Source organism: Toxorhynchites rutilus, chromosome 3 (genome assembly GCF_029784135.1).
Source record: "Toxorhynchites rutilus septentrionalis strain SRP chromosome 3, ASM2978413v1, whole genome shotgun sequence".
In the NCBI taxonomy this organism is placed as follows: domain Eukaryota; kingdom Metazoa; phylum Arthropoda; class Insecta; order Diptera; family Culicidae; genus Toxorhynchites; species Toxorhynchites rutilus.
Genome location: NC_073746.1, coordinates 113,856,362 through 115,009,794, shown reverse-complemented (window position 1 = coordinate 115,009,794; position 1,153,433 = coordinate 113,856,362). Strand labels below are relative to the sequence as shown.

At 37.9% G+C, this 1,153,433-nt stretch overlaps 18 protein-coding genes, 1 long non-coding RNA gene, 103 other non-coding genes and 3 pseudogenes across 153 annotated transcripts; 75 read left to right on the top strand and 50 right to left on the bottom strand.

Moving 5' to 3' along the window:
- Positions 1 to 1,314: 1,314 nt before the first annotated feature.
- On the bottom strand, positions 1,315 to 4,974 carry LOC129773434 (uncharacterized). The gene has a single exon (XM_055777041.1). The coding sequence runs from the start codon at positions 4,972 to 4,974 to the stop codon at positions 1,315 to 1,317; it is 3,660 nt and encodes a 1,219-aa protein (XP_055633016.1).
- Positions 4,975 to 112,726: 107,752 nt separating this feature from the next.
- Positions 112,727 to 148,852, bottom strand: LOC129776774 (GATOR complex protein MIOS). The gene is made up of 6 exons (XM_055782611.1): positions 148,439 to 148,852; positions 148,177 to 148,359; positions 147,975 to 148,115; positions 122,519 to 122,638; positions 120,573 to 122,460; positions 112,727 to 113,093 (listed from the first exon to the last, which is right to left on the bottom strand). Exons 1-6 carry the CDS (start codon positions 148,566 to 148,568, stop codon positions 112,997 to 112,999), a joined length of 2,559 nt encoding a protein of 852 aa, XP_055638586.1. The 5' UTR covers positions 148,569 to 148,852; the 3' UTR covers positions 112,727 to 112,996.
- On the bottom strand, positions 130,442 to 130,523 carry LOC129780911 (U4 spliceosomal RNA; annotated as a pseudogene).
- Positions 138,267 to 138,348, bottom strand: LOC129780910 (U4 spliceosomal RNA; annotated as a pseudogene).
- Positions 148,853 to 151,715: 2,863 nt separating the features above from the next.
- On the bottom strand, positions 151,716 to 167,870 carry LOC129780062 (uncharacterized). The gene is made up of 4 exons (XR_008743826.1): positions 167,786 to 167,870; positions 167,606 to 167,735; positions 167,329 to 167,529; positions 151,716 to 152,096 (listed from the first exon to the last, which is right to left on the bottom strand). It is a non-coding gene; the product is annotated as an uncharacterized LOC129780062 (long non-coding RNA).
- Positions 167,871 to 170,818: 2,948 nt separating this feature from the next.
- Positions 170,819 to 170,942, bottom strand: LOC129780663 (U4 spliceosomal RNA; annotated as a pseudogene).
- A 335-nt stretch (positions 170,943 to 171,277) lies between these two features.
- On the bottom strand, positions 171,278 to 404,588 carry LOC129773251 (leucine-rich repeat and calponin homology domain-containing protein). 8 transcript variants are annotated; one of them, XM_055776850.1, is made up of 11 exons: positions 403,553 to 404,572; positions 207,667 to 207,811; positions 207,016 to 207,385; positions 197,024 to 197,553; positions 196,880 to 196,969; positions 196,051 to 196,812; positions 195,877 to 195,985; positions 195,670 to 195,807; positions 188,818 to 188,895; positions 187,847 to 188,243; positions 175,960 to 176,130 (listed from the first exon to the last, which is right to left on the bottom strand). In XM_055776850.1, exons 1-11 carry the CDS (start codon positions 403,812 to 403,814, stop codon positions 176,108 to 176,110), a joined length of 2,904 nt encoding a protein of 967 aa, XP_055632825.1. In that variant the 5' UTR covers positions 403,815 to 404,572; the 3' UTR covers positions 175,960 to 176,107. The 8 variants fall into 8 exon arrangements, with proteins under 8 accessions (XP_055632826.1, XP_055632825.1, XP_055632821.1 ...); XM_055776846.1 differs by lacking the exon at positions 175,960 to 176,130 and having other exon boundaries at positions 176,243 to 188,243; positions 403,553 to 404,137; positions 404,503 to 404,588; XM_055776845.1 differs by lacking the exon at positions 175,960 to 176,130 and having other exon boundaries at positions 176,243 to 188,243; positions 403,553 to 404,373; positions 404,503 to 404,577.
- LOC129773253 (uncharacterized) lies at positions 232,949 to 234,593 on the top strand. 2 transcript variants are annotated; one of them, XM_055776853.1, is made up of 3 exons: positions 232,949 to 233,125; positions 233,199 to 233,570; positions 233,766 to 234,593. In XM_055776853.1, the coding sequence occupies exons 2-3, from the start codon at positions 233,528 to 233,530 to the stop codon at positions 234,254 to 234,256; spliced, it is 534 nt and encodes a 177-aa protein (XP_055632828.1). In that variant the 5' UTR covers positions 232,949 to 233,125; positions 233,199 to 233,527; the 3' UTR covers positions 234,257 to 234,593. The 2 variants fall into 2 exon arrangements, with proteins under 2 accessions (XP_055632828.1, XP_055632827.1); XM_055776852.1 differs by having other exon boundaries at positions 233,182 to 233,570.
- Positions 404,589 to 413,510: 8,922 nt separating the features above from the next.
- LOC129778457 (protein MEMO1) lies at positions 413,511 to 421,929 on the top strand. The gene is made up of 7 exons (XM_055785354.1): positions 413,511 to 413,786; positions 413,874 to 414,008; positions 414,439 to 414,520; positions 414,634 to 414,702; positions 414,770 to 414,994; positions 420,839 to 421,163; positions 421,227 to 421,929. The coding sequence occupies exons 2-7, from the start codon at positions 413,960 to 413,962 to the stop codon at positions 421,356 to 421,358; spliced, it is 882 nt and encodes a 293-aa protein (XP_055641329.1). The 5' UTR covers positions 413,511 to 413,786; positions 413,874 to 413,959; the 3' UTR covers positions 421,359 to 421,929.
- Positions 421,930 to 425,718: 3,789 nt separating this feature from the next.
- LOC129775310 (restin homolog) lies at positions 425,719 to 679,627 on the top strand. Of its 15 annotated transcripts, none has more exons than XM_055779894.1 (16): positions 425,720 to 425,942; positions 440,481 to 440,870; positions 565,907 to 565,993; positions 579,409 to 579,522; positions 580,024 to 580,080; positions 596,771 to 597,163; positions 597,226 to 597,394; positions 597,471 to 597,648; positions 597,917 to 597,973; positions 626,557 to 626,667; positions 644,829 to 644,939; positions 645,335 to 645,358; positions 658,973 to 659,078; positions 659,139 to 663,006; positions 663,063 to 663,265; positions 679,160 to 679,626. In XM_055779894.1, the coding sequence occupies exons 2-16, from the start codon at positions 440,555 to 440,557 to the stop codon at positions 679,204 to 679,206; spliced, it is 5,841 nt and encodes a 1,946-aa protein (XP_055635869.1). In that variant the 5' UTR covers positions 425,720 to 425,942; positions 440,481 to 440,554; the 3' UTR covers positions 679,207 to 679,626. The 15 variants fall into 15 exon arrangements, with proteins under 15 accessions (XP_055635875.1, XP_055635869.1, XP_055635870.1 ...); XM_055779895.1 differs by having other exon boundaries at positions 440,170 to 440,870; XM_055779896.1 differs by having other exon boundaries at positions 425,720 to 425,956.
- On the bottom strand, positions 615,872 to 620,657 carry LOC129775313 (tigger transposable element-derived protein 1-like). Its single transcript, XM_055779918.1, has 2 exons — positions 619,686 to 620,657; positions 615,872 to 619,634 (listed from the first exon to the last, which is right to left on the bottom strand). The coding sequence occupies exons 1-2, from the start codon at positions 620,572 to 620,574 to the stop codon at positions 619,513 to 619,515; spliced, it is 1,011 nt and encodes a 336-aa protein (XP_055635893.1). The 5' UTR covers positions 620,575 to 620,657; the 3' UTR covers positions 615,872 to 619,512.
- On the bottom strand, positions 679,545 to 680,337 carry LOC129775316 (DNA-directed RNA polymerase II subunit RPB11). Its single transcript, XM_055779922.1, has 3 exons — positions 680,142 to 680,337; positions 679,989 to 680,078; positions 679,545 to 679,915 (listed from the first exon to the last, which is right to left on the bottom strand). Exons 1-3 carry the CDS (start codon positions 680,192 to 680,194, stop codon positions 679,705 to 679,707), a joined length of 354 nt encoding a protein of 117 aa, XP_055635897.1. The 5' UTR covers positions 680,195 to 680,337; the 3' UTR covers positions 679,545 to 679,704.
- A 3,853-nt stretch (positions 680,338 to 684,190) lies between these two features.
- LOC129775312 (mitogen-activated protein kinase 1) lies at positions 684,191 to 928,925 on the top strand. 6 transcript variants are annotated; one of them, XM_055779914.1, is made up of 8 exons: positions 684,191 to 684,382; positions 722,032 to 722,682; positions 875,366 to 875,492; positions 890,563 to 890,673; positions 898,218 to 898,352; positions 912,364 to 912,480; positions 912,541 to 912,897; positions 922,499 to 928,925. In XM_055779914.1, the coding sequence occupies exons 2-8, from the start codon at positions 722,483 to 722,485 to the stop codon at positions 922,625 to 922,627; spliced, it is 1,176 nt and encodes a 391-aa protein (XP_055635889.1). In that variant the 5' UTR covers positions 684,191 to 684,382; positions 722,032 to 722,482; the 3' UTR covers positions 922,628 to 928,925. The 6 variants fall into 6 exon arrangements, with proteins under 6 accessions (XP_055635889.1, XP_055635888.1, XP_055635886.1 ...); XM_055779913.1 differs by having other exon boundaries at positions 684,191 to 684,505; XM_055779911.1 differs by having other exon boundaries at positions 684,191 to 684,629.
- Trnah-gug (transfer RNA histidin (anticodon GUG)) lies at positions 744,392 to 744,463 on the bottom strand. The gene has a single exon. It is a non-coding gene; the product is annotated as a tRNA-His (tRNA).
- Trnah-gug (transfer RNA histidin (anticodon GUG)) lies at positions 745,085 to 745,156 on the bottom strand. The gene has a single exon. It is a non-coding gene; the product is annotated as a tRNA-His (tRNA).
- On the top strand, positions 745,275 to 745,347 carry Trnav-cac (transfer RNA valine (anticodon CAC)). Its single transcript has one exon. It is a non-coding gene; the product is annotated as a tRNA-Val (tRNA).
- On the top strand, positions 745,628 to 745,700 carry Trnav-cac (transfer RNA valine (anticodon CAC)). The gene has a single exon. It is a non-coding gene; the product is annotated as a tRNA-Val (tRNA).
- On the bottom strand, positions 745,790 to 745,861 carry Trnah-gug (transfer RNA histidin (anticodon GUG)). The gene has a single exon. It is a non-coding gene; the product is annotated as a tRNA-His (tRNA).
- Positions 746,144 to 746,215, bottom strand: Trnah-gug (transfer RNA histidin (anticodon GUG)). The gene has a single exon. It is a non-coding gene; the product is annotated as a tRNA-His (tRNA).
- On the top strand, positions 746,334 to 746,406 carry Trnav-cac (transfer RNA valine (anticodon CAC)). Its single transcript has one exon. It is a non-coding gene; the product is annotated as a tRNA-Val (tRNA).
- On the bottom strand, positions 746,496 to 746,567 carry Trnah-gug (transfer RNA histidin (anticodon GUG)). The gene has a single exon. It is a non-coding gene; the product is annotated as a tRNA-His (tRNA).
- Trnah-gug (transfer RNA histidin (anticodon GUG)) lies at positions 746,849 to 746,920 on the bottom strand. Its single transcript has one exon. It is a non-coding gene; the product is annotated as a tRNA-His (tRNA).
- Trnav-cac (transfer RNA valine (anticodon CAC)) lies at positions 747,039 to 747,111 on the top strand. The gene has a single exon. It is a non-coding gene; the product is annotated as a tRNA-Val (tRNA).
- Trnah-gug (transfer RNA histidin (anticodon GUG)) lies at positions 747,200 to 747,271 on the bottom strand. Its single transcript has one exon. It is a non-coding gene; the product is annotated as a tRNA-His (tRNA).
- Trnah-gug (transfer RNA histidin (anticodon GUG)) lies at positions 747,553 to 747,624 on the bottom strand. Its single transcript has one exon. It is a non-coding gene; the product is annotated as a tRNA-His (tRNA).
- On the top strand, positions 748,435 to 748,507 carry Trnav-cac (transfer RNA valine (anticodon CAC)). Its single transcript has one exon. It is a non-coding gene; the product is annotated as a tRNA-Val (tRNA).
- On the top strand, positions 748,787 to 748,859 carry Trnav-cac (transfer RNA valine (anticodon CAC)). Its single transcript has one exon. It is a non-coding gene; the product is annotated as a tRNA-Val (tRNA).
- Trnah-gug (transfer RNA histidin (anticodon GUG)) lies at positions 749,303 to 749,374 on the bottom strand. The gene has a single exon. It is a non-coding gene; the product is annotated as a tRNA-His (tRNA).
- On the bottom strand, positions 749,657 to 749,728 carry Trnah-gug (transfer RNA histidin (anticodon GUG)). The gene has a single exon. It is a non-coding gene; the product is annotated as a tRNA-His (tRNA).
- On the top strand, positions 749,847 to 749,919 carry Trnav-cac (transfer RNA valine (anticodon CAC)). The gene has a single exon. It is a non-coding gene; the product is annotated as a tRNA-Val (tRNA).
- Trnah-gug (transfer RNA histidin (anticodon GUG)) lies at positions 750,009 to 750,080 on the bottom strand. Its single transcript has one exon. It is a non-coding gene; the product is annotated as a tRNA-His (tRNA).
- Trnah-gug (transfer RNA histidin (anticodon GUG)) lies at positions 750,362 to 750,433 on the bottom strand. The gene has a single exon. It is a non-coding gene; the product is annotated as a tRNA-His (tRNA).
- Positions 750,552 to 750,624, top strand: Trnav-cac (transfer RNA valine (anticodon CAC)). Its single transcript has one exon. It is a non-coding gene; the product is annotated as a tRNA-Val (tRNA).
- Positions 750,713 to 750,784, bottom strand: Trnah-gug (transfer RNA histidin (anticodon GUG)). The gene has a single exon. It is a non-coding gene; the product is annotated as a tRNA-His (tRNA).
- Trnah-gug (transfer RNA histidin (anticodon GUG)) lies at positions 751,066 to 751,137 on the bottom strand. The gene has a single exon. It is a non-coding gene; the product is annotated as a tRNA-His (tRNA).
- Positions 751,948 to 752,020, top strand: Trnav-cac (transfer RNA valine (anticodon CAC)). The gene has a single exon. It is a non-coding gene; the product is annotated as a tRNA-Val (tRNA).
- Trnav-cac (transfer RNA valine (anticodon CAC)) lies at positions 752,300 to 752,372 on the top strand. Its single transcript has one exon. It is a non-coding gene; the product is annotated as a tRNA-Val (tRNA).
- Positions 753,168 to 753,239, bottom strand: Trnah-gug (transfer RNA histidin (anticodon GUG)). The gene has a single exon. It is a non-coding gene; the product is annotated as a tRNA-His (tRNA).
- Positions 753,518 to 753,589, bottom strand: Trnah-gug (transfer RNA histidin (anticodon GUG)). The gene has a single exon. It is a non-coding gene; the product is annotated as a tRNA-His (tRNA).
- On the top strand, positions 753,708 to 753,780 carry Trnav-cac (transfer RNA valine (anticodon CAC)). The gene has a single exon. It is a non-coding gene; the product is annotated as a tRNA-Val (tRNA).
- Positions 754,224 to 754,295, bottom strand: Trnah-gug (transfer RNA histidin (anticodon GUG)). The gene has a single exon. It is a non-coding gene; the product is annotated as a tRNA-His (tRNA).
- Trnav-aac (transfer RNA valine (anticodon AAC)) lies at positions 754,414 to 754,486 on the top strand. The gene has a single exon. It is a non-coding gene; the product is annotated as a tRNA-Val (tRNA).
- Trnah-gug (transfer RNA histidin (anticodon GUG)) lies at positions 754,575 to 754,646 on the bottom strand. Its single transcript has one exon. It is a non-coding gene; the product is annotated as a tRNA-His (tRNA).
- Trnav-aac (transfer RNA valine (anticodon AAC)) lies at positions 754,765 to 754,837 on the top strand. The gene has a single exon. It is a non-coding gene; the product is annotated as a tRNA-Val (tRNA).
- Positions 754,928 to 754,999, bottom strand: Trnah-gug (transfer RNA histidin (anticodon GUG)). Its single transcript has one exon. It is a non-coding gene; the product is annotated as a tRNA-His (tRNA).
- Trnav-aac (transfer RNA valine (anticodon AAC)) lies at positions 755,118 to 755,190 on the top strand. Its single transcript has one exon. It is a non-coding gene; the product is annotated as a tRNA-Val (tRNA).
- On the top strand, positions 755,471 to 755,543 carry Trnav-aac (transfer RNA valine (anticodon AAC)). Its single transcript has one exon. It is a non-coding gene; the product is annotated as a tRNA-Val (tRNA).
- Trnah-gug (transfer RNA histidin (anticodon GUG)) lies at positions 755,634 to 755,705 on the bottom strand. The gene has a single exon. It is a non-coding gene; the product is annotated as a tRNA-His (tRNA).
- Positions 755,824 to 755,896, top strand: Trnav-aac (transfer RNA valine (anticodon AAC)). Its single transcript has one exon. It is a non-coding gene; the product is annotated as a tRNA-Val (tRNA).
- Trnav-aac (transfer RNA valine (anticodon AAC)) lies at positions 756,177 to 756,249 on the top strand. The gene has a single exon. It is a non-coding gene; the product is annotated as a tRNA-Val (tRNA).
- On the bottom strand, positions 756,340 to 756,411 carry Trnah-gug (transfer RNA histidin (anticodon GUG)). Its single transcript has one exon. It is a non-coding gene; the product is annotated as a tRNA-His (tRNA).
- On the top strand, positions 756,530 to 756,602 carry Trnav-aac (transfer RNA valine (anticodon AAC)). Its single transcript has one exon. It is a non-coding gene; the product is annotated as a tRNA-Val (tRNA).
- Trnav-aac (transfer RNA valine (anticodon AAC)) lies at positions 756,883 to 756,955 on the top strand. The gene has a single exon. It is a non-coding gene; the product is annotated as a tRNA-Val (tRNA).
- Positions 757,236 to 757,308, top strand: Trnav-aac (transfer RNA valine (anticodon AAC)). Its single transcript has one exon. It is a non-coding gene; the product is annotated as a tRNA-Val (tRNA).
- Positions 757,399 to 757,470, bottom strand: Trnah-gug (transfer RNA histidin (anticodon GUG)). The gene has a single exon. It is a non-coding gene; the product is annotated as a tRNA-His (tRNA).
- Positions 757,589 to 757,661, top strand: Trnav-aac (transfer RNA valine (anticodon AAC)). Its single transcript has one exon. It is a non-coding gene; the product is annotated as a tRNA-Val (tRNA).
- Trnah-gug (transfer RNA histidin (anticodon GUG)) lies at positions 757,751 to 757,822 on the bottom strand. The gene has a single exon. It is a non-coding gene; the product is annotated as a tRNA-His (tRNA).
- Positions 757,941 to 758,013, top strand: Trnav-aac (transfer RNA valine (anticodon AAC)). The gene has a single exon. It is a non-coding gene; the product is annotated as a tRNA-Val (tRNA).
- Positions 758,101 to 758,173, top strand: Trnav-aac (transfer RNA valine (anticodon AAC)). The gene has a single exon. It is a non-coding gene; the product is annotated as a tRNA-Val (tRNA).
- On the bottom strand, positions 758,263 to 758,334 carry Trnah-gug (transfer RNA histidin (anticodon GUG)). Its single transcript has one exon. It is a non-coding gene; the product is annotated as a tRNA-His (tRNA).
- Trnav-aac (transfer RNA valine (anticodon AAC)) lies at positions 758,453 to 758,525 on the top strand. Its single transcript has one exon. It is a non-coding gene; the product is annotated as a tRNA-Val (tRNA).
- Positions 758,795 to 758,867, top strand: Trnav-aac (transfer RNA valine (anticodon AAC)). Its single transcript has one exon. It is a non-coding gene; the product is annotated as a tRNA-Val (tRNA).
- Positions 758,957 to 759,028, bottom strand: Trnah-gug (transfer RNA histidin (anticodon GUG)). The gene has a single exon. It is a non-coding gene; the product is annotated as a tRNA-His (tRNA).
- On the top strand, positions 759,147 to 759,219 carry Trnav-cac (transfer RNA valine (anticodon CAC)). The gene has a single exon. It is a non-coding gene; the product is annotated as a tRNA-Val (tRNA).
- Positions 759,309 to 759,380, bottom strand: Trnah-gug (transfer RNA histidin (anticodon GUG)). Its single transcript has one exon. It is a non-coding gene; the product is annotated as a tRNA-His (tRNA).
- Positions 759,499 to 759,571, top strand: Trnav-aac (transfer RNA valine (anticodon AAC)). The gene has a single exon. It is a non-coding gene; the product is annotated as a tRNA-Val (tRNA).
- Trnah-gug (transfer RNA histidin (anticodon GUG)) lies at positions 759,661 to 759,732 on the bottom strand. The gene has a single exon. It is a non-coding gene; the product is annotated as a tRNA-His (tRNA).
- Positions 759,851 to 759,923, top strand: Trnav-aac (transfer RNA valine (anticodon AAC)). The gene has a single exon. It is a non-coding gene; the product is annotated as a tRNA-Val (tRNA).
- Positions 760,193 to 760,265, top strand: Trnav-aac (transfer RNA valine (anticodon AAC)). Its single transcript has one exon. It is a non-coding gene; the product is annotated as a tRNA-Val (tRNA).
- Trnah-gug (transfer RNA histidin (anticodon GUG)) lies at positions 760,355 to 760,426 on the bottom strand. The gene has a single exon. It is a non-coding gene; the product is annotated as a tRNA-His (tRNA).
- Positions 760,545 to 760,617, top strand: Trnav-cac (transfer RNA valine (anticodon CAC)). The gene has a single exon. It is a non-coding gene; the product is annotated as a tRNA-Val (tRNA).
- Positions 760,707 to 760,778, bottom strand: Trnah-gug (transfer RNA histidin (anticodon GUG)). The gene has a single exon. It is a non-coding gene; the product is annotated as a tRNA-His (tRNA).
- Trnav-aac (transfer RNA valine (anticodon AAC)) lies at positions 760,897 to 760,969 on the top strand. The gene has a single exon. It is a non-coding gene; the product is annotated as a tRNA-Val (tRNA).
- Trnah-gug (transfer RNA histidin (anticodon GUG)) lies at positions 761,059 to 761,130 on the bottom strand. Its single transcript has one exon. It is a non-coding gene; the product is annotated as a tRNA-His (tRNA).
- Positions 761,249 to 761,321, top strand: Trnav-cac (transfer RNA valine (anticodon CAC)). Its single transcript has one exon. It is a non-coding gene; the product is annotated as a tRNA-Val (tRNA).
- Positions 761,765 to 761,836, bottom strand: Trnah-gug (transfer RNA histidin (anticodon GUG)). The gene has a single exon. It is a non-coding gene; the product is annotated as a tRNA-His (tRNA).
- Trnav-aac (transfer RNA valine (anticodon AAC)) lies at positions 761,955 to 762,027 on the top strand. The gene has a single exon. It is a non-coding gene; the product is annotated as a tRNA-Val (tRNA).
- Positions 762,118 to 762,189, bottom strand: Trnah-gug (transfer RNA histidin (anticodon GUG)). Its single transcript has one exon. It is a non-coding gene; the product is annotated as a tRNA-His (tRNA).
- Positions 762,308 to 762,380, top strand: Trnav-aac (transfer RNA valine (anticodon AAC)). Its single transcript has one exon. It is a non-coding gene; the product is annotated as a tRNA-Val (tRNA).
- On the top strand, positions 762,661 to 762,733 carry Trnav-cac (transfer RNA valine (anticodon CAC)). The gene has a single exon. It is a non-coding gene; the product is annotated as a tRNA-Val (tRNA).
- On the bottom strand, positions 763,177 to 763,248 carry Trnah-gug (transfer RNA histidin (anticodon GUG)). The gene has a single exon. It is a non-coding gene; the product is annotated as a tRNA-His (tRNA).
- Positions 763,367 to 763,439, top strand: Trnav-aac (transfer RNA valine (anticodon AAC)). The gene has a single exon. It is a non-coding gene; the product is annotated as a tRNA-Val (tRNA).
- On the bottom strand, positions 763,529 to 763,600 carry Trnah-gug (transfer RNA histidin (anticodon GUG)). The gene has a single exon. It is a non-coding gene; the product is annotated as a tRNA-His (tRNA).
- Positions 763,719 to 763,791, top strand: Trnav-aac (transfer RNA valine (anticodon AAC)). The gene has a single exon. It is a non-coding gene; the product is annotated as a tRNA-Val (tRNA).
- Trnav-aac (transfer RNA valine (anticodon AAC)) lies at positions 764,071 to 764,143 on the top strand. Its single transcript has one exon. It is a non-coding gene; the product is annotated as a tRNA-Val (tRNA).
- On the top strand, positions 764,423 to 764,495 carry Trnav-aac (transfer RNA valine (anticodon AAC)). Its single transcript has one exon. It is a non-coding gene; the product is annotated as a tRNA-Val (tRNA).
- On the top strand, positions 764,776 to 764,848 carry Trnav-cac (transfer RNA valine (anticodon CAC)). Its single transcript has one exon. It is a non-coding gene; the product is annotated as a tRNA-Val (tRNA).
- Positions 765,141 to 765,212, bottom strand: Trnah-gug (transfer RNA histidin (anticodon GUG)). The gene has a single exon. It is a non-coding gene; the product is annotated as a tRNA-His (tRNA).
- Trnav-aac (transfer RNA valine (anticodon AAC)) lies at positions 765,331 to 765,403 on the top strand. The gene has a single exon. It is a non-coding gene; the product is annotated as a tRNA-Val (tRNA).
- Positions 765,494 to 765,565, bottom strand: Trnah-gug (transfer RNA histidin (anticodon GUG)). Its single transcript has one exon. It is a non-coding gene; the product is annotated as a tRNA-His (tRNA).
- Trnav-aac (transfer RNA valine (anticodon AAC)) lies at positions 765,684 to 765,756 on the top strand. The gene has a single exon. It is a non-coding gene; the product is annotated as a tRNA-Val (tRNA).
- On the bottom strand, positions 765,846 to 765,917 carry Trnah-gug (transfer RNA histidin (anticodon GUG)). The gene has a single exon. It is a non-coding gene; the product is annotated as a tRNA-His (tRNA).
- On the top strand, positions 766,036 to 766,108 carry Trnav-aac (transfer RNA valine (anticodon AAC)). The gene has a single exon. It is a non-coding gene; the product is annotated as a tRNA-Val (tRNA).
- Trnav-aac (transfer RNA valine (anticodon AAC)) lies at positions 766,739 to 766,811 on the top strand. Its single transcript has one exon. It is a non-coding gene; the product is annotated as a tRNA-Val (tRNA).
- On the top strand, positions 767,443 to 767,515 carry Trnav-aac (transfer RNA valine (anticodon AAC)). Its single transcript has one exon. It is a non-coding gene; the product is annotated as a tRNA-Val (tRNA).
- Positions 767,796 to 767,868, top strand: Trnav-aac (transfer RNA valine (anticodon AAC)). The gene has a single exon. It is a non-coding gene; the product is annotated as a tRNA-Val (tRNA).
- Positions 768,148 to 768,220, top strand: Trnav-cac (transfer RNA valine (anticodon CAC)). Its single transcript has one exon. It is a non-coding gene; the product is annotated as a tRNA-Val (tRNA).
- Trnav-cac (transfer RNA valine (anticodon CAC)) lies at positions 768,490 to 768,562 on the top strand. Its single transcript has one exon. It is a non-coding gene; the product is annotated as a tRNA-Val (tRNA).
- Positions 768,832 to 768,904, top strand: Trnav-cac (transfer RNA valine (anticodon CAC)). The gene has a single exon. It is a non-coding gene; the product is annotated as a tRNA-Val (tRNA).
- Trnav-cac (transfer RNA valine (anticodon CAC)) lies at positions 769,538 to 769,610 on the top strand. The gene has a single exon. It is a non-coding gene; the product is annotated as a tRNA-Val (tRNA).
- Positions 769,890 to 769,962, top strand: Trnav-aac (transfer RNA valine (anticodon AAC)). Its single transcript has one exon. It is a non-coding gene; the product is annotated as a tRNA-Val (tRNA).
- Trnav-aac (transfer RNA valine (anticodon AAC)) lies at positions 770,243 to 770,315 on the top strand. Its single transcript has one exon. It is a non-coding gene; the product is annotated as a tRNA-Val (tRNA).
- Trnav-cac (transfer RNA valine (anticodon CAC)) lies at positions 770,596 to 770,668 on the top strand. Its single transcript has one exon. It is a non-coding gene; the product is annotated as a tRNA-Val (tRNA).
- Positions 771,289 to 771,361, top strand: Trnav-aac (transfer RNA valine (anticodon AAC)). Its single transcript has one exon. It is a non-coding gene; the product is annotated as a tRNA-Val (tRNA).
- Trnav-aac (transfer RNA valine (anticodon AAC)) lies at positions 771,642 to 771,714 on the top strand. Its single transcript has one exon. It is a non-coding gene; the product is annotated as a tRNA-Val (tRNA).
- Trnav-aac (transfer RNA valine (anticodon AAC)) lies at positions 771,994 to 772,066 on the top strand. The gene has a single exon. It is a non-coding gene; the product is annotated as a tRNA-Val (tRNA).
- On the top strand, positions 772,347 to 772,419 carry Trnav-aac (transfer RNA valine (anticodon AAC)). Its single transcript has one exon. It is a non-coding gene; the product is annotated as a tRNA-Val (tRNA).
- Trnav-aac (transfer RNA valine (anticodon AAC)) lies at positions 772,700 to 772,772 on the top strand. The gene has a single exon. It is a non-coding gene; the product is annotated as a tRNA-Val (tRNA).
- On the top strand, positions 773,052 to 773,124 carry Trnav-aac (transfer RNA valine (anticodon AAC)). The gene has a single exon. It is a non-coding gene; the product is annotated as a tRNA-Val (tRNA).
- Trnav-aac (transfer RNA valine (anticodon AAC)) lies at positions 773,404 to 773,476 on the top strand. Its single transcript has one exon. It is a non-coding gene; the product is annotated as a tRNA-Val (tRNA).
- Trnav-aac (transfer RNA valine (anticodon AAC)) lies at positions 773,756 to 773,828 on the top strand. Its single transcript has one exon. It is a non-coding gene; the product is annotated as a tRNA-Val (tRNA).
- Positions 774,108 to 774,180, top strand: Trnav-aac (transfer RNA valine (anticodon AAC)). The gene has a single exon. It is a non-coding gene; the product is annotated as a tRNA-Val (tRNA).
- Positions 774,460 to 774,532, top strand: Trnav-aac (transfer RNA valine (anticodon AAC)). Its single transcript has one exon. It is a non-coding gene; the product is annotated as a tRNA-Val (tRNA).
- Positions 774,812 to 774,884, top strand: Trnav-cac (transfer RNA valine (anticodon CAC)). The gene has a single exon. It is a non-coding gene; the product is annotated as a tRNA-Val (tRNA).
- Positions 775,154 to 775,226, top strand: Trnav-aac (transfer RNA valine (anticodon AAC)). The gene has a single exon. It is a non-coding gene; the product is annotated as a tRNA-Val (tRNA).
- Trnav-cac (transfer RNA valine (anticodon CAC)) lies at positions 775,506 to 775,578 on the top strand. The gene has a single exon. It is a non-coding gene; the product is annotated as a tRNA-Val (tRNA).
- An 8,944-nt stretch (positions 928,926 to 937,869) lies between the features above and the next one.
- LOC129775314 (glutathione S-transferase 1-like) lies at positions 937,870 to 938,841 on the top strand. Its single transcript, XM_055779919.1, has 3 exons — positions 937,870 to 937,894; positions 937,981 to 938,204; positions 938,261 to 938,841. Exons 1-3 carry the CDS (start codon positions 937,885 to 937,887, stop codon positions 938,786 to 938,788), a joined length of 762 nt encoding a protein of 253 aa, XP_055635894.1. The 5' UTR covers positions 937,870 to 937,884; the 3' UTR covers positions 938,789 to 938,841.
- An 8,449-nt stretch (positions 938,842 to 947,290) lies between these two features.
- On the bottom strand, positions 947,291 to 948,301 carry LOC129775315 (glutathione S-transferase 1-like). Its single transcript, XM_055779920.1, has 3 exons — positions 948,091 to 948,301; positions 947,820 to 948,020; positions 947,291 to 947,689 (listed from the first exon to the last, which is right to left on the bottom strand). The coding sequence occupies exons 1-3, from the start codon at positions 948,232 to 948,234 to the stop codon at positions 947,366 to 947,368; spliced, it is 669 nt and encodes a 222-aa protein (XP_055635895.1). The 5' UTR covers positions 948,235 to 948,301; the 3' UTR covers positions 947,291 to 947,365.
- A 39,425-nt stretch (positions 948,302 to 987,726) lies between these two features.
- Positions 987,727 to 995,421, top strand: LOC129775311 (suppressor APC domain-containing protein 2). Its single transcript, XM_055779910.1, has 2 exons — positions 987,727 to 989,889; positions 994,773 to 995,421. The coding sequence occupies exons 1-2, from the start codon at positions 988,774 to 988,776 to the stop codon at positions 995,187 to 995,189; spliced, it is 1,533 nt and encodes a 510-aa protein (XP_055635885.1). The 5' UTR covers positions 987,727 to 988,773; the 3' UTR covers positions 995,190 to 995,421.
- Positions 995,422 to 1,004,385: 8,964 nt separating this feature from the next.
- Positions 1,004,386 to 1,005,510, bottom strand: LOC129777860 (probable palmitoyltransferase ZDHHC24). The gene is made up of 2 exons (XM_055784418.1): positions 1,005,435 to 1,005,510; positions 1,004,386 to 1,005,376 (listed from the first exon to the last, which is right to left on the bottom strand). Exon 2 carries the CDS (start codon positions 1,005,373 to 1,005,375, stop codon positions 1,004,515 to 1,004,517), a length of 861 nt encoding a protein of 286 aa, XP_055640393.1. The 5' UTR covers position 1,005,376; positions 1,005,435 to 1,005,510; the 3' UTR covers positions 1,004,386 to 1,004,514.
- Positions 1,005,511 to 1,018,509: 12,999 nt separating this feature from the next.
- LOC129776714 (collagen alpha-1(IV) chain) lies at positions 1,018,510 to 1,031,610 on the bottom strand. 4 transcript variants are annotated; one of them, XM_055782512.1, is made up of 7 exons: positions 1,031,548 to 1,031,610; positions 1,030,874 to 1,031,165; positions 1,024,928 to 1,024,976; positions 1,023,921 to 1,024,856; positions 1,023,353 to 1,023,849; positions 1,019,720 to 1,023,296; positions 1,018,510 to 1,019,656 (listed from the first exon to the last, which is right to left on the bottom strand). In XM_055782512.1, exons 2-7 carry the CDS (start codon positions 1,030,891 to 1,030,893, stop codon positions 1,019,402 to 1,019,404), a joined length of 5,334 nt encoding a protein of 1,777 aa, XP_055638487.1. In that variant the 5' UTR covers positions 1,030,894 to 1,031,165; positions 1,031,548 to 1,031,610; the 3' UTR covers positions 1,018,510 to 1,019,401. The 4 variants fall into 4 exon arrangements, with proteins under 4 accessions (XP_055638487.1, XP_055638488.1, XP_055638490.1 ...); XM_055782513.1 differs by having other exon boundaries at positions 1,030,874 to 1,031,225; positions 1,031,548 to 1,031,609; XM_055782515.1 differs by having other exon boundaries at positions 1,030,874 to 1,031,242; positions 1,031,548 to 1,031,604.
- A 10,206-nt stretch (positions 1,031,611 to 1,041,816) lies between these two features.
- Positions 1,041,817 to 1,131,615, top strand: LOC129777183 (collagen alpha-1(IV) chain). The gene is made up of 8 exons (XM_055783305.1): positions 1,041,817 to 1,042,321; positions 1,125,457 to 1,125,639; positions 1,125,708 to 1,125,752; positions 1,125,805 to 1,127,215; positions 1,127,275 to 1,127,617; positions 1,127,676 to 1,130,559; positions 1,130,622 to 1,130,845; positions 1,130,934 to 1,131,615. Exons 1-8 carry the CDS (start codon positions 1,042,175 to 1,042,177, stop codon positions 1,131,118 to 1,131,120), a joined length of 5,424 nt encoding a protein of 1,807 aa, XP_055639280.1. The 5' UTR covers positions 1,041,817 to 1,042,174; the 3' UTR covers positions 1,131,121 to 1,131,615.
- Positions 1,131,616 to 1,139,875: 8,260 nt separating this feature from the next.
- On the top strand, positions 1,139,876 to 1,143,647 carry LOC129776653 (zinc finger protein 37-like). Of its 2 annotated transcripts, none has more exons than XM_055782418.1 (3): positions 1,139,876 to 1,140,074; positions 1,140,161 to 1,141,105; positions 1,141,161 to 1,143,647. In XM_055782418.1, the coding sequence occupies exons 1-3, from the start codon at positions 1,139,980 to 1,139,982 to the stop codon at positions 1,141,375 to 1,141,377; spliced, it is 1,257 nt and encodes a 418-aa protein (XP_055638393.1). In that variant the 5' UTR covers positions 1,139,876 to 1,139,979; the 3' UTR covers positions 1,141,378 to 1,143,647. The 2 variants fall into 2 exon arrangements, with proteins under 2 accessions (XP_055638393.1, XP_055638392.1); XM_055782417.1 differs by having other exon boundaries at positions 1,140,156 to 1,141,105.
- A 4,055-nt stretch (positions 1,143,648 to 1,147,702) lies between these two features.
- Positions 1,147,703 to 1,149,682, top strand: LOC129776057 (zinc finger protein 287-like). Its single transcript, XM_055781441.1, has 3 exons — positions 1,147,703 to 1,147,934; positions 1,148,030 to 1,148,991; positions 1,149,047 to 1,149,682. Exons 1-3 carry the CDS (start codon positions 1,147,824 to 1,147,826, stop codon positions 1,149,261 to 1,149,263), a joined length of 1,290 nt encoding a protein of 429 aa, XP_055637416.1. The 5' UTR covers positions 1,147,703 to 1,147,823; the 3' UTR covers positions 1,149,264 to 1,149,682.
- A 78-nt stretch (positions 1,149,683 to 1,149,760) lies between these two features.
- On the bottom strand, positions 1,149,761 to 1,152,271 carry LOC129776059 (zinc finger protein OZF-like). The gene is made up of 4 exons (XM_055781442.1): positions 1,152,086 to 1,152,271; positions 1,151,045 to 1,151,991; positions 1,150,217 to 1,150,990; positions 1,149,761 to 1,149,982 (listed from the first exon to the last, which is right to left on the bottom strand). Exons 1-3 carry the CDS (start codon positions 1,152,194 to 1,152,196, stop codon positions 1,150,774 to 1,150,776), a joined length of 1,275 nt encoding a protein of 424 aa, XP_055637417.1. The 5' UTR covers positions 1,152,197 to 1,152,271; the 3' UTR covers positions 1,149,761 to 1,149,982; positions 1,150,217 to 1,150,773.
- Between the last annotated feature and the right edge of the window lie 1,162 nt (positions 1,152,272 to 1,153,433).

Below are 1,153,433 nucleotides of genomic sequence, written 5' to 3'. Positions count from 1 at the left end.
CGACGTTGCTGCTTGGCTGATGCCATTTACTCTTGCGTTGAAGTTCGGGTAGATATTCCCGGCTCCATCGATCCCAAAAGTGCCTTTTAAGTTCATGTAGATACTTGTAACGTACCTCGTAGCTTATGTCAGTTGCGGGGGTGTAATCTTGTTGATTGGGTGCAGTGATCGGACGGCCAATGATAAAGTGTCCTGGCGTCAAGGGCTGGAGGTCGTTCGGATCACTAGATGCTGGCGATATAGGACGCGAATTTAGTATGGCTTCGATGTCGGCTAATAAGGTGCTGAATTCCTCAAAAGTTAACCTTGCATTGCGCGCTACGATGTGCATGTGTCGTTTCGCTGACTTGATGGCCGCTTCCCAAAGGCCACCCATGTGTGGGGATGAGGGAGCGTTGAAATGCCACTGTGTACCACCCATAGCTAAATAGTCTGCAACTTGCGTATGGTGATCACTTGCAGCCATTTTCTTGAACCAGTCTTTCATCTCTCGAGCAGCACCCACAAAATTTGTCCCATTGTCACTATAAATATGACCACAGTGACCTCTGCGAGCAGTAAATCGCCGTAGAGCGGCCAAAAAGGCTCTCGTTGACAGGCTGCTAACAGCTTCAAGGTGAACGGCGCGCGTCGTGAAGCAGACGAATACGCAGATGTAACCTTTGGTCGTTGGAGAGGCTGGTCCGCGTCTCTGTATAAGAGTTATAGGTCCACCGTAGTCTAAACCGCTTATGTAAAACGGTGGAGCCTGCTCCAAACGTGCTGGAGGGAGCTGACCCATTATCTGCTGAAGCACGCCCCTATTCGGATGGGCTCTAAAACAAGGAATACATTTCCACACTACCGATCGTACGGCCTTTCGTCCCTTCGGAATCCAATAACTTCTCCGAACCGTTGCTAATAAGGCTTCAGCGCCCAAATGATGGTTGCTCACGTGCTCGTGTCTTAAAATGAGTTGCGTTAGAATTGAATTCGCCGGCAAAAGAATTGGATGTTTGCTATCATAGGCGATGCTTGACCGGGCCAGTCTTCCGCCCACCCTGAGAAGATTGCCTTCTTTAAATGGAGTTAGAGCCCACAGTTTACTTTTACTTGGTAAAGATGTTCCGGCTTCTAGCGCGGCAATTTCTGCGGCGTAGTGCTCCTGTTGAACGTATTGAATCAAGTTATTGCGTGCGGTGGTCATTTCGTTTGGTTGAAGTGGTCCGCTTCTCCTTTCTTTACCCCTTTGTCGACAATTGTGTCCAAAACGAATAATCCAGGAGGTTACCCTTATCAGACGGGTGTAAGAAGAGTATCTGTTGAGCAGTTCGTCTAGCATTTCATTGGAGTTAATGAGGAACACTTGTGACGCCGATTGTCTTCGTTCTTTATCGATGAGACGGAGTAACGTTGATGGCATTGTTTCTGGCAAGGTATCGATCGTATCATCTGGTTTCCAAATAGGCCCGTTCCACCACAAATTGCTTGCCGCCAGGACAGCGGGGGTGACTCCCGACTCAGGAGATCCGCAGGATTTTTTTCCGTAGAAATATGCTTCCAATTAATTGCTGGTAATATCGAATTAATTTCAGCTACTCGGTTAGCCACAAACGTTTTCCACCTCGATGGGTCTCCACATATCCATGCAAGGGTCGTCATGGAGTCGCTCCACGCGGTTGTTTGCCGTATTGGAATTCTCAGCGTTGGTTTTACTGCCTTAATAAGTCGCGCTAGTAATGCGGCGGCGCAAAGTTCCAACCTTGAAATAGTTGGTCGATTGATGGGCGTTACCTTCGATTTGGAACACAGAAGTCGGGAGCTGATACCGCCTGCTTCGTCGAATGCTATGAGATATAATACTGCCCCATAAGCTGTCTCAGACGCGTCGCAGTAGCCATGAAGGTGTATCCTTTGAAAACAATCTATAGCTATGCAACGACGAGGTATTTTTATCTGCCAAGTTTCTTGCAGTTGTGTCAGGTAAGAATGCCAACGAAGATTGTACCTTTCTGGCAGTGGATCAGACCAGTCGATGCTAAGCTTCCACAATTCTTGCATGAAGGCATTCGCAGTAATTATTATGGGCCCAACAAGGCCTAGAGGGTCGAAGATTCTTGCTATTGCAGACAGCACCTCACGCTTCACATATTGGGTTTGAGTTGGCTCGCAGTTTACAGTGAAGGTGAAGAGATCGTAGTTGATATGCCATCTTATTCCGAGAGTTTTTACTGATGCCTCAGGGCTGAGAGCATGCGTGGTCAGCAAAGCTCGCTCCGTGACGGGAATGTCTGCAAGCACTGTCGGATCGTTGGTGGCCCACTTCCGCATGGTGAATCCACCTCGCGTCATCAGCTCCTTTAACTGTCGACGCTTCTCTATTGCCTCCTGGGCGGATGATGCACCAGAAAGAAGATCGTCGACGTAAAAATCGTTCATGCTGCTTCTTGCCGATGGAAACAGTTCGCCGTCGTCTTCCGCAAGTTGTTTTAGGGCTCTCGTGGCCAAGAAGGAGGCACACGATAAACCGAAAGTCACAGTGCACATTCCGTACTCTTCCAGAGAGCTTCCAGGTTCTTGCCACAGCATTCGAATTAGCTTACTGTCTTCATCGGTAACTCGCACTTGGAGGTACATTTTCTCTATATCCCCAACCAGCGCAATTGAATGCAGACGAAAGTTAAGCAGGATGTTGTATAGGCTATCTTGAACTACGGGTCCAGTCATTAGCAGGTCGTTCAATGTCACCCCATTTGATGATTTGAGTGAACCGTTGAACACGACGCATAGCTTCGTTGTGCTGCGTTGTGCCTCCTTCAAAACCGCGTGATGAGGCAGGTAGATAGCCGGACGGGGGCTCGGGTTTGCCGGCATTCGTTTGATATGTTGTGACGTAATAAGTTCACCAACGTAATTCTCATACAGCCGCTGTTGATCAACGTTCTTGGTCAGCTTGCGCAACAATGCCCGATATTGTTGTAGCGCTGAGTATCTGGTTGCCCCAATACTCGATGGGTCTTTGCGAAACGGTAGCTTCACTATGTATCGACCGTCAGAACCACGCGTGGTATGGGATCGGAAATGTTCTTCACACATCTGCTCCTCCTCTGTTAATAATTTTGATGTCTTGAAGTCTTCCAGCTCCCAGAAGCTGGCCACCAATTTGTTGAGGTTTTTGATATCGCTGTCATCCTCTATTCGTGCACAGAAGTTGGAGGAGATTGATTCCGTTCTATCTCCGGGTTCGTGGAATCCTGCTACTATCCAACCCAACTTGGTTTTCTGTAGGATTGGTTGTAGCGGACCCAATAAAATCCGCTCAGGTTCAAGTAGGTGATAGTATAGGCTTGCACCAATAAGTAAGTCGATATTTCCCGGAATGTTGAATCGCTCGTCAGCCAGAGCGTGGTCTGCCAGACCCTCCCATTGGATGATGTTAACAGCTCGTTGTGGAACAGGTTCCGAGATCTTTTCGAGGATAGCACACTCTGTCTCCTGGCGGAAGTCGGAATTTCGTGAAAGAATAGTCACTGTTACTGCTTCGCTGATTCTGGTTGCCAGTCCCGAAATTCCTCTAAGGGGCAAGTTAATGTGGCGTTTGTCCAAACCTAGCCTTTTGAACAGATCGGATGTGATAAAGCACGCTTGTGAGCCTGAATCCAGAAGGGCTCTCGCTGGATGAAGATTCCCTCTGGCGTCCAAAACGTTGACGACTGCGGTAGCCAGAAAAACCGAACAAAACGCATCGTTGTAGGAAAGATGGTTGCTAACTACACCGGGAAGTTGTGATTGATATGGATCTCGCCGTTCCTCATGAAGAAGAGTGTGATGGTTTTGACTGCACCGTTTGCAAGTGCCTGAGGAGCAATCGTTGCTTCCATGTCCCTCACGAAGGCAGTTTTGACATCTACCAAGCCGCGTGACCCATTCAAAGCGTTCGGCCACGGATAGAGCCTTGAAGCGGTCGCAAAAGAATAGCTTGTGGTCAGGACCACCACATACTGCGCAGGTGGGTCTGGGTGCCCTGCTCGTAGCCGCAAAACTGTTGCTGCGTGGTGGTTGTCTTATTACAGGTTTAGCCGATGACACGTGAGAGGTTTCCAAGGTATAGGCTCGCTGTTCCACGTAAGCCAGGAAGTCCGTCAGTGTCGGTGTAGCTTCCATGGTGGATGTTCGATTATACCATTGTAGCCTGGTGTCGATGTCCAGCTTTGCGAGTAACAAGTGTATAAGCCAGCAGTCGCGTTCTTCTCGCTGTATGGCTTGAAGAGCACGTCGCACATCATCCGCTGTGTCATGCATACGTGCCAAGTTGTTTGCTGATGCAACAGTGAACGCAGGAATTTCCAAAAATCTTTGAATGTGGTGGGTGACAATTTGGTCCTGTCGGTCGAATCGCTTTCTCAACATCTCCATCGCTCCTTCGTAGTTTCGATCCTCAATCTTAACATGTCTCAACAAGGCCGCTGCCCGCCCGGAGGTGTACGTTTTGAGGTAGACAAGCTTCTGTGCCTTGGTTAGTCGCTCGTTTTGATGGACGGAACTTGTAAACAAATCATAGAATGAAGTCCATTCGCCGTAATCGCCCGAAAAGGTGGGAAGAATACCCTTAGGCAATTGTAATTCGGGAATTACGTGCGCTATCGATGTTTCTAGGGGTGATTGACTGATATCGGGAGTAGTCACATTCGTTGAATCCTGATTCTGGTTATTGATGACACGCTTGAATTGCAGGATCGTCGCTTTGGTACGATTGTACCGTTTCTCCAGCGAGGTCTCATATTCTACGTGCTCCTCTATAGACTCGTCGTCCGTGCAATGGTCCAGAATGCCATTGTGAACTGCTCGGAAGTCCTGCCAAAGCTCACGCAGGCTGTCCAATTCGACGTCTAGATCCTCCACACAGGATGACCTAATGTCCATGGCTTGGACTCTGGCGGCAATGTTACCCAGGCGCCCTTCGATTGCTGATCGTCGTAGTTGAAGATTCTCCATCGTACTGTGGTCCTCAGTGTCCAAGTATCCTGTCTACAGCGCCAATTTTATGTAGCCGAGCAGAGACTAAGGTTCGAAGATTCGATGAATTTCGCAGACAGATTCACTTCAGACTAAAGTAACAAGTTCAATTTACTGTTCACGTGTATCGATCGAGGGTTTATTTGAAACTGAGCCTACTGAACATGCTTTGCCCTATTTATATGATTCCCTTTGGTCATTTGAATAATATGACTTATACTTTTGGTCGGGTTTCTTCTAGAACTTTCGCTATAACAATTGAGCTTTGATTCTTATAGCAATATTGTTTCTGTCAAACTAAGTGTTATTGTGATTATTGTGATTTTGATGTGATTGTTATTGCTCGTCTTTGCTGAAAGGTAAGTCGATCTCTATCATTTTTTGAGAATTGATAGAACTGCTTTTGTTTATAGGTAACTGACAATACAGGTGATTGTTTAAGGAGGTAAGTGACAACAAATAAATTAAAATCTTATTAATTTGCCCTTTTTTTGCAGGAATTCTTCGTTAATTAGGCTTCATGCGGCAAGTGTATTGTGTTTCCTTTTGTTGTGGTTTTTTTTTTTTTTATTAGTGATCTAGTGTTTTTTTTTTTTTTTGTTTAAATAAAGTGCTTTAAAGAACTTTGCTGTGTTTGTTTTGATTAGCCGAAACACCAACTCAGTCTAAAATGATAGGAAGAACATGGGGTCTTAAACCAAAAATGGTTATGTGGGTCTACATTGCAATTGTGCGGCCTAGGATAACCTACGTCTCACTTGTATGGTGGCCAAAGACTAAGGAGACTGTAGCTACAAGAAAGCTAAACAAACTCTAACGACTAGCATGCGTTGCAATTACTGGATCAAGGCGCATCAAGGCACTCCTTCAAAGGCATTGGAGGCTGTCCTTCACCTAATACCTTTGAACCAATATGTTCAGCTAGAGACTAAAAAAAGCGCTCTAAAGCTTAAAAGATGGAAAAAATACTAGACGGGGACAAAACTGGTCACTTGAGCATCCTGAATCTCTTACCCATTGGCCCAGCCTCAGAGATGAACAGTAATTGGATGGAACCTAGGACTAATTATGACATTCCATACAGACTGATCGAACATTCTCGTTCAGTATGGGACGAAGGTTCGCAATGGTTCAATCATGTTCTACTGGCCAACAGTTTTTCAGGCAGAAATAGCTGCAATTATAGAATGTTCAAAATAACCAGCAATGGAAGAATTGAAAGAGTCACCGTTTACTGTAACAAGCAAGCAATTTTGAGAGATGGGAAAAAACGAATCCTGAAGCACGACTTTAGGAAGATAACTACAGGAGGAGGTAACTTTATTGTTGGGGGAGACCTTAATGCCAGGTATGTTAATTGGAGAAATACGCGAAATAACACTAATGGAAAACTGCTGCAAGAAGAAATCGATAACGGACATTGCACAGTGCTCCACTTTCCAACACCGGCATACATATCGCCAGAAGGATTCACAACTACGCTCGATATATTACTGTCCAACCTGACGTGTCCAGTAAGTGATCCGGAATCAACCGTAGCCCTAGGCTCAGATCACTATCCTGTGGTGGTGATGTTGGGTGAAGCAGTAAATACACGAGACGTAAAATTCCTGAGAGATTTCCATCACGTTAACTGGTTGCAGTTTCAAAGATACGTAGATAACTGCATTAATGAGGAGATCAACCCCCGACTAACGACATTGAAGTGACGCTTAACATCATCCAAACGACGCTCCAGAACGCGGTGAGAAGATACACAAGGCAGATTCCAGTAACGGCGAGGTACGTTTAAATTGACAGGTTTACGGATTTTTTTTTATCAGAAAAATAATCGGAAATCGGAAATCGTTAATCGTTAATGTTAATCGGAAAAATAAATGCATATAATAGACTATACCAAAGAACCCGAAATAATAAATACAAACAAATAGTTAATAGGCTTCGAGAAATTGTACATGTCTGTATGAATAACATTAGAAATGATAAATTCGCAAACACGGTAGCTACCCTAAAGAAAAGCTCCAATCCATTCTGGAAATTGACAAAAATAATGAAAAACAAGCCCCAGCAAATTTGTTGAAAAAAATTACTGCAGTCTTCCGGTTTAATAACGTTTTTATTTGATTGTTAAAAAATTCCTTTGAATGACAAGAATGACAAATTTGATTTTAAAACTAGTAACATCAACAAGGCAAGTTTTACAAACATAAACAAATAAACGGTAAGTATTTAATTGATTTTAGTTACTAATCTAATTTATCTATTCTTTCTTTTCAGGTCCTATAGAAACCGTATTGAATTTAGCAATTGTTCAAAGTAAACACTCACGTTTAATCTTCTCCAGTAATTTTCATCTATCTGCTTCGATCGCTCTGGAATTTAATGCTTTGATTAGGTCGATATTTGTAAGAATCACATGATTTTACCTTATTTTCAATTTAATAAAATCAATTTAACTGTAATAATATTTTCTAAACATTGAACTACAACTTTTCACTCTCAGTATCTTTTGTTTGTTCTGTTACCAATGGCCGCAATCCCTTTTGTTTATTTGTTTACCAATGGCAGCGACTCGAAATACTCCGTCATTATTCGTCAAGATGTACACATCCAGGGGTGAATGCGGCTTGCCCTATCGGAGGCTCGTCACGGTTGTGACAAAATTCCACCATTAATTACAGAAAATTTAACGTTAGTGACTCCCTATGAAAAGGCCAATGCAATAGCGAATCATATGTGTAATTCTCACAAACTCGGCGAAAGTTTTGTCAGCCCTTATGAAGGATCAGCGATAGAATCAATAAACACCTTAAAACGAACAAACAGTAACCTACCACATCATCAGAAAGTAACTGCAGATAAAGTCAAAAAAGTTATAAAATTCGCTAGAAATATGAAAGCATCAGGTTTTGACGGAATATTCAACATTGTATTGAAAAAGATTAGCGAAAAAATGTATAAAGTATTAGCTTCAATATTCAACTCTTGCCTCAACCTAGGATACTTTCCTAAGAACTGGAAAGAGGCCAAAGTGATTCCGATTATTAAGCCGGGTAAAGATCCGACATCAGAAAAAAGTTATAGTCCTATTAGTCTACTATCTAACATCAGCAAATTTTAGAAAAAATCATTTTGAAGCGAATGACAGAGCATATTGGAACGAATAATATTATAAGAGCAGAACAATCCGGTTTTAAAAGAAGCCACTCAACAGTTCATCAACTGGTTAAAGTGACAAATATAATGAAGAGAAACAAGTCACTAAAGGGTGTGTCACATCAAATTGCATCACGGAAAAAACGCTGTAGAAATTCGCCCAGTAGACCGATCCTTTTGAAAATTTTAGACAGTAAAATAAAAACTATTAAACAACTTTTGGCATTTTCTTTTTATTCATACTTCGAGCTCAAGCCCGTATGCTCGCACCTTCCTCTTTACCCCATCCATAAGGTTCTGTACAACGTCAGGTTGTAGTTTTTTTTGAACAGATATCCATTTTCTCTTGAAGTCCGCCTCCGATTTGACAACTTTTGGGTTCTTCCGGAGGGCCTGCTTCATAATCGCCCAATATTTCTCTATTGGGCGAAGCTCCGGCGCGTTGGGTGGGTTCATTTCCTTTGGCACGAAGGTGACCCCGTTGGCTTCGTACCACTCCAACACGTCCTTTGAATAGTGGCACGAAGCGAGATCCGGCCAGAAGATGGTCGGGCCCTCGTGCTGCTTCAATAGTGGTAGTAAGCGCTTCTGTAGACACTCCTTAAGGTAAACCTGCCCGTTTACCGTGCCGGTCATCACGAAGGGGGCGCTCCGCTTTCCGCAAGAGCAGATCGCTTGCCACACCATGTACTTTTTGGCAAACTTGGATAGTTTCTGCTTGCGAATCTCTTCCGGAACTGAATTTGTCCTCTGCGGAGAAGAACAACAGGCCCGGTAGCTGACGAAAGTCCGCTTTGACGTAGGTTTCGTCGTCCATTACCAGGCAATGCGGCTTCGTCAGCATTTCGGTGTACAGCTTCCGGGCTCGCGTCTTCCCCACCATGTTTTGCCTTTCGTCGCGGTTAGGAGCCTTCTGAACCTTGTATGTACGCAGGCCCTCCCGCTGCTTGGTCCGCTGGACGAATGAACTTGACAAATTCAGCTTATTGGCGACATCCCGGACCGAACTTCTCGGATCACGTCTAAACTGCTTAACTACGCGCTTGTGATCTTTTTCACTGACGGAGCATCCATTTTTGCCGTTCTTCACCTTCCGGTCGATGGTTAGATTCTCGAAGTATTTTTTAGTACTCTGCTGACCGTGGATTGGACGATTCCCAGCATCTTACCGATGTCCCGATGTGACAACTCCGGATTCTCGAAATGAGTGCGCAGGATTAATTCACGACGCTCTTTTTCGTTCGACGACATTTTTCCAAATTTACGAAAAATTGACAGTGAAACATGGCCAACGTGATCTATACACTCTTATCTGATTATAAAACCAAAGCTGAAGATATAATTCCTAAAAATTAAATTTCTACAGCGTTTTTTCCGTGATGCAATTTGATGTGACACACCCTTTATCAAAAACTACAGCAATGGTAGAAGTTTTAAAGTAATGATACATGGCAAACTATCAGATTCATACCGAGTAACGGCAGATAGTCTTGATAGTCTTATCAAAAGACTCTATCCTTTGAATAAGAGAAAATCAAAACTCAATACAGCAAACAAAATAGTGATAGTCAAACAAATCTTTGTTCCGTTAATCGATTACGCCGCTCTAGTTTGGAGCTTCCGGACAGAATAATAAAAAAAAGACGGGTGGGTAATGTCGGGGACATAACCGGAGTGACGTAGGACTATACAAAGGGGACAGCTTTTGTTAAATATATATTTTAAATATATTGTTTCATTTTCATCTCCTACGTGAATATCTACCTATCTACCTGAAAAATGGATTAGTTCGGTTCGGTTAAACCTTCCTGTTTAGCTATTGCGTTTGCCACTCGCCACAGCTTTCACAGTTGGAAAATTTCTTCCCATCCAGCTTGTGACATGTTGTTCAGTAAATTACATTTAATGCGACGTGCCGGAGAAACACTTTGCCACTCACTGAAACTAATTGTTGCCTTGATGAGCGCCGAACCGAAGCTGCTCTGTTCTTGATGCGGGTTTTCTGATTGTCGTGAGCAGCTTTGCAAGCCAACTCGAGCACTCCGACGGCCGAAGCTCTATAATCGCTGTTAGGTATACTGGTGCTCCGGCACCAATCCGTTCGGCCTAGTTACCCTTGCGGAGCAATCAGTGAATGCGACCAACAGGGAACTGGAGACCTGCACGGTTCGAGTGAGACTTTGCCTTTCCCTTAACTTGTCCTCCTTTGTTACGTCCACGATGCCGATGCCACGGATTTACGGTTTGAAAGAAAACAAGATATTTTTTTGGGGTCCGCGTGTTTTATACTCTAGCGGTACACACTCACAGGATAGAGACAAATCGGCAGACTCAGCCAGAGGGGCGAGTATTTTCAATCTGGAAACAATTTAAGAATTGGTGAAAATTGAATAATCAGGAAAGTCCCCAACTATCAATAAGCTCAGAACAACTGCCAAATTCCCATACTCATCAGATCCTAGCAAACAAATTATGAAAAAATCAATTTATGTTTTATTATTATTTTGGATAATGTTTTAGAAAGCATTGAACTGTATTTCCTAAACTCTTTTTTGGAAGGTTTAATGGCCCTGAAAAGCGCCTAGTTTTATGGAATGGTTCCAATTTAGAAAACTTAGTACTCGTGGTTTTGAAAAAAACCATTTTGAACGCCCTCGATGCCGCCTTGTTCTGGATTTGCCACCAAAGCAGTTTGTATAAAGAACAAACATTTTTCTTCTGCTACCTGATGCCGTTTTGCGATTGCGTTTGCCACTCGCCACTCGCTGCAACTGCCTGTTGTCTTGATGTCCACTGAACCGAATGTGTTCTGTTCCGAATGTTCCGGGTTTTCTTATCGTCGCGAGCAGCTTTGCCAGCTAACTCGATCACTTCGGCGGCCGAAACTATATAACGCCGGCTAGGTGGACTGGTGCACTGGTACTAACGCGCTCGGCCTAGCTACCCTTGCGGGGAACTCCAGATCAACACGGTTCGAGCGGGATTTTGCCTTTCCCTTCACTTTTCCTCCTTTACCATGTCCAGACATGGCTGCTTGGGTTGGTTTGTGATGCGAACCGATGTGATGTACGGTTTGAATGAGAATGATCGTTACGGCAGCGGAGCGGGGATTTTTAAGCTGACTGGCTGGCTCGAGAATTACGCATGTGTGAGACTGCGACCAATGTTTCGTTCATTTTTTTCTTTTTCCTTTCACTTCGTGCTTCATTCTATTTCGCTGCTGCTCTGGTTGCCCGTTTTGGTCGGTACGATTTGAGGAGCACAAAATGGACCAATCAAAAAATGGGCACATAGTGCATTTTGAGAATGCTTGATATTTCAATTATTTATCTCAAGAAAAATGAAATGTTATTCGTTATGATAGATGCGTAGATATATTTCCTATCAATTGATGCAAAAACCTTTGCGATCTATTGAGAAATGCTCGAATTATAAGCGTTCCAAATCTTGCATTTTTTCCTACTAACAAAACTGAACACAGTGCCTAGATTTCCATTTCACCCCCTATATCTTCCGGTTAGACGTAGTCCTACGTCAAAAATGAGTGGGTTATATCTATGATATAACCGCAAGGTTCACGTGGAACTACCTTAGCTTAGCAATCATTCGTTTGTATTGATTAAATTCTTGATTGAATGAAACAGTTTCCAAATTCAATTGAGTTCAATATATTTGCTCTGTGAGTGAAAAAAATGAACAAATGCCGTGTAAAATCAATTCATTTATTGTGATTGATTGTTCTTCGTTACAAGTAAATTTAATGACGGACCTTTTACGTTTGGTATAATGACTAGAACAAAATATATGTACGGAAGAATTATCAAACGTTTGATGAACCAGCCTAAGGCTGAAAATCTTTCCAATAAAGACAAAAAAAATTATCAAACGATTATTTTATTTTACATTTCCCTCTGAAGTTTACATCCCAAAAGTGTACATACTTCTCGAATCTCGAATTTGCTTGAAACTGGGAAGTTCATTCGCTTCTAGTGGCTGCACGATTTTCCCAGGTTCCTAAGTTTAGAAGATCATGTTAGGACAGACATATTCCACTCTGCACAAAGGCAAGCGAGGACAAAAGTACTCGCAGTTTGCATTTATTTGCAGAGTCGATTTCCCCAGAAACCTCGGTTTTGAAGTCTGTGTTAGGGAAACACATTCCAGTCGGAACAAAAATACCCCCGACTTGCATGAATTTGAAATACCGATTTCTCCAGGCACCTTGGTTTAGAAATCTCTATTAGGGAACACATTTCGGTGGGAACAAAAGCTCCCCCTACTTTCGTGTGTTCTTTTTCTTCTTTTTGGATTTAAGAGGGTTTAAACTTTTCAGTTCACTCGCCTCTAGGCTCTTTCGTGTGTTTGCAATGCCGATTTCGCTGCTTGGTTTTAAAGTCTGAGTTAGGGAACATTTTTCGATGAGAACAAAAGTCCCCCTACTTTCATGTATTTGCAATGCCGATTTCCCCAAGGCTGCTTGGTTTTGATGGCTGTGTTAGAGAAACCGTAAATCGGGCCAATCAAAACGATGCAGTTAGGGCGTTTAGATAACGCCTAATATTTTACAGCTATTCAATTGTTTATCTAATGAAAAACAACATTTTGTTAGTTGCGATAGATGCGTAGAAATATTCCCTATCAAGTGTTACAAACATCTCTCCTATCCAGTACGAAATGTTCGAGCTATAAGCATTCGAAATCTTTCATTTTTTCCTGCATGTTCTGTGTTTAGGTTTTCATTTTACCCTCCATATATTCCGGTTAGACGTAGTCCCACGTCAATATTTAATATTTAAAAGCGAAAATCCAGTTATCTGAGTTTGAGATAATCAGAAACATATATAATTAGGTTAGTTAGGTTAGATAGGATTTAGCAAATTAACAGAGATAGTATTCTCAAGAACGGCGTAACCAAATGTTTTATAAAATTCCGAACAAATCAATTAGGCAGATAAATGACGGTGGAATGTCACGTGATAAATCTCTTAAAATGTAAAAACAAATATCTGTGGTTTGAATATGGAAATAAATGTATATTTTATGTATGTATGTAGTACGCCGAGTATTAAAATTACTCAACAGCTGCTAAGCCTTAATAAGAAAGACCTCAGCACATTCACTTGTAACAGGATACTGCCCGAGAAACGCATGATAAATAACGAAATACATTTCCAGTCCGATTGAGTTTGAAGGAGTTATCTTAGTTAGGTAGCCAAAAGATAACTCTCCGTCGTTGTGTTTAGAGTTCGATGAAGATGTGCGCGATGAATAATAGATGAATGTTATGAAGCATTCGATTTTCGGAATTGCGTTTTTCTGAGTGGTCGATAGCTAGCGTTTACATAATCACATCACTTACCTCAGTGAATCCTGATTTTTACCTCTCCCTACTAACAACTATCCCTCCCATGATAAACGCTAGGGAACCACGCTGTAGAGGCGACTCTTCTGGCCTTCGGGCGGCGAATATCATACTAACATTCCTTCCCTTCCTCTGGTGACTGTAAGGACGTGGCCGGCGTCCATATTGACCATTTAAAGCTCAAATCACCGAAAATTGCACAACGAGAATGAGTTGTTAGTCCCAAGCGTCATTCTGTGTGTTTTTGTGCAATTTGGTTGGTTCAGGTCAATCACGGAGAGCAACTACGAATTGTACAGTCTACCCAAGCTCAAGCTCAAGCTACATTCAATAGGATTTTTCATTTCTTTGACTTTAATCTCACTAGCAATACGCTTCGGATTAGATTAAGTGATTATTTTAGAATAAGTTGACATTCGCAATGCGTGTATTTGATACTGACTTGAGTAGGTCCATTAAGACAATTCGATGTCAGACGGATTAAATAAAATGAAATAAAATAAAAATAAAATCAATAAGTAGTAGATAAGCTTGAAGTATAGTATAAAAAAGGGGTATACCAAAATAGTTCAAAATAATGGACGCAGTGGTTCACACCCAACAGGGACAAAAAGATACAATTGGAAAAGAACACCTCCTCTGGATCCTTTTAAACGACTAATAACGACTGAAATTATCAATATAAAATTTGGCAAAGGAGTTTGGAAATTATTTAAGTAATATGGTAAATTAAATCACATATGTATTCATAATTGAACTAATTTCGGATGACGATTAAAAAAACTTCAAAAAAAATTCAATGGATCGAATTGAAACAAAAGACGGGTGGGTAATGTCGGGGACATAACCGGAGTGACGTAGGACGATACAAAGGGGACAGCTTTTGTTAAATATATATTTTAAATATATTGTTTTATTTTCTTCTCCTACTACCTATCTACCTGAAAAATGGATTAGTTTACTGTTTACTATTTATGAATATGTTGATGGTTCTGAAAAGAACCTTTGGTGTTGTGTTTTTGTTATCACTCGATATTCCCATCTTGTTCGGTTAAACCTTCCTGTTTAGCTATTGCGTTTGCCACTCGCCACAGCTTTCACAGTTGGAAAATTTCTTCCCATCCAGCTTGTGACATGTTGTTCAGTAAATTACATTTAATGCGACGTGCCGGAGAAACACTTTGCCACTCACTGAAACTAATTGTTGCCTTGATGAGCGCCGAACCGAAGCTGCTCTATTCTTGATGCGGGTTTTCTGATTGTCGTGAGCAGCTTTGCAAGCCAACTCGAGCACTCCGACGGCCGAAACTCTATAATCGCTGTTAGGTATACTGGTGCTTCGGCACCAATCCGTTCGGCCTAGTTGCCCTTGCGGAGCAATCAGTGAATGCGACCAACAGGGAACTGGAGACCTGCACGGTTCGAGTGGGACTTTGCCTTTCCCTCAACTTGTCCTCCTTTGTTACGTCCACGATGCCGATGCCGTACACGGGTTTACGGTTTGAAAGAAAATAAGATATTTTTTTGGGGTCCGCGTGTTTTATACTCTAGCGGTACACACTCACAGGATAGAGACAAATCGGCAGACTCAGCCAGAGGGGTGAGTCCAACGAGACGAACGAATGAGCGTTAAAAGGGAGCGATGGCAAAAAATACATTCATTACGATTTGTTCGCTCGTTGGATTCACATGCAGGCTAAAAAGTCCTTTTCAGGATCACAAAATTATCTTCAATCTAAAGAGTTTATTGTTTTGTTATCACTCGATATCTCCATCTTGTTCGGCTAAACCTTCCTGTTTACAATTTGTTGCCACTCACCACAGCTTTCACAGTTGGAAAATTTCTTCCCATCCAGCTTTGTGACATGTTGTACAGTAAATTACATTCAATGCGACGTGCTGAAGCAGTGTCGCATTGGAGGCGATTTTAACCTGTAATTGAACATTTGCGATGACAGTGGTACAGTGTCGACTTTCAATGTGGGGTCATGATTTGGATCTCTATGTTTACAAAAATGTCCAACTAAATAAGTCGCATTACATGTCCGTCCAATTAGCTAAATGTCGAACTAATTGTAAATTACTGTACTTTCAATCTGGTAACAATTTAAGAATTGGTGAAAATTGAATAATCAGGAAAGTCCCCAACTATCAATAAGCTCAGAACAACTTCCAAACTCCAAACTTCCGGGGAACTCCAGATCAACACGGTTCGAGCGGGATTTTGCCTTTCCCTTCACTTTTCCTCCTTTACCATGTCCAGACATGGCTGCTTGGGTTGGTTTGTTGATGTGTTGTGATGCGAACCGGTGTGGTATACGGTTTGAATGAGAATGATCATTACGGTAGCGGAGCGGGGATTTTTAAGCTGACTGGCTGGCTCGAGAATTACGCATGTGTGAGACTGCGACCAATGTTTCGTTCATTTTTTTCTTTTTCATTTCGTGCTTCATTCTATTTCGCTGCTGCTGGTTGCCCGTTTTGGTCGGTACGATTTGAGGAACACAAAATGGACCAATCAAAAATGGGCACATAGTGCATTTTGACAATGCTTGATATTTCACAATTATTCAATTATTTATCTCATGAAAAATGAAATGTTATTGGTTATGATAGATGCGTAGATATATTTCCTATCAATTGATACAAAAATCTTTGCGATCTATTGAGAAATGCTCGAGTTATAAGCGTTCTAAATCTTGCATTTTTTCCTACTTGTTCAGTGCCTAGATTTCCATTTCCCCCCCTATATCTTCCGGTTAGACGTAGTCCTACGTCAAAAAGGTTCCGGATTACAGCCGTAGGCGGCAGAACGTCGAAGAATTTTTGGGCATTTTTGTAGAAGGCTTAACAAACGCCCCTTGTTAGCGAGCAGACCTCTGAAATAAAACTTTGAAAGCAAGTAACCGATTAAGGGTAATCGGGTACAAATATTCGTAGAGAATGATCAGGAGATGAGAATGCAGCGACCTCAAAACAACGGACGGACTTATACTTGGAATTCAGCTAATTTAGAACAACTCTCGGAAATAGGATATTGCGAGCTGAACGAGAAGAAGTTTACAAAACGGAAGTTAAGAAAGAAATCAATACACTAAAATTGTAAAACTAAAATGAAAATTTTTACATGAAATTTCAACGTAAATACAAACTTCGTTGAAAATTTCTTCGTTACATAAGCAGCATTGGGTCCAATTAACTTTGATAGTTTTTTGACGTAGGACTACGTCTTTCATTTCTATACCGGGGTGTACAATCAAAGTTTCAAAAACGAAAGCGTTACGCCGGAGACCGAGATTTTGAGCGTTAATAGCTCCTAAACAACTGAACGAAATGGTATGACAAACACTTCATTCGAAAGATAAAATGTCTACGCGTTATATACTTGTTACTTTTTGATCCAAAAACTTGTGTCAATAGCATTAAAATTGCTTTCAAAACCGGCTATTGAAATCACCAATCGGTATATAAGCGAGCGCCGCTCGGAAATCCACTCAGTTATAATTGAGCAGCGATTGATGTACCATCGCAGGAATGAATGGATGCTTCCCTAACACAGACTTCAAAACCATGGAGCGTGGGGAAATCGGCATTGTAAAATAGATTCAAACAGCGGGTACTTTTGTACTCGTTTGCGCTTTTGCAAAACGGAATATTTCCCTAACACAGACTTCAAAACCATGGAGCCGGGGTAAATCGGTATTGCAAAATAAATATAAGCAGCGGGTACTTTTGTACCCGTTTGCGTTTCTGCAAATCGGAATGTTTCTCTAACACAGACTTCAAAACCATGGAGCCTGGGGAAATCGGCATTGCTAAATAGATGAAAGCTGCTGGTACTTTTGTACACGTTTGCGCTTTTGCAAAACGGAATATTTCACTAACAAAGACTTCACAACCATGGAGTCTGGGGAAACTGGCGTTGCGAAATAGATGCAAGCAGCGAGTACTTTTGTACTCGTTTGCATTTCTGCAAACCGGAATGTTTCCCTAACACAGTCGTCAAAACCATGGAGCCTGGGGAAATCGGCGTGGCAAAATAGATGCAAGCAGCGGGTACCAATGAGTTGGGAAAATCGGCATTCCAGATCTCGGCAGTACTTTTTATACCCCTATGCATTTTTACACTCCGGAATGCGTTTCGCTAACACAGTCTACAAAAGCGGGTACAAATGCAACGCTTTGGCTCGGTTATTCAAGACTGCATGCCCCTTCATGTCGCCAGCTCGCTGAATTTCTACGCATACCGTTTAATGGTTAGGAAAAATGTTGATAAATATTTGCTGCGATAACCACTACCATAATGCATGCATTGACCTAAATTAGGAATTGTTTGCAATTGAATTCGTAGATTGTTTCATTCATTCACTAGTTTAATGAATAATTTGATCAATAGTTCTGCGCAGCGGTGATATCGTACCCAATGAGGAACATAAGAAGTGCGATTATTGCTAATTGAAAAAACACAAATGATTACTAAGCCAACGGCAGTCCTACGTCAAACTTGCGGTTATATCATAGGTATAACCCATCCATATTTTTCTCCTTCCGAACGTAATTACAAAAACTGTCTTGACACTTTTGACGTAGGATTACGTCTTTCGGGAACATATTGGGGTACAAATTGAAAATCGAAAATCGAGTACATTGAGAAAATAGTCCAATTTCAAATGCTTATTGCTCAGTCATTTCAAGATGGATTGATGAAATTTTTGCGTCAATCGATTCCGGCACTCCATAACAATTTTTTATATTGAAGAAAATAATATATGTCATGAAACTTACTATTGAACAATTCAAAAATCTCAACCCCTTTCCTAACGGAAATACCCTCTTCTGATTGGTCGAAATTGACGACACATGCGGCAGGTCCCTAACAGAGACATCAAAGCCAAGCTGCCTGGGGGAAACCGACATTGCAAATACATTAAAGTAGGGGGAACTTTTTGTTCCTACCGAAATGTGTTCCCTAACAGAGACATCAAAACCAAGCTGCCTGGGGGAAATCGACATTGCAAATACATGAAAGTAGGGGGAGTTTAACAAAGTTTAACAAACGATGCGCACAAATGGATAGTGCTCATTGTGACTAGTGTGAACATTGCTGATTGCATACGTGCTGGCGAATAAGTTGGGAGCGATTAAGGTTTTTGACGTAGGACTACGTCTTTCATTTCTATACTGGGGTGTAAGTTCAAAGTTTCGAAAACGAAAGCGTTACGCCAGACACCGAGATTTTGAGCGTTAATAGCTCCTAAACAACTGAACGAAATGGTATGATAAACACTTCGTTCGAAAGATAAAATGTCTACGCGCTCTATACTTGTTACTTTTTAATCCAAAAACTTGTTTCAATAGCCTCAAAAATGCTATTAAAACAGGCTATTGAAACCACACCAATCGGTATAAAAGCGAGTGTCGCTCGGAAATCCACTCAGTTATGATTGCGCAACGATCGAGATACCATCGTTGGAACGAATGGATGTTTCTCTAACACGGACTTCAAAACCATGGAGCCTGGGGAAATCGGCCTTGCAAAATAGATACAAGCAGCGGGTACTTTTGTACTCGTTTGCATTTCTGTAAATCGGAATGTTTTCATATCACAGACTTCAAAACCATGGAGCCTGGGGAAACTGGCATTGCAAAATAGATACAATCAACGGGTACTTTTGTACTCGTTTGCGTTTTTGCAAATCGGAATGTTTCCCTTACACAGACTTCAAAACCATGGATCCTGGGAAAATCGGCCTTGCAAAATAGATATAAGCAGCGCGTACTTTTGTACTCGCTTGCATTTCTGCAAATCTGAATGTTTCGCTAACACAGACTTCAAAACTATGGAGCCTGGGGAAACTGGCATTGCAAATGAGATGCAATCAACTTTTGTACTCGTTTGCGCTTTTGCAAATCGGAATGTTTCCCTAACACAGACTTCAAAACCATGTAGCTTGGGTAAACTGGCATCGGTCTTGCAAAATGATACAAGTAGCGGATACTTTTGTACTCGCTTGCATTTCTGCAAATCGGAATATTTCCCTAGCACAGACTTCAAAACCATGGAGCCTGGGGAAACTGGCATTGCAAATGAGATGCAATCAACGGGTACTTTTGTACTCGTTTGCGTTTTTGCAAATCGGAATGTTTCCCTTACACAGACTTCAAAACCATGGATCCTGGGAAAATCGGCCTTGCAAAATAGATATAAGCAGCGCGTACTTTTGTACTCGCTTGCATTTCTGCAAATCTGAATGTTTCCCTAACACAGACTTCAAAACTATGGAGCCTGGGGAAACTGGCATTGCAAATGAGATGCAATCAACGAGTACTTTTGTACTCGTTTGCGCTTTTGCAAATCGGAATGTTTCCCTAACACAGACTTCAAAACCATGTAGCTTGGGTAAACTGGCATCGGTCTTGCAAAATGATACAAGTAGCGGATACTTTTGTACTCGCTTGCATTTCTGCAAATCGGAATATTTCCCTAGCACAGACTTCAAAACCAGGGAGCCTACGGAAACTGATATTGCAAATGAGATGCAATCAACGGGTAATTTTCGACTCGTTTGCGTTTCTTCCAATCGGAATGTATCCCTAACACGGATTTCAAAACCATGAAGCGTGGGGAAATTGGCAATGCAAATGAGATGCAAACTGCGAGTACTTCTGTACTCTACTATACTTTGTTTGCAAACCGGAATGTGTTTTCCCAACACAGATTCCGAAACCAATAAGTTGGGAAAATCGGCATTGCAGATCTCGACAGTACTTTTATACTCCCATGCATTTTTACACTTCGGAAATGGTTTTGCTAACACGGTCTACAAAAGCGGGTACAAATGCAACGCTTTGGCTCGGTTATTCAAGACTGCATATCACTTCATGTCACTGGCTCACTGAACTTTTGAGCATACCGTTTGATGATTTGATGATAAGTATTTGCTGCGATAACCACTACCATTATGCATGATTTGACCTGAATTGGAATTTGTTTGCAATTGAATTCATGAATTGTTTCATTCATTCACTAGTTTAATCAATAATTTATTCAATACATACGAAAGATAGCTCTACGCAGCGGCGATATCGTACCCAATGAAGAACATCCGAGGTGCGATTATTGCTAATTTAAAAAACACAAATGATTACTAAGCCAACGGCAGTCCTACGTCAACCTTGCGGTTATATCATAGGTATAACCTATCCATAGTTTTTTTATTTTCGTTCCAATAAGAATCTTTCGATGGATTGATGAACTTACACTTGTGCTAAAAGTTTTACAATGCATGGTCGGTCATTGATATGAAATTTCACGAATTGAAACATCAAATGAACTGAATAGAACTTATGTTTGATAGAATTTAAATAAAGGTTAAATTAAGAACTTTGTTGTTTGCTTCGTGAAATTTCATATCAATGACCGATTATGCATTGTAAAACTTATAGCACAAGTGTAAGTGTAAAATTGTATATGAAACGATTTTTTTTCTCCCAAGGAAAGTTCATGCAACGAGAAGAATTGGAAAAAATAAGGAACTCCTTCATTCCGTTCCGTTGGGTTTGAAACGAAAATGAGTTGAATAAACTCATAGAAAGTAAAAATTAGAAATGAAATTACCTTTCCCATTTCAAATATACATTTTCTCTATAATAAAGTAACCCTTTAGGCGTAGGATTACGTCTTTCGGGAATATATTGGGGTACAAATTGAAAATCGAAAATCGAGCACATCGTGAAAATTATCCAATTTCAAACGCTTATTGCTCAGTCATTTCATGATGGATTGATTAGATTTTTGCGTCAGTCGATTCCGGCGAAAATTGAGACACATGCGGCGGCTCATGTACTTACAATTATTGGTCAGTTATTTCCTGATGGATTTACGAGATATTTGCATCAATCGATCTGAGCACTCCATAACAATTCATCACAATTGATAAAATAATATATCATATGAAACTAACTAGCAAACAATCAAAAAATCTCCGAACGGAAATACCTCGTTCTGATTTGTCAAAATTGAAGATACGGAGAAATCGGCACATCAAAGCAGAGGGAGCTTTTGTTCCAACCGAAGTGTATTCTCTAACATAGACATCAAAACCAAGCTGCCTGGATGAAATCGGCTTTGCAAATACATTAAGTATAGGGAGCTTTTGTTTCCACCGACATGTATTCCCTAACAGAGATTTCAAATCCAAGGTGTCTGGGAAAAATCAGCATGTAAATATCCTCGTGGTCGATAGTTTAACTAACGACGCGCACAAATGGATAGTGCTCATTGTAACTAGCGTGGGTATTGCTGATTGCATACGTGCTGGCGAATTAGTAGGGAGCGATGAATGATTGTTTTTTTTTTTCGTTCCAATAAGAGTCTTCCGATGGATTAATCGAAGAATGATATTTCAATGAACTGAATAGAACTTATGTTTGATAGAATATACATAAAATTTAAATTTGAAACTTTTATGTTGGTTGCTTCGTGAAATTTCTTATCAATGACCGATATTATTGTCCAATTGAATTTCGCATTGAGGCATGTAGCATCGTGTTCCGTTGGGTTTAAAGCGTAAATGGAAACGGGTTGAGTAAACACTCAGAAAGTAGAAATTATAAATCAAATTATCTTTTTCATTTCAAATATATTTTCTCTATAATAAAATAACACTTTTTTCTGGTGAGAAAACTTGATAATTGTGTTGGATCATGATAATTATCTTATAATACATTGATGAGTTTTTTTTCTTTATTTCATCCATACATAACACAGGAGCCAGCTCGTCCAGGGCCACAGAGGGCAGCTTGCATTATATCTCATTCCACTTAGGCATGGTCTATCGTGATACGCACCATCAAATGACTAATCACCATCTTTCTATCATTATCACTCGATTATGGACATTGGTGGAGTGAACCAAAAATACCTAACAACCAGACAAAACGGCCCTTTTCAGGGCCACCAATTCATTACCGAAGAGTTTAACAATGTAATTCTTCAAACACATCCAAAATCAGCATGTAACAGATAACCTAACGGAAATCTACGTCAACTATGCGGTCGTGTCTCGAACACAACCCTCCTGTGACTTTTTAAACAAACGAAAACTATGTGGGTGAATCAATTCTTGTTTTCCGTCAGGCGATTTTTCAAAGCATGTGTGTTTGATGAACCTTAAGACGATCTCGCACTGATTGTTATTCACGCATGTGTAAATCTTTTCACCACATCCTTGCGAGAAAAGAAAGATCTACTCTATCTGCCACACAACAATTCTCCACTAATTACGGCGAGGGAAATGATTCGATTTCCCATGTTTTCTCGGTTTAATTTATCCCATTTTTCATGTTCAATTGCCGCTTCGTAAGTTCTGTCTATTTGGCTCATTACATTTCGAGGAGTGATTCCCACAAAAAAAATCCACACACAGTTCTTCTACCGAAGCTCGCTAATTGTTTGAATGCACTTTTTGCTAGTTCGACCGACGGAAGCGTGTACGAAATACAATTACCTTCGGTTGAGTGCAACAAAAAAAGCCCACTTCAGCAAAAATGCAGAATTTCACCCCACGTTCAAAAGTGCAGAAAAACTACTAGTGGTCACTGCAGCAGCAGCAGCAGCAGCAGCACTCAGCACGCAAATAAGCTACTTACCACCTTACGGGCAGGCGGCTCTCGGGGGCACTTCTAAGGATTCGGAGAACCGTCGTGCTGGGAGGGAAATTGCACCAGCCGAATGAGTTATGTACTGTGGGATTACCGTGCGATAGTGGAACTTCGTTCCGGGCATAACCGAGTTCTTGTGATCGTGACTTGTATCCAAGTCCAACGAGTATACCATTGATCCACACACTCGAACCCCCATTTACCCATTTTCAGCCTCTGAATTTGCAATACTAATCTCCGCTTTCGCACAAACCTGCAGCCGATCAACGAGACCCCTTGCAGTTAGAACTAATTGAAGTGACTGTAAATATAATAAATTACGTTCACACGCTACACCGTGGAGAGTGTGTTTCTGCATTCAATTTAGCCAATTGTGAAACACTCCAGCTGAACTCAATTATTTGAAGAAAAAAAACGCGACGGACATTTTGTTTTTATATTATAATAAATTCAATCATTACCTGTATAGGTCAGGCACCTAAGCCAGTAATCCAGCTGAAGAAAAAAAGAACGCACCAAAATAATGACCCCTTGGAGCTTGACGGTTTGGGGTCCAATTTAGACCTTCCTTCCTGTTTTTTTTTCTGTTTGTGTGTAGAATCAGCACCAGTTAAACGCGCACAAACACATATCGGCGCGGTCATCCCGGGGTCGATAATAATAGTAATCAAATGCATTATAGTCATTAAAAGGATGCAGCTTTTACCCGTCAGCACTGTCGGTTAGAAATCAGTTGTTGGAGCCTAATTTGCTTATTATACTGCAGAGTAGGGGGCACATTGCTTCACAGGTAATAACACGGCGAGATATGAATTTTAACTAACTAATACTAAGTTTTCATGGATCACCAGATTATTGTAAATTAGCACTGGTTCATACTGCTTTTATATTCGATACGTTCAAGGGCGAAACGTATTGGACAATCATGGTAGTACATGCGTATCATTGAACTTGCCACTCAAAATACAGTCTAGGAGTTTTATTCGGCATCGGAATCAAAACTAGGTTCTATTTAAAAATGCCCCAATGCTACACGACATGAAAATATGCGCCAGTTTCTTAGTGACGTCTCATTTTTGGTCAGATGGTAAAATTCGTCATGAAACCGCATTTTATTGAAAACCGTGACATGGAAATTGTAAATATCTATGAATCGAATAATTCGATTCTACAACGTTCTTGGGCTTTTAGAGCACGGTCAACGTATGCATTATGAAATGGACTGATTTAGGATGGAGATGATAATGGTGGATGAAAAGAAGGATGTTGGCTTCAGCTCATTCGTAGCCTTGGCAATCAGCTGATTCTCCGTTTTGGCCACGAAAACGTTGGAGTAGATGCCCCGTTTGAGGTTCCCCCATAAACATTCTCTCGGTCCCAGCTGGCCAGTCCATATCCTCTGTGTAGTAAAGGAAGAATGCCCCTTTTTGGTGCATATTCATCACTGTTCTAGATAAGTGCTACACTTGGTCGCTCTAGAGCAGCTTTACTCAACCAGTCCGGTGGGCTTTTCTGGTTGGTTACTTTATTTTAAACTATTTTGTATGTGTGACGATGCTCATACACTGTTTGACCGAAGCCAAACATTTGACTCTTTTTGACAGATAAATATATAAAGTATTAGGTTGGGGAAAAAGCAATCCAATATTTCCTCGGTAGCTGTCTTTAGTGATCAATATTTCGCATAATATCGATCATATAATTTCAAGGCTCATTGTAAAGGTGACACACTAAAAATGCTTTTGCTGTTTTTTGTTTGTTCCATTCAGTTGTGAAACAAGGTGTAAACCATGAAAGTAAACAAAGAGAGAATTCGGTACATTTTACACATTTTCTTTCATGAAGGCGAAAATTCAAGCTAAACCGCTGAAATTGTGAATTATGTTTATGGTACCGATACTGTAACAGTAAAATAAGTGCAATTTAATTTATATGTTTTATTTATTTATTTTAATTAAAAAAAATAATTTTGTTTAGTGCAATACACCAAATTCGGATCTCTACTGTCAACAAATGGACAGAAAAAAGCTAACGACCAGAATTGGCCAACAGAAGATGTGTTGTGTTCCATCAGGATAACGCAAGACCACATAACTCCGGAAGCTTGATTGGGATGCTTTATTGCCTCCACTATATTATCCGAACCAAAAAACCAAGCGATTAGCATATTTTTCTCGCATTGCTAAACTTCCTGAGTGATAAAAAAATGGGGTCAAGAGAAGATTCCAAAATCTATTGCTATAGTTTTTCGTCAGTACACCCAAACTAGCGTTGGCTGAAAACATTTCATCTTTGGCAGATGTTCGTGCCGAAATGATTTGAACATCCCAAACGTAGTCCACAACATCCCAGCGATATTGTGTGTTTATTTACTAACACAACAACGCTCGGTCTGTTTCACCCAACATACAAAGAGGGATCATTTCTCTCGGGAGAGTAGAGTTTTTCCAGATATTGCTTTGATCGCTCTATTCTTATGTGAGAGAACAGCTTATTGCAATAGAATATAGAACAGCTGATTGTAGACAGGATAGGACAGAGAATAAGTTAGCGTTAAGTTCTGTGTTTAAATTTAAGTATCTGTTTTGTCTGTTAAGTATCCGAAAATCATAACGGTTGCGCGCGAACAGCAGAAATGATGCCATTTCGTGTGCTGGAGGGTCAAATGCGCAAATAATGAGCCGCTTTAAAAGCTTAAAAATGGTTTGTATGTAAGCGAGCAGACATCTCTTTCTGTTTTCTTTTCTCATTTCATTTGGGATTGTGCCAAAAAAAAAGTCCATACGACGTCAATTGGGATCGAACCAAGGCCGGCTGGAATGCAAAGCTATTTGGAACGACCACGCTATCCATATAGCTGCCAGCGAGGGAGGCGATCTGGCGTAGTGGTAACATCCATGCCTCTCACGCTAAAGGTCACGAGTTCAATTCTCACTCCCGACATTCTTCCAAAAATGGAAGTAAAAAGTGACGAACCAGCCAAATGAGTTGAAAATCACTATAATACAGATAAAAAAAAATAGCTGCCAGCGCTGTTATATAGAAGCGTGATAATATTACACCACATCATAAAATGAAGTTGGAAAGTGTTTTCTAAGAGGATAAAGAAGAACATGAACGAGAATATATAGGGCTGGGTAAAAAGAAATGTCGTATTTCTGATCGAAATTTGACGCTTTATTTAACATACCTTAAATTATCCAAATCTCGTTCAACTCGTAATATGCGCCGTTTTGTTAGCAAACTTGTTGCCATTTAGAAGGCAACTTCATTATCCCCCCCTTATAAAACCCCCCCCCCCCTCCTTATTTGCAAAAACCTCAGACAGCCAGTTTTCGCAAGCTTCTTTTGAGGCCAACTTAGTATCACCAAGAGCGTTTTGCGTGGACCGAAAGAGATAATAACCACTTGGAGCCAGGTCCGGGCTATACGGTGGGTGCAATAGGACATCCCATCCGAGCTCCCGTAGCTTCTGGCGGGTCATCAACGATGTGTGAGGCCGAGCGTTGTCCTGGTGGAAAACAAAACCATTCCTATTGATCATTTCTGGCCGCTTCTGGTCAATCGCCTGCTTCAAACGGTCAAGCTGCTCACAGTAGAGAACCGAGTTGAGGGTCTGGCCATAGTTGAGCAGCTCATAGTGGATGATTCCCTTCTAATCCCAACAAACACACAGCGAAACCTTCCCGGCCATCAATCTGGGCTTGGCGATGGTTTGGGCCGGCTCACCGCGCTTCGACCACGACTTTTTTCGCTTTAGGTTGTCGTACGTGATCCACTTTTCATCACCAGTCACCATCTTCTTCAAGAATGTATCGAGTTCGTTCCGTTTCAGCAGTGCATCGCAGGCGTTGATTCGGTCTAAAGGATTTTTTTGCGTCAACTCATGTGGCACCCATACATCCAGCTTTTTTTGGAATCCAATCTTCTGCAAATGGTTCCAAACAGATTTATGGTCCATACCCAGTTCCTGGCCAATCGAGCGAGTGCTCACATGCCGGTCTACTTGGATGATTTCAACGATTTTATCGGTTTCCACGACGATTGGCCTACCAGTACGGGGTGTATCTTGGACAGCCACTACACCAGAACGAAATCGATCAAAACAACGCTGTGCCAGGTCCAGGTGCGAATCGTTACAGTATCGGGTTCATAAACTACACGAATTTGATTGCATGATAAAAAAAATTTTGAATTTCACCCAAAAACAATTGATTACTTTTCCCCAAACTAATAAACTGCGTTTCACAACTGTAGAACCACCCATTTTTTCTGAGTTTCCAGAGATATGCAAGAAGTCGGTTGAATTGAAGTATATAGTGTAGGATATAACAACTATCTTCATTTAAAAGACTGGCCATTTGAACACTATTGTTGTGTTCAGGCGCGACACATTAAAAAAACAGAAATTCCAGTGTTTCATAAATATAGAACCAGATGGAAAAACTCTCACTTCTTCACAAAATTAACGTCAATTTCACACGAATTACAATAAGTTTCTAATTCATAGGTCATCTTTAGTTCTCAATAAGTTCAAATAACCCATTCGGGGTGGTTTCGACCAAGCTGCGCCATGTTGTAGTATGTATCATTTTCTACGCAGAGGATACTGCTCGTTTAAGCTCTTCAAATCACTCATATTGCTTGTAAGCTGCATCTACTATTCGTACGATTCGTACGCACACCCGTGGCCGAGTGGTTAGCGTCTCACATTATCATGCCGGGTGTTCGGGTTCGATTCCCGTTCTGGCCAGGGGATTTTTTGTCAAAGAAAGTACCTTCGACTTGCACTGTGGTCAGGCGTATTTAAGAGCTTGCCGCTCGGAATACATTCAAGGCGTGTTATTTGGCTTAAGAAATCTCAACTGAGTATTAATGAATGACGCTACGTTGAGACGGCAAAAGTTCAGAAGGGAACGTTAACGCCATTCAAGAAGAAGACGATCACTCCTCATAAGTTCTTGACAGGGTTTTGATTTGGCAAACAAGCTAACCAGTCCGGAATCTGAAGTCCCTATTCATTAAACCATGCCATGACTTTCCGGATTTTATGAATTGATGCCAAATTACCCAATTGTCACATTGTTTTTGATGTAAAAATAGCAGTAAATAAGTCTGAAGCACATCTTGGCACTTCTGACTGTTCATTCGTGTTGATGGTAAACTATCTAAACCTGGCCTTTTTGAGAGAATCCTTCCCAAACCATAAAAATCTCATCTCCAAAGCTGCGGATCCAAAAACTAATGTGGAAGCTAATGCCACGGGTTTCACTATTTCAGGAGAACTTCTCTGATAAAAAGAAATCTAACTTGAATAAAATTTCTTCATACTGGTAGGACTTACGGAACGTGTCATGTAATTGTTCAACTCGTAACTTTGCAGGCGGCAGTTTGATGGTTTGAGGAAAATATATTCAAAACGACCTGCTTCAGATAGCTTTTCATCAACACCAATGTACAGTCAAAAGTTCAATGATGTACTTCAGAATCATTAACTCCCGTTTCTGCATCAAAAACACCGTAATAATTGGGTAATTTGGCATCAATTCATAACATCCGGAGAGTCAAGGCATGGTTTATTGAATATGGGGTATTTTTTCGGTCTGTTCTTCGAACCTGACGGTACATGGTATGTTACCTTAAATATTTCAGTCGATTTTTTTCCATGTTCGATGTTTGACATTGTTTGCCACTGTTGATAATTGAAAAATGGCAAACAAAATTGCGTTTGTACAAACTTCAAACCAAAATTTATGTGTAAAAAAATGTCAAATATTAGACCTCCGGACAAACCATGTACAATATCGGGAACCTAAGAAATTATTACCATTTTTTTCACGTAGGACTACATCTTTCAGTGGTGGTGCCAAATCAGAATACATTGTATATTTTTATGAAATACAAACAGCAAATGGGTTCGTCCTATGAACAATGTGGATAGAGAGAATATAGCAGTTTAAGCTTCACCCGTGCTCAATTTATTGAGTACTAGCTGACGCGGCAAACTTCGTCCCGCCCAAAATGGATCTTTTTCTATCAATACCTTCAAACATTGACGTTTTCTTACTACGCGAACGTTCATGGGTTCAATCACAGAACTGTTCATTGATTGATCTTCTAATTGAATAACTCAAAAACGAAAAAACGCCAATCTGATTTAGAGATATGTTGTGAAAATTATCAGCTTTCACGAAAAAATATAAAAAAATTGCGCCCTCTAGTCCAAAGCTATGAAAACAATAACAAACGACAACAATCAATCGACTGCAATAGAAAAAAACATTTTTCTGCAAATTCTATATTTTTTAATGAAAGGCAGAATTGGCCAACAGAAGATTGGCTTCAATTTGATATGTCGATCATCTAAATCGGTTGAGTGATTCCAAAGTTTTTGAAAAGTCCGTTAAAAAAAATGATTTTTTAAACCACCCTCAAAAGGAAATGGACACCCCAATAAAAAAAAAAAAAAAATACGGGTCTAATGAACATAAAGGATAAAGCACAATTACCACTTTTGACGAAAATCTGAGAACCACTATATCGGTTTGGCATGGAATGGCTGTATATATATATATATATATAAATATATATTGGGTTGAGGAAAAAGAAATGTCGTATATTGTCAATATATGGCAACACTTAAACATATCTTGTGTTGTACTTATCGCATCGGGTCATACTATACGGCTATATAAAGACGACAATCTGTGGTACAAGTGTCGTTTTGACAGTGTTGTGATTGTCCTTTTCAGTCTCAAGTTATTGCGCGTCAAATATGGAGTCCACCAAGCAAGAAATTCGCCATACTTTACATTTTTACTACCTGCGAGGGATAAAACTGCAACGAAGGCGACCGAAAAAATTCGTGTAGTTCATGAACCCGATACTGTAACGATTCGCACATGGACCTGGCACAGCGTTGGTTTGATCGATTTCGTTCTGGTGTAGTTGCTGTCGAAGATACACCCCGTACTGGTAGGCCAATCGTCGTGGAATCCGATAAAATCGTTGAAATCATCCAAGTAGACCGGCATGTGAGCACTCGCTCGATTGGCCAGGAACTGGGTATAGACCATAAAACCGTTTGGAACCATTTGCAGAAGATTGGGTTCCAAAAAAAGCTGGATGTATGGGTGCCACACGAGTTGACGCAAAACAATCTTTTAGACCGAATCAACGCCTGCGATGCACTGCTGAAATGGAACGAACTCGACCCATTTTTAAAGAAGATGGTGACTGGTGATGAAAAGTGGATCACGTACGACAACTTAAAGCGAAAAAAGGCGTGCTCGAAGCGCGGTGAGCCGGCCCAAACCATCGCTAATCCCGGATTGACGGCCGGGAAGGTTTCGCTGTGTGTTTGTTGGGATTGGAAGGGAATCATCCACTATGAGCTGCTCAACTATGGCCAGACCCTCAACTCGGTTCTCTACTGTGAGCAGCTAGACCGTTTGAAGCAGGCGATTGACCAGAAACGGCCAGAAAACACCAATAGGAATGGTGTTGTTTTCCACCAGGACAACGATCGGCCTCACACATCTTTGATGTCCCGCCAGAAGCTCCGGGAGCTCGGATGGGATGTCCTATTGCATCCACCGTATAGTCCGGACCTGACTCCAAGTGGTTATCATCTCTTTCGGTCCACGCAAAACGCTCTTGGTTATACTAAGTTGGCCTCAAAACTGGCTGTCTGAGTTTTTGCAAATAAGGAGGGGGGGATAATGAAGTTGCCTTCTAAATGGCAACAAGTTTGCGAACAAAACGGCGCATATTTGCCTTAAATTGGATAATTTTAAGTATGTTAAATAAAGCGTCAAATTTCGATCAGAAATACGACATTCCTTTTTGCCCAACCCTATAAATAAGAATGCATTCTGAGGCAAAAAATTTTGCACGTCCGTTCAACACGGTAGCAAAAGAGAAACCGAGATTGGCCAGGACGCGCACCATATGGATAGTGCTTTCACGGCCATCCGGCGTCATGCATCAACCGCAGACCAACTTGACTTTGTAAACTTTCCAGCATATTTATAGAATTTTTGTGATTTCAATAGTATGCTTTCAATGCAGTTTTCGAGCAATGATAACAAAATTCCTGAGTCAATAAGTAACAAACAACACTCATACACCTTTAGAAAATTTGTAGAGCAATTTTTCAAAATTTTAAACTTACGCCCCAGTTTAGATACAGAAATGATGTGGTGAAAAAATACAGAAGCACTCTCCACCAGATGGTGGTCATGGTTTGAATTATAGAGGCGATAAAATTTCACAGATTATTCGCCTCTGTTAATAATCTGGTTAAAGCTTAACGTCAATTAACTTTTTTATAAAGAAAACATATTTGCGCAACACAATAACCAATAATAAACTGCATAATACCAATGACGGTTTATTATTTGTTATTGTGGTAAGAGGGATAATGAATTGACAGATTATCGAGAGTGATAATATCCCATGCGAATAAAAACCTGCATTCTAAACCGATCATAAGAAGATTTAACGGGAAATCATGATTCGATGAATGGGCCTGAATCAAATACTGCGAAAAATGGTTTAAACGCGCATTTATACCCCATGGATACCGTACCTCGTGGGGCTCTGAATGGAATGGATGTGTGTTTAGGGTACATGAAAGACAAGCCCACTTTTTGGCAGTAGCTTCTTCTTCTTCGATCTCTCTCGTCCTCACATCTCAACACGACGATGAAGACCGACGGGCAGCACTGAAAAGAATCACGTTTACGTCCATTACGGAAAATAAATTAAAGTTGTTAGAGGATAACAATACACCCTTTGGGGGTAAATTGGTTTCATTTTTCAAAACTAGCTTTTTCGCTAATGAACTCTATCCGACGGGCATTCGGGAAGGTGGCTGCTGCTAGTCGAACATGAAAACAGTAGCTGCACGGGGTAAAACGTTTATTGTTACTCTTTTTTATAATGGAAAAATCACTAAGCCGTGGGGACCCTTGCGGGTGTCGGGTGTGGACATGCTGGCGTGTATGACGGTTGTAACCGTTTTCTCATAATTAATCATGTTGTCCTATTAGTTAACTGCGGGTCGTTTAGATGAGAGTTAATTGCGGATGAGAAGCTGGATTCTGTATAATGGAATTTGATGTAATGAAGGATCCTCCCAATGTGGATGGCTTATTGTTACCGGATCAAACTTTCATTCAAAATTAAAAGGCGTGAGCTGCCTGCCAGGCATTAATTTGTTGCGTCGCTCATCTCTCCCTGCGCTGTGATCGAATTTGTTATTTTCGGTCCTATAATTTATGACTAACCAAATTTGAGAAAGACGAAAAAAATGAGACCTAAGACATCAAATGTTTACCAATCTGCTCTTTTATGTCGTTATTATTTACGTTTCTCGTCCTGAATGAAACAGTAAGGGGGCATCCCGGGACAAGTAAGTGACACACGGATCGTTTTCGAAATATAAAAATGCAACGGCGGGGCAATTAATTTCGAGTAAGCGGCGAGAGCAGTGCGAGAGGATCTGTGCACACACCGCGGGGGAGGAGAGATAATTTTATTGGTCTCAAACGAAATAAACACGGATTGCATGCGGCGGCGGCGGCGACTGCACTCGAGATGCTGTTCGTACGCCCACGCGTGACTCGAGGTGACAAGATTTTAATTGCAAAACAACTTGTAAGTGTGCGAATCAATGAATTGACACAGGCAGGGGCAGATGTATCAGTTGTTGTAGTGATGAAAAAAAAATATCATTATGGAAACAAAGTGTGAAGCTAGCAGCTGCAATAATATTCTAGAGTATTAATTGCTGGTTTTGCGAGTTCTTTCAAAATTTGTTTAGTTTTTTTTCCGATTTATTCAACATCGTTTCAACACAAGGCGCACAGAATAAAACAAATATAAAAAAATAAATTCATGGAGCGTAATATCGTATTTCAAATTTTGGACATCAAATTATTTTACAAAAAAAGGATAAGGGTCAAAGTTTAGAGTGTGTTCAAATTTAAAACGATGACATTTCATGTTGTTTTCGTTCGCTGCTTCGAGGTTTATCTATATCTATAAAAATGGATTTCTGTCTGTCTGTCTGTCTGTCTGTCTGTCTGTCTGTCTGTCTGTCTATCTGTCTGTCTGATTCTTATGGACTCGGAAATTGCTGAACCGATCGACACGCAAATTGGTATGTAGGGGCGATGGGGGTAAGACGGACATGTTAAGGAAAACTTCAATTGTATCTTTGGACACTCATGTCTTCCAAAACTTAAAAGCAGTTTCTTTCAGTTCAATATACTGGTTATCGCAATAATTGGCCAAATGTTTTATATAACTGTATTTGTTCTTGTTTTTTACTGAAATTAAAACAAGCAGAAAAGTAGAACATTTTTATCGATGCGGGTGTAATGGACAGGTCAATCGCTCGCGATAGGAATAATTTTATCGCTCGCGAGAGGAATAATTTCGCTCTCTCTCAGTGTTTGTGCGTCCAGTAACTGGAATAGAACAAAAAGAGAAAGCAATATAAAAAAGAGTTGAATATTCTTCCCTTCACTTTCCATGAAGCATTGGATGTGATTATGGATGTGAATGTCCATTTCAATTATTTTAATAATTTGAATTTACCCCTTGCGAATGAATTTACTTTTCCGTACATACCTAATATCGCATCCCTGTCAACTCACAAACCGAAATATACCATCAGCCAATTAAACTTTGCAATGAAACCACTTAAAATGCTTCATATCGAAGCCGCAAAAATTACATCCACACGCGGAATCATGTTTGATTTTCGGTTTTTGTTTCCTTATTTCACTTTTGATCAGTATTCATTGTCATAGTTTCATTTTGATGGTTTAAGTATTCTAAAACAGCATGTAGAAGGGGTTCCCATCAACAGAAATTTGAAGTTCATAATGCAATTATACAAATCAACCACCTGTCCTTCATACCCCCACTGTCCGTCTAACCCGCGGTAAGGAGAAGCTGCCAAACGAATGCGAAACACATATTTCTGCATTACGCGAGAATTAATCAAGTAAATGAAACAAAATTTGGCATGTGTAGGTTTTAGGGTGCAATAAATTATTCTATGGTGGTTAGATAGTCCTCTCCCCTCTCTTAGTTGGGGGGGGGCTGCCATACAAATGAAACAAAAATTTCTGCATTACTTAAGAATTAATCAAACAAATGATGCCAAATTAGGCATATGAAGGTTTAAGAGTGCAATAAATGTTTCTATGGTGGATAGACACTCCACCCCCCTCTCTGAGGGGGGGCTGCCATGCAAATGAAACACAAATTTCTGCATAACTCGGAAACTAACCAAGCAAATGGAGTTAAATTTGGCATGGGAAAGTTTTAGGGGACACGAAACGTTTCTATGGGGAATAGACACACCTCTCCTCTCTCAGGGGGGTGGGGGTTTTTTGTGGTACTGCCACACAAATGAAGCATGGTAGTTCGACACTCCTCCCTCCTCTCTCTAAAGGGGGGGCTCCTATACAAATGAAACTCAAATTTCTGCATAACTCGAGAATTTATAAAGGAAATGAAACCAAATTCGGCATGTGGAAGTTTTAGGAGACAAGAAACGCTTCTTAACCCTTTCTTGTACAACATCGAGTCTCACTCGTGGCTACTTGAATAACACAGGGCGCTTGAACGCTCAGCAGGCTAGTGAAATCACTTGATGTGTGACGTATTAAATAATACGGGAAGAGGTTAAGTGGTTTGACACTCCTCCCCCTCTCTACAGCACTGAATAACTCGAGAAAAATTTGGCATATAGAGGTTTTAGGGATCGACAAACGTTTCTATGGTGGTTCGACACTCTTCCCCTCTCTCTCTGAGGGGAGGCTGCCTTATAAATGAAACACTAACTCGAAAACTAATAAAGCAAATGGAGCCAAATTTGGAATGTGCGGGTTTTTGGATACGAGAAATGTTTCTATGATGGTATGATACCTCTCTCTTCTCTGGAATGGAGAAGGGGTTCCATTAAAATAATACACATATTCCAACCAAACATGACAATGTAAAAATTTTCGGAAAACTCTGAAGGTAAATAGGAAAATTCGAACAATTTAATTCGCATGTGTTCTACAATTACATATTAGTTAGTCCATTTGATGTTTGGGGTAATTGATCTTCGTTCGAAAATCGAAATGTATTTTAATGTAATAAAACGCACTCCTATATCGTCTTCTATCTTTATAAATAAAAATGAATCGCCGAATGTGTTGATAAGAGCAAAACTCGAAAAAAGAATTGTCCGATTTAGGGCTGTCTTCATTCTATTATATTTTCTGTATCAAACATTTTTTCCATGTAACGGAGAATCATATTATTTGCAATTGGATGAAAAATCTTGCACGAGAATTGTGTCTAAAAATATTCTGATATTATAATGTGTAGTTTTGGCAGGAGTACTGAAATTTTATAGTAAAACATAATTTTAAAGGGTAGATTAGAAGATCAATCAATGAACAGTTCTTCGATTGGACCCATGTACGTGCGCTTAGTAAGAAAACGTGGATTTGATTATCTATCTATCTATATATATAAAAATGGAGTGATGTCTGTCTGTCTGTCTGATTCTTATAGACTCGGAAACTACTGAACCTGACATACTGACATACATACTGAAATTTGGTATGTAGTGGTTTTTGGGGCCGGGGAAGGTTTTCGTGATACCCCTTGAGACCCCTTCCCCCCTTGAGACCCCTTCCCCCACTCAAAGGGGGGGCTGCCATACAAATGAAACACAAATTTCTGCATTACTCGAGAATTAATCAAGCAAATGAAACCAAATTTTGCATGTGGAGGTTTTAGGATGCAATAAATGTTTCTATGGTGATAAGATACTCCTTCCCCCTCTCTTAGAGGGGGCTGCCATACAAATGAAACACAATTTTTTGCATTACTCGGAAATTAATCAATCAAACGAAACCAAAGTTGGCATGTGAAAGTTTTAGGGTGCAATAAATGTTTCTATGATGGTTAGACAGTCCTTCCCCCACTCAAAGGGGGGGGGGCTGCCATACAAATGAAACACAAATTTCTGCTTTACTCGAGAATTAATCAAGCAAATGAAACCAAATTTGGCATGTGGAGGTTTTAGGATGCAATAAATGTTTCTATGGTGTTAAGATACTCCTTCCCCCTCTCTTAGAGGGGGCTGCCGTACAAATGAAACACAAATTTTTGCATTACCCGAGAATTAATCAAGCAAATTAAACCGTATTAGGCATATGGAAACTTTAGGGTGCAATGAATGTTTCTATGGTGGTTAGATACCCCTCCCCCCTCTCTTAGGGGTGGCTGCCATACAAATAAAACACAAATTTCTGCATTACTCGAGAATTAATCAAGTAAATGGGCGGGACGAAGTTTGCCGGGTTAGCTAGTGAAAAATAAATTTTGGGAGGGACGAAGTTTGCCAGGTCTGCTAGTAAATCATACATATAATGAAAATACAATTAACTCTAAGAGAATATCCAAGAAGATCTCAAACTACAAGGAAAAGATTAATTATCTGTCATCCTCTTCTAATGAAGGACTACTGAAAAGATATCTGCAGAAGCCTTTAACGAGGATTTAATTATTCGGTATATTTGTAGATTGATGATATCAGTTGACTCTGTTTGAAACAGACAATAAAATTAGGTTTAAAATTTGATCTTTTCCAAGAAGGCAAATGGATTGACAAATTTCATAAAATGAAAGCGAGTAAACACGAGCGTTACAAATCAAAATCGCTACCGCAGGTTAGCGAATTTCCAACCGTCAGTTGTTTCCACAAACAACTCAATTTTAATTTTACACGGTGGGCTGGGCGGATGATGACGAGCCAAGCAAATATTTGTGACAGGAATGGAATGACAGGAATGAAAACAGTAAACCGAACTACAATGTCTAATGGCGATTGTTACTTTTCTGAGCTTGCCTTTTTCTCTGATTAGGGCCGGCTGGAGAAAACGAATCGTAAAACACTGTTTATGATAATTTAAAGTAATTTTCCTTGCGGTATCACTATAAAACTTTTTTTTTTCTTCATTCTTCGTTGGCTAAACCAACGAAGCGAGCGGTGCTATTGTGTAGGGGGGAGTTTTTCAAAACTAAAATTACCTTTTACGAGCTAACCAATGAGACGCGAGAGTCTCACGGTGAAGCTCGAAATTATGCCACTTTTTGGCACGTGAAACTGTCCGGAGGTGTCACACTAATGACCACCATCGTTGGGCAAATCAACGCAGTTATTTTTCGGAAAAGATATGTAATACCCCACACTGAGAGGGGAAATTTACACACTTGGACAAAGTTGATTTATTCAAGTTCGAGAGGGGGAAACTATATAAAAGCGATAAAATCCTTCTCATAACAAATAATTTACTGGTGGTGTATAGATTTAAAATATTTATTTATTTACAAAGTAACACAAAAGTGTCTGACTAATGTCATTCGAGAGTTAACGACAATAATCGAATATTAATTTGAAAACAACCACCAATAAACTAGAAACGATAATCCCTCTTTCTCGTCGGGATGGTCAAGCAGAAATTAATGGCCATCTCATATTGTACGAACACAATCAACTGAGGTAATCAACAAAAAATTGAATCTAATTAGTTTGGATAGGTTTCGAAATAGACGTCTATTCGAATAAATGTCGCTCGTAATTGCTTCAGATCATGTCACGCAATTATCCTTAGCTTGTGAACACAAGTTGGGCAAAGCGCGGTTATGAATTCAAAAAATATTCATTCCACAGTCGAAACCTAGTAGCGCGACTGCAAACATGTCAACAACAGGAAAACCATCATTATTTAATCGTTTGCCGTAATGCAATTAGAGCGCCATCAAGCAAACGCCAGTTAAAACAATGTGAGTATAATTTCCTAACCTCGATTTAGATCTAGATAAGTTCGGTTGCCTCCCAGAGGCTCGAGTTCCAGAGAGAGGCACGACACCCCGATGCGTCGTACCCTCGTTTTTTTTTTGTTGGTGAAGCAGTTGACATTTGGGGTGAACCGTTGCTGACGAGCGCACTGAACTAAAACTATGAAATTAAGATTAATTTGACACGATTGCGGCGAGAGCGCGTGAAACTTTTACCCATGCGTTTGGAACGAAGTGCAAAGTTTCGCTGGGGACACGCACGAGTAGTAGATGTAGAAACCAGCCGGAATCATCCCGGCCCCGTGAGGGAAAAATGTAAAATGGATGTTTGTAACAAGGATTGTAACCAATAATAATTTTTAAGGATTGAATTTTGCGAAAAATAGGATATCCAGGGTGAATATTTTTCATATAGTTACACGCGCCCTTATTCCGCAATTCGATCGGATTTGAAAATAGCGACTCGATCGAGATCGACTTTTGTATTTTGCAAAAGGTATATACACAGAGATTGGAACAACAATGTAGACGGATTCCGCGCCGGTTCGTCTATGGGATTGGCATGACCCTCTCAGAACTTAATGAATCTTTCTGGGTGTGAAGACCTTACCTTATTAGGCAATTTGGCATACTTAGTTTTCCGAAAATTTAACTAGACTAACATTTGGAAAGGGCTAAATATTTTTGATCATTTTTTTATAAAAAATTTTTACTAGAAAATAGTAAGTTCTACAAAAAAAAATTCTATAGAAGAGTTTTATATATTTTTATTAATTATTAAATAAAATATTTTTTTGAAATCCTACGCTGAAAAAAAATTTATTCTCAAAATGGTCATCTCAGATTTTGTTAAAATGGTAAATAAATGGTAGATAAATATGTGCCCTACAACTCTTGCATACATCGCAACTTGTGCATATTTAAGGCAAAAAAGTTTTTCTAACAATAACTTTTTCAACATTTTTTCTCGAAAGTTTTCTAGGTTTTTTTTGGGTGTACAGTTATAGAAAAAATCAATAACAGGTAGAAATTGATTTCTGATGACCCTTGGATGCTGAAGTACAGTTTCAGCTTGTTTTTGTAGAGCAACGAGAGCAACGAAAGCTCTCAAACAATAGCCATCTGTCAAAAATCTCTTGATCGGTCGGTCAGGTATCGAATAGTTGTTGTAGATTCACGTGTCTATTAAGAGTCACTGTAGATATGATAATAATAAATGGATTGTATAGATACCTAAAGGATGAATAAAATGGCTCTGCGGTTGCTTGAAAATTACCAATAGTGACCGGCAGCAAAAGTAAAGTGACGGAAATATGGCTGCCACACAAATGAAACACAAATTTCTGAATTACTCGAGAATTAATCAAGCAAACGAAACCAAATTTGGCATGTGGAGATTTAAGGATGCAATAAATGTTTCTATGGTGGTTATACACTATTCCTGCTCTCTAAGGGTGGGCTGTCATACGAATGAAACACAAATTTCTGCATAACTCGAAAACTAATCAAGCACAATTTTGGATATGAGGGTTTTTGGGTATGAGAAATGTTTCTATAATGGTATGACACCCTTTCCTCCTCTTGAATGGAGAGGGGGTCCCATAAAAATATTACATTACATTACATATTTCAACCAAAAATTTTCCAACTAAACATGACAATTGAAAATTTTCGGAAAACTCTGAAGGAAAAAAAGAAAATTAAATTCCCATATATTCTACAATTACATAATGACAAGTGCTGTTAATTCATTTAATGTTTGCGCTAGCGAAATTGATCTTTGTTCGAAACTGGAAATGGATTTTAATGTGATGAAACGTACTCCTATATCTTCTTCTATCTATACCAAAAAAAGGATCGCCGGATGTGTTGATATAAGCAGAACTCGAGGAAGGAATTGTACGATTTAGGGCTGTCTTTATTCTATCATATTTTCTGTATAAAATATTTATTCCATGTAACGGAAAAACATGTTATTTGCAAAAGATTGAAAAATCTTGAACGAGAATTGTGTCTGAAAATAATCTGATATTATAATTATGAGTTTTGTTAGAAATACTAGGAATTTTATAGTAAAAGGTAAATTAAACGGGGTCGAATAGAAGATCAATCAATGAACAGTTCTGCGATTGGACCCATGAACTTGCTCATAGTATGAAAACGCGAATGTTTGAATGTTAACAAAAAAACAAATTTTGGGCGGGACGAAGTTTGCCGGGTCAGCTAGTGTATCCATAAAACAACATGACAAGAAAAAAAAATCCACGTTAAAAATTCATAACAAAAACACGATGTGATTATGCAAACTTAAGATCTTCATAGTGTAAAGTGACCACCGTGAGTCTTACCTTCTTCTTCACCATCACCTTCTAAAGATGTTTGGGCATGCTCTCCACCAAATTCTTCCGAAGTTGTGCGTTAATGTCCTTTCAGGTCCTCGATAATGCTGTGAAGTACGTGTTCTTGTTCGTTACGCCACCTTATTGCCCAAAACAGTCCACAGATTATTGATAGGGTTCAAATCTGATCGAGCAGGCCATTCCAGAGTATTTATTCGCTTAGACTTGAAAAGCCTTCGTTTTTTTCTGGCAGTATATTTAGGATCATTGTCTTGTTGGAAAATAAAGTCTTTGTCTACGTCGGTTGCAACGGATTCACGAAGATTCATTGACAGCGCTACACCTGAATTTCTCCAAATTTTCACTCGTCGTTTTTGGTTAAAGATCTCAAACTTCGATTCGTCTGTCCACAAAACACGTTACCAGAAAGATTGAGATATTTTTTGCAAACTCCAGTCGTGTTTTTTTTTATTTTTGGGACTGATGTGTAGTATTTTACGAGTGAACTTGCGCTGCAATCCACGTTCCATGATCCGGCGGAAAATTGTACGGTCGAATACTGCAAGCTGAAAGTTTTCCTAGATGTATCGTTTTTTCTTGATTTCTCGGATGATCATTGAATCAGTCCGACGGTCTATTTCACGCATACCTCCTCTATGCGTTCTGTCAACCACAGATCCGAGGTTCCGGTATTTTGCCCAAATGTTATTAGAGGCAGTTACTCAGGAAGTCCTCGGTGGGTTTGATGTTCTACGAATTTCTTTTAGTTTCGTGATAAATGTAGATTATGTAGGGTAGCCCAAAGAGGTTTCAATCTAGAACTCTTTGAGTGATCACTTTTATCAGCCCTTTTTGACATATATGTTATACACTCGACAAAAAAAATAGAAGGAACAGAGTGCGAAGGGCATAAATATTGAATATACATCATTTTGAAGCTTCAACTTTCAAGCTTTAGACTATTCTATGAACACGATTTTATCTTGGTGTGTGTAGGTGCAGTGGAAAACAATATCGGGAAGAAAGAAATTAAAATCTTTATGTTCTTGAGGTTCTGTTTTTTCAACGATTTTGTGGTTTTTTGCCAACCAACTCAATAGCAAATCCAATCAACTTTCATTTTACTCCTGGAGCGTTTCTGTATGACCTTTCCATACGGAGATATTTTTGATAAACTGATGAATAAAACGAACATGTATTTGCAATGTAAGTCTCCGGAATGGCAAACTCTACATTCAAGCATTTCACGACTTTTTCAACTTTTACCGTTCCATCAGTATAATATCGTTCCATGTGTATAAAATCATTCGAAAAAATCGCAATTGAATCCACAACAACGAATTAAAAAATTCTGTTTCCATATATTTACACAAATTCAGATTTTTTAATAACCCACATCCAGACTTTAATGAAAAACCCTTGACAACCCTGCCACGACCGATATTGTATTTTGCAGAAATTTTCTGTTATGATAGATTGTCCATACACTCTTTTACTAACAAATATCGAATGGGAGATGAAATTTGTTTAACAGCCATGATTTCTGCAAGTTCCAACACACTTTTTAACGATGAGTAACTGAAGCCCAACTTGAATCGAATGTAAGATTGTTTTGACATGAAACAACACCAATATAAATGGGTGCGTGAATGTTTTGTTACAAGATATTCTAAATTTTCAAGTATTTTTTTTTTCTATGTCATACCTACTACATGGTCTGAAAAGTCTCGTATTTTTCAATAGATGGCGCCACTAACAAAAATGAACAAAATTCATTTCGAGAGGTTCATCTGTCATTAGCTTATGTATGAAGTTTCATAACATTTCGTTTATTTGTTCACAAACTACAGCTGTTTAAGTGTCACTACCTGAACATTCTTATAGAAAATGGAAAAAAGGGGGAATATCGTATTTTGATCAAACATTGTTTTTTGTTTGGAAAAACTCCTGAACAATCAATGCAGTTTTTGACGAAATGTTATTCCACTTCTGCTCCTTCGAGAACAGTTTATCGGTGGTTTAGTGAATTTATGCAGATGCCAAAAGCGGCTACGAATCCAGAAATCGTAAAACGAGTTGGATACATTTTGTACGACCTTTTGGACATGAAAAAATTATCCGCGCGATGGGTTCCGCGTTTACTGACCGCCTACCAAAAACAACGACGCGTTGATGATTCAACAGTCGGTTTGGCGTTGTTGAAGCGCAATCGAGCGGACTTCTTTCGATGTTTTGTGACAATGGATGAAACCTGGATCCATTAACACACTCCTGAATGTAAAGGTTACCATATCTACAGAATAATCTGTATTTATACAGATTTTTCAGACTTTTTGAAACCAAAAATCTGTAGATACAGATTACAGATTTTTCTGGTTTCCATACAAATTTACAGATTTTTGAAAATAACGGTCCAATATTAGTTATGGTTTGATCTCAATATTTTTTTCCCAACTAACCAATTTTATACATATAGCATTCGAATCAGTTTGAATGAAAGTCATTTTGGCACTCATATTTAGCATGTAGTACTGCTTTCTCATGTTCAATCTAAGGCGAAAAGATGCAAAAGTCTGCTCCATCGGCTTGCTTTACAATAAATAACTAACACTGTTTATCTTTTTCCTACTAAAGCGCAATGAATTTTTACGTGGATGCCACCAACATCGTAACATGTGTGTCATACTGGTCGCAATCATTTTTACTTGAAACAGCAGTGATATATAACTTTGTGAGATTATGAAATATCAACAAGATTCCTTCTATTTTTTTCTAAACTCCTGATAAGTGTTTACTAAACAATGTTTCTTATGTTTATGTTTAAAAAATATTTGCTATAATGCTTCTTCGTGTGATATCTTTGTGATACAAAAATAATTAGTTTGGTGTCTTTCTCTTTTCATCTTTCTGTTTGAACATACAGAACAATGGTCTTTACACAGTGCTGCAATACATGGAGTTTCCCATTAATACTTTCCTCAAGCACGGATGACAACTTTTGTTTATACTGAGTACCGTTATCTATCATTCATACTAGCACCGTTTTGGCTCGTGAATAAGTTAAAATTCGTTTAGAAGAAGTGTGAACTGATACATTGTTGCATAAATTATAATAGTAGTATACTTCTTTGCTGTGGTGGCTGAGAGCAGACAAAAGATCGCAAAGGGTAAATACAGATCTCGATACATTTCCTGAGAAAAAAACACAGATAAAAAGATTTTTTGAGACCAAAAACACAGTTTTTTTCCTGAGAGAAAACACAGATAAAAAGATTTTTTGAGACCAAAAACACAGTTTTTTTTATGGCAACCCTGGTAATAGGCAGTCTGCAGAGTGACACTAAGACATACAGTGACTCAAATCCGTAATCGTACCCCACCATGCAGATTTATTTTCCCTTCTTCTGAAAATCGCAAAGAAGCTTTCGGAAAATTCTATTTAGATAAAATCATAGTGTCATATGAGAATTAAAAGGTTTGCTATCTGTTTTCAGAATAATAGTTTTTATTTCTCTAAAAATGGCAAATGTGTGTGCTAATGTATGACAATTGACTCAAACTCATAATCGTACGCTGGTTGAAATCTCAACTCGATTTCAATGGCGTTGGCCAATTTCCTAATTTCATCATTAGTATGCTATCCCTTGTTCATTGCAACTATCTTTAGCTGTTTTTAGCCTTATCTACGAGTTTTTTGGTGTATTCGGAAGGAATATTTATCTTTTTTTTTTCATTATATGGTTAAAAAAAATAATTTCCAGAAATTTAATGGTTTCTGAATTTCCTACACAGATAACTTCTTTAGTTTTTTACTGGGTTTGATTTCGGAAGATTGTGGAGGAATATCAATAACTTTTAAGCAATTGTAATGTAACCATGTGCGAACTTCATATGTCTTGAGCTCTGGGCCATTGTCTTGGCAAAACTTGAACCCTCGATTCCATCACATTTTTGTTGACAATTTGATTCATATTTTCCTTTAGGATGTTCACGTAAACATTCTAATCCAATACACCATTGATGATAATCAAATTGCTCATACATACACCCTCATACCATCCCTCCACAACTACCATGATTAAATGTTGCTTTCAGATTTATTCACGTTTAATTCATCGTTGGCCTCCTTCATACGAAACGGTAACCATTGGAGCCAAAAATATCAAATTAGGACCCATCTATGGAAATAACATCTTACCAGTAAGACAGAATAATCAAATTGGAGTTACTGATTTTTTTTTTTTTGCTGAGAAACGGTTTGTCCCTCTGTGCTCGGGCATTCTAGCTGCCCTTGCTAGGTACATTACAAACTTTTTGTTTGCTCAATTTGGTTTTTATCGATGGGGTAATGGGTCAAAATGTTTACTTGACCATCCTGAAGGAAAATATGAAGCAAAGTGTCAACAAAATGTGATGGAATCGTGGATTCAAGTTATGCCAAGACAATGACCCAGAGCTCAAGACATATAAAGTTCGTACATGGTTACATTACAATTGCTCAAAAGTTATTGATATTCCTCCACAATCTTCCGACATCAATCTCAGTGAAAAACTGAGGAAGTTATCTGTGTAGGAAATTTGGAAACCATTAAATTTATAAAAGTAACGTTTTTAAAAACCGCTCGATGCAAAATTGATGAATGTTCCTTCCAAATACACAAAAAAAAACTCGTAGATTCGGCTAAAGACAGCTAAAAATAGTTGCAATGAACAAGGAATACCACACTAATGATGGAATTCGGAAATTGGCCAACCCTTTCGAAATCGATTTGAAATTTCAACCAGCGTACGATTATGAGTTTGAGTCAATTTTCATACATTAGCACACACATTCGCCATTTTTAGAGAAATAAAAACCATTATTATGAAAACAGATAGCAAACTTTTTAACTCTCATATGACACTATGATTTTATCTAAATAGAATGTTCCGAAAGTTTGTTTTCGATTTTCAAAAGAAGGGGAAAGAGATCTGCATGGTGGGGCACGATTACGGATTTGAGTCACTGTATTTTGAAGACTTTGATGTTTCGTACTACAGAAATGGAATCGGAATGCTGGAAATTCGCTATACCAAGTGTATTGCCCTCGAAGGAAACTATGTTGAGGAATAAATGCAGCTTCGCCCAAAAAACGATTGTTTTCATTAAAAATCCGGGATTTTTCAACCCATTTTAACTAAAAGATACCAAATTTGCATAGAACTTGAAAAATTGCGAATCAAATGGAAATCATTCAATAACGGTTGATATGAATTTCCATTAACCTTTATTAATTACCTTAATTATCATCTACATAAAGTAGAACCCCGATTATCCGCGGAATAGTCTGGCTTGCTCACTGCAGATAACGAAAATCGCGGAAAAACGCAATAAACGACTAAAAATGAGTTCCAAACACGAAAAAAAATTCATCATGAAAACTATGTCTTATCAATACAGAAATCATTAAACTATCCATACAGAAGGTCGTGTACACCAGTAGTCAGATAATGTGAAAGCCATGATCGAAACAAAAATGCATGAGCGTATCACTCACTGACAAATTCCGGGAAGGCCTATGGCCTATGGCCGCGGATCATCCGCTCGCGGATAATCGGGGTTCCACCGTATTTCTAATCATTCAGCTACAAACAAAAATATGAATTCGGGTGTATTTTTTTTTCGTTGAATTTTCTCTGTATGTTCAATATGAAGATGAGAGAGAATTCTTTATTCGAACGTGTGGGCTCTGTTCTTCCACTTGACGGTCGATGCTTTTATTTTTCGAAGCTGCATATCCCCATCCCGATTCCACTCGGCCTCCCAAGTGAGGAGAATGGAATGGCTCGCTCTTCTAATGAGGTTCTAACCAGGTATACCCATGCTGGTAGTGGAGCCTTTCCGGCCTTTCGTTAGCAAGTTGATCGGAACAAGAACATTTTCCGAGTCTAGACAAATCACAGCGTGATTAGCATCGGTGATGTTCTCCAATGCCAACTTTATGGCGAGAGCTTCACACGAGAAGATGCTGAGTTCATTGGGAACTCTAATGCTAGTTTCAGCATTACATTCCAAGGAGGCTAAGGAGTCAGCAGTGACAGACCAATCAGTAGAGACAATGCGTTTATTAGCAAAGTCAGTGCCTGGGGCCTCATTTACAATCGCTTATACTTTCTAAGTATAAGTAAGTAAGCTATTAATGGAACTACTATAAAACGCACCCGTGATTATGCGGATTGCACTGTTATAGGCGGATTCCAGAATCCTAACATATTTGTCATGACGAAAATATTCAAGCAACTAACGCTTGATGCTTTGTTCGAACTGCCAGCGTACGAGAGCGTCGAACGGAAGCCTGGTTCCGGCCGCCCGATGTTGCTGCGTAACTTTAAAGTGCAGCAGAAGCTGAAGAGAAAGTCCGAGAACAAGGGGGTCTCATCGTTCCGCACCTTTGGCCAGGATATTGGAACAACCGCCCAAACGGTGAAAAAGTATCTAGCCCAGTACAGTACTGAGCTAACTGTAATATGATTACTTGAGATGCCACAAATCTCGCTAATAGTCAGGGCCCCTAAGGCAATAAAACTCTCACGAGGGTGCCGGGCAAATGCAACCATGAAGTGTCATACGATGCCAAAGCCTCTTACTGAGGTAAGGGTCTATTTATTATTTATTTTTGCATTACCCGAAGCGCACCGCGTAGAGTAGTTTTTTTTTCGCTATGCCGTTTGTTTGGCTAGCGGTGACAAATGTTAAACACATGTTGCGTTTCGACAACATGTTTTCGCTTCCTTTTCATATTTACTTCTTGCAGCTCGAAGAAGCTATCTTTCTCTGTTACCAAGGTTGCGTCTGACCATGCCTAGAATAATTATAGCAGAACTCTTGTACATAAAAAATAGTTGATACAATAAAAGTAAAGCGCGGCTCGTTGCCCATCAGAGTTATTCTAACAGACCTAAGTGTGTACGTTTTTTCATCCGAAAAGAATCAATGAGCTAAGGAAATCCCATCGCAAGTTGTGTTATATGGCGACCGTGACAGGACTCGAACCTGCAATCTTTGGATAAGGTACCTGCCGGAAGTTTCCGACCTCATCAAGAAGTATCACGTGAAGGAGGATTTTGCTCGGACCTGGCCTTGACCCATCATTCAAAACGATCACTGGAGAAGATGAATCGGCTGAAGACAAACGTTGTACCAAAGACTGCCAATACTCCCAAGGTCCTCCAGCTGCAACCGATAGAACATTTTAGACCAACCTCAAATATAGGGTCTTTCAGATTAAACGCTCACGCAAAAAATTTTAATTTCCTCTACAAAAGTGAATCGATTTTTATTTTTAAAAAAATATAAGAGGTTGTGTCCAAGATACGACCGCATTGTTGACGTAGAACTACACTGTTATTTTATATAAGTCGCCATACATTGGTGGCTTGAAACTGCTAGGAATATCAACACTTCTCATCATTTTGCGCTATTCTCAAAAAAACGCTTATGTTAATATTACTGGCCTCGAAAAAAGTCGCATTACTTTCTCATGCTCGAGGGAAGCGCAGCTGTCACCCTTAGTGGAGGAGGTTTTGCTACTGGCAAGCGAAACCTAATCACATACAAAATTACAAAACGACACTTACTTTCTTGGTGACTAAACAAGCGAAATAAACTCTTTTTGTTAATAACAACCTCGAAAACAGTAGCAATGATCCATTATGATCAATATTAGCGCAAATGCAATCCTAGTTGAAGGCAGTTTTGCGATTGGCACGCGAACCCAAATAACTTATAACATTCCAGTAAGACATTCAAGATGCTTAGTATTCACCAAATAATTTTTTGGCGCTCAACCTTGCCGCCTGCTTCGCCATAACGTCAGTTTAATGCGTTGATGCATTCTCAAAGGCACCAACGAAAGCCTTATGATGACGGAAAAACAAACAATGTTAACTGCTTGGAAAAAGACTGAATTATGCCACACAGCTTGTTCTCTGCTGTAACACCCATTGATGCGAATTCGCTGATGAGTTTGTCAAGAGCGACCGCCTACACCACCAGCGGGGTGAGCTTGATTTTAGTGGATGTCTGGGTAACGGCGTTTACATTTTCGACCGACGCGTCGAAATCGCCTACTTCGCTGTTGTTCGATGCGGTGTCACACTCGCGAAGGCTTGGTTCAGTGCGAGCGCTTTTCACTGCACCAACATCGCGTGTTTCACTAGATGACGCTTGCCTCGAAATTTTATTGCCTCTGGCAATGCGTTCGTTTTCTGCAGGGCTCGAGCCTGCCTTCCTCTTCTTCTTGCTCATCAGACATTATGCGAAGTGTCCAATTTATGACGCGGAAAGAAAAACACACGATGCGAATAACGCGAAACACGAACAGAAAAACCATAAGAAGATATCCAAGTTGGATTACCACTGGTGTGGGCCTAGTCTTAGATCGAAGCGCAGCGAAAGCAAAGTGAACAGGATTGCTCAACAGTCCGATGCCGAATGAAAGTTTGACTCAGCGAGATCCACCGTTTATACTCTAGGCAAGTATTCCCCTTCATTCTTCTACCTTTTCCTTTGCTCACGGAGACTTTAAATCCTACGATTACCCCTCCGTTGGTCGTCGATAAGTTGCTCGTTATTGACTGCTCTGTTCGGGGAAGCACACAAATGAACAGAACAAATGTATAAGAAAATGGAAACGCTTAAAGTTGTCATGAATTGTCATGATTCATTTAGTATGTAAATCGCCAAAATCCGTTCGCGACAAAAATAGTTATTAAGGGTAACTTTATTTCATAAAAACGTGAATGGGTACTGTTTTCTGATTTGGCACCCTTAATGAAAGACGTAGTTCTACGTCAAAAACGAAAATAAAGCTTATTTTAGGACATTTTCGATGTGATCACCACTTTTCTCGATAACGCGTTTTAAACGGCGAACAAAATTCTTCATGCACAACTCTAAAGTCATCTACACATTAGGCAATCGCAACCCGATCTATGGTGGCGATGTCAATCGGATCTCCAACTCAGCTCTGCACATTGAGGCAACTCAAACGTGATAAAATCGTTAAGTTTTTATCCGTCATCAAGCATCACACGTCATTACGCTGGCTGAGATGTCATTTCTTCAATTACCGCAGGAAATCATATGGAAAGCGAATTATTAATAAAACACTTTTTTTTTCAAAAAATCTTCTTTGCTTAGATTTTTCCTTAATTCGAACAAAAAGAAATAAAATCAAAAGCATCAACATATACGTAACTTTTCGACACTTTCATTGGTATCAAAACGAGCAGCTTTCTAATACAACATTTGTGCAGAAAAATGCTTCCAATTCAGTCCAATATTAAAATCAACTACGTGAAACAGTTAATCATCGTCACTACAAATTTTTTTGATTGCATAAAGAAGGCAAGAAAATATGACTTATTGCTCTTGGGCAGGCGACTTTAATAAGATTCCACATAAAACAAAAACAAATGATGAAATTGAAAACAAATAATTCTAGTATAATAAAGAACAATCATGTTGAACATTTCATCGCCAGCGAGTTTGAATGTTTGTGAAATTCTCGCAGTAGTGCCGTACTGTTCTCATCATGTATCACCTCCGACAAGATCTCGGCAGTGGTTGAAGCAGCATCTATTGAAGCATCACCTGTGCTCAGCTATCCCGACTCCCCCGAATCCATGTCCAAAATGTCGTACAAAATGTATCCCACTCGTTCTTTCGAAATGCCTACGGCCTCAGCTAATTCGCGTAACTTCACTTTACGATCGTTCAAAGCACTTGTTTTACGATTTCTGGATTCGTAGCCTCTTTTGGCCTCCCAGAGCGAAGTGCATCTGCATAAATTAACTAATACATCGCCGTATGGAAAACGCTCTAGGAGTAAAATGAAAGTTGATTGATAGGGTTAATTGGATTTTCTATTGAGTTGGTTGGCAAAAAATTCTTCTTGCTCACAAAATCGTTGAAAAAACAGAATCTCAAGAACAGGAAGATTTTAATTTCTTTCTTCCCGATATTGTTTTCCACTGCACCTACAAACACCAAGATAAAATTGTGTTCATAGAATATTCTAAAACTTGATAGTTGAAGCTTCAAAATGATGTATATTCAATATTTATGCCCTTCGCATTCTAAAATTATATCCGAAGTTATCAACAAGCGACTTGAAAAAAATAACATCGTAGTTCTACGTCAAAATGTGGTCGTGTCTTGGACACAACCTCCTATTTATTTTTTTAGTGTCAAGATGTACAATTTACAAGAACGTGTATTTTTAGTGAAATCGTATTACTCGAGTAACCGAAACCTTAATGAAACTTTGTCCTCTTATGGTAAGAATTTCAAAATTTCTCGTCGTCGATTACTTCTTCTGGGGGTACGTGAAGGACCGTTGCTATGTTGATAAGCCACAAAATGTGCAGGAACTTAAAAAAGAAATATATCGGATACACACTAGGCAACTGGCAACTTAGGTCGAACTAACTTTTTCGATTCAACCTAGCATGTCGAGTCGCGCGCGATGTGTGTTGACAATGTTTTAGTTCAATTGCTGTTGAAATTTCGATTTCTGCGATCGTTGAGTTTCACTATTTGTCAGTTGTAATAACAAACATTGTTTTCAAGATTGGACTAGTTTACAAAATCACGAATGGAATGTAAGGATTTTACGAATATATGAAGAGCGACCGCCACTATAACTGCGTCTTGCTCCAGAATATTTTCACCTGAAAACAATATATGAAATTGTTTATCAAATTAGTTGCGAAATTTTAGAAATAACTGTTTGGTAGAATGGTTTGGACGCCCTGAAATGGTTTTTTATTGTGAAATCAGTTGATGATTCCTTCATGCCTCGTAGAACAATACACAAGCTGATCGCATGCCGTACTTTGTTTCATATCAATGCATTGAAGATTTACCTCGAACGCTATTCCGGTGGCCTTTTTCGCAATTGTTATACACTCGGCTACAGGCGATTATATACTTGTTCAACCAGCACCATTATTCCACATCTCATAACTACATCAATTTTCCTTGTCACCGAGTGGAAACAACAACAAGAGCAATACTTGCAAGAATCAAATATCATGCTACATGTTATCAAATAAAGAAAAAGTCTGAACATTGCCTCAGCAGAAAGCAACTATTCGTACCCTAGTGCAAATATTCCTCTTCCACTAACTCCCTCTTTCTTTATATTTTTTACCGCGGCTACATAATTTGCACCACCAAACAATCGTCCATCATAGAATCAAAATATTATGTGATAGATGCATCGCGACAGTGTCTATGCACAAGGGAGCAACAACAAGGAAGAACAAGCGATGTTCATTGCTTCGTATCTAGGACGATACTGAAAGTTTGCCTCAACGAGATCCCATATTTATAGTCTAGGCAAATATTCCCCTTCGTTCGTTCGTTCTTCGTCTTTTCTTTGTTCCAGAGACTTCAAATCATTCCCCTTCGTCGATCGCCGATAAGTAGCTCGTTATTGACGGCATGGGTAGGGAAACTCACAAATGATCAGAACAAAAGCATGGGAAAACGGAAATGCTTCTAGTTTTCATCAATTTAAACCGTTTACACACCAAGGAATTGTAATATTTAGCAAAAAAAACAAATCTTACAGGATTCCCGATTCGCTTGGTATGTAAAAAAAATAGTTATTAACGTTAACTTTATTTCATAAAAACGTGACCTGTTTTCTGACTTGGCACCCTCAATGAAAGACGTAGTTCTACGTCAAAACAGTCCGATCAGACTGAACGAGTAGCCGAATATTACAGTCCCGAAGTGGGAAATGCAGTGTTACCAGCGACGGAGCGAAAAATTTTTTATAAGGAGCTATTCGATTTTTTTTTGCGTGAGCGTTTAATCTGAAAGATCCTGTAGTTCACGTTTCGACTTCAATCTGGCTCGTGCGTCTATTATGTCACACATTCATAGTCCTGTTGTTAAAAGTAGTTGTAGTATCTTTCCTTCCTCCACGATCAGACAACGGGTGTTTGTATTCGTGGAATAACAAGAACTAGTGCATCCGTAATGCTCGCAACTGAAGACCTACCAACAGACATAAACCTTTTTCCTGGAAGTGCGCGAAGAACTGGGAATTTCATGCATTGACGCCTTGGCAAACCTCAAATCACACCGAGCATTCCTTTCCAGTGAACGTACGCAACGGCTACAACATGCTAGGGAAGTAGCAAAAAAATTCTACAGTCCGCAAAATTTTCAACGACGCTGACGCGCCCTTTACAGGCAATTAGTAGTCGAAAAAATAGTAAAGTAAGTAGAATTAGTCTGAAAGAAACTTCTTCGCCTTCTCAACAGAATCCGACTGAAATTTTTATATACTGTCAAAATTTCAATCGCATGAAAAGCCCAGCAAAAATGAAAGAAATTTATCAAAATATTTTACCCGCTTCTTTCAATGTTACGAGGGTCACTATTTATATTTCGGGAATTGGCAACACTGATGTCATGTGAGTCCATCTGACGGTTCCATCGTAAAGTTTGACATTTTTGACGATATACGTACTCAGAACATTTTGTCATACGGACGCTATTTGTTTATTTTATATTTAGTTGAAAGTTTGGTCTCGGCAAAAAAATGGAACTGAATCGTGAACATTTTCGTGCGGTGATTTTTTACGACTTTCGACGTGGATTATCACAACAAGAGTGCGTCAATCAACTTAATTTGACTTTTGGCGATGAAGATCCATCAAAAACCACTGTGTATCGCTGGTATAGTGAATTCAATCGTGGTCGTAGTTCGCTGTCCGACGAGTTTCGTGAAGGTCGTCCAAAATCGACTGTAGTGCCAGAAAACATCGATGCTGTGCACGAAATGATTAAGCAAGATCGTCATGTAACCTATTGTGAGATTGAGGCATCCCTAAGCATTAGTTCCACCAGCATATATGCGATTTTACATGAACACTTAGTTGTGCGAAAATTATGTTCACGTTGGATCCCACATAATTTGACAATCGCTCAAAAAAAAGGCTCGTGTCGATTGGAATAAATGCTTTGAAAATTGGTTTAAGCGCATGCAAAAGTGTATCGATCATCGTGGCGAGTACTTTGAAAAACAATAAAAATATATTCGCAGCTTAACTATTTGTTTTGTTCCTATTCCCGAAATATAAATAGTGACCCTCGTATTCTTGCAACTGAAACTAGCTGGGACGAAAGCGTGAGAAGCGAATAAATTTTTGGAAATAATTTAATGTATTCCGGCACGACCGCAACTTATCGTTATCTCAGAAGAAGTCTGAAGGAGGGGTCCTCATTGCCATCAATGCAAATTTCACTTCTGAAGAGCTTATAACCGAAAAACATAAAGAATTTGAACATGTTTGGGCAAAATTATCTATAGCTGGCAAAGTACACATATTTGCTACCGTGTATTTCCCACCCGAACACGCAAATAAAAAGTCGTTTGAATTATTTCTTCAAACGGCAAATCAAATTACAGAAAAACTGAAATTGCATATCTATGGCGACTTCAATCAAAATAAAGTAGACTTCATTCCCGATAACGATAATGAATGCATTCTACTTCCAGTCGTCGGAGAAAATGGAACCCTTCATTATATATTTGAGGAAATTGCACATCTCGGTCTTATTCAAATAAATCACGTAAAAAGTTCCCAAAAATTATTATTTAGACCTATTATTTACTAACATCACCGACGACTTTTGTGTGAATGAGTCCATGACTCCCCTTTGGAAAAATGAAAAATTTCGCACAGCAATTGAATGTAGCCTACGAACTCTAGCGAACTTTGAAGCAATCAAATGTATGCCATAGAATGGCATACTTTATTAAACAGTGAACGAGATGTCAACCTATCCGTACATATTCTTCGCGAAATTCTGAATAACATAATATCAGAATTTGTGTCGAAGAAAAGAAGACGAAGAAATTCAACCAGCAAATATCGTATTTGGTATAACGCTCAAATGAGAAACTTTAAAGAATAGAAAACAAAAAGCACACAAAAAATACAAAATAGATAAAAGTAATCAAAATTTGCTGGAATATCAGAATATTACCAAAGAACTAAATTTTGCCATTAAAAGTATAATAGAAAGGTCGAAACAGAAGTCAAATCATGTCCGAAGAAATTCTTTAATTACGTAAAGTCTAAACTCAAAAGCAATAACTTTCCATCGCAGATGCATCTCGATGAAGATGTAGGGAATTCTTCGAACGAAATTTGTCATCTCTTTGCTAATTTCTTTCAAGAAATATATACCACATTTTCCGAAGAAAATCGCGATCGGGACTACTTTTCATTTTTACAGTAATATCCAAATGACATATCGGTAAACTATCTTTCACAACAAGAAATATGCCATGCATTAAAGAAATTAGATGGAACGAAAGGACCAGGACCTGACGGAATAGCACCTGTATTTCTGGCTGAGGAACTCACCTTTCCCTTATATTGCATTTTCAATATGTCACTACAAACTGGAATATTCCCAGAAAAATGGAAACAATATTTTTAGTACCTATTTATGTTTAAATCAGGCGCTAAATCTGACATACGTAATTATCGTGGAATTGCCATTATCTCTTGCATTCCTAAACTATTCGAAGTAATAGTGAATGAAAAAGTCTTCCTAAAAGTAAAGATTAGAATTACGTGTATGCAACATGGCTCCTTCAAAGGCCGCTCAACTGCAACTAATCTGTTGGCATTTGTGACTTTTATTTTGAATGCAATGGAAAATGGTAAACACGTACAAGCTCTTTACACTGACTTCAGTGAAGCATTTGACCGCATCGACATTCCATTACTACTCTTCAAAGTAGTTACAGTTGCAGTTGCATTGCAGAAAATTGGAATGGAACAAGGACTCTTAAACTGGCTGAATTCTAATCTAACAAATCGTGAACAAATTGTTCATTTTCAAAATTCTTTCTCAAATCCAGTAATAGTCACTTCGGGAGTCCCACAAGGCTCTCATCTTGGTCCTCTTCTTTTCATTCTGTACGTTAATGACATCTCCTTCGTTCTCAAGCGTATAAATGTACTTGTGTATGCAGACGACATGAAGCTTTCCGCGGAAATTGGTAATGGTCACGACATCGAAGCATTCTAAAACGAAATATATGTATTCCATACTTGGTGTAATAAAAATCTACTAAAACTGAATGTAAAAAAATTCAACTCCATTACATTTAGCAGAAAAAATCATGTACCAAATATTGTAATACGTCTTGAAGCTTGAGCTTGAGCTTGAGCTTGGGTAGACTGTACAATTCGTAGTTGCTCTCCGTGATTGACCTGAACCAACCAAATTGCACAAAGAACACACAGAATGACGCTTGGGACTAGCAAATCATTCTCGTTGTGCAATTTTCGGTGATTCAGTAACCGAAATTCAATGATTCAATTGTCAATAACGACGCCGGCCACGTCCTTACAGTCACCCGGGGAAGGGAAGGAATGTTAGTATGATCATTGCCGCCCGAAGGCCAGAAGGGTCGCCTCTATAGCGTGGTTCCCTAGCGATTATCATGGAAGGGATAGTTGTTAGTGGGAAGAGGCAAGAAACAGGATTCACTGAGGTAAGTGATGTGATTCAGTTAGCTAACCTAACCTATGACATATTTCGTGATTAATCGCTTCACCATTTCACAAATTTTAAACCTGGCGACAAAAATATCCTTAAGCAGCCTAAGAAGGCGATCGGAAATAACTCTACAATCAAACGAATCGACGATATATTCCTGTTGGTGCATATAAGCGCCCGCCGGCGGAAGGTTTCCATGGGAAACCTGAGAAGGTAACCGGGAAAACATTTATTCAATAAAATAGACGAATGTAGCTTATAATCATATTTTAAATTACTTTGTGTAGCACTGATTTCAGTTTTCTAGATTCTAGTTTTATTTTTAGATTATTTCAGCACACCTCTCTTGCTTTGTATTAACCTTGTGCACAACCCTACTTTTCTCTACCCTTAGAAAAATCCTCGGTCGAAAACTACTAAATGCATTTGGTAATGCAAAATTAGTAGAATGTACAAATTTTTTGTACATATTGTCAACAAACCCGCATCCCTACCAGAGATTAGTATATTTTACTCGATAACATTAGTAAGCTTGGATATTGTCATATCTGAAAATTGGTGAGAAAAGCGCGTATTAACCATTTTCATTGTTCCCATAAGGCAATACGGAGGTATAATAAGGATATAATTCTAATACGTGCATTTTCGGCGAGAAAATGTCGCCGATATTGGGCTTCCGAATCATGGTTCTGCTTGACATATGTGTTTATTAGTACGGTCGAAAATGACTATAGATTGGTAGTATTTACCAAAAAATTCGTTATATTTACTAATTATTTCTCTCAGTGTAGAGAAACACTCAATACTCGCTCGACACTGTATATGTGTCTGTGAAGCCATGCAGAAATGAATAAGTGCGATAGATTTAAAATACAACCTCTTGATGTGATATCACCATCAAGCTGATGTGTGCTTTCAACTATTGTTGTATCACTACCGCACACATGTATACATTTCACAAGAATGAAAGGAAAAAAAACAACATGTCACAGACTTCGCAATCGAATCCTCCCAATCAGGCTGCCGGCTGGAAATATAACATTGCAAATTGCACTTTCTCGCATACACATTCTTTTTCACTATATATTCTTTCTTCAATTCTCTAACACTGTCCTCACAAGAGCAAATTTTATAAAAAGATACAACAACTTAATTGGAATTTTTCTTTCCCGGTTGTTATCCTGTTTATTACGAAATAAAATATTTATACGATCCGGGAACACAAATTTACTTCCCAAAATCACTGACGGTGCAAAAATCAGCACAACAGATGCGTCGTTGATTTGGTGCCGGTTTTTCAGCAAAATTTTTGCTGCAACAAATAGCTCCGACAACTGCTATTTGTTCACTTAAAATAAAACCATTTTCTGCACTACAGTTATTTGCAACCGAAAACTAACTCAACACAAATCAGAGACACGTTGGTTCGTGTCGAACTATAACGAGCGATCCTAATCAGCACGGAGCAAACGAAAATGCGTCTGCACCCGACGACTGCCCGATCGGAACTCCCCCAAATATTGTAATACGTCTTGGAAATCAAAATGTAGAGAAATGTGAAATAGTTAGAGATCTAGGCGTCGTCCTGGACTGTAAACTCACATTCATAGAAAACTACAACTCTGTAATCAATAAGGCAAATAGTGTGTTAAGTTTTGTCAAACGCTTCTCACATAACTTCCAGGACTCATACACAATCAAGCTTCTGTATATCACATACGTAAGGCCCATTCTGGAATACTGTAACATCGTTTGGAACCCGTATATGGTCGTACATGAAGAACGCATTGAGTCAGTCCAGAAACAGTTTCTCTTACTTGCACTCCGTAAGTTGAACTAGACATCATTTCCACTTCCTTCATATGAAGCACGCTGCATGTACCTTCATATGAAGACCTAAGACAAGACGTGACAACTGGCTTCTTACTCTTCCTTCTGCATTTTCTTCGACCAAGTGCTAAATAACAGGGAAGCGAGATGTGATGGTTGCCAAATGTTATAAAATTTCGGAAGATTATTTTCCCATGAAAAACATGTGTTCTTCGTATCATGTATTTTCTGAGTTGCATCTTTTTATTGTATTAATCTTCCAACCGAATATCACATATTTTAAACAATAAGTATTTTCCTGTTATTTTGGTATCCAAAAAATCAAATGTGAAGAGATAAAGAAAACTAGAAAACGTAGATTTGATAGTAGGAGTATGATATGTTGAAACATATGAATTAAATTCAAAGTTCATTTTATTTATCAAGAGATTACGGGCATTACCGTTTACACTTCACGATGAAAACGGAATGGACGACACGCCATTAAATTTCTTTTTACGAGTTAGAGAAAATGATGGGTTTTCAGGTAGAATGAACACTCTTCAAATAGAAATTATGAATGAAAATTAACTCCTCCGTATCAAATTAGTGTTGATTGTGAATGGAAAACTTTGCTTTCTTCATTTGGTACAATAATCTCGCACAAAAATTGTATCTGAATATAATTTTATATTATAATGAGTAGTTTTAGTGAGAATATCGGAAAGTGTATAGAAAACAGGTCAAGTTAGGGTAAGAAAGACGTTCTTCAAGTAAATAAATAACGCCAAGTAAAAATTTACATTCAGGTTTTAACAACTTAAATGTGCCTTCGGGCCGAGTAGTAAAACTTGTTAAAAGCTTATTTCGTTTCCAGATATCGACACCGTATCTCTGTCATCGCGGATAAATTTCAATTCGTTTTCACCGTGGAGTGTATTCGGAATAAGGCCTTATAATTTAACTTTGATATCGTACTGAAATATTGATAAAATCATACATTCCCAAATAATAACATAGCGTTTATTCAGGTTTTTCCTGTAGGTATGTATGGTTTATTCAAGTTCCAATACGATTTTAAATACTTTTCTGCTGCCTTGGTTGTTATTTGTTATTAGATTATAATTATATTGCTAACTGCTTCACGGTTGGAAAATAATCAAATGCTTTTCTCTGTTAGGTCGCTGCTATTATGCAAAAGAATCCCGATAAGATGTAGGGTGGAAATTCCGATGCAATGTTTCCTTCTCTTCGGGAACACCGGACGTAATAGAAACGAAAATATACAAAAAAAATCCATTATAGAAAATATCGCTAAATTGAAATGTGAATGTCACAATTATTCAATTTTGAATATATTTGGCAACACTGTGAAAATGTTGGAAATCCCATATTTGTATATTTATCTTTGTTAATTATTTTACTCATCAGCCAATCAGAAGGCGAGTTGCAAGTGGTCCGAGTTTGACAGAAAAAGTGGTCCGGAATCGGCCCCCTATTGTCATGTCTCGTCTCAGGTATATACAATCAGCACTGCGAATTAATTGACACAACAATGAATAAAAAAACAGCTAAAAAGAAACATGTACTGTAGGAATAATATTTAACTTAAGAAAACATTGTAACATTAATATATAAGTATGTAGTCTACATTTGTTTGACGAAAATGAATAAATAAATAAAATAAATAAATTAAGTTAGAAGTAGTTGTAAGGTGTATGTTCATTAGGGCAAATGTTAGACCTCTTGACCTCTTTAAATAAAAAATAAAAACAGGAAGTGGGTTATATCTATGGTATAACCGCAAGGGTGACGTAGGACTATCGTTGATTTAGAGATCATATGAAGTTGAATCTGAATTCATTCTGAATGAATGAATATTTGGAGAACTTCGAAAACGAGAGCGTTAAGTTGGAGGCACAAGGTTTTATGCATCCAATATTGGATACGGAAATATCCTACTGATGGGGAAGAATAATCTTCAGAAGCTATCCTGTTGATTGCGATTGATTGAAAAATCACAAAACCTAATGTAGTGGTCACAGTGTTACATGGATAGAAAACATTAAAATAAACTCTTTCATATGAATGTAATTTTAAATTCCCAGAGGAACTGGCAGATTATTTTCAGTAACGATTAGATATTTCCACATTTTCCTCGATACTGGAAGCCCACCAGTGGTTAATGCTAACTCGATAACCATCTGTTAATAGCACTTGATTGAAACATATTTGGTCACAGTGTTACATGGATAGAATACATTCAAATGAACTCTTTCACATGAATGTATTTTTAAATTCCTAGAGGAACTGGCAGATTATTTTCCGGATCTTTCTCGATCCAAACGGAAAGAATTCCGTGCGTGTATGTGTGTGTGTAGCGGCTGCTTCGAGATCTTCCCGGGGAACCGTTTGTAGCATCACTCTCCTCCTGATGGATTCCCTTCTGGCCTAAGGTGCACAAACAGGCTCTTGGTGACACCGTTCATCCGCGCTTTCATGATAAATGAAGAGCTTCACCACAACAGCGACAACATGCTCCAATCGCTGTTCAATTAGAACTGAGTGGATTTCCGAGCGGCGCTCGCTTATATACTGATTGGTGATTTCAATAGCCTGTTTTGAAAGCAAATTTAAGACTATTGAAACAAGTTTTTGGATCAGAAAGTAACAAGTATAGAACGCGTAGACATTTTATCTTTCGAATGAAGTGTTTATCATACCATTTCGTTCAGTTGTTTAGGAGCTATTAACACTCAAAATCTGGGTCTCCGGCGTAACGCTTTCGTTTTCGAAGCTTTGATTTTACACCCCGGTATAGAAATGAAAGACGTAGTCCTACGTCAAAAATATAAATACATTCATTGATATTTACAACAGAGCTGTCGAGCCCAAGGATTTCAGCACTCTCTCTCTCTCATGCTTCGGAATCAAATCACATAGGAGATTAATCACCCTCAATCATCTGAATTACCCGCCGAAAAAATCACACACAGTTGACTTTTGTAGTCTGACCGAGAGTCCAACTCACCATCTGTGAACGATATTGACTGTTTGTGAGGTTTATATCCAAATCGTACATATTTTTTCCCGATCAAACGTACCCTCCTTCGAAATTGACTCTATTTAGAAAAACACACGTCTAACGCAACGCCGATCGTCGGTCTGTCGGCCAAAGATCGGAATTGGGGAAATTACAAACAACTTCCAGGCGGTCGCACATGCAGCTAATATATCTAATTACACCTGGACGGCGCTACGCAGTCACCTCACCTACTCATTGGCGGTCAACGTTGATCTGTTTGTAGAACCGCCGCCGAGCGGAGCGGAAGCGGAAACAATGATTAGAGAAGGCGTCGGCAGCTTAGGAGTGCAGAGTGCGTGGGGCCCTCGGAAGAACGTAGGAAACAAATTCCTACGGGCCCTTCATTGTGGGTTTACGATTGATGTGGGAATGCCGAACGGTTTTGCGTTATTACAGATTTTATTGACCTGTGGATGTCACACCCTTCGAGAGAATGATTCGATCATGCTTCTCACGGGAAGATTTGAAAAGTGGATATGATCTGATGCGGCGCGGAAATTGAATTCAACCATTTCGGCGCGAATAGATAACTCAATGAGTCGATTCGAGAAAACCACGAAATCATCCGAAAAAAAGGTTAATAGAACAATCCGAAAAGTAAACATCGGTTATTCTCGTTACCTTCGAGATACCTTTATTCACCGATTTCTCCAAGAGTGATATGAAAACGGAGTCCATCCACAACCAATTTCAATGATTACCATAGCAACGATGTGGCAGCTCTCATAAATTATGGAAATTGAATTTACGTAAATTCGATGCACCTTTTTCTTCTCTTTCTCTCAAATCACCTAAACTAGCTTACTCCCATTGGTTTCATCTCTTCCATCGACCAATGCAATCATTTGTTTTTCTACCCGCAACCACTAACAAGATCGATCCGTCTAGAAGGAAACAAGAGGAGAGGAAGATCCTATTCCGGACCGGAATATCTGGTTTAGTTTGCGGTCGGAGCTTTTCCGGCGTGGCGTATGGCCTCCACTTACCCGATTCTCGAGTCAAACAATATCACTCGGCAGCACAGCTCAGGTTGCGAACGCGTCGACGCTTTGCTCATCCGATTCGATTCCATTTTCGTAGGAGGAGATAAGAGTTACCACGTTTGCCCATGAAGCCGCAAACGAGATGAAAATCACTTATCGATGCTTTTATTGAATTTCTTGCCACTCTAGTTGGATTCGCTTGCGAGAACATTCGCACTCGTGGCAAGGAATGAGCCCGGAATAGAGGGAGGACAGAGGAAATTTGATTACTTACAAAACAAATGATGGAATTATCGCTGATTGCCAAGCTGGAATTGGTCTCGCTGAAACCACGTTTCTCGCACCAGCGGACAAGTTTGTGCGTGCGTGGGTATATGCAGATCTGCGCCATGCAGAATCGTTCGCCGGTTTGGTCTTGTTACGTTAATCATTTGATTGACGGATGCGCTGGTTGGACAGAGTTGGAGTTGGGCGCGCATAGCACAGCTGCTAAAAACCACAAATGTTCTCATGTCTGGTTTCACAAATATTAAAAGTTGAAAATATTCGAATTCTTGGCCGACCATTTTCGAATTGAATGGCACATTGCAAAAACACCTTAGAAGATTAAGTATGGTGCATAATACGCGGCGATGACATGACAGAAAGAAAAACAAAGAATTAATCACATAGGGACATAAACAAAAGAAAATAGAAATCGAACAGAAGTGCGTGAAGCTAATTGAAAAAATATAAATTAAATTGAATTGTTGAATTATAGAACGTGTTAAAATTAAGTCGGACAGAACAATGTAAGTTGAATTTATACCATTCGGAACTAAAATGCTGACTGAGACGAACCAGCCCTGAAAGTCTGAAAGTCTCAAAAATAAAGAATAATAAAAAAAATTAAAATGCTGATTATTTTTAAATTACAGCACTTAACAGCAGGAGAACACTATACTCGCGCATTGGTCTGTCAGACCGAGAAATCAATAATTCATTCATTTCTCAGAAAATATCAACACTACGACTTTGCAATTCTCTCTAGTTTCGTTATTCGTCGTTCGTCATCGTTTAGCGTATCGTCTGTGTTGGTACCAAAGAGACGTGTACCACTTTTTTAACACTTTCGGTCTGACACACCGACGGGAGTATAGGTGTAACTTTTTTGGACAAGAACCTCTTATCTTATTTTAAAATATTTCAATGAAATGTATGAATTAATGTTAGTGGCGTGGAATATTTCTTGAATATAATCCATAAGATCATTACCTGACTATTCTCATTTGATTTCAGTCCCTTTTGTAACTGGATTGAACGGATCCATATATTAACTATTCGTCGATATATTCGTCGTTAGATTCATACGTTCAAAAGCAAAATATTAATGTTTGACTTTCGTATAGTTATTCGCTGAATATAATGGTCATATATATACAAACTTGTGAAAGAATTTCACTTGTGGAAAAATTGTAGACAGTAAACTATAAACTAATCGGTGGCTTATGGTAATTTTTAACAGTTACAGTTTCGGGGATATTTTTTTATAATGGACAATATCGTCAAGAAAACAAGAAAAATAAAATGAAGTTCCTAGAAATCCTTTTATACCATCTTTTTATGCCCCATCTAAAAAAAGGCATAACTTCTTAGTTTACCAAGAATACAGAGACAAAGAATATGCAAACTTTATATTCCAGAACCTTTATCATCTGGCAATTATCTAGAATGTCGTTATATATTCTTCATTTCGATAAAAGACCCGAAAAACAGGCAACAACTGCATGAAATGTAAAAAATATGTTTGCTTCGAGCATACAGTTATGCTATGTTCTGATTTTTACTCCAATGAAACCACAATCGATTAATACGATTTTATGTTGTTTTATAGCTTTTTATACTTCCATAAATTATATTCAGCTGCTTACTTTTAATTAATAACAGTGAAAAATTCGAATTTCGTTATTTGTGCTGGAGTATCAAAAATTACTCTGTTTTGAGGATGCTGAATTAGTTGACTATTCAAACATAATAAAGATGAAGAAGTCATATTTTTTGGAGTTTTTTCATTCAATCATACCCTCTTCTTCAAATAAATGCCAATAAAACCTGAAAAATACACATTGGCAACATTACAGAGAAGTTCAATTTTCGGTCTGTGACACCGTGCGCGAGTATACGTGTTATGATCAGTGCTGAAAATATTCACGTTCACGACATTCAAATTCGGCGAATTTCTGCCTTCCTTGTATTGATAACCTATTGCTCAAGCGAGAGTCGATAAATATGAAACAACACTATCAATGAACCCCAGTGGAATGAACATCAACATCAGCTTGCCATGAAGTTCATCATGCTCATGACAACTCTACACGAGCTGATGATTGCGCCGGCTAGTGACCATTCTATCCTGGATTTCTCGAGTCGAGAAAGACGCACCACGCTAGATATGGGGTACAGACTAGGGGGGCGCTGCTGATTAATGGTCAGCTGCATCCCAATAGGAAATATCCCGTGTCGGACACACGTACAGAGCATCGAAGACTGCAACATACCAATTATGAGAACATTTGTAATACTAACCTCGAGCCAACCGCGAGTAATCGGTTACATATTAAAGGGTGTGTCACATCAAATTGCATCACGGAAAAAACGCTGTAGAAATTTAATTTTTAGGAATTATACCTTCAGCTTTCGCTTATAATCAGATAAGAGTGTATAGATCCCGTTGGCCATGCTCTACTGTCAATTTTTCGTAAATTTGGAAAAATGTCGTCGAACGAAAAAGAGCATCGTGAATTAATCCTGTGCACTCATTTCGAGAATCCGGAGTTGTCACATCGGGACATCGGTAAGATGCTGGGAATCGTCCAATCCACGGTCAGCAGAGTACTAAAACGATACTTCGAGAACCTAACCATCGACCGGAAGGTGAAGAACGGCAAAAATGGATGCTCCGTCATTGAAAAAGATCACAAGCGCGTAGTTAAGCAGTTTAGACGTGATCCGAGAAGTTCGGTCCGGGATGTCGCCAATAAGCTGAATTTGTCAAGTTCATTCGTCCAGCGGACCAAGCAGCGGGAGGGCCTGCGTACATATAAGGTTCAGAAGGCTCCTAGCCGCGACGAAAGGCAAAACATGGTGGGGAAGACGCGAGCCCGGAAGCTGTACACCGAAATGCTGACGAAGCCGCATTGCCTGGTAATGGGCGACGAAACCTACGTCAAAGCGGACTTTCGTCAGCTGCCGGGCCTGTTGTTCTTCTCCGCAGAGGACAAATTCAGCGTTCCGGAGGAGATTCGCAAGCAGAAACAATCCAAGTTTGCCAAAAAGTACATGGTGTGGCAAGCGATCCGCTCTTGCGGAAAGCGGAGCGCCCCCTTCGTGATGACCGGCACGGTAAACGGGCAGGTTTATCTTCAGGAGTGCCTACAGAAGCGCTTACTACCACTATTGAAGCAGCACGAGGGCCCGACCATCTTCTGGCCGGATCTCGCTTCGTGCCACTATTCAAAGGACGTGTTGGAGTGGTACGAAGCCAACGGGGTCACCTTCGTGCCAAAGGAAATGAACCCGCCCAACGCGCCGGAGCTTCGCCCAATAGAGAAATATTGGGCGATTATGAAGCAGGCCCTCCGGAAGAACCCAAAAGTTGTCAAATCGGTGGCGGACTTCAAGAGAAAATGGATTTCTGTTCAAAAAAAACTACAACCTGACGTTGTACAGAACCTTATGGACGGGGTAAAGAGGAAGGTGCGAGCATACGGGCTTGGGCTCGAAGTATGAATAAAAAGAAAATGCCAAAAGTTGTTTAATAGTTTTTATTTTACTGTCTAAAATTTTCAAAAGGATCGGTCTACTGGGCGAATTTCTACAGCGTTTTTTCCGTGATGCAATTTGATGTGACACACCCTTTACTAACATAATTGTAAGACAAAAATTGTCAAAATATTGGACTCCCGGCCCCGTCAGGCTAACGCCACATGTGCCTTAATAAAATATATATTTTGGGGAAAAAAAAATGAAGTTCATTTTTCATTTGCATCTTCCTTTTCGTCATGGTATTCGTAAGGTCGAAATTGAAGATCATTGCGTGTTAGTAAAAATCAAAGCATAAAATTCAGCGTCACCAATTGAGAGTGAAATCGATTAATGGTAAAGGATGACAGTTCATCACAAAAAAATTCTTGTTTTTGGTGACTTCGGCAATACATTCCATTGCCGAATAACATTGTTGAATAACTCTTGCTACGTTTTATGATTCTACTCACGATTGCTCGGAAATTACATACAACACCATTTATATGTGCAATGTGTGACACGTTTTCAATAAAAATTCACTGCAAGCGATGAAACTTAACGTTCGTGATAAACACCTGAAATTATTGACAGTCATGAAAGTGCCTTTTCGAAATTCGTTCATGCTATTCTCGATCAATATACCAGACAAAGTTCACGCGTCTCGACTCTTGTGTTATACTCATTATGACAGATACGGCGTTGAATTGCAACAGAAGAGAAATCATCCGATAATGGGAAAAATCTAATTCCTTCATTAGTGAATAAATTTTGATAATTTGTGGCACTGGTTATGATTTTGCACGCGAGTACAGGAGGGTTAAAGCATACACTTACAAAAACTGTGTTTGCTTTTGGGATCGTCCGGATTTATTTTTTTGATGTCTCGCGTCAACACATTGGTTATATAGATAAACTTATGTTAAAATATGAACAGAAAAAAAAACAATTTTTTAAAATGGTTATAACAACTTAATTCCAAAGTGCAACAAAATAATTTTTTGTGAAAAATTGAAATTACACTTGTATTAGATAAACTTCATGACGAGATGACAGTAACTCTCGACGATTGATGCAATTTGAAGACATTTGGTATAAATTCAATTTAATTTTTTTAAATTGCATGTACTCTTGGGTGATTTTCCGGTTTTCAAAAAACTCAAATCTTAAGGTCTGCGACTCTAGTGAATGAAAGGAATTAGGATGTCGAATTTGAAGGGCGTTGAATATCGTGGTTCAAAATGCAATTGCTGGACAATTACATCAGTTCAATTCAGTTGATTGCGTGACTAATCCGGAAGAAATAATCTATGAGAGTCGTTCATAAAAAAAGTTTCAGTACCTCAGAAATCGCGGAAAAATTAAGTTAGGAAAAAAAACAAGGTGATTTTCGTAATCTACGTTTTATTTTCTATTTTTCTACATAACCGCCGTAACGTTCGAGGCATTTTTCATAGCGTGGCACGAGTTTTTCCTATTCTAAGCGCGAAGTGCGTAACGTCCAACTTTTTGAAGTACGATGTAACTGAACGTCTGTTTCATCACCGGGAATAAGTGATAGTCGCTAGGGGCGATGTCTGGGGAGTAAGGAGGATGCTCAAACACAGTTCATTTGATTTTTTTTCAATTGCTCTTGAGTTACGCGAGCAGGATGGGGCCGCGCATTATCGTGGATGAAGAACACTCCTTTCGTCAATAAACCTGGCCTTTTGTTCTTAATCACGGTTCTTAATAGGTTCAAAACTTCACAATAATACGGTGATGAAACAGGCGTTCGGCGGTCAACGATTCGATAACACTGAAGAAATTCGTGACGCAGTTATATCGTACTTCAAAAAGTTGGACGCTACGCACTTCGCGCTCGGAAAAGAAAAACTCGTGCCACGCTATGAAAAATGCCTCGAACGTTACGGAGATTATGTAGAAAAATAGAAAATAAAACGTAGATTACGAAAATCACCTTGTTTTTTGTCCTAATTTTATTTTTCCGCGATTTCTGAGGCACTGAAAATTATTTTTTGAACGACCCTCATATCATCCAACAGGGCTCTTTAATTCATTGCATTTGCGAGGATTGTCACCTAATAATTTAGGACTGAACCTGCTATCATCGAGCTTTGGAACCTCAATCAATTAAAATTGTGCAATGGAGCAAGATTGGTTGTATAGCAACCAATAATGCCATTCAAGCAACGATACTCAAAGAGTTATTTAGGGTCGACGAATTGTTCATTTTTAGAATTCCACTGATTTTAACCGGTTTACCTTTCGAGTTCAAATGTAACCAATTTTGATTCGCATTGCATTCGCCATGACAGTCAATAAATCACAAGGTCAATTCATATCTTAACCAATTTATATTCGATATAATTGGGATCAATGTCTCGATAACGGATGATGGTGGACATTCGACTCTAATAAATGAAATCAGATTGGGCTCACATTTTACATAGGGTATTTTATCGTACAAATCAACTTTTCGCAGGAAGTCCCGCATGAAAAATCGTGATGAATCGCGATCATTGGCACCCTAAACCTTACGTTTTTCTCGTATTTCGAAAAAACGATGAAGGTCCCAGACATTTGGCATCAAGATTTTTTTTGTAACCCCGATTTCATGTAACCAATTTTTGAAAAAAGCCATAGTTGGAAAAAGGGAGAAATGATTCTGTAGACCATCGGTCAGGTTTGGAAAATCATACGCCAAAAATGAAAAAAACACACATTTCTGATTTTTACATTTTTACTGCCATACAAATGCAAATGCAAAGCAAATGAAACCAAATTAGGCATATTGAGGTTTTAGGGTGCAATAAATGTTTATATGGTGGTTAGACTCTCCACCCCCTCTCTAAGAGGGAGCTGCCATACGAATGAAACACAAATTTCTGCATTAAACGAGAATTAATCAATCAAAAACCCTCTCTAAGAGGGAGCTGCCATACGAATGAAACACAAATTTCTGCATTAAACGAGAATTAATCACACAAAAACAAACTTCTGCATAACTCGAGAACTAATCAAGCGAATGGAGCCAAATTTGGAATGAGGGTTTTTGGGTATGAGAAATGTTTCTATGATGGTATGACACCCCTCCCTCCTTTGGAATGGAGAGGGGGTCCCATAAAAATATTACACATATTTCAACCAAAAATATTCCAACCAAACATGACAATTGAAAATTTTCGGAAACTCTGAAGGAAAAAGGGAAAATTCGGAAAATTAAATTCCCATATGTTCTACAATTACATAGTAACAAGTGCTGTTAGTCCATTTGATGTTTGCGCTAGCGAAATTGATCTTTGTTCGAAAATGGAAATGGATTTCAATGTGATGAAACGCACTTCTATATTTTCTTCTATCTATACCAATAAAAAAGGATCGCCGGATGTTCTGATAAGAGTAGAATTTGAGGAAGGAATTCTCCGATTTAGGGCTGTCTTTATTCTATCATATTTTCTGTATAAAACATTTATTCCATGTAACGGAGAAATATGTTATTTGCAAGTGGTTGAAAAATCTTGAACGAGAATTGTATCTGAAAATAATCTTATATTATAATGATGAGGTTCGGTAGAATTACTAGGAATTTTATAGTAAAAGTTAAATTCAACGGGGTCGATTAGAAGATCAATCAATGAAAAGTTCTGCGATTGGACCCATGAACTTGCATGAACTTGCATAGTAAGAAAACGTGAATGTTTGAAGGTATTGATAAGAAAAAAAAACAAATTTTGGGCGGGACGAAGTTTGCCGGGTCAGCTAGTATATATATAAAAATGGATTTCTGTCTGTCTGTCTGTCTGATTCTTATGGACTCGGAAACTACTGAACCGATCGACATGAAAATTAGTATGTAGGGGTTCTTGGGCCTGGTGAAGGTTTTCATGATAGTTTTAGACCCCTCCCCCTCTCTAAAGGTGACCTGCCACACAAGTGAAACACAATTTTTTGCATTAATCGAGAATTAATCAAGCAAACGAAACCAAATTTGGCATGTAAAGGTTTTAGGGTGCAATAAATGTTTTTACGGTGATTAGATACTCCTCCCCCCTCTCTAAGGGGGGGGGCTACCATGCAAATGGAACACAAATTTTTGTATTACTCGAGAACTAATCAAGTAAATGAAACCAAATTAGGTATATGGAGATTTTAGGGCGCAATAAATGTCACGCCTCCCTCCTCTGGAATGGAGAGGGGGTCCCATAAAAATATTACACATATTTCAACCAAAAATATTTCAACCAAACATGACAATTGAAAATTTTCGGAAAGCTCTGAAGGAAAAAGGGAAAATTCGGAAAATTAAATTCTCATATGTTCTACTATTACATAGTGACAAGGGCTGTTAGTCCATTCGATGTTTGAGCTAGCGAAATTGATCTTTGTTCGAAACTGGAAATGGATTTTAATGTGATGAAACGCACTCCTATATCTTCTTCTATCTATACTAATAAAAAAGTATCGCCGAATGTGTTGATAAGAGCAGAACTCGAGGAAGGAATTTAACGATATAGGGCTGTTTTTATTCTATTATATTTTCTGTATAAAATATTTATTCCATGTAACGGAGAAACATGTTATTTGTAAGTGATTGAAAAATCTTGAACGAGAATTGTGTCTGAAAATAATATGATATTATGATGATGAGTTTTGTTACAAATACTAGGGATTTTATGGTAAAAGTTAAATTCAACGGGGTCGATTAGAAGATCAATCAATGAACAGTTCTGCGATTGGACTCATGATCTTGCGCTTAGTGAGAAAACGAGAATGTTTGAAGGTATTGATAGCAAAAAACAAATTCTGGGCGGGACGAAGTTTGCCGGGTCAGCTAGTATATTATACAAATGATATACATGTATTGAGGAGTAGTAAATTTTCTGTTATATTTCAGCTCATTTAATGTAATAAATCGGGATGCCATAACATTTGCTGAAATTTAACTTTGGGTGCAGGGCGTTGATATGGATTTTGAAAACTGTTGTTGATCTATACGACTCATTGGATGCATTTTTGCAAGCAGAGCAAAACCGTTTCGAAGAACTGGAGGAAGAAGCTGTTGCTCTTAGTATAACTGCTAAACATCCACCCATCAAAGGCAGACAATGAAAAAACCAAGCTGAAATGGCTTATACGTCAAGGAAAAATTCAAGCGCTTCGATGTCATATTGGATGATCTTTTACGAGCATTAAAAAAAGGTGAGCCGTGTATCAAGCAGTGTACGATAGATTCAAGAACATAGTGGAATTACGCACTCCATCGGAAGCTGAATTGAAACTGGAAGCTAGGAAACTAATTGGACTGTATCCTAATGATCTGACAAACCTTCTCGTTGATGAGCTCGTACAATTTGCAGCATTTGCCAAAATACGAAGATCTTTAACTCCCTCACAACAAGCTACATTACTTCACCTGGTAGATACGTTTCCGAACGAATATATCGGTTTGCCAATGTATTTGAGCTTGATGGTTACCTATTGTTCTGGAGAGAGATCTTTCTGCAAATTAGTTTTAATTAAAAGCAAATCGAGAGTTGCGCCAAATGACGAAAGATTAATCTACCTATGTCTGCTGAACATCGAAGGTAATATCCTTCAAACGATCGATTTTGAAGGACTAAATTGAGGACTTTTCCGAAGTAAAATGCAGTAAAGTTACTTGCAATTTTTCAACCTTTGAATGTTCTTAGGAAAGACGGCCCCCGAAAATATCTGCACCGAGCTCCCTAAGACCCTGATCTGCCCCTGCATACAGAGCATGCAGAGTTATTGAAAGTAACTAGATAAGCTATTTCTAAACGACTGAAAGTAGCAGAGTACATAAAAAATTGAGGAAATTAACATGCGCTTTCGCATGTCCGGAATGGTGCTTGAATGGCACAAAAGGACCGGGGATGAACAATGGATTCACTACGACAGTTCAAAAGGCAAAAAATTCTTTGAAAAGCTCGACCAAACAGGAATTTCAACGCCGAAGCGGAATATCCACGGTGCCAAAATATTGCTCTGTGTTTGGTGGGATCAAAAGGGTGTGATCCAGTATGAGTTGCTGTTCAACCAATCAATAGAGACTTTAACTATTACCTTATTAGACTATTGACTTAATGTTATGTTTGACTTTGTATTCAATAAAGCATGAATTTCATGAACCTTTTTCATGGACCATCCGTGAATCATTCGTCCAGAAATTATTTTATAGAAGCTAAAATAACTTCTCGAAGCTAAAATCTCTCATCCAAATCAGTGATTATTAGAACACACTGCCATAAAAATGTAGGTTATTTAAAATTATTAACAAATATTTCATACCCTCACAATCTATGGTTTATGATCATTTATCACCTAACTCCCACCCTGCAGCGACGGGAGAGTGAAAAAATATCATTGATGACCATTCACATAAAATCGTTACCCTTGGATTGAAAAATATTGATTACGATGACGCCCAAAGTGTGGTTCCCGAGAGACACAACCTCCTCCTGTCAGTCGACCCATTTTGTGGCTTCGCGGTTCGCTCGCGGGATCGGTTCGTTCAAACCCCTGACTGGCCGCCTGCCTGCCGATAGCCCTCCCTGCCTTGCCATGGACCAATCGCACCGAGCGCTCTGAAGGCCAGACAAAATGTATGATTCCGCCAGCATAATCGAGTGGGATAAATTATAGAATTATCACAACTCCGAGATTTATTTTATCGTCCTCTCAGCGCCAAGTGGGTGAGAGAAAAAAATAAAGGGGATAAACCAAGAAATGCAAATATGGCCATTACAATCGATTTTTGTTTTAATGGTTCTTCTCGCTGTCCGAGTTTATTGGGTACGAGAGCAATCATTAAACTAAAAACTCATTATGATGCAATTATGAGATGGGCACGAATTTTGGTTTCGATTTGGGCTCACGCGTGTCCTATTAGTGGAGGCGCCCCCTGTGGCGTCTGCCGGTCTATTAGATATACCCAAAACTGTACATGTTTAGAACCCCAATAAATAAAAAAACACAAAAACAATAAATACTCAGAAAACTATTACCAGGAGATGAGTTATTGGACCCATCAAATTGTAGACGATCGATCAATGAACCTCCTGGCTTGGCTTAATCGAATCGATCAGAGAGAGGGGAAACCTTTTGACCCAAATATATATGGTACCGTTAGGAACCTAACACAAACTTGTGCAGTCGGCACGTAAAATGCAACTGTGCCGCAAACAAAACTGTTATATAACTCATGTTCAGCAAGCTTCTGCGAATTATCATCTGTTAGCCAAAGTCAACAAACTTCCTCGCAGTGGACAGTGGGGTACGAAACAAACGAAAACGGTTTCATTAGAGGTAGCATGTGGGCAGTGTAGCATATCGTTTTCGTCCCGACCGGCTCTCTGAACCCTATAATTACCGGTGTCAACCGGAAGCTTACCTTTCAACCGGCCGGCGGCAGGTTTCTACATAATTATGGACCGTTTTGTGGAGCATGAGACTCTCCCGAAAATGCACCTCGTTATTGTACGTTTCTAAATCATTCCGATGATAGCAGGCAAACAAACATGTGCGGACCTGAAGAACTTTATTGCGTATTGCATACGATTTCATCACATATGGTTACATTTTATGAATCAGTTATGATCTCAAAGCTTATATTCATTCGGCTCAAAACATCATATTAGTAGTTTTTTTTTATCCCATTTATTTATTTAAGGCTCATTAGCATTTTAGCTGTAACAGAGCCGAATTTTAATCGTGTACATGTCACATGGTTATCATATCTATAATTAGCACATTACACAGTTGCCATTCGCCAGTATTCCTTCTATACCATTACATATGGTACATTCACACAGTAGCCATTTAGGCGTAAGAGTATTCTTTCTGTTTTTCCATTATCCAGTTGGACCACCGGACAGCGGAGACAGTTGATTGATCATTGTTGAGTTCTCGCGTAACTTTTGAAAAGGTCCTATGTAACAAATGTAAACAAATCGAGTTAATGGATGCACGCTATTAGTTTTCAATCATTGAATGTATTACAAAAACAATAGTTCACGTATCTATCTTCTTCATCTTTTTGTCGCCGATACAAAAAATATCCAATGTACAGATTCGAATTTTAAGCACCCGGCTGTTACTTCGGACGCCACTTTCCTCCGACGGCCGAAACGTCCGAAGTAACAAAGCAGTCAATACAACTCGCAGTCGTACTTCGGTCGTTTTGGAATTTGTTTCTTACAGGTGTTGTTATCGATTTCAGTGCAATTCAACGAGTGATAACAATAATAATCAGTCTTTAGAACGAAATGCTGATATTTGGATTTGTTGTTTATTAGTTAGTTTCAAATTTTTATAGTGCAACGTAATATGTCCAATGTGCAAACACGGGCAGTCAAAACGTCCAATGTAACATTTTTCGCTCCGAGGCTTCAACCTTAATCTCAAATCACGGAACAATAGTTACGATTGGTTTTACGGAGTTATTCTTGACAGCTAGTGGTGAAAACAGTGATAAAGATTGATAGCTTTTAAGACAATTCGCGAAATAATGTTCGGGTCTTCAACTACGTTTTTCTCGAGTTGGCGAAAATGTTACATTGGACCTTTTCAAAAGTTACGCGAGAGTTATTTATAGAACAGTAACCCGATGTGTCTGGCAGAGCAGAGCAGTTGTATGGATGAATCGATCTTATTTCGACCGTGGATCGATCTCCATCACTGATGATTGTTGCGTGGACGTAGCTATTCTGTAACAACACAAAGATGGTCAATGAGGGCCCTGAGTTTTGATCTCACGATCGATCGCTTACTAAGCGAACGCGCAACCAATGTGGCTACCATATTAGTAGTTATTACTGCCTATTATCGAACACTATACAACACGTACTTTGGTCGGGGTATAAAGCTTCGAAATAAATTGCACCTGCAAATAAGTTTGCTCTGCACCAAATACTTTTTCTCCGGCCAACACTTGTCCGAATTACTCCTATTTCCTGTTCATCTTCCATCCTTAATCAATCCATTTCCAGAAGCCGTAACCCAAACACAATATAGCTTCCATCCCGTTCCGTTCCTTGAGCACAAATAAGTAGATCATAAAACTGAATTTCTTAAACTTCATTTCAATTTCGTTATAACCAATTAAATGTATGTGTGGTTGCTGTCCCGCACTTTGGACCCACATAAAATAAACGCTCCAATTTAGGCGTCGGGTATGGGCTGCCGGAGATGAATTTTGTGATCTTCACGTTTTTTCAATCAATCAGCAGCAGCAGCAACAACGGCGGAAAAAGATGGTTATAAACCACAATATGCTTTTTTTTCTGTGTTGCTGTTGTTGATTTCATTCGCGCCCTGTGAATTGCCTTTGTCTCAGAGGGGATGTGTCCATTGAGTGAATCCTGGACAATTTCCTCTCGGATATCAAATTAATTTTTATGACCATTTTGTGGTCCTCGGAATGACCCCTCGCTGGTTGCGAAGTGTGTGGCGGATCACTTGGACCGGCGAGTAGCGCAGAAGTGTTTTTTTCCTGATAATGGTTATAAAGGGTAGCTTCCATATCAATTATGAACTTACCGACGCGGTCGCTCACTCTCTTATTACTCACACAGACTTTGGTGGTATAATGACTTACGGTCTTGGCGAATGAGGTTATTCCAATCAATTACGCGAAGACGGCAGTTGGCGAATGATTTATGAGCTCGAAGTAAAGGTGCCTGACAATGTCCCTTAGTAGAGGAAACTATTCTCCAGTATTTTGGATGGTTTATTGTGCAAAAGCTGCACTAGAAGTGAACTGTTAAATACTGGACAAAATATTTAAAAAAATAATCACAGTTATTTAAAAACTGGAAACTGGAGCTCCACCTAGAAAAATGAAATAGCGTCCAATCCGATTTCAAATGAATTCTAAACTTGATGAAGCTCGAAAGGTTGATAATTCACAGAAATATACCGTTCCGAATCATATTTCGAACGCTTAAGGCATATGATGCAGAAAACAGATCTAAACTTATTGCTCAGGTATCATTTGGTAGATATTTTTAATAAACTAGTTCAATATGCTTTCAAGCTTTCTACTTTGGTACCTATTTGATTGAAAACATAAAAAAATCATCGAATAAAATGATTTTCAAATGAAGCGAAAAAGAATCAAATTTCGGACATTTTATTTTGTAATTTTATGGACGAAAATTACATTACACTTGATTATATTTTATAGTCAACTGCGAAACACTTACCAAGTAATCACAGTAAACTGTTAACGATGATGAGAACTGATGAAACACGGGAGAAATTTTAATATTTATAAAATTCTAATATATAAATTCTACGTGCTCACGCAAAACAAACGTCAAACACAAACGATAGTGAGTTATGCTATTGAATTTTTTCCTACTATGTGATATTTCAAATGTTATTCTCAAACGAAGTGATAGTGAAACTAAGGCATCACTCTAAAGAAGCAATTGTGATATTAAATTTATAGTTATATCATCAGTGCATGAAGCATTTCAAGATATTAGAACAAAGTGTCCGAAATATAATATTCAGAACGGTATTCAGAGCATCAAGAAAAATATGTGTCACTAGCTGACATGGCAAACTTCGTCCCGCTCAAAATTTGTTTTTTGTTATCAATATCTTCAAACATTCACGTTTTCTTACTATAAGCAAGTTCATGGGTCTAATCGCAGAACTGTTCATTGATTGATCTTCTAATCGACCCCGTTTAATTTTGTATGACAGTTCCCTCTTAGAGAGGGGGTGGAGTATCTAACCACCATAGAAACATTTATTGCACCCTTAAACCTTCACATGCCAAATTTTGTTTCATTTGCTTGATTAATTCTCGAGAAATTTGAGTTTTATTTGTATGGCAGCCCTCCCCTTAGAGAGGGGGGGGGGGGGGTGGTAGAGTCTAACCGCCATAGAAACATTTATTGCACCAGCCATTCGCGCCAGGTTAAATACACCTTGAATTGATCGAACGATAAATGTTAAAAAAATTGTCAAGGCATATTAAAGTGGAGGAAAGGATAATATTGATCCATTGTAAATAGGATGTAGTGGTTATCAGTTAAGGTGAAGGTGGAAGCTAGCCATTGTAGTAGTATAGGTAAACCCACGTGTAAAAATGGGGTAATAGTGTTTGTGAGAGAAGAGCGAAGCACATGTAAATAGATCAATTCACTTATCAGACTGTGTGGCGCTTCATTGACACTGACAATACTGATTATACGCGAGCGTAACATGAGCAAATTTATAACACATGCGAATTGGGCCTCTTTTGATATTAACAAGTTCTTCCGCATGCTGATAATTCCTTCATATTTTCCTTCGTTGGTCGTATTGTTTTCACATATTCACGTTGGAGAGCCTTAACTCTTCTCTTCGTTGGCCGAGACATTTTGATTGAATGTAGTACTTTTCCGTTTATTGTTTTTGAAAGCATAGGCAGCCGTGGCAGTGTTCCGAGCTCTGCAATACAATTTTCTTACCCAATGTTGAAGTTGCTAAAACTTACATTATAGACCCATTAAATGTAAAAATAATGATTGTATTGATATCAACACAATTTTATTCTACTGATTTTCATGATATGAAACGCTATGACTCAGGAATAACATTTTATTGAGTGGTTTTGATAGATGTTTCGATGATGTTGTCTGGCATCAGTGTCGAGAAAATAACGATGCTTTCACCAATACAAACAAAACCATTGTCGAAGATTGAAAAATGAAAATTTAACTTTCAGAGCACTTGCTCGAGTTTTCCGACGTTGTTCACTATACAGTGCGACAGCAGATGAAAATTTAATATCTTGTGAATAATCGATTAGAGTTTGGCTGATATTACTTCATGGGAAGTGTGCGAAAATGATCATTTTCTGCACACTGTTTCGCAAAATTATTGATTTTCGGGCGAAGGGTGAGGGAGGGAGATGAAAGAAATGAGCGCCATTGTGGCAGCCATTTGTGGCTAGCTTCCACCTTCACCTTAACATCCGTACCTCTCACGCCAGCGGTCATGAGTTCAATTCCCACTCCCAATATTTTTCCAACGGAAAAAATCCGTTGGTCCAAGTGACGAACCAGAAAAAGGCTGTAAATCGCTATAGTAAAGAAAAAAAACATTGTAAATTTACAGGGTTTTCCAACTTTAAATTCCGAAAGTAAATTGAAATAAAACACACTTAGAATTCGAATTTCGATGAAACTTTTATTTCTAGTTAAAGTTTGGTTTATGCACACCTCGCACACCTTGATCCGGAACAGGTAATTTTCGATGACTTTTCGGCACATATGGGGCAGTATCTCGGTCATAACTTCACGAATGGTGTCTTTCAAATGTTCAAGAGTTTGCGGAGAGTTGGCATAGACACGGTCTTTCGTTGGCATAGACACGGTCATAACCCCACAAAAAAAAAGTCTAGCGGGTTCAAATCGCATGATCTGGACGGCCAATTGGCATCACCAAAACGCGAAATTATGCGTCCCTCAAATTTCGTTCGCAATATGGCCATGTTCGATCGTGTAGTGTGGCACGTGGCGCCGTCCTGCTGAAACCACATGTCATCCGTATCCATTTCTACAATTTGTGGCAAAAAAAAATCGGTTAACATGCGGCCCTAGCGCTCGCCATTCACAGTCTCGCCGTCCTCATTTTCAAAGAAATACGGCCCGATGACTCCACCAGACCATAATGCGCACCAAACAGTGATATTTGGCGGATGCAATGGCCTCTCAACAATCACGTGTGGATTTTCTGAGCCCCATATACGGAAATTTTGGGTGTTCACATATCCACCGAGCTCGAAATGTGCCTCATCGCTGAAGAAAATTTGATGCGAAAATTCAGCATTTTACTACTGTTGTTCGTTCACCCAATCGACGTATGCCCGACCCATTCCATGGTCACCACGCTCTAATTTTTGTACCAGTTGGACTTTATATGGATGTAGGTGCAAGTTCAAATGCAAAATTCGCCACAATGATGTGTTTGACAAGCCCAATTGCTGAACACGCCGTGGAATCGAAACATTCGGGTCATCCTCCACACAACAGCAGCAATATTTTCGGCCGAACGCACATTACGATGATGCACAGGTTTCACAATATCCGCTACGGATCCAGTTTGTTCGAATTTACGCACTACATTAGCGATTGTGTGCTCTGTAGGCCGTCCATGACGACCAAAATCCGTCCGTAATGCTCGAAAAACATTTGCGGTTTCTCATCATTTTTATAGTATAATTTAACAAAATTAACACGTTGTGCGATGCTAAAACGATCCATATTGTAAAATGGCAGACATTCAACTAACGATATGACGCTTTGGTTGACAGCTATATCAAACGGTTGTCAGCGCAGCGCTGTATACTTTCGGAAGCCCGAAATGGAAAACCCTGTATTTTGCAAATGATTGATGACCTTCACTCGAACATTCCGGTTCCTGCTGAGCTCTTCTGGATGTTTTCAGTATGCAAAACCTAACGCAAATTCACAAGAACATTAACTCTAGAGTCCTTGATTGTGTGCTAGATCAACACGGCATCCATCTAGAGAGATCAGTCTCAACGAATCTTGTTCCTTTCGTTTCTCTTTGCCTCAGGAACATGGAAGCTGTAGCGCAGGTGGATGCAGGGCTGCTTTTGACAGGATTGATTACACCATACTGCATGTTAAACTTGCCAAAAAGCTTGATGTATCTCCAAGATTCACTCGTTGGTTCAGGTCCTACACCCAAACTAGCGTTGGCAGGAAACATTTCATCTTTGGCAGAAATGATGCCATTTCGTGTGCTGGAGGGTCAAATGCGCAAATAATGAGCTGTTTTAAAAGCTTAAAAATGGTTTGTATGTATGCGAGCAGACATCTCTTTCTGTTTTCTTTTCCCATTTCATTTGGGATTGTGCCAAAAAAAAAGTCCATGCGACGTCAATTGGGATCGAACCAAGGCCGGCTGGAATGCAAAGCTATTTCACACGACCACGCTATCCATATAGCTGCCAGCGCAGTTATAAAGAAGCGTGATAATCATCATAAAATGAAGTTGGAAAGTGTTTTCTAAGAGGATAAAGAAGAACATGAACGAAAATATATCTTTCTCTGTCTGGGCAGTGTATTTGGCAAACTATACGAAAAGCTTTCATATGCTTTCATTTAAATGTGTCTCCTATTTCGCTCGCTCATATTGGCTCTAGCATATAATCACGTTATGATATGCACACCAAAGGACCACGATCAGCACATTCCAAACATCGTACGATCGCGGCCAGCCAATAGCCATCGTTCCGCTGCATCAGCATTACTCATCGATATATACCAGCAGCAGAACCCACGACGCTGTTCAGTTCTCATTCAAATTCTTTCCGTGACCGTCCACGTTTGCTTAATAAATGATATTTAGATAATAAACTGTATGTTGATTATAATAAACGTTTTTTAAAAGCTGAACGTCGAAGGCCACAACAAGATTGGCGCAGCCGTGCGGTTTCAGTGAGTGGAATAGTAACGAGTGTGAAAAAACAGTGTTATAATCAGGATTGGTAAATCCGATTAGAGTGAATCCGCGAAACATTAATACGAACTGTAGAAAGTGCTAGCATCTGACGCCGCTATCAAAGTGACGAAAGAGTTGAGGTTCCACCGCACACCGCACCCCACCACTGGAAGAACCGAAGAACCCCGCACACACGATTGCAAACGGTAAGTTTTTTTTTCTCTCTTCTTTCTACGCCCCCACATTCTAAGTGAAATAAAACTCGCCCCGGTCAGTGATTTTTTTTGTTGTGCATCGAAGTCCGTTCTAAGAGAGAGACTCGGACGCAATTTTAATTATTACTTACCGCATGGAGTAAAAGTGTTCTAAGAGAAGTTTTACTCCACCTGGAATTGTGAATTCTAAGCGAAGCACACTTCCAGAAGCCACACGAGTTCTAAGCGAACGTGTGTGCTTAAAAATTAACAAATTTGTGTAAACGGTGCAAGGCTTCATTAATGCCAAAAACACCAAAAAGTGCTCTGAAGAAAACTCGCAGCTTGTGGAAAAGCATTAATCACAGCAATTGCGACTCTTCGGACTCAGAAGAAACCATTTCATCCGTTGACTCAGGAGACTTGGCACACATCCCAATTGAGAATCCCCCCTCATTGGAAAATTTATTAATTGAAGAAAGCTCAGATATGGAGCAAATCGGCGCGCAACTCCAGAAAATGATGGAGATGATGGACGCATTTTCCACCAAACAAAAGGAACATGACGCCATGTTCCTGCAAATTGAATCGCATTTAAATGGAACAACGCCAGCAGAACAACCTACTGCACAACCGGTAATATACGAATATCACCAACCAACAACCAGTTTTGAGATGCTATGCAGAATTCCGGATCCAATCAAAATGATTCCAACATTCGACGGCAATTCGAAACAATTGAATGCGTGGCTAACAACTGCTCAGGAAACACTCAATGCTTTCAAAGAGCACGTTACGCCAGTGCAATTTAAAATGTATACCACTGCAGTAATACATAAAATCCAAGGGAAAGCAAAAGACATAATATGTCTTGCCGGTAACCCAGACAATTTTGAGCAAATTTCGGAAGTTCTGACAAATGCTCTCGGCGATCGTCAAGAACTTTCCACGTATAAATGCCAGTTATGGCAATGTAAAATGACTGAAAATATGAGTATTTCGAGATACTACAATAAATCAAAAAATATTATTCAAAATATTAAGACCTTGGCGAAACAAACAGAAAAATACCGTAACAACTGGGAAGTCATAAACGATTTTATAGAAGAAGACGCCTTGGCTGCTTTCATCGCCGGACTAATCGAACCATATTTTGGCTATGCTCAAGCCGCAAGGCCGAAAGATATAGAAGATGCCTATGCATTTCTATGTAAATTCAAATCAAAAGAAATAACAGCACAAAACATGACTTTTGATTATTCTCCAAAAAAGTATCAGAAGAACAAAGATTTCGATAACAAATCAAGCAGTAAAAATCCTCAATTGAATAAAAATCAGAAACCCTTCAAATTGGATCAAAAAAGAGAGCGAAATGAAATTGAACCGATGGACGCTACTACTACACAGAGCCGTCTGACAATAAATAGGAAAACAATAAATAACCATGAGACAGTCAAAGATGATCCTGAGGATGATATTGCAAAATCAGACACTGAATCTGAAGATGATCTTGATCTAAATTTTCACTTGGGATACACAAATCTAAATCCAACTTAAATTACTTACCCTATCTCAAAATTAAACATCCTAAAAATAATCAAACCCTAAATATTTTGATAGATTCTGGAGCAAACAAAAATATTATTGCACCAGGAATCTTGGGAAAAACTAGCACCGTACCAAATACGAAAATAAAAAACGTGTGTGGAACCAACAGTGTAACCGAAAAAGGAAAAATTGCTTTGTTTAACGGCGCTTTCAAACCCTTCACGTTTTACGTCTTGAAATTTCACAACTTTTTCGACGGCTTAATAGGATCGGAAACATTGGCAGAACTCAAAGCACGCATCAATTACGAAGACGAAACACTAACACTATTAGACAAACAATTTTCATATGCCAAATTTTACCCCACCAAACAACTTTACAATCATTTTGTAACAATTGAGACCACAAATAACGGTGATTGGCTTGTCCCCTCTTATCAAAAACTTTACAAAAATATCTTTATTAATCCTGGACTCTATAGAGCAGAAAATAATAAAACAACCGTCAATGTAATTTCCACATGTAGAAACCCCATAAATATCCCGAAAATTGGATTAACAGTTAACAATTTTGAAACCATTTCTCCCTTCCTAATAAAACACTCAGAATGTATTTCTGAAAATGAAATTAATGACATCATTAGAACAAATCATCTTTCATCATTAGAAAAAACCAAATTAATTCAAATTCTTCACCAACATCAAGCAGTTGTATCTAAAAAAGGGGAAAAACTCACATCCACATCAGCCACTAAACATAAAATTTTAACCACTAACGATATGCCAATTTACACAAAAAATTATCGGTACCCACATCATTTCAAACTAGATGTTCATGAACAAATACAAGAAATGTTAGATAATGGAATAATTCGACCTTCCAAAAGTCCGTACTCCTCACCCATATGGGTGGTCCCAAAAAAAACAGACGCATCTGGAAAGAAAAAAGTACGAGTCGTAATCGATTATAGGAAGCTTAACGAACATACTATAGACGATAAATATCCTATGCCTCAAATTGAAGAAATTTTGGATTCCCTAGGAAAATCTGAATATTTCACAACTCTTGATTTAAAATCGGGATTCCACCAAATTCCAATGGACCCGAAACATATCGAGAAAACAGCTTTTTCTACAGACAAAGGGCATTTTGAATTCACTAGAATGCCTTTTGGGCTTAAAAATGCTCCCGCAACCTTTCAGAGAGCAATGAATGATATCCTCGGTGATTATATTGGAACGAAGTGCTACGTGTATCTTGACGATATAATTATTATTGGATATAATCTAGAGAACCACTTAGAAAACCTTCAATTAATTTTAAAGCGTTTATCCGATTTCAATTTAAAAATTCAATTAGATAAATGCGAGTTTTTGAAAAGGCAAACAGAATTTTTAGGACACATCATAACATCCGAAGGAGTAAAACCAAATCCCGAAAAAATTGAAAAAATTCTTCAATGGCCTTTACCGAAAAATCAAAAAGAAATTAAACAATTTCTAGGTTTAATCGGTTATTACAGAAGATTTATTAAGGATTTTTCAAAAATCACACGACCCATGTCGAAGTATTTAAAGAAAGACTCGACAATTGAATTACAAGACACTTCATACATAAATTCCTTTAATACTCTTAAAAAAATACTATCCACAGACCAAGTACTGGCATATCCGCAATTTGATCATCCCTTCATTTTAACTACGGATGCATCTGGCTTTGCATTAGGAGCTGTCCTATCACAGATACAGGACAATGTCGAAAGGCCAATCGCATTTGCATCACGAACACTTTCGGATACCGAGTCACGATACGCCACAAATGAGAAAGAAGCATTAGCCATAATATGGGCGGTAAATAAATTTAAACCTTACCTGTATGGTCAAAAATTCACTCTTGTTACGGACCATAAGCCTCTAACGTTTATCAAAACTTCTGATAAGAATTCTAAAATCTTACGATGGCGCCTAGACCTAGAGAATTACGACTACGAGATTAAATACAAGGAAGGAAAATCCAATGTTGTAGCAGACGCCTTAAGCAGAATGCCAATTGAAGCAAATGTTTGTATCACAAATAATAACACATCTTCTAATATTTCAGATCCTAGAGACCAAGAGGACGGTGAAGCATCTGTCACCAATAATCCCCCACAATCGGACAATCCCGAGAACCATCCAAACCTTTCCGATTCCCAAACAATTCACTCTGCCGACGACTCCTCCAACTATTTCATCCATTTCTCCGAACGCCCGTTAAATTATTTCCGTAACCAAATGATTTTCAGAATTTCTCGACTGGATACCATAATACAAGAAACCCTATTCCAAAATTATCACAGAACTATAGTATCTCAAAATTCTTTCGATAAAGATCAAGTTACACACTTTCTCAAACTCTTTCATAACGGTAGACAAACTGCTCTCATGGCTCCAGAAAACCTCATCCAAACTATCCAGGAATCTTACAAGGAAAACTTTAGTCAGAAAGGCCATTTTGTTTTCACAGACCGAATGGTAGAAGATGTTCAAAATGAAAATAGACAGGACCAATTAATTGCAAAAGAACATGAAAGGGCACATCGCGGTATTACCGAAGTTGAAGCTCAAATTAAAAGATCTTATTTTTTCCCCAACATGTGCATAAAAGTGAGAAAATTTATAAACTCTTGTGAAATATGTAATACCCATAAATATGAGAGGAAACCATTCAACATAAAAATTTCTCCTAGGCCCATTACCGAAAAACCATTAGAAAGAATACACATGGATATATTCATAATAGATAAACATTCCTTTTTGTCACTTATTGATTCATTTTCAAAACATCTTCAAATGATATTTATAAAATCAAAGAATTTAGTACATGTTCAAAAAGCACTAGGAAAATACATAAGTACATTTGGAGTGCCCAGACAAATCATAACAGATCATGAAACAACATTCAGATCTATTCATCTTAAATACTTTCTCAGCCAACTAGGAACACAGATAGACTACGCAGCATCTTCCGAATCCAACGGACAAATAGAACGTGCACATTCTACCATTATTGAAATATTTAATACAAACAAGCATAAATTCAGAACTATGGGCACAAAATCAATTGTTAAATTATCTGTAGCATTATATAATAACACTGTACATTCTTCAACACAATACACACCAAACGAAATTCTCTTTAACCAAAATAATATTGTTAACCCTCAAGAAATAATTAAAGACGCACAAGAATTATTCCTCAAAGCTAAGTTAAATATGGAAAAATCACAAAAACAAATTGTAAAACAAAATTCAAAGAAAGAGGAACCTCCAATTATTAATGATAAACAGGAAGTTTTTGTTATTCCCAACATCCGTACCAAAAAACAAGCTAGAGCCAACAAAACCAATGCTAACGAAGTAACAGATCGCACATTCAAAAATAACTGCGAAATAAAAAGACACAAAAATAAAATTAAAAGACCAAAAAAAAGATAACTTTTCTCTTTCTATCTCACATTGTATTACAGATGCTCATCTCATACATAGGAATCATCATCGTCATCTCAAGAATTTCATGTCAGGAGCTCACCATAAGAAATCTTCATAACGATCTTATATTAATGCAGAAGATTGGTTCTTGCAAAATCCAAACGGGAAATATTAGGATAATACATCCAATTAATCTTACAGACCTAGAGTCAACAATCAACCAACTTACAAGTTTGGTATACAATAATCAAAAGAATAATAATGTACTTAATCAGATTAGCAAGCATAAAATACGCGAATTGTATTCTAATTTTCTACAAATTAAACCAACTATTCATAAGAGGACCAGAAGATGGGACATCATAGGCACAGCATGGAAATGGATCGCCGGCAGCCCCGACGCCCAAGACCTACGAATCATCAACAGGAGCTTGAACCAACTAGTCAGCGAGAACAATCATCAAATCAAAATCAACGAACAGATTGGCAACAGTATCTCTGAATTAACAACCGCAATTAATCAAATAATTGAGAAACAGCATATCAATCAAATCATCCTCGACGATATCGACATAATTACAACAATTCTGAACATCGACACTATCAACAAAATTCTAATCAACATTCAAGAAGCAGTACTCTTCTCTAAAATGCGAGTTACCAATAGCAGAATATTATCCAGCAAAGAAATTAACCTGATAAAAACCATCCTCAACAATCAAGGAATTCAAATGGACATACCTGAAGAAGCACTCAATCTAGTGACCCCAAAAATAGCCACTAGCGAAAATACTTTACTGTACATTATCCACGTCCCAGAAATGGAACCGGAAGAATCAACAATTATCCGTATATACCCAATAAATCAGAACGGTATTGTTATAAAAGAATATCCCCAATTCGTAATCAAACAAGGTAGACAACTCCTTACCACAACGGAACCAGAAAACTACGTCCAATTAAACATTTACACAAAAGAGTTCAAAGACTCATGCATTTACCCACTTATAATGGGCAACGATCCGCATTGTGTGATGGAAAAAAGTGAAGAAACATCTGCAAAATTAATAGCTAATAACAAGGTCCTGATCACTAATGCAAAAGACCAGGAGTTACGTTCCGATTGCGGACCTAGTAACAGACATCTTTCCGGAAGTTTCATAATATCTTTCTCGAACTGCACGGTTACCTACATGGAACGCAACTTTACTTCAATCGACAAAATTAGCGAAGTTGAAACATTCCAAGGAGCTCTTCATGACCTTTCCATTAAAAAGCAAATCATAAACGATCACGATGTGGCAAAAATAGAAGAAGTAGCACTCTCGAACAGGAAACATTTAGACAAAGTATTCCTTCAACAAGAATCCGACCAAAAATGGAAATGGAGTCTAGTAGGAGGGACATCCCTGTCCTCAACTCTATTGATTATTATTCTATTTTTAATCTATTATCATCTGAAAGCTACTCAACAAAGGAAATCAAGGAAACGCCAGAAGTTGATAAACCTCGAACTCAACAACATCCTGCCAGGAATTCAGAATAACCAACCAAGTGCCGAGGACGACACTTTTTCACCCCCCCGATGAATCACGTTATGATATGCACACCAAAGGACCACGATCAGCACATTCCAAACATCGTACGATCGCGGCCAGCCAATAGCCATCGTTCCGCTGCATCAGCATTACTCATCGATATATACCAGCAGCAGAACCCACGACGCTGTTCAGTTCTCATTCAAATTCTTTCCGTGACCGTCCACGTTTGCTTAATAAATGATATTTAGATAATAAACTGTATGTTGATTATAATAAACGTTTTTTAAAAGCTGAACGTCGAAGGCCACAACAAGATTATATATATTATACTAATGATATACATGTATTGGGGAGTAGAACATTTTCTGTTATTTTTCAGCTCAATTATTGTAATAAATTGGGATGCCATAACATGTGCTAAAAATTAACTTTGGGTGTACCTAATCAACCAAAAAATATGTGTACGAATTGGATATGATCTTTCGGAGAATTCCACCCACAGATCAGGAGTACCTCATGGCAGCAAACTTGGACCGTTGCTTTTTTCTATCTTCATGAACGAGATCGGATTGATCTTCTCAATTGGTAGTGGATCGTTCTATGTACTAAGTGTCTAAAACTGCAGCGTTCTAACATGTCACCGAAAACCGAATCCAATAACGTTTGCATACATGATCGATTTTAAACCTTTGCAACATGTGGAAAAAATACGTAATCTCGAAATTACGCCTGACTCTGGCTTAATATTTAAACCGCATTACTCGGACATAATAACCAGGGCTAATAAGCAACTCGGATTCATCCTTAAATCTCATCCAAATCTCCGACGGGTTTCGCTAGTGTGTAGGATCACACTAGCGTTAGCAGAAAAAATATCATCTTCGGCAAAAAAATGCTTTTTCGTGTGCTGAAGGATGAAATGATCAAATAAAAGCATATTTTCAAGCGTTTGGAAATGTTTGTATGTATGGGAGCAGACCTCTCTTTCTCTCAGACTGAACGTCAGCTTGGAAAAAAAATCGAACGATGCCAAGCAGGGATCGAACCAAGGCCGGATGGGATGCAAGGCTGTTTCACACGACCACGCTATCCACATAACCACTGATGCTGTTATACGAATAAGTATTACACCACATTATAAAATAAAGTTGGATCTTAAAAAGATGCATGGAAAGTGTTTATGAAGAGTAAACAGGAAAGCATAAACGTGAACATGCGGAAAGGGTTAATGTGTGCTTATTTGCAATGTGTCTCTTGTTTCGCTCTCTCATATTGCTCTTATACTGCTGTGGTATATATAATATATTATACAGTATGGGAGGGTAGCACTTTTTTGTTATTTTCAAGCTCATTGAATATTATAAATCAGGATGTCAAAACATGTTAAAAAATTAATGTTGGGTGTACCTGTTTGAAAACATTGCTCTGCACGCTTGTTCGATCGATTCTGGAACTCTGCGTGGTGGTTTGGTGCTCTTATGCCCTCAAGGATTGAATCTAGTCAGAGAGAATTCATCTGATGGAGTACTTCGCTCGAAATTTTTTCTTCATCTTAGACCCCTTTTTGCAAACTACGGCTTGCATGACCCAATTCGCTTCATGACAGCACGATTCAATGATTTTTATGGATACTTCGACTTCAACCAATCTGCTGAAGCTTTTCGTTGTCGGGTTCAAGATGATTACAGCATGAACCAATAAAAAATCATTATTTTTAAGTCCAACTATCAAAAAAAAAATCGTCCAAAAACATGCTAGAAAACATTTTCGACAGTTAAAATGTTTTGACTTCTTATCATACCATAGCGACATGTTTATATTTTTTTAATCCCTCTTGTTTACTCTAGGCTCATTAGCATTTTAGCTGTAACAGAGCCGAATTTAATCGTGTACATGTCACATGTTTATCATATCTATATCATATCTTATATAACACATTACACAGTTGGCATTTTTCGGCGTTAGAGTATTCTCCCTTCTATACCATCATTGCATATGGTACAAATTTACACAGTAGCCATTTAGGCGTAAGAGTTTTCCTTCTTTTCTTCCATTATTGTTGACCATTGTTATTTATAGAACAGCAGCCCGATGTGTCTTGCAGAGCAGAGCAGTTGTATGGATGAATCAATCTTTTTTTTTCGACCGTGGATCGATCTCCATCACCGAAGATGGCTGCGTGTATTCTGTAACAACACAAAGATGGTCAATGAGGGCCCTGAGTTTTGAACTCACGATCGATCGCTCACTAAGCGAACGCGCAACCAACGTGGCTACGGTGTTTGTTTGATGTCTGGTCCGGTTTATATGACAAAAAAAGCAATAAAAAATCAGTGGAAGATAGAAAGCCATGAAAAATAAAAATTTTGTTCATTATGATTTTTTCGGCCTACGGATTCACTGCTACTGACTCGTATTACATTTTGTTTTTATTTTTGAAGTTTAGTGCCCCTATCAATTTTGGGGGTACCGAAACATTATTTAAACAGATATTTTTATTATTTCAATTTCCTTTTTTCAGGAATTTCTCAGTTTCTAGATCTTTAGTAGTCCATTTATTCTGGAAGAAAAGAATGCATCAAGCTGAAGTATTAGAAAAATCGTGTAAAAGAACACTAACAATAGAAACAATAGAAATATATGGTTCATTCGATTCACACATTGTTCGTTTGCAGTCTATCCAGGGTAAACTCATTAACCCATTAACGACTAAGCTGTATTTTTTTTTTGCAAAATTCATTAATGTAAATTTAATTATTGGCGTTACCGAAACCCTAATCTACAAGATTACTTTTTACCTTTCTTCCGTTTTCAGGAAAATGACAGAAAAATGGAAAAATTGCCAAATAAAAACATTGGCCAAAACCTACATTCTTGTTCCTGTAGGAGGTTCAATCCAATGGGTTTTTTTCCTACACAAAAATTGGTGATCTTTCATCAAAGTAATACTGTAGCAAAGTTCAGCTTTTCAGATTTTTTTATGGCGGAGCACTTTTTACAGCAAAAACATTTGACGGAGCACCTCAATTTTATAACAAAAAAAAACAAATCCTATTTGCATTGACATTATTCAACTGGGAACAACTCTATTTCGGTTGTGCGTCAAATTTACACGACATCTGACCCGGAGTAAACAAGATAAATCGCTATATGCCAAGTGAAGTGAAATTTAAGGTTTTTTTCAAGGTGGGTTTTCAAGTTGAAGCATTTGCTATGACTTCGGGGAGCACAAATTTCCCGCGGAGCACCATTTGATAACCCTAAGACTAGGACTAAGACTAAGCTATCATTTGATGTCAAAACCTTATCATATGGTTGCCTTCCAAAGGCATTAAGGATTACCAAAGTTGCTGTTCGATTTTTCGAACGTTTGGCCTAAAATGGGTTAAACTTACTTCATTTATCTTTGAGTAATCTTGGGAGCGCTGCTGCGACCTTATCTGGCTAGTTTTTTTTGCGGTCACCATAATGTTGCTATAATCCAGCGGCACTCAACCTTTTTGCAGAGGGACCACAAATACGGTTTTGTCACGGTGTCGCGGACCGCAAGAAAAATAAGGATGGTGTCCAAGAATGAACACATACCACGTGGACAGAAAAAGCACTATTTTAGAAACCCCTCTCCCCCTCCGTGGACAAGCGTGGACATTTTCTATACCCCTCCCCCTGTTGTCCACGTGAACATTTCTTCATTTTTTTGAATAAAAATCGGAAAAGTAATTGAACTGCGCGTAAAATTTATTTTTAGTTTGTTTCTATCTTGTATACTATGTTTTTGTATTGAAAAAAAGTGTATTATTTATTAATGAATAGTAACGGTTTGTGCTTATTTTTTTATTTGTTTCCCAGCATTGCCCGTGGAGTTATTTGTATAACTCCTTAGTTTCTTCAAAACTCCATTTATGTTGTTATTACGTTATCTTACGTTATATTTACGTTATATCAAAGCATCACTTGTGAATTTTACCTCGGACATTTTGTAGCATAAACTGGCGTAAACCGGCTGAGCTACTAAAGTTTTGGAGAAAATCAAAAATGAAATCAAGGATTACGTTGGTGGAATTCAGTTAGTCAAAACAAGACCTCTGTGTCAGAAAAAAATAGATATGGATATCATCACGCTGTTCAAGATATTAAAATTCTATGTGGTGTTATGTAGTTTTGATTTGATCAGCACCTAAATTACTCAAATTAATAGACGTTAGTCAGTGACTAATATCTGATGCAATCTTTCGTCATCCTTCATGCAACTTGAAAATTTCATCATCGCAGAACTTTTTTTTCTGCGCAACGTGCTTTTTAATACATCCAATGAGCCGAAATTCTTCTCCTCCAATTATTTTGCCCATCAGCCTGAACAAATAATAATTCGAAGATGCAATATCTGGGAAATACGGTGGGTGAAGAAGCTTATCGCAACCAAGTTTTTTTCCGAACTGTCAAAGAGACATTAGATTTGGCTTTATTCTGGTGGAAAAGGACGCCTATCATGATGGGTAATCGCTGGACCGCTGATTTTGATTCGTTTAGTGGCGAACTGTACGTGTTCGGATCTATCGACTGGTTGCTTGGTATGAACACAAAATACAGAAATACTTTCCAATCACTCAAACAAATTTTAGCAAAGAAGTTTAACGATATGGAAAATATGGAATTTAGTCCGGGAAGCACCATCAGACAGCTCAATATTTTTTTTTGATAAATACCAATAAATTTCTCGGAAATGCAAAATAAATTTTATTTATTGTTAAATACAGATGCATTTTTTTTCAAATTATGTATTTAACGTGTCCACGTGGACATTATCTATACCCCCTCCCCCTTCACCGTGGACAAGCGTGGATATTTTCGTAACCCCTACCACCCTAAAGTTGTCCACGTAGTATGTGGACAGCCCCTTAGGGTGACGGTGTCGATAACAACAACTGTTTGAAAAAAATTTCACCTTCAACTTTCCTTCGAAGAACGCATCTCTCATATCTTCTTCATATCCGGGTTGAATTGCACTGCATTTTGACGTCATTTTTAACCCGGAAACAATGCTTGAACTCACGAAAATTAATTGTTCGATCGGAAAAAGTCACCAATAAGCCTTTCAAGATTTATTAGTCATCTAGCGAGGAACCAGACTTCAGCGGCAGCAAGGCTTTCCAAATGGCCTTCCTCAATGGTCAACAAGCAACATATGCGTTATTGGACAGATGCAAACCTTTTTGTGCTTCAAGGAACATCATTGCTTCCGCAGAAAAATACTGTTTGGTGTGGTTTTAATGCCGGAGAAGTGATTGGGCCGTATTTCTTCGTCAATGAGAACGACCGTCATGTTACCGTCAATGGAGAACGCTCTCGCGACATGTTGGGAAACTATTTTTAACCAGAATCGGAAGATCTTAACATCAATGATGTACATTCCGGTCGAAATGTGTGGCCGAGTAGTGGAAAATTGGGTTCAACGGATCATTCGATGTAAACGGGTATGTGATGGTCATATGACCGAAATCGAATTTCATTCTTAACTGTAAAAATTGAACTACGATAAAAAATAAATTTAAACTCAATATATCAAAAAACCTGTGTTTTATTAAAAAAAAAAAGGTGACAAGTCCTTAACTGCCGTTCTACGCATAGTTGTCCCATGTTAGTTTTTGACGATTTTCACTTTTCTTCATAAAAAGTTGTTTTTATGCATAATCTTACGGAAACACAAAAAACATATAGTTTATTCCCAACTTTTAGAAAAAAAAAAAAACAACATCAAGCTCAATTCTCCCATGCAAGCAAACCATTTGTCATGACAATGTCATGCGAAAATGCGAAAACAGAATAGAAACTGAGAGAGGTTGGCGCTCATACGGTATGACTCATACGGTATGAGGTATGATGTCGACGCCAACCTCTCTCAGTTTCTATTCTGTTTTCGCATTTTCGCATGACATTGTCATGACAAATGGTTTGCTTGGTCCCATGTTGATAATCTATTCATAACTGTCCCACCATGTATTTTTTGTAGATCCATATCGAATAAGTCGGTTCTAAAGGGTGTGTCACATCAAATTGCATCACGGAAAAAACGCTGTAGAAATTCGCCCAGTAGACCGATCCTTTTGAAAATTTTAGACAGTAAAATAAAAACTATTAAACAACTTTTGGCATTTTCGTTTTATTCATTCTTCGAGCCCAAGCCCGTATGCTCGCACCTTCCTCTTTACCCCGTCCATAGGGTTCTGTACAACGTCAGGTTGTAGTTTTTTTTGAAAAGAAATCCATTTTCTCTTGAAGTCCGCCTCCGATTTGACAACTTTTGGGTTCTTCCGGAGGGCCTGCTTCATAATCGCCCAATATTTCTCTATTGGGCGAAGCTCCGGCGCGTTGGGCGGGTTCATTTCCTTTGGCACGAAGGTGACCCCGTTGGCTTCATACCACTCCAACACGTCCTTTGAATAGTGGCACGAAGCGAGATCCGGCCAGAAGATGGTAGGGCCCTCGTGCTGCTTCAATAGTGGTAGTAAGCGCTTCTGTAGGCACTCCTTAAGGTAAACCTGCCCGTTTACCGTGCCGGTCATCACGAAGGGGGCGCTCCGCTTTCCGCAAGAGCAGATCACTTGCCACACCATGTACTTTTTGGCAAACTTGGATAGTTTCTGCTTGCGAATCTCCTCTGGAACGCTGAATTTGTCCTCTGCGGAGAAGAACAACAGGCCCGGCAGCTGACGAAAGTCCGCTTTGACGTAGGTTTCGTCTTCCATTACCAGGCAATGCGGCTTCGTCAGCATTTCGGTGTACAGCTTCCGGGCTCGCGTCTTCCCCACCATGTTTTGCCTTTCGTCGCGGTTAGGAACCTTGTATGTACGCAGGCCCTTCCGCTGGACGAATGAACTTGACAAATTCAGCTTATTGGCGACATCCCGGACCGAACTTCTCGGATCACGTCTAAACTGCTTAACTACGCGCTTGTGATCTTTTTCACTGACGGAGCATCCATTTTTACCGTTCTTCACCTTCCGGTCGATGGTTAGGTTCTCGAAGTATCGTTTTAGTACTCTGCTGACCGTGGATTGGACGATTCCCAGCATCTTACCGATGTCCCGATGTGACAACTCCGGATTCTCGAAATGAGTGCACAGGATTAATTCACGACGCTCTTTTTCGTTCGACGACATTTTTCCAAATTTACGAAAAATTGACAGTGAAGCATGGCCAACGTGATCTATACACTCTTATCTGATTATAAGCGAAAGCTGAAGATATAATTCCTAAAAATTAAATTTCTACAGCGTTTTTTCCGTGATGCAATTTGATGTGACACACCCTTTAGTACAAGAACTTCATGTCACACTTTCAGCAGGCCTAATGTACTCTTTTCTGGTTTGGAAGAACGAACTAATTCTCAAACAAATAAGAACAAGTTTAACAGAACACGTGTACACCTTACTAGCGAATGCCTAATAACAATGAGATTTGTATTCTGCGAAGGTGTTGCAGATCACTAATTTCTTCATAAAACGATGTTTCTATGCATAATCTTTCGGAAAAACACAAAAAAAAAATTGTTTGTTACCAGTATATCAAAAAACAACATCAAGTTCAATTGCCCCATGTTGATATTCTAGGCATAACTGTCCCACCATGAATTTTTAAACCCGTAATCAAGCTTGATTGATTCAGTGAGGGGATCTCATCATATTTCATTAAACAATAGTATAGTGCTTATTAAAAACCCGGTGTATTGCTAAATTGAAATGCTTAAAGCTTTTGGTAGACAAATATACGAGAAAACTTTTATTGCGTTTCTCTCAGTTGCTGATTTTGTAACATGGGACAACTATGCGTAGAACGGCAGTTAATGAAACTACCCCGTCTTCAGAAAACATACGTTGCGCTACAATTGAGTTTAATTTTCATTGGCGCGCGTTCGTCAACAAACACGTGTTCTCTCTTGGTACGAAGTGTTCAAAATTTATAAACATGAGAACGCCGAATGAACACAGCGCATAATTCAGTTACTAAACATCGGCTCTCACTTGTGTGATCCGCGCCTCATTTTATACACACCCATCAAATTCTAGCGCCCGTTTTGTCTTCGCTCGTTCAAATCAAACTATAAAAACAACAGCGCGCCTCCGTACCAGCCGTATACGCTTGTGTGAAGAAAAATAACTCAACAGTATTACAAGCAAACCAGATTCGATCGCGATAAAACAGGTAAAGAAATACGTCGCAAATCACTGTGCCAATCCAGGCGCAAAACTCGGTGTAAAAACGGTGCTGAAAACAAAACATTTGATCTGTGTTTCGGAGCGTGATCATACCCATGTGTATACAAAAACAGTTAGCTCAACTAAGTTTAAAAAAACTTGTTACACATCAGCACCACGTTGCATTCTGAAGACTGAAACTATCTATAAGAAATATTGCTCCTATAATGTAAATTGAATCGTACGGTTGATTCGATCCCTATAACTATCACATCGAACAGAACATAATATTTTTCCATGATTCCGAAATTGCGACCTTGAGTTCTTCAATCGTGGTGTACCGCTTTCCGTCGGTGTAGATTCTGCATACAAGGGTCCCCCTAAGATTTTCAACAAGATTCAAGTCTGAAGAGCGACCCAGTCAGTCAGTCAGTCAGTGAAAAAAAAATAAGTTTTTGGCCCCTAATCCATTGTTTAGTTTCCTTGAAAAAACGGTAGGGAGAGAATTTCAGAACATGTATGTAATTCTTGAATGATGTGAAAGCTATTTTGAGCTTTCCAGTTGCACAGAATCCCACCCAAACCATGCACTGGAGGCTTGGCCAAAATTCCTGGTTGAAAAATACTGTTTCTTCTTCCGTAAATCATGCCAATTGTTTACGCTTAACGCTTGCACACCTACATATAAAAATCATGCAGTGTATGGTAGTTAACAATACAATAAATTGAAGCGTTGTTTGTTTACAAATTTTGAAACGTTTCCGAAACGTTTACCAAAACAAAACATAAGGAATGCAACAAGCAAACCAAACACTTTGAAAAATTATACCGACTGTCTGTGTAACAGCAAAATAGATCTAACGACCAAAACTGTTCAACTTGAATTACATAATAGGGCCCAATATCTAATTTTAGAAAATTTCTAATTTTTGATTAACTAGTTGCTGTATTCATGACTATGTTTCTTAAATGAAATCTACACAATTAATTCCCATTACTTATCATAGATTTAAAATTAAAGTAACAATACTTCAATACTTCATACTCGCATTCGCAGTCTTCAAAGACGAAGTTTTCCCCAAAAATTTTGTTTATATAAATTATAAGGTTTCGAAAATCAATATAAACAAAATTGTGTTTGTTTCCGGATGTTTCTCGCATTTTCAATTGGTCATTTAACAAATGATATGCCTGGAAAAAATGTTGTTTAAATTGGTCCTAGTGACAATTTTTTGCTTTGTTAAAAATTATAGTGTTAATATTAAATAGCTCAAAACCTGAACGAAAAAAAATATTAAAACGGGTACTTTAATGAAAAAATATCTACTGTCAACTAATATGTTTTATTGAGGTTAACGTAAACATCTAATAAAATGATCATGGCAAGGAGTGGAAAGTTATCTAATCCATTGCGTTTGGAGGTGACACTATACTAGAGCAGCTGGCGGGCGCTTAGGTATACCTACGCGGGCGACCGGTAGACCGCGGACTACCGTTTGGCCATCCCTGGTGTATGCCGAATGGTGAAGTACTTGTTATGGAAGGAGTATTTCTGCAGCCCTAATAGTGTACCGGGTGGAGGTTCGCATCCTCTGGTCGACACCACTGCTCTCAAGTAGTCGTTTTTCCTCATAAACTACGGCTAATTCGGGTTGACCATATGTAAAAAGCTCAATCCCAATACTCATAAAGGGATACACCTTCGCACCACTTTCAAGATTTGATTAATGGATGAGCCTAAGAAAGGTTATATTTGTACTTGTCGATTCGAGTTTAAGATATTTCAATAAGATAGGTTAAAATAATATCCAGATGTAACATAAAACATTCGAAATTCGTAGTTGAACTGCATAGTTTAATTTTATCAACATTCTTATGTATTAATCTTACATAAAATTATACTATTTTGCGAGTAAATTTGACAATCTCCTGTGGATTATCCAATTTTAAATACAATTTTTATGCATAGTTTAAGCTCAAGATACGTTTCCAACTTCATCCTTTTTAATGACTCTATTTCCATAAACACGATTGTACTGACAAAAAAAATACACAAGAACGGTCATTAACCGATTTGAAAATTATGCTTCGCTTCCCCTGGCCAAACCATCACCATCACCAAACAAGGTCGCACTCGTGAGCTTCCCCTTCCTTCCATTCGACAGTGCCTCTCCCACGACGATTGCGCGCATAAAACTGATACCCATTTGGCTCTTCAATTATTCATAATTGTTCCGCGGAAAAACAATTTCAGCGTGTCTCACCAGGTGGCGGCAGCGAAGGCAGCAGATCGTGGCCGTAGCCACGGAGATGAACTCCATTTTGCTTTATCATCGTTTATTATTATTGAAACCAGATATCTGTAACGCGCCGCTCCCCAGCCCCGGAACGAGAACGAATGCAAGAAGCGCCTAAATACGTTATAATCTTTAGGGCTGCGCCGAGTTATGGTTATTTAAATGAGAGTGGAACGGATAAGAAGGCAGTGGGAGCGATGCCAGGCCAGAGAGAAATGGGACGAAGGTAACCTTTCCGTAGCGGTAAACGACACATTGAAGCTAGGAAACAGTTGGTGTGGTGCGGTTCTTCTTCTTCGCTGAAGATAACGACAAAATGGCGGCAACAATTCAATTAACTTTTGCCCATAATGATGACACTAATGGATTCGAAGAGGGGTGGACGGTTTATGCCCAGTTTCTAGCATATTCTCATGAGTCGCATTTAGTTTGTGTCAGATTGATTCCGCTTCCTGGTTAAACAAAGCGGAAGGCTATTATTAAGGATTGCTGGGAATTATGGATGACTTATATTATTATCTTCGTACGGAGGAATATAATGCTGTGGGAAGTTAGGTGATATTATTTGATTTTTAACTTTTTGTGGTCGTTTGTCGGCTCTCAGCCACCACAGAAAGAAACCATGCTAATCTTATATTTTACTCAACCAGCAGAATTTAGTCATTGTAACACTTTGGTGTGATGGAAAAAATTGTGCATAAGTATCAGAACTACTGTTTGCTTAAATGTCTAATAATTACATAAGTGTCTCAAGGGACAAAATCTTTTTTTATCTCAAGTGAAAAGTTCTGCTCATTTCGAATACACTGAAATCATTATTTTAGTATCTACTGGTTTGAATTATGTTGAAGTAGCTGTTTTTAAAGAGCAGAATAATTGTTTGCATAAGTGTCCTATGTCATCTGAATAATCTAATGTAAACAAAATCTTTGTTAAAAGTGAAAAGTGCTGATTTTCGGATACACATTCCTAGCATTAATTGCACATTTATTGCATCAATGGCAAAAGTGTATCATATTCAAGGGATAATAAAAATAAAAGTATGTGTTGATTAAACTTCATATGATTCACTCTTGGAGTATATAGTACAAAAAAAAATGAAAAAAAAATATTTTTCGTAATCTTGCATGTATCACTGCTTTTTCAAGGAAAAATAATTAAGACCAGTACGACACCCATGCTCAAATTTTATACAACCGCAAAGGGTTAAGCGTTGATGTGATGGAAACTCCATCACATCAACTGGCCAAACTACTATCCGTTTCATCACTACTTAAAACAAAAAATCTGAATGTCGGAAAAAGAGTTCACGAGTCACGAGCTCAATTATCACTCCCGACATAGTTCCAAAAATTTATTTTGACGTGAGACTACGTCTTTCATTTCTATACTGGGGTGTAAGTTCAAAGTTTCGAAAACGAAAGCGTTACGCCGGAGAACGAGATTTTGAGCGTTAATAGCTCCTAAACAACTGAACGAAATGGTATGATAAACACATCATTCGAAAGATAAAATGTCTACGCGTTATATGCTCCAAACTTTTGGATCCGAATACTTGTTTCAATAGCCCTAAAATTGCTTTCAAAACAGGATATTGGAATCACACAATCGGTATATAAGCGAGTGCCGCTCGGAAATCCACTTAGTTATGATTGCGCAACGATTGAGGTACGATCGCTGGAATGGATGGATGTTTTCCTAACATAGACTTCAAAACCATGGAGCCAGGGGAAATCGGCATTACAAAATAGATGCAAGCTGCAGGTACTTTTGTACTCGCTTGCGTTTCTGGAAATCGGAATGTTTCCCTAACACAAACTTCAAAACCATGGAGCCTGTGGAAATCAGCATAGCAAATTAGATGCAAGCAGCGGGTACTTTTGTACTCGTTTGCGTTTTTGCAAATTGGATGTTTCCCCAACACAGACTTCAAAACCATGAAGCCTGGGGAAATCGCCATTGCAAAATAGATGCAAGCTGCTTTTGTACTCGCTTGCGTTTCTGGAAACCGGAATGTTTCCCTAACACAAACTTCAAAACCATGAAGCTAGGGAAAATTGGCATAGCAAATTAGATGCAAGCAGCGGGTACTTTTGTACTCGTTTGCGTTTCTGCAAATTGAAATGTTTCCCTAACACAGATATCAAAATCATGAAACCCGGGGAAATCGGCATTGCAAAATAGATACAAACTGCGGGTACTTTTGTACTCGCTTGCATTTTTGTAAACCGGGATGTGTTTTCCCAATACGATTCGATTCGATGTTCGATTCACATACATCATATGCACAGCGGCGATATCGTATCCAATGAGGAACATCCGAGGTGGGATTATTGCTAATTGAAGAAATACGATTGATTACTAATCCAACGACAGTCCTACGTCAACCTAGCGGTTATATCATAGGTATAACCCATCCATAGTTTTTTTATTCATCGTCTTCGAGAGTATCGTACAAACTACTACTTATGATATATTCTTAATACTAGCTTTAAAACAATCTTTAGTCATGTTGAAATCAAAAAATTGGCAGACATTGTTGAAGGCTCGGAGGCAGGAACTTAATGGGTTATTGTAGCCATAACATATGCTATGTCCGGGAACAGCAATTAATGTGGAGAATCGCAGCTGACGTCGAGGAACGTTTATTGGAATATGCAGAAGAATATCTGCACAATCAATGTTCTCACTGAGGATGTCGAATACAATCAGTCGTTGCATCTTCAGTCGCCTTGCCGTGAGCAATTCCAAGTCGATTAGACGACAACGTTTCGAGTAATGGGGAAGATGGGGGGGTCATTCCACGGGAGACGCCGCAATGCAAAGCGAATAATACATTTGCGGCATTCCGACATATAAATGCCAGGATGAAGAATGCTTTGGAGGCGATAGCAGAGATGTGATCGTTGAAACGTAGCTTAGAGTCCATGATAACACCCAAGTCACGGATAGAATGTACACGATCCAAGAAAAAAGTGTCCATGTTGTATTGGTAGTTTATCGGCTCGTAGCAACGACTAAAAGTGATCACCTTGCACTTACTTGTGTTCACACACATGCCGTTGTCTTTGCACCACTGCGCTAGAGAATCGATATCGGCCTGCAAGCTGCAGCAGTCCGCAGCTGATTTGATGACTCGGAAAATTTTAAGGTCGTCTGCAAACAATAGTTTTCCAGAAGATATTCGTAGGCACAAGTCATTAATGAAGATTACAAATATCAATGGACACTCCCTTGGGGGACTCCGGACGCTATATCGAATGTTGTGGATCGTGCTGAATTCACCTCAACAAAAGCTTTCCTACCGGTCAGGTAAGACATTAACCAATCGGATATCCAATCAGGAAAACCCATGTACCTCAGTTTCCTCACCGTAAGAATATGTGGAACAGTATCGAAAGTCTTCGAGAAATCAATATAAACAGAGTCCACGTGGTTTCTGTGTTCAACTTCACGAAAGAGCACGTTTGTGTAGCATAATAAATTGGACGTTGTGGAACGGTGGGGTACAAATCCATGCTGGAACTCAGATATCATCGGTTTCGCTGCGGACAGTAGCACTGTATGGATGAGTGATAATTTGCGACGCGCCGCAAACTGCCTGATTTGTAGATAGGAATCATCTTTGCAGTTTTCCATAGGCTAGGAAATGTTCTTTCCTCGAGCGACTTGTTGAAGAGTATTGTCAGAGGAAAGGCCAATGATGAAGCGCAGTTCTTCAACAAGATAGGTGCTAAGTCGTCCACTCCGGCTCCTTTCGTAGCGTCTAGTTTTTGCAATGATCTTAATACTTCAACATGGGTAAAATTGAAGAAAATGGAAGTAAAGTGACGAACCAGCCAAAAGTGTTGAAAGTCACTATAATTCAGATCATAAATTGTAAATCTCAATTAATCCATGATCAGTGACTTGTGGCTCGGCGCATGAATTACTCATCTTTCTGGATTGGGATATTCGGGCCGAATTCGGTGGATTTTGACCATCAAATGCTTGACAACTCTGAGATAGTGAGTAAGTTCTCCAGTAATTGTTTGACCTAGTGGCAATCAGGGGATCCTTGTATAGTTTGAGTTCCGGAACGGAACGCATTTACAGAATCACATCACCATGACCAATTGTCCATGTCGTGAGAACCACAGGGAAACCACGCTATAAAGGCGAATTCTTTTACCGCGAGTATCAAACTAACATTCCTTCCTTTCCCCCTGGTGACTGTGAGGACGTGTCCGGCGTCGTTATTAATTATTTTATGTTCTAATCTTCATTTCCATTTTTCTCAGTGAAGATCCTTTGGAAACATTCACGAAAATACATACCTTATCGATGATTTCTTCGGTAAACACATCAGCTGGAAGTATGATTGTATTGGAAGCATTACCGTTTTTCATAAACTTGTTTTACTTTGTGTTTCTGCGCTTTCAAAAACAGCCATTAATAATGAACGTACTGACCTAGCGTCGTGACATTACTTTCATATACCCATACCATTACGGAACCAATCATACCCAAGCGAAAAAAGGATAAGAACTACGCAATGAATAGAGCATTCCCTACGGCAAACCGTCAGTTGTTGCCCTGCTGTTTGTGGATCAGTTACGTCCAAATCATGCACTTCCGAATACAGTCACCGAATATGATCACTGAAACGGCTTTTTTATCGTTCGAATCATACCTATGTACATTCACGAGCTCGCGATCAGCAATAAACTAACGTTCGCCTTATCCGTAAGTAAAGCACTGCATAAAAGTCTAAAAGTATTCGTACTCGACTGAGTTCTGCGAGTGGTTTTTGAGCAATGATAGGATGCATGTGAGCTAGAGGCGTGACATCGAACGACCTAGGCGGGTCTCATCGGAAGCGTAAATAGAATTTTTACTGAATGGATCTAGAAGTAAATCAGTAGTTTCGTATAACCAACGGCAAGTGGCACTTTCCTGTTAGGACCAAATACTTCGAGAAAATATGCCCGAAGAGCACAGCTCTCACAGCTGCTCTGCTTTCTTCACACTTGGTTTAAATTCGCTTCACTTTGACGCCATTTTAACCCCGGGAAAAATGCTCGAATTCACGAAAATTGAATGATCAATCAAGAAAAATCACCGGTCACAGTTCAGCCACCACCATTATCCCATATATCTATTAAAAAAAAACATTAAAAACTGATACAGCATTGTGTGCATGTGATGCAAATACACAAGCGCTCTCCACCAAACGACGTGAAAAATTACGCTATGTATAATTTTATCAAGTTTATCCATGGGTTTGAAGATGCGAGCTTTTGTTTCTATGTTGATTTCATAGAAGCTTTAAATCTATAGAAAATGCTCTACTGTTACACCCTGACCGTTTCAAAAAATTGTCATCGGTCGGGGCTTAAACAACAATATTTCCTTTCTTCACAGTGTCTCTACAAATCTGATCGTAGCAAAAATAGTTATTAAAATAAAAAAATATATATCGGCTGCTTCGGGTGCGGACGCATTTTCATTTTGCTCCTCAATTAGTTCGTATTTCGTGATTGTTTGTTATTATTATTTTTAAATTCAAACAACACCGTGAGTGGACTTGCTGACCGTTTGTATTTCATCGGACTGTACCTCGCGCGTTTTTTTTTAAATTAGTGCTCGTTCTCGTGTTTTTTGTTGCAACAAATTCACAATGAGTTGCAAAATATGCAGATGCGGCGTTACTGACAATCTTTTTTTGTGGAAGATGCAGCTTGCATCGGAGTAAAAGGAATTTCGAAGATGTCGTGAGGGACTACATGATTCCCACGTGTCGTGACTGTCAACCACGCGCCAACATTGAACTGAACTTAAAGCAGCTGATTCAGCGGCAAACGCTTCTCACTGAAGAAATCAAAACACAAACAGAAGTGAATCATCGTTCAGTAAAAAATGCAGAGTGACAGCGTATTCCATGAAGCAATTAATCGTCTGGAAGTTCAACTCGATGGTGTAAAAAAAGAACTTGTCTCAGCAATCAAAATTAGCTCCACCGCAACTACCGTCACCGCCATAAAAATCATTTGTCGTCACTTTTTGATGATACGATGGAAGTGGTCAACAAAAGCGTATCGGATTCGATAAAAGCAACGATAAGCGAAATTAAACAAGAACTGGGGCAAATTGGCAGTATGACAGAAGAAATAACAAATTGTTTTGAAAACCACACACAGAAGATGGATCAGATACAGCCCGTAAACTCTGATGTTTTGGATGAATTGAGAGCGTTAACTTCGGCTATCAGTACAATGGGGGAAAATTTCATCACCCCACTCCAACGACCTTCTCCAAACTTAGCTGACGAACTTCATGACTTGAATTTATATTTATTCGCTCCATCATCAGATCGAACCCCAAATTCCGCTGACGAACTTGGTCAAGCTTCAAATTCCGGATGGAGATGGATTAAAGGACGCTACACTTCATGGAGAAGGTGGAAAGCTGACTGGAGTGAATATGATAGTGCAGCGAGAAATAGAAAAACCAGACCCAATCCAGAGAAGCGTCCCAAATTCAACAACAGTGGCAACATAAATTTTGACAATAATAACAACAAAAGTAACAGGAGCAACAGTAATAACAGACGTATTTGGCAGAACCGGCAGAACAGATCCAGTGATGGCGCCCTTCTTATCGAACTCCATCAACTTTCAACGTGGTGAAATACTTAACACACCGAATAACAGAGAGAATTGGCTGTTAGTTCATTCAAGTTTTCTGTATTAACGACGCTAAACTCACCAGAAGATAATGTGAGTACAACTATCAACGATAGCAATGACGAATCGAATCCGTCATGACGATAGACAGGACTTGACAGCTCCGTTCCACGGTGAGGTCGAAAGTTTTAATAATTTGGACGTGTCGACATTCGGATCGCCAAGAGGATATCACGACAGAAATATAATCATTCCACAACGCACTGCATGCCGCACTAAACTTCAGGACCCTCGCACACGGTCTCTTAACGACTCTACGAATTCACAATTCTTAACGGTGTATTACCAAAATGTCAGGGGTATCCGTACGAAGACAAACGAATTGTTCTTGAAACTTTCTTCCTGCGCTTACGACATTGTTGTTCTGACGGAAACATGGCTACGTCCAGACATCTCCAGCTCAGAGTTCACTTCAAGCTACGTCATATATCGATGCGACCGCAGTTCTGCCACTAGCAATCTTCAACGAGGGGACGGAGTTTTAGTGGCGGTTAAAACGACACTCAACTGCAAATCAATATCACTAGCAGACAGCGACAACCTCGAAAAAGCTGTTGTCTTTGTTATACTTCCAAAGTCATCAATATATGTTTGTGGCATTTACATACGGCCCAACTCGTAACCAGCGACATATTCAACGCACTCCTCATCTGTTCAACAGCTTCGCGATCGCGCTTTGAATTCCGACACGATTGTCGTCGTGGGAGACTACAATTTACCCCGCTTAATATGGCAGAAAGATGAAGACGTTAACGGATTGTTGCCAACGAATGCTTCATCTGAACAAGAAACTATGCTAGTCGAATCGATGGTTGCCACCGGTCTCCTTCAAATCAACAGCTTATCAATCATTCGTCAGCGATCCTAGCGTAGTTGAACAAATCGTGCCTCCATCTGCCCTACTTAGAATCGATAGTCACCACATGCCGTTTGTTCTTCGCATTGATGTAAACGACAACTTCCTGCTACCTCCTGGGAACACAATTCAAACCGACGACTTTGATTTTCGACGCTGCAACTTTGCAAAACTTAATAAAGCTGTATCTGCTATCGACTGGGCTTCGTTGTTTCTCGGTAAGGATACTGACGAGACAGTACGTATATTCTATGACTCTCTGAATGCAGTCTTGAATGAGCATGTTCCACGTAGACGATTCACGAGACACTCCTACAAGCACGCTTGGTGGACATCCGAGCTGCAGCACCTTCATAACGCTGTCCGCAAATCCCGTAAGCGTAATTTTCAAGAACGAACGGATGCAAATCGTCACAATCTTCGCACAATTGAGACTCATTATCACAAACTTCAAACCGCATCATTTCAGAATTACATTGCCCACCGCCCACCCCTCCTATTTTTGGACATTTATTCGTAATCGGAAGCACTCAAATCGATTCCCAGCCGAGATGACTTTCAACGGTAATAGTGCTGATTAGCAAATTTAGTTCGCAGATCATTTCGAAAAGGTACACTGCACCATTTCACCAGCATTCTCGCCTGACAGTCTCAGGAATTGTCCCGTTTTCGATTTGAATTTGCCACTGTTTGAAATATTGTTGAGTAAATTGGACGTGTCTAAAGGTTCTGGAACTGATAAACTTCCGCCACTGTTCCTCAAAGAATCGTCTCTGGAGATTCCATTGACAATAATTTTCAATAAGTCGCTACGTCACAGCACTTTTACGCATCAATGGAAAACAGCTTCAATATGTCCGATCTTCAAATCAGACTCCAATCACGCCGTTGAAAATTACCGAGGCATTTCCATTCTATGTTGCGTGGCAAAAGTATTCGAAAGACTAGTTCATAACATTTTATATACCGCATGTCAACCGATGATATCTGAATAATAATGAATAATAATGAATATCTCGAATTGAATTTCGTTATTCAGTCGGGATTGAAACACTAGAATGTGTTGATTCCATTCGCGACCTTGGATTCGTTCTAGATAACAAACTGAGGTTCTATGAGCATACCTGTGTCACTACCGCTAAAGCGTTTGCTGCCCTTGGATTTGTTCGTCGGTGCACCAATAACTTCAGAGATGTTTACGCAATCAAATCGCTATACTGCTCATTAGTACATAGCATTTTGGAGTATGCTGCCTGCGCGTGGTCTCCGTCTCACAGCACCCAAATTACTCGAATGGAGAGAGTACAGCGTAGTTTCATTAGATATGCTCTCCGACAACTCCCATGGATAGATCCAGACCATCTCCCCGACTACTCGAGCCGCTGCAGACTGATCGCGTTGAAATCGTTAGCTTCTAGGCGTGCCAACCTTCAAAAAACATTTGTGTTTGATCTGTTAAATGGAATTTTTGACTGTCCATCCTTATAAATAATGTATCATTCTATGTACCATTCCGACAACTACGTGAGCAAGATTTATTGTTTATCAATCGCCATAGGACTTCCTGCGGATTCCATAACCCCTTAGAGAATAGTTTACGTGAATTCAATAGTGCTTGTGCTGTGTTCGATTGTAACATGTCAAAAACTATCTTTAAAAATAGGATTAAGAATTTAATATAAGGATTCAGTCTGTGGAATTATAAACAATTCGAGACGGTGATAAATAAATAAATAAATAAAAATTATTTCATTAAACCGTGATCTGTTTTCTTATTTGGCACCCATGCTAGAAAACGTAGTTCTACGTCAAAAACAGGAAAACGATATCAAGAATGTATATGTATGTTAGTGAGGAGTATTCAAGAGAACTCCATTCAAACCGATATCAGGTTTGTGCTTCACTGACAGGTAAAATTTGTATTTATGCCTCTCGTTAAGTTTTGACGACAAAACGGAACAGCTGGATTGAAATTCAGCTTAAAACAGCCATAACCAACGTTGAGTAGGGCAGGTGAGCTAAAAAAGCTCATCGGTCACCTCTCCGGTGGATGATCACCCAAGCTGGAATCAAAACTTTTTACTCCGGACAAGGAGCAGGAGTTTGTCACTCACCTGTTCGATCTTGAGAACCGTTTCTATGAGATCCTTATTACCGATATCCATCGTCTGTCAAACTGTGTACGTAGAAGTTCTGTGAGCTGAAGATATATAGGAATATCTTCAAATGCAGTCTTGAATAACCTAGCCTAAGCGTTGTGGTGTACCGGCTTTTGTAGTCCGTGTTAGGAAAACACTTTCCGGAGAGCAAAAATGCATCAGTGATTCATGTTTTAACAAGACAATGACCCTAAACACAAGGTTCATAAAGTTCGTACACGGTTACTTTAAAATTGGTCAAAAGTTATTGATACTCCACCACAATCTTTCGACATCACTTCCATTAAAAAACTAACTTTCAAACGCTTATATAATTTGCGGCAGTATTCTAGTCTAAAAATTTGCAAAAAATCAAAATGTTTAGACATTCAAAAATATACCCTAGAAAGGACTTTTAGAAAATTTCATTATTTACCAAGTTACACAGTGAGGCGGTATCTAATCTATTACGGTCATAATAATAAACATCAAACGTGTTTTTTCAAGCTGGCGTACACGATATGAATACAATCTATATGCATAGAGAACACATGAACCAATAAAAAAATTTTGACGTAGGACAACGTCTTTCTATTCTGTACCGGGGTATAAGTTCAAAGTTTCGAAAACGAGAGAGTGACGCTGGAGTGCAAGGTTTTGCACGTTAATACCTCTTTACCGGCTGAATGGAGCCGTATAATAATCACTTCATCCGAAAGATAAAATGTCAACGAGTTATATGATTGTCAAACGTTTCGATAGCTTAAAAATTGCTTTGAAAGCAAGCTATTGAAATCATCATTGCTCATTGATGATGATTAGTGATCGCAATGTGTTCCCGAACACGGACGCAAAATCTAGAGAAACCGTCATAGCGAATACATGCAAGCTGCGACTTCTTTTGCTCGCTTGCATTAGTGTTTAGGAAACCATAGCGGACACATGCAAGGCGTGAGTACTTTTACTGTTTCTGTTCTGCTTTCGCATGGAACAGTCCTGAAAAATTGTTTGCGTGTGAATGCGTCCGAGTGAAGGAATATTCGCATTTACGCATTCGACTTGGTGTTCCCGTGATGCAATCCAATTGACGAATTTACGCAAAGCTGAATCAGCTCATGCGACACCTACATTAGCGTTCAGAACCACAAAAGTGATGATGTTTGTCTATTCTACGCACTGAAAAGCAAGATTCGGTCGTGATTATTCAATTCATTTCAACCGTTAAATGTTTTCAGTATATGGTAAGAAAGTTAGGGCTTTGTATATTTACGATGATTTCAACACGCGATTGGACCAAAATCATTGATAATCTTCGAAAATTTCGAGATTGGTAATGTATACAGATTATGAATACTGTGGATAATAGTGATGAAATCGATATCATATTAAGTTCGATTATATCATTGATAATGTAAGGGTCGATACAAGAAGGATTTGCAGTATTTTAGCGCAACACATGCTACTCATCGTTTATCTAGTTGAAAAAAAAATTAAGTTACAACACTTATACCAAGCCATTTTTCAAAATATACATACCACATTGTAAAATTGCGATTTTCTAACCTTTTTAGCGTAGAAAGAATACGTGAAACTGGGAAATTTGAAGATAAATTCTGATTTTTCTAAAAAATTTGAACGACTAAAAAAACAAAACATCATCATTTTACTCGCTGCGCCATCTGGTTGTAAATCTGACGTAAATTCGTCAATAGCATCAGTTTGTGTTCTGCTTTCGCATGGAACAATCATGAAAAATTCCCACATCACGATAAAAACTAAATGAATGCAAGGTTATATAGGTTATATATGCAAGGTTATATAGACTTTATTCCGTTTTCACCGTGAAGTTGCGCCCTCAGTTTCTATTCTGCGCATGGAGTGATCATGAAAAAACTCGTGTTATTCTCACGAAAACAAAAATAAATCATGTATCAAACATCTTCAAGTGCTTTCACAAGGCCACTCAAATTCAATCGGTTCGTTTCGGGACCACCAACAAGTTCGTAAGAGTTGAATTTTATGTTAATAACAATTCTATACTTATACTCATAAAACCGCACACTAACAAGAAAAACTTTCACCAATCTTTCAAAATATTCATTCATTCATTCATTTATTTAGAATTGATTCAGATGCAATTTCAAATAAATGATTACCGAGCCAACGTCTACCTTGCGGTTGTATCACAGATATAACCCACTTCTCGTTTTTTAAATTCTACTATTTTAGAAAATCGGGAAACGTGAAAAAACTATTAAACAGCATTTTTTTTCTTCAAACGTAAATATTCTAATCATGAATTTAATTTTTTCGTACAATTTTTGTTCTATTGTTAACAAAAATTAATAAGCAAATAATGAAATAATGGATAGTAACAATATTCTTTATTTTATTTTTTCGGAACTCGAAAAAACGTCCGCAATTCGTGAGCCACTTTAGAGAATGGATGATATCCCCCCTGTAGATAAAGACTAAAAGCAGCTAAACACAGCTACAATGGACAAGGGTTACCATCAGTGTTGCTAAACGTGCAGATTCATCTGGAAAGGTACAGTTTTTTCACTATTTTTGATACAGATCATGGTAACGTACAATAGTACAGATTTTCGTGAAAAAGTACAGATTAGTACAGATTTTTTTCGCATGTGGAATTTCTTACATTTGAACAAAGCAACATTAAGGTACATGTCGACTTTTACGCCGCAGTATCGCTTGGTGCGGCTGATAATAAAAGTATTTACAATGCAATAGTTGATCAGTTTCATTAGGACGGAATTTCTTACAACGATCGTCTGAAAGGATTCGCATCGGACGGTGCGACCGTGATGATCGGGGTTTCGAATTTCGTAATGCGCTTGATAAAAATCGATTGCCCAGATCTAGTAGTCGTCAAATGTACATGTCATTCACTGATTTTGTGTGCTAGTTAGACATGTGACAAAATCCCTGACTATTTTGAGTATTTTTTGAGGGACATACATACCTGTATATCCAATAGCCCGAACAGGACTGAATAATTCGAGGTAATTCAGGAAAAATGTGTTTGAGGTGTTTCCACGGTTCTACGATGGGGATATACAAGATCTACACCCAAACGAGCGTTGGCAGAAAACATTTCATCTTTGGCAGAAATGATGCCATTTAGTGTGCTGGAGAGTCAAATGCGCAAATAATGAGCTGTTTTAAATGGTTTGTATGTATGCGTGCAGACATCTCTTTCTGTTTTCTTTTCTCATTTCATTTGGAATTGTGCCAAAAAAAAGTCCATGCGACGCCAATGAGGATCGAACCAAGGCTGGCTGGAATGCAAAACTGCGGAAAGCTTATTTGTCTTTTGTTTCGCTCGCTCGTATTAATCTTATATTTGCTGTACCATGTATATTATACAAATGCTTGTAAGTCATGACATTTTCTGTTATGTCACGTCTCATTTAATGTCATAAATCGGGATGACAAAACATGAGCTAAAAATCAATTTTGGGTGTAGATTCAGAAAGCCGTTGTATAAGCATGATCAAACACAAGAATGACTTGCAAATGTAAATGTAGTATTTGTAGTAAATGAGTATTTTTTCTTGCTGATAAAATAGTTTTTTTTCTACAACAAATATTTTCGATGGTACAGATTTTTGTAAAAAAAAGTACAGGTGAGAAAGATTTTCAACCCCTCTGGTACAGATTTAAATGTGGCAACACTGCTTACCATATAGAGATGGAATCCTCAAATTGATCAATATCTTCGAAATTGAATTGAAATTCAACTACCGTACGAATATGAGTGTAAGTGAATTTTCATACACTCGCTAATATACAATCATTTTTTGAGTAATAAAAACCAGCTATCAGATGGAAAACAAATAACATACCTTTTCACTCTCATGTGACACTATGATTTTATCTGAATAGCATGTTTCGAAAACTTTTTCTTGACTTTCAAAAGTAGTGAAAAGAGATCTGCATGGTGGTGTACGAATTCGAGTTTGAGTCACTGTATATACAGTGGAGTACCTGGAAAGCAATCCGCAGTTGTGACCAGAAAAGTGAAATTTTCGTTACTTCTGGTACCACGAACCAACCAATTTACCAAGACGAGTGCCTACAGAAGAGACTACTGCCTTTTCTAAAGCACCATATGGAACAAGAGCCTTACAATAATCATAATAACTACTGAGATATACCTGTTACACTAAACCACGAAAAGAAAACGAACCTACACACATTTTCGTATCCGGATTCTTGCGTATCCAAACTGTGGAGAAATGTAAAATAGTCAGATATCGGGGCGAAATCCTGGTACCTAAACTTATATTTGTAGAACTCTACAATTTACTTAAACACTGTATTTTGTTGGCAAGTAAAGCTGGATAGATTTAAATATGCTAGGACATGGTTGTCCATTTCAATGTATATGAAATATTATGTCATAAAATCATCCCTCGAACCGTAGGAAGGAGCTTATTGTTTTTTGGGCATAAATGAACATTCGATCTGCTTGAAGCCAATTTGCACACCAAAAAAGTTCAGAACAATATTTATGTACAATTCTCAAGAATCGTATAATCTATTAATAAATCCAAAACTGTAGCAAAACGATATCACATATCACTCAACCTCTAGAAATGTCATACCACCCCTTGCGTTAGTTTTCATAAGTCTATCTCAACTAAGACCCGAGCATCTCCCCCCAAGTTTCTGAATAATTGATCATGGCCGTCACTGATTATGTGTACCAAGGAAACCGCCCGTAATTGCACCCATTAGCCGAAAGGGCTGCACAAACTTAACTTCCCACCAAACCAATGCCGCTCGCGAAGTAGTCGTAGCCAAGCGCCGGGGCCAAGGGTGTACAAGTGAATAAATATGTATAAGTTATGGAAACGGATTTAATTAGCAACAGGCCATAGCAATCGCCAACCGATACGCTTCTTTTGCCTCTGTCTCTTTCACAGTTTTTGTTTCATCAATGCCCGGTTGCGATCGCATCCTCTTGGTATGGGTTATGGAATAATAATGTAAACGATGAAAAATGACGATTACAGATTTAAATAATTGATTTGATCTAACAGAAATCGTGTTTGTTTGGAGAGAGGAGAAACACAATTTAATAACACAAAGCAGCGCTCATTACAAATATAACTAGACGGAGGACAACAAACACTTGTAAAAGTAATAAATGATAAATTTACATCAATTATTTTACCCCCACATGCTATCGTTCATTTCATTATTCACTACCTGTCGCGCCTGTGGTTGTGCCAATTTATTACACTTATTGCGCGAGTGTACGAGTTTAAACGGTTTCGATCAAGCAGCAATAAAGTGTGTTTTATTTGGATATTGCATGTGTGCGCCCCTCATCACAATATTTAATTGAGCGCTCATAGTTGATGGTGGTGGTAGTAACAGAGGTAATAATCATTTCATCCATCCGCACCAAACGAGTAAAGCATCTGTCCCTTTCTATCGACCTATCAACGAGCACAAAAAGAATACAGCAAAAGAGGCGTGGCCGAAAAACCAACATGAAGGCAACGCGCAGAAAGAGAAACCAACCGTTCTCCGCTCTCAGCCCCAATTCGAACTCGAACTCGTTGACATCCCTAGCGTTTGGGAAGTTTCGGAAGCAATGCAAACGATCACTCAGAATAGCATTTTTTATTATTATGACTTGACCCTACAGAGGAGAACCATCGAAAAGAAAGTATCAAAACGATCTATTGGAAAAAAAAACAGCAGCAGGAAAGCAAAATTTCAACACTAACGCATGATTTGTACAGGAAAAAACATAAAAACTAACTAACAAATCAAATGTAACCATTTACCGTGCCTTTCAGCGGATTTCTTGTGTTTGTTCGTCTATTGGAGGCGAGAATTGCAAGTCTGTTCTCAGAACAACGTAGCTAGCTGGTATCAGGAGAGGTCTTCATCGCGCGGATACTGCGGCACCGGGAGATCTTTGGCGTAACACTTGCAATTACAGGATGTAACCGGGCATTCGGTGTTTTCACTGTGGGAAAAAGAGAAATCACATTAGACGGGAGTGTGTGATGATATGTCGAAGCATTATCCGCAATTTGAAACCACATAAGCACGATTTTAGACACCCCTCTCCTCTTCCGTGGACATTATCTATACCCCTCCCCCTGTTGTCCCCGTGGACATTTCTCCATTTTTTGATAACAAATTTGGAAAATAATTGAATTGCTATTAAATTCCATTTTAAATGTGTTTCTTTTTTCTATTCTATGGCTTGACATTGATAGACATGTTAGCTTTTTAAATAGTAGCGGTTGGTTCTCAAATTGTTCCCGTGAAATTATTGTATAGCTGTTTAGTTTCTCCCAAATTCCATTAACGTTATTATTAAGTTATATTACTTATTTCCAACATTATTGATTTCACATACAGATACGGATAAACAATTTAAAATGTTTCTATCACTATAATTTCTACACATTTCCACATTGAATTCTTTTCATTGGTAGAGATGTCCGATTACCAAGACCCCAGACCAATGGTGATGAATCATGGAGGGGAAAAAACAAGGATCTTTGAATCACAATTTCTTATTCAAATTTTCAAATATAAGTTGCCATTTTTGAGAAAATAAAGCAGTGTAGCAGTTTATGGAGGGTTATCTTCACGGACGACCACAAATGCTCCCGCTGATCCCGTCAAACATCCGGAGATTCTCGTATTTCAGGCAAACACAAACGAGTTGTTCGACCGAATTGCGGATCTCGCACAGATCGCAAAGGGGATGAAAGAATCTCACGTTGAGGTTATGTGATATTTGCAGTGGCTGGTTCTTAGTCTGGACAGGATTCGCTGCTCCCTCATCGCTTTCACGTCTTCGATTCTGGTTATGGAGCCTCTGATTTTTTGAACCGCTTCAAGCCGCTTCAACGAACAATTTTCGTGAGATGAATTAACAAAAGTTCGTTTTAGGCCCACTGAGCTCGTCCCAGCTCTGAAGTTGCTTCTGATGGTCAGCTGGTCCACTCGGACCACCAGCATCCTGTCACCTGTTGTTAGATTTATTTTTGTTAAGATAGTCAGATACGTGGTTTAGACAAGTAAGCTCGCAGTTCTGGAGATTTTGCTGCGTCCACGAAGATTCCAAACGGTGGTTCCCCTACTTCAGCGCATACCGGGCCTGTTGATATAGAATATAGCAAGCCGAAGATAATCCGCAGTGAAGTTTACCTCTGGCCAGGCACGTCAATTAGAGACCATCTCTAGCCACCCGTAAACAGATCATTAGGCATTACTCCGGTGAGGTTTGGTAATGGTTAAAAAAACGAGAGACGCAGTTCATCCTCAGGTTGTCGTCGTATAGGTTGATGCGAACAATGGAATCTTGGAATCTGGATGGAATTTTGAGTTTCTTAGTGGAGGCGCCTAAAACTGGTTTACCCAACATTTACCTCGAAGGTTCGATTTGACGCCAGGTTTTTCACAAAGTGCAGCAGATTGTCGTCTATCCCCTAGTCTGTCATTGTATCCAGAACTAGTGGAATCCAGGTTCGGTTGTATGTCTTCTCAAGATTTAAGACTACAGTCTCCACGTGTTGATTGTTTCTAAATTCATAAAACAGAATTTCACTTTTCAAACTTTTCATCGTCCATCGCGATTTGATTGAAAACTGCGAGTTTTCATTGCGTTTATAAAGCGAGTGGCTGATAGAGACACGATCCATTCATTTAACTTTCGATCAAATACTGTAGAACCATACATTGCAGCGTTTTTCCTAACCATGTTCCAGGTTCACTCATGAATATGAATATTTGTAATGAATCTGCTATTTCATGTATCGTGTACTGAGGATTACTCTTGATCTGCATCTCGATTTGATTATCATCAGTGGTACAAACTAACCAATAGGAGTGTTTTTGTGAACTTTTTTTCGCCAGCCAATCGAAATGAAGCGCGGGATCTCTTGCGAAAGAGTGAAAAAAGAAAGAACTTCCCAAACTTTGGCTTTGCTTTGACAGTTACCTCTGCCCACATCAGAAAGTTGGAACCAGACAATCAAGATGGGTGCAGCAAGATATGAAAAATATCGCTCAGTTTCACATCGATTGAACGATGCAAGCAATATTCAAGCTTACTATAGGATAATAAATAATTTTTAAAGTTTCTATTTATATTCCACTGAATTTTCTAATATTGAACTGTATCGAGTCCGAGAAATACTTTAAGTCACATTTGTGATTGATATGAATTTCTTTCACCAGACTCGTACAACTTGTTTTCGTTGTAGGACGATTCGTATGATTTCGTAATTCAATGTGAATGACTTTAGCGAAAACATTTCGCATGAACCAATTTCTCATCTGAAAAATTCGCTCATTATTATACAAACATTACTAGGGACACTTATCCAGAAATACGGTCTGTGCATCCATTCTTCGTGCTCCATTTTCGCAAAACTTGGGAGTTCTAAAAAATATAAACGTAGTTTTTACTTTGGTGGCGTCTTCATCTTACATTTTCTTCAAATACTTTAAAACAAATGAAAGTAAATCGATCGCTCTCAGTTCATGTACGTCATTTTCAGAATACACATTAAGGAAAGAAGTTCAACGATATCAGAAACAACTACAAGCTCAACCATTTATTGATCAATATGGCTTTTCTTGGAAATGCAGAATAGATTCCACGTATTGTTGAATACAGAAGTGGTTTTTTTTCAATATTCATTCCCGTGACACTATCTAAACCCCCTCCCTCCTAGCCGTGGACAAGCGTGGACGTTTTCGTAACCTCTACCCCCCCTAAAGTTGTCCACGTGGTATATGGACAGCCCCTAGAAACAATTGAAATTTATAAAGGGTGTGTCACATCAAATTGCATCACGGAAAAAACGCTGTAGAAATTCGCCCAGTAGACCGATCCTTTTGAAAATTTTAGACAGTAAAAAAAAACTATTAAACAACTTTTGGCATTTTCTTTTTTTTCATGCTTCGAGCCCAAGCCCGTATGCTCGCACCTTCCTCTTTATCCCGTCCATAAGGTTCTGTACAACGTCAGGTTGTAGTTTTTTTTGAACAGAAATCCATTTTCTCTTGAAGTCCGCCTCCGATTTGACAACTTTTGGGTTCTTCCGGAGGGCCTGCTTCATAATCGCCCAATATTTCTCTATTGGGCGAAGCTCCGGCGCGTTGGGCGGGTTCATTTCCTTTGGCACGAAGGTGACCCCGTTGGCTTCGTACTACTCCAACACGTCCTTTGAATAGTGGCACGAAGCGAGATCCGGCCAGAAGATGGTCGGGCCCTCGTGCTGCTTCAATAGTGGTAATAAGCGCTTCTGTAGGCACTCCTTAAGGTAAACCTGCCCGTTTACCGTGCCGGTCATCACGAAGGGGGCGCTCCGCTTTCCGCAAGAGTAGGTCGCTTGCCACACCATGTACTTTTTGGCAAACTTGGATAGTTTCTGCTTGCGAATCTCCTCCGAAACGCTGAATTTGTCCTCTGCGGAGAAGAACAACAGGCCCGGCAGCTGACGAAAGTCCGCTTTGACGTAGGTTTCGTCGTCCATTACCAGGCAATGCAGGCAATTTTCTACAGCGTTTTTTCCGTGATGCAATTTGATGTGACACACCCTTTAATGTGGGATAACACGAGGTCTGTTTTTTGGGATCGTGAATTTTGTATTGCTTTTCTATTTTTTTATTTATTATGAATATCTCTTTTGTCCCCTTCAAAGTAATCCACATCAGGATTTTTACACTTTTGACAACGTTTTTTCCAATCCTCGAAGCACTTCGACAAGTCGTTTTTTGTGATCTTGTTCAGCTCCTGCTTTTCATCCTTACTCGTAGCTTAGCAACTTGCACTGAGATGATTGATCTTTGGTTTCCACGGCGCAACTATAAACCCATGATTCGTCACCAGTAATGATCCTCTGGTGCAAATTCGCGCCGTCGCGGACAGTCTAACAGCTCCTTAGAAATGTTGATGCGATTTGGTCGAAATTGAGTAATTTTGGTGTGCTCCCGTGGCCGAGTGGTTAGCGTCATAACTAACATGCCGGGTGTTCGGGTTCGATTCCCGTTCTGGTCGGGGGAATTTTTCGTCAAAGAAATTTCCTCCGACTTGCACTGTAATCACGCGTATTCTAGAGCTTGCCATTCAGAATGCATTCAAGGCGTGTTATTTGGCATAGAAATCTCAACTAAGTACTAATAAAAAATGACGCAAGTAATACTACGCTGAGACGGCGAAGTTTCTCTAGGAACGTTAGTGCCATTGAAGAAGAAGAAGAGTAATTTTGGTACAATACCGCGATAACCTGTCTCATGCCCAAATCATTGGTAAAAATCGGATGACACGAGCCAATCGATACGTTTAGGTGTTCAATAACTTCTCTAACGGTGATTCGACAACTGACCAATACAGGGAAACTTCGACATAACGTTTTTTTCACTTTAAAAACTGTACGTTGTATCGAAGCATGATAGAGAACTCAGAAACATAGCTCATATCACTTTATTGTGATGCTGTTTGAGTAGAGTAGAGTTTGATGACAAATTCCTAATAAAAGGTGAAGCCAATCTTTCTCATGATGTTTCCATGATGTTAATACTGTTGATTGAGGATAAATAGATAAAATGAGCGCTTGCTTGTTAAAAACAAACTTATTCCCTGTAACAGTGGCCTTCTTCCGATGAATGGAAGTATGGCTATTCATATAATTTTCGTTCAGAATAAAAAAAAATATTTTTGAGGAAAATGAATTTCAATAGTTAAAACAATTTTAGTTTTCAAGTGTTATTGTTGTAATATTTTATGAAAGAATAAATTATTTCCTATTTTTCAATTTTGTGGGTTTAAAAGTTTTTAAGTTATGTTTTCCGAAAAATTAAAATCAACATAAAATTTAGAAAAAATCCAACTCAAAAACTATAAGAACTACAGAATTTTGGTCCACTTTTGAGATGTAATACTTTTCACGGCCAACACGACCAGATTGTTCCTGTATGCTGCTATGCGGACAATGTCTGCGCTGACAGGTCTTCCAATGATGCCGGCCCCTTTGGTAGTCAATTTGGGAATGTCTGTTTCAGGATTCTTTGGTAATGTTCGAACAATTGCCCGTTCATCATCAGAAGATAGGATCCGTTTGCGTTCTCTACCAGGAGATTTTCCATGGTTCCTTCGTATTCCACTTGTTTATGATTTAATTTACTGTAGAGTAGGTTCTTCCGACAGCAGTTGCTATTTCCTACAATGTCTTTCCACGACAATTCATACTTATTACGTGTAGCAATATCTATTTCTTTTCTCTAACTTGCCATTTTGATAAAAAAAAATCAAACATCAATAAAATACAAAAACCAACACTGCCCAAGCAATGGTTAAGTGTTATAAACGATTAGCTTTTCTCCGAATTTTATTGCACGTTCAGCTAGTTAAATGTGTGAGTATATGCATCAAGATCAATGTATTCAAAATATTTCATACCAAATAAATGGAAAGTATCGTCAAGTACCATTTGAACACTCAATTTTGCGATAGACTGTATGTTTTTGTCCGATAGATATACAGTGGAAATAATAAAACAAGCGAACAATGTAACTTCTGGGAATGTTGTTGTTATACTCAATCTCATGTCGCTCGTAGAATCACGTTACATCGAAGCGCGATGCATATATCATAGAAGGCTAGAGGATACGACATTCAGTCACCAGCATGATGTGTTGTACAGGTGGGCAAAACAGTTCACTTTGATGAACGGTTCACTGGCCAATTGTTTGTAAAATGTTGTTCACCTAAGTGAACTAGTTCTTTTGAGCAGTTCACTCACTCTTTTGTACAGTGGAGGGATATGTTAAAACAGGTATAACAAAGTGTGGGATGTTATGTAGGACTGTTCTGTTCATTCATAATTCATAAAATGCTGGTAACATTTTTTGAACTAGTTCTTTCAAACAGTTCATGAACGATTTGCTCATCTCTAATGTATCGAGGTGAGAGTTTTTATGAGAATTTTGTTGATGTATATATGAAAAAAGGGTAGAAAATACAAAATTCAAAAAACGTCGTATGATGTTGTTGAAAGCGGACACGGTTCGCTGAGGAGCGTCGAACGACAATAAAGTGTCTTTTTCAAGGCAGGCGAAGGAAGAGCTTAGAGTAGAGTTTCTTTCCACAAGGATCCTTCTCAAGGCTAGAGACGAATGAACTGCAGAAGTTTAAAGTCTCTATAACCAATGGAATGGAATGAAATGAATACGAAATTCAGTCACACTTCAGCCAGCCTGATGTGTTGACGTTGAGAGTTTATTTGAGAATGTTGTTGCTGTGTCCATTGCTCACCCAGCTCAGTGAAAGCGTTCTGTACAATGAAGGATGAGCTGATCGAATTAGTTGCATCGAGAGTAATAATTGTATACATTGTCCATTCTGTAGTTCAAATTTTTAGTAGAAATTCCAATAGCCAGTCAGCCAGCATCAAAATATTTCCGCCGAATGAAAAGTTTAAGTACAAAACCTGCTATATTGATGGAACCAAGAAGAAGAATAATCAAAAGGAACTGAGGAGTGGTAGAACCACGTCTCTATGGCTATGTTCACGACATTACTCACCCGTCGTTTTGTTTTCTTTTGTACTGCAGAATACATAAAGACCGTACTCAAAAAAAACTGCAACAAACAAAAATGATCATATATTTATACAGGTCCTTCTGGAGTCATTCTTCTTTGTATATTTGGCCGTTGATGGTGTCGCTCGTTATGTACGGCTTGTTGAATTTGTTGCACCCACAGTTCGCCTGCCTCACTAAGTACTTCTTGGCTGGGGATCTGCTTGACGTCCGCTTTAATGTCGTCCATTACGATGTATTTCGGCTGCACCAACCACTCACGGTACAGCTTCCTGGCGCGGGAATTAGCCACCGTATTCTGTTTATCAGTTCGGTTAGGCGCCTTCCTTACCTTGAAGACATGAAATCCGGTCCGTTTCATTGTCTGCTGGACGAACCAAACGGAAGAATTGAAAGGTTCGGATTGCGCTTGAAGTAATTCTTCCTTGCCTTCACGGGGTCGGTCCTTGAATCCGTTGAACGATTTTACCACACGAGACACGATCGAATGGTCGATTCCCAACTGTTCAGCGATCTACCTGTAGGGTTGACCTGAATTTTCCACGACCGCGCCCATAATGTTTTGTCGAAGCACTTCAGACTCAGAGGTTATCTCGATAATCACATGACAAATTATGACGAAATTTTGCATATGCAAACATTACACTCTAAACTAGCTTTACCAAACTTTCATCAATTCTTACTCATTGCAATAAAAAGTTATACACAAAAGAAAGTGTTGAATTTTTTTCGAGTTTAACCTTTATCACTCTCAACCACTACACAAGTGATAGATTGAGATATTTTAGAATTTCCCCACAATTCGATGAAATTTGTTTATAAAAATTAAAATATGTTTATGAACAAAATCAACATCCCAACTCTATGCAACACTTACCTGAACCACTCCGCCAGATGCTCGGTATGGCCACCGTGTCTGCAGGTTTGACACCAGGAGAACCACTTCGAAAAGGGTTTCGATTGCCACCCAATCTGGCCCTGGGTGGCGTGACCCTGTGAAATAGCACCCATCGTTGTGCCCATATGCAGCAAACAAAGTGCACATCTTGGCAGTGGCTTACGACAGTTCGGACAGCAGGACAATTTGTGCATAACGGCAGCATTACTCCTCAACCGGGCTTCCTCCTGCAATGCCATCGATACATTTTTACCGCAGAAGTTACACAGCAGGAAAACAGAGCGGGAGTTTCGCGGAGGAGAACGAATTCGTCCGAGCGCGATATCGAGTTGTGCGCGTTGCTCCCACAGCCCCCAAATGTCCAGCAAGTCACGATAGGTTGAGATCCAGTACTGAACACGGTAATCCGTTAGTAGATCGGACGTGAGAAAGCGGGCCGCGATCAGGGCTATCGTTTGAACGTCTTCGGTGCGATCCAGATGGCTCTGCAGAAGCCTTATTCCATCATTGGTTGCCCCGGTGAGCAGCAATCCGTTCAAGTCTCCCACCTCGACGCAGTTTGCAATCATCCCTTTGATGTACTCAGCAAGTTTGAGGTCCGACAAGAAATTGCAGGCAAAGGCCATTCGATCGCTCAGTGATATTTCGGTCTCGTTTGTGACGGTTTCGAAACCATCTTTTTCATGAGCCAGAAAGGAGAACATGCAACGAAGATACGGATCATCAATTTGCGTTCTGGCAGCTCCGCATTGCTTGCGCCACAATCCGGTGCGCTCTGCGCTAAATCCCGAAAGGCCTATGGCCGCGACCCGCAGCAACGAACTCGGATCGGTTGACTGCTCAGCTCCTTTACCGAGTATTTCAATGGCATGCTTAATCCTGAAGTGGAAGCATGCAATCAACGCAGCTCTGGTGTACTCTTTATTCGCACAAAGATCATCTATGAAACTTTGGAATGAACTCTCCTTATTCCGGTCAAACATCCATCCGCAGAGCAGCTGAGCTGTGTCTCTGTGTTCGCTTCTATAGACCACCAAACCACTGCCGATGCTGAAATCCACCCACTTCATCATAACCGGATCCGATCGTGACATCGCCGGTCCATCTGGAGCGCTACAAACTCCCAAAATAGTGTTCAAACCAAGCTTGCAATCTTCCATAATCATATGCCCAAGCATGCGCCAAACCCCTTTGAGGTTTGCATTACCCGCCAGTTCACCGTTATGGTGCATTTCCGTCGCCAACCCGTAGCTGTTCAGCGCCCTTTTCTGAATCAGTTCCGCAATATCCTCCTCATAGCTATCGATACCACAATCCCACTGATTCAACGAGTCAGCGGGCGTCGAAGGGGGCGAAGGCGATGTGAACTGTCGCAACTCGTTTCCGTTATTACCGTACAAATTGTTGTTGTTATCCCACGAGATGGCCACCCGTTGCGGAATCTTATAGTCACAAATTGTCCCCGTCCCAGACAGTGCCAGCATCCGTTCCAACTCATACGGGTGCCAGGAAATGTAACCCACAGTGGGTATTCGGCTACCATTCCTGGCCTGGAATGGTGAAACAAAGCGTTTGATCGAATGCGGATCTCCGCCATCCATCTCCGAACCCGGCCAGTGGAGGTCGATGAGGTTAATCAACGGCGAATCTCGCTGTAAGGTGGTCAGTACCGAGGAACGCGTCGGGCACCAGGACAGATGGGTGATGTTCTTCTGCATCTGGATCTGGCTGATAGCCTTATCGAGTGACCGAAGATCCCACAGATTAATTACGTTGTCCACATAACTAGCCAAATATCGACCGTTCGGGGCAATGCAGAGACCATTGACGGTGCGAGCGTTAGCAACGGTCACAGTGGAAGGATTTTCTGTAATAGAGACAATGAATTGTGAATCCGATGTGGGGAGGGAAAGCATATAACATACGTCTGAAATCCATCATTTTTATGTACTTATGGCTCATTCCCGCGATCATCACCTGCGGAAATGTTCGATCCCAACAAAGCGAATGGGCCGTCTCCGATAAACCAATCAGTTGAAGAATCGCTGAAATGAAAACAACCCAAAAATTTTCTATGTAAGTATAACCGTAAACTGAGACCAGACCGTTCATTGATTCGTTTTTGACCGTGGTCGCGATAGCTAGTGACGTTCGGCGCAATTAACTTGAAACAACTGTCTTTCTGTCTGATCTGCTGATCAAGCAACATTTTTCGGCACTGTTATCTACGATTGTGTCACATTTAACCGAAACACGTTTACCTGAAACACATACCCGAATGTAACAAATACCCCAATGCAACATATATCCGAATGGACATTTACCCGAAATCGACAAATACCCGAATGCAACAAATACCTGAATATAACAAATACCCAAATTCGACATTTACCCGAATGAGAAGGAAAGATTCCGACAAATCAGATTATGAGTTTCGTCGAATCTCCTGGTGATAAATAAGATTAAATCAAAACAACATGAAAAAGTAACAAAAATACGAAGTGTCATTTTTAAAAATTAATTTAGGCACAATTGACATGCTGTCTTCTTTCCTTTCAGTAATAATCTTTAAGGCCCTAAGATCATTCAAAAATGAGCATGGGTTTTGGAATATTTCTAAAATTAAGCTGGTTATTTTAACCTTTTCACTACGAAAGGCGTGTATATACGCTCTCGCCAGTCTTCCAATATATACGGAAGGCGTATATATACGCTCTCGTGCACCCGTGGCCGAGTGGTTAGCGTCCCACACTATCATGCCGGGTGTTCGGGTTCGATTCCCGTTCTGGTTGGGGGATTTTTCGTCAAAGAAAATTCTTCCGGCTTGCACTGTGGTCACGCGTATTCTAGAGCATGCCACTCTAGAGCACATTCAAGGCGTGTTATTCGGCATAGAAATCTCAACCAAGTATTAATGAACGACACTAGTTAATGAATACGTTGAGACGGCAAAAGTTCCACAGGGAACGTTAACGCCATTCAAGAAGAAGATATATACGCTCTCGCCAGCCTTTGACTTCTTCATTATAGTATGTAGAAAACATAACATTCGTCGAGAAAGTAGGCACGATTTATTGCGTTGACCCAAGTTTTAGGATATATCATACAGAAAGTAATTATTAATTTGTATCTTTAATTGATATAATTGACAAAATCCCTAAGTTTAGTTCAATGCTATGCCTAAAATGCTATTTAAAATAAATGATAAATGAATATTTTTAATTCATTTGCAATTATTATTTCGCCCCCATTCTAAGAATGGTATCAAAACTCCGGGTAAACTTTACTCACTAGTCACTGCTCTGGCGCAACACAACGACCGACATGCGCATAACGCGCCGTACCTGCTGATGGCTTTCTCCGATGCTGGGCCGCAGTGAAAAGGTTAACATAAAAAATGAGTGGGTTATATCTATGATATAACCGCAAGGTTCACGTGGAACTATCTTAGCTTAGCAATCATTCGTTTGTATTGATTAAATTCTTGATTGAATGAAACAGTTTCCAAATTCAATTGAGTTCAATATATTTGCTCTGTGAGTGAAAAAAATGAACAAATGCCGTGTAAAGTCAATTCATTTATTGTGATTGATTGTTCTTCGTTACAAGTAAATTTAATGACGGACCTTTTACGTTTGGTATGATGACTAGAACAAAATATATGTACGGAGGAATATCAAACGTTTGATGAACCAGCCTAAGGCTGAAAATCTTTCCAATAAAGACAACAAAAAAATTATCAAACGATTATTTTATTTTACATTTCCCTCTGAAGTTTACATCCGAAAAGTGTACATACTTCTCGAATCTCGAACTTGCTTGAAACTGGGAAGTTCATTCGCTTCTAGTGGCTGCACGATTTTCCCAGGTTCCTAAGTTGAGAAGATCATGTTAGGACAGACATATTCCACTCTGCACAAAGGCAAGCGAGGACAAAAGTACTCGCAGTTTGCATTTATTTGCAGAGCCGATTTCCCCAGAAACCTCGGTTTTGAAGTCTGTGTTAGGGAAACACATTTCAATCGGAACAAAAATACCCCCGATTTGTATGAATTCGCAATGCCGATTTCCCCACGCTTCATGGATTTGAAGTCTGTGTTAGGGAAACACATTCCAGTCGGAACAAAAATACCCCCGACTTGCATGAATTTGAAATACCGATTTCTCCAGGCACCTTGGTTTAGAAATCTCTATTAGGGAACACATTTCGGTGGGAACAAAAGCTCCCCCTACTTTCGTGTGTTCTTTTTCTTCTTTTTGGCTTTAAGAGGGTTTAAACTTTTCAGTTCACTCGCCTCTAGGCTCTTTCGTGTGTTTGCAATGCCGATTTCGCTGCTTGGTTTTAAAGTCTGTGTTAGGGAACATTTTTCGATGAGAACAAAAGTCCCCCTACTTTCATGTATTTGCAATGCCGATTTCTCCAAGGCTGCTTGGTTTTGATGGCTGTGTTAGGGAAACCGTAAATCGGGCCAATCAAAACGATGCAGTTAGGGCGTTTAGATAATGCCTAATATTTTACAGTTATTCAATTGTTTATCTAATGAAAAACAACATTTTGTTAGTTGCGATAGATGCGTAGAAATATTCCCTATCAAGTGATGCAAACATCTCTCCTATCCAGTACGAAATGTTCGAGCTATAAGCATTCGAAATCTTTCATTTTTTCCTGCATGTTCTGTGTTTAGGTTTTCATTTTACCCTCCATATATTCCGGTTAGACGTAGTCCCACGTCAAAATATAAAGCATAAATGCCATGACTATGTGAAAAGAATTGATAAAAAAATGATACTTACCCTTTTACCACCGCAGCACAATTTTTTCATGAATTTATTATTTCGTGATGAAATGTATTGTGAGGTCAACGAACTGGGGGCGAAGTCCCCATTTAACGAGGATAAGGAACAGAGGCGGCACCAAGCCGCCGAGGTTGACGCAATCCGAGTCAGCTGCCGACCCGCCGTCGGAAGCGGCGGCCTCTCGCAAGCAAACCTCGGTTCCTCATCCTCGTTAGACGGGAACTTCGCCCCCACTACAGTGATCTCAGATTGAATTTTATTACGAAAAAATAAATTCACATTAAAAATCGCACTTCAATGCCGTAATATGTATGTACCAACATTGTTAGCTTTGTTGTAATTCACTGAACGGGCTGCGTCAGCCATATGAATAGATAAATTTCATAATACGTTATAAAAACTGCACTTAGAGGCGAATGAACTTCAAAGTTAGAAGCCTCTTAAAAACAAAGAAAGAAGAAGAAGAAAAACTGCATTCCCCCACTTATAATTTTTTTGACAAGGATTTTATCCAACGTCACTATTTCTCAAATTGCACTACCCACGAAAAATACGAACTGTTTGGATGGAAATGAACGTACAAGACAAGTATGATCACTAGAGTGCCAATGAATGTATGAGAAAAAAATCGACCCTAAAATTCCAAATTTCAAAGTTACCCTATAAAAAACAGGAAGTGGGTTATATCTATGGTATAACCGCAAGGGTGACGTAGGACTATCGTTGATTTAGAGATCATTTGTATGAAGTTGAATCTGAATTCATTCTGAATGAATGAATATTTGGAGAACTTCGAAAACGAGAGCGTTACGTTGGAGGCACAAGGTTTTATGCATCCAATATTGGATACGGAAATATCCTACTGATGGGGAAGAATAATCTTCAGAAGCTATCCTGTTGATTGCGATTGATTGAAAAATCACAAAACCTAATGTATTGGGTCACAGTGTTACATGGATAGAAAACATTAAAATAAACTCTTTCATATGAATGTAATTTTAAATTCCCAGAGGAACTGGCAGATTATTTTCAGTAACGATTAGATATTTCCACATTTTCCTCGATACTGGAAGCCCACCAGTGGTTAATGCTAACCCGATAACCACCTGTTAATAGCACTTGATTGAAACATATTTGGTCACAGTGGTACATGGATAGAAAACATTCAATTAAATTCTTTCACATGAATATATTTTGAAAATTCCCAAAGGAACTGGCAGATTATTTTCAGTAACGATTAGATATTTCCACATTTTCCTCGATACTGGAAGCCCACCAGTGGTTAATACCAACTCGATAACCACCTGTTAATAGCACTTGATTGAAACATATTTGGTCACAGTGTTACATGGATAGAAAACATTCAATTAAACTCTTTCACATGAATATATTTTGAAAATTCCCAAAGGAACTGGCAGATTATTTTCCAGCAATGATTGGATCTTTCCGGAACTTTCTCGATGCTGAATGGCATCCTAACGGAAAGAGTTCTGCGCGTGTATGTGTCGATCCTTCGCCGTCCACCTCCTCCAGCACGTTAGGCAACGATGTTGTCTTGTCGATGTCCTCACGAAAAATGAATGTGTCTCACCACCAGAATATCGCTTAAGTATGCTTTTTGTGTGTGATTGAATCGAGAGAAGGTGTGGTTTACGATGGCAATTTGGAAGGCAAACTAGAGGGGAATGAACTCTCTGAGCTCGGAACTTTCGGCGACTGAGCAATAATCGATTGCGGGCGCATACAATAATGGATACGGAAATATCCTACTGATGGGGAAGAATAATCTTCTGAATCTATCCTGTTAATTGCGATTGATTGAAAAACCACAAAACCAAATGTATTTGGTCACAGTGTTACATGGATAGAAAACATTCAATTAAACTCTTTCACATGAATATATTTTGAAAATTCCCAAAGGAACTGGCAGATTATTTTCAGTAACGATTAGATACTTCCACATTTTCCTCGATACTGGAAGCCCACCAGTGGTTAATGCCAACTCGATAACCACCTGTTAATAGCACTTGATTGAAACATATTTGGTCACAGTGTTACATGGATAGAAAACATTCAATTAAACTCTTTCACATGAATATATTTTGAAAATTCCCAGAGGAACTGGCAGATTATTTTCAGTAACGATTAGATATTTCCACATTTTCCTCGATACTGGAAGCCCACCAGTGGTTAATGCCAACTCGATAACCACCTGTTAATAGCCGCGCGTGTATGTGTGTGTAGCGATGTCTTCCCAGGGAACCGTTTGTGGCATCACTCTCATCCTGATAGATTCCCTTCTGGCCTAGGGTGCACAAACAGGCTCTTGGTGACACCGTTCATCCGCGCTTTCATGATAAATAAAGAGCTTCGCCGCAACAGCGACAACTTGCTCCAATCGCTGTTCAATTAGAACTGAGTGGATTTCCGAGCGCCGCTCGCTTATATACCGATTGGTGATTTCAATAGCCTGTTTTGAAAGCAATTTTAAGACTATTGAAACAAGTTTTTGGATCAAAAAGTAACAAGTATATAACGCGTAGACATTTTATCTTTCGAATGAAGTGTTTATCATACCATTTCGTTCAGTTGTTTAGGAGCTATTAACGCTCAAAATCTCGGTCTCCGGCGTAACGCTTTCGTTTTCGAAACTTTGATTTTACACGATTTTACACGTAGTCCTACGTCAAAAATGTTCACCACATCGAAAAAACCTCATATGCAGAATTTCAGCTCAATCGGACTAAAGGGAGAGTGGCGCAAAGCGGTCAAAGTTTAAGTTTTTTGAAAATCGAAAAATCAACCAAGGGTGGAAATCGGGGTTTTCGAAAAAAAAGAATTTTGATGTGTCCTAAAATTGCATAAAACGTCGAGATCTAGTGTCATCTAGAATTTTTTTTTGTCAAAAATCGGTATTCTGGGTGCCAATAAAAATAGTTATCACGATTTTTCCTTCGGAACTTGCAACGAAATGTTGATTTGGACGATAATATACCCTATGCAAAATATTAGCTCATTCGGACTTCATTTACTGGTGTCGCAGGCGTTAAAATTTGAGTTTTTTGAAAACCGAAAAATCACCGATAATCGGGGTTTTTTAAAAAATAAATTGATGCCATGTCTTAGTTCCAGAATGCCGATTTTTGACAAAAAAAAATTCAAGATTACACTAGATCTCGACTTTTCATGCAATTTTAAGACATTTGGCATAAAAAAAAATCGTAAACCCCGATTTAACGTCGTGGAAAAGTGTGTTGCTCGCCTCGATAGATTTGAATTTTGTGGAGTGTCCTTGGAATTCCCCGGAGCATTGCCGAATAATAATGATACAACAAAAAATAGTTTCATACGAAGGCATTTTTTTGCGCGTCGTGTTCGCTGTTTGCGTGTATTCGTGTTATCACAAGTACCTGCTTCGTTGCTTTCTTTGTCTCGCACAAGGGGTGTGTATGCGTCGGTTTATCAAACAGCCAGTGAGAACAGTTTTCGCTCTTCTTCTACTCCAGTTAATCGTAGTGATTGTTTGGAAGGGAACGTATCGTTGATGGATCATGTGTGCGTGAATGTGTCAGTACTGACACTATCACCAGAAAAAGAAGAACAAATGCCGGAATGACTCGGCTCCCAGCAGCACTAGCTAAGTTCAATCTCTATCTTTCATATTTATGCACCATCTCTAATGTTTCAATAGCTGGCTATCGACCCGAGACTTTTTGTTTTATTTGTGTTTGAGTTTAATTCCAAACATTTCTCTGTTCGGTTTGTTAGGGAAACTCAAGAAGTTTTGTATTCACTGTAGACGAGATATGGTAGACTTATAAGGAAAGGCAAGACGGTACGATTGTTTTTAGAGGAGTTCCCTCGGTTATCTCCTCAGGTTTCCCAAAGCTAACTCTCCGCCGTTGCGATTGAAGTTCGACACATAGTACGCTCAATGATCAAGATAATTTATCGACTGTCCAATTAGTTTCAGAGGAGTTTACTCAATATCGATTACCTTCTCAGGTTTTCCAATGATTAACTCTTTGCCGTTGCAATTTGAATTCTATAAAGGGAACGCGATGAATAACGGAATATATCGACGATTAGATTGATTTGGGAGGAGTTATCTCGGTTACCTTCTCAGGATTCCCAAAGATAACTTTCCGCCGTTGCGAATCGAGCTCGATAAAAAGAGCATACTATATATAAATAATTCGATTTATAGCCGGACCAATTCATTTTACAGATCTTCCTTCTCAGCATACCAGAAGATATTGCCGGCCGTGTGTTTTAAAAAAAAGTTCGTTGAGTGGTCGATAACTTGCGTTTACATAATCATATCACTTACCTCAGTGAATCCTGATTCTTACTTCTCCCCGCTAACAATTATCCCTCCCATGATAATCGCTAGAGAACCACGCTATAGAGGCGACCCTTCTGCCCTTCGGGCGGCGATTATCATACTAACCTTCCTTCCCTTCCCCTGGTGACTGTAAAGACGTGGCCCGCGTCGTTATTGACCATTTAAAGCTCGAATCGCCGAAAATTGCACAACGAGAATGATTTGCTAGTCCCAAGCGTCATTGTGTGTGTTCTTTGTGCAATTTGGTTGGTTCAGGTCAATCACGGAGAGCAACTAGGAATTGTACAGTCTACCCAAGCTCAAGCTCATTCGGGTGAGTGTCAATTCGGGTAGATGTTACATTCGGGTCTTTGTTACATTCGGGAGAGTGGAATACGGGTGAATATCTTTCAGGTAACTGTCTTTCGGGTGAGCGGGTTTCGGGTAAATGTGACACAATCGTTATCTACACCATCTGTGCGAAAAGACCGTCAGCTGCACTATCCGATCTAGCTGACAAGTTCGAAAAGCACATCAATGTGCTAAACAAATTGGAAGATTCCAACAATCATTGGAATAATTTCCTTGTAGAGCTGTTAAGCAATAAGCTCGACCCGAAACGAAGAAGGAATGGGAACAACAACTCAATTAAAAAAAAATTATGGGTGCCATAGGTATAACCATGATATAACCGCAAGCTTGAAGTAGGACTGCCATTGGCTTAGTAATCATTTGTGTTTTTTTCAATTAGCAATAATCGTTCCTCGGAGGTTCCTCATTGGACACGGATATCGCCGCTGCGCAGAGCTATCTTTTGTGTGTATTGACTGAATTATTGATTAAACTAGTGAATGAATCAAACAATTTACGATTTGCAAACAAATTCCAATTTAGGTCAATTCATGCATTATGGTAGTGGTTGTCGCAACAAATAGTTATCAACATTTTGCCTAATCATCAAAAGGTTTGTCACATAATGTGAGCTGAGCTGACGACATGAAGGGATATCTTTCAATGCAGTCTTGAATAACCGAGCCAAAGTGTTGCATTTGTACCCGCTTTTGTAGACCGTGTTAGCAAAACGACTTCTGGAGTGCAAAAATGCATGGCGGTATAAAAGTACTGCCGTCTTGCATGTATCTGCAATGTCGATTCTCCCTACTTCTTGGTTTCGGAATCTGTGTTGGGAAAACACATTCCGGTTTGCAAAAATGCAAGCGAGTACATCTTCGGTACACAGGATGGGGTCGATTATATGACCCGTTTGTATGTACGTGGGTCCCACATCAAAAGAAATTTAACCCCCTTCCTATTGAACGATTGATCTGAAATTTGGAACACACCTTCATCTCTGCAGTCATTAAAAAATGCGTTTTTGATGATCTTGAAAATCCAACATGGCGGATTTCATATTTTCTCTAAACCCCATCAATATGGGTATCAAACGAAAGGGCTTGACTAGTAGAATACAATTATTGATGAAAAAAGTAAATCCAAGATGGTGTCCGCTACAAAATGATGGATTACACATTTTCTCAGAACCCCGTCAATATGAGCATCAAACGAAAGGGATTAACTAACAGCTGATTTACACATTGACCAGTAATTGGCGCCAGTTACTTGAACGTCAACGGCACGCCATATTTAGATCACCAGTTGACTGGTGCTGTGCGTTCATACACATTTTCAGCAACTGGGCAGCTTGGCTGTCACTTTTTCCTCGATGACGAATGACCTTGTCGACGTCTGGTGGCGATAACCATTTTGGGAGGCAAATTAATCTTTATCGGTTTTGTAGGCCCGGAGGCAGTTTTAAATTGTCAAAATTTGAATGAAAAATGTTACTTCTTGTTAATTTACTAATTAAAACACGTCGTACTGAACCTTCATCAGCTGTTTTTATATAAATTTCCTGATATTTCCATGATTTCATTGTCTATTATCATTTTCGCTTCACAATTCGAACACATGAAGCACAATGCCGTCAACGCGAATGATGATTATTCCATGTATACGTTGAGGGAATTGAATTTGATGTTCCTTGTACCATCGAACCATCCAGTGTCCAGGAACTTTTGACAAATCAATAGAATGGTTTGCACGTAATCTATATTGTGCTGACGCGAATCGATCAAAACCCAGTTATCTATCAAAAACAATTATATATTTCTCGCGAATCGGGGAACCGATAGGTGGCTTCGAAGTTTTTCGCGTGTGTTCCAGAAAATCAACAATTGGTTTTTGCTGAAATTGAGAAGTGATTTATCTTAACTTCTTTGGATCGATAAGCCATTAGCGAAAAACAAAGGAGTTCAATTCGAGCAGTTTTTGATCTCAACACAACCACCATGGCAAGCGAACGTGGCCTTCGAAGTAACTCAACTACGACATCTAACAAAGGTTCCGGATCAACTACTGACGCAGACATGAACGTTGCAGAACTGGCCAATATGATGAAGTCACAGTTTGTTATGTACCAGAAGAATATGATTGATGAAATCAGAGTACTGAAAGATTCCATACATACACAAATGGATAAACTTAGATCAGATATTGCGAGTGACTTCGAACGTATTCGTAAAGAGAGTGACAGAGTTACCACCCAACTCACCAATTCCATTGCTGATAGTAAGGCTGAGTGTCTAGTAGCTGTGGATAGAAGTTTGCGTTCTAATGATCTCGTCGTTAGTGGAGTTCCATTTCGCTCAGGAGAGAATCTGATGGAGTACTTTTCAGTTTGGCACCGCACTCTGGGATATACCGATGACAACATTCCACACGTCGATATCAGGAGACTCTTCAAAGGCACTCCATCGAACGGGACCGCATATATAATTCTCATTCAGTTTGCTATAACTGTGCAACGTAATGATTTCTTCGCTCGTTACACATTTCTATTAGGGAACACATTTCGGTGGGAACAAAAGCTCCCCCTACTTTCGTGTGTTCTTTTTCTTCTTTTTGGCTTTAAGAGGGTTTAAACTTTTCAGTTCACTCGCCTCTAGGCTCTTTCGTGTGTTTGCAATGCCGATTTCGCTGCTTGGTTTTAAAGTCTGTGTTAGGGAACATTTTTCGATGAGAACAAAAGTCCCCCTACTTTCATGTATTTGCAATGCCGATTTCTCCAAGGCTGCTTGGTTTTGATGGCTGTGTTAGGGAAACCGTAAATCGGGCCAATCAAAACGATGCAGTTAGGGCGTTTAGATAATGCCTAATATTTTACAGTTATTCAATTGTTTATCTAATGAAAAACAACATTTTGTTAGTTGCGATAGATGCGTAGAAATATTCCCTATCAAGTGATGCAAACATCTCTCCTATCCAGTACGAAATGTTCGAGCTATAAGCATTCGAAATCTTTCATTTTTTCCTGCATGTTCTGTGTTTAGGTTTTCATTTTACCCTCCATATATTCCGGTTAGACGTAGTCCCACGTCAAAATATAAAGCATAAATGCCATGACTATGTGAAAAGAATTGATAAAAAAATGATACTTACCCTTTTACCACCGCAGCACAATTTTTTCATGAATTTATTATTTCGTGATGAAATGTATTGTGAGGTCAACGAACTGGGGGCGAAGTCCCCATTTAACGAGGATAAGGAACAGAGGCGGCACCAAGCCGCCGAGGTTGACGCAATCCGAGTCAGCTGCCGACCCGCCGTCGGAAGCGGCGGCCTCTCGCAAGCAAACCTCGGTTCCTCATCCTCGTTAGACGGGAACTTCGCCCCCACTACAGTGATCTCAGATTGAATTTTATTACGAAAAAATAAATTCACATTAAAAATCGCACTTCAATGCCGTAATATGTATGTACCAACATTGTTAGCTTTGTTGTAATTCACTGAACGGGCTGCGTCAGCCATATGAATAGATAAATTTCATAATACGTTATAAAAACTGCACTTAGAGGCGAATGAACTTCAAAGTTAGAAGCCTCTTAAAAACAAAGAAAGAAGAAGAAGAAAAACTGCATTCCCCCACTTATAATTTTTTTGACAAGGATTTTATCCAACGTCACTATTTCTCAAATTGCACTACCCACGAAAAATACGAACTGTTTGGATGGAAATGAACGTACAAGACAAGTATGATCACTAGAGTGCCAATGAATGTATGAGAAAAAAATCGACCCTAAAATTCCAAATTTCAAAGTTACCCTATAAAAAACAGGAAGTGGGTTATATCTATGGTATAACCGCAAGGGTGACGTAGGACTATCGTTGATTTAGAGATCATTTGTATGAAGTTGAATCTGAATTCATTCTGAATGAATGAATATTTGGAGAACTTCGAAAACGAGAGCGTTACGTTGGAGGCACAAGGTTTTATGCATCCAATATTGGATACGGAAATATCCTACTGATGGGGAAGAATAATCTTCAGAAGCTATCCTGTTGATTGCGATTGATTGAAAAATCACAAAACCTAATGTATTGGGTCACAGTGTTACATGGATAGAAAACATTAAAATAAACTCTTTCATATGAATGTAATTTTAAATTCCCAGAGGAACTGGCAGATTATTTTCAGTAACGATTAGATATTTCCACATTTTCCTCGATACTGGAAGCCCACCAGTGGTTAATGCTAACCCGATAACCACCTGTTAATAGCACTTGATTGAAACATATTTGGTCACAGTGGTACATGGATAGAAAACATTCAATTAAATTCTTTCACATGAATATATTTTGAAAATTCCCAAAGGAACTGGCAGATTATTTTCAGTAACGATTAGATATTTCCACATTTTCCTCGATACTGGAAGCCCACCAGTGGTTAATACCAACTCGATAACCACCTGTTAATAGCACTTGATTGAAACATATTTGGTCACAGTGTTACATGGATAGAAAACATTCAATTAAACTCTTTCACATGAATATATTTTGAAAATTCCCAAAGGAACTGGCAGATTATTTTCCAGCAATGATTGGATCTTTCCGGAACTTTCTCGATGCTGAATGGCATCCTAACGGAAAGAGTTCTGCGCGTGTATGTGTCGATCCTTCGCCGTCCACCTCCTCCAGCACGTTAGGCAACGATGTTGTCTTGTCGATGTCCTCACGAAAAATGAATGTGTCTCACCACCAGAATATCGCTTAAGTATGCTTTTTGTGTGTGATTGAATCGAGAGAAGGTGTGGTTTACGATGGCAATTTGGAAGGCAAACTAGAGGGGAATGAACTCTCTGAGCTCGGAACTTTCGGCGACTGAGCAATAATCGATTGCGGGCGCATACAATAATGGATACGGAAATATCCTACTGATGGGGAAGAATAATCTTCTGAATCTATCCTGTTAATTGCGATTGATTGAAAAACCACAAAACCAAATGTATTTGGTCACAGTGTTACATGGATAGAAAACATTCAATTAAACTCTTTCACATGAATATATTTTGAAAATTCCCAAAGGAACTGGCAGATTATTTTCAGTAACGATTAGATACTTCCACATTTTCCTCGATACTGGAAGCCCACCAGTGGTTAATGCCAACTCGATAACCACCTGTTAATAGCACTTGATTGAAACATATTTGGTCACAGTGTTACATGGATAGAAAACATTCAATTAAACTCTTTCACATGAATATATTTTGAAAATTCCCAGAGGAACTGGCAGATTATTTTCAGTAACGATTAGATATTTCCACATTTTCCTCGATACTGGAAGCCCACCAGTGGTTAATGCCAACTCGATAACCACCTGTTAATAGCCGCGCGTGTATGTGTGTGTAGCGATGTCTTCCCAGGGAACCGTTTGTGGCATCACTCTCATCCTGATAGATTCCCTTCTGGCCTAGGGTGCACAAACAGGCTCTTGGTGACACCGTTCATCCGCGCTTTCATGATAAATAAAGAGCTTCGCCGCAACAGCGACAACTTGCTCCAATCGCTGTTCAATTAGAACTGAGTGGATTTCCGAGCGCCGCTCGCTTATATACCGATTGGTGATTTCAATAGCCTGTTTTGAAAGCAATTTTAAGACTATTGAAACAAGTTTTTGGATCAAAAAGTAACAAGTATATAACGCGTAGACATTTTATCTTTCGAATGAAGTGTTTATCATACCATTTCGTTCAGTTGTTTAGGAGCTATTAACGCTCAAAATCTCGGTCTCCGGCGTAACGCTTTCGTTTTCGAAACTTTGATTTTACACGATTTTACACGTAGTCCTACGTCAAAAATGTTCACCACATCGAAAAAACCTCATATGCAGAATTTCAGCTCAATCGGACTAAAGGGAGAGTGGCGCAAAGCGGTCAAAGTTTAAGTTTTTTGAAAATCGAAAAATCAACCAAGGGTGGAAATCGGGGTTTTCGAAAAAAAAGAATTTTGATGTGTCCTAAAATTGCATAAAACGTCGAGATCTAGTGTCATCTAGAATTTTTTTTTGTCAAAAATCGGTATTCTGGGTGCCAATAAAAATAGTTATCACGATTTTTCCTTCGGAACTTGCAACGAAATGTTGATTTGGACGATAATATACCCTATGCAAAATATTAGCTCATTCGGACTTCATTTACTGGTGTCGCAGGCGTTAAAATTTGAGTTTTTTGAAAACCGAAAAATCACCGATAATCGGGGTTTTTTAAAAAATAAATTGATGCCATGTCTTAGTTCCAGAATGCCGATTTTTGACAAAAAAAAATTCAAGATTACACTAGATCTCGACTTTTCATGCAATTTTAAGACATTTGGCATAAAAAAAAATCGTAAACCCCGATTTAACGTCGTGGAAAAGTGTGTTGCTCGCCTCGATAGATTTGAATTTTGTGGAGTGTCCTTGGAATTCCCCGGAGCATTGCCGAATAATAATGATACAACAAAAAATAGTTTCATACGAAGGCATTTTTTTGCGCGTCGTGTTCGCTGTTTGCGTGTATTCGTGTTATCACAAGTACCTGCTTCGTTGCTTTCTTTGTCTCGCACAAGGGGTGTGTATGCGTCGGTTTATCAAACAGCCAGTGAGAACAGTTTTCGCTCTTCTTCTACTCCAGTTAATCGTAGTGATTGTTTGGAAGGGAACGTATCGTTGATGGATCATGTGTGCGTGAATGTGTCAGTACTGACACTATCACCAGAAAAAGAAGAACAAATGCCGGAATGACTCGGCTCCCAGCAGCACTAGCTAAGTTCAATCTCTATCTTTCATATTTATGCACCATCTCTAATGTTTCAATAGCTGGCTATCGACCCGAGACTTTTTGTTTTATTTGTGTTTGAGTTTAATTCCAAACATTTCTCTGTTCGGTTTGTTAGGGAAACTCAAGAAGTTTTGTATTCACTGTAGACGAGATATGGTAGACTTATAAGGAAAGGCAAGACGGTACGATTGTTTTTAGAGGAGTTCCCTCGGTTATCTCCTCAGGTTTCCCAAAGCTAACTCTCCGCCGTTGCGATTGAAGTTCGACACATAGTACGCTCAATGATCAAGATAATTTATCGACTGTCCAATTAGTTTCAGAGGAGTTTACTCAATATCGATTACCTTCTCAGGTTTTCCAATGATTAACTCTTTGCCGTTGCAATTTGAATTCTATAAAGGGAACGCGATGAATAACGGAATATATCGACGATTAGATTGATTTGGGAGGAGTTATCTCGGTTACCTTCTCAGGATTCCCAAAGATAACTTTCCGCCGTTGCGAATCGAGCTCGATAAAAAGAGCATACTATATATAAATAATTCGATTTATAGCCGGACCAATTCATTTTACAGATCTTCCTTCTCAGCATACCAGAAGATATTGCCGGCCGTGTGTTTTAAAAAAAAGTTCGTTGAGTGGTCGATAACTTGCGTTTACATAATCATATCACTTACCTCAGTGAATCCTGATTCTTACTTCTCCCCGCTAACAATTATCCCTCCCATGATAATCGCTAGAGAACCACGCTATAGAGGCGACCCTTCTGCCCTTCGGGCGGCGATTATCATACTAACCTTCCTTCCCTTCCCCTGGTGACTGTAAAGACGTGGCCCGCGTCGTTATTGACCATTTAAAGCTCGAATCGCCGAAAATTGCACAACGAGAATGATTTGCTAGTCCCAAGCGTCATTGTGTGTGTTCTTTGTGCAATTTGGTTGGTTCAGGTCAATCACGGAGAGCAACTAGGAATTGTACAGTCTACCCAAGCTCAAGCTCATTCGGGTGAGTGTCAATTCGGGTAGATGTTACATTCGGGTCTTTGTTACATTCGGGTGAGTGGAATTCGGGTGAATATCTTTCAGGTAACTGTCTTTCGGGTGAGCGGGTTTCGGGTAAATGTGACACAATCGTTATCTACACCATCTGTGCGAAAAGACCGTCAGCTGCACTATCCGATCTAGCTGACAAGTTCGAAAAGCACATCAATGTGCTAAACAAATTGGAAGATTCCAACAATCATTGGAATAATTTCCTTGTAGAGCTGTTAAGCAATAAGCTCGACCCGAAACGAAGAAGGAATGGGAACAACAACTCAATTAAAAAAAAATTATGGGTGCCATAGGTATAACCATGATATAACCGCAAGCTTGAAGTAGGACTGCCATTGGCTTAGTAATCATTTGTGTTTTTTTCAATTAGCAATAATCGTTCCTCGGAGGTTCCTCATTGGACACGGATATCGCCGCTGCGCAGAGCTATCTTTTGTGTGTATTGACTGAATTATTGATTAAACTAGTGAATGAATCAAACAATTTACGATTTGCAAACAAATTCCAATTTAGGTCAATTCATGCATTATGGTAGTGGTTGTCGCAACAAATAGTTATCAACATTTTGCCTAATCATCAAAAGGTTTGTCACATAATGTGAGCTGAGCTGACGACATGAAGGGATATCTTTCAATGCAGTCTTGAATAACCGAGCCAAAGTGTTGCATTTGTACCCGCTTTTGTAGACCGTGTTAGCAAAACGACTTCTGGAGTGCAAAAATGCATGGCGGTATAAAAGTACTGCCGTCTTGCATGTATCTGCAATGTCGATTCTCCCTACTTCTTGGTTTCGGAATCTGTGTTGGGAAAACACATTCCGGTTTGCAAAAATGCAAGCGAGTACATCTTCGGTACACAGGATGGGGTCGATTATATGACCCGTTTGTATGTACGTGGGTCCCACATCAAAAGAAATTTAACCCCCTTCCTATTGAACGATTGATCTGAAATTTGGAACACACCTTCATCTCTGCAGTCATTAAAAAATGCGTTTTTGATGATCTTGAAAATCCAACATGGCGGATTTCATATTTTCTCTAAACCCCATCAATATGGGTATCAAACGAAAGGGCTTGACTAGTAGAATACAATTATTGATGAAAAAAGTAAATCCAAGATGGTGTCCGCTACAAAATGATGGATTACACATTTTCTCAGAACCCCGTCAATATGAGCATCAAACGAAAGGGATTAACTAACAGCTGATTTACACATTGACCAGTAATTGGCGCCAGTTACTTGAACGTCAACGGCACGCCATATTTAGATCACCAGTTGACTGGTGCTGTGCGTTCATACACATTTTCAGCAACTGGGCAGCTTGGCTGTCACTTTTTCCTCGATGACGAATGACCTTGTCGACGTCTGGTGGCGATAACCATTTTGGGAGGCAAATTAATCTTTATCGGTTTTGTAGGCCCGGAGGCAGTTTTAAATTGTCAAAATTTGAATGAAAAATGTTACTTCTTGTTAATTTACTAATTAAAACACGCCGTACTGAACCTTCATCAGCTGTTTTTATATAAATTTCCTGATATTTCCATGATTTCATTGTCTATTATCATTTTCGCTTCACAATTCGAACACATGAAGCACAATGCCGTCAACGCGAATGATGATTCTTCCATGTATACGTTGAGGGAATTGAATTTGATGTTCCTTGTACCATCGAACCATCCAGTGTCCAGGAACTTTTGACAAATCAATAGAATGGTTTGCACGTAATCTATATTGTGCTGACGCGAATCGATCAAAACCCAGTTATCTATCAAAAACAATTATATATTTCTCGCGAATCGGGGAACCGATAGGTGGCTTCGAAGTTTTTCGCGTGTGTTCCAGAAAATCAACAATTGGTTTTTGCTGAAATTGAGAAGTGATTTATCTTAACTTCTTTGGATCGATAAGCCATTAGCGAAAAACAAAGGAGTTCAATTCGAGCAGTTTTTGATCTCAACAACAACACAACCACCATGGCAAGCGAACGTGGCCTTCGAAGTAACTCAACTACGACATCTAACAAAGGTTCCGGATCAACTACTGACGCAGACATGAACGTTGCAGAACTGGCCAATATGATGAAGTCACAGTTTGTTATGTACCAGAAGAATATGATTGATGAAATCAGAGTACTGAAAGATTCCATACATACACAAATGGATAAACTTAGATCAGATATTGCGAGTGACTTCGAACGTATTCGTAAAGAGAGTGACAGAGTTACCACCCAACTCACCAATTCCATTGCTGATAGTAAGGCTGAGTGTCTAGTAGCTGTGGATAGAAGTTTGCGTTCTAATGATCTCGTCGTTAGTGGAGTTCCATTTCGCTCAGGAGAGAATCTGATGGAGTACTTTTCAGTTTGGCACCGCACTCTGGGATATACCGATGACAACATTCCACACGTCGATATCAGGAGACTCTTCAAAGGCACTCCATCGAACGGGACCGCATATATAATTCTCATTCAGTTTGCTATAACTGTGCAACGTAATGATTTCTTCGCTCGTTACTTACGCTCTCGAAAGCTTCGCCTCTCCGAACTTGGATTCACGACCAACAAACGTATTTTTGTGAACGAAAACTTGGGAGCCGCGGCGAGGGAACTACGAGCCAAAGCTCTACAAATGAAAAAACGAGGACAGCTAGTTAAAGTCTACACGAAGTTTGGTATCGTACATATCAAGGAGAGTGCTGATGGACAAGGAAAGCCTATTTTTTCGGAGAAAGATCTACAAGCTTCGCCATAACCTTTCCTATTACGTTTCTGTTTACTCCTATGTATTCCATTCCTCTGGTCCTATGACTCCCTTCCTAAAAGCTAAATGATGTTACTGATGATGCTGATGCTGCCGATGTTCCTGTTGCTGCTGTTGCTGCTGTTGGTGTTGTTTTTGGGCTAGAAGTTTTCTTCAGTGCAATTATGTTACCTGATTTTATAGTGCTAATAGGTTAAATTGTTTGATTTCATTCGACATTCGCGTCGCTCATGTTTTTGAAAAGTTGAATTATGATTGAATTTTTGATGAAGATTATTATGCATTCTATTATAATCGTGCAAGTGCTCTCTACTTATTTTCTCTTATTTGCTAAGCTCATCTCCAATCCCTATGGCTAGTCATTACTATGATAATGCCTCCACGAATTTGTGCATACCGGGGACTGTTATGAAGTGTGCTCTTCATCCAGGAAAACTATCCGTGTGTAGTGTAAACAGTCAGAGTATTTGTGCTCGCAAGCTTTGCAAGTTAGATGAATTAAAACAAATATTAAAGCTCGCTGCGGTCGATATTGTATGTGTCAGTGAAACCTGGCTTAATGAACATATTAACGATTCTGTGTTAAAAATTGATGGATATAACATTGTTAGACAAGATAGAAAGGGGCGTCTAGGAGGCGGCATCATGGTGTATGTTAACGACAGACTTAAGTATAGTGTCATTGATTTTTCTTCATATTCACCAGGAACGCCATGTTCCGAGTATATAGCAATTGAAGTTTTACTAAACAATGAAAAGATTTTTTTAGCTACTTTTTACAATCCACCTGAAGTAGATTGTGCAGACATAGTCGATACCTTGCTGTCTCAATATGGGACAAAATTCGAAAATATACTTCTAGTAGGCAATTTCAACACGAATCTTCTTGATAACAATTCGGCTAAAACATCCAGATTTAAATCCATTTTATCCATTCATAAAATGTTCAGCTTTGGTTGCGAACCAACATTTTTCCATAGTAATGGTTCATCACAATTAGATTTGATGCTCTCTAATTGTAGATCACGCTTGCTTCGCTTCAATCAAATAGATTCACCTGTATTTTCGAATCACGATTTGATTTTTGCTTCACTTGATTTTGAAATAGTGTCCACTCCACCACAAGTCGAATATCTTGATTATTCCTCGATGGATGTAGATGGCTTACTTCAGGCATTTTATTCGTTTGATTGGACAAGTTTTTATCGGTTAAATGATTCCAATGAATTACTAAACTTTTTTAATTCAACAATTAAATATCTGCATGATCATTTTGTTCCTCTTCGAACATTTGTTCCCAATAAATCTAAGAACCCATGGTTCAATGATTCCATTTGTAAAGGTATTATTGATCGTGATTTGGTTTACAAGAAATGGAAAAATAGTAAAGATCCTAACGATCATAAATTATTCAAGATTCTTCGAAACAAAGTGACTATGCTCATTCGTCAAGCCAAACGAACGTATTATGATAGCTGGACTGACAATAATCTCCCTTCCAAAGAACTATGGAAAAGATTAAAAACATTAGGTTTTTGTCAATCAAAATCATCTTGTTCTGTACAATTTGACTCTAATGAGATAAATGAGAGTTTTGCTCGAAATTTTTCTGGAAATTCCCCTGAGAATAATGTCAATCAATTTGTAACAAACCGAAATTCATTTTATTTCAATTTGATTAATGAAGACGATGTCATAATTACTTTATACCATATAAAATCCAATGCAATAGGTCTTGATTCTCTTCCAATTAAATTTTTGAAAGCAATCATTTCGCTTGTGGCCAAACCGATTACTCATTTATTTAATTGTATCATAACTACAAGTGTTTTTCCTGACGAATGGAAAAAATCTAAAATAATTCCGATAAGAAAAAAGGCAAACATTAATAACATCCAATATTTGCGCCCTATAAGTATACTCTGTGCGCTGTCCAAGGTATTTGAACGAATTATTAAACACCAAATTTGTCATCATATAAATCAAAATAACCTGCTAAGTTCGATGCAATCTGGATATCGTCCCCATCACAGCACAAAAACCGCAATGCTGAAGGTGTTCGATGATATAGGACTTATTCTGGATAAGGGTCGACCTGTTGTCCTATTACTTCTTGATTTTTCAAAAGCTTTCGACACGATTTCCCACGAAATTTTGTGTAAAAAACTGTCGCAAAACTTTGATTTCTCGAGTCATGCAACGACATTGCTGCGATCGTATCTAATAGGACGAAGTCAGACCGTTTTTAGTAACGATGTTTATTCTAGATTTCTTCCAATATCCTCGGGAGTACCCCAAGGTTCGATATTAGGACCAATCTTATTCTCATTGTATATTAACGATCTTCCTGATGTTCTAAAATGTTGTAAAATACACATTTTTGCGGACGACGTCCAGGTATACTTCGACTGCCTGGATAATACAGCATCGACCATTTCAAGAAATATAAATGGAGACCTTGTCAGAATACATGAATGGTCGTGCAGAAATAAACTTATGTTGAATGCCAATAAAACCAATGCATTATTCATAAATAACTCGCAATCCAATAACGTTCTCAAACCAGTGCTGCAGTTGAATAGTTCAATAATTCAATATGTTGAAAGCGGGTTGAGTCTCGGTATAATTATTCAATCTAACTTTAGCTTTGATAAATTTATTTTTAAACAATGTGGAAAAGTGTATGGTACCCTTCGTACATTGTATGCTACCACATCGTTCCTCAGCACTGACACTAAACTTAAGCTTTTCAAAAGCCTGGTATTGCCGCACTTCATCGCCTGCGATTTCCTTTTATCTAACTCATCAGTTTTTGCGCAATCTAAACTACAAGTAGCATTGAACGCTTGTGTTCGATATGTTTTCAGACTGAGTAGATTTGCCAGAGTTTCTCACCTTCAACATCGTCTGATTGGTTGTCCATTTCGCAAATTTGCTCCGATGAGATGTTGCATCTTTTTATTCAATCTTGCAAGAACAAAACTTCCAGGCTACTTACACGAAAAACTAGTAACTCTAAGAAGTTCACGCTCAAAAAAATATGCAATTCCACGACACTTCACTTCCAGGTATGGTAACTCTTTCTTCGTGAGAGGCATTTCACACTGGAATTCATTGCCAAATGAGTTGACTCTTGTAAAATCACAAACACTATTTAAGAGGAAATGTATAGAGCACTTTAATTGTTAAACTCAAGAAATTCTTCAAAGTAATAATTAATAATTTAATAATCAGTAATGCACCATTTGTACGTAAATCAGTGTAACAATTAAAGAGACAAAAGTCTCAAGTTACAAATTAAATTTGAATAAAGAATAAAGAATAAAGTGTTGGCAAATGTACAAATTTATCCGGAAAGGTATATTTTTTCAGTTTTTTTTTGTTTTGTTTTGTACGGTAAGAACACAGATTTTTCTCATAAAGCATAGGAACTGTTTTTAAACGGTTTTATTTAGCTTGCCCTGTAATTTGTATGTTTGTATGTTTGTACGTTTATATGTTTGTAACATGTTTGTCTGTAGCGCTTTACCACATGAATAGAAATTTGAGCCCCTTCCTGTTGACCGATTGATCTGAAATTTGGAACACACCTTTATCTCTGCAGTCATTATAAAACTGGGTATTTCATGATTTTAAAACTCCAAGATGGCTGCCGCTACAAAATAGCGGATTACATATTTTCCCAAACTCCTTCAATATGGGTATCAAATGAAAGGGCTTGGCTAGTAGAACACAATTATTCATGAGGAATGCAAATCCAAAATGACATCTTTTAGCGACGGCCAAATCAAATTTTCCATGAACATGGAATACGCAATTTTATAATGACAGTAGAATTAAAAGTATGTTTCGATGTTTGTTGGGATTTTTCATGATCTACTGTGTTCTACCAGTCGAGCACCTTCATTTGATACCCATATTGATGGGCTTCGAAAAAACATGGCGCCATTTTATGATGGCGGTCATTTTGGATTTACATTTTTCATAATTTTCCATAAATTTCTGAAAATATGTAATCCGCCATTTTGTAGTGGCCACCATTTTAGATTTGCATTTTTCATAAATAACAGTATTCTACTAGTCAAGCCCTTTCATTTGATACCCATATTAAAAGGGTTTTGAGAAAATATGTGAACGACCGTTTTGTGATGGCGGCCATTTTGGATTTGCATTTCTCTTGAATAACTGTGTTCTACTAGTCAAGCCCTTTCCTATGATACTCATGTTGATGGGATTTTGAGAAAATATGTAATGCGCCATTTTATGGTGGCGGCCATTTTGGATTTGCATTTCTCATGAATAACTGTGTTCTACTAGTCAAGCCCTTTCATTTGATACCAATATTGACCGGGTTTTGGGAAAATATGTGAACCACCGTTTTGTGGAGGCGGCCATTTTGGATTTGCATTCCTCATGCATAACTGTGTTCTACTAGTCAAGCCCTTTCATTTGATACCCATGTTGATGGGGTTTTGAGAAAATATGTAATCCGCCATTTTGTAGCAGCCGCCATCTTGGATTTTTAAAATAATGAAATACCCAGTTTTATAATGACTGCAGAGATAAAGGTGTGTTCCAAATTTCAGACCAATCGGTCAACAGGAAGGGGGTTAAATTTCTTTTAATGTGGCAAAGCGCTACAAACAAGCATGTTACAAACATACAAACATACAAATTACAGAGCAAGCCAAATAACACCGTTTAATAATTCTCGCGTAACTTTTGAAAAGGTCCTATGTAACAAATGTAAACAAATCGAGTTAATGGATGCACGCTATTAGTTTTCAATCATTGAATGCATTACAAAAACAATTGTTCACGTATCTATCTTCTTCATCTTTTTATCGCCGATGCAAAAAATATCCAATGTACAGAGTCGGATTTGAAGCGCCCGGCTGTTACTTCAGACGCCTCTTTCCTCCGACGCCCGAAACGTCCGAAGTGACAAAGCAGTCAAAACAATACGAAGTCGTACTTCGGTCGTTTTGAGTTTTTGTTTCTTACAGCTGTTGTTACCGATTTCAATGCAATTCGACCAGTGATAACAATAATAATTCGTCTTTAGAATGAAATGCTGTTATTTGGATTGTTGCTTAGAAGTTAGTTTCAAATTTTTGTCGTGCAACGTAATATGTCCAATGTGCAAATGCGGGCAGACAAAACGTCCAATGTAACATTTTTCGCTCCTAGTCTTCAACTTTAATCTTAAATCACGGAACAACAGTTACGATTGGTTTTTCAGAGTTATTCTTGACTGCTAGTGGTGAAAGTAGCGATAAAGATCGGAAGCTTTTAAGACAATTCGCGGAATAATGTTTGGGTCTTCAACTTCGTTTTTCTCGAGTTGACGAAAATGTTACATTGGACCTTTTCAAAAGTTATGCGAGAATTGTTTTCACCATAGCCGAAAAAGATTTTTCCCCTTCCAGTACAAATAAATATGTGGCAACACTGAAACTACCTGGCATTTCGATTTCACACAAATGTCTAATATGACGCACTGTTTGGAAGCAATTGTTATTTATCTATTGGCGCCAGTATCTAGAAAATTTTCTATTCCCTGGCGTGGCCAATTACTTGTGCGATACTTGCGCAAGTAACTGGAGCCGGGTGTTTACATGGCTCTAATAACTAGACTCTAGTGATTGGATTCTTCTACTAGCGCGTTGACTGGCACCGTCTAAATCAGCCTTAAGAGAACACAGCTGTTTATGAAAAATGCAAATCCAAAATGGCCGTCACCACAAAATGGTTTCATATTTATTTTTTTCAAAACTGCATCAATATGTGTATCAAATGAAAGGGCCTGACTATTAGAACACAGTTATTTATGAAACATGCTAATCCAAAATGGGCCACATCAGATTTCCATTAGCTACAGTTAGTTGTTTCTTTACATGCCCAACGATTTTATTTTAGTCTCATCAATTCTGTTCGGGCGGATTTAAAATCACGACACGACGAAAGAAATTTCAAATTTTGAACAAATATAACATGATTTTGTGGAATTATTTGATTCATATCTTAGATGAAGGCCTTCTAATTCTATAGCAACGCTAATTTTTCATGCTATGATGTGTCAATAATTTTTTAGTTGTTGAAGTTATATTCGTAAGCGCTTAAGCGTCCGGATTTCGATGCATTACTATACATTTTGCACTGTCGTGCTTATGAATTTTGTGCTCTTCGCATCAAGAGAGAATACGAGTTTTCTTTGAGCGCGCGCTGATGAAAATTAAACTCAAGCGCAGCGCAACGTTTGTTTTCTGAAGACTGGCTGATATAGAGCCATATCGTCATGGTAAATTGTACAGGGTCTGCTTTGACTGCATACTATGAGGGGTTTTCGTTGATCAATTATCACAATTTCGATCCGTTATTCCTGCTGTATGCGTGATTTTCCAAATGTGATAAATTTGATATGTAGCTTACATAATCCTTAACCAAATGTAATCAATAAACCGAAATTTTGAATTTTGTGACTTGGTCTCCTCTGACTTAACACCGATAACACAGACTATGTGAGGAGTACTTCGGATAAACGCCTCCAAATAATCCGAACGATTGCATCTAGAACTCCCTGTCTCCATAGAACATCAATCATGCAGAGATCCAAAATTAGACCATGGAATCAAATCCCCTCCCAAAATATATCTTTCTCTACTGAACCAAGTCAAAGTCGCAGACCGATCATACAAAGTTTAACAACATTTTCTCACATTGTGTTGCGAGAAGTACAATGGCTTCCATCATATCTTCTCTGATGTTTCCTTCACCAACGGTAAAGTTCGCAACTGAGTTACCAACGAAAGGACAAATATCTGTTCCTCATTACCCTTAACCTGTTTCATTTGCAGTACATAGGCCTACGCTCTTTTGAAAGCTTCCACCCTTAACCCATCCCAGTCTGGAAAACCAGTAATCACCTTCAGCGATTTAGTAAGGTGTCTACAAGAGCAGATATCAACTTCCTCCAAACACCCTTTTTTCTACCGAGATGTTTGCATTATAGAACAATGTCTCTTTTTGCTGGATTCCAAACCACTCTGGGATTCTCGGAAATGAAGCTGACAGACTGGCAGGTTTAGGTCCGGACTGTGAAATAAAGATGGTTCCTGTGACTTCTATGGATGCTGTTCGTTTGACCAAAAATGGCATAAGAGAAATCGGAATGGTTTAGCAGGCATAACACTGTCTCGCGACGAGTCAAATCGGTACCATCTGGTTAGCCTGACAATCCCGTTCCAAAGCATTTAGTCTAAACATGGCCCAAAAAAAAACAAATAATTTCTCACATGACTGATTGGGGACGCCACGCTCCGTGTCCCAAATGGTGATACAATGATCCGACCGATGCCGATCGTGTCCCATTGCGATGAGATTAGGCTCCAACTCGCTCCAGGCGATGCAAGTACACGGTCGTGACACTCTTGGTGCTAAAAAAAATGTCTCGTATTAGAATCATTGCGCAAATAGTTTTTTGGCATGGTAACATACTGAACTCAACATTATTTTCGGACGCAAAATTACACAAGGCTACCTTTCCGTTGGGTAAACCTGCAGCGAACAAGATTTCCCCCGAGGCATGATACGAAGGGGCTACCGAGCGGATGAATTGATATCGCGTCTCGAAGGCAATCAACGTGGCAGTGGTGTTTTTCGAGATATCCAAATTAATATCTGAAAACAAAAACAAACAAAAAATCACACAGTAATCATTTCAGCAAATATTGATTGCGTCGTTCGAGAAGTCACTCACTTGTGTTAACGGTATGATCGATAAGATCTCGACTTTTCACCTGATAAAGATTGATTTCCGAGCCGGCTGCCGTCAGGAAACGGTCCGGATACCTCGGGAACCAGTGCAGCTCGACAACGGTTTGGGTCATTGTAAGTTCGCTCGACACATACAGATTTACACAAGACTTGGTTGAAGAAGCATAATACACTTTCTACAGGAGAAGATTACACAGAAAATATTTCACTTTCTCGACTAAAGACTAATGTGATTCACTACAAACTCGGACAATACGGGCACTGATAAGAATGAATTTTGTTTTTGTTTTGCCACGGGGTGTACAAAACAACACACGGAGCGCATGTGATTTTGACAGTTTGATTACAAAAGAGGGGAGGTGAGCGTGAAGTGAGCCCACTGGTGCAATGAGGTTGGTATTCACAATGTTGGAATTGTGAGGAAAATTCCTACAAGAATTATCAGTTGGAGAATATTTTATTTTAAAATTCGCTTGTTGCTAGTCAAATATGTTTGTGATCTTAAGGCTGATTTAGACGATGCCAGTCAGCGCTCTAGTTGAAGTATCCAGTGAACAGAGAACAGACACTCTGTTCAAGTTACTTGTACCAGTATCGAACAAGTAATTGGCCTCTAACTTAAACAGAGTGTCTGTTCTCTATTCACTGGATACTTCAACTAGAGCGCTGACTGGCATCGTCTAAATCAGCCTTTACTTTTCGCGGTTTCCAACTGTTGAGCATTAATGTTGAATTTTCAGTTCCATTTTAAAACACACAAAGGAGCTGTCCACATAGCACGTGGACAGGAAAAAGCATGATTTTTGACACCCCCTCCCCCTCCGTGGACAATCGTGGACATTCCTTATACCCCTCCCCCTGTTGACCACGTGGACATTCCTCCAGTTTCGGGAAAAAAATCAAGAAAATTCTATTTTTATCACTTAAATTACATTTTAAGTTTGTTTCTGTTTTCTATTCCATGTTTTTACTAATAAAAATGATAGCCTTGTCAATGGTATTTTTTTGTTTTGAAATCTTCGATTTTTTACAATATTGCAACATTTCTTCCCATTTCCATTTACGTTATCTCCATTTACATATCAAAATATCGTTTAAGAATCTATTCTCATGTATTTTTATTGAAGCTGGCTGTTAGAGTCTTCGAAAAATCGGTCAATGAAATGAAGCTCTTTGTTTGAAAACAGTGTAGCATGGTACCGATTTGAGTATTTGGAAGCCCCTCGTTTGATAACTTTGAAGCCCAGAGTCAACACAAACTCGGTTGTGTTAATCTGAGCTCCTCTCTTCTTTCTCTGTATGGGACGTTTGGCAGCGCGAGTGTCTCCTCTGCTTTTGGATTCGAGCGTTTAACCATAATGGGTGCTGAATGTGACTTGGCGGCTGTATTTAGCCAAGACACCCACTGACCAATACACATCTAGAAGACTCATGCTTTCCTTTTTTTTGGTATTTTTCTTTTGGATATTTCCTCCAAATAGCAGAGTCTTTCGGTGGGGTTTTCTTATTATTGAACTGCCAAAACCCGGCGAGCACCTCGACTTGAACTGTGCTCGGGAGGTTAAAGGGTATCGCCCGCGAATGCTTGAATGCCGGACCAATAAAAACACAGAGGAACTTCGGTATAATTACTGAATAGTTAACATCGTTAACTATTACGTAGTTCCGGTCCTTTTAGTATCTCGCTGATCTGAGGATTTACTAATATGCTCGATCATTCTTACTTCAAACGTGGAATAGGCAGGAGCGGTCAAGTTAGTTTTTCGAACCGCGAGTTAAAGTCAAAAAGGTAAAAGTCGGCAAAGTTACATCGTACAGTCAGTGTAGATAAGTTTTTTTTCTGTTTTTTTTTGTTCCATGTTCGAAACCAGTTAGTCGTCGTTAGTGTTTTTCGGTGTGAGAAACTTCGTTTTCCCAACGACTAAATAAAATTCGAGGTAAGCTCTATTGCACGTGGCGTAATTTAAATTGTGGTTTTGATGTTAAAAATGTGGCATTTGTGTGGTATTCGTTCCCCGTGTATAGAGGAAGAGCCGCTTCTGACCCCGCGCTTGAGGTCTGGATACGACCACCAAATCCGACAATTCCGGTGGTCACGCGTAGTACGCTGGCGCATTATACTCGCGCACGAAGGAATCACCCCACGGATCACGTAGGACACCGTGTGCAGACATCGCAGCAGTAACGCTATTCATCGCTAGGAACGGCGATAAAGCAGAACGGCTCCACGTAATTCCTAGGTTGTGTGAGTACGAAAACTATTTTTATCCAATAACACATGCGCATGTAGGATAAATTATTAGAAAGCCACATCCCTAACAATGAAAAACCACAGAACAATACCACACAGCGAAGCACGATGCCGATGGTAGGCAAATGCCCATCGGTATAGAACGCAACACATTCAATATGAGCGGATAGATCAGTTAGTAAACGCGTTGTGCTTGAGTATATGAACGCTATGGGTCGAGGGTTCGAAACCGATACTGTAAATAAAATGTTTATGTTTGAAGTGTAGGTTTATTATATGGTTCATTAAATGTTTCTGGTAGAGTGTGTAATTGAATGAGTTTTGTGATTTAGAATATTAGTAGTAGTAATGTGAATGAGATGATAATTATACAGATTTAATAAATGTTGTGGAGATAGTATAGTAGTGTAGAACACTCTACCTTTTCTGGCTGGCGGTGTAGCCTAAAAACCCGACAAATCGAGTGAATATTCAGTTGGTCACGAGTCCAGGGTTGGGACTCCTCTTCTTGTGAAGTTTTTCAACCCCCGCTCCTGTTCTACGAAACTAGGTTTCAAGGTGGGGGGGACGGACATTGTTCAGTAGGTCCAGTGAGGAGACCCTTTCAGCGTAAATCGGTACTCATTGGATCGGCCGAAGTGTCCCTTTGTTGTTGGAATTGCGGAACGCGGACAAACGGTGTCGCGGGTCCGCAGTAGCGCAGGTGAAAGTCGCGGAACAAACCAGGGTTTTGAAGGAAAGGACAAACCCGCCCTTAGGTGTTGGGTGTCTCATTGCCGGGCAAAGCAAGAACACGGCGGTTGGTCTCCCTCGCGGGAGTGGCGCTTAAGCCAACCGCTTACCTGCGGAAAACCCTCCGGTCGCGACAAACTCGCGCGCGCTTTCCCGGCGTCGCGGGTTACATTTGGCGCCCAACGTGGTTTTTGGCACGACATTTACGGTCATTTGAAAAATAATTTTGGGAAATTTATTTTGGAAAATTATATTAATTTTTTCAGTTTTTCGGGAAAATTAGTTATCGTTGGAAATAATTGTTTTTTTTATCAGTATACATTCAGTATTTTTCTGAATAATTGTGAGAAATAGTTTCTAGTTTATTTTCAGTAAGATTTCTTTTTACAATTATAACATTTTAAAATTATTTATGAAGAGTCTTCAGAATGAATTATGCATCTAGTCTTCATAGAAAATAATCATCCTTGCCTGCCATCTCAATAAACAAAAAATAACGATATCGGGCAATTTTCTCTTTCTTCATCGTGTTTTCTATGGTTTTCTAAGTGTTATTCTAGCAGTTTTACTTGTTTTTTTGGGCATTTAATAGGTTCTCGGTATTCTCGTAGATTTTGCGTTTTACGAATTCCATGGTCTATAAGCTACGTTATTTTCCCTGAAAATAAATTAAACATCTAATTTTAGTGGTGTTACCTAAACTATTCAGAATGGAATTTCCATGTACTGAGCATCTCAGCTTGGAGGAAATTGACTACGAACTACGTATTCGGAATCAACCTGAAGAAAATATTGTTGGTTTGGACCTTTTAGCGAAACAACGTCGTTTGAGAAAGTTATTCAAATCAGATGCGAAGTCAGGACGCAAGTATAGCTCGTCCATTAATATTCGAGACGAACTTAATGTTCTGGAAAAAAATGTGGCGGCGATTGGAAGGGAAGTTAAGCAGAAAAAGTTTGAGCAGTACCATAAGTCAAAGTTGTTGCATTTTTTGTACCGAACAGAAAGATGTACAGTTAACGAAGAAGGGGAACAGTTGCTGAAAGATGGAGTGTTAAATCGACTAAGAAAAATGTTGAAAGAATATGAGGAAGAATCATCGAATGTAGGCCGAAACGATTGCACAAATGAGGAAGTGAGGTTAGATACCGTGTTTTCGATGGAATCCGATTCCCGAGGAACGGTAATTGATGTCAATGTTGAGACAAAAATGCTCCAGGAAATAGCCGATCTGCGGGATAAGGTAGTATATTTGGAGAAAACGTTAGGGAATCTCATGGCGAATCTTGTGATTAGAGAGACAACTAACCAAATTAGTTTATGGAAACAAAGGGATAATGGAACTACATCCAATCTACCTTGTCAGGAAGCGGTAGGAAGCAGTTCAGAAGATGATGGATTAGCTTTACGTCAAAACAGAAGAAATGCAGACGCGGATGATTCAGATGCCTCAGTAAATTCCCAGTTTTCCAATATTAATAATACTAAAAAGCGAAGAAGAAAACGACACAACTTTGAGAATAACAGAGATAATATAAGGGACAGAATAGAAAAATGGAAACTAAAGTTCACAGGCCAGCCTGGAACACTAAGCGTTGAGTGTTTCCTATACAGAGTGGAGAAAATTTCCTATAGAGAGAACGTGTCCGCAAAGGAACTGCTCAGCGGAATATATGTACTATTCGATGGACCAGCGTTAGAGTGGTTCTTTACGTACGTAGATGAGTTTGTCGATTGGGTTTCGTTTGAACGACGCATTAAACAGCGTTTTGGGAACCCAAATCACGACCAAGCTATTCGTCAGAAAATACTCGAACGAAGACAGCAGCGCAATGAAACATTCGTTGCTTTTGTGTCGAAAATAGAACAGCTAAATAAAATGCTTTTCAAACCACTGTCAAAACGACGGAAATTCGAGATAATTTTGGACAATATGAGGCAAAACTATCGCTCGAAAATTTCGACCATCGATGTGAATGATCTGGATCACTTGCTGAATCTAAATCATCGCATTGACGCTGTAGATCCAATCTTACAAAAAGCCTGGGATAGTCCCCCTCTCAGACCAATACATTGCATTGAGGCGATAGGAAATAATAATGAAGAAGTTAACCGAAGAAGAAGGAGAAATGTGATTTCCAAAAAAATCTGTTGGAATTGTCAACAACAGGGACATTGTTGGAGGGATTGCATAACGCAAAAATTGATTTTCTGTTATGGCTGCGGAAATCTGGGCAGAACCATACGAAGTTGTGAACGTTGTACTATTCCCAGCGCAGATAGGAATCGGGATAGGTCTGTTCTGATTCAAGGTAGAAGATGTGATAGGTAGAAGCCTTCCCTGTTCAACCCTCCCGTCTTTCTATGTTCGTGTGTGTATGTTTGATGTTCAAGCTATGTACCTTTCATGAAGGAACTAATAACAAAAAACACACCTATGTGGAAAGTCCTACGTCGAATCCCATCGATTGAGGAATCGTTGATTCTTTGGAAGATTGCTTGAAGTCTGAGTTGAGAGCTCACAATGATCCGGGAAAAGTAGCAAAGTTCACGAAGAAAATTAACGAGTCGGAGCTATGACCTGTGCAAAGTAGCGGTCATGGTACCGTGAAGCGTAAAGCGAGCACTGATGATGACTTTCGAAACAATCAGTAATGAACTTCGTGAAGAAACGAAGAGTAGAGTGCCTCAGCACTAACGAGCAGTCTGAAGAAGAGACTTGATAAACCTCTCGAATGGTTGATTCCGTAAAATCATGTCTACTTTGAAAGCTATGTAGCCGAAGTGACAAACGGGAATCCCAACGAAAACATCAAAAAGAGACCGACCTTCGAAATCGAATCGAGTGAACAACGCGACTCGAATTGTAAATAACATGTAAATATTATTAGTAGAGTAGTTTATTAGTTTTTCCTAGTTCCTAACTCTATTATTAGTCTTAAATCTAGTTTAGTTAGTTGGTTAAATTATTAAAAAGATAGTCACTCACGTTTTTTGCCTGGTCGATTTTCCGTTATTTATTGCTTGTTTTTGTTTTCTCGTCCTTCATATTTTGTCGTTCCAGTATTCCATTATTTAGTTTTTTTTGGTGTTGTTTTCGAAGAAATCTGTAGTTTCGCGTTAAGGGGTCACTTTGTTTAGTCCTAAACTAAGTTAATAATTAATAAATAGTAAGAGTAAAGTAATAACGTTTTGTTATCGTTGTGGTTCAAGTTCGTCACTGTATCCTCCAGCTCGTGTCCTGTTCCATCCTTGTGAGTGTAGTTCCGATTCCCGTCCATGTTTTTCCCGTATGTCTTCAGTGCCCAGATCCACATTTTCCCGCTTCCGAATGTATTGTCTATTGTCGTCATTAGCTGCTTCAATTCCTTTCCTGTTTTCCGTCCGTTTTTTTTCAATTGGTTTTCCTCAGCAACTTCCACCTTTTTCCGTTTTTCGTCTGTGATTTTTTTTAGTTGATTTCCCGAATATCCTTACGATGTTTTCCAATCCAGTCCTTTGTTTTTCTCCGGTCTTATATCCCGGAAACCGTCCTGTCCTAGTCCTTTTTTGGTCCCGTTCCTGGTCATCCTCGTCCTTCGTCGTTGTTTGGATCGTTTCCCCAGAAACAATCCAGTTCAATCGGTGATGCTGCTCTCCTTGTAGAACCTAACCTGTGAATGAAAAGAAAAAACAAAGAGCTTTACATCTAATAGTTGGAACGACTTACCATTTTTACTTTCCTTTTTCCGTCCATATCGTTCCACAAAGTTTTTTTTCCCCCCTTATACACGGAATCGTCCGTGTAAGAATAAAAATAAAAATTAAATTACACTGCACTGACAAACCTTCGCACAGGTTTGTTTACTTCTCAAACACTGTTTGGTTGGCAATAGCGTGAGTGAATTGTGTGAGTGTATTGGGGAGAATGAGTGTACATCGCTTGTAAGCGAGGGGTGCGTGAATGTTTGATTGGTTGAATAATTAGTTTTGTTTGACAACTAAATAGTAGCTCTGGAAGGTCAGATTGATGTTTTTTTTCTCGAGTTTTTTCTTGTTTCCCAGTTCAGTAGTTTTCTGTTAGTTAGTTCTCTGTGATACCAGTAATTTTTTATGGGCGTTTAGAGTTAACCTTTGCAGTGGTTCACACGACATTTCGCTGGAGACCGGAGCTGCAAAGCGGTGATGGTCAGTTACAGACAGATCAATTGATCTGATACTGGAAATAGAGGATGAGTCAATTCAGTTTGACGATGACCACATATGACCCCGAAAATGTTATTGAATAATTCTGCAAAGGGAGACTCCATTTTCGCCTTCGAAAATTTGATTGGTTCAGGCCAATCAAATTTTCGAAAATTTAGCAGGGAATGATGTAGCATGGTACCGATTTGAGTATTTGGAAGCCCCTCGTTTGATAACTTTGAAGCCCAGAGTCAACACAAACTCGGTTGTGTTAATCTGAGCTCCTCTCTTCTTTCTCTGTATGGGACGTTTGGCAGCGCGAGTGTCTCCTCTGCTTTTGGATTCGAGCGTTTAACCATAATGGGTGCTGAATGTGACTTGGCGGCTGTATTTAGCCAAGACACCCACTGACCAATACACATCTAGAAGACTCATGCTTTCCTTTTTTTTGGTATTTTTCTTTTGGATATTTCCTCCAAATAGCAGAGTCTTTCGGTGGGGTTTTCTTATTATTGAACTGCCAAAACCCGGCGAGCACCTCGACTTGAACTGTGCTCGGGAGGTTAAAGGGTATCGCCCGCGAATGCTTGAATGCCGGACCAATAAAAACACAGAGGAACTTCGGTATAATTACTGAATAGTTAACATCGTTAACTATTACGTAGTTCCGGTCCTTTTAGTATCTCGCTGATCTGAGGATTTACTAATATGCTCGATCATTCTTACTTCAAACGTGGAATAGGCAGGAGCGGTCAAGTTAGTTTTTCGAACCGCGAGTTAAAGTCAAAAAGGTAAAAGTCGGCAAAGTTACATCGTACAGTCAGTGTAGATAAGTTTTTTTTCTGTTTTTTTTTTTGTTCCATGTTCGAAACCAGTTAGTCGTCGTTAGTGTTTTTCGGTGTGAGAAACTTCGTTTTCCCAACGACTAAATAAAATTCGAGGTAAGCTCTATTGCACGTGGCGTAATTTAAATTGTGGTTTTGATGTTAAAAATGTGGCATTATTGTCATTTATCGAAGAAAAGCGAATCTCGGAACAATACAGACGTCGTATAAATGAAAAAAATATGTTGATATCATCCTGCTGTTCAAATTGTGGAAATGTAATGTATTACTAATTTTGGATCCTCAACACATCCGAATTGCCGCTAAAACGTATATACGTTAAACAGTGTCCAATTTCTGATGCTGTTCATTAAACTGATCCGCAGATTCATAATAACATTAGTAACTGCATTAAGCTTTGTGCTCCGTTTTTGGGGGAGGATAATGGCAATGGATTGGCGGATTGAACACACTTTGAAAATGAAAATTATTAATTGAAATTTACTTTTTCCTATCAAATATATATTCTATGTAATAGAGAATTATTTCAATTTTCGAGTGAAAAATCTTAAAGGAAAATTATTTATAATAATTATTTTTTTATTATAACGATCAATTTTAGAGGGAATATCATAATAGTTAAGTCGGGGTCAAGACTACGTGTTTCAACTAATCGAATAACACAAATTCAAAATTAGAAAGTAGAAAGTATTTTGTCTCAAAATACGGATGTCGCGACCAAGTCGTTGTACTATAGGTGGACCGGAATGTCAAAATTGCTGTTCGGCCATTGCTCGTGAAAAACCAAATTTGTTTACAAAATAAAACGTATCTTTGGTGACAAATGCGTTCGTTGGAAAAACAGCTGATCGCGCTTTACTGTAGCTAGGTAGTTTTCTGGATGTCTATTATAACAGTTTTTCATAATTGCTTCTATTTTTTCAGATATCTACAATTAGCGATCGAATCATAACAGTACAGAAAGATGTTTTTAGTATATCTTTTCGTTCCTAGCCGCGCAATCATGCCTTTCTATCCAAGCAAGACGTACTTCTGTTTGGCTCCCATCTGCGGGGAAAAGAGTACTATCAGCTTACGGCGATGGTGACAAGAAATAACACTGATTGTGGTTACATTGATTTCGCTCAGGGAGAAGGAGAATGCTGTGCATATACCGGGAAGGAGCCGGAAATAGATGTTACTGTGTTTACTTTTCAAATGAGTTGTCTTTTGTGTTGCTAATATATTAGGCTGTCAAGAAAGTCCTGCGGTATTTCCGCGAGGTGTCGTAAGCGCGTAGTTCTAGTTGTATTCATTGTATCAAGTCATACTATAGCTTGTTGGAAAGGTATTTTTGCGCGCTATATATAGTCCTTGACAGTGTTTTGTTTGGTTAAGTCGTTCGTGAGTTATAGTGTCGCAAATATGGAGCAAAATAAAGAGAAAATCCGACATATTTTACAGTACTACTATGACAAAGGATAAAATGCATCTCAAGCTGCCAATAAAATTTGTGCAGTTTATGGACCCGATACAGTTTCCATTTCCACCGCACAACGATGGTTTCAACGTTTTCGTTCTGGTGTAGAGGTCGTCGAAGATGCGCCACGCTCCGGAAGGCCTGTCGTCGAAAATTGCGACAAAATCGCTGAATTAGCCGAAAAGACCGGCATACTAGCAGCCGTAGCATCGGCCAAGAGCTGGGGATAAGTAATCAAACCGTTATTAACCATTTGAAGAAGCTTGGATTCACAAAGAAGCTCGATGTATGGGTACCACACACGTTGACGCAAAAAAAAACATCTTTGACCGTATCGACGCATGTGAATCGCTGCTAAATCGCAACAAAATCGACCCGTTTCTGAAGCGGATGGTGACTGGCGATGAAAAGTGGGTCACTTACGACAACGTGAAGCGCAAACGATCGTGGTCGAAGCCCGCTGAAGCGGCTCAGACGGTGGCCAAGTGGTCATTAACGGCCAGGAAGGTTCTGCTGGGTGTTTGGTGGGATTGTCAAGGAATAATCTCAATTCAGACCTGTACTGCCAACAACTGGACCGCTTGAAGGTAGCACTCATGAAGAAGAGGCCATCTTTGATAAACAGAGGCCGCATTGTCTTCCATCAGGACAACGCCAGACCACACACTTCTTTGGTGACGCGCCAGAAGCTCCGGGAGCTCGGATGGGAGGTTCTTTTGCATCCGCCGTATAGTCCGGACCTTGCACCAAGTGACTACCACCTGTTTTTGTCCATGGCGAACGAGCTAGTTAGTCAGAAGTTAGCCACAAAAGAGGCCTGTGAAAATTGGCTATCCGAGTTTTTTGCCAATAAGGAAGCGTTTTTTGCCAATAAGGATAACAGGGGTATTATGAAGTTGGCATCTCGTTGGGAACAAGTCATCGAACAAAACGGCGCATATTTGACTTTAAACAGATGATTGTAACTAATTTTATGAACAAATGAAAATTCAAAAAAAAATACCGCAAGACTTTTTTGACAGCCTATTATTACAAGAAAGTAACCAGTTGCGTTGGATGTTTTAACCAAAGGAAATCCTGAGCCTTGAATTTCGTGATTTTCTGTGTTACATGAATAAATTTGAAGCAGAATAGCGCGCAAAATGTTGTAATGCTTGGTTTTGTAAACAGCGTGGCAATACTGCTGGTATTTGACATATAAATTAGATTAAGAGAGTTTCGTTTCTCAAACGGAATGAATGAAATATGTAGCAGCTGGTATGGCATCTTCAACAATGTTGTTTCATTCAGTTATTTTTCTCAGCGAGTTGATACGAAACCATAACCACACAATCAAACAAAAAGTAAATAAATCTGAAAGCTACGTCTCGCTACTCGTCTCACGTCTTGGTCGGAATGTGTCAAGAACGAAACACCTATCGTTTCAGCATCTTGGTCGCTACTAGATGTCGACATTGTACATTCGTACACTCGTACACTCGAATAGTGCCTGACGGCTATGAAGAAACGAATCAAAACAAAACATGGAGAGGCGAATGAACTGCAAAGTTTAAATCCTCTTAAAAACAAAGAATCGAATCGAACAAAACATCTGCAGTATCATCGTGATCGATGATTTCGTTAAACTTTAATTGTTAAATCATGCCTAATATTGTCCGGAAAAAATCGTGCCGATTCTAAGGAAGAAATCGAAAGCATATTTTTATAGACATACATCTTTTCGATTAAAGATGCACATATTTGTTCCACAATCTTTCAGCATCCTTCCCGCAACTTGAGAATTCCATTCTCTCAGAACTTCTTTGTTTTCTCGTCGAAAAACTGGGCAAGGCGCTTTTTATGCTATGCAGTGAGTTGAAGTTCTTAAAGGAATCTAATAGTTAATAATCTGAAGATGCAATATCTGGTAAGGCAGATGGAGTTTTAGAAGCGCCTCAGACGCGCCTTAGAAGCGCTCTGGATCGTTGATTTTAATACATTCAGCTGCGATCAGCACTTGTTGGAATTCATCGAGACTAGTTGCTTGGTAGAAGCTCATGATACAGATTTTTTTTCAGTCCCACCAGACCCAGCCATGACTTCCTTGAGGCAAAAACCTGCTTCAGGATTTTCACTTTTCAAGATTTTTTGAACTCAGCATTCTCGTGAATAATTTGCCCTTCACCATTCGCTACAAGTTTTCGTTGCGCTTATAAAACGAATCGCAGATTAAGATTCCTTCCTTCGATGTTCTTCGATAAAATAAACCCTTATTCCGGAATCCGGTCAGATTTGAAATTAGCATAATGTAGCATTCTTTGATCTGATCGAGTCAAATCCTATCGGGTTGTGCAAATGTTGCAAAACGTTTATCTCGCTCGGATTGCGATTTGTCAAATCCGATCGGGTTCCGGAATATGGGTTAATATGTAGTCCATACACTGTAACGTTTGTCGTGAAGTTTTGTTTCGAATGAACGGTGGTTTTAGATATCTGTAGCCAGTGTCTTAGAATATCAAAAAATATTCACGAGTAACTAATATGATTTTATTTCAGTGTAAATGACTTTTTTTCAGCTTGAAACACACCGCCCTCATTATGTTGATGACAATAACAAACGAGTTCATTCTGTTCATATCACTGATGCATGAGCAAATTTGCTATAATGAATGAATGCGGCATTGAGTGGGGTTCATAACTTCGCTGTTATTTATACTTTGAATATCAAAAGCAACAAATTGATATTCATCACATTTGAAACAATATTCGTTCTGGCATTGGTTTAGAGTCAAAATTCAAAAATTAAAAATTTGTCAGGCTGAACCATTTAGAGAAAAAAAACGCCAGAGTTCGATGAAATGAACTTTTCAAGAAATCGCGCATGATTTTGTTTGGCGAGACAACGGAATAAAAAAAACCAACTGCACACGGTTGCCTCAGGTTAAAAGTAAACAACAGCTGATATTCATTTGGCCAAAATGAAATTCAATTATGGCATCTTGAATAATCAAGATTAAAATGACACTGGATGGAAAAATAAACAAAAGTTAATTTGCTCATATTCATTGGTTATCTGGAACTGTCATTTTGATTTTCGTTCGGAATATATAGGTTTTCGATGCAACCTAGACCGAAAATCTATGCATTTGAGCTTTTTTTCCAATTATTTATTTATTAGGCTCATTAGCATTTTAGCTGTAACAGAGCCGGGTTTAATCGTGTACATGTACATATGTTTACGTTTCTATAAATTGTAAATTACACAGTAGATAGTAGTAGCCATTTAGGCGTTAAGTTTTCTGTTCCATTACATTATGGTAAATTACACAGTAGTAGCCATTTAGGCGTAAGGGTATTCTTTCTGTTCTTCCATTGTTCAGCAGACCGGACAGCGGAGACAGTTGATATTGATCATTGTTGGGTTATTTATAGAACAGCAGCCCGATGTTTCTTGCAGAGCAGAGCAGTTGTATGGATGAATCGATCTTTGTTCCACCATGGATCGATTTCCATCGCTGATGATGGTTGTGTGGACGTAGTTATTCTATAACAACACAAAGATGATCAATTGAGGGCCCTGAGTTTGAACTCACGATCGATCGCTTGGTAAGCGAACGCGTAACCAAGTGGCTACGAAGACCCCCTATGCATTTGAGCTTAGCGAAAATGATTTTTTTCAACACTGTCTGTAGCGAATCTACTAATTCATGTGTCGTGTATCGAGGATTAATCTTTATAAGTGTCTCGATTTGATTGTCAGCAGTATCAGCATGGACTTTCCAGACAACTCAATAGAAGCGTATTACGAAAATCACCAAATATCAATAAAGAAATACATCATTTCAAGAAACAGATCCGTATATCCATGGAAGAATATTGTTGTTCGCATTGTTCGAAAAACTATTACCGATTGGAATAATTTGATCGATCCCAGTTCATGTGCGTTACTTCCATACTATACAATTAAGAGAAGAAATTCAGTCATATAAAAAAATGGATGTTTGTTTGGACAGCACTCTCAAGCTGCTCAGTCCTTTCATTGATGAATACAGAGTACTCAGGGTGGGCGTGAAGTTTAAAAAAATCTTATAAATACAAAACAGATCTCATTCAATTTGTATGTTTTACTTTAAGAAATACTTAACGTGTTCATGTGGAAATTATCTAAGCCCCCTCTCCCCTCACCGTGGACAAGCGTGGATATTTTCATAACCCCTACCCCCCACTTAAGTTGTCCACGTGGTATGTGGACAGGCCCAAATGCACTTTGTTCTTTGATTTGTCAACAATAGACGAACAAAGATTCCTGTATATTCAGTTTTTCACGAAACTTGAACCTTGAAAATATAATCATGCTTTTTGTGACGTGACATGCCCTGAGCTTGAGCTTGAGCTTGGGTAGACTGTACAATTCGTAGTTGCTCTCCATGATTGACCTGAACCAACCAAATTGCACACAGAACACACAGAATGACGCTTGGGACTAGCAAATCATTCTCGTTGTGCAATTCTCGATGATTCGAGCTTTAAATGGTCAATAACGACGCCGGCCACGTCCTTACAGTCACCAGGGGAAGGGAGGGAGCGTTAGTATGATAATCGCCGCCCGAAGGCCAGAAGGGTCGCCTCTATAGCGTGGTTCCCTAGCGAAAATCATGGAAGGGATAGTTGTTAGTGGGAGAGGTAAGAATCAGGATTCACTGTGGTAAGTGATGTGATTATGTGAACGCGAACTATCGACCACTCAACGAAGCGAAATTCTCTTGCGTTACAACGCGCGACATTAATTATTTTTAGGTAACCTAAAAAGGTAGACCTGTTAAATCAATTCGACCGGCTATATATTCTACTATTCAACTCACATACTATTTTGTTGAAATCCTTACTGTCTGAGTTAACTGTAGGAAACCTGAGAAGGTAACGAGAAAACTCCGCTAAACCAATCATCCCAGCGATATGTTGGAGAACTGTATATTTTGGAAACCTGAAAAGGTAACCGAGAAAGCTCCTCTAAAATCAATCGACCCAATTGTCTGAAGATAGATATTTGATTAGCCTTTTTTTTCTTTTTCTTCATTAGCAAGCAATTATTAGAATTCACGCATAAACAAATTAAAAAAAAACTAATTTCTTTGCACTTTCAATATACCCTAACAAAGAAAATAAAGTTTCCAAAATTGAACTAACGATACTACTATGGCGCAATATTACGATACTACTACGGCGCTATACTGTTACCACAGTAGCATCTCTAGGCATATTTCAATTCAGCTACATCATTAAACCAGCTTAACTTAAAACCAAACCTTCCGAGAAAGCAACACTCAAAACAATTACACTCGGTTGAATCCATCAATCTAACAATCATTTGAAAATTTAAAATCAAACCAACTATAATTCAAATTTTTGGATTTTTGGACACTCCACTTTCATGCTAATCTTTCCAAGAGAAGGTAACAGTTTTTCATCACATGATCGCCATTTTTACTTAATCTATAACAAGTATTTTGAGGCAACACTGCGCACACCACAAGCTCATGAATTGGTAGTCGTCACAGCCGTAGCATAATGCAATATTCTCACTATGTACCTATCTTCCTCCCTCTTCTACACAAGATAGCAGAGCAAACACACACAATAAAATTTTCGTTCCCTGCATTGAGCATACGAGCGCAGCCATTTTCTTTTTCATTGCTACTGCTATTGAATTTGGTGCCACGGAGTATGCACACAAGAAAAAAAAAAAGAAACGGCACACCGTCAGAACACATTTCTAACAGGAATTTCATCAACACGAATCGACTTTGATGATCGCAATTCTTCTAAAACTCCTCTCAATTCAGTGATTCGACGAATAGGAGCGAAATTTGATTGCACTTGATAGATACGCGATGGCACAAGAAACAAGTCGTAACACGAGATCGACCGAACACACTCACAACCGCACTAAACATCAAAACATTTTTTCCGCCGAACAAATTATTTAATGGTTGCATTTTTGTGTAAATTATCAATGGAATTTAAACGAAATGCACTGGGTTTCAATGAACCGATGCAGGAAGCACACTTAACCATGCAATTAACGCAATTTCATACGAAACAACAAATGAAACACCGCAATTCTAAAAAAAGAAACCGTGCGCAAACGAGCACGTCTGATTCACACCATCGCTCTACCCGACCTCCGTGTTTCGTTTTTTTCCAGGAATCACTTTACTTCCTCACTGTATCTAAATATATGCACACACACTAGTACCATAGCACACACGGGCACCCTTCGAAAGGCGAAGGCAGAGAGGTACGAAATCTCCCGATAGAGAGGAGGTAAACGGAACATTTTCACCACCACATGAGCATACGCTAGCTGAAACTAAAAATGGCTTCGAAGCAGAAATAATATTCTGATGAAGCTCTTTTCGATTTCATTCTATTTGATAGTGGTATTTCACAACACTTATACTATCTACCATTCTTCACGCTATAAAACTCCATTTCTAAAATAACTCCGATATAAAGACGAAATAAAACACACGAAATACACGGAGCAATAAAAAAACACGTCTGAACGCGACGACTGTCCGATCCTCTCTCCATTTTTGTGACGTGACATGCCCTGCGCGGAAAACAGGACAGAGAATGTTCTTTAGCTCTCATGTATCCTTGGCGTTCAGCTGCTTCTTCGTTTCGGCCACGAAATTATTTGAGAAGACCCTCCGTTTGAGGTTCGCCCAAAAAAATGTTATCTCACACCGAGAAAAATTTTCATATCGGATTTATCTGTACGACACATATTTTTTGCAATCTAGGCGCGTATACCTTAGATGAATCTTGCACATGGAATTAAATTTTATGTGCGGTTGCATATAATAATGGATTCATTTTTGAAATGTACTTAAAATGAATTCTTTTTACTTTATATAACTCAAAATAGGGAAAAAGTCAATTTCAGCAATGTTTTTACACATTATCGTCAGGAATTATATGAACATTGTGTACGTTATTCATCTCCCTGAGTAGAATAAGTAAAAATACTGAAACATTCTTATTCCCTACTTGTGTTATTCGAGAGGGAAACAAAATGCATGGCATGGTGCATTTATTATTGAACTTGATAACATACTACTCTTACAATAATCACTAACACCTCATCTTCATTTTCCATTGATGAGAATTCCTTAGATTTTTAGAACAAAGTCTGTTCATGATATTGTGAACAAATATTGGAGGCCCATCAAGATCGCTTAATCTGATTATGTTTACGATGTTTGTCTTAGAGATGGCTTCATATGTTGGCTTATTGGCTTGAGATGGCTTCAAAATGTCATTAAAATCACCAACAATGCATTGTTCACCTACGTTTTAAATAACTTAAATAAATTCTAGAAGGAATTCTATTACTTCCATAAGACTAACCTTAGATTGATAATAATATTCATTTCATACTAGTCTCTATATATATAAAAATGTTCCGTTCGTTTGTGTACGCGCCAAAAACTCGAAAAGTACGGAACCGATTGAGCTCAAAGTTGGACACATTATACAATCCACTTCAAGGAGTGTTGTTACTGCATAAAAAATTGAAAAATTGGAAGAAAAACGAAATTATATATGACCAGAGTGCGTTTCTGAAATTGAGCTTCTAATGAAAATCGACTATTCAGTAATGAATATGTGTTCTATGTGAAGGAAAAATCTTTTTTTCCACGTGTTTGACAAAATCATGAACTGAAATTGTGTTTCGAAGTGATTTAAAATTTATCGATTTCCCTCATCTATCTCTATCTCTATATATGAGGGGCTCAGAATGCAAGGGGTGTAAGTGACTTGATCGATTTCTCTTCATCAACTTTTTATTTAGTTAATAACTCAACTGCAAAAACGTTCCAATTTAAGTTTTCTATACAATCCGATAGATAAGGTTCTGACCTATCTTCCACATTTTCAAATACAGCTAGGAATGTATTTGCAGCTAAGTTATGACCAAAAGATAGAGTCGATGCAGAGAAATCGATCAAATCATTTACACCCCTTTCATTCTAAGCCTCTAATATATAAAAATGTTCCGTTCGTTTGTGTATGCGTCAAAAACTCGAAAAGTACGGAGCCGATTGAGCTCAGAGTTGTACACAATATACAATCCACCTCAAGGAGTGTTGTTACGGCTTAAAAAATTGGAAAATTGGAAGAAAAACGAAATTATATATGACCAGAGTGCGTTTCTGAAATTGAGCTTCTAATGAAAATCGACTATTCAGCAATGAATATGTGTTCTATGTGAAGGAAAAATCTTTTTTTCCACGTGTTTGACAAAATCATCTGAAATTGTGGTTTCGAAGTGATTTAAAATTCATCGAAATTTTAAAATTCATATATATATATATATATATATATATATATATATATATATATATATATATATATATATATATATATATGGACAGCACTCTCAAGCTGCTCAGTCCTTTCATTGATGAATACATAGTACTCAGGGTGGGCGTGAAGTTTAAAAAAATCTTATAAATACAAAACAGATCTCATTCAATTTGTATGTTTTACTTTAAGAAATACTTAACGTGTTCATGTGGAAATTATCTAAGCCCCCTCCCCCCTCACCGTGGACAAGCGTGGATATTTTCATAACCCCTACCCCCCACTTAAGTTGTCCACGTGGTATGTGGACAGGCCCAAATGCACTTTGTTCTTTGATTTGTCAACAATAGACAAACAAAGATTCCTGTATATTCAGTTTTTCACGAAACTTGAACCTTGAAAATATAATCATGCTTTTTGTGACGTGACATGCCCTGAGCTTGAGCTTGGGTAGACTGTACAATTCGTGGTTGCTCTCCATGATTGACCTGAACCAACCAAATTGCACACAGAACACACAGAATGACGCTTGGGACTAGCTTGGGACTAGTGATATATATATATGAACATATATATGAACAAATGAACAGAACATATATATATATATATATGTTCTGTTCATTTGTGTGCGCGTTCAAAACTCGAAAAATACGGAACCGATTGAGCTCAAACTATGACACAATATACAAAACAACCAAACACATCTAGGATTGTTGTTACAACATAAAAAATGATAAATTCAACTCAACCATGCAAGCACAATGTGCCACAGCAAAGCGTGGCAGGGTACAGCTAGTATAAGTATAAAATTACGATAATAGTATCCAAAGAACTTGGCTTCCTCTGATTTCTCATGAGCCGTTTTTTTGTTTGAGATTAAAAATTTTGTTATAGATCTTTCCTCCAGGGTTGCGCTTGCCACCACACCGAATAATAAAACATAAATCCTGAAAGAGTCACAAAAATGGTTTACGTAACATTGAATCTTCGTACGCAAAATCTTTAAAAGGTTTATCATGTTGATTAATTGTTGTTATGCAATTCATGTTTTTTTTGTTTGTTTGTAAATTACCTTTTTTCCTGTTTGAATAAATGAACAATTTATGAGACGTAGTCGTCCAATAGATTCTCCGTGGTTTTGATTCCAAGACTCAGATGATATTCCGCTTATATGCCTACCCGCTCTTTCTGACCTTAGGTTGGCGAATTCTCCCGTATTACTTCTTTCTATGAGTGATTTTCCCATGACAGAGTTTTCCAGTAGAGATTTCAGCTGGTACAGACCAAAGGAATTAATCATACGCTGAGGCAGGTAAACCTTATCGAAGCTGAGGCTTAAGTAAACTTACGGTATCTTGATACCATGTAAAAATCCGCAATAAAATTTCATCGACATCTACAACCAGTGTGGATTCAGATAAATCTTTTGCAAGCTCGTTTTTGATATGGCCCCGAGAGTCGATGCACTGTAACCACCAGCTGATGAAGATTTAAATATAACTAAAATAAAGCGCTTGAAGTGAAGTTACCTCCGAAAAACTGCAGCAGCTCTGCTGGAAGCTTGAGAATTTCAAGAGTAAAGGCTGATTTAGACGATGCCAGTCAGCGCTCTAGTTGAAGTATCCAGTGAACAGAGAACAGACACTCTGTTCAAGTTATTTGTACCAGTATCGAACAAGTAATTGGCCTCTAACTGCAACAGAGTGTCTGTTCTCTATTCACTGGATACTTCAACTAGAGCGCTGACTGGCATCATCTAAATCAGCCTTAAGTTCAAAGAGCGATATTGTTTCCGTTTGTTGTTCTACCATCTTTTATCACGAATGGTTGTCATAACACGGACAATCACACTGAGAATCTATTCTAAGCAAAATTTAGTTGTAGATAGGAACCATCTATATTCCATAGCACCGCACATAAAAATAATTTACCTTGTTATTGAATTTAGTGGACATCAATTAGCATTATTCGGGCTTAATTATGTGCTGCACATAAATTAAGCCAAAATATTGGAGAATCGTCCTTATCTGGTTACCGCACATAAAATCTATATGAAAATAATTTTCAGTGCAGCTGTTCCATTCGATTTTTGGGTGTGCCACTTGATTCGTTCCGTTTTGACGTAGGACTACGTCTTTACTTTCGGGATGTATGTTCAAAGTTTCTAAAACAAGAGAGTGGAGACTGGAGTGCATGGTTTTGAACGTTAATACCTATTTACCGGCTGAATGGAGTGGTATAAAAATCACTTCATTCGAAGCATAAAATGTCAAAGAGTTATATGGCTGTCACTTATTTGTCCGAAAAATCGTTTCGATAGCTTAAAAATCGCTTTGAAAACAGGATATTGCAATCATAACAATCTAGCTCATTGATGATTTTATGTTGATCCGAATGTATTCCCGAAGACGGACGGCTGAATCAAGGCACCTGGAGAAACCGTCATAGAGAATATATGCATATGCAGTTGATTTCTTTTACTCGCTTGCATTAGTGTTTGGGAAACCGTCATAGCGGACACATGCTGTGAGTACTTTTTACACGCTTGCTTTGCACTGTTCATATATGTTTCCGAGCACGGACGCAAGATCAAGGCATATAGAGAAACCGTTGTAGCAGATACATTAGCAGCATGAGCTTCTAAGTTTAACTAACTAACTAACTAGCAGATACATGCAAGCTGTGAGTACTTTTCTTCTCGTTTGCAATTGTAGTGATCAGAATAAGGCAATTAGAAGAAGCTTAAAAAGTCTGCCAACCATCTACCAGTGAACGAGATGATGGTGGCCGCTATCAAGACGACGAAGGAACTCGACGGTTTGCACAAACAAAAGGCACTGGTACATAGGGCTCTTTTAAGATTCCCCCTAAGCACAATAAGGAATCCGCCGGAATGTACTCACGAGAACAAAATGAATCATGTATCAACCATCTTCTGTTACTTCTACTAAGCCACGCAAACTCATCGGTTCTTTTCAGAGTCACCAACAAGCTCAAAAGAACTTAATTTTATGTGTAGCGCTATAGAAATAAGTTCATACGTATACTTATTCACTCACACTTCCAAAATATTCATTCATTCATTGAGAATTAATTCAGCTACAACTTCAAACAAATGATTGCCAAGCCAGCGGTAGTCCTACGTCCATCTTGCGGTTATATCACAGATACAACCCACATCCAGTTTTTCCATGAAAAACACATTTATTTGTATTATAAAATGAATTGATATATTATTTGATTAAGTATTGAAAATCACTAAACCCTTTTTTCATCTTTCTGGCAATTTACGGATTCGGTCGCGAAAGCAGCGTTCATTTTTTGAATCCATGAATGAATCCAGCCAATTTTTAACACCCTTTTTTGAAGTAAAGTGTATTCCACTCAAAGCGTTCTGCATCGATCGAAACCAACTGTGGTCGAAATAGGCAAGCTCTGGTCTATTAGATGATTGAACCTGAATATTCCATTTGCTATTTTCCATTTTTTTACAATTTTATTTCACCTTGAACAGCAGTGTTATGATGATGGAATATTTGGGGATCTTCGTAGCCACTTTGATTGCGCGTTCGCATTGTAAGTGATCGATCGTGAGTTCAAAACTCAGGGCCCTCAATTGATCATCTCTGTGTTCTTATAGAATAACTACGTCCATGCAACAATCATCAGCGATGGAGATCGTTCCACGGTTGAATGAAGATGGATTCATCCATACAACTACTCTGCTCTGCAAGAAACATCGGGCTGTTGGACTTAATAACACAGCAATTAATTAACAGCTTAATAACACAGCAATGATCATATCAACTGTCTCCGCTGTTCGGTGGTCTAACTGAACAATGGAGGAACTGAAGGAATACTCTTACGCCTAAAATGGTAACTGTGTAATGTGCTATTCATAGATACGACCAAAACATTTGACCTGTACGCGATTAAAATCCGACTCTGTTACAGCTGAAATGCTAATGAGCCTAAATAAATATTCCAATGGGATTAAAAAAAGGTGGAATACTATCAACTCGTGTCTGGTTGCATGAGCAATTGTTGCCTGTAGACGTCTTCATTGATCATTTGACCAGGTTTTAGCAGCTCATAGTGGACCACATCTGAACGCCGGACTTTTTGTCTGTAACACTAAAATTGCCACTTTCAAATCGTACAGACCATCCCCTACGAATCCTATCCTATGGTGCAGAGTCACCATAAACTTCCACAAGCACTCGATATGCTTCATCTGCACTTTTCTTCCAATCGAAACGGAAAATCAAAACATCCCTCAAATTATGCTTTTTTGCAACGAAACTCGTTATTTTCAGCGCCGTAAAAATTAAACTTGTTGTGAAAATTCAAAAACTTGTAAACAATATTTGGTTGATGTCGACTCTTCACGATTCAGCATTCAGATAAAATGATCAACAGGAATATGATTGCTACTCATTGCTTCGAAAACTCAAGAGCTTCAAAATAGCTTTTGAAAACAACCTATTGAAGTCACACAATTATATATAAGCTAGAGCCGCTCGGAAATCCATTCAATTGTATTGCGATGTGAGATGCGGAAGGATAATCACTTTATTCGAAAGATGAAATGTCTCAGAGTTATATGCTTTTTTTTCAGTTTTCAACTAGCAATAATCGCACCTCGGTAAAACCTCATTGGTTACGATATCGCCACTGCGCAAAGCTAGTTATATGCTTGTTACTTATTAATTTCTAAGACAACGTTAGTCCTACGTCCACCTTGCGATTGTAACCCTTGTCACAGACGTAACCCACCTCTAGTTTTTATCAATTTTTAATAATTGAACGAATTTATTGCAAAAAGAATCCCCTAAATATCTTTATAATTTTCAAGTACATTTCGGACAGAAGGTTTTCAGGGATTACTGGGGTTGAAAAGATGAAGATATGTTTCAGATCATGTTGAGTTTTTAAAGTACGTGTGTATTCCACAATTTCATACCGAATCATGGAACTGTCATCATACAACCTGCCACTGAAACAACGCTCGCTTTACTTGAACTTATGAAATATTATTTGCTTCTTTATTTAATCCTTTTGTTTGACTTTTGAATTATTGTTTTATACTTGTATCCCCGATTATGTAACTGATAGTTATGTTTATTATCGACAGAATGATTCGTTTCGCTTTACCCTTCTATCGTGTCCGAATTGCTTGTTTTGGCAGTTGTCAATAACTCATTTTAAACCGTTTTACCTGGTATAGAGCAACACGTAACAGATAAAAAACAGACTAAATTTTGATATACACGTTTTGGAAATATACAAAATTGTTCCGCTAAATAAGAGTCCTGTGTGGCTTACGATAACCTTTTGTGCAACAGTTTACAGACAGCGTGAACGATATGAGTATTCTTCTTATAGTCGGAATCACCTGAAACGAACATTAGAGTATCCTACTTTTGTGTTTAATTCTTCATAGATAAACGATCACTAGTTTATAACTTCGATGTTCGAAAACAATCGGAAAACATGCGTTGTTTGGTTAGGAATACAGCGGTTGACTGCAGGATTTCGATTTGTTTTGCCACATTGCCAGAGAGAAAGTGGTTTCAATATTCTATAATTTATAATGACGCACAAAAAGTAATATGAAAAGAATCATTATTCTGGATAATCCGCAGTTTTTTTCCTCCGTATCCAACATTTTGGCCTCCGTTCTGTGTGTGTAATCATTAAATTACATCGATAATGTGTTCAAACCCTTTGTCTTGTGTAGGATAAAATTCTGTATAAACGCTACGTTTAAAATCGAGATCTAGCACTTCAAGAATCGCTGCTTCCACAATACTTATACAAATCTATAGATATATTTGCTTAATGGTCCGAGTAGACCCTCCTATCGACTTGCTTCCATTCTTACAAAACACCAGTCATGAGTTTCCAATATTTGCCCGCATGGTTCCAGTTTTTCTTCTGTCTTTCATTGTATCCTAGACCTTCTAATAAAGTTTGCTTTACGAATTACAATAATTTTCTCACATAATTTATGGTAAGTATGTATATTGCGGTTAGATTTATGGTACAAAAAAGTGTTAATAAATTCACTAGAAATTTATCGATTGGTTAACTTATGTACAACATCAAAACGATGAATCAATGACTAGACTATGTTCTGTAAGCATGCGATTTCAGTAGCACTGGTTTGTCACAAAACTGACAACTCGTGGTATTTTTTTTGTTTGGGAGCGTTCGGACGGGACAACATATAATTTTTGGGGTACGTGCTGCCTTTCTCGAGTCAGAAAAATGACTAAGAGATAATTCATTTTTTCGCCCACCCTGCCCATTTTTTAGTGATTTGATCCAAAGTGATCCAAAGTACACTTGGTTGGTATTCCTCCGCGACGAAAAAAAATGATAAATTGTGTAAAAATTGACCAGCGTGCGAGAATTCACAGGCAAACAAGTACCCTTAAATATATGTGTAGAAGAACAATTCGAGTCTCAAGGGAAACATAATATCACTGATCACTAATGCATAGTTTGAAAAAAAAAAAATCATGGAAAACAGCCCATGAAACGAGCAATTCAGTAATGTCTCTTATCACTAGAGCTGTATTTTAGATAAATCAGTCCCAATGACTTGACGTTTTCTGTGTACAGGTTAGGATTGCATAAGAAAATATAACTTTTGAGTTACGAAAGATTCGTTTCTTCTGGTCATCAAGTTTGAACAAGTGATTTTTAATTGCCTTGGTATGCGAAATACAGCAAAATATGTTGCCTGTTGCATATTACATATTGCTGGTTATTAGTTGCTTATTGATCCGGTGTGCGAGTCGACTTATAATAGATACCGAGAAAGTCGGTCGCATCGAGCAAGTGATGCAACTGTCATAATTTTTGGAGCTATTTGACTTGTTTGGTGGATCCCAGTTTGGTTTGGTTTGAAATTGGCAACACATGGAATTAAATCATGTACTCTATTTAATAAAATTCGTTCGATTTACAAAATACGAAATTTTGCTTGGTGTGATAGTGATAGAGAACGTATCGATCGCTCGATTCGATCCACATAAAGGGTGTACCGCTTAAAATCCGCACACACTCAAATTACTTTAACTTTTAATCTGTTGGGTAAAATTATATGAAATTTTCCGTAGACATAGTTTAATGTGTATTCATCAGGTGCGCAAAAGTTTTCAAAATGGCGACGAAAGAACAGTGTGTTTTGCATGAGTACTTCGAGAATAAGCATCTGTAGCATCGTGCCATCGGAAAAAATGTTGGGAATCGCGAATTTCACAGTGTCTAGTATCATGAAACGTTCGAAAACCGTCTGACTGTGGATCGGAAGTGAAGATCCGGAAAAACACAAAATTAGTTTTTAGCGCATGTTTGTCATTCCGATTATTACAATGATAATGAGCCTAAAATAACAGAAAATGCCATGGCTCTCAAATACTGGTAAGCGTTTGTATAATATTTATAGCAATATATATTAGAGTGCCAATGAAAATGGTCATCTCGAATTTTCAACTCCCACGAAAAACTACCCTATGCAAAATATCAACTCAATCGGACTTCATTTACTAGTGTTGCACAGCCGTCAAAGTTTGAATTTTTTGAAAACCGAAAAATCACCCAATGGGAGAGCAAAGGAAACTGGGATTTTCGAACAAAATTTTTTGATGCCATGAAACCATGATGCATGAAACGTCGAGATATACTGCCATCTGGAAAAAAAATGTCAAAAATCTACTTTTCAGGCAAAAGAAAACCAAGTGCCAAAAAGTCAATTTTTGACAAAAAATACTACCTCTATCAAAAAGTTTCCGGAATCACCATTTGAAAAATGGAGTGGAATTTGCAACGAGTATGTATTTAATTTTGCGTTAAAAACGGTTTCAATGCTGCGACAACATTGCAAATGTTAGAAAAGTGTTTCGGCATCGATACTCTGAAGAAAACAGTCAAACCAGTGCTAAAGGCAGTCGTTTATCAGTGGCACGAACGTTTCAAAAGTGGGCGAAAATCCGTGAATGATGATGAGAGAAGTGGTAGATCATTGACATCGAAAAGCGACGAAAATATTAACAAAATCAAAGAATGGATGTCCGTAAACAGCAGATTGACCGTTCTAGAGATGGCAGAGGAGTTGGATATTGCTTTTGGGCCCGTTCAAGACATTTTGGTTAATGATTCGGGTCTCAGAGGTATTGCTGCAAAGAGCTGAATTTCATACACAAAAGAGACCGTGTTGACATCGTAAAAGACATGCTTTTCAAGGCCGAATCTGACCCAACATACATCAGGCGGATCATTACTGAAGACGAAACGTGAATTTTTGAGTATAACACGCAATCCAGACATCAAGCGAGTGAATGCCGTAAACCGAATGAGAAACGAATACCATTCATTCAACCACCGAATTCATCTGATTTAGCTCTCTGTGACGTTTTCCTATTCGAACGACTCAAGAAACCGCGCCCGAGATGAGATAATAAAGAATCGGCACCCGAGATGAGGTAAGGAAAAAAAACGATGATGGCCATACCGCAAATCGAATATAATAAATGTTTCGAGGATTGTATCAAGCGCTGGCATAAGTGCTTTGCAGTCGATGGGTAGTACTTTGAAGGGATACTACCTCGATATTGATGTATATTCTTGTATTTTTCATTTCCTGAATAAATTCCGGGAACCTTTTGATCAAGGTAGTATGTCAGATGAGGAATTGGTGTAACCGGCTAGCCAGGACCGAGACCGAATAAGACGTGCACCGGCTGATAAGGGGCATCAATAATAAAGTGAGAGAATTTCTTCGAAACAATGAAGATGTTTATCTGAGACAGTTTTTTTCTCCTGAAATGAGTAACATAAGCGACTTGAGTCAACTTGCGTCATTCGTATTCATTAAGGCTAAGAAAAGTAATTTGAATTAAGAAGTACAACGAAGGTTGAACGAGACAACACATAATAGACACATTTAAATTACTGGTTACTCATGTTTGGAATGAAATATAAAGTGAATGGTAGGCAGACGAAAAAACACAAATTATGCACATGTTCAGAAATCAGTGATATTGCATTGTCCCCGTTTCCCACAAATATTTCTCGTACTAATCTGATCACAATTATCCAAATGGATTTCTTATTTCATTTACCCACTGGTAATTCAGTTATTCTCACATAATTGAGCTATCCATTGCTAGTCGCAAATTGCCTTATTCGAGAATTTCACAATCGACAATTCTTGTTTATTACAATATATAATAAATATACAAACGATTATATATAGTCACAACATAAATTACCTGTTTGACATTGCCCTTGAAAACGCCATCTCTTTCCTATAAATATTCATGCAAAATCAAGAAGCGCAAACAAAAGCAATAAATTCACAGTTCAGTTTTCCTTTCCGTCGCCTTTTGGCAACAAAACTCTTCCCTCGGGTTTAACAGGGCAAAATTATCATACAGAATTGAGTCCTCCTACTACGCAAGAGAACTTTAGAACTAAAAGATACAATTTTTGGGATGTCATATGTCACTTGTGTTCCGGTACTCCGACACTGCGGCTACTAGACCGCTTAGATCCGCCAGACCTCATCGTCCAACGGCTTGTGGGATGTCAGTGTGGACCCCAGGCCCAGCTCACTGGCAGTCTCCAGCGGTCAGGTGCCTCCGCTGGTCGATATGGGCGACGAGGTTGCACTCTTCGATCCGCCGCTGCTACTACTACTACTACTGATGGTTGTAGTGGCCCCACCACCACCCCCGTAGAAGGTCCGCGTTGGCGAACGCACGTGGTTCGCTGGATTGTAATGTTTGAGCAGTTCAACGACGGTGATGGCGACCTGCACTATGCCGCGTCCCTCCAGCACGTCAGCAGCGCAACAGAGGAGATTCTGGAAGTAAAAACGAATTAAGAGGATCCGACATGTTACACTGCGTTGGTTTTTTTTTGTTGGTAAAAGACGCACACGCTTTATCAAAAGAATTAATACAACCGCAGCATAGTAGTTTTTGTTCAATTTATTAACTTCCTTATATAATGCTTGTTTAGTTTAAGCACATCAAACTATGCGCAGCGAGAGTGTGCTACATACATTTTTGTGGTCTTCGTATGTTTTTTTTGCGCCGAAATCTGTGAAATTTGATGAGTTTATGTTCTGTTTGTATACTTGTATGTGTGATTAGATTTAAAATTATTGTAGTTGTATAGGATTAACTTATCTTTTCAACACGCACTGTGTCAATTTTCTCGCAATGGTATCAAACAGCCGAATAAAAACTCAACCTTGAACGCGTGATTCTGATTTGATGAATTTTTTGGGTTATATATGGAGCTCATTATTAAGTTTATATGCAAAGCAGTGCTAAAGGAGAAGTGTTTCATAAGTGAGATATCGATTCTAAAGTTTGTTCGTTGATTGGTAGATTATCGTCTTTTCTAAATTTGATTGTGATTTATCTGATTCAGCTTACCCAGTTCCTGAAACTTCTCTGAATTTTAATGAAAGCATGTACCCTTTGCTCAATTACTCGACTCCAATTTGTCTACTTTGTAATGGCTCTTTGCACTTGATTTTCAATAGTTAACCCCTTCTCTACGAGTGTCGTCTATAGACGACATCAGGTTGATACTGCACATTGATCACACCAGCGCGATATTCATACTTTTCGACGCAACGATCCGTACAGCGGTAGCACTCCGACGGAGCACACTGCCGTAGTGAAAGGGTTAAAACCATCCAATGCTTTCCAATCAGAACAAAGTGAAGGCTGGTGACACCTAAGGCAGTATTCAAAAATCCATTACATTTAATCTCAAACCTCGGACAATCGCAGTATCTATCACTAGAGACATTGCGACGCTCAGTGCTCAAAGTGCTTCATTTACAGACCTAAGCAAGATATTTGGCTCATACACAGTATGTTCAATAAATAAGGGGACTTTTTATTTAAATCATGGAACACGTAACGCCATCTGTTGAATGTTGATAGCATTAGAAAGGTGAAGGTCTCACTTTTCAAACGCAGCCAACTTTATGTAAACTGATCGACAGGTTAAAAAGTTACGCGCTTTTTAATGACAGGAACAAAGAGCAAATAATCAATTTTGTGTTAAACTTGAAAAAACATTTAGTGGGACGTACCAATTGATGCAAAAAGTGTATGGTGATTATTGTTTAGTTCGTTCAAAAGTTCATAAGTGGTTGAAACGATTTCAAAATGATCGTGAAGATATAAATGATGATGAAAGACCTGGTCGTCCAGAAGAAAGTAATTGATTTTCTCGACTCGATCATAACTGGTGATGAAATATGGTGCTTTAAATATGACCCTGGAACTAAGCATCAATCTGCAGAATGTAAGTCGAAAGGCGAGTAAACAAAACAAAAATGCGTTTTCAGAAGACCAGAATCAAGACAATGTTGATCACGTTCAACGAATCCAACGGTATTGTACACAAGGAATTGTTCCAGAAGATCAAACTGTTAATGGAGAATACTATTTTACATCGTTTGTGGTCGCGAATTGTTCGTGTTAGACCTGAATATCCAGAGGGGAAACAGCTGTTTTTATTGCATGATAAGTTTGTGAATTTTTGATGATAAAACAGATTTATATCATCGACCACCATCCATATTTTCCTACTCTATCATTTTCTGTTCCCTAAACTAAAAACTGCCATGAAAGGAACGTTTTTTCGATGACTTTCCAGCCATTCAAGCAACCGTGACACAGGTGTTAAAGAACATACCTTTAGGCGGCTCGCACACCGGAGCAATAAGCACGACGTGTCGTGTCGCTAGCAACTTATCGCCCATAATTTGGCAAGTTTCGTTCATCAAACAGATTATTTGTATAATATCAGGCGTTTTTATTGCTTTAGTATGCGAAGTACACAAAAATATGTTACCTGTTGCATATTGCGTATTGTTGCTTGCGAGTTGCTTATTGCTCCGGTGTGCGAGCCGCCTTTGATGACATGAAAGAGTCTATGCATAAATTGGTTGATATTGAGTTATTCTATTGAGTTAAATTGGAGATTATTTCGAATAAAAAATAACTTTCAAACATACACTGCGGTTCACAACTATAGAACCACTCATTTTTTCTGAGTTTCCAGAGATATGTAAGAAGTCGGTTGAATTGAAGTATATAGTGCACAGTACAATCACTATCTTCATTTATAAGACTAGCCATTTCAACTTTATTGTTGTGTTCAGGCGCGAAACATTAAAAAAAACAGAAATTCCATTGTTTCATAATTATAGAACTAGATGGAAAAACTCTCACTACTTTACAAAACTAACGCCAATTTAACATGAATTACGATGTGTTTCTAATTCGTAGATCATCCTTAGTTCTCAATCAGTTCACATAACCCTTTCGGGGTGGTTTCGACCAATCTACGTCATGTTATAGTGGAGGATATTGCTCGTTTAAGCTCTTCAAATCACTCATACTGCTTGTAAGCTGCGTCTACTATTCGTCCGTTCACTCCTCATAAGTTCCTGACAGGATTTTGATTTGGTAAACAAGCTGACCAGTTCAAAATCTGAAGCCCCTATTCATTAAACCATGCCATGACCTTCCAGCTTCTTTTAAATGATGCCAAATTACTCAATTATCACATTTTTTTGATGCAAAAACAGAAAAAAATTACTCTGAAGTTGCACTTCTAACTGTTCATTCGTTCTATATCTTAAAAATTCCCTTATTTATTGAACATACTGTTTAAACTCCCGAAAATCATCCTCAGGATTTGGAAAGATGGAGGCTTACTAGAGACTTAAAATTGAGAGGCGAATGAACTGAAAAATTTAAAGCCTCTTTAAAACATACACGGAACGGAACAAATTTCAGATTCCAAATTCAATCCATCAGATTTCTTATTTCAAATTCGGCTTCAAGACAATCTTCTAAATTCCGAAACTCAGAAAAACAAGTCGAAATTGTTTTTCTGATCCCAGAAATAAGATAACAGAATTTTGAAGATTCAGAATCAGGTTTGAAATTTCAAACTTCTGATACAAACTGCCAATTGGGATTCCAGATTTAGAATCCAGAATTCTTTATAGATTCAGATAATCCGTTCCAGATTCAAAGTGTGAAATCCGAATTCCAAATTCGAGATTTAATATTCAGATTTTAATTTCCGAGTTCAGTTCCCAGAATTCATATTTCAAATTACAGATTTCAGATTCCAGGAATATAGGATTCTAGATTCTAGATGCCAAAATCTAGATTATTCATTCCACATTTACGAATTTGATTTCTGTTTTCAGATTTCAGTATATTCAGTTTTCCTGAAAACATACAAGAATCTTGTTAATATCGGCTAGTTGTAACTTCCTGTGCGAAAATCAGGATTCGCAAGATTTGTCACGTCACAAAATCAAAATAGTGTATGAAATATGAATTTGATCGTATTGTAGGAAGCTATAATCTAAACTTTCATGATAGTTATGTTCATAAATTCTTCTCATTTGATTTTTCCCTATATAATTTCATGGAATTGGTCTACTATCAAATTTTGGCTTCAAATATAACATAAGTACAATCTGTCTGTTTTCGGCTTTATGATGTGGCTCTAAAAGGACTTTTTGCGAATTTTTGACTTAGGGCTACGTTTTTCAGAAAAGGCACCAAATCAAAAAATAGGTCACGTTTTTATGGAATAAAGTTAACTATTTTTCACTGCGAATTCTGGTGATTATCATACCAATCGAATCGGAATCTCTCTAATATTTGTTTGATACGGTATACATTACAGTTCCCTGATCCCTCAACTGTTTCAATTAATGAAAACTGGAAGCATTCTCATTTTTCCATACATTTGTTCTGTCGATTTGTGTGCTTACCTTTCCGTACCCTTACGAGCAATTAATTCATTCGTTTCTGCTTGTTCTGGCAACTTATTTGGTATAAATAAGCCGTCCGTGATTTGAAATCACGGTCGCGACCGAGCTAGCAAGCGCAACACAACGAGCGGACACCATTCATGCTTAACCCTTTCAGGACCATAAGGATGTAATGAATTAATAGGCACCCTGAAAACATAATTTATATTAAAAATTCAAAAAACTTTTACATTTTTTTTTTAAATTTATGGGACAAATATGCGCCTATGGTCACTATTATGTATCGCCAGTAGAAATAATAAAAAGGTAAATTCCGAAATATTAAAATAAAAAAAATTATTTACAATGGTTACGTAAATATTTAATTAATCCATGATTTTTGCTTGGGACATCGGCGTCCCCGTGGTCGTGAAAAGGTTAATGCTGATTTCACACACATATGCACAAGCAGCTCGATACAGAAATGGAATGAATGGAAGATATTGTGAAACAGTAGGGTAATTTCGTTCACGTTCACTACACAGCTCGATTAAAAGGTACCTGTATTCTGTATCAAAGTGTAGTGAGACAAAGAAGGTGCCTACAGCATACGGGAAATTTTCGTGCCAGTGCCAGAATAAGAATATCCAGAATTTTAGAATACGGACATACACTGCCTTTATTTGAATACAGTTTTACTGTGGCATGTGCTAGGGTTCGCTCCCACCTCAAGCGGAATTTAGGAGCAGAAGTGTATATAGTTTTTGGTCGATATCAGGTGCAAGTTGGTTGCGCAGATCAATCGCAAATCGAGGACAGAACCATTTGAAACGAAAAGTGTTGACAGCTTTTGACGATTCTCTCTATGTGATGTTATGTAGAAGATCTGAGAGACACTGACATACACGTGATACACAAATCAAATGCAGGCTTCGTTCAACGGGCAATGAGAGAGCTTTTGCTGTTTTGCTGTCAGGGAGGCAAATTGTTGTTTATCAGATTACCAAGCCCGAAGGTAGTTTTACATTGTTCAAACTTTGAATGGAAGTTTTAACTTCAGGTTATTTGATCACTTGATACATGGCCGCCTGACTGTTACTTAACCATTCGTCGATACATTTCCTGATATTTCCACTAAAACTTATCATTACAATATACAAACATTATCAATCACATTTTTCATATATGTTTCTTCACAATTCGCGTAAAAAGCATTTTACTTTTTTACATAGAGTACCTTTTTTCATTCATATTTTTCATTTTAAAAATGTGTCTATTCCTCCTCAAAAATCTATTATCGCCTTTGTCGCTTCTCAAACTCGCAAAACGAATCTAAATGTCGTCAATGCTATCTTGAAATTTTGGAATCTTGGCTAGCAGTGGATGTTTTGTATAGAGGTGTAACATTTTATCTTCCCCTGGTGACTGGCCCTTAAGGGTCTCCTCCATATAAAAGGCGCTCCCCGGTCTGTAAAATCGAATTTTTGTTTTTTGCATTTTCGGGATGCTTATGCCCTCAGAAATGTTGGATTTTTCGATATTTCGTTTTTCGATTTTCGTTTCGTTGGAAGGTTACAGCCAAGAGTATGAAGTCACCTCAAGAAATATTGCAGTGTTGCACGAATTTTGAAAGGCGTTTTTTCTCGAAACCATGTTTTTCCAACTGGTGGTATCGATATCTCAGGATCCACTCGACTGATTTGGCTGAAATTTTCTATCAGCATGTAAAAATGGATTGTCTGAGGCGTTACATAGCCGTTTTTTGATATCTCATTTTTTCGATTTTTTATGAGCTTCTAAACTGCGATATTTCATGAAAAATAACTCATTTTCAACCAAACGTTTTGGCAATTTTTCGAATTTTTTAAAACCCCTATGTAACGCTTTAGGTATTGTTCTAAAGTTTCAGAATATTCATTGGAACTTGCGCTACGACACCCCGTTGCTTCAGAACCGATACCACCAGCAAGGTAGCTGGTAGCTGGTTAACTTCTTCTTGTCCTTTTCACAAATCAATATATCGACAATATACTAACCTATTAAAAAAGTTGAATGGTTGTGTTCGACTCACGACCGTGCAGTTGACGTTGGGTTACGTTACGATATTTGTTGCATGCCGATTTTTAGTATATTTGATGAAGATACGCCGCAGTTGCAGTCGATCACTCGCCACAACGGCCTTACCCCTACTGATTTCAAGTTTAGTTTGAATTGGATTGTTTTTTTAATTATAGAGGTTATAAACTGCAAAGTTCATTCGCAGCTAGTCTTGAAAAAGGCCTATTAGAAAAATTCAAAACTCTTATTTCAACGCTATTTGAACAAACTGACTGTTGAAAAATTTAAACTTTTCCATTATGCAATAGTTTGTTATGGGGTGTTCAGATCGATTGGTGCAAAAAATCTTGTAAATCCATCGAGGAATCACTGAGCGAGGAACGCAAGAAATTGGACGTTTTTCGTGACGCGACCATTATTTCGATTTTCGATTTCCAGGCCCAATATAGAGGCGAAGAAGTTTCAAGTTTCTACAGAACAAACAATAATAATCATACTCGCATCGCCTGTATTCCCGAAAAACGCAATTTTTCGCCAAAATCTTGTGCATTAATACCTCAGTAGTTTGCTAATGGCCAACGTGACAAAGTATATTGAAGACTGTGGGTTAGTGTCAAAATACCGTCACATCATCATCCCATCCAGTCGATTCAAACTTTAATTAGTATATTATGAAACACTTCTCATCAAACAGATCAAACAGAACATTATTTTCGCATTATTTATTTAGTGTACAGTGTGTGTGTGTTTGTGTGTATAAATTAAAGATAAAGCAACATGAGGCATAATAGCCGAACTTCTTTTATTTTCTTCGGCAACGGAACTTATTGTATCATAGCTGCAGAATAGTCTACATAGGTGTAAAGCTGCGCGAGAAATACTAGCAGATTTCCGTCTACTACTCAGTCTGCCTAAAACGAGTGATTAAATAGGATCCTCTAACATAGGGCCTAACATAGTTTATCCCTTTCTTCCTAAAACGAGTAGAATTTTGTGTATGTTTGTATATTGGGGGAGGGGGTGTAAAATACCTAAACGTTCAGTTTTTTTTCTTCTTTTTATTTCAATTCCTACAATGCTGCAACCCTAAGTTCTTCCAATCATTATCTCTTTAGTAAAATTTTGGTGGAAAAAACAGATTGGTGCAGCCCAACAAGCCTATTCCTCCTAACAGTTGATACATGACCTAGTCTACAAAGCAACACATTTTCCGGCTTCCAAGCCGGAACCTAATGGTATAAATGTAGCGAATAAATATGGTACGAGCTAAAATTATTGGCCTTAGAAAAACCTATAGATCCATATAAACGATTACGAGTAATAGTTCGATAATATATGTGTGTGTGTGTGTGTGTGTATTTTGCCAAAATACGTTATTGAACATGGCGCGTTATGGAACTGTTGTAGTTATTTTCGCTTCTCAACCAGCGAGAAATTTGGTGCAAACCGATTCCCACTTGTGCTAAACATTATTGTTTTGATTTTGTTTCTTTTTTGCTGAGAGCTTATTATTCTCGGTTCACTTATTAGTACTCATAAAATAAACAATGTATATGAAAATAAACAAAAAAAAACAAGGCAATCCTGATTAATATTACTCCTTTGAACGTGAAGTTCTTTTTGGCAAAATAATTGTTATAGCTTCATTTGCAAACGCTTGTATGCGAAAAAATCAATAATAATTTGTTTTAAAACGTAGCCCGATTTTTTAAAAATAAATCGAAATCTTAATTTTATCTAAAAGATTTTAAAACTAAAGTGATGGAATAGGTTATAAGTAAACTGATTCATATGACTAGATCATCGAATGTATTGAGTTAAGATAGATTACAGATTACAGTTTGTTGAAATGCCATATTTCGCGATATTATGAACCCTAAAAATACATCATATTATGCTGAAAATTGTAGGTAAACTTTGCTAGAAAACTATAGAGATACATCAAGAGAGAGGTTCGATAGTGTTCTCCAGAAGATCTAGTCATTGTCATTTCTTGATTGATAAAAATTAAGAAAATAGATCTCTTTTTCGCTGTTTGCATTGTTTGGTATTTTTTTCTGTTACAGAATATTGAAGATTGTAACGATAATGGATTATTTATTTCTTTTTTTTACAACATCTATCTAGACGCGTATCTTACGACGATGTTCTAGTTTAGTTTGTTTTCAACGCGTGTGTGTGAGTGTGTTTGAATGTGTTCCACTAATTGTCGTCATACGGCACCAGTGGTAACTGACCTGTTTACAAAATAAGGCAACCATATTCCTTAATTTGGGACATCCTCTGCATTACATTGTTTGCTAGTAAGGTGTTATCAAATGTTTGCATCTTCAGATTCACGAGATCCCATTTGTTTACCTGTATACTACTTCTGCACTTCGACTTGCAATATTTTGATATCTCTTTTCGTATGCGTTTTGATTGTTTGCGGTTCTTGTTTTATTTGATGTTCTCCCCCAAATCAATATGTTTCAAGTAATTTTTGATTATATTTGTAACGGCTTTTGAGATTTACACTACCAAAATCATTCTACTCCATAACATTCCTACTTGTAATGTAAAATGTAATGAACACACAAGAGAATGTAAGGAATAAACTTAAGCATTAAGCGAAATAACTATAAAATAAACGAAATCACACTTCAAGTAGAAGAAAACCAACAATCTTTAAGATCGATATAAAAAATTAAGCCTCGGAATGAATGACGAGAGAAGGAGCAGTGAAATGATTTACTTTCTAAATGCTAATAAGTACAAAATGATCATGAGAGTGATTCGAAATGAAACTCAATTGTGATGATTGTTGTTTTTTCATTGTTGAGCAATTACAAATGAAATCGACAAATGACATATTTTGATTCGAATGAAAGTTTGTATTCCCTTTGGGGTGGAGGAAATATGAGTTTTCCACAGCATTTGGGAATTTTTCGACTCAAGTGTAACTTTTGAAAAGGGCGTATCGATTTTAGTAAGAGAAATCTTTGATAATTTATATCTCAAAAACTATGAGCCGTACCGAAATAGTGTCTTAGAGAAAGTGTTATAGAGTCCAAACGTGAAAAAATATACACTGAGAAAAAAATAGTACTTTTTTTATTTACAAAAAAAAGCTTTAATTTGCAATATCTCAAATACATATTTTTATTATTTTTTATATTTCTTCATATAAAATAGAAGTCATGTAAAAAAAAATTTTAAATGGATACAAGATGGTAAAACAATTTTTGACGAACTTTGTGGAACATCGAATTTTTGTGAATTTTCGAAACTTGGAGTTTTTGTATGTTTTTTTTTATTTCTGTATTATAGTGATTTTCAACACATTTGGCTGGTTCGTCACTTTTACCTTCCATTTCGGAAGAATGTCGGGAGTGAGAATTGAACTCGTGACCCTTAGCGTGAGAGGTATGGATGTTACCGCTACGCCAGATCGCCTCCTCTTTTTGTATGTTAACAATCATTACAATTACAAATAATACACATATTTATGCAGAACTCGAGAACTAATCATCAAAACAGAACCAAATTTGACATGTGGAAGTTTTGGGGGGCACGTAACGTTTCTATGATGTTCGATTGAGGTGGTTGAAGAATCTTGAACGATAATTGTGAATATCATACGAGAATAATATAATGACGAGTTTTGGTAGAAATGCTAGGAAACTTATAGTAAAAGGAAATTATAAAGGGTCAATTAGAACGTTGAACGTTCGTTTATAAAGAAAACATGAATTTTTGAAAGTATTCACAACAAAAAAATCCATTCTGGGTCGGACGAAGTTTGCCGGGTCAGCTAGTTTACTATAAAAAAGAGAATAAATTAGAAATATTTTTTTAAAATATCTCGAGAATGGCTGCATTTGGAAAGAGATTGATAAAGAGCTTTTTTGTTTGAAATCACATCAGTATTCATAATTTGTGGCTAAAAATGATTGTTACCATACAAAAATTTAAGGTTTCGAAAATTCATAAAAATTCGATGTTCCACAAAGTTCGTCAAAAATAAAAAAAAGAATACTAATTTTTTTTCTCAGTGTATATTTTTTCCACGTTTTGACATCAATATTCTATAACTCTTTCTAAGAAACTATTTCGGTACGACTCATAGTTTTTGAGATATAAATTATCAAAATTTTCTCTTACTAAATCGACACGCCCTTTTTTAAAGTTGCACTTGAGTCACAAAATTCCCAAATGCTGTGGAAAACTCATATTTCCTCCAACCCAAACAGAATGCAAACTTTCGTTCGAATCAAAAATACAAGTTTCATTTTTAGTTCGATTTCATTTGGAATTACACTGTTATTAAAGCACAAAAAGTATCGATTGATAACTAAATGGAATGATTTTTTTTTGCAATGAGCAGCCAATCGGAATTTATTTTTATTTTAAATCGAAATCACTTACCAAATCGATTAACCAATTAGGAATGTGTAACGATTTTAACAGTTCTTTTCTGCTTCTGATGAAAGGAATGAAAAATCGACTTATTTTTGTGTTATGATTTATCTTTTTGTTTGTTTTTTTTTGTTTCGTTTTACTCGAACACTCCTCATACAATCACACAAATATTTGACTTGAAGTAAATCAATTCACTCCCGTTGAGAAGGATAGCTCACGCTTTATAAACTAGTAAGAATATATATTAAGAATCTAGCTGCTTATTTAAGTACATAAAATTTTAGAGATTTTTGTTGTACTGAGATTAAAACAAACAAAAAAAAAGAAATCTTCTCGCTTCTTATAAATTAGATTCAACAGAAAAATATGAAAATATCTTCGTAAAAATAACAAAAAATCAACCAATTCCAAAGCCATTGGAATTGGCAACACCTCGCGTTTTGCCTCTAACGATTAGGCAACGGATACAGATACAAATAGACAACCGCGAACAGGAACGTTCCCAGACAGAGCACAGTGGACAGCACCGGATGATCCGATTTCCTATTCCACTGGTCCCCCGCAGCTTCGGCTTCGTTGTCCTCGACGCTAACACTGCGTCTCAGCTGCGCGCTGTTCACTATCTTCTCCCCATTCACGGCGTTACTCTCGAAGAACTCAATCCGCTTGCTGACGATCTTTCTGCCCACCAGCTTCGGATCTTCCTTGGCCGAGTTGATGTTAAAGTCCACAATCGTTCTCGCTCCCGCCCCCGTAGGAGTGGTACTGTTCAGATCATTAATCCCCTGGTTGGCATTCGTGGGCGTAAAAGCCGTCTCATCATCCAGCGAATTCACGCTCGCCTCGGAATCCTCGTAATCGTCATCCTCTCCGTCTCCGTCCTCCAGGCGGCATCGAAACTTCCCAATGTCGCTGTCGTACTCACACTCTTCCACTATTTCGTTCAAGCCGTCCCCGAGCGAACCCTGCTGCCGCGATTTGGCGCCGGCGAATCGAGAGTTCGGAAACTTGCGCTTTCTTCTACCGTTCCCACCGGAGTTGAGATCCAACGAGACTGGGACGTTCCGCCAATCCGCTCCTCCTCCTCCCCCGCCGGACTGGACATCGACATCGATTTCATCACTAACAGCCCTAAGCCTAGCCTGAACCTTCATTACATCCTCCCGCTCGAGCTCTTGCTTCTGTTCCAGATGGAACTCGAATTGAGTTTTGACGCTTTTTGGTGTTGAAGTGTTACGTAAATAGTTTCTGTTAGATTCGTTAGTGGTGGCACTTGGGAAGCTTAGATAATGCGGAGGTGTTTGGTAGTTACCATTTGGTTCTTCCTTGCTACTGTGGAGTACAACCGCTTGTTCTCCTTCTGTTGTTGTTGTTGTATTGGTGTTGGCTGCAGTGAGTGTTGTTGTTGTGGGTTTGTTGACAATAATGGGTGGTGGTGGGGGAGGAGACGAGGGACGACCGATGTGACCACAGGTCGATTCTTTTGTGACCAACTCGGCCCGAGTCAGCAGTGCCTCAATGGTACGATACATTGCCAAAGGATTCGGCGGTTCGACGGATTGATCAACATCTGATTCGATCTGCTGCTGCTGTTGTTGACGTTGATCCGGCCAGTCCGATGAGACCTCGGCCAGAACCACCGACGGGGGCGGTGCTCCTGTTGGTGGTGGAGATGATGGTACGATGTCCTGGCAGGAGCATATCAACTCCTGCAACCAACACCAATAACAACAGGTGAGAGAGTTAGTTCCTTGCGTTCATAATCGCAGCTTAAGAGACGAGCCTAAGCCTAAGTAGCAACATGTATTATGCACAACAGAAGAACCCTCCGCATTGAACTATGTACACACACATAAAGGAATGAAATTACAGAATACATATAAAAAGCCACCTTACAGAGTGTGTAGAGAACAGGCACATTTGTTGAAGTTGGAAAGTGAATCGTTCTTTTTCTGATGCTAAATTAGCAATGACAATAGTCTCTGGGTTAAATTTAATCAATGGTTGTTATACCGTATCCTAAAACGAAACTTTTTTGTGTATATCTAGATAAAGTATAGTTCGTCCAAGCCAAAATGTGTAACCCTCGAGAACCCTGAATCTTTGACACATACCCTAAACAGCGAAATTACAAAGAACTAGATAGAGCAACTGAAGAGAAACTTGTTGCGAATAATATAAACACCTATAACATAAAAGTGGTTACTACGTTAAAGATTTCCAAAACCCCGAAAGTCTACGAGTAGCATAATATTAAAGTAGGCCACAAAACAACAAACTTACCTCATCCACTCCGATCTTCCGACAAGCATCGAGGAAGTTATCCACATTGCGCCGACAGCGGGCCATCGTCAGTTTTGGCTAAAAGAAAAGAAAAGTTAGATGAAGTGTCACTAAAGATTATTGGGAGAAATGTGGATTGAGGAATTGAGCAATAAACTCGATTTCCCAGACTGGATTATACGGAATAACCAACACATGAATTTGGAGGCTCTAATCTTGGATGATTGTTCCCTTTAGACGTAGGACTGAGTCTAGCCTTTCAGTATAGGGGTCCGTTTCAATGTTTCGAGAAGATAAAGTGTATAGATTTTGAACGTTAATATACATATATAGGGTTGGGGAAAAGGAAATGTCGTATTTCAGATCGAAATTTGACGCTTTATTTAACATACTTAAAATTATCCAATTCAAGTCAAATATACGCCGTTTTGTTCGCAAACTTGTTGCCATTTAGAAGGCAACTTCATTATCCCCCCCCCCCCCCCTTCTTATTTGCAAAAAACTCAGACAGCCAGTTTTCGCAAACCTCTTTTGAGGCCAACTTAGTATCACCAAGAGCGTTTTGCATGGACCGGAAGAGATGATAATCACTTGGAGCCGGACTATATGGTGGGTGCAATACAATGTCCTGGAAAAAAGGTAATGAAGATGGTCGAGTTTCGAGCGACATAGCATGCGCTGCCAGAGCTATTTCGCAAATAGTGACGTCAGTCACTATTCTAAAATAGAAACAAACAGATTTTCATTATTTGACCGTTATGAAGTTGATGTTTCGAAGGCTCTCAGTGTCGGTGTGGATGTTATGAGATAATAATCGCCAATTAATCAAAATTTCACCGGAAATGTTACTGCTTTCGAGAACTACACATACGAGTGCTCTCTGGACCTTTTTACCACATGAATAATCGAAATAAGCCACGATATGATTTTCATCTGTTAAAAAACAACCAGTTGAATGATTTCATGAGAATTTTGGCTCAAATTATCATGCAACCGTGAGTACTTTCAACATTGGTTTGTTCCTTCCATATACATTCCATATTGAATGCAAATAATTACGACATGATATTTTGCTTGCCAATACAGATACGTTTCGCCTACTGCTCCACCTCTATATGTACCTCATTGGGTGCAATAGCGAAATGGAAAAAGGAAGGTGGGAAGATTTTTTTAAATCTGTGACGTCACAAATTTTGTTTATGTATGTTACTTTTCTTATAATAGTCCACTACATAGGAAAAGTGTTGTTATTAAAAGTAAAAATAAGCAGATGAAATGAACGAACTAGATTTTTTTTCCTAAATCAATGCTAGCATTCAAAATCATAAGGGCCTGATATTTTAACAGAAACTGAAATTTCAGTATTTTTGAAGTGTTCTAAATATAATTTCAATTCAATTTTACTTCTCGTTACGTCGACCAAAAACGTAAACGAACAAAGTCAGAGTCACACAATCTTTTGTTCCTTTGACGGATTAGCATGGGAAAAAAGGTTGGAAGTTTTTTCATGTAATATCAACTTGAAAAATAAATTTAATTGACTCCGTATGACTTAGATTGAGACGAAAAGTTTTCCGCTTGAGTCTTAGTTTTAGACGACCGAATGCATGCCGGACTACTTGATGATTTCAACGATTTTATCGGTTTCCACAACGATTGGCCGACCAGTACGGGATGTATCTTCGGCAGCCACTACACCAGAACGAAATCGATCAAACCAACGCTGTGCTGTGCGAATCGTTACGAAGGGAAACATCATGAGAAAGATTGGTTTCGTCTTCTGGTTGAATTTATTCATTAACCTTACTCAAACAGCAACACAATAAAGTAATATAAGCTACGTTTCTGAGTTCTTTATTATGCTTCGATATAACGTACAATGCGATACAACGTACAATTTTGAATGTAAAATGTACGTTATATCGAAGTTACCCTGTATACAGGATTCGATTATATACAGTGAAAAGAAATCAGAAACTGTATATAATCGAGTCCGCGCTGTAACGGCTTTTGCGCTACAAAAGTTTTTTTTTTCAAATAAAACAAAACCGGTTTTGGATATCAATGAAATTCATGTGAAAGCTACGAAGTACATTTGATGCCATTTTGTATGAAACACGATTTATTTTGCATGGTCACCACGGGCACGCTTGCAGAAGTCTAGACGCTGAACCCAATTTTCGACGGTTTTCAAGCATAAATCGGTCGATACTGCTGCAATTTCACGTTCGATATTCGTACGAAGTTCATCAATCGTCGCTGGCTTGTTGGCATAGACCATAGACTTGACGTAGTCCCACAGGAAATAGTCTAACGGCGTCAAATCACACGAGCGAAGCGACCAATTGACTGGGTCATTTCATGAGATAACACGCTCACCAAACTTGGTTTTCAATAAATCGATTATTAAAATATTCAGTTATCATTGAGCGGTAGCGATTCCCATTCACAGTAACGTACCGGTCTTGATCGTCACGGAAGAAGAACGGCCCAATGACGCCGCCGGACCATAAACCGCACCAAACCGTATTTTCTTCGGGATGCAATGGTGACTCATGGAGTACGTGTGGATTGCTGCCAATAACGCATATTTTGCTTATTGACGAAGCCAATAAGCAAAGCTTCTGCTGTTCAAGCGGCTTCAGTTCTTGCGTCAATTTAATCTTGTAAGGATATAGGACAAGATCTTTTCGCCACAACTACGTCACAGGGATGCCCAACGTTTGAGAACGACGTGTGAGAAATTAATTTGGATTTCCTCAATAGATGCGCTAGTGACAGCAATATTCTCGACACTACGGGTATTTTTTTGTCCCACTGACACGGAAACATTTTGTACTGTGCCTGTGGATTAAAATCTTCCACTAGACGCTCAATTGTTGATCTGGTAGGACGATTATGACGACCGTAAATTGGACGTAGCGCTCTTAAAGTTGAGGCCTGATCGGAATATAAACTACACAATTCCAAAGATTGATCTTAAGCTTTACTGATTGTGATTTCGATCAGGAATATGATCGATCACAGGATTTTTCACTCTCGATTCCCGATTCACCTTTAGTCGTTAGCCCAATACGAAACCTTTTCCGCCATAGTTTGGGGAATGTTCAGAGGGTATTAAAAGCATATTAAAATATTTTACTATTTTTCAAATCTTTATTCATCATTCTGCATTGAGTGTCTAAATGACTTTCAAAGTAATCACGGGGAAAGATGACATCAGACAACTCACGATTAATTGATAACCAACTACGAAATCAAGCTCAAATCTCAACTATGAAAGAATTATTGAAATTTTCTTGAGACAATTTGTTTGCTTTAAATTGACTCCAATTCAAAAGTACGCTACTTGGAACGATTAAATTGCATTCATTTGAAAGATGAGAAATTTTCGCATAAAGTTATGTTGTGAAACATTTTAGACATGGAAGATAACAAGAGGAATTACATTGTGGTGTCAAGGAAGAAATTGTGGAATGGTTGTAGAGCTTTAATTTTGTTGATAGAAAAAACTTGATTGTTCATGCATTTTAAAATAAAAAACCATAAAAAATGAAAAAAATTAAGTTTATTTTTCACTTTTCAAAAGGCACTTAGATCGATCAATTTAAGAGGGGCCCTACTCTGGAAGGTCGAAAATTAACGGATTTTCGTGATTTTTTTTTCGAATGTTGGAATTAAAGTTGGTGTTAGAACTAGGATTGAGCAATCTTTACAAAAAAAAATCGATCTTGTCGAATCGATTTTCCAAACGGCTTAGGGATCGAACCACTGATTGAAACGGTACGAAAGAATCGATCTTTGCCAAATCGATCTTTGAAAAATTAAAAACTTTTTTTTCGATTTACCTGCTTATTCTATATGAATGAAGTCTTTTCTTCAACACGTCGAATTGCTGACTATTTTATATTTATGCAATAAGTATCGTTGGGAACTGGGACCGACACTGATATCGTGCAAACGCGCTTGATGCGGACTGAATAGAAAGCGCTGCAAGAAAAAAACGGGAAATGTGGCCACAGCCACAGGGCATTCATCTTGTGCCGTCAGGTAGTCGTTTTATTAAATAAATTAATTTAAAAAACATTATTAGAAATTCAACAACCGCCCAGAGAACTCAGCTGAAAATGATCCCATAAATCCAATCGTGAAAAATAAATCTACAAAAAGTTAGGACGTATTGGTGATTGATTAAGGTTTATTATTTACATTTGCGTGAGATGGTCCATGCACCACTAGTCGTCAAAATTTAATCAATTAACCCAGTATTCCAATATTTTTTTCCAAAAATTTCAAAATGCAGTTGTAAAACATTTTTATTATTTATTTTTGAGCTTGATTGGGGTGACTTTGGGCTAAACTAAAACCATCGGTTCAGTATGCAGATTCCACCAACACACGAATAATAACCTGTAAGCACCAATTCATTCGCCTTGTTTACTATCAAACTCCGCATGTTTGTTTTTTGATTTCATCATTCTTGGCTCGCGAACTGAACAGCATCGTAAGTACGATATTCAATAAAGGGTAATTTTTGTGAAATTTTGTGGAATTTTTCCACATTTTAGGACTTTTCAGCAGGCAGGGTGGGGTGATCTATGGGGCATTCAATTCTATGCAGAGGGTTTTTACGCCCATTCACAAAAAAGTGCGTTAACACGTGTTGTCCAGTAAAAAATGCGATGCATCATGTTGAAAAAAAATAAGCATTGTAAGTTGCTGTTTGCTCTCTGCTTCGAATAGCTTCTCCCAGTGATCAATTAGTTCCTTTTTGAAAGCTTTCAAAAGATATTTAGCTCTGCTTTTCATATAAATCTGTATTTTCTACTGGTTATCACAAGCTAACACAGTTTTATGTGGATAGACGTGGAATTCTCCACATATTTTACGCATAGAGGGTACGTTGTGAATTTACTCACGTGTACAAATGGTAGTTTACACCTTTAAGAGATTGTTGCTCATTAAGGGGTGACATTGGGCCAATTTTTGTACAACTCCTGTGAAGCGAGTTTTCATTATAATTCTTGCATCAGCTATAAACTTAACTATGATGATTATAACAACGTGCTTCAACGTGATGTTGATGCTAAAATGTGGTTGTTACAAGGTGGCTAACTTAAACATATGGTTTTTTGGCCCAATGACAACCCCACTGACGGTAGTGTTTATTATGCTGTAGGCAGCTGGGCGGGTGGATGCTCTTTCTAAAACTGGTGGTACTCAGAATTTAGTGGACCAATCTGACTGAAATGTGTATGTAAAAATGAACTATCTAAATTGTTACGTAGCCTTTTTTTGATACAGAAATTTTTCAAATTTCAATTTTTTGAATTTTCAAAAATCGCTATGTAACAATTTAGATAATTAATTTTTACATTTTTACAAACCAATTTCAATCAATTACCACCAGTTTTAGAGAGACCATACTCAGGTTGGACGGAAAGTTTTAAAAATCTTGAATACAGAACAATTTAATTTAATTTAGAATGTGAAAATATTATATATCTCCGTGGACAAACGTGGACATTTTCATACCACCTACACCGCTCAGCCCCTAAAGTTGTCCACGTGGTATGTGGACAGCCCCTAAGTGCATACAGAAGCTCCCTTCCAATATAATGCAATTTTATATCCAACCATTAAATGTTAAAGATCGCGAATAAACCATCCGAGTGTTGTTTATTTTTCCAACAAGCCACACCCAAACAGTTTGGTCTACCAAAGTGCCAAGTTCCTGATTTAACGAATCCTGAGCTATCGTCATCCAGGCCTCCTTCAGTCGAAGGATCCGCCCCTTCCTCAATGGTATCTTTCGTATCATTTTTTCCAGAAAGAATCTCTACGTTTATGATCAAGACAGCCACAACCACTCTTCAGAAAACATACGCAGCGCAGCGCTTGAGTTTAATTTTCATCAGCGCGCGTTCAACACAAACATGTATTCTCTCTTGGTGCGAAGTGCACAAAATTCATAAAGACGACAGCGCAAAATGTACCCGGCGCAGAATTCAGATACTACATACATCTATACATCTCTTCTCACTTGTGTGATGAACGCCTCATTCCATACACACACACATACACATCAAATTCTAGCGCCCGCTTTGTCTTTGTTCGTTCTAAGCAAAGCATAAAAACAACAGCGCGCCTCCATTTGAACCGTATACGCTTGTGTGAAGAATAATATCTCAACAGAGAGAGCAATCCAGATTCAAGCGCGCAGTATAGAAATACGGCGCAAGCACAGCGCAAATCTGGGCGCTAACAACAAAACATTTCATCTGTGTTTCAAATCGTGCTCATTCGCCAGAACTCATGTGTACACAAGGAGTGGCAGCTCAACTGACTACAAAAATCTTGTTACACATCAGCACCGCGTTGCATTCTGAAGACTGGCCACAACCACGACATCGAGCACGTTGTTAAGTTGTGCGTGGTATATCTTGCCGTCAGATGAAATTTAGAAAAATTCCTTAAGTCCCTAAGGAACCAACCCAATGAGCCGGTGTACGATATGTTAGCTAGGTTAGATCTCGATTACATGTCCCAGATCTATCTACTCCTCAGAACTATCGATCTCCGTATGTAATCATAAAAAATGTTCAAATTTCCATATGTTTCCTTCTCTTTATGATAAAAATAGGTCACCCTACTAACCTCAAGACGTTCGCGAGTAATCGGTTCCCCATCTTATCAACCGTAGAATAAGTATCGTATGAAAAAGAATTTGGCATATGTCATTGACCCTGAAAAAAACTATATAACTGAATTCATCGCCTAGCTTTTGCTGGATTTCCACATTTCTCACAATTGCTAATGTTCCATGTTTCAAACACATAAACCAATACATACCACAGCTGGTGAAGGGACATGTATGCTCCCAACGGATCGCGGTCGAACATAGTTCGCCAAGTGACACAACACAACGCCATCGGTTAGCGCTGGCGCAATGTCCTCCGGAAGAGTCATTTTCAAACGAGTTTCAATGATCTACAAAAATAACAAACGTTGATACGTTGATTCTACACGAAGAATATTTTTTCCCCGAAAAATACTAACCTGTCGTAACTGTTCGATCAGCTCTGTTTCCTCCTTCTGCTTGTCAAATTCACGCCGCATTGTGAAGCTCAGCTTATCGTTTGGCACATCCCGATTCCAGGAGACAGTTCTGCTCGAGAGAAAAATAACAAATTAAGAAATACCTAGCGATGCCAAATGTTGCGTCCAACCCACTTGTTAGGTTTCTGTCCCGGTTTGACACCATTCACGTAACCAACAGTGGCAGTGAGTGGCTTCTGGTTTCCATTCGGCGAGCTACCTCCGTTTGCCGTTGGCTTTGGAATCGAAGAGGGAACGCTGTTGTGGGTCAGAATGCCGGTGGACGCCTTGCAGGGACTGTTCGGCTTCACATACGCGTAATCCGTACAGTTGGACACGGCCGTCTTAATGGGGGTACCATTTGGAATGGGTATTTTACCATTGCTCATTGGGGAACCACCAACCGAGGCGGCACTCGTTGAGAGATGATGGTTCCCGTTCAGATGGGTGGGAGACTGGTTCGCCTGATATGTGGATATGTTTCGCGAAGGGATGACTTTTTGAACCGGTCGCTTGTTGGGCGTTGAAGTGGTACTGTTGCCGCTGTTGTTGGCGATATCTTCAACAAACGGCGGCACAATGTTCCGGTTTGGCGACAGAAGTGGACTAGAGGTGACGTTTTGGTTGAAACCATTAGTGGCGTGGGCGCCATTAGCGTTGATTTGGTTCAGTTTGTGGACGTTGCAGTGGTGGGGGGAAAGGGGAGAACTTTGGCTGCTGTTGCTGTACACTGAGGGCGAAGGAGTGGTGGCTTGAGACTTGTTGTAGGGAGAGAAATTACTGAGGGGCGATGATTCCGACGTGGATCCACTGCTTTCGGGTGTTTGGATTTGTTGCTCTTTGGGTCGGTAGATGTCAACCTGATTGCGTTGCTGACGCAGTGCTTCCTTGTATTCCCTGGAAGAGGAGTATTGATGTTATGTTATCGAATATATTTTGAACGAGAGATTGTGATCATAAATACCTGTAAGTTTGAATATTTCCTAGCGTTCGCATCTTTTCATCGGACTTTGCGCTATCTAGTGTCAAATCACCTTCTGGAGAAATGTCGATGCTATGAAAGGAAATTGGTTAGAATTTTGAACTCAATCGAATGCAATCATATTACTTATTCTTATTCGACAACTTCTTTCGCTCGAGCTGATCCTGCAGCGCGATGCCTTTCTTGAACTCCTCCTCAAGCGAACCTATTATGCCTCCACCCCCGTGGCTTTCACCACTGAGCAGACCTGAAAGACCATTTGCACCTGCAGATGACAACAGAGGAACCACATTAGAATGACCAGCTGTACCGGTTGCTGCTGTTGGTGCAACTGAAGCTGCTGGTGGTGGTTTCCCACTGAAGCCTGTGTGCATTGGAATGGGCGACCATTTGGGTGAGTAGGTGCCACCACTATCGTGCGGATATTCCTGGGACCAACGCTTACCATCGAAACCTCCGTCGCTCGTGCTGTACCCGGAGTCGACGTGAGCGCGTCTGTTCCGGCTGCCATCCAACAGACTTCCGGAGGAATTTTTCGACGAAAGCGCCGACCTCCGTAGGGTAGCGTGTCCATCGAGACCACTCTTCGATTTCTCCTCTTTGGCTGCCGCTGTTTCTAGATACTTGAACACGTGGACGAGACCTCGAACGCAAAGCTAGGGGGGAAAATTTCTCATGAGAACAATTGATACAGTTTTTAGGAGCTATTCACATACCACGTGGACAACTTTAGGGGGGTAGGGGGTGCGAAAATTTCCACGCTTTTTCACAGAGAGGGAGGAGGGGATTTAGATGTTGTCCACGTGGACAAGTTGAGGTTTTTTCAATAATATATTCACGTCTATAAGCAAAATGAAAGCTGCGCTATATAATTTGTTTTAAACTTTTCGCCCACCCGAATACTCTGTATTTATCAAGAAAAGCGATGCCTGAGCTGCCCTCAAGTGCTGCCAAGCAAAACATTCATATTGTTTCATTTTGCTGAACTTGAACTAGAAACTTGTATCATTCCCATTGGTAACAGAAGAACATGCATTACGCCAAGATGAAGACATCATTAAAGAATATTGGAATTATATAATACTTAATATGTTTATTATGTAATATTGAGAAGTACGTAATATTACTTAGTTAAAGAAGAACAGACAAACCTTTTTTTGTGCGGGGAATAGGGACTGCACAAAAAAGTCGCATAAAAAAATCGTCCAAAACTTCACCAGTAGCTTTAAAATATCGTGATCGGTACACATTGGGGACCGCATGAAAAAAGTTTCCCCAAAAAAAATAACTCAAATCCACGCCATTCACCGTTCAATTTCCTTTTGTTTCCCTGCTTTGCGATGGGACACTCTGCCTTTCCAGTTATGCGTGGCTGTTTTGTGCTTTTAGTTGCATGTCGAAACGTGTTGCTGTAAGAAATCGTCTCAGGGCCCTCATTGACCATCTTTGTGTTATTACAGAATAGCTACGTCCACGCAACAATCATCAGCGATGGAGATCGATCCACGGTCGAAATTAGATCGATTCATCCATACAACTGCTCTGCTCTGCAAGACACATCGGGCTGCTGTTCTATAAATAACTCAACAATGATTATATCAACTGTCTCCGCTGTCCAGTGGTCTAACTGGATAATGGAAGAACAGAAAGAATACTCTTACGCCTAAATGGCTACTGTGTAAATGTGCCATATGCATTGGTATAGAAGGAATACTGGCGAAGGGCAACTGTGTAATGTGCTATAATTATAGATATGATAACCATGTGACATGTACACGATTAAAATTCGGCTCTGTTACAGCTAAAATACTAATGAGCCTAAAATAAATAAATGGGATAAAAAAAAAGAAATCGTGTCATGCAAAGAGCATGCTTAGAGCATTTGATGAGAGGAGGAAAATTATTTCAGAAGTGGATAATTGAGACGCAAATATGCTTTTTTCGCACTGAAATGCATATAAACCATCGAAAAAAACTAAATGGACGATAACTTCGTCAAATTTGCTTCAATTCATACACCGCACAAAAAAAATCGCACAAAAAAAACCGCACAAGAAAAGAAAATCGCACAAAAAAAAATTCGCACAAAAACAGGTTTTACTGTATAATTAATTTGTAATATTAGGATTTTTTTTCTTAGAAGCAGGTTTCGATTCAGAAAAACTGCTTCTTTTCTATTTTACGAGAACTTCCAAGGATTGGGAAAATATGTTCCTGGCAGCGATGCTTTCGGCAGATTTTTTTCGGAGTTTGGCTGAGATGTGCTATTCCACCCGCCGTATTTACCATATGTTGCACCATCAGATGATCATTTATTCAGGCTCCTGTAAGAACTCAACTTACTGGATAGCAAAAAAAAAAAGTATATCGCTCATTTTTTCACGAGAAACCTCTCAAGGAGGATGAACTGTTCAAGCTGCGTGTAATAGAGTGGTTCAAAATTATAGTGTCTAGAAACCTGGGAAATCGCTAAATGACAGCTAAGGATGTTAGAAACAAACTTTTCTATGGCGGCAACTTTGGTAAAAAATCTTTGGCGCACAAGCGCGATTTTTGAAAAAAAGTTGGTTTTGAGAATTGAAAAGAAAATCTAACGCTTCAAAAAATGTATTGAAACCTAGTATTTTCAAAGTTTGAACGAATTTCTTATAATTCATAATATGAGGCAAATTTCAAATAAGCAGTTAGTGTCCAAAACCTGGTATACATTTTTTAATTCCCCTAAAATGTGAAAACGAATAGTAGTTCTTTAATGGTAATAAATGATCCAGCGAACAAGTCTTCGGGGTAGCAGGAGACTACAATGGCTTTGGCCCGGGTCCAATGAAGAGAAGGAGAATGTACTAGAAAAGTTTCGAAAACCTTGAAAAGTTAAATAATTCATCAAAAACATCAATAGTTGATTGTCTGAATTCATAATAGTTTACAATTACATTTGGTTCAACTATTTTTTTTAATTAAATAAAATGGAAATGATCCATTCCAGCGTGACGTGACAACGTTTTGACTCACCAGTTTTCATGTATGAATCACACGATTTCCAAAAAAATAAACGATGACAAAGTAGAATTGAGAAAATTTTCTGCTAGAAATAGAGAACTTTTTATACTTGAATTCGCTTGTTGTCAGTCAAATACTTTTGTGACGTGACAGCACCTGACTTTTTGCGATTTCCGAGTGTTGAACATTAATGTTCAATCTTAAGTTCCGCTTCAAAACATACGTATGAACTATGTCTTATGATTCGTCAACAATAGAGAAGCGAAGATTCTTGTATATTCAGTTTAAAAAAACTCGGCATGCAATTTGTGATGTGACAACACCCTCTGGGCAAAAAAAAACAATCTCTATTAAGCGTTGTCACGTCACAAAATCAATAAAGTGTGTTAAATATAAATTTCATCATATTGTTTAAGCAATATTCTCTTTTTATGTTAGTTATTATCCTGAATAATTCTCACTTTCCTCTGAGATCTCCCCTTCCCCTTCCAAAGGTCCATCCTATATGGAAAGGTGGTCTGAACCCGACCGGTGATTCTGAACCTATACCCTAGGGTGCCAGTGAAAATAGTCATCTCGAATTTCAAAAAGTTATCCCATAAAAAATGTTCACCACCTCGAAAAAACACCCTATGCAAAATATCAGCTCAATCGTACTTAAGGAAGAATGGCTCAAAGTGGTCATAATTTGAGTTTTTTTTGAAAATCAAAAAAAAATTTTTTTTTGTCTAAATCGACACGACTGAGACTTGAGCAAATATAAAGAAAAGATATGGTTTTAGGTGCCAATAAAAATAGTTATCTCGATTTTTCATTCGAAACTTGCTGCAATATGTTGATTTGCCCGATAATATACTCAATGCAAAATATTACCTCAGTCGGACTTCATTTATTAGTGTCGCAGACGTTTAAATTTGAGTTTTTTGGAAACCGAAAAATCAACGGAAATCGAGGTCCCAGAGTATTAATTTTTGACAAGAAATTTTTTTTTCGAGATGATAGTAGATCTCGACGTTTCATGCGATTGAGGATGTTTGCATCAAAACTTTTTTTTGAAAACCCCGATTTCCTTTATTCCCCCTTGGATAATTTTTCGATTTTTAGTGGATTTAAATAATATTTCTGAAATAAAAAACTTCGAAGTCGGTGGTTTCCAAAATGTTGCAAATTACTAATTTTACCACAAAAAAGCATAATTAACAGAATTATTTCTATCAACCAAATTGATGCTCTTTGACTGCTCTAAAACTCGTTTTTCAAAACCCAACTTCTATCTTTCTTAGTTTCGCTGAAATATCATTTTAAACAAATCCTGGCGATTCTTCAATAGAAATCTTCAAAAATCACGATTTTTTGCTCACGACTTTTAAAGCTGTTTTCACGGACCAGAAGCCACTATCTTCGAATCCAAAATGGCATCGGAATACGATATTCGACCTATGCTGGTAAGACCCTTGCTCCCAATACCCATACATTTTTTGTATGGAAAAGCCATACCGTATGGGTATTGGGAGCAAGTAAAAATTAAGTGGTACAATTTTCAACCAAATGAAAAATATAAGTGAGTTAACAGCCCTTCCACCAACAGCTGTCATCTGGTTTGACACCTCCTGGTCGTTTATTACTTACGAAAACAACACAATGCCCTTTTTCATACACGTTTCGAAACTTTTGAGCTTGAAGTTGTAAGTATTTCCCTAATTCCTTTGTGATCGATTTAGAAATTTAAGTACACCACCTCAGTTAGTAATTAATATGAAATGAAAAAAAATGTGCATACAACGGGGAAATAAAGGTCTATTTATTAGATAAAATTATTATTTGTCTTCGGATGGTGCTGGGGCACATTCGGACATCGTTCACGGGCACATTCGGACACTGTTTAATAAAATTTGTGTCTGATTGTTGTTTACTAACAAACATCAATTCAGTCTGATTCTCAGACCTAATGATGATTCGAAACTACAAAAAGAAAAACAATAGAACCAACATCAACGAAGATGAGATGGGAAGAGCTATCGAGCTTGTTTCGAATAGAACGTTTTCATGATTCTAGCTCACAGGGGGTCTTACTGGGTCCATTATCTTTGCTAATTTCCCAACTAACGGTTGCATAACAGGAAAACTGTTTCTCAATGTTCTGGCACATTTGAAAAAGCTCTTAGTTTCCCAGAACGATTGGGTACTCAACCTGACCGATACTGCCCCACACATGGGCCACATTCAAACATGAAGGCAATTTTCAAAAATTCGAATAAACCATTCGTAATCGCATCAACGCACACCTCTAACACACTCATATGATACATTGATGTCCAAATGATAACCAGGATGAATTCAGGATTTTTTTAAAGTTTACAAAACATATTAAAAAATCAAGGAAACAAAAGTGTCCGAATGTGCCCCATCTCCCCTATTATAAGCTAATCGACTGTCGAAACAAGATTGTATTCAACATTCTGGATTTACGTTCATCTATTGTTGACAAGTCATAGAAAAAATGTCCAACAGTCCGAAACAGCAAAAAGTCAGATGTTGTCACTACACAAAAGTGTTCGACTAACAAAAGCCAATCTAACTATAGAGTATTCTGATTAACTCATTATTCTTGTAGAAAGTTAATTTTCTCAATTTTACTATAACATCGTTTAATTTCACGTGATTTCTACATAAAAACGCAAAAAAAAAAAGGGTTTGTAGTGAATCAAAATACTTTCACGTCACGATGGAATGGATCGTATATTTTTTGTGACGTGACAACAACTTCTTGAGATAGTTCATGCTTCATCATTTGTGGACTGATCTCGCCAAATTTCAGTATTTGCTCAACATTACTGAAATTCAATTCAAGTATAAACATTAGCGATGAAACGGATAGTGGTTTGGCCAGTCCCGGATATCCGACCAGCTTCGAGTTCGGATAGCCGAATATTCGTATTTCTATAATAATAATATAAAAATGGAGTGATGTCTGTCTATCTGTTTGATTCTTATAGACTCGGAAACTACTGAACCGATCGACATGAAAATTGGTATGTAGGGGTTTTTGGGGCCGGGGAAGGTTTTCGTGATATTTTGAGACCCCTCCCCCCTCTCTAAGGGGGGGCTGCCATACAAATGAAACACAAATTTCTGCATTACTCGGAAATTAACCAAGCAAACGAAACCAAAGTTGGCATGTGAAAGTTTTAGGGTGCAATAAATGTTTCTATGATGGTTAGACAGTCCTTCCCCCACTCAAAGGGGGGGCTGCCATACAAATGAAACACAAATTTCTGCATTACACGAGAATTAATCAAGCAAATGAAACCAAATTTGGCATGTGGAGGTTTTAGGATGCAATAAATGTTTCTATGGTGATAAGATACTCCTTCCCCCTCTCTTAGAGGGGGCTGCCATACAAATGAAACACAATTTTTTGCATTACTCGGAAATTAATCAATCAAACGAAACCAAAGCTGGCATGTGAAAGTTTTAGGGTGCAATAAATGTTTCTATGATGGTTAGACAGTCCTTCCCCCACTCAAAGGGGGAGCTGCCATACAAATGAAACACAAATTTCTGCATTACTCGAGAATTAATCAAGCAAATGAAACCAAATTTGGCATGTGGAGGTTTTAGGATGCAATAAATGTTTCTATGGTGATAAGATACTCCTTCCCCCTCTCTTAGAGGGGGCTGCCATACAAATGAAACACAATTTTTTGCATTACTCGGAAATTAATCAATCAAACGAAACCAAAGTTGGCATGTGAAAGTTTTAGGGTGCAATAAATGTTTCTATGATGGTTAGACAGTCCTTCTCCCACTCAAAGGGGGGGCTGCCATACAAATGAAACACAAATTTCTGCATTACACGAGAATTAATCAAGCAAATGAAACCAAATTTGGCATGTGGAGGTTTTAGGATGCAATAAATGTTTCTATGGTGATAAGATACTCCTTCCCCCTCTCTTAGAGGGGGCTGCCATACAAATGAAACACAATTTTTTGCATTACTCGGAAATTAATCAATCAAACGAAACCAAAGCTGGCATGTGAAAGTTTTAGGGTGCAATAAATGTTTCTATGATGGTTAGACAGTCCTTCCCCCACTCAAAGGGGGAGCTGCCATACAAATGAAACACAAATTTCTGCATTACTCGAGAATTAATCAAGCAAATGAAACCAAATTTGGCATGTGGAGGTTTTAGGATGCAATAAATGTTTCTATGGTGTTAAGATACTCCTTCCCCCTCTCTTAGAGGGGGCTGCCGTACAAATGAAACACAATTTTTTGCATTACCCGATATTTAATCAAGCAAATTAAACCAAATTAGGCATATGGAAACTTTAGGGTGCAATGAATGTTTCTATGGTGGTTAGATACCCCTCCCCCTCTCTTAGGGGTGGCTGCCATACAAATAAAACACAAATTTCTGCATTACTCGAGAATTAATCAAGTAAATGGGCGGGACGAAGTTTGCCGGGTTAGCTAGTTTCTAATAAAAATGTTGAGTTCGAATATTCAGTTCATCTGATAAACTTAAGAAATACTCTTTTTTTGTGACGTGATAACGCTTTGAAAAACCTGTTGTTCAAATGATTGTTTCCCATAAGTTACAAAATCAAACCTAGGTCTACCCACGGCTCTTCAAACAAGTATTTAATTATCCATTCATTGGTATACACTAGAGTCGCTTTTTACGCGACTTTTATTGTTTCCCATAAGTTACAAAATCAAACCTAGGTCTACCCACGGCTCTTCAAACAAGTATTTAATTATCCATTCATTAGTATACACTAGAGTCGCTTTTTACGCGGTGGATACGTGCCGCATAAACAAAAACCGCGTAAATTCCAAAATCCGCGTAAAATAAAACCGCGCAAATTCCAGAATCCGCGTAAAAATAAACTGGGTGAATTATAAAATCCGTATAAAAATCTAACAAAGAGTGAAATTCCGCGTAAATTCCGAAATCCGCGTAAAAATAAACCACGTAAATCCCAAAAACCGCGTATTAGAAAACCATGTAAAAAGCGACTTCAGTGTATAGACATTGAAGTTTGGTTAAGTAATTTCAGATATATCTCAAGAAACTTAACAATAGTAAAAACCAAAAAATATTTTAAATATGATTAGGTACTTTTTTCGAGTTCGCCCCTTAAATTCGATTCAAAGAATTTATGTTATAAATAGCGTAAGTGTACCAATTATTGAGGACATATATCATCAACTTGCAGAAATTAGCGAATAAATACTCTATTTTAGTTCAAAAGTATACTTTTTCTAGCAGTTTGAATTCTGTTTTTGAAGATTCTCACTGATATTTCGATAATTAATTGACTAAATTGTATAAAAAACATGTTTGAAAATGCCACTTCCATGTACCCATTATGGTGATAGTGTTCCTGGAGTTTTGTAATAAGTGTACCTATTATGGCAATAGTCGGTGTCACATGGAAAATGTGTTAATAGGATTAGGACGGAGCGCGAAGTCAAAGTTTTTAAGTGATTTAAGAAACGATGTAACTTCGCAAAAACCAACGCATGAAGATGGGATATACATCATTTCAAAGCTTCATTTAAAGCTTCAAAATTTGAGATGTAATACTTGAATTCTTCTACCTTTTTGTGTATAGGTGTAGTGGATAACAATACGAACGATTTTTTCTGTTTTTTTTTTAAATATTTTGTAGATTAACACAGTGTTTTATTAACCAAGTCAATAGTAAATCCAATCAACCTTATCAATCAGCATACATTTGATTCCAAAAACGCTCCTGTAGGTGATTTTACTACAGGAAAAAGTTTTGATAGAATGAAAATATTTGGCACTTAGATATAAAATTGTACAAATTATGTTAATACAAAAATCGTATAAATTGGTCAAATCACAACATCAATAAGGTTTTAATGTGTGCGTCTACACTGTGTTTGCAATAAAAAAGGCACTTCACAGCATAAAAATCTCATTTTTTTGACCGCATAGTCCTTAGCAAAATGTTAAGAAGCAAGCATCAATGGCATACACTATTTTCAAACTGAATTTTTCGACAAAACTACAATGTTTCGCATGGAATCAAGTACCAAAATCGACAAAGAAGAGAATTCTGATGTTTAAAAATCTTATTAGAGCCTTTAAAAATAAGATATGTTTCCTAAAATATTGAAAAAAAACTCACTCGTATTACCATAACAGGTACTATTGCGATGATATGTACTTCTACTCTAGTGCTCATTTAGTTAATGTTTTAAATTTTTTCCTTGATTTGAAATTTTATTCTTTTATTTCAAATTTTCATGGAATGGGTTAAAATCTTGTTTCTAGCATCCTTAGCTATCTTTTGAAAGGTGAGCCTCGAGTATCCAGACATAATGTCATTTTCTGGTACCTTCAAATATAATCGAATAAATTTATGTCTATGAAAATGTTGCTTTCGATTTGTTTGTTTTTCGGTTAAAATCGGCATGAAAGTTCCGGCCAATCCAACTGATTAACGTCTATGAATTGCGATCCTGTTGTTGAACGAGCCAAAACTAAGAAATACAACAAAAACAAAACATTTTCATAACTAGAACAATATTATTGTTCTAGTTTTTATAACCGGAGCAATATTAGTGTAACTTTATGAATATATCGATTTTTGTGTATACAGTCTTGTATAGAAATCCGCTTTTCTTCGATAAATCCCAACTAGTCGTTGATTTCACTATCTGTGTACCCGAGATTTTAGCAAGAAACACCAAAACAACGTGAATGGTATTTCGATGAAACTAAAGAGCTTTCCGAGCATTGTTGTTGAAATATAAAAAATTGAGAACAGAATCGCTACTATTTAAATGAACAATTTTCCTAATAAACTGATAAAACTAATAATAAATTTCCTAATAATTCCTGATAAAACCTAGAATAGAAATTAGAAAACAAACCTAAAATGGAATTTAAACGTAACTCAATTATTTTCATGTTTTTCTTTTCCAAAAAAAATGTAAGAATGCCCACATAAACAACAGGGAGAGGGATATATGGAATGTCCACAATTGTCCACGGAGGTGTAGGAGGGTGTCTAAAATCATGCTTTTTATATCCATGTGGTATGTGGACAGCTTCTTAGGCAATACACAGGATACTAACGCTTGCTGGTGGTGAGGTAAGCGGGTTGTTCGACAGTTCCAGATCGACCAGCGAGCTCATGTGTCGAAGTTCCACCGGCAGGGTAGTGATCTTGTTGCAGCTGATGTCGAGGAATACCAACTGCAGCACCGTGAGATCTCGGGGCAGATAGACGAGCTGATTGTTACGCAGCGTGAGCGAACGCAAATTCCGCAGATCGCCCAGCCGGGGAGGAAGATGAGTGATTTGGTTGCAGGCGGCATCGAGCTCGGTCAGCTCCTCCATCCGACCGAGCTCGTCCGGAAGCGTGACGAGCCGGTTGTTCGAAACTAGCAGCACTTGCAGCGGCAGAAAGCAAATTTCCCGTGGCATCACCGATAGTTGATTGTTCCTGGAATGGGTCGGATGGGTTTCGATTCAATTAGGGCGATGCGAATGAAAAAATAAACTGTAGCTAGTAATCAATTAGATGAAATTGAATTAGTTGGTTGGCTGCTCGAACTTGCAGTTCCGTGATAACTGAAAACAAACACTCAATTCATCGGCATATCTTCATGTAGCAGCAGCAAACGCCGATTCTGATCGCTATGGGAAAATATGCTTGTGAATCATTCACAGTTAATTTGACATGATGAACATGGGAGCGTTGTTCACACTCAATGTAATACTAACCTTAAATCTAGATAGGTAAGCGAGTGTAGCCCCCGGATCGTCTCCGGAATTGAGCGTATCGTGTTGTGGAAGACGAGTAAGCGTTCCAGGAAGGCCAACGATGTGATGTCCTCTGGGAGCTCGCAAAACCGGTTGCGCGACAGATCTGTGGGTCAATAAAAAAAATCATTTTTAAGTGTATGCATGATTTGCAGGCATTATGTTTAGATAAATAGGAAAATTAATACTGATTGACTTATTCGTGAAACGATTCTTCAACTTTTCATCATCGCCTAGTCTATAATTGAACACAATCGATCTCTAATTGACCTCAATTAATTAAATCAAGATAGGGCCCGACAATCGTTTATCCATCTCCAATCTCTAACCATGTGTTGGCAAAACACGTTCGACCAATCAGGTTTAGCTCCAGATGGTTGACCTCAATCGCGTGTTTTTCTCTGCCAACATATTTCGCAAAACGGCAGCTACCACCCAGCTAGCCGCCGCCGACGCTGCCAAATGACATACGCCATGTCAAATGTCATGACCACATTCATTTATCCGAATTTCAGTACATACAGGCCAATCGTATGGCTTGCAGCTCTGCATGGTGGCAGCAAACGCCAAGGGCAATCGATTGTCACTGCAGTGCACTTGAATTGTTTATCTTGCTCGTTCAAGGAACGTTGGGCGTCTGCAACACTTCAATGGACGCCCGAATCTGTTTGATTCATATATGACAAACGCTCATGTAAAACGGTTCACAGCGTGGGATCCCGTCCCTCGATTATGCTGTTGTGCGCTATCACAACAACATGCAGAAGGACCACCGCCTAGACTACCGTACACGCTTCCACAAATGCTCGCCGCTCTGAATCCATGCTCGATTTTATAACTGGTTTCAGACCAAAACATACTTGCAGCAGCAGCAGCAGCACTGCCGCCGGCGGCGGCGACAACGACCGAAGCCAGATTGTATATGCATGCAGGGATGTGGCAACCAATTAACAACTTGTCCCACGCCACTACTAGACCCACTTCTACACCATAGAACCGGTATCGGAGGAACGCAATCGCAATCGACGACGCCTTCGCACTTTTCATTCATATTTCCCATGCAACTTGGCGCGGGGTTTGGTGAAATGTGTATTTTTTTCCATGCAGACCTGTTTTGTCGCATAGCGATTCGTCTCAAGAGTGTGGCAGGTAGTGTGAAGAAAAAAAGTAATTGTAAATAATTGTAGCATAGGTGGTAGGTGGTAGTAGCCATGTGAACAGGCTTTATGTTTCAACGTCCAATCAATAGCCGCTGGTAGATATGTTCCAGGTGAAGTTGTTCAGTTTATATCATAAATGAATTGCGTAGTGTTTGGATTAATATAACATTGCAAAACTCATTCTGCATAGGGTTCATATAATCAAATCCGTTATGATGGACATATGGTCATAAGAGTTCGAGTTTTTGGTTGCTAAAACGGATTCCCCCGAGGTTTTTCTAACGCGACCGAACAGAAACACGTAAAAAAGAAACATGTCATTCAATATTGGATAACATTGGATAGGGGAAAAATAAATCCATTATTGTGTACATTCTGATCTCCTGATGGTTTTACTCGACCCATTAAGTTGGGTGTTACAGGTCGTTAGAACTAAAAATAAACAGAAAGAAAATTCGGTACATTTGGTTGTCATTTGATGAAAGGCAAAAAATCGAGCCAAGCGGTAGAGAATTGTGAATGTTGTTTATGGTCCCGATACTGAAAATGCCGGATCGATCGAAATGTCGGATTTAGGTGCCAATTCGATCAAATCCGGTTTGAAAATCTTTTTCAGTTTTAACGAGGAAAGTGTCACCTATATCTACGTGACGGGACGACAAACGAGCTAAGTCAGTCATTCTAACTATGAATAAAGTCTTGAATTTATTGATTTCTTTCTCCCCAAGGTTGAGGAAAAAGTTTTCCATTATTTTCTCGTTAGCTGACTTTAGTGATCAATATCTCGCGTAAAATCGACCATACAATTTCAAGTTTAAGCTCGTTGTAAAGGTGACGTTCCACACTAAAAAAAAAATTCTGACTATTTCTTTGTTTGTTCCATTTAGTTTTGAGTTACAGGGTGTTGACAAAGGAGGTCAACAAAGGGAAAATTCGGTACATTTTACACTTTTTCTTTTATAAAGGCGAAAAAGTAAACAACTTGCCCTGTAATTTGTATGTTTGTATGTTTGTATGTTTGTAAAATGTTTGTCTGTAGCGCTTTACCCCATTAATAGAAATTTGAACCTCTTCCTGTTGACCGATTGATCTGAAATTTGGAACACACATTTATCTCTGCAGTCATTATAAAACTGCGTATTTCATGATTTTAAAAAACCAAGATGGCGGCCGCTGCAAAATGGCGGTTGCATATTTTCTCAGAACCTCATCAATGTGGGTTTTCCCCAAACCCCATCAATATCGGTATCAAATGAAAGGGCTCGACTAGTAGAACACAGTTATTCATGAGGGATGCAAATCCAAAATGGCCGCTACCACAAAATGGCAGATTACATATTTCCGCAAAACCCCATCAATATGGGTATCAAATGGAAGGGCTTGACTAGTAGAACACAGTTATTTATAAAAACAATGCAAATCCAAGATGGCTGCCACCACAAATTGGCGGATTACATATTTTCTCAAAACAATCCCCATCAAAATGGGTATCAAGTGAAGGGGCTTGACCAGTAGATCACAGCTATTTAGGAAAATTCAAATCCAAGATGGCCGCTGTAACAATATGCCAATTACTTTTTAAACGGTTCCATTCAACTTGACCTGTTTGTATGTATGTTTGTATTCTAAAATTTGGAACAAACCTTTATCTGTGCTGTCATTATAATACTGTGAATTCCATTATCTTGAAAAATCCAATTTGGCCGCCGGTAAAAAAGGGCTGAGTGGCTTGACTTGGAGAACACACTACATTATGAGCAACATAAATTCAAAAAGATGTATGTATTTTTTGTAATCCCCTCAACATCAGTATCGAATGAAATGATTTGACTAATAGAATACAGTACATCATCAAAATATTTCGAAGAAAATTAGGTAAGAAATAAAAATAAAAATTTTATATATTTGGTATTTTTGGCTCGAACCGATTTTGATGCATTGCATACCTATCGAATCGGAAATTCCCTAAGATTCGTGTTAAATGCTATACATCATGATTCCCTAATGCGTAAATGGTTTAAATTAACGAAGATTGGAAGCATTCCTATTTTCCCATACATTTGTTCTGCACGATTAGTTACAATATTCATATACCACTGCGAATCAAATGCAGCTTTCGTTCTATAGACACCGTGGAGAGAGAAAATATTGCAACTCGAGCCTATCCCGTTGATAATTTATTTGGTACAAAAAGGAACGATTCGCGATTTTTAGCACATAGTCTTGTTCCAGCCGGCGCTCAGTCGATGGCTTTTATCAATGACATTCCCTCATGTATTAAATTTCGTGCATTTCGACTTTATGTGACTGCGAATCTGTAAAATGTAAATCGCTTACTGGACATGCAATGATTACTCTATGGACACTGATAAAAAACGAATATTACTGTTTCAGCTCCCACCATTTGCATCTATTATAAGGGCGAGTAAATGGATGCGGTTCCGCTAAGCAATTGAGCGCGGTCTCATTCTCAAAATGCTCCATTGATAATGTTCTAAGCGGGGTTTCACACGGATAAAAGCAAATGACGTTCATAATTTAAACATCCATAATCGTTCAAAAAGGTCCGAGAGAAAGAGAGGGACACGAGCAAATAGACGGCTCTCTGCCTCCTCGGAACAACAAACCATGGTTGGTTATAATTTTCTACTTCTGTTGACAACATACGACGAACGGATTTTGATGATTCGCGTATCAATTATGGAATAGTCCACACTATTATGGGAACCGCGGGTAAGACGGACAGTGGGGGTATAATGGACAGGTGGTTAATTTGTATAGTTGCATTATGAATTTCAAATTTCTGTTGATGGGAACCCATTCTACATGCTATTCTAGGATATTTAAACCATCCTATGACAATGAATACAGATTAAAAATGGAATAGGGGAACTAAAACCGAAAATAAAATGTGATTCCGCGTGTGGATGTAATTTTTCCGGCTTCGATATTAAGCATTTTGGTTGGTTTCATTGCAAAATTTAATTCGCTGATGGTTATATTTCGGTTTGTGAGTTGACAGAAAAGTGATATTAAATATGTACGGAAAAGTAAATTCTTTCGTAACTGATAAATTTAAATTATTAAAATAATTGCACTGGTGGGGTTGAAATGAACAGTCACATCCATAATCACAACCAATGCATGATAGAAAGTGAAGGGAAGAATATTCAACTCTTTTTCATATTGCTTTTCCTTTTTGTTCTATTTCAGTTACTGGATACACAAACACTAACAGAGAGTTTATCGCGAGCGATAAACTTCTACGCGTCATATATTGTCAACCTGTCCATATTCTCCCCACTACATGTCCATTATACCCGCATTGAACTGTATGAAACTTTCAAGTTTTGGAAAACATGATTTTCCAAAGATATAATTGAAGTTATTCTTACAATGTCCGTCTTACTCCCATTTCCCCTACATTGCTTTCAAAATATACTACTGTGAATGAAGTGCATATTAATCGTCGCACGCTCAGAATTCGGATCCAATGTTCGTTCTACGGACACTGTGGAGAGAGGAAATATTGCAATTTAAGCTGCGCCCGATGGCAACTTTCTCACACGGTCACAGGTCTCAAATGTAGATTAGTAGATTACCATTACGCGGTTTTAATGTTTTGTGTTATTGGAATAATTGATGATGATGGCACAAACATATAGTCGTACGTGGACATGTATATCTAAACTGAAACCGTTACCGTTATAGCCATAAAATCAAACAAAAAAACGCTCACGACGCTTGTTCATTATTCTCGTGCTCCTCGTATCATTCGTCGTTGGAGAAAAAATGAACAGTGATTCAAACATCTAGTGCTGATTCACACCACTAAAACTTCCTACTCATGAGTTATTCCAAAAATTTCGATTCATTCTAAAATTATTTCCAAATGTAAACGAGCGGAAGTTAACAGTCTTCGTTTAAGGGGGTATTCTAGTCTAGAAATCTGAAAAAATTGAAATTTTTTTTTTACCATATTTCTGTAGTTTAAGTATCTAAGAATATACCCTGTACAGGATTTTTCGAAATTCTCATTATTTACTGAGTTATGGCCATTTTAGTGACGCGGTATCTAACCTGGTACGGCCAGAACAATGAACTTCAAACGCGTTTTTCTCGAAACTAGTTTTTTCAAACTGGCGTACACGATATCTCAAGTTCTACTGAACCGATTTATGTCAAATTTATATGAAAATAATCTGCATACATCTCTCTATCGCATGAACCAATAAAAATTTATAACTTTTTAATTTTACTATTTTTAAAAAATCGGTAAACGCAAAAAAAACGTTTTAAACAGCATTTTTGTTTTCAAACGGCCGCCATTTTGTTAAAACCCATGTTTTTGACTTGTCCGAGGTTTATGCCATAGCGACATCTTTACTGATTCAGAATCTGTTCGATTTTTTTGTTTCAGATAACCAGAAGGACTGGAATCGTGTACGCCATGGCACAACTTTTTTTTGAACACCCTCACTTCACCAGCATGTAACTATTCTAATTATGAATATTTTTTTTTCCGTCCTATTTTTGTTTTATTGTTGAAAGATAGATAAACGAATAATGATATAATGGATAGTAAAAATATTCTTTGTTTTATTTTTACGGAGTTCGAAAAAACGTCCGAAATTCGTGTCTCTACACTAGAATACCCCCTTAAGATTCCTATGCGTGTAGACTAACATGCGCTTAGGTGAATTTATGGCTACTGTGTCCACAATTGTGGCATGCCACATTTTTTCTATTACGCCTCAAGCTTATCTTCTGCTTTTTGTTAAAGAAGTTGACTGAAAGATATAATAAGTGCCAATCAGGAAAAAACCTGTTTGATGAAATTTATAGCGAAACGAACCATCCCCCTTGGGCTCCAAAATAGCCTAATCAAGGCGTTAAAGTCTGGGTCTTGTTAGAGACATGGTTACATTAATCAGCATTAAGAATGTCTGTACTACCAATTTTCACGAAAATCTGAGATCCTCTAAAGTTTACCCCACATCAAATTGCATCACGGAAAAAATGCTGTAGAGAACTACCGTTGGGTATATTCCTTTGAAAATTTGGGTAGAAGTAGTTTTGAGTGTATTGTTTACACCGTATTTTTATCGCTGTCGGTTTTTCGAACATTGGAAAAAAATGGCGTCACCCGAAAAGCAACGTCGCGAATTGATTTTGCGTAAGCACCTGGAAAATCCTCAACTCTCTCATCGGAACAATGGAAAACAACTCGGAATCGTGCAGTCAAAGGTGAGTCGTGTGTATCAACGTTACTACGAAACTCTGTGCATCGAACGGAAGGAGAAATGCGGTCAGAATGGATGTTCTGTTAGTGATCGGGATAACAAGCGCGTCGTGAAAGCGTTCAAGCAGAATCCCAATGTTTCAGAGGTCAGAGATGTGGCCAAAAAAAATGAATATGTCAAGGTCTTTTGTTCAGAGAGCCAAGGAACGGGTGAAACTGTAAATAAGTGCAAAGTGCAGAAGGCTCCAAATCGTGACAAACGGCGAAATACGGTGGGAAAGTCACGGACCCGGAAACTGTACACCCAGATGTTGACGAAGCCTCATTGTGTCATCATGGGTGATGAGACTTTCGTCAGGGCGGATTTCCGGCAGCTTCCCGGGCTACTGTTCCTCACCGCTCAGCACAAGTTTGATGTTCCGGAGGAAGTAAGGATGCAGAAGCTTTCAAATTTGCCAAGAAATACACGATTTGGCAAGCGATCTACTCATGCGGCAAACGGAGTGCGCCGTTCGTGACTGTTCGGAACTGTAAACGGGCAGATCTACTTCAAGAAGTGTCTACAGAAGCGTCTGTTTCCTCTGTTGAAGCAACATGTGGGCCCTACGATCTTCTGTGGAAAAAGTGGTTTTCTTTACAGAAGAAGCTGCAGCCAGATGTTGTACAATTTGATGCGGGACACCCTTCATATCGGTTAGATATAAAGTAATGGCTGTATTAACAAGTATCTGGCGTGAGCCACAGGAAAATAACTAATAGATATGAAAAGGTTTTCAGCTTTTTTCGGTTTTTTTTTTCAAATTTGCTAGCCGAAGGAAGACCAAATTTATAGCTATATTCCCAATGTCGTAGCAGTTAAAATAATTGCTTGTGCTGCAAAGCATAAGATCACGCTCTAGACGTGCTGATAAAAATTTTTTTTTGTTCTTGAAATATGTGCTATTATCGCAGACATAAATATTAACCTCGAATTTTTTTTATTGAATACTGGATGCTGATGCTGACGGCGTTCATCTGGTTTCTTAACGAATGCTAAGAAGGGGAGAAGGAAAGGGTTATCAAGTTTTTCCAAGTTTTTTTCAATCTTTTTGCATAACTCATCGACAAATTCACGATTAACGTTAGTGCTATTTTCTCAACGTGAATCAACTTTCTCTCCCGTCACCGAAGAATACTATTAATTTTTCTTGAATTCAGGACTATTTAGCTGCCTTCACCTTATCGTCTAAAGTACGCATTTGTGGATTAGTTTTCAGCCAACCCTCGTATGTAGTTGAGAACAATTTTAGTAACACTCGCTCCAGATCGGACGGCATGATGTCGAATATATTTTCCTAGATCTCTTTAGTTTTTGAAATTTCAGTAGGGACGAAATCCAGAGAATATGGAGTATGACGCGCCTATTGATTTTTTTTTGTTATCTGTATTTAGTATTTTACCAACACTTAACCACAGCAGTAGAACTCCATACAATTCACTGACTAAAAAGTGTCCACATTTTCATCGCTTGTTTACATGAAGAATATAATTTTTTCAGGCACACTTGATTTGAGAGTGTATGGATTTCCAGCTGTCTTAAAAAAACTAAACTCATAAACGACAAAAAGAGTCTTCGATTGTATATTTTTTATATATTTGTTTTTAAGCTTCCTTCGATTATCCTATGCGACTAGACTATATATACCATTCTGAATCATATTTCGGACACTTAAGGCGTTTGATGCAGAAAACAGATCTGAACTTTATGCACAGGTATTATTTAGTTGATATTTTCAATAAATTAGTTCAACATGCTTTTAAGCTTTCTACTTAGGTACCTATTTGATTGAAAACATAAAAAAATCATCGAATAAAATGCTTTTCAAATCAAGCGAATAAGAATCAAACTTCGGACACTATTTATAAAAAAAATCAAATTTCGGACAGATTGAATTCAAATTTCGGACACTTTATTTTGTAATTTCTTGAACGAAAATTACATTACAATGATTATATTTTATAGTCAACTGCGAAACACTTACCAAGCAATCACAGTAACCTGATAACGATGATGAGAACTGATGAAACACGAGATATAAATGTTTAAATATTGATGAAGAGGTAAATTCGACGTGCTAACGCTAAGCAAACGTTAAACACAAACGATAATGAGTAGTGTTGTTGGATTTTTTTCCTACTATGTAATAGTTCAAATGTAATTCTCAAATGAAGTGACAGTGAAACCTAAGGATTATTCTAAAGAAACAATCGTGATTTCATTTTATAGTTATATCATCAGTACATTAAGCATTTCAAGATATTAGAACAAAGTGTCCGAAATATGATTCAGAACGGTATATGCGAATAGAATTCCTCTTTTTTGCAAGTGTGAAATTATTGACTTCAATTAACTATGTCGATTATCTGAATCGGTTCAGTAGGTCAAAAGTTATGAATTTTTGAAAAACGTAATTTTTGGAAAAAAGGAGAAAAATGATTATTTGAACCATCGGTTAAAATTTGAAAAATCATAATTCAAAAACGAAGAAGAACATATTTTTGGATATGCCATCTAAAAAATCCTCAGCTTTCGAGAAAAAATATAAAAAATATAGCGCCCTTGGACAATGAAAACTATAAAGAACAAATACGATCAATAATTAAATAGACAAAATTATTTTTTTTGCAAGTGTAGTAATTTTTCAAAAAAAGACTAGCTAACTGGTCAATTTGATATGTCGATCAACTGAATCGGTTTAGTAGTTCAAAAGATATGAATTTTTGAAAAAAGTTATTTTTGGGAAAAAAGGGAAAATAAGATTTTTCGAACCACCCTAAAATGGAATGGGATCTAATATTTTGCGATAAGGAACAAAACTACCAATTTACATGAAAATGACATGAAATGAGAACCACTATATCGGATATTCCATATATATAACACTAAAACATATAGTTTGGTGTTAATTTCCCTGGCAACTAAAGAGCTGATTACTAGAAACTAATTGATGTTAACGTTTCATTACCTTGTAAATTTGTACCAACAGAGGGTATTTAAAAAAATAAAAATGGTTTTTACGGGCTGTGTTCGAAACTGAAAAAAATAAAATTTATTCAGAAATCATAGTTTTATGTTGTTTTTTAAGCGTACATATATTACCTATTCGTAGAATTATTGTATAGTTCTATTTATTTCGATGAGAATGCTGTAAAATATTTCAACTGATGCTCTTACCACATTTTATTTTTTTTATTCAATGTCCAGTTTCTATGGCGAAGCTTCATTCGTAAATTACACATTTGTCATCATTGGTGGAATACGACCATAAATGTTGTTATGAATAGCATAGCAAGTTATGATTACAATACATATGGGTTTATTTTGATAATGCAAATATTAACGACATTATACATAAACCGATAAAAATGCATTATAAAAATTAACTTTCAGCGTCTGTATATATATTTAATTCAATTTTCAGTTCGTAATGTCTATCCCATTCGCCGTGTTTATCATGATGATGCTAACATTAATAACATTATATAAGAACCTCCCACCTTATATTGACGTCTCCCACTGTTTTAGAGACATCTTAACATTATGTTCAATTTTTAGAGCGTAAACCATCTGTCAATTTTTTCACTGTTTACGTTTTCTTGCCACAAATCGTTGCCACCTTTTTTTCTCATGTTCCACTTCTCTTCTTTGACTTAACGCTTGTCCGATGTTACAATCAGCTGCCATTCAGATTCTAATCTAACTGTCAATGAAACTTAATCTGAGTTTAAAGGATGATTCTCAACGATGATATCTCTGAATTTCATCACATCGTACATCTCTCATACAATTTTTAGAAAAAAAGTAAAAAGTATTTTCTCTCTTCCTCATCTCATGCAACACTATTTACTTCGATACCTTTAATGTCTCACTCGGTTGTATCTCGGAACAAAAAATGTACACATGAGTCGCTCGAAGCAGTGTCGATGTCACCAGACATTGTTGTCTCAGGGTTGGAGAATGCAAATGACGTTGCTATTGTTGCACATAAAGGCATTCCTTGCCTCGAACGCAGTTGATTATTTCTACGCTGAGTTATTAATAAACAATGAGGTGAAAGACAAAAAATACCTGCAGAAATAATTTTATCGATATCCATATTTTAACACCACCTTAGTGCGCGATATATTCGATGTTAGTGCAATGTTCAGACGACGCGAAGACACCAGCAAAGCTTCAACTTTGACAACTTAATCACCATGTGGAAAACTTCTCAGACGGATTTACAATGACATGATTGATACCGCCGGTCCCGGATAGGAATGAGCGACATCGTCTCGTCATGTAGCATGGATATGCTTCCGATTGTCTTACAAAACTCCACCCAGCACGAGCATCGTTCATTTGCATGCATTAATATTCATTCACAGGTTAATAGATATACAGCCCGTTTCTGCTATATTTTAGTGGCATGGTTCCCATCAAGTGGTCATCCATTATACCTAGAACTGGAAAGATGGCGTCTATCTTTGCCTATTTGTAGAAGATTCTCAGTTGACTGATCATGATGATTGTGGTAATTTAGGTGAGCTGTTTTCGATGCCAGGTTCACAGAGATTAATGAGAGCTTGTTTTACGTAGAGGATGGGAAGTAACCACTAACCGTTGCCCAAGAGGCATGGGGTATGTATTATGAGCCTTGTCAATGTAAAGTTCATGCTGACGCTGATGCGATAGACCTTGAAACAGCGAAAAGGGCCTGGGAAAGAGTACCATCGAATGCAATTCGTTCTCTGAGATTACTCGTCGCTGATTAGCATAAAATACATGGTTCTTACTCCCGTATTTCACTGTCAGCTCTGCCATGAATTATCTCGAACATGCACTCTAGAACCGCACCCGGGAACAAGTTAATTCTCCGGTGATGTTCCAGAATGCAATTGAAATTTGCTTCCTCACATGAGTTGTTGATGTATATTTTGTTGTCTTTCTTGACCGAATTTGATTGGTTTGCTCACTAAACTTAGGGTCGTTTAACTATGTTAAAAAGCCTTCAGGCTCACGTAAAAGTAATGGATTGCTTTGACTCCAAACTACTGAGAACATGAGATAATCACTTTTTTTCTGCACTAGTTCAAAGAACTAACTTATATTATGAATTACCATGAGGATATTCTTTATTATTTTCCAGATAGTTCTGATTTGAATATGAAAAAACAAGTATATAGGGTAACAATGTCGAATGTTTTCAACATAAAAAACATCGTTAGTCATGTCGAAATGTTCGTATTTTCTTCATTCCCACATTGTATAATACTTCAACTACGTAGCACGAACACTCAATTTACCATTCCATTAAAACTACAAAGCATCGGTTGATTGCTGACACGAATGTCCAAAATACCCCATAAAATATTCATTCCATTTGGCTTCACAAATTGTCATATCCTTCGGAACTGTGATGGTCTGCCGGAAGCAGAAACAAATCCCTTGTGCAGGAACACGCTTTTCCAATTTTGCATTTCTTCGCCTGCCATTTCCCCCAGACGGTGGTGATTTATTCTTCTCCAAAACCACCAACACACCACCACGAATAACTAGAAGAAAATCTATCGCCCGCCCGCTTTTATCCTCTTCCTTTTTTCTTCCAACATCCTTGCACGCGCTACTGTTATTTATTGATGGCAGTAACTAGAATTTCCACCTGAACGAACCAACGTTCGGAGACTGATTATCCCAAATCCGTGTTGAGTAACTACTTCCCCTTCTTCACGAGCAGCTTTCACCGGCACGTGGATAATTCCACATAGCTCACATATAACCCAGTTTTTCCCTCACTTGGGTATCGATGTTTCAGAGTTCCACAGTGCTGATAAGAAAAAAAATTACTCATACCAAAGTTGATAAAATGGGAAAAAACACCTTCAGCATATTTATTTCATTCCGCCCGAGATTTATGGGAAGCCACCACAAAATTTGGAAACGGGGAGGGGAGACATGAATATGGAAATTGACCGGTTGAATTGTACCGGAAGCAACGAAAGGTCTACCAAGCGACCCATTTGCTTTGCTTATCATTTCTTCAGCCTGTCCACAAGTGTAAGAAAAAGTCGAATAATGGTTTGCTAGCCGCATGAATTGATGTATTGAACCACGTGATAGAAGGCTTCAACTGTTGGGTTTGATTCTCCTGTTGCCAATGCCCTCTATTTGTAGTACTATTAATTTTTCAGGCAAGAATCTCAGAAACGATTTATTTGGAGCCAACGACTTTCCCCCTATATAACTCAGAGTAATGTCGTCCCCGATGCCTTAACAGACTGCATCGTAAGCGGCGGACGACGTATACAATTTTCTTCCGCTTATGTTTGCACACATAAATCCATCGATTGGGGATTATTTTTTTTCCGTACTTCTGTACTGAGGGCCACTATTCGGTGTGCTTAACTTATTTAATTTCCTCTCTAAAAATAGCTTCTTCCGATCTTGGCAAATATTTTCTCCGTTGTGCTCATTTGAAAATTAATTTGCTGGGAGGCGGAGGTGAACACGTGCCGCGGAGAAGCCGATGTCTGTTTGAATACGACGACGTTTCTTGATTAACGGGGGTGGTAAATGGGAGGAACGAAGTTGTGCTGAAACGTACAGCTAAAGTCAATAAGCTATTATTTTTTCTTAAATACTCTAGATCATTCACAAGTTAGTATGGCAAAAAATTCAATAAATTATGATGCTGTTTTAGTACAATATAAATACGCGATGTTGGGGGGGCGTTGCTGATTAATGGTCAGCTGCATCCCAATAGGAAGTATCCCGTGTCGGGCACACGTACAGAGCATCGAAGACTGCGACATACCAATTATGAGAACACTTGTAATACTAACCTCGAGTCAACCGCGAGTAATCGGTTACATATTACTAACATAGTCTAAGCAAACATTGTCAAAATATTGAACTCCCGGCCCCGTTAGGCTGACGCCATATGAGCCTTAATAAAATATATATTTTGGATATAAAAAAAAAAAAAATCTCAAACGTCAAAAGTATTTATTTTCTTCAAAACAGCGATCCGCGTTGGCGGCATTGTGCTTCGTTTACTAGTTTAGGGGAGCGTCAACGAATAGCTGATTTTCAGTCGGAATGAACGTTCTCTAAATTAAAATTATGTATGAAAATTAGCATATCAAATTAGTATTCTATTTGAATTAAAAACATTTTTGTTTGCAGTTGGTGAAAAAGTCTCATACGAAAATTGTTTATGAAGACAATTTTATATTATAATTAAAAAAATCAGCAACAATTTTGGAATTGCATAGCCATATGGTTGAATGAAAGTCAGAAATACGTGTTTCAAGTAATTAAATAACATGATGTGAAAATTTTCATTCAAATTTTAAAATTTAAAAACCGGCTTCGTGTCTTCTAATCTGATAGAGATTACACTAACGAGTTTGGGACACAAATTATGGCCCTAATTTGAAGTCGACACCATCGCAAAATACCAATTTACCATTATCTGACATATCGTGATGTCGATGATGAACTTTTTCAGCAGAGGGATAGTGAGATGGGTGGGGCCGGTAGATAGAGTGAGGTAGCGATAATCGTGCCATACGGCTGCTAAAACCGCATTAATATTTGGTTGCGTTCAGCATAAGTCTCTGCCATCTAATAAAGGCATGAATATGATTGCACGGCTTACATGTTACAGCATATATTCCCCATTTTCAATCATCTTAGACAGTATTCGTCGATACAATCGTCAAATTCGAATTCATTGTCATCGCTAGAGTCTAAATCGCACTCTGAAATAGTACATTTTGCTATCATTCACACTGAAGACCAGCATTTTACACTGATCCGTTCAGTCAGAGTGGACCAAGTTTATTTTTCAATATACTCAGAATGTGTACATTTTACACAAACGGGTTCAAGCACATTTCAACAAGGTACCTATTGGCTTCAAGAAAAAGTTTTGTTGGTTTGAGCTAGGCGCTTGAAAATTGTTTAAATTCAATATAAAAATGATTGATACATGGTCCACTCTGTCTGCACATGATATAGAGCCATTTCGTCATGGTAAATGATACATGGTCCGCTCTGACTGCATACAGGGTAACTTCGATATAACGTACATTTCACTTTCAAAATTGTACGTTGTATCGAATTGTACGTTATATCGAAGCATAATAAAGAACTCAGAAACGTAGCTTATATTACTTTATTGTGATGCTGTTTGGGTAAGGTTAATGAATGAATTCAATTAGAGAACGAAGCTAACCTTTCTCACGATATTTCCCTTCGTACTGTTGATTGAAGCTTGATTCATTTAGAATCCGGAATCACAAAACCAGCTGTATTTCGGGATTGGCTAAAGGTACAAAACATGTTTTAGTATAACAGTACAGATAATTAATTGTTCTTTCAAAAAAAAATTCAAAAAATTATTCCTTTACACTTTGACAATGTGTACGTTATATCGAGGTAAATTGTACGTTATATCGAGTGACGTTATATCGAGGGTACGTTATATCGAGGGTACGTTATATCGAAGTTTCCCTGTACTATGAGCGGTTTTCGTCGATCAATCATAACAATTTCGATCAATTATTCCTGCTGTATGCGAGTTTTTCCAAATCTGATAAATGTGGTATATAGCTTACATAACGCTTAACCAAATATAATCAATAACTCGAAATTTTAAATTTTGCGACTTGGTCCCCTCTGGCTTAACACCGACCAATTTTGAAATGTCGAGCGCTAGGTTCCACCTTTTGATTGGTCCAATTTATGCTGCTCAAATTGTACCGACCAAAAGGGGTGACTAAAGTAGAAGCGACATTCAATTTGAATACATCAATGTCACTGCGAAAACTGCGGTTTTATTACAATGTTTATCAAACAGAAGGAGTTAATTTAACAGTTCATTTCAGATTTTTTTTAAAGATTTCTCTGTGGACTTTGAAGTTCAAACGTCCACTGGCACGTTTCCACCGGAGAACTATGAGCTTTCACTTTTCTCGGGTTATCGATGTGTCACACAGTGATGTTATTTTTTTCCGATTGAGCAACTGCGACGAGTTTCATGCCATCTGAGTGCTTCTGTAGCTTTGCATCACAAGCATACATTGTTGTTGTTTCTATGCGTTACCAAAGGTAGATCAAAGAAGTTGAGAAACGTGGGGTAATGGTACTGGTAGAACAAAATATAATCGTCTAATTCAGGGGTTTTCAGATTTTTTTTATGGCAGAGCACTTTTTATAGCAAAATAATTTGACGGAGCACCTGCATTTCGTAATCAATAAAACAAATCATATTTGCATTGACATTACCTAATTACCTGGAATTACCTATTTCGATTACGCGTCGCAGTTACACGACATCTGACCCAGAGTAAACAAAATACAGCATTATATGCTTCGTGAAATTAAATTAAAGAATGGTTTTTTTCAAGGTGGGTTTTCAAGCGAGAGCATTTGCTATAACTTCGCGGAGCACCATTACAAAAAATCCCTGGTCTAATTCATGATTCATCGGTCATTAACCTAGCAACCGGACGACAGTGGCAGCGAGGATCTCAAAAAGCCGATGGTTGAAGTTTACTGTTAGTTCTTCAAAAGGATCTTTTTCTAGGGAAATGAACTGCAAAAAATAAGACCCTGTACAAAAAAAATTGAAGGGGTCTACCGTTGGTTTAGTAAGCATTTGTTTGTAATTGATTAAATTATTGATTGAACGAAACAATTTTCGAATTCAATTAAATTCAAAGTATTTGAGTGAAGTTGTCATGTAACATCAATTCATGCATTGTAATAGAATATGTTCTTCGTCACAAGTAAATTTAATAACCACCTTTTTACGTTTGATATGATGCCTAGGACTACCAAAATATGTGAACGAAAGATTTGTCATCTCTCATGTGTACGTAGTTCTCGAATCGCGAATGTGCTTGTTTTGATGAACTCCAGACAAAATTGTGTTTTAGAACATTGTATTATTGTGGTTTCAAATAAATAATAAATTAAATCATAAACATCAGCCGTATTCATATGTTTTGGTACAATATGACTCTTTCTCAAGAAAAATTAAGAAAAATGCAAAGTACATTTTTATCGACATTAGGGCGACAGCACCATTGATCAAAATAAGCTAGAGCAATTGAATCGCTATCAAATCGATGTTAAATTGTGTTGCAGCTACTTTAACACATTGAGCCCCGTGTCAATCCCTAGGGATTGACATTGAGCTTTTCGTTCGAAAAACGTTGACTACTGGGATTGACAGTTACAAATTGAGGAAATTCAAGAAAGTATGATTTATTTCACTACTTTTTAGTGAAATTTCTGACCATTTAATATTGTACAATAAACTGATACTGATATTGTGCAAACGCTCTTAATGTGGGGTAAATGGAAAGCGCATCAAGAACAATGTGGGGCTCTACGTGTTAAATGATAAAAGTAAATTTCCTGTGTATTGTAGAAATGTGGTAGGTTGTGGTGATTAATTTTGACTGATTTCGAACACTAAAATATTAAGCTAAGTAATTAAGCTTTTTTTTAAACGCAAATAAATGAGGTGATTGCTATTGTGATACGGTTCATACAGCATTGATAAAGAATTATCAATTTTCTATTAACATTCGGTGTCTTGTCGGATAGACTGTTACTATCCGATATCCGATCAGATACTAAAAATTGACCGAATATCGGATAGTTACCTTTTAATCATTCCATCTGTAGCAGTAAAAATTCAATTCAAAGAAGATACTCGCTTTTTGGAAACGGTGTATCAATGATGCACGCAAATTCGCAAGTTTGCAAGTTTGGTTGAACACTATTATAAAACAAGAAAAATGAATAAAGCACTTCATACATTTTCGAAGCTCCCAGTTGGAGTGATGAAGAAAATTTTGCAGAAATCAATATCAATAATGAGCTTTGGATAATGGATAAAAACGGAAAGATAATATAAAACCACGGCATGAGAAAATGCAACCCAGAAGCTTTAACAGGAAGAGAACCCAATATCTGAAAGTTTCAACTACATACAGTTATCTATTATCTAATGAGCACAGAAGAGCCCCAACATATCCATGAGATAGTAAGCGAGTATTTCAGTATGGACTATCTCGTGAATCTAGTTTCCATTGTGAAGTTAAGAAAAAAAATTTCGTATATCAATTCCTTGACAATGATCAATTTAAATACAGTCGATGTCTATCTTATGACTCAAGCGCTTGTATGCATTTGTTTGTATGTATCCATGTATCGAAAATCTGACAATAACATTGATAAAAAAAATCTTTTCTAACCTAATATTTACAGAACATCCCTTAAGTGGAGAATCTATTTTTCGTATGTTGCTGAGAAGGATAAAATATGGGATTCGAGAGCATTTATTTACGACATGCCTGGTGTGATTTTTAGTTTTCTTGTCCATGTTAATTCCACACTTACGATTGATTTACAATGAGTTACGAACACGAGTACAGCCAGCGTGTTATGGTTTTTTTTAAAATTAGTGCAATGATACGACACTACGTCGAGCGCCTAGACTAAATATTTAACTCGTAAAGATAATAAATCAGCTTCCTCAATTTCTTTCAAAAACATGCTAACGTATCACATGTAGTTTATTGTTGACAATCTGTACACAACGAGGCGGTTACGTTACCCCGTGCAGGACTATATGAATCTTCGTGAAGTTTGCATACAGTGCAGAAATCATATTTCAAAGTAATTTTGCACCCTGTTGATGTTGCCAGATGTGTGGATTAGAAAAAAACAGAATTGTACCTAGCAAGCAAATGTGTTTTCGGTTTAGAATAGAAAGAATAGAAATAGAAAAGTAAATGAGAGCAACGGAAGTAGTCGCAAAGAGCATGTCCCAAAAGTTAACTAGAAATGTCCTCAAGCGAAAAAAACGCATGGATTTAGATGCCACACCACACATGGTACAATAGTTTCGAAATGCAATGAATGATATATTTTAAAACGAAAATTAACCAGATAAACGTACTTTACTAAAGGATCGTCACCTATGTTTTAAACTAATTGGGAACACAGGTTTTTGCTCGAGAGAAGCCGCTGCTTCCGACGGCGGGTCGGCGGCTGACTCGGATCAAGTCACCTAGGCGACTTGGGACCGGTTCCCGGTTCCTTACCCATCGTTAGATGGCTACTTCACCCCCATTACATTGACCCCAGAATAAATTTCACTGAGAGAAAATAAAGGGCCTGGCCGGGTAAGGGAGTAAAAAGTGCCCACTAGGCAAATATTGTAAAGGATATTAAATAAGAAATTTTGGCGGTTTATTTGAACCCCTATGTGGTTTGACGTAGGATCTATATTGAAAAACGTACTTTTTCGATTATTTCACGCCATCCTCAAAAGACCCGAGATAAAAATTTGAATAAAATACTGAATGTGCATCTTACTACGGTGTATCAAGAAAAATTATCAAAAAAAAATTTCATCAAAATTTTAGTACTAAAAAAAATATTGAAATTTTGAATTTTTTTTTTGGGATTTAGAGATTCAGTACTACTCTAATTCATATTTAAATGTGTTTCTACGACTTTTCTAGATATGTGTGATTTTTTTCAGATTTTTTTCAATGTTGCGCGGTATCAAAAAATATTTTTTTTATATTTCCAAAGAGTAAAAGTGCCCCCAAACCAAATCACTAGCTGTATGGCAAATATTGTAAAGGAAATTAAATAAGAAATTTTGGCGGTTTATTTGAACCCCTATGTGGTTTGACGTAGGATCTATAGTGAAAAACGTACTTTTTCGTTTATTTCACGCCAACCTCAATAGCTCCGAGATAAAAATTTGAAAAAAATACTGAATGTGCATCTTACCACGGTGTATCAAGAAAAATTATCAAAAAAAAATTCATCAAAAATTTTAGTACTAAAAAAATATTGAAATTCTTTTCAGTTCCACAAACCATTTTTTGGAAATTTTTTGTGAATTTAGGAGGAAATCGGAGAAAATCGGTAAAATTGAACCCATTTTACCCATTTCATTCCAAGTTAACCCATTTTATGCCAAGCGTTCGAAAAATCGTACAATTATGATGGTTTTGAAAAGCAACCATATTGCACGGTTTTGGCATCAAATGATAGCTTAGCTTAGATAGCTCACTTACTAATAAATTCGATTTGAAACAACTTTGTGTGGAAAGTACATACCTTCACCTAATAAAAAACAAAACTTATAAAATTCTAAAATATGTAAACTTTTCTACAGTATTACTTTAATAAAACATTACATATTGTGATGTAGGAAAAATGCATTGGATAGAACCTCCTGCAGGAACAAAAATGTAAGTTATGGTCAATGTTTTTGTTTGGCAATTTTTCGAATTTGTTGTCATTTTCCGAAAAACGAAAGAAAAGAAAAATTACTCTCAAGAATCCGATTACAATTGGATTCTTGAGAAAATCCAATTGTAATCGCGTTGACGGAATTGAACTTCTGTTCCGCTGACGGGATGCACTTTAAAAATTAACACAATTGTGAATGAAAATCTTTTTCGTATTTTTGACGTAGAACTACGTCTTTCAGGAAGGGTGCCAAATCAGAAAACAGGTCACGTTTTTATGAAATAAAGTTAACGTTGATAACTATTTTCACTGTGAACGAATTCTCACGATTTGCATACCAATCGAATCGGAAATTCTCTAAGATTTGTTTGATATGCTATACATTACAATTCGCTAATGTCTATCGATTTAAATTCATGAAAACTGGAAGAACTTCCTTTTTTCCATACATTTGTTCTGCCGATTTGTGTGCTAACCCTACCCGTATTTCGAATGCTTATAACTCCAACATTTCTTAAAAGATCGGAAAGGTGTTTGCATCAATTGATAGGAAGTATTTCTGCTCGTCTATCACGATTAATAAAATATTATTTTTCATGAGATGAACAATTTAATAACTGTAAAATGTCAAGCGTTATTTAAACGCCCTAACTGCCAAGTTTTGACTAGCCCAATTTACGGTTTCCCCAACACAGACTTCAAAATCGATGTACCTGTGGAAATCCTCTCTGCAAATACACATGCAAGTCGGGGGTATTTTTTGGTGTTGAGTACTTTTGTACACGCTTGTCGTTATATGTTTCCCTAAAACGTACTTTTAAACTGAGAAGCCTGGGACAATCGTCATTTCAGATACTAGAGATGAATGAACTTTCGCGGTTCGAGAACTACGTAAACATGAGATGTGCAATAATTTCAAAGGGAAATGTAAAATACAATGATCGTTTGACAATTCTTCCGTTCACATATTTTGCTAGTCCTAGGCATCATATCAAACGTAAAAGGAGGTTCATCAAATTTAAGCGAGCCTCCAAGAAAGATCCCTTCTAGGTCTCGAAAAAGATCCGGGACGAACTAATTGTTCGTGAGCTCCCGGGCAGTTCAGCGGGGGCTGGTGGAGCAGGCTAGACGGTAAAAGCTCCCGGATGGTCCCGATACTGACGCCGACGCATCTGAAGGCGCGGCCGAAGTTCACCAAAAACCACTTCGATTGGATCGGTCCGGAGAAGGAAAAGCAGTGACGAAATATACTGTGGTCTGATGAGACGAAGGTAAACCTCATCGGCTCGAACGGAAAAACTTTAGTCCATCGTCCAATAGGCTGCGCTTACCATGCTACAGTATACCATGAAGACATTCAAGCATGGAGGAGGGAACATTAAGGTGTGGGGGTGCTTCCCCCTGTACGGGGTTGGTCCCCTGTACTGGGTAGAAAAGACCATGTATCAGTACCTTTACAGGGGATCTTCGTAGCTTAATTAGTTGCGTGTCCGCTACTCAGCGAACAATCATGAGCTTAAACTTAGGGCCATCAACTGACCATCTTTGTGTGTTACTTTAGCCACTACGTTCATGCAACAATCATCACGTGATGGTGATTCCAGCCTCTCACTCCACATATGAACTGCTGCATCGGTAATTGGTGCTATTTATGACACAACAATGGAAGTCTCATATAAACTGCACCGCTGTGTATATAGTCCAACTGTGAGCGTTCGAACAATAGGAATATGCTTACGCCGAAAAGGCAACATATGTTGTGTATCGATAGAATAGGAATACTCTTACGCTTAAATGGCTAATGTGTAATAGACAAAAATGTGTATCGATACGATAGGAATACTCTTACGCCAAAACGGCTACTGTGTAAAATACAACATGAGAAAAAATGCACACGATAAATTCGGCTCTGTCACAGCTGAATTGCTAAATGAGCCTAATAAACAAATGGTATAAAAAAACCTTTACGCCCAAATCCTAGGGGATGTTATGCTGACACACATTGAGTGGGAGATGCCCCTGAAATGGCAGTTCATGCAGGATAACGATCCGAAGCACACCGCCAAGACAAGAAGTGGTTCCAGAATAACAAAGTCGACGTCAGCGCCAACGTAGTCACCGGATCTGAACCGTATAGAGCAGGGATGGCCAAACGGTAGACCGCGGTCTACCGATCGCCCGCGTAGGTATTCTTAGGCGCCCGCCAGCTGGCTGGATTAAATATATCATTCCAACTTTTGCCTTAAATATTTTTTAAGGTGTTTATGCTAATTATAATAAAACATATCAGCTGTAAGAGAGGATTTTCTTTATTAAAGTTTCCGTTCTAATATTTTCTTTTGTATTGTTAGATATTTAATATCTAGTTTTTTGACCATAACTTGCAATAAAGAAAAAAATTGTCACTAGGAACAACTTCAACAAAATTTTCTCCAGGAAAATCACTTGTTAAATGACCAAATGAAAGTGCTGGAAACATCCGGAATAAGGTTTCAAAAATGAATAAAAATTGAATTTTCGGAGAAAACTTCGCTTTTGAAGACTGCGAATGCGAGTTTTAATGCAGTATTGCTATTTAAATTTTAAGTAATGTGAATTAATTGTGGAGATTTCTTTCAAGATTCAAGCCATGAATAGAGCAACAGTGATGAATGAAAAATTAAAAATTTCTAAAATTAAATATTGGCCCCTATTATGTAATTCTAGGTGAACAGAACTTTGCTAGTTATCTCTATTTTACAGTTATATATATACAGTCGGGTGAAAGTTGTCGGCATAATTTTTAGAGCTGTTCGGTTTGATTATTGCATTTCTGGTGTTTTGCTTTGGGAAGTATTTCGGTAACGTTTCAAAATATGAAATTCGTCGACGCTCGAGAAAGAACTCGATTCGATAAGATTCTATCGATTTACAAAATACGAAAGTTTGTTCGGTGTGATAGTTATAGGAATCGAATCGACCGTCCGATTGAATTTACAAAATAGGGTCCAATAATTCCGATAGAGGGTCCTTATACATCTAGGTAATTGAGGATACATTAATGATCTTGATTGATTTTTTATGGAGAATAAAAATAAATGACGATTTCCTAAAAAAATCAACGATATTGATTGATGAGACTTTACAGAAACTAAAGTATTACTTATCAATTATTTTCTATCCATGCAATAAGTATATTTGGGAGCTTAGACCGACACTGATATTGTGCAAACGCCCTTGATGCGGGTTGAATGGAAAGCGCTGCAACAAAAATTCGGGACTCAACGTGTTAACCCTCCTATACTCGAGCATGCAATCTCACAGACAGACCAAATTTTGTTTTGAGGAGGCTGAATTAAAAGATTATTGAATGAAGTTGAAGGAAAAGTATTTTCTGGAGTTTTTTAAACTTAATTAATTCTTTTACTACTTTAAATAAATACAAATAACGCCTATAAATACACAATAGAAAAATTACAGAGACAAGTCTATGATATCGTGCGCGAGTATACGGGTCACCACGTGCCAGAAGCTGGTAGAATCCATACCGAACCAGATGCATGAAGTGATAAGTAACAAAATTTACACGACCAAGTACTAACCCTAGAAGTTTTCATGATGTGAATTTTCTTGTTTTTATTTTTTTCTCTTGAATTTCAAAACCGGTCTTAATTTTTGTAACGTCATTTTAGTTGTTAAGTATGCTTAAATCGTATTTTTTAATGAATGACTATTGTTTCAACTACAGATGTTATAAATTTCATCCAATAATACAAATAAATTATTGTAAATGGATTGAAGCACTGGATTGGATTATTTTTCCTCAAAGTTTTGTCACTTTCTTTTTTGCTTGAGCAGTGGTCTTAATGTTTTGTCCGACACTGTATACTAAGGTGCCAATGAAAATGGTCATCTCGAATTGCAAAAAGGTACCCCATAAAAAATGTTCACCGCCTGGAAAAAATACCCTATGCGAAATATAAGTTCAATCGGACTTAAGAGAGAGAGAGTGACGCAAAGCGGTCAAAGTTTGCGCTTTTTGAAAATCGAAAAACCACCCAAGGGGGAAGTAAAGGAAATCGGGGTTTTCGAAAAAAAAAATTGTGAAAAATCGGCACTCTGAGACTCATTTTTTTTTTGGAATACGAAACGAAAAATATGGTTTTGGGTGCCAATAAAAATGGTTATCTCGATTTTTCATTCGGAACTTGCTACGAAATATGAATTCGGACTTCATTTACTGGTATGATAGACGTTAAAATTTTAGTTTTTTTGAAAAACGAAAAATCACCGAAAATTTAAGTTTTCAAAAAAAATTCGATGCCAAATATTTTAAAAATACATTACTCGTCGAGATTTACAGCTATCTCGAATTTTTTTTTTTGGAAAAAAATTTGTTTTCGGTTGGTGGTTTTTTCGTCTGAAAAATCGATTTTTGACAAAAAAAAATGTTTTTGAGATAACTGTAAATTAAGACATTTGACATATTTTTTTCTAAACCCCGATTTCCGGTGATTTTTCGGTTTTCAAAAAACTCAAATTTTAACGTCTGCGACACCAGTAAATGAAGTCCGAGTGAGCTAATATTTTGCATAGGGTATATTATCGTGCATATCAACATTTTGTAGCATGTTCCGGATGAAAAATCGAGATAACTATTTTTATTGGCACCCAAAACCATACTTTTCGTTTCGTCCCAGTCCCAGAGTACCGATTTTTGACATTTTTTTTTTTCGAGATGACACTAGAACTCGGCATTTCATGCAAATTTTTAAGACTTTTGGCATCAAAAAATTTCGAAAACCCCGATTTCTTTTACTCCCTCCTTGGGTGATTTTTCGACTTTCAAAAAACTCAAACTTTGACCGCTTTGCGCCACTCTCCCTTAAGTCCGATTGAGCTGAAATTCGGCATAGGGTGTTTTCTCGAGGTGGTGAACATTTTGTGTAGGGTAACTTCTTGAAATTTTAGGGTCGATTTTTCCCATACATCCATTGGCACCCTACTGTATACCCAGGACTCATCCGCATTTTTGGCACATACTCATAAAATTTGCTCTGCGTTCAAACTGTTAAAATCTTAATAATTTTAAAAACGAAACAGAATGGATTCATGGTTTCTATATTTTTTACGAACACATTTTTGCAGAAATAAAAGATAATCGGTGAACATTTGTAGAATTTTTGAGAATGGTGTAGTGATTACTTACGAGAATATGCCAATATTCAAGATTCTTGACTGCAAAGCATACCTGAAAAGAAAAGAGAAAAAAAAATCAGTATGAAGAAAATTCAAATATGTGCCCTCCCAAAGTAAGCAAACATAAACGGCAACACTGCATCCCGCACTGGCAGTGACCCGTCGTCATTCGATGCACAGAATGCGTTACTCCCCTTCTGGCATCAACATAAACATAAGCCAACCTAGACACCGTTTATCCGCTGTCTTCATGTTGTCGTGTGCACGCGACGCACAGCATACCCCTATAGAGGTGTATAGGTGCGAGATCTCCGTGGAAGCGGACGAACAAAAAGAAAAATAAACCTCACAGCGGTACATAGGCAGGCAGGCAGGCAGGCAGGCACGGCACTCACATTCGGCATCACCCGTCGTCATCTTATGCTTGTCGTTGTTTCCACAGTCGTCCCCGTTCCAAACACTCCGGTCTCAAGGCAGGCAGGCTTCCGAGAAGGCCAGTCGTATAGTTTCAGTTCCAGAGCGAGTTCGGTGAGTGTGCGAGTATGTGTCAGAGGTGATACTGATAGAAAGCGTCCAACCGCGAGGTCGTTGTTTTTTACAGCTCGCCGAATTTCGGTCGGCAAAGTGTGCATCCTGATTATCAGCCGTTCGATTGGTGGAAAAGTGAATTAAACTGAATGCACGGTGTACTACAACAAGTGATAGACCACAATTTCAATTTCGTGCAAGTAGAATTCGGGGCAAATCGCATGAATACGCGTGAGGCTTGTTTCAATCTCATGCTGCTTCCATTCGGACCTCTTGCTGCAGAAAATTCATTCGAGGGTCTACATTTGCCTGTGTAAGTGTGTAAGTGTGCTTGGATGAAACATCTTGCTCACTCGACTGCGAAGAGCTGTAAATAAAGAACCTCCTCGGAAAGATACAAAAATGTTGAACAAACAACACCTTTGGTGGATTTTCTTCACCGGATGTAAGTATCTTAGGACCAATGTATCAAACATTCCCTTCCTAGCATAAACAAATTGTGGGAACAGGTAGTTGCTCGAAACTATCATCGGTGACGGTGCTAAGGTTGTATTTTTTCGGTCCGATGATTCTTCCTTTGTTTTTGCTTTCTGTACTCACAATTTTTCACTCCAATCATAAACTTGTTCCCTACTCACAGCCATCATTGCATGTTGCTCGGCGGTTTCGGGGGGCTCGGATGGCCAAGCCAAGGGTCTCTACAATTATGGAGGGCTAGCAGCAGCTAACAGTGGTGGTAGTGGCACTGGAACATCAAGTTCCCGGATGTCAGCACAGCGATACTACATGCCATCCGGGCTTGGAAATCCTAGCGACTCCACTAGCCGGTACGGGTCAACGACCCCCAGTCAACAACGATCGGTGGTCACCCCGAAGACAAGTCGCATCTCAGCGTGGGGAATCATATCGATCGTGATGTTCGTGATCATGATTGGCGCTGGGGCCTACTGGGGATTCATTTGCTACCCGGTGTTGTGCAAGAAGGAACGAAACTACAACATGATGATGAACATGTCTACGGCGACTACTGCCACTCCGACCCGGTCCACCGAGTTCGAGAAACTCGAGAACTATTGCGCCAAATCGACCACATCAAGCCGAAGCAATGACACCGGCATTAGTAATATTTAGGGTCAGAACAGATGAACTGGTACTTATTACCTGCTTTCTTCTACTTACTGATAAGCACATATCAAGCTGCGATCCACACAATGGAATGGATTACTTCTTTTCTTACTTGCAAATCCACAGATTCGGCTTGCCATACAAATATCGTCCTAGTTTTAGCGGAAATAAACGAACGGTAGCAAATTAAACCGATTGTGAACAAATAATAGACATAAGTAAACTCGAAATATGATTACTAATAAGAGACTGATTTTTCTACCGATGTAGGAAAAGTGTTAGGGTTGTAGAAAATTCCAAAACGGAAACAATAAAAGAATTTTACTACCTTTTCAAAAAACAATCGAAATATTTCGGTAAAAGGGAAAGAAACAACCAGAAATAAGATGGCGAAAGTCCTTTTTCTTATAGGAATTTCGTTTGCTCACCAACACAACAGCGGGAGAGAGTGGACACCAGCAGAGGTGCGCGCGACGAGAAGACGGACGATTTACGGAACGCTTGGTCGAAAATGGATCCGATGATTCACTACACTTAAGAACTTTTTGAATGATTTTACTTGACACGTATGTATATACGGCGATACGTGTGCTTATATCAAGCATGAAAGAGTTCGAACACAGTTCCAAAGAATAATGAATCATCAAAAGATGTTTTGGAGCGACGGTGTGAATGTTGTAAGTAGGAAGCGATGGTTCACTAATTATGATTTCATGAAGGTAGATTACTGACACGAATCGAGAGTAGCATTCACAATCGGCGGTAAGTATGAAACACATATTTTAAGGATAGAAAAAAAAATCAATCTGTATTCAAAAATAACGAACTAGTATATTGAATTATTCGGGAAGTGATTTGGTTGATTTTCGCATCTGAGGGATTTTTGACTCTCTGACGTATTTTTACAGCAATTTCATAGAAACTCCCTTCACATTCCAGTTTTATTTCATGAGGCAAAATGTACAATATTAGGTTGGGGAAAAAGTAATTCATTATTTTTGAGTGAAATTCAAAACTTTTTTTTAATATGCTTCGGATTGTCAGATATGAGCCAAATATACACTTCCTGATGAAACACAACATCTACTCTATTGGCCAAATCTGGACGTTTTTGGTCAGAAACTAGCTTCAAACGGAACAGTTGTTGACAGTAGAGATCAGAATTTAGTGTGTTGCACTATAATACTATAATACTTTTAAAAAAAAATTAAAAAAGAAAAATTAAATTCTCGCGTAACTTTTGAAAAGGTCCTATGTAACAAATGTAAACAAATCGAGTTAATGGATGCACGCTATTAGTTTTCAATCATTGAATGCATTACAAAAACAATCGTTCACGTATCTATCTTCTTCATCTTTTAATCGCCGATGCAAAAAATCCCCAATGTACAGATTCGGATTTTAAGCACTCGGCTGTTACTTCAGACGCCTCTTTCCTCCGACGCTCGAAACTTCCGAAGTAACAAAGCAATCAAAACAACACGAAGTCGTACTTCGGTCGTTTTGAGTTTTTGTTTCTTTCAGGTGTTGTTATCTATGTCAGTGCAATTCAACGAGTAATGACAATAATAATCTGTCTTTAGAATGAAATGCTGATGTTTCGATTGTTCTTCAGTAGTTAGTTTCAAATTCTTATCGTGAAACGTAATATGTCCAATGTGCAAACAGGGGCAGTCAAAACGTCCAACGTAACATTTTTCGCTCCGAGGCTTCAAATTTAAGCTCAAATCACGGAACAACTGTTACGATTGGTTTTTCAGAGTTATTATTGACTGCTAGTGGTAAAAGTAGTGATAAAGATCGATACCTTTTAAGACAATTCGCGGAATAATGTTCGGGTCTTCAACTTCATTTTTCTCGAATTGACGAAAATGTTACATTGGACCTTTTCAAAAGTTACGCGAGAATTGCACGAATTTTTCTGTTACGGTATCGACCCCATAAGCATCATTCAGCGGCCTGGCTTACATTTTTCGGTCAGCGGTCTGGCTTCACATTTCAGCGGTCTGGCTTACATTTTTACCATTATCGAAGAAAAAGTGTAAAAAGAACCGAATTTTCTCATTGTTGACTTCCATTGTTAACTCACAATTGAATGAAACAATGAAAAATAGCAAAAGATTTTTTTCAGTGTGAAATGTCATCTTTACAGCGAGTCAAATCTTGAAATTGTATGATCCATATTACGCGAGATATCGCTCACTACACAACTATCGAGAAAAAAAAATGGATTACCTTTTCACCTTAAATAATAAAGGTTAATTAATTAAAGATAAAAAACTAATTGTTGTTTTATTTTTTGTCATTACCTTTTTCGGTGCACCATCCTGAATTAGGGTGGTTTGAAAACTCGACTTATTTGCTGACTTATTTCAAGCGAAAATGAAATATTTAAACGGTTGTCAAAGGACGAATTGTAAAGCGAGTAGAAGGCTGCAATTTGGTGGATAGAAACACCTTTAAAACCTCAAGCTTTTAAGTTTTTCGCTTGGAGGAGATCAGCATTGTGGTAACATCCGTACCTCTCACGCTAAGGGCCACGAGTTTAATTCTCACTCGCGACATTCTTCCAAACATGGAAGTAACAGTGACGAACCAGCCAAAAAGTGTTGAAAGTCACTATAATACAGAAAAAAAAGAAAAGTGTTTCACTTCATTTTTGCTGTATTATAGTTTTGCTCTTCAAAATAATTTGGAAGTTTCACAATTTTATCCTGTATTAAATTATCTCATCTTTCAAATGGAAACAACAGAATTGTCCAACGTAGCGTAATTTTTTAATTAGAGCCAGTTTAAAGCAAACAAAACTAAAGATAAAATGTCCACGAGTGTTATTTGTTACTCATTGACCAGATAAACTTGTTTCAATAGTTTAAAAATAGCTTTGACAACAGACTACTGAAATCACACAAATCTGTATATAAGCGGGTGCTCGCTCAGAAATCTAATTAGTTATTGTTGTGAAGCTGAATCGTTCGATGGTCATCGAAACAACATAGTTGCTGGCGAGCGTCGAGCCTTTCTCAAGACAGGTGAAGGAGTTTGGAGTAAAATTTTCCACAAGGGTCCTACTCAGTACCAGTGGCGAATGGACTAAAAAAGTTTAAAGCCTCTTTAATACAAAGAAGGAAAGAAGGAAGAATAGTCTTATTCGCTTACCAATGTATTATCTCCTGTTTCTATGATGCTGCTGATCTTATCGGAGCATCTATTGAAGAACGAACAATCCATGATAATTAGATATAGATTGTGGACAAATGGTGCCACAAATGCAAACGCTCTCATGGGTTCCGTCGTTGGTTTTCATACCATTAGGAGCAGAGCGTTTGTGTACTGATTCGCACGTAAGGGCTTCGCTTTCGTTTTCGAAACTTTGAATTTATACCCCGGTATAGAATGGATCGATGTGTGGCGTTGTAGAAGTAACTGAAGATGGTTGATACATATTTATTTCTTGCTCTCGTGAGAACGAGATATGTGTCCTTATTGTCAGTATGTATCTCTTCTTCTAGACATTTACTACCGCCAAAGACAATCGTCTTATTTGTTCAACCACCATAATCATATATTGTTGACGTATAACTACGCTGTCATTTTATATTGAAGCTACTAAGAATATAAACACTTCTCATCATTTTGCACTATTCTCAAAAGAAACGCTTCAGTTAATATTACTGGTCTCAAAAAGAGTTGCATTACTTTCTCATGTTCAAGGTAAGCGCAGCTGCCATCCTTAGTGGAGAAAGTTTTGCTGCTGGCAAGCGAAACCCAACAATGTGGTCATATTCTGTACACCACTCCCTCTAATATTTTTAATGGGATCCTCGTCCGAGAGGACCAGAAAAACATGGGTTATGATGACTTATTAGGGGCTGTCCACATACCACGTGGACAACTTTAGGGGGGGTAGGGGTTACGAGAATGTCCACGCTTGTCCACGGTGAGGGGGGAGGGGGTTTTGATACTGTCCACGTGGACACGTTAAGTATTTTTTAAAGTAAAACATTCAAGTTAGTAGTCAAAATTGAATGAGATATGTTATGTATATACACGATTTTCTGAACTTCACGCACGTCCTGAGTACTCAGTATTCATTAATAAAAATACTGAGCTGCCTGAGAGTGCTGCTCGGTCAAACATCCATATTTTTTCATCTGACTGAACCTATTTCCTGAAATGTATATTCTGAAAGTAACGCACATGAACTAGGATCCAATTTATTCCAATCGGTAATAGAGGGCCATTAAATCCGCCAGGATGAAGACACCCAATAACAAAAAAAAAGTTGGATTTTTGTAGTACAGTGGAACCTCGATTATCCACGAGCGGATGATCCGCGGTGCAGTTTATCCGTGGAAGTGAGTTCCATAGTAATTCTATGGACTTTCCCGGAATTGATCAGTGAGTGATAGGCTTTTGCTATTTTGTTTTGGTTATGGCTTTTACATTAATTGACCCCTGGTGTGTACGACTTTACAGATGCATAGTTTAATGATGCCTGTATTCATAAAACTTAGTTATCATGCCGAAATATTTTTTTTTGTGTTCGAATCTCATTTTTAGTAATTTATTACGTTATCCGCGATTTTCGTAATCCGCGGAGGCCTTGCCGCACTATTCCGCAGATAATCGGGGTTCTACTATATTCACGACTTAAGTGCGGGTTGAATTCAGCTTTTGCTCTTGATGACAAAACTGTTTTTTTTCGAGAACTCCCAAGGATTTCTGAACATTGAAACGAACAACTCTGGAGATCTATTTCTTGCAATGATGTTGTTCTTCATTGATGTCTGGTAATTTTTGTAATGCGCTTCTTTTGAGTTGTCTGGAAAGTTCATGCTGCTACTGTTGATTAATTTAAAGACAAGATTAATCTTTCATGCACATGAATTAGTAGATTCGCTACAGATGTCGAAAATCACCGAAATCACAGAAACAAAACATCACGAAAAACATGCATGCAACATGCAAACATGCAACACTGCGTGGACTACATATTAACCCATATTACGGAACCCGATCGGATTTGACATATCGCAATCCGACGAAATAAACTTTTGCATTCCGCATTTCAAGGTTGCAACATTTGTACAATCCGATAGGATCTGACTCGATCAGATTAAGGGGGATAGAGACCGAATTTCGGACGTTTCTTCGAGCTCCGAAAAAGTAAAACAAAGAATATTTTTACCATCCATTATATCACTATTCGTTTATCTATTTTTCAACAATAAAACGAAAATTGAACGAAAAAAATATATCCATAATTAGAAGCTGATCAAGTGAGGGGGTTCAAAAAAAAGTTTTGCCATGGCGTACAAGATTCCAGCACTTCAGGTTCTCGAACAAATCGAACAGATTCTGAATCAGTAAAGATGCCACTATCGCATGAACCTCGGACAAGTCAAAAACGTGTTTTTTGATAAAATGGCGGTAATTTGAAGAAAAAAAATGCTGTTTAAAACATTTTTTCAAGTTTCTTGATTTTTTTAAAATAGTAAAGTTACAAAATCATGATTTTTTATAGGTTCATGCGATAGAAAGATACATACAGATTGTATTCATATAAACATAGATCGGATAAGTAGAACTTGAGATATCGTGTAAGCCAGTTTGAAAAAAACATGTTTCGAGAAAAACGCGTTTGAAGTTAATTGTTATGGCCGTACTAGATAAGATATCGCATCACTAAAATGGCTATAACTTGGTAAATAATGAGATTTTCGAGAAGGCTCTCCTATGGTATATTCTTAAATGTCTGAATTAGAGAAATATGAAGAAAAGAAATTGATTTTTTCAAAATTCTAGACTAGAATACCCTCTTAAAGAACGCAACATTGTGCTAATTTCAAATCCGACCGGATTCCGGAATAAGGGTTTGTTTTACCGAAAAACACTTGAAGGGACTTATCTCAATCTGCGATTCGTTTCATAAACGCGACAAAAATACATATTTGTAACGAATTGGAAAGGGCAAATCATTTACAAGAATGTTGAGTTAAAAAAATCTTAGCAAGTGAATGGAACCCCGAAGCAGGTTTTCGCTTGAAGAAAGTTATGGCTGGGTCTGGTAGGACTGGAATAAAATCTGTATCATGAGCATCTACCAAGCAACTAGTTTCGATGAATTCCAACAAGTACTGCTAGCAGCTGAACGTTTGAAAATCAACGATCCAGAACGCTTCTAGGGCACTTCTAAAACTCCACCCGCCTTACACACCAGATATTGCATCTTCAGATTCTTAACTGTTAAGATTCTTGTAAGAACTTCAACTTACTGCATAGCATAAGTTCTGAGAGGATGGAATTCTCAAGTTGCATGAAGGATGCTGAAATACTCAGTTAAAAACGGTGCATCTATGATCGAAAAAATGTATGTCTACAAAAGTATGCTTTTGGTTTTTTCCTTAGAATCGGCACCAATTTTTCAGGACAATGTTTAGCATGATTTAACAATTATGAGTTGTAGGTCAACGGAATCATCGATCACGATGATATTGCAGATGTTTTGTTTTTACTAGGTTCATTATAGCCATCAGGCACTACCGAACCTGTAAAAGCGAAAGTCATTGTTGTTTAGACGAGAAAATTCTGTTTTCAAACAAAGTGCTTGATTTCATTGTCTGATTTTTTGAAAACTCAAACAGCCAGCCAGCTTTGATAAAAATCCTCGAGAATAAGCTCACAATCGATATTTTAAAATGGATATGGAGATAACATAAATAGAATTCGGAAAAAAATAATGAGCTCCCGGACAATGTTGAAAAAAATCGAAGATTTCAAGACAAATCGTTACCATTGGTAAGGCTATAATTTTTATCAATATACATATGGAATAGAAAATAGAAACAAACCTGAAATGAAATTTAAGCGAAAAAAATAGAATTTCTTGATTTTTTCCTTAAAACCGGAGGAATGTCCACGTGGACAACAGGGGGAGGGGTATAAGAAATGTCCACGCTTGTCCACGGAGGGGGAGGGGGGTGTCTAAAATCATGCTTTTTCTGTCCACGTGGTATGTGGACAGCCCCTTATATCATTTGCGATTTAGTTAAGTGTTACGATTTAGTTGAAATTGCCACTAAGGACGTGCTAGAGCGGTGTAAGGCGAATGATGTCGATTTCGTACCGCAAGTTCTGAACCCCCCAAATACTCCAGAACTGCGCTCAATAGAAAAATACTGTATCTATTATGAAGGGACACCTTCTAAAACGACCTAAAGTAGTGAATAATGTAGAAGAAATGCATGGGCTAGTATGCAGAGAACTGTCGAATATTTGAAATATTCCTTATTTCAAGCGAAAATTAAATATTTGAACATTAATATAACAATTAACTGGCTATCATGGAGAAACATTTTGGTAAATTCTAGTTGAAGATTCACCAGGAATTGTTTAAAATGCTATTGGAGCGTATAAAAATAGATAGGAGTTGGGTGTCAGAGAACGAATTGTAGAGCAATTAGAGAGCTTGAATTTGGTTGTTGGAAACATTCATGTTTATTATGCACTTTTTGGATAAAACTAAGAATAACACCCGAAAAACCACTTACTTTTAAGTTTTACACTTCTAAAATGTTGCATAAATCCACAAATTTGAATATTTCACAACTATATCCTGTATTAATTTTTTTCAACTTTCAAATGATAGCCTGAAGAATTGTCTCACGTAGCGTAATTATTGAATAAGAGCCAGTTTAAGGCAAACAGAGCTGCCTTTTAGGAATAGCACACATGTTTTTCTTGCTCTGGTCTGGTTTCGCGTCAATCCATTACCGAAAGATGAGTAGAAGTGGTATGCGCAAAACAATATTAACATTGTGCTGAAAAATTACATTCTTACATACACCCTAGAACTTCGTCCTATTGAAAGATACCTGACAATCGTGAAGCATCCTTTTCTTTGGATGTATTTATGGGTTACAGGGAGTCAGAAATAGAAGGGAAAAAAGATGAAATTCGATACATTTTACAGTTTATCTTTGATTTAGGTGAAATGTGAATCAGTCTGCCGAAAATGTGAATAGTGTTTATGGTTCCGATATTGTAACAGCTAATTACGGGTTTTGTTTTGGTTTCGTTGATTCCGTTCCGGCAAGTTTAATGTGGGGCCATTATTCGACGTTAGCATTGACGCAAATGACGAAATCCTTTATTTTTGGACCTTTAGGAATAGGGTATTCTTAACACTCCTATACTCACACATTGGTCTGTCAGACCGAGAAATCAATAATTCGTTCATTTCTCAGAAAATATCAACACTACGACTTTGCGATTCTCTCTAGCTTCGTTATTCGTCGTTCGTGATCGTTTAGCGTGTCGCATGTGTTGGTACAAAGGGGAAGTGTGCCACTTTTTTAGACTTTCGGTCAGACACACCGACGCGAGTATAGGAGTAACTTTTTTGGACAAGTGCCCTTTTTCATATTCTAGAATATTCTCGAATGAAATTTATAAATTAATGTTAGTGGCGTGGAATATTTATTGAACATAATGCATAAGATCATTACTGGACTATTCTTATATGATTTCAGTCTCTTTTGTAACTGGATTCAACAGATCCATATATGAACTATTCGTTGATATAATCGATATATTAGATTCATACGTTCAAAAGCAAAATATAAATGTTTGACTTTTGTATGGTTATTCGCTAAATATAATGGTCATACATATACACACTTGTTTCACTTGTGGAAGAATTGTAAACAGTAAACTAAAAACTAATCGGTGGCTTATGGTAATTTTTAACAGTTACAGTTTCAGGGATATTTTTTTTAAATGGACAACATCGACAAGAAAACAAGAATAAGAAAAGGTAGTTCCTAGAAATCCTTTTATATCATCTTTTTATGCCCTATCTAAAAAAGGCATTATATCTTTGTTTCCCAAGAAGACAGAGACAAAGAATATCAGAAATATGCAAACATTATATTCCAGAACTTTTATCATCCGGTAATTATCTAGAAGGTCGTTCTACATTCTTCTCTTCGATAAAAAAAAAACACGAAAAACACCCAACAACTGCATGAAATGTAAAAAATATGTTTGCAGTTATGCTATGTTCTGATTCTTACTCCTATGAAACCACAATCGATTAATACGTTTTTATATTTTTTACAGCTCATTATACTTCCATGAATTATATTCAGTTGCTTACTTTTAATTAATAACAGTGAAAAATTCGAATTTCGTTATTTGTGTTGGAGTATCAAAAATTACTCTGTTTTGAGGAGGCTGAATTAGATGACTATTAAAACATTATAAAGAGGAAGAAAACATATTTTTGATGTTTTTTCATTCAATTATATCCTCTTCTTCAAATAAATGCCAATAAAGTCGGAAAAATACACAATGGCAACATTACAGAGAAGTTCGATTTTCGGTCTGTGACACCGTGCGCGGGTATACGTCATTTTGCACGCGAGTACAGGAGGGTTAAAGGGTTAAGACTTTAATGTTTTTACTTTCAATGCCTATCTTCCAATGTAACTTTAAATGCTCTTGCATTCCGAGTTTGTTTAAACTGATTACGAATTAGATTTTTGGGACTTATCGAACTGGTGCAAGCAAAAACTATTACAGTGAAACCTTTTTTAGTGCGATTTTTTTTGTGCGGTATATGAAAAGAAGCATATTTGACGAAGTTATCGTCCATTAGTTTTTTTCGATGGTTTATATGCATTTCAGTGCGAAAAAAGCATATTTGCGTCTCAATTATCCACTTCTGAAATCATTCCCTTTCTCCCATCGAACGCTCTAAGTTTTTCTAAATGACTGCAGACTGATTTGTCGGCCGATAGTTTGGTCGGCTTCCTAATCAATACGGAGAAGTATGCATGTGCGCACATTACGCCGATTCAGTTGGGTCGGTTTTTGCACCAGAAGGCCATCCCGACCAAACTGTTGGTTGACAGAAAGTCTGTAGTATGCGGGGCCTCTAAGTGTTTGCATGACATGATTTCTAACAGCAACATGTTTCGACATGCAAGTAAAAGCACAAAACAGCCACGCGCAACCGAAAAGGCAAACTGTCCCGTCGCAAAGCAGGGAAATAAAAGGAAATTGAACGGTGAGCGGCGTTGATTTGAGTTATTTTCTTGGGGGACTTTTTTATGCGGTCCCTATCTACCGCACAAAAAAGTTTTTTTCAAAATGTGTACCGAACACGATTTTTTAAAGCTACTGGTAAAATTTTGCACGTTTTTAATGCGATTTTTTATGCGGTCCCTATCACCCGCACAAAAAAAAAGATTGCCTGTACTCTACCAAGCCAATTTTTTTTACTTTTTGCTTTTAGGCCTCCTAATGTTGGCACGTGCTCCCGTGACCGAGTGGTTAGCGTCAAACCTCGCATGCCGGGGGTTCGTGTTCGATTCCCGTTCTGGTCGGGGGAACTTTTCGTCATAGACATTTCCTCCGACTTGCACTGTGGTCACGCGTTTTCTAGAGTTTGCCACTCAGAATGCATTTTGAGGCGTGTTATTTGGCATAGAAATCTCAACTAAGTACTAATAGAAATGACGCAAGTAATACTACGTTGAGACGGCGAAGTTTCTCTAGGAACGGTAGTGCCACTTAAGAAGAAGAAGAATGTTGACACGTAATAAACCTATGTTAGCATCTGTTATTCACATGCCTGAAAATTGTGGAACAAAAGCAGAATAATCATTAGCAAAGCTTCTGCTGCTGAAACGCAACGGAAGAAAAACACCGCGCACGATGAAAACAAGTTTTACGATTTATTGTCAAAGGAATTCTTGTCTGTATACTGCCGTTCTACGCATAGTTGTCCCATGTTCCAAAATTAGTAACTGAGAAAAACGCAATCAAAGTTTTCTAACATATTTGACTACCAGAAGCTTTAAGCATTTCAGTTTAGCAATACACCGCGTTTTTTTATGAGCAGTAAATTATTGTCTAACGAAATGTGAAAAGTTCCCCTCACTTGAATCAATCAAGCTTGATTATAAGTATAAAAATGCATAGTGGGACAACATGGGACATTTGAACTTGATGTTGTTTTTTGAAATACTGGGAATAAACAATAAGTTTTTTGGTGTTTTTTTTTTTGGCAGACTTATCTCACTTCTTAACTAGGCGAACCTAGCCAGAATTTTCACCTGCCCCCGGGCTTCTGAATGCCAAAGGGGGACTAGGCTCTGCGGAATGCACGTATCTACATGCTCGTGCTGTTTTAGTCCTGACCGAGGAATTGTTGGACAATCGCGCAGGTGCTAAGGATGACCGACTTTTGGATGCCGGCCAATTCCTTCTCGATGTTCAACACCTTTAGCGCTTCCAGAAGTGTCTTCGGGGTTTTTTTTTATTATTATTTTTTTTTGAGCGGACAATAACATGTAGAGCAATGGATGTATGGATCCCAGTGAAAATAGTATTTCTTTTAAGGGATTCAATATAATATAAGAATATAACATAGTAAAAAAGATAAATAGAAACAACAAAAATTTGAATATAAAACATAGATTGTACAAGATTATAAGAAAAACTGGCAAGTATACAAAAATAAGAAAGCTAAACACTGAGGTGGATTATTGTGGTTGACCGAAATCTATACTAGGAAAACTCTTATGATCGATTTTAGGTATAGCTTCAATTTATTTTTAAAAAGATCTGAACGTGTTATTGCTCGGATTTCCGGTGGCAAAGCATTGAAACGGGACGGTCCATAAAACAAAATGCGCTGTTGACCAACATTGGTTGTTGCCCGACTTCGCATTAAATTTTGGGCTTGTCGTGTGGAGTGTTGGTGATTTGCTGTAGGTATTGTCAGGTTGTGATGGATATTATTGTCATTTATTACGCTGTGAATAAATTTTACAGTCTGTAATTCGCGCAGTCCAATAAGAGGCAGTAAACTATGAGAATCGTCAGAGTACAAGTCCGAAGTAGGATGAAGAATTGGTAGTCTGTATATGATTTTCAAACATCTATTCTGCAACACTTGTAATTGTTTTAGTTTTGTTTTACATGCATGCCCCCATACTATTATTCCATATTACAATAGTGAGTGTATACATGCGTTATTTTTATTTAAAAAAATCAAGAAATCTGACAATAATGAGCTTTTCAAATATTTCATTAAACACTGATAGGGTTGATATCGGTCGATAGTTGCTAGGATTTTTACAATTGCCGGATTTAAAAATTGGCACGACTCTAGCAATTTTTAGACAGTTTGGGTATCTTCCTGTAGACAGCAATATGTTGAACATTTCCGAGCAAATTCTAGAAAAGGCAATTGCGTTCGTTTTTATTACATTCACTGGGATATTATCAGACCCGCAACCTTTTTTGCTGTTCAGATCTTGTATGATCGTTAGCACCTCAGCTGGATTTGACGGATATAAAAAAATTGAGTTTGGGACTTAACGAGTGTACATCGATGGATTACCATTATTACGCTTAGGAATTTCACGAGATAGTTGAGTTCCGATGTTTGAAAAATATTCGTTAAAAACTTCACACACTTCTTCGTCCTTTGTATACTCAATACCATCATTAATAAGATTAATTTGTGTTCTTTCCTTGGAGCGTCCAAAAATGGAATTAATTGTTTTCCACATTCTTGAATTATTCGTATTGTTCAATAATTGTTGGAAATATGCTCTTGTTTTCCGTGTTTTCCGAAAGATTATGCATGAAAACATCGTTTTATAAAGAAGTGAGTGAACTGCAACAGCTTTGCAGAATTTAAATCTCATTGTTAGTAGACATTCACTAACTAGGTGTACACGTGTTCTGTTAAACTTTTTTTTTATTTTTTTGGGACTTAGTTCGTTCTTCCAAACCAGAAATGAGAGCATTAGCCCTGCTGAAAGCGTGGCATTAAATTCTTGTACTTGAACCGATTTATTTATTATGGATCTACAAAAATTACATGGCGAGACTGTTATGTCTAGAATATCAACTTGGTACAATTGAGCTTGGTGTTGTTTTTTAAAAGTTGAGAACGAACGATAACTTTTTTTGTGTTTTTCCAGAAGATTAGATTAGGCATAAAAACATCGTTTTCTGAAGAAAAGTGAAAATTGCTAGTCGTGACATAGATGAACTAAAATAAATCAAATATATGCGTATAGAATACATTCAACCCTGCAAAAGACCTACGAGACTGTCAATCTTTTGAAGATGAACTGCGTAACATTCGATGTGTCGAGGGCACGTGAAGAATTTCAATACGCGCAATGCTAAATCAACTCATAACTAAGTACGCGAACTTCCTCCCGGTATGCAAATCTGTAACTTATTAAAAAAAAACAATCATAACGCGCGAGCGCTATTATTCTACTGTATGCATCATAAAGGAAGCGAGACACACACACGCGTCATGCGCGCCTTTTCCTTGCGCTGTGAGCAAATATGACACGAAGAAGCAGAAGGGCAGCAGCAAATTACTCGCCATATGATGTCATCTGGCTGGCGGGGAGCGTGACCATAGCAGCGTACATTTGAGACCACCGCTGGCTACAGATGTGCTCGCTCCAGGCCACAATTGTCACATAAGCAAATCGTGCGCCAAATTGACGCAAATTAGCGACAGTGAATGGGCTTGGGATGGACGGTTTCGCGCACTCGTTGATTTCATAATAATTAGGAGTATAAAAAAAACTGAATCTGTTCTTAATGTATAAAAAGTTATTAATTCATAGCTCAATCGTTATGAATATACCCGAATACACTTGACAATATGCCAGAAATCGTTCCATTTCCAAAACAGATTCAACTATCTGTAGTTTCTTTCCATCCTCATCTAACAACCAATTAAATCTCACTCCAAAATTGTTTGCTCTGTTGAATACATCAAGTAAAAAAAAGGAAAGGGACAATCATTTCATGTACGATGTCACAACGCCCTCTGTTTCTCGCGAAAGAAAAAGAGGTCTTTCAACTTTTCACCTCCTTGCACCTGCTTTTTAATCAAAGCCGATGTACAATAGCGCTGAATGTGGACTTTTTTGCGCTGAATTAATTGGATGTTTACGCTAGTGGAAAATTATATGCGAAAAAAACCAAAACAATAACAGCGATTGAGAAAATATAAAATAATGAAAAAAATAGGTATGAAATGACAAGATTTGAGAAATGCTTGTTTGAAGTTATTCGTTATTACTTCCACAATTCGTACGGGATACAGAACATAGATGCGAATGGTGACACCGCAAACAACTAGATGCCGTGGCTTGCTTGAGCTTGAGCTTGGGTAGACTGTACAATTCGTAGTTGCTCTCCGTGATTGACCTGAACCAACCAAATTGCACAAAGAACACACAGAATGACGCTTGGGACTAGCAAATCATTCTCGTTGTGCAATTTTCGGTGATTCGAGCAACTAGATGCCGTGGCTTGCAAAGTTAAAATGCAACACACGTAAAGTTAACATCTGGCAGGAGGGCGAAACATGCGAAACATGAAATATAACAAAAGGCAAACCGTTCACTCCATCGTCAGCAGCTTTCTTTATTTTCGAACAAGGCTAAAAGCCTTGCAATTTTTAACCAATGAATGACCGCTCGAATTCCTCATCGTTACCAAATTCCCTCCCAGGGCGGTAATATCGGAAATAATTTATCAGTAGCGGCGGCGGCGGCGAGAGCATGATGTGTACATAGCGCTTAAAAACGAGCTGATGGAAAGAAAATTGGGGTCAATTCATACTTTCTTGATTTCACGTACGTGTGTTGTTATCGGGGTTGTTTTTCTTTCCTTTTTTATGTTTCGACCTGTGTACAGTAGATTGAACATACAGCGGTTCTGATGGTGTATTTTCTTCAATAAATTCCCGCCCGATGACAAGCAGCAAAACTAGTTCAGCATGATGTAGTTTATTTTTCGTACATGAAGTATGCAGGTTGTTGGCATCGCAAGTGATACGTACGAACGCGTTCAATGTTGCTTCACTGTTTTCTTGAAAAACCTTCATACCTGTGTACCTACATGAATATTAACAGTTCCATAAAGTTTGCTCGGATCTCGAACGAATACCGGCATCGACAGGTTGAAGCCCATTATTGCCTGACCGCCTCTGGTAAAGTGTATATGCGACCTAGATCACGTATAAAAAACTGATAAGCGAAAAAGCGGCCCGGATGAATCGGAACTACGTTCGTACCATGTACGGAATATGGTGCTTTCGTTGTAATCATGCCGCGTCGATTAGTCTAATTAAGAAAGAAGGCTACCGCACCAGGAATCGATTGCGATTTAATTGACTACTCTCATCGTAACTTGTAACCATTCCAACCAACGGGTGGCGTGATTAAATTGTTTATATGTCGGCGAAAAAGATTGAGACGTTTCCAACCACATTCCCCGAAGACGGTTACGAAATGTAATTGATTTTCGCTTCGGTGAAATTATAGTTCATCACGCATATTGGCGGTTAATCAATAGATTACAGAAATGGGGGAGAGTTTACTGATAGAAACCAGCAATCGATGAGGACTTCTTCATTCTATTTAGGTTCATACCACCATTCAGTTTCTCTTTCAATCAACTTGTAGCAGAAATATAAACAGAAAGATTCAATGAGAAAAATAATACTAGGGCGAAAAGATCAAAGATGTTTTGTTTCGATTACAACCCTTAAATCGAGTTGTCACGGGTGTAAACATTTTCCACAACCAAGATGGAACAAAAACATCATGGCGGATACGATTTTGGAAAAAAATCAGATATACTTATGTCAGCTTGATACATTAGCAGGCAATATTTGTGCATAAAAATCGATGTTTTTCATTCTGTCTTAGGAGAGAAATTATATCTTTCGAATTAAAACGACACGAGTTAGAGAGAACGGAAAATGATAATCTGTTGTTCAATGTCATCGATTGTACGCGTATGGTGCCATCTGACGACTTCATTAGATAATTCGACTTTTTTACTGTAACAATATGAATAAATTTGGTTTGAGATTCGTGTTATTTACAGTTCAGTATTATTTATCATGACATGAATCAATTTAGTTTAACTTCTGACATCTTATACTCTGGAGTGCTGATGTAGGAAATGAATTGAGGGGCTTAGAATGCAAGGGGTGCAAGTGACTTGATCGATTTCTCTTCATCAACTCTATTATTAGTTAATAACTCAATTGCAATAACGTTCCAATTTAAGTTTGCTATAGAATCTGATAGGTGAGGTTCTGACCTATCTTCCACATTGTCAAATACAGCTGGGAATATATTTGCAGCTAAGCTATGACCAAAAGAGAGAGTCGATGTAATCGATCAAATCACTTACACCCCTTTCATTCTAAGCCCCTCAATTGGTGCAAAACATAAGATTGGTTTTTGGTGCTCTAAGCCTCATAAAAACATGATATCGTTTTTTTTCGTAGAGCTTTGCTAGATTTGATTATGCGTATAAATTTTGCCTTTCGAAGAAAAATAAGTTACGTCGTTATTTACTTTTCTTACCTAAACAGTGCAAACTGTCACAAATCTCAAAAAACTGCTACTGAAGGAGGATTCGTGAAAATGTGAAACATCGCAATTCTTGCTCGAAACGAAAAAAATCGAATATAGTCTTACTTAGTATGATTTTGTTTCTGCATAAATTAAAAAAGAGTCTTGAAAATTATTTTTTTATTACCTCAAATATCTTTGGTTCTTCGGGAAACTGTATTCCCACTCAATAATTTTATTTTAGTTCAAATGGAGGAGAGTTCTTTATTGAATAGAGAAAGCTACGAATCGTTCTAAAAGATTGTTTTGCATCAGAACGATTTCAATATAAAAATAATACTAGGGTGAAAAGATCAAAGATGTTTTGTTTCAATTTCAAACTCTAAGGCAATTCACCAACAACGTTATCACGACTAGGGTAAATGATCTTGGTTTGTCCAATTTGGGGTGTTTTTACGCAACTAGTAAATGCAAATCGATTTTTCTTCATGAAAATCACACATAATCGATACGAGTTTGGGTTTGTTGAAAAGCCCCAAGTCTCTAGTTGCTAATACTACTATAAGGTGTTGAAATTATTCAAATTTTTATATTTTTTAACGATTTTCCTTAAAGAAGAATTATGATCATGGTTTGACCACCTCTGATCATGGTTTGCCCAAAAAAATGATCATGGTTTGTCCGGTTTTAGAAATCTCCATTTTTGAATGAAAACATTCGAATTCACAATTAGATGTTGCATTTATCATTGCTTGAGTTTACTGTCATCATATTGATTCATTCATAATTTAGGCTTTCTGCAGAATATTGCCTTTTCTTGGGCATTTTAGAAGTGTTCACCTCAACACAATCAACACAGAAAAACCATACTTCTGCTATGCGCGAAGCACACCATAAACAAACATAAACAAACTGCAGCGCGCCAAGCGGTTGCCATAGAAATCATGTGGACAAAACAACATTATTGAATTGGACAACTCATGATCAGAATTGAGTTCATCAAAATGCGTTAATTTAATGGTTAGCTATGTAAATCCGATACAAATGGTGAGCAAGCATGATGTTTACAATATTTATAAGTGTTGTAATCCAGAAAAGGTCTGAATACGTGACAAATAATCATCTGGTGATCTATTAAAAGTTAGCTCGAATGAGGGGCGCATTGACACAAATAGAAGGTGTATTTTGCAATCCTTTAAAACATGTGATTTCGTAAAAATATACTATCAAACTACTATAAATCATGTAAAAGGCAATTTCATTTATATGTTTCGAAACATTCGAAGGCCTTATTTGACACAGGAGCGCTGAATTAGAGCATTCAAAAAAGTGGGCAAACCATGATCATATTTTCGACTGGACAAACCAAGATCATTTACCCTATGAGATATTTCCCTCCTCATAAGCTGGAAGGGTGGAAGTTAGCGTTTCTCTCTAATTAAAGTCTGCTTCATTTAATATTGGAACACAAACAATTGCGTGTAGTTCAGTCATTTATTAACGAATTCATAATTTGTTTTTCATACAAATGTAGCATTTTCTTTACTTTTTCATAAAAAATTGCTGTTTATTATTCATTGCTGTTTCGAAGAAATTCTCGTACTTTTCCCGTAATACGGCACATTAGGCGGCGCACACCCTTTTCGTCCACCGTTTTGGCGATTTGATTCCACCAGTTCTTCATTTGAGTCATGTTCCTAACAAGTTTTCCCTTTGCCTTAAGCCTCCGCTTCGTGATTGCCCAGTATTTCTCTATCGGCCGGAACTGGGGGCAGTTTGGGGGGTTGAGGTCCTTCGGTATTACGCTGACCCCGTTCGTTGCGTACCATTCCATAACCGTTTTGCTGTAATGGCAGCTTGCGAGGTCCGGCCAAAATATTACTGGACGGTCGTGGGCACGAATAAACGGCAGAATCCGTTTCTGTAGGCACTCTTTTTTGTAGACTTCTGATTTCATTGTCTTGTCAGTGAGAAAGACTTTGGTTTTCTGTCCACAACTGCATATCCCCTGCCAAATCATGTACTTGCGGGCGAATTTATCCGCAAACACGAACTTAAATTTTGCAGGTACATCCCCCCGAGCCCTCGCCAAATAAAATTTTTGACCTGGGATTTGCCCAAAGTCCGCCTTCACGTAGGTCTCATCGTCCATCAGAATACATCCGTCGAACTTGGTCAGCACTTGGTCGTACAGCTTTCGAGCACGGATTCTGGCCACATTGTTCTGCTTCAGCGTCCGATTTGGCTGTTTGCTGGCTCGGAATGACCTTATTCCTTCCCGGAGACGAATTCGTCGCACCGTACTGTGAGCGGCCTGGAACTTATTGGCCAAATCGCGGTCTGAAAGATTGGGATTCCTCTTGACGGCCTTGATGACTTTCCCACGCAGTTTCCGGTCGACAGTTCCACTCCGACGCTTCGAATGCGGCTTCCGAGCCGTCGTCAATGTTTCCTTGTACTGCTTGATAACACGCCATACGGTATTTCTGGGCATTTTAAGCTGTTTAGCTAGCTTAGATGCCGACAACAATGGATTTTCAAGAAAACTGTGCACAATTTTATCTCTCCGTTCGGCTTCCATGGCGGTTGTTTACAAAATGCTATCGTTTGGTGTTATGACATAAATACATGGTGAAAGGTAATGAATTTCCCGACACGTGGGTGAAAAAAGTTTCCAAATCCGTCCACTAAGAGCGCCACAATGAGCAAAAGAATTTGTTCCAATATTAAATGAAGCAGACTTTAGGTACACCGGGGCAAGTCGAATTAGCAAGTAGTTGTAATAGCAGTTGTAGTAATAGTTGTAGTAGTAGTTGTAGTAGTAGTAGTTGTAGTAGTAGTAGTTGTTGTAGTAGTAGTAGTTGTTGTAGTAGTAGTTGTTGTTGTAGTAGTAGTTGTAGTAGTAGTTGTAGTAGTAGTGGCACTCCAATACCAGAATGAAAGCTACCCAAGCTATATTGTAGTTGGTCAATGAATTTTTGACAAATTTCGGACTACAAATTCGTTCTCGTTGATATTGTTGTTTCTCTCCAAATTTGGATAATTGCAACAAATTTACTCCCCTCAATGTCGCAGCATAATGTCTGAATAATATTCTCCATGCATCGTCTGACATTCCGACCTAAATTCCGAGAGCGCAAATCTCGATGATAAGAGAAAGCAATCAACAGCGTCTTTTAATCGACTTCAAGTTGTTGTATGTGAAACTCGTAAACTCATGTCATACGATTGAGAAAATTGGATACATCCTAGCATGTCGTCAGTGACCTTTACACGTTTTTGAGAAATTCAAAACTCTCGGAATCAGTCCAGCGGAAAAGTATTTTGTCCAAATGATCATCAGAATCATCAGAATGGTTACGAGTCGACTGGTAAGACACAGAAAGTTTAGCGGCTCTTTCATATGCAAATGGAGTTTATCGTCACAACTCTCTTCAAGTACAACAAATACAAATCATAGATTTTTTTTCTCTGCGAAAAATCAGTTTCATAAATTTATGCCATTTTATAGTCGTTATAATCTGCATAGTGAGCGAATCATTCAAGCTACCGTAGAACGATGAGCGGAAATTCCAATTCATACATTCCGTACTAATCAATTAGTGTCCAAAACACGACCGCTTTGTTAACGTAGGACTACGAAATTAGTGCCGGCGACAACAAACGCCATAAATTTAAAAATGAAACACTTTATTTAAAATATTTGTTAGCACTGACCGGGACCGATATATGAATGATTGCACTCAGTGAGGAGCACGTACGAGTCGCTAAATAATAAAAAACCTCAGTATCAACACGAACTGTTGATTACTCGCTGTTTATAGCAACACAGAATCATTGAGCTTATTGCATATCCAAGTAGTTTCCTAGTATCACTTAACAGCATTACACTTGCAACACTCGGTTGTGTGGTTGACGGTGGCAGCAACCGATGCTTAAAAAAATACTTTCTTCACATTCGGCTTGAGATGCATTGCACTTCGGCGCCATTTTTGACCCGGAAACAATGCTCAAATTAACGAAAATTGAGTTAATCAAATTCACGAAACGTTGTTAATTAGTCGTTCTTGTCATCCAGTCATCAGTCATCCAGCTAGCGACCAGACGACAGCGGAAACGATATCTCCCAAATGGTCTTTCTCAAGGACAACAGTTTAGTTCCATGTCTGCGTAGTTCATTCGAATCGGTCATTCTGAGAGTCGCGTAGGATTTTGTACTTCTGATACGATTTGGGATTAAATGCTTCTCTAATTTACACCAAACTTTGAAAAATCGGCTCAAAAACTGAATCTATCAATATGAAACGTTCACAAATGTTTAGGGAATACACTAGACTAAAAAATTTCCTGCAAACATCAGAAGTTACTGCGATATTTACAGAATAACAGTGGATTTTGTAAAGCACTATAAAAATCCTGTTTTTGCTCTTTTTTGAAATCGATGCAAATTTTAATAATTTTCTTTTCGTCAAAGTAACAAATTATCCTAGTGTAGAATTTATTGGAGTTTAAAAATGCCTTTCGATTTGCGATGCGATGGTTGTTTATTTAATTATTCATCATTAAAGACGAAGAGGTAATTTTTCATTCAAACTGCAATATCTCTGTATGGTCCAGAAAATCTTTAAAAACCAGAGAAAAATAGATTTTTCATTTCTTCCCGATATTATTTCCCACTACACCTACACACACCAAGATAAAAATATGTACGTAAAATATTCTAGTACCTGAAAGTTGTAGCTTCAAAATGATGTACATCGATATGCGTTGATTTTTCATGAAGTTACAGCGTATAAAAAATCCCTTAAAATTTTCGACTTCGCACTCTGTTCCTCTATTTTTTTATCGAGTGTATATTCATTACTTATAAAATTATTTTAGAATGTATAGAAATTTTCAAAATAAATCAAAACTATATACTGATGGCCTTAATAAAGTTTGTTTATTAAGAAGTTTATTAAGACACAGCTGAAGACGGTTGATAACTGATTCATTCTTGTTCTCACGAGACCAATACACGAGATTCGCGTGTCATTATTACCAGTATACATCTCTTCTTACAAATATCCACTGTAGGCACAGGCGTTGTAATATTTGTTCCACTATAACCATTATCTACAGTTGGAAACGCATAAACAACAAAGTATTTGAGCGATTCAATCATATACAAACACTCTCCATCTAACGGCATGAAAACCGACGCGGTAGGCTTTACCTCGATTTAATCGGTAGCCAGATTAAAGAAAACAAAAGTTTTAAAAAGATCAAAATTGCGCTGCGCTGTGATTTCTTTCAATGCCAGCGCGCAAACGACCCTTTCGCTCGCAGACTTCATGTCGGGCAAAATCTCCGTATGTGAATGTTGGCTGAAGACGAAATTGTTGTCGAAACGCGCCTAGTTTATATTTCTTTTTGCTTTGCTTGTTTCTTTAGCACAATAGAAACTGAAGTTGGCCAGAGCGCGATCACAATATTTATAGTATTCCCGCTGCCAGCCAACGCATCATGCATCATGCTAAAATTGCTGACCAATTATGTCTGAGATAGGTTTTCAAGCAGGTACCTATACAGCCATTAATTGCCAAACCTACACAGCGGTTTCAGATACCGTAAAAAGTGGTAGTAGTTATCAAATTGACGCCAATGAGTTAGTCTTTTAAAATATCATATCCTCTGGTTTTTGGATATGTTATGTAACAAAACCTCAGCCTTCAAGAAAAAATATAAAAAAATAGAAGACCATGTGAACTAAATACAATCGAAAATTACGAAAATTTTGTGTAATATTTTTTTTTTCAAAGAAGACTAACTTATTGACAGTTTGATATATGGATCATCTCAATCGGCCCAGTGGTTCAATAGTACTAATTTTTTTTAAAGAAGTGATTTTTGTAAAAACGGGGAAAATAATTTTTCGGACCACGGAAATGGGCACCCTAATGAAAAAATCAAAAATTACGGTTCTAATATTTTGCGATAAGGAACAAAACTACCGATTTTATTAAAAATCTGAGAACCACTATATCGGTTTGGCATGGAATGGCTGTATACATACAGATCGTGAAACAGTAGACCAATTGAGAGACGAAAGCAAGCAAATAATTTCTTGTTTTGGGCCTGTAAATTGGCCGCCTAGATCGTGTGATTTTACATCTCTAGATTTCTTGATTTAAAGCATCTCATCTATACGGTAAACCAGCAACGATTGGGGCATTGAACATAATATTAGACGAATACTGGTAAGATACAAGGTGCCGATATTTGACGTAAAACTTCGTTTTACAGTAAGGGTGTCAAATCGGAAAATATGTCACGTTTTTATGAAATAGTTTTGACATATTTTGATGCGAACGAATTTTTTCAATGATTTGCATACCAATCAATTCGGAAATTCCCAAGAAAGATCACGATTCTCTAGTCGGATTTACAAAATTGGAAGCATTCCCAGAAAATATTTTAACTTGCAACTCATCAGGTATAGAAGTCGCTCCCAATTACTGTTACCCAGTCTCGTTCCAGCGTATCGTGCAGTATTTCTTAATATTTATATCAAACACAAAGAATTTTCTTGATACGCTTGATGTCACACCGCGGTGCGATTTTGTTCGTCGTCTGGTTAAGAGAGAGTGCGTGGGTATTTTTGCATGACACACACACACATTCTTGTTGGTTTTATGCGTTGTATATTGAATTGTCTAAGATTGAATAAGATTGAAGCGACCAAAAAATGTGGACTGGAGACGGAACAAATGTAAAATCGCCTATAACCGATTGTGTATCGACAAAGCGAAGAACGCAACGATAGCTGTTATAGCAAGGAGGAAGAAAATCGTTAGCGATGTATATTTCATGCAGTGCACATATGACCAGCTTGTATATAGTACTCGCGAGAACAAGAATGAATCTTGAATCAACCATCTTCAGCTGCTTGTACAAATCCACGCAAACCATTCGGTTATTTTCAGAGCCACCAAAAATTTCTACCGAAGAGTTTTTTTTTTTGACGTAGAACTACGTCTTTCATTAAGGGTGCCAAATCAGAAAACAGGTCACGTTTTTATGAAATAAAGTTAACATTAATAACTATTTTTGTCGCGATCGGATTTTGGCGATTTATATACCAAACGAATAGGAAATTCCGGATTCCGGATTTATCGGATTTGTTTGATATGCTATACATTACAATCCCATAGTCTGTATATGGTTTAAATTGATGAAAATTGGAAGCATTCTCATTTCCTCATACATTTGTTCTGTCCATTTGTGTACTTTCCCGAACAGAGCTGTCAATAACGAGCAACTTATCGACGAGCAACGAAGGGGAAATCGTAAGATGTAAATTCTCCGTGAACAAAGGAAAAGAAGAAGAACGAAGGGGAATATTTGCCTAGAGTATAAACAGTGGATCTCGCTGAGGCAAACTTTCATTCTTCGTGAGGAAATCGACTGAACAACATCGTTGCTGGGCGTGCTGGATGGCGAGGGATCGCCTTTCTCAAGGCAATAAGGGTGGAGGACTAATATTATGGATAAAGTAAAGATTTCTAATGGCCTTTTTGAAGGATAGAGACGAATGAACTGAAGAAGTTTAAAGTCTCAAGCAAGGAAGAAAGGCAAACTTTTAGTATCGTACTGTATTCAAAGCAATGAATATCGTTTCTTGTTTCTTGTTTTGCGTCATCACATGTCTTCGTTTCGGATTGAGCTGTGGACGCGACCAAATTACTCACTCGCTGATGTCTCTGGCATTACAATAATTGCATCAAAATGACGCCATTGCATTAAGGTTCTGACCTACAAAATTGTGTGGGGAATCATCAAGCTAGGCTATCGTCAGATCACCAAGAAAATAAATGTTCTGGAATTTTGTCAGAGATATGGTTTCGCATGACGGTAGGAAAACACTCTCCACAAAGGATGACAAAAAAGCTAATCTAGACTGGAAATATTAACAGAAAGGGCTTCTGTTGAGAAGAGCGCAAAACGGAGATGAGTGCGTGTATATTTGGTTGCTTCAAGCCATCGATATATATTGATATTTGCGTGCGTACGTGCGTGCTTCATAACCCGTACGTAACAATAGTGCATCTTCGCTACGCTTAAACCCCATTTATATCTGCTCCCGTGTGCATTGGCCCTGTAACGATGCAACAATCGCCTAATTTTTTATGCTATTATTGACGATTGTTTGGTGTTGCAAATTATGCAGTCGTAATGATAAATATAAACAAGGAGGAAAGATAGCGGGAGGTAAATATTTACGCTACGATAATAGTAATGAATCTCTGCTGAGGCAAATATTCAGCCTTTTTAAAGCAGTTAACATTGTTTGTTTTCTGTCATCAATGCATTGAACTGACGCTATGGTGAAGCAGGTGTTAAGGTTGTACACCAAAAAATTATTTGGGGAATACCAGGTTATTCAATAAGTTATATTAAGTTATTAATTTATTTGAGCTCGCGTGTCAGTCGCAAAACTGCTTTCAACTAGGATTTCATTTGCGCTTATCTTGATCATAATGAAGCAGTGCTACTCTTTTCGAGGTTGTTGAGATTAACAGATAGAGTTTATTTCGTTTATTTGGTCACCAAGAAAGTAAATGTCGTTCTGGAATTTTGTATGTGATTTGGTTTCGCTTGCCATTAGCAAGTAGCAAGTATCGAGCACGTATTGTTCTGCGAGCACAAGAATGAATCATCAAACAAAAATCGTCAACTGATTCTACAATAAAAAAAACATTTCAGGGCAACCAAACTGGTAGAATGGTTATTTCAAAATTTTCGTTGCATTATGAAATAATATCCGCAGTTATAACAAGCGACTTGAATTAAACCACAGCGTAGTTCTACGTCAACAATGCGGTTGTGTCTTGAGCACAACCTCCTATAATTTTTTTCAGAAAATTCGATGCAGGTAATATCCCAAGTAATAAATAGTGAATTCTCGCGTAACTTTTGAAAAGGTCCTAAGTAGCAAATGTAAACAAATCGAGTTAATGGATGCACACCATTAGTTCTCAATCATTGAACGCATTGCGAAAACAACCGTTCAAGTATCTATCCTTTTCACCTTTTTATCACCGATACAAAATATGTCCAATGTACAGATTCTAATTTTAAGCACTCAACTGTTACTTCGGACGCCACTTTCCTCTAACGTTCGATAAGTCCGAAGTAACAAAGCAATCAAAACAACACGAAGTCGCACTTCGGACATTTTGAGGTTTTGTTATTCTCGGATGTAGATACCTTTTTTAGTGCAATTCTACGAGTGATAACAATAAAGATCTGCTTTTAGCACGAAGTGCAAGTGTTTGGATCGTTGTTCAGTAGTTATTTTCAAATTTTCATCGTGCAACGTAATTTGTCCAATGTACGAAGCCGTCCGTCAAAACGTCCAATGTAACATTTTTCGCTCGGGGGCTTCAATTTCAAACTAAAATCACATTACAACAGTTTCGATTGGTTTTCCAGAGTTATTATTGGCTGATAATGGTAAAAGTAGTAATAAAGATCGTTTCCTTTTGAAACAATTCGCGGAACAATGTTCCGGCCTTTAACTTCGTTTTTCTCGAGTTGATGTGAATGTTACATAGGACCTTTTCAAAAGTTACGCGAGAATTGATTTGTTGTATTTTGTATTGTGTTCGTACTCATTTGTGACTTTTTCCTATCGATCATTCAATGTTCGGGATGCTCGAATGTTTACGGGTTGAAAGAGACGTAAATGCAGCGCATTTCAAGTCGGCTGTCAAGAAAAGAGCTGTGTTCTTCGGTATAAAACTGTGGAAGCGGTTCGGATTTTCTGCTGCCGTTCTGCGAAAGGTACTACATAGTATAGTGAATTATTTTGTGTGGAAATCGTAGCGAAACAACAACGCTTCTAGTGTTGCAATTTTGTTAAGAGACACTGAAAAACTACTTGGAAATTCAATGTGTTTAATGTTTCATTGTCGTTCTGGATTGCTGACGATCAAAAGTACATGTTAATCTTAAAACTTAATTTGACAATTCACTTAATTTATTTAACTTTCGACTGCTTTTCGAATCGTTTTTTTTTAAATTAACGTTTATGCTCGCCGGTAATAATTTCTTAGTCCTAAGCTAACAACTCGACCGTGTCTTGGACAACATCCTTCAAGTTTAGAAGAATCACATTCCATTCTGTAGAAGCATTCCACCGAAAATAATTCAGTTTTTTCCATGAATACATAGGAATTTTGTCATCAAATATTGTCCACAATGATTGAGATCTGGGGATTGGGATAGTCACTGAAACCTTATCATCTATTTTGACAAGAAGTAGTGCTTCATAATCCTCGATATGTTTTTTGCTGTGTGTTGTATTGTCACTATTTTCCCTGAGTGACTGCTTCAACTTTTCTTCCACGGACTTTAAGCATGATCAGCCCTGACAATATCGCAAAAAAACAAAATAAAAAAATTAAACTGGGAAAAAAATGGGGGGGGGGGGGGTAACAACTCCACATAAGCAATAATAATCCTTTTCATACGTTCCTACATTTTTGTATTTAGAAAAGCGCAATTGAATCAGAACGCGACTCATTAATGCGAAAATATAGTCAAATTTGGTGTTTCGGTCGAATACCAAGAAATTTCACGAATCTACAATTCAATTGTTTTCATGACAATTTTGCAGCGTCTAATGGAGTATTATCAGTATTAACGGTTTCGACAGGTTTTAGCACCGCTGTTGAACCCGCCAAACACAGGACATTGTTTTGTTTTTATCAAAGGCGATTTTTTCTAGTCGGTGTTGATGATTCGCCTGGATCTTAGCATTACCCTTTCGATGCTTTGTTCTCTCGAATTAATAAGCATCGGTAAGCGTTCGATGCGATTTTGTAGGATCTTCCATCAAATGGTGCGAAGTATATTGTGGGGTTAATTTGATTTTTTTGTTTGACGATTGGAACAATCTGTCAACAAATTCCACTTTCGGAACACACAGGAGGTTATTCAACCAAATAATTAAGACATTGTATCTGAGTAATAATCGAAAGATTAATTGATGATTGAAAGGTCTATTTTGTGCTTTTCATAAAACGAAAAACAAAGTTGACAATACAACATTTTCATCGTTCCTCTTTTGAACCCAAATTATTCACTTACCCATCAACCCTCCGACATGGTCCAGCACTCCATTCAACACCTCCCACGCACACAACATAAAATTAATAGATTCACGAGAAAAAAAATGCAAAAAATAAATTGAATCAATTTTGTTCCGAACCGCTGGAATAATTTACTACGAGGTTCGTTATCCCTGCCGACGTCATCCCGAGTGTATATAATGGACGCTGATTGGATTGGTTACGCACTATGAAGCATGGTCGAAAATAGTGTCGGGGACACGCCGCAGTAGAAATTGGCTTTTGCATCATTGTATCGTGTCGATAACGGTTGAAATGCGACCCAACCGAGAGTGGAATGAATAATTTAAAAATTGTTTATTAAAAATGGGGAGGTAATGTACTCACAGGAATAATCGTGTGATCGTTACTCTCGTAGACTAGCTCAAAACTGTGCCAAGATTTTATCGAGATAATTACTCGAATCCTCGAGCGTGGTCCTCACACACGGCGTCTTCTCGGTGATCGATAAAATCGCTTCACAGCAACAAATCTCACAATTACTTTCGCCCTGTTCACACGTCTGAACTAAAAAAACCCCTTCTCGCTCAACTCAATCTGATGAGCCGAGGATCGGGGAACAACAATTAAGTGTTATTATCTCAATGCATCCAATGCGAATCAGTCTCTCCCATGGCAAACAACATAAACCCGATATTCTTCGCTCATACTCCGCCTGTGGACCTGTTGTAGAAGAATGCTTTTTGTAAAATCGTGTGAATCTTGAACACAATCTTCACACAATTGCGTTTATTCGGTGCAAATTTGTTTCAACGGTTTAGTTGAAGACAGTTTAGTTATGGCGTTATCTGTGAATATAAATGAGATGACACGTGAAATAAGAGGAAGGTAAAATTGGTGCTCGCATGATCAACATGAATGATTAGGGAATCCCCGGCGCAAAAATGTGACCACTCCCAAAGTTCAAGGACAAGCCCCTCCGGTGATAACCCCTGTTAGCTTGCCTAAAAAATCGAGTGCAGCGGACAAGCAAAATCAGGTTCCTCCTGGCTTCCGTGGCAATAGTTCACCTTCGAACGACCCAGCACTCGAGGGGACATCAAAAACCCCAACTGTCCCTATTTTTCCGTCCAGCTCAACTTCCCAATCGGGATTTATAAAGTTGTCTGACCTTTTGGATCAAATCTTCAAGTGTTTTAATGTTTCCGACTCCATCAGAACCATTGTCATCTCAATGCTTCCAGTATTAAAGACAATTTTACAGCAATTGATGCAAACATGGCCCCTCCTTGCAATGATTATCTCTCTTGATGTCTAATTCAAATAGAGAGGTCGGAGATATCACTGTTTTACAGTGGAATTGTCGTAGTCTTATCCCTAAATTGGATACATTCAAATTTTTAATTCATAAGTTCAATTGTGATGTTTTTGCTCTGTCCGAAACTTGGCTTTCTTCGCGAGATGATCTATCTTTCCATGATTTCAATATTATACGCTTGGACCGTGATGACAGATACGGAGGGGTGCTATTGGGGATCAATAAGTGCCACTCATTTTTTCGAATTGACCTTCCACCTATTGGAGGGATTGAAGCTGTTGCTTGTCATGCAAACATCAGAGGCAAAGACCTCTGTATTGCCAGCTTGTATTGGCCTCCGAAAGCTGCGGTTAGCCGCAAGCAACTTGTTGACATGTGCTCACTTCTTCCTGAGCCACGATTGATCTTGGGAGATTTCAACTCTCACGGAATTGCCTGGGGGGAACAGTACGACGACAATCGTTCATCGTTGATATATGACCTTTGTAACAGCTTCAATATGACCGTTTTGAATACTGGGGAAACAACACGTGTACCTAAACCTCCTGCTAACCCAAGTGCTCTTGACCTCTCGCTTTGCTCGAATTCACTATCGTTAGATTGCAAGTGGAATGTAATCCAGGACCCCAACGGTAGTGATCACTTGCCAATCAAAATTTCCATCACAATTCGGTCGAATTCTTCTGAATCTATAAACATGGCATATGACCTCACAAGACACATTGACTGGAAAAAGTATGCGGACGCGATTGCTCTAGCCATCAATTCCAGCGATGGTTTGCCTCCATTGGAGGAGTATAACTTCATTTCTCGCTTGATCTATGACAGCGCGGTTCGCGCTCAAACGAAACCCATCCCAGGATCCACTATTCGTCGAAGGCCTCCCAATCCTTGGTGGGATAGCCAATGTTCCAAGCTTTATCGGGATAAATCGAACGCATTCAAAGCTTTTCGGAAACGTGGAACCATTGAAAATTTTCAATCGTATTTGGACCTTGAAAATCAATTTAAAAACTTGATCAAAGGGAAAAAACGTGCTTATTGGCGAAATTTCGTGGGAGGTTTGTCACGAGAAACGTCAATGAAAAAATTATGGAAAGTGGCTCGAAACATGAGAAATCGCTCTTCAACGAATGAAAGCGAAGAATATTCACATCGATGGATTTTCAATTTTGCACGGAAAGTTTGTCCTGATTCCGCTCCTGTGCAAAAAATTGTTCGAGATATACCTCAAGATAGGTGCGATCTTGATTCCGAGTTTTCGATGGTAGAATTCTCCCTTGCTCTCCTATCTTGTAACAATTCGGCTCCAGGAACGGATAGAATTAAGTTCAACTTGTTGAAAAACCTCCCTGATGTGGCGAAACATCGCTTGTTGAATTTATTCAATCGGTTCATGGAGCATAATATTGTTCCAGATAATTGGAGACAAGTAAGAGTTATAGCTATTCAAAAACCCGGAAGGCCCGCGACCGACTTCAATTCGTACCGCCCAATAGCAATGCTGTCTTGTATACGGAAATTGTTGGAGAAAATGATCTTGTTTCGCCTTGATCGATGGGTTGAAAGGAATGGCCTACTCTCAGATACACAATATGGGTTCCGCAGGGGCAAGGGGACGAATGATTGTCTTGCGTTGCTTTCTTCAGAAAGTCAAATGGCTTACGCCGAAAAAAAACAAATGGCTTCAGTATTCTTGGACATAAAGGGGGCCTTTGATTATGTTTCAATAGAGGTTTTGTCAGACAAATTACACTCTCGGGGTCTGCCGCCTCTATTGAATAATATGTTATATAACTTGCTTTGTGAGAAACATTTGAACTTTTCTCACGGAGATTCGGCAGTAAGTCGGTTCTCTTACATGGGCCTCCCACAGGGCTCATGTTTAAGCCCCCTTTTGTACAACTTCTATGTAAGCGACATCGACAATTGCCTTACACAAAATTGCAGCCTAAGACAACTTGCAGATGATGGAGTGGTGTCGGTCGTAGGATCAAACGAATCCGACCTGCAAGGATCCTTACAAAATACTTTGAACAATTTTTCGACCTGGGCCATTGGGCTAGGGATCGAATTCACCACGGAGAAAACAGAGATGGTGGTTTTTTCTAGGAAGCATAGACCAGCAAAACCAAAGCTTCAACTTTTGGGTAAACCGATCACTCATGCTATGTCATTCAAGTATCTTGGGGTCTGGTTCGACTCCAAATGTATTTGGAGTATTAGGTATCTGAGTAAAAATGCCAACAAAGAATAAACTTTCTCCATATAATTACCGGTACTTGGTTGGGAGCCCATCCCGAAGATCTTATAATGTTGTATAGAACAACTATTCTCTCAGTGATGGAGTATGGCAGTTTCTGTTTTCAATCAGCTGCCAAAACACACTTAATTAAACTCGAGCGAATTCAGTATCTTTGTCTCCGTATTGCGTTGGGATGTATGCCCTCAACGCATACCATGAGTCTCGAGGTTTTGGCAGACGTACTCCCACTAAAAGATCGCTTCAATTTATTATCTCTTCGGTTCCTCATCCGGTGTAAGGTTATGAACCCATTGGTGATCGGAAATTTTGAGCAACTGAGCGAGCTAAATTTTCATTCTGGATTTATGAGCTCATATCATGAATTCATCTCCATGCAGGTTGATCCTTCTTCGTATATTCCCAACCGTGTTTGTTTCCCTGACTACATCAATTCCTCTGTACATTTTGATCTGTTCATGAAGGAGAAAATCCATGATATTCCAGATTACCTTCTATCGGGGATCGTTCCTACGATCTTCAATGCAAAGTATGGGCGTATCAATTGTGATAATATGTACTTTACTGATGGGTCCTCTATGAATGAGTCCATAGGATTTGGAGTGTTCAACGTATTTTTTAGCACCTCACACAGTCTTCAGTATCCTTGCTCAGAATATATTGCTGAATTGGCAGCAATACACTGGGCGCTGGACAGCGTCGCCTCACGACCTGTTGAACACTATTACATTGTAACGGATAGTCTTAGCTCTGTCGAAGCTATCCGTTCAGTGAGGCCGGAAAAGCACTCGCCGTACTTCCTTGAGAGAATACGAGAAATTTTGAGTGCTTTATTCAGACGCTGTTATGTCATTACCTTTGTCTGGGTCCCTTCACATTGCTCAATTCCGGGTAATGAGAGGGCTGACTCATTAGCAAAGGTAGGTGCAATTGAAGGCGAAATTTATCAGCGTCAAATCGCCTTCAATGAATTTTATTCTTTAGTTCGTAAAAATACCATCGTTAACTGGCAACGCAAATGGAACGAAGATGAATTGGGCCGGTGGCTCCACTCAATTATCCCTTAGGTTAGCCTTAAACCATGATTCAAAAGTCTGGACTTGAGTCGGGACTTTATTCGCACCTTCTCCCGGCTCATGTCCAATCACTGTTCGTTAAACGCGCTACACTTTCGTTTTGATCTTGCCGACAGCAATATCTGTGTCTGTGGCCAAGGTTACCACGACATCGAACACGTTGTTTGGTCGTGTGAGGAGTATCTTGTTGCCAGATCGAATTTAGAAAACTCTCTTCGGGCTAGAGGAAGGCAGCCCAATGTGCCGGTGAGAGATGTGTTGGCTGGTTTAGACCTTGATTACATGTCCCAAATATATGTCTTCCTAAAAGTTATCGATCTTCGTGTCTGATTGTCTTTATGAAGGAGAAAATCCATGATATTCCAGATTACCTTCTATCGGGGATCGTTCCTACGATCTTCAATGCAAAGTATGGGCGTATCAATTGTGATAATATGTACTTTACTGATGGGTCCTCTATGAATGAGTCCATAGGATTTGGAGTGTTCAACGTATTTTTTAGCACCTCACACAGTCTTCAGTATCCTTGCTCAGAATATATTGCTGAATTGGCAGCACTACACTGGGCGCTGGACAGCGTCGCCTCACGACTTATATTCTCCTTTTCCTTTACCTTCGCGAGAAATCAAATCCCTTCTTATTAACAATACAATAAGTTGAAATGTAAATACATATTAGATATAAGATAGGCTTAAGAATTGAGTGTAATGAATGTGAGTGTGAATGTGAGAGTGAACATTGTCAACATATCCTTTTATCCCTTCCTTTTCCTGAAGAAAATATGTCACCCTTCTAAACTCGAGTAGACCGCGAGTAATCGGTTTTCTACACCATTAACATTAGAATTAAGGAAAAATGTTTATATATACTTGTAACAATACAGTCAGGAGTTTGGCTCCTTTAAATTTATGTAACTGAGCCTGTAAAAATAAACGATTTAATAAAAAAAAACATGAATGATTCGAATTAAACGGTTCTCCACAGAGCAATTTTGCGAACTCTTGCAGAACGTTGTCACGAAACACGCAGCCAGACATTCAGTACAGCTGGGCGTTATTTATGTTGACTGTTATTGTTGACCCGCCAGGCGTTTGCCCCTTTTGCCTAGTGTAAAGAGCATCTAGCACGAGGGGTTCCATTCGGAATTAACATCTAGCTTTGCCACCCTCAAGCCAGAACCCATATCCCGTGAAGAACGCGTTGCTATTGCACGTGTAAAATTTGCTATCGGGAATCAACCCCCAATTTGGTGTTGTACCCTCTGTTCTGTCTGTTAAGGTTCAGAAAATTCATATCTACAAACGACAGTGCAAGAAAAAAACATGTGCGCTAAAAGTTCACATGCGCTGTGTTGATGAAATTTCCCGGAGAAGAATGAGATGGTTTTCGCAGGAGAGTAAAGAAAAATGATTACCCTGAACTTGACCGAGCATTTAACAACGAAGCAGCAGTGTATCTTCCGGCGCTGAGGGTTCTCTCTCAAATCGCTCGATGTGGTTGTGTTATGCTGCTGCATTACGACTGTGCGTTTGTGTCAAAGTCATGCAAATTTGGGAAAATGATGGAACACGTTAACCGAGAAATAATGATTTTATTCTTCTTGAAAAATCATTTGAAACAATACAAAAATGATATGAAATTTGTCGGAGAATGATTTAGAGTAAGTAAAAAACAAAACTAAAATATTAAGAGTGATAAGTGTTACGAAATTACCTTTTTGCCATCTCTTCATCTATTTTTGTAAGATGGGCTTTGTTTTTATATATATTTTATATATATTTTTTTTCTTTAAGAAAAGATACCAAGAATAGAGTTCATCTGGTTTAGGGTTTCTTCTTTCCATATTATCCTCAGTGATATGGAAAGCTCGACGCCAGGTCTGAGATAGTGTATTGTGAATGGAAGACTTTACTGCAATGCAATTTGAATCCTTTTTGTTCTCCAATGCGTGATGAAAAGATGCACCAAATCGGTTTTCATTCAGTCAGATGGAAAGTGCTTGTATACAATTGATCACACGTACACATGGTTGATTTTATGTGGCTGCAGTGTGTGTCAGTTGTGTATCTTAAAAAAAGAGACGCATACCGAGAGCATTACGTGCATTGACAAGAGGATACCAATATCGATATATGGCCAACTTGTGTATTACTGTCGTGAGAATAAGAATGTATCATGAATCGCCCATTTTCAGCTGCTTCCAAAAAAAAAAACAATATAAACTTCCGATTTTTGCAGAACCTCCAAAAATTATCTCAGAGTTATTCAAAAATTTAGACGTATAGATCACGAACTTCACTTCTTCACGGTGAAAACGAAATAAAATGCATATAACGTTGCATACAATTTCGTTTTCACCATGAAATGACGTTCGTAATCAGACCCTCAATAAAATAATACAGGCATACCTTTTTTGTGCGGGGGATAGGGACCACATGAAAAAAAATCGCATAAAAAATCGTGGAAAACTTCACCAGTAGCTTTGAAAAGTCGTGTTTGGTACACATTTTGGAAAAAACTTTTTTTTTTGTGCGGTAGATAGGGACCGAATAAGAAATGATTCCCCCAAGAAAATAACTCAAATCCACGCCGTGTACCGTTCAATTTCCTTTTGTTACCCTGCTTTGCGACGGGACAGTTTGCCTTTTCGGTTGCGCGTGGCTATTTTGTGCTTTTAGTTGTATGTCGAAACGTGTTGCTGTTAGGAATCATGTTATACAAACATTTTGAAACTCTTAGAGCATTTGATGGGAGGAAGGGAATGATTTCAGAAGTGGATAAATGAGACGCAAATATGCTTTTTCGCACTGAAATGCATATAAACCATCGAAAAAACTAAATGGACGATAACTTCGTCAAATATGCTTTTTTCATATACCGCACAAAAAAAATCGCGCAAAAAAACCGCACAAGAAATAACGCACAAAAAAAATTAGCACACAAAAAACCGCACAAAAACAGGTTTTATCCGAAGTAACGAAGAGCGAATTAAACAAACTAATTCAGCAGTCCTACATAAAAAATTCGGTCATGTCTTGCAAATTAAATAACCCCCCCCGCCCCCTTCACTACTAATAGAATACACTGTATACAAAATTACGTTGATAGTGGTGCATTAAGATGGCGAAATTCATCTCAGGATTTTAGTGTTCTTGAACAGGTTCGTATTCTGAAATGTCTACTGAATGTTTAATGTGAGGACTCTATCTGTGGTTCTCACGTGGAGTTCGATTCCCGTTATGCTCTGAATTCAGAATAGAACTACGTTGGACAGAACAGTAAAGGGTGTAAAATGAAAATCTTTTGACCATTTATGTTATATCGCATAAATGTTTGTATCAATTGGTTAGAAATATTTCCACGTAATGAAAAAAAAGTATAATAAATTGAAATAAATTATTGAATGATTAAAAAATGTCAACCATAACCTAAACCATAATTCCACATTCTGATTGATCCGTTGGCCTCATGTTGTGCCAAACAAAATGCGAAAATAATCGTACCTGAGCTCCCATCCAGCGAAATAGGAATAAGAAGCAGCGCAACAAATACAGCCTCTGCAGTGGCAAATCGTTAGTTTCTCGATCTCTTGCTAGCACAGACGTGCAAAATTATTTTTCTCAGAATTGTTTTTTTTTTCAGAATATGCACAAAGCAAGCTAAGTACAAGGCTTGCACTGACGCTCAGAAACAGAGCAGAAGAGAAATATTAACTTATACTCCACCCTCGTTACGAGCGCGAATATAATAAATTTTTTTCATGACGATAATATATTGTACTTGCATGGACTCCTTCATTTATGTTTTTTCGATACTGGTTCAATTGTCAGATCAACTAATCGCTTCGTGTACATGGATTCTCAGAGATAACAATTAAATGTTTCAAACTGTTTTTTTATAAGAAGCTGTGTACCAACACGGATATTTGATGGATAGCGAATTAAATAAAATAATTTGAAATAATACTACATTAATAATGTGTCTAGAACATCACCCTTCTTTTTTGTGAAGGAAACTTCATCCGACTTACACTGATAATTTAACTAAGTGCTAATATTATAAACTTACTAAATAATACTATGTTTAGAGGATCAAGCTTCTCTATGAATTTAGTGTCTTAAAAATAGAAAAAAAGGAAGAAGAAGAAAAAGAAAGATCAATTTTGTGGGAAATTTTCTCGACTTTAGAATGGAAAAATGACTGAGTGGAACCAATTTTACACAAGTATAGCCCAAAACTGAAGTAGTAAAATAACAGTGTAATCGTTGAGTTTTGATCACATGCTTTTTTATCAAAAATATCCTCTATCTGTGATCTAGATTTTTGATAAGGATCCTAGGTAGTACCATTCAATTTATTACATCGTTTTGAGAAATACGTTCAACTTAGAGCTAAATACTTTAGACCAGGGGTTTATTTGCATTGCATTGACATTGACATTACCCAACTGGGAACAACTCTATTTCGGTTGCGCCTTGCAGTTACACTACATCTGACCCGTAGTGAACAAGATAAATCACTATATGCTCAGGGAAATTCAATTGAAGAATATTTTTCTTCAAGATGGGTTTTCAAGAGGGAGCATTTGCTATAACTTTGCGGAGCACAAATTTCCCGCGGAGCACAATTTGAAACCCCTGAGGCAATGAGTGGGTGGGATCTTAAAAAATATTCTATGAACGACAAGGAACTAGCTCAAATCAATCATGTCCAAGAACCTAACATTATCGACAGTGCCAAATCAGATGGCAATGATAGTACCGTAATTGGGGTGGCTTTTTAATCCGGTATTGTATCAATGTAGTGTCAAGCATTGTACCTAGCTGATGATAAACAATGTCAAAAATCAAAACAAATATTTTAGTTTCACAAACTCATTTCAGGAATAAAAAGCACATTCAGAAGATGATTTAAAAAAAAATCCATAACTTTTAAAAATAAATCATTATATGATTTTTTCTACAGTTTTATCCAACTGCTCAATCGTAGCCGGCTTATTCATAAAGACTTTACATTAGACGTAACAGGACCTACTCGAACAGTTCACTGGTTCAAAGCGTTAAATGAACTGTTCACCGAATTCTTCTCGAAAGTGAACACTCCACAATGAACCATGTTAGTTTACATATGACAAAAACACAAAAAATTCATTGACTCGCCGCGAGTGAGAAATTTTTGAATACCAACAACATTTTCATGACAATTGAATAATCGACAGCTACATTGAATCCCAGAGCCAGTAATAAAATTTAACGAAACATTCAAGCTCCATTCCATTAGACCAAATCCAAACATGCTACGGATCCTTATTTCGAAGATATTTAGCCAGGCGATAGCTCCCCCCGTCAGCTAGAACAGAACATCGAGGGAGCACACATCGTCTTTTGGGTGTTTATGTTGACACCAGCTGGTTATGCTACGCATAAATCGCCTCCCGAACCGAGTAAACGAGTGCAAATAGCTGCAAACACACGGTCCCCTTGTTATACAGAGCCTAAATTTGAGTCCCGCAGCAGTAGGAAAGCCGTTTCGTTTCCCTCTAGCGCTCATCTGCATAATCAGATAAAACAATAGCAACCGGTATTATACCGCAGCTTTTGATTTCACCAACATTGGAGAGGAGAGGAAGGGATTCAACCTTCTGATGGGATGAAACCTTGCGACAGCCGAAAATCATTAGATGATACGCTGGAATTTTTGCATTTTGAGATGTGTCCGAGTGCTGAGTTCGACTCGGTCCAATATTCTTAGGACCTGTCTCAGCCAAAATTACAAAAAAAAATAAAATTAACCGTATCTGCAGCTGACAAGTTTCTTTTAACCAATGTTCTACGGAGCCCTGACACAAGACAATCTGAAGAGGGGGAAACAATCCGAAAGGTTAGAATCGTTCTACATAAATTACGTGTAATGTTCCCCGAGCTACAAATCAGTCAGGAGCAGATGAGAGAATTCGGGGGGGAAACTCGGGATACACTCCCCACATTTTTGCCAGATTCGCATGAATTAGCAATGAGAGAATGAGACGGCAACCGTAGCGCACAAAAGTCGCGCCACACAAAAGAAGTTCCATAGTTTCATTCTCTGCAACGAATTTTTGAAAGGGGTGTGGTTAATTATTCATTTAATAATTATGACGTTTACCGAAAATGTTCTTCATTTCGGCCGGCCCAACCCGGCAACAACGCAACGTAACGTAATTATGTTTGCATGTTTCTCCACCCGCGCCGCCTTCTCCACAGATTTTTTTGCTGTGTTTGGATAGGAAATCCGCTGTCAAGGGTGGCTTTCGGTGAAATTTCGCTTCTGCTGTCGCGTTCGCCGTTGAGGAGGTGCGGAGCTTTTTACTTTTCTTTCAATAATGACAGTTTATGGGCTTGAAGTTCTGGCTCGACGTGGGACAGGATGTTATTAATGGATTTTTCGGAACAATAGTGCGGAGCAATCTGTGAATGGGAAGAGAAATGGCAAATGGCCGATTTGAGTTTGGTTTTACGCTCCATCCAACGCGCTTGATAAGTTGGGGAACGTGTAAAGTCAATTTTCCGACGTCAGATTTGGAGCGATACCATCTAACGCGTGACAGAGGTGTGAGATAATTTGATACACGCACGCAATCAATCAGAAAAAAAACATTTTCATTTTGCCTCTCAATTATTATGTATGTTTTAACACTAAACCTAACGATGTTTCATGTATACCTATTCCTACCACAGCGGGTCACATGACCCTTTGAGGATAGTTAGTGAACAATGACTCGATTTATATAATTTTGTTAAGAAACGTGGTATACCATTTTTCTCCTGTATATTTCGACATTTTGAGCAAAATAATGAAATTACAATTTTTGACACGAAAAATAGCACTATAACTCAGCCATTCCACGCCAAACCGATATAGTGGTTCTCAGATTTTCGTGAAAAGTGGTAGATTTGTTCTTTATCGCAAACAATAAGACCGGTATTTTTTTTTATTTTTTCGTTAGGGTGACCATTTCCGTTTAAGGGTGATCCGAAAAATCACTTTTTTTCCTAAAATGATTTTTTTTTCAAAAATTCATAACTTTTGAACTACTCGACCGATTCTAATTATCTTATTATATAATCTAATTATATATCAAATTAAAGCCAATCACCTCTTCTTTTTAGTTAAAATACTTCAGTTGCAGAAAATTTAAATTTTGTTTCCGTTATTATTGATTGTAATTGTTTTTTATGGTTTAGATGGTTTCGGGATCAAGAACGCTATATTGTTTTATATTTTTTCTAGAAAGCTGAGGATTTTTTACGTAAAATATCTCAAAATCAGAGATGTGTTATTTTTATGTTATGTTTTTCAAAACTAGCCGATAGTTCAGAATATCATTTTTTTTCCTTCTTTTCCTATTCTCGAAAATTCATCACTTTTGAACTACTAGACCCATTCAGATGATCGATGTATCAAATTAAAACCAATGGGCTAGATTTCTTTGGAAAAATATTACATTTGCGAAAAAAAAAGAATTTTGTTTTCGTGATTATTAATTGTATCTGTTTTACAGGGTGGGCCATTTAAAGAGGAAGCATTTGGCAACCCCATAACTTTTGACAGAGATGTCAGATTAACAAATGTCATACCGCGTTGGAAGCGTCATTTCAGTACAATTTTAACCATGGAACAATACACACCTAAACAACGCGCTGAAATTGTTCAGCTGTACATTCAAAATAACTTCTCAATTGTGTTAACTAAACGTGCGTGGAAAAATAAAAATAAAGTTAAAACATCGCCTGGAGACAACACTATACGTCGATTATATGCCAAGTTTATATCGTCTGGTAGTGTTGGTAATGCCAGTCATCTGTCCAGACAACGACCAAGACGTTTCGACGAGAATATTGATGCCGTTCGAGCCAGTGTTGCAGAGACTCCTTCGACATCAGGTCGCCATCGTTCGCAAGAGTTAGGCATCATTTTATTGCCATTTGTTCGTGAAAATGAATTGGACAATTACTGGTTCCAAAAGGACGGCGCTACATGCCATACAGCGGCTGCCACGACCAAATTATTGCGCGAAATGTTCCCCGGAAGATTAATATCGAAAAACGGCGATTATGACTGGCCACCGAGATCACCTGATTTGACGCCTCCTGACTGTTTTTTATGGGGATATTTAAAATCCAAGGTATACACTGGTAAACCAAGGACCCTGGCTGCGCTGAAAGACAATATCCGACAAGAAATTGCTGCCATATCGGCTGAAACATTGGGCAAAGTGATGGAAAATGCCGAAAAAAGGGCACATTTTGCGGTCAAGGCCAGAGGCGGTCATTTACGAGATATCATAATCAAAAAGTAGTTACAACAAATCTCCTTGGACCAAAATAAATGAATTCCAAAAAAAAAATATTTTAAATTCCACTTCTTTACTTTGCTATTGCAAAAACAAATCCTTCCACTTTAAATGGCCCACCCTGTATATAGTTTACATGGTTTCGGGATCAAGGACGCTATATTTTTTATAATTTTTCTTGAAAACTGAGGATTTTTTACACAACATATTCAAAAATCAGAGATGTGTTGTTTTTCGTTTTTAATGTTATGATTTTTCAAAGTTAACATGTTTTTATTCTTCGTTCAATATTTTTATGCAACTATACTGGATCTATGTATCTAGAATCGCTAGTATGTATATCGCTATCGTATAAATATCGTGATTTGATATTATTTCAAATAAAACTAGCTAAAGTGCTTGGTATGTCAATCATCTAAAAGTTATGAATTTTTTTAAAAAGTCATTTTTGGGATATAGGTAAAAAATTATTTTGAATCATCCGTTAAAATTGAAAAATAATAACTTAAAAACGAAAAAGACCACATCTTTGATTTAGAGATGTAAGAAATCCTCAGCTTTCTAGAAAAAATATAAAAAAATAGCGCCCTTAGTCCCGAGACCATGAAAACCATAAAAACCAAATACAATCAATAATTATAGAAGCAAAATTTAAATTTTCTGCAACTGAAGTATTTTTACTAAAAAGAAGAGGTTTAATATGATATGTCGATCATTAGAATCGGTCGACTAGTTCAAAAGTTATGAATTTTTGAAAAAAGTCATTTTAGGAAAAAAGTGAAAAAAAGTTATTTTTCGGACCACCCTCAAACGGAAATGCTCACCCTAACGAAAAAAATAAAAATATACCGGTCTTATTGTTTGCAATAAAGAACAAATCTACAATTTTTCACGAAAATATCGGTTTGGCATGGAATGGCTGAGCTTGGAATGGTTACTGTGAGCTCGATTGGATAGACAGCAATACAATTAATTCTAATCATTCACTATTTATTCACAAATACAACAAATTATTAGACTGTCAAAAAAGTCCGGCGGTATTTCCGCGAGGTGTCGTTGTAAGCGCGTAGTTCTAGTTGTATTCATTGTATCGAGTCATACTATAGCTTGTTCGAAAGGTATTTTTGCGCGCTATAATATAATCCTTGACAGTGTTTTGTTTGGTTAAGTCGTTCGTGAGTTATAGTGTCGCAAATATGGAGCGAAATAAAGAGAAAATCCGACATATTTTACAGTACTACTATGACAAAGGCAAAAATGCATCTCAAGCTGCCAATAAAATTTGTGCAGTTTATGGACCCGATACAGTTTCCATTTCCACCGCACAACGATGGTTTCAACGTTTTCGTTCTGGTGTAAAGGTCGTCGAAGATGCGCCACGCTCCGGAAGGCCTGTCGTCGAAAATTGCGACAAAATCGCTGAATTAGCCGAGAAAGACCGGCATAGTAGCAGCCGTAGCATCGGCCAAGAGCTGGGGATAAGTCATCAAACCGTTATTAACCATTTGAAGAAGCTTGGATTCACAAAGAAGCTCGCTGACGCACGTTGACGCAAAAAAAACATCTTTGACCGTATCGACGCATGTGAATCGCTGCTAAATCGCAACAAAATCGACCCGTTTCTGAAGCGGATGGTGACTGGCGATGAAAAGTGGGTCACTTACGACAACGTGAAGCGCAAACGATCGTGGTCGAAGCCCGCTGAAGCGGCTCAGACGGTGGCCAAGCCCTCATTAACGGCCAGGAAGGTTCTGCTGTGTGTTTGGTGAGATTGTCAAGGAATAATCTATTATGAGCTGCTTCCCTATGGCCAAACGCTCAATTCGGACCTGTACTGCCAACAACTGGACCGCTTGAAGGTAGCACTCATGAAGAAGAGGCCATCTTTGATAAACAGAGGCCGCATTGTCTTCCATCAGGACAACGCCAGGCCACACACTTCTTTGGTGACGCGCCAGAAGCTCCGGGAGCTCGGAAGGGAGGTTCTTTTGCATCCACCGTATAGTCCGGACCTTGCACCAAGTGACTACCACCTGTTTTTGTCCATAGCGAACGAGCTAGGTAGTCAGAAGTTAGCCACAAAAGAGGCCTGTGAAAATTGGCTATCCGAGTTTTTTGCCAATAAGAAAGCGAGCTTCTATAACAGGGGTATTATGAAGTTGGCATTTCGATGAGAACAAGTCATCGAACAAAACGGCGCATATTTGACTTAAAACAGATGATTGTAACTAATTTTATGAACAAATGAAAATTCAAAAGAAAACCGCAGGACTTTTTTGACAGCCTAATATGTAAAACAATAGCAAAAATGTGTGATGCAATGGTTTTGTATCACAACCACACATACAAATCTTACTGATATTATTTGAATGTTTGCACGGGTCAAATGACCCGTTGCGGTAGTTAGGGCAAATTACATATTTCTATCAGTAAAAAAAAATATAAAGAGAGGAGTGAACACTGGAAAATACATTAGAAGTATGTTTTAAGAAAAGTAGTGTAGGCAAATGAGGTTGTGACAATGTAATTTGCAAGAAAATTTTGACAAAAAGTTTGAAATGGGTGATTTGACCCCTCATGGTAAATTTAGTGTTATTCAACAAAGAAAAAAGTTACACCGATTTTAAAATTTTACGCTCGTGCTTACATAACATTCAGAACGGATGTCCGTTCGATCAATACTTCATGACAAAGAATTACGAAAATCAAGAATTATAAATTACTATATTGTTTCAATTAAATACGATTTAAAAGAATTTCGTGAGCAAATGAAATTATTCTAAATGACAGACTAATTTTATTCCATGCGAAGTTCCCCGGGTTTGCTAGTTGAGTGTAAAACAAACTAAACAAAAACATCGATAGTTGATATTTTAAAATTATTGGGAGGATTTAATGAGCAACCCCAACAGATTTGGGATTCACGGCGAAAATCGTTCCAAATTGAAACATGCTTTCAAAATGTATGGATGTCCAAAACAAGAAGAGCATTCCGGAGGATGTTTACCACGACACCTTTCATTTTGGGAACCTTCGAAACGGAAAAAGGTAAAAGATTTCTGCTGCCAATTAGAATCGAAAATTTTGCATCTTTTCAAAACGATTCGATGGACATAAGTTGTTCACTTCATAACCATCACTTCGTAATCTCATATTTCATCCGAGAGCATCTTCTTCAAATCTCTGCTTACTTCTAGATTTCATGTTGCCATTGAAAAGATCTGTAAGTAATTCAAGTCCGAAAAGCATTGAGTTGAAAGGTTATTAGCAGTTTATCTCAATTTGTGAAGAGCTCCCCAGCCTCATCATTTGAAGAGGATCAAACTTAATGAAAATGTACACCTCATCCGTAACAACGGCGGCGGTGCAAAATCCGAGTGGAAGTGTACATGAGCGGCTTCCTGCGTACACATATTCGTGTTTATGCCAATTGTACGCCATACACACAGGGGGACCAGAGCTCGAACTTGAGCTTACATTATATTCAATATTTAGCACATCAACGGATCAATCTGCTCTCCCCTTTTTCAATTTTCACCAAACTCTACCTTTTCGTTGGTCAAATGTTGTTCGCTATTGCTGTGGTGATGTTTGTTATAAGGGCTGCTGCTCTGGAGTTACGAAGTATTATCTTCACTGCGAGATAATCGGTTATTGCTTTTGCAATAACCATAGCGCACGTACGCGGTTCTGTGCACGACTCTACTCAACCCGGTTCAAGATAAAACCGTTTATATGAGCAACGCCAACAACGGCACTGAGATGTTCAATAAAAGGTTCCGATGAATAATCGGCAATAGAGTTTAGAGATACGGAAATCCACATTGAAAACGATTCGAGCGAAATTGCGGCCCGTTCTATTGTTATTAACTTCGTCTACGTCTATTCGCGCTTTCATGCGGTTAACATAAACTATCAATCTCCAAGCTAGCTAGCATAGAAATGAAAGCAAACACGAATATGCGGGAACTATGCGGAGGGGTTTTTGTGAGCAGTTCTTTGTAGACAGTTTGTAAGTCAAAAACCACAATACAACCGGGTGTTTATTACAATCTTCCGCATTGGGACGTGACAACGTAAAACTCTGAGATTTCACGAGTTGTCGGTCGATATATCGTGGAAGCAACTGAAACTGACACTGATGATTCGAGTACATTTGTGCATACCTACAGTACAAATCGAGGACGTCTGGGATGAAACATTTATACCCTAATAATAGTGAGGATAATATTGCATGTTTACAGTTGATAAAGTTTTCCAGTAAATTATCGAGTGAGAATGCTAGATTCGATTGGAAGACAGACGTGCAACTTCTCAAATTGGACGGATGTTGATCGATATTTATAACCAAAACGATGAAACATTGAAATTACAATGTCGATTAAGTGAATCAACCCCGAATGATGACGCGATGAAAACGCGTGAAATCTTTCCAAACAATATTGAATTTGGTTGAAATGGATATTTTTACTACATTAATAAAAAAATCCTTTTCAACCAAGTTCAATATTGTTTGGAAAAATTAGGAAAGATAGAACAAACTACAATGCAAAAAAAAGTTGTATAGAAAAACTGTCTCAGAACGAGTTGTTACGCTTCTCAACCGCTCGACCGACTTTTGATCTTTAATCAATGGCTTTAAGTCCCTTAACCTGTGTGCTGCCTTGGCCGAGTGGTTAGCGTCATAACTAACATGCCGGGTGTTCGGGTTCGATTCCCGTTCTGGTAGGGGGAATTTTTCGTCAAAGAAATTTCCTCCTACTTGCACTGTTATCACGCGTATTCTAGAGCTTGCCACTCAGAATGCATTCAAGGCATGTTATTTGGCAAAGAAATCTCAACTAAGTACTAATAAAAATGACGCAAGTAATACTACGCTGAGACGGCGAAGTTCCTCTAGGAACGTTAGTGCCACTGAAGAAGAAGAAGAAGTCCCTTAACCTAGCATCCTAGCATAGCTGTTTGTCCAAGCAATTAACCACGAGTAAGACTCAATATTGCAGGTTAAAAGATCAAATAAACCTCCTCGGAAAAATACTGAGTTGGATCTAAACTGCATATTTCTAGGTGGAACCTTCCATAATTTCAGTTTTTTCTTGGGTTTTTTTTCCAAAATATATATTTTTATAAAGGCTCATATGGCGTTAGCCTCACGGGGCCGGGAGTTCAATACTTTGACAATTTTTCTTATTATCTATGTTAGTAATATGTAACCGATTACTCGCGGTTGGCTCGAGGTTAGTATTACAAGTGTTTTCGTAATTGGGATGTTGCTGTCTCCAATGCTCTGTACATGTGCCCGACACAGGATACTTCCTATTGGGATGCAGCTGACCATTAATCAGCAACGCCCCCCTAGTCTGTACCTCATATCTAGCGTGGTGCGTCTTTCTCGACTCGAGGAATCCAGGATAGAATGGTCACTAGCCGGCGCAATCATCAGTTCGTGTAGAGTTGTCATGAGCGGTACAACCTTTGGCTCTTGTTGAATGATCAGTGGACTGCACAAGCTTTGGCCCGTGTGTCTGTAAAGAGCGTGTGTATGTATTGCCGCGACTAAGTAAAAGTTTATCGATCGGATAGGAGGGATATGAAACGGCGACACAACGAAGGAAACATCATTAAACGTTGACATCGTCGTTTCTGAGGAACAGGTATAGATGAAGCAGAAGATCAGGATCACGGCTACCTAAGATATCCCGGACGGGGGTCTCCGAATGTCTGCCTTGTGCTCTCAGTGCTCTAGAGAGCTGAGAGCGAGCAGTATGGAACCGGATACACGACCAGACAACATGCTCGATGTCGTGGTAGCCATCGCCACAATCACAAAGATTGTTTGCTGCGAGCCCAATGCGATAGAGATGCGCGTTTAGGTTGTAGTGATTGGACATAAGCCGAGATATCACGCGAATGAAATCACGACCTACATTCAATCCCTTGAACCATGCACTCGTCTAGACCTTAGGGATAATCGTGTGTAACCAACGACCGAACTGATCTCCACTCCAAATGCGCTGCCAACTTACGAGCGTGTACTGACGAGGAATGTGGAAAAATTCATTATAAGCAATTTGCCTTTCAAAAAGAGTGCCTTCTAAAGCGCCCACCTTAGCTAGCGAGTCCGCTTTCTCATTCCCCGGAATTGAACAATGAGAGGGAACCCATGCTAAGGTAATCTTGAATAATTTTTCGACCAAAACACTCAATAATTGTCTTATTCTTGTTAGGAAATAAGATGAGCGTTTATCAACTTTCATTGAGCGGATTGCCTCTATTGAGCTGAGACTGTCTGAAAAAATAAAATAGTGGTCGATGGGCAATGTTTCAATGATCCCCAGTGCGTAGTATATCGCACCCAGTTCAGCAACATACACGGAACAAGGATCTTTGAGTTTGAAAGAGGCACTGGAATTTTCATTGAAGATGCCAAAGCCAGTGGACCCGTTTATGAATGAACCGTCAGTAAAGAACATTTTATCAGATCTAACTATGCCCCCATATTCTGCCGAAAATATCGGCGGAATAGAATCTGAGCGTAGATGATCTGGGATTCCATGGATTTTTTGTCGCATGGACGGATCAAAAATGACAGAGGAATTGCAAAAGTATGGGAAGCAAACTTGGTTGGAGATGCCTGGTGAAGGGTGCACGTCGTGGGTAAGGTACTGAATCAAATGCCCCTTTGATATCGAGAAAAAAGGAAGCCATTTGTTCTTTGCGAGCAAATGCGATTTGGATTTCAGAAGATAGCAGCGCGAGACAATCATTTGTCCCTTTACCTCGGCGGAAGCCAAACTGCATATTTGACAGCAAATTGTTCGCTTCAACCCACTTGTCCAAACGAAGTAGAATCATTTTCTCTAACTATTTACGAATACAGGATAACATTGCAATCGGCCTATACGAGTTGTGATCGCAAGCCGGCTTGTTGGGTTTCCGTATGGCTATCACTCTCACTTGTCTCCAGTCATGCGGGACAATATTCAGCTCCAGAAACTTGTTGAACAAGTTCAGCAAACGCTGTTTTGCCAAGTCGGGAAGCCCAAGAAATTCAACAAGTTGAATTTCTTGGGTTTGTAGTTGTCGAATTTTTAATTTTGATATGCGGGGCATAGAATGCAGATATGCCAACCTTCCTGATTTTTCAGGATTTCCCAGACTTTTTGTCACGTTCCCTGATATCCTGACAAACACTCAATTTTTCCTGATTTTTATAAAATGATCCTGATTTTCCCTGAGTTTTGTACTTTTCATTTTATCAGAAAAAATATTCATAATGAACATACTAAAATCCCTACAATCATTTTTCTGGTACAAATATATACCTAACTTTTTTATCATAGATATTTTCAGTTGTAAATCGACTGAATAAGCTTTTCCAGAAAAAAAACCCAGAATTATATTCACAACACGCAAACTGCTCTAAGATTTTCAAAACAGTGCTAGATAATTCATGAAGCCAGAATATTCGACAAATGTAAGGAATTGATTATTGACGAAGGAACACGCTTCAGAGTGCAAAAGTACCCAAGAGAAACATTTTGTTTTCAAAGTCAATATAATGAGATTTAAATGAGAAAACAATGCTCAATTCTTCCTCTGCTAATATGCTTTTCTTTTTTTGTGAGTAAATATTCAGTCCAAAACATGAACTGTGAATTAAGATAAATTCTGAATATAGATTTTTATGTAATTGACTGTAGTGCTGCAGGTTTTTGAAAAAAGAAGTTTATAGCAATCAATTCTTCCACATTCCTCAACATCGGTTGAACGACTTTTTCCTCAATTCAATCTTAATAAAACGATGATTAAAAGAAGATTAGGAACGGAAACAATGAAAGGAATGTTAGTCACTAAAATTATGTAGAGCTAAACAAAAAAGATACAGGTTCCGTTATATTTCACAGCAAATAACATCTAAATACATCAAATCGGAATATGAATAAAAAATAAGAACATTGAATAATCTATATAAAGTTATTTGGAAAGCTGCCCCAGATGAATACCAAATCGAAACGCTGATCAAAAATAATCTTCGAGACACGACAAATAAATAAATAGATTCTCTAAGAATACCTACAACAACCGTGGATCATGTGGATCTGGTGAACCTTGATGAAACCTTTAATAGATTGTATCTCAGTTTGCGACACGCTTCAAAAACGCAATGAAAATGCCGTTTTGAAGCAAATCGTGACAGGTGATGAAAATGAATCATTGACAACAGTGTTGATCGGCTGAAAACTTTGGGTAAGCGAAATAATTAGCTAACCCCAAAGCCGATCTCTACCCGAAGAAAGACGTACCCTTGTGAGTGGTGGTATTGGGTAGGAATTCTGGATTATGAGCTGCTACCAAGCAACCCTGTTTACAACAATATTGAGCGGTAAAAAAAAACTTGGCGTAAGCCAAATGAAGCCCAAATCTTCGCTGCAAGAAAGTCATACTCGGTTTCTGGTGGATTTGGAATGCATTCTGTATTATGAGCTACTTCCATGCAACCTATCAACCAACAAGTATGGTTCGCAACAGTTTTCGATGAGGAATCAAACAAGATTCAGGAGGATAGAATATTTGAGCTGCGTGAAAGATGACGGAAAATAGTTAAACAAAACTGTGGATATAAAATTGAATTATAATTCTTTGATTGAAAAAATATGCTTTAGTTCTCCCAAAAATTGACATTAACTTCCCGGACAACCGAATATGAGCTATCCTGATTTCTCCTGATTTTTATTTTCATTTTCCTGATTTTTGAAAATTATAGTTGGCAACTCTGGTTGTAAGTGGTTTGATCGATTTCTCTTCGTCAATTTTTTTTTTGATTAATAACTCAACTGCAAAAATGTTTCAATTTGAGTTTGCTATAGAATCCGATAGATGAGGTTCTGACCTATCTTCCACATTGTCAAATACAGCTGGGAATGAGTTTGCAGCTAAGTTATAACCAAACGAGAGAGTCGATGTAGAGTTTCAGTTTTCAAAACATCGCATGGGATCTGTTCGGTCTCGACAACTCAAACCCCGTATATTTAGAAACGCAATTTTCAAGCAGTTTCACTTAAAAGGCATTTCGGACGTGGTTTATCATTTTCTCCACTAAGTTCATTGAAATATATTTCAAAGGCTGTGATTAGAACGACTCATAAGCCGCAAGTTTTCAAAAATGGATACTTCAGCAAAATCGACGAAAAACCAAGAAAAAAAAATTCTCAAAAAAAAAGGAAAAAAAATATACCTTTTCCTGAAAGTCTCCGCTTTTTAAAAATGATATAAACAGCTAAAACAATTTTTTGGTCTCAACACCGCCAGAAATCCCAAGCAACTAAAATAGTCAGAAGTTTCTAGGGCATTGCACAATGATCCAGGAAGTGCATTTGAGTGGAAACTAGCATCTAGAGCTCGACAGTTATTCTCTAGACAAAAACTGTCTTCAACAAAGTTGTTACATATGACAAAACGCTCATTTCTAACAACTTTTTTTATTTTTATAGATAGAGGTAAATATGGTTCGACAATGTTTTAGCCCCAGTTATTTTAAGCAAATTTGTAGAACAAAGTTTTTTTCGATCTCTTGAAATAACCGGTATAGAGCTTTTTTTCTAAGTTACGTTAGGGTCACCATGAAAAAAAACGGTTTTTATGCCCTAATTTTTATATTTTAAATTTCAGATGAAAACTGTCTTCAGAACACTTTTAGAGCTTATCATGACCAACATTTTGGGATGCAGAACTTGTCAATATCTTAATCCTACTCAAAGTTATTGATGAGTTTGGGGTTTTACCTAAAAACTCATGATTTCAATTTTAGTTTACTCAAATACAAAAAATAACATAATCATGGGAATCTCACATTATATCACATATGTTCTTTCAAATGCCGTCAACAAACATTTTTTATGTTCGCCCCAAAATGAAAGACAAGCGAATGAAGAGGACGTATTTTAAAGAAATATCAATAACTTTGAGTAGAATTGAGTCATTGACAAGTTCTGCACCGCAAAATATTTGTCTTGGTAAGCTCTAAAAGTATCTTGAAGACAGTTTGCATTTAAAATTTGAAGTATAAAAGTAAGAAGTAAAAACGTTTTTTTCATGGTGACCCTAACGTAACTTAGAAAAAAAACACTATATCGGTTATTTCAAGAGATAGAAAAAAACCTTTGTTCTAAAAAGTTTTCTTAAATAACTGGGGCTATAACATTGTCGGAATATGTTTACCTCTATTTATTAAGATAAGAAAGTACCTCACGATTTTATTATTAGTTTAGATTAATGAAGAAAGGGGGTGATATAACTGCTAACTGCTCCTTGTCTAATTATTTTTTAGCTTTTAGTACATTATCTGTAGTATTATTATGTTTAACAACAATGAAACCGTTTAACTTAGAATGTTATTGTATTTTTTTTTCCTGTATATTTCTCTACCACGAAACTATTCCACATTTTGTTGAATTTTGATTTCTTATTTGACCATTTTTTCGAAATATCCTTCATGATGTCTGTATTCTATTAGTCAAATAATTTCATTTCATACCGATATTGAGGGGTTGCAAAAGTCGACCATTCTTGGATTTATGTTGTTCGTAATGTAGTTTCTTCACCATGTCGAGTCCATTCATTTATACACATGTCCCAATCTGTATTTTTTTGGTGAGGAAATATGAAATCAGCGATTTTATAGCGGCGGCCAAATGGGATTTTTGATTAATGACAACATAAAGGTATGTACCAAATTTGAGAACAAATGATCAAAAAGCAAATACGGTGTTATGCAAAATTTGAGATTGAGATTGAGATTCAATCGATGATTTTTTGGTTTTCAAAAAACTAAAATTTTAACGTCTGCGACACTAGTAAATGAGGTCCAATTGAGCTAATACTTTGCATTGGGTATATTATCGTGCAAATCAACATTATCCAGTAATTTTCGTATGTAAAATCGAGATAACTATTTTTATTCGCACCCAAAACCATACGTTTTGCCTCGTATTCCAAAAAAAACGACCAAGCCCCAGAGTGTCGATTTTTGACAAAAAAAAATTCGAGATGACAGTAGATCTCGACGTTTCATGCAATTTCAAGACATTTGGTATCAATTTTTTTTTTCGAAAACCCCGATTTCCTTTGCTCCCCCCCTTGGACGATTTTTTGAATGTCAAAAAACTCAAACTTTGACCGCTTTGCGCCTCTCTCCTTTGAGTCCGATTGAGCTGATATTCTGCATAAGGTGTTTCTTCAAGGCGATGAGCATTTTTTATGAGGTAACTTTTGGAAATTGGAGATGACCATTTTCATTGGCACCCTAATGCGGGAGTTGCATGAAAAAAAATTGCCATTTTGTGATTTTGTGCAGGCTAAATATCAAAATTGCACTGCAGTGTGACATCTTTCATGTACAATACAATATGTGATTTCACGTAGAGAAAAACTTTTGTTCATGAACGTTGCCTGCTCGAGATAAGATGCGAGACTAAAATAAGAATCACCAATGAAATTTGTTTTTTTTTCTACCGGGAGCAAAGGTGGATTTTACGTTGCAATTTTTTTCTTCTGCTTTGCTTCATTGCTTCTGCACGTTTACGCAACATGAACATGCTCTTTGCATATTCTGAGAATGCATTCTTCTGCCAATAGTTTGCACGTTCGTTCAGCTTTGTGGCAAGAAAAAAATTGGCGATTTGCCGCAGGAAAGGCAGTATTTTTTTCGCTGAAAGAATGAAAAGAAGTTCTATCCTTTGGATAGAATTATGTACGATGGTTAGTTACGAATGTTTTCATAGTGTACCTCGCCACTACATCACTAGCTCCTTTTGGTCGGCATAGTTTGTGGAGCATAGATTGGACCAATCAGAACGTAAGATTTCCGTTAGGTAAGCATTGCCATTTTTCAATTATTCAATGGTTTGTTTAAGCAAGATTATAGTTTTCTTCACTGTGATAGATGTGTAGAATCCAAACGATTGATGCGAACATATTTGCGATCTGGAAGTTCCAGTTAAAACCGTTCGAATTTTCTCACAATTTCGTTACATGTTACAATTTTTAAAACAATCTGACGCCATATACCTTCCTATTGAAAGTAATCATAGTTAGACGTATTGATTATCTTCAATGGAAGAGTAGGATATGGTTTGGGTCGAAGTCCAGAACAAAATCGCAATGTTGAAATAGAGTTTGGTGGCCCTGGAAAAGGTCAATGGTTTGGGTGGTTTTCTAGAAGCAGTTGAAGATGGTTTTGTGATTATAATTTATTATTGTTCTCTCGAGAACATGTTGTATTTTGTTTCCTTATGTTGATTCACGCACCGCACTGAGCAGGGCTTGAAAAGGCCAATTGAAAATCGTCAAGCGACGATGAAACCATCAACCTTCGCTTTCAATTGAAAATGTGTTTTTGTTTCTTCGAGCAGTTTCTCTGTCAACATCATTTTTTTTAATACGTTTATTTGTCGTTTGTATGATTAGTTAAAATTATTTACATAATATTTAATCTCCGACATCAAAATAAAATTTTAGTTCATCAATATCTAACCTATCATTACAATTATCAATGAATGTGATATAAGTGAACAATAATTTCCGGAGAAGATTATCTGAATGAAGAACGTCGCCTGCCAGTTATCACTAGCAGCTTTTGTTGTAGTAGATCGTACGCAGCCCGTACTCTATGGCACCCAAAAAACATGAAGCTATTAATTGAAAGCGTCTGCTTTCCAAATTCAAAAGAAACGACAATGTGCGTAGATAATACACTCAATCGAAAATGACACTGACTGAAGAGAAGAGAACAAATAAAAACGACACTGTCATCTTTTAGTTTCGAAATCGTCGAGCCCTGAATATGCATCGTCAATGTCCTTTCCTTCTTTGCATCATAGCTAAAACAACTACCATGGCAGTCTTTTTCGCAGTTGAACATGGCATGATAAACGTCGCGGTGTATCATTTTATCTAACCTTAACCTTAGATTTGAAGTTGCAAACAAAATCGATTCGCAGTGTGCGACAACGCCACTAATTTACAACCATCGACCCTAAAAACGTCACATGTTTCCTGATTTGACACCCTTACTGAGAGGCCTTATCCCACGTCAAAAAGATTTCAGCAGAGTTATGCCGGAGTTTAATTTTTACCTTTAGCTGTACTCATACTGTTAACAAGAAGCTTTCAGATAGCTCAGTGATTGAATTGTTCGAGCTCACGTCAAAGATCTGGTGCCTATCATTGTTGTACGCTCAAACAAAACTGATTAAGAAAATAAGCATGTTATTTTTTTGTCTTTATTATAGTGAGTTTCAACACATTTCGGCTGGTTCGTCACTTTTACTTTCATTTTTGGAAGAATGTCGGAAGTGAGAATTGAACTCGTGATCTCTGCGTGAGAGGTATGGATGTTACCACTACGCCAGATCGCCTCCACACATATAACCATGTTATACTATACAATATTGTCTCGATAACGTAGAAAACGCAAACCAGGCCTAAAAATGTGAATAGTGTTTACGGTCCTGATACTTGAGAGACAACTACGTTTAGTTTAGTCGAAGCGATCGCCCAAAAGCATCGACGTTAACCAATAAATGAAGAACCAAAACTGTCGCACTGATCATACTGAATCACTACCAGAAGATCTGGGAGCTTGGTTTTTTGATTTGCACATTAAATTGCTTAATGTTTGAAAAAAGAGCTACTCTAGTACTAACTGCAGATTTAACGCAGTTGCAGTTCTGCAATCAGAATGCTGATTATTGGCAAGAATCATTTGAATAGAACTATATACACAGATTTGCAACAGCTATGCATTTAATATGTTGATTTACAGCAATATACTGGTGAAATACGTTACCTAGGTGATTTTTTGACGTAGAACTACGTCTTTCAGGAAGGGTGCCAAATCAGAAAACAGGTCACGTTTTTATGAAATAAAGTTAACGTTAATAACTATTTTCACTGTGAACGAATTCTCATGATTTGCATACCAATCGAATCGGAAATTCTCTAAGATCTGTTTGATATGCTATACATTACAATTCGCTAATCTCTAAACGGCTAAATTCATGAAAACTGGAATAACTTCCTTTTTTACCATACATTTGTTCTGCCGATTCGTGTGCTAACCCTACCTGTATTTCGAATGCTTATAACTCGAACATTTCTTAACAGACCGGAAAGATGTTTGCATCAATTGGATAGGAAATATTTCTACGAGTCTATCACAATTAATAAAATATTATTTTTCATGAGATGAACAATTAAATAACTGTAAAATGTCAAGCGCCCTAACTGCCAAGTTTCGATTGGCCGGATTTACGGTTTCCCCATCACAGATTTCAAAATCGATGTACCTGTGGAAATCCACTCTGCAAATATACATGCAAGTCGGGGATATTTTTGTTCCCACCCAGCTGTGTTTTCCTAACACGGACTTCAAAATCAATGTGCCTGGGGGAATCCGCTTTGTCAAAACATGCAAGTTGGGGGTATTTTTCCCACTGAGCTGTGTTTCTCTAACACGGACTTCAAAATTAATGTGCCTGGGGGATCCGCCTTGCAAATACATGCAAGTCGGGGTATTTTTTGGTGTTGAGTACTTTTGTACTCGTTTGTCGTTGTGCAGACCGGAATATGTTTTCCTAAAACGTACTTTTAAACTGAGAAGCCCGGGGAAATCGTCAATTCAGATACTAGAGGTGAATGAACTTTCGCGGTTCGAGAGCTACGTAAGCATGAGATGTGCAATAATTTCAGAGGAAAATGTAAAATACAATGATCGTTTGACAATTCTTCCGTTCACATATTTTGATAGTCCTAGGCATCATATCAAACATAAACGGACGTTCCTCAAATTTATTTGTAACGAATAACATAATCTATTACAAAAATTTCGATGCATTCTAGAATAATATTCGAATTGATAAACAAGTGGATTGCATAATAAAATTGCGTAGTTCTACGTCGAAAATATGTGGTCGTGTCCTAGACACAACCCCTTACAATTTTTGTAATTCCTGATTTAAAGTATTTTTTCTCAATATTATTTTTACATTCAGTGTATATGTTTCCGCAAAACCTTCCAACCATACAATTTGTCCCTAGATTTTCCTATAGAATACGAGATTTCGAGCTACATTTGAAAAAATATATAATATTTGAGATAATCAAAATAAATTTGAAATGTTTCGAGAAAACATGTTTTTAGAATATTTATTACGATGTTCATTATAATTTAAAAAGACATTATAATCACATCGATATACCATTTAGAATTTTTTAGTGTTGGAAAAATGCACTAAAAGTTGGTATTTCAGAATTTTTTTGTGAAAACTTTGGGCCTGATGTTGAGATTATTATTATGTTAATGTCGATACGGATAGGACCATTGTTTTTGACATAGGACTATGTCTTTGATTTCTATATAGGCGGGTCACTCTAGGAAAAATGTAACATTAAGAGTTTTCAAACACATATTACGCAAAATTGTCATTTTGATATATGTTATGTTGTATACCATAAGACAGGAAATTTATCCAACTTTTGTTTTGTTGTAAACATGAGAGAATGAGAATGTAGTAAAAAAGTAAACAATTTGACGATTAAAATGACTATGTTATTTCGTTTTTACTAGCCACTCGTTTTACCCCACAATGCAGCGTGCAATTTTGTTGCCTACATACGGGCGTAAACTCACATTGTGAGTGGGTATCACGAGTTATTCCTAATTTTTCGGATGAACAGGCATTTATAAGTTGGCAAAATCAATGGATTGTTCTACTCTATTATCCCCAAAGTTCAAACAATTCGGGCTCGATTCATGTCTTCATCGTGTAGGTATTGCTACAAACAATTCATGTTATTGTGGTCCGGGATGCCATAATATCGAGCATGTTATTTGATTATGTGAAAATGCCATTAATGATTTTGATTATGCTGATTTAGAAGTTCGAAAGGGTATACTAACGCTTATCAGATATGATAGCGTGAGTAGTCGTGATCTTAATATTTAGTTCCCCATATATGTCTTCCTTAGAAGCCTCGAATGCACTTGTCACTCACCTTTCCTTTTCCTATAGATAAGCAGAACTTAGCACCCCATGAGATCAGTTCGTTACAGCAGCTACACGAACTTTCCAACAGAGCACTAATGGCCATGGGATACTTGATACATATCACCTGGCTATAAAGTTATAACAACCCCCTACAAAGAATGTTCCGGACAACGTGGAAAATATTATTTTTATCTATAATATATTTCTGTAGGCGTTGATTCATTTGACTTGGTTTCTATTTATTTTGTTAACTATTTAGACTTGTGTTTAAAAATGATAAAGGATGACTTCTTGTCTTCTTCTGAATAATTGAATAAACAGAAGGAAAGGGTAGTAATGGTTTTAATTGCATTTTTGTGTACATTTTTAACAGAATGTGGCTCCGGATTCTACCACGTAATTTCATCCAACTTTTTAAAGGATACAAGTTCATACAGGAAACTGTTTTTTTCACGGCTTCCATTTGATGTATCAAAAGAGAAAAAATTACAGATTGTGAACTAGGCCTAGACCCATCAACTTTTCTTTTACAGTTTTTGCCTATTTATAATGTTCGATTAATAGAAATTCATGCCTGCAACAGAATCAGTTCGCTTTGATTTTGGTTTTATAATACTGTTCTCTTGATTTGGTTAAACATAAATATTATCTATTAGATAAATCGGCCAGTTCAAATCTATGTAGGGGTATGAGGTGGATCATCATCATCATCAAATGTCTTCATTCTGCAAGTATTATAAGCATTGACATTTCTGAGCCTTTTGGAAAATTAATATGCATATTGATTTATTCTCTTTCGAAATTTACGTAGTCTCTTGTATCGACAATGTGAAAATCCAAATTAAAAATGATCGAGTCTGGCAGATTGGGCATCTGGCGTGGAATTATTCAATAATATAAATTTAAAAAAATAATGTTATTCGTTCAATTTTGTTTCAATACAAGCTTTGTTCTGACTATTATGTATCTTTTTGTTGTAATATTCGCAATGCTATCATAGTTCTTGTACCAGTCGTTAGTCGCCGAGAGTTAAACATACGTCGAAGGGCACAACTGACTCCACCACACAACGAAGATGTTGTTTACCCGAAGGATTATGCATCCTAAACTCGCGGCTCACACGTGCAACCCCACCGAGGATGCCGTATGTGTCTGTATCAGCGCGAGGATATTATGTTTTCTCTCTGGAATGAATTTTTAATATAATATAACACTTTGCAGGCGTTCCCTGCACAGCAAGCAAGCAAGCAGGCATGCTGGATGGATACGAACGCCTGTGGCGTGAATTATAAATTCTTCCGGTGGAATCGGTCCGCCCCACCCGGGTACTCTATTTTGCTCTGGAGTGTGTTTGTTGGCCCACGATTGATCCGGCATGGGCTTTGTTGGTCGACTGTCTACTCCAATAATGCAGGGGCATTAAATGGAATTATCCAATTATGACGATGGACTAATTGAGTAACTAGCTCGTTAGAAACGGCGGCAGACGCCAAACGAAAAATGGAACGTGTTGATGCTGTTTTTTTCGTTTCACGTTGACTATGATCTTGAACACAGGTTTTATGTTCGAATATACTATGCCGTGATTTTCTTCACACGTTATGAGAGCTCTGAAAAGTATGTGTTTGCGTTCATAGTTCATCTCGCGGAATACGCGCTACTAGCACCGCGCCGCACCATATCCGGCGTCCCTCACACAGAATAGAATTGATTTATTATGACTGCTATTGATGGAATGATTGCTGGCCGAAGTTATGGCGGTCGGCAGCAAATGTTTCCTGCAGGCACTTAGCAGTCCCGCGTAACCATTAATTCTGCGCAACGCGGGTGCTATAATTTATAGGTTTATATTTGTTCCGTCTGTCCGTGCTCCGTTAGCTAGAATTGGGAGGCCACACTCCTCCCAACGGCTACCTTCGTCAACGCCCACGCACCCAAGGTGAAGAAATGAGGTGTTGAACGAAGATTTTACCTTTCAATCAAGTCCACTGATTTCAATCTAGTATGGGAGAAGATGGTGTTAGCTGTCGTATGTTTTCTGACACTCTTCATTTATAATAAATGACGAAATTCTATAAATAATCCCAGAAGAAACAAGAGAAAATGCATTCTCCCCTCATTAAACGCTATTACATTCCGGAACATGGAGACTGGAATCATGTATTGCAGCACGGTGACAACATAGTGTCATGGGTTGTCACCAGTCATGCTCACTGTTCGGCAAACATGATGGATGATTGTGCAAGCGTTATACAGCAATTAAATTTTGTTGCTGGTGTTTTTGCTATATCACGGCTTTCCCGAAAAGTAGAACATCGGACCATCCGCCAAGTGGCCAAGTTGTTAAAACGAAAATGATTGCTTCTCGGAAGCGCACTCACGCCATATGTGCTGTTATGGTTGGCACTAATTTGGTTCGTTCTCGCTGAACGCTTGAATGAATGTTAAATCAAATCACAATTAAAAATTGATCGTTGAAATTTATTGTTCTATTCCTATTGCGGCACGGTTTATGAAATTGAAGAATAGATAACATTAAATCCATTCTGTCTTTTACTAGAACTTTTCGCAGCAGTTAGGAAGTGTTAATGACTCAACAACCACTGCAATCGTCTAACTAGTATTTAAAACCCCGGAACATACATTATTTTGTATTCCCAACGTCGTCTCAGTCCATGGCGTGGCACAACCACCCACAACTACCGTCGTGTCTTTGTTGTCTGAAGCGATTTTGCTGTTCCTCGCGGTGCCTTTGCGCAGACAGGAACGGAGACGGAAATACATTCTTGAGGCAAACGCCCTCTCTCTCGCTGCTCGCGTGTACTATCCATCCTTCCAGCCGCGCTGAGCAAAAATTGATTTTTCTTCAAATTTTCTCCCATTGCGTCGCAACAGTTCGAAGCACATGGTGCAGCATCGTTATCGCATTGTTCTCTCGGTTGATTTATTTTCAATTCTATCGCCCTTAATGGAGTCCCAGAAGAAGCAGCTAGAGTGCAAGACGATCATATTTCAACCAGCGGAATCGAGCCCCTTATTTAATTAAATTTTATCGTTTGGCGTCAAAGCAACGTGGCGAGTAGCAGGACGAACCTTCTTATCGTCAAGTAAAAGAGAGGCAAATTGTCCGGCGGTCCGCGCGACGGGATGTACGGGGAACAAGCGACGACGACAGCATAAGCAGCACTTTCCGCCCCGGCATGATCCAATAAATTTCAATTATTTCGCTTTTCCTCTCGGAAAGATTCAATAGAAGTAGTAAGGGAGTGATAGCCATTTAGCATTTACTGCCGCTCGCGAGACGAGATGCAATCCAATTTACGCCTAAACGGATAAGCACAATGTGCCTGCTTGCTCCGGCCGGCGGTTCGTTCGATTGGGCAACACTTGAACTTGAGCGTAAAATGCTTTTCCGATCGTTATTGCGGAGAAATTAGCTGGAATTAAATTTGTTGGCATTGAATCTCGCCAGGTGGTAAATAGCGCGAGATGTTCCAGAGCACTGGTGACAACAGCAAACTGGATGAAACGTAATTGACCCTGATTTATTGAGCACAAGTATTAATATTGGAACGGACCCCATATTCTATGAAAAGAAAATCCACCAAAATGAATGGAAGCCATATTGCAAAAATACAAATACAATTTACAATATGCTAAAAGCTTAGTTGAAGGCATGGCGAATAGCTTTTTTGAATTAATTTAAAAAATGGAGTTACTACACATTGTAGTATTGCTATAGTCCATGCGATATAAATGTTATTTTTTTACAAGGAATACTAAATTTGGATCTGGTTCTACAGTTATGCAACACCCCCATTTTAGTTTTTTCATGTTCCTCGCCCGACCAAAATAATAAATGTTGAAAATGCAGTCATAGACGATGAAATCCAACTCGTCTTAGGAGTTGGCAACACCATCTCAGATAGCAGTGAAACATTGTGAGTGTAAAGACATTGGACATTTAAGCAACTTTGCATAATTGAAATCTTCGAAAAAATTAGAGTACTTTTTGAACGGTCCAAAACTTTTTTCTTTATTTTTTACAAAAAATGATTATTCAAAAACTATAATATCTACAAAATTTGAAAGAGAAAATGTAGGAAAATTAAAAAATCACACTGATTTTTTTTATTGAAATTGTTTTTTCTCAAAAATGGTTTTTTTTATATTCAAAAAATATATATAAATAGTCTTTACAATTTCCAATAAGTCAGCCACACATCGTAAGGTGGACACTTTTACAGGGAAAAGGTTTTTTTACAAAACCTTTTTCATGTTTTATTTGAAAAAATTACAACTACAACGGTAGAGGTGTTTTCGACAAAGTTTTAGATCTTATTAAAATATGAACTTTTGTTGAAGACATCGCCTTTCTATCCTTTATCGTTTCTGGAATACATGGCATTTTTGTATGGAGACTCCTGGAAAAATAATGTTTTATTCATAACATTTTTGTATGTAAATTCTCACGTTCGACATTTTCTCAACATGTTTCTAAATAGAAAAAAAGTTTACAGAAGATGTAAATCGCGATAATCTATATATATATAAATGGATTTCTGTCTGTCTGTCTGTCTGATTCTCATGGACTCGGAAACTACTGAACCGATCAACATGAAAATTGATATGTATGGATTTTTTGGGCCGGGGAAGGTTTTCGTGATAGTTTGAGACCCCTCCCCCCTCTCTAAGGGGGTGGGGGGTTTATACATTACTCGGGAATTAATACAGCAAATGAAACGAAATTTGACCTATGGAGGTTTTAGGGTGCAATAGATGATTCTATGGTGGATAGACTCTCCACCCCCCTCTCCAAGAGGGGGGGTTGCCATACAAATGAAACACAAATTTCTGCATTACTCTAGAATTATTCAAGCAAATGAAACCAAATTTGGCATGTGGAGGTTTTAAGGTGCAATAAATGTTTCTATGATGGTTAGACTCTCCATCCCCCTCTCTAAGAGGGGACTGCCATAGAAATGAACACAAATTTCAGCATAACTCAAGAACTAATCAAGAAAATGAAACCAAATTTTGCATGTGAAGGTTTCAGGGTGCAATAAGTGTTTCTATGATGTTTAGACTCTCCATCCCCCTCTCAAATGGGGGGGGGCATGGGGGGGCTGTCATACAAATGAAATACAAATTTCTGAATTACTCAAGAATTAATCAAGCAAACGAAACCAAATTTAGCATGTGGAGGTATTAGGGTGCACTAAATGTTTCTATGGTGGTTGAACTCTCCATCCCCCCCTCTAAGGGGGGGCTGTTAACAAATGAAATACAAATTTCTGCATAACTCGAAAACTATTCAAGCAAATGGAGCCAAATTTGACATGTGAAGGTTTTACGGGGCACGAAACTTTTCTATGGTGAATACACTCCTCCCCCCTCTCTAAGGGGGGCCACCATACAAACGAAACACAAACTTCAGCATAACTCGAGAACTAATCAAGCACAATTTGGGATGTGAGGGTTTTTGGGTATGAGAAATGTTTCTATTATGGTATGACACTCCTCCAAACATGACAATTGAAAATTTTCGGAAAACTCTCAAGGAAAAAGGGAAAATTCGGAAAATTAAATTCCCATATGTTCTACAATTACATAATGACAAGTGCTGTTAGTCCATTTGATGTTTGCGCTAACGAAATTGATCTTTGTTCGAAACTGGAAATGGATTTTAATGTGATGAAACCCACTCCTATATCTTCTTCTATCTATACCAATAAAAAAGTATCGCCGAATGTGTTGATAAAAGCAGAACTCGAGGAAGCCCGATTTAGAGCTGTCTTTATTCTATCACATTTCCTGTATAAAACATTTATTCCATGTAACGGAGAAACATGTTATCTGCAAGTGGTTGAAAAATCTTGAACGAGAATTGTGTCTGAAAATAATCTGATATTATAATGATGAGTTTTGTTGGAAATACTAGGAATTTCATAGTAAAAGGTAAATTCAACGGGGTCGATTAAAAGATCAATCAATGAACAGTTCTGCGATTGGACCCATGAACTTGCTCATAGTAAAAAAAACGTGAATGTTTAAAGGTATTAATAACAAAAAACAGATTTTGGGCGGGACGAAGTTTGCCGGGTCAGCTAGTTTATACATAAAAATGTTACGAGTTAAACATTGATAGTAATTTTTTAAAAAAAACCTGAATAAGTTGTTGGAAAAATTCTTTCCCTGTAGAAGTACCCATCTTCCGATGTATGGGTGACTTGTTTGTAATTGTAATTTTGTGTAATTGCGTAATATCTTTTTTTTCATAATTAAAAAAAAAACATTTTTTTGAGAAAAATGAATTTTAATTTTCAAAATATTTTTTTTTCAAAGAAATTTTGTTTCAAACATTAGGTTGATATTTTTAAATGAAAACATAAATAATTTCTATAAATTTCCTAGTACTTCTATCAGAACTCGTCAGTATAATATCAAATTATTTTCAAATCCAATTCTCGTTCAAAATTTTTCAATCACTTGCAAATAACATGCTTCTCCCTTACATGGTATACATGTTTCTCGAGTTTTACCCTTACCCCTTTGCTTGCTTAGTTGTTGAGTTATGCAGAAATTTGTGTTTCATTTCGAATACTTTCTCTGAGGGTACGTGAAGGACCGTTGCTATGTTAATAAGCCACAAAATTTGGAAGAACTTAAAGAAGAAATAACTCGGATTTTCAATAGCATAGAGGTCGTAATGTTAGAGTTGTGTATGAAGAATTTTGTTCACCGTTTTAAACACGTTATCGAAAAAAGCGGTAGTCACATGTCATGTCCTGAAATAAGCTTTATTTTTTTCATCCTTTGACCAGAATTTTGTGAATACTATAGTTTTTGAGTTATTGTGAAAAAAATGAACTTTTTCTAAAAGTAGTCTTATCCTTTTTCGAAGATTTTAAGTATGCAAGGTTGCTTAAATGACCAATATCTTTACACCCACAACGTTTCACTGCAATCTGAGATGTTGCTGCCAATGACCAATCGAGTTGGCATGAAATTTGTCCATAACGAAGAGTATCTCATCCTATATACACAATTTCAACTCAGCTTAAAAATATTTCTTATCGATCGTCTGAATCCGTCCAGTAGTTCGAAAGTTGATTTTTGACCACCCTAAAATGGAAATGGACACCCTAATGAAAAAAAAATACAGATCTATTATTTTATGAGAACAAAGTATGTTTTGGGTGCGAATGCGACGCCAAATTCTATATGATGCAAGCTTTATTTCGGCTTCAGTTCCCGTGAATGTTGTATGCAACACGGAATTGTGTGCAATAATTCGTTATATTAAATTACTCAGACACCCAGACAGAAATAAGGTTGATGTAGATGATAATTTAGACCTTATGACATACACAATTGTGTTTGTGTTTCTCGGAGAAGACGAATAAAAGCGATTACAACCTACCACCTGAGTCCCGGGTCAAGGATAATATCGGTGAGGCAACGAGAGAGGAAATACTGTTTTCAATATATTTCTATATTTTTGCGACTTTCTTTTTTTCTTTTTTAATCTCTTAGAGTATGAAAAGAGAATTTAATTCAAAAGCAATTGTTCCCAAAAGTTATTTTTAACGAACGGTATCCCACAATTAAAATTGGGTTTTCGATGTTTGCGAACAATCAACCATCCTAAGAATATTGTTGTAACAAGTACGAGTAACGAATACGAGTTATTACGATATAAAAAAAAGTACATGTCTCATGGTGGTTTGAGCCAAATCAGAACATTTTTTTTTCGATGGCTCCTTTTTTCATTGAAACACTATTATAGCAAACTGTGTAGAGTTCCTCAAAACGAAGCATTCCGAAAAACATTCACTTTTTAACGTATAATTTCGACTTTCAGTTAGGGTTAATAACTACTACAGGAAAACCTGTTTTTGTGCGGTTGCTTTTTGTGCGATTTCTCATTTGTGTGACTGTTTAGGGGCGATGTTATTATTTGTGCGATTAGTTTGTGTGATTCAAGACCCGATGTCATCATAAAATCGCACAAAAAGAGTCGTACAAACGAGGAATCACGGGGAAACGGACCGCACAAAAACAGGTTTGCCTATATATTTTTATTGCCAACGGTTTAATATGCTATAATTTACAAGCTTTTAGTCTAAGAATCAGTCATACGTAAATCAGTCGCTCGTAATGCAAACGTAGAGAAAAACACTGCCATATGTGAGCGGACAATGAGGATAGAGGAAATACTGAAATTTAGGCTCCGCCCGATAGCGACTCATTCGCACGAACAAAGCGTAGAAGCGGAGCATTTTCATTTTCAATTAATTAGTACAGCGTGGACTCGATTATATACAGTCTTCTTTTCACTGTATATAATCGAATCCTGTATGTAATCGAGTCAAAAAAAATGTTTATTCGTTTTTATGCATATATTTTTCATTTATTGAAAATAAAAGAAGAATTTAATTTTTGATTCATCCCCTTAAAGTCAGAAAATACCTTTCTCATATGACAAAAAAAAAATTTTTTTTTAGAATCTCTCAGAAGGTGATAGGTGATCATATTTGATGAAAAAAATCCTTGTTCGAATTTTAACAATGACAGAGTTATAGAATTTTTTTTTGTTTCGGACTCTATTGCCTTAAACTGGTTCTACACTAAAAAGTACGCTGCGTAAGCTAATTCTGTTGCCTTCATTTAAAAGATGAGAGAATTTAGCACAGGATATAGTAGTGGAACATCTAATTAACAGATTTGAATAACTGTTTTGCAAGTGAAAATTTCAATGTTAGTAATATTTAATTTGTGATTATAAATTTTATCCCAAAAATTCATATTGAACTTGATTGTTTCTTTTAATGAAATTAAATTTCTCAAACCACTCTACAGTTTGTTCTTTGACACCCAACTTCTGTCATTCTTAACTTCGCTGCAATATCGATATAAACAATTCCTGGTGAAAATGCAAGCAAAATCTTCATAAATCACAATTTTTACCTCACTGTTCATATAATAGCCAGTTAAATTCAAAGATTACATTTTTTCTTGAAACAAGTCATATTTGAAATGTAAAAAAAAAAGATTGTTTTCATACTGTATACAATCGAGTCCAAATTCTATATAATCGAATCACATATAATCGAGTCTCTATATAATCGAGTGCAACCTGTATATCGAAGCATAATAAAGTATTCACAAACGTAGTCTATAATACATTATTGTGTTGCTGTTTTAGTCAAGTTAATGAATAACTTCAATCAGAAGACGAAGCCAGCCTTTCTCATGATGTTTCCCTTCGTACTGTTGATTAAAGCTTGATTCATTTAGAATCTGGAATCACAAAACCAGCTGTATTTCGAGATTGATTGAAGGTACAAAACATGTTTTAGCATCACAATACAGATAATTCATTGTTCTATCAGAAAAAAAATATTGAACAAAATTTTCCCTTACACTTTGAAAAGGTGTACGTTATATCGAGGGTACGTTATATCGAAGTTTCCCTGTATAGACATAATACCAAAATGCGAAGCATGCTCGGTGCATCACCAGTTGTGCATTATTATCGCGAGGAACACAAAGAATAATTAATAAATTATCTTCAACTTATTATTCAAATTAATTATTCAAAGAAAAAATATTATTCTAAAATTATACCGAAGTGATAAATGAGCGGATTGTATAAAATAATGTTGTAGCCCTATCTAAAAAACTCGATCGTGTTCTAGACATAACCATTCATATTTTTCAGATGGATAAGTCAATCAGTATAGATTTAGTACATCCGTACCTCTCACGTGACCTCTAAAGGTCACGAGTTTTATTCTCACTACCGACATTCTTCCGAAATGGATGTAAAGTGATGTGCTTCACAATATTTGTTGTACTTCAAATGAATGAAAGCTTTCAACTCGATGCCAAGACATATTCAATGCGCAACAACACTTACAGAATTTGAGAGGCACTGTATTCCACACATGAAAGCTGTGTTTCATTAACCGAATGTTTTTTTTTAATTTTTATGACGAAGATTTTTACTGACGAAGTTCTATACGAACGGATATTTAATTTTTTTGTAGTTCGTTTCAATAGTTTCAATTAACCTTATGATTTTTTTTTGAACGGATTATATTATGTACTATCTAAATTTTTTAAATTATCTTTTTTTTTTATTTGTATTGATCTCTATTATGTCTGTCATGATCTTGGTGATGTGGACTATTTTTATTTTGTCGTTTTTATAGTTGTATTAGTAGAAAAAAATAAAAGTAATCTACAAAAGTTTGAGCATCGCGCTCGTGACACAGATATTAAGGATATGGAATTGAAAGTTTCTTAAGTGCCGGTCTAGGATTTTTTCGTAAAGGAAATTTTCTCGATTTCTCTGAATGAGAATATTCATATTCAATCCAAAACAAGGCTGGCGGTTGGTTTTGTGCTCTGGTGGACCACTTGCCTGCAAAAGCTTCGTCGGGACCGTCTCGGCTCTGTGGCGGACATGACTGAGTATTGGCTTGTCTTTTGTCATTCCCATTTTTTGAACTTATATCTGTAAATGAAATCAGTGCGTTTTTTGTGTTTGCTAAACTGATTTAAATGTTGAGAAAAAATAAATAAATTATCTTTTAGATAACCCGTCTTGCTCAAACCTCTGTAGGGGATGGGGCTGGACTATCATCATCTATCTATATATATAAAAATGGAGTGATGTCTGTCTGTCTGTCTGATTCTTATAGACTCGGAAACTACTGAACCGATCGACATGAAAATTGGTATGTAGGGGTTTTTGGGGCCGGGGAAGGTTTTCGTGATATTTTGAGACCCCTCCCCCCTCTCTAATGGGGGGCTGCCATACAAATAAAACACAAATTTCTGCATTACTCGGAAATTAACCAAGCAAACGAAACCAAAGTTGGCATGTGAAAGTTTTAGGGTGCAATAAATGTTTCTATGATGGCTATACAGTCCTTCCCCCACTCAAAAGGGGGGGCTGCCATACAAATGAAACACAAATTTCTGCATTACTCGGAAATTAACCAAGCAAACGAAACCAAAGTTGGCATGTGAAAGTTTTAGGGTGCAATAAATGTTTCTATGATGGTTATACAGTCCTTCCCCCACTCAAAGGGGGGGCTGCCATACAAATGAAACACAAATTTCTGCATTACTCGAGAATTAATCAAGCAAATGAAACCAAATTTGGCATGTGGAGGTTTTAGGATGCAATAAATGTTTCTATGGTGATAAGATACTCCTTCCCCCTCTCTTAGAGGGGGCTGCCATACAAATGAAACACAATTTTTTGCATTACTCGGAAATTAATCAATCAAACGAAACCAAAGTTGGCATGTGAAAGTTTTAGGGTGCAATAAATGTTTCTATGATGGTTAGACAGTCCTTCTCCCACTCAAAGGGGGGGCTGCCATACAAATGAAACACAAATTTCTGCATTACTCGAGAATTAATCAAGCAAATGAAACCAAATTTGACATGTGGAGGTTTTAGGATGCAATAAATGTTTCTATGGTGTTAAGATACTCCTTCCCCCTCTCTTAGGGGTGGCTGCCGTACAAATAAAACACAAATTTCTGCATTACTCGAGAATTAATCAAGTAAATGGGCGGGAAGAAGTTTGCCGGGTTAGCTAGTCATATATAAGATTTTTCAAACAATTCAAGAAAATAAAATTCAATTCAATTTTAAGAACACCCCTATCCAGGTGAAATAAAGAAGAGGATCTAACACTTTTTCTTCGCAAATAAATATCCAAACTTTTAGCTTTTTCCGGGCGGAATCACAGAAAAAGGACGTTTAATGTGAAAAACTTTATTTCAATAACACAGTAATTGAGACATAGCTTTAAAATCCCATCCAACATCTGTGTCCTTCTTCCTGTTACAGATATGTTTGGCATGTTTGCGGATCATATCTCATTTCCTCGACAGCCAGTGGCAACGACGTCCATTATCTGTTGTGCTGGAGCGAAACACAAACAACCATGCATTCACTTAATCCCCATCATAAAAGGGATAAAAACTCTTCACCGAATATACAAACATTCGAGAATCGCCCTACAAACCCAGCGGCTCTGCTGCTGCTGCTCTTTGCTGATTCAAAATTAACTTACCCCAACGTTTGGAAATCCATACGGTCCCTATATCGCTGCGCACCCTCCCCCATAATCAGAGCAAAGTTTTGACCGCCTGACGACCGTTCGTCCGTCGGTTCGACCGAAATGAGTTTACCCACCGATGATGATAAGTCCTCGTCTTTTCAACGCGCACTCTGTCAACCTGTCAGCTTCCATCCATCACGTGAAGAGTGGTCCCCACTTGTGGCACGTTCGTTTCCATGCCATGACGAGGGGATTAAAAATTGGTAAAAACATTTTAATGAAGTCGTCGATGGAAAGTTTTCCTCCCGGAAGATACTTTCCAAAATAACCCACCATGGCAAACCACCACATCACATCAACAATGTACAAAAATGCATAAGTCACGGTCATGTGCGATTTCTCTCTCGAACTAGTTGCTGCTACTGCTGCTGCTGGTGGCCGCATACCTTAGTGTGATCGAATGAAAATTAGTTTGCCCCCGCAGTTTCGCTTGCTCGGTTACCAAAAATCGCTGACTTTCCATCATCTGCCTCACAGTTGCACAGATTAGTTTTCCGTACTTTTTCAAAGTTTCTCTCGTTCCGCACTGTGTGCGAATTGTACGGCGTAAAATACCAACTCCTATTATTCTGCTCGCAGCGCAAGGTTTGGATAATTAGCCTACAAATAAGCCACCGGGACAGTTTACCTGGAAATAGAAGAGAGAAATTAGAGGAATACCTTCGACACACTTTTGGGGAAATTATTTCCTAATTGGTTAGGCAAATTTCGAATCGAAATAGATTGAATTAGATGAGTTCGAAAGATTTATTTCATGCACACGCTTGATTTCTCTGGGTGCCTATGGAAATGAATCAGGTGTTAATTGAGCTGTAAAAACTTTATTGGTGTGATATTAGGCCTGCGCAAGCAACAAGCGGAATTGTATTCCATGATTGAGCTAGCCTGGCGAAATTGCACAAAGAACACATCGAATAGCGTTCATTATTGTACAAATTTCAATGATTTTATGCAATCAATTTCGACGTGGTACACTTCCTTATTGTCATCCTCAATTGTGGTTACAAAGCTATGCTAGCAAGGTATTAACGACCAGATAGGTCGACTTTTGCAGGAACTGGCAAATATCACAATTCAGTGCGGTAGCTAACGTGATCCAATCAATTCGATTGCTCACAGAAGGAGTTGTCGAAAATCATCTAAAAAACCCCAGAAGTTCGACACGAATGGAATTGAGGCATTCTACCAATCAACGCGAAACCGTTTTAAATTCATATATTTTTAATTTAACTGAAACTTTGCTAACTTGTTCGACACTATGTACCATGCCATTTTACGGAATTAGTTTTTCAATGCGATCACGACTAATTTTTGATAAGCCTTTTTTAAGTAAGAAGAAAGAGATAAACAATTAAAGGCCCAAAACGGATTATTTGATCGAGATTGTGTTTCAAGCAAAGTTATATATTATAATCTTACGGTTCTGGAAGGTACACACTGAAAAAAAACTTATTTTTGACCGAAAAAACAGGAAAATAAAGTTTAAAAATTGAATATATCAAAAATCACATCTAAATTTTTTACACAAAATTCTCGTCAAAGGATGAAAATGCGTGTACTTTAAAAAAATGCGAAAAAATAATTTTTAATTACACTGAAAAAAAAATTTAAAATTTTAATTCATTTTCTCAAAACGGATTTTTTTTTCAAATTCTCAACAAAAAATATAAATAGCCTTTACAATTTCCAACAAGTCGTCCATACATCGGAAGATGGGCACTTTTACAGGGAATTTTTTTTTCTAACAACAACTTTTACATGTTTTCTTCGAAAAAACTACAACTAATCCCTAATCAAAATAGCGATATGAGTATTCGACAAGGTGAAGTTTTGTCGAAGACGTCATCATTCTATTTTTTATAGTTTCTGGAATATATGACATTTTTGTATGTAGACTCCTGAAAAATAATGTTTTACTCGTAAAATTATCGTATGTAAATCCTTGCGTTTCACATGTTTTCGTAACGTGTTTCTAGTGAAGTTATTGTTAGGATTTTATTGTTATTGTTAGATTGTGTCTTTTTCCCTGTAGCAGTACCCTTCTTCTGATGTATGAATGACTTGTTGGTAAATGTATGGGCATTCAATACATATGTTTTCAGAATTTAAAAAATATATTTTTGAAAAAAATGAATTTTTAGTTTCGAAACATTATAATTTTATGAATATTTAATATTCCCCACTCTTTTTTTTATGTCGTATAAAAACATTTTTTTTTTTGTAATTTGAACAATTTTCTATATTTAATCTTTGGCCGAGAAATTTGTGGGTACATATCATAGTTTTTGCTATTCAAAATTCAATCAAGTCAGAAACCAGTTGTTGGATACAATATTGGCTTCATAGTGTAAAAACATTAGATTCTTAAAAAATGTGTGGGTAAAACACAATTTTTTTTCAGTGTGTACTTTTTTGGGAATCTCAAATTATAATATACAGGGTTTTCGAACATTAAATTCCGAAAGTAAATTGAAATAAAACACACTTAGAATTCGAATTTCGATAAAACTTTTATTTCAAATTAAAGTTTGGTTAATGCCGTTATGTGTGAAATACAACATCATTCAAATGTCCACCTAGGGCTTCCTCGCACACCTTGATCCGGAACAGGTAATTTTCGATGACTTTTCGGCACATATGGGACGGTATCTCGGTCATAACTTCACGAATGTTGTCTTTCAAATGTTCAAGAGTTTGCGGAGAGTTGGCATAGACACGGTCTTTCGCATAACCCCACAAAAAAAAGTCTAGCGGGTTCAAATCGCATGATCTGGACGGCCAATTGGCACCACCAAAACGCGAAATTATGCGTCCCTCAAATTTCGTTCGCAATATGGCTATGTTCGGTCGTGTTGTGTGGCACGTGGCGCCGTCTTGCTGAAACCACATGTCATCCGTATCCATATCTTCAATTTGTGGCAAAAAAAAATCGGCTAACATGCGGCCATAGTGCTCACCATTCACAGTTACCGTCTCGCCGTCCTCATTTTCAAAGAAATACGGTCCGATGACTCCACCAGACCATAATGCGCACCAAACAGTGACTTTTGGCGGATGCAATGGCCTCTCAACAATCACGTGTGGATTTTCTGAGCGGAATGTTGGATTTCACGTGTGGATTTCATATACGGAAATGTTGGGTGTTCACATAGCCACCGAGCTCGAAATGTGCCTCATCGCTGAAGAAAATTTAATGCGAAATTTCAGCATTTTGTTGCTGTTGTTCGTTCACCCAATCGATGTATGCCCGACGCATTCCATGGTCACCACGCTCTAATTTTTGTACCAGTTGGACTTTATATGGATGTAGGTGCAAGTCCAAATGCAAAATTCGCCACAATGTGTTTGACAAGCCCAATTGCTGAGCACGCCGTGGAATCGAAACATTCGGGTCATCCTCCACACTGGCAGCAACAGTAGCAATATTTTCGGCCGAACGCACATTACGATGATGCACAGGTCTCACACAATATCCGCTACGGATCCAGTTTGTTCGAATTTACGAACTACATTAACGATTGTGTGCTCTGTAGGCCGTCCATGACGACCAAAATCCGTCCGTAATGCTCGAAAAACATTTGCCGGTTTTTCAACATTTTTATAGTATAATTTAACAAAATTAACACGTTGTGCGATGCTAAAACGATCCGTATTGTAAAATGGCAGACATTCAACTAACGATATGACGCTTTAGTTGACAGCTATGTCAAACGGTTGTCAGCGCAGGGCTGTATACTTTCGGAAGCCCGAAATGGAAAACTCTGTATAACTTTTCCTAATACACCATTTCGATCTAAAACCCCGTTTTGGTGTTATAGTTTATTCTTTGAAATGATACCATTTTTGCATAAGACGAATTTCATGCCAACTCGTCTTAGGAGTTGGCAGCACCATCTCCACCAACACCACCAGCACCAACAGTGAAACGTTGTGGGTGTCATGTGTCATGGGTCATTTTACGCAACTCTACATACTTGAGATCTTCAAAAAAATAAATTAGACTACTTTTTGAAAAGGGCGAAAAATGATTTTTTTTAAATTTATAACTCAGAAACTAAAATACCAACAAAATTTTCATCAAAAGATGAAATGTAGGAAAGTTTTTGTTTGATTATTTGTTTTTTTCATAAAAAATACCAAAAAAAGATTTTAGAAATATTTCGCTGGAAAAAAGTAGTTTAAAAAGAAAATTAATTTTCCTCAAAAAACGTATATTTTATAAATTCTCCAAAAAAATATTTGAATAGGCCTTACAATTTCCAACAAGTCGTCCATACATCGGAAGAAGGGCACTTGTAAATCATGTAAATCACGATAATTTATGTAAGAATTGTTACTAGTTACTTTTTAATGATAATTTATCAAAGATACGTGTCCCTTAGGGTGCCAATAAAAATGGTCATCTCGAATTTCATTATTAAATTACTCCATAAAAAATGTTGACCACCTTGAAAAAAAATCCTATGCAAAATTTCAGCTCAATCGGACTTCAAGGGAGAGTGGCATAAAGCGGTCAAAGTTTGAGTTTTTCGAAAATCAAAAATTAACCCAAGGGGGGAGTAAAGTAAATCGGGGTTTTCGAAAAAATTGGTTGATGCCAAATGTCTTAAAATTGCATGAACCGTCGAGATCTAGTGTCATCTCGATATTTTTTTAGTCAAAAATCGGCACTCTGGGACTTTTTTTTTCGGAGTACGGAGTACGAAACGAAAAGTATGGTTTTGGGTACCAATAAAAATAGTTATCTCGATTTATCATTCAGAACTTGCTACGAAATGTTGTTTTGCACGATAATACACCCTATGCAAAATATTAGCTCATTCGGACTTCATTTACTGGTGTCGCAAATGTTAAAATTTGAGTTTTTTTTTGAAAAACTAGAAATCACCGAAAACCGAGGTTTTCAAAAAAAAAAGTTTGATGCCAAATGTCTTAAAATTGCATTAATCGTCGAGATTTACAGTTATCTCGAATTTTTTTTTGTCAAAAAAAATATTTTTTTGGCCCTCTGCCTGAAAAATTGATTTTCGACAAAAAAAAATTATATAACTGTAAATCTCGACGTGACATGCAATGAGACATCTGGCATCAATTCCGGTGAATTTTCCGTTTTCAAACAAAATCTAATTTTGACGTTTGTGACACCAGTAAATGAAGTCCGAATGAGCTAATATTTTGCATAAGGTATATTATCGTGTAAATCAACATTTCGTAGCAAGTTCCGAATGAAACATCGAGATAACTATTTTTATTGGCACTCAAAACCATACCTTTCGTTTCGTACTCCGAAAAAAAGTCCCAGAATGCCGATTTTTGACAATAAAAAATTTCGAAATGACACTAGATCCCGAAGTTTCATGCCATTTTAAGACATTTGGCATCAACAATTTTTTTTAGAAAACCTCAATTTACTTTACTCCCCCCTCGGGCGAATTTTCGATTTTCAAAAAAACTCTAACTTTGACCGCTTTGCGCCACTCTACCATAAGTCCGATTGAGCTGAAATTTGGCATAGAGTGTTTTTTCGATGTGGTAAACATTTTGTATAGGGTAACTTTTTGAAATTTTGAGGTCGATTTTTTCCAATACGTCGTTTATATATCGGAAGAAGTGCACTTGTAAATCGTGTAAATCGCGATAATTTTTGCATAAAATTACTTTAATAACAATTTTTCAAAGAGAGCCTGAATAAATTATTAAGAGAAAAACCAGGTGTCCATCTTCCGATGTATGGGTGACTTTGTTTGAAAATGTAAGGGCTATTTATATTATTTTTTTCAGAATTTTAAAACCACATATTTTCGAGAAAAATATGTTATAATTTACAAATATTTTTTTAAAATGAATTTTTTTTTCAAAAATTTGTTTGATATTTTTTGATAAAAACTTAATCTTAAGATCTACAAAATGTTGGTTGATGGATGAAATTTAGGAAATAATTAAATATTATTTCCTAAATTTCATTCATCAACCAACATTTTGTAGATCTTATAATTTCTAAACATAAAATTTAAAAAAAAATCACACAAAATCTATCAGACCTACGAAAGTTTAGTCTAAGAATGAACCGTAGGACATTGTTTATGTTTTCATTTAAAAAGATCAAGCAAATTTTTGAAAAAAAAATATTTTAAAAATTAAAATTCATTTTTCTCGAAAACACGTTTTATTTAATTCTGAAAAAAAAATTTAGGGCGAAATGTCACCTTTACAACGAGCATAAACTTGAAATTGTATGATCAGTATTACACGAGATATCGATCACTAAAGCCAGCTACCGAGAAAATAATGGATTACCTTTTCCCCAACCTAATAAAGGGTGTGTCACATCAAATTGCATCACGGAAAAAACGCTGTAGAAATTTAATTTTTAGGAATTATATCTTCAGCTTTCGCTTATAATCAGATAAGAGTGTATAGATCACGTTGGCCATGCTTCACTGTTAATTTTTCGTAAATTTGGAAAAATGTCGTCGAACGCAAAAGAGCGTCGTGAATTAATCCTGTGCACTCATTTCGAGAATCCGGAGTTGTCACATCGGGACATCAGTAAGATGCTGGGAATCGTCCAATCCACGGTCAGCAGAGTACTAAAACGATACTTCGAGAACCTAACCATCGACCGGAAGGTGAAGAACGGCAAAAATGGATGCTCCGTCAGTGAAAAAGATCACAAGCGCGTAGTTAAGCAGTTTAGACGTGATCCGAGAAGTTCGGTCCGGGATGTCGCCAATAAGCTGAATTTGTCAAGTTCATTCGTCCAGCGGACCAAGCAGTGGGAGGGCCTGCGTACATACAAGGTTCAGAAGGCTCCTAACCGCGACGAAAGGCAAAACATGGTGGGGAAGACGCGAGCCCGGAAGCTGTACACTGAAATGCTGACGAAGCCGCATTGCCTGGTAATGGACGACGAAACCTACGTCAAAGCGGACTTTCGTCAGCTGCCGGGCCTGTTGTTCTTCTCCGCAGAGGACAAATTCAGCGTCCCGGAGGAGATTCGCAAGCAGAAACTATCCAAGTTTGCCAAAAAGTACATGGTGTGGCAAGCGATCTGCTCTTGCGGAAAGCAGAGCGCCCCCTTCGTGATGACCGGCACGGTAAACGGGCAGGTTTACCTTAAGGAGTGCCTACAGAAGCGCTTACTACCACTATTGAAGCAGCATGGTCGGGCCCTATCTTCTGGCCGGATCTCGCTTCGTGCCACTATTCAAAGGACGTGTTGGAGTGCCAACGGGGTCACCTTCGTGCCAAAGGAAATGAACCCGCCCAACGCGCCGGAGCTTCGCCCAATAGAGAAATATTGGGCGATTATGAAGCAGGCCCTCCGGAAGAACCCAAAAGTTGTCAAATCGGAGGCGGACTTCAAGAGAAAATGGATTTCTGTTCAAAAAAAACTACAACCTGACGTTGTACAGAACCTTATGGACGGGGTAAAGAGGAAGGTGCGAGCATACGGGCTTGGGCTCGAAGTATGAATAAAAAGAAAATGCCAAAAGTTGTTTAATAGTTTTTATTTTACTTCTACAGCGTTTTTTCCGTGATGCAATTTGATGTGACACACCCTTTATGTTTCTGTAAATTTTCGAGCAAATGAGAGTCGCGAGTGTCAAAATCGCATACAAAAAACCACCAGATGCCTCATTCTATGTATCCTCATGTTGGAACACAAGAGAGGATCTTATCAGATTTTTCTGATGGCAGAATATTACCTTATTCCACCAACAATACTTCAAACGAGCCTTTCTTACTTATTTTGCAACCATACGATGGGAACGATAAACCGTCCATCATCTGCAGTCAAGAAAAAAGGGAGAATCGTCATGCTCGACGACAATGGTCATAACTTCTCCGCAACCCAGTGGAACTGTCTCCCTTAGCGGTTATGTCCTCTGGTGAGTATTTTGCACGTAACCAATTCCCGGTCTAATCACACTTTACGCGATGCGTCTCGACGGACGGTCCACCCGGTTTCGATACCCTTCGCCGTCGTCACGTACAGACTGCTGTTGGCATATTCGATGAATATCAGGAGCAGCATGTCCGGTGGTCTCTCAAAGGGGCTGCGTGTGGGGGAGCTAAAACGCGAATAAAATAATAAATCAATTCCCCCGTTTTTATGCGGCAGTGAGATGTTCGTAATGAAGAGTTTTTCAACTCGAAAGAGTTTTTGTGTGATATCAATCAGCGCAGCGAGCCCCCATGAAATATAGTCTAATTAGGGCGATAGAACTGACGACGACGACAAATCACAAGTCCGACAAAGTTGTTTCGTTTTTATTTCGTGGAATATTGTTAACTTCGTCCGAACGGCTGTTGTGACGTTGCATGTTATGCTAGCGCCAATTCCATTCAATTTGCGTGAAAAGGGGGCTACTGGCAAGGGGTGGCAGTAGTAATAATTGCCCTCAATGTCAAAGCAATATTAGGAACAACACACGATCATAAAACTTCCAGACAAGAGATAAGTATTTATTGCGTTGAATCAATCATTGCTGTATTGAATTCTGTAATTAGTTTCTCTTGAATGCTGATATTATTCACCACCACTGGAATTTGCTTCACACCTATTTCTTGGTACGAAATCCGGATGATTTTTCATTCTCTTAAAATAACCAAGGTGTTGCAATGTTCGAAAACAAATTTCTACTGAGGAATGGAAAAAATTATATCAATTCGAATGTTATTCGCCTGGCATTCATTTTTTAACGGATCCAAGGTCAGCCTACGAAGCGACGCCGGCTCGATTTTGAAAACTAACCTCCTTCAATTATCATGCAAGCGAAGCAACTTTACCCAAGTCGTCAGTATTCCGACGGCGTGAAGCGAAAAGACAAAACCAATTAAACTTGACATTCGTGAACAATTGAGCACATGAGCATGAAGCACGCGGGGTTGAACTCAGCGTTTTCGTGTTTATCGTTCGATCATGTTGGTTTTTGGTTTACGTTCGAAATTCGCCAGATGTCGTTCTACTTGGAAAAAAATGTTGGAAAAACAAGTTACTATTTTAGCAAAAAAACTAGTTTAAACTACTCAAGAGGATGAATCTGGGAAAAAAGAAATATTTATATGAAATGGAATGTTTGGTCATGACGAGGGGTGTTCAGGGGCACATTAGAGAAAAAAATACACCAAATTTGAGTTGAACAAATTTGGATCGTTCCATCCCTTGTCTTGAATTTTGTTTAATAGATAAATTATGGATACATTTAACACGTAGAGCCCAGCTTTTCGGTTGGAAAATGCTGACTGAATGGGACTGACAGTTACAAAATAAGAAAATAAAAATATATACGGTTTGTTTTCGGATGTTTTACAAAACGTGACTGCTTTCTAGTCGAATTGCCGATTATTTTTCATTCATACAATATGTATCTTTGGGATGTCAGATTTTTTGGATATCAAACAAGAATTGACGGCTCGCTTGTATTTTCGGCATTTCGATGCCTTGTTTGTAACGTTCTCACTATGCCTCACTCCTCAACAACCGTCGAGCGATATTTTTCTGAGTATAATCAGAACAAAAAAAGCTTCAAAATCTATTTTCAAGATCAAAAGATTCGATTAAGGGGAAAAATGATGAACTTTTGTAATTTTTTTTTCCGATGTTAAGAATAAAGTGAAGTATTCGGGTATTTTGGTTATTGTTTAGGGTATATTTGAAGATTTATTTTCAATTTTTTGTGTGCACGAATAATAATTATTACGCTGTTGACAGCTGGATGCGTAGATACTGTCTGAAAATAGGTACCTTGCTGGTGGTACCGGTTCTGAGCAACGGGGTGTCATGAAAAAAAAAATCAATGAATATTTTCAAACATAAAGCGGGTTTTTGAAAATTCGAAAAAATGTCAAAATGGCGGCCATTCTTGTTAAAAATGAGTTATTTTTCATAAAAAAAACGCTGGTTAAAAATTCATAAAAAATTTCATAATTTTTCATAATCGTGCGTAGTAGATTGTATATAAATTCAATATTACATTGCATAAGTTTAGATGCGTAATGGAGTGCGATAGAATGTTCCTTAAACATAATATTAGAGTCTTTTTTTCAGAGACAAATTATCTTTTTAATTAAATTTCTTCTGGTGATACGGTAATGAAATTTGAATCGCAAATCAGTAGCAAAAAGGTTTTCCTGATGTTGAAGCTCAAGAAGCGATTTGTTCTCAATAGCCATAATCATAAGCTTTTTCGGTCGCTCCTTTCCCATCGTTGATCATAAGGTCATAAGTTTGACCGATGCTGTGGTTGGAGGAAGCATTAGTATTAGCTTTGCGAATAAAACAATTTCCGGAAAAATATCGTCAAGATTGCTACCGATCAGTGTTTTTATAATCTCTGGTATTTTCTTCTCGGCAAATTCTGGCTTCGTATAGAACACTCGCAGTTCATTTCCTAATTTCACTTTGTCAAAATTAGAGTTCTAGTTGTTGTAGTGTATGGTACAGAAAGTTTTTTTTTCTATTTTTTATCCCTTTTTGTTATTATTTAAGCTGTAACAGAGCCGAATTTTAATCGTGTACATGATCATATATATAATGAGCACATTACACAGTTGCCATTTTCGGCGTTAGAGTATTCCCTTCTATACCATTGGATATGGTACATATTTACACAGTAGCCATTTAGGCGTAAGAGTTTTCCTTCTGTTCTTCCATTATCCATTTAGACCGGACAGCGGAGACAGTTGATTGATCATTGTTGAGTTATTTATAGAGACAGCAGCCCGATGTGTCTTGCAGAGCAGAACAGTTTGTATGGATGAATCGATCTTATTTCGACCGTGGATCGATCTCCATCGCTGATGATAGTTATTCGGTAACAACACAAAGATGGTCAATAAGGGCCCTGAGTTTTGAACTCACGATCGATCGCTTACTAAGCGAACGCGCAACCGATGCGGCTAGCGACAAATACTCTCTTTTCGTTATCCCCCTTCGTTGTTTCTATTCTAGCTAGCCCGTTATTGACAGCTTTGTTCGGGAAAGCACACAAATGGACAGAACAAATGTACAAACAAATGGGAATGCTTCCAACTTTCATCAATTTAAACCATACACAGACTGTGGGATTGTAATGTATAGCATATCAAACAAATCTTAGAAAATTTTCGATTCGATTGGTATGCAAATCGTTAAAATCCGTTCGCAGCGAAAATAGTTATTAACATTAACTTTATTTCATAAAAACGTGACCTGTTTTCTGATTTGGCACCCTTAATGTAAGACGTAGTCCTACGTCAAAATATTTCTACACTGTTTTCTGCTGGGCTCTGTAACAAGGCCAACAAAATAGCTTTACTCTTGTCCCTGAACCACAAAGCTACTTCGCGTCGTGAGCTGTAGCATCAAAGTTCCGTGTAACTATTTTACCGTTTCTAGCACAAGTCGATTTTAACTTGTCCAATTTTGGCTGCGGAAAATCCATTTTCGCAAAATGTTATTTCTCTTCCACAGTTCTTTTCGCAAACGGCTTTTTCGAAAACTCATCGACAATATACTGCCCAACAGTGTTATTTGTGATGATTTATCGCGAATCTCAATTGGCACACCGAAAAAGAACTGGATGAAATTTTGTCATCTGAAGTGCGCCAATCCGACTGCGAATCTAAAGCGTGGATCTCCTCACGTGCAAAGCAAAATATGCACGATACATACGCTAATACATTGGCAATTTACTAGAGCGTGTGAGCGCCGCTCTATCTGTTCACCGAAAAAGTGCACAGAGACTGATGTCGATGACGTAATAAATCATCTGCGTCAAGCAAGCTTTCAGAGAGCCGCTATATAAAAGCATCTTACGCAAAGCGCGCCGATTGTGGATCAGGATCTGGTTGTCTAAACTCGGCTTGCGAGAGAATCGAGAGAGACGATCGATGATGAGATCTGAATCAACCTACCATCATTCTCTTCTCTTGTGCACAGAGTCCACTGCACGAAATCGTTGCCAACACATTGGCAGTTTAGTTACCCGAAGCTTCAACACAATTTTATTAATCAGTTTGTAGATATACATAATTTTTGTGCACTAATCGATGTGCACTGACTGGGGAGAGAATTGAATAAATGGTTCAAAATAGAAACCAATATACGTAATTCTGCACAGTGCGTGGACTGGGAGAGCCGTATATTTTTTCATACTTTCCAGACGTTTATTTTTTGAGCTCTAGTCTGTGCATAGCTGAGTAGGAGCGTCTTATTTTTTTTTCTTTTTAAATATTAGGTTGTGCAGTGCACGAGGTGCACATATGGACGAGACGCCACTGGCTTTAGATAATCCATTTTTACATACTGATACATAATTTCAGCCAAATCGATCGAGTAGATCCGGAGATATCGTTACCCCCAGTTGAAAAAGCATGGTTTTGAGAAAAACCCTTTTATACATTCATGCAATAATACTATGTCCCTTGATGTGACTTCATACTTTTGGCTGGGCCTTTCCTACGAAATCAAATAGCGAAAAATCCTTTTAGGACAACATTTCTGTGGACATAAACTTCACAAAAATGCGAAGAAAAATCGAATTTTTCGATTCTCCAGACCGGGTTCCCCCCCGGCAGCTCGAAAATTTTAGTAAATGATCGTATGCAATCTAGATACAGAAAAAACATGTATAAGCATCATCAAATACACGAACAACTTGCAAATGTGAATGAAGTATTTTATGTGAATGAATGAGATTTTTTCATGCTCAAAAAACAGATTTTTTACATGCTCAAAAAACAGATTAGAGATACGTCATTCTCAAGTGTTTGTTTTGTGTAAATTCGCGGGATTGTCATTATTCTAAACAGAAAAATGTTTGCAGAACATGCCAATCGCGAAAATGTAACGAATAAATTATTAGTAGTAATTTTGAAAACGAGACAACAAAAAGTTGATGCTACAAAAACTATGTATGGATGACTTGTTGGTTATCGTATAAGTTATTCATACATTTTTTCTCAAAACTAAAACTATTATTTTTTTAAGAAAAAATAATTGTAAACTTCAAAAAAAATTTCAGTATATATTTTTTAATTTATTTGATATTTTTAAATGGCAACTTAAACAATGCCCTACAATTTCATTCTCTTGCCAATTTTTTTTAAGTGTTACAGTTTTCGAGTTAGATTTTTTTTTGTGATTTTAGTAGAAGAATTAAATACAGGAAAATATTCAAATATGTTATTTAGAAACGTACAAATCAGTTTTGAAAAAAAAACGCTGGAAGGAAATGGCTTTTTTTTAAAGTTAGGTTTCATTTTATCAAAAACGTATTTTTTTGAATTCTGAAAAAAATAGCCCATACAATGACCAACAAGTCGCTCATACATCGGAAGAAGGGCACTTTTACAAGAAAAGATTTTATCAAACAACAACTTTTTAATGCCTCCTTCCAAAAATTGCTTCTTACTATATTATCTAAAAATATATTCCTATCTTGACTCTAGACAAAATTAGGAGTAGTTGTTACTTTTTTATGGTTATTCATATAATTTTTTCGAAAATTTTTGAAAAATAAATTTTTGAGAAAAATTTATTTTAATTGAAAATTCAGTGTAATTAAAAAAATATATTTTTTTATAAAAATTTACTACATTATGTACTGTAACCGAAATCTTGTATGTCTTATAAATTTTGTGCCAGACATTTTTGTGAAAATTTAAGAAAAAAAACTTTTAACCCTTTTCAAATACTCTGGATTCGTTTTTACGCGATTTTTTTTACGCGAGCGCGTGCCGGTGATAGGGTTATTTTTTTTCACGTGATTCTCTCGAAATTATGCGTTTTTTATTTACACGATTTGCTCGAAATTACGCTCGAAATTTTTTTGAAGCGATTTTATTTTTTTCGTGCGCGCATCAGTCGCGCAAAAAAGAATTCAGTGTAGCCTATTTTTTTGGGATTTTCAGTATGCGAAGTTATTTACACCTACAAAGTTTCACTACAATCTGATATGTATAGTACACCAATGACTAGTCGAGTTGACATGAAATTCGACTTTGATCAACCTTTTGATAATGAATAAAAAATAGGTTAATACAACATAAAAGAACAACAAACATTCGAAGTGAAATGAAGTAATGTGATAAAAGTTCTGAAAATATCGCGGAAGAATTATTGTTTCTCTTTTTTTTCTGCGCAACTTTCAATACATGATACATTCACGCGGGCTTTGAAACATACGCTTATGTGTTGTGATTTTAACGCAAAAAAAACTGAAGGCCATTTAAGCTTGGAAACATCGAAATTAATGTGTGACATTTCATTAAAATAATACTCATTTAGAAATGAGCTATTTTTTGTTTGTTTTGTTCGAGATATTGAAGCCGAAAATTTGATAAATGGGAAAATTTATTAATTTCAGGAAATTATTCCTACTTAAGGGGGTATTTTTGTACAGAGGCATGATTTTAGAGCGTTTTTTCGAGCTCTGAACAAATAAAACAGAGAATATTTTCACCATCTATTTTGTTCATTATTTGTTCATTCATATTTTAACAATACAACGAGAACAGAAATAAAATACAATTTTCATTATCATAAGACAAGATTTTTTAAAAGGGCGTAATCAAAATCATTGATCTTTCTTTCAAAAAATGAGTAGGTTATATCTACGATATAACGCAAGGTTGACATGAGACTACCTTAGCTTAGCAATCATTTGTTTGTATTGATTAAAATTTTGATTAAATGAAACAATTTCCGAATTCAATTGAATTCAATATATTTGCTTTGTGAGTAAAAAGATTTTATAATGCCATGTAAGGTCAATTCATGCAATAGATTATGTTCTTCGTTACAAGTAAATTTAATGACGGTCCTTTTACGTTTGGTATGATGACATCTTGGTTTTGTATCTGTGTTAGGCAAACACATTTCAGTCAGAACAAAAATGACCCCGATTTGCATGTATTTGTAATGCCGATTTCCCCAGACACCTTGGTTTATTAGGTGAACACATTTCAGTCGGAACAAAAATACCCCTGACCTGCATGAATATGCAATGCCAATTTCCTCACACACCTTGGTTATGAAGTCTGTGTTAAGGACACACAAATACCCACGACTTTCATGTATTTGCAATGCCGATTTCTCTAACACTGCTTGGTTTTGAAGTCTGTGTTAGGAAATACATTTCGGTGTGAACAAAAGTCCTCATACTTTCATGTGTTTGCAATGCCGATTTCCCTAAGGGTGCTGGGTTTTGATGGCTGTGTTGGGGAATCCGTAAATCGGACCAATCAAAACGAGGTAGTTAGGGCGTTCAGATAACGCTTGACATTTTACAATTATTCAATTGTTTATCTAATGAAAAATAACATTTTATCAATTGCAGTAGAAGCGTAGAAATATTCCGTATCAATTACTGCAAACATCTTTCCGATTCAGTAAGAAATGTTAGAGTTATAAGCATTCGGAATCTTTCATTTTTTCCTGCATGTTCTATGTTTAGGTTTTCATTTCACTCCCCTTATATTTACTCCTGTTAGACGTAGTCCCACGTCAAAAATCGTAATTCAAATTCCAATTGTCTCATTATCACTTTGACGGCCATGAGTGCTGTACTGCACTCAAAAATTATTTCGCTGGGGCCATGAGTGCAGCACTACACACGCGAAATCTTCCAAAGGTTCGAACGTGTGCGCTACAGCACACGTTTTACGTTAAAACTAATGCGTTTTTCGTTTTCTACTGGCCTCAATACACAGAAGGACACGTCGATCTCATAGTTTGACATCACTGCTCGTATTATTCTACCAATTACAATTTTTCACTGCCCGAAATGCTCCGAAAAGTTTTTTATGCCTGGATTGTTTCAATAGAAGACATTTTACAAGTTTGAAATAATGTTATAAAAAATGTAATTTTGAAAAAAAATAATTGTTTTATGATTTTTATAGATATTTTACTGGTTTACCTTGCGTTGGGACCGCTTGTGCAGTACTACGTACGGGTAGTTTTCACCCTTATATAGCAGATGAGGATGAAATTTTATGCTAGATGGGTTCCTGGCCCCATCTAGTATAAGAATCAACCATTGAATCCTCCAGGTTTTTACGAACTTTTTGGCCAAAACACCATGGCCATCAAAGTGTTAAAATATGATGTTGGACAAAGTTTATGGAAAATCAACGAACTATTTAGAAAAAATAACATTTGAAATACAATATAAATCTTATTCAAAAAATCAATACTGTCCACATGGATTCCAACTGGACCTACGAATTCAACTGGACAAAACTCTCACTGTAGAACACATGGGAATTATTTTTTAGACTTTTCTTATCTTTCCTTTAAAAGTTGACGAATTTTTCTCGACTTTAAAATTTCCTTGGGCGGAGAAGAACAACAAAATAAAGCCAACTCATATCGGGTTATACGCGATCATACGTACGCAATTTTATTTATATACAATTATATAAATTGTATATATTGTTGTTTGCCAACAGGCATATAAGGTTGGTCATATCTCGAAAACGGTTAGTCTTTGGATAAAACGTTTAATGTATAATATATTTTTTATGAATTTATCATCTAGAATTGCCTGTAGATTTTGGTTTTTAATATTTTTTTTCTAAAATGGATACGATTTTGCAAAGTATTGAAAATTTTAAAAAATTATATATACAATTTTGTAAGTCCGACACCACTAGATGTCAAAATTTGGAAAATGAAAACAGCATTCTTTGGCTTTTAAACTGGAAACGAAATCAATTTAAAAAATGTGTTCTCTATTCGTTGACGTGAACAACGATCATAAAATCATTAAATTCGATTTTCGAGCAATTTTTCAGCTGTGTATTTATTACCTTTGCTAATAACTTCATTTATTTTCCAAAAACTTTGTCGAGGACCCCATTTTAATCAGACATCTGAATTTAGAATTACAATTTGAGACAAAAAAGATCAATTATTTTGGATACGCCCTAGAGAAAATCAACTGCACGCAAATATTCAAAGTTTCAAAAAAAAAATGGAGACCTGGGATAATCCAGCCTGCAAATGCTCTGTTTGTTTTTGATTACTCTGGTAATCCTTTTTTTAACGATTCAGCAAATTCGGAATTTGAGACGAAAATTTGCGTCAATAAAGAAAAACAGTTATCCCATCTTACCGACAGAATCGTCTTGACAATTCTGAGGTTTTCTCATGATCGGTACTCTTTCGACAGAATACAATACATCTATGATTTGTCGGGGATATACAGAACGATTGAGCCTGACACAATTTTGTGGATGTTCGATGGTCAATAACTTTTCGAAAAATAAAATTATTTCGATGCACCCGGTGGTATTTGACGAGGAAAGTTAACCAGTTTTGTTAACCTGTTTTTGACTTTGAGGTGGCTCCGAATTTACTTCGCTTATTTTTTTCCTAGTATAAGATTTCATTAATATGCTACCCGGCGAGTCATCCGTTGAGAAACGATATACAACAATTTTCAAAAAAATTAGTTCGGTTTCCTGTATATGCTGACATGTATTTTTCATCAATATTAACCATCATAATTTGTTTGTGTGTACACATTCGAAACCATTTAACATAACAACTCATAGTAAATTCGTCTATTCATCCGTTTGATCTTTTTTTTTCTCAAACTCAGCGAGGTGTTCCATTCATCGTTTTTACATACTACGCAAGCTGCTTCCCCTACTTCCCCTTTTTTGCCCCGAAAGGTTCGTTGTATGTCCCAGTGAGTACACACACACACTCGATAAAACTGAATGGCTGCTGATTCATAGAACGTAAAACCAACATAAAGAATGACTCTCGATCGAGCGCCATGCCGTGCAGTGGCTGGCGGAGGTGGTGCAACGGTTAATCACTACGAGAGACGCCGTATGACTCATGCATTTATTAGCATAACCACCAAACCGCGAATGTTGCGATTCGATGAAGCTGAAGTTTGACTCTCTGTTACGTCCAATTTGTGAAATTTGAGGAACGATTTGCAGACAAATTCCAAAGGGCTCATCGAAATGAACCGCCGTCAGTTCGAGTATATGTGCGTGTGTTTGTGTTTTTTTTTATAGCAGAAAATGTAATGTGAATAAAAGTGGTGCTCGGTGGTTTGATTTATTCCATCATCATTATGAGAACGAGGGCACTTGAGTTCCTTCGAGTAGATGTATGTTTTTTGCACGAAAGAGATGAGATCGGCTCGCTTATAATGGATCGAACCAGGAAGAAGTGAAATATATTGATTGATCACTTGAGACAGTGTTTACCACTCGAGTCTGGTGGTTTTGGCAATCTGATCTTCTTCCGCAAATCATGATGAATGGCGTGGTTTTGTCCGAACGAATCGAAATAAATATCTCTTTCAACATTTTGTCTTGTCAAAGTCATCATGATTGTATGATTTACAAGTGACAATTTCAAATTATCTAATGGAATTATTTCATTTCCAGTATGAATAAAAAACGTGCTCAATTGCAATTATCCAAATTGTCGTGCGTTATCTTTTTTGCTATGAATTGGCTTTCTCCTTCACAACAAAACGTATGTCAACGCTGAATTCATTAGTAGCACCACGATAATATATTAATGATAATAATTTCACCGAAATCGACTTGTTGATTTTTTCCTTGTTCAATTCCCAACTTTATGATCCGCTTGTTTGTATCTTTCATCACGATCTCATCGAATTGAGTCAATTAATTACGGTCTAGCGAGCAGTTTATAATGTTGATTGGTGTTTTCGAGCAGGGAATCAGTTCATTTACATTTTCAGCAGAGGACTGATTTCTATCCATAAGCATGGTATTGCCAAAAAACAGATTTTGGGTGTGGGGAACTGCTGTCACTAAATTTTGTGTTTCAACTAAGTATTTGTTTTGGCTCGTTGATGGAATGTTTTTCGTCTTCAAAAGATTTTTTCTACGGCGCAGTACTGTATGTCACTCAATTAATTTTATTTCGAATAATGTGGTTGTTTCGAAAAAGGCCTATGAATTTCAATAACTGAACAATCGTTCTGGTACAAACATTGGGTTGAAAAGTTGTAAATCAAAACCATCGTTTGTATTGAAAAAAATAATCGAATACTAGAAAAATGAGTTTAAAATTAACTCTAGATTTAAAAAAAAAACAATGAAGCTGAAGTACAGCTTTAATATCACGCAGCAGATAATTCCTGTTGACCGATGAACTCCAATTCTTTTCGTTATTCCCAATATTATCATGTTGCTGTTTTTATCCCATTTTGTTTATTTATTAGGGCTCATAAGCATTTTAGCTGTTACAGAGCCGGGAACCTTAATGTTGTTCACATGATAAATTTCTTTGCTTGTTTTACTTGTCCGAGCTTTATGCGATAGCGGCATCTTTACTGATTCAGAATCTGTTCTATTTTTTTATTTTAAATAACCAGAAGGGCTGTAATCGTGTATGCCATGGCACAACTTTTTTTTTGAGCTTGTAACTATTCTAATTAGGATTTTTTGTTTCGTTCAATTTTTGATTTATTGTTAAAAGATAGATGAACAAATAATGATATAATGGATGGTAAAAATATTCTTTGTTTTATTTTATCTGCGAATTAAGGCTTAAGGCGAATTCTAGCGCAATGACTAAACGAATCAATGAATATTCAACAAGTAAAATTCATTTGCGTTTCTCACCAGAATAGTAGTTACGTTACCTGCGTAGGCAATAACGTTAACTAATTTATCGAAAACTCAAATCACCATGTATACTACCCGGAAAGATTCAGTACACAAATACGAATAGTATCATTACGATTAAAAGACACTTTTGGCAAACAGAACTTCTCATGTTGATTTCTCGTGAGAGAAATCCATTAATCTGAACGTGGGAAGAGGCGCATTCGCAGAGACGCGTTTCTACTAATAGAAGCAGCAAAAATCCGGATCTCAACAGAACATTTCCCAAATAATTGTGATCAGCCGTATCAAATGCTTTATTCGGATATAAATTCACCAAATTATTAAACTGTATTCCTTTAACTTTACGCAGATTGTAAGCAAACGGGACACTAGAAGATGGTCTGGGATTAATAATTTTCCTTAACCGATTTTTAATTACTTCCACAATGAAAAAATTTAATGTCGCAGTTCAACAGACATAGGCATAGGACATAGGGCAGAAACAATCGAAACATGCACACTAGGGTGGCAATGATTGTATGGCAAAAAAAATGCTCATCGAATTTAAAGAACCGACCATGTACATTTTGTGTATTCGTATTTCAGCTCAATCGGCCCTGATTTAGGGATGCCTCAAAGCGCTCAGTGTTTTAATTTTTGACCCTAAAAAAACTGCCATTGAAGAAACATCTCTGAGACCGTCATATTCGGGTAAAAATTTGGAATGCATTCTAATAACCCACCATTAATGGGTTTCAAAAACGGCGAACTTGAGAACCAATTTTATGGTTTATCCAGATCTCTCATAGGAGGCCACATCTTGATCTCAAAGAGTTCATCGAACTTATCCAAGAGTTTCTCACTAGAAGTCCCTGCATTGGAACGAACAGAGTTCATTCTAGAATATGCAGAATCATATTAGAATCTTTATTTTGTTACAATCTGTGAAAATAACAAGATTCGATTATGGTGCTGTGTCGCAACGGTGTCGACCAGGTACTGTGCCTAAAAATGTATTTTTTGTGGAGTTTAAACTATGACTACATGAAAATAACGTCTAGAAACACGTAACTTCATTGGAAAACGTTCATTGTAAATGCTCAAAAATGCACTAAAAATTTACTTAAACAAAAAATTCAATTTCATACATAATGGAAGATGTAATCAAAAAGTCTTCCAAGATTACACAGGAAAAATAAAAAAAGAAAATGAATGTTTGTTTTTCCATTTCGAAATTACGAAATGCCTTTTTCAAAAATTGTTATTCAGTCATAGAGCAATTCCATGCCAAATCAGCCGAAGAACAGCAAATATTGGAGCGACCCCTTTCGATTTTATTGAAATTACATATGATGGAAGCAACCTCAAATCACAATTGAGGGGCTTAGAATGCAAGGGGTGTAAGTGACTTGATCAATTTCTCTTCATCAACTTTTTCTTTAGTTAATAACTCAATTGCAAAAACGTTCTAATTTAAGTTTGCTATAGAATCTTATAGGTGAGATTCTGACCTATCTACATTGTCAAATACAGCTGGGAATGTATTTGAGGCTAAGCTATGACCAAAAGAGAAAGTCGATGTAGAGAAATCGATCAAATCACTTACACCCCTTTCATTCTAAGCCCCTCAATTTTCATTATCATATTACCAATTAAAATCTCGACTAATGTTTTAAAAGGGTGTATTCAAAATCATTCGTCTATTTTTTGAAAAATCATAACTAAAAATTCAGATGTCTGATTAAAATATGATGTTCGACAAAATTGTCAAACATACTGTTAAAAAATCATACTCACAAATTGAATGTAATATTAAAAACTTTTATATCCTCAAAAAATTATATATCTTGGGAACGGTTAGTCCTAGGATAAAACGTTATATTAGGCTGTCAAAAAAGTTCTGCGATATTTTTTTTGAATTTTCATTTGTTCATAAAACGAGTTACAATCATCTGTTTTAAGTCAAATATGCGCCGTTTTGTTCGATGACTTGTTCCCAACGAGATGCCAACTTCATAATACCCCTGTTATAGAAGCTCGCTTCCTTATTGGCAAAAAACTCGGATAGCCAATTTTCACAGGCCTCTTTTGTGGCTAACTTCTGACTACCTAACTCGTTCGCCATGGACAAAAACTGGTGGTAGTCACTTGGTGCAAGGTCCGGACTATACGGCGGATGCAAAAGAACCTCCCATCCGAGCTCCCGGAGCTTCTGGCGCGTCACCAAAGAAGTGTGTGGCCTGGCGTTGTCCTGATGGAAGACAATGCGGCCTCTGTTTATCAAAGATGGCCTCTTCTTCATGAGTGCTACCTTCAAGCGGTCCAGTTGTTGGCAGTACAGGTCCGAATTGAGCGTTTGGCCATAGGGAAGCAGCTCATAATAGATTATTCCTTGACAATCCCACCAAACACACAGCAGAACCTTCCTGGCCGTTAATGAGGGCTTGGCCACCGTCTGAGCCGCTTCATCGGGCTTCGACCACGACTGTTTGCGCTTCACGTTGTCGTAAGTGACCCACTTTTCATTGCCAGTCACCATCCGCTTCAGAAACGGGTCGATTTTGTTGCGATTCACATGCGTCGATACGGTCAAAGATGTTTTTTTGCGTCAACGTGTGTGGCACCCATACATCGAGCTTCTTTGTGAATCCAAGCTTCTTCAAATGGTTAATAACGGTTTGATGACTTATCCCCAGCTCTTGGCCGATGCTACGGCTGCTACTATGCCGGTCTTTCTCGGCTAATTCAGCCATTTTGTCGCAATTTTCGACGACAGGCCTTCCGGAGCGTGGCGCATCTTCGACGACCTCTACACCAGAACGAAAACGTTGAAACCATCGTTGTGCGGTGGAAATGGAAACAGTATCGGGTCCATAAACTGCACAAATTTTATTGGCAGCTTGGGATGCATTTGTGCCTTTGTCATAGTAGATATGTCGGATTTTCTCTTTATTTTGCTCCATATTTGCGACACTATAACTCACGAACGACTTAACCAAACAAAACACTGTCAAAGACTATATTATACCAATACCTTTCCAACAAAAATACCTTTCCAACAAGCTATAGTATGACTCGATACAATGAATACAACTAGAACTACGCGCTTACAACGACACCTCGCGGAAATACCGCAGGACTTTTTTGACAGCCTAATATTTTTCATGTAGAATGTAGCATGTAGACTTCATACTACTCTTCTTAAATAGTTATGATTTCACAAAGTATTGTGAATTCCTAAATTTTTAAAAATTCAATCGTACGTCACTGTACGTCAAACTTTGTTAAGTTTGATGGTGTTTCCAATAAAAACATACAAAAATATATATCGATGGGTGTTGGGATGGATTTTTGAGGTAGAAAAATTTTTAATATTAAATTCAATTTTTGAGTAAGATTTTTCAACAGTGCATTTAACTTGTCATTTTTTCTAAAATGACAAGTCGGGCTCGATTATCCGGGATTCGATTATCGGGAGTATTTTATTTTTGATTTTCGGAAATTTTGAATAATTTGTATAATAATTCTATATTGAATAGCTAATATGGGTATCAAAGAAAGGGCTTGACTAGTAGAATGCAGTTATTTATGGAAAATGCAAATCCAAGATGGCGGCCACTACAAAATGGCGGATTACATATTTTCTCAGAACCCCATCAATATGGACATCAAACGAAAGGGGTTGACTAATAGAACACAGTTATTTATGAAAAATACAAATCCAAGATGGCAGCCGCTACAAAATGGTGGATTTCATATTTTCTCAGAACCCCAACAATATGGGTATCAAATGAAAGGGCTTGACTAGTAGAACACAGTTATTTATCGCCATATCGAATTATTAAACGGAACTTTCTTAAAAATGTCGATTCTCTCGAAAAGCTACCCTGTGCGAAATATCAGCTCAATCGAACTTCATTTATTTGTGTCGCACAGCCGTCAAAGTTTGAGTTTTTTTGTAAATCGAAAAAAAAGGTTTTTTGAAAATGTATTATTGATTTAAATGAAATATAAATGTAAAGTGCATTTAGAATGATAAACCATGTTACAAACAAATTTGGAAACGATCCGATTGAATTTGTACGAACTTGTATTGGAATAATTGATTCCTTATACGGCTTTTCGCTTTGCGGCCGATTTTCGTGGAACGGATCTAGGCCGTAAAGCGAGGTATGGGTGTATTTATGAAAAATGCAAATCCAAGATGGCGGCCACTACAAAATGGCGGATTACATATTTTCTCAGAACCCCATCAATATGAGTATCAAATGAAAGGGCTTGACTAGTAGAACACAGTTATTTATGAAAAAAGCCCAAAAATGTATCAAAAGAAAGTTCTCGACTAGTAGAACATAGCAGATAATGAAAAATCCAATTTCAAGATGGCCGCAGTCCCCAAACAACTAATAACTTTTTGATTGGTTTCATTCAGCTTGACCTGTTTCTATGTATGTTTGAATGTTTGTTGGGTTGTCCCACATTATTAGAAAATTGACCCCGTTCCTGTTGAATCATTGATCTGAAATTTGGAACTTACATTTAATTATATTGTCATTATAAAACTGCGTATTCCATGATCCTGAAAAATCCAATTTGACCGCCGCAAAAAATACACTACACTATGAACAACATAAATTCGAAAAGGTCGCCGCCACAAAATGGTCGACTATGTATTTTTTGCAATCCCCTCAATATTGGTATCAAATGAAATGTTTTGACTAATAGAATACAGTACAGGTCGGACTCGATTATGTACAGACTCGATTGTATGTGATTCGATTAAATACAATTTTGGACTCGATTATATTCAGTTTGGCAAAAACATTTTTTTTTATATTTCAAATATGGCTTATTTCATGAAGAAATGTAACCTTTCAACGTTAAGGCGAAGTTTAGTAAGTAAGTAAGTAAGTGGCTATTACATGTACAGTGGGATAAAAATCGTGATTTTTGAAGATTTTGCTTGAATTTTCACCAGGAATTATTTATATCGATATTGCAGCCCAATGAAGAAAGATAGAAGTTGTGCGTCGAAGAACAAATTGTGGAGCGGTTAAAGAACTTCATCTTAATTGATATAAACAATCTAGTTTGATACAAATTTTGAGGATAAAATTAATAATAACACAAACTATTAACTTTTAAGTGTTTCACTTCCAAAATGTTATTAAAATTCACTAATTTAGTTGTTCCACTACTATATCCCGTATTAAATTTTTTCATCTTTCAAATGAAAGCATCAGAATCGTCTTCCGTAGCGTACTTTTTAATGTAGAGCCAGTTTGAAGCAACAGAGTCCGAAACAAAAAAAAAGTTCTGTAACTCTGTCATTGTTGAAATTCGAACATATGCGTAGGAGGATTTTTTTCATCAAATTTGATCGTCTATCACCTCCTGAGAGAATCTGGATAAATTGATTTTTTTCATGTGAGAAAGGTGTTTTCTAACTTTAAGGGGATGAATCAAAAATCAAATTCCTCTTTTATTTTCAAAAAACGAAAAATACATGCAAAAAACAATGTTTTGACTCGATTATCCGGAGGATTCGATTATCCGGAGTGAAAAAAAAATCAATACTCCAGATCATCGAGTCCGACCTGTAGTTTACGGCCGACTGATTTGACATGTAATGGCTCCGTTATAACCCTTTCATACCTGGAAAATATTAGGATTTTTAAACACAAACGGTTTCATACACATTATGTTCAGGACTGACGGATCCGTCATTGGGAGTGGAATTTCTTGAAGCGAGAAAATGGTGTTTTTCAACTTTCATCATTTCGTAACGTACTTGTTGTTTCAGTTTGTTAAATTAAAAAAAGTTCTTAATGCGAACTTATGAAAACTTCTCGATGAATGAAAAATTACGTCCAAGCTACAATTCAAGTAGAAACCAACCGCAATTTCTCTCCATGGTTTTTCTCTCCCCTCAAATGAACCCAGAAAAACAAAGTCAAGAAACAGAGTGTGATTTATGCAACCGCATTTCTGCAATCCTTTTCATGCATACATAAAGAAGAACTTTGCTCTGCGGAAAAACACGATGAATAACAGTCCAGCAAAAAAACAAGAAAAATCGTGCACCTCTCAGCTAGATTGCCTGTGCCCGGCAGCATCATCAGCAGTAATGCAGTGCTGTAATGTCACAAAAGCGTACGATTGGGTTTCGCACCATTACGAACATCTGATGCCATCAAGTCGAGTATCTTTTTTTACTCCCCATGGTTCTTCCCGGTACGGAGGAAATCTAGTACGAGCGGCCGATGATTTGCTGTGTAATGTGGAACTTCTGGTGGTTTGGCTTGGGCTGCCAGCCGCTTACCAGGCAGGAAGTGGAGTATTTTTATTTCACTTGATAAATAGGGATGATCATGATTGTGGAAATATACAATATATCGCAATAAAAAAACAGCTGGAGTCTAGGTTCATCGGCACCATTTTTTTTGCTGCTCATCTCGCTACCACGTGATGTTCACGAGAACAATGGTGAAAATGATACACACATCAGGATAGATATTCGAGCCTGTTCGATAATTGAAAACGCTTAAGTCGAGATTAATAAACTATCGCGAACCTTCATCTTATTATTGACTGAGAGCAGGCTCTCCAGATTGATTGCGTGACGATTGTGTGACGTAAAATCCTTTAAAGATTTTACTAAATCTAAATTTCAAATTCAGATTTATATATTAGAAATTAGTGGCGAATACACCACTAAATTCCAATATGCAGAATGTACAATTTGTTCAAACCGCACACGCTTACCACTCATTCGCCGCTGTTCACTCAGTGGCAGGCGAGAAACTTCTCGCCGCTGATCTATTTTTAATATTTACATTGCCCCCGCTAGTTTTCATCTAAACGAACGACAGAAAAAAAGAGAGAAACAAAAACAAACTGTCGTAACATTAACTAAAAACTGCTAGTTTTGTTTGGATGCGCTCAGCTTGACGCGGGTGCATGGTCGTCTACACACGCCAAGAGCAAGAGCTGTTTGTTGTTTATGTTTATTCTGGGAATCATTCATTATTCGGCGTTCCGCCCATCCACGTCCCTTACAGACGACGGCGTTCAATGTCCTAAGTAGAGGCACTTAGACATGAACTCGTCAAGCAGTAGCAGCATCCTTACTGGACATGGTGAGCTAGTGACAGAAAGGACAATATTGTTGCAGAACAGTTGCGGAAAGCTTTGTTGCTTTTGTCCTCGGGGAGGCAGAACACGCTGCGCGCTTCACTGGAACTGGGTCAATTGGTAATATTGGAGAGTACCACTATCTCCGCTTCATAGTCCAGCTCTGAGGGAAGCGAGGGACAGTAGTGGGTAGTTAAAGTGGCTTATGTAGAGGATATTGCCGTGTAACAAGTTTTGTAGTTCGGGGTCATTAGGGTTGGCAAAAATAGGTAATTGAATGAGTGCTTAATGGAGTGCTGATATAGTTCCAATTATAGAACGAACGGGCCTAGTCTAAGTAGATGTTATGCGATGTTAACTAGCTTCTAGCTTGCATATGGCAGATAACGTTATTTCCTCGCTTGTATAACTCGTAGAGAGGGTTGATTTATTTCCGAGCGATAAGGGAATATGTTGTTAGAATTAATAGTCATTACAGGAAATGAATAGAATCAACTATTTCTTGATCCCTGCTGTACATGACTTGAATGAAAAACATTTCTTGTCATACAAATGAAACACAAATTTCTGCATTACTCGAGAATTAATCGAGCAAATGAAACCAAATTATGGAGGTTATAGGGTGCAATAAATGATTCTGTGGTGGTTAGACACTCCACCCCTCGCTCTAAGGGGGAGCTGCCATACAAATGAAAGACAAATATATACATAACTCGAAAACTAATCAAGCAAATGGAGCCAAATTTGGCATGCGAAGGTGTTAGGTGGACACGAAACGTTTCTATGGTGAATAGATAATCCTCCCCTCTCTCTGAAGGGGGAGGAAGACTGTCGTACAAATGAAGCATACATTTCTGCATAATTCGAGAACTAATCAAGTAAACGGAACCAAATTTGGCATATGGTGGTTTGACACTCCTTTCCCCTCTCTAGAAGGTGGGGGAAGGGTGCTGAACAACTCGAGAACTGATCAAACAAATGGAATCAATCCTAGCATATAGAGGTTTTAGGGATCGATAAACGTTTCTATGGTAGTTCAATACTCCCCCGTTCGAAAGTGGAAATGTATTTTAATGTGATAAAACGCACTCCTATATTGTCTTCTATCTATATAAATAAAAATGGATCGATGAATGTGTTGATAAGAGCAAAACTCGAGAAAGGGACTGTCCGATTTAAGACTGTCTTCATTCTATCATATTTTCTGTATCAAACATTTATTCCATGTAACGGAGAAACATGTTATTTGCAAGTGGATGAAAAATCTTGCACGAGTATTGTGCCTGAAAATAATCTGTCGGGTTTTGGTAGAAGTATTGAAATTTAATAGTAAAATTATTATTTTTAAGGGTAGATTGGAAGATCAACCAATGTACAGTTCTGCGATTGGACCAATGAACGTTATTTTCGTGGATGTGATAACGAAAAATAAATTTTGGGCGGAACGAAGTTTGCCAGGTTAGCTAGTTACCGATAAATACCATTCCCAGAACGAATTTTAATGCAAAAACAACAGATCAATGTGATATAACGAAATAAAAGGGCAGAGGTAAAAATTAGGTTGCGATGCTGTGTCGTAATATACAGACAAATACAATATAATATACAAATATATATATTTTCTTATATTTTTATCTCAAAGTTATTGAGAATGGCATAACAAAACGAGAAAGTGTGTTTTCACCACAGCTCATATGGATGATATAGGGGTTCAAAAAAATTACCATTTCTCATTTGTGACCCACTACAATATTTTCCACGGTATTAGTGATTGATGAGTTTGATGGGCACTTTGGAATTTTCTGAGACGAAAATTCTTTGGTTACATCTTCCTTCGGAAGGGAAGTAAAGCCGTCGTCCCTGTTCAAGGGTTGTTGAATTCGATAGGCAGGATACAGGTGGAGTTGTCTCCCTGGTGTCGGTGATTGGCACTTAAATAGACGAATTTCATGCCAACTCGTCTTAGGAGTTGGCAGTACCATCTCAGATAGTAGTGAAACGATGTGGGTGTTAAGACATGGGCCATTTAAGAAACAAAATTCTTGTCAAAGGACTAAATGTGAAAAATTGTTTAAATTTTCACAAAAAAATACCAAACATTTTTGGGAAAAAATTACTTTTTCGCTGACGAAAAAGTTATTTAAAAATTAAAATTTATTTTCCTCAAAAACGTATTTTTTAAAAATTCTCAAAAATATATATATGAATAGCCCTTACAATTTCCAATAGGTCGTCTATACATCGGAAGATGGGCACTTTTACAGGGAAAAAGTTTTTCGAACAACAACTTTTTCATGTTTTCTTCGAAGAAAATACAACTTATCCTAATTTTGTTTAAAGTCAAGATAGCGATATAGTGTATTCGACAAAGTTTTAGACCTTGTTAAAATATAAACTTTTGTCGAAGACATCAACTTTCTATCTTTTATAGTTTTTGGAATATAAGACATTTTTGTATGAAGACTCCTGAAAAAGTAATGTTTTATTCGTAACATTTTTATGTTGTGAATTCTCAAGTTTGACATGTCCTTGACATGTTTCTAAATAAAGAAAAGTTAGCAGAGCATGTAAAGTGCGATAATTTATACATAAAAATGTTACGAATTAAACATTAATAGTATTTTTTCAAAGAAAAAAAAAGTATTTCGAAAAACTTTGTCCATGTAAAAGTGCCCATCTTCCGATGTATGGACGACCAATTGGAAATGGTAAGGGCTATATATATAAATAGCCTTTACCATTTCCAATAGGTCGTCCATACATCGGAAAATGGGCACTTTTACATGGACAAAGTTTTTCGAAATACTTTTTTTTTGAGAATTTTAAAAAAATACGTTTTTGAGGAAAATGAATTTCAATTATCAAAATTTTTTTTCAATGAATTTTTTTTCCAAAAAGAATCTTTGATAATTTTTTACGAAAACCAAAATAATTTCCTACATTCCATTCTTTGATCAAAATTTTGTAGGTTCGATAGATTTTTTTAAAGTTTTTTTTAAATTTTTAGTGTTTTTCAACTTTTTTCGAAAAATCTTAATTTAAAAACTATAAGATCTACAAAAAATTGGTCAGAGAATGAAATGTAGGAAATTACTCAGGTTTTCATTAAAAATTATCAAAGAATTTTTTGGAAAAAAATTTCATTGAAAGAAAATATTTTGAAAATTAAAATTCATTTTTTCTTGAAAACAAATGCTTTTAAAATTCTGAAAAAATAGATATAAATAACCCTTAAAATTTCCAACAAGTTTTCCATACATCGGGCAATGGGCACATGTACATGGAAAAAGTTATTCGAATAAAAACATTTCCTTTTTTTTTTTTGAAAAAATACTATTAATGTTTAATTCGTAACATTTTTATGTATAAATTATCGCAATTTACATGCTCTGCCAACTTTTGTCTATTTAGAAACATGTCAAGAACATGTCAAACGTGAGAATTTACACACAAAAATGTTACGAGTAAAACACTATTTTTTTTCAGGAGTCTTCATACATAAATGTCTTATATTCCAAAAATTATAAAAGATAGAAAGTTGATGTCTTCGACAAAAGTTTATATTTTAACAAGGTCTAAAACTTTGTCGAATACGCTGTATCGCTATCTTGACTTTAAACAAAATTAGGATAAGTTGTATTTTTTTCAAAGAAAACATGAAAAAGTTGATGTTCGAAAAACTTTTTCCCTGTAAAAGTGCCCATCTTCCGATGGATGGATGACTTGTTGGAAATTGCAAGGGCTATTCATATACATATTTATTTGGCAGCGAATTTTTTTTCCAAAAAATTGTTGGTATTTTTTTTGACAAAGTTTGAGCAATTTCCTACATTTCGTCCTTTGGCAAGAATTTTGTAGGTATCATTGTTTTTAAATTATAATTTTTTGTAAAAAATTGAGAAAAAATTGTTGGCTTTTTCCTAAAAGTAGTCTAATTATTTTTCGAATATTTCAAGTATGCAAAGTTGCTTAAATGACCCATGTCTTTACATCCATAACGTTTCACTGCTATCTGAGATGGTGCTGCCAACGGCCAGTCGAGTTGGCATGAAATTCGTCAGTGACGGAAAGAGGACGAAGATAAAAAAATACGTTTTGTGTATTGACGTAGGACTACTGGGGTGTAAGTTTGAAGGTTTGAAGCAGCAGAGGCAAAAGATTCAGCAAAAGGAACGCCGTCATGTCTCGGACACAACATTTCAACATTAAAAAAATGAAAAATGGTGGAATACGTCTTTCGGACGCATATTGCAAGTTGAAAAACAGTACTGAGATTTTTGTACCAAACGATTTGGACACTTTCTAACGAAGAATCACAATTTAAAAAAAAAAAATCTCAATAGTTCATTTGTTAAAATAGCGTTGAAAAGGAAGCTTCTAATGTTCATACATTTGTGCAAACCGCAAGGCGTTTCACTAATATGCGCTACAAAATCATGCAGCGTTACAAAATCGTCTCTGACGATGGGTTCAATCCAAGCTCCCTGCATCGATTGATCTTCTAATGGGCATTTTTCAAGACAAGTATCTGAATAGTGGTGCCAGCAATGTGTCACACAGGAAACTTTTTAACTTTGTTGAATTATGTATTATGTATTTCAAATTTATTTGCAGACGTCATAGTCAATTAAAATCAAAGTCGAATGAACTAAAAATATTTCCCCCGGTGCAAAACTAAAGAATGTCACTGCTACCGCTTTCCAGCCGGTAATGGTTGGCCGCAAGCATTAAGAAATATGACATTCACCGCCTATAGAACTTTCCAGACATGCAAACTCCTCTCTCGTCTCCATTAGGCTGCGCTGGCTCCTTCTTTTGATTGTGTTAATAATATGCTGACGTACATCAATCATTGCCTGAAGCCGCGTCAGTTGTTTCCCCCCACCGTTCTTGGAAACATAATCAAAGCTCAGGCATCTAGAAGTGGTGCTCGCCCCCTCAGATATTCCCCCTCAGAATGGAACGAATGTGCGTCTCTAATGCCATACTAATTGGCAAATCGATTGGCGCGATGTCGGAGGAAATAGCAACACGCACTGCCAGCGATCCGAAGTCTACTGCTACAATATTTGTACCGAGAATCGGTATGGCAGAGTTCAGGTTCAGGGTAGCCTGACTAGCTCGTGTTAGTAAAACACTGAAACCTAGGAACGTTTTCTTTTCTCTAGAATGGAGCGCCGGTTAGCACACGATGTGGCGGTTATTTTTACCCAAGACGACGATGTTCGGTGTTCGTAGCCGTCATTTGCAAGCAATACCGACGACAACAATCGAGTAGTAAACGCGTACAGGGAACAGATGTTCTTACCGGTCTGAAGAATGCTAATGCTTTCCGTTGTTACATTTATAGATCCGTGGTATTGTGGCGAGTCACAGAAAATACAGTTTACAGTGTTGGTTCGATCTAAAATCCAATGGAACTTTGTTTAGCCCATGTTCACAGCTCACCTGAAAGAAGAAGAAACAAGAAAAAAGAACCATTAGTGACACACTTAATCGATTTCGAAATGGGAACGTCGGCGAAAACAACATAATCGCACCGCTGAGAGGAAGTTTGTCTGCTTCCTGCCTGACCAACTATAATTAACACACCAACAACAGCAAGCAAAAAAAAATGAGTTTGGCGGAGAGAGATTAGCTCCGACGCTTAATCATCCAGCAATTACGTGGACAGACACACACTTTGGGTGAATACCGTTTACGGTTCGTGCAAGCATGAAATCGACCCCGGAGTCAATGAACCCAGTTTATGAAGCAAAACAAACCCCTACACAATCTACTTTCAAGCCCTGCGCTAAATGAAGATGTTTTTCACTCCCAAAAGCAGATGATTACATCCACAGACCTTCGGCCGAAAACGTTTATTACCACCATCTACCCAAACAAATAGGTCTTTCACACATGAAACACAAAGCATAAACACACAAAACCACCACCAAATTGCCCACCAAAAACGGAGAGACAGAGAGAGAGAAAGATGAAGCACAACAGAACAGACCGCGCGCGCAAGGTAATTGTAAAACAGGCCATAAAACGAAAGTGAAAACATTTCATTGGACGACGGTGGAGCCGTACTAAAATCCCATAATGACGAACGAGGGCACCCCAGAAAAAGCGTCGTGCAGTTCCCTTAAAAGCGCAATCCAATTACATACTCACTACTGGCCAATAATAATAAGACCCAGCAACAAAGTAGAACAAAATAGATGATTCCATCGTAGGAATGGGAGGAGGCCGGCCAGCGTGGGCATGGGCTGCACGCCACCGGGATGACGGGAGGATGATGCATAATGGGTTTTATGTTACGTAAAATTGCTTTTGCCGTGGGTGAGTTTTGATGGTGGGTCTTTTTTGACCTAATGTGAAATAAATCTGCCATCGTGTGTGAAATTTAGTACAATGCTACAACGTGTATTGTGTATTTAGCTTTTCTGTTTTGGTTTGATGGTACATAAGAAAGAAAAAGTATGTAGATTTGAACATTGAATTTAAAAGACCTTTTTACACACAGTAAAAATAACTGTAATTTTTGAAAAAGAAAAAACCAAAGAAACATTTGAACAAAAACAAAAGTTTAATTCCTAAAAAGGGACAGTAAAGCTTTTGAATCCGATCACTTTGAATTAATTGAAATAATGTAACTGATAGTTACAATTAATTAATGTGACTGATAGCTACTATTGCATCAATTTAGTATACTGTCAAACCTTGTCCGTAATAAAAAACACATTCAGAAGATGATTTGAAATCCTGAATGAATCAATCAATTTGAATCATGAATAAAAAAGTGTCCGGATTCAAAATCGCAGCACAATGACAAAATTTACAAATTTTTAACAAATATAACATGACTAGCTGACCCGGCAAACTTCGTCCCGCCTATTATTATTTTTTTGTTACCAATACTTTCAAACATTCTCTTTTCTTACTATGAACAAGTTCATGGTCCAATCGCAGAACTGTTCATTGATTGATCTTCTAATCGACCCCGTTGAATTTACCTTTTACTATAAAATTTCTAGTATATTTCTAACAAAACTCATAATTATAATATCAGATTATTTTCAGACACAATTATCGTTCAAGATTTTTCAACCACTTGCAAATAACATGTTTCTCCGTTACGTGGAATAAATGTTTTATACAGAAAATATGATAGAAAAAAGACAGCCCTAAATCGGACAATTTCTTCCTCGAGTTCTTCTCTTATCAACACATTCGGCGATACTTCTTTATTGGTATAGATAGAAGAAGATATAGGAGTGCGTTTCATCACATTAAAATCCGTTTCCAGTTTCGAACAAATATCAATTTCGCTAGCGCAAACATCAAATGGACTAACAGCACTTGTACTACGTAATTGTAGAACAAATGAGAATTTAATTTTCCGAATTTTCTCTTTTTCCTTCAGAGTTTTCCGAAATTATCAAACCAAACATGACAGGTTGGAATATTTTTTGTTGAAATATATGTAATATGCTTATGGGACCCCCTCTCCATTCCAGAGGAGGGGTAGAGTGTGTTTAACCACCATAGAAACATTGATTGCACCCTAAAACCTCTATATGCCTAATTTGTTTCCATTTGCTTGATTAGTTCTCGAGTTATGCAGAAATTTGTGTTTCATTTCTATGACAGACAGCCCCCTCCCCCCTCAGAAATGTGAGAGGAGTGTTGAACCACTTTAGAAATATTTCTTGCCCCCTAAAACCTCCACATACCAAATTTGGTCCAGTATGCTTGATTAGTTCTTGAATCATGCAGAAATGTATGCTTCATTTGTATGGCAGTCCCCCTCTCCCCGCCAGAGAGAGAGAGAGGAGGAGGGTCTATGCACCATGGAAACGTTTCGTGTCCCCTAAAACATTCGCATGACAAATTTAGCTCCATTTACTTGATTAGTTTTCGAATTATGCAGAAGTTTGTCTTTCATTTGTATGGCAGCTCCCCAATAGAGAAGGGGGTGGAGTGTCTAATCACCGTAAAAACATTTATTGCACCCTAAAACCTCCACTTGCCAAATTTGTTTTCATTTGCTTGATTAATTCTCGAGTTATGCAGAAATTTGTGTTTCATTTTTATGGCAGCCCAACCTAAGAGAGGGGGAGAGAGTCTAACCATCATAGAAACATTTATTGCACCCTAAAACCTCAATATGCCTAATTTGGTTTCATTTGCTTGATAAATTCTCGTGTAATGCAGAAATTTGTGTTTCATTTGTATGACAGCCTCCCCTAAGAGGGGGGGCGGAGGAGTATCTAACCACCGTAAAAACATTACCCTAAAACCTCCACATGCCTAATTTGGTTCCATTTGCTTGATTAATGTTCGAGTAATGCAGAAATTTGTGTTTCATTTGTATGGCAGCGCTCCGTTAGAGAGAGGGTGGAGAGTCTAACCACCATAGAATCATTTATTGCACCCTAAAACCTCCATATGCCAAATTTCGTTGCATTTGCTGGATTAATTCCCGAGTAATGTAGAAATGTGTGTTTAATTTGTATGACAGCCCCCCCCCCCTTAGAGAGGTTCTCTGTGTAACTTACTGTGTAACTTACATGAAAATCTTATTCTTATAGAAATATAAGAATAAGAATAAGAATATATTCTATAGAAACGGTATTTTTTATGCTCTGATATGTCAATATTTTTTAGTAGTTGAAGTCATCAACGTAAGCGCCTAAGTGTCCGGATTTCGATGCATTACGATTTTTTGGGAAACTCCGATGGAAACCGTGTTAAAACTTTTATACTGTAGAGTTTTGCTTGTTTCAGGCGAAAAACGCTGATTGATTGATTTCTTTCCATGGAAAAGGCTTCAAAATATAGAGTTCATTCGAAGAAAAGACTTGTAGAATATGTCAGGGGTGGTTGGTCTTTATGATAAATTTATGATCATTCGCCTCATATTCGCCTTAAAGTCTTTAAACAACGATTTGGGTTAAAGATTTTCCTCACGAAAAACAACACAAACAGCATTTAAATTGCTAAACGCTGTGAGTAGGGGAGGTGGGGGTTAAACGGACATGTTAAGAAGAACTTCAATTATATCTTTGGAAACTCATGTTTCCCAAAACTTTGATGCTGTTTCTTGCAATTCAATATACTGTTTTTCTACCTAATTGGCCAAACATTTTACAAAAAAGTGTTTTTCAATGTTTTTTACTAAAATTCAAACAGACCGAAAAGTACAACATTTTTTTCGATGCGGGTAAAATGGACATATAGTGGGGGTAATATGGACAGGTTTGTAGTAGATGAAGCGTAGAGGTTTATCGATCGCGAGAGGAATAATTTTATTCAACCAAGGTCTGAACTCATCATGAATGTCTGTTGAATGATGAAAAAAACGAATTAATCCACAAGTGACATCGTGCTTTTCAGCAGTACAAACGGACAGACCCTAAACTATTTTGCTTTTGGTTCAAGTCAGCTTCTGAACAGTCCACATTTGGCGATTTGATTTCCATTTATAGACGCAGGGCATTCCTTAGGAATAAATTAAGCAGACTTTTCACAGTCCGTCTCACTCCCACTGACAACTGTCCATTTTACCCCACCAGTACAATTATTTCAATAGTTTCAATTTTTCCACTCAAAAATGAATTTACTTTTCCGTACATACCTAATATCGCTTCTCTAACTCACAAACCGAAATATAACCATCAACGAATTGAATTTTGATATTGAACCACTTAAAATGCTTAATATAGAAGCAGCTGAAATTACATCCTCACGCGGAATCATGTATGATTTTTGGTTTTTGTTTCCTTTTTCCACCTTTGATCAATATTCATTGCCATAGGGTGGCTTGAATATTATAGAATAACATGTAGAAGGTGTTCTCATTAACAGAAATAGGAAATTCAAAATGTAACTATACAAATCAACCACCTGTCCATATTACCCCCACCGTCTGTATTACCCGCGGTTCCCCTACGTATGCCAATAAAATGTGAAATTTTCCAACGTTGATGTCAGATTTGATGTATTGAAACAAGTGATCGCGTATATCAAACCATACAATTCAATGCTGAAGTCGCAAAAATACTAGAGCTAGGTTTAGCTGTGATATAACACAAAGTGGACGTAGGACTACTGTTGGTTTAGTAATAAATTTGGAAAATGCTCAGCGGAAAAATTTTAAAATTACAAACTCCCGGTATATACTTTGCCAGAATGTTACTCGTATTTCGAAACATTTCGGAGGAACATGAAACACAAGAATATGATCGCACAGATATGAATATGATTGTTATGGATATGAATCATTCGGATATAATCGATATCATCAAATTCAAAAAGAGTGAAAACTGTTTTTATAGTTCAATAACAATCGCATTGGATGAATCACTATACATATTAATTCACAGTTGTCCGATAACCAACCATATGGGTGATAATATAGAGCAATTCCATCCCAAATCAGCCAGCCGCTAACCCGACTTCCTTCGATTTTTTTTAAACTTTGTACATATTGTGACAGTTACTCGGAATAACAATCGGAATCATTATGACTAATTACGACTGATTTTTGAGTAATATTTTTTGACTGTGTATTCAAAATGTTGTTTTTTTCTAAATTGCTAATTGATTTCTATACAACTTTTCCATGCACTATATTTGAATCATATGTCTAGATTTTGATTTACAATTTTCTAAATGAGTTTGAATGATTTTGAATAACGTGTGAATTAAAAAATAAACTTATTTTGCATGGCGATGAAAAAAAATACAAAAGATAATTTAATGGACCAAAATTTACTTAAATTCTACGTTTGTTAGGCCTTCTACAAAAATGCTTCGACCCCCTTATCAGTTGATTTCCAGCAGCCGTGGAAAAAACAGCAACTACGCCCGATGTTTCGTTCGTACACCCAAAATAAATATAGAGTACATCTTTTGGCATTTTCATTCATTCCATGAAATGAGTCAACCGCTCCTTTTGGGCGATTGTTGCTGCTCAGACACGGAATTTTACATTTCAAAACACCTCTTTCGATATTTTTTGAAATAATTTTGTTATAACACCCTTTCAATTCCACAAACGTTGACGTAGAGTGGTTGGTGTCGTATCGGACTCACCAAAATAAAGACATAAATTTTTGAAAATTTACGTAATTTCAATACTTTGTTGTTCAATTTATGTTGGTATGTGGGTTTTGAATATTAATCCCATAATTTAAAGCTAGTATAATTATCCGTAATTTGAAGCAATACATCTAAAACCAGACAATTAAAATCGGAAATCCAATTCTAACTGAAGAGAAATCCAAATCTGGGATCCGCGTAACGAAAATTTGGAATCTAGAACTCAAAACTTGGAATCTGGTTTAGATAAATATATTTTTTTTTATCTAGGTCTGAAGCTTTGATTTCACGATCTGATGAAATATTTGTTATTTTAATCTTGAATTTAAATTATGAATGCGCATACAAATGACAGAACAATCTCAATTATCTGTTTGGGGACTTTGTAAGCTGGTATTTGCGGCATGAAGTGTGTGGAATTTGAATCTTGAATCAGTGTTGGGAATCAAATATCTGAAATCTTCAATTTGCAATTCATATTTTAGTCCGGATGTAATCTGGCAAATGGAATGTAAATATTAAATAATTTTGAAAACAACAAAAAAAAACTAGAAGTGGGGTAGACATAGAATTACCGCTGGCACTGTAATCGTTCGTTTAAAGTTGCATCTGAATCAATTCTAAAGAATTAATATTTTGAAAGATTGCTGGAAGTTTTTCTTATTAGTGTGTGAGTGGATGAGCGTAAGTATGGAATTGTTATTAACATAAAATTTAACTCTTTCGAACTTGTTGGTGGTCTTGAAAACAAACGATGGGTTTGTGTGGCTTTGTTAAAGCAATTGAAGATGTTTCAACTCAAGATGATTCATTTTTGTTCTCGTGAGAATAATCAAATCTGGATTTTTAGCGTTACGTAATTCGTGCACGACGCCTCATCATACCACTACGTTCAGCCGGCAAAGTGGTACTAATGTTTAAAACCTTGCACTTCAAGTGTAACGCTCTCGTTTACGAAACTTTGAACTTACATTCCGGTACAAAAATGAAAGACGTAGTCCTACGTCAAAAAAAAAATCTAAAACTACCACAAAGCATTTCCACGTCAAATAACACTTCGACAAAATTCGAATCTCTTCGATTCGAATGAAACGTTGCACTCACATTGGCCTTAGGGAACTGAGTATTTTTCATGGGTGTAACGGCTTTCATGACTCGAGAGTAATTTGTTGAAAGAGCGTATGCATTTCAACATGAACTTTATTGAAAAAAAGGAGCTTGGAAACTATTAGTTATTTAGAACAAATATAAAAACGAGTTGTAGTAAACTAATGAAGCTTCATCATAAATATATAGACCTCGGAAAAAAACTGTTTTTGAAAAAAAAAACACTAAATATTGACTTATTTAAAAAACAATTTTTTTCACATCTGGAGCGTAAAAATGATAAGCAATAAAATTACTAATGGGGTGTCTCCGTAGCCACATTGGTTGCGCGTTCGCTTAGTAAGCGATCGATCGTGAGTTCAAAACTCAGGGCCCTCATTGACCATCTTTGTGTTGTTACAGAATAGCTACGTCCACGCAACAATCATCAGCGATGGAGATCGATCCACGGTCGAAATAAAATCGATTCATCCATACAACTGCTCTGCTCTGCCAGACACATCGGGCTACTGTTCTATAAATAACTCAACAATGATCAATCAACTGTCTCCGCTGTCCGGTGGAAGAACAGAAAGAATACCCTTACGCCTAAATGGCTACTGTGTGAATGTACCATATGTAATGGTATAGAAGGAATACTGGCGAATGGCAACTGTGTAATGTGCTAATTATAGATATGATAACCATGTGACATGTACACGATTAAAATTCGGCTCTGTTACAGCTAAAATGCTAATGAGCCTTAAATAAATAAATGGGATAAAAAAAAAAATTACTAATGTTCACGAAAATTCGAGAATCAATATATCGGTATGGCATGGAATAGCTGGAAATTCCTCAAAGTTCAACTTCCGGTACATGTTTTCAAAATTTAAAATATTTCTCGTTCGTTGACAGAGTTCGTCCGTACAACCGATATTTTACGAGCCTCCACTTTTGGAATAAATTCATGCTAAAATATATACGCACTTTAAAAACAACATACGCTTGAATCAAAAAGATCCTTACACTCTTGGGAAATGGTTGGTTGGTTGCACTCAGTTTCCAAAGGAAAATGCGTGTTGCATCGTTTCATTCAGATAAGATCAGTTTTCGTATTTAACCTGTTCTTGACATGTTTCTAAAATGTTACGAGTAAAACTTTTTTTTCGGAAATCTCCATACGAAAACGCCATATATTTCAAAAACTATAAAAGATAGAAAGTTGATGTCTTCGACAAAGGTCCATATTTTAATAGGATCTAAAACTTTTTCAAATACTCTATATCCTTATTTTGACTCTAAAAAAAATAAGGTTTAGTGTATTTTTTCTCGAAGAAAACATGGAAAAGTTATTGTTAGAGAACTTTTTTCATGTCAAAGTGTCTAAATTCCGATGTATGGTTGATTTATTGGTAATTGTATGGGCTATTCATATATTTTTTAATGAATTTGAAATTTTAATTGAATTTTAAACTGGTAAATGTTTTTTCAGTGTAGTTAAAAAACATATTGTATTTTGTTATGAAAATTTAATCAATTAACTACATTTCATTCTTTGACTTGGATTTGGTAAATATTATAGTTTTTAAGTAACAAGTATGGAAAGTTGCTTAAATAACCATTGTCTTTCCACCCACAACGTTTCACCGCATCCTGAGATGGTGCTGCCAATGCACAATGGTCCAGGAGATGCATTTAAGTGGAAATTAGCATTTAGAGCTCGACAGTTATTCCCTAGACAAAAACTGTTCTAGGCAAAGTTGTTACATTTGATAGAGCGCTCATTTTTATGTTATCAAAAATAGGGTGACCAAATTGTCGAAGAAATAAAAAAAATTAACTTTCTTATCTTTATAGATAGAGGTAAACATAGATCGACAATATTGTAGTCTCAGTTATTTGAAACATCTTTGTACAAGAAAGTTTTTTTTCTATCTCTTGAAATAACCGATATAGCGCCTTTTTTCTAAGTTACGTTAGGGTCACCTTGGAAAAAAAACTGTTTTTTGCTCTATCTTTTATATTTCAAATTTTACATACAAACTATCTTCGAAAGACTTTTAGAACTCACTAATACAAACATTTTTCGATGCAGAACTTGTCAATTTCCCGACTTTACTTAAAGTTATTGATATTTCTTCCCAAAAAACACGCTCTTTTCATTTGTTTGTCATTCTTTCAGGGGCAAACAAAATATGTGATTTTCAAAACTATGTTATTTTTTGCTTCAACTTTTACATTTCAAATTCTACATCGAAACTGTCTTCTATGCAGAACTTGTCAATATCTTAATCCTACCCAAAGTTATTGATGGTTTTTTACCCAAAAACTCATGATTTCAATTTTAATTTACTCAAACATGAAAAATAACCTGGTTTTTAAAATCACACATCATGTAGAGTGAAATATGCTCTTTAAAACGCCACCAATACACTTTGTTGAAAAGAGTGTATTTTTTTTGGAACAAATATCAATAACTTTGAGTTGAGTGATATTGACAAGTTCTGCATCGCAAAATGTTTGTATTAGTAAGCTCTAGAAGTCTTTCGAAGACAGTTTGCATGTAGAATTTGAAATATAAAAGTTAGAGCAAAAAACAGTTTGTTTCATGGTAACCCTAACGTAACTTAGTAAAAGGGCGCTATACCGATTATTTTAAGAAATAGAAAAGAACTTTGCTCTACAAAGATGTTTCAAATAACTGGAACTACAAGTTACGAGCTATGTTTACCTCTATCTATAAAGATAAGAAAGTTATATTTTTTATTTCATAGACATTTTTGGTCACCCTATTATTGATAACCTAAAAATGATCCTACCTATCATATGTAATAACTTTGTCTAAGACAGTTTTTGTCTAGAGAATGACTGTCGAGCTCTAAATGCTAATTTCCACATGAATGCACCTCCTGGACCATTGTGCAATGGCCAGTCGAGGTGGCATGAAATTCGTCTATTTTCAATTTTTTCCACAAACTTAATGCCAAACAATGCTAAATGCTTCTTGGAATCAATTCATTGTCTTCCAAGATACATCACTAAATCTTTACAGTTGTCTCGTTACAATCTCTAGTTTCCATCGATCGAGGGCATAAAATACCGACACGTAGCAAATCTGCAATTTATGATTCAGTGACCTAAAAATGAAAACTTTTCGCTCGGAGGTTGTGTTCTACGATGTGTGAAGTATTACTTCAATGCGTGGTTTAACTGCCGTCTGCATAAATGCACCCGAAAAAGCCTATTCTCAAGATGATTGACGCGAAGGCTGCTCATAGAAGCAGGCACTAGTCCTCATCCTAGTTGAACTATTTTTAAAACCTAGCTCCCGTAACGAACGTGATGAAATGTGATCTGCGCTGATTGAGAGTTGACATCATGTCGCTGATGTAATCCGATTTGTTGTGACAAAACAAAAAAGGAATGATAAAGTACTCGCAGAGAATACATTTTTCATATGCCATTAGAAACATGGTTCTGTCTCTCTCTCGAAACAAGTTACGATCCCGAGCTGGCGCGCGAGTGAGTACCGTTAAACGCTCAGATCAATGTTCTAGATCAGGTTTCATGCACATCAGGTTTTTTTTGCTCAGAAATCTGCAACGCAATACAGTCAATGCGCGCTGCTGACATTCGCAGGTTTTTCCCACTAAATTGATTCCAATTATTTCAGGGTATCGAATATACCTAACCATCTATTAGTCACGCCATAGAGAGATTACAAATGTCAACAAAAACCCACCGAAAAATATTTCTCGGTCAGACGAAAGTTATCATCCGTAAGTCTAAATATAAGTTGTGCTTCTAAAACGCCAATATTATAAAGCAGAACGGAAAGTTGTTTGTTTTGTCTAATCGCTCGCCAAATTATAAACCAAAAGACGGATTATGGTCCCGGCTGTATTTTGCAGTTCGTGCGAGAAATGGCAGATTTTGCTCACTCGATTGTTTTGCATCGATAGGGAGAATAAGCACATTTGCACCAACATTCGGTTTTGGTTGTTTTGTAGTATTTTTACCTAGCATTTTTGCTGGGCGCGCGATAATTGATTTAACTGTTCGCGTTGAAAATGTGATTTCACGCCTTTCACATAAACTCACAGTTTTGCGCGCGAGTATGAAACAGAACCGAATGTGTGGATATGTATAACCCAAGATAATGCTCCTGTTCCACTAAATTTGTTGGAGCGTTCTCCCTACCATGTTATAAAACCAAATAACTTAGTGATATGACGCGCATCACTCGCTCTTACAACTTTTTCTATTTCATGTTATCAGAGGTGTGTTGTTTATATTATAAAATCCTTACATTCAGAGAGTGTACCGCGTTGTAACTTTCGCAACAGACCCGCGTCGTAAGCTGTAACGCAACGCTAGGCAAACTAGGGTATCATCTTCACCAGCAGCCGTGTGAGTTGCATATGTATTCGACTTTTACTTTCGATCAAACAAGAGATGCTCACCAGCCGCTAGCCGAAGAAACAATTTTAGGTGTGCAACTCGGTTAAGCGTTGTAGCTATTTTTAACTCCATGTTGATGGCACGTGCCATTGAACATATCCATCAGACCGAGTGCTTAGCTCCTCTTATGCATTGTGGTGGTGCTGCTTTAAGACCGTCCCGTTGGGACACCCACGACTGCGGGAATGTGTACCCGGGTGAAATACTGTTTCTGCGTTTGTCGGAAAAGCGATGTTAAAATGGTACGCACGATTAGAAATTGCATACATGGTGTTGTCAGTCATGCGGAAAGACGGTTTTCTGTAGCATGGATGTTTACACTGCTGTAGTGATGGGCTGGAATCGTCCGGCAATTGCAATTCGATTGAATAGGGTTGCCGCAGTTTCTGCTCAAATGGTTAATGATAGATTGAATTGAATTGATTGAATTATCGGTTAAACAGGAAGTTCAGCGAGGAAGATAAACTGTTTCAAAAACAACAGAGGGAGTACCATGTGGTCTAACATTTGTAGAATTTTTGTAACAATTTTTTGTTTTGATCGGGTCTACTAGACATTTCAATCACGAATAACAGGTCAATGTTTGCGTCCAAAGGAATTGGCTGGGTGAGGATGTAAAAAGTGCTCCCAAATTCACCAGTTCTATGGAAAGTATTGTGTAGAATACCAAATAAAAAATTTCGGAAGCCCTTTTTGATTTTTAAAAGACCCAGTTCATGATTTTGCATAAGCCTTTTCTAAAAAAAATCATTCGTAGTTTCTATATTGGTCATCAGATAATGAAAGATTTGTTGTGATTTTGGGCCTCCTTATATACAAGGTTTAAAAAAATCGGAGAGAAACGTCTCAAAATCGACTGTTTCGCGATAGTGTATTGGTAAATATTATGGAAAAAAGTCGTCGAAAACTCAATTTTTTGTTATATTCTGAAATTCTGAATTTGTTTTTCGTTTGGAAATTCAGAACTGCTCTAATTTGTATTTAAGTATGTTTCTACGGTTTTTTTTAGATACCTGGCCTGGCGGGGTATGCTTATAAAAAGGACCCCCAAACATTATCAACAGCATTATTGAATAGTACTGATGATTCAGGTTTTTTTTATTGAATTCCCATATGGTTCACTATAAGAACTATGATGAAATGAAAAACGTACCCTTTCGTTTATTTTCAATGCCGTTTTCAGTTGTTTGAAAATGAAAATATGAAAATATTACACAACGTGCATCTTACAATGGTATACCACAATGTATCACCAAATTAAATATTGATCGATTTTTTTTTTATATTTTGAAGTAAAGATTTTTTTTTATTTTGAGACCCAGGTCAAGTTTTTGCTCTAACTTTGATTCAATATGTTAGTAAATTTGAGATTTTTTTTCAATTTGTTTAGTGCATTAAACATCGCATAGCATTTGCTCATACGCGAGTTAACTGCGCTTTCAGTCCTGTTTTCCATAAACATTCGAGAAGAGTTTCAGAATCAAGGCATTGCATCGCAATTCCGAAATGAAAATTTTAAACCGGAAAAATGCAGAAAAAAAATTTAAATTGGATACTTCTAAATTCTAAATTCAAAAAGATCAAATATCGATATCTTTAACCTTAAAAATTAGAACCCACAATGAAATCATCGATTTCAGAAAAATTCGGTGAAAATTTTGATTTTTAAGTTTTACTTTCAACTCTCCAAACATTTTAAACATGTTTACGTGTGTTTTCACTTATATAAAACTAGCTGATCCGGCAAACTTCGTCCCGCCCAAAATTGGTTTTTTGTTATCAATAGCTTCAAAAATTTTTTTCTAATCGACCCCGTTGAATTTACCTTTTACTATAAAATTCTTAGTACTTCTACCAAAACTCATCATTATAATATCAGATTATTTTCTGACACAATTCTCATTCAAGATTTTTCAACCACTTGCAAATAACATGTTTCTCCGTTACATGGAATAAATGTTTTATACAGAAAATATGATAGAATAAAGATAGCCCAGGGGGTCTTCGTGGCCACTTGGTTACGCGTTCGCTTACCAAGCGATCGATCGTGAGTTCAAACTCAGGGCCCTCAATTGACCATCTTTGTGTTATTATAGAATAACTACGTCCACGCAACAATCATCAGCGATGGAGAACGATCCACGGTCGAAATAAGATCGATTCATTCATACAACTGCTCTGCTCTGCAAGACACATCGGGCTGCTGTTCTATAAATAGCCCTACAATGATCAATATCAACTGTCTCCGCTGCCGGTCTGCTGAACAATGGAAGAACAGAAAGAATACTCTTACGCCTAAATGGCTACTACTGTGTAATTTACAATAATGTAATGGAACAGAAAACTTAACGCCTAAATGGCTACTACTAACTACTGTGTAATATACAATCTATAGAAACATAACATATGTACATGTACCCGATTAAAACCCGGGTCTGTTACAGCTAAAATGCTAATGAGCCTAATAAATAAATAATATAAATGGGATAAAAAAAGATAGCCCAAAATCGGACAATTCCTTCCTCGAGTTTTGTTCTTATCAACATATTCGGCAATCCATTTTTATTGGTATAGATAGAAGAAGATAAAGATATTTTGTTAGCGCAAACATCGAATGGACTAACAACGCTTGTCTCTATGTAATTGTAGAACATAAGGGAATTTAATTTTCCGAATTTTCCCTTTTTCCTTCAGACTTTTCCGACAATTTTCAATTGTCATGTTTGATTGGAATATTTTTGGTTGAAATATGTGTAACATTTTTATGGGACCATTTCAGAGAAGGGAGGGGTGTCGTACCATCATAGAAACATTTATTATACCAAAAAAAACCCACATCCCAAATTGTACTTGATTAGTTCTCGAGTTATGCAGAAGTTTGTATTTAATTGGTATGGAGAGGGTGGAGGAGTGTATTCATCATAGAAACGTTTCGTGCCCCCTAAAACCTTCACATGCCAAATTTGGCTCCATTTTCTTGATTAATTCTCGAGTTACGAAAAAATTTGTGTTTCACTTCTATGACAGACCCCCCCCCCTTCTTAGAAAGATGGGAGGAGTGTTGAACCACCTTAGAAATGTTTCTTGTCCCCTAGAACTTCAACATGCCAAATTTGGTTCCGTTTGCTTAATTAGTTCTTGAATTATGCAGAAATGTATGCTTCATTTGTATGGCAGTCCCCCACCTCCCCTCAGAGAAAGGGGTGGAGTGTCTATTCACCATAGACATGTTTCGTGTCCCCTAAAACCTTCGCATGCCAAATTTGGCTCATTTTACTCCATTAGGATCCATTAGTTTTCGAGTTATACAGAAATTAGTCTGCCTAATTTGGTTTCATTTGCTTGATTAATTCTCGAGTAACGCAGAAATTTGTGTTTCATTTGTATGGCGGCCCCCCCTTAGAAAGGGGGGAGGAGTGTCTAACCACCATAGAAACATTTATTGCACCCTAAAACCTCCATATAACTAATTTGGTTTCATTTGCTTGATTAATTCTCGAGTAATGCAGAAATTTGTGTTTCATTTGTATGGCAGCCCCCCATTAAATAGAGGGGAGGAGTGTCCAACCACCATAGAAACATTTATTGCACCCTAAAACCTCCATATGCCTAATTTGGTTTCATTTACTTGATTAATTATCGAGCAATGCAGAAATTTGTGTTTCATTTGTATGGCAGTCCCCCTTCAGAGAGGGAGGAGGGGTCTCAAACTATCACGAAAACCTTCCCCGGCCCCAAAAACCCCAACATACCAATTTTCATGTCGATCGGTTCAGTAGTTTTCGAGTCCATAAGAATCAGACAGACAGACAGACAGAAATCCATTTATATATATATATATATATAGATTTGAAACATTGAAGCACGTACGAATATATTTCGAAAAACAAAAAAAAAGTTTTAAAGAATTGGAACTTGTAATGCTCTCAAAATTTACACGTACAGTTCACAATACAGGTACTCTCAAGTGACAACTGTAGCATTAATGGCTCTTAGAATTCAAACAAAAAATCCCAAATTAAAAAAAAAGATTTGTCTCGGTACGCCATAGTAAGATGAACTGAGTTGTTTTTTTTCATATTTACTTCTACAAACAATAGCGTGAAAAACCCAAAAAGTACATTTTTCACTATAAAATGCACACTAATAGTCAGTGGCGTCTCGTCCGCCTGTTCAAACTGTTCACTAGGTAGACAATCTCAGAAAAAAATAAACATGTACGAACACGTTTAAATATAAATAAAAACATGATTAGATTCACAAATTCAAAAAATCTAAAGAATATTTCAAACTTTAAAAATTGAACCGCGCAATGCTCTTAAAATTCTAGAATCACACACATCTGAATGAGACGGTGAAGTATATTTAAGTTCAAATTAGACTAGTAATGGATCATAAAATCAGAAAAAAAGTTTTAATCTTCAAAATACCCAAAAAAGTTTAATTTTCGATGAAATTTTTTTGACAATATTTCTCGATACACTATAGTAAGATGCACTTTCAGTATTCTTTTGAATTTTTCATGTTAAGGTAAAGGTGGAAGGAAGCCACAAATGGCTGCCACAATGGCGCTCATTTCTTTCATCTCCCTCCCGCACCCCTAGCCCGAAAATCAATAATTTGCGAAACAGTGTGAAGAAAATGATCATTTTCGCACACTTCCCTTCAAGTAATATCAACCAAACTCTAATCGATTACTCGCAAGATATTAAATTTTCATCTGCTGTCACAATGTATAGTGAAAACCGTCGGAAAACTCGAGCTAGTGCTCTGAAAGTTAAATTTTAATTTTTTTTTTATTTTCCGCAATGGTTTTGTTTGTATTGGTGAAAGCATCGTTATTTTTTCGAGACTGATGCCAGACAACATCATCGAAACAGCTATAAAAACCACTCAATAAAATGTTATATCTGAGTCAGCGTTTCATGTCATGGAAATTAATAAAAATAAAATTGTGTTGTTGTTGATATCAATACAATTATTGTTTTCACGTTTGATATAGACCCATGTAAGTTTTAGCAACTTTAACATTGGTTTGAAGAAAATTGTTTTGCAGAGCTCGGAGCACTGCCATGGCTGCCTCTACTGTCAAAAACAGTAAACGGAAAAATATCACATTGAATCAAAATGCCTCGGCCAACGAAGAGAAGGGTTAAGGTTCTCCAACGTGAATATGTGAAAAAAATACGATCAACGAAGAAAAATATTAAGGAATTATCAATATCGAGTTAATGTGCGGAAAAACTTGATAATATCCAAAAGAGCCCCAATTCGCATTAGAGATGGGCAAACCGTTCACGAACGGTACGAAAGAACTAGTTCGCCGAAAAGAGTGAACGAGCGGTCGTTCTTTTTCAAAGAACGGTAGTTCTCCCCACGAACTGATTGCGAGCGAACGGTTTGTGAACGAACGGAACGAACTGATTCCGTAAGAACGGTTTGCGAGTGAACTGTTTGTGAACGAACTGATTCCGTAAGAACGGTTTGCGAGTGAACTGTTAGAGATTGAACTGTTGGAGAGTGAACTGTTTGCGAGTGAACTGTATGGCAAAGAACTGATTGAGAGTGAACTGTTTGGGAACGAAGTGTTTGCGGCCGAACTGTTTGCGAACAAACTAGTGCAGCTGAACTGATTTATAATAACATAAATATAACGAGAACGCTTGTAAGGAAAATAAAACGATTTGTCATTTATGAGCAAAATGCATGTAACTCATGGTTTATTTTGTTAATGTATACTCAATTTTGGGTTAAAAATTAAATTAGATTTTCGTAGTTTTAAAAGCAAAACTATATATTTTCAATTTCATGTATTTTTTCAATTCCACGTAACACTCATATACTTTCTGATTATCAGAAAAAATTTGGGGGAAGCGGGGGCGATTCATGGATCAGGTAAACATAGAATATTATAGTGAGGGCATGTTGAGAAAAAAGTTTTTTCGTTGCTTTCAATTCATTTGGCCTATTGCGTGTACGTGTTATCGTGATTGTTTGTATGATTGAGTGTTAGTGAAAATCGCTGCTGATTTTTTTGTCTGAATGAAAATTATAAAATATGATCTTACATGGAACCTGTGTGTTGTCCAAAAAGAGAATATGAAAAATTGCACATATGTTGTGCGCATCAAATTATTACATAAACTTTTGTCGATCGATAAACATATTTTCACAGTTAGCGACTTTTAAAGAAGCAGCTTATCTTTCCCCACTAAATTCCAAAAATATAAATCCCATACGTACACTATCCAATCCAACGATATCAATTAATAGCTGTCTATTGATGTTGGGTTCCTGCTAACATTCTATGTTGTTCTTAATACCGCTGAACGAAAGAGCGAAAGAACGGTTCAAAAGAACTGATTCACTTAGATGAACGGTTAGTGAAAAAATACGGATCAAATATCTTGTGATAATGAACAAAACTACCAATTCTCACTAAAATCTGAAAACCACTTTATCGGTTTGGCATGGAATGGTTATATATTTAGATGGGCTTTATTCTGAAGCATCGAAAAATTTTGAAGCCACAATGACAGTTATATTTCAGTCACGGTATTCACCAGACCTTCCATTGATGATATATGGCAACGCAAAAGTTGGTCGAAAAAATAACAGTTTCCGTTGTGTTCAATTCTGTACCGATAACGATTTTTATTGGTACTACTGTCAGTGGTCTTAATGTCAATTTTGAGAGCGATCTGTCATTTAGTTTGTTTACATCGTCATTAAGGACAATTATTTTTTTTTGTTTTGGCGCGTTTGAAAGAAAATTTGCCAGAATTGTGGAAGGATAACACTTCAATGTTGAACCACGATAATGCACCAGCTCATCGATCGATCATTGTGAGCGAATTTTAGACCAAAAATGGTACGAATGCGATTAAAAAAATTGTAATGGATTGTATCTAGCACACGACCGCAGTTTTCGACGTAGAACTACGGAATTATTTTATTCAATCCACTTGTTTATCACTTCGGATATTATTTAAGAATGCATCGAAATTTTTATAATATCTTTTTAGCTATTTAATTTGTTATTACTTCGGTACTCGACTCGACTTGAAAGAGTCGAGTGGAGTCGAAAGCTATCAGCACTCGTTTATTTGGTTCAATTCGCATCAGACTTTCTCCTTCCCACTCAGATATCGATCACAAACTATGAACCCTTTTGCTTCTAAATTCCGTTTGAGATGTGATCGAACCCCATAACATGCAATAGTGAGGTTACCCTACTGGAATTTGAAAGCATACTTTCATGAATTATACGTTTATCTAAATAAATGCAGTGTATATCTATAATCCAAAATTTTTGATACTCTTCCATATCCGCACTAGCCCAAAAAATTCTCGTATGCTGCTTTTCTTTGTCGTAGTACACCTCGATACAGAGGGCTTCCTCTCCTTGTATCGAGCTGTGTGTGTATGTGTGTGAAATCAGCATTAGGCATGGATGATATCCGCTCGTTGTGTTATGCTAGCTCACTCGCATCTGTGTTTTCGTTCTATTCTATTTTTGGTTTCCGCCTCTAGCCCCGAGAAGGGCCCTTGTGGAAACAAACTCTATTCCATACTCCTCCTTCACCCGACAAGAAAACAATCCTCTTCCGCTCGACGCTCTGCGGCAACCATGTTGCTTCGATGACCACCAAACAAGAAGTGGTGTGGCTTCAAATCGCGGATGGCTTATTTAAACCAAATATGTTGAAAACGGGCAGAAACTAGTGTATTAGTTGCTCGTTATTGACAGCTCTGTTCGGGAATGCACACAAATCGGCAGAACAAATGTATGGGAATACGAGAATACTTCCAGTTTTTATCAATTTAAACTGTTTAGGCATTAGTGTATTGTGCTGTATAGTATATCAAACGAATCTTAGAGGGTTTCCGATTCCATTGGTGTGCAAAGTATCAGAATTTGTTCGCTGTGAAAATAGTTATTAACGTTAACTTTATTTCACAAAAACGTAACCTGTTTTCTGATTTGGCACCCTTCCTGAAAGACGTAGTTCTACGTCAAAAGTACTGTACTCTCAATATATCACCCAGTGTGACTTTTACTATTTCCGAAACTCAAATTGCCGCTTCGTGGGACCCGTTTTCACTGCATTGAAAACGTAAAAATGAATTCGCTGCGTATACTGAAGGCAATTCCTGAATATACAGTAGGGTGCCAATGAATGTATGAGAGAAAATCGACCCTAAAATTTCAAAAACTTAACCTATACAAAATGTTCATCATCTCGAAAAAACATCTCATGCCAAAATTCAGCTCAATCGGACTTAGGGAAGAGTGGCGCAATGCGGCCAAAGTTTGAGTCGAAGAATCGAAAAATCCCAAGGGGGAAATCGGGGTTTTCGTAAAAAAAATATTATGCCAAATTTTTTTAAATTGCATGAAACGTCGAGATCTAGTGTCATCTCGAAAAAAAATTCGAAAAAAAAATTATGACCCAGAGTGCCGATTTTGGACGTTTTTTTTTTCGGGATGACACTAGATCTCTATGTTTCATGCAAGTCAACTGATATTTTGCATAGGGTGTTTTTTCGAGGTGGCGAACATTTTTAAGTGGTATCTATATATATATATATATATATATATATATATATATATATATATATATATATATATATATATATATATATATATATATATATATATATATATATATATATATATATATATATATATATATATATATATATATATATATATATATATATATATATAAATGGATTTCTGTCTGTCTGTCTGTCTGTCTGATTCTTATGGACTCGGAAACTACTGAACCGATCGACATGAAAATTGGTTTGTAGGGGTTGAAACACAAATTTCTACATTACTCAAGAATTAATCAAGCAAATGCAACCAAATTAGGCATCTGAAGGTTTTAGGGTGCAATAAATGATTATATGGTGGTTAGATACACCTCTTTCTTCTCTTAGGGGAGGCATTACTCGAGAATTAAACAAGCAAACAAAAACAAATTAGGTATATGGAGGTTTCAGGGCGCAATAAATGTTTTCACGGTGGTTAGACACTCAACCCCCTCTCTAAGAAGGAGCTGCCATACAAATGAAAGACAAATTTCTGCATGACTCGAAAACTCAAGAAAATACCAAATTTGGCATGCGAAGGCTTTAGGGGACACAAAACGTTTCTATGGCGAATAGACACTCCTTCCGTCTCTCTGAGGGGGGTGGGGGGTTGCCATACCAATGAAGCATACATTTCCGTATAATTCAAGAACTAATCAAGCAAACGGAACAAAATTTGGCATGTGGAGGATTTATGGGGAAGAAACATTTCTAAGGTGATTCCACACTCCTCCCCCTTTTCTAAGGGGGTCACCCATACAAATGAAACACAAATTTCTGCAACTCGAGAACTAATTAAGCAAACGAAACCAAATTTGGCATGTGGAGGTTTTAGGATGCAATAAATGTTTCTATGGTGGTTCGATACTCCTCCCCCCTCTTAGGGTGGGCTGACATACAAATGAAAAACAAATTTCTGCATAACTCGAAAACTAAACAAGCAAATGGAGTCAAATTCGGCATGTGAAGATTTTAGGGGGCACGAAACGTTTCTATAGTAAATAGACACTCCTCCCCTCTCTCTAAGGGGAGAAGAGGGGAGGGATCTGTCTTCATTCTATCATATTTTCTGTATCAAACATTTATTCCATGTAACGGAGAAACATGTTATTTGCAAGTGGTTGAAAAATCTTGAACAAGAATTGTGTCTGAAAATAATCTGATTTTATAATGATGAGTTTTGGTAGGAGTACTACGATTTTTTGACGTAGGACTACGTCTTTCATATCTATACCGGGGTGTGAAATCAAAGTTTCGAAAACGAAAGCGTTACGCCGCAGACCGAGATTTTGAGTGTTAATAGCTCTTAAACAACTGAACGAAATGGTATGATAAACACTTCATTCAAAGATAAAATGCCTACGCGTTCTATACTTGTTACTTTCTGATCCAAAAACTTGTTTCAATAGTCTTAAATTTGCTTGAAAAACAGGCTATTGAAATCACCAATCGGTATATAAGCGAGCACCGCTCGGAAATCCACTCAGTTCTAATTGAACAGCGATTGGAGCATGTTGTCGCTGTTGTGGTGAAGCTCTTCATTTATCATGAAAGCGCGGATGAACGGTGTCACCAAGAGCCGGTTTGTGCACCTTAGGCCAGAAGGGAATCCATCAGGAGGAGAGTGATGCCACAAACGGTTCCCCGGGAAGATCTCGAAGCAGCCGCTACACACACACACATACACGCGCGGAATTCTTTCCGTTTGGATGCCATTCAGCATCGAGAAAGATCCGGAAAATAATCTGCCAGTTCCTCTGGGAATTTAAAAATACATTCATGTGAAAGAGTTTATTTGAATTTTTTCTATCCATGTAACACTGTGACCAAATATGTTTGAATCAAGTGCTATTAACAGATGGTTATCGAGTTAGCATAAACCACTGGTGGGCTTCCAGTATCGAGGAAAATGTGGAAATATCCAATCGTTACTGAAAATAATCTGCCAGTTCCTCTGGGAATTTATAATTACATTCATGTGAAAGAGTTTATTTTAATGTTTTCTATCCATGTAACACTGTGACCAAATACATTTGGTTTTGTGATTTTTCAATCAATCGCAATTAACAGGATAGCATCTGAAGATTATTCTTCCCCATCAGTAGGATATTTCCGTATCCAATATTGGATGCATAAAACCTTGTGCCTCCAACGTAACGCTCTCGTTTTCGAAGTTCTCAAAATATTCATTCATTCAGAATGAATTCAGATTCAACTTCAAACAAGTGATCTCTAAATCAACGATAGTCCTACGTCACCCTTGCGGTTATACCATAGATATAACCCACTTCCTGTTTTTTATTAAAAGGTAAATTCAACGGGGTTGATTAGAAGATCAATCAATGAACAGTTCTGCGATTGGACTCATGAACTTGCTCATAGTAAGAAAACGTGAATTTTTGAAAGTATTGATAACAAAAAGCAAGTTAAATATATTGACAGAATGTAGAACAACCATTTTCACCGCGTAAAAGAAAAAATTGTTTGGCAATATGCTTGTAAATGTTTTGTGAGTGGTAGAGTTCAGAGACATGTGACAACACTGGGATATGGAATCGAAAAGGTTAGCACTAATACCACCACCCACATGGTTGCATGAGCTTTCCCTGTAAATTCATATTGAAATATGTTGTTAAAATTAACAAGATACACTAGGAAAAGGATGTAACAAAAATCAATTTATCTACAACATGTATCCACTTGTTCCCAATAACAAATGATGGTGTCAATAAACGAAGCGAACACAAAACAAACATTGTTTTCAAATATCAGCTCAAAGGTTTATGGCCAGTCATAAATTCAACATCAAATGAAAGCTACAAAAAAAAAATACTAAGAATCGAAAACATGAATTTTCCACACGAACCCTTGGCCGAAAGGGGGTTCATTGTATTTACGACATAACCAATAAAACAAAGTGGAGAAAAAATAAACATACATGTATTGTATATGTTGCACTGCTCAAAAGCCATTACGCAACAACACAACAACAAAAATAGCTCCTTTTTTGGCCGCAAGCAAAGCCGTTATTGATTTACCGTATGTCGACATTATTACCTCGCACGCTGGGCGAGGGACTGATGCGGCCACCATCAACAAAAACCGACAGTCTTGAACTGTTACTGCTGACCGTAAATGGACATCGGTTACCTGTCGTCCGGCCTGTGGGAATCACTCTTGAGGATGATGATCTTCTGACGAGCTCCCCCACCCTTCTCCAAACGATGTGCATAATCACATCGCAGAACACAAAAGTACGCTTGGTTGGATGGTGAGCAATTAGCGGCCGAAGAACTTACTCCCATCCGGTGTGTTTCACAGTGTGAATGGACAACAAAGCCATTACGATCCTCCCCCCTCCCTTGTGGCAACGACACTCGCATCCCGGTGGATACGGCTGGTGTACACATACACAGACACAGGGATTCAGCCGCGACGCCACGGCTCCACTTCGATTTTTCTGGGCTCCACGAGTCGGTCTTCCGCAGCTGTAGGCAGACTGGCGGAACGAACAGGACGAGGAAAAACTAGCTTGCATTCCAAGCCATTGACATCTCCTGGGAGAAAAGAGTCGTATGTGTGTTCTCACCCCCCTAGGCAAGTAGTTCTATGGCCACAAAACCGCTTTTCATTCCTTGTGCGCTCTCTGAATGGAGACGTTCCGTTTTATCATCGTTGAATCCAGCGTTCCACAGTCATCCGGCCCGTGCCCGGGAGCTATCGGGAAGGAAGATAGTAAAAACTACGAGCTTGACATTTTATGACGATGGCAGTCGTCAGAAGGACTCTCGGGCAGGAAAAATCGGTGCACGTGTTTGTTTCTATTGGCCTCTTCATGCTCGGCTGTGACTGTGAATCTCGAGGCATTCATGGAGTAGTGCTGGAAATGTTTGACAGGAGCTTTTTGTATGGAAAAAAAAACTACTTCGATGAAAAATATCGCAAGCAAACGAATGCCATTGTTGGAATGAGACTCCAGAGAAACATATTCCGGTCATCGAACGGTCAACGATCTGAGAGAACTAAAATAAAAACTAAAACTTCTTTGATGCTCCAACAGAAGTGATGACCGAAATATATGTCCTTAGGTTATTAGTTCTTTGCTGGATTTGTACTCATGGCAATAACTAAAGTTTCCTCGTTTCGAGCTGATGACAGAATAATTTTTCGACTAGGTTAGTTTCTGTTGAGTAAATACTAGAGAAGTTATTATCGAAAACCTCATAATGTGGTGCATTTAAATTTATGATTGTTTTCGTAGTCATAAGCAGCAGAACCAAAATTATAAAAAATATTCCCGAGCAGATTGTAAATAGAACAAAAATCTCTAACACCACTATTACTTCAAAGAAAAAAAAACACATGGTTTAGGTTCGCTCTGGTGAACCTAAGAAGACAAAAACCTTATGAATATTGTATTGAAGCTCTAGAGTCTAGACATATAGAATCCGGATTTCTACAATATTTCGACAACAGTTTGGTTTGAAAGTGTACACCTTCTTTTAGTGAGGAATATTTAGTTAAGATCCGTTTTGTCTTTTAAAATATGTACATGAAGAAAAACGGTAAAAAAATCATTTAGGACACCCCCATCGGTAATCCACAGTTAGAAGACATAAAAGTACACGTCGCAGTGGAACTCATGGTCTGCAGTATCGAATGGTGATATTGAACAAAATCAGGGTAAACCTAAAACTCTCGGATGCTGATGTCGCCAAAAATTATAATTCCAACCAAAGAATGCTTACTCCTAGAATAATTAAATGTACATGAAGAAGGACATCGATCTGCTTGAGGTCATCAGTTCTATAAGGCAACGACCTAAGCTGTTGATTGATTGATTTTTTCTTAAATTTAAAAATTGTTTCAACTTGTAATGCATTCGCCTTTAGCCTTGAAAAAGGTCAATCAGTAGTTGGGGAATTGATATACCGTAACTCCACCTAACTCTGCGCATTTTCATGTTTATTAGATTAAACATATCGATTGACTTTGGATGTGCGTATGAGGGCAGTATTGTAGTCTAGAATTTAGAAAAAAAAAATTCTTTCGCTTCATATTTCTGTAGTTCAGGCATCCAAGAATAAACACCAGAAAAGGCTTTTCGAAAATCCTATTATTTACCGAGATAGAGCCATTTCATTGATGCGGTATCTAACCTGGTACGGCCATAACAATGAACTTCAAATGCGTTTTTCTCGAAACTAGTTTTTATCAAACTGGCGTATACGATATCTCATATTCTACTGAACCGATTCTATTGAATTCATATGGATACAATCTGCAGGCATCTCTCCATCGCATGAACCTATAAAAATTATATTTTTAAAATTTTACTATTTTTAAAAAATTGGAAAAAGTAAGAAAAAACGTTGTAAACCGCATTTTGTTTTTCTGTCAAAAAATATGTTTTTGACTACTTGTCCGTGATTCATGCGATAGCGACATCTTTACTGATTCAGAATCTGTTCGATTTTTCTGTTTCAGCGAACCAGAATGGGAATCGTGTACGCAATGGCACAACTGTTTTTTAACCCTCTCACTTCATCAGCCCTTAACTATTCTATTCATGAATATTTTTTCTCCTTCAATTTTTGTTTAATTGTTAAAAGATAGGTGTACAAATTAAGATATAATAGATGGTAAAAATATTCTTTGTTTTAGTTTTACGGAGCTCGAAAAAACGTTCGAAATTTGTGCCTCTACACTAGAATACCCCCTTAATACTATTGAACAGGACCCGAAATCTTCGAAGATGAGAAATGAAAATCGATTCTCTTCTCAGTAGCTTTGCTTCGACTAGGACTACTTCGGCTTTCGCCGTCAACATGATTTGAATTGTTTAGAAAAAGAATTAACGAGCGTTGAGAGCGAGGATGACTGATGAACTGTTCTAGTAAATGGTTATTCTAATTGACGTGACTAATGAATGCGAGTCTGTCCCTTCATTCAACCTGATTTCAATCGACCCTTGTACTTCCCCTGAGACGAATCTCGTTACCCGCGTGCACAAACTTATTTTAACGCCCATATAAGGTGAAGCAGAAACTTTCTGATGCCAAAAACTAGTTACACCATTAATGGACGGTTTATTGTTTACCCACCGTGAACTCAAACCACAAACATAGACAAGTATCAGGTATGTTTCATGGTAAGATCCACGCGTTAGTATTAGTAAATGGCGTGCAATATAGCGTCCTTTGACTTTGCCGAGCCCTGCTGTTGAATACTTAGATTGTTATTTTGTTTTTATTATCACCAGATAATTCACAGGAAAAATTTGAGTTGTACGGAAAAAAAATTTAAACAAATCTGACATCACTGAAAATGTCAAATTGTTGTTAGCATCAACAATAACACACAACGTATGTCTTTGTTCTCCCCAATTTAACGAAAAAAGTGTTGCGGATCCGGAAATTATTCGCAATCAGTAAATTTTAAGTGTTTTGTATCTGAATGTGACTTATCTGAAGTGATTGAAATAAATAAACTTTCAAAAAAGAAGTTATAAAGCGCAGAATTAGGACTACGTCTTTCATTTCTATACTGGGGTGTAAGTTCCAACTTTCGAAAACGAAAGCGTTACGCCGGAGAACGAGATTTTGAGCGTTAATAGCTCCTAAACAACTGAACGAAATAGTTTGATAAACAATTCATTCGAAAGATAAAATGTCTACGTGTTATATGCTTGTTTCTTTTTGATCCAAAAATTTGTTTCAATAGCCCTAAAATTACTTTCAAAGCAGGCTATTGAAATCACACCAACCGGTATATAAGCGAGTGCCGCTCGGAAATCCACTCAGTTATAATTGCGCAACGATTGAGGTATGATCGCTGGAATGGATGGATGTTTCCCTTACACAGACTTCAAAACCATGGAACCAGGGGAAATCGGCATTGCGAAATAGATATAAGCAGTGGGTACTTTTGTACTCGCTTGCGTTTCTGGAAATCGGAATGTTTCCCTAACACAGACTTCTAAACCATGGAGCCAGAGGAAATTGGCATATCAAATTAGATGCAAGCAGCGGGAACTTTTGTATTCGTTTGCGTTTCTGCAAGCTGGAATGTTTCCCTAACACAGACTTCAAAATCATGAAGCATGGTAATCGGCATTGCAAAATAGATGTGAGCTGCGGGTAATTTTGTACTGGCATGCGTTTCTGCAAATCGAAATGTTTCTCTAACACAGATTTCAAAACCATGGAGTGAGGGGAAATTGGCATAGAAATTTAGATGCAAGCAACGAGTACCATTGTACTCGGATTGACTATGAATTTTATATGGTATGATACGGTGTAGTGGATATGATCAAATTGGATATTATATTACATATCGAAGAAATCACATTTATAAAAGCAGCGTTATAAAATTATTTGTTTGCTAATGCTGCAATCGATCGTCGTTATTGGGAAGTTGGAATTGTTGAGAAGGGGGTCTTATTTTCGCTGTGTACTTCCGAGGAGTAATCCATTCCTTCTCAAGCGTTAATAATCCTGCTCTGGATCAACAATGATTCCAATTGTCGGGGCTTGGGGAGTGGGTACTATTTGCGCTGGGTATTTCCGAGGAGGAATCGATTCCCCCTTTGAACGTTAATAATTCTTTTACGGCTAAACGAAGTGGTATGATAATCACTTTATTCGAAGGATGAAACGTCTAAGATTTATATGCTTGTTACTTGTTGATTGCTAAGTCAACGTTAGTCCTACGTCCACCTTGCTTCTAGTTTTTTCGTCAATAGCTTGTCCTGGTCATGGAGATGACAAGAAAATCTCAAGTATCTCAAGTACTCTTCGTGCTCAACTGAAATTGATTGATCTTATACATAATTCCAACTCGCCAATCCAGTAATCCATTATTTTCCCATCGATAATTAGGCATAGAATTCATTAAATATCAAGTGTAACTAATAATTATTAATAATATTAGTCATAATAAGTTGATTCGCGTAACACAACTTATGCAATATCTTGTAAACTTCAAATAAGGATTTGTATTATTTAATGTTGTATTGTTGTGTACACTTTTGTCAACATCTTGGAACTCTAAAATATTTTCCTCATTCCTAATCTGTCTCTATCACTATTTTATGATTTTATTTTCAATCATTTCACAGGGAATCCCGTTGTGATTCTTAGCTCTGCTCTGTTTAGTCATTGAATATGTCAAAGTCATGCACAACGTATTGCATTTGATGGAAGGATGAGAATGATTTAAGGAAAGGGAAATATAGATGCAAACTTGCTCTTTTCGCAAATCTGTTTCTGGTCTAAGGAGATCTGTTCTCGAGACGGAACAATTTTCATGATAAAACGATCTACAGAATAAAAATTACTGATTTTGCACCGGTTTTTAGTTCAGTCTTTGCTTTTGTCGTCCTCTTTTAGAAACCCATGGGGTCGATATCGATCACTTTGAAGATCCCTGGTCTAGTGGGTAACTGCGGCATTGGAACAACGAAGCTCCTCTAGCAACTTTTGTGCCATCTAGGGAGATTTTTTAAGCGGTTTTATTTAGCTTGCCCTGTAATATGTTTGTATGTTTGTATATTTGTATGTTTGTATATTTGTATGTTTGTATGTTTGTATGTTTCTATGTTCGTATGTTTGTATGTTTATATGTTTGTAACTTGTTCGTCTGTAGCGCTAACCCACATTAATAGAAATTTGACCCCCTTTCTGTTGACCGATTGATCTGAAATTCGGAACACACCTCTGTAGTCTTTATAAACCTGCGTATTTCATGATCTCGAAAATCCAAGATGGCGATCGCTACCAAATGGCGGATAATAAATTTTCTCATAACCTTATCGATATGGGTTTTCCAAAACCCTATCAATATGGGTATCAAATGAAAAAGCTTGTCTCGTAGAACACAGTTATTTATGAAAAATGCAAATCCAAGATGGCTTCCACTACAAAATGGCGGAATACATATTTTCTCAAAACCTCATTAATATGGGTATCAAATGAGAGGGCTTGACTAGTAGAGCACGGTTATCTATGAAAAATACAAATCCAAGATGGCTGCCACTACCAAATGGCGGACTACATATTATGTCAAAACCCTATTAATGTGGGTATCAAATGAAGGGGCTTGAAGAGTAGATCACACAGTAGATCATGAAAAATCCAAATCTAAGATTGCCGCAACACAATATAGCAAATTACTTTATTAAACGGTTTTATTCAGCTTGAACTGTTTGTATGTCTGTAGGGTTGTCCCACATTAAAGGAAATTTGACCAATAGGAACTGACCGAATTTATAAAACACCGTTATCTCTGCTGCTATTTTAAAATTGCTTATCCCAGGATCTTGATAAATCCAATTTGGACGCCCCTACAAAATAGCTGATTCCATATTATCTAAAAAAAATGTTAATTGAGATATGTGTATCAAACGAACGAACTTGACTTGGAGAACACACTATGTATACTTGCGATCCACTCAATATCGGTATCAAATGAAATGAATTGACTAATAGAATAAAATACAATGGTTTTATTGTAGAGCAATATTCTAAAGAAACAGATGATTTCAAAACCATGGAGTGAGGGGAAATTGGCATAGAAATTTAGATGCAAGCAGCGAGTACCATTGTACTCGGATTGACTATGAATTTTATATGGTATGATACGGTGTAGTGGATATGATCAAATTGGATATTATATTACATATCGAAGAAATCACATTTATAAAAGCAGCGTTATAAAATTATTTGTTTGCGAATGCTGCAATCGATCGTCGTTATTGGGAAGTTGGAATTGTTGAGAAGGGGGTCTTATTTTCGCTGTGTACTTCCGAGGAGTAATCCATTCCTTCTCAAGCGTTAATAATCCTGCTCTGGATCAACAATGATTCCAATTGTCGGGGCTTGGGGAGTGGGTACTATTTGCGCTGGGTATTTCCGAGGAGGAATCGATTCCCCCTTTGAACGTTAATAATTCTTTTACGGCTAAACGAAGTGGTATGATAATCACTTTATTCGAAGGATGAAACGTCTAAGATTTATATGCTTGTTACTTGTTGATTGCTAAGTCAACGTTAGTCCTACGTCCACCTTGCTTCTAGTTTTTTCGTCAGTAGCTTGTCCTGGTCATGGAGATGACAAGAAAATCTCAAGTATCTCAAGTACTCTTCGTGCTCAACTGAAATTGATTGATCTTATACATAATTCCAACTCGCCAATCCAGTAATCCATTATTTTCCCATCGATAATTAGGCATAGAATTCATTAAATATCAAGTGTAACTAATAATTATTAATAATATTAGTCATAATAAGTTGATTCGCGTAACACAACTTATGCAATATCTTGTAAACTTCAAATAAGGATTTGTATTATTTAATGTTGTATTGTTGTGTACACTTTTGTCAACATCTTGGAACTCTAAAATATTTTCCTCATTCCTAATCTGTCTCTATCACTATTTTATGATTTTATTTTCAATCATTTCACAGGGAATCCCGTTGTGATTCTTAGCTCTGCTCTGTTTAGTCATTGAATATGTCAAAGTCATGCACAACGTAGTGGATGGAAGGATGAGAATGATTTAAGGAAAGGGAAATATAGATGCAAACTTGCTCTTTTCGCAAATCTGTTTCTGGTCTAAGGAGATCTGTTCTCGAGACGGAACAATTTTCATGATAAAACGATCTACAGAATAAAAATTACTGATTTTGCACCGTTTTTTAGTTCAGTCTTTGCTTTTGTCGTCCTCTTTTAGAAACCCATGGGGTCGATATCGATCACTTTGAAGATCCCTGGTCTAGTGGGTAACTGCGGCATTGGAACAACGAAGCTCCTCTAGCAACTTTGGTGCCATCTAGGGAAATTTTTTAAGCGGTTTTATTTAGCTTGCCCTGTAATATGTTTGTATGTTTGTATGTTTGTATGTTTGTATGTTTGTATGTTTCTATGTTCGTATGTTTGTATGTTTATATGTTTGTAACTTGTTCGTCTGTAGCGCTAACCCACATTAATAGAAATTTGACCCCCTTTCGGTTGACCGATTGATCTGAAATTCGGAACACACCTCTGTAGTCTTTATAAACCTGCGTATTTCATGATCTCGAAAATCCAAGATGGCGATCGCTACCAAATGGCGGATAATAAATTTTCTCATAACCTTATCGATATGGGTTTTTCAAAACCCTATCAATATGGGTATCAAATGAAAAAGCTTGTCTCGTAGAACACAGTTATTTATGAAAAATGCAAATCCAAGATGGCTTCCACTACAAAATGGCGGAATACATATTTTCTCAAAACCTCATTAATATGGGTATCAAATGAGAGGGCTTGACTAGTAGAGCACGGTTATCTATGAAAAATACAAATCCAAGATGGCTGCCACTACCAAATGGCGGACTACATATTATGTCAAAACCCTATTAATGTGGGTATCAAATGAAGGGACTTGAAGAGTAGATCACACAGTAGATCATGAAAAATCCAAATCTAAGATTGCCGCAACACAATATAGCAAATTACTTTATTAAACGGTTTTATTCAGCTTGAACTGTTTGTATGACTGTAGGGTTGTCCCACATTAAAGGAAATTTGACCAATAGGAACTGACCGAATTTATAAAACACCGTTATCTCTGCTGCTATTTTAAAATTGCTTATCCCAGGATCTTGACAAATCCAATTTGGCCGCCCCTACAAAATAGCTGATTCCATATTATCTAAAAAAAATGTTAATTGAGATATGTGTATCAAACGAACGAACTTGACTTGGAGAACACACTATGTATACTTGCGATCCACTCAATACCGGTATCAAATGAAATGAATTGACTAATAGAATAAAATACAATGGTTTTATTGTAGAGCAATATTCTAAAGAAACAGATAATGTACTTAAAACTAGAAAATAAAATGAATAAAACATTTTTTTAAGTCAAACGGTTTTATTGTGATTAAACATATTAATGTACTATGGATTTCCATTATCCACAATCAGCTACTTCATCATATGTCCCACGATTTATTTTAGTCTTATCAATGCCCTAGAAGAAGAGGTGTAATAACTGCTAACTGCTGCTTGCTTAATTAGTTTCTAGCTTTTAGTTCATTATTATGTTTAATCACAATGAAACCGTTTAGCTCAGAATGTTTTTATTACTCATTTTATTATTTAATCAAAACCATACTGATGAGCTGAGCTGGTTGTATGATTTCGGATTCTAAGTCTTTAGAATTTTATATGGAGCTCAAAATCAATTGTTGCGCAAGAAGATGGTAAAACTCATTGGAATGCAATCCACGATTGAAACTTGTGGTAACTTATGTGGTAAACGGTGTCAGTTCCAATCGTGTGATCCAGTAAGACTTCATCGGTTAACATATTCAAGTATACGAGGGTCACTATTTATATTTCGGGAATTGGCAACACTGATGTCATGTGAGTCCATCTGACGGTTCCATCGTAAAGTTTGACATTTTTGACGATATACGTACTCAGAACATTTTGTCATACGGACGCTATTTGTTTATTTTATATTTAGTTGAAAGTTTGGCCTCGGCAAAAAAATGGAACTGAATCGTGAACATTTTCGTGCGATGATTTTTTACGACTTTCGACGTGGATTATCACAACAAGAGTGCGTCAATCAACTTAATTTGACTTTTGGCGATGAAGCTCCATCAAAAACCACTGTGTATCGCTGGTATAGTGAATTCAATCGTGGTCGTAGTTCGCTGTCCGACGAGTTTCGTGAAGGTCGTCCAAAATCGACTGTAGTGCCAGAAAACATCGATGCTGTGCACGAAATGATTAAGCAAGATCGTCATGTAACCTATTGTGAGATTGAGGCATCCCTAAGCATTAGTTCCACCGGCATATATGCGATTTTACATGAACACTTAGTTGTGCGAAAATTATGTTCACGTTGGATCCCACATAATTTGACAATCGCTCAAAAAAAAGGCTCGTGTCGATTGGAATAAATGCTTTGAAAATTGGTTTAAGCGCATGCAAAAGTGTATCGATCATCGTGGCGAGTACTTTGAAAAACAATAAAAATATATTCGCAGCTTAACTATTTGTTTTTGTTCCTATTCCCGAAATATAAATAGTGACCCTCGTATTATCGATCCTATTCATTCTGACTAGCGATAAGTTAGAATACACTTCGCCTGTTAGATTCTGATATACCAATTTCATATTATCTTTCGTATTTTATATTAAGCGTTCTTTACCATAATAGAGCAGGACTCCAGATACGATTTCTAGAGGTACACTCCAGATTTCTGATTCTCAGTTTCCAGATCCTTATTTCAAATTTCATCAGTATATCATATCAGAATTTCGAATCTAATCTTTTGGGTTTTCGTCAGATTCTTTTATGTAGGTTCTAGATATTATAGATCATGATTCCAAATATAGGTTCTCGAATTAATATTCAGATTCGAGTCTTCAATTTTAGATTCAGATACCAATCTGCGAATTCCATATACAGATTACAGAAATGATTTCCTTATATTAATTACAGGTACGAAATTACAGAAATCTGTAGTAATCTCAAATTCAGATGGATATTTTGAATATTTCAGATTGCACACTGCGATAATTTGGGAATTCCGGATAATATTGCAACTATGGACACAGATTCATTTAGTCCGTTTTCTCGTGTTCAAAATATCAAAATATTGTCCATTGGTGTTCACTATCTTTCCTGTTCCTCAATACATTCTTTAAAAAAAACAGTAATCAGAATATATTTTTCTGATTACTGTTTTTTTTTGATATTCATGATATTGTTTTCAAAGCTATGTAAAACCAAACAGTGTAATGAAAATCTTTAGATATGCATTAGGACCATTACTTTATCTCCGTTTGCAAATTTCAGATGGTGTTGTGAACAGTTTCAGTAGTCAGTACTAACGCATCGGATATATTTTATAGTTATGTTAACTCTGTTTTTGTGCGAGGGATAGAAATCAAGTCATGCACAACATATTGCATTTGATGGAACGATGAGAATGAATTAAGGAAAGGGAAATATAGATGCAAACTTGCTCTTTTCGCAAATCTGTTTCTGGTCTAAGGAGATCTGTTCTCGAGACGGAACAATTTTCATGATAAAACGATCTACAGAATAAAAATTACTGATTTTGCTCTAACCTTCTACATTTATTGTGTTTCAAGACGTATTTTGCAGAGAGTGACACGTTTTTGATCGTTTGTTCTGGTCTGCATATCTGCAGCTAGGGCACTCATTGTATATTCGTTATCAATATCATTTGTAAACAAATGTCAATAGCATCGTTCCGAATATGACATCATCTAAACAACAACAAAAAAAACACTAGCCGTGCTGCATTTGCGTAAATATTTACCTAATAGAAGTGGTGATTTACATTCTGCAACTCTCTATCATTGCGGGAATTTGCAAGCTAGAATTGTTAGTAGCATTCCCTCGAGTGGCAACTATCGCACATAATGCATTTTCTTGCTTCACCACTAGCACAACATCCGTTGTGCGCCATATGTCGCTCGAGCTTGAGCTTGATTGATATAACGCCCGTAAACAATTCTTGGTTCTCTGGTGCAGGCAACAAGCAGCGTTCTTGCCTTCAGCGAATTTTGTTTTTTGTTCCCTTTTCAACGCGTGGCTGTCAGTAATTTGAGATGAAGATTCTTTTTTCACTCTTTTTTGTCATACGTTACGTTGTCATGTTGCATCTCCAGGCAGTTGGTAAAAAAAAACTTGTATTGTTTTCTCATTTTCCCCATCACCACACATCGTTTTCAACGTCATAAGTCAAGATGTACACTTCGTCGAGCACCTTTTGCCAAGGGTTTGACATAATTAGTATGACTGACACGGCGGTGACTATCTAGGTGTGTTTGTCTGGGTAAGCACAATGTGCGGCTCCTTGTCCCTTCGCGAGGGTGCTCTTCCGTTGCGTCTTTTTTCCCATTTTCATATCGTGTTCCAACAAGACGACTCTGTTCTGATTTGAATGCCGGACAGAAGTGAAAAAATGTCTGTGGCCGGAATGTTTGTTTTTTTTTTTATTTGCTGCTCTGTCGATTTGCCGTTGCAAATCTGCATTTGTGGAATACGCAAATAGCTTTTTTTTAATCGCCGGAGTGAACCATTTGTGGCTCTCTTATCGTCCTATTAAAAGTATGATGTTTATATTTCATAGATTTAAATTCAGAAAAATCACAGAACTGAAAACGCATTTGTGTAGCAATATAAAGTAATACAAACAACGCCGTATTTTTTATTTTTTAGGTGAAGATTGCTATGAAACGTGTACGTTCTCCTCATCGCCATCGCGAGAAGAACGGACTTCCTCTTTGGATGACGTCAATTGGTATGCGCGATGCAAATGCACATAAATGATGACGCTGAATGGCGGTGATTCAACGATCGAATGGATGCAATTTGAATCTATTTATGAGAATCATGTGGCTTAGTACATGGGGAAAACATACATTGGGGTTTATGTAGCGGCAATTTTGAACGTTATTGGCCTTGTGGTTAAAATGACTTTCTGGGTGTCGTGTTATTTATAAAACAATGTTTAATGACTTTTATTTATATTACAGGTTTCCTTTGAATCTCATTCAACCAATTTTTTGCAATGAGTGGATTTCATTTCTGATTGAGAACCAACATATTACCAATGAACAAAAGTTAAAAAAAAAACAACTTTGTTAGTGCTCCATAAGAAGTAACAATTTTCATAACAATTATCTAACGCAGAGATACAATTTTCAGAAACCTGCTCGTTAGGTCCCTCGAAATAATAATTTACATTTTTCAAAACATATGAAACAAATGACATACGCCTAAAGTTTAATCTAGTGAATATTGTTATTGATGGGAAGCAATTCAAACTTCAATTTGTCAATTTGTTTAGTCATCCCAATGACCAGCAAGTGAAGTAAAAATCGCACTCATCGCACAGAGTTTTTTCATACTTCTATGATCGTGTTATGTTGTGTACACTTTTGTCAACATCTTGGAACTCTAAAATATTTTCCTCATTCCTAATCTGTCTCTATCACTATTTTATGATTTTATTTTCAATCATTTCACAGGGAATCCCGTTGTGATTCTTAGCTCTGCTCTGTTTAGTCATTGAATATGATAGATAAGTTTTTTTATGTGGAATACAGTTCCTCACGCTTTTGCAGCAGGGTGGAGCCTTTTGAATAGAAGTATTTGAAGATCGCTTGCCTCCCCATTTATTTCCTTTTCTTTCATTAGACTCTTGGATTTATCCTGTTCTGCCCAAATATGCATGGCGCCAACTGTGTTGTTCAATTGAATTCAAGTAACAGTCTTAAAATCCCTCCGACCAACCTTTGACCGTTAATATTTATTGAATAGAGACAGATTATTCTATATAAATTGTTCACAGACCCGATTATAAAAACAAGCTAAAAAATGTAGGACTACCGGTGGTCCGGTTTGAAGTTGCACCTGAATGAATTCTCAATGGATGAATGAATGAATGAAATGAATGAATGAATGAATGAATATTTTGAAAGATTACTGAAAGTTTTTCTTGTTGGTGTGTGAGTGTATGAGTATAAGTATGGAATTATTTCTACATCAATACAAACATAATATTCAACTCTTTTGAACTTGTTGGAGGTTCTGAAAAGAAACGATGGGATTGCGTTGCTTTGTAGAAACAACTGAAGATGGTTGATACATGATTCATTCTTGTTCTCGTCAGAATACGCGAGATAACCACCAAACGGAAAGTGATGTGTGTGTGTGTTAGGCGGCTGTATTCTATGACAAACCATTATCCACGATAGCGATTGCCTTTTTCGATGCTGAAGCGGTACAACCCTTTTTTTCCGATGGACACCTTATTGGTCTTAGAGGGAATCTTGAACGAGCCCTACGCACCAGTGCCCTTCGCTTGCACGAACCGTTGTTACTTCGGCTACAAATCAAGCGAGTGAAAAAAAACTATAGCTGAGCTATAGCTGTGACATAACCGCAAGGTGGCAACCGTTGGCTTAGTAATCATCTTTATCTAACATTAAGCAAATAAAAGCCATGGAAACTCGAACTGTATGCAACAATGCAAATTCGAGCGGCGAATAAACACAAAGCGAGCAACCATTTGCTTTCGCTGCCAGTGGACATGCATCAAACTGCTGACCGATTACGAAAAATTACTTCTTCTTTGCTTTTAAGAGGCTTCAAACTTTGCAGTTCATTCGCCACTAACGAGATGAACTTCAAGCAAGTACCCATTTTTATAGGTTTTTGTGATTCAATAGTTTCAACCAAGAAGATGAAACCCATACTGCAGACACGATTCATCAATCATTCTACTAGTGACCAGGAAGACCGATAGTTGAGATTTGAGTTTTAGTTTTACAAACTGGTAAATCAAACAAACGCATACTTTTAGCAAAACCTTATTCTATCCTACAAGCGCATGATTCATTGTACAGAATGATTGTACTGAGCTAAGCGAGCGATCGTCAAAACAGAAATATTTTCAAATCTGCTTTCTGCTTCAACGTATGACGTTGACTGAACACTGTTTAGAGCGTCACTGACAACATGTGTCGCATAAGGTGCCAATGAAAAGTATGGGACAGAATCGACCCTAAAATTTCAAAAAGTTATCCCATACGAAATGATCACCGCCTTGAAAAAACATCCTATGCAAAATTTCAGCTCAATCGGACTTAAGGGAGAGTTACGCAAAGCGGTCAAAATTTGAGTTTTTTTTAAAATCAAAAAATGTCTCAAAGGGGGAAGTAAAGGAATTCGGGTTTTTTTTAAATCAATGACACGTCGAAATTTACAGTTATCTCAAAAAAATTTTTTTTTGTCAAAAATCAACTTTTCAGATAGAAAAACGGCCGAGTGCCAAAAAAAAATTCTTTACTAAAATTTTTTTTGGATAACAGTGAATATCGACGTTTCGTGCAATTGTAAGACATTTGGCATCAAAAATGTTTTTTGAAAACCCCGATTTCCAGTGATTTTTCGGTTTTCAAAATACTCAAATTTTAACGTCTGCGACACTAGTAAATAAAGTCTGATTGAGTTGACATTTTGCATTGGATATATCATCGTGCAAATCATCATTACGCAGCAATTTCCGAATGAAAAATCGAGATAACTATTTTATTGGCACCCAACACTATACGTTTTGCTTCGTATTCCGGAAAAAAACTATGTTCCAGAGTGCCGATTTTTGAAAAAACATTTTGTTTTTTCGACATGACAGTAGATCTCGACATTCCATGCAATTTTAAGATATTTGCCATCAATTTTTTTCGAAAACCCCGATTACCTTCATTCCCTCCTTTCTTTCTTTCTTTCTTTGTTTTTAAGGCTTTAAACTTTTGCAGTTCATTCGCCTCTATCATTCCCTCCTTGGGTGATTTTTCGATTTCGGCATCTTTACTGATTCAGAATCTGTTCGATTTTTTTATTTCAGATAACCAGAAGGGCTGGTTTCGTGTACGCCTTGGCGCAACTTTTTTTTTTAACTATCTCACTTCATCAGCTCTTAACCCTTTCATTACGGCAGTGTGCTCCGCCGAAGTGCTACCCCTGTACGGAGCACTGCGCCGAAAAGTATGCACATCGCGATGGTGTGATCAAAGAGCAGTATGAATTTCATGTCGTCTAAAGACGACACTCCTACACACAGGACGTCGCGCGGATGTCGTCTATAGACAACGCTCGTAACGAAAGGGTTAACTATTCTAGTTATGTATATTTTTTCTCCGTTCAATTTTTATTAAAAGATAGGTGAACAAATAATGATATAATGGATAGTAAAAATATTATTCGTTTTATTTTTACGAAGCTCGAAAAAACGTCCGAAATTCGTGCCTCTACACTAGAATACCCCCTTAAGTCCAACTGAGCTGATATTCTGCATAGGCTGTTTTATCGAGGTGGTGAAAATTTTTATGAGGTAACTTTTTGAAATTCGATATGACCATTTTCATTGGAACCCTAATGTTGCAGTCATGTGGTTTATATTTCACTTTGATGTGACGTGACACGTTGCATCATGATTGCTACATTACATTCGAATTTGTGCTATCGACTCTAGGAATATATGATGTCCGCTCGTTGTGATGTGCTTGCTAGCTCGCTCGCGACTGTGATTTCAATTTTTTTTTTACATTATATATTTAATTTTATTAATTTAATTTTTGATTTACAATTAGTTTACAATATAAGATATTCCACATGGTGATTCAATCTTTAGTCCAGCTGTTACTGATATAATTAATTTATATAAAATCAAATTTTTCCTAGATGGTTGTTGTACCATTTTGTCAGTTGTTACTGAACTATTTTGGTTTGATTTAAACTTACTTAACCTACTATATACACACTTAAACTACTATATACACAAATTTACAACATTTTGGGATAAAGGTCCCTGATTTTTTGCCATTCCGACTGTCGGGTTCTGGCCATGTGCCGTTGTTCGAACTGCTCGATTCTAGTTCCTATTGAGTCGAAGCAAGCTAGCCGGTGGACGTCAGTGGTTCTCGTGTGCCACGGAAGATTGAGTATTAGTTTCAGGAAGCGGTTCTGAACTACCTGAAGCTTATTCAGGTGAGACCTTGCGCATCCACTCCAGACCGGAGAGCTGTACTCTAGCATCGGCGACACCACTTGTTTGAATACTGCCAGTTTGTTCTCAGTACATGTTTTAGCCCGCCTGGCGATGATCGGGTAGAGGTTACGAAGCATGGTGATGGCTTTGTTAACGCGATCATTTACGTGCGAACGGAAGATGAGTTTGCTATCTAGGATCACACCAAGGTAGCGAACCTCGGATGACCACTCTATCTCGCTGTTAAGTACTTTCACTCTCGATGTAAGCTTAAGTCGCTTCGTGTTACGGTGTGGGAAAATAATCGCTTGGGTTTTAGCCGCGTTTACCCGAATCTTCCAGGTGTTGAGATATTCAACGTAAGCGTTCAGTCCGATTTGGAGCTTAGCTACGAGGGCATTGATGATACGTCCGTTGTAGTGAATTGCCGAATCATCGGCAAACAGCGACAGTTTGCCTCCACCGGGTAGAGGAGGAATGTCCGAAGTGTACAGGTTATACAGTAACGGACCCAGTATACTCCCCTGTGGGACACCAGCTGCGACCGGGTACGACTCCGAGAGGGCACCAGCAATGTATACTTTGGATGTTCTACCATGAAGATATTTCTGGATGGTTTTCACCAGGTAAACTGGGAAGTTGAAACTCTGAAGCTTAAATATCAGTCCGTCATGCCAGACATTATCGAATGCCTTCTCGATGTCCATCGGGGCCATGATGGTGGTTTTGGAGAGTTCCTTCGATCGCTTGACCAAGTTGGTTACCCTCTGAAGTTGGTGCACTGTGGAGTGACCTCGACGGAACCCGAATTGCTCTTCGAGCAGGATGTTTTCCTCTGTGTGTCGGAGAAGGCTAGTGTACAATATTCTCTCAAACAGTTTGCTGATGGAAGAGAGTAGGCTGATCGGGCGGTAGCTTGACGAGCTCGTAGGATCCTTACCTGGCTTCAGGATCGGCACAACCTTGGACGTCTTCCAGGCAGGTGGAAAATACCCGAATTCCAGACAACGGTTGAAGGTGCTTGCCAGCAGAGCGTATGACTTGGGTCCGAGGTTTTTCAACACAATGTTGAAGTGGCCGTCGAATCCGGGGACTTTCATATTGCGGGAGTATTTGATGGCTTGATTTATCTCATTCGCTGTGACTCGTTGATCCTCCACAAGCTCGATCGGTACACCGTCAAGCCGATGAACGCATTGTGCAACCGATACCTCCATCGGACTATCAATGCTCCGACCCAGATCCTGTGCAGCCCTAAACTGCTGCGCTATGGCGTTTGCCTTTTCAGTAGATGTAAGGTAGATTCGATTATTCATTTTAAGAGGAGGCACTGGTTTCGGTTTATTTTTCAACACTTTAGCCATACGCCAGAAGGGCCTAGAATATTTAGGCAAACTTAAATCGTATGTTTCTAAGTTTTTGTACTCTAGCAGCAATAATTTTGTTCAAATGTTTGTATAGCACTTTCCTAGTTGGATTTCCGGTTCTCTGATATTGACGCCCGACACAATTTCTGAGAGATACTATTCTTCTAGTTTCTGGATCCAGGGGTGTAAACTTATTCGTCACCATAGTCGAAGGGATGAACCGATTTACCGCGTCGCCGATGTCGTCCGACAGTGCTTTCAGCATCCGATCGATGTGCTCTTCCGCATCCAAACGGGCATTTTCGACAATACGTTCCTCAACGTACCGCTGGAGTTGGGGCCAATTCGCACGATGATAATTTCTCCTATGATGTTGCTGTCGTTGATCGATGTTTTGTTCTAGCTCGAAGACTACCGGCAGGTGGTCAGATGACAGATCGGTGATCACAACTGGCTTGGAACAGCCATTAGGGATGTTGGTAAGGCATATGTCGAGTGTGGAGCCAACTCCGGCCGGTGAATAGAAGGTTGGAGTGTCCGGATGGAGGACCACATAGTGTCCCGGATGTTTCCCCACGTTGTGTGACGGGCGTTCATGTCACCGGTGATTATGAATTTCCCGCTTCGACGAGTCAACCGCTGGATGTCGTTCTTGAATCTGACAGAGCTACCATCTGAGTTCTTACACTGGATTGGACAATATACAGCAATGGCAGTGATGGGCCCATCAGCAGTTTGGAACTCTACGCCAACGGCTTCGATGATCGACAGACGGAAGTCGGGTAGCGTTTTAAATTTGAGTCCTTTCCGGATAGCGATGGCAACGCCACCTTTCGCCGCCCCAACTCGATCGAGTCGATAGACGGCATGATGTGATAGGCTAAAGTTGATGGTAGGCTTGAGGTGAGTTTCCGTTAGAAACGCGATGTCTATTCGGTTCGTTTGTAGAAATTCATTGATTTCCAGCTTCTTCGCCGCCAGAGAGCGGGCATTCCAATTAAGCAGTTGGAGAGTGAATGTTAAGATTTGTGAAAAACTGCATCATCTGCATCATCTGCATCATCTTTTTTAGCTCAACAATGATAGTCGCCAGCTGGGTGATGTTTTGCGTGAGGGCATCCATTGGAGGATGTGACGAACAGCAATTCTGGTTTTCTTTCGGAGGTCCCTGGCTAATGCCGACGGACGGCTGATTTGGCCTGAACCCAGGAAGGAGATCAAATGGGGGGTGTGGGTTGCGTATCTTCTGTTGACTCGGTAGTGGTAACGGAGCGAGGTTAGGCACTGGTCTCGATTGAAGAGGAGGCAGTTCGGGAAAGTCGTTCATATCGATGTTTACTTGTTTCGGCTTCTTGCGCTGGCCTGGTTGGTTCTGTCTCGAGACCTCCATCCTGATCCGGTGATATTCTTTCCGTTTGGTGCAAGTTTTGTTCGTAGCCAGGTGGTCACCCTCGCAGTTTGCACATTTGAAGACGCTAGCTTCTTTAGTTGGACAACTGTCAGTAAAATGCTGTTCAGAGCAGATGTTACACCTCGGCCTGAGGTGACAATTACGGGTGCCATGGCCGAAGTTAAGGCAACGCATGCACTGCGTCACGCTACGGGTTGGTCCTCGGTACGCTTCCCATTTAACCCTCACGTTACTGATCAACCGAATTGCTTGAAGGGCTCTCAGCGATGCAGTGTTTTTTGCAAAGTGGATCAAATATAAACAATTGCAATACAAGATTTCCTTGTTCCGACGACTCATTGGGAAGACCGCTAGTGCCTGGAGCTTCAATTTATCCCGGAGTTCTGATAAGATGTCTTTCTCATCCATTACGGGTAGTCCTCGGATCACCGCCTTGAAGGGTTTCTCGCTTGCCACATCATGCGTGAAATAGGGAATGTTGGCCTTGGTCAGGTACGTTTTGGATATATTATATTCCTCTCGAGTCGATGTGATAATTTTGATATCCATCCTGGTGATTTGGTAAACAGCGTCCACACCGATCGCTTGCATAGTCCTCTTAATTTTGTCCAAGGGGATCGATTTTACTACCAGCGGGGGTAATTTTATCTTCTGCTTTGCTGGAGGAAGAATTCCTGATATTCCTTCGCCGGGATCTGCGTAGTTGATTGCCGATGTTGTAATTGTTCTAGCAGATTCTTGGTCGTCTTCAGCGTTAGCCAGGATCGCAAAACGGTTGCTGACACGATCAGACTGTACAACACTGTCTGTGAGAGAGGCCGATGGACGAACAGATACATTGCTGTTTCGTTTGCCATTCTTCTGGTCGGTACTGTTTGATGAATCGTTGGGGTTGAGACTTTTCTTCTTTCTCTTCCCACCCATGTTCTCAATCGCGTACTTCACTTTTCGAAAAATCCGTGCTCACTCGTTGGATGCTAACACTACTTTCACTTCGAACGTTATCTGATTCACCGCTCTCCAAAGTGCGTCCGTACTGCACGAGAGTCTAATACTGAAATGACGCGTGAAAAACGTGAAGAAAACTACACAACGATATCCAAGATGGATTACCACTGGTGGGGTTCAATCTTGGATCGAGGCGCAGCGAAAATAAAATGAACTGGATTGCTCAACAGTCCGATGCCGAATGAATGACTGTGATTTCAAATCGCTGATGGCTCATTTATACCAAATAAGTTGAAAAGGGGCAGAAACGCATGCCTTAGTTGCTCGTTCTTGACGGTACGAGTAGGTAAGCCCACAAATGGACAGGACAAAGAAAGCGCCGAAAACAACTTTGTGGGAGATATTTGTTCTTTAGACAAAAACTATCTTCGACAAAGTTGTTACATATAATAGAGCGCTCATTTTTATGTTATTAAAAATAGGGTGGCCAAAATTGTCGATGAAATAAAAAATCTAACTTTCTTATCTCTATAAATAGAGATAAACATAGTTATTTGAATCATCTTTGTAGAACAAAGTTTTTTTTCTATCTTTTAATATAATCGATGTTCGCGACGAACGCGACCCGAGCCAGCTGCAGGCTAACAGGGGGAGAACGATTATGCAATCGGCTGCACTCGTCGATGCAGTCGTACACACACACATAGCGAGAAGTGTAGTTTTAAGTTTTCTGTTTTTCTTTATTCTCTTAGTGCGTAAGGATATGCAGATTTAGGTTATTCCTTATTCGGTTTGTGACAATTAAAGGAGTAAGATCGTAAATTGAAATTGCCTTATTTTGAAGAAGTTTCCCAGTGAAGCAGCAGCAGTGAATTCCAATCTGGTCAACAGGACGACCAACGTAGTTTCCATCCTCCGTTGTCTTGTAAGTCACCGGGCGAAAAACAAGCAACGAACGTGTTCGATCCAGTCGTCCTTTTGCCAGCATCGTGTTGTGCAGCGGTTAATGGTGTGTTTTAGCCGCTGAAATTTCTCTGCTGGTTCTGCTGTGTGCCGCTGAAAATTAGGGTGAAAATTTACTTTATTTTGAGTGGTGTTTTACGGCGAATGTGCGCCGTGGTCCTTCGACGAGTTTGGGGAGGCTGCGATCTGCGTGTGCGATCGTCAGCGACTTTGTGTTGTGTTGCGACAAAACAATCGATTTAGCGCTTTTTTCTAAGTTGCATTAGGGTGACCATGAAAAAAAGTTTTTTTTTGCTTTCACTTTCATATTTCATATTCTACATCAAAACTGTCTTGATACGACTTTGAGAGCTTATCAATTCAATAATTTTGCGATGTAGAACTTATCAATATATTAATCCTACTCAATTTTTTTTAATCCAAAATATATACTTTTATAAAGGCTCATATGGCGTCAGCCTAACGGGGCCGGGAGTTCAATATTTCGACAATGTTTGCTTACAACTATGTTAGTAATATGTAACCAATTACTCGCGGTTGGCTCGAGGTTAGTATTACAAGTGTTCTCATAATTGGTATGTTGCAGTCTTCGATGCTCTGTACGTGTGCCCGACACGGGATACTTCCTATTGGGATGCAGCTGACCATTAATCAGCAACGCCCCCCTAGTCTGTAACCCATATCTAGCGTGGTGCATCTTTCTCGACTCGAGGAATCCAGGATAGAATGGTCACTAGCCGGCGCAATCATCAGCTCGTGTAGAGTTGTCATGAGCGGTACAACCTTTGGCTCTTGTTGAATGATCAGTGGACTGCACAACCTTTGGCCCGTGTATCTGTAAAGAGTGTGTGTATGTATTGCCGCGACTAAGTAAAAGTTTATCGTTTGGATAGGAGGGATATGAAACGGGGACACAACGAAGGAAACATCATTAAACGTTGACATCGGCGTTTCTGAGGAACAGGTATAGATGAAGCAGAAGATCAGGATCACGGCTACCTAAGATATCCCGGACGGGGATATCCGATTGTCTGCCTTGTGCTCTCAGTGCTCTAGAGAGCTGAGAGCGAGCAGCATGGAACCGGATACACGACCAGACAACATGCTCGATGTCGTGGTAGTCATCGCCACAATCACAAAGATTGTTTGCTGCGAGCCTAATGCGATAGAGATGCGCGTTTAGGTTGTAGTGATTGGACATAAGCCGAGATATCACGCGAATGAAATCACGACCTACATTCAATCCCTTGAACCATGCACCTGTCGAGACCTTAGGGATAATCGTGTGTAACCAACGACCGAACTCATCACCACTCCACATGCGCTGCCAACTTACGAGCGTGTACTGACGAGAAATGTGGAAAAATTCATTATAAGCAATTTGCCTTTCAAAAAGTGTGCCTTCTAAAGCGCCCACCTTAGCTAGCGAGTCCGCTTTCTCATGCCCCGGAATCGAGCAATGAGAGGGAACCCATGCTAAGGTAATCTTGAATAATTTTTCGACCAAAACACTCAATAGTTGTCTTATTCTTGTTAGGAAATAAGATGAGCATTTATCAACTTTCATTGAGCGGATTGCCTCTATTGAGCTGAGACTGTCTGAAAAAATAAAATAGTGGTCGATGGGCAATGTTTCAATAATCCCTAATGCGCACCCAGTTCAGCGACATACACGGAACAAGGATCTTTGAGTTTGAAAGAGGCACTGGAATTTTCATTGAAGATGCCGAAGCCAGTGGACCCGTTAACCGTCAGTAAAGAACATTTTATCAGATCTAACTTTCCCATATTGTTCCGAAAATATCGGCGGAATAGAATCGGAGCGTAGGTGATCTGGGATTCCATGGATTTTTTGTCGCATGGACAGATCAAAAGTGACAGAGGAATTGCCTGGATGGGCACCCCACCATGTTCCGGTAACTGTTTGGAGAAAATTGATTCTTTGCTGGCATTTCTGTTTCAAATACGCAATGTGTCTCCCCCAGGTACACTTAGAATCAAAATATACACCCAGGTATTTGAAAAACATAGAGTGTTGGATCGTTTTGCTGGATAGGTGAAGCTGGAATTGGGCGTAAAATTCATTGACGTAAAAACTGTACAAGAGGGGGCTTAGGCAGGAGCCTTGTGGTAGGCCCATAAAACTGTAACGAGAAGATTTCGAGCTGCCATGAGAGAAAATCATGTGCTTTTCTGACAGTAAATTGTACAGGAAATTATTGAGAATTGGTGAAAGTCCACGATTATGAAGCTTCTCTGAGAGAATTTCCATGGAAACTGAATCAAATGCCCCTTTGATATCGAGAAAAACGGAAGCCATTTGTTCTTTGCGAGCAAATGCGATTTGGATTTCAGAAGATAGCAGCGCGAGACAATCATTTGTCCCTTTACCTCGGCGGAAGCCAAACTGCGTATTTGACAGCAAATTGTTCGTTTCGACCCACTTGTCCAAACGAAGTAGAATCATTTTCTCTAACAATTGGCGAATACAGGATAACATTGCAATCGGCCTGTACGAGTTGTGATCGCAAGCCGGCTTGTTGGGTTTCCGTATGGCTATCACTCTCACTTGTCTCCAGTCATGCGGGACAATATTCAGCTCCAGAAACTTGTTGAACAAGTTCAGCAAACGCTGTTTTGCCAAGTCGGGAAGATTCTTCAACAAGTTGAATTTAATCTTGTCCGACCCCGGAGCTGAATTGTTACATGAGAGAAGAGCAATTGAGAATTCCACCATCGAAAAATTCTCATAATCGCTTTGAAGTGGAATGTCGCGTACGACGTTTTGTGCAGGAACGGTGTCGGGGCAAACCTTCCTTGCAAAGTTAAAAATCCAACGGTCAGAGTATTCCTCACTTTCGTTTGTATGGTTCCAGCCACGCATTTTCCTAGCCGTATTCCAAAGAGTGCTCATAGCGGTCTCCCTTGACAAACCATTGATGAATTTCCGCCAATATCCACGCTTTTTTGCTTTAATCAAACCTTTTAGTTTGGCTTCTAGAGCTTGGTACTTTAGAAACCATTCCACTAATCCAGTTTTCCTGAATTTTTTGAAAGCGGATGATTTTTCAAGGTAGACCTTTGAACATTCCTTGTCCCACCAAAGTGATGGAGGACGACGTCGGAAAGTGGTAGCCGGAACACGTTTCTTTTGAGCTTGAAGTTTCGTAAATCAAACTCGATATAAAGTTATACTCTTCGAGTGGAGGAAGTTCATGCATTGAAACAATTGCTTCAGATATTATTTCCGCAAATGTTCTCCAGTCAATATTCTTCGTGAGGTCATACGAAATATTGACTGACTCACGAGAGCTTGATTCATCAGCGATCGATAAAATTATTGGTAGGTGATCACTACCGTGGGGATCTTGGATTACCTTCCACATGCAATCCAGGGATAACGAAGAAGAGCATAGAGATATGTCTAGCATGCTTGCCCGTGCAGGAGGGTTGGCTATTCTGGTTGCTTCCCCAGTATTCAAAACTGTCAATTTGAAGAATTCCTACTCAATGTTATAGATGTATTTTTTCCCAAAAACTCATTATTTCAATTTTAATTTACTCAAACACAAACAATAACATAGTATTGAAAATTACAAATCATGTACAGTGAAATATGCTCTTTCAAATCCCGTCAATAAACTTTGTTTATGTTTGCCCCAGAAAGAATGACAAACAATTGAACAGAGCGTATTTTTTGGGAAGAAATATCAATAAATTTGAGTGAAGTTGAAATATTGTCGAGTTCTGCATCGCAAAATGTTTGTACTAGTATGTTCTAAAAGTCTTCCCAAGACAGTTTGTATGTAGAATTTGAAATATAAAAGTTAGAGTAAAAAAGTTTTTTTTCATGGTGACCCTAACGTAACTTAGAAAAAAGGCGCTATATCGGTTATTTCAAGAGATAGAAAAAAACTTTGTTCTACAAAGATGTCTCAAATAACTGGGACTACAACTTTGTCGAACTATGTTTACATCTATCTATGAAAATAAGAAATTTAGATTTTTGATTTCATGGACAATTTTGGTCACCCAATTTTTGATAACATGAAAATGAGCGCTTTATCATATGTAACAACTTTGTCGAAGACAGTTTTTGTCTAGACTCCACTCTAGACAGACTAGACAGACTCTAGACGCTAGACAGACTAGACAGACTCTAGACTCTAGACTCTAGAGAACAACTGTCGAGCTCCAAATGCTAATTTCCAATTAAATTCTTCCCTGGACCATTGTGCAATGCTAGCATCGTCAATGAGATAGATTGTTATAATTTCAATAGCTTGCTTTCAAAACAGTTTTTGAGCTATTGAAACAATTTTTCGGATCAATGTTTCTTATTGATTCGAAAATTTTTTTCAATCGTATTGTAATCGATATTTTATCCTTCAAATGAAGTGATTATCATAACATTTCGTTCAGTTGTTTAGGAGCTATTAACGCTCAAAATCTCGGTCTCCGGCGTAACGCTTTCGTTTTCGAAATAGAAATGAAAGACGTAGTCCTACGTCAAAAATGAAACACATAGTCCCACGTCAAAAAGTGTTTTCCATCATTGAGTGGTGTCGGTGGTTACGTAAACCTTGCTGATTTGGTCAGTGTTTGAGCAATCGATTTGACAATTTATATACAAGGCTGAGCAATATTCTTGTTCTATATACACTCGACAAAAAAAATGGAGGTACAAAGTGCGAAGATGAAAATTTTAAGTGACTTTTGACATGCTGTAAAATGATTTGACATGATTTTTCACCGCATACAGAATAACGTGAATAACGTATTCTTCCTGTTTTTTTTCCTAAACGTCACATGCGAATCACATGCAGGTTCATTCAATGCTTTGTGGTGTATTACGTTCATCGTTGCAAGTAAAGGTAATGACGAATTTCATTCCAACTCGACTGGCCATTACAACCATACATTCGGTTTACTAGAAATCGAAACAACGTTTGGTCTCAAAAATCAAAAATTGACAGAATCGCCCCCTTGTCCAGTCGCATGAGACACTATTCTCGATTCCGACTACCGAAGACTGAATGGCTCAAAGCCGGAGCCAACGCAAATTACTGCCCAACAAAAGCTCGCGCTTGATGTTTGATGTTGTGCCGTTTCCACCATAAAATGATGCTCTATATGCCACTGATTCGTGAAATAAACGAATCATTTTGCAAGCAGAACATTGTATTTTGGTTATTCCAGATTCTCGTTAGAGCTCTCATTGCGGAACAGTTTTCGAATCCGAAAGTAGGTCACCACCCTGACGAAAACGAAAGTTAATCCATAATCATTACCGACATGTGCGCTTATGTGATTCGATAGAGGAAATACATAAAAAAAAGCCATGGTTTGCTGAAGCAGAACAATCACAAACAACTGAAGGATTAGCGCATGAAGGCATTAGAATTTATAAACAGAGACCGGCCTCTGTTCTCATTAACGGAAATTTAGACCGCTCATATATACACACACACGCACTTTTCGAACTGAATTTGTTGTACTCTGTTTCATCTCCATCTTCAGTGCGAACGATCGTTGGCGGTCTTCAAAGCCGTTTGGGAAAAATAAACGTTGTTGTTTATCAGATGAAATGAAGAGAACTGCATTTCCCCCAATTTGTGGGAGTATCTGATTTGGAAACTTAGTTATCGATACACAGAAACAGGCGAGTGAGATCGAGGCAGAATATTTCCTATGCCCTTCATAAGCTATTTGCCATTGTATATACAAATTGGATCAACAATGAATCGTCATTATATAGTTGACATACATAGTCATAAATCTATTATTTTGATAAATATACGCAGGAGTGACAAATTGGCTGCGTCGGGCTTCATATAGAACCCATATTATCCCCATCTGTAACGAACAAAAGCTCCTCCTTCAAATGCTCAACCTTCCAGTGACGATGGAGCTTTTCAAAATGATAAATTACTTTCGCCCCCCATCCTTATCAGAATAATCGTTTCCCTGACAGGAAATTCAATAGACGAATGATTCTATGGATAGCTAAACCCACACTCACACATACACAGAGTAGAGCAAACCCATATCTTCAACGACGCAATGCGGCTCCAACTGGTTCTCCCATTTTGTAATCCCACCGAATCCAACCATTAAGCGACTCAACGAGAGCGACTCTGAACTCTGGTGCGGGTGTCTACTACTGGGGGGCCATATCAAATGCATACGACTGCCGTTGTTATGGTGAAATGGTGATATTCTTCGGTCGTTGAAAGAAAATGTATAAAAGCTGAGGAGGGAAGACTCTCTGTCGGTATTTTTATAGTTCCGGCCTCGCCGCCACAATGGGCACACGTAAACACATCTATACAACACACGTGTGTACACGACACGTTTCCCGTACGTACCTGGCGAAGCCGCCGCTGCATCACCATCAACGTATCGGAGTGGTGTCGTCATCGTTCCGCCGGCGAACCGAAAAAGATTCGTTTGTAGTCCTAGCGAGCCGTGGGCAGATGGGGATAATGAATATCACCTCGAGTGGGGGGAGGCTGGTGGTGGCGGTGGGGAATGATAAATGATTACGATTATTACCGGCTTTCAGCGCTCCCGCTTTTCGGGGAGTGTCGGCGTTTTTGGGGCTGAACCACAACCGGTGTGACGTCGGTTACGTACCAGTGAATGGTAGACAGGACAGAACCTTTGATTCGATCATTATCTTCATTGGCGTTTTTTCGTCAATAACTTTATCAATATATGTGTTATGTTCATTCCTTCACATACTTTTTTTTTTCGTTGTTTCATTAACCCCATAGCGTACGATTCAATTACTACACTTAAAATACTCTGCCATACTAAACTAAACTCACTACTCTGTAGAGCGTCCTAGCGCCTTATAATAGGCAAGTTGGAGTGGCAAAGGATGTATGGAAAAAAATTCATCATCGAATTTCAAAAACCGACCATGTACAATTTGCTTATTGGCCCAAAAAATGACCTGTGCATAGTTTCAGCTCAATCGGGCATAATTAGGGGTGCCTCGAAGCTCTCAAAGTTTTGATTTTTTGATCCTCGAAAACCTTCCAAGGGAAAAAGGCGAGTTGGAAAATCGATTTCTTGGAAGATTTTCGAGAATCAAAAAATCAAAACTTTGAGAGGTTTGAGGCACCACTAAATCATGTCCGATTGAGCTGAAATCAACAAAATGTACATGGTCAATTCTTTTAATTCGATAATTTTTTTTTTCCAAACCTTCATTGTCACTCAGGCTAAGACCCAGAAGGTCAATTTAAGGTCCCATTTCTTTTTTCGAGATGACACCAGATCTGCATTTTCATACATTTTGGCATCATTTGGCATCGAAAAAAATGTTCGATTTTCTAATTTTCGTCTTGGAAGATTTTCGAGGATTAAAAACAGGAAGTGGGTTATATCTATGGTATAACCGCAAGGGTGACGTAGGACTATCGTTGATTTAGAGATCATTTGTTTGAATTTGAATCTGAATTCATTCTGAATGAATGAATATTTGGAGAACTTCGAAAACGAGAGCGTTACGTTGGAAGCACAAGGTTTTATGCATCCAATATTGGATTCCCAGAGGAACTGGCAGATTATTTTCAGTAACGATTAGATATTTCCACATTTTCCTCGATACTGGAAGCCCACAAGTGGTTAATGCTAACTCGATAACCATCTGTTAATAGCACTTGATTGAAACATATTTGGTCACAGTGTTACATGGATAGAAAACATTAAAATAAACTCTTTCACATGAATGTAGTTTCAAATTCCCAGAGGAACTGGCAGATTATTTTCCGGATCTTTTTCGATGCTGAATGGCATCCAAACGGAAAGAATTCCGCGTGTGTGTGTGTGTGTGTGCGGCGGCTGCTTCGAGATCTTCCCGGGGAACCGTTTGTGGCATCACTCTCCTCCTGATGGATTCCCTTCTGGCCTAAGGTGCACAAACACTCTCCTCCTAATGGAAACAAGTTTTTGGATCAGAAAGTAACAAGTATAGAACGCGTAGACATTTTATCTTTCGAATGAAGTGTTTATCATACCATTTCGTTCAGTTGTTTAGGAGCTATTAACGCTCAAAATCTCGGTCTCCGGCGTAACGCTTTCGTTTTCGAAACTTTGATTTTACACCCCGGTATAGAAATGAAAGACGTAGTCCTACGTCAAAAATGTTTGCCTATACTGTTAGAGTGTGACTCTAACACATGAGTAAGGGGGTTTAAGTAAATGCTCTCCCATCCCCTACTCTGAATATGCCTTGCCTATATGACTGGAAATAAACCGAAATCACGCTTTAATACGGAAAGCCGAGGCTGTGAAAACAAATTATTTATTTTCATTCGACTTATTACATTCATCACATTCAAATGTGATGGAATAGCTTTCGTTTGATAATGAACGATTTCGGATCTCAGTTAACAAACGAATGCTTCCTTCGATGACGAATTGTATTCTTTGTCATTTTCGTCGATTTCTTTCGAATGAGTTTGAATTTCCACCGCGCTGTTCCAGGCGCTTAGGAGGCGATTGGTCACTGAGGATAAAAATTTTTGAAACAAACCAATACAAGGTTTGAGCGAAATGGAAGCAAGTTTTTTATTGATTTCTTTTTCGAAAAAAATGGATTTCAGATATGCGTAGATTAGTTCAATCAATTGAAGGTTTGGAATAAAATCGGGCACGCTTTCCAAATTTGTATTTCCTTTGGAATGAAAGAATTTTGATTTCTTTTATAAAATTCTGATTTACTTTTAAAAACAGAAAAGTGTTCTCTTCACTTCACTTCCTTCCCAATCTGAATAAACTTTGATTCTGACGTTAGCGGAACAATGTACACCCAAAATCCGTATGAATCAACAGAGATTGTACTAAAATCAATAGATTATATCTACGGATTTGTATTTTCGTGAAAATCAAAAAATTCCACGAATCAACAATTCCGATAATTTCCGTCAAACAAGATTTCTGCAATTGTATATTAGACAAAACGCGGTGATCGATTGATCGATTGATGATATAATGAAAAAAATGTCAAATAGCCTGAACAACAAATCAGGCATAAAGGGCTTCGCACGACGTTAAGACGTTAAGCTCCATTTCCATGGATCTCGCCTAACATGGTTTCATACAATTACGTACCTTATAGATGTTTTCATAGGACATAGGATCGGATGGGTGACCTATATGTTCATCAACGTCCACGCCTTCATGAAACCCTCAAGACTACTCAAATTATTTTTTCTCAGCTATTCCAACATTAAGGTAAAATTTTTAACTTTACATATTTGCTTTTCGCTCCAAATATTTTTTTCCTATACACTAAAATAAATAGTAAGACACATTCGACCGATGGAAATATCAGGTTGATCGGATGTTCGCTGTGAGAGTGTAAATGAAATCAATCAATCACAAGCCTACAGATAGCGACAAGTTTTGGAACAAGGAGTGTAATACCTTAGCTGTGATTTAATGTACCGATGCATTATATTGATTGGGTGGGAACGAATCAGCGGTTCGCAAATTTACCCTAAAAATATTGTTCCAACATACAGTGAATATTGGTTTGCTAGCAGTTTTTTCGGGCACCGATCCATTCCCACCTTGTTCGTGCGGCAACATTGATTATGTTACATTGAAGGAACAAAAACCACACGCATTTGCTTATACGAATTCATTCACATATCCCAAACATATCAAACAACTGATAGCGGATGATCCAACTAGGGGATATGTTTAAACATTCTCAATTCCGAATGCCTCCGCGATCGAGGTTCGAAGAATGGGTCAGTCGCTCCCCGATAGAAAACCAGTTTATCGCTAGCGTTTCATGAATGACTCCGGAACGAAACTGGATATGATGAATGTAAACAAACACCGCCAGTAGGTAGATAACGTTTCAGCCGTACCCTGGGAGGTTGTGGTTCCGCCATATGTTAGGTTGGAAAGAATGAAATGTGTGTGTGTGTGTGTGTTTATAAATCGTTGGGCAAATTGGCATCTTTTCTCACGCAGATTTTGAACGCTTTCCAACATAGCATATGGGTATGCTCCAATTAATGGCGAGGTAGCACAGTAGACGACGACAGCACGTAGCTGATGATCTCATTTGTTTGTGCTCAATTTCCGGATCGTCACCGACAACGACGACGATGGCTTTTACTCCGTGAGCATAGTAGCGCTAACAAGTGTCTCGGGCGAGGTTAGGCAGCTGTTATCAGTTGTAGCGCGCACAGCCGTCGTCCGTTGGTTGAAATTCTAGGAAATCGATAATCTATAATTGCGCCCGGCTGTCTAGGCTATAATAAACAGTGATTCTGGTTTGAAATTTTAATCATCGCAAAATTTATTGTAATGAATTGTAATGATCAATTTTTTTTACAATTGATTCTTATAATTTATTTTAATGAATTAAGCTCAAGAAACAGCGTGCTATGATTCGAGATTCTACGATTCGTCTTCCTAACGAACTTCAAAGTGGTGAATACAACCATTTTGCAGTTCGTTAGCCTCTAATTTCAAGATCGATGATCGTCTGGTTTATACACATAACAGTTCGGCCGAAAAGTTCATAAGGCTGACGCCTAGATGGCGCCTCTTACAAAAATCTACTTGACTATCACAAAGCACCATCTTTCAATGGATACAAAAAAATTGACAGCAATCGGCCGATTGGTTCGTGAGTTACAGCAGTTATTGTGAAAAAAAAATGGAAAAATCACAAATCAATTAAAACGATGGCAAAATTGCATGAATTGGGCTTCGAATTGCTTCCGCATCCACCGTATTCTCCAGATCTGGCCCCCAGCGACTATTTTCTGTTCGCAGACCTGAAGAGAATGCTCGTTGGCAAGAAATTTAAGACCGATGATGAAGTGATTACCGAAACTGAGGCCTATTTTGAGGAAAAACCGAAGGAGTACTGTTAAAATGGTATCGAAAAGTTGCAAGATCGCTATAATCGCAATTACGTTGAATAATAAAATTGAATTTTGCGAAAAAAAAAGTTGTAAGGGGTTGTATCTAGGACACGACCGCATATTTTCGGCGTAGAACTACGCAATTATATTATGCAATCCACTTATTTACCACTTCGAATATTATTCGAGAATTCATCGAATTTTTTTTAATAGATTATGTTCTTCGTTGCAAATAAATTTTATGAACGTCCTTTTATGTTTGATATGATGCCTAGGACTTCCAAAATATGTGAACGGAAGAATTAACAAACGATCATTTTATTTTACATTTCCCTCTGAAAATATTGCACATCTGATGTTTACGTAGTTCTCGAACCGCGAAAGTTCATTCACCTGAAATGACGATTTTCAAAGGCTTCTCAGTTTAAAAGTATGTTTTAGGGAAACATATTCCGGTCTGCACAACGACAAGCGAGTACAACAGTACTCAATACCAAAAAATACCCCCGACTTCCATATACTTGCAAAGCGGATTCCCCCAGGCACATTAATTTTGAAGTCCGTGTTAGGAAAATACAACTCTTCTTCTTCTTCTTCTTCTTCAATGGCACTAACGTTCCTAGAGGAACTTCGCCGTCTCAACGTAGTATTATTGCGTCATTTTTATTTGTACTTAGTTGAGATTTCTATGCCAAATAACACGCCTTGAATGCATTCTGAGTGGCAAGCTCTAGAATACGCGTGATCACAGTGCAAGTCGGAGGAAATTTCTTTGACGAAAAATTCCCCCGACCAGAACGGGAATCGAACCCGAACACCCGGCATGTTAGTTATGACGCTAACCACTCGGCCAAGGGAGCACTATAACTCAAGTGGGAAAAAATACCCCCAACTTGCATGTATATATGCAAAGCGGATTCCCCCAAGCACATTAATTTTGAAGTCTTTGTTGGGGAAACCGTAAATCGGGCCAATCAAAACTTCGCAGTTAGGGCAATTAGATAACGCTTTACATTTTACAGTTTTTCAACTGTTTATCTCATGAAAAATAACATTTTATTAAGTGTGATAGACGTGTGATAGAAATATTTCCTATCAATTGATGCAAACATCTTTCCGATCTATTAAGAAATGTTCAATTTATAAGCATACGCATTATGGGTAGGATTAGCACACAAATCGGCAGAACAAATGTATGGGAAAAGGGAAATTCTTTCAGTTTTTATGAATTTAAACCGTTTAGAGATCAGCGAATTGTAATGTACAGCATATCAAACAAATCTTAGAGAATTTCCGATTCGATTGGTATGCAAACCATGAGAATTCGTTCACAGTGGAAATAGTTATTAAGGTTAACTTTATTTCATGAAAACGTGACCTGTTTTCTGATTTGGCACCCTTCCTGAAAGACGTAGTTCTACGTCAAAAATAGTTTTACTGTGTTACCTTATAATCTTTTCAGCCGAACTGTCACGTCAGTACGCATGTTTGAACATTAATTGAATTGCGTACATTGTCTGGCACATTGTTGGTTATTTTGAATTACCCACTGTTATGTTTCAATAAAATATTAGTTTATTTATATTTGTTGCATTTACCGATTAGAAAAACATTTTTGAACTGTTTTTTTTTAAATTTAAAATCAAGTTAAAGTTACATATGAATCTTCTTAACGTGCAAAGAATCTGGATCACAAAATAACCCGTGTTTTCTACACGCTGTCTTTAGATCTACACACTGTTTAGATGGCATGACCTCATTTTGTATGGTTTCTCTTCACAGTGAAAAATGTTTCACACAATATCGTACATTAACCCTTTGCGGTCGGAATTAATTTTCCTTGAAAAGGACCCTCTTATCTTTCCACGCTAATGTTTTTTGTGTATACCGAGTATTCATAGAAACTCCGTAAAAATTCGAGAGAAAGTTCACTAGACATTAAAATTCGTTTTGAAAAAAATGTAAACTATTACATCGTTGAATTTATTATGATTCCTTGCTGTGGTGGCTGAGAGTATACAAACGACCGCAAAGGGTTAAAAAAGTACTAGAAAAAGTTTGCCCCAAAACGTGCGGTCCCAAGCGTATGTCTTACAGATTTTTTTGAGGTCCCTCATGTGTTAAGATGCAAGCCGCCGTCGTTAGATGTTAGATGTTAAAAGAACTTTTTCGCTCAAAACAAAAGAAGTGTTTTTTGAAAATGTATGATTTATTGAAATTTTCTACATAGATTAAAAAGAACGCTTCTTCATAAATACATCAGAACAAAAGTTACGAATTCGTTTATCGTTGGCTAATAAAAGCGGCTTATCGTATCATTATGAAAGGTTCCCAGAGATTTTGGGGAAACCCTAGGCTAATAATTTACCTGCTCACATTAGTACTTACTGCAATATTTTCAAAATTACAGTAAATTTAGAAAAAATACCCATTTCGGCACGTTTTCAAAATCGATGTAAAAAATTGCCATGATTTTGTTGCCAGAGAAACAACCTTGTACAGAATTTATTGGAGTTTTCGTAACTGCCTTCCGATTTGGGAATAATCGCGATATTGAAAAATCCTTCATAAAAAAAAGGAAATTTACCATTCTATCAAAACTTTTCTCTGTAAAAAAATATCCTACAGGAGCGATCTTGGAATCAAATAAACAGACAATAGTTATGTATTATTCGATATTCGTATTCATTACACCTACTCACAACAAGATGGAAATATGTATTTCATCTCAAAACTTTAAATTTGAAGCTTTAAAATAACGTGCATTCATGCGTTGTTTTTTTACGAAATTACAACATTTCTAAAATCACTTAAAAATTCTGACTTCTCGCTCTGTTCCTTTAATTTTTGGTTGACTTTAGAATTAACTTAGTATTCCATATTATGAATAAGATGTCGTACACTTTTGAGCTTAGATAGAGTATTTACTTGAAAACTGTTCCGAGTTGTTATCTCCTCCATGTTTATTACCATTTTGTCTCAAATTCCGAACACTTAAGCTTCGTTGGCCATTAAACAGCGTCTCATTACTCAAAATAGTACTGTGTCGTGAAATTAATTTGATTTTTGGTTACATTAAAACCTTTTTGACGTAGGACTACGTCTTTCATTTCTGTACCGGGGTGTAAGTTCAAAGTTTCGAAACCGAGAGAGTGACGCTGGACTGCAAGGTTTTGAATGTTAATACCTCCTTACCGGCTGAATGGAGTGGTATAATAATCACTTCATCCGAAAGATAAAATGTCAACGATTTATATGATTGTCACTTATTGGTCCAAAAAACGTTTCTATAGCCTGAAAATTGCTTTTGAAGCAAGCTATTGAAATTATAACAATCTAGCTTGTTGATGATGATTGGTGATCGCAATGTGTTCCCGAACACGGACGCAAAATCTAGGCACCTGGAGAAACCGTCATAGCGAATATTGGCAAGCTGTGATTTCTTTTGCTCGCTTGCATAAGTGTTTGGGAAACCATAGCGGACAAATGCAAGGCGTGAGTACTTTTACTCGCATCATTTTCTGTTCTGCTTTCGCATGAAACAGTCGTGAAAAATTGTTTGCTTGTGAATGCGTCCGAGCGAAGGAATATTCGCACCCATGACTTGGTGTTCTCGTGATGCAATCCAATAGCATCAGTTTCTATTCTGCTTTCGCATGGAACAGCCATGAAAAATTGCCACATCACGATAAAAACGAAATGAATTTTATGCAAGGTTATATAGACTTTACTTCGTTTTCACCGTGAAATGGCGCCCTCAGTTTTTACTCTGCGCATGGAGTGATCATGAAAAATTTCGTGTTATTCTCACGAAAACAAAAATAAATCATGTATCAATCATCTTCAGTTGCTTCTACAAGGCCACTCAAATTCCATCGGTTCGTTTCGGGGCCACCAACAAGCTCGAAAGAGTTGAATTTTATGTTAATAACAACTTCATACTTATACTTATCCATCCACACACTAACAAGAAAAGCTTTCAGCAATCTTTAAAAAATTTCATCCGTTCATTCATTCATTAAGAATTGATTCAGATGCAATTTCAAATAAATGATTACCGAGCCAACGGTAGTCCTACGTCTACCTTGCCGTGATATCACAGATATAACCCATTTCTTGTTTTTCTCCACTTGACTACAATGAGATTGATTTATAGATACATAAAAAACATAACATAAAAACGTATTCATGGTAAAAAAAAACTCAAATTCCGAACACCATTTTTGTCACTGACTCATTTTTTGACGTAGAACTACGTCTTTCATTAAGGGTGCCAAATCAGAAAACAGGTCACGTTTTTATGAAATAAAGTTAACGTTAATAACTATTTTTGCCGCGGTCGGATTTTGGCAACTTATATACCAAATGAATCGGAAATTCCCTAAGATTTGTTTGATATGCTAAACATTACAATCCTATAGTCTGTATGTGGTTTAAATTGAAGAAAATTGGAAGCATTCCCATTTCCTCATACATCTGTTTTGCCCATTTGTGTGCTTTCCCGAACAGAGCTGTCAATAACAAGCAACTTATCGACAAACAACGAAAGGGAAATGGTAAGATGTAAAGTCTCCGTGAACAAAAGAAAAGAAGATGAACGGAAGGGAATATTTGCCTAAAGTATAAACAGTGGATCTCGCTGAGGCTAACATTCATTCTTCGTGAGGAAATCGACTGAACAACATCGTTGCTGGGTGAACTGTACGGCGAGGGATCGAATGCCTTTCTCAAGGCAATGAGGATGAAGGAGTAATATGACGGATAAAGTAAAGTTTTCCAAGGGCCTTTTCGAAGGATAGAGACGAATGAACTGAAGAAGTTTGAAGTCTCAAGCAAGGAAGGAAGCAAACTCTCAGTATCGTTTTGTATTCAAAGCAATGAATATCGCTTGTTCTTCCTTGTTTTGCATCATCACATGTCTTCGTTTCGGATTCAGCTGTAGACGCGACCAAATTACTCACTCGCTGATGTCTCTGGCATTGCAATCATTACATCAAACTGACGCTATTGCATTAAGGTTATGAGCTACACAATTGTGTGAGGAATCATCAAGCTAGGCTATCGTCAGCTCACCATGGAAATAAATGTTCTGGAATTTTGTCAGTGATTTGGTTTCGCATGACGGTAGGAAAACTCTCTCCACAAAGAATATTTTTTCTTTGATTTGTCAATTCTTTGTATATTTCGTGTACAATTTATAAATATTGCTTCATATTCAACTTAAAGTTATTCATTAACATTTAACATAAAATTCAACGCATTCATATCGACGTTGCTGTTTTGATTTACAAATTCTATATAATTACAGACTGTTTTTATGAATTTTGTTCTTGTCATGCGCTCGGTGTTGATCAGTGTTGGACGCATCACTTCTTCAAATGCTGGTCTCTGCCAGCCGCCGAGTATCGCTGTCAGTTTGTTTTGCATGAAACACCACGCATTTGCCACACGCGGGCACTCGTTATACTTATGTGTAATCGTCTCTACCGCTGCATTACAGTGTAGACAATTTGCTCCGTCCGCACGCTGCATGATGTTCATCAGCCTTCGGTGTTCTACTTTTTCGTTGACGAACAAATACATCAAGCTTCGTTGACACGAAGATAACCTTGACGATGATATGTTTTTCCATACTCGCTGCCAATTTGCTGCCGGGTACTTTCATTCCACTCTGGGCAGTTCTATTTCATTAATGAATACACGGTGGATCAAATCAGGATTTTGTTGGATGGACAGTGGGAGAAGAGGTACTTGTCTCATTACTTCTCTGATACAAGGCATCTCTACCGAGTTAGAATTTGATTGGGTTCGGATGAAGTTGTGGAACGACATTGACTCACTCTCTCGGAGATGCCGGTTGATGAGCAGCGCTTTGCATTTCAATGCTGGGAGTTGCAGATTTAACCCACCACTCTCCTTGCTACGCGCCAGTTGCTGTATCGGGACACGTGCTGGTAAGCCTCTCCACAATATGACAGATGACAGCTAAGCTAATCTAGACTGGCAATATTAACAGAAAGGGCTTCTGTTGAGAAGAGCGCAAAACGGAGATAAGTGTGCGTATATTTAGTTGCTTCAAGCTATCGTATATGGATATTTGTAGGCGTACGCACGTGCTTCAAAACCCTTACATAAAAATAGTGCATCTTCGCTACGCTGAAACCCCATTTTTGTATCTGCTCTCGTGTGCATTGGCCCTGTAACAATGCAACAATCGCCTAATTTTTCTATGCTATGATTGACGATTGTTTGGTGTTGCAAATTATGCAGTCGTAATGATAAATATAAACAAGGAGGGAAGATAGCGGGATGGAAATATTTACGCTAGGGTATTAGTAATGACTCTCTGCTGAGGCAAATATTCAGCCTTTTTCCAAGCAGTTAACATTGTTTGTTTTCTGTCATCAATGCGTTGAACTGACGCTATGGTGAAGCAGGTGTTAAGGTTGTGCACCAAAAAATTATTTGGAGAAAACCAAGTTATTCAATAAGTCATATTAAGTTATTAATTTATTTAGGCTCGAGTGCCAGTCGCAAAACTGCTTTCAACTATGATTGCATTTGCGGTAATTTTGATCATAATGAAGCAGTGCTACTCTTTTCGTGGTTGTTGAAATTAACAGATAGAGTTTATTTCGTTTATTTAGTCACCAAGAAAGTAAATATCGCCCTGGAATTTTGTATGTGATTTGGTTTCGTTTACCAGTAGCAAAACTTTCTCCACTAAGGTTGACTGCTGCGCTTATCTGCGAGCACAAGGATGAATCATCAAACAATTATCGCCAAATGATTCTACAATACAAAAAACATTTTAAGGCGACCAAACTCGTAGAATAGTTATTTCAAAATTTTCGTTGAATTATAAAATAATATCCGCAGTTATAAGCAAGCGACTTAAATTAAACCACAGCGTAGTTCTACGTCAACAATGCGGTCGTGTCTTAAACACAACCTCCTATATATTTTTTTTCCAATTCATTTATTTGTAACACTCAATCGCATAGGCTTTGCGGAGCCACTAATTCAAGATTTGTTCATACAAAATTTCAACTTGAATCTATGTTCAATAGGATTCGACCGATTACTTGCGGTTTACTCGAGGTAATAGGGGCAACCATTTTTGTGATATGAGGCATCGTTGTCTCAGCCGAGGGTTGCCGCACGCACTGTAGCATTGTCCAGAATGACCAGGGATAGCATCTGGTGTTCGACTAGCTGTCGAGGGTGGGTCACTGACTCATATTCCGAACACTTTTGTCTCAAATTCCGAACGGCAAAAATGGATTTTGAAAAAAAAATCATAACTTTTGAACTACTGAACCGATTCAGACGATCGATATACACTCTGTCCAACTTCTATAAGACCAGGTGATGATCTTGCTGCTTTGTGCCATTGTAAACAAACAATGCTTCAATTAATATTCTAGTGTGTAAGTATTGGTGACTACCCTACACTGCATGATTCTCATAGGTGTGTGTGCAAGCGCTGAGCGTAAACGAATGTTTTCGTATTTTCAACTGTCAAGTTTCTATAAGACCAGTTACATTTTTCCGTTGTTTCAGTTGTTTTGATCAATAAATTTGGAAATTTCCGAAGGGAAAAGTGCTCACGGAGAGAGAAGAAAGACAAATCGATGCATTCTACCAAGAAAATGTTGATATCAAAGAAATTGCTCGTCGGATTGGACAATCCCATCAAGTATTATTTGACGAATCCTCAAGGACACGGTAAGGAGAGAGCTCCACGTAAATCGAAGCTCTCTGACCGGGATAAGCGGGAAATAGCTAGAACAGCTTCGAATACCTCAAAATCGCACTGAAGCACTATTTCAGTTTAAATGTTACTCGGGTGACAATTCTTCAAGTTTTGGTAAAAAATCCTCACATTTAAAAGGTCAAAACTCCTCTTCTTACACCATCTCACATCGGAAGACGTCTGAGTTTTGCCAAAGCTCACATGAACCGACAGTGGGACATGGTATGTTGTGACAAAGAATGTTTCCAAAAGAATACATTTTGCTATGTACCATAACGAAAACTTCTTCAATGTATAGGTTATCTTCAATGACAAAAAAAAGTTCAATTAGGATGGTCCTGATGGTCTCAACGGGTACTGGCGTGATTTACGATAAAAAGAACAGTATTTTTCAACCAGGAATTTTGTTGGAGGCTCGTGCATGTTTTGGGCAGGATTCTGTGGAACCGGAAAGCTCAAGATAGGTTTCACATCATTCAAGGATACACATTTTCATATCAGCAAAGAAACTAAGCAATGGTTCAAAGATCAAAAACTTATTTTTTGGACTGGCCGGCTCGCTCTCCAGACTTGAATCTTGTTGAAAATCTTAAGCGAATCCTTGTACGCAGAATCTACATTGAGGGAAAACGGTACACCATGATCGAAGAGCTCAAAGTCGCAATTCCGGAAACATGGAAAAATATCGAGAAATCCGTTCAGCAGAATTCGGTAAATTGTATTCCAACAGGAATTTTCAAGGTTAACAGGTTAACTTCCTTGCAAGGTTGTCAATTATTGACATGTAAATCAGTCGATCGTTTTGAATAAAATAACTAATAAAATAAATAAAATAAACAAACAACTCCTTTGAACGAAATTGACGTTAAATATAATTTATTCTAACTGTTGGTGTTGCAATGAAATAGAATCAGGATGGTCTCATAGAAGTTGGACAGAGTGTATCAAATTAACGCCAATTAGCTATTTTTTTAGATATTATACTCGCAAAAAAAATAATGGATTTTGTTTTAGTTATTATTTAGTGCATTTGTTTTTTAAAAAACGAATACAATCAAAAATTGCGAAAACTTGGCAAAATTAGGTGTACATAAAAAAGGACGCTACGTAAGACGATGCTGTTGCTTACAATTGAAAAATGAGAAAAAATTATAATTATATATTCATATGAAACATCTAATTTGGTAGATTGAAGTAACATTCTAGTAGTAGGAACTTTAAAAGTTTTAATTAGTTTGATCTCAAAAAAATGCTTACTTGATTGTTTCTATGAATTATATTGAAGCTCTCTAAAAGCTCTATAATTTGTTCTTCGAATCTAACTCCTATATTTTTTTAATTCCGCTGCAATATCATTTTAAACAATTCCTTAAATTAGAATCTTCAGAAACACGATTTTACTCTATTGTACTTATAATAACCAATTAACTTTCACATTAACTTTGAAATTAAATTTTTTTGACGTAGAACTACGTCTTTTCGTAATGGCACCCTTATCAGAAAACAGGTCACGTTTTTATGAAATAGAGTAATCGTTAATAACTATTTTTGTCGTCAACGGATTTTGACGATTTATATACCAAATGAATCGGAAATTTCCTAAGATTTGTTATTCGTGCTGTATATCACAATCCGCTGGTGTATAAACGGTTAAAATTGATGAAAACTAGAAGCGTTTCCATTTTCCCATACATTTGTTCTGCTCATTTGTGAGCCCTACTCATGCCGTCAACAACGAGCAACTGATCGGCGATCAATGAAGGATAATGATTTAAAGGCTCCGTGAACAAAGAAAATAAGAACGAAGGATAATATTTGCTTAGAGCATAAATGTTGGATCTCACTGAGACAATCTTTCAGTATCGTTCAAGATACGAAACAATGGACATTGTTTGTTCTTCCTTGTTTTGTGTCGTCACCTATCTTCGTTACGGATTGTGCTGTGGACGCGACCAGATTGCTTACTCGCTGATGTCTCTGGCATTGCAATCGTTACATCAAACTTACGCCTTTCCTTTAAGGTTCTGAACCACACAATTGTACGGGGAACCATCAAACTAGGCTATCATCGGCTCACCAAGAAAATAATTATTCAGGAATTTTGTGTGTGATTTCGTTTCGCATGACAGTTGCAAAACTGTCTCCACCTAGGATGGCAGCTAAGCTAATCGAGAACGGAAATTTTCATATAAAGGGCTTCTGTTGAAAAGAGCGCAAAGCGGAGATAGGTGTGTGTGTATAAAATAATACCCGGATTTATTAACAAACCACTTGAACAAAATAACAGCGTAGTTCTACGTCAACAAAGTGGTCGTGTCTTGGACACAACCTCCTATAATATTTTTTCTTGAAAAAAGTTATATTTGAAATATAAACCTTTTTTTTTAAACTGTATATAATAGAGTCCAAAATTGTATATAATCATGTCAGTATATTATCGACTCTGTTTGTAATATAGTTATGTTATTATTTGTTACATCAGCAACCCGGTTTCATTATCGTGGTTTCAGTTGAAAACCTGTCCAAGAAAACTAATGTTACTCTCGTTGGTTTGCACCTGCGACCCACGTTTTGCAAAGAAAGAGCTTACGAACATTTGTTTACAACTGATGTTAGGTCTTTTCATATTGTAGCTCCAGAATTGGACTTTCCTTGTACCCCTACTTAAATACTAATTGCAATGACGATTTCTGAATAAAAAATCATTCTTCATTCATTTACATCAGAATCATACCTTTTCTACCACATAACATGAAAACAGCAAACAAAACATTTTTTTATTCTTTAAGGTTTCGTTGGGAACAGATTGCACATAAAATTATCACATAAAAATTGAACGTAAAAATTAAGCACATGTAAATCCTTTTGCGGAACTCAACAAAGAACTTGCTGTATGAAAAAAAGCAAACAAAATAGTTAAAACAACTACAAAAACTGAAAAATAAACGATGTTTGTCATCGTTTATTTTTAAACATCGATGTTTGACATGTAAGTTTGGTGAATTTACATTTGAAAATTAAGTGTTCGGAATTTGAGACAAAACGGTACACACCTACCCTATTCGTCAAAGTTTTTGGAAAGTCAATAAACAATCCAGGAAAAAAAAATTGTGAATACACTGCACTATGGTCCAGGAGGTGCATTTAAGTGGAAATTAGCATCTAGAGCTCGACAGTGATTCTCTAGACAAAAACTGTCTTCGACAAAGTTGTTACATATAATAGAGCACTCATTTTTATGTTATCAAAAATAGGGTGACCAAAATTGTCGATGAAATGAAAAATCTAACTTTCTTATCTTTATAGATAGAGGTAAACATAGTTCGACAATATTGTAGCTCTGGTTATTTTAAGTAACTTTGTGGAACAGCGCGATATAGCGCTTGTTCTCTAGGTTGAGTTAGGGTTACCATGAAAAAAAAGGTTTTTTTGCTCTTACTTTTATATGTAAAATTCTTCATCAAAACTGTCTTCGAATGACTTTTAGAGCTTTCCAATCCACGCATTTTACGGTGCATAACTTGTATGTATCTTAATTCTACTCAAAGTTATTGATGTTTTGACGTAGGACTACGTCTTTCATTTCTATACCGGGGTGTAAAATCAAAGTTTCGAAAACGAAAGCGTTACGCCGGAGACCGAGATTTTGAGCGTTAATAGCTCCTAAACAACTGAACGAAATGGTATGATAAACACTTCATTCGAAAGATAAAATGTCTACGCGTTCTATACTTGTTACTTTCTGATCCAAAAACTTGTTTCAATAGTCTTAAAATTGCTTTCAAAACAGCCTATTGAAATCACCAATCGGTATATAAGCGAGCGCCGCTCGGAAATCCACTCAGTTCTGATTGAACAGCGATTGGAGCATGTTCTCGCTGTTGTGGTGAAGCATGAATGCGGGAATGAACGGTGTTACCAAGAGCCTGTTTGTGCACCTTAGGCCAGAAGGGAATCCATCAGGAGGAGAATGATGCCACAAACGGTTCCCCGGGAAGATCTCGATGCAGCCGCTACACACACACACACACACACGCGCGCGGAATTCTTTCCGTTTGGATGCCATTCAGCATCGAGAAAGCCATTCAGCATCGAGAAAGATCCGGACAATAATCTGCCAGTTCCTCTGGGAATTTAAAAATACATTCATGTGAAAGAGTTTATTTGAATGTTTTCTATCCATGTAACACTGTGACCAAATATGTTTCAATCAAGTGCTATTAACAGATGGTTATCGAGATAGCATTAACCACTGGTGGGCTTCCAGTATCGAGGAAAATGTGGAAATATCTAATCGTTACTGAAAATAATCTGCCAGTTCCTCTGGGAATTTAAAATTACATTCATGTGAAAGAGTTTATTTTAATGTTTTCTATCCATGTAACACCGTGACGAAATACATTTGGTTTTGTGATTTTTCAATCAATCGCAATTAACAGAATAGCTTCTGAAGATTATTCTTCCCCATCAGTAGGATATTTCCGTATCCAATATTGGATGCATAAAACCTTGTGCCTCCAACGTAACGCTCTCGTTTTCGAAGTCCTCCAAATATTTATTCATTCAGAATGAATTCAGATTCAACTTCAAACAAATGATCTCTAAATCTAATAGATATATCTTCTATACTTCGTCCACCGAAAAAGGAAATCAACAATGTGTCTTCTTTGAACCTCCATGTTGAGTGGCTATAAGACTGAACTGAAGTGATGCTGCTTTAAAGTCTACGCTTACTATATGCATTTAAAAATTGCAACTTGTTCATTTATATGCAAAAACTCATAATTTCAAATTTAATTTACTCAAATACAAAAAATAACACTCTTTTGAAAGTTTCACCTTATGTAGAGTCAAATGTGCTCTTTAAAATGCTATCAATAATTTTTTATTATGTTTGCCCCAAAAAGAACGACAATAAAAAGGTCGTGTTTTCGGGGAAAAAACATCAATAACTTTGAGTAACATTAAGATACATACAAGTTATGTAACGTAAAATGCATGGATTTGAAAGCTCTAAAGATCATTCAAAGACAGTTTTGATGTAGAATTTTACATATAAAAGTTAGAGCAAAAAAACCTTTTTTTTCATGGTAACCCTAACTCAACCTAGAGAAAAAGCGTTATATCGGTTATTTGAAGAGATAGAAAGAAATATTGTTCCACAAAGTTACTTAAAATAACCAGAGCTATAATATTGTCGAACTATGTTTACCTCTATCTATAAAGATAAGAAAGTTAGATTTTTTATTCATCGTAAATTTTGGTCACCCTATTTTTGATAACATAAAAATGAGCGATCAATTATATGTAACAACTTTGACGAAGACAGTTTTTGTCTAGAGAATCACTGTCAAGCTCTAGATGCTAATTTCCACTTAAATGCACCTCCTGGATCATAGTGCACTGTTAAAAATGTAGCACGAAAATTGCATGCAGCTAATATTGTTTTCCTTAAAAATTGATTTGTATTTCCAACAATTTTGGAACACCTCATCACAATTGTATTTCGAGCAACACTTTTTTGAGAGAAGAGCCACTGACTGATTTAATGATGATTAAATGATAAAAAAGATTTAATAAACTGATATTTTCTAACATCTTTGTCACGGTTCATGTGCATAATATAGACAAGACCCATTCGAAACATAATTCTCGAACCAACTCACCTGCAATAACCGTGTCGCTGAGGTTGTATTTCCCGGCTGCCTTTGGAAAGTCCTTCAGCTTTCGCCCGCTCAGCTTCAGCTCCCCACTTAGGTTTGCATCCTCGAGGATTCGCTCCAGTGAGCGTGTCAGCTGGCTCTGTAAATGTCCTCCGCCACTGTTCATGGTGCCACTTGCCCCTGTGCCCAACGATCCGGACAAAATCGAAGCAGATGGAGACGACGAATAGAGTTGACTGGAAGTCTTCAGGCAAGCCACGGCCATGTTAGATTCATTGGGAACCGCTTTTGTTTTTTCTTCGCTTCTATCGCTCTTCTATACACAGCGGGGTCACTCCCCAAAACACCAAACTTTGCTACACTTGCACAAGGATACTTTTCACCGGCGCCGCTGCCGGTTTTCGGGAACTGCCCTTCTTTCACTTCCCGTTCGATACCGAACCGAATCGATTTCCAATCAGCTGCAATTTTATTCGTACTAGACTGGCCCCGAAATTTACGCCCGGAAGGTCGAATATCATACGAAGAACTAACCTTCTAAAATAACAAACGCACTGAATCGTTGCAAATATTTTCTTCGTCTAATATCTAAGAAAGAAAACACTAACGACTTAAAAACAAATTTCGGCCGCGAATCAAATTCACCCGTAACCTCCTTCGAATCACTTATTAAAATAGCAAAATTCAAATCACATTTTTCTCCTGTCTCCTGCGAACCTCACACTGCTCACGCACACACACACACACTTCCTCTTCCTCTCTTTTTCTCTCGCTCAGGCTTTTAAAAACACGGCAATAGGAGGCAGTTTCATCCGCTATGCTCCCTAAAATAAATCCTGTTGAGTCGGGTTTCGTTGTGTTTCTGTTGTGTGCCCACTCAGCCAGCTTCTGCAATTGGCATTTAACTTGCACAAAAACGGATGAATATGAATTTGATGGTAAATATACTGTACACTCTGAGCACACACAACACTCCCGCGGTCATGAAACGTAAAATTTCTACAACGAACAACACAGAACGGCGGCACTGAACCGACTGAGAAACGAACATAGCTTACGCAAAGGCGAGGGCACAGAGTGTAGAGAAATATACCCGCACACATGCTCAAACTAATATTTATTGTTTTGTGGGGGCACACACACACAAAACAAGATCGAAGCGAAGTTGTCAAACAAACTGAAACCTTTAGAAAAAGCAACGGCGACGAAAGGAAGAGGCGTTACATTGGTTTAATTTTGCGTTACGAAAAAAATTAAATTGCATAGGGTTTATCGTTGAGCAGAGAAAAGTATTTAATCATAATAAAGTATTTTAACTATACTATTGTAATACAAGTGACTATAGTGATACTTAGGAGAAGAATACACGAAACAATTGTTATAGGTTTGCCCCTTTAAGGAAGGGGCGTTACGTTGGTTTAATTTTGCGTTACGAAAAAAATAAAATTGCATAGGGTTTATCGTTGAGCAGAGGAAAGTATTCAACCATACTAAAGTATTTTAATTAGACTATTGTAATACTGTGACTATGGTGATACTTAGGAGAAGAATACACGACACATTTGTTATAGTTAGAATCATAGACTATTGTAATACAAGTGACTATGGTGATACTTAGGAGAAGAATGCACGAAACATTTGTTATAGTTTTGCATAACGTTATACAATATTGCACAATACTTTGTCCGTTTATCGTGACTGAGCCTGTAAAAATAAACGAATTAATAAAAATTGTCCGTTTATCTCAAGCGGCCCATGAACGTTCAACATTATTGTGTAATAGTTTGTTTTGTACAATATAATAGTTCGTCTAGGTGCTTCAATATTGTCCCTAGACGAACAATAATGTTGCACAAAACCAAAATATTGTGCAATAATATTGAACTCTATGGGACGCCTTAAGCATGGATGTCAGGTGATATTTTCAGATGTCTTCGTATGGTACGAACAAAAATTCTCCACAATCATATCGCAGGAAACTAAAATTTATACCATACTATTGAACAAAGTTTAATAGCTTATCCACTGTTTAGGGTGATGCCAGAGTGAACGCGACATGCGATGCGAATTAGGAATCACTGGTAATTGAGACAAATAAATTGTTTGAATATATATTGAAAGGATTTTTCGAATTTCAGAGTATGCTGCTAAAAAAAATGGAAATATTTACGGGATACATTTGGCCGTGAACTGCGAATGCTGCCGCAGCCGAGATCTAGGGATCCCGGTGATAACAGCATTCATATATCTAAATCATGCAATTAATGCATCTCGATGACCTTAATTTTGATCATTATTTGTCCGATACCTTGATGTTGGTATGTCCACATGACTACTATGGTAACCACTTGGCGCGCTGCAAGTTGTTTATGTTGTTCTTCACGTGTAGCAGATATAAAGTTTCTCTGTGTTGAGTACTACTCACCTTTGAAATGCCCAAGAAAAGGCAATATTCTGAAGAAAGCCTAAATTATGAATGGATCAATATGATGACAGTTAACTCAGAACAAGTGCTCCCGTGGTCGAGTGGTTAGCGTCCCACATTATCATGCCGGGAGTTCGGGTTCAATTCCCATTCTGGCCGAGGGATTTTTCGTCAAAGAAATTTCTTCCGGCTTGCACTGGGGTCATGCGTATTCTAGAACTTTCCATTCCAGAATACATTCAAGGCGTTTTATCCGGCATAAAAATATCAACTAAGTACTACTAATAAAAATAACACAAATAATACCTACGTTGAGAAGGCCAAAGTTTCACTGGGAACGTTGGTGCCATCAAAGAAAAAGAAGAAACTTAGAACAATGAGAAATGCAACATCTACTCGAGAATTCGAATATCTTCATTCGAAAATGGTGATTTTTTAAACCAAACAAACCATGATCATTTTTCAGACAAACCATGTGCATAATTTCTCTTTGAAGAGAATCGTTAGAAAAAAATGAATAATTTGAACGCCTTATGATATTATCAGCAACTTGAGACTTGAGGCTTTCCAACAAACCCAAACTCGTCTTGGATACATGTGATTTTCATGAAAAAAATCGATTTGCATTTACTAGTTTCATGAACACACCCAAAATCGGACAAACCAACATCATTTATCCTACTTGTAGATTTTCTGCCTGGCAAAGTTTGGAAAAAGGGAAAAAGGAATGGCACAGCAATAAAAGTCTCCGTTGATTACTAAGAACAAATGTAAACAGGTGACACTGATAAAAAGCGAGCAAATGACACTGAGACAAAAGCCCTACTTCCTTTGACGATATTTTCGGCCAATAGTTGGAATTTTATGGGAATGATATCTCCCAAAAATTAACATTCACATTAGGCGTTGCAAAATGTCTTTTACAATAATCCAGATGCATGAGAAGTAAAAATTAGAAAATTGGTAAACATTGGCACCGTTGGTCCGAAAGAGTATACGCTAATGAGAATGAGAAAAATGAGCAATTACCGGATAACTATAGTTCGATGGAACGACAGTCTCTAGAGTAAGGTTAAAAGAAATGGTCGCTAAATTTCAACGATCCAAAACGGGAACCCGACACAAAGCAGCGCCATAAATCAGTGGAAATGTTCAGAAATAATACCAGTACGAATTGATATAAAGAGCAGAGTCATAAATTTCAGTATGAAGCATACAGAGCCTATTTTGTTGACTGCTTTTCTTATATGGTATTCGTGATAATTAGTCAGTGTGACATCTCTTTACTTTCTTTACTTTTTAATTTGGATACGATTTTCACGGAGATACTTAGTAAGAGTATTTCTAACACAATTGTTGGAACCAGTGTTTGGATTTCGATCAAAATCGAATGATACACAATGTGTCATGCAAGTAAACTCTCACGAACATATAACCAAATATGAGAGGATCATTCAGATACTTGTATGAATGTCAGTAATCACTTGTGTAATATTTAGTGATTAAACTGAGAGAGGAACGAAGACTGTTGATTGCATATCCGATCTGTATCAAACATCGCATACCATTCTCGAAGCCTGCATACAAGTTTGAACCGCATATATCGTCCCATTTTACTATAGCGAAACCCACTGCACAGACAAGTGCAAAGCAATAAATGATACAAGAAAAATTACGTCATCATTACGTCACCATTTGCGGAGAGCAGCGAATGGGAAAAAAGATAAAACGCGAGAGTTTTTGCTTCTCACTGGAGCGGTGTTGCTAGTAAAACTATGCGGTCTATATGAATATACACATTTCAAGGGATAGAGGCGTTAAAAATGGAAGATATAATCTGACTACCCTTCCTTTAGCCTCTATCGAGCTAAATAATTATATAGTTTGCACTCTCTGAGACTTAAAAATCAGGATCTGCTACATTAGCCGAATATGAATCTTTCGCTTTGCGTTGTCCGTACGATCCTGCTGTTTCATGATGCATGTAGAGGTCGGTATGCATATGTTAGAGGCAAAGAAGAAAATAAGCTTTCTGCCCCGAAAGCGTATATGATAGCTTTGCTTGCATGCTGGTGTGCAATGAAGTGCGAGCCGATGCAGAGTTGTCTCGTTCTCTTTTGTGTCGTGATTTGCAGCACATAACAACAATAGAGTACCGCTGGGGGAAATGTTTCCTGAAAGATCATATTTGAACGAACGAAAGCGATTTTTTCAATGAGTGGATCATTTGGCAAACACTGGTTGGAACATAAATGCTGTTGGTTCAATAACAAGCCCAAACAAAGGGTGGCCCATTTCGTCCCGCCTGATTATATTGCCCCTATCTACCCTATATGTTTTTCAAAATATAAATCAGTGTCCACGTAGATGTAATCTCTCTTCTTTTACAAGTGTCGGCGTCTGGTGACGACTTTCGATGTGGGGCCTTAATTTGGACCCTGAACTCATTTACAAAAATGTCCAATTAAACGTGTTGCATTACGGGTCTGTACAATTAGCTAACTGTTGTATTAAATGTAAATTACTGTATATCAATAGATAAAATGAAAATAAAAAATAAATAAATTGAAACAAGGCTTTCGATTCTCTGATAGCGATTCAAACAGTGAATTGATCCCTACGCTGTTTTGAGACTGGATTTGTCAAGATCAATCTTTTTTATAAAGATTGTGCAATCCTAGTTGTAATTCCAGCAGAAGCAGTTGTGTAAGTTCGATAATTAGAAAAAGAATTCCCAAGCGTTATTCAAATGCTCTAGAAAATGTAATTTTCCTGGGCTTTAATTGTTTTTTGTGTCCTTCATACTGCGAAACAAAATGAAATGCCAAAAGACATGTCTAGCAAACATCAAATAAATCTAGTATTTATGTACATCTAGTACAACTACTGTCATACGTATATGCGATTTACGACAGACAAACAAAAAAACGAATAGCGGAAAATGTTCGTGAGGTTACAATTATTTTTATAACCTCACGAATCGCCATTTGTATACATGACAACATTTATATTTCTACAAATAGGAATTATTCAATTGACTTTTAAACTGCTCCAATGGAATTCGAGCCCCGGTTGTTTAGATGATGAGTAACAGCTATCTCGCACGGCTATCTGGAACATAATTCTAGAGCAGTTGTAACTCGTACATATAATACGAAGATGAAGATGTAATCGGATACTTCATTCCTGGCCGTCTATTGTATTTTAGTGGAAATCTATTGTAATTTATTCAGAAATGGTCAAGTAAGGTTTAGTGCTACGCGTTTTAAGTAATCAAATAACATGAAGCAAAAATTTGCATTCAAATTTTTCCAATTTAATGCTGCTTTCGGGCCTGCTGATCTGGTAGAGGTTAATTTGCCTCCCAAAAACACCACATCTCTTCCAGACGTCGTACATACGACATCGCAGATCACGATATGTCAAATTCCTAATATGATGTAATATAGCTCCAAATACGATGTAATATGGTTTAATGTTGAACGATTTTCCATTTCACAGTGCTTTGCAATGCAGAAAAAACAGGTTCAAATTTACATTTCTCTGACCACTACTGCATGAATAATGTGGAGAGTAATATACCTGTTATTTTACTTACGTTGGAATGTGTCAAGATTCTCAAATCAACATAATTTAACATACTCCACAGGTATGTCATAATTTTTGCATCTGTCACAAAATTACTCAACAGATTTATTTGGTTTGATATGAATTTGTAGCAATTTGTTGATTTTTAATAAGTTTACTTTAATTGTGTAATTTTTATGTACTATTTGTTGTAGAATGCTTAAAAGAAAATATTAATAAATGCACATATATTCACATCATATTTATGCAAAAGACATATTTTTACATCGAATTAATAACTTTATTAAGAAGAAACTTTTTTCCATTCATCACAGTATCATTAAAAAGTTTTAAATTGTATTAAAATTCAGAAATTTTACATTATTAATTGGTCGGGGTTCTGCCAGAACGAACCAAGCACCAAAAACATTATTTTGAGATATTTCAATTTGAAGTTTGGGCTCCCACTAATTGACCGTGGCTGATCAAATCTATTATTTTATCGCTCAAGTGTTACAAACAGGATGGCTTCAAAGCACTGAGACTATGAATATCTGTAAAATAACACACACAACACAATGTCTGTAAAATAAATACACATACATACGCATGCACTCAGTTCACTTTGGTAGAATGAAAATTAAAAAAATATAGTTTTTAGTTCAGTGTGGTTGGACGTATTTTTAGTCTAAAACATTACTGGAATCTATACATACATATATATATATATATATATATATATATATATATATATATATATATATATATATATATATATATATATATATATATATATATATAAATCTCGTGTCACGGTGTTTGTTACCGAACTCCTCCGAAACGGCTCGACCGATTTAGATGAAATTATACTCAAAATACTTGGTAGGTATGAGAATAGATTGTAAACTATATATGATACCGGTAGGATACCGATAACCATACATTTAATACCGAATAGGGTGGCTCTATGCAGAAAAAAAGATCTGGATATTTTTTTTCAAAAATTTGACTTCATACCATACATATAACCTTAAATTTTTACCCCAATTCCCTATTTTTAATTGCGATTTTATTATTTTTGTGTCAAAAATATTCTAATAATTTAACCGTTCTTCGTTTTTTCAACAGAACGAATTCATTTTAAGTTGTTCAATTACTGATGGCGTAACGCCCGCTTCGTTGAACATCCATCTACAAATACACAAGTAACATCAATTCATCTAAAGCAGGGAGCATCTCCGACGAGCTGGAAGCATTTTTGAATGAGCACAATGAGTTATCGAAATTCTTCAAATCACATTTGCTCGGATTACAAAATGACAATCACGCTATTGCCATCAACCCTGATAAAACATCAGCTGGAGAGCACGTGTGTAGATCCAAAGCACAAGCGCTGCTGGAATCATGATAGCACGGTGACACGAGAAATTTAATGCGAAGAAAAAACAATAATCTGGAATTCATCGTTGACACACACCGTTCATACGACCCTCGCTATGTTCTTCTTCAATGGCACTAACGTTCCCAAGGTTTGCCTTCTCAACGTAGTACTACTTACGTCATTTTTATTAGTAAATAGTTGAGATTTCGATGACGAACAATACGCCTTGAATGTATTCTGGAGTGGCAAGCTCAAGAATACGCGTGACTACAGTGCAAGTCAGAAGGGTTTCTTTAACGAAAAATCTCTTGCATGATTTAATATTTATGAACATGCGACGGAACAAACAGAGGGCGCGCTCGAAGGATTTTTATGTTTATCATATGGTGATTTGACATGGTCAAGAAACTTCGTAAGCTGTGCCAACAATTTATGGTCGACATATACGCGAAGGTAAAGATTGAACGACTGCAATTCTTACTACACAATCAACAAAAGCGGTACGAGGAATAATACATTCACTTGCGAGACACTATCATGAGCAACGCCAACACAGCTTTAGATATAGCCAGGCCAAAGCGCAATGCATTGTCATGACATTGCGCGTGTGTTCAAACACAAAATGAAGTTCGATCGTATTCGTCCCCACATATTGTTGGTTGTATTCTGTGGAACGGAAAAAGCGCAATTTTGCATTCTGTTCAAGCTCAAGTCCAATCGAGTTGAGCAAATGTGGCAACCTTGCCACGCAATTCGACGTAAACAACATTGGTCTCCATGTTCCATTTCTATAAAGCAAAAATAGTAATGGTTTTTCGGGTGGAATAAACACACAAAAATTAGCATTCAAACACATTCAAAACAAATTTAGCATCCAAACGAAATCGAATAATAATTTTCATTCAAATTTCAACAATTTAGAATTATTTCCGGAATTATGCCGATCATATAGAGAGTAAATAGAACCACAAATACGGATGACTTATTTTGACCATTGTTTCGCGACAAGGCGAACGAATTTAATTGAAATTTGATTGAATTTTAATTGAAAACTATTGAAACACGAGTTGATTTGGGAACAAATGCTGTTTGTGTTTCCCACAATGCTTTTTCGTACAACTGTTTGAAATTTGGCAGACTTTGATCAAAAGACATAGATACACACATACGTAATTGGCTTGAATCTTTTTAGCCGCAAACAACCTCCCCCCGCCCCCCTAATGTTGATATATGATTTGTCTGCATTCCTATTAAGCTTGCATTACTTTTTACTTCCAGAATTGAGAATCAGCATGCGTAAGTTTTTAAACACGGTGGCGAATTTACGTTCTTCTGATGAAAATCCGAGATTCTTTCAATTGTTTCATTTCTTTCTTGTTCTAAAATGTTATGATCGAAGATAATTTAAAAAAATGTTCAGCCTCAGTGAACTAGGTCGAAAAATGTCACCTAGAGTATTATTGCCTCCTAAATTTCTGTCCTCCATATCCAAGTCTTTCTCAATAACATCCTCCCTTTCATGCTGTGAATTCACATCTTTGTTAATTCCGGATTCAGAATCTTGAATAAAGTTAAAAACAAAATTATGTAGCTGCTGGACACACAAAACTTCATTATCTTTGCATCCAGAGCGAACCAAGTCCATGCTAACTATTAATATAATATTATCACACAACTCATTAATATTTTGTAACGGCTCTTCAGTAATTAGATAAATAGTATATATATTGACTCACTTTTGCTGTTTTTGACAAAATAATATCTCAATAAATGAAAATAAATTAAATTAAAAAATTATTATACTTGGTTCGTTATGGCTGAACGCAATTTTGAATAACGCAGATCAGCCCTCTTAACACGATTTTACACTCCAGGGCAGCCCTCTGACTATCTTACTTATCAGATTCCGACGACAAGTGTTCCTGTCCGAAACAGAAAAATCTGATAAAGATTCGGATAAATAGGAAAAACTGTCTTTTGAAGAAAACGATCAGTATCGCCCAATGCCATGTTGTTGGTTTGTGGTTCGCTCTGTTTGAATGTAATTTAGTCCTTTTCGCAGTCTGCTACACAGAATTTTTGTTTTGGAGCCGTTGTCAATTGTCCGAATGACATGGTTGATTTATTGTCGATAGATTATCAGTTTCTGCATCCAGTGGTGTAAGTAACTCAATTTTGAAAAAAATGGCACTTGGTTCGTTCTGGTAGAACCCGACCAATTAGCAATACTAATGCAAGGCACTTCAGAGCATACCTGGTTAACCGTCTATGAACGATGGTCTGCGATAGTGCGACCAAGGCGCCTAGAAGTATATCCTAAGGTGGGCCAACTTGCTAAAACCACTCTTCAGCCATCTTGGAAGTCTACTGTGTTTTGTTTGTTAACAAAACACAATACGCTAGTGCCGAAGCTCGCTCGTGATCAGTCCGTCTCTTTCACGCTTCAAGCAAATAATTCCCCTTCTGCTTTCCTTCGTACTGTTTTCATATACCGCTCCCCTAACCAACTTAGTGACTAAACGGCCTCACCTTAGGATATACTTCTAGGCGCCTTGAGTGCGACAACTGCACGGTTGACAGCCAGTCCACAGACAAAGGACAAGAAAAAGTCACCGTCGCAATCTTGTGTTATTAAGTAGGGTGCAGCAGCAGCAACAGCAAACAGCAGCTTGGCAGCTCGTTCGGAAAAATATCACATTCGTTCCAGTTCACGCTTGTGAAAATAGTAATAATTAACACTTGAATACCTTCTTGTGTGGTATTCAATTTCGCAAATGGTTTAGGAGTTAGTGAATGCGTTTGTTTGACCTATTAAGTTGCTACGAAAAAGTCATCTGCGAAAGTAAAAAAAAGACCTCTCGAAGGTAAGGGCATCTCGTCTGCAGCAAACGGGAGAGAGGGAGATAAGAATAAGAAAGTTATTCATCGTCATCTTTTTTGTCCATCATTAGAAACACAGCGGGGAAGGAAAGAAAGTTTGCGTCAATCGCTCGCGTTTGCACTTTGTCGGGTTACTACCGAAAAGCAGTCACACAGGATGACCTATCGGGAGGCATCGCACGCCGGAAGTTGGTACACGGATTCAGGTATGTTTGTTTGCCCTCGGGGCACCATCAACATTGCTTTTTTAAATGTCGTTTTCCAATTAATTGCTTCCTGGGAAGTGATAAAATTTGGAAAGACTGCATTTCTCATGTTTATTTACATTTCGGCCGCAGTGATGCCAGACTTTCTGTTGCTACTGGGATAAAGTTAAACATTTATATTGTTTAATTTGCTTACATTTTTATTATTTTTGTCGGAAACATGTAGAAAATAGGATGTTTGTTAAATTTGAAACATGGTTTTATAACGAAATGTATCACAATATATTTTTAGCATCACTGCATTTCCCTTCGTATAAATGGTATAAATATTTACGGTCATTAGAAAATCTCACCTTTGCCTTTTTCCTTCATTCGTTGCGTCAAACTAGTTTATTCCCTTACTTATTCTTTCTTTTCGTCTATCGCACAGGTTCGGAGTTAAATCGACAACTGTCCAAATGGTTGGATGACGCCGATCTTACCTTTGGACCGGCCCGCGCAATTATCGCACCGTAATTATTGTTCCCTCTCTTCCGCTTCACTTGGAGGCGTTCGGAGAGGGAGAGAGAGACATTTGTCTTCCCGATCTCACGCATAATGAACTGATTGTTATTTTTATTCGTAGACACGCGGGATATCGCTACTGTGGTGCCTGTGGAGCTTGGGCTTACCGACAGATCAGTCCGGCCGTGGTGTAACTATTCCGTTCAGCTAAATAACTATTCGGATGAGTACTATATATGTCTTGTTCGTTATTCCAGAAAGCGTGTTTTCATCCTGGGACCATCTCACCATGTGCGACTGTCACGCTGTGCCCTCTCGGCGGCCCAATACTGCCGTACGCCACTGTACGACCTTAAGGTGGATCAGCAGGTCAATGCTGAGCTGGAAGCGACGGGCCACTTCAAGTGGATGGACCAGAAGACGGACGAGGATGAGCATAGCATCGAAATGCACCTTCCCTATGTTGCCAAAGTGATGGAAGAGTAAGTTTCTGAGCGAATGGGAGCTGCATATGACCAATACACACTGCCTAACTTCTATGTGACTGGCGCTCAAAGTGCACGAGTGCTAGAGAGCATGATGTGGGCAAGATATTGCGCAATTGGAAAGTTCGATATTCGATATTCAAAATGAACAGCACACAATTGAGGCACTGGGTTCTCCCCGGACAAACTGAGATAGTCGTCTTTTCTAGGAAGCACAGCCAGTACAACCAGAAACTGCATATTTTGGGTGGAATAATAACTCATTTCATGTTATTTCTGATATTTTGGAGTCTAGTACTACTCCAACTATACTTGGGGAGCCCATATTAGGCATCTGAATTAAAAAAAATGGGTGGGTTATATCTATGATATCACCGCAAGGTTGACGTGGTACTACCTTAACTTAGCAATCATTTGTTTGTATTGATTAAATTTTTGATTGAATGAAACAATTTCCGAATTGAATTCAATTCAATATATTTGCTTTGTGAGTAAAGAGATTGAATAAATGTCATGTAAGGTCAATTCATGCATTGTGATAGATTATGTTCTTCGTTGCAAGTAAATTTAGTGACAGTCCTTTTAGGTTTGGTATGATGCCTGGAACAAAATATGTGAACGGAAAAATTATCAAACGATTATTTTATTTTACATTTCCCTCTAAAGTTTGTATCTCTCAAGTGTACGTACTTCTCGAACCGCGAATGTGCTTTAATTGATGAACTCCAGGCACTCAGTTTCGATTTTGACATGTACGTCGAACGCATATTGTTTGATCAATAGGCGTTATCGTAGTAAAAGATTATCAACATTTTGCCTAATCAACATATGGTATGCGTAGAAATTCATTAAAAATGTATTAAAATTCAAAACCTTGCCTTCCAGCGTCACCCTCTCCTTTTCGAAACTTTGAACTTATATCCCGGTACAGAAATTAAAGACATAGTCCTTATAAATTATAAATTCTTAGATTTTAGTTATTACACAAAATAACGAAAATGTAAGAAAATTAATGTATGTGACACTAAGCCTTTCGTATGCTAACACCTAGCATTCCGGAGGTTCGGGTTCGATTCTCGTTCTGGTCGGGGTTTTTTTGACGTAGGACTACGTCTTTCATTTCTATACCGGGGTGTAAAATCAAAGTTTCGAAAACGAAAGCGTTACGCCGGAGATCGAGGTTTTGAGCGTTAATAGCTCCTAAACAACTGAACGAAATGGTATGATAAACACTTCATTCGAAAGATAAAATGTCTACGCGTTCTATACTTGTTACCTTTTGATCCAAAAAACTTGTTTCAATAGTCTTAAAATTGCTTTCAAAACAGGCTATTGAAATCACCAATCGGTATATAAGCGAGCGCCGCTCGGAAATCCACTCAGTTCTAATTGAACAGCGATTGGAGCATGTTGTCGCTGTTGTGGTGAAGCTCTTCATTTATCATGAAAGCGCGGATGAACGGTGTCACCAAGAGCCTGTTTGTGCACCTTAGGCTAGAAGGGAATCCATCAGGAGGAGAGTGATGCCAAAAACGGTTCCCCGGGAAGATCTCGAAGCAGCCGCTACACACACACACATACATGCGCGGAATTCTTTCCGTTTGGATGCCATTCAGCATCGAGAAGGATCCGAAAAATAATCTACCAGTTCCTCTGGGAATTTAAAAATACATTCATGTGAAAGAGTTTATTTGAATGTTTTCTATTCATGTAACACTGTGACCAAATATTTTTCGATCAAGTACAGGTGGTTATCGAGTTAGTATTAACCACTGGTGGGCTTCCAGTATCGAGGAAAATGTGGAAATATCTAATCGTTACTGAAAATAATCTGCCAGTTCCTCTGGGAATTTAAAATTACATTCATGTGAAAGAGTTTATTTTAATGTTTTCTATCCATTAAATATCCATATAATACATTTGGGTTTGTGATTTGTCAATCAAGTACAGTTAGCAGGTTAGCTTCTGAAGATTATTCTTCAGAACAAGGTTTTTCGTATCCTATATTGGATGCATAAAACCTTGTGCCTCCAACGTAACGCTCTCGTTTTCGAAGTCTCCCAAATATTCATTTATTCATTCATTCAGAATGGGTTTAGATTCAACTTCAAACAAATGATCTCTAAATCAACGATAGTCCTACGTCACCCTTGCGGTTATACCATAGATATAACCCACTTCCTGTTTTTTTTCGTGGAAGAAATTTCCTCCGACTTGCACTTTGGTCACGCGTATTCTAGAGCTTGCCACTCAGAATGCATTCAATGTGTGTTGTTCGGCATAGAAATCTGAGCTAAGTTCTAACAAAAATGACGCAAGTAATACTACGTTGAGACGGCGAAATTCCTCTAGGAACGTTAGTGCCACTTAAGAAGAAGCGTTCGTTCCACGGACAATGTGGATACTAAAAATATTACAATTTGAGCTCCACCCGTTTTGCAAATTATTGAGTATAAATAAGCTAAGCTAAACTAGCAGCATTGCTTTTTCATTATTCATCAAACTAGCGATCAGACGACAGCCACGTTTTTCAAATTACCTTTCTCAAGGTCGAGAGTTTAGTTTTGTTTTCCAAATTGGCCTTTTTCAAGGTTGGATGCAAAATAACACAGAAATTTTAAGGCCCCTATAATTCAAACTATGATTATCATTATTCAGTCACAGTCTCGCTTCAGCTAGCAGACAGAATAGAATGGTGTAAGCGTAGTGCGAAGCTTGCTGATCAGACTAGGATTGGGCGATCTCGGATCGATTCTTAGAAAGTCCGATTTCCGATTTTTTGTACTCGAGAAAAGCGATTTTTTTGCTTTAAATCTTAGAATTCAGTTGCTCATAGGATCACTGAATCTGATGTTGAGATCAATTACAGACGAAAGGTTTTTTGTTAGAACTGTCGCCAAAATCAAGAATCGGCTTCGACTAAATGACAGATGTATGGCACGATTGGGTTTTATGGAATCACTGTCAGCTGAGTTCTGGGCGGTTTCTGAATTCCTAATAATGCTTTTTCAATTAATTTATTTAATAAAACGACTGCCCGATGGTACAAGATGAATGCCCTATGACTGTGGCCTCCATGCTGAGGAACACAACAAAATGCTTTTGATGTTTGAAAAAATGAAATTTGTATTCCCTGTTTAATCGAAAAAAATGTTTTTAATTTTGCAAAGATCGATTTTTTGGTACCGATTTAGTCAGTGGATCGATGCCTACGCTGTTTGGAAAATCGATTCGACAAGATCGATCTTTTTATAAAGACCGTCCAATCCTAGATCAGACCTTCTCAGTTCATTCGCCTTTACCCTTAAAAAAGGCCTATTTGGAAAACTAAACTAAACATTTGGTCGCTAGCAGGCTGACTCATAAATCGTGAATGGCTTATTGGCAGAACAAGTTTTAATCTGAGAGTTAATTTGAAAAACTACTCAAATTGACGTTTCAATGCTTCGCGAAACATTCGCGCCTCTCAACAAGTGAAAGCATTCATTCATCGACCCTTTTCAGTGCTACCAAATGTTCGTGTTTCATTCTTGAATTTATATAATGAATGTTTTTCTCGTCAGTTATAAATTTGTAGTTCAAAGTTAACAATGCGGTCGTATCTTGGACATCCAGTGTTTCCACTTAAACATATTTTTCTGTAATGATGCAGATTTTCAGCAAAACAGTTCGGCTGAAAAGTTCATAAGGTTGACGTCTAGATGGCGCCTTTTGCAAAAATCTACTTGACTATCACAAAGCACCATCTTTCAATGGATGTGTGTCAAAATTTGACAGCAATCGGTCGATTGGTTCGTGAGTTACAGCATTGAGAGTGAAGCCACTTTTGTTATTGTGAAAAAAATGGAAAAATCACAAATCAATGAAAACGATGGCAAAATTGGGCTTCGAATTGCTTCCGCATCCAGATCTGGTCCCCAGCGACTATTTTCTGTTCGCAGACCTAAATAGAATGCTCGCTGGCAAGAAATTTAAGACCGATGATGAAGTGATTACCGAAACTGAGGCCTATTTTGAGGAAAAACCGAAAGAGTACTATTAAAATGGTATCGAAAAGTTGCAAGATCGCTGTATCGCCCTCGAAGACAATTATGTTGAATAATAAAGTTTACAGATTATTGAATATTCATGCAGGTTTTATACAGATTTAGTAACAAGAAAAAATAATTTTTAAATATTTAATCATTTTACACAACAATTGACGAACTTAATCAAACAATTTGAACAGTACTGAACTGAACTATTTTTGCCACCGTCAAATGTGTCAAACATAGAAGTAATAGAAATTGTATTTTTTCGCAATATAATGCGAACAAAACAAAAGTTTGAAATCGTTTCGCTACAGAAACTGTGAACGCAATTATCAAATCGAAATTATTTGTTAAAATTCGAGGGGCAAGTGCCTCTGTACAGTTGTCAAACGACATCAAGGCTGAATTCTACAAGACCATGGATAAACAACACGAGGAAGGTAGGGATCAAATGAAACAAAATGAATAAACTTTTTTCGTAGGTTTTCCCTAAAAATACATTTCAAATTTTTCTTATTTGGCATAATTCTTTATGTATCTAAAACTCTCAATCTAAGATATTACACATTTTTAATCAAATAGACCTCTGTGCCAGAAAGAATTGCACAGTAAACTTTTTGCATAGGCCTATAAAATAAAATAAAAACTTATTCAGAAAGCTACTGGCAGAATATATACACTTTACTACAAGTATGCAATTATTACTTCGTACTTGAGTCTAATGCAAAAGTCTTATCTGGTGCAAAATTCGCAATACAGATTTTCTATTTTCTCTACAGATAAAAAAAGATCGTTGAGCTCGGAAGTACAGATTTCAACACACCTTCTTATTTTGTTGTGGCAACACCATGAGTAACACGTTATAAGCATTTGAAATCTTTTTTTCTTGCATGATCAGTGTTTAGATTTTCATTTTACCCATTTTACGTTGTCCTACGTCAAATGGCATGAAAAACTTTCTCCGTACAATTATAGGCAACTGATGGGAACCCATCAAGAGAATTTCATAGAACTGTATCGAACAGGTATTTCCTCAGAAATTGAGAGAATTTGATTTCTCGTCCGATGTCTGCTTATGAAGCCTAATGGCGATCAGATTTTTTAGAGTTTAATCGAGCGGTTTCAAACATAGAGGATGTTGGAGACAGGGCCTTATGATTTAACTTCAATTGACACATCGTCACCCAATAATTAGCCTATCGCCTTTCAAATTCATGCAAACTCATGCAGGCTGAAAATAGAGCTACTTTCCCTTCACGCTCAATAAAAGGAATATCACTGAACCTTCGTACAGTCTCGATTCATTTCACGCTCTTTCTTTCATTCTCCACATTGAAGCGAAATTATCAAATGGTCAAATGAAAATGACGATGTGAAAGAATGTGCAGTATGCCATCAGGCGTAATCATTTGTTGTAAGACTAATATGCCCTCACGTGCCTCTTTTAATACTTTTTTTTTCGAAGATCAGTTTGGAAAAATTATATCGAATGAAACTTTCAATTCAAGGCAACAATCGTTCTTTCAAATGTAAACCTGAAGTGACATATAGCCTTCAAATGATAATGAATAGGGCAAGCGTCTGCTTTGAAGGTCAAATGTAACGACAGCAGAACGAAAAGAAGAGAGAGAATCGATGTTTCGGTATGCGTAGTGAATACATACAATCGAAATCTGCATTGGCTGTAAAGAAAAAAGTAAATAAGTTATTTTCATCTTTTAGTTTCGAAATTTCCAGAAGCCCTGATTGGAGGTCTTATAGAAGTTGGATGAAAAATTAATCGATCGCACAATTTTTAACAACCCCGCAGCTTCCGTGATCAGTTCACAATAGTGCCAATCATGGTCGGTTCGATCAGCAACGAGTGGGAGGAAACGTACGGCAAAATATTGGCCCCCTACCTGGCCGACCCGCAGAATCTCTTTGTGATCTCGTCCGATTTTTGCCACTGGGGAGCCCGCTTCCGGTACACCTACTACGAGGAATCACACGGACCGATCTACAAGTGGATCGAAACGCTCGACAAGATGGGCATGGATCTGATCGAGACGCTCAAGCCGGAAAGCTTCGGCGAGTATTTGCGCAAGTACAACAACACAATCTGCGGACGCCATCCGATCGGTGTGCTGCTTCAGGTATGCTAAACATTTTTGGAAATGTATTCCGTGAACAGATAACATTATTTGGTATGTTTCTAGTCCATTGAGGAGCTGAAGCGACGCGGCTATCGGATGAGTCTCAAATTTCTCAAGTACGACCAAAGCAATCAGTGCTGTGATAGGAAAGATTCCAGCGTAAGCTATGCCTCAGGTTCTTTGATTTTCGAGTGAATACAAAGATTGCAAAGACAAGCACTGATCGGGTAAGAAGAGACATATTTAGCTAGAGAGAGAGAACTCAACGAGGCACTGAAAATGAAAACACGGCAAAGAGATACACGGTTCGAGAGATTTTTGATATATTTATATTTTTCGCCCTCACTTAATATCATCCCTATTGTTTACTTATGATCGAACAACCAACAAATTATATTGATAGAGCATGTTTGTTTCATTTGTGCTAGTTGTGTAAGACCGTAACGTTAGCTGAAACCGTAAATATTAGATGTTTAGAAGAATCACCCATCAACATTGAACTCATCGAGGGGTCCCTCAACGTTGTTTTATACTTTACTAAACAAAAGTATTGTGTTGTGACCCATTCGTAGTGTCACTTAGGACGGAGGGAATGTGCATCGCATCAAACACACCATATATATTTTCAAGTCAGCGAATTTTGCAATTCATTATTTGTCAGGTCTAGTTAAGAAATAAGTTCAAATTGTGTAATAAATTTACTACTGTAATAATATTAATTGTTTGAGTGGATATAAAGATATAAAGATGCTTTAGCGAATCATAATGATGTATTATTTTATTTTAATTGAATAAAATGCTGTTCAGTTTGCAAATGTTACAAGAACGAAAAAATTATAAGAGGTTGTATCTAGGACACGACCGCATATTTTCGACGTAGAACTACGCAATTATATTATGTAATCCACTTGTTTACCACTTCGAATATTATTTTAGAATGCATCCAAATTTTTGTAATAGATTACGTTTTTCGTAACAAATAAATTTGATGAACGTCCTTTTTCGTTTGATATGATGCTTAGGACTACCAAAATAAATGTAAACGGATTAATCGTCAAACGATCATTGTATTTTACATTTCCCTCTGAAATTATTGCACATCTCATGTTTACGTAGTTCTCGAACCGCGAAGGTTCATTTACCTCTAGTATCTGAAATGACGATTTTCCAACGCTTCTCAGTTTAAAAGTACGTTTTAGGGAAAAAATTTCCGGTCTGCACAACGACCAGCGAGTACAAAAATACTCAACACCAAAAAATACCCCTGACTTGCATATTTTGTCAAAGCAGATTCCCTCAGGCACATTCATTTTGAAGTCCGTGTTAGGGAAACACAGCTCGGTGGGAACAAAATACCCCCAGCTTGCATGTATATTTTGCAGAGCGATTTTCCACAGGTACATCAATTTTGAAGTCTGTTTTGGGGAAACCGTAAATCGGGCTAATCAAAACTTGGCAGTTAGGGCGTTTAGATAACGCTCGACATTTTTCAGTTATTCAATTGTTCATTTCATGAAAAATAGTTTTTTATTGATTGTGATAGATGCGTAGAAATATTTCCTATCAATTGATGCAAACATCTTTCCGATCTGTTGGGAAATGTTCGAGTTATAAGCATTCGATATACGGGTAGGGTTAGCACACAAATCGGCAGAACAAACGTATGGGAAAAAAGGAAGCTCTTCTAGTTTTCATGAATTTGAACCGTTTAGAGATTGGCGAATTGTAATGTATAGCATATCAAACAAATCTTAGAGAATTTCCGATTCGATTGGTATGCAAATCATGAGAATTCGTTCACAGTTAAAATAGTTGTTAACGTTAACTTTATTTCATAAAAACGTGACCTGTTTCCTGATTTGGCACCCTTCCTGAAAGACGTAGTTCTACGTCAAAAAAATGGGTAGGTTATATCTATGATATAACGCAAGGTTGACGTGGGACTACCTTAGCTTAGCAATCATTTGTTTGTATTGATTAAAATTTTGATTGAATGAAACAATTTACGAATTCAATTGAATTCAATATATTTTTGTGAGTAAAAAGATTGTATAATGCCATGTAAGGTCAATTCATGCAATAGATTATGTTCTTCGTTACAAGTAAATTTAATGACGGTCCTTTTACGTTTGATGATGATGATGATGATGACCCACCTCATACCTCCACAAAGGTTTGAACAGGTCGATCTATCTTATAGATAGTATTTATGTTTGCATTAAAGTTAAGAGACCAGCATTTTAAAGTAAAGACAAAAACGAACTAACTCTGTTGCAGGCATGAATTTCTATTAATCGAACATTATAAGTTGGCGAAAATTGTAAAAAAACAATGTTTCTATCCGTATCGACATTGACATAATCATAGTCTCAAGTTCAGATCCAAAGCTTTTCCAAGGCCTGTCAAGAAAATTTTGACGTTTGGTATGATGACATCTTGGTTTTGATGTCTGTGTTAGGCAAACACATTTCAGTCAGAACAAAAATGACCCCGATTTGCATGTATTTGCAATGCCGATTTCCCCAGACATCTTGGTTTAGAAGTCTTTATTAGGTAAACACATTTCAGTCGGAACAAAAAAATCCCCGACTTTCATGTATTTGCAATGCCGATTTCTCGAACGCTGCTTGGTTTTGAAGTCTGTGTGGTTTTGTCAAAATTTCGGTGTGAACAAAAGTCCCCATACTTTCATGTGTTTGCAATGCCGATTTCCCTAAGGCTGCTGGGTTTTGATGGCTGTGTTGGGGAAACCGTAAATCGGACCAATCAAAGCGAGGTAGTTAGGGCGTTTAGATAACGCTTAACATTTTACAGTTATACAATTGTTTATCTAATGAAAAATAACATTTTATTAATTGCGATAGAAGCGTAAAAATATTCCGTATCAATTGATGCAAACATCTTTCCGATCCAGTAAGGAATGTTCGAGTTATAAGCATTCGAAATCTTTCATTTTTTCCTGCATGCTCTATGTTTAGGTTTTCATTTTACCCCCCATATACTCCGGTTAGACGTAGTCCCACGTCAAAATGGATCGGTTAAATCTAGTATATAACCGCAAAGTTGACGTGGGCTACCGTTGGCTTATAGCGAATTCGTTTCGGTGATGAGTTCGATGTTGTTGACGTGTTCGTCTACCATGGCTCACTGGCGACGGCGGCACTAAGAACAATCTTCGGCGGCGTGCAGGAGAACGGAGTATGAAGGCGAAGAAAGAACCATGAACTCGCACAGCTCTTCGGCGAACCCAGTATTCAAAAGGTGGTTAAATCTGGACGGCAGGGCATGTTACAAGAAGGCCGGAAAACTACCCTGCGAAGATGGTTCTTCTTGAATGGCGTTCACGTTCCCTGTGGAACTTTTGCCGTCTCAACGTATGCATTAACTAGCGTCATTTAGTAATACTAAGTTGAGATTTCTTCAGCCAAATAACACGCCTTGAATGTATTCCGAGGGGCAAGCTCTAGAATACGCTCAGTGGAATTGCACCTTTAGGCATCGTTCTTACAACGTAAACCAAGCGCCAAAGCGTTCGCCATAGCATGCATACAGAGCCATACATTGATGGCTTGAAGCTACTAGGACTATAAACACTTCCCATCATTTTGCATTATTCTCAAAAGAAACGCTTCTGTTAATATTACTGGTCTCGAAAAAAGTTGCATTACTTTCTCATGCTCAAGATAGGCACAGCAGTCATCCTTAGCTACTGGCAAGCGAAACCAAATCACATACAAAATAGCAGAACAAAATTTACTTTCTTGTTGACTAAATAAACGAAATAAACTGTTTCTGTTAATCTCAACAACCTCGGAAAGAGCAGCATTGCTTCATAATGATCAAGATTAGCGCAGATGCAATCCTAGTTGGAGGCAGTTGGAGTTGGAGCAGACTGGCACGCGAACCCAAATAACTTTGAACATTCCAGTACGACATTCAAGATGTTTGGTATGATTTTTTGTGACAGGGCCAATGCACACGGGAGCAGATACAAATGGGGTTTCAGCGTAGTGAAGATGCACTATTTTTACGTACGGGTTATGAAGCACGCACGTACGCACGTATATCCATATATCGATGGCAACAAAATATACACACACTTATCTCCGTTTTGTGCTCTTCTCAACAGAAGCCCTTTCTGTTAATATTGCCAGTCTAGATTAGCTTAGCTGGCATCCTTTGTGGAGAGAGCTTTACTACCGTCATGCGAAACCAAATCACTGACAAAATTCCAGAACATTTATTTTCTTGGTGAGCTGACGATAGCCTAGCTTGATGATTCTACGTCAGAAAAGATATTAATATTAAAACTATTTCATAAGATCGTAAAACGTTTCTGATGTGACACTCTCAAGGGAAGTCAATAGTCAAAAATATGTCCTGCTGAATGAAATACGGATTTTCCACCCTGCTACGAAAATATACGGTGTAATACGTTGAAACCGTGAACGGTGTAACTACACCACCGAAGCAGGAAATCAACCCCCATCACTCACCGTACACCACTGGCGCAGTTGTTTGTTTTGGTCGGTTGCGCTCGCCCGAACTGACACCTGCACAGCTGTTTTGACGTCTTGACGTTCGGGACCGTGATTGTGTGAACGTTATTTTGTTTCGTCGCGAGCTCTTTTCGAAGCGAATAAAATTGTCTATCGATATTTGTAAACGATTAATTGGGATCACGGGAATTTGTGGGGGCGAGTGTTTTTGGTGCGTGTACCCCTTTGTTCCATCGGGAGTGTGTTTACGTACGCGAGTGACGAAGATCCCGTTTTGGAGGTTTGTTCCGACTGGTCGGTCTGGCAGAGGCCCACTTTGTTTACATGGATGCTGTGGTGCTCGCGGGGAAAAATAAGAAATTGAGCCGTCGTGTCTAAGAAGATTGAAAATGCGAATTAAATAGCGGAATTATTGTGTTGGATAAGGGTAGTTGCAGCGTAGAATATGGTCCAAGTGAATGAGCCGTTATGAATTAATGATTGTAACCTCTACAGGCATCCCGAAACCCGTTCATTTGGGATGCTAGCCGATAGCTCCGTTGTTAGTGTGTGACGTCGTTCTCACCGTTATTGAACCACAAGAAGGGTTCTTGCATTCGAATAGTTCTGTCCTAAAAATAGACGCTATGTTGGTAAATAGCGTCCCAAATGTGGTTCAAGGGCACTAGCCGAAGCACACGCCAAAGGGAAAGCGCTTGAAGCGATGTGACGATTTCGTCTCGCACTTCGCTACGTCACTATCCGAAAATAGCACCTTACGGATGATCTCTGTCGATGGCTCAGTGGTTTCTTATTGTAAATTTTCTGCCTGGCTGGGCAAACAACAATCGTGAAACTAATGTGAATCCAATTATCTTCGGTGCTTGGCTGCCGTCGATTCACATTTTTGCTTACATTGTTTGGTTCAATGCGAATCATTCATAAAATTTTATATTGAACTTCCTGCAAGGGATTAGGTGGAGCTGCTTCCCCAATCTTCTCGATCGCAAAGTGCTTGTTACACATCATTACATTCTAGATAACTTTATTTTGCCCTTCTATTGTATTGATTGATTCCACAATTTAACAGGTGTATTAACAGGTAAGTACGAATAATATATCGTCTATTTCATGCCACCATTAACAAATCAAACAACATGAAAGAAAACAAATAGCAAGCAGCTTTGATTTCCATATTTATCAAACGGAAAGTGTGTATCTTTCGCGAATGTGTAGGGGAAGGTGGCCTTGATCCGACCCATTAAATTGCAATAGCTGATCCTCTCATAAAATTTTTGTTTTTGGCGAATACGGCATTGAAATGTTTATTATAACTCTCAAGCTATATTTTCTACCAGTCGAAATGATTCTTGAGTGGAAAAAAACGGAAAACAGAGGCCAAATCGGAAGTGCATTTTTTCGACATGTTTTAAAATGGTGATCCTAAACAAATACTCTCCACCCATGGTCCTGAACCGACTTTTTTTTTGCGGCGAATCTACTACCAATTTGACGAAAGTGACATTCTCCTCCAATTATATAAATAACTAGCTGACCTGGCAAACTTCGTCTCGCCCAAAAATTTATTGTTCGTTACCACATCCACGTTTCTTACTAAGCGCACGCTTATGGGTCCAATCGCAGAACTGTTCATTGATTGATCTTCTAATCTACCCTTTAAAATTACCTTTTACTTCTACCGAAACTCGTCATTATAATATTATTATTAGGGGATTATTTTCAGACACTATTCTCGTTCAAGATTTTCCAACCACTTGCAAATAACATGTTTCTGCGTAACATGGAATAAATGATACAGAAAATATGATAGAATAAAGACAGCCCTAAATCGGACAATACCTTCCTCGAGTTTTGCTCTTATCAACACATTCGGCGATCCATTTATATAGAAAGAAGAAGCTATAGGAGTGAGGTTTATCACATTAAAATCAATTTCCACTTTCAAACAAAGATCAATTTCGTTAGCGCAAACATCAAATGGACTAACAACGCTTGTGAATTGAATTTTCGCAAATTTTCCCATTTTCTTCAGAGTTTTCCGAAATTTTTCAATTATCATGTTTGGTTGGAATATGTGTTTTAAAATTTTGGAACCCCCCCCCCCTCCATTCCAGAGGAGGGAGGGGTGCCATACCATCATAGGGTTCCATTTGCTTGATTAGTTCTTGAGTTATGCAGAAACTTATGCTTCATCTGTATGGTAGCCTCCCTCCCCCTTAGAGAGAGGGGAGTAGTGTTGATTCACGATAGATACCTCCACTCCACATGCCAATATGGCTCGATTTGCTTGTTTAGTTTTCAAGTTATGCAGACATTTGTGTTTCATTTGTATGACTGCCTCCCCTTAGAGAGGGGGAGGAGTGGCGGAGGAGTGTCGAACCACCATAGAATCGTTCATCGATCCCTAAAACCCCTATATGCCAAGTTTGATTCCATTTTCTTGATTAGTTCTTGAATTATGCAGAAATTTATATTCTATTTGTGAGGCAGCAGTGTCTGCTCACCATAGAAACGTTTCTTGCCCCCTAAAACCTTCGCATGTCAAATTTTTCTCCATTTGCTTTATCGGTTTTCGAGTTATGCGGAATTTAGTGTTTCATTTGTATGGCAGCGCCCCCTTAGAGAGGGGGAAGGAGTGTCTATTTACCATAGAAACATTTCTTGCCTAAAACTTTCATATGCTAAATTTGGCTTGCTTAGTTTTCGAGTTATGCAAAAATTTGTGTTTCATTTGTATGGCAGCCCCTCCCTTCGTGGGAGGGGGAGGAGTGTTTGCTCACCATAGAAACGTTTCTCGCCTCCTAAAACCTTTAGATGCCAAATTTGGCTCCATTTGCTTGATTGGTTTTCGTGTTATGCAGAAATTTGTGGTTCATTTGTATGGCAGCCCCCTTAGAGAGGGGGAGGAGTGTCTACTCACCATAGAAACATTTCTTATCCCCTAAAACCTTCACATGCCAAATTTGGCTCCGTTTGCTTGATCAGTTCTCTAGTTATGCAGAAATTTGTGTTTCATTTGTATGGCAGCCACACCCCCCACCCTCAGAGAGTGGGGAATGGTCTTAAATTATCATAAGAACCTTCCCCGACCCCAAAAACCCCTACATACCAATTTTCATGTCGATCGATTCAGTAGTTTTCGAGTCCATAAGAATCAGACAGACAGAAAGACAGACAGACTACATTCCATTTTTATATATATAGATTGATTGTTGTAAATAACTGACGAGCGGCTCTCTTTTTATATGAAGCAAAACACAAGTTCCAGTTTCGGAACAGTATCAAGTTGTACCATACTTAACGGTGCTGGGCTATCGTGGAAGTAGGTTGAGTACCGGGCAACTCTAATCCAAGATCACGAGATTCTGCGCTTCACACGGGAATTACTTTCTATTCAATGGGATCTCTAAAACAAGGAATCTGGAACCTGGGGTTCCTTGACGAAGAGAATTTCGACAACAGGAATATGCTGTGCCGCAAAGGATATGGAATGGGTTGACAAAAGGTCACCTTTCGCGGCGAATTTTGTCGAAAGCCACGAGTGTCTCTACTTTGATTTTTGGGAGTTAACGGAATGCGGGACAGCTTCATAACTGATTATACCTGTATTTATACCGGCGTATTGTACATTTCCCAATTCGTTTGAGGTGATTTTGGACTCATGGAGAACTCATGGTCGGGATGATACCCGGAGCAACCAAATTGAAACAGCTCAAACGTGATGTACATCGATACAATCAGTTATATGTGCCTTAGGCTTATCTCGGATTCCTTCGGGAGGACATTCCATTCCGCCAAACAGCTCAGCTCCCATAGATCCTCGTACTTAGCTAGTTCAAGCGGGGGCGTCGGAGTTTTCTTGAGTTCATCATGTTTCTGTGCTGGTGATGAATTCTCGCGTAACTTTTGAAAAGGTCCTAAGTAACAAATGTAAACAAATCGAGTTAATGGATGCATACTATTAGTGCTCAATCATTGAATGCAATGCGAAAACAACCGTTCAAGTATCTATCCTTTTCACCTTTTGACGTGGGACTACGTCTAACCGGAATATATGGAGGGTAAAATGAAAACCTAAACACAGAACATGCAGGAAAAAATGAAAGATTTCGAATGCTTATAGCTCGAACATTTCGTACTGGATAGGAGAGATGTTTGCATCACTTGATAGGGAATATTTCTACGCATCTATCGCAACTAACAAAATGTTGTTTTCCAATTGAATAACTGTAAAATATTAAGCGTTATCTAAACGCCCTAACTGCATCGTTTTGATTGGCCCGATTTACGGTTTCCCTAACACAGCCATCAAAACCAAGCAGCCTTGGGGAAATCGGCATTGCAAATACATGAAAGTAGGGGGACTTTTGTTCTCATCGAAAAATGTTCCCTAACACAGACTTTAAAACCAAGCAGCGAAATCGGCATTGCAAACACACGAAAGAGCCTAGAGGCGAGTGAACTGAAAAGTTTAAACCCTCTTAAAGCCAAAAAGAAGAAAAAGAACACACGAAAGTAGGGGGAGCTTTTGTTCCCACCGAAATGTGCGAAATCCCTAATAGAGATTTCTAAACCAAGGTGCCTGGAGAAATCGGCATTGCGAATTCATACAAATCGGGGGTATTTTTGTTCCGATTGAAATGTGTTTCCCTAACACAGACTTCAAAACCGAGGTTTCTGGGGAAATCGGCTCTGCAAATAAATGCAAACTGCGAGTACTTTTGTCCTCGCTTGCCTTTGTGCAGAGTGGAATATGTCTGTCCTAACATGATCTTCTAAACTTAGGAACCTGGGAAAATCGTGCAGCCACTAGAAGCGAATGAACTTCCCAGTTTCAAGCAAATTCGTGATTCGAGAAGTATGTAAACTTTTGGGATGTAAACTTCAGAGGGAAATGTAAAATAAAATAATCGTTTGATAATTTTTTTTTGTCTTTATTGGAAAGATTTTCAGCCTTAGGCTGGTTCATCAAACGTTTGATAATTCTTCCGTACATATATTTTGTTCTAGTCATAATACCAAACGTAAAAGGTCCGTCATTAAATTTACTTGTAACGAAGAACAATCAATCACAATAAATGAATTGACTTTACACGGCATTTGTTCATTTTTTTCACTCACAGAGCAAATATATTGAACTCAATTGAATTTGGAAACTGTTAATTCAATCAAGAATTTAATCAATACAAACGAATGATTGCTAAGCTAAGGTAGTTCCACGTGAACCTTGCGGTTATATCATAGATATAACCCACTCATTTTTTTTTATTACCGATACAAAAAATGTCCAATGTACAGATTCGAATTTTAAGCACTCAACTATTACTTCGGACGCCACTTTCCTCTGACGCTCGATACGTCCGAAGTTACAAAGCAATCAAAACAACACGAAGTCGCACTTCGGACATTTTGGGTTTTTGTTATTTTCGGGTGTTGATATCGTTTTTAGTGCAATTCAACGAGTTATAAGAATAATGATCTGCTTTTAGCACAAAATGCAAGTATTTCAGTAGTTATATGCAAATTGTCATCGTACAACGTAATTTGTCCAATGTACGAAGCGGTCAGTCAAAACGTCCAATGTAACATTTTTCGCTCGGAGGTTTCAATATCAAACTGAAATCACATAACAACAGTTACGATTGGTTTTGCGGAGTTATTATTGACTGCTAGTGGTAAAAGTAATGATAAAGATCGATTCCTTTCGAAACAATTCGCGGAACAATGTTCCGATCTTCAACTTCGTTTTTCTCGAGTTGATGTGAATGTTACATAGGACCTTTTCAAAAATTACGCGAGAATTGATGAAATTTGCCCACGGCTGCCACGTGCTATGGTGACCTTCCAAATCTGCATGACTTCCCCGCAGCTCATTCGCTAGCTTCGAATCATCCCTCGTAGAATTGGCCAGCACTCTCAAAACCGTCTCGATACTGTGCGTTTGTTTCCAAGCTTGTCGAGTATACGCAACCAATTTGTTTTATTGCATTTTTCACGCCATGTCGTAACAATCCTTGGTATCAGATTATTTGTACTATATGTCTTGCGTTTGGACGGATCCTGGAGTGTGATAAAATTGCAATGTCTTCCCGTTTTAGATCTTGGGTCTCTGACTAACGAGGAGTTTCGCCATCAAACAAAATGATTTCAATCAAGGAAGAATGCTATCGTGGTTGTCTAGCAGAAGAGGCATAGGGTGACCATCGTAACAGCGGGAAAGTTTTTCAAAAATTCTACAAATAACTCCTCATTAAGCCATCTATTCGGATTTGCTTCTCCAAATGAACCTGACGGATTGGAAAAAAAGCTCTTTGAAACGTGCGCGTGGGAACACAAAATACGACGGTACACGCATTCCAGTTGTCGATACGGCTTGCACAAGTTTCACCAATTGTTCACTCTCGGCAGATGTGATTTGCCCGATCTACTTCCGACCACAATGAGGTATAATACGGACTGTTCTATGCACCGTAGACACACCCGTTTCATCGACATTCCAGATATCGTATGGTCCGATCATTATTTTGTTCATTACATGAAATTTGTTAGCGAACTAGGCAGCAAAATTCGTTGGAATAAAGGCGCTGGATTTGTCTAAGATAGTGGCTTCAGGTTTTCTCAACGATAATTATGAATGTTGGTACTTGAAAAAGTGAAACCATTCCATCCCTATTCCAAGAGGGTGGATAGTTAACATCCAGTTGTTTGGAAAATTCATAGGCCAAGGCTCGAACCCGAACGTGTACCGATGTCAATCCGCAATAAATGTCTGATGCACGCTGAAGGTGGTTTGAGATATATTTTTCTTGTGAAGAGATGAACACCTTTAAAACTTTACAAGAAATTAATAAAAGAAATACAGTTAGATTTCAACATATCCACGGAATTAAACTACACTACCTGATATAACAGAATTCAATTCTATTATATGATGTCGCTAAACGGCGTCGGAGTATTAAAATTGGGACGAACGTTCCTAGCACGTAGTATTTACCATTCTGTGGTTTTTCTCTCTTTCTTCCTCGTTCGGCGTTCCATGTTCATTATTCTTTCGATGTTATTATAAAGTTGATCGAGGATTTCCAAACTGACGTTCGGTTGCGCGAAGCGACCATCCGGATTTTATTGCTTTAAACGCCGAACGAAGTACGACCGGATCTCGTTCTGGAATTTTTAGCTTGAATGTTCGTCCCATATCTAAAAATTTAGTCCCAAAAAAAAAACGTCCCATAAAACTAAATGTAGAAATTTTGAGTTAGTCTGTAGTGACGTTACACTATCAAGCTGGCGAAACTTGTTGCTACCTCTCAGGAGTGTATTGCTCAATTTTGCATGCCGTAGCTATAAGCTAGTAATACGGCTGAAAAACAGGGGTCGATTTAGGAACACCTTCTGGGAGTCGGCTTAGGACCACCGTGACTTTTTTCAAATAACCGAATGCCGTCTAGGGGCTGTCCACATACCACGTGGACAACTTTAGGGAGGGTAGGAGGTATCAAAATGTCCCCGCTTGTCCGCGGAGAGCGGGAGGGGGTATAGACTATGTCCACGTGAACACGAAGAATAAATATTTTTCCAAAGATGATCACCGATACATTATAAATGAAATAAAAACTGTTCCGTATTCAATAATTTTAAAACTCCGCCCAACCTGAGTATTCCGTAATTATCAATAATCTGTTTAAGTTGCCTGAGAGTACTTCATATATTTTTACTAAATCATTGGACTTCTTCACTGAAATCCATATTCTCAAAAAAAAACTCACGTAAACTCCAATGTAACATTTCGTCAACTCGAGAAGACCCGAACATTATTCCGCGAATTGTCTTAAAAGCTTTATCGCTACTTTCACCACTAGCATTCAAGAATAACTCTGAAAAACCAATCGTAACTGTTGTTCCGTGTTTGAGATGAAAGTTGAAGCCTCGGAGCGAAAAATGTTACATTGGTCGTTTTGACTGCTCGCGTTTGCACATTGGTCTTATCACGTTGCACGTCAAAAGTTTGAAACTAACTACTAAACGACAATCCAAATATCAGCATTTTGTTCTAAAGACAGATTATCATTGTTATCACTCGTTGAATTGCACTGAAATGGATAACAACACCCGAAAGAAACAAAAACTCAAAACGACCGATGTACGACTTCGTGTTGTTTTGACTGCTTTGTTACAAAGGAAAGTGGCGTCCTAAGTAACAGCCGGGTGCTTAAAATCCTAATCTATACATAGGATATTTTTTGTATCGGCGATAAAAAGATGAAGAAGATAGATACGTGAATGATTGTTTTTGTAATGCATTCAATAATTGAAAACTAATAGCGTGCACCCATTTACTCGATTTGTTTACATTTCTTACATAGGACCTTTTCAAAAGTTACCCGAGAATTTCATAATGGTTGAGTTTTCATGATATTACGAATATGTTTTTTCATCAAATATAATTTTCTATAGATTTTTTTCTAACTCGAGAACAGCTAGTGTTAGAATAGAAATGTCTGTAGAGTTTTGAATGCAGAATTACGTGTTAAATCAATTTTTTGTATTACTTTTCTCGAAAAGTTACAATTTTTCAAAGTATTGAAATTTCATCAATTCCTAGGATTTAATATTTACATTTGCGTAAGGTAATCCATGCACCACTAGTCATCATAATTTCCTATGATCCTCTTATCTCTCCACGCCAATAACCTTTTGTTTACATCGAGTACCGTTATCTATTATCCATAGAAACTGCGTATTAAATCGTGATCAAATTCATTAGACATTAAAATTCGTACGAAAGAAGTGTAAATTATTGCATGTGGTTAGATAAAGTATTCAGTATGATTCCTTGCTGTGGTGGCTGAGAGCAGACATACGACCGCAAAGGGTTAATGAATTGCAGAATGATCGATAAGAATTTAAAAAGTAATGAAATATTTTAATACGCTTTCAATACCCTCTGAAAATTCTATGAAGGATGGCGAAAAAGGTTTAGTATTCCGCTACCGACTAAAGGTGAATCGGAGATCCAGAGTGAAGATGAATCGGAATTTGCTGTGATCAATCATTCTCCGGAGTGGGCAAAGATCTGCACTCAACAAAAAAAATAAAGGACTAGAATGCGGCATCGAAAATTTTGAGTGGGTTTTGAAACGCTGTAATTCTGTCATAAAACGATGCATTTGTCAGGAGGCGATCTGGCGTAGTGGTAACATCCATACCTCTCACGCAGAGATCACTAGTTCAATTCTCACTCCCGACATTCTTCCAAAAATGGAAGTAAAAGTGACGAACCAGCCGAAATGTGTTGAAAATCACTATAATAAAGAACAAAAAAGATGCATTTGTCAAAGCAATAACTGGGTCTTGTATAGAACATTTCAAAACTGCTTGTCGATTTGCTATGCGATCGTTATGTCATGAAATATGCATAATCCAAAAAGAAAGGACAATTTTTCATTCGTTTTCCAGATGGAATAAGTACACTCCTGAAATGAAGCTGAGAACTCAAATTAACATTATTGTATGTATGTATTATATGTGATATCAACACATTTCATTGCAAGTATTGAAAAAATCCTGAACTAAAATTGTATTTGAGAATAATTTTCAACCCACTTATTTTTATTCGATTGGCGTTTGCAATCACAATTAGTGAAACTCAAAATCAAAATAGAACCAAATGGAAAAACTCTCACTCCTTTACAAAATTAACGTCAATTTAACATAAATTACGATAAATTTCTAATTCGTAGATCATCTTTAGTTCTGAATCAGTTCAAATAACCCATTCAGGGTGGTTACGACCATGCTGCTGTTGTAGTGAGTATCTCGTTCTACGCAGAGGATACTGCTCGTTAAATGACTCATACTGCTTGTAAACTGCATCTCTGTTCGCCCGATCACTCCTAATAAGTTCCTGACAAGGTTTTGATTTGGTAAACAAGCTGACCCATCCAGAATCTGAAGCCCCTATTCATTAAACCTTGCCATGACCTTCCATATTTTATGAGTTGATGCCAAACCACCCAATTATCAAATTGTTTTTGATGCAAAAACAGCAGTAAAAGATTCTGGAGTACTTCGTTACACTTCTATCTGTTCATACGTGTTGATGGTGAGCTGTGTAAACCAGGCCTATTAAGAAAATTCTCCCCAAACCATCAAACTGTCGCCTGCAAAGTTACGAGTTGAAAAATTAAATGACACGTTCCGTAAATCCTTCCAGTATGAAGAAATTTTATTCAAGTTGAATTTCTTTTTTATTAGAGAAGTTCTCCTGAAATAAAGAAACCTATGGGAGTAGCTTCCACATTAGTTTTTGGACTCGCAGCTTTGAAAATGGGATTTTTATGGTTTGGGGAATTTTCTCAAAAAGACTTACCATCAACACGAATGAACAGTTAGAAGTGCAACGAAGTTCTTCAGAATCATTAACTGCTGTTTTAACTTCAAAAACAATGTGATAATTAGGTAATTCGGCATCAATTTATAAAATCCGGAATGTTATGGCATGGTTTAATGAATAGGGACTTCAGATTCTGGATGGGTCAGCCTGTTTACCAAATCAATACCTTGTCAGGAACTTATGAGGAGTGATCGGACGAATAGTAGATGCAGTCTACAAGCAGTATGAGTCATTTAACGAGCAGTATCCTCTGCGTAAAACGAGATACTCACTACAACATGGCGCAGCATGGTCGTAACCACACCGAATGGGTTATTTGAACTGATTTAGAACTAAAGATAACCTACGAATTAGAAATTTATCGTGATTTATGTTAAATTGATTAATTTTGTAAAGGAGTGAGAGTTTTTCCATTTGGTTCTATAGTTATGAAACATTGGAGCTTTAGTTTCTCGAATGTTTCGCGCCTGAACACAACAATAAAGGGTGTGTCACATCAAATTGCATCACGGAAAAAACGCTGTAGAAATTCGCCCAGTAGACCGATCCTTTTGAAAATTTTAGACAGTAAAATAAAAATGATTAAACAACTATTGGCATTTTCTTTTTATTCATACTTCGAGCCCAAGACCGTTTGCTCGCACCTTCCTCTTTACCCCGTCCATAAGGTTCTGTACAACGTCAGGTTGTAGTTTTTTTGACGTAGGACTACGTCTAACCGGAAGATATAGGGGGTGAAATGGAAATCTAGGCACTGAACAAATAGAAAAAAATGCAAGATTTGGAACGCTTATAACTCGAGCATTTCTCAATAGATCGCAAAGGTTTTTGCATCAATTGATAGGAAATATATCTACGCATCTATCATAACGAATAACATTTCATTTTTCTGGAGATAAATAATTGAATAATTGTGAAATATCAAGCATTGTCAAAATACACTATGTGCCCATTTTTGATTGGTCCATTTTGTGCTCCTCAAATCGTACCGACCAAAACGGGCAACCAGAGCAGCAGCGAAATAGAATGAAGCACGATTGGAAAGGAAGAAGAAAAAAATTAACGAAACATTGGTCGCAGTCTCACACATTCGTAATTCTCGAGCCAGCCAGTCAGCTTAAAAATCCCCGCTCCGCTGCCGTAACGATCACTCTCATTCAAACCGTACACCACATCGGTTCGCATCACAACACATCAACAAACCAACCCAAGCAGCCATACAGGTTAAAATTACCTCCAATCCGATACTGAGTGGTGGTAATGCGACGTGCCATTGAATGTAATTTACTGTAAAATACGTCACAAGCTGGATGGGAAGAAATTTTCCAACTGTGAAAGCTGTGGCGAGTGGCAAATGCAATCGCTAAACAGAAAGGTTTAGCCGAACAAGATGGGGATATCGAGTGATAACAAAACAATAAACTTTTCAGATTGAAGATAATTTTGTGATCCTGAAAAGGACCCTTTTTAGCCTGCATGTGAATCCAACGAGCGAACAAATCGTAATGAATGTATTTTTTTGCCATCGCTCCCTTTTAACGCTCATTCGTTCGTCTCGTTGGACTCGCCCCTTTGGCCGAGTCTGCCGATTTGTCTCTATCCTGTGAGTGTGTACCGCTAGAGTATAAAACACACAGACCCCAAAAAAATATCTTATTTTCATTCAAACCGTAAACCCGTGTGGTTGTACGACATCGGCATCGTGGACGTAACAAAGGAGGACAGGTTAAGGGAAAGGCAAAGTCTCACTCGAACCGTGCAGGTTTCCAGTTTCCTGTTGGTCGCATTCACTGATTGCTCCGCAAGGGTAACTAGGCCGAACGGATTGGTGCCGGAGCACCAGTATACCTAACTGCGATTATAGAGTTTCGGCCGTCGGAGTGCTCGAGTTGGCTTGCAAAGCTGCTCACGACAATCAGAAAACCCGCATCAATAACAGAACAGCTTCGGTTCGGCGCTCATCAAGGCAACAATTAGTTTCAGTGAGTGGCAAAGTGTTTCTCCGGCACGTCGCATTAAATGTAATTTACTGAACAACATGTCACAAGCTGGATAGGAAGAAATTTTCCAACTGTGAAAGCTGTGGCGAGTGGCAAACGCAATAGCTAAACAGGAAGGTTTAACCGAACAAGATGGGAATATCGAGTGATAACAAAAACACAGCACCAAAGGTTCTTTTCAGAACCATCAACATATTCATAAAGAGTAAACAGTAAACTAATCCATTTTTCAGGTAGATAGGTAGGTATTCACGTAGGAGAAGAAAATAAAACAATATATTTAAAATATATATTTAACAAAAGCTGTCCCCTTTGTATAGTCCTACGTCACTCCGGTTATGTCCTCGACATTACCCACCCGTCTTTTTTGAACAGAAATCCATTTTCTCGTGAAGTCCGTCTCCGATTTGACAACTTTTGGGTTCTTCCGGAGGGCCTCCTTCATAATCGCCCAATATTTCTCTATTGGGCGAAGCTCCGGCGCGTTGGGCGGGTTCATTTCCTTTGGCACGAAGGTGACCCCGTTGGCTTCGTACCACTCCAACACGTCCTTTGAATAGTGGCACGAAGCGAGATCCGGCCAGAAGATGGTCGGGCCCTCGTGCTGCTTCAATAGTGGTAGTAAGCGCTTCTGTAGGCACTCCTTAAGGTAAACCTGCCCGTTTACCGTGCCGGTCATCACGAAGGGGGCGCTCCGCTTTCCGCAAGAGCAGATCGCTTGCCACACCATGTACTTTTCGGCAAACTTGGATAGTTTCTGCTTGCGAATCTCCTCCGGAACGCTGAATTTGTCCTCTGCGGAGAAGAACAACAGGCCCGGCAGCTGACGAAAGTCCGCTTTGACGTAGGTTTCGTCGTCCATTACCAGGCAATGCGGCTTCGTCAGCATTTCGGTGTACAGCTTCCGGGCTCGCGTCTTCCCCACCATGTTTTGCCTTTCGTCGCGGTTAGGAGCCTTCGGAACCTTGTATGTACGTAGGCCCTCCCGCTGCTTGGTCCGCTGGACGAATGAACTTGACAAATTCAGCTTATTGGCGACATCCCGGACCGAACTTCTCGGATCACGTCTAAACTGCTTAGCTACGCGCTTGTGATCTTTTTCACTGACGGAGCATCCATTTTTGCCGTTCTTCACCTTCTGGTCGATGGTTAGGTTCTCGAAGTATCGTTTTAGTACTCTGCTGACCGTGCATTGGACGATTCCCAGCATCTTACCGATGTCCCGATGTGACAACTCCGGATTCTCGAAATGAGTGCACAGGATTAATTCACGACGCTCTTTTTCGTTCGACGACATTTTTCCAAATTTACGAAAAATTGACAGTGAAGCATGGCCAACGTGATCTATACACTCTTATCTGATTATAGGCGAAGGCTGAAGATATAATTCCTAAAAATTAAATTTCTACAGCGTTTTTCCGTGATGCAATTTGATGTGACACACCCTTTAAAATTGAAATGGCCAGTCTTATAAGTGAAGATATCAATTGTATTCTACACTATATATTTCAATTCAACCGACTTTTTACATATCTATGGAAATTCAGGAAAAAGGACTGGTTATACAGTTGTGGAAGCAGTGTATAATATGGCTGAAAAACAGGGGTCGGTTTAGGAACACCTTCTGGGAGTCGGCTTAGGACCACCGCAACTTTTTTCAAATAACAGAATGCCGTCTGCTAGATTCAATTTTGTTTACCAGATCATAACAATGGGAATTGCCTAGTTTTGTTATGTTTTGCCATTTGAAAGAACGTGTAACTTATTTTCCATACAATCTTTTTTTCCATCAAAAATCATTCTTTTCCATATTTAAATACACAGAATAGCCGGTCGGGTTAGGACTACCTTCCCCTATTATTCTTTCGCGCTAAATTTAAAACACACAAGAAGTTACGCAACTTGACGCGCCACAATAAAAAAAAGCGTCCACGGTTGTTTTTCAAATTATGTTGTTTTTATTTTTAATTTCACCGACTGACGCCACCCGGCGGAAGGCGTGAATGAAATGCCGAAGCAACGTTTTCTTCTCACTCCAAGCGTACGTAAATTAGAAATGCTAACGTGAAATAATAATTTTTATTACCGCCCAAATCATTGTTTGAGTGGCAAAGATCGACGACAGCAAATTTTACTACCAGTGAAGAGTACCGGCGAAAGTCTTGTTTCCCGCGTGTGAACCGAAAAATTCGATTACGGAGTGACGACGCAAGGTCAACAACGGTGGCAAAGAGTTTCTCTTTCCCAAATTGTAGCAAATTTGAGTGTGCCGCGTGTGTCTTTGTCTGTGTCTGTGTTAGTGTCAATCAATAGAAGAGAAAGTGAGGATCTACTTGAAATTGTCGCCAATTTCCAAGTAGCCGAATCCGTGGGAAGAGGAAAAGCACTTCCGTCCCGCTTCAGTGTTTGTTTATGTGTCTCATAGGAAAGCAAAATAATAGCGTGTGTGTGTGTTAGAAGAAAAATAAAATCGGCCAATCGATTCGGGGTGAAGTTAAAATGAGTGAGCCGACGAATGGTGCAAGTGCAGATGCCGACGAAGGCAGAACGAATGGCTCCACGGATGCCAAACCAAGTGGCATTCAGCCGCCGAAGCTTCGTGCTTTGCCGAAACCTTCCGGAATGAGGCCACCGTCGATGTCGCTGAGTTCGTCGACCACCTCGCTGGCGAGTACGAGTTCAACAGCACCGGTGGCCTCGAAGGTCACCACCGGTGTACCAGCATCACCGACAGTGGCAGCTCCGAGCCGCATTGGGCGGCCTTGCCAGGGCCATATCGCACCGAAGGCTGGCCTACCGTCACCGGAACCGAAAAGTGAGTGTGATTGTTTTTTTTCCTTCTCCAATGTTTATACATTATATCAAATTATATGCAATTACTGTCCGCTCGAAGACTTGTTCTGAGATAAGTGGCTAAACTTAATCGCTCAGACGTGAGTTGCGCAAAGTCGCTGAACTTACGTGTAACGGTTAATTGAGCTGTTATTAAACATGCCCTGTTGATTTTATCTTGGCTCAAATGATTTGAACTCAATGTACTTTCCTATCCTTTTTCTAATTTTTTACATTCATAGGTGATTTCTGTAGATAATCTAGTCTAAATTCTTGTTGATCATTTGATACACATAATTATAACTAGCTTTAAATTTTATTATTGTTTCAATAGCCATACTCAAATCTAGCTTCATTCAATGAAGTTTTAACCTTCGGTAACGGATCAAATTCGCAAGACACAAGATCCGACGAATAAATGGGATGACCCAACCCTACTGGGATGCTTCAGAGATGTCAGATTTACGAAAATGAATCTTCTTACGAAAGATAAATTCTTCGGAATCATAGAAAACGAAGATTTTTTTGTATGCATAACTCATCATCACAAGAGAACGGATGGTCAGATGCTGTCTTCATATCGCTGTTTTCGTCTTCACCCAACTTATGCGTAACCGATTTTTTTTCAATTTTACGGATTTTTCTTCAACAGTCTTTAATTTATGCGATCATTCTATGTTTTGAATTGAAGAGCTCGTCAATTTTGGAGTTCATTTCTTCAATTGGAATCAACATTCACAACATTGAGCGTTTTTTTCCGTTATTGTGAAAATAACAACGAATTTTCAAGTGGAATAAGCAAATCGTATATCTAAAACAAGGATTTTCTTCCGCAGGTAAGAGACGAATGAACTCTCAGAGTTTAAAGTCTCTCTAATTCAATACCTTCCCTTCCTTCCGCAGGTTTAACCCATCATTACAAGAGATGGATGGTCAGATTTTAGCTATCTTTATATGGTTCTGTGAAATTGGAATAATAGAATGAAGGAAAAAAAGTGAAATTCAGAAAAAAATGATTAACCATAAGTAAAGTGGTTAACAATTTAACACTTTACGGACCGCTCACGACATTTCTCGTTTTCCCGTTCCTTCTTTACGGACTTGTGTGAAATTAGCGGATAAAAGATTTTATTGTGTGCAAGTTTCAGTTGAAATCCATGTAACTAAATTGATTGTTTATCAAGTAACAACTTTCAAAATCATGCTCATTAGATAGAGAATTGAATCATTCATCTTTCCACATAATTCTTTTTTTTTTTTTGACCGTGACAGAGAAAAGTTATAGACTGAAACGTGAGCACGGGTCAATATATGGAACTATATAGAATTCTGAATATCAAAAAAAGTTGTTCGAATAGAGTTATCGAAGTTATTCGATAGAGAAAACTTTTACCTATCTTCCAGCTACAATTTTATTAATCGAAAAAGGGTGTTAGAAAAGTTATAGGTCCAAGTTGTATGGAAGAAATTAATTATTTTAAACAAAATTGAAAAAAAGTTATTTGATAGGACCCGAAACACATTCTTGAGATAGTAATTATTCGATATAGAATTTTTTTTTTCTATCTTTAGCAAAATTTTCATTGGTCGGAATAGGGTATAAGAAAAGTCATAGCCCAAAACCTATACAAATTGTTTGAGGGAAATTAATTAATTTGAAGAAAATTTAAAAAAGTTATTTGAAAGGTCTCAAAACACATTTTTTAGATATTACTCATTGGATAGAGAATACTTTTATCCATTTTCAGCCAAATTTCGTTGACCGAAAAAGAGTCTGAGAAAAGATATGGGCCAAAATGTATACAAGTTGTAGGAGGGAAATTAATAAATTTAACGAAAATGTAAATAGTAACTTTTTCACATTCGAAAAAAAAATTGAACAGAGTGCGAAGTAGAAATCTTTAGGCGATTTTTGAAATGCTTTAAAATTGTGAAATCGTTGATACGCATGAAGATGGGATATAAATCACTTTAAAGCATAATTTACATGGATTTATACGGAATATTTTACAGAGAAATTTGTATGTCAATGTATGTAGATGTAGTGGATAAAAATATCGGGAAGAAATGAGAAATCGATTTCTTTCTGTTTTTTCAAAGATAGCAAATCCAATTAACTTTATCAACTATCTTTTATTGATTTCTATAACGTTGCTGTAGGACCATTCTATAATGAGATATTATTGTATGAACGAAAAATTTCGAGTTCGTATTTGATAATAAATAGTTCAATAAATAATCATCGAAAAATAGGAAGTGGGTTATATCTATGGTATAACCGCAAGGGTGACGTAGGACTATCGTTGATTTAGAGATCATTTGTTGAATCTGAGTTCATTCTGAATGAATGAATATTTGAGGGACTTCGAAAACGAGAGCGTTACGTTGGAGGCACAAGGTTTTATGCATCCAATATTGGATACGGAAATATCCTACTGATGGGGAAGAATAATCTTCTGAAGCTATCCTGTTAATTGCGATTGATTGAAAAATCACAAAACCAAATGTATTTGGTCACAGTGTTACATGGATAGAAAACATTCAAATAAACTCCTTCACATGAATGTATTTTTAAACTGGCAGATTATTTTCAGTAACGATTAGATATTTCCACATTTTCCTCGATACTGGAAGCCCACCAGTGGTTTATGCTAACTCGATAACCATCTGTTAATAGCACTTGATTGAAACATATTTGGTCACAGTGTTACATGGATAGAAAACATTCAAATAAACTCTTTCACATGAATGTATTTTTAAATCCCCAGAGAAACTGGCAGATTATTTTCCGGATCTTTCTAGATGCTGAATGGCATCCAAACGGAAAGAATTCCGTGCGTGTATGGGTGTGTGTGTGTAGCGGCTGCTTCGATGGTCACCTTCTCTTCTCCTGAAGGATCGGCTTCTCTGTGCTCCCTCACAGGTTCAAACAAACAGCTTGCGTTTCAGGGCAGATCTCGATCCTTCGCCGTCCAGCACCCTCAGCAACGATGTTGTTTTGTCGATGTTCTCACGAAAAATGAATGCATCTCACCACCAGAATATCGCTTAAGTATGCTTTTTGTGCGTGATTGAATCGAGAGAAGGCGTGGTTCACGCTGGCAATTTGGAAGGCAAACTAGAGGGGAATGAACTCTCTGAGCTCGGAACTTTCGGCGACTGAGCGATTGCGGGCGCATACAATATTGGATACGGAAATGTCCTACTGATGGGGAAGAATAATCTTCAGAAGCTATTCTGTTTATTGCGATTGATTGAAAAATCACAAAACCAAATGTATTTGGTCACAGTGTTACATGGATAGAAAACATCCAAATAAACTCTTTCACATGAATGTATTTTTAAATTCCCAGAGGAACTGGCAGATCATTTTCCGGATCTTTCTCGATGCTGAATGGCATCCAAACGGAAAGAATTCCGCGCGTGTATGTGTGTGTGTGTAGCGGCTGCTTCGAGATCTTCCCGGGGAACCGTTTGTGGCATCACTCTCCTCCTGATGGATTCCCTTCTGGCCTAAGGTGCACAAACAGGCTCTTGGTGACACCGTTCATTCGCGCTTTCATGATAAATGAAGAGCTTCACCACAACAGCGACAACATGCTCCAATCGCTGTTCAATTAGAACTGAGTGGATTTCCGAGCGGCGCTCGCTTATATATCGATTGGTGATTTCAAGAGCCTGTTTTGAAAACAATTTTAAGACTATTGAAACAAGTTTTTGGATCAGAAAGTAACAAGTATAGAACGCGTAGACATTTTATCTTTCGAATGAAGTGTTGATCATACCATTTCGTTCAGTTGTTTAGGAGCTATTAACGCTCAAAATATCGGTCTCCGGCGTAACGCTTTCGTTTTCGAAACTTTGATTTTACACCCCGGTATAGAAATGAAAGACGTAGTCCTACGTCAAAACAGTTTTGAAAACTCTAGTAAATTCTATATAAAGGATTTTTTTTATGCGGGGGATAGAATTTTGTTATAATTATAATCCTATGGTGAATTACATAGAGATTCGAAAAATAGTCTGAATTTCTATACAATAGAAATTTTTACTTCCTTTTTACTTTTTACTTCCTTACCTAGCCAGACCCTTTCCCCCGTATAACTCGTGAACGTTTTGGCCAATAACTTTTCTCATACCCTTTCCGGACCAATGAAAATTTGGCTAAAGATAAATAAAAATATTTTTTATCGAATGAGTACTATCTCAAAAATGTGTTTTGGGTTCTTTCAAATAACTTTTTTCAATTTTCTTTAAATTAATTTATTTCACCCATACAAGTTGTACAGGTTTTGGCCTATAACTTTTCTTAGATCCTTTTTTGACTAATGGAAATTTGGCTAAAGATAGATAAAAATATTCTCTATTGAATGAGTATTATCCCGAAAATATGTTTTGGGTCCTTTCAAATAACTTTTTCCAATTTTCTTTGAATTTATTAATTTAAAGTTATATAAGTTATATAGGTTTTGGCCTATAACTTTTCTTGGACCCTTTTCCGACCAATGAAAATTTGGCTAAAAATAAATAAAAATATTTTTTATCGAATGAGTACTATCTCGAGAGTGTGTTTTCGGTCCTTTCATATAACTTTTTTCAATTTTCTTTAAAATAATTAATTTCTCCCATACAACTGGGGCTATAACTTTTCTCAGACGATTTTCCGATTAGTAAAATTGTGGCTGCAAGATAGGTAAAATATTTGTCTATCGCACAATTTGGATAACTCTATTCGAACACCTTTTTTTTTGATTTTCAAAATTCTGTATATTTTCTTATACTGACCGCTCACGTTTCAGTTTATAACTTTTCTCTGTCACGATCAAGAAAAAAATGAACTATGTGGAAAGATGAATGAATCAATTCTCTATCTAATAAGCATGATTTTGAAGATTGTTACTTGATAAACAATCAATTTATTTCAACTGAAATAATTCATTACTGATTAAATCCAGCAAGACGCTGAACAGAAACTTGCACGCAATAAAAACTTAACAGAAACTTGCACGCAACAAAAAAAACGCTTAACTTTCATCCGCTAACTTCACACATAGAGGCAAATGAACTGCAAACTTTCAAGCCTCTTAAAAACTTACAAGCAAAGCAAGCATTTTCACACAAGTCAAAGCGTGCGGTCCCAGGCGTATGTCTTACAGATTTCTTCCCGGTCCTTAAAGTTTTAATACAGATGTTTGATTTTTTGTTTTCGTTTTCAGTTCGTTGCTTCAACGAGTACAGTTTGGCAGGAAAACACAAAGGGAAAACAATTTCGGGAGGAAACTAGAACAAACAATTTTGGGCATTTGGGTTGGCCATATCCGTCTTATATATGAGGGGCTTAGAATGAAAGGGGTGTAAGTGATTTGATCGATTTCTCTACATCGACTCTCTCGTTTGGTCATAACTTCGCAGCAAATACATTCCCAACTGTTTTTCACAATGTGGAAGGTAGGTCAGAACCTTATCTATCGGATTCTATAGAAAACTTAAATTGGAACGTTTTTGCAGTTGAGTTATTAACTAAATAAAAAGTTGATGAAGAGAAATCGATCAAGTCACATACACCCCTTGCATTCTAAGCCCCTCATATACAGTAGTACCTCGATTATACGCGAGCGGATGATCCGTGAGAGCGAGATCCATAGTATTTATTTAGTGAGTAGTGAGCTTTTGCTGTTTTGTTTTGGTCATGACTTCCACAATAAAGCTTGATTTACAGGGAAACTTCGATATAATGTACCCTCGTTATAACGTACTCTCGATATAACGGGAGCGATTGGGAGAATTAAGGTGTTTTCCAATATAATCCATAAATCGAGCCCAAATTGCATTAGGGTAACCATGAAAAAACGGGGTTTTCAGCTTTGACTTTTATATTTCAAATTCTGCATCCAAATTGTCTTCATACGACTTTTAGAGCTTATCAATACCAACATTTTGCGATGCAGAATTCGTCAATATCTTAATCCTGCTCAAAGTTATTGATGGATTTTCACCCAAAAACTCATGATTTCAATTTTAATTTACTCAAATACAAAAAATAACATACCTTTGAAAATCACATATTATATAGAGTGAAATTTGTTCTTTTAAATTCCGCCAACAAACATTTTGTTTGCCCCAGAAAGAATGGCAAGCAATTGAAGAGAGCGTATTTTTTTTGGATGAAATATCAATAACTTTGAGTGAGGTGACGACGTGATTGACGAGTTCTGCATCGCAAAATGTTTGTATCAGTATGTTCTAAAAGTCTTTATTTAAGTCGGTTATTCCAAGAAATAAAAAAAAAACTTTGTTCTACAAAAACTGGGACAACAACATTGTCGAACTATGTTTACCTCTATCTATAGAGATAAGAAAGTTAGATTTTTTATTTCATCGAAAATGTTGGTCACCCTATTTTTAGCAACATGAAAAAGAGCGCTTTATCATATGTAACTACTTTGTCGAAGGCAGTGTTTGTCTAGAGAATAACTGTCGAGCTCTAAATGCTAATTTCCATTTAAATGCATCTCCTGGAACATTGTGCATTATCTTGTTCGTGATGAGAACCTTTGTTTTCTGTACACAGCTGAAATTCATTGGTCAAATCAAGAACTTCCTGTCAAATTTATCAACGGAAACGAACTTAATTTGCTGGGGATATCTCCTCTGGCAATGGTTTTATAGAATTTCAGGTATGGAAACTGTCCAAAACCCATCTTTGCGTACGTTTCGTCATCCATTAGCATGCATCCTTCGTACTCGGTCAAAACCTTGTTGTTCCATTTTCAAGCGCGTCTTTTGACCACCAGATTATGCTTCAGCGTCCTGTTTGGTTGCTTGCAGATAACCTTCTCACATACGGATTCTCCGGATGGTAGAGTCCGGTAGAGTTGTGGTTTATTACCGATGTCGTAATCCGAGAGTCCTGGGTTTGCCTTAATTGTTCAACCTCAGTTTCCGATCGTACGATCCACTACCACGCGTCCTCTGATCCATTTGAACAACAGTTGTAAGTTCATCGTAACCTTTGAGCATATCATACAATGAATGTTGGAATGTTGCTTCTCGTGGATCCGCAAAACGGTCAATTAAATGCTTCGAAAATTTCAGATTTGCCAAAATATTGGGAATCGTTTGATTCCTACAGAAATGCGGATTCGAAGGCAAAATTTGCGGAGGCTAGTACATTATCTTCGTGCCAAATTAGAACATCAAGTAAGGTTAAAGTGCAGAAAAAATCATTGAAGTGAAGCGGTCAGACAATGATTTCAAGAAAAAAAAACCGATATTGACAAAAATCAGCGAGCAGAAAAAAACGCTTGACAAGAAGGTGGCAAATTTCAGTCATCCATGTAAAATAAGATAAATTTAATTAGATTTCAATGAAACATCTGTGTTACGGCCCAGATGGACAAAACTAAAAAAACAACACATTTTCATTTCCACAAAACACTTTATTCAACGCACAAAAAGTATGAAACACTTAACACGAAAAATCCCTTGAAATCTGCAGCAAATCAGCCTGAGTCCGTACCTGAAGACAAAGAGCAATTAGTATAGATATTTAACATGAATACATATAGGTACTTACCTTCTCATCGTCGTCACGGATACCCGAAACAATCAGCTGAAAAGACAATTATTTTAATTGGACGACACAAAATACTCACCTTTGAAGACAACACAACAATCACAAACAATAACAAGTAAATTGTCAAAAGACAGGAACAGATGGAAACGAACCCGCTATACAAAGTGTAATTGTTTATGGCGGAAATTCCAGACACAACCTATACAACAATTGCGCTATTCAAATGGCTATGGGCTAATCGTAGAAATAGGGCACGAAATGTTCACGGCAATCTCAGTCTCAAATAAACCATCGATCAGTATAGATCAAACCTGCTTTGGCTATATTCGTTCTCATCATTTCTACATCATTTTCGGGTAGCCATCTCTGGGCGGAGACAATCTGTTAAAAAATTCACGTTCGGAAAAAATAGCAAAATTTCATTATAATAAAAAGTTCAGGTAATTTCCAATGAAACTTCATCATATTTTATTTCCAACTTGGCAACGGTTTCAAAACATTCATGTCTTTACGCTTTTTATATATAAAAGGTTTCTGTTTTGAACATAAAACTTACTGCTCCTTTCATCTAAGTATGTTAAGCAAGTATCTAGTATTTTTCCTTTGTGAACCCAAGGCTCTTGGATAAGAGCTAGATCCACAGCGTCTTTTGTAAACCTCCTGGATAACAAGCTCGACGCTGCTTTGGCTTGATGGAGGTTTATTTGCAAAACTTTAGTGTTCTGCATTAGGTTGGGTTGACCGATCCGGGGGGTTGTTTGGGAGAATCGGAACCCCATCTGTTTTGTTGAAATTATGGTCAGGTTTTTTGCTTGTTCCAGTGTCCATGTTCGTTTTGGATCTGGTGTGATGGGGGGTTTGGAGCATAAAAATCCATTAGCATGCATCCTTCGTACTCGGTCAAAACCTTGTTGTTCCATTTTCAAGCGCGTCTTTTGACCACCAGATTATGCTTCAGCGTCCTGTTTGGTTGCTTGCAGATAACCTTCTCACATACGGATTCTCCGGATGGTAGAGTCCGGTAGAGTTGTGGTTTATTACCGATGTCGTAATCCGAGAGTCCTGGGTTTGCCTTAATTGTTCAACCTCAGTTTCCGATCGTACGATCCACTACCACGCGTCCTCTGATCCATTTGAACAACAGTTGTAAGTTCATCGTAACCTTTGAGCATATCATACAATGAATGTTGGAATGTTGCTTCTCGTGGATCCGCAAAACGGTCAATTAAATGCTTCGAAAATTTCAGATTTGCCAAAATATTGGGAATCGTTTGATTCCTACAGAAATGCGGATTCGAAGGCAAAATTTGCGGAGGCTAGTACATTATCTTCGTGCCAAATTAGAACATCAAGTAAGGTTAAAGTGCAGAAAAAATCATTGAAGTGAAGCGGTCAGACAATGATTTCAAGAAAAAAAAACCGATATTGACAAAAATCAGCGAGCAGAAAAAAACGCTTGACAAGAAGGTGGCAAATTTCAGTCATCCATGTAAAATAAGATAAATTTAATTAAATTTCAATGAAACATCTGTGTTACGGCCCAGATGGACAAAACTAAAAAAACAACACATTTTCATTTCCACAAAACACTTTATTCAACGCACAAAAAGTATGAAACACTTAACACGAAAAATCCCTTGAAATCTGCAGCAAATCAGCCTGAGTCCGTACCTGAAGACAAAGAGCAATTAGTATAGATATTTAACATGAATACATATAGGTACTTACCTTCTCATCGTCGTCACGGATACCCGAAACAATCAGCTGAAAAGACAATTATTTTAATTGGACGACACAAAATACTCACCTTTGAAGACAACACAACAATCACAAACAATAACAAGTAAATTGTCAAAAGACAGGAACAGATGGAAACGAACCCGCTATACAAAGTGTAATTGTTTATGGCGGAAATTCCAGACACAACCTATACAACAATTGCGCTATTCAAATGGCTATGGGCTAATCGTAGAAATAGGGCACGAAATGTTCACGGCAATCTCAGTCTCAAATAAACCATCGATCAGTATAGATCAAACCTGCTTTGGCTATATTCGTTCTCATCATTTCTACATCATTTTCGGGTAGCCATCTCTGGGCGGAGACAATCTGTTAAAAAATTCACGTTCGGAAAAAATAGCAAAATTTCATTATAATAAAAAGTTCAGGTAATTTCCAATGAAACTTCATCATATTTTATTTCCAACTTGGCAACGGTTTCAAAACATTCATGTCTTTACGCTTTTTATATATAAAAGGTTTCTGTTTTGAACATAAAACTTACTGCTCCTTTCATCTAAGTATGTTAAGCAAGTATCTAGTATTTTTCCTTTGTGAACCCAAGGCTCTTGGATAAGAGCTAGATCCACAGCGTCTTTTGTAAACCTCCTGGATAACAAGCTCGACGCTGCTTTGGCTTGATGGAGGTTTATTTGCAAAACTTTAGTGTTCTGCATTAGGTTGGGTTGACCGATCCGGGGGGTTGTTTGGGAGAATCGGAACCCCATCTGTTTTGTTGAAATTATGGTCAGGTTTTTTGCTTGTTCCAGTGTCCATGTTCGTTTTGGATCTGGTGTGATGGGGGGTTTGGAGCATAAAAATCCATTAGCATGCATCCTTCGTACTCGGTCAAAACCTTGTTGTTCCATTTTCAAGCGCGTCTTTTGACCACCAGATTATGCTTCAGCGTCCTGTTTGGTTGCTTGCAGATAACCTTCTCACATACGGATTCTCCGGATGGTAGAGTCCGGTAGAGTTGTGGTTTATTACCGATGTCGTAATCCGAGAGTCCTGGGTTTGCCTTAATTGTTCAACCTCAGTTTCCGATCGTACGATCCACTACCACGCGTCCTCTGATCCATTTGAACAACAGTTGTAAGTTCATCGTAACCTTTGAGCATATCATACAATGAATGTTGGAATGTTGCTTCTCGTGGATCCGCAAAACGGTCAATTAAATGCTTCGAAAATTTCAGATTTGCCAAAATATTGGGAATCGTTTGATTCCTACAGAAATGCGGATTCGAAGGCAAAATTTGCGGAGGCTAGTACATTATCTTCGTGCCAAATTAGAACATCAAGTAAGGTTAAAGTGCAGAAAAAATCATTGAAGTGAAGCGGTCAGACAATGATTTCAAGAAAAAAAAACCGATATTGACAAAAATCAGCGAGCAGAAAAAAACGCTTGACAAGAAGGTGGCAAATTTCAGTCATCCATGTAAAATAAGATAAATTTAATTAAATTTCAATGAAACATCTGTGTTACGGCCCAGATGGACAAAACTAAAAAAACAACACATTTTCATTTCCACAAAACACTTTATTCAACGCACAAAAAGTATGAAACACTTAACACGAAAAATCCCTTGAAATCTGCAGCAAATCAGCCTGAGTCCGTACCTGAAGACAAAGAGCAATTAGTATAGATATTTAACATGAATACATATAGGTACTTACCTTCTCATCGTCGTCACGGATACCCGAAACAATCAGCTGAAAAGACAATTATTTTAATTGGACGACACAAAATAATCACCTTTGAAGACAACACAACAATCACAAACAATAACAAGTAAATTGTCAAAAGACAGGAACAGATGGAAACGAACCCGCTATACAAAGTGTAATTGTTTATGGCGGAAATTCCAGACACAACCTATACAACAATTGCGCTATTCAAATGGCTATGGGCTAATCGTAGAAATAGGGCACGAAATGTTCACGGCAATCTCAGTCTCAAATAAACCATCGATCAGTATAGATCAAACCTGCTTTGGCTATATTCGTTCTCATCATTTCTACATCATTTTCGGGTAGCCATCTCTGGGCGGAGACAATCTGTTAAAAAATTCACGTTCGGAAAAAATAGCAAAATTTCATTATAATAAAAAGTTTAGGTAATTTCCAATGAAACTTCATCATATTTTATTTCCAACTTGGCAACGGTTTCAAAACATTCATGTCTTTACGCTTTTTATATATAAAAGGTTTCTGTTTTGAACATAAAACTTACTGCTCCTTTCATCTAAGTATGTTAAGCAAGTATCTAGTATTTTTCCTTTGTGAACCCAAGGCTCTTGGATAAGAGCTAGATCCACAGCGTCTTTTGTAAACCTCCTGGATAACAAGCTCGACGCTGCTTTGGCTTGATGGAGGTTTATTTGCAAAACTTTAGTGTTCTGCATTAGGTTGGGTTGACCGATCCGGGGGGTTGTTTGGGAGAATCGGAACCCCATCTGTTTTGTTGAAATTATGGTCAGGTTTTTTGCTTGTTCCAGTGTCCATGTTCGTTTTGGATCTGGTGTGATGGGGGGTTTGGAGAAACTCACCTTTTTCTCTTGACGTCGTTGAAGTTCCTACCCTTTTTGCGATTGCTTTTAAGTTTGAACCGCTTGGGCCAGGAACAGTCAGATTGTCAAGTTCTTTGGTTTTCGGAGAAAATTCTCGAGGAAACTTCGATTTACCAGAAACTCTGCTGATGACTTTTCGAGCATTTTGTGGCTCCTCAAGTATGGAGTCACTGGGCTCCGAAGACTTCAGATTACCTGGGTTTTTGGAGTTATGAAGTTTCTCGTTTCTTGACACCAGATCTCCTTCGAGCACACTGGAGTTTTTTTGAGTTGTGGTTTAGCGCTGCTTTGGATTAGTTTTCCTCAGCTTAGTTTCGCCAAATCGGAAGTTTATTTTGAAGTGGTTGCTAACAAGTTGACGCATTGAAGCTTCGTCGACTGTTAGCGTCCAATCCGCGTGGATTTCATTGGGACTGGATTCTCCTTTTGGCTCTCAATGAGGCTTTTGAGTATCTCGTCGCTGTATGTTGTTGCACTTTGTGGAAAAAAGGCATGAAGAATCTCTGGACGCGGAATATTTTTTGCGTCTAGAGCAACCAGTTTTATGTTATTCTCTAGGGTTATCATGGGAACCACTTTCTTCAACCATTCCGAAGTTTACGTTATTACAAGAAAGGATTAGATAACCCGACTTTTATGAGCAGTTGAAAAACTTGGGTTTCACCGGTTCATTTCTTTGCTGCTCTATTGCAGTGAGTAGAGCATTCTGAATGGAATCTAGTTGAGCTGTAGTCAGTTCAGTGTTGGGATAGCTCTCCGGGAGAATACCAACTTTGATTTGCTCTGTGTGTTTTGTGCAACTCTGAGTGTTTTGTGCAACTTTTTTCTGCTCATTCTGCCCCGCTTTTTGTCGGGGGCAGAGATTTTGCTTCGATTTTTTAGGAATCGGGTTTTCATCACTACTAGGTAGCTCCGATCCTCGGGGGCGTTTTGTTGGCCCAGAGATATGCTGACTCAGTGCTTTCAGCCGAGCTTCCTCTGAAGGAATCCCAGCTGCGACCAAGTTCTCCAGTTTCCTTCTCTGACCCTTGGTGAGGTTCTTTTTTCACCCTTTTTCGGACCTCGATTGAATCTACAACTTTAGATCTCTCTCTCCTCTCTCTCCTCTAGCGACTCACAACGAGTCGGAGTATTGAGAATGGAAGAGCATGAATGAACATCCACAGGTGCGTCACTCAGTACTTCATCCTCTTCAACACTCATAAAGTCGATCTCTATGGAGGTTTTTTTTTCCGACAGAGAGAGTTGCTTCATCCTCTTCATCACTCATAAAGTCGATCTCTATGGAAGTTTTTTTTCCGACAGAGAGAGGTTGCCGGAACCCGAATTTTTTTTTATTGTTATCATTTGGATTATTCATATAAGTCCCACGAGTCTCGCGGTAAAGAAGGTCCGCTGCATCAGTGACCGGCTTAATGCAGCAAGGGCAGACGATACTGTGGAGGATGCCCTGGTGCTCCACAAGCTCCGTTATCGGCAGGGTTTAGACCCCCCCCCCCCTACCATTATTCCCTCGGCACGGGTCGCTTTACACCGTGGATTAGGGGTTTATCCATGACATGACTAATATCCATGGATAACAGCTATTACAACCAACCTCCTTTACTGGGGCTTTGGACCCACTGCTCTGGTTCTCAATAATTTCAGGTTCTTATTCGGACATGCTATTATTGGGATCCGTCATTCGCAGGCGGAGTTGTAGTTCAATAAACTGTTATCTCTCTCTCTCTCTCTCTCTCTCTCTCTCTCTCTCTTTCTCTTATTTAATCGTTGTTTGTCTAGCAACTAAAATGTAAATGAACAGAAAGAAAGGAGAAGACTCGTAAATACTCTTTCCAACACTAACTTTTCACTATCCATCTTGTCCACACTAGTAGATGTCCATCTTACCCCATAAGTACGATTATTTGGATAATTCACAGTTTCCACTAACAAATGATTTTACCTGTATGGTACCTTCATATCATCGCTTCAATTTCAACTTACCTATCGAAGTAAAATCAACCGTGAATCAATTATATGTTTTTGTTTACGTTTTCCACTTTCGACAGGCCGTAAATTTTGTAAGGGTAATAAAATAGATGGTGGTACTCATCATGGGAAAAAATAACACGGAATTCAACCGTTAACTGTTCAAATCAACCGCGTGTTCATCTTATCCACACTGTCCGTCTCACCCACAGATCCCCCAAATATTTATGCGTATATTGCTTTGTGTTTTTGCACAGATAATCCATCCGTATGATGTATCAAATGACAGAACCTCAGATGAACTCAGTTTTCAAGCACAGGATCAAAATTACATGTTATTTGGTAATAAATCAACAAATATTATGTTGGGGAAAAAGCTATCCATTATTTTCTCGTTGGCTGGCTTTAGTGATGAATATCTAGTGTAGTGTAATATCGATCCTACAATTTCAAGTTTAGGCTCGTTGTAAAGGTGACATTTCACACTAAAAAAATTCTTTTGTTGTTGTTTGTTCGTTCCATTCAGTTGTGAGCTACAGGGTATTAAGAAAAGAGGTCAACAAAAAGAAAATTCGGTACATTTTACACTTTTTATTTTATAAATGCGAAAATACATGCCAGGCCGCTGAAATTGTGATTAATGTTTGTGGTGCCGATACTGTAACAGTAAAATACGTGCATTTTAATTTATTTTCAAAAAAAAAAATATATTTTTGTAATTTTCTAATTTTTTTTTCTGTGCAATACACTAAATTATGATCTATACCTTCAACAAATGGACCATTTGAAGCTAGCGATTGACCAGAAACGTTCAGAATTGGCTAACATAAGAGGTGTTGTGTTCCATCAGGGCAACGCAAAGCCACAAAATTCAGAGAGCTTGATTGGGATGTTTTAATGCATCCACCATATAGTTCGGACCTGGCACCAAACGATTATCACCTTTTTCTCGCAGAGCAATTTCCAGAGTGATAATAAATTGGGATCAAGAGGAGATTGTAAAAATCTATTGCTATGGTTTTTCGCTAATAAGGACCAAGACCTCTATGATAGAGGCATTATGAACGTTTAGAATGGCAACAAATTTTCCAACAAAACGGTGTATATTTGACCCAAATCGGACAATCCGAAGCATATTAAAAATTGTTCTGAATTTCACCCATAAATAATGGATTACTTTATCCCCAACCTAATATTTGATTTCAGATTTGGATTCAAATCAAGTCGCACTCGCCAGCTGGTCACGGTTTTCGAAAACTGGCGGAAGATATTAGAATCCATTATTCAACTTTCCATACTAGTATAACAATGACTGAGAAAACGTAAATGGTTATGATATATTTATGTCGTACGCCTACAAATGGGGAATAACAAAAATGTGTATGCTTCGAGAATAAATCTGCCCAATTTGTTTTGTCGATATTCTCAATATTATGTTCCCGGCATCCCATCTCATTTATCGTATTCTAAATTTATTCTTATCAGAAACAAAATTATCATTTTCCATATATTGTCATTACGATTTAATACAATAGTCGCACCGCGTCGAATCCGAATTCAGTTAACGCTGGCACGAGAATGTTCTTGAGCTTTACACTGAGAATAATATCGGGCTATGTGGAAACAGTATATATGTTGAGACCTTTCCTTTGACACAACAGAAACTTCGGTGTGGGCGCCATCCTTGAGATTCATGGAAGAATGCTTAAATCATCAATTTTGAAATACAGTGAAAACCTTTGTATCAAATTACTTTTATGTAACATGAGAACCACGCCACTGTTGATGAAAGGAATATTATAAGGGTCATACTATGTATTTCAGTGATGAAGTCACATAAAAACTATTATTTCATTATTAACTATTAACTATTAACTATTAATTATAATCTTTATAATTTAGGGGTCGTTTCGAGACCATCCTCCCCTATATTTTTTTCTCCCCTATTCATCATATATTCTCAAATATTTTGCCACACTTGATAATGGATGAAATTCTGTGTTCATTTTTATAGTCAGAATTTGTTCAGTTGCATTCAGATCCAGCTTTGGTGTGAAGTTTTTGTTCGAATTTAAATTTGGCACTGGATCTAAGTTGAGAATCGCATCTATATTCGTGTCCTGCTCTCGATACGAATATGTATGTGAATCCAAATTCGGATCTGGGTTAATATCCAAAACTAAATCTGGAAGTGGGATGTATTCGGCTATTGTTATTGTTCAGATTAGCATTCCGATCGCAATCTGAATGCAGATTCTGTTAAAAGATAGTCATATTTTTTCACGAGAATCTCCAAAAGTGTACAAAACTGACTTTCGTAACCGCCGAAATACCTGTTTTTCTTTAATTGTTTTTCATTGTTCAAATAAATTTTGTTTATGAGATCTGCGTTTCCTAGTCTATTAGACTCTCATCGTAACTTATGTTATTCCAGTGAAATGATATTCATTGAATATCCAAATTCTCCAAGTTGATATCGATTTATTCTGTGTAGCGTAATTGGCACATGATATGGATACGTATCGAACAACAATCTGGATATACTTACAACTGAATGAAGTAACGATATTCATCGCACTGACAGCATTGACGTGATAAACATCAGCACATCATTCATCGTAATCCTCTCGCCCGGATAATTATGTCATGCGATACGATTAATACTGACGGTTAAACCTGGCTAATCGCATTAACCGGCACGACGGATGCTATACCCCCAAAGCGACACATTATTTTCGCTTACTGAACTTTTTTATCGCGTTGTTTACGAGTTGATCAATTAATTCACACCAACATTCAACAGCTTCGGATTAAGACAAACAGATTAGTAGCCCCCAGATGGAGAAAAGAGCGGACCAATCACACTCTGTCGAATATTGCGTGAGCCTCTGGTTGGTGATGATATCGCTGCCGTTCCGCCGGCGGGGGTCCGAAGGCTTTACTGCGATACCTGACAAACAAACTGACAAACTGGTTTGAAGATAAAATCATTACCTGCGTGGTGCAGTAGTGGCAGTAGCCGTGGACGGAACTCTCGAGCGCACGCTTTCATACTTCCGAAATGAGTGTGGGTCAACTCGAAACTAATGAGTTTCATGCCGATTTACCGGCATTCTCCCGAAACGTCGTTGGGTTCGATTGACCCTTGACGTCGGCAGGGTTGAGTGACCCACCGGAAGCTTTTCGGCCGGCTTCAGTTTCAGTGTTTGCGCTGATTTGTCCGAGGTCCCCGGGGGCAGTTTGGGATCGTACGAGCGGAAATGGGATTTCCAGCATAAAGGATGATTAATCTATCCCCTAGCGGTTGTTTGTTGTGACGGATGGGGAAAATGGTTGGGTTATAAATCATTTTCTCTCACACCGGAAACCGGCGGAAAGAGTCTGTTTTGACGTGAGTAAATATTATCGGAAGCGAAATGTTGGAGTAAATACTTCCATTGTTTGGCCTATTTCATGTATGTCTTCAGCAGTTGATTGATCAAATTCTGTCATCCCTGTTCGGCAAATGTATGAGAAAAGTTCTTTTCCCAGGCCACGATGAAAATTTTTCTTTTTAGTTTCAAACATTAACAAACATTTTGCCATGGAGGTCACCAGATCGTGTGGTGTATATACAGTAGCGTGCGAATGGATGTATGGGAAAAAAGCGATAAAGAACAAATCTACCACTTTTCACGAAAATCTGAGAACCACTATATCGATTTGGCATGGAATGGCTGTATGTTAGAGTGCCAATGAAGATGGCCATCTCGAATTTTCAAAGCGAACTTGATTAAAAATGTCGATTCCCACGAAAAACTACCCTATGCAAAGTATCAGCTCAATCGGACTTCATTTACTAGTGTCGCATAGCGGTCAAAGTTTGAGTTTTTTGAAAACCGAAAAAAACACGCAAGGGGGGAATAAAGGAAATCGGGGTTTTCGAAAAAAAATGTTGATGCCGAACGTCTTCAAATTGCATGAAACGTCGAGATCTACTGTCATCTCGAAAAATTTTTTTTGTCAAAAATCGACGCTCTGGGACTTTGTCTTTTTTTTTCGGAATACGATGCAAAACGTATGATTTAGGATGGCAATTCAAATCGTCATATCGATTTTTCATACGGGACTCCCTGCGAAATGTCGATTAGCACGATAAAATACCCTCTGGAAAATATTAGCTCATTCGGACTTCATTCACTATTGTCGCAGATGTTAAAATTTAAGTTTACCAAATACCGCGAGAAATTATAAAAAAATTATTTCATGAACATGACGGTATAACACGACAAACATATTAAAAGAGATTATTTACTATAAAAAAGATTATAAATTTGAAATATTTTTTTAAATATCTCGAGAATGGTTGCATTTAGAAGGAGATTGATAATAACCTTTTTTGTTTTAAATCACATCAGGATTCATAATTTGTGGCTAAGAATGTGTGCTAACATACAAAAATTCGAAGTTTCGAAAATTCCTGAAAATTCGATGTTCCACAAATTTCGTCCAAAATAGTTTTATCATCTTGGGCCCATTTTTTAAATTTTCTACATGACTTCTATTTTATATCAAAAAATTCATATTTTTTGATATCGCAAATTAAAATTTTATTTTGTAAAAAAAAGAGTACTAATTTTTCTTCTCAGTGTATATTTTTTTTTCAAATTAAGCCAACAATACTCTATAACTCCTTCTAACACATTATTTCAGTACGACTTATATTTTTTGAGATATAAATTATCAAAGATTTCTCTTACTCAAATCGATACGCCCTTTTCAAAAGTTACGCTTGAGTCAAAAAATTCCCAATTGCTGTGGAAAACTCATATTTCCTCTAACCCAAACGGAATGCACACTTTCATTCGAATCAAAAATACTCATGTTTTGTCATTTGTCGATTTCGTTTGGAATTGCTCTATTGCTAGTAGACCTGGATTGTGACTAAAGGCTGTCAAATTGCATCACGGAAAAAAAGCTGTAGAAATTCGCCCAGTAGACCGATCCTTTTGAAAATTTTAGACAGTAAAATAGAAAATATTAAACAACTTTTGGCATTTTCTTTTTTTTTCATACTTCGAGCCCAAGCCCGTATGCTCGCACCTTCCTCTTTACCCCGTCCATAAGGTTCTGTACAACGTCAGGTTGTAGTTTTTTTTGAACAGAAATCCATTTTCTCTTGAAGTCCGCCTCCGATTTGACAACTTTTGGGTTCTTCCGGAGGGCCTGCTTCATAATCGCCCAATATTTCTCTATTGGGCGAAGCTCCGGCGCGTTGGGCGGGTTCATTTCCTTTGGCACGAAGATGACCCCGTTGGCTTCGTACCACTCCAACACGTCCTTTGAATAGTGGCACGAAGCAAGATCCGGCCAGAAGATGGTCGGGCCCTCGTGCTGCTTCAATAGTGGTAGTAAGCGCTTCTGTAGGCACTCCTTAAGGTAAACCTGCCCGTTTACCGTGCCGGTCATCACGAAGGGGGCGCTCCGCTTTCCGCAAGAGCAGATCGCTTGCCACACCATGTACTTTTTGGCAAACTTGGATAGTTTCTGCTTGCGAATCTCCTCCGGAACGCTGAATTTGTCCTCTGCGGAGAAGAACAACAGGCCCGGCAGCTGACGAAAGTCCGCTTTGACGTAGGTTTCGTCGTCCATTACCAGGCAATGCGGCTTCGTCAGCATTTCGGTGTACAGCTTCCGGGCTCGCGTCTTCCCTACCATGTTTTGCCTTTCGTCACGGTTAGGAGCCTTCTGAACCTTGTATGTACTCAGGCCCTCCCGCTGCTTGGTCCGCTGGACGAATGAACTTGACAAATTCAGCTTATTGGCGACATCCCGAACCGAACTTCTCGGATCACGTCTAAACTGCTTAACTACGCGCTTGTGATCTTTTTCACTGACGGAGCATCCATTTTTGCCGTTCTTCACCTTCCGGTCGATGGTTAGGTTCTCGAAGTATCGGTTTAGTACTCTGCTGACCGTGGATTGGACGATTCCCAGCATCTTACCGATGTCCCGATGTGACAACTCCGGATTCTCGAAATGAGTGCACAGGATTAATTCACGACGCTCTTTTTCGTTCGACGACATTTTTCCAAATTTACGAAAAATTGACAGTGAAGCATGGCCAACGTGATCTATACACTCTTATCTGATTATAAGCGAAAGCTGAAGATATAATTCCTAAAAATTAAATTTCTACAGTGTTTTTTCCATGATGCAATTTGATGTGACACACCCTTTAAGATCCATTATTTGTATGGCAGGTTGCCTGCCCATAGTTACAGATACTAAAACGAGTAAGATATCCTAAAATAGAAAAATAGATTAGAGTGCATTTTATTACTTATCATTTCTTTATTATTTCCTATTTCTGTCGTCTTCGACAACTTTACCAAGTTGAAACCATTCTTCAGTTTTTGCTTTAATACCCTGTCTATCTATTTTATTAGCATAAATAAATGCTCATTTATTTACTATAAATACTACATTTACATTTGCAAGTCATTCGTGTGTTTGATTATGCTTACACGTAGTCTTTCTAAATCTAGATTGCCTACTATCATTGATTAAAATGTTTGAGCTGCCGCCACGATGTTTAGTCAAATCTTTTAAATTCAAAATTACGTTCATCGTATCGTTGTTGAGCCGATTTCAAAGCTTATTTTTGTTCTGATTTTATTCAGAAAAAAATCGCTCGACAGTTACCGAGGAGTGAGGCATAGTGAGAACGTTACAAATATGGCCATCGAAGCGCCGAAAATGCGAACTAGTCGTCAATTCTTTTTAGACATCAAATTTTTGTCCACCAACTCTGCACATGCTCGTTCTCTGAAACTGTGCTTTTCTTAAGGAGTAATTTTACATTTAGGGGACGGAATTCGTTCCCCAGATATTGTATATCCCCATCGTAGAACCCTGGAAACGCCTCTAACACAACGTTAATGGTTGCCAAATTGGATCATCAAAAATTGAATCTCTTTCACATTTGCTTGATCAGCTCCACGAAAAAAATTGCGACAAACATCCTTAAAAATGATCTATCTTTTTTCAGCTCTTCATGTAGCAACGTGAATTCAGGTTTTTCTGGACCAAACAATTCAATCCAAAAACAGCAATTCTGGTTTTATCATTGAATCTTTGGGGGCAGTCGATATTTTGCAAGTAGTCTGATTTTTTGTCACATTCATACTAAATGGTGAAAAACAAAATTAACTCTGGAAATCATGAAATGAGTCTCTCCACCAACGAGAACGCTAACGCTAACGAAATCCAACGGATGGCCGAAGGGTGTAGGATTTTAGGCGGCTTGAGTTCCATAATCTCCTGTATTACCTCGAATGCGTTAGTTAGTTAGGCGCACTACGGATCTCGAAAGCCCCATCATGACCGTTGCACCGTCCGACGCGAATCCTTTCAGACGATCTTTGTAAGGAATTCCGTCCTTGTGAAACTGATCAATTATTGCATTGTAGATACTTTTATGATCAGCAGCACCAAACGATACTGCGGCGTAAAAGTCGTCATGTACCTTAATGTTGCTTTGTTCGAATGTAAGAAATTTCACACGCGGAAAAAATATGTACCAATATGTACTTTTTGACGAAAATCTATACCCTGTACCGTACAGAATCTGTACCAAAAATAACAAAAAAAATCTGTACCTTTCCAGATAAATCTGTTCTTGTGGCAACACCGATGGAGACTGATACCAGAGGAAATCGGTCTTTCAGGCCGTGGAACGGTTTTTTTTTCTACCGACAAAGCTATTCCATGGGGACTGATGGTACGCCATCTATGGTTGGTCGTCATCGTGGTTTTACAGCTTACTCCAAGTTACAACTGCGTACGGTATTGGTCATTCACTGTGTGATTCACAGACAGCATTTAGTAGCAAAAAATCGGAGCCCTAGACCGCATCAGTCTTTACTATATGTTATAAGTGCTACCAATAAGCTTAGAAGAAATTCTTTGAGCACTCGATTATTTGCTCAGCTATATGAGTAAAACGACGAAATCTTTGCTCGGGCACATCTACACGCTGGAATACGCTGACCATCAAGAGACAAGATTTTCAGCTTTTTTGAATTTGTGTTTCAGCTGCAGTGTGACGACTTCAACTTGAGTGAAACAATATCAATAATATCGGCCCTTCTGACAAAACTTTCAAAACAAAATTTAAGCAGAAGCGAATATTCGCAGTTTCCGCATTTGTCAAAATTATCACAAAAGCTTCAAGGCCATGTTACATTATCATATGTCACTCACTTGGATGCATTACACAAAGATTTTACTAAAATGTTTAGATCTTAAAAATTTTCAAATTCCTCAATGGTCAGTAGTATATCACATCCATGGAATGAGTCAAGGTGATAATGCAAGAAAAGTAGATTATCATCAGCACACATGAGGCAGGAGTACAACCAAGGTTGTCATATGTTCTAGTTATAACGAAACATTGAAAGACAGCGTGAATTGAGCTCGTGAACTCAGTAAGAAAAAAACTAAAGATAGGATTTTTAAAGAAATTTGGCTTTGGGGCTTTTTTTTGAAGGTATGACTTAATTCTGTAAAAGGGGTCTCTTGCCCAAAACAGTTTCAGAACCCCTGGTCTAGCATGTCCCGCATTTCAATGGATTTGAATGCTGGTTCATTTTCAGATATTATCATTTTAGGTGTTCCGTATAAAATAAATAAATTTGACAATAACTTTTCTAATGTCGACTGTGGTTCTTGATTTAATAGGAAGTAGAAATCCAAATTTAGACAGTTTGTCTATAATTGATAAAAATAAATTAGGTAGGGATCAATGTCCTGGAAAAAAGGTAATGAAGATGGTGATTTTTCGAACGACATAGTATGCGCTGCCATAACTATTTCTCAAATAGTGACGTCAGTCGTGTTTATATTCGATTGCCTAGCACATCCATGTGAAAATGCTATTTTCAATATGTGTTTGATCAAGGGGCTGTACACATACCACGTGGACAGAAAAAAGCACGATTTTAAACTCCCCCCTCCCCCTCCGTGGACAAGCGTGGACATTTTCATACCCCTCCCCCTGTTGTCCACGTGGACATTTCTCTTGATTTTATTAGAATAATTCAGGAAATAACTTAATTGCGCATGAATTAAATTTTAATTCCATTTAAGTTTATTTTGTTTCAAATTTTACTTGCTGAACCCTGCTACGTTTGCCGTGGCTCATTGGTGTTTTATGACAGAAAAATGAGTAGTACAACAAAGCAAATATTCCATATGAGTTTAACTTTGAAATACTTGTATGTTCTTTGTTCTTTGTTTTTTAAAAGGTGTTTGCATATAAAACGCAAATAGACCACAATGCCACTCATCGGTCGAAACAACTCGTTATCGACGTCGCGACGTCTATGAATGTGACATCCCACACACATAAGAAGGTCTGCGTTCATCCCGAATGCGAGTGGTCAACGGCTGCGCTGGTATACCGACTTGATCGAGAGAGGGAGATAAAATTCACGAACGTGAGGCTACGAGCATGATCGAGGTCGATCGTACTGGATGCTGGACTGGACATCGCTTGGACTTTGATCCACCGACAGTACATTCTCTACACGTCGCCGGGATCGGTCCGTCGTCGAGACGGTTCCTTTTATTAAGCTCTTTATTAACAATTAATTCCGTTATAAATTAAACGGTTATTTGCTATAATTAAATAGTGTTTTAAAATAACAGTTTTTATTTTGCACTAAACAAAAGGCTTTAAACTTTGCAGTTCATTCGCCTCTAATTTAAATACTTGTAATACTTTGTTTTTCTTTTATCTTCGAAGATATAAAGGCTATCTGGTTTGTCAACACGGAAACGCGCAATATCCAGTTAAACAATCCGCATCCGAATATAAATTACAAGATTCCAAGGATTGATCTTGAGCAAAGCCAATCGAATAAAATTAAATAGATTTAAAATCACTATCAGATACAATTTAAGCTCACGATTTTTGAACACATGCAAAGAATTGTGTTGCTGTCACTTAGAATACATATTCAATACTAGAAAGTTATTTTACTTTCACAGATTTATTTCAGAAGTGTACTCATTTCATCTGAAAATCTTGAAGCTTCTTGAGGCGTTGGCAGTAGCAACAACAATTTTCGAAGTGGCTCGTATGTTGTGTTATAATATGAGCTCTATCAGAGCTCGAGTTTTTGAAGCGCACAAAAACGAACAGAACAATTTTATATACTCTTTTTCTATCATTTAAAAAGAATTTCAAAGAAAGAAAAGATAAAGTAGGAAGCATGTACTGATATCTATAGATCCTCACTTGTCAAAGGATGAGGAGTAAAAGGTTGAAATTTTTCAGAGATTTCGGAACTGTATCTTCGATATAAACGATGACATTAAGATAAAAAAATACAGCATTTTCAAGCTACAAATTTCTAGTGTGTGATGTGTATATGTGTTGTAGATAACATACTGTGCAAGAGAAGATAACGCGTTTATAGTTTGTTTTCAAAGTTTCTCTAGATTTTGAGAATATATGCCTCAAAGCAATCCAATCAACATTATTATGTCGCGTCCATTTGATTCATAGAGAGTTTCAGTAGAACTATTTACTACAGAGGTATTCTCTATCGAATGAAAAATTATCCTTTGATTTCGAATTAAGAATATTTCATGAAATAATGAACGCACAGCAAATCGATGGTCAAATCTACTCATCGCAATCTTGGAAATATTTAATACATGGTCCAGTTGATGCTTTGACGAATGCATTATTTTATAAAAGAGTTACGGCGTTTCAAAGATCACTCAAAACATTTTCGACATTTCGCCACAGGAAATGTCTGTTCATTCACACGATCAATTCACATTAGTCATCAGAGCAAACCTTTCCGCAATAGTTTCAAAGGGTACTAATACCTTATCAAAAATATTTTCAATATCTATATATATTTTTTTATTTTCAACTGCTTATTGACCATCCTGCATTGAGTGTCTAAATAGCTTCCAAAATGCCCGTGGGGAAAAAACATCAGAAAACTCACAAATCAATATTTTTTTACTAATCTTGCACGATAAGTTATTTGTATTGCTCTTTAGTTTTCCTCCACTTAAATCCTTATCAAAACGTCACAGTTTACCAGAGAGCAATTCAACGCCAAATTAATCCTCCCCATTTTATTGAAATTTTGTTCATTTTTTCCAAAAATGGCCCTGAAGCCTGTTGCCCGATTGAAACTTTGTTTTTTGAGAAATTTATTAACCTTCTATTATTTTTTTTTATAAATGATCAAACTAATGAGAAAACTTTCTCATAAAATGAATAAAATATCGAAAACTATTATATCTGTTTAAAATAATATTATTATATATAGGTTATTAGGTAGCTGATCCGAAAAATTTTAAGAGATAGGGGATCATAAAAAATCTTCCACTCTGATGATCAAATCTTAACTACGAAAGAATTATTAAACTTTTCCTTGAGACCGGTTTTTGCCTTAAAATGACGCGCACGATGCTTTCATTTGAGGAAAATTTGCATAAAATTATGTTGTGAATACATTTAAATTAGTGGAAGATAACAAAAAGTGTGTGTGTGCTCCCGTGGCCGAGTGGTTAGCGTCAAACCTAACATGCCGGGGGTTCTCGGGTTCGATTCCCGTTCTGGTCGGGGAAATTTTTCTTCAAAGAAATTTCCTCTGACTTGCACTGTGGTCACGCGTATTCTAGAGCTTGCCACTCAGAATGCATTCAAGGCGTGTTATTTGGCATAGAAATCTCAACTAAGTACTAATGAAAATGACGCAAGTAATACTACGTTGAGACGGCGGAGTTCCTCTAGGAACGTTAGTGCCATATAAGAAGAAGAAGAACAAAAAGGATAATAGTGTGGTGTCAAGGAAGGAACTGTAGAGTGGTTGGAGAGCTTCAATTTGGCTGATAGAAACAATCCAGTTTATCATGCATTTTTGGAAAATTAATTAAAAACAAAAAATTTGAAGTTGGTTCCTTACATTTAAAAGTTGATCCTGGGTTCTATTAATTTGAAAGTTTTACAATTGCATTCTATGCAAAATTTTCTTATCTTTCAAATGAACAGTATAATTATTCTAAGGAGCGTACTTTCTAAATTAGAGTCAGTTCAAGACATAAAATTAGACTTAACAAAAATTCAACAATGTCCTAGTTGAGAATTGACTGCATGCGTAGGATTTTTTCATCAAATATGATCCTCTATCACCTCCTGAAATATTCTATAATTTATCAGAACACTGGCTCAGTTGTCTTAAGTTGAAGACTAGTGATGCATAGACAATCTCCTGCAAATGTAAATATTTATTCCTAGAAATTAATGAAATGAAAATACTTTGGAAAAATGATTTTACACGCAATTCTATATGAAAAACTATACAGACGTTATTATCATATATTGTTCTCGAGATATAACAAAACGTATAGAAAATTATATTTGATAAAAGTCATTTACGCATATCATGGAATCTCAACCATTATGGAATCGTTTAATTTTTATAGTTTTGGCTATGAGAGCTATGAATAGCCCGTAACTATAAAAGTTCGATCATAGGAAATAGTTGGTCATTCACAATTTACGTGAGATATTTTTATAATACAGATTTCACTGAAGAAGATCCATGATATGAGAGAAAATATATGAACGTTTGACTGGGCAGCGCTTCTCAATCCGTTTATTGATAAATACGGAGAGAAAATTCTTCCTGTCCACGTGGACTCAGTCTATAAACCCCTCCCCCCTCTCCGTAGACAAGAGTGGACATTTTCTTACCCCCTACCCCCCCTAAAGTTGTCTACGTGGTATGTGGACAGCCCCCAATGAAAAACATACATTTCATTGAAGTTCCCGCTGATTATGAATATAATGTGAAAGCGTGCAGTGGAAATTTGTGAAATTACGTTGAAAAAGACGAATAAAAGTTATATTTCAGTACAACTTTCTCACTCCCCCACGGTTATAGAAACGAACGAAGTTTCGTTAGTTTTACCGTATCATATATACAGGGTTTTCCATTTCGGGCTTCCGAAAGTATACAGCCCTGCGCTGACAACCGTTTGACATAGCTGTCAACCAAAGCGTCATATCGTTAGTTGAATGTCTGCCATTTTACAATATGGATCGTTTTAGCGTCGCACAACGTGTTAATTTTGTTAAATTATACTATAAAAATGATGAAAAACCGGCAAATGTTTTTCGAGCATTACGGACGGATTTTGTTCGTCATGGACGGCCTACAGAGCACACAATGGCTAAAGTAGTGCGTAAATTCGAACAAACTGGATCCGTAGCGGATATTGTGAAACCTGTGCATCATCGTAATGTGCGTTCGGACGAAAATATTGCTGCTGTTGCTGCCAGTGTGGAGGATGACCCGAATGTTTCGATTCCACGGCGTGCTCAGCAATTGGGCTTGTCAAACACATCATTGTGGCGAATTTTGCATTTGGACTTGCACCTACATCCATATAAAGTCCAACTGGTACAAAAATTAGAGCGTGGTGACCATGGAATGCGTCGGGCATACGTCGATTGGGTGAACGAACAACAGCAGCAAAATGCTGAATTTTCGCATCAAATTTTCTTCAGCGATGAGGCACATTTCGAGCTCGGTGGCTATGTGAACACTCAAAATTTCCGTATTGTTGAGAGGCCATTGCATCCGCCAAAAGTCACTGTTTGGTGCGCATTATGGTCTGGTGGAGTCATCGGGCCGTATTTCTTTGAAAATGAGGACGGCGAGACGGTAACTGTGTGTTGCGGTGAAACATTCCGCTCAAAGACCCCTTGTACATCCATAAAGTAAATACGGCAGAATAGGTAGACGTAGATAACGTATGGGAGAATTGTCAATAGATAAGAGCAACAAATCAAAAAATAGAATTGTTATCATTTGATGAAAAGCGTGAATTCGAATCTTTGAGGTGAATTAAATTATATTTCCTGATTATTAGACATACTAAACTTACAGCTGATTTCAGACAAAATCAACTCAAATTTATATTTAATTTGGAAACTGATAGAGAATGTATGATCTATGGATGAGACTAATTGTGAGTAATTTATTGATATAACCTGAATTTTGTACTCAATATTAAAATAAACCTTCCAGCTTTGAGCTAATCTCACCTGAAAAGAAACGAGTAGCTTCAAGGAACTCAGAAAGAAAAGTTCAAACAACACTGTGAATGGTGAGCGCTATGGCCGCATGTTAACCGATTTTTTTTTGCCACAAATTTAAGATATGGATACGGATGACATGTGGTTTCAGCAGGACGGCGCCACGTGCCACACAACACGACCGAACATGGTCATATTGCGAACGAAATTTGAGGGACGCATAATTTCGCGTTTTGGTGATGCTAATTGGCCGTCCAGATCATGCGTTTTGAACCTGCTAGACTTTTTTTTGTGGGGTTATGCGAAAAACCGTGTCTATGCCAACTCTCCGCAAACTCTTGAACATTTGAAAGACAACATTCGTGAAGTTATGACCGAGATACCGCCCCATATGTGCCGAAAAGTCATCGAAAATTACCTGTTCCGAATCAAGGTGTGCGAGGAAGCCCTAGGTGGACATTTGAATGATGTTGTATTTCACACATAATGGCATAAACCAAACTTTAATTTGAAATAAAAGTTTCATAGAAATTCGAATTCTAAGTGTGTTTTATTTCAATTTACTTTCGGAATTTAAAGTTGGAAAACCCTGTATATTACTATGGCTCTCAGTGTTAGTGTGTGTGATTGGGGAAAATAATGTTCAATTAAGCAGCACTTTACCGAAAATGTTAATGCTTCCGAGGAGTAAGAATACGACTGCTCTCTGGATCTTTTTATCATATAAATAATAAAAATAAGCAACAATACAATTGCCATCTAATGCCAAAACAAATCGTTGCAAGATTTCATGAGAAATTGGGCTCAAATCATCATTAAACTGTGAGTATTTTGAACATTGTTTTGTTTCTTCCATATACATTTCATAGAGAACGCAAATAATTACGATACGAAATTTGGCATGTGAATACAAGTATACTTCGCCTACTGCTTTACATCGATATGTACCTCATTGGATTGGGATATTAACACATCAACGTGGATAATGTCCAATGGTTGCTTTGGGATAGGGATAGGTTCACAAGGCTTTCTCTCATACTTCATTCGATTGCAGATATTACATAATATGATAAATTTCCATATCTTAATTGTCATTTTTGGAAAATAGAATCTTCTTCTCATTACTGCCAGATTTTCTTGAATTCCACGATGTGCAATTTCGTGAGTTTCTTCAATTAAAGTATCTTGCTCCTCATCGGATCTCACGTCAATTAGTAAGCGTCGTGATATTCTAACCTTGAAAGTACGACATCTACTAAGATATTTTTTATAAACTATTTGAATTTGGTTTATAAAATTTTCTGGACACATTATGCAATTTGTGCGTCGAGGGTGCATATATTTTTTAAACATTTTAATTAGAAACGGTACGCCAAATATTACTTTGGTAATAGTCCGCTCATAAACTCTGGGAAACACTTCTTCGAAAGTAGTACTTTCTTCACCAATTTTGAGTATAATTTGATTATTGAAATAATTTATGGGAGCCTCTGTGCATTGTATGAATTCTGAATCATCAGTATTCGCTGAATGCACGGTGATATCGTTGGAAGATGAATCAATTCCATTAATATTAAGTTCTTGGAAAACTCTGGACTCTGTTTGCCAGGTTTGTATTGGATGTCAAAATCAAATTCTGATTTTTTCTTTGTGTATACTTTTAGTGTAAATTTCCCACAAAGGCTGATAGTTGGTTTTTTTTTCTGATTTCTGTGCGCCTGATATCCCATATCGCATTGGTCTCGAAAGTGTACAAGCTTCTATAAAACCGCATTCTATCGTTCATGGATGAAAATGAAAACAACGAATATGTGGCAAAAGTCGCAGTTTTTGGGAAACTATTCGAAGCTTTCTTCAAACCGTACCGAACACAGAAAGAACTCTCTCAAACCCATCATTTCAAGCTACGAGAAGCTAATGTCGCAAATAAACATATCCAACACTATAAATTCGTCTTGCCGATGAGTAATCGGTGGATTCGACGGTGGTGTTTTGAAATCGAATGCGGGAATTGCGCATCACGTTTTTTGTTCTCGTCATTCTCTCCATCCGTTCGAGTTCTACCGAAGATGACATTTGGCTCACCTTGAAGTCATCTCCGCTTCTTCGCTCCACTAGTACATTTGTAAGCATTTATTTATTTATTGAGAAATCCCACTGGAAACATCTTCCCAGATTTGGGCCGCTCGTATGTTCTATATATGGTCGTTTCGGTCTTATTTTCGCCGGCAAAGCAAACAGATTCGCGGTTGCACGCGGTCGCTTTTAGCACCTCGCGCTCCGTTCCAAACCCAGTCTTCCATAAACAGCAAATTTTGAAACTTTGCCAAAATACTTCCCCCCGTGCGCGAGAGGGGAGATAATTATTTTCAGTGGAATAAAACAGCAATAAATCATTGTCGCCAAACTTTTCCTCCGAGGCGGGAGACAATTTGCTCTCGATCTTTTGTTTTCGAATTTGCGCGCTTTGAAACTTAGCCGCTGCCCGCGGTTTGAAGTCTTTCTCACGGAGAACGAAACTATTTTAGGTGCTCCGGGTGTTGGCGGATGTTGAATTGGTTTCGCGAGGAATGAGGGGAGGGTTGAGAGGGGGGAGGAAAATCGAGGCGCTATTGTCGTCAGATGGCAATAATTCACACAGATAGTGTCGTGCTGCCTTGAATTGCTTCTACGGGACATAGCTACGCCTGGCATTGAATTTAAAGAAAATATTATTAACTTTTGCTGCAAATTCGAAACACTTGGTATAATGATATGACGGATGGTGAGACTGTTTCACTTTCAGTCCCGTGTTGGATTTTTTCACATTTATGTTTTTGTTTATTTTTTTTTTTAATTTGTATAATATATTCATTGTCGGTCGTCAGATTTTTGTGAACAAAAATACTACTTTTCTGTGAATTCTATTTGAATGTTTATAATAGAATGAATGGTTAAATCTGTATAATGCTTGCATAACTCATCCTTCACTGCCCGGCATCGTCGGAAAACCCCGGCAATTACTCGAAGCAAGCAATGAAAATGGCAGCAATCACGGACTTGTATATGATCCGCTACAGTCAAAGTCACCTCTCTGATTGAGAGGCGTGAAAGCCGGTGGAAACGCCTTGAATCATCGTAACCAATTCGATAATCCATAGCAAGGATTTGCGTTCTCCTCTATGTTTAACAATCGGCGGTTGCATCTGATCAAGGAATCAAACTTAGCGCGATTGAAGAAGGTAGCAATTATCGTCATCCATTGATTTCATAAATATGACCGAGCATAATAAAACGCAAATTTTGGAGCGTCAACATTTTGTGGCGGTAGCATCGAATTAAGACAATTAAAGCATTGAAATTGTAGCGACTGCCGCGCGTTCGTCGCGTGTTTCGCTACGCTTCGACGGAGTTTGTGACCGAAGTGGTTGTTAGCATGTTGCTAACTCAATCAGCCACACGAATTGCTGTGGCTTTTTTTTTATTTCATTAGGACCGGTTTTTTCAGTATTCCAGATTACGCATTAAATAATTAGCGAAACGAAACGTTCATGTTTTTTTTCTGGTTACCGTACAATAGCAGAATAAATGCTAGCGTGTGATTGCCACGAGTGAGTGAGCATGCTTGTTAGAATAAAATTTAGACATCCTTGTTCAGAGGAAATCGTTCATCGTTGTCAAACGAAATAGAATCATTGATTCTTTGGTTGTTTTATTTTCCTAAGAATGTTTTCTACATTCGTTGAGAATATTTGCATATAAGTGTAATGTTACGCATAGATAACAAAGTTTTCTTTGACTTCTAAATCTGTCCAATTTGGAATCATCATCTGGAATCTGAATCAAGTATTTCGATCTGAGAATCTGTGAAACGTAGAATCTAAGAATTTGGGTATCTGAGTGTCTGAGTATCTGAGAATAAGAGAATCTGACATCAAATTTTAATGAAGATTTGACTAGGTTTCTGATGAATTGTCACACAGTTGAGGTTATTTTGGGATCTGGCAAAGTTATTTTAATTTTCATTTTAATCATCATTTACATTTTCTCGAGCATCCACAACACTTAAATCGATTGTAGAACAATCCGGGGGATGTTTTTCTAAATTTAATTTTTTACTCACTACGCTTTCTTCATCTGCAATATGTAATCTGAATGTGAAACCGCAACATTGATTTTACGCTAAAAAATCTGAGAAAATAAAAAAAAAGAACTTTTACATTTTTCAAAATTTTCTTTCGAGGCTAGGAACTGAAAGGCGAACATGAATTGTAGTAGTTATGCTTCCATGATTGAGTCTGAAATTTGAATTCCTAGTTGTGAATTTGCAATCCCCGGGAGGCAGCGAAGATGGTCATGTCAAATTTCAGAAACCGACCATGTACATTTTGTTTATTGGCCCAATGCAAAATTTCAGCTCAATCGGACATGATTTAGGGGTTTCTCAAAGCGCTCAAAGTTTTGATTTTTTGATCCTCGAAAATCTTCCAAGGGGGGATCACACCAGACACCGACATCATTTCATGCATTTTTAAGTCATTTGGCATAGAAAAAAAAATAGATTTTCCAAATTTCCTTTCGAAGATCAAAAAATCAAAACTTTGAGCGCTTTGAGGCACCCCTTAAATCATGTCAGATTGAGCTGAAACATTTTTCATTTTTTTGAGCCAATAAACAAAATGTACATGGTCGATTTTTGAAATTCAATGATGATTTTTTTTCCATACATCAATTGCGACCCTAGGGATCCCGAGCGTGGATTCGGCAATCTTCATTTAAACCTGTATCACAAGAATCTAAGATCTGGAGATTAAAACCTAGAACTCAATCGGATTTTGAACTCGAAAGTTTCGACCATGGAATTGAATATTTGAGGTCTAGAATTTAAATATCAAATCGAAATTCATAATCTTTATCTGGGCTTTGAAATAGAACGATTTGATTCGAAATCTCAAATACTTGAGCACTTAACCTAAAATTTAGGCTTGGAAGTTTCGAATCGAAATCTTGGATGGAAAATCTCGTGCCTAGAATTGGATATGAAATTAGAATATAAATCTTATCATATCTAAATCTAAAGTAAGGTGTTTCCTAAATCAGAAATCGTATTGTTCTCTTTTTTTTTGTTTTTATTATTAATCTGTGTTTATAATCTGAACTATGAATCTGGGATTTATAATCCACAAATTAAATATGTCACCTCTATCTGGCATTTGCATTGTACCTGTGCTCGAGAATATCGAATCAGGAATATGAGTCTGGAGCACAATTCGCATCGAATGTCCTCGATGTGGAATCTTAAATTTGAATAGCGGTATCTTCAGTAAAAATTTTGGGTGGTTCTGCAGAGGGCTCATAGTTTGCGAGGTTCGCTCTCTCGTAGCCTTGAAATAGTTAATTTAAAATATTTTAAAATTACTCTCATTTGAGTAAATTAAAATTGAAATCTGTCTTCGACAAAGTTGTTACATAGGAGAGTGTGCTCATTTTTATGCTATCACAAATAGGGTGACCAAAGTTATTGATGGGTTTTCACCCAAAAACTCATGATTTAAATTTTAATTTACTCAAATACAAAAAATTATATATCTTTGAAAATAGCATATTATATAAAGTGAAATTTGTTGTTTTAAATTCCGTCAACAAACATGTTTTATGTTTGCCACAGAAAGAATGGCAAACAATTGAAGAGAGCGTATTTTTTGGGAAAAAATCAATAACTTTTAGTGAAGTTGAGATATTGACAAGTTCTGCATCGCAAAATGTTTGTATTAGTATGTTCTAAAAGTTTTTTGAAGACAGTTTGTATGTAGAATTTGAAATAGGAAAGTTTGAGCAAAAAAAAACAGTTTTGTTCATGTTGACCCTAACGCAATTTTGAAAAAAGGCGCTATATCGTTTATTTCAAGAGATAGAAAAAAAACTTTGTTCTGTAAAGATGTCTCAAATAACTGAGACTACAATGTTGTCGAACTATGTTTACCTCTATCTATAAAGATAAGAAAGTTAGAATTTTTATTTCATCGACAATTTTAGTCACCCTATTTTTGATAACATAAAAATGAGCGCTTTATCATATGTAACAACTTTATTGAAGACATTTTTCATCTAGAGAATAACTGTCGAGCTCTAAATGCTAGTTTCCACTTAAATGCATCTCCTGGACCATTGTGCAGTGTCATATATTGTCAGTATAGAGAATGGGCAAATAAGAATGATAAAGAAAGCGAATGGATACAGGTATCAATCGGAAAAAGCAACACTGAACTATGTGATCAAACAACATCAACAGAAGACAATTCTCCTAGAGCGATAGTAGGCAATTTGAGCTATACGATTGAATGGGCAGAACGAATCGCCTTTATTATAGCTCATACTACCTTGATCAAATAGATCTCGGAATTTATTCAGGAAATGAAGTATACATCAATAAGACTTTTATACATCAATAGTGATATTGTCTGCTTCAAAGTACTACCCATCGACCGCAACGCACTTATGGCAGTGCTTGATCCAATCCTTGAAACATTTAATATATTCGACTAGCTGACTCGGCAAACTTCCCACCCAAAATGTGTGTTTTGTTATCAATACCTTCAAACATCCACGATTTCCTACAATGAGCATGTTCATGGGTCCAATCGCAGAACTGTTCATTTATCTTCTAATCGACCCCGTTGAATTTATCTTTTACTATAAAATTCCTAGTATTTCTAACAAAACTCAGATTATTTTCAGACATAATTCTCGTTCAAGATTTTTCAACCATTTGCAAATTTCTCCCCTTTCCCCCCTTAGAGAGGAGGGTGGAGTGTCTAACCATCATAGAATTATTTATTACACCCTAAAACCTCCATATGCGAAATTTCGTTTCATTTGCCTGATTAATTCCCGAGTAATGTAGAAATTTGTGTTTAATTTGTATGGCAGCCCCCCCTCAGAGAGGGGGAGGGGTCTCAAACTATCACGAAAACCTTCCCCGGCCCCAAAAACCCCTACATACTAATTTTCATGGTGATCGGTTCAGTAGTTTCCGGGTCCATAAGAATCAGACAGACAGACAGACAGAAATCCATTTATATATATATATATATATATATATATATATATATATATATATATATATATATATATATATATATATATATATATATATATATATATATATATATATATATATATATATATATATATATATATATATATATATATATATATATATATATATATATATATATATATATATATATATATATATATATATATATATATATATATATATATATATATATATATATATATATCTCGGAATTTATTCAGGAAATGAAGTATACATCAATAAGACTTCTATACATCAATAGTGATATTGTCTATATATATATATAGATTTGCGGTATGGCCATCAGAGCCATCTTCGATTTTTCCATTATCTCATCTCGGGTGCCGAAACGTGGTTTCTTGAGTCGTTGGAATAGAAAAAAAGTCGCAGGGAGCCAAATCAAGTGAATTCGGTGTTTGCTGAATGGTATTCGTTTCGGTTTTAGCCAAATGTTCACGAATAACAATTGATTTTGCAAATTTGCAAATCGTACAAAATCGAAGCACGCACAATAGCAGATGTGCTCAATACAGCGTAACTTTTAGAAATGTAAAACTATCACACTACAAATTTTATAGAATGTCAATGATAGATGTGAGAACCTACAAACAAAAATTGAAAAAATGGGTAACTGAGAGAGCCACACGGTGGAGATTCCGGGAACCTTTTGATCAAGGTAGTATATTGTTTTTAAGGAAAATAAAATAAATTGTTATAAGAAATGTGTTTCAACAATAATTACTATATGTGATGTTGTATTTTGTTATGATATGATGTATTACAGCTCATGTGATGAATCATGTAATAAATGTAAGTTTCACATATCGCACTGAAAATAGTGTTAAAACTGTTCATGTTGGAAGAAAAACCCGATTTTCTATTATAAAATAACTTTTTCGAATATATCACGTTTCCATTATGTCCATTATGATAAAATCAGTCAATAAGCAGATAGCTTGAAATGTGTAGTGAATTGTTAGTCCCTGCATTTAGTGTAATTCTTTGGTACAACTATATTTTGAAAGAATATTTTCATGGAAAAGAACGTATCACAATTATATATTCTTAGCGCATTCAATTACTATACCAGTGTATTTTTCACGAGTGATCAGATTTTTTTTACTCAAGAGTAATTTTTGGAAAGGGCGTATGCTTTGTAGTATTAACTTTCATGTAAAAATCGTAGCTCGGAAGTGAACTTGTTAAAAAAGAGTTACAAAGAACTAAAAATATATAAGTCAATGCCGATCATAATTCTAGGTTAATGAAATCTCTGAATTTTTTTTCTTATATGTCAGCTCATAGTATTTGAATCATTTCTAGAACGAATATATATTCTGATTATTTAATATGATTCTAGTGATCATTTGAACTCATAAATCTCATAGTAATAAATTTGCTTGAAAGCATCCATTATCGAGATATTTCAAATTTTGGTGTCACAAATTTCGTGACATCTCATTACTGATTTGGCTAACAAAACTCTTCGAGAAGGTTCACGAGATATTGTACAACGTATCATCTAAGATTATTTACAGTAGCCAGCATGGTTTCATGAAACACTATGTACTATATCTAACCCGATGTACAGTGTTGACGCTCTGTCTCGTGGTCAGAGTTCCAGACGGTGAGTAGATTCACTGTACTTTGGTTTTGCGAAGACATTCGACACTGATCCGCGTATCCTTGTCTTCAACAAAATGAAATACATGGGATCTCCCGATTAGTTTATGGAGTTTACGTGGTGCAAACAAATTTCTTTAAATGTTCCACCACGAAGTTTCCGAAGCCTCTTGTTTTGGGCACTTCTCCGTCAAAGGACAAATTATGGCTTCAACAAGTCGCGTGGCTCACATCTTCGAGCGCTCAACAGAGGAAGTGGCGGCAACAGTTTGACTTCTAAAAGCTCAAAAAGCATATATTTATGTCAAAATAGATAATTCTCTGGCTATTGAAAAATGCGTATGGTCTTGCTCGATAATTTAATAACGACGTTGTCGATTATTCATCGACAGCTGGTTGGATGAAATTCATTTAGAACATGACACTAATACACCTTGGTAAAATTATATACACTAAATTTTGAGTTAGCTCATAGTGTTATAAGATCTGGTAACGCCATCAAAAATTTGCAAATATTGAAAGTCTCAAACACATTCGAGAAATTTTCACTTCTCTCTTATCAGCTGAACAGAGACGTAGTTTGTTTTCCCCTGTTGGGTGTGACCCAATGCGTCCATTATTTTTAACTATTGTGGTATACCCTTTTTTATACTACACTTCAAGCTACTTACTTATTCTTACTACTTATTGATGAAGGAGTAGACTGAAAGCTATAGCGAGATAGGTGCCAATCAGGAATAATCTGTTTGATAAAAATTATAATCCTCATCGGCGACGCAGACCAAATTTCCTTGGGCTCCAGAATAGCTTTATCAAGGAGTTGAAGTCTGCGTCTAGTTAGAGCTCCGCAGTTACAGAGCAAATGTTCCGAGGTTTCGCTTTCGGCATTACAAAAGCGACAAATATCATCTTGTGCTAAACCTATATTTTTAAGATGGTATTTACTCGGGCAGTGTCCTGTTACAAGACCAGTGAATGTGCTGAGGTCTTTCTTACTAAGGCTTAGCAGCTGTTGAGTAATTTTAATACTCGGCGTAATAAATTTTTTTGCCTGTTTAAGTTTTGCAGCCATCCAATTGGCTATCACTTCCCGGTCTTCCCATTTATTCCGCTCACTTTTCAACACACAGTCAGAAAGTTCACAGAATGGTTCTGGACCAGTGAATGGTGAGTTTGAGCCGTTCTTGGCAAGTTCATCTGCTCGCTCGTTGCCCTCTATACCGCAATGGCCAGGAATCCAGTACAATTGTACCGAACTTAATTGCCGTAAAAGGGAAATGCATTCCCAGACAATTTTTGAAGGGCGTTCAAAAGCATTTAGAGCTTTAAATGCCGCTTGACTGTCTGAGAATATACAGATGTTAGCATGTCTATATTTTCTTTTGAGGCAGACATTTAAACATTCTATTATTGCAGTTATTTCTGCCTGAAAAACTGTTGGCCAGTTTCCCATAGCCACAGAGATTTTTGTTGTACACTTTGGCACCTGATTCCCATTTTCGACCCATCAGTGTAGAACATGATTGAACCATTACGAACGTTGGGGCCACCTCCATCCCATACTGAGCGAGAATGTTCGATCACTCTGTATGGAATGTTATAATTGGTCCTAGGTTCCGTCAAGTATTTTTTCCATCCTTCAAGCTTCAGAGCGCTTTTTTTTAGCCTCTACAATCTCCTTAGTCTTTGGCCACCATACAAGTGAGGCATATGTTATCCTAGGCCGCACAATTGCAGTGTAGATCCACATAACCATTTTTGGTTTAAGGCCCCATGTTCTTCCTATCATTTTAGGGCATGCCCATAGGGCTGAGTTGGCCTTGCTGATTATTGAAACTAAGTGCGCGTTCCAGTTTAGTTTGGCATCTAAGATAACACCTAGATATTTCACTGAACCGCTGAGACGTAGTTTACAAGATTCGATTACCGATTTCGGTCTGTCTGTTTTCGCCGTGTGCTTGAAAAAAACAATAACCGATCGAGTAAACCGATAAATTTGATAAGTCGTCATGGTTATCATTCAGGGTTTATCTTTTACACATATTTCTTGGGGAAGGCTCCCATGGTCGAGTGGTTAGCATCACATAGGTCGTGAAGGAGGCTTCGGGTTCGATGCCCGATCAGGCCGTGGAGGTTTTCCGCGGACAAAGTTGTCCCAACTTGCACCGGTATACGCGTATTCTGGAACTTGAATTTTCCCGTATAATCAGGGGGTGTAATTTGGCATAGAAAGTTTCTGTGGGAGCGTTGGTGCTAAGAAGAAGAAAATGTCCATTCAAATTGTTTTGTTTGTATTTTCACCGTTGAATACCACCCTCGCAACGTACCGAAAGCTCCCGACCGCTATACAACGGTGGGCACGATACTACACCTCTACTCAAAACACTCGTATCTGCGAACATCCGAATCAAAACAAAACATGCGTTTAAATACTAATACACACACACACACACAGCCAGCCAGCATCGCAGCTAAGCCGTTGTTATGTCGTTGTTACTCCACGGTCCACTACGACGCCTCCGAGGTAAGCTTTCGCGCGCCGATCTCAAGTGCCGGCTTTTCAACGCGAGTCACACTGGCGGCTAAGCAGTTTCATTCCGGACAGCAACCTGTTAGCAAGCAAATTTGGTTTGCTCAAACTGCCGCCGCAACGTAAGCCGTCTTTTTGACATCGTGCGCAACCCCAACCAGAGGGAAAACCCTACGGATCATTTCGTTAGGTGCGAAAGCATCGCCGAAATACTCGAGCCCAAAACATACGGAAAAGAGGGAGCAAAAAAAAGAATAAGTGTGAGCTGCAGTTCTGGTTTAAGACACAATTGCCCAGTTTCGGCTGGTCATAGAAGTTTTGTGCATTCGCTTGGAAGCATCTGAAGATCAACAGAGTTTTGTGTTTGTTGTGCAACTTACAGAAAAAAGTTCGTGATCAGTTGTTGCCCAAAGAATCGAAAAGGCAAAAAGTGTGCACAAAGTATCGATCGCTCGTGCTGAGTTACTAAACACAGAACGAATTTAGCAAATCGTGAGGATCAATCAGCCTCGAGGATATACAACCAAGCGTGTAATTTTATTCCTGAGCTGCTGCTGCTGCCGCAGCCATTAGAAGCGGTAACCTTTGGCAATTAGTTACTGCTGGCACGTAGCAACAACTAGCAACTAGCTAACTAGAAGTTCTACTCACAAATCAGGTAAATATATGGAACCTTCGCGACCTATTCCGCGCCACATTCAGTTGAGGTGTTGAGCACCAGACAAGGTGTATGTGTTCAAATTTGGCTTGCGCTTCTCGTGACGGACATATTTTTCTGCCCTTTCGTCATCGTCGCATGCGCTGGAAGCGCACTGACCTATTTTTCATTCTCTTTCGAAGACTGGTTTCACCGCCCGTGTTTTCGTTTCACTTTGTGGGAAGATGAAAATTCGCTTTTCCCCTAGTGGGTGGTGGTTGGGTTTATGTTGTAAACAGGATGGGGTTAAGCAAAAATAGATTAACAAGTGTTCGATCATATGAATAGTTTACGTTATGGTACAGGTATGTTAAGGAACGCAAAAAATTGAAGGGTCTGAGCCTAGAGGCAAAGACGGAAAGTTGACGTAGGACTTTGAGAAGAATTGGTTTTGCAGCTGTTCAGAAATCCGTAAATTCAACTTATTCAATATTATAAACAGAAAAGATTCTGGACCTTGAAAAATCGTTTGTTTTTGAAACGAAACTGAACCTTAAACGGGTTATAAGAGTTGTAACGGTAGAAAGAATCCTAAATCATTCATTATTAATACTTTCTATTTTAAATAGTCAACTGTTGAAAAAAACTTAGATGTATATTTCAAAATTAACGCGAAAAATTCAACATTTTTTGATTTTCATGTATCCGATGTTCATAAGTGTACATGAACATCCATATTAATATTTCCGTCCCTTCAGTAATAATTATCGATCGGTCGGCTTTTTTCTTTCGTTTATCCTTCATGATGAAAACACGCATTAAGTACGATATGATTATACAACAAACTTTCTAATAAAACATCTACAAATGTAGAATAATACTTGATATGCATCGACCTACCTTGTCCGTCACAAAAAAAAACACGTGAGCACGAATTGGGAAACCAGACCATGGAATTGAGATGGATAATGGACTTCACTTTGATGAACGGCTCAGTCGCTAACCGCTCACCTAAGTGAACCAGCTCTTTTGAACTGTTCTTTCTCTCTTTCGTTCAGCGGTATCAATACCTGTATCAAGAACAACATTGAATGTTGGCTGGAACCCAACAAACATAGGCTGCTTCACATCTATTATTGTCCTGACATTGATATCCTCAGATTAGGTAAGACGTTTCCTAACATGTATGGATTTTTTTAATTACTTGGAAAATGAAAGGTGTTTCTTTAAAAGTCGCAAATTGTATGTCAAAATTTGCTTCTCGCCCGACAATGCTGTTTGTAATGATTTGATTTACAATTCAACCTAATTTATCATATTTCCTATTGGTTCCATCAAATTACATGTTTAATAATAGTTTGTCCCGTAACGACATCTTCCAATTTTCACAAATAATCCGGTAATGGATATCACGGTAACAAGCAATTTTTTTGTTTACCGAATTAATGAATCGTCTCAGCTTTTATTCCGGGTATTTTTTTGATAAACAGAAAATATATAAATATTTTACATGATTGAAAACAATGCATTCAATTGAACATTGTCAATTGCCGAAAATCTAATTTAATTGCAAAATAAGCATTTTGGCATTTTGCTTGTGAATGATAATATCCCCAGCAAACATTAGATCGCATAACTTGTCATATTCTAAGTCACATATAAAGTGTGCTCGAATTAAAATCATGTATAGTGTCGATTAAAGGATACATTGTGTACATCTAAAATCGTATAAAATTCTTAAACCTCGATTTCATTTATCACTACAAATTAAGTCTCAATTCGGTGTAACAAACATCGGTTTTTTGATATATCAGCCATTCCATGCCAAACTGATATAGTGGTTCTCAGTTTGTTCTTTATCACAAAATATTAGGCCACGTATTTTTTATTATAATTTTTTTATATTTTTTAAATATAATTTTTATTATTTTTTTTACTATTTTTATTTCTATTTTAGACTAAGATAAGATCAGAAAATAAGGGTTCATTTACGGTTCAGTTTTCGGACCAGCTGCTGACTGGTCAATTCTAGAGGATTGCCGAAAATATTTAAAAATACACTTCTGCATAATGTAATCATGGTACTCTTAAACTAATTTTCATGGCAAAACATAACAGAAAAATATAACCAAATGAAACTATTCATCAATATAAGATACGAAAACATATTTTACGGAAGTAGGAATATAGTCCTCAGAAACTTTATCTCATTTGGAAACTTGACATCTCAAGAGGTTCGGCATCTCTGTTGTTCGCGCTTGAACGAGGAAAAAAAGTTAGAAGCCAGTTGTCATGTCTTGTCTTAGATTTTAGGTTGGTCCAAAAAATCAACTTTTTTCCCTTTTTCCCAAAAATTTTTTCAATTCTTTATAATTTATAACTTTTGAACTACTCAACCGATTTAGATGATCAACCTATCAAATTAAAGTTTGTACTACTTTTTGAAGAGGGGCAATTTTTTTCTTTTTTTTTACAAAAATTTTTAATTCAAAAACTATAACACCAACAAAAATTTGGTCAAATAATGAAAAGCAGGAAGTTGTTTAAATTTTCATAAAAAATGCCATTTTTAAATTTTAGTGAAAAAAAATATTTTAAAAATTGAAATTAATTATTCTCAAAAACGTTTTTCTTTATTTCTTAAAAAAAAGTAACAGTGTATAGGAGACTTGTTGATTGTTGTATGGGCTATTCATATAATTTTCGTTTAGAATTCTTCTTTTTCTCATTTTCTTTTTAATTCAGAACGAAAATTATATGAATAGTCTATACAACTACCAACAAGTCTCCCATACATCGGAAGAAGGTCACTGTTACAGGGAAAAAGTTTTTTTAACGATAGTCTAATTTAAAAAAAAATTAAACTTGCAAAAATAATGAATTTTGTCTTCGTTACTATTGATTGTATTTGTTTTATTTATAGTTTACTCGGCTAAATATAGAGGGCGCTATATTATAAAATATTTTCTGAAAGCTGAGGTTTTTTTTTCATAACATATCCACAAATCAGAGATCTATCTATCGAAAGGAAACACTATAAATAAAGACTATCTCACAGCCTTTAAACCTTAGCCGCCATACTCGCGACATTGCAAATATTCTAAAGAAATTGAATGCCGCCATAGCATTCAGTGCAAATACATAGAGCGAATTCGTTTTTGTTTCATTTCAACCCCAGTTCCAACCTAACTGCTGTCAAATGTTTTTTTCTTCACTCAGTTTCAACCTAGTATCGCAACGAGGTTCAACCTGAAAGCTGTTGGGTTCGCATTGAGATGTCTCACGGGTTTGCCTTTTCTCGCTATGGAAATAAAGCACTTAATTTCTTAAAAATCCGTCGACCAATTGGTCATCGTTCTAGAAAAATGAGCTCGTTCGTTAAAGGTTAATTTGATATGTCAATCATATGATTCGGTCCATTGATTCCAAAGTTATAAATTTTCGTGGTGGAAAAATGGGGGAAATTATTTTTTTGAACCATCGGTAAACTTCAAAAAATCATAACTAAAGAACAAAAGTAAAGTCTCTCTGATTTTTGGATATGTTATGTAACAAAACCTCAGCTTTCAAGAAAAAATATTAAAAAAATATAGCGTCCACTAGTCCAAATAGAAAAACCACGACAATCAATAATTACGAAAATAAAATCCTTTTTTCTTTTTGCAAGTTTATTTTTTTTAATAAAAGGCTTATTGGCTTCATTTTGATATGTCGATCATCTAAATCGGGTTAGTGGTTCAGAAGTTACGAATTGAAAAAAGTCATTTTTGGGAAAAAGTGGAAAAGCATTTCTTTACCACCCTAAAACGGAAATGGGCACCCTAATAAAAAAAAATTCTCCACCATTCGTTTTTTTTTTGACGTAGGACTACGTTTTTTATTAAGGGTGCCAAATCAGAAAACAGGTCACGTTTTTATGAAATAAAGCTAACGTTAATAACTATACTTGCTGTGAACGGATTTTAACGATTTGCATACCAATCGAATCGAAAATTCTCTAAGATTTGTTTGGAATGTTATAAATTACAATCACCTTGTGTGTAAAGTGTTTAAATTGATGAAAACTAGATGCATTTTCATTTTACCATACATTTGTTTTGTCCATTTGTGTGCTTTCCTAACCGTGCTGTCAATAACGGGCAACTTATGTAGCCGCGAGAATAGAAACATCGAAGGGGACTAAAGAATATTTGCGACGCTAACTTCACCCTTGCATAGAAAGTACGCTGTCGCTAGCGTATACATATTGCGATATAAACATTGAAAAATTTAACAGAGATTCGATTGGTGATCTCGAAAGCAGACAGGGTTTGCTGACGAGCGTCGAACGAAAATAAAGTATCTTTCTCAAGGCAGGTTAGGAAGGAGTTTGAGGTAGAATTTTCTATTCTTCACGAGGGGCCCTTCTCAATGCTAGAGACGAATGAACTGAAAAAGTTTTAGGCCTCTTTACATCTTAGAAGAAGAAGAAGAACTTTCACTTCCCGTTTGGTGGCCATCGAAGCGATATCGTTGCCAGCGAGCATCGGGCAAGAATGAATTGTCTTTCTCATTCAGCCCATTTTGTGCCATCTTCGTTTTCTCTCGAGCTGCGGAGACGAGTGGATATTTCACTCGCTGTGGATATGGCATTGAAATCAACACATCGGGCCGAGCCGTGGAAAAGGCCTAATGATAATGTTTTTCGCCATATGCGAATCAAGCTGGGATATCATCGCCGGCTCACAATGAAAATTATTTTTCTGCTGAAATGCTATGTGTGATTTAGTTTGCAATGCAATTCAACTGCAACTGAACCTCATCAAGCAATCGTCTCTTCGAGGCCAATAATTCAAGAGTGTTTATTTTGAGAAGAGTGCAAAATGATTATAGTGTATGTTGCTTGTTTTCGTTGCGCGAAGCTTTTAATTTATTCATATTCTGTACGTATGAATCATATGAATAATATCCGAAATGATGAACAAGCAAATAATATAAAACTTCGTTTTCGAATACGTAGTCCTACGTCCAAAGCTGTCGTGTTTTAGATACAAACCCCTACATTTTTTTCTTCCTTGTAGTAAATTGTATACTCGTATGACAATAGTCGTACTAGCGCATGTGTTTGTCGTATATAATAGGAGTACCGATAAGTTTCTTCGTTTTTTTTTCTCCAAAAATTAATGCTTTATTCTGCAAACATGGTTACAAATTTAATATCCTATTGCTCTTCGATAGTCACAACTTTTTCCCATCTTTCTGGAAATTCACGGATCCCTTTGCGGAAATAATCGGCCGGTGGTCATAGACCCACAGCCCGTAACGATTCGATACAAAAAAATCTTTCTTTTATGCCGTTGGAGCAGTTGTTCGCACGTGAAAAAAATGGCTTTCGACGTCTGGTGGCTTCAATTCATACGGAACCCAATGTCCTATCCTTCGGATCATTCCGATTGCTTTTAAACGATCGGATATGGTTTGCTGAGCTACTCCAAGTGTATCTGCAAGTTCTCGTTGCGTTTGATAGAGTAAGGCCTTCAATTCTTCATCTTCAAACTTTTTTGGCGGTTCGGAATGTTCTTAGTCTTCCAAGTCAAAATTACCACTTTTAAACCGTGCAAACCACGTCTGACACGTTCGCTCAGTTGGGGCATGGTCACCATAAGCTTCCACCGAAATGCGATGACTTTCCGCAGCTTTTTTCTTCATATAACTCCCCGCAAAAACACTCTCGTTGGTACGAAAGTCGACATATTCGAAGTGGCAAAAAAACTTTGTTGTTTACGCTTCAACTTTTTGACATATACTGAAAAAGATGCGTAATAACAGTAGCTTTCCAACGAATGTCTGGAAATTTGATTCACTAGAATGATAATCAAGTTACGCCATATGTTGTAAAACTTTTTTTTTTTTTTTTTTTTTGTTTTATCTGTATTATAGTGATTTTCAACTCATTTGGCTGGTTCGTCACTTTTACTTCCATTTTGGGAAGAATGTCGGGAGTGAGAATTGAACTCGTGACCTTTAGCGTGAGAGGCATGGATGTTACCACTACGCCAGATCGCCTCCTCTTGTAAAACTTAAAAAAAAAAAAAACTTAATAATATAATTCGCAAGCAATTGTCATGTATGTATATCACCACCACTTTTGCATGTATACGCCAGTTAAGCACATCATACACCATCCAAAATATGGAATATATTATGCTGTATATACGCTAGTTACACGATTTTATGTTTGCTGGGTTGTTGGAGAAAACTAAAAATTCTCCGAGCGTTCTCGTTACATTCATCCGTTCCGTCCAGCGCAATCTGCTCTCCACATTCATTTATCTATATATTATATTCTAGTTCAGCTGCACTTCATTCGCTCCCAAACCGTTCGCTCGCAATCAGTTCGTTCGGAATCATTTCGTATGGCGAATTATCGTTTTTAAAAAAGAACGGCCTTTTTTCAATCTTTTTGGCGAACTAGTTCTTTTGTACCGTTCGTGAACGGTTTGCTCATCTTTACCACGTATGCTAAAGACCGAATTGACGAAACATGACTTAAAAATGCATAAAACGTCGAGATCTGGTGTCATCTCGAAAAAAAGTTTTTGCCCGAAAATCGACCTTCTGGGACTTAGCCTGAGTGGCAATGAAGGTATGGAAAAAAAATAATTATCGAATGTAAAGAACCGATCATGAACATTTTGTTTATTGGTCCAAATAATGACCTGTGCAAAATTTCAACTTAATCGGACATGATTTAGGGGTGCCTCAAACACTCTAAATTCTGATTGCCAGGTGGTCGATTTTCGGCAATTTTTTTTTTCGATATGACACCACATCTCGACGTTTTATGCATTTTTAAGTCATTTGGCATCGGAAAAAAGTCAATTTACCAAATTTTATGCCAAATCAAAGACGTAGTCCTACGTCAAAAGAAATATGTGTTCCACTTGCACTTTTTACATCCTCGAATTTATCTTCGATTTGACTTCATCGAGAATTCGGAAATGTTACGCCTTTCGTGTTATGATCTTGTTATGATTCCATGGATGAATATTTTGCTATCAACATCCACCGGATCTCCGTTGTTTATTTTTTCCAAACCAATCATTACTTATTTCGTATTGCTCCTGCATAATTCCGATTCGTTCCTTCGGAGACTTAATTATTTTTCCACTTCATCAGTATTCATGTTACCCATGCGCTCCTATCGAAACCCACGAGTGTGCGTCCGTCTCCTTGTGTTCGAAGTGGTCTATTTCGTTTAATTTACGAATGAATCATATCTTGCCGAAGCCGCGCGCATCGGTCGATTTAGCATGCACGCGACTGTGTGGGCGACCTCGTTTTCGGAATGCGTCCGGGGAACCAATCTGGCAAAGGGACGATATGTGACACATAGAAAAAAAAACAGATCCACGCAGTGCCATCACCGCCGTTGCTGCAGAACTGGTTGTGAACCGGATTTATTCGTACTGCCTGTACCGAAAGCACGCGTCGTCACACTTTTGATGCGGGGTGAAATTCTCGCTGGTGGACCAGAGACGGGCGAAAACAGGTGTGCACAGCCCTCTGCCCACAAGTTGCATACAATTTGAAACATCGACAAAGAGAAAGTCTGATTATTTTATGCATTGAAATATATGTTCTCTGTCTTGCATGTCTTGTCATGTGTGGTGTTCTTGCTGGCCAACTTCCAGGCCAGTCAATTTGTAGGATAAATGCACGGTTGCAATTCAGATTCCTGTTTTCACGGTACACGAGTCTTCAGAGCGAATGCTGGAGTAAGTTATGCGAATGCGATGATATCATTTTTAAAATTGATATTTCAAACGGAACTCGGTGGAGAAACTGATAACTTTTAATTCATTTTAATACCTAATTTATGTAAACTAAAACGAGTCGTCGTTTCGCTGCAAGATGTGATCATCGGCCATAAATAATAGCTAAATATTGGCGTGAAAGTGATAATTGACTGACTGCACAAGTTGTTTGTGTTTGCGGCCGTAGCGCCAAAATTAAGTACATCATCTTCTCAACGTGACGACAAACGCGGTGTTGTTCCATTAGCATGGTTTCCACTGTGTTTGCCCGGTGGATTGTCGCATTGAAAGCGTCGCTTCGTTAACACTCTTGTTTGTTACTGGTGCCAAACGCGCGGGGGTGTTATACAAGTCATAGAGTACGCAATACGGAATACGCGCAATTTACTGGATCGCAATATGATGACCGGCCGGAACTGGTCGTGTTTTTTCCGTTCACTCAGGTGGCCCATTTCCTATGACCCGACGGTTTTGGATTGGTCGTTACGACCGCAGATGGTGTTACGCTATTGATTTGGTACAAATTTCTCACCTCATTTGGGGCGAGCGACAGGTAATCGAAAACGAATGGTTGTCTATAGTGTAATACAAAGTGAAATGAGTGAGTGAATGTCATCAATTAGTTAGGCATTGTGGCGTAATGAGTGTTTAGCCAAATTGGAGTGTTTACGTAAATTGGACTATTATGATTGTGTGTATTCTTAAAAGTGGTTATTTAATTCAAGCTTTAAATTAGATCAGCCAGCTCCATAATTTTGTAATTTTCACACATAGTGACTTACATACACTTAACATAGAAATTTTCTGAAAATGAATAACTACTAATTGGATACAATTTGCATTATTTCATCATTCGATATCTTCTCCCATCCCAAATTCAGTTTTTGTTCACTCTAAACATTATAATTTGTAACCGTTTTCCCATTTTTTATCGGATGATTACGGAATCCAACCTTGCTTCCAACTATTCCGGCTCATTTTCAATACGTTTTGGATACTTACGAAGTGCTGTCCCGATAACAGCCTATAATGTTGCAATTGGGCTATGATGTCTCAGATTGCCTACCTGTCCTATGAACATTTTGAACAGGTGGACGAGACGCCACTGATTAGAATAAAACAAAATATCACTCTAGCTGTTTAATTTAATGAGAAGTAAGGATGCTAACGCCTATCCACAATCGCCTCCAACATGATGTTGCTTCTAACCGTATTTATCCTTCATATGAACGCGAAAAGAACTTCAACTCGATATTCAATATAAAAAGGTTATTTCGCTCGGTTCATAGCTAAACAATCTGTTTCAGTCCACTCTGTTGTCACAGTTCAGGGTCGTAGCTTCCGGGGCAATTCTCAACCATGGTCGACGCACAGACGCATCATTATTTTTTCTTTTGAAATCAGACTATCTCACTCGAATTCGTTTTCCATCAGAAATGCGGAATTTTTAACCAGTTTTTTTTTTATCTGTATTATAGTGACTTTCAACTCATTTGGCTGGTTCGTCACTTTTACTTCCATTTTTGGAAGAATGTCGGGAGTGAGAATTGAACTCGTGACCTTTAGCGTGAGAGGCATGGATGTTACCACTACGCCAGATCCTCCATTTTTAACCAGTATATAAAACAAATACAATACAAATACAATACAAATACAATACAAATACAATACAAATACAATACAAATACAATACAAATACAATACAAATACAATACAAATACAATACAAATACAATACAAATACAATACAAATACAATACAAATACAATACAAATACAATACAAATACAATACAAATACAATACAAATACAATACAAATACAATACAAATACAATACAAATACAATACAAATACAATACAAATACAATACAAATACAATACAAATACAATACAAATACAATACAAATACAATACAAATACAATACAAATACAATACAAATACAATACAAATACAATACAAATACAATACAAATACAATACAAATACAATACAAATACAATACAAATACAATACAAATACAATACAAATACAATACAAATACAATACAAATACAATACAAATACAATACAAATACAATACAAATACAATACAAATACAATACAAATACAATACAAATACAATACAAATACAATACAAATACAATACAAATACAATACAAATACAATACAAATACAATACAAATACAATACAAATACAATACAAATACAATACAAATACAATACAAATACAATACAAATACAATACAAATACAATACAAATACAATACAAATACAATACAAATACAATACAAATACAATACAAATACAATACAAATACAATACAAATACAATACAAATACAATACAAATACAATACAAATACAATACAAATACAATACAAATACAATACAAATACAATACAAATACAATACAAATACAATACAAATACAATACAAATACAATACAAATACAATACAAATACAATACAAATACAATACAAATACAATACAAATACAATACAAATACAATACAAATACAATACAAATACAATACAAATACAATACAAATACAATACAAATACAATACAAATACAATACAAATACAATACAAATACAATACAAATACAATACAAATACAATACAAATACAATACAAATACAATACAAATACAATACAAATACAATACAAATACAATACAAATACAATACAAATACAATACAAATACAATACAAATACAATACAAATACAATACAAATACAATACAAATACAATACAAATACAATACAAATACAATACAAATACAATACAAATACAATACAAATACAATACAAATACAATACAAATACAATACAAATACAATACAAATACAATACAAATACAATACAAATACAATACAAATACAATACAAATACAATACAAATACAATACAAATACAATACAAATACAATACAAATACAATACAAATACAATACAAATACAATACAAATACAATACAAATACAATACAAATACAATACAAATACTATACAAATACAATACAAATACAATACAAATACAATACAAATACAATACAAATACAATACAAATACAATACAAATACAATACAAATACAATACAAATACAATACAAATACAATACAAATACAATACAAATACAATACAAATACAATACAAATACAATACAAATACAATACAAATACAATACAAATACAATACAAATACAATACAAATACAATACAAATACAATACAAATACAATACAAATACAATACAAATACAATACAAATACAATACAAATACAATACAAATACAATACAAATACAATACAAATACAATACAAATACAATACAAATACAATACAAATACAATACAAATACAATACAAATACAATACAAATACAATACAAATACAATACAAATACAATACAAATACAATACAAATACAATACAAATACAATACAAATACAATACAAATACAATACAAATACAATACAAATACAATACAAATACAATACAAATACAATACAAATACAATACAAATACAATACAAATACAATACAAATACAATTCCCCATCAGTGTGACATGTTTAAGATAGTTCAGTTCAGCTCTATTAGTAATTCTTTAACAACCAACTGTTCGAAAAATCTATGATAGTTTCTCTTGTCTTTGGAAAGTAACTATATGGTGATGTTTTTGCACCATATGATAACCAAATTTACCAGTTACCATTGGGCAATAAATTCGGTTTAAAGCAACTATGTACGGGAAGTGCATAACCAAACAAATAACAAAACCCAAATAAATACTAAAAATTGTAAACTTTTCGACAGTATGACTTTGATGAAAGAACACACTAACACAATTTTTTGCCAACTAATTCAATAGCAAATCCAGCTTTCATTTGATTACTCTAACGTTCCTGTAGAACCTTTCAATACAGAGATATTTTTGGTTGAACGAAACATTTCCCCTCCGTCGTCGATGATTAGTTCTTCAAGAAACAATGATCGCATCGCACATCGAAAGGTAGTTTTGAAAACTCCGATAAATTCTGTACAAGGACAGATTTTTAAATGGACGAAAAAAAAAATATTCAAATTGTTCAATGCTACTGTACTGTACAACATGCGTTCAGGCGTGTTTAAACTAAAATTTCTCAAAGGTGCCAAAACCAAAGAGAACTCAACTAAAGTAGCAGCCGTGCCACTGCGGAAAGGATGTGATTCCTAATAATCAGAACGGTTCAGTGCGGTGCGATCTGTGTGAAAACTTTAAACACTATTAGACCCAAAAAGACGATTTATTACCGATGATGAGACATAGATTCATGAGTTTGACATGCAAACCAGTCAACAAGCTTCGGAATGATGGAATGATGAAACCTAGTATGCCTTCGATCCATCCCCGTATTCAGTTATTGCTGCACTTCATCGTAAAGTCACGTAAAGTGAATGAATCGATGATCTCATTTTATGCCTCTCACAGTCGATCACTCTGCTTATGATTTGACGCCAAGGAAGTGGTGAGAGTGTCTATACTTTGACACACCGGCCCATTGGGCTTCTTTTGTTGGGTCCGAAGAGAGGTTTCTAAACTTGCTCTGGTGACAGGATATACCTAGAATGACCAAACAACGTGCTCGATGACGTGGTGATCTTGGTCATAAACGCAGAGATTACCGCCGACAAGAATGATACGAAGGAGTAGCGCGGAACATGCAGCAAATATCGTAACGTAAACCTACCTCAACCATGCTGTTAATATTTTTTTCTTTCGTAGTGTTTGTGGTTTGTTAAGAAGCGGATCAAGTTATATCTTCTTTTGAAAATCTATTGTATTTACATGTGTTTTGAGAATCTTGATTGTTTCTCGCACTGATTGTATTGCTAAAGTTTGGCTCTTTAGATACGTCCAATACAAAAAAAATTATAGGAGGTTCTGTTCAAGACACGACCGCATTGTTGACGTAGAACTACGCTGTGGTTTAATTCAAGTCGCTTGTTTATAACTGCGGATATTATTTTATAATGTAACGAAAATTTTGAAATAACTATTCTACCAGTTTGGTCACCCTGAAATGTTTTTTTTATTATTGTAGAATCATTTGACGATAATTGTTTGATGATTCATTCTTGTGCTCGCAGAACAATACTTGCTCGAGATAAGCGCAGCTGTCATCCTTAGTGGAGAATGTTTTGCTACTGACAAGCGAAACCAAATCACATGCAAAATTCCAGAACGACATTTACTTCTTGGTGATTAACCCTCTACAGCCCAAGACCGCTTTTAGACGGGCTTCGTGGATTCTCTTTTCAAATTATTCAAACATTATTTTTAATGTTCACTTTCACTGGAACTTCTTTAGAATATTTTCAACTATCACACATACACATTGTTTTTATGCTGGCAGCTTTCTGCTATTAGTATTTTATGTTGAAAGTCAGTAATTCGAGATAAAAGTGGAGTAGGTTTTTTAGATGAATAGAAAACTCGGGCGGTAGAGGGTTAAATCAACGAAATAAACTCTATCTCTAATGTTAACTGCTTGGAAAAGGGCTGAATATTTGTCTCAGCAGAGATTTATTACTAATACCCACGACTTAATCCGAAACGAAGACGTGCGATGAACTTGAAACTTCTTCAGTTCACTCGTCTTTAACCTTCAAAAAGGCCCTTGGAAAACTTTACTTTATCCATCATATTACTCCGCCACCCCCATTGCCTTGAGAAAGGCATTCCATCCCTCGCCGTCGAGCTCACGAAGAATGAAAGTTTGCCTCAGCGAGATCCACTGTTTATACACTAGGCAAATATTTCCCTTCCTTCTTCTTCTTTTCCTTTGTTCACGGAGACTTCACATCTTACGATTTCCTCTTCGTTGCTCGTCGATAAGTTGCTCGTTATTGACAGCTCTGTTCGGGAAAGCACACAAATGGACAGAACAAATGTATGACAACATGGAAATGCTTCCAATTTTCATCAATTTAAGCCATATACAGACTATGGGATTGTAATGTATAGCATATCGAAAAAATCTTAGGGAATTTCCGATTCGTTTGGTGTATAAATCGCCAAAATTCGTTCGCGGCAAAAATAGTTATTAACGATAACTTTATTTCATAAAAACGTGACCTGTTTTCTGATTTGGCACCCTTAATGAAAAACGTAGTTCTACGTCAAAAATGGATTGTTTTTTTGTGTCAGAACACATTTGCTAATGGTGTAATCAATTCATTGTTGGGCATCGGAAAGAATAGAGATATTTAGAATCAGTTAGAGCGATGAATTAGGAATTATATCGCGGTTTCGATATTGAGGTCACATTACCTACCGCAATGAATCCAAACCTGTCACTGTCGAACCTTTTTTCCCTTTCAATGTTAATCTCAGGAAAATCACGATCTAGGAGCGACCTTTCTGGGCGCAAGTATCATACCAACATTCCTTTCCTTGGCAACTGTAAATTTGGATTCGTATATTATACTGTATATTATACACAAACTTGCCTCTCGCTTGAGTAAACGCTGTACCAGTATGGGTAGGTAGCTCATTTTTTGTTATTTTTAAGCTCATTTAATGTAATGAATGAGGGCGTCAAAAGATGTGCCTAATTTTTTTTGGTGTAATATTAGTAAAAACGTTGTTACAGTATTGAGTCATCTTACTAAAGTTCAGCACGTATCAAAACTGAGAACATACCATACAATGTTGTTGCACCTCAACAAAATCTGTGTCGATTATATAAGAATTCAAAGTGACAACTTCCATTGACATAGATTTAAAGTTTGTAAACATAGGCGAGTCAAAATCAATTCCGTTAAATCTCACCATCTAGACACCTTTTTTACGGTTGTTCAGAAACAGTCATTTTAATGTTCGATACACATGACCCCAAATTTATCGACGCCAGCAAAGTGCCATACCATACAGTCGTCGTAAACCATCGTCTATCAGTCGAGAGTTATAAGTTGTGTTTTATTTGTCTATCATGGCAAATAAAACCGAACCAGCTCAGCTGCTTGTGTCTGGGCCCTTGTGGAGAAAGTTTCATATATTTACACAGACCGTCCCCTTTATGGGGTATAAATGTTACAAACAAATGCTGTACAAACGATGCGTTCATTATACCGAGAGTTACATTTCGCAACGAGACGGCACAATAATTTTCACATTAGAAGAGTAATCGCTCGCATCGAATATGGCACAGTTCAATGAACCTTCCTACCCATCCTTTAGCGCCTTTTAAATGTTACATCGGCTCATATCGCTCGTATCGTTTTCAATTTCATCGTAATGATTCCCACCCCCACACACTGGTGTGGTGTGGTGGGCTCGACTTCAATCGCCGTGCATGATTCCAATTGAATAATGATACGAGCACTTGTACCTTCCTCTTGTTGGCATCATTCCACCAAATCAGCCCAACCATATCTGTTTACAAATAATGGCGTATGATACACTTCTTCCTTCTTCTTGATGTACTGTGCTGCAATGCTTGGCGATATTTTTTTTTCTTCTCTGTCTCTGCTTTGTTTGGTCTCATTTAAGGTAGACTCTGTTGTTGTTATTACAGCTGTTTATGTGGCTTTTTGTTTGTTTGTTGTGTTGCAATTTTACCGTTGTTATGTCGTATATTTTTTCTCGCCTCTAGCTCGATTACTTTGAATGGGGAAATGGGGAAGACCGATGCTGTTTGAAGGCCCTATTTAATTGAATGATGTTATGTGTTAATGTTTGATGGGTTACTCGTGAAATAGGCGATATGTCCGTATATATATATATATATATATATTTTTCCTTGTTAATGCACGTACCTCGTAATCTGATCTTGAAAATGTTCTTTTCATCGCACTTGTTGACAACATTGAATCGCTGGAACCCCCGCATATTGACCATGTATGATCGCACAACACGTCCGTGGTAAGCACAGTCATCCAATCAACTGCTATGGCTTTTCAGCATTTGCAAAGCGCATTAATCATAACACGGCACTGCAACAAATGCTCCAAAACTGTGTCTTGAGTATTCTTTTGCGATAAAATTCCCTTTGCAATTCCACACCATTAACCAACGAAACTCAAAGCCACCACCCGCCGCCTACAATCGCTTGGTGGAGAGGATTAATGCAGCGACGGCGGTGATACGAAAATAACAGCGAAATATAATGAATCAAAAATAAATTGTGCGAGATTACCCGCTGAGAAGTGATGACACTGGGACACTGATGCGGGGGTGTATAGGACGCGCGGACTTATCGAGGCAATAAATCACCGTGCAAGTTATTAATAATTCATATGCGTAAATAGCTGCTCAGTGTATTCCCTGCCCCACTCGAACTACTGAGGAACGAACAAATTGCCGTGACATTGGTTCGGACAATCCGGATGTAAATGTGGATGTGATCAGCATGGAGCAATTATCTTCCGCTCGATTCAACTTCTCGGCGCTTGCCAATTGGCAGGCTTAGCATGTTTTTTTTTGCAGATGATTTTTTATCGATAGGGAGAAACATTGTGTCGAAATTAGTCGAACTATTGATGCTTTCTCGTCCATATTGACTGATAATTTCGGTTAATTTGACCTGGAATATATTATAAGTTGAAATAATTGATTGTTTCTTGATGATGATTCATTCGTAACATTCATATAATCGACACGCAACTCATATGTCTTAAAGATTCGTTGCGTCACCATATTCAAAATATATATTTTTTTGAATTTCATTTTATAAATCTGTTACTATATACGCATACGTGTGCACCCGTGGCCGAGTAGTTGGCGTCTCACATTATCATGCCGGGTGTTCGGGTTCGATTCCCGTTCTGGCCGGGGGATTTTTCGTCAGAGAAATTTTCTTCGACTTGCACTGTGGTCACGCGTATTCTAGAGCTCGCCCCTCTGTATACATTCAAGGCGTGTTATTTGGCTTAAGAAATCTCAACTAAGTATTAATAAATGACGCTAGTTAATACATACGTTGAGACGGCAAAAGTTCCACAGGGAACGTTAACGCCATTCAAGAAGAAGAAGAAGACTATGCAAATGTGTGATGGGCGTTAGTTACATGAGAAAAACGGATGAATTTCATGCCAACTCGACTTAGGAGTTGCAGCATCATTTCAGATTACAGTCAAACGTTGTGGGTGTAAAGACATCGGTCATTTAAGCAACTTTGCATACTTGAAATCTTCGAAAAAGAATTAGACTATTTTTTAAAAAGGGCCTGATTTTTTTTACAAAATTTAAATAAAGAATAACATTTATAAATTGTTCAAAATCATTTTTCTCAAAAATGCATTCTTTAAAAATTCATCAAACAAATATATGAATAGCCCACACAATTACCAATAAGAAAATCCATGCATCGGAAAACGGTTTTCATGTTTTTTTTAAATCACAACTGATCCTAATTTTGTTCAAAGACAAGATAGCGAGATAGTGTATTCGACAAAGTTTTAGATCTTATTAAAATATGAACTTTTGTCCAAAACGTAAAATTTCTATCTTTTCTAGTTTATGGAATATGTGGCATTTTTGTGTGGAGACTTGGATTGGGCGATTTTGCATCGATTTCCAGAAGATCGATCTTTTCCATTTCGATCTACGATTTTTTGGATCGATTGAATTTCCGAAAAAAATGAGAAGATCGATCTTTTTCCTTCTATTTTTTCGATCTTAGAGGCTTTTTTTTTTCAGTGTACATTTTAATCTGACAAATTTAACAACATAATGTCAACATTCGGATAGCTTTCGAGGATGTCAAATTAGTTATGGTGAATAGGATTGGGCGATCTTGGATCGATAATTAGAAGATCAGTCTTTTCCTCTCCGATTTTTTGGATATATTCTTTCTACGATAATTAGGCTTTCTACGATAATCTATCGCATTGGGCTCGCAGCAAAAAATCTTTGTGATTGTGGCGATGGCTACCACGACATCGAGCATGTTGTCTGGTCGTGTATCCGGTTCCATGCTGCTCGCTCTCAGCTCTCTAGAGCACTGAGAGCACAAGGCAGACAATCGGATATCCCCGTCCGGGATATCTTAGGTAGCCGTGACCCTGATCTTCTGCTTCATCTATACCTGTTCCTCAGAAACGCCGATGTCAACGTTTAATGATGTTTCCTTCGTTGTGTCCCCGTTTAATATCCCTCCTATCCAAACGATAAACTTTTACTTAGTCGCGGCAATACATACACACACTCTTTACAGATGCACGGGCCGAAGGTTGTGCAGTCCACTGATCATTCAACAAGAGCCAAAGGTTGTACCGCTCATGACAACTCTACACGAGCTGATGATTGCGCCGGTTAGTGACCATTCTATCCTGGATTTCTCGAGTCAAGAAGACGCACCACGCTAGATATGGGGTACATACTAGTGGGGCGTTGCTGATAATTCGTCAGCTGCATCCCAATAGGAAGTATCCCGTGTCGGGCACACGTACAGAGCATTGGAGACAGCAACATCCCAATTACGAGAACACTTGTAATACTAACCTCGAGCCGACCGCGAGTAATCGGTTACATATTACTAACATAGATAATAAGAAAAACTGTCAAAATATTGAACTCCGGCCCCGTCAGGCTAACGCCATATGAGCCTTGATAAAAATATATATTTTGGAAAAAAAAATAGAAGATAATTAGACACAAAATCGCGAAAATCGATCTTTTCTTTTCGAACTTTCCGACCGTAGAAAAAAATTGTTTTTCAGTGAACATTGATTTTAATCTCACCAAAAACCACATGACAAATTTCATAAACATTGGATCCTCTTCAAGGTTGTCAAATTAGTGGTCGTAAACTTAGGAAAAGCAGTTTTGTAAGTTTCACACGATTGCATTCAACGGGATTATTCTCAGCGAAATTCTGGATGAATATCAGTTGTTGAATTTCTAATAATAATTTTCAATTAATTTATTCAATTAAAAAATTCCATGACGGTTCGAGATAAATGGAAAATATATTTTTCTGGGCTTTCAAGTTTTTTGTGTGACCTTCATTCTGACAATCAAATCAAATAAATTGTGAAAAAGGCATTCGATTTTTCAAAGATCGATTCAGCAAAGATCGATTCTTTGGTACCGATTTAATCAGTGAATCGATCCCTGCGCCGTTTAGAAAATCGATCCATCAAGTTCAATCTTTTTCTAAAGATCGCCCAATCCTAGTGGAGGCAGCTAAAAAGTAACACACGAAAATATTACGATTCACTCTTGCGACATGTTTCTAAATAGAGAAAAGTTTCCAAAACATGTCAATCCCGATGATATACACACAAAAATGTTACGAGTAAAACAGTAGTAGTAATTTTTCAAAGAAAAGGTGAAAATGTTGTTGTTAGAAGAACCCTTTTCCTGTAACAGTGTCTTTTTTCCGCTGTATGGGTGACTTGTTTGTAACTGTATAGACTATTCATACAATTTTCGTTCAGTTTAAAAAAAATATGTTTTTGAGAAAAACGAATTTTAATTTTCAAAATATTTTTTTTTGATGAATTTCTTTAAAAATTTGTTTGATATTTGCTAATGAAAGCCTCAACAATTTACTATACTTTATTCCCTGATCATAATCTTGTAGGTCTCATAGTTGTGTTAGAAATTCTTAAATTTTAAGTTTTTTCACTAAACTTTAACTAAAACACTATGAAGCCTCGAAAATTTTAGTCACAGAATGAAATATAGGAAATTGTTTAAGCTTCCATGAAAAAATATTAAAGAAATATGAAGAAAAATTCATTGAAAGTTTTTTTTAATTTAAATTCATTTTTTTTCGAAAGTATGTTTTTTTAAATTCTGTACAAAATTTATATGACAATAACCAACAAGTCACCAAAGAGTTTTTTAACAATTTTTTTTTCGTGTTTTTTTTCCAAAATTTTGTAGATATTAAAGTTTTTAAGTTAGAATTTTTTGTAAAAAAAGAGAAAAAAAAAATTGGCCCTTCAAAAAAAATTGTATTTTTGTTTGAAAATTTAAATAATTTCACACATTTCATCCTTTGACCAAAATTTTGTAGGTATTTAAGTTTTTGAGTTGGAATTTTTTGGAAAAATTAAGGAAAACAACTTATGCCTATTTTATGCCTTTTAAAAAAATGTATTTTTTATGAATATTTAAATAATTTCTCACATTTCATCCTTTGACAAAAATTTTGTAGGTATTAATGTTTTTGTGACGGCGCCAGTGGTTGTATGGTTAGCGTAACAGCCTCACAATCCGATCGGCCTGGGTTCAATCCCAGCTGGCGTCGTTGGGATTTTCTGAGGCGAAAAATCTCTGGTTACGTCTTCCTTCGGAGCGGAAGTAAAAGAAGTTGGCCCGGCTCATGAGTTGTTGAGTCTGATAGGTAGGAACAGGTGGAGTCGCCTCCCTGATGTCGGTGATTGGCACTAAAGTGGCGGAAATAGGCCGACGAAAAATAAGCGAAGATAAAAAAAAAATAAATGTTTTTGTGTTAGAAAGTTTTGCACAAAATTAGAAAAAAACCGTTGGCCCTTTCAAAAAAATAATTGTATTTTCGTATGAAAATTTAAATAATTTCCCAAATTTCATCGTTTGACCAAAATTTTGTAGGTTTTTTTTTGTAATTTTTGAAAAAAAAATAAGAAGAACAATTTTGGCGCTTTTAAAAAAAATGTATTTTTGTATGAAAATTTTAATAATTTACTAAATTTCATTCTTTGACAAAATTTTTGTAGGTATTAAAGTTTTTGAGTTCGAAATTTTTGTTAAAAATAAGAAAAAAAAACTTGAGCCTTTTCAAAACAAAATTGTATTTTTGTATGAAAAATCAAATAATTTCCCACATTTCATCCTTTGACCAAAATTTTGTAGTTATCAAAATTTCTGAGTTAGAAATTTTTGTAAAAAATGAAAAAAAAGTTGGGCATTCCCAAAAAAAAATTGTATTTTTGTATGAAAATTTAAATAATTTCCCATATTTTATCCTTTGACCAAAATTTTGTAGGTATTAATGTTTTTGAGTTAGAAATTTTTGTAAAAATTAAGAAAAAAAAACTTTGGCCCTTTAAAAAAAATTGTATTTTCGTATGAAAATTTTAATAATTTCCCACATTTCATCCTTTGACCAAAATTTTGTAGGTATTAAAGTTTTTGAGTTAAATTTTTTTGTAAAAATTAAGAAAAAAAAGTTGGCCCTTTAAAAAAAAATTATATTTTCATGAATATTTTAATATGTGTTAGAAATTTTTGCACAAAATTAGAAAAATGTTGGCCATTTCAAAAAATTATTGTATTTTCATACGAAAATTTGAATAATTCCCCACATTTCATCGTTTGACCAAAATTTTGTACGTATTAAAGTTTTTGAGCTAGAAATTTCTGTGAAAAATAAGAGTTTATTTCTTTTTTTGAAGATTTCAAGTATACAAATTTGCTTAAATACCCAATGTCTTTGCAACCAGAAAGTTTCACTGCGATCTGAGATAGTGCTGCCAATGGCCAGTCGAGTTGGCATGAAATTCGTCAAAGATCCTTTTGTCCGAACGAGAATTTCACTTGATGTGTACATTCTGCTGAAAAGAGTTCATTTTTCAATTTGAAAGCTTTTATGTTTTTTTAGTAATAAAAAATGGGACTTAATAACTAGGAAAATATATCTCGTTAATTTCACAGTTCAAAGGAATTTTTGCCTCTTACTGGCCCACTCTACAATTGACTAACATCCTCAGTTAATGTGGAAGTTGTCCACGAAACGCGTCCACGAATCCGCGAAAAAGCGGTCAGCTCTTTCTTTCTCTCCTGCAAAGCTTATTAACAAAAATTCTGTTTATGTTTGACTGAATCGTTTGCATTTGACTGACCCCCATAGTTGATATGGGAAAAAGCTATCGAATTTATCAGAGGATTAAATCCCCACCGATAATCGTATCAAAGCATCTCTCATCCGACAAATGGAGCCCGCTGCTTCAATGGAACAGAACCCTCATTCAGCTTCGTTTTCAATACGACATAAAGTTGATTAATGCGAACGCGATATTGTCACGAAAAAGTGGATAACGTTGCGAGTATAATCTAAATTGAATCTGACAGAGTCCCGATTCATCTATTTTGTTTTCATTTTCCACCCTCTTCAAAATTATAACATCTATTGTCACCTACGAGCTGGGAGACGTCATTAGATGGATTTTCAGTTCGGGTCGCTAATTCAAAAAAGTTACTTGAAGCTGCGCATATTATGGCTTAGCGTAAATAGCCAGAGTTTATCCATTGCATTCAAGTTGTGTGTTGTTGTTGCTCTTGAAAAGGCAAATCTCCCGGAACACCAACGCGCGCTAGCCAACCACAATATTGACAGCCAGAATTGCCACTTATCCACTCGAAGATCACTGAATATTACAAGCACAATTACACGCTTAGAATTTAATTCGCATCAATGCGTAATCAATGGGATATCCGATGGATCCAATCTCAGGGTGTTAAGTGCCGAATAATTTGCTGCTGTTGTCGTCCAAAAGCGATGAGACAACAACAGCTAATCATTCGACTTTCGACGTTAAAAATAGTATCGATACTCAAAATTCATATATCGCTGAATTCATTTCAGGCGTGGAACTGTTTAGTAAACAATACACGATCGATCCAAACTGGGAAACCACCTGTCAATCACACTCCATAAACTTACGGTTTGGTTTGGAGAAAAAAGACTTTTTTGGCGCCGTAAATCGTCCCTCAGTTGTTCGATCAACAGCATGAGCTCCTATTCATGATCCACATACAGATCGTGTTTTTATTCTTGATGATTCATTCGTCCACTGCTTTGCAAACCGAGCGATATTCGTTGAACTGAATTTGTTTTTTTTTTGTGTGAAATGTGATCGGAATAGAGTGGAATACAGTCGTCAAAGCGTGGCTTCGATATGAACGTTTTGGTTTTTTTCGATGGTATCACTTGATAAACTGTCAACTAACCGGTGACACCGATACCGGTTGTTCGTTAAATTTAAATTATGTATTTTATTTAAAAAAATTATTTCTTATTTACTGAAGTATTATATCGTTTTTGTACTGCATTCGCTTGTCTACAATGTGGACTATACAATTATCCATATGAGAATTGAACAAATCCCATCAATGGTATGTAGGATTCATTGGAAGGCATTGCTTCCAATTTGAAAATTTATGCCGTCGCACAAAAAATTGGTCACTCGTAATGCAAATGCAAAGAATAAACAACATGCAGCATGTGAACGGACGCTGTGAAGAAAGGAAATTTTGCAAGCCCCGCCAACTTATTGAAACGGTCAGTAGAATTTTCCATATTGGCTTTTTTTTCAAGACTAGAGACATATAAACTGAAAAAATTTAAAGCCTCCATAATTCAGAACTCACTCACTAATTTTTTGTTACAAATTCTTGTTGCTGCCAGCGAGCAGTTAAAATCGGTGCGATTTTTTTCACAACTACGAATCCATGATGGAACTAGATGAAATGATACAATACGACGGTTTCTGGTGGAGAGCGCTTGTGTATTTTCGCTTCACATGCACACACTGTTGTTGGTTTTAGTGCGTTGTCAAATGTAGGTTGAAATGGTTACCAATAAGCGGGTTCAATGCTTTGTTTGTTAGAAATGTAGCATAATGGTGGTGGCAGTGGAACAAACATATGGTGATTGACCGTGTGTATGTCAATTGGAAAGATACTGATAGCTGTTACATGCTATAACATGAAGAAGAAAAATGGCGCTTACGATGATTGCTCATATTTTCCGTACTTATCGTATTATTCTTGTGAAGGGGAAGGAATGGATCATGATTCAACCATCTTCAGTTGTTTCTACAAAACCACGAAATCAATGTGTCATTTTCAGAGTCTCTAAAGTAACCTGCGATTTAATAAAAAGCGAATTGATTTCTATATTTTTTGAAGAGGTGTGTTCACACTTATTGGTGTAGTTATAAAAAGTGCTCCGCCGAGATGAACATCTGAAAACCCCTGATTCAAACCATTTACGTATGAGGGAATCGTCATGTATAACATGACAATTCATAAAAAAAATTCCAATCCGATTGGTGTGCAAATCATCAACATCCGATTGAAACAAAAATAGTTATTAACGTTAAAATAATTACATAAAAACGTGACATGTTTTCTGATTTGGAACCTTTACTGAAAAACATAGTTTTATGTCAAAAATAGTTTGAGTAAAGTAAAATACAGGAGACTAAATTTAGAAAAGCTGTGAATACTTTTACGATACTGCGTTGGAATACAATCAAAAATGAAAGGCTGTTAATGAAACATAACAGTATTGCATTAAAGTATATTCCTGAATGGCCAGATATAACAAAGTAGCATTATTTAAATAAAGAACTTTCTGTTCATATAGATTACAGGAATTATTATTTATGGGATAAAAAAGGGGAACAAGTAAGCCGTACCAGTTGTAAATCGTTGCGCGCAAATATTCTCAGAAATGGAAAACAAATTTCTAGAATATAAGGAATTCGTGAAGCTTACTTACTTACTTACTCACTATACTTACCGCATCAGTTGAAGAGATTTTTGTACGATGATCAATATTTGGACATTCAGGTTACGACCCAATGTTCAAACCATAAACACTTTGAAAGACACAATGAGGGTCATAGTTCTATTTGACAATTTTGATCTGGAATGTGACAAATTCATCGATAAAATTTTCAAAAATCAGAAACTCCTTCGCAAAGTGTCTTCAACATCTAAATATTCCTTCATAGTAGAGTACAAAGGGGGTTCGTCTAAGAATGCTTGATTGATTGGTTTGATTCTCTCAATACCACTTTATTGAGGATTACACTTTAATAAAGCACCTGGGGTGAAATTCTTGAAATAACATTAAAAGTTTTTTTTAATGTGTGAAATTTCATCACTGGATCACTTCACTCTGGAAAAGGGGTGTCTCACCCCAGATAGTTTGAGAATTCCTGATCTAAACAATCCTTTCCTAATTGTGCTATAGTAGATTGGGCCGCCGGACGCGCGTGTATGTTACGGTCGATTACGTCGCGCCGGCCGGCGGTTACTCCGCTGCTACCCGCGCCGGGATATGTGGTTTACTACGGAAGCGCAAGCGCGCGCGCCAAGTCGGGGCTTCCAAAACCAACCGTAATCTAATTCGATTTAGTTTGAGCCCATGTTTGCGTGAACTTCTCGGTGGTTGGCGCCTTTCTCGCAAAACCACAGAATACCGATGGATTTCAACTAGTCATGATGACGATGACAGAGTGACGACGGTAACGGTTTTGCTAACTACTGTCGCGTGTGGGTTTCACTTTCCAATTTTGAATTTACTGCTGAGCAGGCATCAGCTGGAGCATCGTTGATGTATCGTTGGAAATTTCACGCTGTTTACTTATTTGGAGGGGCAATTTGAGGCATCCGTCGTTGGACGGCGCGAGTGCTTCTGTGTAGAGATGATTTCATGACAGTCGACTCGGCGTGGGATTAATTTCCGTTGGTCGGTTTTAAATGGGGACGAAATACAGCTTACGCGCAATTAACGACCAGAAAATCTTCCTTTCTAATACATCGAAGAGCGAAATTGCCTGGGACTGTATATTTAATCTGGAATCTGTATTTCATTCTAATTCTAATTCCAATCCTAAATTTAGGAACATCATTGTGTACTTGGAACACAGGAATGAAATCTGAATTTGGAACTGAATTTTTGAATTTTGTGTCTTACATCCGAGCAATTCCAAATAAAATCGAAAAATGAAAAAACATGATTTTTGATTCGAATATAATCTGAATTTGGAACTGATTTTTTGAATTTCATGTCTTACATCCGAGCAGTTCCAAATAAAATCGACAAATAACAAAACATGAGTATTTTTGATTCGAATGAAAGTTTGTATTCCGTTTGGGTTGGAGGAAATATGAGTTTTACACAGCAATTGGGAACATTTTGACTCAAATGTAACTTTTCAATAGGGCGTATATATTTTAGTAGGAGAAATTTTTGATCATTTATATCTCAAAAATTATGAGTCGTAACGAAATTGTGTCTTAGAAAAAGTTATAGAGTATTGATGCTCAAACGTGAAAATATATACAATGAGAAAAGAAATTAGTACAGGGAAACTTCGATATAACGTACCCTTGATATAACGTACACATTTCCAAAGTGTGAAGGAAAATTTTTTTTAATATTTTTTTTCTGATAGAACAATGAATTATCTGTATTGTGATTCTAAAACAAGTTTTGTACCTTCAATCAATTCCGAAATACAGCTGATTTTGAGATTCCGGATTCTAAATGAGTCAAGCTTTAATCAACAGTACGAAGGGAAACATCACGAGAAAGGCTGGCTTCGTCTTCTGATTGAAGTTATTCATTAACTTTACTAAAACAGCAACACAATAATGTATTATAGACTACGTTTGTGACTACTTTATTATGCTTCGATATAGCGTACAATTCGATACAACGTACAATTTTGAAAGTGAAATGTACGTTATATCGAAGTTTACCTGTACTCTTTGTTTATTTACGAAAAAAAAACTTCAATTTGCAATATCTTTTTATTTTTTTTTATAAAATTCCATCATATAAAATAGAAGAATTTTCTATGAGTTTTCGAAACTTTTTTTTTTGTAGGTTAATAATCAATTTTAGACACAAATTGTGATCCTGATGTGATTCAAAAGAAAAAAGTTCATTATCAATTTCCTTCTGAATGCAACCGTTGTCGAGATATTTTAAAAAATATTTCCAATTTATATCTGTTATTTGCTTTTAATTTCCTACAACTTCTCCAACATATATGATTATAATGAAATTGTAAATTTAGGAGTTACAATAAAAATCAATTCAAGAAAACTAATGTGAATGATATTTATATCAAAAAAAAAATCTCATATACGACCTTTTAACATGTTGTACATGTTGCACCTACAGAACAAAAACATTTACAGAAAAAAAATTCTCAACAATTTGTTAAAATAATTCCTATATTTTTCTTAGTTTAAGAGATAGTAATAATAACACTAGAATTTTTAACATTTATTTTTAATCAACATTTATTTTCATTAATTAACAATTTTGTTTTTCTATTTTTCACTATTTTCATACGTTTCTATACACATGATAATATGATAACTTGTTGCATTGTCGTCAGAGTACAACTTTGCTGCTAATTTATTCTCGGATACAAGTACAAAAGAATGATAAAGGGTGTGTCACATCAAATTGCATCACGGAAAAAACGCTGTAGAAATTCGCCCAGTAGACCGATCCTTTTGAAAATTTTAGACAGTAAAATAGAAACAATTAAACAACTTTTGGCATTTTCTTTTTATTCATACTTCGAGCCCAAGCCCGTATGCTCGTACCTTCCTCTTTACCCCGTCCATAAGGTTCTGTACAACGTAAGGTTGTAGTTTTTTTGAACAGAAATCCATTTTCTCTTGAAGTCCGCCATCGATTTAACAACTTTTGGGTTCTTCCGGAGGGCCTGCTTCATAATCGCCCAATATTTCTCTATTGGGCGAAGCTCCGGCGCGTTGGGCGGGTTCATTTCCTTTGGCACGAAGGTGACCCCGTTGGCTTCGTACCACTCCAACACGTCCTTTGAATAGTGGCACGAAGCGAGATCCGGCCAGAAGATGGTCGGGCCCTCGTGCTGCTTCAATAGTGGTAGTAAGCGCTTCTGTAGGCACTCCTTAAGGTAAACCTGCCCGTTTACCGTGCCGGTCATCACGAAGGGGGCGCTCCGCTTTCCGCAAGAGCAGATCGCTTGCCACACCATGTACTTTTTGGCAAACTTGGATAGTTTCTGCTTGCGAATCTCCTCCGGAACTGAATTTGTCCTCTGCGGAGAAGAACAACAGGCCCGGCAGCTGACGAAAGTCCGCTTTGACGTAGGTTTCGTCGTCCATTACCAGGCAATGCGGCTTCGTCAGCATTTCGGTGTACAGCTTCCGGGCTCGCGTCTTCCCCACCATGTTTTGCCTTTCGTCGCGGTTAGGAGCCTTCTGAACCTTGTATGTACGCAGGCCCTCCCGCTGCTTGGTCCGCTGGACGAATGAACTTGACAAATTCAGCTTATTGGCGACATCCCGGACCGAACTTCTCGGATCACGTCTAAACTGCTTAACTACGCGCTTGTGATCTTTTTCACTGACGGAGCATCCATTTTTGCCGTTCTTCACCTTCCGGTCGATGGTTAGGTTCTCGAAGTATCGTTTTAGTACTCTGCTGACCGTGGATTGGACGATTCCCAGCATCTTGGCGATGTCCCGATGTGACTCCGGATTCTCGAAATGAGTGCACAGGATTAATTCACGACGCTCTTTTTCGTTCGACGACATTTTTCCAAATTTACGAAAAATTGACAGTGAAGCATGGCCAACGTGATCTATACACTCTTATCTGATTATAAGCGAAAGCTGAAGATATAATTCCTAAAAATTAAATTTCTACAGCGTTTTTTCCGTGATGCAATTTGATGTGACGCACCCTTTATTCTTGGGTCTCTGGAACTTTTTTGGTGTTATCATACACGCTACTCAACTCTTCCACACCCCGGGTCATATTCTTTTTGTGAAATATGTGAAATTGACAACTTTGTAAGATACTCTTTTTTTTGAGTGCTAGGCCAGTCAATTAATGGTTTTGCACTCGTAATCGGATGTTCATGCTGCCTAGCCCAACTAGCAAATTTATTCCTATTTTTATACTGGGTTGCAGCATCATTCGACATGACTTTAAATTCTTTTTACTTGCATTTGTTGTTTCAAAAATGTGACCAATTTAGAAATAAACACTTGCACAGCTATTGTGTCATGACATAAAACTTCAGATATAACTGAAACGCTTAAATTTGTCAGAGAAACCTCTTCCATTTCTATAATAAAGAACAAATGGATGGATTGTTGTTTGATCATTGTTCCAGTGATGACCAGTGATCTTGAAGCACAAATGAATAATTTTCGGAAAAATTGCAAATCACAACAACCTCATTCTCGTGCAAATTAGTTTTCAAATTGCTAAGAAATGTGGACTGTTGTGTTTTAATGTAATCATAAGTGAGTATTTTTTCTTATTTTTCGCAAAAATACGATACCAATTCGTTCACCGGTTTTACAAGAGTTTCTATGTCGCATCGATCAGTAGAAATCCATTGTTCATAAGTGATTTCAATTAAATTGCGTTCCTGAAGCTCTTCTAGAAACCATTTTTCAAACTCGTCCATTTGCGGGCATTTTTTTCATTCACGAAGGTAACAGTATTTTGATCTATTTGATGTGTTACAAAGTATTGTTTCCATATATTCTTTGCATTGAATGTTAAACGAATTTTTTTTAAGACTATGAAGCATAAGGTTTATATTTTCATGAATTGTACGCTATGCAAACGTTATGAGTTCCTGAACTACTCAGCAATGCTTCGGATGCATTGATGCAAAAGAGCTGAATCCAATTTTGCAATTTGGATTGATCCCTTAAATCTGTTGAAAGTTTCTCACAATGACGTTATTAATAACCTTTTTGAATGGGTTGACGCTTCCCATCTTTGGCTACAGAAACATAAACTCTTTTTCCAGGTAATGATGATCGACTGACATCGTTGTCATTATAAAATCCGAAACATGATTTTCAACATCTTCACTTAAACTTGGCCCATATTTGCTATGCGTTGTAGACAATACACATTTTTCATTTACCAGTTTTTTGGCATAAATTGTCATATATTTATTAACGCCAAATTCTTCTTCCATTTTTGCACGGGCAAAATCGTTAAAATTCTATCTTTTTCTGATTTTGTTGTCTCCGTGTGGAGAAGTTTATCTTTGAGCTGATTGATAATCTCATCAAACTCTCTTGCTTTTTGTTTATAGTTCGACTCTTCGTCTTCTTCATGTGAAAAGGAAAATAGATTTCGTTTAATACATTTAGAAATTTCTTTAAATTTTTGCTCGGGGTAATTAACCTGTCTCCTCGTCAATATCGGTGAAACGTTAATACCGGCGATTCCCTTGTTAAATTGCTCAATGTTGTACGGTCGGGAATACTCTGGTATATTGCTATTATGGGAATACAGTTATACCTCGATATAAGGCAAACTTATTTTTTTTCTCGTTACGTTATATCGAAGCAAAAAAAAAATTATTTTGCTTTGAGGCACCCCTAAATCATGTCCGATTGAGCTGAAATTTTGCACAGGTCATTTTTTGGACCAATAAACAAAATGTACATGGTCGGTTCTTAAAATTCGATAATTGTTTTTCCATACCTTCATTGACTTTCAGGCTAAGTCACAAAAGGTCGATTTTCGGCTAAAAAAAATTTTTTCTAGTTGACACCAGATCTCATGCATTTTTAATTAATTTGTCATCGAAAAAAAATTTCGATTTTCCAAATTTCCTTTACTCCCCCCTTGGAAGATTTTCGAGGATGGTCGGTTTGGCTGGATACCGGATACCGGATACCCGGCAGCCGGATATTCGGCTTTTTATTCGCGAATACGAAACCGGACGATACTGTATGTGTGCATGAAGTGAATGAAGGATTACATTTTAGAAAAAATAAACAAATTTTTACATAAAAATAATGAACTATTAATAAATTTTCCGTTTCAAATGGATATCCTTTGAAAGAGTACTAAGTTTTCTGCAAGGAATCTTCAACAGGGTTTTTTTCTGATAAGGATTCAACTACTTAGGAGAAGATCAGAATTACTTAATTGCAACCTTCTTAGACCCGAGGATCAAGTCAGACTTTTTAGGAGTCCTTGAAACGTAAACCGTCTTGCTGGCAAAGTTTTTGGAGTATATAAAATATCTTGCGACAATTCTTCTGAAAGTAACAGCTCATCGTCTTCTTCAAGACCTGTAAATGAAACAAGAGAGACGAAACTGGATCACACCTTATACACGAAACTCACGACACGCCTTTTGGGACTGTTTCAACGAAGTGGCCAATGAAAGTAATAGTTAGCGTCACGTTCAGAAAAAAAATCCCGTTGCTAACGAAAACCAAGCAATTCTATTCTGTTTTCGCATTTACGCATGACAAATGGTTTGCTTGACGAAAACGATGAAATGTGAAAACATTAAGAATCGATCGCAATCACGATCCATACATTTGGTGGTCATTAAAATCAAAGCAGTCAACCTAGGGCAAGGATTGCTAGAGTTTATCTTTCAGCAGCAGTTGCAGTAGTATTACAGCGAAGATTGTTCTCTGAAGTTGGCCTGGTGTGCGAAGCAAAGCGTAATCGGTTGTCATCATCAACTTCTGAAAATTTATTATTTATTCCTCATAGTTTACCACTGGGTAATTTTGAGTACAGTTCATAAATGAATGTTATGAGTAAGTATTAATTTGATTTAAAAAATCAGACATTTCAGTAATCAAACCTTATTTTGAATTATGGAGAAATGATTTTGCTATGCTTTGTTAGCTAGCTAATGAGCTATTTTGTTTTGATTTATGTTGTGTTTACGAGAAATTGTTAGAATTTTCTCCAATATCCGATATCCAGCCGAATGGCAAATATTGGCCGGAAAGGCCGCATATCAGTTTCATCTCTAGTATCAATGTTCATTTTACAGTTTCTATGTTTGACTTACTTTATCTCCAAATGGAAATTCCTCTGAATTTTGTTCTTGAAACATGTTCAAATTTATGCTAAAAGTTCAAAAAACGCCATAATAATTCCAAGTGGAAAGCCCGCCTAAAATATCAGGTTGAAGGCATGCGTATTTCATAAGGGAAATTATTGTGAACTGTAATTGCTTTTTAGTGAACAATAATGAAATAAATTCAGGTATATGTAACACGAATTGATAAACAACACGAATTATGTAACGATAAATGTAACACGAATTGATAAACAAATTTTTGCTGTATTGTTTATTTTCAATTCTAAGACATCTTAAAAAGTTACGTTATATCGATTTACGTTATTATCGAGGTTGCTTTATATCGAGGTATGACTAAATTTCGAAGATGCTGATCGACTGAAATTGTTGATGGAACTTCTACTAAAGTATTTCCTACTGCTATCGGTTCATCCACCTTTGCATTAAAAGGTTGATCTTCTGCGTTCTTTTGATCCTGACTGCTTCGGTTTGGAAGAGTATAGAGATAAACGGCATGATCCGCAAATTTTTCAAAGATGTATTTGAAAGGACATTGCATCCCATTAATTTAAGATAAATCACTGACACGGTTGATAAACGGTTTTCAGATGAACAATTTTACCGTTTTTCGAATAACGGTCTACAACACGAGAAAATAATTTTTTTTTTCAAATCACATCAGGATTCATAATTTGTGGCTAAAATTGATTGTTAGCATTCAACAACTCTAAGTTTCAAAGATTCATAAAAATTCGATGTTTCACAAAGTTAGTAAAAAACAGGTCATTAGAATAATTTTTCAAAATTTTCTACATGAATTCTATTTTATGTTTCTTTTAAATTCAAAAATGCATATTTTAGGTGTTGCAAATTGAAGATTTTTTTCGTAAATAAAATAAATACTGTTTTTTTTCTCAGTGTATATTTTTTTCCATTTAAACATCAATGCTCTATAACTCGTTCTAGGACACTATTTCGGTACGACTCCTAGTTTTTGAGATATAAATTATCAAAGATTTCTCTTACCAAATCGATTCGTTCTACTGAAAAGTCACACTTGAATTGCTCATCTGCATCTGGAATTTCGAGCTGTAGTGTGGCATTTGATTCCGATTTTTTTCGATATGTTTCCATTCGGATAACTCCGGAATTCTGCAGCTTAGCACATAAAGAACGGGTCATTCATTCTGTGACAAACAATGAGTTGATTAATCTCTCACTGTTACACTTGCGTGGCATACGCCGCCCTCGCGTCAGAAGCACGCGTCAAGGCTCGCTGAATTCAAAGTAAAGGATAATCGTAGCGACGACTCTCGTTCTGCATAAATATTCCATATTCCGTACGGCGAACTGTCATTGCCCCACGGCAGACAACGTCAACATATCACATTCAAGCAAATGAGGCACTTTAATAAATTTAATTGAACTATCAGCCACCGGTGAACTTCAATGAACCGTAGCATTTTCGCTGCCTCTCCGTTTGCTAGCTGTTGTGACCTGCTTCACAGGCGCGATACACATTTGCACGAGTTACTTAGGCTGCTGCTGCCTAGTCGCACGATCTTGCCATACTCAGTGTTCACACAATGAATATTAATGAGATGCCGTGTAAGTCAAGACGATAATACCAGTACAGAGGCGATATTCTGAGGACACCACTGTCAACTGCCCAGCATCAGTGGAAGCCGATCCCATTTAGGTGCAGTCTCCTCTCTGGCTGCGTGGCAAAAGGCTTCTGGGCACTGCGATTCCCTCCCTTGCAACACTAAACGTCTCTTAGCGGGTAATGAGATTAAGATTACGGGAATCCTCGGCAGTAACGACAACAATGGCACCAACTAGGCTGGGAAACGGCTGGTATGACGTAAGGCGATGTCACACTCCATCGATAACAACACGAACACGAACGGTGCTTCGTACTACTTGGGCATGCAAATTGGTTCGGTTCTCGTCAAGGAAGCGACATGCAATGATCGGGTGGAAATCAGAGCGTGGCAGTGGATCGTAAATTAGACGCTAAAATGGTCTGTAACATCGATTGTGTGAGCCGTATGCTAATTGGATGCGTAGTTTCTTTGCCCAATGAGCGCAGTAATGATGATTAGCATCACATTAGGTTAAAAATAACCCCACGTTGTTCTGGGAAAGGAATTCGGTCGGAGACAAAATAATTTTTTACCGCTCCTCACACGTCCGCGTTCGTGATCGACTTTCCGCGACACGTTCCGCTCGTAAAACAACGCAACGCCATTGTTGTATTGACCTGCGAAAAGCATATCGATGTTCGAAAGCTGCAACAAAAAAAAAACTTTCGCTGTTTTTTTTTCTGGTTTTAGTCGTCTTGACAAATAGCCCTGTGTGAGACCACCTGATGAAATATAAACGACGGCACACGATTGGCGCACGAGTAACTCAATAACTGAAACGCTTTTATGGTTCATTCTCGGAGGCAAACTTTATTGCGTGCCATTTGTGTGCGACTCATAATACGAGTGCATTTTTTTCCCGAACGATATTGTTACAATGCGGGATTGTGTTACGCTCCACGTATCACCTGGGAGGGACATAGCGCCGCTGCAGGGCGCTGATGGATTGGTGTTGAAATTCGAGCTTCTTCGGCGTGGTTCTTGGTGTTTCCATCACGAGACAAGTGCAGAAATGAAACACATCGGCGGAAATACATGACAGATTGAGTTTCCCGATTCTGTGTATTTGTTTATGTTTCTGCTGCTGTTGGAGAAACTATCATTGTGCTCACGGGGGTTCGTTGTTTATGTAAACAGATATTTGAAAGGTTTCATCATGCCACGCGTGTTGGCGTGGCTTGTCTTGCAACACTCGTCGTAATAGTATATCGCTGACTTACTTGATGGATGAAGCTGGATGTCAAGTTCTCAGCTCACTGCCAAGTAACGCTTGCTGTATGCTCACTCTAAGTGGCTAGTGTCTTTCTGGGGTACTTGTGGTGCTTGAGATTTCGTGCTGAGTGAATGACCTGAAAATATTGGGGATTTTACTTGTTCATCTTCGTTCCGGACCAACCCTTTTTTCAAATCAAAACAAAAATCTGTTCGAAAATCTCTTTTTATCCCATTGGTTTATTGATTTTGGATCATTAGCATTTTAGCTGTATGATATGATCACTTTTGTGTTTTTTCTTCCAAAAATCTGTGCCATCGAAAATATTCGTTGTTGAGAAAACTCTGTCTTGTTAGCATGAAATAATACTCATTTATTTTCTAAAAAATATTACATTTACTTACTAACTTCATATTTATATTTACTTACTACAAATACTACATTTGCTGTAAATGTACATGAACATTTGTAAGCCAATTTTCTCGTGCTCATGCGTTTGATGCTTTTTTTGGGTTTTAACATTTTTTATTTGTCATTTTACATTTTCATTTTTTACATTGATTTATCCTGCTCAACCCTACTTAGCCGTTCTGCTTGATTATTATTCATCTCTCGTTATCTAAATATCGTTAATCTTAATTACAACTTCAACACAATCAACAGATATCGAATAAATTTCCAAAATTCACTCTAAAACTGTTTCTGTTATTCCACCTTAATTCCCGGAATTCTTTTATAAAACCGAACATCGACGGTTCTGCTGCCCTTAGATTGAAGGAAATTGTTCTTACCGTCAGCCATAAAGCCGCTTTATGTCTCCTATTTTTTTTCATTTATTTCAAATTGCAGTACATCATCAAGGTCATTGAAATTTAACCCTAATCGCGACTGAATAACATGACCACACCATCTCCAAATTTCTTTTGCTTTTGTACATTCTTTCAAACGATGATGATTGGAATCGACTAAATCGCATTTATCACAGCTGGCTGAAGTCAAGTTACCAATATTATAGGCTTGCAATTTTTCTCGATTGGGAATTAAATCGTTCGAAAACTCAAAAACTTTTGAACTATCCTGAATGGAGTGAAAATTGTACGAAAGATTTTCCCAAACGACTTTCTAGTTAGCTGTTACATTACTCTCAATGCTCAATGTCGGACGGGTTGATTTCAGAAAATGACCATACAAATGCTTCGTGGTCGTCAAATCGAAATGTCCCTCAACAAATTTACCGTCGATTACACATTCTCACGCATTTCTTGTCAGTTTATCAGAATATTTACATGAAACTAAGTAATATTCTTCTTTGATGACTCCTTTATCATTTTTTGAAAAGAAAACATTCTTTAAAAATAAGGCTTTACATTTAGGCTCTGGATCAATTAAATTTAATCCTCCATTCAAATAATCTTGGTACAGTTGATTTCTGTTTAATTGGAAAATAAAACCCTTCCAAATGCATTTTCCACAAACAGATTTGATTTTCCCCAAGTAAGCATTAGATGGTGGGAAAATCTGAGCAACGTACCAAAGTTTGGAAAGTATATATATGTTAATTATTTGACATTTTTCGAAAATATTTAATCGACGAACGCTATGTACATAGAGGACAGCCTTAATATTGTTCAATAATTTAGAATAATTTAAATTAATCGAGTTGTTCCATGATTTCTCGAAAATAAGTTTATAAAATAATTTATAAACTTTCTGTTTCGGAGATAATCTGAGGTCCGAGAGGTGCACGATTAATTTGTAAAAATACAGATAGCAAATTTAGAAAATGAATCGAAAATTTCAGGTAACCTATCAAATTCTTCATCGTTCCTGATAAAAACTGTTATGTCATCAGCGAATGCCATAACATTTATAAATTTATCATAAACAAAAACACCAGTAATGGAAGCTGCTATCTTCCTCAAAAGAGGTTCTATATATAAAACAAAGAGTATCATACTCAAAGGGCATCCTTGGCGAACGGAGCAGTTGATATCAATTTCTGATGGAAACTGAGGAGGATATCCTAATTTTGACAACACTTTCCAAAGAAAAGCATTATCAACTCTGTCAATGGCATCAATGCTAACTACACTACTTTTAGAACTTTTAGTTTCGCAAGACTTAGTTAGTATTCTTCTAAAATCCTTAAGATTGTCAACGCATGACATATTATTAACACATGCTGTTTGACCTTTACCAATTAGTTTACCTAGAACCTTTTTAATTCGCTCAGCAATATTTTTTGTAAACATTTTATAATCTCAGTTCAGCATACTTATGGGACGGTAATCATTCAAGGATAAACTATTCCCACCCTTTTTTTTATCCCATTTATTTATTTATCAGGCTCATTAGCATTTTTATCTGTAACAGAGCCGGGTTTTTATCGTGTACATGTACATATGTTTATGTTTCTATAAATTGTAAATTACATAGTAGAAGTAGTAGCCATTTAGGCGTTAGGATTTCTGTTCCATTACATTATGGTAAATTACAATCTAGTAGCCATTTCGGCGTAAGGGTATTCTATCTGTTCTTCCATTGTTCAGAAGACCGGACAGCGGAGACAGTTGATATTGATCATTGTTGGGTTATTTATAGAACAGCAGCCCGATGTTTCTTGCCGAGCAGAGCAGTTGTATGGATGAATCGATCTTTGTTCCACCGTGGATCGATCTCCATAGCTGATGATGGTTGCGTGGACGTAATTATTCTATAACAACACAAAGATGGTCAATTGAGGGCCCTGAGTTTGAACTCACGATCGATCGCTTAGTAAGCGAACGCGTAACCAAGTGGCTACGAAGACCCCCTATTCCCACTCTTCTTAGGGATAAATTATTATCCCATCCGCGAAAAATCTAGGTGGTCGTTTGGATCCAAATAAGTAACTATTGTATATTTCAATTAGATCCAATTTCAAAGATTCAAAGTGAGCTAAATATAATTCATAGTTAATGTCATCTGATCCAGAGGTTTTCTTTCGAGAACAGCTTTCGAGGACTCGCTCAACATTATCTAAAGATGCATCAATATAATTTATCGGTGTTTCAATCGAATTGACATCTCTACACGAAACAACATCATTTGAAAATGTTTCAGTGTAATAATCAAGAACTTTTTGTTTCAAAATATTACTATCAGTAATAATTTGCGTCCCTTCAAGCAACTTCACCAATTTACACGATTCTAAACGTTTAATTCGGGCAGAAACCTGAATAAAAAATATTCAAAAATTCTCCTTGCATTAAATTAGCTTCCTCCATTTTGCTACCCAAATGCTTCAAGCGAATCAATTCATTTTCAAAAAGCCTAGATTTAATAATTTGAATATCTAAATAAGTTTCTTGTCCATTACTTGTTTTATCCATCCATTCCATCATCTTAGAATAAAAATAGCTTTTTTCATTAGAAACTCTACTGTTTAGTTCCCAACTTTCTTTTTTAAACATGGTTTTATTTTAACCTTAGCAATTGAACACCACCAAAATCCTCTATCGGACCCGTATGATTGTCTTTCTTTCCATTGTTGATAGTTTTGGTTCAATTTTTCTTGTATTTCTTGGGTTTTCAACAAAGAATTGTTGATTTTCCAATATCCGCGACCACGAGATACAAAATCAGCTAGATTAATTTTAACTTTCATAACTATTGCACAATGATCTGAAAAGGCAACAGGAGAAGTTGAAAAATCCAAAACATTTTGCACAAAATCGACTGGAACATAGAATCTGTCTAACCTAGACTAACTATCGTTCCTGTAAAAAGTATAACTGGTTTTGGTAATTTTTGGCTCTGGAAATTTTCCAATGCGAGAAGAAGGCGATAATCGTTTAATACCAGGTCGGAACTATATGGTGAATGCATTATAACAGCCTAATCAAGCTCTCGGAATTTTGTGGCCTTGCATTGCCCTGATGGAACACAACACCTCTTCTGTTGGCCAATTCTGAACGTTTCTGGTCAATTAGCTTCAAACGGTCCATTTGTTGACAGTAGAGATCATAATTTAGTGTATTGCACTAAAACAAAAAATAACAAAAAAATGACAAAAAAATTAAAAAAATGAAAATAATTTAAATTGCACGTATTTTACTGTTGCACTATCGGCATCATAAACATCAATCATAATTTCAGCGGCCTGGCTCGCATTTTCGCATTTATAAAATAAAAAAAATATGAAATGTACCGAATTTTCTGTTTGTTGAGCTCCATTGTTAACACCCTGTAACTCACGACTAAACGGAACAAACAAAAAACAACAAAAGATTTTTATTAGTGTGGAATGCCACCTTTACAACAAGCCTAAACTTGAAATTGTATGATCGATATTACGCGAGATATTGATCACTAAAGTCAGCCAACGAGAAAATAATGGATAACTTTTTCCCCAACCTAATGGATTGCTATAGCAATATAAGAGCAGTATGAGCGAGTGAAACAAAAGACACATTGCAAATAGGCACGCATTAAAGTTTTTCGCATATTTTGCCACACACACGGCCCAGACCGAAAAAAAATAGATGCACGTTTATGCTCTCTTTTTTGATTTTAGAAAATTCGATTTCATTTAATACTCAGGTGTAATATTATCACGCATTTATGCAACAGTACCAGTGGCTATGTGGATAGCGTGGTCGTGTAAGAAATCCTCCTTGCATTCCGGCATTGGTTCGATCCTCCTTGACATCGATGGACTGTTTTTGGTTACAATCCCAAGCTGACGTTCAGTCTGAGAGAAAGAGATATCTGCTCCCTAGGGTGGCAATGGATTTTTTTTTATCCCATTTATTTATTTATTAGGCTCATTAGCATTTTATCTGTAACAGAGCCGGGTTATATCGTGTACATGTACATATGTTTATGTTTCTATGAATTATAAATTACACAGTAGTGGTAGTAGCCATTTAGGCGTTAGGTTTTTTTTCTGTTCCATTACATTATGGTAAATTACACTGTAGTAGCCATTTGGGCGTGAGAGTATTCTATCTGATCTTCCATTGTTCAGCAGACCGGACAGCGGAGACAGTTTTATATTGATCATTGTTGGGTTATTTATAGAACAGCAGCCCGATGTTTCTTGCAGAGCAGAGCAGTTGTATGGATGAATCGATCTTATTTCGACCGTGGATCGATCTCCATCGCTGATGATTGTTGCGTGGACGTAGTTATTCTATAACAACACAAAGATGGTCAATTGAGGGCCCTGAGTTTTGAACTCACGATCGATCGCTTAGTAAGCGAACGCGTAACCAAGTGGCTACGGAGACCCCCCGGTGGCAATGGATGTATGGAAAAAAAATCATCATCGAATTTCAGAAACCGACCATGTACATATTGTTTATTGACCCAAAAAAATAACCTGTGCAAAATTTCAGCTCAATCGGACATGATTTAGGGGTGCCGCAAAGCACATAAAATTTTGATTTTTTGGCCACTCAGGTTAAGTCCCAAAAAGTCGATTTTCGGCCAAATTTTTTTTGCGAGATAACATCAGATCTCAACGTTTTATGCATTTTTAAGTCACTTGGCATCGAAAAAAAAATTCGATTATCTAAATTTCCTTTACTCCCCCCTTGGAAGATTTTCGAGGATCAAAAAATCAAAACTTTGAGCGCTTTGAGGCACCCCTAAATAATGTCCGATTGAGCTGAAATTTTGCACAGATAATTTTTTTTGGCCAATAAACAAAATGTACATGGTCGGTTTTTGAAATTTCACATGACCATTTTCGCTGCCACCCTACTGCTTTCATACATACAAGTATTTTAAAGCTTTTGAAAAAGGTGATTTTATTTGTTTATTTCACCCTTCAGCACACGAAAAAGCATTTTTTTTCTGCAGAAGATGAAATGTTTTCCCCCAATGCTAGTTTGGGTGTACGACTAACATTTGCTATAATCATGACTTTTTCTATTGCTTTGCAACACATTTATTTCTCATCCGTTTACACATATTCTCTCAGGGCTCAGAAGGAAAGGGGTGTAAGTGACTTGATCGATTTCTCTTCATCAACTTTTTATTTGATTAATAACTCAGCTGCAAAAACATTCTAATTCGTGATTGCTATAGAATCCGATAGATGAGGTTCTGACCTATCTTCCACATTGTCAAATACAGCTGGAAATGTGTTTGCAGCTAAGTTATGACCAAAAGAGAGAGGAAGTCGACGTAGAGAAATCGATGATGTCACTTACACCCATTTCATTTCGAGCTCCTCATCTAGAACTAGAAACTATTATATTCTTCCTAATTATTAATCTTAATCTTAGGTTTCTTAATTCTGGGAATATGAACAAAATGTTGGCTACAACTTGTTTAGACACAGAAAATAAATGGAAAAATGTTTTGATGTGATGCAAAATTTAGATTTTTAATTCTCTCTTCCATTGTACATTTCTAAGTTATCCTTTCATGTCGACACAATATGAGCTATGGTTTCTTAATGAAAATTTGTCATAAAATAAGTACGGGCTTTTCAAATAATCTCTTCACCCATGGAAAAATAGCGCTCGCAAAGTTCCATCAATATCGAGTCTGGTGGATCCGTTATTCGACGTGGAATCGCTCCGCTGTGAATTCGACGATAATCCGATACAGGTGGTAATTCACTATGATCTCATACTGGGAGATTGTTTCTGAATTATCGCCTATAAACTTATAACGTGGGAATATGAGTAGTCGAAGATGTGCCGCGCAAGACCTCCTGATCTGTTGGTCGAATATATTCATGATTACATCATGATTATGCTAACTCACTTACCAAGCCAATTCTAAATGCCACGTACACGGTTCGCACCCTTTTCGCTTACGGACCATAGTTCGCTTATCGACTTTGGAAAGGTACCCAAATGTCAGCAGCGCCGGTCTGCTTCTTCTCATAGAGAGGAGAGCTTGTTAGCGCCAGCAGGCAAACCGTAATATTATGCAAGTGATGACATCGACAGTCACAACATCACGTTGCCGCCGGTGTACAGATTTCACCCGGCAATTGAGTAATGAGATCTCCGCCAGTTTCACACACAGAGGAGACTGCGCATGCCATCACATCACACGCTCGCTGCTTCGATAGGTGCCGCCTTGTACACGGTGTGGCATCAAAACAAAACAACAACAACAACAAGGGAACCATATCTTGTTCTCTGGGAAAATGTGTTCACTAACACCGTGCGGCTGTGATGATGGAAAATCATTCCCCACGACAGCATCCCCTGCAGCGTTGGAACGACTGAGTTTAACAACTTGGGTGTTGAGGAAATTAATACTCGTTATGATGATCAGCAAACGCTGCAAGCCCGCGTTGGCAGATGGTTTTTCGTGTGAACTTGGCTCGAGTTTTCCGACGAATCGAGCAGTGATGATTGGAAACGCTTCTGCAATGCTGCAGCTCTCGTCGTGGAAAGTCCCCTTTCGAGGGGGCGGATTGAAGTTGGCTCTCGTAATTTTATTGCCCCCCGAAAATTCAGCAAAACTATTCTCTACACAGCGATCGGGAGAGCCATTAAAATTTCGTTATGTATTCATTATTTCAGGTTGAACGTTTTTTGTTCCTCGTGTGCCTCGAAGATGAAGAAAGCTAACTCCGGTACAACCGATTCAATTGGCAATTTTCTGAACCTAGCTAAATACATTTTTTTATGTAAATTATGTCAGCTTGAGTTTCGCTTCCGAGCGTTGAAGCGGATGTTCGCTGACGCGACACATCCCATTACGCGGTCAAATGAAAAATGTCTCCACTGCAAACCGATGCGCAGTTTGGCTGTGGACAAAACAGCCGTTTTTGGGAAGCTTCAGAGCTCAGAACATTCAAATGTTCATTAGAAAGAATTAATTACACATTTGGTGGACTGTCGAACTCTGGAATGGGATGTGTGGGTGTGTTGTCGTGGAGAGTAGAAGCGTTTTAGAATAGAAAGAACTATTCATTGGCCAACGCATGGGATGAGGTCACATTAGCTAAAATACAGGGTGTCTAAATGTTTTCTGGACACTGAAGAAAACTATGTGAGACCCGTGGAGTTATTTCCTTATTGATATTCCATGCCAAACCAATATACTGGTTCTCAGATTTTCGTGAAAAGTGATAATTTTGTTCTTTACCACAAAACATTAAACCCGTATTTTTTATTTTTTTCGTTGGGGGTTTTTTCTTGAAAGCTGAGGTTTTTTTTACATTACATATCTCGATATCAGAGATGCTATTTTTTCGTTTTTAAGATATGATTTTCCAAATTTAACCGATTGCTCGAAAAAACCCACCTTTTTTCACCTTTTTTCCCTTACAAAAATTCATAACATCTGAACTACTGGACCGATTCAGATGATCAACATATCAAATTGAAGCTTATGAGTGAGTTTTCTTTTAAAAAATATTACTTTTGGGAAAAATTTTAATTTTCGTTTTCGCAATAGGAGTAACGGTAAATTTCTTTGTTTTTTTTTTCAAAAATTAATGCTTTATTCTGCAAAAATGGTTATAAAAATAAAAATATTCAAAGTATTGCCCATCGCTAGTCACAACTTTTCCCCATCTTTCTGACAATTCACGGATCCCTTTGCGGAAATAATCGGCCGGTTTGTCGGCTAACCACGAATTGATCCAGTTTTTGACTTCATCAAAATTGGAGAAGTGCTGGCCAACCAGGCCATGTTACATCGATCGAAGAAAGTTGTAATCGGAACAAGCAATGTCTGGAGAATACGGCGGGTGAGATAGGACCTCCCATTTCAGCGTTTCCAAGTATGTTTTGACCGATTTCGCGACATGCGGCCGAGCATTGTCGTGCTGCAAAATAACTTTATCGTGTCTTTGCTCGTATTGTGGTTGTTTTTCCTTCAATGCACGGCTCAAATGCATCAATTGTCATCGGTAGAGGTTCCCTGCAATGGTTTCATTCGGTTTCAGCAGCTCATAGTACACCACACCCAGCTGGTTCACTAAATAGACAGCATAACCTTTTGGTCGTGAATATTCCGCGCGGCCGTCGATGTTGGTGCATGACCGGGGTATCCATACGATGCCCGACGTTTAGGATTGTCGTAATGAACCCACTTTTCAACGCCAGTAACGATTGTAAGCAAAAATCCCTTCTTTTATGCTGTTGGAACAGTTGTTCGCACGTGAAAAAACGGCGTTCGAAGTTTCGTGGCTTCAATTCATACGGCACCCAATGTCCTAACTTTCGGATCATTCCCATTTCTTTTAAACGATCGGATATGGTTTGCTAAACTAATCCAAGTGTATCTGCAAGTTCTTGTTGCGTTTGTGATGGATCTTGATCGAGTAATGTCTCCAATTCTTCATCTTCAAACTTTTTTGGCGGTCCGGAACGTTCTTCGTCTTCCAAGACAAAATTACCACTTTAAACCGTGCAAACCCCGTCTGACACGTTCGTTCAGTTGGAGCATGGTCACCATAAACTTCCACCAAAAGTTACGCCATCTGTAGTAAAACCGAAGAAACTTACTGGAACACCTAATAATTATTGATTGAGTCAATTTTTCATAGTTTTCTCGGTTAAAGATAATGGGCGCTATATTTTTTTAATATTTTGTCTGGAAAGTTGAGGATTTTTACATAACATATGCTATTGCTATTATTGCTATTATTTTTTCGTTTTTGAGATATGATTTTTCAAATTTAACGAAGACTTACTTCGTTCAACATTCCTATGTGACTAGACTAGACCTATGCGACTAAAATCTAGTCTCCCCACGCGTGTGATATTTTTTCAAAGAAGGTCAGCTTATTGGCTTCAATCTAATATGTCGATCATCCAAATCGGTTCAAATGTTATGAATTTTTGCAAAAAGTCATTTTTGTATAAAAGGGGAAAATGATTTTTGGACCTACAGTTATATTTGAAAAATCATATCTCAAAAACGATGAAATAGCATCTTTGATATCGAGATATGTTATGTAAAAAACACCTCAGCTTTCGAGGAAAAATATAAAAAAATATAGTGCCCTCTTTAGACTAAAGGGCACTATATTTTTTTATATTTTAGCCATGAAAACAACAAAAAACTACTGCCATCAATAATTACGAAAGCAAAATCCATTGTTTCTGCAAGTTCAATAAAAGCTAGCTCGTTGGCTTCAACTTGATATGTCGATCATCTAAATCGGTTCAGTGATTCAAAAGTTATGAATTTTTGAAAAAAGTCATTTTTGGGAAAAAGAATGAAATATTTTTCGGACCACTCTGAAATGGAAATTGTCACCCTAACGAAAAAAATTAAAAACTACGGGTCTAATGTTTTGCGATAAAGAACAAAATTTCCACTTTTGACGAAAATCTGAGAACCACTATATCGGTTTGGCATGGAATGGCTGTACAGGGGAATTTTGATATAACGTACCCTCGTTATAACATATACATCTCCAAAGTGTAAAGGAAATTTTTTTTTTCAATATTGTTTTTCTGATAAAACAATGAATTATCTGTATTGTGATGCGAAAACATATTTTGTACCTTCAATCAATCCCGAAATACAGCTGGTTTTGTGAATCCGGATTCTAAATGAATCAAGCTTTCATCAACGGTACGAAGGGAAACATCATGAAAAAGGCTGGCTTCATCTTCTACTCGAACTTATTCTTTACTTATTTTATACTTTACTAAAACAGCAATACAATAATGTATTATAGGCTATGTTTGTGAGTTCTTTATTATGCTTCGATATAACGTACAATTCGATACAACGTACAATTTGGAAAGTAAACTGTATGTTATATCGAAGTTACCCTGTATATAGACTGTTCTAATACACGATACACGACGAAAAGAATACAGCCTTTCAAAAATCACTCAAAAATCGATGCTGAACCTTTCACATTTATTGTTTTGATATGCACTTCAATGTTGTCATCAAAATTTTCCAAGTATTCTAAAAAATTCTAAAGTTTGCTGTTGTTTTTCATATAAGTCTCTCTGAGACGCATATACGTAATATGAGAATTCCCTGTGTACTCTTTCTCTCTCTTACTTTCTTTTTCTTCCTTTTTTCTCTGTCTTTCTCTTTTCATCTCTTTATTTCTCTACCTTCGAAACTTTGTCGAAAATATTTGCAACTATATATTATGGCACTTTCATCTGATTAGAAATACATCTTCGCGTTTGTACTTTGCTGATCACCCTCTTCTATGTGACGCACTGTGTATATCGAGGAAGAACTCTGCCGACCATATTCGCTAATTGAAATAACAAATGACTGTAATTAACTTAATTAACCAACAACAAAAAAATCCTCAATACAAAAGCGAACCAAAACGTAGCTTGATACCGCAAATCAAACCTTTTTTTTATATCATTACAATCCCCAAGATCCTCCGTGCCGCCGAGTGTATAAACACTTAAATCCCACACGCGGAGATCTTAACTCTTTGTTGCTGCTACAGTCATTAAAAGACAACAACAACAACAACGACAGCAAAAAAAAACCACGAACAATTCAATAATGCAGCCCTGAGCTTCAAATTGATTCGTTGCGCAAAAAGTGCGCCCGTGAGGGGTCAAATCGTATGAGATAAGATCACCGTAATATCGTAATAGTTTCTCCCACCTGTTGACGGGGGAGGCATGCGGCAGGCTGATGTCATGGAATGTTACAGCGCGCGCGTGGACGCTTCGGAATGACCTAATTGAGCCACAATGATTGCACCGCTACTTCTGTTGATACTTTGCGATACAACAGAACATGATCTCATTAACGCCGGAAACGGAACGGGAGTCTGCAAAGGACTAAATGGTGGGGGTGCATGCATTACGGTGTTTAACAACGAATGTTTTCAATTAAAAACGCGGCCAAAGGGTTCATTATTCATCCGGCGAAACGTGCTTCTGGGAAGACTTATTTAACAAATTGTGGCCAGCGAGATTGATTGACTCGCAAGACGTCGGTCGTGGTGGTGGGTCAAATGAAAAATGATCCTCGCTATTAGCCAACGTGAGCAGGGAAAGAAAATACAAATTAATCATTTTGAAGTGGGAGAAAAACAAACATTTCGAGGGATGCCGCGCGAGCTGTTTTGCGCTGTATGATTGCAACTGATTCTACTTGGTTGGGTTTATGGGAAAATCGAGTTGGCTAATTGAATACGAGTTATAAAGAGTTATTGAATACGATTGTTGTGAAAGTGATGTTTTGTACATAATTTCCAACAACGTTGACAACGAAAGACTACATACACATAGTTTACAGGTTACTGTTAGAATCAGCGTCCTTAATGTAGACTGGACGATCCAGCTTCGACGATTAGATTTCAACTCTGCATTTCATATTTGTTAAGTATCTATTTTACAAAGATATAAATTCTTTCTGAACCCCATTTAAAAAACTCAATTTATATTTAAATTTAGAAAACCAAAGTTCTACACAAAGAGTCACAAATATCATCGTTCTGATTCCAATGTCTAGATACATATTCAAGATTCCAAATTGTGATCGCAGAGAAATCAATCTTTAGTATGGATCCCTCGAATTGGGGATATCTAACTAAAATAGAATTTGATCGTTGTAAGAATCGGACAGGTGTCATTGTTCGAATCACCGACATGAGTATAAATTCCCTACCCTATCATGTTGCGTGTTTTGCGCAATTTCTTCGCTTTGAGTTGAAAACGGAGAGCGTCCTAGAAATGTGCAGTCTGCGATATTTTCTGAAAAATCGATTTCAAGGAAACTAGAATCTGAATTAAGTTTTTTTTCGAATCCCAAATCCAGATAGATTTCAGATCGAGATTCTAGGTCAACGATGTTGGGGGTAATACGGACAGGTGACCGTTCACAAGAGGAATTATTTAATTTTCTCTGATCGGAGGGAAAGTCTTGGATTATAAGTCGCGAGCACCATTTTTCAAATTTAATTTTTTAATTCCAAATTTGATTCCACTTGGAGACTTAAGATTCCATATTCGAACAACAGAATCAATGTACAGACTCCGGATTCCATACTCGAGATGTAGATTCTAGAATTCGATCTCAGAACCTAGATGCAAAAAAATTTTTTTTTTATTTATTTATTAGGCTCATTAGCATTTTATCTGTAACAGAGCCGGGTTTTTATCGTGTACATGTACATATGTTTATGTTTCTATAAATTGTAAATTACACAGTAGTAGTAGTAGCCATTTAGGTGTTAGGTTGTCTGTTCCATTACATTATGGTAAATTACACTGTAGTAGCCATTTAGGCGTAAGTTTATTCTATCTGTTCTTCCATTGTCAGCAGACCGGACAGCGGAGACAGTTGATATTGATCATTGTTGGGTTATTAATAGAACAGCAGCCCGATGTTTCTTGCAGAGCAGAGCAGTTGTATAGATGAATCGATCTTATTTCGACCGTGAATCGATCTCCATCGCTGATGAGGGTTTCGTGGACGTAGTTATTCTATAATAACACAAAGATGGTCAATTGAGGGCCCTGAGTTTTGAACTCACGATCGATCGCTTAGGAAGCGAACGCGTAACCAAGTGGCTACGAAGACCCCCAAGATGCAAATTTTTATTCAAGGCAAATTGTAGTATCCAGAAGTCCAATCTAGACTTCAAATTTCCGATTTTAAATGCATTATCTAATTCCGAATCAAATTTTAGATGTCAAAGACCCCAAATTTCCGATTCTCGATCACGAAATAAAATTCAGATGTAAATTTCAAATGTATATAGCTTATCGGTTCAAAGTGCTACTTTCCTGAATTCAGATTTCAGTATCTATATTAAAGAATTCCAGGAATTTCTAATTCAATTTTTATTGTTAGAAAAACTTTTTCTCTGTAGAAGTGCCCATCTTTCGACCAATGGATGACTTGGTGGTTATTCTATGGGCTGTTCATATATATTTTTGTTACATTGTTAACGTGAATCTTTGTTAGATAAATGAATTCCAATTTTCAAAACATTTTTTTAAATGTAATTTTTTCAAATTTCGTTTTACATTTTTAATGACTTCAATGATTGAAATAATTTCGTACATTTCCTTCTTTGACCTGAATACTGTAAGTCTTGTAGTTTTTGAGTCAGAAATTTTTGTACAAAAAAACTTTGGCTCTTTTCAAAATGTAGTCTAAGTTTTTTCGGAAATTCTAAGAAAGCATAGATGCAATGACCGTACCCACAACGTTTAATTGTTGGGAGATTCAGTTTATAAGAAATTGGTCACATATTTGAGTATACTTTACAAATTTGAGATTCAAGTTTATGTATTTTAAAATTACAGGTTGTTAATTCCGGACAAAGAATTGCAGATTTTATACTAGAGTCAAATTTAAGACTCAAAAACCAAAATTAGATGCTATACAGATCGGGCTCGATTATATATATTCGACCATTTTTTTTCAACAATTATTTTCAAATCCTATACATAATCGAATCTCAAGAAAACATTTTTTTCATTAATGTATGAATATCAAACATTATTAGAAAAATAGCTTTTTTGTGATTCGATTATGTATTGATTTCGAAAATTAACGTTGAAAATGAAATTGCGATTATATATAATCGAGTCCGACCTGTACTCAGATTCAAAACCTAGATTCAGGAACAATCTTTGGGGACGATCTCTCATGGTATCTAACTATCAATGGAATTGATCACTGTAAGAATGTGATAGTTGACGATTTTTTAAACATGTATTCCCTACCTTATTTTCTATGTTTTCTTCGCTATAACTATGATTTTCATTTTTCACTACAAGTTGATAACGTAATATGCGCTCTGCGATATATTCATCAAATACAATCAAATATACAGATTCCAAATTCTAAGTTTCAAGATATGAGTATCAGATTTCCGACCTCCGATTCCCAAATCCAGGTGTAGATTTCTGATCAAGATTATGGGTGTATATATGACTCATAATCAGTGTTGCTACATTTATATCTGTACTGGAGGGGTAAATTTTTTTTCCCATCTGTATTTTTTCTTCAAAAAATCTGAAACCATTGAAAAAAAACATATTATTCAAGACATAAATTATCTATTTGTTTGATTATGCTTAGGGGAGGTGGGGGTTTAAACGGACATGTTAAGAAGAACTTCAATTATATCTTTGAAAACTCATGTTTATCAAAACTTTGATGCAGTTTCTTGCAATTCAATATACCGTTTTTCTACCTAATTGGCCAAATATTTAACAAAAAAGTGTTTTTCATTGTTTTTTTTTACTGAAATCAAAACAGACCGAAAATTACAACACTTTTTTCGATGCGGATAACATGGACATATAGTGGGGGTAATATGGACAGTAGGGTGCCAATGAATTTATGGGAAAAAAACGATCCTAATATTTGAAAAAGTTACCCTATACAAAATGTTTACCACCTCGAAAAAACACCCTATGCCAAATTTCAGCTTAATCGGACTTAAGGAAGAGTGACGCAAAGCGGTCAAAGTTTGAGTTTTTTAAAAATCGAAAAATCACCCAAAGGGGGAAAAAGAAAATCGGGGAATTCGAAAATTTTTTTTTGATGCCAAATGTCTTAAAATTGCATGAAACGTTGAGATCTAGTGTCATATCATAGTTTTTTTTCGGAGTACGAGACGAAACATATTGTTTTAGGAGCTAATAAAAATAATTATCTCGATTTTTCATTCGGAACTTGTTACGAAATGCTGATTTGCATGATAATATACCCTATGCAAAATATTAGCTCATTCGAGCTTCATTTATGTAGACGTTAAAATTTGAGTTTTTTTAAAACCGAAAAATCATCGGAAATCGGGGTTTTCAAAAAAAATTGTTAATGCCAAATCTCTTAAAACTGCATGACACATCGAGATTTATAGTTATCACAATTTTTTTTGTTAAAAATTGACTTTTCCGACGGAAAAACGATCAAGCGCCAAAAAATTTTTTTTTATAAGTTTTTTTTTTCATGATAACAGTAAATCTCGACGAGTAATGCAATTTTAAGACACTTGGCACTAACAATTTTTTTTTTAAAAACCCCGATTTTCGGTGATCTTTCGTTTTTTTAAAAAAAACTCAATTTTTTACGTCTGTGACACTAATAAATGAAGATCGAACGAGCTAATATTTTGCAAAGGGTATATTATCGTGCAAATCAACATTTCGCAGCAAGTTCCGAATGAAAAATCAAGATAACTATTTTTATTGGTACCCAAAATATACGTTTCGTTTCGAATTCCGAAAAAAAGTCCCAGAATGCCGATTTTTGGAAAAAAATATTTTTTTGAGATTACACTAGATCGTTTCATGCGATTTTAAGACATTTTTTTTCCGAAAACCCCGATTTCCTTTACTCCCCCCTTGGGTGATATTTCGATTTTCAAAAAACTCAAACTTTGACCGTTTTGTGCCACTCTCCCTTAAGTCCGTTTGAGTTAATATTTAGCATAGGATGTTTTTTCGAGATGGTGAACATTTTTTATGAGGTAACTTTTTGAAATTGGAGATGACCATTTTAATTGGCACCCTAATGGATAGGTTTGTAATATATGAAGCGTAGAGGTTTATCGATCGCGAGAGGAATAATTTTATTCAACCATGGTCTGAACTCATCACGAATGTCCGTTGAATGATGAAAAAATCAAATTAATCCACCTAGAAGTGATATCGTGCTTTTCAGCAGAATAAACAGACAGACCCGCAACTATTTTGCTTTTGGTTCCAGTCAGCTTTTAAACAGTCCACATTTGGCGATTTGATTTTCATTTATAGACGCAAGGCATTCCTTAGGAATAGATTAAACAGAATCTTCACAGTCCATCTCGCTCCTAATGGCAACTGTCCGTTTTACCCCACCAGTACAATTATTTCAATAATTTAAATTTTCCACTCAAACATTTCCGTATATACCAAATATCGCTTCTCTGTTAACTCCCAAACCGAAATATAACCATCAGCGAATTGAATTTTGTTATCAAACCACCCAAAATGCTTAATATCGAAGCTAAAATTACGTCCACACGCGGAATCATGTATGATTTTCGGTTTTTGTTCCCCTTTTCCACTTTTGATTAGTATTCATTGCCATAGGGTGGCTTAAATATTATAGAATAACATGCAGAAGGTGTTCTCATTAACAGAAATCTGAAATTCAAATTGTAACTATACAAATCAACCACCTGTCCATATTACCCCCACTGTCCGTTTCACCTGCGGTTCCCCTATAATCACTCTTGCTAAACTGAGACTGTATATTATCGATTGTTTGAAGTTTAGAGCTGCCCCACGCTATTTATATACAGTCTCCAATTCTTTTCACTGTGTATAATCGAATCCTGTATATAATAAAGTCAAAAAAAAATTTTTTATTTGTTTTTTATACATATACTTTTCTTTTTGTTTCGTTTTCGTTTAAAATAATTACGCTATGTAGGACAATTCTGTTGCTTCCAATTGTAAGATGAAAAAATTTGATACAGCATAAAGTTGTGAAACTTCTGAATTAGTGGATTCAAATAAAATTTCAGAGGTGAAAACCTCAAAAGTTAGTGATTTTTAAGGTATGATTCTTAATTATATTAAAAAAATACATAATAAATATGAATATTTTTATAAACCAAATGAAAGTGCTCCGACCGCTCTACAATTCGTTCTTTAGCACCCAACTTCTATCTCTTTAAATTTCGCTGCTATACAATTTTAAACAATTACTAGTGAATCTTCAACTTGAATCTCCCGGAGGCGTTCTGGCTTAGTGGTAACATCCGTACCTCTCACGCTAAAGATCACGAGTTCAATTCTCATTCCCGACATTCTTCCAAAAATGGAAGTAAAGTGACGAATCAGCCAAAAATGTTGAAAGTCACTATAATACAGGAAAAAAATAGGACCCATCAAAATTACGATTTTACTCCACTGTACTCATAATGATCTATTTGATTTCACTTAATCGTTGAAATAGTTCATTTTTTCTTGAAATTAGTCAATAGTCAAAACATTAAAATAAAAATTTCCAACTGTACATAATCCAGTCTGTAATAGTAGATAATCGAGTCCGACCTGTACATATTTAGATTTCAAGTTTACGTACATTGTGCCGTTTAAAAAAATTAAAACCTCAGATTTGTTGTTGATGTTGAGAAGAAGATCGCTCGACAGTACCCGAGGAATGAGACAGAGTAAAAACTTTTAAAAACGAGGTATCAAAGCGCCGACAGTTCATTTCGGGAATCAAATGTTCATCTACTAAAGTATGTTTTCATTGAGGAACAATTTCACGTTCAGGGCACAATATTCGTTTTCCAGTTTTTGTTATTTGCCATCGTACAAACCTAGAAACGCTTGTAGAAATACTACATTGATTTTTGTTAGATTGGAAATATTTGTGGAATTGAATGTTTGAAACCAAGTTCATATTTCTCATCTGCTTGTGTGTTATAAATGTAAAACTGTGAGATGTAAAAAATCCGCACTTAAGAACTAAAATCTGTAATCTGTACCGTTCGTGTTCTAAATTTTTAATTGTAGAATGCAGATTGATGATTTCAAACTAAGAATACATACATTGTTCACTATTAGGACCCAAAAATATGATCCTAGAATGCGATTTGGAAGCGTTCCAAATTTCCAATGCATCAAAATATCAGAATGCCGATGTGGATTCTATATGTATTCCTGATACAACTTATTGATTGAGATTTCATATTTATGTTTTAGTAGGAAATTGATTTTATATGTTTGCTAATTTCTACTGTGAAATATCAGCGTAGCGCGTGTAGTATTCGGAATGTTTGTGATTTGTTAGGGAAAGTACAGTTTCTTAGACAGTCGGAAAGTGCTTTTATACTTGAAAACAATGTTCTCTCCGTTTTGCTCCTAGCAAACACTTTCCGTGTATACTTAAAAGATCTAATTTCATTTTATGATGTGGTGTAATATTCTCGTGCATTGGTCTGCCGGCGCCAGTGGTTGTGTGGAACAGCCTCACAACCCAGTCGTCCTTGGTTCAATCCCAGTTAAAAATTAATTTGGGATTTTTCGGGTTCAATATCGTTCAGGGTTTTTTATTTTGGGTACAATTCCAAGCTGGCATGCAGTTTGAGAGAATGAGAAGTCTGCTCCATACATACAAATATTTTACACTCTTAAAAACAACACACGACGCGGTGCATCCAAATTTTGTTTGTGTATTTATCGCTGTAACACAATAAAAAGCATATATTGTGGTCAGAATGATATATTTTCTGCCTACGTTATTTTGAGTGTGGTCTTCCTAAAATACGTCCTTACACTCGATACACGTAACTGGATTTTGTTTGGGTTCAGATTCAATATTTGAGAGTTTATCATGATATTCAAGACTTTAGATTCAGAAAAAAACATTTTATTTCATAATTTTGAGGTTTTTGGATTTGAGAATTTCAATTTATTGAATGAGATCCGAATTTTATTGTAAAAGGTAAAGTTCTATCTATATAAAAACATATAAATGGATTTCTGTGTGTCTGTCTGTCTGATTCTTATGGACTCGGAAACTACTGAACCGATCAACATGAAAATTTGTATGTAGGGGTTTTTGGGGCCGGGAAGGTTTCTGTGATGGTTTGAGATCCCTCCCCCCTCTCTAAGGGGGGGCTGCCATACAAATTAAACACAAATTTCTACATTATTCGGGAATTAATAAAATAAATGAAACCAAATTTGGCATGTAAAGGTCTTAGGGTGCAATAAATGTTTCTATGGTGGTAAGACACTCAACCCCCCTCTTCAAGGGGGGGCTGCCATACAAATGAAACACAAATTTCTTCATTACTCGAGAATTAATCAAGCAAATGAAACCAAATTTGGCATGTGGAGGTTTTAGGGTGCAATAAATATTTTTACGGTGGTTAGATACTCCTCCCCCATCTCTAAGGGGGGGCTGCCATACAAATGAAACACAAATTTCTGCATTACTCGAGAATTAGTCAAGCAAATGAAACCAAATTAGGCATATTGAGGTTTTAGGGTGCAATAAATGTTTCTATGATGGTTAGACTCTCTCGAGAATTAATCAAGAATTTAATCAAGCAAATGGAAACAAATTTTGCATTTTTTTTATCCCATATATTTATTTTAGGCTCATTAGCATTTTATCTGAAACAGAGCCGAATTTTAATCGTGTACATGTCACATGGTTATCATTATCTATAATTAGCACATTACACTGTTGCCATTTGCCAGTATTCCTTCTATACCATTGCATATGGTACATCTACACAGTAGCCATTTAGGCGTAAGAGTTTTCTATCTGTTCTTCCATTATCCAGTTAGACCGGACAGCGGAGACAGTTGATTGATCATTGTTGGGTTATTTATAGAACAGTAGCCCGATGTGTCTTGCAGAACAGAGCAGTTGTATGGATGAATCGATCTTATTTCGACCGTGGATCGATCTCCATCGCTGATGATTGTTGCGTGGACGTAGTTATTCTATAACAACACAAAGATGGTCAATGAGGGTCCTGAGTTTTGAACTCACGATCGATCGCTTACTAAGCGAACGCGCAACCAATGTGGCTACGGAGACCCCCCAAATTTTGCATTTGAAGGTAACAAAATTTGAAGGTTTGAAGGAAATTTTTGTTTGAAGGTAACAAACCCTGACACCTCCACATAGTTTATATGACTATTCGATTAATTATTGTTCTTTTGAAGATAATTACCACAAACATGTCTTTCTATCCGTTGTGGAAATACATATTAAATGTTCGCTTCACTACAGCCTAAAGATGCATTTTGATTATCGTTTAATGTTTTGTGTGTTTTTTCGCTTCGATGACATCTAGACTAGATATATGATGCCATGTGACGATTTCTTCGTCTATCCAACCATGGATGATAAGTGTTTAGTAATGAGCAATTTTCCTATAAGCGGCAGTCAACATTTAACTGAGGACAAATTGCTTTTGGGAGCACTTGTTATATGTTCCAATCGCGAAGCACAGGAACAGGAACATATGAAATTTTAGATATTGATTGTGCAACCTAATTCCTAATGTTGCGTGAAAAACAAATTTATTTGAGTAATAGAATGAATTAATACATTATTCTATTGTATTGTAAGTAGTGGCCATTGCCATCCACTACTTTTCCCCGTTTTTCTAGCAATTTACGGAGTGCGTCGCGAAATATGCGTTCATCTTTGAAGCCAAGAATCAAATCCAGCTAATTTCTAATACTCTCTTCTGTAGTAAAGCGTGTTCCACCCAAAGCCTTCTGCATCGATCGAAACAAATGGCACTTGGGAGGGGCAAGGTCTAGGCTATGAAGCGGGTCAACCCGAATCTCCCATTATTTTCAAAATACCTTTTAACTCATGTCTGGTCGCATAATCTGGAATTTTTCGGTAATAGCTCGCTTTAAACGGATTAATTGTGGCCTGTAGAAGTCTCCATTGGTCGTTTGACCAGGTTTTAGCAGCTCATATTGGATCACACCCTTTTGATCCCTTCAGTACTGTGGATATTCGGCTTCGGCGTTGATATTTCTGGTTGGTCGGGCTTCACATACGATCTTTTTCAAGCTCTGTTTGCGTGTGACAGAAATCTTGTTCGATAAATGTTTCAAAATTTTCGTTTTCAAAGGCATTCGATGCGCTTCAGCTGCACTTTTTTTTCCAATGGAGAAAGAAAATCGAAACTTCCCGCAAAAGGTGCTTATTTGCAACAAAACTTAACATTCTCAACGCAGTGAAAATTGAACTTGTTGTACGAAACTCAAAGACATTCTAATATTAGCAACTTTTGTCGTAAAAATAACTCTTCGTGAATCAATATTGATGATTTTCCAACAATGTTCATTTAATTAAGCTACAAAATTATTCCTTTATTTTCTACTTCCAAACATTCCTCTGTAAACATCATGCGAGTAAAGCAACAATAAATCAAAATGATCTACTCGTACATGCCTTCATTATGTTGACTCGCATCGATCAATTATTCATAACGAGCCTTCTGAAGCGGTTTCCCCGCTGATGTATTAAATGTAAAGCAGCTCTGTTGTTTTCGCCGTAAAAAAAATGCCGCTATAGCGATTTCATCTGAAACGACGACAGTCAGTCGTCTCAATGAAAGTGAAATTAATCAACCGTTTTGACATCGCACATCAGGCCAAGAGAAAAGCAGAAGGAAACGACAGCGCGACACATTGTGTTGAATTTTCCAGTTGATGACAAGCTGACCTCAAATTTGTTTTCCCCCGTTGCTCCGGTGTTAGACATTGATTAATACAATCTTTTTCATCTCTCTCTTTGGTTTCCAGGTAAGCAACAGTTACTTCTTGACTGACTCCCAATTAGATTGATTCGCTGCTGCTGGCGCCGCCGAGGGTAAGGTCGTGGGTTTCCCACCTGTGTTTTGTTGCCGTCAAAATGTCCAATTTCGCGTCGTATAAACAAAGAAAGCGAAAACGTAGCAAATTGGGACATCCGAGGCAACGAGCAGAGCTACAACAATAAGTAATTACGGAGCGGAAGTAGGCTTTTCAGGGTTCTCCACCCGTGGGGTAAGTGGAAAGCCATGTTTTGTCCACATTTTTCGGTGTGTCTATTTACTCGAGTAGAAAGGGCACGCAATTGGAAACACCGTCGGGGCGTGTGAGTGTGGACCGGGAAGTCTACTAACACCGTTGACCGTCCGGCTAACACCCAGGTATCGATTTTGATTGATGTATCGTGTACTAAACCAAAAAAAACGGGGCATATTCGTTTTTATATCGGATGAGCGCTTACGACATGCTGCATTTACCTCCAAGTGACTATGGGGGATTACTTATGTTAATTCCATTGTCAAGGAAGGACGCATTAACTGCGGAAAAATGGAGGTCGTCTTTTTCTTCCCATGGAAAACGCAACCAGCCACAACAAAAGCCCAAACATTGTATTACGCGCCCGCTGTTTAGCAGACTTGCCTTGGCTGAATTGTCCCCACAATGCAAACTTTTTTCCACGGGCTGTTAAATTTTACGATTTAATTCACGGTTAGCTACTTAATGTTGGTGGTGGTGGCGGGCCCTATTGGATGGTAAACTCACCTTGAAAAATGTATGGAAAAGGTGAAGAGCTCAGATAAACTCATGGATTTTTGGAGCCAGTTCATTCTTCCGAAAACTTTCTCGAGCGCGACAATCGCTGCGGTCCGCATCGGAACACAGCCGCCACTTGGGGGTTTGTTCCGCTTCCGAAAAGTTGCAATCGATTGTCGGACACGATTTCCGTCGAAATGGATCGTGTTTGGTGCGGATAGTTTACATCTTGCAAAACGGAGCGTGGAAAGGTATACTTGTGCACTACAACTCCAATAACATGCTGAATGAGCATGTTAGCGGGTCTGCACAGCAGACATGTCAGACCCACGGAAACGTTCGTGGATTGACGGATTTTGTTTGATTTTCACACATTAGAAAAATGTACGGGATTTGTACACCTACGGATTTTTGTTTTCAATTATGATTCGATACCTTCGGAATCAATTTATATTCTGATTCCTCTCAAGAGAGCGAAGGAGAACATATTAAGGTGAAAGACACCCTTACTCGTTTGTCACTTGTCTACATTTGGGACTACAATTTTGCTGATGAAAATATGAGGCTCAGCTTTATACCGTCATTAGAACACGATCCATTCTTCCGGAAGAGATTTAAATAAAAACACTTTATACTCTATTCTTTCAAATCAGATTATAAATAGGAATTCTAAATTCCCGATCTTGAATCTATGATCTTACAGATCTCACAGATCTATGAGTAGCTTCTAGGTTCTGGATACTGGTATCCAAATTCCACTTTCAGATTCCAGATTGAGGAGTTCTGGAAATCCAGATTGGGGTTTCATGTTCAGATTTATAACTCATATTATTTCCAAGTTTAGACCAAGTTTTGAAAAAAAAATCCGTATTCTATATTTTGATATCAGAACCAAATTTGATTTTCATTGATTTCATGCTGTGCGTTTCAGTACTTTTCAATTGCAGATTCTGAATTGAGGTCTGGCTGAACATCCTAGACATGATTCTAAATTTCTGAGCTCCCGGTTCCAATCTCATATGTATATTCCAGACTCCACATTTTAGATTTCTGATTTCAATTTTAGATTCGTTTTCCATACTTTACATTTCCGAGTTCTTAATCGGATTTCATATATTAGTCACAGAATTACCTCTCCTGATTCCAAAATTTTGAATCAAGTTCTAGATATTTATTTGTACTTTTTCATTGTTCATGGAGTACCTCCGTCGTGATTTGATAAATGCAATATAGAGTGAATTAATATAGCGTCAATTTGAATCAATATAGCAGAGTTCTTTAGTTGCGTTATAGGTAGCCTAGGAAAGGACATTGAATATATCGCCAGCTTTGGTTGGCTCCTCAGGTAGTTCATTGAAAACTTCTGTCGTTGAAATTTGAGAAATACGATATAGAGTTCTACGCGTGAAAACTCAATTTTTAAAGCGCTAATTTGAATTATTATAGAGAAGTTTATTTTTTCTATTGGTAACCAAAAGTTGTTGATTGGTCCATTTTAATTGCTTTTTCTTGTACTAAATGAGTAAACAACTCAACTCCACCTTCTCTGATTTGAATGAAATTAAAAATAAAAATTATCTAAAACTCTATAAAAACGTGTTTTTGGCGCTTTTTAAAATCGATGCAAAAAATTCCTTTTTTTTTTCAAATCAACAAATAGGTACAAAATTCATTGGAGTTTTCGAAATTATTTGCGGTACGATAATTATTTATCGAATCACTAACTGACCCAGCAAACTTCGTCCCACCAAAACATTATTTATCGTTATCACATTCACGTTTCCTTACTAAGCGCACGTTCATGGGTCCAATCGCAGAACTGTTCATTGATTGATCTTCTGATCTACCCTTTCAAATTATCTTTTACTATCAAATACCTAGTACTTCTACCTAAACTCTCCATTATAATATCAGATTATTTTCAGACACAATTCTTGTTGAAGATTTTTCAACCACTTGCAAATAAAATGTTTCTCCGTTACATGGAATAATTGTTTTATACGGGAAATATGATAGAATGAAGACAGCCCTAAATCGGACAATTCCTTTCTCGAGTTTTTCTCTTATCAACACATTCGGTGATCCATTTTTATTAATATATATAGAAGAGAATATAGGAGTATGATTTATCACATTAAAATCTATTTCCATTTTCGAGCAAAAATCAATTTCGTTAGCGCAAACATCAAATGGACGAACAACGCTTGTCACTATGTAATTGTAGAACATGCAAATTGAATTTTCCGAATTTTCCCATTTTCCTTCAGAGTTTTCCAATTGTCATGTTTGGTTGGAATATGTTTGGTTGAAATATGTGTATTATTTTTACGGGACCCCATTCCCATTTCACAGGAGGGAAGAAAAAATCATAGAGACAAAAACCTCCACATGCCAAATTTGGTTCCATTTGCTTGATTAGTTTTCGAGTTATATAGAAATTTGCTTTTAATTCGTATGGCAGCCTCCCTTTAGAGACGGGGAGTAGTGTCAATTAACCATTGAAACGTTTTGTACCCCCTAAAACCTCCACATGCCAAATTTGGCTCGAATTGCTTGATTGGTTCTCGAGTATACAGAAATTTGTGTTTAATTTGTATTTATATTTTAATAAAGCTCGATTTGCTTAATTAGCTCTCGATTTATGACGAAATTTGTTTTTCATTTGTATGGGAGCCCCTCTTTAGAGAGGGGGGAGGAGTGTCGAACTACCATAGAAACGTATATCGAAAAACATTTATTGCTCCCTAAAACCTTCGCATGCCAAATTTGACTCCATTTGCTTTGATTAGTCAGGCAGAAATTTGTCTTTCATTTGTATGGCAGCTCCCCCTTAGAGAGGAGGGTGGAATGTCTAACCACCATAGAAACATTTGTTGCACCCTAAAACCTCCATATGCCTCATTTGGTTTCATTTGCATGATTAATTCTCGAGTAATGCAGAAATTTGTGTTTCATTTGTATGGCAGCCCCCCCCCCCTTTGAGAGTGGGAGGGGTCTCGGAGTATCATAAGAACCTTCCCCGACCCCAATACGGTGAAGCTTTTTTTCATGAAGTTACAACATTTTAAAAATCACCTAAAAAATTTAGACTTTGCACTGTGTTCCTCTATTTTTTATCGAGTGTACATAACATATCAAATGTTGAAAAATAGCAGCTTTCCAAAAATCAAAGGATCTCTTTGGCCCCGAAAACTTAAAAGCTACAATAAAAATTACATTCATACAAAATCATAGTAGTAACTGAGCCTGTAAAATAAACGATTTAATAAAAAAAAATCATAGTGTCTCTTTAGTCTCTCCATTTCAAAAACCGTGGAAATTGAAAATATTCTAAATTCTCACCTCACAGTACCGTTTTGTCTCATATTCCGAACAGTCTCAAATTCCGAACACTTTATTTTTAAATGTAAATTTACTAAACTTTTATGTTATAAATAACTGAAAAATGATAACAGACATTCTTTGGGGCACAGGCTTCATTTTGACATCATTTACAGGTATCGATACAACCTAAAGGGTGTGTCACATCAAATTGCATCACGGAAAAATCGCTGTAGAAATTTAATTTTTAGGAATTATATCTTCAGCTTTCGCTTATAATCAGATAAGAGTGTATAGATCACGTTGGCCATGCTTCACTGTCAATTTTTCGTAAATTTGGAAAAATGTCGTCGAACGAAAAAGAGCGTCGTGAATTAATCCTGCGCACTCATTTCGAGAATCCGGAGTTGTCACATCGGGACATCGGTAAGATGCTGGGAATCGTCCAATCCACGGTCAGCAGAGTACTAAAACGATACTTCGAGAACCTAACCATCGACCGGAAGGTGAAGAACGGCAAAAATGGATGCTCCGTCAGTGAAAAAGATCACAAGCGCGTAGTTAAGCAGTTTAGACGTGATCCGAGAAGTTCGGTCCGGGATGTCGCCAATAAGCTGAATTTGTCAAGTTCATTCGTCCAGCGGACCAAGCAGCGGGAGGGCCTGCGTACATACAAGGTTCAGAGGGCTCCTAACCGCGACGAAAGGCAAAACATGGTGGGGAAGACGCGAGCCCGGAAGCTGTTCACCGAAATGCTGACGAAGCCGCATTGCCTGGTAATGGACGACGAAACCTACGTCAAAGCGGACTTTCGTCAGCTGCCGGGCCTGTTATTCTTCTCCGCAGAGGACAAATTCAGCGTTCCGAAGGAGATTCGCTTTCGTTTTTTCCGTGATGCAATTTGATGTGACACACCCTTTATTAGATTTTTGCAAAAAAATGACAGTCAAAACCAATGATAAAATGTTTGCGTTAGCAAATTCCGTTAAAAACAAGCATCGTTCATTTTTCAATTTTTGTAGTTGTTTCAACAATTTAGTTTGTTGTTTTTATGTTAAGTGCTAGAGAATGTGCTCCCGTGGCCGAGTGGTTAGCGTCATAACTAACATGCCGGGTGTTCGGGTTCGATTCCCGTTCAGGTCGGGGAAATTTTTCGTCAAAGAAATTACCTCCGACTTGCACTGTGATCACGCGTATTCTAGAGCTTGCCACTCAGAATGCATTCAAGGCGTGTTATTTGGCATAGAAATCTCAACTAAGTACTAAAAAAATTGCCGCAAGTAATACTACGTTGAGACGGCGAAGTTCCTCTAGGAACGTTAGTGCCATTGAAGAAGAAAAAAGAAGAAGAAGCTAGAGAATGTATGAACCTACAATAAATGGGTGAAATCAAGTTTCTACGCATGATTCAAATTCCGAACACTTCATTTCCAAATGTAAATTTACTGAACTTCAATTTTGTAAGTAATTGAACAATCAAAACCCTGATATTCTTTGGGTTATAGCCTTCATTATTACATCATTTATAGGTCTCAATACGGCCTATAATCTATAACATTAAGCATTTGCAAAGAAGTGACAGTCAAAACCAATGATAAAATGTTTGCGTTAGCAAATTCTGTAAAAAACAAGCATCGTTAATTGTTCAGTTTTTGTAGTTTTTTCAACTATTTTGTTTGTTGTTTTCATGTTAAGTGCTAGAAATGGTAAGAATCTACAATAAATGGATGAAATAAAATGACATTTTATGCAGAAATATTCATTAAAATTGGTGTTCGGAATATGAATCATGTTTCTACGCATGATTCAAGTTCCGAACACTTCAGTTTTAGATGTGAATGTACTGAACTTTAATGTTATAAACAATTTAATATTCAAACCACGACATTCTTTGGGTTATAGACTTCATTTTAACAGGTTTCGATACCGATATAGCGCCCTTGAGCCCGAAACCATGCTACTATAAAAACATAAATAGAATCAAAAACAAAGGCAAAATCCAATTTTTCACGCGAGTATAGCATTTTTCCTTAAAAGGACTAGCTAATTGATAAATTTGATATATCGATCATATGAATCATTTCAGAAGTTTAAAAGTTATGATTTTTGAAAGAAATTGCATTTTTGCTGTTCGGAATTTGAGACAAAAGTGTTCGGAATATGAGTCAGTGACAAAAATGGTGTTCGGAATATGAGACAAAAGTGATTAAACAAATTTTTAGTTTTTCACCATAAATATGTCTCTTTAGTCTCTCCATTTCAAAAACCGTGGAAATTGAAAATATTCTAAATTCTCACCTCACAGTACCGTTTTGTCTCATATTCCGAACAGTCTCAAATTCCGAACACTTTATTTTTAAATGTAAATTTACTAAACTTTTATGTTATAAATAACTGAAAAATGATAACAGACATTCTTTGGGGCACAGGCTTCATTTTGACATCATTTACAGGTATCGATACAACCTAAAGGGTGTGTCACATCAAATTGCATCACGGAAAAATCGCTGTAGAAATTTAATTTTTAGGAATTATATCTTCAGCTTTCGCTTATAATCAGATAAGAGTGTATAGATCACGTTGGCCATGCTTCACTGTCAATTTTTCGTAAATTTGGAAAAATGTCGTCGAACGAAAAAGAGCGTCGTGAATTAATCCTGCGCACTCATTTCGAGAATCCGGAGTTGTCACATCGGGACATCGGTAAGATGCTGGGAATCGTCCAATCCACGGTCAGCAGAGTACTAAAACGATACTTCGAGAACCTAACCATCGACCGGAAGGTGAAGAACGGCAAAAATGGATGCTCCGTCAGTGAAAAAGATCACAAGCGCGTAGTTAAGCAGTTTAGACGTGATCCGAGAAGTTCGGTCCGGGATGTCGCCAATAAGCTGAATTTGTCAAGTTCATTCGTCCAGCGGACCAAGCAGCGGGAGGGCCTGCGTACATACAAGGTTCAGAGGGCTCCTAACCGCGACGAAAGGCAAAACATGGTGGGGAAGACGCGAGCCCGGAAGCTGTTCACCGAAATGCTGACGAAGCCGCATTGCCTGGTAATGGACGACGAAACCTACGTCAAAGCGGACTTTCGTCAGCTGCCGGGCCTGTTATTCTTCTCCGCAGAGGACAAATTCAGCGTTCCGAAGGAGATTCGCTTTCGTTTTTTCCGTGATGCAATTTGATGTGACACACCCTTTATTAGATTTTTGCAAAAAAATGACAGTCAAAACCAATGATAAAATGTTTGCGTTAGCAAATTCCGTTAAAAACAAGCATCGTTCATTTTTCAATTTTTGTAGTTGTTTCAACAATTTAGTTTGTTGTTTTTATGTTAAGTGCTAGAGAATGTGCTCCCGTGGCCGAGTGGTTAGCGTCATAACTAACATGCCGGGTGTTCGGGTTCGATTCCCGTTCAGGTCGGGGAAATTTTTCGTCAAAGAAATTACCTCCGACTTGCACTGTGATCACGCGTATTCTAGAGCTTGCCACTCAGAATGCATTCAAGGCGTGTTATTTGGCATAGAAATCTCAACTAAGTACTAAAAAAATTTTTCAAATTATGATTTTTTTTCAGAAAAAAAAAATTCTGACCATCGATTATGATCTGATTTGCTGATTCTGATCTGATATGATTCTGGATTTGCATTTTTCAAAAAATGACCGTTCTACTGGTCAATCCCTTTCATTTGATACCCATATTGATGCGGTTCCCACATTGATGGGATTTAAAAAAAAATATGGCGCCATTTTGGGTTTAAACTTTTCATGAATAACTGTGTTCTACTAGTTAAGACCTTTCATTTGATATCTATATTGAAGCGGTTCTGAGAAAATATGTAATCAACCATTTTCTAGCGGCCGCTTTCTTGGATTTATGTTTTTATGTTCTGTGGACTGTGTTCTACTACTACTACTAAAAACAACTATATATTGATGAAGTTTTAAGAAAATATGTAATCTGCCATTTTGTAGCGGCCGCCATCTTCGATTTTCATAGAATATAGAATACGCAGTTTTATAATGACAGCAGAGACAACGATCTGCTCCAAATTTAAGATCAATCGATCTTCAGGAAGGGGGTTATATTTCTATAAATGTGGGTCAGCGCTACAGACGGAGTTTCATAGTTACAAAGCTTCAAACGTACATACAGGCTAAATGAAACCGTTTAAAAACAATAATTACGAAAACAAATTTTTTTTTTGGTAAGTGTAGTATTTCTTCAAAAAAGACTGATTGATTTTAATTTATACGTCGATTATTTGAATCGATCTAATAGTTCAAAAATTATGATTTTTTGAAAATCCAACCCAAAAAAGTGGGAAAAAATATTTTTTCGGATCACCCTAAAATCAAAATGGTCACCCTAATGGAAAAAATAAAAAAATACGGGTGTAATATTTTGCGATAAGGATCAAAACTACTAATTTCCACGATAATCTGAGAACCACTATATCAGTTTGGCATGAAATGGCTGATTATTCAAATTATAGCAGATACGTTGGTTGCGTTAGTTTGGTCAGAACATGGGATTTTAATTCAGATAGGGCTTGATTTTTTTCAATTGGTCTTTGGTTGTTTTAGCAAATTTATAATTTTCATTACCTTCATAGATACGTAGAAATATATCCAATCGATTGATGCAAACATCTCTGTGATCTATCAAGATATCGCCAAGTTATAAGCATTTGAAATTATTCATAATTTCGTTACATGACGAATTTCATGCCAAATTCCGTTAAAAACAAGCATCGTTCATTTTTCAATTTTTGTAGTTGTTTCAACAATTTAGTTTGTTGTTTTTATGTTAAGTGCTAGAGAATGTGCTCCCGTGGCCGAGTGGTTAGCGTCATAACTAACATGCCGGGTGTTCGGGTTCGATTCCCGTTCAGGTCGGGGAAATTTTTCGTCAAAGAAATTACCTCCGACTTGCACTGTGATCACGCGTATTCTAGAGCTTGCCACTCAGAATGCATTCAAGGCGTGTTATTTGGCATAGAAATCTCAACTAAGTACTAAAAAAATTGCCGCAAGTAATACTACGTTGAGACGGCGAAGTTCCTCTAGGAACGTTAGTGCCATTGAAGAAGAAAAAAGAAGAAGAAGCTAGAGAATGTATGAACCTACAATAAATGGGTGAAATCAAGTTTCTACGCATGATTCAAATTCCGAACACTTCATTTCCAAATGTAAATTTACTGAACTTCAATTTTGTAAGTAATTGAACAATCAAAACCCTGATATTCTTTGGGTTATAGCCTTCATTATTACATCATTTATAGGTCTCAATACGGCCTATAATCTATAACATTAAGCATTTGCAAAGAAGTGACAGTCAAAACCAATGATAAAATGTTTGCGTTAGCAAATTCTGTAAAAAACAAGCATCGTTAATTGTTCAGTTTTTGTAGTTTTTTCAACTATTTTGTTTGTTGTTTTCATGTTAAGTGCTAGAAATGGTAAGAATCTACAATAAATGGATGAAATAAAATGACATTTTATGCAGAAATATTCATTAAAATTGGTGTTCGGAATATGAATCATGTTTCTACGCATGATTCAAGTTCCGAACACTTCAGTTTTAGATGTGAATGTACTGAACTTTAATGTTATAAACAATTTAATATTCAAACCACGACATTCTTTGGGTTATAGACTTCATTTTAACAGGTTTCGATACCGATATAGCGCCCTTGAGCCCGAAACCATGCTACTATAAAAACATAAATAGAATCAAAAACAAAGGCAAAATCCAATTTTTCACGCGAGTATAGCATTTTTCCTTAAAAGGACTAGCTAATTGATAAATTTGATATATCGATCATATGAATCATTTCAGAAGTTTAAAAGTTATGATTTTTGAAAGAAATTGCATTTTTGCTGTTCGGAATTTGAGACAAAAGTGTTCGGAATATGAGTCAGTGACAAAAATGGTGTTCGGAATATGAGACAAAAGTGATTAAACAAATTTTTAGTTTTTCACCATGAATATGTTTTTGTAAATCAATTTTATGGTAGTCAAATGAAAAAGAAGGCTCTATTGTATCTAAAAATCAAATTAATTTCGCGAAAGAGTACCATTTTGAGTAATGAGATATTGTTTAATGGTCATCAAAGCTTAAGTGTTCGGAATATGAGACAAACCGTAGGCATTTGGTGTGCTGTTCGAAGTTTTCTCGGCACCTCGCAAACCACAAACAACTAAAATTTTTAAATTTTCCAATATTCGCACAGTTGTGTGTTTTTATAGAAAGTTCACTTTAATACTTTTATTCGCTGGTAAAGTATCGAAAATCGTTCTAACGGTTCGAAAGATACGGGTTTAAAAAAAATTTATATTCGACAAAAAGACGATTTTTAAGACCTCCAAATTCAGAGAGGCCAAAGGCCAAACAAAAAACAAAAAAACCGGTCTAAACTTTTTCGATTACAAATAAATATAGATGGCTTCAGACAAATCGAACCAAGTCGTGTTTTGCTATTCATTTTTTTTTTTTGGAACTGCCAATTTTATTTATCATATTTCAATCGCTTCTCGTTCGTATTTCTATATATTTTCACAGTAATGGAAGGCACAGAAGATTATTAAAAATATCAATTGTGACTTAAACTATTCTAGATAATTTGTCCTATATTTTAGACATAGTAGACATATCTATGAGAAAGTAGCGTGATGATCAAGACATATTTTTATTGAAACTATGTTCGAAATATCTCGAAAATATTCAAAGGAACACCTGAAAAGTGATAAGGCAAAACATAATTGGTTCAAAATTGCTATTGCACAAATTGCACAATGCTATGATATTGCTTATATTCTCCTTTTTCTTTTCCATTTTTTTTCTCCATCTCCTATCATTTATTTTTTCTTCAGGTTATGTATTTAGCATTTATTTTTTTATGTATTTAAGCATTCAGCAAAAATTAAGCAAACACTTTTTGAGAATTTTAATTTTTCATTTGCTTTTTTTATCTCTTTTGTTTATTTTAGGCTCATTAGCATTTTAGCTGTAACAGAGCCGAATTTTAATCGTGTACATGTCACATGTTTATTTTATATAATTAGCACATTACACAGTTGCCATTTTTTCGGTGTTAGAGTATTCCCTTCTATACCATTGCATATGGTACACATTTACACAGTTGTATGCAGTTGTATGGATGAATCGATCTTATTTCGACCGTGGATCGATCTCCATCGCTGATGATTGTTGCGTGGACGTAGTTATTCTGTAACAACACAAAGATGGTCAATGAGAGCCTTGAGTTTAGAACTCGCGATCGATCGCTTACTAAGCGAACGCGCAACCAATGTGACTGCGGAGACCCCCCATTTGCTTTTTTTTTGAAAATAAATCAGTGTATATTTCTTTTGAATATGAAGTCCAAAATTTTGTTTAGAACATTATCTCAAACTTCTTCCAAATTGTATTGATATACAGCCATTCGATGGCAAACCTGTATAGTGGCTCTCAGATTTTCATGATAGTTGATAGTTTTGTTCTGTATCGCAAAACATTAAACCCGTATTTTTTTATTTTTTCCCTTTGTCCCAAAAATATTTTTTTTCAAAACATCAAAACTTTTGAACGAGATCGATTCAGATATATCGGTATATAAAATTAAAGCCAATTTGATAGTCTTTTCTGAAGAAAATGTTGAAACAGTATAAAATTTGGATTTTACTTTCCTTTAAATCTGAGATTTTTTTACAAAAATTAGAGATGTGCTCTTTTTCCTTTTTCAAATTATGATTTTTTTTCAGAAAAAAAAAATTCTGACCATCGATTATGATCTGATTTGCTGATTCTGATCTGATATGATTCTGGATTTGCATTTTTCAAAAAATGACCGTTCTACTGGTCAATCCCTTTCATTTGATACCCATATTGATGCGGTTCCCACATTGATGGGATTTAAAAAAAAATATGGCGCCATTTTGGGTTTAAACTTTTCATGAATAACTGTGTTCTACTAGTTAAGACCTTTCATTTGATATCTATATTGAAGCGGTTCTGAGAAAATATGTAATCAACCATTTTCTAGCGGCCGCTTTCTTGGATTTATGTTTTTATGTTCTGTGGACTGTGTTCTACTACTACTACTAAAAACAACTATATATTGATGAAGTTTTAAGAAAATATGTAATCTGCCATTTTGTAGCGGCCGCCATCTTCGATTTTCATAGAATATAGAATACGCAGTTTTATAATGACAGCAGAGACAACGATCTGCTCCAAATTTAAGATCAATCGATCTTCAGGAAGGGGGTTATATTTCTATAAATGTGGGTCAGCGCTACAGACGGAGTTTCATAGTTACAAAGCTTCAAACGTACATACAGGCTAAATGAAACCGTTTAAAAACAATAATTACGAAAACAAATTTTTTTTTTGGTAAGTGTAGTATTTCTTCAAAAAAGACTGATTGATTTTAATTTATACGTCGATTATTTGAATCGATCTAATAGTTCAAAAATTATGATTTTTTGAAAATCCAACCCAAAAAAGTGGGAAAAAATATTTTTTCGGATCACCCTAAAATCAAAATGGTCACCCTAATGGAAAAAATAAAAAAATACGGGTGTAATATTTTGCGATAAGGATCAAAACTACTAATTTCCACGATAATCTGAGAACCACTATATCAGTTTGGCATGAAATGGCTGATTATTCAAATTATAGCAGATACGTTGGTTGCGTTAGTTTGGTCAGAACATGGGATTTTAATTCAGATAGGGCTTGATTTTTTTCAATTGGTCTTTGGTTGTTTTAGCAAATTTATAATTTTCATTACCTTCATAGATACGTAGAAATATATCCAATCGATTGATGCAAACATCTCTGTGATCTATCAAGATATCGCCAAGTTATAAGCATTTGAAATTATTCATAATTTCGTTACATGACGAATTTCATGCCAACTCGTCTTAAGAGTTGACAGCACCATCTCAGATAGTAGTGAAACGTTGTGGGTGTAAAGACATGGGTCATTTAAGCAACTTTGCATACTTGAAAAATTCGACAAAGTTTTAGATCTTGTTAAAATATAAACTTTTGTCGAAGACATCAACTTTCTATCTTTCATAGTTTTTGGAATATAAGTCATTTTTGTATGAAGACTCCTGAAAAAAAAAATTGTTTTGCTCGTAACATTTTTGTGTGTAAATTCACACGTTTGACATGTTCTTGACATGTTTCTAAATAGATAAAAAGTTAGCAAAGCATGTAAATTGCGATAATTTATACATAAAAATGTAACGAATTAAACACTATTAGTATTTTTTCAAAGAAAAAAAATTAAAAATGTTCGTAAAACTTTTTCCATGTAAATGTGCCCATCTTCCGATGTATGGAAAACTTATTGGAAATTAAGGCTATTTATATCTATATTTTAAAAGGATATGTTTTTGAGAAAAATGAATTTTTAACTTTCAAAATATTTTTTTTTCAATGAAATTTTGTTTCTTTGATAATTTTTAATGAAAACCTAAGTTATTTTCTGCATTTCATTCTTCGGCCAACTTTTCGTAGATCTTATAGTTTTCAAATTAAGATTTTTCCGAAAAAAAGGTGAAAAACTGAAATTAAAAAAAAAATCAAAAAACCCTATCAGACCTACAAAATTGTAGTCAAAGAATGAAATGTAGGAAATTATTTAGATTTTCATTAAAAATTATCAAAGTATTTTTTGGAAAAAAATTCATTGAAAAAAAAACATATTACATAGAAAAAGTTTTTCGAACAACAACTTTTTCTTTTTTTTTCTTTGAAAAAATGATATTAATGTTCAATTCTTTACATTTTTATGTATAAATTATCGCATTTTAAACGCTCTGCTAACTTTTCTCAATTTAGAAACATGTCAAGAACATGAACAAACGTGAGAATTTACACACAAAAATGTTACGAGCAAAACATTATTTTTATCAGGAGTCAAACAAAAATGACTTATATTCCAAAAAGTATAAAAGATAGAAATTTGATGTCTTCGACAAAAGTTTATATTTTAACAAGATCTAAAACTTTGTCGAATGCACTTTATCGCTATCTCGACTTTAAACAAAATTAGGATAAGTTGTATTTTTTTCAAAGAAAACATGAAAAAGTTGATGTTCGAAAATGTTTTTCCCTGTGAAAGTGCCCATCTTCCGATGTATGGACGACTTGTTGGAAATTGTAAGGGCTATTCATATATATATTTTTAGGAATTTAAAAAAAATACGTTTTTAAGAAAAATGAATTTAAATTTTTTAAATAATTTTTGTCGGCGAAATTTTGTTCCAAAAATTTTTTGTATTTTTTTGTGAAAATTTAAACTATTTCCTACATTTTATCCTTGGAAAAGAATTTTGTAGGTATCATAGTTTTTAAGTTATAAATTTTTGTAAAAAATTAAGAAATATAATTTGGCCTTTTCCAAAAAGTAGTCTAATTATTTTTCGAATATTTCAAATATGCAAAGTTGCTTAAATGACCCATGTCTTTACACCCACAACGTTTCACTACTATTTGAGATGACGCTGCTAACTCCTAAGGCGAGTTGGCGTGAAATTCGTCACATGTTCAATTTTTATTTTTTTTTACACTCAAATTCATGTCGAAGCTTTTCGAACTGACGTAATTGCAATAGCTTTTGACAAGCCTTGTCAACATTCATTGTGTTTTGTTGTAAATTTCAAAGTATTCAATCGGTTCCATTAATTCAGACATTATTCATTGCAATGAAAGAAGAAAAATTACACTGAGTATACGGATTCAAACGAAAAAAAAATCTAGCATCTGGCATTCGGACAGCAGCGAAGTTCGCTGTAGTTGAGGCAACAGGTGAACTGACGTGTGCCTAGGTAGAGATCCTTTTTGAGCTGATTCCATAAATAATCATGCGCCCATACGCGGTTGCGCAAAAAAAAATCATGTAAATCATTTCGCTCGGCATCAATGTCAAGTTCTCGTTCGCTTGTGTGCAAGTTTGCGGTCGCATTCGCACAGTATATCATGGGCTTGAGAGATTATCGATTCAACCGTTCCATCGCATTGGGATTGGGTATCAAGCAGAGTCATCGCTCTATTGCTGGCTCAATATCTTATGATGGATACGGGTTTCCCCCCCAGAGAGGCGACTAGCCAACATCTTTGCTGACTTCTGATGAAATGTGTTTATTTATTCTTTTCTCTATCGTAATGACAGGAGCTTTACTGGGTGAGCTCATATTAAAAAATAATAACCAATCATTATGGAAATTAATAAAACGTGCTCGAGGAATTTAATACCCGATGCTCACTGTGACACTATGTTTAATTTGTGATGTGAGTGCAATTAATTGGATTATTGAACAAGTTGTAAAATCCACATTTATGAGCCTGTTGGTTATAACAGCCCCCGCATGCTCGGGGACATGTTTATGTCCTGATGATATGGCATTCGAAACGCATCGGATAGCTTGTGGTGTCGATGATTCGTCGAGCAGATGTTACTGTTTTAACCTATATGTTTAAACCTTATTGGAGTGATGAAATCGTTCACAAGGACTTCGTGAAATGAACCAAATGATATTTGCTACGCTAATATTTTTCTAGGGGGGTTAGAACGTTGCATTTTCAGGGCAACTCATTTTCTAATAATATTCATCAAATTATACACACTAATAAAATCACAAATCGCTTGTGGTAACCGATGTAAAACACATTACATTAGGTACAAGCATTACATATTCCTTCCTTCCCGATTTAGTCTGTATCACACGACCACTTACTATTTATGAATACACAGTTCTAATCTATTCACGGTTATGACAGTAGCAGAAAAATGTTGCTCGCAATTAATTCCAGTCGTGGGTGAACGTTATGCGTTATGCATCGATAGCTTGCAAGCTTACTCGCGCTTAGGAAAGCGCACATTCAATGCGTGAATTCAACGATGACGATTAAAACAGGTTCTCCACCCGCACCGCGGTCAGTCAGTTGATACGCCAGGCAAAGTGCAGCCTTCAAGTCGCGGCAGCGAATTATTCAACGGCTGACATTATGGCTGGTTTTTTTGCCCCATGATAACAAGCCCCTCATTTAATCGCTCATCCGTTAATAGCGCTGATCCCACGACTTACAAGGTATATGGGAACGAGAGAGCTTCCGAGGGCACCCCAGCAATGCAAGTGACGAGTTATGGGAACGATATAAGTTGACTGCTACTGTCATTCCGCTGTCTAAACACCGTCAACGCGGACGGATTTGATTCACGGCAATCGTCGACAAATCCAGTCAGTCAGGCACAGTGAAACCGAGCTCCATTAATGTCGCTAGTTTTGTGTCATTTCCGCGCAGCTGGAAGTACACTGTGTGTAATGGCATTTGCCCTCGAAATAGTTTGAAGTTCAGTTCGAACTGCAAGCGAGATCCTGACAAACGCCGACGACACCACATTCCTCTACCCATAATCGTGACTAGTCGAGTGCCGATTCCTTTGTGGCATGAATCGTGCATTTGTGGGATTCCGACGAGTGTTTGTGGTGGTGGGATTTACGGTCTACCATCAAATGGTCTGTTGAGCTTCTGATTGATGCCCGATTTCAACGCTTGTTGCTTGTGATTTAAAGCGGTGTTTATTTTACTTGTGTTATAGAAAAAGTGCATCATCTGATTTGTCTACAAAAAAAATAACAATCTACTGACGTTGTTCAATTGTTCAACTGGTTAAAGGGGGAATTTTAGATCGGCGCGAATCGAATCAAGACCTTGAAAGTGATAGTTTTTCCCCTCTGAAGTAATATCCTATGAACCAGCCAACTTGCCGGCGGGCATCCCGGACTAATCCTACTGCCCGTAGCGCGAAAGTACCATTCACTCTCACAACAATAACAATCACTGGCAGCCATGAGTGTGGACCAATTTCCTCCAGTCTACGATATGGCTGTGGCATCCCAACGAAAATCTCGCAGTGATTTTCGCCATCAGCACCAATTACTTGGAACCGCTCCGAATTATATTCGGGGCGTAGCTAGCTGCTCTACGCAGTGACTTGGCAAAATATTGACTTCCTGCCTGTAGCCCTTCGGGGGCCACCCTGGCAGATACCGATTTCACGAGGCAAGATTTTGGTGGTTTGGTCAATGTTCACCATCGCGCTATCACTCGCTTCCGCCGGCGATGGTATCGATGGCTCTGAAACCAGCGCACTACCCACTGCTGATAATGGGGTGCTTATGTTGATTTCATTATATCTGTCTCTCTTGGCTGGAAACGAGTTGTGAGACTGCTAGGCCGTCCGCCTCGTGGAGCCCATTTTGTGGCTCTGATTACCCCGTGTCTGGGAGAGCTAAAGACGAACCGCCTGAAACGAGGCACACATTGGGAGCGTTATTTTCTATCTATTGTTTCAATTTCCTCCGACGGTCGCCACCGGAAAGTGAATTCGAGAATGTTTTCTGAATTGAATCTGTGACTTTATTAATTCATTGAGCTACCCTGACCCGGTGAAGTCAGTGTCGTCGCCTTCGGAGACGGGCAGAGTAAAGTTCATCATTATTTATGCTACTTCTTTCCTACTCATTAGAAAGCCTAATGAGTTGTGCGCTTTGATGGGATCTCGCCTCGCTGAGGCAGCATGTAAATAAATAATGCCCCCTCTTGTCGTGTCTGGAAGCTTATCTCATTTTTGTGTGCATAATCGTCTAATGGAATGGTGTTGTTGGGAAACGTTCAAACGCCGAAGATGAAGATTGATGAGTGCTCCCAGGTGGCTACCGTAATTATAGTAGCAGCTGGTAGTAGTAGTAATTATAGATGAAGCTCGTTTTGTGACCAATGATTGAACGGATCAAATCGAGAGTGAAAGGAGAATTGCGTCGTGAAAGTGCGTCTCAAGTGCTAGAACTGCGACACGCAGTAATCTTGAGACGGCGGTGCAGTGTAGCATTACTGGTAAGGGAGTTCGTGCTGATGTTTCGCGGTTCAGCACGAACTAGTTCAATTTGTGTAATTTTTCATCGAATTATTCTCTTGCTCCGCAGCGGAAACATTTTTAAATCGTCGTAGAAGTCGATGTTACCGTAGCCTTTGTAAATCAAACAGTGATATTAAACACAAAAAATCAATTTCCACAAATTCTGATATTTGACATTCTGTACGGAAAATTAACTGCGAGAAGATACATTTGCATGAACGTCTGTTGATCCGAAAAAGGGTTCATGAATTGAAATTACAGAGCAGAGCGTGAAGAGCTTCAAAAAGTGCTCCAGATGGTATTTGGGAAATCTTTCATGCTACAGGATGTCGTTTGAACTCGCTGCGCTCATCCAGTATACATCTCTGGAACAGGGTTGCCAACTATAATTTTCAAAAATCAGGAAGAATGAAAATAAAAAACGGGAGAAATCAGGATAGCTCATGGGCCCTATTCCAGAAAACTAGACGGGCAATATGCCTCTTCTTGTCTTTAGTTACTGTCGAGAAGAGCAAAATATGCTATTCCAGTACACGAGTTCATTGAAATGTTTCATTTGGTAGACTGGAGAGACTTCAGTCACATGATCAGTGATGTCAGATGAGAAGACATGTTTTGACGTGGGACTACGTCTAACAGAAATATATGGAGGGTAAAATGAAAACCTAAACACAGAACATGCAGGAAAAAATGAAAGATTTCGAATGCTTATAGTTCGAACATTTCGTACTGGATAGGAGAGATGTTTGCATCACTTGATAGGGAATATTTCTACGCATCTATCGCAACTAACAAAATGTTGTTTTTCATTAGATAAACAATTGAATAACTGTAAAATATTAGGCGTTATCTAAACGCCCTAACTGCATCGTTTTGATTGGCCCGATTTACGGTTTCCCTAACACAGCCATCAAAACCAAGCAGCCTTGGGGGAAATCGGCATTGCAAATACATGAAAGTAGGGGGACTTTTATTCTCATCGAAAAATGTTCCCTAACACAGACTTTAAAACCAAGCAGCGAAATCGGCATTGCAAACACACGAAAGAGCCTAGAGGCGAATGAACTGAAAAGTTTAAACCCTCTTAAAGCCAAAAAGAAGAAGAAGAACACACGAAAGTAGGGGGAGCTTTTGTTCCCACCGAAATGTGTTCCCTAATAGAGATTTCTAAACCAAGGTGCCTGGAGAAATCGGTATTTCAAATTCATGCAAGTCGGGGGTATTTTTGTTCCGACTGGAATGTGTTTCCCTAACACAGACTTCAAATCCATGGAGCGTGGGGAAATCGGCATTGCGAATTCATACAAATCGGGGGTATTTTTGTTCCGATTGAAATGTGTTTCCCTAACACAGACTTCAAAACCGAGGTTTCTGGGGAAATCGGCTCTGCAAATAAATGCAAACTGCGAGTACTTTTGTCCTTGCTTGCCTTTGTGCAGAATGGAATATATCTGTCCTAACATGATCTTCTAAACTTAGGAACCTGGGAAAATCGTGCAGACACTAGAAGCGAATGAACTTCCCAGTTTCAAGCAAATTCGAGATTCGAGAAGTATGTACACTTTTGGGATGTAAACTTCAGAGGGAAAAGTAAAATAAAATAATCGTTTGATAATTTTTTTTTTGTTTTCATTGGAAAGATTTTCAGCCTTAGGCTACACGTTACTCGACGCATCTATATGTGTGCGTGTGTGTTGCTGTGCAGTTTCTCGAATGAGCATCGGGAGAGAACTTGTGTTACGTGAGCGGAATGGAGATAAAAAGCTAAGTGGTTTCGTTTTCTCTTTTTTTCTTTTTTCACTCTATAATCAATGTTTGCGTCCAATAAGTCTTTTTTACTCTCGAAACTGGACATGTATCCGATAAGAATAATTGGTGTGAAAATACAACTGTAGAACATATAGTTTCCTTTTTTGCATGTATGAATGATAGTTTTAAATTAGGTATTCGCAATAATAGAAAGTGGAATAGTATTTTCGTTCGAAAATTTTTGCGACGCTCTGTGATGGTGGCTTGGGATGCTTGATGCCCTGATGATATAACTATAAAATTAATATCACAATTTATTCTTTAGAGTAACCCTTCAGTTATATCATCAGGGCTTTAAGCATTTCAGGTTGTTGTTGCAGGGTGTGTGGAGTGTGGGGCTGTCCGGGATGTGCGTCGGAACGGTACGTCCTATTAGGATTGATTGCCGCATTCGTCGCTTTGCCAGGGTTTGCCTCCTTGGATGAGTCCAATAGAAGAAACTAAACTTTTTTGGGATTAGTAAAAGTATTTTCAGTGTTTCCGTATGCTTCGTATATACTGTATAAATCAAATACAAGTGCGGACCGGAGAGCTATTATGACAGTTCTCATTTCCAACTAAGAAAACATTGGCATGGAAACCAGAATATTTATCACGGATAATTTTTTATTCTGCTGAAGTAAAAATAACAAAAATCAGAATCAGGATCACTTCAGAAAAATCAGGCATAATTGAGTGTTCGTCAGAATATCAGGGAACGTGCCGAAAACTCTGAGAAATCGTGAAAAAATAGGAAGGTTGGCATCTCTGTCTGTGAGCTATACATCTTTTTGTTATGGAGTTTTTGTGAAGTTTGAGCCTATTCCAAACCCCATTTCTTACCACGGATTTTGTGCCATACGATTTTGATTTGTTTCCTCTACCCAAGAAAAGCTTCAATTTACTCTTAAATTTTCTCAAAACTCAAAACTTACTCAGATAGTTTTTTTTAATTAAAAAAAAATTATGCTAATATAATTCCCTAAATCGGGATGCAAATGTATGCCAAGTCGGTTCTTTGGAAAGAGATATTAATTTTTGAGCATTGATAATATGTTGAATTTTTCAGATTTTTTTTCAACAGAATGGTATTTAAAAATGCTACATAAAATTTTCATCAAAAATTATTTATGTACGATCAATTACCCTGAGACTAACAGGTCTTGAGATATAACCAACTGTATACCCGGATAAACAGATTTTTAAAAGAATATAAGACTTATTTTAAATATGCAAAAAGTATACGCTTAAAAAATATTAGCCATAGAATACAAAATTTCATTAGCTATTTTTTTTATTGAGCTCACTTTGATTTTTTGAAAAATATCTCTATATTTAGGTAATTTTATTGCCCCACAAATTGTTAAACACTATATTCCATAGGAAAACCCCGTTTCGTCGGACATTGTTTTCGAATGAGCGTATTAAAAAAATAAGGGGATTTTCTAAGAAAACATCTTGAAAACATCTCGTCTGATTGAATTATATTTATTGTGAAATATTTGTACCAAACCCCTCTTTTCGTACAAGTATCGGTCATTCGAGTTTTAAATAGTCAATAATGACGCCGGTCATGTTCTTATAGTCACCAGGGGAAGGGTAAGAATGTTAGTATGATACTCGCGGACAGATGGGTCGCCTCTGTAGCGTGGCCCCCTTGCGATTATCATGGAAGGGATAGTTGTTAGCGGGGAGAGGTAAGAATCAGGATTCACTGAGGAAAGTGATGCGATAATGTGAACACGAACTATCGACCACTCGATGAAACGAAGTTTTTTACAATCAATTGAATCGGTTACAGGTTCTGTTATTTATCGCACCTTTTTAACGAAATCCAAACGTGACGGCGGAAAATTAACTGTGGGGAACCTGAGAAGATAACTGAGAGAACTTCTCTAAGACCAATCGGATCCGTGATATATTCTGTATTTAACGCGCGTACCCTGTATCGAACTTCAATCACGACGATATGTTCCGTTATTCATCATGTGTACTTAGGAAAGCATTTTTTAATAGTTATTACATCCATTCATCTTAGGGGTTTTGGACCCTCTGCTCTGGTTCTCAATAGTTTCAAGTTCTTTTTTGGACATGCTGCTATGAATATCTGTCACTCGCAGGCGGAGTTAACGATTTTACACAAAATATTCTATGGAAAGTTTCATTCGTCAAACAATTAGAGGAGCAGAGTGTGAACAGACTGTTCTGAGGATTTTGAAGGCGAGTAGCTTAAGCGCCACCTACAAGAGGACCACTCGCACGAGATTTGCCCGGCAAAGGACCAGTCTTGAGACTGGCCTCTAAAAATTGTTGAAGAATCGCTCGAACAGTGACTCTTTCCTAAACGCGTTCCTATGACTTGCTCGGCTACTCGCTCAAAGGATCGGAGGAAATTCGCAGCTGAACCTGGATAACAAGGCACAACAAATTGCTCTTCACTCAAATTCTTCTGCTGTCCAAATATTACCTCTCGCTTCAGAAACAAGAGTGAGACTCCAAACATATGCCCAAAAAATCAAACAGACTACAGTATCACGAACGATCATAAAACGAACGGTTTCTCCAAATAACAAAACTAAATATCATTTGAACATTTATTAACTAGCTAAATTACAATTTCATTTTCCCTAATGTCCCTAACAATTCCGTGCCACGTGCGTCTCCATTTTCTTAAGCGTAAACTTTATTTCAGTTTAAAAATACCCACCCACATGCGCATGTTATAACGGGATGGGTACTCACGTTTTGACTTTATCGCTCTGCTTGCTCTGTCCAGAGTGCTGTAGTGACGTAGCACTACCTTCCGAGGGAAATATGCTTGTCGGGAAACTGTGACTCCAACCGTGGGGTCAGAAGTGCGTCCAGCTGATTGATTGCGATGCGCCGAGCTTCCAAGGAGTGTCTACCTGGGAAATAATCCCTAACAAACAGCCGTCGAACGGCTGTTCGACGCAATAAGAATTTGAACTTATGGCTAACAAACTAAACTTTACCTGTTTGAGCTTTATTTCACAAGCACAGACACTTAACGGATTTCTAAAGGCTTCGAAAACTTTCGTTAAATTCCCTATCAAGAACAAACAACATTAAGCACATTTGAAAAAACCGTTTTTACAGAATTTACTTGTAAAGTCACATCGCGACGCGATTTTGAAAAATCGCACTGCTGCCTCTTACACTGATTGGATCAAAGTGGACCAGCAAACGCGTTCGAGTTCCTTGAACCAATTAGCCTTTTAACTTCAGGAGAACAATATTTGAACCGCGAATTTCCCCAAACCCCCAGTTACGCAACCAAACAAGTCATAATTGTCCGCTCTTTTTTTGTCAAGGTTGAGCTAACTCTCGCGATTCTTCCACAAAACCTGGCTTCTTTATTTTCCTCGCGCAAGAGTTACCACTTAGAGCGTCGCTTAAGCTACTCGCTCTTAGCATGTGTTGGTGTGGCGGAACATGAGCTTTACTCGCGCTCTTCGATGTGGTGTTGCGTACAACAACACAACGATTTCATGCAATATATGAAATCCGTTTCATTTATACTGAGTCATTATGTTGCAGCAGAAGTTTGGCAAGTGTGAATAGGAAAATTAAATCATGCACGGAACAACATTTAAATATTAACATAATAATTCCACCGACGAATAAATAAAAAAAAATAATTAAATGAATAAATAAATAATAAATAAATAAATCTGCTGTCTGCGCCGCCGACAGAGGATACAGCGCTCTGCACTTGGCGCAAGCGGAGTACCAACTCAACTGCAATCTGCAGACAGTGGAGGAGAAGATTGCAGCTTGGAAGCAGAAGGCAGTGCATGGTGCCCACCCCCATCAACTGGACCGGCCACACGTCGACAAGGCCGCATCTAATCTGTGGCTAACGCGTGGTGAACTCTCTTCAGTAGTAGAAGCCGACATGATAGCCATCCAGGACAGGATAATGCCGACGAGAAACTGCAGGCGGTACGTCTGGCATCAAGACGTTGATGACATTTGCCGGATGTGCCATCAACCAGGTGAAAACATAGAGCACATTATGGGAGGCTGTCCCGTTTTGGCCAACGCAGCCTACACCGAGCGCCACAACAACGTGGCCCGTATTGTTCATCGACAACTGGCGCTCCAATGTGCTCTACTGGAAGACAACGTACCAAACTACCGGTACCTGCCTGCACCTGTCCTGGAAAATGACCGTTTCAAGCTGTACTGGGATCGCACTGTTCTGACCGACCTCTCGATCCACCACAACCGCCCAGATATAATGGTTTACGACAAGAGCGACCGCAAAGTCACCATCATCGATGTCGCTATTCCACTGAACCAGAATCTGGAGGAGACCCACGGTCGCAAAATCTGCAAGTACCGACCATTGGCCGTGGAGCTCAAGGAACTGTGGGGGCTAAGGGAGGTCCCAAGAATTGTTCCAGTCGTTCTCTCTGGAACTGGAATTATCCCGAAGACACTTCTGGAAGCGCTAAAGGTGTTGAACATCGAGAAGGAATTGGCCGGCATCCAAAAGTCGGTCATCCTTAGCACCTGCGCGATTGTCCGACAATTCCTCGGTCAGGACTAAAACAGCACGAGCATGCAGATACGTGCATTCCGCAGAGCCTAGTCCCCCTTTGGCATTCAGAAGCCCGGGGGCAGGTGAAAATTCTGGCTAGGTTCGCCTAGTTAAGAAGTGAGATAAGTCTGCCATAAAAAATAAAACAAATAAATAAATAATTTAACTTAAAAGTAAGTATTTATGTACAATACAGAAACAAAATACATAATTCTTAACCAGAAAACATAAAATGCTAAATACTACAATACACAAATGTACACCTGTTACAAGTGCTAAGTTTAAAATTTGAGGTGATTTTTAAAATGCTGTAATTTTGTGAAAAAATCATAACATGAAGATGTGTTATGCATAATTTAGAAAATTCAACTTCTTGAAATATTCGAGGGACACATTTTTATCTTGGTGTGTGTGTAGATGAAGTGAACAAAAATATTGGGAAGAAATAAAAACCCGATTTCTTTCTGTTTTTCCAAAGTCTTTGTAGACAAACACATTTTTTTGTGCTAACTAAGTCAATAGCAAATCGAATTAAACTTATCAATCAGCTTACATTTGATTCCTAGAACGTTCCTTTAGGAACTTTCAATACAGAGATATTATTATTTGAATGAAAAAAATATCCCTTCGTTTATGATGATGAATATTTTAATAAATAATGATCGCACCGTAAAACAGGTAGGCAGTTTTGAAAATCCCAATAAATTCCAAGAAAAGATTCTACACATTCTGTAATTTTTTGCGTCGACAAAAAAAAAATTAAATATTTGCATCGATTTTGAAAGTACCAAAAACAGGTTTTTTTTTGTAATTTTTCAGAAAATCTTTCGTAATTTTTCAAATACAGGTCGGACTCGATTATCCGGAGTATTGATTTATTTTCACTCCGGATAATTGAATCATAAAAAAAACGAATTTTCTCTCGGTAAATGTAATATAATTATGATTTGCACTTATTTATTGAACGGTTCTATCTAGCTTGGACCCGTCTGTATGTTTGTGACTTTGTAACTTTGTAACTTTGTAACTTTGTAACTTCGTAACTTCGTAACTTCGTAACTTTGTCTGTAGCGCCCCCCCTTCCCCCCCCCCCCTTTACCCCCTTCCTGTTGACCGTATGATCTGGAATTTGGAACACATCTTTATCTCTGGTGTCATTATAAAACGAATACGCAGTTTTGATCTTGAAAATTCAAGATGGTGGCCGGTACAAAATGGTGGATTATATACATATTTTCTCAAAATCCCATGAATGTTGATTCGCATTTTGTTTCATTTTTTCTTCAAATAATTTGAAACAAACAATTATTAAGATGGAAATTTCGCATTTTGCTTCATTTTTTCTTCAAATAATTCGAAACAAACAATTATTAAGATGGAAACTTCAACTTGATTTCGACTGTTGTCCGTTTAATTATTTTCAAAGAATTAAGTTTTTTGTCTGTTAAACAACGAAAAATCGTATACTGTGATCCTTTGCTTTGACAAAACCAGCTAATTTCTGAAAACTGGAAAGAGTTCAAGACCCGACTCTGGATGATATTGCATGTTCATTCCGTTGGGTGAAATCCCAATAGTTCAAGTTATGATATCACTCAATATAAATCAATTGTCAACACTGTAAAAAATATATATCCTTCATCTCCTTGCTGTAAAATAACACGCTGCAGCTTGTTGTGGCTGCACATTTACATAAAACCCCTATTATATCTAGCATTTAATGTGTCATAAAACTCGCTGATCCACCGCCACGGTAGTTTCACTTGAAGAATAAACCATTTTCACATTAAAATTTTAAGTCGCTGTCCTCATAGATAACAAAACGGAACTGAGCATAAAATGCCATTCCACTCTCTAGCGATTTGGTCAACGATAAGAAGTAAGTGCCGTGTTTTTTTTTTGCTATCAAACTTCCAAATGCTTGTGTGACTGGCGTTGTTCGCAGTGGAAGATTTTAGATACCGCTTCATTGCACCGTCAAACCCGGGAATGACAAATCGAGCGAATTATTCTATTTTATGGAGCCGAGCAAGAGTGGCAAGTCAAAAATCTCATATTTGGCAAGGTAGTGGAAATTTTCACAGTTCGCAGCGTGGTTCTGCTTGCTGGGTGCATGTTAGTGTAAGGAAGGACATCCACAAAATTAGTTCCAAGGAAGAACAGCTTCGTAAGATTACGCTATCGAGAAACCAGTTTGATATTCCTGGGAATCCGTTTCACTCACTGTGTATTTTTCCTTCAAAACATGCATACAGAAGAAGAAAAAAAAACTTTTCAGGCTGCTTTCGGGGAAAGCGCTGCTGAGTTATCGTTCTTCGCTTATGAGCTGAAACGGTCTGGGAAGTCTTTTGTTTGAACTGAATCTCGAGGGAATACGATGCATTATGTATCAATCCGTTCTGAAAATCATGAAATAAAACGAACTAAATAGCTACTGCAGGAACATTTTTAACGATTACTGCTCAGAACAGCAGAAATAGATAGACAAAAAAAATCGGAAAAGCAACATAGGGGTAGTGGGGGCGAATTGGCCATGGGGGGCAAAGTGGTCACCTGCTTGTTTGGTAGTATATCTATTGACTATAGATGCCGTATTGATAGTCACCTTATGTATGAAGAATTTAATGACTTTTGAGTCACTCTGTACTTCATTGTAATACAAATCAAAATACAAATGAAAAAAGAAATTACTCTCTCGATAGCCATTTGGCCGTAGTTCTGTGCGCATGGTATCTAAGGAATTTCTCATGAAATTTAGTTTATTCAATCTGATATGTTGGACAAATCATCAGTTTGGACGACTGTTCACATATTCTAGGAGAGGTGAACAGATATTTTGTTTAAACTCACCGATTAATTAGCATACAAATTATTTTCATGTTTGGGGGCAAAGTGGTCATAGGTGAATAACAACTTACAATGTTCTGTTTACTAAAGCTGATATACCTCATCACATTCTGCTGTTGAAGAAGATGCTTTTTTGGTTTTGACCCTGGATAAATATGCCACTCCAACTAAAAAAGCATAATAAAGCTTCATTATGCGGAACGTTATGTGTTTCTTACTACGTTTTTGTATGCAAGAGAAAATTAAAATTGAGACTCTAGGTGAACAGACCAAGCTTATTTCATACATGTACCTACTGTAATAAATATAATTTAAACAAATTTGGACGAAAAAAACGCATAAATCTCTCCCATTTAGCCCCGACTAGGTGACCCCCCCCGAAAAAGTTCGATTTTTCACCTTTTTTTCTAATGATGAAAAGTGTACTATTTTGAATTTTTATAGTGAGGGCTATCTTGAAGAATAATGAGTTGAACTATAATATTCTTCGAAAAACGGGATTTGAATCGGTATGTAGGCGCTGGAAATGGGCATATTCCTTAGGGTGACCACTTTGCCCCCACTTCCCCTATATGATGATTGTGAATCATAATTTGACTATTTATCGATATAATTTCAGGCACGGAAAATATAGACGGCAACACACATACGTTTAGTCCACATAACATTGCCTTATATTTGATTGCAAACATCAGAATGATTACTTCTCATTTTATAAAAAAAAGTGTCCGGAACATTTAAACTCTGATAAATTTCTACATGCTAAAAATAAAACAATCTTATTTTTTTTTAATTGAAGAAGCATGACATATTTGTCCGCCAAACACAAAATCGCACACAAAGTAATTAGCTCTCGGCAGACAGCGTGTTTTCGCTATCTCTGCTATCGCCACGCTCCTGTCAATCGATAATTTACAAGTAAACAGTTTTGGGTGACACAGAGATAATGAGATCCACGCGGCAATAGAAATACGGTACCAATCTAGGCACCAGTTATGATGAGTTGTCCACAGAGATCTCAAGATCTGAGATGGTATCTGTCGGCACCGTTCAACAAGTTGTTAGCCTAGAAAGAAATGACACCACCCGCCAGTCGTTTTCGACAGTAGGAAAACAAACATGCAGACAATATGTGTCTTGCAGGATATCTAGCTGTTGCTGACATCGAAATTCGCTTTAACTTATCTGTTATCAGTAATGATTTTGTTTTTTTGTTGTTCTTTCTGAACCCAGTGTGCGCTTGTTACTAATGCTAGTGTGTGTTTTTGTTTTATTTTCTTTCTTTTTTTCCCACATGTACACACTTCAATTCATCCGAAAAACAAAACATACTTTTATTCGTGTCATCCTACGCTGTTCGCCGCTTCATTGACGCCGCCGGCATCCCAAATCATTCACCTGCAAAATTGGCAATCATACGTCGCAAACATCATCACCATGATCATCGTCATCTGGCGTGCAAATTTGAATGGTGTTGCAGACGGCTCATCGGACACCACATCGAGTATTCTAGCGAGTAGGATGAGACGGCCTAGCGATACGGACTACAGCAAGTCGCTGTTGGCAGGTAAGCTGTAATTGTGTGTTTGTTGCGCTTGTTTTAACTTCTAGGGAACTTTTTTTCCTCCGTTCATTCAAATCTCCCAGCGTTTTCGTTTGAACTCGGTATAACGATGAATGAATTTTAATGTCGGAAAACTGGGTGTGCTCCAGCTGAAGTCTGTGAAATAAATTGAGACGAAAACGTGTTTATACAGAATGGCCGAACAAAAGATTTTTTATTCCATCGTAAATTTTGGTTACCCTATTTTTGACAACATTAAAATAAGCGCTCTATCATATGTCGAAGACTGTTTATGTCTAGAGAATAACTGTCGAGCTCTAGATGCCAATTTTCACTTAAATGCGCTTCCTAGATAATTTTGCAATGGCGTGAAAAACCAAAATGTACGTTGTTCACCATAATTATTATGAGGTACCATATAGAGATTCATAAAAACTATTTAAATTTCTTATTTATTACCATATACAATATTTTCCATAGGACAAATTTCATGCCAACTCGTCTTAGAAGTTTGGCAGCACCATCTCAGATAGTAGTGAAACGTTGTGGGTGTTAAGACACGGTTCATTTAAGCAACTTTGCATACTTGAAATATTCGAAAAGGAATTAGACTACTTTTTGGAAAGACAATTTTTTTTTCTTAATTCTTTACAAAAATTCATAATTTAAAAACTACGATACCGACAAAATTCTTGTCAAAGGTAGGAAATTGTTTAAATTTTCACAAAAAAATACCAAAAATTTTTTGGAAAAAATTTCGCTGACAAAAAAGTTATTTTAAAAATTAAAGATCATTTTTCTCAAAAACTTTTTTTTTTTTTAAATTCCTAATATAAATATATATGAATAGCCCTTACAATTTACAACAAGTCGTCCTTACATCGGAAGATGTGCACTTTTACAGAGAAAAAGTTTTTCCAACAACAGCTTTTTCATGTTTACTTTGAAAAAAATACAACTTATCCTAATTTTGTTTAAAGTCAAGATAGCATTACTGTATTCGACAAAGTTTTAGACCTTGTTAAAATATAAACTTTTGTCGAAGACATCAACTTTCTATCTTTTATAGTTTTTGGAATATAAGTCAGTTTTGTATGAAGACTCCTGAAAAAAATAATGTTTTGCTCGTGACATTTTTGTGTGTGAATTCTCACGTTTGACATGTTCTTGACATGTTTCCAAGTAGATAAAAGTTGGCAGAGCATGTAAATTGCGATAATTTATACATAAAAATGTTACGAATTAAACATTAATAGTATTTTTTCAAAGAATAAAAAGAAAAAGTTGTTTTTTTTTATCCCATTTATTTATTTATCAGGCTCATTAGCATTTTATCTGTAACAGAGCCGGTTTTTTATCGTGTACATGTACATATGTTTATGTTTCTATAAATTGTAAATTACACAGAAGTAGTAGCCATTTAGGCGTTAGGTTTTCTGTTCCATTACATTATGGTAAATTACACTCTAGTAGCCATTTCGGCGTAAGGGTATTCTATCTGTTCTTCCATTGTTCAGCAGACCGGACAGTGGAGACAGTTGATATTGATCATTGTTGGGTTATTTATAGAACAGCAGCCCGATGTTTCTTGCAGAGCAGAGCAGTTGTATGGATGAATCGATCTTTGTTCCACCGTGGATCGATCTCCATAGCTGATGATGGTTGCGTGGACGTAGTTATTCTATAACAACACAAAGATGGTCAATTGAGGGCCCTGAGTTTGAACTCACGATCGATCGCTTAGTAAGCGAACGCGTAACCAAGTGGCTACGAAGATCCCCCGAAAAAGTTGTTGTTCGAAAAACTTTTTCCATGTAAATGTGTCCATCGTCCGATATGCGGAAAACTTGTTGGAAGTTTTGAGGGCTAGTTATACATATTTTTTTCAGAATTTTAAAAGCATATGTTTTCGAGAAAAATGAATTTCAATTTTCAAAATATCTTTTTTCAATGAATTTTTTTTAAAAAAATTCTTTGATAATTTTTAATGAACCAAAATAATGTGACACAGTCATGTTTAATCGTAAATGTTAACTATCAATCTACTGATTTTTTTTACACTTCTTCATTGTGACTGGACCCCTATGTTATGTAGCTTAGAATCTTTGTAATCTATAGAATATTATTAGCGTGACAAGATAAGGTGATCTTTTTCAAGGAAAATTAATTCCGACCGCAAAGGGTTAAGTGTAAAATATCAGTTCGGTAACATCATTTGTAGAGTGGTCCGAAAAACAAATGTTCATCCCCTTTTTGCAAAAATGACTTTTTTTTTCTAAAAAAATCACATTTTTTAACTACTAGACCGATTCAGATGATATCATATTATCATATCACATTAAAGCCAATTAACAATCGCTATGAATCATTGTAGGCGCGTGGCAGTCTGGTCGCATAGGAATATCGAACGAAGACTAAGAACGTGTTAACTTTGAAAAATCTTAACAGAAAATAACAAAAAAAAACTCATCTCTTATTTTTTTTATATGTTATGTAAAAAGGACTGAGCTTTCAAGAAAATATATTAAAAAAATGTAGCGCCCTCTGTCTCAAATCAATTAAACTATAAAAAAAAACAAATACAACCAATAATTATAAAAGAACGAAGTCATCGCTTTTTCAAGGACTTGCTGATCTTTAAAATAAAACATACTTCAAGATTTGAATTGAATATGTAGATAGATATTTGCGCCATTCAACGCTTGTCTTGTATGTATTACCTACCTTCTCCCAACTCAAAATTCATCACGCCTACACCCAAAATTCATTTTTAGCACATGATTTGGCATTTTGATTTATTATTTTTTGATTTGTTTTGTTTGGGAATTCTGGTATATATTGCTATACTGTACATATATTACAAATATATATATACGGTAGGGTGCAAATGAAAATAGTCATCTTGAATTTCAAAAAGTTACCTCATAAAAATGTTCACCACCTCGAAATAACATCCTATGCAGAATATCAGCTCAATCGGACTTAAGGGAGAGTGACGCAAAGTTTGAGTTTTTTCTGAAAATCGAAAAATCAGCCGAGGGGGAAGGGAGTAAAGGAAATCGGGGTTTCCGAAAAAAAAGTTCTTATTCCAAATGTCTTAAAATTGCTCGAAAAAATCGGTAAGAATTTTGTTAAAAATCGACAGTCTGCGTTTTTTTTTTCCAATAAAATATTTTTTTTCGCTTGGTCGTTTTCCGTCTGATAAGTCGATTGTTGAAAAAAAAATCTTTTGAAATAACTGTAAATCTCGACGTGACTTAAGAAAAAAACATTTTTTGAAACCCCCGATTTCCGGTGATTTTTCGCCGGAAATTTCAACGTCACTGCGACTCTAGTAAATGATGTCCGAATGAGGTGATATTTTGCACAGGGTATATTATCGTGCAAATCAACATTTCGGTGCAAGTTCCGGATGATAAATCAAGATTACTAATAGGAGTACCGGTAAGTTTATTGGTTTTTTTCAAGTCACAACTTTTTCTCATCTTTCTGGCAATCCACGGATCCCTTTGCAAAAATAATCGGCCGGTTTGTCGGCTAACCACGAATCGATCCAATTTTTGACTTCATCAAAATTGGAGAAGTGCTGGTCAACCAGGCCATGTTGCATTGATCGAAAAAGGTAGTAATAGGACGGAGCAATGTCTGGAGAATACGGTGGGTGGCATAGAACCCCCCATTTCAGCGTTTCCAAGTATGTTTTGACTGGTTTCGCGACATGCGGCTGAGCATTGTCTGTCATTGTCATGTCTGGAAATTTGATTCAATAGAATAATAATCAAGTTACGCCATCTATTGTAAAATCGAAGAAACTTACCGGTACACCTAATATTTTTATTGGCACCCAAAACGTTTCGTTTCTGTTTCGTTTCGTATTCCAGAAAGAAGTCCCAGAAGTCGATTTTTGACAACAACAAAAAATCAGATTGACAGTAGATCTCGACGTTTTATTTTAAGACATTTGGTATCAACAATTTTTCTTCGAAAACCCGGTTTTCTTTTACTCCCCCCTTGGATGATTTTCAAAAAACTCAAACTTTGACCGCTTTGCGCCACTCTCCCTTGAGTCCGATTAAGCAGAAATTTTGCAAAGGGTTTTTTTTTCGAGGTGATGAACATTTTTATGGGGATTAGGTAGGAAGATTTGTTGAAGATTTTTAAGTGATCTACGCCCTCCTAAGAAATTCAACGTGGTAAAGAAGATTTTTCAAATTAAAACTTATGATCAACTATTAGGGAAAAAAATACAGGAAAAAGAATTTTATAGAATATTAGATTTTGTTTTCGTGCCCACTTCCTCTGAGGTTCCAGGAAATGTATGGTTTTGATTTCTGTTCATGGAAATTATTTTCTCCGTCTCTGACAAAATTTTCTAAAGCCTGTGGTAATATATAAATGGACTCTCAATCTTGAGGAAAAGCACGAATATCATTTGTTTTGTTTAAACTATTTTCCAAGACGACCGGTGAAGTCTCCAACAGAAGCTATTATATTTTAATTTCATCATTTCAGTTTTTCCTTTCTAATTGGATAATGGATTGCTATTTCACTCTGTATTCAATCAATATTATTTATTTTCAGATTTTTTTTAATTTTCCCTTCATTAGTGTGAATATTTAATCCAGGTAGATTGAATTCGGGTAAACGGCATTGGTGATTTCCGGTATTTAAGTTCATAAGTCCATCAAGCTTGGACTGTGTACACTCGAGTACAACTTTCGCAACATGGTATATTCAGCACTGCTGAAATTATTTATCATTTACGTATATTTTGAATGTACTCCAATCTCGTTAATCTAGTTTTAAAAACAGAATACAACATTCTCGAGAAGGAAATTTAATCTATTACATTTGAGATGTATAAGAGGGAGGAATGCATTTCCGTTGAGCACTTTTTATCCGTTTCGCCCTTTCATAACCCAAAATTAGTTTACCATTCCCCTTTTCGCTAGCACGGAACGTAAATATTTCGCAGTGTGCAAAAAAATCTATGGCAACGTCTCGTTGCTCTCATTCCACCATATAAAGACAGCAAGGAGTTCGTGGGAAATGGGGTCAGTCTGGCCATTCACACATTCAGCCGGCGGAGAAATTCAATGACTCATATGTTTTTGTATGAAATATGACACGCGACCCACACCGAGGAAAGTTCTAATTTGAGGCACGAGTGGCTTAACGGGAAGCATTTTTAGGGTACAATCTTTAATCTAGCAGAATAATATACAAATCAATGGCCCTTCTGGTTCGACGACAGATCGTGCCTTCAGTTACATTTCTTCGGAAGCATTCCCCGCAAGCTGTTTGCGATGTTGATTGCATTACACCACCCCCACGACTTCTCAGTAACTAATTTGGAGCAGATATAAGTTTGGAAGGTCCGTTCAACGAACGAAAATCACATATTGACCTAGGATTGAATTCGTTTGAGAGGGACCGGATGCGATTGGAAAGTTCCATTGCTATTAACAGCACTTTCCCCGGCGTTTTTCTTCCTTCTATGGGTGCTTTTATCGCCAAGCTAACTCAGAACAGAATGTTTCTTTTCCGAAGTGTATTCGCACGAAGCTCTCCTCCAGGAGAAGTGATAAATAATGCATCTCGGAAATTAAAAGCATCGTCACCGTCTTGTGGACGGAAATGTACGATTGGGAAGGTGCCTTTCCCAAGTTAATCCTACATACAGTCATCCTCTACCTGAGGACTGGTTCGGGTTCGGATAGAATGAAAAAGGGATTTGGAGCGGTTTTGAGAAAACTTGGTGCAGTATTAATACATCTTATGCTTAACAAGAATAAATTGCTTCTCGGTCGGTCCAATCAACCTCATCCAATTTGACGTCGAACCGCTCTTCCACCGCCCTCGGCGAAGTTTTTTTTGTGTCGAGAAAACACTCCGATGATTTTCTTCGAACAAACTTCCACGTCAATATCGGTATTATGAAGAGGTGCGGTTTTAAGGGAACTGATTTATTGTTCCAAGTTAATCCCTTCTCGTTTGGTGCTAAACAGTTCTCGGGCTGCAACAGTACCAAACGGAAGGAAATAAATAACTTCCAGTGGCAGCACACATAATTCACATCGTTCGGGGTGTGTTGCTTGATAGCGTCACAGCGGTACAAACAGAACAGGTACCGATGCCAATGTATCCGAGTTATAAGGTGTGCATTCGTTGGAAGGAAGCAACTTGGAAGTTCACAGGTACTAATGTCGAATCGGAACCACGCGCGCGATACGACGAAAGTAGCAAAAGAGCGTCAATTGAAATATTGGTCCACGGAGGTTTCCCGAAACAGCAATTTGTCACAGACGAATTTGTCACATGCGAGTGAATTTCTAATTCGTATTCAAGGAAAGAACGTTCCTCATGATTATGAAAATTTAAACTTGAGCGAACATTTTGAGGCTGCGATATGAAGGTTTTCTGTTGACGTTTGCTTCATCCAAAATTAAGTGAAATGGGAGAAAGATTTCAATGCGCATACGAGGATTTCCACCTCTGTCCAATATATCACGTTTGCGGTTGAAAACAATGAGCAATATGAGCAATTCCCAATAAAATCGACAAATGACAGAAAATGAGTATTTTTGATTCGAATGAAGTTTGTATTCTGTTCGAATCGGAGGAAATATGAGTTTTCTACAGCAATTGGAAATTGACTCGAGCATAACTTTTCGATAGGGCGTATCGAATTTAGTAGAAGAAGTCTTCAATCATTTATGTCTCAAAAATTATGAGTCGTACCGAAATAGTGTCTTAAAAGAGTATTAGAGTATTGATGCTCAAAAGTGAAAGAAATATACACTGAGAAAATAAATAAGTACTCTGTTTTTTATTTACGAAAAAACATTAATTTGTAATATCTAAAATATGTATTTTAATTTTTTTAATTTTTTTTTATTTTTTTCATATTAAATAGAAGTCATGTAGAAAATTTAAAAAATAATTCCAAGATGGTAAAACTATTTTTGACGAACTTGGAACATCGAGTTTTCATGAATTTTCGAAACATAGAGTTTTTGTTTGTTAGCAATCAATTTTAGCCACAATTTATGAATTCTGATGTGATTTGAAACAAAATCAATCTCCTTCTAAATGCAGCCGTCCTCGAGATATTAAAGAAATATTTCCAATTTATTGTCTTTTTATAGTACATATGCCTTTTTAATATGTTTGTCGTATTTTTCCGCTATGTCCCTATATTTTCCGGAGTTTAAAAGATAGTAATAGTAACACTAGATTTTTTTTCTATTTTTCATCAACATTTATTTTCCCTAACTATCGATTTTGTTGCATGTAATTTTATCTTTTCACTATTTTCTTTCGTTTCTGTACACATTATGATAACTTGTTGCTTGTTGAAAATTACATTTTTGTGAGATACTCTTCTTTTTGTTTGCTAGCCAAGTCAAATAACGTTTTTCACTCGTAATCGGATGTTCATGCTGCTTAGCCATACTAGCTCTTGTTGCCATCTGTTTTAATGTTCCACCAAATGCATCACAAGGTCCTTTGCCGTGTGATGTTGCAAAAAATGCCATTCTGCGTCAATGTCATATTTCAGTTTAAACTGACATAAACTCGCAATTTTTTTTTCAATTTTTTTAGTGGGATGCGGCACCATCCGACATGAAATTCATTCCTGTCATACTACCTGCATGCATTTAAAAAAAAATTATCAATTTACAAATAAATACTTGCACAGTTATTATGTCATGACTTAAAACATCAGATATAACTACAAAGCTTAAATTTGCCAGAGAACCTTTTTCATCCTTATAATAAAGAACGAATGGATGAATTGTTGCTTGATCATTGTTCCAGTGATGACATTAAATTTCATCTTGAACCACGACTGAATAATTTTTGAAAAAGTATTCTATTTAAATAAATAAAAAATAAAAAATATAAAAATATAAAAAATATTCTATTAGAAAATCACAACAATCTCATTTTCTTGCAAATTAGCTTTTATATTGTTAAGAAAGAAAGGGACTGTTGTGTTTTAATGTAACCTAAGTGGGTATTTTTCTAATTTTTCGCAAAACTACGATACAAATTCATCCACAAATTCATCCATATATATATACATATATATATATATATATATATATATATACATATATATATATATATATATATATATATATATATATATATATATATATATATATATATATATATATATATATATATATATATATATATATATATATATATATATATATATATATATATATATATATTAGGCTGTCAAAAAAGTTACAATCATCTGTTTTAAGTCAAATATGCGCCGTTTTGTTCGATGACTTGTTCCCAACGAGATGCCAACTTCATAATACCCCTCCATAATACAGGCCTCTTTTGTGGCTAACTTCTGACTACCTAGCTCGTTCACCATGGATAAAAACAGGTGGTAGTCATTTGGTGCAAGGTCCGGACTATACGGCGGATGAAAAAGAACCTCCCGTCCGAGCTCCCGGAGCTTCTGGCGCGTCACCAAAGAAGTGTGTGGCCTGGCGTTGTCCTGATGGAAGATAATGCGGCCTCTGTTTATCAAAGATGGCCTCTTCTTCATGAGTGCTACCTTCAAGCGGTCCAGTTGTTGGCAGTACAGGTTCGAATTGAGCGTTTGGCCATAGGGAAGCAGCTCATAATAGATTATTCCTTGACAATCCCACCGAACACACAGCACAACCTTCCTGGGCGTTAATGAGGGCTTGGCCACCGTCTGAGCCGCTTCAGCGGGCTTCGACCACGACCGTTTGCGCTTCACGTTGTCGTTAGTGACCCACTTTTCATCGCCAGTCACCATCCGCTTCAGAAACGGGTCGATTTTGTTGCGATTCAGCAGCGATTCACATTCGTCGATACGGTCAAAGATGTTTTTTTGCGTCAACGTGTGTGGCACCCATACATCGAGCTTCTCTGTGAATCCAAGTTTCTTCAAATGGATAATAACGGTTTGATGACTTATCCCCAGCTTTTGGCCGATGCTACGGCTGCTACTATGCCGGTCTTTCTCGGCTAGTTCAGCGATTTTGTCGCAATTTTCGACGACATGCCTTCCGGAGCGTGGCGCATCTTCGACGACCTCTACACCAGAACGAAAACGTTGAAACCATTGTTGTGCGGTGGTAATGGAAACTGTATCGGGTCCATAAACTGCACAAATTTTATTGGCAGCTTGAGATGCATTTTTGCCTTTGTCATAGTAGTACTGTAAAATATGTCGGATTTTCTCTTTGTTTTGCTCCATATTTGCGACACTGTAACTCACGAACGACTTAACCAAACAAAACACTGTCAAGGACTATATTATAGCGCAAAAATACCTTTCCAACAAGCTATAGTATGATTCGATACAATGAATACAACTAGAACTACGCGCTTACAACGACACCTCGCGGAAATACCGCAGGACTTTTTTGACAGCCTAATATATATATATATTTGGGAATTTTAAAAAAATACGTTTTTGAGAAAAATGAATTTTAATTTTTGAAATAACTTTTTTTTCAGCAAAATCTTTTTCCAAAAAATTTTTGGTTTTTTTTGTGAAAATTTAAACAATTTCCTACATTTCATCCTTTGACAAGAATTTTATAGGTATCGTAGTTTTTAAATTATAAATTTTTGTAAATAATTAAAAAAAAATTGTCTTTCCAAAAAGTAGTCTAATTATTTTTCGAATATTTCAAGTATGCAAAGTTGCTTAAATGACCCATGTCTTTACATCCACAACGTTTCACTGCTATCTGAAATTGTGCTGCCGACTCCTAAGACGAGTTGGCGTGGAATTCGTCTATATCCAATTCTGCAATTTTGATTGATTTCATTATATCTGTTGAAAGTTTCCCGCAATGACGTTAATTATAATCTCTATTGAACGTGTTGACGCTTCCCACCTCCAGGTAATGATCGACTGATCTCGTTGTCAGTATAAAATTCCGAAACATGATTTTTAACATATTCACTTAAACTTGGCCCTTATTTGCTATGCGGTTTAGACATTACATTTTTTTCATTTACCAGTTTTTTGGCTTGAATTGCCATATACAGTGACTCAAACTCGTAGTAGTACCCCACCATGCAATTTTCTATCCACTACTTTTGAATGTCGAAAATAAGCTTTTGAAACATTTTATTGAGATAATACGTCATTTTAAAGCTTAAACCTTCAATTTTTGGAATATTTCACGAACATATTGTTATCTTGGTGTGTGTGTGTGTGTGTGTGTAGGTGTAGTGGACAAAAATATGAAGAAGAAATAAGAAGTCGATTTCTTTCTGTTTTTATAGAAATTTTGTGAATTTACTATACAGTTTTGTTTGAATGAAAAATTACCTCTTCGTCTTTGATGATGAATAATTTAATAACCAACGATCGCAACGCACACCAAAAGGCAGTTTTGAAAACTTCAATAAATTCTGTACGAGTTTAATTTGTTGCTTTGACGAACACAAATTTATTTTATTTTTTTGCATCAATTTTAAAAAAATTCCAAAAACAAGATTTTAGAAAATATTCTGTAATTTTGCAAATATTATAGTAAGTTTTAATATGAGCAGGGAAATTCTTAGACTAGTGTACCACCAAAATATCTGTGAACATTTCATATTGATACGTTCAGCCGTTTTTTTGTCGATCGACCAAACTTTGGAGTAAATTTAAAAAACACTTCAACGCATATTATACCACAAATTCATAATGCTATGAGTACTCTTTCGTGTTCATACGTTTTTAGGTTCTAGGATTGCAAGAAGTGATGCTACTCACATGTATACATACGCATTCTTACATACACATGTACTCCTCACCCACAAACTCATGAAAACGAAAGTTTATTAAATTATTGATCGACAAAAAAACGAAGGGGAAATTTTTCATTCAACTAAACATATCTCTGTGTTGAAGCATCCTACAGACAAGTTATATGTACCAAATGGAAGCTATAAAGTTCATTGGATTTTCTATTGACTTGGTTGACAAAAATATGTTCATTCACAAAATTTCTGTGAAAACAGAAAAAAAAATATTTCTTATTTCTTCTGGATATTTTTGTCCACTGCATCTACACACACCAAGATAACAATATGTTCATACAACATTCCAAAAGCTGAAAAAAGGTCTAAGCTTTAAAATGATGTATATATCATTATCCTAATAAAATGTTTCGAAAGCTTATTTCCGACTTTCAAAAGTATTGGAAAGAGCAAAATCGGCAAAATCGTTAAAATTTTAACGTTTTCTGACCTTGATTGATAAACTTATTAAACTCTTTTGTTTATATTTCGATTCTTCGTCTTCTTCATGTGAAAAGGAAAATAGATTTCTTTTAATACCTTTAGAAATTTCTTTGAATTTTTGTCTCTGTGTGCAGAAATTTCTCTTTGAGCTGATTGATAATCTCATCAAACTCTTTTGCCTTTTGTTTATATTTCGACTCTTCGTCATCTTCATGTGAAAAGGAAAATAGATTTTTTCTAATACCTTTAGAAATTTCTTTGAATTTTTGCTTGGGGTAACTGGTCTGTCCTCGTCATTACCGGTGGAACGTTAATACCGGCAATTCCCTTGTTGAATGGCTCAATGGGAATCTTGCGAAGATGCTGAAACAACTTAAATTGTTGATGGAACTTCATCTAAAGTATTTCCTACTGCTATCGGTTCATCTACATCTGGATTAGAAAGTTGCTCTTCTGTATTGTTCTGCTCCTCAGTATTGCACTGCTTCGGTTTGGAAGAGAATAGATCTAAAAGGATATTGCATCCCATTAACTTAAGTTTTTCAATCACTGACACTGTTAAGAAACGTATTTCAGATGAAGATTTCTTACCGTTTTTCGGAAACGATTTACAACACGAGAAAATTTTGTTGCAGTCCATTGTGGTATACTGTTATTCACTCTATAAGAGATACCTTAAAAATACCTGACTTCAGGTACTATCTAGTAAACAAGTTAACTATTTTTGTACTCATAACGTCCGGTTGAATCAAGGTGTATTTGTGTTGTTGAGATTTCAATTCTACTCTGGAAATTGGTGTAATTTGTGCAACACGAATAAGATGTTAAATGTATGTTTTAAGATAAAAAAAAATTAATATCGCTACGTTTTGTATTACCCCCGTCTCTTCCAATGTTTTTCAACTCCTAAACATATTTTTACCATAATTATGTATTTGGAAGAGTTGTAGGATATTATTAGCAAATTCGTAAAATTTCATGAACATGGCGGTTAACACGACAAACATATTAAAAGGGCCTATTTACTATATAAAAAGACAAAAAAATACAAATATATTTGTTTAATATTTCGAGAATTACTGTATTAAGAAAGAGATTTATAATGAGCTTTTTTGTTTTAACTCACATCAGGATTCATAGTTCAAGGCTTCAATTTTAGCCACAAATTATATTTCACATACAAAAATTCTATGTTTCGAAAATTCATAAAAATTCAATGCTCCACAAAGTACGTCAGTCAATTTTACCATCTTGGAATATTTTTTTTTTTGAATTTTCTACATAACTTCTATTTTATATGAAAAGAAAAATAAAATAAAAAATACATATTTCAGATATTGCAAAGTACAGTTTTTTTTCGTAAATAGAAAAAGAGTACTAATTTTTTCTCAGTATATATTTTCCAGGTTTGAACATCACTACTCTATAATTATTTCTAAGACACTATTCCGGTACGACTCATAGTTTTTGAGATATAAATTAACAAAGATTTCTCTTACTAAAATCGACACACCCTATTGAATGTTACCCTTGAGTCAAGAATTGAGAATACATATTTTAAAATCTGCATTTTTATGGACGATTTCATTTGGAATTGTTCATATATTTTAGCAGATTGGGATGTAATATCAACAATTAAACTTGACTGGGGAATACGTGTCTCAACAGCCTCGAAGTGTTAATGAGCCACAATATGTTTCTTGCAGACACTCAACTCTCTCTTAGAATATTTTTCAAATGGTTATGACTGAAACTTGGTTTAGAACCTTGTTACAATTTTTTGCATTATTTTGTTATAATTTCGTTTCATTTTTTTAATTTACTATGTCTAGTTTTCTTACAATTAACCTAGTTTTAAGCATGTGTGTGTATTTATTTTCAATCTACAGTAGCTAAACTTTGTACTATTTTTCTTTCATCTCCGTGTGTGCGTGTCCGTATATTTTCCTGCATGCTCTGCAAACTTCTGTGTACACAAAACCGACTAATTCAAACACATGACCACATCCCGTGCGGTATCTTGAATAAATCATCATCACCTTCGAAACGCCATACGCGTCCTGTCCTCTCCGCACGGTGGGACATCAACACGTGGAAAACACCCACCCACCCGAATGTCACACGGTGACCGCACGGTTGGTTTGGTCCCTTCCTCCCCCCGCGCAATATAGACGTTGACGAGGAAAGCGAGACTGACCTGGCGAACGAACGAACATTGAGATCTTCCCACTCACCCGATTCCGGCTTCCGAAGCAATCGGACCTCCCAGGACCGGAAGACGTCAAGTAAGTGCAGCATGCATTTTATTCATGTGATTGTGTAATGATTTGTGATTGGCTTTTTGTTCTAAATTTTTCCTTTATTTCTATTATTTATATTTCGAAGAGTAGTTTCTTTGTCTGTAGTAAAAAGTTGTGTTTTTTTCCTTTTTTTCTATCTTACCATTTGCACGCCATCATCTTTAACGTGTGACCTGCACCATCTGTTTACGTTTGTATGTTTGTATGCTTTCGAATTCTTGCAAAACCTCATTGTGTGTGATCACCTCGCAACAACAAAAAACATACATAATTTTCCGTGCACAACAACAACAACAACACCGCCGCCGACTGCTGGACGGACTGCTCGGGGGTTTTGTCATCCGGGCGTAAATCATGGCACATTACATTACACAACTTGTGGTGTAATTCGTTACCATCGTCGTGTTCCGTTCGCTCTAAATTAATTTCTTCCTGTCCCCTGTGGAACATGTACCGATGTGCCGGTTCTGACCTCTCCCTCCGAAGGTACATCTACCGGATCGGATCTCTACTGGGAGGCGACTGGACGACGCAGGAGCTCAGGTAATTGTATAGTGCATTCGCTTTCACACACATTGCATGTTCATCGTATGAGTTCGTGGGGTTAGTAGAGTTGGCAATTTGACCCCTTTGGTGGAGGAGGAAAGAGATGTTGTGTGTTGCTGGCTTACGCCATCGTAGCTGATGGTGGATTTTGGTCAGAAGTAAAACGGTAAGTGGCACCTGTTGCTTGCCTGGCGGTGAATTTAGAATTAATACCAGTGAGCGCCGGCAGCTAAGCCGCAAATTACTCATCCTAATGGTGCTCCAGAGAACGTGCCGACAGTGACAAAATGTTGCCCTGCAGATTGTTCGCAACGTCGTCCCACGACTAGCCCGGGGCGATGGATCTATTATCCGATTGCTTTTAGAAGTTTTCATATCATGTTTCGGGAATTTTCACATATCCAGGGCCTAGTTTACCCAGCGAGCTGCACGTACATAGGTTGTTGTTTATTAGACTAAATTTGAAGTGAACGAACCACAAATGATTGTGTTCACGGTGATGAGCGAAACAAGCACTGCTTGGACAGGACATTGAATTATTTTTCTTTTTCACGACACTCGACTTATATTGTAGAGACTTGCGGGAACGATATGTTGATGTTGATGTAGATTCTTCACAAAGTATTATTTTAATGTTAAAATGTAAACAAGCAGAAGTTGTTTTCCGTAAAACATATTTTCATAAACGTTTTTGCTCAGAGCATTTATTTCCACGACATACAGCGAGACCACATATAGTACCTTTATGGAACAGAAAATAATAATGAAACATAGGACAGCCCTCATAAATGTGCCTTTGTTACATAAAATCAATTAAAATTGTATTTTCTCATAAATAAATGATAGTTGAAAGCTTCATTGCACAAATCCATTCACTACATAAGGCAAGTAGAGAATTACGATGAATAAATCTGCACTGTTCTAATTCTAATATGTCGTACTTATTTCAATTCATATTAGAATTAGAACAGCGTCCTATGTTTCATTATTATTTTTTGTTCCATAAAGGTACCATATGCGGTCTCGCTGTTTGTCGTGGAAATAAATGCTCTGAGCAAATACGTTGCATGAATACAGTTATAGCTCTCATCTCATCAAAGTATATAAAAAATAATAAGGAAGAAAAGCCGAAAATTTGCCGTCATTAACTGCAATTTATTTTATAACCCTCAATCTTATAAAAGCCAAGTGCAGAAGTAAAAATTTATGTGTTCAAATGTTCACAGAAGAATTGAAACATTATTTAAAAAAACTGTACAACTGTAAAATTATCTACACACCTGATGAAAGTTTTTATCCGAAGGTTAAAATTTCAAATAAAAATATTTTTTTCACTCAAACAGCAAATTTAGTGCATCTCGAGAACGGTCTTTCATAAAATGATAAGTTACTGAACTTCCATGAAAAAATGATCCACCGAAAAAGAATACAGCGCGGACTCGATTATATACAGTCTCTGATTTATTTCCACTGTATATAATCGAATCCTGTATATAATCGAGTCAAAAAAATTTTTTTATTAGTTTTTTAGGCATATATTTTTCGTTTATTGAAATTAGAAGAAAAAAAAATTTGATTCATCCCCTTAAAATCAGAAAACACCTTTCTCACATGAAAAAAAAATTCTTTTCCAGAATCTCTCAAGAGGTGATAGATAATCATATTTGATGGAAAAAATCTTTCTACGCATATGTTCGAATTTTAACAATGAATATGAACAATGTTATAGAACTTTTCTTTGTTTCGGACTCTGTTGCCTCAAATTAGCTCTACACTTAAAAGTACGCTACGTAAGCCAATGCTGTTGCCTTCATTTGAAAGATGAGAAAATTTAGTACAGGATATAGTGGTGGACCATCTAAATTAGTGGATTTAAATAACTGTTTTGGAAGTAAATATTTCAAAGTTAGTAATTTTTAATGTGTGATTATTAATCTTATCCCAAAAATTGAGATTGAACTTCAATGTTTCTATCAATCTACACCACTCTACAATTTGTTCTTTGACACCCAACTTCTATCTTTCTTAGTTTCGCTGCAATATCGATTCAAACAATTCCTGGTAAAAATTCAAGCAAAATCTTCAAAAATCGCGATTTTTACTCCATTCTACTTACTATATTTGGAGAACGGTCTTTCATAGAATGATAATTTACTGAACTTCCATGAAAAAAGTGATCCACCGAAAAAGAATACAGCGCGGACTCGATTGTATACAGTTTCTGAATTATTTTCACTGTATATAATCGAGCCGAAAAAAAAACATTTTTTTATTTGTTTTTAGGCATACATTTTTCGTTTATTAAAATTAAAAGAAAAAAATAATTTTTGATTCATTCCCTTAAAGTCAGAAAACACCTTTCTCACATGAAAAAAAATATTTTTTCCAGAATCTGTCAGGAGGTGATAGATAATCATATTTAATGGAAAATATCCTTCTACGCATATCGAAATTTAACAATGACAGAGTTATAGAACTTTTCTTTGTTTCTGACTCTGTTGCCTCAAATTGGCTCTACACTTAAAAGTACGCTACGTAAGCCAATGCTGTTGCCTTCATTTGAAAGATGAGTGGAACATCTAAATTAGTGGAAGTGGAACTGTTTTGGAAGTAAAAATTTAAAAGTTAGTAATTTTTAATGTGTGATTTTAAATTTTATCCCAAAAATTTATATTGAACTTAATTGTTTCTATCAATCAAACTAAAGTTCTTAAACCACTCTACAATTTGTTCTTTGACATCCAACTTCTATCTTTCATAATTTTGCTGCAATATCGATTTAAACAATTCCTGGTAAATATTCAAGCAAGATCTTCAAAAAATCACGATTTTTACTCCACTTTACTTATAATAGCCACTTGAATTTCACCTTAACGATGAAAGGTAACATTTTTCCTTGAAATAAGTCATATTTGCACTATAAAAAAATATTTTTTCGAGCTGTATGTAATCGAGTCCAACCTATAGTGAGGTTGGGGAAAAAGTGATCCAGTATTTTTTGGGTGAAATTCAAAACTATTTCTGAAAAACCATAGCAATAGATTTCTACAATCTTCTCCTGATCCCAGTGCGAGAAAAAGGTGATAATCATTTGGTGCCAGGTCTGAACTATATGGTGGATGCATTAAAACATCCCAATCAAGCTCTCGGAATTGTGTGGCCTTGCGTTATCCTGATGGAACACAACATCTGTTCTGTTGGCCAATTCTGAACATTTCTGTTCAATCGCTAACTTCAAACGTTCCATTTGTTGACAGTAGAGATTATAATTTAGTGTATTGCAGTGAGAATTTTTTTTAATTAAAAAAAAAATAATGAAAAATAAAAAAAATTGAAGTTAAATTGCACGTATTCTACTATGGCACCATATCGGCACCATAAACATCAATCACAATTTCAGCGGCCTGGCTTACATTTTCGCATTTATAAAATAAAAAGTGTAAAATGTACCGAATTTTCTCTTTGTTGACCTCCATTGTTAACACCCTGTAACCCACAACTAAATGGAACAAACAAACAACAAAAGATTTTTTTTCTAGTGTGAAATGCCATCTTTACAACGAGCCTAAACTTGAAATTGTATGATCGATATTACGCGAGATATTGATCACTAAAACCAGTCAACGAAAAAATAATGAATACGTGTATTTTTCAAAACTTTCTGTTTTCAAATTGAAAACAAAATTGAAGCATTTTTTTTTTCAAAAAACTTTACAACTGTAAAAATATTTTTTCAAAAATATTGTGTTTTTTATTGATTTGAAGTAGAGATGAAACGGATATCCGATATCCGGCCTATTCGGTCAATATTTGTTATCCAGCTGGATCCGGATATTAGAAAAAAAATCAATAATTTCTAATTAGCACAAGATAAATCAGCAAAACACCTCATTAACATGATTCATACATCATTGAAAATAAGGTTTGATTACTGAAACGTCCATAGATGCTCTGAAAATCTCAGAAGATTCTAATAAGATTTTCTGCCGAGCTGTTTCCGTTCCAAGAACTCCTAAATAATCTGACTTGTGAACCTAGGGGCCAAAAAGGTTGAAATTTGGTAATTTGAATCTTCTCATAAGTAATTGAATCCAGCGTTTGAAGATGCTCTCATGCGAGGTAAGTTCGGTGTTCTATGTGCTGTCTTATCCTTATCCGAATACTTTTTCATGCAGGATTACCTCGGAAGAAGCCAGAACTATTTTCTGTTGTTTCTTCAAATGCCTGAAGAAGCCTAATGCACTGCTCCATAAACTACCACTTTTGTGTCATCATATTTTCATTGCGACAAATTTTACTCTCGAAAGCCTCATAACGCCAAGGTTCTTTATTGACCGTTTGGTTCTCCGGAAGGAAATGGACAATATCATATCAATAATCGCCGAGTTTTTCGCAGGGCGGAAAACATTCGAGTTTGACATTGATGCTTAGAACAATGATCTGAATTCTGAACCCGGATTTGGAATCTAAAATTCGTAATCTAAAATCAAGGACCGGATTCTACAATTTGGAATGTGATACCAAATTTTGGAATCTGTAGTTGAAGGTTATAATCAGGAGTCGAGATTTTGAAATAATATGATGGAATCAGAATAAAGGTAATCTTTGGAACTTAAAGTGCACTCGACAAAAAATTAGAGGAACAGAGTGTGAAGTTGAAAATTTTAGGTGATTTTTGACATGCTGTAACTTCTTGAGAAATCAACGCATACAGGTGCGATATACGTCAATTAATTCAGGTACAATTTTTCCATTTTTCAGGTACTGGTCGGATTTGATTATATATGTTCGATTATACACTGTCTAAAAAAAAATTTTTTTTGTATTTCAAATATGACTTATTTTTAATTGGCTCTTATGAGTGCAGTTGAGTGAAAATCGAGATTTTGGTAGATTTCAGTTGAAGATTCACCATGAATTGTTCGTAATGATATTGCAGCAAAATTAAAAGAAGACAGTTCGGTGTCAAAGAGCGAACTGTAGAGCGATCAGAGAGCTTAAATTTGGTTTCGTAACTGCATCCTGTATTAATTTTTTTCATCTTTCAAATGGAAGCCACAGAATTGTCCTACGAGGATTTTTTTTAATCAGCCATTCCATGCCAAACCGATATAGTGGTTCTCAGATTTTCGTGAAAAGTGGTAGTTTTGTTCTTTATCACAAAACATTAGACCCGTATTATTTTATTTTTTCAGTAGGGTGACTATTTTCATTTTAGGGTTGTCCGAAAAATTAACTTTTCCTTTTTTTTTTTTTTTCCAAAAATGACTTTTTTCAAAAATTCATAACTTTTGAACTACTAGACCGATTCAGATGATCAACATATCAAATTAAAGCCAATCACCTGGTGATACGAAACCAGAGAGACTTTTATTCGTTTTTGAGATATGATTTTTCAAAGTTAACCGATGGTTCGAAAAAAAAAATTTCTTCTTTTTTCCAACACAAAAAATCATAACTTTTGATCTACTAGACCGACTCAGTTGATTGTTACATTAAATTAAAGTCACTTAGATAGTCTTTTTTGAAAAATATAAAACATGCAAAAAAATGGATTTTGATTGTATTAATTTTTTATAGTTTACATGGTGTCGGGACCAAGAATGCTATTTTTTAAATATTTTTTTCTTGAAAGTTGAGGTTTTTTTGCATCACATATCCAAAAATCAGAGATGTGTTATTTTTCGTTTTTATGTTATGGTTTTTCAAAATTAACACGTTTTCAGTCTTCGTTCAATATTTCTATGCGACTAGAGTGGATGTATGCGACTAGAATTCAATTAATTGGCAAATGTGTCATTTTTTCTAAAGAAGGCTAGCTAATTGGCTTTAATTTGATATATCGATAATCTGAATCGGTCAAGTAGTTCAAAAGTAATAAGTTTTTGAAAAAAGGCATTTTTGGAAAGAAAGTGAAAAATGATTTTTTGGAAAAATCTAGGAAAATTTTGAGCTTGGAAAAATCCTAGCTCAAAAACGAATAATACGCCTCTCTGGTTTCGACATATGTTATGTGAAAAATCTCAGCTTTTCAAAAAAAAATATAAAAAATTTAGTGCCCCTGGTCCCGAGACTATGAAAACAATAAAAAACGAATACGATCAATAATAACTAGAACAAAATTCGAATTTTTTGCAGGTGTAGTATTTTTTTAAAAAGACTCGATGATTGGCTTTAATTTGATATAACGATCATCTGAATCGGTTTGGTAGTTCAAAAGTTATGAAAAATGTCATTTGAAGAATGTCATTTATGGAAAAAAGAGGAAAAAGTTGATTTTTCGGACAACCCTAAAATGGAATTCAAAAATGGCCACCCTGCTGGAAAACTAAAAAAATTCGGGTCTTTTGTTTTGTGATAAAGAACAAAACTACCACTTTTCACGAAAATCTGAGAATCACTATATCGGTTTGGCATGGAATAGCTGAATCATAGGCAGATTAAGATTAACGGAGCCCGAAACAGAGAAAAAGTTCAATAACTCTGTCATTGTTGAAATTCGAACATATACGTAGAAGATTTTTTTCATCAAATATAATCCTCTATCACCTCCTGAAAGATTTCGGACTTTTATGTGAGAAAAGTATTTTCTGAGTTTAAGGGGATGAATCAAAAATAAAATTCTTCTTTTATATTAAAAGCATATTTTAATACCTGAAAGTTGGATCTTTCAAATGATGCCCATCTGTATACGTTGTTTTTTACGAAGTTACAGCATGTCAATATAAAGGGCCTGGCCGGGTAAGGAAGTAAAAAGTGCCCCCAAACCAAATCACTAGCCGTATGGCAAATATTGTAAAGGATATTAAATAAGAAATTTTGGCGGTTTATTTGAACCCCTATCTGGTTTGACGTAGGATCTATAGTGAAAAACGTACTTTTCGTTAATTTCACGCCATCCTCAAAAGATCCGAGATAAAAATTTGAAAAAAATACTGAATGTGCATCTTACTACGATGTATCAAAAAAAATTATCAAAAAAAAATTTCATCAAAAATTTTAGTACTAAAAAAAATAATGAAATCTTGAAAATTTTTTTTTTGGGATTTAGAGATTCAGTACTACTCTAATTCATATTTTAATGTGTTTCTACGGCTTTTCTAGATATGTGTGATTTTTTTCAGATTTTTTTCAGTGTTGCGCGGTATCAAAAAATTTTTTTTTTATGTTTCCAAAGAGTGGTTAGGTAAGGGAGTAAAAAGTGCCCCCAAACCAAATCACTAGCTGTATGGCAAATATTGTAAAGGATGTTAAATAAGAAATTTTGGTGGTTTATTTGAACCCCTATGTGGTTTGACGTAGGATCTATAGTGAAAAACGTACTTTTTCGTTTATTTCACGCCATCCTCAATAGATCTGAGATAAAAATTTGAAAAAAATACTGAATGTACATCCTACCATGGTGTATCAAGAAAAATTATCAAAAAAAATTTCATCAAAAATTTTTGTACTAAAAAAATATTAAAATTTTGAAAATTTTTTTTTTGGATTTAGAGATTCAGTACTACTCTAATTCATATTCAAATGTACTCTTACGGCTTTTCTAGATTTATAAATATCTTCAAACTGTTTTTTTTTTCAAATATCTAATACTAAAAATAAAATGAAAAAAAATACACAGTACAAAAAAATGTTATAGATTTTCTGGCATTTCGAAATTTTGAAAAAAAAAATATAACTTTGAGACCCACTCCTGCTCAAATTTTTATTTAAATGCGTTCGTATGTGTCTTTTTTCTACATGTGGCGTAATTTTTCCTGAATTTTTAAGAGCATTGTGTGACACAAAATAATTTTCTTCATCGTCTGCATTATTATTTTTATTTTTTTGAAATCGATTATTTTATTGTATTCGTGGTTTTCAATTGAAAGATTAAAATAAAAAAACAAATCGAATTTGTGGTCTCAAAGTTATATTTTTTTTCAAAATTTCGAAATGCCAGAAAATCTATAACATTTTTTTGTACTGTGTATTTTTCTTTTTTATTATTTTATTTTTATTATTAGATATTTAAAAAAAAACAGCTTGACGATATTTATCAATCTAGAAAAGCCGTAAGAGCACATTTAAATATGAATTAGAGTAGTATTGAATCTCTAAATCCCAAAAAAAAATTTTCAAATTTTCATAATTTTTTTTTAATACTAAAATTTTTGATGAATTATTTTTTTGATAATTTTTCTTGATACACCGTGGTAAGATGCACATTCAGTATTTTTTTCAAATTTTTATCTCGGATCTATTGAGGATGGCGTGAAATGCACGAAAAAGTACGTTTGTCACTATAGATCCTACGTCAAACCACATAGGGGTTCAAATAAACCGCCAAAATTTCTTATTTAATATCCTTTACAATATTTGCCATACAGCTAGTGATTTGGTTTGGGGGCACTTTTTACTCCCTTACCTAACCACTCTTTGGAAACATAAAAAAAAAAATTTTTGATACCGCGCAACACTGAAAAAAATCTGAAAAAAATCACACATATCTAGAAAAGCCGTAGAAACACATTAAAATATGAATTAGAGTAGTACTGAATCTCTAAATCCCAAAAAAAAAATTTTCAAGATTTCATTATTTTTTTTAGTACTAAAATTTTTGATGAAATTTTTTTTTGATAATTTTTTTTGATACATCGTAGTAAGATGCACATTCAGTATTTTTTTCAAATTTTTATCTCGGATCTTTTGAGGATGGCGTGAAATTAACGAAAAGTACGTTTTTCACTATAGATCCTACGTCAAACCACATAGGGGTTCAAATAAACCACCAAAATTTCTTATTTAATATCCTTTACTATATTTGCCATACAGCTAGTGATTTGGTTTGGGGGCACTTTTTACTCCCTTACCCGGCCAGGCCCTTTGTAACTGAAACCTCAATCTTGAATTTGGAACTGTACTCTCCATGTGAGGTGTAATGTTTTTTTGTTTCTGCAATATAATACTGAATCGAGAATCCAAAATTTCAAACCGAAATTCAGAATTAATAATCTGTATTTGGAATCTGTGGTCAGAATCTAAGATGTAACTTGAATCATGATATTCAGAACCCAAGTTGAAACTATCATCTATCATTTACAGCTATAATTACTTAGAAGGTATTTTTATGTATGATTCTGATAAACGTTACTAAAATGATCACATTTATAAATCAACTGGTATCCAAAAACTCGTATACTGCATGGGTAGATAAAAACGAGAGAAAGCGTAATGCGTTTAGTTCATATTAAGAAGATATATAGTTTCACCTTTATATTAACACGTTCGTCGCCTCGTCACCCAGGTATGGGTGACACTTTCATCGTTCAGAATAAATAGGATTTTCAAAAGGAATTTTATAAAATAGGCAACTAAATGAAACTGTAGGATATGTCGAAAAATCATAAAATCATAATTATTATAATGTTTATACTATATATTAATTCATAGTATTGATGGGTGGTACTGCAGTTTTTTTCGCGAAACTTTTATGATATGATTTTGACATGTGTTATTGGTCTTCGAATTGAGAAAAAAATATTGCTAGATTACAAAAAAGTTTTCTACAAAACTAAGTTTGATCTTCATTCAATAATTTATCCGCAAGTTGGGCTCCGCCAGAAACTCTGAAATGTCGCGTTGGGCGACGAACGTGTTTATTAGATTATGAATTTTGTATAAATGATGGACTTTCAAATTCGATCATAATCATTGTCCAGTCATTTGGATCACATAGCCCATACACATAAAAGAAAGCTGCCAATTCAAAGCAGTCGCCATAAAATTAATTGCATGATACATAGGAATCTATTAAAAAAAACAAAAACAAAACCAGAAACTTCTACTACGAGTTGCTCCCCTACTGTCAAATTCTTAATTCAGACATGTGTGTAATTTAGCATTGAAATATGATTGATAGATTTCAAAGCAAAAAAAACCGTTGAACGTAATGCGCCAGGCATACGTATGCCATCTGACGCTCGCTGATGCTTGGTTGGTCCTAACTAAATGATCGTCTCCTATGTGTCAACCTAACCGGGCAATCGGTGGAACACAGGTTTGCTTGCGAGAAGCCGCCTCCATTACATTTTTAAGCATCATTTTCTCTTCTTATCGATTCTTTTCACATTTTTGAGACATGTTTTATATTTTTAATGTTCAAATTACCTGCTTCATTTTCGAAAAACATATCGCCAGTGTTCGTTCCTAAATTATTTCTTATCCTCAAACAGAAATACGGAAAGGAAAGAATAAAGGGTGTGTCACATCAAATTGCATCACGGAAATAACGCTGTAGAAATTTAATTTTTAGGGAATATATCTTCAGCTTTCGCTTATAATCAGATAAGAGTGTATAGATCACGTTGGCCATGCTTCACTGTCAATTTTTCGTAAATTTGGAAAAATGTCGTCGAACGAAAAAGAGCGTCGTGAATTAATCCTGTGCACTCATTTCGAGAATCCGGAGTTGTCACATCGGGACATCGGTAAGATGCTGGGAATCGTCCAATCCACGGTCAGCAGAGTACTAAAACGATACTTCGAGAACCTAACCATCGACCGGAAGGTGAAGAACGGCAAAAATGGATGCTCGTCAGTGAAAAAGATCACGTAGATCACGCGATCAGATCGCGTAGTTAAGCAGTTTAGACGTGATCCGAGAAGTTCGGTCCGGGATGTCGCCAATAAGCTGAATTTGTCAAGTTCATTCGTCCAGCGGACCAAGCAGCGGGAGGGCCTGCGTACATACAAGGTTTAGAAGGCTCCTAACCGCGACGAAAGGCAAAACATGGTGGGGAAGACGCGAGCCCGGAAGATGTACACCGAAATGCTGACGAAGCCGCATTGCCTGGTAATGGACGACGAAACCTACGTCAAAGCGGACTTTCGTCAGCTGCCGGGCCTGTTGTTCTTCTCCGCAGAGGATAAATTCAGCGTTCCGGAGGAGATTCGCAAGCAGAAACTATCCAAGTTTGCCAAAAAGTACATGGTGTGGCAAGCGATCTGCTCTTGCGGAAAGCGGAGCGCCCCCTTCGTGATGACCGCACGGTAAACGGACAGGTTTACCTTAAGGAGTGCCTACAGAAGCGCTTACTACCACTATTGAAGCAGCACGAGGGCCCGACCATCTTCTGGCCGGATCTCGCTTCGTGCCACTATTCAAAGGACGTGTTGGAGTGGTACGAAGCCAACGGGGTCACCTTCGTGCCAAAGGAAATGAACCCGCCCAACGCGCCGGAGCTTCGCCCAATAGAGAAATATTGGGCGATTATGAAGCAGGCCCTCCGGAAGAACCCAAAAGTTGTCAAATCGGAGGCGGACTTCAAGAGAAAATGGATTTCTGTTTAAAAAAAACTACAACCTGACGTTGTACAGAACCTTATGGACGGGGTAAAGAGGAAGGTGCGAGCATACGGGCTTGGGCTCGAAGTATGAATAAAAAGAAAATGCCAAAAGTTGTTTAATAGTTTTTATTTTACTGTATAAAATTTTCAAAAGGATCGGTCTACTGGGCGAATTTCTACAGCGTTTTTTCCGTGATGCAATTTGATGTGACACACCCTTTACGGCATATTGATTGTTATATTTGGGTTAATATCGTATTCGGGTAAATTCCGCATTCGGATATTTGTCACATTCGAATAAATGTGCATTCGAGTAAATGTTGCATTCGGATATTCAAAATAGACATGGACATGTTATGAAAAATGTTAATATTTAATTTTATTTTCAAGCTTTTTTTTCTGTTGTTTTTCAAGTTACGATTTGTTCATAAAAAGTCATATCTACAAATACAAAGTCATACCTTACAAATGAAACACAAATTTCGGCATTACTCGAAAATTAATCAAGCAAATGAAACCAAATTAAGCATGTGGAGGTTTTGTGCTCCTTTGGCCGAGTGGTTAGCGTCATAACTAACATGCCGGGTGTTCGGGTTCGATTCCCGTTCTAGTCGGGGGGAATTTTTCGTCAAAGAAATTTCCTCCGACTTGCACTGTGATCACGCGTATTCTAGAGCTTGCCACTCAGAATGCATTCAAGGCGTGTTATTTGGCATAGAAATCTCAACTAAGTACTAATAAAAATGACGCAAGTAATACTACGTTGAGACGGCGAAGTTCCTCTAGGAACGTTAGAGCCATTGAAGAAGAAGAAGATGTGGAGGTTTTAGGGTGTAATAAATGTTTCTATGGTGGTAAGACATTCCACCCCCCTCTCTAAGGAGGGGCTTCCATACAACTGAAACTCAAATTTTTGCATTACTCGAGAATTAATCAAGCATATGAAACCAAAATTGGCATTCGAAGGTTTCAGGGGACACGAAACGTTTCTATGGTGAGTAAACACTCCTCCCCTCTCTCTGAGGGTGGGAGATGTTTACTGCCATACAAATGATGCATACATTTCTGCATAATTTAAGTACTAATCAAACAAACGGAACCAAATTTGGCATGTGGAGGTTTTAGGGAGCAATGAATGTTTTTTATGGTGGTTTGACACTTCTTTCCCCTCTCTAAAGAGAGGGGGGGAAGGTTGCTGAACAACTCGAGAACTAATCAAACAAATGGATTCAAACTAGGCATATAAAGGTTTTAGGGATCGATGAACGTTTCTATGGTAGTTCGACACTCCTCCCCGTTCTGTGATAAGTGTATAATAAAATAAAAGAGATGATTTTTGGACATTTACATTTTATGTGTCTATCGAAAAAATATACTTATGTTTATGTTATGCAATTCAGGATAATATTTCAATATATTTTTCATATTTAATTCTGGGATCGATACCAGGTGTCTTGGCCAGAATCCAGATCAGAACAATTGAAGAATACCATACAATTCATGTTTTAGTAACGAAATTTTATGGTACACAAAGATGGCGTTATTCAACATGTAGCATACCCTAGATATTTTAGGCTCTTCAAGAATCCACCAAACCCATCTCTTCTGGCTAAGCGAGTTTTTAAATTGAACAGATGAGTGAGCTTATTTTTTCGGCCAGTTCAGATGCCATTTCCCGGTTATCATGTGACGACAAACCATATAGCAGCTTTTGCAGGTCGACAATATGGTTGTTCCTGCTGAGTTGAAAAAACGGTTCTATGTGATCATTTGGTCGAAATCGCTTTGCACGAAATCGAAATTGAAACCTTACAATTTCTTACAATCAAAGTACTTGCTTTGTTCATGCTACCGTTTCTCTCCATCTGTCAAATTTTACCATGTGACATTATAAAAATTTCCAAGTTGAGCCGTACTTTTCTAGATAAAGGAGGTGATAAAGAGGGTGGTATTCGGAAGTAATAAAAAAAATCAGACGTTACAGATTATTAGTGAAAAATGTGGAGAAATACAGATTAATATGCAGTAATGGCAACACAAATTATGACTCACAAATTAAATACAATTATCAATACAGATTTTCAAAAATAAGTGAAGTAAAATGACAGTTAAGACCAAGATCACAGATTTTATATAGATATAGTATAGAAGCAATATAGAGCTTCATGTCTGATTTTGGAAACTTCATTTGTATTCTGGAATCGGAATTTTTAATAATCCACTGGATTCTGAGGATCTGAGTATGAGTTCAGAAGCTAAAGGAAGTATCTGTATCAGGAATCTAAATGCGGAATTAACAACTTAGAAATATAGTTTGGCATCTGGTATCCAATTTTTTGTCTTGTATCTGTTATTTAGATTTGTAACTGGTAGTCTAATCTGGCACCGTCATCTACATCTAGCATGTGGAATATGGAGTCTGGAATCATAAAATCGTTTCTAAATCAAAAAATGTGAAGCTGAATCTCTGTATCCAAGATGAGATGAAATCTGTATCTGATATATAATATAAATCTGTATCTGATATATAAAATACTAGCTGACCCGGCATACTTCGTCCCGCCCAAAATGTATTTTTCATTATCACATCCACGTTTTCTTACAAAGCGCTATTCATGGGTTCAATCGCAGAATTGATGACGGAATGACAGATCGATTGATCTTCTAATCTACCCTTAAAAATTACCTTTTACTATATAATTCCTAGTATTTCTACCAAAACTCATCATTATAATATCAGATTATTTTCAGACACAATTCTCGTTCAAGATTTTTCAACCACTTACAAATAACATGTTTCTCCGTTATGAGCCAATATTTTGCAGAGGGTATTTTATTGTGAGAATCAACATTTCGTAGGGAGTCCCGTATGAAAAATCGATATGACGATTTTCATCGGCATCCAAAACCATACGTTTTGCCTCGTATTCTGAAAAAAGTCCCAGAGTGTCGATATTTGACAAAAAAAAAATTTCGAGATGAAACTAGATCTCGACGTTTCATGCAATTTGAAGACATTTGGCATCAATTTTTTTTTTCGAAAACCCCGATTTCCCCTCTTGGGTGATTTCTCGGTTTTCAAAAAACTCAAACTTTGACCGCTGTGCGACACTAGTAAATGAAGTCCGATTGAGCTGATATTTTGCATAGGATAGTTTTTCGTGGGAATCAACATTTTTAATCAAGTTCGCTTTGAAAATTCGAGGGTCACTTTTTTCCCATACATCCATTGGCAATCTAACCTCCATATACCTTATTTGGTTTCGTTTGCTTGATTAATTCTCGAGTAATGCAGAAATCTGTGTTCCATTTGTATGGCAGACCTCCCCCCCTCTCAGAGAGGGAGAGGAGTCTCAAACTATCATGAAAACCTTCCACGGCCTCAAAAACCCCTACATACCAATTTTCATGTCGGTCGGTGCAGTAGTTTCCGAGTCTATAAGAATCAGACAGACAGACAGACAGACAGAAATATATTTTTATATATATAGATATGCATAGCCAATTTTTTCGAATTTTTCTAATCATCTCAAATATTTTCCAAAGTACTCTATCATTCTAATTTGCGTGAAGACAAACTCACAAAATATATGGACGACGTAGATCTGATCAGCCGTTCTCCCGTGATGATGAGTTATACGTACGTGGGAAAAACTCTCTTTATTTTAAGATAATCTGAATCAGAAGTATGAATAATAAATGGTAATCTATGTTCCGCGTGTTAAATGTGGTATCTTTAATCTCAAACGGGTATTTTTACATGCAAAATGGCGTCTTTCATTCAATGGTAAGAAATTAAAAATTAAAAACGATTCAAAGTCATCACGATTTTAAAAAAATTGATATACAGGTCGGACTCGATTATATATAGTCGACCTTTTTTTTCAACAATTATTTTCAAATCCTATACATAATCGAATCTCAAGAAAACAATTTTTTCATTAATGTATGAATGTCAAACATTAATAGAAAAATAGTTTTTTGTGAATTAACGTTGAAAGTGAAATTGCGATTATATATAATCGAATCCGACCTGTATTCTGCAAAATCTATCTTTCTAAGCTCCATCTAAGCTCATGGTCCATCCTAAGGAATCGAAATACGAATTCGCTAACGAATAAAAGAAGATGATTTTTCGGTCTATCCCTTTTCCATGTTATTGTTGAACACTAATGCAAATTTGACAAACTATTCAGCTTCTTGTGATTTTATAATTATACAAAAGCGACCCTCACATTCTCCTAGTAATAAAATACGAGCAGTGATTATTATTTAAAAAAAACATTTCCAAGAAAATAAAAATCGAAATAAAAAAAATGAAATGAAAAATTATTACTTAAAAAATTATGTTTGTTTCGTTTTAATTTTTAAATAATTTCTACATTTCAACGAGTTTTTTAAAGAACCAAGACGAGGCAAAAGGTGTACGATTATTAAATGCTACCAGGCATTATTCTTTCCAAAATAATCACAGGAGAATTGCGATATCGAGACGACTTTTCTTAGCACCGAAATGTATACAATGAATATGGATTGCTGAACTCGAGTACCATCCAGTTCAAGTTCGTTGTTCCCAGACAATAACGGTGAAAATTCAGAATTTCACATCAAATAAAAGTATAAACTCTAAAACACAATTTTACATTGAAATTCGCACTGTTTATATAGTCTTTTGACATCATTTCGTTGGAATGATTTGCTATAGGGTAAATATGAACCATTCGAAGAAAAAATCAACAGACAATGCTTACAAGTGGTTCGTTGCTCGGCCGAATTGGCTTCGTTTTGCATATTTGCCTTTCATGCTCGTTTGTGCTGATTTATTTCCCCTGGTAAGTTTATGCGTGCAGCGATTGAACATGACATCGATTTCACCACACGAAAAAGTTCATTATCGTTGCTGGTAACTGCGGTGGAACATGGTCCTATAATTAATATGAAATTGATGCCATGCAGCCAATATTGAATGATTGATTTCCGTGTAAATTCAATCAATGTATATTCATTATATCCATTCACTCGAGCGATGGATTCCAATTATTTCATGCCATATCGTTGATTTAATCAAATCACCCACCGCCGTAGAAGCTTTCCCACATATCCACATCTTGACAACGAAAACACATTCCGGTTCACTGGCAGATATGTGTGTATTTCCAGCGTGTTTGTGTGTATCCGGCAACTCACATGTCCTCTGCTGGTACGAACTAATATCTCTCGGACGGTCGGCTTCCTCCGTTCGAATGTTTGCCCAAGCTACAAAGAAAGCTAATTATTTATCATCATAGATGTTTGAATGCTACGTATACGGATAGTGACATCATGCTATTTTTCGTTTGTTCTTCCACATTGACTTCCAGATCAAGGAGTTGTCCTGACGACCGACACGGATGGATTTATCATTGGCCAGCGCGTTTGGGTTGGAGGGCTTCGGCCAGGACATATTGCATACATCGGCGAGACACATTTTGCTCCCGGAGATTGGGCCGGGGTGGTACTGGATGAGCCCAATGGGAAAAACGATGGGTCCGTTTCCGGGAAGAGATACTTCCAGTGTGAACCCAAGAAGGGGGTCTTCTCCAGGCTGACGAGACTAACAAGAGAACCCTTGCCTGGAGCAAGCGGAGGTATGAGCGGCGGTGAAAGCTCCCTCGATCATAGTGTGAGATCTCTCACCTCTCCGGTACGCTCCGGTGCCGTATCTCCGACGCACAGTGTGTCTAGTTTCGCTTCCAAATCGCCGGCAATGGGCAGTAAGTTTGACGCGCAAATGCATCCCGCTAAGATGCTTACTGTTTGAAAATTCAATTTGCAGAAGCAGCCACCTTGTCGGTTGGTGATCGTGTTATTGTGTCTTCCGGCTTTGGCTCTAGGCCCGGCATTCTGATGTTTCTTGGCGAGACACAATTCGCCAGCGGAAACTGGTGTGGAGTGCAACTGGACGAACCCAGCGGCAAAAATGATGGTTCCGTCGATGGCGTTAAGTAAGCATTTTCACTCCACTAAAAGTTATATTGCTCTAAACAATTAACTATAAAATTCTCACCATATATCTCACAGGTATTTCGAGTGCCCATCCAAGTACGGCATATTTGTCCCGATTGCCAAGGTTACACTCTCACCGTCTTCCCGGAAAACACGCCTATCCCGATCGGGCTCGAAGGAATCCCTCACATCGGTGGGAACGATGAGCTCAATCGCAACCACGGCCACCTCTAGACTTCGTATGAGCGCGCAGGTATCGCTCGAGGCTTGGTAGCAGCCACCCAGCTTGTCACACCTTCGAACCCACCAACTTGCATGGAACTTCTACAAAGTGTTTTAGCGCTTCTGTGTTGCGATTTGCTCGTTTGCGAAAGACGTTTTTCATTTGATTTTTTCTCCTAAACACGACCCGCTAATTCATTTTAATCTTTCTTTGTTCCGATTCTGATTTGCTCTAACATCTATCCTATATAACTATGTAACACCACCCGGTTCACCCCTCGTAACGCTTGTTTTTGCAGAGAAAATCATCGGTCAGCACAGTGCCTTCGACGCCGAAAGCTTCGTTCTCGCTACAGGTAGGAACTATCTTCCGTGTTTTCAATTATTTTACAATGTATTGCAATCGCTCGAATTATGATAGTTCAATCGGGTATCCCAGTTTACTAAAAAACAACTAACAACAAATGGTACAAAATGTTGTTGGAAATAAAAAAAGGTTTTTACAATGATGCACATACCTATCAATCCGTTTCAGTTGTTATTCTGTTCACTTCCTGCTGTTTAGTGTGTTATTACAAAATTATGTTTGCTTCGAAGATCAGCACAAATTATACATTTTTCGATAGTTTGTATATAGGACATATGGGACAAATGAAATGCATGAGTGATCTAATTATTTGAACTATCGCCAACTTTTTTATCGCTGATAAGCTATGAATTCAGAGTATCCAACCCGAAATCTTCAGATAAAAAAAAATTGATTTCGTCATCTTCTCCCAATTTCTTTCAATTTACCAAATTAGGTGTACAAAGTACATTTACCGGGTTGAGGATTAAATAGCAAAGTCAAATATTTTTCCGTTGTTTCGGCATAAACTGGTATTTCTAATACAAATATCGCGAGTTTTTCGATTTTCCAAGATTGGACTCACTGTTGAAGCACTTTTCCCAGAAAAAGCAGAGCGGGATTCAAGTCGCAATTTTCAAGCTTTCAAAAAAAGATCTTTCATACAGAAATCAAGAGATTGGGTCCCACCATTACAACGCTCGGTCTTAAGTTGCCGTACCAGATTAAGAGCGCCCTCACCTGGATACTCTTCACTCCCGAACAGAGCGTCAAAAACTGGATAAATTCACTCTAGGAAGCAAGAAACAAAACAAAAAAAAAGAAAAGGGAATCCACAAATTGTCTGAAAGCAGTAGAAAGCGGTGAACGACTATATATCATTGATAAGGGTTGCTTTAGAAAATTCCATAACAGAAGATTACATTATACAATACACAGTGTAACGAACTGGTGCTAGCTAAGAAGTTTTTTTAATCCGGCCAAATGGTTACTGGAGAATATTATTTCACTCACTGTCACTTAAGTCACTGATTGTGGGTAAATTTTTGCGTCTATGTCCTAAATCATCAGCTGTAATCATTCTCTTTTCTCTAAATTTAGGGCAAAATCAAAAAGCTTTTCAGAGGAATTCGAACAACTCTAACCGAAGATTTAAACGTCATTTCTCGGAATGTGCTAGAACACGCATTCGAATCGCCGTTGAGCTAGAGGAAACTGCTTTAAATGTTAAATTAAACAAATATTAAAATAACTTTTTTTCAAGTTCATTCCCGAAACTTAGTAGACACATTGCGTAATGCAATCTGTGAAAACAGAGGTCTCGTGAAAAAATAATTAACTGAGCTACCACGACGTACTCGATATTTTTATAGGACTGTATGTTGTTAAATCACGACCACCTGATGACCTGAACCCTTGCGACAAAAGCTTATAATATTCAGCGTTATCGTTTGAGAGATTTGCATAGAAACATCGCACTAGCAAGGAGCTGCTCCACTGCAAATGACGCTTTTCCTCTTAATTTTTTTTTGGGATTTTTTTTTATTTGGCTCAAATTTTTCAGACGAATTCTTTATGGCAAAAAAGAACAGTTCGTATCATCGGTCTTCCATTTCGATTTGCTTTGGAGAAGGGGTCTTAACAAAAGTTGCTTGAAAAATTAAAAAAAAAAACTTAGGAACGGTTGGTCCGATTGCTTTGGTGTCCTCCGCAATGTTTTAGGTTATTATTGAGGCTATATGGAGAAAATATGCACTGTTGAAGAAACAGTTTCATTTTTATTTTGTTTCGGAAATAACACTTAAAACTCAATTTTCTCAAAAAATGTGTTTTTGATTTTTTTTATATCAAACTAGCTGACCCGGCAAACTTCGTCCCGCCCAAAATTTGTTTTTTGTTATCAATACCTTCAAACATTCACGATTTCTTACTAAGCGCAAGTTCATGAGTTCAATCGCAGAACTGTTCATTGATTGATTTTTTAATCGACCCCGTTGAATTTACCTTTTACTAAAAATTTCCTAGTACTTCTCGCAAAACTCATCATTATAATATCAGATTGTTTGCAGAAACAATTCTCGTTCAAGATTTTTCAACCACTTGCAAATAACATATTTCTCCGTTACATGGAATAAATGTTTGATACAGAAAATATGATAGAATAAAGACAGATCCCTCCCATCTTCTCCCCTTAGAGAGGGGGGAGGAGTGTCTATTCACCATAGAAACGTTTCATGCCTTCTAAAATCTTCACATACCAAATTTGGTTTCGTTTGCTTGATTAATTGTCGAGTAATGCAGAAACTTGTGTTTCACTTGTATGGCAGCCCCCCCTTAGAGAGGGGGGTGGAGTGTCTAACCACCACAGATACATTTATTGTACCCTAAAACCTCCACGTGCCAAATTTCGTTTCATTTGTTTAATTATTTCTCGAGTAATGTAGAAATTTGTGTTTCTTTTGTATGGCAGCCCCCCCTTAGAGGGAGAGGGGTCTCAAACTATCATGAAAACCTTCCCCGGCCCTAAAAACCCCCACATACCAATTTTCATGTCGATCGGTTCAGTAGTTCCCGAGTCCATAAGAATCAGTGATTTTGAAATAAAATTTACTGAAAACTCTCAACTTTTGGTCGTTTTCGAATGTTTTCCGAATGTAATTAGAAGTATTTTTTCCTAAAAAACAGATAATTTTTGACAGCGATGTTTGAGTATAAAAAATAATAAAATCACGAATAATGAATACAGTAGACTTGTGAAATATATTTAAATCGATTTAAGAAAGCGAAAAAATGTTCAGGTCGAAGATCAAAACTTGTGGAGGAAGTGGAGGAAAACATTGAACATTTTCAAGCATTTTTTGTTCAGACCCTTCTCAAAAGTAAGGCTAGAGCCAAAATGGAAAACCAATTATGCAAATTGTCCCTTTTGATCATAGAGAATGCGTCTGCAAAATTTGAGCCAAAGCAAAAAATTTAAAAAAATCGACCTTCGAATTCAAATGGAATCACTCCAAAGCTCTAGCCAATCGAGTCAGAATCTGGAACCATAAAAACGTTTTATAAAGATTATCGATTACACTCTCAAGGAAAGCATCCATAAAAATATTCCGATGTGGTTTTGACGAAATTGCGAACAATTCGTGTTAATCGGATCATATTTAAGACACTTCGTTGTCCAACATGAGCGACCATCTTATTCCACCTTCTTTTCATTTCTGATGCATTTTAAGATGCTCTGCCACAGAGATGGGCGAACGCACACATTTAAGGTGGTTCGTTAGAGAGAGCGCAACACAGTTGGACAATTGAAATAAGGCTTCCATTGTTGTGTTATTAATAGCACGAATAGTCCGATCTTTCTTGGTCCAAATCAGCAGAGCGTGTATAAACGGAGAGAAGTTGGATCGTTTTGCTTGATGATTATTGTGTGTATACCGCGACACCATTGAAGTATCTCACGGCTGTAGGCTGGAAATTTTTACATCACGATTGTACTCGCGAGTTAATCCTGGAATTGTTGACATCATCATCGATAGTTCGTGAAAAAAAAGAACTCGTAAATCAAGTCACTCGCAATAGTCACAATAGAACGTTCTTTCACGCAATTCGACGAGGTTGTTCAGACCTTGCAGCATTTTCAGGAATCCCTGGTACATCTGGTACATCTTTGGGTCCATAGCCTGTTTGTTGCTTGGACCCATCAATGCTCATCAATTTGTATAACTAGTAGTAATATCTGATCAAATGTAATTAATACTTCACGTACACTTCAATGCTGCCCGTACATTGTTTTAGTCCGTTGTTGGAAATTATTCGCTTTACTTGAAATTTTCCAACATTCTTGAACTGTAGCTAAGAGAACTTTTAGACCGCAAAATTCCACCATCCATGAGTCCAAAGAGGCGAATGTTTAAAGCCTTGAAAGCATAAACAAAAAATGAATGAATCTAAACTTGGTACTTAGTTTAAAGCTAGCTGTACAACTTCCGATCATATGTTTCAGAGAGAGAGTGAGAGAGAGAAGGAGAGAAAAGAAAGAGAGATAGAAAGAGAAATAGTGAGAGAGCAAGAAAAATAGTGAGAGAGAAAGAGAAATAGTGAGAAAGAAAGAGAAATAGTGTGGGAGAGAGAAAGAGAAATAGTGAGAGAGAAAGAGAGAGAGAAATAGTGAGAGAGAAAGAGAGAGAGAGAGAAAGAGAGAGAGAAAGAGAGAGAGAGAAATAGAGAGAAAGAGAGAGAAAGAGAGAGAGAGAGAAAGAGAGAGAGAGAGAGAGGAAGAGAGTGAGAGAGAGAAATAGAGAGAGAGAAATAGAGAGAAAGAGAGAGAAAGAGAGACAGAGAGAAAGAGAGAGAGAGAGAGAAAGAGAGAGAGAGAGAGAGAGAGAGAGGAAGAGAGTGAGAGAGAGAGAAATAGAGAGAAAGAGAGAAAGAGAGAGAGAGAAAGAGAGAGAGAGAAAGAGAGAGAGGAAGAGAGTGAGAGAGAGAGAGAGAAAGAGAGAGAGAAAGAGAGAGAGAGAGAGAAAGAGAGAGAGAGAAAGAGAGAGAGAGAGAGAGAGAGAGAGAGAGAGAAAGAGAGAGAGAGAAAGAGAGAGAGAGAAAGAGAGAGAGAGGGAGAGAAAGAGAGAGAGAGAGAGAGAGAGAAAAAGAGAGAGAGAGATAGAGAGAGAGGGAGAAAAAGAGAGAAATTTTCAGTATATCTAGTATTGCCACAACTTTTTCTGCTTATGACTGCAGTATCCTATGTATGTATCTTGAACCTCTTTTCTGATAGCCGTGTTAACTCTTGATGTGAGAGCTGCTTGGGATCCACCTTGATGTATGTTTCATCGTTAATATTAACGTAATCACACTTGGACTTGAATTTTATGACCTAACTAGGTGCTTTTGCTTTGGCTCATTACTTGGTTCTTTCACACAGTTCTTCTTCTTGTTTGGTACTAACGTTCGTAGAGGAACTTCACCGTCTCGACGTAGTATTACTTGCGTCATTTTTATTAGTGCTTAGTTGAGATTTTTATGCCAAATAATACGCCTTTAATGCATTCTGAGTGGCAAGCTCTAGAATACGAGTGACCACAGTGCAAGTCGGAGGAAATTTCTTTGACGAAAAATTCCCCGACCAGAACGGGAATCGAACCCGAACCCCCGTCAAGTTAGGTGTGACGCTAATTACTCGACCACAGGAGCACTTTTACACAATTATTTGTGTGATATTTCCGACATATCTGATAGAATGATTAGGATAAAAACACTCTTCTTCCGGTCGCCGCAGTTTTCTCCTGATCATGACTTCCTAGCAGTCGTCAGCTGTTTCTCAAACACTTTAATAATGTTTGTCACAGTCGATTCGGCCACCAAGGCGACGTGAGAATAATTTGGATTAGGGTTGGGTGCGAATAACCGAATAGAAGATAGCTGAAAAACAAAACCTTTTTTAACTACAATTATCTTTCAACTGATGATTTTAGTTTTTTACAATAACTTTTAATTTTCAGAAAATCGTTTGAACTATACAATAAAATTAACAAAATTTAAAAAATCCACTGCTGGTCCGAACCAGACGGAAAATTCAGCGTCAGTGTAAGAAGAACTCCGGAAACAATTGGAACAGCTCAAACACAGTTTTTTCATACACTGTTTTGCAAACTAATTGGTAAAATATTCCACAAAAACAGTGTTTCGGTTTTTTTTTCAAGAACATAAAAAGGCCGAAAATCCGAGCACTTTTCATAGAGCGAGTAGAACGGGTAGTTGCTAGAGTCAGGACGGACATTTAGTGCAATACATGCAGCGTAGAATAATTCGCAAGTGGAATAATTATATTTTCTCTCTCTATTTCTTCGTTCAGAAACTGAAATGTGAGTAGACGAAGAGCGCGAGTGGGATGCTATCTAACTTCCTAGCGCTTCACGATTCGCCTTTTCCACGCTAGCAACTACTCGTCTTACCCCATCAGTGTGACTATTTAAATCATCGCCAGTTTTCAGTCAACAAAGATTCTACCTATTGATAAATTCCGTACATCACTTTGATGTTAACTGTCATCACCGTTTTTTCGATAAAGAATACACATTCACTCTGTCCAACTTCTATAAGACCACCCTGATTCTATTTCGTTGCAACACAAACAGTTAGAATTTCAACAATGTACATTCATACATTGTTGAATGCTTAGAACAAAGTATATTTAACGTCAATTTCGTTCAAAAGAGTTGTATTTATTGTGCTTAAATATGCTAATTTCAGCTGTCCAGTTTCAATAAGACCACTTCCATAAGTATTATCAATTAAAAATTCAAAACGCCCTCATTGTAGATTCTGCGTACAAGGATCTCCCTAAGGCTTTCAACCGGATTCAAGTCTGGAGAGCAAGTCGGCCAGTCCAAAAAAAATAAGTTTTTGGTCCTCAATTCATTGCTTAGTTTCCTTGCTGGTATGAATAGTAGCATTGTTTTGCTGGAATGTGATTCCAGAACATGTGTGTAATCCTTGAATGATGTGAAAGCTATCTTGAGCTTTCCGGTTGCACAGAATCCCGCCCAAACCATGCACGAGCCTCCACCAAAATTCCTGGTTAAAAAATACTGTTCCTTCTTCCGTAAATCACGCCAGTACCCGTTGAAACCCTTGAACATCCAACTTGAACTTTTTTTCGTCATTGAAGATAACCTATACATTGAAGAACTTTTCGTTACGGTATATAGCAAAATGTATTCTTTTGGAAACATTCTTTGTCACAACATACCATGTCCTATCCGATCGATAAACTTTTACTTAGTCGCGGCAATACATACACACACTCTTTACAGATACACGGGCCAAAGGTTGTGCAGTCCACTGATCATTCAACAAGAGCCAAAGGTTGTACCGCTCATGACAACTCTACATGAACTGATGATTGCGCCGGTTAGTGACCATTCTATCCTGGATTCCTCGAGTCGAGAAAGACGCACCACGCTAGATATGAGGTACAGACTAGGGGGGCGTTGCTGATTAAGGGTCAGCTGCATCCCAATAGGAAGTATCCCGTGTCGGGTACACGTACAGAGCATTGGAGACAGCAACATCCGAATTACGAAAACACTTGTAATACTAACCTCGAGCCAACCGCGAGTAATCGGTTACATATTACTAACATAGATAATAAGAAAAATTGTCAAAGTATTGAACTCCCGGCCCCGTGAGGCTAACGCCATATGAGCCTTGATAAAAATATATATTTTGGAAAAAAAAAAATAAATACCATGTCCCACTGTCGGTTCATGTGAGCTATGGCAAAACTCAGACGTCTTCCGATGTGATATGGTTTAAGATGAGGAGCTTTAACCTTTTAAACCCTCTTTATGTGAGAATTTTTTACCAAAATTTGACGAATTGTCACCCGAGTAGTAGAGAAGTTGAAATATTGCTTCATTTGCATAGGCGATTTTGAGGTATTCGAAGCTGTACTAACTATTTCCCGCATATCCCGGTCAGCGAGCTTGTATTTACGTGGAGCTCTCTCCTTTTTACCGTATCCTACAGGATTCGCCAAATAATTGAGCACTACTGGATGGGATTGCCCAATTCGACGAGCAATTTCTCTGATATCAACGTTTTCTTGGTGAAATGCATCGATTTGTCTTTCTTCTCTCTCCGTGAGTACTTTTCCCTTTGGCATTTTCAAGATTGATTGATCAAAACAACTACAACAACGGCAAATGTAACTAGTCTTATAGAAACTTGACAGTTGAAAAAAACGAAAACATTCGTTTTTATGCTCAGCGCTTCCATACACACATATGGAAATCATGCAGTGTATGGTAGTCACCAATACCTACACACTAGAATATAAATTGTAGAATTGTTTGTTTACAATGACACAAAGCAGCAAGATCACCTGGTCTTATAGAAGTTGGACAGAGTGTAGTTTCCAGGTGGGCCTCAAAATATTTTTTCCGTTTGATTCTTCACATTCCACACATCTTTCAGGCAAATCTGGATTCCTTTCCCATAATTTTTTTTTTCGTTTCGACGAAAACTATTACCAAAACCATAAGATTTTCTATTATATGTCAGAAGGTCTCATCAAAAAATGTGAAATTCAACAGTTAAATATTCGTACCAGCAATATGTCCATCCTACCCACATTGTCTGTCTTACCACAGTCCATCTAAATGTAAGTAGAGAAAGCCTATTTTACCGAACTCAAAGCTCACTTCTGACATTGTTTTGCTACCATTCCAAGTACTATTCCTCTGTTGAAACAAGCATTGCACCTGTTCAACCATACTCAGTAACTGAGACAGTCACGTGTGATTATTCTTCGAAGTCCCAAGCGCGTTATTTCTCTCGTGGCCAACCGGTAATCGAAACACACACACACACACACACACACACATCACCTTCGTCCGGTATCAATCGAAAAGATGAGTAATGTCGAATGACACACGCTCGCTCCCATCGCCTGGCCGTAAGTCAATATTAGTACACAGGCGAAACTGTTTAGCATTTTCGCCCTCCCAACCTTCCAACTTTGTGAGATTCGATCTGGGGCCCATATGGGGAATGAGGAGCGCGATGTATCCCATTTGAGATAAATGGTTGAGCGCGCGCGCGTTGTTGTTCCACTGCACTGAGCTGTCCCCCCTTTTGGTCATCGGGGCAGTGCCATCTATGGTAACCCGTTCGGAATACCGAGATGTACTTGCACATTGTTTTTTTTTTCTTTTAAATACTAACTTTATCTAGCTTCTAGCTCGGGTCGAAATGTTGTAATCCGATGCCTTACGCATTAGATCACATGGCTGTCGGATCTGGCACTGATGATGAGTGAGAATTTCTAACAATACAAAAAGCTACCCGATGATGAATAATTAATGAGCTGCGAACATCGCCGGCCTCCCAGCTGGAATATGGGATCAAAACGGGAGGCGCTTTGATCGGAACTAACAGCGTTTTCGCAGAACTACATTCCCGTATTGAGAAGATAACCGATAACATTCAAGCCCCTTTTGTTCCAACACAAAGATTTCAACTTTGACACGCTTCAGCAGTGCGAAAATTTGCTATATTCCGAAACTTTGATTAGAAATTCCTCCATCCGTATCGTTCTATTTGTTTTCGCACTGTGCGAATCCGCGATGACAAATGATTATCGCTTTAACTTTTGACAGTGTGACCCTGGAGTTCGCAGTATCACGGTGAAAACATTTCGGAAATGGGTTTGTCACTCTTGATGGAAGATTAATTTAGTTCAAAAAAGCGTTGCCTCGTGCGATACTCGTGCCACTTCTGTGGTGTTGACGGTGACGATAGAACGCCTCCAGTCCCGCTGGCTTTGTGGATTAATGGTGGTAATTTCTGGCGAAGCGTCTGTTTATATATTCTGTCTAATATTTGCATAATGAAGAGTTAGCGCTTTTGGAACCCACTTTAATTTAATTGAAAAATTTTGAGCGTTACATACGCTTTCGCATTTTCTTAGTTGTTTGAAGTTCGCACGTTGATGTATAATAATCTGACTTATGAAACAACAATGAGAATCGTTTCAAGAATCGTAGAAAAAAAACCTAGCACGTATCGATCGTAAACAACACTATATTTATACCATTCCGATGCTTCAAACCTGTTTCGGAACCTTAGAACTTTTCCTCTTGCTGGTGACAACAGATCACGACAAGTGGAGGAGCACTATCGGATGTTAGAGTTATTCGTGCGGGGGCGATAAACTTTATCCGTCAACCGTAGTAGTAACTCAAATGCCCAGCGTTCGTCGGCCGCTCGGATTCAGATCGATTATAGGTTTCCAAAGGCGCCAGGTTTTGCCTCACCCAGCAAAGCGCGATCTTTACGGTTGTGGTGGCGGAATCGATCGCGTCCCCTTAAATGGGCATTTTCATTTCAATCTAGTTAGACAATGAAAAGTATTCGACGAGAAGGAGGAACTCTTAAGGTCGCTTGGGTTCGATGGGTGTTGACTTCTCACAGTTAGTTAGAGAAGTGATTGTCGTTCGAACGGCTGCTATAGGGAAGTGTTTTGGGTTCCAGTTTGTAGCGAAAGCTGTTGTCGTGAAGTTGTGACTCTGGATAACATAGGAATTAAGTAAACTTTGTGATAATAAAGCTTGTTTTTTGTTGTTTTGGTAGTTTTATTCCAGTGACAATTGGATCGAGCACCAATATCTATGCGGCCCTGTATCCAAGTGATAAGTGGCCTCTGAACTAATCGCTTAAATCGTGATGTGGATGTCGGATCTGCAAACTGAGGGATGTTTCCGTCAGAGGAAATTCTTCCTACTTAGACTGATAATCGCGTATCTTGCCACACAAATCTCGAAATCTCGTGCAGGGTGAAGAATTTTCTGTGGAACATAGTGCCAAGAGAATCTGTTTCTTACTTCAAAAATCCATTTTAGGTGAAAATTAAAATTTAAAAATTTTCGGTTTCATTTCGGAAATTATATGGAAATTATATTCAGAATTAAAAGAAAAATGTGTTGTGTGTTGTGACTCACGTGGCTTTGCTTGGGATCTGTGTGCAAAAAATCGAGCAATTTGGAACGTTAAGTTATCCGAGATACTTGTTTATGAATCTTCTTTGACTTTCTTAGAAATTAGAGATTCTGTTGGCTTCCATTCGAAATTTTTTTTTTCGTAGATTTGAGGATTTCTTAGTTATGATTGTAACCTCTTCTTTTTCAATTCATTCCACGTACCTGGAGATCCTTCGCCTTCTCAACATAGTGTTACCGTTACTGCTCATCAAAGCTGGTTTTAAAATTCTACACCAAAGAACAAACCTTGATTGTGTTTTAAATGAAACGTTCAAAGCGATACATGTATGCTAGTGCATACATTCACTTAGTGGTATGTGTGAAACTAATTACTTCTCATTGTAACTTTTCTCAATGTTGAAACCGAATAGCCCTTCAAAAGTTTCCGAAAATGACCCTTTAGCTTCTACATAAAGATGTCATTGTTTGTTTTTCATTGCTTATGAAGCCGCTGTGGTGCTAGCTGATTTCTTTGTAACAACATTCCAGTGTGACGTGACAACGGTTTGACTCACTAGAAACAGTTTTTTTTCTCGTTTTCATGTATAAATCACACGATTTCCAAATGGTAAACGATTTTTAAGTGGAATTGAGAAAATTTATATGATGATGATGATGATGATGATAGTCCCACTTCCTTCCCCTACAGAGGTTTGAGTAAGACGAGTTATCTAAAAGATAATTTATTTATTTTTTCTCAACATTGAAATCAGTTTAGCAAACATAAAAAACGAACTGATTTCATTTACATTTTTTATATTTTTTTTTTATTTCCTACAAGAATCTTCAGTTGGAGAATATTTTGCAGTTGAATTCGCTTGTTTCCAGTCCAATACTTTTGTGACGTGACAACACCAGTCTTTTTGCAGGTTCCGACTTTTGAACATTAATGTTGTATTTTCAGTTCTGTTTCAAAACATACAGATAAACTTTGTTCTATGATTTGTCCATGAAAGAGGAACGTAGATTCCTGTATACTCAGTTTTTCAAAAAACTCGCGAGAACATACATTTTTTTTTTTTTTTTTTTTTATCTTCGCTTATTTTTCGTCGGCCTATTTCCGCCACTTTAGTGCCAATCACCGACATCAGGGAGGCGACTCCACCTGCTCCTACCTATCAGACTCAACAACTCATGAGCCGGGCCAACTTCTTTTACTTCCGCTCCGAAGGAAGACGTAACCAGAGATTTTTCGCCTCAGAAAATCCCAACGACGCCAGCTGGGATTGAACCCAGGCCGATCGGATTGTGAGGCTGTTACGCTAACCATACAACCACTGGCGCCGTCCGCGACATACATTTTGACGGCATGCATTTTGTGACGTGACAACCCGCTCTGTGCGAATAAACAGTCTCCACGAAGCGTTGTCACGTCACACAATCAATAAGTTGTATTAAATAATAATTTCAACGTATTGTAGCAAGCGATATACTATTTTTATGTTTTTTTATTACTCTGAATACTTCTAACTTTCCTCTGAGATCTCTCCTCCCCCTTTCAAAAGTCCATCCTATAGAGGAAAGTGGTCCTAACGCACCCGGTGGTCCTGAACCTACCCTCCTTTGTATCTCAGGAACGGTGCTTCCTACTGAATTTTCAATAGTGTCAATATGGTGATAATATGGTGACTTTTTTCATTCTAGCGTTTTAGTGCCATTTTACGTTTTCATTCCTTCAAAAACAGAGAAAAAACACATTCGACCTGTGTGCAAAATGAGCTCTATGTTCTTTTAGATTGTGAAACATTGCGAAACAAGGCAATTTTAATTGTTTATGGTATGTTCATCAAAAAAAGCTATATAAATTAAATGTACCTGTTACCCGTAATACATGGTATGTCTTTATTTGGGAAAAGTGGGAGTGGTCATAAACCGACCTCCAGTTTTTATATCGTGATTGTTGAACACGTTCACTCTGGTGCTTGTGATCAATGGCTAGCAAAATCCTAGTTCATCGAGTGGCGCTCTCTACAGGGGGAACGCATTTGATTTAGCTATCAAAATTTTTGATAAACTCTTTGTATACATCCGCACACATACCTGTGTAAGTTCTTTTCACTCAAGCATTATCTCCCTCTCACTTAAATCCTATCTTTCACTATCAAACATTATTCTTTTTTGACGAAGAACTACGTCTTTCAGGAAGTGTGCCAAATCAGAAAACAGGTAACGTTTTTATGAAATAAAGTTAACGTTAATAACTATTTTCACTGTGAACGAATTCTCATGATTTGCATACCAATCGAATCGGAAATTGTCTAAGATTTGTTTGATATGCTATACATTACAATTTTTTTGGCCGATTTACGGTTTCCCCAACACAGACTTTAAAATCGATGTACCTGTGAAAATCCGCTTTGCAAATATACATGCAAGTCGGGAGGTATTTTTGTTCCCACTGAGCTGTGTTTCCCTAACACGGACTTCAAAATTAATGTGTTAATGTATTTGCAAAGCGGATTCCCCATGGATCCGCTTTGCAAATACATGCAAGTCGGGGGTATTTTTTGGTGTTGAATACTTTTGTTCTCGCTTGTCGTTGTGCAGACCGGAATATGTTTCCCTAAAACGTACTTTTAAACTGAGAAGCCTGGGAAAATCGTCGTTTCAGATACAGTCTGGTAGCGATATCTATTTTATTCTTTATCAGTTTACCAGGCCAGACCTACCAGTTTTAAATTGTTCGAATTTCAAATGAAAATTTTTACTACTGAAGTAGTAACAATAAAAAAAACTAAAAAGTCATTTTAAAAATTACGATGCACTCTAAAATAATATTTGAAGTAGTAAACAAGTGGATTGCATAATATAATTGTGTAGTTCTACGTCAAAAATGCGGTCGTGTCCTAGATACAACCCCTTACATTTTTTTATTCCGCTTCGCGCACCCATAGATATATGCCAACATTATCATTCACGTATTGTGGGATTTCACGCCATTCCCGGTCTTTTATACCCGTTTTTAACGATTCGGAAGTCACCATGCTCGATTCCAAAATGGCATCGGAATAAGATATTCGACTTTCGCTGGTAAGCCCATATTGCATGGGTTTTCCATATTTTTTAGCATTCAATACTATCATCAGCAAACCGCAAATCATTAATGTTCAACAGTCCGAAACAGCAAAAAGTCAGGTGTTGCCACGCCTCAAAAGTATTTTACTGACAACAAGCCAATCTAACTATAAATTATTCTCCAACTGATGATTCTTGTTGGAAATTTTCTTAATTTTACTATAACATCGTTTAATTTTGTGTGCTTTTTTCATGAAAACGTAAAAAAGTGTTTGTAGTGAGTCGAAATTTTGTTACGGAACAGATCGTATACTTTCCGTGACGGGACAACAACTTCTGGAGACAGTTGATACTCCTCTATTTGTGGACCGATCTATACCAAATTTTGTGGGTTGTTGACTTTCATTGTTTGCTCAGAGAAACCCAAGTATAAAAATGTTTGGACCTATGTTCATCTAATAAACTAAAAAAATGGTCTATTTTTGTGACGTGACAACGCTTCAAAATACCTGTTTTTCAAATGCTTGTTTCTCATAAATTACAAAATGATACGCAGGTCTACCCACGGCTCTTCAAACAAGCATTTAATCACCCATTTAATGGTAGACACTGGAGTTTGGTTAAGCATGTGCAGAGATATCTCAAGAAACACAAAAATAGTGAAAACCTAAAATATTTTAAATATAATTATATAGTTTTTGAAACTCGCCTCTCTCAAAGGTTGGTGCATAAAAATTAAATTTGTTACAAAAAAAATTTATATAACTAGTGCTCATTCAAATAACGTTTTCAATTTTCTCCTAAAACTAGATTTGAAATTTGGTTCTCTGGTGCATAACCTCATGGAATGGGTCAATTGTCGCTGGAAGCTTGATCGGAACTGTTAAGTGGCTACAGTGGTGTTGCCAACGAAGAGCTTGGCATTAATTTCGGTAGAATCGGTAGAATCTATTCTTTCAAGCGGCAAATTGACCTGTGATAGTAACAACCCCTTGATCATTAGCCTCTTGACACTTTGACACTACGAAACAAAATAGTTGTGAGGGAATTCTGTATGATCGAGGTTTTATCAGTAGATATTATGGTTGCCTCTGATACGAGTAGGTGTTTTCGAGTGGTTTTCCGCATCGCTCCCATAGCCTTCAGAAATACCAAAGTTGAAAATTGACAAATGTTTGTTGACTGCTCGTTAGCTAAAGCGAAACTGAAATAGAAACGGCAAATGACATCTTAAAATTTTGGCGGCTTATGGTATGTGGCCTATGTGGTTTAACATGGAATCTATAGTGAAAATCGTACTTTTTCGTTCATTTCACGCCATCCTCAAAAGCTTCGAGATAAAAATTTGAAAAAAATACTGAATGTGCATCTTACTACGGTGTATCAAGAAAAATTATCAAAAAAAAATTCATCAAAAATTTAAGTACTAAAAAAATATTGAAATTTTGAATTTTTTTTGGGTTTTAGAGATTTAGTACTACTCTAATTCATTTTTAAATGTATTTCTACGGCTTTTCTAGATATGTGTGATTTTTTTCAGATTTTTTTTCAGTGTTGCGAGGCACAAAAAAAATATTTTTTTTATATTTCCAAAGAGTCTGGCTGGGTAAGGGAGTAAAAAGTCCCCCAAACCAAACCACGAGCTGTATGGAAAATATTGTATAGGGTACTAAATAAAACATTTTGGCAGTAGTACCATATATTTGAGTCTTTATATGGTACACCATAGGATCTATGGTGAAAAATGCACCTTTTCGTTTTTTTCACGCCATTCCTAATAGCTTTGAGACAAAAATATGAGAAAAAATACTGAAAGTACATCTTACTAAGGTGTATCGATAAATATCTCCAAACTATTTTTTCATCAAAAAATCTAATAATGAAAAAAATTTAAATACGCAGTACAAAATAATTTTATATATTTTCTGGCATTTTTGAAAAACAAAAAAATATAACTTTGAGACCCACTTCTGCTCTGATTTTTATTTAACATGTTGCCATACAAATGAAGCACAAATTTCTGCATTACTCGAGAATTAATTAAGCAAATGAAACCAAATTTGGCAAGTAACGTAACGGAGAAACATGTTATTTGCAAGTGGTTGAAAAATCTTGAAAGAGAATTGTGTCTGAAAATAATCTGATATTATAATGTCGAGTTTTTTTGATTGGAATTTTATAGTAAAAGGTAAATTTAAAGGGTAGATTAAAAGATCAATCAATGAATAATTCTGCGATTGGACCCATGATCAGCGCTTAGTGAGAAAACGTGAATGTTTGAATGTATTGATAACGAAAAACAAATGTTGGGCGGGACGAAGTTTGCCGGGTCAGCTAGTCTCATATATTTAAAGATACGAGAAAAACAATTGTACAGCACAATGCTCTAAATATACCGACAAAATTTAGACGTATGAAAAACAAAATTTAAAAAATATTAGAGCAGTAATGGGCTTCTAAATTCAAAATATATTAAAAAAGCCCAAAGGCCAAAAAAACAACTTTTTTTCGCGCAATCCTCTTAAAAATTTAGTAAAAAATTACGCTACATCTGGAAAAAAAACAACACATGCGATAGCATTTAAATAAAAATTAGAGTAAAATTGGGTCTCAGAGTAATTTTTTTTTCGAAATTTCGAAATGCCGGAAAATATAGATAAATTTGTTTTGTACTGCGAAAAACACTCTAAAAATTCTGAAAAAAATCACATATACCTGAAATAAACGTAGGAAGAAATTTGAATACAAACTAGAGTAGTATTGAATCTCAAAATTAAAAAAAATTAATTTAATTCAAAAGAAAAATAAAATTAATTTAAAATTTTTTTTAGTGTTTGGTTTTTTGATGAAAAAAATGTTTGAAAATATTGATCGATACACCTAAGTAAGATGTACTTTCAGGATTTTTTTTCATATTTTTGTGTCAAAGCTATTGAGAATGGCATGAAAAAAACGGAAAGGTGCATTTTTCACCATAGATCCTATGGTGTACCATATAAGGGCTCAAATATATGGTACTACTGCCAAAAAGTTTTATTTAGTACCCTATACAATATTTTCCATACAGCTGGTGATTTTGTTTGGCGGATTTTTCACTCCCTTACCCAGCCAGACTCTTTGGAAATATAAAAAAAAAATTGTACCGCGCAACACTGAAAAAAATCACACATGTCTAAAAATGCCGTAGAAACACATTTAAATATGAATTAGAGCAGTACTGAATTTCTAAAACCCAAAAATTTTTTTTTGAATTTCAATATTTTTTTTAGTACTAAAATTCTTCATGAATTTTTTTTTTGATAATTTATCTTGATAAACCGTAGTAAGATGCACATTTAGTATTTTTTTCAATTTTTTATCTCGAAGCTTTTGAGGATGGCGTGAAATAAACGAATAAATAAATTTTTCACTATATTTCACTATATATATCCTATGCTAAACCATATAGGGGTTCGAATAAACCGTCGAAATTTCTTATTTAATATCCTATACAATATTTGCCATACAGCTAGTGATTTGGTTTGGGGGCACTTTTTACTCCCTTACCCGGCCAGGCCCTTTCAGGCATTTCCATTTTTCGATACATTTTTTCTGTTGCCGTGTTGCCCGTACCGTCAATAACGAGAAACTACTACATCGACGAATCGACGAGATGCAATGAACCTGTTTGGTGTGTCATCGTGTCAACATCGGTTGCCGGCGTGCGTCGAGTGGGTTTAAAAACTGTCTTTCTCTAGGCATGAATGGAGTTTAGATTAAGTTTTTCGAAAGGGCTTTCCTCAAGGCTAGACGCTAGACGAATGAGCTATGAAGTTTAAAGACTTTATAATGAAAAAACTAAACCAAACATGATACACTCGCGTAAATCGCTCGCTTGAAATGCAAATGCAATTCAGCACCCTAATTGTGAAAAAAGTAATTACAATTGCTGACAAGAGATAAACTTCCATGAAGTTGCTCTAAAATCCATACATAGTAGACATTAAAATGCTAAATCTGATATAAGAAGAAATCAAAGAAAAGATGAAACATTTTAGTTCGTGACATGTTCTGTTTATTGTTTAGATGACAAATGTAATGCGAAAAATATTTTTTGGAAATATGTTAATATTTTCTATATATCCTTTTTCGACTTTATTCGTTGACACATTCAATTTTGTACCATTTGAGTAACTGACTGTTATGCCCGGTATGTGAACTTCCTGTTTCTCTGGCTACTAATACAATCAAAGTTTAACACAACCGAAACCCGTGAATCTTCCCACCTTCTATTCTTCAGATGCTGCAAGAAAATATCGTTTTCAAGCCACACACACACAATAGCGATGAAGATACACTAAAGTCGCTTTTTACGCGGTTTTTTTTTGCGCGGTTTTTTTTTACGCGGCTTTTTTTACGCGGTTTTAGGGATTTACGCGGTTTTTTTTTACGCGGATTTTGGAATTTACGCGGTTTTTTTTTACGCGGATTTCGGAATTTACGCGGTTTTTTTTTACGCGGATTTCGGAATTTACGCGGTTTTTTTTTACGCGGATTTCGGAATTTACGCGGTTTTTTTTTACGCGGATTTCGGAATTTACGCGGTTTTTCCAAAAGAATCGATTTATACGCGGTATGTTGTATTTTCTTCTCAATTTGTTCATTTGTAAGACTTAAGTACGTTTGCTTCAATATTTGGAGCCAAATTCATTTTTTCTATGTTTGTCTCCTGGGAATTGAGTTAAATAACTGTGGTTTGCTCGAGGTTAACACGGTATATCTGAGGGATAAGATTTAGTATTCTCGTGATAACGTTGTCGCAATCTTGGCGAAATTGGTACCTGATTCTGGGTTCGATTTCAGCTAGCGTTGAAACGATTTTGGTAACCGAATGGAAAAAGAATAAACAACAATAGTGTAAGTAATGTGAGCTTGATCCCCTTTTTTTGTTTCGGATGTATTTCAGCGAAATTTTATATGTTTCAACACAAATTTAATATGAAATATCTTTTGTAAATTTTACTCAAAAGACTCCAAGCGATATGAATTCAAAAAAAATTTCAAGAGATGTCAAACACCAATCTAAAAAATGTGAAAGATATGTCCCCGTTTTTTATTTTTATTTATGACACTCAGCCTTTGGCTAGTTCGTCATTTGGACCAACGTCCTTACTGTTTTTTTAATTAAATCGTTTATTTTTACAGGCTCAGTTGCATAAGTTTAAAGGAGCCAAATTCATCACTATATTTTAACTAGAATATATTAACATGTTTCCTTAATTCTATGGTTAATAAAATAGGAAACCGATTACTCGCGGTCGACTCGAGTTTAGAAGGGTGACACATTTTCATTAGGAAAAGGATGGGATGTAAGGACATTTTAACAATGTTCACATTCATACATTCATACATTCTCATTCACACTCACACTTCACACTCAATTCTTGAAAACTATCCTTACATCTAAAATGTATTGCGTCCTTACTTGATTTCCGTAGAAAGCAATGATCGAAAATTCTCCTCTGGTGACATATTTGTTGGAGGGGAAAATGTTATGATTGTTAAATAGGAATTTATTTGTTCATTTAGGAAAAACCAGTTCTACATTTTCTTTTTTTGCGCTATTTGCTTTCCCAGATTAAACGTGGGCGTTAAGTGTTAAATTTACTCACAGTACCGGACAGAAGTATGTAACATCGTATATTTTTTGACTGTCACTTTACAATATGTCAAAAGATTTGTCGGATATTTTGATCAATGGTTGAATAAGTATTCGAAATTCATTTGTGTAATTTTGAAAATAATCTATTGAACGAATGAGAGATACCACTTTTAAGCAATGTAATTCCTTTTGAAAAGCCTAATTTGAAAATTGAGTTACTTGAAGCACCCTTAACCATATGTGGTGAAGTTTTTTGCCGTAGTAATCGAGATGGTTTGTTTCAAATGTTTGTATAGAAATAAATACAGTTTCGAGGGTTCAAGTTTTTTTTTACTATTCTGGAGAAAAGGATGCTATCTATTTGCGTCCGATCTTAGCGATTGTTCTTCATCTACCAGTAAAAATATGTATATTCGTGATTCACAAAGGCTATTTACTTTTTTCAAAGAAAGACTGCCCCAATCGGACATAAGACAACCTAATATTTCTCCACGGTGAAAAAGTTCAAACGCTTTTTGCTTTTTTCTGAACTGAATTTGTTCATGCATATTATAGCATTTCATAGAAGCAGATATCATTTACTACGACTCAAAAGATAGACACATTTGGTTGATGGAGCTCAAAGTACTGTTTTGTCTCAAATTCCGAACACTTAATTTTCAAATGTAAATTTACTAAACTTTAATGTTATAAATAATAGAATAATGAAAGCCTTGACATTGTTTGAGGTATTGGCTACATTCAAATAACATTTACAGGTATCGATACAGCTTATAATTCATAAGACTAAGCATTTGCAAAAAATGTGTCGAAACCAATAACACATTGTTTGCGTTAGCAAATTCCGCAGTTTTTCAGTTTTTGTAGTTGTATAACTATTTTGTATGCTGTTTTCATGTTAAGTGCTATAAAAGGTATGGATCTACTAGAAATCTTTTATGCAGACATCTTCTTTAAAATTAGTATTAAAGTAGTGATCGGAATTTGAATCAAGTTTCGACGCATGATTCATATTCCGAACTGTAGTTTGGATACTCTATTTTCAGGCAAATACAGCAATAGTCCACAAATTAGGATGCAAGTACAGTCCAATTGTGGAGCAACTGATGTAAAGATGTTTGTAAGCTCCGTTCTTGTAGCACATAGTTCGCAGGCGCAATCCAACGAAAGCAAAATGAATTTTCTTGGTCAGGTTTTCAACTAAAACCACAATAATGAAACCGGATTTCTGAAGTAATATATTCACTCTATTATATACAGAGTCGATTATATACTGACACGATTATCTATGGTTCGATTATATACAATTTTGGACTATAATACACTCAGTTTGAAAAAAAAGTCTTATATCTCAAATAGCCTTTTTTCAAGAAAGAAAAAAAGTAATATTTCAAAGTTAAGGTGAAAGTTTATTGGATATTATAAGTACAATGGAGTAAAAACCGTGGTAATTAGGAAATTCTAATTGAAGACTCACCAGGAATTGTTTAAAATGATATTGCTGCGGAATAAGAAAATATAGGAGCTAGATGTCGAAGAACAAATTATAGAGCGTTCAGAAAGCTTCAATTAAATTTCAAGAAACAATCAAGTTTATTATGCATTTTTTTTTTGATAAAATTAATAACAAATTAAAAACTTTAGAGTTTTTGTCGCTCTAATTGTTGATAAAATTTACCAATTTAGATGTTTCATATAAAATACAAAATATAGAAACATAGAGTAACATTTTTTCTCATTTTTCGAACAGTACAACCAATTTTGCCAAGTTTTCGTAACTATTGATTGTACTTGTTTTTTATAGTTTATATGGTTGCGTGACCAAGGGCACTATATTTTAAATATTTTTTTCTTGAAAGCTTCTTCTTTCTAGAAAAAAGTTATTTATAGAAAAAGAGAAAAATCTGATTTTTCGGACCATCGGCAAACTCATAACTCGAAAACGATAAAAATCACATTTCTGATTTTCGATTATCTTGTGTGGAAAAACCAGAACTTTCAAGAAACATAAAAAAATATAGCGTCCTTGGATCATGTAAACTATAAGCAAACAAATACAATCAATAATTACGAAAACAAAATCCAACTGTTTTGCTAGTATAACATTTTTTCAAGAAAGACTAGCTAATTGGCTTTAATTTGATATATCGATCATGTGAAGCGGTCCAGTAGTTCGAAAGTAATTTTTTCAAATTGCATTTTTGCAATTTGAAAAAATTACAATACAAACAAATGTTTTCGGAATTTAGACAAATTTAATTAAACATATTTTTAGTTTTTTACCATGATATTTTTACCAATGTATTCATAAATCAATTTTATTGTAGTCAAGTGGAAAAAAGAATTTCTTTTATTGATCTAATCACTATCATTAGCAACACGTGGATGTTTGCGGTTAGATGATGTGGCGATATCTTCCTCATCCGAAGAAATCGGACGAGATCGTCTGCGTTCCAATGGTAAGCTGAAATCCTCGTCATCTGTAAAGATATTATTAAAATACTTTTCACTTTAAACATCAATGTCACTACCTTCATCGATAACTGTTGGCTGTGTTTTTTCGTTCAATCTATTGTAGCGAAGCATACACAGTTTCAAATCATTCCGAAATGAAACGGCTCTCTCAACACAAGGATCCTTTTCCATAAAATGTTTTACGAGGGTATCCGCTAATTTATTCCCGTCTTCGATATCACATGGCTTGATATCCCGGTCTTCATCGTCCTCTAAAGGCTCCGATGTGACTAAACTCTGCATCAGTTCATCATCTTCAATTTCGGTGTCTTCAAGAAGCTCTTCAACGTCTCTACTATCCATATCTTTGAATCCTTTCCCTCCAATTGCATGTGCCAGAATGAGAATTTCTGATTCTTCCACATTTGAAGGGTCTGTTGAACCAGCTTTCACGCATTCTGGCCATAGTGGCTTCCAGCACGAATTCAATGTTTTAGATTTCATAGAAGACAGAGCCTTTCCTATGAACGTCAGAGCGTCTCTTATCTTAAATTCTTTCCACGCTTGAATTACCGTCATCGTTTCATCGCTTTCAAGCTTTTCGAGGATGTACCGAAGACATTGTTTAATGTACAACTTCTTGAAAGCAGCAATTATTCCTTGATCTTGAGGCTGTAACAAAGAAGTTGTATTCGGTGGAAGAAACACAACTTGAACGTTTGGGTGCTTGATAACTAGGTGTCCTGGAGCGTTATCCAAAATCAAAAGCACGTGGAACTCCAAACCTTTTCCTTCCAAGTATGTTTTCACTTCCGGAATAAACATATCGTAAAACCATTCCTCAAAAACGGCTTTTGTGACCCACGCTTTAGTGTTAGCTTTCCAGTGCACTGGCAGTTTGTTGAAATCAGCCCCCTTCAACGAGCGGGGCGTCATAGCACGATTGATCAATAGCGGTTTCAACATAAGGTCGCCTGAAGCATTACTGCAAAATAACAGGGTAACCCTGTCTTTGGCCGCTTTGAAACCACTGGCATATTGCTCCTGCTGCGTAATTTAGGTACGAGACGGCATTCTTTTCCAAAAAAGACCCGTTTCATCTCCATTGAACACTTGGTCACCATGATACGCACCTTCTTTTATGATCTTAGCGAGCTTTGGAGGAAAACTATTTGCAGCCGAAACATCGGCCGATGCGGATTCACCCTTGATTTTAACGTTGCGAATGGAATTACTACGTATAAAGTTATAAAACCATCCCTTACTCGCGGTAAAGTCTTTCTTTTTACTTGAAGACGGCTCATTCTTCTCTAACCAAAGGTAAAGGCTCAAAGCTTTCTCCCTTATTAATTCCTGATCCAAGGGTATTTTCTTCTGCGCGTGATCTTCGATCCACATATGAAGTGCCTTTTCCATCTTGACCATCAATGGATCTCGTGTATATGATGAGGATTTTGTTGCATAGATAGTGCCCTGAGCTGCTGTCTGTCTGATGCTATCTTGATTCTTTTTAATTGTACGCACAGTCGATTCGTTGATTTTTAAATTCCTGCCGACGTTTGCAACAGATTTCCCATCTTGAAGGGCATCCAAAATATTGAGCTTCATTTCCAAAGAAAGAGACACTCTTGATCTGTTTTTTTTGAAGGCGGTTTTTTGCGAAGCCATTTTAGAGTATGCCTTTAATCAAAAATTTTGAATACTGCTGACGTCTTCAGCTAACTGTCGAAAAGCGGAACTGCACACGATTACCCCCAAGGTTGGGTAACTCGCTGGGAACTGGCCGAACTCGACCGAACACAAACTGGCTAGACTCTACAACCACCACGGTTCAGGAACTGCACTTTCACTTTAACTTTCACTGCAAGGTTAAATCACGAATAACTTCTTAATGCGATTTCGTCCTTTTATATGTGTTCAGTTCCACACCGAACGAACTGAAGCGACAGCATCTAGCAGCACACATAATTTGCACACGACCCCACAAACCACGAGTACCCCTCCCACAGCGCAACTATGAGCTAGCCATCACCAACACACGCTGTGCCCGACTGCATAAAAATAAAATTGGTTCACTCCGACTGAACGGATCAGTGAAAAATGCAGTGTGAATGATCGCAAAATATACTATTTCAGAGTGCGATTTAGGCTGTAACGATGACAATGAGTTCAAATTTGACGATATATTGACGAATACTGTTCGGAATTGTTCAGTCATAGTGAACCAACTCTCAAAAAATACATCATTTAGTTCAGTCAGAGCGGACTTTGTACGTATAGGCAGCCAAATAACAGCCTTTTTTGGCATGATACTTGATGTTTTTTTACAACTATCATACATCACAGTATTGGCAGAGAGTAGCTCAAACTTCTGAGAACAATATTGAACGAAAAAATTAAATGCTTTGTAAATTGCAGAGCATTAAACTTTATGTTCGTTTTCTCGAAATCATAAAAATGTCACATGGCCCGGTCTGACTTAACACCGACCATATAACAGATAGGTATGCTTTTAGAACAATTCAATGTAGCCAATACATATATAAGATACTGTAGAAACAGTTTGTATACTCTTACATTTGAAATTTGTTGTTAAAATAGTAATTTGAGGCAGGGTTAAAATATGCTTCTACGTATTTTGGTCATGCCACCTAACCAAACAGCTCTTTACTTACCACTCGGTTGTTGCACGTTGGACGGAACAACAACTTGTAGCGATTTACAGATAATTCAAAGATAAAACAGGCATAAAATGCGTAAAAACCTACTTGTAACTACTTTCTAGTTGAATCTCTGACTGTTTTTTATTTATACAATAAGTATCTTCGGGAGCTGGGACCGACACTTATATTGTTCAAACGCTCTTGATGCGCGCTGAATGGGAAGCAGAGCACGAAAAAATCGGGGCTTAACGTGTTAAATCCATCGAAAAATGGATGAGCAATAAGCGGTAGAATCTGGACATTTTCAATCTGTACCCCCAACATGTTCCAGAAAGACAAAATCCTATGTTTAAAGGTGCTCCCCGCAGAAACAAGAGGAGCGCTATCGCGCTTCTCCGCACTCAAACGGTTAAACAGGTATTTACATGCAATCGGCCAAGGAGCTACCTTCGTGAAGCCTTGTGTCACGCAATATATGCACACAATATGCAATTTGTTTGAATATGGGTTGCATTTTATATCAATAATTCACTGACTATTAGTTTTTTACGTGTATTTTAAAATTTAGGGTGGTTTATTTTTACGCGGATTTTGGAATTTACGCGGTTTTTTTTTACGCGGATTTTGGAATTTACGCGGTTTTTTTTTACGCGGATTTTGGAATTTACGCGGTTTTTTTTTACGCGGATTTTGGAATTTACGCGGATTTTGGAATTTACGCGGTTTTTTTTTACGCGGTTTTCGTTTACGCGGCACGTATCCCCCGCGTAAAAAGCGACTCCAGTGTACAAATAGGAGATAAAAGGTTCCTCATCCTTGAACTAAAATTGAACCGAAAGGGTAAAAGAAAAATTGAATCGCTATACGCTATACGCTAATAAAAATTGAAAATAAGATCAAAAGAAATCAATCTAATTTGAATTTATGCAATTTACGAATTAGTTGAGGGTGAGATGGATGCACAGATTTATGTATTTGAATAGAATTTAAATTTAAATTTATTCTTTGTAACAGAAGGTTTAATATCAGAGGCAGTAGGTGAAGATTAGACCGTGGAGGAGACTCGAAGTAAATATATTTATCTATCTCTATCTATCTATTTATATATATAAAAATGGATTTCTGTCTGTCTGTCTGATTCTTTTCGATTCTTATGGACTCGGAAACTACTGAACCGACGAATATGCAAAATTGGTATGTAGGTGTTTTTGGGACCGGGGAAGATTTTCGTGATAGTTTGAGAACCCCCCCCCCCCCTCTGTAAGGGGGGGATGCCATACAAATTAAACACAAATTTTTGCATTACTCGGGAATTAATCAAGCACATAAAACGAAATTTGGCATATTGAGTTTTTAGGATACAATAAATGATTCTATGGTGGTAAGACCCTCCACCCCCCTCTCTAAGGGGGAGGGGGGAGGGCGGTGTTGTGCTGCCATTCAAATGAAACTCAAATTTCTGCATTACTCGAGAATTAATCAAGCAAATCAAGCAATAAATATTTTTACGGTGGTAAGATACTCCTCACCCCTCTCTTAGGGTGGGCTGCCATAAAAATGAAACACAAATTTCTGCATTACTCGAGAATTAATCGAACAAATGGAACCAAGTTTGGCATGTGAAGGTTTTAGGGTGCAATAAATGATTCTATGGTGGTGAGACTCTCCACCCCCCTCTCTAAGGGGGGTTGCCATACAAATTAAACACAAATTTCTACATTACTCGAGAATTAATCAAGCAAATGATACCAAATTTGGCATGTGGAGATTTTAGGGTGCAATAAATGTTTTTACGGTGGTTAGACTCTCCACCCCCCTCCCTAAGGGAGGGCTGCCATACAAATGAAACTCAAATTTCTGCATTACTCGAGAATATAAAATGAAGGACTGCATAATTCGAAAACTAATCAAGCAAATGGAGCCAAATTTGTCGTGCGAATGTTTTAGGGGACACGAAACGTTTCCATGGTGAATAGACACTCCTCCCCTCTCTGAGGGGGGGGGGCGGTCTACGCATTTTGGAATGTGAGGGTTTTTGGATATGAGAAATGTTTCTATGATGGTATGACACCCCTCCCTCCTCTGTAATGGATTACACATATTTCAACCAAAAATATTCCAATCAAACATGACAATTGAAAATTTTCGGAAAACTCTGAAGGAAAAAGGTAAAATGCGGAAAATTAAATTTCCATATGCTCTACGCACGATGAAACGCACTCCTATATTTTCTTCTATCTATACCAATAAAAAAGTATCGTCGAATGTGTTGATAAGAGCAGAACTCGAGAAAGGAATTGTCCGATTTAGTGCTGTCTTTATTGTATCGGGTTTTCTGGATAAAACATTCATTCCATGTAACGGAGAAACATGTTATTTGCAAGTGGTTGAAAAATCTTGAACGAGAATTGTGTCTGAAAATAATCTGATATTATACTGATGAATGTTGTTAGGCATACTAGGAATGTTATAGTAAAAGGTAAATACAATGGGGTCGATTAGAAGATCAATCAATGAACAGTTCTGCGATTGGACCCATGAACTTGCTCATAGAAAGAAAACGTGAATGTTTGAAGGTATTGAGAACAAAAAACAAATTTTGGGCGGGACGAAGTTTGCCGGGTCAACTAGTTTGTTATAAAAATGAAAAACGAAACTAAATAAAATATTTATAGGAATATATACTAACGGAATAGTAGAGTTGGTTTATTTAAATTGAACATCCTCCCGTGTCCAACACCTACTGTTTCTCGAAAACTAGAATCAATTACGAATTTAATGCTGGCCAAATAGTTAGAAACCTTCAAGGAAAAAAGAGATAATTTCATTCCCTTAAAATAAGTTCAAGAAATGTTGCTCCATTGCAGTTTATTAACGAGTTTGTTAACTATATATTTGTGTGGAAATGGAAACAATCTATCTGAACTAAATGCTGTCATTCAAAAAAAAAAGCCTTTCAACATATCCAACAGGTAAATGATGCTGGATACATCTTATAGTTGAAAGCAAATAGTTGCTTCCTTACAAGCATATTTTTTCGGGAAGGTCTGACTATCTGACCATTTTGCTGGTCTTGTTCTTTTTATGTCCCCTGCTCATTCAAAACATTTCCTCCGCTGGAATTCCTATCATAATGCTGGAGATGCTTCAGTGGAGAGCTTGAGTTAATTGAGTGAATCATGTAAATCAATTATTCAAAACTGAGATGAATCGAACAATGACAAATGAAATAATTTTTACGGAAATGCAACATTCTGTTGGATGTAACAAATTGAGCCATTGAACAAACTGAGTTCAACTATTTTTCACTCTTTTTTGGCCTTTCATCGTGTAACGAATCGTCATTTCTCATGATGTACGTTGCGTTCATCAATATTACTATCAATTGATACCGTTACAGCTGTGGAATATTCGGTTCTCCACCATTTCCACACTTTTTGCCAATCCAACACTTTTTATTATGATGTGCAGAGAAACATTTATTTTGTGAAAGCAACTCCGTCAACAATCCATCCCGCGAGTGCTTTTTTCTGTTGACTAGTTCTCGAAACTCCAACTGGTGCTTTCGAGGATAAACAAACCCAACACAACAGAACTGATCCCAGCTGCACATTTTCCCCAAACTAAACCCTTCCGGTTCTGTTGCTGCCACTGTTGTTGTTGTTCTCTGCATTGTTGGTCGTTTATCAATTTCGCCGTGAGTGCATTTTTTACCGCTCCCAGAACATGAATGCACCATTTTTCACCGACTTGCAGTCGGGACGTTGCGAGTGACGTTGTTTGATTCGATAAAACTCAGCTGTACGCTTTCAATTTTTGCGTATAATAAAGGGCTTGCGGTTCGTGGCCACGCTGGAATAACGCAGCCGACGGATAGCCCAACATATTTCATGGTTGCATCTAACAACGACGATTTTCACGATAACCACATGTATAATGGGAGGGTAACCCTGGGGCGGAGGCTTGAAAAATGCCGCACCATGACGATACCACCGCCTTCTCGTGCTATTGACGACGAAATGTAAGCTGATTGAGGCTCAAGAGTATTACATTTTTTCCGCTATGAAGCATAAGCCGATAAGCATGCCATTTAACTGACGTGAAAGTTTTGATTAATTTGTAATCCCCTATCCCCTTCCCTTCCCGTCCCGTGCCCGCGCAGAGTGATCTATCGCTGACATGTGATACCCCAACGGGAGCCGATTGGCATTCAACGTTATCAGAAGCATTTTCTATCAATGCGCCTCACCACTTTTCTTTCTTTCCTTCGGTTTTTTTTTCGCAGGACGTTTTACGGGAAAAGCAGAACCACATCGAACAGTTGATACGGGAGCGAGAAATCGATCGGGAGGAGGGCGCTAACCAGACAATCATGTACCAGAAGAACGTACAACAGGTAACCCAAACCGGCAAACAAGCCATCCTCGTTAACCTTGTCCCTTCTGGGCTTTGCAAAGGCAACACTCGGTATGGATATTGTACCCTCGGGTACCCTTCATTTGTTCCATCTCGATTTGGCTCATAATTGTAAGACAACATTCAGCGGCAAGATTCATTTCTGTAGAATTTTCTTCCTTTTTAGCGAGACACCGAGAGCGAAATTGGACGCTGGGCGGACTTGGTCCGGAGGAGGGCTCTACGGATCGCTGATCTGCGACGCGAATTCCAAGGCTGGCATGGTAATCACGAACGACACTGCATTCTTCACGATGTTCTGCTGGCTTAAAGAAGCCAACGTGGGATAATTTGATCGAAGAAAAAACAAAACATTATTAACTGAGAACGGTTACATGAACCCTGTGATTGGTGAGGAAGAGAAGAGGATTGGTTACTACTGGACGAAATCGGATGTTTTAATTTTAACGTTGCTAAACTGAAACTTGCTTTTTGTTTTATATCGATTAGTTTGTAAGTTATATTTTAATGGCTTTTAAACTGTATTATTATATGGTAAGCATTGTGTGTACGCTATGTTATTGTGAAACTTTATTGTGCATTAAAACTATTTCCAAAACACTTTGGGTTTTGTATTACTTTCAATAAAAACCATGATTTTTATATTGTTGGTCCCCTATTCAATTTTATAGGCCCTGTTTCTGTTCAACAACATTTCTTCCGGTTTCTAACCTCCGTTTCATACATATCACCACCGGCTGCTGCGCCAGGCTTTTATTACGATTCCGCAACCGGTTATGGCATGCAATAACCCTCAGAGACATCCTTTTCCGTCGTCGTCGTCGTCGTCCACTACGATCTCGGTTTCCATGCCCACTTTACTAATGCTATTGCCAACAACCACAGGAGCTCATTACGCCGATTACGACCAACGGCGTCGTGTATATGTCGAGCTGGAATGCGTCGATATGTCTCTCTGGTGGCCACTGGTACGCCGTTGCAATCTCACATCGGTCCCCGGCGGAAGTCTGAAAGTGCCGTAAATGGTTTTGAACGAATGGTAATGCGTTGTGTTTTACGTTCCAAATAGTAATGATTTGAAAAGGGAAAAAAGAGACTCAATAAAAGTACAAAACTTTCGATTCTAATGAATTAAAATAAACTTAATTTCAATTGACTTTCCAAAAACGAATAACATATACTCAAAAAAATATCGGAGCAAGGTGCAAGGTTACTGATTTGCTGACAAAAACATTTTATGAACAAATAGAAACCTTAAAAATCTGTATTGTTATTTATTTTTCATTTTTTTCATCATTACGCTTACTCAAATGAAAGTTAATAAAATAAACAAGATATTCCAGAATTTGTAACTCAAGTTGGTAGCTTAAAAACTTTGCTAGAAACATGCATGTTTGTTGTTCATCTAAGAATGTAAGACCCGTATTAATTTTAACTTTACCTGCACTCCTGCACATTCTGAATTAGAGTGGTCTGCTAATCTGATTTTTTTTTTATTTTTCAAATACTAAAGTAAGTGCAGGTCGGAATCGATTATTCGGAGTATTGATTTTTTTTCACTCCGGATAATCGAATCATAAAAAAAGAATTTTCTCTCGGTAAACGTAATAGATTATGATGATTATTAATATAATTATGACTTATTTATTAAACGGTTTTATCTAGTTTGACCCGTTTTGTATGTTTGTGACTTTGTAAATTTGTAACTTTGTAACTTTGTCTGTAGCAGGAAGGAAGGGGGTTAAATTTCTATTAATGTGGTACAGCATTAATAGAAATTTAATCCCCTTCCTGTTGATCGATTGATTTGAAATCTGGAACACATCTTTATCTCTGGTGTCATTATAAAACTGCGTATTCTATGATTTTGAAAATCCAAGATGACGGCCGCTACAAAATTTTCTCAAAATCCCATCAATGTGGGTTTCCCCAAAACCCCATCAATATGGGTATCGAATGAAAGGGCTTGACCAGTAGAACACAGTTATTTATGGAAAATATAAATCAAAGATGGCTTTTTAGGGTTGTCCCACATTAATATAAAGTTGATCTCGTTTCTGTTGACTGATTGATCTGAAATTTGGAAGACACATTTAATTCTACTGGCATTATAAATCTGCGTATTCTTGAAAAATTCAATTTGGCCGTCGCTAAAAAATAGGTGAATGGCTTGACTTGGAGAACACAGAAAATAATTACCAACATAAATTCAAAAAAAAAATGAATGGTCGACCATGTATTTTTGTTAATATCGGTATCAAATGAAATGATTTGACTAAAAGAAAACAGTACATCATGAAAATATTCCAAAAAAAAATAAGGTAAGAGATAAACGTTGGATTTCCTTTGTCCACAATTAGTTGTTGCATCATATACCCCACGATTTTATTTTAGTCTCATCGTTGCCCTAGATTAATGAAGGAATGGATGTGATAACTACTAACTGCTACTTGCCCAATTATTTTCTAGCTTTTAGAACAATAAACCGTTTAACTTAAAAAGTTTTTTTAAATTATTTTATTTTGCAGTTTTTAGTTAAATTTCTATATCTTATGTATACTTCTCTACAATAAAATCATTCAACTCTTTTTAAATTTTTATTTCTCACCTAACTTTCTTCGGAACATTTTGATGATGTACTGTATTCTGATAGACAAATCATTTCATTTGATACCAATATTGAAAGGATTGCAAAAATACATTGTCGACCATTTTGTGGCGCCGACCTTTTCGAATTTATGTTGTTCATAGTGTAGTGTATTCTCCAAAGCCATTCAACCATTTTTTAGCGGCGGCCAAATTGAATTTTTCAAGATCATGGAATACGCAGTTTTATAATGAGAGTATAATTAAGGGAATGTACCAAATTTCAGATCAATCAGTGATCAGGAACGAAGTAAAATTTTAATTAATGTGGGACAACCCTACAAACACTCAAACATGTATGTATGTCAAGCTGAATGAAACCATTAAAAAATAATTATTTATTTGGGAACTGCGGCCATCTTGGATTTTCATTTTTCATAATCTACTGTGTTCTGCCATTCGAGCACTTTCATTTGATACTTTGAAGCTTTAAACAAAAAAATGGCGCCAATTTGTGGTGGCGGCCATTTTGGATTTGCATTTTTCATAAATAAATGTGTTTTACTAGTCAAGCCCTTTCATTTTGATGGGGTTGTGAAAAAAATATATATGGCGCCATCTTTTGGTGGCGGCCATTTGGGATCTGCAGTTTTCATAAATAACTGTGTTCTACTAGTCAATCCCTTTCATTTGATATCCATATTGATGGGGTTCTGAGAAAATATGTCATCCGTCATTTTGTAGTGGGCGCCATCTTGGATTTGAATTTTTCATAAATAACTGTGTTCTACTTGTCAATCCCCTTCATTTGATATCCATATTGATGGGGTTCTGAGAAAATATGTCATCCGTCATTTTGTAGTGGGCGCCATCTTGGATTTGAATTTTTCATAAATAACTGTGCTCTACTAGTCAAGCTCTTTCATTTGATATCCATATTGATAAGGTTGTCAAAAAATATATATATTGCGCCATCAAAAATAAAATACTCCGGATAATCGAGTCTAAAATTCCGGATAATCGTATCCCGAATAATCGAATCTCGGACAATCGAGTCTCCGGATAATCGAGTCCGACCCGTACTACTAATGAAAAAAATGACGCAATAAAAAAGACAGATAACGCCTCGGAAGGGAATAAAAGGACAGTATTATGGCACAACAAGGTTCTAGATCATTAACGAGAAACAAGGTCACTCGAATACCATTTATATGGATAGAACGATTACCCGAATGATAAATAATCCCGAATGAGAATGAAACAAATATTCAAAAAAAGGAATATTGATTTTTGCATTGCGATATGAGTCTCAAAGTTAAAATTAACTGGGCAAACTAAAATGCACCAGATCAACGTGTGCCGTCCGACGCTCGCTAACGTTCGATTAGACCTAACTAAAGTACGTTTCAAACTAACCGGGCAATCGGTGGAACACAACATTGCTTGCGAGAGGCCTCCGCTTCCGTCGATGGGTCAGCGGCCGACTGGGATTGCGTCATCACCTATTTTTGTTTCGATTTAATCTTATTTATCAGCAGAACCCACTCATAATTTGATTTGTCGGAATTTTTCTCTCTGAATGTGAATGTTGCATTCGGGTAAATGTCGCATTCGGGTGAATGTTACGTTCGAGTATTTGTTACACTCGAGTGAATGTGCTTCGAGTAAACGTGTTCCGAGATTTTGGGCCAATCAACAAAAAAACCAATCTTTTTTCTGCGATGTATATTAACTTTTCACGAAGTTACAACATTCCAAAAATTGCCAAAATGTAATGCTGCAATGTTTTTCAAAACTCTTTTTCAAAACTGGGCTATTTTATCAAAAGCCACCGTAATTTTTTTTTCTCTATTATAGTGACTTTCAACACATTTCGGTTGGTTCGTCACTTTGACTTCCATTTTTGGAAGAATGTCGGGAGTGAGAATTGAACTTTTGATCTCTGCGTGAGAGGTATGGATGTTACCACTACGCCAGATCGCCTCCCGTAATTTTTTTGGAAAAAATAGTTCTTGAATATTAGGGAAGCCTAAGCGTCAAAAACCAAAATTACACCGTTTGCTTTGTCAACAGCTTGGTCGCTAATGGGTTGAAAAATCAGCTCGGACTACTTTGGCACAGTTTTTGAAAACTTAGTTCAGGTTTTTCACTTTATACCACTTATTTATGTTAAGTGTGAATGTATATTTTATTTATCACATATTTCAGGTTGAAGAAAAAAATCCATTCGTTTTACATAAACAATTTTTTAGTATAGTTAGAATGATCCGATTTAGATGAAATATGCACCGTTTATTCAATAGCTTCCTACCATTTTGAAGGTATTCCAATATTCCTTTTTCATAGAAACTCTTGACCCTATTGGCGAAAAAGTGGGACAATCCGTTTTTCTTTTGCTGCCAATTTCTTATTACTAAAGATGTCTTACGATCAGTACTGAAAATAATCAATTCATTCATTGAATTCGAATGACACTTACCATCAGTCATGCTTGACAACACTTCTTTTCGCACGAATATCGCGGGCTCATTTGTTGCTTTAACATGTTTCTTTCATACGGATCACTTCTCACGGTATCCCTTTCATTCGATTAAAAAAACGCACCTTCATTCGAGCTGCTTGTCAATTGAAGTAGTGACCGAGATTCAATTGACACCCGATGATATTTTGGAGAGGAACAAAGAATAGCTGGTTTGAGAGACACAGCAGGTTTGATGAGAGTGATTTGTGCTATTCCTTTCATTCTTACCATTTTCGCATCACTGTGAGAGTCTGACGCTAAAATTATCTAGCTCTATTTCGAAAAGCCTCGAAACATAGGTGTTTATTCAGTCCATTTACAGCGATCATACATATAAATAAAAAGTTTAGTACAGCTTTGTATGAGGAGATTTTAATTTATTGTAAGTATTGTACATGTGCGGATTATGACATTTTCAACCACGAAAAAAATGACAGAGATCCCAATATAGGGCTCTATTCCAGAAAATGAGACGAGCAATTCTTCTCGTCTTGGCTTTAGTCTCTGTCGAGACGAGCAAAATATCGTATTCCAGTGCACGAGTTTCATTGAAATATTTTATTTGGTAGACTGGAGAGACTTCTGTCACTTTCTCTTGGTATGATCAGTGATGTCAGATGTGAAAACATGTTTTTATTTTGAGAAAAACGACAAACATTTTTAAAATAGATCAATCGAGACTCTTTTCTCAGTGCCAAAATACTAAAATCATAACAAAACGGAATAAGTTTCATATTTCTTTTGGTTTCATTGATACTTTTTCTACGTTTGGTTATTATGGATTTATTGAGGCCAATGTAAACGATTTATCATGAAAAGTGTTAAATCTCTATATGCATGCATTTTCCATAACAGTTACAAAACACTCATACCTCGCTTAGATACGTTCCTTGGTCGCTAAGAAAAAATCCGTATAACGAATCAATTATTCTCATACAAATGTATACAAATTCTATCGGATCGGTTCCAACTTTGTTCGGCGTATAACGAGCGGCCGTATAGCGAGGTACGGGTGTACAATAAAATAGTATAGTTTTTTTTCACATTCATAGCAACTTCCAAACATTTACGTGCGACGAATGAATTAATGCATTGATGTGAAATGTAAATATGTCAACAAACAAACATTGTTTTATCAAAAATGCTCAAAATTGAATTTTGGATTATTCATTTTCGTTCAATATGATGGGAAGACACTTTTCGTGCCGTGTTAATATATTCAAAACAGTCATCTGGCATCCCTGGATATAAGTTCAATGTTTACATTTGATTGTTTCGTTCGGAAAAGGTTCAATTGAAAATCTGCAATATTTTCCAATCACTGAATTGAATTTGATGGTTGCAGTTGAAAACAAACATTGTCTATGCAGTTCTAGTTAACAGTGACACAATTTCTGAAGATGAACAAAGACGGAACAATGGAATACCGTTGCTTTTGATCGACAAGGTGAACAAACACATCAAAACAAACTAGACGACGACTTGACGGATTCATTAGCGAGCACAGTCGAACGGTCCTGTCAGACGAACTACTCGTCTGTGTTCAATAGAGCTCGGCAGCTGGAATATGAAAACAAACGAGACGAGCGCTAGTCTTCTCGTTTCGACTTCTGGAATATGACCCATATTTTTACGGATAACTTCCATTTTGATAAAGTAAAAAATTGAAAACCAGGGGAAATCAGCATAATTTCTGAAAAATCAGGCAAAATTGAGTGTTTGTCAGGGATATCAGGGAACGTGGCAAAAAGTCTGGGGAATCCTTAAAAATCAGGAAGGTTAGCAGCTCTGGTTGGAGCTGCTTCACCGCACTTCGAGCACGATCGGGTTTACATGATGTGGCCGAATGTGATTTATTTCTCATCCTCAGTCACCATCTGGTTGAGGAATGGGTCGAATGTCCCCTTCACAACTGAATGGCCCAAACAAGAAGAAAAAACAGAAAAAAAGTGTGAAGGTCACCTTTCGAACGAGCATGAATCTAAATTTTTTGAACGATGTTTTATCGCTACAGCTATCTACTGGAAAATAAATGGATTTTTCCCGAACTCAATGCTAAAGGTGTGCAGGTCGGACTCGATTATATACAGACTCGATTATATGTGACTAGCTGACCCGGCAAACTTCGTCCCGCCCAAAATTTATTTTTCATTATCACATTCACGTTTTCTTACTAAGCGCTGTTCATAAGTCCAATCGCAGAATCGTTCATTGATTGATCTTCTAATCTACCCTTTAAAATTACCTTTTACTATAAAATTCCTAGTACTTCTACCGAAACTCGTCATCATAATATCAGATTATTTTCAGACACAAATCTCGTGCCAGATTTTTCATCCACTTGCAAATAACTTGTTTCTTCGTTACATGGAATAAATGTTTGATACAGAAAATATGATACAATAAAGACAGCCCTAAATCGGACAATTGCTCTCTCGAGTTTTGCTCTTATCAACACATTCGTCGATTCATTTTTATTTATATAGATAGAAGACGATATAGGAGTGCGTTTTATCACATTAAGATCCATTCCCATTTTCGAACGAAGATCAATTTCGTTGGCAAATGGACCAAAAACGTTTCTCAATATGTAATTGTAGAACATATGCGAATTGAATTTTCCGAATTTTCCCATTTTCCTTCAGAGTTTTCCGAAAATTTTCAATTGTCATGTTTGGTTGGAATATATTTGGTTGAATGTGTGTATTATTTTTATGGGACTCCCTCTCCATTCCAGAGGAGGGAGAGGTGTCATACCATCATAAACAAAATTCTCGTACATAAAAACCCTCTCATCCCAAATTTGGCTCCATTTGCTTGATCAGTTCTTGAGTTATGCAAGAAGTTTGTGTTTCATTCGTATGGCCATAGAAACATTTATTGCATCCTGAAACCTCCATATGCAAATTTTGATTTCATTAGCTTGATTGATTGTCGAGTAATGCGCCCCCCCTCTTTTGGAAGGGGGAGGAGTGTTAAACCACCATAGAAACGTTTATTGCCTCCTAAAACCTCAATATACCAAATTTGGTTCCTTTTGCTTGATTAATTCTCAAGTTATACAGAAATTTGTGTTTCATTTGTATGTCAGCCCCCGCTTAGAGAGGGGGGAGGAGTGTCGAACCACCATAGAATCGTTTCTTGCCCACTCATACCTCTATTTGGCTCTATTTGCTTGATTAGTTCTTGAGTTATGCAGAAATTAATGTTTCATTTGTATGGGGGGTAGAGAGTCTAATCACCATAGAAACATTCATTGCACCCTAAAACCTCCATATGCCAAATTTCGTTTCATTTGCTCGAGTAATGTAGAAATTTGTGTTTAATTTGTATGGTAGGGGAGGGGTCTCAAACTATCACGAAAACCTTCCCCGGTTTTTTATGTTTCCAATATGATTTATTTCAAGAAAAAATGTAACCTTTCAACGTTAATATGAAATTCAAGTGGTTATTACATGTACAGTGGGTTAAAAATGTTATTTTTGAAGATTTTGCTTGAATTTTCACCAGTAATTATTTATATCGATATTGCATAGATATAGAAGCATAGAAATTGGGTATCGAAGAAAAAATTGTGGAGCGGTTGGAGAGCTTCAATTTAATTGATAGAAACAATCAAGTTTAATACAAATTTTTGGGATAAAATTAATAATAACACATTAAATATTATTAACTTTAAAGTTGTTCACTTCCAAAATGTTGTTAGAATCCACTAATTTAGATGTTCCACTACTATATCCTGTACTAAATTTTCTCATCTTTTAAATGAAAGCAACATAATCGTCTTCCGAAACAACAGATTCCGATTAAAAAAAAACAATAAGTTCAATTACTCTGTCATTGTTGAAATTCGATCATGTGCGTAGAAGGATTGTTTTTTCATCAAATATGATCGTCTATCACTTCCTGAGAGAATCTGGATAAATTTATTTTTTTCATGTGAGAAATGTGTTTTCTGACTAGTTCAAGAAACGAATAACACATGCATAAAAAACGTACAAGAAAACAAAATTACTTGACTCGATTATATACATTGAAAAGAAATCGAAGACTGTATATAATCGAGCGCTGTTTATTGAAAATTGATATCTTATTAAGTTTACTAAAGATGACTAAGCAACATTAACGACTATCATTTATTTTTATAATCGTTTATGTGATGACATTCCTCTTATATAACTTTTAAACTACACCGGTTTTTTATAAGCAATAAATTATTGTTTAATGATGTTTTCACCTTAATCAATCAAGCTTGATTACGGGTTTAAATATTCATGGTAGGACAGTTATCCCTAGAATATCAACATGGGACGATTGAACTTGATGTTGTATTTTTTAAATACTGTGAACAAACAATAAGTTTTTTTGTGTTTTTCCGAAAGATCAGTCCGTTATTTGTGTTTGTCCTTAACCGACAAGGTGGTTCGAATCCAAATTCGATTTTTAGATAATTGAAATTATCACATAGAATTATCCGCAAATTTAACAATCAACTTATACTTAGTAAAGAAATGTTCATCCGTAAAGTGGCAGAATGATTTGAGCTCCGATTTCAGTCTCTCGTATAATTGGCGCTACGCTGAATATTTCAGATAACTGTTTTTATAAAAGGTACGTTCTCTACCTCGAACAAATATTATTCAACAATCAGAAAATTACCGGATGGTCTCCATGCATTCAAACAAGGAAAACAAAGCATCGTTTGTACATCACTGTCCGTGTAATTTTTCACCCACAGAAAACTTTCTTTAATTTCCTCCGATTATGGTTCCCTTGTGGCGGGGACACATTATTGGTACATCATTACTTTGCCACACTATATGCTGAGTGCGCTCGACGTGCGGAATCTCGGTATACAGAAAATTGAACGTTATTGCCTTCCATGGTCGTCTGCATGGTCGGGATATTCCGCAGAAAAGTATTCCGTCGAGACGCTCAACAAGTACTCGTCTTATAGCCGCAGTTGGAGTTGGATACAACGAGGCACACACCCCCCTCTTCGAACGTGTGGAGCTTCTGAAAGCTCTACATAAGGATTAAATGGTGACTGGAATTGCGAGTGATTTTGAGATTGAAATTTGTATGCGATGGAAAATTCTCAGTCAATGTGCACAATGTTCTTCTAATATTGAACTTGATATCAACGACCGCACGTTGTACAATATCATAAACCGTTTATCACATACGACTTTTACAATGTTTTACGATGTTACCAGACGCAGCACACAAATGCAATGGTTTTGTTCGGGTCGTATAAATAATATATGCACGCAAAGAAACGGTTCTTTTCTTCTTGGGTGGCCCTGAGATTTGTATACCAAATAACACACCAAGATTATATTCTGAGCGATAAGTTCGAGAATACGCGTGAACTCGAAATAAATTTCTCTGACGGAAACGGGAATCGAACCCGAAGCCCTCGGCATGATATGTGCACCGCTAACCACTCGACCATGGGAGTCACTAATACATTCCTGCGCTTCGATCGAATTTGAAGTGAAAAGAAACTACTTTGAATAATAAAATCAACAAAAATAAAATAAATTAGTTATTATTTAAATAACTAATATTAATAATTCTTATTGACTACCAATAAAGGAACTGAACCCTCCATTTTTTATCAGCCATTTTATATTTTTGAGGCCAATGAAAATTTTTTATTTCTTTTTTATTCTGAATCCATTCGAAAGTTAATTTTGTATCCAAGTTGAAATCTAAAAACCGAACAATAATAATAAGTCTGGTATTAAGAATCAGGAATATGTGTGGATATGAAATATGCAGATGAGCAATTTCATGCCAAATCAGCCGAAAACAGCCGATGTTGATCCGATCTGTTAGATGTTCTTAAAATTTTGTGCATTAGGTGGCAGCTATCAAAAATGACTATTTTCATTATCATATGACCAATTTAAATTTCAACTGACATTTTAAAAAAGCGTATCCCTTTTTTTTAGAAAATTGGCAAAAAGTATAAAAACCAACATTCTTCAAGAAAAAAGAGAAAACCTTTCTCAATTTTGGTAAACGTAAACAAGTCTCAGAAACGATATAAACATGTCTTACTGGTCTCTACACCTTAAAACCCGCGGGAAATTCCGCGAAATCGTCGCAATGACGTCAAAGTTTGTATTTTTTTTTAAACCCAAAAATCACCCAAATTACATGAAATCGGAGATTTGATAAAAGGAATCTGATGCCAAATCATCAAATCAAATCAAATCAAGCCGGAAAAAGGTCCCATCACCATTCCGTGCTAATATTTCGTCGTATTATTTTTGTGTCGGATGACTTCCCTAACCTTGTTCAGCATATAAACGACCATCTTTCGACAAGTGCTGACAGCAATCGCACACCAGTTCCTGCTTGTTCTCAGATTTTCCCGTATAAACTTCGTTACGATCTGCCACAGATTCTCGATGGGACTTAAGTCCGGTGACTGACAAACCATTTCTTCGCAGCTCGAGCGATATGTTTGGGGTCGTTGTTTTGCATGAATTGCAATTTTAACAGCCACTCCTCGTGCGATAGCATAACGTCTTCCAATATCTGAGTGTAAAGGCACTGGTCCATTATCTTGCGATCCAGTACAGGGAACCAACTCCGTACCAGGAGAAACACCCCCAGACCATTATTATATTACCTCCTCCGTGTTCGAACGTTTTGTCTTGTACTGTGGTTTGGAGGTGTTCAAGGTTTGTTTATACAAAGTTTCAACTAATAGTTATGTTCAGTAGGATTCGACCGAATACTCGCGGTTTACTCGAGGTTAAAAGGGCAACACTTTTTGTGGGACAGGACAGGTTAGGGATTAGGATAAGGGGTACCGTTGTCTCAACCGAGGGTTTCCACACGCACTGTAGCATTGTGCGTAATGACCAGGGATAGCATCTGGTGTTCGACTAGCTGTCGAGGGTGGGCGACGGTGAGATGAGAGGACAAGACAAACAAACTAATAACGAAAAAGAAAACCACAAAAGCATTAAATTCTTACACTAGACCGTTTCACAAACATACAGATCAACTGCATATAGCAGATGTCGCGAGTTCCCAACACGTCTCTAACAGGAACATAGGGTTGTCTTCCTGGGGCCTCAAGGGCATTCAAAAGGTACTTTCTGGCTGCGTAATTACCCGTACAATTACTCATTACACGAATGAAGTCACGACTTACGTCCAAACTTTTGAACCACGCTCTCGAGGAAACATTTGGAATGATTGAATTTAACCACCGCCCAAGACTTCCAGTGTCCCAATCGGTTTGCCAACTCAAGAGGGAACTCTGATGTAGTAATTGTAAAAATTCATCGTATGTGATCTGTCTATCAAACAACTCGCCTTCCTGGGCCCCACCTTTGCGAGAGTGTCCGCCTTCTCATTGCCAGGAAATGCAATGAGAGGGGACCCATACAAAGGTTAACTTATAAGATCTTTCGATCAGTGCACTCATCTGTTGCCTCACTTTTGTGAGGAAATAAGATGGGTGCCTACTAGTTTTCACGACTGGAGAGCCTCAAGCGAACTGAGACTATCCGAGAAAATGAAGTAATGGTCTGCAGGCTTGTTGGAGATCATCCCCAATGCGAAGTCGATTGCTGCCAGCTCAGCAACATAAACGGAACAAGGTTCCTGCAGTTTACGGAAGGCGCTCGAATTTTCATTGAAAACACCGAAGAATTCTTTCACGCAATTGACTTTTTGGTACTTTCGGTTAAAAATACGGGGAATGAAAGTTGGTCGAAACTGATCTGAAATCCCAAGTATTGCTTGTTTCATCGACAGATCGTATTCAATTGAGGAACTGCTGATGGTGAAGTGAGCACGGTAAACGATGGAAGACAAATATCTGATGAAATATAGTGGTGATAAATTCTCATAAATCGAGATTGTATATTTAGATGAAGATTTTTCTCAAAGTTTTCAATCACAAGTGTGTTTGTGACTACGCATTTCACCAGTATTCTGAGAGAAAGTTTCCATAATCGGTTCTGTAGAGGAGTTACCCCTGCCAGAACTTCGAGACTCATGTTATGCGTTCAGTGCATACAGCCGAGAGCTATACGCAGACAATGATATTGAATTGGTTCCAATTTAAGAAGGTGACTTTTAGCTGCTGAGAGAAGGCAGAAAGAGTCATACTCCAGAATAGATAGAATAGTTGTTTTATAATCGTTATGAGATCTCCCGGATGAGCACGTGCCGCAAATCGTGCGGAGAAAGTTGACCCTCTTTTGACATTTTTGCTTCAAATACGTAATGTGGGTATTCCAAGTGCATTTTAAATCAAACCAGACACCAAGGTACTTGAAGGTCAATTATTGGGTAATGCTTCTGCCCAAAAGTTTAAGTTGCAATTGGGCTGGGGACCGCTTTCGAGTAAACATTACCAGTTCAGATTTCTGCGGCGAAAATTCGATTCCTAAGTTCCTTGCCCAAGAAGACAAGTTATCTAGGGAATTTTGCAATGGTCTTTGCAAGTTTTCGCCTTGGGGACCTCTGACGGAAACCACACCATCATCTGCAAGTGGTCTTAGCGTGCATTGTTCTGCCAAACAACTATCAATATCTTTCACATAAAAATTATAAAGAAGGGTGCTGAGACATGAGCCTTGGGTTAGACCCATATAACTATTTCTGGAAGTAGTCAGTTGTCCGAGGGTGAAGTTCATTTGCTTTTCTGACAACAAATATACAGTATATACAACAGTATTGAGAATTGTCTGTCCAGAGGTACACCGCTTGAAGACGTTTCTCGAAGAATATGTTGGGCTGGAACTGAGTCTGGACAGACTGTTTTAGCGAAGTCGAATATCCATCGGTTGGAGTATTCTTCACTCTCTTTGGTAGATGAGCGGTTACGCATGTTGCGAGCTACCCTCCACAAGGTGCGTATTGAGGTTTCACGAGAAAGACCTTCAATAAAATTGCGCCAGTAACCGCGTTTTTTGTTTTGCTTTAACCAATTGTTGAAGCTGTATTTCTAGCTTTGAATATTCCTTGAAGTGTGTAGATGTTCCATGTCTACGAAAAGCTTTGAAAGCATTAGATTTTTCCAAATACAATTTTGTGCATTCATCGTCCCAGCCAGGAGTGGCTGGTTTTCTTTTAAACAGAGCAATTGGAACTTTTCTTTTTTGTGCTTCCAGTGAGCTTTTATACATCAAATCGACAAAGAATCGATACTTTTTTTGTCGATTTGATGTATAGTGGAAATTTATCTATTGATTCGACAACGATTGTTACCGCCGTTGCGAATTTTTGCCAATCGATGTTCCTTGTTAGGTCAAATGGAACTCGAGATGGTTTAGTGGATTGCGGATTACACTTGATTGATATATTGATTGACAAGTGATCGCTACCATGGGGATCATTCATGACCTTCCACTGATAATCTAATGATAGATCGATAATTGATAATTGAGCACAATGATAGATCGAGTCGACTTTCCCGAGCCGGAGGTTTTGCAATTCGTGTCACTTCACCAGTGTTCACGATAGTCAAGTTGAAATCGTCACATAAATCGTAAAAAATAGCCGCCCTAATGTCATCATAAAGATCGCCCCACCCAGTACCATGAGAGTTCATGTCACCCAAAATTAGAACTGGGGTTGACAGAATCGAAACTAGATTCCAAAGTTGACTACGGCTAATAGAAGTATTTGGAGGAACGTATACTGAAACTATGCAAAGTTCTTTATTCTTTGCAGTTATTTGACAAGCGACAATTTCGACGTCTGATAGAGCTGGGAGAGTAATTTTATAGAAAGAGTAGCACTTTTTGATCCCTAAAAGTACTCCTCTCTATTCAGGCGAATAATGTTAAAATCGTGAAAGTTGAGTTCGGAGTCAGAAGAAAGCCATATTTCAGAAAGGGTGAATATAACACAATCATAATTTTGTAGTAAAAATTTGAACGAGTCTAGTTTATGCACTAGAATACGGCAGTTCCACTGTAGCACATTGATCATTTCTTCTATTATGTTAGGTGAATCATCCATCGAAAGATATGATTGATGCAAGGAGAGGCCATGAAACAGTCAATTGCTTAAGATAAGATTTCAAAGATGGAAGCAAGGCAGCAATAAAGCTTCTAAGAGGGTCTTGAATATTGAAGGTCTTTAATATGAAGTTCACTATGTCCGAAAAAGCTATCAGCCCTCGATTAGACACGAATTTTCTACGAGAAAATCGAGGAGCAGCGTTTTTATTTCTCTCTTCTCTGGGTAATGGCGTAAAATACCTTACTGCAACCAGGAACTGGCTGAGAAGGAGCCTTCGGATTTGTTGTTTTACTATTATTACCCTTGGAATTAGACAATCGTCCGAGGGTCATTTTGGCTTACTTACGGTGCACCGTTGGTGAAGAGAGTTTTCTTTTTGATGATTCATCCTTCATTGAAGATTCTGGTGCAGCCATAGTATGACCCTCATCAGAGTCCGATTCTTGAGATGACAAAACCGAAAATTGGTTTTCATCTTGAGCGGCTGATGCGGTCTTTAGCATTTCAGCATAAGTCCGCTCAGAGCGTCCAGCGGATTTTTTATGCTGTTTTCTTTGTCCACGTGGTATGTGGACAGCCCCTAACCTACACCCCATTATAGAAATGAAAGACGTAGTCCTACGTTTATAATTTAATTGACAGATCGTGGCGACAGATAGAATATTTTATTGGATGATAGTATGCAATCTAAATTTAGAAAGACTATGTATGAGCATCATAACATGTACGTGTGATTCGAGGCTTGCAAATGTTTATGTACATTTACAGCAAATGTGGTATTTGTAGTTAGTAATTATAATATGAAGTGAGTAAGAAAATATAATATTTTGTAGAAAATTTATGAGTTTTTTTTTCATGCTAATAAAACAAATTTTTTTCTACAACAAATATTTCCGGTGGTAAAGATTTTTGGAAGAAAAAGTACAGATGAAAAATATTTATAGGCTTTCCAGTACAGATGAAAATATGGTAACACTGGCTGGAAGACGCATATGCTTTATTTGAATTGGTTGTTAAAAGTTTATTTGAATATTTTGCATTGGAGTCTTATTGTTTTGCTGAACACTGTATGTCCAGTAGACTGCCAATGAATGATGGGGGAAATATGAAATTCAAATTTTCGTATTTTTTATATTTCGTCGTTAGATTGGTCCCTTCCTGTTTATAATGGTTCAAAAAATCGCGATTTGAAAAATGATCAAAACCGATTTTTGTCATTTACCTCGCCAATTAAAGAATTTTTGATGTAATTTTTGATGAAATACAAAAGCTATTTAATATATTTCATACTGTACTTTCGAACAACTCAAACTTTGATGTTTTTGTGACACTAGTAAATGAAGTCCGTTTGAGCTTAAATATAAGGTATTTTTTGGCGGAAATCAACATTTTGCAGGAAGTCCCGTTCGAGAAAAAAATCTTTTTAAGAACTGGGCCGATTGTTTTCATTCAAAAGCAAACTAAAGAACTTTTGATGTAGTTCTTAAGAAAAATATACACTTTCGAAAATGCTTTATTACGCATGAAAAAAACTTTTTCGTGCAATGGTCTGCAACAATTACTTATTTAATATTTTTAAAAGGAAGATGAAGATAAATTTACATGACATATCGAAAAAATTGCGATGTACTCGAAGCTGTTTCGGACATACACTTTTTCAAAAATACCACGTATATCTCGAGTGTAGAAGACTCGTGATGTGTAGATCTCGAAGAGGAAGCCCATATATTAATTTTAACATTTGTATAGTTGAATACATAAACACAAAAAAATATTGATCCAATCATTGTGGAAATATAATGTACACATAGGTTCCGTTTCGGAGGAATGAAATGATTAAAACTTTCGAATTGAACAGCTGCGAGCGTTCTTCCGCATGCGAAATGAAATACTTTTGACGATGATAAAGAATAGAGTCCATTTGTACAGTTTCAATCGTCAATGGAATGTTCTGCTTTTCAAATTCAAAGAAAATGATAGAAGAAATCAACAAAACAGAAGAACCAATGTTCCAGTATGCGTTTGGAATATACCAATCTCACTTCGATAGACTAGAATGACTCTTGCTGAAGTGAATGGAACACATAAAAAAACCATTTTCATTTTTCGAAAATTACAATCATGTAAATCTTTGAAAAAAATTTGGCTAGCTGCCACGACAACCTGCATAAATTTCAGTGGTATTTTAAGAACAGGGTGGATTTCTCAATCCAATTCTTCCTCATTTCTCCCGATTCCTTCCAACCACGAAATACTTAGCAAATGCTAAACAGAAGGTAAAAATAGATTTTTTTGATTTGATAATTTTGGCTCAATTAAACAAGACAGTGAAAGTTTTTCTTCTTTCAAAGCTAAACATATTTCAAACAAATTTTTGATTCAAAATTAGGCTCTAGATGACCCTTTTCTGTTTGTTTTTTTTACACGGGACGGATTCAACAGTTCTCCTCCCTCACATGGGGGCATAAACATAAAAACGATTCAATGTCAATATCAGTGAATCTAGTGAAAAACAGACAGTGATGGGTTTGAAGTCCATTACCATCTCGCGACGCTGTTGATCGATGGTAATCCGCTTTTCTTCTGCCGCTTTTTAATATCAAGGTGAGTACCACAGTGTATTATACTTCACGAGACTCAAGTTTCAGAACGCGCTCCCATCTGTTCACTGGCGCTAGCGGGATCAAAATTGCTTCTAGGATAATCACATTTCCTGAAGTAAATCTCATTTAACAAAGAGTATCTATTCACCAACAGCGTCAACAGCAACGGAAAATAGGAGTGTTAAATTCATCTCAGAGTACACAGCCCAAAGGAAGAGTGCACGTGTTTTCTCCAATTTTTCGTCTCACTGCAGAGGAAATGGGCAAGAATATTTCACCAAATCGCTGCTACTTCGGCTATTTTTTCTTCTTTTCAGCATCCGTTGTTGTTGCCTTTGCATAGTCGCTATCTTGGGAGAACCGTTTAAAGTTATTTATTCTCACTTCATTTTACTTCTTTCCATTTCCTGAAATGAAACCATTCCACAGCTGAAGGAGAAAATTGCGAAGTTGGAAGCGCAGCTGAGCGAGGAAAAGCGTCGCAACGAGGATCTGCAATTTAGTGTCGACGAAGTGACTTTCTGCGGGGACGAGCTGAGTGTGAGTATTTTTCAATTAGCTGCCGCCATTGAGCGTAACCAGAACACGCCAAGTCATGCACCGAGCACCAACAGGTGGACATTAGCCGTCGGTTTTACAACCGGACCGGGTTGCGTTCTTATTTTTTTCACCTTAAGTTTTTTGCGGCACCCTGGTTTTATTGCCGATCGTTGTTACGTTATTAAACCGGGTTAGCAAGCAGTGGGACGAATGCTATCGTCCGGGCAAAATACAGCTTATACAAAATGAAAAACAGCTACTGTTCCACCATAAGGGCAATAGTTATTGTAGATACTGTGTTTACCTTGATGACTATTTGTTTGCATCTCTTTTGTATATATCATTATATCTATTTATCTTTCCATCGTCATCGATTGCATCAAAATTCAATACAGGGAAAAACTCAAAATTCCTTACAAGTGAGTATTGTACAAAACTACACACTCTGCCTGCTAAATTTGTTGTGTCTGACATTAGTTGTTATTTTGTTTTCACGATCAATATCGCGCTGTCGTGTGATACCGTACAAACCTATCCTCACATCCTTACAATGCATTGCCAAGACTGTAAAGCAGCAGCAGCCAAGGTATTGTTAGAGCTATTACTGCTGTATGCTTCTTTCCTCAGACGTCCTGCTTCGCTCACCCACCCGTTTTCCCGATGACGGAAGCACCGTACTCGATATCGATTGTGAAAAATGAATTGGCCACAGGCAGGAATTGCTAATTGGCTCGCTTCCTTTTTCCTAGTATGAATTTCATCATTGGCTGTCTGCATTCAACATTGTTGTTTTGTGCGTGAGCTTCTTCTGATAAGGATTGGTAGTAATATTGGAACAACAGATTCATCCGAAGTAACAAAACGGAATTTTCCTTCCAGCAAACTAATTATATTGTGCATAAGCTGATTAGTGCAATCAGTGAGTACAATGCAATACTAACCCAAACCCACATGAGCTCTCAGGAAATGTTTACACTCGATTGTACATTGTGATCCGATATGTTTCCTGTGAAATGATTCGCTTTTTATTCTGGTAAAAATCGGTGTAGCAAGAAAAACTTGATAAAATTTCGTTCTGCGGATCTTTTGGTATCGAATCGAGTATAAAATGCATTCTTATAAATCTACGAGAGCCAAATTCAAGGGATAACCATTGACTAGATGCTGTAAATCAGGTACTTTTTTGATAGCAGTTGTTGACGTTGAACTATTAAATTATTTTATTCGATTCGCTTGTTTATCACGTTGGATATTTTTTACAATGTATTGAAGTTTTAGAAAAAAAAAACAACTTTTTATCAGAATTATTATCAAGGCCACCAACAGAAAAAGGCCGATGGTTTGCTTTATTCGCTAGGATCAACTAAAGATTCATAACTCATAATTAATCCTTGCCCTCGTGAGAACAATACACAAGTTGGCTATACGTTGCAATTTGTTTTCTCGTGTCACTGCACTAGTGTGCAACGCGAATGATTTTTATATAGCAAGTATATAGCAAATCCACAAAAAAATATTAAGATCGTTATTCATCCAAAAAAAAATACACCCGTATTTTTCATTATTTCGTCATTAGACTGGTCCTTTCCTGTCTAGACTGGTTCAAACGATTAAAAAACCACAGCCGATGTGTTCGAAATCGTTTCAAAGATACATTTTTTTCAATATACAGCGCGGACTCGAATCTGTACAGTTTTTGATTTCTTTTCACTGTATATAATCGAATCCTGTATATAATCGAGTCAAAAAAAAAATTTTTTTTATTTGTTTTTTTGCATGTATTTTTCGATTTTTACAAATAAAAGAGGAATTTTATCTTTGATTCATTCCCTTAAAGTTAGAAAACACCTTTCTTACATGAAAAAAATAAATTTATTCAGATTATCTCGCATATGTTCGAATTTAAACAATGACAGAGTTATAGAACTTTTTTTTGTTTCGGACTCTGTTGCCTCAAACTGGCTCTACATTAAAAAGTGCGCTACGGATGACGATTCTGATGCTTTCATTTGAAAGATGAGAAAATTAAGTACAGGATATAGTAGTGGAATAACTAAATTAGTGGATTTTAATAACATTTTGGAAGTGAAAAGCTTAAAAGTTAATCATTTTTAAAGTGTTATTATTAATTTTAACCCTTTTTGGGTTATATTAAACTAGATTGTTTCTATCAATTAAATTGATGTTCTATAACCGATCTACAATTTGTTCTTTGACGCCCAACTTCTACCTTTCTTAATTTGGCTGCAATATCAATATCATCTGATGGAAATTCAGGCAAAATCTTCAAAAATCACGATTTTTACCCCATACATGTAATAGACACTTAAACTTCACCTTAACGCTGAAAGGTTACATTTCTTCTTGTAATAAGTCATATTTGAAATATAAAAAAAATATTTTTTTCCAAACTGTATATAATCGAGTTCAAAATTGTATATAATCGAATCTGTACATAATCGAGTCCGACCTGTATTTCGTTCGACGTAGTCTCGATGGAGACGTATGATGAATTGCTATTCGTCTTCATTGTTAGCACGCAAAATATTATTAACAACCCTGTGTACAGGTTGCCAATAACATTTTCCAAAAAAAAAATGGAAGAAAACTGGGTTCTGTAAAACAGTATTTCAAAAGAAGATTGGCTTTGATTGATCTAAGATGATTTTTTCACATATTCCAATGGCTGAGAGATAGAATGTCCTTCGAAACCTCGTATAGTATTTATATGTAGTTTATAAAATAGCGAATTAAATCATATCATTCGAGCATATCAAAATGACATTTCCCACCTTTCGAAGATTTCTGTGAAACTATATTGGAGGAGCTTTGCTCCTAGAATAGGATTGGGCGATCTTCAGTTTTAAAAGATAGATTTTGATGAATCGATTTTCTAAACGCTCACTGTTTAAATATATACCAGAGAATCGATCTTTGCTATTTACTAAATAAAAATTGGAAAAAAGCCTACTCTCAATCTTCTTCTAACGCGAATTTTCACATTTCTGTATCGTTTCTTTTGACCATTTTCGTTGCTATATTTTCCGCACTCACGAAGAATATAGAAATTAAAAAAAGGTAATTGAATTGAATTTCTATTTTTTTAAATATGGGAGAACTCTACAAACAGACAAACATACATACAAACAGGTCAAGTTAAATGAAACCGTTTAAAAAAGTAATTGGCTATTTTGTTACAGCGGCTATCTTCGATTCGAATTTTTCATAAATAGCTGTGATCTACTGGTCAAGCCCCTTTACTTGACCGGGTTATGTGAAAATACCCATTTTGATGGAGTTTGTTTTGAGAAAATATGTAATTCGCCATTTTGTGGTGGTGTCCATTTTATATTTTCATTTTTTTATAAATAACTGTGTTCTACTAGTCAATCTCATTCATTTGACACCCATATTAATAGGGTTTCGAGAAAATATGTAATCCGCCATTTTGGATTTTGGATCCTCATGAATAACTGTGTTCTACTAGTCAAGCCTTTTCATTGGATACCCATAATGATTGGGTTTTGGAAAAAAATAAATATCGCCATTTTGTGGTGACGGCCATTTTAGATTTTCATTTCTCATGTATAACTGTGTTCTACTAGTCAAGTCTTTTCATTTGATACTCATATTGATGAGGTTATGAAAAAATATGTAATCCGCCATTTTGTAGTGGCGGTCATTTAGGATTTACATTTTTCATAAATAACTGTGTTCTACTAATCAATCCCTTTCATTTGATACCCATATTGATGGGGTTTGGGGAAAACCCATATTGATTGGGTTTTGAGAAAATGTGTAATTCGTCATTTTATAGCAGCCGCCATCGTGGATTTTTAATATCATGAAACACGTTTTATAATGACTGCAGAGATGAATGTGTGTTCCAAATTTCAGATCAATCATAACTCAAAAACGAAAGAAAACACATCTTTGATTCTTGGATATGTTATGTGAAAAATCCTCAAGAAAAAATATAAAAAACTAACACAATCAATAATAACTAAAACAAAAATCCATGTTTCCCAAATATAACCTTTTTTTAAAGAATACCAGATCATTTGTTTCAATTTGATATGTCGATCATCTAAATCGGTTTAATTGTTCAAAAGTTATGATTTTTTAACAAAAAAGGCGTTTTTGGAAAAAGGGGGAAAATTTTGTTTTTTTAAACCATCGTGTCACTTTTAAAATTCATAACTTAAAACGACAAAAATCACATCTCTGATTTTAGGATACGTTATGTAAAAAATCCTCAGCTTTCAAGGAAAAATATGAAAAAAAACAGAGCGCCCCATAGTCCAAAGCCAAAAAAAACAACAAAAAACAAATAGAATCCATACGAAAGCAAAATCCACAATTTTGACAAGCGTTTTTTTTGCTTTATTAAAATTAAGGCACTTACAATAGGTGTTGCTGTCAAAATTTTGCCAATCAAGATTGAGTGTAGAATGATTGATTTTTCATCAAAAAAATCGAATTATTGTTCTTCTTGAAGTCTAATTAGTATAGAATAAAGTAAAGGCAATGCTTCCGTTTGACCGCATATGAATTGCCGGGTCTTTCGTTTATCCCAGGGATTCTCAAACTATTTCGGATAAAAGACCCCTTTCCCAGAATGAAGTGATACCTCAGACCCCTATAGCCAAACTTTTTCAATCATACGAAATACGTAAAAATTGAAAAATTAACCCTTTAAGAAGGCCGTGGAAACTTGGCAAATTACACAGGAAACGACTCAAACGTGAACCTTTGATACAAAATAAACTATTGAAAAAGTTGGAAAAAATAGTGGCAATATAGTTAACCCCAAAAACACTGATTGTCACATTGCTGACAGCTCACAGCTCACAGTTATTGCGCATTTGGTTACACAAAAATTAAAACAATATTTCTTGTGCCGGAAAAAAACATTTTTATATACTTTTTCATCATTTTTATGATACCATTTATTTTAATGAAAAACCTGCATTAGCTTACACAGTAGATCCTAAGTAGAACGATTACAATGGAAAACTTATCAACTTGTTGCATTTTCAACGAATTTAAACAGAATTTGCTGCCGGCGCTCCACAATTTCTGTTTTCTACATAAAAATGCATCGCAAATGAATTTCGTAAATTTTTAGCAGCGCTGAAAAAAATGGAGTATTAAGTGATTTGACAATATTTTCTCAACGAAATTCAACAAATTAAATAGACATAAAATTCGGTGAATATCAAGTGCAATTAATAATTATTGATACAAAAATTTTGACAAGCGTTTTTTTTTGCTTTTTTAAAATTAAGGCACTTACAAAAGGTGTTGCTGTCAAAATTTAGCCAATCAAGATTGAGTGTAGAATGATTGATTTTTCATCAAAAAAATCGAATTATTATTCTTCTTGAAGTCTAATTAGTATAGAATAAAGTAAAGGCAATGCTTCCGTTTGACCGCATATGAATTGCCGGGTCTTTCGTTTATCCCAGGGATTCTCAAACTATTTCGGATAAAAGACCCCTTTCCCAGAATGAAGTGATACCTCAGACCCCTATAGCCAAACTTTTTCAATCATACGAAATACGTAAAAATTGAAAAATTAACCCTTTTAGAAGGCCGTGGAAACTAGGCAAGGAAACGACTCAAACGTGAACCTTTGATAGTACCTGTCCTCAAACCGAATGGTGGGGATTATAAAGTGACTGTCAACAAACATATCAAGGATGTCAGGCATCCTTTACCAACAGCTGAGGAAATTTTCGCGAAGCTGAATGGAGGAAAAAAGTTTTCAAAGCTGGACTTGTCAAAAGCGTACAATCAATTTGAGTTAACGGAGTCAGCAAAAGAGAGCTGTGTGCAATTTCAACCATAAAAGGAGTGTACAAAATGAATCGTTTGCCCTTCGGAGTAAAACCGGCATCTGGTATCGTTCTGCGTGAAATTGAAAAACTGCTTTGTGGGATCCCGGGAGTACAAAATTTCCTGGATGATGTTGTTATCACTGGAAACTCAGATGGAGAACATCTGGAAAGGCTTCAACAGGTATTTAAAGTGATTGAAGAATCCGGTTTAAAATTGAACAAAGAGAAGTGCCAATTTTTTAAGAGTGAAGTTAACTTCTTTGGATATGTTATTAACAAAGACGGATTAAGGAAAACGGACGAGCGTATTAGAGCAATTCGAGATGCGCCCGAACCAAAAAATGTTAGTGAAGTCAGAGCTTTTGCAGGGTTAGTGAACTACTACGCTAAATTCGTGAAAAATTTAGCTACTTTGATGAGCCCGATATATAAATTATTGAAGAAAGGTGTCAAATTCCAGTGGACAGACAAATGCGTTCAAGAAAGTAAAGCTGGAAATTTGTCGTGACATCACCTTGGCTCACTTTGATCCGACGGCTGAATTGGTTTTAACGTGTGATGCATCAAATGTGGGAGTTTCGGCTGTGCTCAGCCAGACTATTAACGGAGTGGAAAGACCAGTAGCATTTGCTTCCAGAATACTCTATGCGTCAGAAGTGAATTATAGTGTGATAGACCGGGAGGTCCTTGCAATAGTGTACGGTTTGAATAAATATTTTTTATACTTGGTGGGTAACAAGTTTGTCATTCGAACGGATCATAAACCGTTATTGAGTTTGCTTCATCCGCGTTTGCATCTTTAAGGAAGAATGTATTAACGCAAATTCATAAATCGCATTTAGGAATCGGGAAATCTAAAAGCATTGCTAGAGCTAATGTGAGGTGGCCAAATGTTGACTTTGACATTGAAAGTACGGTGAAAAATTGTTCGGCAGGCGTTTTGCACAACCAGTCTCCACCGAAAGCACAGCTAATACCTTGGAGGCCACCGTCTGCGTATAACAGGTGAAGCAACATCATCACTTCAATCATCATCAAAGAAGGGGATTACGGTTTGTGGAGCGGGGGTTGTTTGTTTTGTTATTGCTAGGATACGCCATTTTTGCATTTCCACATGCGAGAGTAGTGGAAATGAGAATGAAATTCTACAAAATCATCCCGTCTTTTTCACATAAATTCTCGAAATCCGAACATAGGCATCGTTCGAATAAGAATCGTAGCAGTTTGTAGAGAGCCGCCGACAGCGTTCGGATGCTGTTTGTAAACAATACCGACAGCAATTCCAATATGGCTGAAAGTGCATTTCATATGATTGTTTCACCTGGTATATATAGAGGCGCCTTGATATGGAGTAGAATACATGTGGATTTCGCAGGTCCGGTGAATGGGTGGAGTTATTTAATCCTTATCGACGCACTCTCTAAAGTATTGCCGACAAAGTATTGCTCAGCAGAATTTGTGTTGGATAAATTGATGGAATGTGTTACGGAGACGGTCACGATTCGGACTCTTAAAAGCAAACTCGTGTTATTGTTTACAGTAAGCTTTAAGCTGAAATTAATTTTATTATACATAAATTCATAATTGCATTTCATAGTTTCTCACATTTTTAGTCTTCTCGGTGACTTTCCGTATTGCATGTAATAATAATAAATATCAGATGGAAAAACAATAGATTGAGTTTAGGAATCCACAACGAGTTCAGTGCGAGTATTCACAAATAAATATTGTTGTACAATCTGACAGTTTGCATGACAGCATGACGCTACGATGTGTAACGGTTTTCTCACGAGGGAGTCTCGTAGGTAGATGGATTCACCTCCCATTACTTGCTGACCGGTTACCGTTCGTAACATTCCCCGACCCGTATTGCTCAGAGTGCTCTCTAGCTATACCACCAACCTCCAGGACCGCCAACTTTGCTACCGGTCTTTGCAACACTCCTGTAGCGGTCTTCACCTCTGCGCTTCGTACTCGCCCGTCACGACCCGAAAATACGCGTAGCACTCGACCCCTGGTCCATCCATTGCATCTTCTACCACAACTACTAGGTCACCAGACTCGATCGGTTTGCAGTCAGTAAACCATTTGGATCGCTTTGTGATTGTTGGGAGGTATTCACGAACCCAACGACACCAGAACTGGTCCAATAGCTGTTGATACAAGTTCCAGTTCGAATTCAATATTACCCTTTCGTCGACTAGCATCTTAGGAGGTTGATTCACTCCACTGGTGCTTAGCATCAGGAAGCAGTTCGGAGTCAACGCCTCGTGACCCTCGGACTCAATCGGCATGTAGGTGAGTGGTCTCGAGTTCACCATTGATTCGGCCTCGATCAGCAGAGTGTTGAAGGTCTCCTCGTTTGGCTTCCGAATGGTGGAGAGTGAAGCCAACGCACACTTTACAGACCGAACCATGCGTTCCCAAGACCCCCCCCCCCCATGTGCGGTGCAGATTGCGGATTGAAATACCACTGAGTTTCCGCGTTGGTGAATGTAGCTGCCAATCCCTGATCGATTTTCTGTAGCTCTTGCTCCAGTTCACGGCTAGCACCTACGAAATTGGTTCCCCGATCGCTGTATATTGCAGCTGGAGCGCCCCTTCTCGCAATAAACCGTCGAAAAGCCATCTTGCAGGATTCCGTTGACATGCTCGCCTCTACCTCTAGATGCACGGCACGAATCGTCAGACAGGTGAACAGGGCGACCCAACGCTTCACCTCACTGCGACCTTGCCTGATCAACACAGGTCCGAAATAATCCACACCAACGTAGCTGAATGGGCGGATATGGGTGACAGTTCTTGCTGGAGGAAGTGGAGCCATCCTTGGGACCACTGGAGTCGCCTTGTAGATCCTACACCACTGACACACTTTCTTAGCCTTCCTGAACGCAGAACGCATCTCTGACACATAGAACTTCTGACGCATCTCGTTCACCGCTGTTTCCGTGTTGATGTGCTTGCTTTGACGATGATACCAGTCAACGAGCAGCTGTGTCCCGTAATGACCTTTGGGAAGAATTATCGGGAACTTGATATCTGTGGAGAATTGCTGTGCATTGGTGATACGACTATCCATACGCAAAACACCTTGGTCGTCCAACACAGGGGTTAGTTTAACGATTTTACTAGTCTTCTCGAGCTTTAGCCGCTGGTCCACTGGAAGATGCTGGTTTATATTAAGGGTCACAATCTCATCTCCGTATGCTTCGTGCTGAATGAGCTTGAAGATAGTCCATTCCGCTTTCTGCAACTCGTTCTGGTTCAACCATCCAGATCGTTCCGTTGAGTAATTCTCGATTTTACGGCGACAGTTGTCTATAAACCTGTACACATACGCTATCGCACGCACTAATCGCTCCCACTTCGAAACCAACGACTGCTGCTACTTATGTTAGGACCCTTGCCCCATTTGGTTGCTTCGTCGGATACATTCCAGCGAGAAGGAACCCACCGCCACTCGTCCACCTGCGTAAGCTCGAGAATTTCCGTCACACGAAATGCAACGTACTGCCGATATTTTCGTTGATCCGACCTTAACCAGGAAAGTACGGTGCTAGAGTCGCTCCAGAACACTCTGCGAACTATTGGTAGTGTATGATTGTCTTCTACCGATTTTAACAGTTTTGCACCAAGAACAGCCGCCTGCAACTCTAATCTAGGGATTGAGAGCGGTTTCAGGGGAGCCAATTTTGTCTTCGCCGAGACAAGCGAGCAGCGCACTCCAGAGCTATCCACGATGCGAAAATAAGCCAGGGCAGCGTACGCTTCCTCACTTGCATCTACAAAAATATGCAACTCCAAGGAATGATAACTTCTATCGGAATATCCAGGAAAATAACAGCGGGGGATTTGTACCTGCTCGAGTTGCTCCAACAGTTTAGTCCATCGTCTCCATGCATCGAGTAATTCGGCTGATATGGAATGGTCCCAATCCGTCTTGCACCGCCAGATGTTTTGTAGCAATATTTTACCGTGGACTACAACTACAGCTACCAATCCCAAGGGGTCGAATATACTCATGACGACTCTTAGAGTTTGTCTTTTCGTCGGAATAACAGTGTCGCCTAGCAGTGATCGGATCTCTTCTCTAAATAGTCGTTGGAACACAAAAACATCAGAATCTGGCTTCCAAACTAGACCAAGAACTCGTTCTTGGGTGGCCGTTTTTGCTACCTCGAAACATTTGGACAACTCCATTCCTGGAACCCCGACCCGTGAGATTACTTCGGGGGAATTGGACAACCAGTTGCGTATGGTGAATCCAGCTCTAGAATGTACTTCTTTCACCTGCTGCGCTAGTTCGACTGCTTCATTAACGGTGTTTGTGCTGTATACAAAATCGTCAACATAATGATGCTCCACTATCACTTTTGCTGCTAGTGGATACTGATCAGAGAACTCTTGAGCGTATAGGTTTTTCACAAACTGAGCTGCCGACGGCGAACAGGAAGCGCCGAATATTGCGACGTCCATAACGAAGACTTCATACGGGTTGGAGGGATCGTCTCGCCACAGAAACAGTTGCGCTGATTAGTCTTCCGGTCTAATAAAGAGCTGATGGGACATCTCGAGTATGTCTGCACTGATGGCCACCTCGAACTGTCGAAAAGGACACAAAACTGAAGGAAGCGGTGCGAGCAAATCGGGACCAGCCAACAGAGCGGAGTTCAATGATTGGCCTTGAACTTTTGCCGCAGCATCCCAGACCAACCTTGTTCGGTTTCCTTGGGTTCATGACCACGTTTAAGGGCAGGTATCAGGTTCGTCGAGGGTCAAAGTTTCTGAGCTCCTCAGGATCAGCTTTGTGTGCGTATCCTTTAGCTTGATATTGCTGCATTTGATGTCTAACTTTATCGTATAACTCGGGTTTGGATGCCAGACGGCGTTCTAAACATCGCAACCGCCTTTCGGCCATGGGCTTACTGTTCGGGAATTCAATGCAATCGTATTTCCACAATAAGCCAACTTGGAACTTTCCAGAGGCTGTGCGAACGGTTAGCACGCTTTGGGTTATTCGACGAGCTTGTCAGTGATAATGGCACGCAATTTATAGCAGAATCTGTTAAAACTTTTCATGCGGCTAACGGTATCAAACAAATTTTAACTAGGCCCGGACACCCGGCTTCAAATGGAGAAGCAGAAAATTTCGTCAAAACCTTCAAGAAAGCGTTGATAAAAACTTTATCTGTAGGTGAGAAAGATGTTCGGGGAATAGTGGCAAACTTTTTGATTGGATATCGTAAGTCAGTACATTGCACGACTCAAATCTCTCCAGCAAAAGCCATGCTAGGACGAGATATTAGAACGATACTGGACTTACTCAATCCGTACAAGGAACTTCAAAGTACAGCATCTGCGTCTTTAGCTGCCCGTAATATTTGCAATCGTTAACAATCCCAAATTAAAAATTTCCGAGGCACTAGAACAACTACTTTTAAAAGGGGGTCTTCGTAGCCTAATTGGTTGCGTGTCCGCTACTAAGCGAACGATCATGAGCTAATAACTCAGGGCCCCTCAACTGACCATCTTTGTGTGTTATTCTAGCTACTACGTCCACGCAACAATCATCATGTGTCGGTAATCCCAGTCCCTTACCGCTCACATTACGATCTGCTGCATCGGTAATTGGTGCTAATTCTAACACAGCAATGGAAGCCTCATATCAGCAGTCCCGTTGTGAACAGTCCAACTGTGAACATTCGAACAATAGGAATATTCTAACGCCGAAAAAAGGCGGCATGTGTTGTGTATCGATAGAAATGGAATACTCGGCATGTGTTGTGTATCGATAGAATTGGAATATTCTTAGGCCTAAACAGCTACTGTGTTATACATAAAAAAAAACAAATGTTTATCGATGGATAGGAATCTTAAGCCTAAATGATATACAACAATAGTTATCTTAACATAAAAAAATGTATACGAATAAATTCGGCTCTGTGACAGTTGAATTGCTAAATGAGCCTAATAAACGGATGGGATAAAAAAAAAAAAAACTACTTTTAAAATCGGTGATAAGGTCATTGTAAGAGATTACAGGAATCCAAATAACCCTGCTTGGACTCCGGCTGTGGTACGTGAGATCTTCGGAGAAAGAAATGATGGAGTTTAGTTATCGATGTCTGGCCGAATAATCAAGCGTCATCTAGATCAAATGAAGGCGGATACCCGTTCCATAGTTGATACTTTGGTTTTGATAGAGGGTTTTGGAGGCTTAGAGATTGGAGAAGTAAAATGTTTAAGAGATAGATGATTAACTACAATATTTATCTTTCAGACATCGAATTCTAACATTTGCCTTCGAATATGTCTTCAAGAAGATCATAAAAATCTTAGATTGGGGATGTAATGATGTAATCGTAGAGAGAAAACCGTTGACTGACCACTCTGTCAGTTGTCAATGGAGTCGAATTGTAGACGCAACGTTATACAAGAAGAGAATAAACATTATTATAATTAACGCGTTAAGTATCTTTATTTCCGTGTATATTACAGAAATCGACTCATTTCTAAAACGACTGGTGATGAAAAATGGTTCACATACGACAATATTGTGCGAAAACAATCATGGTCAGAGCATGGTGAAGCAGCTCGAACGGTGGCCAAACCAGGACTAACGGTCAGGAAAGTTTTACTGTGTATTTGCTGGAATTTGAAGAATCATTTTTGTATGAGTTACTTCCGTATGGCCAATACTACATTTAGATCTCTACTATCAACAACTGGACTGTTTGAAGCTAGCGATTGGTCTGAAACTGCCAAAATTGGCCAACGGAAGAGGTGTTGTTACATCAGGACAACGCAAGGCCACATATGTCTGAAGTTACTCGCCAGAAACTTCGGGAGGTTGGTTGGGTAGTAACAATACATCCAGTCCAAACCTGGCAATAAGTAATTACCACCTTTTTCTCACATGGCAAAATTTCCTGATTGATAAAAATTGAGATCAAGAGAAGACTGTAAAAATCGACTACTAGAGTTTTTCGTCAATAAGAACTAATACTTCTATGAATGTCTCTCTCATAGAAGTCTTGGTTCTTCGTTACCTTTACGTTTAAAATAGCAACAAAATATAAAACAAAACGGTGTATATTTGACACAAATCGGACAATCCTAAATATCTAAAATAAAGTTTTGAATTTTACGCAAAAGCAATGGATTACTTTTTGACCAACCTAATATATTCTACTAAAATATTAGTCATTCTTAAAACAAGTTGATTCACGTGAAACAACTTAGACAGTATCTTGAAAGTTTCAAATGAGAACATGTTTTATTTAATAGGGGTCGAATTTTAGACCTCGCCGACCCCCAAAACAGTTTTCGGTTGTGTCGACCCCTGGGAAATCGAGATCGACCCCAAGGGATCGATATCTACTTTGAGAAACCCTGGTTTAGCCCATGCCATCATATTTTGTATCCACTTTGGTCGCCAACTTGCGTCAAACTGCTTCTCGTTACCAAGAATTTTTTGGATCTTCTTCATGTTCCGCTTGACGCTGGCCCAATATTCCTCGATTGGGCGGTACTCTGGCTTGTTGGGAGGATTCCTGTCCTTGGGTACCATCTTCGCGCTATTTACGGCATACCACTCTATGGCCTTTGTTTCGTAATAACAGGATGTTACACCACGGAAAAATAGCGTTGCTTCCTGTCTGTCGACAAATGTTGCCCGAACACTCGTGTTTCCTTGGTGGCAGTTTATTTGATCACTTATGGACGATTTCGGTAACTTGACGTGCAAGTACTTTAGATTTGCGCGAAATTTCAATGCTTTGCCTCTCTCGCTTGGACGCCGTTTTGAAAACTGAATATCGAATGTCAAAAACAAAATGGAGACATCATCCTGCGTGCTCACGCCTACAAAATGAAGGTTGTTCAGGGTTTTCAGATACTTCGAAGAAATGCGTCAAGTTTAAGTCGACCAAATTTAAAAATCTAAATCTAAAAGATCTAAAGATTCTAAAGATCAAATACCGAACCTTCTCACAGGCTGTTGTTCCAATATTACTAGCCGATCCAAGTAACCGTCAAAAATACCACGCAAGGCATGAAATGTGACGTTTGTATCCCGTAACAGAAGTGTAGGCATGTTGCATGTCATGTCATGTTTGTACTCTACCCTAGTTAATTTAAACTTTCAACAACCAACCAAGGCATGTTTTAATCCTATTCTCCATTTACCGAAAGGCGCAAACACAAATCTACAAGGAGCGCATTGCGGAGCTCGAAAAGCAGGTGGGCGTTATCAAACCGTTGGTACAAACAGAGCCCGATCTTCCAATACAAAAGCAAGGTAAGAGTATGTCATCAGGGTTTTTGCATGGTAATCATATTTAAACATACATTCGATCAGTTGGCAGCGCGGAACTGAACCTTGAGATCGACAAGCTCAAGGCGGAACTGGTCCAGCGGGACCAGAGGTTGCAGCTTGCCGGCGAGCTCAAACAATCGCTCGAGGATGAGATCAAAAAGCTTCACGAGCGGTTGGCCGACTCGGAGAAGGATATCGACATCAAGGTGTCCAGCTATCACATTAGCGAGCAGTGTCTCAAGGAGAAAATTGCCTACCTACAGGACCAGCTCGATCTGTTGGGAGTGGAGCTGACCGCGAAGGATGCCGAGATGGAGAAACAGTATCTGGATCTGAGGAATGCCGAGGGCCAACGGGATGAGGAGGTTTCCCAGCTGCAGAATGATTTGCGAAGCAAAGAAGCTTTGGAAGCGGAGAGGGATAAACTCGTGGAGAAGCTGACGGCTGAAGTCGAAACGCTGCTTGGCGATATCCGACAGCGTGATGTGAAATTGTTGGAAGGCGAGAGTGGGCTTAAATCTGTACTGGAGGAAAAAGATGGTCAGATCAGTAGGTTGAAAAAAGAACTGCAAGATTTGGAAGCGCAAAAAGTAAGTTCTGAGTTGGTTTACGCAGAGATGAGTAAGAAGGTTAGCGACCTAAATGCGAAACTTGTTAGCACTGAGGAACAGCTGGCAAAACACGAAGAAAGCGTTAAAGAGCTGAAGAAGACTCAGCAGTCGTTTGAAGAGTCTCTGAAAAGCAAAGATAAACTAATCGCAGAAAGAGACTTGCTTCTCGGTGAAATCCAAGAACAGCTCAAAGCCAGCTCAGATGGAAACGAACAACAGCTGGCTCTTCTCTGTGCCAAAGAAAGTGAATTGGAACAGCGACAACAGGAAGTTGACTTGAAACAGTACCAAATCTCAAATCTTGAAGCAGCTGTCGCTAATCTCAGCCAGAAGCTTGAGGAAGCCGAAAAAGACCGGGAAAGCCGTCAGATCGAACATCAAGCTAGTGTGGACTTTTTGAAGAAATCGAACGATGATCTGCTCAAAAAAGTAACCAACTTTGAGACTGAACTACTTGCCAAAGAAAAGCTGCAGGAGGAAAGCGAAACGCTAGTCAGTGCCCTCCAAAGCGAACTGAAGGAACTCAACGTGGCCAAATCGACTCTAACGCGGGAACTCGATGATATGCGGAATAGTTTCACTGACAGAGATGGTGCCCTGGTGAAGATCAGCGCAGAGAAGGCACAATTGGCTGAAGAGTTGGAGAAAGTGAGAAAAGAATCGAATAGTGCTGTAGCGCTACTGGAAGAACGGCTGAAAAATGCCCAGGCACAACATGAGGTCGATCTACGAAAGGCCAATGAAACCCTAGAAAAGGAAACGAAAGCCAAGGAATCGGTCATCTGCGAATTGGAAGCATCGGTAGAAAAGTTGACGCATCAAAGAATCGAACTCGTGGCAGAGTTGGATAGCATAAAGCTAACCCAGAAGAATGTCACCGACGAACTTACCGGGAAAAACTCCGAAATCCAAGAATTGCACAAACAAATCAACACTTTGGAAGTGGACGTTTCTTCCAAAACCGAGAACCTGGCCAAATTACACCAAAGCTTGTCCGAAGGTAACACAAAAATCGAAACTGGCGAAAAAAGACTTTCCGACCTCCAGGAATCTTTCGGTAAGCTGGAAATCGAACATGCGGACCTCAAGCGGAAAATGGAAGCGTTGGAGCAGAAGTCCACCCAAATTCAGCAGCAGAAGACGGATCTGGAGAAAGAAATTCACACCCTTCGCTCGTCCACATTGGACTCCAACTCCGAGCTGGCCCGAACCGTGGAAGAACTCAGCTTGAAGCAGAAGGCACTGGAAGAGCTGCAGGATGCTTTCGATGCTACCAAAATTGACATGGAACGACGGTTGGACGAGGCAAGTCAGACCAATTCCAACCTGAATGAACAGATTGAGCGCTTGAGGGGCGAGATGCAGCAAATATCTAGCCAGAAGATCGACCGGGAGAATGAGCTGAACGTGGAACTCGCGAAGATCAAGGAAACATCCGAGGTTGAGAAGGATAATCTGGTGCGAGAAATTGCTGGCTTGAAGGCAAGCTTCGAGGAAGAACGGAATCGGATGATGAGTGAAGCGGAGATTAAATTGACAGAATACGATACTGAGAAGCGAGAAATGACATCGACTGCCGACCAATTGCGGGAAACTCTTGAAAAAATGACAGCGGAATTACAGCGGACGAAGGAGAACTATGAAAAAGAAAAGCAGGAAGCGGGACATCGATGGGAGCAACAAAACGAAACGCAGAAATCTTTGATGGATCAAATCGAGAACCTACAGAAGGTTAAGACTGATTTACGTAAAGAAATCTCCGATCTTAAACGCTTGAACGAAGAGCAAGGTCATGGTGCTTCAGCCCTACTCGATGCCAAAAATAACAGGATCTCTGAGCTTGAACAGGAACTGAAAACCGTACAGGACGAATTCAACACCAAACAGGCAGAGTGCATAGAATCATGCCGCAAGCTGGAACAGAATGTGGAAACTCACTCGGAGCTTCTCAAGCAACTGGAGGGATATCTATCTCAAATTCAAGAACTGACCAATAAGAAGAGCAGCGTTGAATCCGAACACCAACATCTATCCACTGCGTGGAACGATCTTAAGGAAAAATATCAAGAAATGGAGGAAGAGCAAGTGGATTTGGTGAACCGGGAAGAAATTCTTAAAGAACAGCTAGAACAACTAAAAATACAAGTTGAGACTACTGAAGGTCAAAACCTGAACTATGTATCCCAACTCAATTCCAAGGCTCAAGAATCGATCAAGCTATCCGAAGAGATTCAATCGCTTAAATCTCTCCTCGAACAGGAAAAGAATCGTCTGGAAAGCGCTGTTAGCGAAAAGGAGACAACAATACAAGAAATGAGCACAAAACTTGAGAAACTAACTCCGTTGGTGAAATTAACCGAAGAACTTCAGGCGGAAATCAATTCCAAAACACAGCTGATCGGTCAACAAGAAGATGATATACAGAAACAGAATGCTGAGCGAGAAAATCAGCAAAAAACTATCCAAGAACAACGATCAGCTCTCGAGCAACGGGATACCGAATTGCAACAACTTCGTGAAGCATTATCGCAGAAGACGACTACAACCGACCAGTTGACAGCTAAACTACAATCATTGGAGATGTGCCTTACTGCGACGAATGAGGAAGGACAAAAAGGCGCTACAGAGATCGCCAATCTCAAGGCGCAGCTGGAGAAGTCCGCATCCGCCGCGAAGGAACAAAATGAGACCTTGAAAGACCGGAATCGAACAATCGCTGAGCTGGAAACAAAACTGTCCGCCCAAAGCGAACAGTTGGAGGAACAGCTAAACCGTAAGAAAACATCAGAGACTAAAAGTTCTCAAATAATGCACGAATTGAACCAGAAGCTGTTGGAACTGGAAAAGATGAAGCAGCAGGAAATCGTCGAACTGCAAGCCCTGCTAGCGGACACCACTAACCGATACGAAACGCTGATGACGGAATCCAGGCGGACTGAGGAATCTGTGCGATCCACTGGGAAACGTCACCAGCAGCTGGAGTACGAGAAGCAGGAGCTGCAACTGCGTGAAACTGAGATGCAGATAGAAAACCGAAAGCTGCAGAGAGAGACTGAATTGCTAAGGGCGCAGCTTGCGACGAAGGAAGGTGAGATTAAGAAACTCTCCCAGGAAGTGGCTTCCGGGACGACTCCGGCATCGATTCTCCCGGTAGCCGCAGGCTACCTTTCGTCGAACGACGAAAATGATCCCTCACAAATCGATTTCCTCAAGTCGATCATCGTTGATATGCAGAGGAAAAACGATAAGCTCAAGCTACGAATTCAGGCCATGGAACAGACTAGCATCGATGGGATTAGGTAATTCGGTTTTGAATCGCTGTATCTTTTCAATAAACATGAAATTTAATCGACAGCCACAATAGCAGCTTCGAGTTCAGCAAACGCAAGCCAGTGCCCCGGATGTTCTGCGATATCTGCGACGAGTTCGACCAGCACGAAACCGAAGATTGCCCGAAGCAGGGCTCGGATAGTCCGCCGGAATCGCTGAAGCACCCGTTGGGGGACGAAAAGGAGCGGAAGATACCTCCGCCCCGGAAGTACTGCGAGGGATGTGAAGGTGAGTTCCGAATAAACTTTTGTCATTGATTCTCTATCATTTTCCATTTTCCATCGAATAAGATTTGAAAATTTATTTTCTAGCAGAATTTTTCTTTTATCCTCTACCTGCTGCAAATTTGTAGTAAAATGATGTTTTCACCCAACTCCGCTTGGGTTGAGATGTCTATTTTTTCATTTAATCAATTTTTAATTAATCGTTGGAACATTTTTCAATAATCGAGTCATTCGAATAATCGAGTGTTGTTTTTTTGTAACTATAATAAACAAACATAATAAAAAAAGATTACGAATCCATAACCTTAAAAGTTACATTAAATATACTTTTAAAAATAAACATAAATTTGCAAAATAAAAGTTTTTAAATGAAACCGTTTTTGAGGAGGCGATCTGGCGTAGTGGTAACATCCATGCCTCTCACGCTAAAGGTCACGAGTTCAATTCTCACTTCCGACATTCTTCCAAAAATGGAAGTAAAAAGTGACGAACCAGCCAAATGAGTTGAAAGTCACTTAATAAAGATAAAAAAAAAGTTAAGTGGTTAAAGACGAGAGGAGGAGAGTTGTGGTGAAATTGGATAGATGCCAGCTATCATCGTCGAAGAAAACGATGTCCGCGAAGCCTCGCGGTACCTGAGGAACTGGGCAGCACCGGGCCCCGATGGTGTTCAGAACTTCTGGCACAAGAAGCTGACCGTCGCACATCAAAAGATAGCTGAGTGCTTCAACAAGGTGCTACGTGACCCACACAACCTCCACAACCGTCACATTCCTCCTCCCGAAAGACAGCAACACATTGAACCCATCAAAATACAGACCGATAACGTGCCTATCGAGTTTGTACAAGATATTAAGCAGCATCATAACCGCCAAAGTTTCTGCCCACTGCGAACAACACCACATCATCGCAGAAGAGCAGAAAGGATGTAGAAAAAATACGCATGGCTGCAAAGACCAGACCATCATCGACGCAGCCATAGTCGGCCAGGCGGTTTATAACCAGCGGAACCTAAGCATGGCCTATATCGATTACAGGAAGGTAATGGCTCCATACCACACTCGTTTCTCGTCCGGGTATTGGAGCTCTACAAAATTGATCCCGTCGTCGTTAGGTTCCTGCAGCATGCGATGAGGCAGTGGAGCACATCTCTGCATCTTAGTGATGGGGAAAATGTGTGGCAGTCTAGAACGCTGCAGATAAAGAGGGGGATTTTCCGAGGTGACTCTTTCAGCCCGCTTTGGTTTTGTCTGGCACTGAACCCCCTCAGTAGGACGCTCAATAGAAACGGTCATGGCTATAAAATAAGGTATGGCGACGGCGCCCACGAAGAAGTGACCCATACCTTTTACATGGACGATCTCAAGGTCTACGCTGATTCACGTCAGCGTCTAGGTCCGAGCTATCCGAGTTGTCGAAGAAATAAGCAGGGACATCTGCATGGAATTCGGCCTCGACAAGTGTCGCTGTGTCCATCTTGTTATGAGTGCAACAACTGTGCCACCTCACATAGAAACTTTGCCGCTGTCATATGAGGTATTTCGGGATAACGGCAACAACGCAATTAGCTCAAGTGTTGTGTGCGCCATTTTGTCTTTCATTCTTTTTCAAACTATCGGAGTGTTACAAACGTTGTGTGAATAAATATTAATTTCTTTTTCTTGCGTGAATTAAACTCGGGCTTTTATTTTCCACTGATAATCTCTGTCCCAGAGGTTATGGGCTCAGGAAATTGCGGAAAGTGTTAAGTTTTGCAGTTCGTTGTCGCAAGAAGAAGTGGATATTGACTTTGAAAATTTTGATAGTGAAAATGGCGCAATCAAATTTTTCCATTGAAAGGTTGAGTGATCTGAACTATACGATATGGAAATTTAAAATGCAGCTTTTGCTATCGCGTGAAAAGGTGCTGGCTGTTGTGTCTGAAACGAAATCGGAGGAACCTAGTGCTTGTGGCTCGCTCATGACGAGAAGGCAAGGGCGTTGATCGGTTTGTCACTGGAAGACAGTCAGTTGATTCATGTTATGCAAACGACTACGTCGAAGGAGATGTGGGATGCTCTGAAAGGCTATCACGAGCGGTCATCTCTTTCTAGCAAAATCCACGTTATGCGGCAGATGTTTGCTACTCGAATGCCGGAGGGTGGTAATATAGGAGAACACCTGAACCAGCTCACGTCATTACGACTTCGATTAATTGCACTTGGCGAGGAGATGAAAGATCCCTCATTTGTAGCTTTAATGTTGTCGAGTCTTCCTAAATTGTATGATGTGTTGATCGTAGCATTAGAGAGCCGGCCGGATGCAGATCTCACGGTTGATTTTGTGAAGGGGAAACTGCTGGATGAAGGTCGGCGGCGAGTGCAAGAAATCAGTGAAGAAGAAAAAGTTCGGGTGTCTTGTGGAACAAGTGAAAAGTTCAGAAATAACTTTGAAAAGAAAAGTGACAAGAAGAAGGACAAGCAATGTCACTATTGTAAGAACGTTGGTCATTTCCGGCGAGATTGCAGAAATTGGCGGCCGATAGAAAAGAGAAGAAAGCTAGTGAAAAAGCTAACGTCGATGTCGAATTGGAAGATAGCATGGATCTGTGTTTGTTTTTTGGAAGAGCTGAAGAAGCCGGTTTTTGGTATTTTGACTCCGGTGCTACTTCTCACATGACAAACGATTTATCATTTCTTGAAAAACTAGACAAATCGAAGCAATCAACAATCTCTTTGGCCGACGGCAAATGCATCAAATCAGCTGGTGTTGGTAGTAGTAAACTTGTGGCTGTGAACGGCAATGGTGGTCGAATGCATGTGATGTTGGACAATGTGTGGCATGTGCCTTCTCTTCAAGCGAATCTGCTATCGATTAGCAAAATTACAGATTTGGGATTTGCAGTATTATTCGATTGGTCATCGTGACACGCAAGCTGTAATGAAGATAGTACGTGAAAATTTGGGACACGGCTTGAAGCTGAATCAGTGTGATTTGGAATCAATTTGCGGCCCGTGTTGTGAAGGTAAGCAAACTCGTGAGCCTTTTTCGAAAGTGTCGGATTCAGAGACGACAGCAGTCGGTGATTTGGTACATACTGATCTATGTGGACCAATGGAAGAGTCAACGGCGAGGGGGTTTCGTTTTTTCATGACAATGGTGGACGATTACAGTCACTATACCATCGTTTATTTGCTGCAGAGGAAAACTGAGGCAGAAGTGCGCATTCGGGAGTATCATAACTTGGTGAAAACCCAGTTTGGGCGCTACCCCACCATCATTAGATCGGATGGAGGTGGTGAGTACTCCAGTGAAAGTTTGCGGAAGTTTTTCGTTGATTGTGGAATAGTGCATCAGCGTACGGCTCCATATTCCCCACAACAAAACGGGGTTGCCAAACGGAAAAACCGTTATTTAGTTGAAATGACACGGTGCATGTTAGCAGACTCAGGGCTAGAAAAGCTATTCTGGGGTGAAGCGATTAGTACTGCAACGTACTTGCGGAATCATTTGCCTTCGTCGTCGGTAATATCTACGCCATACGAACTTTGGTACAAAAAGTATGGGCATCTACGCGTGTTTGGTTCGGAAGCTTTCGTTCATATCCCAAAAGAGAAACGTCAGAAGCTAAATAGAAAGGCTCAAAAACTAGTGTTTGTCGGTTACGCTGAGGGGCAGAAAGCCTATCGATTCGTAAACTTGGAAACGAAAAGAATTACAATCAGCAGGGATGCAAGAACATTTTAATGTTGAGAGTGTTGTCAAACAGAAGACTGTGACATCAGAAGGAGTGATTACATTTCCACTTGCACCTTCTGCAGGGTCGGAAGATTCGTTAGCCGATGAGGATCTTGATGTAACGCAATACGACAGTGCGTCCGATGGGGAACCCTCGTTCCACGATTTTCCATTGGACGAGACCGCGCGCAGATCAAGACGCAACAACAAAGGAATTGCACAAGTTCGGGTAATTGAGGAGACCTACGTTGCTGTAGAAGCACGTGAACCCAAAAATTTGAGGGAAGCTTTTGACTGTGACGAAAATGCAGAATGGAAAGAAGCAATGCTGGATGAGTTGGAGTCACACTCGGAAAACAGTACATGGGAGTTAGTCGAGTTACCTGCAGGACGGAAGGTGATTGGTTGCCGCTGGGTTTATAAATTGAAGCGAAACGCAATTGGAAAAGTGATCAAGCACAAGGCACGTCTGGTAGCACAGGGCTATTCGCAATGGTTCGGAGAGGATTATGATGAAGTTTTCGCTCCCGTCACAAGTCATACAACTCTTCGTGTATTGCTTGCACTTGCTTCGAAGAAAAACATGATACTTAAACATTTCGACGTCAAAACAGCCTACTTGTACGGTGAGCTCGACCAAGAGTTATTTATGAGACAGCCACCTGGATACGAGGAAAAAGGCAAGGAGCACTTTGTTTGCAGATTAAAGAAAAGTATATACGGAACCAAACAGTCCGCGCGTTGCTGGAACCAAAAGCTACACGATGTACTTCTGAAAAATGATTTCAAACAAAGCAGTTCTGATAAGTGCTTATGCATGAAAGTGGAAGATGAGAAGAGAGTGTTTTTGCTAGTGTATGTGGACGATATAATGGTGAAGATCAACGAGATAAAAAGTCATCGATAAATTTGGATTGAGTGATGCGCAAAATTGCGAAGACACCAATGGATGAAGGGTTCCTGAAAACAGAAGATGCAAGTCCTACTTTCACTGATGGAACATTGTATAGAAGTCTTTTTTTTATCCCATTTATTTATTTTAGGCTCATTAGTATTTTAGCTGTAACAGAACCGAATTTTAATCGTGTACATGTCACATGGTTATCATACCTATAATTATAGCACATTACACACAGTTGCCATTCGCCAGTATTCCTTCTATACCATTGCATATGGTACATTTACACAGTAGCCATTTAGGCGTAAGAGTATTCTTTCTGTTCTTCCATTATCCAGTTGGACCACTGGACAGCGGAGACAGTTGATATGATCATTGTTGAGTTATTTATAGAACAGCAGCTCGATGTGTCTTGCAGAGCAGTTGTATGGATGACCGTGAATCGATTTCCATCGCTGATGATTTGTTGTGTGGACGTAGCTATTCTGTAACAACACAAAGATGGTCAATGAGGGCCCTGAGTTTTGAACTCACGATCGATCGCTTACTAAGCGAACGCGCAACCAATGTGGCTACGGAGACCCCCACATATATATATATATATATATATATATATATATATATATATATATATATATATATATATATATATATATATATATATATATATATATATATATATATATATAGAAGTCTTGTTGGTGCTCTTCTCTATATTGCGGTATGTGCTAGACCAGATATTGCCGTTAGTGCGGCGATCCTTGGCAGAAAGGTGAGTGCACCTACGGAGGTGTGCTGGATAGCAGCAAAGCGAGTGGTTCGCTATCTGAAAGCGACAAAACTAATGAGGCTGGCGTACAACAGAAATGGTGATGGTCTGATAGGATACACTGATGCAGATTGGGCTGGGGACATAAGCTCGAGAAAATCAACAACTTGGTTTGTCTTCTGCTACGCGAATGGGGCTGTTTCATGGACCAGTAAGATTCGCCACGAACCATGTCTTGTATAAACTCTCCGTCATAGACCTCGTAACCTCCGGATTCGGTAAGCTGCCCTTTCAGCAGATGTCTTGGACAGAGATTATCAGTGGAAAATAAAAGCCTGAGTTTAGTTCACACAAGAAAAAGAAATTAATATTTATTCACACAACGTTTGTAATACTCCGATAGTTTGAAAAAGATACCTTGGATTCCGACAGCTTACCGGGATTCGCCACTCCGACATCAAGACGGAGCTGCGAGACAAGTTCTTGAGTCGAGTGAACTGTGTCCTGAGGACTTTCCTCAACGCGGGGAACAAGGTACGCGCGATCAACACATTCGCGGTTCCCCTGCTGACCTTCAGTTTTAGTGTAGTCAAATGGAGCAAAACTGGCCTAGAAGACCTTGAGAGGAGGATGAGGAAAGCATTCAAAGAGGCCGGAATACACCATCCTCAATCGGCACTGGAGAGAGTTTCACTTCCACGCAAAGAATAGTCGACAAATCTGCACTGTGTGTTGCCCAGGTACGACAACTGCGCGAGTACTTCGCAGAACGCGCCAACCAAAACGCGCTATACCGGGCTGTCTGCGCCGCTGACAGAGGATACAGCGCTCTGCACTTGGCGCAAGCGGAGTACCAACTCAACTGCAATCTGCCGACAGTGGAGGAGAAGATTGCAGTTTGGAAGCAGAAGGCAGTGCATGGTGACCACCCCCATCAACTGAACCGGCCACACGTCGACAAGGCCGCATCTAAGCTGTGGCTAACGCGTGGTAAGCTTTCTTCAGTAGTAGAAGCCGACATGATAGCCATCCAGGACAGGATAATGCCGACGAGAAACTGCAGGCGGTACGTCTGGCATCAAGACGTTGATGACATTTGCCGGATGTGCCATCAGCCTGGTGAAAATATAGAGCACATTATGCGAGGCTGTCCCGTTTTGGCCAACGCAGCCTACACCGAGCGCCGCAACAACGTAACTCGTATTGTTCACCGAAAACTGGCGCTGCAATGTGCTCTACTGGAAGGCAACGTACCAAACTACCGGTACCTGCCTGCACCTGTCCTGGAAATGACCGTTTCAAGCTGTACTGGGATCGCACTGTTCTGACCGACCTCTCGATCCACCACAACCGCCCAGATATAATGGTTTACGACAAGAGCGACCGCAAAGTCACCATCATCGATGTCGCTATTCCACTGAACCAGAATCTGGAGGAGACCCACGGTCGCAAAATCTGCAAGTACCGACCATTGGCCATGGAGCTCAAGGAACTGTGGGGGCTAAGGGAGGTCCCAAGAATTGTTCCTGTCGTTCTCTCTGGAACTGGAATTATCCCGAAGACACTTCTGGAAGCGCTAAAGGTGTTGAACATCGAGAAGGAATTGGCCGTCATACAAAAGTCGGTCATCCTTAGCACCTGCGCGATTGTCCGACAATTCCTCGGCCAGGACTAAAACAGCACGAGCATGCAGATACGTGCATTCCGCAGCGCCTAGTTCACCTTTGGCATTCAGAAGCCCGGGGGCAGGTGAAAATTTTTGCTAGGTTCGCCTAGTTAAGAAGTGAGACAAGTCTGCCAAAAAAAATGAAACCGTTTTTCAGTAATGATTTTTGCGGATGATTCAAAAATTATGAAAAATTGTGAAAATTATGCACATTATTTTTATTGCAAAAATCGTGATGAATGAGTCTACAGCGACTTCGATAGTCTGGCAAATTTGTTGGATCATTCCACGGAAGTAGTCGAAGAGCATACCAAATGAAGCTGCGTTGAACCCTTTCCATCCGAATACTCTGGAGTGTATGATAAGGTGTGATAAGGCAGCATATCGGTGAAGCCACTTGCATTGCGTCGGATAAATCCAAGGGCTGCAAAGACCTTTGCGGTCGTCGTGCTTACATGTTCGTTGAACCGGAGTTTGCTAACAACCGTGACCCCTAGATCACGGATAGTTTCTGCACGTTCCAAAACCTCTGAATGGATGGAATATTCAAAAGCTGATCTGGATTGTCGGCGGGAAAACGAAATAAATTTGCACTTTTTGGTGTTAAACTCCATCCCATTCTCAGTACACTACAGAGATAACTCGTCCACATCAGCTTGAAGTGCGTAGCAGTCTAGATGAGATGATATCACTTTGTAGATTTGCAGATCATCGGCGTACATCAGCAAACTCAATTTCAGCCGGAAGCAAAGATCATTAATAAACGAAATGAATATCAGCGGTCCAAGAACGCTACCTTGAGGAACGCCTGACGTGATGGAGAAAACTCGTGAATGAATTCGCTATCCGGTCAGATAGATACGAGCGTAGCTATTCGGTGATCCAATCAGGGAAGCCAAGATATTTAAATTTAGCAATTTCCAAGTCCATTGGTACATTGTCGAACACCTCAGAGAAGTCGAAGTATATCGCATCAATCTGGTGTCGTTTCTCAATTTTCGAACACAGGAAACTCACGTAAGATATCAGGTTGGTTGTTGCGGATCGCTTCTTTACGAAACCATGCTGGAGCTTCAATATCAATGGTCGGGAAGCGGCATACAGAGCATCGTGAACCAAATGCTCGAACACTTTCGACAGAGCTGGAGCTTGAGCTTGGGTAGACTGTACAATTCGTAATTGCTCTCCGTGATTGACCTGAACCAACCAAATTGCACAAAGAACACACAGAATGATGCTTGGGACAAATCATTGTCGTTGTGCAATTTTGGGTGATTCGAGCTTTAAATTGTCAATAACGACGCCGGCCACGTCCTTACAGTCACCAGAAGAAGGGAAGAAATGTTAGTATGATATTCGCCGCCCGAAGCCCAGAAGGGTCGCCTCTATAGCGTGGTTCCCTAGCGTTTATCATGGAAGGGATAGTTGTTAGCTAGGTAGTGCGGACTGAATCAAAACGGCTGTCAAAAAAGATCCAATTGAAATGTCAAAAGAGATCCAACGATCAGGAGTGTTATTTTTCTTATGATAATCAACACTATAAAAGAGGTTTTGTTGTCAAGGGCAAAAATAAGTAAAATTATAAAATGAACGAACTACATTTTTCCGTCAATTGTTTAATTAACCATCGCATCTCTGAAAGAGCATCTCAGCCTTTCACTGAGCAACGCATTTTTAATGTCCCCTCTCTTTGTCATAACGTTTTTCCGAATGTAATAAAAACAAAAAAAGTCAGAGTCACGTAAATGTTTACTCCTGAGATTTGGAAATATTCGATAAAAAGTGGAAGGAAGAGCTGCCAGATGATTTTTAAAGAAAGTCTGTAAAAACATGTGAATGTCTGTTAAAAATGTGGAAAAGTCTGTAAAAGTGTGCAGATCTATAGAAATGTCTTTTAACGTTAATTTTCACATATTCATTAATACTTTGTACATCACGATGCACGTAAGATTGTATTCTGTATATATATACAGCCATTCCATGCCAAACTAATATAGTGGTTCTCAGATCTTCGTCAAAAGTGGTAATTTTGTTCTTTATCGCAAAACATTAAACTCGTATTTTTATAATTTGTCATTAGGGTGCCCATTTCCATTTTAGGGTGATTCCAAAAATTAATTTTTTTCCACTTTTTCCCAAATGACTTTTTTCAAAAATTTATAACTTTCGAACCACTCAACCGATTTAAGATGATCGACATATCAAATTTAAGCCAATGAGCTTTAATTGAGAAATATTTAACTTGCATATAATATGGATCCTATTTTTAATATGGATTGAAAGCTGAGAATTTTTTACATAAAATATCTTGATATCAGAGATGCTATTTTTTTCGTTTTTGAAATATGATTTTTCAAAACTAATCGATGGTTCGAAAAACAATTTTTCCCCATTTTTCCCACTACAAAAAGTCGTAACTTTCAAACTATTGGACCGATTCATATCATCGACATATCAAATTGAAGCTTACGAGTTATATTTCTTTGAAAAAATATTACTTTTGCGAAAAAATTGAATTTTGTTTTTGTAATTATTGATTTAGTTAGTTTTTTATAGTTTTCTCGGTTAAAGATAGGAGCGCTATATTTTTTTATATTTTTTATGGAAAGCTGAGGATTATTTACCTAACATAACTCGATATCAGAGATGCTATAATTATCGTTTTTAAGTTAGAATTTTGTAAATTTAACATGTTTTAAGTCTTCGATCAATATTCATATGTGACTAAACTAGACCTATGCTACTAGAATCCAATCTTCCCGCAAGTGTGAATTTTGCTTATTGGCTTCAATTAAATATATCGACCATCTAAATCGGTTCAGTAGTTAAAATGTTATGATTTTTTGCAGAAAGTTATTTTTGGACAAATGGGGAAAAATGATTTTTTTTAAAAATCATATCTAAAAAACGAAAAGATAGCAACCCTGATATCGAGATATGTTGTGTAAAAAATCCTCAGCTTTCAAGAAAAAATATAAAAAAATATAGCGCCCTCTAGTCGAAAGTCATAAGAAAATAAAAAACGACTACAATCAATAATTACTAAAATATAATTATTTTTTTCGCAAGTTAAATATTTTTTAATAGAAGGCTAGGTCAATTTTATTTATATCTCGATCATCTAAATCGATTCAGTGATTCAAAAGTTTTTTTTATCCCTTTTGTTTATTTTGGGCTCATTAGCTTTAGCTGTAACAGAGCCGAATTTCAATCGTGTACATGTCACATGTTTATCATATCTATAATTAGCACATTACACAGTTGCCATGTTTTCGGCGTTAGAGTATTCCCTTCTATACCATTGCATATGGTACACATTTACACAGTTGCCATATAGGCGTAAGAGTTTTCGTTCTGTTCTTCCATTATCCAGTTAGACCGGACAGCGGAGACAGTTGATTGATCATTGTTGAGTTATTTATAGAACAGCAGCCCGATGTGTCTTGCAGAGCAGAGCAGTTGTATGGATGAATCGATCTTAATTCGACCGTGGATCGATCTCCATCACTGATGATTGTTGCGTGGACGTAGTTATTCTGTAACAACACAAAGATGGTCAATGAGGGCCCTGAGTTTTGAACTCACGATCGATCGCTTACTAAGCGAACGCGCAAAGAATGTGGCTACGGAGACCCCCTATTCAAAAGTTATTAATTTTCATTTGTCATTTTTGGGAAAAAAGTGGAAAAAAAATATTTTTCGGACCACTTAATAACTTATGTGCTGTAAGGTGTTTAAATGTTTCAACGATCTACACATACATACGCGTTGTTAATTTTTATAGAAAACAGTATTTCACCGTTGATATATTGGACATCCACCAAGGCTTGCGGTCTTGTCGTTGATGAAATTTATGAGAAAATGCAGTGTATATTTTCCATCCGCTATGCAAGGCTATACAAGTTTTAGATCACCACACGGCCATGAACCATGTCTGTCGTAACAATATCGAACAGTAACCCATATTTCGTCATAAGCAGACCCGAAAGCAAATGTAAGTTGTTAAAAATAGAATGAAATTTTTTATTCGATGTTGTTTAAATACTTAGAAGACATAGTCCTGACCCTAACTTAACTATTTTTCAATAAATCTCCTTGCATTTCAGCAAAACAATCTTATCTAGAACAGAAAATATTTATCAGAGACAATTTCGTTCAACATTTTTCCTTACCTGCAGAGAATGCAATTTTTCATTAATTGTGAATAACCGTATCCTCTCTTTCGTCTGCAATGATGTCAAGGCAAAAGTTCATACACACCAGATGGGCCAACCAGAAGGACTGCCGGGCCGCAGGTTGAGTACCGCTGGTCTAACGTCATGTGTATTGATATATATTAAATATAATAACTTTTCTGTATTTTTTTTTTATAATTCGTTTATTTGTACAGGCTCAGTTACATAGGTTTAAAGAAGCCAAACTCTCAAGTTTTCTGTATTAAAACTATGGAAAAATGCAGTGTTTGGATTTCGATCAAAATCGAATGATACACAATGTGTCATGCAAGTAAACTCTCACGAACATATAACCAAATATGAGAGGATCATTCAGATACTTGTATGAATGTCAGTAATCACTTGTGTAATATTTAGTGATTAAACTGAGAGAGGAACGAAGACTGTTGATTGCATATCCGATCTGTATCAAACATCGCATACCATTTTCGAAGCCTGCATACAAGTTTGAACCGCATATATCGTCCCGCTCTACTATAGCGAAACCCACTGCACAGGCAAGTGCAAAGCAATAAATGATACAAGTAAAATTACGTCATCATTCGGTCACCATTTGCGGAGAGCAACAAATGGGGAAAGAGAGCAGTGTTGCTAGTAAAACTATGCGGTCTATATGAATATACACATTTCAAGGGATAGAGGCGTTAAAAATGGAAAATATAATCTGACTACCCTTCCCTTAGCCTCTATCGAGCTAAATAATCATATAGTTTGCACTCTCTGAGACTTAAAAATCAGGATCTGCTACATTAGCTGAATATGAATCTTTCGCTTTGCGTTGTCCGTACGATCCTGCTGTTTTATGATGCATGGAGAGGTCGGTATGCATATGTTAGAGGCAAAGAAGAAAATAAGCTTTCTGCACCGAAAGCGTATATGATAGCTTTGCTTGCATGCTGGTGTGCAATGAAGTGCGAGCCGATGCAGAGTTGTCTCGTTCTCTTTTGTGTCGTGATTTGCAGCACATAACAACAATAGAATACCGCTGGGGGAAATGTTTCCTGAAAGATCATATTTGAACGAACGAAAGCGATTTTTTCAATGAGTGGATCATTTGGCAAACACTGGAAAAATGTCATATGGTGAGTCAAATATTTTTGATGTGATGAATAGATGTGATGAATGTTTTACAGATATGTCTGTAAATTTACAAACATTTTTGTAAATCTGGCATCTCTGGTGGTCTGGGAATTTATTGCAAGAAATCGCTTGAAAACATGCATGAATTTGCTTAAGAATGAAGTGGATTGAGTCCGCACCACTTAGGTTGTTAGTGGGAGGGGGTAAGAATCAGGATTCACTGCGGTAAGTAATGTGATTCGGTCAGCGCGAACTAAAACAATCGACGAAACGAGATATCGAAAATCATATACATTTCAATGCGCAGTGCGGAATATATCCATAAGCAGCCAGAAAAGGCAACCAGGAAAAGGCTACCCAAGCTCAAGGAATGACGTATCTGATTACATCTTTTTCGTAATCAGATATTTCTGGCACTTGCCAGAGATATGGCCAAACTGGTAGAACTTAAAGTATTGTGACGGTTTGGGAATGTATTTCATAGTCTTGATGACTAGGAAACCCAATTTGACACAATCGGGTAAGATTGACGTGTTGAACTTGTTCACAACTACACCCTCCACTTTTTTCGTTATCCGCTTAGCTTTTATGACATGTGGAGGTTTTAATTCTTGTCGAAAACCAGCGGTAGAGGGGAGACCCACCTGACCGCCCTTAGCAACACGATCCTGCAGCGGGTGGCGCACGCCAACCTCCCCCCAGTGGCAAAACAATCCTGGTTTGGTGCGAACGACTGGAGGTTCCCAACTGTTCTCGTCGAGAACGGTATTAGGGACAACTTTCGAGCCAGGGTGAGCTCGATCGGTCTGCTAGAATATTTCAAGGCCATCATAGCAGAAAAATACCGTCTCTACGAGATCAGATACTCGGACGGCTCAAAAGGACCATCGGGAGTTGGATTTGGGGTAAGCGATAATAATAATAGTCTGATTTCCAGCAAGAAACTCGCGGACATCTGCCAGGTCTTCTCGGCCGAAGTGGCCGGCATCTTCGAGGCAACTACAACTTCATCTTCCAAGCCGTTGTTGGTCGTCTCCGACTCGACAAGCGCCATTGATGCCATCGGTGCGACCAGGTCCAAACATCCATGGGTACAGGCCATCAGGAAGAACAGATTGCCCGACACTGTGCTCATGTGGGTCCCCGGACACAACGGCATCGCAGGGAATGAAGCGGCCGACCAGTTTGCCGGAATCGGTCACACCAGACCGTTCTTCACTCGGGATGTGCCGCTTGACGATGTGAAGTTGTGGATCACCAACTCTTTCCGCACCTTTTGGACCGAAAGGTGGTTTGCAGAGAGGAGGCAGTTCCTCAGAAAAGTCAAGGGCACGATTGTCAGGTCTGACGATGTTAAAGGAATGAGAGAACAACGAATCCTGTCCAGATTGAGGACCGGTCACTGCTCGGTCTCACACGGATTCAATAGGAGACCCTTCCATCTACTCTGCGACCTCTGCCAAATCCACAACTCCGTCGAGCACTTCTTGTGTGGTTGCCCGAAATTCGATGATCTACGAAACCTGCATGGAATCAGCGGGAGTGTAAGGGACATCTTGAAGGACGATCCAGCAAGAGTAGCAGCGCTTGTCTGCTACCTAAAAGATGCCGAACTAATTTTTAAGATCTAGCGTCTGAACAATGGATCAGTCAAGAAGATCCTTGTTCCTTCCCCTCCACGATGAAGGGGAATAAGAACACGCCGGCATCTTCAACGGCACGGCTTCCTCTCCACTGGCCTGGAGCCATGGTCCGAGGACATCCATGCCATCTGGTCCAACAAGCAAACAGCAAGTTCTTTGTTAAGTCATGTCTCGCAAAAGGATTTATATGTGTTAAATTTTTACGTCCAATTTTTATGTGATAATTTTATGTGCAATCTGTTCCCAACGAAACCTTGCGGCAATGCTGTCGATAAAGAGGCGAACCAGCCCAGGAGGCTGAAAACCTCTCAAATAAAGAATAAAAAAAAAAAAAAATACCTCTCCAAGACATCCCTTGTCATATATGTCCCATCACGACAGAAACCACTCCCGGGACGCATTCAGAGTAGGGTGGAACGTGCACTAAACAACCAGAATTAACAAAGAAGCTTTTGTTTTCCATCATCTTCTTCTTCAATGGCACTAACGTTCCTAGAAGAACTTCGCCGTCTCAACGTAGTATTACTTGCGTCATTTTTATTTGTACTTAGTTGAGATTTCTATGCCAAATAACACGCCTTGAATGCATTCTGAGTGGCAAGCTCTAGAATACGCGTGATCACAGTGCAAGTCGGAGGAAATTTCTTTGACGAAAAATTCCCCCGACCAGAACGGGAATCGAACCCGAACACCCGGCATGTTAGTTATGACGGTAACCACTCGGCCAAGGGAACACATCACATGTTTTCCATCATAACAACGCGGAATCATACACATCTTTGATGACGCGGAAGAAAGCTTGGATACTTGGTTGTGAAGTTTTGATGCATCCTAAGTGGTCCTAAGTGGTCTTCCCTTGATATAAAAACATTGATCGGCATAACACATGTCTAAAATCTTTCGGAAAGGTTGCTCGCCGATAATCCATGATTTCTACAGATCTTTTAAAAAAATACTCTCCCACGGCCAATGGCGTCGAGTGAAGCTTTTGCACCCGGGGCGGTGCAAAAGATTCACTCGACTCACAACATCCCCCCCAAGGCGCGTAGAAGTATATCCTAAGGTGGGCCAACTTGCTAAAACCAATCTTCAGCCATCTTGGAAGTCTACTGTGTTTTGTTTGTAAACAAAACACAATACGCTAGTGCCGAAGCTCGCTCCTGATCAGTCTGTCTCTTTCACGCTTCAAGGAAATAATTCCCCTTCTGCTTTCTTCCGTACTGTTTTCATATACCGCTCTCCTAACCAACTTAGTGACGAAACGGCCTCACCTAGTGCCATAGACCCGTCTTGATCCCCCCTACCCCCTTAGAAATAATATTTATCCAATTTCTTCATATAAATTCATTCTGCACCCCTAAAAACGTGCACCCGGGGGCGATCCGCCCCCTCAGCACCCCCCAGTCGACGCCACTGCCTACGGCTAAGTAAAACAAGACAAGAAAAAACTTGAAACTTCCCTCTCGAATTAAAATCAGCATGTTCCTTTGTCCCTCGCTGTATTCACGTGTATTCTATTGGTGTCTAAAATTCAAAAAATAATCTGGGCTTTGGAAATCTAACCAGTAATAGTGAGATAAGGGGCTCGATCACGAACGTCACTTCACGGTGAAAATGAAATTAATTGTATGCGATTTGTATGCATTTTATTCCGTTTTCACCGTAAAGTGATGTTCGTGATCAGGCCCAAGGTTCAATTTTGTTGCAATTTCTAGAAAAAAAAACGTTACATTAACTTTATGATACCAATCAACAGTAGCAACTTAATCAGGAAATTCTGGCGAACATTGATAAATTATTTTTTCTACAAAAATTTCCATCTAATTTTTCTCTTAATTTGTCCACACATCCGGAAGAAAGATATTAATTCAATTTACAATTTCTTTGCAGTGTTTGGACATGAGTTCGGCGAATGTCCCGACGATGAAACGTACTAGGATCGAACCAGTGAGACAGGACATGCGCGCACGCTCCCAAAATGCTGTTTCTGTTGTACAAGTAATTATTGTTCTCGTTGTACCAGTTATTTCAGAGAGCCAAGTGTAGTTTTTAATTATGACAAGTTATTTATTTCAACACATAATAATGTCCAGTGGCCAGCGAAAAAAAAGTAACTAAATCTGTGACTGATAGCAATATATGCGGATAGAATAGCACATCGAGAGGGGCGACAATAGATTTCGTTATATGCACAAACTATAATTACATGGCATTTTATAGATCTTCACTCTCAGAAAATTTGTTCGGAACCAGTGAATCACAAAAAAAACCTCAGTGCAGTTACACGATATTACTGTTTTATTTATGCTTCAAACTGTAGCTAATGTTTATCATTAATATAGATAGAAAAAAATAAAGTCTACTTTAAAACGCAACCCAAACAGAGTAACAAATGGAACGAAAATACTGAGAATCTCGGCCTTCCTTCCGCCTTCTCAATCTCCTCCTTCCTTCTTCTCTTTGTAAGCCTCCTTGAAGCGTTCCTCGAACAGCGACAGCTCGGACAGCAAATCGGTGATGGCATTCATGAACGCTTCCTGGGGCGAATAGTCGGATGTGGTCTGAATTCGGATGACGAACTTGTGTTCCAGCGGATGGGGCAGCTTGTAGCCGGCGAACAGAACGTTTGGATCCTTCAGAAGTTGGCTGGTTGTGAACAAACAAAAAAAAATAGATAATCAGTGAATGATTTTTATGGCAAGCGCTTCGTGTGGCATACTTGCGAATCATGTTGCCAAGAGTGTGATCCTCCTTATTCACTGTAAAAATAGCGGCATTCGGGACTTTTGTGTCGAGCTCTTTGATGATTCTGTCGAATGTTGAGTAAAGGTTAGTTTTTTTGTCACAAACAAAACTTAATAAGCCAACTCACTTTTTCTCTCCCTCGTACAGAAGAAACGATTCAAAGGTAGGTGGTGCGTTCATTTTTACTTATTATCGTGTTATCGAAATAAAATACGCAAATTAATTGACTCAGCACCGGTAAAAGTACGAAATATGCTTGTCTACTGAGATCTCTGTTTTGTTAGGCGCTTCGGGTTAGCTTTGGTTTGAAACGTCAAAACAAATCCAAAAGTGAGAGCTCTGAAGCCAGGAGCACTGAACGAAAGTGCAGCCATCGATTCACATTGTTTGGACTCCTAGTTATAAAAGTGAGGCTGGTATTTAATTCACGTTAACGGCATTGAGCTTCGCGTTTCGGTTTATGAAACGAAATTAATAATGGAATACACTTTCAAAATAAAAATCTTGAACAAACATTAACCTTTTTCGTACATTTATTCTATGTAATGAAGAAGCAAAATGTTTTTTGTGAGTGATTATAATACTTTGAACGAAAATTATGATTCTATTATCATTTTTCAAATTTAACATGTTTTAGTCTTCGATATTCCAATGCTACTAGACTAAATATGTGCGAAAAGAGTTCCATTTTTGCAAGTGCAATATTTTTTCAAAAAAGAGCAGATCAATTCTTTAATTTAATGTCTCGATTATCTGAATCGGTTCAGCAGTCCAAAAGTGATGTATTTTTGAAAGACGACATTTTTGGAATTTTTTTTTTTAGATCATTGGTTAGCTTTGAGAAAATATTTTTATTTAATTTAAAAAATTTAAAAGCGAAAAGAACACACCTCCGATTTTTAGATATGTTATGTAAAAATCATCAGCTTTCAAGAAAAAATATAAATAATATAGCGCCCTTGGTTCCGATACCATGAAAACTATAAAAAAAAATACAATCAGTAAATACGAAAATAAAATTCAAATCTTCTGCAAACCAGCTAACTGGCTTTATTTTAATATATTGACCGTCTGAATCGGTCTGGTAGCTCAAAAGATATGAATTTATATAGATTTTTCGGGCCTAAAATGGAAGTGGACAGGGCGTAAAAATAAAAAAATACGGGTCTAATATTTTGCGATAAAGAACAAAACTACCACCCAGTGCGGAAGCATGTATGTCCCCTCCAATTTTTGCATTTTCAACGATTCAATGTTTGCTGGGAACCCATATATAACTTTCTAACGATGCTTGTTACACTAATATTCGAATTGAACTGACAATGATATTGAAAATTGTGGATTTATGCGATTTTAAATAGATATGCGATGATACATTGATTGATATTTTATACGATTATCATTCAATACGAATTGCGACCTAGCATGTGCAAACATTATGCGACCTAATGTTTGCCGGGTTATATCATGAAACCGATGCTTTTATACCGGATTACGACTTAAACTAATCGGTGGCTTATAATAATTTTTAACAGTTATAATGAATAATATCGACAAGAAAACAAGGAACAAGAAAAGGAAGTTCCTAGAAATTCTTTTATATCATCATTTTATGCCCCATCTTAAAAAAGGCATTAATTCTTAGATTACCAAGAACACAGAGACAAAGAATATTAGAAATATGCAAACTTTATATACCAGAACCTTTATCATCTGGTGATTATCTAGAAGGCCGTTATACATTCTTCTCTTCGATAAAAGACCCGAAAAACACACAACAACTGCATGGAATGTAAAAAATATGTTTGTTTCGAGCATGCAGTTATGCTATGTTCTGATTCTAACTCCAATGAAACCACAATCGATTAATACGTTTTCATGTTATTTTATAGCTCTCTATATTGTGCGTCTATTCCCTAACTGGACACGGCGGTTAGAAATAGTCGCGCTTCAAACGGTCGTAAAAATAGTCGCGTTTACTGTTGACAGATTAATATGTCAAAAATGACAAATCTGATTAACGTCTTTGCTTATAATTTTGCGAGTATTTTCGTGAATTTTAAAGATTGCATGAGAAAATCAATTCTTGTAAACGTACATTGGGCCAATATCAATACAAAATAACATTGCTTGTATGGCTACTACTTCCTGGGATTATCACGATCACAATTAAATACAGGCTACAAGAAGATCAATTCAACCATTGGTTCCTGGATCGTGGATTATGAACGAGAAGGAATAAAAACTTTCAGCAAACGGCATAGAACCTTTCGGAAGTTAGTTGTACACAAACGAATATGTGTTGGACTGAGGTTCCAGTGGAATGAAAAAGGCCAAGTTTAAATAATTAAACGGATGAATAAAAGTTTTATTAATTAGACGTGTTCACTGCGCGTTCTAACTTTTGAATGAACATGATTGTTCAAGCACACAGCAGAAGGCTGATGGTGTGCTCTCGCTTTGCTATGATGCCACCGTGCGCATACACAAGATGTTCAAATGCACAAGGTGGGTCGTTCGTTGTTCTATCAACAATATGTTTGATAATCCTGTTCCCGAACAATCCTATCTTTTATCTCGACGAAGCTCTTCAACAGTACGCCCTGCTGTATGGGGTCTCAATCAGCCCATCCCCAATTTTTCGAATATTATATGGACATCGCAATGTTATTGATTCAATCAATGGATTCCAATCAAATCAACTCTTGCTTCTTTGACGATGTTGTCTTTGCAAATAAAGAGATCTGGTTCAACCAAAAATTCTTCTTGAATGGCGTTAACGTTCCCTGTGGAACTTTTGCCGTCTCAACGTATTCATTAACTAGCGTCGTTCATTAATACTTGGTTGAGATTTCTATGCCGAATAACACGCCTTGAATGTACTCTAAAGTGGCAAGCTCTAGAATACGCGTGACCACAGTGCAAGCCGGAAGAATTTTCTTTGACGAAAAATCCCCCAACCAGAACGGGAATCGAACCCGAGCACCCGGCATGATAGAGTGGGACGCTAACCACTCGGCCACGGGTGCACAATCAACCAAAAATACGGAATTATTTAATGTTCAGAGAAATTTTTTACGAAATCCAAGAACTAACAAGAACTTGCAGATACACTTGGAGTAGCTCGGCAAACCATATCTGATCGTTTAAAAGCAATGGGAATTATCGGAAAGCTAGGCCATTGGGTGCCGTATGAATTAAAGCCACGAGACGTCGAACGTCGTTTTTTTCACGTGCGAACAACTATATTCACGGCTTAACGGAATATTCACGGCCTAACCTTCTGGCCGTCTATTTGGTGGGACCAGCTGAGTGTGATGTACTATGAGCTGCTAAAACCGAATGAAACCATTACGGGCGAACTCTAACGACGACAATTGATGCGCTTGAGCCGTGCACTGAAGGAAAAACGGCCACAATACGAGCGAAGGCACGATAAAGTTATTTTGCAGTACGACAATGCTCGGCCGCATGTCACGAGCCCGGTCAAAACATACTTGGAAACGCTGAATTGGGAGGTCCTATCCCACCCGCCGTATTCTCCAGACATATTTTCAAAAAAAAAAATGCAAAACGCGGAATATTTGCAACAACAAAAAACACTTATGATTTGCTGTGCAATAGCTGCTTTTCGTTGAATAAAAAATCAGTTGTGATTCTGATTGTGATAGAGGACAAATGAAAGAAATGAGCATGAGCATGAAAGCATGAGCTAAACAAGGGATTGCTAAGATGGCCGCCTTTTAGTAGCCAGCATAGAAAATCATGAGCATAGAAATCATAACCTAAAATTAAAAATTAAGTGCTCCGCGCGATTCTTCAGTTGTGATTTTAATTGCAAATCGTCAAGAATGCTTCCGGATGGGTGTCCAAACATCGCTTGCCAAAGAAAACTATCCAACGTAATCAAATATTAACATATATGACACCAAACTAAGCGCGAGCCCTGTTTTATGCTACCTACGCTCAATTTGCATTGGATGTGATAGAGTTGCCAGAGCCCCGGAGCTAAAAGTGTATAATATTACTTCCTTTTTACTTTCAGTGTTGCCTAAGCACGGCTCACATCTCTTTCCCGTGAACGATTTTTCCTTCTGACAGCCCGTTTGGCAGAATCTTCTACGACACTGACATTTCACTGCTGGTGAAGCACTCGTCTTTTTTTTTGCACAATTCACACTCCCGCACGCACACACACACACGTACACATAGTCGCGGAATCACGTTTGCGCTTGGTCTTTTATCTCCACAGAATCGGATATTCCGTGTGCACTGTTCTATTGTGCAGCCCAAAAGCCCTGCCTCATTTGCGTCCAAGTAGTGCTTCGGTGCGGTGCGGTTCGTCCTGAATTCGCAACAGTTTGTGCGGTAACGTCTCGTCGTCTTTGCCGATTAAAATCCTCCACCGGATCTCTCACACGGTTCCTGGCTGGCTGGCTTGTAGTTCCCCGCGCGGTGTTGTTCAGTGTTCTCTGTGCGGATCCGAATTCGGTTAGCGTTTTGTCGTTCCGGAAACCAACGATTATCGGGCTGGAAGCTGAAAAAAATTTGCTGGAGCAACAGACAGCAGAATTTTTTTTGCTGCTGTGAGGGTGTGTGAAGGAACGAGAAGAAGGTTGGTTCTGCGTGTGGTTCGGATTTTTTTTCTTCATCTCGTTTTTCTGCGACTCTGGAGGTGTGTTTCGGAGTGGGCTGCAGCGAGTGAGGAAGATTGAAAGGCAATATTTTGACATCATGGCCTAGTGGATTTGTTTCTGACAGAACGAAAGAATAAAGTGGCGGAGTGAATACTGCAAGAAAGTTGCCAAAAGTTTGTGTTTGCCCAGGAGGATTCATTGTGTCAGCAGAAGAAGAAAAATGCGGTTCCGCCCATTTTTGCTAAAAGCTATACTTGAATTGATTCCAATCAGTGCTAATCAGTGTCTACCAGCGGCAGCCGTAATCACACATTCAAGAATATAATAGAAATAGTTTTTTTTCTCTCTCTCTCTCTTCCACACATCATTGGCAGAAGTGGTAATTGTTTTCGCGAAATGGCTTGTGTGTGTGTAGAAGACAAGTGCGCCTAAAGTTATCAAGAAGAGCCGTGTGGAAGTGATTTTCTGAGTCATCCCGCTGCTGTCTGCCTCTGTTGCGAAGAAGAAGAAGGAAAACCCAACGAGATAAAAAATGTACCGAAATTTGTGATTTCGTTGTTGGTGTCTCCTTGGTGGTGTAATTTGATATTCAACAGAGAGGGAATGAAATAAAATGTGAGCTGCAGGACTAACATACTTTGTGTTTTTTTTGGGTGCCAGCGTCTGAACACGGATGTTGCGAATGAAGCCGTACTTCTTCGCGTGCGGACTGCTAGCATCCGGCCATAAAACAAGACATCCGCTCGGGCAGCACGTAGCAGCAAAACGAATCGATAGTAAACAGGCAGAATCATCAGCCAAAGGACGAGCCTCCCCCGAAAATAGAACCCTCCCGACTCGCTTCGGCACCGCGCTCTGGCTTTTGTGCACTGAGACAAAATTGTCCGGAGGTTTTCTTCTCGGTTATGCACCTGGAAGGTTTATGGTGATCTTGGCATTACAGTGAAACTTGTGTATTGTATCAATTAAATTGTTTTTGTACGCAGAAATTAATCGATGCTCTTCTGATGAGGAACTGCAACTTGCTTTACCTTCAGTTCCACAAGAGAACAATGTAATGCATGTACAATTATCGAACGCCAAGTGTTTAATTGCAATCATCCATTGTATCCGTGTGAGAGAGGCTGTGAAGTGAAGTGGATTTGAATTGCATGTTCCTGTTAATTGTGTTTTCGGCATATTAATAGCTCAGTTCGATCGATTTGGCGTTTGGGAAGAAGTATTGTGATTTGCGCAAGTTTACTTTTCGTTAAAAATATCATGATATCAACCTTGAGAAGAAATAACACATACAAGATATTCCTCAAAATTAAAATCTTTATATATATATATATATATATATATATATATATATATATATATATATATATATATATATATATATATATATATATATATATATATATATATATATATATATATATATATATATATATATATATATATATATATATATATATATATATATATATATATATATATATATATATATATATATATATATATATATATATATATATATATATATATATAAGGAAACTACTGGAACGATCGACATGAAAATTGGTATGTAGGGGTTTTTGGGTCGGGGAAGGAGTTCGAGACCCCTCCCCTTCGCTCTAAGGGGGGGCTGCCATACTAATGAAACGCAAATTTCTGCATAACTTGAAAACTAATCAAGCAAACGAAACCAAATTTGGCATGTGGAGGTTTTAGGAGACAAGAAACAATTCTTAAGTAGTTTGATACTCCTCCCTCTCTCTACAGGGTGAGAAGGGGGGGGGATGTTGTGGTGTGGTTGCTGAATAACTCGAGAACTAATCTAGCAATTGCTTGGCAAATAGAGGTTTTAGGGATTTTAGGTGGTGGTTCGACACTGTTCCCCTCTCTCTAAGGGAAGGCTGACATACAAATGAAACACAAATTTTTGCATAACTCGAGAACTAATAAGAAGCAAATGGATCCAAATTTGGGATGTTAAGGTTTTTGGGTACGAGAACTGTTTCTATGATGATATGATACTCCTCCCTTCTCTGGAATGGAGAGGGGGTTCCATAAAAATAATACACATATTCCAATCAAACATGACAATTGAAAATTTTCGAAAAACTCTGGAGGAAAATGGTGAAATTCGAAAAATTCAATTCACATGTATTCTACAATTACATATTGACAAGCGTTGTTAGTCCATTTGATGTTTGCGGTAACGAAATTAATGTTCTTTCGAAAGTGGAAATGGATTCTAATGTGATAAATAGCACTTCTATATCAGTGGCGTCTCGTCCACCTGTTCAAACTGTTCTTAGGATATGTAGACAATTTCAGAAAAAAAAAAATCAAAAAACTATGGATGGGCTATACCAATGATATAAGCGCAAGGATGACGTAGGACTGCCGTTGGCTCAACAATCAATTGTATTTCTTCAATTAGCAATAATTTCACCTCGGATGATCCTCATTGGGTACGATATCGCCGCTGCGCAGAGGTGTCTTTTGTGTGTATTGATTAAATTATTGATTAATCTAGTGAATGAATGAAATTTTTCACGAATTCAATTGCAAACAAATCCCAATTTAAGTCAATTCATGCATTATGGTAGTAGTTATCGCAGCAAATAGTTATCAACATTTTGCCTAATCATCAAACGGTATGCGTAGAAATTCATGAGCTGGCGACATGAAGAGATATCTTCCAATGCAGTCTTGAATAATCGAGCCAAAGCGTTGCATTTGTACACGCTTTTGTAGACCGTGATAGCATAACGAATTCCGGAGTGTAAAAATGCATGCGGGTATCTATTTTGCAATGCCAATTTCCCCAAGCTCCATGTTTTTGAAATCTGTGTTAGGGAAATATTCCAATTTGCAAAAACGCAAACGAGTACAAAAGAACCAGCTGCTTGCTTCTAATTTGCTATGCCGATTTCCACAGGCTCGCTGGAATGGATGGTCTGTTTTGAAAGCAATTTTAGGGTTATTGAAACAAGTTTTTGGATCAAAGAGTAACAAGTATGTAACGCGTAGATATTTTAGTGTTTATCATACCATTTCGTTCAGTTGTTTAGGAGCTATTTACGCTCAAAATCTTGTTCTCTGGCGTAACGCTTCCGTTTTCGAAACTTTAAACTTACACCCCAGTATAGAAATGAAAGACGTAGTCCTACGTCAAAAATTTCTATTATTTCACATTTGTAGATGAGGATGAGGAACTATCGAAGGTAACTAATTTGTAATTTCCATATTATCTCGAATATCATTTTTTCTTTTCTGGTTGGGTGAAACTTCCCCCCGTGAAGAATGTAATCTGATGGCTACATCTGACTGCATCAGATGCACGCAACACAAAACACTACAAAATAAACAGTAATGACTACCGGGTTCAAACCTTTCATATGAACCCGCCCACATTCAAACAATTTTCTGCATCTTCAAGTGCGACAGGACAAACGCAGTCATCTATGTATGAAGCGATCACTACTACTAATATGCTGCCTTGCATAAAAATGATATTTGAGCCTCAGAGTTTTCTGCTGAACGAAGCCGATGGAAACGATAGAAACATACTGTTATAACCACTGTGCATTAGTACATAGAACGCCCTCGTTCAAACAGCTACAGTAGCTGTCACTCAATAATCTACACACAGCTCTTACAAAAAGACCGTTGTTATTTCCAACAATAGGGATCACTCTGTCACTCAATTGTTAGCAGTTCTTTTGAAGAGACGTATATCGGAATATTTAAGGAAATTTAAGAATTGATTGTCGGATTTTTTCGTATGAAGGAAAACAAATGTAAGCGGAAATAAATATGAATTGTAATCACTGAATTTTCAAGCTTTGAGCCTATTACACAACCAAGATCGCTTCAGGGAATTTCTTCAAATTTGCACGATGTTACATATGACAGAGCACTCATTTTTATGCTATCAAAAATAGGGTGACCAAAATTGTCGAAGAAATAAAAAATATAACTTTCTTATCTTAAGAGATAGAGGTAAACATAATTCGACAATGTTGTAGTTTCAGTTATTTGAGACATCTTTGTAGAACAAAGTTTTTCTCTATCTCTTGGAATAATCGATATAGCGCCTTTTTCTAATAGCGAATTCGTTTTTAAAACTGAGTCAGTGCCACACTGACTCTGTAATAAAAAAACGTTTTCAGTTTCACGAATGCGGTGGTTTGTTGGTGTGCGTTATATAGTCTGATTTGTTTATATTTGCGACGACAAATGTACAGTGTCGACGTCTGGTGGCGATATTAGTGCTTGGGAGGTAAATTATTCTCTATCAGATTAGTAGGGCCAAGTGCAGTGGAAAAATATTAAATTTTGAATGAAAATTTTTACTTCATATTGTTTGATTACCTAACACATGTAGTCCTGACACTCACTTAACCATTTGTCGATGCATTTCCTGTTTGTTCCAAAAATAATTACTATTATAATATAAAATCATCATTAGACACAGTTTTCGTTGAATATGTTTCTGCGATATCGAAAAAAAACCTCTTATTTCATCACATAGAATAAATATTCGATACGTTAAAGTAAATTTTCATTCATAATTTTGATTTTGAAAGCGTGTTTATTCCACCTGAATATCCATCATTATTTTCGCCTCCCAATGAAAGCACACGGAGCTTAATGCCGTCTACACGACTATACTCTTCAAAATCAGAATCCGAATTGGATTACGATTCCAATAATACAAAAGCAAGAGCAGTAGCTTTTCCATTTTCATAGTCTTCATTTCTAGATTTTCCAAAACAATACTCGGAACTTGACAGTAGTTGTATTGGTGAACCCGAGTGCCAACCCGTGAAGCATCTCAGTGCGAAACTAGCAGCTTTCGGGGCGAACTAGTGCGACACTGAGTGCGCAACTGAGTGAATAAAAAAACGTTTTGACAGCAGTTAGTGCGGCACTGGGGTTGAAACTGAACAAAAACGAATGCGCTATAAGTTGCGTTAGGGTCACCATGAAAAAAACTGTTTTTTTGCTCTGACTTTTATATTTCAAATTCTACATGCAAACTGTCTTTGAAGCACTTTTAGAGCTTAGAGCTTTTTCGATGCAGAATTTGTCAATATCTTAACTTCACTTAAAGTTATTGATATTTCTTCCCAAAAAAATACGCTCTCTTCAATTGTTTGTCATTCTTTCTGGGGCAAACATAAACAAAGTTTATTGGCGGCATTTGAAAGAGCATATTTCACTCTAAATGATGTGTGATTTTAAAAAGAATGTTATTTTCCGTGTTTGAGTAAATAAAAATTGAAACCATTAGTTTTTTTTGGTAAAAAAACCATCAATAACTTTTAGTAGGATTAAGATATTGACAAGTTCTAAAAGTCGTGCGAAGACAGTTTTGATCTAGAATTTGAAATATAAAAGTTAATGCAAAAAAAAAACGTTTTTTCATGTTTAGAAAAAAGAGCTAAATCGATTATATTAAAAGATAGAAAAAAGCTTTGTTCTACAAAGGTGTTTAAAATAACTGGGGCTACAACATTGCCGAACTTTGTTTATTTCTATCTATAAAGATAAGAAAGTTAGATTTTTTATTTCATTGGTCAATTCTATTTTTGGTCACCCTATTTTTGATAACATAAAAATGAGCGCTCTATCATATGTAACAACTTTGTCGAAGACAATTTTTGTCTTAAAAATAAATATCTTCCACAAAAGTTGTTTTTAGCGCTTTCTATCTGAGTTGCATTAGGGTAACTATGAAAAAACGTTTTTTTTTACTCTAACTTTTATATTTAAAATTCTACATCAAAATTGTCCTCGTACGACTTTCAGAGCTTACCAACAATTTGCGATGCCGAATTTGTCAATATCTTAATCCTGCTCTTAGTTATTAATGTGTTTTCATCCAAAAACTCATGATTTCAATTTTAATTTACTCAAACACAAAAAATAACATAGTTATAAAAATCACATAGTATATAGAGTGAAATCTGTTTTTCCAAATTCCGTCAACAAACATTTTTTATGTTTGCCCTTGAAAGAATGACAAACAAATGAATAGAGTGTATTTTTTGGGAAGAAATATCAATAACTTTGAGTAAAGTTGAGATATTGACAAGTTCTGCATCGCAAAATGTTTGTATTAGTAAGTTCTAAAAGCCTTTCTAAGACAGTTTGTATGTAAAATTAGCTTAAGCAAAGTTAGAGCAAAAAACAGTTTTTTTATGGTGACCTTAACGTAACTTAGAAAAAAGGCGCTATATCGGTTATTTCAAAAGTTAGAAAAAAACTTTGTTGCACAAAGTTGTCTCAAATCACTCGAGCTAGAACATATCATATTTCGGACGCTTAAGGCATATGATGCAGAAAACAGATCTAAACTTTATGCACAGGTATTATTTGGTTGATATTTTTAATAAATTAGTTCAATATGCTTTTAAGCTTTCTACTTTGGTACCTATTTGATTGAAAACATAAAAAAATCATCTAATAAAATAATTTTAAAAATAAGCGAATAAGAATCAAACTTCGGCAACTAAATCAAATTTCGGACACTTTATTTCGTAATTTTATGGACAAAAATTACATTATACTTGATTATATTTTATAGTCAACTGCGAAACATTTAGGGTAACACGGGGTGATTTGGTCATATGGGGTGATTTGGACCACCCCTTTATCTAAAAAATTACGGCTCAACTTGGATTTTTTATAATGTCATTTCCTTCTATTGTTGAACCGTATGTACCTAAAGTAAAAAAAAACTTTGGTAAAACTTCACAAGTAGAGGGAAACGGTAGCATAAACACAGCAAGTACTTCGATCGTCAAAAATGTGAGTTTTCCGATCGTGGTTTTAAGGTTTTTCCCGCTAATTAAACAAACTTTTCGTGTATTGTGCAGTAAAGTTCTGTTTGCCTACAGAAGAGGAACAATTTGATGTAGCGAAACTGTAAGTTTGATAACAATAAATGAAATTAATTGCATTTTAGCTTTTGCATGTTGTGTGGGGTGACATGGACACGTTTTTATGGGGTGAATTGGTCCTACAGATTTGAGGTTTTTGTTTGGTCTAATTGATTCCAGATGTCGCTGAATTACAAAAAGAGGATGGGCAGACAACGTTAGAAGAAGGAGGAGCTTGAAAGAGCAACGCAGGCCATCGAGAACGGATTTTCTTTGACCAAGCATCAAAAGTGTTTGAAAATGCTCGACCAACAGTGAAAAGATTCATGCAGAATTCAAGATGGTGTCAATCCAACTTTTCTGGTCTGGAATCTGCCCAAGACACCTGATATCGATCCCAAAACATTGTTACTGATTGTAACATTATCCCAAATACTTTACATAAACATAAGTATGTTTTTTTTCGATGAAACACACACTGGACCAAATCACCCCACAGACGGTCCAAATCACCCCGCATCAAATTTTAATGCCCAAAAATCATCTCTTTTATTTTATGATATATTTGGTAGTTCAAAGCTTGATATAATGATTAAACATTATTTATTGAGAGAAAACAAGTGTAGCTCAGTATACAATGTGACATTTTTTATTTAGACCGTATTGGTTTGGAAATATTAGGCGATTTGCTTAGGTTGTCCAAATTCCCCCCTTTTCCCCTACCAAGCAATCACAGTAAACTGTTAACGATGATGAGAACTGATGAAACACGGGAGAAATTTAAATATTTATGAACGGGTAAATTCTACGTGCTCACGCTAAGGAAATGTCAAACACAAACGATAATGAGGAGTGTTGTAAGATTTCTGCCGATTATGTTATAACTCAAATGTAGTTCTCATGTGAAATGATAGTGAAACCAAGGGATTACTCTAAAGAAGCAATTGTGATATTAATTTGATAGTTATGTCATCAGTGCATTAAGCATTTCAAGATATTATATGATGTTGTCCGAAATATGATTCAGAACGGTACCTCTATCTAAATATAAAGACAAGAAATTTATATTTTTTATTTCATCGGCGATTTTGGTCACCCTATTTTTGACAACATAAATAAGAGCGCTCTATCATATGTAACAACTTTGTCTAATACAGTTTTTGTCTAGAGAATAACTGTCGAGCTCTAAATGCTAATTTCCACTTAAATTAAAAATGCATCTCCTGGATCATTGTGCATTGTTGACTGAACAGGTAACTCACTTGGTCACGCGTCGCCTCTGTCCTATATCGTCTTCTATCTATATAAATAAAAATGGATCGCTGAATGTGTTGATAAGAGCAAAACTCGAGGAAGGAATTGTCCGACTCGGGGCTGTCTTCAATCTATCGTATTTTCTGTATCAAACATTTATTCCATGTAACGGAGAAACAAGTTATTTGCAAGTGGATGAAAAATCTTGCACGAGAATTGTGTCTGAAAATAATCTGATATTATAATGTCGAGTTTTGGTAGAAGTACTGAAATTTTATAGTAAAAAATAATTTTAAAGGGTAGATTAGAAGATCAATCAATGAACAGTTCTGCGATTGGACCTATGAAAACGTGGAAAACGTGGATGTGATAACGAAAAATAAATTTTGGGCGGGACGAAGTTTGCCGGGTCAGCTAATTACTAATAAAGTAATAAAGTTACTAATAAAGATGACGCAAGTTATACTACGTTGAGACGGCAAAGTTCCTCTAGGAACGTTAGTGCCATTTAAGAAGAAGAAGAACCAAAATGGCAAGGTTTCCAATTATTGACATGTAAATCTGCCGATTATTTTGAAGTTGGTAATACTTATGAATTTTGTAATGGTCTTATAAAAACTGGACAACTGGAATTATCCTATTAAAACCCAATAAATAAACAAACGACTCTTTTAAATGGAATTGACGTTAACTGTACTTTATTATCTTTCCACAATGTATGAAAATATCTTGTTGAAAGTCTAACTGTTTGTGTTACAACGAAATATATTCAAGGTGGTCTTATAGAAGTTGGACAGAGTGTATTACATTATATTCCATGCCAAATCAATATATTGTTTCTCAGATTTTCGTGAAAAGTGGTAATTTTGTTCCTTATCGCAAAATATTAGACTCTTATTTTTATTTATTTTTTTCATTGGTCCATTTACATTTCAGGGTCTGGATGACATTTTTGCCTTTTTTTTCTCAAAAACTTTTGAACTACAAGACCGATTCAGATCATATCGAATGAAAGCCAATTAGCTGGTCTTTTTTGAAGAAATATTACACATCCGAAAAAAATGATTTTGTTTTCGAAATTATTGATTGTATTATATTTGTTTTCTTTTACAGTTTACTCGGTAAAAGATAGAGAGCGTTGTTTATTTTCTATTTTTTTCTAGAAAGCTGAGGTTCTTTTACATAATTTATCCATAAATCAGTAAGGCGTTTTTTTTTGTTTCTGAGTTATGAATTTCCAAATGGTCTGATTTTTTTTTATTCTGTATTATAGTGACTTTCAACTCATTCGGCTGGTTCGTCACTTTTACTTTTTTACATTTTTGGAAGCATGTCGGGAGTGAGAATTGAACACGTGACCTTTAGCGTGGGAGGCATGGATGTTACCACTACGCCAGATCGCCTCTACGTCTGAAAAATATTTTTTTCTCCTTTTATCCAAAGTTGATTTTTTTCGACAGATGATCGGTCCAGTATTTCAAAAGTAATGATTTTTGAAAAAAGTTAGTTTTGGGAAAATGATGAAAATTTTCAGACCATCCTGAAATGGAATTGAGCACCCTAATAAAAAAAAAACGGGTCTTATATTTTGCGATAAGGAACGCCAGTTTACACGAAAATCTGAGATCCACTTTATCGGTTTGGCATGGAATGGCTGTAATTTCATTGCATTCAGAGCTGCTTGACTGTCTGAAGAATACAGATATTGGCATACCTGTATTTCCTAGTCAAACAAACATTTGTACATGTTAGTATGTGTAATATATGTTAGTATGAAGTGTGATATATGTCTCACGTAAACTTGCTAAAGAAACCCTTACCTTCTTGATACACGCGCATTAGGGTACCAATGAATGTATGGGAAAAAATCGACCCTAAAATTTCAAAAAGTTACCCTATACAAAATGTTCGCCGGCTCGAAAAAACACCCTATGCCGAATTTCAGCTCAATCGGACTTAAGGGAGAGTGACGCAAAGCGGTAAAAGTTTGAGTTTTTTGAAAATCGAAAAATCACCCAAGGTGGGAGTAAAAGAAATCGGGGTTTTCGAAAAATTTTGTTTGATGCCAAATGTCTTAAAATTGCCTGAAACGTCGAGATCTTTTGTCATCTCGAAATTTTTTTTGTCGAAAATCGGTATTCTGGGATTTTCGGAGTACGAAACTAAAAGTATGGTTTTGGGTGCCAATAAAAAAAGTTATCTCGATTTTTCAATCGAAACTTGCTACGAAACGTTGATTTGCACGAATATATACCCTATGCAAAACATTAGCACATTCGGACTTCATTTACTGGTGTCACAAACGTTAAAATTTGAGTTTTTTGAAAACCGAAAATCACCGGAAATCGGGGTTTTTAACAAAAATCTTTGATGCCAAATGTCTTAAAATTACATGACACTTCGACAGTGTTTGGATTTCGATCAAAATCGAATGATACACAATGTGTCATGCAAGTAAACTCTCACGAACATATAACCAAATATGAGAGGATCATTCAGATACTTGTATGAATGTCAGTAATCACTTGTGTAATATTTAGTGATTAAACTGAGAGAGGAACGAAGACTGTTGATTGCATGTCCGATCTGTATCAAACATCGCATACCATTTTCGAAGCCTGCATACAAGTTTGAACCGCATATATCGTCCCGCTCTACTATAGCGAAACCCACTGCACAGGCAAGTGCAAAGCAATAAATGATACAAGAAAAATTACGTCATCATTCGGTCACCATTTGCGGAGAGCAACAAATGGGGAAAGAGAGCGTTGTTGCTAGTAAAACTATGCGGTCTATATGAATATACACATTTCAAGGGATAGAGGCGTTAAAAATGGAAAATATAATCTGACTACCCTTCCCTTAGCCTCTATCGAGCTAAATAATCATATAGTTTGCACTCTCTGAGACTTAAAAATCAGGATCTGCTACATTAGCTGAATATGAATCTTTCGCTTTGCGTTGTCCGTACGATCCTGCTGTTTTATGATGCATGGAGAGGTCGGTATGCATATGTTAGAGGCAAAGAAGATAATAAGCTTTCTGCACCGAAAGCGTATATGATAGCTTTGCTTGCATGCTGGTGTGCAATGAAGTGCGAGCCGATGCAGAGTTGTCTCGTTCTCTTTTGTGTCGTGATTTGCAGCACATAACAACAATAGAATACCGCTGGGGGAAATGTTTCCTGAAAGATCATATTTGAACGAACGAAAGCGATTTTTTCAATGAGTGGATCATTTGGCAAACACTGCACTTCGAGATTTACAGTTATCTAAAACAAAATTTTTTAGTCAAAAAACCATTTTTCAGGCGGAAAAATGACCAAGTGCCAAAAAACATTCTTTTTTGACAAAAAAAAATTCGAGATAACTGTAAATCCTGATGATAATGCAATCTTAAGACATTTGGCATCAAACTTTTCTTTTGAAAACCTCGATTTTCTGTGATTTTTCGTTTTTAAAAAAAAACTCAAATTTTAACGTTTGTGACACCAGTAAATGAAGTCCGAATTTTGCATAGGGTATATTATCGTGCAAATCAACATTTTGTAGCAAGTTCCGAATGAAAAATCGAATTAACTATTTTCGTTGGCAGCCAAAACCATACTTTTCGTTTCGTACTCCGAAAAAAAAACTCCCAGAATGCCGATTTTTGACAAAAATTTTTTTTTCGAGATGACACTAGATCTTGATGTTTCATGCATTTTTAAGACATTTGGCATATATATATATATATATATATATATATATATATATATATATATATATATATATATATATATATATATATATATATATATATATATATATATATATATATATATATATATATATAATTGAGACTACGACATCGTAGTGTTTACCAAAACTTGGCTTAACGAACTAATGTTGTATACAGAGTTGACTGATGAATATGTGATATATCGTTGCGATCGTTCCGCTGTCACAAGTCGCTTTCGACGTGGTGGTGGAGTATTGATCGGAGTTAAACGGTACTTGCGAAGCAATGTTGTGCATGTCAATAATGTCAACCAGCTGGAACAAATCGTTGTTCGTGTTGTTGATGGCAACAGGGATCTATTTGTATGTGCGATATACCTGCCTCCCAATACTGAACCGATGAATTATGAGCAACACAGTGCATGTATTCATCGTATTTGCAACCAGATGAGAGATAGAGACAGGATACTGGTGTTGGGTGATTATAATTTGCCACTGCTACACTGGGGCTTCGATGAGGATATCGGAAGTTTCATACCAATGCATCATCTGAACAGGAGACTACTCTGGTGGAATCGATTCTTTCAGCCGGGTTACAGCAAGTAAATCAACTGACGAATGACAATGGTAGAATGTTAGACTTGGTTTTTGACAATGACTTAATGTGCTGTGAAATTTTCGAACCCCCCATGCCGTTGATGAACATAGATCGCCACCATAAGCCTTTTATTGTCAAGCTAACCGTTTTGAATATGACACGTGTGGATAGTTATGAGGAGCAATATTACGACTTCAGGCAATGTAAATTCGTTGATTTGAACGTTAAAATTTCGTCGATTGATTGGAGCGAGATTCTCACAGTGGACACAAGATGAAGCTGTTAGCCGGTTCCATCGAAAGCTGGATGGAATCATTCATGGGAACGTACCTTTGCGCAAACGGTTTGTTCAACCGAAGGGTAAACAACCGTGGTGGAACAGAGATTTGGGGAATCTTCGAAATCGACTTAGGAAGGCACGAAAGCGGTATTTCCAATTGAGAGGCGATGATCAAAAGACTGTTGTGCGGGAATTAGAGCGCCAATTCAACTCTTTGAACCAAGCATGCTTTAGATCTTACATAAGCCGTGTGCAGAGTGACGTCAGGACTAAACCACAACAGCTTTGGAGACACATCAAACTATATTTATCGTCCAATGGAATTCCTCAGAACGTTTCCTACAATGCAGTACATCGTCATCATCAGTTGACTCAGCAAACTTATTCTCGTCCTTCTTTCGAAGTGTGTTAAGTAATAACTCACCACCTTCGTCTGAACGGTACTTGAGTAATCTGCAGTCATATGACCTGAACTTACGGCTTATTTCATTCACCGAAGAGGACGTCTACAGGAAGCTGAGCCGTCTCGAAGCCTCGAAGGGAGCCGGACCGGATAAGTTGCAACCTTCTTTCATCAAGGCATGCAGCTCCTCGTTGGCTTTGCCGTCTACTTTGCTTTTCAACCGTTCGCTGAGAGAAGGGCAGTTTTCGCATTATGGAAAACTGCATCAATAATCCCTATTCATAAATCAGGTGACGTCCACGATGTGCAAAATTACAGAGGAGTATTGATTCTGAGCTGCTTGCCGAAAATTTTTAAAAGTATGCTGCTGGATCTCATATACCCATCTGTCCGCCACATCATCGCAAACGAACAACATGGGGTTGTCAAAAAACGGTCTACTACATCAAATCTCATGAGCTACGTTTCTCTGCTGATTGACAAAATTGAGAAAAGGCAGCAGGTTGACACCATTTACGTGGACTTTTCGAAAGCTTTCGACCGCGTTCCTCACGCCCTTGCTGTGGAAAAACTGAAGCGATACGGGTTTCCACGTTGGTTAACCAATTGGATTAATTCGTATCTGACTGATCGTAGTGCACACGTACGGATTGGCTCGTCAGTTTCATCGCCCTTTTCTGTCACCTCTGGCGTGCCGCAGGGCAGTCACTTGGGTCCTCTGCTCTTCGTACTCTTTATTCACGATATGTGCGCTGTTCTCAAATCGCCTAAGTTGATGTATGCTTTCGTGTATTGTTTCGTGTAGTAACATCAAGTATGGACTGCTGTGCTTTTCAAATGGATGTAGACACTCTGCTGGGATGGTGCTCAATAAATGGCATGGAGGTGAATATTAGGAAATGTCATGCGATAGCATTTTCGCGACTTTGCTCACCAATCACATTTGAATATACGATGGGGTCGACCGAAGTGGAAAGAGTTGCAGCCGTCAAAGACCAGGGTATTGTGCTCGACAACAAGCTAAATTTTACGCAGCATATTGCAACGGTCACCGCTAAGGCTTTCACCGTTCTTGGGTTCATTAGACGCCACACTCAGGCATTTAGAGAAGTCTATTGCCTCAAATCATTGTATGTGTCGCTCGTACGCAGTATATTGGAATACGGTGTTACTGTTTGGGCCCCATACCACGCTGTTCACATCGCTCGTCTGGAACGTGTGCAGAAAATTTTTATCCGATATGCTCTTCGTCATCTCCCCTGGCGCAACGACCAACATCTGACCACATATGAAGAACTGCTGATTTTCGATCTTCTTAACAACAATCTTGACTGTGCTGAAGTTTTGGGCAAGCTTCGAATCAACGCTCCAGGTAGAACAACCAGACAATTTGTTTTCTTCCGGCAAGCAGCACATCGTACTCTATACGGACAGAATAATCCCTTGGATGTTTGTTGCCAACGGTTCAATGAAGTGTATCATTTGTTTGAATTCGATATGTCCAGAAATGTGTTTGTTATAAGGATTCAATAATTGAATTTTAGTCTGTCCGACAATTTCTTGGCGAAGACTGAATAAATAAATAAAGAATTGGGAAATTCGCATTTCGACAACCCTAATTTCCTTTACTCCCCCCTTGGGTGATTTTTTGATTTTCAAAAAACTCAAACTTTGACCGCTTTGCGCCACTCTCCCTTAAGTCCGATTAAGCTGATATTTGGCATAGGGTGTTTCTTCGAGGTGGTGAACATTTTTCATGGGGTAACTTTTTGAAATTCGAGATGACCATTTTCATTGGCACCCTAACGCGCATATTGGTGCCGTCATCTGACTATCAAGACACTGGAAACTTTTGACCCTCTCCACTTTTAGAACTACAGACAATGTATCTAGAATCTCTGTTTAATTATCTCGTCAAATATTTAAATTTATAGAATCAAACTCAGCCCAAAGGAATAATTGATCCTAGATTGAAGCGCATTTCTGTTATCACTCATATCAATGCTACTGTTAAACTTTGGATGCAAAAGCCTCATACTATGCCGATATGAGTTGGACAATTTTTTCCGGAACTTTCTTGCATCTCTTGGGCCTTTGAATCGTTATTTTTCTATAGTTTCTTCTGATTCAATGTGAAACCAATATTTATATATTTTTTCTGAATGCTTTGATATGAATTGAACTTTGAACTCATCCAATAAGGAAAGCATAGCAGTATTGGAAGTGAATTCATCTTAATAACCCGAAGCGGATGTTTTTGAGAGCCTTAAACTACAGTCGACGAAAAAAATTAAAGGAACAAGGTACGAATTCGAAAATTTTAAGTTATTTTTGACATGCTGTAATTTCGTGAAAAAGCAACGCATATCGATGGGATGTGCATCATTTTGAAGCTACAATTTTTGAGGTATTATAATATTTTACGTACATATTTTTATCTTGGTGTGTGTAAGTGTAGTGTGCAACAATATCGGGAAGAAATGAAAAGTTGTTTTTTCTTTATTTTTTCAAGAATATTCTGGACTAACGAAGTTACGAATCGTTCATTCTGAGAGTCGCGTATGATTTTATACTCCTGGTACGATTTGCGAATAAATGCTCCTCTAATTTACTCCAAACTTTGAAAAATCGGCTAGAAAAAACGGCTTAACGTATCAATATGAAACGTTCACAGATGTTTAGGGAATACACTAACTGCGATATTTGCAGAACTACAGTGAATTTTTTTAAACACTATAAAAATCCAGTTTTTGGCACTTTTTTGAAACCGATGCAAAAAATTTAAATAATTTTTTTTCGTCAATGTAATAAATTATCCTTGTGCAGAATTAATTGGAGTTTTTAAAACTGCGTTTCGATTTGCGGTGCAATGGATGTTTATTGAATTATTCATCATCAAAGTCGAAGGGGTAATTTCTCATTCAAAGTGAAATATCTCTGTGTGGGAAGGTCCTACAGGAACGTCCTTGGAACCAAATAAAAGCTGATTGATAAGGTCAATTGGACTTGCTGTTAAGTTGGTTGGCAAAAAATTGGGGTTGTCCAGAATATTCTTGAAAAAACAAAGAAAAATCGATTTTGAATTTCTTCCCGTTATTGTTGCCCACTACACCAACGCTTACCAAGATAAAAATATGTACGAAAAATATACTAATACCTGAAAGTTGAAGCTTCAAAATGATGTGCCTCCCATCGATATGCGTTGATACAAATATACAGCATGTCAAAAATCACTTTAAATATCCGACTTCGCGCTCTGTTCCTCCAATTTTATTGTCGAGTGTAGATGGGATGTACATCATTTTAAAGCACTAACTCTCAGGTATTCGAATATTTTATGCACAAATTTTGCGTTGATGTGTAGGGCGTACAAAATTTATTGGAGTTTTCAAAACTACCTTTTAATTTGGGGTGCGATCATTATTTATTGAATTATTCATCATCAAAGATGGAAGGGTAATTTTTCATTCAACAAAAATATATCAATATTGAAAGGTTCTACTGGAACCTTTCAGGTTCTAGGAACCAAATGAATGCTGGTTGAAAAATTATGTTGGTCCATAAAATCTTTGAAAAAAAAACCGAAAAACAATGGGAAAGTATGGGAAAAAATCGACCCCTGAATTTCAAAAAGATACCCCATACAAAATGTTCACCTCCTCGAGAAAACGCCCTATGCAAAAATTCAGCCCAATCAGACTTAAGGGAGAGTGGCGCAAAGCGGTCAAAGTGTGAGTCGAAAAATCACCCAAAGGGGGAGAAAACGAAATTGGAGTTTAAAAAAAAATTAAAATTTGATTTGATTTTTGTCAAAAATCGACACTCTGGGTCTGGGTCAATTTTTCGGAATGCCAGGCGAAACGAGGTTTTGGGTGCCAATAAAAATAGTTATCCCGATTTTTCATTCATAACTTGATGCAAAATGTTGGTTTGCACGATAATATACCCAATGCAAAATATTAGCACAATCGGACTCCATTTTTTAGTGTCGCAGACGTTAAAGTTTGAGTTTTTTGAAAATCGAAAGATCACCGGAAACCGAGGTTTTCAAAAATTTTTTGGGATGCCAAATGATTTAAAATTTCGTGGCACCCTTAGTTACTAAATAACTAAATATATATAAATAAAAATGTAAGGCAAAATCTATTGGTATCAATATAGTGGAAAGAAAAACCGGAAAATTTTCGGAAAACTCTGAAGGAAGGTCGGAAAATTCGGAAATTGAATTTACACATGTTCGAAAATTACATTATAATAAGCGTTGTTAGTCCATTCGATGTTTGCGCTATCGAAATTGATCTTTGTTCGTAAGTGTAAATGAATTTTCAGGCGTAATAACGCATTTCCATATCTTATATCTATAAATAAAAATGGAAGACCAAATGTGTTGGTAGGGGAAAAGGGGGGAATTTGGACCACCTAAGCAAACCGCCCAATATTTCCAAAAGAATACGGTCTAAATAAAAAATGTCACATTGAACACTGAGCAACACATGTTTTCTTTCAATCAATAATGTTTAATCATTATAAGAAGCTTCAAACTACCAATTATATCATAAAATAAAAGATGATTTTCTGACATTAAAACTTGATGCGGGGTGATTTGGACCGCCTGTTAGGTGATTCGGACCACTGTGTGTTTCATCGAAAAAACATACTTATGTTTATATAAAGTATTTTGGGATAATGTTACAATCAGTAACAGTTCTGTTCAGTTCTGGGATCGATACCAGGTGTCTTAGCCAGATTCCAGAACAGAAAAATTGGATTGAAACCATCTCTGTATTCTGTATGGATCTTTTCACTGTTGTTCGAGGATTTTCAAACCCTTTCGATGCTTGGTCAAAGAAAATCCGCTCTTGATGGCCTGCGTTGTTCTTTCAAGATCCTTCTTCTTCCAATGTTGTCTGCCCATCCTCTTTTTGTAATTCAGCAGCATCTGGAATCAATTAGACCAAAGAAAAGCCTTAAACGTGTAGGACCAGTTCACCCCACAGAAACGTGTCCATGTCACCCCACACAACATGCAAAAATTAAAATGCAATTAATTTCATTTATTGTTATCAAACTTACATTTTCGCTGCATCAAATTGTTCCTCTTCTGTAGACGAACAGAACTTTACTGCGCAATACACGAAAAGTTTGTTTAATCAGCGGGAAAAACCTTAAAACCACGATCGGAAAACTCACATTTTTTGGCAATCAATGTGCTTGTTGTATTCATGCTATCGTTTCCATCCACCTGTCGAATTTTACCAAAGTTTATACGTTAAGTACATACGGTTCAACAATAAAATAATACGACATTATAAAAAATCAAAGTTGAGCCGTACTTTTTGAGATAAAGGGGTGGTCCAAATCACCCCGTATGTCCACTCAACCCGTGTTACCCTAAGCGCTAAACCCGAGGAAGGAATGGTTCAATTTGAGTTATCTATATTTCGTTGTATTCGTCTCTTCCCTTAGATCAGTATAGCGGAGAGCAAAATCGGAAAATTCGGAAAATTGAATTCCCATATGTTCTACAATTAGCTAAGCGTTGTTAGTCCATTTGATGTTGGCGCTAACGAAATAGATTTTCAGACGGAATAACGCATTCCTATATCTTCTATCTATATAAACAAAAATGAAAGGCCAAATGTGTTGGTGTGCCCTAAACCCGAGGAAAGAATGGTCCGATTTGAGCTGTCTTTATTTAGTAATATTCTCTGTATCAAACATGTATTCCATGCAACGGAGAAACATGGTATTTCCAAATGCTTGAAGAATCTTGAACGAGAATTGTTTCTGAAAATAATTTTATATTATAAGGACGAATTTTTGTAGAAGTACTAGACAATTTATAGTAAAAGAAAATTGTAAAGGGTAAAGGGTAATCAATCAATGAAGACTTCAGTGATTGGACTCACTAACTTCACTTAGTAAGAAAACGTGGATGTTTGAAAGTATTCAAATAAAAAAATCCATTTTGGGCGGGACGAAGTCCGTCGGGTCAGCTAGTAATAAATAGTAAATAATAATGTAAGAAACCGTTTTGCACCAATCCAAATGGCATTAATCCTCAACAGTCTGGGTTTTCTCTCATACCTCTGTTTCTGAAGGATCACAAAGAAATAGATCTTGTGCTATCGGAAAAGGTTTGCTTCTAGCTAGCGCCTTCACCCATTAGAATGTTGTTAGTCTTTCAAATTTGGTTCATGTAATTTCATCTTGTTATTCGATTAAAGCATGTACCCAATCGTTAGATTTTTCGGATACCTCATTCGTGGCATTCTTGACCACTATTTTTCCGGAAAAATGCCGCAGTCCATTTTTTTGTGGTAACGCCATAAAAATAAAATAGCTGAAAAGCCCGAAACAAATCGATGTCAGTCTAGGCTCGGTCGGACAAATAAAAGGGTATGACGAAACACCCCATCGAAATGTTTCAAAATAGATTCTGACATGTTTTTTGTAACACATGGACGAGTGTTGTGTCCTGCATATGAATGACTATCGTGTCTTTCGGCTTATTGTTATTTCATCCTTTGTTTTCGGCAGTGGTTTCCGGTGATGATTCGCTTCACTTGACTGGTTCATGAAACATCATCCCGTGCTGAATCCACCCGCGTTCGTTTGCTGACCCATCCGTCGTCTCCAGTGTCCGAATAATCACTGTGCCTTTATGGGACCAATTCCAACATGTTGAATTGATGAAGCATGTCCATCGTTGTGAGCTTTGGGTGGTGGATGAGATGATTTATTTCGAATGAAATATAAATAAAAATTTGATGCTTCCCGAGCGAATTGTGCTCCATTCGTACGAATGTTGTCTTGTTAACAGCAACAACATTATTTACACTTCAACGAGCGCAGTGATGGTGTGAACCTAAGCACAGCTTTTATAGTATAGAGTTTATAGTGCAGTCGAACATTTACCGGCCGTGAAAAGTAACAATAAAGGTTCAGTAGTTCAGTAACCTAGTAGTGAGTGGCGTCAGCGGTTAGGTCACGGCCAGATCGATCTCAACTATACCGTTGTATAGAATTATGTATGAAGAAGCGATATATTATTTATCACAATGTGTTGCTATTGATGACCTACGTTTCAGTCCAGGTGGAGGCAATACGAACAAGCTGGTTGTGTGGGGAGTGAGAGATGTGTTCATTCCGGTGATTTGTAATAGAATCCTATACTGTATTTTTCACACTCCGATTTGCGGGGTTATCAGAACCATGTGAAAATATTTAAATCAGATCATTGTTCATCTGGGAAACAGTTTCATTCCAGGGATTTGCATAAAATGCTGCTTGATAGTTTCCAGTATTTTGATGAGCTAAATTTGATTATGCAACCCCTGAAATGGTTTGAACAGCATCCACAGATAACATTAATGATTCAACACATAAAGGGTGTGTCACATCAAATTGCATCACGGAAAAAACGCTGTAGAAATTTAATTTTTAGGAATTATATCTTCAGCTTTCGCTTTAAAATCAGATAAGAGTGTATAGATCACGTTGGCCATGCTTCACTGTCAATTTTTCGTAAATTTGAACAAATGTCGCCGAACGAAAAAGAGCGTCGTGAATTAATCCTGTGCACTCATTTCGAGAATCCGGAGTTGTCACATCGGGACATCGGCAAGATGCTGGGAATCGTCCAATCCACGGTCAGCAGAGTACTAAAACGATACTTCGAGAACCTAACCATCGACCGGAAGGTGAAGAACGGCAAAAATGGATGCTCCGTCAGTGAAAAAGATCACAAGCGCGTAGTTAAGCAGTTTAGACGTGATCCGAGAAGTTCGGTCCGGGAAGTCGCCAATAAGCTGAATTTGTCAAGTTCATTCGTCCAGCGGACCAAGCAGCGGGAGGGCCTGCGTACATACAAGGTACATTCAGAAGGCTCCTAACCGCGACGAAAGGCAAAATATGGTGGGGAAGACGCGAGCCCGGAAGCTGTACACCGAAATGCTGACGAAGCCGCATTGCCTGGTAATGGACGACGAAACCTACGTCAAAGCGGACTTTCGTCAGCTGCCGGGCCTGTTGTTCTTCTCCGCAGAGGACAAATTCAGCGTTCCGAAGGAGATTCGCAAGCAGAAACTATCCAAGTTTGCCAAAAAGTACATGGTGTGGCAAGCGATCTGCTCTTGCGGAAAGCGGAGCGCCCCCTTCGTGATGACCGGCACGGTAAACGGGCAGGTTTACCTTAAGGAGTGCCTACAGAAGCGCTTACTACCACTATTGAAGCAGCACGAGGGCCCGACCATCTTCTGGCCGGATCTCGCTTCGTGCCACTATTCAAAGGACGTGTTGGAGTGGTACGAAGCCAACGGGGTCACCTTCGTGCCAAAGGAAATGAACCCGCCTAACGCGCCGGAACTTCGCCCAATAGAGAAATATTTGGCGATTATGAAGCAGCCCCTCCGGAAGAACCCAAAAGTTGTCAAATCGGAGGCGGACTTCAAGAGAAAATGGATTTCTGTTAAAAAAAACTACAACCTGACGTTGTACAGAACCTTATGGACGGGGTAAAGAGGAAGGTACGAGCATACGGGCTCGGGCTCGAAGTATGAAAAATGGAAAATGCCAAAAGTTGTTTAATAGTTTTTATTTTACTGTCTAAAATTTTCAAAAGGATCGGTCTACTGGGCGAATTTCTACAGCGTTTTTTCCGTGATGCAATTTGATGTGACACACCCTTTAAATAATCCGAAATTTAAAAAAACTTTCAAGCGAACTGACTCTGTTTCAGACAAAAAATTCCATCCATTTAACCTCTAAAATAGTTACAAACTGAAAAAAATTGTAGAATTTCCAACCCAGCAAGGTTCATGTCTGGACGGGAATTGAATCTATATATTAGGCTGTCAAAAAAGTCCTGCGGTATTTCCGCGAGGTGTCGTTGTAAGCGCGTAGTTCTAGTTGTAGTCATTGTATCGAGTCATACTAAAGCTTGTTGGAAAGGTATTTTTGCGCGCTATATAATCCTTGACAGTGTTGTGTTTGGTTAAGTCGTTCGTGAGTTATAGTGTCGCAAATATGGAGCAAAATAAAGAGAAAATCCGACATATTTTACAGTACTACTATGACAAAGGCAAAAATGCATCTCAAGCTGCCAATAAAATTTGTGCGGTTTATTGACCCGATACAGTTTCCATTTCCACCGTACAACGATGGTTTCAACGTTTTCGTTCTGGTGTAGAGGTCGTCGAAGATGCGCCACGCTCCGGAAGGCCTGTCGTCGAAAATTGCGACAAAATCGCTGAATTAGCCGAGAAAGACCGGCATAGTAGCAGCCGTAGCATCGGCCAAGAGCTGGGGATAAGTCATCAAACCGTTATTAACCATTTGAAGAAGCTTGGATTCACAAAGAAGCTCGATGTATGGGTGCCACACACGTTGACGCAAAAAAACATCTTTGACCGTATCGACGCATGTGAATCGCTGCTGAATCGCAACAAAATCGACCCGTTTCTGAAGCGGATGGTGACTGGCGATGAAAAGTGGGTCACTTGTGTGCTGGCTGGTTCTCTCATACAAATGAAACACAAATTTCTGCATTACTCGAGAAATTATTAAGCAAATAAAACCATGTAACATGTAACGTAACGGAGAAACATGTTATTTGCATGTGGTTGAAAAATCTTGAACGAGAATTGTGTCTGAAAAAAATCTGATATTATAATGTCGAGTTTTGGTAGAAGTACTAGGAATTTTATAGTAAAAGGTAATTTTAAAGGGTAGATTAGAAGATCAATCAATGAATAATTCTGCGATTAGACCCATGAACAGCGCTTAGTAAGAAAGCGTGGATGTGATAACGGAAAATAAATTTTGGGCGGGACGAAGTTTGCCGGGTCAGCTAGTTTAATATAAAAGAGTTTCTTAGAATATTTAACCACATCGCTGTCTGCCATAACTTAAAAACTCGATATAACCATTTGTTAAAAAATAGATTGCGATCATTTTGGATTAGCTCTCCAAATCCCAGTTTTCACTTCAGACTCCATATAAAAATCCAATGACGAATTTCATGCCGACTCGTCTTAGGAGTTGGCAGCACCATCTCAGATATCAGTGAAACGTTGTGGGTGTAAAGACATTGTTTATTCAAGCAACTTTTCAGACTGGAAATCTATATATAGGGTTGGGGAAGAAGAAATGTCGTATTTCTGAACGAAATTTGGCGCTTTATTTAACATACTTAAAATTATCCAATTTAAGTCAAATATGTGCCGTTTTGTTCGCAAACTTGTTGCCATTTAGAAGGCAACTTCATTATCCCCCCTTATAAAACCCACCCTCCTTATTTACAAAAAACTCAGACAGCCAGTTTTCGCAAGCCTCTTTTGAGGCCAACTTAGTATCACCAAGAGCGTTTCGCATGGACCGGATGAGATGATAATCACTTGGAGCCAGGTCCGGACTATACGGTGGGTGCAATAGGACATCCCATCCGAGCTCCCGTAGCTTCTGGCGGGTCATCAAAGATGTGTGAGGCCGATCGTTGTCCTGGTGGAAAACAACACCATTCCTATTGATCATTTCTGGCCGCTTCTGGTCAATCGCCTGCTCACAGTAGAGAATCGAGTTGAGGGTCTGCCATAGTTGAGCAGCTCGTAGTGGATGATTCCCTTTCAATCCCACCAAACACACAGCAAAACCTTTCTGGCCGTCAATCCGGGCTTGGCGATGGTCTGAGCCGGTTCACCGCGCTTCGACCACGGCTTTAGGTTGTCGTACGTGATCCAGAGAAATAGAGAAATATTGGGCGATTATGAAGCAGCCCCTCCGGAAGAACCCAAAAGTTGTCAAATCGGAGGCGGACTTCAAGAGAAAATGGATTTCTGTTAAAAAAAACTACAACCTGACGTTGTACAGAACCTTATGGACGGGGTAAAGAGGAAGGTACGAGCATACGGGCTCGGGCTCGAAGTATGAAAAATGGAAAATGCCAAAAGTTGTTTAATAGTTTTTATTTTACTGTCTAAAATTTTCAAAAGGATCGGTCTACTGGGCGAATTTCTACAGCGTTTTTTCCGTGATGCAATTTGATGTGACACACCCTTTAAATAATCCGAAATTTAAAAAAACTTTCAAGCGAACTGACTCTGTTTCGGACAAAAAATTCCATCCATTTAACCTCTAAAATAGTTACAAACTGAAAAAAATTGTAGAATTTCCAACCCAGCAAGGTTCATGTCTGGACGGGAATTGAATCTATATATTAGGCTGTCAAAAAAGTCCTGCGGTATTTCCGCGAGGTGTCGTTGTAAGCGCGTAGTTCTAGTTGTAGTCATTGTATCGAGTCATACTAAAGCTTGTTGGAAAGGTATTTTTGCGCGCTATATAATCCTTGACAGTGTTGTGTTTGGTTAAGTCGTTCGTGAGTTATAGTGTCGCAAATATGGAGCAAAATAAAGAGAAAATCCGACATATTTTACAGTACTACTATGACAAAGGCAAAAATGCATCTCAAGCTGCCAATAAAATTTGTGCGGTTTATTGACCCGATACAGTTTCCATTTCCACCGTACAACGATGGTTTCAACGTTTTCGTTCTGGTGTAGAGGTCGTCGAAGATGCGCCACGCTCCGGAAGGCCTGTCGTCGAAAATTGCGACAAAATCGCTGAATTAGCCGAGAAAGACCGGCATAGTAGCAGCCGTAGCATCGGCCAAGAGCTGGGGATAAGTCATCAAACCGTTATTAACCATTTGAAGAAGCTTGGATTCACAAAGAAGCTCGATGTATGGGTGCCACACACGTTGACGCAAAAAAACATCTTTGACCGTATCGACGCATGTGAATCGCTGCTGAATCGCAACAAAATCGACCCGTTTCTGAAGCGGATGGTGACTGGCGATGAAAAGTGGGTCACTTGTGTGCTGGCTGGTTCTCTCATACAAATGAAACACAAATTTCTGCATTACTCGAGAAATTATTAAGCAAATAAAACCATGTAACATGTAACGTAACGGAGAAACATGTTATTTGCATGTGGTTGAAAAATCTTGAACGAGAATTGTGTCTGAAAAAAATCTGATATTATAATGTCGAGTTTTGGTAGAAGTACTAGGAATTTTATAGTAAAAGGTAATTTTAAAGGGTAGATTAGAAGATCAATCAATGAATAATTCTGCGATTAGACCCATGAACAGCGCTTAGTAAGAAAGCGTGGATGTGATAACGGAAAATAAATTTTGGGCGGGACGAAGTTTGCCGGGTCAGCTAGTTTAATATAAAAGAGTTTCTTAGAATATTTAACCACATCGCTGTCTGCCATAACTTAAAAACTCGATATAACCATTTGTTAAAAAATAGATTGCGATCATTTTGGATTAGCTCTCCAAATCCCAGTTTTCACTTCAGACTCCATATAAAAATCCAATGACGAATTTCATGCCGACTCGTCTTAGGAGTTGGCAGCACCATCTCAGATATCAGTGAAACGTTGTGGGTGTAAAGACATTGTTTATTCAAGCAACTTTTCAGACTGGAAATCTATATATAGGGTTGGGGAAGAAGAAATGTCGTATTTCTGAACGAAATTTGGCGCTTTATTTAACATACTTAAAATTATCCAATTTAAGTCAAATATGTGCCGTTTTGTTCGCAAACTTGTTGCCATTTAGAAGGCAACTTCATTATCCCCCCTTATAAAACCCACCCTCCTTATTTACAAAAAACTCAGACAGCCAGTTTTCGCAAGCCTCTTTTGAGGCCAACTTAGTATCACCAAGAGCGTTTCGCATGGACCGGATGAGATGATAATCACTTGGAGCCAGGTCCGGACTATACGGTGGGTGCAATAGGACATCCCATCCGAGCTCCCGTAGCTTCTGGCGGGTCATCAAAGATGTGTGAGGCCGATCGTTGTCCTGGTGGAAAACAACACCATTCCTATTGATCATTTCTGGCCGCTTCTGGTCAATCGCCTGCTCACAGTAGAGAATCGAGTTGAGGGTCTGGCCATAGTTGAGCAGCTCGTAGTGGATGATTCCCTTTCAATCCCACCAAACACACAGCAAAACCTTTCTGGCCGTCAATCCGGGCTTGGCGATGGTCTGAGCCGGTTCACCGCGCTTCGACCACGGCTTTAGGTTGTCGTACGTGATCCACTTTTCATCACCAGTTACCATCCTCTTTAAAAATGTATCGAGTTCGTTCCGTTTCAGCAGTGCATCGCTGGCGTTGATTCGGTCTCAAAGATTTTTTTGCGTCAACTCTTGTGGCACCCATACATCCAGCTTTTTTTGGAATCCAATCTTCTGCAAAAGGTTCCAAACGATTTTATGGTCTATACCCAGTTTCTGGCCAATCGAGCGAGTGCTCACATGCCGGTCTACTTGGATGATTTCAACGATTTTATCGGTTTCCACGACGATTGGCCTACCAGTACGGGGTGTATCTTCGACAGCCACTACACTAGAAAGAAATCGATCAAACCAACGCTGTGCAGTAAGAATCGTTACAGTATTGGGTCTATAAACTGCACGAATTTTTTCGGCCGCCTTCGTTGCAGTTTTACCTCGCAGGTAGTAAAAAACGTAAAATATGGCGAATTTCTTACTTGGTGGACTCCATCTTTGACGCGCTATAACTTGAGACTGGAAAAGACAATCACAACACTGTCAAAACGACACTTGTAGCACAGATTGTCGTCTTTAAATAGCCGTATAGTATGACCCGATGGGATAAGTACAACACAAGATATGTTTAAATGTTGCCATATATTAACAATATACGACATTTCTTTTTCCCCAACCCAAAATATATAAAAATGGATTTCTGTCTGTCTGTCTGTCTGATTCTAATGAACTCGGAAACTACTGAACCGATCGACATGAAAATTGGTATGTAGGGGTTTTTGTGGCCGGGGAAGGTTTTCGTGATAGTTTGAGACCCCTCCCCCCTCTCTAAGGGGGGGCTGCCATACAAATGAAACACAAATTTCTGCATTACTCGAGAATTAATCAAGCAAATGAAACCAAATTTGGCATGTGGAGATTTAAGGGTGCAATAAATGTTTTTACGGTGGTTAGATACTTCTCCCCCTCTCTAAGGAGGGGCTGCCACATAAATGAAACACAAATTTCTGCATTACTCGAGAATTAATCAAACAAATGAAACCAAATTTGGCATGTGAAGATTAAAGGGTGCAATAAATGTTTTTACGGTGGTTAGATACTTCTCCCCCTCTCTAAGGAGGGGCTGCCATGCAAATGAAACACAAATTTCTGCATTACTCGAGAATTAATCGAACAAATGAAACCAAACTTGGCATGTGGAGGTTTTAGGGTGCAATAAATGTTTTCACGGTGGTTAAATACTCCTCCCCCATCTCTAAAGTGGGGGGGGGGGGGGTTTGCTGCCATACAAATGAAACACAAATTTCTGCATTACTCGAGAAATAATCAAACAAATGAAACCAAATTTGGCATGTGGAGGTTTTAGGGTGCATGACAATTGAAAATTTTCGGAAAACTCTGAAGGAAAAAGGGAAGATTCGGAAAATTAAATTCCCATATGTTCTATAATTACATAGTGACAAGTGCTGTTAATCCACTTGATGTTTGCGCTAGCGAAATTGATCTTTGTTCGAGACTGGAAATGGATTTTAATATGATGAAACGCACTCCTATATCTTCTTCCACCTATACCAATAAAAATAGTATCGTCGAATGTGTTGATAAGAGCAGAACTCGAGGAAGGAATTGTCTGACTTAGGGCTGTCTTTATTCTATCATATTTTCTGCATAAAACATTTATTCCATGTAACGGAGAATCATGTTATTTGCAAATGGTTGAAAAATCTTGAACGAGAATTGTGTCTGAAAATAATCTGATATTATAATGATGAGTTTTGTTAGAAATACTAGGAATTTTATAGTGAAAGGTAAATTCAACGGGGTCGATTAGAAGATCAATCAATAAATCCATTTTCTCTTGAAGTCCGCCTCCGATTTGACAACTTTTGGGTTCTTCCGGAGGGCCTGCTTCATAATCGCCCAATATTTCTCTATTGGGCGAAGCTCCGGCGCGTTGGGCGGGTTCATTTCCTTTGGCACGAAGGTGACCCCGTTGGCTTCGTACCACTCCAACACGTCCTTTGAATAGTGGCACGAAGCGAGATCCGGCCAGAAGATGGTCGGGTCCTCGTGCTGCTTCAATAGTGGTAGTAAGCGCTTCTGTAGGCACTCCTTAAGGTAAACCTGCCCGTTTACCGTGCCAGTCATCACGAAGGGGGCGCTCCGCTTTCCGCAAGAGCAGATCGCTTGCCACACCATGTACTTTTTGGCAAACTTGGATAGTTTCTGCTTGCGAATCTCCTCCGGAACGCTGAATTTGTCCTCTGCGGAGAAGAACAACAGGCCCGGCAGCTGACGAAAGTCCGCTTTGACGTAGGTTTCGTCGTCCATTACCAGGCAATGCGGCTTCGTCAGCATTTCGGTGTACAGCTTCCGGGCTCGCGTCTTCCCCACCATGTTTTGCCTTTCGTCGCGGTTAGGAGCCTTCTGAACATTGTATGTACGCAGGCCCTCCCGCTGCTTGGTCCGCTGGACGAATGAACTTGACATCAATATGGGTGTCAAATGAAAAGACTCGACCTGTTTGTATGTAAACTTTGTATGTCTGTAGCTTTTTCCCATAATAGCAGAAATTTGACTCGTTTCTTTTGACAAATTGATCTGATATTTGCAACACACCTTTACCTCTGTTGTCATTATAATATTGCTAATGATGCAGATATTGTACTAAAACCTAGAAAATAAAGAAGGAAAGCAAAACTTTTTAAGTTGAACGGTTTGATTGTGATAAAACATTATAATAATACAGATAATGTACTAAAAGTTAAAAAATAATTAGACAAGTAGCAGTTAGTAGCTATCATACCTCTTCCTCCATGAATCTAGGGCATTGATGAGACTAAAAAAAATCGTGGGGCACGTTGGATTTCCATTATCCACAGTTAGTGGTCTTATGCCCCACGGTTTTATTTTTACCTCCAACCAAGAAGAAAGTTCGAGTTTTCAACTTTATTCCTAATGCTGGAAAATGTATTATTTTGATTTTTTATAGCGAAAGCCGTTTGTTATCATGAACAATAATAAGTTGAGCTACAATACTCTTCGAAAAACGGGGATTGAAGCACATTCCTCAGGGTGATTACTATCCCCTCACTTCCCCTACTAGTATTTAACTCGTAACATTTTCACGTGTAAATTACCGCGATTCACACATTCTGGAACCTTTTTCTGTTTAGAAACATGTCAAGAACATGTCAAACGCGAGAATTTACACTCAAAAATGTTACGAATAAAAGAGTCTACATACAAAAATGCCATATATTTCAGAAACTCTAAAAGATATAAAGTTGACGTCTACGACGAGTTCATATTTTAGTAAGATCTAAAACTTTGTCGAAAACACTGTATCGCGATCTTGACTTGAAACAAAATTAGGAATAGTTGTAATTTTTTCAAAGAAAACATGAATAGGTTGTTGTTAGAAAATATTTTTTCCTGTAAAAGTGCTCATTTTCCAATGTATGGGTGACTTTTTGGAATTCCTATTCATATTTTTTTTAGAATTAAAATAAAACACGTTTTTGAGAAAATGAATTTCAAATTTTGAGTGGGATTAAAAAAATGTATTTTTACATGAAAATTCAAATATTTTCCTACATTTCATGCTTTCATGCTGATCAAAATTTCGTAGGTATTATAGTTTTTGAGTCATAATTTTTTGTTAAAAAAATAAAAAAAACTTTGGCCCTTTTCGAAAACCAGTCTAATTTTTTTTAAAGATTTCAGGGTTGCTTAAATGACCAATGTCTACCCACAACATTTCACTGCTATCTAAGATGTTGCTGCCAATGCACAATGGGAGCGCATTCAAGTGGAAATTTGCATCTAGAGCTCAACAGTTATTAACTAGACAAAAACTGTCCTCGACAAAGTTATTACATACTAGCTGATCCGACGAACTTCGTCCGGCCCAATATTAATTTTTTGATATGAATTCTTCCGAACATTCACGTACACTTACTAAACGAACGAATTTCAGACATAATTTTCGCTCAAGATCTTTGATTCACTTGCAATTACATGTTTCCCCGTTACATGGAATACAGGCTTCATACAAAATAGCTAATTTTCATTCATAATTTTTATTTTCAAAGAGCGTTAATCCACCTGAGAATTTATTGCCATTTTCGCTTCACACCACCGAACACGAAGCTTAATTCAAATTAACTCAAATTGATTCAAATTAAATCAAATTGAGCTAACAACGATGTCATTGTAGACAACTTTCTCTTGAAACTTTTCAAAGGTTTCAAAATTTTAACCACAACAAAACAAGAGACGAATACAGCAAAATAAAGACGGCTCAAATCGGACCATTCCTCCTTCGGACTTTCCGTTTACCAACGCAGTTGACTTTACATTTTTATTCATATAGATAGAGAAATATTTCACCTGAAAATCCATTTCTTCTTTCGAACAAGAATCAATTTCGTTAGCGTTCGTAAACGTCGAATGAACTAACGACGCTAATCATGATATATTAGGCTGTCAAAAAAGTCCTGCGGTATTTCTTTTGAATTTTCATTTGTTCATAAAATTAGTTACAATCATCTGTTTTAAGTCAAATATGCGCCGTTTTGTTCGATGACTTGTTCCCAACGAGATGCCAACTTCATAATACCCCTGTTATAAAGCTCGCTTCCTTATTGGCAAAAAACTCGGATAGCCAATTTTCACAGGCCTCTTTTGTGGCTAACTTCTGACTACCTAGCTCGTTCGCCATGGACAAAAACAGGTGGTAGTCACTTGGTGCAAGGTCCGGACTATACGGCGGATGCAAAAGAACCTCCGAGCTCCCGGAGCTTCTGGCGCGTCACCAAAGAAGTGTGTGGCCTGGCGTTGTCCTGATGGAAGACAATGCGGCCTCTGTTTATCAAAGATGACCCCTTTTCATGAGTGCTACCTTCAAGCGGTCCAGTTGTTGGCAGTACAGGTCCGTATTGAGCGTTTGGCCATAGGGAAGCAGCTCATAATAGATTATTCCTTGACAATACCACCAAACACACAGCAGAACCTTCCTGGCCGTTAATGAGGGCTTGGCCACCGTCTGAGCCGCTTCAGCGGGCTTCGACCACGACCGTTTGCGCTTCACGTTGTCGTAAGTGACCCACTTTTCATCGCCAGTCACCATCCGCTTCAGAAACGGGTCGATTTTGTTGCGATTCAGCAGCGATTCACATGCGTCGATACGGTCAAAGATATTTTTTTTGCGTCAACGTGTGTGGTACCCATACATCGAGCTTCTTTGTGAATCCAAGCTTCTTCAAATGGTTAATAACGGTTTGATGACTTATCCCCAGCTCTTGGCCGATGCTACGGCTGCTACTATGCCAGTCTTTCTCGGCTAATTCAGCGATTTTGTCGCAATTTTCGACGACAGGCCTTCCGGAGCGTGGCGCATCTTCGACGACCTCTACGCCAGAACGAAAACGTTGAAACCATCGTTGTGCGGTGGAAATGGAAACTGTATCGGGTCCATAAACTGCACAAATTTTATTGGCAGCTTGAGATGCATTTTTGCCTTTGTCATAGTAGTACTGTAAAATATGTCGGATTTTCTCTTTTTTTTTGCTCCATATTTGCGACACTATAACTCACGAACGACTTAACCAAACCGACATCTCGCGGAAATACCGCAGTACTTTTTTGACAGCCTAATAATTGTAGAACATATGGGGATTCAATATTCCTAATATTCCGACTCCGGTTACGGTTATTTTAAGGGATAAAATAAAATAAGTAAAAAAACTTTTTAAGTAAAATGGTTTCTTTGTGATGCTAGAAAATAATCAGGCAAGTAGCAGTTATCAGTTATCATATCCCTTCCTTCATTAATGGACGAATAACAGAAATCTGAAATTCAAAATGTAACTGTACAAATCAACCATCTGTCCATATATACCTATTGTTCGTATTACCCGCAGTTCCTATACATTTACACTAAAATGTGCTTCCTGGACCATTGTACAATGGCCAGTCGAGTTGGCATGAAATACAGTAACGTATCGATTATATCACGCTCAAAAAAAAAATCGCCTGATATAATGGAAACGTGATATATTCAAAACAGGTTTATTTTGTAATGAAAAAATCTATGTTTTATCTCTAATATGCTTAATGGCCACCCATTCGAGAAAAGCGGGAAATGTGGGAATGCATGTGTTTAAGCGCATTACGACTTCCTAAGCAGTGCGAATCTTTGTTTTTAAAAAAATCCTGTCGGCGAGGTAAGGAAACAAGAGAAGAATAAGCTTAAGGGAAAGCATTCAAACTTTAAACGGAGTTTTGCATTAGTTTTCCGGTCAAAGATGTACGAGATTGTCGCACATGGTACGGAATATAGGCTGCTGGAACTAAAATTGTTTTTTTTTGTGTTACGGCAGCATCGACAGTTAAATAGTTTTTGCGTGAATGTAAGACAGAGGCACCGACGATTCCTTCTCTTTTCGATGACCTAACGGGACTTGTGAAGTGTTATGGAGAAAATTATGAAATCCGAACGACTGAAAGTGAAATCTAAATCACCTCACAGAAACCATTCTACTGTTACCTGGAAGTATTAAAATTGGATTTGCAACGAAATCCGCAATCAACAAGCAAGGAATTCCGCAAAATTTCCGATGAAGGTGTCCTAATATTTCGTACCAGCTATCGTGAGTTCTACTGTGGATTTTTAAAGAAATTGTTCATACAATCCCCTTTGACATATCGCACTCGTTACCTAACGTGTGTGAGCCCGGATGTGATTTCAACTTTCCGGATATAGCGAAGAAACGGACGGAGTTATGCTTGGAAGTATTCGTCGATGAACAACATTTGCCCGGCGTTTGTGCAGATAAAATAAAGAATGAGTATGGACAATTGTGTCCAACGTCTTCTGCTGAAATTGTATTATCTGCATATCAAATAAAAGATCAATGATTGCATAACTCTTGGATGGAAATTATCGCTCATTCGCAGAAGGAGCTTCCAATTTTGACCTTGTTTGTGAAAAAAGTTTTGAAGCTATCGCATGGCAATGCATCATTGAAGAGAGAGGATTTTCTTCGAAAAGCACGAACGAAACTCGAAGATGTTGGTTGACACCCAGAGAGATGCAGTCTTGATGGTAGAGAAAATTAAATGCTCAAAAAGTGTTGAAAGTTGAACTGGGTTTGTAATAACGCTCAATACACATAATACGTTTAATTCAACTTTTTTTCTCTCATGGTTTTCTTATGGCATCCAATAGAAACATTCGTATCATTGACAAAATAGTTGATAGTTGAAATGTAGATCGAGCACACGGGTCGAAACATGTCCTTAAAGTAAATCAAGGCTCAAAAGGGTAAAGGGTAAAAATGGGACGCATTTTAAAGAAAAAGGAGTAAGATTTTGGGTCATTCAAAATGCTACTTACCTCGTGTTATTTGTTTCATCTCGTCTCATATGCTCCTATTCCTGCTAAGCATTTTTATTCAGCTTTTTTTCAACAAGATAGATTTTTTGTGTAATTTTATTATGGATATAAGAGTCAACTCAGGAACTGATCATAGAAGGTATCCAGGAAATGCTCGGAATATGTTTGGGTGTGACCAAAGATGTTCTGGTCAGTTACTCCAATAAATGAAACTTTTTGAATTCGGAGTAAGTAGAGGTGGGGTGAATCTGATACGTTTGAAAACGATTCTGGTCCCAGATACATATATTCCAGAAACAATTCCGTCCGTATCTCCGGAATCCAATATCTAAGCAAAAATCTGTTGCTAAGATACACACCGTCCAATTTTTTGTCACATGCCGAACTTGGAAACATAAAGTAAAAAAACATTTGCAATTCGGGTTTCAAAAATCAATTTTTAACTAACGAAACGACACAATATTATTAAATTTCGTTTCTGTGAGTCGGGTATTTCCTGAAATCATGCGGGAAAAAGTTGGGAAAAATGCGAGAATAATCTCTGTGACATGTAAAGTACACCTCTGTGACATGTAAAGTAAACCTATCCCTCGATTTACACTAAAGATAGACAAAACCGTGTAGAATGAAATCTCAGATTTTGCAATTTAAAATTTTGCAATTTAAAAAAAAATTTTATTCTGGTCAAAAGTTGCTCAGAATCCTCCATAGTAGTTGATTCTGAGCTTATGAAATTAGTACAAGAGACTTTCGAAAGAAATTCGCTACAAATCCCAAATTAAGAAAACTTTTCGCAAGCCACGAGAATACGACTGATCACTGGAGGCGGTATGAATGCTTCAAAATAATTTTCTCTGCTTAGTCCTCATTTTCGGTTCAATAGCTCAATGAAGAATTGGAATTTGCATATTATTTCTTTTGTTTCTAAAAACGTGATATAAACGAATAATTTTCAGTGATATAAACGAGACGTGATAAAAACGCCGAGTGACATGTACGTGACTGTACGACCAATGCTTTCCATGCTTTCCGAAACGTGCGCGTTGCTCAAACTTTTTTAGACAACTCTCGTATTCATTTATTCAGTGTTAGCTATTTTTATTAAACGGTTTTATTTACCTTGCCCTGTTTGTATGTTTGTAACATGTGTGTCTGTAGCGTGTCATTAATAGAAATTTGACCCCCTTCCTGTTGACCGGTTGATCTGAAATTTGGAACACACCTTTATCTCTGTAGTCATTATAAAACTGCGTATTTCATGATCTTGAAAATCCAAAATGGCGGATCACATATTTTCTCAAATCCTTATTAATATGGGTATCAAATGAATGGGCTTGACTAGTAGAACACGGTTATTTATGAAAAATGAAATTCAAGATGGCTGCCACTACAAAATTGCGGACTACATATTTTGTCAAAACCCCGTTAATATGGGTATCAAATGAAAGGGCTTGACTAGTACAACACCGTTATTCATGAAAAATGCAAATCCTAGATGGCTGCCACTACAAAATGGCGGACTAACATATTTTCTCAAAACCCTATTACAGGGAAACTTCGATATAACGTACCCTCGTTATAACGTACATTTTACCTCGATATAACGTACACATTATCAAAGTCCAAAGGAATAATTTTTGAATATTTTTTTTCTGAAAAAAAAAGAATTATATGTAAACTTGTGTTGTACCTTCAACCAATCCCGAAATACAACTGCTTTGTGATTCCGGATTCTAAATGAATCAAACCTCAATCAACAGAACGAAGGGAACATCATGAGTTGGCTTCGTCCTCTTATTGAATTTATTCATCAACCTTACTCAAACAGCAACACAATAAGGTAATATAAGCTACGTTTCAGAGTTCTTTATTATGCTTCGATATAACGTACAATTCGATACAACGCACAATTTTGAAAGTAAAAAGTACGTTATATCGAAGTTACCCTGTATTATGGGTATCAAATGAAAGGGCTTGACTAGTAGAACACGGTAGTTTATGAAAAATGCAAATCCTTCAAAATTCTACCAATTGGCGGACTACATATTATGTCAAAACTCCATTAATATGGGTATCAAATGAAAGGTCTTGACTAGTAGAACACAGTTATTTATGAAAAATGCAAATCTATGATGAATGCCACTATCAAATGGCGGGCTACATATTTTCTCAAAACCCGATTAATATAGGTATCAAATGAAAGGGCTTGAATAGTAGATCACAGTAGATCATGAAAAATTCAAATCTAAGATGGCCGCAATCACAAAATAGCAAATTGCTTTATTAAACGGTTTTATTCAGCTTGAATTCTTCGTATGTATGTTTGTATGTCTGTAGATTTGTCCCACATTAATAGAAATTTGACCAATAGGAACTGACCGAATTTATAAAATACCGTCATCTCTGCTGTCATTTTAAAACTGCTCATCTTGAAAAATCCAATTTGGCCGCCGCTACAAAATAGCTGATTCCATATCATCTCAAAAAAAAGGTTGATTGAGATATGTGTATCAAACGAACAAACTTGACTTGGAGAACACACTATGTATTTTCTGCAATCCGCTCAATATCGGTATCAAATGAAATTTTTTGGCTGATAGAATACAGGACAATGGATTTATTGTAGAGAAATATTCTAATGAAACAGATATTGTACTAAAAACTAGAAAATAAAATAAGTAAAAAAAACTTTTTAAGTTAAACGCTTTGATTGTGATTAACCCTTTCATTACGGCAGTGTGCTCCACCGAAGTGCTACCCCTGTACGGAACACTGCGCCGAAAAGTATGCACATCGCGCTGTGGTATGATCGAAGAGCAGTATGAATTTCATGTCGTCTAAAGACGACGCTCGTACACACAGCTCGTCGCGCGGGTGTCGTCTATAGACGACGCTCGTAACGAAAGGGTTAAACATAATAATGTACTAAAAGCTAGAAAATAATTAGGCAAGTAGCAGTGAGCAGTTATCACACCTCTTCTTCATTAGTCTAGGGCATTAATAAGACTAAAATAAAATCGTGGACCACGTTGGATTTCCATTATCCACAATTAACGACTTCATCATATGTCACATGATTTTATTTTAGTCTTATCAATGCCCTAGACTAATGAAGGAGAGGTGTGATAACTGCTCACTGCTACTTGCCTAATTATTTTCTAGCTTTTAGTACATTATTATGTTTAATCACAATTAAACCGTTTAACTTAAAATACTTATTTCATTATAACACTTATTTCATTCATCACTGAACTCGACAGTAACGTAAGGTGTTTCGATTATCATCGGTTATCTTGTCGGCGAGGTATTCCTCTATTTGTGAAGTTAATGACTACTGGGAAAACCCTCGAAGAACACTGAACAACACTCGAAATGCCTAACAGATGATATCATTTGAAGTCCCGCCATGCCGAATTGCGCTAGAACAACGGGTATTTGAGTCTTCTGTTTTCAAGTACCAATTGCATTGTGAATCCCAAATGTATTCTCCTCCTGATTAAAAGCAATTCACTTCATTCTCGAATGGCGTCTCATTGGATTTGGGCAACGGGGAGGTTAAGTCTAAAAAAAGAACATTTGTGAAAAAAATACTTCTCATCCGACCAATGCTGCCGCTCATGAGGAAGCTAATAAGATACCAACTTAAGCCTCGAAAACAACCCCTCCAAGCAATTTTGTGCCGGTGCCCAGTTGCTCCCCAGCGTGCAATAGAGCGATTAATAAGCGGAAAGCTGAAAAATAATAAGAACTCCTTCTCATTATTTACAGAAGAAGCAGAGCCCAGTCGAACCTCGCGGTAGTGTTGTGTTGTGTGTTCGTTTCCGCCGTGGTTGATGTGTGCCAAGTGGTGGTGTAGGTGGTGATAAAGGCAAGAGTAAATAGAACCGAGCTAAATAGCAGAAATAAAAACAACAGCCGTGCGCTAGAACAGTGAGTGTGTGTGAGTGTTCCGTTGTGGGGTGTCGCGTGTAGCAAGCAAAAAAAACAACATTGTGCGAGAATAGAAGAAAAAGCCGGAGAAATAGTATTCCACTACTTAAGCGAGTGTTGCGTTTGTTATTGTTGTTTTTGAGCACGCCGAAAGGGATGATAAAGTGTCCAAAGCGGTGTGGATAGTAATAAGTGGAAAAACAAACCTGTTAGCTGCTACTATCCGCTCGACAGCACAACACAGCACAGAAGTAAGCTAAGCGCAACCACCAGCTTTGGGTCGCAGAAAATGGCGGAAGCCGCCGGTCAGAATAACAACGCGAGCCAGGCATCTGGCGGGGGCACCGGGGGAGCAAATCCGAGTGCAAATAATAACGCCGTGGCCAACAGTAATCCCAATGCGGAGGTCATTCGGGGCCAGTTGTTCGAGGTAGGGCCTCGCTACACCCAACTGGCCTACATCGGCGAGGGAGCTTACGGAATGGTTGTGTAAGTAGATATCTTTCTTTTCCGCATATAGGGGAAAAGGGGGGAATTTGGACCACCTAAGCAAATCGCCTAATATTTCCAAACCAATACGGTCTAAATAAAAAATGTCACATTGTATACTAGGCTACACTTATTTTCTCTCAATCAATGATGTTTAATCATGATATCAAGCTTTAAACTACCAAATATATCATAAAATAAAAAAGATGATTTTTGGACATTAAAATTTGGTGCGGGGTGATTTGGTCCCGTGTGTGTTTCATCGAAAAAAAACTTATGTTGAACTTGTATGTATGTATGTATGTATGTGAATGTTTATGTAAAGTATTTTGGAATAATGTTACAATCAGTAACAGTGTTCTGGGATCGATACCAGGTGTCTTGTAGAGATGGGCAAATCGTTCACGAACGGTACGAACGAACTAGTTCGCCGAAAAGAGTGCACGAACGGTCGTTCTTTTTCAAAGAACGGTAGTTCTCCCCACGAACTGATTGCTAGCGAACGGTCTGTGAACGAACTGATTCCGAAAGAACGGTTTGCGAGTGAACTGTTTGAGAGTGAACTGATGGAGAATGAACTGCTTGTGAACGAACTGGTTCAGAACGAACTAGTGCAGCTGAACTGATTGGCGCTGGAAGGAATGGACAAATATAACGACAATGTTTGTAGGGAAAATAAAACGATATTGTCGTGATGAGCAAAATGCATCTAACGAAGGGTTTATTTTGTTAATGTATACTCAATTTTGTGTTAAAAATTATATTAGATTTTCGTAGTTTTAAAAGCAAAACTATATATTTTCAATTTCATGTATTCTTTCAATTCCGCGTAACATTCATATATTTCCTGATTATCAGAAAAAAAAATCTGGGGGAAGCTGAAGCGATTCATGGATTAGGTAAACATAAAATCTTATAGTGAGGGCAAAGTTTTTTCGTTGCTTTCAATTCATTGTTTGGCCTATTGCGTGTACGTGTTATCGTGATTGTTTGTATGATCGATTGTTAGTGAAAATCGCTGCTGATTTTTTCCCCTGAATGAACATTATGGGTCCTATTCCAGAAAACGAGACGAGCAATTCGTCTCGTCTCGTCTCGGCTTCAGTCACTGTCGAGACGAGCAAAATATCCCGTTCCAGTACACGAGTTTCATTGGAATGTTTTATTTGGTAGACTGGAGAGACTTCAGTCAGTTTTTCTCGGTATGATCAGTGATGTCAGATGAGAAGACATGTTTTCGTTTTGAGAAAAACAACGAACAGATTTAAAATTGTTCAATCGATACTCTTTTCTCAGTGCCAAAATATTAAAAAAACATAACAAAAAGGAATAAGTTTCATATATCTTTTGGTTTCATTGATATTTTTCCTCGAGCATATGGTTTCACTCAGACGTTTTGTTATTATGGATTTATTAGGGGCAATGTTTGTTCACCTAATCTACGATTTATTAAGAAAAGTTTTAAATCTATATATATCTATATATATGTTGTTTGGAAGAGGCCCATTTGAAAATCTGTAAAATCATACAATTACTGAATTGCATTTATTGGTAGCACTTGAAAACATACATTGCTTATGCAATATTAGCTTAGCCGTGAAACAATTTTTGAAGATAAAGGCGGAGCAGAAGAATACCGATGCTTTCAATCAACAAGGTGAACAAACACATCAAACAAACTAGACGATTCGACTGATTTATTGACGAGCGCGGCCAAACGGTCGTCGAACCAGACGAGCTACTCGTCTATTTTTAGTCGAGCTCGGCTTCTGGAATATGAAAACAAACGAGACGAGCGCTCGTCTGCTCGTCTCATTTTCTGGAATAGGGCCCTATGAAATATGATCTTACATGGAACCTGTGTGTTGTCCAAAAAGAGAATATGAAAAATTGCACATATTTTGTGCACATCAAATTATTACATAAACTTTTGTCGACCGATAAACATATTTTCACATACAGTTTGCGACTTTTAAAGAAGAAGCAGCTTATCTTTCCCCATTAAATTTCAAAAATATAAATCCCATACGTACACTATCCAATCCAACGATATCAATTAATAGCTGTCTATTGATGTTGGGTTCCAGCTAACATTCTAAGTTGTTCTTAGGAGCCACCGCAGACTGTAGACTGATTTGTCGGCCGATAGTTTGGTCGGCTACTTAATCAGTACGGAGAGGTATGCATGTGCGCACATTACGCCGGTTCAGTTGGGTCGGTTTTTGCACCAGAAGGCCGACCCGACCAAACTGTTGACAGAAAGTCTGTTGTATGCGGGGGCTCTAATACCGCTGAACGAAAGAGCGAAAGAACGGTTCAAAAGAACTGATTCGTTTTGATGAACGGTTAATGAGTGAACCGTTCATCAAAGTGAACTGTTTTGCCCATCTCTAGTGTCTTGGCCAGATTCCAGACCAGAAAAATTGGATTGAGACCATCTCGAATTCAGCATGGATTTTTTCACTGTTCGAGCATTTCCAAACACTTTCGATGTTTTGTCAAAGAAAATTCGTTCTTGATAGCCTGCATTGCTTTTTCAAGCTCCTCCTTCTTCCAACGTTGTCTGCCCATCCTCTTTTTGTAATTCATCAATTAGAACAAAGAAAAATCTCAAATCTGTAGGATCAATTCAGCCCACAGAAAGGTGTCCATGTTACCCCACACAACATGCAAAAACTAAAATGCAATTAATTTCATTTATTGTTATCAAACTTACAGTTTCACTGCATCAAATTGTTCCTCTTCTGTAGGCGAACAGAACTTTACTGCACAATACACGAAAAGTTTATTTAATCAGCGGGAAAAACCTTAACACCACGATCGGAAAACTCTCATTTTTTGACAATCAAAGTGCTTGCTGTATTCATGCTACCATTTCCTTCCACCTGTCGAATTTTACCAAAGTTTTTTTACGTTAGTTACATACGGTTCAACAATAAAAGGAAATGACATTATAAAAAAATCAAGTTGAGCCGTATTTTTTGAGATAATGGGGTCGAAATCACCCCATATGTCCAACTCATCCCGTGTTACCCTAAACAACATCCAGACAAACCATAGTCAGGAGCACGGCTCGGCATAGTCATAGTCAACTGTGGGTAATCAGCTGACTATATTCGTATTCAGTTAGAGATGACTTTTGGCTTCTTCACGCGGTTTCTCCGCCAAAACGACTAAACAGTCAGTCGGGCGTTTAGTCGCTATCTCCCTTTATCGACTCGACTATATAATTTCATTTTTCCCAAAAAGGCCTGGTTTAGATAGATTACCATCAACGGGAATTCAATTAGTCCTAAGGTCTCGACGAGTGCATGATTCAAGGGGTTGAATGTAGGTCGTGATTTCATTCGCGTGATATCTCGGCTTATGTCCAATCACTACAACCTAAACGCGCATCTCTATCGCATTGGGCTCGCAGCAAACAATCTTTGTGATTGTGGCGATGGCTATCACGACATCGAGCATATTGTCTGGTCGTGTACCCGGTTCCATGCTGCTCGCTCTCAGTTCTCCAGAGCACTGAGAGCACAAGGCAGACAATCGGATATTCCCGTCCGGGATATCTTAGGTAGCCGTGATCCTGATCTTCTGCTTCATTTATACCTGTTCCTCAGAAACGCCGATGTCAACGTTTAATGATGTTTCCTTCGTTGTGTCCCGGTTTCATATCCCTCCTATCCGATCTATAAACTTTTACTTAGTCGCGGCAATACATACACACACTCTTTACAGATACACGGGCCGACGGTTGTGCAGTCCATTGATGATGCAACAAGAGCCAAAGGTTGTACCGCTCATGACAACTTTAAACGAGCTGATGATTGCGCCGGCTAGTGACCATTCTATCCTGGATTCCTCGAGTCGAGAAGACGCACCACGCTAGATATGGGGTACAGACTAGGGGACGTTGCTGATTAATGGTCAGCTGCATCCCAATAGGAAGTATCCCGTGTCGGGCACACGTACAGAGCATTGGAGACAGCAACATACCAATTACGAGAACACTTGTAATACTAACCTCGAGCCGACCGCGAGTAATCGGTTACATATTACTAACATAGAAAATGAGAAAAACTGTCAAAATATTGAACTCCCGGCCCTGTCAGGCCATATGAGCCTTAATAAAAATATATATTTTGGAAAAAAAACGAGAATGAACAGTTAGAATTACAACGAAGTACTTCAGAATCATTTACTGCTGTTTTTCATCAAAAACAATGTAATAATTGGGTAATTTGGCATCAATTCATAAAATCCGGATTTCATGGCATGGCTTAATGAGTAGGGGCTTCAGATTCTGAACTGGTCAGCTTGCTTACCAAATCAAACCCCTGTCAGGAACTTATGATGATTGATCGGACGAATAGTAGATGCATCTTTCAAGCAGTATGAGTCATTTGAAGAGCCTAAACGAGCAGTATCCTCTGCGTAGAACGAGATACACACTACAACATGGCGCAGCTTGGTCAAAACTACCCAGAATGGATTATTTGAACTGATTGAGAACTAAAGATGACCTACGAACTACAAACTTATCGTAATTCATGTCAAATTGGCGTTAATTTTGTATAGGAGTGATAGTTTTTCCATCTGGTTCTATAGTTATGAAACACTGGAATTTTAACTTTTTAAATGTTTCGCGCCTGAACACAACAATAAAGTTGAAATGGCTAGTCTTATAAATGAAGATAGTTATTGTATTCTACACTATATACTTCAATTCAACCGACTTCTAACATATCTCTGGAAACTCAGACGAAATGAGTGGTTCTAGTGGAAATTGAATTATTATCAACTTATATCATCATACTTTTATTCATCGCTTTCGGTTCGTTTAACGTTTCGTTGAAAACGGCTGTTGACGGAAGGAGAATTTCGGAAGTCTTTTCAGCAAATCCGGTTTTGACGAATATAGCTAAAAGCTAATAATATAATTTTATTAATTAATTGTTAATATTATACATCATAATGTGAACTTACATTCTTTCTTAACCTCTTTTAAGTTATTCTGATCTTTCGTATTGGCCCCTTCGTGGCCCTAATCTAGAATCCACATTGATTTTAATTCATTATTAAATAGTCAAATTATAACCTGTCACATACCGCAAGAGTGTACTTTCCGTTCGTCTAATAATCCGTCTGAATTCCTTTATCGCTCTACAGCATCCACTATGGCTTTTCGCTGTATCTATCTAGCATTCACTTTGGCCTTTATCATAGTAATGAGAACAATGAACGGAAAGTACACTGTCGATCGGCAATGCGGATTGAGTATTACTCTCCGTAACAACGGCAATGAGCTGTTATTCTCAGAAGGTTCGTCTTATGATAGTTTTGTAAGATTTTTTTTTTCCAAAATAAATATTTTTATCGAGGTTCATAAGGCGTTAGCCTGACGGGGCCGGGTGTTCAAAATTTTGACAATTTTTCTTATTATCTATGTTAGTAATATGTAATCGATTACTCGCAGTTTGCTCGAGGTTAATATTACAAGTGTTCTCGTAATTGGGATGTTGCTGCCTCCAATGCTTTGTACGTGTGCCCAATACGGGATACTTCCTATTGGGATGCAACTGACCATTATTCAGCAACGCCCCCCTAGTCTGTACCCCATATCTAGCGTGGTGTGTCCTGTAAGATGATTTCGATTTTAATGATTTTTTGTCTGCCTGTTAACGTTTCGAGAACACCTAAATGGGCTGACCTGAACTTCGGGTCTAAAATGGTTGCAATCAGATAATTTTGATCTTCTTCTAAATAGTTAAAACGACCTCTCCAGCGTTTCAATATGTTTTCATACGAAGTAATTTCGGTGTTCTTTGTAGTGAATCCTGATTTTTCTTGACCATTCCCACTAACAACTATCCCTTCCATGATAAACGCTAGGCGACCCTTCTGGCCATCGGGCGGCGAATATCATGCTAACATTCCTTCCCACCCCCTGGTGACTGTAAGGACGTGGCCGGCGTTGACCATTTTAAGCTCGAATCACCGAAAATTGCACAACGAGAATGATTGCTTCATTCTGTGTCATTCTGTGTGTTCTTTGTGTAATTTGGTTGGTTCAGGTCAATCACGGAGAGCAACTACGAATTGTACAGTCTATCCAAGCTCAAGCTCACATTATCCATACATTTCTTGCACATTATCTACATTCAGCCATTCCATGCCAAACCGATATAGTGGTTCTCAGATCTCCATAGAAAGTGGCAGTTTTGTTCTTTATCGCAAAATATTAGGCCCGTATTTTTTCGTTAGGGTAACCATCTCCATTTTAGGGTGGTCCGAAAAATCTTTTTTTTCAGTTTTTCCCAAAAATGACTTTTTTCAAAAATTCATAACCTTTGAACCTCCGAACCGATTTAGATGATCGACATTGAAGCCAGTGAGCTAGTTTTTTATTTAAAAAAATATAGAACTTGCAAAAAATGTATTTTTTTTCGTAATTACTGATTGTAGTCGTTTTTTATGTTTTCATGGCTTTGGACTAGAGGGCGCTATATATTTTTTATATTTTTTCTTGAAATCTGTGGATTTTTTGCATAATATATCGCGTTATCAGAGATGCTGGTTTACAATATTTTTAAGTAATAATATCAGTTTGGTGTATTTCAATCATTGTTAGAAAATTTATTTCTTATTTCCATTACAGTTGATTCATCACGAAATGAAAATCACATAATACCTGATAATTGTAGGTTGTTGTATGTTATTAGAGTCAAAAATAATTATAAATATCATAGCACAACTTTTTCAACACACTGTGGTTGAGTGTCCTAGCATGTTATGCGAATGTACCACGAGTGTGGCTCACTGTTATAGTTTTGTAGTTCGATATTGTTCATTTTCACCAGATAGCAAGATCATCTTCATCGTCAAGTTCAAAAATAGCTAATAATTTTCATGGAAACGCGTTACAGCGAAATTTCTTCGGCTGTGAATTGCTTTTCAAACGCATCTCCGACACCTCCCTCCTTTCGCTGAAAATTCCAACAACCTGTGAAACGCCGATATAATTTAAGACGCTCAAAAGGAAAACGCTGTTATTGGTATTCAACATGAAAGCGCAACTTTGAAGAAGTTCCATAAAAACAAACACTCAAATCACGGGACGGGGGGAGTCATGGTCGGAGTGGTTTATCGTCGGCTTTATCACTTAGTAATAAACGACATTTGGGACAACGAAACCTTTCCTAACGATGATTTGTGGATACAAGCTATATCCTCGACGGATTTGGTTCATTATGCTTCGGCTGAGAATTAATTTGAGAGTGAATTGGTGCGCTCTGTGCGAGAAACTGAGAACAGACCAATTCCGCTTTCGGATTACAGGGTAAAAAAGACACAAAACCGCTTTATGGCATTCAAGGAATGTGCCAACTTTTTGCTACAAGACAGTAAATTCAAGAAAAAGTTTTAATTCATTTTTTGTGGAATCCATCCAGCTTAGTGGGATTAACGCGTACTACATTTTTCCGCAAACTTATAACCCAAGAAGAGGAAACAGATAATTATGATTTCAGCGCAATCGACGACATTGGCGGGGAAAAAACAGCACCCCACAAGATATAACAACGATAAGAAAAATTTCAACACACAAAAATGTCATCAAACTTCATCGTCGTCTGCCCTCTTCCACCGGACTATTTAGGAACCATAGCAACAAATAATTTGCTGCTCTTCGATGAATAACGAAGGGATGATGAGGGTTCGAGAGAGTTTCAAAAGACGCAAAAAAGGGTGCAGATTGTGGGAGATAACAACTAGAGGGATGACAGCTGTGCCTCCCTGCCAAAGGGCAACCCTACTCTGTCCGCCAATAACGCGATAGCGACAAGCGCAAATTGATCGTAGTGTTTAATTTACGTTGACCACTTATCTCGAAAAAAAAAAGTTTGGTTAATATTGAATAGAAATGTACTATTCGCTGAAATTTAGGCGACGCGTGACCAACTGAGCTACCTGTTCAATTTCATTTGCAACATTAAAACAACAGTATTGCGATGACAGATTTTAACATTTTTATTTCTCAACATTTATCTATACAGTAAAATCAGTTTTTGTGCGGTTTTTTTATGCGGTTTTTTTTGGTACGATTTTTTTATTTGAAATTTGAAAAAAATTAAGTCATCGGTCATTTTTCCCTATCTTTGATATGTATTTTATCGCTCTACATAGGGACTGTGTCAGCTAATTCCCATTCCCATGTTTTGTTTAGTTTTTTAAAGGTGTCAGTAGGAGCTTAGTTGATTTTATGATCTGCGTAAGTGAGTAGGCCGCTTATTAAAGTGAAAAAAAGGAAACAAATGTTGATCACGAATGGAATAATTAGGATTTGGGTTATTTTCTTGAGGAAACTTTTTTCATGCGGTCCCTATCCACCGCATAACAAAAAGTTTTTTTTTCGAATTGTGTATGCAATTGTGAATACGATTTTTTTGTGCGGTCACTATTACCCGCACGAAAACAGGTTTGCCTGTATAACAAAAGAATCCTATGGTCAAATGTGAGCGCAAACTTATCAATGGCATCTGCATTATCTCATAAAGGAAATCTTTTTCCACAGTCATCATCATAATTCCGAATAACCGTTTCTCGTCGGATCTCGACCGCAAATAATTCTTGATCCGTCGAGCAACACAAAAGTTCTATCTACGGATGCCGTTGTATTAGGCAATGTCAGTATCATTTTGGTCAGCCGCTTCGGAGAAGGTTTGATGCGGATTTTGTCCAACGATAATCGAAATTATGACTATAATTTAAAAAGAACCGTCAGCTTATTACAAAGCTTCGCTTCATCGAATTTCGAGTGGTATGAAAGAAGCATTTTCAAATTCCTAGTAGAGAATGCGACATCGAAGTCGGCAAATTTTTCGTGATTCAACAAAACGACGAATTTGTATTCTTCTAGTTCCTTAAGCCGTTTCGTCATTTTGTCAATAGTTTTGTCTATAATCGATTCATATAAACGACGACAATTGAAGACGTTACTGTAATTCCTTTTCAAGCAAAATTTGAAAAGAACATCCGTATGTGCAAAAATATTCACAAAAAGTGTAAGCAAGAATACAGTGTTGAACTCAAGGATGAATGCGTGAAGATCTCTGAATGTAGTAAAAGTTTCAGCATCACTGAAACTGTCGCCAAGGTAAATCTTCATTGATACATAACTACATAACTTCTTCTTGAATGGCGTTAACGTTCCCTTGTGGAACTTTTGCCGTCTCAACGTATGCATTAACTAGCGTCATTTATTAATACTTGGTCGAGATTTCTTAAGCCAAATAACACGCCTTGAATGTATTCCGAGGGGCAAGCTCTTGAATACGCATGACCACAGTGCAAGTCGAAGGAAATTTCTTTGACGAAAAATCCCCCGGCCAGAACGGGAATCTAACCCGAACACCCGGCATGATAATGTGAGACACTAACCACTCGGCCACGGGTGCACTACATAACTACATAACTCAAATCAACTATTTTGATCATTCGCGAATTCTATGACCATTTGGTCATTTGGTATTTTGGTCTCCCTGCTTCAATGTCCCGCTGCGTTTTGGTGACTGCGAGAAAAATGCCGCGAGAGATGAGATCGTATTAAAAAAACTTGACGTGTTCTTGTTGTTTGTGCACGAGTAAAGCAACACCAAGTTCAAAACTTGTGCGCGACAGTGAATATATGCAACTTTTGAAAACCGTTGTTTCACCAATGTTTGTACATCAGATTCATCTGCGGTCATTAAAAAGCGCCATCATAGCCCTGGACCACAATTTTGTCAGCATTAAGATCGAAGTACGCAGTTAATTCATCCACATGTCCGGCCAATGCAGCGGCGGTTTTAAAACGAAAGCAGACAAACGTGTACTACACCAGGTTCAAGTTGTCGAATGAACAAAATCGATGAAAACGCTTGAATTAAATCCACACATCAACGAAAGAACACCACCACATCCGCAGAAATAATGAATGAATTTGTTCGTTTATTTATTTGCATCACTCTCGCTCGGGGTGTTTGGTGCAGTGTACTCTCGCGGTCTCGTGGTCTCTCGTTAATTTCAATGACGTCAGGAGTAGAAAGAGAAACAGAAAGGAAAACGATGACAACCATGAACAAACACTGATGAGTAGTGGTGTGTATTTTCAATCGTTTTCATCGGTTTCGTTCAGCAGAAAACATTGAACCTTGAACGTCATTTTTACGCAAGGCGGCACATTAGTAGTAGTGATCGTTTCAAACGTGTTTGCCCTGTCGCACTTCAAGATACAAAAAAGTGTTTGGATGACGGCGGGTTCAGATGAAAGGTTTGAACCCGGTAGTCATTACTGCTTATTTCGTAGCGTTAAGGTTGTGTTGCGAGCGGATTGAGTGGTGTAGTCAAGTATTGCTATCAGATTACATTCTTCACGGTGCGTTTGGGTTCCACCATAAAAGAAAATAAACTAAAGGTGTTCGGGAAAATATAGAAATTACAAAAAAATAACTTTCGATAATTCCTCATCCATGTTACAAATGTGAAATAATACACACTTTTTTCTGAGATTGACACCCTTGACTACACACTCAAATGGTGTAACTTGGAAAGACTCAGTGTTAATCCTTCAAAAACAGTCATAATTCCATTTAACAGAAAAAGAAAGTATTAGATTTCACCTCTTAGATTGGGAGGTGTACAATTGGAGCTTTCAAAACGAACCAAATATTTAGATGTCTTGCTTGACCAAAAACTAAATAGGAACGATCATCTGAAGTATGCAATACAGTGCGTTCAAATTTGATGAAAAAAATCTTTCTGAACATATGTTCAAATTTCAACAATGACAGAGTTATTGATTTTTTTTTGTTTCGGACTTTGTTGCCTCACACTGGCTCTACATTACAAAGTACGCTACGGAATACAATTCTGTTGTTTTCATTTGAAAGATGAGAAAATTTAGTACAGGATATAGTAGTGGACCATCTAAATTAGTTCATTTTAATAACATTTTGCAAGTGAAAAACTTAAATGTTAATAATGTTTAATGTGCTGTTATTTATTTCATCGTAAAAATTTATATTAAACTAAATTGTTTCTATCAATTGAATTGAAGCACACCCAACTTTTATCTTTCCTAATCTGGCTGCAATATCGATATAAACAATTCTTGGTGAAAATTCAAGCAAAATCTTTAAAAATCATTATTTTTACTCCACTGTACATGTAATAGCCACTTAAATTACATTTTAACGTTGAAAGGTTACATTTTTTCTTGAAATAAGTCATATTTGAAATATAAAAAAAAAATATTTTTTTTCAAACTGTATATAATCGAGTCCAAAATTGTATATAATCGTATCACATATAATCGAGCCTGTATATAATCGAGTCCGACCTGTATCTAAAACCCAGACTGCGCTCTGGAGTTGTAGTAGTATATTCGGGAAAAAGTGGGAACTAAAACCGAGAACGATTCACTGGGTTTACTCGGCAATTGTGAGACCCAGACTAACATATGCCTCTCTAGTGTGGCCTAAAACTAAACAAATATCAGCTCAGAAAAAGCTCGATAAACTACAACGTGTGGCATGCTTATCAATAACTGGAGCAATGCCCAGCGCACCGTTCAAAGCCCTAGATGCTCTTTTATACCTTCTACCCTTGCACCAATATGTGCAAATTAAAGCGGAAAAAGGTGCTCTTAGGCTGAAACGCATAAAATATTTTCTAGAAGGAGATCTCACAGGGCATTTAGAAATCCAGATTTTCAACTGAACACTATAGTAAGCATGAATGAAGACTGGATTAAAAAACAAAGACTAACTTCAGTGTTCCCTTCAAAGTGATTGAATTCAACGCAACGAATGGGAAGAACGTGGTCCCAACACTCGTCCAGAATCACTCGTGTTTAATACCGATGGATCTATTGGTAAATCTACGGGAGCTGGGAATACTGGACCAGGAATCGACATGTCAATTCCAATGGGACAGTGGCCTATAGTTTTTCAAGCAGAAATACAAGCTATTCTAACATGTACAAATATTTGTGTGGCTAGAAAATACAGGTAGCCAATATCTGTATCTTCTCAGATAGCCAAGCAGCTCTTAATGCAGTAAAAGCATACACATGTCAGTCAAAGCTAGTTTGGAAATGTATTCTATCCTTAAAACAACTAGCTGCTACTAACGAAGTTAATCTATACTGGGGGCCTGGTCACTGCGGTATAGAAGGTAATGAAAAAGCCGATCTCTTAGTAAGATTAGGATCTTCAACTAAATTCTTCGGGAACCATTTTGTGGACTATCAACATCATGAACGAAATCTGAGCTCAAAACCTGGGAAATATCAATGATTGAAGCCAACTGGAGGGCTCTATCAACACCGAGACAATCCAAATTATTCATTACACCTTGTGACAGAAGAACACGCAACCTAGTCAGCTTGAATAAGGCAGATTTGAGTACATTAACCGGTCTAATGAGCGGACACTGTCCGAGCAGGTATCACTTTAAAAAAATCGGAAAACTGGCAGATGATAACTGTCGTTTCTGCAATTTCGAAGCTGAAACTTTGGAACTTTTACTGTGTCAAGTCAGTACACTAATTCAGCGAAGACTGCGGATTCTTGGGAAGGGCATTCTTATGCTTAACGAGATTAAAGGAAGTCATACCTTCGTGGGGGATATGCAAAGTCCTGGTGCACTTATTCCCTGAGTGACAGAACTGCACTACAATAGATCAAGCTAATGGTTGCAGTGGTACAATGCTCCTACAGAAGAGAGATTGTCTACCTGTCCTATGAACAGTCTGAACAGGCAGACGAGACGCCTCTGTTATCAATCTCCTTCTAAATGCAACCATTCTCGAGATATTGAAAAACACATTTCTAATTTATTGTCTTTTTAATTTTAATTTTTTTAAAACTTATAAATATGTTTTTTATTTAAAAAAGTTCATATGAAATAGAAGTCATGTAGAAAATTTAAAAGTCCAAGATGGTAAAACTATTTTTGACGAACTATGTGGAACATCGAATTTTTATGAATTTTCGAAACTTCGAATTTTTGTATAGTAACAATCATTTTTAGCCTGAATTTTATGAATCCTGATGTGATTTAAAACAAAAAAAAGCTCTTTACCAATCTTCATCTATATGTAGCCATTTTCGAGATATTTAAAAAAATATGTTTAAGGGCCGGGTGAGGGAGTGAAAAGTGCCCCCAAATCAAATCACTAGCTGTATGGAAAATATTGTAGAGGATATTAAATAAGAAATTTTGGCGGTTTTTTGAACCCCTATGTGGTTTAACATAGGATCTATAGTGAAAAACGTACTTTTTCGTTTATTTCACGCCATCCTCAAAAGCTTCGAGATAAACATTTGAAAAAAATACTGAATGTGCATCTTACTACGGTGTATCAAGAAAAATTATCAAAAAAAAAACCATCAAAAATTTTAGTACTAAAAAAATATTGAAATTTTGAATTTTTTTTTGATTTAGAGAATCAGTACTATTCTAATTCATATTTAAATGTGTTTCTACGGCTTTTTAGACATGTCTGATTTTTCTCAGATTTTTTTCAGTGCTGCTCGGTACAAAAATATATTTTTTTATATTTCCAAAGGGTTTGGCTGGGTAAGGGAGTGTAAAGCCCCCCAAACCAAATCACCAGCTGTATGGAAAACATTGTATAGGGTACTAAATAAAACATTTTGGCAGTAGTACCATATATTTGAGTTCTTATATGGTACACCATAGGATCTGTGGTGAAAAATGCATCTTTTCGTTTTCTTTCACGCCATTCTCAATAACTTTGAGACAAAAATATGAAAAAAAAATACTGAAAGTACATCTTACTTAGGTGTATCGATAAATATTTTCAAACAATTTTTTCATCAGAAAATCAAACACTAAAAAAATTTAAATTAATTTTAATTTTAATTTTAATTTTAATTTTAATTTTAATTTTTTTTTTTAAGATTCTAGTACTACTCTAGTTTGCATTCAAATTTATTCCTACGTCTATTTTAGGTATATGTGATTTTTTCGGATTTTTTATAGTGTTTTTCGCGTTAAAAAATATATGTATTTCCAGGCATTTCGAATTTTTCAAGAGGATTGCGCAAAAAAAAAAATTGTTTTTTTGGCCTTTGGGCATTTTCAATTTATTTTGAATTTAGAGACCCATTAGAGTAGTGCGGGGCAAAGGTGCGCATTGGCCATCTTGAAGCAAACGAACATAAAATGTTGAAAGCATTGTAGTCGTTTGATACTTTATGACACCAGCAGCTCACACATTTAAAAAAAGTTACACTTCATGTAAATGGCAAAAAGTTATGAGGTAAAAAGAGTTTTGCGATGTTTTGATCAATATTTTCCATTTTTGGAGATGACAATTTACTTACCTAAAATAACTGGAAAGTTCGAAACTACACTGTCAAGGAAACCTTTATTCTATGGTAGATGATAGTGCGTATTCGTTTTTGTGAAAAAGTCCAAAAGCTTTTTATAAAAATTCGATTAGTTCAAAAATTGCTTGTGGGGCAAAGGTGCGCAGTGGCTGTGAGGTAAAAGCTCGCACTAGCGTTTTGCTCTGAAAAAAATTTATAAAATGTTTTCAACAAAATTTTTAACGAGACCCACAAGAAGAAAACTGATTTGAAGAAATGTACTCCAGAAATGCTCAAATGGCCCGACAGAGACTTCGGGAGGAAGTTTCGAAGTGTCGGATTGCGGCAGACCTCGGTATTACTGAATCAGCTCTGAGGAAGAGGCTCATATCAGAAAGTGATTTATGATTCAAATTTTCTTTTATTGACATTTCTACTTCTGCTGGAATGTGTCAGCGAGCACCTAGTGCGGTTCAGATAGGTATTTAGGTCTGAGGATTTGCAGGCCACTGGACAAAGTTTTCTGTGGCATGACTCTCAAAGATTTACGTCGCATGGCGTTCGATTTTTCGGAAGCCAACAACCTCCAGCACGAATTCAACAAAGTTGCAAAACTAGCAGGAAGAGATTGGGCTTCTAGCTTCATGTGGAACCACCATCTGTCTCTTCGAACCCCAGAACAGCGCAACGAAGCAACATCGCTCCAAGGCAAAGCGTCGGAATCCTCAGAACCGAAATCCAAGATGAGGAATAAAAATAAACAATTGCTTAAAAATAATTCAAAATGAATTTCAAATGAAGAATGTTTTTTATTTTCACCATGCATTCAATTCAATAACGGTTATGTTTCGTTTATGTTTTTGTTTTCACAGTGAACTTCAAATGAAATTTTTTTTTTCCAACAATGAGTTTCAAATAAATCAAGTGAATGTATTTATAAACTTGATCTTTATTAATAAAAAGGATTTGGTGTCCGTTCCTCACGATTGAGCTCAAGAACGGTGCAACGGATTTAAATAGTCAGTGTCAGGATTGATGCGTCTTAGTTTGCATCAGGTTTATATGTCAAAAAAGAAATTATATACCGCGAGTATAGATAACGTACATAAAAATAATTTCTGTGGGAACTTGAGTGTTCGAAATGATTTATATCAATATATCAATTGTGGGTGGGACGAAGTTCGCTGGGTCAGCTAGTTTGTTAATAAAAACGAATTCTGCTTCAAATGATGGACATTTTAGGATATGTTATATTGTCAGTCTCCTTCCTCCCAAAAATTTCCACGTGGTATGTTCGACTATAACACCCACTCTTCTCCACCCATAAAAAAAACATAAAACACCCCCCTCCTGCCTACTGGACGGTGCCTACACTCTCTAGTAATGATGCTTCTCCCGCTTCTGATGATAAAGCATTTATTTTTGGTATAAGTTATCTCAGAAGTTCAATTCAATATGTGCGCACCCTTGCCACGTACGGTGCGCACCTTTGCCTCCACTATGAGGCAAAGGTGCGCATTTATCTTTTTGTATTAAAATAGGTATTTGTCCAATTACAAACACAACTCGAGAAATGCTTGTACTACGTATCGAAGGTAATTTATATAGTTACAATTTGGTAAACAAACGGAATTTTATTTGCTTTTATTTCAAGAGTTATTGAACGACAACAGTTAGGTGCGCACCTTTGCCCCGCATTACTGTACTGCTCTAAAATTTTTAAATTTTGTTTTTCATACGTCTAAATTTTGTCGGTATATTTAGAGCATTGCTAAATTTTTTCGGTATATTCAGAGCATTGCGCAGTACAAAGATTTTTTTCTTGTATCTTAAAATATATGAGATTATCTTTACATTGGCTTTAGATGCTTTACCAAATTCATAGGAGTCAGCAGGACGATAGAGCTCTATGAAAAAAATAAAGTCCTTATGGAAAGATCATTCGGAATAATGAGAACACTTAAGGTGAAGGTGGAAGCTAGCCACAAATGGCTGCCACAATGGCGCTCATTTCTTTCATCTCCCTCCCTCACCCCTCGCCAGAAAATCAATAATTTTGCGAAACAGTGTGAAGAAAATGATCGTTTTCGCACACTTCCCATCAAGTAATATCAACCAAACTCTAATCGATTACTCACAAGATATTAAATTTTCATCTGCTTTCGCACCGTATAGTGAAGAACGTCGGAAAACTCGAGCAAGTGCTCTGAAAGTTAAATTTTCGTTTTTCAATCTTCTGCAATGGTTTTGTTTGTATTGGTGGAAGCATCGTTATTTTTTCGACACTGATGCCAAACAACATCATCGAAACAGCTATAAAAACCACTCAATAAAATGTTATTCCGGAGTCATAGCGTCCCATGTCATGAAAATCAATAGAATAAAATTGTGTTGATATCAATACAATTATTATTTTTACGTTTAATGGGTCTATAATGTAAGTTTTAGCAACTTTAACATTGGGTAAGAAAATTGTATTGCAGAGCTCGGAACACTGCCACGGTTGCCTATGATTTCAAAAACAGTAAACGGAAAAGTATTAAATTCAATCTAAATGCCTCGGCCAACGAAGAGAAGGGTTAAGGCTTTCCAACGTGAATATGTGAAAACAATACGATCAACGAAGGAAAATATTAAGGAATTATCAACATCGAGTTACTATGCGGAAGAACTTGTTAATACCAAAAGTGTCCTAATTCGCATGTGTTATAAATTTGCTCATGTTACGCTCGCGTATAATCAGAATCATATGCAAATGCACCTTCTATATATATTTATATTTGCAATTGTTCATCGGAACATATCGTTCATACATTTTACTTTAGTATTGAATTGTTATTTGTTTTTTTTTCAAATGTATTCAAAGACTCGTGTCAATGAAGCGCCACACAGTCTGATAAGTGAATTGATCTATTTACGTGTGCTTTGCTCTTCTCTCACAAACACTATTACCCCATTTTTACACTAGGGTTTACCTATACTACTACAATGGCTAGCTTCCACCTTCACCTTAAAAAAAATCCGAATTGTTTTTATTTTTTTTTTATTTTAATCTTACAATTGAAAACCACGAATACAATAAAATAATCGATTTCAAGAAAATAAAAATAATAATGCAGACGATAAAGAAAATTATTTTTGTGTTTCGTAATGCTCTTAAAAATTCAGAAAAAATTACGCCACATGTAGAAAAAAGACATACGAACGCATTTAAATAAAAATTGAGCGAAAGTGGGTCTCAAAATTTTTTTTTTCCAAAATTTCGAAATGTCAGAAAATATATAAAATTATTTTGTACTTTAATTTTATTTTGTAATTTTTTTATCATTACATTTTTTGATGAAAAAATTGTTTGATATATAAAAATATATTTTTTGTACCGCGCAAAACAGAATAAAATCTGAAAAAAATCACACATGTCTAAAAAAGCCGTAGAAACACATTTAAATATGAATTAGAGTAGTACTTAATCTTTAAATAAAAAAAAAAAAAATCCAAATTTTTATTTTTTTTTTAGTATTAAAATTTTTGATGAAATTTTTTTTCGATAATTTTTCTTGATACACCGTACTAAGATGCACATTCAGTATTTTTTTTTTTAATTTTTATCTCGAAGCTTTTGAGGATGGCGTGAAATAAACGAAAAAGTAAGTTTTTCGCTGTAGATCCCATGTTAAACCACATAGGGGTTCAAATGAACCACCAAATTTTCTTATTTAATATCCTATACAATATTTACCATACAGCTGGTGATTTGGTTTGGGGGCACTTTTTACTCCCTTTCCCGGCCAGGCCCTTTATTGCATTTTTAATAGTAAATAGGCTCTTTTAATATGTTTGTCGTGTTATACCGCCATGTTCAAATTTTTTAAGAATTTGCTTAGTATTTTCAACAACTTTTCCAAATACATCATTATGGTAAAAATATATGTTTAGGAGTTACGTTAAAAACATTCGACATAGCGATAATTAAAATCAAATGATTAATATATAAAAAATTTGAAAATACAATGAATAAATTTAAAAAAAATTAAAATTGAAACAGACAATAAATTAGAAATGTTTTTTCAAATATCTCGAGAATGGCTGCATTTAGAAGGAGATTGACAGAGAGCTTTTTTATTTTAAATCACATCAGCGTTCATAATTTTTGGCTAAAAATGATTGTGGACATACAAAAATTCGGAGTTTCGAAAATTCATAATAAATCGATGTTCCACAAAGTTTGTCAAAAATAGTTTTACCATCTTGAACTGATTTTTTATGTTTTATGCATGGCTTATATTCTATATGAAAAAAATTGAAAAAAATTTAAGAAATATATATTTTAGATATTCCAAATTAATGTTTTTTTTAAATAAAAAAAGGCACTATTTTTTTCTCAGTGTATATTTTTTCACGTTTCAACATCAATACTCTATCACTCTTTCTAAGACACTATTTCGGTACGACTCATAGTTTTTGAGATATAAATTATCAAAGATTTCTCTTACTAAAATCGGTACGCTTTTTTAAAAAGTTACACTTGAGTAGAAAAATTCCCAATTGATGTGAAAAACTCATATTTCCTCCAACTCAAACGGAGTACAAACCTTAATTCGAATAAAAAATACTCATGTTTTGTCATTTGTCGATGTCATTTGAAATTGCTCTAGAGTAGAAATATTTTCAAATACCACATCGTCTCAGTAAATAACAAAACATAAACCATTGAATGAATTTTGATCTAGTTCGCAACTCAACAGTAACTTTTAACTGGCCGACGAAAAACACACGTTCGTACGAAAATGAGGTTAAATAGTGTAATTCGTTCGGACGAACTATGTTCTTACTAAAGTTCGAATGGATAGATTTGTTTCGTACCAAGAAATACGAATGAGGCATACTTTCGAACGTTTTGACGTTATTTTGTAACTTAACTTTCTACGAGTGACAACAGTTCGAGTGTTGATGTTAGCACATATATTTCGGTTGCAAATTCCGCGCAATTTTGAATTTGTCATTGGAAACATATGTTAGGCGTGTTATTTGGCATCTAAAGCTTTAACAAATCCAAGCTTTAACAAGAATCAATGAATATATGGGGATTGATAAGGTAAAGTTTCTTTATAAAACGTTATAGTGATTTGAAGGAAAAGGCATTGGCAGAACACTGATGGGCATATTTGAAAAGTAAACGTCAATATGAATGTCATTCATACAAACCAAATTTTCCGTCAAGCAAATATTCTTGAAGATGAGCGAAGCTATGTCTTTGTCTCGGATCCTTTTACTTTCTTCCCATGTATTACGTTTCAACCGCAGACACGTTTCAACGCTTCGTTCCCCGGGAAATGAAGAGTCATAAGAATAACACCCTCATACAGGCACGTTTTCTTGGGACTGAATTAAGAGCCAAATAGCACCCGGTGCGCGGGGTCGAATTAGACCCTTGTGCCACGATTAAGTGATGGTACCGAACCGCAGGGCTAGTCTTCAGCGATGAAATTGCAAAATTTTCTCACCGAATGGAACTGCTGAAATACCCGTAACTTGCTGACATCATTCACATGATGAACACGGTTTAGTTCATAAATACTCGCAAAATGAGTTAGAATGCCACAGAATAGAGTATAAATAAAATAAAATGTCACATAACAGTTGTGTTGCATCTTGAAACTTATGAATCAATTTCAAAAAAGGAAGACGCTGTCGTGAAAAAACAATAACAAAGTCGTCATCCGGTTGAATTCGTGCTTGAAATGTATACTGCAGCTGCTGCACAGTCATTTCGCATGCTTCGTGTGAATGGAATGCAGAAAATATTACTAAAAATATTAAAATATTCTGATAATTTAATTCATGTACAATTGACTACCGAAATCGATTCAATCAGATGGTACTATCGTTAAGTATTTATATCGTAGTTTTATCGAGTTGTATGTCGCACGAGGAAGTTTGAGGCATTCCAACATTCCAGAGAAATATTTTTTTTCGATTCCACGCTTCATTTGCTCGGTTTTATAAATAGCCCCAGACCAATAAAAACATCTAATTGATATCATATTTGGCGAAAGTCCTCCGCACAATCCATTTCAGCGGCGGCAGTATCCCGATATTACATTGCAAAGTCAAAACTGCTGTGGCATGATGGCACATCCATCGGAAGCGTGTCGCTATAAATGACATCATGACGCGACAAACACAAGTGGCTTGTGATGGTGAATCCATTTCACTTTACTCGTTTAGGCATCCAGGGTGAGAAACACACGTCAATAGCGCGCGATAACGCTTCATCGATTGCATCACGGTTTGGGTCGGGACGAATCTGTGTGATTGGTACTAATAGATTCCGTTAGCATCGACCATTGCGCGCGAAATAGTGTATTCTGTAATATGAAGCAAACCCACGAGTCATGGTTATCACAAATGTGGGGAAGCATCTCTCCACTTCTTGCCTAGCAGCGCCTTCATACCATAATCCTTCCATGGCATACAAGGATTATATCCTTCTTCATCTTTGGCTCTGACCTATAGCCGATGAGTGAAATAGGTCAAATTCTGCAGATGCAGCCCCAAACACGCCAATCAATGTAAACGTCCAATTAAAGCCCATTTCATTCGCGAGTGAAAGAAACCATCCAAACAACGCGCTCCGGAATCACCATTAGGGTCGGATAAATCATTGAATTCTGGTGTATCCCCTAATGCGTGCGACATGTTAAGCCTGTCAATTCTCCTGACTTGGCGCCATCCTCGAAGAGAATCATATTGAATCTACACCCATAAATCGTTCCATAGACTGACACATATTCGGCGGATGAGACATCCTGCGTGGTGTGATTTAATGGGAAATCTTTTGCTCAGAGTCGCACTGGTTTTGGAACTGGGGTGCCTAGATCAAATTATATGACCAAATCTGTCGGTTGGCTTAGTTTGAAAATATACAATGCATATATATGACACCATAATCGCGATTTGTGTTGAGCGATAAATAATCTCTGTATGGAATGTAGGCGATTTAAAGTAACTATCAATTTAAACATCCCTGCAAGATTCTACCCATGCGACGATAATGGCTGTCGAGTATGTTGTCCATTTCATCAGCTAAATTCAAGTAAGTCTTTTTAAGAAAAACAACTGTTTCAAAATGAAGACATTGAATTGTGGTCGTATAACAACGACATTTTCATCAATTGTTTCCGCGGTGTAGTGGTTATGACATCCATCTAACACGCGGAAGGCCCCCGGTTCGATCCCGGGCGGAAACAAATTCTTTTGGGATTTATTTTCTGATTTTATGAAACATAATAATAAATTCAAAATAAATTCCTCAGAACTATTGTTTATTCAATGAGTTCTGCCGTGACCAGGATTCGAACCTGGGTTACTACGGCCACAACGTAGGGTCCTAACCACTAGACGATCACGGCTGTTGAGAAAGTTGTTAAATTAATCAATTGATTCCGGGCAAACCGCTTTGAGAGAAACAACTAAATCAAAATGTAGAAAATGAATTGTGTTTGTAAAATAATGACTCTCTTATCAACTGTTTCCGTAGTGTAGTGATTGTCACGTCCGCTTCACACGCGGAAGGCCCCCGGTTCGATCCCGGCGGAAACAAATTCTTTTGAGATTTATTTTCTGATTTTATTGAACATTATAATAAATTCAAATTAAATTCCTCAGAACTATTGTTTATTCAATGAGTTCTGCCGTGACCAGGATTCGAACCTGGGTTACTACGGCCACAACGTAAGGTCCTAACCACTAGACGATCACGGCTGTTGAGAGAGTTGTTTAATTTATCAATTGATTCCGGGAAAATCGCTTTGAGAAAAACAACTGATTCAAAATGTAGAAAATGTAAAACAATGACTTTCTTATCAACTGTTTCCATGGTGTAGTGGTTATCACATCCGCCTAACACGCGGAAGGCCCCCGGTTCGATCCCGGGCGGAAACAAATTCCTTTGGGATTTATTTTGTGATTTATGAAACATTATAATAAATTCAAAATAAATTCCTCAGAACTATTGTTTATTCAATGAGTTCTGCCGTGACCAGGATTCGAACCTGGGTTACTACGGCCACAACGTAGGGTCCTAACCACTAGACGATCACGGCTGTTGAGAGAGTTGTTAAATTAATCAATTGATTCCGGGCAAATCGCTTTGAGAGAAACAACTGATTCAAAATGTATAAAATGAATTGTGTTTGTAAAATAATGACGTTCTTATCAACTGTTTCCGTAGTGTAGTGGTTATCACGTCCGCTTCACACGCGGAAGGCCCCCGGTTCGATCCCGGGCGGAAACAAATTATTTTGGGATTTATTTTCTGATTTTATGAAACATAATAATAAATTCAAAATAAATTCCTCAAAACTATTGTTTATTCAATGAGTTCTGCCGTGACCAGGATTCGAACCAGGGTTACTACGGCCACAACGTAGGGTCCTAACCACTAGAGGATCACGGCTGTTGAGAGAGCTGTTAAATTAATCAATTGATTCCGGGCAAATCGCTTTGAGAGAAACAACTGATTCAAAATGTATAAAATGAATTGTGTTTGTAAAATAATGACGTTCTTATCAACTGTTTCCGTAGTGTAGTGGTTATCACGTCCGCTTCACACGCGGAAGGCCCCCGGTTCGATCCCGGGCGGAAACAAATTATGTTGAGATTTATTTTGTGATTTATGAAACATTATAATAAATTCAAAATAAATTCCTCTGAACTATTGTTTATTCAATGAGTTCTGCCGTGACCAGGATTCGAACCTGGGTTACTACGGCCACAACGTAGGGTCCTTACCACTAGACGATCACGGCTGTTGAGAGAGTTGTTTAATTTATCAACTGATTCCGGGCAAATCGCTTTGAGAAAAAAAAACTGATTCAAAATGTATAAAATGAATTGCATTTGTAAAACAATGACTTTCTTATCAGCTGTTTCCGTGGTGTAGTGGTTATCACATCCGCCTAACACGCGGAAGGCCCCCGGTTCGATCCCGGGCGGAAACAAATTCTTTTGGGATTTATTTTGTGATTTTATTAAACATTATAATAAATTCAAAATAAATTCCTCAGGACTATTGTTAATTCAATGAGTTCTGCCGTGACCAGGATTCGAACCTGGGTTACTACGGCCACAACGTAGGGTCCTAACCACTAGACGATCACGGCTGTTGAGAGAGTTGTTAAATTAATCAATTGATTCCGGGCAAATCGCTTTGAGAGAAACAACTGATTCAAAATGTAGAAAATGAATTGTGTTTGTAAAATAATGACTTTCTTATCAACTGTTTCCGTAGTGTAGTGGTTATCACGTCCGCTTCACACGCGGAAGGCCCCCGGTTCGATCCCGGGCGGAAACAAATTATTTTGAGATTTATTTTGTGATTTATGAAACATTATAATAAATTCAAAATAAATTCCTCTGAACTATTGTTTATTCAATGAGTTCTGCCGTGACCAGGATTCGAACCTGGGTTACTACGGCCACAACGTAGGGTCCTTACCACTAGACGATCACGGCTGTTGAGAGAGTTGTTTAATTTATCAACTGATTCCGGGCAAATCGCTTTGAGAAAAAAAACTGATTCAAAATGTATAAAATGAATTGCATTTGTAAAACAATGACTTTCTTATCAGCTGTTTCCGTGGTGTAGTGGTTATCACATCCGCCTAACACGCGGAAGGCCCCCGGTTCGATCCCGGGCGGAAACAAATTCTTTTGGGATTTATTTTGTGATTTTATTAACCATTATAATAAATTCAAAATAAATTCCTCAGGACTATTGTTTATTCAATGAGTTCTGCCGTGACCAGGATTCGAACCTGGGTTACTACGGCCACAACGTAGGGTCCTAACCACTAGACGATCACGGCTGTTGAGAGAGTTGTTAAATTAATCAATTGATTCCGGGCAAATCGCTTTGAGAGAAACAACTGATTCAAAATGTATAAAATGAATTGTGTTTGTAAAATAATGACGTTCTTATCAACTGTTTCCGTAGTGTAGTGGTTATCACGTCCGCTTCACACGCGGAAGGCCCCCGGTTCGATCCCGGGCGGAAACAAATTATTTTGGGATTTATTTTGTGATTTATGAAACATAATAATAAATTCAAAATAAATTCCTCTGAATTATTGTTTATTCAATGATTCTGCCGTGACCAGGATTCGAACCTGGGTTACTACGGCCACAACGTAGGGTCCTAACCACTAGACGATCACGGCTGTTGAGAGAGTTGTTTAATTTATCAATTGATTCCGGGCAAATCGCTTTGAGAAAAACAACTGATTCAAAATGTAGAAAATGAATTGTGTTTGTAAAACAATGACTTTCATATCAACTGTTTCCGTGGTGTAGTGGTTATCACATCCGCCTAACACGCGGAAGGCCCCCGGTTCGATCCCGGGCGGAAACAAATTCTTTTGGGATTTATTTTGTGATTTTATGAAACATTATAATAAATTCAAAATAAATTCCTCTGAACTATTGTTTATTCAATGAGTTCTGCCGTGACCAGGATTCGAACCTGGGTTACTACGGCCACAACGTAGGGTCCTTACCACTAGACGATCACGGCTGTTGAGAGAGTTGTTTAATTTATCAACTGATTCCGGGCAAATCGCTGAGAAAAAACAACTGATTCAAAATGTAAAAAATGTAGAACAATGACTTGCTTATCAACTGTTTCCGTGGTGTAGTGGTGATCACATCCGCCTAACACGCGGAAGGCCCCCGGTTCGATCCCGGGCGGAAACAAATTATTTTGGGATTTATTTTGTGATTTATGAAACATTATAATAAATTCAAAATAAATTCCTCAGGACTATTGTTTATTCAATGAGTTCTGCCGTGACCAGGATTCGAACCTGGGTTACTACGGCCACAACGTACGGTCCTAACCACTTGGCGATCACGGCTGTTGAGAGAGTTGTTTAATTTATCAATTGATTTCGGGCAAATCGCTTTGAGAAAAACAACTGATTCAAAATGTAGAAAATGAATTGTATTTGTAAAACAATGACTTTGATATCAACTGTTTCCGTGGTGTAGTGTTTATCACATCCGCCTAACACGCGGAAGGCCCCCGGTTCGATCCCGGGCGGAAACAAATTCTTTTGGGATTTATTTTGTGATTTTATTAAACATTATAATAAATTCAAAATAAATTCCTCAGAACTATTGTTTATTCAATGATTCTGCCGTGACCAGGATTCGAGCCTGGGTTACTACGGCCACAACGTAGGGTCCTAACCACTAGACGATCACGGCTGTTGAGAGAGTTGTTTAATTTATCAATTGATTTCGGGAAAATCGCTTTGAGAAAAACAACTGATTCAAAATGTAGAAAATGAATTGTGTTTGTAAAATAATGAATTTCTTATCAACTGTTTCCGTAGTGTAGTGGTTATCACGTCCGCTTCACACGCGGAAGGCCCCCGGTTCGATCCCGGGCGGAAACAAATTCTTTTGGGATTTATTTTGTGATTTATGAAACATTATAATAAATTCAAAATAAATTCCTCAGAACTATTGTTTATTCAATGAGTTCTGCCGTGACCAGGATTCGAACCTGGGTTACTACGGCCACAACGTAAGGTCCTAACCACTAGACGATCACGGCTGTTGAGATAATTGTTTTATTTATCAATTGATTCCGGGCAAATCGCTTTGAGAAAAACAACTGATTCAAAATGTAGAAAATGAATTGTATTTGTAAAATAATGACTTTCTTATCAACTGTTTCCGTAGTGTAGTGGTTATCACGTCCGCTTCACACGCGGAAGGACCCCGGTTCGATCCCGGGCGGAAACAAATTCTTTTGGGATTTATTTTCTGATTTTATTGAACATTATAATAAATTCAAAATAAATTCCTCAGAACTATTGTTTATTCAATGAGTTCTGCCGTGACCAGGATTCGAACCTGGTTTACTACGGCCACAACGTAGGGTCCTAACCACTAGACGATCACGGCTGTTGAGAGAGTTGTTAAATTAATCAATTGATTCCGGGCAAATCGCTTTGAGAAAAACAACTGATTCAAAATGTAGAAAATGAATTGTATTTGTAAAACAATGACTTTCATATCAACTGTTTCCGTGGTGTAGTGGTTATCACATCCGCCTAACACGCGGAAGGCCCCCGGTTCGATCCCGGGCGGAAACAAATTCTTTTGGGATTTATTTTCTGATTTTATTAAACATTATAATAAATTCAAAATAAATTCCTCTGAACTATTGTTTATTCAATGAGTTCTGCCGTGACCAGGATTCGAACCTGGGTTACTACGGCCACAACGTAGGGTCCTTACCACTAGACGATCACGGCTGTTGAGAGAGTTGTTTAATTTATCAACTGATTCCGGGCAAATCGCTTTGAGAAAAAAAAACTGATTCAAAATGTATAAAATGAATTGCATTTGTAAAACAATGACTTTCTTATCAGCTGTTTCCGTGGTGTAGTGGTTATCACATCCGCCTAACACGCGGAAGGCCCCCGGTTCGATCCCGGGCGGAAACAAATTCTTTTGGGATTTATTTTGTGATTTTATTAAACATTATAATAAATTCAAAATAAATTCCTCAGGACTATTGTTAATTCAATGAGTTCTGCCGTGACCAGGATTCGAACCTGGGTTACTACGGCCACAACGTAGGGTCCTAACCACTAGACGATCACGGCTGTTGAGAGAGTTGTTAAATTAATCAATTGATTCCGGGCAAATCGCTTTGAGAGAAACAACTGATTCAAAATGTAGAAAATGAATTGTGTTTGTAAAATAATGACTTTCTTATCAACTGTTTCCGTAGTGTAGTGGTTATCACGTCCGCTTCACACGCGGAAGGCCCCCGGTTCGATCCCGGGCGGAAACAAATTATTTTGAGATTTATTTTGTGATTTATGAAACATTATAATAAATTCAAAATAAATTCCTCTGAACTATTGTTTATTCAATGAGTTCTGCCGTGACCAGGATTCGAACCTGGGTTACTACGGCCACAACGTAGGGTCCTTACCACTAGACGATCACGGCTGTTGAGAGAGTTGTTTAATTTATCAACTGATTCCGGGCAAATCGCTTTGAGAAAAAAAACTGATTCAAAATGTATAAAATGAATTGCATTTGTAAAACAATGACTTTCTTATCAGCTGTTTCCGTGGTGTAGTGGTTATCACATCCGCCTAACACGCGGAAGGCCCCCGGTTCGATCCCGGGCGGAAACAAATTCTTTTGGGATTTATTTTGTGATTTTATTAACCATTATAATAAATTCAAAATAAATTCCTCAGGACTATTGTTTATTCAATGAGTTCTGCCGTGACCAGGATTCGAACCTGGGTTACTACGGCCACAACGTAGGGTCCTAACCACTAGACGATCACGGCTGTTGAGAGAGTTGTTAAATTAATCAATTGATTCCGGGCAAATCGCTTTGAGAGAAACAACTGATTCAAAATGTATAAAATGAATTGTGTTTGTAAAATAATGACGTTCTTATCAACTGTTTCCGTAGTGTAGTGGTTATCACGTCCGCTTCACACGCGGAAGGCCCCCGGTTCGATCCCGGGCGGAAACAAATTATTTTGGGATTTATTTTGTGATTTATGAAACATAATAATAAATTCAAAATAAATTCCTCTGAATTATTGTTTATTCAATGATTCTGCCGTGACCAGGATTCGAACCTGGGTTACTACGGCCACAACGTAGGGTCCTAACCACTAGACGATCACGGCTGTTGAGAGAGTTGTTTAATTTATCAATTGATTCCGGGCAAATCGCTTTGAGAAAAACAACTGATTCAAAATGTAGAAAATGAATTGTGTTTGTAAAACAATGACTTTCATATCAACTGTTTCCGTGGTGTAGTGGTTATCACATCCGCCTAACACGCGGAAGGCCCCCGGTTCGATCCCGGGCGGAAACAAATTCTTTTGGGATTTATTTTGTGATTTTATGAAACATTATAATAAATTCAAAATAAATTCCTCTGAACTATTGTTTATTCAATGAGTTCTGCCGTGACCAGGATTCGAACCTGGGTTACTACGGCCACAACGTAGGGTCCTTACCACTAGACGATCACGGCTGTTGAGAGAGTTGTTTAATTTATCAACTGATTCCGGGCAAATCGCTGAGAAAAAACAACTGATTCAAAATGTAAAAAATGTAGAACAATGACTTTCTTATCAACTGTTTCCGTGGTGTAGTGGTGATCACATCCGCCTAACACGCGGAAGGCCCCCGGTTCGATCCCGGGCGGAAACAAATTATTTTGGGATTTATTTTGTGATTTATGAAACATTATAATAAATTCAAAATAAATTCCTCAGGACTATTGTTTATTCAATGAGTTCTGCCGTGACCAGGATTCGAACCTGGGTTACTACGGCCACAACGTACGGTCCTAACCACTTGGCGATCACGGCTGTTGAGAGAGTTGTTTAATTTATCAATTGATTTCGGGCAAATCGCTTTGAGAAAAACAACTGATTCAAAATGTAGAAAATGAATTGTATTTGTAAAACAATGACTTTGATATCAACTGTTTCCGTGGTGTAGTGTTTATCACATCCGCCTAACACGCGGAAGGCCCCCGGTTCGATCCCGGGCGGAAACAAATTCTTTTGGGATTTATTTTGTGATTTTATTAAACATTATAATAAATTCAAAATAAATTCCTCAGAACTATTGTTTATTCAATGATTCTGCCGTGACCAGGATTCGAGCCTGGGTTACTACGGCCACAACGTAGGGTCCTAACCACTAGACGATCACGGCTGTTGAGAGAGTTGTTTAATTTATCAATTGATTTCGGGAAAATCGCTTTGAGAAAAACAACTGATTCAAAATGTAGAAAATGAATTGTGTTTGTAAAATAATGAATTTCTTATCAACTGTTTCCGTAGTGTAGTGGTTATCACGTCCGCTTCACACGCGGAAGGCCCCCGGTTCGATCCCGGGCGGAAACAAATTCTTTTGGGATTTATTTTGTGATTTATGAAACATTATAATAAATTCAAAATAAATTCCTCAGAACTATTGTTTATTCAATGAGTTCTGCCGTGACCAGGATTCGAACCTGGGTTACTACGGCCACAACGTAAGGTCCTAACCACTAGACGATCACGGCTGTTGAGATAATTGTTTTATTTATCAATTGATTCCGGGCAAATCGCTTTGAGAAAAACAACTGATTCAAAATGTAGAAAATGAATTGTATTTGTAAAATAATGACTTTCTTATCAACTGTTTCCGTAGTGTAGTGGTTATCACGTCCGCTTCACACGCGGAAGGACCCCGGTTCGATCCCGGGCGGAAACAAATTCTTTTGGGATTTATTTTCTGATTTTATTGAACATTATAATAAATTCAAAATAAATTCCTCAGAACTATTGTTTATTCAATGAGTTCTGCCGTGACCAGGATTCGAACCTGGTTTACTACGGCCACAACGTAGGGTCCTAACCACTAGACGATCACGGCTGTTGAGAGAGTTGTTAAATTAATCAATTGATTCCGGGCAAATCGCTTTGAGAAAAACAACTGATTCAAAATGTAGAAAATGAATTGTATTTGTAAAACAATGACTTTCATATCAACTGTTTCCGTGGTGTAGTGGTTATCACATCCGCCTAACACGCGGAAGGCCCCCGGTTCGATCCCGGGCGGAAACAAATTCTTTTGGGATTTATTTTCTGATTTTATTAAACATTATAATAAATTCAAAATAAATTCCTCAGAACTATTGTTTATTCAATGAGTTCTGCCGTGACCAGGATTCGAACCTGGTTTACTACGGCCACAACGTAGGGTCCTAACCACTAGACGATCACGGCTGTTGAGAGAGTTGTTAAATTAATCAATTGATTCCGGGCAAATCGCTTTGAGAAAAACAACTGATTCAAAATGTAGAAAATGAATTGTGTTTGTAAAATAATGACTTTCTTATCAACTGTTTCCGTGGTGTAGTGGTTATCACATCCGCCTAACACGCGGAAGGCCCCCGGTTCGATCCCGGGCGGAAACAAATTCTTTTGGGATTTATTTTGTGATTTATGAAACATTGTAATAAATTCAAAATAAATTCCTCAGAACTATTGTTTATTCAATGAGTTCTGCCGTGACCAGGATTCGAACCTGGGTTACTACGGCCACAACGTAGGGTCCTAACCACTAGACGATCACGGCTGTTGAGATAATTGTTTTATTTATCAATTGATTCCGGGCAAATCGCTTTGAGAAAAACAACTGATTAAAAATGTAGAAAATGAATTGTATTTGTAAAACAATGACTTTCTTATCAACTGTTTCCGTGGTGTAGTGGTTATCACATCCCCTAACACGCGGAAGCCCCCGGTTCGATCCCGGGCGGAAACAAATTCTTTTGGGATTTATTTTGTGATTTTATGAAACATAATAATAAATTCAAAATAAATTCCTCAGAACTATTGTTTATTCAATGATTTTGCCGTGACCAGGATTCGAACCTGGGTTACTACGGCCACAACGTAGGGTCCTAACCACTAGACGATCACGGCTGTTGAGAGAGTTGTTAAATTAATCAATTGATTCCGGGCAAATCGCTTTGAGAGAAACAACTGATTCAAAATGTAGAAAATGAATTGTGTTTGTAAAATAATGACTTTCTTATCAACTGTTTCCGTAGTGTAGTGGTTATCACGTCCGCTTCACACGCGGAAGGACCCCGGTTCGATCCCGGGCGGAAACAAATTCTTTTGGGATTTATTTTCTGATTTTATTGAACATTATAATAAATTCAAAATAAATTCCTCAGAACTATTGTTTATTCAATGAGTTCTGCCGTGACCAGGATTCGAACCTGGTTTACTACGGCCACAACGTAGGGTCCTAACCACTAGACGATCACGGCTGTTGAGAGAGTTGTTAAATTAATCAATTGATTCTGGGCAAATCGCTTTGAGAAAAACAACTGATTCAAAATGTAGAAAATGAATTGTATTTGTAAAACAATGACTTTCATATCAACTGTTTCCGTGGTGTAGTGGTTATCACTTCCGCCTAACACGCGGAAGGCCCCCGGTTCGATCCCGGGCGGAAACAAATTCTTTTGGGATTTATTTTGTGATTTTATTAAACATTATCATAAATTCAAAATAAATTCCTCAGGACTATTGTTAATTCAATGAGTTCTGCCGTGACCAGGATTCGAACCTGGGTTACTACGGCCACAACGTAGGGTCCTAACCACTAGACGATCACGGCTGTTGAGAGAGTTGTTTAATTTATCAATTGATTCCGGGCAAATCGCTTTGAGAAAAACAACTGATTCAAAATGTAGAAAATGAATTGTATTTGTAAAACAATGACTTTCATATCAACTGTTTCCGTGGTGTAGTGGTTATCACATCCGCCTAACACGCGGAAGGCCCCCGGTTCGATCCCGGGCGGAAACAAATTCTTTTGGGATTTATTTTGTGATTTTATGAAACATAATAATAAATTCAAATAAATTCCTCTGAATTATTGTTTATTCAATGATTCTGCCGTGACCAGGATTCGAACCTGGGTTACTACGGCCACAACGTAGGGTCCTAACCACTAGACGATCACGGCTGTTGAGAGAGTTGTTTAATTTATCAATTGATTCCGGGCAAATCGCTTTGAGAAAAACAACTGATTCAAAATGTAGAAAATGAATTGTATTTGTAAAATAATGACTTTCATATCAACTGTTTCCGTGGTGTAGTGGTTATCACATCCGCCTAACACGCGGAAGGCCCCCGGTTCGATCCCGGGCGGAAACAAATTCTTTTGGGATTTATTTTGTGATTTTATTAAACATTATCATAAATTCAAAATAAATTCCTCAGGACTATTGTTTATTCAATGAGTTCTGCCGTGACCAGGATTCGAACCTGGGTTACTACGGCCACAACGTAGGGTCCTAACCACTAGACGATCACGGCTGTTGTGAGAGTTGTTTAATTTATCAATTGATTCCGGGCAAATCGCTTTGAGAAAAACAATTGATTCAAAATGTAGAAAATGAATTGTATTTGTAAAACAATGACTTTCATATCAACTGTTTCCGTGGTGTAGTGGTTATCACATCCGCCTAACACGCGGAAGGCCCCCGGTTCGATCCCGGGCGGAAACAAATTCTTTTGGGATTTATTTTCTGATTTTATTGAACATTATAATAAATTCAAAATAAATTCCTCAGAACTATTGTTTATTCAATGAGTTCTGCCGTGACCAGGATTCGAACCTGGTTTACTACGGCCACAACGTAGGGTCCTAACCACTAGACGATCACGGCTGTTGAGAGAGTTGTTAAATTAATCAATTGATTCCGGGCAAATCGCTTTGAGAAAAACAACTGATTCAAAATGTAGAAAATGAATTGTATTTGTAAAATAATGACTTTCATATCAACTGTTTCCGTGGTGTAGTGGTTATCACATCCGCCTAACACGCGGAAGGCCCCCGGTTCGATCCCGGGCGGAAACAAATTCTTTTGGTATTTATTTTGTGATTTTATTAAACATTATCATAAATTCAAAATAAATTCCTCAGGACTATTGTTTATTCAATGAGTTCTGCCGTGACCAGGATTCGAACCTGGGTTACTACGGCCACAACGTAGGGTCCTAACCACTAGACGATCACGGCTGTTGTGAGAGTTGTTTAATTTATCAATTGATTCCGGGCAAATCGCTTTGAGAAAAACAATTGATTCAAAATGTAGAAAATGAATTGTATTTGTAAAACAATGACTTTCATATCAACTGTTTCCGTGGTGTAGTGGTTATCACATCCGCCTAACACGCGGAAGGCCCCCGGTTCGATCCCGGGCGGAAACAAATTCTTTTGGGATTTATTTTCTGATTTTATTGAACATTATAATAAATTCAAAATAAATTCCTCAGAACTATTGTTTATTCAATGAGTTCTGCCGTGACCAGGATTCGAACCTGGTTTACTACGGCCACAACGTAGGGTCCTAACCACTAGACGATCACGGCTGTTGAGAGAGTTGTTAAATTAATCAATTGATTCCGGGCAAATCGCTTTGAGAAAAACAACTGATTCAAAATGTAGAAAATGAATTGTATTTGTAAAATAATGACTTTCATATCAACTGTTTCCGTGGTGTAGTGGTTATCACATCCGCCTAACACGCGGAAGGCCCCCGGTTCGATCCCGGGCGGAAACAAATTCTTTTGGGATTTATTTTGTGATTTTATTAAACATTATCATAAATTCAAAATAAATTCCTCAGGACTATTGTTTATTCAATGAGTTCTGCCGTGACCAGGATTCGAACCTGGGTTACTACGGCCACAACGTAGGGTCCTAACCACTAGACGATCACGGCTGTTGTGAGAGTTGTTTAATTTATCAATTGATTCCGGGCAAATCGCTTTGAGAAAAACAATTGATTCAAAATGTAGAAAATGAATTGTATTTGTAAAACAATGACTTTCATATCAACTGTTTCCGTGGTGTAGTGGTTATCACATCCGCCTAACACGCGGAAGGCCCCCGGTTCGATCCCGGGCGGAAACAAATTCTTTTGGGATTTATTTTCTGATTTTATTGAACATTATAATAAATTCAAAATAAATTCCTCAGAACTATTGTTTATTCAATGAGTTCTGCCGTGACCAGGATTCGAACCTGGTTTACTACGGCCACAACGTAGGGTCCTAACCACTAGACGATCACGGCTGTTGTGAGAGTTGTTTAATTTATCAATTGATTCCGGGCAAATCGCTTTGAGAAAAACAACTGATTCAAAATGTAGAAAATGAATTGTATTTGTAAAACAATGACTTTCATATCAACTGTTTCCGTGGTGTAGTGGTTATCACATCCGCCTAACACGCGGAAGGCCCCCGGTTCGATCCCGGGCGGAAACAAATTCTTTTGGGATTTATTTTGTGATTTTATTAAACATTATCATAAATTCAAAATAAATTCCTCAGAACTATTGTTTATTCAATGAGTTCTGCCGTGACCAGGATTCGAACCTGGGTTACTACGGCCACAACGTAGGGTCCTAACCAGTAGACGATCACGGCTGTTGAGAGAGTTGTTTAATTTATCAATTGATTCCGGGCAAATCGCTTTGAGAAAAACAACTGATTCAAAATGTAGAAAATGAATTGTATTTGTAAAACAATGACTTTCATATCAACTGTTTCCGTGGTGTAGTGGTTATCACATCCGCCTAACACGCGGAAGGCCCCCGGTTCGATCCCGGGCGGAAACAAATTCTTTTGGGATTTATTTCGTGATTTTATTAAACATTATCATAAATTCAAAATAAATTCCTCAGGACTATTGTTTATTCAATGAGTTCTGCCGTGACCAGGATTCGAACCTGGGTTACTACGGCCACAACGTAGGGTCCTAACCACTAGACGATCACGGCTGTTGAGAGAGTTGTTTAATTTATCAATTGATTCCGGGCAAATCGCTTTGAGAAAAACAACTGATTCAAAATGTAGAAAATGAATTGTATTTGTAAAACAATGACTTTCATATCAACTGTTTCCGTGGTGTAGTGGTTATCACATCCGCCTAACACGCGGAAGGCCCCCGGTTCGATCCCGGGCGGAAACAAATTCTTTTGGGATTTATTTTGTGATTTTATGAAACATAATAATAAATTCAAAATAAATTCCTCTGAATTATTGTTTATTCAATGATTCTGCCGTGACCAGGATTCGAACCTGGGTTACTACGGCCACAACGTAGGGTCCTAACCACTAGACGATCACGGCTGTTGAGAGAGTTGTTTAATTTATCAATTGATTCCGGGCAAATCGCTTTGAGAAAAACAACTGATTCAAAATGTAGAAAATGAATTGTATTTGTAAAACAATGACTTTCATATCAACTGTTTCCGTGGTGTAGTGGTTATCACATCCGCCTAACACGCGGAAGGCCCCCGGTTCGATCCCGGGCGGAAACAGATTCTTTTGGGATTTATTGAACAAACAACTGATTCAAAATGTAGAAAATGAATTGTGTTTGTAAAATAATGACTTTCTTATCAACTGTTTCCGTGGTGTAGTGGTTATCACATCCGCCTAACACGCGGAAGGCCCCCGGTTCGATCCCGGGCGGAAACAAATTCTTTTGGGATTTATTTTGTGATTTATGAAACATTGTAATAAATTCAAAATAAATTCCTCAGAACTATTGTTTATTCAATGAGTTCTGCCGTGACCAGGATTCGAACCTGGGTTACTACGGCCACAACGTAGGGTCCTAACCACTAGACGATCACGGCTGTTGAGATAATTGTTTTATTTATCAATTGATTCCGGGCAAATCGCTTTGAGAAAAACAACTGATTAAAAATGTAGAAAATGAATTGTATTTGTAAAACAATGACTTTCTTATCAACTGTTTCCGTGGTGTAGTGGTTATCACATCCGCCTAACACGCGGAAGGCCCCCGGTTCGATCCCGGGCGGAAACAAATTCTTTTGGGATTTATTTTCTGATTTTATTGAACATTATAATAAATTCAAAATAAATTCCTCAGAACTATTGTTTATTCAATGAGTTCTGCCGTGACCAGGATTCGAACCTGGTTTACTACGGCCACAACGTAGGGTCCTAACCACTAGACGATCACGGCTGTTGAGGGAGTTGTTTAATTTATCAATTGATTCCGGGCAAATCGCTTTGTGAAAAACAACTGATTCAAAATGTAAAAAATGTAAAACAATGACTTTCATATCAACTGTTTCCGTGGTGTAGTGGTTATCACATCCGCCTAACACGCGGAAGGCCCCCGGTTCGATCCCGGGCGGAAACAAATTCTTTTGGGATTTATTTTGTGATTTTATGAAACATAATAATAAATTCAAAATAAATTCCTCAGAACTATTGTTTATTCAATGATTCTGCCGTGACCAGGATTCGAACCTGGGTTACTACGGCCACAACGTAGGGTCCTAACCACTAGACGATCACGGCTGTTGAGAGAGTTGTTAAATTAATCAATTGATTCCGGGCAAATCGCTTTGAGAAAAACAACTGATTCAAAATGTAGAAAATGAATTGTGTTTGTAAAATAATGACTTTCTTATCAACTGTTTCCGTAGTGTAGTGGTTATCACGTCCGCTTCACACGCGGAAGGCCCCCGGTTCGATCCCGGGCGGAAACAAATTCTTTTGGGATTTATTTTGTGATTAATGAAACATTATAATAAATTCAAAATAAATTCCTCAGAACTATTGTTTATTCAATGAGTTCTGCCGTGACCAGGATTCGAACCTGGGTTACTACGGCCACAACGTAGGGTCCTAACCACTAGACGATCACGGCTGTTGAGATAATTGTTTTATTTATCAATTGATTCCGGGCAAATCGCTTTGAGAAAAACAACTGATTAAAAATGTAGAAAATGAACTGTATTTGTAAAACAATGACTTTCTTATCAACTGTTTCCGTGGTGTAGTGGTTATCACATCCGCCTAACACGCGGAAGGCCCCCGGTTCGATCCCGGGCGGAAACAAATTCTTTTGGGATTTATTTTGTGATTTTATGAAACATAATAATAAATTCAAAATAAATTCCTCTGAATTATTGTTTATTCAATGATTCTGCCGTGACCAGGATTCGAACCTGGGTTACTACGGCCACAACGTAGGGTCCTAACCACTAGACGATCACGGCTGTTGAGAGAGTTGTTAAATTAATCAATTGATTCCGGGCAAATCGCTTTGAGAGAAACAACTGATTCAAAATGTAGAAAATGAATTGTGTTTGTAAAATAATGACTTTCTTATCAACTGTTTCCGTGGTGTAGTGGTTATCACATCCGCCTAACACGCGGAAGGCCCCCGGTTCGATCCCGGGCGGAAACAAATTCTTTTGGGATTTATTTTCTGATTTTATTGAACATTATAATAAATTCAAAATAAATTCCTCAGAACTATTGTTTATTCAATGAGTTCTGCCGTGACCAGGATTCGAACCTGGTTTACTACGGCCACAACGTAGGGTCCTAACCACTAGACGATCACGGCTGTTGAGGGAGTTGTTTAATTTATCAATTGATTCCGGGCAAATCGCTTTGTGAAAAACAACTGATTCAAAATGTAAAAAATGTAAAACAATGACTTTCATATCAACTGTTTCCGTGGTGTAGTGGTTATCACATCCGCCTAACACGCGGAAGGCCCCCGGTTCGATCCCGGGCGGAAACAAATTCTTTTGGGATTTATTTTGTGATTTTATGAAACATAATAATAAATTCAAAATAAATTCCTCAGAACTATTGTTTATTCAATGATTCTGCCGTGACCAGGATTCGAACCTGGGTTACTACGGCCACAACGTAGGGTCCTAACCACTAGACGATCACGGCTGTTGAGAGAGTTGTTAAATTAATCAATTGATTCCGGGCAAATCGCTTTGAGAAAAACAACTGATTCAAAATGTAGAAAATGAATTGTGTTTGTAAAATAATGACTTTCTTATCAACTGTTTCCGTAGTGTAGTGGTTATCACGTCCGCTTCACACGCGGAAGGCCCCCGGTTCGATCCCGGGCGGAAACAAATTCTTTTGGGATTTATTTTGTGATTAATGAAACATTATAATAAATTCAAAATAAATTCCTCAGAACTATTGTTTATTCAATGAGTTCTGCCGTGACCAGGATTCGAACCTGGGTTACTACGGCCACAACGTAGGGTCCTAACCACTAGACGATCACGGCTGTTGAGATAATTGTTTTATTTATCAATTGATTCCGGGCAAATCGCTTTGAGAAAAACAACTGATTAAAAATGTAGAAAATGAACTGTATTTGTAAAACAATGACTTTCTTATCAACTGTTTCCGTGGTGTAGTGGTTATCACATCCGCCTAACACGCGGAAGGCCCCCGGTTCGATCCCGGGCGGAAACAAATTCTTTTGGGATTTATTTTGTGATTTTATGAAACATAATAATAAATTCAAAATAAATTCCTCTGAATTATTGTTTATTCAATGATTCTGCCGTGACCAGGATTCGAACCTGGGTTACTACGGCCACAACGTAGGGTCCTAACCACTAGACGATCACGGCTGTTGAGAGAGTTGTTAAATTAATCAATTGATTCCGGGCAAATCGCTTTGAGAGAAACAACTGATTCAAAATGTAGAAAATGAATTGTGTTTGTAAAATAATGACTTTCTTATCAACTGTTTCCGTGGTGTAGTGGTTATCACGTCCGCTTCACACGCGGAAGGACCCCGGTTCGATCCCGGGCGGAAACAAATTCTTTTGGGATTTATTTTCTGATTTTATTGAACATTATAATAAATTCAAAATAAATTCCTCAGAACTATTGTTTATTCAATGAGTTCTGCCGTGACCAGGATTCGAACCTGGTTTACTACGGCCACAACGTAGGGTCCTAACCACTAGACGATCACGGCTGTTGAGAGAGTTGTTAAATTAATCAATTGATTCTGGGCAAATCGCTTTGAGAAAAACAACTGATTCAAAATGTAGAAAATGAATTGTATTTGTAAAACAATGACTTTCATATCAACTGTTTCCGTGGTGTAGTGGTTATCACTTCCGCCTAACACGCGGAAGGCCCCCGGTTCGATCCCGGGCGGAAACAAATTCTTTTGGGATTTATTTTGTGATTTTATTAAACATTATCATAAATTCAAAATAAATTCCTCAGGACTATTGTTAATTCAATGAGTTCTGCCGTGACCAGGATTCGAACCTGGGTTACTACGGCCACAACGTAGGGTCCTAACCACTAGACGATCACGGCTGTTGAGAGAGTTGTTTAATTTATCAATTGATTCCGGGCAAATCGCTTTGAGAAAAACAACTGATTCAAAATGTAGAAAATGAATTGTGTTTGTAAAATAATGACTTTCTTATCAACTGTTTCCGTGGTGTAGTGGTTATCACATCCGCCTAACACGCGGAAGGCCCCCGGTTCGATCCCGGGCGGAAACAAATTCTTTTGGGATTTATTTTGTGATTTTATTAAACATTATCATAAATTCAAAATAAATTCCTCAGGACTATTGTTTATTCAATGAGTTCTGCCGTGACCAGGATTCGAACCTGGGTTACTACGGCCACAACGTAGGGTCCTAACCACTAGACGATCACGGCTGTTGTGAGAGTTGTTTAATTTATCAATTGATTCCGGGCAAATCGCTTTGAGAAAAACAATTGATTCAAAATGTAGAAAATGAATTGTATTTGTAAAACAATGACTTTCATATCAACTGTTTCCGTGGTGTAGTGGTTATCACATCCGCCTAACACGCGGAAGGCCCCCGGTTCGATCCCGGGCGGAAACAAATTCTTTTGGGATTTATTTTCTGATTTTATTAAACATTATAATAAATTCAAAATAAATTCCTCAGAACTATTGTTTATTCAATGAGTTCTGCCGTGACCAGGATTCGAACCTGGGTTACTACGGCCACAACGTAGGGTCCTAACCACTAGACAATCACGGCTGTTGAGAGAGTTGTTAAATTAATCAATTGATTCCGGGCAAATCGCTTTGAGAGAAACAACTGATTCAAAATGTAGAAAATGAATTGTGTTTGTAAAATAATGACTTTCTTATCAACTGTTTCCGTAGTGTAGTGGTTATCACGTCCGCTTCACACGCGGAAGGCCCCCGGTTCGATCCCGGGCGGAAACAAATTCTTTTGAGATTTATTTTCTGATTTTATTGAACATTATAATAAATTCAAAATAAATTCCTCAGATCTATTGTTTATTCAATGATTTTTGCCGTGACCAGGATTCGACCCTGGGTTACTACGGCCACAACGTAGGGTCCTAACCACTAGACGATCACGGCTGTTGAGAGAGTTGTTTAATTTATCAATTCAATCCGGGCAAATCGCTTTGAGAGAAACAACTGATTCAAAATGTAGAAAATGAATTGTATTTGTAAAACAATGACTTTCATATCAACTGTTTCCGTGGTGTAGTGGTTATCACATCCGCCTAACACGCGGAAAGCCCCCGGTTCGATCCCGGGCGGAAACAAATTCTTTTGGGATTTATTTTGTGATTTTATTAAACATTATAATAAATTCAAAATATATTCCTCAGGACTATTGTTTATTCGATGAGTTCTGCCGTGACCAGGATTCGAACCTGGGTTACTACGGCCACAACGTAGGGTCCTAACCACTAGACGATCACGGCTGTTGAGAGAGTTGTTTAATTTATCAATTGATTCCGGGCAAATCGCTTTGAGAAAAACAACTGATTCAAAATGTAGAAAATGAATTGTATTTGTAAAACAATGACTTTCATATCAACTGTTTCCGTGGTGTAGTGGTTATCACATCCGCCTAACACGCGGAAGGCCCCCGGTTCGATCCCGGGCGGAAACAAATTCTTTTGGGATTTATTTTGTGATTTTATGAAACATAATAATAAATTCAAAATAAATTCCTCTGAATTATTGTTTATTCAATGATTCTGCCGTGACCAGGATTCGAACCTGGGTTACTACGGCCACAACGTAGGGTCCTAACCACTAGACGATCACGGCTGTTGAGAGAGTTGTTTAATTTATCAATTGATTCCGGGCAAATCGCTTTGAGAAAAACAACTGATTCAAAATGTAGAAAATGAATTGTATTTGTAAAACAATGACTTTCATATCAACTGTTTCCGTGGTGTAGTGGTTATCACATCCGCCTAACACGCGGAAGGCCCCCGGTTCGATCCCGGGCGGAAACAGATTCTTTTGGGATTTATTTTGTGATTTATGAAACATTATAATAAATTCAAAATAAATTCCTCAGAACTATTGTTTATTCAATGAGTTCTGCCGTGACCAGGATTCGAACCTGGGTTACTACGGCCACAACGTAAGGTCCTAACCACTAGACGATCACGGCTGTTGAGAGAGTTGTTTAATTTATCAATTGATTCCGGGAAAATCGCTTTGAGAAAAACAACTGATTCAAAATGTATAAAATGAATTGCATTTGTGAAACAATGACTTTCTTATCAGCTGTTTCCGTGGTGTAGTGGTTATCACATCCGCCTAACACGCGGAAGGCCCCCGGTTCGATCCCGGGCGGAAACAGATTCTTTTGGGATTTATTTTGTGATTTATGAAACATTATAATAAATTCAAAATAAATTCATCAGAACTATTGTTTATTCAATGAGTTCTGCCGTGACCAGGATTCGAACCTGGGTTACTACGGCCACAACGTAAGGTCCTAACCACTAGACGATCACGGCTGTTGAGAGAATTGTTTTATTTATCAATTGATTCCGGGCAAATCGCTTTGAGAAAAACAACTGATTCAAAATGTAGAAAATGAATTGTATTTGTAAAACAATGACTTTCTTATCAACTGTTTCCGTGGTGTAGTGGTTATCACATCCGCCTAACACGCGGAAGGCCCCCGGTTCGATCCCGGGCGGAAACAAATTCTTTTGGGATTTATTTTGTGATTTTATTGAACATTATAATATATTCAAAATAAATTCCTCAGAACTATTGTTTATTCAATGAGTTCTGCCGTGACCAGGATTCGAACCTGGGTTACTACGGCCACAACGTAGGGTCCTAACCAGTAGACGATCACGGCTGTTGAGAGAGTTGTTTAATTTATCAATTGATTCCGGGCAAATCGCTTTGAGAAAAACAACTGATTCAAAATGTAGAAAATGAATTGTATTTGTAAAACAATGACTTTCATATCAACTGTTTCCGTGGTGTAGTGGTTATCACGTCCGCTTCACACGCGGAAGGCCCCCGGTTCGATCCCGGGCGGAAACAAATTCTTTTGAGATTTATTTTCTGATTTTATTGAACATTATAATAAATTCAAAATAAATTCCTCAGATCTATTGTTTATTCAATGATTTTTGCCGTGACCAGGATTCGACCCTGGGTTACTACGGCCACAACGTAGGGTCCTAACCACTAGACGATCACGGCTGTTGAGAGAGTTGTTTAATTTATCAATTCATTCCGGGCAAATCGCTTTGAGAGAAACAACTGATTCAAAATGTAGAAAATGAATTGTATTTGTAAAACAATGACTTTCATATCAACTGTCAATGAGTTCTGCCGTGACCAGGATTCGAACCTGGGTTACTACGGCCACAACGTAGGGTCCTAACCACTAGACGATCACGGCTGTTGAGAGAGTTGTTTAATTTATCAATTGATTCCGGGCAAATCGCTTTGAGAAAAACAACTGATTCAAAATGTAGAAAATGAATTGTATTTGTAAAACAATGACTTTCATATCAACTGTTTCCGTGGTGTAGTGGTTATCACATCCGCCTAACACGCGGAAGGCCCCCGGTTCGATCCCGGGCGGAAACAAATTTTTTTGGGATTTATTTTCTGATTTTATTAAACATTATAATAAATTCAAAATAAATTCCTCAGAACTATTGTTTATTCAATGAGTTCTGCCGTGACCAGGATTCGAACCTGGGTTACTACGGCCACAACGTAGGGTCCTAACCACTAGACGATCACGGCTGTTGAGAGAGTTGTTTAATTTATCAATTGATTCCGGGCAAATCGCTTTGAGAAAAACAACTGATTCAAAATGTAGAAAATGAATTGTATTTGTAAAACAATGACTTTCATATCAACTGTTTCCGTGGTGTAGTGGTTATCACATCCGCCTAACACGCGGAAGGCCCCCGGTTCGATCCCGGGCGGAAACAAATTCTTTTGGGATTTATTTTGTGATTTTATGAAACATAATAATAAATTCAAAATAAATTCCTCTGAATTATTGTTTATTCAATGATTCTGCCGTGACCAGGATTCGAACCTGGGTTACTACGGCCACAACGTAGGGTCCTAACCACTAGACGATCACGGCTGTTGAGAGAGTTGTTTAATTTATCAATTGATTCCGGGCAAATCGCTTTGAGAAAAACAACTGATTCAAAATGTAGAAAATGAATTGTATTTGTAAAACAATGACTTTCATATCAACTGTTTCCGTGGTGTAGTGGTTATCACATCCGCCTAACACGCGGAAGGCCCCCGGTTCGATCCCGGGCGGAAACAGATTCTTTTGGGATTTATTTTGTGATTTATGAAACATTATAATAAATTCAAAATAAATTCCTCAGAACTATTGTTTATTCAATGAGTTCTGCCGTGACCAGGATTCGAACCTGGGTTACTACGGCCACAACGTAAGGTCCTAACCACTAGACGATCACGGCTGTTGAGAGAGTTGTTTAATTTATCAATTGATTCCGGGCAAATCGCTTTGAGAAAAACAACTGATTCAAAATGTAGAAAATGAGTTGTATTTGTAAAACAATGACTTTCATATCAACTGTTTCCGTGGTGTAGTGGTTATCACATCCGCCTAACACGCGGAAGGCCCCCGGTTCGATCCCGGGCGGAAACTAATTCTTTTGGGATTTATTTTGTGATTTATGAAACATTATAATAAATTCAAAATAAATTACTCAGAACTATTGTTTATTCAATGATTCTGCCGTGACCAGGATTCGAACCTGGGTTACTACGGCCACAACGTAGGGTCCTAACCACTAGACGATCGCGGCTGTTGAGAGAGTTGTTTAATTTATCAATTGATTCCGGGCAAATCGCTTTGAGAAAAACAACTGATTCAAAATGTAGAAAATGAATTGTATTTGTAAAACAATGACTTTCATATCAACTGTTTCCGTGGTGTAGTGGTTATCACATCCGCCTAACACGCGGAAGGCCCCCGGTTCGATCCCGGGCGGAAACAGATTCTTTTGGGATTTATTTTGTGATTTATGAAACATTATAATAAATTCAAAATAAATTCCTCAGAACTATTGTTTATTCAATGAGTTCTGCCGTGACCAGGATTCGAACCTGGGTTACTACGGCCACAACGTAAGGTCCTAACCACTAGACGATCACGGCTGTTGAGAGAATTGTTTTATTTATCAATTGATTCCGGGCAAATCGCTTTGAGAAAAACAACTGATTCAAAATGTAGAAAATGAGTTGTATTTGTAAAACAATGACTTTCATATCAACTGTTTCCGTGGTGTAGTGGTTATCACATCCGCCTAACACGCGGAAGGCCCCCGGTTCGATCCCGGGGGGAAACAATTTTTTTTGGGATTTATTTTGTGATTTATGAAACATTATAATAAATTCAAAATAAATTCCTCAGAACTATTGTTTATTCAATGAGTTCTGCCGTGACCAGGATTCGAACCTGGGTTACTACGGCCACAACGTAGGGTCCTAACCACTAGACGATCACGGCTGTTGAGAGAGTTGTTTAATTTATCAATTGATTCCGGGCAAATCGCTTTGAGAAAAACAACTGATTCAAAATGTAGAAAATGAATTGTATTTGTAAAACAATGACTTTCATATCAACTGTTTCCGTGGTGTAGTGGTTATCACATCCGCCTAACACGCGGAAGGCCCCCGGTTCGATCCCGGGCGGAAACAAATTTTTTTGGGATTTATTTTGTGATTTTATTAAACATTATAATAAATTCAAAATAAATTCCTCAGAACTATTGTTTATTCAATGAGTTCTGCCGTGACCAGGATTCGAACCTGGGTTACTACGGCCACAACGTAGGGTCCTAACCACTAGACGATCACGGCTATTGAGAGAGTTGTTTAATTTATCAATTGATTCCGGGCAAATCGCTTTGAGAAAAACAACTGATTCAAAATGTAGAAAATGAATTGTATTTGTAAAACAATGACTTTCATATCAACTGTTTCCGTGGTGTAGTGGTTATCACATCCGCCTAACACGCGGAAGGCCCCCGGTTCGATCCCGGGCGGAAACAAATTCTTTTGGGATTTATTTTGTGATTTTATGAAACATAATAATAAATTCAAAATAAATTCCTCTGAATTATTGTTTATTCAATGATTCTGCCGTGACCAGGATTCGAACCTGGGTTACTACGGCCACAACGTAGGGTCCTAACCACTAGACGATCACGGCTGTTGAGAGAGTTGTTAAATTAATCAATTGATTCCGGGCAAATCGCTTTGAGAGAAACAACTGATTCAAAATGTAGAAAATGAATTGTGTTTGTAAAATAATGACTTTCTTATCAACTGTTTCCGTAGTGTAGTGGTTATCACGTCCGCTTCACACGCGGAAGGACCCCGGTTCGATCCCGGGCGGAAACAAATTCTTTTGGGATTTATTTTCTGATTTTATTGAACATTATAATAAATTCAAAATAAATTCCTCAGAACTATTGTTTATTCAATGAGTTCTGCCGTGACCAGGATTCGAACCTGGGTTACTACGGCCACAACGTAGGGTCCTAACCACTAGACGATCACGGCTGTTGAAGGAGTTGTTTAATTTATCAATTGATTCCGGGCAAATCGCTTTGTGAAAAACAACTGATTCAAAATGTAAAAAATGTAAAACAATGACTTTCATATCAACTGTTTCCGTGGTGTAGTGGTTATCACGTCCGCTTCACACGCGGAAGGACCCCGGTTCGATCCCGGGCGGAAACAAATTCTTTTGGGATTTATTTTCTGATTTTATTGAACATTATAATAAATTCAAAATAAATTCCTCAGAACTATTGTTTATTCAATGAGTTCTGCCGTGACCAGGATTCGAACCTGGGTTACTACGGCCACAACGTAGGGTCCTAACCACTAGACGATCACGGCTGTTGAAGGAGTTGTTTAATTTATCAATTGATTCCGGGCAAATCGCTTTGTGAAAAACAACTGATTCAAAATGTAAAAAATGTAAAACAATGACTTTCTTATCAACTGTTTCCGTAGTGTAGTGGTTATCACGTCCGCTTCACACGCGGAAGGACCCCGGTTCGATCCCGGGCGGAAACAAATTCTTTTGGGATTTATTTTCTGATTTTATTGAACATTATAATAAATTCAAAATAAATTCCTCAGAACTATTGTTTATTCAATGAGTTCTGCCGTGACCAGGATTCGAACCTGGTTTACTACGGCCACAACGTAGGGTCCTAACCACTAGACGATCACGGCTGTTGAGAGAGTTGTTTAATTTATCAATTGATTCCGGGCAAATCGCTTTGAGAAAAAAAACTGATTCAAAATGTATAAAATGAATTGCATTTGTAAAACAATGACTTTCTTATCAGCTGTTTCCGTGGTGTAGTGGTTATCACATCCGCCTAACACGCGGAAGGCCCCTGGTTCGATCCCGGGCGGAAACAAATTCTTTTGGGATTTATTTTGTGATTTTATTAAACATTATAATAAATTCAAAATAAATTCCTCAGAACTATTGTTTATTCAATGAGTTCTGCCGTGACCAGGATTCGAACCTGGGTTACTACGGCCACAACGTAGGGTTCTAACCACTAGGCGATTACGGCTGTTGAGAGAGTTGTTAAATTAATCAATTGATTCCGGGCAAATCGCTTTGAGAGAAACAACTGATTCAAAATGTAGAAAATGAATTGTGTTTGTAAAATAATGACTTTCTTATCAACTGTTTCCGTAGTGTAGTGGTTGTCATGTCCGCTTCACACGCGGAAGGCCCCCGGTTCGATCCCGGGCGGGAACAAATTATTCTGGGATTTATTTTGTTATTTATGAAACATTATAAAAAATTCAAAATAAATTCCTCAGAACTATTGTTTATTCAATGAGTTCTGCCGTGACCAGGATTCGAACCTGGGTTACTACGGCCACAACGTAGGGTCCTAACCACTAGACGATCACGGCTGTTGAGAGAGTTGTTTAATTTACCAATTGATTCCGGGCAAATCGCTTTTAGAAAAACAACTGATTCAAAATGTAGAAAATGAATTGTATTTGTAAAACAATGACTTTCTTATCAACTGTTTCCGTGGTGTAGTGGTTATCACATCCGCCTAACACGCGGAAGGCCCCCGGTTCGATCCCGGGCGGAAACAAATTCTTTTGGGATTTATTTTGTGATTTTATTAAACATTATAATAAATTCAAAATAAATTCCTCAGAACTATTGTTTATTCAATGAGTTCTGCCGTGACCAGGATTCGAACCTGGGTTACTACGGCCACAACGTAGGGTCCTAACCACTAGACGATCACGGCTGTTGAGAGAGTTGTTTAATTTACCAATTGATTCCGGGCAAATCGCTTTTAGAAAAACAACTGATTCAAAATGTAGAAAATGAATTGTATTTGTAAAACAATGACTTTCTTATCAACTGTTTCCGTGGTGTAGTGGTTATCACATCCGCCTAACACGCGGAAGGCCCCCGGTTCGATCCCGGGCGGAAACAATTTTTTTTGGGATTTATTTTGTGATTTTATTAAACATTATAATAAATTCAAAATAAATTCCTCAGAACTATTGTTTATTCAATGAGTTCTGCCGTGACCAGGATTCGAACCTGGGTTACTACGGCCACAACGTAGGGTCCTAACCACTAGACGATCACGGCTGTTGAGAGAGTTGTTAAATGAATCAATTGATTCCGGGCAAATCGCTTTGAGAGAAACAACTGATTCAAAATGTAGAAAATGAATTGTGTTTGTAAAATAATGACTTTCTTATCAACTGTTTCCGTAGTGTAGTGTTTATCACGTCCGCTTCACACGCGGAAGGACCCCGGTTCGATCCCGGGCGGAAACAAATTCTTTTGGGATTTATTTTGTGATTTTATGAAACATAATAATAAATTCAAAATAAATTCCTCTGAATTATTGTTTATTCAATGATTCTGCCGTGACCAGGATTCGAACCTGGGTTACTACGGCCACAACGTAGGGTCCTAACCACTAGACGATCACGGCTGTTGAGAGAGTTGTTTAATTTACCAATTGATTCCGGGCAAATCGCTTTTAGAAAAACAACTGATTCAAAATGTAGAAAATGAATTGTATTTGTAAAACAATGACTTTCATATCAACTGTTTCCGTGGTGTAGTGGTTATCACATCCGCCTAACACGCGGTTCGATCCCGGGGGTAAACAATTTTTTTTGGGATTTATTTTGTGATTTATGAAACATTATAATAAATTCAAAATAAATTCCTCAGAACTATTGTTTATTCAATGAGTTCTGCCGTGACCAGGATTCGAACCTGGGTTACTACGGCCACAACGTAGGGTCCTAACCACTAGACGATCACGGCTGTTGAGAGAGTTATTTAATTTATCAATTGATTCCGGGCAAATCGCTTTGAGAAAAACAACTGATTCAAAATGTAGAAAATGAATTGTATTTGTAAAACAATGACTTTCATATCAACTGTTTCCGTGGTGTAGTGGTTATCACATCCGCCTAACACGCGGAAGGCCCCCGGTTCGATCCCGGGCGGAAACAAATTTTTTTGGGATTTATTTTGTGATTTTATTAAACATTATAATAAATTCAAAATAAATTCCTCAGAACTATTGTTTATTCAATGAGTTCTGCCGTGACCAGGATTCGAACCTGGGTTACTACGGCCACAACGTAGGGTCCTAACCACTAGACGATCACGGCTGTTGAGAGAGTTGTTTAATTTATCAATTGATTCCGGGCAAATCGCTTTGAGAAAAACAACTGATTCAAAATGTAGAAAATGAATTGTATTTGTAAAACAATGACTTTCATATCAACTGTTTCCGTGGTGTAGTGGTTATCACATCCGCCTAACACGCGGAAGGCCCCCGGTTCGATCCCGGGCGGAAACAAATTCTTTTGGGATTTATTTTGTGATTTTATGAAACATAATAATAAATTCAAAATAAATTCCTCTGAATTATTGTTTATTCAATGATTCTGCCGTGACCAGGATTCGAACCTGGGTTACTACGGCCACAACGTAGGGTCCTAACCACTAGACGATCACGGCTGTTGAGAGAGTTGTTTAATTTACCAATTAATTCCGGGCAAATCGCTTTTAGAAAAACAACTGATTCAAAATGTAGAAAATGAATTGTATTTGTAAAACAATGACTTTCATATCAACTGTTTCCGTGGTGTAGTGGTTATCACATCCGCCTAACACGCGGAAGGCCCCCGGTTCGATCCCGGGCGGAAACAAATTCTTTTGGGATTTATTTTGTGATTTTATTAAACATTATAATAAATTCAAAATAAATTCCTCAGAACTATTGTTTATTCAATGAGTTCTGCCGTGACCAGGATTCGAACCTGGGTTACTACGGCCACAACGTAGGGTCCTAACCACTAGACGATCACGGCTGTTGAGAGAGTTATTTAATTTATCAATTGATTCCGGGCAAATCGCTTTGAGAAAAACAACTGATTCAAAATGTAGAAAATGAATTGTATTTGTAAAACAATGACTTTCATATCAACTGTTTCCGTGGTGTAGTGGTTATCACATCCGCCTAACACGCGGAAGGCCCCCGGTTCGATCCCGGGCGGAAACAAATTTTTTTGGGATTTATTTTGTGATTTTATTAAACATTATAATAAATTCAAAATAAATTCCTCAGAACTATTGTTTATTCAATGAGTTCTGCCGTGACCAGGATTCGAACCTGGGTTACTACGGCCACAACGTAGGGTCCTAACCACTAGACGATCACGGCTGTTGAGAGAGTTGTTTAATTTATCAATGGATTCCGGGCAAATCGCTTTGAGAAAAACAACTGATTCAAAATGTAGAAAATGAATTGTATTTGTAAAACAATGACTTTCATATCAACTGTTTCCGTGGTGTAGTGGTTATCACATCCGCCTAACACGCGGAAGGCCCCCGGTTCGATCCCGGGCGGAAACAAATTCTTTTGGGATTTATTTTGTGATTTTAATAAACATAATAATAAATTCAAAATAAATTCCTCTGAATTATTGTTTATTCAATGATTCTGCCGTGACCAGGATTCGAACCTGGGTTACTACGGCCACAACGTAGGGTCCTAACCACTAGACGATCACGGCTGTTGAGAGAGTTGTTTAATTTACCAATTGATTCCGGGCAAATCGCTTTTAGAAAAACAACTGATTCAAAATGTAGAAAATGAATTGTATTTGTAAAACAATGACTTTCATATCAACTGTTTCCGTGGTGTAGTGGTTATCACATCCGCCTAACACGCGGAAGGCCCCCGGTTCGATCCCGGGCGGAAACAAATTCTTTTGGGATTTATTTTGTGATTTATGAAACATTATAATAAATTCAAAATAAATTCCTCAGAACTATTGTTTATTCAATGAGTTCTGCCGTGACCAGGATTCGAACCTGGGTTACTACGGCCACAACGTAGGGTCCTAACCACTAGACGATCACGGCTGTTGAGAGAGTTGTTTAATTTACCAATTGATTCCGGGCAAATCGCTTTTAGAAAAACAACTGATTCAAAATGTAGAAAATGAATTGTATTTGTAAAACAATGACTTTCATATCAACTGTTTCCGTGGTGTAGTGGTTATCACATCCGCCTAACACGCGGAAGGCCCCCGGTTCGATCCCGGGCGGAAACAAATTCTTTTGGGATTTATTTTGTGATTTTATGAAACATAATAATAAATTCAAAATAAATTCCTCTGAATTATTGTTTATTCAATGATTCTGCCGTGACCAGGATTCGAACCTGGGTTACTACGGCCACAACGTAGGGTCCTAACCACTAGACGATCACGGCTGTTGAGAGAGTTGTTTAATTTACCAATTGATTCCGGGCAAATCGCTTTTAGAAAAACAACTGATTCAAAATGTAGAAAATGAATTGTATTTGTAAAACAATGACTTTCATATCAACTGTTTCCGTGGTGTAGTGGTTATCACATCCGCCTAACACGCGGAAGGCCCCCGGTTCGATCCCGGGCGGAAACAAATTCTTTTGGGATTTATTTTGTTATTTATGAAACATTATAATAAATTCAAAATAAATTCCTCAGAACTATTGTTTATTCAATGAGTTCTGCCGTGACCAGGATTCGAACCTGGGTTACTACGGCCACAACGTAGGGTCCTAACCACTAGACGATCACGGCTGTTGAGAGAGTTGTTTAATTTACCAATTGATTCCGGGCAAATCGCTTTTAGAAAAACAACTGATTCAAAATGTAGAAAATGAATTGTATTTGTAAAACAATGACTTTCATATCAACTGTTTCCGTGGTGTAGTGGTTATCACATCCGCCTAACACGCGGAAGGCCCCCGGTTCGATCCCGGGCGGAAACAAATTCTTTTGGGATTTATTTTGTGATTTTATGAAACATAATAATAAATTCAAAATAAATTCCTCTGAATTATTGTTTATTCAATGATTCTGCCGTGACCAGGATTCGAACCTGGGTTACTACGGCCACAACGTAGGGTCCTAACCACTAGACGATCACGGCTGTTGAGAGAGTTGTTTAATTTACCAATTGATTCCGGGCAAATCGCTTTTAGAAAAACAACTGATTCAAAATGTAGAAAATGAATTGTATTTGTAAAACAATGACTTTCATATCAACTGTTTCCGTGGTGTAGTGGTTATCACATCCGCCTAACACGCGGAAGGCCCCCGGTTCGATCCCGGGCGGAAACAAATTCTTTTGGGATTTATTTTGTGATTTATGAAACATTATAATAAATTCAAAATAAATTCCTCAGAACTATTGTTTATTCAATGAGTTCTGCCGTGAACAGGATTCGAACCTGGGTTACTACGGCCACAACGTAGGGTCCTAACCACTAGACGATCACGGCTGTTGAGATAATTGTTTTATTTATCAATTGATTCCGGGCAAATCGCTTTGAGAAAAACAACTGATTAAAAATGTAGAAAATGAATTGTGTTTGTAAAATAATGACTTTCTTATCAACTGTTTCCGTAGTGTAGTGGTTATCACGTCCGCTTCACACGCGGAAGGACCCCGGTTCGATCCCGGGCGGAAACAAATTCTTTTGGGATTTATTTTCTGATTTTATTGAACATTATAATAAATTCAAAATAAATTCCTCAGAACTATTGTTTATTCAATGAGTTCTGCCGTGACCAGGATTCGAACCTGGTTTACTGCGGCCACAACGTAGGGTCCTAATCACTAGACGATCACGGCTGTTGAGGGAGTTGTTTAATTTATCAATTGATTCCGGGCAAATCGCTTTGTGAAAAACAACTGATTCAAAATGTAAAAAATGTAAAACAATGACTTTCATATCAACTGTTTCCGTGGTGTAGTGGTTATCACATCCGCCTAACACGCGGAAGGCCCCCGGTTCGATCCCGGGCGGAAACAAATTCTTTTGGGATTTATTTTGTGATTTTAATAAACATAATAATAAATTCAAAATAAATTCCTCAGAACTATTGTTTATTCAATGATTCTGCCGTGACCAGGATTCGAACCTGGGTTACTACGGCCACAACGTAGGGTCCTAACCACTAGACGATCACGGCTGTTGAGAGAGTTGTTAAATTAATCAATTGATTCCGGGCAAATCGCTTTGAGAGAAACAACTGATTCAAAATGTAGAAAATGAATTGTGTTTGTAAAATAATGACTTTCTTATCAACTGTTTCCGTAGTGTAGTGGTTATCACGTCCGCTTCACACGCGGAAGGACCCCGGTTCGATCCCGGGCGGAAACAAATTCTTTTGGGATTTATTTTGTGATTTTAATAAACATAATAATAAATTCAAAATAAATTCCTCTGAATTATTGTTTATTCAATGATTCTGCCGTGACCAGGATTCGAACCTGGGTTACTACGGCCACAACGTAGGGTCCTAACCACTAGACGATCACGGCTGTTGAGAGAGTTGTTTAATTTATCAATTGATTTTGGGCAAATCGCTTTGAGAAAAACAACTGATTCAAAATGTATAAAATGAATTGCATTTGTAAAACAATGACTTTCTTATCAGCTGTTTCCGTGGTGTAGTGGTTATCACATCCGCCTAACACGCGGAAGGCCCCCGGTTCGATCCCGGGCGGCAACAAATTATTTTCGGATTTATTTTGTGATTTATGAAACATTATAATAAATTCAAAATAAATTCCTCAGAACTATTGTTTATTCAATGAATTCTGCCGTGACCAGGATTCGAACCTGGGTTACTACGGCCACAACGTAGGGTCCTAACCACTAGACGATCACGGCTGTTCGGACTTGTGCTGTTATAACACTCACGCTCTCTATGTGAGTCAATCTGTTGCAATAGTTGGCAGGGGCATACCCCTTCTTATTAATTTCACGCTTGCCGCTTGATTCGAACACTTTGTCTCTTTGTTTTCTTCAAAAGAGCATAGAGCGTAAAATTGCAATCGAAAATACAGTAACAAATAGTGTTGCTGTATTTTTGATTTCGATTTTGTGCTCTTCGATTTCGGTTATCCAACTAAAAATAAACTCATGAATTAATTTTGAGAGAAACTGGAGCTCTTTTTGACGGGTTTGGGTGTGCAGCATGTATCGACTATTCGCTCTGTAGTTTTTACCTATCGACAGTTATAGAAGTTTTATTTCATTAGTTTGAAATTTGTATGTCTAAATGATTTCTAGATTCTCCAAAACCACAAAGAAACAACTACATCCTATTATGTATTGATGTGAACGAAAAATTCAACTTACAACAGGGCGAAGGAAAATTGTTTCTAAAGCAAAGGATTACACGCTCGAGGTTAAGGAAGAAAGTCATTGAAATTCTTTTTTCTCGTGCTTTTTCAGCCGCGATAAACGCCAAAGGTAGCACACCAACATCAAAAGAAACGGAGCTGCAAAACGCGAATAAGCCAACAAAGGTTAACTTCTGTTTGCTGACAGCACCACAGGTCGATAAGGGAATAAAGTTCTAAGAGTGCATGGAAGCACAAAAAACAGCCCGGAGGATTTTTTCTTATTAACTCCATGAAAAGGAGGTATATAGGTGTCGTGAATTGCATTCCGCTACACATGCCCGTCATGGCACCGGGAACGCAAATGTTTATCCTGATTGATGCGTATTGATAACAGTATGTTTCTCTGAAATGATTCAAATCGTTTGTGAGGAAATATAATATATAATGTCTTCTCTCGAAGGTAAATCTTTCGAATCCTGGTCACGGTAGAATACATTAAATAAACAATCGTTTCGGAGAGTTTATTTTAATTGTATCATTTTGTAACACAAATTTCAAAATAAATCTACAAAAAAAATGTGTCCGACCGAGATCAAACCAGGGACTTTCCGCGTGGTAAGCGGATGTGATAGCCACTACACCGCGGAAACAGTTGATGAGACAGCTATTGTTTCGTGACATTGCCTTTGTAGTGACTTATGGTACGCATTGGAAATTCGATGGATACACTGAAGTTCAGATTCTATTATGCGAATAAAAGTTATTCGTAAAATTATTTTTTTCCCTCTTTTTTATTCCCTCCGCTTACCCCCATCTCGAAGAGGCTCTGTTATGAACTTCCTGTAGTTGGGCTCAATTTTTTTTATAAAAAAAAACACTCAAACAAGGAAGGATTCTAAGGTGAACGGTAACTAACATATGAGGAACGATGTTTGGTTCCCAGTGAAAAACAAATAACAAATAAATAACTCAGTGAACAAATTATGTTTTGGCAATGACTGGAGTTCGGACAAGAGCCTTTGAATTGGGTATGGCCACGACGAAAGATTTCCTTTCGTTAGTCTTGAGATGATCATAGTTGATTCGTTTTAGTTACATTTATTTTTCTTTCTTTCTTTCTAGGTAAGTACTCGAGGGAAAACGGACGAATGATTTTGGCGGACAATATTCTGGTATGAAACTATAACGCGGAAATGGAGACAAAAATGGATATAACAGCCCCTTTGGGCAAAATAAATTGTTGTGTATGACATTTTTTCGACATTTGCTTAACTCTCTGGTCAACTCACGTATTATGCTGTGAGATATGAGTGAAACATTGTGTCCAAACTTTTTCCAATTATTCTAAAGTCCTCTGCAATCTCTCGAAACTCACGTCAATATAAATTAGAGCCACATCAACGGGAGAACAGTTGGATCCAAATACACCTAGTTGATTTATTGTAGTACATAAACATTTACTCTTTTTTTCGTTCCCTGGGGCCGGCTGAGAAATTGAAACTGCGCGACTATGATTGCCTCTTCTCTGAATGTTCGTTTTTGGGGCAACCGGGATTTTGAAACGCTTGCAGCAATCAGGTTTTTACAACACAATTTCAATCAGAAGTTTCTCTGTGGGTTCGAGTCGATCGATGTTGATGGATTACTGATGTATGAATTGTTATTATTTCGCGTCGATTGCGTCAAATCAAATCTTTGGGCGGTAAAATACCTTTTGTTCGGTAATTGTCAGTCGCACTTGACCATATATGTATTTTCCGCATTGTGTTGATTACAGGTTTCGTACAGGTATTTTCAATACCCGGGAGAATACTAATGAACCGGAGCCAATAATGTTGATTGAAAAAAAAAACTACACGGATGCCATTACCCTGCGGAGCAGACGAAAAAAATATTACGACATGACATCAAGAGTGTGAAAAATTCGTATGTTTCTCTTGGGGGCATGCGTTCGAACCAAAATCGAACTCCAGAGATGTGCGCGGATGTATATTGGTTGCATCAAGAAAATGATGGCAGCAAATATACTTTAAGTATTTCCAATATCCGGTGCAAAAATTCGATATATAAAATATGACAATACATTTGTATGTGAATAGCACACAAATGAATATTATTTGTGTTTGTGTTATCCCCAGTAGATGTTCCCGATTGATTTCTGCATTTTCAATTGCCATCGTTCCTATACACCTGTATGTGCTACACTCTGGATAGAGGAGATACGTGCCCGGAAATATGCAGTGTGTCGAATCCAATTGATATGGAAATCAGGAAGCTTCTCCTCCGCGGGGAGATCCATTCATGCAACTATCGTCGGGAAGATAAATTGAATATTCACCCAACACACGTCACATTCTCCCCCCGAGGGAAAGGGAAGAGCGAGGATTCGATCGTGATAAATGTGTGTAATTACCTTTTGTGTGTTAATTGGTTTATTATGGTTGGCAACGACGGTGGGAGAGAGAATAATCAACGGATTATTCAGCGAATTAGTCCGAGCAAGAGTGGTGCTATCACATGACGGAGACAAACCTGTTGAAGTTTTTGTTCTGAAGATGATACTAAAGATAATCAAATTTCCGTGCAACGAGTGGTGGATTTTTCAGGAAATTTGCGCGTTGGAAAAGGAGGGCTTTTATGTTCCTTCTAAATTGATCTAGCCGGTAAAATGGCTTCCCTCTGAGCATGTTCGTACTGTACAGTATATTTAGTGTATGTAGTGTAAATTTCATGCATTAAAATTTTGTGTCCTTCAATCAAGACTAATTGTTCTTTTTATTAAACATCTGTCTGGAAGTCATTCTAGACTAAAAGTTCAGTAATTTGGGAATATTTTTTTTTTCAATATTAATTTACTAGTTAGTTTTATTAAATTTTTTGTAAACTTTAGATATATGTTTACTGATTAATGTGTTTTAAGGTGCTGTTTTTATATTCAAATTATATTATATAATACCCTTCGTATGATTTCTTCCTGGCTTATGATTACATGTATCGTTAAAACAATTAGCTTGGCGTCTTCCGTCTTTAATCTTTCTGTTTGAACCTACAACCCTTGTGTCTACACAATGTCGCAATACATGGAGTTTTCATTAAACCGTTCCCCAAGCATGGGTCACAACTTTTGTTTCTACTGAGTACCGTTATCTATTATTCATAGAAATACCGTTTTGATTCGTAAACAGGTTCACTAGAAATTATTTTTTTCCCCTTTGTTTACGGAGACTTTAAGTCTTAAGATTCATTCGTCTCCGTTAGAATTTCGTTTAGAAAAAGTTAAATCTGATATATTGTTGAATAAAGTATAAGATTAGCATAGTGTTTTGCAATGGTGACTCAGAGCTTCCTTGGAAACATACTTTGCTGAGAGCAGATATAAAAAAATCAGAGAATATCTGGGTTTTTTTCTGGTTTCGAGTCGATACCATGGATAAAAGGTTTTATAATTGACTTTGAACTGCATTTAACGAACAATATTGGCCAGGGCTCGGCAAAGTCATATTCAACTGAGGATAGTCAGCGGACTATGAAGAAATTCGCCTTCGTGTTCAATTGGAAATGAGTTTTGGCTTCTTCTAGCAGTTTCTCCGTCGACATGAATCAACAGTCATACGGGCGTTTAGTGGCTATTTCCCTCTACGACTTGACTGTCGCAGTTCATTCTTCCACGTCAAATGGACTTCAATGCATATTGAAGTGATTACCTCTGCTCCCCAAATGAATCCGTTTCGCTCTCTCGTGTATCACGTATGCATGTATCGATGTTTGAGTTCAACGTGGTTTGACATATACTACAGGTGAGGTTTTTTATATCTTACACGAAAATTACTTACACATATAAAATCAGTGATGGGAAAAAATCGCCTCGAGCGATCAATAAATAGATATATACCACTAGTCAGATGTGTTGACGTCACCAGCAACGAGCGATGCTTTCGTTTTATTCATGCTTAGAGAACACTATAAATAGAGAACTGCCAAAATCTCACAGAAGCGATATGGCAGTGGAATCATTACTGTCTGCACTCCCAAAGCTTTGCTCATACGATTGAAGGTTTATCGTGAGGGCATGCTACAAACGATTGATCTAAGCTGGCGAAGCTGGGGATCAGATATTGTTCGGACTGTTTACTACTGACTAACATGTATGATCTGATCATTACATCGCTCTGATTTTCAGTTGCCGAAACGGGTGGCTGAAGACAAATGTGGTTTTGCTTCACACCCGTCAATTTTACATTCGGTAACATTCGGGTAAAGTAATTTCAAGTAATGTCTCTGTGCAAAAAATCATTGTTAGAATTTACATTCAAAATGATCAGTATTTCATATGTACTTTATGACAAATATCTGTAATTTGTACCGTAAAAGAAGAAATTGGTCTGTTTCCCCAGTCTTCAAAAAACAAAGGACCTGATTCTCGAATACACTTCGAATACACTTCACGGTGGAAACGGAATGAAACGTATTCGCGATGACAATGGTACGGTGTCGACATCTGGATACGAGATTAGTATCCCACTAAACTTATCATTATAATATCAAATTATCTTCAGATGAAATTTTTATATGAGATTATTATATCAAATGAAGAAAACGAAGTTTTCCACTCACATTGAATACCAGTTTGATACGAAGAAGTTATTTTCATTAATGATTTTTTATATGAAAAAGTGCTCATTCTGCCTGAAAACTCATTATTATCTTCGACACTTCACTAACTCGTAAAACGTAGTTCAATGGCGTGCCGTTTATTTCGTTTCCACTGTGAAGTGTATTCGCGAATCAGGCCCAAAGTTTGAGTTTAATTTTCATCAACGCGCATTTATAGCAAACACGTATTTTCTCTTGGTATGAAGTGTACCAAATTCATAAACACGAGAGCGCCGAATGAACACGGCGCAGAATTCAGATACTAAACATTGCTTCTCACTTGTGTGATGCACGTCTCATTTTACACACATCAGATTATAGCGTTTTGTCTTCGCTCGTTCTAAGCAAAGCATAAAAACAACAGCGGTGCATCTATACCAAGCACATAGCTTGTGTGAAGTTAAATAACTCAACAGAGAAAGCAAACCAGATTCAAGCGCGGTGTAAAACATGTATAGAAATAGGGCGCAAGCACGGTGCAAAATTCAGCGCAAACTCAGCGCAAAACGGGGCGCAAAAACGGCGCTGGCACCAAAACATTTCATCTGTGTTTCGGAGCGTGCTCATTTGCCAGAGCGCATGTGGATACAATGAGTGAGAGTTCAACAAGGCTCAAAAAACTTGCTGCGCATCAGCTCCGCGTTGCATTCTGAGGACTGTTTTTCCTAATAAATCTGTACATGTAGCAACACTAGCGTAGGCAGAAAAGATGCTTTTTATTGTGTTACATCGGAAAATGCACAAATTAAAGCACCTTTTTTGCCGCGCCTTGTGCTGTTTTCAGTGTGTAAAATGTTTGTATGTATGGAGCAGACTTCTCATTCTCTCAGACCAAATGTCAGCTTGGAATTGTACTCAAAAAAATCCCAACCAATGCCAATTGAGATTGAACCCAGGCTGGATTGTGATGCTGTTCTACACAACCACGCTAACCACTCAACCACTAGTGTCGTTATACCAATGTACGAGTATATTACACCACATTATAAAATGTGATTGAATCTGAAAGTATACATGGAATGCGTTTGCTGAGAATAAAGAGAATGTGCATATTTGGAGAAGCATCTCTTATTTTACAATGCTATGACATACGTATTATGCAAAAAAATCGCATCTCGCTCGAGTAAATGCTGTACCAGTGTGTGTATTGCATCTCCGGATAGTTCTTTTAATGATACTTTCAAGCTCATGTCATGAGTATGTCAAATATGTGTTAAATTTTGATCTTGGGTGTGCATATAAATTAAATATAAACCGACTAGCATTTGTATAAGGTTTCTGGGAACACGGTCTAACCGTTATGGGATACATAGGGATAACAATCGTCAATGGGAGCTGTTTGTATGTCTCGTTCTTCGTCGAGAGAGATGACGTGGTCTCACCGTTTATTTCTCAATTGAGATATTCTATCGGGGTTATACCCGTATGGTGTCGGGTATGGGTATGGTGTTCCGTCAATATCTATGTCGTCGTCACCATACCTTCTTAATTGTTCTGGTCGTTTGTCTGCTCTCAGCCACCACAGCAAGAAACTATACTATTTTTTAATTTTTTTCCGAAAAGACGGTAGATCTCGACGTTTTATGCAATTTTAAGACATTTGGCATCAAAAATTTTCATGAATGCTTTCATTGAGTGAGGGACAAAAGGAGGAACAAAATTTCAAATTAACTCTCAGAATTACCATGTACTGTTGATTGCTCGCTGTCTAGAGCGGTACTGGAACACTGAACTAGCTGATTACCCATGTAGTTTTTCAGTATCTCTTAGCAAAAATACATTTCAAACGCTCCCAAAAAACTCAGAGTAGCAACAGAAAATCCGAACCGAATCGGTTAGCATCCGCTGCGGAACTAATTTTCACCGAAGAACGCAGCTCTCACCGCTGAAAAATAGCTTCTTCACACCCGGCATAAAAAAACACTGCACTGACGCACTCGAAAGGCGACGTCAACCCGGAAACAATGCTAGAATTAACGAAAATCAATTCATTGTTCAGAAATAGTCACCAATAAGTCATTCACGTAATCTTACGACCAGATGCCAGTGACAGTGAGGTTTTCCAAATGGTCTTTCTCAAGGCCAAATGTTTAGTTTTCCAAATTGGCCTTTTTTAAAGTTACAGGTGAATGAGAAGAATGTCTGAGGCTAGAATTAAGATAAAAAAGTTTGAGAGTCTGAGAAAGCCTCTAAAATTCAAAATATCATCACCATTACAACAGCAAAAAATTGAACGCGTTTCTAAATTCACAGAAGCTTTCTTCCAGAGAAAAAAATTAAAAATCAATTCGCTTTTGATCACTTCGGATATTATTTTCAAATGCATTGGAGTTTTCAAAATCATTCTTGGGTCAATGATTTTGGTGGCCTTGAAAAGAACGCCTTCGCGTGGTTTTGTAGAAGCAGTTGAAATTTGGTGATTCAAGATTCATTCTTATTTTTGCGATAACAACATATCCTTATTGCCAATACACGTAATGAACTCAGTATGCATCGCGATAACTTTCCTCGTGCTAGACACAGTGCGGCCCAACGCGATTACATATTTGCACCACCATTGTCTATTTGATAACGCATAAAATCAACACCTCGTGCGTGTGATCCAATCATTTCACACAACATCAACCTACCCGACATTCAATTTACTGATGAGGAAGTAGAAAAAGCTCTTGATGATCTTGACATCAAAAAGGGATGTGGTACTGACGGCATACAACCCTTGTTGCCAAAAAGTTGCGCCAAAGAACTTGCGAATACAATTGCTCGCATATTTAATCGATCGCTTCAGGGAAGAACCTTCCCAGCGGCTTGGAAATCTGCCTACGTCATCCCTATTCACAAATCTGGCAATTACAATAAGATGGTAAATTATCGTGGCGTGTCTATACTTTGCTATCTCAGCAAGGTATTTGAGAGACTGATGCACAATATCCTCTACAACGCGGCGTCACCGATTATCTTCGAAGGTCAACACGGGTTTATGCAGCATCGATCTACTACAACGAACCTTATGTGCTACGTCACTGCACTGTCACATGAAATTGAAGAGAGGCGACAAGTTGACGCGATGTATATTGACTTCGCGAAAGCCTTTGATACTGTTCGGCACATTCTCGTTGTTGAAAAGCTAAAGTGCATAGGTTTTCCTGACTTGATTACGGAGTGGATTTTTTCATATCTTCGTGATCGTACAGCATATGCCGTGGTCAACTCAGCTAAATCTTGTAGTTTCATATCACATCTGGAGTTCCGCAGGGGAGTGTGCTTGGACTGTTGTTATTCAACATGTACATCACTTATTTGTGCTCACTACTTTCATCGCCCAAGCTCGCATTTGCAGATGACTTGAAGATCTACAGGGCGATTACATCCCCCATGGATTGTTTAGTTCTTCAAGAAGATATAAATACACTGCTGGAATGGTGTGGTGATAACGGAATGCCGGTCAATGAGAAGAAATGCAAAATAATTTCCTTTGGTCGCTCGAACCGTCCCACCCTGTTTCAATATAAAATGGAAACGACAACGTTAGAACGTATATCGTCCATATGTGACCTCGGAGTCATGATCGATTCGAAACTACGATTCATTGAGCACGTGGGCATTATGACGGTTAAAGCTTTCTCTGTGCTGGGATTCATTCGCCGTCATGCATACGAGTTTACCGACGTTTACGTTTCAAAGAAACTGTATTGTTCGTTGGTACGAAGCATTCTGGAGTACGCTGCCCCTGTTTGGTCTCCCTTCTACGTAGCTCATACACTGATGATCGAACGGGTGCAGAAAAAGTTTCTACGTTATGCTCTGAGACGGCTTCCATGGAACGACCCTATCAATCTTCCGCCTTATTCCGACCGGTGCAGACAAATTGGATTGGAGCCACTATCGACCAGACGCGTTACAATGCAGCGGTTGTTCATTTTCGATATAATTCAAGGAGGTATTGACTGCCCTGAACTTCTCGCACAGATTCCGTTGAACGTTCCTTCTCGACGCTAGCCATTCCTTACCACAGAACGAATTACGGCTACAACAACCCGTTTGATATATGTCTTCGTATGTTTAATGCTGTTTGTGACGTATTTGACTTCAATAATTATACCTAGTTTGTAAGCAAACAAAATCAGTCTGTACGAATAGTCGAAGACGGTGTTAGAATAAAATAAATAAAATAAAATAATCTCCATATAACGGTATGAAAACTGACGCGCCAAGTCCTATTCAATATTTCTCTTCTGTTTTGCTTCTACCCGTCTGTGCACGATCGGCATGAAAATCGGCGCGGCGCCTTCACCAAATATAATTGCAATTGTGTGCGATATCTATCTTCTATTCTTCTTTTGTATCGAGCAAAACAACTGTGTCTGAAATCAGCGTTGAAAAAGACTGCTGTCGGCTAGACTGTGACTAGAACAATGATCATCTTGGTTTGAATTATAGAGGCTTCCAGACTTTTTGGAATTTTAACAGATTATTCGCCTCTAGACTTGAAAAAGGCCTATTTGAAAAATTGAACTGAGCTTTCGGCCTTGAAAAAGGCCATTTGGAAAGCTTCGCTGCCGTCTGGTCGCTAACGGGACGACTGATGAATCGTGAATGCTGTAAAATATCGAAAAGCTTGGTTATACACAATAAATTGAAAACGGGCGGAGCGAGAATTGCGATATTTTCTCAATCCACCTTGTCCGTAGAACGAAACACTGCATTTGCATATTTCTATTTAATAAAAACGTGCCTTGTTTTCTGATTTGGCACAATTACTTAAAGATGTAGTACTACGTCAGACCTGCGGGCCGCAGGTTGAGTATCGCTGGTCTATCCTACACCTGCATGTTTGAGAAGTCTGTGTTCTTCAGTTGCAGTTTTTTGGAATAAAGTTTGAAGCACTCCAATTATTTCGATTTCTTGATAGGTCTTAAATTATATTATTTCGAAATGTATTGCAAAGACAAGATTTTTAGTTAGTTTTCAATCCATTTTTGAATGTAAGATGGATAGTTTAACGGCTTAACCAAGAGTTGGCGCTGGCGCCATGGATATAAAGGTGGAAACAGAATACCGCGTTGTGCGTTGCTTCTCATCAGTTGTCATTGCTTGCGTTTTGTACTAAAACATTTGCCCGACGCAGTCTGTTGATTTGCAGTCACAATCTAGCATTCGCGTCATCACTTTACATGTAAACAAAAACAAAATAAAATTCATATGAAAATCTTGTTCTTGTTGTGTCCACGGATCAGTTGAATGTTTTTAAAAACAACACATTGACATATCCGCGCTGGCGGCATTGAGCTTCGTTTACTAGTTTAGGGGAGCGTGAAAGAATAGCTGATTTTCAGTCGGAATGAATACATTTTCAAAATTAAAATTGTGAATGAAAATTAGCTTTTCCTTATCAAACCGGTATTCTATTTAAATGAAAAACATTTTTGTTTGCAGGTGGTGAAAAAGTCTCATACGAAAATTGTTTATGAAGACAACTCTATATTAAAGGGTGTGTCACATCAAATTGCATCACGGAAAAAACGCTGTAGAAATTTAATTTTTAGGAATTATATCTTCAGCTTTCGCTTATAATCAGATAAGAGTGTATAGATCACGTTGGCCATGCTTCACTGTCAATTTTTCGTAAATTTGGAAAAATGTCGTCGAACGAAAAAGAGCGTCGTGAATTAATCCTGTGCACTCATTTCGAGAATCCGGAGTTGTCACATCGGGACATCGGTAAGATGCTGGGAATCGTCCAATCCACGGTCAGCAGAGTACTAAAACGAACTTCGAGAACCTAACCATCGACCGGAAGGTGAAGAACGGCAAAAATTGATGCTCCGTCAGTGAAAAAGATCACAAGCGCGTAGTTAAGCAGTTTAGACGTGATCCGAGAAGTTCGGTCCGGGATGTCGCCAATAAGCTGAATTTGTCAAGTTCATTCGTCCAGCGGACCAAGCAGCGGGAGGGCCTGCGTACATACAAGGCTCAGAAGGCTCCTAACCGCGACGGAATGCAAAACATGGTGGGGAAGACGCGAGCCCGGAAGCTGTACACCGAAATGCTGACGAAGCCGCATTGCCTGGTAATGGACGACGAAACCTACGTCAAAGCGGACTTTCGTCAGCTGTCGGGCATGTTGTTCTTCTCCGCAGAGGACAAATTCAGCGTTCCGGAGGAGATTCGCAAGCAGAAACTATCCAAGTTTGCCAAAAAGTACATGGTGTGGCAAGCGATCTGCTCTTGCGGAAAGCGGAGCGCCCCCTTCATGATGACCGGCACGGTAAACGGGCAGGTTTACCTTAAGGAGTGCCTACAGAAGCGCTTACTACCACTATTGAAGCAGCACGAGGGCCCGACCATCTTCTGGCCGGATCTCGCTTCGTGCCACTATTCAAAGGACGTGTTGGAGTGGTACGAAGTCAACGGGGTCACCTTCGTGCCAAAGGAAATGAACCCGCCCAACGCGCCGGAGCTTCGCCCAATAGAGAAATATTGGGCGATTATGAAGCAGGCCCTCCGGAAGAACCCAAAAATTGTCAAATCGGAGGCGGACTTCAAGAGAAAATGGATTTCTGTTCAAAAAAAACTACAACCTGACGTTGTACAGAACCTTATGGACGAGGTAAAGAGGAAGGTGCGAGCATACGGGCTTGGGCTCGAAGTATGAATAAAAAGAAAATGCAAAAAGTTGTTTAATAGTTTTTATTTTACTGTCTAAAATTTTCAAAAGGATCGGTCTACTGGGCGAATTTCTACAGCGTTTTTTCCGTGATGCAATTTGATGCGACACATCCTTTATGATGAAAAAAATTAAGCAACAATGTTGAAATTGTTTAGCCATATGGTTGAATGAAAGTCAGAAACACGTGTTTCTAGTAATCAAATAACATGATGAAAATTTTCATTCAAATTTTAGAATTTAAAAACCGGCTTTGTGTCTTCTAATCTGATAGAGATAACACTAACGAGTTTGGGACCCAAATTATGGCCCTAATTTGAAGTTGCCACCAGACGTCGACACCATGCCACTTTCATCGCGAATTCGGCGCAAGCAGTTTAGAACAAATGTTAGCGTTTGGTACAACGATGTTAATGACGCAACGCATTATTGTGTTCGACTAAATGGAAACACACATATTTAAAATGAAGTGTCAAAGCACAATTTTCGCAACGCGACGAATAGCGCGGTATTCTGGTCCCACCTTAACTCTGTTCAATGTGGTGGATTCGAGTGTTTGTGATAAAACATTGAATTTTCTTTATTTTCGAAAAAAATATTAAGTCGCAGGAGAACACTAATAAATTAATATTTTTAGTTTATTTGCAAAACCAATGAATTCTTGAAATGGTATGAAAACTCCGTGTGCAGCTTTAGGCGTCGAACATGCTAATGTATTCTCCGGAAACTGCGCCGCAGTGAAAGAGTTTGACGTTAGTCGAGATGTGTTGCACCGTGAATAATATTCAATATCGAGTTTCTGTGAATTTAGTACTGTCTAAAAGCTGTCAGTGTTAAAATAACCAAAATTAAAAGATAAAAATTGCGAGTAATGTTTAGTGTTGAATTTGAATTGGATGTCCTCGATCAATTCACCTGGGTAGAATATGGTTTCCCGTGAGCGCATTGGATCAAGTTTCACATCTGAAAAAAAAAACAGGGACACCAAATGATTACAATTCCCAGCTTCCGCAATTGCTATCCATGAAGAAGAGCGCGTTTTATGGGGTATACGGTATCCAGATGACATCCCGCTGTGACCACAATTTCTTTTATGGGTTTTTAGGTGGGCGACTCGGCTGGTGGAAACTTCATTTGCGTAAATTTCGTTCGTCGCCTCCTAACGAAACTTTTTGTGCAGTTGATGATAGTTGAGAAACTAAGAATTCCAATAGTGTTTGGAACAGTGGTGGTAAAGTTATACAATTTTCCGCGATGCGAGATGTAAATTTCTATAGCAATAGGAACCAAAAATATGCGTGAACGAAGTGGAACGTAGGAACGTCGTTTGGTATGTTATTAAATTTGCGAACGCCAGGCGATATATCGTAATTGTTTGAAGATTTCAATGGTTACCTTTGAAATGAAACACCATTCGATTCAGATGGTATTTCATGTCAGCTACCACAGTGTTCATTCGACATCTAAATTATACAAAGGACAAATATTTCAACATTTCCCGATAAAATCACTTTTCGCCTATCAAATGAGTTGAAAATGCTCGGAAACTGCTCGCGTGTTAAACCAAATTCAGCACCGACCATGTTCCGGTGTTTCATTTAAACGGGAGAAGCGAAACTCAACCGGTTTTCAAATCAGCCGCGTGTTATCCTGTACATGAAATTCCTTCAAATTTCCTCCTCCTCCGCACAAAATAAAAGAGGGAGGTCCGATTCTGCCTCCGAGGGTTGGCGCATGCCACGGTCGGAAAAGCACACCGTGATGATTATGATAACAAAGTTTTCAAACCCGGACAGATACGGCGCCCATCACCGAAAAGTTTCAATTTTCCCGTGGAAAATTTTTAGGCTTCGTTTTTTTCCCTCACTGGGGCAACACCGAATTCATGACACGCTTTTTCCATCCATTGGATTCTGTTGAAGAATTTAGAAGTGATCTGACCCGTTGTTTGCATAATTTCTAACCATTTTATTGAGTTCGTGAGCGTATAAATATAATCCTCTTAAAACAAGCCACGCCTGGATTCACTTCAAAATCCTTTCAACGGACCACTCTGTTTTCTTAATCTGTCACTTGTGTGACAGTGTTTGGCCAATATATTTGGCACTTCCAGCGAGGGAGGTGACTCTATGTGTGAACGAACCCTCGAAATTCATTCACTGCCAAGCGACAACAATGTTCATATCGTGATGGTGGTGTTGGTTGATGTCCTGACATATGCTGCCACAACCAGTCGAGTGCGTGATTTACGGTATCATATCGAGTGCGTGCGTGGTCAACCATAAACTGTGCCGTATCCTCGAAAAACATTCGTAGCGAAACGCTGTCATCCGGGAGGGAATGGAAACATTGAGGGACAAATACACCACACCCAAAGGCGACTTTCAGGGTTGCGCACACAAACGACGAAAACTCTTTCAATCCAATTTCGGTACGATTCGGGTGGTTGGGTCCGCTTTGTGCCGAGTACTTGTTGAATTTCGAGGAAAGTATTCGGTGCTTTCCATCCTCTCCATCCCCCTCAGTACATCAGGTACACGTTCGATGTTTTGCTTCTGTTGCTGATGTTGTTGTTGTTAAGCATGTTATCGATGCGATGTTTCCTAGGCCCTCTGGTTTAATGTTTTGTTCCGAGGATTGGATTGAAGTAACTCTCGGCATTAGTTCCATCGGTATACGTCTTGGGTCATTTTTTTCGTGAAATGGGTTTGTTCTCGTTGAATCTCCATAATCTTACAAAATCTTTTGAAGTTCTTGACAATTGACGAACAGGGTTACCAAAATAAAAAAAAATTATGGGCATGCATTCATTTAGATGTGTATGTACCGTTTTTTCCATAATCTTCCGCCATCTTTCACGTGAAAGCTCCAAAATCGTCGCATTCATAAAGCGAGTCACATACTGAGATGTGATCGGTTGAACGTAAAAATTGTTTACCTCCTCTGGTTCAGTTGCGTCCTATTATTTTTTTTGAGAAAAGAAAATAATCGCAGGATTCCAAATCCGATGGATATGGTGAATTGTTAAGGACACATACGTAACCTCAAGCGAATAATTAACGCATGATCAGTGGTTCGTGAATTGGTGCATTATGGTGTAGGAGAGGCCAACTTTCTGGATTGTGATATCAGGGTGCGCAGGAACCGATGTGGGCCAGACGAAAAGTTCATTGTCGGTCTCCTAGTTTGGTTGGAGCTCAACATGATAAACAGAGGTTCAAAAAATAGCGTGAAGTTTTGTTTTTATTGGAGCTGAATAACAATACGTAAGGGGTAATTTCTTTTCATTTCCATGAGATTAATGTAATTAGTTCATATTTTCATATTTTTCGTTGATAATGATCCTTTAAACTGTTAGGTTTAGGCCGGTATCATTTAAAAAAAAACTCGGACCAATAATTCTACGTTCATAGAAGGGTCCACATATCTTCACGACATCTCTGATGATCAAGTGTAACGACCATAAAGTGGATGAAGAGTGCGATATTTTTTTTAAACTGAACCATGATTATTTCTAAAAAATGCCCAATTTGCAGGAGTCTATACATGATGGAACGGCAACTCAAACTAAATACAGATTAACTAATAGTTGTCAAAATGGCGCACATATAAAAAAGTATAGCCAACTTATACCATTATGAAGAAGGGTTCCCGTGCATGTCGACTGGTTTGTAAGTCAAACTTGTAAGCCAACGTCTTTTCACCAATGAATGATACGAATTGATTCGTTAGACACTGAAAGTTCAGCGGCTAGCTCTTTCGAACTCAAATGACGACTCTCAAACATCTTATTCACTTCATCGACGTGGACTTCAGTTGAAGAAGTTTATGGCCCAATCAGAGCGAGGCAAATATTTCGACAAATCTCGATCGGTTTTGAGTGCACTTTTAATGCATGATTTTTGCGAAAAAACATCGGAAACTTGTTTCAATTTAGACAACTTACTAGAAAACTCTAAGCTTAGGATCCAAGTTCTATCAGCAAAAGTTTATTTGAGACATTAATACGTATGAGTATAAATATTCAGAGAAAGCTGTCAGGAAGAGCATCCCTATGTGGAGCTATTTCACGAATATTTCATACTCATTCCCATAGAATATAAAGTGTGTTTCTATTCTCCGTACGCTGATCCTTGCAATTATTTCAATGGCAAACCGTAGTGTTGCTCAGAATTAATTAACCTCAAAGTAATTCCTGTACTGCTTCCATGTGCACTTCCATTTGAATGTAAAGCAGCAGTGCGCCTTTTCCTCTGCTTTTCAAAGTTCGTTTTTCGGGAGGATGTCAAAGCGACACTAACTTTGGCCGCCTGGCATATATACACCTGCATGTATAGTAAATTTCAAAAGCTTAATTGCTTTATCCCGTAATAGAAAGACCCCCCCCCCACCGTGTGCGACGTGTCAGCTACGAAAGGACGAAAGCTCTTGACGCGTTGTTCGTAGATACAAAAAGGTGTGTAAAATTTGAGTGAACGTTTTCGGAGGACTTTGCGTTTAATTGCGTGCAATTAAACTACATCGGTAAACTCTAATTGCTTATTTTACTGCTGCCTTTCGGCCATGTATGGGGCCGTACTTGCACCATGCTCGACGGGAAAGCTTCCGGATCCGGTTCGCTTGAATGTACTCAGGCGGTTCCACCGGTCGGGGTATCGCACGGTCAGCAATCGCCTGGGTGGTGCTGAACGTGACTCTACATTACCCTATTTTCCGCACATCGTCCGGCATTGAATGGAGATTTACTATCGCAATTTTCCAACCGACATGGACTATTTCCGCACAGCAGATGAGAGAGGAGGCGATCCGTACGAGGGTGCGACGATGACACCTCCGTGTGATTGTGCTCAGTATTGCCAGTAATTTTGAGGGGAAATACAATGAATATAATATTGTGCAGAGATGTCAGATGTGTCAGAGATAGGGACTTCATCCATGACATATCGTTGCTTTTGATTACCTTGTTAACAATTTAGCAGATGTTGATGAAGCCCACTCAAGAATTCTACATCCTGACATTCTGGCAACAGCAACAGCGATTGCGGTCGATGGCGATAGCTCCGAACAGAACAGACACTTGAAGCCAATATTATTTTTACGAACTAGCCTATGGGTGTATATTATATTAAACCATTTATCTCATGTCGCCATATGTTTTTGTACCTCTCGGGAAAAATGTGCTATCGTTTGATGGAGATCTATGGTCGGGTGGCGCTTTTTATTCTTCTTAAACCACTATTAGCCGGCGAACAGCTATACCAGGAAGAGAAATTTGTCAGGAACCAATAATGTTTGCAGCGATGGGCACGGTTGGATCGTAAATTTCTGGAATTCGCTGGCTCAAGACGACTATGTTCCTTCGCAGCCTCAGTGCTGTAAACAACGACCTCTCGCAGTTGGTGCTCGACTTACCAAGGTGGGTGGCAATGGTTGGGGTCTAGAACCCATCAATCGAGCAAGCAGCAATTGCAAGTGTGTTGCGTGGGTTTGTGTGAATTGCATGTTTGGTATGCAATATATTATGCGGTTTATAAAGCTCTCCGGAGGGAATCCCATGTGGATTAATTTAATTTTACAATTGATTTGGGTAATTTCTTGTAATATTATATCGCACCATCAGAACATTCATCTGTCACCAAACAGATCGAACTGGCTTCCAGCTGCAGCCCTTCCCTAACACGGAGAAAGTGTGGAAAAGAATACGTCTCCATGACCGATGCTTTCATAGTTTAGTTTTTACGGAAATACGGATTAATGAACAAGATATATGGATTTTTTCATATGAAACGGATTTATATGGATTGGTATTTTTAGTGTATGCTGTTTCGTTTACTTCAGAATCAAGAAACCGTTTTGTTTTCTAACGGAACATCATAAGCTTTTCAAGGCAGAAAAACGTTTTAGGCAGACTTAATAACCGACCTGTGTTTGGAATTCCTAGATTTTATTTTTATAATATGTAAAACAGGCAGATAAACTCCTGATTGATTCATAAAGTGCTTAAATATTGGGATATTTCGTGGAAGCATGTCAACGATTAATGTTAATAACATAAAATTTAAAAAAAAATACGACAACGAATCAATGTGCACCGGAATGCAAAACCATCGAAAGACAGACATTCTCATGAATTTAATTCCGTTGGATTACAGAGAATAACAGTTCTGTGACTTGAATTTTAACTTGAAGCAGCAAGTTGTGGAAAGTTTTGCCAAATTTCAATACAACTATACCCAAATGAAGACAGTTTTTGTTCTTATTAAATGTCATGGCTTAGTCAGTTTAGTTTTATGACAAAGCGTGCCAAGATCAGCACATTTATCTCCAAATTTTGGTCAAATTTTTACCGTTTAAGAAATTCTGCATTTTCAATAGCGGATGATTCGATTAACTTTAATTAACTTCCCAATATTACAAGAAAATTCCATTCACACTCCGAAATCGATTCCTAAAAACGACCTACAATAGCAAGCCTGTAATCACTCAGTCCAGCCATTTTTTTTGTAAATTTGAGAACTACATGCAGCATTCGAGGGTGCGATTGAAGCAAAATCTCATTAAATTTTGAATTTTATCCAATCCATAATATAGCTGTATTTTTTTTTTAGTAAGAATAAAAAAAATACGCCAAAAAATTACAAATGGAAGAGAGTTCATGAAAATATTGGCAGATTGAATAAAGCTGAAGTTCAACCATTCTTAGCAAAATTTTATTTTTTTAATCTAATTTTTATCTTCTTTTTCAATTGAAATCAGAGTGTCATGAATTGTTGTAGAATTGGGCGATTTTTATAAAAAGATCAATCTTGACGAATCGATTTTCTAAACAGCGTAGGGATCGATTCACAGATTGAATCGGTACTGAAGAATCGATTCAAAAAAAAACCGAAGCATCTTTTCCTATTCATTTACTTATTTATACTAGCTGACCAGGCACACTTCGTCCCGCCCAAAATTTGGTTTTTGTTATCAATATCTTCAAACATTCATTTGCCAAAATATATATATATATATATATATATATATATATATATATATATATATATATATATATATATATATATATATATATGTATATATATATATATATATATATATATACAGCATATTCCGAAATGCAAAATTATTTTTTATATATATATATATATATATATATATATATATATATATATATATATTTTGGCAAATGAATGTTTGAAGATATTGATAACAAAAACCAAATTTTGGGCGGGACGATTCTTCAGTACCGATTCAATCTGTGAATCGATCCCTACGCTGTTTAGAAAATCGATTCGTCAAGATTGATCTTTTTATAAAAATCGCCCAATTCTACAACAATTCATGACACTCTGATTTCAATTGAAAAAGAAGATAAAAATTAGATTAAAAAAATAAAATTTTGCTAAGAATGGTTGAACTTCAGCTTTAATCAATCTGCCAATATTTTCATGAACTCTCTTCCATTTGCAATTTTTTGGCGTATTTTTTTTTATTCTTACTAAAAAAAAAATACAGCTATATTATGGATTGGATAAAATTCAAAATTTAATGAGATTTTGCTTCAATCGCACCCTCGAATGCTGCATGTAGTTCTCAAATTTACAAAAAAAATGGCTGGACTGAGTGATTACAGGCTTGCTATTGTAGGTCGTTTTTAGGAATCGATTTCGGAGTGTGAATGGAATTTTCTTGTAATATTGGGAAGTTAATTAAAGTTAATCGAATCATCCGCTATTGAAAATGCAGAATTTCTTAAACGGTAAAAATTTGACCAAAATTTGGAGATAAATGTGCTGATCTTGGCACGCTTTGTCATAAAACTAAACTGACTAAGCCATGACATTTAATAAGAACAAAAACTGTCTTCATTTGGGTATAGTTGTATTGAAATTTGGCAAAACTTTCCACAACTTGCTGCTTCAAGTTAAAATTCAAGTCACAGAACTGTTATTCTCTGTAATCAAACGGAATTAAATTCATGAGAATGTCTGTCTTTCGATGGTTTTGCATTCCGGTGCACATTGATATATATATATATATATATATATATATATATATATATATATATATATATATATATATATATATATATATATATATATATATATATATATATATATATATATATATATATATATATATATATATATATATATATATATATATATATATATATATATATATATATATATATATATATATATATATATATATATATATATATATAATCACTCACAGTGCAGTACTATGTGGATTTATTAGCAGCAAAATAGTTATTAGCATGTTTTCTGATTTAGCATTCTTTATGGTAGGAATTTGCTGGGATTTTTTATTACTTCTTCTTCGCATCGCTTTCAACAAATTCTTCTCTGCTTTTTTCCCGAAGGATGGTTGACACAGGACATAGGCGTCATTTACCAAAAAAAATAATTTTGCATTTCGGAATATGCTGTAAATTCGCCAGAAACTGAACAACAAAATTCTGCATTGGAAAGCAAATTATTCTACCGCTACTGGTTTGCGAATGAGAACATTTATAGAATACTGGTCAATAAAGAGCTTTTGTAAGCGTTGTACAAGCATAATAAATACGAATTCATCCGACAACACTTGTACTCGAATGAACAAAATAAATACATGCACATGAAGGAGTAGTCGTGTACAGTACACGACGGTAACTATATATGTCGCACGATATACTCACCGTGTAGCAGTCGTTAATAGATCAATCTGAAGGCTGTCATAGGAAAAAAAATCGACAGTCTTTGAAATACTGTCGCGAGACAGTACCTTGAGTACGTCTGATCCGTAGGCAATTCGTCAAACTGAGACCGCTCAGAGAACAAATCAATACTGAATAATGAGGCTATAAATCAAAACTTTGATGTCTTCTTATTTTAACATTAATATTAAAGATTTTTCAAAAACAAAAAAAAAAGCATCGTACAAGAAACTCCAAGTTTTAAAATTTTGGAATTTTAATCTATAGTGGTATGACATTTCGATATTATATTGAAGTAAATGTCCTATTAAATTAGGGGTAAACCACACACTAAAAGACCCCTGAAGACTGAAACATTCTCCCAATATATTTGTTGAATGACCAATAAAGGGTGATTTTGCTCGTTTTTTGTTTAATGGAACAAACAAAAATTACAATTGTTTACTTTTTGATAATAATTTTTGATGACGATTTTCCCAGGCTCCTCGGTGACATAGGAAAAAAAATATTACGCAAATAATTGTATAGGGGAGGTGCGAGTATAACGGATAATAGGGGTATAATGGACAAGTGGTTGATTTGTATAGTTGAACAATGAATTTAAAATTTTTGTTGATGGGAACCCTTTCTACATGTTATTCTCTAATATTTAAAACATTCTATGACAATGAATACTGATCAAAAGTGGAATAGGGAAATAAAAACCGAAAATCAAACATGATTCCGCGTGGGGATCTAATTTTTACGGCTTGATATTAAGCATTTTGAGTGGTTTAATTGCAAAATTGGATTCGCTGATGGATATATTTCGGTTTTTGAGTTAACAGAGAATTGATTTAGAAGCGATTTACGGAAAAGTAAATTCATTCGTGAGTGGTTAATTTAAATTATTGAAATAATTGCACTGGGGTTGAAATGGACAGTCACATCCAATGCATGATGGAAAGTGAAGGGAAGAATATTCAACTCTTTTTATATTGATTCCTCTGTTTGTTCTATTTCAGTTATTGGACACACAAACACTGAGAGAGACGGAAATTTTCCTCTCGCGAGCGATAAACTTCTCCGCTTCGTATATTACGAACCTATCCATTAGGGTGCCAATGAATGTATGGGAAAAAATCGACCCAAAAATTTCAAAAAGTTATTCTATACAAAATGTTTACCACCTCGAAAAAAAACCCTATGCCAAATATCAGTTCATTCGGAGTGGAGAGTGGCGCAAAGCGGTCAAAGTTTGAGTTTTTGAAAATCGGAAAATCACACAAAGGGGGAGTAAAGGAAATCGGGGTTTTCGAAAAACATTTTTTGATGCCAAATGTCTTAAAACTGCATGAAACGTCGAGATCTAGTGTCATCTTGAAAAAAACAATTATCAAAGATCGACAAAAAAAAATTATCAAAGACCGACACTCTGGGACTTTTTTTTTCGATGTACGAGACGAAACATATGGTTTAAAGTGCCAATAAAAATACTTATCTCGATTTTCCATTTGGAACTTGTTGCGAAATGTTGATTTGCACGATAATATACTCTATGCAAAATATTAGCTCATTCGAATTTCATTAATTATAGTTGCAGACGTTAAAATTTGAGTTTTTTGAAAACAGAAAAATCACTGGAAATCGGGGTTTTTCGAAAAAAATTTTTGATGCCAAACGTCTTAAAATTGCATGCCATATCGCGATTTACAGTTATCTGAAAAAAAATGTTTTGTTAAAAATCGACTTTTCAGACGGAAAAACGACCAAGAGCCAAAAAAATTTTTTTTACGATATTTTTTTTCGAGATAACAGTAAATCTCGACAAGTAATGCCCTTTTTCATACATTTGCCACTAACAATTTTTTTTGAAAACCCCGATTTTCGGTGATCTTTCGTTTAAAAAAAATTCAAATTTTTACGTCTGTGACACTAATAAATGAAGTTCGATTGAGCTAATATTTTGTAAAAGGTATATTATCGTGCAAATCAACATTTCGCAGCAGATTCCGAATGAAAAATCGAGATAACTATTTTTATTGGTACCCAAATACATATACTTCTTTTCGTATTTCAAATACAAAACTAGGTCTCAGAGTGTCGATTTTGGCAAAAAAAAAATTGAAGATGACACTAGATCTCGACGTTTTATGCAATTTTAAGACATTTGGCATGAACAATTTTTTTTCGAAAACCCCGATTTCCGATTTGGGTGATTTTTCGATTTTCAAAAAACTCTAACTTTGACTGCTTTGCGCCACTCTCCCTTAAGTCCGATTGAGCTAATATTTGGCATAGGGTGTTTTTTTGAGGTGGTGAAGGTTTTTTATGAGGTAACTTTTTGAAATTAGAGATGACCATTTTCATTGGCACCCTACTGTCCATATTCCCCCCACTACATGTCCATTATACCCGCATCGAGAGAAATGTTCTACTTTTCGGCTTGTTTGAATTTCAGTAAAAAACATGAAGAAACACATTTTTATGAAACATTTGGCCAATTATTTCGAAAACCAGTATATTTAACTGTAAGAAACTGCTTTTAAGTTTTGGAAAACATGAGTTTCCAAAGATACAATGGAAGTTCTTTTTAACATGTCCGTCTTACCCCCACCTCCTGCTTGTATGTTACCCAGAAATGTCCAATCTAAGAAAAAAGTATAATAAGATAATAAGTTTTTGCTATACTTTAATGGAAAAATTGTAAGGGGTTGTATCTAGGACACGACCGCATATTTTCAACGTAGATCTTCGCAATTATATTATGCAATCCACTTGTTTACCACTTCGAATATTATTTTAGAATGCATTGAAATTTTTGTAATAGATTATGTTTTTCGCTACAAATAGAATTGATGAACGACCTTTTACGTTTGATATGATGCCCCCTCTGAAAATATTACACTTCTCATGTTTCCGTAGTTCTCGAACCGCGAACGTTCATTCACCTCTAGTATCTGAAATGACGATTTTCGCAGGCTTCTCAGTTTAAAAGTACGTTTTAGGGAAACATATTCCGGTCTGCACAACGACAAGCGAGTACAAAAGTATTCAACAACAAAAAAACTTGCATGTATTTGCAAATCGGATTCCCTTAGGCACATTTGAAGTCCGTGTTAAGGAAACACAGCTCAGTGGGGAAAAAATATCCCCAATTTGCATGTTTTGACAAAGCGGACTTCCCCGGCACATTCATTTTGAAGTCCGTGTTAGGGAAACACAGCTCGGTGGGAACGAAAACACCCCCGACTTGCATGGATGTTTGCAGAGCGGATTTCCACAGGTACATCGATTTGGAAGTCTGTGTTGGGGAAACCGTAAATCGTGCCAATCAAAACTTGGCAGTTAGGGCGTTTAAATAGCGCTTGACATTTTACAGTTATTCAATTGTTCATCTCATGAAAAATAATATTTTATTAATTGTGATAGACGCGTAGAAATATGTCCTATCAATTTATGCAAACATCTTTCCGATCTGTTAAGAAATGTTCGAGTTATAAGCATTCGAAATACGGTTAGGGTTAACACACAAATCGGCAGAACAAATGCATGAGAAAAAAGGAAGTTATTCCAGTTTTCATGAATTTAAACCGTTTAGAGGTTAGCGAAATGTAATGTGTAGCATATCAAACAAATCTTAGAGAATTTGCGATTCGATTGGTATGCAAATCATGAGAATTCGTTCACAGTGAAAATAATTATTAACGTTAAGGTGAAGGTGGAATCTAGCCACAAATGGCTGCTACAATGGCGCTCATTTCTTTCATCTCCCTCCCTCACCCCCATGTGAAAACAATACGATCAACGAAGGAAAATATTAAGGAATTATCAACATCGAGTTACTATGCGGAAGAACTTGTTAATACCAAAAGAGCCCCAATTCGCATGTGTTATAAATTTGCTCATGTTACGCTCGCGTATAATCAGAATCATATGCAAATGCACCTTCTATATATATTTATATTTGCAATTGTTCATCGGAACATATCGTTCATACATTTTACTTTAGTATTGAATTGTTATTTGTTTTTTTTTTCAAATGTATTCAAAGACTCGTGTCAATGAAGCGCCACACAGTCTGATAAGTGAATTGATCTATTTACGTGTGCTTTGCTCTTCTCTCACAAACACTATTACCCCATTTTTACACGAGGGTTTACCTATACTACTACAATGGCTAGCTTCCACCTTCACCTTAACTTTATTTCATAAAAACTTGACCTGTTTTCTGATTTGGCACCCTTCCTGAAAGACGTAGTTCTACGTCGAAAAGCGAACTTGAACAATTTTTGGACTTCAAAACCAAAAAATGATAAACCAAAAATGTTTTGAGGAAAAAGCGAAAAAATATATTTTGAATGAAGCCACATAAAAATTTAATAATTGTGGTAAACAATAATCTATTAGCATTCTCGTAGGACTAGCCTCAGAAGTTCTTTTTGAAGCGTCTCTTATTGATGTTTTATTATTATCTTCTGAACTACTAACAATTTGTAGTCAAAGCTTCCCATAAAACAATTAATGTTCCAATTGCGAAAAGTAGAAGAATATTCAATTTCCAAGACGTATTTTCCTTTCCGTAACCGTTTTCTATTTTCATTTAACTTTCATAGCTGAAAGGATGCACTTCTGACCTTACGAGAAGTGTACTTGCCGATCCTCCCCCCATCACCGTCACCACTTTTCCATCTGTAACCCTGGGAAACTATTTTGCGGTGAGGACAAGTATGTTCCATGGCTCCACGTAGGATAGAACCTTTAAGTTTTGTCAAAACTTCAAAGATAGCTTCAACTTATATCCATGACACTGTGCACTCGAAGAAAATTCCAGCTTGTCATTCCTACGCTTTTCTTCCCGGTTCACCGCTTTCTTCATAACAAGCACATTCTTCCGGTCAAAAATGTCGTCCCCTCTGAAGTCAGACTTTTACCGTTTTCGCAATTCGGAACGAATTTTCCTTCTATCTTCTTTGCGAATGCTAACGAGCCAATGAAGTGGTGGAGCACCTCGTATGGTGCTGGTGTATGAAGTGCTAATCATAACCATTTTCCTGCTGACAATTGAGTGACAGGAAAGCATTCCCCGACGACACGTTTGCTATTTGAACTCCTTTCTGCGCGGTGAACTTTTCCCGGTCTCCACGCCTCTCTCCCCGTATATAACAACCGTTCCAAGCGGCATGGTGAGGTGTTGGAAAACTTCGTCTCTGCATCGACACTTGCCCTTACCCGAAAAAGATAGCGCTCGCTGGTGGAACGTACGTGAAAATAACGATAAACTTGTTTCATTAACACCACTAACTTTTGCGTCAGGAATAGAAAAAAAAACTTCTTCATGACACTGCGGATGGTTGGTTGGTTTGGAGAGAAACGGCGGTTTTATATCACAAATTGTCGCCTAATTGTTTGGGGCCTGGAATATAGGGAAATTTGATTCCACCTAATTAATTGCCGCGAATTATTTACCCTCCGGGAGGGTGTTGCGACATTCCAAAAGCACCAACACGTTTTACGATGGCGAAGCATAGCGCGCAAATTGGAGGGTTCGTCCTTAATTTTGGGAAGCATAATATGACTTAAATTCATGTGGGGAAAATATGCCATTCAACGTTTTCAATTGAGAGCGTATGTTACATTTTACGATCGTATGGAAACTTTCTGGTTTTCAGTATCTATATGCGTGCTTTAATGTAATGTCAACATGTGAACGTCAATTGTTCCCAGTGACAAATCTAGCTGACGTCGACGTTTACAGTGTATGTGAATGCGACCAGAATATTTCCTCGATTCGTGAAAACTTTTTTTTTGTTACGCTCCATTGCCATTGCTTCAGTTGACGTTACGTTGTGTGGGCATCGCATTTTAGTTATTTTCCATTTGGGAGGTAAGGTGAATAAAGAGACGGGGTTGAATTAGAAAAAAGGCTGAACAGACTTTCGCTATAAATTTACTGCATTCAAGGAAAAAAAGGAAACTCGTGCTTGGAAGAGAAGTTTTTCGGATGGACACCTAGTGTGCCTTATGCCGAATAAACTTTCTTAAATACTATCGATTTTCAAAGCAGTACGAACTCGCAGCTTCTATTTACTTCTGAGGTATGCATCAGAAAAAATTGAGTCTAAGTTGGAGTCGGTAATACGTGTATGTATATTTGTATGGATAACAAGTAGTTTAGTTGAGCTTATGTAAGTTATGGAAGCTAATTCGAATTTTGAACAGCCAATAATGATGACGACCACGTGTATATAGTCACTAGTACTGATGGGAGGGATGTTTAGAATGACATTCGCGACCGGAGTTGTCTTCTCGATAGTGTAGCTTGTAAAATTTCTAAATAAAACCACTTTAAACCTTTGTTCTTCTCGGCATTAACGTTTCTGTAGAAACTTTGCCGTTTCAATGTAGTATTACTTGCGTCATTTTTATTATTACTTCGTAGATATTTCTATGCCGAATAGCACGCCTTGATTCTGCTGGAATCCCAAGAAAAATCTTCCACCCCGAACGGGAATTGAATCCGTTGTTCTCGGCATGATATGTGTGACCCTCAGTGTTTGAATATCGATCAAGATCAAATGATACACAATGTGTCATGCAAGGAACCTCTCACGAATATATAACCAAACATGAGTGGATCATTCAGATTCTTGTATGAATGACAGTACTCACTTGTGTTACACTAAATGGTTATACGAAGCGAGGGAACAAAGCCTGTTGATTGCATATCCGAGCTGTACCTAACATCGCACACCCTTTTTGAAGCTATACTATAGCCGTTCTACTATAGCGAAAACCGCTGCACAGACAAGTGCAAAACAATAAATCATACAAGAAAAATTACGCCATCGTTCGGTCACCATTTGCGGAGAGCAGCGAATGGGAAAAGAGCCAAAACGAGAGAGTTTTTTGTTTTCCACTGGAGCGGTGTTGCTAGTAAAACTGTGCGGTCTATATCTATCTATATATATAAAAATCTCGTGTCACGGTGTTTGTTACCGAACTCCTCCGAAACGGCTCGACCGATTTTGATGAAATTATACTCAAAATACTTGGTAGGTATGAGAATAGGTTGTAAACTATATATGATACCGGTAGGATACCGATAACCATACATTTAATACCGAATAGGGTGGCTCTATGCAGAAAAAAATATCTGGATATTTTTTTTCGAAAATTTGACTTCATACCATACATATAACCTTAAATTTTGACACCAATTCCCTATTTTTAATTGCGATTTTATTATTTTTGTGTCAAAAATATTCTAATAATTTAACCGTTGTTCGTTTTTTCAACAGAACGAATTTATTTAAATTGTTAAATGACTGATGGCGTAACGCCCGCTTCATTGAACATCCATCTACAAATACACAAGTAACATCAATTAATCTAAAGCAGGGGGCATCTCCGACGAGCTGGAAGCCTTTTTGAATGAGCACAATGAGTTATCGAAATTCTTCAAATCACATTTGCTCGGATTACAAAATGACAATCACGCTATTACCATCAACCCTGATAAAACATCAACTGGAGAGCACGTGTGTAGATCTAAAGCACAAGCGCTGCTGGAATCATGATAGCACGGTGACACGAGAAATTTAATGCGAAGAAAAAACAATAATCTGGAATTCATCGTTGACACACACCGTTCATACGACCCTCGCTATGTTCTTCTTCAATGGCACTAACGTTCCCAAGGTTTGCCTTCTCAACGTAGTACTACTTGCGTCATTTTATTAGTAAATAGTTGAGATTTCTATGACGAACAATACGCCTTGAATGTATTCTTGAGTGGCAAGCTCAAGAATACGCGTGACTACAGTGCAAGTGAGAAGGGTTTCTTTAACGAAAAATCTCTTGCATAAACATTAGACCAACGAGACCCCGTCACAGATACTTAATTCATTATTAACATCATTTCTCATTTTGATTTAATATTTATGAACATGCGACGAAACAAACAGAGGGCGCGCTCGATGGATTTTTATGTTTATCATATGGTGATTTGACATGGTCAAGAAACGCCAATTCAAGATATCGTAAGCTGTGCCAACAATTTATGGTCGACATATACGCGAAGGTAGAGATTGAACGACTGCAATTCTTACTACACAATGAACAAAAGCGGTGCGAGGAATAATACATTCACTTTCGAAACACTATCATGAGCAACGCCGACACAGCTTTAGTTATAGCCAGGCCAAAGCGCAATGCATTGTCATGACATTGCGCGTGTGTTCGAACACAAAATGAAGTTCGATCGTATTCGTCCCTACATATTTTTGCATTCTGTTCAGAATGAAGCTCAAGCCCAATCGAGTTGAGCAAATGTGACAACCTCACCACGCAATTCGACGTAAACAATATTGGTCTCCATGCTCCATTTCTATGAAGCAAAAATAGTAATGGTTTTTCGGGTGGAATAAACACGCAAAATTTAGCATTCAAACACATTCAAAACCAATTTAGCATCCAAACGAAATCGAATAATAATTTTCATTCAAATTTCAACAATTTAGAATTATTTCCGGAATTATGCCGATCAGATAGAGAGTAAATTGAACCACAAATACGGATGACTTATTTTGACCATTGTTTCGCGACAAGGCGAACGAATTTAAGAGTGCAAAAGTCGATTTCGATCGAATTGTAAAATCCGATCACTCATATGCATATATGAATATTGAGTTCTACAAATCGGTGAAGAGTAATAAAAACATCCATGAATAAAGGAAGCAATATGGCTGTGTTTCAAATTTAGATTACCGATGTGAATACTCCTCGATTGAAAGACAACGATAAAATAACGCGATTTCAAACAGGCCGATTAATCAGCTCCATTGAAGTTAGCTGGCGTATCGCTGTTTTCCAATTTATGAACGAGACCAAGCTGCTATAAACCTAGCCATGTTGAAAATCACATGCACGTATTTTCTAACAAGGAGACAGCAATAAATATTGATTTTCTATATTTCATTTTTTCTACTTTACGACAAACTTATATTACTTTTTTCAGTTGACGTTTAACTTGTAAGAGATCGAACATGTCAGTTACGTTAATGAAATACACCAAGAAACATCATATAACATTTCGTTCAAATCATTTAATTCGTTTTTTTATCGGTCACATTCAATTTATTTTAAAGATCGTTAAAATATTCAAACACACTTACAATACATTAGTGTGTTCTATTCAACACCCAAAATATTCACTAGAAATAATTTATTTGGCAGAACAACGTTTGCCAGGTCAGCTAGTTAATATATATATTTCAAGGGATAGAAGCGTTAAAAATGAAAAATATGATCTGACTCCGTTCCCCTAAGGTTCTATCTAGCCAAATGATCATATTAAAGGGTGTGTCACATCAAATTGCATCACGGAAAAAACGCTGTAGAAATTTAATTTTTAGGAATTATATCTTCAGCTTCCGCTTATAATCAGATAAGAGTGTATAGATCACGTTGGCCATGCTTCACTGTCAATTTTTCGTAAATTTGGAAAAATGTCGTCGAACGAAAAAGAGCGTCGTGAATTAATCCTGTGCACTCATTTCGAGAATCCGGAGTTGTCACATCGGGACATCGGTAAGATGCTGGGAATCGTCCAATCCACGGTCAGTAGAGTACTAAAACGATACTTCGAGAACCTAACCAGCGACCGGAAGGTGAAGAACGATAAAAATGGATGCTCCGTCAGTGAAAAAGATCACAAGCGCGTAGTTAAGCAGTTTAGACGTGATCCGAGAAGTTCGGTCCGGGATGTCGCCAATAAGCTGAATTTGTCAAGTTCATTCGTCCAGCGGACCAAGCAGCGGGAGGGCCTGCGTACATACATGGTTCAGAAGGCTCCTAACCGCGACGAAAGGCAAAACATGGTGGGAAGACGCGAGCCCGGAAGCTGTACACCGAAATGTTGACGAAGCCGCATTGCCTGGTAATGGACGACGAAACCTACGTCAAAGCGGACTTTCGTCAGCTGCCGGGCCTGTTGTTCTTCTCCGCAGAGGACAAATTCAGCGTTCCGGAGGAGATTCGCAAGCAGAAACTATCCAAGTTTGCCAAAAAGTACATGGTGTGGCAAGCGATCTGCTCTTGCGGAAAGCGGAGCGCCCCCTTCGTGATGACCGGCACGGTAAACGGGCAGGTTTACCTTAAGGAGTGCCTACAGAAGCGCTTACTACCACTATTGAAGCAGCACGAGGGCCCGACCATCTTCTGGCCGGATCTCGCTTCGTGCCACTATTCAAAGGACGTGTTGGAGTGGTACGAAGCCAACGGGGTCACCTTCGTGCCAAAGGAAATGAACCCGCCCAACGCGCCGGAGCTTCGCCCAATAGAGAAATATTGGGCGATTATGAAGCAGGCCCTTCGGAAGAACCCAAAAGTTGTCAAATCGGAGGCGGACTACAAGAGAAAATGGATTTCTGTTAAAAAAAAACTACAACCTGACGTTGTACAGAACCTTATGGACGAGGTAAAGAGGAAGGTGCGAGCATACGGGCTTGGGCTCGAAGTATGAATAAAAAGAAAATGCCAAAAGTTGTTTAATAGTTTTTATTTTACTGTCTAAAATTTTCAAAAGGATCGGTCTACTGGGCGAATTTCTACAGCGTTTTTTCCGTGATGCAATTTGATGTGACACACCCTTTAGTTAGAGAGTTAGCACTCTCTGAGACTAATGGATCGGGATCTGCTACATTAGTTGAATATGGATCATTCGCTATGCGTTGTCCGTATGATCCTGCTGTTTCATGATGCATGAAGAGGTTCGACATGTAATGAGTTAGAGGCAAAGAAGAATATAAACGTTCTGCACTGAAACCTTTCATGGCGGTTTTGATTGCGTGTTGGTGTATCATGAAGTGCGAACCGGAGCAGAGTTGTCTCGTTCTCTTTTGTGTCGTTTTTTGTAGCACGTAAAGGCAAAAGAATGTCCCTGGGGAAATGATTCCTGTAAGATCATATTTGAGCGAACGAAAGCGAATTATTCAGCGAAATGATCAATCGGCAAACACTGGTGGCCCTATCAACTTGGCCACATCGGTCACAGGTTTCTATACAATTGAGCTAATTTTCCTGTACATTTTTCATTTTAAATTTATTCACAATTTTTATTGCGATCAACATGTTCTACAAATTCGTTCCTAATCGGGATTTAATCGATCAATCGTCAGATTCTTTAATAATGAAAAAGTATGAATGATTTAATAAAAATAAATAAATATTATAAAATGTTCTTTAAAAAATTGATACAGCACATCGCGCAGATTATAGTCATTCTAATTCCGTAAAGTTACCCCCTGTTTAGAAATTAAACACGTAATCCTTCGTCAAATAATATGAATAAGAAGCGTGGACATACGGCGCATGAAATCGGGATCGAAATTAATTCGTTGGAAATTCGCTTTGTTGTTGTTGGCATGATGTGTTGCTTTCCAATTACCTATCGCTAACAATTCATTCGAGAAAATGTCCAGCCGAATCATTTTGTAACGCAACTCGTATATTCGTAGTTAAACGCAGCATCTTCACATAACGCTACAAAGTTATTTTTCAGCAGTATCAACTGGGGCAAAGAATCAACGTGAAATGACTAAACATAAAGAGAATCTGTGGAATTGCTCGATTGAAAGTTCAAAAACGCCAACTACGATCTCATTGTTGCGCCGTATAAAAAAAAATTTCCGTAATTTCAAACTTTTCGTCAAAAAATTCAAATTTTCCTCGCTGTAAAAAGTTTTTTTAGGCGGAAACAAAGGCAGCAGAATAAAAACAACTCAAATCGGACGATCCGTTCTCGAGTTATGCGCTGTCTCACAAATGCCACCCTGTTTTATATATCGTCCTAGATAACATATTCCTTCCTCTCTTAAGATGGTCATAACTGATGGCACAGTGATGCTCGCGAGAGCAATATATAAGCTGGCCATATGATGGAATTTGTTTTCTTTTGTCAATGTACGCATTGCACTGAGTGTTCAATACGAATGCTATAGTGGTGATCTCTTTCGCAATTGACACACATTCTGTTACAGGTTACCAATTATAATTTTCAAAAATCAGGAAGAAATGAAATTAGAAAGCAGCGAGAAATCAGGATAGCTCATATTAGGCCCATTTCGTTCGAAACCGATATTCCGTTCGAGTTATAATTTTGCGTTCCCATTTTGCAAACGTTCCTTCGAACATTTTGCCAATTTAGTTTTTGAAGAGCAACAGATCGAATGAAATGCAAAAACAACTCGAACGGAATACAGAATGGAATTTTATCAAGTCATTCGAAATATTTCGAATCGATCGAAATACAGAATAGGGGTGATTGGGTTGTCCGGCAAGTTTGTGCCGGTTTTTGTGAAAACAAAAGCGTAATTTTCGTAGGCAGATATACGTGTATTAAATTTTGTTCTGCATTCTACAATCTTATTATTTTATCCTACATTCTCTTGCCAACTTTCGCCATCTTTTAGGCAAGTTAAAAATTCTATCATCCCAGAACATGTTTGTTGAGTTTTTTTTTATTAAGTTGTTATTTGATACGTTCGTTTATATTCGTATATAATTCGTTGATTCTATTTTCAATGTGACGAGCAAATGCTCTATAAAATTTTATTATACTGATTTTCAATTCAAAAAGTCTCTTTTGATGAACTTTACACACTGAAACGTATTTCCTCAAACTCGTTATTATTTATTCAAATGTCAGATATCGGCTTCATGAAATTTTCTAACACTACTTTGAAAAACCTCGAAAAGCTCATTCAATCGATTCACGACGATTATACATATTGATGGTAATGTTAAGTAAAGCTTTGCATTAAGAGAATTCAACTCAATGTACATGTGCGGACCGGAGAACTATTATGACAGTTCTTATTTCGAAACAGGAAAACTTTTAAAGGAATATTTTTTACGGATAATTTTCATTCGGATAAAGTAAAAAGTAGAAAAATCAGGAGAAATCAGGATCATTTCAGAAAAATCAGGCAAAATTGAGTGTTTGTCAGGATATCAGGGAACGCCCCAAAAAGTCTGGGAAATCCTGGAAAATCAGGAAGGTTGCCATCTCAATCACAGACGACTATATTTTATTTCACTATTATACCACATTTCCACCCTTCAATCTACCTTTAGCAACGCATTAAATCAACAATAATGTGTGCGTATGGTGCAAAAGGCAGCAGCACCCTCCACCAGACGACATAAAAATCGACGTGATTCTTGAATTTATATTATGTTTGTTCTCGTCAACTATAATTCCGTAGTCCTACGTTAACAATGCGGTTAACAACCATTATTTTTTGCGGTCCGTGGTACCATGACTAACACGTGTTAGTGGCCCCTATGAAAAAAGGTTCCGCTTGTTTACACGGTCTCGGGACCAAAGCGCCATATTTTTTATATTTTTTCTTGAAAACTGAGGTATTTTACATAAAAAATCCAAAAATCAGAGATGAGTTTTATTTTTGTTTTTATTTATGATTTTTCAAAGTTCACAAATAGTTCGAAAACTCAATTTTTCACCCTTTTTTCTAGAGATGACTTTTTTCAAAAACATAACTTTTGAACTACTGAACCGACTCAGATTATCGATATATAGAATGGAAACCACAGAGCTATTCTTTATTGAAAAAATATTAAGGTTACAAAAAACTTGAATTTCATTTTCGTAATTATAGATTGCATTTATTTTTTTTTTGTTTTCATGATCTCGGGACCAAGGGTACTATTTTTTTTCTTGAAAATTGAAGTTATATTACTTAACATGTCAAGAACCAGAGAGGTGTTTTTTTCATTCGTGAGTTGTGATATCTCAAAGTTAACTTGTGTTAAGTCCTCGTTCAATATTGCCGTTCGACTAGATTAGATATATGGAACTAGAATCAATGCCAATGAGCTAGTTTTATTTGAAAAACATTGCACTTGAAAAAAAAAACAGATTTTGTTTTCGTAAATGGTTTCGGAACTAAGGGCACCATATTTTTTATATTTTTTCTTGGAAGCTGAGGTTTTTTTTACATAATTTATCCAAATATCAGAGAGGTGTTTTTTCCCGTTTTCGAGTGATTGTTTTCAGTTTTCGTTCAATATTCCTATGCGACTAGAATCCCATTTTTATACACAGGTGGTATTTCATGTTGCTTCAAATTAGTATATCGATCATCTGAATCGGCCCGGTAGTTTAAAAGTTATGAATTAAAAAAAAAGTAATTTTTGGAAAAAAGGGGAAAATGATTTTTCGGATCATCAGTTGATTCTGAAAAATCATAACTCAATAACATAAAATGATACATCTCAGAATTTTGTATATGTTATCTTAAAAAATCTTAGCTGTCAATAGAAAAAAATATAGCGCCCTTGGTCCCGAGACAATGTAAACTATAAAAAAAATACAATCAATAATTACAAGACCAAAATCTAAAATTTCTGCGAGTATAATATTTTTCGAAAAGAGACTAGCTAATCGTCTTTAATTTGATATGTCAATCGTTTGAATCGGTGCAGTAGTTCAAAAGTTGTGAGTTTTAAAAAAAACTAATTTTTGGAAAAAAAAATGAGAAAAAAATGATTTCTCGGACCACCCTAAAATGGAAATGGTCACCTATTTAATTTGATATGAAGATCATCCGAATCGGTACAGTAGTTCAAAAGTTATGAATTTAAAAAAAAAGTCATTTTTGGAAAAAAGGGTAAAAATTGTTTTTTTGGGCAACCCTAAAATGGAAACGATCACCCTAATGATAAAAAATACGGGTCTAATGTTTTGTGATAAAGAAATAAACTACCACTTTTCACTAAAATCTGAGAACCACTATATCGGTTTGACATGGAATGGCTGTATATAAACATTTCCATCGCACTTCTAGGCGGATTGACACCATTTTCGTAACTCAAATAATCATTCAAGACAGTTACATGCTGTTCAATAACCTTGAAATTATTGAGAAATTGATTTCAAAACACAATTCTTAATAGAAAGTAATATTCACTACTTTGTCCCATTGTCACCCCCTCTAAAGCGTGAGATTGGGTCAACTTTCATTTAATCGTAGTTCAGTGTAAAATTAATATCATTCAACAGTTCTTTGAACACTTACAAGTGTTCGTCATTAGAAAACATTTCTACGTAATCAGAATTGTTTTTTACTCTAATTTACAATAGTTATTCAACAAAAAGTTCGAAAACTACCTTTTTTGACCCATTTTCACCCCCATCGACTGTACCTCAAATCCGGTGCGTCACATAAGCTGAAGGTTTCGCACGTGCTGTCAATTTAGTACACACGATACACATCGGAATTTTGGGCCCATTAACTAATAGAAAGTGCTTTTACTGAGGTAACTCTCTCAGCAGTCAATCCTGTTTGCCAGAGGACCTACAACAGCCAATCGATTCGGAAGTTGACTTGACTAGTGACTAGTCATTTGAAATTCGTCATCGGTGGCAAAACAAACTTTCCGGTCGAGCCAATACACCAATACATGATGATCGAGCTCCATTGCATAAACATAAACATCTATACCGATTCAACGATTCCATTCAATACTGTTTGGTTCATTGATAGGGATACATGGTCATGAGCAACTCATGGTCACCATTATTCTCCCGATTAAGAACACATATTCTTAGTATTCCTTTAATTATATCTGACTCGAACACCAAGGAAACGACCTCTGATGGACAGTTTATTTGGCTCGGCCCGAGCTTCCGAAGGGTACGATGGGTATACTTTCTCCTCTTTGTTCTTTGTCATTAGCGTTCGAAAAAAGTTCCTAGAGTGAACATCTTCTCCATCCTCGCAGCCGTTCTTCTTGTCCCACCCCCATTAAAGCTGTGTGGAGGATCCTTTGATGATGGCATCTTTACTCCTCCTGCTGTAACGGAAGCAGCGTAGCAGGAGCTCCCTTCTCCCCCTCTCTCGGGTGGCGTATTTATGTACACATAAAGTAATTAATAAATGATTAGCCGGCAACATCGGGACCGGAAGAAAGAGCATCGAGTACACCGATGAGTGCTGTATATCGTGAATAAGTGAAGCTCTGGGAGAATTATTTTTCAAAACGAAGCCCTCGAAAAAGGATGGAACGACAGAAAAAAAAGAGATTAACTCAGTCGGCAGGGCAGGTTTATTATACGAGAATAAATTGGCGTGGAAACTCATGACGTGGTGTCTTATGTACTTCTTCTAATGCTGAGTCGATAGCTTTTCGGAGAATTCCGTCGCATGATTCCGGACTACACTCACACACTGTTTGTTGGGGTGGTGATGTGAGATTGAGTTTTTTTTTGTTTGTAAGGAGATGAGGTTTCAAGATCGAGCCTCCTTTTGATGTAGTACTGGTGCTACATTCAGCTGGGAATTCCTCGGAACGTTCCAACAAATTGCTGATGCACATACACGGGAGATGGTGTGCAGTTTTTTTCAGCAAATCCAAATCAAATACCACAAAGTATATGGTTGTTGATCACCATTCTGGTCACATACGTATTGAATTACGGTTACACCGAACACATTGCAATGATGTACCTTCAGCAAAATCTGTGGGTGGCTGGTTTTTGACTCAAATTATATTTGCTGATCAATGTGGAATTACATTCGGCTTGCGTTATAAATTGACCCCGTATCGAAATACGATTATCAAGGGGTGGGGCGGACATGTCAAACTCATGATTAATTATTGACAATTTAGTTTATCACTCAATTTCACCCGGGGGGACATCGATATTTATTGGAATATTGCTGGTCTCGCTGGTTACGCTTATTGATATCGATTTTTTACTAACGAACACGTTTCAATCTACTCGACACAAGCCAGCGTGAGGGGTGTGTGTAATAGCATTTCATTTACCTGTACCTGTACTTCATGTTGCAGCTCCGGGTGGTTTCGAGATCGCGTGAGTGAAAATTTATATCAGCCACGGGGGTCAAACCCGTCGCCGACCTGTCCACGGGATTATGTCCTCAAATGATGTGAGCGCTGAAAAAAATCTACTCAATGTTCTTCTCCCAGCTCCCCAGCGGCGGTCGCGCTATTCAACGTGAGTTTATGAGTTTATGATGAAGCTGTTAAAAAAAAAGGATGCTATTTTTATACGGCCGCTTTGTTTTGATTTCCAACCGAATAAATCATAATTCTAATGTAATATTTTATATAAGCCACCGGGACGCGTTTACCAGGAGAAGGGATTTGATTTTATCGCAGTCGAACATTCTGGGCACGGTGGAACATGAGTGAGAGTTTAGTTTAATACCATTATGACTGCTGATCCATTTTCGTGGATTCTATTCGTATATACAGGGTTTTCCAACTTTAAATTCCGAAAGTAAATTGAAATATTTAAAACACACTTAGAATTCGAATTTCGATGAAACTTTTATTTCAAATTAAAGTTTGGTTTATGTCATTATGTGTGAAATACAACATCATTCAAATGTCCACCTAGGGCTTCCTCGCACACCTTGATCCGGAACAGGTAATTTTCGATGACTTTTCGGCACATATGGGGCGGTATCTCGGTCATAACTTCACGAATGTTGTCTTTCAAATGTTCAAGAGTTTGCGGAGAGTTGGCATAGACACGGTCTTTCGCATAACCCCACAAAAAAAAGTCTAGCGGGTTCAAATCGCATGATCTGAACGGCCAATTGGCATCACCAAAACGCGAAATTATGCGTCCCTCAAATTTCGTTCGCAATATGACCATGTTCGGTCGTGTTGTGTGGCACGTGGCGCCGTCCTGCTGAAACCACATGTCATCCGTATCCATATCTTCAATTTGTGGCAAAAAAATCTGTCAACATGCGGCCATAGCGCTCACCATTCACAGTTACCGTCTCGCCGTCCTCATTTTCAAATAAATACGGCCCGACGACTCCACCAGACCATAATGCGCACCAAACAGTGACTTTTGGCGGATGCAATGGCCTCTCAACAATCACGTGTGGTTTTTCTGAGCCCCATATACGGAAATTTTTGGTGTTCACATAGCCACCGAGCTCGAAATGTGCCTCATCGCTGGAGAAAATTTGATGCGAAAATTCAGATGCCCGACGCATTCCATGGTCACCACGCTCTAATTTTTGTACCAGTTGGACTTTATATAGATGTAGGTGCAAGTCCAAATGCAAAATTCGCCACAATGATGTGTTTGACAAGCCCAATTACTGAGCACGCCGTGGAATCGAAACATTCGGGTCATCCTCCACACTGGCAGCAACAGCAACAATATTTTCGACCGAACGCACATTACGATGATGCACAGGTTTCACAATATCCGCTACGGATCCAGTTTGTTCGAATTTACGCACTACATTAGCGATTGTGTGCTCTGTAGGCCGTCCATGACGACCAAAATCCGTCCGTAATGCTCGAAAAACATTTGCCGGGTTTTCATCATTTTTATAGTATAATTTAACAAAATTAACACGTTATGCGATGCTAAAACGATCCATATTGTAAAATGGCAGACATTCAACTAACGATATGACGCTTTGGTTGACAGCTATGTCAAACGGTTGTCAGCGCAGGGCTGTATACTTTCGGAAGCCTAAATGGGAAACCCTGTATAAGGAAGTCGTTATTAGTATTATGTTGAATTAGATTATCTGAGTATCTGATGAATACACAATGTAATGAATCTCTGTTTGAGCTTATGTAGAAAACATACGTTGAAGGTATGGAAAAAACAATGACACGGAAAAAGCAAACTTTTTCGGAAACTTTTGAAAATTTAGTTTTTTTGTAGCCGAGACTGAAATCGGAAATTCAAAAGGGTATGCATCACCGTTGTTGATACGCATTTTTATTGATTAGAACATGCCCTAATTGTAGGGGGAAAATCTCAGCTTCAAATTCAAATTCAAAATTCAAAAAAGGTATTTGGTATTTGTTGATTATAGACCGAAAATACGTGCTCATTCAGAAGAAAACCAGTAATCAAGCCTTTTTCTACATTTTTTTTATTGAAGAGCATTCTCACGAAGTACTGTGTGTAGCCTGCCTATTCTTCACCAATGTTCGATTCAAATTAATGTTAATTTTTAACGGTTTCGTCGGGCTTTAAAGGTTAAAATACATTACTCCCTTCTGATCATACCAAACTGCCTTTCGACTATACTGATTTAACGTGCAGTCGAGGTTGATGGTTTGCCTGGGTTTTTCCATGATATTTGACGTTTTGGATTCTCGAAAAATGATCATTTTTTAAAACCAGACACAATCTATTGAGACATCACATTGGCGAGTAAAAAAAAAACATTTCCGCGCTAAACAACATGTGCATTGACAAAACTGACTCATTTTGGATGGCAATGAAAAAAATTACAAAAGATAATTCGATGGAACAAATTTTCTTCTACGAAAATGCCTTACGGCAGTTGGTCGGAACCTCAGCCATGACCAATGACAAGATGGATTTCGGTATGTTTTTCAGCTCTTTCGTGGCCGTGGCGATCAGCTGGATGGACATGAACATTGCAACTAAAATTTCATTTATACCCCGGTATCTGTCCGGTGCCAAGATAGAGCCTAAGTTAACCTTTCTATCAACATTTCGCTTCCGCTTTGCTTCTGCGGGTCAGTTCAAACTCAGCACTGAGCATACTTTGTGCATATTCTGTAAATGCATTCTGAAGCAAACAATTTTGCATGTTCTATCGACACGCTCACACAGCGGATTCTGACGGTTTGGTTTGCCGCAGCGAAAGCAGAATTTATCATACTGCTTCGCGTAAGCATCGCAGTTTAGCAAAAAGATCCAAGATTATTTTCCCATCTTATGGTACAAAGTAGGATATTGAACGTAATAACGATTTTGTAATATGCGTTCGGAATATTTTAAACTTTTGTTACATGCCACATTTTCAATTCCGTAGAGTTACCCCCCTTATATCGAAATAAAAGGCGTAGTCCTACATCAGAATATCAGCTAACATCAAAAAGGTTACTCGAATTCCACAGAAACAATTTTGTAACTCTCAATTACTCATCTACAATTGAATACGAGGATCAAATTTTTTTTAGGATAAACTAAACATTAAAGTGGATTTTTCATAAACAGCATTTTTTTTTTAATTCTCAAATTTTGTTGTCGTTCCATGGAAATTACCTGAAACCATCTGTGTTTTCTGCTAAGATTGGCAAATGTTAGCACATAAATTTATCGCTGAAGAAATCCTGAATTTTGTCATCACTTAAAGTTGAAGTTTCACTTTACTTCAACTTTAAGAGATAAAGTTGCTTAAGACGATGACATCCGTCCCAAATGAAAAAAAATATATGAATAGCCCTTACTATTTTCAACATTTCACCCATACATCGGAATGTAAGGCATTTTTGTATGGAAAAACTTGAAAAACTCCTCGTAACATTTTTTTTGTGTAAATTCTACCTTTTGTCCGTTTGCAGAATATATCATTTGCGATAATTTACATATTGAATATAAATTTTCAAGAAAACATGAAAAAATTGTTGTTAGGAAAACTTTTTCCCTGTAAAAAGTGCTTATCTTCCGTCAATAAGCGTATGGGTGACTTGTAGGATTCTGTATTGGCTATTCATGTATATTCTATTCTGAATGTATAAATATATATTTTTTGAAAAATGGATTTTTGTTTCCACAATATTTTTTTTCGACTATGTTTTTATTCAAATTGTTTGATATTTTGTTAAATAAAAACTAATGAGCACATGAATTTGTTTGAAACCTTTTTTCGAAAAATCTCAACACAAAAACTATAAGACCCACAAACTGTTGGTTGAAATTAAGTGCGAGTTGAACATTAATAGTAAATTTTCAAAGAAAATATGAAAAAGTTGTTAGAAAAAAAAAAGCCTTGTTAAAGCGCCCATCTTCCGATGTATGGATGACTTGTTGGAAATTGTAAGGGCTATCCATATAATTTTCTTTAGAATCGTTTTTGAGGAAAATGAATTTCAATTTATAATTTTTTTTTCTGTGAAAACTAATTTTCTATATTCCATTGTTTGACCAACATTTTGTAGATATTATAAATTTGAGTTATAATTTTTTATAAAAAAAGTGAGAAAACATACTTTGGCGCTTTAAAAAAAAAACAATTCTTTTTTGAATATTCCAAGTAAATATTCCATGCTAAGAATACCGGGCCGAATCGGTGAATTTTCAGAGGTTTGCGAAAATGCTCGTAAAAACGAAAGTAGAAGTGATATTTACAAAATATAAAAAGCAGCATATTCGGAAATAAAGGGAGAATAAAGCGATACGAATTGTGTTTAATTATTTGTTGAATATCATTGGTATTTTTGGCAAGTCCACCGAATCGATCGTCATTCGGTACTAAAAGGGTTAAATTATGTACGGAGCAGACTTCTCATTCTCACACACTGAATGTCAGCTTGGAATTGTACCCAAAAAAAAAAAGAAGGGTTTTCTGAGAGTAAAAAGAGAGTATATTAACGTGAAACTATTGATGTGTGCTTTTTTGCAAAGTGTCTATTGTTTTGCCATCTTATATTGTTGTGGTAATATACTATACACAAACTTGCCTCTAGCTTATGTAAATGAGGTAGCAGTTTGGGTACATACGATGATAGGCATAAAAAAGCCCACCTTGAATGTTTAGAAACTTTTCTGATTTTCGGGACCATTTTATCAAAAACTACTACCGTAATTTTAAAAATGTAGTTTTTATAACTTATTTCATAATAAAGGCTAATGAATTTGCTATTTTCACTATAACAACATTGTTTTTTATTCAAACAAAATTGAGAAAATCGTTATATAAACCTTTTTTTTCAAAACAATGTAAACAACGCTTTGTTTATATCGCTCCAATATCGATTGCTCACAATACCGCACAGCTCTAACTGTCATAACATGACTCAAGTTACTCAAAGGTTTTGAAGGATTTTAATATTATTTTTTGGGAATGGGCTTTTATTTTTGTCATCGCATATTCGCACACTTTAGAGAAGTCATGTGAGGAAGTGAACAAAATCTAACAAAAATGGCAAAACTTGTTGATCACTTGAAAGTTAATTGAATTGAAATTGAAAGTTAATATAGTTAATATACAATTCTATAAAATTACAGTAGTAGTTTTTGATGAGATCGTCCAGAAATTGAAAAAAAGTTTTTAAATATGTAAGGTGAACTTTTTTATGTCTATCACTGCACATTTAATGACACTTTTAAGCTCATCTGATGTAATGTATGAGGATTTAAAAAAATGTGTAAAATATTTATTTTGGGTGTACGATTGCAATCACCCACAGATAGATCAGAGCTCGATATAATCTGCATTTTATATAAGGTTTGAAACACACACTGATACCTTCAAAACAGTTGTATTTCCGGTCGTGTCTCTGTGTATTTGACCAAGAAACTCATTAAAATGTTTCCTTCAGAAAGATTGGAAAAGCGAACCCTTATATTCACTGGATGTGATCGAACTTTAAATTGCACTTGCAATATAGTAGTCTTTTTTTTTTTTCTTTATTAAATCGTTTATTTTTACAGGCTCAGTTACATAAGTTTAAAGGAGCTAAACTCCTATCTGTATAGTTACAAGTATACATAAACATTTTTTATTAATTCTAATGTTAATGAAGTAGCCGATTACCCGCGGCTTGCTCGAGTTTAGAAGGGTGACATTTTGTTTCAGGAAAAGGAGAATATAAGGATATAAGGACAATCACACACGAAGATCGATAGCTTTTAGGAAGACATATATTTGGGACATGTAATCAAGGTCTAACCGAGCCAACACATCTCTCACCGGCACATTGGGCTGCCTTCCTCTAGCCCGAAGAGAGTTTTCTAAATTCGATCTGGCAACAAGATACTCCTCGCACGACCAAACAACGTGTTCGATGTCGTGGTAACCTTGGCCACAAGCACAGATATTGCCATCGGCAAGATTAAAACGAAAGAGTAGCGCGTCTAACGAACAGTGATTGGACATGAGTCGAGAGAAGGTGCGAATAAAGTCCCGACTTAAGTCCAGACTTTTGAACCATGGTTTGAGGCTAACCTTAGGGATAATCGAGTGAAGCCACCGACCCAATTCATCTTCGTTCCACTTACGTTGCCAGTTAGCGATGGTATTTTTACGGACTAAAGAATAAAATTCATTGAAAGCGATTTGACGCTGATAAATATCGCCTTCAATTGCACCTACCTTTGCTAATGAGTCAGCCCTCTCATTACCCGGAATTGAGCAATGTGAAGGGACCCAGACAAAGGTAATGACATAACAGCGTCTGGTTAAAGCACTCAAATTTTCTCGTATTCTCTCAAGGAAGTACGGCGAGTGCTTTTCCGGCCTCACTGAACGGATAGCTTCGACAGAGCTAAGACTATCCGTTACAATGTAATAGTGTTCAACAGGTCGTGAGGCGACGCTGTCCAGCGCCCAATGTATTGCTGCCAATTCAGCAATATACACAGAGCAAGGATTCTGAAGACTGTGGGAGGTGCTAAAAATTTCGTTGAACACTCCAAATCCTGTGGACTCATTCATAGAGGACCCATCAGTAAAGTACATATTATCACAATTGACACGCCCATACTTTGCATTGAAGATCGTAGGAACGATCCCCGATCGATGATAATCTGGAATTCCATGGATTTTCTCCTTCATGAACAGATCAAAATGTACAGAGGAATTGATGTAGTCAGGAAAACAAACACGGTTGGGAGTATACGAAGAAGGATCAACCTGCATGGAGATGAATTCATGATATGAGCTCATGAATCCTGAATGAAAATTTAACTCGATAAGATGCTCAAAATTTCCGATCACCAATGGATTCATAACCTTACACCGGATGAGGAACCGAAGAGATAATAAATTGAAGCGATCTTTTAGTGGGAGTAGGCCTGCCAAAACCTCGAGACTCATGGTATGCGTTGAGGCCATACATCCCAACGCAATACGGAGACAAAGATGCTGAATTCGCTCGAGCTTAATGAGATGTGTTTTGGCAGCTGATTGAAAACAGAAACTGCCATACTCCATCACTGAGAGAATAGTTGTTCGATACAACATTATAAGATCTTCTGGGTGGGCTCCCCACCAGGTGCCGGTAATTGTACGGAGAAAGTTTATTCTTTGTTGGCATTTTTTACTCAGATACCTAATATGGGCCCCCCAAGTTCATTTGGAGTCGAACCAGACCCCAAGATACTTGAATGACATAGCATGAGTGATCGGTTTACCCAAAAGTTGAAGCTTTGGTTTTGCTGGTCTATGCTTCCTAGAAAAAACCACCATCTCTGTTTTCTCCGTGGAGAATTCGATCCCTAGCCCAATGGCCCAGGTTGAAAAATTGTTCAAAGTATCTTGTAAGGGTCCTTGCAGGTCGGATTCGTTTGATCCTACGACAGACACCACTCCGTCATCTGCAAGTTGTCTTAGGCTGCAATTTTGTGTAAGACAATTGTCGATGTCGCTTACATAGAAGTTGTACAAAAGGGGGCTTAAACATGAGCCCTGGGGGAGGCCCATGTAGGAGACCCGATTTACTGTCGAATCCCCGTGAGAAAAGTTCAACTGTTTCTCACAAAGCAAGTTATATAACATATTATTCAACAGAGGCGGCAGACCCCGAGAGTGTAATTTGTCTGACAAAACCTCTATTGAAACAGAATCAAAGGCCCCCTTTATGTCCAAGAATACTGAAGCCATTTGTTTTTTTTCGGCGTAAGCCATTTGAATTTTTGAAGAGTAGTCATTATTTGACATTGATAAATATATACAGTCATCTCTAAAGAAAAAAATATAAAAAAAGGGTCTAATATTTTGCGATAAGGTATAAGACTATCAAAATGCGAAAATCTGAGAACCACTATATCGGTTTGGCATGGAATGGCTGTATATTTCCTACATTTTGTTTTTCATTCTTTCGCTGATGTAGCTTTTGCTCTCCGTTTTTTTTTGAAGATCGGTATGAATAGCATATCGATATTCGATCGTGCATTTGAAAAATTTAGTATAGATCAGAACTCTATTTATTGGTTGTTTTTATTCATAAAAAATAATTTTAATTTTAATGGTAGAATCTTCTGCAAAGTTTCTATACATTTAAAAATTGTAGGTTTTGATATGTTTGTTTATTTGCTCTTTGCTTTTTTCTTTTTTATTTGTATATATACCAGGTGTATGATCTTTTCACTAAAAATAAAAAATGCTTCAAAATATTTTTTTCAAAATAATGTCCATTGGAAGCTGAACACTCTTTTTCGTCGAGACAACTCACGAAGGACTCGTCAGAAATTCTCAATTTTTTTAATGGAAAATCAGTCATTGACCCATTGATATACCCTACTACTACTAGATTATATACAATTTTAGACTCAATATATTGAAAAAAAATATATTTTAAAATTTCAAACATGACTTTAAATAAGCTAAAATGAAATACTTCAACGTTAAAGTTAAAGTCAATTTGAGTACAGTGATGTAAAAAACGTGCTCCCTTGGCCGAGTGGTTAGCGTCATAACTAACATGTCGGGTGTTCGGGTTCGATTCCCGTTCTGGTCCTGGGAATTTTTCGTCAAAGAAATTTCCTCCGACTTGCACTGTGATCACGCGTATTCTAGAACTTGCCACTCAGAATGCATTCAAGGCGTGTTATTTGGCATAGAAATCTCAACTAAGTACAAATAAAATGACGCAAGTAATACTACGTTGAGACGGCGAAGTTCCTCTAGGAACGTTAGTGCCATTGAAGAAGAAGAAGATGTAAAAAACGTGATTTTGGTAGATTCTAGTTGAAGATTTACCAGGCATTGTTTAAAATGATATTGCAGCGAATTTAAAAATAATAGGAGTTAGGTGTCAAAGAACGAATTGAAGAGCGATTAGAAAGCTTGAATGTGGTTGTTAGAAACATTCACATTTATTTTGTACTTTTTGCATAAAATTAAGAATAACAACTGTTGTTTGAATTTTTCGAATTGTTTGGTTTGCTTGTTGCATATTTCAGATAATTATTTTGTTTTGGTTTGTATCCCTGATATTTTTTGGGAAACATTTCAGAAACACTTAAATATATGCAATTGCAACACACGAAATTCGATCTCGTTGAGAGATTCTCTCGATTTACAAAATACAAAATTTTGTTCGGTGTGATAGTGATAGTGATTGTATCGACTTCTCGATTCGATTCACATAAAAGGGCTCATTAATTAAAAAGAAAACATATTCATTGTTCAAATGAGCCCTATTGAGTGAACTTTAAGTATTTAGTCGGAAATCCATTACTTTTCAACACTGCTTCGCAACGTTTTGGCAGAGACAAGCTTCTGGCATGTTTCTAACGGAATAGCATATCAAGCAGTTGACCAGTAGATTTCATCAGAAGAGGACGCACAATCGAATCACTGGTGATTATTTGCGAATTGTGTGAACAGTAGGCTTTGTTCACTAACAATAAAACGGAACTCTCAATTGTGTATTGAGTTTAAAGAATGGAATCAACAAAGAAGAACACACTGATGTTCGAATTCCCAAAGGATGCCTCGGGACCGTCTTTGTTTGAGATGAGCCGTTTTGGTAAGAAACTGACTGCAGATCGGACGAATATGGACACGTGCTACAGGAATGCCGATGAAAAAAGGGTTTACATCCGTTTCAAAACTGCAGACGCGTTTAACGACGCTGTTTTGTATAATCCAGAAGTACACACTTTCGAATATAACGATGGATCAACGGTACAGGTGAAAATGTCGGTAGCAGGAGGAACATACAAATACGTACGAATTTTCAACCTTCCTCCGGAAGTTAGCGATGACGAAATTGAACGAGTACTGACTCGATATGGGAAAATTGGGAAGCAGGTGAGAGAGAAATTTCCAACTGAATGTGAATTCGATGTCTACTCAGGAATTCGCGGAGTGTACATGGATATCCAGAAGCAGATTCCTGCATCCCTTTACATCCGGAACAGCAAGGCACGAATTTACTATGAAGGATTCAAGAATCGGTGCTTCCACTGTAAGGCAGATGACCACCTGAAAGTCAACTGCCCTCAGCTTCAGGAAGGCAACCACGTAGACAGAGCGGAAATCAGTTCGGTGACACATGAAGGAGATTCTACAGAACAAGGACCACTACTATATGCAAAGGTTGCATCCGGTGCAGGTATTTTGGCGCAACGACTTGAGCAGGCTAGGAAGATTGAAAATATTAAGGAACTTCAGAAACCGGTGATTTCGTCGGTTGGAACCAACCAATCGGTTTTCAGCGAAGGATCTGTGTGTTTTGGAGAAAACATCACTGCAAATGATGAAGGTGAGCAAAGCGACATAATGGTAATCGACGACAGTAAGAACGAGTCTACCATCGGAACAAAACGAGCATTGGTAGCATCACGATCAGCATCGGACGATTCAAATGATGAACAGGTAAAACAGGGTAAGACAAAGAGTTTGCAAAAACGTACAAAGAACAACAGCACTGCATCTGGCGATGAGGAAAGCATACTGGATATTATCCAAACCCTTACGAAGGTGAAAGAGGTGACTAAGAAGGATAGTAGCGGAAAAGGTGGGAGTGCAGTCACTCACAAGAATACGAGTGGAAAACGTGGAGGAAAGCGGTAAGAGTGAGATCATTGTCTAATCCAGCCATGAACTACATCAGGAAAGTAGCTTCTATTAACATAAACGCGATAGAGATTCTTTCGAAAAAACACCTTCTAAAAGATTTTGTTATCGCATCAGATCTTGACGTTTTGTTTATTCAGGAGGTACAATTTGAGAATTTTTCGTTTTTGCCACAATATGTGGCATACGTTAATATCAGCGAATATAACAAAGGCACTGCCATACTAGTGCGAAAGGCGATAGGGGCTTCAGCGCCACTTTTTGATCCCACCGGAAGAATTGTATCAATAGAAATCGGGGATGTTAATTTTATAAATGTTTATGGACATTCGGGCAGTCAATATCGCGCAGAGCGAGATGATCTTTTCCGTAACAAAATTGCTGTACATTTTAATAAAACGACAGCAAAATTTCACGTGTTGGGAGGAGATTTCAATTGTGTTGTAGACGAGAAAGACACAAAGAATCGAGCATACAATATATGTCAAGGACTACGGTCATTAGTAGGATTGTTCGCTTTGAAAGATATTGAATTGGAGTGCAATGGGCCTAACAACAGAAAGTTCACTTTCGTTAGGAATGAATCAGCCTCGCGTCTAGACCGTTTCTACTCTAGTATAGAATTTATAAATCAGGTATCGAAATTTGAAACCATACCAGTACCCTTTTCTGATCACCATGCGATAAGATTCCAATTTAGCATTGAACGTAGTCAATCTCCCACGCCATTCGGGCGTGGTTATTGGAAAATCAATTCTGCTTTTTTGAATGATGATAACATAACAAATGATTTCAAAACAGAATACGAAAAACTGAAACTTCGGAAAAAGTATCAAAATAAATTTTCAGAATGGTGGAGCATTGATTTTAAAGCGAAGGTCAGACAATTTTATAAAACGAAATCAATCAACTTCAACAACAAGATCTCAACACTTAAACGAAGTTTAAATGCAAAGTTATTTCACTGCATTGAAAAACAACAATCAGGGGAGAACGTAGATGTTGAGCTAGGAATTATCAAGTCTAGAATGATGGAAGTTGAGCAAAGCCGACTCAAATATTATGCAAATCGCTGTAATGAAGCGTCACTTCTGGAAGAAGAAAAAGTCAGCATTTTTCAAGTTTCGAAAAGCGCCAAGTTTCAAAATTCAGTATCCTTCAATGCTAAGGATAACGACCTTTTGACACCAACAAAAACAGCATCCGAATTTTTCAAGAAAAATTTCGCTAATAGTGATGATCGAAGCCTTAACTATGATGATTTCCTAGCGTTGAAGTCTGTGCAAAAGTTTTTGAATGAAGACAGCCAAAATGCTTTGGTTGATATTATTGAAGAGGATGAGCTTAAGATGATAATTAGAAATGCAACCAAGAAAAAATCCCCTGGTCCGGATGGAGTAAGTTACGAGTTTTATGCGACCCATTTTGAGATTCTCAAAGGAGATTTACTGAAGTTGTTCAATGGTCTTTTGGCCGGCAGCTTAAAGCCAATGGAAAATTTTTCATCGGGAATAATAACTCTCATTCACAAGAAAGGAGATACAAAAAACCTAGACAATTTCAGACCAATAAGCTTATTGAATACGGACTATAAAATCCTGATGAAAATAATAGCAAACAGATTTGCGAAGGTGATGGATTCGTTACTTGATGTAGGACAAACCGTAGGAAAACAGAACCAATCATGCGTTAACAATCTAGATGCAATTAGAAATCTAATAGTCAAAGCGCAACAATCGAAGAAATATAAATTTGTTCTTATGGCTATTGATTTGGAAAAGGCCTTTGATTCAGTGAGCCACGTGTGTTTGTGGAACATTTTGAATAAGTTTAAAATTCCAGTAAAAATAATAAACTTGCTGAAAATGGTGTACAAAAATGCATCGTCAAGAATTTTGATCAATGGATTTTTATCAGAAGAAGTTTATATTAATCGGTCGGTAAGACAAGGATGTCCTATGTCAATGATTTTATTTTCGTTGTATCTTGAACCTTTGATAAGAACTTTGTACATAAACTTGAATGGTATTCTTATCATGGATAATTTTTACAAGTTATTCGGATACGCGGACGACCTGATATTGGTGATCAGGAATGAACAGGAGCTCGATTTAGCTCTTAGTTCAATTGAAGAGTTTTCTCAATTCGCAAAAATTAGGATGAATTTAAAAAAATCGGGATTTATTCGATTCAATGAATGCAAAATGGGTCCCGCTCGATTAAAAGAAAAAAAAACCTTAAAATCTTAGGAATGCTAGTTGAATCTAATTATAAATCAATGATTAACAGTAACTATGACGATTTGATAAGGAAAATACAGGCGACAATTTTCACAAACTCTGCAAGGAACCTTAACTTAGTGCAAAGAACATGGATATTGAATGTATTTACCCTGTCAAAACTGTGGTACATTTCTCAAATTTTGCCTATGGAAAATAAACATCTGGCTAAAATTAGATTAATAACAGGAAGATTCCTTTGGGCTAGGAACCCTATATATAAAGTAGCCAGAAACCAACTATATAAATGTCCTGAAAGAGGAGGACTTAACCTAGTAGACGTAGAGAGTAAAACCAAAGCATTATTTGTGAATTGTTTGATTAATCTGAACAGACATGTTGCTGGTGAACATTTTCTGATGCAAACTCGCACGCTGAAAAATATAACTCCAAACACAAATCAGCTAATTAAAAAAGCGAACGAGCTGAAAAATGACCCTTTTTTTGATTCATGCCGCAAATTTTACTATTTGTTTTTGAGTAAAACAGATGGAATCAATAAGATTCAAGAAAAGCATCCACATAGAAGATGGAATCAAATCTGGGAGAACATTAGTAAAGAGTATTTATCAACAGCAACCAAATCTGTACTGTATGAAATCTTTAACGATATAATTCCTAACGATGTAAAAATGTACAACCATAGAATTAATGGTCTAGAAAGTTATGTATGTGAAAAGTGTGGTGAACTTGATAATAACATACATAGGATAAAAAAATGCACGGATGCAAGAAAAATATGGAAATGGATTGAAGAAATAGTTAAAATCAAACTCAAACTAAACTATAGAACACCCGAGCACGTATTGTCAGATGACATATCAGGGAAAGATAATAGAAAAAAAGCAGCTCTTTTTCTAGTAGGAGAGGCAATTAATTATAATGTAAGACATTTCAAAAACGGGAGTTTGTTTGATTTTCACCGACGTTTACGTAACATACGTTGGAACAACAGAAAAGTATTCGAAAGACACTTTAGTTCGGCTCTCAATGCGTTTTGGTAAAACGTGTGAATGAAGAAAGAGAACAGCTAGGAATGTTATGTATGTTACTTACCAATATTTGTTTGTAAATAGTGTAGTAAGTAGTTATGGATATTGTAATTAGGAAATAACTGGAAATAAATATGTATAATTAAAAAAAAAAAAAAAAAAAAAAAAAAAAGCTTTTTGAATCGCGTTCCACAACTCGTCCAGGTTTTTGTTTATTATATTCGCGATATATTTTTTTGACCTCATTCCAAAAATTTTCTATTGGGATGAGGTCTTTTTCGGCTTGTGTTTAGGATCATTATCCTGTTGGAATCTTCATGTTAATGTCATTTCTTCTCTGAATAAGGTAGCATTACTTAATTCAAGATGCCAAGGTATTCATTCTGTGTCATAATAGACTTTATCCAAAAAAGAGGTCCAACGCCATGCCATGAAAAGCATCCCCATACCATAATGTAACCCCCGCCATGCTTGATGGTCTTCTTCGTGTATTGTGGAGAGAACTCGCTATTTCTGGGACGTCCAACATAATGCCGGCTATCTGCAACGAAGAAATTCACTTTTATTTCGTCATTCCATAGCAAATTTCTGAAATAACTGGCTCCATGGTGTATGAGATTCTTCAGATGATATTTGGCAAATAGCAGTCTTTTTTTACGATTTCTTTCCGATACGCAAGGAGTTTTTCTGGCAGCACGAGTACGGTATTTACAATCAATGAAGTTCCGGGTTGTTCCAGTTGTCACTTCAAGTTCAAGTTCTTTTTTAATCGAAGTAGATGCAAGGAAAGGATCTTTTTCCACCCATTTCAGTATTCGGCGGTCATCCCTAGAACTAGTTTTCCTTTTCCGTTCTCATGTTTCTGATTTCTTCCGGTGTGTCAGGGCATTTGTAACCATATTCTGTGAGCAGCCGATGGTTTCTGCTATTTCTTTAAAAGTTTTACCTTCATATCGCAGTTTTTTAATCAGCCGTCTTTCATCGGGATCGCAATGTTTACCACGACTCATTGTCTGTAAACAGAAAGCAAAATTTTAAAGCTTTTTAATTTTTTTTATGAAATATTAGTATATCAGTACTGACTTTCTATTTTCATTCACAAAAAACCGTAAATCAATAACCAACTTGTAATAAAAGTCACGTCACGATGTATAGTATAGTAATAGTATAGTAATACCAGGGTGGCCACCCATTCGGGAAAAGCGGGAAATGCGGGAAAAAGTCGGGAATCAAAATCCATCGGGAAAAATGCGGGAAAAGTCGGGAATTGCTTAACGATGACAGCTGACCAATTACCCTCTTGTTTCGACATCTTTACGTTTACTGAACACTGTTTGTTCACATCTGACACTTAATAGTATAAGCTGGTCAGTGCTGCCAGATATATTTGAATCTTGCATGAGAAATTGCTATTTGAAATTTACTGCAAAAATTCGCCAGGCACCCTGTAGTTGCCATTGCACGTTATCCCCAATAACACTGGTGAAATTCTAATTGCCACAGCCCGTTGAAACTGACGCCCAAAATATTATTTGATGCTGCCTTGTGAACTCACTCTATTGCGCCTTTGGTTATGAAAAAGTTAAAATAATTTTTCTAGAGTAGCGAAAAAAAGTATTTTTCTACATACAGTTGTGTTCAAAATAATAGCAGTGCTGATTTAAAATCTGAAATAAGATAATAATTTGTAATTAGCGCTGAAAGATTTCGAAGTTGTTCTGTAACATGATTATCCACCTTAGTACTTTGTAGCGTAGCCCTTATTCTTAATAACAACAGCACACCGTTTCGGCATCGAGTTCACAAGTGCTTGGCAGCGAGAGTCGGTTATTGCAGCCCACGAATCACGAATTACAGATCATAATTCTTCCACATTTTTTTGGTCTGGCTTCAGAAACAACGTATTTGACATCTTCCCACATATTTTCAATAGGGTTTAAGTCTGGAGACTGCGCTGGCTACTCCATAACATAAATATTCTTCTCCTTAAACCACGCCTTAGCGCGTTTGCTCGTGTGTTTAGGATCGTTGTCCTGCTGCATCACCAATTTTAGTGGCATTTCCTCCTCAGCATAAAATAACATAACCTCACTGAGTATCTTGATGTAGCCATGTTAATCCATGATGCCTGGTATGCGATAAACTGGCCCGACACCGTTGTACGAAAAACTTCTCCATATCATTTTTGCTCCGCCGTACTTTACTGTCTTATCCGTGTACTGCGGTTGATATTCCGTATTGTGTGGACGTCTCACATACTGACGACGACCTTTTGAACCGAACAAAACTATTTTGGACTCATCCGTCCACAAAACATTACGCCATTTTTCTTTCGGCCAATCGATATGCATTTTAGCAAATTTGAGGCGATTCGAGACATGACGTTTTGTCAACAATGGTACTTTCCGAGGACTACGTGCGTATAGTTTGGCTTCCGTCAATCGTCGTCTTACTGTAACAGTGCTCACAGTTAAGTCTAGTTCATCTTTGATCTTATTAGAAGACAAAGTTGGATCAGCCCGTGATATCTTGATGATACTTCGATCAATTCTTTCAGAAGTGCAACGTTTCCGGCCACGAGTTTCAAACTTGTCTTTCCATTTCAAAGCATTGCTTATCATTTTGGCCGAGCTCCCCACTGTTTGCTGTACTTGTCTGTAAGTTTTGCCTTGATTTATCAACGTTTTGATAAAATTGCGCTGCTCCTCAGAGCAATGTTTTCCGCGACCCATTTTCTGCAATACAAACAAAACAAACATATTTTCTTGTACATATCTTAATTTTTATATACTTATCGACTAACAAAATAGCAAAACTAGTATAAAACTCCGAATGGAAACAAACTTTGTTTGAAATTGTTTTTCGCTGCTATTATTTTGAACAACGTGAAACGGACTCAGCCGGAAGTGTCAAATGAAATATACACTAAACGAAATTGTATTGCTATAAACAATATGGGTTTTGAACCGGTGATGACACCTTTATATATTCATATGATTAGTTGATAACATTGATAACATCAACAATAGTAATAATAATGTAGAAATAGCATTAGGCGCTGCTATTATTTTGAACACAACTGTACCACTTACAAAGTAACATCGAACATTTGAATTTTTCATCAAATACACCATTTATTTTATTGAAAAAACTGCACAGTGTATCCTAAATAGTGCACTTACAGTGGAGAACTTATCAACTTGTTGCATTTTCAACGAATTTTTGTCGGCGCTCTAAAATCGCGGTTTTGTCATATAAAATGACTCCCAAATTTATATCGTACTTTTTTTACAGCCCAAAACAAAGAGGTAATGCCAGATACCTTTAAAAGCTTCTGGTAAAGTAAATTATTGAAAGAAAATATTCCAAATGCGGCGAAAAAAAAAATTATTGTTGGTGGCAATATAGTCGCCACGGCCTTATAAAGGGTAAAGCGCTTCAGGTACCAGGTGTTAACCAGGGAACTTATTTACTTATTTCCCGAAACCGCATCGGTTATCTGCCATCAAATTCATCCCATGGTTTCCATTCTTCGCTCTTGATAAAGGGGCTCAATTTGGTGAAGGTTTTACGACCTAACTATTTGCTGATTGCCAGCAAAGGAATCTCTATTTATATTTTCCTTTTCTTATCCTTCACTACGTAACACGCGTGGGATTTTAAAAAAACATTCTTATTTCTTTGCCTTATTCCTTCACTGTACTTCGCGTTCATTCCATGCGCAATAAAGGGCGAGACCTAAACAAAACTATTTTTATCACCTCTCGAATGGCCCATACAGCGCTCTCACCTTGGGTCTTTTCAAAACATGCTTCCAACGAAAAAGGTTAAAGTGGGAAACATCTAGCTAACTACCCGCCAATAAATATTTACTTCTATCCCTTCGTCTAATGCGCTATCTCTGGCGCGCTTATCTTGGGAGCTGTATAGAACAATTGAAGAAAAGGAAACAAAAAATGTGGTTTCTTCTTGCTGGCATTATTTTGTTTTTCAAATGCGCGTTGCGCTACAAATTTGATATTTGATTATTTTAATTTATTTTTAGCCCTGCTATCTAAAATAGGTCCGTAACACCAGGTGCATATATTCCAGAATCAATTCCGTCCATCCCTGAACCCTACATCCAACTCAAAATATCTTGCTGAAAACAAACCGTTAAATTTTTTGTCACATGAGGATCTTGGAAACAATAAAGTAAACGTATTTTCACAATTCCGGTTCAAAACTCAATTTTTAACTAACGACATTATATCATTAAATTTTCATTTCTGAAAGTCGGGAATTGCGTAAATTCATGCGGGAATTCAATAATTGTAATTGAGTGGCCACTCTGTAATATACCTATTATGTTTTCTACTCAAATACTGGTCAATGAAAGTTTACGTTCGCTCACGGTCAAAATAATATGAATTTTAACAGATAGCATAAACAATTCCACACAGAGATGACGTTTTAATATGCATTATGTATGATAGGTTATAATTCAGATGATTTTATAACGAATGCTTACACCTATTATTTTTACAATACCTGAATAGTGAAAAGAAATCGGAGACCGTATATAATCGAGTCTGCCCTGTATTGTTATAACAATTTAGGTGGCAATCGAAAGGAGTCAAGTTTGGGGAATAAGCCGCATACGATTGTTGATCCCAATTAATCAGCTCTATCGTTTTCCTTGCCAGTCTTGCGTGGTCCGATGAGGCATTGTTATCATGAAAAATCACGTTTTGTGGTGCGTTTTCAACCCACATCAAGAGCATTTGCACAATGTCAGTGTCGGTCCCAGCCCCCGAAGATACCTATTGTAAACATAGAAAATAGTCAGATATTCGACTAGAAAGTAGACATATTTTGTAAAACATTCGAAAACAAACCGTGTATATTTTTATTTTTTTATTTTATAACTGTCAGTCCCAGTAAGTCAGCGCATTCCTACCATATAGCTCAACGTCGTCCTCTACATCCAAAGTGAATTTTTAGGACATGTTATGGCATCCCCATTTTTTACATTAAATGAGTTGAAAAATAACAGAAAATGTTCTACTCCCCAATACATGTATATAATTTGTATGATATATATGCTAGAGCCAATATGAGCGAGCGAAACAGGAGATACATTTAAATGAAAGCATATGAAAGCTTTTCGTACAGTTTGCCAAATACACGGCCCAGACAGAGATATATATATATATATTCTCGTTCATGTCCTTCTTAGAAAACACTTTCCAACTTCATTTTATGATCAGGTGTAATATTATCACGCTTCTGCACCCAAACTAGCGTTGGCTGAAAATATTTCTTCTTTGGCAGAAAAGATACCATTTCGTGTGTTGGAGGGTCAAATGCGCGAATAATGAGCTGTTTTAAACGCTTACAAATGGTTTGTACGTATGTGAGCAGACATCTCTTTCTGTTTTCTTTTCTCATTTCGTTTGGGATTGTGCCAAAAAAAAAGTTCATACTACGTCAATGGGGATCGAACTCTCCAACTTCATTTTATGATCAGGTGTAATATTATCACGCTTCAATATAACAGCGCTGGCAGCTATATGGATAGCGTGGTCGTGTGAAATAGCTTTGCTTTCCAGCCGGCCTTGGTTCGATCCACATTGACTTGGACAATTGACTTTTTTTGGCACAATCCCAAATGAAACGAGGAAAGAAAACAGAAAGAGATATCTGCTCGCATACATACAAACTATTTTTAAGCTTTTAAAACAGCTCATTGTTTGCTCATTTGACCCACTGGCACACGAAATGGCATCATTTCTGCCAAAGATGAAATATTTTCAGCCAACGCTAGTTTGGGTGTATGATTTTTTTTTCAATATTGATGACGAGATTTACAACAAAAATAATGTTCAATCATAGCGTATATTTTATTATGTCATGTATTTAATGAGGTGTGGGTTATGTGCGGGATATGCAATAATTAGTATCAGCGATAATTGAACATTTGATATTGTGAATAACATGAGCTCGTGCGTATTTTAATAAAAATGGTGCTCTAAAACCACACACGCATTTTACATTTTGCTAACCTAATCGCACTTCTCGTGTGTCACTTCATAACATTTTATGCATAAGCTTTGTGGCTACAACCTCGTTAGAGTTTTCATTCGACGTAATTTTACATCCTCTATTACCCATAAAAATTTAAAGGGTTCAACGCAAACAATCCAAACATTTTAACCTCCGAAAATATTTCGTTCATCGCTGATGCTCCCACGTGTTCATTCGCGTTTCGTTTTTTTTTGCAAGCAACAAGTACTCGCTTTGACTTTCGATTTCCCTGCCTTTCCTTCCGCAACAAGTATACGGCGGAGGTATATACTGCGGTGTTGTTTTTTGTTTCCTTTTCTGTGCCCGAGAAGTTTATAACGGATCAGCAACCTTGCAAAATAAATAAAGGGCCGAGGAAAAAGGAATTTTGGTGGGGGTAACAGCAGCTGCGGCGCCGCACACGTTTATCACTTTTTGATACATTTTTCGTGTCGGTTCGTTTTTTACCATTTCGTGCCTGTCGAATTGGGTATTGGGGGGAGTGATGGCAGAGGTAAGGAAAGCGGAGGTAAAGGAACAAATCATGGCGGCGTACGACGAAATTGGCTTAGCCGACTGTTTGCTCGGAATATATGTACATCAAAAGCTGTATCCGTTGAGATTTGAATGATGGGTTGTGCAGTCTGAATAGGAGAATCCTTGCGGGGATTATAACGTTGAGTAGTAGTGAATAACAACCTTGTCGAAAATCTACCTCAATATATTTTATGTGATTCTTCAATATGTTTTATATTCCAGATTTTTTTCAAATTGGAAATAACCATTGGTTGTCAAATTGATCTAAATCTATGTACAGTCGGAAAACAGGATACATTTGAGAACATGTCGGTCATACAGGTGTGACGTTCTCCCATAATGAATATTAATGCGAATATTAATCGAACCAGGTAACCTTTCGCCCTTTAACCGAAAACTGCGCATCTGATGGTCGATGAAATAACAAACAAAAATGATCGGTAACTCATACGATGTGTTTATGTGGCGGATGACGGGGGTTCAATTGCCCACCGGCTACATCGAAATTATGCGCATCCCTTTTTCCGAAACAGACTCTAATGGTGTATACAGAAAACAACTCCACGTGTAGTTGAAATTACAATGCATCCAGCCGTAGTGGAACCTTTTCGATGGATTCGATATAATTATGTTGGTTTTGTATTCGAGAGGGGAAACATAAATACTGAGACTATCATCGATAATTGTGAAAACTATGGATACATTGAAATATGCATTTAATTGAATTCAAACATTCCACCGATATCGGATTCCAAGTTGTTCGCGTTAAAAAAAGGGAAATATTCCCCCGAGCATGATTTGTTTGAACTGTTCACCTCTCTTTGGACGAATGCGCCCGATATCGTTTGACTTCGGATCGGACCTTTCCAAACATAATTAAATATTCTGATTGGTTTCGGGAAGACAAAGAGGAGCTTTTTCCAATAAAAAGAGTCAGGTATGTGTTTCATTCTACGCTCGGGATCCAAACCATATGTATGCTTTCCCAGAAGCTTTAGCACAGTGTGTTGACATTTTCTACACAGCGATCGGTCCGTAAAGCAATTGTTCTGTCATGTGTATTAAATTGAAACGTGAAATTCTAGAAAGAATAATAAGTCCTGGAGAGAGAGAGAGCATAGGCATCGTTGGATCCAAGATACACACTCTGGGTGTTTGTGTAATTCAACTTATGCGCTACCATATACATAAAAGCCCCGGGGCGAAGAAACGTTGCACAAAAAAACGGTATCTGTTACCAAAAACTGCCTTTTTCCAACGGGAAAATGTAGCACATTTTTCACTTTTTATTGTATCGCACACAAAGGCCTCTGATAGGCTCTATCCGGAGTCATCTAAGTTTTACATGGCTGCGCTCAGAGAAGCTCGTCATGATTTGCACAAAAGAATCAATTTTCCTGACATTATCTCCAGCCTAACGAACAGCCGAGCAGTCGATTCCGTTCATGTTGACTTATAATCTAGAAAGCGCGCGTGGAAAGCTTTAGCGTTATCGGATGGACTTTACATGTCCCGAGGATTACACGGCGAAACGAAAACCGCTGCGGCAGGATCCCTTTGTTTGGCCATTTTCCGTCGAAAAAGGAGCGAGATTCAAGAGACTAGCAATAAATAAACGACAAGGATTTCAGCTATGCTTCACTCTCATCGCTTTAATCACTTTCATCGTTCCACTTGAACTGTTTTGTATTCGTCCGCTAATCACTTGATGAAGTGTAGCGAATAGGTCCAATTTTCTACAAGCAGTGATAAGAAGTTGTAGATAAAACACGGTAGAGAGGGCGCAATTTCAATGTGATGTTGAGGCTGCGGTTTCGAAAGAATGGGCAGTTTCGATTTTCGATTCGGTAGCAATGCTCTGTGGTATTACGGTTTTTTCTCTCTCCAATATATAAAATAGAAAGTGTTCCCTGAACCAATCCCTCAAGCAATTTGAATTAAAGCTATTAATCCACCGAGTAAAGAAACTGACTTTTTTTTTCAAATGCTTACATATATTCATTGGAAGCATGAAATCAGAAATTAATGGCTTAATAATGCTCGGAATAACTATCAAGGCGCTGACTAGCCACCAAGCTACTCGAAGATCTGATCTATAAGAAAGAATGCATGATACATCAAAGCCGAAAATTGGTATCTATGAAACTGGGTGAATCATATCGGAATGGATCCCCATACACCCAATAGAAGTAAATAGGCAAATCGAAAAATATTTCGCATTTGTTGCACAAGATCTGAAAAAGAAGCGGAAGGATACCGGTGAAGTTGTCTAGAAAATTTAGAATTACCGCTTAGCCTTGAGAAAGGCTTTTGGTGGCTAGAAAACATGCTCTGCAATGAGAATGTTTTGTGCAGATTCTGATGCAATCGATTTTATGCGCCCGCCGATTGCATCAGAATCCGCACAAAGCAGAGCAGCAAACTGTCGGTTTGCCACAGCAAAGGCATAATTTCTTGTCCTCGCTTCTCATTTTTTCTCCTAAAAAACGGATTTTGATGCGATGATCTCCGATTTTTTTTAAATTCTCGTACATAAGATAAAAACCTATCCGAAATTACAATTTTCCTCATCAGACGATCAATTTTAACACATTAAGGACCGCACGTTTTGGGGCAAACTTGTACGCTTCATTTGTTCGGATTCCACGAATGAGATCGTCTCATTCGGTGTGGATGAGACGAAGGCGAGCCATCGGTAGGCCTTGTTAAATTCTTGGCAGACCAAGAATTTAACCATCAAGTGTAAAAAACACGGGTTATTTCGTGATCCATCCGTAATAGACGGAACGCGAAACACGAGAAATCTCGTGAGCGGTCCGCAATGTGTTAATTGGGACTAATTTTTGATAAGGGATTTGATGTCTGACTAAAATATGATCTGTAGCAAAGTTGTGGGGAAATCAATAAAATATTGAGGAAAAATAACATTTTAAATACTTGAAATACGGTTTTGTGCGTTTTGATCTGTGTTAGGTTTTTATGAAAAAAAATGTAAATGAATATGACAGTAGGAAAAACGAATGAAATTAAAAAGGCCTATTTGATTTTTTGAAAAATACAACTCAAAAACGAAAAAGAAAATCGTTATTTTATGTGAAAAAAAATCTAAGCTTTCCGAAAAAATAAACTAGCGTCTTTTTTAGATCGACACCTCGAAAGCCTAAAAGAACAGTTTTCCTTTTCGCATGAAATAAACCATGCGTTTCCATTGTTTTAATATTCTTATGAAAAATCCAATGGAGACGCATGAATGGTTTAACCCTTTATAAGACCGTGGCAACTATATTGCCACAAACGGAAAATATTTTGTTCGCTGCACTTGGGATATTATTTCATTATTTTACTTATCCAAAAACATCTAAAGGTATCTGGCAGTACTCCAATTGGGCTGCTAAAAATCTACGATACTAATTTAGAAGTCATTTTTATATAACAAAACCACGATTTTAGAGCGCCGGCAGAAAATTCTGTTTAAATTCATTGAAAATGCAACAAGTTCACAAGTTTTTCACTGTAAACGATCTACTGGATCTGCTGTGTAAGATCATGCAGTTTTTTTTCAATAAAATAAATGGTGTATTTGATGAAAAATACAATTTTTATTCTTTAAAAAAAAATTTTTTTTTTGCTGCACCTTAAATATTGTTTTGATTTTTTGCATAACCAAAGGCGCAATAAAGTAAATTTACAAGGTAGCGGTAAGCAGTGCTTAGGGGTTAACGGACAGTGGCAACTATATTGCCACCTATTTTTTCAACTGTTTCAATAGTTAAACATTTTTCGAAGGTGTTCTTCCTCATGTAAGGATTATGTTCTCAGAAGTTGAAGCCGATCCCTTAGCTGGTTTCCACGGCCTTTTAAAGGGTTAACACGTTGAGCCCCGCAATGTTCTTCTTGCACTTTTCAATCAGCCCGCATCAACGTGGGTTGCACGATATATGTGTCGGTCCCAGTACCCAAATATATTTTTTGTATAAAAAAAACCGTCAGAATTTTAATTTTTCAAAGTAGTCACATTTTGTAACACATCCGAAAATAAAACATATTTTTTATTTTCTTATTTCGCAACTGTCAATCTTAGTGATCAACGCACTCCTAACCGACGCGGGGCGCAACGTGTTGAGGCGAAAATTTTATAGGTTTAAAAAATTAAACTGAGTCACATGGCTGGTATAGCATGTATGGTATGCCAATGTTTCGCTTTCTGAAAAAATATGTCTCGAAAACGAAGATATAAATAATTCTGATGTTATGTAAAACAGAGTATGAACTTTCCGAACGAAATATATGCTATGGTTGTCACATTTAATTCTGTAAAATTTTGTGAAAAAATCTGTATCAAAAAACAAACTCAAAAAAGTGAAAAGAAAGCTTTTTTCTATTTCGAATTTATTTTCCTTATTTATGGTTTGTTAAAGTCGTATCAACACAACAACAAAAAATCATAAAAATGTTTTCTCATAGTAAATTGTATGATGTTTATACATGTTTTTGTTGAACTTTGGCTTCATTTTCTGTCAATCTCATCCTTGACGCTCTTCCTTGAGCCGATACATAGTTATTCGCTTTCAAAATAGAGTCCATCATTGTGGAAGCCAACCGATTTCTGAACTTTGTTTTTTTGGCATTGTAATGCGAGAATATTCACTCTACATACGATGATGAATGTGGAATTATCAAAAAGTTTCCCACAAACAACCTTAGTCGGAGTGGAAAGGTGAAGTGAAAGTGGTTCAACGTTTTCATACATCAAGGTATCTTCATGGCTCAAAGAAAAAAAATTAAGTTTATTAGTAAGAATGTAGACAGAAAATGCATTGTAATTAATATTTAAATTTGAATTTAAAACAAATCTAAAATTCTGTATCTTTGCTGAAAATCTGAAATTCTGTATATACAGATTCTGTATCTGCCATTTGGCGAAAATTCTGTTAAATACAGAATATCCTGTATATGTGGCAACCCTGCCTGGGAAACCTCAGGAAATAGTTTTGAATATTTTCGCCTGAAATCAATCATGCGTCTCCATTGGTTCAACAACTGAAAGCCACAAAAAAACAAAACTTGTCTGAAGTTTTTGCCTGAAAGTAGGCAATTGTTATACCATTGATGTTCTCAACCAGCAGAAATCCATGGTATTTTTAAGGAACGATATCCAAAATCAGAAAATGTGTCCCTTGAAAACAAAAAAAAAAATTCTGATTATTTGATAAGGCATTTTATAATCTTTCAAGCCTTTTTTTCTCTAAGCTCAAAAACAAGAAAAATAGAAACACTGGCAAAACAAAAATTTCAAAATGTTCGTTTATCTGGTTTTCAAGGTGTCAAGACCTAAGAGATTTAGTTTTTTATATCATTTTTAGAAAACTGATTTTTTTAAAATATTTAAACTTATGTTTTTTTTTTCATTTCCGAAATATAGAATTGCTGGTATGTTATGGATAAAAGGTTCATCTTTCTGAAAATCATATAAAAAGCAAGTTTCTCCTGTTTGGTCTCGACAATCCAAAAATCATGATCATATTTTTTCAATTTTTTTTTCTATTGGTGGACAATTGGGGAGCAGTATACAGTTTTTCCAAAAACGTTTATTCGAATATCCTTCACCTGATACAAAAAAAATCTGTCGGGTAGTTTACAAACATACATATTTTTTTAAAATCATCGATTGCACCTGAGAGAAGCGGTTCAAATATGACAAATTAAAAAAATTAGCATATTGACTGAATGAATGAATGAATCGTAAGGGTGAAATTTGAAAAAATATAATTTTAAAATTTAAATGATTGTGAGGATCATTAAACCAGAGCTTTATTTTTCACAGTAAATCCTGTGTTGATAAGGTTGCTGATATCTAAAAAAAGGAAGGTACGAATAATTCTTTAGGGAAAAAAAAGCAGAACTTTCCCTGAACCAAATTTAAAATCTGATGTCTCTTTTAGTCCGATAGATCTAAAACCTTAAAGAACAAATATGTTTGAATATTTTCTCCCAAAAACCAACCATGCGTCTCCATTAGTTCAATATTTTCATCAGAATGAACCATTGTAGACGCATGGTAGTATTGAGCCATAACACAGAACCCAATAATATGGTAAGCACAAATATTTTTAAAATATATATGAACAACAAGAGTCTCTTTTTGTCTTAAAGCACAAAAAAATTAACAATAAAAAAAATCTCAAACATAATAAAAACTGGAGCGGATTTTAAACGGCAATTCACATGTCAAAAATGCAATTTGATTATTGAGATTGTAATTGACGAATCAGTTTTTGACGAATTTTTATGATTTGTATTTGTATGTGTATGGAAGAATGAACTGCCATTTTTGTCTCAATAATAATAAAGGATTTTTTATATGTTTATTTAAATTAAAAGAAAAAAAAAGAAAATAGTTTGTTGTCTACATAAGTTTGAGCTCGCGCGCGTTATTGCAGCCATGAGAAATCTGAATTGTGATAGCGATTGGAACATAGTAAAGTTTGTTCTTATTGTGGAATTGAATATGCAACTCTTGATAAAAAGAAACACAGTTATGATTGAGGTTTGGCTGAAGATCGAGAGAGCGAATGTTGTCGAATGAAGAAGGCCCATGAGATTTTTCTGAAGGATCAAGCAGACAATCGTCAGAATGAACGAGAAGGTTACAACCTGAAATTCATTCAACGTGTCAAATGTTTGAATAATCTGTAGATTAAAACAGTTAGTCTGACAAATTTGGCAGTCAGATTACAGTGAACTCAAAAGATGCTATGGGATGGCTTGACGGGGCAACAAGTGTTTTTTTTTCTTGTGACTTGGCTGAACGGAAAGATTTACTGTTTACTTTTTTCAAGCATGTTCAATGAAACTTTTCAATAGATGAAGCTCAGTGAAACACCGGTATCGAAATGAGGTGATTTCCTATCTGTAGATTAAATCAGTTCGTTTTTTTTTGTATCAATTAATTATCAACTAGATAATCGACCAACTCAATCCTATGTAGGGGAATGAGGCGGGGACCTTCATTATTAGATCTAAATTTTTTTGATAAGAAATAAATATACTAGTTTGACCAAAATCGAACCATATTTTTTCATCATGGATTTGCTGTAAAGTATTATATTTGAATGAATTTTTTATAGCTATTAAGGTAATGTGGTTCACATTTCCGTACTAGATCAACTTCTCATCGTCATTCGCAATTTGTTACAAAAAATTCTCTGGTTGTCTTACCTTGATTTTGAATGTCACTTTCAGACAATTAATGTAATCCATGCTCCTTTCGTTTTGACACTTCAACTTCGGGAAACAGTTGCTTCCTATTTCGTTTTCAAGTTCATTAGAGCTGAGTTTTCATGCTATGATGTTAGCAGTTAATCGTCTTCGATTTTTCATTCATTAGAGTGAAATTGGACGAATTGGATAATTTTCTGTGTTTATCCAGTGCTTTTTAAGTTAATTTACTGTAAATCATGTAACGGCTGCTTCTTGGTTAATGATTGAATATTCATGAGGTTTGATTCTTGATGAATCATTTGACTCAGGTTGAATATCGCTTTCTTCATAATGTTTTTTTGTCATATTGTGCTAAACACATATTATTATTTTTTTTCTCGTTTCATATTTGGAAATTGTATGGAAATATGGAAATTGAACATGTTTCAATGAACATAAAATAATTTTGATATTCCCAATTCGTCCGATACTCGGATCTGAGTATGTCTTCATTTTTCCAATGTTTTCAGCATAATGTTTATGTACAGTAAAAACTGTGCTCTTTTTTATATGCGATTTTTTTTTTGCGATTTTGTTTAAAAAAACGGAGAGGCAACATGTCTTAACGTATAGAAGGAAAACAAAATGAAATCGAACATTGATCACGAATGGAATCATTAGGATTTGGGTGGTTTACTTGAGGAAGCCTTTTTGTTTTTTAGGCGATTTTTTGTGCGGTCCCTATCCTTCGCGAAAAGCAGTTTGCTTGTGCCTCATTGAGCAAATAACCCGAAAAAATTTTTTTTTTTATAATTGCTGGAAGTACGTATAGTAATTATGAGCTATCACTTATAAGTACGAATATTGGTTGAAGTAACTCCTGCATTTTTTTTGTCTACAAATTCTCGTCGTACAATGGTGTTAATCTTTATTATTATGGTAAGTTATCATAAATACAGTGGAATACGTTTATAATGACATCGAAGGGAACTGATAAACGCGTCATAATAAGCGGATGTCATACAGAGCGTCTTGTGGAAAAATGTCGGTCATTTTAACCGGACATAATTTATAAAAAATGGGTCATAACAAGCGACATGTCACTGTAAAGGGGGTCATTAAATCCTGATATTTTACAAAGAATTTTAAATAAAACCAAACTTCGTTGTGTAATTACGTCATAGTAAGCGGTTACTATAATATAAACGGAATCATAATAAACTACTGTAAAAAAAAATAAATTCAAAAGCCGATTTGTACACCCAAAATAAATATTCAGCACATTTTTCGACATTTTCATACATTACTTAAAATGAGCTTAAAAGTATGATTCAAAGTGGTATCCACTCATACAGCATTCATAAAGCGAGTGAGCGAGTTTGTGTTTAATATCAATGCCATAGCAATATACAAGAGCAACATAAGAGACTTCGAGACTTTCTCTTATTATCAGAAAAAACTTTCTGTGTATACTTAAAAGATTCAATTTCATTTTATCATGTAGTGTAATATTCTCGTGCATTGATATGACAGCATTATTGTGGATAACGTGATTGTGGGGAACAGCTCTACAACCAAGTCGGTTTTTTTCAGCACAATTCCGAGCTGACATTTAGTCTGAGAGAGTTAGAAGTTTGCTCCATGCATGCAAACATTTTGACGTACTTTTATTCGCGCATTTGACACTGTAACACAGTCAATTTTTGTTTCGTTTATAGCAATGAGTATGATTTTTGTTTACGAATGCACATTAAATTTGTTAAATACAGAAACATATCGTCATGTATACTCGATAAAAACTCAACACAAGTTGAAACAACTTATCTATACATAATTTATTATTTTATAAGTCTTATTTAAAGATATATTTCGTATCAAGAATTGCTACGAAATTACCATGTGGTGAATAGGTTAGAGTGTAAAGTACAGACATGTTGTCTTGATTAAATGAAAATTTTGAGGTTTAAAAAACTTGTTTTGTTTTCGGCAATGATTATAACCTAAACAATGCCTTTTTCCAAGTACACTAGAGTCGCTATTCACGCTGGGGATACGTGCCGCGTAAACAAAAACCGTGTAAATTCCAAAATCCGCGTAAAAAAACTCGTAAATTCCAAAATCCGCGTAATAATAAACCGAGCAGTTTTGAAAATCTGTGTAAAAATCTAACAAACAATGAATTATTAGTTTAAGATGCAACCTATATTCTAACAATCGATTAACCGATTTTTTTCCTGCTACAATCATGATATCCAAGGTTGTCAGATTAAATTCTGTAAAGTTTTCTCAAAAAAAACTGTATATCTGTATTTTGAGCAAAAAAATCTTAATCGAAAAATTGAGGGAAAAATAAAATAAAGGTTTATTATCATTTTGAATCTATTTTTCTTACTTATGGGTTGTTAAATTCGTATCAATACAACAAAACAAATCATAAAAAGATTTTCTCATAATTCTCTGAATTGTATTATGTTTATACATGGTTTTCTTGAACTTTACCTTCAAATTTTTCGTCAATTTCATCCTTCAAGCTCCTCCTTGAGCCGATACATAATTCTTCGCTTTCAAAAAAGAGTTTAAAACTGTGTGTGCCAACCGATTTCCGGACTTTGTTTTGGTGGCAGCTAAAATATTCGCTCAATACACGTTGATGAATGTTATCAAAAAGTGTCGTACAAACGACCTTAGCAATGAATACAAAAATTTCTCATCTCGCCTTTTGACCTCCAACAGCTGGGATCGAGTTATATCTGAGTCACTCAATTTTTGCCCCACAAGATTCGTCTTGAGTAGCCTGAAATCGTTATCCAAACATTGCCTTTTAGCTACTTCAACGAATCGAGGAAATTGGCGCATCAAATCATTAAGGTTTGGTAGCTTGACGAAAATTTTAGGATCGCTTTGAAACCTATTTCACAAGTTCAATATAGAATTCACGGCAAATCGATTTGAAGGTTAGCTTCCTAGCTGCATTCAATCCTTTTTCAGCTTCTTCTGCATCGATACCAACGTAAACATCCTCAGGCTTCTCCAGAAAGTCTTCAAAATCTTTCACATCAAGGTTAGCATCAGCGAATTGTTGCACATAGCTCTCCAAACATTAGTTACCCAACATGATCAACATTCTTGTCTCATTATCTGAGACAAATCCGTGTGTTTATTCAATCCATATCATCTGAGACTTTCCTACGCACTGTTTCTCTCGAAGTGCCATCTTTGTGCAAATACTGTAATCTTCGTTTCGCACCACAATCGCCTTTAGTTATTCTATTTGCGTACATTAAAGCTCGATCATGGACAAGAGCTGCTATGAATGCGCCGAACCAATCAAAAACCTTAATTTGATAAAATGCTATCTGTGCGATTCTGTTGCTCATATAAAATGCTTCGGCTGGATTCGTTCAAATCTCGATTTCGTCAACGGACAATCGAACTTATTATGGTTCTGCGCTGATTGCCGAAAATCTGTCGATCAAATGAAAAATCATGCTTCGCAAGATTTAAGCAATGCTGTAGTCTCTTCAGTATCTGATGTGATCAGTTGCTGCATGAATGGTATAAAAGATGAACTTGCGCAAACCAATGCATTCATGAAATCTGTTTCCGAAAAATTGTTGTCCGTTGCAACGCCTGCTATCTCATCAAATCATCGTACAAACAAACGTCCAAGAGTACGTTCACCGGATACTACACCGAAACAAGCGAAATCCAATAAAAATCTGTTTGGAGGTACCCGGTCAGCTGATGAAGTTTCTGTTGCCATTGAAACTGTACCTTAACCAGTTGAAAAATTCTGGTTATACCTATCACGTATTGCCCCTCACGTTACCGAAGCTGAGGTTGCTACTCTTGTGGTGACATGTCTGCCTGGTGCTCAGCCCATTGTTAAAAAATTAATTAAAAAAGACGCTGATCTGAAGTCGCTTGCCTTCGCGTCATTCAAAGTCTTCCACGAATCGACCTATCAACGCCTATTCTTTCATCACGTCAGCCAGCTTAAATTTGAATGATCATCCATCGGTGGACTCTGGGGGCCACCGGGCCCCCAATCCAGTTAAGTTGATGCCTTCTATGAATTTGCAAAAAGATCATTATGTCTCTTTCAGCCATAGCTCATCATTCGCTGACGTCGCTGGACGTCTGCCTCAGTCGAGCGTCCCTGCTCCTGAGCCTACGCTTTTCTATTACCAGAATACTCGAGGTCTTCGTAGTAAAATTTCGGAATTCAGACTGGCAGTATCTGGCAACTGGCAATCACCGTATGATTGTATCGTTCTCACCGAAACATGGCTTGACTCACAGATTATTTCTAACCAGCTGTTTGGTGAGGACTACACCGTCTTTCGTACTGATCGCAGTCCAGTTACCAGTAATAAGTCATCTGGCGGTGGCGTGCTCATAGCAGTTCGACGTTGTTTTTCGTCTGCTTTATTATTCAATGCTACGGATGAGTCACTTGAGCAACTATGGATATCTATTTGGAATGGAACCTTGAAGTTGGCGATTGGAGTTATTTATGTTCCACCCAACTTATACAATGAGACTGAAGTAATCGAACGTCATATATCGTCAACTATAAAAGCGAACGAGGCTCTCAACCCTGATGATGATCTGTTACTGTTTGGTGATTACAACCGCGCTGGTCTATCCTGGAAATTGAACGCAAACAACAGATATTTAGTGGTCGATACTACGCATTCTCATGTTAATGCTGGCAGTTCCTGTCTTCTAGATGGCGTTGCTTTAAACGGTCTTCACCAAATCAATTCAGTGGTTAATCACAATGGTCGGCTCTTGGATCTTATTTTCGTCAATCATAGTGCTCTACTAGCTTGCTCAGTGACAACGGCACTTGATGTGCTGTGCAATATTGACTCTCATCATCCCCCCCTCATGGTTAGATACGACAAGCCTATCGGTGTTTTATTTAACGACGAATTTGATCCCAATGCGTTTGACTTTCGGCGAGGCGATTATGATGCAATTAATACTGACCTTTACAATGCTGATTGGACATTTTTGACGAGCTGTTCTGATGCTGATGATGTAGTTGATAACTTCACCGCTATGATTCAAGAATTAATCTTTCGACATGTCCCTCGGGTTCGTCCACGCCGTAAACCTGTATGGGGAAATCAGGAACTTAGCCGTCTAAAACGCCGCAAAAATGCTTGCCTTCGCGCTTATCATTCAATCAGAAGTGCTTACAATTGTCACCTTTTCAAATTGGCTAGTCGGGAATATAGAACCCTCAACAAAGTGCTATACTTTAACTATGTGCGTAACACAGAACGTAATATTCATGGCAACCCTAAGCATTTTTGGCGATTTGTTAATAATAAACGCAATGAGAATGGCTTGCCGTCGACTATGTTCCTAAATGATGAAGTGGCGTCTTCCACCAGTAGTAAATGTGCTTTGTTTGCGAAATACTTTTTGAGTGTATTCAGCATGGAATCAATACCACCTGATAATGCTTTGCGTTACGTTGCTAGCGACGGATTTTCAGTCGGAACTCCTTCCGTTGTTGCAGAGGATGTTGCTTGTGCGGTTTCCAAATTGAAACAATCTTATTGTCCTGGGCCTGATGGTATTCCTGCTGCTTTATTGAAAAAATGTTGTGAAACACTAAAATCTCCGATCGCTACAATATTCAACATATCTTTACGAAAGAACAAGTTTCCTGAAAGTTGGAAATCATCATTTATGTTCCCTGTGTTTAAAAAAGGAGATAAGCATAGTGTGGAGAACTATCGTGGAATCACTTCCCTGTGCGCTTGCTCTAAGGTGCTTGAGGCCATTGTTTATGATCATTTACTGTTTCGGGTGAAAAGCTACATTTCTACTGCACAACATGGGTTTTACCCTGGTCGATCAGTTTCAACAAATTTATTGGAAATTACATCGCTATGCTTGCGTAGTATGGAACAGGGTAATCAGATCGACACTATTTATACCGATCTGAAAGCGGCATTTGATCGTGTTGATCATGGAATTTTGCTTGCCAAACTCAACAAATTAGGAGCATCATCTAGTTTGCTTTCGTGGCTAAGCACATATCTACGCGGTCGCAAAATTTCCGTGAGAGTGGGTTCCTCCCAATCGAGGTGGTTCCAGAATGGTTCCGGAGTACCGCAAGGTAGCATTTTAGGACCTTTGCTATTCTCGCTGTTCTTTAACGACATCACCCGACTATTGCCTCATGGAACAAGGTTATGCTACGCTGACGACGTAAAAATTTATCTGCCAATTGAGACCACCAGAGACTGTTTGAGACTTCAAAGCTTGATTGATTTATTTGCGGAATGGTGCAGCTTTAATCATATGACAATCAGCATTCAGAAATGCACTGTTATCAGTTTTACCCGAAAAAAACAACCAATAGTTTTCGATTACAGCATTAATGGCTCGTCACTCCAGCGAAGTGATAACGTGACGAACCTAGGTGTTGTTTTGGACAGCCCAATGTCGTTTAGACAACATTATACATTCATCATCAATAAAGCGTACCGTCAGCTCGGAACAATCTTTCGAATCGGTAGAGAATTTTGCGATCCTGGCACTTTACGAACTCTCTATTGCTCATTAGTTCGTTCCATCCTTGAGACAAGCTGTGTTGTTTGGAATCCGCATTATGAGTACTGGATACTTCGAATTGAAAGGATACAAAAGTGCTTCATTCGTAGAATTTGCCGCATGCTGCCTTGGAGAAATTATAATAATTTGCCACCTTATGAGGATCTTTGTCAGCTAGTTGGCATAGCTCCTCTCGAGCAGCGACGCAAGGATATTACCGTTAAGACCGTCCATAAAATCCTATCGGGATGCTTTGATTGCCCTGCTGTTCTGTCGCGACTTCAGCTGTACTGCCCTCTTCGGCCTCGACGGAACCAACATCTGCTACGGGTTGATGCGCATCGCACTAATTATGGTCTTCAAGAACCTATTCGTCAGATGGCGTTAGAATATAATCGTCGTGGAAATTTATTGTCCTTTTAGAATATTTTGTGTGCAACTGTGAAATGTATGCGTAGTATAGTATTGTCATAATTGTTATCCATCTTTGTTATTCGCCTAGTTTTTATGTCATTTTATTTTGTATACCATTGTGAAAAGATATTGGGTTTTTATGCCGCTTTGAGTTCGAATTTAACGTTTGCTCAAGGTGGCTTTTCCCAATCTAAGTTCCTTTTTTTTTACCATTAAGACTTATTGTCGGATGGTTTCGAATAATAAATAAATAAATAAATTATAAAATTCGCAAAACTGAGAACTTTCTGATTAAAAAGTGCAATTGAAGTTATTAATGAGCGGTAGATTAAAATTTAGGAAAAGCATAATCGTTTTAGTCATAGGATCGTTTAAAAGAGTCAATATACGATTAGCGGATTGATTATGGTCATTCTTAACTTGGAATGAAACGGATAGTTTAAGCTTCTCAAATCGCTCAAGATTCCGCTTAACAACTGTCTTCAACACTTTAATAAATTCAATATTTGAAATTGGGTAAAAAAACTGTGAATTCTGTATCTTCGATGAAAATCTGTAATTCTGTATATCTGTATCTGAAATTTGGCGAAAAATCTGTAAAATACAGAATATTCTGTGTATTTGCAACCTTGATGATTTCTGTATCTCCTTTTATTTCTCAGCTACTAATCAGTGATACAATACAAACTTATTTCGTGAAAAGATACATCAATTAGCATATTGAATTTTTACGCGGTTTATAGTGCCGCTTAAAAAAACCGCATAAATTTTCAGAATCCGCTTGAAAAAAAACCGCGTAAATTCCGAAATCCGCGTGAAAAAAACCGCGTAAATTCCGAAAACCGCGTAAAATAAAACCGCGTAAAAAGCTACTTTAGTGTATATTTTTACTATTACATCGTGTAATATTATCTAGTGAAATCAACCGTATTTTCTTATTCATATGAAATCATATCAATGCCTTAATTTGTTTACCACTGTAGTGTATTACGCTGCATAAAGTTCTCTTCAAGCCCTGGGGAGATTTTCGAATATCTTGAACAAAAAACGTTCCTATCCTGGAAGGCGCACTCTGTACTTTGTTATTCGAGCTGGATATCCGACCAATCGGTCATCTGGGAGCACCTTGAATATGCATAGAATATGTCCAATCAAGTCTCATCTCGCTCGTCAGATGAAGAGCTTACACGTGGTGCTGTGACTGGTTGGTTCGCTTATGTGTGTCCATCGGGGGAATTGATATTTGCCCGTTTTTTTTGGCATGCCACAAACGTTCGCGGTAGGGAATTTACTGTGCTGGGTTTTTGTGTTTATATTTTTTGTTTTGTACCTGCCACAGAGCTTGGTTTATATGGATATTGGAAACAATATTTCTGAGAATAAAACGTTCATGTTATCGCTGGTGGAAGCCTGGTTTCTATACGATATAACAAATACCGGTTATTTTATATTCTTCAAAATAATCCCTCAACCGCATACTTCTCTTCTTCGCTGGAAGATATACGATTATTGATCTTGTTCTTTGCTATTGTGGTTTGCGTACATTTGTTCGGTGAGCAGTTTGCAGCCTTCTCACGACATTCGATCCACGTGTTGCCCGATACAGTCTTGTGTTATCACAATCAAGATGTTGACTTTCCCATTCGTCTCTTTCATCACAAGGATCCGGTGATATATGGTTATATGAACACACACACATACCCCCGGTCACTATCATAAGTTTTAGTGTTGTGCATACAACGCTGTACGATTAAGCTGTCACAATAAGTTTGTTTGTGGTTATCACATTCAGTGCATCGAATCCACATTTATTCCTGAAAAGTATGTGTCCATGCCATAAATTATTGAATTATTACATGCTCTAATTTCTGCTGGAATGCCAATAATGCTCCTTTGCTGAACTCTAGTTCATTAGAAGTTGGTGGTTTGTTGGCATAAATGATAGAATAAGAGTCATCAGCATTGATTTGATAATTTTTCGAAATAAAATATTCAGTCAACATTTCACGCCATGACCACCATATCATGTCTTGGGATCTTTAGTCTAGTGTGTGGTTAAATTTTATGTTTACGCTTCGTTTGTGTAATGGGTGGTGGCAACATGTGCTTATAAGCGGCGGAGAGTTCAACGTTTTCCTCCACTGTTTAATCTCTGAGGTGCCCTTTCACCCTAGTCAGAGCGATAAGTAATTAAGGGCTGAAGAGGGAAAGATTTGAGGCTGAGACGTGGTGGTGACGACAAGCTGATGACAAACAAATGCAAAAGTCAACCGGGAGCCAGTGGATTTAAAATCTCGGCAGATTCCAGCAAAGTGGAAAGGATATCACGCAACATTAATCTTTTCCCGTCTTCCGACAGAAGAGGGCATGCAAAGGGGAAGATGCCGAATGTTGTTTGTGGTATTATTTTCCCATTAACTTTGGTAAAAGGAGCGAATTTTCTGGCGTTTCGGGGGAGGTGGAAGCTGATAGAACAATTTGATTTCTGTTGCCATCTTCTCTTCGTTGGCTCGTTGAGCGGAATGGTTTCCATTGACAACTGTAGCATTTCCACTGTACCGTCGTCATATTATCCTACCCATTGTCAAACCCCAATATCCCTCTTCTGTGGCATCCCGGTTTAGAGTGGGATTTTTTGTACTCATCGTAGCTTCAATCGCTTTATTTGTATTCCTAGTTAGATGACGTTCGCGTGTAGAACATTGAGGCATTATATATATATATATATATGTCAATTTAAATTTATATATAAAGTTTTGTGGACTCATTCTCCATTGTTTTTGGTTTCGTTCCAGAAGGTTCATCGTATCCTATTCTGGAGAACGAGGATTATTAATCGCCTTTTTTAATCAACCCGTCTTCTCATCTTGGCGTATAATTCACGAAGCCATTCGCGCAGAGCATAATTACTTCTTGCTTCAATTTAGATGGAAAAATCGGATCCAATTGAAAAGTTTTGGGATTTACAAAAAGGTTTCTGGAACAATTACTACCATCTCTTCTGAGTATAGATGCCTTCGATAGATGATCCGCCTTCGTCTCACCTCACCGCCCACAAGGAGGATTATCCTCTGGGGTAGATCTCATTCGGTGAAATATTTTCTTCAGTCAGTTTCGGTTAGCTAATTGTGGTTTATATATATGGGTACGGGTGCGCTTATGAAAGTTGGAAAAGAGTGGAAATGGAATGATGGGGCAGAGCAAGTACTCTGTTCCCCTGGGTGACTTCATTAAACCAGCGTAAATAAACGGTTTCCGAGAGCAAAATGTTTGTTTTTTTTGTTTTGCTTTAGTTGATCCGGTCTATGCGACTGGGTTTATTAAATATTTAGTACACTTCAAGCCGATAAGTTCAAACCTGACTGAATCGTAATTTGAGATATTCTTTTGAAAATTGCCATTTTTCTTCTCGTCCTTTATTTTATTCGAGAGTTACTCGAATAACGCGTAATTTTGATTATAACTCAATAGAGATTCCACCAAATAACAAGCCCGGATTTCTGCTTTGAGTGACCAATCTATAAATACATGTATATCAGTGCTTCCCGATCTAAACGGGAATCCAACTCGAAGCCTCACCACAATTTGTGTGACTGATAGTACCTTCTCAGCCTACGATTTTGTTTCCAAAAGAGCAGACCAAATGCAAACCCTTCGATGGGTCACGCATCGAGTAATTTCACTACTCTGCTGAGTGCCCAAGCGCATAATGATATGCAAGGGCACCACATGTGAGACTCGATGCTAAAGGTTAGAAGTTAACACCAAGGGCGCAATTATTTACGCCTATGTTATATTTAAATCCTCTAATTAAATGTCTATATCAAAAGTATAACGCCAGATTACAAATTCGAAATACCCATAATAAAATTTAGATTTCATGTGCGATCACCAGATTCCAGTTTGTAATCGATAAATATCAAGATACACTGAAGTCGCTTTTTACGCGGTTTTTTATACGCGGTTTTATATTACGCGGATTTCGGAATTTACGTGGTTTTTTTTATGCGGATTTCGAAATTTACGCCGTTTTTTTTTGCGTGGCACTTACCAACCACATAAAAACTCAATATGCTAATTGATGTGACTTTACACGAAATAATTTTGTATTGTATCACTGAGAAATAAAAGGAGATACAGATATCACGATTTTAGCATGCAAAAAAAAAATCAGTTAATCGATTGTTAGAATATGGGTTGCCTTTTAAACTAATAATTCACTGTTTGTTAGATTTTTTCAGGGATTCTGAAAACTACCCGGTTTATTTTTACGCGGATTTTGGAATTTACGTGGTTTTTTACGCGGATTTTGGAATTTACGCGGTTTTCTTTTACGCGGTTTTTGTTTACGCGGCACGTATCCCCCGCGTAAAAAGCGACTCCAGTGTACTAGATATCAGATTCGCGAATTCGGATTACAAATTCAATGCTCGGATTCCAGATTCAGATACATATGCTGGTTTTCATACGTACATATGGATACGAAATTCTGAATTCCGTTTTCAAGTCTAATGTTTCCAATTCCACTACAATCCCATCATGAGAAGATAAAAATAATGGGTTGAATATCAGATGCTGATTTTCGATTTCCAGATTAGAGCTCCACAATGTAAGCTCTAGATCGGCGGTACTCAACCTTTTTTCCAGAGGAGCCACAAACACGTTTCAGTCATGGTATCGCGGGTCGCAAAAAAATTAAAATAAATAAATAGAACGACAGTTTGAGCAGATTTCAAATAAACCATCAGAACTAACATGTTGATTGCTCACTGTCTAGAGCGACACAAGAATACTGAACTTACCGAATTACCGAGTAGTCTTTCAGTATCTATTAGCAAAATTACAATTCTAACACTTCCAAAAACAGCAACCGCTTTCAGCTCTCGCCGTTTGGAAATTCCTTCTTTACATCCGGCTTAACCGTTTGAATGCGGAGGAGCGCGATAACGCTCTTCTTATTTTATGTTAGCATTTTTGCCTAGGCATCTTTCAACGTAGGGTTTTGTCTTTCGGAAACTTTGGAGGTACAAATTGAACAAATCTAAATTTTATCGTTCATTGCGCATCCTTGTTTCGATAGATTTGTGAGATTTTTGCACCAATCCACCAGTCCATATAAATATATCCAAACTCGAATTTTCGGCATATGCTCACAAAATTTGCTCCGCTTCCAAACGGTTAAAATGCGCTGCTAGTTGACACCACGCCTCTATACTCCAAAACATCATCATAATTACACATTACTCTTCGAGGCAATAAATATTGAAATTAGTTCGCTTTAGTTTACTTCGAATATTATTTTCGAACGAATCAACATTTTAAAATACCTCTCTAGTCCAAAACATTGGTCACTCTGGAAAAGACCGATGGGATGCGTTTTCAAGAAGTAGTTGAAGATGGGTGGTTCATGATTCATTATTGTACTCAGTCGAACAATACATGACATTTGTGTCGTTATTGCCAATACCCGTAGCGCACTCAGTGTGCATCACAAATATTCTTCTCGTGCTAGACATAGGGCGGCCCAAAGTGATTACATATTTGTTTCCCCTCCACCGTTATCTATTTCATAACTCATAGAATCAACAATTCGTATGTGTGATGCAGCATACACTACCAATCTCCACATAACGATCTGGAAAACAACGTGACACGTCCAATTTAATATTTCTCTTCGGCTTCACTTCTGTCCGTTAGTGCAAGCTCTGCACTATGCTTACTTCCCACATATTCTGAGAATGCATCCGACACGGTAGCAAAATACAAACTCTGAGGTTGTCCAGGGCGAGCACAATATTTATGGTCATTCGACAACATGCATCAACCGCTCACCAAATTGGACTTCGATGGACCCTCAAGTATATTTATAATTTTGAATCATTTTGAATAATTTATAGATTTTTGTGATTTCAATAGTTTTCCTATGGGAGAAAAGCTGAGCTATGGAAAAAATGTTATGGGCCAATTCAAACGTCACTCATACAACTTTTATTTTTCGAAAGTAGTTGTCATACCACTTCGTTTAGCCGGCAAAGAAGTAATAAAATTCAAATCTTTGCACCGAAATGTAACGCACTCGTTTTCGGTTGAGACAAAACGATATAGAAACATTTTCAATCGATTGGAGCAAATATTTTAGCGATCTGTCGAGAAATGGACGAGTTATAAACGTTCCGTAAACAAACAATAACTAGCTAGTTGATTATGTTGCTTCTGATTCGTATTTCTATGCTGAGCAGATGTAATATAAGCATACTGTATACTGCATAATGCTTACACAGAGTGGCGTAAACCATTCCCAAAACAGTAAAGCAATAGAATTATATAATATACGAATTACTTTGCAGACGGCAACAGAAAATCCGAACTGAATCTATTATGTGGTGGTGGCGGCGAAGGCGAACGCAATCGCATCGCAACCTATTTCAACCGAAGATCACAGCCCTCACCGCGGTAGAATGCTTTCTTCACATAAATTACCACCTTGAAATGAGTTGCACTTTGATGCCACTTTTAACTCGGAAACATTGCGCGAAAACTGAATAATCGATCGGAACGTGACCAATATGCCCCAAAAAGGTCTCGTACATTTACATGACGCCTCGTCAAACGCATCGATTCTGTGCCTCAAGCGAACTAAATTGCATCACCGTCTGCGGTATATCGATATCACGAGAACGGTTAACTCCTGCTGTTCGTTCTGACAGGTGCAGGTCATATGGTTCAGATTGTACAGATAAATTGGAACCTCTTTGGTGCTACTGCTGCAGCTGTTGTCGATGTTGTTGCCGTCGCTGTTGATGTTTTGGTACCACTGCTGTTGGTGGTGTTAACTGCTTGCCGGTTAGGAAATGAATGATACCTTGGCAGTCGAGCAGTGGATTTCATCAATATTGGCTGGTTGGAGAATCATACAGAGGTGAGGCTGGCAATACAATGTTTCGCAACTCTTTATAGTTTCATAGTATCTAGCAAAACCGTTATAAAGGGTGTGTCACATTAAATTGCATCACGGAAAAAACGCTGTAGAAATTAAATTTTTAGGAATTATATCTTCAGCTTTCGCTTATAATCAGATAAGAGTGTATAGATCACGTTGGCCATGCTTCACTGTCAATTTTTCGTAAATTTGGAAAAAGAGCGTCGTGAATTAATCCTGTGCACTCATTTCGAGAATCCGGAGTTGTCACATCGGGACATCGGTAAGATGCTGGGAATCGTCCAATCCACGGTCAGCAGTGTACTAAAACGATACTTCGAGAACCTAACCATCGACCGGAAGGTGAAGAACGGCAAAAATGGATGCTCCGTCAGTGAAAAAGATCACAAGCGCGTAGTTAAGCAGTTTAGACGTGATCCGAGAAGTTCGGTCCGGGATGTCGCCAATAAGCTGAATTTGTCTAGTTCATTCGTCCAGCGGACCAAGCAGCGGGAGGGCCTGCGTACATACAAGGTTCAGAAGGCTCCTAACCGCGACGAAAGGCAAAACATGGTGGGGAAGACGCGAGCCCGGAAGCTGTACACCGAAATGCTGACGAAGCCGCATTGCCTGGTAATGGACGATGAAACCTACGTCAAAGCGGACTTTCGTCAGCTGCCGGGCCTGTTGTTCTTCTCCGCAGAGGACAAATTCAGCGTTCCGGAGGAGATTCGCAAGCAGAAATTATCTAAGTTTGCCAAAAAGTACATGGTGTGGCAAGCGATCTGCTCTTGCGGAAAGCGGAGCGCCCCCTTCGTGATGACCGGCACGGTAAACGGGCAGGTTTACCTTAAGGAGTGCCTACAGAAGCGCTTACTACCACTATTGAAGCAGCACGAGGGCCGGACCATCTTCTGGCCGGATCTCGCTTCGTGCCACTATTCAAAGGACGTGTTGGAGTGGTACGAAGCCAACGGGGTCACCTTCGTGCCAAAGGAAATGAACCCGCCCAACGTGCCGGAGCTTCGCCCAATAGAGAAATATTGGGCGATTATGAAGCAGGCCCTCCGGAAGAACCCAGAAGTTGTCAAATCGGAAGCGGACTTCAAGAGAAAATGGATTTCTGTTCAAAAAAAACTACAACCTGACGTTGTACAGAACCTTATGGACGGGGTTAAGAAGAAGGTGCGAGCATACGGGCTTGGGCTCGAAGTATGAATAAAAAGAAAATGCCAAAAGTTGTTTAATAGTTTTTATTTTACTGTCTAAAATTTTCAAAAGGATCGGTCTACTGGGCGAATTTCTACAGCGTTTTTTCCGTGATGCAATTTGATGTGACACACCCTTTATGTGACATCAGTGTTGGGAAAGACTGTTATCCGCTCGCAAGCGTGTGCGTGTGTTGGCTTCGTTGTCTCATTTTTCTTATTTCCTTTGTGTGGAATTATATGCACGGTGGGATAACTACGTTTGTTTTCGCAGTAGTATTGATGTATTCAGATTGTATTCCGCGTTACTCTAGTTGCTACTTTAGGTCGGTACAATTTAAGTAGTACAAATAGGCCCATTAAAATGTAGGACTTAGTACGTTTAGATAATGCTTGACATTTTACAATTATTCAATTATTCAAAGTATTTTTATTGCGATAGTGGCGTAGGAGTATCTTCAATCAACTGATACAAACATTTTTATTAAGTTATGGAGCTTTGAGCGTTCGAGATACAGGGTGGGCCATTTAAAGTGGAAGGATTTGTTTTTGCAATAGCAAAGTAAAGAAGTGGAATTTTAAATTTTTTTTTTGAAATTCATTTATTTTGGTCCAAGGAGATTTGTTCTAACTACTTTTTGATTATGATATCTCGTAAATGACCGCCTCTGGCCTTGACCGCAAAATGTGCCCTTTTTTCGGCATTTTCCATCACTTTGCCCAATGTTTCGGCCGATATGGCAGCAATTTCTTGTCGGATATTGTCTTTCAGCGCAGCCAGGGTCCTTGGTTTACCAGTGTATACCTTGGATTTTAAATATCCCCACGAAAAAAAGTCAGGAGGCGTCAAATCAGGTGATCTCGGTGGCCAGTCATAATCGCCGTTTTTCGATATTAATCTTCCGGGGAACATTTCGCGCAATAATTTGGTCGTGGCAGCCGCTGTATGGCATGTAGCGCCGTCCTGTTGGAACCAGTAATTGTCCAATTCATTTTCACGAACAAATGGCAATAAAAAATCGATTATCATTGTCCGATAACGCTCCCCATTCACGGTTACCGTTGCTCCATTTTCGTTTTCAAAGAAGTACGGGCCGATGACTTTATCGGCATAAATGCCACACCACACAGTAACTTTTTGGTCGTAAAGAGGTTGCGTTTCGATGAATTGAGGGTTTTCAGTAGCATAAAACCGACAATTTTGTTTATTCACTCCTCCATTCAAGTTGAAATGCGCCTCATCAGACATTATGATTTTTTGCCAAAAGCCACGTTCATTTTTGGCCATTTCGATGGTCCATTTCGCAAAATCAAGTCGACGTGGTAAGTCAGATGGGTTAAGTTGTTGAGCCATTTGAATTTAATACGGAAACATTTTCAAATTAACACGAATTATGCGTCGGAGAGTGGTTCGAGCGATGCCTAACTCTTGCGAACGATGGCGACCTGATGTCGATGGAGTCTCTGCAACACTGGCTCGAACGGCATCAATATTCTCGTCGAAACGTCTTGGTCGTTGTCTGGACAGATGACTGGCATTACCAACACCACCAGACGATATAAATTTGGCATATAATCGACGTATAGTGTTGTCTCCAGGCGGATGTTTTAACTTTATTTTTATTTTTCCACGCACGTTTAGTTAACACAATTGAGAAGTTATTTTGAATGTACAGCTGAACAATTTCAGCGCGTTGTTTAGGTGTGTATTGTCCCATGGTTAAAATTGTACTGAAATGACGCTTCCAACGCGGTATGACATTTGTTAATCTGACATCTCTGTCAAAAGTTATGGAGTTGCCAGATGCTTCCACTTTAAATGGCCCACCCTGTATTTCTGTATTTCCTTATTTTCCTAAAAATCTAAACATTAATTTATTTTACCCCCATAGTCCTACGTCAAAAAATATCAACTCATTTATTTAGTTTGCGATTAGTTACATTATAGATTGGATGCAAAAATTTAGATTTCGATACCAAATTTTAAATGTGATGTGAGCATTCTCAGTTCATGTTTATATTTCAACTACCGAATTTCAAATTTACGACAGGTATATTGAATTCAGATTTGAAATTCCTATGCATTTCTTTCATATCTCAAATCCCTTCAGTTCAATCTAAATTCCACAACCAAATTACCGACATCAGTTCCCTGATTTTAGATTTTGGGTTCTATATATTCAGTTTTCAGATTTCTCAATCTCACAGTCAACATCCAATTTCCGATGGAAGGTTGCTAAATTACAGATTTAAATTCCGTGTTCCCACATTTGATCTCTTATTCATATTAAGAGATTTTGGATTCCGATGTTCAATCAATTTAGGTTCATTTCTCTTCCATAGTGAGGGATTTTTGCATGTCATTGGGTTCCGAAATGTTTTATCGATCAAGTACCAATGAGACCGACGCAGGAAGACTACGGACTACGTTGATGAGACTGAAGTTCCGCTGTGGAACGTGATGCCATCAGAGAAGAAGTTTTCGTGCATATTCAGCAGTCTCACGATAAACACATCCGGAACACACCTGCTGCAGCGCAGATTCATGCATTGCACCAGAAGAAGAGCGCTTTGAACGTTCGTTCAAAATATTCCAAAACAAACGCCCGAGACACGTTTACTGATGAAGTGCTTCTAAAGTAAAAACAACACTTTAGCTCTTGTGGCGGCGGCTTGCTTACCCTAAAAACACACCGTACAGAAATTACACCTGGGGATAATTTATCCCTCGCCGAGTTCGTACATTCTGGCAAAGGAGCTTGCTTGCTTGCTTATATCCGTTGGACATTCACTGTTGCCACACCAGAGTGGGAGTGGGCTATCTTTCCGTCAGCTCAGGTGCAAGAGCAACTTTTCGGAAACCATCTTTTGCCCGCCCGCTAGGAACACCTTCCAGCCACACTGTACCATGCAATGCTAGAAAGCTTGTGTCTAGCATGCTTGTATTGAAAATATTATACCACCCCCACCCCATATCTCTCCCCATGGCTTGACCTAGTTTCCTGCAAGTGGACTACGGCTCGGCGATGTTCATTTCGGGGCAGCAAGGCAATGTCGATGCTGAGTCTACCCATCGGTTCGTGAGCTTAGGGCTATATGGGGCGGGTGTGTTATTTTTTCGAAATTTTCCGTCGTTTAAGAGAAACGACGGTATGGAGAGTATTCAATCTCAAGATCCTCATTAGCATCGAGATTTTGATAATGGATCTAGCCAACGGTGAGGGTTAGATACTGGCGATAGGCCATTACTTGTACACTTGATACTCTACCCTTCTTCAAGTTGGATATCTTTCGAAGCGAGGACAAGACGATGGAATACTCCATCCTGAATAATTTTGAACTTGAATTTACGCTCTGAAGGGCATGGGAGACGGATTCCTGGCGTGATTAGATATTGTGATGGGACCTACTCTCAACGGAGCCTGCTTTTAATAAATGAGCTAAGGGCCACTTTTGAGTCAAAGAGTTCTATTTTATGTGCTGCTCAGCAATTTTTGAAATACTTCTCGCGTTCAGGCCTAGAAGTCTGCACAAGTTCGGAAGGGGTTCACCTCCCTTTCAAGACAGTTGAATGGTGGTAATAAGTAGCACACAGCTATCGATATAGCCATTCTTGATTCTGGATAATCAATTTTTATAACTTAACTTAATGCAGATCAGGATTCCTGTATTTTCATATTCATATTCAATTCATATTCTAGTTTAAGATTTCAAATAAAGATACCAGATTATACGAGGAAATTTTGCACGAACTTAAAGACTACTTAATTGCTTGGTAAACCTGTTTAATTGCTCAACATAGTGCGATTCGAAATGACATCGAACTAAAAATGCAGTCTCCAATCTCCTTCTAAATGCGAATGGCTGAATAGTTTTACATTTATCACATGACTTCTATTTTATATGGAAAAAATTTAAGAAAAAAATTAAATTGAAAAAGACAATTAATGGAAAAGTTTTTCCAAACATCTCGAGAATGGATGCATAAAGAGCTTTCCTATTATAAATCACATCAGGATTCATAACTTGATGCTAAAAATGATTGTTAACATACTAAAAGTCGAAGTTTAGAAAATTTATAAAAATTCGATGTTCCACAAAGTTCGTCAAATCGTCAAACAGTTGATTCCTCCAAAGCTCACTTTGTATATACGAAGATATCAATTCCAAACCTAGAATCTGGTAAGATGCCGAATTTGCGAAACAAACATATCACCAAATTTATTAGTTAAAGCTAGTCAACTGTGAAATTCGCTTCTCGAAAGAATTTCAGCCATAAGTTTCAAATTCAGACTACCGATGTCAGTTTCCGAATTTTAGATTTGGAACTCTAGATATTCAGTTCTCAAATTCTCGCCTAGATTGCTGATTCCTAATTACTAGATAAAGATTCTAGATTGCATATTCCACGTTGTAAACTTTATATTCAAGTTAAAAATCAGATAACTCATGTTTCAAAAAGAATTCTTATTCCATATTCAGATTGATAATGCTGATTTTAACTTAGATCATGTAATCTATAGTCGTATTTGTGTTAGGTTTCTGGTTCAAAAAATTATATGTTTCATGATCTCAATACTGATTATATATCCCAGAGCCAAATTTAATTTGCGTGTTCCAGAATTCGAATTCATAACTCCGGAATCATACTCATTTGGATTTGGAATACCGTTGTAAAAATCCACTTTCCAAATTTCTACTATGATTTCTGTTTTGCATTCCAGAGTAAGCCATAGTTCCCAGATTTCAAAAACGTGGATTGATTTTCTAATTTTCAGATTTTTCGTGATAAGATTTAACACTCAGATATAATTTTCATACTTCACACTTCGGATTTCTGATTTCTCATTTCTGTATCCGACTATTGATTCTCTGATTTTATGATTTCTGATTCTCTGATTTTTTGATTTCATTATTTTCTGATTCTCTGTTTCTCTTTTTTTCTGATTTACTGATACTCTGATTCTCTAATTTTCTGTTTCTCTGATTCTCTGATTCTCTGATTTTCTGATATCTGATTCTCTAATTTTCTGATTCACTGATTTTCTGATACTTTGATTTTTGATTTTCTGATTTTCTGATTATCTGATTGTTGTTTTTCTGATTTTCTGATTTTTTGATTTTTTGATTTTCCGATTTTCTGATTTCTGATTTCTGATTTCTGATTGCTGATTTCTGATTTCTGATTTTTGATTCCTGTATCCGATTATTGGCAACTGATTATCTGATTTTCTTATTTTTTGTTTTTCTTGTTTTTTGGGTGTTTGATTTATTGATATTCTGATTTTTTTTTGATTTTCTGATTTACTGATTTTCCGATTTTCTGGTTTTCTGGATTTTTGATTTTCTAAATTTCTGATTTACTGATTTTTTGATTTTTCGATTTTCTGACTTACTTCTGATTTCTATTTTCTGATTCCAGTGTCCGATTATTGGCAACTGATTTTCTAATTTTCTAATTTTCTGATTTTTTGATTTCTTGATTTTCTAATTTTTGATTTCCTGGTTTTAGATTTCTGTTTTCCGAATTCCGAGTCTGATTTCCGATTTCTGATTTCTAATTTCTGATTTTCTTGTTTTACTACCGCATTTTTGATTATTAAAAGGAACTAATATTCATATTTCAAGTCATTCCACGTCACAATATTTAATTAATTTAATTATTAACGCGAAATAAGATTTTTCGAAAGATATATTCAACAAATGAAAAATCCATCCAAGTCCGCAGAATCTTCGATTTAAGAATGAATCTCTTTAGAACAAATATTAAGTAGTGTTCCTTAGTTCGTAATTTCATACATGGTTTTTCCGCGAAAAAAAATATAAACATTAAATCGTTTTTCATTACTTAGGATTTGAATTTGGTGGGCATGAAAAATACCTATCAGTTCTCGTGGTTTGGTAAAAGCTACTGGAAAAGGTTATTATACTATTCATTCTCTTTATCGCGAGAGCATTACACGAAATTCGTGTCCGATTATTGGACGATTTCATATCTGTTTTTCCACCACCATTGTGTATCTTTGTTAACGCATGCGATCAAAAATGCTCACGAGCGTTGCATTCATACGCAAACACTCTCCACCCAACCGGTATTAAAACCGATGCGGTTCGTCCTATTCATTATTTTTCTTCTGATTTACATCTGCTCGTCAGTGCATGCTCTGTTCTATGTTTGCTTCGTGCATATTCTGAGATTATTTTTTGACGTAGGACTACGTCTTTCATTTCTATACCGGGATGTAAAATCAAAGTTTCGAAAACGAAAGCGTTACGCCGGAGACCGAGATTTTGAGTGTTAATAGCTCCTAAACAACTAAACGAAATGGTATGATAAACACTTCATTCGAAAGATAAAATGTCTACGCGTTCTATACTTGTTACTTTCTGATCCTGATTCAATAGTCTTAAATTTGCTTTCAAAACAGGCTATTGAAATCACCAATCGGTATATAAGCGAGCGCCGCTGGGAAATCCACTCAGTTCTAATTGAACACCGATTGGAGCATGTTGTCGCTGTTGTGGTGAAACTCTTCATTTATCATGAAAGCGCGGATGAACGGTGTCACCAAGAGCCTGTTTGTGCACCTTAGGCCAGAAGGGAATCCATCAGGAGGAGAGTGATGCCACAAACGGTTCCCCGGGAAGATCTCGAAGTAGCCGCTACACACACACACACACATACACGCGCGGAATTCTTTCCGTTTGGATGCCATTCAGCATCGAGAAAGATCCGGAAAATAATCTCCCAGTTCCTCTGGGAATTTAAAAATACATTCATGTGAAAGAGTTTATTTGAATGTTTTCTATCCATGTAACACTGTGACCAAATATGTTTCAATCAAGTGCGATTAACAGATGGTTATCGAGTTAGCATTAAACACTGGTGGGCTTCCAGTATCGAGGAAAATGTGGAAATATCTAATCGTTACTGAAAATAATCTGCCAGTTCCTCTGGGAATTTAAAAGTACATTCATGTGAAAGAGTTTATTTTAATGTTTTCTATCCATGTAACACTGTGACCAAATACATTTGGTTCTGTGATTTTTCAATCAATCGCAATTAACAGGATAGCTTCTGAAGATTATTCTTCCCCATCAGTAGGATATTTCCGTATCCAATATTGGATGCATAAAACCTTGTGCCTCCAACGTAACGCTCTCGCTTTTGAAGTTCTCCAAATATTCATTCATTCAGAATGAATTCAGATTCAACTTCAAACAAATGATCTCTAAATCAACGATAGTCCTACGTCACCCTTGCGGTTATACCATAGATATAACCCATTTCCTGTTTTTTGCGTTGAATGAATATTCAACGATTTCATTCGAGTTTTTAAGCTATTCCAGCAAGTTTTTGAGTTAATATGTAACAGACATCACGAGTACACCTTCTATCTTTCGGATTCAGTGATTATCATACCACTTCGTTCAGCCAACAAGGAGATAATATGTCGTTTCCATAATATGTCGAATCCATGGTCCTTAGGCGTTGTGCTCCCGTGGCCGAGTGGTTAGCGTCAAAACCTAACATGCCGGGGGTTCGGGTTCGATTCCCGTTCTGGTCGGGGAAATTTTTCTTCAAAGAAATTTCCTCTCACTTGCACTGTGGTCACGCGTATTCTAGAGCTTGCCACTCAGAATACATTCAAGGCGTGTTATTTGGCATAGAAATCTCAACTAAGTACTAATGAAAATGACGCAAGTAATACTACGTTGAGACGGCGGAGTTCCTCTAGGGACGTTAGTGCCATATAAGAAGAAGAAGAGGCGTCGTGCAAAAATTACGTAACGCTAAAAATGCGATTTTGTGCATTTTCAATTCATTTGAAAAATAAACTTTCAAAGGAAATGAATTTCCACGATAGTATGAGTGCACATTTGGAATTTACATTTTCTGTGTTTTAGTAACAAAAAGATAAACGATGTTATCTATTTATTAGAACGCTATATGAATAAAATTTGTGAGATTTTTTTTTTCCAAAATATATATTTTTATCAAAGCTCCTATGGCGTTAGCCTGACGGGGCCGGAGTTCAATATTTTAACAGTTTTTCTTATTATCTATGTAAGTAATATGTAACCGATTACTCGCGGTCGGCTCGAGGTTAGTATTACAAGTGTTCTCGTAATTGGGATGTTGCTGTCTCCAATGCTCTGTACGTGTGCCCGACACGGGATACTTCCTATTTGGATGAAGCTGACCATTAATCAGTAACGCCCCCCTAGTATGTACCCCATATCTAGCGTGGTGCGTCTTCTCGACTCGAGGAATCCACGTCAGAATGGTCACTAACCGGCGCAATCATCAGCTCGTGTAGAGTTGTCATGAGCGGTACAACCTTTGGCTCTTGTTGAATGATCAGTGGACTGCACAACCTTCGGCCCGTGCATCTGTAAAGAGTGTGTGTATGTATTGCCGCGACTAAGTAAAAGTTTATCGATCGTATAGGAGGGATATAAAACGGGGACACAACGAAGGAAACATCATTAAACGTTGACATCGGCGTTTCTGAGGAACAGGTATAGATGAAACAGAAGATCAGGATCACGGCTACCTAAGATATCCCGGACGGGGATATCCGATTGTCTGCCTTTTGCTCTCAGCAGCATGGAACCGGATACACGACCAGACAATATGCTCGATGTCGTGGTAGCCATCGCCACAATTGGTGAGATGAGATAAAATATTATTAACCTTAAACCATTATTGCAACGTTATTTTTATAAATCTGTGAATTCTGTATGAAACACAAAAAAATTGTAATTTGTATCTCCAGATTCTTGGTTGAAAGAAGTCTAAAAAATCTGTAGAAATACAGATTATTATGTAGATATGGTAACCCTATGCGAGATGCATCAATCGCTGCTTGCTTACTGGCTGCTGTTAAACACATTAAAAACGTGCTTTATCATCTTGGCTCAGGAAACACACCTCATTCGGTCCCAGAATCGACTCTAGCTGCTCAAACAAATAGGGGCCCGTGCATTTATTTAGAAATAAAAATGGAATTTCGTTACGTAACGATCACGGCTACCCTCTCCTCCTATGTCACATTAAGTAACGCAACATCGACCCCCTCCCCCCCTCCTACTCGCGTCACGTAATGCACGTAAATGCACGACGCCTTATAATAATTTAGCTATTTACCTATTTTTTTTCAGAAACAAATAGTTAATACTTATACTAAAAATGATAGCCGACCTGGAACATATTGAGGTCATGTAAAAACTGTTATTTCAGATCTTATCAAATTATATTAAAAAACCACAAATGCGCTTATAGGAATTTCGTCCGCGACGATTCTCCATAACCAGTATCAATGGATAACTGCTCGTGTTTTTGTTGAATGAGACATAAATTAAATAAAACGATCATGCTTAATATTAATTGTTTTTCTTTCGTTTGATGATACGATACATTATTGGAGTAACCAATTCACCAAATTTATTACTGAACACTGCCTCACTTCACCCACCAGATTAGCTACCTTGCGAAGCGTGTTATGGCCACAAATTTTCGTGAGAAAAACTATTTCCGTTACATAATTTCTTGTGAAGTTTCCCCAAAAAAAAAGTCCGTTGATAAACGCGTGTAAATGCATATATCGCTTAGATGATTTCTGTGCAAAAAATATGTATTCCGAGTGGCGCTTATCTGAATACACTTGCTCATGATTCGTATGACGATTCGGCGGTTCGTCGGAAGGCGACTGGCAATTTGACACTTGAGCGGATCTTAAATTACCATATCTCTCGCTCACATTGCTCGAATTTAACAGTATTATGCGGAAACGTGTCCGGAAATGTAATCCTTATTTCCTAAGCACCCGGGACAAGAAGAACTCTCTTGGAAGCTACATATTTTTTCCGCTGTCGAACGATTGCCTTAAGTGGCGCAAAAATGCCGTTTTAAGTAGTGGTAGAGCTAGGAAATCCTTTTTCTGCCGGTGAAGTACACTCGACTTACACAGACATATATTTAACGTACGTTTCATGCTAGTGACTGCTCTTCAGTCCACTGAATTTGATGGAGGATGCGAAGCAGCCCGCAGAAAACAGCGTTGTGATACCAGACACCACACAAGCGCCATATCATTTTATTTTATATTGATATTTTATGTGCCTCCCAATCGAATCATCTAACCGAAACTCGAGTGCGTTACCCGTCGCGCTCTGGCTGTGGAATAGGGGGACTTTCTATTTTGGGCTCAACTGGGGTGAAAAATGTCAAGGAATGTGAGATATATCATCTCGGGAAATTGGGAAAAGTTCATCTCTGAAATTCCTGCGAAAGGTTTCCTCCCACTGTCTAACCACCACCAACATCCAACCCGGTGCACTAAATGAAGTTTAATTACAGCTGTAATCACAGTTAATAGTGATGGTGGCCATTAAAACGTTCCAGCCCGTGCACTAAAAGCTTGACATTGTGAGATGACATCGTTCTCTGTTCTCACTCATTCGCGTGCAGTAGGGGTGAACTCTCGAATGAAAACATTAAATTACGGCCGGTTGAAAAACGATGCAAAACCACCACCGGCAGTGGCAGAAGTATGTTACCAAATGCAAATTACAACTGAGGGGATTTAATTTGCATTTGAGGAGCACGCAAGCGAACTAATGTAATGGGAGTTGGTGGGTTTTTGGTGGTTCGTTTTTTCGAACTCGTTGTGATTGCGTCGACCCGAGGATACAAGGATGGATGCGGCTCGAACGTAATGAGATCACGCTTGCGAAAAAAAATTTAACTAACAGATAGTGAGAGTGATGATCATAACTGTAGTGTAACAGTAGCAAAAAAAAACTGAGGTTGGCCAGCACGAGCACAATATTTAGAGAACTTTCACTGACAGCCAACGGCATGCATGACTAGGATGTACTGTCAAGCAGGTACTCATATTTATTAGTTTTTGTGATTTCAATAATTTGCTTTCGAAGAAGTTTTGGGCTATTGAAACAAGTTTTTAGGTCAATAAGTAACCAGAATTACTTATACACCTTTTACCTTTCGAAAGAAGTGATTGACATACAACTTTGTCTAACTGACTAAGAGGTATTAACGTTCGAAATTTCGCACCCCAAACGTGACGCTCTCGTTTCAGAAGTTTGAAACTTACACCCCAGTACAGATTAAAATATGATGTGATGCAAAAATACAGAGGCACTCTTTACCAGACGGCATGCAAATTGGCGTGGTGCTGCACCGAACAAAATTGCCCCATACTGTGCGATATCTATTTTTCATTCTTCCTTAAAATTGAGCAAAATCACTGTGTGTTTGAGGGCAGCATTGAAAAAGACTGCTGTCTGATAGTTGGAGCGAGACGATTTGAATGATGTTTTGAATTATAGAGGCTTTCAAACTCATCAGTTCATTCGCCTCTAGCCTTGAAAAAGAGCAATTTCGAAATCTGAACTAAACACTCGGCTTTGAGAAAGGTCATTTTGAAAGCCTTGCTGCCGTCCGGTCGCTAGTTAGATAACTGACGTATTGCAAAAACTGCAATTTGAAATCGCGAATGGCTTGTTTTTACTTAATGAATAGAATACGGCGAGCTAAGATTGCAATATTTTCTCTATACACATTGTCCGTAGAACGAAGGCTGCATTTCTATTTCGAACGACAAATTCACGCTCGTTGGATTAGCAGTAATATTTAAACACAGTACCTCGCTCATACAAATTCGACCACGCACACGCGATAGGAAAATGTGTATTCTTCCAATGTTCCTTAATATGAATCATTTATGGATTAGGGAACCGTAATCAATAACGTGTCGAAAACTTTTGGAGAATTACCGATTCGATTGGAATGCAAACCATCATAATCCGTTCAGAGCTAAATAAATATGTTTTCTGATTTGGTGTCATTACTGAAAATCGTAGTCTTATGTCAAAATATAGGTAATTCGCATTTTCATTTTTATTCACTAACCTGAACAGATGGGTCAACCAGAAGAGCTCGGTGAGCCACATGCGATTCATTTGAGATTCGCAGAATATTCCAATAATGAACCGAAAATAAAATAAAATGCTTCGTCGTCAAGTTGACTCATACTTCCCTGCCTGGGTTTCCGTTCCCTATAGGACTAGTAGTGCTCAATAAAAGTGCAAGCTTCATATACAAATGAACAACAATAAGTTGTTTCACCACTGTGTACTCAAGACTTGGCCCATAACGAATACCGGATTTTTTTACAGACGCTGAAAATATACTCCGTTAATAGAAATTTGTTACAGATGAAAGGGTGGTTGTCCAAAATTAGGACAATTTTGAGATAAAGGGACGTTGGAATGATAGTATCACTATTACATCAGAATATGTTGATGCATTTCTAAAAAAATAGTCTCTCTCTGTATTTATCTCTCTCTGCATCTTGCTTCTCTCTCAATATCTTCGGCTCGGTTACGCTTCGCTATGCGCATTAACTATGCTTTTTGCTGCATATTGAAGCTTGCCACTATTAAAAATCATGTTTGATTTATTTTAATGAGAAACTACAACTCATACTTTGAAATAAATCTCATCGTAATGGTCTAGGAACGTGGACGTCAATTATCATTAGGTTTAAAACATTAAACAAAACTTCTGCTACTGAACCGATTTAAATGATCGACATATCAAATTGAAGGTAATGATCTAGTCTTCTTTGAAAAAAAAATTTACACTTGCAAAAAAATGGATTTTTTATAATTTTTGATTGTATTTTTACTTAAAAGATGGGGGTTTTTTACAGAACATATCCAAAACTTTGTGAGGTGTTTTTTTTGTTTTTATGTTATGATTTTTCAAATTTAACCGGTGGTCCAAAAAATCAATTTTCCCCTTTTTCCAGAAATGAAAAACTCACAACTTTTGAAATACTAGACCAGATGATCGATATATCAAATAGAAGTCAATGAGATAATCTTATTACACTTGCAAAAAAAATGGAATTAGTTTCCATAATTATTGATTGTATTTGTACTTTATAGTTTCCATGGTCTCGGGACCAATAAAACTATATTTTTAAATATTTTTCTTTGAAAGCTGAGGCTTTTTTTATATAACATATCCAAAAATCAGATAGAGGTTTTTTTCGTTTTTGAGTTATGACTTTTCAAAGTTAGGATGTTTTGGTTTGGAAAAGTGAAAGAAAAGTGAGAATGAGAATGAGAATGATAATGAGAATGAGAATGTGAATGTGACTTGTTTGTAGTTGATGTATGTACAGATACTTACCGCTCCCAACGCACACCTGAGCTCTCCGAAACGAATTTTGGGAGCGAACAATCCATATGGAAGCAAAGCAACAGCTTGCGACAATTGTGCCTCCTTCTCTTATTTTTGTTTGTTTGTTTGTATTTAATTATAGAGCCCTTATGTTTCAAAATTCATTTGAAAAGAACCAATTAGAAGATTAAAATCATTTTTCTCGTTACCTTTAAAAAGGCGATTTTGAATTTTTAAAATTAATTCTCAGTCTTACTGGAAGCTGTTGACTGCTCACTAGCTGAAGCGAGATTTGAATAGAAAAGTTTTCTTCTTTATACTACAAGAGAGATTGAAATACAAAGTTCATTCGCCACTAGCATCTAAGAAGGATAAATAGAAGACCAAACTCAACTCTCTCGTGGTAATTTCAATTTCAAAATTTTCAAGTTAGCTATTGGACCTAAAAATATTGTTGGCGGCTCGCTGTTTGGAATGAGATTGGAATATAAATCACAAATGACATCTCATAACACTCTCGTGTGCAGAGATGCCAATCTTCCTGATTTTTCAGGATCTCCCAGACTTTTTGACACGTTCCCTGATATCCTGACAAACACTCAACTTTGCCTAATTTTTCTGAGTTTATCCGGTTTTTCCTGATTTTTATACTTTTTACTCTATCTGAATGAACATTATGACAACCGGTCCGTACTTGAATTATGTTTAATTATTTCGTTTAGTACCTATCTATTACAAAGGGATTCGCGTTTTCACAGATACATACATTGAAGCTTGAATTGGGTGTGAATGAAAAATACTCTATATATAGGCAGTTGCAAATCGTTATATTTTGAGTGGAAATAATTACTTGATGTTTTTTGAGTGCTTAAAACACGTAGTCCTAACTCTTACATACTATTTTTTTTAATTTTCTATTATTTTCATTGAAACTCATCATTATAATATAAATTATTATCCGATACAGTTTTTGTTAAATATTTGTCACCATTTGTGAAAAAAACGTTTTTCTCTATTACGTAGAATACATATTCGATACGGAAAAGTAAATTTCCATTTATAATTTGTATTATAAAAGTGTGTTCATTCCACCTGTAAATCCAATAAGATTTTCGCTTCACAATGACAGAAAACAAAACTCGATGTCGTCAACGCGTATTAATCAAATGAACATTGAGGATAGTGCAACGATTTTTGTTCCTCTCACTCCAGAATCTTACATCAAGAATAACAGATTTTCATTTGGCAGATTTTATATGCATAATATGTAATAGAGGTCGGACTCGATTATATGTGATTCAAATTTTTTTTTATTTATTTCAAATATGGCTTATTTCAAGAAGAAATGTAACCTTTCAACGTTAAGGTGAAGTTTAAGTGGCTATTACATGTACAGTGGGGTACATGTAATTATTATGAAGATTAATGAACGGTTAATGAACTTCAATTTAATTGATAGAAGCAGTCTAGTTTAATATAATTTTTTAGGATAAAATTAATAATTACACATTAAAAATTATCAACTTTTAAGTTTTTTACTTCCAACATGTTATTAAAATCCACTAGTTTAGTTGTTCCACTACTTTATCCTGTACTAAATTTTCTCATCTATCAAATGAAAGCATCAGAATCGTCTTCCGTTCTTTTTAATGTAGAGCCAGTTTGAGGCAACAGAGTCCGAAACAAAAAAAAAGTTCTATAACTCTGTCATTGTTGAAACTCGAACATATGCGTAGAAGGATTTTTTCATCAAATATCAAATATGATTTTTTTCATGTGAGTAAGGTGTTTTCTGACTTTAAGGGGATGAATCAAAAATCAAATTCCTCTTTCATTTTCAAAAAACGAAAAATACATGCAAAAAAAATAAATTTTGAAAATTTTTTTTGACTCAATTATATACAGGATTCGATAATATACAGTGGAAAGAAATCAAAAACTGTATATAATCGAGTCCGCGCTCTTATATGGTTCACAATTTAATTGCAGGCATATTTGAACATGTGGTGTCCTTGCATAATCATTCGCAATTGATCTCGAAGCTGAACTCATTCATTATTCTCGAATCACAGGTGATCATCCAAGTCAGTCGCTTCCGGAAGAAGAGTCTGTTCTGATTAAGAAATGAAGCGGCAGGAATCAGTTATTGTGCCAGTGATTATTACACATTCCTACAAATACGCTCAATCCTCTTAATTCAACTCCAACATTTCTTCAACTTCATTTAGTTTTAATACTTAAATACTCAGCCTCCTCGAAAAGGAGGGTTAAGGGCAAGAACTTCGACTCTATGGGCATCAAAAAATACCTTCAGTAGTTTCTGACGAGTAAGCGAACATAATCTGGAAGGATAGAGTTTTTAGTCTGCGTGACTAGAGATTGTGAAACAATATTGTCCATTTTAAATTGAATAAATGTCTATAAAAATGATATGTTTGTTTTCCCAAAAATCGACACAAACTTTTCGGACAACCCAATATGATCTATCCTGATTTCTTCCTGATTTGTATTTTCATTCATCCTGATTTTTTGAATTATAGTTGGCAACCCTGATCGTGTGGTACAATTTTTGAAGCAGAACGACATATAACTGACCCGACCCTTTAAACTGCAACGGCCATTAGGCAAATAACATTATTGGTTTTTTGGCGACCTGGCTATTGAAATCTATATACAGGGTTTTCCATTTCGGGCTTCCGAAAGTATACAGCCCTGCGCTGACAACCGTTTGACATAGCTGTCAACCAAAGCGTCATATCGTTAGTTGAATGTCTGCCATTTTACAATATGGATCGTTTTAGCATCGCACAACGTGTTAATTTTGTTAAATTATACTATAAAAATGATGAAAAACCGGCAAATGTTTTTCGAGCATTACGGACGGATTTTGGTCGTCATGGACGGCCTACAGAGCACACAATCGCTAATGTAGTGCGTAAATTCGAACAAACTGGATCCGTAGCGGATATTGTGAAACATGTGCATCATCGTAATGTGCGTTCGGCCGAAAATATTGCTGCTGTTGCTGCCAGTGTGGAGGATGACCCGAATGTTTCGATTCCACGGCGTGCTCAGCAATTGGGCTTGTCAAACACATCATTGTGGCGAATTTTGCATTTGGACTTGCACCTACATCCATATAAAGTCCAACTGGTACAAAAATTAGAGCGTGGTGACCATGGAATGCGTCGGGCATACGTCGATTGGGTGAACGAACAACAGCAGCAAAATGCTGAATTTTCGCATCAAATTTTCTTCAGCGATGAGGCACATTTCGAGCTCGGTGGCTATGTGAACACTCAAAATTTCCGTATTGTTGAGAGGCCATTGCATCCGCCAAAAGTCACTGTTTGGTGCGCATTATGGTCTGGTGGAGTCATCGGGCCGTATTTCTTTGAAAATGGCCGCATGTTAATCGGTTTTTTTTTGCCACAAATTGAAGATATGGATACGGATGACATGTGGTTTCAGCAGGACGGCGCCACGTGCCACACAACACGACCGAGGGCTGCCATACAAATGAAACACAAATTTCTGAATTACTCGAGAACTAATAAGGCGAATGAAACTAAATTTGGCATGTGGAGGCTTTAGGATGCAATAAATGTTTCTATGATGGTTCGATACTCCTCCCCCCTCTCTTACGATGGGCTGTCATACAAATGAAAAACAAATTTCTATATAACTCGAAAACTAATCAAGCAAATGGAAATCAAGCAAATTTGGCATGTGAAGATTTTAGGGGGCACGAAATGTTTATATGGTGAATTATCTCTAAAGAGATAAGAGGAGAGGGGTTTGTCTTTATTCTATCATATTTTCTGTATCAAACATTTATTCCATGTAAAGGAGAAACATGTTTTTTGCAAGTGGTTGAAAAATCTTGAACGAGAATTGTGTCTGAAAATATTCTGATATCACAATGATGAGTTTTGGTAGAAGTACCAGGATTTTTTTTAGTAAAAGGTAAATTCAACTGGGTCGATTAGAAGATCAATCAATGAACAGTTCTGCGATTGGACTCATAAACTTGCGATTAATAAGAAAACCTGAATGTTTGAAGGTATTGATAACAAAAAACAAATTTTGGGCGGGACGAAGTTTGCCGGGTCAGCTAGTGTATAATATAACTCATAGTTATAAGTCATAGCTTTATACTGGTGTGGTATGGTGTTATGATTGTAAAGAAGGGAAATCCAAACTACCTGGTTTCGACACTTGCGAAAATAACCAAAAAAAGTTTATACTTATCGTAGATTATTTACACCTGTGTTTTAAGAGATGAATAGTTATCACTTGACACACGGAGTGCATTTCGTCACTGTAAAAAAAGATGATGTCTCGTGTAAGTGAAGTTTAAGAGAATGTGTAAGCGACAATCGTAAAAAGGTCCTGGTTCTTTTAGAGGACGATAAAGATTATCCAATTGAATTGAATTGTTTATTTATTATAAAAGTGATCGTCCTTTTTTTCGTGCATGGCACTACTGCACTGTTTCCTTCATGAAAAACCTAATGAGTAAAATCAGAGAAGTGCACATTTCTATTGAATTAATCACCCTACCAATATATCAATTATCATTACTCTAAACTCTAATTGGATTTCTAAGAAAAACCTTGCCAATGTGTGTCGACTATAAATCGGTACACAACAACGGAACAAACTGCGCCAAAGCTTTGCTCAAACGTAAAAAGTGGAATTGCTTCGTAAATTTCAAATGGCTATCATAGAAAAGTATAAGTACACACACCGTCATCGTCTTATCTCAGTTTTTTCTCCCTGTGTGAAAAGCACGAATGCAAGGATCGTGTCAGTAGCGCGCGATGCACAGGCGAAGGTTCCACGACGTGGTGGTCTCCAATAGCGCACATTTAGACGACCATCGTATCGTTGAGCGCCGAAGCAAACAGGAATAAGCAAAAAAAAAAGAATCAAATTGCGGATGTGATAACCCGTTTCCGGATAGCTATTTCGCAACGACAGTCGTCATAGCACAATTGCACTGAAAGGCGGCGATAGATGATACTCTAGCTTGACGTTTGGCCCGTAGCAATAATCCTAACGAAAACATCCCCTGAAAATGTGGGCGTCGGTTTTTCTGCATCAACGTCATCGTCGTTCCCAGGGATAGAACGATTTTCGGAATCGATTCCACCTTTTTTTCCTACATTTGAAAACTATCTACGTGCCTATCATTTGTGTACACATACACACACACACACACACACACACACGTTCATAAATCAATTTTGTCTTATTCTGCAAGTGTTGCCCAACTCCCGGAACTGATGGAGCATCGTATAGAGCGAATTGTGATGCTCAAAACGCGTCCCTCCACAAGAGGATTGGCTCAGGGACATCTCGGCGCATCGTTTTGTTTTTCCGGGGCAATCAATCAAATTATTTACGGACACTGAGTCGCACTGTGGTATGGATGTTGAAGGGAATTCGGATGCGGAACCAATTGTGTCTATCTGAAGTGTGATTGTGAATGAGCCATAAAATCGGGATTGGATCCCTGGTTTGAAAGGATATGTGTACTATTTGGTTTTTTTTTTGCTAAGAAATAACACAATTTGAAACGTAATATCATTTTTTGTAAGCTGACATCAACATATCAAACACACTTTCTCCAGTTCTTCCCCAATTTTGCTAGTTTCCAACCGTATACCATAAAAAATATAAATAATAACGTAAAGTTCAATAGAAGTTCTGCTCTCCTGTGGAAAACTTCAGCCCTCTTGTTGATTACCACTGCCGCCGCCGCCGCCGGAATGTTACCCCCGTTTCAACGCTCCCCTTTTTAATTACAGATCTGCAGTGGACACCGTGGCAAAAACAAAAGTGGCCATCAAAAAAATATCCCCCTTCGAGCACCAGACCTACTGTCAGAGAACGCTACGGGAAATCAAAATCCTCACCAGATTCCGACACGAGAACGTAAGTATTATATTCCATTTCTCTTATTTGTGTGCCTGCCACCATTGCTGGTGGGGGGAATACGTGTGCCTTTCGCAGAAACCGAAAACTTTACCTTTTCGCTGTCTACAGCAACATATCAAGGCTCACAATTCGAAATCCAGCCAGATCGAATGAATGAGAGTGTTAGAGCGTCGCGCCAATATGCGAACTCTCGAATACACGAACTCGTGAAAACGCATTATTGTTTGGTGAACTTTTTGATTGAGCACGCAAAAAAAAAACCGTAAAAGTTCAAGAACTAATTTACAAAGAGTTCGGTTCCATATTTGGGGCCAAATCTTTGGAAAAGTAGAATCATATTCAGAGAGGGGGGGACGTCTGTTTTCGGATGAATTATCACAAATTGAGTTGCATCGGAGTTTCTAATCGGCTCATGGAAATGAATGAGCACAAAGTTGTATAATTGAAAGCTTCGATCAGATGCCGAATGCGTGGTGGTGATTGCGGTGATGCGAGATTGCGTCTGGTTACGGGATTATAGTAACTATCCTAAATTAATATTGATTTGTTGTATCTACTTTCTATCTATAATAGACCTCGACTTCATATCAACGTTATAACTATTGAGATAATGTGATGTTTGTTCATTGACCTCATTATTTTTTTTAGTAAATGGGATGGATTTTGGCGTAGAATTTCGTCTTTCGAGAACATATTGGCGGTACAAATTGAAGAATTAATTTGCGTTTATTACTCTGGTATTTCTCGTTGGATTTACGCGATTTGCATTGATTATTGATCCGTCAAATGGAATACATAAATATTGAATCGGCGGAGAACTGGAATAAATAATCTGAAGTCCATTCACCCTATGCAAACAGGAGCGCAACGCGATCAAATTTTTCTCACTCTATTTCTTACTACTTTGTTTTTCTCTCTTCCCCCCCTTCTCTCTCTCTCTCTTCCTCTCTCATCTTTTGTTTCTCTCTCTGTTTTCCTCTGTTTCTCTCTCTCTGTCATTCTCTGTTTCTCTCACTCTGTCTTCCTCTGTTTCTTCTACTTTTTTTCCATCTTCCTCTGTTTCTCTCTCTTCTTTTGTTTCTACTTGTTTTTCTTTGTTTTTCTTCCCCCGTTTCTCTTTCTCTTCCTATGTTTCTCTAACTCTGTCTTCCTTTTTTTCTCACACTCCCTCTTCCTCTGTTTTTTTCTCTCTCTTTCCTTTCCTCTCTTTTTTGTTTTAAAAATTCAAGCTACAAAAGAATAAACTGTCAATTTGTGAATGATCATCAAACATTTCATATGAAACAATTATAGCATACAATACAGTGTGACTTGTTTTTCCTCAGGGACTTCATTATACTATGCATTATCCATTATTTTTATTAACAATAAATCCGACCACCTTTTGTCCTGATGACATCTGCTAGACGTCTTGGAATTGAATGAACAATAGATTCAAGGACAGAATTGTCAATTTTCGATCACTCCTCTTAAGGGGGTAGTACACTATGGAAACGTGAAAAAATTTAAAAAAAATCTCTGGCTTATAATGTTCTCTGGGTTGTCTACTTTACAGTAGTTTTTGTCCCAGGTTTGTCCGATGCTCGGTTCCAAGGTTACAAGCCACTTAGTGGACCTAAGTCTTTGCGTAAGGAGATAATGTACTATGTTTGTCTGTAGTTTGTGTTTATATTAATGATAATATGTACTTCTATGCTTCAAAAAGTGATCTTAGGTAGCTTATTAACACGTTGAGTCCCATGTCGGTCCCTAGGGATTGACGTTCAGCTTTTCGTCGGAAAAAAAGTTGATCACTGGGACTGGTAGTTACAAAATAATCAACTATAAAAAACATTGTTTATCTTCGGATGTTTTACGATATGTGATTTCCTTCTAATCAAAATTGTGACTTTTTCACGTTGTACAAAAACATCTTTGGAAAGCAGGGACCGAAACTAATAGTGTGTAAATGCAGACTGAACGGAAAGTATATCAAGAAAAAATCGGGGCTCAACGTGTGAATAGGCCTCCAGCGTCGCGCTCTAAATCTCTGATATAGTACTACGCCCAAAAACACATAGAACATAGCACCGATTCGAACTATGGTTGGGGAATTCTTTCGGTTACCTTCTCAGGTAGCCCATCGATAACCTCCGACATCGCGATTTGTGAATAAAATAGAGTACTTGGCATGAAAAGTCATAGAATATATCGCCGATTTGATCCATTGTAGAGAAGTTCTTTCGGTTACCTTCTAAGGTAGCTTAATAATAATCTCCGGTGTAGCAATTTCAGAATACAAGAGAGTACTATGCGCGAAAAATCTTTTAATAAGTCGTCGATACGTGATTCGAGTCATTGTAGAGGAGTTCCTTCGGTTACCTTCTCAGGTAGCCCATTCAGAACCTTCAGCGATTACAATAGAGCACTAGGCGCGAACGATCTCATAATATATCGTCGATTCGAGCCATCATAGAGGAGTTCTTTCCATAACCTTTTTAGGTAACCTATTATAAATAATCTCCGGCGTCAGGGTCCGTGTTAACATAATCACATCACTTACCGCAGCGAATCCTGATTATTACCTCTCCCCACTAACACCTATCCCGTCCATGATAATCGCTAGGGAACCACGCTATAGAGGCGACCCTTCTGGCCTTCGGGTGGCGAATATTATACTAACATTCCTTCCTTTCCTCTGGTGACTGTAAGGACGTGGCCGGCGTCGTTATTGACCATGATTTGCTAGTTTCAAGCGTCATTCTGTGTGTTCTTCGTGCAATTTGGTTGGTTCAGGTCAATCACGGAGAGCAACTACGAATTGTACAGTCTACCCAAGCTCAAGCTCAAAATTTGGTTGTAAAACAACTTGATTGCGCTTGACAAATGCTTGACTGTTTTTTACAGTGACAGTTTATACATTCTGTCAAATATATACCGAGAATTTGTTATTTTAAAATCTTTCCGCTGAACATTTTTTTATTTTTTTTAATGTTGTTTCTATCGTCAGTGGTCTTTATGTCAATTGTCAGTGCGATCTGTCACTTAGTTTGTTCACAGCGTCATTAAGAATAAGTTGACAGTTTTTTTGCTTATGGATAATTCGGTTGGTCAAAGATATTGTGTGAAATTTTGTGTTGCAATTAAGACTTCTCTTGCCGAAATGTTGCAGAACACATTTAGGGCCTCAATTAACAGTATGGCTGAATAGTTTATAATGTAACACAGTAAAACAATTTTTTTTGCAAAATTCAATTTTTTTATTCAACATAATTGCCTTCGAGGGCGATACAGCGATTATAGCGATCTTCCAACTTCCAATCGATATCATTTTTATAGTACACTTTCGGGTTTTTTCCAAAAAAAAAGGCCTCAGTTCCGGTAAATAACTTCATCATCGGTCTTAAATTTCTTGTCAGCCAGCATTCTCTTCAGGTCTGCGAACAGAAAATAGTCGCTGGGGGCCAGAATACGGTGAATTCAGAAGCAATTCGAAGCCCAATTCATGCAATTTTGCCATCGTTTTCATTGATTTTTGATTTCTCCATTTTTTTCACAATAACAAAAGTTGCTTCACTCTCAATGCTGTAACTCACGAACCAATCGTCCGATTGCTGTCAAATTTTTACACGTATCCATTGAAAGATTGAAATGGATTGGTTCGGAAGAACTTGAGATATCGTGTATGCCAGCTTGAGAAAACTTGTTTCGAGAGAAAGGTGTTTGAAGTTTTGTGTTAAGGCTGTACTAGATTGGATACCACATAAATAAAATGGCTATAACTCGGTAAATGATGGAATTTTCGAAAAGTCATTTCTAGGATGAATTCTAAAACTTTAGAAAGATGAAGAAACAACTCGTTTTTTTTAATTTTAAAAGGTGGTATTCGAGATCCCTGTGTCCCTATTGTGCAATTTAAATTTTAGTAAGTTTAATTAACAGTGCATTGAGAAATTTAGTGTAGCCTATTCATGTTCAAATAATTCTTACGAATATTACAAGCTAATCTGACATGAATTCTTTATGTTTATAATATAGAAATCACTAATTTCAAACAATATTTTATAAAAGAAAGACCTAATTCGAATTGGTCACATGGTAATATCATATTTGAAAAAAATCAAAACAATAAACGGAATCTGAGGATCGTTATTGTCAGAATAATATGACTGGAGATAATCTCCTCTGCACCATTATTATTGCCTCGAAGCAGCAATATTTCGAACGTGCTTCTACTCCATCAACCAACATATGGGTTGAACATCATGAGCTATGCTTTGTGTGGGATTCAAGAGTCATAATACATTGGCACTGTTCGGTTTTTATATTCGCTAATAATGCTGTTATCATTCAAGTCTACAAGAGAACACATTACAACAATCCCACATGAATGAATCATCGGAATGAACGGCGAACTCGTCGTTATAGGAAATTGATCCGGCAGTTAGCTGGTGATTTTATTGCTTCTCGCACTCGGACCCTTCGGATGCCCCGAACCACATCCTAGACTATCTTTCAAATTGTTGAATAAAACATCAAGAAGCTACCACACCAGAAAGGCTGTCAAATATTTATTCAATCATCTCGATTGCTCACACTTTGGCGGCCCCCGTCTCCGGAGCTTTACATTATTATTCAATCAGAAAAAGTTAATCTTCTGCAAATTCCTTCGCTCATGCCTCCCACTCCACCGGCGCAGGACCACACCCACCCTGGTGGGTATGGTAGGATTCAAAATTTCCTTCCATCAACTTGTTGGTATCTCATTGCTTGCTCCAGTTCATTGATTTCGCTTCAATCATGCTGCCAGTCGTCAGTGAATCCGCATTCGAACGAAGGAAAAAAATGGTTTGCCGCATTATGTGCGTCAACTCGTTTGTGAATGCTAGACGCCGGCGATAGAGCCCACTAAGTGTAAGGAAAATCGAAATTTATTCCTGTCATTTAACCAAATGTCCCTCTGTCTCGGAGATGATGCCCGGAGAAATAACATAATCCTAGAAAATCGATTTTTTGGCAGCCTGCACTAACGGATGGATGCGTACAATTTATTGACAGAGAAGAAATACATAGATTGTGTCTGGAATGGGCCGCTCTGACTGATGGAAGTGAATTAAATTGATTCTTTCGCACTCGCTTGCGTCCAGAAAAATGCCATTCTGTCAGTCTGCGGCTTTTGCCTGTCCATCAGCCACTTTCCGCTTTGAGTGACATGTCCAATTTTTGTTGGGGTGTTGGCGATACACGCACACCACACACTTCGGAAAATTGCGTTGTCGAATCTGATGGTGAAACTGAACGGGATAGGGATTTGAATCCCCAAGCGTTGGATGCAAAGTTCAACGCTAGCACGATTGAACTCTCCGGGAACAGTTTAGCTTCGTCTAGCTTTCAAAGCGCTGTATGAATTCTGTATCATCCAATCGTTGGTCAATATATCGCACTCCATTCTTGGACTATCTCAATAGGAATAGAACGAGTTTCGAATTACCACAAATAATGAGCTGTTAAAAATTTTGGCCGACAATCGACCTTCTTCAAAACTTTGAGTGCTTTGAGGCACCCCTAAATCTCGTCCGATTGAGCTGAAATATTGCACTTTTTTTTTTGGGAAATTGGTCGGTTCTTTAAATTCGATGATTTTTTTTCCATACATTCATATCCACAAGTCCCAGAGGTTTTCGGCCAAAAATTTGTTTCGAGATAACATCAGATCTCGACGTTTTATTCAATTTGAAGACATTTGGCATCAAAACATTTTTTTTAAAAACCTGATTTAAAGTACTCTCTCCCTTGGTAAATTTTCGAGGGACAAAAAATCAAAACTTTGAGTGCTTTGAGGCACCCCTAAATCTCATCCGATTGAACTGAAATATTGCACAGCTAGTTCTTGCTTGGGAAATTGGTCGATTCTTTTTTTTTTTTTTTTTTCCATACATTCATTGCCACTCAGACCAAGTCCGTGAGGTTTTCGGTCAAAATTTTCTTCGAGATAACACCCGATCTCGACGTTTTATGCAATTTGAAGACATTTGGCGTCAAATTTTTTTTTTCAAAAAACCCCGATTTCATGTACTCAATCCCTTGGAAAATTTTCGAGGGTCAAAAAATCAAAACTTTGAGGGTTTTGAGGCACCCCTAAATCATGTCCGATTGTGCTGAAATTTAGCACACGTCATTTATTTGGCATCAAATTGTTTTTTCTCAAATTTTTCGGTATTCCAGTCAATAATACATAAATGTAGGTAATTAGTAGACCATTTTGCCATTTCGGAATTGTTGATTCATTTTTCAAGAAAAACAAAAAATTACTTTTGTTTCTAAATGGGTACTTTTAGGGTTTGACATAAAAAATATACTTCATGATTTGTTTTAAAACATAATAAAAACAAATAATTAAAAGTCAATATATGACCCGGAAGTGTTGAGGGTCCAGCTAGTCTCAAGCCTTCTTCAACGCAGCAAAATAGTTTTACTTGTTCGTCAGTTTTGTCCACCTTGCTGTCCAAAATCGCTCATGAATTCTCGATAGGATTTAAGTCGGGGGTGGCCACATCATTGGTTTCATCCGGGTAGATCGGAAAAATGCTGTTGTTTTCTTTGCAATATGCTTCGGGTTCTTATCCTGTTGGAAGATGAAGTTACCCTCTAGCCCCATTTTCAGCATGAATTCTTCCTGGTTCTCACACAAAAAGTTGATGAAACCATCGACAGTCATGACCTGCGCTAAGTTTTCCACCCCATGATGGATTTTGATTATTTTTTTACGTCAAACGATTTCGACACTCAAAAAAAAAATTATGACAATGATGCAAAAAATATATATCATTCATCGAAAGCATGTGACACACATGAAAATATTCACTTCATTTTATTTGATTATTCAAAACATAGTACTGAGCTTTACTTACTCGTATAAGATTTTTTCCCCACTTGCAAATCTAACTCGGTAGGTATTTTAAACATATCCGAATAGAGTTTTCTAAGTGAAATTACAACCTTCAGTATCGTGTCCTTTGTCCCCCGCTGATTCTTTGAATATATCCGAAAAGTGTTCTCTAAGTGGAATCACATCCTTTAGTGCTGTGTCCTTTGTCCGGCGCATCTCCGAATATTGACGTTTGGCGTCATTCGGGGGTAAAAATTGAAAAACTAAAATCGATCGCACTGTGGAACCTGTACAATTTCAAATGCTTCAGTCATTTCATGATGGATTTATGAGATTTTCAAACATGCAAAACCAACATGAAACAGAGAGCCTAACGTAATCCTACGTCAACAATGCGGTCGTGTTTCGGACACAACCCTCCTATGACTTTTTTTTGTCATACCCTAAAGGACCCATTTAGGAACGAGAGTCATTTTCTGTTTTTCTAAAAATTAAATCAACGATACTGAAATAGGAAAATGGTCTACTAAAGTTTGAAAAAACTTTTGATATTGGAACACTTTGATTGCAAATGGGGTTAGATTTTTTTGTGACCATCACTGTATATTAGAGTGCCAATGAAAATGGCAATCTCGAATTTTCAAAGCGAACTTGATTAAAAATTTAGATTCTCACGAAAAACTACCCTATGCAAAATATCAGCTCAACCGAACTGCATTTACTAGTGACGCATAGTCGTCAAAGTTTGAGTTTTTTGAAAAACGAAAAATCACCCAAGGTGTGAGTAAAGGAAATCGGGGTTTTCGAAATTTTTTTTTATGCCAAATGTCTTCAAATTTTATGAATCGTCGAGAAAAAAAAATTTTTGGCCGACAATCGACCTTCTCTCGAATCGGCATCTCGGCATCTCGAAAAATTTTTTTGTCAAAAATCGACACTCTGGGACTTCATCGATTTTACGGAACACGAGTCAAAACGTATGGTTTAGAGTGCCAATGAAAATCGTCATGTCGAATTTTCATACAAGACTTCCTGCGAAATGTTGATTTGCAGATTTACTGTTATCTCGAAATAATTTTTTTCGTCAGAAATCGATTTTTCTCAGACGAGAAATCGACTAAGTGCCAAAAAGTTAAAAAGTCAATTTTTGACCAAAAAAAATTATTCGATATAACAGTAAATCTCGACGTTTTATGCAATTCTAAGACATTTGGCATCAAAAACTTTTTTTTTAAACCCCGATTTGAAACCCAAAAAAATCAAACTTTGACGACTGTGCGACACTAGTAAATGAAGTCCGATTGAGCGGATATTTTGCATAGGGCAGTTTTTCGTGGGAATCAACATTTTTGATCAAGTTCGTTCAAGTTCGATGGTCACTTTTTTCCCATACACCCATTGGCACTCTACTGTGTCTATACAGCCATACCATGTCAAACCGATATAGCGGATCTCAGATTTTCGTGAAAAGTGATAATTTTGTCCTTTATCGCAAAACATTATTTGTATTTTTTTTATTTTCTCGATAGGTGGCCATCCAAAAATGACTTTTTTCAAAAATTCATAACTTTTGAACTACTCCACCGATTCTAATGATCGATATATAAAATCAAAGGCAATAAGCTAGTCTTCTTGGCAAAAATATTGCACTCGAAAAAAAATGGATTTTGTTTTCATAATTATTGATTGTGTTTGTTTTTTATTGTTCTCATTGTCTCGGGACCAAGGACGCTATATTTTTTATATTGTACCTTGAAAGCTGAGGTTTTTTTTACATAACATATCAAAAAATCAGAGAGGTTTTTTTCGTTTTGAAGTTATGATTTTTTAAGTTAACCGATTTTCCCCCTTTTTCCAGAAATGAAAAATTTATAACTTTTGAAATACTTGACCGATTCAGATGATTGATATATCAAATTGAAGCCAACAAGATAATCTTCATTGAAAAAATATTACACTTGCAAAAAAATGTATTTTGTTTTCATAGTTATTGATTGTATTTGTTTTTTTTTTTAGTTTACATGGTGTCGGGACCAAGGGCGTTATATATTTTTTATATTTTTTCTTGAAAGCTAAGGTTTTTTTTTACATAACATATCCAAAAATCAGATAGGCATTTTTTTTCGTTTTTGAGTTATGATTTTGCAAAGTTTCGATGTCTTGGTTGCAATAGCTTCATAAACAGAAAATAGGAACATGAGAGATTTTTTTTTTGCAAGTGTATTATTTTAGCAAGAATAGCTCATTGGTTCCAATTTGATATGTCGATCATCTGAATCGGTTCAGTTCAGCTCAAAAGTTATAAATTTTAGAATGAAGGCATTTTTCAATAAAAGGAGAAAATTCTATTTTTGGTATCATCGTTTAACTTTGAAAAATCATAACTCTGATTTCTCTCTGATTTTTTGATATGTTATGTAAGGAATCCTCAGCTTCCAAGAAAAAAATATAAAAAAATATAACGCCCTTGGGCCCGAAATCATGAAAACTATGAAAACCAAATACAATCAATAATTTTGAAAACAAAACCCATTTTTTTGCAAGTGTAATATTTTTCCAATGCAGATTGTTTCATTGCCTTTAATTTGATATGTCGGTCATCGGTGTAATTTTTCGAAAGTTAGAATTTTTGAAAAAAGGCATTCTTGGAAAAAAGGAGAAAAATTATTTTTTGGACTACCCTAAAATGAAAATGGTCACCCCAATAAAAATGAATAAAAAAATACGAGTGTAATGTTTTACGATATAGAACGAAATTACCACTTTTCACGATCTGAGAACTACTATATCAGTTTGGTATGGAATGGCTATATATTTAGTCGCCAGCAGTGTATGGCTCTGTGTACGTGCTGTGTTGAACGCTTGTTTGGTGCTGGTTGGTTTGTGTTTCAAATCAGCTATTCCATGTCAAACCGATAACGTGCTTCTCAGCTATTCGTGAAAATTGATAGTCCCAACTCCATTTTAGGGTGGTCCGAAAAATCGACTTTCCTTTTTTCAAAAATGACTTTTTTCAAAAATTCATATCTTTTGAACTACTGAACCGATTGAGATGATCGACATATCAAATTAAAACCAATTAGTCTAGTCTAGTCTGTTTTTTTTAGATGAAAAATGATTTTTCGGATCAGCTGATTGGCATTGGCAACATTTATCGCAAAACATTTTTTTTATTAGGGTGACCATTTTCATTTTAGGGTAGTCTAAAAAATCGATTTGTCGGTCCACCTTAAAACGGAAATGGGCCCCCTAATAGAAAAATAAAAAAAATAAGAGTCTAATATTTTGCGGTGAGAACCAAACTACCATTTTTCACGAAAATCTGAGAAACACTCTCGGTTCAGCATGGAATGGCTAATATACGATTACTAGAGAGATCTATTGATTCCATCTATTGAGGCAATACTAAATAACATGTAACACGATACTTGATTTTTGCAAATATAGCCATTGTTGTTGCCTTCATGAAGTGTCAATTTTTTTGTAAACAAATTTCGCTGACAAAAAAGTTTTTTAAAAAATTAAAATTCTTTTTTCTCAAAAACGTATTTTTTAAAAATTCCCAAAAATATATTTTTGAATAGCCCTTAAAATTTCCAACAAGTCGTCCATACATCAGAAGATGCGCATTTTTACAGGGAAAAAGTTTTTCGAACAACAACTTTTTCATGTTTTCTTTTAAGGTCTTTTTAAAATATGAACTTTTGTCGTTTAAGTTTAAGGTCTTTTTAAAATATGTTTAAGTTTAAGGTCTTTTTAAAATATGAACTTTTCTCGAAGACATCGACATTGTATCTGTTATAGTTTTTGGAATATAAGTCATTTTTGTATGAAGACTCCTGAAAAAAATAATGTTTTGCTCATAACATTTTTGTGTGTAAATTCTCACGTTTGACATGTTCTTGACATGTTTCTAAATAGAGAAAAGTTAGCAAATCATGCAAATTGCGATAATTTATACATAAAAATGTAACGGATAGAACATTAATAGCACTTTTTCAAAAAAAAAAACATGAAAAAGTTGTTGTTCGAAAAACTTTTTCCATGTAAATGTATCCATCGTTCGATGTATTCGAAAAAAAAGTTGAAAAAACTCAAAATTTAACCTACAAAAAAATCTATCAGACCTACAAAATTTTAGTCAAAGAATGGAACTTAGAATAGAATGGAATAAATAATTCTTAAAATTTCCAACAAGTTTTCCATACATCGGACGATGGGCACATTTACATGGAATAAGTTTTTCGAACAACAACCTTTTCATCTTTTTCTTTGAAATAATACTATTAATGTTCAATACTTTACATTTTTATGTATAAATTATCGCATTTTAAAGGCTCTGCTAACTTTTTTTCTATTTAGAAACATGTCAAGAACATGTCAAACGTGAGAATTTACACACAAAAATGTTACGAGCAAAACATTATTTTTTTCAGGAGTCTTCATACAAAAATGACTTATATTCCAAAAACTACAACAGATAGAAAGTTGATGTCTTCGACAAAAGTTTATATTTTTACAAGATCTAAAACTCTGTCGAATACATTATACCGCTATCTTGACTTTAAACAAAATTAGAATGAGTTGTATTTTTCCAAAGAAAATATGAAAAAGTTGTTGTTCGAAAAACTTTTTCCCTGTAAAAGTGCAAATCTTCCGATGTATGGATGACTTGTTGGAAATTGTAAGAGCTATTCATTTATATATTTTTGGGAATTTGAAAAAAAAATACGTTTTTGAGAAAAATGAATTTGAATTTTTTAAATCACTTTTCTGTCAGCGAAATTTTTTTCCAAAAAATTTTTGGTATTTTTTTTGCAAAAATTCAAATTATTTCCTACATTCAATCCTTTCACAAGTATTTTGTAGGTATCATAGTTTTTAAGTTATAATTTTTGTAAAAAATTAAGAAAAAAAAATTGGCTTTTTCCAAAAAGTAGAATTATACTACTTTTTGGAAAAAGCGAATTTTTTTTTTCGAATATTTCAAGTATGCAAAGTTGCTTGAATGACCCATTTGTTTACACCCACAACGTTTCACTGCTATCTGAGATGGTGCTGCCAATTCCTAAGACGAGTTGGCATGAAATTCGTCATATGTTACATTTGAAAATAGTATGTTAACAACGGAAAAATATGCCTTCCAATTTTTTTGAAATATTTCAGAGCATTTCGATGTTTTTTTTATAGGATTAGATATCAGATTAGAAATAGAGTTTCTATGATGAACATCAAAATCACCAGAAGTGTCGGAAGAATCCACATAGGAACTTGTCGCTCATAATTATGTCGACAACTACCATGCGGAGGTTGCAATTCAGTGCAACAAAAAATGGGGTGGAATCGTGTGTGTTTTGTGGGCTTGATGAACAAGGAGCATTCAATTGTCTACCTTTTTGATGTGGAAAAAAATCGATCTAACCCGGACCCCCCCCAACGGTTCATACTGTCCACTATTCCATGTGGGCGTGGGTCAGGTATGTGTATCCTTTGAACAAAACGCGTTTCATTGCCAAGATAAGGATCTCGTTTCGAAGTCATATGTTATGACGAGTTGGAATTTTGTTATTTTTTTCTTTATATTTTGCTGAAACAAAAAAAAAAATCGATTACAGTATCAGCAAATGTGGTTCGCGAGAATTTATTTCATTGACATTGATTTTCTTCAACAAACACCGCCTATACAGCCACAAATGAACTTGTGTCGTCCACACCCAAAGTTGTCGGCTTCGATATTTATTTGTTCGTCGCTATGTAAGCTTCAAAACAGATGACAACTCAATTCATAAATTCAACTTTTCTCATTTCCACGAACTATTCCAATGTAAACAGAACATTTGCAGTTCAGCATGAACGGCAGCAGGAGATGAACATTATTTAAACTCCAAATGCGAACCTGCCTCCCGTTCCATGTGCTTTTCTTCTTCTGATAGATTGGATCATCCATTTGTGGTGGTGGATGTTCTGTGCTTCGATGCGAGAAACCGTCCGATTCGATTCTTCTTCGTCAATCACTCAGCGGTGGACACTTATTGGTGAAAGACGTGGTCAAATGTACATAGAGGAGGAACTCGGTTCTTTTTCTGGACACGAATTGAAACATTCAATTTGTTTGGTTTTTTTTGCCAAGGAAAATAGACGATCTTCATTTGCTGCAGATTGTGGAAAACGAATTGGGGTTATGTGCAATGGAAATGCTCATTTTCTCTTCTTTTTTGCAGTCTTATTGACGCAGAAAAACTTGGATGAACGCGCGATTCTTTGCTCATTTCACTTCACTTCGTATTTGCGATCCGTCCTTACTCAGTTCTGAAAACGGCGCAAAAAGGATTCAATAATGAAAAAAAACCATGTTTAATAATGAAACCAAAAAAAGGGGAAAACTATTTCATCGCTATAACATACTGCTACCACAGCTGTCAACGACTTGTTTGACGTTTCCTTCCCCCCAACTTCATCAGAGTCTCGGTAACTCGTTCGTTTTCTGTACAGCCTCATTACAAAATGAGGGAAAACTTAAATCATCACGTGAAAAATTACTCAAATAAACACTTAATCAACAATTCGTTCTAATCAGCACTTGTAGAATAGCGAATCATTCTCGTTAGCGCTTATCCATCGTGAATAGCTGATTTCCAATTAGACTAATGGATGTCGAGATCATTTCCCGGTTTTGCTCCAGCTGCTGCCATCACCACCCTGTTTGAAGCACCCGGAGAGCATGATGGATTATATGGCTGTACATAAAATTAACATGCAAAACTCATACACTTTTGAAGAGTGTTTATCTGCGTGTAGACATTTATGGCTTAATCATCTGTTGTCGGGGCGTAAATTGTGAGCTTATGACAAAGAACGAACCTTCTGACATTTGTTTTGGAATTGAACGGAAAAAAAATTGAAATGTTTCGAAATCTTAGAATTATTCTGTATTGAACTGAGTCGATCGGGTAAGGGAAGTTGAATTCATTTCTGCAATCAGCAATGATCCACAAATAGAAGCACCCGAAAAAATGGAAATTCAGAAACCCAGAACAGAATGACAACATCCGTATATTATTTGATACCACTTTGCAAAAGCTTCAGGATACCGCATTTCGCCACCCAATTTGATACCGTCGTGCCTGACAATGAAATGGCAAATGTCTTCACTCTCAGGAAAAGCGAGTATTCCAGCCACAGGCGGCTCCCAAGTCACTCGAGCGAAGTATGAATTAGAAATTTTACTTGCTCGCAAGTGTGGGTGGGGGGGATGAGCGTGGAAAGAGGAAATAAGGAAGAATGAGGGCAACATCCAATTTTCATCATATGAACACACGAGTTCAGTTCATCTTGGGAAAAGCATCTCGCCAATTTTATCCGGCGCTGCTACACACTTCCAGGCTTTCTTGGGTAGCTTACACTTTGCAATGTTCAATATTTGGTAGGAGTGGGTGAGGAAGTGAGGAAACAGGACGTGTGTTGTTACCAATCTGTAACGAATCGCTCCCTATGGATCTCATCAACCGTTGGAACAATCATAGTTGTCTGCGCATCAACAGCAGCAGCAACAGCGGAGGCTTGGCGAAAACGAGCTTTTAATTGAAAGCCAAGAATTTCAATTTGTAAAATCTTCCATCTCATCGGGACAAAAAGCGTGATGGTGGCACGTGGGGGGAAAAGGAACAAGCTGCGCTTTCGCCCTGGAGCTAATGATTGAAGTGAAATGGAGTCCTTTTTCTCGGTAGTCCCTGGAACCTGAATCTATGGAAAGGGCACACCTTTTTAGTTGCCCGAGAAATTGAAACTGACTACTAATGAGCTCATCAGCTTTGAGATGGCTTGGCATGTGCCGCAGGAGTTGTTGTTCGAATCGATAATGGTTTGCTCATTTAGATTGAGATGAACCACAATCAAACAGATGATTACACTTCCAAAATATTTCGCGTAGATAAAAATGGTCCAATCTTTCAACTTTTGGCGTATCAATTAGATAGTTCTCGGAAATGCACGAAAAAGATGATAAGATTACCACAAAAAACTGTATTGAGGTCTTGGAAAACATGTTTCCGGTGATAAAATCGAATTTTTTATAACCAGTTCGTCTTACCCCCGGTCTTCTCATCATAATTCAGTGTAAACTTTACAAACAAAATAAGATTTCCTCTCACTCTATTTCTTTAATTATATTTTTTCTATTTTTCCTCTTCTCCATTCCAGATTATAGACATAAGAGATATTCTACGGGTGCCTAGTATAGAACAGATGAAAGATGTATATATCGTTCAGTGCTTAATGGAGACTGATCTATACAAACTGCTGAAAACACAGGTGAGTAAAAGAGTCTGCACAGAAGAGCAAAAAAAAAAGGAACGACACGCTTCAGGTCATTGTTATTCCACCAAATACCTGCGGCTGATGATGATGTATCCGTTTTTTTCAATCCCGCCGGGATAATGAAGAAGAACTCTAATCTCCACCGTGGAACGAGTTTTCATTCCCGGAAGCCGCATCTCCACAACCTAATTCTCCACAATGCTTCAAACCGAGAAATACTTTTTCGTCCTCATTCCAGAAATCGGAGCAAAATTTATGACTGGATAAAGAGCAAAAAAAAAACTCCTCATGAAACACTAATGCACCTCCCTCTGAAAACATTTTTGCTGTTGTTTTTGTTGTTGATGAATAAATCATGACATTCTCTTCGGAAAACTTTAAACCCAAAACCGGGATACCCATAAAGCTATTTCGCTACTCTTCTGTCGCAGTATGAATATGAAAACTTCAATTTTCTCATCCCCTCCACTGATGGTTCCGTTTGTTCATTTGCAGTTGCAGTTCTGTTTACGGTAATACTGGGGATTCATTCAAGGCCCCATTTAAATACAGTTTCACCTTTTACCGCAGAGGTGTTTATTCTACGATATTGGCAGCACTTGAATTTCGAGAAAATACTCTTATGTACTTCAGCTTCTCGGTTCTGGAAGCTTTTGAAATCACGAGCGCTTCTCATTTGTGATTCGCAGCACTATTCAACAGCTCACTGTAGAGTTGTCTATTTATGAATGAATGAATCGTTCAGACCATAGCTGTCTTTCATTACTCCGAACCCTGAAAAATAATTAAGTCCATGTTGTTTAGATGTGAAGTCGTTAAACATAAGAGATAGATTGTGGGGAATTGCAGCAAGATATTACGTATAACGTAGATATTTTTTCGTTATGTTAAAACAATAAAATAAGGGAATATGAAAATAATAAGAAGATAAGAAGATAAGAAGATAAGATCTGAAAGTTTGAAAATCTTTTCAAATTTCAAAATCTAAAAATTTGATAATTTGGAGATTTGAAAAATTTAAACTTTAGGAGGATGAATAAAAGATTAAATTCTTCTTTTATATTAAAAAAACAAAAAATATATGTGAGGGCCTTAGAATGCAAGGGGTGTAAGTGACTTGATCGATTTCTCTTCATCAACTTTTTCTTTAGTTAATAACTTAACTGCAAAAAAATTCCAATTTAAGTTCGCTATAGAATCCGATAGATGAGGTTCTGACCTATCTTCCACATTGTCAAATACAACTGGGAATGTATTTGCAGCTAAGTTATGACCAGAAGAGAGAGTCGATGTAGAGAAATCGATCAAATCACTTACACCCCTTCCATTCTAAGCCCCTCATGTATATAAAACAATAATAATTTTTTCTAACTCTATTATATACAGGATTCTATTACAAACAGTGAAATATATTGGAGGCTATATAATAGGTTTCGTCCTATATTTCAGAATTTGAAGAAGATAAGAATTTGAAAATTTGAAAATTTGCAAACCAGTAGATCTGAAAACAATTCAAACGTTATGTTTAAAATCGTAGAAATCTCAAAGTGTAAAAATAAGAAAACATGAAAAAAAAATTCAATTCTAAATTTCTTGGATTTTTAACTTTTTAATTTTTTTTCAATTTATCTATTTTTCAATTTCTTAATTTTCATATTTCTCAATTACATTTTTTTAATTCATTATTGTTTTGCAAATTTTAATTTTTTGTTGATTTTTCCATTTTTTTTTTTATTTTTCAATTTATCAATTTATCAATTAAACTCTATTATATACAGGATTTGATTATAAACAGTGAAAATAAATTGGAGGCTATATAATAGATTTCGTCCTATATTTCAGAATTTAAAGAAGATTAGAACTTGAAAATGAGAAAATTTGAAAACCAATAGATTTGAAAACAATTTAAACGTTATGTTTAAAAATGTGGAAATCTCGAAGTATGAAAATAAGTATGAAACATGAAAAAATCAATTTTCAATTTCTTGGATTTTGAACTTTTTTTTCAATTTATCTATTTTTAAATTTCCTCATTTTCAAATTTCTCAATAATTTTTTTTAAAATTTTATTTGATGATTTTTCCAATTTTTATTAATTTATCAATTTATCAATTTATCAATTTATCAATTTATCAATTTATCAATGTATCAATTTGTCAATTTATCAATTTATCAATTTATCAATTTATCAATTTATCAATTTATCAATTTATCATTTTATCAATTTATCAATTTATCAATTTTTTGATTTATCAATCTATTCATTTATTCATTTATCGATTTATCAATTTATCAATTTATCAATTTATCAATTTATCAATTCATCAATTAAAAAAAATGTCAATTCATCAATTTATAAGCTTATTTATTTCTCAGTTTTTCAATTTTTAGTTTTTAATTTTATGAATTTTTCAATTTCATGATTTTTCATTTTTTTCAATTTTTAATTTTTTATTTGAAACTTTTTATTTTTTTCAATTTTTTGAATTTTCGAACTTTGAATTGAATCTCAAATTTTGGAGTTTGGAGTTTATTTTTGATTTTCCAGTTTTTAAATTTTTAAATTTTCTTTTCTTATTATTCAATTATTATTCACTAACAAATTTTTGATCAATTTTTATTTGTTTAAGTTTTTCTTTTTTTGTTCGAGTCTTTGAATTTAAAATTTAAAATTTTAATCATTGAATATAAAATTTTTGAATTTTTAATGTTTTTTATTTTTTTTACAATTTTTCTATTTTTTATAATTTGTAAATTTTTTGTTTTTTTCAATATTTAAGTTTTTAACTTATTGAATTTTAATTTTTTTTTGAATTTTGGAATTTTCCAATTTTGCATTCAGTTTCTCATTTATTTTTTTTTATTTTATCAGTTTTCATCGCAGAACTCGCCATTGTTTGTACAATTTGTGTTAATATTATTTTTCATTCATTTCTATCGAAACTCGTCATTTACATATACAGGGTAACTTCGATATAACGTACATTTTGATTTCAAAATTGTACGTTGTATCGAAATGTACGTTATATCGAGGCATAATAATGAACTCTGAAAGGTAGCTTATATCACTTTTTTGTGTTGCTGTTTGAGTAAGGTTGATGAATAAAATCAATAAGAAGACAAAGCCAACTTTTCTCATGATGTTTCCCTTCGTCCAGTTGATTGAAGTTTGATTCATTTAGAATCCGGAATCACAAAACAGTAGTATTTCGGGATTGATTAATGTTACAACACAAGCTTTAGTATCAAAATACAGATAATTTATTGTTCTTTCAGAAAAAAAAATAAAAAAAATTTTTTTTTGGACTTCGATCATGTGTACGTTATATCGAGGTAAAATGTACGTTATATCGAGTGACGTTATATCGAGGGTACGTTATATCCTGTATAAATAAAAATGGCCAAATGTTTTGGTAAGCGCAAAACCGGAGGAAGGAATGGTCCGATTTGAGCTGTCTATATTTTGTTGTATTCGTCTCTTCCCGTAGATCAATATTATGTCATGGTTAAAATTTTGAAAAATAATTTTTCGGATCACCCTAAAATGAAAACGGGCACCATAATAAAAAAAATAAAAAATACGAGTCTAATGTTTCGTAACAAAGAACAAAATTACCACGAAAATCTGAGAACAACTATATCGGTTTGGCATGGCTGTATAGATAGAAGATATAGGAGTGCATTATTTATTTCGCCTGAAAATCCATTTCCACTTTCGAACAAAGATTGAATTCGTTAGCGCAAACATCAAATGAACTAACAACACTTATCATGATGTAATTGTAGAACATATGGGAATTCAATTTTCCGAATTTTCCGACCTTTCTTCAGAGTTTTCCGAAAATTTTCCGATTTTTCTCTCCGCCTTATTGATCTACGGTAAACTGACAAATATGCAAATCCTAGATTTTGAAAATTAAAAAATTCGACAATCTGAAAATCTGAAAAATGAAGATATGAAAATTTGAAAATGTAAAAATTTAGAAATTTAAAAATGTCAATCTAAATATCTGAAAAACTGCAAATATAGAAAAATGAAAATATGAAAATTTGAAAATAGAAAAAAATTAAAAATTTAAAAACTTGATAATCTAAAAACCTGGCAGACAATCAGACAACCTGAAAATATGGAAATCTCAAAAGCTGTGTATCTGAAAATCTGAAAATTTGAAGATCTGAGAATCTGAAAGCCTGAATTTTTATGCGGTACGTATCCTCTATTTTTCGTCAAAGAAAATTCTTCCGGCTTGCACTGTGGTCACGCGTATTCTAGAGCTTGCCACTTTAGAGTACATTCAAGGCGTGTTATTCGGCATAGAAATCTCAACCAAGTATTAATGAACGACGCTAGTTAATGAATACGTTGAGACGGCAAAAGTTCCACAGGGAACGTTAACGCCATTCAAGAAGAAGAAGACGTATCCTCTACATTAGAAGGGTTTTTTTTCTAATTATGTAGCGGGTTACTGGTTTTTAAAGATACTGGTGGAATTTGATACGATTTTTCGTGCGGTCTCTGTCCCTCGAATAAAAACAGATTTACCTGCACTGAGTTTTTAATTTTATAAATTTTTGAATTTTAATTTTTCAGTCTTTAAATTTTTGATTTTCTAGAAATATTTTTGATTTTTGGAACTTTTGAATTTTGGAGTTTTGAAATTTGTGAATCTTTGAATTATACTAATCTTTTTTCGAAGAAAAATTGGGCAATTCTCAATTATTTTTTTTTTGTTTTTCAATTTAACGATTTTACAATGATTTAATTTTTTTATATTTCAGGTTTTATTTTTTTTTTAATGTAAACAAGTTTTCAAATTTTTATTCAATTTGCTTTTTACATTTTTAAATTTTTGAGTTTGTGTTTTTATTTTAATTTTTTTTTGTCAATTTTTTAATTTATTTAATGAATTTTTCAGTTTTTCTTCAGTCTTTAAATTTTTAATTTGCGAATTTTGGTCTATTAAATCTCACGAGTGACGTCACGTTTCGAAACGCCACAACTGAATCCTCTCGGCAAGAGGAAATATATTACCTGTTGATCAAAGCAACAGTTTAAATGAAGCCGTCTAATTAGGGTTTCGAATCCGCTCCCTTTTCTGACTTATAGAAAGGAGCTTATCCCAATTTCACTTTTGCTCTGAAATCTCTACCCATTCGCTTTTCATTCAACTACGCGCGTTCCTTTGAGGGGAGGCCGTGCCGTTTTATTTACTGGAAATAAATGTTGACAGCATTTTTAACCGACCGGCAAATGATTTATCCATCAAGCGTGTAGATACATCTTCCCCAGCGCCATGATTTCAGGAACATTTTAGCTATTTCATTGCGGTTTTTCCTTGGAACTGTACATGTCCGCAAGCTGCAAGAGAGAACCTCTTAACGGTAATTAAATGGTGGAATCCAACAATTTGTGTCAATTTGGAAGCTTTCCCTTGGATAATGAATAAAATGTCGTTCTTGGAAATACAATTTATCAGATGGCTCTCACGGGTAAACAACCGCTTCGGCCTTTTTTTTTTGTTCAGGCTGGTTCTGACTAAAAGTAAATAATGTATGACGGTAAAGTGCCGAATTTTTGATTACCCAAAAGAGTTGTGAGATTGGCAAAAATGTTGTTTACAGGAAAAATTTTATACGGGAAGTGAAAAACACAGCGGTGGGTCGATAACCGGAAAAAATGTGTCATGAGCTTTCAAGGAAATTCAAAATAAGACTTCCTTAATATCAGCATTAATTTTCTGTTTGACGGCCATGGCCGAAAAGTTCCAACAGTTGATTATTATACTAGAGAAGGCCATAAAATTTGATCCCCATCTGCCATATAAGGGTAAAAACTACCCGTGTGCAGTACTGCACACGCGGCCCCAACTCAAGGTAAACGAGTAAAATATCGATAAAAATCTTTATCTTTTTTTTCGGAATAACAGTTTCTATACCATTATTTTCAAACGCGTAAAATGTCTTCTATTAAATCAATCCAGACATAAAAACTTTTCGGAGTATTTCGGGCAGTGATAAATTGTAATTGGTAGGATAATACAAGTAGTGATGTCAAACTATGATATCGAAGTGTCCTTCTATGTGTTAAGACCAGTGGAAAACGAAAAACACATTAGTTTTAACGTAAAACATGTATTGTAGCGCACACGTTTGACACTTTGGAAAATTTCGCGTGTGCAGTGCTGCACTCATGGCCCAGTGGAATAATTTTTGAGTGCAGTACGGCACTCATGGCCGTCTAAGTGTTAAATTGCATATTCAGCCATGACTCTTCCAAAACTGCTCAACGTCATCATTCGTTTGAAAAATGGATCGATTTAATTTCGTTTGGTGAAGGCTGTTTTTTGTGTTTATTGGGGTGGCACTCAAACTTCATTTTGAATCCCGCTTTGTTGATCTTTGATCATTTCTGTGATTTGATCGACATATTTGATGACGTGTATCGACTTATATCGGCATCTTTTAGATAAAAAAATACCTGAATTGATTTGACGAAGCCAAAATTGCTCATAATTGGTTGTTACAATATCGGGACCATAAACACCATTCACATTTTCATTCGCCTGGCTTGCATTTTCGCTTCCATCAAAGAAAAAATATGTATCGATAATTAAATGTACCGTTTTTTTGTTTACTTCCAATTCTAAAGCCTCCTAAATAACAAATGAACGGACTAGACAAGAAACAGCGAAAGAAGCTTTTAGTGCATTAGTGAAGTGTCTCTATTTCAAAATTTACTATTTCAACAAATTGTAGAATGGATACTTTGTAAGATAATGGATTTTTTCTTGCCCAGTCTCTATTATAATTTATTCACATTAAACTTCGATTTGAATAGACTCTAATCTAAGAGAACCTTTTTAAAGCGCTCTCTATCAGATTCTATTTTTAAACGTGCTTCAATCAAATTTACATTCCACTAATCAGCGACAGCATCTTCTATTTTTCTGTTGACTCCAAGCACCATTTCTCGATAGGGCAGGGTGAATATCCTTCGCCTCCCATAATGTTCCCTGTTCGTTTGACTTTGACTCGAGTAAACTGAATTGACGCAATGTCTAATTTAATTTACGTTAGTTAAAACATCGATCCCAGCGGCGCACACGGCGTCCCAATCCCCCTTCAGACGGGGGCAGTAAAAAGCTTGTTGTCATTTCGCAGTTGGGATGGCTCATAATTAAATTCTTCCCTCGCTCCTTTGCTTGCTGCCAACCGATAAATTTCATTTATTAAAATGATCACATAATTTCCTCCAAAAGTTGAAGGAAGTAGCTGTATAGATTCATCATCGGTCAGCTTGCGCCGTTGTATCTTGGTTGTAGTGTCCATGCCGGCTCCACGCTGAGGGAATAATTGAAAATAATTACTGTGATAGCCAACAAATCCGGGCCGACCGACCTACTGCTACATTAAGTTCCCCCGTACTTCACTTATTTATCTGTCTACGGAATATGAACGAATAAAACGAACAGCGGCGCGCGTTAATGACGTTATTAATTGAATTTTGCCAACTTTTTTTTCCATTTCCGTCCTTCCAGAGACTAAGTAACGACCATATCTGCTATTTCCTGTACCAAATACTGCGTGGACTCAAGTACATCCACTCGGCGAACGTCCTGCACCGGGATCTGAAGCCGAGCAATCTGCTGCTGAACACGACGTGTGATTTGAAGGTAAGCTTTTCGGGGGAGGGAAGCCTCCCGACAATCGGTCCCTAAATTTGTATCTTAATTTCCGGTAAAGGTTCATCGTATTTGAGGTTTCCTTTTTTTCTGTTTTATTTTTTTTTTGGGTCAATTCATTAACCCTCTTCTAATTTGTCAGTTTACTTGTCTTCGACAGCTTATTTTACTATGTTTAGATCATCCCAAACATAAAGGGCCTGGCCAGGTGAGGGAGTAGAAAGTGCCCCAAACCAAATCACCAGCTGTATGGCAAGAAGATCAATCACATTAAATAAGAAATTTTGACGGTTTATTTGAGCCCCTATGTGGATTAACATAGGATCTATAGTGAAAAACGTACTTTTTCGTTCATTTCACGTCATCCTCAAGAGCTTCGAGATAAAAATTTTTGAAAAAAATACTGAATGTGCATCTTACTACAGTGTATCATGAAAAATTATCGAATAAAAATTTTATCAAAAATTTAGGTACTAAAACAATATTGAAATTTTATTTTTTTTGTGATTTAGAGATTCAGTACTACTCTAATTCAAATTTAAATGTGTTCCTACGGCTTTCCTAGATATGTGTGTTATTTTTCAGTGTTGCGCGGTACAAACAAATATTTGTTTTATATTTCAAAAGAGTCTGGCTGGGTAAGGGAGTAAAAAGTCCCCTAAACCAAATCACCAGCAGTATGGAAAATGTTGTATAGGGTACTAAATAAAACATTTTTGCAATAGTACCATATATTTGAGTCCTTATTTGGTACACCATAGGATCTATGGTGAAAAATGCACCTTTTAGTTTTTTTTCGCGCGATTTTCAACAGCTTTGAGACAAAAATATGAAAAAATACTGAAAGTACATCTTAACATCTTACTAAAGTGTATCGATAAATATCTTCAAAATAAAATGTTTTGTAATCAAAAAATCTAAAATATATATATATATATATATATATATATATATATATATATATATATATATATATATATATATATATATATATATATATATATATATATATATATATATATATATATATATATATATATATATATATATATATATAAATATATACATATATATATATATATAAATATATAAATATATATATATAAATATATAATATATATATATATATATATATATATATATATATATATATATATATATATATAAATGGATTTCTGTCTGTCTGTCTGTCTGTCTGATTCTTATGGACTCGAAAACTACTGAACCGATCAACATGAAAATTGGTATGTAGGGGTTTTTGGGGTCAGGGAAGGTTTTCGTGATAGTTTGACAACCCCATACATATGATACACAAATTTCTGCATTACTCGAGAACTAATCAAGTCTCCCTTACCCAGCCTTTTTTTTTTTTTATCTGTATTATAGTGATTTTCAACTCATTTGGCTGGTTCGTCACTTTTACTTCCATTTTTGGAAGAATGTCGGGAGTGAGAATTGAACTCGTGACCTTCAGCGTGAGAGGCATGGATGTTACCACTACGCCAGATCGCCTCCTTACCCAGCCTTCCTTATTTTGAAATATACAAAAAAAAAAAAAATTTTGTACCGCGCAACAATGGAAAAAATCTGAAGAAAATCACACATATCTAGAATAGCCGTAGAAACACATTTGACTATGAATAAGAGTAGTACTGAATTCCTAAATCCCATTTTTTTTTTAAATATCAATATTTTTTAAGTACTAAATTTTTTTTGCATGTGGAGGCTTTAGGGTGCAATCAATGTTTTTACGGTGATTTGTCACTCCACCCTCCCTTCGCTAAGGGGGAGTAGCCATACGAATGAAACACAATTTTTTTGCATTACTCGAGAATGAATCAAGCAAATGGAACCAAATTTTGAATGTGGTGGTTTTAGGGTGCATTAAATGATTCTATGGTGGTTAGATACTCCTCCGCCTCTCTTAGGGGGGGAGGCTTCCATACAAATGAAACACAAATTTCTGCATTACTCGAGAATTATTCAAGCAAATGAAACCAAATTTGGCATGCGGAGGTTTTAGGGTGCAATGAATGTTTTTACGGTGGTTAGACACTCCATCCCCCTCTCAAAGGGGGAGCTGCCATACAAAATTAAACGGGGTCGATTAGTCAATAAACAGTTCTGCGATTGGACCCATGAACTTGCTCATAGTAAGAAAACGTGAATGTTCGAAGGTATTGATAACAAATACTAATTTTTGGCGGGACGAAGTTTGCTTGGTCAGCTAGCTCAAAATAAATTAAAAATGTCCAAAGGCCAAAAAAAACCTTTTTTTTCGCGCAATCCTCTTAAAAATTCTAGAAAAAATTACGCTACATGTGGATAAAACAACACATACGAACGCATTTAAATAAAAATTAGAGTAGAATTGGGTCTCAGAGTAATATTTTTTTAATAATTTTTTTAATATTTCGAATTGCCTGAAAATATATATTTTTTTTTGTACCGCGAAAAACACTCTAAAAATTCTGAAAAAAATCACAATTACCAAAAATAGACGTAAGAAGAAATTTGAATACAAATTAGAGTAGTACTGAATATCAAATAAAAAAATTAAATTTAATTTAAAATGAAAATAAAAATTAGTTTGAAATTCGTTTTATTGTTTGATTTTCTAATGGAAAATTGTTTGAAAATATTGATCGATACACCTAAGTAAGATGTACTTTCAGTATTTTTATTTCATATTTTTGTCCCAAATATATTGAGAATGGCGTGAAAAAAACGAAAAGGTGTATTTTTCACCATAGATCCTATGGGGTACCATATAAGGACTCAAATACATGGTACTACTGCCAAAATGTTCTATTTAGTATCCTATACAATATTTTCCATACTTTTTACTCCCTTACCCAGCCAGACTCTTTGGAAATATAAAAAAAACTGTAAAAAATCTGTAGAAAATCACACATATCTAGAAAAGCCGTAGAAACACAATATGCATAAGAGTAGTACTGAATCCCTAAATCCTAATTTTTTTTTCAAAATATCAATATTTTTTAAGTACTAAAATTTTTTATGAATTTTTTTTTTTTGATAATTTTCTTCATACACCGTAGTAAGATGCACATTCAGTAATTTACGTTTTATTTTCTATTTTTCTACATAATCGCCGTAACGTTCGAGGCATTTTTCATAGCGTGGCACGAGTTGTTCTATTCCGAGCGCGAAGTGCGCAGCGTCCAACTTTTTGAAGTACGATGTAACTGCGTCACGAATTTCTCCAGTGTTGTCGAATCGTTGACCACCGAACGCCTGTTCCTTCACCGGGAGTAAGTGATAGTCGCTAGGGGCGAGGTCTGGTGAGTAAGGAGGATACTCGAACACAGTTCATTTGATTTTTTTCAATTGCTCTTGAGTTACGCGAGCAGAATGAGGCCGCGCATTATCGTGGATGAGGAAAACTCCTTTCGTCAATAGACCTGGCCTTTTGTTATAAATCGCGTTTCATAATCTGTCCAAAACTTCACAACAGTACGGTGATGAAACAGGCGTTTGGCGGTCAACGATTCGATAACACTGAAGAAATTCGTGACGCAGTTACATAGTACTTCAAAAAGTTAGACGCTACGCACTTCGCGCTCTGAACAGAAAAACTCGTGCCAGGCTATGAAAAATGCCTCGAACGTTACGGCGATTATGTAGAAAAATAGAAAATAAAACGTAGATTACGAAAATCACCTTGTTTTCTGTCCTAACTTTACTTTTCCGTGATTTCTGAAACACTGAAACTTATTTTTTGAACGACCCTCGTACTAATCCAGCTGATCTAGCTGATGAACAGTAGAGTGTTCAGATTTGAATCCAAACTGAGAGTCTGGAATAATTTCATTGTTAGAAATGTGTTTGTTAAGCCGACCAAGCAAATTTTTTTCAAATATTTCACCTCAAGGCTCAACAAGCTGATTGGACGGTAATTTTTCGAAAGAGAGTAATCTTTGGTTGGTTCCGGAATCGCTATCACCTTGGCATGTCTCCATGATAAGGAAAAATAATTCAGACTTAAACACGAATTATAAATAAAAGTTAAATAAATTAGTGCCTTTTTAGATAGCCTCTTTAAGCATCTGTTATTGATATTGTCCATTCCGGGGCATATACTGCTCTTTAGCTTCTGGATGTAGGAAGAAATCTCTGTTTAACCAAGCCATTTGTGTGATCATATTGTGCTTTGAGGTACGTATCCCTTCGGTTACGTTGCCACTGTCGTCGTCGTGTGTTTCGAAGAGTGATCAAAAATAGAATTTCGTCAGGAATGATTAATTTATACTACTTGGAACTACGCGGGGAATATACCGTTCATGACCTTGTTCAAGTAAGGTAGTAAAATATTCAATCATATTTTCGACTTGGAAAGTATCAGTAATGCTACTTAAATCGAGTTGTAGGTTGATATTAGCATCCAAGAAGTTCTTTAAACCTTGCCAATCAGCTCTTGAATAATCGGGGATTGATCGAGGATGGATTGTTTGAACGTTAGAAGAATCAATTTGAAATTGGACAGGTAAATGATCCGAGGACAGATCAGTTGACGTCTGTAGAATAGACATTGCGTTACTACCATTGGCGAGAACTTAGTCTAGCGTAGAACAACGACGATTTGGATCACTGGTAATATAAGCTGCAGAGGGAGGATGCTGAATAATGAACGAACCTGACTGTAGTTCATAGAAGAGCAAATTTCCTGTTGTATTTGCTCTGCTACAGTTCCATAAAAAATCTGAAAAAAATCGTGACTTTTGTGAAAAATGCCATTGGCATTCCAGTATGAAATTTTTAGAAAGTTCACATAATTATTCATCATTTGGAAAACAACAGTATGCTCTTACAGTCAACTCTTCCTAACTCGATATTCTGTATCTCGATATTTTCCCTAACTCGATGGGTTTCATGGCACCTCCGATTTTACAAGGGGCCTGATTCTCGAATACACTTCACGGTGGAAACGAAATAAACGGCACGCCATTGAACTACGTTTTACGAGTTAGTGAAGTGTCGAAGATAATAATGAGTTTTCAGGCAGAATGAGCACTTTTCAAATAAAAAATCATTTATGAAAATTAACTTCTTCGTATCAAACTGATATTCAATGTGAGTGGAAAACTTTGTTTTCTTCAAGTGATATAATAATATCATACAAAAACTTCATGCAGCATGGGCTAGGGATCGAATTCTCCACAGAGAAAACAGAGATGGTGGTTTTTTCTAGGAAGCATAGACCAGCAAAACCAAAGCTTCAACTTTTGGGTAAACCGATCACTCATGCTATGTCATTCAAGTATCTTATGGTCTGGTTCGACTCCAAATGTACTTGGGGGGGGGCCATATTAGGTATCTGAGTAAAAAATGCCAACAAAGAATAAACTTTCTCCGTACAATTACCGGCACCTGGTGGGGAGCCCATCCAGAAGATCTTATAATGTTGTATCGAACAACTATTCTCTCAGTGATGGAGTATGGCAGTTTCTGTTTTCAATCAGCTGCCAAAACACACCTCATTAAACTCGAGCGAATTCAGTATCTTTGTCTCCGTATCGCGTTGGGATGTATGCCCTCAACGCATACCATGAGTCTCGAGGTTTTGGCAGGCCTACTCCCACTAAAAGATCGCTTCAATTTATTATCTCTTCGGTTCTTCATCCGGTGTAAGGTCATGAACCCATTGGTGATCGGAAATTTTGAGCAGCTGATTGGGCTAAATTTTCATTCTGGATTCATGACTTCATATCATGAATTCATCTTCATGCAGGTTGATCCTTCTTCGTATATTCCCAACCGTGTTTGTTTTCCTGACTACATCAATTCCTCTGTACATTTTGATCTGTTCATGAAGGAGAAAATCCATGGAATTCCAGATTATCATCGATCGGGGATCGTTCCTACGATCTTCAATGCAAAATATGGGCGTATCAATTGTGATAATATGTACTTTACTGATGGGTCCTCTATGAATGAGTCCACAGGATTTGGAGTGTTCAACGAATTTTTTAGCACCTCCCACAGTCTCCAGAATCCTTGCTCAGTGTATATTGCTGAATTGGCAGCAATACACTGGGCGCTGGACAGCGTCGCCTCACGACCTGTTGAACACTATTACATTGTAACGGATAGTCTTAGCTCTGTCGAAGCTATCCGTTCAGTGAGGCCGGAAAAGCACTCGCCGTACTTCCTTGAGAGAATACGAGAAGTTTTGAGTGCTTTAACCAGACGCTGTTATGTCATTACCTTTGTCTGGGTCTCTTCACATTGCTCAATTCTGGGTAATGAGAGGGCTGACTCATTGGCAAAGGTAGGTGCAATTGAAGGCGATATTTATCAGCGTCAAATCGCCTTCAATGAATTTTATTCTTTAGTCCGTAAAAATACCATCGTTAACTGGCAACGTAAGTGGAACGAAGATGAATTGGGTCGGTGGCTTCACTCGATTATCCCTAAGGTTAGCCTCAAACCATGGTTCAAAAGTCTGGACTTGAGTCGGGACTTTATTCGCACCTTCTCTCGACTCATGTCCAATCACTGTTCGTTAGACGCGCTACTCTTTCGTTTTAATCTTGCCGATGGCAATATCTGTGCTTGTGGCCAAGGTTACCACGACATCGAACACGTTGTTTGGTCGTGCGAGGTGTACCTTGTTGCCAGACCGAATTTAGAAAACTCTCTTCGGGCCAGAGGAAGACAGCCCAATGTGCCGGTGAGAGATGTGTTGGCTCGGTTAGACCTTGATTACATGTCCCAAATATACGTCTTCTTAAAAGTTATCGATCTTCGTGTGTGATTGTCCTTATATCCTTATATTTTCCTTTTCCTTTTCCTTCGCGAGAAATCAAATCCCTTCTTACTAACAATAGAATAAGGTGAAATGTAAATACATATTAGATATAAGATAGGCTTAAGAATTGAGTATGATGAATGTGAGTGCGAATGTGAGTGTGAACATTGTCAACATATCCTTATATCCCTTCCTTTTCCTGAAAAAAATGTAACCCTTCTAAACTCGAGCAAACCGCGAGTAATCGGTTCTCTACTTCATTAACACTAGAATTATTGAAAAATGATTATATATACTTGTAACAATACAGATAGGAGTTTGGCTCCTTTAAACTTATGTAACTGAGCCTGTAAAAATAAACGATTTAATAAAAAAAAAAAACTTCATCTGAAGATAATTTGATATTATAATGATAAGTAATCTCGTATCCAAATGTCGACACCGTACCGTTATCATCGCGGATACGTTTCATTCCGTCCACCGTGAAGTGTATTCGAGAATCAGGCCCAAGTATTCTTCTCTCCATAACTCAATACCTCCCTAACTCGATGCCTCCCTTACTCGATGTGTTTTGATCCATTTTACCATGGATTTTCACCTAACTCCTAACTCGTATGATTTTCGCGTACATGGTTTTGTGCGTTATTACCTCTGATTTCAATTGCTCTTGAAAGTGAAGACGGGGTGTTCGTGTCATCAAACAATTTCTTTTAAAGTATGGAAAACCACGAGAAACCTTACAAGCGAACAATCAAAACGCTAACCATTGCGTAACGTTTGAGCATCATCGAGCAGGTCGAAAAGTATGGACGGAAGGGGTCTGAAGCTGCAAATAATTTCAGTATTGCAAAAAGTACGGTATCAACACTATTCAAACTAAAGTAAAAATGGAATCGGAATCGAAAAGCTGAAGCGGTCAATGGATTTTTGTCTTATCAAGTCAGAGAGAATAATTTACCTCTCTCAGGTCCTATTCTTCGGGATATGGCTTTCGAATTTGTCTAGAAACTGGGAATTCGCAACTTTAAAGCACAACCAACATGGACGGGAGCGATAAACTACCGTTGCTAATCAATGGATAGAGTAAAAACCTACGATGTTTCAATAAGAAGAAGTCATTTCAAGTAATATACGAGAGCAACACCAAGGTCTGGATGGCCCTAATGCTTTTTGAGGGATGGATCATGCAATTTGACAAGAAATTTTCCAATAGAAATAGAAAGGTATTATTTCTGGAATTATGTGTTATGGTAATGTATCATACTTATATCTTTTTTATTTTCTCTATTATAGTGACTTTCAACACATTTCGGCTGGTTCGTTACTTTTACTTCCATTTTTGGAAGAATGTCGGGAGTGAGAATTGAACTCGTGATCTCTGCGTGAGAGGTATAGATGTTACCACTACGCCAGATCGCCTCCACCCATACTTATATCTATTTCTTCTCAAAGGTGCTCGCTCGCTCGTCTCTGTGTGTGTTAGTTCGATTAGTTAAACGAAGATTGCAAGAAATAGAGGATGTTTGTCCTTTTCAACCTTCATGTTATTCAGCATTCTTACTGTATTTTAATGTACTCTAGCACCCTTCAGATATACCGGTATTGGATGCAATTGAAATACTTTCGCCATCTAAAATCAATAAGCTTAAATCTGAGACTATTTAAAATTACTTCAGTAAGCCGAATTTTCCTTCAATGATGATGGTAATATTCCGCTGGCATAATTAATGCGTCGTGAGCTTGCTGATGTCGACAGTACAATACCGTTCGATTGCTCAATGGCTTTTAATAATTAGTGCAAAAAGGACCAAAACGTGATTTGCTGTGGTCTGATGCCAGATACCGATATACTGGAAAGTGTTGATAAAGCTGAGAAAAACGCGTCGAACACGTTGGGCCTAGATAGTAGTTCTATTGAGATGGAGAATATTCAGGAAGGTTCAGATGATTGTGTCGAAATTACATCTTCGAACGTTAAATCAAACCTGAAGAATATGTCCGGAATATTGAAATCAACTGAAAATGTTCCTGTGAAACTATTCGAACATTTCTTTGTGATTGATCGTTACAATTTAGTTTGAATAACATACTCAATCAATATTTTCTTTGTTAACCTAGTTCCTCATACAGGTCGGACTCGATTATATACAAACTCGATTATATACAGGGTGGGCCATTTAAAGTGGAAGGATTTGTTTTTGCAATAGCAAAGTAAAGAAGTGGAATTTTAAATATTTTTTTTGAAATTCATTTATTTTGGTCCAAGGAGATTTGTTCTAACTACTTTTTGATTATGATATCTCGTAAATGACCGCCTCTGGCCTTGACCGCAAAATGTGCCCTTTTTTCGGCATTTTCCATCACTGCCCAATGTTTCGGCCGATATGGCAGCAATTTCTTGTCGGATATTGTCTTTCAGCGCAGCCAGGGTCCTTGGTTTACCAGTGTATACCTTGGATTTTAAATATCTTCATAAAAAAAAGTCAGGAGGCGTCAAATCAGGTGATCTCGGTGGCCAGTCATAATCGCCGTTTTTCGATATTAATCTTCCGGGGAACATTTCGCGCAATAATTTGGTCGTGGCAGCCGCTGTATGGCATGTAGCGCCGTCCTGTTGGAACCAGTAATTGTCCAATTCATTATCACGAACAAATGGCAATAAAAAATCGGTTATCATTGTCCGATAACGCTCCCGCAACACTGGCTTGTCTGGACAGATGACTGGCATTACCAACACCACCAGACGATATAAATTTGGCATATAATCGACGTATAGTGTTGTCTCCAGGCGATGTTTTAACTTTATTTTTATTTTTCCACGCACGTTTAGTTAACACAATTGAGAAGTTATTTTGAATGTACAGCTGAACAATTTCAGCGCGTTGTTTAGGTGTGTATTGTTCCATGGTTAAAATTGTACTGAAATGACGCTTCGAACGCGGTATGACATTTGTTAATCTGACATCTCTGTCAAAAGTTATGGGGTTGCCAGATGCTTCCACTTTAAATGGCCCACCCTGTATGATTCGATTATGTAAAATTTAGGACTCGATTGTATACAGTTTGAAAAAAAAATATTTTTCATGATTCAAATACGAATAATTTCAAGAAAAAAATTAACCTTTCAACATTAAAGTGAAATTTAAGTGGCTTTTATAAGTACAGTAGGTTAAAAATCGCGTTTTTTTAAGGTTTTGATTGAATTTTCATCAGGAATTGTTTATATCGATATTGCAGCGAAATTAAGAGAGATAGAAGTTGGGCGCCAAAGAACAAATTGTAGAGGGGTAAGAGAGCTTTAATTAATTGATAGAAACAATCAAGTTTAGTATGAAGTTTTGGGATAAAATTAATAATTACAAATTGAAAAAAAACTGTTGAATTTTCCAAAATGTTATTTTAATCCACTAATTTAAATGTTCCACTACTATATCCTGTACTAAATTTTCTCATCTTTCAAATGAAAGCAACAGAATCGGATCACGTAGCGTACTTTTCAATGTAGAGTCAGTTTGAGCCAACAGAATCCGAAACAAAGAATAAGTTCTGTAAGTCTGTCATCGTTGAAATTCTAACATATGCGTAGAAGGATATTTTTCGTAAAATATAACCGTCTATCACCTCCTGAGAGATTCTGGAAAAAATAATTTTTTTATATGAGAAAGGTATTTTTTCGCTTTAGGGAAATGAATCAAAAATTCAAATTCATACCATAATTGGGGCACTTACCTTAATATATGACAATTTATGACATAAAAAAATTATGAAGAAATGTTCTGTATCTCGATACCTCCCTAACTCGATGGTCCCTTCGGATCTCGAGTTAGGGAGAGTTGACTGTATATCCAAAATAGATTTGACTTGCTCATTCATAGACTTGCAAGAACTAAACCTTGCAAATACGTCATTTGCAATGCCGACTATTTCATCTGCCGAAAATAGGTCACTATCAGAAGTATGTCTGGGAGCTGAACTTTTACCATAGTTTTGGAGTGATACCTGATTGTCGCGGTCGAAGAAACTGGAGTAAGAAGGACCACGACGACTTTCGCGGTAGTTGTTCTGCACGGGCCGGCCATTGCTTTCACACAGAGTTGGAAAAGCTGAGTTCTGCATCTGAAATTCCATAGCAACAGTCCTTGAAGTTGGCTGTGTGATGCTGACCACAGTTTACACACTTGAGCCGTTCGTCTGGTAGTTTCGCCTTGTTATCCACTCGTTCTGCAGTCAGTGGACAGTCGACTGTTTATTGTGACTTTCCGCATTTGACATAACGAGGTTGACGAAAGCATGTCGACGATCCATGGCCGAACCACTGACAGTTTCGGCATTGAGCTGGCTCTTTTGTTCGGTTGGAATAAAAGTTTTTCGAATTTCAGAAGGAGTTACCCCAACTTCCTTTAGCGCGCCGGAATTTGTTTTGTGCACTTTCATGTACGATATAAACTTTTTGTAGTCGTTGATATTGTACAAATATATGTTTTCTCCGGTTAATGTTCTTTTGACATTGAACATCGATACTCATGCTTTCAAAGCCATTTTTGACGTAGGACTACGTCTAACCGGAAGATATAGGGGGTGAAATGGAAATCTAGGCACTGAACAAGTAGGAAAAAATGCAAGATTTGGAACGCTTATAACTCGAGCATTTCTCAATAGATCGCAAAGGTTTTTGCATCAATTGATAGGAAATATATCTACGCATCTATCATAACGAATAACATTTCATTTTTCTTGAGATAAATAATTGAATAATTGTGAAATATCAACCATTGTCAAAATGCACTATGTGCCCATTTTTGATTGGTCCATCTTGTGCTCCTCAAACCGTACCGACCAAAACGGGCAACCAGAGCAGCAGCGAAATATAATGAAGCACGATTGGAAAGGAAAAAGAAAAAAATGAACGAAACATTGGTCGCAGTCTCACACATGCGTAATTCTCGAGCCAGCCAGTCAGCTTAAAAATCCCCGCTCCGCTGCCGTAACGATCATTCTCATTCAAACCGTACACCACATCGGTTCCTATCACAACACATCAACAAACCAACCCAAGCAGCCATGTCTGGACATGGTAAAGGAGGAAAAGTGAAGGGAAAGGCAAAATCCCGCTCGAACCGTGTTGATCTGGAGTTCCCCGCAAGGGTAGCTAGGCCGAGCGCGTTAGTACCAGTGCACCAGTCCACCTAGCCGTCGTTATATAGTTTCGGCCGCCGAAGTGATCGAGTTAGCTGGCAAAGCTGCTCGCGACGATAAGAAAACCCGCATTCGTAACAGAACACATTCGGTTCGGTGGACATCAAGACAACAGGCAGTTGCAGCGAGTAGCGAGTGCCAAACGCAATCGCAAAACGGCACCTGGTAGCAGAAGAAAAAAGTTTGTTCTTTATACAATCTGCTTTGGTGGCAAATCCAGAATAAGGCGGCATCAAGGGCGTTCGAAAGGGTTTTTTTTCAAAACCACGAGTACTAAGTTTTCTAAATTGGAACCATTCCATAAAACAAGGCGCTTTTCAGGGCCATTAAACCTTCCAAAAAAGAGTTTAGGAAATACAGTTCAATGCTTTCTAAAACATTATGCAAAATAATAATAAAACACAAATTGATTTTTTCTTCATTTGTTTGCCAGGATATGATGAGTATGTGAATTTGGCAGTTGTTCTGAGCTTATTGAAAGTTGGGGACTTTCCTGATTATTCAATTTTCACCCATTCTTAAATTGTTTCCAGATTGAAAGTACAGTAATTTACAATTAGTTCGACATTTAGCTAATTGGACGGACATGTAATGCGACTTATTTAGTTGGACATTTTTGTAAACATAGAGATCCAAATTATGACCCCACATTGAAAGTCAACACTGTACCACTGTCATCGCAAATGTTCAATTACAGGTTAAAATCGCCTCCAATGCGCCACTGAGTGGCGCGTCGGCACGTCGCATTGAATGTAATTTATAGTACAACATGTCACAAAGCTGGATGGGAAGGAATTTTCCAACTGTGAAAGCTGTGGCGAGTGGCAACAAATCGCTAAACAGGAAGGTTTAGCCGAACAAGATGGGGATATCGAGTGATAACAAAGCAATAAACTCTTTAGATTGAAGATCATTTTGTGATCCTGAAAAGGACCCTTTTTAGCCTGCATGTGAATACAACGAGCGAACAAATCGTAATGAATGTATTTTTTTTTGCCATCGCTCCCTTTTAACGCTCATTCGTTCGTCTCGTTGGACTCGCCCCTCTGGCTGAGTCTGCCGATTTGTCTCTATCCTGTGAGTGTGTACCGTTAGAGTATAAAACACGCGGACCCCAAAAAAATATCTTATTTTCTTTCAAACCGTAAACCCGTGTGGTTGTACGGCATCGGCATCGTGGGCGTAACAAAGGAGGACAAGTTAAGGGAAAGGCAAAGTCTCACTCGAACCGTGCAGGTCTCTAGTTCCCTGTTGGTCGCATTCACTGATTGCTCCGCAAGGGTAACTAGGCCGAACGGATTGGTGCCGGAGCACCAGTATACCTAACAGCGATGATAGAGTTTCGGCCGTCGGAGTGCTCGAGTTGGCTTGCAAAGCTGCTCACGACAATCAGAAAACCCGCATCAAGAACAGAGCAGCTTCGGTTCGGCGCTCATCAAGGCAACAATTAGTTTCAGTGAGTGGCAAAGTGTTTCTCCGGCACGTCGCATTAAATGTAATTTACTGAACAACATGTCACAAGCTGGATGGGAAGAAATTTTCCAACTGTGAAAGCTGTGGCGAGTGGCAAACGCAATAGCTAAACAGGAAGGTTTAACCGAACAAGATGGGAATATCGAGTGATAACAAAAACACAACACCAAAGGTTCTTTTCAGAACCATCAACATATTTATGAAGAGTAAACAGTAAACTAATCCATTTTTCAGGTAGATAGGTAGGTATTCACATAGGAGAAGAAAATAAAACAATATATTTAAAATATATATTTAACAAAAGCTGTCCCCTTTGTATAGTCCTACGTCACTCCGGTTATGTCCCCGACATTACCCACCCGTCTTTTATTTTTTTATTCTTTATTTTTGAGACTTTCAGCCTCCTGGGCTGGTTCGTCTCAGGCTTTCAAAGCCATGCCCTGAGCAGTAGGTACATTGGTTTCCGTAATCATAACCAGTGGAATCTACTATCAAAAAACTATCATTCTTTTTATAGTAAATTATATCAACATTTAAACTTATCCTTGTTCAAATTTTCAGATTTGTGATTTTGGTCTTGCCCGAGTAGCTGATCCAGAGCACGACCACACGGGATTCCTGACGGAGTATGTTGCCACCAGGTGGTATCGAGCACCAGAGATTATGCTGAATTCCAAGGTATACCTCTCAAACCAGTATGCTTCAAAAACACCTCTATAACACCACCTGTTTTTTTAGGGCTACACGAAGTCCATCGACATTTGGTCTGTGGGCTGCATCCTGGCGGAGATGCTCAGCAACCGGCCAATCTTCCCCGGCAAACACTATCTGGATCAGCTGAATCACATCCTCGGAGTGCTCGGGTCGCCATCACAGGAAGATCTGGAGTGTATAATCAATGAGAAGGCTCGCAGTTACCTGCAGTCGTTACAGTATAAACCAAAGGTACCGTGGTCCCGGTTGTTCCCCAATGCCGATCCCAACGCACTGGATCTACTTGGCAAGATGCTGACGTTTAACCCGCACAAACGCATCTCGGTGGAGGAGGCGCTGGCACATCCATACCTCGAGCAGTACTACGATCCCGCCGATGAGGTGAGTTTGTCTTATCGCACTATTCCCGCAATGAATGAAATACCCTGAACACAGCGAGGACTTTGATTGATTGCCACCGTAGGGCATACCTCTATCAAGCGCCGCTTCCATTGCACACCTATGTTCCCAGAAGCGTTAATTTGATAGAAAACATTAATTCAGCTCCAATTTCGCTTGTTTGTTTGCACGGCTCTGAAACGGGTTGTAACTTTTGTTTTTATTATTCGTCGCCCGGTAACAAGAACACAACCGAGTCAAACGGGGTAACGATTTAATGTTGAGTCTTCTGTAACTTTAGATGGCTAACTCGAAGCGGGCCGTCTGAGGAGTGATAGCCACCCGCCCACGCACGAATAACCAAACCAAACAAGCAACTTGACACGTTTTCATGGTTGTTATTTTTGTTCATGGAATTATACGCCACCGATATAACACACTGATGATGATGATGCACGAGCGGTTATCTTCACGTCACTCAATCATTTTGCTGCTGGCAAAACTCTCGTTTTGACACGACATGGAAGAGTACGGTTTATGTTTTTCCAACTTTTTTTTCGCGCTAGTAAGCAGCTAGTACTATCGGTTTCACTGGAATGAATATATGATATAGCGATCAGCAGGAATAAGGTGATATGTAATTGTTAAACATTTGCATTGAGATGGAATTCTATGGAATGAAAAATGTTTTACGTTCCACAGAAAATGTAGGGAAGGTGGGGGTGAAACGGACATGCTAAGAAGAACTTCAATTACATCTTTGGAAACTTATTTTTCCCAAAACTTTGATGCAGTTTCTTGCAATTCAATATACTGTTTTTCTACCTAATTGGCCAAATATTTCACAAAAAAGAGTTTTTCAATGTTTTTTACTGAAATTAAAACAGACCGAAAAATACAACATTTTTTTCGATGCGGGTAATATGGACATATATTGAGGGTAATAAGGACTGTTTTGTAATATATGATGCGTAGAGGTTTATCGATTGCGAGAGGAATAATTTGAACTCATTCCGAATGTCCGTTAAATGATGGAAAAATCGAATTAATCCACCTAAAAGTGATATCATGCTTTTCAGCACTATAAACGGACAGACCCTCAACTATTTTGCTTTTGGTTCCAGTCAGCTTCTAAACAGTCCACATACGGCGATTTGATTTCCATTTATAGACGCATTCCTTAGCTACAGATTAAACAGACTTTTCACAGTCCATCTCACTCTAACTGGCCACTGTCCGTTTTACCCCACCAGTACAATTATTTCAATAATTTAAATTTTCCACTCAAAAATGAATATATTTTTCCGTATATACCTAATATCGCTTCTCTGTTAACTCACAAACCGAAATATAACCATCAGCGAATTAAATTTTGCAATTAAACCACTCAAAATGCTTAATATCGAAGCGGCTAAAATTACATACACACGCGGAATCATGCATGATTTTCGGTTTTTGTTCCCCTTTTCCACTTTTGATCAGTATTCATTGCCATATGGTGGCTTAAATATTATAGAATAACATGTAGAAGGTATACTCATTAACAGAAATCTGAAATTCAAAATTTAACTATACAAATCAACCACCTGTCCGTATTACCCCCGCTGTCCGTATTACCCGCGATTCCCCTACTTCTGACAATGTTGTATAGATCATTCCAGATATAGCTACTCAATTATTAGCGAATTCGTTTTTAAAACTGAGTTAGTTCCAAACTGACTCTGTAATAAAAAAAATAATGGGTGGGTTATATCTATGACATAACCGCAAGGTTGACGTGGGACTATCGTTATCTTAGTAAGCATTTGTATTGTATTGATTGAACTAGCGATTGAATGAAACAATTTCGGAATTCAACATATTTGCTTTGTAAGTAAAAAGTTTTAATAGTTGCCATGTAAGTTCAATTCATGCATTGTAATAGATTATATTCTCCGTTACAGGTAAATTTGATGACCGTCCTTTTATCTTTGATATTATGCCTAGGCCTACCAAAATATGTGAACGGAAGAAAAAACGATTTTCCCAGGCTTCTCCCAGGCTCTCTTCTATTCCTGTCTGCACAAAGACAAGCGAGTACAAAAGCACTCACAGCTTGCATATATTTGCAATGCGGATTCCCCCAGGCATCTTTGTTTTGAAATCCATCATAAGAAAACTCATTTCGGTGGGAACAAACATACTCCCGACTTGCATGTATTGGCAAAGCGGATTCACCCAGGCACATTAATTTTGAAGTCCGTGTTAGGGAAACACAGCTCGGTGGGAACAAAATTACCCCCTACTTGCATGTATATTTGCAAAGCGGATTTCCACAGGTACATTGGAGTCTGTGTTGGGGAAACCGTTAATCGGGCCAATCAAAACTTGGCAGTTAGGGCGTTTAGATAGCGCTTGACATTTTACAGTTATTCAATTGTTTATCCCATGGAAAGTAACATTTTATTAATTGTGATAGACGCGTAGAAATATTTCCTACCCATTGATGCAAACATCTTTCTGTTCTATTAAGAAATGTTCAAGTTATAAGCATTCGGAAACCTTCATTTTTTCCTGCATATTCTGTGTTTGGGTTTTCATTATATACTCCGGTTAGACGTAGTCCCATGTCAAAACGTTTTCAGTTTCACGAATGCGGCGGTTTTTGGCGATTTCTTACCTCCAGCCAGATTTGTGATTTCTTACCTCCAGCCAGATTTGTTCTAACAATTAGAAGAACGCTCTGCCAATTTTTTCAATAAAACATATTTAAAGACGAATGAAAAGTTTTATTGATATTGATTCTCATCCTGTAAATACGTGTTAATACGGTTAACATGTGTGTTCGAGAGCTGGTTCGTTATCAATACGCAGAACCCTATCCTACGATTCTTCGAAGTTGAACTGTCGGGGTTTCCATTCCTGGGTTTCTATATTTTGGGGGTAAGTGACCAACAAAGAGATGTTTTCCTCGCAAACGAAGTGTTTCGAAAAGAAAGGCGTCAAGTGAGAGCGATTGTTTTCATTGCTCCATGCTCTATATAAAAGAGAGGAAAAGGCTCGTTCAGTGCTATTGTGCTCGCGTTCAATTATCGCATCCGTGATATAACATGGCTGTGTGTGTATAGAATGAATTTCTTGAGGTGAAGGTGGAAGCTAGCCACAATGGCGCTCATTTCTTTCATCTCCCTCCCTTACCCCTCGCCCGAAAATCTATAATTTTGCGGCACAGTGTGAAGAAAATGATCGTTTGCACACACTTCCCACCAAGTAATATTAACCAAAATCTAATCGATTACTCACCAAATATTAAATTTTCATCTGCCGTCGCCATGTATAGTGGAATGCGTCGTAAAACTCGAGCTAGTGCTCTGAAAGTTAACTTTTAATTTTTCAATTTTCCGCAACATTTTTATTTTTTCGACACTTTTGCCAGACAACATCATTGAAACAGGTATAAAAACCACTCAATAAATTGTTATTCCTAAGAGACGAATGAACTCTCAGAGTTTAAAGTCTCTCTAATTCAATACCTTCCTTCCTTCCTTGTTATTCCTGAGTCATAGCGTTTCATGTCATGAAAATCAATAAAATAAAATTGTGTTGATATCGATACAATTATTATTTTTACGTTTATAATATAAGTTTTAGCAACTTGAACATTGGTGAGGAAAATTTTATTGCAGAGCTCGGAACACAGCCACGGCTTTCAAAAATAGTAAACGGAAAAGTATTACATTCAATTAAGGCTCTCCAACGTGAGTATGTGAAAACAAAATGATCAACGAAGAAAAATATTAAGGAATTATCAATATCGAGTTACTGTGCTGAAGAACTTGTTGATAACAAAAGAGCCCCAATTCGCTCGTGTTACGCTTTTACTTCATATGCAAATACACCTTATATATATATATATATATATATATATATATATATATATATATATATATATATATATATATTTATTATATATATATATATATATATATATATATATATATATATATATATATATATATATTTATTTATATATATATATATATATATTTATTTATATATATATATATATATATATATATATATATATATATATATATTTATTTATATATATATATATATATATATATATATATATATATATATATATATATATATATATATATATATATATATATTTATTTATATATATATATATATATATATATATATATATATATATATATATATATATATATATATATATATATATATATATATATATATATATATATATATATATATATATATATATATATATATATATATATATATATTATATATATATATTTATTTATTTATATTTGCATATCATACATTTAACTTCAGTATAGAATTGTAATTTTTTTTCAAATGTATTCTAAGACTCGTGTCAGTGAAGTGCCACACATTCTGATAAGTGAATTGATCTATTTACGTACAAAGATCAAATCAAACGAAACAAATTGCTCTTCTCTCACAAACACTATGACCCCATTTTTACACGTGGTTTTACCTATACTACTACAAAGGCTTGCTTCCACCTTCACCTTAAACTCGTTCCGAAACGTATACGAATGGAGTACAAGTGTGTTTCGTGGTGTAATAGGCGAAGTAGTTTCATTTTTACATTTAATTATTATATCTGAGTGTGTAGTTTGATGCTGTTGTGAGTGTTGTTGGTTTTATATTGTTGTGCTTTTTGTATTGTTTTTATTTGTTTATTCATTTTTTGGCTGATTGAATATGTACCCGCTGGGTTTTTGACGCGAGTTTGGTTTTGGTTGTGTATTTGTCAGTGATGTGGGTGGAGTTCGCGAGTTCGATTAACGATACGCTGGATAGTCATATTCCGGTGATCATCGAGCGTGTTATTTGTCATACTCATGACTTCTATGCTACTGACGAACACATGGTTGAAGCTGGACTCATGTCGGAGGCCCGGTGGGTGCATGTGCGATCCGCCGGGGGAGCTGAATGGATATAGTACAAACATACAATGTTACAATGGTATAACATCGATAGCCTTTTGTATCCCCATAGCAGCATGGAAAATGGCTAGTCAGATTGATTCTGGAGGAGTTCTACTGTTTACCTTCTCAGGTTTCCCTGCGAGTGGAATAGAGGAATAAATATTCGTAAGAGAATCTAGAAAATGGAAGTGCAAGGTATACGTAGGACTAGCGTTGGCTTAGGAATCTATAGCATATAACTCTTAGACATTTAATCCTTCGAATAAAGTGATTATCATATCACTTCGTTTAGGCGATAAAAAATTATTAACGCTTGAAGGAGGAATCGATTCCTCCTCGGAATTACAGAGCAGAAATAATATCCCCTTCCCGACAATTGGAAACGACGATCGATGTCGACGATGCGGCATTCATATACAAATAATTTTATAACGCTGCTTTCATCAATGTGATTTCTTCGATATGGTGAAATATTCACTACACAAGCATTTCGTATTCTTCACTTTCAAATCCATAGTCAATGGCACCCATCGGTATCGAATTATCATCGATACCTCGATTTTCGCTGAACGTTCCGTTCAGTTCGCTTGCAGAAACGAAATGAAATTGGAAGAGAAAAGCATAATGCATAGGCGTGTGAGCGTGACCTTTCCCAGCTTACATCGTAATAACAATTAAATGGAGCGAGCGAGCGAGTGCCAGCTTATATACGAATTTGTGTGATTTCAATAGCCTGTTTTCAAAGCTATGTTTAATCTATTGGAACAAGTTTTCGGTCAATATTCATAAAATTCATAAAATCATAAAATTCTTGGACATTTTATCTTTCGAATGGAGTGATTGTCATACCACTCAGTTCAGCCGGCAAAGAGGTATCAACGTAAAAAACCTTGCACTCCAAGCGTCACTCTATCGTTTTCGAAACTTTGAACTTACACCCGGTACAGAAATACAAGACGTAGTTCAACATCAAAACTTACATTTGGAACATGATAGGAAATGCGGGTCCGTGTTAGGGATGAAGTGGATTCCACAGGATATTCATATATGCTTTCGGTACACGAGAGGTTCAACGGTACATTTTGGAAAATGGTCACATCTCAATCAAACGCGAGGTAGCCAGGGTGTCACGAGCCTGTTTAATCCGCTAGGTCTCGTTCGATGCAAGCGAATCTGCATATTCTTGCGTGGAGTTGTTTCGCTTGCAAACGTAGGCACTACACAAGTAAAACTCGTGAGTGTCAAAACCAAAGTAGCTCCTCTGAAGACGCTCTCCATTCCTCGACTAGAGGCAGAAGTTTTGGATGTTCTATTTATGGAAACTGTTCAAAGGCACGAGTGCACAGTAAGTCAACTGATCTGTTGGAGTGATGCCAGTACCGTTGTGGCGTGGGTATGCTCCACCGATCATCGGCACTACCATAATTTCGTAGCCGTTCGAGCATGAGAGATCCTTCCTTCTACGCAACAATCAGAGTGGTGGTAGGTGCCGTTCAAGTTGAACATTGAGGATTTTGCAACCGAGTAGAAGAATGGTACACCAGTGACAATCGTTAACCCTTGGTTTCTAAGACCGGATTTCGTCTACGAGCTAGAAGAACATTGGCCTATGCAGTGTACAATTGTCCGAGCAGAAGAAGAACGTCAGTCAAGTCATTTCCACGCCGCTTACTTTGCTCCGAACATGGATTCATCTGGTCCACCGTTTGAATCTCCGTTCGAGAGATTCAATCGGAGGACCAAAATGCATTGCACATGTTTTCCAAGGCATCGAGAATTTTCGCAGTTGTCGATCAAAGGATAAAATGGCGGTACAATGTTTCGTCGCACGCAGAGATTCCAGAGAATTTTGGACCGACAACGCCACCTGTATCCAAGGTGCCAATAAGGAATTGAAAAAAAATACTGAGATAAGCATCACATGGAAGTTAATTACCCCAGCATGGAGCCGCACGGGAGTGGAAGAGACTAGCTCGTTCGGTGAAGGTGACAATAGGGTCAGTTTTGAATGGTCTGCGGAAGCCTGATGATGATACATTCGAGAAGATCATTTTGATGGCAGAGGAAATGAGCAATTTCTAACCACTTACTTGCATCCCGTTGGAATCGAAAAAATTGGAAAATTGGCCAGGTACATCACGGATGAATTCTGGCGCAAATGGCTCAAGGAATATCTCTCAATAGTCACGCGGAGATGTAAGCGGTTTGAGGACGTGAAGAGCATAGAAGCAGATAACTAGGCTCTGGTAGTTGACAGGACGGCGAAGAACCAGTGGATACGAGGAAGAATCGAACGGCTTTTCCCAGAACGAAACGATAGAGTGTGAAAAGCGTTGGTAGAACACAGTCGAGGGTCTTACGCAGACCAATAATAAAATCAGCTCTATTGGATGATGAGTTGAACAGTGAACCTGCTACCAATTACTGGAGGAGATAGACCGGGTGATGATGAACGTCGTACCGAAGACCGCAAACACCCCTCCCCCCAAACATCCTCAAGCTGCGATAGAAAATGTTTGGGTAATCTCATCTACTGCAATAGTTTCATGGCCAAAACGAAGAAACTGCTGATCGCCAAGGCCACGAAACAGTTTGCCGAGTAAAGGTGGAAACAGAATGCCGCGTTGTGCGTTGCTTCTCATCAGCTGTCATTGCTTGCGTTTTGTACTAAAACATTCGCCCGACGCAGTCTGTTGATTTGCAGTCACAATCTAGCATTCGCGTCACCACTTTTCATGTACAGAAACAAAATAAAATTCGTATGAAAATCTTGTTCTTATTGTGTCCGAGGATCAGTTTTTAAAAACAATTCATTGACACACCCGCGCTGGCGGCATTGAGCTTCGTTTTCTAGTTTAGTCGCCGGTTTTTCAGTCGGAATGAACACGTTTTAAAAATTAGCATTATGAATTAAAATTAGCTTTTCCATTTCAAACTAATATTCTATTTAAATGAAGAAAATTTTTGTTTGCAGGTGGTGAAAAAGTCTCATACGAAAATCGTTTATGAAGACAACTTCATATTATGATGAAAAAAATTTGCAACAATGTTGGAATTGTTCAGCCATATGGTTGAATGAAAGTCAGAAACACGAATTTTCATTCAAATTTTAGAACTTTAAAACCGGCTTCGTGTCTTCTAATCTGATAGAGATTACACTAACGAGTTTGGGACCCAAATTATGGCCCTAATTTGAAGTTGCCACCAGACGTCGACACCATGCCACTGTCATCGCAAATTCGGCGCAAGCAGTTTAGAACAAATGTTAGCGTTTAGTACAATGATGCTAATGACGCAACGCTTTATTGTGTTCGACTTAATGGAAACACACATATTTAAAATGGAGTGTCAATTCACAATTGTCGCAACGCGACGCATAGCACGGCATTCTGGTCCCACCTTAACATGCCGACATCGATATTTTCAGCGGCTAAGGCTAAGGTTCGGCTAACTGTCGTAAGTCCGCCCCGAAGAATGGCGAAGCGTTTTTGTAGAAGGTCTAATAAACATCGGATTTAAGGATAATTGGCTCCATTGAACTATCTTTTGTAGTTTATTCTTCATCGCCGTAGAAATTAGTCCATTTTTCTACATTACAAACTAGAAGTAGGTTATATCTGTGATATTTTTGCAAGGTAGACGTAGGACCGTTGGTTTAGCAATCAATAAGTTACAAGCATATTGCTCTTAGATATTTCATCTTTCGAATAAAATGATTATTATATCACTTCGTTTAGCCGGAAGGGAATTATCAACGCTCTAACGAGGAATTGATTCCTCCTCGGAAGTACCCAGCGCAAATAATACCCCCTCTCCAACCCCGGATAATTGGAATCATCGGTAGATAGCGGCATTCGATAATAGAACAGCTGCTTTTATCAAAAAATACGGCTCCGTTCAGTCTAACGACAGAAAAGAAATGGGATTGAGAGAGAAGAGCATAGTGCTTGGCGAGCTAGCGAGACCCTTCTCATGTCACTTCGCAATCACAACTAAATGGATTTCTTCCCCTTCTTCTTCTTGTTGAATTATACCGGCCTAAGCGTTTGTAGTTCATTCGTCTCCAGCCCTGAGAAGGGCCCTTGGGTACAACTCAATCCAAACTTTTTCTCTATCTGTCTTAACAAAGACACTTCATTTCGACGCTCCTCAGCAAACTGTGAACGTTTCAACAAAATTAAACGACGTTCTTGAAATGAATTTCCGAGATGATTGTTGCTTTGGTGAATGTCAGTTTCGTTAGCTCTTCAATGTTGTATTGATCCAGAACTCTACCTGAATTCAATTGGATGAATCGTTTCATTCCAGTTGCCTAATATGATTCAAAAGGTTGCCATAAAATCAAGCGAGTGCATTGAACAACACGGATCGATGCGACTTGTACCGTGTGACATGTATTGAAATAATGATAACTTGAGACCACCCTCTATAATTTTTATTGTGTTTACATATTGGATTATATACAACAGTGAATATTTATAAATCATTTGAAAATTTTCCTTATCATTCTAAACCTACATATTTGTCTCATGGTGAACATTTCTGGCAAGCGAACGTGTTGTCATAAACCGCCTCAAATAAGCAATTATTATCACCTTTCTCACGCGTCTATATTTCCCCTCTCATTCTAATTGCAGCCTGTGGCCGAAGAACCATTCCGCATCGCAATGGAACTGGACGATCTTCCCAAGGAAACTCTGAAGAGGTTAATCTTCGAGGAAACGCTACGATTCAACCACAATGACAGTCATCTGGATAGCATGTAATTTCCTGGCTTCCTATCCATACAGCCGAAAGGCACTTTATTGCATCAACTGCTAGTAATACTACTACCACTAATACTACCACAACTATTATTGCGATTACCACCATTACCACCAATACTGTAGCAGTGTCCCAAAGTTTTGTTTCCTGTGTCCCACTATGGGATGGATATTGTTTCCTTTCCGGTTAATTTCTTCTATTGATTATCGTTTCATTGCATCACTGCACCAGTCAAACACAGCAATCCATGGCTGGCGATCCAAGTCGGGCCGAAATCGAGTGTTAATGAATTTGTACAGAATAACGATCAAGTAGGCCATGAAATACCATCCCCAATTTTTTGTTCACTCAATTGCTGTCCCTCAGAACATCCGGTGGGAAAGAGTACGGAATAGTCCACCAGAATGGAATATGTTACTTTTTTTTACGTAAAACCGAATATCGCAGATAAACTTCCGATGAGTGTTAGTGTAATGCGATTTCGTTCAGTGTTACTATTATTTTAACTAATTGATACCGAGGAAACAAGCGTCGTTTTCCCTGCCAGTATGTAGAAAAAAAGAGAATGTTAAGATTTAAAGTAAATGATACGTTTTGATCAAACAATTTCATTGCAATCCAGGAGAGAAGGTGTATCGAAATTATTTAGGTTAGAGTTATTCAGGCTACGTTTACTGTGTTTAAGAAATACATAGGCAAAAATTTTATTCTAGATTCTACGAAATGTATAAAGTCAAAGAAAGTGAACACACATCTTATATGGCAGAATACTACGTAGAGAAGATATTCGAGATTTACACCCCCAGCCTACTTGTTGACTGTTTAGGAAAAAAAAATGTTTTGTAAGATATTCGAAGAGGGCAACACACGAAAAATCCAAATTAATGCACTACTCTCGTAAAATTCACCCCCGATTTTGTTACAAAAACCATCGCGTATGAATCATTTCCTCGAAACAAACAAGCTTATTTCTGAGTAGGTGTTTTCCATTGTAATTACCGGGAATGACCGTTTGATTCAAAACAAAACAAAAAAAAAATAAAAGAAACCCAAGGAGTATTGTTCTGGAAAGAACAGTGTAAAAGAGAAAATTTCTGTCAAACTTCGCAAGAGCGACGGCATCCAAAGCTATGCTAAGGAAGTGTGGAACTGTTGTTAATTAATGTAATTTTTAGACGTGTAAATGTCGAATATGTATGTAAGGTTTATTCCCCACTGATTACATTGTTCAGCAGCAATACGCACCAATTGCATCCTTCGCGTTTTTCCAGGGTTGAAAGCGATTGATTTTGATTGACTCCGGAATATTTTTTTTTTTTATAATCCAAATGTGTACATAATCAATATTGTTCATATGTTTTTGGTCACTTTCTACATAATTTAGCTCTACAATTCAAACAATGCAATTTCCAGTTACAATTCAACAAATTAATAGAAGTACTGGTAAGTTTCTTCGTTTTTGACGTAGTACTACGTCTTGCATTAAAAGTGCCAAATCAGAAAACAGGTCACGTTTTTATGAAACAAAGCTAACGTTAATAACAATTTTGGCTGCGAACGGATTTTAACGATTTTCATACCAATCGAATCGGAAATTTTCTAATTTGTTTGATATGCTATACATTACAATCGCATAGTCTGCAGCCGCTAGAATAGAAACAACGAAGGGGAATAGAGAAAAGAGAATATTTGCGAAGTAAACTCCACCCTTGCATAGTAGGTAAGATGTCGCTAGCGTATGAGTATCTCCTCTGAGGAAAATTCTCAGTGTCCGAAACAACAAAGGTCGCTTATTCTACTCGTTTTGTGTTTTGTTTCCCCTCAAGCTGTGAACGCTAGCGGATATTTCACTTAAAGTGCATCTGCCATTGCAATTAACACAATCATCCGAGCCATGGCAAAGCCGGCGAAAAAAGGGAAGAGTGTAAATGATTATAAGTCGCTTCTAGTCATCAGTGTTTCGCTTTGTGTGTGTTGCTTGTTTTCGTTGCGCGGAACTTAGAACTTGTTCATTTTCTGTACATTTGAATAGCACTCTTTCGATTTGCCTTTTAGTTGCCATTCGTATTTGCTCTCGTGCGCATCGGCTCTGTTTTGATGCAACAAGCTCCTAGCTTTGTTGACGGTTTTGACCGAAAGTCGAGAAACGATTTTTCATAAACGATCATTCTCGCGATGTTTCACTTTCATCGATGCAACTGTGTGCATCTGTTAGAGGCGTGTTTGATGCTTGTTGAATGGCGATGCACGGAAGATGCCTCTCGTTAAATACTCAGTACAATGCGTGCATTGATATAAAGAAAAAAATTGCGACATATGACCAATTAGTGTATTGTTCTCCCAAAGGCAAGAAAGAGTCGTTGCTTCTCGAAATGATTCTACAAAACAGCGCAAGACATTAAACCTTTTCAGGGTCCCTGGAACTTTTTACTTATTTATTTATGAAATTTCGACATATTCGCAAATAATATCCGAAATGATAAACCATCAAATTTAAAAAAAAAAGATTGCGTAGTCCTACGTCCTAAGCGGTCGTGTCTCGGACACAACCGCTTGAATTTTTTTTTCAAAAATAAATGCTTTATTCTGCAAAAATGGTTACAAATTAAATATTCAAAGTATTGCCCATCGCTAGTCACAACTTTTTTCCATCTTTCTGGCAATTCACGGACTCCTTTGCGGAAATAATCGGCCGATTTGTCGGCTAACCACGAATCGATCCAATTTTTGACTTCATCAAAATTGGAGAAGTGCTGGTCAACCAGGCCATGTTGCATTGATCGAAAAAGGTAGTAGTCGGACGGAGCAATGTCTGGATACGGCGGGTGGGATAGGACCTCCCATTTCAGGGTTTCCAAGTATGTTTTGACCGGTTTCGCGACATGCGGTTCTCGCGGTATAAACCTTCCTTGGGTGAAAATGAACACAACAAAACACACAGCTGAAACCAAACGACTCGTTCTCGAGCGGGAACACACCTTGGTTTTTATTTATGAAAATTGGAATAAATCGTTTGATATATCAAGTTATTTTCAACACAACTGCTACCATATACAATTTTACACTTACACTTGTATTAAATTTTTCACAATACACGATCGGTCATTGATATGAAATTTCACCAAGCAACCAACGTTAAAGTTCCAAATTTAAATTTTATTTGTTAGAATTATTCGTATCACTCACCTTACTTGTAATACAAAAATGCCCCCGACTTGCATATATTTGCAATGCTGATTTTCCCAGGCAGCTTGGTTTAGATGTCTCTGTTAGGGACCCGCCGCATGTGTCATCAATTTCGTACAATCGGAAGTGGGTATTTCCGTTAGGATAGGGGTTGATATTTTTCAATTTTTCGATGGTTAGTTTCAAGACATATATCATTTTCTTCCATATAACAAATTGTTGTAGAGTGCCGAAATCGATTGACGCAAAAATTTCATCAATCCATCATGAAATGACTGAGCAATAAGCGGTTGAAATTGGACAATTTTCACGATCTACTCGATTTTCGACTTTTAATTTGTACCCTAATATGTTCCCGAAAGACGTAATCCTACGTCAAAATCCTTTCTTTTATGCTGTTGGAGCAGTTTTTCGCAATTTATGCGGCACCCAATCTGTTCCGCTATCTTTCGGATCATTCCCATTGCTTTTAAACGATCGGATATGGTTTGCTGAGCTACTCTAAGTGTATCTGCAAGTTCCTGTTGCGTTTGTGATGGATTTTGATCGAGTAAAGCCTCCAATTCTTTATCTTCAAACTTTTTGGCGGTCCGGAACGTTCTTCGTCATCCAAGTCAAAATTACCACTTTTAAACCGTGCAACACGGTTTAAAAGTGGCAACACGTTCGCTCAGTTGAAGCATGGACTTTCCGCAGCTTTTTTCTTCATATTAAAGTAATGAAGTAACACTCCCCGCAAAAACACTCTCGTTGGCACGAAAATCGACATATTCGAAGTTGCAAAAAACTATGTTGTTTACGCTTCAACTTTTTGACATATACTGAAAAAGACGCGCAATGACAGTAGCTTTCCAATGAATGTGTGTAAATTTGATTCACTGGAATAATAATCAAGTTACGCCATCTGTTGTAAAACCGAAGAAACTTACCGGTACGCCTAATACGTGAATTACTTGTTTCCTAAACTAAGTCATTGTGATTAATGAACTGTGTACGCCTATTACATCAGGCAGCTAGCACTTGGGGTTGCTATCGAGATACTCACTGATTAGAACTGGTTGCGGATAGTTTGATCAAGGCTGGTTCCATCAGGTACCTTCCACAGTGTATGGAAGTAACCTGGGACCAATTTAACTAAGGCTCGGTAAATCGATTCCGCCAGCGCTCGCGAGATCCTCGTAGCAAACCCACGAAAACTTATTTCTAATCATATTAGAACACATTTGAAAATATTGTTGTACACAAAAGCAAATCAATCTCGGTGTGTGTTTCATTATCACGAATAATGGAATAAAAATGATTAATCATTCGCCCGTCAAACTATGTCACAATTTACCATTGTTTAAACTCATCGGTAAAAAAAAGGTTCCATTCTGTCATAACTAAAAAAAACACTACGAATATTTACGTTAGTGGAATAATACGGGAGAAAAGTGTAATATATACCAGTCATTTTGAGGGATGAAAAATTCGATAAGAATCTGTATAAATAAACAACGTGATATTTTCGCTGTAGAGTAAACAAATATGAAAAAAACCACAATCGTATATATTGTTGTCATATTCTTTTTAGTAACCATATTATCGGGGAAAAGAAGAAAATAAATGGCTTAACACTGTATTGTCTTGTTCTACCAATATCCCCAAAACAAAACAAAGTTCCAAAGTTTGCCTCTGCCGTTGAGACTAATATTTCAAAATGTAAACACTTTGAACTCATATCCGATTACAATTAAACTATGATATTAAGAGAGAATTTAGCGCTGATCTAAGGTGATTTTGTTGATGAAAGTAGTTTAGTAGTGCTAGACCGACTAGATAGGATTGAAATATAAATATTACCACTGACGAGATCATCAAGCAACAAAACAATTTAACAACTCGTAGCATTAAGATACCGGCAGTTGTACTTATCATGAGCAAAAACAAGAAGAAAAAAAACTGTAACGCATATAACAAAAGTGAAAGTATACAAGGAATATATATTAAAACAGAAGCTTACAAAAGACGCATTTAAAAATATTGACATGTAGAAACATGTAGAAGCACGGGGAGGAAATATCTGAGGCGAATTCTTCGCTCTGTGGCCATAAGCACCCTGGCGAAAAGGTGATACAGTGTATAATTTATCCAAAACAATAAACAACCATACATTCAAGCAAACTAATAAGAATAACTATAATCCAAGCTGCGTATGTATTAAGTAAGAGGCAGGGGGCAAACTTTGGGTCTTGGGCTTTCCGTCACAACAGCAGCAGCACGCGGAAGGTGGTAAATTTTGATCAGTTTGTGTACAAAGAGAAGGCTCGGAAGAAAAAGGACTCTGTTAGTGTGAATGTTAGTGAGAAGGGGTGATTCTAGAGAAAAGGAAAAAAGAATAGTAAGGAATTCCGCCATCTGAGAAATGTGTAGTTCCGATATTTATAGATGAGATAAATCAGCTCTTTACCGAAACAATCACAGAACGTTCCATTTCCTTGAATGTAGGTGTGTAAATTTTACTTCCATTGAGAATCAAAGCTAAAATGTTACAAGAATGTTTACAAGAATGTTGAATTGTTCAGTGATGAGCGCATAATATTGTCGATATATAATACAAGTCTTGTTTGGTTTCTGAATGTTTTTTCAGATGTTCAAAATTACTCACTGATTATTATTCATCGTTTTCGTATCACAGCAGCAAACCATTTGATGACTACACGAGCATCTCAATTAGTGTGTAATGAAGAGCATGGAGTAAAAGTCAGTAAATTCTATTTGTAACAAATTAAACACTCCCAAAGTAGTTCTTCTTGAGGAAAATGTTTTCAATGGTGATGAGTGGATTCAACTGCCAGCTTGCTTGTGGCGAGTAGGCGCTATAAAATGCAACGTTACGAAATTCTAATATATCCATCGGATGTATAAATTGCAGTCGAATTTTGAGAGTGTAAGCAAAAATGCGCAAAAATAAGAGAGAAAACAGAAAAGAACCGCAGGACAATGCCATGATCAGTAGGTGTGAATATTCGAATACGACAACACACGACTTATCTGTTATCGATGAGTGCGAAGCAAAAAAGTGAAATCTGTTCTAAGAGGTGTATGAATAAAGAGATGTATGAATAAGTAAAATGTGATGAAATGGTTCAATGTTTATGCCGAAATATGTCATTGGTGGTGATCTTCATTTTGAATACATGGCTAGTACAAAAAGGTCAGCTTTCATCAACAAACGAACGTGAAATTCAAAGGAACGGATTTCGGGAAAGTCAGCGATTTTCGTGATAAAGCTAGAGAAGGCGCAGAAAACTGTAGTGCCAACTTCCTGTTCTACTTCTTCAACAAGGTATTCGGGGATCAACAAGGGATCAAGTAGTTGGTGAACATCATCTGAAAAACGTGACCCTGTGAAAAATGTTCTGGTAAGATTATTTTTTTATACTTTTGATCTCTGAAGAAAGCATATATTGCATAAATTGTCAACATTTTTTGCTAAAAATATATGCTTTTATTTAGGCTCATTTGCAGTTATACATATGTCAGTTCATTCAAAAAATGGACAACTTTTACCAATGTTTCATGCGTTTACCTTAACACCCAACCACTTGTGCTTCGTCAATCGTAGTAACCTATGAGTTTTCAAACAAAATTTTGACAATGCTATTAGTTTAACTGCGAAAGTTATGGCTAAAACAAGCAGGCACGCTCCATTCCGTGGCGAACAAAGTCGACATCGTCAAGTACTTTGAATCCGCCGGATACGCCCGTTTCGGTATCTATAATATTCTGCAGCTGAAGCAAAAGCAGAAGACGGAGTGAAAGATGGCTACATCGTTCAGGGCTTTGGCCCGGGACATCGGAGCAACGGTCCAGACAGTGAAAAAATACCTAACGAAGATGGACATCATCACAATGTTTTCTACAAGCTTGCTTGTTGGCGCATTCTCTCTAGATTTCAAGAAAGCTTTTGATACAATGGACCACAAAATATTATTTGAAAAAAAAAAATTAAATACCTATGGTATACGAGGAAAAACCAGTGATCTTGTACAAACTTATCTCTCTGATAGACAACAATACGTATCTTTAACACTTTGACGGCCATGAGTGCCTTACTGCACTCAAAAATTATCCTGCTGGGGCCATGAGTGCAGCACTGCACACGCGAAATCGAACAAAGTTTCAAACGTGTGCGATACAGCACACGTTTTACGTTAAAACTTATGTGTTTTTCGTTTTCTACTAGCCTCAATACATAGTAGGACACTTCGATCTCATAGTTTGGCATTACTGCTTGTATTATTCTACCAATTACAATTTATCACTGCCCGAAATGTTTCGAAGAATTTCGAAAAAATAAATTGTTTTATAATGATTTTCATCGATATTTTACTCGTTTACCTTGAGTACAGTACTACACACGGGTAGTTTTTACCCTTATATGGCAGATGGGGATGAAATTTTATGCTCGAAAGGTTCCTGGCACCATCTAGTATAAGAACCTATCATTGGACCCTCCAGGTTTTTACGAACTTTTTGGGCAAAACACCATGGCCGTCAAAGTGTTAAATGATTCCAAAAGTATCCTGTGTCAAATGAATGTTGGTTTACCCCAAGGCAGCCTCTATTGTTTCTACTGTACATATACGACATCGGGAATCTGCCACTTATAGATACTGCTAGGCTTTTTGCTGATCGTTGTTTTATCCGTGCTCATATGCCAAAAGTGTAATTTCAAACATTGGAAAAGATATGACTATTCTGTGTAAATACTTCCAAGGTTTATTGTCATTCAATTCATCCAAAACCAAATACATGGTTTTCCATTCTCTAAGAAAAAAAAATCTCCATTTGCTTCAGTTGAAGGAGTGAAACATTTTAAATGCCTTGGAGTTCTATTAGACGCAAACCTATCGTGGATGTATCATATAAACTATCTTGAAAAAAAGATTTCTCCCTTTGCGGAATATTAAAGTATTGTGCCGCAGATAACTCTAAGTAATTTCTATTTTGCATGCATTCACTCTCAATTATAGTATGGAATAATAGTGTGGGGTCATGCATGCAACACAAGATTGAATACGTTACAGTCATAGCAGAATAAATGCTTGAAAATAATATATAAGCCACCTACCTTCATTCTATTTTATTTATTTTCCACAGTTACGAAATTAGTTTTCCACTAAAACTTATCATTATAATATAAAATCATCTTCAGATACATTTTTTTCGTAAGCGATTATTTCACCACATGAAGAAAATGAAGTTTTCCTTCCATATGAGCACTAATTTGATACGGAGATGCTAATTTTCTTTCATAATTTCTATTTGAAAGTATTCATTCTGCCTGAAAATCCATTATCTTTGACGCTTCATTAACTCGTAAAACGTTGTTTGACGATGTGCCGTTCATTTCGTTTTTATCGTGAAGTGTGTACGGGAATGAAGCCCATAGACCAGGGTTACCATATCTACAGAATAATCTGTACTTAAACAGATTTTTTTTTGGTTTTCATACAGATTTACAGATTTTTCAAAATAACGATCCAATATTAATTATGGCTTGATCTCAATAATATTTTTCTCAACTCACCAATTTTATTCATATAGTATTTGAATCAGTTTGAATGAGAGTCATTTTGGCATTCATATGGTGCGTGTAATACTGCTTTCTCATGTTCAATCTAAGGCGAAAAGATGCAAAAGTCTGCGTCGTCAGCTAGCTTTACAAAAAATAAATAAGGCTGTTTATCTGTTTTCTACTAAAGCACAATGAATGCGTTTTTTTACGTAGATACCATCAACATCGTCAAATTCATAATAACTATGCCAACCAATGATACTAAAGCTAAGATTATGCTTCAAAATGTTATATAAAAAACAAGGTTTTTCCCACGTACGTATAACTCATCATCACAAGAGAACGGTTGATCAGATTTGAATCGTCTATATAGCGTTGTGTCAAATAAAAAAAAAAGAAAACATCGAAAAAATGGGCTACGCATATGGACTGCAGTAAAAAGTGAAATAATAATGTATTTCAGGTGGAAAATGAAAATTAATCGGGAAAGCACCCAAATGGACAGAACAAATGTATGGGAAAATGGAAACGATAATAGTTTTCATGAATTTTAACCATTTACACACCATGGGATTGTAATGTACAGCATATCAAACAAATCTTGGGGAATTTCCGATTCGTTTGGTATGTGAATCGCCAAAATCCGTTCGCGGCAAAAATGATTAGTTTATTTCATAAAAACGTGACCTGTTTTCTGATTTGGCACCCTCAATGAAAGACGTAGTTCTACGTCAAAAAAACTTATCAACATATTCTTCTGTTTATCAGTATATGTCTGAACGGAATCTGCCTGCTATAAAAGGTCAGTCAACATTCGTGATTTTTCTCGTGTGGTGGTTTTCCGCGGTGAAGCTTTTGGAAAAAGGTTCAACATTGGTAGAAAGGATACATGAATTATGTCATTTTCTCGACAATATTTACTTGTTTCCAAAGTGCAATGGCTTTTGTGATTTTCGAGCAGTAGCAAAATTGATTCGTTTACGTTACTTTTTGCTACCTATTTCAAATGTTTCAGAACATTGAGAAACAGTTGTTCCGTCTTACAACAGCTGGGCAATTGGCAAAGCCAACAACTGGCTCTATCGGTTTTTTTTTCTGTAGTTCCGACATATTAGGCCTGAAAATCAGACTAAATAGATTATTGTCAGTGGACAACAATCAAACACAAATCCTTTGTTTTCCCGTTGTATGCACGTTTTTTTCATTTCATATTAGCTACTAACTGAGGTGGTGTACTACATTTCTAAATCGTGAACCTTTGTGGACGATACTTACGCCTTTGGGGAATTACTTACAACTTCAAGCTCAAGAGTTTCGAAACGTGTATGGGGCAGTGCCCTTTACTGTATTTTTTTAATTTGGTTGAAAACTGCATCACTCATTTCTCAAAAGCCATGTCCGAAACGGCTTCCCTTTCCCCTATGTAAAGTCCGGTACACTAGGAACATCAACGCCAAAGACAAATATTCGTTGTGTCATGACATTGTTATGTAATTTGTGGAATCAGGAGTCTGTCATAAGTTGCTGAAAACGAATTAAACTATCACGCGTTGTGTCCCATTCACTCAAAACACGTTTACCCGAAGCACATTTACTCGAATGTAACAGATACCCGAATATAAAAAATACCCGAGTGGACATTTGCCGGAATGCTACAAATACCTTTTTATTTACCCGAATGTATCAAATACCCGAATGCGACATTTAACGGAATGAAGAATGAAAAATTCCGACAGATCAGATTATGAGTTTTGTCGAATCTCTTGTTACGAAGTAAAATGAGAAACTGTAATGAGGAAATTCGAAGAAGATGTTGAAGTTTGCTGTGTCATTTTTAGGAATTAGTGTAGGCACAATTGATATACCGTCTTCTTGCCAATAGATCATTCAGAAATGAAAATGGGTTATGGAATATTCCGAAAATTAAGCCGGTAATTTTACCATAAAAAATTTAAATGAAAATGTAGAAAGGAATAGATAAGAAAAAAATTGTACTTACGTATTTACCACCGCAGCGCAGTTGTCATCACGAATGTATTATTTCGTGATGAAATTTGTTTTCAGATCAATTTAATGGGGGTGAAGTCCCCATTTAACGAGGATAAGGAACCGAAGCGGCACCAAGCCGCCGAGGTGACGCAATTCGAGTTGGCCGCCGACCCGCCATCGGAAGCGGCGGCCTCTCGCAAGCAAACCTGTGTTCTACCGATTGCCCGGTCCATTTGAAACATAGGAGACGATCCTTTAGTCATGTCATACGTTTACGGCATACGTTTTTCTGGTACATTACGTTTGTTCGGTTAATTATGCATGTCATGTATTTCGATCTCAGAATAACAGCCCTATTATGTATTCCGACGGATTTCCATTTCGGCTTTGGCATCTTGCCACTACACGAAGGACGTGCTAGAGTGGTATAAGGCGAATGATTTCTCATTCGTGCCCCCCAAACATTCCGGAACTGCGCTCAATAGAAAAAAAAATTATACGAGGTTGTGTTCAAGACACGACTGCATTGTTGACGAAGAACTACGCTGTGGTTTAATTCAAGTCGCTTGTTTATAACTGCGGATATTATTTTATAATGCAACGAAAATTTTGAAATAACCATTCTACGAGTTTGGTCGCTCTGAAATATTTTTTTATTGTAGAATCATTTGATGATTCATTCTTATGCTCGCAGAACAATACTTTGCTCGAGATAAGCGCAGCTGTCATCCTTAGTGGAGAAAGTTTTGCTACTGGCAAGCGAAACCAAATCATGTACAAAATTCCAGAACGACATTTACTTTCTTGGTGACTAAATAAACTAAATAAACTCTATCTGTTAATCTCAACAACCTTGAAAAGAGTAGTACTGCTTCATTATGATCAAGATTAACGCAAATGCAATCCTAGTTGAAAGCAGTTTTGCGACTAGCACGCGAGTCCAAATAAATTAGTAACTTGATATAACTTATTGAATAACTTGGTATTCCCCAAATAATTTTTTAGTGCACATCCTTAACACCTGCTTCACCATAGCATCAGTTCAATGCATTGATGACAGAAAACAAACAATGTTAACTGCTTGGAAAAAGGCTGAAAATTTGCCTCAGCAGAGATTCACACCTAATACCCTAGCGTAAATATTTCCCTCCTGCTATTTTCCCTCCTTGTCTATATTTATCATTACGACTGCATAATTTGCAACACCAAACAATCGCCAATCATAGCATAAAAAATAGGCGATTGTTGCATCGTTACAGTGCCAATGCACACGGGAGCAGATACAAATGGGGTTTCAGCGTAGCGAAGGTGCACTATCTTTACGTACGGGTTATGGAGCACGCACGTATGCATACAAATATCCATATATCGATGGCTTGAAGCAACTAAATAACGGGTGTTAAATAAAAAATGAGAATTTTTTCAATACCTTTCAGTAACTCAAATAAAGAGCGTAAAATTTTCTTTCTCCAAGAAAATTGCTCTTTGGGCTCCCTAGAAACAGTAGACGTGTTTGGTTTTGCTAGTTTGAATTTAGTCAAAGCAAAGATGGCGTCGAAACAGCACGTGCTCCGCGAATGCATTGTACGGTTCTACGAAACGCATTTCCAGCAAGGAAAAAAGTTCACGGTGGCACATTTTAAGGAAGAAAATGTACCTGTCAGTATGGTATATCGTATCCTGGGTTTCCTGAACGTAGAGCGGAAGGTCGGAAGTGGTCGTCCGGTGACGATAATGACGAAGCAGAGGAAGACATCGTTAAAGAAGCTGTTTGACAACAAGGACGCAACCAGCCTGCATGACGCCGGTCGGGAATATGGCTGCTCCCACGTATTGATCCATCGGACCCTCAAGATGGATGGAATCGTCTGCAGGAAGAAGACGAGGTCGCCGGAGTACACGGAGGAGCAGATTGAGACGGTTAAATCACAGTGTCGGTGGCTGACCAAAAAATATTGGGACGTCTTTCGTTCTGGACGACGAAATAGCTATTTTCCGCTGTCCAAAACGCATATTCCAGGAAATGATAATTACTACTCCAGCGACAAGTCATCCACATCGCCTGAAGTGAAATACAAGTTCAAGCACAAGTTTGAAAAAAAGGTTATGTTGTACATCGCCATTTTCGACCGGGGCATTTCAAAGCCTTGGTTTAAGCTGAGCGGTCTGGCAATCAACCAACAAATCTATCGAGAAGAGTGCCTCGATAAAATCCTGCTGCCGTTCCTGAACGAGCATCACGCGGATGGGAAGTACGTCTTCTGGCCGGACAAGGCGTCTTCCCATTACGCCAAGAAGACGCTGGCGTATCTTGAGGAGAAAAAGATACCGTTCGTGCCGAAAGATCGTAACCCAACAAACTTGCCCCAGTGCCGCTCAATAGAGGATTTCTTTGGCTCACTCAGTGTCCTAGTGTATAAAAACAATTGGAGGGCCAAGGACACGAAGCAACTGACTACAAGAATCCGGAATTGTATCCGGTAAAATGGACGTAAGTGCCGTACAACGTTCTTGTGAGAGCATCGCAACAAAGTTCCGTCGAACAGCAGACCACGGCTCTTACTCAAACATTCACTGACATTTTTTTGAAGAAAATACATTATGTTATTAATAAAAAAAATACTGAAATCGATGAAAAAAAATATTTTTTTTTATATTTATGATTGAAAAAATCCTCATTTTTTATTTAACACTCGTTATACACACACTTATCTCCGTTCTGTGCTCTGCTCAACAGAAGCACTTTCTGTTAATATTGCCAGTCTACATTAGCTTAGCTATCATCCTTTGTGGAGAGAGTTTTCCTACCGTCATGCGAAACCAAATCACTGACAAAATTCCAGAACATTTATATTCTTGGTAAGCTGACGATAGCCTAGCTTGATGATTTCCCACACAATTGTGTAGCTCAGAACCTTAATGCAATGGAGTCAGTTTGATGCAATGATTGCAATGCTAGAGACATCAGCGAGTCAGTAATTTGGTCGCGTCCACAGCTCAATCCGAAACGAAGACATGTGATGACGCAAAACAAGGAAGAACAAACGATTGTCATTGCTTTGAATACAGAACGATACTGAAAGTTTGCCTTCCTTCTTTGCTTGAGACTTTAAAGTTCTACAGTTCATACGTCTCTAACCTCCAAAATGGCCATTGGAAAACTTTACTTTATCCATCATATTACTCCTTCACCCCCATTGCCTTGAGAAAGGCATTCGATCCCTCGCCGTCCAGCTCGCCCAGCAACGATGTTGTTCAGTCGATTTCCTCACGAAGAATGAAAGTTTCCCTCAGCGAGATCCACTGTTTATACTCTAGGCAAATATTCCCCTTCGTTCTTCTTCTTTTCATTTGTTTACGGAGACTTTACATCTTGCGATTTCCCCTTCGTTGCTCGTCGATAAGTTGCTCGTTATTGACAGCTCTGTTTGGGAAAGCACACAAATGGACAGAACAAATGTATGAGGAAATGGGAATGCTTCCAGTTTTCATCAATTTAAACCATATACAGACTATGGGATTATAATGTATAGATAATCAAACATATCTTAGGAAATTTCCGATTCGTTTGGTATATAAACCGTCAAAATCCGTTCGCGGCAAAAATAGTTATTAACGTTAACTTTATTTCATAAAAATGTGACCTGTTTTCTGATTTGGTACCCTTAATGAAAGACGTAGTTCTACGTCAAAAGGGTCATTATGAAGGGACACTTTCCGAATCGACCTAAAGTGGTGAACAATGTAGAAGAAATGAAGAAAGTATGGGTTAATATGCAAAAAAACTGTCGATTCTGAGGTCGTGCAGAACCTTATGGCTGCGGTTATGGCCAAGGTACGCGCATTCGAATATAAAGGGCGAAATAAATTAAATGAATGATGCCAAAACTAACTTGGGGGTCTTCGTAGCCACTTGATTCGCTTACTAAGCGATCGTCCGTCAAACTCAGGACCCTCAATTGACCATCATTGTGTTGTTATAGAATAATAACTATAATAACATCCACGCAATCATCATCAGCGATGGAGATCGATCCACGGTGGAACAAAGATCGATTCATCCATACAACTGTTCTGCTCTGCAAGAAACATCGGCATTTCGATTTTCAAAAAACTCAAACTTTGACCGCTTTGCACCATTCTTCCTTAAGTCCGATTGAGCTGAAATTTTGCATACAGTGTTTTTTCGAGGTGGTGAACATTTTGTATAAGGTAACTTTTTGAAATTTTAGGGTCGATTTTTTCCCACACATTTATTGGCACCCACTTTGAACCCAAGGAATCTCGATGATGTGCATTTTGTGTTTGATCTAACATGATCTCACATTTACATCATTGCATCGTTTTGTCATCATACTCAGTTTATCTTTCTAATGTATCTTCTTTTTTTTCCAATTGAATATCAATCCACAATATTTTGGCAAAATACTGCGAAGTTAGTGGAACGATATATTCCCCGTTGGATTTCTGATCCTCTCAACACAGTTGTGATAGTAGATCAATCTCTCATTGCACCTGCTCATGTATGCTGGTCAGTTTCTACGCACACAAGCCATAAATAGTCGGTATGGGGTCTTTTAATCTGCTGTGTGTTTGTGTTTTCCGCCGCATCCATAGAAATTAAAGTCGAAAACAGTTTCTGTCGAGCAGCCGAACAAGTTGCCGGTGTTTTGTTCTTTTGTGCGCGTTTCACGAAAATGGCCCCAATAACCCTCTACACGACGCGTCGCACTCCTGCCGGTAGAGCCGTGGAGATTACGGCTAAAATGATTGGTGTGGAACTGGAGGTAAAATTTACGGATCTCACAAAGAAGGAGCATCTAACTGAGGAATTCCTGAAGGTGAGAACACCAACACTAGTGTGGGTTTCATCGACAATGGATATCGATATTTTCAGCTCAATCCGATGCACACTGTCCCAACGATTGTCGACGATGGTGTGGCTCTCTACGACAGTCACGCTATCATTATCTATTTGGTGTCCAAATACGCTAAAGAGGATAATTTATACCCCAAAGACCTGGTGACCCAAGCACATATCAACGCTTTGCTGCACTTCGAATCGGGGGTTTTATTTGCACGACTTCGGGGAACGCTGGAGCCAATCTTCTATCAGGGCTGCGGAGAGGTTCCCACAGAGAAACTGAATGCCATTCATGGTGCATATGACCTGCTGGAAGGTGCATTGCAACAGTCGGATTATTTGGTTGGTATCTCACTAACACTGGCCGATATAAGTGTCAGTACCTCACTTGCGACTCTGCACGCGCTATTCCCTGTCGATGCGCAAAAATGTCCAAAACTGGTTGCATACATCAAAAGACTGGAGCAAAACATCCCCGACTATGCTGAGTACAACTCTGCTCGGGCTGATGAGGCCAACGCTTTCTTCAAGCAAAAGCTGGAGGAGAACAAAAAGAAATGAAGGAATTTGAGATAAGATTTTCTGAATAAAGTAATCAAATGAGGTGCACTGTTTGTGTTGGCTATTATTTGATTAGATAGTACATTTTTGCAATCCAATACAATGATTTTTGCTAACACAATGAATGAAGAGCAAAAAAAATCTCCTATGGTTATTTAAATAATAATTCGAGAGTTTGAAGATACAAAAGACTTGATTTGATCCACCTAAAGGTGTAGTCGTGCCATAACTCGTTCTAAAGATTGATCTGCAGGTCATATGGTGATCATCCGGGTTTTTCTAATGTGGTCAAAAACCATCGAAATGATCACCAATAAGCTTGTTTTGACAAACCGCGAAGTTCGATATGTCGCATGATGAGATTAGGCTCAGGTCATAAAGTGGTCACTTCTCGCCGAAGTCTGATCCGGAACATATCCAGGATACGTCAATGGCTCGATTTCATCACAAGTAAGCTAGTTTTGAAAAATCATGAAGTTTGAAACCCCAAATATTGTGTTTTATGTAGTTTTCGGTTATGGTATCTCCAGAACCTCAATTTGAACGAAAACAAAAAAAAGTTGTCTTCCGTGGTGCTTTTTTGTGAAATTGATTGTTCTCACTTGTTTCAATAGTAATTACTGCTATTTCATAACTATTTTAACTCGTGAAGTATCGGCTGAGTGTGAATTGTTATTTTTTAGCGTCTAAAAAATTTGTTCTGATGTGTTAAAAATATATTTCTTTACCATGCTTAAAAATGGAAATGAAAATGCTATCCAGAAAAATAGTAATTTTCTATACCATTCAATAAGCGATTCGTTGAGAACTATTTACGAAAATAAAATTCAGATGATTATAGAAAATGTCATATAAAGCAAGTTTTGAACTTGATTACATAAACCCTATCGGTGATCAATTTTCATACCCCTACAAAACTTAAACTGGAGGAAAAAGAAAAAATATAATCCCAAGGCATATCAACTAAACTTCCAATCGGTAATATCATCGTCCGATTGGCAGTAGAACCTAATATCTGAAAATCTCCAGGATTTTCTCTGCATTTTTTCTAAATTCAAGAAGAATTCGATATAACCATCTGTTAATACGAGGTAATCAATTGAATCAAAATAACAATAAAATAAGTAAAAAAAAACTTTTTATGTTAAACGATTTAATTGTGGTTAAACATAATAATGTACTAAAAGCTAGAAAATAACTAGGCAAGTACCAGTTAGTAGTTATCACTATCACATCTCTCCTTCATTAGTCTAGGGCATTGATAAGACTAAAACAAAATCGTGGGACATATGATGAAGTCGCTAATTGTGGATAATGGAAATCCAACGTGCCCCACGATATCATATTAATGAGGTTTTGAGAAAATATATAGTCCGCTATTTTGTAGTGGCAGCCATCTTGGATTTGCATTTTTCTTAAATAACCGTATTCTACTAGTCAAGCCCTTTCATTTGATACCCATATTGATGGGGTTTTGGAAAACCCATATTGATGAGGTTTTGAGAAAATATGTGATCCGTCATTTTGTAGCGGCCGCCATCTTGGATTTTCAAGATCATTAAATACGCAGTTTTATAATGACTACAGAGATAAAGATGTGTTCCAAATTTCCGATTAATCGGTCAACAGGAAGGGGGTCAAATTTCTATTAATGTGGGTCAGCGCTACAGACAAACATGTTACAGCTTTCAAATACTTCAACTAATTCATAACAAAAATTTCACATGTACTACGAACATTTACTTTTTAATCCAGCTACTCATGCCGCTCATTTAATATTTCTGGGCATTGAAATTGAGAAAATTTACTTTTTTTATACAGCAGCGAGTTTTCCAACTACTTAATAGAAAGGTAGGGTTTCTTACATTATTTATGTTCTGTTATGCATCTATACAAGTCACTTCCTCGTTCAATTCGACTTGGTGTTTACTAAGACATGTGTATGTATTCAATCTTACTAACATTCATCTTCGGTTGTTTAAATTTCAACCATCGAGCGTGAGGATGTGAATCTAAGTACTCTTGTCGAAAACCACATTTATGGATCTTACTTAATCGTACGTTGTTTAATTTATGAGATTGTGTTTTCAGGGTGCTTTTTAGGTACAGAAATTAACTCATTCGTTCGGGAGATCCCCTTTACTTGATTGGTATTGTTTAATAACCATTAAATTGAATTGAACAAGTAAAGATTCATTGTGTTCTTCCAGCAAGTATAAAAGCCATTTTCGGCAATTTCAGTGAAAAGTGTTACTCTAGACAACGAGCAGTGTGTGTCAGTACTTGAAAATATCTGTATCACATCAATCTTTTTAGCTGTATTTCCGACCACATTCGATTATTATACCATTGCATTCGGGATACCGAAAATGGACCAACGCCAAACTTCACAATCACAGCAAGCTACTCACAGTTGATTCATCTAGTTTTGTTTATTCTTTTTTTCGTTCTGTTCTGCATTCACGGAATGTGAGCAAAAGAAAATATCCCTAGTTTTGTCATTCATTGATATTAATATACCAGTTCATTCACTATCAGCATCGTCCTCGGACACTGACGAAACGGAGAAATTCGTTGAGGAAGATAACGAGGTACAGAATGCTCATAATAGTGACAAGAAATTAAATTGTTCAAGCATGCAAGGTTTCCGTCTCTGTTAAAATGCTTAAATTTTACATAGTGAATATGCAATTCCAATTCCACTTGTCAGAAATGTTTCAAAAGACTCCAATTCCGTCGTAGAAAAATACCGTCTTGACTCAAATTTCGAACATTTAATTTTTGACTCAAATTCTGAACACACGAACATAAAATGGTGGTGTCCAAGACACGACCGCAATGGGAATATTTCGAGCTTCCTTTTACAAACGGATCGAAACTGTACTATAGGATTAGCGGATGAAATTACCAACATCCAGCTTTGGCTGACGAAGTTTGCATTCGCTACTCGGATAGATTCTGCAGAATGCCACCTCGCCGTCCAAGCCAAAGCAATCCTTAGTTGCGAGTGTGCATGCAGATCTTGCTCTATTGTTGGCATTTCCGCTTGCGCCACCGATTTGCGTTGCCTTTTCGGAATAACTTCAAAAATAACTGAATAAGCAAGGCACTGACTCAATGAGAAAATCACACACATATCGGGATATTGAAAATGAACAGTCACAACATTCCTGACAATTTAATGGCAATGAATAAATGTGAATGAATTCTCATGACTCGAGCTTTAAGGAAAGCTCAGATAGCACAGAATGAATATGAATGAACACAGTTGTAAATATGTTTGTCGTCGAATGAATGACAGCAGAATCGACAAGAAAAATAAACGCGTTACACTGATAAAAATATATTTTAAATATTACTTAACAAGCTCAATATTTCCAAGCCCTGGTGTGTGTTAATGCTGAGAGTTAACTAGGCAATGTTGCCTACAAGTGCTAGGTAGTCATGGGAACGAATATTAATTGAAATTTGAAATAATATTCGTTTCCATGGCAACCATAATTTTGGCTTTGATACTTTCGGGTGCGAATTATATCGAATCGCTAACATTGTGAAGCATGCAGTGCAAATAAATCGGCCGTATATCGCTCACTCGAAATGCAGTACAGGAGAAGAAAAACACTGCAACCTAAGCTCCGCATTTTCCAAAAAGATGTAATTTTGCCCTCAAACCCGAGGTTAAAAAAATGGCTGAGTTGTATCTGTAGTATAACAGCAAGGTTGTCGTAGGACTACCGTTGGTTTAGTAATCATTTGTTTGTATTGATTAAATTATTGAAGTGAAGAGTTTGGACAAATCCCATGTTAGGTCAATCCAAACATTCTGATAGATTACATTCTTCGTAGTAAATTCAATAAATAAATCTGTACGTTATCCTTTTACGTATGACTTTATGCCTTGGCATTTTTATTAATTTATCGTGTACTTCCAAAATACATGAACGGGAGAATTATTAAACAGAAGTGCCTCCGGCTTGCATGTATTTTCAATGCCGATTTTTCCAACCCCCATGTATTTACAATGCAACGCTGTTACTCTGGTTGCTCATTTTAGTTTAGACCAGTGGTGGCCATCCTGCGGCCCTCCAGCCTCGTTCATTCGGCCCGCAGTCTGATTTGAAAGATACTGATTTTTTTTTCATCTGGGTGATGAACAAGAATATTGTTGAAAATTCCTCCATACAATGGAGTGAAAATAACTTTATGAGTAATTGTTGTTAGCCGTTTGTTTCAAAGTTTTCCAGGCTAAACCTCTGACAGTTATTTTTGTTAGTGCTCGAACTTACAAGAATTTCTGCGGTTAACGGCAGTAACAATGTTCTCAAGTTTCTTATGAAAGAGAACATAATGAAAGCGTGAGAGAGAGAGAATGTTTGGGAGAGAATTTATTCGATTTTTGCTGCGCTCTCGCCATTGAAAGATAGTTCAGCTCATTCACCAATTAAGTGTCAATTCACAATCGCTCCTTTTTGCTCGTTCTTGTGTGTCTTGTTTAAATTATAATGAAATATACGAAAAGTGAAGAGGAATGGCCCGAAATGTACTTTTTTACATGCATAAAGCCAATCATGTTTTGCATAAAGCCAATCATTTGTAACGAAGCTTTACTCCACTGACTCTATTTACGCTTTTATAGGACTGGGGTGGTTGTTTAATGTATTTAATTTCATGAAGGTCGTATAACGGTAAATGTTTAGGACAGTTGGCGCATCGTAATTAGCATTCAGCTGGATGTTATATAATTAGCTAGTTTGGAGATCGTCAGCAGAATCTCCATGATGGTTATTACACAGAAATTCCGCGAAGGTTATTACATCACAGGAGGAAGCATTTGCTTACAGCCATTCCATACCAAACCGATATACGGGTTCTCAGATTTTCATGAAAAGTGGTACACCCATACCTCGCTTTACGGCCTAGATACGTTCCTGAGCCACTAAGAAAAAAGCCGTATAACGAATCAATTTTTCCAATACAAATTCATACAAACTCTATCAGATCGGTTCCAAGCTTGTTCAATGAGAAGCCGTATAAAGAGCGGCCGTATAGCGAGGTATGGGTATAATTTTGTTCTTTACCGCAAAACTTTAGACCCGTATTTTTTTCTTTTTTTTCATTTGGGTGACCATTTCTATTTTAGGGTGGTCCGAAGAATCAACTTTTTCCCCTTTTTTCCAAAAGTGACTTTTTTTCAAAAATTCATAACTTTTGAAGGAATTTTTGAAAAACCGATTCCGATGATCAATATATCAAATTGAAGGCAATAAACTAGTTTTCTTTGAAAAAATATTGCAATTGTAAAAAAATAGATTTTGTTTTCATAATTATTGAGTGTATTTGTTTTTTTATAGTTTACATGGTCTCGGGACCAAGAGCGCTATATTTTTTCATATTTTTTATGAAAGCTGAGGTTTTTACCAAAGATCAGGGATTTGTTATTTTTTGTTCTTAACCGATGGTCCGAAAAATCAATTTTTATCCCCTTTTCCACCACAAAAATTCATAACTTTCATAATTCATAACTTTTCTTGTTTAGAATTTTTTTTTACTTTGGAAAACAATAGAATTTTGTTTTCGTAATTAATGGTTGTAATTGTTTTTCATAGTTTACATGGTTTCGGGACCGAGAGCACCATATGTTTTATATTTTTTCTTGTGAGCTGAGGTGTATAAACTATAACACATAACTTATCCGAATTGAGAGAGGTGTTTTTTCGTTTATGAGTTATGATTTTTCAAAGTTCACATGTTTTCCGTTTTCGTTCAATATTTCTGTGAGACTATACTACACTTATGCTACCACAATCCTGTTTTTGGCAAGTATGGTATTATTTCAAATAAGACCAACTCATAGTAGTTCCAAAGTTATGAATTTTTCAAAAAAGTCATTTTTGGAAAAAAGGGAAAAATGATTTTCCATACCATCGTTTGACTTAGAAAAATCATAACCCAAGAACATAAAATGACGCCTCCCTGAATGTAAAAAAATCCTCAGCTTTTAAGAAAAAATATAAAAATATACAGCGCCCTTGGTTCCAAGACCATGTAAACTATCAAAAACAAATACTATCAATAATTACAAAAACAACTGTATTTTTTAAGAAGTATTTTTTTACCCTATTTTTTGAGAGAAGACTAGCTAATTGGCTTCAATTTGATGTATTGATCTTTGGAATCGGTCCAGTAGTTCAAACTTTTTTTTTAAAGTGATTGTCGGAAAAAAAAAGGGAAAAATCGATTTTTTTGACCATTCAAAAATGGAATTGGGCATCATAATAAAAAACAGAAAAAATACGGCTCTAATATTTTGTGATAAGGAACAAGACTACCGCGTTTCACGGAAATCTGAGAACCACTATATCGGTTTGGCATGGAATGGCTGTACATACGTTGCTAATGAAGCAAGCGGAAAAGTTTTAGGTGCGGATGGATGTTAATTTGGTATGCGGGAAGAGTGTTTGTGATTATTTGGGTTGTAGGTGAGAATGCGGAATTGGTGAGAATGGTGAAATAGGTCGGAATGTTTTTAGTGAGGCTGGTCATTTAGAGCTAGCAAACCGGAAATCAAAACGAGACAATATTTATTTTCCGATCTTCACTTATTTTCTCCCTATTACTATACAATTGGAGGTGTATGTTATTCCCAACTAATTGGGAGTAGATTTGTTGCAAAAAATTGAGGGTCGGTTTAGGACCACTATTTCTGAAAATGTCGAGAAAAGGGACTTCTCATTCGGCCTCTGTTTAGCTCTCCCCATTTGTATACATTTCAATGTTTGTGTTGCCAAAACAAGATTTTCTTTGTGATGAATATCCGTTGAAATTTGGAGGGTCGGATCAGAGCCGCTTTCCTCTATCTATATAAATAAAAATGGAAGGCTAAATATGTTGGTAAGCGCAAAACCCCAGGAAAAAATGGTCCGATTTGAGCCGTCTTTATTTTATTGTATTATTTTCTTCCCTTAGATCAATATAGCGGAGAGAAAAATCGAAAATTTTTGGGAAAACTCTGGAGGAAGGTTAGAAAATTCGGAAAATTGAATTCATATATGTTCTACAATTACACCATGATAAGCGTTGTTAGTCCATTTGAAGTTTTCGCTAACGAAATTGATCTTTGTTCGAAAGTGGAAATTGATTTTCAGGTGGAATAATGTGTGTTTTGACGTATTTTAAGCATGCAAACAACATAAAAAAAGATAATAGATAGGCTTAATTGCTTCACATCACCGTATTTGTTGAGAGCCATCGCGATGTTATTGATTTGTTTACTTTCTATTATAGAAACGGTAATCTACAAAGTTCATTCGCCTCAGCCTTGAAAAAGACCAATTTGAAGATCAAGGAACAAATAGTTCGTAGACACATGAACGAAAACATCAATTCAGGCGGGACGCGGCGATCTTCGTCAGTTAGTATGAAATATTTTTTTCACTAAAATGTTAAATAGTATTTATTTTTGGTTTTATAAATAAGTGCTTTTCTTGCGGTTACCGTATGTACGGACAAAACCGCTAAAAGTGTCATGAGCCTAATTCATGTCCACTGACTGTGCTGCACACACAAAAAATTTGTACACCAAAATCAAAAACGCAAACCAAAAATCCTTTTTTTAATTTCTGATTATAGTAGTATGTTTTTTTGAGAAACTTTTTTTTACTATTTTTTCTCTGTATTTATAAGTTCAAGTACTGGGGGTCTTCGTAGTCATATTGGTTGCGCGTTCGCTTAGTAAGCGATCGATCGGCAGTTCAGAACTCAGGGTGCTCATTGACCATCTTTGTGTTGTTACAGAATTACTTCGTCCACGCAATTAATCTTCAGCGATGGAGATCGACCAAGGTCGAAATAAGATCGATTCATCCATACAACTGCTCTGCTCTGCAAGAATCATCGGGCTGCTGTTCTATTAATAACTCAACAATGATCATATCAACTGTCTCCGCTGTCCGGTGGTCTAACTGGATAATTGAAAAACAGAAGGAGTACTCTTACGCCAAAATGACTACTGCGTAAATGTACCATATGCAATGGTGTAGACGAATTTCTCTTACGCCGAAAAATGGCAACTGTGTAATGTACTATTTATAGATATGATAAACATGTGACATGTACACGATCAAAATTCGGCACTGTTACATTCGGCTAAAATGCTAAAAAGCCCGTGGCCTAGTGGTTAGCGCCCCACACTATCATGCCGGGGGTTCGAGTTCGATTCCCGTTCTGGTCGGGAGATTTTTCGCCAAAGAAAGTTCTTCTGGCTTGCACTGTGGTCACGCGTATTCTAGAGCTTGCCACTCCAGAGTACATTCAAGGCGTGTTATTCGGCATAGAAATCTCAACCAAGTAGTACTAATGAGTAAAAATGACGCAAGTAGTGCAATGTTGAGAAGACAAAAGTTCCAGTGGAACGTTAGTGTCATCTAAGAAGATGAAGCTAAAAAGCCTAAAATGAACAAATGGGATAAAAAAATTCAAGTATAAGTAAAAACTACTCCTTTTTTATTGAAAAACCGCTTTTATTTCAAATTTGAAACAATTTGTTCACTTCCTAAGTGATTGGAAGATTACACATGTTCAAATCTTGGACGCGTTCTTTTCTTTCGAACTCAAAACTAACTTGACGACCTCGTCCGCTCCACTGCCGTTAGCTTCCTCGTAGTAGGGTAGCGCCTTCAGACGTTTAATCCAGGCATGGATTTTCGGATATTTCTGCTCATCTATCGGAATAATACCCATCAATGACGAAACACTCGAAATACAACTGAAATCAGCAATAGTTAGTGAGTCCCCAGCAACGTATTCATTGACGAGAGTGTTCTCCAGAATCTGATACGATTTTTCCACATATTCCGCTCTATCCGGGAGGATTTCACTGCATCCGAAGAAGATGATGGGTTCCTAGAAAAAAAGGGGAATCATGACGACGCAAGCGAAAGGGAATGAAGAACGCGATGATTTTTTAGCTTTGATCATCATCATCGTTCGTTGTCTTGTTTTTTTTTTGTGCGCAAGCACATTCCATACTCACAAACAGGAATCTGGCGCGGGCGAACAACACCGTGGACTCGAAATGGAGAGCCCCAATCACTTTCGCTTGTTTGACCAGATCTTTCGGATACAGACTGTCGTCTTTGCCATACTTCGACACCAGATAGATCATGATGGCGTGACTTTCGGCGATAATTGTACCATTATCATCCAACACCGGAACGGTGTGTTGGGGGTTCAGCTAGGAGACACGAGACACGAGACACGAGAGTGTTGGATTGGTTCTGTAGCGTATCAGTACTCCAAATTACCTTGAGAAATTCCGGCTTAAGATGTTCACCCTCCAGCAAGTTGACTACGCGTTGATCGAGATCGATACCCAACGCTTTGGCGGTTAGTTCTACCGCTCGGCATGGTGGGCTTACATGGATCGTGTAAAGAATCAGTTTCGACATTTTCTCAGTGATGAAGATGAGGATGATAGTGTAACAACCTCTCGGTTTGTGAGCTTGGGCAATACTGCTGAAAATATACTTGTTTGTTCTTGATTCCGGTCTTCGACATGAACAATCCTACCACCAATACAAGCGACATGTGGCAGTGAATTTATACAGGTATGTTTACCTACGTAGATAAACTAATTTGGTAATGAGATAAGATAATGATGAAAACCAATAAATATTTTATATGCATTTGCGAATTTCAAATCCCAAATTGGTTGACATTGCGACTCATGCGTGATATCTACCCATTATCAGTTATATTTTACACACCTCCGATAGCTAAACATAATTCTATGCTTTTTTTCTCCATATTTTTAAATAGTAATCGATCTGAAGTGTTTAATTTTATTTTCAAATGTTCAACCTCAGTGTGTACCACTGTGTTGTATTTCTTCATCATCCGTAATTATTAGCTGCCTATGCTACCTTTCGTTGATTTTGTCTGATCACTCAGCACCCTTTAGCGCAGTCTAATATGGCTACTGAAGCGAACAATTTAATCATGACACGATTCGGCGACTGAAAACTGGCATTGCCATAAATAATTGCTCCATTCTGTATTCATCGGAAACACATAGAATTTGCATGGAATTTTACTGTCTGGTAATTTTGAATAGAGAGCAAAATATAAAACAAAGGGTCGCACGCTGGACCTCAAGTGTGGCCGAGGCTGCCGAGCGAGGGACAGCGAGATTACTGTTTTTCATTCGTCGCTTATTGCACGAAAAGTTTTTCTAAATCTATGAAAACTAATTTATTTCATTGTGCCTACAGTAGTTGTCACATTGCAAGGTTTCTCATTGTCTGTGAAATGCATAATCAAATTTCACGTAACCCTTTGTTTCAACGTTGTGTCCGCATTTTTATTTTGAAAAGGTAAGCATAGAGTATTAAGATTATCTTCTCAAATGTATCTAACCGGGAACAAACCGTGAAATAGGAAAATCGGAACATGATATCATGATATATCTCTTAACTTTCAAATGCAAATGCTACGAGTGTCGAATTTCTAATAATCACAGCTCCGTCGATTTGAGAGTCACATTTGATATTATTTTGGAGAAACAAGAATTCACCTTTTTCCGACAGATGCAACAACAATGCTCTATTGAACGATAATTCAATTTATTTAGTTCCATTTTGACAAAGTCAAGAAACAAACTGATTTCAAAAAGTCTCCAAGATATACTGAAAGTTCGAACAAACAGTAGTCTTGTGATGAAAGGTAACGATATAATCATATTTTACATCGTTACCTTTTTGTGGAACAATCAATGTATTAACAATGTAATCAGTCCGTTTGCCCATTAGCCGTTTTGGAATAGAAAGAAAAAGAGAAAACAAAAAAGTTACAGGATGGTTGTGTCCGAGACACGACCGCATAGTTGACGTAGGATTCCGTCAGGATATCTGTTGATTTTGGATATGTTTGAAGAATTAGTTTGTTAAACTCTTTGGTAATGATTTGGTGGCCCTGAAAAGGACCGTTTTGTTTGGTTGTTGGGTATTGTTCGTTCACTCCACCAGTATTTACCGAGTGATGATGACAGAAGGATGGTAAACAGCCGTTGAATGGTGTGTGTCAGATAAAAGATACCGAAGTGGAACGAGATATGATGAAAACCGCCCTCTGTGATCCTAGACGAGATGCCTCATGTGTTATGTATGGATGAAATAAAAAAAAAATTACCCATGTAATATAAGATGATTACCAACACCGAACACAATTCTTAATTTTTCTCATCAGTAAAAACATGTTACTTTAATATAGAGAAAACATATTTGAAATGATTAAGGTAATTTTCTTTTATAACTTTTATTTTCTGAGTGTTTATTCAACCCAATGCGAATTTTAATTGGCCTAACAACACCTAATACTATTTGTAGAGCATATGGAAAATAATTTTTTCTAATATTTCTTCACTTTTCCAATTTTTCTCACCGTATGAACTTTCTTGGGTGAAAATGAACACAACAAAACAAACAGCTTAAACCAAACGACCCGTTCTTGAAAATTGAAATAAATCGTTTCATACATCAAGTCAATTTTAACTCAACTGCTACCATATACAATTTTACACTTACACTTGTGTTAAATTTTTCACAATACACGATGATATCAAATTTCATATCCAAAGCAACCAACTTTAAAGTTCCAAATTTAGATTTTATTTGCTAGAATTAATCGTATCACTCACCTTTCTTGCAATATAAAAATGTCCTCAACTTGCATATATTTGCAATGCCGATTTCCCCCGGGCACCTTGGTTTAGATGTCTCTGTTAGGGAACACATTTCGGTAGGAACAAAAGCTCCCCCTACTCTCATGTATTTGCAATTTTGATGTCTCTGTTAGGGAATACATTTCGGTAGGAACTAAAGCTCCCCCTACTTTCATGTATTTGCAATGCTGATTCCCCCCAGGCAGCTTGGTTTTGATGTCTCTGTTAGGGACCCGCCGCATGTGTCGTCAATTTCGACCAATCAGAAGTGGGTATTTCCGTTAGGCTAGGGGTTGAGATTTTTCAATTGTTCGATATTTAGTTTCATGAAATCTATTATTTTCTTCAACATAAAAAATTGTTATGGAGTGCCGAAATCGAATGACGCAAAAATTTCATCAATCCATCATTATTATTATTTATTATTATTATTAATCTTTGACCTAGTCGCACAGATCTTAAACTTAAACTACGTTCATTATTCGGTTTTTAAAATCATTTTTAGCCATATTAAAGTCGAAACTGCTACTAACATTGTTGAACGCCCTTAGGCAGCTGCTGAATGGGCTGTTGAACCCATAACTTGTTCTATGTCTAGGAACGATAATTAAAGGCAATTGTCTAAGTTGACGTTGAGGAACGTAAAACGAAACTTTTTCAAGTAGGTCTGGACAATCGATGTTGTTTTTCAAAAGGTCGAATATGAACAGCCGTTGTGTCTGGGTTCTTCGTGCTGATAGTAACTGAAGGTCTATAAGTTGGCAGCGAGCCGCATAATCAGGGAGATTAGCCGGGTCGTTCCAGGGAAGGTTACGGAGGGCGAAGCGCACGAATTGCCTCTGTACACGTTCAATGCTGATCACTTGAGCAACGTGATAGGGTGACCAGATCGGCGAGGCATATTCCAGAGTACTGCGCACTAACGTACAGAAAAGCGCTTTCAGGGCATAGATGTCGGTAAACTGCGATGCGTTTCGGCGGATGAATCCGAGAACAGAAAACGCTTTGGCTGTTATGGTGGCTATATGTTCGTTGAACGTCAGCTTGGAGTCACTGACAACGCCCAGATCGCGGATGGACTGAACACGTTCTAGAGGAGTTGTGTTAATTGAGTAGACGTGATTGATCGGCGACATACCACGGGTGAACGTGATTACCTTGCATTTAGTGATGTTCAAATGCATACCATTATCGGAGCACCATTGCGAAGTGATGTTAATATCCGTTTGTAGCGCAGTACAATCCAGTGTTGACTTGATTACTCTGAATATTTTTAGGTCGCCTGCATATAATAGCTTCCCGGATGACAATCGGGGGCATAGATCATTTATAAAGAGAACAAAGATAAGAGGACCCAGTACGCTTCCCTGTGGAACACCGGACGCTATTTCAAATAATTCCGATCGTGCAGAGTTGAGTTGTACGAACGCCTTCCGGCCCGTCAGATAAGATAATAACCAGTCCGTGATCCAGTTTGGAAAGCCCATGTACTTCAGCTTCTCCACTGCGAAGGCATGCGGTACAGTGTCAAAGGCCTTCGAGAAGTCGACATAAATAGAATCGACTTGATTCCGACGTTCCATTTCCTGGAACACGCTGCTTGTGTAGCACATCAAGTTGGATGTTGTGGAGCGACGAGGAACAAATCCATGCTGGTATTCAGAAATCGACGGTGTTGCTGCAGCCAGTAAAACTTTATGAATAAGGGATTCTAGAACTTTTCCTAAGCAACAGAGTATCGAGATGCCGCGGTAGTTCTCGACTCGTTGCAAGCTTCCAGCTTTATGAATGGGGATCATAGAAGCAGTTTTCCACATAGCCGGAAACGTTTTCTCTCGCACGGATCGATTAAACAGTAGTGTCAAAGGCTCCACTAGAGATGTAACACAGTTTTTGAATAAAAGTGGTGGTAAACCATCGACTCCTGCTCCTTTTGACACGTCAAGATCTTCTAATACATTCCGCACTTCTGCCCTAGAGAAATCGATGAGGGGCAGATGAACATTATAGAAAGGCACATCTTGGAAACTACTTTGATGAATTTGAAGCGAGGTAGAGCTGAACACACTTTGAAAGTAGTTTGAAAACAGATTTGCTGCTTCTTCGGCAGAGGTAGCCGTAGATGAGTTGTAGCTTACGTTGTTGGGCACACGATTATTGGTTCGTTGTAGTTTTACAAATTTCCAAAATGTCGAAGGATTTTTCTTCAGTGATGACTGTGACCTGATCACATAATCGTAGTGGGCAGAGACAAGACGTTCCTTATAGCTGACTTCAGCTGGCCGTAGAAGATTTCTATTTGAATCTGTTTTAGATTCGAAGAAATGTTTGCGGGCTTTGCGGAGTCTGTTTCGCAGGTTACGCAGCTCGGCATTCCACCAAGGCTTCCTGTAGGTAGAGCTGATAGCACGGCGACGACGGGGAACATTAGCGTGCAAGATTTCGAGTAATTTATCATAGAACAGCAGTACGTCCTCATCGACAGAGTCACCTTGGAAATAATTCTGCCAGTTTACTGACGAAAGTTCAACATTCAGAGATGAGAAATCACACCTCCGAAAGTCAAAATCGAAAGCTGCGGGATGCAAATCTACCTGGTCGTAAATGCTGTGATGTGCTCGATTTTCGATTTTCAATTTGTACCCCAAAATGTTCCCGAAAGACGTAATCCTACGGCAAAATTCTATTCTACAATCCAGTCTTCTCCATGCTCGCAATGTGGTTAACGTGAGTAAAGATACATTCTGCTGCTCGTTTTGTTGATGCTTCGATGTCCGTGAATCACGATGAACTAGAATTTTGGTTCATTTTTGTTCGTGAACTATGTAGAAAGAGAGGCTATCCAAGTAAATGAACTCGTGAGCGTGGCGGATGTCAATAATGTAGTAATAACTCGCGATTGTGCTCATGATGCCAACATTTCCATCACTGTATACGTGAGCTCAAGACTAAAGAAATAATAAAGCTCAAGACTAAAGAAATAACTCTTCAACCTACTTCTATTCCAATCACCTTGAATGTGTACAACCATCCATTAGTCTGCGTGAATTGTGCGGGGTAAGTGGGGGTAAGACGTGCAGTGACAAGTTTTTGATACATCTGTTTATTTATCCTAAAGAATGTCTCCTGTTTATGCCTAGTAACATGAAATCTTGCAATATGAACTGCCCAGCAGCTGACTGCATCCAATGGCGTAATAGTTTAGGTTATGTCGATTATACTGCCGAAATGCAAAATATCACTTTTAGGCGTATTATTTCGAGTTTCATCATTTTTCACATTGAAATCATTCCTTTTGCGAGCGAAATACTTCTACGCTTCGTAGCATAACCTGTCCGTATTACCCCCACCAAATGCCTATTTCACCCACGTCGCAAAAAAAAATTAACTTTTCGGTATGTTTTATTTACAACAAAAATATTGGAAAACACTTTTTTATGAATCATTTGACTGAATAATTTTTTAAACAGTATATTGAACAACAAGAAACTGCGTTCAAGTTTGGGAATACATCTGTGACAAATCTGTCTGTCTTCCCCCACTATACATTGTTATAAATGACGATAAATCTCATCATAAATAATATACAGTGAATCAAACTCGTAATCGTACTCTACCATGCAGATCTCTTTTCCCTTCTTTTGAAAGTCGAAAACAAGCTTTCGGAACATTCTAATTAGGTAAAGTCATAGTGTCATATGTGAGTTAAAAGGTTTGCTATCTGTTTTCAGAATAATGGTTTTTATTTCTCTAAAAATGGCGAATCTATGTGCTAATGTATGAAAATTGACTCAAACTGATATTCGTACGCTAGTTGAAATCCCAACTCGATTTCGAAGCGGTTTTTTAAATCGTTATTTTTAGAAATTTGATGGTTTCTAAATTCCCTACACAGATAACTTCCTTAGTTTTCAACTGCGATTGATGTCGGGAGATTGTAAAGGTATTTCAATAACTTTTGAGCAATTGTAATATAATTATGTGCGAACTTTATTACGTGTGCTCTGGGTTATTGTCTTGGCAAAACTTGACTCCTCGATTCCATCCCATTTTGTTGACACTTTGCTTCATATTTTCTTTCAGGATGTTTAAGTAAATATTCTGATCCAATACACCATGGATGAAAACCTAATTGACCCATACCATCGGAGCCAAAAATATTAAATTTGGACCCATCTACGAAAATAACATCTTACCAGTAAGACAATGATGTGTTTCATGCTGTTTGGAAAAAATCAAATTGGAGTTACTGATTTTTTGTTGTTCCGGTTTGTCCCTCTGTGCTAGGGCATCCAAGTTGTACTTCCTCGGCTCATTACAAACTTTTATTTTGGTTCAATTTGATTTTCATCGATGGTGTAATGGATCAGAATGTTTACTTGAAAATGGTGCACTATGGTTAGCTATAATTGTTTTCGCAATTGTATGGATACATCCAAATTGTGCTTCGCTGCTATGTTTAAGGCTTGACATTTTTCAATTGATTGTTTCTACAAAGTCATAATTTTCTGAAATTCGATAGATGCGCACAAATATTTTCAACCAATTGATGCAAACATCCCTGCGATCTACCAAGAAATGGCCGTGTTATAAACTTTTTAAATGTTTCATTTCTAGTTACATGCTCACTTTTTAGTCCTATGTTAAAAACATGATGTATGGGTGGCACTAGAGCAAAACAAAGATCTATTTCTAAGATAAGTATGGTTTCCTCGCCGTTTTCAAAGAAACATTATTTTAATATAAACATCTTGAAAAAATGAGTTCAACGCGGTCTATGAAAATAACTATTGAAAACTTCGCTTCAGTGTGAAGAATGAAACGAATGAACGTGGAGTAAAATAGAGCTAACGAGCAAAAAAGTTATCGACTATTTCTATAAAAAGGTCCAATGTTTTTAAATCAATAATCGCAGGAAATGGCTTCTAACTTAAACCACATCGCCAAGATTCGGGCTTCGTTTCCAAAACATTATAATGTCGTGTGGTTAAGATTATTCCTCCAGCAAGTTCAAGTTTGATTCGCTGATAAATTTGCTGGAAACTGACCTCATGGTCTGTTAGAAAGTTGTCAACGTTGGACAAGAGGGATAGGAGCCAGTGAGTGAAGTGGTTGGACCATGTCCTTCAAGTTCTTGGGTACGATGTGACCCCGTTGGGTTCGTATCACTCTAGGATATCCTCTGAATAGTGGCTCTCGTGTTGCTTTATCAGAGGAAGCAGACGGTTCTGTAGACACTCCTTGAGGTGGGTCTATCCGTTTACCGTAGCGGTAGTCACGAACGGCGCACTCCGTTTTCCTCATGAGTTGATCACTTGCCAAATCATGTATTTCTTGGAAAACTTTGAAAGTTTCTGGTTTCCTTCCTCCGGAACCTCAAACTTATGCTGGGCGGTGAAGAACAGTAGCGCCAGAAGCTGATGGGACAATGAGGCTTCGTCAGCATCTAGATGTACAGTTTCCGGGTCCGTAACTTTCCCATCGTATTTTGTCGTTACTAACGATTTGGAACCTTCTGCACTTCAACGACACGTTTGTGATCCTGATCACTTATAGAACATCCATTTTGAACGAATTTCTCCTTTCGTACGATTTTTTCAGAGTTTCGTAGTAGAATTTAACCCCTTGCCGTACGATTTAATTTCCAACAGCACGATCCAAACACGAGTAGGGGAAGGGAGGGTAAGCCCGCCACTGAGGATAAGACCGGCACCCCCTGAGTTTTACTAGAAAACTCTGATTAACTACGTTTTTGAATACTCTACATGTTAGTATTTATTATTTTAGACGTTTTCAATCATATCGAACCCACCGTGATCCGTCAGTTGTCAAAATATAAATAAGAACAAACGCGAGTGCCGATGATATGTAGCCGGATGTAATTTTCCGTCAGTGGAGTTTAAGCTTTTATTGTTGAACGCGGTTTCAAATTCTTTTCCGTTGCTCTACAGTTTGTCCCCTGAATTGTTAGCAATCACTGGGATTCGAGTTGAGGTAAGTTAAAGCAATAAGTTAATAGAAATAGTCTTCTTGAAAAATGTGTGCTGTCGGGGTAAGTCCGTCACCCTTTGAGTGGGGGATCCCGGCATGGTTTGCGTTTAGTTGAAGGTTTCTAAGACATATTTTCCATCAATTTCAGATGCCTCGCAGCTACCAAAGGAAAACGAATCGAGGGAGTTGGTCCCAGGAGAACCTCACCCTTACAAAAGAGGCTATTGCTAGTGGAGTTTCTATCAAACGTGCTTCCACGACTTTTGGAATACTCAGGTCTACATTACATGATCATGTTTTTCAGAAGGTGATAAGCTCGAAACTAGGACCAAGAGAGACCGTATTTACGGTGGAGTAGGGAGCGGAGATCATGCAGCACCTACTTGACCTAGAAAACCGATTTTATGGCATCACGAATATTGACGTACGGAAGCTAGCTTCGAGTTTGCTGAAAGAAATGGAAATGGATTCATGAGACATGCTACATGGATTTCGATATGACGTGCATCTTTTGTTCTTAAGTTGCTTTTTATGAATTGAACTACTGATGTAAATTTAGTGTTGGATTTAAGCTGTTCGAAAAAATTAAATGAACTTCATCATTGAACGAAAAATAATAACTATATGGTCTTAACCAAAATAATAAACTAATTACAACTAAACATAATTTAATTAGTTTTATTGCCATCATAATCACAAAAACCTGAAAAAAAATACTTAAAGTCATAAACTCATTCTTCTCTGTGATTTCAAGTCGAATCCTAGTGTGATTAAAAGCGTCGTATGACGGATATTGATTCAAGTAAGAAGAAAAACTGACCACCGGTTGACCAAAGTGGTCCTAGATTCCATTAAACTTGTAATTGAATTGTGGTGTGGTTTGATGATTTCTTCTCCATATTCCATGTTTATCGGAACTTGTTCCGATCATATCTCCGGAATCGGTTGAACGATTCGAACCATACTCGACAGCGACATTTAGAATTAGAATACCTTCTATTTGCCGACTGTCACATTCAAACTGGTTCATCTGTTGCCAAGTATATATATTGAGAAATTCAGATGACGGGCTTACCCCATAGGGTACCGGTGTTACCCCCATGGGGTGCCGGTTTCACCCGCACTGGTTGATGAGCTTCATTTTTATGGCAGTTTTTTAAATTGACTATTACTTGAGAAAATTACCGTTTAAATGTACTCATATTCCTTATATCTCATGGCAAATAAACTAGACAATGATTCTGTGGAGGAAACATATCAATATGTGCCCGCAGATCTCACAAAACAATACTTTTCCTTAGGGTGTCGGGCATACCCCCCATTCCCCTACATCGAGTCGTACCGTTACTCTGCTGAGCGAACATGATACGCCAGAAGCTATGAAATCATTTCACATCGATGCATCACGAGTGAGGTACGATGTTGTACGTTCTGGCACAGTCTAATCGCCACGAGTATTGTTCGACGTTATACATGAAAGGGTTAACTAACCATTGAGTGCACGATTCCAAGTTGGTTTTCGGTGTCCCGATGAGAAAGTTGAAGATTTTCCAGGTGCTTGCGCAAAATCAATTTGCGGCGTTGCTTTTCGGGGGACGCAATTTTTTCCAATTTTCGAAAAGCTGAAGGCCAAAAAACTACTTCTACCCAAATTTTCAAGAGAAAATACCCAATGGATAATTTTCGACAGCGTTTTTTTCGTGATGCAGTTTGATGTGGGATACTCTTTATTTGTGAAATTTTACTTCCTGGTTATCCAGGCAGGCTCTTTCTTGAACCTTCATTGTTCACGTTTCAGATTCAGAGTTATCTCGAGAAATTTTCTCTGAACGCGCTGGAGTCTCAGTCTGTGTGTCTTGGTACAGCCCCTCTAGACAGGTACTGCGTACTTATTTGCAGGGTAAATGATATACAGTCATTCGTTGCGTGGACACCGACTGGACAACATCGTTGCTGGACGGTGAAGGATCGAGTGCCTTTCTCAAGGCAATGAGGGTAGAGGTGTAGTGTTGGAGTAGAGTAAAGTTTTCCAAGGGCCTTTCTCAAGGCTAGAGACGAATGAACTGAAAAATTTCAAAGTCTCTACAATACAAAACCTAACCTAACCCATATGCAGTCAAAGCCCTTTATAGCGACAATCTTTATAGCGACAAATCTCTCTAAAACGACATGTCCAAAGGTCCCTTCAAAATCGCATAGAAACTCTTTTCTTCATTGCGATATTTCTCCATAATGACCATTCGCTGTAGCGACACATTACCGCTCATACATATCATCCTCTATTGCGACAATTTTCAATGCCATTCAATTCATAGTGCTTGTTAAACTGTTTTCTTAGCAGACCCGTTCTCAAAGATTCAATTTTTTGATTTGGATCAGCTTTAGCTGAAAAATAGTTTTTATTATAATTTTCTCCTCTTAGGCATATGTTTTAAACTTACAATTTTACAGTTTCTTCTTTGAATAGTAATTAAGATAGCGCAATTCACAATTTAGGTTAGATATGTGTTCTAGGAATAAGTTTTAATTAGTTATACAATTTCTTTTAGGCTATTCTAATTCACTCACTATAAATTCAAGATAGTTCAATGCTTATTTTTTTACCATAACTTTCCTTTTTAGATTAATCTTCTGTTCATTCGGGTTTCAACACGAGGAGCAAATATCTAGTTTGTTTTTGTTCTTAGGATTCCAGCAATGACGTTCCAACATTATCGGGTTCTCCATTAAATGTCGAACGTTCAATTGATACCGCAACTACTGAATGTTGGACGACGAGGGGTTCTCGACGTCACAGTGCTATAATAATCAGCTGAATTTAACTTAGTTCATGACTATGAACGAAAATAGTCTATGTTATGTTTTGTGAACATTAATCATCTATTGGCCCGTAAATAATATGAATTTTCGGCTACAAACAGGGAAACTCAAATTTTAAACACCTAACCTGAACGCATATTCAGATGCGATTCTGCTGATGGTACATTTTTGAATTCTGGCGCAAACAAAATCCAGGGCTAGAGAGGGGCAAAAAAGGAATGCTGTCAGTTTCCACTGTTTCTGTATAATTGCCAGACATCTGAATTCAACACAAACTCAGCTCAATCAAACCTAGATGTTTTAAAATCATTAAGGAACTTTCAGAACAAAAATGTGTGGATGGTGAGCGCGTTGTTTGAAAAATGGATTTAGAAACTGGATGAAAGAATGGTGATTGAAGGAAGACGTATGATTTTGTTTATTGATAATTGTCCAACCATCCAAATATAAAAAAAAGAGAAATTGTAGACTGCAATATTTTCCTCCAAATATATATAAATAACCTCTGTGCTATAACCACTTGATCTTGGAATAATTAAAGTGTGCTACCAGAACAAGGGGGCTGCCATACAAACGAAACACAAACTTCTGCATAACTCGAGAATTAATCAAGCACAATTTGGAATGTGAGGGTTTTTGGGTATGAGAAATGTTTCTATAATGGTATGACACCCCTCCCTCCTCTGGAATGGAGATGGGGTCCCATAAAAAATTTTCACATATTTCAACCAAACATATTCCAACCAAACATGAAAATTGAAAATTTTCGGAAAATTCTGAAGGAAAAAGGGAAAATTCGAAAAATTCAATTCCCATATGTTCTACAATTACATAATGACAAGGGCTGTTAGTCCATTCGATGTTTGCGCTAGCGAAATTGATCTTTGTTCGAAATTGGAAATAGAGTTTAATGTGGTGAAACGCACTACTATATCGTCTTCTTTCTATATAAATAGAAAAGGATCACCGAATGAGTTGATAAGAGCTTTATTGTATCATATTTTCTGTATCAAACATTTATTCCACGTAACGGAGAAACATGTTATTTGCAAGTGGTTGAAAAATCTTGTCTGAAAATAATATGATATTATAATGACGAGTTTTGGTTGAAGTACTAGGAATTTTATAGTGAAAGGTAATTTTAAAGGGTAGATTAGAAAATCAATAAATGAACAGTTCTGCGATTGGACCCATGAACGTGCGCTTAATAAGAAAACGTGGATGTGATAACGAAAAATAAATTTTGGGCGGGACGAAGTTTGCCGGGTCAGCTAGTGTTATGTAAAAATTCCCAGCTTTCGAGAGAATATATAAAAAAACACTATAACGTCCTTGGTCCCGAAACCATGTGAACTAAAAAAAACAGATACAATCTATAATCATGAAAACAAAATTCATTATTTTCGCAAATATAGTATTTTTTCATAGAAGGACAGTTCATTAGCTTTAATTTCATGTATCGATCATCTAAGTCGGTCTAGTAATTAAAAAGTTATAAGTTTTTGAGAATTGGAAAAAGAGGAAAACGTTGACATTCCGAACTATCGGTGTGCTGTTATCTTTGAAAAAAAAAAAAATAACTTAAAAAAGAAAAAGAACACATCTCTAATTTTTAGATATTTCATGTAAAAAATCCGCAGCTTTTTTGAAAAAATATAAAAAAATATAGCGCCATTGGTCTCACGACCATGAAAACCATAAAACAAATACAATCAATAATAACGGAAACAAAATTTCCATTTTCTGCGGTCTGAAGTGTTTTATTAGAGAGACGAGGTGATTGGCTTTAATTTCATATGACAATCATTAGAATCGGTAGAGTAGTTCAAAAGTTATGAATTTAAAAAAAAAACATTATAGGAAAAAAGTGAAAAAAAGTGATTTTCAGACCAACTTAAAATGGAAATGGTCACCCTAACGAAAAAATAAAAAAATACGGGTCTAAATGGTTGCGATAAAGAACAAATCTACCACTTTTCACGAAAATCTGAGAACCACTCTATAGGTTTGGCATGGAATGGCTGTATAGTGACAATTCTCTAAAGGGTTTTTCAATAAAAACGCTACAAAAGTTTTTTTTAAATAAAACAAAAAAGGTTTTGGATATCAATGAAATTCTTTATTCATGTGAAAGTACATTTGATGCCATTATGTATGGAACTCGATTTCTTTTGCATGACCACCACGGGCACGCTTGCAGAAGTCCAGACGCTGAACCCAATTTTCGACGGTTTTCAAGCGTAAATCGGCCGATATTGCTGCAATTTCACGTTCGAAATTCGTGCGAAGTTCATTAATCGTCGCTGGCTTGTTGGCATAGACCATAGACTCGACGTAGCCCCACAGGAAATAATCTAACGGAGTCAAATCGCACGACCGAGGCGGCCAATTGACTGGGCCATTTCGTGAGATAACACACTCACCAAACTTGGTTTTCAATGAATCGATTGTTAAATTCGTTATGTGGCTTGTGGCGTCGTCCTCTTGAAACCACATATTGTCCAAGTCCATATCATCCAATTCAGACCAAAAATATTCTGTTATCATTGAGCGGTAGTGATTCCCATTCACAGTAAGGTGCCGGTCTTGATCATCACGGAAGAAGTACCGCCCAATGATGCCGCCGGACCATGAACCGTACCAAACCGTAATTTATTCGGGATGGAAAGGTGACTCATGGAGTACGTGTGGATTGCTGCCTGACCAATAATACATATTTTGCTTATTGACGAAGCTGTTCAACCAGAAATGAGCCTCATCGCTGAGGATTGAAAATCTAGAATTTTCAAGTTGTTGCTCAGCCCAATTCACAAACATACGACTCTTTTGGTGGTCAAGCGGCTTCAGTTCTTGCGTCAATTTGGTCTTGTAAGGATGTAGACCAAGATCTTCTCACAAAGTTCGCCACAACGACGTCACAGAGATGCCCAACGCTTGCGAACGACGTGTGAGAGACTGATTAGGGTTCTCCTCAATTGATGCGCTAGAGGCAGCAATATTCTCGACACTACGGGCACTTCTTTGTCTCACTGACACGGGAACATTTTGTACTGTGCCTGTGGATTCAAATTTTTCCACTAGACGCTCAATTGTTGATCTGGTAGGACGATTATGACGACTATAAATTGGACGTACCGCTCTTAAAGTTGAGGGCAATTGAGTCCGAATTTCGGTAGTAAATTTTGATAATCTCGACTCGTTGTTGGATCGTATATCTTTCCATTATTAAATGGAAAACCTTACTGAAGTACTGAAGTGAAGAGAGCGGGAAAAAATATGGTGTCGTTTTCTGTCCCTATCGGTCTACTTTTGTAGCGTCCCTATTGTAATGCCCTTTATTACGACAGTCCCTTGCTATGTCACTACAGAAAGCATTCACTGTATTTGGGGACGCGATCTGGCGATCCATACTTCTCACGCAGAGATCACGAGTTCAATTCCCACTCCCGACATTCTTCCCAAAATGGAAGTAAGAGTGACGAACCAGCCGAAATGTGTCGAAAGTCATAGAGGAAATAAAATCACTGTATTTATGGAACAGGCATCTGATTCTTCAGACAAAGTTCAAAATCCAATCAATTATTACAACGATTGGAACAGTTTATTAGATTTCGAGACGATTTTACTAACGCGAGGCCTAAAAATCAGTCACCGAACCTAATTCTGGCGTTATTAGTCGGAACAAGTCTAGGGATTTTGAATGCGAGAGTAGAATGGCTCGAGTCTTCGCCGTATTCATAAAAATTTTAAAATCTCAACCAAGTAATGATGAAAATCTGTGTCTACTCCTTTTTTTAACAGCTGTAAAGCTTGCCACTTAGAATACTTTCAATGCTTGTTCTTTGTTAAATCTCAACTAAGTGAATAGGTAAATAAGTATCTTCAAAATATGAATGGATTCAACAATTGTTACAACGAAATCGTAATAATTTCTCATCATTTCTCATCACAGAGTTCTAAAATCTATAATATCAGTATACTATGCATCATAACGCGTTGTTTCTGACTACAGCAATCTGTGTTATATGCTCTACTACATCATATCATAATACCTTCTATGCTCATTTTACGATACCTCCTAATTGCGAGCCGCTCACACGAAGTACCATCCAATGCAGCACTACGTGTCATAGTACTGTCTGCCTCACGACTCAATTACACTGCCCTTTGATTCCAAATGAATGGTGGCGGGCTTTACACGAAGTTCCGCACAATAAAGACCTCCGAAAGTGGGACAATGCAAGGTGGAAAGTAGTTTTGCTGTTTTTTTAAACCTTCGCGTCTCTCCATGCCGTCATTAGGTAGAGGTTTTGTTCTTTCGTCTATTCTGTGTGCGTCCGTTCATAATAAATGACGGATATAACTGTAAAGCTATTTGTTTAGAATCCAAAGTTAATCGAACTTTGTGTTACCCCCGGGTAATGGATTTTATTTGCTGCAAGAGGGAAAAATAGCAAAAACAGAGTTTTGAATAAGCTGAAGAACAGTACCGAAGTGGACGTCCTTGACATCATTGGTATACGACAAATCACCTCAATACGTTTGCAACAGTATAACTTAGATTCGTTCTCTCTACTTGTGGCTCATAGCGGCAGAGCTCCACTCCTTCCGTTCCCTACACGATCTTTCCACAAGCAGATATTTTATAAACCTTGAGGAAAGGAAAGGGTTAATGTCTAAATTAGAGTGGAGAAGAGTTGGAGATATAACTATTTTGCAGTGGAGTTGACGTAGGGTAAATGAAGGGTTTGTCCGATTTAGGGTGTTTTCACGCAACTAGTAAATTCAAATCGATTTTTCTTCATGAAATTCACATATAATCAATACGAATTTGGGTTTGTTGAAAAGCCTCAAATCTTTAGTTGCTAATACTACCATGAGTTTGAAATTATTCGAATTTTTATGTTTTTTAACGAGAAAAGAGAAATTATCATCATGGTTTGTCCAAAAAATGATCATGGTTTGTCCGGTTTTGGAAATCACCATTTTTGAATGAAAAAAATCGATTTTTCAAGTAGATGTTGCAATTATCATTGCTTGAGTATACTGTCATCATATTGATCCATTCATAAATAAGGCTTTCTTCAGAATATTGCCTTTTCTTGGGCATTTTAAAGGGTTTACCTCAACACACTCAACACAGAGAAACTTTATTTCTGATATGCGCGAAGGACACAAAAAACATATTGCAGCGCGCCAAGCGGTTGCCATAGAAATCATGTGGACAAAACAACATTAGTGAATTGGACAACTCATGATCAGAATTGAGGTCATCGAAATGCGTTAATTTGATGGTTCAGCAATGTAAATCTGATACAAATGGTGTGCAAGCATGATGTTTACAATATTTGTAAGTGTTATAGAGGGTGTGTCACATCAAATTGCATCACGGAAAAAACGTTGTAAAAATTTAATTTTTAGGAATTATATCTTCAGCTTTCGCTTATAATCAGATAAGAGTGTATAGATCACGTTGGCCATGCTTCACTGTCAATTTTTCGTAAATTTGGAAAAATGTCGTCGAACGAAAAAGAGCGTCGTGAATTAATCCTGTGCACTCATTTCGAGAATCCGGAGTTGTCACATCGGGACATCGGTAAGATGCTGGGAATCGTCCAGTCCACGGTCGGCAGAGTACTAAAACGATACTTCGAGAACCTAACCATCGACCGGAAGGTGAAGAACGGCAAAAATGGATGCTCCGTCAGTGAAAAAGATCACAAGCGCGTAGTTAAGCAGTTTAGACGTGATCCGAGAAGTTCGGTCCGGGATGTCGCCAATAAGTCGAATTTGTCAAGTTCATTCGTCCAGCGGACCAAGCAGCGGGAGGGCCTGCGTACATACAAGGTTCAGAAGGCTCCTAACCGCGACGAAAGGCAAAACATGGTGGGGAAGACGCGAGCCCGGAAGCTGTACACCGAAATGCTGACGAAGCCGCATTGCCTGGTAATGGACGACGAAACCTACGTCAAAGCGGACTTTCGTCAGCTGCCGGGCCTGTTGTTCTTCTCCGCAGAGGACAAATTCAGCGTTCCGGAGGAGATTCGCAAGCAGAAACTATCCAAGTTTGCCGAAAAGTAGTGTGTGGCAAGCGAGCTGCTCTTGCGGAAAGCGGAGCGCCCCCTTCGTGATGACCGGCACGGTAAACGAGCAGGTTTACCTTAAGGAGCGCCTACAGAAGCGCTTACTACCACTATTGAAGCAGCACGAGGGCCCGACCATCTTCTGGCCGGATCTCGCTTCGTGCCACTATTCAAAGGACGTGTTGGAGTGGTACGAAGCCAACGGGGTCACCTTCGTGCCAAAGGAAATGAACCCGCCCAACGCGCCGGAGCTTCGCCCAATAGAGAAATATTGGGCGATTATGAAACAGGCCCTCCGGAAGAACCCAAAAGTTGTCAAATCGGAGGCGGACTTCAAGAGAAAATGGATTTCTGTTAAAAAAAAACTACAACCTGACGTTGTACAGAACCTTATGGACGGGGTAAAGAGGAAGGTGCGAGCATACGGGCTTGGGCTGGAAGTATGAGTAAAAAGAAAATCCCAAAAGTTGTTTAATAGTTTTTATTTTACTGTCTAAAATTTTCAAAAGGATCGGTCTACTGGGCGAATTTCTACATCGTTTTTTCTGCGATGCAATTTGATGTGACACACCCTTTAATTCAGAAAAGGTCTAAATACGTGCGGAATAATCATCTGGTGATTGATAAAAAGTTAGCTCAAGTGGGGGGTGCATTGAAACCAAGAGAAGGTGGATTTTAGAATCCTTTAAAACTTGTTAATCCGTAAAAGTATACTATAAAACTAATGTAATTCATGAAAAAGACAATTTTATTTATATGATAAGAAACATTCGAATACCTTATTTGACACAGGTGCGCTGAATTAGAGCATTCAAAGAAGTGGCCAAACCATGATCATATTTTCGACTGGACAAACCCAATTCATTCATAAAATTGAATGTGAATTTTTCCAAGCTCAAGTAATTTGTTATTAAGTTTATTTTACTGCAGCGCTCTTAGTGAGCTGATGTGGCACTTTTTGAAAGCAGTTTGTTTTGAAATGTATAATGTACAGCGCACGAATAGTAAATCTTACAAGCAGTATGAGTGATTTGAAGAGCTTAAACGAGCAGTATACTCTGCGTAGAACGAGATACACACTACAACATGACGAAGCTTGGTCGTAACCACCCTGAATGGGTTTTTTGAACTGATTGAGAACTAAAGGGCCTATATATTTTTCTATTCTTTCTTGAAAGCTGTGATTTTTTTACATTAGATATCCAAAAATCATAAATGTGATTTTTATTATTTTTGAGATATGATTTATAAAAGTTACCCGATGGATACTTTTTGCATAAGTGGAAAGGATAGTGTCACCCATATCTGGGTAAGGGGGTCTCCCAGGAAATACACCTGTCACCCGGATCTGGGAATGTAAAACATTCTATTTTCAAGAGTCTCCGTACAAAAATGCCATGTATGACAGAAACTATAAAAGATTGGACACAAGTTCATATCTTAATAAGATCTAAAACTTCTTTGAGATCTTAGTTGTAATTTTTTCAAAGAAAACATGAAAAAGTTGTAGTTAGAAAATCTTTTTCCCTGTAAAAGTGCACATCTTCCGGTGTATGGATGAATTTTTGGAAATTGTGAGGGCTATTCATACTATTTTTTAGAGTTTAAAAAAAGATACATTCTTGAAAATAAAGAATTTCAATTTTCAAAATAATTGTTTTTCAGTAATTGAAAAATAAATTGATATCTTAAAAAAAAAATTAAACAGTTTCCCACATTTCATCCTATTAGGACCCGTTTGATGGTCAGAGGGTCTGGGTTCACCTTATTTCGTTTCTTCTTTCTTCAAGCATGCACTCAAAAACGCAGCAATTTTCTCTTACTAATTTGATTTATTATACAATTTTCCATAGCGACCGACGCGGTTGGCTGTCTTATTCCGAATGATTTTATTATCTCTATGGATACTACAGAACAGGAAAAAACAAAGCTTGCTTAGTAGTTTTTTACGGGGGTGCTCGGAAGGAGCATTACTTTCATGTGCGACATATGATGTGCGTGAACACATAATTTTTTGATTTTTTTTAAATTAATTTTTTTTTGTAAAAAATGTGTTAATTTAAAAAAAATTGTTTTTGAGATATTTTACTTTCTTTATTTTTTTGATAAAAAAAGGTTTTTTTTCCTAGTGATTTGAGATTTTCTAACGAAAAGCTCAACGTCAGTCCCTAGGGACCGACTAGGGGCTCAATGTGTTAAATGTTTAAACGATCTATAAAATCGATCGAATGTGAGCGATATAATAGAACGAATGAAACGATTTGAACGGAAGTGTGTTTGATGTTGTTGAAAAATAATTTCTATCAGATTATCAGATTCGAGAACAATTTAAAATTGTTAAAATTTGAATGGAAATTATTACTCGAAGTTTTTGAAATACTTAAAAGACATAGTCCTGACCTAACTGAACTATCTTTCTATAAAACTCGTTGCATTTCCGCCAAAACATTATCCATCAAATAAAATCGTGTGGAGACGATCTGGCACTCAATAGAAATGGTCATGGCTATAACGTAAGGTACGGCGACGGCGCCCACGAAGAAGTGACCCATACCTTCTACATGGACGATCTCAAGGACTACCGTGATTCACGTCAGTGTCTAGGTGTAGCTATCCGGGTTGTCGAAGAAATAAGCAGGGACATCTGCATGGAGTTCGGCCTTGACAAGTGCTACAGTGTCCATCTGCTGAAAGGACAACTTACTGAATCCGGAGGTTACGAGGTCTATGACGGCGAGTTTATAAGAGACATGGTTCGTGGCGAAGACGGAGCTGCGAGACAAGTTCTATAGTCGAGTGAACTATGTCCTGAAGACTGTCCTCAACGCGGGGAACAAGGTACGCGCGATCAACACATTCCCGGTTCCCCTGCTGACCTTCAGTTTTGGTGTAGTCAAATGGAGCAAAACTGACCTAGGAGACCTTGAGAGGAGGACGAGGAAAGCATTCAAAGAGGCCGGAATGCACCACCTAATCTGTCTAATCTGTGGCGAATGCGTGGTAAACTCTCTTCAGTAGTTGAAGCCGACATGATATCCATCAAGGACAGGATAGCAGCCTACACCGAGCGCCACAACAACGTGGCCCATATTGTTCATCGACAACTGGCACTGTAATGTGCTCTACTGGAAGACAACGTACCAAACTACCGGCACCTGTCCTGGAAAATGACCGTTTCAAGCTGTACTGGGATCGCACTGTTCTGACCGTCCTCTCGATCAACTACAACCGCCCAGATATAATCGATGTCGCTATTCCCCTGAACCAAACCTGGAGGAGACCCACGGTCGCAAAATTTGCAAGTACCGACCATTGGCCGTGGAACTCAAAGAATTGTGGGGACTAAGGGAGGTCCCAAGAATTGTTCCAGTCGTTCTCTCTGGAACTGGAACTGTCTCGAAGACTGTTCTGGAAGCGCTTAGGGTGTTGAACATGGAGAAGGAATTGGCCGGCATCCGAAAGTCGGTCATCCGTAGCACCTGCGCGATTGTCCGACAATTCCTAGGTCAGGACTGAAACAGCACGAGCATGCAGATACATGCATTCCGCAGAGCCTAGTCCCCCTTCGGCATTCAGAAGCCCGGGGCTGGGTAGTATTCTGGCTAGGTTCGTCTAGTTAAGAAGTGAGATAAGTCTGCCAAAAAAAAAACCATTATAAAAGACAATTTTGTTCAAGATTTTCAGATTTCCCACTTTCAGAGAATATGTTACTCTGCAACACAGAACACACATTAGGGTCCATTTTCATTTATAATTTTTGTTTTAAAAGCGTGCTCATTTCACCCGAAAATTCATTATCATTTTCCCTTCACAGAAAAGAATCATGATGCTCATGTAGTCTATGTCGAATTGTGTGACAAGGTTTCACCATTTGCACAATCCATTTGGATTTGAGCAGAACGGATTACAGAATGCAATATTACGATCCGTTTGTGTAATTTTGACTGGATCGGATTTCAGAACATAGTAGAGTTGGTGATCAGTAGACGGATCTATGATTTCAGAGAAAATAATCGCTATCTCAGAACATATTTTGTCGACTAACCGAAGCAGAAATGTGCGTATGAGGTAATCTTGACTTTTGCCATTCAATCTTATACATCCAGCATCGTCTGTGACGTGTAATGTGGTAATGGAGTTTATTAAAGACTTCATTTTTTGTTCGAATACACGTGCTGTGCCTGTCATGACCAGTGTTGCCACACGTACAGATTTATCTGGAAAGGTATAGATTTTTTCGTTATTTTTGGTACAGATTCTGTACGGTACAGAGTACAGAATCTCGCCAAAAAGTACAGAATGATACAGATTTTTCCCGCGTGTGAAATTTCTTACATTTGAACAATGCAACATCAAGGTACAAGACGACTTTTACGCCGCAGTATCGCAATCTAGCAATCTAGATTCTGAAAAACCATGTATAAGCATCATCAAACACACGAATGACTTGTAAATGTAAATGTCGTGTTTGTAGTAGATAAATGAGTAATTTTTTTTCATGCTAATAAAATAGATTTTTCTCTAAATATAACGAATATTTTCGATGGTACAGATTTCTGGAAGAAAAAAGTACAGATGAGAAAGATTTGTAACCCTTCTGGTACGGATTAAAATGAGGCAACACTGGTCATGACAATGCATGATGGCGTCTCGCAAGTGAATGTATTCTTTTTTATATCACCTCTGTTGATTCTGTCGAGCGAATCGCAGTCGTTCGCTCTCTACCTTGATTGTGTCACATTTACTCGAAACCCACTCACCCGAATGTAACAAATACCCGAATGCGACAGCTACCCGAATGTAACATCTACCCGAACTGACACTTACCCGAATGCGACATTTACTAGAATGCGACATCTACCCGAATGCAACAATTATCCGAATGTAACATCTACCCGAATGCGACACATGCACGAAAGAAGGATATAATCGAATAATACCGAAATTTTATTATTGGGAAGTACATATTTGTATATTTATTTCTGATCAGTGTTATATGAAGATCATTTTTGTCTCGTACGTTCCTTCCCATTCAAAATGTATTTTTCGTGGGTAGTGCAATTTGAGAAATTCTTCTTCTTCTTCAATGGCACTAACGTTCCTAGAGGAACTTCGCCGTCTCAACGTAGTATTACTCGCGTCATTTTTATTAGTACTTAGTTAGTACTTAGTTAAGAATATGCGTGATCACAGTGCAAGTCGGAGGAAATTTTTTGACGAAAAATTCCCCCGACCAGAACGGGAATCGAACCCGAACACCCGGCATGTTAGTTATGACGCTAACCACTCGGCCACGGGTGCACAATTTGAGAAATAGTGGTGTTGAATAAAATCCTTTTCAGAATAATGAAAAGTGAAAGAATGCAGTTTTATAACGTATTATTAAGTTTATTTTTGACAATTTTGGTACATACATTCTGTGGCACGAAGTGCAATTTTGATAATGAATTTATTATTAGGCTGTCAAAAAAGTCCTGCGGTATTTTTTTTTGAATTTTCATTTGTTCATAAAATTAGTTACAATCATCTGTTTTAAGTCAAATATGCGCCGTTTTGTTCGATGACTTGTTCCCAACGAGATGCCAACTTCATAATACCCCTGTTATAGAAGCTCGTTTCCTTATTGGCAAAAAACTCGGATAGCCAATTTTCAACAGGTGGTAGTCACTTGGTGCAAGGTCCGGACTATACGGCGGATGCAAAAGAACCTCCCATCCGGACACCACCTTCTACCGTTGCATAAAAGTCGTAATGATGTTCATAATGAATTAAGTGTCTGTGGCGGGATCTCGTTTTTTAAAGTTTGGGCAATATCCGTGATGTCCCTTCATAACGGCCAGTGAAAATCTGTCAGATTCCTTGTGACTTGCACTGTGGTCACACGTACTGTAAAGCTTCTCACTATGTTGAGACGGCAAACGTTAGGAACGTTGGTACCATCGAAGAAGAAGATAGAAAGCATCGTATGAATGATGTGTGTTGATGATGACCTCTATATTATTGTTTCATCTCCGAATCATAATTTCTTGCGTCGCTGTGCAGTCGCCAACAATTTCTTCAACAACATTCGCATTGGATATACACACGTACTCTTCAGCTGGTATTTTATCAAGATTGATGATAGTAACGTGATTTTCATTTCCGAGTATGTGTGATTTGAAGAATATCAATGATTCCTTGCGCACATACAAAAAGCTCGCCGGTGATGCCCCTTGCTTTAGACAAAGTGAGGTTACTTGTGCAAGTTCGATGAAGCGAACGTAGTGATAAAAAGAAGTCACAGGAGGGTTGTGTCCGAGACACGACCGCATAGTTGACGTAGGATTCCGTTATGCTATCTGTTGATTTTGGATATGTTTGAAGAAGTACATCGTTAAGGATGGTAAACAGTCGTTGAATGGTGCGTACCAGATGAAAGATGCCGAAGTGGAACGAGATATGATAAAAACCGACCTCTGTGATCCTAGACCAGATGCCTCCTGTGTTATGTATGGATGAAATAAAGAAAAGAAAAACTCACCAATGTAATTGTAATGTAATGTAATGTAATGTAAGACAATTACCAATACCGAACACAATTTTCAATTTATCTCATCACTAAAAACATGTTACTTAAAATAGAGAAAACATATATGAAATGAAAAAGGTAATTTTCTTTCATAATTTTTACTTTCAGAGTGTTCATTCAACCCAATGCGAATTTTAATTGGACACCTAATACCAGTCTTCCGAAAAACAGTTACACATGTCCACGCGGTGTGAAAATTCCATGTTCTTGTTTGAATTCGAACATGATTTTCGCTAGTGTTGAATGTCTATCCCAAACACGAACAATGATGCACAAACATAAACATTTGAAAACAAACACGATGTTTATAATTCAAGAACATCATGTACAAACATGTGCACCCGTGGCCGAGTGGTTAGCGTCCCACACTATCATGCCGGGTGTTCGGGTTCGATTCCCGTTCTGGCCGGGGGATTTTTCGTCAAAGAAAATTCTTCCGGCTTGCCCTGTGGTCACGCGTATTCTAGAGCTTGCCACTACAGAGTACATTTAAGGCGTGTTATTCGGCATCGAAATCTCAACCAAGTATTAATGAATGACGCTAGTTAATGAACACGTTGAGACGGCAAAAGTTCCACAGGGAACGTTAACGCCATTAAAGAAGAAGAAGATGTACAAACATACCACCCGATGTCGCAGTATTCATTGCTTTCGTTTCGTTTCTTTTCATACACGGAAAGAAATTATTCATCCCAAAACATTTCTTCTTAGAATATTTTTTCACAGAAACGAACTTGAAATTTAGTTCACATTTCAAAAATTGCACGAACTAAGAGGCTATGAGTTCATGCACCAAAATATATATTTTTATTAAGGCTCAAATGGCGTCAGCCTAACGGGGCCGGGAGTTCAATATTTTGACAATGTTTGCTTACAACTATGTTAGTGATATGTAACCGATTACTCGCGGTTGGCTCGAGGTTAGTATTACAAGTGTTCTCATAATTGGGATGTTGCAGTCTTCAGTGCTCTGTACGTGTGCCCGACATGGGATACTTCCTATTGGGATGCAGCTGACCGTTAATCAGCAATGACCCCTTAGTCTGCACCCCATATCTAGCGTGGTGCGTCTTTTTCGATTCGAGGAATCCAGGATAGAATGATCACTAGCCGGCGCAATCATCAGCTCGTGTAGAGTTGTCATGAGTGGTACAACCTTTGGCTCTTGTTGAATCATCAGTGGACTGCACAACCTTCGGCCCGTGTATCTGTAAAGAGTGTGTGTATGTATTGCCGCGACTAAGTAAAAGTTTATAGATCGTTCATGCACATTTTGCAAGTCTGATTAAATAATCCTTGGTTTCGTTCAAAGAAAACACTCTCTGAATAGAAAGAAGCTTTCTATTTTTTTGCGTGCATGTTGGCAATTAAAGTCTGGGGAGCCGACTGCATAGCGGGCGACGTCGTACAAATGTTGACCAAAAAAATAGATACCAAAAAATTAGTTTTAGATGCAACCTTCAGCGGCACACAGCAGAACCAGCAGAGAAATTTCAGCGGCTAAAACACACCATTAATTTCTCGATGTTATCACAAACTGAATGAAGGAAAAAACTAAAAGCTACACTTACACTGCACTACATATGCTATGTGTGCATGCGATTGCATCATCCTTTCTTTTCCTCTTCTCCGCTCGTTTTATAGCTCGGGTCGCGATCGTCACGAACAAGCAGTATTGGCCATTTGTATTCTCAGATCCAGAAAAAAATTGTTGCTCCCGTGGTCGAATGGTTAGCGTCACGCCTAACATGTCACTGCTGAATAATTCAATTTCAAGTACTTGTTCAAATAGCTAATAATAGCGAATGTTACATGAATTCAATATATAAATTGATGCGTGCACTAAATAATATATCAAATGTGAAAAACTTTCATATCAATCGATGTTTATTTTGTTCAGAACAGAAAAAGAGGTTTATTTTTACGTAGGACTACGTCTTTCATTTCTATACCGGGGTGTAAAATCAAAGTTTCGAAAACGAAAGCGTTACGCCGGAGACCGAGATTTTGAGCGTCAATAGCTCTTAAACAACTGACCGAAATGGTATGATAAACACTTCATTCGAAAGATAAAATGTCTACGCGGTATATACTTGTTACTTTTTTATCCAAAAACTTGTTTCAATTGCCTTAAAATTGCTTTCAAAACAGGCTATTGAAATCACCAATCGGTATATAAGCGAGCGCCGCTCGGAAATCCACTCAGTTATAATTGAACAGCGATTGGAGCATGTTGTCGCTGTTCTGGTGAAGCTGACTTCGTTCATCATGAAAGCGCTGGTGCGCTTATTACCTGACCTGACCTGACCTGACCTGACCTGACCTGACCTGACCTGACCTGACCTGACCTGACCTGACCTGACCAGACCTGACCTGACCTGACCTGACCTGACCTGACCTGGCCTGACCTGACCTGACCTGACCTGACCTGACCTGACCTGACCTTATGTTTTCTAACCATATAACACTGCGACCAAATACATTTGCTTTTGTGATTTTTAAATCAAGTGCAATGAACTGGTGGTTATCGAGTTAGCATTAACCACTGGTGGGCTTCGAGTCTGGAAGGACGTTATCGTTGTTGAAAAATAATCTGCCAGTTCCCCTGGGAATTGAAAAAAAAAAAAACATTCAAGCGAAAGAGTTTATTTTGATGTTTTCTAGTGCGATCAACGTAAGACCACGTCTTTCGGGATGTTTACCCAACAATTTCTCAAAAGAGAAATGGGTGTTCTGAGAAAGGATGAGCGAACGCAAAAATAATGTAGACTAATTTGATGCAACAGATATTTTGTCTATTGGAAATGTAATACAAATCATATCACAATACAAACAATGTATTATGCATTATACAACTTTCGTGTGATTGCTTTTTTTGCTAAATATTGTGCCTTCAACGTAACGCTCTTGTTTTCGAAGTTCCCCAAATATTCATTTATTCATTCGTTCAGAATTGATTCAGATGCAACTAAAAACAAATGATCACTGAATCAACGATAGTCCTACGTCACCCTTGCGGTTATACCACAGATATAAACTACTTCCTGTTTTTTATTCGCTGCTTGGCTATTGAGCTGAGCAGTCCAGTCTTTCTTTCACCCCTCAAGCCCGTGGCAAGTTCGTTCGTTGCGATAGTGTACGCGTTCGCACTTTATTCTGCGCTCGCTTCTGGCGCTCCTTCAAGAGTGTTAGTAGAGAGTGAGAAGGACGAAGTATCCTCGTAGTGAAATGAACGGAGAACAAGTCAATCCGTTTGTAAAATCTGGCCTTTCCAGAACGCCGACGAAAAAAAGTGATGCGGTAGAGAACTCGTTAACCCGCGCTGAAAGTGAGCCCGCTTTGAACAAATCGCCGGAAAATAGTAATTTCATTATAAATGTGAAGAAACCAACAGACGATAAAAAAGGGGATAGATCGCTATTTTAAAAGAAAAATGAGTCCCAATAGTGCAAACACCGGCAACGCAGCCAAAAAAACAAACACTACAGCCAACACAGTTATCCCTCTGAGCAATAGGTTCGATGCCCTTGCTCCGGTGAACGACGAAAGTGCACAGCAAAAAACTGTAGAATCAAAGCCCGCACCGATTTACCTGCGTCAGGTGGTAACTAGAAACGCGATTGACCTAGTTAAAAAAGCTATCGGTAGCAACAATTTTCTGTGCCGCAATGTGCAACGCGGAAACATTAGTGAACTAAAAGTGCAGTGCAATACGATTGACGATTATCGCAAAATTGTGAACGCGTTAGAGAAGGAAAAAACTCTCTATTACACCTACCGCTTAAAAGCTTGGAAAGGTCTAACTGTGGTGCTGAAAGGCATAGAACAGGGTGTTTCACCCGATGATATAAAAGACGTTCTAACCGATAAATGTTTTGAAGTGGCTTCGGTTACTAATATGTTGAACCGACTAAAAAAACCACAGCCACTCTATAGAGTAGAACTAGAGCCATCAACGAGGAAATTGAAACTGGGTGAAGTGCATCCAATTTATAAAGTCACCAGACTTTTAAATCGTGTAGTGACGCACTGCCAAGAATACGGGCATACCAAAGGTTATTGCAACCTTCCAGCAGTCTGTGTAGTCTGCAGTGGCATTCATGAGACAAAAAATGCCCAGTCTCAAGAACAGCAACAAAAGCAAAAAAATGCAGCAACTGCGGTGGCAACCACACTGCAAACTACAGGGGGTGCTCTGTATATACAACATTAAAGAAAAAACCGCAAGAATCTCGACAAAAAGCTGCAACTAGCAGGCCTACAAACTATCAGCCAACCCTGCAACCAACGGTAAATTCAGCCACACACCCGTAACCCCAACCTCCTGGTTTCACGCCTACACCTAGCACATCGTATAGGGATGCTCTACTCTCCCAACCTTCAACACCAATAATTCCTCCCGCGGACCAATTACAAGTATTTATGGGTTCAATTATGCAACTCATGACATCAATGCAAACAATGATGCAAGAAATGTTGTGCAGTCAGCAACTTCTCATCCAAAAGTTGCAATGTTCAAAATAAATTTTTTGAAAATCTGCTATTGGAATGCAAACGGGATACATAACCATTTGAATGAAATTAAACTATTCTCGAACCAACACGACATTGACGTTTTTCTTATCAATGAAACTCATCTGACGGATTACTACAACATCAGAGTTACGGGATATGATTTCTATGGTACAGATCACCCGCACGGGTCAGCAAGAGGTGGGACTGCGGTCCTCATCAAACGAGATATTCCACACTATTTATGGCACCGTCACAGTACTCTAAACATTTTAGAGACGAATGAACTCTCAGAGTTTAAAGTCTCTCTAATTCATTACCATTACCATTACTCTAAACATCCAAGCAGCGGCTGTGTGCATCGAGAATAAATCTGAGAAAATAGTACTTACAGCACTCTACTCTTCACAGAACCACCACCCTTCGGAAGAGGAACTGAAAGACTTCTTTTCACTCCAAGGGCACCGATTTATCGTCGCTGGTGACTTTAACGCAAAACACACCTTTTGGGGATCAAGGCTGATTACCACTCGTGGACGCGTATTATACAACGTTATCACTGACTCTGGCTACGACATTGCATCATGCGGTGAACCGACACACTGGCCAGAGGACCTCGCACGACTTCCGGACCTGCTAGATTTCGCTGTCACAAAAAATATTAATAGTAAACGAATTCGATCGAAGCTCCTTCTGGATTTATCATCTGATCACTCACCAATACTCCTGGAATACTTCATAGAAAAGGAAGTGAAGCAGACGTCATCTAATCTCACTTACTTTTCAACGAATTGGACAAAATATAAGACATAAAGGGTGTGTCACATCAAATTGCATCACGGAAAAAACGCTGTAGAAATTTAATTTTTAGGAATTATATCTTCAGCTTTCGCTTATAATCAGATAAAGAGTGTATAGATCACGTTGGCCATGCTTCATTGTCAATTTTTCGTAAATTTGGAAAAATGTCGTCGAACGAAAAAGAGCGTCGTGAATTAATCCTGTGCACTCATTTCGAGAATCCGGAGTTGTCACATCGGGACATCGGTAAGATGCTGGGAATCATCCAATCCACGGTCAGCAGATACTAAAACGATACTTCGAGAACCTAACCATCGACCGGAAGGTGAAGAACGGCAAAAATGGATGCTCCGTCAGTGAAATAGATCACGAGCGCGTAGTTAAGCAGTTTAGACGTGATCCGAGAAGTTCGGTTCGGGATGTCGCCAATAAGCTGAATTTGTCAAGTTCATTCGTCCAGCGGACCAAGCAGCGGGAGGGCCTGCGTACATACAAGGTTCAGAAGGCTCCTAACCGCGACGAAAGGCAAAACATGGTGGGGAAGACGCGAGCCCGGAAGCTGTACACCGAAATGCTGACGAAGCCGCATTGCCTGGTAATGGACGACGAAACCTACGTCAAAGCGGACTTTCGTCAGCTGCCGGGCCTGTTGTTCTTCTCCGCAGAGGACAAATTCAGCGTTCCGGAGGAGATTCGCAAGCAGAAACTATCCAAGTTTGCCAAAAAGTACATGGTGTGGCAAGCGATCTGCTCTTGCGGAAAGTGGAGCGCCCCCTTCGTGATGACCGGCACGGTAAACGGGCGGGTTTACCTAAAGGAGTGCCTACAGAAGCGCTTACTACCACTATTGAAGCAGCACGAGGGCCCGACCATCTTCTGGCCGGATCTCGCTTCGTGCTACTATTCAAAGGACGTGTTGGAGTGGTACGAAGCCAACGGGGTCACCTTCGTGCCAAAGGAAATGAACCCGCCCAACGCGTCGGAGCTTCGCCCAATAGAGAAATATTGGGCAATTATGAAGCAGGCCCTCCGGAAGAACCCAGAAGTTGTCAAATCGGAGGCGGACTTCAAGAGAAAATGGATTTCTGTTAAAAAAAAAACTACAACCTGACGTTGTACAGAACCTTATGGACGGGGTAAAGAGGAAGGTGCGAGCATACGGGCTTGGGCTCGAAGTATGAATAATAAGAAAATGCCAAAAGTTGTTTAATAGTTTTTATTTTACTGTCTAAAATTTTCAAAAGGATCGGTCTACTGGGCGAATTTCTACAGCGTTTTTTCCGTGATGCAATTTGATGTGACACACCCTTTATATCTCCTCTAACATTCTCGATCTACCTCTGGATAACGAACATCATATCGAGGAAGCAGTTAACCAGCTCAGTGTACTCATGAAGAACGCTGCGAAGATAGCTACCCCACCTATGAAGCCTCAGAAACACACAAAAATTATTACTGCCTCCCACATAAAAGCAGCAGTTGCAGAAAAGCAACGACTAAGACGTATCTGGCAAAACAAACGATCGCCAGAAACCAATTCAATGTGGCACAACGTAAATTAAGAAAGCTATTACAAGACGAGAAAGATGAAAAATTCCATCATTACTTAACTGAATTATCGCCAAATCAAAATAATAATTACTCACTATGGAAGGCAACTAAGAATCTAAAACGACCTCAGTTACAGGTCCCGCCGTTTAGAATGCCCTCTGGTAATTGGGCCACAAATGACGATGAAAAAGCAGCCACTTTTGCAAACCATCTTCAAAAAGTTTTCACTCCGAATCCATCCGGACCTAATCAAGAAACGCTCGAATTTTCTGGTGCTATAAACCAAAACAAAATGAAAATCAAACATCGGCTGGTGAGACATGTTATCAATAAACATATCAATGTGAAAAAGTCACCCGGTATCGACCACATCAACGGATATATGATCAAGGAACTACCTGACCTAGCAATTAAACATCTCACGAGAATTTTCAACGCAATGACCCATAAAGGATATTTCCCCCAAGCATGGAAAATTTCGACCATCATTATGATTCCTAAGCCAGGGAAAGACGCACAGAAAGTGGAATCTTATAGACCTATCAGCATCCTTCCAATCTTCTCAAAAGTGTTCGAAAAAATTATCCTGATAAAATCATCGCCCGAGATTGAAAGATTAATCCCGAATCATCAATTCGGATTCCGAGCAAAACATGGCACTATTGAACAAGTGCACCGATTGATAGAAGAAATTCGTAAAGTATATGAAGGCCGCGGATACTGCTCAGCGCTTTTTCTTGATGTAGCTCAAGCTTTCGATAAAGTATGGCACGAAGGACTGCTCTATAAAATTAAAAATATGCTACCACAAGTATATGAATTTATGCGTTCTTATCTACTGGGAAGAAAGTTTCTTGTTCGGTATAACCAAACTCTATCACCAGAGCAAGAAATTTATGCTGGCGTTCCTCAGGGCAGTGTTCTTGGACCAGTCCTCTATCTCATCTACACAGCTGATCTCCCGACCGCGCGTAGCTTAATGACTACAACATTCGCAGATGACACAGCTATTCTCAGCAGTCACAAAAACAGAACGATTGCTTCACGGGATCTCCAGGAACACATAACGGTCGTGGAAAAGTGGCTTCAAAAATGGAGAATTAAAGTAAATGAAACAAAATGTGTTCACGTTACGTTCACGCTTAATAAGAACACATGCCCACAAATTAAGTTCAATAGATCTGCAGTACCTCAATCGAATGAAATTAAATATCTTGGTGTACATCTAGATCGTCGTCTAACCTGGAAGAAACACATAGATGCGAAGAAAACGCAATTGAAGATGCGAGCAAAACAAATACATTGGCCAATCGGGAGGAAGTCGAAATTGAAACTAGAGTTCAAATTACTTCTATACAAATCCATGCTGAAACCTATTTGGCATTACGGCTGTCAACTATGGCAAACAGCTTCAGCAAGTAATATCGAAATCATCGAAAGAGTACAAAATAAACTGCTAAGACAAATTACTGGCGCCCCTTGGTACATCCGCAATAGTGTCATACATCGAGACTTAGGGATGGCGACGGTTAAAGAAGAACTTCATAAAACGAGGAGGAAAGATGCGGAAAAGGTGAAGAATCATCCAAATCCACTAACAAGGCGACTCGGTCAACCTATGGTAACACGTCTGAAGAAAAAAACCTTAATTATTTGAACGTGGTCAAACGTTAGTGTTGTGCTCCAGCACACATGTGAAATTTTACCTGTAAGAATTAACAACAAATGTAATACTTTATTATGTTAGAACTAAATGTATAACCAATTATTGTTATTTCCACATTATGGAAGATTCAATCAATGTATGTATGAAAAAAAAAAATATTTGCCCAATATTTTAGACGAAGCATCTATTGTCATGAAAGGAAAGCATTTTTCCCATGTCAACATATCAACACACCACGCGTTGAGTGGTGGTGGTGTGGTGTCCGATTCGCTTCTTCTACTCTACGCACTGCCGGTGCTTGAGGTGAAAACGCAAGAGAAACTGTACACCATGTTCGAACATCATGTGAAACATTGGGATTAAACATCGTATGTCCAAACATACCACGAATACAAACATGTCACATTTTCTAACATAGGTACGAAAAAATCATGTTTGTACTCAAACACAAAACTGTGAACAGCAGCGTGGACATGTTTATTCCGGACGCAGTGTTTTTTGTGAAACATGGAAGACTGCCTAATACTTTATGTAGAACAATAACTTCTTTTTTATATTTCTTTACTTTTCCAATTTTTCTCGCCGTATAAACTTTCCTCGGTAGGAACAAAAGTTCCCCCCTCTTTCATGTATTTGCAATTTGTCGATTTCCCCTAGGCAGCTCGGTTTTGATGGCTTTGTTAGGGAATACATTTCCGTAGGAAAAAAAGTTCCCCTTACTTTCATGTATTTGGAGTGCCGATTTCCCCCAAGCAGCTTGGTTTTGATGTCTCTGTTAGGGAACACATTTCGGTGGGAGCAAAAGTTCCCCCTACTTTTATGTATTCGCAATGCCGATTTCCCCCAGGCAACTTGGTATTGATGTCTCTGTTAGGGACCCGCTGCATGTGTCGTCAATTTCGACCATTCAGAAGTGGGTATTTCCGTTACAATAGGGGTTGAGATTTTTCAATTGTTCGATAGTTAGTTTCATGACATATATTATTTACTTCAATATAGAAAATTGTTATGGAGTGCCGAAATCGATTGACGCAAAAAATTCATCAATCCATCATGAAACGACTGAGCAATAAGCATTTGAAATTGGACAATTTTCGCGATGTGCTCGATTTTCTATTTGTACCCCAATATGTTCCCGAAAGACGTAATCCTACGTCAAAAAGTCGCATGGGGCTAGATCTGGCGAGTACGGGGCATGTTCGATTCACCGACAGCACGTTATAGGCAGGTGTGTTGTTGTTCGTGTTTTTCGTCACACACGATTTCCGACACGCACTAACGGGTGTTAAATAAAAAATGAGAATTTTTTCAATACCTTTCAGTAACTCAAATAAAGAGCGTAAAATTTTCTTTCTCCAAGAAAATTGCTCTTTGGGCTCCCTAGAAACAGAAGGCGTGTTTGGTTTTGCTAGTTTTTAGTTAAAGCAAAGATTGCGTCGAAACAGCACGTGCTCCACGAACGCATTGTACGGTTCTACGAAACGCATTTCCAGCAAGGAAAAAAGTTCACGGTAGCACATTTTAAGGAAGAAAATGTACCTGTCAGTACGGTATATCGTATCCTGGGTTCCCTGAACGTAGAGCGGAAGGTCGGAAGTGGTCGTCCGGTGACGATAATGACGAAGCAGAGGAAGACATCGTTAAAGAAGCTGTTTGACAACAAGGACGCAACCAGCCTGCGTGATGCCGGTCGGAAATATGGCTACTCCCACGTATTGATCCATCGGACCCTCAAGATGGAAGGAATCGTCTGTAGGAAGAAGTCGAGGTCGCCGGAGTACACGGAGGAGCAGATTGAGACGGTTAAATCACAGTGTCGGTGGATGACCAAAAAATACCGCGGGACGTCTCTCGTTCTGGACGACGAAAGCTATTTTCCGCTGTCCAAAACGCATATTCCAGGAAATGATAATTACTACTCCAGCGACAAGTCATCCACACCGCCTGAAGTGAAATACAAGTTCAAAGCCTTGGTTTAAGCCGAGCGGTCTGGCAATTAACCAACAAATCTATCGAGAAGAGTGCCTCGATAAAATCCTGCTGCCGTTCCTGAACGAGCATCACGGGAATGGGAAGTACGTCTTCTGGCCGGACGATGCGTCTTCCCATTACGCCAAGAAGACGCTGGCGTATCTTGGGGAGAAAAAGATACCGTTCGTGCCGAAAGTTCGTAACTCAACAAACTTGACCCAGTGCCGCCCAATAGAGGATTTCTTTGGCTCACACAATTGGAGGGCCAAGGACACGAAGCAACTGACTACAAGAATCCGGAATTGTTTCCGGAAAATGGACGTAAGTGCCGTACAACGTTCTTGTGAGAGCATCGCGACAAAGTTGCGTCGAACAGCAGACCACGGCCCTTACTCAAACATTCACTGACATTTATCGGAAGAAATTACATTATGTTGTTAATAAAAACTACTGAAATCGACGAAAAAACAAAAAAAAAAAATTTATTTGTGAACGAAAAAATTCTCATTTTTTATTTAACACCCGTTACACACCACGTTCCATTCAAACCACTGCTGCTCGCAAACTACTATAGTGAAAAACGTGTTTTCGTACGTTTATAGCAGACACTGCAAGCTTCCGAACGCACTATTGGTTTTTCCCCCCACCCCTTCAGGGCGTCCTCCAGGCGCGCAGTCTCATTATTTAATAGCCATACCTCGTATAGCATATAAAACAATAAATCTTAGAAAATTTCCGATTCGATTGGTATGCAAATCGTTAAAATCCGTTCGCAGCGAAAATAGTTATTAATGTAACTTTATTTCATAAAGAAAAATTAGTGGGTTATATCTATGATATAACCGCAAGGTTCACGTGGAACTACCTTAGCTTAGCAATCATTCGTTTGTATTGATTTAATTCTTGATTGAATGAAACAGTTTCCAAATTCAATTGAGTTCAATATATTTGCTCTGTGAGTGAAAAAAATGAACAAATGCCGTGTAAAGTCAATTCATTTATTGTGATTGATTGTTCTTCGTTACAAGTAAATTTAATGACGGACCTTTTACGTTTGGTATGATGACTAGAACAAAATATATGTACGGAAGAATTATCAAACGTTTGATGAACCAGCCTAAGGCTGAAAATCTTTCCAATAAAGACAAAAAAAAATTATCAAACGATTATTTTATTTTACATTTCCCTCTGAAGTTTACATCCCAAAAGTGTACATACTTCTCGAATCTCGAATTTGCTTGAAACTGGGAAGTTCATTCGCTTCTAGTGGCTGCACGATTTTCCCAGGTTCCTAAGTTGAGAAGATCATGTTAGGACAGACATATTCCACTCTGCACAAAGGCAAGCGAGGACAAAAGTACTCGCAGTTTGCATTTATTTGCAGAGCCGATTTCCCCAGAAACCTCGGTTTTGAAGTCTGTGTTAGGGAAACACATTTCAATCGGAACAAAAATACCCCCGATTTGTATGAATTCGCAATGCCGATTTCCCCACGCTTCATGGATTTGAAGTCTGTGTTAGGGAAACACATTCCAGTCGGGACAAAAATACCCCCGACTTGCATGAATTTGAAATACCGATTTCTCCAGGCACCTTGGTTTAGAAATCTATATTAGGGAACACATTTCGGTGGGAACAAAAGCTCCCCCTACTTTCGTGTGTTCTTTTTCTTCTTTTTGGCTTTAAGAGGGTTTAAACTTTTCAGTTCACTCGCCTCTAGGCTCTTTCGTGTGCTTGCAATGCCGATTTCGCTGCTTGGTTTTAAAGTCTGTGTTAGGGAACATTTTTCGATGAGAACAAAAGTCCCCCTACTTTCATGTATTTGCAATGCCGATTTCCCCAAGGCTGCTTGGTTTTGATGGCTGTGTTAGGGAAACCGTAAATCGGGCCAATCAAAACGATGCAGTTAGGGCGTTTAGATAACGCCTAATATTTTACAGTTATTCAATTGTTTATCTAATGAAAAACAACATTTTGTTAGTTGCGATAGATGCGTAGAAATATGGCACGAAGGACTGCTCTATAAAATTAAAAATATGCTACCACAAGTATATGAATTTATGCGTTCTTATCTACTGGGAAGAAAGTTTCTTGTTCGGTATAACCAAACTCTATCACCAGAGCAAGAAATTTATGCTGGCGTTCCTCAGGGCAGTGTTCTTGGACCAGTCCTCTATCTCATCTACACAGCTGATCTCCCGACCGCGCGTAGCTTAATGACTACAACATTCGCAGATGACACAGCTATTCTCAGCAGTCACAAAAACAGAACGATTGCTTCACGGGATCTCCAGGAACACATAACGGTCGTGGAAAAGTGGCTTCAAAAATGGAGAATTAAAGTAAATGAAACAAAATGTGTTCACGTTACGTTCACGCTTAATAAGAACACATGCCCACAAATTAAGTTCAATAGATCTGCAGTACCTCAATCGAATGAAATTAAATATCTTGGTGTACATCTAGATCGTCGTCTAACCTGGAAGAAACACATAGATGCGAAGAAAACGCAATTGAAGATGCGAGCAAAACAAATACATTGGCCAATCGGGAGGAAGTCGAAATTGAAACTAGAGTTCAAATTACTTCTATACAAATCCATGCTGAAACCTATTTGGCATTACGGCTGTCAACTATGGCAAACAGCTTCAGCAAGTAATATCGAAATCATCGAAAGAGTACAAAATAAACTGCTAAGACAAATTACTGGCGCCCCTTGGTACATCCGCAATAGTGTCATACATCGAGACTTAGGGATGGCGACGGTTAAAGAAGAACTTCATAAAACGAGGAGGAAAGATGCGGAAAAGGTGAAGAATCATCCAAATCCACTAACAAGGCGACTCGGTCAACCTATGGTAACACGTCTGAAGAAAAAAACCTTAATTATTTGAACGTGGTCAAACGTTAGTGTTGTGCTCCAGCACACATGTGAAATTTTACCTGTAAGAATTAACAACAAATGTAATACTTTATTATGTTAGAACTAAATGTATAACCAATTATTGTTATTTCCACATTATGGAAGATTCAATCAATGTATGTATGAAAAAAAAAAATATTTGCCCAATATTTTAGACGAAGCATCTATTGTCATGAAAGGAAAGCATTTTTCCCATGTCAACATATCAACACACCACGCGTTGAGTGGTGGTGGTGTGGTGTCCGATTCGCTTCTTCTACTCTACGCACTGCCGGTGCTTGAGGTGAAAACGCAAGAGAAACTGTACACCATGTTCGAACATCATGTGAAACATTGGGATTAAACATCGTATGTCCAAACATACCACGAATACAAACATGTCACATTTTCTAACATAGGTACGAAAAAATCATGTTTGTACTCAAACACAAAACTGTGAACAGCAGCGTGGACATGTTTATTCCGGACGCAGTGTTTTTTGTGAAACATGGAAGACTGCCTAATACTTTATGTAGAACAATAACTTCTTTTTTATATTTCTTTACTTTTCCAATTTTTCTCGCCGTATAAACTTTCCTCGGTAGGAACAAAAGTTCCCCCCTCTTTCATGTATTTGCAATTTGTCGATTTCCCCTAGGCAGCTCGGTTTTGATGGCTTTGTTAGGGAATACATTTCCGTAGGAAAAAAAGTTCCCCTTACTTTCATGTATTTGGAGTGCCGATTTCCCCCAAGCAGCTTGGTTTTGATGTCTCTGTTAGGGAACACATTTCGGTGGGAGCAAAAGTTCCCCCTACTTTTATGTATTCGCAATGCCGATTTCCCCCAGGCAACTTGGTATTGATGTCTCTGTTAGGGACCCGCTGCATGTGTCGTCAATTTCGACCATTCAGAAGTGGGTATTTCCGTTACAATAGGGGTTGAGATTTTTCAATTGTTCGATAGTTAGTTTCATGACATATATTATTTACTTCAATATAGAAAATTGTTATGGAGTGCCGAAATCGATTGACGCAAAAAATTCATCAATCCATCATGAAACGACTGAGCAATAAGCATTTGAAATTGGACAATTTTCGCGATGTGCTCGATTTTCTATTTGTACCCCAATATGTTCCCGAAAGACGTAATCCTACGTCAAAAAGTCGCATGGGGCTAGATCTGGCGAGTACGGGGCATGTTCGATTCACCGACAGCACGTTATAGGCAGGTGTGTTGTTGTTCGTGTTTTTCGTCACACACGATTTCCGACACGCACTAACGGGTGTTAAATAAAAAATGAGAATTTTTTCAATACCTTTCAGTAACCCTATCAAGTGATGCAAACATCTCTCCTATCCAGTACGAAATGTTCGAGCTATAAGCATTCGAAATCTTTCATTTTTTCCTGCATGTTCTGTGTTTAGGTTTTCATTTTACCCTCCATATATTCCGGTTAGACGTAGTCCCACGTCAAAACGTGACCTGTTGTCTGATTTGGCACCCTAAATGAAATACGTAGTCCTATGTCAAAACTAATTCCGTAGAATGACATCGCTCCTAGTGCTGAACAAGTTAACAAAGTTTCGTGTTGATTGGTGGAATGTCTCGTTTATCTTCGTGGACCGAGATACCAATTCCAACATTCCCGGTTTGGTTGAAAGTATGCTGAACTGCTGATTGAGAACAAATAAGGATTTCAGCATTATTGCATTCATGTAGAATCGGTGTTAACAGAAAAAAAAATTAAACTTACATCACGCAGTGTCGTTCGTATTGTTTCCAATTTAATTGTTTTCATAGTTTAAAAAAACATCTGCTGTTCTAATTCGCATTCAAAGCATTTGTTTCTCAATTCTACTGAGACCAATCACTGTACAGATTAACGCACGATACTACAGTCCGCGCTGGATACCACCTCTGCACATGTATAGATGAAACGACCAGTCAGTTTGTTGCTGGCCAGAGGAACCAGTTTGCCAGTTCGTCTGGTTCGTTATTTCGTTCCGTTGTTTGTCAATGGTTTAGTTTTGTTTGTTTGTGGTGTAGCTCACCTTTCGGCAGTGATCCAGGTGCAGCGAATGAGAGGAAAAGGCTAGCAGCTTAACGGAGAGAATCAACACGTGCAGCATCGTCAATGAAGCTGAGAATTTGGGTGCGAATTTCGAAGACTCGATCTGGCACACTCGAAGGGAAAGTCACGTTGTGGCCGTCATACACTATTCGTGAGTATTGATCGTGTGTTCAAAATTCTGTGTGCCTAATTCGGCTCTCCGTTATGTGCACTCTGTCACACAGCATGAAGACAAATTGGATTCATACTTAAGTTTTGCAGCATCAAGTTACCTGCAGCACCGATTTGGCTGTGTTGGGAAACCAAACTGTCTGTCTACACATAAACTATACAAAACAAACCCACCAAAAGAGAGGGAAACACAATATGGTCGGTGTGGCTTTGCTGAGACTGCTCGTACCCACTTTGCTCACTCTCCAGTTTTTTTGTTAACCGGCACACCAACATTAACTAGCGGAATCAGGTATACCTGTTGGCACAAAACATGGAATTGAAAAGCTGTCGTTTAGTATAGTTTTGTGCATAAAGTGAACCAGTCGGTCGGTATCAGTCGCCGTTTGGTGGCGCGATTGAACTCGTTTGGCCAGTGCGTGTCCGGTTTGTTGGTCAGTATGCCTCCCCCCAATTAGTGTTGCTTCCAATTCAAACCGAAATGAAGTGGTTTGCGTTGTTTCACGCCATCGGATGACCATTTTTATACAATCGCGCATCGTCGAGTGTCGTACGTACAATTCGTGTCACTCTGGGGGTCGTAGAAGCAATTTTCGAATGAAAAAGTGGTACCGAAAGCAGCTGCAATCGTTCAGTGATTGTTAACGAAATTGGGCTTTTTTGTGCTCTGTTAATCCGGGGTAAGAGGGCAATTATGCAGTGCTGTTTTGGTATTGTTTGCAAATTCGTTCGGGCCTGAGACAACGTCGCTGGAGCATCGAAAGGGTGCTTTTTGACACGGATGCTACAGCCAAGAAACAGGATCAACGGGAGGCTACCGCAGTTGGGAAGTGATCATTAACTGCAAATCGTATGCTGACTAATCGAAGTGAAAACGCCCATCGATTGAATTAAAGTTTTATCGTTTGATAGTATTTCGAGTTCCAATACAAGATAGATCAATTCTGTGTTATGCTAATAAGTGCAAGTTACGATATATGGTGTTACAATTCGAAACTGGTATTTCATTGGAGTATCTTGTCACAAGAAAATACGAGTAAACAAGCAGTCTCTCGAGTGAAGGCACTAGAAAAATGTGGTCATAATATTCGGTTGTGCGTGGATGTTTAAATCCTAGTGCCATACTCCGCGATAGGTTATTTGACCAAGAGTGAACGCGCGATGGCGACAACAAATCGTAATCGGAAAAACATTCTCACACTGAACGGTACCGGCGGACTGCATCATCATCATCATCACCAGCCGCAGCTGGCACAACCACAGCATCCGCTTCAGGAGGGCACCGGAGTGAGCCAAGTCGAGGGGCTCCCGAAGCCATTTGTGTCCGCCATGCGCACGCTGTTCGATATTATGGACGACCAGAAAACTGGTTTCGTGAAGCTGGCGGATATCGAAGATCGCTGGCAAGACGACGGCTCCAAGGGTCTGCCGAGGGGTGTAATTGATAGTTTGCGCAAGGTTACGCCCCCTACTGGGCTGCTTTCGTTCGAACGTTTCTGCAGCGGACTCAAAATCTGCTTGCTTCGCAATCAAACCGAATTGAGTAGAACCAATCGACTGGCTAAAGATTCAGAAAAATCACCCCTCTCTCCAGCGAAGCTCTCTGTGCGGCCTCCATCGGCTCCGCTGTTGGATTTGGACATTTCCAAGCCCTCCTGGACTAGCAATAGTGCTAACACTGCCACCGTTCGTCCAAACAACGCAATGCCTGCGCAGAAAACTTTAAGTATGCCACAGCTTAATCCGGACAGCGATTTGGATCTCATTCTCGAGTCACCACCAATTATACTGCCAGGAGCCTATGGGCCACCTAAACCGCCTCGTGTGTCATTAAATCTCGAACGTGTCCAAACCAGTACCAACATTGACAAAGCCGAAATCCGCAATGCCCTTCAAAACTGGCAAATGTCGCTGCTCATGAGCGAAACGGATAAGTCCGATAAGTGTAATCTTCGCCTGGCCCGTGGATCCGCCGATGGTCAGATTGACCTCTCGAATACGAGTTCATCGCCCTCTACTGGCATGCATTCGACCGGTTTGTATCTGAAGAAGAGTGGAAGCGGCAGTGGCAGCAGCAGACGGCGGGAACCCAGGAGACACACTTTGCAAAACGGAATCGATTACAATATGCTCAAGCGGCTCAAGCAAATCGAGCAGGAGAAGGACGTCCTGTTGCAGGGACTGACGGCGGTGGAGAAGGCCCGGGATTGGTATTTGAAGCAGCTGTCTATTGTGCAGGATAAAATCAAATATCTGGGCCGATGTGGATCGCATATGGTGAGTATTGCGAGACCAATTATTTGACTGGCGAAAACGATTCGCATGAAACTTGACACTTGTTAGATGTGAGCTGAGTTGAGAATGAGTTTGGCATTCTAAACCGAACGGACTTTCCTTATTATAATGAATACAACTACTCAAATCCAGAAGATATGCTAATAGCTATAATTTGCATCTTAATTTGGATGCAGACCCATATAAATATTTTATGCATTCATAAACAAACATAAAATTACTTATATGCTGAGCTACTCCAAGTGTATCTGTAAGTTCTTGTTGCGTTTGTGACGGATCTTGATCGAGTAAAGCCTCCAATTCTTCATCCTTAAACTATTTTGGCGGTCCGGAACGTTCTTCGTCTTCCAAGTCCAAATTACCACTTTTAATCGTGCAACGTGGTGTCTGACAAGTTCGCTCAGTTGGTCACCATAAACTTCCACTAAAATGGGATGACTTTCCGCAGCTTTTTTCTTCATATTTGAGTAATGAAGTAACATTCCCCGCAAAAACACTCTCGTTGGTACGAAATTCGACATATTCGAAGTGGCAAAAAACTACGTTGTTTACGCTTCAACTTTTTGACATATACTGAAAAAGACGCGTAATGACAGAAGCTTTCCAACGAATGTCTGGAAATTTGATTCACTGGAATAATAATCAAGTTACGCCATCTGTAGTAAAACCGAAGAAACTTACTGGTACACCTAATGGATTATGATTCAAAAATTTATATTTTGAATAAATTTTAAATTATGAATTAGACGGACGTTATGATTTGCAACTTCCGCTTCGTGTTGACTCTGTGTACAGTAGCTGGACGGTCGATTCATTCATGCATTCATTCTCAAGAAAGATGTATGTCTTAGGGTACTCATACTCCGTTAACCTTACATACTTCTTGCTAACATGATGTAATACTTACCAGGATCCGAAAAACGCAAAATACCATCACAATCAATTTTCTTCAAAAATCACAACACTCGAAACAGCCGAAACGAGGAACTGATCCTGAATTTTGTTACGTCATTTCAGTTGTTAAGTATGCTCAAAATGCATTTTTTATGAATGACTATTGTTTTAACTACAGATGTTAGAAATTTCTTCGAACAATGCAAATAAATTATTATAAATGGATTGAAGCACTGGATTGGATTATTTTTTTCTCAAAGTTTCGTCATTTGTTTTTTTGCCTGAGCAGTGGTCTTAATGCTTTGTCCGACACTGTATGCACCAGTTATCGCAATTGAGCAATTCCACCCCAAAACAGCCGGCCGCTGACCCGACCCTCTCCGATTTTTTTGAAACTTGGTTCTTATGATGGAAAGTACCCAAAATTACAATTTTTATGACCAATTTAAATTACGACAGATTTTTCTAAAAAGGCGTATTCAAAATCATTGATCTTTTTTCTCAAAAATCGTAACTCAAAATCCAGAAGTCTGGTTAAAATATGATGTTCGACAAAGTTGTTGGAACATTATTAAACTATTTAGAGAAAATAAAATTTTGAATGCACTGTTAAAAAATGTTACACAAAAATTGAACCTAATATTAAAAACTTTCATGTCTTTCATGTCAGTTACCATATTTATTGTTCATATATTATGAGCCGTGAGCGGAATAAATCGCCCCTGAAAATAACTGCAACAGAAACAAAAAGGAAAAGTATATTGTGGCGCGGGAAAGACATAGATATAAATTCCTCACAGAAAAAGGTGTTTTTTCTGCTATAAATTACATTTCGCATTCGTGTTTCGAAATTAATTCTGGGGCTAGTGTAATGGGAGTAAAGGCCCCATTTAACGAGGATAAAGAATCGAGACTGCCCAAGCCGCCAAAATAACGCGATCCGAGTCGACCGCCGACCCACCGTCGGAAGGGGCGGTCTCTCGCACACAAAGCCCTGTTCCACTGATTAGCCGAAATGTAGAAACTAATATGGAGAAAAAAAAGTTCTGTATCATCACGACAACGCACTGTCACATACGTTCTAGTTGGACCAATCACGATTCCAATTTGTTGCTCACGCACCATGGTCAAAACTTGAAAATATTATATACAAGGTACAGTCGTTGCTTTGACGAATGCATTATTTAATAACAGAGTTGTTTTAAAGTGTTTTAAAAATTATTCCTAATTTTTGATGTCGTGTTTTGCTCTTCTATTTTTTTATCGAGTGTAGTTTTTTGCCCACTTCGAAATACGATCGATACGATACGGTTACAGAAAATGTCGGTTCATTTACACACTCGTTTCATTTTTAGTCGTCAGCGTAATACGAAACCTTTCCCGCAATAGTTCGGATTTTTTTCAGAGGATACTAATAGTGTGTTACAAATCTTTTTTTTATGCTTAGTGACCATTCTGTATTGAGTATCTAGATGGTTTCCAAAAATTACATCAGAAAACTAACGACTCATTGATTTTTTTTACTTACCTTGCCCGAAAAGGTATTTGTATTGCTTTTTACACCCCTATTCTGCATTCCGCGGATTTGCATTTCGTTCGAAACCATCATTTCGTACGAGTTATAATTTCGTGTTCCCTATTTCGAACGTTTTGCCCATTTAATGATCGAAGAGAAACAAATCAAACGAAATGCAAAAACAACTCAAACGGAATACGGAATGGAATTTTATCAAGTCGTTCGAAATAGTTTTATATAGTTAGTTTCCCTCCGCTTAAAACCTTATCAAAACATTTATCTATATATATATAGAAATGGATTTCAGTCTGTCTGTCTGTCTCTCTGATAGTTATGGACTCGGAAACTACTAAACCAATCAACATGAAAATTGGTGTGTAGGAGCCGGGGAAGGTTCTTATGATAGTTCCAGACCACTCCCCCCTCACTAAGGGGGGACTGCCTTACAAATGAAACACAAATTTCTGCATTACTCGAGAATTAATCCAGCAAACGAAACCAAATTTGGCATGTGGAAGTTTTAGGATGCAATAAATGTTTCTATGGTGAATACACACTCCTCACCCCTCTCTAAAGGGGGGCTGTCATACAAATGAAGCATAAATTTCTGCATAACTCAAGAACTAATCAAGCAAATGGAGTCAAATTTAGCATACGAAGGTTTTAGGAAGCAAGAAACGTTTCTATGGTAACTAGACACTCCTCCCCCTCTCTAAGGGGGGGCTGTCATAAGAATGAAACACATATTTCTGCGTAACTCAGGAGGCAATAAATGTCTCTAAGGCGGTTTGACACTCCTCCCCCTCTCTACAGGTGAAGAGGGGGAGTCTGAATAACTCCAGAACTAATCAAGCAAATTGAATCAAACTTGGCATATAGAGGTTTTAGAGGTCGATAAACGTTTCTATGGTGGTTCGACACGAAACGTTTCCCCCTCTCTAAGGGGAGACTGCCATACAAATGAAACACGAATTTATGTATAACTCGAGAACTAATCAAGCAAATCGAGCCAAATTTGACATGTGGAGGTTTTAGGGGCCACGAAACATTTCTACGGTGGTTAGGTACCCCTTCCCTTCTCTAAGTGGGGGGCTGCCATACCAATGAAACCCTAATTTCTGCATAACTCAAGAGCTAATCAAGCAAAAGGAACCAAATTTGGCATATGGAGGTAATAAATGCTTCTACGGTGGTTTGGCATTCCCCCTGAAAATAATCTGATATTATAATAAAGAGTTTTGGTAGAAGTACTAGGATTTTTTTAGTAAAAGGTAATTTTAAAGGTATTTTTGATTCAATCAATGAACAATTCTGCGATTGAACTCATGAACAGCGCTTAGTAAGAAAACGTGGATGTGATAACAAAAAATAAGTTTTGGGCGGGATGAAGTTTGTCGGGTCTAGCTAGCTAGCTAGTCACTTATAAAATTCGAACAGTTTTCTAGAGAGCATTCAACGGCAAATTAATAAGCCGCTGACTGACCACTCCCATATTTTTTAATTTGTTTATTTTTTCTAAAAAAATCATATCTTTGAAACCTGCTGCCCACCTTTTTGCCATAAACTGACTTTAATTCAAAAAGTACGCTGCTTAGCACGATTCAATTGCTTTCATTTGAGAAAGTTTAGCATGAAATTCTGTTGTGAAACATCAGATTAGTGGAAGGATAACAGCGTGGTGTCAAGGAAGAAATTTTAGAGTGGTTGGAGAGCTTCAGTTTGGATCATACATTTTTGGAAAATTAATAAAAACCCATAAAAAATATAAAATTTTATATTTCTTCTTTACCTTACTTGGTTGCATTAATTTCAATGTTTTACAACTGTATTCTACGCAAGAAAAATCTTTCAAATGAGCAGCATAATCAGTGAAAGTAGCGACTTTCTGATTTAGAGTCAGCTCAAGACATAAAATTAAGCTTAAGAAAAGTTCAAGAACTCTGTGATAGCTGAGAATTAACCCAATGCGTAGGAGGATTTTTTTTCATCAAATGTGATCCTTTATTATCTCCTGAAATATTCCGAATCAGCTACCTAATTCCACGTTAATTTTTCAGAATACTGGCTCAATTGTTTGAGGTTTGACGACTCATGAAAAAATAAATAATAATTCCTAGAAATTGATGTATGACTATGAAAATATTAAAATTAATTCCTAGAAATTGGCGTCTAAGATTAACTGTCCCGAGCGTGTTGTAAGTGTTTTATAAAGCGTTAACAGCTGAAATGTCGTCGTATAACGCGGTGTTCCGATTCCGGTCTAAATCTGAGACGAATGCATTTTGATTTTTTTTATCGGGGAACTTCCCAAGTCTCAACGAATATTGAACCGAAAACATATAAATTTGATAACCATTGATGCTACTCAACGCCTCATTGAAGATGTTTCAGATTAAAATGTTGTTGCAATGATGAATATGCTTTTATTAACTTCACTGTCCTTCTTTTCCTACAGGAAACATGGTCCGATGCCCACCAGGAAAGACTTGACCTACAACGAGCACGGGTGCTCGAGGTCAATCGTCATCTGATGACCCTGGCAGAGAGCTGGGAACGAGGTGGCTTTCCAATGCATATGAATCTAGCCCTGCGTCCTCCTGGTGCCGTACCCTACCATCACGTCCAGCCCCACGTTCAGCCTCAGTCTCAAGCGGCGGGCACCGTTGGCGGCAGTCAATCACACCAATCAACGGAATCGGTCAAGCGTCTCAAACAACAGAATGTCCAACTCTCGGAGGAGGTCAATCAAAAGAACGAAAAGTTGTCACTGCTGGAGAGGGAAAAGTCCTCCCTGATAAGAGAACTGCTCCAGCTTCAGCGAACCAACCGAGCCAGCAGTATGACATCCAATACCGAAGAGATGGTGTTTTGAGAGGATTGATCCCAGTTTGCCATGTGGATATAATCGTGGATTGCCATTACAGATTTCGTACATTGCTTTTCTGAGTTACAATCGCGCTAGTCAGTAGCAGATTAACAATGAGGAATAATCGCGGAATAAATATACGAGTAATAATCAGGAGTTCTTCCGATGTGATGCTAACGAAGTATTCTGAGTGCATTTTTAATTTGTTTTCGCAATAAAGAATAAGTTTTATATGACAGTTTTTGTCTTTTAAAATTATAATATTGCGTAATATTGCTTAGTTTGAATCAGTTGACTCATCACCCATAAGTCTTTCAAAATGAGTTTAATCTTTTTCTATCATATTCAATATTTGATGTTTTGGTATTGTTTGGTTTATTAAAATAAATTTAAGAATATACTAGAAGCCAAACCAACCGAACCAAACTCATTCATTTATTCAGTTTGTCTTAACTTCTTTACAACATGGCCTGATGTCCTGCCCAGCGTATCTTTTGATCACATTCTGGACACTGGGTTCACCGGTGAGTATCGTGAGCTTGTGGTTCATCCTTCACCTCCATACGCCGTCCTCCTGTACACAGCCGAAGATGGTTCTTAACACTTTGCGGACCGCTCACGAGATTTCTCGCTTTCGCGTTCCTTCTTTACGGACTTGTGTGAAATTAGCGGATAGAAGTTTCTGCTGCGTGCAAGTTTCTGTTCAACGTCTTGCTGGATTTAATGCATAATGAATTATTTCAATTGAAATAAATTGATTGTTTATCAAGTAACAACCTTCAAAATTATGCTCATTAGATAGAGAATTGAATCATACATGTTTCCACATAATTCTTTTTTTTATCGTTACAGATAAAAGTTATAGACCGAAAAGTGAGTATGGGTCAATATAGGAAAATTTACAGAATTTTGAAAATCAAAAAAAGTTGTTCGAATAGAGTTATCGAAGTTATTCGATAAAGAAACATTTTCTTAATCGAAAAAGGGTATGGAAAAAGTTATAAGCCAAGTTGTGTTAATTATGATAAAGAAAATTGAAGAAAGTTATTTGAAAGGACCCAAAACACATTTTTGAGATAATATTCTTTGGGTGGAGGCGATCTGGCGTAGTGGTAACATCCATACCTCTCACGCAGAGATCACGAATTCAATTCTCACTCCCGACATTCTTCCAAAAATGGAAGTAACAGTGATGAACCAGCCGAAATGTGTTGAAAGTCACTATAATATAGACAAAAAAAAAATTCATTGAATAGGGATAAATTTTCGTTGGCCGGAAAAGGGTTTGAAAAAAGGTATGGGCCAAAATGTATACAAGTTGTAGTATGGAAATTAATAAATTTATTAAAAGTGCAAATAGAACTTTTTCACACTCGAAAAAAAATATGATGGAACAAAGTGCGAAGTCGAAAATTTTAGGCGATTTTTAAAATGTCAAAATATCAACGCATGAAGATGAAATATAAATCTCTTTAAAGCATAATTTACTAGGATTTACACGGAATATTTTACAGAGAAATTTGTATTTCGATGTATGTAGATGTAGTGGATAAAAATATCGGGAAGAAATGAGAAATCGATTTCTGTTTTTTCAAAGATAGCAAATTCAATCAACGTTATCAACTATCTTGCATTTGATTTCTATAACGTTGTTGTGGACCATTCAGTATTGATATATTATTGCATGAACGAAAAATTTCGAATTCGTATTTTATAATAAATAGTTCAATAAATAATCAACGAAAAACAGTTTTGAAAACTCTAATAAATTCTATACATCCAGGATTTTTTAACGCATGGGATAGAATTTTGTTATAATTTGCCGCGGTACATCATAGTAGATGTACTTTGAGTATTTTCTCAAATTTTCATTTCCAAGCCTATTGAGAATGGGGAAATAAAGGAAAACTCATTTTTTCACTATATTTTCACAGATAGGAGAACATGAATCTTTTCTTATTAGTATCTGAAAAAAATCATACATATCTATAAAAGGCGTAGGAACACATTTAAATACGAATTATAGTAGTACTGGATCTCTAAATACAAAAAAAAATCGTTATTTCAAGATTTTTTTAGTACTTCAATTTGTTAGGAATTTAATTTTTGATTATGTTTCTCGATATATCATAGTAAGATGCACTTTCAGTATTTTTTCAATGTTTTATCTCAAAGCTATTGAGAATGGTGTGCTAAAAATTGAAAGGTACGTTTTCACCATAGATCCTATGGATATGGATTCGAAAAATAGTTAAAATTTCTGTACAATAGAAATTTTTACTTCCTTTTTACTTTTTACTTCCTTATTACTTTTTACTTCCTTACCCAGACAGACCCTTTCCCCCGTACAACTCGTGAACGTTTTGGCCAATAACTTTTCTCAAACCCTTTTCGGACCAATGAAAATTTGGCTAAAGATAAATAAAAATATTCTTTATCGAATGAGTACTATCTCGAAAATGTGTTTTGGGTCCTTCCGAATAACTTTTTTCAATTTTCTTAATTTTAATTTATTTCACCCATACAACTTATTTTTTATTAATTCGTTTATTCTTACAGGCTCAGTTACATAAGTTTTCAGGAGCAGAATTCTTAACTATATTTCTATAACTATAAATGAACAATTTCCTAATTCTATGGTTAGTAAGGTAGAAAACGGATTACTCGCGGTTGACTCCCTCCCATACAACTTGGCCTATAACATTTCTCAGACCCTTTTCCGATTAATAAAATTGTGGCTGGAAGATAGGTGAAATATTTCTCTATCGAATAACTTCGATAATTCTATTCGATCAACTTTTTTTTGATTTTAAAAATTCTGTATATTTTCCTATATTGACCCCTGCTTACGTTTCAGTCCATAACTTTTCTCTGTCACGATTAAGAAAAAAAAAGAATTATGTGGAAAGATGAATGATTAAATTCTTTATCTAATGAGTATGATTTTGAAGGTTGTTACTTGATAAACAATCATTTTTTTTCAACTGAAATAATTCATTATTCATTAAATCCAGCAAGACGTTGAACAGAAACTCGCACGCAACAAAAACTTTTATCCGCTGAGCTTTCATCCGCTAACTCCACACATAGAGGCGAATGAACTGCAAAGTTTAAAGCCTCTTAAAAACTTGCAAGCAAAGCAAGCAACTTGGCACAAGTCAAAACATGCGGTCCCAGGCGTATATTTTACATATTTCTTCCCGGTCCTTAAAGTGTTAACACCCGTCGTTCGAATACTCTGGGTGTTTACAAGTCTTCTTCGTGTTGTGCGCATCTTAACCATCGCTAACGTTTGCATTGAAAAAATGGACTTTATTCGGATGGTGGTAAAAAAACTAATACAGATAATTGAGTTTGATCAATTTCTCATGGAAGGTAATTATATTAGCCCACTTGCAAAAAAAATCTACACCCTTGCGAGTGGCCTTCCGGCAGTTAACCGGAACATTTGCCATGGCGGGCGAAAACATGCGTGTAGGCATGTTTTTGAGTTCTTTCTTCGTTTTATTTATCAATTCCTTCTCAGTTTTCGCGACAAAATTGTTAGAGTAGATCTTACGCTTCAGGTTTGCCCAGAAATTCTCGATGGGACGCAACTGGGAGACGTTGGGTGGGTTCGCCGACTTGGGTACAACATATTCAGCCGCTCCATCTCCTTTAACGTTCGCTTCGAGTAGATCCGGCCAAAGCACCGCGTCTTCGCTCATGGTATTTCTTGATGATCGATACAACTTCCGGCAGGCACTTCGTACTATAAATTTCCCCGTTCACGGCCAGTCCGGAGTTGAAGAAGAGCGGCTTTGACATCCCGTTCTCGCTAATTGTCATCCATAGCAGCACCTTCTTGGGGAACTTGGTGTGTGAAATAAACTTCACTTCGGAGCTCACTTCCTTCGTAGGGGAAGTAAAATACGAAGTGCCCTGCCAGTCGTTGCCATCCAGGTTGAGATAGGTCTCGCCGTCCATCACCACGTCGCGATTCGCCGGGAAAATGAACATCGTTTGGAGCTTCTTGTTGCTCAGGGGCGTCGGCCGTCAGGAACCGGACTTTCATTCGATGCTCTGATTGTTGTACAATAGTGCGAAGGAACAGGCGTATCTGGCGTCCACAAAGTGCCGCACGATGTCCGTTTTTGATGCGGCGGGGTACCGTTCTTTGAACGCGCACACTTCTGAACGGAGTAGCTTCACGGTTAGAGTTCGACTGATGGAGCTGTCATTTTTTTCCTGCTGACTCATGGGTTACTATGATTGATGCTGCATGGGTTGTTTCGTCAGTGCGTGTGAAGGTGAAGAAACCCATGAAAAATCGGCAATTTTTGTCCCTTTTTTTAATGCAAACGTTAGGTAGTGGTCCGAATCGATGTTAGCGTCTCGGTAGGTTCGGACGTCAGTTATGTCCGAGAATCGTTTATCAGAACATGGTCGATCTGAGATTCTGTTTGGTGGAGAAATTTGAGTTGGACGTAAAATACTGCGTTAGGCCATATTGTCAGCGGTGTCGAAATCGGTGAGTCTTAGGCCGTTTTCATTCATTAACTGGTGTGCGCTGTACATACCAATTACAGGTTTGAACTCCTCCTGTTGATGTTTTGGGCAGCGTTCGTATTCGTGTAGGCTGACCAAATAGTCATGGACTAAAAACAGGACAAGTAAGCAAAAAAAACAGAAATCCCATTTTTTAAAGAATTTTATTGAGTGAATGAAACCGAGAATGCAACAAAACAATGAAACATACAGACATTCCATGCCAAACATGGACAGTGGTTCTCAGATTTCGTTGAAAGTGGTAGTTTTATTTCTTATCTCAAAATATTAGAATATTAGAAAAAGAGAAAAAAAAGATTGGTCTGAAAAATCTAATGAAAAAATGAAAAATACGTGTCTAATATTTTCCGATAAGGAACAAAACTACCATTTTCAACGAAGATCTGAGAACCACCATATCGCTTTGGCCTGGAATGGTTGTATATGTGCCTGCTTTTTTCTCTACCGGGAAAGAATATTTTGATAATTATGTTTTTTTGGAAGTTTTCTCATAAATTTTGTCACAATCCAGATAAAAATTCTATTCGACAATTGCTTATATTTTCAATATTGAGTCGTGACTTTTCCGTTGTCCCCATTATTGTTCATCAAAGAAAAATCATTCCAACTGATGCGGTTCTACCAGACACACATAAAATATAATGAGTAAGCTAAGTTATGTTGAATGATGGACCCTTAATACTCAATTTTCACATTCTCGGGTTGATTGGCCACCACCCAATCACACGCTACAGCATATTGCCCATCACATTGAAAGCAGTACCTAGCTCATTTGTGTTGCCGCAGCTCTGGTAGAATGTATAGCATGTTTGGACTCTACAAAGAATGTGATTCAAATGTAGATTTAGCTTATAGCCCATAATACTTATAATTGTTTATTTTCGAACGATGTATGAACTGTATGGAACTTCACAGACTTCAGTGATTTTTCGGAAACTTTTTTTTCAAAATTGCTCAAATGTTTTCGAACAAAAAACTAGAAGTGGGTTATATCTTTGATATAACCTCAAAGTGGACGTAGGACTAACGTTGACATAAAGGTGCTGCCCCACGGACGCTACTTCTAGTATATAGTGAGCTATGTGATAGAAAACTAAGGTATAGCATCGTAGAAACACCAACACTAGGAGATGATAGTTAATAGTCATGACTTGCGAGTAATAGTTTTTAGCTATAACATAGAGAAAATAATTTTATCGTGTGTACACTCTAGTACTAGTTTTCATGTCATAGCTGCTAATACTTATGACAGACATACAGCTGTACTACCGTTGTACTTCGAAAAATGTATGTCTGTCACCATGTACAGCGCTAGAACCAAGCAAGTAACTCGGTACAATCGCTGTACCTGTACCGACCTATTTTACCGCTGTACATGGCTACAGTTGTACTGTGCGCAGCGCCATAGACGGTTAGTGGTGGGTAGCATAAACAAATCGAATCAAAACACTTGGTAAACATTCTTTTCATTGACTTTCTCTTGAGTTAATAACTTTGACTGGAAACTTGCTTGTTGTGTTTGATAGCTAAGACGCTAAATAAAAAAGACGGGTGAGTAATGTCGGGAACATAACCGGAGTGACGTAGGACTATACAAAGGGGACAGCTTTTGCTAAATATATTTTTTAAATATATTGTTTTATTTTCTTCTCCTACGTGAATACCCACCTATCTACCTGAAAAATGGATTAGTTTACTGTTTACTCTTTATGAACATGTTGGGGGTTCTGAAAAGAACTTTTGTGTTGTGTTTTTGCTTTTTTTTACAAACTTTCTCAATTTTTTCTTTTTTTTTATCTGTATTATAGTGATTTTTAACTCATTTGGCTGGTTTGTCACTTTTTACTTCCATTTTGGGAAGAATGTCGGGAGTGAGAATTGAACTCGTGATCTTTAGCGTGAGAGGCATGGATGTTACCACTACGCCAGATCGACTCCACAACAATTTTTTCTTACTATCTCATAGTTGATTCTTTATTTTTTTTCTGAAGGCTTTGTACTTATTAAATGTTCAACGCCGGGCATCTTTCGGCGTATGCACATATCGTACAATCAAAATGATGGCTGTGATAGGGAATGCATAGGTGGTCATCAGCTTATTCACTATCATATATTTCACTATTGAGCACATTACCGTACCTTAAACTGTGGTTTCGAAGACGAATGAATTGTAAGATTTGTATCTCCGCAAACAAAGTAAATAGAAATGAAAAAGAACTGAGGTTTTGGAGACGAACTCTACGATATGTCGAGAATTAAACTAGCTATAAGCGTTCTGAAAAACCAACAGTAAATTAACACAGGATTAAAGTCCTTTAAAATAAGGACAGAGCAGCAGGAAATACATAGCTCATCATGTTGCTCCTTAGTTATGTTTCTATACAATGCAGATGTAACGTCAGTCAATTTTCAACATCAGTTATCAACCAAAGAAAGCAGTTCTTGGTAACGAGAAAATTCGTTAATGCCATCCTGCATACGATGTGTTGTAATTTGAAGCCACTTTTAATTCGGAAACCATGCATGGGTTTGTGAAAACTGAATGATCAATTTAAAAGACCCCAAACCAATAAGTTCAAGAACAACCATAAACAAAATAAATCAGTTTATATTATATGTCATATTATGTCACTTTAGAATGCATTGGTGTTGTGTAAAATTTTTTAATAACTCTTCTTTGAAAGGTTTAATGGCCCTGAAAAGCGCCGTGTTTTACGGTGGTTGGTTTTGCCACCAAAACAGTCTGTATAAACTAACTTTTTCCTTCTTCTACCTGCTGCCGTTTTGCGATTGCGTTTGCCACTTGCTGAAACTAGTTGTTGCCATCGAACCGAATGTGTTCTGTTCTGTAGGCGGGTTTTCTTATTGTCGTGAGCAGCTTTGCAAGCCAACTCGAGCACTCCGGCGGCCGAAATTCTATAACCGCTATTAGGTATACTGGTGCTCCGGCACCAATCCGTTGATGCGATGTGATGTGAAACGATGCCATACAACCACCACCAACACTGATTTACGGTTTGAAAGAGAATAAGATATTTTTCAGCGGATTCGCGCATTTTGTACTTTAGCGGTACACGGTCACAGGATAGAGTCAAATCGGCTGACTCAACCAAAGGGGCGAGTCCAACGAGACGAACGAAAGAGCGTTAAAAGGCAGCGATGGCATAAAAATACATTCATTACGATTTGTTCGCTCGTTGGATTCACATGCAGGCTAAAAAGGGTCCTTTTCAGGATCACAACATTATCTTTAATTTGAAGAGTTTATTGTTTTGTTATCACTCGATATCCCCATCTTGTTCGACTAAACCTTCCTGTTTAACGATTGCGTTTACCACTCGCCACAGCTTTCACAGTTGGAAAATTTCTTCCCTTCCAGCTCGTGACATGTTGTACAGTAAATTATATTTAATGCGACGCGCCGAAGTGCCACTCAGTGTCGCATTGGAGGCGATTTTAACCTGTAATTGAACATTTCCGATGACAGTGGTACAGTGTCGACTTTCAATGTGGGGTCATAATTTGGATCTCTATGTTTGCAAACAAATTATGAAAACATCAATTTGTGTTTTATCATTATTTTGGATAATGTTTTAGAAAGCATTGAACTGTATTTCCTAAACTCTTTTTTGGAAGGTTTAATGGCCCTGAAAAGCGCCTTGTTTTATGGAATGGTTCCAATTTAGAAAACTTAGTACTCGTGGTTTTGAAAAAAACCATTTCGAACGCCCTCGATGCCGCCTTGTTCTGGATTTGCCACCAAAGCAGTTTATATAAAGAACAAACTTTTTTCTTCTGCTACCTGATGCCGTTTTGCGATTGCATTTGCCACTCGCCACTCGCTGCAACTGCCTGTTGTATTGATGTCCACCGAACCGAATGTGTTCTGTTCCGAATGCGGGTTTTCTTATCGTCGCGAGCAGCTTTGCCAGCTAACTCGATCATTTCGGCGGCCGAAACTATATAACGCCGGCTAGGTGGACTGGTGCATTGGTACTAACGCGCTCGGCCTAGCTACCCTTGCGGGGAACTCCAGATCAACACGGTTCGAGCGGGATTTTGCTTTTCCCTTCACTTTTCCTCCTTTGCCATGTCCAGACATGGCTGATTGGGTTGGTTTGTTGATGTGTTGTGATGCGAACTGATGTGGTGTACGGTTTGGATGAGAATGATCGTTACGGCAGCGGAGCGGGGATTTTTAAGCTGACTGGCTGGCTCGAGAATTACGTATGTGTGAGACTGCGACCAATGTTTCGTTCATATTTTTTCTTTTTCCTTTCCAATCGGGTTCATTGTATTTCGCTGCTGCTCTGGTTGCCCGTTTTGGTCGGTACGATTTGAGGAGCACAAAATGGACCAATCAAAAATGGGCACATAGTGCATTTGGACAATGCTTGATATTTCACAATTATTCAATAATTTATCTCAAAAAAAATGAAATGTTATTCGTTATGATAGATACGTAGATATATTTCCTATCAATTGATGCAAAAACCTTTGCGACCTATTGAGAAATGCTCGAGTTATAAGCATTCCAAATCTTGCATTTTTCCCTACTTGTTCAGTGCCTAGATTTCCATTTCACCCCCTATATTTTCCGGTTAGACGTAGTCCTACGTCAAAAAAAAATGAACGAGAATACAAACAAGGCACACTTCTTAAATTTTGTTTATTTTTTTTAAATAAATTTAAAAAAATGAAGTCATTCAACAAAATCACTTTTTTCTACAATGAAGTACACTTATTTAGATAAAAATATCAGGGTGTATATATTCGTCTTAAACTATTTACTTTTTGACGCCTCCTGCTGAATTGAATCCCAGTTTATTCCGTTGTGTGGCAATTCACTTAGAATGAAGGGAGACAGCCAGGTTAAATGCCATCGTTTGCCCAGCACCATTCTCAAATTCTCCATTGGTCCAAGATCGTAATCACGGCAGTTACGCTCGTGTACGACTCTCCCGCTCAGAATCAGCTTTCCGTGGTAAACCAACAAAACACCCGTGAAGCACATCCCCACCATATTGATTAAATAAATGACTAGATAATACTGCTTCGTTGAGGTATCAATCACCAGCATCGCTAGCGGGAAAACTATTTTCAGCAGCGAGGTCCAGTTACGAAACTCTTCTCCCCGAACGAACCACATGAAATAGTTGTTAAGTATACTCGCGTATGTTGTCGCAATGAACAGGTACAGTAGAAAAACAATGAAATAACGATGATTCTTGTGACCGATGCAGCATCCCGTGAAGACGCAGTGGTGATCGCGTTTCAGTACACACACCCCGCACGTGTTACAGTGCCAAGATCGCGGTGGTGCCACTGCTTCACATGTTGAACATAACCGCCAGGATATCGAACTGCCGCCAGCGGAAATCACAACATTCGCTGGTGCCTGGACGATTTCATTTTGGCAACTTGTATCGCACATCACGGTGGCTAGCATATTGGCACTGATATTGAACAACAGAAACAAAGCTGGCATCAAATGAATCCAATTGTATATGGAATCCGCTCCATGGATATCTGGAATCACCACGTACACTTCGAACCAGAAAGTTATAGGGATTATCGCAGCCATAAAAGCTGTTGCGACAGCATCCTGGATTGTACGAGGTAGAAATCGCCTTCTTATTTTCATCCTAGAAGATTAGAGCTTTTATTTGAGTTATTTCTTGAAATAATCAAGTCAATCCATACCTTCTTCTTGATAAAATATGTTGTCCTCCCCCACTTTATTCATAAACACATCATTGAAGCTAAGCATAAAGTACTGTCATTGAGAATCGGTTTTGTTTGTATCCGAGACTTCGTCTGATGTGCCACAAGTCAGCGCTGTCTATATTTCAGTAGGAGAAATAAAAATGAACCTCGAAATCGATGAACCGAATTCAAAATTGTCGTTGTATTTGAATACAGTGAAACTTGTTCTCGAGCGACTTTTCTAGTGCGGTATATGAAAAGGTACATATTCGACGAAGTTGGTGGCCATTCATTAGGTCGTATGAATAAAACAAAGTATTTACGTTATTCTGCCCGTAAAGTAAACTTTCCTAGTATTTACTTGAATTCGTATGAATAAAAGTTTACTTTACTAATTTGATTTTCGAATTCGAACATAGTTTTTACTTTGTCAAACATCTATCAACTGATTGTTTAGGTTTCGTTTCAAAACGTTTTTTTTTGGACAAAGCGTAAATTCGCGATGAAAAAGGAATAGTGTCGACGTCTGGTGGCGACTTTCAATTAGGGACCATAATTTGGGTCCCTATCTCGTTAGTGTAATAACTATCATATTAGAAGACACGAAGCCAGTTTTCAAATGTTAAAATTTGAATGAAAATGTTCACATCATCAGATTCAAAGTATGCTCATGATCATACTTAATTATAACGAAGTAAATACTTGATGAATGCTGTTTTTTTCATACGAAATCAGCTAAACTTCCATTTTCGAAAAGTAAATACTTTGTTGTTTCTTTTATTCATACCAAATGTAGTAAAAACTTAATCTCACTGCTCGACTGTTCGAATGAAGTAAAGTAAAGGTGAATTTTGTTTTTATTCATACGGCCTATTGTATTTTTCACTCCTTTATATGCATTTCATTGCACTACATGGTTATCATAATCTTGCCTAATCTCGAAATAGCTGCTTACAAGTTGAACAGTAGTCGGAGTAAGAAAAACACCGAAGTAATAATCCAATAATTAACATTCAGTATGGTGAGACGGTAAGTGATCTTTCGGCACAGGAAAGCAGAAATGAATACCAATATTTATTCAAGTACCTAGAGGTGAAGTGGAAAAACACCGAATTATTATTCGCTAACGCTCCGTCGGACTCAACCAAAGGATCGTCTCCTATGTTTGAAACTAACCGGGCAATCGGTGAAACACAGGCCTGATCCCCCCACACACGATTTATAAATACCCGAGGAGTAGACATAACATTTCATTAGTTTACCATCAAACCGCTCAAACGTCTTTCCACTTTAGTCCGAAAGATTATATTCGTTGAACCAAGTAAAATAAATGATTATGATAATTAGGTAAATAAAATATGTGTTTACCGATTTTTAATTCCAACCACAGACAGACATTGATCAGCCTATGTATCCTCGTGTGATACTATATGCATGCAAATAAATCCCCATTCAAAGGTCAATTCAATCTGTTTGATCTAGAAGTATCAATTGAGGGCCGATTCGATTACTTCCGGATCACCGGTGGCCATTCCGGGATCACAATCTCAGCCTAAACTCGAAATGGCTGTGTACCAGGAGATCATGTTCTCAAGTTAGTCACTCTCCCGCTTATCTACGTATCGAAATCTTCAATGCCAATTACCAGCCTCATGTTGTGTTTAGTTTGTTCAATGCTTATTGACAAGACCAAAGAGATAACCTCCTGAACTGCGCAGATGAGTGGACCGCTTAACAAAGTAACAAACAAAAATAAAAGTTTGTTACGCACATAAACGTAACAAACTTTTATTTTTGTTGTAAGTAAAACGCATATAACGTGCGTTTTACTTTTTAATCTAATAATAATTGACGTCAACGTTCCACGCTTTCACTTTAATGGACTAGTACATAATGTACTCGTAACGCTGCCATAAAAATTTTCGGACGGCGATAAAAAAAAAGCACAAAACATAATTAAATTCCAGATTTTTCATTTTCCATAAAACATGATATTATTGACCACATCACAAAAATATTTCGACTCCCTGTCGTTCGGCCTCCCCGCAGTTGATCGGAACTTTCGCCATTGCTGTCGAGAACATACTTGTTGGCATGTTTTTCGTGTATATCTTCCTTAGCCATTAGTTTAACCTCCTTTTTGCCACAAAATTGAGGGAGCAGACCCTTCGCTTCAGGTTTGCCCAGAAATTCTCGGTGGGTCACAGCTGGGGGACGTTCGGAGAGTTGGCAAACTTCAGAACAACATCTATCTTCAAGCGGTCCTCTAGCGACTTCTTCGCGTAATGGGCGGAGGCCAGGTCCGACCAAAACACCACATTCTCGTCCGAATGATATTTTTGAATGAAGGAGGCAACTTCCGGCAGAACCTTTGTGTTGTAAATCTCCCAGTTCACCGCAAGTCCCGAACGGAAGAAGAACGGCTTTGACATTCCCTTTTCGCTGATGGTTACCCAAAGAAGCACCTTCAATGGCAACTTGGTGTGGGTGATGTACTTCACGTTGGAACTTACCTCTTTGGTGAGGGACGTAAAGCAGCTGATTCCCTGCCAGTCGTTGCCAGGGTTACCATATCTACAGAATAATCTGTATTTCTACAGATTTTTAAGACTTTTTGAAACCAAGAATCTGTACATACAGATTACAGATTTTTGGGATTTTATACAGTATTTACAGATTTTGACGTAGGACTACGTCTCTCATTTCTGTACCGGGGTGTAAGTTCAAAGTTTCTAAAACGAGAGAGTGACGCTGAACTGCAAGGTTTTGAACGTTAATACCTCTTTTCCGGCTGAACGGAGTGGTATGATAATTATTTCATTCGAAAGACAAAATGTCCACGAGTTATATGATTGTTAATTGTTGATCCGAAAACTTGTTTCAATAGCTTTAAAATTGCTTAGAAAACAGGTTATTGAAACCGTATATAAACTCGCATACGCTCTGGAAATCCATTCAGTTGATGTGGCGATGTGAGAAGAGGACGGTCGCACTCAGACGCCTATGCATTATGGTCTTCTTTTCCAAATTCATTTCTCTTCTGCAGTTGAATCGATGGCTATAAAACATGACACTTCCTTTGCTTTCGTTCATTTCTACCTCTACTCGCGCACCGTGAGGACTCGTTTCATTGGGACCAAGCAGACAGCTCGTAAATCTATCGGTGGTAAGGCACCGCGAAAGCGCACCAGCCGCAGGAAGTGTGAAAAAGCCACATCGCCAGCGACCGGGAACCGTCGCCGTCGTGGTGTCGATGATAATTCGATACAGATGGGTGCCATTGACTATGGATTTGATAATGAAGAATACGAAATTTGTGATAGAGGATATTTCACCATATCGAAGAAATCATTTTGATGAAAGCTGCGTTACAAAATTATTTGTGTACGAATGCCGCAAACGATAGTCGATTCAAATTTGCGCTGGGGCCTCGATTCCTCCTTTGAGCATTAATAATCACTTTCTGGCAAAACGAAGTTGTATGATAATCACATTATTTCCGTTTCTCTTCTGCAGTCGGACCTAACGGAGCATTTAGCGAAAATCGAGGTATCGATGATAATTCGTTACCGATGGGTGCCATTGACTATGGATTTGATAGTGAAGCACACGATATGATATGATGTGGTGGATATTATATTACATATCAATATTTGTTTACGAATGCTGCAATCGATCGTTGTTATTGGGAAGTTGGAATTGCTGGGAAGGGGGTCTTATTTTTACTATGTGATTCCGAGGAGGAATCCATTCCTTCTCAAGTGATAATAATCCTGCCCCGGATCAACGATGATTCCAATTGTCGGGGCTTGGGGACTGGGTACTATTTGGGTATTTCCTGGGTATTTCCGAGGAGGGATCGATGCCCCCTTTGGAGTTAATAATTCTTTTCCGGCTAAACGAAGTGATATGTCTAAAAGATGAAATGTCTGAGATTTATATGCTTGTTACTTATTTATTGCTGTCCTATTGTTAGTCCTACGTTCACTTTGCGGTTCATATGTTACGTATATGTTTAGTTTTCAGAAACATATGGAAAGTTAAAAAATAAGATATCGATCTCGTTACGAGAATTTTCCAAGTGCTTTATGCTCAGTTATTTTATGGTGAATTCATGTTGGTTTTGAACCAATCAATTTGAACACTCCCTAACAATCTATTGCAATACAATGATAAAATTTACTATATCTAATATGTTAAAATCTTTAACATACTTTTAATTTTTAGCTTTTAACCCTTTCACTGCGGTAGAGTGCTCCATCGAAGTGCTACCGCTAAACGGATGGAAGCGCCGAAAAGCATGTACATCGAGCTGGTGTGATCGATGTGCAGTATCATCCTGTTGTCGTCTATAGACGACGCTCGTAGTGAAAGGGTTGAAGAAACATTTGAACCGAAAGGTTCAACTAAACCGAGCGTCGCGCGTTTAAGAAAAGAAAGTCGCGAGTACAAAAGAATCGCGCTGAATAGAACGATTAGTCGCGTAAAATAGAACAAAGGATCGGTTTCGAAGAAAGTAAGAAGTTTGATGGTGCGACTTGGCGAGTGCTCACGAATAAAGCGGTAGTTCGCGAGTGTTGTTTAAGGATATCCTTGAAATCAAAGCTCTGGACGAGCCTTTGTGAGCCGCCTACATACTGCCCTGGACCAGCGGACCAGGAAACGGAAGGCGAGTATAGACTAAGGAAGTGGGCGCCTTCAATGAGCAATCAACGACATCAGAGATGAGTGGAAAGTTGAATTTAGAAAGGCTAGGACCGCAATTGAAGGGGCGATCAAGTAGAGTAAATCTAGTTGCTTCAGGGAGCTACGCCAAGACGTCCTTGAGGCAATACTTGCTGAGTGGCGATGGCAATGTTCAAATTCCCAACGACACTCGCCGGGATGTGTTCTAAAAAGCTAATGGTTATTGTGCAGGCGCCATTCCCGTAACATGATTTGACGACTTGGTCACCCAGTTCATATAGAGAGTTAATGCTGATAATGCTAAACGTAGAAAGGTGTCTAATGGGAACTATCAGCAGCAGTGAAAAGTACCAAAACGTACATGGAATCGTTAATGTGGTTCTTAAAGCGGCAGTCCTCGCATTCCCTGATTTGTTCTGGACGGTAAAGCAGAAGTGTATAAATGAATGAAAGTGATGAAGTGTAGAAGTGTATAAACGAAGGAAAGTGATCGAAGCTTCCATCCATACGAAAACTAGCTCTGTTACTTAAACTGGCCAGACGCCGGGTGTTCCAGCATCGTATAGAAGAATATACCTGCTGGTCACTATTGTGAAACTTCTGAATAGAATCATCCTCAATAGGTTGACGGAATGCACGGAGGAAGCCCACTGACTGTCGGATAGACAACTCTAATTCTGGTAAGGGAGATCTACATTGGATATTATTGGATGCCTTCTCGATTTTCCGATCACTGTGCGAATAGCGCTCGTAAAAGTGTCGAGCAGGCGTCCAAACAGACTAGTATTAAAGATAACCGATACTTAACGATTGACGTTAAGAACGCGTTCAAAAGTTCCAGTTGGGAGGCCATCGCTTATGCGCTCCACAGAATGAGGGTCCCAGAGTATCTCTCCAGTATCTTTTGAGAAGCCACTTTGATAGGCTGCTAAACGTACCGTTTTTAACGGGACAGTACCGTTTTTTTGACCGATTGTGGTTGTCCCGTCTTTTTATCAATTTGTACCGTATTTTGAGTATACAGAATTTTCTTATATTCCTTAATTTTCCACTATCATTATTTTCAATAATTTTATTCGAATGAACATCTGATGAATGAATTGGGATTTACACTTGGTACTCGCAGAGATTTCACACAACTGTCTTAAACATGCAATCGATATTGAAAGCTCAGTTGTAAAACTTTGTAAATATCTTCACAATTACACGATTCGTGTAGAAGAGATGTAGAGTTCTTTTTCTGCGTTTGTAGCCAAGGTTATCACGACATCGAGCATGTTGTTTGGTCGTGCGGGTAATCGATTCCCCATTATATTAACCGTAGAATAAGCAAATTGTGAATATACTTTAGAATTAAAAATAGATCTAGAATTTGGCTTCATCAAACTTATATAACTGAGCCTGTAAGAATAAATGATCTACAAAAAATAGAACTCTTCAACATAAAAGGAAAGAAGCATTTCTGACTAGTGAGGAGCAAAGTGGTGGTGAAAGTTTAGTTGATTTAGATGAAACACAGTAAACTAAATCTATTTAAACTGTGGATGATTTCACGATACTGCGTTGGAGTATATTGAAAAATGAAAAGTTAGTCACAACAGTATAAATGGATTTTAAGTCCATTCCTAATTGACCATTCAAAGTAGCATTAGTAAAAATCTACTTTTTCAGATGAATGAAAACATGTTGTTTGATGAGTACACAACAACTTAAGTAATTGAAATTGATGAGATGAGATTGAACTAATAATCCTTGCCATTTGCTAATCGTTGGATGTAAATATTCTTAGAAATGAAAAATTAGTTTATATGTAACTTAGCTAATTTACTATATTTTATGTGTTTAGTAGCATCGCATCAGTTGGAATGATTTTCCCATGATGAACAATATGTGGACAACGGAAAAGTCACGACTATATTGAAATCATAAATAATTTTCAAATAGAACTTTCATGGATTGTGACAAAATTTATGAGAAAATTTCCAAAAATCATAATTATCTAAATATTTTTGCCTGGTAGAAAACAAAGTAGGTACAAAAATCAACAATTTTTTTAATTTTTTCATTAGGGTGGTTCGAAAAATCATTTTTCCACTTCTATCTAAAAATTTCGGGTCTAATATTTCACGACAAGGAACAAATGTTTAATTGTTTGGCTTTATTCTAGGTTTCATTCACTTAAAAAAATTCTTGAAAAGATGGGATTTTTTTTTTTGTTTACGTGTCCCGTTTTCAGTCCGGAACTACTTGCCTAGGTTTGTGAGCAACTGACAGTACAAATTGCGGGCTAGAATTCTAGACAGCTTGTGCTGTGTGAGGGTCTGATTGAGTTGTTCATTTGCACGGTGAGATTCGTAACTTTTTCAGCGACGGACTTCAAATCCTACGTTTATTAACTTTTTAACAAAAATGCCAAGACCAGCTGCTCCTCCTAACCCACACACAATCAAAATTAGCAAAATCATTTGAAGTGTCCCGAACAGCGGTTGGCCATCGTTTGAAAGCCGTTGGAAAGAACCAGAAGCTCCTAAAATGGATGCCATGTACTTCAAATAGAAATATTTGAGGTTCTCCATAAAATTATGTGTATTCTTCATCGAAAGGACCGGACAATTTCCACTCGCACATCTGGTACAGTGGATGGCGGTCATGCTTTCCAGAACATTTGCTTTAAGATTTCCACTGCCACCAAACAACTGAACAGTGGCGTAGTGTATGGGGAGCGGAGATGGCGGTCCGCCCCGGATGTCACCATTAGAGGGGTGACACCCCTTTAACCGTAACCGGTTATTACTTATGGGATTATCTAACAAAACAAATCACTATGGAAAAGTTCATGTCATAGAATCTTTCTTGGTTTTTTATGTTCATAATTTCGTCATACTACATCTTTCTTTTCTGTACTGGGGTGTAAATTCATATCCTGAAAACTTACTGGCCATAAAAACTTGTTTCGATAGATCAAAACTGCTTCGAAAGCAAACTACAGTACAACCTCGATTATCCGCGAATGCGAGTTCCCTAGTAATGCTATAAACCTTCCCGAAATTTGTAAGTGAGTGGTAGAGTCTTGCTATTTTGTTTTGGTTATGGCTTTCACATCATCTGATCACTGATGTACACGACCTTACAGATAGATGGTTCAATAATTTCTGTATTGATAAAAAATAGTTTTCATGCTAAAATATCTTTTTTTCGTGTTTGAACCTCATTTTTAGCTCTCATTGCGTTATCCGCGATTTCCGTTATACGCGGTGATCTAGCCCGACTATTTCGCGGATTACCAAGGTTCAACTGTATTTAAATCATTATATATTGGGATAGCTTCTTGAAATTTCATTTCAGTCTCGATTGGTCTGCGGTGGATACATAATACATGATGCGTCGGCTGGCTAACCTCTGTCTGTTTATTTTTTGCTGCCGCGATGAACAGACATGCAAAATCGTTTGCTTGTGAATGCATCCAAGGGGTAAAATATGATTTCGCACACATCTGGGCAGTCAGCTAGGCGTTCCCGTGATGATTTTTTATATCACGGAAAAGATATAAGCTAGTTTTGATAATTTGAGTGTCGAACGTTGAAAAGAGACCAGAAGCGAAAGAATATTATTTCGCATATACAGGGTTTTCCAACTTTAAATTCCGAAAGTAAATTGAAATAAAACACACTTAGAATTCGAATTTCGATGAAACTTTTATTTCAAATTAAAGTTTGGTTTATGCCATTATGTGTGAAATACAACATCATTCAAATGTCCACCTAAGGCTTCCTCGCACACCTTGATCCGGAACAGGTAATTTTCGATGACTTTTCGGCACATATGGGGCGGTATCTCGGTCATAACTTCACGAATGTTGTCTTTCAAATGTTCAAGATTTTGCGGAGAGTTGGCATAGAGACGGTCTTTCGCATAACCCCACAAAAAAAGTCTAGCGGGTTCAAATCGCATGATCTGGACGGCCAATTGGCATCACCAAAACTCGAAATTATGCGTCCCTCAAATTTCGTTCGCAATATGGCCATGTTCGGTCGTGTTGTGTGGCACATGGCGCCGTCCTGCTGAAACCACATGTCATCCGTATCCATATCTTCAATTTATGACAAAAAAAATCGGTTAACATGCGGCCATAGCGCTCACCATTCACAGTTACCGCTTCGCCGTCCTCATTTTCAAAGAAATACGGCCCGATAACTCCACCAGACCATAATGCGCACCAAACAGTGACTTTTGGCGGATGCAATGACCTCTCAACAATCACGTGTGGATTTTCTGAGCCCCATATACGGAAATTTTGGGTGTTCACATAGCCACCGAGCTCGAAATGTGCCTCATCGCTGAAGAAAATTTGATGCGAAAATTCAGCATTTTGCTGCTGTTGTTCGTTCACCCAATCGACGTATGCCCGACGCATTCCTTGGTCACCACGCTCTAATTTTTGTACCAGTTGGACTTTATATGGATGTAGGTGCAAGTCCAAATGCAAAATTCGCCACAATTATGTGTTTGACAAGCCCAATTGCTGAGCACGCCGTGAAATCGAAGCATTCGGGTCATCCTCCACACTGGCAGCAACAGCAGCAATATTTTCGGCCGAACGCACATTACGATGATGCACAGGTCTCACAATATTCGCTACGGATCCAGTTTGTTCGAATTTACGCACTGCATTAGCGATTGTGTGCTCTGTAGGCCGTCCATGACGACCAGAATCCGTCCGTAATGCTCGAAAATCATTTGCCGGTTTCTCATCATTTTTATAGTATAATTTAACAAAATTAACACGTTGTGCTATGCTAAAACGATCCATATTGTAAAATGGCAGACATTCAACTAACGATATGACGCTTTGGTTGACAGCTATGTCAAACGGTTGTCAGCGCAGGGCTGTATACTTTCGGAAGCCCGAAATGAAAAACCCTGTATTTGAAAAGACCACAAGACAATTCCGAGGGAAAACAAAATGTCCATTCATCCATTTATTGAGCCACACATGTGTGTTAAAAGATTGTCTCAAACTCGATGGGGTGCTCATTATAATGCTGTGAAACCAATGTATGGGCTGATCACAGTCACTGGAGTATTGTACGACTCAAATACTGGATAAAGTGTACGGTCCCTCCTACCAGAATTTTATGATTTATTACTTTTGTGTTATCTATACTTCTGATGCGTTGTACTACATGAATTAGATCTATTGCAGAATAGTTGCAAACCAAAGGATCATATCTGAGTAACGTTGTGATCAGACTCAATGTACTGATTTTTATCGCTTTTGAAAGGAGTAATCTAGTCGAAATGACAATTAAGAAGGTTTTCTTAAAATCCAACGAATAAAAGATTGCTACTGAAAAGAAAAAACTTCACAAGATGAGAAAACCAGGCGAAAGACTTTCCGGGCCCGGTCCAACGATGGACAAGGGAATGTTGGAGGGCATTAGTCTTTCCATCGGGTATTACAAGAACGGTGAAAATCGTCTAAAGAAGAAGCTGAAATTTTGGAAGCAATTCAAGCTCGACACATGTTATGAGTACCTGACAGCGAAATGAACAAGTCGATTTAATAAATTGGCAACTATGAAGTTTCGGAAAGGCAGCTTTTACTAGAGATACCAAGTCTTCAAGACATTTGAAGGTCGCTGAAATTAATTCTAATGATGTCATTCATAAGATTGCATTGAATGTGTTACAGTTCATCATGAAGATCGGTTCGGGCTTCCAAAAATCGGTTTCAAATCTTACAGTGAAGCTGTTTCTAACCGTGTACGTTTCTGTGGCATCTTGTGAAGAGGCTTATTGCTGCGCATTCCATTGAGTTCGCAACAAGAGAGCGAAAGCTCACTTAACGGAAAGCACTTATACAATATCAGTGTTGGTCTCAGCTCCCAAAGTCATTTATTTGAGTCGCATTTTGACATCCACAAATAAACCATATTTTCTTAATTTTCTTATTTTGTAACTGTTTGTTTTTTCATTCGAAAACGAAAACTAAGTATTGTAGAGGAGTCACACCCTAGTAAACCGCCCGGGTGTCACCCGATCACGCTACGCCACTGCACCTGAATAACGTTTCCGTTAGTGGAATCTCTACCCACAGGACCAGCCAAATGAGGTATAGTCAACTTTGCTGAATTCTGAGCATCCCAAGTTTTACGTTGTAGGTCTTAACCGACGGTTTATACGACGGCATTGATGGCACTTGTTTCGATTGGGTTATGTTGCGATTGATTTGAACGCCAAGAATTTGAATATTTAAGTTTGCATCTGGTTTTTCATGAATGAAAACAATTGAAAAAAACAGGAAGTGGGTTATATCTGTGTTATAACCGCAAAGTTGACGTAGGACTATCGTTGATTTAGTGATCATTTGATTGAAGTTGAATCTGAATCCATTCCGAATGAATAAATATGATACGTTGGAGGCACAAGGTTTTGTGCACCCAATATTGGATACGAAAATATTCTACTGATAGGGAAGAATAATCTTCAGAAGCTTTCCTGTTAATTGCACTTGATTGAAAAAACACAACACGAAATGCATTTAATCGCAATATTATATGAATAGAAAACATTAAAATAAACTCTTTCGCTTGAATGTAATTTTTAATTCCAAGGGGAACTGGCAGAATATTTTTCAGCAACCAGATTCTTCTCGATGCTGTATAACAAACCAAACTAAAAGAGTTCCGCGCGTGTGTATGTGTATGTGGCGGCTGCTCCGATGCCTCAAACGGAACCGTTTTTCGATACTGGTACTTTCTTGGTCGCTTTTTCAGTGGCATCACTCTCCTCCTGATGGATTCCCTTCTCGCCTAACGTGCACAAACAGTGACACCGTTCATCAGCGCTTTCATGATGAACTTCACCGCCAGCTTCACCACAACAGCGACAACAAGCTCCAATCGCTGTTCAATTACAACTGAGTGTATTTCCGAGCGGCGCTTGTTTATATACCGATTGGTGATTTAAATAGCCTGTTTTGAAAGCAAATTGAAGACTATTGAAACAAGTGTTTGGATCGAAAAGTGACATGTATATAACGCGTAGACATTTTATCTTTCGAATGAAGTGTTTATCATACCATTTCGTTCGGTTGTTTGGGAGCTATTAACGCTCAAAATCTCGGTCTCCGGCGTAACGCTTTCGTTTTCGAAACTTTGATTTTACACCCCGGTATAGAAATGAAAGACGTAGTCCTACGTCAAAATTGAAAGAGATTTAAAAACATTGTTCATCTGAAGTGTTGCTTTTGGTTATTTGCTCGTTGTTGTAAAATGTCTGAATAATTGTGGAGCCAAGCCAAGCCATATCGACTAGAACTAGTGATAGCTGTCAAGATCTGGCGAATATAACTAATGTGTATACAGATCTAGCGTTTTCAACAGCCGAGTATATTTATTTTGATGGTGTCACGGAGCGCTACAATACCGACCCGTTCGTATCATAACTTCCTTTCAAATCATTCAAACTGAGCTTGTGGTAATTGGTGGTAATGGTAGTTTTGGCTTGATTCTATCAGCTCATAATACACGATTCCTGCATGTACCCACTGGAGGCAGAGCCAGATGACAGCCACGATTTTTTAGGTGATGTAATCACGCCACCAACATTTTGGTTATGTTTTTAAGAATCAACTTTCTTCCCGGATGTCCGAGACAACGTCAGCAGTGGGTTCAGATACAGACACAAAGTACAGTAAAATCTGTTTTTGTGCGGTTTTTTTTGTGCGAATTTTTTTGTGCGGTTTTCTGTTATTGTGCGATTTTTTTTTGTACGGTATTGAAAAGAAGCATATTTGACGAAGTTATCGTCCAATTAGTTTTTTCGATGGTTTATATGCATTTCAGTGCGAAAAAAGCATATCTGCGTCTCAATTATCCACTTCTGAAATCATTCACCCCCTCCCATCAAATGCTCTAAGTTTTTCTAAGTTTTTGCATGACATGATTTCTAACAGCAACACGTTTCTACATGCAGCTAAAAGCACAAAACAGCCGCGCGCAACCGAAAGGGCAAACTGTCCCATCGCAAAGCATGGAAACAAAAGCAAATTAAACGGTGAACGGCGTGAATTTGAGTTATTTGCTTGGGGGAAACTTTTTTTATGCGTTCCCTATCTACAACACAAAAAACGTTTTTTTTCCTAATTTTTACCGAACACGATTTTTTAAAGCTACTGGTGAAGTTTTGCACGATTTTTTTATGTGATTTTTTGTGCGATCCCTATTCCCCGCACAAAACAAAAGATTTGCCTGTATAGGAACTAGGATTGCGATGCATAAATATGCTGCCCCATAATTCTTAGAATCGTTTGTAATGAGCTCCCATCAGAGCCCCAAATAGCAATAGTAATATTTTCAAAACGAACCATTCAAAACACTCGGGATTTATTTTTATAAGAACTTTATTTAGACTTGATCGTTCCTGCTACAAGAAATAGAAACGCAGAAAAGAGAAAATGTTACTTGGTTACAACACTTAGCGTAAATAGAACGGAAATGTACAGTTTACAAAATGCGTTTTATGGTGCTCATTTGGAGTACACGGAGTTAATTGTTGAATAGTGTTCTCGATTTCACAAATCACTATAGTTCAAGGATAGTATTCGTCGGGTTGCACATGTTGTGAACTTTGTCGTTCTTGAGTGACTATTTCTGATGGCACGCTAATCAGTAACTAAACGTAAGTAATCTTATAATAAAACTGGAAGAAGTGATCGATCTTTCTCAACATGATGTACATATACCCTTCAATGAACACATCGTTTTCCCAACGTGGTAGTTCTACTCTTCGTGTTTATATTCGAATAAGAAACATGGGCAGTTATTTATAATAATTGGAAGTAAGAAATCAATCACAAGAGTAGTAGCACTGGTAAAAATTAAAACTACACTTCGTTACTTGCTAACTAAATTCGTTGCTGGGAGGTTTTCTTGAACGTTTCTCGGTGTTATGGAGTTTATTACAAAAAGGCAGTATTATAGATATTACGAATGAAGTAACTACAAGAAACTAGAGCAGTGTTTCCATATTTCTAAATGCAGTTGCATAAATGTTTTTTTTTTTTATAAAAGCTACAGGAATTTTAACTTTTTTAACTTACATACGTTCAGTTTTTTTTACATGTTTTTGGTTTCATTTCGGACTTTCATTTAATATAAAATCTAACTTTACTGTAAAATCTCTTACAGCTTCTAACTTTGTGTAAAATAACTTAAGAAGGCACGTTATCGTATAAATTAGAAACTTTACTTCTGCTGTTAGGAGAGAAGGAAGAACTAGACACGCATACACACTTGACATCTGGATATTCTCGATAACAAATTACCCGCCTTCAGGGTCTGTTGCTGTGGCCGCTCGAACTGCTGGTGATCTTCGACCGTTACGAGCCAGAAGGAAGTCTGAGTCTCGTAGTAGTGACAGTGACCTTTGCCACCATTACATTCGATAAACGGAGTGGCGCGGAAATCCTCCAAGCAGGAACCAGGTCCTGATAGAGACTGGCCGCCACCACCATGGCCAACGGCAGTATGCTGTAATAAAAACGGCGAAATTGTAATAAATCAACTAAATTGTACACTCGTTTCTACACTCACCATTAAGAAGCTGTAGCCGATCCAAAGACCCTCCCAACCATTCGGACAACTTGGTATCGCCAATGATTGACTGTGAACGGCTATCACGTTGGATGGAGCTTCACAAACTGTGCAACGTGAAATGTAAGGGCGCATCTCGTGTTCGGTTACCGGCATCATGGGAATCGGAGCCGAAGTGGATAACCAGAAGGTTCGATCGTTTCTCGACGCGTAATTACATACATTATTCTGACCACAAGCTAGAATTGGCAGAGTAGAGAACTTTCGAACACAGGAGCCAGCAGAACCTAGATCTTGATTGTGTGGGAAATCGTTTCCATCAACGTATAGGAGAGAATATCCATCCCAAAGCTTGGTGTGACCAGGCTCACACTGTGGAATTTCTTCCGACTGGCTGTGCCTGGTAAGCAAAATTCCAGTTAGGTAATCAGGAGCAGGGGAACATGGCGCTCCAGCCTCTCCTTTAGGACCAGGACTACCCGGGAATCCATCTCTTCCCGGTCGACCTTCTAATCCAATCTCACCTCGAATACCTTGTAGACCACGAATGCCTTCAATTCCACGCATACCAACTTCGCCAGGTAAGCCAACGGCCCCAGGAATACCAGGAGGTCCCTGTAAACCTGGCAATCCCTTTTCTCCCTTTTGGCCATCGAAACCTGGTGGACCAGGAGGACCCTTTCGTTGCGGTGGTAAAGCTGGAGTTTCACCTTTCTGACCCTTCTCACCTGGAGCACCATCAAGACCTGTGAAGCCTTGGATTCCCCTGTCACCTTTCTCTCCTGTCAAGCCAACTAAGCCAGCTAAGCCCTCTGGTCCTTGGGGACCACGTTCACCCTTTTGACCTTGTTGACCATTAAAACCGTCACGACCGTCACGACCTCTATCTCCCTTGTCTCCTTGAGGTCCTGGGAATCCTGGAGGGCCATTATTACCCTTTTCTCCTGGGAAGCCTCGTTCACCTTTGACTCCCTCAATTCCAGGCAAGCCATCTTTACCGGGTCGTCCTACAATGCCCGAATCTCCTCGATCACCCTTTTCTCCTTGTCTTCCAAGAGGACCAGGCAATCCGGGAGGACCTTCCGGACCTGGTAAACCAGGCAAGCCTTTATCACCTTTTTCTCCGAGTGGACCCGGTCCACCATCTCGGCCATTTTTACCTGGCCTTCCAGGCAGACCCTTCTCGCCCTTCACTACCGGGCATGGCTCTCCTTTTTCGCCCATAGGACCAATATCACCCTTCATACCTGGGAGTCCGTTCAGTCCTGGTGGTCCTGGGAAACCTGGCGGTCCTTGAACACCTTGGGTACCCTTCATTCCCGTTTCACCAGTTAATCCAGCAGGACCAGTCTTTCCAGGCAATCCAACTGGTCCCGGGAAACCTAGCTCACCCTTTTCACCCTTAATTTCAATCGCGACAGCGGATGCACCCTTTTCTCCAGGAATACCACGTTCACCCTTCAAACCCATGTATCCAGGTGCACCAGGGAGACCAACATCACCCTTTTCGCCACGATCTCCTCGTTCTCCTATCCGACCTTCTTCACCCTTAGCACCCTTTTCGCCGTTAAGACCTGGGAGCCCTTGAAGACCCTCAAGGCCAGGTGCACCATCCATACCTGGGGAACCTGGAATACCAGGGAGACCAGCTGTGCCTTTGTCACCTTTTATACCTGGGAAACCAGTCACTCCTGCATCGCCTTTCTGTCCATCGATACCAGGCAGTCCATCAAGCCCTGAGTTACCTCGATCTCCCTTCTCGCCTGGAGCACCTGGTCGTCCATAGCCTGGCAGCCCAGCATCACCTTTAGGTCCTGGAATGCCATTTAATCCAGGTCGACCATCAACACCTCGTAAACCCGGCGCTCCAGGTTCGCCTTTCTGGCCCTTTTCAGATGATGCACCTGGCTCTCCTGGGAGACCCGGCAGACCTGTGAATCCTCGATCACCTTTCTCTCCTTGAAGACCTGTTAAACCATCCAAACCAGGTTGACCAGGCAAACCTTTATCTCCTTTCGGTCCAAAAGGCCCTGGAGGGCCAGGCAAACCAGGAGATCCTACTAACCCAAATTCACCCTTATCTCCTTTTTCTCCACGCTCGCCCTTAGGCCCTTGTAATCCAGGCAGACCTGGAGCACCTGGTAATCCTTGCACACCCTTTCGACCCTGGAAACCTTTACTGCCGTCGTTACCTGGAGGACCAGTGTCACCCTTTTGACCGGGCCAACCAATTACACCTGGGGCTCCGACATCACCCTTCAATCCGGACAAGCCTTTCACTCCGTCTATTCCTGGTCGTCCAGGAGCTCCGGGAAGACCGGCTGGACCCTTAGGACCAGGTTCACCTTTCGGTCCAACAGGACCAGGAAGACCGGATATACCAGCTAAACCTGAATCACCCTTTTCTCCTGGATAACCAACTATGCCAGGAGGTCCAGTATCACCTCGATCACCTGGGCTTCCACGATCACCCTTAGGTCCTCGCAAACCTTGATTACCTTTCGGACCAGGTGGGCCAACCATTGATAAACCTGGATCACCTTTGTTTCCTTTGGGACCTGGTAGTCCGGGTATTCCAGCATTACCATCTTTTCCTGGATTACCTGGGAAACCCATTGGACCTGAAATTCCCTTCTCTCCTCGCGGACCAGATAAACCTCTGGGACCGACTGGACCGGGAGGCCCTTGAGGACCAGGCAAACCAGCAAGTCCGGTCAAACCTCTATCGCCCTTGTCTCCTTTCTCACCTTGAATTCCAGTGGGGCCCATAAAACCCTTTTCACCTTGTGGTCCAGGAGGACCAGTGACAGCTTCTTCGAAGTTAGGTGGAATACTAGTACATCTGCCGGGTTCTCCTTTGAATCCTTCTATGCCCTTGTCACCTTTTTGTCCGCTTTGCCCTGGGTTTCCCTTCAGACCTGGCTCGCCCCGAATTGATTCTCCTTGTTTTCCTGGTGTGCCATCACGTCCTGGAGTTCCGGGAGTTCCATCAATACCTGGTTCTCCTGGTCGACCCTTGTCACCCTTAGGACCAAATCCACCTTTAGGTCCGATTGGACCGCGTGGGCCGTAACCTCCACGTTCACCCTTGACGCCTGGCGGACCTGAATCACCACGTTCTCCCTTCTCACCCTTATCTGGTTTAATTTGGTCTAAATCGACTATAGCAGACTCACCCCGCTCACCAGCGGGTCCAGGTAGACCATTAATACCTGGTTCTCCCTTGATTCCTGGCTCACCACGTAGACCTGGATTTCCGTCTAATCCCATTTCCCCCGGATATCCACGTTCTCCAGCTGCACCTGGAGTGCCAGATCGTCCTGGTGGACCATCGTATCCTCGCTCACCCTTTTCTCCTTTCATTCCGGGACGACAGTCCGAGCATCGACCTCCGATTTCTCCTTTCTCGCCACGTTCTCCTTTCAACCCTGGTAGACCGGGTCTTCCGGAATCTCCTTTTTCTCCATCACGTCCTGATCTACCTGGTAGACCGGGGCGACCTTCTTTCGCATCTCCCGGAGCACCCATCAAACCCTTGAATCCGCGTTCACCTTTTTGTCCTTTCAAACCGGGGAATCTGAAAAATTATATTATACATCATTTATGTCTGAACGACGCACGGAGGAAACTTACCCAGCCATACCCGAATTACCTTTCTGACCAGGAATACCTAATCCAGGCTCACCGGGCTCGCCACGTAAACCTTCTGGACCTGGTGCACCGGGGAAACCACGTGGGCCTTGAGGGCCAGGTAAGCCGATAGCTCCAGACTCTCCTTTTTCACCTTTCTCGCCTGGGAATCCTTCGGGGCCTGGACGACCGGGAATGCCTTGTCCTCCTTTTGGACCAACTTGACCACGTGGCCCTGGATCGCCAGGAAAACCATCGATACCCTTTGGGCCCTGTGGACCAGGATAACCACGAGGACCTTTAGGACCTGGTGCCCCAGGGCGCCCTTCTCCGCCACCCGGAAGACCCTGCGGACCAGCGATACCTTGCAGGCCAGGTGTACCATCTCTACCGGATTCACCTTTGGGACCAGGATTACCCTTCAGCCCGTGCAATCCTTCTACACCTCGATCACCCTTCTGTCCAGCCAATCCTACTGGACCAAAATTACCGTCGCGTCCCTTAAGCGGAAAGTTGTATCAATTTAACTGGAAATATTCTGCTGATTTTTTTTTAAATGCATTCGACTTACTCTGGGTCCCGGTTGTCCTGGTAAACCTTTTTCTCCTTTCAAGCCGCGGTCACCAGAAGATCCACGTTCACCAGCTTGTCCTTTATCACCATGAAGTCCAGCCAACCCTTTGTCTCCTTTGTCACCTTTCTGTCCTTGTGGGCCGGTTACAGTCTCGCTGCCTTCCAGAGAACCTATTTCTACGCCCTTTTCACCCTTTTCACCTTTGTTGCCTTTTATACAGAATCCTTTTATACCCTTGTCGCCTTTCATACCTCGTGGACCAGGAACACCGGGCTGACCTGGCCGGCCTTCGTATCCTCGCTCTCCAAGTTCTCCCTGCCGTCCTTGTGGCCCCTCCGCACCATCTTGGCCTGGTTCACCCTTTTGTCCCTTGTTATAATTCTCGGGATCTCTGGCAGCTTCACCCTTATCACCTTTATCACCTCTTAGACCGGGATAACCTCTTGGGCCAGGTTCACCCTTCAAACCCGGCAAACCAGGGAGACCATCTGTGCCATTGCATCCATCAACACCGGGAATACCAGGTGCACCGGCAACTCCAGGCAAGCCATTCGTTCCTGGGACGCCCGGATAACCGGGAACACCATCACGGCCACGATCACCCTTCATTCCGAATGGTCCCATCGGTCCCGGTTCTCCCTTAGAGCCTTTACTTCCCGGCAATCCTTCGGCACCCGTGAATCCTTGCATACCCTTCGGGCCCTGCAAACCCGTAGGTCCAGGAAAACCTCGATTACCTTTTTCTGCGAAACATTTAGGAATGCAGCACCCGCTACCCGAGGTGCAGTTCTTCGTCGGTGGACCATGAACACTACCGGCTGTGTCTATTACATTATAGCTAGGGTCGATTTGTTGCTGTTGAACGGGTCGATCGTAATCTCTTTCGTTTCGGTTGAAAAGGCCTACGCCTGCTGTCAGGTCTTGCCAAAATTGCTGCCAGTGGCCACCAAAGAAAAAGATATCCATTACATAAGTTACAAGTCAAATCATCGGTCACTATTTACCGCATGTGTTTGCTGTCCGAACCATACAAGAAGCGCAGTTGTTATTAACCTGGAAATAAAGAAAAGAGAACAAAGTTCAACAATGTGAAAAGAAAACCGCGCACTTAAATGTAGAGTTCTGCGTGAATGTGCTCCCTTATCGGAGAAGCTGTTCCCACAGTCTATGGCAAAATTGTGAATGAACTGAATGAGTTTGATATCATACTGAGGAAATGACGTAATGTAGCGCACAACCAGAGAGAAAGCAATTCTGTGATATCGAATTCATTCAGCATTCAGTGAATGATCGGTTTCTTATTAAATCGAAAACTGTGTAATTGTTATAAAAATTATTAGTTGAATGGTGTTGACACGGCGATAGGTGTATATGTGTTTCATTTAATTTTATCTTTGTTTGTTTTGCTAATCATTTTTGTCATTTACGATAATCTTACCACCCAACTCAAACGCTTAGGCGTAAACGGCGTATAAAGTTTATAATGAAATAAAATCAAGATTATTCCCTACCGGTTTTAATTACCATGCGTTGGTCGTGATGGTCAGGCCAATTGATTATTGAGAGAATTTCTCGGTTTACCACAAGTATAAGTTTTCATCTTCCAGTCCACTTGTGGAAGCTGGTTTTGAGCGTATGTTTAGATTCACGATGTAGTGCCATCGGTAATGAGGAAACATGTTTCATGTTGTGTCTTCGGCGAAATGCGAGACAGCGGTGCGTCAGACTGCTGCCGGTCGCGTGGTTTTGTTTTATCTTGGTGACAGAGGAAACAAACAGTAAGTGTGTAAAGAAAACGGCGGTTAAAGCCAAGTTGAGTGACTAGGTTGTTTACCAACATAAAATTTCCATTTATCGAACGTATTCGCTCGCAAGGCAGTTTTTGCAATACATCTTTAATGCTAGGCATAATTCCTTGTGGCGGCAAAATTGATCACACTATAGATCGAATTTAAAGTGTTATCACTGGTAAATATAGGGTGAAAGTGTAACACTTTACACGATAATTTCCAGGAGGAACGATTATTGTTCCACAGTTCCTTCAGTTTTGAGATACACAATCATCTGTTAAATAATATTAGGTTGGGGAAAAATAAATTCATCATTTTTGCGTGAAATTCTAAACTTTATTTAAGGTGTTTAGGATTGTCCGATTTGGGTCAAATATGCTCCGTTATAGAAGACTTGGTACTTATTAGCGAAACCTCTAAGGAACTCTAGTAATCGATTTTCACGATCTTCTCTTGATTCCAATTTCTTAACACTCATGAAGCTATTCAATGCGAGAAAAGGTGCTAATTGGTTGGTGATAGATCCGGACTATATGGTGGATGTATGAAAACTTCCCAACCAAGCTCCCGGATTTCTGGCAAGTCACTACAGACGTGTGTGCATTGCGTTGTCCTGATGGAACACAACAGCTCTTCTGTTGGCCAATTTGACCATTTCTGGTCGATCGTTAGTTTCAAATAGTCCTTTTGTTGTATGAATGAATGACGATAAATTCAAAAAATAAGAACCCTCCTTATATCGTTCCTCAGTATGTTCTTTGGAATTTATGAATACACAGACATGAGACAAGTCAAATTTGTTATTTTGCATCTAGGGGGCGTTGAAATATTACGTAGCGCATTTTTTCATTATTTTAGTCATAATGGTCATTTTCATAAACATGTTTTGACTTATTTCAATTTATAAACAAGTTTCCACAAGGCATCCTCACCCTACTTCATGAGTGCGTTACGTAATATATGGATATTTGAAAGATCTCATAAAACTCATTAGTGGCCGTTTTGAGTAGCTCTCCTCTGACATAAAAGCGTCTAAAATAATATTCTTGATGATATTTTTTTTTTATTAAATCGTTTATTTTTACAGGCTCAGTTACATAAGTTTAAAGGAGCCAAACTCCTATCTGTATTGTTACAAGTATATATAAACATTTTTCATTAATTCTAGTGTTAATGAAGTAGAGAACCGATTACTCGCGGTTTGCTCGAGTTTAGAAGGGTGAAATTTTTTTCAGGAAAAGGAAGGGATATAAGGATATGTTGACAATGTTCACACTCACATTCATCATACTCAATTCTTAAGCCTATCTTATATCTAAAACGTATTTACATTTCACCTTATTCTATTGTTAGTAAGAAGGGATTTGCTTTCTCGCGAAGGAAAAGGAAAAGGAGAATATAAGTATGTAAGGACAATCACACACGAAGATCGATAACTTTTAGGAAGACATATATTTGGGACATGTAATCAAGGTCTAACCGAGCCAACACATCTCTCACCGGCACATTGGGCTGTCTTCCTCTGGCCCGAAGAGAGTTTTCTAAATTCGATCTGGCAACAAGATACCTTGATGATATTGTTTCGTATATTAATTCCTAGTATGTAGTGTCCATTTTGCGTGTATAATACTACTTCCCCACATCGCACGTGTACCACAACCCTTTTTCCAAATGTTTATATGTAATTCTTTTAATTTAGTGTTTCATAAATCAGTTGTAGATAGTTCGAGAAGCAAAACCGCGCATTAAACTCATGATAATTTCGCGTTTCAAGCTTTAGAATACGTGTGACCATAGTGCAAATCTAAACGAAAACCCTGAAGAAAATCGCGTAAACATTGAACAACGAGATGCGGTTATACGAGACGAAACGAACAAGAGAGTGGAGAGGACTCGATGGATTTTTCTGTAGCGCCATCCAGTGTGTTCTTTGTGCAATTTCACTGGTCCAGGCCAATTACGGAGAGAAACTACGAAGTGTATAGTCTGCCTAAACTCGAGCTCATAAGACCAAGTAATGGATCACTTTTACCAGACAGGATAACACGCATCGTCAGAGTCGACACGTAAGCTTTAAATGTTTTATGAAACATGTCTTCGTCGCAGTTTCCTGAATGGAATCTTGGACCGATTATGTATTGTTATTCTACAGCATGATTTCTGCTGATGTTATTTTGATATTATTCTTATTTATTATGTACACACAATTATGCATGTATCGTGGATGATGTTAAGCTGAAATATGCAATATGTTGAATACGGTAGGTGGAGTAGAACGTTCAGCGTTGTGTTTGGTACTGTGTAACACAACACCACAGTGCAAATCGGAGGAAATTTCTTTGAGGAAAAATTTCCCCAACCAGAACGGGAAAAGAACCTGAGCCCCCGGCATGTTAGGTGTGACGTTAACCACTCGGCCACGGGATCACAATGTTGCAGTACTTGTTGCAATTTATCGATTGGTTGCTTGGCAGAAGCTTATTATACAAAACTTTTCCCAATCCCATCAGAGCATAACCTTCTACGGATTGAGACCGTCTTTGGTGGTAGCTGATGGCGGTTCATTTCTCTAAGATTATTTTCTAGAAAGTGTCAGTGTCTAGAAAAGTGTCAAATTGTATGGAACTCGAGTATCGATGCAATTTGCGTAACCACACTTCACCAGATGCTCATGAACGCTGGTTTTGAATATCTGTAGTTAGTCTGCTAATTCGGGTATCAATCGAGGATTAATCCCGATGGCGTCTCGATTTAGTCATAATCTTTGGCGGCACGAACTTTCCGGACAACCCAATACTTACTTACTATCATTCATAATTTTTCTCAAAGGAATGTGGTAACATGTCAAAGGGGTAATTTCGCTTCAAGATCGAACCGTAGCAATTATGCTGCTGAAACGACTTGAAAAATCAACCACAATGTGCGCATTTTTTAGAGTGCATGATTTGAAGTGAAACAAAATGACAATTTGAACAGCACGATGGAAAATTGTAGTTTTCCCTCAAACATTAAACGCTCAAGATCTTTCGCCTGCAGGTTGCCACAATCTTGTAGAGTTCCTTTGAATATTTTAGTGTTTCTAAAATTCGATCAATGGATAAAAATTCCAATTATAAAATCATCAAACTTTGAACTATCGACAATTCGATTAGAATACTTATAGTTTCTTATAATTATCTACACAAATAAAATTAATCTCAAATTGAGTTCGGTGTGAAAGTTCATAAATTATATTAAGAATAGATAAGAACTCATGCGAGTGGAATAAAATTTGATGTGTTCAATGGATCCATGTGATCTGATGCAGAACAGTCAGCTGTAGTTTCTCCACTATCGAAAATTCACGAAAAAAGTTCCTACACATATAGTAGTGACTCCAGTGAATGAAAAGAAAGGAAATATTTTTCAACGACCACACTGGAACACCATCTTACCTTATTCCAATTATCATAGATTTGATTTGAAAAATTGAAAAAACTTCACAAAAATTAATGAGCGCCTTGGCTTGAGGAGCATCTTCATACTTGCGGCAAATTATATCAATTACAATGTGCAATGGTATCACAATTTTCTCAAACCTCACGTAAAAAAAGGGAACTGAGGTATATAATTTATAACACAATGTGGCATTTTTTACAATATATTTGAGGCATCGACTCTAAAAGAAACAACTCAAAATAGGTTCAAAATCATCAATCAAATCAATCTATCGAAGCTATCGACTGTCATTCATCAAATACACCCATTCAAGCAATCCATGCCCATTACGTTCCAAGACTCTACCTATATTGAATTAGGCAGTTTGACCCACCTGGTCAAACGGTTAAGCTTGTTTTTCAACCTTTCACAACGAAGAAAAGTTTGCGCGAATTTTTGCATATTTTTCCCGCCAACCAATCGGAACGAAGCCCGGGATCACGGGATATCAGACAGATCGAACAAGACAACCTAGATGGGTGCGACAAGATATCAAAATTGTTGCTCTTCATCACATCGATGGAATGATGTAAGTAATATTTTACACGTTGAGCCCCGGATTATGTTTGCTGCGCTTTCCATGCAGTCCGCATCAAGAGTATGTGCACAATATCAGTGTCGGTCCCCGCTTTTCAAATTTCTATTTGTACTCCACTAATTTTCTGAAATTGAATTGTACAAATTTCGAGACTTACATTCATATTTGTTCCACCAATCTAGTAATACTTATTTTCGATTGTAATGTTAGTTTTGATCACTGAAGGACAATAATTTGAAAGATTCGCATGTTCCCGTAATTAATTGTGAACAGCTTTAGCGACAAAAATTACGCAAGATTGAATTTTGCCAAAAAAAATCCCTCATTCTAAAACAAGCTTTATTTAAGAACATTACCTGAGTATTTGAAGCATCTAGAAGCAGTCTGAAACTGCCCAATTCTACACGATAGTGCGTCTGATTTTTGGTTCAAACCACGACTGTGTCGAAGATCTCCCGTCGTATTCACCTGATTTCGACTATGTAACTTTTCTCTTTTCCCAAAACATGAGGCTAAATTAGAAGGACATTTTTGACGGTATTTTTTATCACCCAAACGTCATTCGAACGGCTTCAACCAAAGCGTTGAGCACTCACTATTCCTCGAAAATGCCATAGCACGCAATTTAATTGCTATTAGATCAATGTAAAAATTAGATTGAAGCTGCAGGGTACCACACTAAATAATACAATCAACAGATATTGAAATAACATGATTAAATCTTATTTTTCATACCAGTCCCGAAATACAATTGGCACATTGTGTATGTCCAGTGATCTAAACAGGAGGGTATTTCATAAGAGCAATGTCACAAAATTCGTTTTCCCTTTCTGAGGAAATTCTTCACGTTGACCGAACCTGCACACGTTGGATTATAGAACAGTACGAATTAAAATCGTCATTGCAGTAAATATCGATGGTATGTAGTCCAGGAACTTGACCTTATCTAAATCTCCACTCAGCTGTAATACAATCCGAGGGAAACAACACTTTATGTCAATTCAACTTATTTTCCATTCGCACCGGGAATCGACAAAAGTGCACTTCTATAAAACGTGTCATTTTCCGAGCCAAATTGGCGGTTGTTATTAGCGATGTTGGGAATGTCAATGTTGTACTTTCATTAACGGCTAATATTTTCTCACCATTTGACTGGGGTGCCCATGGTGATGGCTGCCCCGGAAGCCCTCAGCCAAGGGCTCGCTCGGGTACTCCTAGCAGCGAATCGTGGCCAGCTTTAGGCTGTCGCACCGTCAGCGGAAACTTGAACTTTTCGCCGTCACAACCTAAGAACACTTTACACTGCAAGGTACACTTTTTTTTCTAATGCTTTCACGTTTTATGGTGATTTCAGCATTAATCGATCTTCTTACGTTCTCTTCTGTTGCCGTGCTTTGGGCGCACTTCCTTACAACTGGATATTCGCTATTTTTATACCTATCCAAAATACAATATTGAAGAAAAAGAATGTCAACACCACTGCACTCTGATGCCTCCCTAAAGTTGACGGAACACTAATTTAAGAACATCACTAACAATATATTATTGAAGTGGAAAAAAATCTTCATTTATTCCACCTCCTCCCGTTCACGGATTTTCCGCCAGCGCCAGCGTATTCGTGAGTTTTATTTTTCTCTATTATACGTTCCTTCGGATGTGGTCCAGCGATCGCGCCGAGCCGTTCGAGAAACATAAAAATTGTCGACTCTTCCAGAGAAGTGAAGTTTCTTATTTCTTCGCGCTCGAAGAAGTAAGAAAATCTCTACTGAAAGGCAAGAGACGACCACGGAGGACCACAGGATATCTCTCTTTTCCCTACGCTTGTTGCTTGGCGGGTGCTTCGACGCGACCACTTTCGATCTAACGCGTCCGATCGTTCACAGCATACTGACTCGATCTTGAAATGTTAGTATTCCCGTATGTCCCGATCTTCGACAGAGGCGACTCCGGAGCGATACGAACTGCTGGCGCAAGGAGCTGTGCGCTAGGGATGCTAGATTTTTCATAACAGGCGGAACGATCGAGGTACATTTGGAACACAGAATTTCGCAATGGGATTGGATGGTTTTGTAATCAATATGTATTGGGAGTCTTATTGATCGCGGATTTATCTCTGATTAATCCAAAAACTTCAAGGTTAACGGACGATCATATTTTGACCAATTTATTTCTAAACCTCCTCCAGTCTAAAGTTGGAGAAAATATTCTATCATAAAAACATATACTGTTGTTCCTGATCTGTTTTTATTACAGGAAATAGAAATTGTTGTGCTATTATGGATGATCGACTGCATAATAATTCTTCATTCCAACAAGCTCAGAGTTTCGAAAGAAAACTACAAACTCCTACATCTCGGTCTCCACCAAATAAATCAAGTAAAAATCTCCTCGATTCTTATTTGGACATCTTGTTCACAAATATCATTTGGAACTTCTGTGTGAACTTGTTCATAACTCACGTTTGAAGAAATGAAAAATTTCACACGACATTTGCATACGCGTTTTTATATAAATCTAACAATGTCCATCGACAGGAGGTATGAAATGCAAAATAAAAGACGATCTTCGAAGCAATCAAATGTAGGCTTCAAATAATAAACTGTAATAAACTCAACAACTTATCAGCAACTTAGTGCCGAAGAAAAGAAGGCAAAGAAATTTATATAACAAATTTCCTATTTGTTATTTATACCAAATGAGAGAATTACACTATGAAATCTGTTATAACAATCTGAAAGAAGATGCCAACGTCAGTTTTCAAGGCAAATTGTATTAATCCAAACAAAATCGCTGTCTCTACGAAATGCAGTGAAATTTAAATTTTTTGATTCATTATTTTAGTACGATTACCTGGAATGAAATAGCAGAACGGCCGTAATATAACTTTGTTCCAAGAAGTGTCTGTAGAATATATCCCTGCGATTACGAAGTAATATTGCAATCAGCGTAAATTTTACTTCTCGATCCGCATCAAAAGCAATTTTTGCGTCTAAGCTAAGCATTGAGCAACGATTCACCATTAGCACAAAATTGTTCTGAGTCCGCCGAGAATGACAAACACAATGCAAGGCATTAAAACCGACGAGATTATCAACAAAAGTGAAATTGATCAACAACTGCAATGTACCGACAAAGAGCCATCAAAGGACTAGAATATTTCTCATGGCCATAATGGGATAGAAACCCAACCTTTTCGTTGCAAAGTTAACGTCGAAAGATCCGGAATTTCACCCAAAAGAGATTCAAGTTGATAAAGGGTGTGTCACATCAAATTGCATCACGGAAAAAACGCTGTAGAAATTCGCCCAGTAGACCGATCCTTTTGAAAATTTTAGACAGTAAAATAAAAACTATTAAACAACTTTTGGCATTTTCTTTTTATTCATACTTCGAGCCCAAGCCCGTATGCTCGCACCTTCCTCTTTACCCCGTCCATAAGGTTCTGTACAACGTCAGGTTGTAGTTTTTTTTTTACAGAAATCCATTTTCTCTTGAAGTCCGCCTCCGATTTGACAACTTTTGGGTTCTTCCGGAGGGCCTGCTTCATAATCGCCCAATATTTCTCTATTGGGCGAAGCTCCGGCGCGTTGGGCGGGTTCATTTCCTTTGGCACGAAGGTGACCCCGTTGGCTTCGGACCACTCCAACACGTCCTTTGAATAGTGGCACGAAGCGAGATCCGGCCAGAAGATGGTCGGGCCCTCGTGCTGCTTCAATAGTGGTAGTAAGCGCTTCTGTAGGCACTCCTTAAGGTAAACCTGCCCGTTTACCGTGCCGGTCATCACGAATTGGGCGCTCCGCTTTCCACAAGAGCAGATCGCTTGCCACACCATGTACTTTTTGGCAAACTTGGATAGTTTCTGCTTGCGAATCTCCTCTGGAACGCTGAATTTGTCCTCAGCGGAGAAGAACAACAGGCCCGGCAGCTGACGAAAGTCCGCTTTGACGTAGGTTTCGTCGTCCATTACCAGGCAATGCGGCTTCGTCAGCATTTCGGTGTACAGCTTCCGGGCTCGCGTCTTCCCCACCATGTTTTGCCTTTCGTCGCGGTTAGGAGCCTTCTGAACCTTGTATGTACGCAGGCCCGCCCGCTGCTTGGTCCGCTGGACGAATGAACTTGACAAATTCAGCTTATTGGCGACATCCCGGACCGAACTTCTCGGATCACGTCTAAACTGCTTAACTACGCGCTTGTGATCTTTTTCACTGACGGAGCATCCATTTTTGCCGTTCTTCACCTTCCGGTCGATGGTTAGGTTCTCGAAGTGTCGTTTTAGTACTCTGCTGACCGTGGATTGGACGATTCCCAGCATCTTACCGATGTCCCGATGTGACAACTCCGGATTCTCGAAATGAGTGCGCAGGATTAATTCACGACGCTCTTTTTCGTTCGACGACATTTTTCCAAATTTACGAAAAATTGACAGTGATGCATGGCCAACGTGATCTATACACTCTTATCTGATTATAAGCGAAAGCTGAAGATATAATTCCTAAAAATTCAATTTCTACAGCGTTTTTTCCGTGATGCAATTTGATGTGACACACCCTTTATTACCGATGAAATTATTCACAGCAGAAGCCCGATTATTCGCGAAACAGTCTGGCAATGTCACTGCGAATAACCTTATAAGCGGATAACACAATAAAAGGCAAAAAAGAGGTTCAAACTCGAAAAAAAGATGTTTCAGCATGAAAACAATGTTTTATCAATACAGCAAGCGTTAATGTATCCTTCCATAGGGCCATCTACACCAGTGGACAATGGTCCAGGAGATGCATTTAAGTGGAAATAGCATTTAGAGCTCGATAGTTATTCTCTAGACAAAAACTGACAAAGTTGTTACATACAATAGAGCGTTAATTTTTATGTTATTTAAAATAGGGTGACCAAAATTGTCGATGAAATAAAAAAAATTAACTTTCTTATCTTTATAGATAGAGGTAAACATAGTTCGACAATGTTGTAGTCCTAGTTATTTGAGACATCTTTGTAGAACAATGTTTTTTTTCTATCTCCTCAATTAACCGATATAGTGCCTTTTTCTATGTTACGTTAGGGTCACTATGAAAAAAACTATTTTTTTTTTGCTCTGACTTTTATATTTCAAATTCTACATACAAACTGTCTTCGGAAGACTTTTAGAACTTACTAATACAAACATTTTGCGATGCAGAACTTGTCAATACCTCAATTTGATGGAATTTGAAAGAAAAAATTCCACTCTATATAATATGTGATTTTCAAAGATATGTTATTTTTTGTATTTGAGTAAATTAAAATCGAAATCATTAATTTTTGGGTGAAAAACCATCAATAACATTGAGTAGGATTAGGATATTGACAAGCTCTGCACCGCAAAATGTTGGTCTTGATAAGCTCTAAAAGTGTACGAAGACAGCAAAAAAAACCGGTTATTCAAGGTCACCATAATGCAACTTAGCAAAAAAACGTTAAATCGATTATATTAATAGATAGAAAAAAGCTTTGTTTGCAAAGTTGTTTAAAATAACTAGGGCTACAACATTGTTGAACTATGTTTATCTCTATCTATAAAGATTAGAAAGTTAGATTTTTTATTTTGGCCACAATATTTTTGATAACATTAAAATGAGCGCTCTATCATATGTAACAACTTTGTCGAAGACAGTTTTTGTCTAAAGAATAGATATCTCCCACAAAGTTGTATATTAACTAAGTTACATTAGGGTAACCATGAAAAATCCTGTCATTTTAGTGTAACTTGTATATTTCAAATTCTACATCAAAATTGTCTTCGTACGACTTCTGGAGCTTTTTTTTTATCCAAAATATATATTCCAGATAAAAAACACTTTTAGAGCTTATCAATACCAACATTCGTCAATATCTTAACCCTGCTCAAAGTTATTGATGGGTTTTCACCCAAAAACTCAAAAAATAGCATATCTTTGAAAATCACATATTATATAGAGTGGAATTTTTTATTTCAAATTTCGTCAACAAGCATTTTTTTATGTTTGCCCCAGAAAAAACGCCAAGCAATTGAAGAGAGCGTATTTTTTGGGAAGAAATACCAATAACTTTGAGTGAAGTTGAGATATTGCCAAATTCTGCATCGAAAAATGTTTGTATCAGTATGTTCTAGAAATCTTTCCAAGACAGCGTGTATGTAGAATTTTAAATATAAAAATTAGAGCAAAAAAAACAGTTTTTTTTAATGGTGACCCCAACGCAATTTAGGAAAAGGCGCTATATCGATTATTTCAAGCGATAGAAAAAAAGCTTTGTTTTTCAAAGATGTCTCAAATAACTGGGACAACAACATTGTCGAACTATGTTCACCTCTATCTATAGAGATAAGAAAGTTAGATTTTATATTTCATCGAAAATGTTGGTCACCCTATATATAACATGAAAATGAGCGCTCTATCATATGTAACAACTTTGTCGAAAACAGTTTTTGTCTAGAGAATAACTGTCGAGCTCTAAATGCTAATTTCCACTTGAATCATCTCCTGGGTCATTGTGCAGTGACCAGATAAAGATAAATACATGACCAAAACAAAAGAGCATGAGCCTACCGCTCACTGACAAATTTAGGGAAACCAATAGATCTATATATATAAAAATCGATTTCTGTCTGTCTGTCTGATTCTTCTCGATTCGGAAAATACTGAACCGATCGACATGAAAATTGGTATGTAGGGGTTTTTGGGGTCGGGGAAGGTTCTTACGATAGTTCAAGACCACTCTCCCCCCCTCTCTAAGGGGAGGCCATACAAATGAAACACAAATTTCTGCATTACTCGAGAATTGGTCAAGCAAACGAACCCAAATTTGGCATGTAGAAGTTTTAGGGTGCAATAAATGTTTCTATGGTGGTTAGACACTCCTCCCTCCTCTCTAAGGGGGGCTGTCATACAAATGAAACACAAATCTCTGCATGACTCGAAAACTAATCAACCAAATGGAGCCAAATAATTTTACAGGGTAGATTAAAAGATCAATCAATGAACAGTTCTGCGATTGAACCCATGAACGTGCGTTAAGTAAGAAAACGTGGATGTGATAACGAAAAATAAATTTTGGGCGGGACGAGGTTTGCCGGGTCAGCTAATTCACTATGAAACTCTCTTTCGCGAATAATCTGCATCGCGAATAATCCGCATCGTGAATCATCCACTTGCGGATGTACATGATTGAATTTGAACTAAGATTCACTAAACGTCCGGGTTTCTCATTGTTAAATATTACCTCCACATTGAGCGGGTTGCAGGTCTAAAGGGTGTGTCACATCAAATTGCATCACGGAAATCGCTGTAGAAATTCGCCCAGTAGACCGATCCTTTTGAAAATTTTAGCCAGTAAAATAAAAACTATTAAACAACTTTTGGCATTTTCTTTTATTCATACTTCGAGCCCAAGCCCGTATGCTCGCACCTTCCTCCTTACCCCGTCCATAAGGTTCTGTACAACGTCAGGTTGTAGTTTTTTTTTTAACAGAAATCCATTTTCTCTTGAAGTCCGCCTCCGATTTGACAACTTTTGGGTTCTTCCGGAGGGCCTGCTTCATAATCGCCCAATATTTCTCTATTGTGCGAAGCTCCGGCGCGTTGGGCGGGTTCATTTCCTTTGGCACGAAGGTGACCCCGTTGGCTTCGTACCACTTCAACACGTCCTTTGAATAGTGGCACGAAGCGAGATCCGGTCAGAAGATGGTCGGGCCCTCGTGCTGCTTCAATAGTGGTAGTAAGCGCTTCTGTAAGCACTCCTAAAGGTAAACCTGCCCGTTTACCGTGCCGGTCATCACGAAGGGGGCGCTCCGCTTTCCGCAAGAGCAGATCACTTGCCACACCATGTACTTTTTGGCAAACTTGGATAGTTTCTGCTTGCGAATCTCCTCCGGAACGCTGAATTTGTCCTTTGCGGAGAAGAACAACAAGCTCGGCAGCTGACGAAAGTCCGCTTTGACGTAGGTTTCGTCGTCCATTACCAGGCAATGCGGCATCGTCAGCATTTCGGTGTACAGCTTCCGGGCTCGCGTCTTCCCCACCATGTTTTGCCTTTCGTCGCGGTTTGGAGCCATCTGAAACTTGTAAGTACGCAGGCCCTCCCGTTGCATGGTCCGCTGGACGAATGTACTTGACAAATTCAGCTTATTGGCGACATCCCGGACAGAACTTCTCGGATCACGTTCAAACTGCTTAACTACGCGCTTGTGATCTTTTTCACTGACGGAGCATCCATTTTTGCCGTTCTTCACCTTCCGGTCGATGGTTAGGTTCTCGAAGTGTCGTTTTAGTACTCTGCTGACCGTGGATTGGACGATTCCCAGCATCTTACCGATGTCCCGATGTGACAACTCCGGATTCTCGAAATGAGTGCACAGGATTAATTCACGACGCTCTTTTTCGTTCGACGACATTTTTCCAAATTTACGAAAAATTGACAGTGAAGCATGGCCAACGTGATCTATACACTCTTATCTGATTATAAGCGAAAGCTGAAGATATAATTCCTAAAAATTAAATTTCTACAGCGTTTTTTCCGTGATGCAATTTGATGTGACACACCCTTTACCTACAAGGACTTGGACGAATTATTATATAAGCGTCTTATCCCAAAACCTCGTCTGTTCTGCAGAGAATCGGCTGCAGGGTGGCGACTGGATCCTACTAGATCAACGTGAGACCAATTCTCCATTTCGATATCGTTTTGCTGCAATAGCTTTACCGAAATAGACATAAAAAGAACGGATAATGTACAGCAGATGTAGAGCTAAATATGTTGCGAGAAATGCGTTGAACCGAGGAATAAGGGCACTGCAGAGTACTCTGAGAGAAGAAATATCAATATTGAATAAACTTGTACTTCAAATTTTCCGAACAATCCGAAAAAAATTCACTTTGAAGCATTTTCCAGAATAAACTAGTTATACAGCTGGTAAACACTATTTTTTTAAATCTTGAACTTCAGGTAATAGATATCCTTAATTCGAAATTCTAGACCCAGTGTGAAAATTTCAGATTCCATATTACGTTTTGAGAAAATGTTTATATTAGTGAACCATATCATTCATATTGATATAACAACCATATTATCGATACAGCTTGAACTTGAGCTTGGATAGACTGTACACTTCGTAGTTACTCTCCGTGATTGACCTGAACCAGCGAAACTACACGGAAAACACAACTAATGACGCTTGGGAGTAGCAAACCATTCTCATTGTGCTCAAGTTTCGGTAAGTCATATTATTATGTCAATGCGAACTCTCGAATACTCGACGAAACGAAATTCCTAAAATCTGTAACCGGTAGTTCCAAAATAGAGCGTGTGACTCTGTCACACTTTTTTATAGGACACTTGAAGGACGACCAAAATCTAACTCTCCGCACGATGTTCAGTTTCCCGCACCTTCTAGTCTCTGACTTCATCACTCACTCTCGGCGTATGACAGTTGCCGTTCACCCGAGAAGGTCTTCCATGGATCGGGTAGGGATGAAGGCACTCGCGAGTAGGATCCAACACATAAATACCGAAAAGCTCGGGTTTTCTAGATCAATAAGGTTGATTGTCGACCTCTTGCTCGGCGTGTTAGCAGGAGTCAACGGAGTTCTATCCTGACTACACTAGAGAGCAGTTAGTGCGCGCCGTGATTAAATTGGGTAAGTGGCCGAAAGGGCCAAGAGAAGTAAAAAGTGATTTTTACTAACGTCATGCCTGGTTTCTTCCGTAGGTTGATGGTGAGGAAAAGAACCACTTTTGGACGAATGAAAACTGTGTGTTAGTAGGTTTGATATTCGCTTTAAAACTATCTCAAAGTGTGCAACGTACAGTCACACTTTATGTGAGAAAAAGGTAAATCTTTGAATATATTCATATACATATGTAGGATTGTGAAAAAGCGGAGAGATGCGGTCCGTTGCGGTTTCGGGGCACCACAATGTGGCGATTGTGACTAATCATGGCGGTTAGGTCCAACAAAGGGCCTTTTTCTGTGTATTACATACAGCTATTCGCCAGGATCAAAGACGCCATTGGGGGCGTTGCTGATTAATGGTCAGCTGCATCCCAATAGGAAGTATCCCGTGTCGGGCACACGTACAGATCATCGAAGACTGCGACATACCAATTATGAGAACACTTGTAATACTAACCTCGAGTCAACCGCGAGTAATCGGTTACATATTACTAACATAGTCTAAGCAAACATTGTCAAAATATTGAACTCCCGGCCCCGTTAGGCTGACGCCATATGAGCCTTAATAAAATATATATTTTGGATAAAAAAAAAAGACGCCATTGTGTTCCTCGGCGCGATCAGGATTGAATAACCAACAATAGAACTGGTGTTGTAGAAAGTCTCCGTGGCTAAGCAATCTGGAAATATACTATACCACATCCATCCAAGGGAAACAGTCGCACCTCCACTCTCAGCAGTCGAGAGAGGTGCGTGTTGTCTGTCGGTGCTCTGCAGATTGAGGAGAGGTTTATTGCACGGTTGGAAGGAAACTGCATGAACCAGAAACAGAATTGAAATCATCGTACCACTCGCACCGCAGATATCACGTCATCGCCACCCACCCTGATCCGTGAGCCACATAAACCTTATAAACTTCATAAACCCGCAAGTAGAAGCATGTGACGTCACATTTAGATTTAAAATAAGTATACAGAAGAACCTTATATAGGATAGTTAATTTATTCCAAAAGATTATTATATTGTTGTTTGTTGTTCCAAGTAAAGACGTTAATAATGAGAATAGTTTGAAGCCGTTCATGGTGTTGAAAAATCACTACATTTCACTATTTGTTGCGTTTTTCGGACACGAAAGGTGTCTTCATGCCTCCCTCACTGTGCGGTTCGGCATAGAACAGTTGACCCTGTGGCCTTTGAGCATTAGAAACCTTAATCCGCTCGCAGTTTCAACCTCCTTGTTCAGTTCAGGATTGTTGCCAGATCCTATGTGAATTACATCTGACAGAATAATATGGATAAGTGTGAGTGATGTACCTTTGTTCTTATTTACGACCCTGTAGATCCTAGTTTCCACTGAGCAGTAGGCAAAGGGTTATAAATCCTATAAATCACAAAACGCGGAACAGATTATGTTTAAGTAATTATGTTTAAGTGAGAAGAAAAACTTGTAAAATTAACCAGCTATATATTCTGTTATCACGCGTACATATAACAACCATATTAGGGATACAAATATCAAATTCAGATATGAAGAAAATATGTCACCCTTCTAAACTCGAGTCGACCGCGAGTAATCGGTTTCCTATATTATTAACATTAGAATTAAGGAAAAATGTATATATACTAGTAACAACACAGTAAGGAGTTCGGCTCCTTTAAACTTATGTAACTGAGCCTGTAAAAATAAACGATTTGAATAAAAAAAAATCAAATTCAGATTATTAACACGTTAAGCCCCGTTTTTTTCTTGCTGCGCTTTCCATTCAGAGCGCGTCAAGAGCGTTTGCACAATACCAATGTCGGTCCCAGTTCCCAAAGATACTTTTTGTATGAATAGAAAAAAGTCTGCAATTTGACTAGAAAGTATTCACATTTAAGAAAACATCCGAAAACAAACCGTATATATTTTTATTTTAATACTTTGCAACTGTCAGTCCCAGTCAGTCAGCACTTTCCAACCAAAATGCTCAACGTCGGCCCCTAGGGACCGACGTTGGGCTCAACGTGTTAATTCTGATCCAGAATCCGAACTCCCCATTCCAAATTATAAACTCGACATATTCTCAAGCCAAAAAGCCGATTTAGGATATCAGATTTTAAATTCAATCCATTTATACTAACGTTCCATTCCATGTAAATTATCTGTAACATTTTGAAAAAATCACGTAATTTCCGTAAATTCATTAATCGAAAATATTGACGACTTTTCCACGTAATATCACAGTTCAGCTTAAAAAGCGATAGAATATTCATGCAACTGAATTCTATCATGCCACGGAGAATCTGAAATCTCCATACGCAGCGCAGCGGGTGAGCACCACTAGCCGCGTGCACCCGAAGTCACTCGTGGTTCAGCGTGTCGGCGAACGGCCGACTGCAGCATGAAATCTGCTCGCATCTACACACGGATTTAGTAGTGCTTCGAACGTTAAGAACATTCGATGGTGCGACGGTTCTCGACAGAGGCTTGATTCTCTGATTCTCTCGCATTGCCGTCAGCCTCGTTGCGTAAAATCGACCAGCTCCGTGGAAGTGCCCACGCGCCGCCGCCGACTCCTACCTTCTGTAGAGGCCTTCCAGATTTTTCCTCTGATTTTCTTACCAAGGCTCCAAGTGGAAATATTGTGACAAGAAGAGAAATTGGGAACACATCAATACTAGTAGCGTTGACATCGTTCATAACATGAGCTATTAATCATTATTGCGTCGATTGAAAGTGGAGAGAAAGTTGATTCGAAATTTTGAATATTTTCACGAAAAAATGCCGGAGCCCACGGGCCCAAACCGGATGGGCCTGGGGAAACGAACTCTACGAGCGACTCGACCCAGTCGGAAGTCACCGGTAACGACCTCTGTGCTAGTGATAGTGTTAAGTGTGTTGCAGTTGCTCGATCCTTCGGAAGCGGTGGTATGTAGTTGGATATCATACTATTTGATAAAACAATTTTGGACAAATAAATTTAACTAAAGTGAATGTAATCAAACATAAATGCAAATATGTAGAAAATGTTCGACCTACGAAAACGTGATGGTATCATCAATTAAATTTGTTCATAACAATGATTTTATTTATGCTTGCAATGTATTTTGGTTTTAATTCCGATTAAAACGATTTATTATAATGAAATTGTAAAAACAGAACTCATAGCAGCGTTCTGATCGGAAGCCTTGTGGCGGTACTTTCGCATCAAATCAATGCGTTATTATTCTGGCAGTGGTTAAGTTCCACATGCTTCTGTGTTTTTTCGTGGATTTCCTGAGTGAAAAATAAGAATGTCTTCATTAAAAGTTACAAAGAGATTGAATCCATAAGCATTCAATATTCAAAAACTAAAGCATATTATATATATATAAGGTATTCATCAAAAAATGTATAATCTGTTTAAATTATTTTCGCCAGAATAATCATGCCGGTGCGATCCACGTCAAACAAAGCTCATTTGAATACTTTCAATACTTTATTATCAAATGTTGAACGACAAATGATTCCCGAATTCGACTTCCAATCTCATCTCTTAAAATGTTTATTATACTTGGCCTCAGAACTAAAAAGTCATATAAATATGACTGTATTTTTCCATTTTCGACCATTGCTTTACTAGTGCTAGTCATTTATAACTTATTTTCAACTGAATCTGCCATAACATTTATTTACTTGCAGTTTTTTACAAGGCCATTATTTGCCTCGAAAAATTGATTGTGTACCAGAAAAAAATAATATTTATTTCAATTCGAGGCCAATTTAATGGGTTTTTTTTCAGGAGATATAATCAACAATCGAATTTTGTGGGACAGTGAGATTTGCCGAACTAGTTATCACCCTATGAGAACGTTAAGAACCATAGTCATAAATGAACATATAAGAGATCCGACAGTGAGGTAACGAACATTTGTGGGAACGTCAAATACACTCGACACAAGAATTAGAGCAAAATTTTAAATGATTTATGACATGCTGTAACTTCGTGCAAATTCAACGCATACAGATAGGATAATGTAAATGTATTTAAAATTTTCAGTATTTTTTGTATTGCACGTTTTTTTCAAATGACCCTCGTTCATTGAAATTCACAATGTACGAAAAAAAAGAAGAAGGGTATCACATTGTTAAAGAATGATTTTAAAATTATTCCCTTCAATACGAATGTTTAACACGTTGAGTGTCACGGTTTTATAGCGACTCTATGGAAATTTTTAAGTGTATTAGGGCCATTGTTTCTTATCGTAGTGGAAGGTATTTTTATTCGAATGGGAATGCTTATAAGCTTATATGCTTATATTAGTTACCTTTATTATCATACGTTATTCTATCTGTCGCCGGTGACTGACGCAGTCTGAACGAAAACTCAGTGTCAGTCACCGGTGACTGACGTGGCAGTCAACGTGTTAATTACACTTGGAAATGGGCTTTGCAGCGGGAGATTGACTTTCATAAGGATGTGACTTTTATACATCGTGAGTAGATCCACCTGCTAAATGGTGGGTGCTGCGAAATAATAACGAGACAAACTTTATGTAAAAGCAGATCTACAACTATTTATGTCTCGCGTTATTTATATTCTATCGAATGTACTCGAGCATAATGTTACACGTTGAATAGACGTGATTGGTATTTTGCCACTCATTGAAAAGGAGGTAGGGAAGATCGTCAGTTTTACCTCCACTGACTTTTCCACCTGCACCTGCTAAAGTCGCGTTTCTGTTAAAACAAACAACACAATAAAGCTGATCAGCAAACTAAAAACAGTGCGTGTAAAATTTCGCTAGTTGACAATAACTTGAAACACCCTTTCAATACTAAAAAGATATTTTCTTAATTTCCAGACCGAAATCCGAACCATTCGTTCCGGGTTCAATAAGTCAACAGTGAAAAACCTTTGTTTGCAGTTGAAATACGTTGATTTTTTGTTTACTTTTGCCCCTTCAAATTACGTATCATTGGCAACTATCCGCCCTCACTCCTTTTCAAGTGTCTACATAGTATGTAGATAGCCACTAGTACTTCGAGATTATTGTAACAAGTTTTCATTTGTTTTTTCTCCAGAAGTCGGTTTAACCCTGACGGGGTGTCGATTTTACCCGCACTCCCATTCATTTCACCTAATTTAACACAAATAAAAACACCAATTTTTGGCTTCTACTAAAATTCGAATTCTACCTGATAATCAAGGAACAGGTTCTGTAGATGGTTCATGTAGAATACGATAGAAGTTCTGTTACGGTTTGAAGTCACAGAAATGTAGGAGATCTTGGAAATTTCCGGAAATCCTGTCGGTTTTACCCTGGTTTCCCCTACGGCTAAACAGAAATACGTTTTTTTTGTGTTTTATAATCTCTCTTAATTTTATAGCTTATAACCAAGTTACTGATAAAAAGAGACTATGTTTGGTCATATCAAACAATACTCTGTCGTTACACGAATTGATTGAACGCGCATTTTTACTTGAATGAAAAAAATATTAAGATAATGTGAGTTATTCAGACAGATTCAAAAAACAAAGGTTTTATTTTTACCAGATAACCATGCGGGAAGTTTACCAAAATTTAAGTAATAATGCAATCTAAAAAAATGATCGATGTGCAATCAATTTGAAGAAACCTGCTCTACATTGAGACAGCGAGGCAAAGACCGGGAGATGATTAAAAAACTTTCATTATATTCTAGAAGATATCAAATGGTTTATTAGGAGTTGAATAAATTAGCGAATTATTAATAATTCTAATTTTATTTGATAGAAAATGAGTCTTTTTCATCCTACAGAAAACAAAAAAAACAGGAAGTTGGTTACAAATGTAGTCTAACCGCAAGGTTGACGTAGGACTATCGTTGATTCAGTGATCATTCGTTTAAAGTTGAATCTGAATCCATTCTGAATGAATGGATAAATGAATATTTCGGGGACTTCGAAAACGAGAGCGTTACGTTGGAGGCACAAAGTCTTATGCATCCAATATAGTATACGAAAATATTCTACTGATGGGGTAGAGTAATCTTCAGAAGCTTTCCTGATAATTGCACTTGATTGAAAAATCACAAAACAAAATGTATTTGGTCGCATTATTATATGAATAGAAAAAATTACAATAAACTCTTTCGCTTGAATGTGATTTTCAATTCCAAAGGGAACTGGCAGATTATTTTTCAGCAACGAGAACATCTTTGCGGGTTCTTCTTGATGCTCGATAACCACCAAATGAAAAGAGGTGCGCGCGTGTATGTGTGTGTGTGGCGGCTGCTTCCGATGCCTTAATTTTCGATGCTGTTACTTTCTTGGTCGCCTTTTCAGTGGTATCACTCTCCTACCGATGGATTCCCTTCTGACCTAAGGTGCACAAACAGGCTCTTGGTGACACCATTCATCAGCGCTTTCATGACGATCGAAGTTATCTTCGCCACAACAGCGACAACATGCTCTAATCGCTGTTCAATTATGACTGAGTGGATTTTCAAGCGACGCTCGCTTATATACCGATTCGTGATTTCAATAGCCTTTTTTGAAAGCAATTTTAAAGCTTTTGAAACAAGTTTTGGGAACAAAAAGTAACAAGTATATAACGCGTAGACATTTTATCTTTCGAATGAAGTGTTTATCATACCATTTCGTTCAGTTGTTTAGGAGCTATTAACGCTTAGAATCTCGTTCTCCGGCCTAACCCTTTCGTTTTCGAAACTTTGAATTTACAGCCCGGTATAGAAATGAAAGACGTAGTCCTGCGTCAAAAAATGACTACACTATAAGTGCAGGTGTGAGTAGAATGGTTTGTGATCCCAGTTTGGATCTCAATGAAAGCGAATTAACCTTACTCAAAAAATCAATATAATTATAATAACCAACGATTGAACGATTGAGAGATAAGAGAGCAGGTTGATAGGATGATATTTAAAGCATATAGTTTTTTACGCAATTGGTGTGGTTGTTGTGGTTGCTTTTAAAATTATGAATAAACATGTTCTCGATTTAAGTCAACGATTTAATTTATTTTTTTTAATCGTTATATAATCATTTGTTTATCCCATCGGTTTATTTTATAAAGCTCATTTAGCAATTCAGCTGTACCAGAGCCGAATTTATACTTGTACATTTTTATTTTAAGATAATATTTGTTGTATATTACACAGTAGCCTTTTTTAGGCGTAAGAGTATTTCTATCTATCGATAAATATTTTTTATCTATTACTCAGTAGCCATTTAGGCGTAAAAGTATTTCTATTCTATCGATGCACATGTCTCCTTTTTCGGCGTAAGAATATTCCTATTGTTCGAATTTTCACAGTTGGACTGTTCACAGCGGGACTGTAGATAGTTATATATAGTTATATCATCATGGTCAATCGGAATTCAAACGATAAAACACAAACTATTTATGGTACAAAAGCTAATACTCTCTTCGAAATTCCGCTAAGCGAGCAGATTTGTATTCTATGCAATTCATGTGATAAATCCACGATAGGTTTGCTAGGTTGGATCATGTGCCAGTCAAAGAACTGTGCTCTCCTTGACCAATCTGTTCATATTTTGCAACCAGTCTGAACGGAGCTGATGCATGTAAGCCAGGAACACTTGTACTCGTATGCATTTGCACACCGGAATAAGGCAAATTAAGGATAAAATAATCGCTGCGGCTCTCTCTGTACTCGCTTCCATTTATGCAACTTGGAATGTGTTTTCCTAACACGGACTAACAGCGGACACCGTGGCGTTATCGGCAGCAAGCTGCGAGGAACTTCGATATATGGCCCAAATGTTTGTATTGACGAGAACTTGGTTCATACATTTTCATTAATTTCATAGTCCTACGTCAACAATGCGGTAGCGCGTTGGACAACATTCTTCTGGTTTTGTTCTTGGAAAATTAAATAGTGTGCATTTGGTTTGCGATAAATTGAGTGACAGTAAAATAACATGAAAGTGCTTACACACAACAGTCATATTTTAAAATGTTTGAAGCTATAGTTCTAACATCGGAGCAAGGATAGAACAATTCTATGCCATCAGCGAAGAACGTAGCAGGGCAACATCAACATTTATGGAACTTTTGGCATTAATCAATGTGGCATATTGTATCCAATCGAAGAGATAACCTTGAACAAATGTTTTCGAACGTTTCTCCTTACACGGTCCATCATGTTTGTATGAGCTCTGTTCACACATGTTTGGCTGCCAAATTCATTTCCGCTTAAAATCCTTCAGTTCTATTGTAGCTCCCACATGTTTCTTCAATATGTACAATTGACCAGTATTCCTAGGCTGGCCTTAGTTCCGAAGAATCGGTAGAATTCATCTCACTGGAATCCACTGCATCGCCATTTTCGCTGTTCCACTATTTGATAAAATTTGATGACACTACTTTCCAAAGTCCGATTAGCATAGACAAATCCCCTCATGACGCTCTAGAAAAGGCAGTAATCTCTATCCTGAACACTTTTCCTGATAAATTTGCTGGTCCATGGTATCTCAAGTAACGAAAGTTTCGCTTTCAGTCCACAATTGCAGAATGATACCGGTCAAGGAATCGGGAAGTTTTGAATTCTTTTTGATTTTATATTCTTCCGGTCAATCAAGGTATAAAATTCCTGCCCAGACATTTGATCGAAAAACAGTATGTTTCGTCGTTCATAACCACGCAATGATAATTTGATAACAAATTTTCGTATAGATTCTTCGGCATTCCGGTCCGGCACAATCTGGGCCTATGAATTTCTTGATTCAGTCTTTTTATTCACTTTTTAAAATACAATTGAAATACATTTGCCTTTTCTGCCGCATCTCTCGATTTCCTTGGAAATATTCACCCTCTTCGCATGTGTTTCAGGATCCGTTGGTGTTGTCGATCCGCTCCAGTTTCCTGGGCGATGGACTGACTTTCTTCGTGCAGGATCGGATCGCAACGCGCTCGCTCCGGTAAAGCCATGATGTAAAAAGTAGAAGGGTCTGAGCCTAGAGTCACGGACGGGAACATGACTTAGGACTTTAAGAAGATTTGGTAACTGTCCAGAAATCTGTAAATTTAACTCATTGAATACTCCAAAAGGTGGCTCTCGAAAAACCATTTGTCACATGAACTTATCTGAACTCCAAGCGGATTGTAATGTTCTAGTTGCAGCAAAAATCCGGAATCATTAATCTATTTTTCTATTCTATTTCCTATTTTCTCTTTTTTCTCTATATCTATTTTCAAAAATAAAATGATGGAAAAATCAGATTGGTAGATATTCCAACATCAACACGACATACTCGTCATGCTCTGGTTTTCTTGTATCGATGTTCATAAATGTACATAAAAATCCTTATTAATAAAACCGTCCCTACAGAAGTTTTAATCGTTCGGTCACCTTTTTTAATTAGTTTTCTTTATTCAGCTTAAACAAGAAGAACCCATCATCTTACAGTGCATTCTTAAACTTATGTTTAAATAGACAGCTTGCCTTGGCGATATTATCCTTGTCTGAAACATCGCCTATGGAGACTCGTAATAATACTTTGATTCTATTTCTTAGTAAAAAAATAAGTGTAATGTTCAGAAACAATTCTTTTGAACTGTTTTTGAACATTGAATGTTAGCTGGAACCCAACATGAAGCTATTCATATGCTGGCAATGATATCGTTAGATTAGATAGGACATTTCTTAATTTGTATTGAATAAATTTATTGTTAATTACTGGGAAAAGAAAGGTGATTTTCCTCTAAAAATCGCAAATTGTATGTAAACATATGTTTCTAACCCGACCATCATGTATGTAGTAATTTGATTCGCGCAATATTTCGTATTTTTTATGGGACTTAACCTGCATTCAATTAAATATCATATTTAACAGTAGTTCCACCAGAGTAAAAATCCCGTAACGACATCTTTCAATTCTTACACACATTTCGGTAATGGATATGACGATAACACGTACGCACAATAGGCCAAACAATGGATTGAAAGCAACAAAAAAACATTTTTCAATTTGCTTCCCCTAGAAAATAATTTGTTTATCCCATTCATGAATTATCTCAGCTCCCTCCGGATTTTGTTTCTTATAAACAGAAAGTATATAAATAATAAACATGAATTGAAAAAAAATTAATGAATTGAAAATTTATACCTACCTAGAATCAAATTTAGTTATTTTTTTTATATTAATGATGAAACCGATCCTGATTTTAAACTCAAAACCAAGCATGCATTAACAAAATAAGTCAAGCGTCACATTCATTTTGCTTGTGAATGACAATGTTGTTATCGTTTTTTGGTTCCTCCAAGCGTTTTCGTTAGATTCATCCGTTCCGTCAAACGCAGTCTACTTTCCACATGTATTCAGGTGCACTAACGCCCAAATTGTATGCAAACATGTTGTTTGTAGTCTTTCCCCACAACGCCAACAGTGAGCAACATCTAAAAAACATACCTACTTAATTCGCTAATTTGTTTACTTGTTTTACCATCTTCACTGTTGATGTTATAAAAAAAATGCCGAAAAAATTTTCAAATCTAATGATAGCATCCAGGCAGTGAAACATATATCAAAATAACGATTTTGCGTAGTATGCAATTGAAATTTCTCAATTGTTCGTTACATTTTTCGTAGAAATATCCCCTTTATAGAAATCAAAAACGTACTTCTACGTCAAAAAACGAACTTATCCTCCGATCCAATGTCTTCTGTGATACTATATTCAGTGAAATTCAGTAATGGCAACTGTAGTGATGCACTCACACCCAGTGTTGGAAAAAAATCATTTTCGCTTAGCTCAAATGCATAGATTTTCGGGCTAGGTTGCATCTAAAACCTATATATTCCAAACGAAAGTGAAAATTACAGATCCAGACTACCAGTGAATATAAGCAAATGAACTTTTGTTCTTCAATATGTTTTGAAGTTTATTTTTCCACCCAGTGTCATTTTCATCTTGATTATTCAAGATACATTGGTGTGTTTTGTTTTCCTTTATTTCATCCATACATAACACGGATGCATCTTGTCTAGGATCACAGAGGTCGGTTTTCAAACCGCCCTGAGTGAACAAACAATACCCAACAGCCAAACAAAACGGCCCTTTTCAGGAGGCCACCAAATCAAAGATTTTAACGATATAATTCTTCAAACATATCCAAAATCAACAGACAGCCTAACGGAATCCTACGTCAACTATACGGTCGTGTCTCGGACACAACCCTCCTGTAACTTTTTTTGTTTTTGAATTTTAACTCTAAACCAACGCCAGAACGAATATCGTTTCGAATGTGATGAATATCAATTTCTTTTTCTTCTTTTTGGCTTTAAGAGGGTTTAAACTTTTCAGTTCATTCGCCTCTAATATCAATTTGTTTTATTTTGATATTCAGTATAAATAACAGCGAAGTTATAAACCCCACTCAATCCCGCATTCATTCATTATAGCAAATTTGTTCATGCATCAGCGATATGAACAAAATGAACTCGTTTGTTATTGTCATCAATATAATGAGGGCAGCGTGTTTCAAGCTGAAAAAAAGTCATTTACACTGAAATAAAATCCTATTCGTTACTCGTGAATATTTGTTGATATTCTAAGACACTGCTCACACCTAAACCCATATTGGCGCCGGTAGTGATGTGATTTTCATTCAAATATTCAAGAAATCTCTATACAAGCAATTTTATTATTTAAAGATTATTGAATGCAAAGATCGTTCCGGCTGTAATTATTTGGATTTATAGAAACACCGGGTTCAAACATCGTCACAACTCTGGCAACTTACAGATAATTTGGATTCGAAAGCACTAACTGGAATACTATCAGGACCGTTGCCGTGGGCCACCCTGTGCAATTTCATGTTCATCTGCTTGGGTAATAAATGATTCAAGGCAATGGCTCGCCTTCAGACGAAAACACTCTCGTTTATAGTAAATTCAGTACAAGCAAATGATAAGATCTAGTAGAATGATAGAAGTTGGGTACTGTTCGCAATTCCATAAATCACCGCTCGGGACGGACACTCTACGCAGCAAGTGGGGCATTCACTGAGACCAACTGGCACTACAACAACGCAAAACTCCCTCCAACTGTAAAGGAGTTGGAGTGAGAATACGATTGCAATGACAGTCATCCTGCTGATAACTCGCACTTCCGTTTCCCGTTATTATTCACACGAGAACATTATTTCACAATCCGCGCGCGCTCCAACCGCGTGTCCACGCTCCGCGCCATTAGTAACAGCAAAAAGTGTAAAAGTACCGAAAGTACCGAAGCACTCAAATTGAATCCCTCCGTCACCCAGAAGTTCGGTGTACACACACACAAGACGTTATCAAAACACGACGCAACCGCTGCTGGGCGCTAAAAATAAGAATTAATAAACTTTAACCTCATTATTTTTCCTGTTTCCCAACACGCGTGCGAGGGGCTGAGCAAAAGTGAATGCGCAAGTGACTACGAGTACCGAGCCGAGCCAACGATATTTCTCGGAAACAAAGTCTGCGCCGGACTCCATCGTCGTTTTTTTTTTATGTTTCACTGCCTGGATGCTGATAAGCTTTGCCGTGGTAGCATACTTTCGCAGAAATGTAAGAGCCTCGCGCATACAAGGCAACTTTCAGCTCACTTACCAAAAACATAATTAATTACCATGTCCCTCGAAAGTCTGCCAATCTTCGTACAGCGTGCGGAATTGACACAACCAAATTTTATCCCACATTGGCTTCCTGGAAAATTTTGCGCCAATCTCAGATGAAATGAAAAGAACAGATCGTTGATTGATAATGAAGGAACCGAGTGAATGGGTTCCAAAAACGCTATGAAAAATATCCACAAAAATTAATTGCTATTTGAAACTATTCCGGATGAGGTTTTCCAGGAAATAGAATAGATTTTACGAGTCGCAGATTCCACTAACAAATCCCAGACCGAAAAAGATGTATGATGATGTGCGAATGCAAATGCATGCAACTATAAACAACAAGAAACTAGGTTTATTGCTCTTGTGTGCGCCAGGGAACCTTCTGGTACTGAAGTCCACATTAGAAACGCTTCAAACCGAGAAGCATTGGGAATGGATGCGGCAAAGGTATCGAACTACCGAGAAGAGCAAAAAACGGTACGGAAGAGTGTCCAGAGCATGAAAATAAATAATTGTGCATAAGTTTATCATCATACGGTACAATAAAAACAAATCGTGGCGGAAAGAACGTGTTGTCTCAAATCGCATTCACCAAACAATTTTAGGAGTTGCAGTTCTCACAAAACTGATGATGAATTGAATTTCCCACTTATTTCGAATCATGTGTGCCTAGCTCGTATACCGTGGAGAAACCTTCAGCACGAATGCCTCAAAGTGAACTCGTGTTGCTAAACAAATTCCTGCAACCCAATGCAGATTTGCACATTTGATCCCAACCGACCGTCTGGATTATGGAGCTTTGAGTTCGCGCGGTCTCAGCTCTGCAAATTACAATTTGACGCGTTTGTGAACAGTGGTTCAATCCGGCGAGGTGACGACAACATAACTTGGCTTCGCTGTGTTGTCTTAGTTTCGTTTATTATTGTCTCGGGAAAAAAATTAGAGCTTGATAAGCCATTAATTTAGAACATCAAAATATCGCCATTCCCGCCATGAACATTTACGTGGAATTCAGTCATCACAATTGACCTAACCTAGATGTGTGCCTGTAAATATGTATGAACTAATCAACTATTTAGCGGACACGAAGTGCTGATAAATGCGAATTCCTAGGGCGGTAGTGAAATCTGAGCCATTCTTCTGAACACAAGATGAAGAGTTGAGCATACTTATCAGTCTGTGCAACATACTCAAATGTAGCGCAATGCCGATTTTCCAAATTGGGCAACGACACGGGTCGTATTGACCCGAACGTTTGGCCGAGGTTATCTGCAGTTTCGGTTAACTGAGAATGAAGCTGTCCATTCGTACGTATTTCGCTCAGCCTTTGCCAGAATCGCGCTAGTTTCCTGAACATTTGTGCGCTTTCCGTGATAGTCATAATAAGTATTATTGTGAATTCAGAAATTTGATTCACTGACAGATCTGACAATCTTCGTACTGTCTCAAATGCAATTGAATGTTATGAAACTAGGTATGCGATTACCCTTAACTTCAATGACGTTGTTCATCAGATTATTCACCGGTCTGGTACCATTACAGAATCGAAGTTTTTTAGCTGTGAGACGATAATTCAGGTAACTCCAAACAGGGGTTCCGCTTGTAAGCGCTGATCACTATTTTTGCCGTCGCCACCATCAACCCGATTTTCTGACTGTCGATAAATATTAACGTATTACGTATACATTAAACAAATGGACAAATTTCGGAGGGCGATTGAAAAAACTACAAAATATAATACATTGAACCAATTTTTTCTTGTATGCTAAATTTATTAAACCTTCTGAAAAAAAATATCGATACCCTGTCGGGCAGCCTTACAGTACTTAACTGGAACCTTAGCCATGATCGATGAGAAGGAATTTATCAGCATGTTCTTCAAATCTTTCGTGGCCTTGGCGATCAGCTGCTTCTCTGTTTAATGATTGGAGTAGAACCTCCGTTTGTCACCCGCCCAGCAATTTTCTATCGGTCGCAGCTGGGGGACTTCGGGAGGGTTGGCAGACTTCGGTACAATGTCTTTCTACAGCCGGTCTATCTCCTCCAGTGATTTGATGTCAGTCGCTCTTCCTGGGTGATTGCCTGTTGCTCAGGCACGGCCGTCCTATACTTCCGCATAAAACTGTCCATTTTAGCCATGTACTTGTTAATAGTTTGGCCGGTTGCTCCAACGTACCGACCCAAGGCGCGGGACGATGAGGCTACCTTGCTCTCGGTCTCCCTCTCCCTCTTCGTACTTCACGCTTGCTCAGCACTGTCGGACGATCAGATCCAGGCTTCCTTTCGACGCTCTCGCCATTCTCCCGAAGAAAGAGTATGTTTTAGATGCCGAAACGGCTATATCCGGCGGACACGAAGTGCCTCACGATGTCCAACTTCTTCACGCTCTGGAGAGAAATTGGCAGTACGAACAAAGAATCGAACGCAGTTGTTTCAAGTAAAAAAAAATTAAACGGTTTCATTGTGATTAAATATAATAATAATACAAATAATGTGCTAAAAGCTAAAAAAATAATTGGGCAAGAGAAGTCAGCAGCATGTGTGCTCCCGTGGCCGAGTGGTTAGCGTCACACCTAACATGCCGGGGGTTCGGGTTCGATTCCCGTCGTTCTGGTCGGGGAAATTTTTCGTCAAAAAAAACTCCAACTTGCACCTGTGGTCACGCGTATTCTAGAGCTTGCCACCCAGAGTGTATTCTAGGAGGTGTGATTTTGCATAGAAATCTCAACTAAGTACTATTAAAAATGACGCAAGTAATACTACGTTGAAACGACGGAGTTCCTCTAGGAACATTAGTGTCATTTGAGAAAAATAAGAAGTTGACAGCTTTATAACACTCCTTCCTTCATTGAACTAGGGCATTGATGAGACTAAAATAATACCGTGAAGCATATGAAATCCGAAGACGTTTATTCTTGTCTCATCAATGCCCTACATTATTGGAGGAAGGTGTGTGACAACTGCTAACTGCTACTTGCCTAATTATTTTTTAGCTATTAGACAACATAAATTAAGGGTATACTAAACTCAAGAGCAAATAATCTAAAGGAATGTGGTAGTAGCATGAAAAGAGGTACAGGAAAACTTCGATATAACGTACCCTCGTTATAACGTACATTTTACCTCGATATAACGTACACATTTCCAAAGTGTGAAGGAACATTTTTTTCAATATTTTTTTTCTGATAGAACAATGAATTATCCGTATTGTGATGCTAAAACAAGTTTTGTGCCTTCAATCAATTCCGAAATACAGCTGGTTTTGTGATTCCGGATTCTAAATGAATCAAGCTTTAATCAACAGTACGAAGGGAAACATCATGAGAAAGGCTGGCTTCGTCTTCTGATTGAAGTTGTTCATTACCTTTACTAAAACAGCAACACAATAATGTATTATAGACTACGTTTGTGAGTACTTTATTATGCTTCGATATAACGTACAATTCGATACAACGCACAATTTTGAAAGTGAAATGTACGTTATATCGAAGTTTACCTGTAATTGTTTATCTTGTGATTGCGGCCTTCTTGCATATGGATTTTTGATGATCTACTGTGCTTTACTAGTAAAGTTCTTTCATTTGATACCCATATTGACGGGGTTTCGGGAAAATATGTAATCTGCCATTTTGTAGCGAACGCCATCTTGGATTTTCAATATCATGGGAAAAGCTGTTTTATAATGATAGCAGAGATAAAGGTTTGTTCCAAATTTAAGATCAATCGGTCAGCAGGAAGGGGGTCAAATTTCTATAAATGTGAGACATCCCTACAAACATACAAACATACAAACATACATACAAACAGATCAAGCTAAATAAAATGTTTAAAAAAAAGTTTACCCAAAACACAAAAACAGTTTTTATTTTTGCACGGACTTCTCAAACGACCCTCGTATAGTTGAAAAATTGTAGTCTACCTTTGAAATTTATATTTTTGTGATTTTTCCTATAAATCACCAAGAGCTTTCCGGACAACCCAATATTTCAACACGTACATATTCTTTCATCTTAGACTTCTCTAACGTTCCTTTGACTTTGGTGCGGTCTGAAGACGAAGAATTGTAGAAATTATTCAATGCAGACCCAAACCAAACACCACAATAATTTGCAGAAATACTGATTGCGTACCGAACAGCAATTGGCCATCTTTTGAAAGCCAGTGGAAATATCCAGAAGCACGGAAAATAGGTACCACACAAATTGAGCGAAAGACATACCAAAACCATTTGTGAAATGCTTCTTCCACGACACCAAATAAAATCGATTTTTCATCAGATGGCGACGAAAAATGGGTTTATTTCGAGAAGTGGTTCATACACCGCGAAGCCAAACCGTTTCAATCGAAAGACGGTGCTCTGTGTGTGAAGGAACCAGGTGGACATGGTGTATCAACCTTTCTGATTTTATCCTGACGAACACTTAATTTATCCTGATTTTTGTACTCTTATACTAAATATCTAAATATCATAAAAATTAGGAAAAATTCAACAAGTCTTCCACTGCTGATATGCTTTCCTCATTTGTTGAGTAAAGATTTATTCCAAAGCATGGATGATGAATTCAGTGAAAATTTGAACATTGATGTCCCTGCAATTGACTATAGTGATGCTGTAGGTTTTTCGGAAAAAATATGAACGATCAAAAAGTCAGGCGAAACACTAGCATTGAAAGATGGCGAAAGATTGTGAAACAGAACTATGGATATAAAATTATATTAGAATGCTTTGATTGAAAATGATGTTTTTGTTTTCCCAAAAATCGACTGGAGTTCACCGCAGAACTCCAGTTTGCCTCAAACTGCTTCTCACTTCCAACAGTTAGTTGAGTTCTCTTCAGGTTCCACTTGAAATGGCTCAACATTTCTCGATTGGGCGGAGCTCTGGAATGTTGCGAGGGATCTTGTTCTGCACGTTATTGTCGGCTTAGCATTCCGACACATGCAAACTTAATATTTCTCTGTGAACTTCGATAGTGTCATATGCTCGAAAATGTCAGCAAGCTTCCCCTCAAACATAACTGTTTGAAGTCAGGAACCAAGCAAGGAACCAAGAGGATATGGTGTACCATGAGCTACTAACACCGGGTGAAATGGTGAATAGAGATCGCTACCGACAGAAAGAGATAAATTTGAACTTGGCACTGATGGAAAAAAGACCGAAATGGGCCCAGACAGATATGTCAAATATGTTGTAACATCACAACATAACAACGCACCGGCGCAATGAAGACAGCGATGAAGCCGTAATAAAGAACCCTCAACGTGGAAACTTTATTGCACCGGTCATATCCTCCTGACCTGGCTCCGTCAGACCTTTTTGCTTCAATGCGATAAGCACTTTGCCGAATATAAAGGTGTCGAAAAATGGGTCATCGAATGTTTTTCGCCGAAACAAAAATTTTATTGGTAAGAAGAAATCCACAATTTGCCTGAGAGATGGGCGAAATGTGTTGAATCAAACGGGCATTACATCGAATAAAATATTTTGAGGTCCTCCTGAAAACTATGTGTCTCTACATCGAAAAAACTGCACTATTTGAATCCACACGCCTGGTCAACTTGCATCATTGTTTATTAATGCTTAGTTGATTGTTTTTTGAGAGGAAAATTAGAGGATACGCGCGTATCAGTGCGAGTCGAAAAAACATTATTTGACAAAAATTCCTTGGTTTGATCGGGAATCCAACACAAAGCCCCCGTCCAACGCTTATCACTCGGTCTTGAGAACCACGGAAGATACAATCTGAGAAAGCGGCCGAGAAAACCAGTGATATGTTGGATGTGCAAATTAATTCGTTTCATTTTTTTTGCATGAAAACTTTAGTTGAATAATAAAATTAATTAATACATTATTCAAAGTATTAGTTATCACTAGCTCCTAGTGTTTCCATCTTTCTGAGAAATGCACGGATTCTATCTCAAAAGAGGCCTTCATCTTTTGAAGCCAAGAATGAATTCAGCCGATTTCTAATACCCTGTTCTGGAGTAAAGCGTGTGCCACCAAAACCTTTTGCATCGATCGAAACAAATGGTAGTCAAAAAGGAAAAGGTCTGGGCTATAAGGCAGGTGAAGACCCTGAGCTATTTTCCAAACAGTTTTTAACTCGACCAACAACATGAGACCGAACGTTGTCATAATATTATCGACCCGTGTCTGGTAGCATAATCTGGACGTAGATCGGACGTAGAATCCTTAAACGGATCAATTTTAGCCTGTACAAGACTCCATTGAATGTTTAACCAGGTTTTACCAGCTCATAGTGGATCACACCCTTTTGATCCCACCCAAGACGGGTCTATGGTACTAGGTGAGGCCGTTTCGTCACTAAGTTGGTTAGGGGAGCGGTATATGAAAACAGCACGGAAGAAAGTAGAAGGGGAATTATTTGCTTGTAGCGTGAAAGAGACAGACTGATCACGAGCGAGCTTCGGCAATAGCGTATTGTGTTTTGTTTACAAACAAAACACAGTAGACTTCCAATATGGCTGAAGAGTGGTTTTAGCAAGTTGGCCCACCTTAGTATATACTTCTAGGCGCCTTGGATCCCACCAAATACAGAGACTTACTCTGGCATAGTCGATATTCGGCTTCATCGTTAATGTTCCTAATTGGCAGGGCTTCACATGTGATCTTTTACGTTGTGAATTGTCGCAGTGATTCCATTTTTCGAAGAAATGTTTTAGGTTCTTTGTCTTTAAATTTTTTTGGTTGATCCGGATGAATTTTTGTCTCTGACAGTAAATATTTAGCACTTTTAAATCGTCCAATCCTTCCACTACAAAACCAACCCGATGGTGCAGACTCACCATAAACTTTCACAAACATTCAATGTGCTTCAGCTTTCTTTTTCTTCCACTAGAAACAGAGAACTAAAACTTCCCGCAAATGATGCTTATTTGGAATGAAACTCGACAATTTCAACGCAGTAAAAATTAAAAAAAGTAAAAAATGTTTAGCAAAACTTGTAAACAATATTTGGTTGACAGATGTCGACACTTCACGATTTAGTTGAAAATCAGCTGTCGCCGTCGACTGTCGACTGATCTTCAGTCATCTTGTGAAAATGAAACAAATTAAGTTGCATACTCAAATGTTTTAACGTTAATAATTATTATTGCTGCGAACCGGTTTTGATGAGTTGCATACCAATCGAATCGGGAAGATTTGTTTGACATGCTATACATTACAATTCCCTAATCCGTAAAAAGTTTGAATTAACGAAAATTGAAAGCATTCCCATTTCCCAAAACATTTTTGTGTGCATTTCTGGGCTTACTTACCTGTGCAGTCAATAAGGAGCAACTAGCGAAACATAATTAAACTATACCATTACGAATCAAGCGCACGTAAATCGCTCGCTCGATATGTAAATGTAGTGTTTGTTTTAGAGACAAAGAGAAAAACTTGTTTGGTAATGAAAACTGTTTAAAACTTATTTAGCATCAAAAAACGATTCGTAATTTCCATGACACACATTCTCGTGTTTTTCCTTCATGAAAACCACGCAACTGTGGTGGCTTTTCAGGGCCACCAAAACTTTCTGCTAAAGGATTCATTCAAAAATTTCGACGTGTTCTAAAATAATATTCGAAGTGGATAAACAAATGAATTAAATAAAATAATTCCGTATTTCTACGTCAACAAAGCTGTCGTGTGCTGAACACCACACTAGTTATTATTTGAGATGCGACCAATTTCTGAAAATCTTCGGTATGTTCGATCTGCAGGTCTCTCCAAAATAATACGATTCCAGAAATGTTACAAATGTTCTTCTTGGGTTTTATTGAAAACTGAATTGCTACACTGCGTTCACAACTATAGAACCACTCATTTTTTCTGAGTTTCCAGAGATATGCAAGAAGTCGATTGTATTGATGTAGGACATAATAACTATCTTCATTCATAAGACTATATACACTATATACTTCATCTCAACCGACTTCTTACATATCTCTCGAAGCTCAGAAAAAATTAGTGGTTCTATAGTTGTGAAACGCAGTGTATACTGTATTGATTCTGTATTGAGTTACATTATCCGTAACAAAATAACAAATAAAGAACAACAAAATGATTTATTGTACGAAGAGATGAAAATAATACTATTATAAGAAATCCTTATCCTTAAAATGTTATTTTTGTTGAAAGTGTGGTGCATAGTGGCAAATCGATGTTTGTTTTGTTAGATTCTAGGATGTGAACAATATAATGACTCGAAACATACATTTAAGGATTAGATCCATGGTTTAATTTTCTCATCCGTCACGCCAAATATTATTTTGAAAAATGTAACTTAACTTTGATATTTACTTAGTAGCTATGTTGGTTGGATTCTAACTTATCAGTGTGTAAAATTTTGAGTATTTAGGGAGGTGTATTTCAATTGGGTCAAGACAATTGTTTTACGAAAATGGGTTTGTGTTGAATGTATAAACTTCCGGTAATGCAGTAGGGTTGTTCATAAACTCAAATTAACAAGGCGTTTTATTTTTAAATTAAAAACTGAACACAGTCTTTTTGAGAATGGGAACGGTTTAATGGAGTGAAAAGACCTCAGTTTTTAACTTTGATATAGAAAAACGATTTAATACTTGTTTTTAAATTAATGTTTTTTTTTATTGGCCTTTTTACAATTTAGAACTTCTGGGTATGTTAATTGAAAACACACTTACTTCCTCACAACTCAAAACTATCATACACGGTGACACCGTAGCTTCGCAAATAGATGAGTGAAATACGATTCGCGATCAGTTTTATCATTTACATCGAATTTCAAATTTGTGTGAAGCAAAGATGACTCATTCAGATTAGCACGCCTGAAGTCTTTATTAGATTGTGATCAAATTCGAATGAAAATAAAGACTAGTGGTCTTTTGAATCCTTGAAACACGGCTTCCCGAATTAAATTCAATCATTTTTTTAGTTAAAACACAACCACGCAATTAACAGGACCCAAACAACAATTCCCAGAGATGAACTTTGCAAATTTTAGATTATTTCTTTGGGTTACAGTTACAGATATTCGAAACTGTACCGACAATTTCGTGTTCGCCCTTACTGGCAGTTAGTTTCTGATAACCCAATTGTTTTTTTCTTCGTTGCAATCTTTCGGAAAAATAAGCACTCCAAAACACGATTCCTCCGTTCTGACATCAGTGAGAGATCCACTTACCAGGAAGCATTCGGCATCATACCAACCTCTGGCAGACCATGTGCTAAATCGTCCCACTCGGATTCGTCGAGCTTCAATTGGCGCCAATTATTCTAAATTGAATTGGGGTACAACAGTGTTATTTTACCAACATTCTAACAACGCGCACACGACTCATCCAACGGGGCACGAGGGGCTAATCCAGTTGCTGCCGTCCACACGGACCTCCATTGGAATCAATTGAATTGAATTACAACCGACAACTTCCACGTGGGAGAGCTGATCAGCTTATCGCTCATTTTTTACACTACAATTAGCCTGGTAGACTTAACCAAACGCACAGAATGATTCGTACGATGCACGCAGAATTGTATTACACTTATGCACATGTTATGTGTTAATTAATTCACTTGAGAACCCATCTCGCTTTGTGACAAGACACTAACAAGAATCTGACACGAATTCCGTCCCTAGTCATCATCTGTACATCTTGTGCGACTTGAGTGCACGACCGGAAACATTAAAAAGTGTTTATAAACAATTAGTATTGTTACGTCCATTTAAAAGAAAGCCGCATTTTATTAATTTTTTTGCTGTGATTTAACTTTGTCTTAAAAATGATGAACAACAAAAATCGAGTATATTCAGAGCGATAAGCGGATTTTTAATTTTCTGTTAATAAAAAAATCATACGAATTGTATCATGATGAGAAAAAAAAGTTCGACGATTTCCTTTGATGAAGAAAATACACGAATTCGGAATGCAACCAGTGGCATTTGGTGGCCGCTCCTTGTGATGATTGTTTATGTGAGCGCTGAGATTACCATTTTTCTTCCAAGAATACATTCAATAATAAAATTAATAATCTCAATTCACCGATGTTTGCGATTCACTTGCGAATGAAGACACTATCAACCGCAGTGGATTTGTGAATGAATCTCTTATCTAATGATTTTCCTCTCTTGCGGTTCCATTGAAATCATGCTGAACGTGGTCCATGCGAAATTTAAGCACTCTCTCTCTCTCGTCTGTGCTTATCAAATTTATAGCTCCCCGAACGACGGCAAACATGACGCATGCGCAGGAAGTGCTCGGTAGAGTTTGTCGATGCCATTCTGACACTGCCAGTGACTTGAATGATTTAATCAGCGAACGAGAACTCAAAATTTCACTGCTAACTGGGTTATCGTTTAGAAGAGCAGAGGTTGACTTCCGAATGGGAATATGATGAACGATTCTCAACCAGGTCAAGGAATTCGAACGACTTATCTGCTACACGAGCGGTGCTATTCTGTTGATTGTCTGTCTGATGGGGCTTCAGCTGTCGTCATTGGGACCAACTTTTGTCGCCAACATTGAAATTGTTTCTGTAATAAAAATAAATACTAGGTTCGAAGGCTGGCATACTTTATCTTTATTGTATTAAAATTTTACACAGAAATATTACCATTCCGTTGCGAAAAATGCACATAAAAAACCTTGATCATGAACCACATCTACGGGAGCGAACTCAACTCCTGCTTAAATCTTGGAGCCAATTGTTGATTATGATACTTTAGGCTACGGTGACATTGGATCGAAGTACACACGAAAATTTTATTGTACGATAAAAGACGAAAAGAAACAAACTGTTTTTTTTTTCGCTCGAAGAAGACAATTTCAAACGAAAATAATGGAAGCAATGTAACCAAACCAATATAATTATACAATATGTAGTTGTTTACTTCTCACGATTGCATCCGATTCGTTCGGCCACGTCTTCGCACAAATTCTTCGCATCCAGTTAAGTCCACCGCCTTACACCAGAAGTGGTTCATGCAAACTTTTTGCAGAATCACTTGGTATCTCGTAATATCATGAATCGACCTTCTTTCTTGAATGGCACTAACAATCCCAGTGGAACATCTCAACGTAGGTAAAGGGTGTCCCACATCAGTTCGTATTACGGAAAAAAAAACGCTGTAGAAAATTAGGGTAGAAGTAGTTTGGAGTGTATTGTTTACACTGTATTTCCATCGATGTCAGTTTTTCGAAAATTGGAACCCGAAAAGCAACATCGTGAATTGATTTTACGAAAGCACCTGGGCAATCCTCAACTCTTCATCGAGACATCGAAAAACATCTCGGAATCATGATCGCAAGCGTGCGGTGAAAGCTTTTAAGCGAAATCCCAATGCTTCGATCAGGGATGTGGCCAAAATGTTGAATCTGTCCAAGCCTTTCGTTCATAGAGCCATTGACCGGGAAGAACTGCATACGTACAAAGTGCAGAAGGCTCCAAATCGTGACGAATAGCAAAATACGGTGAGAACTCGCTAACCACTCGGCTACGGGATCACAGAATCGATCACATGTGTCGACAATTCGTTTTAGTCTAAACAGTTGATTCGTGAGATTATTTGATGAGAGAATAAGCGGATGAACTTGCCTAGACCATGGAGTTCGGTCTGATGCAGGAGCAGAAAGAGAGTGATCAGGGTAGCTTGAAACAGGAGATAGGGTAGGGCGGGGCTAGTTGGTCGTTTTTGAATAAATTTGGTTATAACTTTGTAGTATGAAGTTTTGCGTTTGAATGTTATGTACCACAATGAAGCTTACCTTTTACCCTTTCAATGAATTGGTCAATAATAGGCATGTTATTATTGAGCAAATAATAAGCGGTTTTCCATTAGGAGTTTCCTTCATAAATTAATTAAATCATAACTGTTTTTAACCAATATCATGTAGCAAGTAAAAAAACAAATTAATGAAAATTTCAAATTATCATCGTTGAAAATTAGTCAGACAATCTTTTCTAGCGATTTTTTCTAGCCACTTAGTGGCGAAGCAGAGATGCCAGGTTTGAAGACATGCCTTCATTTTGAAGACATTTGATTTTGGGATGACATTTTGAAGACATTATGAAATATGTGAAGGCATTTCATTATAATAGCGTACGTGGATTTTGAAAAGATATTATTTCCATGTAATTCTAACTATTGGCCGAAAATATCGTAAAATACGGCTTTAGTCTCAGCGAACGAAGTGGTCTGAATACATATTGTCTCTAGAAGACATTAGTTCATTTGCGCTCGAAAATTCGAATGATTGTGACAATGAATTTCTATTATTTTGGCCCTACTATGCAATAGATTAACCTAGATCTTTTAAACGACCACTTCACAAATCGAAGGTTTCCCGGTTACATGCCTTTTCTACAATTAGTTTCATGGATATGGTTTGAGTTACAACCAAAATTTCAAAGCTGAAATAAACAAATAGAGTTATCACAGTTCCGTTTTTGTGTGAAGAGCTTTCCTTCGATTTTATGGTGAAGATATTTTCTCGTACCATGTCAAGACTTTTGAAAAAAATCACCTGGCATCCCTGCGACGCACAACCGCTTGCATTTGTTTTGATGACATTTGTACCGTTCGTCCCAAAGTATATAGAAATAGCCTCCAGGTATGCTACATTACTCAATGCATTATTGTGAGTTCTGATATTCAATGTTAGCGTTTTTTACAGCAATAAATATAAATATGACAATTATATTGCAAGTGGTTTGTGTGGTGGTTGTCTCGTTTCAAATACACTGGGTTTAGCAGTAAAACATATGCTTTCTATATTTGTTTATAGCTTACGTAATGAAACACAGCATACCTGAAAATTTTATATGCGTTGCTCTCAAACGAGCAATTTGTGTGACCAACTAGCCCCTCTCTATAAGAAAAAGAATATTCATGAAAATTCAATAAAAATAATTTTAAAAGCGATTTCCATTAACACTTATAGCTAATACGTACAATGATCCTTTGTTTTACGTTCGAGCCGATTTTTTTCATGGTTATTAACCAGTTTTAGAACACATTATTTAATGCGCAAACCGTGAATGATTTTTGGCAAAATCGAAATCATGTCCGTATTTTTTAACCTACTTAATAAAAAGTTTTTCCAATTTACTTATTTTGTTGTATCAGCAATTCACTATTTTTCAGCCATAGATCACTAACTTTTTGGACGCTGAGATTCCAAGATATCGCCACTGACCAAATTACCCCTATGACCAACTAGCCCCGCCCTACCCTACATGGGAGCAAATCATACTTCTTTAGAAAACAGTGCCGAGATGCTGATGCAATTTCGTTGAGACGACGCATATCGCTATCACTATGGCAAAAAATCGTTTTTTGATGACACCCATGGAATTATGTCCAGAAAAGCTTGAGGACGGCATGGAAAGACTCTTTTCGCAATTTGATCTACCGGCGTAGCCACCTACGAAGAACTCATCACAGTTGCAAAGGAATTGAAGACAGAGATAACACCCGGTCCCGATTTTTTTTCTGATGTGTCCCTGATAGCGGTGATCCTGGCTTTTCGTAATATGTTTGGAATGATGCTACATAAATTCCAGACCGGTAGTCACGTCCCGGTGTATGGAAAATTAATTGATGTTGCTTCCGAAATCTGGCAAACCACCTGGAGATCCAGTCTCATATATGCCTACATTTGGGACACTCCTGGAGAGAATTATTTTCATCAGGCTGACAAAATGCACGGAGGGTGATCACAGATTGTTAAAAATTTAGTTTGAGTTTCGGAAATCAAAGTATACGGTGCACGTAATCGCGAATGCCCAGGTGTCACTAAAACAGAAACGAAGAGGTGATCGATTTGTGGAGTGATGATGATCTACGAGAAGACGCCTTTGATAGGGCTAGCTCAAAGGACCATTGCCTAAGCGCTACATACAATGGAGATTCTTAGCTACCTGTATTCTGGTGTACACTACAGACCGGGATCAGAAAACAACTCTACCTGTGTGAAGGCGGCAAAGGCCATCTATGCAGTGACCAGACGCATGCTAAATGAAATTGACCCAAGTAGCAACAAGTGACGTTTTCTAGTCGGCCTATCTTCATCGATATTGAGGTACGGTGGTCCGGTCTGTTTGATGGAACTGGAAACTCATCGAGATGGAAGCTAAGCGACATGTTCCGACCTATGGCAATGCAAGTCATAAGTGTGTATAGAACTTATCCTTATCAGCATCACTCTGACGGGTATTAGTGAATACTACAAGGGATTTACGAAAGTTTATGAGAACGGAATCGATGACCAAATTACAGCGGAGGAGGGAAGTATATGGTGGAGAAAGGGATTTGGGCGCAGAAATTCATAACGGTGCTCTTGACCTGGATGAACATAAAACAAAGAGTTTTTTCTCGTCTTCGATTTTTGCCTATTCCAATTCAGCAACTTGCATTGAGGAGATTCACCCAAAGCCAAATGTCCATGCTATAATTATGATTCCATGTGTGTCGAGTCCAACAGCCTCTTAGCAATGTTAATGCGATGCTTATTTTGGTCGAAATTGAGTAATTTTGGTACTAATCTCGCAACATCCTGTTTCATGCCCAAATCTTTGCACAATGGTCTAGGAGATGCATTTATATGGAAATTAGCATTTAGAGCTCGACAGTTATTCTCTAGACAAAAACTTTCCTAGACAAAGTTGTTACTCATGATAGACTGCTCGTTTTTATGTTGTCAAAAATAGGGTGACCAAAATTGTCGATCAAATAAAAAATCTAACTTTCTAATCTTTATAGATAGAGGTAAACATTGTTCGACAATGTTGTAGCTTCAATTATTTGAGACATCTTTGTAGAACAAAGTTTTTATGTATCTCTTGAAATAACCGATATAGCGCCTTTTTTCTAAGTTACGTTAGGGTCACCATGAAAAAAACTGTTTTTTTTGCTCTAACTTTTATATTTAAAACTTTACATGCAAACTGTCTTCGAAAGACTTTTAGAGCTTACTATTACAAACGTTTACAAACGATTACAAACTTGTCGATATCTCAACTTTACTCAAAGTTATTGATATTTCTTCCCTAAAAACATGCTCTTTTCATTTGTTTGTCATTCTTTCTGGGGCAAACGTGCACAAAGTTTATTGGCGGCATTTGAAAGAGCATATTTCACTCTACATGATGTGTGATTTCCAAAACTGTTATTTTTTGTGTTTGAGTAAATTGAAACTGAAATCATGAGTTTTTGGGTAAAAACCATCAATAACTTTGAGTAGGATTAAGATATAGACAAGTTCTGCATCGCAAAATGTTGGTATCGATAAGCTCTAAAAATCGTATGAGGACAGTTTTGATGTAGAATTTGAAATATAAAAATTAAAGCAGAAAAGACACGTTTTTTCATGGTCACCCTAATGCAACTAAGAAAAAAGCGTTGGAACGATTATTTTAAAAGATAGAAAAAGTTCTACAAAGTTGTTTAAAACAACTGGGGCTACAACATTGTTCAGCTATGTTTAGCTTTATCTATAAAGATAAGAAAGTTAGATTTTTAATTTCATCGACAATTTTGGTCACTCTATTCTTGATAACATAAAAATGAGCGCTCTATCATATGTAACAACTTTGTCTAAGACAGTTTTTGTCTAAACAATAAATATCCCCCACAAAGTTGTTTTTAGCGCCTTCTTTCTAAGTTGCATTAGGGTAACTATGAAAAAACGGGTTTTTTACTCTAACTTTTATATTTAAATATTTACATCAAAATGGTCTTCGTACGACTTTTAGAGCTTATCAATACCAACATTTTGCGATGCAGAATATGTCAATATCTTAATCCTGCTCAAAGTTATTGATGGGTTTTCATCCAAAAACTCATGATTTCAATTTTAATTTACTCAAACACAAAAAAATAACATAGTTTTGAAAATCACACATTACATAGAGTGAAATCTCAAATTCCGTCAACAAACATTTTTTATGTTTGTCCCAGAAAGAATGACACACAAATGAAAAGAGCGTGTTTTTTTGGAAGAAATATCAATAACTTTGAGTAAAGATGACAAGTGCGCTGCATCGAAAAATGTTTGTATTAGTAAGCTCTAAAAGTCTTTCGAAGACAGTTATCGTTTAAAATTTTAAATATTAAAACATTAATTAAAAAACATTTTTTTATGGTGACTCTAACGTAACTTAGAAAAAAGGCGCTATATCGGTTATTTCAAGAGATAGATAAAAACTTTTTTCTACAAAGATGTCTCAAATAATTGAAGCTACAACATTGTCGCACTATGTTTACCTCTATCTATAAAGATAACAAAGTTAGATTTTTTATTTGATCGACAATTTTGGTCACCCTATTTTTGACAACATAAAAACGAGCGCTCTATCATGAGTAACAACTTTGTCTAAGACAGTTTTTTGTCTAGATAATAACTGTCAAACTCTAAATGCTAATTTCCACTTAAATGCATCTCCTGGACCATTGTGCATTGGTACAAATAGAATGGCAAGAGCCAATCGACACGTTCAGGCTCAGCAACTTCTCTAACGGTGATTCAACGACTTTATCAATGTTTTTGACGTAGGACTATGTAAAACTGGAAAATATGAGGGGTAAAATCGAAATCTGAGCACGTAGGAAATAATGCAAGATTTCGAACACTTATGAATCGAACATTTCTTATTAGATCACAAAGATTTTTGTATGAATTGATTGGAAAAATTTCTATGCACCCGCAAAACAAAATTATACATTTTTTAACGCTCCTATACTCGCACGAAAAGTCGTAATGCGTGTACTCTGGACTGTGCGCATCTCTGTGATATTGCTATTGTGTATTTTAGGCGTTATTGGTATTTATTCAAAGAGAAAGATATAATTGAGTGAAAAAACTCTAGAAAATATTTTTTCTTTAACTTCATTCAGTTTTAATAGTCATTTAAATCAACCACCTCATTGATGTTCGGTCTATCAGACCTATGCGCGAGTGTAGGAAGGTGAAACAAACGATTGAATAATTGTTAAATGTCAATCATTATCCAAAACGCCCCTCATCCCACTGTTTGAATGGTCCAATTTTTGTTCCCCAAGTTTTCTCCCCCAAAAGAAGCAAGTGAAGTAACACCAAAGACCAATTTGAAAATATCCATACCATGGCGAAAACAATCTTGTTGCCAACCTTCCAGATTTATCTGAAATCTTCCTGACCCAGACATCCAGACTATCCTTTATTCAGTTCAGACTATTTATGATTCGTCCAGATTTGTCCAGATTTATCGCAATAATATAACATTAACCCTTCCGTGAAAGTTAATAGATTTTTATCAATTACTCAATGATATCCCAGATGGAACTAAACACATGTGCCATGACATTCATAGCAACCTAAGCTGTAGTCCCTTGAGAAATTTGATGAGAATCATCAGCCTAGTACCTACATTTTCGTGGTAGAATGCTTTTGTCTTTTTATTTTTTCTCGGGTTTTTCTTCCATAATTTTCCAAGCAATTATTCAAAAGAAACATAAAGCTATGAAACAGATAGGAGATAGGATCTTATGCAAAATAGACACTGCCGCATACTGATTATACTGATCATACTGTAGAACTGTTTCGTCAATCCTAAAAGTTGTCCCAATAAGACATAAACTGCGTACAGCCAAACATTCACCTTTCGATCGTAAACATTAAATCCAGCCGTAATGGGATTTTTGAGATAACTCAACAAATTCCACTCGCGATTCAGAGCCGACTAATCCTGAGCTGTGATACATTGAATGTGTTAAGCTGCAGATTATTTTTAGGGTGCTACAATTTATTACGTAATCAACTCGCCCACGCGATGCATTCACGGGGAAAAGAAAACAAGAAACGAGGAAAAATCACGTGCATCTGCGGGGAAGTCTCCATGTTGTTCCGGAGGAGCGACCATATGTTTCCTGGGTGTTCTATGGTTTATCTTGCGGTTCGTAAACAAACAGATAGTTGGTCAAGTTTGTTATTCTAGCACACTCTCTCCCTCGCACTTTTTCTTATGTGTGTGTGTGTGTGGTTCGGTGACAAAGTATTTAACACATCATCCGAACATGATGTAATGTTGGTCGATCTTCACAGTGATACTCTACCAAGTTGACTCACTTTTTAATCATTCCCGATCGTCAATCAGCAGTAATTGCAGATGTGCGAAAGAGGGGAGCGAAAAAAAACGCTGTTCCTTTAAATTCCATTTATTGCGGAATGATTGATGTGACATCATGTCCAACAGTTGGGCCGATCAGTTCCACCGTGATGTCTTTATTGTTTTCACGCGTGACGCCGCCGATCTGCACGCGCAAAATGCGCACTCTGCTCCGCTCTCTGGCCGGCGCGGTGCTCGCGCGCACCAAGATCTGCTACACTCCATAAATGGTGTACCTTACGAGATAACCCATTTAGGCAAGTTTCCTTAAAAGTTGACTACGGAGTTCGATCAAGGGAGGGGGAGAGTGAGAAAAATGAATGCGCTTCGGAGAGCAATGGAGGGGGAGGTGTCTATTTGGTGAAACGGAAGGGCGCCAAAAGGAGAGTACGATGAATTATACGGTCCCGACACTATTGCAAAGCCATTCGAATCGCAATAAATTTGAATTCGCCGAGCTTCGCACATAGCCGTTTTTATTTGTAGCAAAGGCGGTTTGAATGCTGTTTATATAAGAATATGTTACACGGGATGGGTTTAACGTGACCGCAAATGGACAATTGTGTCGGCTGGGATTCGGCCAGGGTTAAATGAATGTTATGAAGTAAGTTGTCAGCTTTTGCGGTGAGTGAATCGTCCGGTCGCCACAATTAAGTTCACTCCACCCAAAACTAATGTTATTGATAATGAAAAATGATAATCTAATATTTTTTCATATCAGCGTGTTGTGTTCAATTGGTTTTAAAATGCACTGATTGACACTGCAACGAATGCGTCAGCTCTGAGATCATATCTAAATCTAATCTTTTTACTTGACCGGAAAGTCAATGTTCCTGGCAAGAAAGTTTGTTTTGCCTGTCCCCACGCACAAACACAAAAACACGATTGCAGTTGAAGAAAAGCGAGTGTTAGCCACAAAAACCCGTTCACAAACCTACGCTCCGCGCTCGGCTCACATCATACTCGCATCTGTCATCATCTTCCCAACTGTGTCGAGCCATTCAACTAATCGAAACCTATCCGGAGACAAATGGCATATCGCACGCTGCATTAGAAACTCTCCGGGTCAAGATCTAGATCGCGCGGTTATGGATAATGACAAGGAACGCGAAAATCTTAGCTGCCATCAACGGCCAAGTAAATGTAACACAAATTGAACAATTACATACTAACCAACCGACCTCGTCTGTTTAGTGGAATGTCTCATCTCATCAGATCAAATTTGATTTCCTCACGACCTATTCCGACATTGTGTGCACTTTTCTCCAGCCCAAGAGGCACTCCTTGTTTCCACATATCATAATCACCGTCATCATCTGGGCACGCGCTGTTGTATTTATAAAATCAAACATGTGATTTCCTTATTTTTCTTACCCTGCGTCGTTCTAACCCGCGATGACATAGTTCTTCCACTGCATAATATTGTCATCGGTGCAACTTTTCCGAGTGCAGTTCCACCCGTTTCAGCCCAGATGGAGACGCCCGGTTGCCCACCGATTTCAGTGCGCTTAGCCGAGTCGCTTGTTTCACTCTCCGACTGAGACTGTTCGCAATTATGTCATTCGGTTTCACTACTGACATTCCACCCTGATTTTGATGGAGTACAATCGGTGACATAAATTGATCAATATGATCATCGAGTCTGTCAAGTTTTTTTTGCATGACACATATCGCTTCGCATGGTAGCTACTAATTGGTTCGGAATCACATCGGTAGTGAATAATTGAACACCAGTAGCTGCTTCCCGGTGGGATCAATAAGGGAGGCGGGAATGAAACATTCCAGCAGCAGCCAACGTACCCACATGCAATAAATATACCGCAAACCCAACATGATTGATCTTTAAACACTACGCAATTTTTATTGATCTTTTACGCTTCGGTTGATACGATTTGTTTACTTCTGTCGGCGGAAAGACGGTCCGTAATAGATTATGCTGTACCGATCATTTTAAATAAAAAAAAGGAAATGTCGAACCGCAGGGAAGTAACGAGATGTAATTTCTCGGGTTAATCATCAAGCATCAATGATTCACACAAACATTTTTAACTAATGCCTTTTTACATGACATTCAACTTGCAGAAAGTAGTGAGATTTATCCGATGAAAGCAGAGCTCGGTCTCAACGATGACATTAACATTTTTGCGTTGTATGACTTTTCAATCATTGGAAGTTGCATGAAATTTATCACATTAAAAAAAATCATATATTTATTTTTGATATCCGATTCGTTAAATATGTCTTTTTGATTTGCATTGAACAAGACCAGTCTTCTGTACTTTTATCTTTTGCGGATGGAACCGCTTGGCGGCTAAAATAGGTTTGCATTATAAAAACTAAAGTTTTATTCAATAAACTTTTTCATAAAATCCAACAAAGACAGTCTCTAATTTCACTGAGGTGCAACTTGACTTCCTAGGCTAGTATCCCCATGCGTACCTTATCGTTTAGAATGATAAACATTTTATACTTTCTTCCATCTCTCTCATTCAACAATTTCTTAACTTTTCTCTCTTCAATCCTCATTCTTTTTAGTTTCTTCTCATCCCTTTTTCACGATATTCCACCAGATTCTTTGGTTATTTTTGGTACAGATTCTGTAGGGTACAGAGTACAGATTTTCGTCAAAAAGAACAGATTGGTACAGATTTTTTTCCGCGCATGAAATTTCATACATTTAAACAAAGCCACATTAAGATACATGACGACTTCTACGCCGCAGTGTCGCTTGGTTTTAGCAAAAACTGTGCATAAGCATCATCAAACACACGAGTGACTTGCAAATGTAAATGTAGTATTTGTAGCAAATAAATGAGTATTTTTTTCTTGCTAATAAAATAGATTTTTCTCTACAATGAAGCCTTTCGATGGTATAGACCAGGGATGGCCAAACGGTAGTCCGCGGTCTACCGGTCGCCCGCGTAGGTGTTTCTAGGCGCCCGCCCGTGTCTCCTCCAAACGCCATGGATTAAATATCTTTCCACCTTTCGCCGTGATCATTTTATAACGTGTTGATGCTAACCTCAATAAAACTTATTTGTTGTTAGAGTAGATATTTCTGCATTAAAGTTTCCGTTTTAATATTTTCGAATTGTTAGTTAATCTAGATTAACCCATCCATTTGTTCGACCGCAACTTGTAATAAAGCAAGAAATTGTCACTAGGAACAATTCCAACAATGTTTTTTGCAGGCATATTATTTTTAAATGATCAACTGAAAATGCTGGAAACATCCGAAATACAGTTTAAAAAATCAATAAAAACTATTCTTTTTTGAAGAAATTTCGCCTTTCAAGATTATGAGTGCGAGTTTTAATGAAGTATTGTTTTCTAAAACTATGATGAGTAATGTGAATTAATTGTGCAGATTTCATTCAAGAATTATAGTCAAGAGTAGATCCATAGTGATGACCGAGAAATTAGAAATTTAAAAATTAAAATATTGAATTAAAATAAAGAAAAAATAAATACTGGGTCCTATTAGGTAATTCTAATTGAACAGAATATTGCTCGTTAGCTCTTTTTTACAGATACTGTCGGTGAAAGCTGTCAGCATAATTTTTCGAGCTGTTTGGTTTGCTTGTTGGATTCCTGATATTTTGTTTTGGTAAACATTTCAGCAACCTTTCAAAATGTGCAATTCGTGTTCGAGAAAAAACTCGATTCGATTATCGATTTACAAACCACCAAAAATTTGTACGGTGTGATAGTAGACGTAGGGATTGAATTGACCGTTTGATTCAATTTACATAATAAGGGCTATTGTGCTCCCGTTGCCGAATGGTTAGCGTCACACCTAACATGTCGGGGGTTAGGGTTCGATTCCCGTCTTGGTCGGGGGAATTTTCCGTCAAGGAAATTTCCTCTAACTTACACTATGGTCACGCATGTTCTAGAGCTTGCCACTCAGAATGTATCCAATGCGTGTTATTTGGCATAAAAATCTCAAATAAGTACTAAAATATGCACGTACTAAGCTGAGACGGCGAAGTGCCTCTAGGAACGTTAGTGCCATTGGGGAAGAAGAATAACAAGGGCCATTATTCCCGATAAACAGTTTTTATCAGTAATGAAACGGATAGTAGTTAGGTCGGATACCGGATATCCCGCAAGCTTTGAGGCCGGATGGCCCGATATTCGGCTCTTTATTTGAAAATATGAAAATGGGAGAAACTGCATGTGTGCATGAAGCAAAAACTTGTTTACATTTATGATCTATGATTAAATTTTCCATATAAAATGAATATTCCCTAATAGAGTACCAAGTTTTCTGCAACGAATATTGAACAGATTTATTTTTACGTATATTTTTATGAATATATTGAAATAATTTTAATACTAGTCGAGTAAGAGTGACTACTACGAACTCAAATAAGCAAAGAACATCAATCAATTATTTTCATTCAGGATCGAAAAACTTGAAACTGTCTTCAGGGATGATAATCTGAGAAAGGTTCACTTACTTTACCACAAATCAAATTAAACTAAGCAAAAGTTACGAAACTGAATTAAACCTTACGCGCGAAGCTCAGGACACCTTTTGGTGTCAGATGGCAGATGAAAATGATATTCAGTTTTCATTTAAAACAAATGTATTACTAAAGAAATCGACTGTTATGCGAAAACATTTCGAATCGATTGCAATCACGTTCCTTACGTTTGGTGACCATCAAACTCTAAGCAGTACCCCCAAGAACACTATTACTGAATTAATTTTATGAATTAGTATTAACATAATTTTGAAAAAAAAATGGTTTTCTAATATCTGGTATCCGGCCGGATAGTATGACTTATGATTTTCCTCTAATTAACTTAAGCATACAGACCGAGAATTTTGTTTCCAAGAGGCTAAATTAAATAAGTATTGAAACTGAATGAAGTTGAAGAAAAAATATTTCTTGGAGTTTTTTTCTTTTAATTATATTAGTTTTTACTTTAAATAAATACCAATAATGCCCTAAAAATGCACAATAGCAAAATTACAGAGACACGCACAATCTGTGAAACCGTGCGCGAGTATACGAGTTATGATTCTGCGCGCGAGTACAGGAGAGTTAACTTTAGTTTTAAGCGTCTAGTACTACATTCATTTTATAATGACTTTTAGATACAGTCAATCTTGATAGACCGCATCCTAACATTTGAACAATAAGTCGCCCGCAATGCTCAAAAGTTTGGCCACCCCTGGTATAGACTTTTGGAAGAAAAAGTACAGATGAGAATGGTTTTTAACTCCTCTGGTACAGATAAAAATGTGGCAACACTGTTCGTGACCACTGAATGGAATAGGGCGCTTAGGCTTTGACAGCTTTGTTGATGTACATTCTATGCTACTCGGCTCTTTCGCATGACCAACCTCATCCTATTTATCAAACGAGTCTTGTTACCATCATGTATTAACACTAGAACTACCTACAGGGTCTTTCAGAATAAACGCTCACGCAAAAAAAAATCAAATAGCTCCTTATAAACTATTTTTTTCGCTCCGTCGATGATAACACTGCATTCCCCACTTCAGGACGATAATAATCGGCTATCCGTTCAGTTTTAACGGATGGTTTTTAGTGTCAATATGTACAATTTACAAGAACGTGTATTTTTAGTGAAATCGTATTACTCGAGCAACCAAAGCCTTAATGAAACTCTGACCTCTTATGGTAAGAACTTAAACATTTCTCGTCGTCGATCACTTCCTCTGGGGGTGAAGGACCGTTGCTATGTTAATAAGCCACAAAATTTGGAGGAACTTAAAGAAGAAATAACTCGGATTTTCAATAGCATCGAAGTCGTAATGTTAGAGTGGGTGTATTTCAAATGTTATTCTTCTTGAACAGTTCATTCATTTTACAACAACTTTACGGCACATCGTATTCAATTCAGACATGTGGATTTCGAGTTATATTTTTTCTTCAATGAACGTGGATATCCACGATTTATCTTTTATAAAAAATCAATATTTAACATAATAAAAATTGGTCGTCTGATAATGGAAATTGTGATTTTAGATAGCTACCACCATATGTACCAAGTTTAAATAAAATCGCATATTGTCGGATCAGCGGCCGGCTGATCTGGTGTGGAATTACAACAATCGCAACAAAGCGGATTCATATTTGCGTCTTATTCACACCACTCACAGCTGAGAATGGAATGTGAACCGGATCAAGAAGTAATGCCTAGGGTTCTGTATATGCTGTGTGAAAAAAATATTGTGTGGAGCAATCTGTTGGCAAATTTCGATTCCACATTTACAAACCTGGAATATCTCGCTCCATCGAATTTTGATTTATTCTGTAACCAGAAAACCCGGCAAACTTCGAACTGCCACCAATTGAAATTAATGTTATGGAACTGAAAATTTTGATAAGACAATTATGTAATACTATAATCACCAATACAACCGATTCCAACGAATATAATAATTCAGTGAGCTAGTTAAAGTCTTGACTCCTGATAGAACCCAACGATTTGTTTTGATGCTAGTTCAACTCATCGACGTCTTCATTTTTTGAAGCTATTACAGCTCGTTCACTTAAACAAACGTGATCCCTAACATTTGACAAATATTCGGTAAAACCTTCTTTAAAAAGAAAAATATGTAAAATATGTAATTTGAGGGGCTTAGAATGCAAGGGGTGTAAGTGACTTGACCGATTTCTCTTCATCAACTTTTTCTTCAGTTAATAACTCAACTGCAAAAACGTTCCAATTTGAGTTTGCTATAGAATCCGATAGACGAGGTTCTGATCTATCTTCCGCATTGTCAAATACAGCTGCGAATGTATTTGCAGCTAAGTTATGACCAAAAGAAAAAGTCGCTGTAGAGAAATCGATTAAATCACTTACACCCCTTTCATTCTAAGCCCCTCATTTAAAACCCAATTTTGGAATGCGTACATTCAATTTACCATCAAAATTAATCAATCAGGATAATTTTCAAATATTTTCCAATGCGGATTCTGGATTCAAAATGCATCAGCTAAAGATTAAAAACGTTTACTGCACGCATCTTGGTAACGATGTGACGAAAAATAACCCAGTAGTTCCAACAAAGCACTGATTGTTCGAACCCGTTTCTTCTGATTTTTTCGGGCAAATGATTAAAGAAAACTCACGGTTTTGATGTCACAAAAGCCAAGAGGCTACCTATCCCTAAACTAGCGTTGACAGAAAATATATCACCCATATAGTGTTACAGCGTCACACTTTTTATTGTGTTACAGCGTCAAATGCACAAATAAAAGCCCCTGTTTTGAGAGTGTTAAAATATTTGTAGGGGAAGTGGGGGCATAGTGGTCACCCTAAGGAATAAGCCCATTTCCAGTGTCCACATACCGATTCAATTCCCGTTTCTCGAAGAATATTATAGTTCAACTCATTGTTGTTCAAGATAGCAAACGTCTTTTACTAAAAAAAAATCAAAATAGTACACTTTTCATCATTAGAAAATGGTGAAAAATCGAACTTTTTTTTTTGCTTGGAGGTAAACCAGTCACCTAGTGGGGGCAAAGTGGTCACTCGCACATATCAATCTAAATGGGATAGATTTATGTGTTTTTTTCGTCCAAATTTGTTCAAATCATATTTGATATAGTAGGTACATGTATTAAATAAGCTTGGCCTATTCACCTAGAGCCTCAATTTAAATTTTCTCACGCATACAAAAACATAGTAAGAAACACATAACGTTTCGCATAATGAGGCTTAGTTTAGTTGGAGTGGCATATTTATTCAGGCTCAAAGCCATAAAAGGATCCTCTTCAAGAGCAGAATGTGATGCGGTATATCAGCTTTAGTAAACAGAACATTGTAAGTCGGTACTCACCTATGACCACTTTGCCCCCAAACATCAAAGTAATTTCTATGCGAATTAATCGCTGAGATCAAACATAATATCTGTTCACCACTTCTAGAATATGTGAACAGTCGTCCAAACTGATGATTTGTCCAATATATCAGATAAAATAAACTAAATTTCACGAGAAATTCTTTAGATACCATGCGCACAGAACTACGGCCTAATGGCTATCGAGAGAGAAATTTCTGTTTTTATTTATATTTTGACATACGACAGCTCTACTGAAGTACAGGGTGACTCAAAAGCCATTAAATTCTTCAAACATAAGGTAATTATCAATGCGGCATCTATAGTCAATAGTTATACTACCAAACAAGCAGGTGACCACTTTGCCCCCCATGACCAATTTGTCCCCACTACCCCTACGTATGGAACAGACTTCTCATTCTCTTGAACTGAATGTCAGCTTGGAATTGTACCGTAAAAAATCCCAAACGATGTCAAACAGGGATTAAACCAAGGCCGGCTGGGCAGTAGGGCTGTCCCACAAAACCATGCTACCGACATAATCAATGGTGCTTTTATTCCAATGAACGAATGTATGGGAATGTATTTGCAGCTAAGTTATGACCAAAAGATAGAAATCGATGTAGAGAAATCGATCAAATCACTTACACCCCTTTCATTCTAAGCCCCTCAATTCGAAACATTTGAATTTGAATAAGGTTATTGAAAATTGAGTTTCCAAGATCTTTTTTAGGTTCATGTTTTGATTTGACGGCTTCCCTGAAAATGAATCATTTGATCGTTCAACTTCATTCAGTTTGGTTGAAATATTGGAAAAAATGAAATTAAGATAGAATATTGCGTGAAGTATGATTCCGTATCCTGTATGGGTCGTTTTCGAAAGGTATCAAATTTTCTTTTTATGTAATTTTATATAAGACGGATTTCGTGCCAACTCGTCTATGGGATTGGCATGACCCTCTCAGAACTTAATGAAACTTTCTGGGCGTGAAGACCTTACCTAATTAAGCAACATGGCATACTTAGTTTTCCGAAAATTTATCTAGACTAACATATGGAAAAAGCTAAATATTCTTGGTCATTTTTTATAATTTTGTTTCCTCGAAAATTGTAGTTCCTACAAAAAAGTGATCTATGGAAGAGCTTGAGGAAAATAATTGAATATTCAGAAAAAATACTGAAATTTTTTTTTTTTGAAATTCTACACTAAAAAAAACAATTTCAAAAACTAATAGTCGATTTTCTCAAAATGATCTTCTCAGATTTTGATGAAATTGTAGATAAATATGTGCCCTACAACTCTTTCATACATCGCAACTTGTGCATATTTAAGGCAAAAAAATGATACTAAAGTACTGTTTTCAGCTTGTTTTTGTAGTCAAATATAATATGTTTCAATTCAGAGAGCAACGAAAACTCTCAAATAATAGCCATCTGCCAAAAATCTCTTGATCGGTCGGTTAGGTATCGAATAGTTATTGTAGATTTATGTATCTTTTATAAGTTACTGTGAGTCACTGTAGATATGATATTAAAAAATGGATTGTATAGATACCTAACGGATGAATAACATGGCTATGTAGTTGTTTGAAAATTACTAGCCGTGACCGGCAGCAAATATAAGGTGACGGGATATAAGTAGCATTATTTTGTTTCTGCGTAATCATCAGAATTCAGCAAAGAAAAGTGTGACATTGTTTAGAAACATGAGTCAAGCCGCGATCTCCAAGATTTGCAAGGATTACAAATGCAGTGCTGGCATTAACAACATCAAGTGTAACCGTAATAAACTACGTCGGTTAAAATCAACAGTAATAGAGAAAATACGTTTACTGGGATATACCCATCCGTTGGATGATACAATGCGAATTTGTGAAACTTGTTTGGCAGTGATTTAGAACAATAGGTGTGTTCCAAAGAAAAAACGACGTATAGATGAGGAGACTAACCGAAATATTAAAGGTTCACAAGCTCCATCAAATGTTCTGTGTTTCGATAATGCATACGTGTGGTAGTGTTGGCAATAGTTAGAAAATGCATCAGTTTTGGCAGAGTATAAATTGATTAGTGCCAAAACTGATACCATTGTACTTATGTATTATACTAATGTTGATGCACTTGCCAGTATTATTTTCATAAAACTCTTCCATAGATCACTTTTTTGTAGGACTTACCATTTTCGAGTAAAAAAAAATTATAAAAAAAATGATCAAAAATATTTAGCCCTTTCCAAACTAAGTATGCCAAGTTGCTTAATTAGGTAAGGTCTTCACGCCCAGAAAATTTCAATAAGTTCTGAGAGGGCCATGCCAACATCTGGTCGAGTTGGCGCGAAATCCGTCATAAGCACTTGAAGGTTCCGTAGAAAGACGTCATTCAACATCACAGTTTCAATAGGAAATATACATGTCAATATTTCTAGGCTGTACCAATCACTGACAATGACTTTTCCAAGAAATACCTTCCTGAACGGATTACAAGTAAACCCGTTTTGTTAATGAATCCTTCTTGAATTCGCAGGAACGATCTAACGAAGTAAAATTGCATAGTGCTGCAAAAGAGTCGAAAACGGGGATTATCAAAATATTCCTACGATGCAAGACATTTATTGCAGAACGCTGCTAAATAGGTTTCTAAAACAAGAATTGCTTTTTTTTAGGAACATTATTTTTCAGCAAGAAACAATGAAATTGGTGTCTGTAGATAATATGGACTGATATTTCGATCGTGCTTCTAAAGACTCTGAAAGTTTTCTAATTTGAAGAATTGTTTCATTCCGTGCATTGCTGCCCGAATATATCCCGCAGCAAATTAAACAATTTTGAATGCCCCATCCTGCTCCGTTCCAAATGATTCGGCCAACCTTTGCTGGCCACAAGTGAAATCATTTTTTGGAAGGGCGGAACGGATAAAGTGTGTGCAGAATTTATCATGACGAACTGCTTCCATTTCATTTAATGTTTTCTTTGCTCCCTTTCGAACATGTGGATGCACTCGAGTATTCTTTATTTGATCCACCAAAGGGTGGTCCAGCATTCCATCATCCGTGTGCAAGAGGAGAGTGTTTCGGGTTTCGCGCTGGCGCTGTTGAAATTAATGTTCTCGGACATTGGCAGTTGGACAAGCGTGCTAATAGCATTTTGGCGTGTTTGTCGGAAATGAAATGGAAAAATGGAAGAAGCAATGTTGGTAGGTTAGAGTCATTGAATACGATACCGCCTGCTCAAATTTCTTTGATTTTTTCAATATTCAAGAGGAGTCTTGCTTTGAAAACGAAAAATCGTTCAAATAGCAATATAATATTTTTACATAAAGTTTAATATAATGTACATTGTCAAACTATATTTTTTCCAGTTTAAACTTTTCTGACGCCCTGGTTTCGCATGACGAGATTCTTTTCAGTATACAACATCCATCAAGATCAGCAGAGAGAAACGAAGACAATCTCGCTTCTTACTCACCCGCGTTTTTGCCGTTCATACGTTTATGTTTTTGTTTTGTTTATGAAAAATCGCTTAACGTTGCTTTTGCTTTCATTTCTTTCTCCGTCCGGCGCAAACTAATTGCTTCGTTTTCTTCCGTACGCATCCCCATCGATGCCTTTGTAGGAGTTTGTTTTTTTTCCCTGGAGTATGATCCGGTTGTTAATGAGGAAGCCGGCTTGTGCAAACCAGGTTCGAATTTTTCGAAAGTACCAAACATATGTTTAGATGATCACTCTTCGATCATTTCACCAGATTTGTGAAATCTCGAATTTCCTTTGATGAGCTAACTACTGAGGAAGTGATAAACAAATAAAGACGAGAATAGCATCATGTTTTGGTTGATTTCTGTTTTTTCACAAGCCAGCTTGCCAGAATACATTGCGGGTATCAAATCGACCGAAAGCTATCTCGCAAACATGAAACCAGTCGCCAGCATTTGCATGGAATCGTAAGCAAAAAAGTGGGAGTGTATGCAAATTTGCATTTCGACTCAAGTGCACAGTAACTGCACTGAATCTAATTGAACGAGAATGCACATGACTTAAAATTCGGAGAGGAAATTATGTCATAGTTCAGAAATAAGTGTGACGCATAAAAATAAATACTGAGCACAGATGAGATCCAGTTGCAGCTCTCTTCATATGTGAACAGGCGCACTATATTCATAAAAATAACAATAATAACAGTAATGATACTGCTAGCTAGCAAGCCATTGTGGAGAGACCAACGGAAAGCTGCATTTCTCCGGTTCTAATCATGGGATGCAATTGTATCCACCGCAGAATGCGTTTATGCAATACATTTTACGATGTTGCAAAATGTACGGAACGTATCGTGTTTTATCGCTCGAAGACATGTGTTGCTGACATGTGATTGTGTTTTATGGAATGAAAGCTATTTGCTTGTTATATTTTTCTGGTTGCAATCGATCGTGCAATTAGAACTTGTGGGTACGTATCTGAAAAAAATTGTAAGGAGTTGTATCTAGGACACGACCGCATATTTTCGACGTAGAACTACGCAATTATATTAATCCACTTGTTTGCCACTTCGAATATTATTTCAAAAGCATCGAATTTTTTGTAATATATTATGTTCTTCGTTACAAATAAATTTGATGAACGTCCTTTTACGTTTGATATGATGCCTAGGATTACCAAAATATGTGAAAGGAAATATTGTCAAACGATCATTGTATTTTACATTTCCCTCTGAAATTATTACATATCTCATGTTTACGGAGTTCTCGAACCGCGGAAGTTCATTCACCTCTAGTATCTGAAATGAAGATTTTCTCAGGCTTCTCAGTTTAAAAGTACGTTTTAGAGAAACATATCCCGGTCTGCACAACGACAAGCGAGTATAAAAGTACTCAACATCAAAAAATACTCTCGACTTGCATGTTTTGACAAAGCGGATTCCCCCATTGATTTTGAAGTCCGTGTTAGTCCGTGTTGCATATATATTTGCAAAGCAGATTTCTACAGGTACATCGATTCTGAAGTCTGTGTTGGGGAAACCGTAAATCGTAAATCTGTTAACAAATGTTCGAGTTATAAGCATTCGAAATACGGTTAGGGTTGGCACACAAATCGGCAGAACAAATGTATAGGAAGAAAAGAAGTTCTTCCAGTTTTCATGAATTTAAACTGTTTAGAGATTAGCTAATTTTAATGTATAGCATATCAAACAAAAAATTCTCTAATTCCGATTCGATTGGTATGCAAATCATGAGTGTTCGTTCACAGTGAAAATAGTTATTAACGTTAACTTTATTTCATAGAAACATGACCTGTTTTCTGATTTGGCACCCTTCCTGAAAGACGTAGTTCTACGTCAAAAAAATCCAAATAATCATCCTTGACATCGCCCTGCTTCAAAATTCTCGTAAAATTCTTGATGGATTTGAAAAACGTATTTCAGCAAATAATTGATATACGTGTATTTCGCCTTTCCCGTTCAGATAAAGCATATTCTTGCTTTTTGGGGCATCAAGAAGGACCCAATTCATTGCCAAGCAAGTCACTCTCCAATTCTATAAATTTTATTGATACTCGAAAGTTGAATTTAATCTTATGATGAGACTGTAATATATCAATTACGGTCATCAAATATCTCAGAAACATAGAACCGATAAAATCATCAATTTCGCAGTCAGCAGTGCATCCATTATCTGGTTCTTTACCGTCTATTCCTTCCTTGAAAATACAATATTCTTCAGAAAAATATTTGATTTTATTAATATTTATTAAAAATATTAAATTTATTATGAATGATCAGCAAAAATTGATAATAGTATGCAGGCAGAATGAACCAAGTGCATACGACCCTGGCAACTAGAGAGAAGCCACGTTTTTCTGACAACCAGAAATGAAATATTGGGTTTCTCCACACTAGAAGATTCTACACTCCGTCCTTCAATTCTTCAGTTGTTTGGGCTCCATATTAAATTATTATATTATTTATATATTATATTATAATAGAATATATATCCATATTATAACAGCATACTAAGAGTTGAGTCTGTCCAACGTAAATTTTCCTGCTATGCATTACGCCGTCTTCCTTGGAATGACCCTCAAAATCTTCCAAGGTATGAAGATCGATGTAAGCTTCTGGGGTTGGATCGACTATGCGAACAGCGTGATACAGTTAAAGCAATGTTTGATACGATATAGAGCGTTTAGAAAGCTTCAATTTAATTGATAGAATCAATCAAGTACATTATGCATTTTTGAGATAATAACAACAGCTTAAAAAAATATACCTTAAACCTACCAATTTAGATGTTTGCTATAAAATATAAAAAATATAAAATGACTGCAACTAACTTTAGCTACCTTTAGCCGTTATCTACGAGCTTTTTGGTACATTTGAGAGGGAAACCCCCCGATACAATCCCGTTGTGTTGACAATTTGCTTCATGTTTTCCTTCAGGATGTTCAAGTAAACATTCTGATTGATTACACCAACGATGTAATCCAAATAGCCAATTCCTTTAGTAGACATGCATCACCATACATTATGTTTAAACGTTGCTTTCATATTTTTTTATCGTTTTATCGTATATCGTTTGAATGGCAACAAAATGGGATTGTATCGAGGTTACAAGTTTTACCAAGACGATGACGCAAAGCACACGGCATATGAAGTTCACACATGGTTACTTTACAATTGCGCAAAAGTTATGGATACTCCATCATTATTTCCCGACATCACCAAAATTTAAAAAAAAAACTATAAGATCAATCTGCGTAGGAAAGCTAGAAACCAACAAATGTCTAACAATAACGATCTTAAAAACCACTTGATGATGAATGGATGAATATTTCTCCCAAATACACAAAAACTTGTACATCGATTAAGATACCTAAAGGCAATTGCAATGGACAAGAGTTACCATACTAAAGTTGGAATCCTGAAGGTGATCAACGCCTTTGAAATCGAATTGAAATTTCAACTACCGTACGAATATGAGTTTGAGTCAATTTTCATACATTCACTAATCTGCCGTTCTACGCATAATTGTCCCATGTTACTTTTTGACAACTTTCAGCTTGCTTCATAAAACGATGTTCTTATGCCTAATCTTGCGGAAAATCTCAGAAAAAGTTATTCTTTGTTCCTAGCTTTTGAAAAAACAACATCAAGCTCAATTATCTCATATCGATATTCTAGGCGCAGCTGTCCCACCTTGTATTTTTTTTAGATCCATAATAAATAAATCGGTTCAAGTACAAGATTTTGATGTCACGCCTTCAGCAGGGCTATTGCACTCATTTCTGGTTTGGAAGAACGAACTAATCTCAAACAAATAAAAAAAATATATAGCAGGTTGTGTTCAAGACAGGACCGCATTGTTGACGTAGAACTACGCTGTAGTTTAATTCAAGTCGCTTGGTTATAACTGTGGATAATATTTTATAATGCTACGAAAATTTTGAAATAATCATTCTACCAGTTTGGTCGACCTGAAATGTTTTTTTATTGTAGAATCATTTGACGATAGTTGTTTAATGATTCACTCTTGTGCTCGCAGAACAATACATGCTCGAGATAAGCGCAGCTGTCATTCTTAGTGGAGAAAGTTTTGCTACTGGCAAACAAAACCAAATCACATACAAAAGAACATTTTTACGACAACGACATTTACTTCATTCGCTATCCAACTCTTGACGAGTAAAGTTCAGTGTCGTTATTGTGCGTTGCCACTTTTACTATTGTGCGATTGGTATAGTGTACGAGTGAAGGTCATTGCTGTCCGCTTTCGAATTGACCTTTTGTGAAGTGGAACAAAGGAAGCAGCGCTCTTGCAGCTTGCAGCCCTTGGCGGCTGTTGAACATCGGCATAACGGGATCGCCATCGTGTGGCTGTCGTTAACGGGAATTATCATCACGTGACCGTGTGAGCTATTCTTGCGCTATTGTGTTGATCCATAGCGCGTAGCCTCTGTCTCTCCCTGGTTAGGGCAGTAGAGCGCAGTATCGGAACAACTTTTATTTTAAGGTACACATATTTAATATTAATATTATTATTCAACTCATTTGTTCATTGTTTAATATTATTATCATAATTTATTTTTGTTTTGTAATTTTTTTTCCGAGATTATTGTTAAAATCAATAATATATTAGAAATAAGACAGAAATTTTTGTAAGATGGAGGATAGTGGAGGATCTCCAGAGATGGAGATCTCCGATAATGAATCCCATTTAAGATCTGGGAAAAAACATAAACGAGTCCCTCAAAAAGAAGATAATTCTTCTGGGGACGAATCTGCTCATCCTTCCAAGCCCCCCTCTAAGAAAATAGCAAGCCTCCCTTCTGAACCGACTGTTACTTCCACTCCCCCTCTCCCATCATCGATTTCGCTTCACCCTTCTGATGTTTCAGATCCAACCCAATCCTCGTCCTCGTCCTCGTCTTCTCCCTCTGTTGTTTCCGCTCCACGTGTCAGAGTTTATCCAGAAGATGCACCTGGAACTGGCCCGTGGGTTGTTTTCCTCAGGCCAAAACCAAAAGGAAAAAGCCTTAACGTGATTCAGATCATGAAAGATCTGGCCAGATACACTTCTGTATCTGAAATTCGCAGGGTTAGACCGAACAAATTGCGGGTTGTCGTGAATGAACGGAAACACGCAAACGAGATTGTTGCTGACCAACACTTCACTCTCGAATATAGAACATTTATACCCTCCCATAACGTAGAAATTGAGGGGGTGATAACTGAAACGGGTCTGACGAGCGAACAAATAAAAAAAGAAGGAAAAGGCAAGTTCAAGAAGCTTCCCTCAATGGAAGTAAAGATCTTGGACTGTCGCCAACTCGGGAAACTCTCCCATGATGGGGACCAAACTAAATTTACGCCGTCAGACTCGTTTCGAGTCACCTTTACTGGTGCCGCCCTCCCTGACTACGTTATGGTGGACAAATTGAGACTACCTGTGCGACTCTTCGTGCCAAAGCCCATGACTTGCAACAAATGCAAGTCAGTTGGTCACACTTCAGATTATTGTGCCAACAAGGAGCGCTGTGCCACTTGTGGAGAGCAACATGAGGGGAAATCCTGCAGTGCGACTGAGCATAAGTGTCCATATTGCGGAGGATCCCCACACGCGCTCTCAGCTTGTGAAACTTACAAGAGTCGCTGGGAGAAACAGAAGCGCTCTTTAAAGGAACGCTCGAAACGCACTTTTGCGGAAATTTTAAAGGGCGCTTCTCCACTGGCCCAACAACAACAACAACCAATCTCAACACACAATAGCTTTTCCACGTTGCCAGTTGATGAAATGGAAGCGGACACAGCTAGCGTGTGACCACTCCCAAAGTTCAAGAACAAGTCCCCGCGGTGATACCCCCAGTTAGCTTGCCTAAAAAACCGAGTGCAGCGGACAAGCAAAATCAGGTTCCTCCTGGCTTCCGTGGGAATAGTTCACCTTCGAACGACCCAGCACTCGAGGGGACATCAAAAACCCCAACTGTCCCTGTTTTTCCGTCCAGCTCAACTTCCCAATCGGGATTTATAAAGTTGTCTGACCTTTTGGATCAAATCTTCAAGTGTTTTAATGTTTCCGACTCCATCAGAACCCTCGTCATCTCAATGCTTCCAGTATTAAAGACAATTTTACAGCAATTGATGCAAACATGGCCCCTCCTTGCAATGATTATCTCTCTTGATGTCTAATTTAGATAGAGAGGTCGGAGATATCACTGTTTTTCAGTGGAATTGTCGTAGTCTTATCCCTAAATTGGATACATTCAAATTTTTAATTCATAACTTCAATTGTGATGTTTTTGCTCTGTCCGAAACTTGGCTTTCTTCGCGAGATGATATCTCTTTCCACGATTTTAATATTATACGCTTGGACCGCGATGACAGATACGGAGGGGTACTATTGGGGATCAATAAGTGCCACTCATTTTTTCGAATTGACCTTCCACCTATTGGAGGGATCGAAGCTGTTGCTTGTCATGCAAACATCAGAGGCAAAGACCTCTGTATTGTCAGCTTGTATTGGCCTCCGAGAGCTGCGGTTAGCCGCAAACAACTTGATGACATGTGCTCACTTCTTCCAGAGCCACGATTGATTTTGGGAGACTTCAACTCTCACGGAACTGCCTGGGGGGAACAGTACGACGATAATCGTTCATTGTTGATATATGACCTTTGTAACAACTTCAATATGACCGTTTTGAACACTGGGGAAACAACACGTGTGCCTAAACCTCCTGCTAACCCAAGTGCTCTTGACCTCTCGCTTTGCTCGAATTCACTATCGTTAGATTGCAAGTGGAATGTAATCCAGGACCCCAACGGTAGTGATCACTTGCCAATCAAAATTTCCATCACCATTGGGTCGAATTCTTCAGAATCTATAAACATGGCATATGACCTCACAAGACACATTGACTGGAAAAAATATTCGGACGCGATTGCTCTAGCCATCAATTCCAGAGATGGTTTACCTCCATTGGAGGAGTATAACTTCCTTTCTCGTTTGATCTATGACAGCGCGGTTCGCGCTCAAACGAAACCCATCCCAGGTTCCACTATTCGTCGAAGGCCTCCCAATCCATGGTGGGATAGCATATGTTCCAAGCTTTATGTAGAAAAATCGAATGCATTTAAAGCTTTTCGGAAACGTGGAACCCCTGAAAATTTTCAGACGTATTTGGACCTTGAAAATCAATTTAAAAACTTGATCAAAGGGAAAAAACGTGCTTATTGGCGAAATTTCGTGGGAGGTTTGTCACGAGAAACGTCAATGAAAAAATTATGGAAAGTGGCTCGAAACATGAGAAATCGCTCTTCAACGAATGAAAGCGAAGAATATTCACATCGATGGATTTTTAATTTTGCACGGAAGGTTTGTCCTGATTTCGCTCCTGTGCAAAAAATTGTTCGAGATATACCACAAGATAGGTGCGATCTTGATTCCGAGTTTTCGATGGTAGAATTCTCTCTTGCTCTCCTTTCATGTAACAATTCTGCTCCGGGATCGGATAGAATTAAGTTCAACTTGCTGAAAAATCTCCCTGATGTGGCGAAACATCGCTTGTTGAACTTATTCAATCGGTTTCTGGAGCATAATATTGTTCCAGATGATTGGAGACAAGTACGAGTTATAGCTATTCAAAAACCCGGAAAACCCGCGTCCGACTTCAATTCGTACCGCCCAATAGCAATGCTGTCTTGTATACGGAAATTGTTGGAGAAAATGATCTTGTTTCGCCTTGATCGATGGGTTGAAACGAATGGCCTACTCTCAGATACACAATATGGGTTCCGCAGGGGCAAGGGGACGAATGATTGTCTTGCGTTGCTTTCTTCAGAAATTCAAATGGCTTACGCCGAAAAAAAACAAATGGCTTCAGTATTCTTGGACATAAAGGGGGCCTTTGATTCTGTTTCAATAGAGGTTTTGTCAGACAAATTACACTCTCGGGGACTGCCGCCTCTATTGAATAATATGTTATATAACTTGCTTTGTGAGAAACATTTGAACTTTTCTCATGGAGATTCGGCAGTAAGTCGGGTCTCTTACATGGGCCTCCCCCAGGGCTCATGTTTAAGCCCCCTTTTGTACAACTTCTACGTAAGCGACATTGACAATTGCCTTACACAAAATTGCAGCCTAAGACAACTTGCAGATGATGGAGTGGTGTCTGTCGTAGGATCAAACGAATCCGACCTGCAAGGACCCTTACAAGATACTTTGAACAATTTTTCAACCTGGGCCATTGGGCTAGGGATCGAATTCTCCACGGAGAAAACAGAGATGGTGGTTTTTTCTAGGAAGCATAGACCAGCAAAACCAAAGCTTCAACTTTTGGGTAAACCGATCACTCATGCTATGTCATTCAAGTATCTTGGGGTCTGGTTCGACTCCAAATGTACTTGGGGGGCCCATATTAGGTATCTGAGTAAAAAATGTCAACAAAGAATAAACTTTCTCCGTACAATTACCGGCACCTGGTGGGGAGCCCATCCCGAAGATCTTATTATGTTGTATCGAACAACTATTCTCTCAGTGATGGAGTATGGCAGTTTCTGTTTTCAATCAGCTGCCAAAACACACCTCATTAAACTCGAGCGAATTCAGTATCTTTGTCTCCGTATTGCGTTGGGATGTATGCCCTCAACGCATACCATGAGTCTCGAGGTTTTGGCAGGCGTACTCCCACTAAAAGATGGCTTCAATTTATTATCTCTTCGGTTCCTCATCCGGTGTAAGGTTATGAATCCATTGGTGATCGGAAATTTTGAGCAATTGATCGAGCTAAATTTTCATTCTAGATTCATGAGTTCATATCATGAATTCACTTCTATGCAGGTTGTTCCTTCTTCGTATATTCCCAACCGTGTTTGTTTTCCTGACTACATCAATTCCTCTGTACATTTCGATCTGTTCATGAAGGAGAAAATCCATGAAAATCCAGATTATCTTAGATTGGGGTTCGTTCCTACAATCTTCAATGCAAAGTATGGGCGTGTCAATTGTGATAATATGTACTTTACTGATGGGTCCTCTATGAATGAGTCCACAGGATTTGGAGTGTTCAACGTATTTTTAGCACCTCACACAGTCTTCAGAATCCTTGCTCGGTATATATTGCTGAATTGGCAGCGATATACTGGGCGCTGGACAGCGTCGCCTCACGACCTGTTGAACACTATTACATTGTAACGGATAGTCTTAGCTCTGTCGAAGCTATCCGTTCAGTGAGGCCGGAAAAGCACTCGCCGTACTTCCTTGAGAGAATACGAGAAATTTTGAGTGCTTTATCCAGACGCTGTTATGTCATTACCTTTGTCTGGGTCCCTTCACATTGCTCAATTCCGGGTAATGAGAGGGCTGACTCATTGGCAAAGGTAGGTGCAATTGAAGGCGATATATATCAGCGTCAAATCGCCTTCAATGAATTTTATTCTTTAGTTCGCAAAAATACCATCGCTAACTGGCAACTCAAGTGGAATGAAGATGAATTGGGCCGGTGGTTTCACTCGATTATCCCAAAGGTAAGCCTCAAACCGTGGTTCAAAAGTCTGGATTTGAGTCGGGACTTTATTCGCACCTTCTCCCGACTCATGTCCAATCACTGTTCGTTAGATGCACTACTCTTCCGTTTCAATCTTGCCAGCAGCAATCTCTGCGTTTGTGGCCAAGGTTATCACGACATTGAGCACGTTGTTTGGTCGTGCGAGGTGTATCTGGTCGCCAGATCGAATTTAGAAAACTCCCTTCGGGCCCGAGGAAGACAGCCCAATGTGCCGGTGAGAGATGTGTTGGCTCGGTTAGACCTTGATTACATGTCCCATATATATGTTTTCCTTAAAGCTATAGATCTTCGTGTGTGATTGTCCCTACATCCTTATACCCTCCTTTCCTTCCTTTGCGGGTAATTCGTCCCCTTGCTATAAATAGTAGAATAAGTTGAAATGTAAATAAACTATAGATATACGAATAGATTTAAGAATTGAGTGCTCATCAACATTGTTACAATTTGCTTATATCCCATCCTTCTCCTAAAAATATGTCACCCTTCTAAACTCGAGTACACCGCGAGTAATCGGTTTTCCACCTTACTAACCATAGATGTAAGAAAATTGTTTATATATATATATATATATATATATATATATATATAGTTTTAAAAATATATTTAAGAATTCGGCTCCTTTAAACTTAAGTAACTGAGCCTGTAAAAATAAACGAATTAATAAAAAAAAACGACATTTACTTTCTTGATGACTGAATAGGCGAAATAAACTCTATCTGTTGATCTCAACAAACTCGAAAAGAATAGCTCTACTTTATTATGATCAAGATTAGCGCAAATGCAATCCTAGTTGAAAGCAGTTTGGTGACTGGCAGACTCAGCAGAGATTCATTACTAAGACCCTAGCGTAAATAATTCCCTCCCGCTATTTCTCCACCTTGTTTATATTTATCATTATGGCTGCATAATTTGCAACACCAAACAATCGTCAATGATAGCATAAAAAAATTAGGCGATTGTTGCATCGTGATCAATGTACATGGGAGCAGATACAAATGGAGTTTCCGCGTAGCGAAGATGCACTATTTTTACGTACGGGTTATGAAGCACGCACGTACGCACACGTACGTGTTGAATTAAAGAGACTTTAAACTTCTTCAGTTCATTCATCTCTAGCCTTCAAAAAGGCCCTTGGAAAACTCTACTCTTTCCTCATATTACTCCTCCACCCCCATTGCCTCTTAAGAAAACCATTCGATCCCTCGTCGTCCAGCTCGCCCAGCAACGGTGTTGTCCAGCCGGTGTCCTCACGAAGAATGAAGTTTGCCTCAGCGAGATCCACTGCTTATACTTTAGGCAAATATTCCCCTTCGTTCTTCTTCTTTTCCGTTGTTCACGGAGACTTTACATCTTATGATTTCCCCTTCGTTGCTCGTCGATAAGTTGCTCGTTTTTGACAGCTCTGTTCGGGAAAGCACACAAATGAACAGAACAAATGTGTGAGGAAATGGGAATGTTTCCAATTTTCATCAATTTAACCCATATACAGAATATGGGATTGTAATTGTATTTTAGGGAATTTCCGAATCGTTTGGTATGTAAATCGCCAAAATCCGTTCGCGACAACAATAGTTATTAACGTTAACTTTTTTCATAAAAACGTGACCTGTTCTCTGATTTGACACCCTTAATGAAAGACGTAGTTCTACGCTAAAAGTTTAACAGAACACGTGTACACCTTGTTAGCGAATGCCGAATAACAATGAGATTTATATTCTGTAAAGGTGTTGCAGATCACTCCCTTTTTCAGAAAACGATGTTTTTATACATAATCTTTTGGAAAACACCAGAAAACTTATTGTTTGTTATCAGTATTTCAAAAAACAACATTTTTCTCAGTTGCTGATTTTGGAACATGGGACAACTATGCGCAGAACTTACTGCCTTACGACTCTACAATCATTTTCTAAGAAATAAAAATCACTTTTCCGAAAACAGTTAGCATACCCTTCCACTCTCATGTAACACTATGACTTTATCTAAAAAGAATGTTTCGAAAGCTTGTTCTCGACTTTCAAAACTAATTAAAAGAGATCTGCATGGTGGCGTACGTATTCGAGTTTGAGTCACCGTCACTAAATCAGAATACTGAAGGTGTTATTCAACGAACCAAAACAAAAAGCCGGTGACTACACTGCGCTAACATGTGTAACATTATGAAATATTCCAAACTGTCTTGGTCTTCCGCTCCAGCCCAATCGATAAAACGCACTTCAAAGGGATCAAATTTCTCTACTGCCACGCATCATCTTACACTCTTCAAAATGTGACAAATAAGATCAAATGGTGTTCACATCTTTTCGGTGCACTCCCATTCCGAGATATGATGTCACGAGGAAAGCAAGCAATTTGTAAGTGAACTTTTTGTAGCATGAAATAATAGGTCATTAACCAGTAGTCAGCAGATGCAGATGCCTGCTACTAGAAGCGAACGGTGGGAACAAAAGGGAATGGAAGGGCAACGGATTGGGTTTGTTTACATATGAATGAGCGAGACATGTGCCTTTTATCAGACTGCCTTCCGGTGAAGTAAGCCACCCACGCTCCGTTTCTTATGCAAAATCTACAATGGGATAAAAGTTGGCCACTGGGAGCATTCGACATGCTGCTTTTTTTCTCTCGCATGGAAACAGGTCTCAGGGAAAATGTGCAAGTAGAAAGAAACAGTCATAGACTGGAATGTGTTAATTAGACAACATACGAAGCGTTGCTTGTATTGTATTGATTATGCATATTTTGTTTTCTCGCCAATTAGCTTTGGTCAAAAATGTGTGAATTCTTGAATAACAATTTCCAATTTGAGAATAAACGACTCGTTAACAAAATTGTACATAAGCTGATGAATTACCCATCACCGATTACGCAACTTTGTCGGGTGGTTTCCAGAAACCGAATATTTTGAGTAAGAATGAACACTGAAGTAATAAATCAACCCCAAAGGTCTACTCTACTCAACCGAGCACATCATGCGACAGACGGGTAGAGCGATGAGATAATTTTCACCGGTAAAGTGCATCCCTTCCGGCCGTCAACCGTCTCCTCAAGGCAATCCACTCCAACCTGCACACTAGTGACCAATATTGATGTATAAATTTATTGCCTGACTACGTTAATGCGCCTACGTTCGCAAATATTGGCTCCATGCTTTCTTTAGCAATTTTTTACCGCTTCGGTGTTCGTCGATAGGAAAGGTGCTCTCGAGAGAGTATAGCTTTGCTCCATCAGTCAGTTTTTGGTCTGCCCACCACGAAACTGAAAGAGTAACATGAGTTCGGCCAACCAGCCGGCCGGCTGGTTGTCCACAGCACAGCAACACACCTTCAAACTCTATCGAGCTCACCCGCCTCGGGGAAGTGCACCGGATCCTTACATGGTGAACGAGATCGCTGTGGTCGCTGAACACCCGATGAGCTCTCTAGGTTTCTTCGTCATTTAACCACCGTGTCCGCGAGCACCATGATCAGCTAATCTTCATCGTTTAATGGGACCGACAAATTTGGTCGCTGCGTTGGTGATGACTTATCGCAGATTGATGATTTGTAAATTGCGTCAATTTCTGACAGGAAATTGAACATGTGGTGATTTATAGACTAGACGGCATTGCATGTAGTACAAGAAATATTGTTTTATCTACAGACAATATAAATACGGACCAGCTTTCGGCCTCTATCTTAAACAATGTACAAAATACAGTGTATGCACTAACAGCCGTAAAGCGAATGCACCAACAATATCCCAAACCTCGCCCATTGATATTAATAGAAGCAATAACATGATTGAAAACATAAACAAAAACACCGACTTGGGACCTACGCTTGACTACATGAGTAATCGGCGGGAACACAAACGGTCGCGGTATTCGTTCTCGGCGGAGAACACCGTGCGGGGATAGGCGTGAACCAAGCCTCACCGGTGGGAGGTGCTGGCCGCTTGCCAACAATCTGGAACGTGACATTCTGTCAACGCATTCCACTTGCGTCTTGGCGCTGTCTAGTTAGTAACGCCAGCGCAGGAAAAAAAGAACACACCATATTGCCAGTGGTTAATTTCCCCCTTCCGAATGCTCGCTGTGAGCGCACACCTTCAGCGTCTCAAAGTCTCGCCGAAGCTAGTAATTAGCGTTCCACCTATTTTTGGTCTGTCGCATCGAGATTTGTAACATTGTGCCTGCGTAGGAGGACGTTAATGGGGTAGAGTGTAAAAAGCTGCAATTAATAGTTTTTGGAAATTAAATTCAATCAAAAATTATTGTAAAACAATTTATGAAAGTTTTCGCTTCATTATCGGCTTCTGATATTTTGATAATAGAGAAATGCGGGGCAAAGGTGCGCACCTAACTGTTGTCGTCCAATAACTCTTGAAATAAAAGCAAATAAAATTCCGTTTGCTTACCAAATTGTAACTATATATACTACCTTCGAAACGTAGTACAAGCATTTCTCGAGTTGTGTTTGTAATTGGACAAATAGCTATTTTAATACAAAAAGACACATCCAAAAAAAAAAAAAAGTGCACACTTATTGAATTAAATATCTGAAATAGCTTATACCAAAACTGGATGCTTATCATCAGGAGCGGCAGAAACATCATTACTAGAGAGTGTAGGCACCGTCCAGTAGGCAGGAGGGGAGTGTTCTATGGTTTCTTATGGGTGGAGAAGAGTGGGTGTTATGGTCGTACATACCACGTGGAAGTTTTTGGGAGGGAGGAGACTGACAATATAAAATATCCGAAAATATCCAACATTTGAAACAGAATTCGTCTTTATTAACAAACTAGCAGACCCGGCGAACTTCATCCCACCCACAATTAATATATTCATATAAATCATTTCGAACACTCAAGTTCCCAAATAAATTATTCCTATACTCACGGTATATAATTTCCTTTTTGACATTTAAACCTGATGCAGACTAAGACGCATCAATCCTAATACTGACTGTTTAAATCCGTTGCTCCGTTCTTGAGATAAATCGTGAGGAACGGACACTAAATTATTTTTATTTATATAGACCTCAGTCGGGCCATTGCGAGCATTTCTGGAGTGCATTTCTTCAAATTAGTTTTCTTCTTTTGAATTCCGTTAAAAATTTTCTTAGAAACATTTTATAAATTTTTTTCAGACCAAAACGCTAGTGCGAACTTTTACCCCACAGCCACTGCGCACCTTTGTCCCACAAGCATTTTTTGAACTGATCGAATTTTTGAAAAAAACCTCTTGAACTTTTTCACAAAAACTAATACACACTATCATCTATTATAGAAAGAAGGCTTCCTTGACAGTATAGTTTCGAACTTTCCAGTTATATCAGGTGTGTAAATCGTCATCTCCAAAACTGAAAAAGTTAGATCAAAACATCACAAAACTCTTTTTACCTCATAACTTTCTGCCACTTTCATGAAATGTGTCTTGTATATACGTGTGAGCTGCTGGTGTAATAACGTACCAAACGAATACAGTGTTGTCAAATTTTTATGCTCGTTTGCTTCAAAAAGGCCAATGCGCACTTTTGCCCCGTGCGCACCTTTGCCCCGCACTACTCTATATCCCTGCCAATTTAGAATCGATACGCTTTCAGTGCTCAGAATTCACCTGATTTGGAACAAAAAATTACAAGAGGAAAACGCTCTGTATATATTGTAGTTTAAAGATTCACTATAGGTTTTGAGATTTTTTATCCTCTCGAATAAATATTTGAACTATGGGCTTGATACGAACCATCAACTTCTGCACAAACTGCTGCTGGATTCCTTTCTTATGAAGCTTTTTTTGTGTAGGCGAATTTTCGGCGAATTACTGATGTGCGGATGCATGTAACATTGAAGCAAAAAGGTGATAATCTGACGGGGCCAGGTTAGGAGAATACGGACGGGTTTGATAACGTTTGCCAGATTAGGGTTTTTAGGGTTGCTGTAATATCATTTCCTCATGTGTTCGGACTCATTCATTTTTCCACCAATGCAAAGTTTAAATGTATCATTTGTTGTCGGTAGCATTCTGTATTCACCGTTTCACCCGGTTCTAGTAGCACACACAGAGCATCGTCCTTCGGTCCAAACGATTTGGCTTTGCAGTGGATGGATCGGTTTTGCCATGATTTTTTGCACTAAGGATTCTCGAAAAAACGATATAACAAGCAAACGATATGGTTCTACCGCTCTTTCATCAAATGATAAAACAAAATTAGCGAACACCTCAAATGTTCTTTATTTAGAACGACACTCGATATTTTAATACACTGATCAACGAAAGGAGGAAATATTGTAATTTATGCTCCATCCGCTCTCAACTTATTGGGAATAAATAATCCATTCATGATTTCAAATCACAGTCTTACACCAACTAGCGAGGAGACATCAGTTTTTCTGTCGACAGCAAAGATGTGCAGGTTCCCAATTGGCATTCATGGTTATGAGATAAGTTACGACCACAACTACTGAAAAGATACTTAAAGATGAAAAGCCTACGCTCGTGTAGGTTTGTATGGTGTTAGTTCTCTCTAGCTCTAGGAGATTTTTTCGGTTGTTTATATGTAATTGATGGAGTTTCTTTATGGTGATTTGAGGTGGTTCGAAATCGGATTGGGTAATTTTACTCCCTCCATTGGTACGAACATTTGTTGTGGTTCGAAATATGATGCTCTGTTGCTGAACGTGGTATTTTCTAGTGTCACGGAACAATTTGAAAAACCGATCAAATACGTTCCAATTAGCTTTCTGTTTGACAGGTTGCAATCCGTTTTCAGATAAGCGGATGCATTCTTGATCACGATATGGTTTTCAGTAAGTCGTTTGTACTTTTCTTTTGGTATTTCACGACTAACGGTCACGATTTCTATTGCACTTTAATTTTTGGTATTTTTTTTCGATTAACACTGACGATTTCTGTTTCACTTTTGTTTTGGAGTTTTCCAATTAACACGTTGAGCCCAGCGTCGGTCCCTATGGGCCGACGTTGACCTTTTTGATAGGAAATTGTTCACTGACTGGGACTGACAGTTACAAAATAATAAAATAAAAATACATACGGGTTGTTTTCGGAGGTTTCACAAAATGTGACTACTTTCTAGTCGAATTGCTGACTATTTTCTATTTATACAATAATATCTTTGGGAACTGGGACCGACACTGATATTGTGCAAAAGCTCTTGATGCGCGACGAATGAAAAGCGCAGCGAAAAAAATCGGGGCTTAACGTGTTAACTCGCGTTGAATCCGATCCGCACGACTGCGCCAGTTATTAACTGACGAGGGTTTTTAAAAAGAGTTTCGGAAAACGTACTACACGCATCTACAGTTCAACACAGAATGATTTTATTTCTAATAACTAATATAGTTAAAAATTCATTCTTACAACTGAATAAAGATAACTTCGCGAGTAATTCTTGTTAACCGTGTGTATTCAAGCTAATCATTTTCTGTTTTCGTTCCTTCTTTTTCCGTGTTATTTCAACTTCCTTACAATCTTGCACTCAAAGGACTTTTTCACGCTTTTTGTGATATTCTGGTCGCACTCACAATGTTTTCAAGTATCTTCTGGGAGAGAACAGAATGCATGAAAGCGTGAGTTCATATTGAAACCACAAAAATCTATGAATACTATGAATATACCTACTTGAAAATTCAATGCAATTAAATGATCAAAAATCTTTGAAAGCATCAATTTTTTTAGAAAAATTCTTAAGATGCAACTTCAAAAAAATGATTGCTGAGCCGACAATTGTCTTACGTCAACCTTGTGGTTGTAACACAAATATAACCATCCCCTAGTTTTTTACAAAGTGGAAACTAAAAACGACTATCTGAGTTAAAACATGCGTCAAAAATGTTTTTTGTTTTTTGACTGAAAAATTTGATGAGTTAGGAGAAAAAATTGTTCGTTTGAAAGTTTGAAGGAACATGCTGCTGACTCTGTATTCTATTCAGTGGTGATGGATGTGAGTACAGATATTTCTGGTATAATTCAATTAGCTATATTCGTTCAGGGAATATCCGTTGCTTATGTGGTCCCTGGAATTCGTTGGAAGTTTAATGTTAATTCCGATTTCCATATTACATATTAATATTGAATTTTTATGTAATGAAAGCACGAAAATGCTAATGTTCCTCTTCGATGCAGTATCATTGCATCATACATCAGGAGAATCTTTGCATCAAAAATGTAGGATTCTAGAATATTATGAAGGATGTCGTCCAAAACGTAAACCACATCAGATCTTACGCATTGAATCATGCGTAAGATTTTCTTGAAAATCTAAGATTTTCTTGAAAATGTGAACGCACAGTATAGCGAAATTCCGAACTTTATTGAAGTGCGACGGCATAGTAGAGGAAAAGTAGTGCTACGAGTCTTTGATGTTTGTGAAGAAATTTCAGAGTTCATAGAAAGTAAGGAAAACCGGCTGAGAATTTTATTTTACCCATTTCCTAACACGGAGAATTTCCCAAGTATGGAAAAATGGAAAATGTTGACAAACTTCAGGCGATGAAGAATAATTTTTCTCGCTGATTTAGGGACTTCAAAGCACATGAAAGAATTTTCCAAATATTTTCCACCCTATTCATTTTCCATGATAAACATGCCACCGAAACCATGCATATGGAACTCAGTGAAATACAGTTTGATTCAGAGCTGCTTGACAAATTTAAAAACCAAGATCTTTTGAATTTTTACTTCAGATTTGTTTGTAAAAAAACATGTTCTTTTCATTGCATCTTTGATTGGATCCACATACCAATGTGAGCAATTGTTTCATTTGGAAATCTTACTTACCATAACAATATCTAACATTCAAGCCGATTTTGATGGACTGTCTCACTAAGGTCGATTAAGCAAAATCCAAACGGCGTTGAAGTTTGTTTGTAAATATTTCGGGATTTCTTACTTTGAAACAAACTAAAAAGTATTATAGAAGTTCTTTAATGACTGAAATAACACCCAATTTAATCGTGATACCGTATTAACATTATCTACGCACTTCGCGCTCGGAATAGAAAAACTCGTGCCACACTATGAAAAATGCCTCGAACGTTACGGTGATTATGTGGAAAAATAGAAAATAAAACGTAGATAACGAAAATCACCTTGTTTTTTGTCCTAACTTTATTTTTCCGCAATTTCTGAGGCACTGAAACTTATTTTTTGAACGACCCTCGTAGTATAAGTTCTGTCGGAAAATCACGAGTGCTGTGAGCAGAGGAATTTGAAACAAGAAACGGGGTAACACTGCTGTCGTGTAGTGTGATGTCCCTACTTCACTACCTCCATATGGCATGGTCCCATCAGTATTTGTTCGGTTTCTTAGCAACGGTGAAGTACGATCTGTACGAGAAGCGTGTGGTAACTGTCACACTATTTAAGTGCGGGAAGACGGTGAAGTAGATCTACGAGCTGCTCAAACCGCTTTCTATCAATGAAGACTCGTATTCCGTACACTTCTTCGATACAAAGAAGAATCTGATGAGGAAGATAGACGCATATAAGGGCGCCGAAGTCGGTACGACTGGGGGCTGGGGATTAAAACTTACTTGTACGTTCAATATTGAATTATATAAAGTGCATTCACTAAACATGTTTGCTGTTATCGGATTTCCACATTCTCAAAAGTCTCCCAAGAAAACTTCATGCATAAGGGACTCAAAAAAGTCGCTAGAAGCCAGGTCGAGGCTATAGGTTAGTTTCAACTTTCTTGCCTCATTGAACAAGAACCACACATCGCTGAGAACGACTTATTAGAGAGTGCATTGTCGTATTTTAGACCCCAATCGTTGTTCAACCCAATTTCATTTTTTTTTGTAAATATTTCATCGCTACTGTCATTTCTTTGTTCTGGAGGAATACGACTTATTTATTAGAGGCAAATTGTGCTAGAACGCTGTTTGGTTGCGAACAGAACTCTGAATTTATCAACTGGTTGTTTGATAAATTAGTTAAATTAGATAAATTAGCTCCGAGTGTAGCTACCTAGTTCGGAGTCAAACTAACTAAAGCTTGTGGTGAGGTTGGGCCAAAGTGATTTAATCGGGCCTTACTCGTCCTATATCACATTCTGCATGCCATTAGGCTCCGAATTCGGCATGTACGAACACTTAGTGGAGGGTAAAATGAAATGATCCGCGTCGTTATAAATTAAACCGTAGGTTTAAGGTCTCGATCCCCGATACGAAGAATGAAGCTGGGAGAATATTCTTGAACGCTTAGTGATCAAAAGGTCCTTAGAATTGGATAGTTTCGCCAATGATAGGGCCGTCTTTTTGTTCTCCCATGAACTTATTGAGTTATGTGTTGCCTTGATAAATGCAAGATTCGTTCGAAAGTCCGTGCATATCAGAGAGATGGCACTTTAGGCGCGTCTAGAGGTTATGTTTAGTTAGTAGCATTTCTTGGTAGAGTACACACCAAATTCACCAAATCACGCCTCAGCAGTTGACGTCGCTAAATTAATGAGAATAAGATTCCATCTCATTTCACATTGCCCCTATTTTCTAGACTTGGCTCACTCGGACTATTATTTGTTCCCCAATTTGAAGAAATGGCTGTCGAAATGAATACTGTATTCGAATGAGGAGATTATTGTAGAAACGAATGCTATTTATCAGTCTTGGACAAATCTTATTATTCAAAAGGAATCAACAATCTATATCAGCCTTGGACAAAGTGTAAAAAAGGAGACTATGTTGGAAAAAAAGGTTAACCCCAAACAATTTGATAGTCTTTATTCTCGCATCAACTTTTCAAACGACCCTCGTACAAGCACACTTCAACAGATATCTTGACCAAGAGTTGTCGGATGTTTGCCTTTCAAGAGTTTCGTATAAACGCGATCTCTTAAGTCGCATCACAGGAAAAAGTTCGAGAGAATTCTAGAAAAATTCAAGAATTGAAAAACGTTCACAATGTAAAGCCAAAACTATCACTATCTTAGCAGAATTATCACTTTTGGAAAATTTGAATAACACGTTGTTAAACGGTTTATATTTTGAAATGGAAAAGACTTAAAGTTTCAAATAGACAAATGGATGTATAACATTCCGATATTCATAGCTGTAACAAAAAGTGAAACGTTTGTGAGCAAAAAATTGCAACAACGAAGAGTTAAGAATAACCATATTGTGATGAAGTCGCACAGCAACCACTCTTAAACGACACTCATCAATATGAAAGATTTTCAGATCTAATCAGTCATCGTCTGTCTTTTTACAGTAATAACATTGCGGTTAATTGTAGAATGCGAATGCTCCACTGTGTCCGCCATCTGGCGGGCTGGAAGAAACCATATTACTTAATAGATTACGTAATGACAATCCAAGATATAATCGTTGGATGTCTGGGTTAATAAACTAAACGGGAGCGAGAAATGCCTCGGTATGCAGAACACTGGGTACATTCCGCCTCATTCGAAGAATCTAATGGGCTCAAGAAGTAGGAAGTCTGGCCTGTTTATCTTACACTGGTTTCGAACATTCAAACAAGCACATTAGCACAAAAACTCCTTTCTTCGAAATGGCACCAACTACCATCATCCGTTCATCATATCAAGATCCGCGAAGCAGTCATCTGCGAAGGATTGATTTTATGGGGGGGGTACAATATGTTTATGAATGAAGCCGGTTGTCGTGGGTTGAAATTTGGAAAGAAGTCGCTAGGTCGAGCGCGCGCGCGTATTTCTGACTATGGATGGAACCTGAGACTCTTGTTCTTCGTTAATGAACTCGTGGGAGACGGAAGCCGATTGCCAAAATAATCACTTCTTTCGGGCCAGATTTCTGATTTGGCTGTACGCAAACCACAAAACTTGTAAACCAAACATCGACCATCTCACCCTGGTGAAGGCAGATGGAAATTGAAAGTTCTTACTCCAGCGGGTAATTACATTCTCTGGAATTTGATATAAAAATAACAATGTAGGACGGTCAAAATGATTAGAGCTGCGTTAACATAGCGCACAACGCCTTCACTTTCCGGTTTCGTTTCTGTTGGAATTAGATTTCAGCGCTCGGTGCGATAAATCAGAACTAGGCCATTTGGGAGGAGGAAGGATGAAGTGAATGCCACATGCAGAGATAGAGAAGTGAGTAATTTCCCTGAGAACATAGCGTAAAAGTCTAATTTTAGCTAATTGTTTATTGTTGTTACCCAATATCGATGCGAGATGCAAGTTGTTTGATAAATCACTGATCCGATCAAACAGGAATTAACACATTCCTACCAATGTGTATAGCCGTTCGAGCGCACTGTTGTTTCTCATCGTTACTATAGTAATATTTTTCGCATTATTTCGAATTCTGTAACAAATATCTGTTTTCGGAAATCGATAAAATTCCTTTTATGATTATCTTTTAACGGCTGACATTGGGTATGAGGATTGACATTTATTACAAGGTACAAATCAATCTTCAGGAATTAGCACCAAATCAGTGTTATGTTTTTCTGACTGTGATATAAATGTTACGATTCTCAGATAAAGAATTTATTTTACGTTCTGTTTCATTTTCTCTTCCTTTTTGGCATTTACTGACTCTGAGGCCCTTTCTGGAGTACCGCTTCACTTCGACCTGATCGATTTTACAGCTTTGTTGATTGAGCGGAACAGAAATGAAGGACCAATGATAAAGTGGGCAACAGAAAACACTTAAGCCGACAGTGGGAAAATGTGCCGGGATGCATGCGATAAAGAAGTTTCTCCGCAGAACATGTGAAATATTTGTCGTAGATGCGTATATGATAATAAAAATGCATATATGAGGCCACGAAGACACTAAGATATATTCTAGACCAGCGGCACTGAATATTTTTTTCGTAGGGGCCACAAACCCGCGTTAATTATAGTGTCGCGGGCCGCAAAAAAGCAGGGTAGTGTCCAAAACAATACGGCATTTTTAACGTAGGACAACGAAATTATTGCCGGTGAGAACAAACATTATAGAAACGTTGGAATGAAATTGTTTGGAAAAAACCTTTGGTAGCGTTGACAAGAACCGATGATTGAATGCTTTCACTAAGTAAGGGTCGTGAACACTTCGTGAAGGAAGAAAACGCCAATTCAAGCAGATAGTACTATACTCTCAACATTAATCTGTATTGTTTATTGCTCGCTGTCTAGAGCAACATGGGAACGCTGAACTTATTGAATATTCAAATAGTTTCCTAAAATCTCTTACAGTATAATACATCTTTGATGCTTGCGAAACCTACGCACCAAAGAACACGCAGAACGGTAACAGAAAATCCGAACTGAATCGGTAGTATTGGGGTGGTAGTGGCGACAGCAACCGCTGCGGAGAAAATTTTCACATTCTGTTTACCAACGAACAACACAGCTCTCACCACTGAAAAATACCTTCTTCACTTTTAACCTGGAAACGATGCTTGAATTCATGAAAATTATCAGTCAATCAGTCAGCGGGAGCGGCAGGCGGCAGCGAGACTTTCCAAAAGCTCTTCCACAAAGAGTAGTGTTCAGTTCAGTTTTCAAAATTGGCCTTTTTCATGGCTAGAGACTAATGAACTGAGAAATTTTAAAGTGTCTAAAATTCAAAACATAACGGTCATCGTCAACTTCGAACATATTCTAAAATTCACACAAGCTCTCTTCTAGCAAAAAATATAACCATCAATCCGCTTTTCATTGCTCGGGATATTATTTTAGAAAACATCGAAAGTTTTCAAATAATTCTACGAGCTACGTTTTGGTGGCCCTGAAAATGAATAGGTGGTTCTGTAGAAACAGCTGAAGCTGGTTGATTTATCCTTCTTTCTTGTTCTCGTGAGAAAAATGCATGATTGGCAGTGCAAGCTCTGCACTGTGCTCGCTTTGTGCATATTCTGAAAATGGGGTAGAACATTTTGCACGTCTGCTCAACACAGTAGCCAAATAGAAATTGAGGTTGGCCAGGACCAGGACCAGGCCTTACAATTTCACTTCAATTGATACATTCTCACTCAATAATAAGCCTATAGCCTTTCAATTTCATGCAAACTCATGCAGGCTGAAAAAAGTGCTACTCTCTTATCACGCTCGATAAAGAGAACATCACTTCACCTTCGTACAGTCTGGTTTCATTTCACGTTCATTTCATTCATTCTTTATACTGAAGCGAAATTATCATATCGTCAAATGAAAATGAAAGATTCTTATTTCGTATGAAAATTTCGTTAGAGATCGAATCGTATTCACTGAAACTAATGAAAATGACGATGTGAAAGGATGTGCAGTATGCCAGCAGGCGTAATCTGTTGTTGGCATTGGTTGTAAGTCTAATGTATGCCTCATATGCCTTTTTATAATCCATTTTTTTGTAAAAACGATCAGAGAAAACCCAGTTTAAAAAAAAGGAATCGAATGAAACTTTCAATTGAAAGCAGGGATCGTCATTTCACATGTGAAACTGAAAGAGACATATTGCCCATTCAAATGATAGTTTGATAGGGCAGTTCAATTGTCAAGTGAAAGCGTCTGCTTTCAAATTCAAAGGAAACAATCTTGCAATCTTGACTGAGATGAACTTTAAAGCAGGTACTCATATTTACAGATATCTATGATTTCAATAGTTTGCTTTCGAAAGGATTTTAAAGCTATTGAAACAAGTTTTTGAGTCAATAAGTAACAAACATCACTCATAGAACTTTCATCTTTCGAATGAACTGATTGTCATATCATTTCGTTCAGCTAACAATAAGGTTTTAACGCTTAAAACATTGTACCCCAAACGCTCTCCTTTTTCGAATATTTGAACATGGACTTAGACACCTGTTCTAGACAGATACAAAAATATACGAGCACTGTTCGCTAGACGGCATGGAAATCGACGCAGTGTGCTGGATTGCACCACTGAGTGCGATATCTATCTTCCATTCCTTCTTAGTATCGAGCAAAGCCGCTATGTGTGACATCAGCATTGAAATGACTACAATCAGGTAGCTGGTGCAAGAGTGTGTCTTGAACGATGATGATTATTCGAAATATAGAGGTTTCAAAATTTTCTCAGTACTTTTCCCAGTACTTTCTAGCCCTGAAAAAGACCAATTCAAAACACTAACCTAAACTCCCAGCTATCTTAATGGCCATTTGAAAAACCTCGCTGCCGTCTGATCGCTAGCTGGATGACTGATGAATCGTGAATGCTGTGATCTGAATTCGCGAACGGATGGTTTATACTTAATAAATTGAATACGGGCGGAGCCTCAATTTCAGTGTTTTCTCTATCGACATCGTCCACCGAACGAACGCTGCATTTTCGTTTCGATCGAGCGATCCACGCGCGTCGGATTCACAGGGGCATGTAATTAATGTGCCTTGCTGATATATTAGTTGCTCGTTGTTGAAAATACGGATATGTGAGCACACAAATGAGCAGAACAAATATATAGAAAAATAGGAATGCTCCCAATTTTCTGTAATTTAAACAATTTACGAATTAGAGAATCGCAATAAAGAGCATAGCAAGGGCAGACGGTTGAGTATAACTGTTCTAGACCATTGACAATATATTTCTAATAATGTGACTCGACCAATTCCTCAAGAGTTTGAAGTACTTACTCCTCTGCTTAAGATGTACGATCGAGTTTAATACACTGACAATTACTGAAATACGAATACGATAGGTTTTATTCTAATAACTTTTAATCTTACCACAAAAAAACATAATATTTTTTTTATTAGAGACACTTTACAGCGAAAATGTGCAATCGTGTCTAAAACTCTAGGTCAGCGGTACTCAACCTTTGTTTTATGAGGGCCACAAACACATGTTGGTCATGGTGTCGCGGGCCGCAAAAAAATAAAGAAAGTAGGGTGATGTCCAAGACACGACCGCATTGTTAATATAGAACTAAGCAAATTATCGGCGAGAGCAAACGATGACCAAATTTAATAAAAATTCAACCTAAAACAAATATTTTGGAATTTAATACAAATATTTGGAAGCAATGGCAAGGGCCGATAAATGAATACTTGTACTGAGTGAGGATCGTGAACGTTTCGCGAAGCAATTTAGGTCAATTGTCAAATTTATCCTAAGCATTAACGTGTACTATTAATTGTTCGCTGTCTAGAGCACATATACAGAAATATTGAACTTATCCAATATCTAAGTAAATTTTCAGTGTCTCTTAGCAAAACTAAGCATTTCAAAAGACGCAGAACGGCAACAGAAAATCCGAACTCAATTTATTGTGTGGTGGCAACGAAGACGAAAGCAATTGTATCGAAACAAATTTTCACCTTCAGACGCTGAAAAATGTCTTACGTAACTTTTAACCCGGGACCAGTCGACGCCACTGAAACATTTGCACCCGGGGCGGAAGAGTTGATTTGCACCCCCTCTGCGCCAGAAAAGTAAAAACATTTGCACCCAGGAAAGGGTCTGCATCGCACCCGGGGCAGAAGAGTCTATTTGCACCCCACCCCCCGTTAGAAATCATATTTATCTAATTTATTTCATATAGTATAAATTCGGTTCATTCTGCACCCCTAAAATCATGTCTTTTGCAGTGCTAGACGCGAATGAACTGAGAAAGCTTAAAGCCTCTATAATTCAAAACATCATCATTACGCCAATAAATCCAAACACACTCCTAGAATCACAGAAGCTCTCTTCAGTCAAAAATTAATAGATTTTTAGAATGCATCGAAACATCTAAAATAACTTTTGTTAGTTTCTGCAAAGGCCGATGAGTTTGCGTTGTTTTGTGGACGCAGATGAAGATGATTGGTTCATGATTAATTCTTGCCTCGCGACATTCGTCTCGTACTACACACTGCGTGACTCGAGGCAATTATAGATTTGAACAATTCGTACAATCTCCATGGTATGAAATTTAATAAATAATATTGAATAATATTTCTCAACTGCTGCTCTACACTTTGCATGCTTCTTGCATATTATGTAGACAATCTGTGGCGAATAAATTGTTCAACACAGTAGCAGAATAGAAACTGAAGTTGATCAGAACGAGCACAGTATTTCACATTCGTAGATGTTTTTTGATTTTAATAGTTTGCTTTCGAAGCAGTTCCGAGCTGCTGGAACAAGTTTTCGGGTCAATAAAAAATACTATACAAATTAAAAAAAATCGTGACCCGTTTTCTAATTTGGTACCATTACTGAAAACTTAGTCTTATGTCAAAAAAAGGTAATGATTTCATATTCATATTTCATATTTATATTTTTTATATTTTTTAATAGATATTTAATCTACTAATACCAAGGCTGGTCTAGTTCCACTCAGAAGGATCAGTTTTTTTATCAGAGAATCGTGGATAACTATTGTATTCAATTCTTAGCCGAGTTAGCCGGTCAAACATTATCGAACAACCATCGTATTCATCAGATTTGACCCCGTCTAACTTTATTCGCTATCCGAAAGTCAATTTCTACTTCAGTGCAACTTTTTTCAGCACATTTTTTCATTTTACAAGACTTGGAAGAGAATTAGTGATGAGAATTGGAATAGATTCTAGAAAATGGTTTCATTATTAGATTATTCGTCGGCATAAGTTTATTATGTTGGATGGAGTCAACTTTGAGGACAATCGAGCTCGTTCTATGTCATAACCTCAAAAACATTCAGAGAATTGAAAACTATGTTGCAGAGTGATTACAACAAACCTAAAGACGTCATTGTTGTTACTCCGCACAATTTGATCCTGTTTTGAATATCGGCATGTTTCGGCAACAATTTCCCACTAAAGTAAACCAAATCCATTCAAACCAACATAAATTTCAACAGCTAGTTTGCATCGTTCGAATCGGTATGCATCTGAAGTATATATGCATCGAAGCCAGTCAGCTAACGTTGGTTACCGGACCGAAACATTCAATTAGCGAATTAGCAAAGTGCACATTCGAAATGCCAAAAATTGCAACCAAAAAACACCCCGATGAGTGCACTGTGCGCTGCACTTGGGACGGCGAGAGATTTCAACCGCGGGGAAGCGAAAGCCGAAGGCGGCAAAGGTGAAACAGAAACCCCGAAAACATTGCGGTCCATTCCTTGGTACGCTTTGGCCCGGTCCTTCCGTGCCGCGTGTTTAGTGGCGAATAAGAGTGCCCTCGGCGAAACAGGTTTTATTCTTTCTCAGACAAACCCGTCAGGGCTGAGATGCAATTTTTCAGCAACGCCGCCGTCTTTAATGCCATGTCCGCACCGACATGCACTCCGACTGGGGGAGGTGGGAGAGGGTGAAGAATCAGAGGATCGCTTGAATCCTGTGCATTGATGGGTTTGATATTTCCACAACACGCCGCCTTAGCCCAGGAAAGATGCTGCTCCTCCTCACTCACCGCCATTCGGTAAAATGCAACATCACGAGCGTTTTGAATGCGCACATATTAGCGTATTCAATTTGTTTAAAGTGCTACGTTTCACCCTGGAAATTCGACTCGAAGTGAAGACGGAGAGAGATCTTTTTTCGTGGAATGATTATGATTATCAACCATTGTCCCAGAGATCGCAGTATTGAACGTGATAGTAGGAATCACTCTTCTTACCATGCTTCTTGTAGTCGGCCAAGGCGCGATGTCTGGAGGAAAACGCCAAAAACTTTGCGACACGGAATTGCAATAAATCCATGAGCGATAAGAACTGTAGTGATCTCATTACGTTCGAATGCTGACCGTTAATGCGGTTAACATGACGAAAAACTCGTGAAAAGGTCAAGGTGTGCAGATAAGCTCATCTTGTATTTTGTTGCTCAAAGGAACTCAATTTTGGAAGGCTGTTTCTAATTTTCATGTTTAGTTTTGAACGCTGAATATTTCAAAGCATCTACCCAACTTATAAACTGCGTTCCATAACTGTAGAATCACTCCATTTTTCTGAGTTTCTAGAGATATCTAAGAGGTTGAAGTATATAGTATATAGTTTAGGATATAATAACTATCGTTATAAGTCTGGCCATTTGATTTTTATTGTTGTGTCGAGGCACGAAACATTCGAAAAACTAAAATTCCAGTGTTTCATAACTATAGAACCAGATGGAAAAACTCTCACTCCTTCACAAAATTAACGTCAATTTCACATGGATTACAAAAAGTTTCTAATTCGTAGGTCATCTTTAGTTCTCAATTCGCTCAAATAAACCATTCGGGATGGTTCCGACCAAGCTACGTCATGTTGTAGTGAGTATCTCGTTTTACGCAGAGAATACTAAGCTCTTCAAATCACTAGTATTGCTTGTAAGCTGCATCTACTACTCATACGATCACTCCTCATGAGTTCTTGATAGGGTTTTGATCTGGTAAACAAGTTGACCAGTCAAGAATCTTAAGCCCCTATTCATTAAACCATGCCACGGCTTTCCGGATTTTATGAATTGATGCCAAATTTGATGCAAGATTTGGTGTTTTTGAAACAAAAACAGAAGTGAATGATTCTGAAGCACTTCGTTCCACTTCTGACTGTGCAGTTGATGAAAAGCTATCTGAACCGGTTAACTTTTAAAAATCATAACTCAAAAACAAATAAAAACGCCTCTCTGGTTTCGACATATGATATGTGAGAAATCCTCAGTTTTTCAGAAAAAATATTTAAAAAAATATAGCGCCCTTGGTCCCGAGACTATGAAAACAATGAAAAACAAATACAATCAATAATAACGAGAACAGAAGTGATTGGCTTTAATTTGATATGTCGATCATCTGAATCGGTCTAGTAGTTCAAAAATTATGAATTTTTGAAAAAAAAGTCATTTTTGGAAAAAAGGGGGAAAAAGTTGATTTTTCGGACAAACCTAAAATGGAAATTGTCACCCTAATAAAAAAATAAAAAAAATACGGGTCTAATGTTTTGCGATAAAGAACAAAACTATCACTTTTCACGAAAATCTAAGAACCACTATATCGGTTTGGCATGGAATGGCTGAAATACTACACTATATACTTCAATTCAACCGACTTCTTACATATCTCTGGAAATTCAGAAAAATTGAGTGGTTATATAGTTATGAAACGTAGTGTATTACGTAACACACTCAAGAAGATAGGATGGGATGCCTTGTGGAAACTTCTTTAGAAATAAATCCAAATAAGTCTAAACATTTTTATCCAAATGACCATTTGTCACATGTTATGCAGGGAAGAGGGAGTCTGAAATAATAAACAAAGTACGTTACGTAATATTTGAACGACCCCTAGATGCAAAATTAACAAGTTTGACTTATATCATGTCTGTGTACTCATGAATTATGTAAAACATACTGAGGAACGAAATATGAATTTGTCATCATTCATTAATACTGCAATCACCGACAAATAACATCCTGCATCTGCAGCAATGTTGAAAAAATAGTCGAACTTCACTGGTTACAACTTATCCCAGGGTTGAAAAAAAATTATAGGAGTTTGTGTCCAAGACACGACCGCATTTTTTTTTTTTTTTTTTTTTATTAAATCGTTTATTTTTACAGGCTCAGTTACATAAGTTTAAAGGAGCCAAACTCCTATCTGTATTGTTACAAGTATATATATTCATTTTTCATTAATTCTAGTGTTAATGAAGTAGAGAACCGATTACTCGCGGTTTGCTCGAGTTTAGAAGGGTGACATTTTTTTCAGGAAAAGGAAGGGATATAAGGATATGTTGACAATGTTCACACTCACATTCGCACTCACATTCATCATACTCAATTCTTAAGCCTATCTTACATCTAACATGTATTTACATTTCACCTTATTCTATTGTTAGTAAGAAGGGATTTAATTTCTCGCGAAGGAAAAGGAAAAGGAAAATATAAGGATATAAGGACAATCACACACGAAGATCGATAGCTTTTAGGAAGACATATATTTGGGACATGTAATCAAGGTCTAACCGAGCCAACACATCTCTCACCGGCACATTGGGCTGTCTTCCTCTGGCCCGAAGAGAGTTTTCTAAATTCGATCTGGCAACAAGATACACCTCGCACGACCAAACAACGTGTTCGATGTCGTGGTAACCTTGGCCACAAGCACAGATATTGCCATCGGCAAGATTAAAACGAAAGAGTAGCGCGTCTAACGAACAGTGATTGGACATGAGTCGAGAGAAGGTGCGAATAAAGTCCCGACTCAAGTCCAGACTTTTGAACCATGGTTTGAGGCTAACCTTAGGGATAATCGAGTGAAGCCACCGGCCCAATTCATCTTCGTTCCACTTACGTTGCCATTTAACGATGGTATTTTTACGGACTAAAGAATAAAATTCATTGAAGGCGATTTGACGCTGATAAATATCGCCTTCAATTGCACCTACCTTTGCCAATGAGTCAGCCCTCTCATTACCCGGAATTGAGCAATGTGAGGGGACCCAGACAAAGGTAATGACATAACAGCGTCTGGTTAAAGCACTCAAATTTTCTCGTATTCTCTCAAGGAAGTACGGCGAGTGCTTTTCCGGCCTCACTGAACGGATAGCTTCGACAGAGCTAAGACTATCCGTTACAATGTAATAGTGTTCAACAGGTCGTGAGGCGACGCTGTCCAGCGCCCAATGTATCGCTGCCAATTCAGCAATATACACTGAGCAAGGATTCTGAAGACTGTGGGAGGTGCTAAAAAATTCGTTGAACACTCCAAATCCTGTGGACTCATTCATAGAGGACCCATCAGTAAAGTACATATTATCACAATTGATACGCCCATATTTTGCATTGAAGATCGTAGGAACGATCCCCGATCGATGATAATCTGGAATTCCATGGATTTTCTCCTTCATGAACAGATCAAAATGTACAGAGGAATTGATGTAGTCAGGAAAACAAACACGGTTGGGAGTATACGAAGAAGAATCAACCTGCATGGAGATGAATTCATGATATGAGCTCATGAATCCTGAATGAAAATTTAGCTCGATAAGCTGCTCAAAATTTCCGATCACCAATGGGTTCATGACCTTACACCGGATGAAGAACCGAAGAGATAATAAATTGAAGCGATCTTTTAGTGGGAGTAGGCCTGCCAAAACCTCGAGACTCATGGTATGCGTTGAGGGCATACATCCCAACGCAATACGGAGACAAAGATACTGAATTCGCTCGAGTTTAATGAGGTGTGTTTTGGCAGCTGATTGAAAACAGAAACTGCCATACTCCATCACTGAGAGAATAGTTGTTCGATACAACATTATAAGATCTTCTGGATGGGCTCCCCACCAGGTGCCGGTAATTGTACGGAGAAAGTTTATTCTTTGTTGGCATTTTTTACTCAGATACCTAATATGGGCCCCCCAAGTACATTTGGAGTCGAACCAGACCCCAAGATACTTGAATGACATAGCATGAGTGATTGGTTTACCCAAAAGTTGAAGCTTTGGTTTTGCTGGTCTATGCTTCCTAGAAAAAACCACCATCTCTGTTTTCTCCGTGGAGAATTCGATCCCTAGCCCAATGGCCCAGGTTGAAAAATTGTTCAATGTATCTTGTAAGGGTTCTTGCAGGTCGGATTCTTTTGATCCTACGACAGACACTACTCCATCATCTGCAAGTTGTCTTAAGCTGCAATTTTGTGTAAGGCAATTGTCAATGTCGCTTACATAGAAGTTGTACAAAAGGGGGCTTAAACATGAGCCCTGAGGGAGGCCCATGTAAGAGACCCGACTTACTGCCGAATCTCCATGAGAAAAATTCAAATGTTTCTCACAAAGCAAGTTATATAACATATTATTCAATAGAGGCGGTAGACCCCGAGAGTGTAATTTGTCTGACAAAACCTCTATTGAAACAGAATCAAATGCCCCCTTTATGTCCAAGAATACTGAAGCCATTTGTTTTTTTTCGGCGTAAGCCATTTGAATTTCTGAAGAAAGCAACGCAAGACAATCATTCGTCCCCTTGCCCCTGCGGAACCCATATTGTGTATCTGAGAGTAAGCCATTCGTTTCAACCCAACGATCAAGGCGAAACAAGATCATTTTCTCCAACAATTTCCGTATACAAGACAGCATTGCTATTGGGCGGTACGAATTGAAGTCGGACGCGGGTTTTCCGGGTTTTTGAATAGCTATAATTCGCACTTGTCTCCAATCATCTGGAACAACATTATGCTCCAGAAACTGATTGAATAAATTCAACAAGCGATGTTTCGCCACATCAGGGAGGTTTTTCAGCAAGTTGAACTTAATTCTATCTGTTCCTGGAGCCGAATTGTTACAAGAAAGGAGAGCAAGAGAGAATTCTACCATCGAAAACTCGGAATCAAGATCGCACCTATCTTGTGGTATATCTCGAACAATTTTTTGCACAGGAACGGAATCGGGACAAACTTTCCGTGCAAATTTAAAAATCCATCGATGTGAATATTCATTCAATGAAGAGCGATTTCTCATGTTTCGAGCCACTTTCCATAATTTTTTCATTGACGTTTCTCGTGACAAACCTCCCACGAAAGTTCGCCAATAAGCACGCTTTTTCCCTTTGATCAAGTTTTTAAATTGATTTTCAAGGTCCAAATACGTTTGAAAATTCTCAATGGTTCCACGTTTTCGAAAAGCTTTAAATGCGTTCGATTTATCCTGATAAAGCTTGGAACATTGGCTATCCCACCATGGATTGGGAGGCCTTCGACGAATAGTGGAGCCTGGGATGGGTTTCGTTTGAGCGCGAACCGCGCTGTCATATATCAAACGAGAAATGAAGTTATACTCCTCCAATGGAGGCAAACCATCTCTGGAATTGATGGCTAGAGCAATCGCGTCCGCATATTTTTTCCAGTCAATGTGTCTTGTGAGGTCATATGCCATGTTTATAGATTCAGAAGAATTCGACCCAATGGTGATGGAAATTTTGATTGGCAAGTGATCACTACCGTTGGGGTCCTGGATTACATTCCACTTGCAATCTAACGATAGTGAATTCGAGCAAAGCGAGAGGTCAAGAGCACTTGGGTTAGCAGGAGGTTTAGGTACACGTGTTGTTTCCCCAGTGTTCAAAAGTGTCATATTGAAGCTGTTACAAAGATCATATATCAACAGTGAACGATTGTCGTCGTACTGTTCCCCCCAGGCAGTTCCGTGAGAGTTGAAGTCTCCCAAGATCAATCGTGGCTCAGGAAGGAGTGAGCACATGTCAACAAGTTGCTTGCGGCTAACCGCAGCTCTCGGAGGCCAATACAAACTGACAATACAGAGGTCTTTGCCTCTGATGTTTGCATGACAAGCAACAACTTCGATCCCTCCAATAGGTGGAAGTTCAATTCTAAAAAATGGGTGGCACTTATTAATCCCCAATAGTACCCCTCCGTATCTGTCATCGCGGTCCAAGCGTATTATATTAAAATCGTGGAAAGAGAGATCATTTTGAGAAGAGAGCCAGGTTTCGGACAGAGCAAAAACATCACAATTGAATTTATGAATTAGAAATTTGAAAGTATCCAATTTAGGGATAAGACTACGACAATTCCACTGTAAAACAGTGATATCTCCGACCTCTCTATTTAAATTAGACATCAAGAGAGATAATCATTGCAAGAAGGGGCCATGTTTGCATCAATTGCTGCAAAATTGTCTTTAACACTGGAAGCATTGAGATGACAATGGTTCTGATGGAGTCGGAAACGTTAAAACACGTGAAGATTTGATCCATAAGGTCAGTCAACTTTATAAATCCCGATTGGGAAGTTGAACTAGACGGAAAAACAGGGACAGTTGGGGTTTTTGATGTCCCCTCGAGTGCTGGGCCATTCGAAGGTGAATTATTCCCACGGAAACCAGGAGGAACCTGATTTTGCTTGTCCGCTGCACTCGATTTTTTAGACATGCTAACAGGGGGTATAACCGGTGGGGCTTGTCCTTGAACTTTGGGAGTGGTCACATTTTTGCGCCGGGGATTCCCTTGGAAAATGAACGGTGTGCCCCCGTTAGCTGTGTCCGCTTCCATTTCGTCAACGGGCAACGTGGCGAAGACATTTTGAGTGTTGATTGATTGTTGTTGGGCAAGTGGAGAAGCGCCCTTTAAAATATCCGCAAAAGTGCGTTTTGAGCGTTCCTTCAAAGAGCGCTTCTGTTTCTCCCAGCGACTCTTGTAAGTTTCACAAGCTGAGAGCACGTGTGGGGATCCCCCGCAATATGGACACTTATGCTCAGTCGCACTGCAGGATTCCCCCACATGTTGCTCTCCGCAAGTTGCACAGCGCTCCTTGTTGGCACAATAATCTGAAGTGTGACCAACTGACTTGCATTTGTTGCAAGTCATGGGCTTTGGCACGAAGAGTCGCACAGGCAGTCTCAATTTGTCCACCATGACGTAGTCAGGGAGGGCCGAACCAGCAAAAGTTACTCGAAACGAGTCTGACGGCGTGAATTTCGTTTTTCCCTCTTCTTGGGATACTTTACCTAGTTGGCGACTGTCCAAAATTTTAACGCCCACCAAAGGGAGTCTTTTGAATTTACCAACTCCTTCTTTTATCAATTGGCACGTCAGACCCGTTTCAGTTACCACCCCCGAGATTTCTACGTCATGGGAGGGCACGTAGACACGATACTCTAGGGTGAACCTCTCGTCGATCACAATTGCATTTGCGTGTTTCCGATCACTCACGACAACACGCAGTTTGTTCGGCCTAACCTTAGAGATTTCGACCACGGAGGAATAAAATCTTGCCAGATCTTTCGAAACCTGAATGACATTAATAGATTTTCCTTTAGGTTTGGGCCGGAAAAAAACAACCCATGGACCAGCTCCAGGTGCATCGTCTGGATAGACCTTGACACGAGGAGAGGAAACAACTGAGGGGGAGGACGAGGTCGATTGTTGAGCGGGAGTGGGATCAGTAGGACTGGGAGGCAAGTTCGGGAGTTGAACGGAAGCGGGAGATGGAGGGGGCGAAGAGGAAAAGTTTGCCAATTTTCTTGAGGGGGGCTTGTTGAGGTTAATTAACTCTTTCTCTGAAGAGACATCTTCTGAGGGGGGAACGCGTTTGAGCGACTTCCCAGCCCCCGTTGTAGCTAGTGAGGAGGAAACAGTAGTTTCAATCTCCATTTCAACTTGACCTTCTAAATCGCACACCAATGCGAATGAAATGAAACGGTGTCCCAATCGAACCGCGTGGCAATCGCTCGGTACAGCTGCAACGGTAAATCGCACCACCACACGATGATGGAATCGATGACGATGATAAAGCACACACAGCGATGATACGGCACACGCACCGCGCCCGCGGTGGAGAACTTCTTTCTCACGCTGGTTGTGATTGCTGCTCTTCTCACTCGCGCAATAAAGAGAACCCCGTTAGGGCGAAATAACTTCACCAGCCACTGATAACGGTATAATCTCCACTATATGATAGACGCGAACAAATTTGCGACCGATGTCTTCGGACTGCGCGAGCTGAATGACACGACCGCATTGTTGACGTAGAACTACGCTGTTAATTTATATATGTCGCTTGTTTGTAACTTCGGATATTATTTTATAATGCTGTGGAATTTTATAAATAACCGTTTAGTAGAATGGTTTGATCGCCCTGAAATGGTTTTTTTTATTGCAGAATCAATTGTCGATAATCGATTGATGATTCATTCTCGCCCTTGCAGAACAATACACTAGTATGTCGCAATTTGTTTCATGTCGATGTATTGAAAATTTATCTCGAACGCTATTCCGGGTTTTCGCAATTGACATAGGCTCGGCTATAATCGATTATATACTTGTGTCACCAGTACCATTATTCCACATCTTATAACTACATCAATATATTTTTGGCACCGTATGGAAACAACAACAATGACAATATTTGCAAGTATCAAATATCATGCTAACTGTTATTTAGTATTGCCTCAGTGGAATCGCACCTCTAGGCATCCTTCATACAACGTTAACCAAGCACCAAACAAGCGTTTGCCATAGCTTGCATACAGAGCCTAACATTGTGGCTCAAAGCTACTAGTAATATAAACACCTCTCATCATTTTGCGCTATTCTCAAAAGAAACGCTTCTGTTAATATTACTGGCCTCGAAAAAAGTTGCATTACTTTCTCATGCTCAAGATAAGCGTAGCTGTCATCCCTAGTGGAAAAAGTTTTGCTAATGGCGAGCGCAACCAAATCACATAAAAAATTCCAAAACGACATTTACTTTCATGGGGACTAAATGAGCGAAATACTTATATAACATATTGAATAACTTGGTATTCCCCAAATATTTTTTTGGTGCACGGGAGCAGATACAAATGGGGTTTCAGCGTAGCGAAGATGCATTATTTTTACGTACGGGTTATGAAGCACGCACGCACGCACGTACGCATACAAATATCCATATATCAATGGCTCGTCGAATCTAAATATACACACACAAACACAAACCATATACAGACATATCAAACAAATCTTAGAAAATTTCCGATTCGATTGGTATGCAAATCGTTAAAATCCGTTCGCACCAAAAATAGTTAATAACGTTAACTTTATTTCATAAAAACTTGACCTGTTTTCTGATTTGGCAGCCTTAATGAAAGACGTAGTTCTACGTCAAAAACATGGGTTGAGTTAAAAAGCTTAGAGCTAAACGGAAAAAGATGTTTTAGTTTAGTTTTCAAAACAACTACACTTGATTATCCCTATTTGATTACCTGACGTGCAATTCCGGCGATATTTTTGAAAAAATCAGTGTTTTCGAACCAATTGAGTCAGTGCGCAAAAATGGATGTTTTGATTTCACGAACAAGAAAAGTAAACCAAGGTGCAGGATTGCGTTAAGGCATTCCAATATTCTGATCGTGGTTTTCATAAGGTGGGTTGAAAGATAATGTTTACTATATATTTTTTTATCACGTCAATACATCATTCCTGGTAAAAGTTATAGCTTCCATTTTAACTTACCCCGTATTTCAACTTGCCCCGGTGTACCTTATATATTGATTAACAAACACAAAAAAAATGTGTCAATTGGACTGTCCCCTGAATAGCTGCAACCGGATTGTTGAACTATTGCAGCCAAAACCTTGTAAACTGGTGGGAATTCTACAAGTTTTTCAGGGGACCGATTTCAACCAATCTTTTTTAACGTACGTAGGATTTTTTCGAAATTTTCATTTTTAACGAAATGGCGACATTTTTTGTAACAAAATTGAGATCTTGCCTCAAAAATCGAGACAAAAACATTCACTAAAATTTTATTTTTCAAAATATCAAAGAAATTCTACGCGTTTCAAATTTTGGATACATTAATTTTGTTTCTTCTAAATCTTTTCTTCAGTCTGCAATCCTTGGACCATAAATCTGACCTTCAACGCTTGACAAAATCACTTCTTGTCGCTTTTTTGTAGCCAAATTGGACTTTCGGGCTTCTCTAGCTGCTTCTTACATCCGCATCTCTGCTCGTTCGATTCGTTCCATATCCGATTTTTCGCAGAAATTGTTGCGGTCCAATGTAAAGCTTGAGTTCTTTCATTATCTCCAAAACGCCTTGTGGACCATAATTTAAGTAACCGGTTGCTATATTTGTTGCAATTTTCAAAACTTTAGACTTCTGGTTGCATGATGCAACTTGCATCCATCAATGTTGCAAATCCACCGCTCTGGTCGCGATGGAAAACGAATCAAGTTGTTCGAATCTTTAATAGACAAATGCACATGGGACCAATTCCCGTAGGCAACTGATGTATGCGTTGTACGCATTCTTCTCGCGCTCCTTATGCAAAGACTTAGGTCCACTAATGGGCTTGTAACTTATGAACAGAGCATCGGGCAAACCTGAGACAGAAACTATAGTAAAATCGACATCCCAGAGAACATTTTAAGTCAGAAATCCTTTTTTTTTTTTTTAAGTTTTCATAGTGTACTACCCCTTTGTAAATTAAATTTTCAACATAAACACTACAAACCATAAACACCTTTGCTCCTATATTCCGCTTGGGGTGCATTCGAGCCCCAGAACATGCATATAAGTAAGATTTGCTACTGGGATTTGAAAGCATACTTCCATGAAAGATACGTTGTATTTAAGTAAATGCAGTGTATATCCGTTTTCCAAATTTCTGGATACTCTTCCATATCCCCGCACTAGCACAAAAATTTCCCGTATGCTGCTAGCACCTTCTTTGTCGTAACACACTTTGATACAGACATTAGGCATGAATGATGTGTGCTCATTGTGTTGTACTTGTTAGCTCGCTCGCAACTATGGTTTCATTCCAATCCATTTCATATTGGGTTTAAAACTTCTTCAATCAATTCACCTCTAGCCCTGAGGAGGGCCCGTGGAAGAAAACTCTACTCCATACTCCTCCTTCCTCTGTCTGCAGAAAGACAATCCATTCTCGCTCGATGCCCGCTGGCAACAATGTTGCTCCGATGACCACCAAACGAGAAGTTGAACCCACAAATCGTGAATGGCTTATTTACACCAAATAAGTTGAAAACGGACAGAAACAATTGTATTAGATGCTCGTTTTGAGGGTACGGGTAGGTAAGCACACAAATCGGCAGAACAAATGTATGCGAAAATGGGAATGCTTCCAATTTTTGATTAATTTAAACCGTTTAGGGATTAGGGTAATTGTAATGTATAGCATATCGAACAAATCTTAGAGAGCTTCCGATTCGATTGGTAATCTGATCTAAAGAATTCGTTCGCTGTGAAAATAGTTATTAACGTTAACTTTATTTCATAAAAACTTGACCTGTTTTCTGATTTGGCACCCTTCCTTAAAGGCGTAGTTCTACGTCAAAATCATGCGAAAAAAAAACAGAATAATTTTCTTTATTCCGTGTGGCAAATGACGGGAATTGGCTCAAGTCATAGTATTCCCGAATGGCTTGAATAAGATTTGAAGTAATGTTTCAGGAATAGGATGAAGCGAGAAATGAGGGAGTGTCATACAAACGACGTTTATGGTTCCTCATAACAGCTCAAGAAACAAATCGGATATTGGGGAGTCAAACAACACTTGAATAGTGGAAGTCGATACATGAAGCTTCTTTACAACAGTACGTTGTACAGCAACGGTGTATCCGTAGCCAGTACGTATATGGAACGGCGATGAATTTCAAAAAAGGTAATTTCTGGGAGATTAGCATTTATTTGAATAATAAAATGAATTAATACATTATTCAAAGTATTGGCAATCGCTTGCCACTACTTCTTCCCATCTTTCTGACAATTTTCGGATCCCGTCGCGAAAGAAGCGTTCATATTTTATTTTGGACCGTGGATGTTCGGCTTCGACGTAGATGTTCCTAGTTGGCCGGGCTTTACATACGATCTTTCGCTTTTTGTCGTAGTACCACTTCTCGTGCCCGGTAACGATGCGGTGCAAAAAAAACTTGCTTTTGTGCCGGTCAACAAATGTCGGACATTAGAAATAGCTTGTCGAGTTACTCGCAATGATTTTGCAAGTTCTGTTTGTGATCGACACGAATCTTGATCGAGTAATGTCTCTCATTCTTCGATTTCAAACCTTTTCGGTTGACCCGGGCGCTTCTTATCTACAACACTAAAACCAACACGTTTGAATTGTCCAAACCATACTCTATAAAAATCTATTCGACGGTGCGAGGTCACCATAAACTTCCACGAGCATCCGATACGCTTCCGCTGCTTCCTGCTTCCTTCCAATGAAATAGGAAGTCTTCCCACAAATGGTGCTTATTTCTAACGAAACACGACATTTTCAACGCAGTAAAAATTGAACTTGTTGAGCAAAAAAACGATATTCGGTTGACAGATGTCGACAACTAACGATTCAGCAAAAATCAGATGAACATTGAATACGTGAAAATCCGAACAAGAAAAACTTGTTGAGGTTTAAAAACGTATTGAACTCCATGTTCAACACAACAAGCATACATTAGCAGATATTATTATTGTTGTAAAGCCATTGACCATTTCTCGAGAACATTTTTCCTTCCACGACCCATGATACTTTTGCACGAGCTATGTTCCCACTTGTTTCACCTCATTTCCGTTTGAAATCTCTCATTACATTGCAGTTCCACCTTTTTTCTGCAGTATGTAAGACTTTTCAAACATTCCCATCATACTTGTTCTGCGTATTTAACAATAAAAAGCTTGAGCTGCCTGATGTTTTTTTTTTCAAATACTTGTCAGTGTGCATACAATGGCGTGTGCACCCGTGGCAAATGAATTGTAAAGTTCAAAGCCTCTTAAAAACTTGCAAGCAAAGCAAGCATCTTCACACAACTCAAAACGTGCGGTACCAGACACAGACTTACAGATTTCTTCCCGGTCCTTAAAGTGTTAAGCTCAATAAAACTCACATACCACCTATTCTTGGGCAGTTCTATTCTTCTATTCTTCGTACGATCAATCTACATAAGTTATCGATTGGGGTTGGAACTGGTTAAAAGCAGGGTAGTCCAGAACCGAAACCTATAAACCATGTAAAGAACTTCAGACTTTTATGAAATAATGCTTTATTCTGTTGGAATAACATGGTGGTTTCGATGCAAAAACGGAAGCAAATGATTCTGAAATACTTCCTTCCTATTGACATTCTTTGTTTTAAAGAGGCTATAAACTTTTCAGTTCATACGCCTCTAAACCCTTGAACTCCTAACTTCTTATTCGTGTGAGAGCAAAAGTCATTCGAAACAGCCCTGTCTGAGAAACAAAGTCCAAAGCCTTATCCACACACATCGATAGTGATTTGTCAAAAACTCCGGACCTGACATCAAGTGGTTACTATTGTTGCTGCTTGTGATGATTGATTTAGCTGGTAAGAAATAGCCTCTAAAGAAGCTCATAAAAACAGCTGTCCGAGATTATTTACTTCTGTAAGTTTCCAAACACGAAATGGCAACAAGTTATCAGTCAAACGACGAACCATGCTATATGAAATCTCGAAAGATCCGTAAAAACAATGATTTTTTTCCTCAAATTTAGTCATGTCAGAACGATATATAGGATGGAGTGGTCCTAAACAGATCCCCTAAATTGTAAAGGCTATAAAGTAATTGAAAAATTAGTTCAATACTACTCCAACATTGAACGGTAAAATACGATTCTTTCACTATGTTTTCTAACAGTTGGCGCGGTTAATGAGTGTTTATGAGAAATACGGCAACCAAATCAGGAGTAATTTTTAAGCATGTTCAAAGATACTGATCCTCTTCTACTATTTTTGTTTCCCAAAACGAAGTTTTATGTCGTCAATACGAATTGGGACCAATGAATTCACTATTTGATTCAGCTTTCAGCAACAATTTGATTCAGCTACAGCAACTGTTTATTTAGAAATATGAACGAGTGTTACCAAAAATTATATGTTGGCTATGTAATCATATCCCAGGAAGACGCCCAAACAGATGTTGATAGTCACAGAAAATGAATCGAATCAATATTTCCACCGAAAAAGCAAACTTCGACATGATTCTTCACATCATATTACGTAATCCTTAGCGAGGTTGAACGATGCAAAACAAATTATTAGCTATCAATAAACGAATGCTTCTAGCCCACGATGTTTGTTTACTTTCGCGCGCGAGCGGATGATTTATTTTTGAAACTTTGTTTCTTCCGAAGCGGAAGAAAAACATGAGTAGATGAGTATATGGTTTTCGCGAAATACATCATTGAGCACTGTATGTATGACTATACTCAAACAGAATTTCTGAATGCAATCGATTGATTGGAGGCGCAAGCGCCACAATATCAATCACTCAAACGCCGAAGATCGGATCAGATTGTATGCTGGAAGTAGTGGCAGGAGATGCACTTGACTTTTGCCGGCACGCTAGTGCGACTCGTCATCATTTTTGAGTCCCACGCCTTTTCCTTGACCTCAATGCCTGTTGACATCAGCTAGCAGCAGAGCGTAACGCGAAACTGTGCGGATGAGGATAGCAACATATGTTTTCCTCATTACACCGCAATGTGATTTTCTGGATGCACCGAGAGATACTGCGAGAGATGGGGCAAATTTATGCGATGATATCTAGTCAGTTTATATGAGCGTTTGTTGTGCATTTTACTTGCCATTTTAATGGAGATTGCCCTGAATCACGCCCCAGTATTGGCCGATGAAGTCATCTGCATTTGAATCCAGAATATTACGAAGAATGGGTTTGTTTATAGTAATTGAACTAATTAGGCATTTGTCAGCAATTACGCATGCTCAAGCGCAAGCTACTTGGGCTCTACCGGCATGATTTCTTTCGCACTTTTCGCAAATTGAAGGTTTAAGTATTCTTGGAATATAAACTAAATTCATGAAGGTGATCAATGAAAACCAACACTAGAAGAGCACCGTCAGTTCATAGTGTCTAACAGTGTACACTAATTGTACTTTTCGACAATTTTCACTTTTCTTCATAAAACGTTGTTTTTATGCCTATTCTTCCGGAAAAACACAAAAAAAGTTACTGTTTATTCCCAGATTTTTAAAAAACAACATCAAGCTCAATTGTCCCATGTTGATATTCTATACCATATCATATTTGAAGTTGAAGTACACGAAATTTGTTTCATGCTTCCAGGAGGGCTAATGTACTCATTTCTGGTTTGGAAAAATGAACCAATTCTCAAACAAATGAAAAAAAAAGTTTAACAGAACACGTGTACACCTTGTTAGCAAATGCCTAAAAACGATGAGATTTATATTCTGCAAAATATTGCAGATCACTCCCTTCTTCATAAAACGTTTTTGTTTTTATGCAAAATCTTTCGGAAAATCACAAAAAAAACGTGTTGCTTGTTCCCAGTATTTCAAAAAACAACATCAAGTTCAATTGTCCCATGTTGATATTCTAGGCATAACTGTCCCACCTGGATTTTTGAGCCCGTAACCAGGATTGATTGAATCAAATGAGGGGATCTTTCCACATTTCATTAAACAATAGTTTTCTGCTTATAAAAAACCCAGTGTATTGCTAAGCAGAAATACTTAAAGCTTCTGGTAGACAAATATTCTAGAAAACTTTGAATGCGTTTTTCTCAGTTGCTGATTTCGGAACATGGGACAACTATGCGTAGAACGACAGTATAGATGATAAATAATCGCAAATTAAAACGATTGTATAGTTGCTGTGAGGTCTTTCGCTAACTTAGTACGAGTCTACGATTACTGTGTGGCACATGTACTGTGCAATCTACAGCTAGAAATCCAACCGAGGAACGAAATATCTATTGGTTTCAATGGTTCAAAGTATATGAGTGACCAATGAGATTCGCACTATCGGCAAAACTTCTCGATTGATACGTTATACACTTTGAAGTCACCCCCCACTGTGGTGAAAATCGATTCTTTGCAATTGTATATAGTTCTGAGATCAATGAAAATTAAATACAAGCAAACCCGACTGTTTCATTGGCAGTGTAATTGATTGAATCTGTCTTAAATCACTCCGGCACGCTGATTTTGCGCACTTTACGCAAATTTCCCATCTCGACATACCATATAACACGTGCGTCGCATCGGGAATAGGTCGAACAAATTCTCTTTCCTGTTCACAGTGGATTCTACTTGATTTAAGTTTTTCGACCTTAGAATGCCATAATAATGTTCCTTTATTCCACTCTTCCACCAGATCTGCAATCGAACGGCATGTGATTGCAAGGGGCTGCGAGGGGCGCCAGGACAAATCGGACCGCATGGCATACCGGGACCAAGCGGTCTGCCGGGAGACGTTGGTTTTGATGGTCCCCCCGGCTGGCCCGGTGAAGGAGGTGATCGCGGTGAATTCGGATCAATGGGCGACAAAGGTTACAGAGTAGGTGTCCAAAATCGTCTATTCGGTGTATTTTCAATCAACCATTATCATTTGATCCGTTATTGTAGGGTGATACTGGCGAACGTGGTCCCGTTGGATATCCAGGAATTCCGGTAATTAGATGGCATAATTTGATCAATCCACTCTACAAGCAGGATATTTTAGGGAATGCCGGGCGATGACGGACCACGTGGTCCACGAGGTATCGACGGTTGCAACGGGACGGATGGAGCCATGGGTATCCCCGGTATGCCTGGCTATCCTGGGGATCGTGGTCAACCTGGTTTACAGGGTCCTCTCGGATACCGGGGCGATTCGGGCGAGGGTGGTATTAATTCAAAGGGAACAAAAGGGGCTTCGGGGGAGCCTGGTCGTCCGGGGATGGTCGGACCCTTTGGCTTCAAAGGAAATAGAGGTCTACCGGGATTCGACGGTGTAAATGGAATAGACGGACTTTTGGGACCAAAAGGTGAATTAGGCGACGAAGGAGAAGCATCTGTTCCATTCTGTCCAGGAGAACCAGGAGAACCCGGTGAGCCGTATCACTACTTCTCGAGTAAGAATTCCACGGTTAGCAAAGGCGTTAGTGGTGCCAAAGGTGACAGAGGAGAGGATGGTACCCCAGGACTTCATGGAAGAAAGGGAGATTCTGGATTTCCGGGTGAACGTGGTTTGAAGGGTTTCAAAGGCGAGGAAGGCAACGTTGGAGATCGTGGAAAACAGGGAAAAGATGGACCTCCTGGTCCACCTGGCGATAAAGGAGAAAAAGGCGCACCTGGATACGCTGGACGCGATGGGGATATAGGAGACAAAGGTGAGTTGGGTGATGAAGGTATCCCCGGAGTACCAGGACCTCAAGGTGTTCGGGGAGCTCCTGGAATATATGATCCAACATTGGCTCCTATAATTATTGGACCCGTGGGGCCACAGGGTGATGTTGGACCACCAGGCAATCAAGGATTAAGTGGGATACCTGGAAACCCAGGACGAAGAGGTTTGATGGGATTACAAGGCCCTCCAGGTGATTCAGGAACGGATGGTCCAAGAGGAAAGAAGGGTTCCACTGTAGCTGGACAGCGCGGCAATGATGGAGAAAGTGGACCTCAAGGTCCAGTTGGTATCAGGGGTATTGAGGGCCCAGCTGGTATGAAAGGTCAAAAAGGATACCTTGGCAGAAATATTACAGGACTGAAGGGAGAGGCAGGATTGCCAGGTTTGAATGGCGAGTTTGGAGAAAAAGGTGAACAAGGAGAGGTTGGTGAGTCTGGAGACAAAGGTCTTCCAGGAATCGGCTATAATATTACTGGTCCATTGGGTCCTGATGGTATTCCTGGCCTTCCGGGTCCAGTGGGTGACCCTGGATGGAACGGGTATGATGGTCCTAAAGGTGACAAAGGTTTTCGAGGCGATGATTGTGGTATATGTCCCCCTGGACCACGAGGAATTAAAGGTGATGGCGGTGATATTGGACGACCGGGTTGGGATGGAATCGATGGTAATCGTGGTCTACCTGGTCCACGAGGTCTGAAAGGTACCCCTGGAAAACCTGGTATGAAAGGTATTCAGGGACTCAAAGGCAAGACATACGACTTTACGTTATAACGCTTTGTTGTCTAATGTTAAGACTATTGATAGGTATTCCTGGAGGAAACGGCGAACCTGGACGTTCTGGAGAAAAAGGCCAGAAAGGATTCGTCATTCGTCGTGGTAGTTTGGTCTCCTTCCCTGGAGATAAAGGTGATGTGGGCTATCGTGGACTGCAAGGCGAACAGGGTGATGAAGGTTTCGTTGGAATTGCTGGAGATCCGGGTATTCTAGGGGAACAGGGTGACATAGGAGACGACGGAAATCCTGGTCTCCGAGGTAGAGACGGAGAACCTGGCATTCCTGGTCGAGATGGTTCCCATGGCAGAGACGCGGTTCATAATTCTTATACAATGTGGTCGCTCAGAGGTACCCCTGGCCCACTTGGTGATATGTGAGTGAATACGATTAAGAATTTTTCCCCAATAATAGGTAATATTTCTGTTTCGTAGAGGAGTAAAGGGTGAACGAGGCGACCAAGGAGATCGTGGCGAACCAGGAGCTATTGCCGAAATGGATTACAAAATCATCGGTGATAAAGGAGAACGAGGACCATTCGGCGATGAAGGACTACAAGGTGAAAAAGGCTATCGCGGAGAAATTGGAGATGAAGGATTCAGAGGGCCTGATGGTGCGGCAGGGCTTGCTGGAGAAAGCATACAGGGACCGATGGGCTACAAAGGGTATTTTGGTATGATTGGAGATCATGGCTTGCAAGGCGAAGATGGCTTTCCGGGTACGCCAGGTCTCGATGGTCCTCCTGGCTTACTTGGTCTCAAGGGACAACGAGGTGACCCTGGCCGTGCTGTGCTGTTTGGTGAAATGGGTGAAGAGGGTGAGGCAGGTTATTTCGGCGAATACGGCGATAAAGGCTTCAAAGGTCCAGACGGTTACAGAGGACCACCGGGTATTGTTGGTATAAAAGGAGAAGCTGGAGATTATGGCGTTCAAGGTCGTATAGGTCTACCTGGTAACAAGGGCATGGTAGGGGACCTTGTTTATGGGGATCGAGGTGCTCCGGGAGCTCCTGGAACATCTGGTCAAACCGCACCATATGGCGATAAAGGAGAACGAGGAGAACCAGGCATTGAAGGGCCACAAGGTCCAAAAGGGGAAGTCGGCAATACTGGACGTGATGGTCTGCCGGGATTACCAGGAGACGATGGAGAATTCGGTGACTCTGGACCTCGCGGCATAAATGGTTACATGGGTGAAGAAGGATACCAAGGCGAGCGTGGTGAATCAGGAGATCAAGGAAACATAGGGCTCACTGGTCGCCGAGGTTTCGTTGGATTGAGAGGAGAAAAAGGTGAATTGGGAGATATTGGCAATATTGGCTTCCCGGGAAGAGTTGGACGGAATGGAACCAAAGGATATATAGGCGATGTTGGCTTCCAAGGAATTAAGGGAAGTAAAGGGTCAGCTTCTTTCAGCGGACATAAGGGTGAAGCCGGTACATACGGTTTACGAGGGCCTCCTGGTCTTGATGGTGCAGTAGGACTATCTGGCTTAAAAGGTGAAGAGGGTGACGCAGGAAGGGTTATTGACGGACACCCTGGTCTTAAGGGACCCAAAGGGGCTCCTGGATACAATGGAATTCCAGGACGTCCCGGATTTAAAGGTGAACGAGGAGATGAAGGAATTCTTGGACAGAAGGGAATTCAAGGTGACAAAGGTAAAGATGGATACCCAGGAATTCCTGGTCGTCGAGGAAAGGATGGACCACGTGGCCTCATAGGACTCAGAGGCACTCCAGGAAGCAACGGTGAACAAGGCGAACAAGGTGAACAAGGATTCATTGGATTCGTTGGCGAAAAAGGTGAACGTGGAGATGTTGGGCGTATTGGCCTTATGGGTCTGCAAGGTCTTCAAGGTGAACAAGGATTCCCTGGAATACCAGGTGAGCTTATAATGATAGCTCCCCAGAAGGGCGATCAAGGTGCGCCAGGTTATCCTGGGCTAGAAGGAATGCCAGGATTACAAGGCTTTTCAGGTCGCCAAGGTTATCCTGGAGAAAAGGGAGATCCGGGGCTACGTGGTGAATCCGGTTTTGCTGGAAGAAGTGGTTTAGATGGAGTAAAGGGTGAACAGGGCAATCCAGGATTCCAAGGACCACGAGGAACACTCTTAACTCGCCCGGAACAAGGAGATGAAGGAGAGGCAGGGTACGATGGATTCCCAGGTCGTACTGGTATTCAAGGAAGTAAGGGAGCCCCAGGTGATTATGGTGACGACGGACAATCTGGTCCACGCGGTATCATGGGATTAGTTAGCGGCGCTCTCAAAGGTACCAAAGGTGAAATCGGTTTTGAGGGTGCTCCGGGTTTGGATGGTCTACCAGGTTTACCAGGTCCGATGGGTGCTAGGGGTTCCCCTGGCGAAAAGGGATTTTCGGGAAGTATCGGATTATCCATTAAGGGAATCAAGGGAGCGATCGGCGATGATGGTCTACCAGGATTGGATGGAATGCCTGGTCCTCAGGGATTCACTGGTGAAATTGGTCCTGTTGGTCGTCCTGGTTTACGTGGACTTATTGGAGCCAAGGGAGAAATTGGTGAAACTGGCGAGGAAGGATTCTTTGGGCGAATAGGTTTGAAAGGTGTCAAAGGAGAACGAGGAGATCCCATTCCTTTGGATAACTGGAGACCAAATCAACCGGGCGATCGCGGTGTTCCCGGTAACAAGGGTACACCAGGAGATGAAGGTGAAATGGGTCCTTCAGGTTTTCCAGGGCTCGTCGGTTTGAAAGGCGAAAAGGGTCAGCAAGGCCTAGCTGGACAGGAAGGTGAAATGGGCTTCAAAGGAGAAAAGGGTTTCCAAGGAGCACCTGGACGGGATGGCCTCGATGGCTACCCTGGATTACGAGGAGAAGTTGGTGATCCTGCTCCTCCACCACCAGCAGCAAAGAGCCGTGGTTTCATTTTTACAAAACACTCACAAACCGTGCATATTCCCGAGTGTCCGTTGAACACCATCAAACTATGGGATGGCTACTCTCTAGTGAGTGTTATTGGAAGCAGTAGAACGGTTGGACAAGATCTAGGAAGTGCAGGATCATGCCTAAGGAAGTTCAGCACAATGCCATATCTGTTCTGTGATATCAATAACGTGTGCAACTACGCCTCGAACAACGATGATACTGTCTGGCTGGCCTCTCCAGAACCAATGTCGATGTCTATGGCACCAATGAAATCACGTGAAATCGAAAAATATATCTCAAGATGTTCTGTTTGCGAGACAACAACCCGAGTCATCTCAATTCATAGCCAAACTATGGCCATACCGGATTGTCCGGGTGGATGGGAAGAATTGTGGATTGGATACAGTTATGTGATGGTAATTTTCTCAGATATATATTCACCAAAAAGATCGCTACTGACCTAAATCAATCGTTTCAGCATACAACTGACAACAGCGGAGGATTCGGAATGGATTTGACATCCCCGGGATCGTGTTTGGAAGAATTCCGCGCTCAACCTGTTGTTGAATGTCACGGTCATGGAACATGCAATTTCTACGATGGAATAACTTCGTTCTGGTTGACGATAATCGAGGATGGTCAGGAATTCTACCAGCCAAAACAGCAGACATTGAAGGCTGACCAAACCAGCAAGATTAGCAGGTTCGTAAAAGTTATAAAATATTCAGATGTCGTAAAGAGCTAAACATCAAAACTACAATAAATCTCATATCAAAATCTTTCAAAACAGATGCATCGTTTGTCGTCGTAAGGCAGGATTCCTGAGAGTGCTTCCGGATGGAGCCATAAGTGCTTCTGCTCTAAGACGCCCAAACATTGCAACGGTTCAAAAGCCATTCTATCCGCCACCTCCGCCGCAGCCACCAAGACGACGAATTCGACCGGGTGGACGCAATCGAAACCGTTATAATTCTTAATGTAAATTAGTACGACTAGACCTGTAAATCTTTCAGTTGCTTTTAGTTACTGTCTGTGTGCCATTGTTCATTCTGCGAAATTTCTACAATTCAAACAAATGAATAACATATGCCCGAATCCAGTAACAAACATTATTTAATTTATACTGATGTCAGTAGTGGAGACATTTGCAAAAAATCGTAATTCCGGAGTAGAATGTGCAACATCCAGAACAATGTTATTCATTAATTACGACATAATTTTTTAAGTTGAAACCAAAGTGCCAAGTTGGGAAAAAACTACGTTTCCAAGCTAAGTCTTTAGGAGTGAAGATTTTGTCCTGTAGATATCTTCACATATACTTTTACAAAACTACCACATCCGTACTCAGTTTTTTAACAACGATTTCGAATTTCCTCTGCCTAATACTACATTAAGCATGTTCAATATTAAGGGTACTATTGTAAAATAATATTATATAAATGTATGAATAAAAGAAACACAACCAAAAACATACTTTATTTCGAATGTTTAGTCCGAAACATTATTTTTAGCAACTATTTGTTTTCAACTTATTCTTGTTATGTTATTCATTTCTACTTGTAATTTTCGATCATATGAATAAATTGCATTGACAGTATTTGTTCCTGATCATAGTGTCACTAAAAGTATTGGGGATGTTCTCCAACAAAGTTTGTTTCCCGTACTTTTGCTATTCCTTTGTCCTTTTTCATGATGATGATGATGATGATGATGATCCATTCCATTAAAAACTTTATTGTTTCTATCAAGCAATTGAAACTCTCTAATCGCTCTACAATTTGTTCTTTGACACCCAACTTCTATCTCTCTCAATTTTGCTGCAATATAATTATAAACAGTTTCTGGTGAGCTTTCAATCAAAATCCTCATAAATCAAGATTTCACGACGTTGAAATATTATATTTTTTTATTTATATTTTTAAACTTATTTTTTTTCTCATCTTGGATTTCGGTTCTGAGGATTCCGACGCTTTGCCTTCCCAGCAAACATTAAATCGTATAATTTTGCACGTGCCAAGTCTTACAAGAAATCCGAATAAATCATAATCGCATATAATATCAATCAAAGTATGCATCGTGTATATTTGAAATCGCATAAAATGTAAAAATTCGATTTTGACGTGGGACTACGTCTAACCGGAGTATATGGGGGGGGTAAAATGAAAACCTAAGCACAGAGAATGCAGGGAGAAATGAAAGATTCCGAATGCTTATAACTCGAACATTTCTTTCTGGATGGGAAAGATGTTTGCATCAATTGATAGTGAATATTTCTACGCTGTTATCGCAATTAATAAAATGTTATTTTTCATTAGATAAACAATTGAATAACTGTAAAATGTTAAGCGTTATCAAAACGCCCTAACTGCCTCGTTTTGATTGGCCCGATTTGCGGTTTCCCCAACACAGCCATCAAAACTAAGTAGCCTTGGAGAAATCGGCATTGCAAATACATGAAAGTCGGGGATATTTTTGTTCCGACTTAAACACAGACTTCAATTCCATGGAGTGTGGGGAAATTGGCATTGCAAATTGAAATGTGTTTCTCTAACACAGACTTCAAATCCATGGAGCGTGGGGAAACTGGCATTGCAAATTCATGCGAGTCGGAAATTGTTTCATCCAATCAAAAATTTAATCAACACGAACAAATGATTGCTAAGCTGAGATAGTCCCACGTCAACCTTGCGGTTATATCATATATATAACCTACCCATTTTTTATATACCATTATCAAATTAAGTCGCAATTCGGTATAATAAACATCAAATTCATGATGTACATTGTCGTAAAATATATTTAATCCGCGTCATATGCGTATATAACGCTGATGCAGTTTGTGTGTCGTACAAGCGTATAATTTAAATCGATTCATTACTGTAGTAAATCGTGTTGCATGCTGAAGAAAATCGTGAAACAGTAAATCATATTAGATCCTAATAAAGAACATATTACATCATATTCAAATGTCAATGAAATGCTGATGCACTCGAAAGTTTTAACCGCTGTTGAATTAAATTTCAGTTAGCCGCGCGAGACATCTGGTGGATGATAATTCAGACGACCGGAGTTCGAACTCACATCGGGCAGTTTTCACCAAACATCAATCTGAGCCATTTTAAACATTCATATTCCACTCCCAACACAAGTCGATCAAACAGTTATTATTTCTACAAACATAAATACTCATATATAAAAATGGCGGTTTGTGAGGCTATAATAAACATTTCACGAAAATATTTTGCGCCTATTGTTTTTTTTCTATGTCTGTAATAAATCGTATATGAGTATGGTAAAAGTCGTATTTGGTGCTTTGACAATTTATAAATATATTCATACTAGATCGCAATTCAATTTCAACATAATCGCTATTATAGCCGGTCAAAGTTGCATATTCATCCAAACAAATTCGGTAAGCATTTGCCATGTATGTATATGGCCTCCACTTTTGCATGCATATGCCAGTTAGGCGCATTATATGCCAACCAAATTTAAGGGCATATGATGTTATATATACGCTTGTTATGCGATTTAATGTTTGCTGGGTTGGATCGCTGTTGATTTTTTGCGGGGTTCGAAGAGACAGACGATGTTTCCTCATGAAGCTAGAAACCCAATCTCTTCCTGCCATTTTTGCAACTTGGTTGGATTCGTGCAGGAGGTTGTTGGCTTCCGTAAAATCAAACGCCAGGCGTCGTAAATCATTGAGAGTCATACCATAGAAGGCTTTGTCCAGTGCTGTGCAACGGTTCGCCAGATCCTGTGAACCGCCCTAGCTGCGCGCTGGCACATCCCAGCAGAAGTAGAAATATCAATAAAAGAAGATGCAGATTATGAATCACTTACTTACCGCAATCCGACGCTTCAAGACTGCCTCCCGAAGCTACTGTCGGGCCATTTCGAGCATTTATGGAGTGCATTTCTTCAAATTAGTTTTCTTCTTGTGAGTCCCGTTAAAAATTTGCACACATTTTACAACTATTTCTGAGAGCAAAACGATGGTACGAGCTTTTGCCCCACAGCCACTGCGCACTTTTATACCACAAGCAATTTTTCAACTAATCGCACTTTTGTCCCGTGCGCACCTTTGCCCCGCAATACACCAAGGTTTTTTTACGCGGATTTTCCAATTAGCACGTTTTTTACGCGGATTTTCGAATCAACACGTTTTTTTACGCGGATTTTCCAATTAACGCGGTTTTTTACAAGGTACGTTTCCCCGCGTGTACGTGTACAGGTACGTAACCTGGGTGTACTCTATTGATTATATCGATGGTAACTATAGCAATGAACCGAACTCTCGCTTTTAAAAAAAATCATCTTTCCATCCGATTTGCAATGCGTTGTACTTTGAAGCTTCTTCCAATTCGTAAACCATGCATGAATTCTTAAGAACTAAATGATATATCTGAAAGACTCCAAACACCAATAAGCTCAAAAACACGTCTAGATTAACACAGGCTCTGCCCAAGCAAATAAAAATCAGTTTATATATTTTATTATTCGAATAACACTTTATTAACACCGACGCGGTGCTCTGGAACCGGGGGTTGTTTATGTGGGATGGGGAATGCTGGTCAACGTCGGCGCCCACAGCCGATCAATTTGGACATTGTGCGGCTGTAGCAAGACAAATAGCTTCACATTAGAAAACACGAACTCCTCACATGCGTGCCGCGAAAGTATCAGTTTGGCTCTGTCCAGCCTCTTCTTTGTTACCCTGTGAACATTACGTTTCCTGTACGGCTTGTATCCCAGGTCCTTCATCGTGATGGTGGGGGCAGTCCTGATCGACACGTCCTGGTCAGTTGCGGTCTTCTGGATCGAGTGGTTCATTTTTCGACGAACCCGCTCCTTCATCACCTTGATGGCTGCTGGCGTCCTCACCGAACGCGACCGCCCGCATCTCGCACGATCATTTGCCGAGCTTGTCTCCCAGTACCGACGGATGGTGGTATAAATGTCTCGGATAGAGCCGAAGAACAAACTACTGCTTTGGTTGAGAACACAGTTACTAATGAAAATTTTATTTCTAGGTTTAAAGTCAGCGCCTGCTGCGCATGGATATTCAAATTCAAATTCTGCACGCTAATATTATCTTACGTTAATACTCCTCCTCGTGCTAATCTTGAATTACTCCCATTTGGCTTCGTAAATCCTCCAAACGGACTCGTTGCAGTGGCTTCGTCAACATGTCAGCTAACATCGATTCCGAAGGGCAGTACTGCAGGTTGATTAGCTGTTGCTGATGGAGATCGCGAACGAAAAAGAATTTCGTTTCAATGTGTTTCGTCCTTCGCTCCAAACGGTCGCTTTCGATTACCTTGATGCAGCTCTGGTTGTCTTCGTATACTGGAATTGGCTGGGTTGAAGACTCGCCTATTTCATCCATCAATCGCTTCGTCCAGATAAGCTCTTGGCATCCCTCCGCAAGTGCAACCAATTCGGCTTCGGTTGTGCTGAGGGCCACACACGACTGCTTTCTGGAACCCCACTGGATCAGGCCTCCTCCGAACATGATCAAATGCCTAGATTTAGACTTCCGGTCCCGCTGGTCTCCTGCCCAATCCGCGTCAGCGTATAGCGACAAGCCATCGCTGTTGGATCCCAGTGCCAGCTTGAGGTGACTGCTTGTTGCTAGATATCGCAGCACTCGCTTAGCTTCATTCCAGTCTTGTTGGTTGGGGCAACTGGATTTCTGCGCCAGGATCGTCGTGCTTACTGCAATATCCGGACGAGTGTGCAGTGCCACGTAAAGCAATCCTCCAATAAGGCTAATGAATTGGTGGTTATTCGGTAGCTGGTCATGCTCCTCCTCCTTCAGCTGCAAATAGCCTGGATCGATGGGAACCTTCGACGGTTTGGCATTTTCCAAGCTGAACCTCTTGACTAGCTTGTTGATGTAAGCCTGTTGGTTCAATTTGAAGCCATTCTGTCCACGTTCTACCTCCATACCCAAGAAATGATGAAGATCTCCCAGGTTGATAACGGCGAACTGTTGCTCTAGGTATCCCAAAATGGAGCGGAACTCTTCCTCTGACTGCGCGACGATGACCATATCATCCACGTAGATTAGGATGTACGTGAATGCTTCTCCTTTCTTCCGGATGTATAGGCATGGATCTGCCTTCGACTGGATAAACCCTATGGCCTTGAAGAAAGAATCCACCTTCTTGTTCCATACTCGCGCTGACTGTTTGAGTCCGTATAGGCTCCTCCTCAAGCGGCATACGGTACCCTCATTTCCGGTATGGAAACCATCGGGTTGGCGCATATAGATGACTTCATCCAGCTCTCCGTTAAGATACGCCGTCTTGACATCCACGTGCTTCACAGTCAGATTCTTCCGGGCAGCGACGGTTAGCAAGTGCGAAACGTGACTTGCTTCGCCACAGGTGCGAAAACTTCGTCGTAATCGACACGAAACTTCTGGGTGAAGCCTTGCGCCACGATCCTGGCCTTGTTCCGCACGATGTTGCCCTTTTCGTCCTCCTTGGTTTTAAACAGCTCACCGGGGGGTAGATCGACGAGCTTCCATGTGTTGTTCTTCACTAACGCTTGATATTCTTCGATCATTGCAGCTTTCCAAAGTTCGGCGTCTGCGAATTGTAACGCCTCCTTGAAACTACGGGGGTCACTAGCGGTGCGGCTAGCGAGACAGTTGCCCTTCTTCATATGTTGCTGCTCCGATGCGGTAGCCGATGCCGATCCAAACGACGATCCGACCGTTGGCTGAACGTTGCGCTGGCCTGAAAATTGGTAGGACGGTAGGCCTTTGCTCGGAATATAATAATCAAGGTACTTGCCTGGTAATGCGCGCTCCCTTCCGCTGCGCCTCAACACCTGCGACTCGGGTGGTTGTGAAGATTGTCGCGGGGGGGAGCGCAATGATTGTCACGTCACCGTCAGAAACATCACTTTCGCTGGTTTCGGCTTGCGAGTAGTAGTTGGATGCCTCCGAATCGTCCGAATAATCATCTGACTGCTCCTCCTCTTCTTTTTCTTCCTCAGGTGAGTGCGCCTCGATAACATCGACGACATCTGCTTGTGCTTCTTCGAAATCCAAGGACACGAATGTACGCACCTGCGTTGGCTTCCTCACTGGAGCTGATACGGTATCGGATGGTTCGTGGGACGGTTCACTAATGAAGACGACATCCCGACTCTTGAAAACCTTCTTCGTGGCGGTATCATACAAGCGGTATGCATTGGTATCTTCATCGAAACCCACGAGAATCGATTCCTTGGACTTGGCATCCCATTTGCGCCGTTTTTGCTTGGGAATGTGTGCCATCACCTTGGCACCAATTACACGTATGTGTGACAAATCCGGCCACTCCAAGTCTCCTCCGGTGTTTGCTTGTGCCCTTTGGTCGGGGAACGGTTGACCAAGTACGTTGCAGCTGCCACCGCTTCGGCCCAGAATGCCTTCGGTAGCTTCGCTTCAAACAATATGCATCGAGCCCGCTCGACGATGGTGCGATTAACTCGCTCGGCCAGACCGTTTTGCTCCGGGGTATACTCCGTTGACGTCTGGTGCCGGATGCCCAATACTCTCAGCCGGTTCTGGAAAGACTTATTGGTGTATTCCTTACCATTGTCTGTCCGAAGAATTTTCAATTTGCATCCGGTTTACCGCTCTGCGAGACTGTGGTAGTGGATGAACGCTCGCAGCACCTCGGCTTCGGACTTGGTCTCCAGAAAATAGATGGAAATTCGTCTCGTCTTATCGTCGGTGAAGGACACGTAGTATCGACTTCCGCCCAACGATGTCTCCTCCATCGGACCGCAAATGTCTGAATGGACGACCTCCAGCACTTGACCTGCACGATGTCCCTCCTTAGGAAAAGGTAGACGGGACTGTTTTCCCATCGCACAGACGACACAATTTCCATAAGTCGTTTCATCGAACTGTATACCAGAAGCTAGACCACCTTTCAGCTGCTTCAGGCTGCCTACATTCAGGTGACCCATTCTCCTGTGCCACGTGTCGATATTGCTTGATGTGCATGCCAGTGACGTTGCTATAGTATTTTTCGCTTCGAACCGAAACAGCTTTTTCTCGATGTCATGGCAACCCGTTGCTATGACGACGCCCGATGGGTCGATCACCTTGACTCCGGTTAGAGAAAATTGCACCATGTGTCCACGGCGAACGATTTGACTTACCGAAAGAAGGTTGTTGGACATTTCGGGGATGAATTTCACGCCGTTGACTTCTATCGGTGGACTTTCGGGAGTACACTTCACATCTAGCTTGACCAGGCCACTCGCAACGATATTCATCGTCACTTTGTCTGCTGCTATAACTACACCGTGTGCATCCCTCGTGTTCACCAGAAGTTTTCGGTTGTTGTTGAATTGATCCGACGCTCCTGAATCAAAATACCAAGCTTCGTCATCCGCACCGTTGTTAGTCGATAACACGGCACTAAACGCTGATCCTCGTTGATTCGCTGGGCATTCTCGGGCGATGTGGCCAAACTTCTTGCACCGCTTGCATTTGGGTCCCTTGGGCTGCTCTGCTGACCTGCTTTCTGCTGCGCTTTGCTTCTTCCTCGGTTGAGGTGTCCTTTTCCCAAAAAATGCGGTTCGGTTGGTTTGCGTTTGCACTTCTTGTAGCAATTTCGTTTTGATGCTGTCCCCTGTAATCGCAGTCCCAGAGCTTTCCAATGCCATTATCATGGGTTTGTTCTCGTCCGGTAGACCTGCTAACAGCAACGTTCCAATCCATTCCTCAGAGATATCAAATCCAACGCCTCGAATCTGGTGGGCGGTGGAAATGATCTGGGAAAGTTCCATCAGCATTCGCTATCGGCTTCACCGCATCCCACAGGTCCTCAAGCTCCAAAAATGTTTCTACCGCAAATTTCCAAGTTGCCCAATTGTCGTGACCAGTCAGGCGTTCTATGGACGGTAGGGTTGACAAATCTTGAACTTGAGTTGCTGCTGATACCGGTGCTGGTTCGCCGCTTCCGCTTCCTCCTGAGTTACTACCTCCTGTTGACATTTTTTCTTCACTATTCTCGAACAGCCCATAACCTCTCGGATAGAGCCGAAGAACAAACTACTGCTTTGGTTGAGAACACAGTTACTAATAAAAATTTTATTTCTAGGTTTAAAGTCAGCGCCTGCTGCGCATGGATATTCAAATTCAAATTCTGCACGCTAATATTATCTTACGCTAATAAAATGAAATCCCGCTTCACCCCGGATCTTCAACCGTCGGAATATGTCGCTGGGTCGTTCACCTCTCGTAAACAACTTCACTACGACATCCTTCATCGTGCGTGGTAAACAAACAACAAATGACACCAACACCGCGCACGTCGGTTAACCTATATATGAGACTAAATATTACCAATACCAATGAACAGAATTCTCATGGAGCAACAAAGGGAAAATGTCAGAGGGGAACTCAATATGTTGGCTTCTGTCAGTTCAATAGGGGTTCAATTTGGACGTCACCTAAGTGGTGCGCACCTACCCAACGATGAAAAGCTGTATTCAAACTTGTTGAACACCCTGTAGTGTGGTGTTCGAAAAATGGTACACCGCTTTCTTTTATCAGTATTGGTTTCTACCAAGGTATGTAAGTATACGTATACATACATACATATAATTATATTTACATATATATAATCACCTTGGGTTCGACCGCTACGCCGAATCCCTCTACAAATACTGCTTTCAAACGTCACGCTCTACTAGACATCAAATTCCACCTATAAGCAATAACATCAATTCGCCAAGCATCTATGCGGAAAACATTTTCAATTTAAATTCGTTGAAATAGTTTACAAACCAACTTATAGAAGATATGGTTTTCTCAGAAAATGTATGCCGTCTGTGCATGGGAAATTCGAACGTCGTACACACTTTGGTCGGAGAAAACCTTTTACAGAAGATTGCAATATGCTTTAGTTTGCTGGTATGATTATAACACCATTGACTTCTATATAGATTGTACAAAACCACTTGTATTGTGAATTTTTAAATTTTATTTTTCCAGATTAGTCCGACCGATAAAACGCTTCCTTTAGGAGTGTGTGCGGAGTGCGCGTTCAAAGTGAAGGGTTTCTTCGAGTTTCGACAAAGTTGCTTGAGAGTTCAGCGAATTCTCCAACAGAAATCGGAGGAATCCTGTAAATCAAGAGACTCAGAAACATTTATATCAATAATAAAAAGTGAAGAGTCAGTCTGCGAGAATGATGAATCAACTATAAACAAACCAGAAATAGACATAGATGACGAAACTGAAGAACAAATAGATGAAGCGGATTTTGAAAGCGATGAGATTGAAGAACAGTTGGAAGAACTAAATGTGATTAAGGATAGAGACCAGCTAGATGAAACAAACGAGGAAATCGAAGAAGCTGCAACGGAATCTGATGGCATGCTTCTTGATAATGATAGCTCACAAGGGTCAATCTTTGATGTCCACCCTTCATATGAAAAAACCAAGCAGGAGGTTTTTCCGATTGAAATGATCGAACTACTAAATTACAACGAACAACATGAATTGCGCAGTATCAGAGCATCGAAAAGCTCCGCTAAAAAATCAAATGAAGATATACAAAGTGGTTTAGAAAATGATGATTTTGAATCCACATACAAAAAGAAAAGAAACAAATCTCGAGACGGGAAAGAAATATATCGATCGTTGCTGATGACCTGTGAGATATGTGGGAAATCTGTAGAACGTAATCGAATGGAAGGTCATCATAATCAGCATTTGAATTTACGACCGTACGCTTGCAATATGGAAGATTGTGGTGCCACATTCGACTGCAAAATAAAACTTCGTCTGCACACGAATAGCCGCCACAGTACCAAACAGATACCATGTGATCTATGCGGGAAGGTGTACGTATCGAAAAAAGCGCTTTACCGCCATAAAAGAGCAACACACGACGAAAAAAAATTCACGTGTGAGCAATGTGGATTGGTGTTCTTTTCCAAGTGAGTTTTGGCCAGTTAGGAAACGTAATTAGTACTACATCAATTTTCTTTTCAGCTCTCCGCTGAAACGACATCAAATTACACATTTGGATCAAAGAGAGTACAAATGTCCTCATTGTCCAAAGGCATTCTATCGAAACAGTAGTCTTAAAGTTCATCTACGGAGCCACACGAAAGAAAAGCCCTTTGCATGTAATTCATGCGACAAAGCGTTCGGATATAACCGACTGTTGAAAGATCACATATCTCGGCAACATAAAGACATCTGTTGAAAGTGGTGGCTTTCATGAAAAGTTTTAAAGTACCGTTCATAGTGTTTTTTCAATTAGGATTGAAAGAAAATTTTGGATCCTGAACTGAATTAACCTGACGGAAGTATTCCCAATTCAACGTACTTAGGCGGACCAGGGGGACATTCCGCATTTTGAGCTAGAGCTTAGGTAGGCTGTACAATTCGTAGTTGCTCTCCGTGATTGACCTGAACCAGCGAAATTGCACAAAGAACACACCGAATGACGCTTGGGAGTAGCAAATCATTTTCATTGTACAAGTTTCGGTGATTCGAACTTTAAATAGTCAATAATGACGCCGGCCATGTCCTTACAGTCACCAGGGGAAGGGGATGAATGTTAGTATGATATTCGCCGTCCGAAGGCCAGAAGGGTCGCCTCTATAGCGTGGTTCCCTAGCGATTATCATGGGAGGGGGATAGTTGTTAGTGGGGGAAGGTATGAATCAGGATTCACTGAGGAAAGTGATGTGATTATGCTAACCCAAACTATAGACCACTTGATGAAACGAAAACTTGAAAACCAAATGCATTCCGTAGCCGTTGAAGATATTAGAGGGTGACCTGAAAAGATCTCCTTTGCAGAAGTACCAGGACTCTGGTAAGTGAATTAATTTGTAAGCGTGGACGCAACTAATCGTCGAAATGAAATTTCGTCTCTGCTCGACGGAACAAAAACTCGAAAATCAAATGCATTAGAAGATTGAATATATTAAAGGGTGACCTGATAAGGTCTGACAATGACTTAACTTGTTGAGTCAGTTTCATCGCACCGAACGTGTACTTTTTGTTTAGAGAGTGTCAAGTGGGAATGACAGCAATAAAATTGGAAAATGTTTTTTATCGTAAATGAAGTGCCAGGCGAGCTTACGCCCGGAACCATAGTTGATGAAAAGATAAAAGTCGGCATGTTCTTTAACCTTTACATGGCTTTAGTGGTCAGCTGTTTCTTCGTTTTGTCCATGAAGTTATTGAAGGAAATCTTCCGTTTGAAGTTCGCCCATTTTTTTCTATCCTTCGCAGCTGGGGGATGTTGATAAGGTTGGCGATCTTCGCTACGATGTTTATTTTCAGCCGATTCATCTTCTCTATTGATCTCTCCGTTGCGTGATACCTCTTTATGAAGGCGGCAACATCCGGCAGGCACCTCGTGTATATCTTTGCGTTCACCGCAAGACTCGAAAAAAGGCGACTTAAACATTCCCTTAGCGCCGATCGTCAGCCAGAGACGTCAATGCTTACCTCATTTGTGGGGTACCCGGTCCCCTGCCATTCGTTGAATTCTAGCGTCGTTTTTCACCAGCACCTCCAGCTACTTCATCTGACCTCGTCTGACGCTTCCGCATAAAAATGTTCATTTTGGCCAGATACTTCTCCACCGTTTGGTCGGTTGTTTCGATCTCCCGGTTTGGGAAGCGGCAGGGAGAGTATGTTGTAAATAGAAAATCGATTTTATCCGGTGGACACGAAGTGTCTCAGGATGTCCATCTTCTTCGCTCCGGACGGAGCTGGCAGTGTGAAAAAATGATAAAGTTGCTTGAAGGCATTCGCCAAGGCTGCTGCGAATCAACAGCGTTGAATCATTTTTGTTTAAGGCTTAATAAACATAAGATTCAAGGAAAATTTGTTTCATTGTATTATCTTTTCTAGTTTTTTTTTCCATCGCCATCCGAATTTTTTCTAATGCATGCGTCAACACTAATTTTTTTGAAAAATGGGTTCGAATTTTAAAATATTCCATTCGGTAATTTGAAGAAAATGGTTGAATTCGAATCGTGGTTTCCAGGCTTAAATGCTCTGATTGAGCGAGTTTTTTTTTCAAACGTAAACAAAATCTGTACCACAGAAAAATTACAACTATGTGCCGATAAGATGAAAAAAAAATTATACAGATCAGGTTTAATTGCAAGGACATATGTTAAGAATTTCATGAATAAATGTAATGTTCAAATGACGTATATACATAAATTTTTTTTTGGTGTCCCGCGTTAGACCTCTGACCATCTGGTCACTTTAGCCTAGTAAGACATCAATGCTTTTCCATTGTAATTCACGGAGGTCACGGATGTTTTCCGAATTAGGTCTCTTCTAGCATATTGAACCTAGATTTGCAAGTTATATCTGATACTCGAAAACGATAACTTGATACCTGAGATTCGGATTTATAATAAAAATTAACGAGCTGCCGCTGCTAGTGCATTTGATTGAGACCACAAGATTTCCACGAATCGCATTTTTCAAAAGTTACACTTAAGCCAACAAAGTCCCAATTGATGTGGAAAACTCGTATTTTCTCCAACCCAAACGGATATATATATATATATATATATATATTAGGCTGTCAAAAAAGTAAAGTCCTGCGGGATTTTTTTTGAATTTTCATTTGTTCATAAAATTAGTTACAATCATCTGTTTTAAGTCAAATACGCGCCATTTTGTTCGATGACTTGTTCCCAACGAGATGCCAACTTCATAATACCCCTGTTATAGAAGCTCGCTTCCTTATTGGCAAAAAAACTCGGATAGCCAATTTTCACAGGCCTCTTTTGTGGCTAACTTCTGACTACCTAGCTCGTTCGCCATGGACAGGTGGTAGTCACTTGGTGCAAGGTCCGGACTATACGGCGGATGCAAAAGAACCTCCCATCCGAGCTCCCGGAGCTTCTGACGCGTAACCAAAGAAATGTGTGGCCTGGAGTTGTCCTGATGGAAGACAATGCGGCCTCTGTTTATCAAAGATGGCCTCTTCTTCATGAGTGTTACCTTCAAGCGGTCCAGTTGTTGGCAGTACAGGTCCGAATTGAGCGTTTGGTCATAGGGGAGCAGCTCATAATAGATTATTCCTTGACAATCCCACCAAACACACAGCAGAACCTTCCTGGCCGTTAATGAGGGCTTGGCCACCGTCTGAGCCGCTTCAGCGGGCTTCGACCACGAGCGTTTGCGCTTCACGTTGTCGTAAGTGACCCACTTTTCATCGCCAGTCACCATCCGCTTCAGAAACGGGTCGATTTTGTTGCGATTCAGCAGCGATTCACATGCGTCGATACGGTCAAAGATGTTTCGAATAGCAACTTACAACCGTTCTCCTTATGGGCTTTGGGATAATCTTTTTCGGACTTGCTACTATAGAGATCCGTCATTCGCAGGAGAAGTGTTTTATTTCATATTCTTCGTGAGTGCGAAAAAAATAGCTGGTCAAAAAACACTACAGAAATGTCCAAATTCGAGAAGGAAAAGAACACAAAATTCAGGTAAGGTTTGATGCAGTAAGCTATAACCAGAAACCGTGTACGTCAATTAATCTCATTGTCGAGCAAAAAAAAGAGATTTTTTAAGTTTTATCCAAATAAAACCATATTTTTTAGAGGTTTAAGAAAAAAGATCCTCAAATGTTGTTTCACAGTAATGTTCGAGTGGTGGAAAACGTTGTTTTGATCTACTCGAATGGTTTATTTCGCTATTTTATGATCTTCTATACGTTTCGAAAGAAATACTATTTCTTGGACATTGGAATAAGCATAAAAAATGATTCTAGATAAATCAGAGCCGAAATTCTTAAAGTAAAACGATTTCACGGGATCTAGTTTTCTTCCAGTTTTTTAAAGAGCAATCTTCCAGTTTTTTGAAAAATATTATTGGCAACCCTGTTTGCAAGTGAATCAAGAATCTTGAGTGAAAATGATGTCTGAAAATAAATTTATATTATAGTGGTGAGTCTCGTTAGAAATAATAGGAAATTTATAGTAAATGTAAATTGTATATAACGAAAAGGAAATTGTAAAGATCAATCAATAGAGTGTTTTGCGATTGTACCCATGAACGTACGCTCGGTAAGAAAATGTGAATGTTCAAAAGAATTTATATCAAAGAAATAATTTTGGGCGGGACGAAGTTTGCCGGGTCAGTCAAAAAAGAAATTATATACCACAAATATAGATCACCTACAGAAAAATTATTTCTGTGGGAACTTAAATGCAACATCGTTTAATGAAACAAAGCAATATTTCTTCGACAAATCCAAGATACCCGGTGTAGTGATGGTACTTATATACCCATTTGAAGGCCTACGGAAAACGGACACATGTACTTCTTTCTAATCCAAAACTTTCCGGATGGGGTCTCTCGTTCATTAGGCGCATTCTTTGAAAAAAAGTCCTCTACGCATTAGGGGTATTAAGCAAATTCAGGGTGAGATTCGTATGTTCCTCCATGAACTCCGAACTTGAGAAGTGTTGATGCTTATTGTGGGCCCTATTAAAGAAATCGAATCGAGGATTCGATACAATAACTATCACTATCACACCGAGTAAAATCTGGAATTATAGAAATCGAGGAAAACAGCTCGATTAAAAATATCTATATTTTCAAGAGTGTTAATATGGTTATGTTTTGGAGAAAACTGTTATTCCCTCAACGAATGAAGTTTAATAGGCGTAATGCATGAATGGATGTGTAATAAAAACGACATCATGGAACAATTTGCTTTACAAAAATTATAATTATTAGAAAATGAACTTTTTCATGTGTTTTCACAACTGCAATCTATGGAATTCCGTAAAGAGTCACGCATGAATTCCACTTCTTTAGCAAAAAATTTTTTTTGGATTTAATTTTCTTTTAGCGTCGATTTTTTTTTTGTAGCGGCGTCAATAGCTTTACTGTATTGGGCCACTACCTGTGGTCCTAAATTCTCGCTTGTTGTGTGCTAGTGTTTTCTTTGCCTTTCACCTCATGTCAACCCAAATCTGTAATTTAAAAAAAACATTATTGTTTTGCAAGACATTTCAGTTTTAGCTATGGTATAGAAAGTTTACTTACTTACTTTCTGCCATTCTGAACCAAGACGCATTGATGGTCTCAGTGCATTAAGCTCTTCACTGAATTCCTTAGCTTTTCCTTAACCGGGATTATATCTGAAATGCCTCCACAAAAACCTCGAGCAATGTTTACATTCGCTTTCATTGGTTCAACGAGTCCTTCAAATTGGTGGTGATTTGTCTGTTCTCTCATTTTCAGTCACTGAAATATGCACTGGAAGTAAGTTCTGCATTGTAATTTATAACATGATTAATATAAATAATGCTGGATTGAACACTTTCCTTGTATAGACTATTCTGGCAGCACCGTAAAACAAATACTGATCAAAACAAACGAACATGTGTTGAAAATTGCATATATTTAAGTGTTTCTGAAATGTTTCCCAAAGGAAAGTATCAGGGACGCAAACCAAAACAAAATCATTCTCTGAAGATATGCAACAAGCGAACCAAACAACTCGAAAAGTTCTGACATTTGCATCGATAGCTATCACTCGCTCGGTGCTATCGAATTGCTCGATTTATATAAAATAGAGCTAACGAGCAAAATTCTTATCGCCTCGATTTCTATAATAGGGCCCTGTGTTTCTTTGTGATTCCATAGTGCTAAAATAACAAGTGATTATTTTTGTAACATACTAAAAGTATTGTATTTATACTCAAATACTGTTACAAATAGACGTCACAACCGAAGGAAATGCAATTGAAATTTTGATTGATGTGAGATTTGGTATTATAATCAACGTTCATTAGCATTTTCCCATACGACGATCAACCATTTCTTGTCGAGATATTTGTTCTCGTTTGGAGCTAAAAAGTGCTTGAGCACAATGTTACGTAATGTGAAACTTTGCTCGTTTCACTAGTTTCGTGCTCGCTTCGAGATTCATAATGGCAAAAGTGGTCGAAATGAAAAAAAAATCACTCGTTTCGAAATGCGGAATACCACCCCAGATCTGTCCAATTAGCTAAATGTCGAATTACAAGTAACTTACTGTACCCTTAGAAAAATCCTCGGTCGAAAACTACTAAATACATTTGGTAATGCAAAATTAGTAGAATGTACAAATTTTTTGTACATATTGTCAACAAACCCGCATCCCTACCAGAAATTAGTATATTTTACTCGATAACATTAGTAAGCTTGGATATTGTCATATCTGAAAATTGGTGAGAAAAGCGCGTATTAACCATTTTCATTGTTCCCATAAGGCAATACGGAGGTATAATAACGATATAACTCTGATACGTGCATTTTCGGCGAGAAAATGTAGCCGATATTGGGCTTCCGAATCATGGTTCTGCTTGACATATGTGTTTATTAGTACAGTCGAAAATGACTATAGATTGGTAGTATTTACCAAAAAAATCGTTATATTTACTAATTATTACTCTCAGTGTATATTCAGCTGCTTTAATTTTGCAGTATTCGTTTCGACCGATACGTCGAATCCCTCTAATGATACTGTTGTGAAACGTCACGCTCTATAAACAGTAGACATCAAATTCCACCTATTCGCAATGACATCAATTCACCAAGCATCTATGCGGAAAACATTTTTTCGATTTAATTCCGTTGGAATAGTTTCTAAATGAATTTATAAAAGATATGGCTTCATCAAAAAATGTATGCCGTCTGTGTATGGGGAATTCGAACGTCGTACACACTGTAGTTGAAGAAAACCTTTTGCAGAAGATTGCAATATGCGTTAGTTTGCTGGTATGATTATCACAACATTGCTTCATATAGATTGAACAATGCTGTTTACAATACGACTTTTGTTGTAAATTTCTAAATTGTATTTTGTTTTTTAGATAAGCCCGACCGATAAAACGCTTCCTTTAGGAGTGTGTGCGAATTGCGCGTTCAAAGTGAAGGATTTCTTCGAGTTTCGACAAAGTTGCTTGAGAGTTCAGCAAATTCTCCAACAGAAGTTGGAGGAATCCTACAAATCGGGGGACTCTGAAACATTAATATCAGAGATAAAAAGTGAAGAATCAGTCTGCGAGAATGATGAATCCACTATAAACAAACTAGAAATAGACATAGACGACGAAACGGAAGAACAAATAGATGAAGCGGATTTTGAAAACGATGAGATTGAAGAACAGTTGGAAGAACTAAATGTGATTGAGGATGCAGATCAATGTATAGAGCAACTAGATGAAACAAACGAGGAAATCGAAGAAGCTGCAACGGAATCTGATGGCATGCTTCTCGATAATGACAGCTCACAAGGTTCAATCTTTGATGACCACCCTTCATATGAAAAAACGAAGAAGGAGGTTTTTGCCGTTGAAATGATTGAACTGTTGAGTTACAACGAACAACATGAGTTGCGCAGCATCAGAGCATCGAGAAGCTCCGCTAGGAAATCAAATGAGGATACACAAAGTGGTTTGGAAAATGATGATTTTGAATCCACATACAAAAAGGAACGAAACAAATCTCGAGACGAGAAAGAAATATATCGATCGTTGCTGATGGCCTGTGAAATATGTGGGAAATCTGTTGAGCGTAATCGAATGGAAGGTCATCATAATCAACATTTGAATTTACGACCGTACGCTTGCAATGTGGAAGATTGTGGTGCCACATTCCACAGCAAAATAGCACTTCGTTTGCACACGAATGGTCGCCACAGTACCAAACAGATACCATGCGATCTATGCGGGAAGGTGTACAAATCGAAAAAAGCTGTTTATCACCATAAAAAAGAAACGCACGCCGAAAAACAATTCGAGTGCGAGCAATGTGGATTGGTGTTCATCTCCAAGTAAGTTTTAGCCTGTTAGGAAATATGATCAGTACTACATCAGTATTTTTTTCAGCTCTCGACTGAAACGACATCAAATTACACATTTGGATCAACGAGAGTACAAATGTCCTCATTGTCCGAAGGAGTTCTATCGAAGCAATAATCTTAAAGTTCATCTACGGAGTCACACGAAAGAAAAACCCTTTGCATGTAATTCATGCGACAAAGCGTTCGGATACAATCGATTGTTGAAAGACCACATTTCTCGGCAACATAAAGACATCTGTTGAAGACGGTTGCTCTCATTCAAAAATATCGAGTACTTTTCTTCTATTGGGATTGAAAGAAAACAGCCTGGGTGTGAATTCTGATGAAATTCAGAAATTAAATTGGAAAATATTGGGCCCTATTATAGAAATCGAATCGAGGATTCGATACAATCACTATCACCATCACACCGAGTAAAATCTGGAATTATAGAAATCGAGGGAAACTGCTCGATTCGTTAGCAAGTTATTGCGTTAGTTAGCAATGTCAGCGGTTGTGATGAAATATTTTGAAATGTTTCACGAAGCACTATAGAGAGGATGCCAAATCTTGTTTAAGGCATCTGCTATGAAAATGTATTTCCAAAAGTGTTAATATGGTTACGTTTTGGAGAAAACTGATATTCCCTCAACGAATGAAGTTTAATAGGCGTAATGCATACATGGATGTGTAATAAAAACGATATCATGGAACAATTTGCTTTACAAAAAAAATATAATTATTAGAAAATGAATCTTTTCATTTATTTTCACAACTGCAATCTATGGAATTCCGTAAGGAGTCACACATAAATTCCACTTTTTTAAGGAAAACTTTTTTTTGTGTAATTCTCTTTTAGCGTCGATTTCTCGTTGTAGCGACGTCAATAACTTTATTGTATTGGGCCACCACCTTTGGCCCTGAATTCTCGCTTGTTGTGTGCTAGTGTTTTCTTTACCTTTCACCTCATGTCAATCCAAATCTGTAATTTAAAAAAATCATTATTGTTTTGCAAGACATTTCAGCTTTAGCATATGGTATAGAAAGTTTGATATAGTATAGCAATAAAAAAGAAAATTGCTGGCAAAAGTAACACGTACTAACATACGCTAGCAGGAATAAGACATTTTTAGGTAGGAAATTCGGTTGATAGTAATTCAAATAATATGATAAAATTTACTTATGAAGTTGTATGTATCGTAGAAGAAACACTTACTTGCTGGCATTCTGAACCAAGACGCATTGATGGTCTCAGTGCATTAAGCTCCTCACTGAATTCCTCCCACGTTTCCTTAACCGCGATTCTATTTGAACTGCCTCCACAAATACCTCGAGCAATGTTTACATTCGCTTCCATTGGTTCAACGAGTCGTTCAAACAGGTGGTGATATGTCTGTCCACTCGTTTTCAGCTACTGAAATATGCGCTGTGACACCGGGCGCGAGAATATGATTTTGCACGCGAGTACAGGAGGGTTCATGATACGCGTAGAAGGATTTTTGACGTAGAGATACGTTTTCATTTCTGTACTTGTTTGTAAGTTTAATGTTTCGAACACGAGAGCGTTACATGAAATGATTATTATACTACTATATTCAGCTTCGCCGGCTGAATATAGTAGTATAATAATCATTTCATTTCAAAAATGAAATAACTACAAATTATATTCATGTTTCGATCAGGCATTGACCCTGAGAGAAATACTATCCTTCAATCTTGTATTTCAATGGAATTCGCAACAATTAACAACAGGATTGGTGTTTTTATTCATATTCAACAGTTATTTTGGTGGTGCCTAGAAATGTGATCTTTCAACAATCGATTATATCCAAACGCTTTGTCACACCAATTACAAGCAAAAGGTTTTTCTTTCGTGTGACTCCGCAGATGAACTTTCAGATTATTGTTTCGATAGAACTCCTGCGGGCAATGAGGACATTTGAACTCTCGCTGATCCAGATGTGAAAATTTATGTCGTCTGAGTCGGGACCTGAAGGTAAATTGATACAGTACTGTTAACATTTTCAAGAGTGTTTTAACTTACCTGGAAACGAACACCATTCCACATTGCTCGCACTTGAACTGCTTTTCGGCGTGTGTTTCTCTTCTATGTTGATAAACAGCCTTTTTGGAGGTAAACATCTTTCCGCATAAATCGCATGGAAGCTGTTCGCCAGTGTGGCGGTAATTGGTGTGCAGCTGGAGTCCTATTTTGCTGGTGAATGTTGCATTGCAACCGTTTTCACTGCAAACGTATGGCCGTACATTCAAATGTTGATTATGATGACCTTCCATCCGACTACGTTCAACGGCTTTCCCACATATCTCGCAGGTCAACAGTAAAGATCTATAAATTTCTTTCTCAGTCTTAGATGTTCTTCGTTTCTTTTTACAAGAGGGTTCAATTTCGCCCGTGATCTTTGGATTACTCTGCAATTTTCGAGTAGATTTTTTAGCGGAACTTCTTGACGCCCTGTTTTCACGCAATTCATTTTGCTTGTTGTGATTCAGAAGCTCCATCATTTCTGCCGCATAAACCTCCTGCTTTGCTTTCTCATAAGCTTGACGAACATCAAAGATTAATCTTTGTGAACCATCATCATCGGAAAACATATCATTAGAATCCGTCACAACTTCTTCAATTTCCTCATCCGTTTCCTCTAGTTGCTCTATGGATTGGTCTAAATCCTCAATAACATATTCTTCTAACTGTTCTTCGATTTCTTCGTCTCCCAAATCTACTTCATCTATTTGTTGTACTCTTTCATCATCTATATCTACTTCTAGTTTACTTATGATTCCTTCCTTTTTTCGAAAAGGTTCCGCATTTTTCGGTGTTTCTGAATCATCCGATTTGTAGGATTCATCTAGTTTCTGGTGAAGAATTTGCTGAACTTTTAAGCAGTTTTCTCGAAACTGAAAGAAATCTTTTAGCTTGAGCGTGCAAAGCGCACACACTCCTAAAGGAAGCGTTTCGTTATCTGGACTAATCTAGAAACAATCAAAATACAGTATTTACAATACAACTCGCATTGTGAACATTAACGAAATATTTATAAGGAAACCAATGTTGGGATAAACATACCAGTAAACTAACGCATATCGCAATCATTTGCAAAAGATTGTCCTCGACTATATTGTGTACAACGTTCGAAGTACCCATGCAAAGACGGCATACACTTTCTAATGAAGCCATGGCTCCTAGAAACTCCGAAAATGCTTTTTCTCAGCTTAATTCAACTGAAAATGTTTTGCACATAGATGGTTTGTAAATATGATGTTATTGGCATTAGATAGAATTTGATGTTCACTGGTTAGGGATGTCCACGTTTGGGACGTAAAAAGTATTCGTAAAAATTCGACTGATTGGTCGAAAAAACGCAAAAAAACTGTTTAATATACACTCACCCAAAAAATGGTATGTACTGGGTCAATAAAATTTATTTTTCGATTACATTTTGTTTGAAAAATAAATTTCATACGCCTTTTTCCTTTTGTTGTCTTTTTCCGCATGCTGTCAGATGTTTCTCCTATGAAAGGAGCAAACGTTTACGTGACTCGGGCTTTGTTTATTTATCTTTTTGACCGAGCTAGTATGAAAATAAATGGTGTAATTTGTGTAATTCACATTTTTTAGTTGTTTTAATAAAAGAAAAGACTTAAAATGATATAATTCTATCGTTCAGAATGATAAACACCTAAAATTTGGACACAATTAAGTAAAATTGAATTAAAATTAATTTTATATATGTTCAGAAGTCAATAATACTGATATTTCATGACAGTTGGGCTATTATGATTTGAAACGCTAGCATCAATTGATGAAAAAATGTTGTTCGTTTATTTTTATTAATTCGATTATTTTCACTTTCAAAAACGATACTTTTTTTATGTAATGGATTATTATACGGTTGGGGAAAAAGAAATGTCGCATTTCTGATCGAAATTTGACGCTTTATTTAACATACAATCATCTAATTTAGGTCAAATATGCGCCGTTTTGTTCGCAAACTTGTTGCCATTTAGAAGGTAACTTTATTATCCCCCCCTTATAAAACCCCCCCTCCTTATTTGCAAAAAACTCAGCCAGTTTTCACAAGCCTCTTTTGAGGCTAACTTAGTATCACCAAGAGCGTTTTGCATGGACCAGAAGAGATGATAATCACTTGGAGCCAGGTCCGGACTATACAGTAGGTGCAATAGGAGATCCCATCCGAGCTTCCGTAGCTTCTGGCGGGTCATCAAAGATGTGTGAGGTCGAGCGTTTTCCTGGTGGAAAACAACAGGAATGGTGATCATTTCTGGCTGCTTCTGGTCAATCGCCTGCTTCAAACGGTCAAGCCTTCCTAGCCGTCAATCCGGGCGATGGTTTGGGCCGGCTTACCGCGCTTCGACCACGACTTTTTTCGCTTTAGGTTGTCGTACGTGATCCA

What these genes read in the sequence shown, in the direction of transcription:
- LOC129773434 (XM_055777041.1), bottom strand. Translation starts at nt 4,974, where the DNA reads ATGGAGAATCTTCAACTACGACGATCAGCAATCGAAGGGCGCCTGGGT.
- LOC129776774 (XM_055782611.1), bottom strand. Translation starts at nt 148,568, where the DNA reads ATGACCCAAACCGTTGTCGAGCTGCACTGGTTCCCGAGGTATCCGGAC. An exon ending in CGATCATACCGTTAACACAA is followed by an intron (nt 148,360 to 148,438) that starts GTGAGTGACTTC and finishes TTTTGTTTTCAG; the next exon opens with ATATTAATTTGGATATCTCG. An exon ending in AAAAATGATGGATTTCAGAC is followed by an intron (nt 122,461 to 122,518) that starts GTATGTTATATG and finishes TCTCTATTACAG; the next exon opens with AAAATCCTTCCACTGTGACC.
- LOC129773253 (XM_055776853.1), top strand. Translation starts at nt 233,528, where the DNA reads ATGTTGAACAAACAACACCTTTGGTGGATTTTCTTCACCGGAT. An exon ending in GTGGATTTTCTTCACCGGAT is followed by an intron (nt 233,571 to 233,765) that starts GTAAGTATCTTA and finishes CCCTACTCACAG; the next exon opens with CCATCATTGCATGTTGCTCG.
- LOC129773251 (XM_055776846.1), bottom strand. Translation starts at nt 403,814, where the DNA reads ATGGCCGTGGCTTGCCTGAAGACTTCCAGTCAACTCTATTCGTCGTCT. An exon ending in CCGGGACAGAAACCTAACAA is followed by an intron (nt 195,986 to 196,050) that starts GTGGGTTGGACG and finishes TCTCTCGAGCAG; the next exon opens with AACTGTCTCCTGGAATCGGG. An exon ending in ATGTCCCTTCACCAGCTGTG is followed by an intron (nt 188,896 to 195,669) that starts GTATGTATTGGT and finishes CTTTTCTTTTAG; the next exon opens with CCAAAACTGACGATGGCCCG.
- LOC129778457 (XM_055785354.1), top strand. Translation starts at nt 413,960, where the DNA reads ATGACCTATCGGGAGGCATCGCACGCCGGAAGTTGGTACACGGATTCA. An exon ending in GCCCGCGCAATTATCGCACC is followed by an intron (nt 414,521 to 414,633) that starts GTAATTATTGTT and finishes TTTTATTCGTAG; the next exon opens with ACACGCGGGATATCGCTACT. An exon ending in GTTGCCAAAGTGATGGAAGA is followed by an intron (nt 414,995 to 420,838) that starts GTAAGTTTCTGA and finishes ACAACCCCGCAG; the next exon opens with CTTCCGTGATCAGTTCACAA.
- LOC129775310 (XM_055779894.1), top strand. Translation starts at nt 440,555, where the DNA reads ATGAGTGAGCCGACGAATGGTGCAAGTGCAGATGCCGACGAAGGCAGA. An exon ending in ACCGTCACCGGAACCGAAAA is followed by an intron (nt 440,871 to 565,906) that starts GTGAGTGTGATT and finishes ATGGTGTTGCAG; the next exon opens with ACGGCTCATCGGACACCACA. An exon ending in AAGCTTCGTTCTCGCTACAG is followed by an intron (nt 597,974 to 626,556) that starts GTAGGAACTATC and finishes TTTTTTTCGCAG; the next exon opens with GACGTTTTACGGGAAAAGCA.
- LOC129775313 (XM_055779918.1), bottom strand. Translation starts at nt 620,574, where the DNA reads ATGTTGAAACCGCTATTGATCAATCGTGCTATGACGCCCCGCTCGTTG. An exon ending in GCCAACAGTTATCGATGAAG is followed by an intron (nt 619,635 to 619,685) that starts GTAGTGACATTG and finishes ATATCTTTACAG; the next exon opens with ATGACGAGGATTTCAGCTTA.
- LOC129775316 (XM_055779922.1), bottom strand. Translation starts at nt 680,194, where the DNA reads ATGAACGCACCACCTACCTTTGAATCGTTTCTTCTGTACGAGGGAGAG. An exon ending in CTGTACGAGGGAGAGAAAAA is followed by an intron (nt 680,079 to 680,141) that starts GTGAGTTGGCTT and finishes AACATTCGACAG; the next exon opens with AATCATCAAAGAGCTCGACA. An exon ending in CTTGGCAACATGATTCGCAA is followed by an intron (nt 679,916 to 679,988) that starts GTATGCCACACG and finishes GTTCACAACCAG; the next exon opens with CCAACTTCTGAAGGATCCAA.
- LOC129775312 (XM_055779914.1), top strand. Translation starts at nt 722,483, where the DNA reads ATGGCGGAAGCCGCCGGTCAGAATAACAACGCGAGCCAGGCATCTGGC. An exon ending in ACAAACTGCTGAAAACACAG is followed by an intron (nt 890,674 to 898,217) that starts GTGAGTAAAAGA and finishes CCGTCCTTCCAG; the next exon opens with AGACTAAGTAACGACCATAT. An exon ending in ACACGACGTGTGATTTGAAG is followed by an intron (nt 898,353 to 912,363) that starts GTAAGCTTTTCG and finishes TCAAATTTTCAG; the next exon opens with ATTTGTGATTTTGGTCTTGC.
- LOC129775314 (XM_055779919.1), top strand. An exon ending in TAACTGAGGAATTCCTGAAG is followed by an intron (nt 938,205 to 938,260) that starts GTGAGAACACCA and finishes CGATATTTTCAG; the next exon opens with CTCAATCCGATGCACACTGT.
- LOC129775315 (XM_055779920.1), bottom strand. Translation starts at nt 948,234, where the DNA reads ATGTCGAAACTGATTCTTTACACGATCCATGTAAGCCCACCATGCCGA. An exon ending in TTAAGCCGGAATTTCTCAAG is followed by an intron (nt 948,021 to 948,090) that starts GTAATTTGGAGT and finishes CGTGTCTCCTAG; the next exon opens with CTGAACCCCCAACACACCGT. An exon ending in CCCGCGCCAGATTCCTGTTT is followed by an intron (nt 947,690 to 947,819) that starts GTGAGTATGGAA and finishes CTTTTTTTCTAG; the next exon opens with GAACCCATCATCTTCTTCGG.
- LOC129775311 (XM_055779910.1), top strand. Translation starts at nt 988,774, where the DNA reads ATGGCGACAACAAATCGTAATCGGAAAAACATTCTCACACTGAACGGT. An exon ending in GCCGATGTGGATCGCATATG is followed by an intron (nt 989,890 to 994,772) that starts GTGAGTATTGCG and finishes CTTTTCCTACAG; the next exon opens with GAAACATGGTCCGATGCCCA.
- LOC129777860 (XM_055784418.1), bottom strand. Translation starts at nt 1,005,375, where the DNA reads ATGAAAATAAGAAGGCGATTTCTACCTCGTACAATCCAGGATGCTGTC.
- LOC129776714 (XM_055782512.1), bottom strand. Translation starts at nt 1,030,893, where the DNA reads ATGGGCACCCCAGTCAAATG. An exon ending in ATGGGCACCCCAGTCAAATG is followed by an intron (nt 1,024,977 to 1,030,873) that starts GTGAGAAAATAT and finishes CTTTATTTCCAG; the next exon opens with GTTAATAACAACTGCGCTTC. An exon ending in TCGGCTACAGCTTCTTAATG is followed by an intron (nt 1,019,657 to 1,019,719) that starts GTGAGTGTAGAA and finishes TTTTTATTACAG; the next exon opens with CATACTGCCGTTGGCCATGG.
- LOC129777183 (XM_055783305.1), top strand. Translation starts at nt 1,042,175, where the DNA reads ATGCCGGAGCCCACGGGCCCAAACCGGATGGGCCTGGGGAAACGAACT. An exon ending in CCTGGCCCACTTGGTGATAT is followed by an intron (nt 1,127,618 to 1,127,675) that starts GTGAGTGAATAC and finishes TCTGTTTCGTAG; the next exon opens with AGGAGTAAAGGGTGAACGAG. An exon ending in CAAACCAGCAAGATTAGCAG is followed by an intron (nt 1,130,846 to 1,130,933) that starts GTTCGTAAAAGT and finishes CTTTCAAAACAG; the next exon opens with ATGCATCGTTTGTCGTCGTA.
- LOC129776653 (XM_055782417.1), top strand. Translation starts at nt 1,139,964, where the DNA reads ATGGTTTTCTCAGAAAATGTATGCCGTCTGTGCATGGGAAATTCGAAC. An exon ending in CAATATGCTTTAGTTTGCTG is followed by an intron (nt 1,140,075 to 1,140,155) that starts GTATGATTATAA and finishes TTATTTTTCCAG; the next exon opens with ATTAGTCCGACCGATAAAAC. An exon ending in GGATTGGTGTTCTTTTCCAA is followed by an intron (nt 1,141,106 to 1,141,160) that starts GTGAGTTTTGGC and finishes TTTTCTTTTCAG; the next exon opens with CTCTCCGCTGAAACGACATC.
- LOC129776057 (XM_055781441.1), top strand. Translation starts at nt 1,147,824, where the DNA reads ATGGCTTCATCAAAAAATGTATGCCGTCTGTGTATGGGGAATTCGAAC. An exon ending in CAATATGCGTTAGTTTGCTG is followed by an intron (nt 1,147,935 to 1,148,029) that starts GTATGATTATCA and finishes TTTGTTTTTTAG; the next exon opens with ATAAGCCCGACCGATAAAAC. An exon ending in GGATTGGTGTTCATCTCCAA is followed by an intron (nt 1,148,992 to 1,149,046) that starts GTAAGTTTTAGC and finishes TATTTTTTTCAG; the next exon opens with CTCTCGACTGAAACGACATC.
- LOC129776059 (XM_055781442.1), bottom strand. Translation starts at nt 1,152,196, where the DNA reads ATGGCTTCATTAGAAAGTGTATGCCGTCTTTGCATGGGTACTTCGAAC. An exon ending in CGATATGCGTTAGTTTACTG is followed by an intron (nt 1,151,992 to 1,152,085) that starts GTATGTTTATCC and finishes GATTGTTTCTAG; the next exon opens with ATTAGTCCAGATAACGAAAC. An exon ending in GGAATGGTGTTCGTTTCCAG is followed by an intron (nt 1,150,991 to 1,151,044) that starts GTAAGTTAAAAC and finishes ATTTACCTTCAG; the next exon opens with GTCCCGACTCAGACGACATA.